Source organism: Marmota monax, unplaced genomic scaffold (genome assembly GCF_021218885.2).
Source record: "Marmota monax isolate L192 unplaced genomic scaffold, Marmota_monax_Labrador192_F-V1.1 WCK01_AAM20220418_F8-fsc00275, whole genome shotgun sequence".
Taxonomy (NCBI): Eukaryota; Metazoa; Chordata; class Mammalia; order Rodentia; family Sciuridae; genus Marmota; species Marmota monax.
Genome location: NW_026691942.1, coordinates 164,026 through 1,264,365, shown reverse-complemented (window position 1 = coordinate 1,264,365; position 1,100,340 = coordinate 164,026). Strand labels below are relative to the sequence as shown.

The following is a 1,100,340-nucleotide window of genomic DNA, read 5'->3' as shown; positions in this document are numbered from 1 at the left end:
AAGACAGAGGTCCAGGACAACTCTCCAGGGACAAGAGGAGAGGAGGGGAGGGAGGACCACCCCAGGACCCCAGGGAGGAGAGGAGGGGAGAGAGGACCACCCAGGACCCCAGGGAGGAGAGGAGGGAGAAAGACAGAGGTCCAGGACAACTCTCCAGGGACCAGAGGAGAGGAGGGGAGGGAGGACCACCCAGGACCCCAGGGAGGAGAGGAGAGGAGGGGAGGGAGGACCACCCAGGACCCCAGGGAGGAGAGGAGGGAGAAAGACAGAGGTCCAGGACAACTCTCCAGGGACAAGAGGAGAGGAGGGGAGGGAGGACCACCCAGGACCCCAGGGAGGAGGGGAGGGGGAAAGACAGAGGTCCTGGACAACACTCCAGGGACCAGAGGAGAGGAGGGGAGGGAGGACCACCCAGGACCCCAGGGACCAGAGGAGAGGAGGGGAGGGAGGACCACCCAGGACCCCAGGGAGGAGAGGAGGGGAGAGAGCACCAGAAGGTCTCCAGTGACCTCTGTTTGCCGCCCTGCAGGTCTGACTGGACGCAGCCATCCCTCTAGCTTAGGGCAGTGCTCGCTGGGAGGGTTGAGAGGTACCCGCCCTTTGGTGGGGCGGAGGGACTTGAGCGAGGCCCCCCTCCTTGGGTGGGCTCTCTCAGCAGAAACAGCCCTGTTTAAATCAGGAAATCGAGTCTCGTGAGTTTTCTCTCATGTCGAAGCTAGAGAGGAGGAAGGGAAAGGAATCTGGCATCTCCTGAAACAGAGGCAGGTCCCCTGCGTGCGATGGCGGGGTAGAGGTGCCTGTGTCACGCGTGACGTCACCTTCCAGTTCTGCAGTTACAAGGCCTCTGGCTGCAGGAGGAAGCAGCTCCCTCGTTGCGTTTCCCACATTTCCAGATTACAGGGGGGACTCCTGATGTACGAGCACACGTCATGGGGGAAGGCCACGGGTCCCTCCTCGCCCCGGGAAGAGCTGGTGTGGGCTCCTGTGCTGTTGAGTCCACACAGACCATCTGTCCCTCCGTCCTGCGGTGGCTCTCGTGGAATCGGGTCATGTGGCATGGAGGCCCCACAACCTGCTCTTTCCAGTGGAGGCAGGGAGGGGGACTGGTCACCTGAGCACACAGCACTGTGTCACTTTATTTCTTTTTTTAATTTTTTGTGAGAGTCTTGCTAGGTTGTCCAGGCTGGTCTCCAGACCACGACCCTCCTGCCTCAGCCTCCTGTGGCTGGGAGGACAGGCCTGCCACACCACGCCCAGCTCAGAGCTGCCATGTCCTGCGCGTGGGCTCGGCCAGGAGTGTCGGTGGCTTTGTGTGGAATGCTGGAGTTGTGGCTGTGCCCAGGACAAGCTGCTGAGGGTGGGAACGTGGGCTGAAGGTGTGTCACTGGCCGGTGTCTGCCCCAGGCAAGGCGGCGCCGGTGGCTCTGCAGCCACTCTGAAGGCACCGCGCTCACCAGTCCAGGCAGGGTTTCTCCTCTGGGGGATGCCCAGGACGCAGCCCCCTTTGATAGGTGTGTCTTTATTCACAGAATGGTGAGCAGCTTGTCTTTGGGAGAGTTTCTAACTGTGGTTTGGAGCCCAGCCTCAGCCTGACCCACTAACACCTGCACAGCGGGAGCTCCTGCTGCTCCTGCGCCAAGCCCCCGGCCATTTACAGAGTAACTCCTTTATTCTTGGGAAACGGGGACAGCTCAGGAATCTGCCACTCGGGGCGGAGGCAGGAGTGCTGGGCTGTGTTGCCCCAGTGTTGCCTGAGAGCGGCGAAGCCGCGTGGGCACGTGGGCTACAAAGGATTTAGGGCATCCTTTATGCAGGCTTCCTTTGTGCTCTCCAGGGACTAGCAAGGAAAGTGGAGCAGGTGGCCACAGTCGGCAGGGGGTCTCCCGCTCAGGAAAACAGTCCCTCCTCCACCCACCCAGGATGTCACATGGACCCTGCCACTAGTCCTCGGCAGGACACTCACCCCGCAGGGCCACGGCTGGGACCTCTGCTGAAGCTGCTTCTGTTCACCTGGAACTGAAGTGCCAGAGGAGAAGGTGCACCCCCGGGACGCGACGGCGGAGCAGGAAGGCCGAGGGGGCGAGCCGCCTCCCGCGAAGGTTGCACCTGAGGGTCTAAGACGTCAGCAGGGAGTCCAGTGCCCTAGGTCCCACAGCTATCGTGGTTCAAGTGACACAACACGTAGAAGTGCTGATGTCCAGATAATAAAGGTGACTCCACAGTCTTTCAGATTCAAACACACGCTGCCATAAGACCCCACCGAGGTACCCGGGGCACGAGCAGTTCTTTCCCCCAATTCCAACCACAGCAGTGACCACCTCAGGGGCAGTAGCTGCAGGTGACCAGGTCTGCAGTGTCCAGCAGGTAGCTCAGAGAGGAGTCCCAGGGAAAAGAGGGCGGCAGGAGAGAGAGGCGCTTCCCCAGGACACGGCCAGGCAGCCCAGGATGTGCACAGCAGCTGCTCCGTGCAGGAGAGGGCGAGGGCTGCCCAAGCCTGGAGCTGGGCCGGCCCCACCCCGACAACACCTGAGGGGAGAGCTTGCCGGAAGGGAGGCTCCCGCGGGCTCCACCTGGTCACGGCTCCCCGGGGCCTACACGAGGCCGAGCGCCACGAGAAGGGCGAGGCGGGCAGCGGCTCAGCTGACAGGGGCTGGGAAGCCGAGAAAGGAAGGAGCCGGGGCCAACTGAACTTTCCGGCCCGCCACTAGGGTTCCAGCACTTCCCCCAGCGCCGTGATGATGGATCCATCATGAATGAATCCAACCATGAGGCCGGGCCCTCGTGGCCAGTCACCTCCCCAGGGACTCAACATGGTACCCTGGGACTTCCATTCATGAGCACTGACATCCCAGATCCAAAGTTGACAAACCACCTCTGCATGGTGCCGCCAACACCAGAAGGCTGACAGGGCCAGGGGAGAGCTGGGGGCTGTCCATCCAAGCAATCACCCCGAGGGCCAGGAAAGGGCTGAGGGGCATGCCAGGCCCAGGTCAGGAACAGCAAGGCAGGGTGCAGGATAGAGGCAGAAAGGGGAGGAAGCCCAAAGAAGGAAGGGACCACATGTGAGGGCCATCACGGCCATCACGGCCCGAGCAGCAGAGCAAGCCCCTCCCAGGACCTTTGGGAGCAGCGACAGGGGAGGTGGTTAGGAGTTGGACCCCACAGCCAGCCTGGGTGGCCTGGAACCCTCCCCAACCTGGCACACAGGAGCTGCAGCAGAGGTGACCACACCTGGGCGGGGATGTGCCGGGCTGTATCCACACACTGCGGCCCAGCCTGGCTGTGGCTCTGGAGCCAACACAGACCACTAGGGACATCAATGGAAACAGCTTCACAGGACCCCGGGGACCTGCACCACCTGGCCCCAGGGGACTGAGTCTCACTGTCCTCATTGTCAGGACTCATGCTCATCACAACCTCACAGAGCAGGGAAAATCGCTGTCCCTGGCACAGACAGGAGAGAGATTGTCACTCACTCCAAAGAGTGTGCCCTGGAGCTGGGCACCAGGAGGTCTGCCGTCCCAGCCCCGGGCAACTGTGTGCACCACAGCTGGGCTCTTGATGACCACTCTACCAAAATAATGAAAGGCAAAGAAATAAGAGAAAGTCTACACCCTTCTGGAACTTTTTTAAAAAAATTAAAGCTGGACAGCTTGATTGCCTATAAAATGTCACACGTCCAGTGACAGTGCAAGTAAGTTCAGGGCTGTACCATCAGTGTGAGGTGGTGTGAGTCGAGGTCAGGGCTGTACCATCAGCATGAGGTGGTGTGAGCCGAGGTCAGGGCTGTCCCATCAGCGTGAGGTGGTGTGAGCCAGGGTCAGAGCTGTACCATCAGCGGGAGGTGGTGTGAGCCAGGCTCAGGGCTGTACCATCAGCATGAGGTGGTGTGAGCCAGGCTCAGGGCTGTACCATCAGCATGAGGTGGTGTGAGCTGGGGTCTGGGCTGTACCATCAGTGTGAGGTGGTGTGAGCTGGGGTCAAAGCTGTACCATCAGCGTGAGGTGGTGTAAGCCAGGGTCAGGGCTGTACCATCAGCATGAGGTGGTGTGAGCTGAGGTCAGAGCTGTACCATCAGCGTGAGGTGGTGTGAGTTGGTGTGAGCCGGGGTCAGGGCTGTGCCATCATCATGAGGTGGTGTGAGCCAGGCTCAGGGCTGTACCATCAGCGTGAGGTGGTGTGAGCCAGGCTCAGGGCTGTACCATCAGTTTGAGGTGGTGTGAGCCAGGGTCAGAGCTGTACCATCAGCATGAGGTGGTGTGAGCCAAGGTCAGAGCTGTACCATCAGCATGAGGTGGTGTGAGCCAGGGTCAGAGCTGTACCATCAGTGTGAGTTGGTGTGAGCTGAGGTCAGGGCTGTGCCATCAGCATGAGGTGGTGTGAGCTGAGGTCAGAGCTGTACCATCAGCATGAGGTGGTGTGAGCCAGGGTCAGGGCTGTACCATCAGCATGAGGTGGTGTGAGCCGGGGTCAGGGCTGTACCATCAGCGTGAGGTGGTGTGAGCCAGGCTCAGGGCTGTACCATCAGCATGAGGTGGTGTGAGCCAGGGTCGGGGCTGTACCATCAGTGTGAGGTGGTGTGAGCCAGGGTCAGGGCTGTACCATCAGCGTGAGGTGGTGTGAGCCAGGCTCAGGGCTGTACCATCAGCATGAGGTGGTGTGAGCCAGGGTCAGGGCTGCCGCAGTCTGGCTGGGCACAATCAGGAGCCACTTGTCAAAAGAAACTAACTTTATTTTTAGAACCACACACGCCAAGCAAAACAGCCTCTCAGGAAAAACCCTCAGAGCCTCAACTGCCACCACCGGCTTTCCACAAGCCTCTCTCTCCCACACAAGCTTCTCTCCACCTCCCACAATCCTCCTCCTCTTGAGGCCGATTGGCTGGGTCACGTGGGCGGAGCCAAAAAAGTCCCCCAATGAGCAGCTCCGTGGTCTGAAAGGGCAGGGAAACAGCCCACTGAGCATCACCGCAGAGGAGCCAATCAGCTAGATGTTGCTGGGGCCGCTGTGAGCCAATCATCAACCGGCAGCTGGAAGTTTGCTGGCAGCTGGAAGTTTGCTGGGGCCCCTTCTGCTGTGGCTCTCAACATCTCCCCCTCTCTGTTTAAACAACAAGCATGTGGTTTAGGGACCTTGCCTGCCTTAGGTTGTCCAATAGTACATATGGTCCTTAGGTTGGTACCATTGCAATTGGATCTTACCCGTCACTGACTACCGGTCCAGTATACAGCCACACCTGTGGAGAGGTCTTTGTACCAGCGGGGGGGTGAGGTTCTTTGCCTCACCTCTGTTGGCCCCCAAATTTTAGCTGGACGATCATGACAAGCAGAAGGGAGGAAGATACACCAAGCCAATTGACGGCTCCTTTTGGAAAAATTGTACCACCAATGACATCATCAGCAAAAATACCCCAACACTACCACAAGTCGCTGCACCAACAGATAGTTCACAATGCTCCAAGACCAACAGCAGCTCCTCCAGCAACATCTAGCTGATTGGCTCCTCTGTGGTGATGCTCATTGGGCTGTTTCCCTGCCCTTTCAGACCCTGGACCTGCTCATAAATTCAACAGAACATTCACGGGAGACATTAAAAAATCACAAGTGATTTGTTCTTTGGTTGTTTTTCTTCTTTAATTTATTCTTTTTTTTTTTTTTTTTTTTTTTTTTTTTTTTTAAAGATAGAGTGAGAGACGGAGGGAGAGAGAGAGAGAAATTTTTTTTTTTTTAATATTTATTTTTTAGTTCTCGGCGGACACAACATCTTTCTTTGTATGTGGTGCTGAGGATCGAACCCGGGCCGCACGCATGCCAGGCGAGCGCGCTACCGCTTGAGCCACATCCCCAGCCCCAATTTATTCTTATAATAATAATTGATTTGTTCATTTATTTTCTAAAATAGCATTTCAGTTAGCTTTGGTGTCACTAAAATACCCAACTAGAACAACTTAGAGAAGGAAAAGTTTATTTGGGGCTCACAGTATTGGAGGTCTCAGTCCATAGATGGCCAGCACCATTGCTCTGGGCCTGAGATAAGGCAGCACATCCCTAGTGGAAAGGCTCAGGGGTGGAAAGCTGCTCGAGTTGTGTAGGATCAAGAAGGAGGCAGGGGAGAGGAAGGAAGAGGAAAGGGCCTCAGGAAGAAGGGCATGTCCCCAGTAACCCAGCCCCTCCAGCCACACCGCACCTGCATACAGTTACTACCCAGTTAGTCCATTCAAACTAGGATGGACTCATTGGGACTAAATATTGGACTCATTGAAAACTAAATATTCAAGGACATGAATTTAATGGGCTACTGGATACAGGTGCAGACCTTAGCATCATCTCTCGTCAAGAATGGCCAAAACATTGGCCATTACAACAGGCCACTCAAACGCTTCGAGGCCTAGGAGTGGCGACTAATCCCCATAGAAGTGCAATGGTATTAGATTGGAAGGATCCTGAAGGATGTGAAGGAACTATACAGCCATATGTATTGGATCATCTTCCCGTAAATTTATGGGGACGAGATGTCCTAGATCAATTAGGTTTGACATTAACAAATAACATCAACCAAAATGCACCCACTATTATGACTAGACAAGGTTTTAGGAAAGGAAAAAGATTAGAAAAACAAGAACAAGGTATAGCAGCACCAATACAAATAGATCAAGGAACAGAAAGACATGGGTTGGATTTTCAGAAAGGGCCACTGAGACAATAAAAATTACTTGGAAATCAGAAAGACCAGTATGGGTTCCTCAGTGCCCCCTGACTAAAGAAAAGATACAAGCAGCCCATGACCTGGTCAAACAACAATTAGCGGAAGGACATATACAACCTTCTGTATCTCCCCATAATACTCCCATTTTTGTCATCAAAAAGAAATCTGGTAAATGGAGATTATTGCAAGATTTAAGAGCCATTAATAATGAGATGGTTATTATGGGACCTGCTCAATCAGGGATTCCTCAGTTGTCTGCTTTGCCAAAAACATGGTATGTTTTAGTTATAGATATTAAAGATTGTTTTTTTTCAATTCCAATTCATCCTGAGGATAGTCCACGTTTTGCATTTACTATCCCTGCACTGAATCATGAAGGTCCTGATCAGAGATATGAATGGAAAGTACTCCCTCAAGGGATGGCTAACAGCCCAACTATGTGTCAAATTTATTTTAACAAAGTAATCCAGCCACTTAGAAATCAAAATCCTGAACTACAAATATTTCACTATATGGATGATGTATTATTAGCACACAAAGATAAAAACACATTGCTAGAATGTTATGCCACACTTAAAAACTTATTAAAAAATTATAATCTAGAGATAGCAATAGATAAAGTACAATTAAATTTTCCAATTAATTATTTAGGAGTTCTATTATCCTCAACCATGGTCCGTCCACCAAAAATTCAAATACGAGTAGATCAACTCAAATCACTTAATGACTTTCAAAAGTTATTAGGAGACATAAATTGGATAAGGCCTTATTTAGGTATACCAACAGGAGAGTTGGGACCTTTATTTGATATCCTAAAAGGTCCATCAGATCCAAATTCACCCCGAATGTTAACGCCTGAAGCAAGAAAGGCATTAAAAATCATTGAAACATATATGGAAAATATGCATTTGGATAGAATTGATATAATTTTGCCTTTATTATTTATTGTACTACCAACAAAAAATATTCCTACAGGAGTATTTTGGCAAGAAGGTCCATTATTGTGGATACATTTATCTTATTCTCCTAACACTATTCTTACTAGGTATCCTGAGGCTGTAAGACAATTAATACACATGAGGTGGTGTGAGCCGGGCTCAGGGCTGTACCATCAGCATGAGGTGGTGTGAGCCAGGCTCAGGGCTGTACCATCAGCATGAGGTGGTGTGAGCCAGGCTCAGGGCTGTACCATCAACATGAGGTGGTGTGAGCCAGGCTCAGGGCTGTACCATCAGCATGAGGTGGTGTGAGCCAAGGTCAGAGCTGTACCATCAGCATGAGGTGGTGTGAGCCAAGGTCAGAGCTGTACCATCAGCATGAGGTGGTGTGAGCCAGGCTCAGGGCTGTACCATCAGCATGAGGTGGTGTGAGCCAGGCTCAGGGCTGTACCATCAGCATGAGGTGGTGTGAGCCAGGCTCAGGGCTGTACCATCAGCATGAGGTGGTGTGAGCCAAGGTCAGAGCTGTACCATCAGCATGAGGTGGTGTGCGCCAGGGTCAGAGCTGTACCATCAGCATGAGGTGGTGTGAGCCAAGGTCAGAGCTGTACCATCAGCATGAGGTGGTGTGAGCTGAGGTCAGGGCTGTACCATCAGCATGAGGTGGTGTGAGCCAGGGTCAGAGCTGTACCATCAGCATGAGGTGGTGTGAGCCAAGGTCAGAGCTGTACCATCAGCATGAGGTGGTGTGAGCCAGGGTCAGGGCTGTACCATCAGCATGAGGTGGTGTGAGCCAAGGTCAGAGCTGTACCATCAGCATGAGGTGGTGTGAGCCAGGCTCAGGGCTGTACCATCAGCATGAGGTGGTGTGAGCCAAGGTCAGAGCTGTACCATCAGCATGAGGTGGTGTGAGCCAGGGTCAGGGCTGTACCATCAGCGTGAGGTGGTGTGAGCCAGGGTCAGAGCTGTACCATCAGTGTGAGGTGGTGTGAGCTGAGGTCAGAGCTGTACCATCAGCATGAGGTGGTGTGAGCTGGTCTCAGGGCTGTACCATCAGTGTGAGGTGGTGTGAGCTGGTCTCAGGGCTGTACCATCAGTGTGAGGTGGTGTGAGCCAAGGTCAGGGCTGTACCATCAGCATGAGGTGGTGTGAGCCGAGATCAGGGCTGTACCATCAGTGTGAGGTGGTGTGAGCCAGGGTCAGGGCTGTACCATCAGTGTGAGGTGGTGTGAGCCAGGCTCAGGGCTGTACCATCAGTGTGAGGTGGTGTGAGCCAGGCTCAGGGCTGTACCATCAGCGTGAGGTGGTGTGAGCCAGGGTCAAGGCTGTACCATCAGCATGAGGTGGTGTGAGCCAGGGTCAGAGCTGTACCATCAGTGTGAGGTGGTGTGAGCCAGGGTGAGGGCTGTACCATCAGCATGAGGTGGTGTGAGCTGAGGTCAGAGCTGTACCATCAGCATGAGGTGGTGTGAGCCAGGGTCAGGGCTGTACCATCAGCATGAGGTGGTGTGAGCCAGGGTCAGGGCTGTACCATCAGCATGAGGTGGTGTGAGCCAGGGTCAGGGCTGTACCATCAGCATGAGGTGGTGTGAGCCAGGGTCAGAGCTGTACCATCAGCGTGAGGTGTGTGAGTCGAGGTCAGGACAGCCCTCCCATACAGTGTGAGGTGGTGTGAGCCAGGCTCAGGGCTGTACCATCAGTGTGAGGTGGTGTGAGCCAGGCTCAGGGATTGTACCATCAGCATGAGGTGGTGTGAGCTGGTCTCAGGGCTGTACCATCAGTGTGAGGTGGTGTGAGCCAGGGTCAGGGCTGTACCATCAGTGTGAGGTGGTGTGAGCCAGGCTCAGGGCTGTACCATCAGCATGAGGTGGTGTGAGCCAGGCTCAGGGCTGTACCATCAGCATGAGGTGGTGTGAGCCGAGATCAGGGCTGTACCATCAGTGTGAGGTGGTGTGAGCCAGGGTCAGGGCTGTACCATCAGTGTGAGGTGGTGTGAGCCAGGCTCAGGGCTGTACCATCAGCGTGAGGTGGTGTGAGCCAGGCTCAGGGCTGTACCATCAGCGTGAGGTAGTGTGAGCCAAGGTCAGAGCTGTACCATCAGCATGAGGTGGTGTGAGCCAGGGTCAGAGCTGTACCATCAGCATGAGGTGGTGTGAGCCACGGTCAGAGCTGTACCATCAGCATGAGGTGGTGTGAGCCAGGGTCAGAGCTGTACCATCAGCATGAGGTGGTGTGAGCCAGGGTCAGAGCTCTACCATCAGTGTGAGGTGGTGTGAGCCGGGCTCAGGGCTGTACCATCAGCGTGAGGTGGTGTGAGCCGGGGTCAGAGCTATACCATCAGCATGAGGTGGTGTGAGCCAGGGTCAGAGCTCTACCATCAGTGTGAGGTGGTGTGAGCCGGGCTCAGGGCTGTACCATCAGCGTGAGGTGGTGTGAGCCGGGGTCAGAGCTGTACCATCAGCATGAGGTGGTGTGAGCCAAGGTCAGGACAGACCTCCCACACAGCCTGACGTGGTGTGAGCCAGGGTCAGAGCTGTACCATCAGCGTGCGGTGGTGTGAGCCAGGGTCAGGGCTGTGCCATCAGCATGAGGTGGTGTGAGCCGGTGTCAGGGCTGTGCCATCAGCATGAGGTGGTGTGAGCCAGGCTCAGGGCTGTACCATCAGTTTGAGGTGGTGTGAGCCAGGGTCAGAGCTGTACCATCAGTGTGAGGTGGTGTGAGCCGGGGTCAGAACTGTACCATCAGCGTGAGGTGGTGTGAGCTGAGGTCAGGGCTCTACCATCAGCGTGAGGTGGTGTGAGCTGAGGTCAGGAACTATACCATCAGCATGAGGTGTGTGAGTCGAGGTCAGGACAGCCCTCCCATACAGCGTGAGGTGGTGTGAGCCAGGCTCAGGGCTGTACCATCAGTTTGAGGTGGTGTGAGCCGGGGTCAGAGCTGTACCATCAGTGTGAGGTGGTGTGAGCTGAGGTCAGGGCTCTACCATCAGCGTGAGGTGGTGTGAGCTGAGGTCAGGAACTATACCATCAGCATGAGGTGGTGTGAGCCGGTGTCAGGGCTGTGCCATCAGCGTGAGGTGGTGTGAGTCGAGGTCAGGGCCGTACCATCAGCGTGAGGTGGTGTGAGCCAGGGTCAGGGCCGTACCATCAGCGTGAGGTGGTGTGAGTCGAGGTCAGGGCTGTACCATCAGCGTGAGGTGGTGTGAGCCAGGCTCAGGGCTGAACCATCAGCATGAGGTGGTTTGAGCCAGGCTCAGGGCTGTACCATCAGCATGAGGTGGTGTGAGCTGAGGTCAGAGCTGTACCACGTAGTGCGGTATGATAAACCTTACTCGGTGACTATATTATTTCATAGTGTTATCATAATGCAGTGTAACATTATGTCAGATCATATATCATTCACCATGTTTATTTCTCTCATGAACTTTAAACATTATAAGCTGTAAAACTTCCTTCCATTTAACCCAGTAATGACATTTTTAGGAAACCCCTAATTCAATATTCAAAGTTATATATATGCTTTATGTATAAAATGGTCATTGAGATGTCGTTTATAATATCAATATCAAAAAACTAAAGATAACATAAATGATTTTTAAATTGCAATTTAGAATATAGCATTCAGACCGGGACAGAGGTGACTTCCAGGTGTTTGTCCCCTGAGCCACCACTATCCCCAAAGCACTGTCAGGCAGGTAGAGAGCTGCACTCTTGCAGTCAGAGCTGTGAGAGCGGTAACCGTGAAGGAAGCACTGGTTAGCTGCCCTGACGGCCTGGGAGCCGTCTCCAGGGAGCCGCTCCTTGGAGGGCGCAACCTGGAATCCCACGCTGTGCATTCCTTGCAGCAATTAGCTCTGCCAAGTGGACCATTAATAACCAGCACAAATCACACGATCCAATTACTCACTAGCCAGGACTGTAAGCAAGGAATCTAGGAGGCCGCCTCTGACCAGATGACCCGCTCCGATGAGCAGCCATCCCCACACAGGTGGGGACATCGCAACATGAATGACTGGCACCTTCCACTGCAGCTTGGCGTCTCCTCTGAAAACTGACATCTCTGTCCCTTTCTCCATGGTAAATGGTCACCTCATGAGGAAAACAGGATTCAGAACCTCCAGATGCCCGCAGCAAAATGAGAGAACTAAAAGGAGTACCCAAGGCTCTGTGAATGACAGAAGTGGGTGGCCAGAGACAGCCAGTGCATCTGTCATTTAGAGCATCTGAACAGCAATGGCCGACACACAGGGCACAGCTGGCTGCAGAGTGTGCACGTTTCAAGTTACACACAGTCACCAAAGTGGGCCACTTGTAGGGCCACAAAGCAAACCCTATAAATTGAAGGGAATAAAATCTAACCATAAGGAGTTAAACCAGAAATTAAGAACAAAGAGGTAACTAAACACCAAGTGTCTGCAAATCAAGTAATACATGTCTAAATCCATCAAAGACGTGACAGGGCAAAATTCAAAGCAGCTTGCACTGAAGAAGAAAAGCACAGATCATGGGAATTTGTGGATGGCGACCAAAGCAACCCCTGGAGGGAGATTCGTAGTTTAAAATACAGGCAGTGGAAGAACCGGTGACCCCAGCTCATCTGGGAGGGCAACTCTCCGCCCGAGAGCTGCAGGAATTAACCAGAGGCCCCAGGACACTCCCCATCGAGAGCCTGGGGATGGGCCTCCCCAGCTCGCATGGAGACCCTTCAGTCTTAGGAAGCTACTCCTGACCAAGAGTCCACCTGCCGGCTGTGGCCCCTCAACCTGTCAGGCTGGATGGACCACGATTCCTCGATTCATCTGCCATCTCCTCCCCTGGAACGTGCAGGTCGCCAGGCGAGGCTGCGGTCAGGGTGCTGCTGGCTCTGGACGTGGCTCTGCTGCAGGAACAGATGACTCTCTGAGGACCCGCAGGGGCTGTGACTCTGCACTCCTGGGTCTTCCCGTCCCCCAGCCACCGTCTTTGAACAAGGGCCTGCTCTGGGCCTACAGGGAGGCAGGCACGCTGCAGGGCTGTAGAGGGAGGGGTGGCTCTCCACCCACTTCAGCAAGTAGCATCTGTGCACTTCAGGTGTCCGTGGGTCACATCTGTGAACTCTCACTTCAGTCCCAGCTTGAACCTTGCTGTGGCCCCCGAGCTCACGGGTTGCCGCGGGGCAGTGGGCGTGGTGACTCTTCAACCAGGATCTCAGAATCCAGCCTCCTAGGGTCCTTGAGTCAAAACGAGGCCACCAGGCTCCGACGTGCAGCCTGCTGAAGCCATTTGGCCCTGTGTGTTGGGTCCGGGTCCCTTCTATTCCATGGGGTGTTTTATCCATCACATTTAAAGTCTCTCTCAGATGAATTCTCTTAATGGTCAACAGGTTAATTACCATTGATTCTGTGACAGGGAAAATTTCAGATTGAGTCTAAAATCAAAATACAACTCTGTGCTATTTTTAAGTCAGACCTAAAATAAACCACACATTTATATACTTCAAGGATTTAGTTATTGATAAAGGAGTAAACTGGGATTTTAAAGTGTTTCACTTGGCAAAGAGGATTTTATATATTGGTCAAGGCTGCACTTCCTAATGAGGATATTTTTAAAGGAGAAACACTAACAGATGCAGGATCCTGGCATAAGGAGTGCCGAGCAGGAAGTGATGGCTAGTCCAGCCTTGGCCACGCCTGCCTCAGCTACCCCACCCACACACTCTGCAGGACAGTGTCAGCCTCCGGGCAGAAAGGCACAGGAAGCCGGGCAGGGGTGAGGGCCACCGCAGAAAGCCACCTGCCCTGAGGTAGCACAAGCCCGCCTGGGGCAGAGACCCCAGGAGCTGAGGCAGTGTGGGCCCCAGAGCCCTGGCCTGGAGTGGCCACTTCTCAGAGGCTCTGGGTTGGAGAATGAATCAAGGGTCTGTCTGAGCCATCTCAAGGAGGGGCATTGCTCTTCTGAGCATCTGGGTGAAATCCCACCAGCTGGAGACCCTCAGGCTATGCTGACACCTGCCCCAGGTTCAGACGCAGCGGCCGGCAGTAGAGGAGGGGGCACAACCTGCTGAGCCCCAGCCGAGTCCTCTTTGCCGTCTTCTTCCCGTATTCCTGAGGAAGCTCTTCACACCGAATCCTCTAAAAACTGGGACAAGACAGGGCTGCCCTCTCTCACCACTTGTGTTCAACTCAGTCCTTGAAACTCTGACCATAGTAATTAGACACACGAAAGAAATTAAAGGGATGCAAACAGGAAAAGAAGAAATCAAACTATCACTATTTGCCAATGACATGATCCCATATTTAGAAAATCAAAAAAAAAATTCCACCAGAAAACTTCTAGAACTAATAAATGAATTTAGCAAAATAGCAGGATATAAAATCAATACCCATAAATCAAATGTGTTTCTATACGGGAGTGATGAATTCACTGCAAGAGAAATTAAGAAAACTATTCCATTCCTAATAGCCTCAAAAAAAAAATACTTGGGAATCAATCTAACAAAAGCGGTGACAAACCTCTTCCACAAATACTACAGAGCACTAAAGAGAGAAACTGAAGAAGACCTCAGAAGGTGAAAAGTCTCCCGGGCTCCTGGACAGGCAGAGTTGATATTGTCAAAATGGCCACACACCAGTCATTGCACAGATTTAGTGCCATTCCTATTAAAATCCCAAGGACATTCTTTTTTGTTGTTGTTGGGGGAGGGTTACTGGGGTTGAATTTGGGGTCCTCAACCACCAAGCCACATCTCCAGCCCTATTTTGTATTCTATTTAGAGAGGGTCTCACTGAGATGCTTAGTGCCTCACTTTTGCTGAAGCTGACTTTGAACTTGCAATCCTCCTGTCTCAGCCTTGCACCAATGACATTCTTCACAGAACTAGAAAAAGCAATTATGAAATTCATTTGGAAAAATAAGAGACCCAGAATAGCCAAGGCAGTCCTTAGCAAGAAGAGTGAAGCAGGAGGCATCACAATACCAGACCTTAAGCTTTACTACAGAATAGACATGTAGACCAATGGTACAGAACAGAGGACACAGAGACAAACCACATAAATACAATTATCTTATATAAGACAAAGGTGCCAAAGACACACATTGGAGAACAGATAGCCTATTAAACAAATGGTGCTGGGAAAACTGGAAATCCATATGTAGCAAAATAAAATTAAACCTCTATTTCTCACACTGCACAAAAATTAACTCAAAGTGAATCAAAAACTTAGGCACTAGAGCAGAGACCCTGTGCCTAACAGAAGAAAAAGTAGGTCCAAATCTTCATCAGGTCAGCTTAGGACCTGACTTCCTGAACAAGACTCCTAAAGTGCAAGAAGTAAAATTATAAATCAATAAATGGGATGGATTCAAACTAAAAAGCTTCTTCTCAGTCGTGAGCAGTGGTGCACGCCTATAATCCCAGTGGCTCAGGAGGCTGAGGCAGGAGGATCACAAGTTCAAAGCCAGCCTCAGCAAAAGCCAGATGCTAAGCAACTCGAAGATCCTGCCTCTAAATAAAATACAAAATAGGGCTGCAGATGTTGCTCAGTGGTCGCGTGCTCCTGAGTTCAATCCTTGGTGGCAAAAAATAATAATAATAATTCCTTCTCAGCAAAGGAAAGAATCAATAACATGAAGAGAGAGCCTACAGAATGGGGAAAATCTTTCCCCACACACCTTATGTTGTGTGGGGCAGGTCACTCAGAAAACACACCACGTCCCAGTTTTGTCCAAATTGAAGGGTCTTTATTTAGCCGACCAGTCGGCGACTGCTCCCCCAGGACCCATAACTGAGCCTGAGCACTTTAGGATACTTAAAGGCAAAACCACCTCCGGGTGGAAGTAGCTGCAAGAGCAGGTCCAGAAGCTGAAGTGGGCAGTTAGCAGACAACGCAATGGGGACTCCCCGGGGACTTTCCAGGTGGCCTAGCAGCAAGCAAGCGGAGGGAAGGGGTCAGAGTGACCCGCGTGGGGTACAAGTCAGAGAACGGGACTAACATCCAGACGTCCATCTCGGACAAGGGGCTGTGGCTCAGCCGCAGAGCGATCGCCTGGCACAGGCAAGACCCTGGGTTCGACCCTCAGCAGCACACAAAAATGAATAAGTGGAGTCAAGGTGCTGTGTCCAACGACAGCTAAAAAATAGATATCAAAAAAGGAGTTGCTATTCTGTGCTGCCACGTAGGCTCTGCTAGGTGGTCACTAACGGTACAGAGGCGGGGCTTTCCCACGGGAGAGGCGTTTCTTACATGATGTGAGTCTCAGGGTAAAATGGAGTCTGTTTGGTCATTGCCATATACCTGGCCCATAACACTCTAGAGCACTGATCTCCAGGATATATAAATAACTCAAAAACTTTAACACACACACACACACACACACACAAACAGATAACCTAATCAATATGGGCTAAGAAATACAATTGATCAGACATATGAAAAAAATGTTCATCATCTCTAGTAATTAGAGAAATGCGATTCAAAACTACTCTAAGATTTCATCTCCCTCCAGTCAGAATGGCAATCTTCAAGAATACAAGCAATAATAAGTGTTGGAAGGATGTGGGGGAAAAGGTACAGTCATCTGTTGCTGGTGGGACAGCAAATTGAGCAACCATTATGGAAAGTGGTATAGAGATTCCTCAGAAAACTTGGAATGGAACCACTATTTGACCCACTCCTCAACTTAAACCCAAAGGACTTAAAATCAGCATGCTACAGTGAAACAGCTACATCAATGTTTATAGCAGCTCAATTCACAATAGCTAAACTATGGAACAAACTTAGGTGCCTTTCAATAGATGACTAGATCAAAAATATTATAAACACACACACACACAGTGGAGTATTACTCAGCCTTGAAGAAGAATTAAATTGTGGCTTTTGAAGGTAAATAGATGTAACTAGAGAATATCATTATAAATGAAATAAGCCAGTCCCCAAAAACCAAAGGCCAAATGTTTTAGCTGATAAGCAGAAGCTGATCCACAGTGGCAGGGAGGGGGAGGAAAATGAAGGAACTCTGGATTGTGCAGAAGAGAGGGAGGGGAGGGCAGGGTCTGTGGGTGTGGGAAGGATCATGGAATGAGACAGACGTTATTACCCCATATACGTCTATGATCACACTACTGATGTGACTGCACGGTGGGCAGCCAGAGGAAGGAGAGGTCTGCTCCATTTGGGCACAATGTGTCAAAATGCATCTACTGTCTGTGTAACTAATCAGAACGAATTTTCTAATTTTTTTTTTAAAAGGAGAGAGGTGCACAGAAGGAGAAATGGATAGGTAGAAAAGTGGACAGGTGGAGAGATGGACAAGGAGAGAGGTAGACAGGTGGACAGGAGAGGTGGACGAGAGGTGGACAAGGAGAGGTGGACGAGAGGTGGACAAGGACAGAAGTGAACTTGTGGAGAGGTGAAGAGGTGGACTGGCAGAGAAAAGAACAGGCGGGGAGCTGACAGAAGAAGTGGAGAGGTGGACAGATGGACAGGTGGACAGGTGGGGAGGTGGACAGGTGGGGAGGTGGAGAGGTGAGGAGATGGACAGGTGGACAGATGGAGAGGTGGACAAGAGGGGAGGGGGACAGGTGAGGAGGTGGACAGGTGGGGAGGTAAGAGGTGGGGAGGTGGACAGGTGGGGAGGTGGACAGGTGAGGAGGTGGGGAGGTGGACAGGTGGGGAGGGGGACAGGTGGGGAGGTAAGAGGTGGACAGGTGAGGAGGTGGACAGGTGAGGAGGTGGGGAGGTGAGGAGGTGGGGAGGTGAGGAGGTGGACAGGTGGGGAGGTAAGAGGTGGACAGGTGGACAGGTGGGGAGGTGGACAGGTGAGGAGGTGGGGAGGTGGACAGGTGGAGAGGTGGGGAGGTGGACTTTCAGGAAGTTCTTTATTGAGCCTGTCACCTGCAAGTCCCCAGAGTGCCCCAGGCGACAGGCCCTCTGGTTGACTCTGTCTCTCACTTTGCAGAAATCCACATGAACCGCTCTTGGATATGTCTTTCCTGTGTGGCGCATGCATGTCTTCGTGTCATGTGTGTGGGAGTGTGTGGTTGTGTGTGCGTGTGTGGGTGTGTGTATGTGTGTGCACATGTGTGTGTGTGCACGTATATGTGTATGTGCTTGTGTGCCTGTGTGTGCATTGTGTGTGCACTTATGTGTGTGTGTGCGTGTGTGTGCATGTGCGTGTGTGGTCGCGCACGTGTTGAGTGAACTATGCATGTGTGCGTGTGTGCTTGTGTGTGTGTACTTGTATGTGTGCACATATGCGTGTGTGTGCGTGTGTGTGCGTGCGCGCATGTGCGCGTGTGGCCGCACACAGTGCTAAGGAGGGAACCAGGGCCTGAGCTCACCAGGTGCGCTCCACTCACCTGCACCCAGCCCTCTGGCTTTGCCTGGCTTGGTGCCCAAGTACACTGGGACAGGACTCGGGTCTGGTGGAGACCCCCGCTGAGGTCAGGAGCCCGGTGAAGGGTGCAGTCTGCCCAAAGGGGACAGACACGCCCAACAGCTGGAGTTCAGTCCTGCATCTTGCTCCTTCTCTGTGGCTAACAGGGGACTGCACTCGGGTGACAGAGCAGGGACACAGGCTCACTAAGCTCTGGGCCCTGGGGCTGGGGCATCCAGAGCCTGGAACTGGTATCTGCTTGGCCTCTGAGGCTGGGGCTGTGTGGTCACCTGCGCTGGCCACAGCAATTCCTCACCAACAGGGTGGGCAGGAGGTCCTGCCGAGTGGGAGCCACCTAACTGGTGCTCTGTCCTCCACCTAAGCACCCACCATCATTGCTTTTTGTCAGAGAAATATAAATTCCAGCTTCTCAGCTGGCCACCTGCCCCGGGAGGCCCTGCCTGGCACCCACCACTGCCCGTCCACCCTGGGGCTATCCCTGCCACACGCATGCATGGCAAGCCAGAGCCAGCGAGCTCCTGGTCTCTCTTGCTCCCCACATGGACCAGCAGCGTGGCCATGGCCAGCCCCAGGGCCTCCTCAGCCCCACCTGCCTCCATGGCCCACCCCCAACCGGCTATTTGTGAGCCACGCGGAGCTCGCGGGCCCCTTAGGACCACAGCACCAGGGAAGCCCCAAGGGCGCTGCCTGGCCAGTGCGTGTCTGTGGCGCCCACTCCTCTCTGCAGCTTCCCAGGTCCTGGGTTCCCTCGGGCAGCCTGGCGGGAGCACAGCTCTGGCTCCTGCAGCCCCGAGTCTGACCGGGTCCAGGGCCAGGCTCAGCATGTCCACCCTCTGCACAGTCAGCTGGCAGCCCAGCCCAGGGGGGGTGCAGGGCTAAGTGGGAGGGTGCAAGCGCAGCGGGAAGTTAGGGTGAGCCAAGGGAGGAGAGCCACAGACTTGGCCCTGAAGAGGAGTGAGGCAGGAAGTCCCTTGTATTGCTGTCTCTGTGTCTCAGGGACCTGAGACGGCCTCGCTCTCCATCCCCTGGCGGAGTCCTGGTGCACACCCAGGGAGGCAGCCTGGCCCCAGGTGTCCGGGGCCGGAGAGCTGTGCAGAGCCAGAGGGAAGCCACGTGGGTCTGTGCCAGCCGTGTGGCAGCCCCAGGAGCTCCTGGAGGCCGCCCCTGCTCTGCGGCCTCCTGCTTCCCGCTGAGGGTCAGACGCTGGCATCCTGTCTCTGCACTCAGCCAGGGTTCCAGCAGTTGCATCTCTCCTGGGGACTAGGCCACTCCAGGATGCTGCTGCATGGGGGTACCTGTGTGGGAGCTGGCACCTGCCCTGGGAGGCCCTGCCTGGCGCCCACCACTGCCCGTCCACCCAGGGCTCTCCTTGCCACACGCACGTTCACCCTGTGACGCGGCCAGCCCTGAGCCGGGCCCCAGGGGGTGATGGCCATGGCCTTGGACTGTGCCGGGCAGCTGGAGAGCTGAGAGACTGTTCCAGGCAGGCGCCCTCCGCACTCCTGCACCTGCCCGCAGGTGGGTCAGCCTGCACCTGCCCAGGCCTGCACCACCACCCTCCCCGAGGGAGGCCCCAGTGCCTGTGTTCTCCGAGGCCAGCAGGGAGCTTCACGAAGCCAGCAGTTAGGCCCAGGCTGTGCACCTGACTGCGGCAGACACCACAGCAGTGGCCGACCCTGCCACACTGGCCACAGAGACTCCTCACCAACCAGCTGGGCAGGAGGACGTCTTCCACCTAAGCACCCAGGGTCATGGCTTTTTGTCAGAGAAATATGAATTCCAGCTTCTCAGGCACCTGCTTTCCAAACAGAAGGAGCAAGGACCCAGCCTTTGAGTCCATCTCCAAACCAGCAGAGCACACCAGGAAGAGGGTACTGAGGCTCCCCGCCTCCAGAGACCCCTGCACCAGCATCCCCTGTGACAGACAGCAAGACAGACAGCGGCAGCGGGGAGAGCCCTCAGCTCCAGGCCCACAGAGGACCAGGACAACAGGAGCCAGTGCTGCCGGAGTCCTGGCCCAGCCCTGCTGCCCTCAGGGACAGTGAGCCGCCCAGCAGGGCACCTGTGCCCTGGGGGCCACGGCAGGCTTGGTGGGAGGCTCCAGACGAACATGGCCCCCAAGCAGAACTTCAAGGACCATCGAGAGGCCCTGCTCAGATCCTGCCGTCTGAAAGCCCCTAGTTCAGAACTTCACTGTGATTATTGGGCTCGCAGCCCAAGCACAGTTGATCACCCCTGGCCCGAGATTCAGCTGACCCGCGGTGACATCACTGGGAGGCGCCAGGCAGGGCCTCCCAGGGCAGGTGCAGGAAACCCACCTTCCAAGAGCCAAGTGTGGGAAGGGATCGGCCTCTGCTGGGCGAAGCAGGACCACAGAGGAATCTGGCCCGCCCAAGGGCTTGAAGGCGGAGCCGAGCAGAGCCCAACCAGCCACCTTCCCACCTTCCCACCTGGACAGTGCGGGCCCCAGCCAGGGTCCAAGCCGGGGCAGTTTCTGGGAATCCCTCACCCTGTTCACATCCTTCCTCCTTCATAGAGACAGTCGGCCTCCGGCCCTCCGGGGGCTCTCAGGAGGCGTCCCTCCCACCCATATGTGTTTGACACCCGCAGCGGACAGCGCCAGCCTCTTGACACCCAGACACATCTGCACAGGGAGGACATGAGCACAGGAAGCCCCTGCAGTGGGGTGGGGGGACAGATGAGCCCAGGGGACACCGAGCTCTGCCAGGTGGGAGGGCCGAGTTCTGGGCAATAGCTTCTGTTCTGTTCAAATATTATTTTAATGCTTTCCTAGAATTTTGTGGTGTTGATTTTTGGATTAGTACGTCCTGTCCTGAGGATTATGTCATTTTTGATCAAGCAAATTATTTATAGAATAAATTGCTAAAGCAGGATTCAAATCCTGCATTATGGCTGGGCAATAACTCGGCAGACTGCAGAACATTTTCTGGAACAATCCATGTCATAAAGTAGATGTCAGAGCTTCGTGGCACCAGCCCTGGTCTCCAGAGGCACATTGATCAGGGCTAGGAGACAGCTGGCTTCTGCAGAGCAGGAGTCCACTCACAGGCAGGTCTGTGGACACTTGTGTCCAAGGCTTGCTCTGGAAGGTTCCCCAGGCAGCACAGCCCCTGAGGCCCTGTGTCAGTGCAGAGGTGCAGGGCCGGGCTGGCTCCTGGCAGCAAAGGCAAAGCCAGGGGGCCTAGGTCACCCTCCAGGCTGCCCACAGAACTCAAGTCAGCCGTAAACGTGACCCCCACTTAGGGCTCTGTGTAGAATACCCCACTTCCTTCACCTTCACAGCGGTGTGTAACAGTCACGACCCTCCTGCAGGGCGCAGAGGTGGAGAGAGGCGGCCACAGGTGGGCGGGTGCACACAGGGTAAGGGTCAGGAAGCACCACAGGCCTAGTTTGAGGAGCTGCCCATGCACTCAGCGGGCAAGGCTGGTGCCTAACCAGGCCACAGTCGGGGCCCCTGGGCTGCAGACCGCAGAGGCGTTTCTTCCTCTTTGCTCTTTGGATCTTTGTGCCACCTGGATAAGGCCCCCATGTGCCTCAGGAAGACCTGCTTATTGAAACTAGCTGGCAGGAGGCACCAGCACGTGCAGGAACACCTTCGCGGTCCCAGCTGGGAGTCCGCCTGATGCAACTGGCCTGGCCCTTCCACATACAGATCCAGCCTCCCAGCGTGTCGCACGCAGGACCACAGCTGACCTCGCATCACGGTTCTTGGGAACACATGGCTCTGGAGCAACCAGGGCCCTCAGGGTGAGTGCCTGGACTTGCCTTATAGGTGGGAAAATAAGGCTGCGAGGTCCACGTCCTGCACAGGGGCCCGTGCTCAATTTTGAGCTCACGACAGGGACCTGGTGCTCACTCGTCCTTGCTCGGCCCTGCCAACCCCTGCAGGACTTCCCCAGGTCTGTGTTCCACGTTTTGGAGGCAGAACGCAGCAGGAAAAGCCTGATTAAGACAGAACACGTGTCCACGTCGGCCTTTTCTCCACGGGAGGCCTCGGTCTGACAGGGTCCCAGGGAGATGCTTCCACCCCAGCGGCTCCCACATGGATAGGGGCCGGCATTTCATTGTGAGCACACAGAACAGAACTGGGGGAGATCCTGGGGTCAAGTGTGCCCCTGGGGCCATGGCAGCCCTGGCAGAACATGGCACGGCCTGGACCAAGACTCTCACCCACGCGGGACGGGTCGGGCAACGTAGAGAAACCCTGTCTCAAAATGGAAAATAAATCCCAGTACCCCAAACAAGCAAACAAACAAACAAACAAAAATAAATTTCCCCTTTAAAAAATCACTTATGGGGGCTGGGGCTGGGGCTCAGCGGTAGAGCGCTCACCTAGCACCTGTGAGGCTCTGGGTTCGATTCTCAGCACCACATAAAGATAAATAAACAAAATAAAGGTATTGTGTCCAACTAAAAAATAAATATTAAAAAATTATTTATGAAAATCTTTGTCCCAAAATTCTGACCAAGTATCAAGAACCAAGAACTAGACTCCTAAGGACACGAGGTTGTCCCTAACAGAGGGGACACCTTTGCTCTAGAAGAGATAGTGGGGTCTGTGGTGAGCTGCTTGTAAGGCACTTGGGACAGGAGAGAGGACGGCCAGTGGGCACTCCTAGTCCACGGCACAGGTGGCTGACCATGGCTGACGACACCTAGAAACACACTTGTCTACAGCGACAGAGATGACAGTCACCTGTCTGATCCTTACACATGTGCCCAAAGGTCACACCACGCACGGCGACTACACACACCATTCCAGGCAAATGTAAAATGTCGGAACTTCTTGCCACAGGGAAAACGACAAAGGAAAACCTCACCTACCATAGTGGAAACAGACGTGTGACCCAGAAGCCAAAAGGCGACCCTGAGAGGGGCTGTGGTTCCCAGGCCCCTTGTCCCCAGCATCCCCCACTTAGCACCAGGGCAATGTGCTCCCCGATGGCACAGCCCCGTGACGCCGGATCCAGGAGCAGGGCCAGGGCACAGCCTCCACCCGCAGCATGGCACCCGCCTCTGTCCTGCTGAGTGCACGCCTCTGTGTGGGTGCCCACTGGGGTCTGTGTTGTGCAGAGCCAGACGGCTGAGGTCAGAGTGGACACTGGCTGTGCCGCGCACGGGCCCCACGCTGCAGTCAAGGTCTTGAATATCAGGAGGCAAACGTAAACCCAGAAGCAGGGCTCCTCTCCTGAAACTCCTGGCCAGGAGCAGGCAGGGCCGGGCCCTGCCGACACCGTGTCCTCTGCCAGCTCCAGACAGACCTGTCCCCCTGGCTCTGAGCTGGTGTGACCTGGTTGCAGCCACAGGTCCTCCATCTGACAAGGACAGACCTTGCGTGAAGGAAAACCAGAGCCAGCACCAGGCCTCAGTCCTCCTCTGTCTTTCCCAGGGCCAGGCCCGGGCACCCCAGGCCCCGTGGTCAGGCTTCCCAGGAGCCCCCGGGAGCCGGGCACTGGAGGCCTCTGCCGTCCTGCAGAGCAGATGCATGCAGACCGCGTGGCTGATGACTATTTTCAGCCATCACAGGCACAATCCCACGTCCCAGGCGGCTGAGCACTCCTGAGGGACAGGCACCACCTGCCCCACTCGGCACACCCTCTGTGGCACATAGCACCTTGCGCACGGAGGCCTCTGATGACGGTAGAGACGCCAGCAAGGCAGGGAGCATCATCGGTACCGCCAGCAAGGAGGGCAGGCTCCTCGGAGGGCAGCACACGGAGGCCCTCTGCTCAGAAGCCAGGCCCCAGAGAGGTCAGGGAACCTACCCCCGACACCCCCACACCCCCACGCCCCCCACGCCTCCCACAGCCCGACACCCCTGCTGTAGGAGGCGCACAGGGGGTGAGAGGACCGTGCCCACCACAGAGGCCGGTGCGTGGAGGCCAGGTGCCTTGACCCACCCTAACCATCGCCGCCCACTAACCCGCCCTGGTGCGCCCAGAGGAGGCGGGACCCCGCTGTGCCCAGGGCCTCTGCTCGCTCACAGGCCAAGTGCAACGGACCCTCTCCACCGAGGTACAGGGTGGGGACCAAGCAGCTCACATGTCACGGGGGTTCCTCGTTCCGGTGGCATTTCTGGGCTCTTGGGGCAGCTGCAAAGCCTGTGGAGCTGGTGACAGGAGGCTGCGCTGTGCACCGCGGCCGGCCCTCTTGGGAGCCAAAGCCTGTACAGAACCAGAAACAGGCACCCAGGACAGCAGCAGGAAGACCAAGGCCAACCCGACCCGCGGGCGACCTCCTGGGGCAGCAGGGCCGGCCTGCCCAGCGAGTCCTCCACGGCCTGGGAACACAGACCCCCATGTCTCCAGGGCCCCGGAGGCTGCGCCTGGCCGGCCGGCTGCTCCCTGCCCAGCCCTGGCTCTCCTGGCCCCCGCTGGCTCCCTGTGCCTCCTCCAGCGGCCCCCACCTGGGAAGGCGCGGACACCCGGCACCTTCCCACGCACAGGCGGCCCAGTCAGCCGCAGACGTGTCCTCCACTGGACGCTCGCCAGGCCCCGTCAGGGAGTCCACACAAACACCCGTTCTCCATTCCTTTTCCATCCTTCCCGTTTTTCTGAGCTTCCTGTGCTGTGTCCTCTCTGGGTGCGCCCTTGAGCTACTCCCAACCCCCTGCTGAACCTTCCGCTCCGCAAACCAAGCCTCAGAGGACGGGCACCCACCGGACAGTGGTGCAGCTCCTGGGGAAGGCCCTCGACGGAGCAGAGGCCAGAACGGAGCAGTCAGCCTGTGGCAGAGGGTACACAGGACAGGCCTGGGCGCCTCGAGGGACCCGAGGAGGAGCGTGTGGGGCAGGAAGCAGTCAGGATCAGAGAGGCCTGGAGTCAGGAAGCGCTCCCTGCGCAGTCTTGGCTCCTCTGGCACCTCAAGCCAAGAGGCCCAGCGAGTCCGGAGTGTGCAGGGCCGGCTCCGTAGGTGGGAACGGGAAGGAGGCACCTTTCCTCCTGCCTTCGGGGGTGACGGACTCACTGTCAGCCCTTCAGTTTGAGTTCTGGTCGGAAGCAGTTGGCTTGTCTAGTTCCTGGCCAGCCTGGCGGGAGGCGGAGCTTCCCAGGTCACCTGCTGTTGGTGCCCGGCCTGGGCAGGACCAAGGTGGCCTCCTCCACCCAAGCAGCCTCTACCCACCCTACGGTGAGGTGCTGGGTCTTGACATCTCTCCTGGGAAGGGTCTGCTCCACCTGGCCCACCTCTCCTGGTCCCCTTCACACGGGACTCTCTCTGCCCGACCTGGGCCTGCTGACCCCTGTGCCCTGCACACCTGGTTCGCCCTCCCCACCTTCTCTCTCCAGCCTTGTGCCCAGCACTCGGTTCTCAGGGTGGCCGAGCATGTGCTGGGGCTGCAAGGCTTTGCTGTCAGGGCAGAAGGCCACCCTGCCCAGGAGAGGCTGCAGGATGCTGTCCAGCAGGAGGTTGGAGCTGGGTCCCTCAGCCCGGAGCACCGGTCCGGGTCGCCCCACGCACCTGCCATTCACCTGCAGGCCTTGGTCTGAGCCCGGCTGGCTGGGCTCCTGTGTGTGCTCACAGGCCTCCAGGCTGGAGGCCAGGGGACTCCAGCTGGGCACAGCCCTGCAGGTCTCAGGGAAGGCCAGGGGCCAGGAAGCCAGGGTGGCCAGCGTGTCCATGAGGAGTCTGTCAGAACAGTGGTGGGTCACTTTGGCCCTGTGGCTTCCTGGGGCTTGGCCTTGGCCAGCCATCTCCATGTGTCCAGCCCCATTCGGCCTCCCTAGGCCTGGGGTGCTCACCCTGCATGCTGGGCCTGAGCCCAGCACCTCATGTGTGGACGCTGTGGGCACTGCCTCCCAGTGGGCCATCTCCAGGGCTGGGTGAGACGTGTCAGATCTAACATGACACTGCCTCTGGGGCTTCTGCGGCCGTCTGTCACCTGGATCTTGGCCTGGTCGGCCCAGTAGCAGAGGGCCTCTTGGTGGCCAGGAGACGGTCATCCATCCTGGTGATAGAAACCTGGAGGAGCCACTAGGGAGCCCGGCACGCCCTGAGCTGCCCACCTCTCTGCAGAGACAGCTCGGCACGGCAGCAGAGAAGCTGGAGGTCAGGGAGTGGGAGCGCTAGTCGGCATGGCCAGGACAGGTCATGAGGGCAGGCTGTCGCTGCCTGTGGAGCTCCCTGCCCCCTCAGGGGACACTCAGGGCTGCAGCCCCCAGGCTCACAGCAGGTGGCCATTTCTTGGAGCCCCCAGGGTCAGGCTGTGGCTTGGGGAAGGCTCAGGACAGCTCGCCCAGGTCCCTCCTGGCGCTGCAGCTCTTGTTCCACAGGGGCCAGGGCCAGGAGGAGCTGGGTCCACCCCTCGTTCAGTGTTCCACACTCGCCCTGCCCCCCCACGCAGCAAGGGCTGAGCCCCGAGTGCTGCTGCACCCCAGTGGCCTCGGCCTCTCCCCAGCACCCTGCTGTGTTCACACTGGGCCACCAGCAGCCCGGCTGAGCGGCACCCCAGGCTGCACCCCCTGGTCCCCCCTGGTGTGAGGAAAGCAGGGCTCCTGGGGTCAAGGCAGCAGCACGTCCTCCTGTCTGCCCCTTCGCCCCGTCAGGCAGCCGCACAGGGGCCTCCCCTTTCCCAGAGATCTGGTCCTTTTTCAGTCATCGTTTCTCAATCAAAGAGCTTTTTAGAAACACAGCGAAGCCATCGGAACGCAGATGCCACAGGCTCTGGGCGGCCACCGCACAGCTCTGTCCTAAAGCTCTCAGGGGACACGGCCCCAGGCCAGCCCCGTGCCTGCCTTCCAGCCCAGGGCAGAAGTCGCCACCTTGTTCACGGGGAAGCCCTGCCAGAGCAGGGCTGGGAAGGCCTGGTTTCATTCCTGGGCAAGAATGGGTCTGGGCGGCACCCTGCCCTGGTGGGGTGAGGGCCAGGACCCCCGAGCTGCTGCTGGGGAGAAGGTTGGGGAAGGCCGTCCACTCCTGAGGAAGGGAGCCAGTGCAGGCCCAGCAGAGACCCTCGGCCTCGAAGCAGAGTGTCTGCACAGGTCTGCAGCCACAGCCGACTCAGGACTCCCCCCACCCGGTAAAACCCAGCCCGGGGAAGCCAGCTGCCCCTTCAGTCCTGGAGGACAGCCAGGCGTGGGCCCAGACCCCACCATCCTGGCCAGCACAAACACAAGCACAAGGGACCCCCCGGGCAAGTCTGAGCGTGCCTGCCTCCTCCCCGTGCCTTGCCTCTCCTGATGGTCCACGCCGACCTCTAGCCCACTACAGCCCGTCTCAGACCCAGACAGACATGCAGACCATGGAGGGCCGGCCGGCTCAAACCCGCAGGACGAGAGAAGCCTGGGAAGGACACCTCCCTACCAAGGCTGGGACTGGCCTAGGGAACACACAGGTAAGTGCCAAGCCCCGTGTGGCTGGGTCCAGACCCCGTCTCCAGGAGCTGGTGTCCCCAGGACCCCTCCCACGACCCTTGGTCCCTGCCGGCATTGAGACGCAGTCCCTAATTTCAAAGGTGGACCAGATCCCTGTGAGGCTGCCTGACCAGGCGAAGGGGCAGACAGAGGGCAGTTTGTCCTCAGCAGGGGCTCAGGGGGGAGTCCTCACAAGTGCTCCTTGACGCCTGGAGATGTCTGTAGAGGACCCGGCCAGTACCAGGGTACACCTGCCCACACCCTGAGGAGCCCCGGGAAATGGTCATCCACTCTCACCCCTCCTTGCTCTCTCAGACCCGTAGGTGGGTAAGAGGCAAGGCTAGATGGCTCCATTTTGCCCTGAGATGTTTTGGCCCACTCTGTCTTCTGCTTATGGTTTCAGATCTCACGACATTTGTTCATGGTTTTGAATCACAGCCACAGCCACTTATGCTTTAATATGGTTTTGCACTATAAAAGGTATACTCGGACCCTAGGAGGGGGTCGAAGGGTGTAGACTTGCAGCCTACCCCTTGGCCTGCCAGCTGGTGGGTCCAGACCACCAACTGGTGAACCAAGTTTCCGTCTCCTCCTTTGAAATCGACTCAGTGATGTATCGCAACCTCGCCTTACCAGTTAGCCGAGGGGCTGAGACAGGCCCCCGCCTCACCACGGGGAGGTGGAGCCATGAGGTCTGTGGAGCACGGGCCGCACGGGCATGTGGGCCCCAGGTGTGCAGATACCAGGCTCTGCAGAAAGGCCCGTCACCACAGGACATCTTGGCCTGCATTCTGTGGGTCCTCCTAACAACTCTCTGCCCTAGTGTCCGCTGCCTCGGGTGCCGCTCTGCCTGCAGGCCCAGCCCAGCCTGCTTTCAGTTCCTGGCCCGTAAGCAGTGTGCCTCCAGGTGTGTGCCTAAGAGAAGGCCATGGGGAGGGGAGGGGTAAAGGCAGGCCAGCTGAGGGAGGAGATGCCAGGGCGACACTTGTTGCTCTGCGCCCTCTCTGGCCTGTGAGGCTGGGTCTGAGGACGCCTTCCCAGAGGTGCACTGTGTCATGGAGCCCCACGAAGCTTCTGGGAGCCTATCTCAACTCGCCCTCAGGCCCGGTGTGACCTGACCATTTGCATATATAAAGAATAGACACCCACTCCCTGATAACCCAGTGTTACCTTTGCAAGGCACTAAATTATCAAAAGTAGCTGCATTTGGTGACGGTTCCCACAGGCTGCTTTGGAAGCCACAGTCACAATCCTACACTCAGCTCACAGCTGTGGGCATCTCAACCAGGCCAGGACCAGGTGGCCTTCTGTCCTTCCAAAGTGAAACCCTGGGGCTGTCCTGCTGCAGTGAGGGGCCTCGGGGCTGGGACATACAGGGACACTGAGCAGTCAGGATGCACAGCCCCGGGCTGATGCCTGATTCCCAGCAGTTTCCAGAGCGAGCTGCCCACACGCCTGTCCAGGAAGGTGCGCATCCCCTGAAGGGAAGATGAGCACCACCTTCAGAAGCGCAGAGCAAACAGGAATCGGAGGGAGACCTCTGGGGAAACGGCCCAGGGCTGACGGCCCAAGAGCCTGTTTGGAAAAGTGACTTGTGAGGTTGCTGGGCAGGGAGGAGGGTCTGACTACCATGGAGGACTGCTGAGCGGCCCCACACAGCTGCCTGGAGATAGAACCCAACCACAAGAGGTCTGTGGACTGAGAAGGGGCGGCGGGTGGGCTTGCGGTCCTGGTACCCAGCATCCTGTGGGAAAGCCAGGGCACTGTTCTCGCAGACTCCATGCCAGCCATGTGGGGGGCCTGCCCCAGGCCAGGCTGCGGTGGGCGCCTGGAGAGCCAAGCGGCTCACGGCAGGTGTCGTCCCAGGGCCTGCGCGCCTGGCTGTGTGGTCAGCCTTCTTCTTCTTCCAGTCATGTGTGAAGTAGATGCCAGACCCCTGGGGGCCGGCAGCGAGCTGAAGACCCTCCCGGCACGTGGTGCTGCAGAAGACACGTGGACAGGGACCCACACACACCGCAGATCACCAGACAGCAGGGACCCTTGTGGGATGCAGGCTTCTGACGCCTGGCTGGCCATCCGAAATGCAGCTAGCTTAACTGGGCTGAGATTCTAGGTCAAAGAGGACTTTTCTTCTCCTGTGTGTGTTTTGAACGCATTTCAGGGCAACAGATGAGCAATCCTGACAGTCCTGACCTCCCCGGGGGACTTGTTCCATGACACCAAGCTTCAAGGCTTAAATTTCTGTGAGAACTTAAGAGGAATGTGGAGAAGCACACCTTCAGTTGGTCCAGGAAGCACAACGCTGGGCTCAGAGCCAGGGGCATGGCAGGCAGTCGTGGTGGACTCTGAGACAGGGGTCTGAGTTTTGCACGTTTCCAAGGCACTGTGGGTGCCACTAACAGGAGCCCAGGACAGGGCAGCGCACACTGGGCGAGTCAGAACTGGCACCGAGCTGGCTGCTGGCAGAGGCACGCCCTGCCTGGAAGGAAGTGTCCAAGCACCCCTGAGGAGAGTGCGGGTGGGGCCCACCTGGATGGACAGGAGCTTCTCACGGGCTCCTGAGGTCTCCAGATGGAAGTCAGGTGTGAGCCAGGCCAATCTCAGACGGCAGCGGGGAGGCAGGTGGGGACCAGGACTGGGGACACTGAGCCTAGGGTCCCCTGATGCCTGCTGTAACAGGCCACACAGCCTGCTGATCCTCACAAGGGGCCTGGGGGATCCAGGAGGAGGGCCCAGGTGGGTGGATGCAGCTTCTCCTCTTGGGCAGTGCCCGGCTGTGGGCCTCCTTCCTCTCTGGGCTTTAGCTGCCAGGAGCCTCCACCCTGCCCCTTCTGACAGCCAGTCTTCTTGGGTTCTGGTCATCGCCACCAGGGACACTCTGTCTCCAAGGCCACTGTGCACATCTTCACTCTGATCCACACTGGGACAATTTCCAGCTGAATTTCAGAGCCAACAGGGTCCCTCCCTGGGGAAGCCTCAAGCCAAAATGAGTCTCCAGTGGGCCAGGGCTGCTGGCTCCTGGCGACGCCTGTCAGCCACCACAAGGGTCCATCTGCCTGCAGGCCAGGGCTGAGGGTGCAAGCCCACAGACAGGGGAGGGGAGGACAAAGCCTATCTTCCCGGGGCGTGACCCTGCCTCACCCTGCCTGCTCCAGGATTGGGGAGCCCTGTGCCTTGAAGCCTCACCTCTGCACCAAGAAGCTTGGGGTCCCCCTGCTTCCCTCTCCTTTCTGCTCTGCCCGGTTGAGCACCTACATGGGCTACTCTCCCGCATCTACCTCTACCATGTCTCGGCAGGGTGGCGCCCTGAACAGCTTGGTCCAGTCGTGCCAATGCAGTAAGTAATCGGGGGTGCATCACCAGCCACACAGGGCGGGAAACCTGCTGGAGCTCAGCAGCTGCACCAGAGTGCCAAGGCTCCCAGGGTGCCACGTGCGGCGTTCTATGCTGGGAGAGCCCTGGCCAAGAGCAGGGACCGGCCGGCAGGGTGGGTTTTGGCAACTTTGTTGCTAGTTCCAGCACCAAGAGCTGCCCCCACTTTTGTTAAATTCTTACTGCATTCACTTTGCTAGAAAGTAAAAGTTGAGTGTCTCTGAACTGGCCACCAGGCGTTCCTCAGATCCCATGCTCACCAACAGACAGGACATGGAGGGCAGCGACCCTTCACCTTCCTTGGAGGCTGGCCTCTACTCCTGGCTTTGTCTCCATCTGCGAATGCCCCAAAGACGTTGTGGTTCTGGGTGCTCTGCCCTCTCCTGCTCCAGCCCTAGCAGGAATGAGCCCCTCCCCCTGCTGCCCCTGCCTGGGTGAGCCCCTCCCCCTGCGCCCCTGCCTGGGAGGGCCCCTCCCCCTGCTGACCCTGCCTGGGTGAGCCCCTCCCCCTGCTGACCCTGCCTGGGTGAGCCCTTCCCCCTGCTGCCCCTGCCTGGGTGGGCCCCTCCCCCTGCTGCCCCTGCCTGGGTGGGCCCCTCCCCCTGCTGACCCTGCCTGGGTGGGCCCCTCCCCCTGCTGACCCTGCCTGGGTGGGCCCCTCCCCCTGCTGACCCTGCCTGGGTGGGCCCCTCCCCCTGCTGACCCTGCCTGGGTGGGCCCCTCCCCCTGCTGCCCCTGCCTGGGAGGGCCCCTCCCCCTGCTGCCCCTGCCTGGGTGAGCCCCTCCCCCTGCTGCCCCTGCCTGGGTGGGCCCCTTCCTCTACTGGTCATCCTGCCCAGTGAGCCTGTGCCATCCTTGGCCATTGCTAAAGGGATTTTTCAGCTCCCACACCCCAGGGGAGGCTGATAGAGCTCCATTTCAGCTACCTCCTCCTTCCCTGGGGTGGTCTGGCCTCTGCCCCTGTGGTGGGTCAGCATCCAGTGTGCTCTGAGGGGGCTAGGGTAGATCAGGTGCCCTGGAGCAGCTCAGGGGCCCAGGGACATGCTGTGGCTGAGGCCAGCTCTCCCACTGGAGATGCAGACCCACCTCGAGTCCCCTCAATGCCCAGTGGGGAGAGGTGCTGTTTTGGTCAGCTTTCTCACTGCTGTGACTAAAGGACCCAACCAGAACAACGGTAGAGGAGGAGAAGTTTACCTGGGGCTCACGATCTCTGAGGTTTCAGTCCATAGACAGCAGGCTCCGTTCCTCGGGGCTCGAGGGGAGGCAGGACATCATGGCGGAAGAGTGAGGCAAAGGGAAGCGGTTCGCATGGAGATCAGAAAGCAGAGAGAGGTCCCCACTCACCAGATACAAACTTAGACCCAAAGCCACGCCCTAATTCCCACACCCCTGCCTCATCACCACTCAGCTAAGCCGTCAGGGGTGGATTCCCTGACCAGTTAAGGCTTTCATAACCCAGCGATCTTCCCTGTGGTCCCTCTCACGCTGCCTCACACGCGAGCTTTTGGGGAACACTGATAGAGTGCAGAAATGCTGCAGACTGTTGAGTATGTTAATCAGTGAATGTGGGTTGGTTAAACAGTGAACGACTGCACACAATGCGCCCATAATGGGGACTGCAGAACCTAGACAGACTTCAGTTAGTGATGCAAGAGTCCACACCCCAGGCCTCACCCAGTTGTCAGCTGCAAACACAATAAAGCGAGGACTTCAAAGCCAGACTTTTGGGGGCCGGTGGGACTAAGAGGACCTGGACGGAGAGACCGAGACCTCCACTGCTGTTTGGTCCCCCTGCGCCAGACTCCTCTGACCCAGATTGAGTCCCAGCGACCTGGACTTCAGACATGTTAAAGTGAGTGTCTGGGACCCTTGGGTGGAGACTCAGGTAGGACTTAGAATCAGGATGCTTATCTGAATTGTGATGAGCATAATAAATCATGTTTGGTTGAATCTAACTGTGCCTCGGACTGTGTCTATAGAAACTGCTTGTGACAACACTTTACACCCAAACCATAACAGGTGGCCCTCAGGAAATGAGGACCTATGGCCTGGTGGGGCCTGGCGGGCTCGGGATTTATCAGGCTTTGGTGTCTTGAGACTCTCTACCTGGTCTCTCCCAGTATCCTGGGCAGGGGGTGCTGATGAGCATCATCCTGGGCTGGGTCCAGGTCAGGCCCGTGGGATGCGTCTGGGAACAACGCGGCCTTTCCTGGAAGACCCGCCGCAGGTTCAGGCTCTCCTTGGTGTGGTGCTGGGACGGCCCCAGATTCCAGCAGCTTGACCTGGGCAACCACTGATCCCTCGCAGGGAACTTTGGGTCAGGAATTAGCCCACACCCAGGGCAGCCAGAGGGCCAGCCGCCCTGCCCTAACAGGATGGACATGCTCCCGAGTTAGCCACAAAACTGGCCTTGATGTCCTCACTGGAAAAACCAAGTTTTCACTGAAGCCCGGAACTCACCTCCAACACTGTGGTCGGCCAAGCAGAGGTTTTCAATGCCTCCACAAACTCTGGAGAGATGGTCTTGGAAAGCATTTTGGCGAACAGTCTATATTCAGCTTCAGATCTGCCAAAGATCTCAGAGATTCCTTGCAAAAACTCTCAAGAGCATTTCCTGGGGCTCAGACTGTGGCCCAGGCCGCAGGGTCAGGGAAGACCAGGTCCCTGCAGCCATCAGGAAAGCCATCCTGAAGCCCCACCAAGCCTTCAGCACCCTCTCTACACTGGCTGTGTGCTGTCTTTGCCTGTCCCCTCCAAGAGCGTGGCCCCAGGGAGACACAGTCACCTTGTAGGGGGACATGAGTACAGATAAACATTAAGATCTCATGGCCACAATGCAAGGGACAGGTTTCTTGTGAAGGAACCAGGGACAGAGGGCCAGAAGGGCAAGGCTGGGTCCCGGGGTCCTTGTGGTCCAGCTTCTGGCTGCTACCTTGGCTACGCCTGTGCCACCTGCAGCACACTGCCTAGTGTCTCCCGCTCGCCAAAGTGCTCTGTGGCCTGGCAGCCCCGAGGAAGCTGGCAGGTGCCCTCCCACCACTCCGCACAAGGCACCCACTCCTACTGGCACACGGGAGACCATCTGAGGCTCTCGACGCTGAACCAGAGGTTTAATGGCCCCGTGTTGCTGAGGAGGTCAGGGAGGCCTTGAGCAGGGGTGGACGGAGGCTGCTGTGGCTCGGAGACTCGGGCCAGCACCACCAGCCCCAGCCCACTCAGGAGCTGGTGTGGCGTGCTAAGTGGCCTCTCCATGCCCACAGGGCACTTGTCCCCCGAGGACAGGCCTCCTCTGTGGCCCCCGTTTCCACCCCCACATCTGCATTCTCAGGTTCCCCCTCCCCCTGGGAATTGGGATGAGGATTCCGGGAGAAAGTCCTTGTGGGAATACTGGGTTATGGTTTCCACTTGAGTTTGCAGAAGCCTCTGTGGAATCATCCCAGGGAAACTTTCAAGTAGAAACACCAAGATCATTGGACTGACTCGACACGTTCTTTCTGTTGTTTGGCATTCAGCAGCCATTCTAGAAAAATCATGTGAGTTTTGGTCCAAGGGAACCACGAAGCTCGTAAGGAAGGTGCAGGCCGGCAGGCACACCATCTGGGATCACGGCGTTCACCAGGCCGGGACTCGGCTCCAGGCCGGGCCCTCCTGCTGCATCTCACATCTGCTTCTGGTTTGCAACAGAGAAACAGAGTGAGCCCTGGGTCCCTCAGGGCAGCCAGAGAACAGTGGGCAGGGGGCCCTCCAATGTGCAAGCTGTGCTCCCCAAACTCCAGCACCCCACAGGCTTGAGGTCTTCGGAACCCACCAGAGGCTGCTGCAAGCAGTAGAGGAGCCAGGAGATGAAAGGGGTTAAAGATGAGGCTCAGACACACGGCTCTCCACCTGAGGCTCCTGTCCCCAAGGCAGGAGGAAGTCTCTCTGCAGGCTGAGCAGTCTTTAAGCCAGGCAGTCTCCTGAGAACCGATGGAAAGCTGTCCAGGTCAGCTGTGAAGCAGCAGGAAGACTTCAGCAGGCCCCAGGGTGCCTCTCTGACAGGCTCTGCCTCTCAGGTGCAGAGAGCTCCGTCATGGCATGGAGATCTGGGCCCCCGTGCCTCTCAGGTTGATCTTCCTGCCACCTCAGGGCTGGGTGACCTCTCAGCTCTCTTCTGCACTGTGGTCCTTAGCGGGTCTGTTACCTAGACAGCTTGGCCAATGCCCCTTTGGGTCACTTGTCCTTGATTCCTTCTAGCAAACATTGCCTGGGGTCTGCAGCTTTAGACAACCTTGCCCTTGGTGGCACTCCGGCCTCCAAGGGCCACTTGGCATGTCCAGGGGTCTCTTGCTGAGTTCTGACTGGCTGTACTCCAGGGAACTCCTGGCCCCGAGAACTCCACAGCCAGAGGTCAGACTCCAGTGTTTCTAGCCTTGTCTAAAGAGCAAAATAGATCTTGTCGTTTTAAAAGACGAATTCAAATTAATGGACCTGGGAATGTTGAATACACCTCCCACAGAGCTGCCTCATCTCAGGGGCCATGACGAGAGGAACCGAAGCGTCTGGCTGGCACTGGCCCAGGCAGTAAAGAAGCCAAAGACCCAGAAGTAGGAAAACCACACGGCCAGCTCACAGAGGGAACCAGACGCAGGAGACGCCTCTCCACAGGATCTGGCCCACAAGAGGCCAGTCCACACACGGAGAGGGCCCCACTTCCAAATCATTCTGCCACCAAAACCACAGTGAGACGCCACCTCCCAGCCCAGGAACGAGAAGGAACGTGGCCAGTCAGGAGTTCCTCAAGAATGAGCCCTGCACGTGCTGATGTTGTAGGAGCAGCTCACAGAGGCAGCTGCCTGGTCTCCTGCTCCCTGCCCTCAGAACTGGGCCTAAACAAGCCTCTTCCCTCAGGTATTTTATAAAGAGGACAGTAAGTCCCACCATTTCCTGCAATTTGTCTTCTGGTATATGCCACAGAATTAGAACAGATTCCTGTACATCCCCTGATCACAACAGCCAAGGGGGGAAGGACCCCGCACCTCAGGTGCTGAACTCTAGGGAATGCGACTCAGCTTCCGAGTGAGCTCCTGCCCAGGCCGCAGCCCAGGGGTCGGTGCAGACCCACTGTGCGCTGTGAGCCAGGTCAAAGGCTGTGATCCTACTTGTGAACCCTATAGAGTGGTCATCTCTGATGGGCAGCGTTGAGTGCTGGGTGCGAGGGCCAGGGACTGGGGTGGAGCGCCAGTTGGGAAGAGGAACATGTCCTTGAGGCGCAGGGTTGAACGCCACAGAACCATATGCTTCCTCCCCGAGAGGACCCTTTACGTGCCACACGTACTGCACCTCAGGGTCTGCAAGGGTCTCCAGATGAGCTGATGTCCTGGAGTCAGAGAAGATGAGAGTGAGGAGCTGTCGCTCACCTCAGGAGAATCCCGCAGGTGGCTCGTGTGCCCTGGAGACCCAAGAACAGAAACTGGGTGCTGCCCCAGAAAAACAGAACACCCGCCCCACCTCTGTTCTTATCACCTCCATTTCTGCCTCCGCCTGCCCACGACCTTGGGAGCCTGGTGGGTAGAGGGCCTAGGGATCTACTGGGGTTCCCACCCTGCCGAGCCAAGGGCCCCACTGAGAGGACTGGCCCACGGTCCCCCAGGAGGGGCAGAAGGGTCTCAACTCACTCCCGGCATCGGGCCCCAGTGGCTGCTGTCGCACCTCCCTCGTTTGGCTCTTCAAGTTTTTCTTTCTTCTTCTTTTTTTAAATATATATAGTAGTTGTAGATGGACACAATATCTTTACTTTTATTTATTTCTCTGTGGTGCTGAGAATTGAACCCAGGGCCTCATGTGAGCAAAGCAAGCACTTTACCACTGAGCTACAACCCCAGCCTTCTTTTTTTAAAGATTCCCCCTTTCCAATCAGTCTTCATTTCAAGGCAGAATCAAGAGGAAGGTGCAGATTTTCTGTGCACCCCCTGCCCACATGTGCAGTCCCCCGTTACCAAGTCCTCCACCAGAGCATGCCTCTGTCACAAGTGGTGAAGCTATGTGGACACATCATGAGCACCAGTGTCCACTATCTACGCAGGGTCACTCTTGGTGTTGGTCCTCCTGTGGGCGTGGGGAAAGAATGATAGCTTGTTTCCACCCCCAGGATGGCCCTTGACCACTCTCTAGGATGGCCCTGTCCACACTCCAGGGTGACCCTGTCCACCCCCAGGATGGCCCTTGACCACTCTCTAGGATGGCCCTGTCCACCCCCAGGATGTCCCTTGACCACTCTCTAGGATGGCCCTGTCCACCCTGCAGGAAGGCCGTTGACCACTCTCTAGGACGGCCCTGTCCACCCTGCAGGAAGGCCCTATCCACACTCCAGGGTGACCCTGTCCACCCTGCAGGATGGCCCTTGACCACTCTCTAGGACGGCCCTGTCCACCCTGCAGGAAGGCCCTTGACCACTCTCTAGGATGGCCCTGTCCACCCCCAGGAAGGCCCTTGACCACTCTCTAGGACGGCCCTGTCCACCCCCAGGAAGGCCCTTGACCACTCTCTAGGACGGCCCTGTCCACCCCCAGGAAGGCCCTTGACCACTCTCTAGGATGGCCCTGTCCACCCCCAGGAAGGCCCTTGACCACTCTCTAGGATGGCCCTGTCCACCCCCAGGAAGGCCCTTGACCACTCTCTAGGATGGCCCTGTCCACCCTGCAGGAAGGCCCTTGACCACTCTCTAGGACGGCCCTGTCCACCCCCAGGAAGGCCCTTGACCACTCTCTAGGATGGCCCTGTCCACCCCCAGGAAGGCCCTTGACCACTCTCTAGGACGGCCCTGTCCACCCTGCAGGAAGGCCGTGTCCCCCCAGTTAGCACAGGACAGTCCCACGACCTGCCCTCGGGTGCACCTGCTGGTCCCTCCCTTCCCTCAACCCTGCCAACGCTGGGCTTTGTCTGGCTTCCTTTGTTACTAAAGGCACAAGGGCGCCTTTAGAATGAGGGTTTGAAGAAGCACATGGGACACGGTCCTTAAATTGTCCCTTCTCTCCCAGCCTCACCCCTGCTGGCCAGAAACTGCCCAGTGCCCGGGAGCCACTCTCACGGGCTCTGAATGTCCTGGCGGCAGATAGTTGGAAGAACCCTTCTTTCTGTGGGAAGCTGTCGAACACACTCCTGGCTCGACCCCCATTTCCCCCTTGTGAACTCGACTCCTGGTGCAGCAGGCGACAGAGGCTGGTCAGGGCCAGGGTCCATCAAGATGCGACCTGAGGCCAGGTCCACGGGTGAAGGCCTGGAATCCCAGGGGCAGGAGGCTGAGGCAGGAGGATCTCAAGTTCAAACCCAGCCTCAGCAACTTAGCCAGGCCCTAAGCAACTCGGTGAGACCCTGTCTCTAAATCAAGTACAACAAAAAGGGCTGGGGATGTGGCTCAGTGGTTGCAACCCCTGGGATCAATCCCCAGTACCAAAAGAAAGGTCAAACCGGGGGCTAAGGGGCTCCACCACACCACCCCAAAACAGCAACCGCTGCTGTTCGCCACAAAGGGTCCTGGCCTCAGCACAGCCAGGGGCACATACTGAGGTTCTGAAGGAAAGGTCCCTGTTATCTACCATGTGCTCCAGACAGGCCACCTCGGGTCCCCAGGGTGGCTCCCTGGCAGCAGAGAGACCAGGAGAGGGTTGGCACTGGAGAAGTGCCGAGAGGGGAGGCTCCTGCTGAGCCGGATTCTGCCCCCCGCACTGGGGCTCAGCGCCTGGTCAGACCCCAGCCAGGGGCCTGCCTCTCACCAAGCGCCTGCTCTGACACCGGCAGGGCCAGGTGGGGCAGTGGCTAGCACAGTGACAAGCAGGACCTGGGGTGGGTCTCAGGCCCCGCCCAGGTCTGCGCTGGCTGCTGGTGCCACACCACCGCCTCTGCCACTCGGTGGGGGACAGGGTTCTCCTGTGGCAGGTGAGGGTGAGTCCCTGGTAACTTGAACTGTCTGTAAGGAAAGCTGCTGGCTACAGATGGAGTCAGAGTAAAGAGAACACGTGGGCTGCAATCAGCAAGGCCAAGGGGCAAGGCTGCCCAGCCCCCTGGAGGCCACATGTCACCAACATGTGCCCTGCTCTAGGATCTGTTTTCCCAGCTGGGTTTAGTCTCTCTGGCCACACCCCTTCTTCCTGGGCCCTCATTCCTCCCTTTGGAATGGGAATGTTTACTCTGCGTCATTTTTTTACTGGAGATATGTAATTTGCTTTTGATCTTTACTGGGGATCTCAGCCAAGAGTTTGCCCTGAGCCTCAGATGAGACTTTGGACTTGGATTCGGGGGCAACGGGAACTGCTAAGACTATGGGATTCTTGGAGTTGCACTAAATGCATTTGCACTGTGAAATGGCTCCAGCTTTGGGGGCCCGGGTCAGGATGTTATGGTTTGAATATGAGTCATCTCCCAAAACCCCTGTGTTGATGCAGGAATAGTCACAGGGAGGTGATGAGGTTATGAGAGCTGTAACGGACTCTGTTCCTCCCAGTTTGGATGGCGGGGGGTGGGGGGTGGGGGGTGGGCTGCAGAGGTGGGTCACTGTGGGCGTGGCCTGGAGGGGGCTCTTCCTTGTGGTCCCTTCTCTCTCTGTGCTCCTTGACCCCACCGTGAAGCACAGCTTTCTTCCACGGGGCACTTTGGCCTCACTCTGGGCCCAGAGCAACGGAGTGGACCAACAATGAACTGAGACCTCTGAAACCGTGAGCCCCAAATTGATGTTTCCTCCTCTAAATTGCTCTTGTCGGGTGTGGCTTCTGGCCACAGCGATGAAAGGCCGACTAACAGCGGTGATCCCAGCTGCTCAGAAGGCTGAGAGGAAAGACCACACGTCTGAGGCCGGCCGCAGCAACCTAGCCAGACCCTGCCCCCAAATAAAATAAAAAGATTGAGGATGTGGCAGAGTGGCTTTTGGAAGACGCATCCAGTTTCAAAAACAAGCAAAAGTAAAAGAGCAGGAAACCCCTTCCCCTCCCCAACCTCTTGAATCCACCCAGAGTTTACTCGGGCACATGCATTCCTGGTGCAACGCTCTGCCGTTCCCAAGTAAATACCAGTGTTATTTAAAGAATATCCACTCTTTTGACTGACAAGATCAACATCAGATTAAATACATCAAAACAAAATATTTGTGAGCTTAAAAACAGGTCAGTGGAAGTTAGCCCATCAAACATATCTCTAAAAATGAACAGGTTCCCAGTGACCCGGGCGCAGTTCCGAGAGATCTGCATCTGTGTACCTAGAATGCCAGAGACACAGGAGAGGATAGACAGGTCCAAGACAGGTCCAGTTCTGATCCACTGGCACATTCCACAGATCCAGGGACCTCAGCAAAGCCCAAGTCACTGAAGACAGACGGGATCACGTCCCAGTCAAACTGCTGGATGCCAGGGGAAAGCCGAGCCCACAAGGGCAGAGCAAGACCCCAAGCGGAGACGAGAGAGGACAGAGCCCCCTGCTAGAAGGCCCTGGAGAGTCCCAGGGCTGGAGAGAGTCAGCCCCCAACAGCCAAGGAGACACCACTTCAGACAGTCTCCACACTTCAGTCTCCACTCCTGGCCCCCATTAAGTATGGTAAGAAAAGCCACCGCCAGGCCCACCTGCAGGGGAGGGGTGTCCGGGAAGCCGCCGTCCAGCGGGCACCAGCTCCTGGACAGGAGGTCCCAGGGCCTCAAGGGGGCAGCACCCGCCCTCCCACAGTGTTCAGAGTCCCAGATGATGCCAGTGGACACGTCTTGGGAAACCACACCGACACACAACGGCTCCTCAACCAAGGACGCACAGCTGTTCACAGGACGCCCTCAGAGTGCCGGAAGGGCAGGGTCGCCTGCGTCTGGAACACGCATGCTGCAGCGCCCCACGGAGAGCGCCCCACTTCCAGCAGCGTGGTTTAGCAGGGCCCCTGAGCACACGGACAGAAAGGAAGCCACACTGGGCCTCCTGGCAGCTGGCCTCCACTGGTCAGTGCCGGTCCCTGGGGAGCCAAGGCGGGGTCTCTGGTGCTGTGGAGACCAGATGCAGTGGGGTTTCCCACGTCCCCGCCCTGGCACGGCTGCCACAGGGGAGGGGAACACCTGTGTCACCAAGTCACCATGGCTCCCTGGCCCAGCCCAACCCACCACCCTGTGACACGCATCCATCCCAGACCAGGCTGTGCTCCAGGGGGTGACGGGGCCACCGAGGGCAACCGAGCTGACCTGGGGCCTCACAGGCAGGTGGCGAGGAGCCACTCTGCGACCACGCCCTGACAGCTGCCCGCCAGCCCTCTGGCGAGTCCGCTGGTCCTCTGAGCCTCGACTCACAGGCGCTGGTGGTGGACCCTGGTAGCTTCAGGGCCAGGCAGAGGTGCCCGGCCCAGGCCTGGAGCCCACTGGGCACAAAACACACAGTCCTGTTTGTGGCCAGCATTGCTTGGCCATCCATGTGAGATGGCCATGCTGCCTCAGGCCAGAACGTCGGTGCACATCTCGGCGTTCACAGGGAAGCCCACCAAGCACCTATCTGGAAATTCAAGCTCCCCTCTCCGGAAAAGGGAGCTACTTTCTCACCCCACACTAGTGTGTTTCCCGGCTGCAGTTTGGGGAAGGCGGGATTCCTCGCACCGTAGCTCTTGCTCCAATACCAAGAGGAGCTGAACGGCGAGCCTTCCCAAGGTGCCCGGGTCCTCCTGTGGTTCATGTGGTGACGTCTGGTGCTGTGGGCTACACAAGTCTGAGCCTGTCCACTGGCCGAGGAGGAGCAGCCAACAGCCAAACCCACCTGTCTGATCAGTCCTACTTGGCGGGTGACAGGCCGTGTCAAGGCCCGATAGAGGCAGAAGACAAGCCAGAATAAGCCAGAATCAGAAAGGAAGCCCTGCAGAGGGGTGCCTCGGCAGCATGTGGGGGGACCACTCGTCAATAGTGTGAGCCAGCAGGAACAGGGCACAGGTTGCCCACAGCCAAGGGCTGGCAGGGTTGGCAAGGGGCCTGGGCCGGCCTGCTCCTGCCTTTAAAGGACACTCATTTAGGCTGTTCCCCTGGTTCTGGGTCAGTGTTTGTTGTCCTGTTGCCATGGAAACACAAAACCCTGGGCTCCTGACTAAGGAGCAGATTTCTTATGCATGACCATGAGCCCAACATGCTAAAGGGTTCAGTCTCTTATTTTCTCAATTAAACGACCACAGCTAACCGAGTACACGAGCCATCTTGAGAATCAACACAGAGTAAAGCTCACCCTGGTCTGCTTTGCCAAACTGTAGGGGACTGGTGAGTTACCTCATTGAACCCAGATGGAATCCAAGGTCGTGGTGAGGAATCACAGAACCAGGGAGGCCGGGGTCTTGACAGGGGCCCAGGATGGAGAGAGGATGTGAAACTCAGGGGTGGAGGGACGTGACATGGAGCCAGAGAGAAGGGACATGGCAGGAACACATGGTGGAGGCGCGTGGCATGAACCCAGGAGGGATGGGGAGGTATACCGTTCAGGGGCTGTGGGGACGCAGCTTGATGCCCAAGGATGGCCGGACATGGGCATTGAGGGGTCACCATCCCTCCTGGTGCTGCAGACAAACCAGGGTGGGCACACGCCTAGAAGCCTGGTCTGGCCTCAGCCCTGCCCCTTCTCCGTGGGTGCCCTTTCACCTGTCCTCTGCTGGGGATGAGGGTGCAAGGAAGGGGCCAGAGCAGCCTCTTTGACACCCTCAACTGCTGTGTTCCTCCCAGACTCCTGCAGAGACGAACGTCTTCCTTCTCTCCAGGGAGTTAACAAGAGAAGACCCATCACTGTCCGCACAAATGCCCCATGCTTACAGAAACCCAGCAGGGGTTCAGCGACCCCATGAGCATGGCTCAACCCCATGGTCAACCACAGTTCTAGACGTCTCTGGAGACTTTTCTAGGACCCAAAGTACCTGTGGCACCACAGTGACAACTGTATTAGGGACCCTCAGAGACACAGAACCAGGAGGATACGTGGGGGGGACACAGCAAGAGGTTCCTGTGCAAACTGCCCACAGGGCTCTGGAGTAGCCCCGCATCTGCTGTCCGCAAGCTGAGACCCAGGGAGCCAAGGGGCACTGCTCCAGGCCAAGCCCAAGGCCCACGCTCAGGAACACCAGGGTCTGAGGGCAGGAAGACGGTGTCCTCGCCCAGAGGACAGGGGGACCTCCCTCCTCACCTGTGGTGTGTCCAGCCCCAGGAACACCAGGGTCTGAGGGCAGGAAGACAGTGTCCTCGCCCAGAGGACAGGGGGACCTCCCTCCTCACCTGTGGTGTGTCCAGCCCCAGGAACACCAGGGTCTGAGGGCAGGAAGACGGTGTCCTCGCCCAGAGGACAGGGGGACCTCCCTCCTCACCTGTGGTGTGTCCAGCCCCAGGAACACCAGGGTCTGAGGGCAGGAAGACGGTGTCCTCACCCAGAGGACAGGGGGACCTCCCTCCTCACCTGTGGTGTGTCCAGCCCCAGGAACACCAGGGTCTGAGGGCAGGAAGACGGTGTCCTCGCCCAGAGGACAGGGGGACCTCCCTCCTCACCTGTGGTGTGTCCAGCCCCAGGAACACCAGGGTCTGAGGGCAGGAAGACGGTGTCCTCACCCAGAGGACAGGGGGACCTCCCTCCTCACCTGTGGTGTGTCCAGCCCCAGGAACACCAGGGTCTGAGGGCAGGAAGACGGTGTCCTCGCCCAGAGGACAGGGGGACCTCCCTCCTCACCTGTGGTGTGTTCCCCCCCAGGAACACCAGGGTCTGAGGGCAGGAAGACGGTGTCCTCGCCCAGAGGACAGAGGGACCTCCCTCCTCACCTGTGGTGTGTTCCCCCCCAGGAACACCAGGGTCTGAGGGCAGGAAGACAGTGTCCTCGCCCAGAGGACAGGGGGACCTCCCTCCTCACCTGTGGTGTGTTCCCCCCCAGGAACACCAGGGTCTGAGGGCAGGAAGACAGTGTCCTCGCCCAGAGGACAGGGGGACCTCCCTCCTCACCTGTGGTGTGTTCCCCCCCAGGAACACCAGGGTCTGAGGGCAGGAAGACGGTGTCCTCGCCCAGAGGACAGGGGGACCTCCCTCCTCACCAGTGGTGTGTCCAGCCCCAGGAACACCAGGGTCTGAGGGCAGGAAGACGGTGTCCTCACCCAGAGGACAGGGGGACCTCCCTCCTCACCTGTGGTGTGTCCAGCCCCAGGAACACCAGGGTCTGAGGGCAGGAAGACGGTGTCCTCGCCCAGAGGACAGGGGGACCTCCCTCCTCACCTGTGGTGTGTCCAGCCCCAGGAACACCAGGGTCTGAGGGCAGGAAGACAGTGTCCTCGCCCAGAGGACAGGGGGACCTCCCTCCTCACCTGTGGTGTGTCCAGCCCCAGGAACACCAGGGTCTGAGGGCAGGAAGACGGTGTCCTCGCCCAGAGGACAGGGGGACCTCCCTCCTCACCTGTGGTGTGTTCCCCCCCAGGAACACCAGGGTCTGAGGGCAGGAAGACAGTGTCCTCGCCCAGAGGACAGGGGGACCTCCCTCCTCACCTGTGGTGTGTTCCCCCCCAGGAACACCAGGGTCTGAGGGCAGGAAGACACCAGGGTCTGAGGGCAGGAAGACGGTGTCCTCGCCCAGAGGACAGGGGGACCTCCCTCCTCACCAGTGGTGTGTCCAGCCCCAGGAACACCAGGGTCTGAGGGCAGGAAGACGGTGTCCTCGCCCAGAGGACAGGGGGACCTCCCTCCTCACCTGTGGTGTGTTCCCCCCCAGGAACACCAGGGTCTGAGGGCAGGAAGACGGTGTCCTCGCCCAGAGGACAGGGGGACCTCCCTCCTCACCTGTGGTGTGTCCAGCCCCAGGAACACCAGGGTCTGAGGGCAGGAAGACGGTGTCCTCGCCCAGAGGACAGGGGGACCTCCCTCCTCACCTGTGGTGTGTTCCCCCCCAGGAACACCAGGGTCTGAGGGCAGGAAGACGGTGTCCTCGCCCAGAGGACAGGGGGACCTCCCTCCTCACCTGTGGTGTGTTCCCCCCCAGGAACACCAGGGTCTGAGGGCAGGAAGACAGTGTCCTTGCCCAGAGGACAGGGGGACCTCCCTCCTCACCTGTGGTGTGTCCAGCCCCAGGAACACCAGGGTCTGAGGGCAGGAAGACGGTGTCCTCGCCCAGAGGACAGGGGGACCTCCCTCCTCACCTGTGGCCTCTTCGGCCCAGTTCCTGGGTGGGTGGGAAGGCCCCCCAGGCTGCTGAGGGCAGATCTTCTTGGCTATCAGTCTCAGGTGCTGGCCGCCCCAAGGTCACCTCACATCAGGTCAGCCATGCTGGCTCTCAGAATCAACCCTGGGGGGCAGCTCCGTGCGGGGACCTGGAGGCGCCTGACTGCTGGCCCCCTGTGGTGGGAGCAGGAGGCTGGCTCAGCCCCCAGCTGCCTCCCCACCCTGCCCTGTCTCCTCCTGGAGGAGCCGTCGTTGCTTAGGATGAAGCCATTTCCCGGGCCTCAGCCATCGTTTGTAATGGCCACCCTTGAAGCCCCAGCGCCCCCAGTTAGGGGGTGTGCTCGTTGGTCGAGGGCAGCCACCCGGCCCAGGCTTGGGGTTGACCCATTTAACCCTGAGCCCAGCCCTGACTCCTTCTGACCTTTCCAGTGTGGGGGCCAAGATGCAGACGGACAGAACAAGGGGAAGAGACAAAAGGGAGAAGCCTGGGCAGGCCTGGGGGGACTGGCCAGAGCCCTGTTCCTGCAGATGCCAGCTGCCACACAGGCAGCGGGACCCCCGGACGGGCAGGTAGCTGAAGAGACAGCGGGCTCCGCAGGCCCCTGTTGACACAGAGCAGAGCGAGGTGTCGCGGAGGGTGGGCACAGCTGCACACGGGAGCTGCCCAGGGTCGCGGCTGCAGAGGGCCTCACTGTGTCTCCGCCCAACCCCCTCTGGACTTTGAAGAGCCAGGAGACACCTTCAGCCTGACGTGTGGGATAAAGGTTGGTGAGGCAATGGCCTGGCTCTTGTGTGCCACACAATAAAATCATAAAGACATTTCCAGAAACCTCAAACCCAAACCTCCAGGTGAAAAGGGCCACGTGACAAGCTCACAGGACACCGACCCACGTCCCAGCCCCTGTCAGGCCCCAGCTGGCTGGCCAGTGTGGCTTCAGCGTCCAGCAAGTTGGCCACAGACAAGTGTGGTCAGCAGTGAGACCCCTGTGCTGACGTGCCAGGGACTCCCAGGAGAGCAGAGCCGCGCGGGGTCGGTGTTGGGAGCTTCCCTGAGAACTCCCCGGGCCTTTCAAACATGGCGGTGGGCATATTGCCAGTGGGCGGCTAGAACTCCCTGGGCCTTTCAGATAAGGAGCCCTAATGCAACATGGCGGCAGGCAAGTGGCCAGTGGGCGGATAACAAGTGGTTTTGAAGACCTTCTAATTGGTCCTCCCGTCTTCCGTGATCGTGGACAGCTCGCGCCCACCGTGGATCTTATGCAGGGCGGACGTGTGTGCAGCGTAGGTGATGACCTGACCTTTACTCACAGTGGCAGGTAGGTACAACTCACTGTCCCCAGGTGACCAGTATGCTTGGTGGCCAGTGCCTGCAGGCCTCCAAGTGTCTGCAGTAAATTGTCCCAAAGACTCACCATGTGGCTCAGGCAGATCACAGGGACCTTGCCTGTCATCTTGGACCGAGTGATCAGAGGCAGGAGCAGAAGGTTGTCCCTACAATGAACCACCCAGTAGACACACTCAGCAGGCACGTGGCCACCCGACGGCACCAGGGAGTCCCACTGACCAGCAACAGCAAGGCTTTCCCTTCACACCCGCTCAGGAGTGAACTGTAGAGTCCTTGTTGATTTTCAGTGAATGCAAGTTCTGTATTCCCAGCAAGTGAGAACAAAACATGATATAAACAAAACATCCGTTACCCACAGTAGTTCTCCCAGGATGTAGGAGATGGCCACTATGGTCCTGCGAGAGCCAGCACATCGAGACAGGACTCATCGGCCACCAGGAGCCAGGCCTCGGTTGGCATGCTGGCATTAGAATCCAAAGAGGAAGTGGCTCTCCCAAAATACTTCTGTACTAAAGTTTGGACGATATGAGAAAGGCGGGCGCTGTGGAATTTGGAGCACCCATTAACAGAAGTGTGGATTTCTTAGGTTCAGAGAAGCGAGCCAAGAGCTCCTCCGAGCGCCATCTGCCTGGTGGATGACAAGTCTGGCCAGAGGCCGCGTCTGGGAAGCAGGTGTCCTACAGCTGCAGCTGGGCAGACTGCAGGCAGCAACGCAGGTCAGGACAGGCCAGAAGGACGCAGGGCATCCAGACCCAGCCAGGGTCTGCAGAGGAGGGAGGAAGTGAACAAGGAGCCCCACCCGTGCCCCACCCCGCTGGCCAGGGTCTTAATAGGAGCCTTAACCCATGGACAGAGACACCTGGGCCCAGCCGCGGCGCTCACCCAGCCCTGACGGGGGCTTTACGTCCTGCTCTCCTCTTGCTCGGGGCATCCACATCCCCACGGCCGGTCGATCCCACAGTCGGCCCAGTGGGCAGGGCAAGAGCATCACCCGACTTCCAAGGGCCATGCTGTGTAGGAAGAAGCTCGCTGGCTGGCAGGAAAGCTGGGAGCTCCCGAGGCTTCTGGGCTCCAAAGCCCCATCTCCCACCTCTCCCTGTGCTTTGCAGCCAAGAGCTGAGCAAGGGGAAGGAGCGCGCCCTAACGTGCGGTCCTGGCCTCTGAAGGTCCCCACGTGTCCCCTCCTTCCACAGTGCAGGCCTGACTTTGGCGGGGGCTCACCTCCCAGCGTCTCCCAGGGCAGGGCTGTGCTGGACTCCGCCCCACAGGGACCGCACCACTCTCCACCCCATCCTGCTTCCTGTTGCCCACGGCTGCTGGCATGACCTTTTGAGTCTAGACCAGGGTCCAGGCCCTGTGCAGTTCAGCTTGGGGACCGACCTCTGTGACCACCGTTCATCTCCACCGTTGCAGCCACACCCAAGGTGCCCAGCAACGCTCCCGAGTCCGAGGAAAACGGGTGCAAAGAGGCTGCAGCCACTTGTAGCCCACACGCCACGCTGGCCAGCTCGGTGCCAGACTGGTGCCTGACCAAAGCACTTCTGTTGGTGCAGACACTGAAGCAGGGTCACTTCTCACCCCGCGGCACAGACGGAGCTCCACAAGCCAGGTTGGCACAGGGTCTACCATCCTCAGCATAACCCCCAGGGACAGCTCAGGCCCTGCCCAACGCTGGGCAGTGCCAGACACAGGAGTCTGCGCACTTGTTCCTGCAGCCCAGCAGCCTCACTGTGGCATCTGGGGGACTGTTTAGACTTCCATCCCACAGATTCCAGAGTCACGAGCTCAGCGCCTACGGGAACCAGGCAGGGAGTGGGAGGCCGTGGGGAGGCCCTGCCCCGTGGAAACTATGTGAACATTTATAAAACATTGCAAAGGTCAGGAAAAACGCTTCTGTGGCAGAACCTCTGGTTTAAGTGGGGTAGCTCACGGTCCACCCCCACCACGAGGAGGCCCTTTCCTTCTCACCCGACTCCCAGCTCTCGACTGGCACCTGCTCCTAAGCATGGAAGGGATTTGCCCTGAAGAGGGGCGAGGAGGCCTTCTCCTACCGTGAGACAGACCGCTGTGAGGACTGCGCCCTTCTGGTCCTGGGCGGGTGGCCCAGTCACCAACCCTGGAGCAGGTGGAAACCTCACAAGGAGCAACTCCCTGCAGGCCTGCGGCCTGGTCGGGAAGTGGACTCACGCAGGCCCATGGTGCTCACAGGCAGCCAGGGAGGCCAGAGTTCCTCAGGAGCCGTACACCAGGGCAGGTGTGTCCAGGGACTTGGGAGAGCTTCCCCAGGACCTGAGTGAAGGCACCGACACCATCTGACAGTCTCCCCTGGACTCCTGGACATGCCTCCACGGCTTTGCCCGGGGTTCCAGAACAGGTCCTGGAAGGTCTTCCAACATCACCCCCCAAATAGCCGGCTATGAGCCGGCTGGTGACGTGGGAGCAGGGCACCGTCTTCCACGGAGGTCCCAAAGTCCCTTAAGCAAATGAAAGAAGGGGTTGACTGCCTCTTACAAACCCACCTCCTGCACAGGCCCTGGCCTCACACGGGCGTCCCTTAGAAGATCCTAGAACTGCAGTAGTTTTAAGAGCATTTCTCCCTGGGTGGTAGGACTTCCATTTCTTTCTCTTTTTTTTGAAATATAGTTTAACATAATTCCAATTATCTTTATTGTGCACATATCACTTGATTAGAGAAATAAACATGACTTTAGAAGGACACGTGTGAAGTGCCTTGCTCTCAGTAGCAGTACTTTATGCGTGAGTGAGAACGTGAGCAAGGACCTTGTACTGTGGTCTCATTTCAGTGTGTGAGTCACACTCAGGGGAACCGACTTCTTCTAACCCAGGTAGCCTCAGAGAGGTGGTCAGTTCAGTCTGACTCAACGCAAGGACTATGTCCTGTGGGTGACGGTGAGGGGGTGGGGTCTGCATGAGGCTGGGCCTGAGCCCCCAGGCCGCCTCGCTGGGGCAGCTGCGGCAAGACGTGAGGGAGGGTGGGAAGTGCAGCGACAACGGCCCAGCATCGTAGCCCCTGGAGGCTGGCTCCCTGGGAAGACTTGCGACCTGGACCTGGGGATGGTGAGGGCCTCTGCTGCTGGAGAGCAGGCTGTGGGGCTGGCCAGCGTGGCTGAGGTGTGAGTGGCTGGTTTAGAAAATGGCCACAAACAGGGCCGGGCCACTCCTGCTCCTTCCACCTCCTTCCACTTGACCCTCCAGCAGGGGAGAACCCTCTTTCCCTGGAGGGGGCGAGGCGTCTCCTCCTGGCCCCACTGCCGCGCTGAGCCCCACGGCCAAGCCACCTGGCTGGAAAACTCCTCACCAGGACACTGTCGCCGAGTTCTTAGGAGGACAGCACAGACTGGGTCTGAATGTGCTGAAAGTGAAGGCCCAGAGAAAGCACCCGCTTCCCGCCCGCGGCAGAGCCGTGGAACCAGGCCGACCCAGACCGGGGGAAGAGAGCACTCAGAATCAGACCTCCTGCTTAATTCGATTGTTGAGATGGCCCAGGAAATTAAATGGAAAGCTTTTAAAACAGAATTACTGCCTCAAGAGATAATCGATTCTTCAAACACGGCTTGAGGGTCTATAATGTACCAGGGCCGATTCAAAGGCTAATCCAGTTTAATCTCCACCCACAAGGGGTCCACAGATCTAATAGGAGCGAGATGGGCAAACAGTCTCGACCCTGGCGGAGCCAAGTGAGTGCTAAGGGAAGGCCAAGTCGCCACATGGGGTCAGGTGGAGGCTGCCGGGCACCCAGAGCTCCCCGGAGACAGCCCCCCACAGGGGCTCCCAGGGCGGGGTCCTGAGGTCCGCTGCTGGGCTGCTGGGAGCCCGAGCCGGGCTGCCCCAGGCACTTGGACCGTCTCCTGCCTCTGGATCATTTCCCTCCAAACTTCTGTTTAATGTAAAAAGCCAGAGTTTTCAAAAATAGAGAATCACAAATAGCTGGAGGTAGAAACCATCTGGGCTCAGGTACTCTAGTCCATTAAGGGAAAAGACGCGGAAGGTCCCACACTTTCAGAATGCCGTGTCTGTGCGGGAGCAGTGAGCTGACCCTGTCAGCTCTCGGGACGCCTGGATGCTCCTCCCAGGAACACTGGCTGCCACCGCGCCCTGTGCAGCGGTGCTAGGGATGGGGCCCAGTCAGAGGCACCCCTCCAGCCTCCTGGAGCAGACCCGCAGTGGGCAGAAAGACCAGGAGCAGGCACAAGGCCAGGGCTGCTGGGCCAACTATGGGGGGTCCCACAGCTGACCCAGTGGGCGCTGGTCCCCAGCCAGCAGTGGGGCCCAGGAAGGTGCTTAGGGGAAGTCCTTGGGGGCCAGGCCTGGGGAGGGACCAAAGAGTCCCATAGGACTCTGAGTTAGTTCTTCCAAGAGCAAAGGGTTATGGGAGCTGGAGCCTGGCCCTGACCACTCTCCTCTGCTTCCCATCTGGCTGGGCAATGGCTCCCTCTGGCTTGCACTCCCACCACGAGGCCCTCACTGATCAGGCACATGCCAGCATCATGTCCTTGAGCCTCCAGAACTGCCAGCTATTTAATAAACCTCTTTTCTTGATGAGTTAGCCTGCCTCTGGAGTTTTGTTATAGTAAGGAGAGGGGCTCAGATAAATGCTATGAGAGGAATGAAGACATGGCATTGAAGAGCTGTGGGAGCGGCTGCAGAGAGGGGGGTCTGAGTGTCCAGGGTCCTAAGAGGCAGACAACAGGGACTCCTGGATGCTCAGGGTGGGGGCAGAGCTGTGGGTCCTACAGAGGCTACAGCACACCATGCACCTCGGTCACCTGGGGCAACTCCATGGGACACGCCCTGGGCTGCCCTGCCTTCCCAGGAGTCCTCTCTGCCTGGCCACATGCCAGCCCCCACCACGAGCCCTGCCTCCCACCTCTGGATAGGGCACCTGGGCCTCTTCCCTGCTGCTCCTGAGCTGTGCACAACAGGCTTACTCTGTGTGTGTGTGTGCGCGTGTGTGTGTTCTGCGGAAATGCGGGTCAAGTCATGGGCACTGGCAAGGTGACAGTGATCCAACAACATGGGCCACAACACCAGAGCGAGAAGGGTCACCCGGCAGAGGAGACTCAGTCAGTGGGCACAGACTGAGCAACTCAGAGGCATGAGAGGAGCCCCCGCCCTGGGCAGCCCAGTTGCTGGGTCACTGGCCACCTTGCCCGTTCCTGCCGTGTGAATCCCACATCCCTGCTGAAAGAATGATCAAGGCTTGCCGTCGGAGAAAATGCCCGTTTGTTGAGGAACGGCTCTGCATATTTATAGAGCCGGGGGTGGTTTGACAGTTATGACAGTTTAATGGTTGAAGGGTTTGACAATTGGCATGGGGTGCTTTCTGGTTGGTGGGTAAGGATCATGTGAGCCGGCAGGGCTAGTCTGATTGGTGGGTAAGGATCATGTGAGCCGGCAGGGCTAGTCTGATTGGCGGATAAGGATCATGTGAGCCGGCAGGGCTCACCATTGCACGGCTCTTCTCGGGGTAAGGGGAGGTTAGTCTTTGGAGCTGGGGCGTCTCCCAACATTCCCCCCTTTTTGTTATTAAATGAGAGTGGGCGTGGACTCATTCTGGCTGCTTCCTGCTGAGATGGGGCATCATGGGAAGACAGGAGGGAAGTAGGGAGCCCCCACAGGAGGGTGAGAGGACTGGTATAACTTCAGGAACCAGATCAAGGAAGGTTCCTTGCCACCACAGATCCATGATGATGTCAGTCCATTCGGCATAGGTCTCGACTGGAGGTATCATCAGTAGCCAGGAGTTGGTAATTCCTGAGGAGAAGCTGGTAAAAGCTTGATTAGAAATTTTACCCACCTGAGTCTGAATGAACTTTATGATGGGGGAAGGAACAGGCACAGGGAGTTTTTATAGCCCAAATCTAATGGGGTCTCTGGGTCTGCAAGCTGCCTTGTTGGCACAAGGGGGGTTAAGTGTTCAACCTTGAGCGGGGGCTTGGGCATTTGGGCTTGAAGCAAACAGGTGATAAAGAACCAGACAGAGGGTTTGAGAAGCCAGGTCATGCTGCAGCTAACTTTGTTTGGCCTGACCTGCAGACCAGCCTGTCCTGCACCTAACTCTCGATTCCACTCTTCAAGGCTGCTCTTCAAACTTTCTCCTACTTGGGTGTACCAGCTTGCTTCTCTCTTTACCTTTCTCAAAATAGCTTCTCCCACGCTCTGAACGAAGGTGGCCAAGGAGGACAGTGGCCCATTGTTACCAGATTTCCCTTTGAGAGCAGTCAGATCGCTCCAGGTTTTATGTGAAACACCTCAACTTTAATACTGATACTTGGAATTCTTACGAAACTGGGAGGGCAAACAAAACACACATGTTCCTCCTTGGGCCCAGAAGGCAACTGGTAAAGTGCTCTCTTATGATAAAGGTAGTTCACACTTATTCAGGGGTCACCATGCTCCGGACACCTAAGTGGTTTGTCAGAAGGACAACACACAACGATCACTCTACTGGCCAGATCCAAGCAAGTAGGGGGTCTGTAAGGAGGAGAAGGGGGTCTGGCTGGAGGGGGCCCTTAGGGTCACTTACTTTGAATCTCCAGATATAGGGCAAAGAGAGGACCCAAGAGGGGCCAGAAATGAGGGGGAGCATTAGGTATGGGGCTAACATCAGAGACACGGGAGAGGCACAGCTTGAGGGGATCTTGTGGGGAGGGGTGACAAGAGTACTACCTAATGACAGGTGACGATCCTTGGCTCTTCTGATGAAGGGGTAGGAGCACCGGGCTTAAGCCTGGAAATGTGAATCCACGGGGTAAACTGGTTGTTAGACAGCTTGAGTTTGGCCACCAAGGGAGTGCACATAGTCACCTGAGCAGGACCCTCCCATTTTGGTTTTAGAGGGGGCTTTCCCCCTGGTGGGCAATAGTAAACAGTTGACTAGGTGTTAGGGAGGTAGGGTTTTGAAAGAGACTGGGGTCAGGAAGGAGCCGGTCTTGATATTGGTATTGGTTCTCTGGCAGATCTGACAAGCGGAAGTGATCTGTTGTAGGAGGGTCTTATTGCGTGGGGAAAGGATGAAAAAGGAATGAAGGAAAGTAGTGAGACTCTGTGGACTAGAATGGAATAGAGAGTGAAGAAACTGGAAGAGTTGTTGGGGATCTTGGGCCGATTCCCGGTGGTAACGAAGAGTAGCGGAGAGGAGGTAAAGCTCTGTAGGGCGGCTGATCGACCGGCTTGATGGGCCTTGGAATTCCCCATAGTAGTAAGGGAGGAATCAGTTTGGGGCCTTGCAATGGATTATTCCCAGTTGGGAAGACAGCTGGAGGCTCGTAGTAGACCAGAAATAAGTGTGGAATTAAATGACTGCTGTCCCTCTGGTGGTCAGCAGCCCCCTTTCTTCCAAATGGCTGCGTGGGGGATCAGGATATGGAAGACGTATTTGGAATCTGTATATAGAGAGGGTCTTTCCCTCCGCTAGCTCGCATGCCCTTGTGGCAGCTCTGAGTTCAGCTTGTTGGTTGGTGGTACTGGGTGGGAGAGGTTTCGCCTCTATGATGGATGGGAGGGAAACGACAGCCTACCCCGCCACTTTAACCCCTTCGTGTATAAAGGAGCTACCAACTGGGAACCAGAGGAGGTAAGAGGGCAGGGGTCCCTCAGAACTGGTGGCAGGGCAGGGTAGCATCGTCTCTAATACCTCCAGGCACTTGTGGGCGGGATCTGGTGAGGGGGAAGATGGGAGGAGGGAGGCAGGGTTTAGAACCCTGGAAGGAGGAAGGGACTGTAGCCCCTCGTAAGTGAGGAAATCCTTTGGATGGTGAGGAGATGCGATGGTTAGCAGGAAGCCAAAGATGAGATTGTTGTACTGAATTCAGAGAGAATATCGCAGCCGAGCAAGGCTTCTTCCTGGAGGTCATGGGCTGCTGCTAGGCTCTGAGGCATGGGGGCCAGCCCCTGACGGTGGGTCGAGCTGTTTGGATAGAGAGGCCACTGGTGCAAATGTGGGCCATATTCCTGACCCAGAACACCCAGACTGTGTCCCTGATTCTCATGTGCATAGAGGGTGAAGGGTTGGGGAGATGCAGGGCGGATGCCCAGAGGAGGGCCTTTTTGTAAAGGGCTTCCCTACCGCTAGGGAAGGGTCCATCTTGGGGGCCCTTGGCTAGATTATATAGCGGCCTGGCGAGGAGGGAGAAATTAGGAATCCAGGCCCTGAAGTACCCAGCCAAACCCAAGGAGAGTCATCTTTGGTCTTTGGTGTAGGTATAGTCACAATAAGCTGTTTTCCGTCTACTGTAATGGCCTTTTTCCCTTGAGAGATAGAGAACCCTAGATACATGCCATTTGGACCTTTTGTAGAGAGGCCCGATATCCCTTTAAGGCCAAGAAATTAAGTAGGAGAACTGTGTCATCTGTTGAGTGCCCTTTGGACGGGCTAGAAGAATTTGTAGAGGTTTGCAAGGGGTGCAGAGAGCAGGATTGGATCGGAGCAAGAAGAAAGCCTGGAAGAGATCCCTTAGAATGCAGGGATCCAGGGACCCAAAAAGGGGCCATCTGCTTTGGTTGTCTAAGGGATAAGTGGGCCAGGCCGGGGTGCTATATTTGATCCAAGAGGCATTGTAGGGGAGAGTCGACCGGCAGAGAGGACACATTACCCATGTAAGGAGGAGGGAAGAGGACAGAGAGGAGGAGGAAACTGATTTATTGGCAAAAGGGACGTCCCCACTAGAGCCAAAAAATCAGGAGTGCACACACACACACACAACCGCACACCTGTACTTCCCAGATCTCAGAGGAGGTAGGAGAGTCTCCCGTGCAAACTGTGATCCAGAGATGGGCGGCGAGGGCAGGGCGGGCTGGGCGGAGGCTGGGGCGGAAGTGTGGCCTGCAGATGTCAGACGGCAGAGTGCTATGATTAGACGTATGGGAACAGGTCAGCTGCTCTCAGTGCAATCACGACTACCTGAGACTGGACAGATACCGTCCCAGCCTCAATCTCAGGCGGGCGCAGGCGGGTGAGCCTGCGGGGGCATTTTGTAAATGCTATTTAATTAAAAAGATAAGAATTTGCAGCCTGGGTTGAGAATCAAGCTCTAAGTATGTGCATAAGGTTGACATGCATGTAGGGGGTCGACATACATGTGCATGAGGTCAACATACATGGGTGTGAGGTAGGCATGATGTGCATGAGGTAGACATGTGTGTATGAGGTTGACATACATGTGTGAGGCAGACATGCATGTAGGGGGTCGACATACATGTGCATGAGGTTGACATACATATTTTGAGGTCGGCATGCATGTGCGTGAGGTAGTCATATAGGTGCGTGAGGTAGACATACATGTGCATGCGGTCGATGTACATGTGTGTGAAGTAGATGTGTATGAGGTTGACATACATATGTGAGGTTGACATATATGTGTGTGGGCAACATGCATGTGCATGGGGTCAGCATACATGTGTGTGTGACATGCATGTGCATGGGGTGACATGCATGTGCATGGCAGAAAAGTCTCCTCCCCGACATGTGCTGGCATCCTGCAACGAGCAGACCATGTCTTTTGACCTGGACCTGGTGCTGGCAGGGTGTACCTCCCTCCAGGGCCCTCCCTACAAGGACCTTGTGAGAAGAGAAAGTCCAGTGGTCCCTTTAAAGAATATAGTACTTAGCTTTAATTTGGCGCAAGATCCAATCACAGCCATTTTGAGCCTCCCACCTGTAGTGATCATGGACATTTTAAATACAGTCCTTTCTCTTGCCCACCCCCATTTTAAATTTAGCAAATTGAGCAGAGCAGGGGGCAGTATGTTTCCCAAGTGTGCTTGCTTGCCGGACGTGGCCGGGCAGGGTGCCCCTCTTCACAAGTGAAGTCTGCCTTGCCTGGCTACTTCCCAGCCAGTTAATCACCTTGCAGCTCCCAGTATTACTAACCGTGTTACAGCAGTGAGTTCAGAGGAGGAGGGGGCGGGCAGGGCCCGTCCCCTCCAGTGGCATCCGTGAGTGGAACTTGCATTCCATGTGTCCCTACTGTGCACAGGGTCCTGCTCTGGGGTGGGCACTGCCCAGGGCAGCTGGCTGCTCAGGACATCTTAGGTTCTGGGTTCAAGAGCTGCAAGCCCGATGGCCACAGATAAAAGCCAACTCTCCAAGCAGCTTCAACAGCCCCAGCCGGATAAGGAGTGTGCCTGTCACTCCCGATGTTCTCGTGCAGTTGATTCCAAACACCAGCAGAAGAGGGAAAGGGGTTATTTTTCAGTCTCCTAAAACAGCAACAGCTATGAGGCAGACACTAGTTCATTTGCATCTGGCAGGGGAAGAACAGAAAAGCTGTGCTTCCAGATGGTGTTTTGCCCTGAATGTCACACCAGATGTGCACCAGGTGCTGGACAGGACCCTGGATGCACACGGTTGTGGGAAACAGCTCACCTCTGAACATCATCTTCACAGGGTCGGCTGTGTGGATGAGAAGCGGGTAGGGCTCCCAGGCTCCTGGGAGGCACAGAGCTGGCCACGCTCCAGCACAGCAGGAACTCAGAAGAGGCGCCCAGGGCACAAACACCCGTGACCTCTCGGAAGCACGGCAGCTTGCCACAGGCCACGAGTGTTTTCCCAGAGTTCTCCCCACCCTGTGCAGAGGTGACCACTGGCTAAAAAAGAAGTGCAGACAGGCACTTTCGGGACGGCGTGCCCTGGGAGGGCCCAGCCTTATGGGCGCCTGAGGGGCACGGCCTGCGGTCTCGACTGCCTCTCTCTCCCTGGCCATCCTGTAGGCTGGGCCTGTGCTGCAGCCCTGGTCAGCGTGAGTGCTGTCCTCAAGGCTCAAAAGTAACTAGCGGAGACGTTTCTCTGATCCACGCAGTCGGGCGGCTGTGTCCTGACAGCGCGTCGCGCAGCAGCCTCAGGAATGTAAGCACCGAGCTGAGAAGAACAGGGTGGGGAAAAAGAGCCCCACCACAGATGGGGGGTGCTCGTGGGCAGCAGGAACCAACCTCCTGCAGCTCCCAGGGGCGAGTCCCCAGGGGAGGCCTGCCCGGCAGACCCTGTGCACAGCGCCCTCTGTGTGTCACCACGGGGCAGGAGGCCAGGCATTGGCCCCCATCCCAGGTCCTTCCCCAACCTGGCTTCGTGCCTGGCAGATGGCACTTTCCATGAAGCTGGGGAAGTCCCTGTTATCACTGGCTTATGAAGGTGGCGAGTACCAGCTGAAGCCGAACCAGGGAGGCTGCAAAGCACTCCCAAGGCGTCTTGGACTGTCAAGAGGCCGCGTGGCTGGAGGGAGCTCCTCTGTGGCCTTCTTCCAGAGTCCACAGCAGGGACCACACTTGGGCCACACAGGCCCCGCCTCTCCCATAGCAGGGACAGCTGCTCAAGCTTCCCGCCGGCCACGGCCTCACTCCAGTCACACCCTTCAGACCGGGACGCCACAGAGCTGCCCCTCTGTGAGGATGGCCTTAGACCTGAGCCTAAGCAGCCCCATTTTAAAACTCCAGTCTCACCAGGCACACTCACAGAGCCCTCCAGTGTGGCCTCAGACAAGTCCCTGCCCCTCACCCTGATACACAGAGGAAGCCCCTGGCAGGCTGTCCTCGCCTGATGGGGTGGAGACCACCAGACCAGATGTTTCTGACCCCAGGGTAAATGATGTCACTGAGAAATCCGGTGGTAGCTGACAAGGATTGAAAGGGAGGTCAAAAAGCCCCAACATCTAGTATAAATGATCGAGCAGATGCACAGGGATTCAGCCAGCCGAAACAAGGGTGCACTCGGGCTGGAGGCCTGATGAGGACCTGACATCCCATCAGTGTCATCGTTCCTGATCCTCTGCGTGATCCTCACCACTCTCAAACCCTACCGCCCCGTCTGGACCCTGGTGAGAGCCACAGCTTCTTCCTATGACCCTCTCCTCAATGGGTCGTCCACTCCACATCAGGAGAAGCCTGCCTTGGTTCTGGACCTGGTCACCGCAGTCTGAGTGGGTGGGCATCTGCTGGACATAAAGCCTAAGGCCTGAGACTTCTGAACTTAGCCTGCAGAGGGAATGTCTGTCATTAGCCTGTCATGATTAAGTGTGTTTGCAGTGCTTAGAATTAACCTAGAATTGTCTGCTGGGAACTGATTATGTCTATGGCAGTGCCCAGCATTGAGGATTGTCATTTTCTTGATTAACCTATAGAGGGGACGCTAGGTTGTGGCTCAAGTGGTAGCTTGCTCACCTAGCATGCGTGAGGCACTGGGTTCGATTCTCAGCACCACATAAATGTAAAATATATTGTGTCCACCTAATAATAATAATAATAATAATAATAATAATAATAATAATAAAGAACCTATAGAGTGGGGCTGGGGTTGTGGTTCAGTGGTAGAGCGCTCGCCTCACACGTGTGAGGCCCTGGGTTCGATCCTCGGCACCACATACAAGTAATAAATAAATAATAAAGTTATTTTTTTAAAAAAAGAACCTATAGAGTGAAATTGTATTGAGTGATTTGAGTGAATAAAGCATTGAAAGGGGCAGAAGCACGTGGACATCCCTTATTTCTCCCCTCGACTGCATACGTCGCAATTTTGCCCCCTTGTGACACCCTCTCAGATTCAGGTCCTTAGAGATGGATGGTTCTTAAAAAGCATAAAAGCAAAAATCTCCTCAGATAGGAACAAAATGGCCGATCGCCGTCAGAGAAAGGACCGTTCACTCAGGGCCATTCTCTTCTGAGTGGCGAAGGTGAAACCCTAGGACGTCTGGTTCTCAGAGTGTGCCGTGCCCACTCGCTGTGTAAGGGGAAGCCACAGAAGCCAGAGGCTTCCCGCAGCCCCGTGCTAGGGTGTCTGCACTCCGTACGGCCACAGTGACCACCCATCAGGTGGACCTCAGCATCTGTGCTCCGCGGGACCCCTACAGCTTTGTCCAGAGCACAAGCTGACCTCAAGACCCAGCACTGTGGTGTGGGGCTCCCCTGAGAGGGCCCTACCAAGCACTGGGCATTTTCAGATATTTCACGTCATACCCATCAAAAATAAATCCTTAAAAAAATAAGAGATCAAATGTGAAGGGGGCTGGGGTGGTGGCTCAGGGGTAGAGTGCTCGCCTAGCATGCACGGGGCACTGGGTTCCATCCTCAGCACCACGTAAATGTAGAATAAGGATATCACGTCCATCTAAAACTTGAAAATCAATGTGTTAAAAAATGTGGAGCCCTCATCCCCTGGAACCAAGACTGATCATGGGTGTATTTTTAAAACGACCCCTCTTGGAAGAGCTTCCTGCAGACATGCTTGGTTTGAACTGCTGCCCCAGCCGGAGTGAGCTCCTCGTGGGCTTGGTGGTGACGGCTCTGACACCCTAGCAGTGGCTGCCCCCGTGTGGCTGGCTTTCAAGCACTGCAGCCGACATTCACAGGGGCTGGGAAGGACCTGGGCTGCGGTTTCTTCCAGCTGGCCAGCAGAGTCCTCCTAGGAGGGAGCAAAGCAGCACTGTTCCCTAGAGGGAAGACCATGGCCCAGCACTTGCTGGGAACCCAAGCCGCCACCGAGGAGACACCTGGAGACAGACACAGAGGAGAAGAAGGAAACCACCCCCTGGCTTCCGGGAAGGCCCTGTATTCTTACTTTGTCATTTCTCCCAGGCTCTGTGACCCACCACTCTCCTCTCCTGCTCCCCTGCCGTGGCTTCAGGCTGTTCCTTCCAGGGTCTGTGTGGTCAGCTTGTCCTCAGGAGCCACCTCTCAGACCCAGCAGCAGGTCCATGCCTCCTCCCACCCAGGTAGATGCTTTCCTAGCACAGATGGGAGCCACGTGGGTCTTCTGCCCGACAGTCCCTCAGATATCCCAACACACCAACCAGGAAACAGCCCGAGAGAACCGGGGCCCCGGGCCGCTCCACCTCCGGGTGTGGGCTCTCCAACCAGTACGTCCATCTTCTGCTGAGGAGAGGTCACTTCTGCATTGTGGACTGGTCTTTGGTCTTAGAATTCGACCCCTATGTGCACATTCCTGAGCGTTTTGATGGAAACTTAGAAGGAATAGTGTGTCGTTGACCCTCTTCCACGTGTTTCTGCCGGTTCCCACAAGTTAGGTCTAATGACCATTTTCTTAATCATCATCATTGGTCTCGGAGTGTATCTGGACAACAAACATACACCTGACCAGGTAAAATCAGTTAGTCACCCTCTGAAATCCAGGTTAGATCAAGTGCAGCTTCACAGACAGGGACCTGGGGAGGGGACAGAAGAGCGCTGAGGGAACCAGCGTCTGCTTCCAGGACTGAGATCCATGCAGCAGGCTGAGGGAGGACAGCGATCAAGGCCTGGAACTTCGCAGGACCCTGTCCCCATTGTAACAAGGGCCCGTGCCCACGCCTCTGGGTTCAATCCGCAGCGCCACACTCAGCCTCGGCATCAAGGGGATGAGCTCTGTGTGAACAAAGGCTCAAGTGTCTCCATCCAGCACCTGCTGCAGGCACAGCACCGGCCCTGGGCTAGTGAGGAGAGGGAGAGAGGGACGAGTCCTCTAGAAAGAACGGTGAAGGCGAAGTAAGCTGAGACATCCAAGATGTCTACCAAGCTGAGAAGAGACTCAGATGGCCACATCTGCCCTGGAGGGAAGTGCATGGCTCCTGGGGGCTCAGCACTAGAAGCCAGGAGACTCCTGGGGGTGCTCTGCAGAGACCCACCCACCACACCCGCTTGCTAGAGGGCAGCTCCGGGGAGGCCGAGGCCAGAGGTGCCCGCTCCTGTGTTGGCTGCTATGGAAGACCCTGCCGTTTTCATTAGCTGGGGCTGCGCCACAACCCTGTGTCAAACCACCTTCTTTCTGGGGGTGGCCCAGAGGTGTCACTAAGGAAGGTATCACCAGGGAAGATAGCACTGCCACCTGACCTGAGGCCCTATTTTGAAATGGGGGTGTGGAGGACAAACACTGTGGGCTGTCTCCTGCAGAGGTGGCTGGGGACAAGTTGCTTGGGCCTCTGCATTCCTGGATGGCTCACAAAGCATTGTCACAGGGCTCTGAGGGGGAGTGGAGGCCCTGCAGGGCAACAAGGGATGGGCGACGCCCCATCAGGGGGCCAGCAATGGGGCAGAGGGCACACAATGCTGTGTGTCATAGGCCACAAAATGTCTGCAGTCTCAAAGGTGGTCTTCCCACTTGCCCCTAGCAAGAGAGCGCTCAGGAAACCAACCACAGGCCTCCCGCACGTGCCTCCACTGCCCAGCACGGCCGCGTGGGATGTGAAGTCCACCTGAGCTCCTCAGCAGGTAAGCAAGGGCCCTAGAAAGGCTTCAGGAAGAACCAAGGAACCCATTGGCAAGTCAGGAGGTCTCCGTCCTTGACTTCCTTGAAGCAAAGGACACGACCGGGCATGTGGCTTGGCGCTAGAGGTGATTTTCAGGACCCGAGACTGGGCACCTGACTCAGAAGCACCACAAAGCACCTGCGCTTCCATGAGCGGACTCACTGATCAATCCAAAGGCCTAAGCCCAGGCAGACACCTCCCATGTGGCAGGAGCCACGTGGAGGAGCGTAGGACGGCGTTGCCTGGGTGGGGAGGGCCCCATTCACCCCAAAGCAAAAGAGGTCTGCAGAGGAAGCGCGAGACGCTGCGGCCGCATGTCCGGCAAGTGGAATCTGAGGCTGAAACCTGCTCCCAGCACCCAGCAGGCCTCAGAGCAGAGGGAAGCCTGCTGCCTCAGCCCTCCACAGCACGTCCACCCCCCGCCAGGGGCACCTGGCCCAGAGGGCTCACACAGGCTGCTTCTCCACAAAGACCACTTAATACCAAGGCACGATGCAGCTCTGCAGGTGACATACAGATCACGCCAAGCAATGCTGCTGCCCATCTCAGCAAAGACGCTCCTTTTAATTTAGACAGGTGTGTTTATCACTTTATGCACAACTAAGAAAATAGTCCATTAAAATAGATCTTCATGGTGGACTGTTTAAGATCTAGTGATACACGTGATAATATTTTACAGTTATTCTAAAAATAACCAGAAATCCTCTCAGAAAAGAGCATATTGGACTTAACTCGATATTTCCTTTGAAGTTTAGTGTACAATAAAATGTTCATTTGTTTCTCTTCCAAAATAGTGACTTATTTAATGGGAATACAGAAATAACACTCTGTAAGACAAATCATGTATGGAATACGCTTGTTCTACGTACATAAACACAAGTGCACACGGTGTCAAAGGGTCCAGTGTTGGGTCATGGGTCCTCAACATGGGTCTGGCGGGAGCGCCCTGGACAGCGCCCTCAGGCAGACAGGCCACCTTCCTTCCACAGGGCTCCCTGCAGGAGCAGGCGCAGCCGGCTGTGCTCGTCTGCCTCTGGGGACGTCCACTGCCTCTTCAGGTACTGGACGTCGACCTTGCCCGAGGCTCTGGCAAGCACCAGGGCCTGGAAGCTGCCACCGGCCTTCTCTGGCTCCCCCATGACGGTCATGGTCACCACCCTGTGGGTGAGAGGGGACATGAGCAGAGAAGCTGGTGTACACCATGGGACCTACACTGATCGCTGGGTCTCCCATAGTGGCCACCTTCTACAGCGTCCACAGTCAGAATGAGAAGCCAGACCAGGGATGACTGTGGGAAACCAGCCCCGTCCCGTGGGCCCACCTCTGCCACGCAGGCGTGACTTACCCTTTGAGAAAGAGCTGCACGGGGCTTGGCTGTGGTACACCTGGGAGCTGGGAAGGGCTTCCTGGGGCAAGTGCCCCTAGCAGGGCCTCCAAGCTGCCCAGGCAGAGGTCTGGCAGGAGGCCAGCATGGGGCCCAGCGTGGGAGGGCAGAGGGCAGAGCTGACAGGATCCAATCCCCCCAAATGGGTTTGCTCTTTTGTAGACATGTGGGAGTCCCAGTTTCGGGGTCCCTAGCACCTCATTCTCCACCAGTTAAATGTCAAAGCTCACAAATCTGCACCTGCAGCCAGACGGCTTCCCGAGCCCCGCAGCCTGGGGTTCAGCTCTGTCCTCCACCAGCAGGGGCCCGAGTGGACCTGGACCTGATCCTGCTCTTGCATGTCCCTCCTCCACAGGGTCCCCATGCAAAGGTCCTGCCTCCTCTCTGCTGACCAGTTTTTTGATCGGCCCATCTCAAATCTCATCTTCTCCCTGCAGCTGACAGAGACTCTCACAACTTGGGCGCTACCTCATTTCCACTTAAACTCCTCCCTGTCACCAGTGGGAGGGTGCCCAGTCCTTCCTACATGGCCTCCCTGGGTCTCTGCTGCCCCAGGACTGGCTGGACTCACTCTCTCCCAGTGCCTCTGGGGGACTCCCTCGACCCACCTCTGTCTACTTCACTCCTCTTCATCCATGAGACCTGGCTGGGTGCCGGCCACTCTGGGGAACCTGCTCACTGTGCCTAAACTGGACCAGGAGTCCCACGGCATCCAGGGCATGTCTCTCACAGCTGAAGCACCCAGGACAGAGCCACATCCCACCCAGCAGGTGCCTGGCGCACCTTCCCTGTCTTACTGAGCAGGGATCTGGGTGGCTATGCAGGCTCTGCGTGGTGCAGACCACACACATGGGATCCGTGACTGGCGGCAGGACAGGACCGATGCCTTACCACAGTCAGACGGAGCCAGCCGCCGGAGCAGGCAGTCCTGAATGGTGGCCCAGCAGCTCTGCCTGCTACTGACACCCCACATACCCTTGAGCTGCACTCCAGACACACCCCACACCCAGGCTCAAGCCACCCAGGCACAGCAGAGCCACACCAGGACTCCTGTGCCCTTGGAGCCATGGCCTGAGGGTGGCCCTCTTAGGGTCACTCCCTACCTACTGCCGGCCCCTGAGGCAAACCCATAGCATTTGGGGGTCAGGAAACTAAGCCTTAAAAGGAGCAGACCATGGACAGTAAAGTAGCCGGAGCTCTCACTGACGCCCGACACTTCCACACCACTGCCCATCAACTCACCAGAAACACAGGGAAACCTAACTGACCGCGTGGAAGCCTTCACAGAGGCTCCCTGACATCAGGACTGTAGGGTCAACACAATGTGGTGCATGGATGAACTATTTCCAGGTGCTCTTTAAAAGCCACTTAGGGCTGGGTGCAGTGGCACACGCCTGTAATCCCAACAATTTTGAGAGGCTGAGTCGGGAGGATCACCAGTTCAAGGACAATCAAGGCGGACTGGTGAGACTGTCTCAAAATAAATTAAGAAGGGCGAGAGATGTAGCTCAGTGGCAGAGCCTCTGGGCTCAACCCCAGCACTGGGAATAAATCCATGACATTTAAAACACATGCATCACACAGGTTAGCACCGTCACTGATCATGTTTTCAAAGGTCCTTCAGATGTGCAAGCTGGACAGAGCAGAGCAGAAGACAGAAAACCAGGACCAAAGGCTGAGTCCAACCCTCGGCGCCCCACAGAGCACCACCAGCTCCAGGGCTGGGGCTGGCCAGAGGATCCGGGAGCTGCCCGTCCTCCAGGCACAGCCCGACCTCCAGGCATGGGCTACCCAGCTGCTCCTGGGCTACAGGAAACAGGAGGCTGGTCATCACCGCCAGCCCAGCTCTGAAGTGTCAGGCACTCCATGGACCCAACCCACGGGCCTTCCCTGTAAGAGCTACTCGGTTCCTGCTGTTCAGTTCTTTAAAGCTGAAGAAAGATAATTCAGCACAAGTATCACTTCCTTAATTTGAAAGCTGCTGCTGCCAGACATTTAAACAGGAGCTCATGGAAAAGGATGTTCTGTCCCGTTCCAGAAGGTTCTGCTGTAAGCAAAGTGGGGAAATGCATCTCAGCGGCCAGCTCTTTCCTGTGAGCCCCTCGGGCAGATGCCTCTAAAAGCCCGGACAGGCCAGCACCCCCGGACGGTGTGCAGAGGCCTCCCAGAGTGTCACTAGGCTCACAGCCAGAGATGGGACCATTCCCGAGGCACACCATCCTGCGTGGTGAGGGGGATGCCAAGGGAGAGCGTTCCCTGACCAGCCCCGTGGAAGCACCTTCTCAGAATGGTCAGGGAGGACCAGGAGCTGGGGAGGCTGAAGAGCTGTGCAGGAGCAGAAGCCACGGAGGAGGCAGGCCCACGCGGCCCCTCGTCCTCCCTGGCCTCTGTTCCCCACACCCAGCCTCCTCACTCCTCGTCCGCTGTGTGTCCTGCTACCAGAGGAAAGCCACTCCCAATCTGCGTTACGCTACAGCAGACTGGGTACATAGTCGGTGCCCAATAAACACTGTACTTGCTTATGAAAAGTGACTGACGGACTTCCTGGAGTACAAACCAAGGAAGCATTATGCACTCATATGTCAATCACAGTCCCAGTTTTTCATGTGCTTTTTTTGTTTCTGCTTTTTGTTTTTGAGACAGGGACTACATTGCCCAGCTGGCCTCCAACTCCTGGGCTCAAGCAATCCTCCTGCCTCAGCCTCCAGGTGTTGAAACCACAGGCGCACCACCCACTGGTACCTGACAAACTTTTAATAATTAGAATAATGTCAACATACCTAGCAAGTGAACTAAGAAAATATAATTTTTTAAATTTTTTCAGATCTTATCAGCATATCCCTAACCTATCAAATGGTTATCTCCTTCTAACCCTTTCTTCCTCTTCATTCCTTTACAAAAGAGCAATGGTACTTCCTCCCAATTCTCACAAACCATCACAGAGAAGTTACTGAAAAGAAAGGTAAAATCTCAAGAAAAAAACGCAGGTGAAAAGACAAACTGAGGTCAAGAGTGCCGCAGTCTGGCTGGGCACAAATAACCGGGGTCATGAGCCACATGTAGGTTCAAACAGGAACTACTTTATTGCCGGAACCCAACGGGAACTCTCTAGAACTCCACGGAAACTCCGCGAGAACCAATGGGAACTCCACGGGAACTCCGCGAGAACTCAAAAGTAGCGGGCACCCGAAGTAGCAGGAGCCGCCTTATTGCCGGACAGCAGAGGTTTATCTACACAACTGAATACACAGCTTGCCCCAATCCAGCATCATCCAGTTACAGCAATCAGTCATTATCTTAATAATGATACACAGCTTAACTTAACTATCATCATCTTAATGGCTCGCTGGCGTTACTTCTCAACCAATCCTTCTGGCAAAGTGCCAGGCGCCATCTTGACCTGGTTGTGGCTCTCAACACAAGAGAGAACCCTTGGCAATGAAAGCTTCTGCAAATATCTCTGCTTCGAAACAGACAAAACAACGGCAAATGATTATTTAAAAGTAGTATCTGGGCTGGGGTTGTGGCTCAGTGGCACAGCACTTGCCTAGCACATGTGAGGCCCTGAGTTCCATCCTCAGCACCACATAAAAATAAATAAAATAAAGGTATCGCGTCCAACTACAACTAAAAAAATATAGAGATATTAAAAAATAAATAAATAAAGTAGTATCACTGACAATGCACATCTTAAATTCACACTAAATAGACTTCACACGGGCCAGCGGGACACAGGGACCCTGGGGGTCTGAGCAGAGCGTGACTGGGGGTGGGGGCGAGCGGGTCACGAAGCACACATGCATCCCTATTTAGAAACCAGCAGCAACACTCACATGCATCCTGAATTCGTAAGATGGCTCACTAGCTCAGAAGCTCACAGAAAGCTGCTTCTTTCCCTTCTGGAGGGATCATGACAGACAACACTGCCCTCTGAGTCTACCAACCCACAGACGACCTGCGCTGACTGTGTGATGACACCTGGGCAGCTGCTCCAAGACACTGGCTAACAGACAACACAGGCTGAACCTGAGGCAAGGGGACTCTGGGTGGTCACCTGGGCCGCTGCTGGCAGGGCAGAGGCCCACAGGAGCTCTCTGTGCCTTCCCGGCAGGCTTGCGGTGAACCCGAAAGTGCTCTAAGAGACAAAGTATTCTAAATATATGAAATGTATTTTAAGTTATAAATACATCATTATAGTTGGTCACACCCTTTAAAGTGTGGCAATCCTGTGTAAATAAGTTAAATAAGCAGAAAGGCCGAGGGGGTGCGGTGGCTCCTGGGCTTTGCACTCACCTGTCTGGGGAGACGAGCTGCGTGGCCACGGGGCCCAGGTCACTCTGCAGAAGGTCCCACACGTAAATCCTCGATGCGTCATCCTGCACCAGGAACACGGCGGGCCTCGTTGGGGACCACTGCAGTGCCCTGATGGCACGGCCCCCCGTGCTGTGGTCCCACTGCAGCAGCGGCTGCGCAGAGGTGAGCTGGTGCAGCCTGATGCTGCCATCCGAGCAGCCGGCCTGCGACAGGAAGGCAGTGTCACCCTTTTAACCGACCCCAGGGCCAGGGAGCCTCTCAAGCACTGACGTCCCTCAGGTCATGCAGCACAGAGCAGTTAACTTTGTGTTTCACAGCTGCTCAGCCCTCACGCATCACGCAGGTGAGTGCCCGCCTGGAGTCTGCACCCTCCCAGCCAGGGCATTCCGGCAAGGCACAAACAGGCGGGTGCCGTGGGCGAGCGGACTATCACTGGTTCAAGCATAAATAAAAAAGCCACATAAATAAATAAATAAGGGTATCATGTCCATCTACAACTAAAATAATATTTTAATAAACTGATATGTTTGGCTTTGTGGAAGTAAATAACTCGCTTTTTAAAAAATGACATATGACCACATCAATAACATGGTTACATATTCCCCCCGGATCAAAATTCCTATAAAAGAAAACTGGTTTAATAAAAGACCAAATTTATAACTATAAGAAGAAGATTAATTACTTTTTACTCTATTTAATACTTCACATACTGTAAAAGAAAGAGAAAGAAGAGAAAGAAAAGAAAAGCAACAAGAATGGGAGTAGAGTTCTAAAATGAAATATAAACAAACAAACTTAAAAACCTATATTCCAAATAAGCAGCACAGGTCCACAGGAGGGGGAGGGGAGAGGGGGGAGGGAGGGGGAGGGAAGGGGAAGGAGAGGGAGGAGGAGGGAGGGGGAGGGAAGGGGGAGGAGGAGGGATGGGGAGGGAGGAGGGAGAGGAGTGAGGGAGGAAGGAAGGGAGGGAGGGGGAGGGGGAGAGGGAGGGGAGGGAGGGGGAAGAGGGAGGGAGGGAGGAGGGAGGGGAGTGATGGGGGAGGAGGGAGGGGGAAGAGGGGGAAGGGAGGGGGAGGGGGAGGAAGAGGGGAGGCCCCTGGCCAGAGGCCAAAGGAGGGAGGAGGGGGGAGGGAGGGCAAAGGAGGGAGGAGAGGGAGGGAGGGGGAGGGAGGGGGAGGCCTGAGCAGCTGCTGAGCCACACCCCTTCTTCCTGACTCAGGACCCACACAGCAGGCTCCTTCACAGAGGCTGGAGGGCTGTGGGTGGGGCTGAGCAGCTGCATCCCAGGTGGCTGCTGGGGTCTGTATACAGTACTCTGCACACGGGTGCCAAGAGGTGTGGACCTTCCCAGGCGAGGTGGGGACCACGGGGTTGACGGGCGCAGCAGCGAGCCCTGGAAGGGATGGTGCCCATCTAACAAGAATGGGTAGAAAGAACAGGTAGGCTCTCAGGACTGTGACATGGGAGCTGGCAGGGCTCGTATTCTGTTAAACCCTAAATAGTTTGCAACTGAACATAGTATTTCTTAAGAGAGTCCGATTTTGACCTAATTTATTTTACTTTCTTTGTTCTTAATATCATATTGCTCTACTTTATATCACTGACACCTAACACACAATTAATTTATAGCCCAATGAATGATGACCTTTCGAGTTCTCCCAATAGGTCACTGTGTTGTACTTCCCAAACAGGTGAATAATACCACTGGGAAAAGAGGTTCCACGTCTGGCTCCCAACTCAGGCAAGCCCAATGCCTCCCTGGTCTTGCCTGAGGCTGGGCTGGGGCTGTGGCTCAGTGGTAGAGCTCTTGCCTAGCACACGTAAGGCACTGAGTTTGATCTCCAACACCACATAAAAATAAATAAGAAAAGGGTATCGCATCCAGCTATAACTAAAAAGTTTTTAAAAAGGAAAAAAGTGCTATAAAAAGAGACTTCCTTGTGTTGGGGTTGTGGCTCAGGGGTAGAGCGCTTGCCTCGCATGTGTGAAGCCCTGAGTTTGATCCCCAGCACCACATAAATAAATAAATAAGGGTATCATGTCCATCTACAACTAAAATAATATTTTAATAAATGAATAAATAAAAACAGACTTTCTTACCAAGAATACTGTTTCTCCAAATGGTGAAAAATCAATCACATTGACTTTTACTGGTCTTATACCACATTGCTGAGGTCGGAATAGTTTGGGAGATACTCTCAAGTCTTGTCTTGTGCCGTGGCTTATAAGACCCTAGTAATAAGATAAAGAGTGGCCAAAGAAAACTTAGGTATAAGGTTGGGTGAAGTCAATATGCTTGAAAAAATTATTCCACATTATAATAAAAGCAAACAGTGAGTTAATCTCAAATAAACTATATACTATGCAACTTTGGGAGCGAGGGATGAGTGGTAGAAGGAAATGTAAAATACTACTCACCACATCTGTGCCAACAATAAAGTGATTAGGATCTGAAGGCAGAAATCTGACACTCAGTGTTTGTGTGGGCCCCCAGAATTCAATCCCTTGATGGGAAAGGCTGGGGAAAGAAAGTGGACATTAAGATGGTGTGTTTTGGAGCCGTAAGGATAACTGACAATCTCGACACTCCCCTAGCATGACAGCACACTGCCTGACGTGAGCCGGCCGGGCCACACCCCCTTGGTGGTCTCGCCCACTCGGCTTCCTGTTGGCGGACACTTGGTGATTTCTTGAGATCCATCATCTTGTTCACCAATTTTTTCTTCAGCTATATCTAATATGCTGCTTAACCATGAGTCATGTAAAGGCACAGGAACAACAGTTTCATTTCTAAAGGTTTTCGGTGCTCCATCAATTCTGTTTGCTGCACTGTGTGGACTACTTCCTCATGCCTATAGTTCTTTCAATTTTTGATTGTGAACTCACCTTTGGCATACAGCTTATGGGAACCCTGGGAGCCCCAGTTTGTAGACAGTCGTGCCTACGTCTTTGACAGTCACTTCTCACCTTGAGGTTCTCATGCCCACACCCGTTTCTGTCACACTGAAGGGGCACTGAGTTGCAGGTTGCCATAAAGAGGTTCCAGGTCTGGCTCCCAACTCAGGCAAGCCCAAGACAGCCCTGGTCTTGCCTGAGGCTGAAGCCCAAAGTGCACAGTGAAGGCCCAAGACAGCTCAGTCTGGTAATGGGACTCGGGGTTGTCACACATCAGCTCAAAAGGCTGCTACACTAGGTTCCCTCCTTGTCCTTGCATCTAGAGGTTCTCCTTCTATTTGATTTTTTTAGTTGTAAATAGACACAATATCTTTATTTTATTTTTTTAAACATCTTTATTTTATTTATTTATTTATTATTATTATTATTTATGTGGTGCTGAGGATGGAACCCAGGGCCTCACATGCGCTAGGCAAGTGCTCTGCCACTGAGCCCCAACTCCAACCCTCTTTTTAAAAATTATGATGTTTTGTTGAGGTTCTTCCCTTAATGCACAGCTGCTGCCCTGGTCAGAAGTGAGGAGTCTGGATTTCTCTCAGATCTTTTCTGGCTCCTCCTCACACATCATGGCAGGACCACAGATGTCAGCCCTGTGGCTGACACCACCTCGGGCCTCCAGCTGTGGCCCTGCTGCGGTCCTCATTGCCTCTGGGCCCCCTACACTCCAGCTCAGACTGCCCACCCTGCACCGCCCCCTGCCCAGTCCTGCCTTTCCCCACAGACCCCTTCCTCCTCCTGTTGCTCGTCTTCAGAGCACACCCTACAACCAACCCACCTTAGGAAGGTGGCCATGCGAGGCTCTTCCCTCCTGAGCACCGTCAGTCAGTCCCAGGTCTTCAGTTCTGCCTTCCTCAGCCTCTCAGGGGTCTCCTACCTGATCTCCCCAATTCTACTCTCCCTCCCTCTGTTCCAAACTAAAAATGTTGCCAGGTTGATCATCCTAAATGACAAGGAAGCTATGCCAGCCCTGTGGTGTCCTATCACCTAAACCGGCTAGCAGAGCAAGCAGATGCACCAGGGTGCCCACTGACTCCTCTCCGTCCCTCCACATCAGATCTACTGGCAGCTCTGAACACACCATGCATCTGCGTATCTTCGGGCCTCCCATGTACTATTCTCTGGAGCCAGAACACACCAACTTCCATTCTTCAAAGGTCAAGCTCAGTTATCACCCTCCACAAAGTCACATTCACTCTAGCTTCCAAGGTCCCCTCCTGTGCACTCCACATGTCTGTTCATGCTGAAGGACACTTCCTGCTCTGTTATAGCCATGGAGGACAAGCAATGGCTCCCAGATACCTCTTCAGTGGCAGGCTTGCAGGGGTGCTGAGGGCAGGTGGTTGCAGAAGCTACTTCAACCAAGGAGACACATGCTCCCAGGGACACCTCTTTTGGTTCTAGAAGGCTGCTGGGCTCAGTGCCCTGGGCCAGGGAGGCTCCATGTCAGGGTTCCTCCTTGCAGCAGGTCCCACTCCTGACCCCACTATTTCCCATGGACCTCCAGAAGGCATTGCTAAAAGTGGTGGGACAGGGCATCAGATACATTAGCTACTTTCCTCCAAAGAGCACATAAAGTCTTAGAGAAATTTATAGTCAAAATAAATGCAATGCATGGCATGAAGTGAGAAGGCCACACAGAGAAAGAAATGGTTAACAGAAGACCAGCAAGGGCACCGCTCTGACTGCGGGTCTGGGACTGCCGGACATCATGACATCTGGCTCCGCATCTGATGACTTTACAGACTGAGTGATCCACCTTCATAACTGCATTTCAATCAACTGAGGTTGATGTAAAACTGCTAAGCATGTGGGAGTTCATCAAGACCACCCAAAGCTGTTCTGCGAGGTGAAGAGTGCTCAAAGGCTCCAAGATTTTCCAAGGGTTTTCGCATGTTGAAAGTTAGGCCTGAGTCATGAGAAGCCAACCAACATGGAACATGTAAGTACCACCAGTAACAGCTGTGCATTCACTAAGAAGTGTATGTCATGTTGAGTTATGTGACTGAAAGTAGAAATGTCCGTCTCTAAATAACACCTTCCATCACTGTTTCTGGTTTCTGAAACTTCATCTAAGTTAAACTTCAGGGCTGCCTTAGAAGAGGTGAAAAACAGTGAAGTAGCATCAATTTATATGACAGAAAACATTTTTTGATCAAAAAAACATTAGCTCTATACATGAAAGTTATATTTATTACATTGATTTGTTACTAATAAATCAACTACTTTCATAAGCAAAAACAGTAAAAAATTCGGTACAAAAACAGAGTGTAAGAAAATATGCTTTCACTACAGAACCCAGCAAGGCATCTGCTGCACATGCAACACCTGATGCCCTTCCTCTCTGCAGGAGTCTCCTGAGATGGGGGTGCCTGGCGTGAAGCCACACGGTCTCACCTGTCGCCCACCTGCAGCGTGGCACTGTGCACCAGCTTGATCCTCCCTCCAGGGATGAGACCTACAAAGACAGGCAGAACGGGTGCACCTCGTAACCTGGAGCCACGCTCACTGCCTAAACGTCATCTCAAACAGTGCCACAATGCAAACGACAGGTGAGGTGCGCGTGCTCCGCGAGGATCACAGGGGACTCTGACCCTGGAGCCTTCTGCCTTCAGGTGCAGCAAGAGCAGGGGCAGCACCCTTCAGCCCACAGCAGCAAGCCCCGTCTGCAAAGTCCCCCAGGGCCGTTCAGAACTTACTGACGGAACTGGGGGTCTCCAGCTCCTCCAGCCTCCCTCATTGCTCCTCAGTTTCCTAACTTCCTCTCCTCGAACAACAAACATCAGGACTCCCAGGGCCGACCCCATCTTTCTTTCCCTCCCCTCGTTTTCCAAAGTGCGCACAGCCACCACACTGACCCTCAGACATGAGCTGGCTTAGCCTCCTCGCTACTCCCAACACCATCCTCCCTTTTTAAAATCAGTGCACGAGAGGAACAGAGACCCATGTGATTCTGAGCAGAATCTCACCTAGGACCTGGAAGCAACTAAATGAAGACGCTGTGAGGTGGCAGGGCCCTGGCACGCTGCCATCATGTGGTCTAACTGCCTGGCACCTCTGCGGCAGGCGTGCCCATGAGTCCTGGCTCACACTTCTCCAGAGACACCTCTCTGACCCAGCCTTGTCCAGGTAGCTCCGTGTCCTAGCATTACACCCCAGTCCCCATCTACAGCCCACATCTCCTCCCCACCGTTTCCCTGGCACCTGGGACTGGACCTGCAGAGTACATTTCAGAAAGGAATAAAAGACAGACATGGCTTCAGTCCACAACAGGCCACAGTGGGAGGCCTCAGGACAGCTTGGCACCCTGCACTCTCTGCTGCCAGGCAGCACCCCCCTCCTGAGGGCAAAGTGGCGAGGCAGCTGGGGATCTGCAGAGGTAGAACACACGAAGGGTGTGTTTCACATCACAGGCACATGCCTCGATCCCCTGCATGACATTTCATATGTGCCTCAAAATGTTTTTAGGCAGACTAATGCTATTCCCACTGCCTGTGTCTGCGGGCAGTGCTGTCACAGGGGCCCATCAGCAGCAAGGCCTGCCTCAACAGGCTCAAACCGCAGGGTCCTCGTGCTTGGGAGAGCAGGCAAGGCAGGTCAGCCAGCAGAGACAACAGCAAGGTACGCTGAGCAGGAGGGACGAGGCTGACGGCGAGGAACACCGCAGAGGAGGCACAGGGCTCCTGTGTTCTGAGGACCCGAGGTTCTGAGCGTAACCTGACAGACCAGAACCCAGACAGGTCAGCACAGGGGGACGGCGCACAGCAAGTAACGCGGTCTTGTTTCCCCCAGAAACCCCACGGTGCAGGGCATCCGTCTGGTAGGGGCAGCCACATCTGCTCTGTGAGGCCAAGAGCTCCTCCCTCACTCTGAAGAGCAGGAACAAAGTCCAAATCCCTCCTACTGCTTCCCAAAGCCACCCAGGGACACAGCCCAGCACAAACAAGGGAGGCTATGTCACTGAAAGGGGAGCGGCTAGAGGCTGAGGCAGTCCAGCTAGGCCACAGCGTACCACAGGACCCAAGTGTTCTGTGACCTCTGAGCCCTCTTGGCCTCTAGAACCACACCACACAGCATCAAAACTGCCAGCTGTCCCCCATCACTTCTGCCCCACGCCCTGAGGAGTCCAGGAGGGCCACACTGTACAGGAAGAGCCCAAAGTGGGCAAGGGCTCGGGCAACGGATGGCACATCTGCTCCCAGCTGAGGCCGTCTGAACTCTGCTGCCTTTCCCAACACCTGAACGCAGAACACAGAGGTCCTCGACTGACCCAACAGAGCAGAGCGATAGGCAGCTGCAGGCAGGACTGACCAAGCTACGGGAGAAAGCATTTGGTCAGTGCTATGAGGTGCCACTCCACAGCTGGTAAGGTGCACAATCTATAACTTCATTTTTCAGGTAGCTAATCACACATTTTCAAAGCAGGTAGAGATATGTTTGATTTCCAATTGTTTCAGCAAATACTGACTAAAGTTAATTTTTAAATTTAATAGTTACCTAAGTCACTTATCGAGCCTGCCATATCCGCCTTTGGTAATTCAACAACCACCTAAAATAAAATAATGAAAATGAAGATGACATATTTTACAATTAGGAAACAACTGAAGCAAAATATGGCTCTAATTAAGAGAGCACAGGGTCCTAAAAATATAACTGCCCCAGAAAACAGGCTGGCGGTCAGCTCCAGGACCGACATACTGACACCTTAATGCCAGGGGCACCTTCCTTCTGGTCGCTACACTCTCCTCCCTCAGGGACTTGCTCAGCAGGTCCCATGGCCTACAGGATGAGTCCTGATGTCACCCTCTGGCCTGGACGCCCTCCCACAGCTCTCATTCCATGTTCGCACAGGCCTGCAGGAGCGGCTACCAAGTGGCCAGCCAGGCCCTAGACTTGCTGGGTCTAAGATCCTGTGTCCCCTCCCCACACAACTACAAACCCAGGTCACTCCTGCTTTCCCCCCTGCTTGTGCCCTCTCTTTCCCGGCCCATGCCTCAATCCAGGTGTTTTCTCTACTGCAGCCATTCCATTTGGCCAGTGGGCATGGCCTTGGGCCAGCAACTCACCCACATATTGAGAACCCCGCTGTCATCCAGGGAGGCCACGTGGAACGACAAACCCGACGTTTCTAAGGAAGCCAGAGACAGAAAGAAAGCAGCAGCTTTAACCCAGGCAGCCCGTGGGTCCCTGCTCTCGCGGGCTGAGGGGCGTCACGAACCTTCCTGGGTAGAGAAGGGCGAGAGCACCAAGCTCTGCTTCCGGCAGACGGACGAGGAGACGGCCTCCAGGGCCTGCAGAGGGCTTCGGTGGCTCACTGAGGTAAGGACTCCGTCTGGAATGAACCCGCAGTGCCGTGCACCCGCATCACATGGCAGGAACACAAGCAGGTCAAACATGACAACGATGGAGGCGCTTCTGGGTCTGAAACACCCAGCTCTTGCCGCAGGCCCCCAAGGAAAGCCAGAGGCCAGGATAGACCAAGCAGCATCATTAGGAAACAGACACGATTCAGAAATACCTGAGGAGGACGAGGAGTCCTCACTGCCAAGAGCTCATTTAAGACTTTGCAGGTTTTACTGACAAGAGTTAGATGGCAAACAAAATGAAACAATCATTTTGTACTCAGTGACCCTCTGAACCCAGGGGTCCCTCACCCATGCATTCAACCAATGCAGACTGAAAATCCTCTGGGGGAAACCTTACCATAGTGACCGCAGGGGCCCTTCTTACCAGGACTCCCACAGGGCACAGCAGCTAGTCACGTATTTGCACTATCTTACATACACAAGTCACGAGAGATGGTATCAAGTACAGGGGCCGTGTGCACAGGTATACACAAACACCACGGGGCCTCGTGTAAGAGGCATGAACACCTGAGGACCGGGGAGCTTCAGGGGTCCTGGAACTAACCCCACCAAGACTGAGGGACTACATATGGGTCCGAGATTTAGTGTTTTGAAAATAGTGCTAGATTCAAAGGTTTGTTATTAATACCAAGAGTTAGAAAATGCAGTTATAAAAGATTTATTTTGGAGCCTAATAACTGCCTTGCCTGAGGCATGTAAATAAACTTTATGTGTTCTTTTCCCTGTCTAAAATACATACATATCTATTCATCCATGGTCACACATATGCATATGTGCATATATATGTGTATATATAAATGCCATCAAAATCCACATAGTACCTATAAATTAAAACCCTCTCAAAAGCAGCAATATCTCCCCACTGCTTTTTTAATGCACAAGCACAGATACACATGGCACATAAACAGAAAGGCAGCATATATGTGGATTAAAATGTCATGGGAGGCATTTAGGAAATGAGAATTTTTAAAGTGCTACTTAGTCAAGAGAAAGAAAATGAATCTCAAAATGGAGAAAAATATCTGCAAAACACATACCTGACCAATGGTACAGAACAGAGGACACAGAGACAAACCCACATAAATACAGTTCTCTCATACTAGACAAAGGTGCCAAAACATACATTGGAGAAAAGACAGCCTCTTCAACAAATGGTACTAGGAAAACTGGAAATCCATATGCAGCAAATTGAAATTAAACCCCTATCTCTCACCATGCACAAAACTCAACTCAAAGTGGATCAAGGACCTGGGAATTAGACCAGAGACCCTACATCTAAAGAAAAAGTAGGTCCAAATCTTTACCATGTCAGATTAGGCCCCAACACCCTTAGCAAGACTCCTAAAGCACAAGATATAAAATCAAGAATCAATAAATGGGGTGGATTCAAACTAAAAAGCTTCTTCTCAGCAAAGGAAACAATCAATCAGGTGAACAGAGAGCTTATATTGTGGGAGCAAATTGTTGCCACACGCACGTAAGAGCACTAATCTACAGGATATATAAGAACTCAAAAAACTTAACACCAAAAATACAAACAACCCAATCAATAAGTGGGCTAAGGAGCTGAACAGACACTTCTCAGAAGATGATATAAAATCAATCAAATATTTGAAAAAATGTTCAACATCTCTAGTAATTAGAGAAATGCAAATTAAAACTGCTCTAAGATTTCATCTCTCTCCAGTCAAAATAGCAGTTATCAAGAATACAAGCAACAATAAGTATTGATGTGGTTGTGGGGGAAATGCACACTCATACATTGAGGTGGGACTGCAAACTGGTGCAGCCAATCTGGAAAGCAGTATGGAGATTCTTTGGAAAACTGGGAATGGAACCACCATTTGACCCAGCTATCCCACTCCTCGGTCTATACCCAAAAGACTTAAAAACAGCACACTACAGGGACACAGCCACATCAGTGTTCATAGCAGCAAAATTCACAATAGCCAAACTGTGGAACCAACCTAGATGCCCTTCAATAGATGAGTGGATAAAGAAACTGTGGTATATATACCTAATGGAATATTACTCACCAATAAAAGAGACTAAAATTATGGCATTTGCAGGTAAATGGATGGAGTTAGAGAATATCATGCTAAGCGAAGTAAGCCAATCCCAAAAAACCAAAGGACAAATGTTTTCTCTGATAAGTAGATGCTAATCCACAATGGGGAGGGACATGGGATGAGTGGAGGAACTTTGGATGGAGCAAAGGGGAGAGAGAGAAGGAGAGGGGGCACGGGGATAGGAGAGATGGACATAATTACTCTAGGTACATATATGATCACACCAATGATGGGACCCTACTTCGTGTACAACCAGAAGTAAAAACTTGTGCTCCATTTGTGTACAATGAATCAAAGAACATTCTGCTGTCATGTATAACTGATTAGAATAAATGAAAAAAAATTTTAAAATCTAATTAAAAAAATGGACAAAAGACCTCAACAGACACCTCGCCAAATAGGATGCATGGATGTCATGCAAACGTCTGGAAAGGGCTCCCACCATGCATCACGAGGAGGCGCCACTGTGCCCCTGGCAGGACACCGGAATCCAGTCTCCGGGGAGGACGTGGTGGCCCAGGAGTGCTGGTTGCGGAGGGAGGGAATGCCGACTGTCGTCCTATCCACTAAAGACTTCTTATATGCAAAAAAAGCAGACCCCAACTAACACCCCTCACCATGCCCCAAATCCGCAGAAGTGGAGCACAGACTTATCTATAAAATCGAGGATCACACAACTTCTAGAAGAAAACATAGGGGACACCTTTGGCAAAGCAGTTAAGCAAAAACTGCTTAGATGTGACAGCAGACATAAAATCATAAAAGAAAAAGATTGATGATTGAATTTCATCAAATTTAAAATGTTTTCTGTCCTTCTCAGACAATGTTATGAGAAAAGATAACCAGATTGAGAGAAAGTATTTACAAAACCTGCCAGTTATACCCAGAATACACGAAAACGCTCAAGACATAAAGGTCTGGGATTCAGCTCAGTGGTGAAGTTCTTGCTGAGCTTGTGCAAGGCCCCGGGTTTAATCTCCAGGACAAAAGAAAAAAAAACCTTAATAAGGAAACAACCCAATAAAAAAAAAAAAAAAAGGAAAAACCTTCAACAGATGTCACCCACACAGACCTAGGGATGATGAATATGAATAAACATGGACGTGTGCTCGACATCACCAGCCATCAAGGAAGGGAAGATCACCGTGCTGGTGAGGATGCAGAGTGCCTGAAACTCTCACACCCTGTGGCAATGCAAAATGGCTAACACTCTTGGATAGGCTCCTGGCACACTTATTCACAATCACCAACAACTGGAATCAACCACAAGTCCAGAGTGGCTCCAGGGGAGCATCTACACAAGGGACACCTTCAGCAAAGCAGTGAGCCTCTGCAACACGCAGCAGCACAGGAGTCTCAACACATGGCTACTGCACAAGTCCAGTGCTTTGACATCTGGACAACCCAGAGCCAGGACAGAACAAAATCAGTGGCCGGGAGGACCACAGCAGGGTTCTGAATGTGAAGAGAGAAGGGCAGGACCAGAGAGACCGGCAGGAGTGAGTTGAGGGCTGGGGGCTGAGCCATGGCAGCAGGGCTCTGGCCCCTCCGGGGAGGCACTGTGGCACTGGGTCAGTCAGCAGTCTGGGACAGCCTGCCCATGTAGTCAGTGTGGCCTCACACACAGTCACCTTCCGGGGCAGCAGGGACACAGCTATCATGACAACTAAATGAGCAGGTAGACACAAGGGGCCTGGGGAGAGTGCTGGCTCCAGGAAGTGACTGCGAGTGCTGTGGTGGTGGCAGGGTGGGTGACAGGAGATTGGCATCCTGGGAGGGTGGCCGCTCTGGCCTGTCAGCCCCAGGGGGAGACGACCCTCACTTTCCCACTGCCAGCACTAACCCACCATGCCACAGGCGCACACACACCATCGACCCCTCAGCTGATCTAAAACCACACACCATCTTGTTGAGGATTTCAGGGAATCCACAGATTTAATATGAAGGACGATTCCAATCACTCTTGGCTGCTGCATCAGGGTTACTTGGGTAAATATTTTTTTCTACTTATCAAATGCCTCCCTTGCCCATGGATTGGATCCCAGCTTCTGGATAATCTGAATGAATAAATGCCAATCAATTTAAAACTTCAGTCTCAGCTCTGGGGTGGCTTTCCAGAGATACCAGCTTGGCAGACATGACACTGACCGGTGGAAAACGTGGCCGTCCTGAAGGTCCAGCAGCAGTCACTCAGCTCAACGTAACGGTGAATCCTGGAGTCTTCTCTTAGGTCCCACACCACCACTGAGCCATGTGCTGTCCCAGCAAACAGCAGAAATGCCTTCAGAGGGCTAAAGCAGCAACACGTGACCTGAAAGGAAAACACCGGGGGCTGACACCTGGGCAGCAGGGGACTGGCCCACGGCAGTCGGGTCTGCTCGTCCCACACTGGCGCCTGCTCACTTGACCCAGAGGGACGTCCCAGGTGGCTGTGTCTGAGAAGCTGAAGGACCTAGTGAACACAGACCTCTGCACATAGATAAAATGCTTGGTTTCCTCAAATGGACAGTAGGGACAAAGTCCCCCTGTAGGACTTTTGGGACCACATGATAGCCACATGAGAGGTGCTCGACTGTCACTTCTTCTCAATGCAATTCACTGGGCTTCAAAACAGACCATTCCACCCTTAGTCACCTCAACTACACCCTCTGTTGCAAAAAGTTTTAACATTCAATTCCCTAAAACTGGTACCTGTGAAAGTTACTCCTCCCTATGGCTTTGGGAGAAATCAAGGAACACAAAAGTAGGACATTTTCCTAATTAAAGGGATATGAATGTGAAGGGGCAGCTCTTCCCCTGGCTGTCAGTGACCAGGAGCATAAACACATGAAGGAGGGCGTGCCCAGATAAGTGACAGGGGTGCAAAGCTACTTCAAGAAGCCTCAGGAAAAGAGGAAACCTCTAACATGCCCCACAGCGCCAGCCAAGGAGGAAGTCCTAGGGTCCAGTGTCGTGCCCAGGTCGGCCAGTGTTTCCAGTAAGCCCACAACTACACTCACTTCCAAGTTCTCGACTGGCCAAGAGCCTGCTCTCTGACTCCTAGGACTCTCAATCTGAGTGGGTCCTGTGAACTAAGAATTTCTGGAGTTGAAGCAAACACACCCCTGTGTCTTGCTGGCCCACAGCAGGGCTGAGGGGAGCTGTGCAAGACGGGAGTGACAGTCGGCTCTCCTCTTCTCAGCACCCCCAGCAAACACGCCTCTCCTCCTGCATATACCTTAGACTCACAAATCAGGACCTTCTGGGGCCCTGAAGGCTGCCAGATGTCCCATACACAGAGGAGGTATCTGCAGTCCAGCAGCTGGGCAGAGGCCTTTGCAGGTAGATCATGCACAGAGACCACGGTCTGCCTTTGTACTCGAGAGGCATGCAAGCAGGATACTTTTCGATCTGGGGAAAAGATAAGAAAAGTATGTTTGCATCTTAGCAATTTGCTGGAATCCATGTTAAATGAACACCCAGACCCCTCAAATAAATTTCAACCTAATGAAGAAACAAACTGAACACACACTGGTAATGGCCACAGCCAAGGTGAGCACGTGACCTTCCTGGCTGGCCAGGCAGCCAGGGCATCACACCTCTTCTCAGCCACAAGCTTGCACTCAGAATCAGCAGCTCAGGGCAGGAGGCGCAGGACTGAGCCACGCTGATCCCTTGTGAGGACATTACCCTTAGGAACCTCAGTTCTCTTAAAACAGCCTGCCAGGAACACGGCAGACTTGTCTCTTCCAGTGAGGTAGAGCTGAGCTCTGCTCCAGATGCTGCTGGATAATAGCAAATGGAACCAATTCCAGGCTTCGGTGTCGGTGGAGTTTGCTGTGCCCCCAAATCAGCAGAAGATGCTGACAGAGGGGAGAGAGCAGGATGTCAGGTAAGAGCTGCTCAGTCACAGACAGACAGCACTGCAGGCAGGGAGGGGGCAGCACAGAGGACGGTGCCAGACCACCAAGGCATACATACCCCACACCCATGGATGCCAGAGCCCACGACATCCACACCTGGGCCACCCTGTCACAGGCATGCGGGCACAGCCCTCCTGGGCCCTCCACAGAAAATTCCAGGTCCTTCTCCAGAAAAAGTGCCTCAATGGCTTGGTTTCTTGACCATTCAACACGTGTGGAACCTGCTGCCATCTTTCATATTTTTTTGCATGTTGTGCTGGGATTCCATCCATGAGCTCTATGGGTTTATGGGCGATTTTCCACAGTGGTTCTCAGAAAGATGAGCACCATTCTATTGCAGAGTTCTGCTCAGTGCCAGCAGGAGGTCTGCACTCTGCCACTCCAGTGACCTCACCTGGCTCTGCGGGCCAGGCCTCCGTTCCCTACAGCCTGCTTCCCCATCTGGCTTCACCCAGGGAGGCCTTCTCTCCAGAAGCTGTCTGTGGCCTCTCCATGGAAGGCCTCCCTCTCTAACACATCACAAGCCCTTGGTCAGCAGTCTGCAGTCCATCTCAACACCAAACCTAAGTCCCAGGAGGGCAGCATTTCTGCCCCCCTCACTGCGGAATCCACCCCGTCATCATGCCTAGGACACTCTGCACACCGAGCCCTCACCCAGGGACATGTGCTTTAGGAGTGATGATAGCAGAGAGCAGATTCCACGGAGGCTCAAATATCACTGCATCTCACCTCAGACTGGGAGAGAATGAGCCAGATCCTAAGTTCACAAAGGTGAAGCGACCCACTCACTCTGTCAGATGCCTCTTCCCCATCTCATTTTCCTTCTTCTATCTCAATATCCATTTTACTAAAACACAAAAATTAGCAAACCAGAAAACCTCTGCTGACACTGGTGGTCATGAGGGATGCCAGACACAGGTGTGAGCCAGGTTTCCTCTCTGCTGTCGCTGTGCTCTGCGTCAGCTCCAGGCAGCAGCACAGCTTCGGTCTGCTTCTCTGTGTGTGCTGCTGTGCTGTTATGCTACAGGTACACAGATTTACCATTTTTCTAACAGGATCTTTTTTGTTTAAGATAAACAAAATGGGGAACGCAACAACCATTTGACCCAGCTATCCCTCTCCTCGGTTTATACCCAAAGGACTTAAGAACAGCATATACTATAGGAACACAGCGACATCAATGATTACAGCAGCACAATTCACAATAGCTAAAGTGTGGAGCCAACCTAGATGCCCTTCAGTGGATGAATGAATAAAGAAAAATGTGGCATATATACACAATGGAATTTTACTTAGCAGTAAAAGAACACAAAATCATGGCATTTGCAGGAAAATGGATGGCGTTGGAGAAGATAGTGCTAAGTGAAGTTAGCCAATCCCCCAAAACCAAATGCTGAATGTTTTCTCTGATGTAAGGAGGCTGACTCATAGTGAGGGTGGGGCAGGGAGCATGGGAACAATAGAGGAGCCCTAGATAGGGTAAAGGAGAGGGAGGGGGATGAGAGGGGGCATGGAGGTAAGAAAGAAGGGGGAATGCAATGGACATCACTACCCTAAGTACATGTATAAAGACACGAATGGTGTGACTCTACTTTGTGTACAACCAGAGACATGAAAAATTATGCTCTATTTAGGTAATATGAATTGAATTGCATTCTGTTGTCATATATAACAATTAGAATAAATAAAATAAAAAGAAATAAACAAAATGCTCTCAAGGAATAGTAAGATTTATTTAAATTAACGTAATTTTCGCAAACATTAAAGGACAGAGGAATGTACACAACTAAACCTACAAATAGCAGGCGGAAAAGAAGACATTTCAAGAACAAGTAGCACCAAATGCTCAGCCTCACACGTGCCTGAGAGCATGCTCACAGCCTGATCTCTTAAGGAGAAGCGACTTTGAGGCACTTTCCCCACAAACCTGGGCCAAAATTGCCAAGAGCTACCTCCCTAGACACTTTTTTTCAAAGGTAAAATGTTATTAGCTAAAGAAATTTAAATACGGTCTTTGCATTTCAGTTCATTTAAAATAATTTAATTACATGCCAACATGACTTTTTTTTTTTAATATTTATTTTTCAGTTCTCAGCGGACACAATATCTTTGTTTGTATGTGGTGCTGAGGATCGAACCTGGGCCGCCCGCATGCCAGATGAGCACGCTACCACCTGAGTCACATCCCCAGCGCCCCAACAGGACTTCTTTGCTAGTCTGTGATTCATTTGTTTAGCATTTACTTTCTATAGCCATGACTTACCTTAAACATGTAAATGAGTATCTCTGAGTCACAATGGGTGTCTCACACCTGTGTCTAAGTCAACAATGCAACACCCTCAAGCTATTCTAACTGTTTCATTAGAGAAATCAAAAGAAAATGAGTAAGTGAAGGAATAGATTCTGGAATTAAAACAAATACAGACAATCTCAGTTTTAATTCATTTAAATAATCTCATTATTTAAGTTACTAAAAGCTATCTTTGATCAGCAAAAAAAATCGAGAATCATAAATTTAACATACATATTTTGGAAAAAAACCCTAAATATTCACTTTTCAGTGTGGCACAAATAGAGTCTGTCTCTATATACAATAAATTCTATTGCATTAAAATAGAAGTAAAACTAAAGATCATTCCATAAATATAAATGTTTACTGGTTGGACTAGAAATAAACTCACTGAAGACCCCTTACTTTCAAGAAATGGCAGGCCAGTGTCCACCTGAGAAGAGCTATCACTAATGCTCAGGGTGTGATCTGCAGCCCTGAGGCTCCAGACGGGCTCACCAGCCAAACGGTCCTCTTCAAGCAAAACAGCAACCACCTAGCAAAGATGGGGGAGCGGTCATTATGGTAAGAAGCTTACAATATAAAAGTTTTTCAAAATATTACTTTTCATCTTAACCATTTCTGTAAATAAATGCTTGGCTCCATGATGACACACACAAAAAAATTTTAGGGCTCAGGTTGTGGCTCAGTGGTACAGAACTTGCCTAGCATGTGTGAGGCACTGGGTTAGATTCTAAGCACAACAAATAAATAAATGAATAAATAAAGTAAAGGTCCATTAACAATTTTTAAAAAAATCTTAATGTACAGACAGGCGTGGTGGTGCATGCCTGCAATGCCAGGAGCTTGGAAGACTGAGGCAGGAGGATCATGAGTTCAAAGCCAGCCTCAGCAACTATAAGGTGCTAAGCAACTCGGTGAGACCCTGTCTCTGAATAAAATAGAAAATAAGGCTGGGGAGGTGGCTCAGCGGTCAAGTGCTCCTGAGCTCAATCCCTGGTACCAAAAACTTAAATAAATAAAATTAAATCAAAATTTAAAAATGTACAGCTTTTTCTTCATAACAGCACAAATAAGAAAAAAATCTCAAAACATACATAGGCCAAGGAACAGCTATACTTTTTTTCATATATGTTTTTTCACTAAACATACTGTTGAAAATTATGGAAGAAGAAAAACTCAAAATCTTAAATACCCTTCAACAACAAACACTGAAGAACCAACAGAACAACCCCTCTCTTTTTCAAAGGGTTGATGAATCAGCACAAAATAATGGCGATTGACAAGAATGGGTACCCTAAGGATCTGATAGAGATCAGATGACAAAGACAAAAACCTTGCCATGACATGCAAAAAAAAACCTTCAGTAAGAACTAGAGGAACAAGAAATAATGGAAAGAGGTATTCCATATATATATGTACGATACTTCAAAATACAATCTACTACCATGTAGGGGAAGGCAGGGAGGGTTAGGAACCCAGGGGAATGGAGAGGGGAAGGGGGATCCATGAGAACCCAGGGGAATGGAGAGGGGAAGGGGGATCCATGAGGACCCAGGGGAATGGAGAGAGGAAGGGGGATCCATGAGAACCCAGGGGAATGGAGAGGGGAAGGGGGATCCATGAGAACCCAGGGGAATGGAGAGGGGAAGGGGGATCCACGAGGACCCAGGGGAATGGAGAGGGGAAGGGGATCCATGAGAACCCAGGGGAATGGAGAGGGGAAGGGGGATCCATGAGGACCCAGGGGAATGGAGAGGGGAAGGGGGATCCATGAGAACCCAGGGGAATGGAGAGGGGAAGGGGATCCATGAGAACCCAGGGGAATGGAGAGGGGAAGGGGATCCATGAGAACCCAGGGGAATGGAGAGGGGAAGGGGGATCCATGAGAACCCAGGGGAATGGAGAGGGGAAGGGGATCCATGAGGACCCAGGGGAATGGAGAGGGGAAGGGGGGCTGCATGAGAACCCAGGGGAATGGAGAGGGGAAGGGGGATCCATGAGAACCCAGGGGAATGGAGAGGGGAAGGGGGATCCACGAGGACCCAGGGGAATGGAGAGGGGAAGGGGATCCATGAGAACCCAGGGGAATGGAGAGGGGAAGGGGGATCCATGAGGACCCAGGGGAATGGAGAGGGGAAGGGGGATCCATGAGGACCCAGGGGAATGGAGAGGGGAAGGGGGATCCACGAGGACCCAGGGGAATGGAGAGGGGAAGGGGATCCATGAGAACCCAGGGGAATGGAGAGGGGAAGGGGGATCCATGAGGACCCAGGGGAATGGAGAGGGGAAGGGGGCTGGGTGAGAACCCAGGGGAATGGAGAGGGGAAGGGGGATCCATGAGGACCCAGGGGAATGGAGAGGGGAAGGGGGCTGGGTGAGAACCCAGGGGAATGGAGAGGGGAAGGGGGATCCATGAGAACCCAGGGGAATGGAGAGGGGAAGGGGGATCCATGAGAACCCAGGGGAATGGAGAGGGGAAGGGGGATCCATGAGGACCCAGGGGAATGGAGAGGGGAAGGGGCTGGGTGAGAACCCAGGGGAATGGAGAGGGGAAGGGGATCCATGAGGACCCAGGGGAATGGAGAGGGGAAGGGGATCCATGAGGACCCAGGGGGATGGAGAGGGGAAGGGGATCCATGAGGACCCAGGGGAATGGAGAGGGGAAGGGGATCCATGAGAACCCAGGGGAATGGAGACGGGAAGGGGATCCATGAGGACCCAGGGGAATGGAGAGGGGAAGGGGGCTCCATGAGAACCCAGGGGAATGGAGAGGGGAAGGGGGATCCATGAGAACCCAGGGGAATGGAGAGGGGAAGGGGATCCATGAGAACCCAGGGGAATGGAGAGGGGAAGGGGGCTCCATGAGGACCCAGGGGAATGGAGAGGGGAAGGGGGATCCATGAGAACCCAGGGGAATGGAGAGGGGGAGGGGGATCCATGAGGACCCAGGGGAATGGAGAGGGGAAGGGGGATCCATGAGGACCCAGGGGAAGGGAGAGGGGAAGGGGGATCCATGAGAACCCAGGGGAATGGAGAGGGGAAGGGGGATCCATGAGGACCCAGGGGAATGGAGAGGGGAAGGGGATCCATGAGAACCCAGGGGAATGGAGAGGGGAAGGGGGCTGGGTGAGAACCCAGGGGAATGGAGAGGGGAAGGGGATCCATGAGAACCCAGGGGAATGGAGAGGGGAAGGGGATCCATGAGGACCCAGGGGAATGGAGAGGGGAAGGGGATCCATGAGAACCCAGGGGAATGGAGAGGGGAAGGGGGCTGGGTGAGAACCCAGGGGAAGGGAGAGGGGAGGGGGATCCATGAGAACCCAGGGGAATGGAGAGGGGAAGGGGATCCATGAGAACCCAGGGGAATGGAGAGGGGGAGGGGATCCATGAGAACCCAGGGGAATGGAGAGGGGAAGGGGGATCCATGAGAACCCAGGGGAATGGAGAGGGGAAGGGGGATCCATGAGAACCCAGGGGAATGGAGAGGGGAAGGGGGCTGCATGAGAACCCAGGGGAATGGAGAGGGGAAGGGGGATCCATGAGGACCCAGGGGAATGGAGAGGGGAAGGGGATCCATGAGGACCCAGGGGAATGGAGAGGGGAAGGGGGCTGGGTGAGAACCCAGGGGAATGGAGAGGGGAAGGGGGATCCATGAGGACCCAGGGGAATGGAGAGGGGAAGGGGGATCCATGAGAACCCAGGGGAATGGAGAGGGGAAGGGGGCTCCATGAGAACCCAGGGGAATGGAGAGGGGAAGGGGATCCATGAGGACCCAGGGGAATGGAGAGGGGAAGGGGATCCATGAGGACCCAGGGGAATGGAGAGGGGAAGGGGGCTGGGTGAGAACCCAGGGGAATGGAGAGGGGAAGGGGGATCCATGAGGACCCAGGGGAATGGAGAGGGGAAGGGGGATCCATGAGGACCCAGGGGAATGGAGAGGGGAAGGGGGATCCATGAGAACCCAGGGGAATGGAGAGGGGAAGGGGGATCCATGAGGACCCAGGGGAATGGAGAGGGGAAGGGGATCCATGAGAACCCAGGGGGAATGGAGAGGGGAAGGGGGCTGGGTGAGAACCCAGGGGAATGGAGAGGGGAAGGGGATCCATGAGAACCCAGGGGAATGGAGAGGGGAAGGGGATCCATGAGAACCCAGGGGAATGGAGAGGGGAAGGGGATCCATGAGAACCCAGGGGAATGGAGAGGGGAAGGGGGATCCATGAGAACCCAGGGGAATGGAGAGGGGAAGGGGGATCCATGAGAACCCAGGGGAATGGAGAGGGGAAGGGGGCTGCATGAGAACCCAGGGGAATGGAGAGGGGAAGGGGGATCCATGAGGACCCAGGGGAATGGAGAGGGGAAGGGGATCCATGAGGACCCAGGGGAATGGAGAGGGGAAGGGGGCTGGGTGAGAACCCAGGGGAAGGGAGAGGGGAAGGGGGATCCATGAGGACCCAGGGGAATGGAGAGGGGAAGGGGGATCCATGAGAACCCAGGGGAATGGAGAGGGGAAGGGGGCTCCATGAGAACCCAGGGGAATGGAGAGGGGAAGGGGATCCATGAGGACCCAGGGGAATGGAGAGGGGAAGGGGATCCATGAGGACCCAGGGGAATGGAGAGGGGAAGGGGGCTGGGTGAGAACCCAGGGGAATGGAGAGGGGAAGGGGGATCCATGAGGACCCAGGGGAATGGAGAGGGGAAGGGGGATCCAGGAGAACCCAGGGGAATGGAGAGGGGAAGGGGGCTCCATGAGGACCCAGGGGAATGGAGAGGGGAAGGGGGATCCATGAGGACCCAGGGGAATGGAGAGGGGAAGGGGGATCCATGAGGACCCAGGGGAATGGAGAGGGGAAGGGGATCCATGAGGACCCAGGGGAATGGAAAGGGGAAGGGGGATCCATGAGGACCCAGGGGAATGGAGAGGGGAAGGGGGATCCATGAGGACCCAGGGGAATGGAGAGGGGAAGGGGATCCATGAGGACCCAGGGGAATGGAGAGGGGAAGGGGATCCACGAGGACCCAGGGGAATGGAGAGGGGAAGGGGGATCCATGAGAACCCAGGGGAATGGAGAGGGGAAGGGAATCCATGAGAACCCAGGGGAATGGAGAGGGGAAGGGGGATCCATGAGAACCCAGGGGAATGGAGAGGGGAAGGGGGCTGCATGAGAACCCAGGGGAATGGAGAGGGGAAGGGGATCCATGAGAACCCAGGGGAATGGAGAGGGGAAGGGGGCTGGGTGAGAACCCAGGGGAATGGAGAGGGGAAGGGGATCCATGAGAACCCAGGGGAATGGAGAGGGGAAGGGGATCCATGAGAACCCAGGGGAATGGAGAGGGGAAGGGGGCTGGGTGAGAACCCAGGGGAATGGAGAGGGGAAGGGGGCTGGGTGAGAACCCAGGGGAATGGAGAGGGGAAGGGGGATCCATGAGAACCCAGGGGAATGGAGAGGGGAAGGGGATCCATGAGGACCCAGGGGAATGGAGAGGGGAAGGGGGCTGCATGAGAACCCAGGGGAATGGAGAGGGGAAGGGGATCCATGAGAACCCAGGGGAATGGAGAGGGGAAGGGGGCTGGGTGAGAACCCAGGGGAATGGAGAGGGGAAGGGGATCCATGAGAACCCAGGGGAATGGAGAGGGGAAGGGGGATCCATGAGAACCCAGGGGAATGGAGAGGGGAAGGGGGATCCATGAGGACCCAGGGGAATGGAGAGGGGAAGGGGGATCCATGAGGACCCAGGGGAATGGAGAGGGGAAGGGGGATCCATGAGAACCCAGGGGAATGGAGAGGGGAAGGGGGATCCATGAGGACCCAGGGGAATGGAGAGGGGAAGGGGATCCATGAGAACCCAGGGGAATGGAGAGGGGAAGGGGGCTCCATGAGGACCCAGGGGAATGGAGAGGGGAAGGGGGATCCATGAGAACCCAGGGGAATGGAGAGGGGAAGGGGGATCCATGAGGACCCAGGGGAATGGAGAGGGGAAGGGGGATCCATGAGGACCCAGGGGAATGGAGAGGGGAAGGGGGATCCATGAGGACCCAGGGGAATGGAGAGGGGAAGGGGGATCCATGAGGACCCAGGGGAATGGAGAGGGGAAGGGGGCTGGGTGAGAACCCAGGGGAATGGAGAGGGGAAGGGGGATCCATGAGAACCCAGGGGAATGGAGAGGGGAAGGGGATCCATGAGGACCCAGGGGAATGGAGAGGGGAAGGGGGATCCATGAGAACCCAGGGGAATGGAGAGGGGAAGGGGGATCCATGAGAACCCAGGGGAATGGAGAGGGGAAGGGGATCCATGAGAACCCAGGGGAATGGAGAGGGGAAGGGGGCTGGGTGAGAACCCAGGGGAATGGAGAGGGGAAAGGGATCCATGAGAACCCAGGGGAATGGAGAGGGGAAGGGGGCTGGGTGAGAACCCAGGGGAATGGAGAGGGGAAGGGGGCTGGGTGAGAACTCTTCATAAGCCGTGGAGTAAGTGGAAGGTTCAGTGAATACTGAGGGGAATGGAGAAGGTAAGACCTGCAAGGTTTTCTCTTTAGAAATGAGACAACTGTTTTAGCTGCAGGTGATCTAGTGTTACAGGAGCCATGTGGGATCAGGAATGATCCATGGTGACTCTCCACCCTCTTCCTCTCACTCTGTATGCATTCCATTTCTCACTCTCCCACTGTTGACAAGGGCTAGGTCTTAATCCCAAGACATTTACACTGACCAAGGATTAGATTGTAACAAAAAAATTCTGTCAAACTTCATCAGTTTTAATCCCTCCTCTCAAATAGCAGTGACACTGTGATGTAGTAACTACCATGTGTTTAGTCATCATTTGAGTCATGGATGTGATGTAACCAAAATAGCAATGTCATGTTCTTTAGCTCTGCTCTGATTTAAATTCCGATCACACATAATAAATTTATGAAACAACTGAGAAAATCTGAAGATTGACTTCTTATTTTAGTTTTTAGAAATTATTTCTAATAACTTTTAAGAAAATCCTTTTCTTCAGTGAGTTATATAGAAAGGTTTATGGAGGGCTATTTATGATGATTGTGATTGTTATTGATCAGGTTGGTGGGGCTTAAGGAGATGAGAAGGATATGTCAAACCAGATAATGTCCCTGAGGTGACCCTAGTGATGTGCAGAGCTTTACAATATTATTCCCTTCCTTGGTACATATTTTAAACCTATGGAAAGTGAGTTTAAAAATATTTTGAGTTTTATTATCTTCAAATAGCCTAGATTTATGCATGCTTTGCCAACTTAATATTTGGGTTCTTAGTCTATAGTTATTCTAAAATATAAGAAACTACTATTAAAATACAGAATCCAGATACACAGATAGCACTGCTAGTGGTATATAATACCTTTAGGGCATCATTTTGCATGTTGGTTTAATAAATGTAACACTAATATTTTGTTAGAAAACAATACCTGAAAATGAATACCTGATTCTGATGTATCTAATCCATTAAAGCTCCAAGGTTTCAGTAGCTTCTTTGTTTCTAATGCAACTTTATGCACTCGCACATAGAATAGAAAATACTATAGAGTGTACCTGACATGCTGCCCGGAGAAAGCTGGATAACCTTGGAGTGTCAATCTTGGGTACAACTGTAGTGTCACAGAATTCCCGTTCTTTACTACCTAACAGATGAAGCAAATCAATACAATTGACTATAACGTGGTCATACCTACAAATCTTTTGAGTCAAGATGTTACAGGTGAATAGTAAGAATCCTGAAGAAAAGTCAGAAAACTTTGCATTATATCCTGCAGATACTTTAGTAATTTTTTTTCTAGAAATAACTGTATATTGTTTGTGGGAAGTCTATAAATTCAACCTTACATAAATATCTCAAGAAAAGTCATGAAAAAGAATTAATTTACTATCTAAGTGTGTGAACATCCCTAATTCAAAATCTAAAACCTGAAGCACTTATGGTCTCAAGCGTTTAAGACAAAGGAAACTTACCTGCATTGTTTTCTTAACGGGGTTTACCTGAGGAAAGGGAGCAGTATGATTCCCTGCCATATGAGAAAATCCTCAAGAAAAACAAACAACCGATAATGTATGTCACATGTAAACCGCTGCACAGCACCTAGCACAAGCCCTGTGTTCCAGGGACCTCTGGTCTATCTTGAGGGACATATCTGCAGACACCACCTAAAGAGTGACATTCTAAGGGCAGGGAGCGACAGGCCCAGGTGGAGTGGGTGCTTCCCAGTGCAGTCCTGAGCAGTGGTCGGGACTGCACCTCCCCAGGTCCACACAGGCTCAGGTTTGAACCTCCTCAGTCAGCAGCTCCAATGCAGTCACTGCCTCGCTGATTCCATTTCTTTTAAAGAATACTGTGTATTTCCATAGTCTAACACCAAGAACCATACAAAAGAGAAACACATAATAAGAAGGAACAAAAAAGGAAATAAGTTTCAAAACAAAAAAGAAAGAAAATAAGTAAAAATAAAACAAAAAGATTGTTAAGACATTCAACAGTTAATAACAAAGTTTTACCATATACAATGGCACCTTCTCCTGGATGCTGGGTCCACACATCCCTGGTCTCTATATCTTCAGTCTGAGTGTCTCTTTCAACATTATCTTCATTATACTGAATGTATGCCTTAGAGACAAAGGTATGTTGGAATTAATGTTTGGTCTCAATTTCAGAACAAATTGTCATTTGATGAAAATAACAATTATGATTTTTAAAAGATGATAATAAGTCTTGTGTTTGTGTCAAAAATGAGTATATCATGGCATAAACAACAATCATGCAAAGGCTGCTTGTGTCCAAGACATTTGATAAACATAGGTTTAATTTTCAACAGTGTTTCCAAAATGTCACATCCAACAATGTGCCTTCATTTTGAAAATACTACTTCCTTGCCTACACACATACTTCAAAATGTTCTGGCTTTGCAAAACCAAGCATAATTTTTGTATTTCAAAAAGGTACCATGCTGGGCTGGGGATGTGGCTCAAGCGGTAGCGCTCTCGCCTGGCATGCGTGCGGCCGGGGTTCGATTCTCAGCACCACATACAAACAAAGATGTTGTGTCCGCCAAAAACTAAAAAATGGATATTGAAAAATTCTCTCTCTCTCTCCCTCTCTCTCACTCTCTCTTAAAAAAAAAATAAAAATTAAAAAAATTTTAAAAAAAAGGTACCATGCTTCAATAAAGGCACTTGTGTTACTAATCACTTTGAGATTAGTTGAGAACGGGCGAAAAATTAGATAATCTGCTCAAGGTCCCAGTAAGTGAGCTGCCAGTCAGGATGCATGCTGTCGGCTTCCTAGGGCCACACTGTGGCCTTGCTGCTGTAATGAGGTTGCCCAATAGACCAGGTGAAGGCTGATAGTACCCATAACGGACCTGGAAAAATGGAAGATAGGACATCTGCCTTCAAAACCCTGCCAGCCCTTACTATTTCTGGATCTAACTGGAATCAACTTAGTATGAGGCTGAAGTTGTTTTCGAGAAGTCATGACATACATGGTAAGTCCAAGTAAATTCACTAGGGCAAGGCGTAAAAATTAGTGTGAAAAATTCATTAAAGAAAAGTCTTGTGTTTGTGTCAAAAATAAGTATATCATGGCATAAACAACAATCATGCAAAGGCTGCACTGGCCTTGCATGTGGCCTTGGTTAAGGCCTTGCACTTGGCCCTTAGTTAAGACATCTTATACTAACCTGCTTGGTATTTTTTTTCCCGAAGTTTCTGATATACATGTCGTATTCATTTACTGGTGGTAGATCCAAGAGAGAGTAAGTGAATGAGAAATCTAAGTCGATAAGCCGAAGTAGTTTTGTACTTCGTGTCCTTTAAAACAAATTGGAGATAAGACAAAGTTACACTGAGAACACACATCGGGGGGCAGGGAGGATGAAAGGGGTCTATGGCTAGCTGCAGCCAACTGGCAAGGGCCTGACTTCTGTCCTGCCAGGCCGAGGCTGAGGCAGTCAGTGGTGTCAGAATGACCCGGTAAAGGTGCATGAATCTAGGTGTGTGGCCTCCTGAAGCTGCTGGGCTCTTGGTCCCTCTGGTCCCCTGCTAAGCCATGCAGCTTGCTGCACCTGCCACCAGCTGCCTTCATATCCTCCCTGTGGGCAGCACCTACAGTGGCTTTGTTCTCCTGACTGGATCAAGTTGCATGTGACCTCCCAGGACCTGTACCCAGACCCAGCCATGCACCAGCCTACAGCTGCCCAGGCACAGCAACTGCCCTGCTAACCACCAAGCTCGCATCCTCTCACTTTACAAAATAAAATTTCATCTCATATTTATGTGCGTCCAGACAACACACTGTATAGTTTTGATCATATGAGTTAGAAAAGCTGTGTTGAACCCATATGCAACTTGAATCAGGTTTTTTAAAAAAGCTTAGCCACACAGCAGGAGCTTCAGTGGGGCTCAGAATATAAGGGCAACAAAACTGTGGTGAAGCTGCTATTTTATTAATGATTTATGTGTTCACTCAGCAAATAGCTATTGAATGTTACTAAGGCCGTGCACTGAGCAAGTGACGTAAATTTTAGACCTGCGTTTTTATCTTTTTTTTTTTTTTTTTTTAATTTTTTATTGTTGGCTGTTCAAAACATTACATAGTTCTTGACATATCATATTTCACAATTTGATTCAAGTGGGTTATGAGCTCCCATTTTTACCCCATATACAGATTGCAGAATCACATCAGTTACACATCCACTGATTTACATATTGCCATACTAGTGTCTGTTGTATTCTGCTGCCTTTCCTATCCTCTACTATCCCCCCTCCCCTCTCCTCCCCTCCCCTCCCCTCCCCTCCCCTCTTCTCTCTCTGCTCCCTCTACTGACATTCGTTTGTCCCCCTTATATTATTTTTCCCCTTCCCCTCACTTCCGCTTGTATGTACTTTTGTATAACCCTGAGGGTCTCCTTCCATTTCCATGCATTTTCCCTTCTCTCTCCCTTTCCCTCCCACCTCTCATCCCTATTTAATGTTAATCTTCTTCTCATGCTCTTCGACCCTACTCTGTTCTTAGTTACTCTCCTTATATCAAAGAAGACATTTGGCATTTGTTTTTTAGGGATTGGCTAGCTTCACTTAGCATAATCTGCTCTAATGCCATCCATTTCCCTGTAAATTCTATGATTTTGTCATTTTTTAATGCAGAGTAATACTCCATTGTGTATAAATGCCACATTTTTTTTATCCATTCATCCATTGATGGGCATCTAGGTTGGTTCCACAGTCTTGCTATTGTGAATTGTGCTGCTATGAACATCGATGTAGCAGTGTCCCTGAAGCATGCTCTTTTTATAGACCTGCGTTTTTAAAAATTATTATTTTTTCATTATTCTCAGTCCCATTTAGGTTTAATACAATAGACTTGACTTCAGAATATAAATTTCGAAATTTTACAAATTCATAAATTTACATTAATTACAAGGTTGGACTTCAATACCTGGCAGCTCTGGGTTCAAAACTCAGCTCTACAATTCAAGAGCTGTTAACCTTGAGCCTCATTTCTTCTCTGTAAAATGGGCCCTAAGGATTTGGGGTGACACCTGAGGAGCACAGCACCTAGTGGTTCCTTATAAAAATAAACTGTAGCTGGGCGCAGCGGTATATGTCTGTGATCCCAGCGGCCTGGGAGGCTGAGGCAGGAGAACTGCAAGTTCAAAGCCAGCCTCAGGCTGGGCGTGGTAGCACACACCTGTAATCCCAACAGCTGGGAAGGCCGAGGCAGGAGGACCAGGCGTTTAAAGCCAACCTCGGCAACTTAGCAAGGCACTTAGCAAATCAGTGAGATCCTGTCGCTAAAGAAAATATATACAAAAAAAGGGATGGGGACATGGCTCAGTGGTTAAATGCCCGTGGATTCAAAAAAATAAAAATAAAAACAAGTTGTAACACCTATTTCCTGAGAGTAGCACTCTCGCATCTGGAAGTGGAGGTCAAGAACATGCACTCTCAGGCTTCCTTCAGGCGAGCGAGGCTCGCCAAGTTGCAGGGCCACACAAACCAGGCTCATCTGCTTAGCGGGGTTCTGACCTGAGGCTCACAAATGTGCGATTGGGATTCTGCGTCAGCCAGAGTAGACCGTGAACTCCAGGGCCCTTCTAACAGTCAGCCACAAGCTGAGGCTGAGGGTCCAGTAGAGACCACAGAGGTGTGGAGCAGACCACCCCCACACCCAAACAGGCACACCGAAAATAAACTGGAAGCTCTGCTTGCAAAGTCCCCCAAGCCCCTCAGCACCCCCACCGTCTCCCCGCCCACCTACTTCTGCTTAAGGGCCTGCATCCGGCTCTTCTGACGGTGCGAGGCTGTAGCAAAGTCCACAAAAATCCCACAAACAGGGGCTCTGGACGGGGAAGTATTCACATCTACACAAGAAAAAAGAAAAAGTTATTTGTGTGACAGTGAAATATTTCCTTCAAGCAAAAGAAAAAATTAAGAGTAAAACAATCAGAAGCACACGTGATGATCAATTCGATAAGCTCTTTGCTGGATGCTGATATCACACTGATAATGCCTTCCATAGGTGGGCATCTAGAGGCCTATTCCTTCCTATTGTACCAAGAACTTTCAGACAAGGCAAAATTTACTGGTCACCTATTGTATATACTAATCACATTAAGAGTTTTACAAATATTTAAGAGCATATATAGGATACAGTCCTCTATCCCAACCCCACCCATCCACTCTGAAATAATAATAAATGAAGATTACAAAGTAGTCTCCCTTAATCGTGCCTTTACATTCTGAGGTTTTAGTTACCCACAGTCAACCATGGTATGAAAACATTAAACAGAAAATTCCAAAAATAAGTAAATCATACATTTCAAAATACATGTTATTCTCACTGTGGCAGGATGAAATCTCACACTGTCTTGCCTGGCACGAAGCATCCCTCTGCACAGTATCCACACTGTATGCACTGCCCACCCGCTCATCACTGAATGGCTGTCTGTTATCAGATGGACTATCTTGGTGTCAAGGTGCTTGTCTTCAAGTGACCTTTATTTTACTTACTATGATCCAAAAGCACAAGAGTAGTGGTTCTGGCAAAAGAGAAGCTTTAAGTGCTCCCTTTAAGTGAAAAGGAGACTCTTCTCCACTTTAGGAAAGCAAGTCTCATGCCAAGTTGTTAGATCTGTGTGAAGAGCAAATCTGTCCATAAAAACGTGAAGAAGGAAATAGGAGTACTGCTTCTTTTGCTGTCACACCTCAACCTGCAGAAGTCACAGCCACAGTGCATCCCAGGGGCCTAGTTAAGATGGAAAAGGTTTAAAATACTTGTGGGTGGAAGACAGGAACATGTTCCAAGGACAGCAGCAAGCTGCAGCAGAAGCCTGAAGCCCGTGAAGCCTTCAGCAAGGGGTCCCCTGCAACAAGGGGCACCAACTCACTCGCTGCACCTGAGGGATGATTCAGGGACAGGTTTGGACTGAAAGCATGGAAACTGCGGGCGAGACTGCCTGCCAAGGAAGACGCCGCTGCCCTTTTACTCGGACAGGAAGGGTTGGAATTTAAAGCCTTATCAATGACAGGCAGTGCACCTGGTCATCCTGAATCTGTTTGCTGTGAAAATGACAAGGTCAAGGCTCTATTTCATCTCAGACACCACCTGCTCCAGCCCCTTGACCAAGATGTCACCCGTCCCGGTGCCTGCTGTGGGACCACCTCTGACTGGCAAGTGATGCAGACCCTACTCTGGAAGTGGGGCAGAGCTGGAAGACTCCCTGGAAGAACTTAGGGAGTGAAGTGGAGGATGTTTTAAAAGGCTTCCTGGGAACGGCTGCGAAGTCAGGAGAACTGTTCATGCAGCAAGACAAGGAGATGGAGAAGCATTTGCCACCGTGCAGTGACGTGGAAGTACAGAGGAAGAGGAGGAAGAAACGGAGCAGAACCAGCAGCATGGACGTCACCCAAACTCACTAAAGTGCTTTACACGGCAGGACACTCAAGGACGAGATTGTGAACTATGTCCTCCCACGCAACGCAGCACTCAAGTGGTCACCAACCCCCACAGCAATGGCTCAGTGAGTTAAAAGGAAAGAGGCCACCACTTCCCACTACAGCGCTCTCCAAAGGGTTCAGCAAAAAGAACTGTCAACCGTGGAGCTCCCCAGCCATCGGCATCATCAGGGCTCAAGGATCTGCCGTCACCCAAAGCAGACCACGCTCCTGACACCAATGTGGCCCAGGGCTGTGTCAAGGAACGTCACTCACTTCAGCTAATCACAGATTAGGGTGAGTACAGGACAGTATTTTGAGAGACATGTCCACTTAACTTCTATCACGGGGTATGGTAACGGTTGTTCTGTTACTGTTCATGCTGCTAACCGCTTACTGTGCCTAATGTGCAAACCAAACTTCATCATCGGTCTGTATGCATAGGGGGAAAGCACTACATATGGGGTGACTTCAGGCACCCATGGGGGTCTCAAAAGGCATCCCCCTCAAATGAGGGGGACTCTTGCTCTCTACTAAAGGAAATGGGAAATAAATTAAAAACAAGTGCAAATCAAAGAAGAATGTGGGTATGAGCCTAGAAGACTTTCAAAAGTTTCCAAAGATTGATCAGACTGACCAATGACTGGCTGAGCGAAAAGGTCCGCAGCAGGACCAGCTCCAGCCACCACCTTCCTGATGGGAGCTGCCTCTTCCCTCAAGGGTTCCCGTGGCCTCCTGTGTGCAGCCACCCCACGCTCGTGTTCACATGTTCAGGCAAACGTATCTTCATCAGTCTTTTATTCCCCTTCGAGAACAGAATGAACGTCTTGCTGTCTTAGTTTCCAGAACTCTCAGTGTCCTTGACCACACATTCTCTCATTTTCCTTGCTGCCTTTGAGACAGAGGGTGTGGCTCAGAGGACGCCACACCTCGGGGTCAGAAGACCACAGAGCCAGTCCCAGCACTGTCACAACAAGCTTCCTGACGACAAGTGCCACACTGCATCTCTGTTGTCTCCCTGCCGCATAGGACGGCCGTGAGGGCACTGGGTTTGGGGAAGGCGGTGTGCCAAGGGCAAAGCCCATGCACGCCTGAGAGAGGCCACCAGTCCTGAAAATGAGGAAAGTGGCAGACAAGTGTACATCACAGAATGAAGACACCCCAGTGCAGAGACCGAGGAGCTGGGTTACCTCCTGCAGATGTGTGAGCTCCCAAGCACCACAATGAACCCGAGTGCACTGCAAAAAGTCACCTGAGGTTCACAACCACACTAGCCGCAGGGTGCAGCAGGGTATCCACACAAGACCAGGCCACTTTGACAGCTGGGGATACCATGACAGAGAGCCAGCACCAGGCCCCACGGCACTGACACTCCGCGGCGCTGGTGGGGCGCTCGTGCTCTCCAGCATGTGCCCGTGTTGGCCGCCTGACCTTAAAGAAGGCCTCACTACAGATACCCTTCAGGAAACCGAGGCACAGAGAGGTTAGGTGACACCCAGAGTCATGTGACTGCAAGTGGCACTCAGGATCTGCAGCTGCAGGATGAGTGCTCTGAGCTCTGTGGGGAGCCAGTGAGGCGCGCCTGCCATCCCAGCTCCTACGAGGCAGAGGTGGGAGGGTGTCACATTCTAGGCCAGCCTGGGCGACACAGTGAGACCCTCTCCTGTTCTCATAACTTGCCACATCCAGAGGCCACGAGCCCAGGGTAAACAGTCCTGATTTCATAAAGAAAACCCCTGGTCAGAAGCCAGCTTCCCACTGCCTCCCCTGAGCGGCACCTGGCCTTCGTGGCGCTCTGATGCTGGCCTCCTGTGACAGCCCTGATTTCCCCTGCAGGAACAGAGGAGGACGTCCCCAGGAAGGGGAGAGCACTGCAGGCAGACCAGCAGGAGGCCGGAGGGCAGGCCACACTGCTGCTGGACAGCTGACCCACCACAGCCAGCCCTGCCTAGCACCAGCACCATGGGGCCTACAGCCTCTCACAGAAAGACCCTCGCCACATGAGGTTCATGCCTGAGCGGCCCCAAGCACCAAGAGCCAGGGCACAACCGTGGTGGGACTGCAGTGCCGGGTGTCTGCCCACCGCTGGAAGGAGGGCCTGAAGGTTGGCCAGCGGCTGAGAGCGGCCCCGCAGTGCCACCGTTCACACACCTGTGCGGGGGTCCCCGGGGCCCTCCGCCAGCCCCTGCTTCCGCAGCAGCTCTGAGGACAGCTCCCCGAGCCTCTCGTTTTCTGCGTAGATGGCTTTCTGAATTTCTTGTATCTCCCTTTTTTGGGCTAAAGGAAGTTCTTCCGGTTTTTCTGTTGACTCAGGCTCGTTGCTGCTATCATCATCTCCATCACAAACCTCAAAGTCATCTTCATAGTCCTACAAACAAGGACAACGGTTTGGGACCCTTAAGACAACAGAGTTAAGTAACACTCACACAGAACAAAGCGTGACAGTCTAAGACAGGCAGAGTCCTTATCACAGCTAAGAAAGACTTCATAGTTCACTAATGTTGACATCGTTAGATCATCAATCTGTCCGTACTACTGCACTTGTCCCGAAGACGAACTGCTCAGCAGTGGGCCACACCCCCGCCACCTGGACGTTCCCCCCACACACCCGGGTCCCTGGAGCGAGGTCCTTAACATGCCTTAACAAGCTGTGGTAGTTTTCAATTTGCGAGTCCTACAGCTTCTTGGGTGAGTTTATTCCCAAGTGTTTCATTCTTTCTGATGCTGTTGCAAATGTGATCGCTTTTATGATTTATTTTTTTTTTTATATTCATTGTCAATGTAAGGGAAGATAACTGGCCCTTGTGTGTTTAGGAATTTGTCCTGAGAATGGGAAAGTGAGTGTACAGGGACAGTCACATACAAACGTCTGGTCACAGTGCACTGAAGGGTGGACTGACTTTAAAGCCCTTCAGTCCCATCATTTTGTCAAGCACTGGAGAAGCGTTGACAAGCTTTTTATGGGGAACAGCTCGACCCAAGTCAGACTTTATCAGACACGGACATCTAAGAGTACTAAGAAGACAGAAAGGATGTGAAATTATTACACAGAAGGTGATTTTTCAGAACAAATCATAAGCTGAGAGAAATTTTAACTTTTATACTTACTTCAAAATCATCTTCAAAACCAACTGTATATTCATCAGCCTCAGCATTTGCTAAATCCATGTCTTCCCTTTCAATTTCCTAGACATGAAAAATTAAACATGAAACAAAAACATTCAATCACAAACGTGAACATTGTGAACAAGTGGAAAATACACGCTTCCTGAGATGCATTTGATGTTGCCAACTTAGATATGTACGTATTTATAAGACTAGCAGCACCTGACTCTGAATGCTTATAATGCATATACCTATAACAATAACATACTGTACATTTCACAAAGCTAGAGAAAAGAATTTTTAAAGTTTTCACCAAAAGAAAATGATAAATGTTTGAGACAGGTAGGTTTAACCTGATCTAAACAGTATGCACTGTACACACATGATGAATACTATCTATACCCCACTAACATGAACAATCTTTATGTTTTATACACCATTTAAAAACAAATTCAAAAAAAGATCTACCCAAAGAGAAATTTCAAGAGGAAGAAAGAAAGATATGCACTTGTTAATTTATAGGTATGACCCAAAAAAGAAAATGGCTAGTGTAAGTGTGACTTAGGAAACACAGCATTTCCCGGACACGTCTAATTCTAATGAGGAAAAATGGATTATGCAAACACCCTCAGTGTGCAGCTATCTGTGTCCAAATGCATCCCTACTAAGCGGTGCTAATCGCACCTGCACTGAGAGGAACAGACAGAGGAGTAGGCCTGACCCTGCCTGACTATGAGACCCAGCATCTCTCTCGGGCTGGCCCTACTTCTCACCTGCGACAGGGCACGCACTGTCCTCAAGCATCCCCTCTAGATTACATGGAGTTCAGGGGCACCCTGCTAGGAAAGCTGACCACACCACATCCATGTTCACGTCAGAGCAGCCCCACCGCCTAACAGCTGAGGCTCTCGACATCTCACGCCTACAGCAGCAGGTCAGAGGAGCCACAAGTGCAACCGGAGGTGGCAGGGAGCCTGAGGGAGCCCTCCGGGGCCTGGAGGTAGGACTAGAAACCACAGGGCTCTATGGGGACCCTGGGGAGCGAGAGATGTTCCCTTGCCATCAACCAATGTGCAGACAACAGAGAAAGCAAACTTACAGGAGCGAGGGAGGCCGCAAGCTGGTGGCCGGGACTGCGAGTGCAGGGAGGGGCAGAACTCTCAGAGGACAGGCAGGTGCAGCCTGGAGCTCACAGAGCTGGCCAAGGGCTCGCTCATGCCACCTACCCGTCCAAGTGTGGCCTGTCACCATGCCACCCAGCAAGATGCCACGCAGCAACCGCCAGGAGATCGCTAGTTATCCACAGAGAGACCCTCCATTTATGCCCCTAAGACTAAGAGACTGATGAGGAATTTCTTGGAACCAGATGCTGTCTGTTTGTTTGTTTTAAGTATTGATAAATTGAAAAGCTTCTAGCCAAGATAATGAGGGGAAAAGAGAGGACCAAAATCAAACAAAAGAAAGGATATAACTACAGCTCCCATGGGCATCAAAAGGATGACCAAGAGCCAGGCACCACGGTATACAACTGTGATTCCAGCAACTTGGGAAGCTGAGGCAGGATGATCACAAGTTTAGGGCCAGTCTGGGCAATATGGTAAGATGCCGTCTCAAAAAAAAAAAAAAATGTTTTTAAACAGCCGGGGACGTAGCTCAGTGGAAGAGTACTTAGTGCCTAGCGTATGTGAAGCCTGGAGTTCAATCCTCTGTACCACCCAAAAAAATTTTAAAATAACTAAAGGATGACCAACCAACTCTATGAACAATTTAGGCCACAGCACGATAACGTAGGTAAACGGACTGATCTCTTGAAGGACACAGGCCGCCAAACTCACACCAGAAGAAAGAGATGACCTGAATAAGCCCAGGTCCATGAAGGAAACTGACTCAGCAGCCAGAGGCCTCCTGGAACACAGAGCACCAGGCCCAGCTAGGGCTAGAGGCCACAGGATCTCTGGCCTGCGTCAACGAAGACACGCTATGACCCCCCCAACCTCTTCCAGAGGACCGGCCATGCTCATTCACGGAGGCCACCCTACAGTAACACCAAACCAGACACACGTTAGCACCAACACCAACCCCAGTATGACAGAGCCAAAATCCTCAACAGACCCGTGCCAAGTGTAACAGATCACGTATAAAGACTCCCACTCCACGACTGGCCAGGACTTGTCTGGATCAACATCCAAAGATCAATACATTCCATTCCATCAACAGATTAAAAGGGAAAAAATTGTATGATGTCCCAACAGATGCAGAAAAAGCACCCGACAAGCCCCAGCACCATTCCTGACAGAATTCTCAGCAAACTAGGGCTGGACTGGGTGAAGAGCATCTGCAGCTGACGTCACTCACCATGGTGAGGAACCCCGGTCCCCTCAGAGTCAGGAACAAGACACGCTTCTCCTGACCCCGACTCCACAGCACAAGCACAGGAAGAAGGGACACCACTGAGAAGAAGCGAGCTTCGTTCTCGGTGACAGCGCCAGTCTGCTCAGGCTGCAGCAGGGCGGCCTGTGCCACCAGGAGTGGGAGGCCGAGGCGAGGGGACCACCAACGTGAGCTGCCTGGGCAGTTTAGTCAGACCTTGTCCCCAAACGCAAAGGCATTTTAAGGGTTTGGGGATGTAGCTCTCCGGTAGAGAGCCCCTGGGTTTAATCCCCAGTACAAAAAAAAAAAAAAGGTGACGACGACGACTCAATATTGTCAAGATGTCAGTTCTTCCAACTTCACATACAGAATCAGTGAAATTCAAAATCCCAGCAAGGTGGTGGGAAAGTTGGTGCAACTATTATGGAAGTGCTATGGAGACACCTCAGAAAACTTGGAACGGAACCACCATTTGACTCAGTTATCCCACTCCTTGGCATATACCCAAAGGAATTAAAATCAGCAGCCACATTAATGTTCATAGCAGCTCAACGTACAATATCTAAACTATGCAACCACGTAGGTGTCCTTCAACAGATGAGTGGATTAAAAAAATGTGATACACACACACACACACAATGGAATATTACTCAGCCACAAAGAAGAATGAAATGATGGCATTTGCTGGTAAATGGATGGAGCTGGAAAATATCATTCCAAGTGAAATAAGCCAATCCCCAAAAGCCAAAGGCCGAATGTTTTCTCGGATATGCAGATGCTGATTCACAGAGGGCAGAGCATTAGGGAAGACTAGTTACCTTAGATTAGGTGGTGGGGAGTTGGGGAGAGGAGGGGTACGAGGACCGGAGGATAACAGATGGAGTCAGACATCATTACTCTATGTACATACATAACTGCACGACTGGTGGACTCTACATCGCATATACCCAGAAGAATGAGAAGCCATAGATATTCTGTAGATACAGGCAAACTGACTCTACATATACAAAGATCATTACCGCCATAGAGCGGTCGGGGGCATTTTGAAGACAGATCCTTATTTCCAACCCGACTGCCTAGTGTTCTGTGGTTAACATCTCAATATGGGACTTTACATTTTTAAAAGCTGGGGAACAGGCCAAAGGAGAGGTGGCCAGCAGGAGGGCACTGTCCCCCCATGCTCTGGGCCTTGCAGGACATACATCAGGACATGGAGCAGACAGGGAAATGGAAGACGGAGATCGGGGTCACAGTCCCGTGGTTCCCAATAGACAGTCGAACCACCTCTGCAAACTGGGTGACGGTGGCAATTATGGGTGGAGAGAGGAGTAGCCACTTCATCAAGATGGACGTTCTCTTCAGCCGGACACAAAAGGTGGGGAGCGTGTGTGCCACAGCAGGGCCTTCCTAAGGACACGTTGCTGTGCGTTTGACCCCTATTTCTTTCTTTTTTAAATTTTTTTAAAAATATTTTTTAGTTGTAGATGGGCATAATATCTGTCCAGCCCCAGCCCTCTGACCCCTATTTCACTGCACCAAGACTGAGCCCCAGTGTACACCACAGACTCGAGTGACCGTGACCTGTCAGCACAGGCTCATTGGTGCGACAGAGGTACCCTTCTAGTAGGGGATGCCACAGTGACGGAGGCTATGCTTGCATGGGGGCAGGAATACAAGGGGACTCTCTGTACCTTCCTTTCAATTTTTCTGTAAACTTCAAGTTGCTCTAAAAACATTAGATCTCACAACAGACAGACACGGTCCTCTGGGCACACCACACTCACACTGCACCTGTCACCTCCGCCTGCACCTGCTGACTGACAGGAGTGTGGGACCAGAGCTGGGGCACACCCTCTCCTCTGGGCCCAAGCCCACTGTGTCCAAGGGCCTGAGGGAGAGGTGGGGTCTGGGACAGACCCCTCGCTTCCTGCAGAGCCTCAACCACGCTGGGGACAAGACAATGACGCGTGTGCCACCATCCAGGTGTCCCTGGGCCCAGCCTCCTCCCACCTCACCTCCCAGAGCTCTAGGCAGGGCCTGGAGCCCCCTGCATCCACCCTTCTCCTGTACGAGGCACCAGCATCCTGTCGAGAGCCATCTGTGGGCTGCGTGGACTTCATTGGGACTGCAGCCTTGGAATCAGAACGTCTGGTGTTTGGGGACTTCCCGTGGCATCCCACAGGGTGAGATCACCCAAATACCTGTGAATCTCTACTCAGCTCTGCCTGGTCCCACAACTACCGGAGATGGGTGACCTGCTGTAGTCGCACTGCCTCTCAGAGACGGGGGTGACCTGCTAAGATGCCAATCATCCTGGTGACTGCAAGACATCAGGAAGCCAGACTCCAGCCCTGAAAGGCACCCCTGCCTTTGAGGTACCCCCTTAAATAGACCATGGGAGCCATTTCTTAATGTCCAGCTCCAGCTCCTGTGTGGAGTGGGTCTATCAGGCGCTCTGCTTCACAGTTATAAGTCTGACTCTGTGTCTTTTGTTCTCCACTAATTGTTTCTGACTGACCTTCTCTGGTGGCTTACACCCTCCTGGGCAGCAAGAAGGACCCTCTAGTGAGGCACTGGCTATCTCCCCACACATCCCCCTCCGCCCGGCTTCACCTCTATTTCTGAGAAATATCAGCCCCTCGTCTGAGCCTCACCACGCACGGTGCCTGGACCACGCAAGGGCGATGCTCTGCTGAGGTCCGCCGCTCTCCGGCAGTCTCCTGCAGCACAGTGCTCCGAAGGCTCGCACTCCCTCCTCCTGCAGGGGGCCGTGCAGGCCTCCCTGCTCCCAAGATGAGCGAGGCTCTGGTGCCCGAGTGTGGACACAACCCAGCCACCGTCTCCCATTGCACAAGCAAGACGGCCTCACCAGGACCGCGGATGCCAGCAGGGGAGAGTGCACATTTCCCGTTAAATGGCATGCATCCCTGCTCTGCTGTCCAGAGGAACGGTGAGACCCGACAAAGGGCACGGTGAGCAAGCATGCTTCAGGATGGGACTGCCTGACCCCTCACCTCGGGCCTTCCCTTCCTTGCGGCCGGCCCACCACGCCTGACAGGCACAAGTAAGCGCCACGCTCAGGTCTGGCAGAACGGGCCTGAGACAAAAGCTGACGTGAGAAGTCGCAAGAAGGTTCAGAGGAGAAACCACTGGGTTGTGAGAGCCTTAACCCCATCACTGGTGGGATTTCCTGGGTGGTGACTGAAGCGGGGACTGGGAGGAGTGGCTTGGCGGTCTATACTGAATCTGCACAGTGGAGACTCTCCCTCTGCCACACTCTCCACCAGGTTGGCCTGCCTCACCTCGAGTTCTGAGGAACAGAGCCGGCTGCCCACGGACTGACACCTCTGAAACATGAGCCCCAGATAAACTCTTCCTCCTTTACAGCTGGGCTGCTGGGTCCTTTAGTCACAGCAGCCAAACAGCTGCTCCCACAGCCTCTCCTGGGAACGGTTCCCCTCACACTCATGGGCTGTTGCTTCTTGCATTCTGGGGGAACCACACGTGGACAGCAGCTGACTGTGCGCACACCCCGGTGGTGCTGAGGGTCTTACCTTCCCCCGCGAATCCCTCTCCCTTCCACTGCTCCTCGCTGCACTCTCCAAATGCCTGGAAAGAAAGCGCAACCCATCAAACAGGCTGTGAGAGGAGGGCACCCAGACCCTGAAGCCGCTGCGTCCCAGAGAAGGCCCCAGTCACCACCGGGGAGAGCTGTGGGCGGGCACCATGCAGGCTCCCATCCTCTCACATTTCACTATGTCAGCAGCAGCTCCAGCTAGAAAACACCTCAGCAGATGCAGAATCTCCGCATTTTAACAAACTTGTGTATGCAAATTTATATCCTTTACAAATCTTGAAACTTTCTATAATTTTCAGTCAGTCCTGAAAATTATTTTATGTGTAATATAACAATATTTATATTTCCACATTAAATGTTTATAATAAAATATTTTACTTTTGGGGGGGGGAGGGGGGATAGGGATTGAACCCAGGTGTACTTACCCACTGAGTCAGATCACCAGCCCTTTCCTTTTTATGCTTATTTTGAGACAAGGTGTTGCTAAGTTGCTTTGGGCCTCACTAAGTTACTGAGGCTGGCTTTGAACTTGCAGTCCTCCTGCCTCAGCCTCCCAGGCTGCTGGGATTACAGGCATGCACCACCACACCTGGCCTAATTTTTAATGATATTTTATAATGTTAGCCAGGGCCTAAAATGAATCAGATTTTAAACTGATTCTTAGTTTTTACAATGCAGATTCACACCAACTCAACACCAGACTTGAGCAGCTGGGTGTGGTGGTGCATGCCAGTAATCCCAGAGACTTGGGAGGCTGAGGCAGGAGGACTGCAAAGTTTCATGCCAGGATGGGCAACTTAGCAAGACTTGCCTCAAAACAAAAAATACAAAAAGACGGAGGGGGGCTGGAGTAGTGGCTCAGTGGTAGAGCGTTTGCCTGGCATATGTGAGGCCCTAAGTTCGATCCCCAGCACCACATATAAATAAAAGATCCATTGACAACTAAATTTAAAAAAAAAAAAAAGGACTGAGGGTACAGTTCAGTGGTAAAGCACTCCTCAGTTCCATCCCCAACACTAAAAAAACAGAAAACAGAATAAAGAAAAAAAATTTATATGAGTAAATACTTAAAAAATCAAAATATGACTATAGCAAGTTATGTCCAGGCTCCCTTAGTATGCCTAAAATATGATTCGGAGGGGTTAAATCTAGAGAAAGTAAAGTTTAACTATAATTTATTCCAATTTACCAGGTGTAATTAAATCTAATAAGAAAAACTCATTTTAAAGCATTCCATGAGAACTGCTTCTCACTTGACAGTCAATATACATCTCCTTACTGGTTGCCAGTCCCATCTCTTCTCAGACTTGTTCCTCGGCTTCTGGGTTCACCATTCTGTCAAGAGAGGAAGAGTGCACACCCATTAAGAGCCACGTCACCGTGCATGGCGTGTGACCACCCCCATAACACAAGCACACACTCAAACCCTCCTTGGAACTTATTTCAAAATGACTATTTACTAGCTATTTTGAGTAAATTAGAAAACTAATGCAGGCAAATTTTAAGACAGTGTATTGGACAAGGTGATTATACGTCAGCTCAGTAAGTGAAAGTGAGAAGGCCATCCATTTCACATAAGTAACATAGTATGTACCAATTAATCTGACAAGTTCCTCAGACTACTTAAAACTGTGAATTCTGAGGCAAACAGACTATGCCTATTCCACAGATCCACTACCCACAGAATGAAACTGTGAAGGGGAGGGGTGTGGCCCAGTGGTACAGCATCTGCCTAGCCTGCACAAGGTCCTCAGTTCAATCCCCAGCACAGCACACACGAAAATTTAAGCAACCTTCTCTCGAATTAAATGAATATTTTGAAATAAAACTGAAACTCTAAGATTATAAATCAATATACACAGTGGATATTTGGAAAGAGCCTCGTCTGAAGCGCAACACGCAGGAGGAGGCAGCTGGGGGAAGGGCGCCCCTGGAGTGAAGGAAGGCAAGAGCCCTGGGAATGGTCCTTGGGAAGCACAGGCAACCTGTACAAAAGCTTCAAAAGAGTCAACAATACCAGGCTTGCTTGGACCTCTAAGAAAACTGTCAGAGAATAGGCACAGAGTGCTTGCTTCAGCAGCACTTACGCTTAAACTGGAAAGCAACCAAAGACTGTAGTGAGATTTCAACTTGCTCATCACAGAATAATTCATAATAGCAAGTATGTTCATGATCTTAGGATTCAGTGTTAGGCGCCTTGTTGAACAGATGAGCTTCTGACCACATACGGAACATCAGACGGTTTGGATTTGGGTTTTTATTTTGCAGTACTGATGACTCAACCCAGGCGTGCTCTACATCTCCAGTACTTTACATTTTTTTTTTTTTTAATTTTGAGAAAGAGTTTCATTAAGTTGCCTAGGTTGAACTTGAAGTTGGGATCCTACTGCCTCAGGCTCCCCGGTACCTGGGACCACAGGCTATTCCCTTCTTGGTTTTGTTGTGTTTGCAATGCTGGGGATTGGACCCAGGGTCTCCTGTGTGCCAGACAAGTGCTCCACCACTGAGCTACACTGCAGCCCCTTTAGATGATCACTAACTACCCCCATTGTGGGAGGCCAAACTAGCACGTGACTGCGTTCCTCTCCTCTTCTCATTGCTGTGGCTTCCTCGGTCACTCTGTGATCTGGTTGCCTAGGTAACCAGATGATAGCCCCAATCTTTAGGGTTGAGCCACTGTGTCTCTGTGCATGGGTGTGCTTTCCCATATCCCCAAGGATCCAATTACCTCACCTGTCCTTGTGACCCCGCCCGGCTTCACCTTCATTGGATGGAAATTTCTAAGAATTTAGAGTCCCCTAATAAAAGTCCATTCAGAACGTGCTCGGCTTTCTCTCTCGCCAGCCTCTCGTGTGATTCCTCACTCTCCCATCTGGGGAGCTTGAGGCCGAGGGCAGAGGAACCCACCTGGAGCTTGATTTAAAGGTAAACTGGGTGTCTGTGTTTTATTCTGATGCCTTGGGACTTTTCCTCAGGTGACTTTAGTTAGCTGTCTGCACGGGTCGTAGACGGCACCCCACATTAGACAACAAATGGGAAGAGGATGTGGGGGAAAGGGATCACTTTTCCACTGTTGTGGGATTGTAAATTAGTACGGCCACATGGAAATCAGTGTGGAGGTTCTTCAAAAGACCAGGCATGGGAGCACCATCTGACCCACCTCGACCCATTCCCCGGTGTTTAGCCTAAAGAATTAAAGTCATACTCCAGTGACACATGCATACCAATGTTTACGGCAGCACAATTCACAAAAGCCAAACCACGGAACCAGCCGAGGTGTCCATCAACAGATGGATAAGGAAAATGTGCAGTATACACACAGTGGAGTTTGACTCAGCCATAAGAAAACTAAATCATGTCATCTGCAGGAAAACGGATGGGAACACCACATTAAGCAAAATAAGCCAAACTTAGAAGGCCACAGGTCATATGCCTTCTCTCATATGTGGAAGCTAGAGAGGAAAAAGGAAAAGAAGAGGAATCTCATGAATAATCAAAGGGAGATCTGCAGGCCAGGGGGTGGCAGGAGGAGAGGGAAGAGGGAATTCTGGGAAGGATACTGGCCAATTATATTTTTATATTGTGTGGAGAAATAAACAAACACATAATGACAAGTCCCACCACTAGGGACAACTATAACGCGCCAATAAAAAATATGAAAAAACCTATATTCCTGTATTAAGTGTTTCCCACAACAAAGAGAAAGGAGCCGCGTGACTGCAGCCCATCCATGCTCAGGAACAGGCGGTTAGGGCTCACACACCAAACAGGGTAATTCGTATTTTTTTATGCTTTTCTGTATTTAAAAATATTTCTAAAATTAATAATAATATAGGGGCTGAGGCTGTGGCTCAGAGGTAGAGCCTTCACCTAGCATGTACGAGGGCCTGGGTTCGATCCTCAGCAACACATAAAATAAAGATATTGTGTCTAGTTACAACTAAAAAATAAATATTAAAAAAATTTAATGATAATATAATTACACATTTAACAGAACAGTCTGTCATAGTCTACGGAACAGAGGCAGGGAAAAGAATGCGATGTGTAGAGCTCAACAGGAACACGGCGAGACCTGCAACTGGGCAGACAGCAGGAGGAAGAGGAGGAAACTGACCAACTGGATTAGAACAATTAAGCCTGGGGGTGGACAGACAGGAGCAGTGCTAGAGGGTCCTGACCTGGACTATTGCCAGCCAGTACTGCACCTGGGGCCAGGTGAGAGGTCCCAAGGCCAGTGATGGCAGGTGCTTCAACCTCCACTACCTCCACTTCTATGACACCCAGAGGAGGACCACACTGCTGACCCTGGTGGCCTCACAGGCAGAGCTGGACAGGGCTCAGCAATTCACTGTCCAACTCCTGTGGCCTTGCCACCTGGTCCCTCAGGACTAGGGCTCTGTAGTTCTGGACTAGAAACAGAAACTTACAACGGATGGTCAAAGCCGCTACTACCAAGAGCAGAAAGGAGCATGATCTGACCTTCAAAAGAATAAAAGCACAGCAGATAGGGTCCCAGAAGAGGCTAATGACTTTAGGACTTTAGGAAAACACTTGTCACATTCATCAGCTTAACCACACCACATCTCTAATTGATAACTGTATAATGTTTACGATAAAAGACACATGATTTAATTAAAATAATGGACAAAAAATTATACAGGGCGAGGTGTGGTGGGGCACGCCTGTAATCCCTACTAGTTGGGAGTCCTTGCAGGAGAATCACAAGTTCAAGGCCAGTTTGGGCAAATTAGAGAACCCTGTCTCAAAATAAACATTTCAGAAAAAAAGGGATGGCATGTATGAAGCTCCGTGATACCGCACATGCCTTGGGTTCAATTCCCAGCACTGAAAAACACCGCCATCAACGGGAAGAGAGCAGTGACCAAGGAGAACACACTCTTGGGAACAGTTCTGACTTATATCTGTTATCCAGGTACAGTTACTCAGAATGCCCCTAGGACACAAAATACTACTCTAACAGAAACAAGGTTAAAAAGCATCTTCTGAGTACCTGCAAGTCTCCACAAAGAAAAACATTGATTATAAATGCTCAGTACCACCCCTGATGTCAAACTGCACATGTGCTCATCCCACGGGTTCTCTAATTAGAGAACAGAAGCACTGGGTTCAAGCCTCACCACCACATTACGGTTCACAGCTGTAATCTCAGTGCCTAGAACAAGGCCGGTCACACAGCAGCAACTCTACTACAGTCTAAAAAAGGAAGTTTGTCAGTCATCGGAAACATCTGGATCTAGGTTTTTTTTGTTGTTTTTTAGGGATTTTTTTTTTTTTTTTTGGTACCAGGGATTGAACCCAGAAGCACTTAACCACTGAGCCACATCCCCAGCCCTTTTTATTTTTTATTTTGAGACAGGGGCCTCACTAAGTTGCTTAGGGCTTTCATTAAGTTGCTGAGGCTGGCTTTGAACTTGCAACCCTCCTGCCTCAGCCTCCTAAGATGCTGGGGTTAGAGGCGTGCACCACCAAGCCCAACTGGAACTACTTTTAAAGGCAGTGATTTAGTAAAAATGCAGAATAATGTTCCTAATGGACCACTTCTGCACCCACCTTTATAAAAGCCAAATACACGTATTAAGACATATCCAGAAAGGTGTTTCTGGGGCAGAATTAAATAAACACCAGCCAAGCAGTCATTTCAAATAACTTATTAGGGCATGAACAGTACGCAAGTTCAAAAAACAAAGTCTGTGCTGGAATCTAACATGGGTATGTGGGCATTCTCTGTCAGATTCTGTCAGCTTTGCTATATGTATAAATACATTCATAATAAAATGTCGGGGGAAACAATAAAAGTTGTGATCCAGGGAAAGAGCTTTTAAACACAGACTGCAAGCTGTCCTGAGGCTATGCCTCAGCAGCTGCCCCACTTGGCTTTCTGGCAAGGGGCTTAGAGGGGTGACGGGGGGGGGGGGTAGGGAAGGCATGGGCTTTAGGCACCGCACAGGTAAACAGTGCTCTCTCAGAGCGTGGGGAGCAGGACCAGTGTTCTGATCCACAAGGAGGGCTGTGGAGCTCGCACAGGGAGGAAGGCCTTGGGTGAGGGCAACGCAGGCCGGGGACTGACGTGTGACACAGCAGTACTAAGGGCTGACCAGCTGAAGGCCATCCCTACCACAAATGCGTCCCGCTCAGACGCTCCTGGTTCCAATCCAGGCCCTCAGCTACCCCACCGTGGCTCAGAGGGTTGGAGTGTTCCCCCGGCTCGGTACCACCTGGGCTTCCTGACCAGATGCACACCAAGAAACATGACAATCCAGGGGTGGGCTTGCGGCTCAGCAGTAGCACGCTCGCTCACCTAGCATACATGAGGCATCACCTACAAATAGGTGAAATAAAGGTACTGTGTCCACCTACAACTAAAAAAAAAAAAAGAAAGAAACATGACAACTGAATCCCATCTGCTTCAGACTCTGCAGGAAGAGAGCACACACGTAAGAAGAGGTGGGACCAAGGTGTGTCTAGGGAAACAGTGAGCAACTGCAGAGGTGAAGCTCTCATACATGGAAGGAACCCAGTGCTTGCTTTATAGTTTCATCTGTCTTGGTTTTTAGCAGATTTATACCACCGATTCTGGTTGACAATAACTGCTTCATAATTATTCACTTCTTTTTTGCCTTAAAAATATCAGCTTTTTTTTTTCTGTTTTTGGTGCTGGGAATTGAACCCAGGGATGCCTAGTCATTAAGCCACATCCCCAGCCCTTTTTGTTTTTTATTTTGAGATAGGGTCTTCTTGTTAAATTGCCTAGGGCCTCACCAAGTTGCTGAGGCTGGCCTTGAACCTGTGACTCTCCTTCCTTGGCCTCCCAGTGGTTGGGATCACAGGGTACACCACCATACCCAGCTGCCAGCTTCCTTTTGAATGTTAAATTTAAACTTTCACAATAGATTTCCAAATCTGGCCAAAGTATTCTGATACCATAATCGAAAGACTTGCATTCATGATTCCTAAAAGGCAAAATAGAGCAGTACACAATTAGCCACACTTCTCCAAGCCCACTCTCAGGCATCCCCGTGACAGGTCCGACTTCCTCCAGAGCCGCCACTCACACGGACTCGGACGACTGGGGACCCCACCGAGCACCAAGATCATACCTTGGACTCCCTTTTCCTGTGCTCTTCTTTCCACAGTCTCTCTTTTTTATCCATGCTGCTTCGGTGCCTCTCGTCAAAATGAAAGGCTTCTTTGTGTGGTTTCTCTTTATGTCTTTCTTCCCCTTCTTTGTCAGAGAACGCGCTGCTCTTTTCTTTTGAATGTCTTTCTTTTTTCTCCCGTGTGCTGCTTTTTTCTCGGTGTTTCCTCTCTCGATCTGCTTCCCGTGGCTTCCTGTGCCTTCTTTCACCACCCTCCTTATAAAGCCAGTACTTGAGAGGGTTGTCTTTGCTGTCCCCATACTGCAACTGGGAAGCGCAACAGGGAGACGCACATGAGCGAGGACAGTGGCCCTGCCTTTACACGGAGGTGAACAGCGGGGAACTCAGAGCCACCCTTGCCCCTCTGCTCCATCACCACTCATCACAGCACGTATCTCCCCAGGGCAATCTGCTACCTCTAGAAAGAAAATGCTCCACTACTCCACACGGCTGGCCTCTGAACCCACAGGTAACAGAGGTGCAGAGGTCCACTGTCCTCACCCTGATATGGAAAGCAGTGTCCAGCTCCCTAGTATGATGGCTTGGGTGCTAAATGTGCCCACAGGCTTCTGTGTTAAGGCTTGGTCTCCAGGGTGGCACTACTGGGAGGTGCTGTGGACCTTTAGAAGAAGGGGCCTAGGGGGAAGTCCTTGGTTCACTGGGGCATTCTCCCAGTAGAGGCTCTGGGACCCCAGTCTCTTCCTCTCTCTCTATTCCCTGGTCTGTGGCGAGTGGGCTTAGTCCATTATGTGCTCCTACTTGATGCTCTGCCTTGACACAGACCCAAGACAATAGGACCAGTCAATCAGGGACGAGAATCTCCAAAACTTATTTCTATAAGTTAAAGGTCTCAGTGACACAATCAGCAAAGCAAAAGCAGCACTCAGAATCTAGGCCCTATGGGCCCCTCCCAGAAAGCCTCTGTGCCACCCAGGAGCCCCTCAGTGAGCACCACGGCAGGATGCTTCCTCTCTTCAGTGCAGGGTCACATCCCTCACACTAATGGTGCAACCAGACGAAGAGTCTTGAAAATGGGGCCATCCTGCAGTCATCCCCAGGTCCCCAAAGCCACCGTGGGTGCCCAGGAAAGATGGATGACACTCACCAGAATGTGTACCAGGTTATTATGACCCAGCCTTTGGCTCAGACTCCATTCTGGGGGCACCGTCCACAGACCTACAGACCCCACAGCACACATGTCCCCAGCCTCACCCCAAGCAGGGGCCTCTGGACTCTCCATCTAGGATCCCTCCTCACCACGTGATTCCCTACAGTCCCTCACCCCTCCTGGGGACCCAACAGTCTCTTTCTTCTCCTTTGCTCTGTTCTCCCAGACTCTGGTCCACCCCACTGGCCTTTGCCAGGATAAGAAAGGCAGGTGTCTGGCCAGCTCCTCAGTGGACAGGTTAGATCACTGTCACCATTCATTCACCAGAACAAACTCAGCGGGAACTGAAGATTGACGTGGTACTCACAGAAGCTGGAGTCAGGGAAGGGCTGGGTGCTGCAGCAGCAAGAGGGATGGTGAGGGCAGACCTGCCTACTTCATGATTTGCACTGACTTATAAAAATAAAGATCCCACAGGTCAATCAATTCTAGACAACCAACAGCAACACAGAGGACTGGCACATTAGACTTTAAAAGTTAGCCATGCCACAAGAAAGTAACAAGGGCAACAGGTGTAACTTGCCAAGAGGGCAGTAAACTCTTTTCAAGACTCCCAGAGGGTGCAGTGGGATACAGGAAGACTTCTGCTCCATGCACAGAAGGGCACTTGCTGCTGACAGCAGCTAATTGAGTATTTCAAAACAGCCAGCACAGTGGATTTCCAATGTCTCTAATGCAAAAAAGCAAAGTCTGAGGGGATGGATACGCCAATGAACTGCAATGATCATTACACACTGTACGTGTGTTACAAGGTCACACTGCACCCTATAAATATGCACAACTACTATGTGCCAATTAAAAATAAAACTTTTTTTTTAAAAGGAAAATGTTCAGGGTTGGTGGTGTAGCTCAGTGGTAGAGTGCTTGCCTTGTATGTGTGAGGCACTGGGTTCAATCCTCAGCACCACATAGAGATAAATAAGTAAAATCAAGATGTTGTGTCCATCTACAACTAAATATATATATTAAAAAAAAGAAAATCTTCAGAAATTCAATTTCTTCTGAATCAAATTAACAAAGATTAAAAATGATGATGCCCAGGGGCTAGGGTTGTGGCTCAAGTGGTAGAGTGCTTGCTTAGCACCCATGAGGCACTGGGTTCGATCCTCAGCACCAAAATAAAGATATTGTATTCACCTAAAACTAAAAAATAAATATTAAAAAAAAAAAAAAAAATGATGAGGCCCGTTGCTGCCCAGGACATGGGGGAATTGCACTGTGGTGATTCAAATAATCATGACTTTTGTGTAAAGCAAATGGGGTTTACATTTACTTTGATCCAACACCTTCATTTCCAGAAATTAACCATAAGAAAATAATTATGAATAAATGTAAAAAGTTCACCCCATGGATGTCTTAACAACAAAAAAATTCAGAAGCAATCTCCATGTCCAAAAATAGCAGAACCGATGCATCTATATCATTAAAACGTGTCCATTAAAATATCAGAAATATGATGACTTAAGAAAACGCCCAAGATATGTCAAGTTCAAATGATCTATAAAACTTAGTAAAAATCTAACTTAAGAAAAAAGTTTACATATTACCTATGCATTCATGTGTACAAACTGGTCAGATACATATTTAAATATTATCAGTAATTATCTCTGGGTGGGGAGTAGACGGTTTTTGTTTTCTTTTTATTTATCTGTGTCTTCTAAACGTAATAAACATCAGGAGCTGCCCTTGGGATCAGCAGCTGGCTGGCCTCAGCCTGACAGGGACTCTCACGGGTGCCTCTAAGTCAGGCTCCTCCGCTGGAGCACCAGGGGGCCCTTTCTCGGGGGCCCTGTGTACCTTTCTTTCTCGGTATCTTCTTTCTCTATCTTCATCTCCTCTTTCAGAGTCTTCATCTCGCCTTTCTTTTTCTTCGATTCTTACTTTGCTTACTAAAAAAATAAAACCCATCTTAGTATCCCCAACCTTCAGCATATCAGAAGACCCAGCACCACACCACAGGCTCCACTGCACATGACACCTTCATCAGCATGTACTCCAGACCTTCCTCCACTCCAGCACATGCCCCAAGCCCCACAATGGCGAGTCCTCGTTCTAAACTTAAAACCACAATCTGAGAGGCAGGCAGAACGCTGCCCTCTCCAGTTGGTTACTGAGCACCTGGCAGCACCTAGTTCCCCTGATATCCTAGAGGGGCAACAGCCCAGCACATGACGTCTCCAGGGTTTCTGGGCATCAGTAGAAGAGCTTCCTGGCAAAGCAGAACCTGGTCAGAGAAGGAAAGTCAGCCCACCAAGCCAGTCGTCTTAGCCACCTGTGAAGCTCCAAGGACACCCCTGCCCTGGGCATCTGCTGAGGAGAGAGCATGGCCCCATAGCCTTTTGCCCCCCCCCCCGCCACTACCACCACCACTGAGAAGAGACAAGGAGGCAGGAGGGCCCAGAACAGCTAAGACTGCCAGGTGCAGCCCTGCCCCAGCAAGAGGCTAAAGTACCAGTTATCAAGTGAGGGGTGTTCAGCTAGGGCCCAGCATGACCCAGAGAGAAGTTGCAGGAGGGGTGGGAAGGACTCCATCAGGCACCCAGTTTCTGGGGATGCCTGATGCACCAAGGAAAACCAGGCTTCACTTCTGAGTGTGCACAAACAAAGTCACTGAGCTTGCAATTAAGAAAATCAACACTTCAGCACACTATACATACATGTTCAAAAAGCACACTGAATCCTATTCATGTGTACAATTAATACATGTAAATAAAAAGTAAAAATTTTTAAAGCCAACACTTTAAAAGGTAAGGGGAAAATCAAATTTTCAGAGATTGAGGCAAAGCTCATGCACTAAATGTCTGCAGAGCACTGGTCCTTCTCCAGGAAGTCTGTGACACAGGCATGCAGGTCAGACTCCGGCACACCGCGAAGGCACAGCCCACAGGACTCTCCCAGAGACTGAAAGGAAAAGTGTGGAGTCAGAAGATTCCCAGGTGTTCTGACCTGAGGCCCAGGAGAAAGCATTGCCATCCACTGGAAAGGTGGAGCAGGTTCTAGAGGAGGGACCCATAGTCTAGTTTGGGCACGTCAGCCTTGTGACACCTCCTGGACAGCACAGCCCAGACAGACACACAAGTCCGGGATTTGAGGAGCGGCCTAACTGGGCTAAAACCTGGACATCAGGAACAAACCACGAGCCTGAATCCCTCAGTGCAACAGAAAGGTGACTGGGAAGGGGGCCACACTGTCCAGAGGGAGACACAGAGGAAAAGGAAATGAGGAGACGGGCCTAGAAAAGAGACCAGAGGAACTGTGAGGAGTCTAACTGCACAACTGGTCTTCTCAGCACAATTCTCTTCAATGCTGTGTGGAAAGGAAAAGCAACCAAAGTTAATGGCAAAAAGCCCCTGTTGAGAACAAGAGACATTCCTAAAGAAAACATCAAGAACACCAAATGTTTAAAGGAAGTATTGAGCAGTAAACTAGCTACTAGTGCAACCCAGCTAACCCACCACGCACACCAGGGCACACACACCACAGAATGCCCATGTATGAACCCCAGAAACGCCCACACCACATCCATATTCCAGTAGGCCCCACTACAGACAGCTGCCCTGTGCAGAAATGACACATGACCAACACAGTGGACAGTGTCCTGGCTCTGTAGCTCTGGCACAGCCAGGCGAAAGCCTTTGTCCACTCTCTGATGTGCTCCTGTTGCATGTCAGTTGACTCAAGTGAATTTTGCTAAAAAGCAAAGACTATCTGCACAACCAAAGATGAGCAAAGAAACTTCCACTTGAGAGGGAAAGTATGCACCCTTACATTAGAACTCCAACAAACTCAGACAAGTAGCATTTGGATACTGTTTAAAATAAGACTGACATGTTTGAGGAATACTTTTATCAAAGAGCTTTTGATAAAAATACCTTTTATCCACAAAGGGATAATTAAAATATATCTCAACAATATAACTCTAGAAAATAAGAGAAAGTTAACTGTTCCTTTACTGACTGAATGAGCATAAGAAAAATCAAAGTCTCTCTCACACAAACAATAGGAGCCTGTAACTTAAAGTTCAAAGCTAAAACATGTGCAAACTAGAAGAGAAAACAAAATGGAAAATGAACATATCTAAAGAGGAAAAGGCAGTTGGGCTTGGTGGTGCACACCTGTAATCCCAACAACTGGGGAGGTGAGGCAGGAGGACTGCAGATTCAAGGCCAGCTTCAGCAACTTAGGAAGGTCCTAAGCAACTTGGCAAGACCTTGTCTCAAAATAGAAAAATAGCTGGGGACGTGGCTCAGTGCTAGAGCAGCTCTGGACTCAGTGCACAAGAACTGTCCAGGCAACCCCCCCACTCCCCCACCCCCTCCCCCCCAGCACCCAGGAGGCACCTGAGCGCGTCTTCCTCTGCACCTTCTCCAGGGGCCGGTCCCGAGCCTCTGGGCCCAGGAGGCTGTGGTGCGCAGCCCTCGGCCTCAGCTCCTCCTTCCTAGCCCTCCTGTCTCTCTCCTTTTCTCTCTCCTTTTCTCTCTCTTTTCCTCGGCCGTGAGGCTTCTCTGTGTCTTGTTCTCGACATTTCTCTTTCGGTTTTTCTTTCTCCCGGTCTTTTGTGTCTCTCCTCCTCTCTCGGAGTTTTTCTCGGTCTCGCTCCCCACGAGGACTCTCCTTGGAGGGCTGAGGGTCTCCCCCGGTCGTCCTTCCTGAGTCGGGGTCCCTGTACTTGTGCTCCCTGTGTTCAGAGAGCTCCACTTCGGACTCCTTGTGCAGCTTCCTTTCTCTGTGTTTCTTCTCCTCCTTGGGACTGCCTGATCGTGCCGCCTAAAGCAAGAGAGAGAAGGACATCTTGACCAGGACAGCACACTTCCATTGACTTTTCTTCCCCTGCCCTGGCTGGAGCCCAGGGCCTCTCGCATGCCAGGCAAGCGCTGTGCCACTGAGCCCCTCCATTAACCTAGTATTTGAATGTGAGAATCATACTCATATCAGAGTCCCTTAAAAAACACTGGATTCAGGGGCTGGGGTTGTAGCTCAGCTGCAGAGCGCTCGCCTGGCCCATGCAAGGCTCTGGGTTCGATTCTCAGCACCATATAAAAATAAATAAATAACATAAGGATATTGTGTGTAACTACAACTAAAATATATATATAAAAAACACTGGATTGAACTGCTTCTAATTCCAGCAAGACTGGGGCGGGGGGGGGGGTGGTACTTAGAACACAAAGCTCCTGGATTCCTATTTATTTTCGTTTTGTAACTGCTGACTAGAAACCACACGTCAGACACTTTGGTATCTGTTAGCAAATCAGAGCTGGCACACAACATGGATTAGGAAGAGGTGATAGAGCTGCCTTTTAAGCATCTGTACTGTAGGCAGAGCCACACCTTCACTGCACAACTTGCAGCAGGACCTAGTCTCACTCTGTACCCCAGTCCACCTCACCACGGTGGCCCTGTGCACTGAGAACCACACAGTGGAGCACATGGAGTGCCTGGCCCAGGATGGCCTGAGTGTGCAGATGTCAGCTGGACTGAAAAGCAGGACAGGCAGCCCACAGCCTGGACTGTCCCGATGCAGTTCCAAAGGCATTAGCCACATGCTTCCACTTTGAGTCAAAAATGCATCTGAAATGAGCCACATACAACCAGAGTTGTATGGGCTGTGAATCAGGCAAGAGTGTCCACAAAACCCATAAAGGCTCCATATGGACCCTAGTTTGAATCTTTTTTTTTTTTTTGTGCAGGGGGGTACCGGAGATTGTATTTTATTTAGAGACAGGGTCTCACTGAGTTGCTTAGTGCCTCACTTTTGCTGAGGCTGGCTTTGAACTCACGATCCTCCTGCCTCAGCCTTCTGAAAGGCTGGGATTACAGGCGTGTGCCACCACAGCACATGGCCCAACTTGAATCCTTAAAACATATTACCCAAAGGTGTTTTCTGAGGTCATCTGATTTCCAAGTATCATCTTTGGTTCTTCTCTAAAAAGAAAAGTATAAAGTTAGACTTTTTAAAGTTCCAAATTACTAATTTTATGTGTTCTAGTGAGCAGCTTTTTCATGACAGACACTATTTAAATCAGTGGTAATTAATTCTCATTTGCCAGAAAAACACTCATCAACCTACTGAAATAAAAGACAGAAATATAAATTTTAAAAAGTTATTAACTATCTAAAATTACCCATAAAATTATTTTACAATGTATTCCTTTGGCTACTTCAAAAATTATTACACATTATAAAATTAAAGAGAAAACAAGTTATAATGGCAGTTGAATGCTGATCAAATATTTTGTGGGTTTAAACTATATTGTTTGTTTGTATTTTCCAACAAGAGCTAAGTGCCGTGCCCACAGGGGAAGGTGGGAGCTCCTGCTCCTAAGACAGAGGGTGCTGGACAGCTCCCAGTCAGTTTGTCCCACCCCGGGATGGCAGAAAGCCAGAGGGCCAGGACCCTGGGGACCTTTTTAGAGCTCATGGGGAGACTGCTCTGCTTGGGCAGGAGAGCGCCAAGCAGCAGCTGGAGTTTTCACCCCAGACACTAGCTACTTGCTCACAGATGGCACTGGACTGGCTGGCTTTGGGGCCCTTGAAAATCAAGTGAACAGCCTGCTTAGCCCGGAAGGTTTTCTCTTGCTTCTTTTTAGATTGTTAGGTTACAGGATGACACAAGGCTTCCCTCCTCCCGGGAGCTCCCACTCCCCATGAGCCACGCACACTCCCTGAATCTCTGCACACTGGCTGCAATCATGTTGTGTGCATCCCCTGCTCTGCAGAGATCTTTTAAAGACCAACTAGACCTGCATTTCAGGCCCTGCCCTATGGAGCTTAAAACTGACTCACCAAATAAGAGACTTTGGAGGATCAAACCCAGGGTCTCACGCAGGTAGGCAAAGGGACCTGCTGTGGAGCTACTCCCCAGTCCACCAAGTAAGGAACAGAAGAACAACATTTTCCCACAAAAGGAATAAACCCTGACCCCGGGAAAAAACACTTCAGGAGAGCCCAACAGCAGAACCTTCTTGCCAGCAAACCATTCAACTCAGGTGAAGGAGATCTGAGAATCAGACTTTGAGAGGTTTACGTCTATCATTAAGTGTCATGTGCACCTGGCAGAGAAAAGGAAGGGGAGCGGTCACCCCAGGAGGCACCTCCCAGTGCAAGAGACCTGCCCACACACGCAGTCAACCTCTACACACACAAACCTCTAACACACACAACCTTTGCACAATCTCTCTATACACACAACCTCTACATATACCATCTCTACACATTCACATAACTTTCTACACACATACATCCTCTACACACACACACAACCTCTACATAATCTACACATGTAACTGCTACACACACAACCTCTCTATACACACACATAAAACCTCTACAGACACACACACCCTCTTCACACTCAAAACCTCTCTACATACACACAACCTCTACACACGTATATACACACAACCTCTCTATACACACACATACATACAACCTCTCTACAAAACACAAAACCTCTCTACATACACACAACCTCTACACACGTATATACACACAACCTCTCTATACACACATATACATACAACCTCTCTACAAAACACAAAACCTCTCTACATACACACAACCTCTACACACGTATATACACACAACCTCTCTATACACACATATACATACAACCTCTCTACAAAACACAAAACCTCTCTACATACACACAACCTCTACACACGTATATACACACAACCTCTCTATACACACATATACATACAACCTCTCTACAAAACACAAAACCTCTCTACAAACACCTCTACACATACATACACACAAAAAACCTCACTATGCACACAAAACCTCACTATACACACAAAAAAACCTCTCTACACACAACTTATATACACATAAAACTACTTTATACACACAATCGACCTTTCTCTCTAAACAGACACACAAATGCGCACAGTTTGACTTCATAATCAACCAACTTGTCCAGAACCTGTTTATAACAGAGCTCCAGAGAACTGTGCAACAAGACCTCAGCAACGTGAAAACCACCTCATCGGCCCTCAGAGCAGGTGGGCTGACTGACTAGGCTCCCCTCTATCAACACAGGGCTTCCCGGGAGCTCTCCTCACAACGCTTCCATCAGGAGAAGGACCCTGGCTAGCGTCACCTCCCAGGAGAATGACCTTGGACAAATAGTCGGGCTGCCAGTGGACATGCCAGCTAGCTCTGGGCTGAGACAGCAGCCACTCAAGGCACAGCCAGGCAGAGTCAGTCCAGGTGTGCAGCCAAGGCCAGAGATCCTGCTGGGTGCCAGGTGGCAGTGAGGGCAGTGTGGCCTCAGTGCTCATGGACACAGGGCCTGGAGTGAAACGCACTGTCCTGAGGCTTTAACTTCCTCCCGCCAGTTCTTGTGGCTCAGGACTTCGTCACTGTGCAGATAAACCCACGTTATTTCCATAAGTCACTCTGTGGGTCGGTTAGTTGGTTTGCGTCCATGGTTCCCAGCTCAGCACTCCCACAATCCTAGTTATTTCTTTCCCCAATCACTGGGATGGTATGCATATTCTCGGCCTTTTCTCCTTGGTTCCTGAAGCACCTCAGACGCTTCGGAGGGTGCAGGCTCGAGCAGCCGTCTTTCTCCGGCTTCTGTGGCTCTCCTTTCACCTGCCCCTTCTGCTCTGAGGCAGGCCACAGGAAGCTAGATTCCATCTCGTCTTCCCTGCCTTTGTACTGCAAGCAACGCTCTGATCTACTTGTCCAGTAATGGAAGAAAGAAGGCTGCACACAGAGGCCAAGAAGAATCCGGACAGAAGGCCTGGCTGGGTCTCCTCTCCCTTCACCAGACAACCCTTCTCATTCAGTGTTCTATATACCCAGTGTCCATGCCTCAGTAACACTATGCAATGGAGCCCTGATAAAAAGCCAAAGGTAGGCTGGGGCTGGGGCTCAGTGGTAGAGCGCTCACCCCGCATGTGGAAGACACAGGGTTCAATCCTCAGCACCACGTTAAAAAATAAATAAAATAAAGGTATTGAGTCCATCTACAATTTAAGGGAAAAAAGCCAAAAGGTCAGGGCTTAGGGAGCTTCTGGACAGTGGACACCTGCAGGCTCACAGGAAGCTGAACAGAAGTCATTCATCTGGGACAGTGGCACACCCCAGCTCTGTAGGGACAGAAGTTCCTGTGCTGGGGACCCTTCCAGACCCTATGTTCTCTTCTTCTGGATGTTTATTTGGATATGTTAAAATGCCCTCTGCTATCAACCAATAAATATACTGGTGCAGAAGAATAGGTTGCTTAGCTGGGTGCAATGGCACACATCTATGATCTCAGAATTCAGGAGGTTGAGGCAGGAGGATCACAAGTTTAAAACCAGCCTCGGCAACTTAGTGAGGTCCTAAGCAACTCAGGGAGACCCTGTCTCAAATTAAATGAAACATAAAAAGGGCTCAGGATGTGGCTCAGTGGTTAAGCACCCCCCCCCCCAAAGAAGGCTAGACGTAGCTCAGTGGTAGGGAGCCTTGGTTCAATTCCAGCACCACAAAAATCAATCAATTAATTAATTAAATTTAAAAATAAAAAAGAACTATGTAATTAGGTTCCAATGACCAGGGAGCTCAATTCCTTAATGCAACTGAGAATCGAATATAGTAATTCCTTAGCTGCCAGGAACTACCCAGCCCTGGGGTCTGTTGCTTTTACTAATTTAAAAATGTTCATTAAATATGCATCAGAATAAACCTCAAGGAAACACAAAATGGATAAAAAGAAAGACCTACAGTAGATAAACTGACATGTAATTTCAGAATATTAAAGATCCTAATCATCTGGAGAAAAAGGAAATGTTCCTTGCAAAGATATTTCATTGACCAAACAAACTAGTTGCTAGAAGATAAAAGTATAATGCTTCAAAATTCTGGGAAATTATTTTGGTCCTAGAATTCTATGCTGGCCTAAATATGCATATTAGTATAACAAAGATAATAATTTTGTTGTTTTGGGGGGTGTTTTTTGTTTGTTTTTGTGAGTGCTAGAGTTGGAACCCAAGGCCTCATGCATGCTAAGCAAGCACTCTACCACTGAGCCACATCCCCAGCCCCAATAAATCATTCTTACAGTTTTCTTCCTACCAATCCCTGAAAAGGGAGAATTTCAAAATAGAGGAAGACACTGGATTCAAGAAACAGTGATATTAACTCAGGTCTACCCAAGACATACAAGAAACAATAAATCCCAATGAGAACAGAAAGTCAGCAAGCTTTAGGAAAATAATTTTTTTTTTTTTTATTCTGTGACTTCCAGCTTACCAATCGAATTTCAGTTACTATGACTGAAATAAGCTTAAGAGGACATGGGGTGCTGCTCATTGTTAAAGTACTTGCCTAGCATGTGCAAGGCCCTGGATTCAATCCCCAGCACTGCAATAAATTTAAAAAATAAGCTTAAAGTCACAGTGATAAGTTTTAATCCCACAAATAATATATGCTATTTTTTGTCAAAAAGAAGGCAACTAGAAACTAATGGAAGCTAGCACATGCCTATAGTCCCAGCTACTCGGGAGGCTGAAGCAGGAGGATTTCTAGAGCCCAGGAGTTCAAAGTCAGCCTGGGCAACACACACTCACACACACACACACAGAGAGAGAGAGAGAGAGAGAAACTAATGGAAAATCAAAGGGTCATTTAAGAAACATATAGTCCAAATATGAAGTGAATTACATGGCAGTACATTAGTTAAATGTAAGAAAATTTTGAGTATCTATTTGACCCTGTGGGTTTTCTTTGACAAGGTGTATAGGGCTCCAGGACTGCATCTTCTCTACTGTCCTGTCACACTGTTTGGGTCTGCAGTGAATTCTACTAACATAATCATGCATCAACCTATAAACAAGTCACAGAAAAGTAACATAATAATTTATGGAAATGGAAAGGGAATGTTATAAAGATGTAAAAGTCAGGATATTGTTTTGTTTAAGGAGAAATGGAGGGTAATTTAGGACTTATCTTCCTAACTTACTTAGAGGAAAGTTAAAAGATACTACCTAGAATTAATACAACACAAATTATTTAACATTATTATAGGAAAACAATACAAAAACTAAGAGAGAAGGTAAGAGGAAATATAGGAAAACTAAACTTCTCATCTTTTAGTGGGTACTCATAGATAGCAAGAATAACCCAATAACACTAGCTACGTTTACTGAGATTTGTTAATAAAATAGCAGACAGTGTTTTAAGCACTCTTACATGTAATATCTCATTAAATCACTATAAACACTCTGTGGTATGGCTATTATTGTGCCCATTTTACAAACTAGGAAAATATGGCATGGTAAGTAACCATCCCAGAATCATTCAAGTAAATATAGAAGCCTAACCCTAACCCTAACCCTAACCCACCCTGCCTTCCCTCCCTAGACACCGCCCCTCTCCCCGCCCTCACGCCCTGAGTACCGCCCCTCCCCTCCCTAGACACCGCCCCTCTCCCCGCCCTCACCCCTGGGTACCGCCCCTTCCCTCCCTAGACACCGCCCCTTTCCCCGCCCTCACCCCCTGGGTACCGCCCCCCTGCCTTCCCTCCCTAGACACCGCCCCTCTCCCCGCCCTCAGGCCCTGGGTACCGCCCCTCCCGGGCCTTCCCTCCCTAGACACCGCCCCTCTCCCCGCCCTCAGGCCCCTGGGTACCGCCCCTTCCCTCCCTAGACACCGCCCCTCTCCCCGCCCTCAGGCCCCTGGGTACCGCCCCTCCCGGGCCTTCCCTCCCTAGACACCGCCCCTCTCCCCGCCCTCAGGCCCTGGGTACCGCCCCTCCCGGGCATTCCCTCCCTAGACACCGCCCCTCTCCCCGCCCTCAGGCCCTGGGTACCGCCCCTCCCGGGCCTTCCCTCCCTAGACACCGCCCCTCTCCCCGCCCTCAGGCCCTGGGTACCGCCCCTCCCGGGCCTTCCCTCCCTAGACACCGCCCCTTTCCCCGCCCTCAGGCCCTGGGTACCGCCCCTCCCGGGCCTTCCCTCCTTAGACACCGCCCCTCTCCCCGCCCTCAGGCCCTGGGTACCGCCCCTCCCCTGCCTTCCCTCCCTAGACACCGCCCCTCTCCCCGCCCTCACCCCCTGGGTACCGCCCCTCCCCTGCCTTCCCTCCTTAGACACCGCCCCTCTCCCCGCCCTCACCCCCTGGGTACCGCCCCCGCCCGCCCTCACACCCTGGATACCGCCCTTCGCCCCGCCCTCACGTCGTGGATACCGCCTCTCGGCCCACCCCTCACGCCCACTCCTAGCTCCCGCGATGCAGCCAGGAGAGAAACGCTGCTAGGAGAGTTGGGCGGGGGTCTCCCCCTGGCTCCGCGGGTCCCAGTCGTTCAGACTCCGTCGAAGGAGTCGGGCGCGGGCAGCCCCCGGCCGCAGTGAGGGACGCGCCTTCCCGCCTAGCCAGGACGTGCCGCGTACCGACCTTCCCAGGTTCCATCACTCCTTGTAGACCCGAGCACCGCGGTATCCTAGGCCCTAGGCAGGCGCGGGCGACCAGGGGGAGACCAGCCGGCTGGCGCCCGCTCTTTTCAGCCCAAACCAGGCCTGCTGAGCTGCAGCTCTCGGCGGGCGGGCGTCCCCGACTCCTAGCAACCGGCAAGCCAGGGCCACCAAGGGACCAGCGATTGCTGCCCAGCGTGCACCGCGGCCGCTCCCAGTGCGCCTGCGTGTCCCCGCCTCATCCCCTGCAGGTTGATTGGTCGCTAACCGGCCCGCGGCTCAGAGAGGGCGGTATCCAGGGCCTGAGCTGCAGACTCGACAGGTCGCCGTTCTCTTCTGGACGGAAGCGCGGCGTCCCCTTGGTGAGGCCTTCTATGGAGACAGAGCGAGAGGTCATTAAAGAACTTGACATATGAATAAGGCTTTGCCCATACCAGCCGGTCAGGGGGGCGCACACCTGTAATTCCAGCGAATGGGAAGGCTGAGGCAGAAGGAGCGAAGGATCGAGGCCAGCCTCAGCAAATTAGCGAGGCCCTACGCAATTTAGACCCTGATTCAAAATAAAAACTGTTGGGGATGAGGTTCAGTGGTACAGCGCCGCTGAGCTCAATGCCATGTCAATAGTATATCCTTAAGATGGGAATCAAGTGTTTGGAACGGGGTTATTGAGAAAGAGACTTTCTACAGCGCAAAGGCCGGAGAAATGAGCAAATACTCGGCAAGCTTAAATAGGGCTTGGACACAGGCTGCCGCGCAGCAGGACTGTCGTGCCAGCGCCGCGGTTTTGCAGCTGGGGATTTTCTGTGCATGCTGTTTTCCAGTTCTAGTTAGGAACCAGTCTACGACCACGGTATGCACAAAGTTGGTAGCTCCCGCCTCTCCGGGAGGCGATATTAAGGCAAATCACGCCTTCCGCACTTGGGCTGAGCCTGCCTTCCCCTTCCGCTGGTCCTTATACTGGAGAGGAAGGCAGCTAAGGAGATGTAGGTGAAGCTGCTTCTGCAGAGCCTGCCCCAGCAAAGCCGACCTGAGCGCTCACCAGCGTCACGCTGTTTCTTGAATATGAGAGTGAATGGAAATACAGCCGCCTGCTACAGAAATGACAACCCCAATCATACTGTTGTCAAACTACCTCCTAAGTATCTCTTGAATATGAATGTGTTCATTTCTCTCCACTCCAGTCCCTAGCAACCCCTCCTCCATTGCAGACAAAGCTATCTAAACTGTAAATCTTGTGTCGCTCCCTGCCTTTACCGCACTCTCTCATCACCAGAGTAACTTGGAGTTGTTAAAGTGCACCAATCTACAGACCTCTGCAAATGCTATTTCCTCTTTCTTACACAATCAGTTATATCTGCAGAATAAATCAATCTAGGCCTATAGAGAAACCTAAAACAATTATTTTTTAATAGCTCATTGACAATTGATTACAACATAATATTTCTTCTATCTTTATTTATTCACTAAATGATGACTAAGCTCCTTGACCTGGCAATCAAGAGAGTGCTAGTCATAGCTAAGTACAACACTATCTGGACCTCTAGCAACTAGTAATTGTTAAGACAGAAATATGCAAACAACTATTAAATGATGTGAAAGTGTAAGAGCTACTAATAAAATGCAGTGATCATCAAGTCCCAGATTCAGTCCCCAACACTGGAAAAAATAAATGCAGTGATTCTGCCTGGAAGAAGAGAATAACATTAGGAAAGGCTTCATTTCAGTTAGATCTTGAAGCATAAATAATTAACCAGGAAGATTCACTGAGAAAGAACATTTTGTGGGGGAAGACAAATGTGCAAACAAGAATAGTTGGGAAGCGTTCAGTAATCGTATCTATAACAGCACTGTCAATTGAAATAGAAGGTGAGTCCCATTTGCTTACACATTTTCTAGTAGCTACATTTTGTTGTTTTGCCAATGGTGTTTTGGTTGTTTCTTTGTTTTGGTACTGGGGATTGAACCCAGGGACACTACATTCCAAGCCCTTTCTGAGGCTAGCCTCAAACTTGGAATCCTCCTGTCTCAGCTTCCTGAGATGCTGGGATTATAGGAGTGGGCCACCAGACGAGATTATAATCACCTCTTATCATACTGCCCATTAAGTTCCAACCACAGAAAGGGGAGGAACTTAATGGGACCACAGCAGTCCCAGATACTTCAAGTGAAGCAGGTCCTCACCACACAGTCCTCCCAAAGAGGAATCCAATATTGACACAGTCCACAGACTCCCTTCAAGCTTCATCAGGAACATCCATTGCATGGACTGTGTGCCTTTGGTCTCTTATAATCTGGAACTGTTTTAAACAAAATAGGAGGGCTTTTATATTGGCTATTTGATGTTCCCTCAGGTCATGCTTCCTGCTAGAAGTGTTCTAGAAATGTCAACACATATCAGGATTCAAAATTCCAACCTGTCTCCCACTGGTAATGTGTAGTTCCATCAGCTGAGTAGGTGATAACCCTGATGAGAGCAGGTTATGCTCCTTGGCACTGGGTTAGTGTTGCTTCCAGACCCTCATCTGGCAGAATCAGGAAGTGCACCTGTGTTCATACACACATACACCTACACTCACATGTGCACAAGTACAGGCATACGACTATTTTTATGTCTATCTGTACATATGCATCAAAAACATGAGTTTACTAATACCTCCAATTTCAATCCATTCCCACATAGTTCTTTGTAGTCTTCCTCCTTTCTAAGTTTTGGGGGTTTTCTTGTTGTTTTTGAGTTTTTTGGTTTTTGTTATGTCTCTTGTGGTACTACGGATTGAACCCAGGAGCTCTTTGCCACTGAGCTACATTCCCAGCCATTTTCATTATATTTATTTATTTATTTAGATACTGGGGATTGAACCCAGTATCAAACTTCTGAGTCACATCCCTAACCCTTTTTATTATTTTGAGAAAGGGCCTACCTAAGTTACTGAGGCTGGCTTTGAACTTGCACTCCTCCTGCCTCAGTCTCCCAAGCCGCTGGGATTACAGGTGTGTGCCACCATGCCCAGCTGTTTTTTTTTATTATTATTATTAAGTTTTAGGTGGATACAATATCTTTATTACATTTATGTGGTGCTGAGGATCGAACCATTTCCTCGTGCATGCTGGTGAGCACTCTACCACTGAGCCACAACCCCAGCCCTGCCCAGCTGTTTTTACTTTTAGATCTTGCTAAAATTGCTGAGGCTGATCTCAAACTTGCAATCCTACTGTCTCAGCCTCCTGAGTAGATGATATAAAAGGAGTGAGTCACCATGCCCAGCCATCCATGTTTGTAAGTATCTTCTCCAGTAGCAAGAAGTCTGGCCTTCATCATTCTATTTATTTGCAAGTATAACCAGGCTGACTGACCCTCTGCCCATAGCCTGGTTATCTCCCACCTTGTTAACCACTGTCTCCTCTTTGCCAGAATAGAAGGTTTCTACATCTTTTTAGGAAGGCAGGATTAAAGGAATACTAATCAAGAGATGTTTACAAAGCACAGAAACTTGTTCAGAAAAGCTTAGGCAAAGGATGTTCACTATGTGAACATTTGGTCTATCACATAAGGTGCATCACAGAAACACAGGGACGGTTGTCTCTGTGGTGTGGGATATGGGGACTGAAAAGGGAGTAGTAGTTGACTTCCAGCCCATCATAAAGAGCCCTAGCCAAAAACCCTACACCAAGACAGGGTAACAGAAGAAAAAGATTACTCATTTACTTGGTCATAGCAGGAACTTTCAGAATGAAGACCCAAAGACCTAGTGTGAACTGTCTTTTATGTTTAAATTCAACAAAGCATGGACAGCCATGTAGGAATGTGATTGGCCCAAAGGGGTGAGGTAATGGTAAAGATCTGAGGGGGGAACCCAGCCAGTCCTGTCCAGATTCTTCTTGGCCTCTCTGTGTGCAATTCCTTCCTCAAATATAGGGAAGAACCCCCTTCTGGAATTGGGGGTCTTCTGATCTCTTTATCAGACACAGTAGGTCAGAGAATTTCTTTCTGGCTAGTTCCAAAATAGAAAACCAGTGGAAGATAAACCTTTTCAGGCTTTATGGCTGTTTGGAGGGAAAAGATGTTCTAGTTCCTATGACTTGTCCTGGCAAAGAGAAATTCTAGTTTCTATGGCTTGTCTTGGGAGGGAGAAAGAGGAGTATGACACAGGAGGACAGGAAGTCTGAGAGAGACAGGTCCCAAGGCTAGTTAAAAGACTACTTATCATTTTCTGAGCGCCAACACAGTTGTTTTTTTTTTTTTCTAATTGTGGTTGAATGCTCTACCCTCTAAGATGAAACATTTTGAGGGAAGGAGATCTCAAAATTGTAAGGATCATATTTTAGAAGTAGCACTACTTTTTGAAACCAGAAAGGCTGAAATTTCACGTTTGTGCACTGGAACACGCATGACACACTTTAAGAGGCAGTGCTAAGGATAGCAGGAACAGGAAGAGGTTACAGGAGATAGGATATACAGAGTAAACAGCTCAGTGGGGGTTACCAAGGAGGCTGACTGGCTCCTAGTGCTGGCATTTTTCTTCAATCTGTTTTACCCACGGGTCCCTAGGCCTAGCAGACAGTACGTGATTGTATTCCCTGTGGTTTATGTTCATACAACTTTACAGGATGCAAATATACGGCTTTAGAGCAAAGACCACAGAAAAAAAGGCTCCTCTCCTTCCTGTGTTAATGAAGAAATCACTCACTTTGATGTACTAGTAATCTGGAGCAGGTATGGGACTGAATGCTGGTAATCCTTAGCGACTCAGGAGGCTGAGGCAGAAAGATCACAAGTTGGGGGTCAGCCTGGGCAATTTAGCAAGACCCTGTCTCAAAATGAAAAATAAAAATGGCTGGGGGTGCAACTCAGGGGTAGAGTGACCTGGGTTCAATCCGCAGTACCCAAAACCAAAACGATCGGGAATAAAAGGCGGCCTTAAGAGCCTTAACCTGCAGCACAGGAAAAGGGGCTGAGACTCATCCTTTTACCTGTGTGCCATTTACATGCCGTAATCTGGCACCGTGAAGAGCAAAGAAAGGAAAATCGCTTTCCTCCGGCTCCAGGCTCGCCGCCCTGGCCAGGTCGGGCCGAGCGGGGCCTCGGCGGCGGGTTCCACCGCCCCCGCCGAGAGGCCCAACCACACGCGCGCGGCGGCGCCCCTGCCCCCCGCGCCTGCCCGGCTCCCTTCCGCGGGCAACGACTGAGCGCTGCTGGGGAACGTCCTCCACCGAACTGCCGCACAACTGCCAGCGGCCCTCCCGGACAACCGACGGCCGACGGGGCGCTGCGGGGCTGCCCGGCCCGCCCAGAGCCAGGACCCCGGCGTCCCGCGCGGGCCCCACCCCACCCACGCCCCGCCTCGGCCGCACCCCTCCGCGGAGCCCGCCCCGCCCGGCGCGATGACGTCAGCGCCGCCCGTCCTCAGGCGGTTCGGCCGATCCCCGAGGGGCGCTGGCGCGGGGGCGGGACCGCTTCGGCGCGATGACGTCAGCGCCGCCCGTCCTCAGGCGGTTCGGCCGATCCTTCAGAGGGGGCGGGGCGCGGCCGGCCTGGCGAGATGATGCCACGCACCGCCCAGCCTCCGGCGGCTCCGCCCGACCCCTCGGAGGGGCGCTGGCGCGGGGGCGGGGCCGGACCGGCGTGGTGACGTCGAGCTTCCGACCCCTTCCCCGGCGGGGCGGGCGGTCCCCTCAGAGAGTCGCGGGCTCGAGTGGCGCGGCTTCCGCGGGAGCGCCGCGCCCTCCTCGTCCAAGAGGACAGCGCAGCGCGGCTGGCGATGAGCGGCGCCGGGGAGCAGGCCCCGGAGGCCGGCGCCGGCCAGTCCGGGGACCGCCCGGCGCCGGAGCCCCCCGGAGGCGCGCTGAGCGTGGACGTGCCTGGGCTGCTGGCGCAGCTGGCGCGCAGCTTCGCGCTGCTGCTGCCGGTGTACGCGCTCGGCTACCTGGGGCTGAGCTTCAGCTGGGTGCTGCTGGCGCTCGGGCTGCTCGCCTGGTGCCGCCGGAGCCGCGGCCTCAAGGCCAGCCGCCTGTGCCGCGCGCTGGCGCTGCTGGAGGACGAGGAGCGCGTCGTGCGCCTGGGGGTGCGCGCCTGCGACCTGCCGGCCTGGGTGAGTGCCGACCGCCCGGGTCCCGCCGAGCCGGGTCCGCAGCCCCGCGCACCTGTGCGAGCCAGGGGCAGGTTTCTCCCGCTTCCGCGCGCGCGCCGTGACCCACCCGGCGGGGTCGGGCGCCCGGGTCCGATGGCAGGGCCTCGCAGCCACCGCGTCCCCGGCCGCGGGCTGCGCAGGTGGCAGGCGCGGCGCGTTGGCCCGCAGGCCGCGCGTTCCTCGGGCGCGGAGTTTCCTTTCCTGGGATTTGAAAAATGTGACAGCCAGTGGGAAGAGAACTTAAAATTTTCTTCTATCCATAAGACTGTGGTTTTGGGTAGTTTCTAAAACAGTTGAAGAGCAGTAAGTGTCCCCCGAAAGGTTGCTGATGTCAGAAAGATTGAAACGCTTGCTTTTTTTCTTTCTGCCAGTACCCTGTTGTGAAACGGAGCACTTTTGTATAGGATCATCCAGAATCCAGTGGGAATGAATGAGTGGCAGGAAATTTTGGAAGAATTAAATAACGAGATTTACAGTTATTTACCTCAAGCAATTTTGTACATAATATGGAGTATTGCATTTAATCGAGTTGGCATCCTCTTTTTCTCCTCCTTCTTTCTTAGCCATGAGTTGGCATAGTGAGACCGTAGCCAGCAGTGAGTTTCGGAAGGGTCGTTTTCTCTTGGTGAAGGAAGGGCTGGGAGGGGGCTTTGTTTTCCAGCTAGTTGACACTTGCGATGGTAAGGCATGCAGCTTCAGACACGAATGACCGACAGACGAAAACCAGAAGGCAGGAGTGTCCAAGACCAAGAGGGACACCACGGATAACATTTCATGATGACAGATAGCAATTGGAATAAAGGGCTGGGGATATAGCTCAGTTGGCAGACTGCTTGCCTCCATGCACAAGGCCCTAGGTTCAAACCCCAGCACCACACAGAAAAAAAAAAAAAAAGATAGCAATTGGAATAAGAATATAATAGAGATTTTGGGAACTTAAAATCTAGACAGTACATTGTAGATTTATGAGATATGTATTTTGGAAAAATCAAAATAACTACTGTGGTACAGGTTTTAGCTAGTAGCAGGAAAACATTAGAGACCTGTAGAAAACAGGAAGTTAGAGTAACCAACCTGAGAAAAACCAAGAACGGGTACACTTCAGAAATGCAAAAGGACTTTAAAGTGACATCTTGTGTCTTGTGTCATTGGCTTCCCCCCCACCCCTCTGGTGGTACTCAAGATCAAAATATCCAGGGCCTCAAGCATGCTAGGCAGCTGGCTCGCAGATTTTCCAGATTTTCACTGCTGCTGCCAGTGTACCGCTGGCAGAGCTACATCCACTGAAGCCAGCACTTTGTATCTGCTGTATCTGAGTTACATCCTGTAAGAAAAGTAGTTAAAAACAAAGTAGTAGAAAAGTTACCAAATCATCATCATAAGTAATGCTGAAATTAACAGGAAAAGGATGGTGATAACATTCAGAAATGCCTGGTAATTATTGAGCAAGCGATTAATTGACTAATATATCATTAAAAAAAAAAAGCTTTGTGAAACAGGCTGTTTTCACTTAGTAAATTAAGTAAATTGCTACCACATTGAAAAAAACTAATTTTTGTGAAATGAAAAACGTGATTACCTAAAGATTCTTTTCTTGGGTTTTTCATCTGTGTGACTTAAACTGATGAACCATAGTGTTCTCCTCAAAGAATTTATATTTTCTCCAGAATTTTTCACTTGTTTATTCCAAATTTGTATTTGAGTTCCTATTACACATGTACATATTTACACTTGCCTCGATTGCTTTTTTTTTGTAGTTGTATATTGACAATATACAAATCAAAATAAAAGAATGCTTTATTTGTGTTTGTTTTTATTTTTATACAGTGCTAAGGATCGAACCCAGTGCCTCACACACATGCTAGGCAAAACTCTGTCACTGAACTACAGCCCCCGCCCCCCCTAGATTGCTTTTAAGGATTCTCATGAAACTTGACAGTGATCATATCCAGGGCTTTTGAGAGGTTTTTGGATGGAGATATCAGGGGGTTGCATGACCTGGAAGCATGCCTGAAGTTCTGCCACAGGGATCAAGGAGCAATTCAATGATAGAAGCCTAAGAAAAGTTATGACTTTGATTTTTACTCTGGGTTCTTAGGCTTTCTGAACTTTGGACTGGTATTTTGCATTGAATCAGATTTATTTGTACACCCCAAAGATGGAATGTGTTTTCTAAGGTCATTGATGACTGATTCATAGTGAAGTGGAAGCATGGAAAACATGAACTAATATGGAACTGACTTCCTATTTTCATCCTTAGGTACATCACTGACAGTCTTCTTTTTATTTAGCAAAGTAAAAATTTTGGCTGGATATTGCAATGACATCCTTAAAGAATATTAATACTTTTTAAAAATATACAACTGTTCCTGAGTTGAGACTATTAGGGCATGAAAAATGGCTCACACTTAATGTGATATTGCTGTAAAGATTTGGTCCTACAGCTTTTATATAGACAGTTATTGTTCATTCTTCTATTCTTTTTCTAAAAGTAGGGAAAAGGCCTGGCAGGCTTGATGGATTGAAAATGGAGCTTTTTGTTGTTTAAGTGTCTACCCTGTGTAATGAAGCCCCAGAAAATTAGACTCTGGGCAAAGAATATTCTTGAGTTTTTATAGAGATAAATAAAAATAAGGACAATTTTCCATTGCTATTTCTTAAAAATATTTTTAGTTATAAATGGACTCAGTACCTTTATGTTTTTATCTTTTATGTGGTGCTGAGGATCGAACCCAGTGCCTTACATGTGCTAGGCAAACACACTGCCACTGAGCCCCAGCCCCAGCCCCAGCCGTTTTTATTTAGTTATTAGAACTTAGTAGGATAGGTGTGACTTTCTTGCACTTCATGTAAATAAATGAATAAAATAAAGGTCCATCAACATCTTAATGGTGATATAGTTGCAAGTATATGGAAGCCCAAATCTGTCACATGCAGTATTACTTAACTGTTCGAACAACTGCTCTTTTATTACTTGAATACTTGGATTATAGAATTAAAGCAGAGTTAACTTCCTTGGATATGTTCTTCTGTGCCGTTATGTACAAACTTTCTTTGGGGACAACTTTTTTTCCCATTGTTCTTCTGGGAAGTTCTCGAAAATTTAACTCTGGTCAAAATTTAATATGTATAGTCTAAGAACAAAATGAAAAAGAATGCACTGTGGTCCCGTGTAAGGAAAGGGCAAACATTTGCTTTTTTGTCAGTTTTAATCATTTACTTAATACTTCCATAAATTTTTATGAAGACTTATAACAAAATAATTGGCATAGCTTATTGAGGAGTCAGAACTTTTTTTTTTTTTTTTTTAAATGGAGCCCTATTTTTGCCCTTACATCCCAGAGGAACTGCGAATAGGGTGTAGATGCTGCTGAGTTTCTTGTTCACACCCATTTTGTGGCCTTGATGCAAGGAGGAAAGGACCCTGACAGTTTCATTGCTTTGTGTATGTACCTAAATGTTTGAGTTAGAACATATTAAAGCAGTAAATACCTGGTTTTTGTTTAAATTTAAAATATATTTAGGTCTAGGGTTGTGGCTCAGTGGTAGAGTGCTTGCCAGCTTGTTTGAGACACTGGGTTCGATTCTCAGCACTTCATGTAAATAAATGAATAAAATAAAGGTCCATCAACATCTTAAAAAAATTTTTTTTTAATTTAATTTAAGATATATGTGTCCACTGGCCTGTATGCTCTGGTTATGCTGTGGTTTTAGTAATATTTCTAGTTCAGATTAATATTATTCTCATTATAAATTTGAAGATGGGAAAACAGATCAAATATAATTTATATAAACTTGCATTAAGATATACATACAGTTATATAATTTATAAGTCCTATGAAGAAAGAGTTATGGAAAATGACCTCGTAATTCAGTGTCATCATTTGGCCTAATGAATCTGTGGCATTTTCTGTGAATTTTCATGATTTCTGCATTGGTCACAGCATTTATTCTTGAAATAGATATTGTGAATATACTAAGAACCACTGAGTTGTATAGTTAAAATGAGTGACTTGAATAATATGTAAATTATATCTCGATAGCACTGTTAAGAAATAGAAACATTGAATTTCTTTTAAAACTAAGAGTGGGGCTGGGAATGTAATTAAGGGGTAGAGTGCTTGCCCAGTGTGCATAAGGCTCTGAGTTTGATCCCCAGCCCTGCCAAAATAAGTGAGGGAAAGAGTGAAAAGGCAATTGGTGCAAAGTGCTTTTTACTTATACAATTTTACCTCAAGTTTAAAGTTAGGGATATTTACATTTTAGACAATGTTGGCTTTGGGGGATTAATTTATTTCTCTTGGCATGATAGTCTCCATAATTTCATTCTTCCTTATGGCTGAGTAATATTCCATGCATATATGTACCACATTTTCTTTATCCCTTCATCTATTGAAGGGCACCTAGGTTGATTCTATAGCTTAGCTATTCAGAGTACTGTTTTCACAAAGCATAAGAGGTTATCCTGTTTACTCCATACTCTTTTCAGGGTAGATGGGGTAAACTCAGAAGGCCTGTGGTGATTGCCCCAGAGTCATGGGGCTCAAAGAAAGGATGGGGAGGGTTTAATGGTAAGTGGCGCATAAATATATGTGTATGGAATTCATAGGGAACAGCAAAATAATCATGCCATGTTCCATGGGTCAGAAGTTCCAGAGCCCAGTAAAGCAGCAGTGTGCAGGAGGGCAGTTCAAAGGTGGATTTCTGGATCTTCTCAGAAGGGAACTCTGTGGAAGTAATAACTCCTTCACAGTAGCGGTGGAACTGAGCTGCAGCTGGCCCAGTGATACTCCCACTGTGACCTACTCGGGCTCTCTGGGAGAAGGAGGAAAGTGCTCCCACTGGACCCCACCCAGGCTCTTAGAAATAGGGTAGAGGTGCTCTCGCTGGACCCCACTCAGGCTCTTAGGAAGAGGAGAGAAGTGCTCCCACTGGTCAGACTTGGGCTCCCAGTTAGCAGAGACTAGTACCTAAGTATAACCACTCCCAATTTGCTTAGACACAATGTTTGGACATGGCAGGAGAGGGAAAGAGTAATGTATTTAAATCTAAGCATTTGTCAGATCAGAAAAGGAAAACTACTGGTAGTGCCATGTGGTTCTCCTCTTGCTTTAGCCACCATAGCAGAGGATTTCTGCAGGATTGTGTCCTTCCTGTGCGTCTTGGTCCTGAAAGTACCTTACCCTCCTCCTTCAGTAGATAGCCCTCAGTGAACACTCGGTGATCTTATTGTGCCTTCAACACTGAGTCACCTGGTGTTCTTTAGAGCTGGGTGGGGCATAGTTCTTACGGAAACGGTTACTGTGCCCATGATCATCTACTGCATGGATAGTATTTCCATTAAACTTGTTTTATTTACAGATGTTTTCTCATGTCTTTTCCCATCATTGATATTTCTTCATTTACTTTTCTTAGCTATTTTAAAAGTACTACAACTTTTTAAAGCAAACTACTTATTTCGGTGAAGTTTTACTTGAATAGATCACATTCTAAGGAATGTGTATGGATTGAAAATGAGTGTCTGTGGGTTCAGTCATTGGGCCAGCATTCTGTGAGAACTTAAAGACGAGTGTCTGCAGATGCACTCATTCGCTGAGGCAGTCTTCTGGGATCCTGTGCTGTGCCCCAGGCATTGTGCTCAGCGCTAGTGACACAAGTATGAGGAAGACAAGGCCGTAAATTTTAGAAAGTTAATTAGGTGGCAACAAACAAATATGTATATAACCCCAATTTTATTTTATTTATTTTAATTTTTTGTGGTGCTGGGGATTCCAGAGCCTTGTACCTGCAAGGCAAGCACTTTACCAACTGAGCTATATCCCCAGCCCTAGCCCCAATTTTAAAGTCAATACTGTGCATTGGTAATTTGGGTCCTTTTTTTAAAATTATTTTTACTTTTATTAACAAAATTATACATATTCTTGTACTTTTTTTAAAACGATTTTTTTATATTTGTTTTTTTTTTTAGTTGTAGTTGGACACAATACCTTTATTCCATTCATTTATTTTTATGTGGTGCTGAGGATCGAACCCAGGGCCCTGCACGTGCTAGGCGAGCACTCTACCGCTGACCCTCAACCCCAGCCCGTATTCTTGTATATTTTTTAAAAGTATGTATACTTTTCAAATGACTAAATTGATTACCATGCATTTCCTCACATACTTATTTTTTTGAGAGCGCTTTTAAGATCACTTAGCCATTATCAAGAATATATAACATTGTTGTCAATCATAGTTTTTATGTTGCACAATAGAACTCTTGAGCAGTAGTCCTACTAACTGAAATTTTGTATCCTTTGATATTATCTCTGTTCTACTCCCTGCTTTTTCCTTTTCCTTTTTTTTTTTTTTAATACCAGGGATTGAACCCAGGGGTGCTTAACCTCAAAGCCACATCCCTTGCCCATTTTTGTTTTTTATTTTGAGACTGTCTCACCAAGTTGCTTAGGGCCTTACTGAATTGCTGAACCTGGCTTTGAACTTGCCTCCTACCTCAGGCTCCTGAGCTGCTGGGATTACAGGTGTACATCATTGTCCCCAGCTTTTTTTTTTTTTTTTTTAAGTAATACATAAGTCATTTTTCTTTAATCTAGGGAAAGTATGTCAAAAATACCCATACCAAACTTACTCATGATGGTTGTTGGTAGAAAATTATAAATGAATGGAGATATTGGGAATTTTTCAGTTTGTACTGATTGATTATACTGGAAATCATTTGTTTAGTAAAATCTGGTTTAGAACATTAATATTTTCTGGACTCATACCTAAATATGGTGGAAAAATCATAAGGAACCTTTATTAGGTCTCTCGGTTGGTGAAGTAGTTTGTTCATTTTTTTAAAAATGTGCTATTTGGGACACTTTTAAATTTCTTAAACATTTTCTTTATTGGTGCATTTTAATTATACACAATGGTGGAATTTTATTATTAAGTATTCATGCACGTGATATAACAAAAAACTTGGCCAATTATCCTTCCCCATTATTTCCCCTTTCCCTCTCCTTTTCCCTCCCCAGGTCATTTGTACTATTCTACTGATATTTCTTTGAATTTTCATGAGATTCCCCCACACCTTTCTTTGCCTTTTTCCTCTCTAGCTTCCACATAGGAGACAAAACACACTTGACCTTCTGAGTTTGGCTTATTTTGCTTAACATAATGTTTTCAAGGTCTATCCATTTTCCTGCAGATGACATAATTTCATTTTTCTTTATGGCTCAGGAAAACTCCATTGTGTGTATACACCACCTTTTCTTTGTCCATTCATCCTTTGACAGACTCTCAAGCTGGTTCCATGGTTTGGCTTTTGTGAATCATGCTGCTGTAAGCATGGGTATGCATGTATTGATATAGTGTGCTGAAAAATATGGAACACTTCACAAATTTGCATGTCATCCTTGCACAAGGGCCACACACATCCCTGTATCATTCCAAAAGCAAGCGCTTAGGGCATTTTGTGCATTTACTAAGGTAATAGCTCAGCTCTTTAAATCAGTCTATTTTAAAACAAATGGTTTCTTGAGAATTAAAATTTGTTTGGTGATCTAATTGTGCATATGGGTCATGGTCTTTTCTTTTTCTTCTTTTGTTTGTGCGGTGCTGGGGATCAAACCCAGGGTGTTGCTGAGCTACATTCTCAGCCCCTCAGGTCTGATTCTGTGCCATGCCACCTTTACTTATTTTTCTGATGGGCAGTTTATGGTCATTTCTACTGGATCTGGGGTTCAGTGAGGTATCTCTTTAGCGGATCACAGCAGAATGATCTGGTGAAAGTACCAGTGCAGCTTCTCTGTCTTCTGTGTCCTGCCCAGCACCTGGTGACTACACAAGAGCTTTAGTAAGGACTCCAGTGGCCAGAGTAAAAACTAACACGGTGGTGTTCAGGATGCTTCCTTTTTATTTGTAAAGTTGTCATGGAAATTGAACTTGAAGGTTTTTTTTGTTTGTTTGTTTTTTTAATTTGCTTAATCATATAGTGAGGATCCTTTACTTTTAATGAACACACTGTGATATATGTATTACGTTATGTTGTGTCTAGAAAGGTTTTAGAAACATGATTTTCTGATGTGAGAAAAATGCCTGGAATCCTGGCTAGTGATAACTAGTAGTAACAAGTTGGTAGATTTCCTTAATCTTTGACATGTCTGTACAGTGTATGTATATGTATGTTAGTGTCTTCCTTTCTTCATTGAACATTATCTCATTATTCAGAAATGACTGTGATTATTGCAATTATTTATTTTACGGAAATATCATCCTTCATTTAAATGACGTCTGATGGACACAATTGAAAAAAGATTAGATGACCAGGCACAGTGGCTCACGCCTGTAATCCCAGTGGCTAAGGAGGCTGAGGCAGGAGTATCATAAGTTCAAAGCCAGCCTCAGCAACTTAGCTAGACCCTGTCTCTAAATAAAACACAAAAAGGACTGGGGGTGTGGCTCAGTGGTTAAGTGCACCTGGGTTCAATCCCTGGTACCAAGAAGAAAAAGATTGTTAGATACATGGTAAGAAGTGATAAAAATAGCATATGAGATATTATTTAATTTGATGTTTTTAAGCTACAGATTCATATTGAGCTATTTGGTAGATCTGTATCTAGAGGCTACATGAACTATTTTGAATCATTAGAGTAGAATGATAATTTTTAAGAAAAGTCTTAATTGTAGAAGACAGTGTTTGTTTTTGAATGGTAAAATGTTAAAAGTCTTCATAGGTTTATCCACATCTCTTCTTGTGGAAATAACCTTTAGGGGAAAGGCATTCCTACTCCAGTGAGGATTGGGTTGCTTTTCCTCTTCTGTGTGGGATATTAAAATCTGTTAACAGGAATGTTCTTAATTGAAGTAGTGGTTTTAGCACAATAAAGTGATGGCTGCTTTGAGATTTCTGAGACTTGCTGGATGGTCTTGTCCTTCTGTGAATGCAGCTGCCCCTGTGGCCAACATCAGTGTCTTTTGGCTGAGTTTCTAATTGTGAAAGCACACTATAGAGGCCACACAATTCAGGCAGACCCTCTGAGGGCGCTCCCCCAACCTAACTGTGCCCTTGGCTGGGTCAGGCACACCTGTTGACCTGTCTTCCTCATCAGGAAGATGGTGTCTGATTGTAAGGCTGGAATGGGAAGAGGGAGGTGAAACCCTGGATGCGGGTGAATAGACAGGCGTTGCCCTGGGCAGCCACCTGAGGCTCCTGTGCCTGATGTCCCTGAGCCCTCTCAGTGCTGGGCCTGAGTCACTTTTCCGGCCACAGTGTTTTCTTGGCCCCCTTCCTGCCCTGCTGGATTGGAGTGGAGCAGTTGAACCTTGGAATTTTTCTGTTTCTGTTTCTGTTTCACTGCAGTTTATTTATTTTGTGTTGTTGCTAAGAATTTATCTACCAAAAGGCTTTGTTATTTTAACACTTAAAAGCATGCCTTACAATTTCACTTTCTTTCTCCTTTTGCCTGTATATCCCTAAAATATTTCCAAGGACCCTGCATCCTTGCTTTGGGCCAGTTTTTCTGTCTTCTGCTTCCTTCCAACAAGTACTGCCCAGGACATGGTAATCCCTCCCTCCCCACATCCAGCTTCCACCCTGATGCAGTGGATAAGAGTTGAAACTATATGTGAATGCTTTGTATCCTACAGTTTAGTCTGATTTTCTTTCCTTGTGTGAGTAAGTATTGGTCAGTGACTAACATAGGATTTGAAAACGCACATCCTATTTCTGGGTCAGGTGCAATATAGTTTAATTTTAGCCTGTGTTAAATGTGGAGTTGCTTCCTTCTGTTTACATCTGAGGACTTGATGTGATTTAGGTTTCCCAGAGAAACATAGATCTGTGGGAAGTAAATCATTGGTGTGAGAAAAGAACCCGCCCAGCCCAGCTGGCTTCATGCTGTGAGTCTTAGGCCGGAGAGCACCTTGCACTCTGGATTGGAATTATGCAGCTCCCATTGGAACACCAACTATCAAACTGCTAAAATTATTAATCTGAGTGATACTCTCACTTCTCTTATAAAACTTTGTTTCTATATTTATTAAAGCTTTTAGTTTAATCTTTAATAATTATATCTACTATAGCATCTAGCATAGTGCTTTTGCATATGGTTTATGCTCAGTTAAACCTAGGCAGGCTGTTGAAACAGTGAATTATTAATTACTCATTTTACTAGGCCTTTGTACACCCATTTTGTCAATTATAGCGTACCCATTAATGGACATATTAGAAGTGAACTGCCTATTCAGATTATTGATTTGTTTCAATTCTACTATAAATACTTAAATGCCTAGCATGAGATTATATAAAATATCTAAGTATCTAAGTACTAGGATTTTAAAACCAAAAAATTGATTTATAATCTGATACAAAAATGACAATACAATTTCTAAGTATGTTTTTCCATATATATGAAGATCTTAGAATATATCCAGTAGGTAATATGAAGTGTTGCTTTTCTTAATAACTTCAGTTGTGATTTTATACTAGGAGAAATAAGGGAGTGAGTGGTTTTGTGTGTGAAGCAAAGTTTTAGAAAGGGGGTTTGGCAAGACAGAGGTGGAGTAATACCAGATGGCCAGAGGAAGGAAGGGGTGCCCACCCTCCCTGGAACAGCGGTGGGAGGCCAGGAAGGAGGAAAGGAGTGGCAGAAAGTGCAGGAAGACTGCCTGTGCTGAAGCCAAGAAGGGCAGCTTGCAGGAGCAGGACTAGGGTGGGGCACGTGACTGTTTTCAGATGTTGAGTACCTGCCACTCACCTACTTTCTGCCTCTTGGGATGTTCCCTATTCCGGATATTTCATGTAATATGTGACTTTTGTTTCTGGCTTATTTCAGTTAGCATATTTTTTAAGCTTATCACAAAAACATGAATTAGTAATTAATTTCTTTTGAAGACTGAATAATATCCCATTTTCTGGATATACCAGTTTGTCCATTCATTCATGGGTGGCTATTTGGGCTGCTTCCATCTTTTGGCTATTTGAATGGTGCTGCTATAAAAATCCGTGTCCACATTTTTGTTTGCACAGCTCTTTCCAATTCTCAGGTGTACACCAGGGTTTACACTTTGAGGAACGCCAAACTGTTCCCCACAACATCTGCACCATTTTACATTCTTACCAGCAACATATACAGGTGCTGTTTCCTCCACATCCCTGCCAACTTTTTTTTTTTAATGTATCTATTCTAGTGAAGTGGCATCTCATGGTGGTTCTGATATCCATTTCCCTAATGACTAACACCACCTTCACATGATTTTGTGCGTTTCTTCCCAATTCTGCATTCAGTGAGATTGTTTGACAGCTTGAAATTGGCTGTGGCGGGAATACTTGCATTGTGGAGAAGTCAGCAGTCTCAGAGAAGTGAGTGCGAACAGTTGCCCTCTTGCTCTGAAGGATGTTCTGCAACTCTGAGAGGCTGGGCTGTCCTCTGAAAGGCAGAGTGTGAGCAGGCTGCCTCAGCCCAGTGAGGTTCTGCCACCTGTGTCTGTCTAGTTACGAATCTGCACGGGCTCCTGAGTCCCCAGCCCATTGCGGAGTCTGATTGTGGTGTCTCAGTACAAGAAGTGTGCCTAAAGCTCTATTTTTGCTATTCAGAGGTAACTTAAGAGTTTGACAAATTCCTCTTGAGAAAGGTCTGTGAGCTCTGAATTAGGTTCCTCATTTACTTCTGGGCCTCTGAAGTAAGTTACTTGGTTCCATTGTTTTGGGAAATATCTGATTAAAATAAATGAACTACAGTAAAAAGGACTATTTATTTATTTATTGGGGGGGGAGTTCTGCAGATGGATCACGGTAACAGTTGCACAACAGAGAATATGTTTAATACCACTCAGTTATACACTTAAAATGTCTAATGTATATTTTAGAATTTTTTAAAATGAATTCTCACTTCATACCTACTAGAACAGCTAAAATATAATAAGATAGTGACAATAAACCATCTATCATAATACTGCTGGAGAGGACACAAAATGGTATAGACACTCTGGAAAGTAGTTTTATGGAACACACCTCAGTATGTGATTCAGCAGTCACACTCCTGGACATTTTTTTGGAGAAGTGAAATATACATATGCACAAAAACCTTTACATAAGTAGGCGTTGTGTATGTGTAATAGTCAAAAACGAAACCATCAGGATGCCCTTCAGTAGGCAAATGGTCAAACAAAGTGTTACAACTACACCGCAAAATACCACTTGGCATTTAAAGGGGGCAGCAACGGGGCAAACTGACAGATCTCCGAGGCTTTGGGTGGGCAAAGAAGTCAGTCTCCAAGGGTCATGCAGTGTGGGCCACTTACACACTATTCTTAAAATGCCAGCGTTGTAGAGAGGGAGCTCGAAGTGGTTGCTAGGGTGGGTTGGTGGGGGCAGTAAGTGGCAGTGTGCTCTAGAGGGGCAGTGGGGCAGGTCTGCGTCTCGACTGTGATGGCCATGACACAGGGCCATGTGGTGGAGGGCAGGCGCCAATGTCCGTCCTCTGGTTTTATGGTGTTAGTGTGGTCGTGTAAGATAAGCCCTGGAGGAAACTGGGTGGACGGCATAAAGGCCTTTCTATGCTTTTACAACTTCTATAATTTTTATATTTATATATATATATATATATATATATATATATATATATATATTTTAGAGAGAGAATTATTTTTTTTTTAGTTTTCGGCGGACACAACATCTTTGTTTGTATGTGGTGCTGAGGATCGAACCCTGGCCACACGCCTGCCAGGCGAGCGCGCTACCGCTTGAGCCACATCCCCAGCCCCTATAATTATATTTTTTAAATCCTTGGGGATGATTCTGAGCTCAGAACACCTCTAACACCACAGGTGCAGGGTTTTTTTGGTTTTTTTTCACCCCAAAACAATTCCACTTACTCTGTGGACACTGGCTGGTATGGCTGACACCACCCAGGGTTACGTCAGATCCACAGGTGAAGGGCTTGGCCCCCAGGACTGCCCCCACTTCCAAAGCCAGCTGCAAATGGGCTGCCCAGGCTACCCACACTTCTTCCTAGCCAACCTCAAATTCAGAGTTCCACAAACCCCCTCAAGTTTGGTAATTTCTGGAACTGAGGGAAGCACTTTATTACCCTCCCCAGTTTATCACAAAGAAGGCGAGGCAGGAACACCAGGTGGAAGAGACCCATGGGGACAGGTGTTGGGGTGGGGTGCGGAACTTCCTAGCCCCCTCTGGGCACACCGCACCCCGTCACCCGTGTGTTCACCCACTCGGTGTTCCCATGCAGGTTTCAGTTTGCAGTGCAGCGCTGACCACTGGAGGGTAGGGAAGAGCTGGACATCCTAACCTCTGGTCCTGCCTTGCTGGTTCTAGTGCGCAGCCCCCTCCTGAGACTGTCCACAGACCCACCCAGAGTCTCCTGATTAGAACAAGAGGAGCTTCTGTCACCCCAAAATTCCAAGGGACTTGGGAGCTCTGTGTCAGGAACCAGGATAAACACCAAGTACCTATTTTTTTTATCACCATGATCTTATGATCTAATTATGGATACATTAATAGACTTTCCAAGAAGAAGTGAAGAAACTCGGGAATTTTATCAGGAGACATACAACATTATGTAATTTTCCTCCTGAGGTTTCCTGTCATTCAGTATCTTACATGGAAAACAGCAAATGATAGAGTAAACCGTGCTATTATCTCTGGATTATGAATGTAATACCAAAATTGTAGGCTTTTTAAAAATTTCCATATTGACATCACAGTTAATAACAAGTGTGGCAAACAGCCATTATGGGGATAGATATACTGGGATCTTGATATTAAACACCCAGAAAAGATAAATGGTTATAATCAGAAAAAAAGTCCTAGTGTAAAAGTGTAAAGTCCTTGAGTCACATTACCTACTGTTTCTTTGTGTACAAAGGAAGGATTAAAAAGACTGGAAACAATAGGCTTAGAGTGGCCAATTCCTGACTTTATTCTCAAACTCTTGAGATATTTGCTATCTGAGAGGGTGACAGTAATCCCTCAGGAAAAATATGAACCTACTTCTTAAGAACAAAACCTTTAGAGTAAAATTGTAGCCTGATGTGACTTCTGAAGCCACACAGATGTTGGACATTCCTGCCACTTGTGTAACTGCCTTCACAGCCTCAGTGTTCTATGTGTGTGTGTGCGTGCGCAGGTTAGAACAGGTCTAAATTGATTCCAGAGAGGCAGATGTGCATGAACTCTAGCCGAAGTCCTCCCAGGCCATTCCAGTCAAAACACAAGCATGTGTTTGATAGCAGTTTGTGATTTGAAATAAGATAAAAACCAACCAGATTGTCTGACACGTTTAAATGAAGAAGATGAGAAAGAACACAGGCTTCCTCCTCTTGGACTCATTTTAATTTGTGAGATTGATGTAACTCATGCCCAAACCTCAATTTATATCAAGATCATCAGTAATCTGCTCGTTTGACTTTTCTTTCTGTTAGCAGTGGCAGAAGGGTGTCTGAGGACCTGAGTTTTGTCAGAGTATACTTTAACTTTTTGGAAAATGTCATTAAGTAACTCTCAGTGTTTTTGAAGAGCTGTCTTGCTGTGCTCCTGACTCTGGGTTATGAGGTATTCCTGTTTTGACTCTGCATTTAATATTAGTCCTGGCTTCCATTCCATACATGCATTGACATTTAAGCCCCCTCTCCATGATAAATGGATGAATGCATAGTGTATGTCAGATGTAACACTAAATTCAATGTGCACTCTCTTAGCAAATTAGAAATAAGAATTGGGTCAGATGTGGTGATACATGCCTGTAATTCCAGCTATTTGGGAGGCTGAGGCAAGAGGATTGCAAGTTAGAGGCCACTCTCAGCAACATAGTGAGGCCCTAAGCAACTGAATGAGACCATCCTTCAAAATAAAAATAAGAAGGATTGGAGATGTAACTCAGTGCTTAAAGTGCCCCTGGGTTCGATCTCTGGTACCAAAAAAGCTAAAAATAAAAGGGGCTGGGTACATAGCTTAGTGATAGAGTACCCCTGGGTTCAATCCCCAGTAACAGTAACAACAAAAAAGAATTGGTTTTCAAATAAAATTTAGATAGCTTTGTTATACAAGGTATACTGGGATTGACCTAGTTTTTTAATTTTTCCTTTACTCTTTCCTGATCTACAAGAATAGATAATGGTCAATCATATAACAAATAGGAACAAATTATTGAAGATAGACACTCTTCAGCAAGCACTTTAGACAAAAGTGCCCAGACGCTGACCTGTCTGCTGCCACGTTCCTCTGTCGGCCAGGAGCAGTTCTCAAGCGGTGGCTCGCCCTGTGGCTTGGCCAGCATTCCTTTGTCAGCAGCCCTTCCTTGTTCCAGCTGTCAGTTTGAAATGACGTAGGAAAGTCACAGGTTCACTCTGACTCTGGTAGACCTCCTGTGATTTGTGGGAGAATAGGGAGTGACTGTGGTCACTACCTGTGGTCTCAGGGAAGGACGTCAGTGTGGTAGTGCTTTTTCACATTTCCTAGGGTAATTTCTCCTAGCAGAATATTTTGAAAATATTTCTTGTCAGGAGGCAGGCAACCTTGTATTTGGTGAGTCAGATTACACTGGAGCAGTGACCAACATCCATATAAAGCTGACAGAACCATTAAGAACAGTGTGGCCTTATGGGTTTTCTGGCAGATCAGTTGCTTTATTTACTATGTGAACAACTGCCTGCTTTTTATGTAGACTATAAATATGTAAAACAACTCCTTTATACACTTCATTTTTAGCATGGACAGTAGCTATTCAGACACTGACAGTATGAGTTCCAGGATTCACATATTTTCAGAGAAACACACTTCTTCATAGCCTTTTAACGTTGAATACTTTTTCTATACAGAAGCAGCTATTTGGAAAAAAATCCCAGTATCTTAGAAAAATACCTTCACATTAAGATTTCTTGAGCCTGTTTCTACTTACCATGAATACTGACTTGGCTCTCAAGAAGATGGAGAAGGACAGACTGAAATCGAGGGCGTTGAGGAGAGACAGTCAGGCTGGGAAATTGGTAAAGAAGTGTGAATATGAAAAGATGGGAGGTCACAAATCTGTGCTGGCCTCTCAGTAACACTGGTTTCTAAATCCTAGGCTCTCCAGGAAGATGTTCTACGACATTGGAACCTTGGACGCCTTTTGGTTGCTTTGTGTCATGAACCAACACTCTGTAGGAAATTTCAACTTTCTGCAAGGCTTTCCCTCATTTATTCAGATTTTAAGACTGATTTGTATGGAGACTAAACAGTATTAAGCAATTTAAACATTTACAGGCCTTAGTCAGTGTCTGTCCGGGTTGAATTCTGTGAATGCAGGCCGACTAAGTGAACCTGCCAGTGTGCTTTCCAGCGCCGTGAGCACCGATTGCTCCCTTCTCCTACAAAATGACTTTCTCTTGTGATATGACTAACAGAGAACAGTTATCTGATGTTCTCATAGGACTACGGTCATGTTCATGTTGCCTCATCTGTCCTATTTTTGAAACTGTTGGTTTTAGACAAGAAAACAACACTCCCTGTTTCAGTTTCTGCAGTTTGTAGACATAGGTAGAACTGCACAGTGGTATAGGAAGGTTGGTGTGTTCAGATGACCAGTACTTCCCGATCCTGTCTTTCAGAGCCTCCCCACCTCCCTGCCCCAGGGCATATCAGCAGTGCTGTGCCTGAAGCCTGGGGTCCTTCTTTAGCTCCTCCAGTGTGGTCCCAGATGGTGAGAAAATTCTTCCTCTGCAACACTGCTGCAAGTAAGAATCTTGTGGGGCTTATTTTGTTTCAAGATATTGTCTAAAGGTATTTAGAGTGGGGCAAAGCTCAAGTCCTTGGAACAAGGAAGAACATGAACTAGTAAATTTTATTTTAAAATGATCAATGTATCCCTTTATCTTTTAAGTTTTACTTAAAGGTATTAAATCAGTGATGCTTCTGTCAGATCAGGTGAGGCGGGCAGTGACCAAAGGAGGCAGATTTAAAAGGGCCGCTGAACGAGGCTTTATTGAGACATCACTCATGGGCAGAACTCGATCAGACCCACAGAGGGGACAGGAGAAGGGTCTGAGGAGAAACCGCGTGGAAGCTCGACCGGACTGGACTTTCATGGGGCTTACAGCAGGAAGGGAAGGGCTTGGGACAGGAAAAGGTGTTTTTAGGGTCCCTTGCCCCCTTGGAGTTGGTCAGGGGAGCTGGCTGAACTCCAGGATTGGCCAGGGGGTCCTGCTGATTGACAGGCATTAGTTAGGAGATCTGGCTGATTGACAGGCGTTTCCACCGGCATCTGATTGATGTTCCTTTCCCGTGTGGGCTGCTTTGTTCTAAGTGGCCACCAAGTCACCACCACCGACCTAACGGCTTCAGGAACAGTAGAATTAGTTTGGTATCTCTTTGCGCTTCCCTGATGTTACCTATCTAAAGGGACCCTAGATTTTTCTTGTAAAGAGAAGTGGACAGGATGACTTTGTGCTGCATGCTTTGGCCCCTTGGTACTGACAGGGTTTGAGAGCCCTCCCTCCTTCTGTGCTGTTTGGGTGTACTGCTCGTGTCTGCTTGAAGTATGGCATTTTTGAGTGGAAAAACCCTGCAAAAGTGCTGATTGTTAATGTTGGTCTTCAAGGGGAGCATTGTTTGAAGAAAGCCGTTCCTTTATTTAACTTCAACTTTACATGTTATCCCAAATTATAATTTTAATGCTCAGAAATGGAAAAAATACTAAATTAGAAATTTTTGACCAGTTTGTAAGTTCATTTCATCCTTAATACTTCAGCAGGGTGTAATGGGAAGGACTTTGGAGTCCCCCAAGTCGGGATCCCTCCTTATCTGCTGCTCATCTACTAGATAGAGGCATTGATGATCAAAGGGTTCTTTTGTGCACTGAGCATAGTACTGGATGTTCAGTTCCTGGCATAGTTAAGCAGTCTGTTTTTGTATATTTGGTTTAATTTTCTAAGTAAAATGAGTATCAACAGCTTATTAGGACCTAAAATAGGCTTTTGTTCTTTTTATTTTATTTCTTATTTGTATTATTTTGCACTACTGAGGAATCTTTGTTCTTTTTAAAGATAACATCTGAAAAGAAATTTTTGGGTGGTGTTGACTCAAAAATAGAAACTTGAGTAACATTATAATGACTACTTCTGCTTCATAGAGGTAATACAAATAACAAACATAAAAGCTTGTTTTACAGTTGGAACTTAAGAGATTTGAGTACTTCTACTTTTTTAGTTGGAGGATAAGATTTGAAACTAAATGATTCATGTTCATGCATTCTTATATGATTTGGGAACATGTTTTCTGTTATTTTGGCATCCTGGTCTTTCTCTATGATGTCTTTACTACTTTAAATTCTGCTTTGTGAAACAAGCAAATGTTCATGAATATGAATTAGCAACAAGCAGATTTTTTTATCTAGTGAACAGAATTTGAAATTTGTTAAGATTTACTGTCTTCAAATATGATATATTCTCTCATTTTCTTTGGCCCCTTGAAACAACAATTTATAAATTAAAATCCCGAGAACTATTGATGCTTGGAATGCTTCTACAAGGAGCTGCTGGTGTTCAAACCCATCCTTTGTGCGTTCTAACAATGCAGGCTGCGTTCTTAGGCACGTGATTCTCTGCTTGATCCAGATAGATTGGCCTCTATAGAGCGTCCCCTCAGATTCTGACCTCACACATTGTGCCTTACATGGTCAGGATGCACTGTGGCTTCCTCCCCTCCCCTCTCCATCCCCAGTGGCTTAGAATCTTCTCTCTTCTTTGCCTTGTTTAAGTGATAGGAGAAAAAAAAATCACACTCTTTTGTTCTCATGGTTAACTCTTCACCTATGATCACCAAAATATGGTGGTGCTAGGGGGCTGGGTAGAGGCCATCACACCAAGCAACAGCCAACAATAGCTGGGCGTCCTATAATTCAATTTGATTTTGACACTATGTGCCTAGAATTAATGTCAGACCCCAAGGTTAAGGACTGTCCTGCAAGTTTGTTCCCCTTCAGATGTCAGTTGCATGGAATAGATTGTCACCTGTGCTCCTTCCAGCCACTTATAAATGAGGGCTCCCACAACCCTTTCCAGGAGTTTGATTAATTTGCTACGTTAGGTCACAGTCTCAAGGAAACCGTATTTACTGGTATATTACAAAGAACACCAAAAAGAATATAGAAGACCAGCTGGATAAAGAAATAACATGGGTCAGGGTCTGGGGAAGAGGACCAGAGCTTCTGTGCCCTCTTCAGATATGCCCCCCCACACACACTCCGTGTGTGCAACAACTTGGAAGTTCTCCCAACTCCATCCTTTTGCATTTTGGTACAGGATCAATAAATAGCCACAGGCTGGTTCAGTCATTTAGCCTTTGATGGTCAGCTACCATTAACCCTGTCCCCTCCCCAGAAGTGGGAGGAGAGGCTGTTAGCCAGAGGCTAGAACCCTTTAATACAACTAGCCCCCTCTGGAGGCTGTCCAGGAGCCCTCTAGAACCACCTGTGCCGCAGTCTGGCTGGGCACAAATGCCGCAGTCTGGCTGGGCACACAATCACGAGCCATCACACAGCTTGTAGATTCAAACAGCAACTCTTTATTCCCGAACTCACACCAGCCGTCTACAAACACGTTCTGGGGAAATCCACGTTCTCTTCCCAAATCCACCTCCACTGGGCTTCTATCTCCCAAAATATACTGTCTGAATCCCGTGAGAACTCAAGGGGAACTCAGGCAGCAGGATACGCCCTATTCCCAGCAGGAATAATCTTAAACCTTAAACCTGGAACCTAAACTGGGAACGCCCTAAACAAGATTATCTTAAAACCGGGAACACCCTAATCTGCCTTGGTCCTTGAGCAAGGTCACTTACATTCAATGTCACTGCAACATGTCAGCAACATGGGGTACGCTGGCAAGGAAATTGTCATACCTACTTGGCTAATGGCTCCCAGCACACCTGATTAAAGCAAAAGATGCCCTATCACCCAGGAAATTCCAACAATTTAGGAGTTCTGTGTCAGGGACCCAGCGTCACTGATTAATTCAGAAACAAAGGTTCTTTTACCACCTCATCTACAAGGGTTTTAGCCAAATATATCCCTGCTGTCTTTTTCTTGAATCCAGAAAGCCCCGCCTTATTCTCCCCCCTCCTCGTTCCCTAGGGCTGGAGCTGGTCTGTAAGTGCTCCATGCATGCTTTCTTCAGAGGATGGCCCCGTGACTGAAATCAGAGTTCCCAGGTGTCAGATGGCTCTTGTCCTAGTGTGTGGTTGTGTGTAAAGATGCTGTACTTACTTTAGTACAATTGCCCTGGCCCCTGGCACTGGTGAATGTTCAGCTTTAGATGTCAGCCTGGTGTTTAAGAATGACAGGAGGGGCTGGGGTTGTGGTTCACAGGTAGAGCGCTCACCTACCATGCGTGAGCCACTGGATTCGATCCTCAGCACCACATGAAAATAAAATAAAGGTATTGTGTCCACCTACAACTAATATATATATATATATATATATATATATATATATTTAAAAAAAAAAGAATGACAGGAGTAGGAATTCACTAGCACACTGGCAGACCCACCTGAGAAGTGTCACTGAGCTTAGTGAATGGTTTTGGAGAAGCAGATTACTTTTTTTTTTATATGGGGATTAACCTTACCACTGAGCCACAGCTCTAGTTCATTTGTTTTGTTTTGTTTTGTTTTTGAGAGGGGGCTTCACTGAGTTGCTGAGGCTGGGTTTGAACTTGGAATTCTGCAGTCTCAGCCTCCCAAATTGCTGGGATTATAGGTGTGAACCATTGCACTCAGGAGAAGAGCACTTTCATTCTGGAACACTGGTGGGAGTCATTTTTCCATGTTCAATCATAAAGAGTTTGGTCAGCATGGTTGTATTTTCCCTTTAAAACTTAATATACCAAAAATTTTCATTAAAATCAAATTTGGAATAGATTATTTGTGTGTAATACAATCCTATTTCCAATTATCATTCTCTCCCAATATTGTTAAAATATTATTTAATTTATGAAAATTCAGTTTTTACACAGTTTAAGTTACTTTATAAAAATAGTACTTCTGTATTAGAATATTTTCTTATGTTCAATCCTAAGTTACAGTAGTAATTAGGAAAGTAATTTACATTTCTCATAAGGAATCTCAAAACTATGGAAATGCATAAAGTGGAAGGTAAATCTTCATTCTCCTTGTGACTGTCTTGGTTTATATTCTCGCAAACGTCTGCATTTATAGAAATGTGTAACTTATAAAACGTTTTTATATATACATATGTATGTTAACAGTATTTTAAGAATACTTGGCCCCTTTTCATCAATTTTGATTGGTTGGAAAATCTGGCTGTCTCTTCTATTACCAGACAGTCATTTCTCATAATTTTTTAAAGGCTTTGTTAGAAAGTGGCAGTTTGTTTGATGTGTTTAAAATGTGGATTTGATATAGTGTACTGACTGGAAAATATCAGGACTATTGTTTATTGGCTCAACTGATGAACCGGTCACATAATACTCTGATGCTGAGAAGATAGAAGCTCCGTAACTTTAAGGGGTGGACTAAGAGGCAGGGTGCAGGAGTTGGCCCTGTCCAGCTGAGGAGCATTTAAGGCTTGTGGGGGGAGTGTGAGCCTGGAGGTGTTGTAGGTGGAGGAGCAGTTGGACTTGGGCGTGTGTGGTTCATTGTCCAGCACCAGCTCCTCAGGAGGAGCTGGCAGAAGGAGGAAGTAGGGAAGGTAAGAAGTAAGCAAAACAGAGCAAGTTCTTTGTAGTCATGGCTGTTTTGTTTGGCTTCAGCAGGAGTGAGATAAAAGGCAGGTTTTTCTACTGTCCTTCCTTTCCCCCCTTCCCCTCCCCTCCCCTCCCATCACTTCTCTCTACCTATTATTATGTGTGTATATACGTGACTGTATGACCAATATGATTCTGCAACCTGTACACTCAGAAAAATGAGAAATTGTATCCCATCTGATTCAAATGTATGATATGTCAAGGTCATTGTATGTCATGTGTAACTAATTAAAACAAATAAAAAATTAAACAAAACAAAAAGGCAGGTTTTTGAAGGTGAACCAAAGAAAACGTGATTCCAGCTTTCTTTGAATATCAAACTGAGAAAGTTTAACTATTTGATAAATAAGTAGGAGCTTGAGGTGGAATGAGATTCTTGTTTAACAGAACAATGTTTCTTGTAGCTAAACTCAGTGAAGTTGGGACAGTCAGACTCTTAGGTAGACACCTGCAGAGATGTCCTTTGGTGTTCACTCTTGAATTCAGAAGGAGCACATCAGTAATAAAGTCTGGCTGTTGACACACAAGGTACACAGTATCTGCCTTTTATTCCTTCTCTTGCCTCCAGTGTTGGGTTCGATTTGGAGAGAAGGGTCAGAAAGGGAGACAGCCTCACAGCAAATTGGGAGAGACCACAGCTGAGTATCCGCTTTAATGCTTAGCTTACCCCTGTGTGTCAACCATACATCCCATTCCCGATCTGACTTTTAGAGTGTTGAGCTACTCTACAGCAATGGAAAGAAATGGCAGATTACCCATTGCAAATGAATTGCACATAATTAATTTTGCGACCTTATTCGATGGGTCTAGCAACTCTCCAACTTTCCTCACTGAAATCCCTGACTTTCCTAGTTCCCTGGGAAAACTGGTTCCACCTGGGTCAAAATTCACCTTTCAAAACTGACAGAAACATCCCCTAAAGTCCAGTGATCATCTCTAGCAGTTTCTTTCCTGACTTCTAAGCCATTCTCTGATTCTGGAAGGTTGCTACCCCTTTGGTTTTTGCTGTCAGAATGGACTCAAGCTAACTTAATCTAGAAGCCCTCCAGCTCGGCTCATGGTTCAAGCACAGTAAGTACGTCATGCCATGTGGTGTGAAGGAATAGGGCCTGCTCAGGCTTGTGGACAGGAAGGAGCCAGAGCACTGCCAAGCCTGCTGCCGCTGCTGGCTCTCCTAAAAGTGCCAGGGCCTCCAGGGGCTGGTGGGCTGGAGTAGTGCCTTAGTTAGGCCTCTGTGGGACCAAGGCTTGCCTTCTGCTGGGTGGCACCCTCACTTGTTTGTACTCAAAGGTGAGAGGTTGAGTTGGATCTCAAGACCCCTTCTTGGAAATCCCCCTACCTGCCATGAGAATATTCCCTGCCCAGCTGCTTGGCCTAGTCCTGCTTCCTCTGCTGTAGCACAAGGTCAGAGCTTTAATTGGCTAAAGTGCTTTGTAGCTTAGGAAAGCTTTGGACATCAAGACCTTTCTCCCCTCAGTCACCAATACAGACTTGCCTGGGATCTACTGTACCTCTAAACCAAAGTGTTATCACAGCATTGGTGTGGCCTGTGTGCTCTTCCTTCTTTGAAAACTCTATGTCTGTGGCCAAAACAGAGCTAGCCTTCTGCTGTAAGGATGCTTTATTTAGCTCCAACAGCAGAAAAAAATGTTTTCTGCTTTTTTTCTAAGTAGGCTTATTTTTGCCTTTGCAAACACTTCTAGTACACAGGTCTAACCTTGGAGAATGATAATGCACACTTGGGAGGGGGTGGGAGACCAGGTGGAGATGAGCTCTTGAAGAAGGGCATCTGGCTGGGTAGAACTGAAAGGGGACAACAGAAGGAAGAGGTGGGTTCTGAAGGCTCCGAGTCTAGATTTCTAGAATATGAAGATGGCAGTGCTAATGATGATCCTTTCAAAGAAGAGATTGTTTTTGTGTGTTCTGTGATGTTTCAGACACCAGGAACAAACATCTCTCTGGACGGTGGGAGGCAGAGAAGGTTCTGGGTGGCATTTGTTGGCTCTTGGCTCTTCTGCCTTCAAGTTCTGAAATGGTGAGCCAGGGGCCACACCTTCCAGCTTTCCTCCTCCAAGCTTTGGAGCAGACTGTGTTAAAGAAGCCTCATGTAAACACAGGACACTATGAGAATACAAAATAGCCTGCAGGGTGTTTATCCACAGTGGGCAGGAGTCAGTAAGTCATGTCTCTGTATCTTTTTCTCTTAGGTTCATTTTCCAGACACTGAAAGAGCAGAATGGCTAAATAAGGTAAGATTAGAATATTCCAAATACCAGATATCAGTGGGAATTAGAGGATGAGAGACCATCTTTCCGTATTTGGGAATTTGGATGTTGGCATGACTAGAGCCCATTTAGACTGCAGTGGGAGGCTTTCGCTCCCCAGAGAACTTGGTCTGCTGCCTTCCTCCTGAGTGAAGGCTTACCGCTAACCCGAGAAGACTTGGGGCTCACATTGCATCACTAACTGGCCTGTGTCTCCCTTTCTGAATGTAGAGCATTGAGTCTACCGTATGATAATCACAAGCACAAATTCAGGAAATGTTATTATAAGAAGGGAAATAATTCCCAAGAAACCTTGCAATGTATAATATGCTTTTAAGATATGTTTTAGGGTTAGTAGACTTTGAGCCAGATCATTCTGGCAAGCAACAGGATTATAATTTTTCAGGATAACTCAGGTACATGTGTATCACAGTGATTGTTAACATGAGTTCTTTCTCCTTCCAGACTGTAAAGCACATGTGGCCTTTTATTTGCCAATTTGTAGAGAAGCTTTTTCGAGAAACCATAGAGCCAGCTGTGCGGGGAGCCAATACCCACCTCAGCACCTTCAGCTTCACCAAGGTGGACGTGGGCCAGCAGGTCAGCTGCTTCTTGGTGTCTTATTGTGCACACGGTAGAATTACTGTCAGAACAAGACATCATTAACCACTCCACATATTCCAGAAGGAACTGTCCACCAGGAGCCAGCCTGTGTGCCACAGTGCCACCCAGGACCCACACCCACAGGGTGCCTTTTGCCCAGGGCAGTCCCCACATTGCCCACACACTCGCTGCGCTTCTCCACCAGCTCAGCCTCCATTGGGTACTTTCTCTCTGACTCTCGCTTTGTCTTCCGTAATGTGTCTTTCTGCCCCACATTCTTCTGGCAGAACTGCCTTTCAGATGTACAGTCTGACATGTTAGAGTTCGACAGGTGAATTCACAGGAAAGGTCCAGTAATTGACAACAAGCTTCATATATTTATCCCTCTCAAGATGTTAAGAGCAACAGCTAAGGATACCTGCTGGATGGCAGGATCATGTTCATTACCAAGAAGAAAGGAGAGCTGCTGGTTGCTGATACCACCTCTAATGAAAGCCTCAGGATTGAATTTGAATAACTTGGGCCTGGCAAGTTTCTTTCTTTCTTTTTTTGTTTTTGTTTTGCTGCACAGAAGTTCAACCTAGGGCCTTGCACATACTAGGCAAACACTCTACCACTGGGCTGAACCTCCAGACCTTTTTATTGTATTTTGAGACACAGTCTTACTAAGATGCCCAGGTTGCCCCAAACTGGTGATCTCCTGCCTCTGAAGCCTCTAGAGTAGTTGGGATTGGAGGTGTGAGCTGCCACATTCAAGTTTCCAATTTTTTGTTTGTTTGTTTGTTTTTAATTTTAGTGCTGGGGATTGGTTAGGGGTGCTGTGCCACTGAGGTACATCCCAGTCCTTGTTACTTTTTGTTCCGAGACAGGGTCTTGCTGGGTTGTTGAGGCTGACCCAGAACTTGCCATCCTCATGCCTCAGAAGTCAGTTTTTATAAGAATTAACAACAATTCAAGGTAACATTGTTTTATATGCCTAGTAAGAACTGGAGTCTCGTTATACTTGTAAACCCATACATGGTTCACACACTTCAGTGCATAGACAGCGCTCAGGTGTCATCCTGTGGTGTGGCTCAGTGCTGTAACAGGGCCAAGGGAGTGTCTGGCGGGTGCTGCACATGCCACCTCATGGCTGTGTCGGTGCCCATCCTACCTCTACTGGTTGAAAGTTACTTTCACCCATCACATCTGGTTCACGCTTGTGGAGAATGCTCACTGCATATGGAATTCTGTGGTTATTCCATATGCAGTGTCTGCAGTGCAGGGCCACGCCCGGCCCAGCCTATGGTGGCTTCTTCTCTTAGCTTTTCGATGTCCACATAGGATGCACAACTGCCCTGTTCAGGTGTCCCGGTATCTGCACAGGTTGCCTGGGTGACCCTGTGTGGGTACTGCTGCTTTACTTCCATGAGCTAAACTGATAGTAGCAGTTAGGGAAAACATGGATACAAGTTAAAGAACTGGGAAGTAGCGTCACAAGCCTTTCTGTGACTATCTGGATGGTACATATTCAAGCTCTTCATGGCGTTTTCTTCTCTTTTTCTCCGCTCCTTCTTTTTAAAATCCTTTAAAATGGTGAGAACCATTCTTAGCTACAGACTGTACAAGAAATAGGACAAAGATCACTGTAGCTTACAGACCAAGTTTACTACTGTCCCCTATTGGAAAGAATGCTCGTGTTTATGGAGATTTAGAAGTCTAACCTCCGCTGGGTTTATTATTAATGATATTCATGTTCTGTTACACATGCTTGAGTTTTGATAGCAACTAATAAGAACCTTGGAGAAGAATGAAGCAATAGAGTGATGGTTAAAGAACACCTTACGGAAGAGTGACAGTCGAGGAGGACAGGTCACTGGAGACCTAGGGGAAAGGTCACAGGAGAGAAAGGGAGGTCACTTAAGGTGGCTTTCATTATTACTATCTACCCCATAACATCTCTTAAGTGGCTACTAAGCCTTGCTGTCCCTGCCAGAACTCCAGAGCGTGAATGGAATCCCGTTTGTGGAGCTTTCTCATGTGAGGTCACTCTCAGTCATCTGGAGTTGGGTTTTTCTTAATGCTTCCCCTAATCTAAGATGGCACTTATGCTTGGGAAGGGCATGTGTTGGCTACTGTGCATCCTTAAGTAAGGGACGTTGTAGGTAACCCATTTTCATTTCCCACAGAGTGGGCTGATCGGGTTTGTGAGTGGTTCCTCAGTGTCCACGTGTCTTGTCTTGTTTTTCAGTGAGCTTTTGCATCATTGTGGCCGAAATACCTGACAAGAACAACTTAGAGGAGGGAAAGTTTTTTGGAGCTCATGATTTTAGAGATCTCCAGTCCATAGATAACCAACTACATCCCTCTGGGCCCAACATGAGGCAGCACATCATGGAGGAAGGGTGAAGCTTATTGCAGTGTCAGAAAACAGAGGGAGACCTCAAGGAAAAAGCAACCCCCAGGGTAGGTCCCAAGTCTCCTCTGAGACCCAAGGCAAACTCTTGGCTATGCACCCCTGTAAAAATCAATAGCAAGTTTTTTATTTATATATATATATATATATATATATATATATATATATATATATATATATATATATCTCCCCAATATAGAGTGGTACAGAGTGAACATTCTCATTCCAAAGGACTAGGGAATGGGGCATAGAAATAATGGGTGAGCCAAAACTAAGATTGAAACCCAGCTGGGCAAACAGGTTTCCTAATTCTGCTTGTGACTCTGTACAGCATAGGACATAGGGCAGGGACATACGTTCTACAGAAGCCTGGCAGCCTGGCCCTTGGCCATGCTGGGTGCAGCACACGTGGTCTCTTCAGCCTTGCTCTCTGCATGGCCAGCAGCCTTTCTCAGCGGACAATGCACATTACTGGCATCTTTAATTTCTAGGGTCTCCATTCCAGCTTCACTTGCATAGCTTCATTCACGGCTGCCTCAGGGGCACCTTGCAGGGACTCAGACCCTGCTACTATTTGCCTGGCTCCCAGGCCTGTCTTTGAAATATGCATGGGAGCCTCCTGGTTTCCTCAACTTTAGCATGCTGCATTCCTGCAGAACCAGCACCATATGGATGATGCAGAGGTCTGCTGCTGCCAGCTAGTGCAGTACCTGGACCCTGGAATTATGAGTGCAGTAACCTCTAAGTGCCTGCAAGGTTCATCATGGTGAAGCAACTTCCTAGACCCCCTGTGTTAGCAGGGTGCTCCCACTATCTCTTCTCAAGGGAATTTTTCTTTCTGGATCCTTTAGCCTGCAATGGGTGTGGTTGGTCTTACACATTCCTGAGGTGTCCTAAAGGCATTTTTTTCCTCTTCCTCCTATCTTCTGTGCAATTTAGGGGTTGTAATCTATTTCTTGTCCCCAGTTTTATAAGCATTCTTCTGGTCAAATCGCTTGTTTTTAAAATCCTTTAGCCTTGCTTTCTACTCCTGATTCTCATAGTAAATCTGGCTAAAACATGCCTGCAAATGCCACAAACGAATACTATACTGCTTTGAAATTTCCTCTATTAAATAAATTTTTAGTTCAGAGGCTGGGGCTAAGCTCAGTGGTAGAGTGCTTGCCTCACACATGTGAGGCACTGGGTTCGATCCTCAGCACCACATAAAAATAAAATAAAGATGATGTGTCCACCGAGAACTAAAAAATAAATATTAAAAATTTCTCTCTCTCTCTTAAAAAAAAAAAAAAGGGCAAAATATAGACAAGTTCTCTGCCAGAATACAATACAAGTGGCCTCTAGGCGAATTCCCCAAAGAGTCTTCAATTCTTCTGAAACCTCATAAGTACAGTCTGTACTCAATAGGTATTCTGTCCTGGGGTCCCACCAGTGCCACCCATTAAGCTGCATTTACAACATTCTAAAATTTTCTGGTTTACATCTCTAAACTTCAAAATTCCTCCAGCTTGAAAGACTTCTGAACCAGCAGTCAGGTTAGTCACAGTTACAACCCATCTTCTCAGTACCAATTTCTGTTTTAGTCAAATTTTGAGACACTGTGACCAAAATACCCAACAAGAACAACTTAGAGAAGGGAAAGCTTATTTGGGACCCATGGTTTTGGGTCTTAGTCCGTAGACAGCTCACTCCATTGTTCTGGGTCCTAGGTGAGGCAGCACATCATAGGGGCAGGCTGCCACTGAGGGAGGCTGCTGGGAAGCCGAGAGAGGGCCGGAGAGAGCGAAAGTGGTCACTGGGAAGAGGAGCCCGTCCATGGCACACCCCTAGCATCCCACCTGCCTACAGTTACCACCCAGCAGTCCATTCAAACTAGGATGACCTGATTAGGTCACAGCCCTCCCAGTCCAGTCATTTAACCTCCCAGCCTTCCTGCATTCCCACAGAAGCTTCTGGGGGAACCTCATACCCAAGCCACAACACCTAGTGTGGAGGGGACACTCTGGAGCCAGGGATGGTAGGAGAGGCACGGACTCTTTGGCGAAGCCTAAGTGTGGTTGTGTGGCTCCTCCAGAGGCCAGACTTCAAGGCATTCAGACTCAAGTAAGCAGCAGTCCTCTGAAGGGAAGCTCCCATTGTCGGCATTAATGCTCAAGGGCTTTCTTCAAGGGATCCAGGATTTACAAATGGAGAAAGGCTTTGATGTGATGATGTTATACCTGAACCCTTGAAATACCAATAATCTGCCTTTTGTGTTTGCATTCATTTACCTGTTTCATATATTGGGTGTTGATATTACATCTACACTTTGACTTTTGATTCACTCAGAAGCCTCATTTTTGTGAAAATCTTCAGAAATGAAGCATTGCCAATCATACAGAAAAAAAAAAGTGAAATTATGTTTCAAACAATGTAGTAAGGATGGAGTACAGGGAAAGGATCAAATTAAATTGAAAGAGACAGAGTGAGGGTCTTGGAAGAGTACAAAAATTACATGTGCCCAGAACAGCAGTGATGCCAGTTTTTACTGAGTGCTTACTGCACAACGGGCAGTGTACGCAGTCCTTCTTATAGGGGAGAAGACTGAGGAATGGGGTTAGATAGTTTGCTTGGAGTCCGGCAGCTAGCCAGTGTGTTGTGAGAGCAGAATCATAGTCCCTTCAGTCTGGTGCTAAGGCTGGTTCTCATCACCTCTGTGCTATATTCAATGTTTGACTTTTTTTTTTAACTTTCTGTATTTTAAAATAAGCTGCTTTTTGTTTCAGCCCCTTAGGGTCAATGGTGTTAAGGTGTATACTGAAAATGTAGACAAAAGGCAGATTATTCTGGACCTTCAGATTAGGTAAGTTTTTTTATTTGTGTTGTACTTGTGTGGTGGTTAGTGATGGATAATGTCACTTAGCTGTATCCGCAAGGTGAAGAATATAATGAGCACATTTTTTACCTGTTGTTTATTGAATTTGACTAAATATCCTAGATAAATACCATTTATAAAATGTGTTAAATAAAAGATATTGAAACATTGTAAGAAAACTGCAGACCAGTCAGTATCTCTTATGAATATTGATGTAAAAATCCTCAACAGATTACTAGCAAACCAAATTCAGCAGCATATTATATACTGTGAACAAGTAAGGTTTATTCTCAGAACGCAAGGGTGATTCAATATGTGAAATCAGTCCAGTTCTCAGGTATAAGTACTCTGGTGAGAAAAGGTGTTCTTACAAGAGGCTGCACCTCATGACCTAGATGCCTGTCACTTGGCCTCACCTCCCAACACTGGAACTAAGGTTTTAACTCACGAACTTTTGGAGAACACACTCAGATCTTATCGGGGATAAACCCGAAAGAATTGAAGGCAGAGACTAGACAGATTCTTGAACACCTTTGTTTATTATAGTGAATGTACTGCATAACTGCACTTCCGTCAATGGTAGACCAATTGTACAATGGTGGTCGCATAGGTGACTTTGCTCAGTGACAGGGTAGCCATCTAGATTTGCGTAAGTGTCCTCTGTGACATTAACACAATGATGGAATCCCCTGCTGATGAGTCTCTCAGAATGTATCCCTATTGTTAAGTGACACACAAATGTATTTATAATAGCTAATAGATATAAGCAGCTCAGATGTCCAGGAAAGGATGAATGCATATACAAAAATATGGTGTATGCAGGTTACCCAGCCTTAGAAAAGAAGGGAATCCTGGCCCATGTTGCAGCGTGGAAGAGCACTGAGGTCATCATGTTAGTGAGATAAGCCAAGTGCTAAAGGACAACCACAGTACAGTGCTACTTACTTAAGGAATCTAGAGCAAACAAACTCTGGGAAGCCAAGTAGAATGGCGGGCAACCAGGGACTGGAGGATGAGGAATAGGGAGTTAGTGTTACTGGGTACAAAGCTTCACTCTTTGCAAGAAGAGAGGGTTCTGGAGATGGATGGTGGTGATGTTTGCATGGCCTTACGGGTGTTTTGTTTTTTTTAAAGAGAGAGAACTTTTTAATATTTATTTTTTAGTTTTCGGCGGACACAACATCTTTGTTTTTTTTTTTTTTTCTGTATGTGGTGCTGAGGATCGAACCTGGGCCGCATGCATGCCAGGCAAGCGCGCTCCTGCTTGAGCCACATCCCCAGCCCCCTTACCGATGTTTTTTATGCCACTGATCTATACACAGAATAGTTGCAATGATAAATTTTATGTATATTTAAATTTTTTTTTAGTTGTAGATGAACACTACCTTTATTTTATTTATTTGTTTTTATGCGATGCCAAGGATTGAACCCAGTGCCTCACACATGCTAGGCAAGTGCTCTACCGCTGAGCCACAACCCCAGCCCAGATTATGTGTATTTTAATACAATTTTTTTAAGTTGCAAAACAAACAAACAAATCTGAGGGTCTGCCAGGTACCATGCCTAGAATAAAAAAGGCGGATTTCCTTGTGTTAATGGTTTGGATGTGAGGTGTCCCTGAGAGCTCCTGTGTTGGAATGGCCGGAGGCAAGATGAGCAGATCACGAGAGCTGTCCCTGATTACTCAGTCCATCCTAGTCCAAGTAGAGAAATAACAGGTGGTGGCTGTGGGCAGGTGGGTGTGGTTGGAGGAGGGGGTCCCTGGGGATGTGGCCTTGGGATTGTATCTTGTCCCCATGGCTCCTCCCTTTCTCCTTCTGCTTCTTGGCTGCATGTTCTGAGCTGCCTTCCTCAGCCATGCTTTTCTGCCATGATGCTCTACTTTACCTGGGGCTCAGCAGTGAAGTTGTCCAACCTTGGACTGAAAGCTCTGAAATCACCAGCCCCAAATAGACTTTCCCTTCTCTAAGTTGTTCTTGTCAGGTATTTTGGTCAGCGTGACAAGAAGCTGACCAGCACGCCTGCTTCTTGTCTTGGTTCTTATTGAAATGAACGTGCTTGTGACTTCCTGCATTCCGGTGTGGCCTGACTGGCAGCTTGTTGTCACTCTTGACAGATATCTGAGATAAACTATTTATAAGGGATAAATTTATTTTGGCTCATGGTTTTAGTCCAGGGTCACTTGGCCTTGTTTCCTTTGGGCCTGTGATGAGAAACAAGTCCCGTCGGGAGCAATGGGAAAGGATACTGCTCACTGCAACTGTTGCGAAATGAAGAGAGAGGGAAGGGTCCCAGCATCCCCTCTGAGGGCATGCCCCCAGCGACTTGACTTTCTTCCACTAGGCCCCACCCCTTAGAAGGTCTGCCACCTCCCGGTAAGGCCAGGGCCGAGGACTGAGCCTACAGCCCATGGGCCTTTGGGGGCATTTCAGATTCAGACTATGACAAGTGCTAACAGATAGATGCCTGCTGTGCAGGGTGAGTGCCAAACACTGTGGATGCAGAACAGCTGAGTGGTTGTAGCAGTTCAGAGTGGTCTGTCATAAAATGACCCTTGATTAAGGATCATTTTATGTCATTTATGAGTTTTCAAACTAAGTTGCAATAATACAATAACTGAATAGAGTAGGTGCCAATTACCTTTAGTTTAGAAAAGAACATAGAATGTCTTTGAGAAAACCTGCACCTTTTAAAATGTTTGACATTTGTGCAAAAAACATTGTCATCAGTGGAATAAGAGAAGGGCCACTTGCATCTTCATGAGGCTGTGGCCAGAAGACCTGTCCACAGGGCCAATGACAAGCTTCCTGGAGGCCCACTTGTGTTTTAGGGTAGGTCCTTCTTTAGAATGCCTGTCCACAGGGCTGATGATGAGCTTCATGATGGTGGAAACTTTGTTCTTTTGTTCAGGTCCCTTAGCCCAAGTGAGTTTCCTGAATAAACATTTGAGTAAATCAGTTAATGGATGTCATTTGAAGATGCAGCCATAGCAGCATATGCATTCTCCTTTTTTTGAGTTCCATACAAAGTTCTTAACTACATTGGTAGTGGGGATGGGGAAAGAGAAATGGAAAAGAATTAGGAAATAAAAGAACAAAGTCTTAGGTGAAGAAAGGTAAAGTTTTGTGATGATTTTTGTAACAGGCTATTGGTGAGTTCACCAACTAGGAAGTCATTCTCATTGAGAAGAACTGTAGGTTTGGGCTTTAACACTAGGAAATAAGTCTTGGAAAAATTTCATCCCTGATCCCTTTTGTTATTGTTCTCCACATCTGGCTTGGCATTCCTGGACCGTGCTCGTCAAATTCCACAAGAGTGCCTAAGCAGGAATGTGATGCCCTGCTGCAAAGGCCAAGCATCGGCTCCAGTCTGCCCTACCCTGTGCGATACGTATTTGGCTTATCATGTTCTTATTGAAAACAGCACACTTTGCACTCAGTGTCATAGTGGGCTCACATTTGTTGATCATTGTAAAGGTAAGCCCTGAACAGACCTACGGTGTCCAACCTATGACGTCACAGAGCCATGGAGCACCTGAACCACAGCATGTTCATGACTGGAGAGAAGGGGTATAGGGTTTCCTAGTGATGAAATGAAATCAGAACCTTTTTATGTGTTAAGCAAACAGGATTTGTATGACAAGTAAGGACTACATTTCACCCAGTGATCCAGGAGTCGCACTTGTAGTTCGCATTTTATCTTTGGAGATGGACACTTCACTTTAGTTGAGTGTTTATGTATGACAGGTGTGCGTATGGCAACCCTCCCTTAGGTCTGGTAACAGCTGTGCCTGTGACCTAGAGCAGCACAGTGCATGACTCGGGTCACACTGTCCAGTTTCCACCTTCAGTCTGATTTTGGTTGCTTTACTGTTGTAAACCTTGAGGTTCTATGGTGATTCAAAAAAACAGTTAATTTCACTCGCTTTATGTAATGCAGATTTTTTTCTTTGCTAGTTTTGTAGGAAATTGTGAGATCGATTTGGAGATCAAACGATATTTTTGTAGAGCTGGTGTGAAAAGTATACAGGTACTTTTTTTAAAATTTCATTTATAAAATTCTCTAATCTGTATTCAAAAAGAAAATTAAGAAGTTTGTCCTAGCTCAGAAAGTTTTTAAAGTGAGTGTGTGTTTGTGATCGTAGAGTGACCCAGGAAGTCAGATGCTTGAAAGTCCCTCGTGGCCCTGCAGAGCTACCTTCTCTTATTCATTCTGGTTTCCTGTTTTCGTTTAGATCCACGGAACGATGAGGGTGATCCTGGAGCCTCTGATTGGAGACATGCCTTTGGTTGGAGCTCTGTCCATCTTCTTCCTCAGAAAACCAGTAAGTCAACACTTGTGCTATGTTTATGGACCTACGGAAGAATAGGTAAAGTGAAGGACCAAATTTTATCTGTAACTTGCTCATTTCCCTTTCTGATGCATGTGTCCTGTGAGTTTTTTCATACTCTTTGTGCCTTCACTGAAGACTTCATCTCTTGATAAGCAATGTTCCTTTGTGATTATGAAAATGATTGTTGTAGAAAATTTGAGAACACAAACTTTTTAAAAAGTGTAGGTTTAGCAACCATTTTATTTAGTGCCTGTCACTGAGGTTAAGTGATAGAGTCTTTCTCTTTTAACCTTCATGCCTCCAAATCAGGAAGTGGGATTGAGAGGTCTGTTTGTCCAGGTCATACAGCTACTGAGAGCTGGAGCCTGCATATAGGTCTGGACTAGCCATAGAGAACCATGTTTCCAACACTTCATACAGTGTCTTACCTGAGACCCCTCCCTGCTCCCTCCCGAGACAAGTGCTGATATCTATTGGATGTGTTCCTTCCCTTTGGGGGGTACATTTGATCGACTGTGCATAGTGTTGTGTACTGTGTTTTAAAATGAAATACTTTTCTTGACTTGGATAAGCTGTAATGTTACCATCTCGTGATGTTAGATATGTAAACAGGCAGTATTCATCACTTACTGTTAACAAAACACATGACAACACAACTGTTGCTTCTACCAGACAGAGTCCCTCCTTCTCTGAGCACCACGGCCTCTGACTGGCGCTGTTTCAGGGTGCACTCCTATTAGATGCAAATTGGCCACTGGGAGTTGCCCTGCCCTTACAGACAGGACACAGTGACAGGGAGGAATTTCTCTCTCAGCCTCATTTCCCACTGCTGTCCCAGCACACATCCCAAGTTCCAGCCACAGGCAATGACTGACACCAGGACAATTGTCAGCTCCCCTTCCATTGCTTCCTCCTTTTTCTTTCTTTCTTTCTTTCTTTCTTTCTTTCTTTCTTTCTTTCTTTCTTTCTTTCTTTCTTTCTTTCTTTCTTTTTTTGGTGTCAGGGATTGAACCCAGGGGTGCTCAACCACAGAGCCTCATTCCTACCCCCTTTTATATTTTTGAGACAGGGTCTCACTAAGTTGCTGAGGCTGGCCTTGAACTTGTAGTCCTCCTGCCTCAGCCTCCTGAGTTGCTGGCATGCACCACTGCACCTGGCTCCTCCCTCAACTTTTTCCTTCCACCCAGAATGTTGGTTTCAATTCCCCCCCCCACACACTTATTTCCAGAAAATTTCCACATGTCCCTTCATGGGACAGAGTACCATTTTAGGCCATTGTAGGTGATTCTGAAAGTAAGGGCAGCTGTCTCCATATAGCTCAGCAGATGTCTGCAAGTGAACAGCTTCTTGTAGGTCTGCCACTCCGGGGTGTCCTGAGAGTCCTCTGGGAAGGTGCCTTTAATAGCATTGTAGTTTAAAGCAGGAATGTTAGTTCATATAGGTTGATTCAAATAACATAATTAAAAGTATGGTTTTGTTTTGTTCTTGGCACTAGGGATTGAACCTAGGGGTGCTTAATCACTGTGCCACATCCCCAGCACTTTTTTTTTTACATTTTATTTTGTGACGGGGTCTCACTAAGTTGCTGAGGCTGGCTTTGAACTTTCAGTCCTCCTGCCTCGGACTCCTGAGCTGCTGGGAATATAGATGTGTGCTATTGTTTTTAAAATATGGGTTTATCTAAGTCAAACTAAGTGTAGTGCAGGTTGTACTTTTTTTTCTTTTTTCTTTTTTTTTTAGTTTTTTTAGTTGTACATGGACACAATACCTTTGTTTTATTTATTTATTTTTATATGGTGCTGAGGATCTAACCCAGGGCCTCTCATGTACTAGGCAAGCACTCTGCCACTGAGCCACAACCCCAGCCCTGCAGGTTGTACTTTTTCTGTGGAAAGACAGAATTGTGTCTTCGCTTTCTGTAACCACTAACATTTTTGTTCTCATTGACTCATTGCTTAAATCATGGACTTATTTTAAATGCATTTTAAGCCTATAGAACATGTAAAATTTAAAAGCTTCTAGAGTCTGTATCAAATTTTACTTGTTTAAAATTTTAGGAAATGAAGAAATCTATAAAAAATTTCAAATTCATATTTTAATCTGGGATAAGCTCAGTGGTAGGGTATTCACCTAGCATACTTGAGGCCCTCAGTTCAATCCCCCAGCACAAAAATAAATGAATGAATAATAAATAAATAAAATTCTTGTTTTTTTCACATATCAGTTATTTTAAAACCAGTATGTATAAGAAACCGACTTCACTAATGACTATAAAAAGTTAATCTTAGGCACTGTAGCACATGGCTGTAGTTCCTGAGGCAGGAGGGAAGATCAATTGAGCCTCGGCGTTCAAGGCTGGCCTAGACAACATAGGGAGAACCTGTCTCTTGAAGTGAGAGAAAAAGAGAGAATAGGGGCTGGGGGGTGTCTTAGTGGTAGAGTGCTTGCCTAGCATGCATGAAGTCCTAGGTTTGATCCTCAGCACCATTGGGGGAGGGGGACTCTTTAGCATATTGCTGAATAGTTTAAATTTACTCCTCCTTGGCTGAGGGCATTCTTAACAATTTACCGAAAAGTCTTTTTTTTTTTTTTCCTGGAATGTAACAAAATCCAAATATTTTAGTCTTCTTCAAAATTTAGCAGTGCTCTTACTTAGTTTGGATCTTCTACAGATTAATTTACTTTAAAATAACTTTACAGTATTAACCTCCAAATTATATTTTTTTGCCCAAGGGATGAGACTGAAAGTGCAGAATCTCCCATCTCCTTATATGGTGAGTAAAGTCACCAAACATGCCTCAGAGGGAAGGAAATTTTTTTAGTTACTTTTAGCTGGAAAATATGAGAATGGATTTATTGCTAGCTGCCAAGTAGTTCTCCCTCACCCTGGTAAAAAAAATGCAGTAGAAGGATTTTTTAGTTTTATTATTTTTTACTGTCTGTCTGATTTGGAAGTATAGTGCCAGAGATTCATGTGAAACTTACACATTTTTCTGCTTGTCGATTTGCTCACATTAGTTTTGAAGATATGGAATTTGTGGGAAAACCCCACACTTACTGAAGCGATCGGCTTTTGGGGTCAGGGGAAGACAGTTTAATGTAGCAGGCTTCCTACCACTTGGTTCCACTCCTGGTTCTTTCTCTTCCTGCTGTGTGCTTTGAACAGCTCATTTCATTTCTCGGAGCCTCAGTTTCCCTGTCTGTAACATGGGGGTGACAGCATGATTAAATGTGAGAATTAAATGTCAGTTCATGTAAAATGGACAATGCCTGGCACATAGTGAGTTTTTAGATTTTTAAGACATTAAACATTTTGCTACACTCAGATTTCACATTCTAGCTCCTGAACACTAGAGGTGAGTTATGGTGATTGGAAAGAAGGAAAACATGAGCCAGTGTTCTGATAAGGGCTGAGGTTCAGTGACCAAGTTCTGCTTAGCACGTGCTGGGGCACTGCAAAAAACAACTGATAAGAACCAAAATGGTGCCTGTTTACCCTTGGCTGTTATCCCAGGGAACCTTCTGATGTGCCTCAGGTGTGCATTCTGAAGGGTGTTAACCCAGAAGTGCCCTGAAGCTGAGGTGAACCCGAGGTCCCTCACAGGGCTTGCTCTGGATGTGTGCATCTTTCAGGACTCCTTCCATCCAGGAGGGAGGGGCTGCTGCTGATGTCTTTTGAGCCACAAATTTATTTCTTCATCTGGCAAATGGAAATGATATCCTCCTTTTAGAGTTAGTGTGAGAAGAACTTGAGTCCTATTAGACTAAGATTCGAGAAATTTAAGTATTTTAAATGGGGCAGCAGAGGAGAGGAACTTAATTACAAATAACAATAGCATATGTTGTTGTCTCGTGAGCCTCACATGAGGGCTGCAGGCGAGTCCCAGGACAACCTGGAACCAGGAATCACGCAGGTGGCAGCTGCCACGCTTCTGCTCCACTCCTCCCTCCGAGACCGGCTTTGGTTCTCTAGCCCCTGCCAGAGTCGTGCCACTACACCCCCCGGAGGCTCCGAGCCTCCCTCCTTCCGCCCTCACACTGGACCAGGCCTGGGGAACAGGGACGAGGGAGTGGACGAAGCTTGAGGAGCTCATCCCTGCTGCCCGGCAGGCCAGCTGCGGACACATCCAGACTCAGACCACACCTTAAGGGACCCGAAAACTTTGGGGACATTTATTCTGATAAGTTTCACGGAACTGTGATTTGAACTCTTTCATTATTTTGACAGTCTTGTCCTACCCCTTGTGGTCCTTGTCTGTACTGGGCCTTAGGGTGAGCTCTCTCAGCAGCTGCCCTTCCTCCATGTGTCCTTTGTCTGTGGTGGGTCTTGTGGTACTGAGACTGTCCTGCCACACCCCCAAGGGACCTCGCTTTGGGACCTCACCTGTGCTTCCTTCCCCCAGTGGCCTCTGTCCTTTAAGGTGGAGGGGGGACGGGGCTTTCTTTGTGCCTTTCTGTGGTGCTCCCCTTCCTGACCACTCTCCTGCAGAAGTGCAGGAGCCTTCCGGCGTGCATGCCCAGTGTCTGTGGGTCTCTGGCTCACCCATACTTGGCCTTTGGTCTTTCTTTAGGGTCTAGCTGGACTCATCTCACTGCCCAGTAGGGGCCTTGTCCTCTTCCATGCTCAGCTCTCCCATGCCGTCAGGAGTGGTAGTTGCTTCACTGTTTCATACTCCAGGGAAAGCTGGACATCTGGGACTTTAAAACATAAGGAAAGCATTCTTGAACTTTAACTCCAACCCAAATCACTAAATCAGAAACACTGGGGAGAAAACCCCACTGGAGAAGAATAGAGCCGTCAGTTTGTATTCTTAACAGATTCCTGGGTGCCTGGCCTGCGTTGACCTCCCAAGGGCCACTCGTGCTTGGAACCAGCAGTGGGACTGCCCCGTCAGACAGTGCATCCCCTAGCAGTAGGGAAGGGCCTCTGCTGTTCATGAAGCGCGTGGATGTGCCTCGCTGTTCAAGTGAACCTGGTGTGCCTTTCCAGCTGCCGCTCATGTTCTCCTTCTCACGGAAGAGCCACCAGCGCCCAGAGACAACTTCTGTGCCTGGAAACACATTTCCACTCACTGCTCAGTCTCTGAAACAGAGCTCTTAGTCATCCAGAAGCACTGGTTGCGTTTTCCCTCAGGAATCTTGGAGCCCTGTAGAGGCCAGCAGGGGCAGCTTCTGGCCTGCTTTTGTGAGGCACTTCCCAGAGCACTGCCTTGGTCAGGCTGCTCCCAGCTCTTCTGTGTCCTGTCTGACTTCCAAGGGGAGCTTTTGAGCTCTGTGCATACATGCTCTCACTCTCTCATCCTTGACCTCGCCCACCACACACTGGGCCTCACACATTTGTCCTCTCACTCATCTTCACACTCATCCTCACCCACAGGCTTGCCCAGTCTCCCCCACTGATCTTCAGTGCCGGATTCCCCTGCTCCCAGCTCCTGTGCCCAGGGACAAGCCATGTACTGCTCAGTGCCTTGAGTATGGGGACCTTTCCTTTGCCCAGGGCCTGCCTTCTTGCATTCAGACTCTTCTCAGAACCCAGCTCAGTCCTGCCCTCCCTCGGATCCTGCCCCTGCCTCCTTGAAGGTTTGTTTCTGTGAACTTCAGCAGCACTCAGGTGCATCTCAGTCATTTCATGTGAGAGGAAGAAGCATGAATAAACTTCATCCAAGCCAAGCTGGCGATGCTTAGGAGCAGGTGTGGCCAGGGTGGTCCCCTATGGAGCAACTGGAGGACAGGGAGGCCTTACACATCAGGGCCTGGGAGCAGGGCTGCCTTAGAGCAGAGGCCGTCCTTTAAAACCGTGGGTCCCATGGGGAGACCCTGCTGTCCTACTGTCACGCAGCTGTGGAGTTCAAAGGGTTACAAGTGAAATCACTTCCTCTGGGTCTCAGTTTTCTTATCTGTAAAACTCAAAGATTTGATTGTTCTCAGTTCTGTGACAAATCCTAAATTTGAACCTACTTTTTAAGCCAGTTTTATACATATAACTTTAAAATGTATATCTGTTTTGCTTCCTTCTTTGACTTATTCCAATAAACCTTTAAGCTCTTGTGTAATGCTTTCATGCTCTTTGAAAAACATTATAATTTTTCCCTAGTTTTATGCCCTCTGCCCTTGCTTCTGTGGCAGAAAGACATCTTTCTGAATTCTCCATCGTCTTCATAGAGTTGGTTTTTGGTTCCCACAAGTACAGCTAGTCTACTAATGCCCATTTGTGGAGATTCTACTTTCCGGCTAGGAGCAGTTTTTAATATTTAAAATACTAGAAAATGTTTATTTTAGTGCCATATCATACCTTTAAAATCTTCATGCAATAGCAGGCTTACTCATAGGCAGATGAACATCATTTCCATCAGTTAAAACAGAAACATACTTTTTTTTAAAAACATTTATTTTATTTTTTTTTAGAAGTAATTGGACATAATACCTTTATTTTATCCATTCATTTTTATGTGGTGCAGAGCCTCGCACGTGCTAGTCGAACGCTCTACTGCTGAGCCCCAGCCCCAGCCCAAGAAGCATACTTTTTTAAACAAAACAAGTAGAGGCCCGCCAGAACACACTTCATAGTGGGTTTTCTTTTGTTCTGTTCTGTGTTTGGTTTAAGAGGCAGGGTCTCACTATGTTGCTCAGCTGGCCCTGAGCTCCTGGGCCCAAGCTATCGTCCTGCCTCAGCCTCAGCACCACCGTGCTGGCTACAAGGATTTCTCTATAGCACAATTGTACAGGACATAGTAAGTTTCCAGTATCAGCCTGGGGCATGTCTTGTATTCTCCACCGATCTGCAGCAGGGTACAGCTGGAGGAAAAGCTGATGAGTCACTATAACTAGAGTTAATTCTTGGGTTCTGGGTTATAATATTGATCAAACAAGCAAGATGTCAAAACTGGTTGTGGGCATGTGTTTGGGATTGCTGCGTGCAGTAAGAGCATGAAGCATGTGAATCTTGGGGAACAGGACTGGGAGCAGATTCCTTTGTTGTTGTTTATTCACTTCATACATGTTTTTGTCTTTGACAATATGTGACAAGTTACATTTGTCCTTTTTTTGCATTTTTATCCAGAATGCAATTTATGTGGCGGTTCAGCCTTCTGAGTTTAGGGCAGTCTCTGTTTCACCTGAGTATTTTAGCAGGTCCAAAACACCAACTAAAATTAGCTTCACACTGACTTTAGTTCTAAAGCCAGCCCTTGTCTCACTCAAGTATTTAACAGGTCCAAAAATACCATGTAGCCACTTGGAAACATAATAAAGTCTCATTACAACACAGCTCTCAAGTATTCTGCATTATATTCTTCTCCTTAAAAGATGACTACTTAACAGTGCTATTAATAGGATTGTTAATTCTGTTTCCCAAAACGTGAGTGTCATACTGCTCTAAGCAGGTTAGGACTGCAGTCTCCAAGGTGGCAGCGCAGTGACGCGTGGTCGCAGCACTTGGAGGGGAGCTGTCTGTAAGAGGCGCTCTTCACTGCATGCCACTGTGGACTTCTCTCCCTGGTGCTGTCTCACCCATGGTGGTGTCACTGGCTCTCCTGCAGAAGCTTACCATCTCCCCTCAGCAGGGCAGCCCTGTCCTGGGGCTCTCTGGCTCCCCATCTCAGCTCTGCAGATGCTGCAGCCGTGACGCAGGCATCTTCTGTGAGAGCACCACATAAAGTGCTCGCATTTGAACTTGAGTCAAATGCAAAGATTCCACACTGCACCTCTGAGCATTCTGTGGTCAAGAGAAAAGGCCTTCAAAACTAACAATAAAACCCTGTCACCGCGTTCTCATCAATCTGCAGCTGCCTCGTGTGCAAGTGCTTTTCGAGGTCAGGGGTGGTAACACTGGGGAGCACCCTCTCCTTCCTCAGTTCTGAAACGTCTCATCCTCCTCGTTGAGAGTGTCACGGTGCTTCTCAGTCTGCCCAGACGGTAACTGTCCAGCCCTCACCTAGCGTGTGTCTCTGGTTGTGGCATATACCATGCTTACAGCAGTCCTTCTGGTGGTCAGAGGGATGCCCAGCCCTGGAATCAGCCCTTTTCCAAAGCCTGGTTCCTCCTGCTAGAAGCTCTATAGGTTTTAGGCAGGCTGCTGGTGGTGTTACCCCTGGTGGCCATCACCTCTGGGCCTGAACTCCGTCTGTAAGATTAACTACCTGTGATTTTTCTTATTTTCTTCCCAGGTTTCATGTATCACTTCTATGCTGAAAAAAGTTATAGTTTTTAATTGATGCTTTTTTCCCCTTAGTTTTAGTCTACCCAACAGAATCTTGACTCTCAATTCATCTTTGTGTGTAACCACTGACTTCCAGGGCAAACTTGAAGAGCTTTGTTTCCCTGGCTGTGAACGCAGCGGAGAGCATACAGCTCACCTAGCATTTTGTCCACGAGTACAACACACAAGTGGTTTTACTGCATGATTCACTGCGTGATTCCATTTGATAGGAAAAGTAGTTTTTCCAGTCAGTGGTTTTACTAGTCCACGTCCACTTAATGGGATCTTAGCTAACTAGAGGAATTCCTTTCTGAGATGGTGGATGACCAATGTCACATAAGTGGGTTGAATGTATTCCACTCGTTGGAAAATGCAAACTAAAGCAGTAATAAAGTACCATCATTTGGGCTGCTTTTTAACATCTTTTTTTAAAATTATATATTCTTGTTTATTATACATGAAACATCTGTTTTTGGTGCAGGTATGTGAAAGACATTTTCACACATTTTTGTTGGCAATATAAATTGGAAGCAGTATTTTTGGAGGTCAGGTTCATTTATGAAAATGAACATAAATTTTTAGCTTCAGATCTCACTTTTTTAATGCTAGTCTGCACATGTAGATGAGAAAATGTGTGTAGAAAGACATTCACTAAATCATTACTTGTAGCAGAAGAGAGATTTCAAGTGTTGGAAGTGCCTGTCTGTAAGAGGATGGGCAAATACATCATTATATAGTTCTTCTAGAGAAGACCACGGCAGTGTCGCAAAGCAAAGGCAGAGGCAGATCTGCACACACAGGGAGGAAACCTGCCCTTGACGCACCCCGGGGTGAGCCCTGGGAAGGTGACAGACGCGGGCTGTGTGCATTTGATTATACTGCTGGCAGCAGTTGGATGCTTAACATTTTTGCCCCCCTTTCTTTAAACAGCTGTTAGAGATTAACTGGACAGGACTGACCAACCTCCTGGACATCCCTGGATTGAAGTAAGTCCTGTGTGCGTCCTGTCGCCGTTGGCTGGTAGGTGAGGCCTTGTCTCTCCGTGTCGCAGAAACAACTGGGGAAGGCTGAAGGCGGGTCTCCCGGGTGGGTTGTGGCTGCCGCCGGCTCCTGGAGGGGCAGTGGGAGCACGAGGAGCCCTGCCCTCACAGCCCCCTCAGGCTCAGGAGTGTGCTCCCCGGAGCCGCTGCCCCCTTGGTTTTCTTGTTTGTCCTGAGGCATTGTCCCAGTTGTGGCATTTCAGAAAAGTAACAGCCTTTTAATGTTCTATAAAATTAATTTTTAACTTGAGTTTTACTATTTTTCCATAAATAATAGAGAAAACTTGAAAATGAATCTGCTTCAAAACTAACCCTTTCTGTCCCTTTTTGTGTTCTTTCCAAACTGTGGCTGCCCTTGTCCTTCCTCCTTGAAAGGATTGGGTCCACAATGGAACCTAGGTGTGAAATTTCTGTATCATATCATTAGAAATCCCTTCATAATCTGTAGCAATTCAGTATCTGAAAAACAAGAAAAAATGCCCCTTTAAAAGCATCTGAGAGGGTTGGGGCTCAGCGGTAGAGCGCTTGCCTAGCAGGTATGAAGCACTGGGTTCGATTCTCAGCACCACATAAAGATAAATAAAGATCCATCAACAACTAAAAAAAAAAGTATCTGAGAGCCAGTGGAGGTGGCGCACACCTGTGATCCCAACTACTCAGGAGGCTGTCGGGAGGATCAGGGCCAACCTGGGAAACTTAGTGAGAGCCTGTCTCAAAAAGGGCTGGAGATGCGGCTCAGCGGCAAAGCTCCCTTGGGTTCAGTTCCCAGTACCGAAAATAAATTTCAGAAGCATCTGAGACCATGAAGCCGAGTGCCACAGCTGCACACAGTACCCCCACCACCCTGCCCCATGTAACTCGGGGGTGATGGACAGGCCCTCAGCCTGTCAGTCACCACCAGACAGGAACCTGTGAAAGTACAGCGTGGTCGACGGCTCATCCCGCTGCCAGGGAGCTTAGCCTTCCCTTGGTGTTTCCCCGCTCACAGAGCGTTGTTTGAGGATGTCAGGCAGATGGTGAGCCCTCCTGCTTTTCGGCATTCAGGATCCTGCCTTCCACAGCTGCTGCCAGCCTCTGCTCGGTAGACAGCAGCCTCTGTCAAAAAGTGAACCCTTTGACCAGGCACGGCGGCGCACGCCTGCAATCCCAGCAGCTCTGGAGGCTGAGGCCGGAGGATGGCGAGTTCAAAGCCAGCTTCAGCAAAAGTGAGGTGCTAAGCAACTCAGGAGACCTTGTCTCTAAATAAAATACAAAGTGGGGCTGGGGATGTGGCTCAGTGGTCAAGTGCCCCACTTGAGTTCAATCCCCAGTACAAAAAAAAAAAAAAATGAACCCTTCTCGCTAGTTCCAGAAAAAGTCCCAGGGTTAGCATATGTGTCCACAATTTCTGTGATTCTGGTAATCAGATTTGTTTCCTGTGTACCCCTAAAGGAGGCTAAGAAATAGGTTAGTTGCTTGGGAAAACCCTAGTGAATGGAATATCCTTCAGTGGAAGCAGGGGAATGTTCGCGGGGTAGCTAGGCGGAAACAAGAAGCATCTCTTCAGGCTAGTGTAGGAAAGTTTATTCTGGTCAGGTGTGATGGTACATGCCTGCAGTCCCAGCCCCTCGGGAGGCTGAGGCGGGAGGGCCTCATGTTCCATGCCAGCCTCGAACCTTAGTGAGACCCCCATTCAAAATGAAAAGGGTGGGAGTGTGGCTCAGTGTAGAGTTCCCTGGGCTCCATCCCCAGTATTGCAAAAAGGACAAAAGAAAGTCTCCTTTTGCTTTGCTTCCCTTCAGTGTTGTGAGGGCAACAACTGTGTGTACATCAGTCTGCCCTGAAGTAAAGTGGACTTGCTGAGTGCTGCCTCTAATTCACATCATCTTACCACCTGAAGGGTGACATCCAAGGGCGTGCAGGGCTCTGGCAAGACTGTAGCCAGTCTCAGATCACATATGCACACAATAAACATACCTATACACATCTAGCTTCATTTTATTTAATATGCTTCTAGCCATTAGTTTATGTATAGATCTTATGTATATATTCTATAAAATATTCCTATATGATCTTCTCTGTATATAGAATTATATTAAGATATACATTAATTGAGCTAGGGCTGTAGCTCAGTGGTAGAGTGCTTGCCTAGCATGTGTGAGGCACTGGGTTTGATCCTCAGCACCGCATCTAAATAAATAAAATAAAGGTGTCCATTTACAACTAAAAATATTTTTTAGAAGATATACACTTATTTTAGGCTGGGGTGGGCTCATTGGTAGAGCACTCGCCTCGCACCTGCAAGGCACTGGGTTCGATCCTCAGCACTACTATCAAGTAAATTAGTGTTTTCTAAAAAGGTGAGTGTTCGACACTGCGTCTGACAGGATGAGCTCTGGGGAGGCGTATGAACCAGGCAGCCAGCCAGGCAGCCAGCGCTGCACTCAGGATGCAGAAAGGAAGCCGGGCACCATGGAGGGAGTGGTGCTGCAATACTTCCGTGGCCACCCCCGCCGCAGCACACTGCGGGTGGAAGGTAGAGGGGCGAGTGGGGGCTGGCAGGCAGCAGCAGTGCTCCAGGACAGGATGGGGAGTAGTGCCTCCCAGACCAGCCGCTGCTGCCTCGGGAGCTGTGGGAGGAGCAGGGTCTGTGGAGTGCTGGCCAGTGGCCACTGGCTCCTGGACACCAGGGCAGGTGTGGCAGTGCAGCATGAACTGCACAGGTGTTACCGTCCAGGGGTGCTGGGTTGATTGACTCCATTCAGCAAAGAACTGAAGAACAGGACAGAGACAGCAGTCAACAGGTTTACTGCACAGGCCACAGACGGACTTCTCCGGAGAGAAGGGGCTCCAGAGCCAGTAGTCTGGTTGGGGGGTTTGACTTGTCCTTTCTGTGGTCTCTGGAATTTCCTCTTCTGCATATCTCCTGTCGTCCACATGCTTCTCACTGTTATTGATTGGTGCCCCCCATGTCTACACATCTGTTTTAGTTTTCTGTTTCTTAGGAGCACAAGTACAGACATGTCTATCTGATTGGGTCCCCCGCTTGTGGGAAGTTGACCTCCTCAGAAGACCCTCTGCATGCTCCTTTGTTCTGACCCTGCCCTAACTTCCTCACTCACCATCCTACTCTGGCGGCCTGCACCCTTCTGCTTCTCTCTCCCTCACCAGCACAGCAGCAAGGGGATGCTCCAAAACCCTTTACTCAGGGACTCTTTCAGTGTGAACACAGGCAGTTTCTACGTAAGAACACCGTAGGTTCCAGAGCACCCAGGACCATCCAGTACCTCCTTAGACAGCCTGTGTTCAGCGCCCCTAGCTTGAGCCCTCCAAGTCTGTTCAGAAGAATTGACGACCAAGCTGGCCACAGTGGCCAGCACCTGCAGGGGCCTGAGGCAGGAGGATCTCAAGTTTGGCCAGCCTCAGCATTTCAGTGAGGCTGTCTCAAAATATAAATTAAAATGGGTTATTGGTGTAGCTCTGTGGTACAGCACCGCTAGGTTCAGTCCCACGTGCCACACATATGCATGTGCGCACACACACGGTATGTTTGTTCCTTTATTCTAAACAATTATATTCTTGTTACCGAGTTTGCTGTGCAGCGGTATATAGAAGTTCAGAATTGTTAGTTGGTATGAAGAGAGCAACGGAAACCTTATACTTTGGGAGAAATTTAATATGTACACAAACATGGAGCCGGTTAATGTATATGTTAATAGAAATGCTTTAGTTAGGTATTAAATCTTTGACGAAGCCGGCTAGGAGTACATGGAAGGTTATTTAGAAATTATGAAGTGTAGCTAGAATTCTCGCTCCTGGTTACCATGCAGCAGCCCAGCTGACGCCCTGTGTGCTGGCTTTAGATGTTATGTTGGAGAAGCAAGCCTACTCCTGCCCTGTGAGCAGACACCACCTTGTGTTGGTGGTGACATTTGTTAAGTTGATAGCAAGTGTTGATATATCTGATTGTTTTTTCTTTTTACCTCCCAAATAACAGTGGCTTATCTGATACTATCATTTTGGATATAATATCAAACTACTTGGTGCTTCCCAATCGAATCACTGTTCCTCTTGTCAGCGAAGTTCAGATAGCCCAGTTGCGGTTTCCTATACCAAAGGTAAGTGTGCCATAGCCGCCTCTGCGTTTCAGACACGTGGCGGGCGGCCTTTTCAGACAGGTGGGTCTCGACATAGCAACAGCTGTCCAACCACACTCCGAAGAGAGGTGCTGCTGCACGTCAGGCCTGGAGTCTGTCAGAGACTCCAGGGCAGCTCTGGACCTCAGTCCCTTTCCTCCACAGTGCAGAGGGTGTGCAAGTTCTCAGGACTGCCAGGAGCAGCAGACAACCTGGTCACCACCGCAGGCGTCCGTCAGATTTGTTTGTAATCGCTCTCAGCCCCAAGCACAGTGACTGAGAGGATGAGGATTTTGATATGAGACGTGTATCAGCTCTCTCTGGGACACTGGGGAATGGTTAGCTTGGAGTCACCTGGTGATAATGTGGTAAACGAGGGGCTTATAAAGCAGCTCACTTGGACAAAATTGGATGAGCAGATTCTTGAACTCAGTGGCACATTGTTTTGTGGATGTGTGACTTGGCCAGCTGGGCCTCAGTTTCTGCAGCTGTAAGATGGGGTAACTGGGCCCACAGGGCTGCGTCCCAGACATCAGAGTCCCCTTCATGCCTTCACACAGAGGTTGTGAGCCCCTTTGCCTGAGTGTGGAACCCCACTGGTCCTGAGGGTATGGTGTTCCCGAGTGTGCCAGCCCCTTGGGTCAGGTGCCACCTCCTGAGTCTGCCTGGACTGTAGCCTCCAGTTGTAAGGGAGACAACTGCTGTGGTGCAGTAAGGCCCAGCGCTGACATGTGTCAGGCCACTTTCATTGAAACAGGAGGCAGGTGGGTGCTGTTTCAAGGATGTGTGGTTCTCACCTGTCTCCTGAGCTGGAGACCGATTTCCCCACCTTTTCCTTTTTTGGTTAAATTAGATGTTAGCAGCAGTACATAGATCATCAGACCTTCTTGAGCACTCCTGTGTTTAAGAGTCACACAGGCCTTTCATCTGAGGCCCAGAGGAGTAGTTCCGTTGGCGTTTGACGGATGTGATGTGACACTAAGGTGGAGAGGAGTGTCCCCTCTGGAGATGCAGGTGGAAATTGTCATGTTCTTCTGCTGCGTGGGCCTTCTGTGCCCTGAGTGCAGCAAGCCCCGATTCTACCTGGATCTTGCTGCCCTTCACCCCACAGGGCCTAAGAGCCAGATCTTCCAGGCTTCAGCCTCAGGCAAGCATGAGGGAAAAACATCTCACTGTGTGTCCACAGAGCGCTTGTCTTCCTGTGCCAGTCCGGTTGGGTGCCAGAATGCTACCCTGCCAAACTTTACCACCTTTGTTTGCCTTGAGAGAAACATGAGTAAATGTTTTCTTTTCAGTCAAACAACATTTGAGAAAAAATACTGTATTGAAGTTGATGGGTAACGCCTATTTCAAAGTTCCAGTGTTGTCCTCTATAAAGCAGGTTTTATAACAGCACTTCATACCCTTCTAAAACTGGGTGTTGCCGGGCACAGTGGCGCACGCCTGTAATCCCAGCGCTCAGGAGGCTGAGGCAGAAGGGTCGTGAGTTCAGAGCCAGCCTCAGCAACGTAGTGAGACCCTGTCTCTAAATAAAATATTTTAAAAGGGGTTGGGATATGGTTCAGTGGTTAAGCACCCCTGGGTTCAATCCCCAGTTAAAAAAACAAACTGGGTGTCATGGCTATATCCAGTGCTGATGTTTCCTGTCATGTTCATCCTTGCTTTCTTAAGACCAGACCCGGGCTTGCTGGCAGCTTACACGGGCCTGTGAGCCCCAGGACCTCTACTCAGGGTCTCTTTGCCAGGGAGCTCTCTGCAGGTGTCTTTGGCTGAGTCTCTCCTGTGTCTGAGGTGTATCTATTCTCCCTTCTAGACAGCTCCACTCCTGTGCTCTCGCCCACCAACCTCCACCTCAGTACGGGGATCAACCCCAGGGCCTCACACATGCTAGGCTAGTGCTCTACCACTGAGCCACATCCCTGGCCCTTTTTCATTTTGAGAAAGGGTCTGGCTAAGTTGCTGAGGCCTTGAACCTCCCATAGCTGGGATCATAGGTGTGTGCCACAAGCCCAGCAACTGTCACCTTTTCTCAGCCCTTGTTTTCTGACCTGCCACATCTCCGCTGCCTCTGCTGGGATATGTGCTAATGGGAAGAAAGTCTTCGTTTTGCTCCCTCAGCAGTTCTTAGGGCAGGGTCAGGCACACAGCTGCCTCCAGTTCTCCATAAGTGAACCAGAGAATGACGAAAATGGCTGTACTTCTTTTCAGGGTGTCCTAAGGATACATTTCATTGAAGCTCAGGATCTTCAGGGGAAAGATACTTATCTTAAGGGCCTTGTCAAGGGAAAGTCAGATCCCTATGGAATTATCCGAGTGGGCAACCAAATCTTCCAAAGCAAGGTCATCAAAGAGAACCTGAGTCCAAAGTGGAATGAGGTGTATGAGGTAAGGCCTGGTGCCCTCGGTGCTGAGCAAGGGCGTTGGGAGTCTGCTTCAGGTCTGCGGTGCAGATGCATGGCCAGTTGAGACCATGGTTTAACTTCTTTGTATTAATTTCCCTTTCTTTAAAAGCACTGTACCTTCTCTCCCTTCCTCATAGTGTTCTTGCCATGTGAGCACATAGGTTTTTAAACCTTAATTGTATAATGATATCATCATGAATAATTGGCAAAAATATTTTTCATAATGCGAATAGTTTGTCTTTTTCTAACTAAGAAACATGCGTTGTTATTAACGCAAACACAAAAAAGACATTATGTTGTATTGCAGACTTTGCATTTAATACATCTGGACATCTTTACATGTCAGTGAAGGAGAGCTACGTGGTTTTAATACCACCCGCTGCGTGGCACCCTGGTGTTTTACCTGGGGAGGCCAAGCTGCGCAGGGTGGCAGCACTGTATGGGACAAGCCACGCAGGGCAGGCGCGCCAGTGGCACTGTAGGAGGACAGGCCGCGCAGGGCTGGGAGCGCCAGCGGCACTGTACAAGGATGGCATGGATTTCTGTTTCGCCTGCCCAGTTCTCCCCGTGTAAATCCCAGGAATGCTAGATCAGATCATGGATTGTTCTCCAGAGCACAGGGGTTTCACCTCTCCCTCCTCCCGTTCTTGGTGCTTGGTCCCCCTGTGTCCCACTCTGCGAGGTGAGTGCACAGCTGGTGGTTTTCAAGGGCAGCATTGGCACGGAGCCGTTTCAGGGCTTGGGCAGTGGGTCCTGCATCATTGCCCTGTCCCAGACCTTGGACAGTCTTAGGGTGACATCCTGTGATGTTGTTCTAAGAAGGAATATACTTGAGCTTTGAGAAGTCATGCAGTCAACTCTAGGTAGGTATAGTAGGTTGTCACTACATTGGCAAGCATTTCAAATGGCCCAGTCATCAAGCTGAATGTAAAAACTGTTTGTTGCTGGAGAATGGTTAATGGCAATATTTGTCATAACCATCGTACTCAATAGAAGACTATATTAGTAAAAATGCAATAGCTGCTAACCATCAATCTTCCAGGCTTTGGTCTACGAACACCCCGGACAAGAACTGGAAATTGAGCTCTTTGATGAAGACCCAGACAAGGATGACTTCTTGGGAAGGTGAAGAAAGCCTCCTGGCTGTGGGGACAGTGTGGGCACTCCGTTGTCAGTTACCCTCACAGATAGGAGCTTTGAATCTACTTACTTACATGTGTGCATTTTTAAATGCCTCTTAGATACAACTTTTGTTTCACATTTAATTTCTTAAGACACTTCAATTTCTAAAAAGTCACACTGAAGAGAAGACAAGCCACTAGCTCTAGCTGTCTGTCACAGTGACCACCCAGGGGTACTTGAACCGCCAATTAGAATGGAGCAAGCCAGGACACTCAGTAGTCACATGCAGAGCCTGCCCCTGTGCGGAGTGCAGCTATTTCAGTTTACTGGGATATAGTAAGTTGCATTGGTCCTACACTGAGAAAATAAATATTGATTCGTGGTGGAGTACTTTCCTAGCAGGCTTGAGGCCCTTTCAATCGCCTGTGCCACAAGAGAATAATAATGATAATACTGTTTATTTAAAATGATATAGATTATGGTAATAATGATTGGTTTTAAATTGAAAATTCACATAGCTTGGGAAAACAAACTTTAAAAAATAGACTTCTGCCTGATCTTTATTATTTAATTTATCATGACAGAAAAAAAGATGCAGGAATAGATAGATGACACTGCGGAGATTTGAGCCTCATCAAGAACAGCCCTGAGTGTCATGGCCTGGCTCCAGAAACCAAAAGCCTGCAGAGGACAACCAGAGCAGTGCAGGCAGGACAGGGAGCAGATCCCTGGAGGCTGCAGGGTGCAGACCCGCAGGAGCCTGCTGCCATGGACAGGGCGCAGAGGGCCACACAGACCCACAGCATAGGGGCAAAGAGGAGGGCCCGCCAGGAGGAAGCACCAGCACCTTGTCCCTTCACAGTTGCTGCTGGCCCTGTGGGGTGGGGCACTCTCTGCTGTAGAGCAGGCTTCCTCTCACACAGGCTGGCCAGAGGCTTCCGTGGGACCCCAAGTCAGGTTGGGCCTAGAGCAAGCATGCACAGAAAGCCAGTCCTGATTCAGTACGTGCCAAGTGCTGTGCACAGTGATGTTTGGCAGTACCCAGCAGAGCGTGTAGAACACGAGGACTGGCGTGCACACTGCACCGAGGGGGCCTAGTTCTTGACGGCTCTGACCTCTGCCTCTGATCTCACAGAAGTGCAAGCCCTACTCTTGTCCTTGCTCCTCTTGACACTCGGGCAGAAGCTGGAGGATGCCTGTGGGAAAGGGGCCTGCTTCCCGATCACCTGTGTTGTGTTTTAGAGTACTTTTTCATAGACAGGTGCTTAAGATTACTTCATTTGTAAGAGCTGTGTTTTTGTGTTCTAAACTTTTGTGTTGTTATTCCTATAGTCTTATGATTGATCTTATTGAAGTTGAGAAGGAGCGCCTTTTAGATGAAGTAAGTTTTCTCTGAGTTTGGTATATTAATAAGCATTGCCTGAGCACCTACTGTGTGTCAGAGATAGGGAGAACCATGCTGTTGCCCAACTGTCAGTGCAGGAATCCTGGCTGATCCTGTAAGGACAGCATTTACTCCATAAGTATTAAGAATGCAGGCCCTTAAAAAATAACAAAAAAAAAAAAATTAAAAAACATAAAAAGAAAATAACTAAAAAAATTAAAAAAACAACGAAAGAATGTAGACCTTTAAAAATAACAAGCTAAAAAGAAAAAAATTAAGCCAGGCAAGGTGCCACATGCCTGTAATCCCAGTGACTCAGCAGGCTGAGGCAAGAGGATTGCGAGTTCAAAGCCAGCCTTAGCAAAAGCAAGGCACTAAGCAACTCAGTGAGACCCTATCTCTAAATAAGATACAAAATAGGATTAGGGATGTAGCTCAGTGATTGAGTGCCCCTGAGTTCAATCCCCTGTCTCTGCCACCAAAAAAGAAAAAGAAATATCAAATCAGATGGTTCGCATAGAGTACCTGCCACATGCTAGAAATTCTTATGGACAAAAGAACATAAAGCTGACTCTGTGGCAGGCAAACTGTGGCATACTACAGGGTTAGGGCAGAGTCTGAGAAGCCCACCAATAAGGGGAGTTGTCATGATATCTGTAGTTAATAGCAGAAATTGCACCATGCAATCAGATTATAAAAGAGAGCTGTAAATACCATTAGAATTTAGAGCAAGAAAATATTATTTCAAGGGCTGGGGTTGTGGCTAAGTGGTAGAGCGCTTGCCGCACATGTGTGGGGCTCTGGGTTCGATACTCAGCCCCACATAAAAATATAAACAAAATAAAGGTATTGTGTCCATGTATAACAAAAAAAAATTTTAAGAAAAAGAAAATATTATTTCAAACAGGGATATTGGTATCAGAATAAAACATCAAAGAGGAAAAATATATAGAGGCTTCTAAGAGATAGTCAGATTTAAGCAAGCGAGCTCTAACCAGCCAGACTGGCGTTGAGATCCTGCTGCTTCCAGAGCAGCCACCTGCCCACAATTGCACAAGACAAACAGAACAGAGCCTTGGGCTTTTTATCACTCACTGTTAGGGACCCTCTTTAATGGACCATTTTGTGGTTTTTAAGCCAGTGTTTGATGCCAGTGTTCAGTGTTTGGGAACCACGCTGGCTGTCTCTTGGCCTCTGAACTCCCTGTGAGTTACATGCAGGACTTCCTAGGGCACGAATCCTGCGTGCATGGGAGTGGTGGTAGTGCTGCTTGGCGGCTTTCCTAGGGAGGGGCTGATGATCTCATGTTCCTGGCCATCATCTTGGAACACGAGGTTCGGCACGTCAGCTTGGTTGCGCACTGGGAGCAGCAGCAGTGCTTGTGGAGGCAGGGCTGGACATGGGTCTCTGGTTCAAGAGAGCCTTACTGGACTTGAACTCTCTCTCTGCAGTGGTTCACTCTGGACGAGGTTCCCAGAGGGAAGCTGCACTTGAAGCTGGAGTGGCTCACTCTTGTGCCTGACGCCGTGAACCTTGACAAGGTACTGTGCAGTGACACACCCTCCCCTCCTGATTGTTGGGATCAGTTTCTCCAGACGGTGTTGCTCCTTAACTAAAAAAAAATTATACCAGTAATTTTTATTATTGTGCTGTATGTGTCTACAGTAGTAGCAGAGATAAATTAAAGAAAATGGGATTTTTTTTTTATAGTGGACGTGACAAGTTATACACCTGTTTTATATATCTTGAAATGGTATGCTTACTACAGTACAGGGATTTGGAGGGCCACACATCACCGAGAGCTTCATTTGATTGGTGTGTGTGGGATAGCAGTCTTGTTTAAAAGACACGTATTGTACATTTTCAGTCTGCTGCACATATTTGGTTGTTAATTTCTCACTTTTGTGGTTGTCTTGTGCATAATTGACATATACAGATAGGAAGAGTCTCTAGTCTCGTGGACACACACTAAGGCCTTTTCCTCCCCTAGGTCCTGATGGACATCAGAGCTGACAAAGACCAAGCCAATGATGGCCTTTCTTCTGCACTGCTGATCTTGTATTTGGACTCAGCACGGAACCTTCCGGTAAATATAGCAGTGCTTGTTCATTTGGGTGCTTTTTTTTCCTGATAGCAGTTCTGACTTGGAAATCACTTCTTTGTTTACCCACGGTGTGGCACCTGGTCTTGTCTAGCTGAATTTGATCTCACGGCAGTGCAGAAGAGCAGGAACAGAGAGCATAAGTTAATGTTTGCTTTGCATGTCTAGATTTACCTCTAATCAGTAAAACTTCACTGCCTAAAGGTAGAAATTGCCTTTAGTTGGAATGGGGATAAAATGAAGCCTTTCTGATCACAGACTCCAAACTTGTCCTAGCTGCAGCACAACAGTGCAAACCTGCTGCACCCTGGAGGTGTCCAGGGAGCTTCCAACAGAATGGGTAGAGATGAACAGTGTCTGAGTAATCTGCTGCCAAACGCACACTGTTCTGCAGCCTAAAAGCACATGCCTATTCACATCAGAATTGTTTTGTCCTAAGGAAAAATGAAACACACAATACAGGTCTGTAGGGATGATGGTGACCTTGGAGAGGTGATTCTGTTGACCAGACAAGGTAGGAACACTGCCAGACTTCAGCCCCCCATTCAGGGTAGTGTCATTGTCATTGTGAACGCTACACCATTTGGTATTTTTTCAAGTGCCCACATGCTTGTTCACCAGGCAGTCATTCTCTGTTTAATTGTATCAATGACCAGTTTTGTTGAAAGAAAGAACACTGCTAGCAGGTACTGAGGTGGCCCCAGGACTGGCCATCGCTTACTTCCCCCTGCATGGTCAGTGCGTCCCCTCACGTGAGTGCATTAGTGAGTAGCAGTCTGCAGACAAGCAGCCGACTGCGCAAGTCTGTTTCACGCGAGGACTTCACCACACGTGTTTCATTCAGTCTATCATGCACTTTCTTTCAATGAAGCTTTCTTGACTGATTTTACCTTCTAAATTTCTTACGTTTTTCGTAGAAGAATTTACCTTAATCTCTTTGCCAATCTTTCTATCTAAATCTGTGGCTTTATCTGTTATAATTTCACTTTGGGAAACGTTACTTCATTATCATTTAATCCTTCTTCAGAGTTTCTCATACAGAACTTTCTCATTTTAACCAATGGTGTTTATTATAAAATGTCTTAATGTTACAATGACTTATAATGCCTGGTGAAAGTGAATTTGTTTTATATTTTAGAATATAGAGCATAGGGTGGGTGAACTGGCAAGAAAGGCTTAGGCCCATCTATAGAACTGATGTGTTTTGTCACATTAAATTGAAATTTCAATCATGTCATACAAGCAAAAAACGAAAAAAGAAAAGTGATGTACTGATTTTCTGTTAGCTGGGCAATTTGTGCATGAAGTGTGCTGTGGCCGTCAGAGGCACAGGATCCCTGCCACGCGCTACCCTGGGGTATAGTGAGGGTGGGGACCTTCCCTGGGGTCCCCATGAGCTGGGATCCTTTGGCTCTGCCTTGGCACTGTTTTCCTGTGCTTCTGGTGCGCTCATTGATCACAATCCACCGTTCTTTGCTTTTTCCTCCTGTCTGCACTTTCTTAAGAGTATCTTCGAGGGAAACTTTGGGTGTGGCTACTTAAAAGAGAGGCGAGCGTCGGGACTAGTGTTTTGTGAGAATACTACCTCAGTCTATAGAGCACTATTTGTGAGTCCTCCAGGTCCTTTCCTTTGTTGATTGAGTTCTGCCGGAGTGTGGCCTGGACCTTCTGTGGAGTCTGCTCGTGTGGAATGACGGGGCATGCTGTCGTCATTTTCCTGCATGATTTCAGTTTCTGTGTATTCACTCTGTGCTGGTTTTGTAAAACGTAACACTGCTTTAACATTGGCAAGTGCATCTGACGGGAGATGAACTAAACTGAGATGCCTCAATTGCTGCTGGCCCGTAAAAAAATAAAAACTCCCATGACGAAGAAATGAAGCCACGATGTGAAAATTGTTTTGTAGTTCATCTCCATGTGAGATGTAAATATCTTCTTGTTCCCTTTCCCCAAACTTTCTTCCATCTGCCTTTTCCTCCTGACCAAACACAGCAGTGTTAGAGCATCCTTTCTTACAGTCCATCCCTCTAGTCCATGCTCAGTCACCAAGGCATGGTCACGTGAGGACAGGCAGTGCCCTCCCGGTCAGGCCTTCTCCCTCAGGGAGAAGAAAACCACTTTGAGGTCACTGTTCAGTTCCTTTTAAGGAATTCGAAGGTTTTCTTAGATAACTATGGACTTTTTGTCTTGGTCTCATTACATCTGTTACCATGCCACATGGGTGGGACCTTCACTGGGTGCTGTTCTGGGTAGGTACTCTTAGTTGGGATCTGGTCTCACTTGCTAGGGGCACAGAAAACCACTACTGACCTGTTAGTCTAGCGAGTCGCCCGTCAGACTGAACTCTGTGGCTGGCAGGGTCCCAGAGTCAGTTTGCCCCTGAATCTTACAGTGACAGTGCTTTGTGTTCTCCAGAGACGGAATTTCTGTTTCCAGAGCCTTTCCACATGCATCCTCAGCTTCGCTCGCATACCATGCGTGAGGCACCAGGTGCCATCCTCAGCACCACATAAAAATAAAAAATAAAGATATTGTGTCCACCTATAGCTAAAAAAATATATATTAAAAAAAAGAGAGAGAGAGAAGGTTGCAGGACAATACCTAAAGGACAGATATTTGGCCCTGTTTTACAGATGAAGAAAACCAAAAGCCTGAGTCACACCGGTAGGTGGATACTGTGGCCCTCCCAGCTCTGTCCACGCTCCCCTGTTCACGGCCTCTGTAAAGGACAGGAGGCCAGTGGCACGTGCTCTTGTTGTTTCAGAAGCAGTCCTTTGCTTCTGGCGTTTCTTAGTGATGACCGAGTAGCTGTGCTGTGTGGATTCTGTCTCCAGCAGCTTTTCCAAATTGCTTTTCCCATTCTACAGCTGCCTGCTTCTGCAAGAAGGAGATGAGCCGGGTTTTTTACATTGTTTTTTAGTATTTAGCCTATGACATTGCTGGGTTCTCAGTCAGGTTCCTCCCACATGGTCAACTGTGCTGTTCCGTTAGGATATATGCACCACAGGCTATTCCATGATGCAAATGGGAACACTTTGTCACCTGCTGATGTCCAGCGTGACGTCAGATCTGCTCTCTGGGTCTTCCCCGACAGGCTGCCATGGGAACTAGTAAAGCTCCAGGCGGCTCCTGCTGCCTGCCTTCCCTCCTCAGCCATTTCACCCCACTCCCCACCCGGAACTGAAAGCAGCAGCTTTCCTGCACGCTGGCACGACCTCGCCCTCATGGAGGCTCCTGGAACATGCCCTGCTCTTCCTCTCCATCACGTGCTGCACTTGAGCTCTGACCGTGGTGGCCAGCATTCAGGAGTCAGGCGTACACCGTAGCTCGTGTTATTGAGCACTTGCTAGGAGCCAAGCAGGGCAGGAGGGGCCCGACACCTACACCTCATCTAGCCCCTAGACTGTTGATGATGTTTTACAGATTGGAGATGAGACAGCACAGAGGACATAATGACCGAGATTACCACAGGATTGGGATTAGCAGAGCTATCACTTCAGCAGGTTTATGGGCTCATGATTCCACATGTGGAGTATATCTGAGACAAGTGGTATTTCTAAAGTGCCTACCCTGAACACAACAGTGCAGCCTAATAGCCACCACTGCTCAGACCCTGGCGAGGATGCTTTTCTTGGCTCTCCTTTAAACAAAAAAGTCCAGGTGCAGCTGCTGCCTCAGTTGATGGTGAGAGACCCAGGGGGAATGATGCCTGACTTCTAAGCCTTAGGCCTGGACACCTGCCCAAAGCATTTCAGTGACTTGGTCTCTCTCACATCCAGGACTGCAGCTTTCCATGATCCCACACAGCTCCTCCTGCACCCCTGGCCCCACATCACAGCGGCTCTCCTTGTTGCCCTGTAACTGATGCATGTTGGAATAATAATCACATTTGTCTCAGCTACATTTGCCCAGTGTGAGCATCAGGAAAAGTCTCTGAAATCTGGAGTCGTCAGTCCTTACCCTCGAGGGCCAAGGCTCCCAGGCTCGACAGGTTTGGGCAGCGTGGCCCGTCATTGTGTACTTAGTGCTCAAGATTTTAAGAGTTTACTCAGGCAGATGATAACAAACAGAACCCTTCCTAAAATCTCTCTTGAATTTTTCAAGTCCCAAAGGACAGGCGTTAGGAGAGTAAAGGGTTGTGGAGGACTTGAAATACATTTTGAAAGCCTCTAAGGTGAAATCTTGGGCATAGAGAATCTCCTATGGTTGGGGGCTTTGCTTAAGTTTGTGTTTACTCTCCTAGATGTTCGTGTCATTAACCTTCCATAAGCTCCTCATTGCACGTTTTATTAACCCTTGGTGTATTCATTTTCTTCTGACCTGAAAGAATAATCCATTAGACTTTAACCCTGGTGTCTTGAAGAAGGCTGCCGTTCAGAGAGCGCTAAAGGTAAACCAAGTGTTCCCTCGAGGGTGCAGCGTATCGAGGCATATTGAAAGAGATGATACTTGAGCTCGCGAGGCGTGGCAGGCTGCCTCCCTGCCAGCCCATGGTTGGTCATCCTGTGGAAGAGAGCCTGCTGTTATCTGAGAAGTGGTAGGTGGAAACACAGCAACTCAGAAGGTAAATTTTATAAAGCTCCAGTATGACACGGTGTCTTTCCTCCTGGCCTGGAGCAGCTCCCTCTAGGGCAGTTTAAACATCTGTGTTTCATTTGGATTTGAATTTTTTAAAATGGTGATCTAGAAGTTCTACTTAAAATCTCAACCAAATGTTAGATTGTGATTTAAAGACACGCCTTGCAAATTGTAAATATGCTTTTAAGAAATCGCCTCTTCCAATATGTTGAGTAGGGGCTCTCTGAGGCCACAGCCTCATGGCTTTGGTGCTGCGGGTCTGGGTGATAGATCTTTCCAAGAGCTTTGAGTTCATTAAACGAGGTATATTGGAAACTAAGCTCCACTGCCAAGACATGGTAGCGTGTGTTTGCAGCTAAATTGTTAGCACGTTTCTATGACTTATATTGTTTTGGGTTTTTTCTCTCTAATTTCTCTGAACATTTTAGGCTTACATATTTGGAGTGGGGAAATTTTAAAAATAATTCTTTTAAGAAAATTCCCAAAGAAACAGGAATGGTTGTTTCCTTCAGAAAAATGAGTGAGCTTGCAGCAGGACACAGGACACAAAATCTGCTTCTTCATGTCTGTTGTCCTACACTGAAGAGTGACACATGGGTGGTGAGAGCAGCCTGTGTGTGCCAGTCAGCACGCGGTGAAGCCTGTACCCACAGGACGCTGGGGAGCTTGGTCAGCACTGCTCTCCTGTGCTCTGCTGAGGAAGGCCATTGGCCATCGGTGCAGTGCTCAGCAAGGTGGGCTTAGAAGTCAGGGGTGTGGGCTTCACTCTGCTGTCCTTGGGGTGTAAGTGCTATCTTCTCCTTTGGCTTGCTGAGGAAGTTAACGCAGGGCACATGGGAGATCCTCAGGTAGAAAGAGATGTATTATCATTATCCTGTTATCACATTAACCCATTTAATAAAGCCTTCCACCAAGTTTCTGAAAATGGCATTGTGCCCATGTGATAGTCATGGATACAGGTTTCAAGGGTCAGGACACAGAACTGAGATTGAAACTCGAGGCAGTCTGACTCAGCAGCTCATATTTCATTCAGTTTGTGACTTTGAATTGTGCTGATGTATTTTGAATATCGTGTCATGGTCTAAAAGTTAGTAAGTGATTTAACTTTTTTTCACATAACCTAACCATCCATTTTTAGATACACTGCTGCTGGGAGGGTGCAGGGGTGCATGTCTGTAATCCCAGAGGTTTGGGAGGCTGAGGCAGGAGGATCACAAGCTCAAAGCCAGTCTTAGCAACTTAGCAAGACCCTGTGTCAAAATTAAAAGGACTGGCAGTGTGGCTCAGTAGTTGAGCACTCCTGGGTTCAGTCCCCTGTACCAAAAAAAAAGATACACTGCTATTTTATGTACCACTAAGGGAGATTATAAAATGCCAGTTGTGTTTTGATAGTGTTTGTTTTATACTTAGAAAATTTTTTAGATTTAGGTTAGACAGATTTTTGCTGTCTGTCACTCACGTGCATATCCGAAAGGAAGATGTAAGCACAGTAACTTGGCCAGAGCGGTGACAACTGTCTTACTGCTGCAGACTGCCCAAGAGCAGGCATGCAAAGCTAGTAATGGCGAGTCTCGTTCTGTTTTCAGAGATGTTAGAAAGGGAAGGGGGAAGTGTGTCTTAAAATTGTAAGATACTTGAATGGATGGCCTATTTCAGTGAGGAAGAATTGGTATCAGTTAAAAATCAGCTCAGCTTCTGTGTTAAGGACCTAACGCAGTGATGGCTCACTCAGGACCTTCGTTCCTGGCTCCCACCTCTTGGAGGGCGGCTGGCAAGGACCCACCCTCCTTGGGGCCAGAACCAGTTGCCTTTCTGTGCCCAGCTGCCGGGGAGCTGTGGAAGGGAGAGCTGGTCACAGAGGAGGAGTGTAGAGCTGGCTCCTGGGGTCTGGTGGAAGGAGAAACAGCGGAGCAGCGGAGTCATTGTCCTCCGCCACGGTCTTCTGTGGCCTTGGACATTTATTTTTCACAGTGTTTACTTCATTTTTCAGAATGCATGCACATCAGAAAGATGAACCAGAAAATAGATGATCACAGTGGATCTTGGCTAGGAATATTTTCCCCAACGATTATGATTTTGATACCTGTTTCTCATGGCTGCAGTGTTGAGGATTGACTCAGAATTACTAGACTAAAAGCACTTTTGTGACCTTCTAGTTAATTTCCACTAACAGATCTTAAGAGCATCTCCCTGTGGGGCTAAGTTGAAAATAAACCTCAGAACACATACCTCTTGTCTTACTATGTTTTCCTTTATCAATTGTCTGTGCTAATGTGCTTGCCATTTTTTTCTTTCCTGAATTTTCCCATTATATTTATATCTGCTTAATTTAATGGTTCTAAACTGACATTTGTTCTCCTAGTCAAAATTCCTTAGCAGCTGGTAAGCAAGAGTTGATGTCTGATAGCTGTGTGTATTTGAACGGAGCATGCTCAGTTAAAAATGTGAAGCTGTGCCTCTCTATGGCATTCTCTCACTCCAACCAGGGGTGTTCTGAAGTACCATTCTTTTACATTTGTCTTTTCTCATGTTTTTTGGTTTCCATTCATTGCACTTTTATATATTTGTGTTATCAACTTTTGAGAACTGTAGTTAACATTAAAGTTTTTTTCTTTTTTATTGATTTTATTATTTTTTTTGATACACGACAATAGTGATTAAAGATTTTTTTAAAAAACTTTAAATTTCAGGGCTGGGGTTGTGGCTCAGCGGTAGAGTGTGCGCTTAGTGCGTGTGAGGCCCTGGGTTTAATCCTCAGCACCACATAAAAACAAATAAAATAAAGGTATTGGATCTAACTACAACTAAATTAAATTAATATTTTTAAAAATTTAATTTTCACAAAGAAGCTTGCTTTAAAAATTAAAAAAAAAACTTTTAACATGTAAAAATTAGGTGCAGCTGGTGTAGTGGTATGCACCCACGTCCCAGCAGCTCAGGAAGCTGAGGCAGGAGGATTGCTTGGGCTTGGGCATCACAAAAAAAAAAAAAAAAAAAAAAAAAATCTAAGAAACAACAACAAAAAAAGAGTGTACATGAATGTAAGTGTGTTTTAGTTCACTTTGTGGTTGGAGCAGTCATGGCCCAGGGTGTGCTTAGCAATTGTTTTGTGGCTAACTTCCCCGTGTACTCCTTCTATCTGAAACGTCAGAGATGAGTAGAAGTGGCTCTCAACGTCAGCCAAAAATTTCATGTTTAGTAGGCCCGTTTCAAAATCTATGTCTGTTTATTTTGTCTATTTCTTTTTGTTTTCGGATAGTCAGGGAAGAAAATGAACAGCAACCCAAATCCTCTCGTCCAAATGTCCGTCGGCCACAAGGCTCAGGAGAGTAAGGTACGTCCTCATGTGGGCTGCCCCTCCGGGCTGCCTCTGGGGTCACTGCCACTGCGCGCCTAAGGCACCCTTGGTTTCCTACATCCTTTTTCCCTCAGAACATTCACTTTGTAAATAACCAGCTACTTAATTCAATAAAAAATATGTGGCTTGTTTTTTTAAGATAATATTAAAAATTACCATACAGATGTTTCATGGGTATGCATAGAATAAATTCCCCAAGTTTCTTTTGAGCGCTATTAATATTTAAACATAACCAATAGTTCTTAAAATTAAGCCAATACAGCTAGGTTCAAGAATTGAAAGAAGGTGTTGCTGCCAGGTGTGGTGGTGTACGCCTTCAGTCCCAGCTCCTGTGGTGGTTGAGACAGGAGGGTGGCAGGCTTGAGGCCAGCCTCAGCAACTTAGTGAGGCTGTAAGCAACCTAGTGAGACCCTCTCTCAAAATAAAAATCTAAAAAAAGGGCTGGTGATGTCCCTCAGTGGTTAAGCACCCTTGGGTTCAATCCCTGGTACACACAAAAAAAAAAACCTAAGTGGACCTCTGTGTAGTACCACTGAGCTGATGAGGTCGCGGTCACTGAGCGGACTGGTCAGGTTAGAAACAGCTGATTTTCCTGACATATTCAGAAAGCTCTGGACCATCCTCTATGTTCTTAACACTGTTTATGCTTAATAATATAATGGTACATGCACTATAAGTATATGTCTTAGGATTATATTAAAGTCGTCCTATGCTTCTGAACACATTAAATCAGAAAGCACAACATTGGGATCCCTTTTCCACAGAAGGTATTGCAGAGCTGATATTGGTATATTTCTTCCAGATTCGGTACAAAACCAGTGAGCCTGTTTGGGAGGAGAACTTCACTTTCTTCATTCACAATCCCAAGCGCCAAGACCTTGAAGTTGAGGTATTTTGTTTGCAACTTTTTAACTGATGTGTTGAAATGGAATTGACGTACAGTAAGTTACACATATTTAAATTGCGCTGTTGGATGAGTTATGACATGCAGGTGTAGATGAAGATGTATACAGACCCATGGACACATCACCACAGTCAAGATAAGGACTGTAGTACCCATCCGCAGGAAATGCTCCCTGGTGCTCTGTAACTCAGGCCAGATGCGCGCGCGCACACACACATACGCACACACACGCAAATCTGCCTTCTGGGGCCTCACTGTAACTTGCTTGGATTTTATAGGACTGTGTGAATAGAGTTACACAGTGCATTCTTTTTGTTTTGTTGTTTTGTGTAATGATTTTGGGGTTTGCTGTGTTGTTACTGATAGGTGTAGTATTCCATATGTAATATTCCATGGGATGGAAGCATCCCTATTGGCTTGTCCGGTACAAGGGTGACAGTACAAGGGTGTTAAAAGTTTGGATCCTTTCCTGCCAAGACCTATTACGAATGAATCTGCTCTGAGTCTTTGCGAGGACCTATGCCTTTGTTGCTGTTGGGTATGTACTGAGGAATAGAAGGGTAGATGCACATTTACCTTCTTAGTGTGCTGCCAAGTCATGTTTCATAGTGGTGGTGCCTTTCATGTCCCCACTGGCAGTGTGCAGCAGGTGCTCTTCCTCACATGCTGCCAAGGCTCCATGGTTAGTGGGTAGAGGTAAAGCAGGCCCCTCATCATGGTCACTTCTGTGATTTCAGTCAGTCGTGGTCAGCCTTGGTCCAAACCACAGGCCACATAATCACAGGAAGGGAGAGTCCTGTGCCGTGGCCACATCTGAAATCCTAGCATCCTGGGAGGCTGAGGCAGGAGGATCACAAGTTCAAGGCCAGCTGGGCAACTTAGATTTAATGAGATTCTTTAAATTTTTTTTTTTTAATTTTAAAAAAGGGGTAGGGGTATAGCTCTAGTGGTAGAGCACCCCAGGTTCACTACCTAGTACCAAAAATAAAGTAGGGAGCATGCATATATCACGTTAAGTTATCTTGAAAGTGTGAGAGACCCATTCACATAACTTATAATTTATTATATATATTGTTAAAGATTGTTCTACTTTATTATTTATTGTTGTTCATCTCTTGTTGTGCCTAATATGTCAGTTAAACTTTATCACAGGTGTGTGTGCATAGGAAAACATGTGGTGCATAAGGTTTCGGGTGCCCACGGGTCTTGGAGCCCAGGGACCAGGGCAAGGGCCTGCTGCTTTGCAATGGTGTGGGGTGGCCGTTGCAGCATGAGCCTCATGCTGTGTTCCTGTGCTCTGTGTCTCTACCGTAACATCACGTCTGCTCACTTCCTTTGCCCTTTTATTGTTGTTACTTGTCTTCTTAATGCTGAATTCTGGAAACAGGTGCTTGATGGATACATGTTGTGTGGATATTTTCTCTCAATCTGTTTGCTTGATTTTACATTTGATAACAAAGACTCTGCAGAATCAGAACCTTCAAAATTTGCTGAAGTTCATTTGTTTTCACCTTTTTCTTTTTAGTTCATGCTCTTCGTGTCCTATAAAAGAAATAAAAATTGTCATACCCTTGTTTCTAAGTGTTTCTCCTCTGCCTTCTCCTGGAGGTTGTATTTCTAACTTCACATTTAGGTCTGTGTCAAGTTAATTTTCATTTACAGCATCAGAGAAAGGTCATAGGTTATTTTTTAATAGATGATTGTACTATTTGTTCAGCAGGGTTTTGTGCTTGGAGATTTGTAGTTTGAACCCAGGAACAGTCTAACACTGAGCTACACCCTCAGTCCTTTTTTTTTTTTTTTTTTTTTTGATGTTGATGGATCTTTATTTTATTCATATATTCATATGTGGTGCTGAGAATCGAACCCAATGCCTCGCACATGCTAAACAAGGACTCTACCACTGAGCCACAACCCCAGCCCCAACCCTCAGTCCTTTTTATTTTAAGACAAGGTCTCACTAAATTGCCCAGGCTGACCTTGAACTTGCGATCCTCCTGTCTTACCCTCCTGAGGGGCTGAGATCGTAGGCTGCACCACCATGGCCGGCGGATGACCAGGCTTTTAAAGCAGATATTGTCAGTTTTCAAACCAACCATGTAGACTTTGAATAGAGAAGACTTGAAAGGAACCTAGAGGTGCATTTACTGCACAACCAAGTGTCACCAGTGAAGACCTCACACCTCATTGCGTGTGAGCATCGGCCTTCTCACAGGGGCTGAGGACCTTGCCTGCACCCTTCAGATTCCTGCAGCCCATGCCTCTAAATGGAGACATCACTTGAAAGAATATGGCTCAAACATGTCTGGGCTTTTTAAAATGTGTTTTCTGAACTTGTGGGCTCTCTGTAGTCTCTGTGCCTTCCCCTCCAGTTCAGTGTTGTGCCCTGTAACCCGCAGGTCAAAGATGAGCAGCACCAGTGTTCTCTGGGCAGTCTGAGGATCCCGCTCAGTCAGCTGCTCACGAGCGACGACATGACCATTAACCAGCGGTTCCAGCTCAGCAACTCAGGCCCAAACAGCACTTTAAAGATGAAGATCGCCCTCCGAGTACGTGCAGCCTTTGGTGATAGGTGCTGTGTGGGAGGAGGCCATCTGCTGGCAGCGCCACGCCCGTCCTGGTCGGCCTGGCAAATGCTGCCATGGGTGCAGGGCAGGCGGTGCCAGGGTCCCACAGAGGTGCTGCTTGAGGAGAGTGGACCCCTCGTTTGGTCCTAGGAGCCCACTGGGCTCACTCCCAGGACAGCTGCAGCACCTGCAGATGGTGAGGCCGGCCTGGATCACACAGTGCTCTGCCGAGTCTACCAGCCGTTTTTACCCTGTGGTCCAGAAGGTGCTGCTTCTGCATTGACAGAATTCTCTCCTGAGGCCGAATTTTCAGAATTATTCAGGAGAGAGAATTTAAACCCAGCAAGAGGGCAGATTTGAAAATAAAACCAGTAAATATATGGGGAAATGCCAAAACTTAGTAATAAGAATATACAAATTGAAAAGTCAATTTTTCTTTTTTTTTTTTTTTTTTGTTTTTGGCACTGGGGATTGAACACAGGTTCTCACACTCTACCACTGAGCTATTCCCCTGCCCCAAGAGCCAGCTTTTAAAACAGACTTCGTCTGTAGAGGGTCCAGAAGAAATGGTTTCCTTGCACCTGGCCAAGACACTGGCCATTGGTATAGCCTTTTCAGGAAGAACTGCAGTATCCCCATGCCATGAATTCCAGGACTCTTTGAACCTGAAATCTGACCTTTGATAATAATGCAAAATGTGGGAGGGGTGGGGATATAGCTCAGTGATAGAGGTTGCCTAACACACGTGAGGCCCTGAGTTCAACTGCAAAAAACGGGGAAAAATTTCAGGGAGGCCATAAGAATAAAGACCTTTGCTGTAGCTTTATTTCATGAGAGCAGAAAAAATCCTCCAGCCATCTCAATAACCCCAAAGTGGAGGAGACTGCTCAGTGGGACGTGCCAGCCCCAGGTCCCAGGAGAAACGGTGTGGCTGCCCTTCTCTTTCTGTGCCATGTCTGGGATGCTCCTGCTAGGTAGCAGGGTTCGGAGGGTGTTTCTCTCTCTGGGCTTCCTGGTTCAGTCTACCCGTGCAGATGAGGGCCTTCGTCTCCTGTCGGGGCAGGTTCAGTGGGCTCTGTGTGAGACACTGTCGACAGTTGTGTAGGAAAGGGTGCAAGTGGGGGAGCCTGGAGAAGACACAGACCTGGTGTTTGTTTTGTACAAGTGATGTTTTGATTAAACTTTGCTTTTCTAAACTTTCTGTGATATGGTATTACTTTAATAATTGAATAACCAAACAGCAAAGATTAGATTTTTTTTTTTAACATTTTGAGCCGGTTTTAAAGAAATATCTGTGGAGGAGTGCATCTGAAGCCAGCCAAGTGCCAAGAGGTTACCAGTGTCATTGGTTTCAGTGTTTGTTTATGTCCACCTTTAGGTACTCCATCTCGAAAAGCAGGAGCGGCCTCCAGACCACCAACATTCAGCTCAAGTGAAACGACCCTCTGTGTCCAAAGAAGGGAGGAAAATACCTGTCAAATCTCAGGTGTCTGCATCTCCAGGCACCAGCGGGAGCAGCACGGCCCCGTCCACACCAGTCACTGGGGGAGGTGATAAACCTGGTGTGGAAGAGAAGACCCAGCCCCCTGAGGCCAGCCCTGTGGCCCAGCGTGACCTGGGAAGAAGCTCCTCCAGCCTCCTGGCCTCTCCGAGCCACATGTCTGTCAAGGAGCCCACCCCCAGCATAGCCTCAGACATATCACTGCCTATCGCCACCCAGGAGCTGCGGCAAAGGCTGCGACAGCTCGAAAAGTAAATGTCCACTGCCTGGCTCTCACCGTGCCACATACCTGATGCCCGGGTGATTGTTCATCACGCTCGGCGCTCACCCAGCATGTCACGGGGGGTAGGCAGACAGAGTTCATGTCCCACACCCAGCAGGGCGGGAGATGCCTTCTTAAATTCACTGGAACAACTTCAGGTGGTGTTGCCGTTTTGCCCACTGTGTCTGACTTTCAAAATAAAGCCTGCCAAGCTGGGTGTGTGGACAGATATCTGTAATCCCAGTGACTTGGGAGGCTAAGGCAGGAGGATGGCAAGTTGGAGACCAGCCTCAGGAATTTAGTGAGACCTTGTCTCAAAAAAAAAGGGGGGGGGCTGGGGGTATAGCTCAGTGGGGGAGCTCTTGCCTAGCACATGTGAGGCACTGAGTTCAGTCCTCGGCACATAAAAATAAATAAATAAAATAAAGGCATTGTTTCCATCTACAACTTAAAAAAAAAAAAAAGATATTTTGAAAAAAGAGAACCTGTCATTTTTTTCTAGGACCATTTAAGGATTAGGAGGTGGTCGAGTAAGAGGTTCTCTAAATGGGAAAGGAAAGAGGCTTAGAGCCATGAAGCTATTGCACCACCCCCCATCCCAGGAAGACAGACTCAAAAGATACCCTAGAGACTTAGTGAGTGGTGAGTGGGAAGGTTTGGCAAAAGGCTTTTTTATTTTATTTTTTTATTTTTTTGGCACTAGAGGTTGAACTCGGGCACTCAACCACTGAGCCACATCCCCAGCCCTATTTTGTATTTTATTTTCTTAGCATCTTACTTTTGCTGAGGCTGGCTTTGAACTCAGAATCCTCCTGCCACAGCCTCCTGAGCCGCTGGGATTGCAGGCATGTGCCACTGTGCCCAGCTCAGAAGGCTTATCTTTATTGTAAAAGAACAGGTTGTCTAGCTGAGTGTTGTGCTACATGCCTGCAGTCCCAGGGATTTGGGCTCACAAGTTCAAGGCCAGCCTCAGCAACTTTAGCTCCTGTCTCAAAATTTACAAAAGGGCTGAATATAGATCAGTGGTACAGCACAGCTGGGTTCAATCCCCAGTACAAAAATAACTGAATAGGTCACCAGGCCCCGTGGTACTTACCTATTATCCCAGTGACTAGGAAGGCTGAGGCAGGAGGATCACAAGTTTGAGGCCAGGCTCAGCAACTTAGATTCTGTCTCAAAATTTAAAAATTTCAAAAAGTGCTCTCGCTTTCTCTCTCTCTCTCTCTCTCTCTCTCTCTCTCTCTCTCTCTAATACACACACACATACACATACACACACACACACAAACAAAGGTACTGCTCTTCTGTGTGTGGTCAGCATCCCGTGCCTGCTGTCCAGTCCCTGTGTGTCTATCTTTGGATACTGTATTAACCCCCGTGATTCATAGATGTTGCTGATGGTGTCTTCAGAAAGGAGAAAAACAGACCAGTCATCAAAGCTTCAGACATTAACCTTTCCCCTAAGTGGAAGAAGTAGGACTGACCTTTGAAATCGTTTCTCCTGTTATTGTGAGAGGGGTGTTGAGTAGTGGGAAAAGAGAAGGGAGGCAGAGGTGGAAGGTGCTTGTTCCCCGGTGGTTCGCGAGCTCACCAGGCACCAGTGTCCGCCAGTCTGCATCTGTGAGGCTGTGTTTGGCCCACGCTCACTTTCTCCTGGGCACTGTCTCATGTCCATTATTTTGGGGAAAAGAAATCACTCTTCCTGCTCTCTTTCTGAAGGAAACCGAGTTTTAAGCAAGGAGCCACCTTTTCTTAGATGATAGTGGGGAGTAGCTGACCACCCCTGGGACCCTGAGCGGGAGCAGTGGCTGTGATAGGAGGCTCTTCCCACCTGGAGCAGGGGCCTTGAGGGGGAAGGAAGGCAGGGCCTGTGTCCCAGCCAAGACACAACCCGTGTCTCAACAGGGAGATGCGTCTGTCTCCTTGTTACTTTGGGCTCTCACCTGAAAACTGTTAGCTTTGAATAAGTGTAAAGAACCTTCTGGTAAAGTAGCGCTTGCTGGCTGTGCGTGTGCGGGTGGCCCCTGAGTGACAGCTCTCCTAGTGACTTTCTGCTCTGCTTCCCACAGTGGGACGACCCTGGGGCAGTCTCCGCTGGGGCAGGTCCAGCTGACCATCCGGCACAGCTCCCAGAGGAACAAGCTCATCGTGGTGGTGCACTCCTGCAGGTGAGGCAGCAGGCAGGCCCACCTGCCCGCAGAGAGCCAGCCAGGCAAGCCTGCTGGGGTGGCCCTGGCAGCCGTTCTGCCCTTCCACGCCGTGTGGAGCTTGAGGGCTTGCAGCAAGGTGCATGTCACCCAGATGGGAGCAGCCTGTGCCACACACAGCATGCTCGCTTTTGTGAATATGGTTGGGGTGTGGGGAGAGCTGAGAAAAGAATGTCTCTTACTTGTTGACTTATCATTCCCTCCCTCAAAAGAAGTCTGAGCAAACTGGAAGACAAGTTTTTTAGGTTGCTGGAATACGGAGAAATGGGAACACAGAGGTGTTGGAAGAAATAAGCGTTCACCCCAAGTCTGACAGCAAAATCTTGCAACCTAGAATGAGCTGTTTGAATGAGTAAACAAAACAAAATACAGCAACATGGACCGTTCTGAGAAAAGTACCCAAATTTCTGCCCTCAGCAGAACATGCCAGCAGCCGCACACACACACTGGCTCACACACAGGCATGCCACCTTCGTGGGCTTTGCTTTTGTTTTTGGTACTGGGATTTGAACTTGGGATGTTCTATCACTGAGCTGCACGCCCAGGCTATTTATTTGTTTATTTGTTTGCTTGTTTATTTATTTTTAAAATATACTTTAGTTGTCGATGGATCTTTTATCTTATTTATTTATTTATATGTGGTGCTGAGGATCAAACTCAGGCCCTCATACACACCAGGCAAGTGCTCTATCACTGAGCCACTACTCCAGCCCCCTGTTTATTTTTATTTTGAGGCAGGGTCTCGCTAAGTTACTAAGGCTGGCCTGAACTTGAGTCCTCCTGCCTCGGCCTCCCAGTAGTGAGACCGCAGCGGTGCCGTTCACTGTTACTGCAGTCCTACTAGGCAACCCTTTTCTGTTCTCAACATTGTTTCATAAGCATCTCTGTTGCACTCTGGTCATGCTCACGATGTTACCGTAACTCTGAACTTGCTCTGCTGTACTTTGTGACGATCCTCGATGCTGGACATGTCTGCATTACATACCATAGTGAGCGTTTTTATTGAACAACTTTTTGCACTAATTTCCAGGAGTAGTATTAATTCAAAAGAACCAGTGAAGGTGTGATTCACGACAGGTGTGGTGCAGCTCTTTCAGAGAGCGGCCATGGGCCCAACACTGCTTGGTTCCTTCCCCGCAGCAGGAGAGGGTCATGTGACCTGTCCCTGACCCCATGCACCAAGTGAGGGAGTGCAAGGGGGTTGACAGTGTCACTTAATTTAATAAGGATGATGGCATGGGATTACTAATTATTTTCCTTTTATGTGATTTTGTCTGTGTTGGTAATAGTTTAGACAAATAGAAAGATAGAATTGGTAACATTTAGAAATAAGATTAGGTGAGGAGCATGGAGTTTGGCTCAGTAATCACAGAGCCCCTTGTATGTCCTTGCTACTGAGAGAACAGGGGAGGCAGAACAGCAAAGGCTGTGGAGCGGGTCTGCAGACACCCTGCCTATCAGGGCTTCCTGGGAAGGTCTGCAGTGGAGCCAAGTCCCCAACCAGGAATGCCAGAGGGGCCACTGGGAGGGGTCCCCTAAGGGTTGTGCCGACAAGGGTCCAGTGGCCTTCTGGAGCTTGGTGGCTTGACCGTGAGGCTAACTCCTGTTTCCTCACGTGGGTAAAGCAGTGGGAGTATTATGTCAAGATATGTAGAAGCACAGCAGGGACGCAGAATGTCCCCCGACCCTGGACCTAGGACACAGAGGCAAGGTCGCCTCCGGCAAAGCCACTGACGGAAGCTAGGGCAAGAGGCCAGCAGGCAAAGGTGGGCAGGGCAGACCTCTGGAGCTCAGCTTGGTGTCTCCTTGTTACTTCCAGTTGTTCAGGCGAACTGAGCCCACAACTGGGAAAAGTAAATGTGGATGTGATGGTGTTCTTCTTTCCCTCGATTCTGATGTCCTGTCTTTTTTGGTTTGTGTTAAAAGAAATCTGATTGCCTTCTCAGAAGATGGCTCTGATCCATATGTCCGCCTGTATTTACTGCCAGACAAGAGGAGGTCAGGGAGGAGAAAAACCCACGTGTCGAAGAAGACATTAAACCCAGTGTTCGATCAGAGGTACGATAGAGCCTTGGCTCAGGAGGGAAGAGAGCAGCAGAGGTGCGGGAATGAGAGAAGGGTTGCACAGCCAGGTGCCCAAGACTGTAGCTACCAGGGGCCACAAGGCAGAGGTGTGGCCTCTACCCCCACCCCTCCTGGGTGCGCCCATTATGATAAGCACACAGCATTCTGAGCTTCCTGCAGAAACCTCAGTGCTGAGCACAGTAGGCGCAGGTCACAGGCACCCAGTAGGGAGACTAGTGGCTGAACAAAGGTCTTCTGAAGGCCCTGAAGAAAATTCATTATGGTGGGCAATGGCTGTGGGTACTTACTGAAGACTTGAAGCCACACACATTTTGCAATTGTTTTTTAATAACGTAATAAGCTCATAACATCTCAAAAAACAACATTTTTGTGAAAACAACTGTATTTTCCAAAACAATTTCTTAAAAATTATTGAATACTATTATCACATGTTTGCAAACCTCCAGTGATCTGACCTGACAGGCTGTCATCTGCTTGTGTGGGGTCTTGCTAGGTGACTTCCTGAGAGCATCTCAGGACCCATGTAGGATGATTAGGTTGGGCCCTGCCTCAGGGTCTGCAGTGAAGCTGGGTGGTACCAGTATCTGTGGGCTCACAAGAAAGGTGCAGCTGGCTCACTGTCTCCATACCAGGAACTGGGTCTAAACTGTTGGAAGCTGTCAGGTATGCACCAATAGGAAAACCCCATTTTACAAGACAAAAGAAGCATAATGTTTGGAACGATCTTATAAACAGAAATGCCATTTTAACTGAAATACACAGAAGTGTGGAGAAAGTTGGTAAGGCCCTGTGTCCCCTCAGCTTTGACTTCAGCGTGTCACTCCCTGAGGTGCAGAGGAGAACCCTGGACGTGGCAGTGAAAAACAGTGGCGGCTTCCTGTCCAAAGATAAGGGACTTCTTGGCAAAGTAAGTGTGTAAATCAATGGATGTGTAACTGATGTGATTCTGCAATCTGTATATGGGGTAAAAATGGGAGTTCCTAACCCACTTGAATCAAAGTGTGAAATATGATATATCAAGAGCTATGTAATATTTTGAACAACCAACAATAAAAAAAAATAATAATAACTTAAAAAAAAAAAAAAAGGTAAGTGTCGAGAGCCTGGCATGTTGCTGTGCCTGGTGCTCCTCAGGCCCCACCCCGTGCAGGTCTGAGACTACACCCAGCTATGAAGGGCTGCACAGGATAGAGTGCACTCCAAGGCATTTTAAGTTGTTCTCGTTGTCTTTACACTTTCAATTTATGGGCTTTTAGTCATACCAGGAACCTTCAGTTAAAGAAAAGTTGGTTCTCAAGTTTTTAAATTTTTTTTCAGTACCACACTAAAAGAAAACACGGCTGGAGGTTAGCTCAGAGGCAGAGCACTTGCCTAGCATGTGTGAGGCCCTGGGTTCAATCTCCAGGACCACAAAACAAAATAAAAATGAAAAAAAAAATCACAAATGAAATGTTCTGTATAGCTCCACCTTCTCAACTGATTGCACAGTCCCTCTTCCAACCAGTGGTGGCTTCATCTCGGAATTCCTTGCCATCTTTCTCCCTGGTCACATTAGTTTCTGCATGTGGTTCCGTATTCTCCACCGGGACACGTGAAGGTTAAGTTAGGGAAGGGAGCTCTGGTCTGCAGACACCACTCGTGGTGCAGCACAGGGAGCCCACATCAGGGACGATGCCGTTGATGGCACACTGGCCAGGCCCCATCGGTCAGCTCTTCTGGCTGCGGGAAGGAGCCCTTGGTGCAGGACTTTCTCTGCCGTGCTCACAGACACTTCTCGCCCACAGGTGCTAGTTGCTTTGGCATCTGAAGAGCTCACCAAGGGCTGGACCCAGTGGTGAGTGGCCTTCCCCCACAGCCGGGTGGAGCTGGTGGAGTGGGCGCAGTCCTGGGTGCTGGCTAGGGCCTGACCTGTCTGCCCTGCCCTCTGTGCTCCCCAGGTACGACCTCACCGAGGATGGCGTGAGACCACAGCTGGTTACGTAGCCACACGGACATGAGGGCGACCTGGGACCTGCTGCCTCTGTCCAATCGCACCTTCCTGCAGACGTACCAATGCTATTTTTATAATTTCATGTACTTAGTTATGCCTACCTTGATGATTTTATAAAACTGTTGACATTTTAGGCAAATGTGGCCAATATGGTCGTTAAATGTGCTCGTTTCCTTCTGTGCTTCGCCTGGCCTGCCACGAGCAGCAGGGCTGGCGTTGCTGCCCAGGGAGCGCTGACCCTCTGTGCCACGCCTTGTTCGTCCACCTCTGAGGTGCCCTATGCCGTGTAAATAGACTCTATTTTTTATAATCTTTACATGTTGGCTTGGATTCAGAAGAAAGTGGATCAAGGAAATACATATTTTCTTCTAAAACTTGTTAAATTCTTGTGACAAATAATCATTTTCATCTTTGCAGCAGAAAGTTCACAGTGACCTATTTTGTGGTGTTTCTTTTTAAAAAGAAAATTTAGAAAGATTATCAAGTATCTTTATTATAAATGATGATTATCCATTATAAATGATAAAAGAAAGTATTCAGAATATTAATGTTTTCATAAATACAAAGATGTACTATTGAGAAGTCAAGAGAAGGGCTTGTAAGGAGAAGTGCTGTGTGCCTGACTGACAGAAAAAGTGGAGAGAGCTGTGGCGGTCCACAAACGTCTGTTTTAATTGCTTATTGCAGCTGGTTCATGCAGCAGTGCAAAGATGGACACCTGAGGCTTTCCTGAAAGTGAGGCTTCCCATGTGTGTCATGGTCCCCAGATCGTGATGGAGGCTGGTTGTCAGGTTCCCAGCCTACGACGGCAGGAGCGAATGCCGCCATCAGGTTGTGAGGGACATTGGTTCAGGTGGGGAGCTGTTGCTAAAGCCTGATGACTGGCCTGTTCACTTGAAGCAGAGCCCAACTTTGCCACTCTGCCAGAACACAGGGCCCCACAGTTCCCAGGGAGCTCTCCCACTGCCAGCACTGAGGCCGTGAGGCCCAGCGCTACCTGGGGCTCCTCCCTTTATGCCATTGCTGACCTGAGTAATGGGGTGTTGTCATGCAGTCCTTATTGGGGCTTTCTTTCTGTTTAGATTAGCAGAGCACGTTGGTAGACTTTCGTGTTCCCAAGCCTGGTCCCAGGCGAGGCTGTGGTGGTGTGAGTCATGCAGGCCTGCCAAGGGTGCACTGTGCAGAACGGCTGCTCATCTGTCCCAGGCGGCAGGACGAGAGGGGAGAGGGCTGCCCGGGCTGTGGGAACACGCAGAGCTCCTCATGCCAGTGGAAGAGAGCGTGCAGTGTGCTTCCTGGGCTGGCCACCTGCCGGGAGCTCACTCCACCAGACGTCCCAAAGTGCCTGTGGCTGACGCCGACTGTTGCTGCTCCTCCTGTCCACCACATGAGTTTCTTTCCGTTTGTGGCTCACATTCTTCTCCACGGTGAATTTGTAGTGGAGTCTGTAGCTTCGGCTCACGTTGCCTTTCACCGTAGGACCAGTACAGTCTCGCTGCCTCCTGTCTGCTGGCACTTTCCCCTGAAGCCTGTCAGTCACTCCAGTTCTTACCAGGACTGTCCTGGGAAGAAGTTAATGTGTCACACACACGTGACCTATATGTACACAGAACATTTAATTGTATTTTAGTAGCCAGAGAGCAGTAAAATCTTATTAATATCTAGTTGTTTCTTGGTATTTAGGTGGTTTTTTTTTTGAAGATTTTTTTTCAATTGTTGAAAAATTAGGTCTACTGAAGGCTTCTGTTCCACTGTGTGAAGGGGAAGATGCATCAGAATTTTCACCAACGTCCTACACATCTGGGCTTTGCACTTTTAATTGCTTCACTTAATAGAATAAAATGCTTTATTTAAGCAGCTAGGCAAAATGAATGCAGTGAAGGGCAGAGAGCCTGCAGGAGGCCAGGTGGGCAGCAGGACACGCTGCCCTCTGCTGCCGTGAGTGGGGAGAGCTGTTACCCAGGGTTTGGGTATGAGGTCCCCACCAGCAGGTCCTGAGACCTCTGGGAAGTCCCTCAGTTCTCTTTAAAAGGAAGGAAGGGGCTGGGCTATAGTGCAGAGCTCACCTAGCATGTGGGTTCCGTGCCCAGCGCAGGAGAAGGGCAAGGGAAGACCTCAGGCAGTGTGTGTCTCCCTGACAGCTCTGTCGCAGCACGTGGGGAAGGCGGGCTCCACACTCGGGGTCTGACCGGGGAGGCACCTGGGTTGTCCTCAGAATGTTAGCTTTGGGTCTCTAACAATTGATCTGACTACGGAAAGCCAAACAAATGGAGGAGAATTAACTCAGATGAAGTTTGAAGTGCAGTTCCGTTGGCTTGTGCCCGTGGGTTGCCCATGCCCTGCCTTAAAGTGGGAAGGTGTTGTTGACAAGTGCCAGCCTGAAACAGGAGCGCCTTGGAGATGGTTCACACAGTTTATGTCTGCACTCTGAGGAGAGGTCAGTCCTCCCAGACCTGAAGGCCAGTGCTCCTAGACTGGGCAGCTGTGTGTTCATTCTGTGGTTGCTGCAGAACTCTGCGCCAGCCGGATGGTCTGCCCTGCTGGAGGGTGGGGAGGGCCTGCCAAACCACAGGAAGTCCTTTTTGCTTAACCAACTTCACATGAGAGTGCATGTATTTATTCAATAAAGCTTTTACAGTATCTCACTTGTGACTTGTTTTTCCTTTGTCTTTTGAAATGACATTGTTACTGTGGTACCAAATAACTTGGAAAGTCAGTCCCGACACAGTGTGCGTTCACTTCCCCGTGGATTTGATTTTCAGATCACTGGGTATTGTTCCTCCTATTCCCGTCTAGTTTGATTGCCCTCTGCCCAGTTTATCAGACTCAGTTTGGAAAGCAGCTCTTCTGAAGGGCAGTCACGAGCAGGAAAAGCAGACCCTGAGTGTACTTTCTAACCAGAGCACCAAGCGGTCAGGAGACAGAAGCCGCTAAGGGTGTTTGAGTGCTCTTGGGAGTGCTGGGGTGTCTGTGCTGACCACAGAACTGGACGGCCCGAGGGGTGCTTGGTCGTCTTCTCTTCGCGTCTCAGAATGTAAGTTGCCTTCTTTACTCACTGCTCATCTGCCGTCTTGATTGTGCCTTTCTCTCTCTCTTCCTCTCTTCCTGTGTTGCGGGCATCAGACCCAGAGCCTTAGATGTGCCAGACAGGGGCTCAGCCACCGAGCCATATGCTCAACGCCGTCTTCGTCACACTCAGACCGTCCTTCTGAGCTCAAGGCCAGTTCGTCCACCTGCCTCGTGGCATCCGTCTGCCTGGGTGCCAGAGCTGGAGAGCTGGACAGCACCTGTCACTGCTCTCTCCTGTGGCAGATGTCTAGTCCTTGAACCCCAGCTTTAGAGTGTGTCCACTTCAACTGCTGTCCCCAGCCCAAACCCAGCCCTTCCTCTTGACAACTCCTGGGTTCAGCCTTTTCCCCTCCTCTCCCCCTCCCCTTGCCACCAACCGTCAGAGGGATCTTTCAAAAACCCTCCACTCTGCTGTTCTCCATGGCTCTTAACAATAACAACCCAGAGCACTACAGGGCTCGTGGGGCCCTGCCACCTTCCCAGCCAGTTCCCTGGGCGGTCCCTCCCCTGAGTTCACCTGCCTCCACCGCCAGGCACGCTCCTTGAATGAGACTGGCCTGGCTGGCTTCCACTGCCCTTCAGCCCCCAGCTTAAGGACAGTTTGTGGTTCCCCCAGGATGCCTGATTATCGCCATTCACTTCTCAAGCTGGCTTCCTGTTGCAAACTCGGTTGCCTTCATCGTACAGTCACACCTTAGGTTTACTGAAGATTCTCCTGCCGGGTTGGTAAACTCCCAAGGGCAGGGATCACTTGAGTGTTATTGAAATCTTTTCCTCATGGCCATTCTTGGCACACAGTCAGTGCACCAGATATCTGTTGAATAAATGGTGTACACAGTTTGGCAGACCGTACATGACATTCATTTGTCTTAACAAGTTTTGATTCAAAGAAAGATAGAAACCTATTGACAGTCTTCAGTAAAGATGAAAGAAATGTACTGATAAGCATAGTACTACTGTTGAAACCACAAGCCCCCAACCTAATTCTCTGAGGAACAGCTGAGGCAAAAAAGTGGAAGATAGCCAGGAAGTCTGTCTGCCTGCGTGCGTGCGTGTGTGTTTGTTTTCTGAACTCTTGGGTAGTTCAATTTAAAAATGAATAGATTATCTTTAAATTTTTGTTGTGAGGGAGAGTCGTTTTCAGATACAAGATTGTCTGCCTGAAAAACCCAAGAAAATAATCTGAAAACTCTTGGATTTAACAATAATAAGAGGTCAGTGAAGAAATATACAAACAAGTCTGTGGGTCTTACATGCTGCCATTAAAGGCTACTGGAAAGTATCATGGAAAAAGCTGCACATCAGTGAGAACCAGCAGCCACCGAAGGAGGGAGGAATGGATCTATTGCTCTCCAGAAAGTCCCATCTCCAAAGAATCTTTACTATGTAAACTGTCTGGGTCCTGGGAAAACTCTCTCCAGAGTGTTTGTCAAAAACAGTAGCTTTGGGGGCTGGGGACATAGCTCAGTTGGTGCTTGCCTCATGTCCACAAGGCCCTGGTTCAGTCCCCAGCACCACCCAAAACACAACAAACAGTGACTATGTATAATCATAATCCACCAATTAAAAAAAAAAAAAAAACCCCTCAGTGGCAATTAACACTGCAGCTGCCTGAGTCCAGAGACCATTGGGACCAACAAGAGACTGATCGACACTTTAAAGGAAAACCTAGGGGGCCCAGAACGCTGGTGTTCCTGGGATGCAGAAAGACACTGCACAGGGCCTTGTGCATCCTGGGAAAGACCTTTGTCGGGCTCTGCGGCAGGAAGGGAGAGCCCAGGCAGAGCCCTGGAGAGCCTGCTGGAACAGGCACACCCAGCACACAGCCCCAGCAAAGCACAGGAGACCAACAGTGCCAAGTGTTCAAAGTCCCCATCCACTTCCCAGCCAACCAAATGAACTAGCCAGGCAGAGACTGCTGTGTTCTCTGCAGTCTAGAGCACCAAGAAAGCATAGAGCAGAGAGACAAGGGACCTTATTACAGCATTATCATACCCTATTATTTCAAACATCCAGTTTCCAACCAAAGAACCACGAGACCTGCGAAGAAATAGTAAAACACAGACAGCCACGAGGGGAGACAGTCAGGAGGGACTCTCCTAAGGAAGTCCAGATGTTGGACTTGAGCAGAACACTAAATCAACTGTGTCATCAAAGGGATCCAGGGTGCTTCCCCAGCACCACATAAAAATAAATAAAATAAAGGTATTGTGTCCATCTACAACTAGCAAAAAAATTTTAAAGGTGGTGGGGGGGCTGGGGTTGTGGCTCAGTGGTAGAGTGCTGGCCTAGCGTGCCTGAGGCACTGGGTTCGATCCCCAGCACCACATAAAAATAAAGAAAAGGCACTGAGTCCATCTACATCTAAAAAAATATATATTAAAAAAAAAATGAATCCAGGGTGCTGTGCTGAAGAACTAGAAGGGTGGTCAGAATGATGCCTCACAAAGCAATGTCAACAAAGGAGGGCACAAAAGGAGAGCTCCTGGGGTTCAGATACAGTAAGTAGAACATGAATTTCAGTGGAGCTTAACAGACACTGAGAAGAACCAGTCCACGAGATAATGTGTCTGAGGAGCACAAAGGCACGGCCTGCAGAGGAAAGAGCAGGCACCCACTCCCAGTGGGAGTCCGAGGAGGGAGCCAGGAGAGCAGCACCAGGAGAAATACTTCAGGAACACTGAGCAAAAGGTTGAAATAAAAAATCCAGATAAAAAAGATTACAAAAAAATCACCCCAAAAAAGTTTAAGATAGAAAAAAGGAAAAAATAGAAATAATGAACAAAACCACATTGGATGGAAAACTTTACCCATTAAGAAAACTCAAGGAGCTCTAAGTAGGATAGACTTTAGAAAGAGCCTTGTCTGGGCACACCTCATCAAGCTATGAGAGAAGGCGCCTACCGGCCCTGAGGACGAGAAGGCTGGTTCCAGGTCGGTCGCCATGGGTCCCACAAGGAGCAGAGTCAAGGTGGACGTCTCACCAACAGCAAGATGAAGGCACTGTCAGACGGATGGGTTGGTGACTGCCTTCGTGGTTGTGGTGGTGATGGAACCAGGACCTGGTGCTGCAGGAAAGTGCTCTACCTCTGAGCTACTCTCCCAGCCTCTTTTTATTTTATTTTTTTTAAAAATCATTTTGAGGCAGCCTTGCTAAGTTGCCCAGGCTGGCCTGGAACTTTCAATCCTCCTGTCTCAGCCTCCCAAGTAGCTGGGATTATAAGCATGCACCACCATACCAGGCCAGATTTTTTTTTTTTTATAAAAATAATTTATTGCTGGCCAGCATGCCCTATAAGAAATACTGAAGGGTGACTATCACTTCATTGTCTTTGCATGTGTTTATGGTCTTGAAGCACTCTCCATGGTGTCTGCTGCAGTCTGGAGGGTGGGGGGCGGGGTCCAGTGTTATAAAGCATGACATGCAGAGTTGACCACCCACGTCCAAACCTCAAGGCTGCCGCGTGAGACCCGGAGCAGGCCGTCGTTCTCTGCCCCTCCAGGTGCCTGTCAGTAAAGTGGGATAGCTGTCCTGCTTATCCAAAAGGAAGTGCCCAGGGCAGAAGGAGACCCTACCCGGGCTGGCAGCCAGCCTGGGCCCCCATCAGGCGTGAGGACCGGCAGCCTCGGCCTCACCCACCAGCGGTGCTGTTCTTTCCTTTGTGCTCCGTTCCCCTTCCCCACAGCGACCCTCTGCCTTCCCTGCCCCTGGCCACATGTCCAAGAACCAGACCCTCTCCTGCCCAGCCCCTGAGGTCAGAGCTGTCACCTGGTTCCTCCGTGGTGGCTCCATCTGCACAGTGCACCATGCAGCGAGCTAGTGCTCTTGGTGGCTCTTCCACTCATCCCAGCACTAATCTCCTGCCTTCATTGTCCCACCCCACGGGAAGCTGGGGACACCAGCACTCCAGGTCCCTGCCTGTGCCCTGACCCTCCAGGGGGAGCTCTATCCAGTGTCTGGATCCCATTCTCAGCTTTGTGGAAGTGGACTCAGTGGCTCTTGCTCCCTCTGGCTTCTGCGCGGACGTCATGTTTGTGAGGGGCAGGCGGTGTCTTAACAAGGTGAGACTGAAGTCTGGGGTGCAGTGATTGGGACCAACCCCAGACGCCCTAAGACCAGCCTGTGGCACAGTGTCCACCCATCCCTATGCCACACCCATACCAGCGCACCCCATCCTCTGCCCAGGACACCAGGCCGGCAGGAAAGACTTCTGCCCAGAGGCCTGCCTCCTCCCCCAGAATTAACCTCCTCCCCAGCAGCTCCCCTGAGGACCCACAGGCCAGGCCGCAGTGCCAGGGCTGACCCTAGGCAGGTGCTCAGCTCCCGCCATCCTGCAGTGCAGGACGGCCACGTTCAGAGTCTCCCGAGAACTGTGACCACACTCGCACACACTCGATACACAACATGCAGCATACAATATATACAACACACTACGATACTCACACAACACACAGTACACAAGTCATATCCAGTACACAGATGCCACACTAGCAGACACAGCACAGCACACAGTGTGCAACACACACAACACAGAAATACATACAACACACGCTCAAAAGAACAGGCATAATGCCACACCTGCCAGCACACACTTGGTACAGCACAACACTCCACATTACACAATATGCACATAACACAGAATGTAGAACACACAAAACACAAGTCACACATAGCACATGTACTACACCACATACATGGACAACACACACTAGATACACAAAATGCTGCCCAGGGCTCCCCTCACGTGGCAGTGTTTGAAACATGTACCTGCTGCATACCAGGCAGTGAGCACGGCAGTGAGGAGGCCTGTCCTCCAGGTCAGGTACACACGTGCTCTGGGGTGTGTGCAAGTGTGTACTTGTGTAGGAGTGTACATGCAAACATGCACGGGTGTGCGTAGGTGTGTGCACATCTGGTACGTGTGACATTTGTGAGCGGGCATGGGGGTGTTTGGCTCTTCAAGACAGTTGTCCCCAGGGCAGGCATCTGTCCTGGGCGCAGTGAGGCAGAACCCGGGAGATGCGGTCCCAGGTGGGGTCTCTGAAACAGCTTGGTGGGACAGTGATCATCTCTCTTGGGAATCTGGTGGGGCCAGGGCGTCAGTGTGCCTCGCCTTGTGCCTGTGGAGTAGGGAGATTCTGAACACCCGTTCTTTTTAAATTTTTGAATTTTTAAAATTTGTGCTGTCCAATGTTTATCAAATGGATCTTGAAGAGAATTATCAATTTTGTCAGTTTTTGAATTTTCTGGGAATATCTCCTAGGTACTGAATGTTCCCACTGTAGGTGCAGCTGCAGATGCTTCTTGATAACGTTCCATTTCCCCTTTTCTAGCTGCAAAGCCACATATTAGCTTTGTAAGGAATTCTCTATTTTATTAATGGTTGTCCTGTTTGTCATATTCAACTCCATTCTTACCTTCCTTTCTATCGACTTTAGATCTGTTTTTCCTCTTGTACCTCTTGAGTTGAACAACAAACTTATTTGCCATCTTTCTTTTAAAAAATTAGATGTACTTAATTTTTTAGAAAATTTTTAGTTGTATGTAGACACAATGCCATTTATTTATTTCTTTGTCTGTTTGTTTATTTATTGTGGTGCTGAGGATAGAACCCAGTGCCTCACGCGTGCTAGGCAAGGGCTCTACCATGGAGCCACAACCCCAGCCCCAAGGCTGTAATGTAACCCTACATATTGCTTTAGCTGCATCTCCCAATTGTGACACATTCTTTGATTGCGATCTGGATTCACACATTGTCACTAACCTTGCAGCTGTGTTCCGTGAGTTGCTCGGGACCTGTCTGCCCCTGCCTCCTCAGGGCTGGCCAGTTGGTAGGAAAGCGGGAGCCTTTGTTGTGACTTGATCCTGGTCAGCTTTCGTCATCTGTGTGCATTTAGTGACCACCCACATCTCTCCTTGTTGGGGGCAGGATTTCTCACATGTGAGTATAAACCATGTCAAACGTGATTTTGGAGCAGTTCTCAGCTGTTGGCAAAACTGAGGACAAGGAGCAGACATCGCCTGCATCCTGGTCCCACACACGCACAGCCTCCATAGCCAGCATCTACTGCGAGAACACCTTCTGGCTGAAGGAGCCAGCACCCACATCGACACATCCCATCAGAGGCCATGCTTGTGTTGGGCGGCCTGGGAGGCAGGTTCTGCACACAGCCTGGTGCCAAGCAGCACCACTGTACTAGAACCCTCTGTGCTCCCCCGTTCTTGTCCTCCGTCCCTGGCCACACTGGGCTTTGCCGTCAGATGGTATGCATGCTTCCAGACTGGATTCTGTGACCTACCAATGTGCATTCACATTCCCTCTGTCTTTTCCTAGCTTATTAGCCCATTTCTTTTTAGTGCTGAATGACATTCACTCACTGAAAGGTCTCCTGGTAGCTTCCAAGTTTGGGCAATATGAATAAAGCTGCTGTAAACATTTGTGGGCCTGTGGTTGTGTGAACATGAATTTTCAGCTCCTTTGGGTAAATATCAAGGAAAGTGACTGCTGGATTGTATAGTAAGGGTATGACTTTTTTTCTTTTGTTTGTTTGCAGTGCTGGGGATTGAACCCAGGGCCTTGTACATGCTAAGCCAGTGCTCTACCACTGAGCTGAGTCCCCAACCCTATTTGTGTTTTATTTTGAGACAAACAGGCTAGGCTGCCACTGGCCTTGACTGTGGGTTCCTCTTGCCTTGGCCTGCTGATCTCGGGTCACAAGTGTGTATGCACCATTTTGCATTCCCATAGCAACAGTCAGTAGTTCCCGCTGCTGCACAGCCTCACCAGCAGCAGGTATGGTCAGGGCTTGATTGGGCCTTTCTGAGAGGTGTACAGTGGTGTTGTTTTAATTTGTTTTTCCTCAATGACATGATGCAGAACACCGTTGCACATGCTGTTTGTTATCTGTGTCTCTTTTTCATGAGGTGTCTATGAAGTGTCTGTTAAGGTCTTTAGCCTGTTGTTCATCAGGCTGGTCTTGCTTTCTTTTAGTTGAGTTGGGAGTTGTGTGTGTTTTGGGTAACAGCCCTGCAATCAGATGAGCTTTTTCTTTTCTTTTTTTTTTTTAATTAGGTGGATAAAATATATTTTATTTTTATGTGTTGCTGAGGATCAAACCCAGTGCCTCACAGGTGCTAGGCGAGTGCTCTGCCTCTGAGCCACACCTCAGCCCTCAGATGAGCTTTTTGCAAATATTTCCTCCTAGTTCTCAGGCCAGGCCTGCCCTGAGTGGGCCCGTGAGGTGCAGAACAGCAGCTCTCGGGCTGTGCATAATCCTTAGTTATTCCATTCTGTAGAATTGTAGTTGGTCATGAACTACTTACTCTATGCTGAATACCTGAGCCAAAGTATAATGACTCTGTATGTTATTTGTACAAGTAAACAGCCACCATCTGCCCAGTAAAACCAGAAGGCACAACGTGATAGAATCAGGAGCACATGGACACGTGGCCACCTTTTGGCCATCCCACCAGCATTTCCTAGGCTTGCTCATGTACTCAGGAAGGAGAAAGATAAGGGGAAGAGGGCAGGAGAACAAAACAAGCCTAGCACACATAAAAAGGGCAGAACACCTCACCTCTTGGGTACCAGCTATGGCCCCCTTCTCCCTCATGGAGAAGTCTGTGTTACCCTTTTTAAATAAGCCCTGCTTCATATGCTTTCCTCGGTGTGCTTCTCTAACGTTCAGACTTCAACATGTGAGGGAGCAGAACTGGTCAACGATAACCAGATAACCAGCGGTATCATATTTGGAGGTTCCACAGAGATCTACACCGAGGTAAGCTCCTCTCCCCACACCCCACATCTGTTTGAGGTGCATCTTTCTGTCTCCTTCATTTTGGCGGAATGATGGGCACCTGTTGGCTACTTAAATGCAGTTAGTGCAGCCACCACTCTTCAAGACTCAGGTGAAAGGTTTCCCGGCCTAGAAGCTCTCAATCACCCGTTCAATACAGAGCAGGCATGTTGGGTTCTGCCGAAGCCACTTCCTACTCTTCTGTCCAGGCCTGGAGAGCAATTGGCGTGAGTACACAGTATCCTAGTCCCTATCTGCCTTGGATGTGTGGAGGTGGAGGAAGGAGTATGGAACCACTGTGGAATTTCCAGCCTGAGCTACACTCAGGCAAAAATCCTAAGGTTCTTTCTTTTGAACCCCCTCCCGACCCCACTAAGGGGTATCTAGGGTAATTGATAGATGAATGGCATTGAGAGAAAGCCCCATTACATTTGCCTCCTGTGGGCCACGCAACACCCACCCCTGCATCCATTCCCTCCTGAATGCTCTCCTTCCTTAGCAGATCAGAAACACCAGCAATTCAGATTGTAGGACTGAGAGAAAGACATGGGATGATTAGTAAGAAAACATCCAGTTCCCTCTGTTCACTTAGTCAGTCTTCAGCAGCCAGTTTAAAATCTCCCATTACTGTTTCTGGGCTCAGATGTACTTAATGTATTTTAAAAAAAAATGCGACGTGAGGGAGGCATTCTATTTTAACCAACCCTCCACTCAGCTCCTCTGGAAAGGGGTGTCTGTTATACGCCAACAACCAATAGATGATCCCTTTAGTCTACAGGACGGCAAGAGACACAACAGCTTAAGACATATACAATTATTTTCTTTTTTTCATGGGTTTTTCGTAATTAGGAGTTATAGTGACAGGGAGGAAAGCAGTAATGCCCTTAAGTCTGAATCCTCCCAGGGTCTCTGGCACAGGCAAACTGGGACCCTAGCACTTTCCCAAAGGAGGCCGGAAATAACTTTGGCAAAGCCAGGTGATGAGAGACAGGTTTTCTGGACTATAATGAAGCTCAAGTTTAGGGAGATGTCCCTAATATATTGGATAAATAGTTTTCTCTGATGAAGCAGAAAACTTGAATTTTCCGTCACTCATTTGGGAGCTTCTCTCTCAAATCAGTGTGTAGATTGACCACTAGTCGACATACTGGGAAATTACAGATGATCAGGAAAGTGCCTTGTTTTCATGTGTTGTCAGGCCTAACCTCAATCTCTACCATGAGAGAAGGCCTTATGGAATCACCTACTGAGGAAGAGAAATCAAGGGGGCCCCCAACGTAAAACAGATAAGAACAAATTCAGGGAGATTTTTGGAGGATCTAAATAAATACATTGGGATGTTTCAGAATTTATGCCAGGTGTTTGACTTCCCCTGGAAAGATATTATGTTATTACTTAGCTAAACTTTAGCCTCCAATAAGAAGGAGGCCACCCTAAAGCAAGCAGCTAAGAAATTTGGGGATGGACCTACATCTTGTTGTGAGGATGGCCTTAGGCCTGAGCCTAAGCAACTCCATTTTTAAAACTCCAGTTTGAAGCCTGCAGTCCTACCAGGCACACCTAAGGAGCCCTCCAGTATGGCCTGAGACACAAGTCACTTCTCCCCACCCTGACAAGCTCAGAGTGAAGCCTCTGGCAGGCTGTCCTCACCCCATAAGAGGGAGAGGTGACCAGACCAGATGTTTTAACCCCAGGGTAAATGATGTCACTGAGCGATCAGTAGGGGTTAGGGTGGGGTGAATTTGAACATTAGAGATGCACGCCTAGGCAAGCAATATGAAGTAGGGTTTATTTAAAAAGGGGTAACATAGACTTCTCCCGGTGTTCTGCCCTCTTTATATGTCCTAGATTTCCTTTCTTCTCCTGCCCTCTTCCCCTTATCTTTCTCCTTTCTGAGTATGTGAGTAAGCCTAGGAAATGCTGGTGGGATGCCCAAAAGGTGTGAAACAGGTGGGCTGAGTGGGAAGGGCAGGATGGAGCAGTCAAGGACAACCTTATAGCTTAATTAACAACCTTATAGCTTCCTGCAGGGAGGGGCAACTTCTGGGACATGTTACCTTGGCAACAGTTTGGAACAGGGGGAAGTTCCTGATAAGGGTGGAGGAAGGGCTCTGAAGGAATTAACATCTCAATCCTTCAGGGGACAGTCTCCAACTTCCCAGACTCACTCAAAATTGGCTTCTGTGATCTGACCTGACTCGATTTACCCATCTATACTGACTGCCTGTCTAATTCTGGCTACACCCCCACCCGATTTTAGGAGCTCCTTACTACCCTAAGGAAAAGGCACAATGGCTGTTCTGGCTTCTTCAAGCTGGAAGGGGGCAGTGTGGGCAAGCAGTTCCCTTTTAGAAGTCAGGTCGGATTGAAGTCTGATTGGGGAAGAACAGCGGTAAAGCCATCTGGAGATGAGTGCTTCTATGAGAGAAACAGAAAACATGAGTACTGAATAAATGGTGCAGCATCTGGAACATGTCAGTGTACACCATGAAGATAATAGAACAAGGTTGCAGAGGACAAAGCCTTCATTTGGGAATATAAATCTTCAACATGTGAGGAAGCTGAATTCATCACCGATAACCGGCAGAATCAATATTAGAAATTCATATTAGAATGGGATGAAAGATTCAGCAGCTGCCTGCCTATCAGGTGACCTGCAGGTGTTCAGTGAATGGCAGCCCCTAAATGGCAGCCATGAATTTATTGCCATTCAGCAAATTCTAACATTGTGGAGAGAGAAGTGTTTAGTCTGTGTTGATGGCACAACTGGCTCTTGAAGGCCCAGCTAGGTCTGCTCTTTAAAGAACTCATTGATTTTAGTGGGGACTCAGGGCCAACACCTCCTGTCTGGAGTCTGCTGGAACATGGTGACTCTCACAAAGCCTTTCTCTGGCTGAGGCAGGCGTGTGGCAGGAGCAGCCCCAGACACAGCCCCTGTTGCTGCAAAGGTCTTGCACACTGTGGTCACTTGCTCAGGCAGCTGCCCCATCCCTGCCCACTCCCCGCTGTGATTCAAATCCCCAGTGTGGCACATCTGGGGGTCTCCTTCTCTCCTCTGGCTCGCCATGCCTTGCTACATCAACTTCCTAGTAGTCCACCCATCATTCTATACTACTTGTTTAAGTGATATTTTTGATGTATTGAGTTACATAATACCCAGCTGCATTTTGCTCACATTGTTTCTCTGGGCAGGACTGGCTCCTCTGGTGGCAGTGCCGCTTCAGTCTCATCAAGACCTTTAGGCTCCAGTGCCGAAAACAAAACCCTGCCCAGACACTTAGGGCATGAGAAAGTGTGGCCCAGGAGTGGGGTGTCCTCACAGGGCAGGTAAAGCAGGTGGCTGCTTGCAGTGCACATGGTGTGAGGCTTTAGGAACTGGGGAGGAGTGCAGAAGCAGGAGGGTGGAGCAGGAGAGGAGGTGGGCTGGGAGGACATGCTCTGGAGGGGGGCAGGCTGGCTTCTGGGGCTCCCTCTCTACTTCCTGGGATGGAAGCAGAAAGCCTGGGAAGACAGGCCTTGCCTGAGACGCTGACCCATGCTGCAGCAATGGCTGCACTCGCCTGTAACTACAGCAAATGGGGGCTGTGGTCTGCTGGGCAGCAGGCTCCCCTCCACCGACAGGAGTGGAGGGGGATCTGAAAAGATGCACCATCTTGTCTTAGTGTTTTGTGCTACAATTCCTGACTCTGTAATTTGTTCATTATTAAAATAAAATGGGGGGGAAGCGTGGGGATGGACCTCACTGGTGCTCCGCCACTGAGCTATATCCCCGATCCTTTTTATTTTGAGACAGGGCTTAAGTGGTTGAAACTGGTTGGCCTCAAACTTGTGATCCTCCTTCTTCAGCCTCCCAAGTAATTTGGATTACAGAAATGCACCACCACACCAAGCTGAGACTGAGTGATTTACGAAAAACTAAAATTTATTTCTTCCCCTTCTGGGGCTGAGAAGTGCAAGCTCAAGGCAGAAGCAGGCTCCCTGTCTGGTAAGGGTCCCACTTGCAAGAGGATACTTCTCCTCACATGGCAGAGGGCAAAATGGCAAAGGGGCAGACTCCCTGCAGACCTCTTATAAGGGTACCTTATCCTGCCCAGTAGGGAGGTGCCCTCCAGGCCTGGTCACCTTTCATAGGCCTCTCTTCCCAGCAATGTCACATTGCAACACAGATTCCTAGAGGGGACACACTCAAACCTGTGTTAGTGTTTTAGTCAGCTTTTTCGCTGCTGTGACTAAAGGACCCAACCAGAACAACTGTAAAAGAGGAAAGGTTTACTTGGGGGCTTACAATTTCTGAGGTCTTCGTTCATAAAAGGCCAGATCCATTCCTCAGTGTTCTAGGTGAGGCTGAACACCATGGTAGAAGAGCGTGACAGAGGGAATCATCTCACATGATGATCAAAAAGCAGAGAGAGACTCCACTGGTCAGACACAAATATACACGCCAAGCCACACCCCAATTCCCACCTCCTCCAGCCACACCCTACTACTTCAGTTACCACTCAGTTAATCCCTATCAGAGGATTAAATCACTGATTGGGTTAAGACTCTTTCAACCAATCATTTCTCCTCTGAATGTTGTTCTTGCACTGTCTAACATGTGAACTTTTGGGGGATACCTCACATCCAAACCTAACAGTCAGCTTTGCTCTCTGTGACCAAAATACCTAACAAGAACAATTTAGAAGGAGAAGTTTATCTGCGCTAATGGTTTCAGAGGTTCAGTCTATGGTCAGCCAACTCCACAGCTCTGGGCCCAAGGTGAGACAGAACATCACGGCAGAAGGGTGTGGGGAAGGAAAGCAGCTTAGGACAGGCAACAAGGAAGCAGAGGGACAAGATATATAATCCCCAAGGCACATCCCCTAGTGACCCACTTCCTCTAGCCATGCCCACCTGCGCTAGTTAACACCAGGTTAGGCCATTCAAATGATTACTCTATCACTTGGATTAACCCACTGATCAGGTTACAGCTCTCATAATCTAATCATTTCACCTTTGAGCATTCCTGCATTGCCAGTTTTTTTTTTTTTTTTTTTTGGGGGGGGGACCACAACCAAACCCTAAAAATCCATAGCAATGTGCTATTTTTCAATGGTTCATATTCTCCCAGATCTTTTTTTTTTTGGACAAGGTTAACTGTAATTTGGCTGACTGGCTTGACAGTGAGGTCTGCATTCAACAAGTGGGTTATTTAGAACATTTCCTATAAATTTAGTGATTTCAATCTGTAGTTGTACAAGGTCTGACAAAAACATTCAGACCCAGTAGACAGTTTTTAATTTTAAAAAACTGTATTGGCAAATATGCCTTCAAACGAAGAGCAACAGACATCACAAATGTACCTGGGTAGTGGTTTTTTGGTAAATTTCCTAGAAAAAGGAAAAGGGAATGGCCCCAAGTGCCTGGGTAAAACATCTGGGAAGCCCAGTGGTTTCTAAGGCTCTACTTTCAACAAAAGTTGGAAAAACCAATCAAGTTTTTAGCTGACAAAAACTAAATAAAATATTGGGCAAAGAATTTACAGACATCATAGAGCCTCTTGGGGGTATGGGCTTCCTAATGCACCTGTGGGTCCCCTTTGCACTTGCTCAGCCATAATTTCCCCTTCCTCCCCTCCTCACTCATCCTCTTCCTTTTCATCCTCCCTGCTCCCACTCTTCTCCCTCGTTCCTCCCTTTCTCCCCGGTTCTTCCTCCTTCCTTTTCCTCCCTCTCCCTGCCCCTCCCTCCTCTTCCCGCCCCCATTTCTCCAACTCCTCCCCTCCCCCAATCCTCCCACGCCTCTTCCGGCCCTCCCTCCTCCCTCTTCCGGCCCCTCCGCGTCTCAACTCCTCCCCTCCCCCAATCCTCCCACCCCTCTTCCCGCCCCTCTCCTCTCCAACTCCTCCCCTCCCTCAATCCTCCCACGCCTCTTCCGGCCCCTCCCTCATCCCTCTTCCGGCCCCTGTCCTCTCCAACTCCTCCCCTCCCCCAATCCTCCCACGCCTCTTCCCGCCCCTCCCTCCTCCCTCTTCCGGCCCCTCTCCTCTCCAACTCCTCCCCTCCCTCAATCCTCCCACGCCTCTTCCCGCCCCTCCCTCCTCCCTCTTCCGGCCCCTGTCCTCTCCAACTCCTCCCCTCCCTCAATCCTCCCACCCCTCTTCCCGCCCCTCTCCTCTCCAACTCCTCCCCTCCCTCAATCCTCCCACGCCTCTTCCCGCCTTTCCCCCCTCCACTTACCGCCCCTCCCCCAACTCCTTTCTTCCCTTCCTGCCCCTTCTCTTCTCCAACTCCTCCTCCCTTCTCCTACACCCCGCTTTTCCTCCTCTTCCTTCCCTTCTTGCCCCCATCCGCCTCCTCCACGTCCTCCGACGAGGAGGCGGCAGGACACGTACCAGCGCGGTGACGTCAGCGCACGCACAGGCCGCGGAGACCGGCCGGCTGCGCCCTATGGCCTCGAGACCCAGACCGGGCTCGGCGGCCCGAGGCCACGCCCAGGAGGCGGGGCCAGAGAGCCTAAGCGCCCGGAAGTGTGGGTGGTACCAGGGGCCTCCGCCACAGCTCTCGCGAGAGCACCCATAGATGACGCGCAGGAGGGCGGGCGCGCTAGGGCGCCGGCGGGTGTGTTTGAATCTGGTCCGAGCGCGGGAAACGGCGGGTCTGGGGCGAGGTGAGCACCGGGCGAGTAGCCGAGTGGGTCCACGGCCCGGCACCGGGCGGGCGGGCGGGCAGGCAGCGCCACGCTGGCGGGTTGCCTCAGCCCTCTGCCCGGGGCCGCGATTGGCACTTGGGGTGTGGGGACGGACGGGCCGCGGGCGAGTAGCCTCGGAGACCCCGACCGCGCCGGGAAGCGGAACCGGCCCTGGACCCGAGCCTGACCAGACGGGACCCAGCCCAGGACCGGGGACTGACTCCGACGGGACCCCAGCCCTGGACCCAGGACTGACCAGAGAAACCCCACCCTGTATTCAGGACTGACTCAGGACCCCAGCCCCGGGCCAGAGACTGACTCGGAAGGACCCCAGCCCTGGACCCAGGACTGACCAGAGAAACCCCACCCTGGACCCAGGACTTAATCGAATAGCACCCCAGCCCTGGACAGGGGACTGAGTCAGGACCCCAGCCCTGAGCTGGGGACTGACTCCGGGAGGACCCTTGCCCTAAGGGGGCTGACTCAGACAGGACCCCAGCCCTGGACAGGGGGCTGTCTCGGGCAGAATCCCAGCCCTAGACCCAAGACTGACCAGAGAAATCCCACCCTGGACTCAGGACTGACTCAGGTAGCACCCCAGCCCTGGACAGGAGACTGTCTGGGACAGGATCCCAGCCCTCGACAGAGGACTAACCAGAGAAGCCTCACCCTAGACCCAGGACTGACTCAGGCCCAGCCCTGGCCTGGGGACTGACTAGAGGTATCCCAGCCCTGGACCCAGGACTGACTCAGATGAGATACTCGCCCTGGACCCAGGACTGACCAGAGAAACCCCACCCTGGAACCAGGACTGACTCAGGACCCCAGCCCTGGACTGGGGACCAACTAGAGGTACCCCAGCCTGGGCCCGAGACTGACTCAGGCAGGACCCCAGCCCTGGACAAGGGGACTGACTAGAGATACTTTACTCTAGGACTAGGGCTGAGCCATACAGCATCCCAGCATTGGACCTGGGACTGACGAGAGACCCTGGGCTTGCTGAATCAGGCAGGACTCCAGCCTTGAAGCCAGGACTGACCAGAGAGTCCCTACACTAGACCCAGGACTCACTCAGGACACTGAACTGATCCAGACAGGACTCTGGACCTGGAATGATCTAGGGAAGATCTGTCCCTGAACCTGGGACTGACCTAGCAAGGACCCAGCTCTGGATCTGGGTCTGACTCAAATAGGACCCTGCCCTGGAACTGGAAAAAGTGACAAGAAGCAGGTCAAAGGGGAGGGTCTCAGATCTGCCTGTCTGGGGCATGCGACTCCATGTGCTCACTGCGTCTTATTGTCTAGGTTTCTGAAGCGGTGAACGGTGCTGACCATTATCATTCTTCACGCTTGTTGCTGGGCAGTCTCTGTTCCCTCTTCAGCGTCTTGGTCTGTAGCAGTTTTTGCCCATTGTTCAGCCACTTGAGTTGAGGGATTAGATACTGTATGTAGGTTTACATATGTGGGGACTCATCAGACTGAGGCTGCATTCTACTTTTGTTTGTTCACTTTAGAAATTAAAACCTAGGGCAGGGTTGTGGCTCAGCGGTAGAGCGCTCACCTAGCATGGGCGAGGCCCTGGGTTCAATCTCCAGCACCACACAAAAATAGATAAATAAAGATATTGTGTTCAACTACAAACAAAAAAAGAGATGACATTAAAAACTAGGATTGTATGTTAAGATGACTTCCTATCCTCAAAAGTATCACCAGTGATTTTCATATTGCTCTATTTATAGCAATGCAAGTTATGTTTTAAATTTTTATGGCTTTTTTTATTAGAGCATTATAGTTGTACATAGTATTTGGGTTCATTTTGACAAAACAATACATACCAGCAATTTGATTTACATCCCCATTTTCCCTCTTTCCCTTGCCTCCTCTTTTTCCCATTCTCTCCTCTTTTACTGATCTTCCTGTCATTCCTAAAGTGAGGGGTTCTGTTGCAAATATGTCCCATCATTTGCTATTACTTCATCTTTAGGTGACATATTTAGAGTAGGGCGTGGCTAGCAGTGGTGTAAATGTAAATAGGATTCATTGGGAAGGAGGGTGCAGGGAGTCCCCTGAGCTCTAATCACAGGGGCAGGGAGGAGGGCACTGAGGTTGGGCATGCCTAATGCACCTCTAAACAAGTTTCCAGGTGTCCCCAGAGCCACCTGGTCCTCACTTGGAATAACAAGCTCATGCTGAATAATAAGAGACTGTAGGTAGGATCCTCCTGTTGGGAAAATGACCCTTTAGAAAGGAAGAATCTTCAGAATTCATCATTGGGGACCAACCTGTTCTGCTGTTGAGTTAACTCAGATCTACCTGAGCTGGCTTCTCAACACTAAAAGGGGTAGGAGGTGAGCTTCTTTGGGCCATTTGAATTTGTTCTTTCCTTAGTTGATAACTTCATGAACAACTGATAATGACATTATTGATATTATGTTGATAATATCAGAGAAGAAAACATTTTTCAGATTATTATGCATTTTGTATTCTTAGAAACTATCTACCATAGTTGGTACAGGAATTTCTCAAAGTTCTTGGATATTTAATACCAAGTTAAATCTTATAGGAAAAGATACATTTGCAAATGTAAGTTCTGGTATGCTTTTGTTTTCCATTAGGGTTACAAAACAAATGCCATTTGAACAGTTTCATCCGTCATGGAAAAGCGTGAGACGTTTGTACAAGCAGTGTCTAAGGAGCTGGTTGGGAAGTTTTTGCAGTTTGTTCAACTTGACGTAAGTGGTTTGACTTTATTGTGATGTTAAGTGTTAATATAAAGTCCCAAAATTATTATGTCCCTAAATGAGATACATTTATATCATCCTTAGGAAACAACCACTATTTTAAATAAGATAGCAAATTTTTTAGATTCAAAAGGCCTGTTGATGGCTGAGCTAAGTGAAGAAGATAAACAGGAGTTAACCAGTTAAAGGACCAGTCGAACGGAGGGATCCCCTAGGACTGGAGAAGGCAGTTTGAACCTGGAGAGGTTCTGCAGGGCCAGAGTGCAGGTGTAAGGAGTGGAAGGGAAGGGGAGGCCCTCTTGGCTTTGGCAATAGACGTTTGTGTGTTTGTGTTAGGAGTGCAACACGTGTATTTAAAGTCCAAAAGACTGTTGTTGCAAACAGCATGCCCCAGTGTTCCTAAAACCACAGTCAGCTGAACTGATGATACATGTTAACATCAATTTAAATCAAAAGGTAAAAGTGGCACTTGGGAGCACATCAGTGGCTTCCTGATGACAGGTGTTCCAAGGCGCCTTTCCTCCAGTGGCCCCTGTTGCCATGAGCTTGGCAGCCAGTGGCATCTCAGTGGACTTCTGAATTGTGCCTCATACTAACGAAGTGTTAGTTTTAGTTTATAATTAACCGGCTTTATTAACAATGAGTACCTGTGTAGCTCATAGTTAAAAAAATAAAAGTGGTATATGTAAGGTTATGTGTTGCTTGGTTTCATCAAATTCAGTGTTGAAATTCCATTTTGTGTAACAAGGACAATTTCCCATATTCAATCTGATAAGAATTAAAGAAGACTTTCCAGGCACAGTGGCACATTCCTTAATCCCAGAGACTTGGGAGGCTGAGATAGAATTGCAAGTTCAAGGCTAGCCTCAGCAACTTAGTGGGACCCCGTCTTGAGATAAAAAATAAAAAAACAGGGTTGGGTATGTAGCTCAGTGGCAGAGCACCCATGGGTTCAATTCCCAGTGCAAAAAAAGAAAGGTAGTATTGACATAAGTCAGTTTGGGGTGACCTCTCCAAGGACAGTTAGTTCTGCTGTGTGTTTACACGTGCGTTGCTGACAATCATTGCATTCTGCAAAATTGGTATGGCACATGCCTATAATCCCAGCAGCTTGGGAGGCTGAGGCAGGAGGATCACAAGTTCAAAGCCAGTCTCGGGGCTGGGGTTATGCCTCAGCGGTAGAGCGCTTGCCTAACACATGTGAGGCACTGGGTTCAATTGTCAGCACCACGTAAAGATAAATAAAGGAATTGTATCCATCTACAACTAAAAAAAAAAAAAAAAAAAGCCAGCCTCAGCAACAGTGAGGCCCTAAGCAATTCAGTGAGGCCCTGTCTAAATAAAATACAAAATAGGGCTGGGGATGTGGCTCAGTGGTCAGATGCCCCTGAGGTTAATTCCTGGTACCTCTCCCCCACAATACTGGAACCTACTAAAATGGCAGTTTTATGCATGTTAAGTCACTAAGAAACACATAAGTACTACACTGTGACATTTTACCTTAACAAATATTGGAATTTATAAGTGGAAGTGGGTGCCTATGCTTGCATGACATACCTGCCCCTCCTGTGTGCGGGAAGAGAACAAGAGAGAAACAAAGACACTGCTAGCCTGAGGGACAATCAGCGTGGCCAGGGGATGGGGTGGTGAAGTGGAGGGACCTGTGAGTGAATGGGGTACTTATGCTGAGAGGCAGATGGGATGGACTTGGCTGCCAGGTGCCCAAGGCGTGTGTGTTTTGCGTGATCCTGGTGGCTCCACTGAGCAAGGTACACTTTTCTGCATTTACCAGGTGTTTCTTGCTCATAAAATTTCTCACATTTTTTCTCAAATAGTTCCCTAACACATAGATAGCATTGGAATAAATTTCCAAACATGTGTTATGGAAAACTGACTGTTCCCTGTGTTTTGTCCTCTTTGGAGACTCTCTGACAGGGAGGATACAGCACTGAGGAGTCTTTTTTTTTTTATTTTTGATACAGCAAATTGAACCTAGGGATGCTCTACCACTGAACTACATACCCAACCCTGTTTATCTCGAGACAGGGTCTTAAAAGTGCTCCAGGCTGGCCTCAAACTTGGCAATTCTCCTGTCTCAGCCTTCCAAGTAGCTATGATTACAGGTGTATGCCACCAGATTGGTGGGGATTCAGTCCTTCAACAGAGTTGTCAAGTGCTTCTGTGTGCCAGGCACTGCTCTGAGAGTTGGAGCTATGGTGCATGCAAAGCAGAGGTTCTGCCTGAATGGAGTTGATATTTCAGTTGCAGAAGGAGAGAAGCTAAGTATGTAAATTTACAAAGCAGGGAAGGGCAGGAGGGCTTGGTGGTTAGAGAAGGCCTCTAGGAGGTGACATCTGACAGAGGTCTGAAGGGACCCTAGAGATTTGTAGTAATGGAGAGGTAGGGCACACTTGGGAAGGAGGAAGGCACAGGGTGAATATGGAACTGTAGCCAGGTTAGGTCCTATAGAACCTTGTAAGTGGGAAAAGGGCCGCTTCCTCTGGAGCACCCATACAGAGGGGGATAGGTAAGGAGAGGGTATCAGTGTAGGGTGCCAGGGCTCGCCTAGTGAGGACTGGAAAGTAGCTTTGGGTATTGTGGACCTTGGTAGGAATGATTGGTGGAGCTGTGAGGGGGGCCTTAACTCATGAGGTTCAGATTCAGATGCACCTTCACACAAGTAGTGAAGGTGATGAGGCTCACAAGAAAGACAAAGCTCCTGCGCATGGACCTTGTCACAGGTGGAGCCGGGAGCATGTTGCCCAGGGACACAGGTTGACCCTTCCCTACAGGATCAGGAGGGAGGAAGGCCCCTGTTTCCTCCATTCTCTTTCCTCTTAAAAAACTGCAAAGTTGAAGAGATGTGGCAAGAATGGTTCCAAGCACACTGAGACCTCCCAGTGGCTGCACTGCCACCTGTCCTCAGCCTTGTGTTCACACATGGTTTGAAAACACTGAGTCAGTTGTAGACCTCCTTACCCCCAAATTTAAGTGTATATATTTTTAAAGTATTCCATTTTATAACCACATTAAGATCCTCAAGCTGGGTGCAGTGGGGCACACCTGTAATTTCAGCTGCTAAGGAGGCGGAGGCAAGAGGATCACAAGTTCAAGGCCAGCCTCAGCAACTTTGTGAGCCCCTGTCAAAATAAAATAACAGTGCTAGGGGCTAGCTTAGTGGAAGAACCCTTGCCTAGCATACATGAAGCCCTGGGTTCTATCTTCAGCACCACAAATACACACAGAAAAGAATCTTCAAAATCCGAAATTTAACACTCCAGTAATACCTTTTTGTGCAGTACATATTCATATTTCCACTATTGTCTTAGTAGTGTCCTTCTCTGCAGTCCTTCCTGAACCAGGCCCAGTCCAGAGTCATGTGTTTCCTTTAGCTGTCACGCTCTTTGGGTATCTCTCCACCTTCCTGTTCTTTCCATAGCACTGAGGGTTTAAGAGTGCCTCTCTGTGGCTTTTGAGAAAACCCTTCCCTCTGTCTGTCTGATGTCTGAGCAGATCCAGTTTCTGCACCATTTCAGCAGCACTGTCAGAACCAGAGCATGCATCAGTCCAGTGTGGGTTGCTGGTGTCCATTAGTCTGCACTGGGGCTGCTGTTTTCCCTTCTTAAGCATCAGCAGTCTTTGGGGAGATGTTGGCGCTACAGATGACCTGCTTCTCAGAAGACTTCTACCTGCTCATTTCTGCAACCTTTGAAAACCTTGCTGAGTCTTTGTGATAATGGTGGTAAAGTTGTGCATGTTCCATTACTGTTCACCGGCACTCTGCAGCGTGCCATTGCTACTAATGTAAGGTTTGTTATTGTTTGTTATTAAGTTGGTATAAGTAATAGTACACTGTTGGTTCTGACTTGGTAGGCAATGTCACCATATTGGTCCTCAGATTGTCCCAGAGTGGCTGCAGTAAGTCCCTTTAACTGGACTCTGTAGTTCTTTCTTTTTTCATGGTTCTGGGGGTTGAACTTGGAGCCTCACACATGTTGGATAACTGCTCTACCCCTGAGCTACATGCCTAGCCCTTTAAAAAATTTTTATTTTGAGACAGGATCTTGCTAAGTTGCCTTGACTAGCCTTGAATTTGCCAGTCCTCTTGTATCAGCCTCCCAGGTTGCTGCAGTGATAGATCTGTGCCCGCCTCAATTCTGTATCTTTTTGACAATGATCTATCTATGTTTGCGCTATTGAAGAATAGAGTGAGAGGAAATGGGTCCAGGGGATAGTTGGGGAAATCTGAAAGGGTCCCATTGGCTAAAGGAGAGATCACTGTCTAAGGAGGAGTAGAAGATGATTTTGAGGGTCCACATGGGGTTGGCCATCAGAAACTGAAAGTAGAATCATTCTGCATGAGGTTGTTATTGTTTAGCATTCTTTTATGACCTAATTATAGGTCTGGAGTTGGTGAACATTTGAGGGGAAGGTTTTGCTAAGTGGGTGAAATTTAAACTCTAAAGATTAGATCCTAGGAAAGAACAAGAGGAAGAATTCACTCCATTCTAATTGATAGTACCTATACTTTTCTCCTTTTAGGCTTCTGAAGACTGTGACTACGCTTTTTTTTTTTAATTTTTTTTTAGTTGTAGATGGACACAATATCTTTTATTTTTATTTATTTGTATGTGGTGCTGAGGATCGAACCCAGGGCCTCAGGCATGTGAGACAAGCGCTCTACCACTGAGCCACAACCTCAGCCCCAGTGTGACCATGCTTTTGTAACTAAGTTAACAAACTTTTCTTTTGATGACATTTTGAAGAATATACAGCTAACTTTTTATTTTTTTGTGTTTATTTTACAGAAGGATGCCTCTGACCCTTTCAGCTTAAATGAGTTGCTAGATGAATTATCAAGGAAACAGAAAGAAGAATTATGGCAAAGATTGAAGAATCTGCTAACAGAAATGTTGTTGGAAAGCCCGGTGGATGGGTGGCAATTAGTGGATGTCCAGTGTCAAGATAGTATGGAGACGGATCATGGTCCAAAAGTGGTATGTTCTCTATTTTTTTTTTTTTGTAGTTGTTGATAGACCTTTATTTTATTTATTTATATGCAGTGCTAAGAATTGAATCCAGTGCCTTACACATGCCAGGCAAGTGTGCTACCACTGAGCTATAGCCCTAGCCCTGGTACGCTGTCTTTTAAAAATAAAAAATTACTCCTTTGAAGGGGTATTAAAAAAATACACTATTTATTGTGCATTACTGAATTTTTTTTTTTGGATTGTGGGGGGGCGGCGGGGATTGAACTCAAGGACACTCAAACATTGAGCCATATCCCTAGCCCAATTTTCATTTAGAGACAGGGTCTCACTGAGTTGTTAGGTGCCTCACTAAGTTGCTGAGACTGGCTTTGAATTTGCAATCCTCCTGACTCAGCCTCCTGAGTTGCTGGGATTACCCGTGTGCACCACCATGCCCAGCTGTGGTTCTGGGTGTTGAGCCCAGGACCTTGTGCATAGTAGGCAAGCACTCTACTGCTGGGGGCATCCCCAGCCCAGAAGCCAAGAACTCTAGAAGTCAGTTCTGTTTGTAGTTTTGCCTACGTCCCAGCCTGCTGTCTCGCACTCACTATTGCTGTTTTAGGATTTTCAACTGCTGGGTATCAAACTCAGGGCCTCACACGTGCCAGGTGAGCACTCTACCACTGAATTCCGTCCACAGCCCTAGGACAGCTGACTTACTCTGCTTCGGTTCAGTCATCAAAAGAAGCCAGAAGTGTCTTGCTTTTAGCAATTTAGTATCAAGTTTCTTTTTCTTCTTTTTTTTTTTAATATATATTTTTTTAGTTGTTGAGGGACCTTTATTTTCTTTCTTTATTTACATGCAGTGCTGAGAATTGAACCCAGTGCCTCACACATGCCAGGCAAGTCCTGTACCACTGAGCCCCAACCACAGCCCCTCAAGTTTCTTTTACTTATTTATTTATTTTGTGGTGCTGGGATTGAACCCAGGGCCTTGAGCATGCAAGGCAAGCACTTTAACAACTGAGCTATATCCCTAGCCCTCAAGTTTCTTTTAAACATGAACTTTTAAGTTGATTTGATACACTCATGCTTTGATTTTTTTTTTTTTTTTTTTTATTTATAGAAAAAAAGCATAGAGATAATTCAGGCAATCACATCTGTGATTCTGGCTTCTGTGCCAGTGATCAATGAGAGTGAGAACTACGAGGCCCTCTTGGAATGTGCTATCATCTTAAACGGTAAGCACCTCTAGTGTGAGTGGCCTTCTGTTTCAGCATTGTGGAAGCAAAATGGCTTAATGGCAAAGCTTACACTCAGAAAAGGAGTGTCCTATAAGTGCTGAGCAGCTTACAGTCTTGGCTCTGTGAAGGTGTTTCAGTGGTGAAGATGAACAGTTTTGAATAGCTAACTGCTGTTATTGAGTCAAGAATATCAGTCTTGACTCACTGGACTAGTGACCAAGAGCTTATTTGAAGGACAGTGTCTGATTATAAATTTGTCAGCTTGTGTTACTGTCAGATAAGTATCATTTGTCACCAAGGATTTGTGGCATTGATTTTTTTTTTTTTAATATTTTTTTAGTTGTAGATGGACATAAAACCTTTATTATTTTATTTGTTTATTTTTATGTGGTGCCGGGGATCGAACACAGTGCCTCACACATGCTAGGCAAGAGCTCTACCAGTGAGCCACAACCCCTGCCCCTGTGGCATTGATTTTTATTTTTTAAATCTGCCATGAGCATGATCTGAGGAGAAATTGTGGACTCCCAAGATGCTTACCAGGTTTTAGCTGGACTATAAGGCAAGAGCTATTAACTTAGGAGGCCTTAGTCTGGATTAATGAAAAATATAATTGTGAAATATTTACATAAAGTTACTTTACACATATAAAATATGTAAAAGCAATGTTATTTTTTTCTTTGTTCTTTTTTGATATATATAACAATAGAGTATATTTTAAAAGCAGTGTTATCTTCAGGATTGATTTTTTTTTTTTTTTTTTTTAGGACCATTTCCAAGAACCCTTATCTGTCACTAGATTAGTGTGTTTTCATGTCACAGATTGTCTGGTCAGACCTCTTTCTTGCCATCACTTAGATTTGTGTATGTCCTTAGTATGTGGTGTTACTCTGTATTCTTGAAGTACAGTATCTTAAAAAGTCAACCCAAATCAATATAAAAATAGTTTCCAAATGCTTCGTGAATTTTAGTACCAGTTTATTTGTACAGTCTCCAGATAACTTTATTTTTGTTTGTTTGATACTGGGGATCAAACCCAAGACAGTTTATCACTGAGCTACATCCCTAATCCTTTTTATTTACTTATTTGGTGCTGGGGATCGAACCCAGGGCCTTGTGTGTACAAGGCAAGCACTCTACCATCTGAGCTATATCCCCAGCCCCTGTTATTTTTTATTTTGATACAGGGTGTTGGTAAATTGCTTAGCCTAACTCAAATTTGTGATGTTTCTGCCTATGCTCCCAGGTTGCTGAGATTTCAAGCCTGTGCCACTGCACCTGACTTTAAATAACTGATAAAATGATTAGTGCTAACCTTGTAGTTATTGCTGTGTTCCCAGTCAATTTCAGAATTTTACATTTGTATAATGGCATTCAGAAATGTATGGATAAGTATGAACACAGTTAATATTATTGAGCTTTTCTGTTTATATAACCATTCCAGATTTTTTGTTGTTTTCATTTTTTAGTTTTGGTATGTGGATTGAACCCAGAAGCACTTTACCACTGAATTATACTCCTAGGCATTTTTATTTTGAGACAGGATCTTACTTAGTTGCTGAGGCTGACTTCAAACTTGGAATCCTCCTGCCTAATCCTCCTGAGTCACTGGAATTACAGTGACCACACCTGGTTTGTGTCTGTCTTTATAATAGTAGTAGATTAGTTTTTTATTAAACATTCACATTCTACAAATGATGTTCATAAATCTTTGGCAAGTTAAATGTAAGTTAACATTTTTTGCTTAACAATGATTCTTGGTACAGAGAGTCAATTCTGTTTACTGTTGAAACTAGGTGACATTTGGCTCACTAATGGAGAAACCACTGTGCTCTGTTCTAGGCATTTTATATGCACTACCTGAATCTGAAGGAAAGCTCCAGAGCTCCATTCAGGATCTGTGTGTCACATGGTGGGAGAAGGGCCTGCCTGCCAAGGAGGACTTGGGAAAGACTGCCTTTATCATGCTGCTGAGGAGGAGTCTGGAGACTAAAACAGTGTGTTTGCATTCTTAGTGCAGACTTCACTTAAAGGGGCTGTGTGGCTGCCAGAGGCCTGGCTAAGGCTGCCTCCCCATGTAGGGATTCTTCACCACCTCAGATGTGTAGAAGTCAGGGGTGGGTGTGGCAGCTCCATGCAGGTTGAAAGCCAGGCTTCCTCCTCTGTTTTCTGGGGTGTGGCTTCTCTCTTGTCACTTCAGTGGGGAGGCAGCTGCTCCACCTATACTGCCTCATACCAATTCAGGTCGGAAGAGAGTGGGAGAAGAGGGGGCTTGCTTCCACTGCTACTGTTTGCAGGAGAATGAGAGAAGGGCTGGGCTGCGGAGAGAGGTGCTTGTGTGTGTGTGCAGTGCTGAGGGGCAGACACAGCCCTCACCTGGATGGGCGGGGTGGGTCAGGAGCCTTGGAGGTTCAGGTGTGACTGTGGGTGACTGAGTTTGTTTTACATGGCTGGGCCGAGGAGGGGACAGCACCTCTGAAAGCTGATTTCACTTGGACTGTTTCTCAGGCTCTCATCCTTGCTGTCCAGTCCAGAAATCTAGAAAATGAATTATTGTCCTTGAAAATCAACAATTGGATCTCAACATAATAATACATATGTACATTTTAGCAAATTGGGCAAATGAAATAAAAATCATGCATAATTCACCACCCAAGGTACTCATTGTTATTTTAGGACACCAACGAGAGTTCTTGTTTTTGGTACTGGGGATTGAACCCAGGGTGCTTCACCACTGAGCCACATGCCCAGTTCTTTTTTTTTTTCCTTCATTTTGAGACAGAGTTTTACTAAAGTTGCTTAGCATCTTCCTAAGTTGCAGAGGCTGGCCTCAAACATGTGATGTTCCTGCTTCAGCCTCCTGAGTAGCTGGGGTTACAGGCATCCTCCACCATGCCTGGCTCAAGGGTAGTTCTTACTGACCCACTTCCAATATCTCCTTCCTTAGGATGGATTCTGTAGGATATGAACTTGAGGTTTTTTCTTTTGTTGGGGTGTTTGGGATGGAACCTGAGGCCTCAAGCTTGCTAGGCAAGTACTCTTACCACTAAGCTGCATGACCAGCCCTTTATAAAAAATTTAATTTTGAGACAGGGTCTTCCTGAGTTGCCCAGGTTGGTCTTGAACTTGCCATCTTCCTGCCTCAGCCTCCCAAGTAGCTGGGATTTCAGATATGCACCTCTGCCTAACTTGATGGCTTTTGAGGGTTTTCTAAAAGCTTGTACCTATTGAGTTCCCACCAACCATATCTGGGCTTCTGTGTCTAGACCCCATCCAAGAGCAGTGAGTATTAGAATAGAAAGCCTTTCGGCTCAGTCGTTTTCCCTGCTGGACAAGGGATTAACTGAGAAACTTTTTTTTTTCCATGAGAATTTATGCCATCACTGATTTGTCTTTTTTAAAATCCACTTTCTGTGCCACTTAGCTTTTAAATCAATACTCCACTTTTAAGTAGCCACTGACCACTTGAGAGTTTTTCAATTTAATGTAAAAAAATGAAGAATTTGGTTCCCTAGTTGCACTGTTACATTGCAGGAGCTTAGTTGGCAGATATGGGTAACAGCTGCTGCACTGGCCTAAGGGGACAACATCCTCATCCTTGTGAATAGCACTGATTTTTGATTGCTTTTATCTGTTTTACAAAAATGTTCTCTAGGGCTGGACATAGTGGCACATGTCTATAACCCCAGCAACTTAGGATGCTGAGGCAGGAAAATCACAGCTTCAAGGCCAGCCTCTGCAACTTAGCAAGATGCTAAGCAACTTAGCAAGACCCTGTCTCAAAAACTAAAAAGGGCAGAGGATGTGGCTTAGTGGTAGAGCACCCCTGGGTTCTATCCCTAATGCTAAAATAAACAAAGTTCTTTAGAGCTCCAAGGGGGATCACAAATTTTTAAGATTTGTTTTCACTTGTCACTATTTCCTACTTTTTGATGATTCATCTATAATTATTATTTGTGACATAAAATATACTTTGAAATAAGACCTTATCATTCATTAAAACAACCAAAAAACAAGTATAACGTTTTTCTTTCCCTTGTTGTTCCTAGGGTGCAGACATATGTCGGCTCTGGCGTGTTCATCAAGCTCTGTACTGCTTTGATTACAATTTGGAGGAAAGTAGAGAAATCAAAGATATGCTGCTTGAGTGTTTCATAAATGTTAATTATGTCAAGAAAGAAGAGGTAAGTGGGTTTTTCTGCTTTGGTCTCTTTGGCTACCTCCCAGTAGATGTTCTTCCCAGTTTATGTGGCTGCTATTGTGTAGTCTTGGTTCCCAGGGAGAGCAGGCTCAACCGTTGAGACCTCCATAGGCACGACACGTTGTGTTTCCTGCAGGGCAGTGTCAAAGCAAATACTTTACAAGTCCTTGCTTAGTTTGTCACTTGGTCAGATGATAACAGGAGTCTCTGTGAATCCTGGGGGGCATAAATTGCATTTTAAATTAAGAGGGTTAAAAATAGGGCTTGGAGGGTTGGGGCTGTAGCTCAGTGGCAGAGCACTTGCCTAATGTGTGAGGCACTAGGTTTGATCCTTAGCACCACATTAAAAAAATAAGCAAATAAAAATAAAGGCATTCTGTCCATCTACAACTACAAAAACTGGGGGAAAAAAAAATGAGGATGAGAGAGTTTGTTCCTGTGGATGAGATCTGACTTCTGCCCAGATTCTTTGTTCTTTGGGGGTTTGGGGATGAATGCATGGCCTCATACATGCTGAGCTCGCGGTCTTGCACTGATCCATACTCCCAGCCAATGCTTTTTCTACCACATTGCTGGGGCTTGGACCTAGGCCTCCTGCGTCCTGGCTAGTTCCCTGCCACTGAGCTGCACCCAGTGCCTTGATCCCGCCATAACCAGCATGTGCTTAGGACTGTCCTCGTAGGGTTCTCCATTTCCCTTTCTCACCCATCCAGTAATTCCAAGGGAGGCTTGTGGCCTGATGCCTTGCTTGTCCTGAGGGTGCTCACACAAGGCGACTGAGCATCAGGAACTTGGCCAGTGCAAATCGAAATGTGCCTTAGATGTAAGATGCATGTGAATATGAGGACTTGCATGAAAAAATGTTTTGGGTACATTGTTTTCCTTTTTTTTTTTTTTGGGTGGTGCTGGGCATTGAACCCAAGGTAAGCACTCTACAAACTGAGCTATATCCCAGCCCCTTGGGTACATTGCTTTATATAAAATACTATTAAAATCAATGTCCTTTTATTAATGTGGCTACCAGAGAATTAAAAACTGGAATGGCTCTGTGGTGTGCGTTTAGTGTGGACTGTGTGCCCTTGCTGTGTTCGAAGCTGCTCTGACACAGCCTGTTTGGGTTTTTGGTAGCTCGACAGACGGTGACAGGGCATCCTCCTCCTCCTCTGAAACAGTTGCCTGCTCCAGGTCCCACAGCTGTTGTTGGGATGACAGGTTTGCTGGGTGTGCAGCCTCTGAGAGTGTGTGTCCTCATCCCTGTTTGTTTGCCTGGTAGGCCGGGACCTTAGTCAGATAACTGGGCCTCAGTGTTCACCAGGATCAGAGCAGCCCTGTCACAGCCTCCCTGCGAGGAACAGATGAGGCTATACTAGGGAAACAGCCAGTGCAGTTGCCCATGAGTGAGCGTGCAGGGAGGTACTCAGCTTGGGTTGTCTGTGGTTGCTGTATGACACTGTTGCTACTGGAGGGACTCCAGACACATCCTACACCCTCATCTCCAGGATTGTTAGGAAGTTTGGGAGAGTAAAGAAGTTAAAAGGGTAGTCACAGCCGGGCACAGTGGTGTACATCTGTAATCCCAGCGGCTCAGGAGGCTGAAGCAGGAGGATCACAAGTTCAAAGCCAGCCTCAGCATTGGTGAGGCACGAAGCAACTCAGTGAGAACCTGTCTCTAAATAAAATACAAAACAGGGCTGGGGATGTGGCTCAGTGGTCCAGTGCCCCTGAGTTCAATCCTCTGTACCAAAAGAACAAACAAAAAACGGGGAGTCATGCCAATCTGTTTATTTACATCAACTCACGTGAGCAGTTGAATTGCACCTGTTCATCCCACACCTGTGTGCAGGTGTGTGGCATAGGCTTAGGTTTGTTGTGCCCTCCCCCACACCCCCTTTTAAATTCTGTGCTCCTGTGAGTGTAGAATACCCATGCTGTTTCCTAATCAGTCACTGATTGAGTTAGCTCACTTCCAGTCATTTTGAGCCACAACTCTTCTGGGGATTGGGGCCTGCACATGCCAGGTGAGCTTTGGGTCACTGAGCTATAGCAGCCCTGCCCTCCATGCTGTCTACTCCTACTGGATACTGCTGTTCTTAACATGGTTTGGTTTGGTTTTGTGTGCACTGGGGCTTGGACTGAGGGCCTCTGTCATGCTGAGCAAGTGCTTTGCCACTGAGCCACACCACCCTACTGGCCTCCTTCCAGTTAGCCTGCTGCTTCTTCAGGGCCACGGTGCCTGTAGTGGTGCTGGTGAGCAGCAGAGACCGTGGTGTGGTCACTGGTAAGTTCAAGGGCAGTGTGCGGATTTGTACTCTTAGCTCATAGTGCAGCTGTAGTCTAGTAGCATGCACATAAATCGATCTTACAAGGTGTAATTAATGTCCTCATGCTCAGGCTCAGTATGTATGCGAATTCTCACTTGGCAAACACTTACCTCTTATCTACTGAGCCTAATTTCTTTTTTTCGGTACTGGGAATAGAACTTCAGGTGCTCCACCACTGAGCTATATTCCTAGCTCTTTTTATTTTTTATTTTGAGACAGAATTTTGCTAAGTTGTCTGTGGCCTATCGAAGCTGCTAAGGCTGGCCTTGAACTAGGGGTCTTCCAGCCCCAGCCTCCTGAGTTGCTGGGATTGCAGGTGTGTCAGCCCCCAGACTGGCTCAAGTGTTTTCATTTATCACAGTTTAAGTAAACTGTTACTCAGTTCCATTTTAGGCATTTTATTTATTTATTTATTTTCTTGGTACTGGAGATTGAACCCAGGGGACACTTCACCATTGAGCCACATCCCCAGCTCTTTTTTTTTCCCCCCAGACAGTGTGTCAGTAAGTTGCTGAGGCTGGCCTCTAACTTGTGATCCTCCTGTCTCGGTCTCCTGAGTCACTGGTATTACAGGCCTATGTCACCATGCTTGGCTCATTCTTTGATTCTGGACCTCCTATCCACGGTGGAGCCAGAATGAAATGTTTATGGACCCCTGGTTTGAGTCTGTATGGTTCTGCCAGAACAGAGGCACTCAGGGTAGCCTCTACTCCATCCCAGGGCAGGAGACTCTGCAGCTCCAGGGTAGCACAGGCTTCTGCGGACGAGAGCCACCACCTGCAGCCTTCCCAACTCCATTCCTGTGCATACATCCAGGTTACAGCTGCACTTCCTTTTTAGGAACAGCTAGCTTTAATAGAATTATTATTGGAAGTTTTTATTTAAATACAATTTGAATGCTATGCATTTTTTATTTGTAGGGACGAAGATTTCTTAGTTCTCTCTTCAATTGGAATATAAACTTCATTAAAATGATCCATGGAACCATTAAAAACCAGTTACAGGGATTACAAAAGTAAGTATTAAAGGTAATTAAAATTTTATGCTATCTTAATCTGATTTTGAAAGATTCCATTTTTCCTGACTTTTAATAGTTAATGTAATATATGAAAGCCTTAGAAGTTGTGTCTTTCATTACTTATCATTTATTGTTGTATCACTGAATAGTATTTTTTTTTTTTTACCCTCTATAGGTCATAAATCTTTCAATAGTGACCGTTGAAATTAAGATTTAACTTGTGATAGTTCTTTAAATAGTCAGATTAGATGCCAGTTAAATCTTGGCCACAAAAACTCACAGTAAAGCTCAGGTCACGAGTACATCTGAAAATATTCTGAATGTGCACTTCACCTTGCAGTTAAATGTGGGCTGGGACGAGCTGAGCAAGCACCAGAGGTGCTGGTGGAGGGTGCTGTACCAGACCACCCTCTTCCCAGCAGCCGGCAGGGACAGGCCCCATGTGTTGCAGGTCCAGCCTCACGATTGTTTCTAGGTGGGCGTGGGGTATCGTGTCCCCGTGTCAGGCAGCCGTGTCGGGTCCAGGTTAGGCTTGGGTTCTGATCTCGGATGTGCTACATTTGTAGAATGTTGGGTTGAACTAATAGGTTTCTAAACTTCTGTGACTCTGAAGTCCATTCTGGTGTCATGAGGCTTCCTATAGGTGAGGAATTAATAGTCTGGAAAGTTCAGAATGATTCCACATAAACATTTCTAATACTTAAACTTTTGACCTTAGACTTGGTTCTGGGCTTATGTTCCCATGGTCTCAGAAAATGGTCAAGCTCTCAGTAAGGGTTACCTTTTACTGAGGAGAGGAGTCTGCCACTCACCTTCCTTCCCCAGACTTGCCCTTTTCTGCCTTCTGCTCCAGGTAGGTGACATCTCTGCAGATGATTTGAGAGCTCTAGTTAGGCAAAGTTTCCTCTCCCCTGAGGTAGGAGGGTCCCTGAAATGATATATGCCAATAATATGATTTTTTAAACTTGTACTAATAAAATTTTCATTTTTTTTTTTCCAAAAGGCATTTGATGGTACACATTGCAGAAATTTATTTCAGAGCTTGGAAGAAGGCTTCAGGGAACATACTGGAGGTATTTACACCAGATGTTGATTGTACTCTGGTTACTGAGAGTCACCAAGGAGGGATGTTTAACCCTGGCTGGTGCTAAGAAGGGGAGGTTGGAGGACCTTGATGGGTGAGTGACTTGCTGGTGCACTTCACGCAAGGGCAGCTGTGGCCTCGTGTCACTTGCCGGAGTGCAGCTTGAGTGGAATCAAGGTCTGGCCCCTTGTTGCACAGCTTGAAACCTGGAGTGTCTAGTCACGTGTTTGGGGGCCAGGAATGTGGCCTGTCCTGATCGCGGAGTGCTGAAAGTGCAAGATACACTCCAGATTTCAAAATATCTCACCAGTCCTTTCTAAAAATATTGATTTTATGTTGAAACGGTAGTGGTTTGGATGTAGAAAACATTAATAAATATATTTTCATATAAAAAATAATATTAGAATATGCTATGAATTAAAATATAAAAGTATTTCAAACTATACAAAAACATCTTTAAAAATAACACTAAAAGATACTGTCAGAACAATACTAACAAACAAAATATATTATTTACTTTTACTGTGTTTTTTTTTCCTGTTTTTAATGTGGCCCCTACAAAGCATAAAGCTGTGTGGTGGCTTGCGTCCTGTTTCTGTGTTTAGCACTGTTCAGGACCCTCAGATACCTCCTCCTGTTGCATTGTTTTGAGAATGTTAGCCGTTAGCAGCTGTGACACTCGGGTTATGCAGACATGGCATGGAATTCAGAATTGCAGTGGAACATTGAGCGCCGTCTGTTTTCCCTCATGCTGTCCTCAGGCTGGGTTCTCAAGGAAGCGCTAAGCATCCTGCTGCTCTGGCGAGCTGGCCATGGCCAATGGGCGTGCTGCCACACTCTTTTTTTTTAATATTTTTAAGTTGTTGATGGACCTTTATTTTATTTATTTGTATGTGGTGCTGGGGATCGAACCCAGTGCCTCATGCATGCTAGGCAAGTGCGCTACCACTGAGCCACAACCCCTGCCTCTGTGGCCACACTCTTCTGCCTAACACTTGCTTCTCTTGCCACATGTCAACTGACATTGCTTCTAGAACATACGTTTCCATTAGATTCCCTTGCAGACAACTTTTAAAAGTTTTAGAATAAACTTTGGGGGCAGAACCAGAATTGTTATGCTTTTTTTTCGTTGCATTGTTTTATCACTGCATCAAACTTGTTCTCAGGAAACAGTGTTTGTCTTTAGAGTGTCCTGCCCCATTTTCTCTAGTAGTGTTTCAAGAAAAGAATTGACTAGACTTGTACAAAATTATCTCCAAAACGTGTATTTCTCAGCCCTGCTTCTTCTTCTTTTCTTCCTTGAAGTTTTTTGTTCTTTTATTTTGGGGCACTTAACCACTGAGCCACATCCCCAGCCCTTTGCTTATATTTTATTTAGAGACAGGGTCTCACTGAGTTGCTTGGGAGCTTACTAAGTTGCTGAGGCTGGCTTTGAAGTCAGGGTCCTCTTGCCTCAGCTTCCCAAGCCACTGGGACTACAGACATGGGCCACATGCCTGGCACTTCCTTTAAGTTTTTAAAGCAGATTCCAGATTTGATGTTTCATTTCTACAAAATTCAGTGTGTATCTCTAAAAAGTGTGTTTATGCCTAAAAAAACTAAAAAACTAACAATAAATACTTGGTATTTTTTTTAAATTAATCAACCATATTAAATTTTTCTACTTGTCTCAAAGTGTCTTTTAAAATCTTTTGAGTCAGGATCCAAAAAGTTACCAACATGTTGTTTCCTTGTAAATCACTTCTTGAAGACTGTTCCTGCTTGGTTGTTTCCCTTTTTTGTGGCACTAGATTGGAACCCAGGGCCTCACGCATGCTAGGCAAGCGCTCTCCCTCTGAGCTGCATCCCAGCCCCACGTGGCCCTCTAGTCTGCGCTGGCCTGTTGGAGGCTAGGCCTCTTGTCTTGTGGTGTGGAGTGCCTGTGCTCTGTGGCTGGTTGGGTTCAGGCCTCGCAGCGTTGCTGGCTTCCCAAGCAGTGTAGTGGCTCAGGTTTCTTCATAGGTCCCACAGGTTCCTGTTTCACGTTCAGTGATGTGGAGACCTATTGGTGGCTTCCGGCGAAGGAGATATTTTTTAAGATGACCAAGAAGAAGCCAGTTGATAGCACAGCCTCCTCTCGTCCTCCCTTAGAACCTTGGAATAACGGGTGGAGGGACCACAATGCAGGGTAATGGACCAGACCGTCCGCTGAGGTTTTGGGCTCCTGTTGCAAGTCTTTCCTCTTTGGCTTCACCTGAGGTCTGCTGAGGAGGTTCCCACACCCTCCCCTGCCCAGCCTTTCTCACCATGAGCCCCGAGAGTTCTTATTTCAGTTTGTTTGGAGTCCTGGCCTCCACTGTAGAGGTTCTTCCTCTTGAGTTCTGTGAGGCTCAGGTTTGCAGAGATCATTCATGTCAGCGATGTCATAGGGTAGGGGACTCCAGGTCTGTGTGCCCTCGCCCCTCAGTCTGTCATTAGTGGCCTTGAGTGGTAGGTAGAAGCCTGCCCTGCTCTGTGGCACAGACTCGATGCTTTGTCAGTCAGGATAGCAGCTGAACCTTCTCCTTGGTTTGTGGAAACTGAAGGCACTGTCAGAATTAGGGACTTAGAATAAAGGTTTTCTCTGATGAGGACAGGAGGCATGCTGTCCATGTGCCAAGTGCCAGGCCCTGTGTTGGTCGTTGCAGGCCATCGAGAGTGACTGCATCCAGGACTTCATGTTCCACGGCATCCACCTGCCCAGGAGGTCTCCAGTGCATGCCAGAGTGCGGGAGGTGAGCGAGACCCTTGTCACATGGACTGTGAACACAGGGTTGAGATCTGTCCCATCCTTTTTGTCCTCAGGTCATTATTGGCTAAACTTAAGAATCCAGTTACCGATTGGCGGGGTTCCTTGGGATATGGATGTTTGGTGCCTGGCAGTTGTTTTCCTGTCATGAGGGTTGTATGAGGACAGCAGAGCCGTGCTATTACTGAGACAGAACCCTGTGCTGTGAGAGGTTGGGTTTCATGGAATGAATTATATATCACTGCTGTTTAAAAGTCTGTGAAGTGAGCACATCATTAATACCAGAGTTGATAACGTGGTCCACAGAAAGAAAAGAGTCACTTGTCACCTTTCAAATTCTTGAAAGCAGCAGCACCCTTTTCGTCCTCCCTTCTCTGGTCCTGGCCTGCAGGTGCTGAGTTACTTCCACCGTCAGAAGGCGCGGCAGGGTGTGGAGGAGATGCTGTACAGGCTGTACAAGCCCATCCTGTGGAGGGGGCTGAAGGTGTGCACGTGGAGCGGGGCCGGGTGGGCTCTGATTGAACCCATCATTCATAGTGGACTTGGTGGTAAGAGTAAGGCTGCAGACCTGTGTTTTCTGGAATTTTGGAACAAAATTCTTTCTTTTTTTAAGATGAAGTCCTGATCTGTTATCCTGGCCTCCAGCAGTCCTCTTTACTCAGCCTCCTGAGTGGCTGGGATCAGGCACGCACCCACTCTGCCCAGCTCTCAGAATCTTTTCTGTCTTCTTGCCTGTTTTTGCAGCACTGGGGATTGAGCCCAGGGGTACTCTGCCACTGAGCCATATCTCCAGCCGTTCTTACTGTTTATTTTGAGACAAGGTCTCACTAACTTGCCCACACTGGCCTTGAACTCACCTCTCAGCCTTCTGATCAAATCTTTAGCAAAATCATTTTTTGGATGCACTTAATTGGAAAGGTAGATTAGTTCAGTGCTGAGTACACAGTTATTTTGAAGTAGCAAGTCAGGAATGAGACTGGGGACATGTGTGAACACCACTGAGGCTGGGTGGGCTGCCCATTCTTCATCCTCCACTCCACCTCAGTGTCCTCATGCCCACAACAGGGCAAGAGGCAGAGACTTCCTGAGCATCCCCACGGACACACAAGTCTCCATAAACCTTGCTGGTGTCACCTGACATGGGATGGCTGTCTCTTTGTCGCATAAGATGGGCTTTGATGTGAAGAAGATAATCTTTTATGTCTGTGGACATCGAATTTGGCTTGATTTCAGGATGTCCTTACCAAGTTCGGTCTTCTCAGTCTGTTCATCCCTGTAGGCATGTTGAGCTTCCTGGGCCTAGTGTTCCACTGAGCTACCCTTAGGCTAGTTTGGTCATTTTCAATGCTATAATTGTCTTTAACTTGTAAATAGGTTTCTGTTAAGGTAATAGAAGTATTCATTTGAGAACATCAGACTGAAGGCTTTGTGTGCTTTTCTGGGATTCTGAACTTCTCTTCTTATTATTACAGGCCAGAAACTCAGAAGTGCGATCAAATGCTGCATTGCTGTTTATTGAAGCATTTCCTGTTAGAGACCCAAACTTCCACACCATGGAAATGGATAGTGAAATTCAGAAACAGTTTGAAGAACTCTATGTACGTATCCCATGTGGTCAGGCTGCCTATGCGCTCCAGCTCTGCGCATGTGGGGCACTGCTGCTGCTGGCAGGAGCCTAAGGGGCCTGCCCCTGAGGAACTGAGGGCCCTGCTTCAGAAAAGGCCCGTTCTCCTGTCCTCCTTGAAAACTGAGACCCAGCCCTGCCGTCCCTTTCTTCTGTCGGTCCATTGGGACATTCCGTTTTTCCTTCTCCCCTGTAGTTGTGACCGTCATACGTGGTGCCCCTTGTCCCGTAGTGGAGACGGGCATCAGGTAGACCCCTGACTTTGACACCACCTCCCACTTGCTGGCTGTGACTTCCGACGAGCTGTTGGTCTTCTCTGTGTCTTCCTCTCTCGGGGTGGCTTGGGGTGCCAGCCTGAAGTCATGGGGAGCATGCAGACACTGCTGTGCTTCAGGCGAGGTGCATTCTGGCGGGGGGCCGCCTGTCTCCCGTGGCTGGAGAGTGCTGGTTCTGGTCCCCTCACCTTTGCAGTTCCTGATGTGTTATGTTTTTTTGTTCTGGTTAGTAGCAAAATGACAGGAAGAGTAGTCACCGCCCTGATGTTACCCAGGGTACTCCTGAATGCTCCTTCGTTTGTTTCTGATTTATGAGAAACTTCACCTGTGGAAAGTGGAACTGGTAGTACAGCTAGGATCTGGCATGAACCCTGGAAATAAGCAGTCTTCAGCGTGTTGTGCTCGGCTGATCCACTCGTGTTCAGAAAGGTTCCTTTGGAAGTCTGAGGGCAGATGTTGCTGGGCAGACCACAGCTGGGCTTGGTAGCTCTTGGCAGTTGCTCTGGTAACTCAGGTGCAGAGCTTTGAGCCACTTCTGCTGCACACACGGGATGCCCTGCTCTGGGGTGTGTCAGCTGCCCCTTCCCATTCAGAGTGCTGCTGCATTGTTTTGTGTACTTTGACTGCTTGGCCCTACAGGATGGTCACTCCTGTTCCTGACCACATGTAGGGGTTTGGAACACCTCAGCAGGCAGAGTGGGGAGCAAAGCTCAGACAGCTTCACCTCAGTCCTGGCCCTGCTGCTTGCTTGGCCATTCCTATGTGGAGCTGGGAATCAGTATTTCATGGGATGCAACAAACTCAAAATAAAGAATGCTAAGGAATTGTTTAGCTCATCCCAGTGCTAACGCGGCAGCAGGTGCCACTGTCTGGGGGGCACTAAGAATATGTCAGTGGTAACATGGAACGTGGTGTTGGGACTGCAGTCAGGTGCCGCTTACTGGTGGGCGTGGCTGAAAACCATGTTGTTGGCAGTGGCACCATCATGAGCATTCTTGATGATGTGGGTCAGTCACCAAGTGGCCCTTTGACATGTGTTGAGCACCATGGCATTTTTGCCAGAAGGGAGTGGTTGAGAGGTGACACCAGGGAGCCATTGAGATGATAATGGTTAAGTTAAGCTGCATATTCAGTTGTATGTAGACCCCCACTGTCTGCCTTGGGCACCGGCTTTGGAGTTCTCCCAAAGATTCCTGGGGAGTCCCTGTTGGTTGGTGAAGTTCCAGAGGAGGGATTTCCAGTTGGGGGTGTTCCTGGAAGGGCCACGTGGGTGGCATTCGCGGGAGCTTGGGCAATAAAGGAGTTCCTGTTTGAACCTACAAGTGCCTCCCGGTGGCTCGGTTATTTTGTGCCCAGCCAGACTGCGGCATTTGGTGGCTCATGTGGGGAACACCTGAGGGTAAGTGATGAGGTAAACTGCTCGCTCCTGAGGGCAGTGCAGGAGGATGGGTAACCATTTAAAGATTCTTCTTTCCTTTTGTTTCGCTTTTGTTTTAAGTTGCCAGTCCCTGGAGATGGGTGGGACTTAAGAAAAACCCCTCACATCTGAGGAAAAACTATTTGCATCTGAGGAACAGATAGGGAGAAAGGACAGAGGGACATTTCAGGAGGATAGAAAGGCTGATATAATGAATTTTTGTTCCATTTTGTCTCGGTTTTGTTTTGCATTATCTTAGTGAGGGGTATCTTCGTCATGGAAACATGGGATTAAAAATTAATAAGAACCAAACCAAAAGGGCGTTAAGTAAAGTGATAGAGGAAAGAGGCATCTCAGTAAAATCAAGAACAGTTAGGGCATACGTTAAGACGATAGAAAGGTGTAGCCTATGATTCATTAAAGAGGGGTTGTTAAATATATCACAATGGAACCATCATGGTGAAGATTTTAAAAAGATACCAAAGGAAAGCCCAGGAACTCTGCCAGTTGGCACATTACCATTATGGACGTTGGTACAATCTTGTTTGCTTAGTCTAGGTGAAGACATTTTAAATCAAGTAAAAGAGTAAGTCTCTCGAGTTAGAGAGGGGAAAAAAGTTTAGAGAAGGAGGGGCTATCTGGAGAGAAGTTACAACGGGAGGTTGCTACTAACACCTTTCTATCACCAGAGGGTGTAAGTGTCCAACCACCTATGGAGACAACATATGCTGAGTGGCCGTCAACCCCCATAGTTGATAGATGGGATCCTGAGACAGGACCTCAAAGATTAGCATGCCCTGTATTTGAGGCGGCAGGAGGACAGCAAAATCACCATGTTTTAGATTTCAAAACAGTAAAGCACCTAAAAGAGGCTGTAACAACCTATGGTCCTCAAGCACCCTTCACTGTAAGCATGGTCGAATCCATTACCAACTTGAACACGACGCCAGCAGATTGGGCTAATATGTGTAAAGCTGTGCTAAATGGAGAACAATACCTGTTATGGAAGGTTGACAATGAGGAATTTTGCACGGAGACGGCTAGGCGAAGTGCAGCAGCTGGTTATCCTCAGAGAAATCTAGATATGTTGTTAGAAAAGGGACCTTATGAGGATCAGCTGCAACAAATTGCATATGATCCTGCTATATACTCACAAATTGCTATAGATGCAGTTAGGGCATGGAAGACTTTACAAGGACATGGAGATTTACAAGGTCAATTATCTAAGGTAATACAAGGAGCTAATGAACCTTATGCTGAATTTGTACATAGGCTTATTCAAACAGCTATCAGTGTTTTTGGGGATACAGAGCAAGCAATGCCATTAATTAAACAGCTAGCCTTTGAATAAGCAAATCGTTGGTGCAAGGAGCCCATTAGACCATGGAAACATGAAGACTTAAACACATATATTAAATTATGTAGAGACATTAATGAAAAAGGGCAAGTTTTGGCAGCTGCAGTACAACAGGCTTTAGATGCCAGGCCAAAAACATGCTACAATTGTGAACAAACAGGACATTTTAAAAGGAATTGCCCCGAGAGAGAACCAGTGGGAAAAGCGGGGAATTGTGAACTCAAATCAAATTCCAAACGTGCATGAGAATGTTGAATGAACTACTCTGTATAACTATAAAATTCTCATAAGAAACAAATAAGTGGATAAAGTATTTAAAAATATTGAAATGTATTTTCTCGCATTTGTATCTTTAAAGGTAGGTGAATCTGGTGTGCTTTTCCATGTCTCTCAACATATACTAATTTGTAGGAAATGGCAGCCCAATTTTTTCTCTTTCTTTTTTTTTTTATTTTTTGACTGCCAAGATTTTCCTAAAGGTATTATACTTTTTATACATTTTGCAGATGGCTTGGTGACCATTTTTTTATCATTCTGCTTTTTAAAAAACTTCTAAAATATTTGTCAGTGATTTATAAGATTGCTATATAAAGTACACTCGACAAAAGTTATATGCAATGTGCAAAGCCCATGACTGTCTGTAATATCATTTATCATTAAAGATACAAGAAGCTTCCAGAAAAAAAAAATAAAATAAATAAAAAAATAAAAGGAATTGCCCCATAGGAGGAGGGATTAACAAAACTAGGAGTAGAATACCGGGTATTTGCCTACGATGCCGTAGAGGGAGACATTGGGCTAATGAATGCCGTTCTCAAACCACCATAGAGGGTACTCCGTTATCAATAAACGGACAAGGACCAGGCGTTTACCCATGATATCGTGGAGAAAACCATCTGGCTCCATTGACAAAAAACGGACAGGGGGGCCCAATGCTCCGGGGCCCACGACCACAAATATACGGGGCAATGGAGGAACCCAGCAACACCATCAGGGAGGTGCCCAGGACACATTATCCATTAGATCCCTCATCAGACAAGCCAGAGGGAGCACAGGGTTGGACATCTGCGCCTCCGCCAGAGCAGTACTAACTCCAGAAATGGGAGTTCAAATCATTCCCACAGGAGTAAAAGGACCTCTTCCCCAAGGAGCAGTAGGCTTATTATTGGGACGCAGTTCTTCTACTCTCAAAGGACTTATGATAAGTCCTGGGGTAATTGATCCTGATTATGAAGGTGAAAACAAAATTATAGCCAGTTCTCCAAGGGGTATATCAGTAATTTCACCAGGAGATCGAATAGCACAGTTATTAATAATACCCAGCCTGCATGATAAGTTTTCCAGCCGTATTATAGAAAGAGGTTCCGGGGGATTAGGCTCCACAGGTGTAGATTGGGCTATGCTGTCTTTAAATTTAGATTCTCGCCCAATGCTAAAACTAAATATTCAAGGACACGAATTTAATGGGCTACAGGATACAGGTGCAGACCTTAGCATCATCTCTCGTCAAGAATGGCCAAAACATTGGCCATTACAACAAGCCACTCAAACGCTTCGAGGCCTAGGAGTGGCGACTAATCCCCATAGAAGTGCAATGGTATTAGATTGGGAGGATCCTGAAGGATGTGAAGGAACTATACAGCCATATGTATTGGACCATCTTCCTATAATTTTATGGGGACGAGATGTCCTAGATCAATTAGGTTTGACATTAACAAATAACATCAATCCAACTGTGCCCACTATTATGGCTAGATAAGGTTTTAGGAAAGGAAAAAGATTAGGAGAACAAGAACAAGGTATAGCAGCACCAATACAAATAGATCAAGAAATAGATAGACATGAATTGGGTTTTCAGGAGAGGTCACTGAGACAATAAAAATTACTTGGAAATCAGAAAGGCCAGTACTGGTTCCTCTGGCCCCTGACTAAAGAAAAGATACAAGCAGCCCATGACCTGGTCAAACAACAATTAGCAGAGGGACATATACAACCTTCCGTATCTCCCCATAATACTCCCATTTTTGTCATCAAAAAGAAATCTGGTAAATGGAGATTATTGCAAGATTTAAGAGCCATCAATAACGAGATGGTTATTATGGGACCTGCTCAATCGGGGATTCCCCAATTGTCTGCTTTGCCAAAAACATGGTATGTTTTAGTTATAGATATTAAAGATTGTGTTTTTTTCAATTCCAATTCATCCTGAGGATAGTCCACATTTTACATTTACTATCCCTGCACTGAATCATGAAGGTCCTGATCAGAGATATGAATGGAAAGTACTCCCTCAAGGGATGGCTAACAGCCCAACTATGTGTCAAATTTATATTAACAAAGCAATCCCGCCACTTAGAAATCAAAATCCTGAACTACAAATATTTCACTATATGGACGATGTATTATTAGGACACAAAGATAAAAACACATTGCTAGAATGTTATGCCACTCTTACAAACTAATTAAAAAATTATAATCTAGAGATAGCAATAGATAAAGAACAATTAAATTTTCCAATTAATTATTTAGGAGTTCTATTATCCTCAACCATGGTCCGTCCACCAAAAATTCAAATACGAGTAGATCAACTCAAATCACTTAACGACTTTCAAAAGTTATTAGGAGACATAAATCGGATAAGGCCTTATCTAGGCATACCAACAGGAGAGTTGGGACCTTTATTTGATATCCTGAAAAATCCATCAGATCCAAATTCACCCTGCATGTTAACACCTGAAGCAAGAAAGGCATTAAAAGTCATTGAAACATATATGGAAAATATGCATTTGGATAGAATTGACATAAGTTTGCCTTTATTATTTATTGTACTACCAACAAAAAATATTCCTACAGGAGTATTTTGGCAAGAAGGTCCATTATTGTGTACGCATTTATCTTATTCTCCTAATGCTATTCTTACTAGGTATCCTGAGGCTGTAGGACAGCTGATACTCAAAGGAATAAAAGCAACAAAGGGAGTGTTTGGAATTTCTCCCAATAAAATTATGACTCCATATACTATGGATCAAATTGATGAGTTAGCTAATGAGGTAAATACTTGGGCAATAATCATGTGCAAATCTAATATTTCATTTGATAATCATTTACCATCTAATCCTTTGTTGTGTTTTGGGTCTTCTCATCCTGTAGTTTTTCCAAAAATGACAAGAAAAACCCCTATCATGTATGCTCCAAATATATTCACTGATAGGTCAAATAATGGTACAGCAGCAGTAGTTACCCCTGATCAAACTTTTACATTTTTAGTACCCAAACAATCAGCTCAAAAGGTAGAGCTTATTGCAGTATTACAAGCTTTTGTGATGTTTAAAGATTCTGTATTTAATTTATTTTCCGATAGTCAGTATATAGTTAATGCTATAGTATCCCTTGAAGATGCTGGTAGGATTTCCCCTTCCTCTACTGTTTTCTCTTTGCTTTCCACTATACAAAGTCTAATCTGGGACAGAAAAGATCCATTCTTCATAGGACATATCAGGGCACATACAGGATTGCCTGGAGCCCTTAGTTTGGGTAACGATTTAGCAGATAAAACTGCACATGACATACATATTTTCTCTACACTGGAAGAAGCCACAAATTTTCATAAAAGGTTCCATGTCAATGCTAATACTTTACAAAAGCGTTTTAAAATAACTAAGGAACAAGCTAGACAAATAATAAAACAATGTCAAAATTGTGTGACCTTTTTACCACAAGTTAATCTTGGAGTCAATCCTAGAGGACTGATACCTAACCATATTTGGCAGAGGGACGTCACACACATTCCAGAATTTGGGAAATGAAAATATTTGTATGTTACAGTTGATAGTTCTTCCGGATTTTTGATGGGCTCCCTTCATGCCGGAGAAAAAACTAAAGATATTATAGCTCATTGCTTACAAAATTTTGCCACTATGGGCGTTCCAAAACAGTTAAAAACAGATAATGGCCCTGGCTATACTTCTACCTCTTTTAAACAATTTTGCTCATCATTTGGCATTACTTATATAACAGGAATCCCATACAATCCACAGGGACAAGGCATAGTAGAAAGAGCTCATCAAACTATTAAAATGTACTTATTAAAGCAAAAAGAGGGAATTGGGAAGAGGTATATATCCCCCAAAGATAAACTTAAAATAACCCTTTTTCCTCTAAACTTTTTAAATTTGGATTCATCAGGGCTTAGTGCTGCGGAAAGGCATATGTGTCCAAAAAATGAACACCATTAAAGCCTATTTCAAATGTAAAAAACCTTGGGGCTTGCTTGTGGGAATACCTTCAGACCCATATGCAAGTTACAGGAAGAAGAATGGGATATCTAAAGAAGAGTCAAACCCAGGTGGTAACCAGGATGCTTTTTTCAATATCTATTTTATTATTGCCCTTTGCCATATCATGAAGTTCTATTTTGTTTTTTGAGCTCATACAGACCTAGGTTAATGTTTTTCTGATCAGTTCTATTTTTTGACTGTGGAGTTTTTAAACATTGCAATGGAGATTTCACCTGTGAAAAGCTACAAGGCCTTTACTATTATGTGTTGTATGTATTGTATTATGTGTGCACACTTGTGTTTTGTGTTGTATGTCTCTATGTGCGTATGTCCATAGATCATACATGAGGAGCGCTCATGAAAAAATGGATCGAAATTTTTTTTTTATTCACATGATTTAAATGGTTTAACTTAAATTGGGTAAACAGCTGTTGAGGATTGTTTTTAAATGTGAACAAAAAAGATCTGTTTGTTTACTTTCACCTTTCCTTTTCATTATATCTAATTCTATTCAGGATACTAAATTGTTTAGAAAATTGCTTTCTTTTAGTGCCTGCTGGAATGTTACATAATTTTTTTTAGCCATCAATGCCAGAATTCCTATCTTCCTCCCAGTGCCAGTGAAGACAAAGATAAAACCAAACTACAGCTTCTGCGATAGCTATCACAACAAACTTTATAAACTGATGCATCAATGAATATTGTAACTCAACAAGTGATGCTCAGTCAAGGAGTCGATTTACTTTAGGAGGAAAGGAACATATTAATAGATTCCTCTGCTTTGAGCTGCTTGCAGAACTTGCCTGGACTATGTATCACTTGTATGCATTGTGAACTATCTGTTGGTGCAGCGAATTGTGTTATTGCTGGGGTATCTTTGCTGATGGTGTCATCGGTGATGCAATTTTTCCAAAAGGAACCGTCATTTGGCTTGGTGTCGTAGCATTTTGCTTCCTCCTCCCTTCTGCTTGTGATGGTCTAAAATTTGGGGGCCAACAGAGGTGAGGCAAAGAATCTCACCCCCCCCACACTGGCACCAAGGCCAAATTTGGGGGCCAACAGAGGTGAGGCAAAGAACCTCACCCCCCACTGGTACCAAGGCCAAATTTGGGGGCCAACAGAGGTGAGGCAAAGAACCTCACCCCCCCACATTGGCACCAAGGTCAAATTGGGGGCCAACAGAGGTGAGGCAAAGAACCTCACCCCCCACTGGTGCCAAGGCCTATCCACAAGTATGGCTGTATGCTGGACCGGTAGTCAATAACGGGTAAGATCTAATTGCAATGGTATCAACCTAAGACAGGAGGCTGATGCCTTGAGGTCAGCTCATCTGATGACGGGTAAGGACCATGTGTAGTATTGGACAACCTAAGACAGGCACGGTCCCTAAGCCACCTGCTTGGTGTTTAATTAAACAGAAAGGGGAGATGTTGAGGGCCACAGCCGAGTTGGAATGACACATGGCATTTTTGCCAGAAGGGAGTGGTTGAGAGGTGAAACCAGGGAGCCATTGAGATGATAATGGTTAAGTTAAGCTGCGTATTCATTTTGTATATAGACCCCTGCTGCCCACCTTGGGCACCCCCTACTTTGCAGTTCTCCCAGGGATTCCTGGGGAGTTCGCGTTGGTTTGTGAAGTTCCGGAGGCGGGACTTCTGGTTGGGGGTGTTTCTCGAAGGGTCACGTGTGTGGTGTTCGCGGGAGCTCTGGCAGTAAAGGAGTTCCTGTTTGAACCTACAAGTGCCTCATGGCAGCTCGGTTATTTTGTGCCCAGCCAGACTGTGGCAGACATGGTCAAGAAGATATGACTGCTGCTGGCATGGGTGGGCTTCGTGAACAGCAGGCACGCACTCTGGGTGATGTCAGGGTGCCTCGTGACAAATGCACAGAGCAGTGTGTGGCTTGCTGGTCATCTTCAGCTATAGTGCACATGACCTGCCCTCCTCGAACATGCTTCCTGTGAGACCTCAGCAGGTGGCACTGAGAGGCAGGACACAGTCGTGCTTCATCACTGTTAAGGAGCAGTGAGCAGCGGTTCCTTGAAGTTAGCGAGACCCAGTTGCTGCCCACACTTTGCTGGTGATGTTTAACTCTGTATTGCTTGAGTTGATGCGTTTTTAGGCTGAGGGTCACTTTCCAGCAGTCTCTTTGGACTTGCTCCTTACTAGGATCAGCATTATTATTTGCAGCATTGGAGACTGAACCCAGTGGAGCTCACACTGAACCCATCCCCAGTCCATTTGTTTTTTAAATACCTTTGTTTGTTTTTTTATTTGTTGCTGGGGATTGAACCCAGTGTCTCACACATTCTAGGCAAGTGCTCTACCACTGAGCCACACCCCCGGCCCCGGCCCTAGCCCATTTTAGTTTTCATTTTGAAGATGAGGTCTCCCTTAGTCGCCCAGGCTGCTCTGGGACTGGAGTTCTTTCAGCTCCAGAGTTGTTGAGATTACAGGTGAGTGCCACCGCACCTGTGTGACTGTTTTTTTAAGAACTTTATAGTATTACATAGTAGTTGGGGTCAACGTGAGCAAGTTACACATGCATGGAATTCGATTTCTGTTCATGATCCTCCTTTTCTTTTCCCACTCCCTCCTCCTTCTTCTATTCTGCTAGGCTTCCTTTTGTTTATCTGTTAATTTATATTTGATTGGTGCTTTCTACGTATGCATAAAGGTGGGGTTTCCTGTGGTGTATTTATGTATGCACATGACCTGATTTTTTTAAGAACTCATTCTGCATTGCCTCCTTTACCCATCCCTCTAGTCTTTCTGGATTGCCTTCTTCTACCCACTGATTTCCTTTTGTCCTTCCCTTTCCTTCATTTTATACGAGTTTCCACATACAAGAGAAAATATTTGACCTTTGTGTGTCTGAGTCTGACTTATTTCAGTTAGTGTGATATTCTCCAGTACCATCTATTTCCTGGCAAATACCATAATTTCTTTGGTTTTTATGACTGAGTAGAACTCTACTGTATGTGTGTGTGTGTGTGTGTGTATATATATATATATACACACACACACACACACACACATACCATACATATATATATATATATATATATGCCATCTACTGACAGTACCCCAGGCCGATTCCATAATTTAGCTGCTGTGAATGTGCTGCTGTAAACATTGAGGTAACTATATGGCTGTAACATGCTGATTTTAAATCTTTAGGGAAAATACCCAGGAATGGGATAGCTGGGGCCTATGGTGATTGCATCCCTAGTTTTTAATGTTATTGTTGGAGAAGATGCTTCTGTTTCCCAAGTCTAGATTTCATGGAATGAGTTCCTGCCCTTTTGTTCCCTGTGAATTGGTAGTTAATGAAGTGAGTTGGTAAGGTTTGTGCTTGTAGGCTTGGGTTGCTGTGTGAGGCTGTGCCCTGGTGATTTCCTGTACTTCCATGGGGCACATGACTACGATTATTTAAGCCATGAGCAGCCACTGACCGTCCTGCCTTGGATTGAAGCATTGTTTTTTTCTGGGCTCTGCATTATAGCATTTTGGAATTCAAGAGAGTGGACTACATGGGTAGTTTCTGTATGAACTCTGGCCACATCTGATGGTGTGCGGAGCTCTGAGTGGTGGAGCTGGTGCTCAAGACCCACTGTGAACAAGGCCCTATGTGCAGGGAGCAAATGAGCTGCACATGCTTCCGAGCTGTTCTTGAGTGCTCCACGTCAGAAGCACCCCTGGGGTGGGACCTCTGCATCTCATCAGCCAAGTGTGGGTTGAAGATATTGGGAGAAAATGTGTTTTATCTGTAAGGCGTTGTAGTCACTGTGTCCTAAACAACACACGTTGTTTTAGCATCACAAGTAATCCAGCAGTAAGGTGCATGGCAAGGTGTATCCGTTTTTGTTTTGCCTCTTATTTAAGGGAGTTGAGCATCTGTACTTCAGCATCCTTAGAGGGTGGTCCTGGAACTAATTCCCTTGGAGACAGTGTGACCAATGTTTCTATAACTTATTAAGTTATAGATTCCCCAAATGCTAGTGTATAAAGCAAATGTCAACACAAAGGGAACTGATTTAAGATTTTTAAGCCTTTTTCCCTTCCTACTTACAGAGCCTTTTAGAAGATCCTTATCCGATGGTCCGTTCCACAGGGATCCTTGGTGTTTGTAAAATAACTTCCCAGTACTGGGAAATGATGCCCCCAACCATCCTTATTGATCTCCTGAAGAAAATAACTGGGGAATTGGCATTTGATACCAGCTCAGCTGATGTTCGTTGTTCTGTCTTTAAGGTAAGATTTTTAAAATTATATGGTGATGTTTAGATATTGTAGAATAGTAGCAAAATACAGAGAAGGAAAAAGACAAAATATACCCATTATTGGGCTCCATAGAGAGAGCTGTTGATACTTTGTATGTGCAAAGTACAATTATAAAGAAACCAAAGTGTTTTCTACAGAAAATGACTGCCCGATAAGATCCTAGTGTTCACTGTATGGGGCGCACTCCTCAGTACTCTTGAATTCATTCTTTTTTGTCTTTGTGGAGTGTCTTGGGAAGATGCCTGTGTCGTGGCTGAGAACAGGGTCTGCAGGTGCAAGGGAGAGGACAGCAGGACCTCGGCTTAGAGCTCGTGGCCTGTGCTGATGGCTGTGTGACCTGGCCATGCGCCCTCCACCCTGGAGGCACCAGGAGCCCCTTCACTGGGCCTGGCCTTGGTGTTTCTGTACTCTGCTGATCTAGCCCCTGAGCCATATGAAGCTACTCCTCTGCCCACTTTGTGAGTCTGCCATCTTCACAGATAAGTATTTAAAAGTCCTTAGAGAGGGATTATACTCCTCCTCTGACCTATACTGAGTCCTCACCTCTTCTCCTGGGGTCTGAATATCCAGGTTAGCCATATGGGCATACTAGTTACCCAGGTGGACATTGAGTCAGGATACGAAGTTTATTGACTGTTAAAGACCCGGCTTTAGACACAGCCATGTTTGCCAATCTGCTCTGAATCTTCCAATTAAGGTCCTACAGGGTTGGGCAGAGGGTACTCTGGTCTCTTCTGTCACCAGATCAGTCTTGTGGAATGGAGCAGTGATGGCTGGCCCCCAGTTGTCAAAGCGATGCTAGCTCGTTGAGTGCTTGTGGGATGGCACTTCCAGGAAAATGTGATTTGCCCTAAGTGTTTATTTTCCTGGTGCATTGGGTAAGGGTGGAACTGAGCATCCTCCTAAACAAACTTTTCTTGGCATATTCTGACTTTGAGCTCTCTCTTTCCCCTTTGTGTAGTGTCTGCCGATAATTCTGGATAACAAACTGAGCCACCCATTATTAGAACAGCTTTTGCCGGCACTCAGATACAGTCTTCATGACAATTCGGAGAAAGTGAGAGTGGCATTCGTGGAGCTGCTGCTGAAGATCAAAGCTGTGCGAGCTGCCAAGGTGGGGTAGCTTGAGTTTCTGTTACCACAGGGAAGAAAGAGGGGCATTTGTTTCCACCCAAAAGAAAGAAAGAGCTTTTTTGTTTTGTACTGGGAATTGAACCCAAGGGATGCTTAACCACTGAGCTGTAGCCCCACCCCTTTTTATAAATATTTTTTATTTTGAAACAGGGTCTTGCTATAATGCTTAGGGCCTCACTAAGTTGCTGAGCCTGGCTTTAACCTTGTGATCCCCTTACCTCGGCCTCCAGAACTGTTGGGATTAGAGGTGTGTGCCACTGGGCCTGGAAAAAGACAAAGCAATTTTAATTTCAGGTGCTTTGGTATTGACAAAGTTGGTGACTGCTGCTTTTGACCAATAGCTGTTCCAAGACTTTTTGTGATTTTCATTGAAGATTCTGGAAATGCCAGTATGTTTCTTCTTTGAAAACATTGATATAAACACCTCTTATGCGACTGTTCATCGTGCATTGGGTGTGTTTGTTGCAGTATCTGGAGTAATATTTAGGTACTTGACGCCTTCCTTGGGGAGACTGACCGTGAACCCTCTCCCTCCGCCACGGGAGGCCAGGGCGTCCGTGCTTGTAACCATGCTGCTGGCACCATCGTCCTCTGCTAGTTCTGGGCCCTCAGTCCTTGCTGAGGACGTTGCTTGCTTTGGACTCAGCTGTTACTTGGTGACATCATGAACTCTGTCCCTCTTCCTAGCAGGTCACAGTTGCTTAAATGATGCTGTTATGACACGGCATTGAGAAACACCTGACAGGTCTGTTGGTCTTGGCTCAGTGATTCACACTTGTGTGTTCACGTGGGGAATGATGCTGTTTGGCATAAAAGGACAAGGAGGGACATTTGTGGGACTTGTGTGGAAATAACTTAAGGTATATAAGTAAAAAGGAACAGCATTGAAGTATCTAATGTGTGACCAGCTGTATAACATGGGGACTGGTGCACGCAGCCGCCTATGAGATACCCCTGGAAGGTGTGAGACGCAAGGGTCCTGCCTGTAGGGGAAGGAAGCGTTGTGCGGGCTTCAGTGCTGAGCTCTGTGAGGCTGTGCTTTGGCACTCATGCCAGTGCTCCTGGGAGTGTGGGCAGGTGGAGGGCCCTTCTGGGGAGAAAAGTCGTGTACTTCAGTAACGGACAGGCTAACCCTCTGAGCGTATTCTGCGTGTGGCTTTCCATCCTGTGTTAGCTGTGGTGGGCTGCCCCCAGGCTGAGCTGGAGGTCAGGAGAGGCCCCTGTGCTTGCAAATGCTGGTCGGAGCCTGTCGCAAACCTCTGTTCTGCGCATGGGGTAGTGGTGACAGTGTGACAGAACAGCCCCTGGGGCTTGTGCTTGACCACTCTGTAAAGTGAGTTCTGTGAAGATGCTGGGAGCCATTAGCCAAGTAGGTATGACAATTTCCTTGCCAGCGTACCCCATGTTGCAGTGACATTGAATGTACGTGACCTTGCTCAAGGACCAAGGCAGATTAGGGTGTTCCCGGTTTTAAGATAATCGTGTTTAGGGCGTTCCCAGTTTAGGTTCCAGGTTTAAGGTTTAAGATTATTCCTGCTGGGAATAGGGCGTATCCTGCTGCCTGAGTTCCCCTTGAGTTCTCACGGGATTCAGACAGTATATTTTGGAGATAGAAGCCCAGTGGAGGTGGATTTGGGCAGAGAACGTGGATTTGGGAAGAGAACGTGGATTTCCCCAGAACGTGATTGTAGACGGCTGGTGTGAGTTCGGGAATAAAGAGTTGCTGTTTGAATCTACAAGCTGTGTGGTGGCTCGTGATTGTGTGCCCAGCCAGACTGCGGCATTTGGCGGCCCGTGCGGGGAACTTCTGAAGCTTAGAGGTAAGTGAAATTTCTCACCCTTGAGGAAGAGAGAAAGAATGGGTGAACATTTCAAAAAACAATGTGTTATTGTTTTGATTTATTTTGTTTTTATTTCAAGTTGCCTGTTCCTAGAACTTTCTCAGGCAAACTGGGGAAAATGGTTGGCTCAAAGTTTGAAGTTGTTCACCCCCGAGGAAGAGAAATTGTTAGAGGAAAGAGGCACCCCAGTAAGACCAAGAACAGTTAGGACATATGTTGATACAATACAAAAATGTAGCACATGGCTTTTTAAAGACGAGTTATTAAGTATATCAATGGGACCACCATGGTATCCTGTAGAAGGATTTTTCTTCAACAAGAAAGAGATGGCTAGTTCTGTTTGCTACACTTGTCTAAGATCTTGGTTTCTACAAAGTTCTGATTAATTTACAAAGCTAAAATGTTGAAACATCAACCACTCTTTACTTATTAAGTTACATAAGGTAATATATTTAAGCATGTGTGTTTTCATAAATTGGTGAATGGAAAAAAGGTTTAATATTGCTTTGGTCTGTGTCTTTGCTAAAACAAGGTTACTAAGAGTTAAGATTCTATCATGTGTAATTTATATACAAAGAGTATAAGAAGTTTCAGTTGGGTTTCAATTATAGTATTATAGTATCATAAAAAAAACATGAAAGTCTTTCATCTTATTAAAGTGGAGTAATTTGTCTAAATCAGAAAACCCGAGGCCAGTGGCTGCTGGGACACATCTGCTGCTGTAGCAGCCACACATGCAGGCCTGCTGGTGCTGTCCAGAGTTGCCCATGTGGACAGTTCATGCTGGTACATGAAGAAAGGGGCCCATGTGTGAAGCAGATTTCAGAGATGTTGCCCAGGTAGTCGGAACAAGGCCTGGCACTTGTCCCTGTTCTCTCGCACCCTGCGTGTACTGGCCTGACTCCCCTGAGACCCCCCAGTGCTTCAGGCAGGCTTGTGGCCTCAGTTAGCTGAAGGTTCTGGTCCACAGGGGACTCAGTGCTCCTCCTAGTGGTGCCTGCAGCACGGAGCCATGTCCTGTCTCCCCAGAACCAGGTGGGTGTCCAATGGCCATGGAATTAGTAGTGGCATCGATGACAGTTCCAGTGCAGGAGGGTGCCAGGCAGCTGGAGGGGGCTGGAGCTACAGCACCTGCCAGTCCCCCGTCAGTCGGCCCCCCGGAGACAGAACTCAGGTCAGCTTGTGTGTGCATCTGTTATGTCACAACAATGTGACATACTCAAATGGTGACGAGAAGGATCTGTGGAAAATACCAAGGAGATGGTCCTGAGACCGAGGCTCCTGAGGAAAAGCCTGGTCCAGGTCCCTGTGTGCAGGTGAGGAAGTGCGCTGGGACAGGCTTGCACATCCTGCCTTCAGATGCGTTTCCCTCCCGTTCTGTGACAGTCCTCTCTTGTCTTGGATCTCTTGCTCAGAAGCTTGGTGTTTTCCGAAGGCGACTTGAGTGCTTTTCAGTGTGAGGACTATATGGTCAGTTCTGAGTATTGTACTTGCCTGGCTTTTGAGGTGGCTAGAGGAGGGCGTGGTGGGAAGATACTAAGCTGTGGAGGACGTGAGGAAGGGGGCTGGCATTGGAGGAGCCTTGCTGAAGGACCAACCAGGCAGCCCTGGGGTGTTCAGGAGCCATGCCCAGGCTGCTAAGACAGAAGTATTGCATCCGTCTCGAAATTGTTAAATGTGTTTTTAAAATTTACTACTCACATTTAATGGGCCAAAGGGTTAGGTTTTAGGAAATTTAAAAATGGCTTGATTGGAAACTATGTCTGTAATTTGAGAGTTTACTGTAGAAAAACCGTGGTGGTGAGTAATGATGACTACTAACCTTCTCCACAGCCTTGGACTTGGGCATCTTATACACTGGTCTTCTTAAGAGGTAGATTGATCTGTTCTTCACAGGAATCACAGATTCTAGTACAGTCATTTGAAATGAATGTTCTTGAATGCAGAATTAGTCCCTTTGGTTTTGTTCTGGAAATCTCCCTGAAGCAGTTTCCAAGGTCACTGGGGTGATTGATGCTTCCTTCTGCCCCTGTGCTATTCATAGTTCTGGAAAATATGCCCCATGGAGCACATTCTGGTTCGTCTGCAAATGGACTCGCGGCCTGTGTCCCGGCGCCTGGTGAGCCTCGTCTTCAACTCCTTCCTGCCCGTGAACCAGCCAGAGGAGGTCTGGTGTGAGCGCTGCGTCACGCTGGTGCAGATGAACCACGCGGCTGCTAGGAGGTTCTACCAGCACGCCCACGAGCACACCGCCTGCACCAACATAGGTTGGACTCCTACCCTCCCCATGCTCCTGCCCACCAAGTGAGGGCTGGCCCCTCTGGAGCTTCACGCTGGAGTGTGTTGTGATGACTTCTTTCAAAGTGTTTCACTGTTTGGGATCATAGTTCTGATTAGAAGATTAATTTTGTAGGAGAAACATGTTGATTGTTGATTATTGTCAACGTTTTAGCCAAGCTGATCCATGTTATGCGCCACTGTTTAAACGCCTGCGTCCAGAGGGCACTGCGGGAACAGCAGGAGGACCCTGAGGAGCGGGAGAAGGAGAACGTGAGTGTGAGTGGCACCCCAACCTCCTGCCTCGGGTGTCTTCTCCCTGGGCTGTTGTGTTAGGGGTATCTTTATCTTCCATTTACTTCTTTAGTACTGATAAGAAATTACTTTGGAAGATCGAGTGCTGTGTTTGAAAGACCCTCTGGGTATCCTTTGCAGTTTGTTGTGGAGTGAGGGTGGGTGTAAAGCAGAAGAAACTTCCCTGCTGCAGCACCTTGTGCCAGTGTCCTTTGCCTCACTCTGTGTTTTGATCCCACCTGGAGATAGCTCAGATGGGCTGGATTCTGGTGTCCCCAAGTTCACATTGCGTGGGCAGTAGTGTCAGACACAGCCATTCACATATGATGCTGCCAGAAATGTCCTGGGGCTAGATTTCTGGGTATGAGCTTTATGTAGGAAGTATAATTTGTCAAAGGGAATTTTTAGCTGCTATTAGAAGTCCAGAGTGCCCTGTTTTAGCAGAAGGCAGCAGCAGCCAGATGTGGGCACACTTTTACTTACATGCAGCTCACACGCAAGTTCTTGAGCTGCGGACATCTAAAGTAAAACTTGAGGTCACTATAGTACCCAGCTGGATGAGGACGCTGACCCTGGAGGGAAATTTCAAGGTACCGGTGCTGAGGTGCTGTGCCTGTGTGTCCCTGTGTGGTCAGGTGCTGGGCTCAGGGCCCCTCTCGGGTGCTGCCATCTGAGCCCACCTGGAAGGGCCAGGCAGGCAGGTGCAGCTCTGCCTCCTCTCTGGGGAGGCTTTTCCACCAGCCTGTCCCAACATACCCACCCCTTGTGCCCTGACAGGCCACCAGACATTTCCTTTTCTCTTTGCTGCAAAAAAGTCCAGGAAAATAAAAGTGTGGTGGAGGGAGAAGGCACACAGATCAGTGCCGATGTCAATCTCACCTGGTGACTTCCTCGGGGATCATGTTCATGCTTCGGGGAGGAGTTCTAAATCCCTTTGTGGCTCCCTCTTTGCTGGGGCTTTGCCAGGGAGGTGGCGCTCTGGAGTCAGCTGGAGATGCCAGCTCAGGGGTTCAAGCTGCTCACTCTGCAGAAACCCCGGTGTGCACCGAGGGGAAAGAGCAGCCAGGTGTGGAGGAATGGCCCCCAGGGGACACCTGCTTGCTCGCACCAGGAATAGGGATACTTTTGCAAAAGAGAATGCACATCTCCTAGTGTGGTGATCACGAGATTCTCACTCTGTACATACTGAGGGGTTCTTTACCCCAGTCCAGTAGCTGGTCATCATTGAGGATGTGTGTGTTGTATCCACAGGTCAGGTTCCACATCGCCAGCAAAGACAAGGGTTTAGAAACTATTCCATTGTGCCTGTGGGGAAAACATGTAGTTTGTCTGCTAGGAGTTGTTATTCCAAGAATATCTGTGGTCAAGAGCAGGCATTTATGACGTGAACTTTTAAGGCTTTCTAATTGCTGTCCCCTAAAAACCAAAGATGTCCTCTGCTAAACTTTATTGTTGAGCATGTTTCTCAAGTGATGTTCTCAAAGCGGAGGTGATGGTGATAGCAGAAAATAAACAGCAAGGCTGCTGTGCTAGGTCATGGGCTGCTTTGGTTTGTTTTAAAATAAATGTTCCTATTTATGTTTTTAAACTTACGTTGGTGGTACCTACCTGTCATGAACCTGAGTGCTCTGTGTAATGAATTTCTCCCCTTTCTACAGAGTTGGAACAGGAAAAAGGAGAGTTAAATGCGGAAAGAAATTTCTTTAAAAATTTATTTATTTTATATTAGAATGCATTTGACACATTGTGCACAAATGGAGCACAACTTCTCCTTCCTCTGGGTGTACATGGTGCAGAGTCACTCCAGGAGTGCAATCATACATGTATATAGGGTAATAACGTCTGTCTCATTCCACCATCCTTCCCATCCCCACAGACCTTCCTCTCCCCTCACTCCCCTTGCAGAATGAAAATTTTGTCAATCTTACTTGTATCATTCTTCTGATAGGTTATAAGCCATTAGTGGTTTCTTTGCTTTTAAAATTGATTGGCTGGAATGCATTTCAAAGCATTCTAATTTTGTGTAGAAACCACATTTACCTCTTCTATATTCTGTTATTAATCAAATTTAATTTTTCCCTTGTCCCACTCTTGTGTAGTTAGCAAAAAAATACTAGACTGGGCATGGTGGCACATGCCTGTAATCTCAGGACAGGAAGGCTGAGTGAGGGGAGGATTGCAAGTTTGAGACAGTCTCAACAATTTAGCAAGACCCTGTCTCAAAATGAAAAATTAAAAGGGCTGGGGATGTGGCTTAGTAATAAAGCACTCCCTGGGTTCAGTCCCCAGCACAAAACAAACAAGTAACGAGCCAAACAAACCCAAACCTGATCTGGCTCATCCTTGTCATCTCAAGGCAGTTTCCTTCAAGGAAATTGCTGCATTGGTCACTTAACAGATTGTCAGACTGTCTTGACGTTGTTATGCACAGGCCTCCTACAGGGATGGCTGGTGGACCTCACCAGTGTGTGTCTGCAGGCGGCCATGTGCAGTGTGGTCTCTGGTGTGCAGCAACAAGGGCCGGCAGGCAGGGTGCCTGTACCGAGGCCGGAGGGGATTCGTCAGAGTGCGTGTGTGGGTCACTGTGAGCATGCAGGGGTGTGGTCCCCACATACCAGCTCGAGGTCAGGAAGCTTCATGTCAGAATAGACCAGGGAGCCCTGACTTGGTGGCTGGAGGTGGCGAGCACGTGTCCCTCCAGTTTAGGACAGTGGGCTGCCGACCGCAGAGGAAGGTGGCTGTGGTGCTGCATCCCGTAGGGCCCAGGCAGGGCCAGTGGCAGGCTTACAGCCTGTCGCTCCTTCATTCGTTTCAGGGTTTGTGTTGACAAGTAGCGTCTTTTGGTTTTAAAAGAGTTTTAATTCATGTAAACTGTTTCTTTTTTTTTAATATCTTTATTTTGTTTATTTATTTTTATGTGGTGCTGAGGATCGAACCCAGTACCTCACGTGTGGGAGGCAAGCGCCCTGCCATGAGCCACAACCACAGTCTCGTAAACTGTTTCTTTAAAGGAAGTTAAATGCAGTTTATTGAGAACTTATTTTTTGGGTGGCATTTGAAGGAAATTGACCTCCCTAGTAGAGATTCGAAAATAGACAATCCGGTTCTGTTGAGATTTCAGAGTAGCTGGCCTGTAAATCTGAGATGTGCTTTTGAGGACAGTGCTCTTGGCTTGTAACACCTGCTGTCAGATGCTGTCACAATAACAGTATTTGTGTCTTAGGTTCTGGACAAAATGCTGTCGGTGAATGATGTTGCGTCCATGGCAGGTTTACTAGAAATCATTGTGATTCTCTGGAAGAGCATCCATAAAAGTCTGGAAAACAATAAAGAGGCCAAGGTCTATACTGTCAACAAGTTCGCCTCTGTGCTTCCTGAGTACCTGAAGGTATTTAAGGTGAGTCCTGGCCACACTCGTACACAGGGCGTTTATGGTGTCCACGTGGTGTTTGGAAATGTGTGCCTCGTGCAGTGGGTGAATCTGGCGCCTTAACATGTGTGTTACCCACATACCAGCTGCTTTTTGTGGCAAAAACATGTAAACATTTGCTACTAGGGCTTTTTGAGACTACCGTATAATACGTTATGTGAACTGTGGTCCTGTGTGCTGCTGTAGACCTTTGAGTTGACTCCTCTTGTCTAACTGGAACTCGTGTCCTCTGGCTGACATCCCCCGGCCCCAGCCCCTACAAGCACCATGCTCTCCATGTGTGTGATTTCTGTTGGGATGAAAGGAATTTTTGTTTCTTGGCACTCTGAAGAAGAAAGTTCATGTTTTTCTTTTTTTTTTTTTTTTTTTTTGAGAAAGTGAGTTTTTTAATATTTATTTTTTTTTTGTTTTCAGTGGACACAACATCTTTATTTTATTTTTATGTGGTGCTGAGGATCGAACCCAGTGCCCCGTGCATGCCAGGCGAACACGCTACCGCTTGAGCCACATCCACAGCCCTATTTTCTTTTTCTTAAAGAGAGGTTTATTTAGGAAAGTAGATGCACATTCAAGGGAGATTGTAAGCCAACTCCAGAGGAAGAAATAGCCTCTTTTCTTTCTTGAAGCGCTGGGGATCAAACCTAAAGCCTCATGCATACTAGACAAGTGCTCTACCACAGAGTTACATCCCCAGCCCTGCACAAAGTTCAGGTTTCAAAACCAAATTTTAAAATATCTAAGAGGTGAAAACGTATTTTTTTGCCCAACCATATAGAAAGCATAGTTTAAATATAGAAAGGTCCCAGGTCTTATGAACCACCCTTTTCTGCTTAAACGTCATTCTTGGCTTTACTGCTGACTATGTGCAACTGGGGGCTGTGTAGTTTTTATGAGTCTTGTTTCTGGGACTCTCAAGTTTCTAAGCTTTTCTGCTTCTGAAATGAAGATGGCCTACCACAAAGGCAAGTCATCTTAGTTGCCAAATTTATCAGTAAGTCTAAAAACTCAATTATGTTACCCACATGTGACACTGAGAAACCAGTGTCACATGTGGGAGGCCCTTGGATTGATCCCCGGTACTACCAAAAAAAGAAGATATCCCTTACTGGGAGTCAGGGGAGGGTGGGCCACTGTGACTGAATGGCAAGACACAACACATCAGGACCCAACTTCTCATGTTTTTGTTTCATGTATATTTTCAGGAAAAGTTCTTCTTGTCCCTTTAGGATCCACTATTTTCTTGTTCTCCCAGCCAAGATCTTTACTGTAGGTGTGTTCTCAATGGAATCTGAACAGTCAAGATCTGCTCTGTACTGTTGCATTAATGCTAGCTCTAATAAAGCTGCTATCCACGAGCACACCACAGTACTGGGTGCCGCTGCCCCGGGAGGCCTGGTACAGTGTCTGCCTGCTGTCGGGTTGTGTGCTCTGATTAGGCTTAGACTGGCTTCAGAGCTCCGAAGCTGTGAGTGCCTGGCAATCTTCACTGTTTTCTAAGGATATTCTGGTTCATTTTGTAGAATTTCCCAATAGTTTTCCTCTTCTGAGAGTTCAGGATTCCAAGTGTACAGTTAATTTTTTTCCTTTTATGAGTATTGCTTTGATTGATTATACTGTGGCTTAACCCAGGGGTGCTCTACTACTGAGCTATATTCCCTGTCCTTTTTACTTTTATTTTGAGACAGAGTCTAGCTGAGTTGCTGAGACTGGCCTGGAACTTGGAATCCTCTTGCCCTAGTCTCCCTAGTATCTGGGATCACAGGTGTACCACTGCACTCAGCTCATCAGTTTTTTTTTTTTTTTTTTTGGTTCTGAGGATTGAAACCAGGAGCGCGTAACCACTGAGTCACGTCCCCAGCCCTTTCTCGTATTTTATTTAGAGACAGGATCTGACTGAGTTACTTAGCACCTCCCTTTTTGCTAAGGCTGGCTTTGAACTCGAGATCTTCCTGCCTCAACCTCCCAAGCTGCTGGGATTACAGGCATGTACCACCACGCCTGGCTAGTATTGTTTTTTTCTTTTAATATTTATTTTTTTAGTTGTAGTTGGACACAATACTTTTATTTATTTATTTTTATGTGTGCTGAGGCTCAAACCCAGGGCCCCGCACGTGCTAGGTGAGTGCCTACCATTAATCCACAACCCCAGCTCTATTATTGTTTTTAAAGGAAATGACAGCATGGAATTTTGTTCCTTCTGGTTCTGGTGTGTCTGTGGGATCTGATGGGTGCCTGGTAACAATATAGCATCCATTCATGTTCAGTATATAATATTCATGTTCATATACAACATAGCATATAAATGCAGCATCCATTCATGTTTGAAATACTAGAAAAACTAGGGGTAGGAGGATCATACCCTGACATCTATATATGTTAAAACCCAAGGCCACGTCATTCTAAACAGAGAAAAACTGAAAGCATTCTCTCTAAAAACTGGAACAAGACAGGGATACCCTCTTTCACTACCATGTTCTTTTGTTCAATATAGTCCTTGAAACCCTAGCCAGAGCAATTAGGCAAAAGAAAGAAATTAAAGGGATTAGAATAGGAAAAGAAGAGCTCAAGCTATCCCTATTTGCCAATGACATGATTTTATATTTAGAAGACCCAAAAACCTACCAGAAAACTTATAGAACTCATAAATTAATCCAGCAATAGCAGGATATAAAATTGACACTAATTAATAAATTGCACTCGCATATATCAATGATGAATCATTTGGAAAACTATTTCATTCATAATAGCCTCAAAAAAAAAAAAAACACACAAAACACTTTGGAATCAATCTAACAAAAGAGGTAAAAGACTTCTACAATGAAAACTACAAAGCACTAAAGAAAGAAATTGAAGAAGACCTTAGAAGATGAAATGACTTCCCATGTTCTTGGATAGGTAGAATTAATATTGTCAAAATGGCCATGCTGTGAAAAGTGCTATTCAGATTCAATGCAATTCCTATTAAAATTCCAATGACATTCTTTATAGAAATAGAAAAAGCAGTCACGAAATTTATTTGGAAAAATAACAGGTCTAGAATAGCCAAAGCAATCCTTAGTGAGAAAAACAGGAGGCATCACAATACCAGAACTTAAATTATACTACAGAGATATAGTAACAAAAACAACGTGGCATTGACACCAAAACAGACATGGAGACCAATGGAACAGAGTAGAAGGCACAGAGACAAACCCACATAAACACTGTTATCTCATACTAGACAAAGGTGCTATAAACATACACTGAGAAAAAAGATAGCCTCTTCAACAAATGATGCTGGGAAAACTGGAAATCCATATGTAGCAGAATGAAGTTGAACCCCCATCTCTAACCCTCCACAAAACTGAACTCAGAGTGGATCAAGGACCTAGGCATTAGACCGGAGATCCTATGCCTACTAGAAGAAAATGTAGGCCCAGCTCTCTATCATGTCGGCTTAGGAACTGACTTCCTCAATAAGACTCCTAAAGCAAAAGAAGTAAAAATCAAGAATCAATATTTGGGATGGTGTCAAATTAAAAAGCTTCTAAGCAGCAAAAGAAACAAACCAAGAATGTGAAGAGAACCTACAGGGTGGGAGAAAATCTTTGCCACCTGCACTTCAGAGCATTAATCTCCAAGATATATAAAGAACTCAAGAAACACCAAAACAAAACCTCTAAATAACTCAATCAATAAATGGGCAAAGGAATTGAATAGATACTTCACAGAAGAACTATGATCATTCAACAAATACATGAAAAAAAGTTTCAGTTTCTCTAGCAATTAGAAACATGCAAATTAAAAGTACACTGAGATTTCATCTCACTCCAGTCAGAATGGCAACAATCAAAAATACAAATGACAGTAAATGTTGGTGAGGATGTTGGGAAAACGTTCACTCATACATTGCTGGTGGGACTGCAAACTGGTGTACCATTCTGGAAAGCAGTATGGAATGGAACCAGCATTTGACTCAGTTATCCCACTCCTCAGTATATACCCAAAGAACTTAAATCAACATACTACAATGATGCACCCACTATGGAAACAATCTAGCTAGGTACCCTTCAACAGAAGAGTAGATAATGAAAATGTGGTATATATACATAATGGAATATTATTCAGCCATAAAGAAGAATGAAATTATGGCTTTTGCCTATAAATGAATGGAACTGGAGACTATTATGCTAAGTGAAATAAGCCAATCCCAAAAAAACAGAGGCCAGGTATTCTCTATGATATGTAGATGCTGACATACAATAAGGAGCTGGGGAATAGACGTTCTTTGAATTAGATAAAGGGGAATGAAGGGAAGGGTTGGGGGTTGGGTATAGGAAAAACAGAAGAATGAATGGGATATAACTTCCCTATGTTCATATATGAATACACAATCCATGAAACTCTACATCGTGTACAACCACAAAAATGGATCCTAATGAGAATTAGTTATACTCCATGTACGTATAATATGTTGAAATGCATAAAGCGAGCCTATGTTAACACGTAACAGCAGACAGGGGAATGAAGGAGGGGGTGGGTCTGGGGAAGACAATGGAACGAATCTCACATGACTTTCCTTTGTATGTATATGGACACACCACAGTGAAACTCCACGTCATGTACAACCACAAGAGTGGAATCCAAAATGCACTCTAATGTGTAACTAAAAAGAACAAATAGAATTTACAGAATAAAAATTAAGGAATGAACACTGGGGACTGCAGCAGGGACTTTCTTCCCTTCTGGCTACTGGTCTGCCTGCAGGGCCGAGTTGGAGCCTGCGTATTTACATAGTCCTGGAGTTGTGTCACTTGCAGGGCACTTGATTTAGGAAGCATCTTCTCCCTCCTGGCCAGTGGGATTAGTTGGTACGGTGAAGGATTGCTGCAGTGCTCACTGGCAGCCCTGGAGATGGGTCGTGAGGCGTCCTGGTGTCAGGCACCCTGTTTGTTTTGTTTTCCTTCCTGTGCTATTAGGATGATCGCTGCAAGATCCCTTTGTTTATGCTGATGTCCTTCCTGCCAGCATCTGCTGTCCCTCCATTCAGGTATGCTACAGTAAAGTAAGAATCTCAGCACCACTGTGCCGGGTCACTGGCTTCAGTCAGCCACCATGCTGTGGCCCCTCCCTGTGCGGGTGGGCCCTGGAGAGATGAGGGCGAGTACCAGGACTGCCCTCGGGAGTCTGGGCGCTGTAGCACCTGGGGTGGTGACACTCGTGTTCAGGTACAGAGCTCGAGATCCAGCTCACCGCCATCACTGACCTTCTGGGTTGAGATGTGTTATGAGCCCAGAATATACAGAGCTACTTAGAGGAGGACTGTGGTCAGGATACTGATCTGCTCTCTGAACCTGGCGTTCCCAGCTGCAGCGTGGTCTCCACCTTGAGGAGCCAGGAGGAGGGCACAGCAGATAGGAGCTACTGCACCCTGCTGGACTGCCTCTGCTCGTGGGGGCAGGTGGGGCACATCCTGGAGCTCATCGATGACTGGCTGCCCAGGGAGCGGCCCCAGACCCAGGTGCGTGCCATGCCTCTGGAGCCAGGCCAGTGCAGACAACTGTTTGGGGCTTGAGCTGTAATTGTCCACTTAACGCCTCTGTTCCCCTTCAGAGTCATCCAGCATCCAAACGCAAAGTGCAAATCCATGACACGCGCCCAGCGAAACCTGAGCTGGCATTGGTTTACTTGGAGTATTTGCTGACCCATCCAAAGAATAGGGAGTGCTTGCTCTCTATGCCCTGGAAGAAACTTAACCATCTTTTGAAAGCACTTGAGATGTCAAAGGTAACATTCTCCTTGAAAGTTGAGTGATTTTGAATGGTGGTTGCAGTGACAGGTAAAATGTGAAGTTTTGCTATTGATGGTGCAGTAGTATTTTTTGAGCTGAAAGAAATGAAGACAGATAGTCCACAAGGACATTGAGACAGCAGGGGAGTTCAGCAGAGCCTTCTACCTGCTCGACGCCTGCGTTTCTGCCCAGGTTTTGGGGGCCCCGGGCTTGGTGGGTGGGTCATCCCTGCTCAGCATGCCAGTCCAGGAAGACTTGGAGGAAACACTGGCTCCCTTGAAGTCCTTGATTTTTCCAGGAACCTTGGGCAGTGTGTGAATTCCTCATGTCCTCAGCGCCCTGTGGACCTGTTTCCTCCCTCCTGGCTGGCTTGGCTACTCCTGTAGCAGTGAATAGCACCTGCCCCTGCTCTTATCCCATGTGGTAGTTTAGCAGAGCCAGGCGCCCGGTAGGGCAGGGCTCATGGGGCTCTGTGCACACCCTGTGGACCTGTCCTGCTGGGCCAGCTGTGTGCTTCTCGGGCCCACTCAGCTGTTCGCGTTCAGGTAGAGAGACAGCAGAGGTCAGCTTCACCAGAGCTGGGTACCTCTAGTTCCCCCGTGCATCCTGATGGTACTTGCCTTAGGACGATATGGGGACGTGGTAATCAGAATGTGGCACTGAGGTTGTGACATTGCAGGTAGATCTGGAATCACTTCTGCGGTCGCCAGGTGGGAAGCCCCCTCACTTCAGCCAAGCAGCTGCCCTGCGAGCCTTCAGTCTGCACTGCCGGCTGAGCATTCACCTGCAGGTCAAGGTGCGCGGCCCCAGCCCATTGGTGCGAGCAGCTCCCTTCAGAGGCGCTTTCTTTACCACCCACCTTGCTGTTTTGTGTTGCACAGTTCTGCTCAGAAGGGAGAGTTCATCTGTCCATCTTGGAAGACACTGGGTTTTGGCTAGAAAGCAAAGTTTTGCCTTTAATTCAAGATCAAGAGGAAGAGCATCTGAAGCTTCAGAGGGTTGTCTACCAGCAGATCATCCAGGTGAGCCATCTGGGCACGTGGTGCCATCTCCAACCGTGTGCTCTGTGCACAGCTGTGTTCCCTGCTTCATGTGTCATTGCAGACCATGGCCTGGGTCCTTGTAAGTGTGCACAGTGGCACTTAAGTATCTGGAGTTTTCCTTTGTGCAAAGTCCAGGCTGTGTGATATGAATGCAGCTTCACACATTGCATGTGATAGGTATTTGGTTAGGTTGGTGGAATCACATCTAATATGTCTCTAGATTTCTTAAGGCAATAGAAATGAGAATGTATCCTCACAGAGATTCCTTTAGAAACATCTTTGTGTCGGACCACTTTGAGAAGTGGTCCATCACATAGGGGAAGTTCTGTCACGCCTGGTTGGTCCTCTTTAACAGCTCTGCCGGTGCACCTTATCTGTCTCTTACAGACCTACCTGACTGTTTGTAAAGACGTCGTCCTGGTTGGGCTCGGAGACCCCCAGTTCCAGATACAGCTTTTACAGCGGAGTCTTGGAATCATGCAGACAGGCACAGTATATTCCATCCTTTAAGGACTATTTATGGCAACATAGCTAGTCCCCTGCCCGTCCCTCTTGTGCTTTGTGGGCTAGGATTCTGGCTTTCAAGTGACAATAAATAAATGTGCAACCAGCTTATACCAAAAGAAGGGTTTATTGGCTGAGGCTGCCAGGACGTCCACAGGTGTTTTTGGTGCCAGACACACGGCTCCTGCTTTCTGCTTCACAGCCGGGCAGACTACCCTTCTTTTTTTTTTCTTTTTTTTTAATATTTTTATTTATTTATTTATTAGTTGTAGTTGGATGCAATATCTTTATTTTACATATTTATTTTTATGAATGTGGTTCTGAGGATTGAAGTCAGGGCCTCTTGCGTGCTAGGCAAGCGCTCTACTGCTGCGCCCCAACCCATCCCGACTCCCCTTCTTATTTCCTGTGCAGGGAATCTGGCAGAAGAGCCCTGGGTGGCTAGGATCTGGCTTTGTGCTGCTGGTGTGGGGTGAGCTGGGAGTTGTTGGGTAATGCCCCCCAGGACCAAGGATAGGTAGTGTAGGTAGCCCATGGCAGCTGGCCACATGGCACCCTGTTTGCTGCTGCTAGGTACTCAGTTTCATGTGCTCAGTGAGCCATTGAGGTCCTGGCCACCAGAGGCTTGGAGTCTGTGTCAGAGAGTGGTCGGAAGCATGGTGTGTGCTGGGTGTGGTATGGGATGTGCCCTGGAGGGCCTGGGATCTGGGGTTGCTGCCCTGTCCCTCCACCTTCTGAGTGTTGTCTCTTGTGCTGTGACCCCTAAACCCTACTCCCAGCCCCAGCCAGCCTCCAGCCCCATTGCCTCCGTGGGGTCAACTGTTGAGAGTGACTGAGACCCAGGAAGCCTCAGCATTTGAAGGCGACATTTCTGTAGGCCTGGACTTGCTGGGTGAGGCTGAGGACCCTTCCCTGTGGCAAGCTGCATTGGGCACACTGCAGCCGCTTGGAGGGGAGCCCGTTGGTCATGCAGCCCCACAACAGGAGAGGGTCTCACCCTGTCTCGTTCTGCTGCTGCTGGAGTTGGTGCTGGGGTGGTCCTGGAGCGGGGACGTGGTCCAGGCCCTGGAGTTGGTTCAGAATTCCCAGAGGTAAAGCCCACACCTAAAGCAGAGCCAGTATAGTTTGTGGTCAGTGGCCTTTTTTCTTAAGCTCTATGTTCTGTACTTGAGTTCGATGATTGAACAGTCAGAATGATTGATTTTTTTAAACTTATTTACGAATAATTTTCCTCTAAGGACTACTTCTAGTGTTTATAATGTCTTCTTTTCCGAGGAGCTGAGTAGAGTCCTGGTCTCCAGCTTCATTACATGATGATGTCTTTTTCCTCAAAATAAGGTCCCGACTTGACCGTAGCTGTGAACTTTGTACCCACACATTCCAGTAACCAGCGCTCCCAGATGGGGTGCCCTGTGCAGCCATTCTCCTGCAGCTGGAGTCCTGCTTGGCAGTGCAGCCTGGTAGACCTACAGTCCGTAGTTGGCTGGACCTTTTCCTAACCTGAGTCCTAGTCAAGAAACCATTGTAATTTAAGAAGTTATTTATGTTGATGTTGATTATGGTACTCTCCACACTGACATGGACCAAAGAAGGGGTCTTCCTGGGACATAGCTGAAGCCAGCCACAGGCATCCAGGTGCCCCCACTAGCGCATGCATGTGCCTCAGAAGCATGGCCACTCTGCAGAGTCAGGAACCAAAGCCGCAGGACTCACAGGAGAACGTCTCCTGGTGAAAAGTACCATCGCAGGTGAAAAGGAAGGTTAGGTCCGTGGGAGACTATCTTGAGTGCAGAGGTGAAGGAGGTTGGTGGAGCGGGATCTGAGGCGGGGGCCGGGGGGCTCAGGCCAGGCTGGTGCTATGGCTTGCTGCCCTCCCTGTTAGCAAGTACTTGTTGATTTACAGACCAGGGGCATCCTAAAGAGATCAGCTTCTGGGGAGAGCCCTCGGAGCCAAGACGCTCAGGTTCAGGCTGCCTAGCAGTGTGCTGAGAACTCTGTCACCTGCAGAGGCCTCAGGCCAGCACCTGCCATGTCCTTCCTTGCTGTGTATCCTGCATGTCTGCAGGCGGCCAGGTGGCCTGACCAGTGCTCTTCTGTTCTAGGTTTATGAGGCACATATGCTTGAAGATAACAGGGTTCTGAATTAGAGTTTCTGGATGTTTTTGCCGGCATCACAGCGACAACCCCTGCAGAGGGGGATGTCAGAGGACAGGTCCTCTGGTTTGTGGGCCTGTGGTCTGCAGAGCACAGTGCCCCTTCACCTGCCCCACTGTGGGCGTTTCCACACTAGGAGCTGTGAGGAGTGTGTCCTTGCACCTTCTTTGCATCCGAGTGCAGCTCCTTGAAGATCTCTGCTATGGGCTTAGAGATCCACATCTGTTGCTGATCCTGGCTGAGCTGTGAACCTCAGGCCTGGAGGTGGCACCAGATCTCCTTTCCGCAGGTGGATCCGGAGGTCTGAGGCAGAACTTCCCATGCCTCTGCTCTGTCGTGCTGCTTGCGGTGCTTGCAGGCCCGTGTCCTTGTCTCCTTGCTGGTCTCACAGGAGAAGTCTTGTTACTGGAGGTTGAGGGTCAACAGGGTGATGTCTAAGATTGCCTAGGGTTAGGACTGTTCCCTGGGCACAGAAACGCAGGTACTGCAAGGTAGAGATGGTGTCTAGAGCAGGTCATTGCAAGGGAGTGGAAAGGTAAGGGAAGGTGAGATGCACCGAATGATGAGGCTCTGGTCTTTGGGTGAGGTTGCAGGGTGGGGCTGGAGGGGATGGAAAGCCCTGGAGAGCCAGGTAGCCTGGCTTCCCAGCCCAGCACTTAGTGTAGCTGCTGCCCCTTGTGGGTCGAGTCAGGCGCCAGTGTTGTGTAGAATTGACGGCATGACTTGGGTCATTTTGCCCTTTCTGGCCTAGCACCACCAGCACAAAGTCACACAAGTATCAGCTGACCCTCAGCCGCTTGTTGGCACACATGTGGCCTTGAGAGCATGATGTGCCCATAAGCCTATGACCCCGTTATGGAAGGTGCAGTAAGACTGCTGCCTCCGGGTCAGTTGCCGTGTCAGACCCTCCTGCTCACCTCTAGCTAACTGCCTGCGCTCACAGTTCCTATGCTTCCTAGTGGGGTATATTTTAAGTATGGGGTGGACTCTAGGACAGCACCTTACAACATGGCCTTGTGGCCATACAAATGAGGCCCAGCCTGCTTCTGGATGGTGTGTCAGATTCACCCACAAAGCTCACAGGAGCTGGCTCTGCTTTTATAGTTCAGTGTACAAAACAAAGATGAAAATTCAGGGTTTCAAGGATGAATAGTATAATATAATCAGGTTTACACAGGAGTAAATTTTACCAAATTAATGCAGCCCAGTGAGGAGAAACCTGGAAAAGAAAGAGAATAAATATGCTACTGCCGAGTGTTAACCACAGAACCATCGCTCTGGGGTGCTTGTTGAAGCTGAATGTCGACTTCACTCTTAGCTGGGAGAAGTCACGGGGTGTGGGAGGAGCCTCACTGCCATGTTGCCCTGTGTTCACACAGCTCAGTGGCTGAGGGCATTGGGTTTCACACCTAAATCAGACAAAGCTTTTACATTTCAGTTTAGGTTAAGAATTTAGATTACTCTGATCAACATGGAGTTATATGCTCCTTTGATCTACCTTCAGATACGCATGTTAAGAGATTTCATCGGGCTTGTGTATCATGTAACTGATTCTTCTTCTTTCCTTTCCAGAGAAGGGATTTTTTTATGTCTCACTGCTTCTTGGCATTCTGAAAGAGGTGACAGGAAGTTCCTGCATTCAGAAACCAGATCCAGATGAGGTCATTACAGTGTTGTATGATACAGTCCAGAAAGTGTTTCAGAAAATGCTGGAATCTATTGCACGGAGCTTCAGGGAGCAACCAGAAGAAGGCCTCCAGGTACTGGCACCCTCGTGGTGGGCTGTGCTGTGGGTGAGGTGTTCTTGGGTCCCTGGGCTGGGCTTGTGGAGACCCAGTGGCAGGTATGTGGGCCCAGCCCTCACCCATGCTTCTGCTGCAGGGCTGGGCCAGTGTCTGTGCTGCAGGGCCCACTCAAGACACTCTCCACCGAGGGCTCTAGCAGGAAGCAGAACAGATCGCCCCAGCCTCCCAGCAACGGTTACTGCTAGAAATATCCAGATAGAATAGACTACCCCCACCCGACACATTTTTTTTTAATTGGGGCATTGTAGTTGTGCCTGTTGAGGGGATTAGAATAGGCTTTTGAAAAATGCTAATTTTTGATTATGTGTAGAATGAGTAGACACCTTGCCTGGAAGCAATTTGCATTAATTGAAGTGATGCGGGATTATTGAAGAAGGAACTCATACAAAACCCATATACCACATTTGTTTTACTCCTAAAGATAATGCAGTGCCGGTTCCTGGACAAGTTCGTGTTGTTATTGGAGAGCCATTCTTTTTCTATTTAACCATTCTTAAAATACTAAAGATTTCAATTTTATTCTATCCTTAGCTGATGGGTAAAACTGAAGATTGTTTGCCATATTTTTCCTATTCTAGTTTGTACTTGAATTCATTTCAAATGTTTGTGTCTTGGTGTCTGTGATCTGTTTGTGTAAAGTAATTTATGCCAAGACCTCGTGTTCCTGTCAACTCTTGACGTTGGTTGAGTGGCCTCATTCAGAACACGTTGTCTTAGGTTTGATGTCTTATTTTAATGTCATCGATGTTTCTCCCTATGGTTCTTTCTTCTTTCCTCCTCCCTCCCTCCCTCTTTCCCTGACTACTGTTGACTCGTCTGTCTTCAAAAGTTTTTGTTTGCTCTTGGTGAGGGAATGTCAAATGGTGGTTTCCAGTGGGCTTTGGTCACGTCTGAGTCAGCCACAGAAGGGAGCCCGGTGGGCTCTGACGGCAGGGAAGTAAGCTTCCTGGCGTTGGCGCCATGGGAGGACGGTGGGAATCCTCATTTCAGGGTCTGCCTGTCCTAGGTAACCTTGGCTTGCAGCTCCACTGAGGACAGCCTCTGTTTCCTTGCAGCTCCTTTACTCTGTCCAGACCCCTCTTCATGCATTCATAACCACCGTGCAGTCCTGGCACCAGGACACTCCTGTCCACCGGGGCGTGCTCTCCACTCTGATTGCTGCGCCTGTGGTTGAGATGAGTCACCGTCTGCGGAAGGTAAAGTATTTGGATCCTGAAACGGTGATGCCTCTTCTTGACTGTCCACAACGCTGCTTCTACCAGCAGCACAGTTTTGAGTTTTCAAACACAGCCTTTATGGGCTGGCTCACCTTGAACACATCTGCTAGTCACACCTTAGAGGTCCGAATGGGTCCATCTCTGTTAAGATTCTTTCCTAGCCAGGTGGGGTGACACATGCTTCTTAATTCCAGCGGCTCAGGAAGCTGAGGCAGGAAGATTGCAAGCTCACAGCCAGCCTCAGCAAAAAGTGAGGCCTTAAGCAACTCAGTGAGAACCTGTCTCTAACTAAAATCCAAAATAGGGCTCGGGATGTGGCTCAGTGGTCGAGTGCCCCTGAGTTCAATCCCCGGTAATAAAAATACAAAACAAAACAAAACAAAAGCCACTCTTTCCTAAAGCCTGGATAGTCGGGGTGAGCAGAATGCAGGAGGACCGGCTGTGTTTGTGTAGGACATCTTGTGTCTCTGCCTGCTGCATGGTCAACCATTTTTTTTTTTTTTTAATTTCTAAGCATAGGAAATTTGAATTTCTGATAGGATAAATTGATAATTCATTCATTCCCACAGACTATCTTATTTTCCTCATAGTAGCTGTGGATGAATAGAGGGTGATGATCATTAATACAAAAATTATTAGCCGATTTGGTTGAAGAGCTATGTAATCAGGGTGGCAGTTGACAAAGAGACCACGAGGAGGTGGGTAGTGATGTAAGAGGACAGGGGAGTTAACAGCAGGGTCTCAGCCCAGAAAGGTGGGCTCCGACGGGATTCCTACTGGGAGAGTTGGGTTTACACACACATGTGCCACTTAACCACGAGGACACGCCGTGACCCCTGTTGGGCGACTCTTCCTGTACCACTTCCTGGAGTCTGCCTGCCAGTGGGGATGCGCTCTAGAGCTCCACCGTGCGTGTGCCAGATGGCACAGTCTGAGGGGACATTGGCATGGTGCAGTCCCTGGGTGGCTGCAAGGTCTTGTGCAGTGCGTGACTGTGAGAATATAAACTGCCTAAGGTATTCCCTAAATTATAAGCATGAAATAGAATGAGGGCCTCCTTACAGTGGGACAGGAGGTCGTCTGCCTTAGTGACAGGAAGATGAGGCCAAGTGTGTGCCTGCTGCTGGCCGTGCTCCACTCAGCTGTCCCCCTCCCTCTGTGCTTGGGGATTCCTTACTGGGTACACACTGGGACTAAGCTGATCATCTCACCATTTGTTCCCGCTGGTCCCATCTGCCCTGTGACTTTCTCAGATTTTTTTTCCTTGCTCTTTTTTGATGAATCAGGTGTTGCTACTCTAGTATCTTCTCTGTTGACTTCACATTATTCTTTGTGTACTTTTGAGTGCTTTCTCTAGACGTTTCCATATGCAAGGTGCAGTCATCAGAGTCTGCCTTCCACAGCCACCCATGCCAGGTCCCTGCTGGGGATTTAGCAGTGCTCTTACCAGTAGAACCCTTCCACCCTCCTGCTGTGGTCCTATTTGTACTTCTATATGGGCTAGGAATCTTGACCCATAATTAACAATCTTTTGTCTAATAGTATCAGAAAAGCCCTTGCAACACAGCTCTAGATGTAAAGCATTCTAATGATAAATAGTATCGTTACACATATCACAGTGGCTGACTTCACCATCCAGATTAATATTGGAGCCCTGCAGAGCAGTTTTGGATACAGCCTTCCCTAGAGCTGTGTGCAGGTGGTTTTCATTCACCAGGGAAGCACCTGTGTAACCTCGTGGCTGATGGTAAAGGCCTTGGTTATCGAGAGCGCTGTTGAAGGACTCTGCCCTGTGCAGGCTGTGAAGCATGCTTTTCCTTTGACTAGGCAGAGCATGCCCCGCCTGGCACAACACAGACTCACCAGGAAATGGAGCTCTGAAAAGGAGGGAGTTAAGACTTAGCATAAATACACAATATTCATAGCATATGACCCCAAAACAAAAGACTTTTTTTTTATACAGGGATTGAACCCATATGGGCTTAACCACTGAGCCACATCCCCAGCCCTTTTTATAAGTTTTATTTAGAGACAGGATCTTGCTAAGTTGTTTAGGGCCTTGCTAAACTGCCGAGCCTATCTTTGAACTCATGATCCTCCTGCCTCAGCCTCCCTCTCAGTGCTGGGATTATAGGCATGTGCCACCGCATCCAGCACAAAAGACCTTTTTTCTTTTTTTCTATCTCTGTCTTACTAAGACTCCCTGGTGCACAATAATGGATTGTTCATATTTATTGTGGACATTTCGATAGTTACTGAAAGTCATTCTTTCGAGTTTCTGGAGAGCTTTCCCAGGTGTAGCGGAAAGCTCAGAGAAATGTAAAATAAGCCTTAGCCCAGCCTCAGTTTATAACCTACTGACTTGAAACTTTTTCTAGATTTCTGATTTGGAAGAGCTCACTCCACCAGAGTGCCTTTCTGACCTTCCCCCGTTTTCAAGATGCCTGATAGGAATAGTAATAAAGTCTCCGGACGTGGTCAGGTAAGTGTCCTCTCTGCGGGTCTGAGGCTTGCCTGGCTGTGCCTCCTCTGACAGCTCCTGCTCTTCCCATCACTCTTACATTTGGAAAGGTGCATTTTCTTCTGCAACGAAAACTTTCCATGGATTTCCCCCCCCCCCCATTTCAGTGATAAAAAAATGTTTACAAGAAACTTATATAAAGAAAACCCCTGTTCTCCTGTACAGCATGTTCACCTCCATTGTCTTGTCATGCGAGCATAAGTAGCATTTAGTTGAGGAGGAAACATGAGGTCGTCTAGTGCAGCTCCCTGCACACGTGCTTTCAGACGCCTTACTGGGTTAAACGTCACGGTAGCTTTTGTCCATGCGTAGCTGTCACCCTTTTCCCCGGCCCATGTGGGGAATCCACGGCTGAAATCTCGGGGTCTGGGTGGCACAGAGCACTGGCGGTGCAGAGGGAATGGTTCTATAGACGGCAGACACCTCAGGCCCTCATGGCAGGTGCGTGCCCTGAATGCTGAAAAACCCAGAGCACCTTTTTCGGCAGCTCTGAGTCATGTGGTGGCGGGTGTAGGCTCTCTTAACCCGCCAGTGCTGTGCTCTCTCCAGCAAGGACACCTGGTTTCAGTGCCTGACCTGCATGTCATGGTGCACGCAGTACAGTGTATGGGAAGAGTTCAGCTAGTTTCCCACCTTGCAAACGGTGGTGTGGTTATTGATGAACCTCCTGTTTATTGTTCTGGTAGTTATCAGCACGTCCTGTGGAGTAAGCCAGATGCTTGTTAATTTTACAGGTCATTTCTGGATGAGTTGAAGGCGTGTGTGATTTCTGGAGACATTGAAGGCATTGTGTGCCTCACAGCTGTTCTGCATCTTATTTTGGTGATCAACAAAGGTGGGTTACCTTCTCTCTCCTCCATCGGGAACGCTGCTGGGTATGCCTGAGCCATTGGCAGGTGTGCTTGGGCGCTCTGATCCTTGCTGGCTCCCCATCAGGCGGGCCTGCCCTCGTAGCCTGCCTGCCTGCCTGTGCAGGAGCTTGTGGTCCCTTCTGCACTGCAGTTCCAGTCCACCTTCCACCTTGCACACTGGGTGCCTTCCAGCATTCCTTTCTGCCGTAGAATTGAATTTCTGTTGATGTGCTGGCTGGGCATGGTGGCACGGGCTGGTGGTCTCAGCTGCTTGTGGGGCTGACACAGGATGATTACTCAGTACTAAGAGTTTGAGTAAGAGTATATAGGCAATATAGCAAGACTGCCCGCCTCCCAATCTGCTCCCCCCAAAAGTGAAAAATGTAATTTGTTAATGATGTTCATGTCGGTACTCTGCCTCTTTCACATCCCAACAAGTAGAAACAGCTGTGGAGGAGTAATTGCAACAGTCACAGCACCATCACTGGGGTGGCCTATCTTTCAGCGTCTCAGCTGTTGGCAGGGCTTTTTTTTTTTTTTTTTTTTTTTTAATATTTATTTATTTATTTTAGTTTTCGGTGGACACAACATCTTTGTTTGTATGTGGTGCTGAGGATCGAACCCGGGCCGCACGCATGCCAGGCGAGCCCACCACCGCTTGAGCCACATCCCCAGCCCCAAGGGCTTTTTAAATTTAGTTTGCTGTAGGTGGAGAAGTCTTCTGTTGAAACAGGCTGTCCCCAAGAGACTGAATGTGATGTGTGTCTATAGATTTATAATACAGGTGGACTACCTTTATCCCAAATGCCGAGTACCAGCAGTCTTTCGGATTTGGAAGTTTTCCAGATTGTTAAATATTTGCATAGACTATCCTGGGCGAGGATCTCTAATCTGAAAAAAGTCAAATTTCAAAATGGTTCAAAATCTGAAACTTTTAGAAGACTATCATAGAAGAGTCAAAAAGTTTTAGATTTAAGGGTCTTTCAGATTATAGACTTCCAGATTAGGGAAGCTCCATATGTACTTTTTTTTTTTTTTTTTTAAGAGAGAATTTTTTTTATTTATTTTTTTATTTTATTTATTTTTTTTTTTTGTAGATGGACACAACACAATGCCTTTATTTTTTTATGTGGTGCTGAGAATCGAACCTGGGTCCCGCCCGTGCTAAGCGAGCTCTTTACTGCTGAGCCACAATCCCAGCCCAATATGTACTATTTTTTAACTTTGTTGGACTTGATTAGGCACAGAAAAGACTTGTCTAAGAGGAACCTCCCCCCACCCTCCGCCCCGAGTTAAAATGCACAACACCAGGGAGGTGCCACATTGAAGGTCCATGAGCTTCTCTAAGGGACTCCTGATTTTAAATGCACAGCATGAGGGGCAGCGCCCACAAGGAGCTGTGAGGATGGAGCCTGGGGTGCTGAGTGTCCACCATGCTTAAACTGGGGGAGAGCTCTGAAATATGCCCATTGCCCCTTCTGTTTGGTATGTGGCAGAGAGCTTCTTTAAGGCTGTGGGATCAGAGCCCCGGGACTCCGCCCACAGCCGAGCTTCCATGAATACACGCTGGACCTTAACAGCATCCCTGGGTGGGTCGGCTGGAAGGGCACATGGGAGTGGCTGCATGTGCAGAGCATTCTGTGCCTCTGTGGTGACACTGCGTTCCCTCCCCTCTCCCACTATGTTCTTGTCACAGGTAAACACAGAAGTTCCAAAGTAAAGGAGACTGCAGCCACTGTGCACAGAAAGCTGAAGGCCTTCATGGAGATCACCCTGGAAGAGGACAGCCTAGAGAGGTGAGTGGGCGCCATGCTCAAGATCAGCAGCTCAGAAGCTGTGGAGGAAGAGGGAGGCACTTCTGTGTGTCTCAGGGAAGAATGGTCACTTGGCACTTTCTGCTCTGGAAAGAGAAGGGCGTTAGCTCAGAAGCTCTCCAGGTAGACATTGCTTTTGCTGGCTCGCCACACTTTGCAGCGGGGCATTTCCTGAGCACAGTGCCTCTTCCCGCGATCGCCATGCTGGGTGGCACGGCCCCTCCTGAGCCTCTGAGGAGCTGCTCCCCTCCTCTCTGGGAGGACAGTGTTGCTTGCTCTTCCTGAGGCTCTGGAGCAGGCTGTCCTTGCTTTACACGTACCAGGGTGACAAACTCCACTCCAGGTCTGCTGCTCCCTTTGGAGAAAGGCTTTCAAAAACGCTGAATTTATAAGTGGACGTCCAAAGTAGCTTTCATGACTTGTTTCATAGTCACAATCACCTGGATGCTCACTTTCTAGAAATTGGCCTTACAAATATGTTTGAGAACTGAGTTGCCTGGAGGTCATGGGATCCATTTCTGTCCCATGGACCCTGGTTTTAATCAGTCAGTGAAATGAGACCCTGTTGGCTCAACTGGGAATTCTCAGAATGTAGTAGCAAGGCCTGATTTCTTTGAAACTCACTTCAGATTTTAAGAAATTTTTTTGCTTTTCTCAATTGTTAAAGGCTTAGACAGTCGGCAGTTTTAGATGGTATTTATGTGACATTCTACTCTGAACACACATCACAAGCTAACACCAGATATTCAGGTGTGTGGGTGATGCTGCGTGCAGGCAGACCAGTGAAGCCACGCAGACTGCCACATGCCAGGAGCAAGGTGGCTTTGGGTCACTCGCTCATGGCAGCATGCTGTGAGCCACACAGCCTCACTTTGTTGGGTCTCCTTCCGTCCCCAGGACTGTCCTGTCCCCAGAGCCTCACCTCTGTTGTCTACAGCCTAGAGTCCCTTTTCCACCCCAGTGAAAAGAAGCCCCACTGCACTGAGAGCAGAGGAAGGGAGGAGATGGGTACTTCAGGAACAAAGGGGAGAGGTGATGCCCTCAGTATCCTCAGGGACGGTTCCAGGACTCAGGGGGAGAAACTGCTGGGTCATCCGTGCCTCTCCTGCTGCCCCTGTGATCATCTCTAGGTCACTAATACCCCGTGCCATGTCAACACTGTGTGAATCGTTGATACATTGCATGGTTTAGGGAATAACAACAAGGAAAAAAGTGTGCACATGTTCAGTGAAGACCAGTGTTTTAAAAATATTTTCAATCTGTGATTGCTTGTGTGTATGCATGTGCAGCCCACAGACACAGAGGGCTGGCTATTAGTAAATCTGCTAATTACAATTCTTGCAATGTTAGAATCAATGGGTTTTATTCCAAGACTTAATCTTGTAGGGCTGGGATATTGCTCTGTGGCAGAGGCCCTGGATTTGATTCCCAACAACACCAGAAAATTTTGAACGAAGTTGAGGTCCATAGCAAGATGGAAGAGAAAGTGCTGTGGTTTTCCATATGCCCATGCCCCCAACATAATGCACCTTCCCACTGTTGGCATCCCATACCTGGGGCACACTTGTCAGACACATCACTATCACCCAAGCTCCGTGGTGCACATTAGAGCTCGCTCTTGGTTTTGAACCTTCTGAAGTTTGAACCAATGTAAGAGGACCTATACCCTTCACTGCAGTACTGCACAGAGTGGTTCCCCTGCTCTGAATTCCTGTATGTGCCACCTGTTGATCCTCCCTCCTTCTGATTCTGCAGAGTTTATACCTAGATGTGTCAGAGGACAGCAGCATCTTGGGAGTGGTTCCACCGTTACGAGGCTCAGCAGTCCCTCCCTAGGCTGTGTGCCAGCTGGAGAGCCAGGGAAGTCAGTCGTGTGGCTCAGGCCCAGTCCACAGGACTGAGAACTAGGGGGGTAACAGTGTCACTGCCAAGGCCAGAGAATCTGGGGGAGCTTGAAGACTCTGGAACCCAGAGTGCTGACATCGAAGGTCGAGAGAAAGGTGTCAGCCCCAGAGGAAAGAGCACATGTGCCCATCTGTTCATTAGGCACATGATTCTTACTTCTGGACACACCAGTTTAGGAGCTGCTGTCCTCTGGACACACTCTTCCAGTCACACCCAGAAAGGACTCCTCACCAGTCCTCTGGGTACCCTTAGCCCCATCACGTGGACAGGGGGCTGTCCTCCATGCCTGCTGAGACAGCTGGGCTACTTCTAGGTGTGGGAATCACAAACACAGCTGTACGCAGGTTTTGTGTGACTGTAAGTTTTTTACTCCTGTGGGTACAAACCAAGGGAGACTGTTGCTGGGTCACAGAGTGTGGTCAGTTCCATAAGCAGTGGTTCACGTGTCCTCCAGCATGACTGTCACTTTGCATCTCCTCCACCATGGAAGACAGTTCCTGCCGCTCCACGTCCTTGCTGCCATTTGGTGTGGCCAGCACTCCAGATTGGGGACATTTTATTAGGTGTGAAGTGGTGTCTTGTTTTAATGTGTATTTCCCTGAACTCATGGTGTGGTACTTCTTTTCATTCACTTATTTGCCCTCTGAATCACTTCTTTGATAAAGTGTCTGTTGAGATCTTTAGCCCATTTTGAAATCAGACTGTGTTTCAATGCTGTGACCAAAAGACCTGACAATTAGAGGAGGAGGGTTTTTTCTGGGGGCTCACAGCTTCAGAGGTCTCAGTCCATAGGCAGCTGGCTGCCTTCCTGGGGCTGAGAGGAGTGATGGCATGAGTGGGCTGTGAGTCTGACCTCATCGGGCATCAGTCCCCTGACAGGGATTGATTGGGTGGTGACTGGACAGGCGGGGGGTGCTGGAGGAGGTGGTCTGTGCCTTTGGTATTTGTTGTGTCTTGGTTGGGCGGAGCCCCCCTCTGCTTCCTCCGGCTTCTTTCCTCCAGCACACCCACCGTGCTGTGCTGCCTCAGCTCAGCCCTAGAAACGGGGTGGCGCTCTGAACTGAGACCTCTGAAGTGAGCGCTTCCTCCTCTGACTGTGCTTATCAGGTGAAGTTCTGAGCTGTGCTTCTCAGTACAGGAGGTATTTCCCTGTCTTTCGGGATTTTCTCTGGCTTTTTGGACGTGGAACATGGTCTGCCCCATGTGATGTTAAGTGCTTGTCCTGTGCAGTGGCCTCTGGCTCCCTGGGCTGCGCCTCATGTCTGACGCTGATGTGGGACTCTGGGTGCCATCGCTTCACGCTGTCCTTTCCATCTGCTTCTCCTTTTGGAGCTCCTGTTGTGCATGTGTCGGGCCTTCACTGCTTGTCCCATGCCTTCAGACGTTCTGCTGGCTTTCTGCTTTTTTCTTTTCAGTATGTGTCCTCTTTACTCCTCAGTTTTCATGGTTTCTGTGGACAGTGTGATGAACACACACCGTCATGCTGTGGTCATGCCATCAACACCCCCAACGTGTCTGTCTTTCCACAATGTCGGGATTCACTGGGAACCATCACGTCACAGGCTGCCCCACCGAGCAGTGGCAGGTCACCGAATGCTTGGCTGACGGTCACAGCCTTCACTTCTAACATCTCTAACTCTCAAGTCACAAAGGAGACTTCACACGATGGCATATATAGACTAAGGAAGAGAGGAAAAGATGGCAGGATGCTGAGCCAGGAGCACAGGCAGAGGCTTGAAGGCAGAGTCCCAGAGCCACCGTGGGTAGTCAGGTGAGGGTCTTAGCCAAGCGGTTCTGCAGAGTCGTCAAGGCAGAGGGTCCCCACGGAGGGCAGTGTTAGCTTGAGTGGGCCATGCATAACCTCCAAGGGCAGGAAAAACTGCTCTCTGCTGAAGCCCAGTGGGACCGGACATGGGAGATTCATGCCTGTGGCCATTTTCCTGGGCAAGACTCATGACTAGTCCCAGGTGACAGGTCAGGGTGCCACTGTGGACAGTCTTGCAGGCTTTTCCTTTTATGGGCCTAAGGTAAGGCAGCTGCATCTGCTGAGGTTGGGTTGGCTGGGTCCCGTGTCTGTTGTTCCTGATAGGATCTGGGTCGGCCACATGTCCAGGTACTCGGGATTCAGTTTCATAAGTCAGCACATGAAAGTTATTGATTAAGTCATGCCTCATGGTGGTGCTGGGCAGGTGTTGCTTGTTTACTGTACAAACCAGGTATGGAGTCATTACTCTTGGCCCTGGTACTCAGAATGGAGTAGTTCAAGGCAAACAACAGCTTTAAAAAATGGGATCACTCAGGGCAGATGCCGTCTGAGAACTGCTGTTCTGTGAATCATGGGATCACTAAGGGTCAGGCGCAGCTGAGAGCCTCTGTTCTGCACACCATGGAGTCACCCAGGGCGGGTGCAGCCTGAGCACACGCCTGTGGGGTGATTAACAGCAGCACCTTCTGCCCTCTGCAGAGTGCTCTGATTCTGAGCATGAACTCTCGAAGATGATGACCTTATTTTGAGATGGCTGGAGCTTTTGTGCATCAGAAAACACGTGCAGCATAAAAAGTGTGTATCAGACACACAACTCACCAGGGCGACCACAATGACAGCTCTAGGAGTTTTAACTCATCTTTATTTTAAAATGCCATTAGTGAGGACACCGTTTTGGGTGTCACATGTTTTTACTGCTGAGGGGAAGTGGACTTGGGCTCCTGCTGCAAAGCCTCACTGCCCCTTCACCAGTGTCTCCTAACTCCTGCCCTGAGCAGGGCCTGGGGAGCTAGAAGCTCTGAGAGCAGAACTGGCTGTGGAGATCCTGTGTGCTGCCATGTGGTGCGGTGCGCTGTTCCCCGCCAAGCCTCGCACTCTGGGCAGTCCTCTCAGTGGTCTGCATTGCTGGGCCCACCCCTGTGCCAGCAGCAACCCAGCAGAGCCAGCGCTGAAGAAAATCAGTCTGAAAAATGGTTGAAGCAAAGCATTCATCCATCAGGAGGAAGCAGTTGAGATGTCACATTCAGAGTGTGTTTCTGAATGACCTGGTTTAGTGTTGGACCTGAGAACCTTGGCCAGCTACCATCTCCAAGGCTCCAGGAACCCTTGTTCCCTGGGGTGTCTATACAGTGGGCCTCGATTCAGAAGTGAGCAATCAGCTTTCCCCCCAGCGGGGTTGGTGTTGGTTGGCTGGTTGGGGTGCTCAATAAAAACGGCTTCTTACTGTGCCTTCACTGCCTCGCCCAGCGCAGAGCTAAGTTGGATGCGTTTCCTCAGGGGGAAGAACTTGTGTGTGCAAGGAGCTATTTTAACCATCACTAGTGTGAAGACAACACCTTTTACTTTGAGGTTACAGACGTGTGAGCCTTTCTGAAGGTTGGGTTACCTCCCAAGTCTTCCCACTGAGGACATGCGCTGTGGTCGTGCTGCTGCCACAGCGGGTGCCACGTTGGTCTGCTCTGCGGGCGGTGAGGGTGGCCTGGGGTGCAGTGGCTGAGCAGGGCTGGAGGAGAGCGGCCGTCATGCTTTCTGGTCTCAGCACTCCTCCACGTGCTCATGGGCAGGGCGTTTCTGTGGCTTCCTTAGAGCACACCCCTGTCGCTTACACACAAGCCCCTCTTGAGGGATGGTGATGTCCTTCATCCTGCTCTTTGCTCAGTGCATGGGTCCTTGGTGACCACAGGGTGCTGCCTTGGCCACTTCACAGATGCTGAGCCTGGGTCCTGCACTTCACAGGCTCAGAGCCCAGGGAACTCACCCCCCGGTTCTCACATCTTATGCACAAGGAGATCCACAGCCCACTAGGCTTGGTGGCCTAAGGTTCTGCTGCTGTCCCTTTAGCTGTAAAGCCCCAAGTTCTCTTCCTCTTGTTCCGCAGTTGTCATTGCTTCTTGGGTCCTCACCGTGCACTGACCCAGCCCTCAAGCAGCAGCAGAGCAAAGGGGTGGCCTGCTGTGGGGCTCCCAGCATCCGCCTGGCATCCAGTTTGGTCCCAGGACCCTGTCCACTGAGCCCTGCCCATCCTGAGTGGCCAGGCAGTGTGCCAGCCTTGTGGCTGGCGTGGGTGTGGGCCAGTGGAGCAGTGCTGAGCTGCGTAGGCAGTCTGCCAAGACGGCCTCGTGTCTGTCTTCGGGGTTCACGCGCTCGTGCTCCCTGAGGAGACGGCAGAGTTTTAAGGGTTGGGGTCTAGGTGCTGGTGGCTGTGACTCTGCCCCTTCTCCTGTCTCACCTCCAGCTCCGGATTGGCAGGAGGGGCAGAGCTGAGCACTGTTCTCCCCAGGCCCAGGGCTTGGCAGGAGACCCGGAGGAAGCAAGACCGCCTAGGGCAGCGGTTGGTCCTGTGAGGTGCCCCCAGCCCTGTTTGTGTGGCATCCTTGGGCCCCGTGCTCATCGTTTCTGGCCCCACTTGGGGCACCTCATTTGGTGGTGGGCCAGCCAAAGGCCCACAGCAGCCCCAGGAGCTCAGCCAGAGCTGCTGCCGCATCATACTGCAGAGGCCCTCTCCATGAGGTCCAGGTCAGTTGTCTCGGTGCTGCCTGGCACACAAGACCCAGTGCCGAGGGAGGGGGTCTTGAGGGACAGAGGACCTGGACAAGTCTGTTTTCTTCCCTTAAATCTGTGTGGGTCCGTATAGAAAGCACATGTACCTCTGAGTGACTGGACAGACTTACTGAGCTCCCGGCAGACTCTGCAGAGAGCTCTCTGGATCTGTCTTGAGGTGCGGGTGCAGGTGTGTGCACAGCGGCCTTGTGCTGACTGCAAGGTGGTGTGACCTGGGTGCGCTGACTGAGCCCAGCACTTCAGAGTAGAGCTCGCCTGGCTTGTAGCACGACCTCGAGAACATTCAAAGTAGCCGTTGTGCTTCACCTGGTCAGATGGCTGGACAGTCTGCAAGGCTGCATCAGGCAGAAGGGCATCATCTCAGCGGTGGGCACAAGACCAAGAAACAGCGTCTGCAGACTCAGGAGGTTCAGTGTAGCTGCTCTGCCCAGTGGAGCTGTCCAGGAGATGCCAGCTGGTGAAGCCCTAGGGCTGAGCCTCCTGCTCGCAGGGGTGCGCTCAGTTGTAGGAGCAGAGGCCAGGTGCCAGCCTCAGGCAGGAGTCTTGATGGGAACAGGCCCTTGGGAGTGGGAGCACAGCCTGGAAGGAAGCGCAGTGACTTCTCGCCCCCTGGCTGGACAGGCAGGGCCAGGTGCCCCGAGGCCTCGAGGCATCCGAGCTGGCTGGGACTGTCCCGCTGCAGAGCAGGGCCGGAGCCTCCTCTGTGCAGCAGGGGAGAATGGGCCAGAACGACCTCGTGTGCTTCTCCCTGTGCCGTGGATCTGAGGTGCGGCTGAGAGGAGGTCCTGAGGAAGCTTCTGAGGGCCGACCTGAGTGGGTGCACACAGGCACCGTTGCCAGGGCTCGCTGTGTGGGGCTGCCCAGGCGGGACTCCCGACCTGCACTTTCGATGGCCCTGCTGCACCCTCAGGTGCGCCCTGGTTGTGTTCCTTTGGAAACGTACGTTTGGATAATCTGGCCTTTTTTTCTCTGTAGCTGAGTCAGTCTTTGTGTTTCAGATTTCTCTACGAATCGTCAATGAGGACCTTGGGGGAGCTTCTTAACTCATGACCAGGCCACCACCTCTTTGGACATGCCCAGTGGGGAGAAGGGCTCAGAAAGTGAAACAGTGCGTGTGCATTTCCCCAAGTTTCTAACATTGATGATGGGGATTGGGGGGTGAGCCGAGACCTCAGAAGTCCTCAAGGTTTGCCCAGGACCTACACAAAGGGTATGTTTAATACAAAGGACTCAGGTGTTCATGGTGCCAAAGTTCATGGTGCAAAGGGGAAAAGGACACTTCCCAGCAAACCTGGTTGTTTTAAAAATGATTTTTTTATATATAATATAGCTTGTAAACCATGAGTAATAAAGCACTCACCACATATTTTTGTCTTTTGTTTGGAGACATTAGTTGTTGAGAGCCACAGCCGAGTCGGAATGGCGCCTGGCATTTTACCAGAAGGAGTGGTTGAGAGGTGATGCCAGCGAGCCATTAAGATGATGATAATTAAGTTAAGCTGTGGACGATGCTGGATTGAAACAGGCTGTGTATTCAGTTGTATATGGGCCCTTTGAGTTCCCATTGAGTTCTCTGGCAGTTCCCTTTGAATTCCCATTGAGTTCTCTAGGAGTTCCGGAGTTCCCCATTGAGTTCTTACAGAGCCCGGTGGAGGGCGGAGGAAGTTCCAGGGGAGGGAGTTGGTGTGTGGTGTTCCTGGAAGGGCCATGTGGGTGGCGTGCGGGGGAGTTTGGGCAATAAAGGAGATCCTGTTTGAACCTACAAGTGCCTCGTGACGCCTCCATTATTTTGTGCCCAGCCAGACTGCAGCATTTGGTGGACGCCTGAGGCTTGGGGGTAAGTGAAATTGCTCACCCCTGAGGGCAGGGCCAGAGAATGGGTGACCATTTCAAAAAACAATGTGTTCTTGTTTTGATTTGTTTTGTTTTTGTTTCAAGCTTCCTGTCCCTGAGGAAGAGATAGAGATAGACCACAAATACACATGTCAAGAAAATAGAAAAACTGATACAACGATTTTTTGTTCCGTTTTTGTTTTGTTTTGCTTTGGTTTGGTTTTGTGTTATCTTGTTGGGTTGCGTTATTTTTATAGCAGAAATATGGAATTAAAAATTAGTAAAAACCAAACCGAAAGGGTGTTAAGTAAATTGCTAGAGGAAGGAGGCATCTCAGTAAAATCAAGAACAGTTAGGGCATACGTTAAGACGATACAAAGGTGTAGCCCATGGTTCAATAAAGAGGGGTTATTAAATATATCACAATGGAACCATCATGGTGAAGATTTAAAAAGGATAGAAAAGGAAAGCCCAGGAACTCTGCCAGTTGGCACATTACCGTTACGGACATTGGTACAATCTTATTTGCTTAGTCAAAGAGAAGACATTTTAGATTTTAGAAGGAGTTGCCCCATAGGAGGAGGGTTTAACAAAACTGGATATGATCAAAGGGGTAAAATACCGGGTATTTGCCCACGATGCCATAGAGGGAGACGTTGGGCTAATGAATGCCGTTCTCAAACCACCATAGAGGGTGCTCCATTATCAAAAAACGGACAAGGACCAGGTGTTTATCCACGATATCATGGAGAAAACCATCGGGCTCCATTGCCAAAAAACGGACAGGGGGGCCCAATGCTCCGGGGCCTACAACCACAAATATACGGGGCAATGGAGGAACCCAGCAACACCATCAGGGTAGTGCCCAGGACACATTATCCATTAGATCCCTCATCAGACGAGCCAGAGGGAGCACAGGGTTGGACATCTGCGCCTCCGCCAGAGCAGTACTAACTCCAGAAATGGGAGTTAAGATCATTCCCACAGGAGTAAAAGGACCTCTTCCCCAAGGAACAGTAGGCTTATTATTAGGACTCAGTTCTTCTACTCTCAAAGGACTTATGATAAGTCCTGGGATAATTGATCCCGATTATGAAGGTGAAAACAAAATTATAGCCAGTTCTCCAAGGGGTGTATCAGTAATTTCACCAGGAGATAGAATAGCACAGTTATTAATAATACCCATCCTGCATGATAAATTTTCTAGCCGTATTATAGAAAGAGGTTCCAGGGGATTAGGCTCCACAGGTGTAGATTGGGCTATGCTTTCTTTAAATTTAGATTCTTGCCCAATGCTAAAACTAAATATTCAAGGACACGAATTTAATGGACTACTGGATACAGGTGCAGACCTTAGCATCATCTCTCGTCAAAAATGGCCAAAACATTGGCCATTACAACAAGCCACTCAAACGCTTCGAGGCCTAGGAGTGGCGACTAATCCCCATAGAAGTGCAATGGTATTAGATTGGGAGGATCCTGAAGGATGTGAAGGAACTATACAGCCATATGTATTGGATCATCTTCCCGTAAATTTATGGGAACAAAATGTCCTAGATCAATTAGGTTTGACATTAACAAATAACATCAATCCAAATGCGCCCACTATTATGGCTAGACAAGGTTTTAGGAAGGGAAAAGGATTAGGAGAACAAGAACAAGGTATAGCAGCACCAATACAAATAGATCAAGAAATAGATAGACATGGATTGGGTTTTCAGGAGAGGTCACTGAGACAATAAAAATTACTTGGAAATCAGAAAGGCCAGTATGGGTTCCTCAGTGGCCCCTGACTAAAGAAAAGATACAAGCAGCCCATGACCTGGTCAAACAACAGTTAGCGGAGGGTCATATACAACTTTCCGTATCTCCCCATAATACTCCCATTTTTGTCATCAAAAAGAAATCTGGTAAATGGAGATTATTGCAAGATTTAAGAGCTATTAATAACGAGATGGTTATTATGGGACCTGCTCAATCGGGGATTCCTCAATTGTCTGCTTTGCCAAAAACCTGGAATGTTTTAGTTATAGATATTAAAGATTGTGTTTTTTTCAATTCCAATTCATCCTGAGGATAGTCCACGTTTTGCATTTACTATCCCTGCACTGAATCATGAAGGTCCTGATCAGAGATATGAATGGAAAGTACTCCCTCAAGGGATGGCTAACAGCCCAACTATGTGTCAAATTTATGTTAACAAAGCAATCCAGCCACTTAGAAATCAAAATCCTGAACTACAAATATTTCACTATATGGACGATGTATTATTAGGACACAAAGATAAAAATACATTGCTAGAATGTTATGCCACACTTACAAATTTATTAAAAAATTATAATCTAGAGATAGCAATAGATAAAGTACAATTAAATTTTCCAATTAATTATTTAGGAGTTCTATTATCCTCAACCATGGTCCGTCCACCAAAAATTCAAATACGAGTAGATCAACTCAAATCACTTAACGACTTTCAAAAGTTATTAGGAGACATAAATCAGATAAGGCCTTATCTAGGCATACCAACATGAGAGTTAGGACCTTTATTTGATATCCTAAAAGGTCCATCAGATCCAAATTCACCCTGCATATTAACGCCTGAAGCAAGAAAGGCATTAAAAATCATTGAAACATATATGGAAAATATGCATTTGGATAGAATTGACATAAGTTTGCCTTTATTATTTATTGTACTACCAACAAAAAATATTCCTACAGGAGTATTTTGGCAAGAAGGTCCATTATTGTGTACGCATTTATCTTATTCTCCTAACACTGTTCTTACTAGGTATCCTGAGGCTGTAGGACAGCTGATACTCAAAGGAATAAAAGCAGCAAAGGGAGTGTTTGGAATTTCTTCCAATAAAATTATGACTCCATATACTATGGATCAAATTGATGAGTTAGCTAATGAGGTAAATACTTGGGCAATAATCATGTGCAAATCTAATATTTCATTTGATAACCACTTACCATCTAACCCTTTGTTGTCTTTTTGGTCTTCTCATCCTGTAGTTTTTCCAAAAATGACAAGAAAAACCCCTATCATGAATGCTCCAAATATATTCACTGATGGGTCAAATAATGGTACAGCAGCAGTAGTTACCCCTGATCAAACTTTTGCATTTTTAGTACCCAAACAATCAGCTCAAAAGGTAGAGCTTATTGCAGTATTACAAGCTTTTGTGATGTTTAAAGATTCTGTATTTAATTTATTTTCCGATAGTCAGTATATAGTTAATGCTATAGTATCCCTTGAAGATGCTGGTAGGATTTCCCCTTCCTCTACTGTTTTCTCTTTGCTTTCCACTATACAAAGTCTAATCTGGGACAGAAAAGATCCATTCTTCATAGGACATATCAGGGCACATACAGGATTGCCTGGAGCCCTTAGTTTGGGCAATGATTTAGCAGATAAAACTGCACATGACATACATATTTTCTCTACACTGGAAGAAGCCACAAATTTTCATAAAAGGTTCCATGTCAATGCTAATACTTTACAAAAGCGTTTTAAAATAACTAAGGAATAAGCTAGACAAATAATAAAACAATGTCAAAATTGTGTGACCTTTTTACCACAAGTTAATCTTGGAGTCAATCCTAGAGGACTGATACCTAACCATATTTGGCAGAGGGACGTCACACACTTTCCAGAATTTGGGAAATGAAAATATTTGTATGTTACAGTTGATAGTTCTTCCGGATTTTTGATGGGCTCCCTTCATGCTGGAGAAAAAACCAAAGATATTATAGCTCATTGCTTACAAAATTTTGCCACTGTGGGCATTCCAAAACCGTTAAAAACAGATAATGGCTCTGGCTATACTTCTACCTCTTTTAAACAATTTTGCTCATCATTTGGCATTACTCATATAACAGGAATCCCATACAATCCTCAGGGACAAGCTATAGTTGGAAGAGCTCATCAAACTATTAAAATGTAGTTATTAAAGCAAAAAGAGGGAATTGGAAAGGGGTATATATCCCCCAACGATAAACTTAAAATAACTTAAAATAACCCTTTTTACTCTAAACTTTGGATTCATCAGAGCTTAGTGCTGTGGAAAGGCTTATGTGTCCAAAAAATGTACATAAGCCCAAAGTACTTTGGGTGGATATTCTAACAGGACAATGGAAAGGTCCTGACCCAGTGATTGTCTGGAGTCGGGGGTCTGTTTGTGTGTTTCCACAGGGAGAACAGCAGCCAATTTGGATTCCAGAGAGATTAACTAAAGCGATTTCTACAGACCAAAAAGAAGATGATTTGGCTCAAATCCATAACAGCTGATATCCAGAACTCCAGTTTGGCTATCCTTACACCTGCAACAGTGGTTCTCCCACACCTGGAGGCTAATGAAACCAGGATGCTTTTTTGAATATCTATTTTATTATTGCCCTTTCCCACATCATGAAGTTCTATTTTGTTTTTTGAGCTCATACAGACCTAGGTTAATGTTTTTCTGATCAGTTCTATTTTTTGACTGTGGAGTTTTTAAACATTGCAATGGAGATTTCACCTGTGAAAAGCTACAAGGCCTTTACTATTATGTTATGTGTTGTATGTTATGTGTGCACACTTGTGTTTTGTGTTGTATGTCTGTATGTGCGTATGTCCATAGATCATACATGAGGAGCGCTCATGAAAAAATGGATCCAAATATTTTTTTATTATTCATGTGATTTAAATGGTTTAATTTAAATTGGGTAAACAGCTGTTGAGGATTGTTTTAAAATGTGAACAAAAAAGGAGGTTAACAGATCTGTTTGTTTACTTTCACCTTTCCTTTTCATTATATCTAATTCTATTCAGGATACTAAATTGTTTAGAAAATTGCTTTCTTTTAGTGCCTGCTGGAATGTTACATAATTTTTTTAGCCATCAATGCCAGAATTCCTATCTTCATCCCAGTGCCGGTGAAGACAAAGATAAAACCAAACTACAGCTTCTGCGATAGCTATCACAACAAACTTTATAAACTGATGCATCAATGAATAATGTAACTCAACAAGTGATGCTCAGTCAAGAAGTCGATTTACTTTGGGAGGAAATGAACATATTAATAGATTCCTCTGCTTTGAGCTGCTTGCAGAACTTGCCTGGACTATGTATCACTCGTATGCATTGTGAACTATCTGTTGGTGCAGCGAATTGTGTTAGTGCTGGGGTATCTTTGCTGATGGTGTCATCGATGGTACAGTTTTTCCAAAAGGAATCGTCAATTTGCTTGGTGTTGTGGCATTTTCTTATCCTTCTCCCTTCTGCTTGTGATGGTCATTCAGCTAATATTTGGGGGCCAACAGAGGTGAGGCAAAGAACCTCACCCCCCCATTGGTGCATAGGCCTATCCACAAGTATGGCTGTATACTTGACCGGTAGTCAATGACGGGTAAGATCCAATTGCAATGGTACCAACCTAAGACAGGAGGCTGACGCCTTGAGGTCAGCTCATCCGATGACGGGTAAGGACCATATGTAGTATTGGACAACCTAAGACAGGCATGGTCCCTAAGACAGATGCTTGTTGTTTAATTAAACAGAAGGGGGGAGATGTTGAGAGGCACAGCGGAGGTGGAATGGTTCCTGGCATTTTAGCAGAAGAAGTGGTTGAGAGGTGATGCCAGAGAGCCATTAAGATGAACATAATTAAGTTAAGCTGCGTATAATTGCTGTGACTGGATGATGCTGGATTGAAACAGGCTGTGTATTCTGTTGTATATGGACCCCTGCTCTCCGGCAATAGGGCGGCTCCTGCTCCCTGGGGTACCTGGAGTTCCTGTTGAGTTCCACCGGAGCCGGTGGAGGGTGGAGGGAGGAGGGAGGTGGAGGGTGGAGGGAGGAGGGAGGTGGAGGGTGGAGGGAGTTCCGGTTGGTGTGTGGTCTTCCTGGAAGGGCCGTGTGGGTGGGGTGCGCGGGAGTTCGGGCAATAAAGGAGTTCCTGTTTGAACCTACAAGTGCCTCGTGGTGGCTTGGTTATTTTGTGCCCAGCCAGACTGCGGCAATTAGTGAGTGTTTCACCGGAGCCAGGCACGTCGCCCTGGGCCTCCACAGCAGAAGCTGTCAGCCTGTGTCCTGAGCGTGACCTCAGCTCGCCTGCCCGGGAGTGCCTGGTCTATCACCACCCTAGAAAGGGGACTCGGTGCACTTAAGTTTCCTGCTTAACACAAACATGGACGACTGGGCTGGGGTTGTAGAGTCCTTGCTCTTATGTGCACAGTTCCTGGCCCCAGGGGCTGTGTCAGATCGGGTCCTGAGTCCTCAGGTGTGCAAGCAGGCTCTGGGGCCCTGCTGTCTGCAGTGGCAAGTGGCCTCAGGCTCCTCTTGCACCCCTCCTGCCCTGACCCTGGAGTCATCCATCCTCCCAGGACTGGGGTGTTTGAGTGACAGTCTGGCCTGGGGTATCACACTGGCAGTGGTCCTCGACTGTCGGCAAGGCCTGTGGGCACCCAGGACCATGTAAGGAGGTGAGAGTACACAAGTATGAGCAGGGGTATGTGGTGATCATGTAGCACGCGCGCGCGTGTGTGTGTGTGTGTGTGTGTGGTAAATATGAGTCTGTCTCCTTAGTGTGTGTGCGTGCGTGTGTTCGTATGTGTGTGGAGGGTAAACGTGAGTCTGTCTCCTTAGTGTGTGTGTGCGCGCGTGTGTTCGTATGTGTGTGGAGGGTAAACGTGAGTCTGTCTCCTTCCCGTCCAGGGCTTCAGCTTCTTGGCTTTGAACCCTGCCAGCAACAGGAACTCCGGGGTCTAGGGCGGGACACCCTGGGTCGCACAGCAGCGCACCTGACCCCCAATAGGTGTCCCACTCGCCACCGGGGCTCCAGGCCTCTGAGAAGCACTCCAGACCTGCGGTGGTCTCTGGGCCCAGGGTCCTGTTGGGCTGTCCTGCCCACCTGAGCATGTGGTCATATATTTGCTTACTTTTATCCTCGATTTGTACCCATTGTTTTTAAAATCTATCTTCCTATAAATATATTCACATGGTGCGAGAGTTGAATTTTCACAGGAATATTTGAGAAACGTACATTTCCTCGTATTTTAAGTGTTATTTCCTTAAAGTGTTGAGTGCCTGGCTCTCAGAACAGGAGCACTCTGTGCTGTGCAGCATTCCTTCCCTGGAAGGTGGGCACCCCTCCTGTTCCTGGAGAGGCCTGAGTGCAGTGAAGGCTGCACCCCGTCCTGGCGGGGCTCCCCATGCCTATGGAGTAGGCGTGCCGCTGCCTCTGGCCTCAGGGCGGGCTTCTGCAGGAGAGGCTGCCAGCTGCAGGGTGAGTGGACCCCGTGCTCTGGAGGGGCTGCTGTGGGCCTGGCCCTGAGCCTGGGTGGGCGTGCCTGCTGCCCTTGCCTGCCCGTGGGTTCCTCATCACCCGAGCTGGTGCAACAGCACCCTGTGTGCTCGGGGTCTTTCTGCCCAACTTCTTTCTCTGCTGCGTTCAGAGCCGCAGGGGCCGCCGGTGCCTGCCCACAGGACCTTGGCAGAGCTGTTTTCTCTGTGGTGCGGCTTGGCGTTGGCTTCCCTGGGTATCGACACAGCCCTCTTCCTCACCCTTCGTGGTTCTAGTGGCTTGTGCCGTGTGAGCAGCAGGCTGGTCGTGCTGGGCTGTGGGGCAGCAGCGCGGGTGCTCCACCCTCCACCTTCAGGCAGAATCCAGAAGGACCTTCTGAGCTGCAGCTGCCACAGACGTGTCTGCTCCTCCACCGCCTGCGGCAGGGCTCGCAGGGTCGCAGTCCTGGGTGAAGGCTCTGAGAGGAGGCACTGCTCCCTCCACTCCAGGTCCTTGTTGGGTTTGGGTACAAGGTGTCCCCCAAAGGTCCTGGTGAGCCAACCAAGAGTGTTCCAAGGTGCAATGGCTGGAGTAGGAGAGCTGTGACCTCATCACTGGACTAGTCCACTGATGTGGCGTCAGGTGGCGTGTGGCTGGAGGAGGTGGGCCCCTGGGGGTGGCCTGTGGGGCATGGATCTTGCCCTGGGTGAGCGGAGCTTTCTGCTCCCTGGCTGCCGTGTCCTGAGCTGCTGCTCTGTGCTGTGTCCTCCTGCCAGGAGACTCCTGCAGGTTGGAGTCTGCCAGCTGGAGCCTGGGCTCTGAGCCCAGCCTTTCTGTGCCCTGGATCTGAACCTGAAGGACACAGACTTCCTCCGGAGCCATGTGCTGGTGGTGTGCCGCTAACAGATGGGTCGTGGGCCACAGGAGGGAAGCGGCAGCTCAGACCCTGCCTCCCAGGCCTGCAGTCAGGGACTTCTCCCCACCACCAGTGAGGACACCTGTCTGTCTGTGTGCTCACGTGCGCGTTTGTGGTGTGGCATGGGCAGGCAGCATGAGGGACAGGCCAGGGGACAGCAGGTTCCTGTGCCGGCAGGAAGGTGGGCGCTGTGGTGAGTGCGGTGCTGAGGGAGGGGAGCCGGCAGGAGTGGGAGGAGAGGGGAGAGGAGTGCTGAAGCCCAGCAGCTCCTGAGCCCTGCTGCCAGCGTGCCTCCCTGGGGCAGGTGACCCTCCGCTGGTCTGCAGCCACCGTGGCCTCAGCCTTGGACAAGGCACCAGACTCGAGCGGACATGAAAGAGCGCAGGAGAGCTGGCTCTGCGTGGCAGAGGAAGGAGACAGTACACCAGCGTGCACCCTGACCACACAGGAGGGTCCTCCCCACCCCCGGTGGCCCAGCCTCACCCAACAGGGGTGCGCTCCTGCCATCCCACAGCCTCACCTGCTGGTTCCGCATCCTCTCTCCCTTCTCTCCCAGGTCCTTTGGATCTTGGTGGCCAGTGATGAGGACAGATGACCGTTGCTCCAGCTGCACAGGGGCAAATGCCCCACAGCCACCTGGGGAGTGCTCCCGATGCCCTGTTGTGCAGAACCAGGACGGGAGGGGAGGAGTCCCCCACCCCCACCTGACGCCTTAGTTTCCCAAGGCTGCTGTGAGTCGGAGCCGCCAACAGGCATGGCGAACAGCAGAGCTGTTGTCTCAGAGCCCTGGAGGCTGGCAGTCCCAGATCAAGGAGTGGACAGGGCTGAGAGGGAGAGAGTCTGGCCTCCCCCAGCTCCTGGAAGCCGGGAGTTCCTGGTGTCCTGGGCTTGTGGAAGCATCAACCAGTCTTGGTCTCCATGCTGCCCACCTTCTCCCTCTTTGGGTCTAAATCATGCACAAGGACTCCAGCTGTTCTGGATCAGGACAACCCTGATGGCCTCACTTTAACCAGGTTACTTGGGTAAAGGACCCCATTTCCAGGAGGTCTAGAAGGTTAGGACTCCACTTGTGAACTGGGGGGCACCACTGGTCCCTGGTCCCTGTTGACAAGAATCTGTATTTTTACCTAGTCCCAGCTGACTAGAGGCTATAACAGGGCCCGCAGCCTGAAGGCAGCTCTCGGAAGCTATGGCCCACCCGTCTCCATCCCATGCTGTGGCCTCACCCTGTGCCCTGGACATCTGCGTCCTGATCCCTGCCCCCAGTTCCTCTGATGTTGGTCCGTGGGGCCCAGTGTCCTGGCCCGTCTGCAAGCACTGTCCTGCTGTGGTCCTGCTCAGGTGGGCAGCCTTCCATGGACCTGTGTGAAGGATGCTCTGCTTCCAGAACCAGTGCCAGCCAGTGGTGGTTTTCTTGGAAGTGTCGCAAGAGGTGTCCTTTCCCTGGGGACAATGTCCAGGTCTTACACAGACCTCAGCACCCCTAAAATTCTCACTGACAGGATGAACCCCGGATCATGGTCTTAGCTCTTCAAGATGGCCACTCCTGGTTGTCAAAGTCATGCTACCAAAGGTAGGAGTCAGAAAGGGCTGAGTTGCGATGGAGCAGACGGGGGCCAGCACAGCCTTAGGTGAGACTGTGGTGGAATGCTGTTGTCCCTGTTCCAACCCCTCTTTTCTGCTGTCCCTGAGACTGGACCACCTGCTCAGCAGAGCTGTGGCTGGGCTCCCTTGGGTTGTCTGTGAGGTGGGGCCCCTCGTGGGTTTATAGGGCAGATGGTGAGGACCCTGTCTGCATCTCCTGACACCACCTCCGAGATCTGATGTCTTAGACCTCCTGTACTGGAGGGTGGGCTGTCCTCACTGCTGTGCCACCTCCTGCACATTGAGGGGTGCACATACATGGAGGCAGTGTGGGTGTCCCCCTCACACTTGTCAGGTGTCTGTGGCACCACTGCTTTAGTCAGGTTTTTCATTGATCAAAAGATGTGACAAGAACAATGTAGACAAGTTTATTTTGGCTCATGGTTTCAGAGGTTTAATCCATGGGCAGCTGACTCCGTAGCTCTTAGCTATGAAACAATTTGCTAGCACCCCACCCCCCATTCAAACAGGGTGCACCACTGACTGGTTTCTTCTCAAGGGAATTTTTACTTTACACCCTTGATCCTAAGACAGGTGTGGTCTTGCCAGTTCTTTAGTGACTGATCTCTTTTAACATCCACAACTTCCTTAGTCCCAGTTTTACTTGCACTTTTCTGGCCAACCTGCAAGTTTTTCAAATATTTCTGCTCTGCTTTCTCCTCCTGATTATCACAGTAAACTTGGTTAAAAGCTGCCTGTGATACTTATTCCACCACATGAAGGCTGTGCTGCCTTGGAATTTCCTTTGCCAGATTAATTAGTCCATCACCTTTAAATTCAGCTTCACAAATTCTCAGGGCATCTGCAAAACGTAGACAATTTCTTTGCCAGAACATGCATGAAATGGCTTCTAGTATAACTTCCAGTAGAGCCCTCCTTCTCTGAAACCTCATGAGCCCAGTCTTTAGTGTCCACACCCTACTGCATTCTGGTCTCCTGCTCTCCCACTGGAATCTCCCACTAAGCTCCACAGACAACATTGTAAAGCTTTCCAGTTTGCAGTCTCTAGACCCTTCAAACTTCTTCCTTCAACAAACCAACTCCAAAGGCGTCTGAACCACGTGGTCAGAACAACAGTGACCATAATAGTGATGACCCCACTTCTTGGTACCCTTTTGTATTTTTTTAAATATTTACTTTTTAGTTGTAGTTGGACGCAATACCTTTATTTTGTTTATTTATTTTTATGTGGTGTTGAGGATCGAACCCAGGGCCTTGCACGTGCTAGGTGAGTGCTCTACTGCTGAACCACAACCCCCCTTTTGTATTTTAATCAGCTTTTGAATCACTGTGACCAAAAGACCTAACTAAAAAGATAATGGAGAGGAGGAACAGTTTATTTTGGCTCATGGCTTCAGAGCCAAGTGATTGGTCACCTCCACACAACGTCATGGCAGAAAGGTGTGGTGGAGGAAGTCGGCTCAAGACCTGGCAGCTAGGAAGCAGAAAGAGTCTGCTAACCAGGGATGGTAGACCTCAAACTCCTTCCTCCAATCACACCTTACCTGCCTGTAGCTACCGCCCAGTGTTTCCCTATCGGCGATTAACCTACTGATTAGGTTATAACCCTCACAATCTAATCGCTTCACCTCTGTCTGTTCCTGCATTGTCTCACACGTGACCTTTTGTGGGACACTTCATATCTAAGACACAACATCCACCTTCTTCAGGACTTGATTGGGACCCTCTGGGCCCCACTGCAGTGAGAGGGGACACACCTGATTTCAGGTCTGTGGTATGATGCTGCCCATGTAACCTTCACTAAGAATATTCTGTCCCTGGACTTGGGTTGTCTGGGTACCTATTGACATATAAATGTCGGTTTTAAGTAAGAAATTTTGAAAGCAACATTTTTTGCCTTTTTGTCTTCTTGCATTGGTTAAGAACTTAGTTAATCCATGTGAGTGGCTTTTAATAAAAGTGTGACAGTGTGATTGTTCCTCTGGGTGGGGGGGCATTTACTGAGGATCAAACCCAGGGGTGCTCTATCACTGAGCTACATCTTCAGTCCTCTTTATTTTGAGACAGGGTCTCACTTGGTTGCTCAGGCTGGCCTCAGCCTCCCCGGTCAGGATTATCGGGGCTCTTCATCTCAGAGGGAATGTTTCACCATTGCCAAGTCTGTGTGTTTGCTATGCTGTTGAGTTAGGAAGGCTCCTGCCCTTTCCTGGCTTTTATAAGAGCCCTAACACACACGACTGCCAAGTTTTATTGAGCTAGTTGCTTACATATGTAGGCATGATAATCATTTTTTATTTTATCAATATAATTATTCTCTGTTACTAAAAAAGATCCTTATTTTCCTGAGATAAAACCAACTTAAAGGGCCTTGGATTATGGCTCAGCAGTAGAGCACCCACCTAGCGGGTACGAGGCCCTGGGTTCGATCTTCAGAACCACATAAAAATAAATAAAATAAACATATTGTGTCCAACTACAACTGAAAAATACATATTAAAAAAAAACCCTTAATGATGAAGGGTAATCTTTTCTATAAATTAGTGAATGGGGTTGTGGTTCTTCAGGTTTTTGCATCTGTTCATGGAAGACTGTCTGTACCTTTGTTTCCTCTATTTCCCTTGTCTGATTCTGCATTAAGAATAGCCTCATGGGGGGTGGGTTGTGGCTCAGCGGTAGAGCGCTCACCTTGTAGGAGACACCACATACAAATAAATGAATAAAATAAAGGTATAAAAAAAGGAAGAAGAAAAAAAAGCTTAAAAAAAAAAAGGATAGCCTCAGGAAATAATTTGAGAAAGGTTCTGTCTTTGTGTCCCTGAGAGCTTTCAAGGGATTGGAATGCCCCTCAGGATGCTTGGCTGAGTGGCCTGAGGCCGTGCTTTCCTTGTGGGAAGAGGCTAACCAGGCTTAAATCTTATGTAAAAATTTCAGAGCACTCAGGATTTTGTTTTATCTTGGTTTAATTTCCATGGGTTAAATCATATAATTTTGTGAAAAAAACATACTTCAGGTTTCATTGGGCCTCAATCCTTCATAAACCCTCCCGACGTATCTGCCCTAGAGGAGTTCTTACCAACAGGCACAGGGAGCCGAGAACAGGGTGCTCAGGTGGCAGTGTTTGCAGAAGCCATGGGGAAGCTCAACTCCCTTCGGGAGCCCAGTGGGCAAGACAGCCTGTGCCTGTGACCAGAGTCAGCTCTGGGTGTGGGGTCTCTCCAGGGGCCTGGCGTTTAGGACACGTGAGTCCTAGAGCAGCAGTATGACCATACCGTGTGGTCCTAAGGTGCCCAGAGCTCCCGGACTCACACAATAACCAGGTGGGGCTGAGGAGGCCCTGGGGCTGGCCCATGAGGGGAGCAAGAGAGACCCAGCAGCTCGCTGGCTTGGCTTGCCATGGGATGCCCAGCGCAGGTGACCACCCAGCTCCAGCCTCAGAGGCCAAGCAGATGCCAGTGCCAGACTCTGATGCCCCAGCCCCAGGGCCCAGAGCTTGGTGAGCCTGTGTCCCTGCTCTGTCACCTGAGTGCAGTCCCCTGTTAGCCACAGAGAATGAGCAAGACGGGAACCCTACTTGTGCACACACATGACAATACTGTGTTGGTGCCACAAGGCAGACCCAAACCCAGCACACTGTCATGGAGGGATGGGTAGGGTATGCTTTGTAAAGGCACTGACAGAAATCTGTCCTACGGACAGAGTGCTCGCCTAGCATGTGAGGGGCACCGGGGTAGTGGCTCAGCGGCAGAGCGCTCCCCTAGCATGTGAGGGGCACCGGGGTAGTGGCTCAGCGGCAGAGCGCTCCCCTAGCATGTGAGGGGCACCGGGGTAGTGGCTCAGCGGTAGAGCGCTCGCCTCACACGTGCAGGGCCCTGGGTTCAATCCTTAGCACCACATAAAAATAAATAAAGTCAATAAATAAGTAAATAAGTACATAAATAAAAGTATTGTGTCCATCCACAATTAATTTTTTTTAAAAAAACTCTGTCCTAAGCTAGAAGGAGACCTCTGAGCCTTGACTTCACTTCACAAATGTTCTAAGTACTTTGATTTCAACATTTAACCAAGTGAAGCTTTAGGCACAGATGTGAGCCACAGAGGTGGGAGCAGAACCTGCTTCTAAGCGCGCGTTCGTGACCAGGTGCTCTCAGCTGCAGGACACACCACCTGGCCAGCTCTCTGAAGCATGGGGAGAGCCGTGTCTCTGAAGATGAATCACCACATTGACCAGGTGTGCCCTGGGCTGGGCTCCACAGAGACCTCAGACCTGGCCAGCAGTGGGAGACCCTTACTGAGCTGGGCTCTGATGGCCATGGATTGCAGGACCAAGTGGTGGTGAGGGAGCACCAGAGGTAGATGCCCTGGCCATAATAATGGCCTGCTCAGAGGGGCAGCCAGGGGAATTTCCCACAGATAGCCATGGAACATGGTGTCCAGAGCAGATGGGCAACAAGGATGGGTCAGTTGGGGTCATTAGAGGAAGTCAAGGGCAGATTGTCAGTGGGCTTAGGAAAGTGGCCCCAAAAGGTTCATAGTCCTTTACCCAGATAGACCTGAGGCTGTCAGTGACCAAAGCCTGGTCCTCCCAGGGAAGTAAGAGTGCATGTCCCCTCCGTGTCCACAGATCACTGGGCACTGGGAGAGGTGGCACCAAGTCTTGAGACTGACGCTGACATTCTGGTCTCCATGAGTGTGTGAAGCACCATCTGGGTTCCAGGGACTGTGGAGACCAGGATCACTGTAGAGTCCTCCGACACTCCCCTGTGCCCACCAGACTGTAAGTCTGGCACAGCATCACACCCAAGGAGGAGTGTGATGAAGCTCCTCAGCTCACCTCTGCCCCTGCAAAGGAACCCGAGGAACACCCACACCGCCAGCCCTGATGTGGGCTGACTACTGGACCTCACACTGACTACTGGCCACTGGTCCAGCCCATCAGGATAGGGGCTTGATCAACCCTGTCGGGCGTATACGTCCTGATGTCATCCCACCATGCAGCAGAGGCCGCTGTGGCTCTAGTCTTGAGTGGACCCCAGGGAGGAACTGTTGGGGGTGGTGGAGTCGTCTTTCTGAGGGGTTACTGCAGATTGAGCCCAGGGTGCTCTACCACTAAGCTGCATCCCTAACCCCTTTAATCTTTTATTTTTGCAACTGGGTCTCACTAAGTTGCAGAGGCTAGCCTCAAACTTGTGATCCTCCTGACTCAGCCTCCCAAATCACTGGGATCACAGGTGTGCACTCAGCAGAGGCAGAATCCTCAAAAGGTGGGGGGCAAGACACTGGGAGGTCCTTAGGTCATTGGCACGTGCTTTTGCAAGGGACTGGGACCCCAGCCCCTACCTCTTCCTCTGTCTGACTTGGGATGAGGTGAGCTGTTTGCTCTACCATGTGCGTCTGCCATGATGTGCTGGCCTGCCCAGGCCAGAGCAAGAGGCCGACCCACTAGGAGCCACCATAAACCTTCCTCTGCCAGGGGACTCAGGCGTCCCACCCACCCTCTCAGAACTCCCAGGCCCTGCTCCCCTCCCACCCCCTTCTCCTTGGTCAGGTGACTGACCCCTGTGTCCTGTCACTGTGGGTCAGGTGAGTGGAGCCATGAGGCACGCACTCTTGCCACAGCGTCGGGCCCGTGGTGTCCTGTGGCTGCTCCTCGATGGTGCCTGCATGTCTCTGGGTGCTCTTCCCCGTGTGGGTGCTGCGTGCTTCGGAGCACAGCCCTGCACGGGTGCTGAGCTCCACACAGGTGGAGTCACACCACCCCCCGGGCCGGGGTCTGCGCTCCTCACCCGACCCCACTCTGCCTCTGCTTCGACCTGAGGTCCTGGCTCTTGGGTAAATTCTGACCTCACATCCAGTGGCCAGGCTTCATCTCCCTTGACGCACAAGGATGGCAGCTTGGCTTGTCGCCCCCTGAAGGCTGCTCCACGTGGGTTCCGTGTGGGTCAGATGCACAGTTTCATAGTTGAGAGAGCGTTCGTTTCCTCTCCTGTAGTTTTGTTTGGGTTGGTAATGTGTAGACCAGAACCCTCTGCGGGTCCAGCCTCCCTCTACCCAGGCGGGCAAGGCCTCTGAGACAGCTGTTTTGAGATCTGAGTCAAAGAACGTCTAGGAAAGCCCTTCAGATGGGGCCTGCACACCTGCCTGCCCTTGGGTGTCCCTCTGCTGGGCAGGGGCCAGCAGCACTGGCCGCAGGGAGCCATGCTGGAGGCCGCAGACCTCCGCCCACCTCGGCCTGGCACTGTGCTTACCTCAGACACTTGTGCTGTCGTCTGGTTTCTGCAGCGAGCACGGAGGGATTTCTGAGAGTTACAGACTCAATCAGCCCTTGACCTCCCGAGAATCACCCTTCGTTCCTGGGAACAGTCCCCTCCGTTTCAGTGCTTTTTGTATAAAGCAACTTTTATTTTTAAACTTATAGGGAAGTGCAGAGAAGGGTGCAGCAGCCCCAGTCTCCCCTTCTCTAATAGACAAGGGTGTTTTAGAAAACAGGACAGCGAGGGGTCGAGGGAGGAAGGAGGGCCAGCCGCTTCCCAAACCTGTCCAGGAGACTGCCCCAGGGCACCCGCTCCTGGGTGTGTGCACAGAGCACCGGTCCTTAACCAGCCTCGATGACAGAAGCCAGGACAGAGAGTGAGTGGACCAGGGCAGAGGCGGAAAGGAGGTGCCAGGGGAGACAGAGCGGCTTCTGCCAGGTGTCCCACAGGTTGGCATAAGGACCCACTGGTATGTGTAATGATGATGCGTGAGTGGAAACAAATTCTTAAAAATATAAAGTAAAATAATTATATCAAATTTAATTCTGTTAGTTGATATGTTTATTTTCAAACTTGTGTTAGAGGATACGTTTCTTAATATCTAACAACACCAGTCTGTTGAAATGTCCCTGTCTCAAAATGCATCTCTGTGATTGGCTTGCTTCATCTGGATTCCTGTGTCCTGACACCCTCTTGATAGGTAGCACTTCTCCCCTCCTGCATGAATGGCCGAAGCCCCTGGTTTCCTCTTGTAGCATTTTGCTCCTTCTACGTTTGGCTTATTCCCATGTGGGCCTGTGAGTGACGTCCTGTAGACTGACAGAGCCCTGGGCAGGTTAGGGTTCAGGTCGCCCCGCACACCCGCCAGGGGCTGCTGCTGCTTGCTGTGTTACAGGCCCCAGCCTGCTGCCCCTGCCTGCCCTCTTGGGGCCCCCACTGCCTCTGCCTGTCCTGGCGATTCACAGTTCCCAGAAGGCTGAGTCGGTGCCCAGCACCCTGTAAATGGCAGAATGCTTTTTTGGCATCATTGTGAACAACGCCATGGGCGTGTCTGATGGACCTTGGTCAAGGGGAGTGAAAACTCAAGCTTCTCCATCTTCAGGCTCGGGCGCCTCTGCAAGTTTGCACCGTGGCCTTTTACGACCCCAGTCTCCTGAGAATGTCTCTGTGACCCTGGAGTCTGTCTTGTGTGGACTGGAACTGGCCTGGTTCCTGGTGAAGCTCATCTTACACCCAGGCCCTGTGAGCAGCCTCGGTCTGCAGCAGGCACAGCCAGCCCCGCTCCGCCCTTTCAGAGGGCTCTAGGCCTCCTCTGCCCAGTAGCTGTGTAGCACACACTGACCGCTGATCACTGACAGACCCCCTGGGCGCCAGAATGGCCTGAGGAGGGTGTCCGTGTTTTAAAGTGAAAACAGAATAGCGTGACATTCAAACAGGGGACCTGGAATGTCCTCTATTCCATCCCAAAGTTCCCTGATTCTCCCAACCAGTCGTGAGTTCCGGGGCTCTGTGGCAGATGCAGAGCCATGCTGGCTTGGCCCTGCAGTGCCTGTCATCTGAGCCACAGGGCCTGCTACCGTGTGGTCCAGGCTCTGTTCCACAGGGGCAGAGAGACGCTGGTCTCTCCACTGGACTCAATTTTGCGTTGCTGGGTCCTTCCTGGCCCTTGTGCTGAAGGCGGCTTGTGCACCAGCCTCTCCCACTGCAGGAAGGAAGCACAAGGAAGCCCCCCTTTAGTGTGTGGAAAGTCTTGCTCTGAAATCCATGCCACAGCACTAGCAGTAACTAACTGAAAGTGGCCAAAGAGAGAGGAGCTGGTACCCCGGACACCAATCAGGTGCACGTGGCTGAGCAGAGCCTGGGCAGCAAGCCGGTGGCCCAGGTCTGGAGGAAAGCCTGGTGCTTGGCAGGCCAGATTCTCCCTCTAGCCCAGTGTGCCCTGGGCTCTAGGAGGCAGCATGCTGGCCTGGTAGTCGGCTGGTGGTGAGGGTTGCCTAGGAGGCGGGTGGCTCCCAGACCCTGGCGAGGTTCTCTGTAGCTTAGTCAGACTGAGGGCTGATCACTTGCTCATTCAGAATGTGAATACCTTTTTGCAGCAGATTCCTGACCAATCTGCGGGAGAGTGTGGCCTGGGGCCAAGGAGAGTGTAGGCAGGTCACACTACCATGTTGCTTTGGGGCTTCTCTCACTTGACATTTCCCTCTTGGAAGACGGGAGAAACCCAGCAGACGTGAGCAAGCAAAACCTCTTGGTGAGGCCCCTGCGCTGGTGGAGCTGGGCCTGCCAGAGGGCGTCAGCAGTAGCTTTTGCAGTTGTCCTTGTGGTCTACGAGGTGGAGTCTCCTCGTGTTGCTTCAGCTGGCCCGGAACTCTTGGGCTCAGTTCCTCTGGGCTCAGCCTCCGGAGTGGAAGGATTTCAGGCCCCCGCCATGCCAGGCGTGCCAGGCTGGAGGTGTCTAGCAGAGTCAAGGAAGGGCGAATTTGGGGAGGGCAGACACTTGGTGTGACACTGCTGGAGTGAGACCGGGTGTTTGGACAGATTCCACACGTGCTGCTGAGGACCCTGGAAGACGACGGTGTAAGTCTCCCAGCCTGGGCTCCTCCTCTGTGGGGGGCACAGAGCCACTGCCTAGCCACTGTTGTTGAAACTGGCCACTCACACAGTGCTCAAAGCTTGGGAGTGATTCTCACCACCACTCACTGAGGCCCATCCTCTCGCACAGTCTCCAGCCTTCTCAGCACAGGTGACAGAAAGGCATCTGGCACCAAGGACCTTATGGAGGCCCAGGAACCCAGAATCAAGGAAGAGATGGAAACCTGGGAATGTGACGGGCCTCCAGCACAAGGGCCACCTCTGCAGTGCTGCTGTTGCAGGAGCAGCACCTGCCATGACCTGCCTGCACCATCAACTCACATTCCAGGGAGAGGGTCCTCTGGTCTTGCTAAAGCACGAGCCCTGCCTTGAACAGGGAGACATCTTGATGGACAAGTCCACACAGGAAAACTGGAGTGCTCTTGGCACTGAGTAGGAAAGCCATGTAGACAATACCATTTCTACCATCGACACCCCACCTCTACCACCAACACCTGCACCACCCCACCAACATTCCACCTCCACCACCACCACCTGCACCACCACCTCCACCACCATTCCACCTCCATGACCAACACCTGCACTACCAATGCCACCACCATTCCACCTCCATGACCAACACCTGCACCACCACCACCAACATTTCATCTTCATCACCAATACCTGCACCACCTCCACCACCACCACTACCACCTGCACTACCACCACCAACATTCCACCTCCACCACCAACACCACCACCACCACCTGCACCACCACCTCCACCACCATTCCACCTCCATGACCAACACCTGCACCACGAATGCCACCAAAATTCCACCTCCATGACTGCTGAGAACCATATGTTGAATTGGACAACCTAACAGGCACGGTCCCTAAGCCACATTGCTTGTTGTTTAATTAATCAGAAGGGGGGAGATGCTGAGAGCCATAGCCAAGTAGGAATGACGCATGGCAATTTCCTTGTCAGCCTACCCCATGTTGCTTAGAGGGAGGACTCTCCATTGTGGAGATGGGCTAGCCTTGGACCCAGGTCATTTGCAGTGACATTGCATGAATGTTTGAGAAAGGTGACCCTGCTCAAGGACCAGGGCGGATCCGGGTTTAGGGAGGATCCTGCTGGATTAGGGTGGGTCCAGGTTTAGGGTGGATCCTGCTGGGAATAGGGCGTATCCTGCTGCCTCAAGCGCCCGCCCGCTCCTTGAGTTCCCGTTGAGTTCTCGTGGGATTCAGAGAGTATTTGGGATGCAGAGCCCAGTGGAGTGTGTGGATTTCCCCAGAACGTGCGTGTAGAGTGCCAGTGACAGTTCGGGAATAAAGAATTGCTGTTTGAATCTACAAGGCTGTGAGTGGCTCGCGATTTTGTGCCCAGCCAGACTGCGGCACATGACCAACACCTGCACCACCACCACCACCAACATTTCATCTTCATCACCAATACCTGCACCACCTCCACCACCACCACCACCACCTGCACTACCACCACCAACATTCCACCTCCACCACCAACACCTGCACCACCCCCACAAACATTCCACCTCCACCACCTGCACCTGCACCAGCACCACCAACAACAACATTCCACCTCCATGACCAACACCTGAACCACCAATGCCACCACCGTTCCACCTCCATGACCAACACCTGCACCACCACCACCACCATTCCACCTCCATGACCAACACCTGAACCACCAATGCCACCACCATTCCACCTCCATGACCAACACCTGCACCACCACCACCAACATTCCATCTTTATCACCAATACCTGCACCACCACCACCACCACCTTCACCACCACCACCAACATTCCACCCCTACCAACGTTCCATCTCCACCACCCTGCCAACATTCCACCTCCACCACCTGCACCTGTACCAGCACCACCAACATTCCACTTCCATGACCAACACCTGCACCACCAATGCCACCACCATTCCACCTCCATGACCAACACCTGCACCACCAATGCCACCACCATTCCACCTCCATGACCAACACCTGCACCACCAATACCACCAACATTCCATCTGCACCAACACTTGCACCACCAATGCCACCAACATTCCACCTGTACCACCCCCACAAATATTCCTCCTCCACCCACAAACACCTGTACCACCACCACCAACAACAACATTCCACCTTCATCACCAATATACCTGTACCACCACCTGCACTACCACCACCAACATTCCACCTCCTTCACCAACACCTCCACCACCAATAGCTGCACCACCACCACCATTCCATCTCCATCACCAACACCTGCACCACCACTAATGTTTCACCTCCACCACCACCACCAATACCAATAGCACTACGAACACCTCCACCAACACCTATTCTACCAATAACACCAACACTTACACCTTCACTACTGCCATCACCAACAACACTTGTACCCCTACTACCACCTCTACCAAACCATTTCTACCTCATCCTCCCTCCACCATCACTACCCCTAGGCCACTTCCACCTCCACCACAGTCTCTACCTCCACCACCATTTCCATCATGTCCGTTACTGCCACCACTACCATCACCGCTACCACTCAAGATGGACAATCCAGATTCCTGACTCTGCTTCTTACTGTCTGCTGACTGGCAAAAGGCTACTGACTCGGAGTTCTGAGTGGCACATAGCAAGCCCAACTGTCAGAGCTTTGGGATCTAGGAGCAACATTGGGGGGTGCACCCTCCTCCTCCCCACCTTGGGATCCCTCTCTGGAGGCAGTGCTACTCTGAGCAGGTCATCTACACAGTAGGGAGGGGAGGCAAAGTCTACCACGGGACAGGCCCTCAGGGTGGCGGGGCCTTCCTGGCAGCTCCTGAGCCCAGCAGCAGTTCTCTGGCAGGGGCGGAATGGCTGGCTCCTGCCCCTCTAGAGGCTGATGCCCACTCCCCACCAGTGACTCATGGTTTTAACTGTTTAAATCTTAGTCCAAACTTCATCACACTGGACCAGAACTATTTTGTCCTTTAGTGAGGGCCAAAATATCCATCTGAAATGAGTAACAGCACATTCATTAGCACATGTCCATCTTTGCTTACAAACAGCATGTGGACACTCCTTGTCCAGAGCTGCCCTGCTGGTCAAGCTGTTGCCATGAGCATTTCCAGCTGAGGACACGGCCCTGGTCTTCCACCTGGAGAAGTAGCCCTTCAGAGGAGCTGTCTGATGAGGCAGGACCCGACGTGTGGCTGGGATTCAGGTGGTGTGGACTGAGTCCCCTCTGCACCAGGGCTTGCACTCCGTCTCCTCAGTCCTCTGCAGGGGCACTATTTTTGTATTTTGTTAGATGGAGAGGCAGAGGCTCTGAGCCCCATCTTGAATACCTCCTGGTCTTCAGGAAACATCCTAGTTGTTCTGGTAGACTCTGATGTAACCCAGGGCACTACTGAGTGCAGGGAAACCATCAGACAGGCCAAGAGTTCAGCAGGACAAAGACACGACCCCAGCATGGGACTCCTCAGCCGGGGACCAAGATGGGGGTGTGTTGGAGAGCTGGCGTGCTGTGGGACACAACCTGGGTGTCTGCACGGGTGCCAAGAAGGGTTAGATCATCTTAGAAGCAGGAGGCACAAAGCACAAGCATGCACGCAAGCGGCCTCCTCGTCTCCAAGGCTCCAGGAACAAGGACGGGTTCGATGCTGCACACATCAGAGACAGACACCTGCAAATACACCCGTGAACAGCAGCCACGCACGTTCATACCCCTGTGTGGATGCACACCTGAGCAGGGCCGGGTGCCGTGAAGAGGCAGGGTGGGCAGTACCGGTGACCTTCTTCTCACTTCTGTTTCCTCCTGTGCTTTTGACACGGATCATTTCTGTGATCCCTCCTGTGCCTCTGGCTTTTCCCTTTCCTGTTTCTTGGGGGGTTTTCCCTCCAATACTTCCTTGAATAGTTGGAGTGCTGAAATTCAGGGCCCCTCACATGAGACAGGACCGTGTGCAGGAAACTCCTAAGCAGTCAAACGATGACCGGGCAAACGGTAGGAGCCCTGGACCTTCTAAATCAGAGACAGGGCTGGGGCTCAGGCACCAGAGGCCCCATGGCCCCATGAACAGTCCTCCAGGATGCAGGCTGGAGTGTCCCCTGTAAATGCCAACAGAGGAGACCTGCAGCCCATGTGGCTGCTCATTCCCACGGGTGCTGAGAGGCGTTGGTCCTGTGGAAGCTGTGCTTCTGTGGAGGGTTTGGCCCCTTCCTCTGCCCCAGAGGCAGCTGATGGAGGGTTCTTCAGCCATAAAGCAAATGCATCTGTCCTATCCACAGGCTTCTCTGCATCATGCCGTGCAGCACCTCATCTTCTGCTACCACCTGCTGATCTCTTTTCCTATTGTGCCTGCCACCAACTTTATGAGATGGCTCTCAGGACCTCAGGGACCTGTCTGCCCACCTCAGGCATCTGATGGGGCTCTCTACCCAGCCTCCCTGGCACTGTCCCCATGGGCCTCTTGCAGCCCTGAGCCCATTTTTGGGGTGAGGCCTCTGCCCACAGGGGCTGTGTACTCTAGCCCAGCTGAGGTGAGATCATCCAGCCTTTGTCAGACAGAGTCTGCGGCCGAGTCACCTCACTGATGGTCTTCTCAAGGGGTCTCACTTGCTATGGGGTGACAGAACTGTGCTGACGCAGCCCATCCACTGAAGACAGTGTGGGGGGAAGCCTCTAGCCCAAGTCACGCTGACCGAGCCTCCCAGGCAGTGAGGTCTGTGCACCAGGGTGATCACCAATGCAGCCACAGGGCAGGACACAGCACTGTGCCTGGGGCAGGGGCTTGCTCTGGGGAGGTAGCCCTGAGGCCTGGGTGTGAAGGTGGCCCCCCACACTGGGCACAGGGTCTGAGGGAGACAGAGGAGGAGGAACCAAAGACTTGGAGCAGGGCAATGAGGGCTGTTTGAGAAGGGAGGGTGTGGCCATCAAGGAGGTGACCTCAGGGTCAGCAGGCCCCTCCGGATCTAGGCTGTCCCTGGGAAGGGCTGAGATGTAACTCCCTGCTGTCCCTCAACGCCCACCAGAGCCTACAGGGAGGAGAATCTGGCAGTATTCAGCAGGCAGACGGGGGAGTTGAGGGTGCCCCTCAGGGACTGGGTGGGGAAGGGGATGGCCCTGGGGTAGAATGTGAGGTAGGTGCCCCCCATCCTGCCCACGTGTGCACACGCATGGTTCCTCATCCTAACACTCCCCCGGCCCTCTTATGATGCCCCAAGCGCCACCCCCTGAGACCCACCTGTCTTGGGTCTTCTCCCGAGAAGGAGGTGCACAAGGTCCCAGTGGTGGGCAGGGCTGTGGAGGACAGGGGGGCTCAGGGCATTCACCTGGCCACCCTGGGCACGCTCTAGAGGATCCCGTCCTGGAGCCCCACCTGCATCCCAGAACGTTCACGCGGTTGTCCTCTGTGTGAGTGCCGTTCCGTGGTCACTGTCCGCCTTCAGGTGAGGTTCTCATTGGGTCTGAGCTTGCAGGCCCTGGATGCAGCCACAGTTAACTTCGCCAGTAAAACTGAAGCCAAACTAAATTAAAAGTAGGAAATCAGTTTCTCAGCCCCACCCTCTGCGCCACCGCATCTGTGAACTGGGTATAGTGACCCCCACACCACAGGCCGCGAGGGGCGGGGATCGCCGCAGGTGGGAACAGAGGCCACCGGGCAGGGTGCGGGTAGAAGTCGGGTTGGGGTAAGATGAGGGCGCACCGGGCCGGTGCGGAGCGAGCACAGGTGAGTCGAGGACCAGGAGGCGAGTGAGAGTCCGCAGGGACTGGCCGGGTAGGCCGAGCCAGCCGGGGTTGCGGGGCAAGGGCCTGGCAGAGGGTGCGGGCCCCGACGCTGCAGGCGGGGAGGAGGCGACGGCCTGGTCCAGCACACGGGGGCCCCAGGCGCCGGGGCGGGGGACGGCAAGAGCGCCCGGCGGGGCCGCAGACCGTCAGGCCGGCGCCCGCCGAGCTCGGGGGTCGGGGGCGTGTCCTGGCCGGCGTGGGCGGGGCCGGTGGGCGGGGCCGGGGCGGGGCCGGCGGCGCTGTCCGGTGCTGAAGCGCGCGCGGCCCGCGCCGCCGCAGGAGCGCGGAGAGAGGAGCGGGCGCCGCCTGGCTCGGTCCCGCCCGGTCTCGCTTCCGCGCTGCCATGGACTAAGCGCCGGACGGACTGCGGGGATGGGGCCGCCGCTCCCGCTGCTGCTGCTGCTGCTGCTGCTGCTGCCGCGCACCCTGCCCGCCGCCCCCGCGCCCGCCCCCCGCGGCCGGCAGCTCCCCGCGCGCCTCGGTGAGTGGGGGAGGGGTGGTGGGCCGGGGCGCCTCGGTGGGGGCGGGGCGGAGCCCACGGCGAGCGGGCGAGGGCGCGACGAGGTGCGGGGGTCGCCGGCCGCCTGCGCGCGGCCCCCGGGCCCAGGGCCGCGAGCGCGGTGGCTGGCCGTGCGCCCCCCTGTCCTCACCCGCGATGCGGGTCTCGCGCCCCCGCCTCCGTTTCCTGCTCCGGCGGCCTCGGGACCTCCTCCCCGCGCCCCGCCACGCGGTCCGCCCCGCGAGGCCTGTGAGGACGCCCGCTGGCCCGCGCGCTCGGCCGCGGGCGTGGGCACCCCCGCCGTCCGCACCTCCGCCGCCCGCGCCGCGCGTGCTGCCAGCCGGGCCCGGTGCCGCGTGGACGCGGGCCTGCGCGGCGGGCCTTCGCGGTGCCCCTGGCCTCTCCAGCCTCCGCCGCTGTTCTGCCTTCCAACGCGAATCTTCCGTCAGCGCGGCTGAGATCCCAGGGACATTTTCCTTCGGGGAAGGCGACAGGGGGCGAGGGCGGACCCAAGTCCTTTCCTACAGGGCACCTCCCTCCCCCGGGTGATCTTGTTAAGGAGATTTAGGGGTAAAGCCAATGTTTGCAGGCGGCCTTGAGGCCAGAATTACTACACTAATGGATGGCGACGGTCGCGTCCGTGTTGGAGGAGAGTGCGCAGTCCCAAGTCCGGCGGGAGCGGGGTCGGAGCCCAGCCCCGCCCCGCCGGAGCTCCCTGGGGACCCCGCACCTTCTTCCCACTCTGGGCCCACCTGCTCTCCAGGACTGCTCCCGCCATCCAAACCCAGGCCCACAAAAACCGCAGCCTGAAGTGGCAGGGGTCTCCCAGGGCACGGGCTGGCCACCAGCCGCAGCTCCCTTGTCCCCCGGCCTTTTCTGGTCTCACCTCATGACCAGTTGGCCTCCTTCACAGTTAGAAGGGAGGAGACTGGAGGCTCCTGTTCACCACTGCAGAGTCCTGAGGGCTAGTAGGTCCCAGTCCCTCACATTCAGTCTCTGTCCCAGGCCTTCTCGCTGCGGTTGCCTCTTACTGGACTGGGTTGATTGCTGTCTCTCTTCCTGCTTGCCCAGCTGCCAGTCTCCACATGCTGGTGGCTGTCCGTGGCAGGTCAGGGAGATCCAGGACCAGCTGACCCGGCCCATCCCAGGAGTCCCAGGAAGGCTGCCCTCACAGGATGAGCCAGGGCTGTCCTGCACACACCTCTTTTCCCTTGTAATTGTCAGACCATAATATCCAACCACAACCAAGAAGGGGGAGTGGCTGAGGGGAGCAGAGAGCCAGAGACCAAGCTCATGAGGAGGGAAAGTGGCCAGCTGTGCTGGACGGCTGCCCAGGGCCGCAGTGTGTTCCTGGGCAAGCACAGTGGGATCGGCAGGACTAGAGCCCACCTGGAAATACTGGGTGCTGTGGGGACATGTTCCCTTTCCTCCAGCTTGGAGTGGTGTCACTGATGTTGGGACACTTCAGTCTTTTTGTGGGACAATACGAAGGGCCCGGACTTCCTCAGGATTGTTCCAAGCTCTCCAGGGCTCAGATGCAGCCACCATATTCCCCAGAATTGGAAACAGCTCTGGCAGTATGCTTCTGCCTCCCTCCCCCAGGGCTGAACCTCAGCACCTGCTCGGGTGCTGCAGGATTCTTGGGATGCCTCTCAGGACATGGCGGAGCACATCCACCCGCAAAAGGCAGCCACTGCTGTGTGTTTTTCTCTGCTGTCCGGACCTTGGTTGGTAATGGTCAGGCCAACCTCATGTACCAAATAATGACATGATTGAAGATTACATGGCAGCCTTAAATCTGGCCAGCCATGTCCCTGTGGTCTCTTTAGCTGTGAAGACCTGGCCTCAGGTTGAAGATCCAGGACAGGTGGCTGGAGAGCCCGCCTTTGCTCTGTCGCATCCGACAGCCCTGTAGGGGAGAACTGAGGCAGAGCCACCAAGACTGGGACCCATTGCTCCTGTGTGGAAGCCCTGGCCTGAGCGAGGGGCTCTTCTTGGCACAGTGGAGGAGCTCCTGAGAGACCAGGGCCAGTAGAGCCCCATCTGAGTTTATCCTCAGTGCATTGAGCCACCCTACAGAGTGCTGGCTTCAGAAAGGCTGTCAGCAGCACCCTGGGGTACTGTTCCCCACCCACCCCACCTTCTGTCCTCAGAGGACCCTCTTCCCCTAATGGCTTCACCTTCCTGGCCTACGCCTGCTGCTTTGCAGCCTCTCTGATGGTTAAGGTCTGTGAGACTGAACTGGTGAGTCAGGGCTGGACAGCGGAGGCTGTGGCATGACCCCCCCTTTAAACTTTATTTATTTATTTTTATGTAGTGCTGAGGATCAAACCCAGTGGCCTTGCACATGTTAGGCAAATGCTCTACTGCTGAGCAACAACCCCAGCCCCTGGTCACCCCTTTTTAATGACATGGTGCAGCTTGCCAAGGCCACACTGCTGTGCCAGGCAGGACTGTCCAGGGCAGCTGAGTGACTTCCTCTCTTTGTGCACTCACATCTTGGGGTTTCCTCTGCTCCCCTGACACCCCCACCGCCACCTTTCTCTGGGACTTCAGGACCTCCTTTTGTCCAGATTCTCCCTGGATATAAAGGGCCATCCTGCATTTCATGGAGCTGGTCTGTGATCCTCATCAGGTGGCCTCCCATTTGAAGGGACAGGCATGTGAAGACCCTACCCCTTTCCCTAGAGAAACACAGATCCCTTTTGCAGAGACAGAGCCGCCTTCATGGAGATGTTCCTGGAGAGTCAGCTTTCAGCCTCCCGAGGCACCTCGCTGGGAGGACAGAGCCTGTTCCTGTGGCCCTTTGTTTTGGCCTCCCTGATGTCCACACGTGCTTTTCATTCACCAGTGAGCCCACGCAGAGCTCCAGAGCAGAGCAGGCCAGAGCGGAGCTGCTGGCTTTGTGTGATTGTTTATTTTTAGACCACAGGTTCCTTCCTCCCACGGCAGTGTCTCTGCTTGCTGGGGTCCAGAGCTCTGGGTTGTGTGCTGGCGGGGCCATGAGCAGCCTGCCCTTCCCCCAGGCCTGCAGCCCTGCTCCGTTTGTGAGCGGCTCTCTGCCTGTTGTCCTGGGCTCCATTGGCCCTGGGCCTGGTGCTTCTGGGCAGGACTGGGGTGTGTGGAGAAGAGTTCAGCCTGGAAGCCAGATGCCCTGAGTGGGGCCGTGGGATGGCTGTTTCCTGTGTCCAGAGATGGCAGGGAAGTGTGTCAGCCTGGGAAGGGACGGGAGGAGTGAGAAGAGGCTGTGAGTGGCTTCCTTGTGTGCTGAGCCTCACTGTGCGCTCTGTCGGCCGGTCCTCTTCCACAGGGAGCCGTTTCCAACCTGCTTGTCCAAGTCATCATTCCATGGTGCCCTGGGGAGGTGGGTGCTACCACTGCACCAGGCTCTTCCGGTTTCCCTCCATGTGGCCCTGGGCCCCCTGCCAGCACACCTGTGGTCACGCGTGTGCAGGATTTCTGTGTCCCCTGCTCCACGTGAAGAACAGGGGAAGTGGATGGAGGGCAGGCGTCCAGTGCTGTCCAGGGCCAGCGTCTTGATCAGCACGACTGTGATGGTGGATTGTTTTGTGTGATGATGGCTCTGCTCTCTGGGCCATTCTGTTCTGTTTTCATGTGGTATTGTCACCTAATTGGTGAATGCCGTCATTCATCCACTTTTCTCTGCAGTTTTGAAGGAAAGGAATGTGGAGCGACCAGGAGGCTGGGGCGGGAGTGTGGTGATGCAGGGTCTTGTTACGAGGGTCTGCTACCACTGCCTGGTGGAGCATCTGCTTGGAATTTCAAATTCCTTAAGAAAAGGTGCTTGTAACTAAGCGTGGCCCAAACTAAAAATAACTCCCTGACTTTGGGTGGGAACTTGAGACCTGCCTGTGTATGAGCAGACAGCACTGGTTTGAGGGGCCTTTGTGTGTGGAGGGGCAGAGAAGAGCTTTAAGAAGTGAGCAGAGAGGGTGTCCTGGGATGCAGCAGGAGGTGCAGGCCAGTGTGCCTCAGCTGACCGGGCCTCTCTTATCTTCTCTGACGAGACGTTCTGTTTCCCAGAGAAAGCAAACAGCGGAACTGGTGGCACAAGGCCCTCCGCTCCACATGAGAGCGCCTGGCAGCTGTTCCCATGTTCGTCTGAAGTGACCTTCATAAATGTAGACCTAGCTGGACTATTTTTCCTAATCTTGGTTGACAGAAGGCCAGAAAACTCGAGAAACAGAAAATAGCCCAGTTTCCTGCTGCCTGGAAACAGTGTGGGCACAGTTTGCTCAAGGAAGGGCACTTTTTCTCTTCTGACCACTCTGCCAAGGCAGCTTGAGACGTCTGGGCTGGGCGGGAAGTGAACAGGGCGAGGCCCCTAAGCTCCCTCCGCCGCCTTGATAAGTGGTGACTCACGGGCCTCAGAGCTGGACTTTGAGGTTGGGCTCTGTTTGTCTTTGCTACCTAATGCGAGGAAGCATGGGCGATGCCCCGCCACTGGTGGTGGTTGCTTGGTGCCAACTCATCTAGAGAGGTGGCTCGGAGGGTTTCACCAGCTGTTTCTCTCTGACCCCCCAGAAATGCCGTCTGTGTTCAGGAAACACAGGGCACACCTCCTCTGGGGGAGCTGTGTTCCTGTCAGGGCCACTCAGGCCAGTGGCCAGGGGATGAGCTTGCAGCTGCCAGGCAGACTGTGGCGCCCCCTGGAGGGACAGATCAGCCGGGTGCCTGCTCCCCGTTTCAGGGAGGAAGCCTGAGGTGCAGGTGGTTCCGGGACATGCTGCCACCTTCAGGATCTCCTGTCTTCCCCAGTGGATGACCCAGGGTGGGGCAAGGGTGGCTCCTGTAGGGTGCAGGTCCCCAGAAGGGCTGTGTGTGCCGGCAGCACCTGCTGCAGCTCCCCAGGGTGTGCCTCACAGGGCTGAGGGGCAGTTTCTCTCCACTGTCTCCCTGAGGAGTCAGAACCTGCAGGCACCTCTGCTGTGGCCTGCCTCTGGCTGAGGCAGGAGGAGCACAAGTTCAAGGCCAGCCCAACACTAAGAGAGACCGCAGCAGCTTAGCAAGACCCCCCGAATCAAATGTCAATCAAACTTTAAAATGCCCTTTGGCCCTGGGGCTGGGCTGTGAGTCTCTGAGGTCTTACCTGGTGCCTGCTGGGGAGTGTGGTAGTGGGCGGATTGTTTCTGAAAGGTCTCGCCCTCCCTGCTGCAGGAATGGATTCCTCCTCTGTGTGCTGGTGGGAACCCCTGGAAATGCTGTCGGGCTCCCCCTGACTCTTCTGTGAGAGTGGGTCTCACTATGGTGCCCAGGCCCATCCGGAACTCCTGGGCCCAGAGAGATCCTCCCGAATCAGTCTCTGGAGACCCTGGGACCACAGGCGCATGCCACTGCTCGCGACTCCACCACCTTTTAAAAATGTGCCGACACAAACTCCAAAGAAGTGAATTCTCGTTTCAGACTTCAAAGTGAGGAGTGAAAGAAACTTAAGAGGGGCTGGTGGAGCTGAGGCCCAGAGGCCGGAGGCCCAGAGGGGCTGGCTTCAGGACTCCTCATCCTCCTTCAAGTGTGCAGGAGGGGAAGAGGGGCTCTCCATCCTGTCCCAGGCAGCCTGCCCCCCCGGGCTGGCCTGTTTCAAGTGCAGTGTCCTAGACACTGCCTGGCTTCTAGGATGTGTCTGGAAAAGGCTGGTTTGGGGAGGGATCTGCAGGTTTGACCTGTGGTCCCAACACCAGAACATGCTCAGCCTGTGGATGGATGGAGCTGCGAACGAGGTTGGCCAGGGGCTAGGCTTTGTCTTGTGTGGGGTGGGATTTCACGGCAGCCCAGAACAGCGGTCAACCTTCCGTGTGACTGGAGGCTGCTCGGTGACTGGCGACAGCCAGTGTGCAGGTGCACCAGCCTCACGCTGCCCAGGTGGACGAGGCCGAGGGGCTGGGGTCCACGGGAGCATTGCCGAGGTGCCGACCAACAACCTTCCCACTGGGAGTTCTCAGGGGCAAGTTGTCTGCTTCCACGAGAGCCCGTGAAACTCCCTGCCTTGTCTAAAACAGGCCGAAGTTGAGATTCTCAAACCCCACATGACGTAAGGGAGTAGGATCTGAGCAGACCTGGGGTTGAGAGGCACTGTGGGGTGGCGTGGTGGCACACACCTGTTATCTGAGGCGGGAGGATCACTAGTTCAAGCCCAGCCTTGGCAGGTTAGTGAGACCCTCAGCAACTTAGCAAGACTCCAAAAGAAAAAATAAGAGGACTGGGGACACAGCTGAGCACTGAAGAGACCCTGATTCAGATCCAAAAGGACAGTTAGTGCTGCAGCGGTGGATCTTGGCCTCACGGGAGAAGCGTGGCAGCCTCTCAGCACCCTCCCTCCACATCCTGGTCCCCAGTATCACTCCCAGCAGGCTCTCACTGCCGCAGTCTGGCTGGGCACAAAAGAACCGAGCCGCCAGGAGGCACTGGTAGGTTCAAACAGGAACTCCTTTATTCCTGAACTCCCGCGCACATGCGGCCCTTCCAGGAACACCACACACCAACCGGAACTCCCCCCCTTCCCCAACCAACGTGAACTCTCCAGGAATCCCCGTAAGAGCTCAACCGGAACTCAATGGGAACTCTGCGCGAGAACTCAAAAGTATTGCCGGACAGCAGGGGTCTGTATACAACTGAATACACAGCCTGTTTCAATCCAGCATCATCCAGTCACAGCAATCATACACAGCTTAACTTAATCATCATCATCTTAATGGCACCTCTCAACCACTCCTTCTGGCAAAAATGCCAGGCATCATCCCGACTCGGCTATGGCTCTCAACATCTCCCCCTTCTGTTTAATTAAACAACAAGCATGTGGCTTAGGGACGTGCCTGTCTTAGGTTGTCCAATACTTCATATGGTCCTTACCCGTCATCGGATGAGCTGACCTCAAGGCGTCAGCCTCCTGTCTTAGGTTGGTACCATTGCAATTGGATCTTACCTGTTATTGACTACCGGTCCAGCATACAGCCACACCTGTGGATAGGCCTTTGCACCAGTGGGGGGGTGAGGTTCTTTGCCTCACCTCTGTTGGCCCCCAAATTTTACCTGAACGACCATCACAAGCAGAAGGGAGGAGGATACAAAAATGCTACGACACCAAGCCAATTGACGGCTCCTTTTGGAAAAATTGTACCATTGATGACACCATCAGCAAAGATACCCCAGCACTAACACAATTTGCTGCACCAACAGATAGTTCACAATGCATACAAGTGATACATAGTCCAGGCAAGTTCTGCAAGCAGTTCAAAGGAGAGGAATCTATTAATATGTCCATTTCCTCCCAAAGTAAATTGACTCCTTGACTGAGCATCACTTGTTGAGTTACATTATTCATTGATGCATCAGTTTATACAGTTTGTTATGATAGCTATCGCAGAAGCTGTAGTTTGGTTTTATCTTTGTCTTCACTGGCACTGGGATTAAGATAGGAATTCTGGCAATGATGGCTAAAAAAAGTTATGTAACATTCCAGCAGGCACTAAAAGAAAGCAATTTTCTAAACAATTTAGTATCCTGAATAGAATTAGATATAATGAAAAGGAAAGGTGAAAGTAAACAAACAGATCTGTTAACCTCCTTTTTTGTTCACATTTTAAAACAATCCTCAACAGCTGTTTACCCAATTTAAATTAAACCATTTAAATCACATGAATAATAAAAAAATATTTGGATCCATTTTTTCATGAGCGCTCCTCATGTATGATAGATGGACGTACGCACATACAGACATACAACACAAAACACAAGTGTGCACACATAACATACAACACATAACATAATAGTAAAGGCCTTGTAGCTTTTCACAGGTGAAATCTCCATTGCAATGTTTAAAAACTCCACAGTCAAAAAATAGAACTGATCAGCAAAACATTAACCTAGGTCTGTATGAGCTCAAAAAATAAAATAGAACTTTATGATGTGGGAAAGGGCAATAATAATATTGAAAAAAAGCATCCTGGTTACCACCTAGGTTTGAGTCTTCTTTTGATATCCTATTCTTCTTCCTGTAACTTGCATATGGATCTGAAGGTATTCCCACAAGCAAGCCCCAAGGGTTTTTGTTTTTGTTTTTTACATTTTAAATTGGCTTTAATGATGTTCATTATTCATTAGCCTCCAGGTGTGGGAGAACCACTGTCGCAGATGTGAGGATATCAGCTGTTATGGATTTGAGCCAGGTCATCTTATTTTTGGTCTGTAGAAATCGCTTTAGTTAGTCTCTCTGGAATCCAAACCGGCTGCTGTTCTCCCTGTGGAAACACATAAACAGACCCGACTCCAGACAATCACTGGGTCAGGACCTTTCCATTGTCCTGTTAGAATATCCTTCCAAAGTACCTTGGGCTTATGTACATTTTTTGGACACATAAGCCTTTCCGCAGCACTAAGCCCTGATGAATCCAAATTTAAAAAGTTTAGAGTAAAAAGGGTTATTTTATCTTTGGGGGATATATACCCCTTCCCAATTCCTTCTTTTTGCTTTAATAAGTACATTTTAATAGTTTGATGAGCTCTTTCAACTATGCCTTGTCCCTGTGGATCGTATGGGATTCCTGTTATATGAGTAATGCCAAATGTGAGCAAAATTGTTTAAAAGAGGTAGAAGTATAGCCAGGGCCATTCCGACTCCGCTGTGGCTCTCAACATCTCAACTCCCAGGATGTTTGCCTCCCAGCATTATCTCACCTCCCAGAATCCTCACCTCCCAGCATCCGCACCTCCCAGCATCCTCACCTCCCTGCATCCTCACCTCCAGTATCCTCACCTCCCAGCATCCTCACCTCCCTGCATCCTCACCTCCCAGAATCCTCACCTCCCTGCATCCTCACCTCCCTGCATCCTCACCTCCCTGCATCCTCGCCTCCCAGCATCCTCAGCTCTCTGCATCCTCACCTCCAGTATCCTCACCTCCCTGCATCCTCACCTCCCTGCATCCTCTCCCCTGCATCCTCACCTCCCTGCATCCTCACCTCCCTGCATCCTCACCTCCCAGCATCCTCACCTCCCTGCATCCTCACCTCCCAGCATCCTCACCTCCCAACATCCTCTCCCCAGCATCCTCACCTCCCAGCATCCTCACGTCCCTGCATCCTCACCTCCCTGCATCCTCACCTCCAGTATCCTCACCTCCCAGCATCCTCACCTCCCTGCATCCTCACCTCCCAGCATCCTCACCTCCCTGCATCCTCACCTCCCAGCATCCTCACCTCCCTGCATCCTCACCTCCAGCATCCTCTCCCCTGCATCCTCACCTCCCAGCATCCTCACCTCCCAGCATCCTCACCTCCCTGCATCCTCACCTCCCAGCATCCTCACCTCCCTGCATCCTCACCTCCCTGCATCCTCACCTCCAGTATCCTCGCCTCCCTGCATCCTCGCCTCCCAGCATCCTCGCCTCCCTGCATCCTCGCCTCCCAGCATCCTCTCCCCTGCATCCTCACCTCCCTGCATCCTCACCTCCCTGCATCCTCACCTCCCTGCATCCTCACCTCCCAGCATCCTCACCTCCCAGCATGCTCACCTCCCAGCATGCTCACCTCCCAGCATCCTCACCTCCCTGCATCCTCACCTCCCAGCATCCTCACCTCCCAGCATCCTCTCCCCTGCATCCTCACCTCCCTGCATCCTCACCTCCCTGCATCCTCTCCCCTGCATCCTCACCTCCCTGCATCCTCACCTCCCTGCATCCTCACCTCCCAGCATCCTCACCTCCCAGCATCCTCACCTCCCTGCATCCTCACCTCCCAGCATCCTCACCTCCCTGCATCCTCACCTCCCAGCATCCTCACCTCCCTGCATCCTCACCTCCCAGCATCCTCACCTCCCTGCATCCTCACCTCCCAGCATCCTCACCTCCCTGCATCCTCACCTCCCAGCATCCTCACCTCCCTGCATCCTCACCTCCCAGCATCCTCACCTCCCAGCATCCTCACCTCCAAGCATGCTCACCTCCCAGCATGCTCACCTCCAGCATCCTCTCCCCTGCATCCTCACCTCCCAGCATCCTCACCTCCCAGCATCCTCACCTCCCTGCATCCTCACCTCCCAGCATCCTCACCTCCCAGCATCCTCACCTCCAAGCATGCTCACCTCCCAGCATGCTCACCTCCAGCATCCTCTCCCCTGCATCCTCACCTCCCAGCATCCTCACCTCCAGTATCCTCACCTCCCAGCATCCTCACCTCCCTGCATCCTCACCTCCCTGCATCCTCACCTCCAGTATCCTCACCTCCCAGCATCCTCACCTCCCTGCATCCTCACCTCCCAGCATCCTCACCTCCCTGCATCCTCACCTCCCTGCATCCTCACCTCCAGCATCCTCTCCCATGCATCCTCACCTCCCAGCATCCTCACCTCCCAGCATCCTCACCTCCCTGCATCCTCACCTCCCAGCATCCTCACCTCCCTGCATCCTCACCTCCCAGCATCCTCACCTCCCAGCACGCTCACCTCCCAGCATCCTCACCTCCCAGCTCCCTCACCTCCCAGCATCCTCACCTCCCAGCATCCTCACCTCCAGCATCCTCACCTCCCAGCATCCTCACCTCCCTGCATCCTCACCTCCTAGCTCCCTCACCTCCCAGCATCCTCACCTCCAGTATCCTCACCTCCCAGCATCCTCACCTCCAGCATCCTCACCTCCCAGCATCATCACCTCCCAGCATCCTCACCTCCTAGCTCCCTCACCTCCCAGCATCCTCACCTCCAGTATCCTCACCTCCCAGCATCCTCACCTCCAGCATCCTCACCTCCCAGCATCCTCACCTCCTAGCATCCTCACCTCCCTGCATCCTCACCTCCCTGCATCCTCTCCCCTGCATCCTCACCTCCCAGCATCCTCACCTCCAGTATCCTCACCTCCCAGCATCCTCACCTCCAGTATCCTCACCTCCCAGCATCCTCACCTCCAGCATCCTCACCTCCCAGCATCCTCGCCTCCCAGCATCCTCGCCTCCCAGCATCCTCACCTCCCAGCATGCTCACCTCCCAGCATGCTCACCTCCCTGCATCCTCACCTCCCAGCATCCTCTCCCCTGCATCCTCACCTCCCAGCATCCTCACCTCCAGCATCCTCACCTCCCTGCATCCTCACCTCCCTGCATCCTCACCTCCCTGCATCCTCACCTCCAGTATCCTCACCTCCCAGCATCCTCACCTCCCTGCATCCTCACCTCCCAGCATCCTCACCTCCCTGCATCCTCACCTCCCAGCATCCTCACCTCCCTGCATCCTCACCTCCAGCATCCTCTCCCCTGCATCCTCACCTCCCAGCATCCTCACCTCCCAGCATCCTCACCTCCCTGCATCCTCACCTCCCAGCATCCTCACCTCCCTGCATCCTCACCTCCCAGCATCCTCACCTCCCAGCACGCTCACCTCCCAGCACCCTCACCTCCCAGCTCCCTCACCTCCCAGCTCCCTCACCTCCCAGCATCCTCACCTCCCAGCATCCTCACCTCCCAGCATCCTCACCTCCCTGCATCCTCACCTCCTAGCTCCCTCACCTCCCAGCATCCTCACCTCCAGTATCCTCACCTCCCAGCATCCTCACCTCCCAGCATCCTCACCTCCCAGCATCCTCACCTCCAGTATCCTCACCTCCCAGCATCCTCACCTCCAGTATCCTCACCTCCCAGCATCCTCACCTCCAGCATCCTCACCTCCCAGCATCCTCACCTCCCAGCATCCTCTCCCCTGCATCCTCACCTCCCAGCATCCTCTCCCCTGCATCCTCACCTCCCAGCATCCTCACCTCCCAGCATCCTCACCTCCAGCATCCTCACCTCCCTGCATCCTCACCTCCCAGCATCCTCACCTCCCAGCATCCTCACCCCTCAGCATCCTCGCCTCCCAGCATCCTCGCCTCCCAGCATCCTCACCTCCCAGCATGCTCACCTCCCAGCATGCTCACCTCCAGCATCCTCTCCCCTGCATCCTCACCTCCCAGCATCCTCACCTCCAGCATCCTCACCTCCCAGCATCCTCACCTCCAGCATCCTCACCTCCCAGCATCCTCACCTCCCAGCACGCTCACCTCCCAGCACCCTCACCTCCCAGCACGCTCACCTCCCAGCATCCTCACCTCCCAGCTCCCTCACCTCCCAGCATCCTCACCTCCCAGCTCCCTCACCTCCCAGTATCCTCACCTCCCAGCTCCCTCACCTCCCAGCATCCTCACCTCCCAGCTCCCTCACCTCCCAGCATCCTCACCTCCCAGCATCCTCACCTCCCAGCTCCCTCACCTCCCAGCATCCTCACCTCCCAGCATCCTCACCTCTCAGCTTCCTCACCTCCCAGCATCCTCACCTCCCAGCATCCTCACCTCCCAGCTCCCTCACCTCCCAGCATCCTCACCTCCCAGCTCCCTCACCTCCCAGCATCCTCACCTCCCAGCATCCTCACCTCCCAGCTCCCTCACCTCCCAGCATCCTCACCTCCCAGCTCCCTCACCTCCCAGCATCCTCACCTCCCAGCATCCTCACCTCCCTGCATCCTCACCTCCAGTATCCTCACCTCCCAGCATCCTCACCTCCCTGCATCCTCACCTCCCAGCATCCTCACCTCCCAGCATCCTCACCTCCTAGCTCCCTCACCTCCCAGCACGCCCACCTCCTAGCTCCCTCACCTCCCAGCACGCTCACCTCCTAGCTCCCTCACCTCCCAGCACGCCCACCTCCTAGCTCATTCACCTCCCAGAATGCTCACCTCCTAGCTCCCTCACCTCCCAGCATCCTCACCTCCTAGCTCCCTCACCTCCCAGCATGCCCACCTCCTAGCTCCCTCACCTCCCAGCATCCTCACCTCCTAGCTCCCTCACCTCCCAGCATCCTCACCTCCTAGCTCCCTCACCTCCCAGAATGCTCACCTCCTAGCTCATTCACCTCCCAGAATGCTCACCTCCTAGCTCCCTCACCTCCCAGCATCCTCACCTCCTAGCTCCCTCACCTCCCAGCATGCCCACCTCCTAGCTCCCTCACCTCCCAGCATCCTCACCTCCTAGCTCCCTCACCTCCCAGCATCCTCACCTCCTAGCTCCCTCACCTCCCAGAATGCTCACCTCCTAGCTCATTCACCTCCCAGAATGCTCACCTCCTAGCTCCCTCACCTCCCAGCATCCTCACCTCCTAGCTCCCTCACCTCCCAGCATGCCCACTTCCTAGCTCCCTCACCTCCCAGCATGCCCACCTCCTAGCTCCCTCACCTCCCAGCATCCTCACCTCCTAGCTCCCTCACCTCCCAGCATCCTCACCTCCTAGCTCATTCACCTCCCGGAATGCTCACCTAGCTTCCTTCTGTGACTCCCACCATCTTCTCACTGTATCCCCACCTCCCAGATCCCCCACCACTTCATCATCTGTCTGGTGCTTGGTTCATGAAATAGCCAATGTGAAATTAGGAAATTAAGGAGACAAGAACTGGGATTTTTCACGGAGTGGAAAAGGACTCCAGCCAGTGAGACTTAGGTCATTTCTGAAGATGTGGGGAGTGTGGGTGAATGTCACGAGCAGAATTCAGTGAAGGAGCTATGTGGGGCAGTGTGACCCGCAGAGGGGCTGCGCACCCCTGGTCCCATGATCTTCGCAGTGGGCACTTATATTAGAAATCCAACACAGTGAAGGACTTCGCCTTCAGTCTCTGAATTTACACCATGAGCTGCGCACCCAGTGCCTCCTTCCTTGGAGAGGATTAGCTGAGCTTCTGGGGAGGCCCACCCAGAAGCCTTGGAAAGACGACCTGGATGCTGGTGAAGTCCTGGTGCCTGTGGTTTTTAGTGACTATGACCCATTACTCCTGGAAGCTCCAGGTATTTCCAGCTAATGTGGAGGTCGGTGGCCAGTCAGGATGAAATACTGTTATTAAGATAATATTACTGGGCTGGGACTGGGCTCAGTGGTGGAGCACTTGCCTTGCACGTGTGAGGCACTTGGTCTGCTTCTCAGCACCACATACAAACAAATGAAATAAAGATATTGTGTCCCCTACAATTAAAAAAATATTACAAAATCATAGTACTTTAGAGAATTTAAGTTTCAGATGAATTGACTGAAATTTTTGCAAAAGCATTATTACTATCATGTTTTGAATAGTAAGATCGCTTATATTTTTAAATGAGCATATTTTAAAATGGTCACATCAGCTGTGTGTGGTGGTGCATGCCTGTAATCCCAGTGAATTGGGAGGCTGAGGCAGAAGGGTCACAAGTTCAAGGCCAGCCTCATTTACATAGCCAGACCCGGTCTCACAATAATATACAGGACTGAGCATGCAGCTGGATGGTAAAGTGCCCTTGGGTTCAATTCCCAGTACTAATAAGTAAACAAACAAACAAACAAAATAAACATAGTCACATCCAACTAGCATGCAGGCCTAATTATGTTGTCATAATGAGAATAATTAATGGTCATGACCCATTTGGAGTTTACTTCTCATCAGCCCTTCAAAGAGCGTGAAACCCTTGAGCAAAAGAAATGTGACGTAAATGGATTCTGGTATGTAAGCTGGTAAGACAAGCCTGCGTGGGAAGAGTGTAAGAGCCAGCAGTCTGCTTTCTGAGTGAGCCTTCCCTCGGCGGGCCGGGCGTCCGTTCTCGAGGACGCATGTCCCTCCTCTGGGAATCAGGACGTCGTGGTGGTCCATTGCCTGGTGGCAGGAGGACCTGCAGCTCCACCTGAATGTTGGGGTTCAGGTGAGTGTGGCCCTAGTCAGGGTCTGCCGGGTGTCCCCCCGGGCCACTGCCTCTGCGGAGGATCCTGCTTGCATGGGGATCCCTGTGGCTCAGTGTGTCGTCACCGAGCCCTGCTGTGGCGGCCTGGTTTCTGCGGCAGCGCAGACTGACTTCTGCGTTCCTGACCAGGCCCCCGGGCTGCCAGAGCGCCGGCTGGGGCCATGCCTAATAGCAAGACCTGAATCATTGCTGGAGCTGACCTGCAGCCAGAGAAGCTCCAGGTGCTTGGAGAGAAGGAGGAAATGTCACCCCAACCTGGCCTGTGGAAGACCACTTGGTCTTTTCTTAAGATGCAACCTGCATTCAGGGAGAAGAGGGGTAGCTGCGGGGGTCCTGACCCAGCACAGCAGCACTGCCCCCAGGACCGACGGGCATGCCTCCCAGGCAGGTCCTTGTCCCTGGGCTCTGGGACCACTGGCTTCTCTATGGCAACAGGATCCCGAGTTTCTAATTTTGAAAGTACCCAGATCATTAATCAGCGTTGTTAGCCTGAAATGTCCTGGCTTTTGCAACTAGAGAATGGTCCAGCCTGATGCCGTGATCTGCTCAAGCTTCTGGGTTTCAGAGATCGACTGACAGTTTGCAAGTGTTGGACTTTGGTGAGGTAGAAACCAGCACTCATGTTCCCAGGCCCCAGCACTTACTGTGCTAGCAGACACCTGCGGGGCGCCCAGGGGTTCACTGACCTGGGTCCTGAGCCTTCTTGACAGGATGAACTTCAGAGGAGAATCAGGCATCTGCCCAGACACACACAGACCACAGCACGACCCCCAGGCACCTAGTGCCAGTCTTCACCCAGCAGGAGGTGCCAAAAGCTCCCCTTCACTACTTGGCAGGTCAGATACGCTTCAGGAGCAATTGCAAGTTTGATTTCCACTCTGAGAGGGTTTCCCCTAGACAGCCCTGAGCTCAGGCAGTGTAGGGGTGTGACCTGGTGACCTGAGGTTCCCCTAGAGAGCCCTGAGCTCAGGTAGTGTAGGGGTGTATTCTGGTGACCTGAGGTTCCCCTAGACAGCCCTGAGCTCAGGTAGTGTAGGGTGTGACCTGGTGACCTGAGGTTCCCCTAGACAGCCCTGAGCTCAGGTAGTGTAGGGGTGACATGGTGACCTGAGGTTCCCCTAGACAGCCCTGAGCTCAGGCAGTGTAGGGGTGTGACCTGGTGACCTGAGGTTCCCCTAGAGAGCCCTGAGCTCAGGTAGTGTAGGGGTGACCTGGTGACCTGAGGTTCCCCTAGAGAGCCCTGAGCTCAGGTAGTGTAGGGGTGTGACCTGGTGACCTGAGGTTCCCCTAGAGAGCCCTGAGCTCAGGCAGTGTAGGGGTGACCTGGTGACCTGAGGTTCCCCTAGACAGCCCTGAGCTCAGGCAGTGTAGGGGTGTGTCCTGGTGACCTGAGGTTCCCCTAGACAGCCCTGAGCTCAGGTAGTGTAGGGGTGTGTCCTGGTGACCTGAGGTTCCCCTAGAGAGCCCTGAGCTCAGGTAGTGTAGGGGTGTGTCCTGGTGACCTGAGGTTCCCCTAGAGAGCCCTGAGCTCAGGTAGTGTAGGGGTGTGACCTGGTGACCTGAGGTTCCCCTAGAGAGCCCTGAGCTCAGGTAGTGTAGGGGTGTGACCTGGTGACCTGAGGTTCCCCTAGAGAGCCCTGAGCTCAGGCAGTGTAGGGGTGTGACCTGGTGACCTGAGGTTCCCCTAGAGAGCCCTGAGCTCAGGTAGTGTAGGGGTGACATGGTGACCTGAGGTTCCCCTAGACAGCCCTGAGCTCAGGTAGTGTAGGGGTGTGTCCTGGTGACCTGAGGTTCCCCTAGAGAGCCCTGAGCTCAGGTAGTGTAGGGGTGTGACCTGGTGACCTGAGGTTCCCCTAGAGAGCCCTGAGCTCAGGTAGTGTAGGGGTGTGACCTGGTGACCTGAGGTTCCCCTAGAGAGCCCTGAGCTCAGGTAGTGTAGGGGTGACCTGGTGACCTGAGGTTCCCCTAGAGAGCCCTGAGCTCAGGTAGTGTAGGGGTGTGTCCTGGTGACCTGAGGTTCCCCTAGAGAGCCCTGAGCTCAGGTAGTGTAGGGGTGTGTCCTGGTGACCTGAGGTTCCCCTAGAGAGCCCTGAGCTCAGGTAGTGTAGGGGTGTGTCCTGGTGACCTGAGGTTCCCCTAGAGAGCCCTGAGCTCAGGTAGTGTAGGGGTGTGACCTGGTGACCAGAGGTTCCCCTAGACAGCCCTGAGCTCAGGTAGTGTAGGGGTGTGTCCTGGTGACCTGAGGTTCCCCTAGACAGCCCTGAGCTCAGGCAGTGTAGGGGTGACCTGGTGACCTGAGGTTCCCCTAGAGAGCCCTGAGCTCAGGCCGTTAGGGGGCATGTTCTGGGTGACCCAAGAACTAGTGAGCCAGGTGTGCAATCTCTGGTGTAGCGTCCAGCTTGAGGAGGTGGGCGCCCACCTCCTGGTCATCTTGCCCCCCACACATCTGAATGCAGGTTCCCGGGAACATCAGCCTCTGCCCTCTGGCTCAGGTCTCTGCACAGGAAGCGTTAGTGACCACTGAGCTCTGTGAGAATTCCTGTTTTGTTCTCTTCTTGGCCGGACACCCCCTTACTTGGAATCACTTGAGGTGAAGAGTTACTGGTGCCCACATGTGGGTAAACCCTGAGAGGTCTGGGAACAGGGCCTGGTGCCCAGGTGCGCACAGCATCATGGAGCACCCGTGTTCACCAGTGGCTGTGTGCAGAGTGGAGAGTGGTCGTGCTGTGGTGGGATGTCATGCAGACATAGGAAGGAAGATCGGATGTGCCCACCACCCAGGTGGCTCTGGAGGGCACAACACTCAAGAAAGAAGGGAGACACAGTAGGACCCACCCACCCTGCTGGGCCAGGGTCTTAGCGGGACGGTCCTTATTCTTTGTAGGATGTGTTTGGCAAAGGGTTGAGGTAGAGTAGCCAAGGTGCCTGCAGGGTGGTCTCAAGGGGCCGCTGCTTGTTGTCCAGGAAGGTGGAATATGTTCTTTTGAGAGGGACCCACCCAGCTGTCTTCCCCCAGGCAGCTCCGTCAGGTGTATGCCCTGGGGACAAGGGCCTGGCTGTCCTGTTGGCTGTGCCAACTGTCTCCGTAGCTGGATGCTTTATGGTGCCAGAGGCCCTTCTTGGTGAGCCCTGCAGGTTGCAGGGTCACTCAGTGGGGGCCTGGCTGGTTCCCCAGTGGCCCCGTGGAAGGAGGGTGTCCCTCGGGTCTGGGATCCTCGGCAAGCCCCCCGGAGGCCAGGTGCCTGCCTGGGCCAGGGACTGTGGCTGGCAGAGCGGCTGGGCCAGCTGTGGTTCTGTCAGCTTGCTCTGTGGCCAGGTCTCACACCTTCAAAGGGCCCGTTGTTTTACTTTGTGTCCTGGGCGTAGAGCCCAGAGCAGCCATGGAACCTGCCACACGACCCGGGTCTGCGCTGCCCAGCCCAGGCCCTGGTCTGACTGCTGTGCCACTGTCACTCTGCAGGCACCTGGGCCTCAACGGTACCCAAGAGGAGGCAGCTGCTCTTCTAGAACTTGCTGCCTGAATGACAGGAGCCCCGGTGCCTTCCCCAGGGGGTGCTTGGCTCCCAAAGGCTACCTGTGGCCCAGGAGCAGCCGCCTCAGTCCCAGCTGGGAGGTGGTGCGGAGGAGGGTGTTGCTCCCTGCGTGGCCTCCGTCTCCTGGTTAGAGCAGAGGCTTCCTGGCCTGGGGTCAGCCGAGGGAGGTGTAAGGCCTGTGTCTTCCCCACATGAGGGAGGCTCAGGGTCCTCTTGTGCTCTGTGGCAGCAGCGTCTGGTGTGGCCAGGCTGGCCAGGGTGGACAGCACCCCGCGCCAGGGCTCTGGGCACAGGGCCAACTTCTTTCAGTCATGGGCCTGTTGGTCCCCGAGACGGCTGTGTATAGGACATGGCTGCAGTGTGTCCTCGTGGTGCCGACTCTTCATTTGGGGCACACCTGGCTTTTGGAGTGACAGGAGGCAGCCCCACCTCCCGGTGTTCCTAACTGGGGTGTCCTGTCCTGAGTCCTGTCCGCCCTTTATTCTGTGCTCTGAGGGCCTCCAGGTCCCTTGGGAACCCAGGGGCTGTGGTGCTCACCCTGGTGGCTGTGCTCCGTGGAGCACAGAGCCCTGTGTCGGGGCTGTCACTCTCGACTTCTGTTGTGGAGGCAGATTCAGGCACCTGTCCCCCAAGGTGCGTGGGTGACCAAGTGGATTTTGTGACCGCCTGGAGGCATGTCCTCGGGTCCTGCCTGGCCGTGGTCACAGGCTGCAGGGACGGCTGCCTGCCTGAGTGCCTAACTGCGGGCCCCGAGGCAGCTGGTCCTGGGGGCCGTGGAGGTGGGGACCCCACGGCACCCAGGCCTGGGTGCAGACCTCGCCCAGCTTGCCCTCGGGTGCTGTCGGCACTCCCCTCCCTTCTCAGGAGTCCCTGCTTCTGGATACGGGTGGGAGAGGGCTCGACGCTGCACACCTCATCCTTACGGAGAGCGCAGAGGCTGGACCCTGACGGTCAGAGGCAGAGCCAAGACAGGCGCTTCACGCCCCAGGCCTGGATCTCGGCTGGAACAGCAGCCCCCAGTCAGGCCAGAATTGCACAATGGGACCAGTCCCCAGGGCGAGTAGAGCCACGCCAACCTGCTGGGTAGGGGCAGGCTTCAGACCCTCCTTCTAGCCTGTTGTTCAAGGGCTCTGCCGGCAGTGTCCTCCAGACGCTTGACAGCAGCGTGCTTGTGTGAGGAGAAACAGCCCAGAGAGGCTGAGTAGCCACCTGTGGTCCCACAGTGGCAGAGCCAGGGCTCAGCCTGTGTGTCTACTTGTGTCTCTGTCTCTTTGTATCTTTGTGTCTCTGTCGTGTGTGTCTGTGTGTCTGCTTGTGTGGGGTCATCCAGGGAGTGGCCACCATGCTGAGGTTATCTTGGGTTGGTGAGGACAGGGACCTATGTGTGCAGCAGTGGCGGGGGCTGATGTGGGGCCAAGTGGCGGAGCCGGGGCTTAGGCACTGGCTGGTTCACCTGTGGGCTGTGCAGCAGGGGCCCGGCCTTTCCCGCCGTGGCGACAGCTCCTCTATTCTGGGGACGCCATGGCCACCTGTTTGCTGGGCTGACACGAGAGTTGGACATGAGTGTTACCAGGCTAAGAGCTGAACCTGCCACTTCAGAGAGCCTGCTCGTGGGACCCTGGTGGCGTCCCAGCCTGGGGACGGGCTGTGAGGCGTGGCAGGGCCCTGTGCTCAGCTCTGTGCACTGTGAGCTGCAGCCTTGGGCGGGGGTGGGCCTGCAACTCCAAGGACCACAGGAGTGTGGCCAGAGGCTGTGGAGCTCAGGGCTGCATGCTGCCTCTCCAGGGGACCAGCCTGGGGACTGTCCAGCTGGGCATTGAGTCACACCGGATCCCTGGTGCACCAGGGCAGCCATGCAGCAGCAGTGAGCGGGGGAGGGTGTCTCTGGAGGCACTTCGTGTTGTCTGATTCCGATTCTCCAAGGTTTGGGGCTGGGAGAGAGAACGGAATCGAAAGCACCAGTGCCCACTGCATTGGCAGCATTCAGCTCCTTCCCAGGCACTGGCTGGGCTCCGGGCCTCTGAGGACCTGGTCTGCACTTGGAGGGAGCTGCATGCCGGAGTGGGCTGGACACTCACGGGTAGAGGTGGCTGCATCCGTGGGCTCCTCCTGCAGACAGCCTCCTCCTGCAGACAGCCTCCTCCTGCAGACGGCTCCTCCTGCAGACAGGCTCCTCCTGCAGACAGCCTCCTCCTGCAGACGCCTCCTCCTGCAGACAGCCTCCTCCTGCAGACAGCCTCCTCCTGCAGACGGCTCCTCCTGTAGGCAGGCTCCTCCTGCAGACAGCCTCCTCCTGCAGACGGCTCCTCCTGCAGACAGCCTCCTCCTGCAGACAGGCTCCTCCTGCAGACGGCTCCTCCTGCAGACGCCTCCTCCTGCAGACAGCCTCCTCCTGCAGACGCCTCCTCCTGCAGACAGCCTCCTCCTGCAGACGGCTCCTCCTGCAGACGGCCTCCTCCTGCAGATGGCCTCCTCCTGCAGACGGCCTCCTCCTGCAGACAGCCTCCTCCTGCAGACGGCTCCTCCTGCAGACAGCCTCCTCCTGCAGACGGCTCCTCCTGCAGACAGCCTCCTCCTGCAGACGGCCTCCTCCTGCAGACGGCTCCTCCTGCAGACGGCCTCCTCCTGCAGACAGGCTCCTCCTGCAGACAGCCTCCTCCTGCAGACAGCCTCCTCCTGCAGACGCCTCCTCCTGCAGACGGCCTCCTCCTGCAGACAGCCTCCTCCTGCAGACGGCTCCTCCTGCAGACAGCCTCCTCCTGCAGACAGCCTCCTCCTGCAGACGGCTCCTCCTTCAGACAGCCTCCTCCTGCAGACAGCCTCCTCCTGCAGACGCCTCCTCCTGCAGACGCCTCCTCCTGCAGACAGCCTCCTCCTGCAGACGCCTCCTCCTGCAGACGGCTCCTCCTGCAGACAGCCTCCTCCTGCAGACAGCCTCCTCCTGCAGACAGCCTCCTCCTGCAGATAGCCTCCTCCTGCAGACGGCTCCTCCTGCAGACAGCCTCCTCCTGCAGACAGCCTCGAGTGCTGGAAGTGCTGACGGTCTTCAGAGTATCACCAAGGCTGTCCTGCTGCTTGGCGGTGAGCCCCACTGCCCTCCTGGACGCAGTCTGCCGGTGGCCAGGGCCTAGGTCAGCAAGAGTTAGCTTCCTGTGCCTTCGACAAACACCTGAGAAAAGCCACTTAAAGGAGGAAGGGCTTATTCTCGGGTCATGATTCAGAGGTTTCAGTCCATGGTCCTTGGCCCAGTGGCTCGGGCCCCTGGTGGCACAGGACGTCACGGCGGGGATGTGTGGTGGAACAAAGCCACCCACTCATGGTGGCCAGGAAGCAGAGAGAGAGGAGACCCGCACCCCGTACCCTTTCAAGGGCATGGCCCAGGGACCCACTGCCTCCCCAGAGCCCCCTCCTTGGGGCCCACCTCCTCCTGAGAGCAGCCCGGGGCAGAAGCCTGCAGCACTGGCCAGCAGCAGAGGTGTCACCGAGTGTGGAAAGCCGAGCGGGAAGAAGTGAGAGAGTGCCCAAGGCGGTGGCTCTGCTGCCCGCCCAGCTCAGCCGCAAGGTCATCTCTCTGACTCCTGGGCTGTGGAAGTGGCCTTTCTTCCCCGAGGAACACAGATCAGAAACTCAACAAAATACCAGCACACCGCTCCAACAGCACAGAAGAGTGACCACACACACACCGTGTCATCCCCGGGATGGCTCCGCACCAGCCATGCCCAGTGACCGCCAACCCCGGCTCAGTAGACGCACAAGGGGCTTTGACGAGGTTCAGCATCATTTGTGATTAAAAGAACAAACCTAAACCATTATGTGTGGCCTAAGGGGCGTGTGCCCAGTCAGACGGGCAGGCACAGCCGGATGATCTTCCTGAAGATCCAGAGAAAGACAAGGAAAGTAAACAAAGAGGGACCCAGAGGCATCCAGGTAGGAGAGGAGGAGGTGGGTCCTGGGCAGAGACGGCTTCACTGACAGTGAAGTGGGTGAGATTGCAGGGCTCAAGGTCCACGTGAAACAGCAGCTCTTCCCTGCACCAACAGTGGAGATGCTGAGAAAGAAATCAAGAAAACAATTTATTCACAAAAGCTGCAAAATATTCCCAAGAATAAAGTTGACCAAGGAATTAGATGATCTTCCGTGAGGATCGCAGGACATGGATGGCAGAGGGACGAGGCTCCTGTGGGTATGGGTCAGAACTGACGTTGTTAAAATGCCCCCGCCCAAAGCTAGCTGGGCTTAATGTGACCTACACAATACCGACGGCGAGCTTCGTGAAAATCCGAGCATACTCCTGAAGCGCAGGTAAGAGCAGAGGAGACCCCAGATGGCCAGAGCAATACTGAACAAAATACTGAACACAAGGTCGCGAGACATCACAAAGTGACAGCAGCCCAAACTGCAGATGCTGGCATAGAAACAGTCCCAGAGCCAGGTGCAGTGGTGCACGCCTGTCATCCCAGCAGCTCCGGGGGTTGAGGCAGGAGGACTGCAAGTTCAAAGTCGGGCTCAGCCAAAGAGAGGCGTTAAGCAACTCAGTGAGACCCTGTCTCTAAATAAAATACCAAACAGGGCTGGGGATGTGCTCTGTGATCGAGTGCCCCTGAGTTCAATCCCTGGTACCGTCCACCCCCCGAAACAAAACAAAACCGGCAGAGACCAAGGGAACAAGATAGAGAACCTGGAAGCAAATCTGTGTATCTACAGCCAGCTGATTTTTTCATACACTGGAGAATGGAAAAGTCCCTTCCAGACCTGATGCTGGGAAAACCGGATGCCCGTAAGCAGAAGAAAGAAATGACCCCCTGCCTCTCGCTATATGCAGCAATCCACTCCAAACGGATTGAAGACTTAAACCACGTAAGACCCCCAAAGAAACTACTAGCAGAAATCACAAGATTGTTTGGATATGACCCCAAAGTAGCGGCAGCTAAAGCAAAACTTGGCAAATGGATGACACCTGTGGGAGGCCATCCTCGCACGTGGTTTGAGTGACCTCCCTGGCTGGGTGAGAGGCGCTTAGACAAGGCTGTGTCAGAGCCTTCCCCACCCTTCTCCAGGTCCAGGGCTTGTCCGTGCAGAGGCCTGTCTGGCCACTGCCCCGAAGACCCATTCGTCGCCCCTGAACTTGGGATGCTGCCCCCCTTAACCTTCATTGGGTGGGATTTTCCCCAGAATTTTCTGTTCCCCAATAAAAGTCCACTCCCTGGCGTGTTCTCTCTCTCTCTCTCTCTCTCTCTCTCTCTCTCTCTCTCTCTCTCTTCAGTAAACCTCACTACCACGTTCGGTCTCGTGAGGCCGGAGCTGGGAGGAACCGTCCTGGAGCTGGTTCTAGAGGTGATGAGAGTCTGGTCTCACCATTCGAACCTTCTTTCATGAAGCCAGGCGGGTCGGGTCGTGGGCTAGAGACATCAAACTTGAGACCACCCTGCCAAGGGGGCACTTGAGTGAGACATAGTTACAGAATGGGAGAAAGATTGTTCATCTGACCAGGGCTCAGTATCCAGGGTACAATGAAGCACTAACGATTCAAATGCCCTTGTTAATAAATGGGCCAGTTCCTGAACGGACATTCCTTTAGAGGGTATTCAGTGGTCATCAAATACTAATCAAGACCACAGTAGGAGGTACCCTGCCCCAGTTAGGACACTGTTATACAAATGACAGAACGTAAATGCTGTTGGGGCTGTTGGGGTGGAGAAGGCAGACTCAGCTGGTGGGGAGGCACAATAGTGTGGCTTCTGTGGGATCACGCAGAGCCCCCTCAGAAGGCCAGAGGAACTGCCTGGGACCCAGCAGGAAGGAGATCAGAAGTGGAAGACACCTGCATTGTGTGTTTGTTGCTGTGCTCTGCACAATAGCCAAGATACAGAATCAGCCTGAGATGGTGAAGGAAATGCGGTATGCAAACTCAGTGGAATATTATTCAACCACCACAAAGGAACGAGGTGCTGTCGTTCATTCGCAGCAACATTGATGAGCCGGGAGGACCTGCCTTGGATGAAATAAGCCCAGCACAGAGAGATGTGTGCCTGAGTTCTCACTCACGTGTGGAAAACGCAGTGCTGATCTCAAAGAGGAGAATGGAATAGGTACCGGGGTGTGGGGAGCGTGAGAAGGAGCAGCAGGCTCCAGGGAGAGTGACTTCTCACCTTCTACACCCCGAGGCCAGTGAGGAGCAGCTGATGAGAGTTTCCGGATAGCCAGCCGAGGGGATCTTCATGTTCCTCCTGCAGAGAGAAGATAGATGTCAGAGCAGGACGTGCCAGAGACCCTGCTGCGACCTTACCCATTGTGCAGCTGTGCTGAGATGCCCCATGCCCTGGGCGTATGCACAGTCCCTTCGTGCCACTTACAAACAAACCAAATGTGTTGGAAATCGTCTTTCTGATACGGAGTGATGGCGAATCTGCATGGCCAAACAGGGACGTTTAAAGATGTGGACAGGCCAGTGCTGGTCCTTAGTGTCTGGAGAGGAACAGTGGGAGCTGACGTAAAGGATAGAGGCTAGCACCATATGTATAGCAGAGGCTGAAATCCCAAGGCCGACCACTGTCCAGCGGCAACCAGTCTGAGCCCAGGTCCAGAAGAGCAGAAGTCCCAGCCCCAAGGAGGTCATGGAGGTGGAGACTTAGGCCGCCTCTCCATTGGGCCTTCATGTCCACTCGTGGTAGGGGGCAGTGTTCCACTCAGCCCACCTACCTGAGCATTTGCCTATCCAAGACACAGTCACATGTAGAAGAATAAATACCTGGGTTCCTGGGGACCCAGCCGTGTTGACACCTAAAATGAACCTTCATAGGACCCCAAAGCTGTTTTCCAGATGTTTGCACTGTATGAGAGCCCGACTCCCCTCCTATCAGAGGCAGAAGGCAAGGGGATGCCCAGTTGCCCCACACTGGTGCAGGGCACGGCCCCCACCCAGGTCTCTCACACAGCCTTCCGCCTTTTTCTTTTTTTAATATTTTCTTAGTTGTAGATGGACACAGTACTCTTATTTCTGTTTATGTGGTGCTGAGGATGGAACCCAGTGCCTCATACTTGCGAGGCAAGCGCTCTAGCACTGAGCCTCAACCCCAGCCCTACCCTCTGCCCTTTTTAATGTTCCCACTCTTCCCAGTAACCACACACCTCCGGGTTCCCAGTTAGACGTCGGTGCCCTAACTGGTCTTCCTAAACACAGCCTGCCTTGTGGTCCAAATGCAGCGTCTGTCGTAGAACCTGTTCCACAGAGGGGTATTTAAGAGTGAGGGATCCGGTGCAGGCGGTCTGGGCTGGGCCTGGGTCGGTGGCTCCCCTCCTGCCCCAGTCTGAGCTGTAGTGTCCCCAGCAGTGGGCCGAGACCACGTGGTGCATGTGCATGTGGAGCTGGGCCACCTCTGGCACAGTGGGCCTGCTGTCCTCCTCTATGAGTCTGCACAGCGAGCCTCTGCTCTTGGGGAGCCCCCCACTGCAGGCAGGTGGGCAGCCATAGACACTCAGCCAGACCCTGGAGAGAGGCTGAACAGGGAGGCTGGGAGGAGGCTCCCCGCTGGGGGCTCTGGAGAGAGGGTGCAGGAGGTGGGAGAGCCAGGTGGACCCCCTTGAGGTGGAGATGCCTTGCGGGCCTGCTGAGGGTGGCTGGATGAAGCCGAGGGCACTCAGGGAGGGTGGCCTGTCCGTGGTTGGAATCCAGTGGTCATCGAGGCCAGAGGACACACTTCCGGGCCCAGGCGGAGGTGTGCTGTGCTCACGCTGTGTGCTGTCTGCTGTGCTCCACTCCAGCCCCTGCCCGTCACTCATGGTGACGGGAAGCAGCCTGTGTGATGCGCAGGCCTGGGACAGTGCTGGGGCCGCGGTTCGGTGGGAGCCCAGGGACATCACTGGGTGCTGGGTCTGTCCTGCCAGGAGGCACACCGTACCCGTCACTGTATACCTCTGGTCCAGGCTGCCGCTGGGCTGTCCTCGGACGTCTCGCCCTGAGTGGGCGGCCATTGTGGCCCAGCTGGGTGTGGAATCCGTTCTTTTCAAACACTGATTCTGGAAGTAAATCAGAATGTCCTATGATGGATTCGGTGTTTGTGTCCCCCTAAAACTCACATGTGGAAGCCCCTCCCCGACGTGGTGTGGGAGGCACTGAGGGCACAGTGGTGGGCAAGATGGGGTCAGTGTGCTCACAGGGTCAGAGGCTCGCCCGGGCGGGATGCAGGGCTGTGTGCAGCCGTGGCCGACCAGCTCCGGAGCAGAGTGTGCTGCTCGTGAGCGCCCTGGGTGTGCACTTCCTGTAACAGCCGGAAGGTGGCCCTGAGTCATGGCCCACTGCTGGCGGGCAGGCCTTAGAGCCACTCATTTCCTGTCACAAGTGCACCCTGGGGCTGGTGAGGTGCCACCGGGGGACACTCCATGGGGCTGCCTGGTGTTGGAGCAGATCAGGAAGGTCGTGAGCTCTGGCCACGGAGGGAACCTGAGCACCTCAGTGCTCCCCAGGGCCAGGCCTCAGCAGCAGGATCACAGATAAAAAGGGCTTTGGAGAGGAGGCCACTGCCGTCTGTAGGATTTGGCCCAGCCCATGAATGAGGCCAATGAGGGTAGTGTGATCCAGCCACTTAGAAAAGCCCTCAACTAAGGGGAAGTAACACAAACAGGGGCCCAAGGGACCCCCCGAGGTGGGAAGGGCCACTGAGGGAGCTTCCCATGGCCTCTGAATGGGACCCGGCTTTGTGTCCAGCCCACACGGCAAGGCCTCAGCTGGGGGAGAGGCCTCTACTGGTCACCCTGCCAGCTGGCATGGTATGGGCTCCAAGGCCTCTCTACCTGTCTGGCCCTGACCCTCTCCTAGGGCTTTGACCCAGAGTCTAGCCTGTTGAAGCTCAAGGCCTAATGTCCTGCGCCAAAGTCACACTACAGAGATTGTAGCTCCTGACAGTAGACAGGGTCATGGAGTCCACCCCACCCTCCATCTCACCCCAGGTGTGTTCTTCCTGGGGCTGGCATCCTAGGAGGTGCACAGGGACCAGCTGGCCCATTAGTGAGCAGCACTGCCATGTCCCAAGAGGGCCCTGGTGTTCCTCTTGGAATGTGACTCAGTGGCCACTGCATGTGACATCCCTTCTTGGGTCCTGCGGCTGAAGGAGGTCATTCTGTCCCTGGTCACCTGGACGCCAGCCCGGGAGACAACCAGTCTTTGCTTTTTCTCTGCAGAACAGGGCGAGAGATGCAGGAGACCCAGCAGCACAGAGGGAAGCGCGGGGAGTGCCGGCTGGCGCTCTGACCTGTCCTGCTGCAGGGCCATGGAGCCCCTGCAAGGGCGAAGGAGGGAGGGCGCCTCAGGACTGCCCCTTCTGGGCCCCAGGAAGCCATGTGGCACAGACTTCTGCTTGTTCTTAAATCAGACCAGAGAAGGGGAAGAGGCAGAGGTGGCAAAGGCCTAGGAGGTGGTGGCAGCCCCTCGGGGACACGGGGTGATCACCTGAGGAGGGTGAACGGGGCGCTTGTGTCTTCATTTTGGGACTTTGTCACTTGATGACATCTTTTCTCTACTGAGCTGGGAGGCCCTGTGCTTGGGCCCGGCTGCAGCTGGGAAACCCTGGTGTGCAGAGAAGCTCGTTGTCCACGGGGTCTCTACCTCTCCAGAGTGAACCACGGTGGCCATTTCCTCACGACATGGACTTGAAGGACTGAGCCACCTCGCAGTGTCATGCCCTCTCCAGCCACGCAGCACAGGCCCTTAGCTGAGCTGGCTGCTGTAGAGCAAGGTGACTGGCCGGGCATCTGGACTGCAGGAGCCAATGTCTGCAGGGTCAGCCTGATGGACCCTAGGCCCTGGAGAAGATCACGGGCCAGCAGCCTGTCACACCTGCTGTCGGCTGGGTTATGAATACCGTCTGCAGCTCCCTGTTCCCACTCGCAGACGTGGGAGACACCCACGCCTGACTCTCTTTGGAATAACTTACGTCAATTCGGTTCCAAAATAGGATTCTTCTTTCATAAAAAAGAAGCCCAAGCCGTTCATGCCATGTCGTTTGTCAAATGTGCCTTCTTCCTGCCACGTTCCTGCCTGTTCTTTCCCTTCCTGGGCTGCGTCTTTGTTGGAGATGCAGAAGGAGAACGTGGACGGTGCACGGTGGACACCACCGGCCCCGCCGGCTGGGCAGCCTGAGCAGCCTTTTCTTCCCAGCTGCTCCGGATAGCCGCAGCCTTCTCAGCAGGGTCTGGGGCCACCCTGTTGGTCACAGTGGGGAACCTGGTCCCGTAGCTTGATGGGCAGTGTGTCCCAAGGGTTCTGCCAGAGTCACACCTCCTGGGGACTTGATTCATCTCCGTGCTTATCGAGGCCCGCTGCTACTCAGAGCCCCAGCTAGTCCCCAAGAGCACCTCGTGCCAACCCCCTGGCAGGAGCAGAGCTCAGGTGGAGCATCTGAGGCTTCACCAGGCAGGATGCCGTGCAGTGGGAGGCTGGCCCCACTCCCCACTCCCTCCCCGAGGTCCTGGAGTCCCCATGTGGACCCAGAAGACCGCCAGCTCTGGTCTTCCCTGCCCCAAGCCAACACTAGCACTTTATTTGAAAGCTGGTATGAAGAGGGGCCGGGGTTAGGGCTCAGTTGTAGAGCACTTGCCTAGCATGCATGAGGCACTGGGTTTGAAACCTGGCACCGGGTAAAAAAAATAAAATAAAGGTGTCCATCTACAGCTAAATAATGATAATGATCATCGTCGTCCTCATCATCATCATCATCATCATCATCTGGTACAAAGAACTCTGCCATCCCTCAGTGGACGGGATGCTCCCGAAAGCCAGTCAGCTCCAGAAGGCCAGTGCCGTGCGGTTCCTCCTGTGTCAGTCCAGGGAGAGGGGAGCGGGCATGGGCTGCGGAGCCTGGGGCAGCTGAGAGCATGCTTCCTGGGGACAGAGCTGCAGCTGGGAAGAGGGTGCTGGAGGTGGGTGGTCCAGGGGATGGTGGAAGGCCACTGAGCTGTCGGTGACAGTGCGTCTTTCGTCATATGGACTCGCCACCTGTTATGTGGAGTTCACCACCTTTACACACACGATTAAGAAAAGCAGAAAGCAAAAACACCTGCACAGAGAGAAGCTCACTTTGTCTGTGAGGACCACCTGCCTCGGCTGTCCCTGATGGTCTCTGCCAGCCAGCAGAGAGCAGCGGGCAGCCTGGAGGCCCAGGGGACACTACTGTGACTTTCCAGGGCTGCTATTCTGTGTGCGTGTACTGTGGAGTGGACAGCTGGTCCGGCCCTGCCCCGTCGGCCCTGCCCCACCTGAGTTTGATCCTGCGTCTTCCTGTCCTGCGTCTGCAGTGGGCATGGCTAGTGACACGGGGAGGGCGTGAGATGAGGGAGGTGTGAGGCCTGGCCTGCTGTAGTCTGCCAGTGTCCAGCTTCTGAGAACTTGACCGGCAGCAGGGGCCACTGGGCGCTAAGGGCAGGGATTGAGGGCAGGGCGTCTGTCCAAGGTGGTTGAGGCAGTTCCCTCCGAGTGCTTCAGTGTAAGAGTAATAATCCACCTGTTACGTGGGAGAGTGGCTGCCGTCCGTCCCAAGGCTCCTGACCAGGGTGACAGGTGGAGGCCGCAGGACCTGACTCAGGGGGTTTGCCTGAGGCCTGTCCTTCAGTGTCTTTAACCAATGAGGAGCTAGCTCTGGGGGCCTGGGACACTGGGACTCCCACCCCCCTCCCACTCAATCATGCTAAATCCCAGCACTGTCTCATGACACTTGCGCAGAAAGCAGAGGACTCCCTCCCTGCCTCAGTGACCACCCAGAGCTGATGTGCAGGGCCTTGCCTGGGGAAGGTGGACCCTTGAGCCCTGGCAGGCTGCTCTGAGCCGCTCCCTGGCGGAGCCTGCCAGTTCCAGAGTGTTATGGTTTAGATGTGGTGTCCCCCAAAAGCTCACGTGTGAGACAGTGCAGGAAGGTTGGGAGGAGAGATGACTGGGTGCAGCCTTAACCTCATCAGTGAATTGATCCTCGATGGGATTAACTACGTGGTGACTGGAGGCAGGTGGGGTGAGCCTGGAGGAAACGGCTCATCTTGGGCGTGGCTATGGGGTATGTTGGTATCTGACCAGTGGAGTCTGTCTCCCTGCTGCCCGATCACCATGTGAGCTGTGTCCCTGGCCACACTCTTCCTCCATGATGTCCTGCCTCACCTCGAGCCCCAAGGAATGGAGCCGGCTGTCTATGGATTGAGACCTCTGGAACTGTGAGCCCCAAAGGAAACTTTTCTTCCCTAAATTTTTCTGATTAGATCCTTTAGTTGTATCAGTGAAATAGCTGACTAAAACCCAGACCCTTCCCCTACTGCCATTCTGCTGCACCAGAACCCCCTGTCCAGACATTGGCAGGTTGGACATCAGCTGGCATGTCTCCCTCAGGGGGCCGAGGGCCACATGGGTCTCCTGGTATAGCTTCCTGGAGGTCTGCTGGCCCATAGGCTCTGGGTTTCTGCAGGATGAGTGGTGGGCTTGGCCACTTACAGCTGTGTCCAGGGGTCTGCTCCTCAGTGGTGTGCCACACCTCCCAGCAGCTGAGGGAGGGATGAGGTGCTGTCTCGTGCATGGCATCTGCCGTCACCACAGGCGCCCTGATGGGCTGCCACTCAGAAGCCAGCTGCTGGTGGCCAAGTGTCTGGCAGAGGCCTGGGGTGCTGATGCTCTGGTTGGCAAGCAACAGAGGTCTGGTGGTTGTCTTGGTGTGAAAGTGACCTCTGGGCTCCTGGGTAACTAGAGCTGCAGCAAGGTCAGCAGGCCGTGCAGGCTGGGGCAGGTCCCCCTGGGTTCTTGGCTTCCCAGCCAGCCTCACAGCCCTGCTCCTCTGCCTATTTGCCTGGCTTGTGTGCTAGTTGCTGGTGCCCCAGTTTTGGCCTATAGCACTTGCAAGAAATTATTGTCAAACTGCGTCCTGTAAGTTTGAAAATCCTATAATTAAGAGTTTGAAAATCTCAAAGCAAGCAGGGACATCACAAGAAAACCAGGGGTCAGCAGTTCCAGCTGCTGGAGAATTTGCTGGCCCCAGCTCCTGGATTTTACCAAGACCGCTCTCATGGGCTGGCCGCAGGGAGAGGAAAACAGCTCTTGGTGATGTGTCCAGATGGCTCTGACTGCGCCCCGAGGAGCACCATGCAGGTGGAGAGGGCAGAACAGGGCAGAGGCACCCTGTGCAGCTTTCCTCAAACAAGTGAGAAGCGGCGAACAGGAATTGGGAATAGGCATTTGCCTTTGCTGGGAAGCACGTGACTTTCAGGCGGGATGCTGGATGCGTGTGATCCTCCTCTGGGGGAGGCTTTGGAACTCCCTGCTGTGAAGCAGGCAGGCATCTGTGACCTTGCTCTCACGCATGAAGAGTGGATGGCTAGGGGCTCGAGGATCTCCTATCTGGCTCCTTTATTAGCAAACAAGATCCAACCCCAGCTGGGAGGTGGGTGCAGGAAGGCGCGGTGCTTATGAGGCCAGAGGTGCTGCAGAAGCTCTGAGGTCCCCGTGGACCCTGCCTGCCCCAGGGGCCAGGAGGGGCTGCAGCTTCCAGTGAGAGCCAGGGAGGGCCGGCACCCTGCCTGTGTCCAGCCTGGAGAGCTCTGGCTGGGCCAGGGTTTTGGCCACAGGAGGGAGGAGAGCATGGGTACGAGGGAGATGGCCAGGTGTGCGAGACAGGCTTCCGTTCTTCCTTGGAACCGCGCTCACCTCCTGGGTACTCTGCCCAGTCTCACCAGCAGCCACGGTCTGTCGAGCCGTATGGAGACAGGCACGCAGGCTGTGCCCGAGCCCAGGACCCTGCACCTGACTCCTGGGGGTCATCGTCCTCACCCGCCCACCTGGCTCAGGTGTTCCATCTCTGTTGCAGCCGTGTGGCACCTCAGCAGTGTCTGTGCTGGGCAGGGAGGGGCTTTGCAAAGGTCTCTGGGCACTTTCCCCCTGTCTGGGTGCTGTCCTAGTTTGGGGTGGGGACAGAGCCACGGCACTTAGTTGAGCCCCACCACCCAAGCTGTTCCTGGGCAGTGGCATGAGGTGCATTTCCTGTGCTATGCAGCGTCCACAAGGTGCCACTCTGTTCCTTGTCTCCACCCTGCTTTGTCTGAGGGTCAAGAGATTTCATCCAAGGCTGGTGTGTTCTGACAGTGTTTGGGCGGGCAGTCGAGCACCGGGTGGGACGCTGATGGGGGCTGGACGACCGTGGATTCTCGGTGTCCGTCATTCAGGTGGGCAAGTCTCTGTGCCTCTGCTGGTGGCAGCTGGCAAGCAGTAGCCTGCCATTGCATGGAAGAGCCAGCTCTGCCCCTGCTCCCTGCCCGCCTGGTCCCTGCTGCCCTACTGCGCCAGCTCCTGAACGCCTGTGCCTGTCCCCACCTCGCCCCCATCCCTCCCACACGGTCCCCACTCCTTGGACATGCCAGCTGGTGCTGGGTCAGGTCCCTGAGTGTCGTGGCCTGGGCACAGTGGGGCTGGTGCTGGGGTCACCTGCACAGCAGGTCTTTGGGGATGGTCCTCGTGGCATTCTGCATGGCAGGAAGTGGACGGCCCCTTGAGGAGGCCCTCGCTGCCCTGGCCCTGCCCAGTGCAGCCCTTCGCCCGCCGTTGGTGTGGCTCCAGCCACATCCAGGTCACTGGATTTGGGGAGTTGAGCTATTCCTAGTTAATTTTAAAAGAGTGGTGGCAAGATAAAGCAGTTTAAGTTTATGTAGGTAAAAACTTTATGGGCTGGGGCTGTGGCTCAGTGGCGGAGCGCTCGCCTAGCACCACACACGATAAATACAAAAAATGAAGATCCATCAACCACTGATAAAAACGTTTTAAAGAAACCTTATAAAGGGGAATGGGGAACCACTCTAGGCCCCCAAACAAAGCCACCAGCTCGTAGAAACTGTCCCTGAGTCGACTGGGGAAGTGTAGAGGTAGGCTTCTCTTGGTGGCGGTGCAGGGCTGCTGAGGACCGCCGCCGTGGTGAGACCTGGGGAAGCGGTCACGCGGCGTGGGCCTCTGTGTCGCAGGGCAGTGGTGTTTGCTGCCTGGGTTGATTCTCCTGGGTGGGCATGTGGAGGGAGGGCAGCTCTGAGGTCTGCAGAACTGGAGAGGCCTAGCCACCTGCCCCGGCTCCTCACAGCCCTCCTTCACGGAGCACAGCCACAAACATTGGCCTGCAACTTTCCAGAAGGCGGCCTTGGGATGGACGGCCATCTGCAGTGAGCTGGGTCTTCTAAGATGGGAACTCAGAAGCAGGGGATCATGGGGTCCCAGGGAGTCCGCCCTGCCAGCCTGGACACCTCGCTGTCTTCCAGCCGAGCACAGGAAGCCATTGGCTGGGAAGTGAAACTCTTGAAGTGCAAAGCTCCCCGAGTGTGTCCCGGTCTTCCCTCTGGATCTGGAGTCAGTTCCTCAGGTATCCACCCCTCCCTCCAGTGCAAGCCAGCTCAGGCAAGGACATTCCGAGTGGCCTGAGCAGAGCTGTGAATATTTGCATTGAATATTTCCTGGCCCTTCGTGAACTTGCAGTGGTTAGTAAATGTGCTTTTGGAAAAATGCAGTGCTAAGGCCCTGTTTGTGTCTGCACATCTCGCGGGGCAGCTCTCATGCGTTCCTGTGTGCCGCCATCGTGGCTGAACATGCTTTGGCCAATGCAGTTACCTGGGGTCCTGCTCTTTCTTCACGTGCACTGCCTTCCTTTGGTTACCGTAAGAAGGACATTAAAATCCAGCACAACGGAGCTGTGAGGCTTATGGGTCTCTTAGGAGGCTTTGTGAAACCAGACTAGCAGGGTGAAGGAAGTCGCACTGACTCAGGGGCCGGGTGCAGGGCTGGCTGAATGTGGTGCTTCCCTCCTTCCTAGGCCAGCAGCTCTCCTGGAGGAGGGCTAGAGGCAGGCTGTGCTGGGTGTCCCAGGAGCTGACCATGGTGAATGCCAGCCACCTCCCATTTCTGAGCTGCAGCTTTCTTGTTTGCATAGTAAATGGCTTAAACGAGACCAGTGTTTTAAAGTAGAAGAGTCACTCTTCAGATGAAGCCACAGGTGTCCCTACGTTGAATACGGTCTTCATCACCTTTCCTCGTGCTCCTCCTGGGCCAGATCGCGGTGTCCCTGACTCTGGGGCAGGGCACGGAAAGCACAGCCTGAGCAGGTCTCACCTGGCCCCCGGGAGTCCCAGGGCTGGGCTCAGGGTCAGGTGTGTTTTCATTTCTAGTGACCACCTGGCTTTCTGTTTGTAGTGACATACTCTGGGGAGTAAAAGAGGAGCCCCCTCTAGAAACAGAACCCCAGAGCTCAATTTACTGTATAAAACATAAATTTTTAATGTCTCATCAGCAATATGTGACAGACTGAGAAAACTGAAATCTTAGGTGCATGGAAAGACCACAAGCCGTAGCTGGGTGTGGTGGTGCACACCTGCAATCCCAGCAGCTCAGGAGGCTGAGGCAGGAGGATCGTGAGTTCAAAGCCAGCCTCAGCAACAGTGAGGCACGACCGGTGAGACCCTGTCGCTAAATAAAATACAGAATAGAGCTGGGATGTGGCTCAATGTTTAAGTGCCCCTGAGTTCATCCCTGGTACCAAAAAAAAAAAAAAAAGACGACTACAGGCCTTAGGAGCAGAGCTGGATTTGAATCCAGCACCACCCATCACGGCTGTGGAGTCTCAGATCCCCACACCTCTTGAGCCTTGTTTTTCTCATCTGAACAAGAAGATTCCTGTCTTGCAGACCACTGTGAGGATCAAACGAGCCAATTTACAGAATTGTCTTGGAACTCAGTGAATACTCAATAATGGTGTGGACTGTGGTCAGAGGTCAGCGTGCATCGACTTGGTGACTCAAAAAAGAAGCCAGAACGAAGAAGGCTGCAGGAACTTGGGCAGATGTGGGCAACTCCAAGGGAATTCCAGGCCCTTTAGGGGAGGACAAGCCTCAGTGACAGGAGTTCTCAACAGCACCCTGGACGCAAGGCAGGCACAGGCAGGACTGCAGACCTTGGCAGTGTGCACGAGTCCCAGACACTGGGAGAGCTGTGCAGGAGGGACAGAGTGCACACACAGGACAGCTCTCACTGTGCCACACCCCAGCCAGAATGCTTACTCACAAAGGTAGCAACCCCACGGGTATTTAAATGGCCAGTAGCCAAGTTTTGGAGGTGAATCTATGTTGATTAAATGCATACCACCAATATTATTATTGATGGTGTCTCAAGGCACTTAAAATGTGGATATGATAAATAGCAAATTAATACTTTTACTTTTCTTTTTTAGATACTGGGGAATTGAACCCAGGGTGCTGTACTACTGAGGTATAGTCCTAGCACTTAAATTTTTTTTGTTTTGTTACTGGGAATTGAACTCCTTTTTAAATTTTGAGACAGGGTCTTGCTAAGTTGCTGAGGCTAGCCTCAAACTTGCCATCCTCCTGCCTGAGCCTCCAGAGTTTCTGGGATTACAGTGTTACACCATCACACCCAGGCTGGGCTCTGTGTGTCTTCTTCCTTCTGCGGCAGTCCCCTTGCTGTCCACTGTGGGCACCTCGGCGGGAGCTCAGGGCAGGGCAGGACGAAGGCATCCATGTCTATCCTCTGCTTGCGCTTGCTGCAGGCCACTGTCCCTGCACAGTGGTGTCCTCCATGGACTGTCCTTCCTCTGTGCCCCTCAGTGCCAGCAGCCCCACAGCTAACCTGGAGTCCCACGTTCCTGCACCCTGTGCACTCCGTCCCTCCACTCACCCTCGGCACGTTCTCTTTTTCTAATGCATTTCTAATTGTAGATGGACACAACATCTTGACTTCATTTTTTTATGTGGTTCTGAGGACGGAACCCAGTGCCTCACACATACCAGGCAAGTGCTTGCCCACAGAGCCACAAGCCCAGCTGATGCACATTTGCCGTCTGTCTCATCCAGCTCAGACTGCACCGGGTAGACTGGGAGTCTGGAGCCACAGACCCTGATTTGTCACAGTTCTGGAACTGGAGGCCCAAGGTCAAGGTACCCGGGCCTCAGTGTCTAGGGGGGTCTTCAGGTTTGCAGATGGAGTCTCCTGTATCCTTGGAAGGCCCCCCTTCCTCACACCATCTCACAGGGCAAGGTGTGAGCCTAGGAATCTAGGGGGGGTCACAGACTGTCAGCTGTCTCCACTGTGTCCCTGACTGATGGGACATTTGCCAGGTTTCTGTCCAGTGCGTCTCAGCTTGTGGGTCAGAGCCCAGGCTCCACCATGCAGGTGTGCTCAATTGATTTCTTCTCACTTCTTGTTTTTCAAAGATGTCACCGACTTCATGAGCCAGTGGGAGTTGTAGGTCTGAACTCTGGTGCCACCAGCCCCCCTCTCTCCAGCAGGACCCCACACGTGGCGGGGGCTCAGCCAACCCTGATGGGCAGAGCCAACCCTTTCGCCTGTTTCCATGCTTCCAGACTCTGGGTTTCAGCTGGTGGATCGGTGAGGTCTGGCACTGCATCCCAGCACCTGCCCAGAACTGCAGAGGTTGATCTGGAAGGTCCTGGCCTCTTGGTTGTGGCTAAGATTCTGTTTTCCTATGGAGCCAGGTTGATTCTTTTTTTAAATAGTTTATTTTTTCAGTTGTAGATGAACACAATACCTCTATTTATTTATTTTACGTGGTGCTGAGGATTGAACCCAGTGCCTCGTGCATGCAAGGCAAGCGCTCTGCCACCCAGCCACCACCCCAGCCTGAACCAGGTTAATTCTGAAGTACTTTTCAGAATTATAAAAATAACAGGCTCATGGTGGAAAGTTTAGTCATTTTGTAAAAAATGAAGAAAAAGCCATTGTATTTTAAGATTTGTTGTGTTTCTCTCCAGTCTTTTTTCTTTTTAATGTTTTTGTAGTGTATACAGACAGAATGCCTTTATTTATCTTTATGTGGTGCTCAGGATTGAAACCAGTGCCCACACGTGCCAGGCGAGTGTTCTGCACTGAGCCCCAGCCCAGCCCCCAAGCTCTTTTTAATATTTTATCTAGAGACAGGGTCTCTCTGAGGTGCCTAGGGCCTCGCTAAGTTGCTGAGGCTGGCTTTGAACTTGTGATCCTACTACCTCAGCCTCCTAAGCAGCTGGAATTACAGGCACGTGCCACTGTGCCTTTTTTTTTCCTTTACAATGTGAGGATCAAACCTAGGACTTTCTAGGACTTTCAGCATGACCAGTCAAGTGCTCTGCCATGGAGTTGCACCCCCAGCCTTTTTTTAAAAAAATTTATGATTTTAAAAATCAGCTGAGATTTAAAAATCAGATTGTATTTTTCATACAATCTGCTTGTACTTTTTTTCACTCTGCATTGTGTAAGTGGTTTTCTCAGTAACTGAAAACAGCCTCCATTGCCTTATTTTAAGTGGTTACCTCATGACTGTCTTCCTGTGCTTTGGACAATACCCACTTAAATGTAAGGAGCTGTCTCAGGGAAAGCCAGGTCAGCCCCAGAGGCAAGAGGTCACAGTTATGCACTGGGATGGCAGCAAGCTCCTTCAAAATGCCTGGCCCATCTCCTTCGCTCCTAGGTGCTGGAGCCACAGATGCTCCCAACAGCCAGTGGGGTGGGAACCACAGGATTCCTGTTTTAGAGAAAGAAAAACTGGACGCTCCATCGTGTAAATCACCTCCTGAAGTTCACTAGGCGGAAGCTGGTGGGGCCAGGGTTGGAGCCACGGTCTGGGAGGCAGTGGTCCCCACTGTTTTCAGGGAGGTCTTCTGAGCCGTCCTGGTGGCTAGAGCACGTGGGGAAGTGGACACTCCAGTGGGGTCGGATGCAGAGAGGTCAGCAGTGTATCAGGGAGGGAGGGAGGTTGTCTGCCTTCTGTGGGGCACCTGGGAGTGAGGCTTGTGGACAGAGAACACTCAGTATGTGCAAGAGGATCTCTACAGATCCCTGTGTTACTCTAAACAATAATTAGGAACAGGACCTATTAACAGCCACATCCCTAAGGACCTGCAGTGAATGTTTCTCCCAGGAGAGCCATGAGGAGAATGTGCCTGCCCTGGCAGAGGTGGGGCGGGGAGGTGCGTGTATCCACAGTAGGAGGCACAGGCAGGTGCTCTGACCTCCAGCTGCAGTCCCGGCTGGATGCCGACATTCTCTTCTGCATGAGGTGACTGAGATTCTCCTGGCAGGTGCCCAAGTCCCCAAATGTGGAAGCTAAACTTTGGGCTTTTTCTGCAGTAACTGTTCCTCCGTGGAAGCCATTTCTCTGCCTCAGACTCCAGAGTCTGCCCCTGCCCCTCCCTGGAGAAGGCCTGGGCTCCTGTGGCATGGTGGGCCGATCAATAAGTCACTTTAAACCCTGGTCAGTTATGCACAGTCTGCCAGGGGCTGTCTTTTAGGAGGCCCCTTGGCAGACAGCCAGACCCTTGGCCAGGGCTGCAGATGTCCATTTCAGGCTTTCTGAGGGGTAGGCCTGCACACCTGGGCGCATCTCCCTGCTCACAGCTCCATGACGCCCCAGGCTGGGCACAGGTGTCCAGCTCCTCACCACCTTCTGCTCCAGCCCACTTCTTCCTCCAGTCTGGACCTGATTCCCTCCCCTTGTGCAGATCTGCCCACTGTAACAGAGCCCACTCACAGAGCTGCTCACACCCACGTGCAGGGTCCTAAGGCCTGCAGGCCCAAGTCTGAGATCAAGGTGTAGGCAGGGCTGGTTCCTTCCAGTGCTCGGTCAGCTTTTTGTCACTGTGACCAAAATACTCAGTAAGAGCAACTTAGAGGAGGAAAAGTTTGTTTGGGTTCATAGTTTCAGAGGTTGGGTCCATGGTGGGCCAGCTCCATGGCTGTGGGCAGCGTAAGCCAAGCTTCACGATAGAAGGCTGCGTTGGAGGAGCACCGCTCTGTTGTGGTGGCCAGGAAGCAGTAAAGGGGAGGGACTGTAGGGAGACGAACCAGGCCCACCCTAGTGACTCTCTGGGCTTTTCTTGGCTGTGTCCATTTATGGGTATCGACTGATCACCTCAAACCCAGCTCCCTCATAGTGAACCTTATCCTCCACCCCCTTCCCGGGGAAGGCCTGTGTCTGTCTCTGAATCCACTGCACAGGGGATCGTGGAATTCAGCTGGTGAGAAGGGGGATGGGTGCTGGTGAGCAGGCTGAAGAGAAGGACGGGATAGCAGCAGAGTTCCTGACCCTACTGGTGGGCCCCCTCCAGCTTGGCTCCCCTGGGCCTGAGCACCTTGCTGACCTGCCATAGTCACAGCTGTCTCATGGTACCATGTACTAAGCTCTGGCTGTGTGCACAAGCTGCATCTGACTCCAGCGAGGCCCCTACTGTAAATGCACGGTTGGCTTTACAGGGGCTGGCTAAGAGGGTGGTTTATCATGGAGAGACACCTCAGCATGCACCCTCTGGACGGGAGCTACTCTGTGTGGACTGTCCACTGCCGTAACCTCAAGTCGTTTCGATGAATTGTTTGTAATCTGATTTTGGATTTATTATTTTGGCAGTACTTTTCCATTGTTAAACTGAGAAATGGAGGCATTAAACACTCTAAAGAAACTACTGAATTGTCTGGGAAGTGGAGTCATGATTCTTGTCCAGCTCAACAACCATGTGGTCCCAGGGAAATCATGTGACCCCTGTGACTGGTTCAGATATTCTCTGGGGACCCTTTGGGTGACAGTTCCCGGATTTTATTTATTGATAGTCTTGCAGTCATGCACTAGCATGCTTGTCTAAACCGTGACAGGTCTACCTGATGCACAGGAGCATAAGCCCGCGTGCCGCTGCATCCCCACGCACACCCGTCAGAGAGAGAAGCTGCTCACGGACGTGGGTGCTACTAGATGGGCTCCTCACCCTCGTAGCCTGCTGTGCTTGCTGGGAGGATCCGCTGGCTCCAAGAAAGGCTGAAGAGCATGAACCGCCTCAAGTCGTAGAAGTATACCCACCTAGGTTTACTTGATAATGCTTTTCAAGAAGAAATGTGTTTTTAGACTCTTTATATTTTAATGCTGAAAAGGAGTTTCGTGTGAGTTGGATTTCCCTCTTCTTTCCCCGACCCTCCCACCGCGCCACTCTGTGAGGGACTGGGTGAGACATGGGCTGCTGGGGTCTTTTCCCAGATCCCAAATGCTGTTTTTCCCTCCCAGGTGGGAGTCCTTCTGCCTCTGTGTTGTTGTTATTTGGGAGGTGAAGAAGGGGTCAACTGAATGACTGCAAGATGCTTTCCTTGCTTGGCATTGATGTTCCGTGAAAAGAAATGACAACGATGAGATGGGGACGGCCCCTGGGCTCTCAGAATCATTCTGTGTGGCCGCAGAAAACTCACTGAGTTGGAATACCTCCCACGGCACCTGTCCTATTCAGCACCTGTGTGCTTGGCCAAATAGCCATTGCACTGACTGGGAAAACTGGTTTAGTCCAGTGATAAGTGAGGTTGGAAAACATCAGAGAGCACATGGGTTCCACTCACAGAGTGCTGCTGTGCGGCCCAGCACGGACATGGAGAACCAGGCGCTGGGGTGACCTTTTTCTCCTTTCCGAGGTGAGTTACCTCTTTACTTGGTAGCTCAGAATGGGGCAAGTCCTGTTACTCCTGGGAAACATTTCCCATACCTCTGGAGAGGAAGAGCCTTCTCTTCTCTCTTGAGGACAGCATGAGGCCCCTGGAGAAGCCAAGTTCTAGAACCCTCCAGAGACAACTAACATGGAGAGTCTGATTCTTTCCAGACATCCCGAGCCACTCATGCACAGCAAAGACTCAAAAACAGCCCAATACCTCAAAACCCCAGACAGCCCTGGGCACTGGAGAGCCCCTACATCATGGAGGGCCCCACACCCTGGGTGAGCCCCCAGTAGATGTGGTCAGGGAAGGAGTCTGAGGTAGAGCTGGATCTGCTGCCTCAGCTTTGACACCTCTTTATCTATTCATAGACTAATTCGTTCTGGGTAGCCCCCGGTCATGGCTGACTGAGTGTTCAGCTGGACTCCAGAACACAGGCAGGTGTGCGGCAGGCAGTGCCGTATTGGCGGTAAGGGACTTTCCGTGTTGTCTTGCTCTTCCTGCTCCAAAGCTACCACAGCCCTGGGGTGGAAGGGCTCTGAGCTCAGGATGTCCCTGGGAATGGGGACAGCACTGTGCACCCCTGGCCTGAGCACTTGTACCCTGGCCTGCACTTGTACCCTGCAGTGGTTTGGGGACTCTGAGGCCATTGGCCATAGGAGTCCTTGCAACACTGCCCAGTGCTGGCCCCTGTAGCCCAAGGTCTGTTGTAGTCAGCCCAGGTTCCAACCCTGAGCCTGGAGAAGGGGCTGTCCTGTCTGCCCCACTCCTCTTACGCTGCTTGTGCTGTGTGCTTCCCAGTGCGCTGGGTTCAGGGTGTTCCTTTCCCCTGGTCCGGGCTGTTCCAGTGATGTGAGGTTTTATTTCACTGCTCTGCTGACCTAATCCCTCTTTTGGAGGTTGAGCTTGAGTCTTGTCTTCAGTCCTGGGGAAAGTTTCAGCCAAACCTGCCACTTTTCTTTTGTTATTAGAATTAGTGCATATTAATTGACAAAATCATGTTTTCCCTGTGACAATTTGACATGTATATGATATACTTGACTGTATCCACTCTCTCTTCCCCCACCCAGGCCCTTCCCCTTCCTAGGCACTTGGAGATGTCATGATCTGCAAGTATCAGCCAGACATGAGGTGCCGTGTGCACACCTGTCCTCCCAGCGGCTCAGGAGGCTGAGGCAGGAGGATCGTGAGTGCAAAGCCAGCCTCAGCAATTTAGCGAGGCCCTAAGCACTTCAGTGAGACCCTGTCTCTAAATAAAATAAGAAAAAGGGCTGGGGCGTGGCTCAGTGGTTAAGTGCCTCTGGGTTCAATCGCTGGTTTACCGCCCTCCCCCCAAACAAATAAATAAGTAACTAAGTAAAGGACTGAGGATGTAGCTCAGTGGTGAAGCACATCTGGGTTCCGTCCCCAGTAAACCGCCCCCTTCTGCCCCTCACGAATTATGTAGGCAAGGAATTGTACTGTGGAGATAGAGAAGATTGTGCAATAAGAGTGATTCCATTTCTTTAGACAGTTTTCTTCCCTTGGGCTCAGCAGAGACTTTTGTGAGGATGCACCAAGAGAGCAAGCAGGTCCAAACAGGTCACCAAGCCGAACCCCACCAGGGACTTCAGGCAGGAGGGTGGCTAATTTCCTGAGGGAAGTCAACGGTGGATAGCGCACTCGTGAGGCATTTTTTGTTGTTGTTCCTATTTTCTTCTTAACCAAACAGATGGGGAAGATTAATCCTCATGTTTTCTTTTCATAAATATTTTCCAGATCATTTTATTAGCTCCAAGTAAGGGAGAATCAAAATTGAGTAAACAACATTTGCACATTGATGGGTGATGTGTTTGGAAAGTTTATACTGTTCTCACTTTTATTTTGAAAAAAACAACCTGTGAGCCTTCCGAGGACTGAAGAGGAGGGTGGGGAGAGTGTTACATGAATGTCCTCACTACTGAAATAATGGTTCTTTTTTTTGGGGGGGGGAGCATCTGTATTATTGAAAATAATCATCTATAGATGCAACTGTTTTTTGTCTTGTAAAATTTTTGACGGAGAAAAGGTACTGGCATGGAGACAAAATGACAATATCTGGGAAACTATTTGGACAAAAATCATCGCACATATTTTACATGAAATAATGATACCTTTAGCTGTTAATAACCACCATCTTAGCCTGGCATGTGGTACTGTTCCCCCAGGGACATCACAAAGTGGACACAGCTGAGACGGTTTTCTTTCCTACACCACGTGGGTTTGACTGCTTCGCAAACCTATGAGGAATAGCTTTGCCAGGCCACGGTCATTCGGGCTCTTCTGACGAGCCCCTGCTGCTGTCCCGGACCCTCTCCATGTTGTGTGGTCTGGTTCTTTGAGCCTCACCCTCTCTCTGACTGTCCTTCATTGCTCAATGAGGAGAACATCATTTGGTGTGTTTCTGGGATATCCGAACATCATATGTTGTATTTCTTTATAGGTGTCAGCGAAAAGCCAGCACCTTAGTGTATCTATCAAGTGTATCTGTGATGAAGTTAGAAGACCCTCACCGGACAAGATAAAGATTAGGGCCTCCTGAATAGTCCTTCAAGTCAATTGTGGACTGAGCATTAAGATATTAATGTGATGGTAGCTTATGTGTTTTCTATTTGCATTATTCAGCTCAGCTTTTATCGATGCAGAATATGGTGCATTTAAAAATAAGGCAGAACCTGTTGGCCGTCCTGGGTTGATAGAACTTGTAGTGAGTGGTCATTCAAAAATCACACCATTTTAGACCCCAGTACATCACATCAGTGGCTTTTTTGAGCATCTAGTAATTGATAACTTGTAGAAAATTTCATAATACAAAGGTGATAACATGTTTCTTGAAGAAAAATTAAAACATATAAGCAAAAAAGGAAGAAAATCAAAGTTCATTGTGCTCCTACTGCTCAGTGTGGTTTACCACTGGCAAATTTTGGTGCTGCTTTTTATATTTTTTATAGTCATATTTTTAAAAACTTTATGTATCATTACCCTATTACTATGTTAAAATATTAATCCATAGCATTTTTTCTTCTTAAAGTCATGTTTGTTGAGATATGATTTATATATGCTACAATTTGCCCTATTTAGTTTTATAGTTATATGAATTTTGACAACACAAATATGAAAAATGTCTATATATATATGGATATATAGTACTATGATCAAAACACAGAATGTTACCTTGTTCTTCTTTTCTACTTTTTTTTAACAGAGAAGTTAATTTTAATATGTTTTCATTTAATCCAATGGATTACCAAGATAATTTGCAAAGAAAATAATCGTCAGTAAGATATTTCATGTTCATTTTGTTTGTCCTAGTAATTCTTTGGGATCTAATGTCTACTTAACACACAGCACACCTCAACTCAGACTAGACACATTTCAAATACTCAGTAGCCTCATGTAACCAATGGTTGCCATATTGGCTCCTTTCTCTGACTTTCACCTTTTGTTGCGACATAAGCTGTAGGCTGCATGATAAGTCTCCTTGTTATGTGGTTCCGTCAGAAAGGGACACCAAAGAGATGAACTTAGAATATATAAGAGTAGAGCAAGGTGCTTTATTCCTCCTTATGAGACTCTATTGGAGTGTGAGTTGGTTTCTTCATGCTTATGGTGGGAATAACTTCAGTTAGGTCACCTTCTCCTACAAGGTTTCCATAATGGCTCTCTCTCCTTTTACCTCCTACCTCTCCATTTGATTTTCCAGTTCATTCTTCATGCTTGGGAAATTTTCTGACATTATTTCATTGAAGAGATTGTGCATTCCTTTGGTTTGAATCTCTGAACCTTCCTCTATCCCAATAAATCTTAAATTTGGTCTTTTGATGTATTTTGTCTTCATTGTCTTGAGGTCTTGTCTTCCGAGTGATCCAGTCTGTTGGTGATGATATCTACTGAGTTCTTTAATTGACCTATTGTTTCTTTCAAGGATTTCTGGTTTTTTAAAAATTTCTTTTTTAGTTTTTAGGTGGACACAATATCTTTATTTTTAAAAATTTTTATGTGGTGCTGAGGATCAGACCCAGTGCCTCATGCATGCTAGGCAAGCGCTCTACCACTGAGCCACAACACTCAGTCCTCTGTTTTTTCTTCCCCCAGCATTTCTCTCTTTCTTGAAGTAATCTCTTGCAACCTGAATTTGCTGTCTTATCTCTTGTTGGTGTGATCAATGGTCGCCTGTATTTGTTCTCTTTTTTTTAAATGTTTTTTTAGTTATCAGTGGTCCTTTATTTTATTTATATGTGGTGCTAAGAATCGAACCCAGGGCCTCACACATGCTAGGCAAGTGCTTTACCACTGAGCCTCAGCCCCAGCCATGTATTTGTTCTCTTGTCTCTTTGTTGGAATGATTGATTTTTGCCTGTATCTGTTCACTTAGGTTGTTCTTTAACTCCTTAGTCATCTTAGTTATGTATATTCTGAATAATTCTCTGACATTTCACCCACTGCACTATCTATGGATTCTGTTGTTGTCGTATCTTGGTTTGTTGGGGGCACTTTTCTCCCTTGTTTTTTCATGATGTCTATGTGTCTTCCTCTCTTGCAGTGTAGATCCGAGGTATCACAGCTTCTGCCCTATTGTCTTATAGTGTGCCATAGGTTACCAATACCTCACTATTAAGGGAGAGATCAATATTACAGCACTGAGTGTGCCCAGCGTGCAGACATATATCAGTTAGCTTCTATTTTTACATTTATAGTTTTGTCACTATAATCAGAAATGATGGGTTCACTTATCTGCTACCATGTAGTCAATAGGTTTGCATAATGGTTTACAGTTTCTAAAGGTAGAAGGGGGCCCTGGAGGGTTGGATGAGATGTTTATGAGGTAGGATGTGGAATATGGAGGTATTAGATTATGTGACTAGTGAGACAGTGATCATAGGAAGTTGGCTGTTAGTAGGAGGAACAAGAGATAGGCAACCCCACGCAAGACTCCCTGTTACCTCAGCAACAGGATAGCCGTTAGCACCCCTAGTAGAGAAACCTCTGGTACAGCCAGGCCCACAAAGACCTCAGTGACATCTTATCCGGTCCTGATTGTTGTCCCTTGCTAGAAGCAGCAATATCCCAGTTTTGCCTCAATCCTATATGCACCTGATGTTGGGCTGTGGAGCCACACTTTGGTGAATAAGAGACCCCAGCACAGGGTGGCTCTCTCTCCAGATCTCCGGGTTTGGGACAGGCCTCTCCTCCAGATCTCCGGGCTGCGGTGTGGCTGGGTGGGTGGGCCTCTCCTCAATCGTAGCATTTTTGATGATTCTATGCATTCCACTGTTTGCCTTCTTTTTATATTATCTGTATATGCGTAAAATTGTTATATGTGTTTTTTTTTTCCTTTTCTGAGACAATATTACTGTTGATCTTGAACGTGTGATCCTTCTGCCTTGGCCTCCAAAGTTGCTGGGATTATGGTATGCACCCGCATGCTGATTTTATTTATTTATTTATTCATTGGTATCAGGGATTGAACCCAGGGACACTTAACCACTTAGCCACATTCCCAGACTTTTAAAAATATTTTATTTAGAGACAGGATCTCCCTGAGTTGCTAAGTGCCTTGCTCAGTTGCTGAGGCTGGCTTTGAACTTGTGATCCTCCTGCCTCAGCCTCCCAAGTTGCTGGAATTTCAGGCATGCACCACCACAACCAGCTTGCATGCCAATTTTATGTAGCTTTAGATGTAAGAAATACTGTGAGTATAACATATAGAATTCTCATATACTCCTCTTATTAATGTTTTATATCAGTACAGAATTTGTACAATTAATGAACTAATATGGATGTGTTGCTGATAGCTAAATTCTATACTTTGTTAATTTCCTTACTTTTTCCTGATGCCCCTTTTATTTTGGTTCTAGGATCTCTTCCAGGATTTCACATTACATCTAGATTTCATGTCTGCTTAGTTTCCTTTTGACTATAACATTTCTCAGACTTTCCTTGCTTATGATGACCTTCCCAGTACTGGTCAGGTGTTTTTTAGAATATTCCTCAATATAGATTTGTTTAATCTCTTTCTTTCTTTCTTTTTCTTTTTCAACCATGGTTAGACTGTGGTGATAGTTTTGGGAAGGAAAACCACAGGTCAAGTGCCCCGCTCAGCGCATCACGCCAAGGTTGCGTTCGACCACCAGGACTTTGACCTTCTCTGCCGCGTGGAGGTCAGCTTTGCCACTGTGGACTGGCTCTTCTTCCTACCATCTGTGAGGGAGTCACTACGGGTGATCCCCACTGAAGGAGAGGAGTGCTGTGCTCTGCCTCATGGAGGGCACACATCACCTGGAATTCCACACAGATCTCTTTCTTTTCCTCTATTTAATTCAGTCATTCATTTTATATTTTGGGCTATAATCTGATGCTACTTTATTTTGTGATAAAATTGTTCCAGGTTTGGAATTTTTTCAGTGGTCTCACTGGACTATCTTTTTAAATACTTCCATCATGTGGCTTTATTTTTAACATTTCCTTCCTTAAAATCCCGGATGCTGTGGACTCATGATGTGTGTTATTGCCTCGATCTTGGAATCGGCCATTTCTCCATGGAATTCCCTTCCGCTGGAGAATAGTGTTGAGACCCAGGTGTGAGCACAGTGTATTCAGTGCTGTGGGATGCCTCTGCTGCTCTGCCCATCCCAGACAGGGCAGGGAGATGCGTATATACTCACCCGCGAACGTGCACACGTTTATAAATGTTTCCGTGTGGAACTGTCGGTGTCTGTACTAAGCGGAATGTGAGCGCTTCCTGATGTCTCCAGCTTGTGTGGAGCCTCTCGTTCCACCCAAGAGCCCGGCTCCCACTATCGCTGTCTGTAGACTTGATCTTGCTCTTGTGTATGTGTGGCAGTGTCAGGATCTGTAGCCTCCACCTGTATCAACTGGAATATGGGGCTTAACGCAGTTTCTTTTGCCTTTGATTTCAGTTTACGTCGGTCAGCACTTGCCATCTGTCCCGTTTCACACATCTGTGATGCAGATGGACTCTTGTCACAGTGTGTGTCTCCCCTCCTGGGTCCCCGCCACCTTGGCTTTCTGTTAAATTTGCATACGTCAATGTTCTTCATTGTGCTGTGAGCTCGGTGGGTTTTGATGAACGTGTAGTGCCAGGTACCGCGACTGTAGTGACATGTTGGACGACCTCATTCCCTCACAGTGCTCTTTGCTTCACCTACTCAACTTGTCTTCTCTTCTCTCTGGACCCTTGGCCGTTACTCATCCTCACACTGTCCCTGTCGTCCTGCCTTTTCCAGAATTTTCAGACTGGCTGCTTCTACTTAAACAATGTGCCTGTGAAAGTGACTTCTTTCTTCTGGGTTGGGAGAGCAGCCCTGGCACCCAGTGAACATGACTCGTATTGATTCCCTGGGGCATGGAGAGATATGATGCTCAACTAGAAGTGGGTGGCTGATGAGTGTGACTGTCTCGGAGGCAGTGCTGTGCACTGAGGATTGCCTGTGGGCTTTCTCACTTTTCTTGAACAAAATATCTGTTGAGTGCATGAAAACTAGACTCCAGACCTATTTCGATGGTTCCTTACTTGTGACAGGAGACTGGTCCCTTAACCTATGAGATTTGTGTGGTTTAGGAGACTTGGAAGGGACAGGCACTTGTGTGGTTTGTGGGCTCTTGCTTCCTATCCAGCTTCTACCTAAGTTGATGTGATACGTGAGTTTATATCTCTGTGGACAGTCTCTAATTCATTTCAGTGAAGTCGTAAGCCATACTGTTTTCTGTAGGCCTAGACTCCTGAGATGCATACAGCTTACGGGAGCCAACCCTGACCACATTAACTTGTTCACTGCATCTCTATTTTGCGGTGAGGAGGAAAGAAGAGAAGTGAGCGTCAAGGGTAGAGAGGGAGGAGGTTCCACAGTGATTTTTATGAGCAAGGCTGTAGGGCTGAAGTGGCCCTTTTTTTTAATGTTTTTTAGTTGTAGATGGACACAGTGCCTTTATTTTGTCTACTGATTTTTACGTGGTGCTGAGGATCGAACCCAGTGCCTCCTGTGTGCTAGGCAAGCGCCCTGCCACTGAGCCACAACCCCAGCCCTGTTGGCACTTTTTAACCTGAGAAAAATAAATTCCAAGTTGCCTGTCAGTCACAGCTGTGTGATAGAGCAATACACGTATTTGAGAGCTTGTATGACCTCACACTGGTGCAGAAAGGGCTACATGGGACAGCCAACACTCCTTGGCTCCAGAGTCTCTGCCGTCTCACTGTGGGAGCAAGTGACGTCCTTTCACTAGGCCGCCAGCCCTGATGACCAACATGTTCTCTGTGTCTTCTCGACTGTTTTTCCTGTCCCCATCTGACTTGCTCAGACTCACTTTTGTCCTTCTCTTCCTTCTCCTCTTCATTTATAAGAGAACACGGCTCTTTACCTACATGGAATTATGCGTTTTTCATCAAGTGGGAGTGCTTCGTGTCTGTGAATTGTTTTATTATCACAGTATGATAAAAAAGGATGTGTGTTAGGAATAGAAGAGGGAGTCAAAACGGGTGACCAAGAAGGACAGACTCTTAACATGAAATCTCAGGGGAGAAAGAACTGCAGAGAGAGAATCAGCTGCGTTAGTGTTCTGTCCCCCACACCTGTCAGGGATGATGTAGAGGGGAAGATGATGCTGGCTCATGGTTTTCAAGGTCTCAGTCCACGGTCAGCTGGCTCCTTGCTTTGGACCTGAGGTGAGGGAGAATTCGGGAGAAGGGGGTGGCAAAGAAGAGCTGCTCTTGTGGCCAGCAGGAAGCAGACTCATCTCTAGTGGTACTTCTCCAACTGATGAGGTCAGGCCCTTATGATCTGGTCACTTCCCCAAAGCCCCATTTCTGAACACTGAGGCTTTGGGGGACATTCCACACCCAAACCACAACACCAGCTTTAGCCTGAACTTTTGGGAGAGCATGCACATGTGCTTAGCACAGTAAAGTTTTTAAGGGATGAGAATTTGATAAATTAGTCATTTATTCATCTATATTGAGCACCTGCTGTGGGCTAAATAGGTAAAATAAGATGTCCTCAGAGCATGGGCATCTGAATCACTCTGTGTCCTGGGGCTATCTTGGAGCCCTGAGGAAGAGGCTGAAAATACTGAATCACTTAATATTATCAAATATTCCCTCATGGGACACACATAGATAGTTTCTTGGCATGTGCTTGAGACTGTGGGAAATGAAGGCCCATTTCTGGTAGGTTTTGCAGAGAGAATTACTTTGAAAACAATTTTTTTTATTCATTTGTTTATAACTGGTGCTGAGAATCGAACCCAGTGCTTCACACATGCTAGGCAAGCGCTATAGCATGAGCCACAGTCCCAGCCCACTGAGGGTGACTTGTGTCTTGCCCTGGGCTCCTGTAGAGCATTCTTCTCGGAGCCTGGTCCTAATTGCTTATTGATGGTCCGTAAAAGCCTTGGAATAAATGGGCAGAACTGTAATTCAAGGTGCACCTGGTTGTTTGCAGCACTCTGCTAGGCACAGAGCAGAGACCAACAGCGAGTGGGCAGTTTTGCTCGGGTCTCACCTGCCGTGAGGTGCTGTGTGTGGCCCCAGGGGTTCTGCTCCATCAAGCCTCCCTGCCTCCTGCAAATCAGCTCGCTCTGCCCTTTCCCATAGTAGCAAACACTCAAGGTGGACGTCAGTGAGATCGTGGAGACTTTAGAAAGAAGGAAAAGAAACTTTTTCGCAGAAACTTTTTGTGCGCATCTGGTCCTGCTCTCTGTAACTGCAGTGCATTCTGGTTCTTCATTATCTTGATCTTGTCACTTTGGTTTATAGAAAGAAGAAAGGGGATTGGAAACGAAGCTCCAGACTGGCCTGAAGTGGCTCAGACCAACTCTAGATAGTGCAGAGTACTCTCCTGAGAGGGGTGTGAATTTTCTTGAGAAGACTTTCGGAAACGTGGTGTTGCGGACTGTCCTGCCCTCCTCTGCAGGTTGGGGGAATGGCTTGGGTAAGCAGCCATGAGTCGGGCGACCTGCTGGGAATGCTGTGACCAGCTGATGGAAGAGGGAAAGAGATGGTCTGCTTTTGATCCAACTTGGTTTTCAGGATGTTCTATTGCCACTGGATAGGGGTCTGAGGACATTCCCCAGAGAGAGAAGGGACTTCAACTCCACCTTTGCAAGCCCTTGATGCGTGTTGCAGAAGAGTGTTTAGTATGTCAGTACAAGCTGAAAGTTCTTCAGGAAAGCAAGGAATACACACTCCGAGGGCAGAAGAGTACGGGTCATCTTGAGTAGGATGTGCTTTTCAGTCTTGGGCTCTTCTTTTAAAGGAAACTTTGTAAAATGATGAGCATGAGAGTTGTGTGGGCTGGGTTCTTCGGAAGGTGGAGTAAGAGTGTGCCAGGGCGCTGTGATTCCTTTCAGGTCTTCAGGTTGAGGTTTTCTTGTTCACAGATAACACTTGGAAGGCGCCCCTGTCCTAGGTCTCCCTCGGCACCTCTTCCTGGGTTGGTTTAGTTGGTCTCAGCCGGCCATGTTATGTGGCTACTAATCAACTGGACGCACAGTGCTGTAGGGTTCGTGGGGCTTCAGAGTTCAGGCCTGGCCACAACACTCCTGGGGCGGAGTGCAGGCACAGTGTCCAAGGAGTACCTGAATCAGCTTCCCCTTCCCTGCTGGCCGCCCGTCTCCCAGCTCTTACTCCCTCTGTCCTGCCGCAGTGTTAAAGTGCACCATGAGGGCCTGAAGCGTGGCCTTGTTTGGAGGTTATTTTGTCAGAAGTGCCCATTGGTTAATTCATACTTTTTTTTTTGGTAGTGATTGTTGAGACTCAAGCCCTGTGGAAGAGAGGAAAGAGGACTGTCCCTGATTGATGGATGATGAGCCACAATTGTGCATGCTTTGGCGCTTACAGGGTGCTTAACTCTTGTCACACCCTGTGCCTTCCCCATAGCCCTGGGAGGTGGGGTAAGGAGGGCAGGATGCTTCTCTTTATCAAGCAGACACTGAAGTTCCATGGCTCACTCGCACTCTGCTGGTGAGAGGCGGGTTGGCAGCGTCTTTAAGGTCTTACACGTATGCCTTTGAAGTATCTAGAGCCTTGTGTGAGGGTTTACCCCCCAGGGGCAAGTCTCAGGTTTCCCTGAGGACTTAGCAATGAGATTGCTGATCACAGCATCTTTTCTAATGGGGGACGTGTCAAGTCACGTGGAGGAGACTAGTCACAGAGATGATGTGCATGTGTGGGAACGATTATTAGATGCTGATTCAAATTCAGACGGTAAGAAACGTTAAGACGATAGATATTTATAATCTGTTTTAAGTTTAGTGCAGGTTATAAAATTGTAAGTACATTTTGATTCCAGGTCTTTAAAATATACAAAGAAAAAAACCCCTGAAAACTAAAATACTAGTAGAGACATTATGTTGGGAATAACTGCTGTTTTATTCTTTGTGATTTTTATGCATTTTCTTAACTTGGTAGGCTTTTATGCTATGAACAATTCCCAGTAGTGTTTTAAGTAAACAGGTGCAGAGAGAATAAGTGATGTGCTCCAGGTGGATAAGTTTTTCAGGCCAGTTTCTGTCACATTGTTGAGTTGTGCTGTTGTCAGAAAAAAAGTGGCTATGGGAGAATATGTGAGCAAGCAGGCAGGGCTATTTCCAAGAAAACCTTACTTAAAGTGTGTGGCCGTGGGATTCGGCCCATGGCCATGGCTTGCCTACCCTGAGTTCGCCAGTACTGGGTAGGTGAAACGGCCAGCTGGCTCCTCTGCCTGTCTCCAGGGCCAGAGTGGACTCAAGCTCCCGTAATGGGCCTGGATCTATCAGGAGGGACCACATACTTCACTGCACAAGGGCTTTGCCCCTCCTGAAGTCCTACGCTTGGTTCTTACACATCGATCGTGTCCTGACGGTGGGCAGCCTTCAGCGCAGCATTTGATCAGGAAGGTGGTTGGGACCCATGTCAGATGATGGAGCAGGAGGTACTTTAACTGAAGAGAAGCCAAACTAAACATTCAAGGGCTGGTCTGAGGAAGAGGGGGAAGGGAATGGTGTACGCTGAGCGCCGTGCGGTCATCTCATTTTAAGAGGGAGAAGCTTTCCTCCGTGTGATGAATGCCGAGCTAAGGATCCCAGTGAGAGCTTCCAGGAGTAACTTGTCCTCAGAAATTTAAACCTTACAAAACCGAGAGCTGTCTGTACAGCCTCCTTTGGGTGAGAGGCTCTCTGTCTGAGCTGCGCACAGCCCTGGCTGTGAAGGTGCCCACAAGGCGATGTGCTCTTTGAAGCCTGGTGTGACCCTACCTCCTCTTGCCCCTCTGGTCCTTTTTGTTGTCTCTTTCCAAGACCCACAACTGTGTCTTATAGCCAGAAAACCAAGTGGCTGGTGCTGTTCCCCCCTTTGCTGCATCTTCTGGAGGTGAGAAGCCCAGCGTGGCTGCCAGGTTGATTCTGGATTTCCGCCTCCCAGGCTTGGGATGTGGGAGGGTTGAAAGGACCAAAACCTCACCCTTGGATTGTAGGGGATGGGCAGGCATTCCCAGGAGAAGGCAGGCTGTTCTTACTGCTGATGTGGGTCTGTTGCGACTTGGTGGAGGAATTCAGGTGCAGGGCCTCTGCTGGCATCAGGAGAGTAGAGGCTCCGGCCCAGTTAGGGCTCCAAGCAATGCCATGTGCACATGGTGGTGGCGTGGGGGAAGAGGCATTGCAAGAGATTACAAATGGGACAAGCGATTACTTCCCCTTGTGGTCAGAGCCAGTGGGTTGCTATTTCTGTACTTGGGCATGTATAAAGGTGTTGGGGTTAAAATAAATTTTAAATAACAGAAATAGAAAACACCAGATTATACAAGTTCATAAAATTGTCTAATGGGAACTCGCTCATCTTTAATACCTAACGATCTCTCGAGCAGGGACATCAAGTATGTAGATAGATGGGCTTGGCCAGAGCCTGATAACGCTGACTTCTACAGAGTTCACCTTAGAAAGGACTCTGCCTGGTGGCCCTGTGGTGGGACAGGGCCTGGGGCACGTGTTAGAAACGTCGATTCTCAGGGCTCAGACCCACTATGTTAGAAATGGGGGACGGGCAGGCAGCAACGTGTTTTCACAGGTGTTTGGGTGCATGTGCTTGAGAACCACCAGGCTGGAAGACTCTAAGGGACATGATGGTTGGTTTCTGCTGTAGTCCTTAGTCTACTTTGCAAGTCCTGGCGAGAGGTCGAGGGCAAGGTCCACGTCAAGGAGTTTGGCAAGCACTGTCTGCAGGGTTCTCCTTTTGAAGGGGAGCAGCCTTTTGGAATGTCCTAGATTCTGAGAAGTCCTGTGGTGAAGACTGCGGTTCCAACTCACACATGCCAGACATAGTCACTCCCAAATCCTCTCCCAGTAACACTAGCAGCGCATCACTTGGCATCGCTAGGCCTGGCTGGGTGCTGGGTGGCTGGTTCTACCGCAGAGTTCAGTAGCTGTTCCTCCTCAGTGGGCAGCAGGGGGGAAACTGTGAGCAGAGGAGTTTGAAAGTCATCTTTGGCATTTTCCTCAGTTGTCAGCCTGACCCTCTGCCACCTCCCATGGGGGGGTCTGGCTGCCCAGCTGTTCGGATGTCAGCGTTGGAAGAGGGGAGTGCAGTATCCGCAGGTCTATTCTGGGTTTTCATCTTAGCCCTGAAGACACCGCTCACCCACAATTATTTGGGTGAATATGTGGTACACAGAGAGCAGACATTCTTATTGAAAACAGGTGAGATTATTAAAAAGCTTTGATTCCTTTTTTGAGCTTAAAGCTTAAGAATTCTAAATATAGGCCAAGGAAGCAGTTTTTTCTTTTTAATCCTAATTAAATTGCAATGTACATTTAAATATGAATCTATTCTTAAAGCTAAACCTAATCTATTTGTAGAAATTAGTTGATCTAGAATTTTCTCTACATATTTAGTTTAAAATAATTTGATTAAGATATGTCTTTTGTTGTTTGGGATAATAAGAAATTTGGATCCCTCTCAAAGAATCAGAGTTGTTAAGTGGTACTTTATAATGCAGTCTTTAATAATGTGCTGATCTGGGTTTTTAGATTAAGAATCATTTCCACATGTTATACTCTTGCTCCTTAGCGCGGGATGTGCACACCAGCAGGCACTGACTCACCAGGTGCTCATGAGAAATGCAGAATCGCAGCTCTACCAGCCATAGAATCAAACAGGTTCTCCAGTTGGTCCGGATGCACATTAAACTTTGAAAAATACTATGTTCCATCATGTGATGCTGACGACATAATCTGAATTTCCTAAGCAGGGTCCTGAGATGGTCTGTGATTGTCTGTGGGATCAGAGCATCAAGAATGGCTATGAAACTGAACTGGATTTCCCCCTCCTTCACCTACCCACGCCGGAGTCAGCCCAGACTGCTGAGAACCTAGCTCACCACGCAGTCACGTTTCTAAAGTACCTGCTTCCAGGAAGTTGTGATCTATCTCGTGTGTGCCATCTACCAGCAACCTGCTTTCTCACCTCATATGATCTCTCATGGGGCACACTGTGCTTTGACACAGGTGCTGGATGTCACCAGCTGAAGTTCTTCAAGATTGTCTCCCCACTGTCTCCTGGCCCCAGTGTAGTACTCGAGGCTCTCCACCTTGTATTTTTTTAAAAGCTTTTAACCCTGTCCTGATGGAAGAAGCTTAGAAATGCTTTCTTAATCCAAAAGAATCATTCAGCAAATATCCTTTTGAAGGTTCCATTTCAGGAAATTAGGACAAAGACAGAGACAATTAAAATGTCATTCAGAGTCGATCCAGTTGAGGTCAACACATCACATCCTCAAACTAATGAAGCAGGAACGTACAGAGCTGATAGCCCCTTGCCTCAAAAGTGATTCCTGTGCTTTAAAACAGTAAAACAAAAATCCTGGTAGAATTTTCTTAAGCATAGCAATTCAGTACAGTTTCTTATTCTCAAGAGAGTTTAAATAAATTTGTGTAGTAAGAACTTGAAATTAAGGAAATTACCTAAAGTAAGAGGTTTAGTTTTTCTTAAAAAGGATCACAGAACTTGGGCTAGTGTTGTGGTTCACTGGTAGAGCGCTAGTCTAGCGTGTGCAAGGCCCTGAGTTCGATGCTCAGCACCACATAAAAATAAATAAATGAAATAAAGATATATATATCTCCACAGAACTTGATGGCTTTTGCTGGTGTCCAGCTCCTTGGCCATCCGGTGGGGCCTTTGGTGTAAGAAACTATGTAGGGGGGAGTCAAAAGCAGGGACTGCATCAGAGTAGAGGCTCCGTTTTCAAACAGGGACCATCTCTGCAGGAGCAAGAGGAGTGTGGGGCATTCCCCATCCTTCTCAGCTCCTGTGCATATAGATGTCCCCTTTAGAGACAGAGCTAAGAGCATGGGGACAGGGCTGCATTTGAGGAGGCCAGTGGTGATGTTCATGGGTCCCAGTAGTCCTCTCCGGGAATGTGCCAGTGGCTCATCCCTGTTGGTGTGCATTTCCAGCTGCCAGAGGATGGTGAGTTGACCCATGCGGAAGAGGCTGAGCCAGGGACTACCTTTCCACCACCAGGGACTGAGGCCTTCATGGGAGCTCGCCCACTTTCCTCCTTGATGGAGATTACCCTTGGGCTCTGGAGGGGCCACCTTCCAACTGTCTCCATCTGTCGGAGAGCCTGTGGTCATGATGGAAGAGTCAAGGTTGATTCCAGTGCCCTCGGCCCGACTCCTCCCGCTGTCCTGGTATATCAGCCCCCGGGGACCCAGGGCCAGGACAGGAGGGCTCTGGGGGAGGGCTCTCCCTGCCTAGCGAGCACTGATGTGAGGATTTCAAGATGTCTGGAGGCTGTCACTGTGGGCTTTCAGTGTACTCTAAGGAGTATAGGGTTAGTTGAGCTAAGAAGCGGTGATTGCTGAGGTTACAGAATTGTCACTTCAGAACTGGGGCCCTTAGTGGCTTCTCCTTCAGCACTTTATATCCTCAAAGTTGATTGCCTCAGGCCTCAAGTCAGTGGCTCGTGAGCATCCGCCCAGCTTGCAGCCTCCCAGGCCTTGATGTGGAAGCATAGAGACCTCCTCGTCCTGGAGGTGCTGCTGCCCAGAGGGAGGAAGGCAGCGCTGCATCAGAGACCAGGGGTGGGCAGACAGGTGGTGCCCAGGTCGGGAGGCCCAATGGGGAGTGACAGGAACGTGAAGGAGGCAGACTCTGTGGGTCTGCTTGTGCAGGAACTCGGTGGAGTTGGCAGAAGGATGCTTGTGCCCCAGCTCTGGGCCTCAGGGCTGACTGGGGGCTGCTGTGACTGTCACAGAGGTGTCTGCACTGGCCTGACAGACCACTCTGGAGACAGTCCCAAAGTTCAGGATCCGTTACAGAGAGTCACTGAAGGGCCCAGAATGCTGCTGTAGGAAGCTGCCCAACTACACTGAAAGTTCTGCTCATTCCTGTCTGCTTTTCCTGTAGAAAGTGCTGCACATAGCACTGTGTACAACTAATGTGTCACTGTGACTTAGACGTCTGAGAGCCAGATCACAGCTTCCAGCAGAAGGGAAATGGTCCGAGTTCATGGAGAACAGATGATCAGAATATACATCAGATTAAGACCAAAAATTTAAAAGTCTGTCCATCCTGAGTGTGGAAGGCCGACTGCCTGCCCTGAGTGACTCCATGGTGGATAGAAGAGGAGTTCTCCGGTGGTACATGAACCTGAGTCATTCCACCTTGTAAAGCTATAGTTTGCCATGAGCTACTCTATTTTGAGTACAAGAGCCAAGGTAGAATGACTCCAGACCTTGTTTACACAAGTAAACAGCTATCATCTGTCCAGAACAGCCAGGCATGAAGGGGTAAGTAACTTTGCCAACTCATCAAACTTGCCAAATCATGTCAGGAACACCAGTCTCTGGAGCTTATCAGCCTCACCAGATGCAACCTCCTTACCCAAGACCCATAAAAGGAGGAACCCCCCAGGACTGGATATGGCAGCACCCTGACCCTGTCACCTGGGCATGCGCTAGAACCTTGCCCAGGAAAATCGCCACCGGGATAAACCTGGGGACTTGGGACATGATGAGCATCCCTGTGGTTTCACCCTTCCTCTGTCACCCGAGATGTGCACCTGCGTGACTGCGCGTGTGTGAGGGCCACAAGCCTCTTACCTCAGACAGTGGGAGAGGCTGTGCCTGGTTCTGCCATTCCCCGCGTGTCAGGCTGTGGGGTGTAGCTGACCTCATTCCCCCAGTCGTAAAGACGGGAATGGTGATAGGTGCACTCTGGGTCTGGAAGGGCCTGAGATGGCGCAGGAAGTGTGCGTCAAAGCTGGGTCTGAGGACTGGCTGGTCTTGGCCTAGCTGGAGTCACGCTTCCCTGGGGGACATCATTACATCAGTAGTTAGCCCTGGGTTGGAGAAGTGGAAAAGGGAAGCCCTTTGTTATTTGTTGACAGTTAGCATTGAGAAACTAATAATATCCATGTTATTAACACATGCCACACAACCTGCATGCCAGGGAGACTGTGTTATAGTTGTGTTTGGCTATAATACTAATTTTTCCTTGGTTTCTGAAGCATTATCAGTTTATAAAAATCAGTTTATAAAAATGTGTCCTGTAGCTGCTTGGTAGGAGATCCAAAATCACCAGCTCTGTTCATGTGAGCTGAGAGGGAAATGTTTATTTTTTTTGATGAGAGAATCTATTTTTCTTATATTAGGTAATGAAACTTATCACAGCCTCAGGTCATTGTGTATTCGCAGTGGTCTAGAGGCCTCTGTCAAGCACTGTGGGCAGGTGGGGTCAGCATTTCAGTTCCCTCATAGGAGGAAAGGTGAGCCCAGGAAGGTCCTGAGTTCAAGACCACGCCTCCCCTGTCAGCGTCCCGAGGCCTAGGAAAGGGAGGGAGCTGCACAGGTGAAGGCCGATGTCCTGCTGGCGTCGGCCAGGGAGGCTGTGACTTCAGGTCACCATTTCCCTGTGAGACAGAGCTTCATAAATGTATCTCTGGAGGGAGGGGTAGAAGAGGCAGATCTGGACTGGTTTCTTGCAGAACCGGATTTATTTTCATTTTGAAAACAATAAGCAAAAAGAGACACCAGGATGGTGACAAAATACTGCTTACTATTCTGAGAAAACGAGAGAGAGGTAGAGTTAGAACTAAGTGGTCAATGCATGTGTGTGTGCTCATGCACATAGCGTGCTCATGCATGCCTTTGGTGCACAGTGCACATGCACATGTGTGCAAGGTGACAGTGGTGGCACATACAGGACCTGTGCCCTCTCTGGACTCTTGAGGGATTTAAGGACTTGGTTTAAGACTGACATCTGGCTTGAATCCATTCATGAGGAGGTCATGCATGTTGCTGGGGCTACTGCTGGCCCCTAGTGGGGCAGGGCTGAGTCAGGAGCACACTGGGCTGGCCAATGCCCGGGGCTCAGGAGCAGGGGGACCAGTGTCTGCTGGCAAAATGTCTTTCTCTTGATGATCTGTGGTTACAGTTCTCTAAGTAGGTGGCTGGTATTTACAAGGAAATAATTTTAGAGCAGATAACACACATAAATTAGCAGTCAAGTTAGTGCATCGACCGGCTTCGCATCGGCGACTTGGATAATAAACCACTTGCAACATTGCTGCTGTTATCACCTTCTCCGGGAGTGGGAGGTCTTTTTGAAGTGCATGATTGTCAGTTCCCAGAAAGAGTCACAATTTGGTGGGTGCTGCTGACTGCCTGCTCTTCCATGGTTAGAAGTCAAAGGTTTATTGCAATGCACATCTCGCCTGGTCACATCCATGTCTGCCGTGGTTGGGGGTGACAGGAAGCAGCGGCAGGCTTTGTCCCTGGGCCTGTTCCAGCAGTGCTCTGTCATCTGCCATTTCCATATGGGAACTAGAACTCTGGAATGTGAGTCCTGGCCGGAGCTCTGCGTCTGCCCTGCTTCCTCCAGGTCTTCTGTGGGCGCTGGGTGTGCGCTGTGATGATGCTGGCAGTTGAGTGGCCAGGACATGGAACAGTGCTGCGACATTATGGTTTAACTTCCCACATGGCCACATCCTGTGTGCTTCCAGTCCCGTCCTCCACCTTCAGGTCCCCCGAACCTCTGCACACCTGGGCTGGGGAGAGGTGGGAGGTAGCCAGTGGCTGTGGCTGGGGGGACTCCCTGGGGCTGCCATTAGGGGTGACTTGGGGGTCAGGTGGGAGAGGACTCATCTGGCCTCAGTTTCACGGCTCAAGCTGCTGAGGCCATCCTGGCATCCAGGCCTCCTCTCCCGCCTCTCCGTCTGCTGTGCCAGGCTTTGCTGCCACCATTACATTCTCTTTTCACACTGGTTGGCACAGAGGCTTGTCCAGCGAAGGAAGGTAGTCCTGTGAGTGAGATGGGAGTGAGAGGAAGGCAGTGGAGATGGCAGGTCCGGTCCTGGGCAAAGCAGTGGGTGCAAGTGTGCTGGGAATGGGATTAAGGCATGGAATGCTGTCTTAAATGAGGTTATATGGTCATTTCAGAAAAACAGCCTCTTAGAGGCTGCCGTGGTTGAGTTGCAGGCTCTCTGGCTTCAAGTGTTTGCTCTAGTGGGGAGTTTGTGTGGGGCTGGGGGGTGGGGAGCGTCTCCCCTGGGTCTCTCCCAGACTCCTTGGGAGGAGAGATCCTGAGCAACAGCCCCCTACAAGCCACTGCTTTGTCCTTTGGGACATGCATAAGGTGGAAGGACACCGTCCACTCCCATGAACTTTGATACTTCTGTGCTTCTTTAGTTCTGGGTGGTATTCAGTTTTACATCCTCTGCAAATCCTGGTTTTGCGTCTCCTCTACCCACATATGTTTGAAGTAATTAGACGCTGCAGACCGACTCCTGAATGAGGAAGTTAATGGCTGGAATCTTTTAAGTCACTCTGGGTGGATTCCTTTGGAATTAACAACTTTCTTTTTCATTCATTCATTTACTCTCCAGCACTGGAGACACCTGGGTGGCCACAGAAGGAGCAAAGGATACAAAGATAAATTCAGGGTTTCTTTTTTTTTTTTTACAGTTGTGACATTGCTTTATCAGTTTATTTTTTATGTTTGTACATACCGTAATAAAGTTTCCATATTTTCCTAAGCCAGGATCGAGATTTTACAATTAAGGGCTAAGTTTATTCAGTGAAAATGACAGTCCACAAATTTCAGGGTTTATAGCCACAAGAACCCCTTGGTCAGGAGAGGAAGACGTGTCCTTAAATTGGTGATCCCAGTACAATGTGTAAGTCCTGAGGATGCCTCATAGAGCTGACCTCCTCCATGCCCGTCAGGGGCACTCCATGGGGCCTTCTGGATGGGTCTTTGTGGATGCATAGGATCTTCCAGTTGGAGGGGCAGGAGTGATAGCAGAGCTGCGGCAGGTGTGCTTTCTTGGTTCTGTTTAAAGCATGTGTGCTCAGAACACAGTTTTTGTTGGCAGCTGGGGCAGGTCCTCATCTGAGTGCTGATCGTGGGTTCCCATTTCTGGAAGTCTCCATGCTCACACCTTCACCTGCTTGCTCAGCGTACCCAGGGAAGATGTTCCTTGATGTCCTTTCTCTGTGTTCAAGATGTGCTCAACAGAGAGGGGGACGTCAGCCTTTGCCACCCCTCCCCCTGCTGTGAGCAGAGGCTTCACTACTGAATCGGCCTCCTATCTCACCTGAGGCACCATGGGCACTTTGCTGGGTGGGGTGGAGGCATTTTGAGAGCAGCTCCGTGTCCTGTGCATCTTCTCTGGGGTCGTTGGCACCAGCATCTGACTCCTTTTCATTCATCCATTCCCCTGCCTCTCTTCCATCTGTGGCCATGGTGGGCGCTTTGCTCTTGAGAGCATGGTGGACTCTGCATGGCCCATGGACTCCTCTTCTCCCTCGCTCAGTCCTTTCTCTTCTCAGTGGTAGATGCCATTGCCCACCCTAAGTTCAGCCGTGAGCCTTGAGAGTCTATCCCAGCTGGGGAGGCATCTGCATAGATGGACAGGCCCAGGGTGCTCCCTGCGGCCTAGGAGCCGGCTCTGCAACCCTCCTGTGGTGAGGTTGGCCCAGCACACGCAAGGGAGTTGTCCTGGCTTCAGAGTGACCCTGCATCATCCGGAATGAACAAACCTGAGGAGCCTTCCTTGGGGCCCATGTCTTTCCTGAAGCTCTCGAGCCTGCAGGTGCGTGGCTCTCAAGGCCAGTCTTTTCCTCTCACTCACTCTTTTCTTCTCTTTCTGCCCAGGCTGCCTGCTTGAGGATGGCCTTTGCGGATCGTCTGAGGCCTGCGTAAATGGTAAGTGAAGCTCCTGTGCCACTGTGGAGGCTCTGGTCTGCCTCTCCTGCCCAGCAGGACTCCAGGAGGCCCCCCGCCAAGCCTGGAGGAGGTGTCGTGTCGAGTGTGACGCTGTGGATGCTTTGTGAGGGGGAGAGACAGTGGATGGAGTGCGTGGTGGTATTCACATGCAGGTGTGTGCGTGTGCCCATGTCTGCCTCAGGGACACATGTTTCAGGGTGGCTCACAAGAAGCTCTGCAGCAGGAGGTGGGAGAGAGGCCCAGACGGGACCGGGAAATGGTGAGATGTGACCTGCTGGTGGCTTTTCTTCTTTTCACACTCTTGACTCCTTGGCTATCAGTTGATGAGTTTGAGTTCCTCTTCTGCCAGGCAGGAGAGGCCGGGAGCCTGAGTCTCATGGGTCAGGTGGCTCAGGCCACAGGCACAAGTCCTACCAAGAGCCAGTTCAGGGAGGGGCTAGGTGAGTTGGTATCACAGGGTGGACATGTGCAGAGGGCATTTTGCAGTGTGAACGTGGAAAGGAGGACGTTAAACCAGAACCCCACACAGCAGTGGTCATAGCTACTTTTTCTGAGTGAGGCTGGGTCCCAGTGTCCCCAGGGAATCACATGCAGGTTTATGAGCGACGCACCCCTCCTGTCTCAGCTTGCTGCTCATTGTCTGTCTGTAGAGTGGGAGAGGGGGATCACTGCCAAGGTATGCAGCTGCCAGTTACCATCAGGCCCAGGTGCCCCTCATATTCGCTCAGATTCTCTGCACCACAGAGGGACCTGTGGGGGACACCTTGCAGAGGAAGGCACCAGCGTTGAGGAGAGGCCTTGCAGGGCCTGTTTATGAGTCCAAGGTGAGCCCTTCCTTGAGCCCAGGTGTAAATCCCCTTTGGGGTTCCAAAAGGCAAGAAAAAGCCACTCGGCCCCCCGTGGTGGGCCCAGGCCTGGTCCTGGAGCAGGAGTGTCAGGCTGGGAGATATGTGTGTTTGCCTGTTTGTCCTCGAGGCTCACATGGTGGCAAGAGGGAGGTTACCTGGAAAATGGGAGAATGTACTGCGGACAGTGTGGAGCATTCTGCTTTGTGCTTTTTATTTTTCCCCGGGGGGTGTTCAGTGACCTGGATTGGAGGGCAGGTAGAAGCTAGGTGGGTGGCAGGGTGGGAACAGGTGCTGGGCTCCTTAGAATGGCTCTGGGCTCTTTAGGATGTACCTTGTATAGCTTTTATTTGGAGGCAGCATTAAAAAATTATATTAAAAATGTTATGTGCCTGAACTCAACATTTTTACGATAAAGGAAGCAGGTGTGTGTGTTTAATCTAATTGGAGACATACTTAAACCAGCAAAATAAAAGCCATACCTCTGTCTTCCCTCCCTCAACAAAAAGCAGGCCTGGGCATTGTGCTGTGAACTTCCTAGGCTTTTCTTCATGAACCCCAGCTTGCCTCCCTGACATAGAATTTTATCAATATTATATTAAGATGGTAGCTTTGCTTTGGATAAGAAAAGCAGTTTGAATGTAGACGTAAACATTCAGCTTTGTCTGTCTCAGCAGACCGCGTCTGCTGTCGTCTTCATGTTCTCTTGGTCTAGAACACAGCAGAGTAAGCTGCCATCTCAGCCCGGTGAGTCTGCAGCCACGGGGAGAGTACAGCATTCTGCCTTAGCAGCCTGGATTTGTGGTTGTCATGGTGACTGCAGTTGAGCTGGACGGCTGGTTGGGGCAGACAGGTCTGGCCAGGCAGCTACAGTGAGGCTGGTGCGGTGGCCATGGAACCGACTGCAGAGTGGTGTCCAGAGTGTTCTTCAGTGAGACACAGGCCTTTCTCTCACCCTTCGCTTCCCTTCCCTTGGATTACACGTGGAAATGTAAATCCCTGTTATCTTATTGTGTTTTCAAAAAGCCCAATGGATCTTGTTAGTAAATATTAAAATGTGATACTTTATACAGAAAACCCAAAGGTAAACATATTTACCAGTTCATACCCATGAAGATGGCTCCTATAAGAAAGCAGGAGAAACGAGTGTCGGCGTGGATCTGGGGAAGTTGGGAATGCAAATCGGTGCAGTGCTATGAAAGTCAGTATGGCTGCTCCTTGGAAAGTTATAGATAGGTTTGCTACAGGAGGCCCACTGCTGGGTGCACACCCCGAGGGATCGAGACAAGGACTCGGAAAGGTGCTTGCTCACCCCTGGTCACTGCAGCATTATTCGCAGTGTCTGAAAAGTGTGAACAACCCTAGTGTCTACTGATGGATGGACACGTGAACCCAGTGTGGCCCATCAGTGCAGAGGAGCCTTAGTCATCCTTAGAAAGCAAGGACACTGACACTGCTGCAGCTCGGATGGGTCTTGAGGATGTGATGTGAGAGAAATACCCTGGTCCCAGAGAGACAGTGAGGGCTCCACTTCCACGAAGTCCCTGGAGTTCACAGAGGAGACAGAAGGGAGGGTGGCAGGTGCTGGTGGTGGGGAGGGGAGATGAACTGTTGCTCATGGGTATGGAACTCCAGATTGGGAAGGTGAAAGTCCTGGAGATGGATGGTGGCTGTGGTTGGACAATAATAGAGCACTTAAAAATGGTCAGGCTGTTAGATCTCATGTCATTGTATATTATTTTACTTGAAAGTTGAAAAAGAAAGTAAACTGAAATGATTTTGGTCATTAGAGAAAAACTGTTTTGAATGTGCATCTTAAGACAAAGCACTTTTATCAATCTGGAAAAGAGACTTCAGATGTAGTTAATGCAGGTATCCTAAATGTTGGAAAACAGGTTTCAGAGATTTTTAAAGTGGATTTGATTCCTTGGCAATAGCTGTAAATGGGACATATCCAAAAATAGGAATAGGTTGCAGGGCAAAGGTCATCCTTCGGCTGGGAAGGAAATAGTGTTGCACACTGTCCATCGGAACCCGAGTCAGCACGGCACCATGGGGATCCGCCTGCCAGATCAGTGGCCTTGTGAGCTCTATAGCTTGTGACTTAGTCATTTGATTTATAAGGATAAACTCCAAGAAATAATCCATAGTTCAAAATACCAAAGAAACTTCCAGTGCACGGTGATATTTATATTATTTTTGAAAACAGTGAACATATCTGTAATACTAAAAATTAAAGGTTTATTTTTTTAGGTGTTACATTCTTGATTCAAATATTAAAAAGGAAGGGTACAAAAAGTTATTTGTAGCTGTTATGGTTTAGATTTGAGGTGTGTGAGTGCAGAAATCTTCCAAGGTGAAACGGTCAGATCAGGAGAGCTCTAACTTGATGAGTGCATGAGTCCACAGAGGCGGGTTACCAGGTGGTCCACAGCAGGCAGGTAGGGGACGACTGGAGGAGGCGGGTTCTGGGGTGTGGTTTTGGGGAGTGGCGCTCACTGTCTCTCGTCCTGGTTGCCGTCCTGAGCTGCTTTCCTCTGCCGTGCCCTTGCCCCAGGATGTCCTGCCTCCCCTCGGTGTGGAGTTAGCTGTGGAGTTAGCCACCAGGACGGAAGCTCCTGAGCCACGATGAACTTCTCCTCCTCCACCTTGTTCTTGACAGGTCTTTGGGTCGCAGCAGTGGGAAAGCTACTAAGCAATATCACCAGAAAGCGCAGATGGTAGAATGTGAAAGGAGAGACGCAGGAAAACTGAATGTGTAACCTGAAAGTCATGCAAAATAGGAGTAGGAGAAGAGGCAACAGAAGCACCCTGGGCTGGTGTGTGGGATCCATGGTGGAGTACTGCCTGGCACGAGGATCTCTGGTCACTCCCCAGCGCTGTGCACAGAGACGCCAGGCTGGGGATCGTCGTCTCTGGGCGGTGACTTATTCTATGTCTATGAAACTTTTCACCTGAGCACGTGTCGTTAAAAGAAGAGGAGTGTGACGAGGCGCCAAGGAACCTGAGTTGATTCCTGAGGACAAGCACCTGGGGACGGAGAAGGGCCTGGGGCAGGAGGACACACAGGGATGGCTTGGAACACCTGCCCCGTGCAAGCTGGGACCTGTGGACTCCAGACGGAGGAAGTGAGAGGAGAGGGTCAGGTTCCTGTGGAGGGAGTATAAAGCACAGTGGTCGGGACGATGGACAACGTCCAGTGGCCAAGGCTGCAACAACCCGCACAACCCAGAGCCTGGCTCTGCAGGCTGTTTTGGGGCTGGCAGTCCTTCCAGAGGTGGCAGAGTGTCAGCTTGTCAGGAGGCCCCATGCCCGCCCGGCACCGAGTCTGGGCTGAGTTTGACAGTGGCCGGGCCATTGGTGCCCTGGTGGCAGGCCTTGAGCCTCTGCAGAGTGGGCAGCAACATTGTCTCCCTAACCCTTCTCCACTGGAAAGGGGAGGGCATCACCAAGGACAGAGGTCCTCTTAGAGGGAACATTATCTGACCACAGGGAACGAGGTGCTGATTCATACTTCAACACGGGTGACCCTCAATACGTGCTGGGTCCCTGGATTACATATATGATGCTGTGTATTGGAAGTGTCTGGAAGAGGCAAACATGGAGGCAGAAGTCACTGTGCAGTGGGGCCTGCAGGCCCAGCGTAGAAGCCTGCAGTCAGCATCAAGTGTGTGGTTGCCTGGAGCCAGCAGGGAGGGTGGTCAGGGGCCTGCTTGTTGAGTGGAGTTGTAGCAGCTCAGTCCACACTCACCTAGTCTGGAGCCAGCCCGGTGCCCTCGGCATCAGCAGGTGAAGGGGTGAAGAATGTGGTGTGTGCACGGTGCCATTCGACCCAGCCAGGGAGGGTGCAATGATGGCGTTTGCAAGTAAGTGGGTGGAACTGTAGAGCATCCCGCTGAGCCCATGAGGCAGACTCCGAAAGTCGAGGGTCAGTGCTTTCTCTCATGTGGAAGCTAGGGAGAAACGGGAATCACAAAGGGAGCTCAGGGAAACGGGAAGGAGACAGTTGAGTGGAAGGAGCCCAGGAGAGCAAAGGAGAGGACTGGGAATCAAGTTGACCAAGTTATGCATGTGTGTCTAGGGACATGTCACAACACACAGAGCCCAGCCTGAAACAAGAGGAGACATTCTCTCCTCCTAGGGGAGCGTGATTTCTCACCCTCCCTGGGCTCATAGGCTGAGACCCTTGAGCAAATGAAAGACGGACAAGAGCAAAGAACCTACATTTATTTAATGTTTGTTTTCTGTGACCTGGGAGCCTTCAAAAGTGGAGACCCCAAGAAACGGGAAGCTGAACTCTCGTGGCACCCGCAGAAGTGTGGCTGAGGGCATTGGTGAGCTGAGTGGGCTCAGCAAGGCAGCGCTCGGAGAGAAGGGCATTCCTTCCTCTGGTCCTGGGGGGTCACAGGGATGAGGGCGGGGTTCTAGCTTCTGCCACCTGCTCCTGCTGTCAGCTGGGTGCCAAGGCGGATCGTTTTAGGGTCGAGTGTCCTGAACCCTGTCAGCACAGATACTACATGTCAATTCCCCAAAGCCTGTTTCATGTGTTTGCCAGGAAGGTGCCTGAATCATCTGTGACTATCAACAGCTGGAGACACCTGACTTAGAAGGCTGCCTCCCTCCATCTCCTTAGCCCTCTGGCCAACCAGCAGGGTCACAGTTTACACGGAGGCAGAAGTATCAGACTTACCCCTCTGTTTTAGAATCCCCACTGGGCTGCTAGTGCCAAGGGAAGAGCTCACAGTTTAATAAATCCACAGCCCTGCTTTGGCTACCTCAGCAGCAGGCTTCAAAACAGTGGTGGAGCATTGCTTGTGGCTCAGCTGACTCTTTCTCTTTATTATGCTTTTGAGACTGGGCCTCGCTGTGTTGTCTAGGCTGGCCTCCAGTTCCTGGGCTCGAGGGATCCTCCCACCTCAGCCTCTCATGGAGTAGGGACTACAGGCCTCCCAGCCCCATAGAGAGCTGGGAACTGGTCCTCCGTGTGGCCACCTCAGCCAGGTCTCAGCTGGGCAGCTTCAGAACCTCCTGGTTGCTCACAGTTTGCAGAGTGAATCCTACTGCTGCTTCCGAATCTCTTTTTCAAGCTGACAGTGCTTTTTCACAGGATTCCAGTTGTTGAATTAAAACTTCTATTTTTCCCAGTGCAGCAAAACAGAAAAGCTGTGTTTATCAGATTTGCCACAGCATGCCAGGTAACCCGCTAAATCACTCAAGTGGTCGACAGAGCCAGCTTGGCCTAGTAAATGTGAGATTTTAAAAAAGATTGAGAATTTCTCACAGAAGTATTTAATTTGATCTTCATCCTTGAGACCTTGAGAAAGCTCTAGAATGAAAAGAGGAAGAGGGTGAGGTGAGTGCCATCTGTTAATAGATGGCATTTAGAATCTGCATGATCTTTGCATCAGCAAGGTACTTTTTTGGGTGCTCACAGTAATTCCACTGCCCTCTGAGTACACGCTTGAGCCACCTCATTGTTGTTAATTAGCGTACTCCACTCGCAATCTGATCACACTGGCTGATGGTAACATTTAACACTGCGTTCCTGTTAATTAACAGACCAAGGCAGTAAGAGTGCAGACAGGGAGTGATGCAGTGGGGTGGTAATAATGGAAGCTAACACCATGTAACACAGGGTGCCAGGCATCATGCCCGCACCCTGTGGGCTCTAACCCACTCTCGACTCCTCAATGACGCCCAGGACTGGGAGCTGGACACACGTTGTGGGTGGAGCATCTGGGCCCTGGACAGCCTCCTTCCTCTCATTTACCCTTGAGAATAAGCCAGCAGGTTGGTGGTCAGGCCTGAGTTCTGGCAGCTGCTCCTCCACGTGCCTCTGTCTCCTGGGCGAGCCATACTTGGACAAGATCACTGTGTGTCCCGTACTGACCCCAGTTGCTGCCCTTTGCCTTGCTGAGAGGGTCCGGTGACGTGACGGTCTGCAGAACTTTGTGAAGATTTGGTGTGGCATCCAGGTGGGAGGGTGGCCACAGGAAGACCTGTTCTGCCTGTGTCCCTCTTTGAGGTTCACTTCCAACTACAGAGGATTCAGAATAGTCTGACAAAAGTGGTCACCTCCGAGCTACTGGCATGTGGCCAGGAAGGCATTTGGGGCTGTCTCCCTTAGGTCAACTGCCCACTGTCCTGTTGAGATCTGGCGGTCGCGACATTGTGGGACCAGGTCCAGCCCCTCACCCCCAGGACAGAGATGTCTTGGTCCATTTGTAGCTCAACCTGAGAGCAGATCTCAAGTCCAGGGCAGCAGTGGGGGCAGGGTCTGTGACCGTGTTGGGCAGAAGCAGGGGTCCTTTGGCCCCCTGCCTCAGGAGAATGGCTCAGCCCGGGTGCTGGTGCTCTTCCATCCTCTGTGCCACCTACCTGTCCACTGCCAGTCAGCTGCTGATGCCCTTCTCTGTTCCAGGGGCGCTGTATCCCCTGGCTCTCTCCATCTCCATGGGGAGAGGAGTGAGGCATGTCCAGGCACCTGGCTTGGCTCCCTCTGCATTAGGTGGGGTCCAGCAGAGAGAGATGATGGGGCTGCATGTTGTGCTGTTCAGTTCCTTTTGTCACCTGCTCCTGCAACCTGCGTGGGGCCAACCCACAGGAGGACGTGTACCCGAGAAGATAGCTGGTGTTTCAAAGTCTTGTTCACTTTTCACCTGAAAGAATTTGGCTTATTCTCTTACATCAGCTTCTGGGGCACCATCGCCCTCCTGGGTTCTTTTAATAAGAGGAGACAGCAGCAAGGTTTGATTTTATAAGAGGGAGATCGTCAGGCTTTGCAATGTTTATTTGCTTTTCTCTCTCAGGTTTATCATGCATTACTTAAAAATAAGTCATGCAAGTCTATGAGTATGGTCTCATTCCAAGGGGACAGTTTAGAGATGTCTGGAGCTCTCACTCGCCACCCCGAGGTGACGCAGGAGCTTCGCGGGGCAGGGCTCTGCCATATGTGCTCATGAAGCTCTGGCAGTGAGCGTGCCAACCCAGCCCGCACCTTGTGTTGTTGCTGTCCAGAGCTGCCCTGTGGGCAGGCCTGCCCTGCGTCTTCCTGCAGGGGCAGTGAGCGCCCAGAGACCCCAGCACGCAGCTCTGCTACTTCACTTGTGTCACCAGGGTCCTGTCCCACTGCCGGATTCTGAGTGATTGAGACTCAAAAGGGTGGGAGTTAGCTACTGAACTAAACTGTGAGAAGCTGAGTCTGATTGGATCCATCAGCAGGGAGAACCGTGCAACGTGGAACCTCAGGTTAATGGCGAGGGTGAGCTGCGTGGCTCGAGGCACACTTGTGCTCTGACACTGAGTGCGGGGGAGTGCTTAGCCCTGGCTCGTCTGCTCCTCATTCTAGACTCCTCTCTAGTCTCCCATCACGGGGGGGCGGACAGGAAGAGCGCAGCCAGATCACATGCCCACTGCTGCGGCTCCCCGCTGAGGACGCTGCCACGCACCGTGGTGTGCTTTCTGCTCTTTCAGGCCCTCGTGGTCTGGGGCAGCCTCCCTGGCAGAGAGAAGCAGACCGACTATGGAAATCAGGGTCGTGCTCTGCAGTGCCCACCAGGCTGCACAGCCCAGTTCTCCCCTCCTTGGTGGTAGATCCTTTGTGCTTTCTGGGCTGGCAGTTACTGGTGGAGTGACAGACTGTCACATGCCAGTGGCTTTTGCATTGTGCTGCTGCACCACACTGCTTCCTGGGTGCAGCCTGCATTTGGTCCTGCCTGATGTGGCTTTGTACCTACAGGGATGGTGCTGGAGAAATAATGTGTTTTGTTCTAAATAAACTGTGGGAGGGCGGCTGACCCAAGAAGGAGCGTGTGTAGGCTTCAGAGCTTCCATGTGGAGCGAGGGAGAGACAGAGCATGGCGGTGGTGTCTGGTCCCTAGACTTCTTCCATCAGACTGTCTCCAGGACGACCCCTTAGACCGGGTTGGGATCCCACTAAGAGTCAGTTCCTAGAGAAGCAGGACAGTCTCCCCACAGTGCACCAGTAGCTTGGCAGTTCAGAGTAGTGCCAGGAGTGGTACTTGACCCCTCAGGCCTTTCAGGGAAGGTGGACAAGAAGCATTCAGTCCTCTTTTTGATGAAGGAGCAGATGGAAAACGTGGCCTCCGCGGAGCTCCCTTCCTTCTTGGTCTGGGTTTGCTGTGACTGATGAGCCCTGGTGACTGAGCAGCCTTACGGGCTCTTCACAGACAGGCCAGCAGGCCAGCGCCCACATCCCAAGAGGGCCTCACTAACGCCCACCCCCAGCCTCTCCCTCTGCCCGAGTCTGGTCTGACCACGTCTTTCAACACTGATCATGCTGTCCACCTGGATGTCACCTAGGCAGAAAAGAAGGGACATTCTGTTGTAAAGGGGTATCTGAAGCCTGGGTAAGAGAAACAAAGCAGGTGAGATGATGTCAGGCCTCAAATCGCTAGTGCCTGAGGTTCATAGCGAGTAGTTTTTGCTTTGCAGTCTTTGTTTTGTGGGTACTTGAAACATTTGGTTTTTAAGTTGTTTAGAACTGAGCTGGGTGCAGTGGCACAGCCCCATAGACCCAGCAGCTCAGCAGGCTGGGACAGGATTGCAAGTTTAAGGCCAGCCTCAGCAATTTAGCAAGTCGTATCCAAATAAAAAATAGAAAGGACTTGGGATGCAGTTTAGTGGTGGGGAGCCCTGGGTTTAATCCTTGGTACCAAAAGGAAAGAGAGCCTAGCTGACCTCTTGTTTAAAAATCAATTCTAACTCACAGTTCGTGTCTGCTGACTGTTGGGTGTTTGGCTGGGCTGCGCTGCCCTCGGAAGCCCAGGTTGCGGTTTTAATCAGCTCAATCGGTTGCTCTCACCTCTTCAGCTTGTGACAGTGCTTGTCCTGGGACCTAGGTCTGGAGATGGGCTTTTGCTGCCCAGGGAACCTGGGAGCCTTCTGCTTGTCATGGAGATTGTCAGTCAGGCACTGGAGAGGGAGGGGCCAGCAGGGCACAGTCTAATCTGCAGGCTCCTTTGCTGCCAGGTACAGGACACTGGACAGCTCTGGACTCAGACCCACCTGCTAGGCCCCATCTCTGCTGAAACAGCTCTTAGCCTGTTCGTTCAGGGAATGCGAATGGTTTGTGACAGGAAGGGACTCGGAGGGTCTTAGCCTGTTTTGGTGTCTGGGCTTGCTGCCAAATGCTGATGTAATTTTGATTCATTTGACTGAAGTGATTGGAAGAGATTACAAGTGGAGCTCATGGAGCTGTTGATATTTTCAACCATGACCAAGAGAGTGGAAGAATAATGTGTATCTTGGCCATGCCACGTGGAAAGCACACAGAGACTTGTTGTTAAAGCAGAATATTAAACTAAACTCCAGTCCACAGATGGTATTTGAAATGTTTTCTTTGGGTGTGTCAGGTCAGACTTGGTAGTTTTTCCTAAGGAGTCAGCATTCAACACCTGGCCCCTGGGGCCATTATAACTATCCTATGGTGGGAATCCTCCTGTGTGGCTGCTTCCTAGCCACAGTGTGATGCCCTGAAGCTGGCGCTGAGAGGAGAGGTGGATCACTACTTTCAGGGGCCCAGGAACTGTGGCTAGCCCTGGGTGTCTCAGGCATGCAGCCTCCCGTGCGTGGTACGTTTATCTGCAGCCACTTTAGAAGTGCAGTTCTGTGGTGAGGGTCTGCATGTTGGAGGTCAGCTGAAGGGTGGGTGGGTGGTCCAGCAGGCCACAGAACATGCAGCACTTTCACTCTGGGTTCATAGTCTCAGGCTGTGCGAGGAGAGCTCGGCTGGGGAGGTTACTGGGATCCGCCTTGTCTGGCCTGGCCTTGAGCTCTGTGTTGTTTGTTCCTAAGCTGCGTCAGTACTTGGTGGGCGGCTGTGGTGAACAGAAAGGCCTTCAGTCGTGGTTGATGTTTGCATCAGTTCTTGTGTGTGCAGAGTGGTCAGATTCCTATAGCACACTGGGTATACAGCAGGCATTGGCATTCTCATGTGACCTTCACAAACTGGGCCTCTTGGATGCTCGATGCTGAAGAAGCCCGGGCAGCATCCCAGAACCAAGCTGACCAAAAGTCTTGTGTTCTTCCCACTGAATCCATAGCTTTCTTCTGAAAGGCCACAGTATGCAGATGGTTCACCATTGTGTGTCTTTAAGGCACTGGTTCTTAATTTGCTGTGAGGACTACAGTCACCTTTACTTGTCTCTTGAATTGTCACGATGCTGGCTAAGAGAAAATGGCCACCATTATCTGGAGAACATGGTCGTGTGTGCAGTGTCTGCAGAGCCTTGCGTTGAGCTGAGCTGTCACCCAGAGCTGAGAAATCCTGCAGCTAGAGTGCCCACCCCTTGGGGGAATATGCTTGATGGCTTTTATATTCAGAAATAAGAGCAACGGATTTCTGGATGCCCTCCCCCTTCATGTAGTTTGAAATCAGTTGTGTTAACAGGGTTTGAAACTTGCTCTCAGACTTAGAAATCTAGGAGCCTGGAACTGCAGCCATGCTGTGTGTGGTGGGACCTGTGGAGTCGGGCAAGCAAGAGGGGTGGGGAGGAGGGACACCAGCATGAACAGAGGAAAGAGCTGGCCCCTGGGTGGCCTTGGCAGGTGCTGGGAGGTGGCAGGGGGACAGCTTGCGTTCTGGTGTCTACCTATGAGAGAGATAAAACCCGTCTTCTGAAAGTGCTTGGAGCAAAGAGGAAAAACATGATTGTGGGGAACACACAGTGCTCTTAAGCGTTAGCAGTGGCCCCTGGGTCCCTAGACCCCGGGGTGCCCAGTGGCTCTCTCTGGGCCTGCCCTGAGCAGTCTGGCGCTGCTTGGTCAGCTAGGGTGGTCTCCAGTGCTCTGAGCAGTGTGTCTGATGAAAGGGTTGAAAGAGTGCAGTTTCCCCACACCCTGGATCAAACTCAGACTCACCAAGACTGACGGGACAGGGTTTACGAGGCTTTTGGGCTCCATTCCATTAGGGAGCGATCCTGTGGCCCTTCCCACAACAGTGTCTGTGGCCCACCTGTGGACCAGAATGTATCTGCCCACCCCGTGAGCTGCATTTCCACCAGATACTTGGATTCTGTGTAATCGTAAGGACCCCCGAGGCAGACTGATCAGCTGCTGTGTTCACTGTACTCAATGCTTCAGCAAATAACCACGGGGCAGTGTTGCACCTGCCTCCCCCTCCCCTCTGTCACCCTCACTTCCATTGTATCCATTGTCCCTTTTGCTGCTGGGCAGGATGCTATGGGGACTGTATGTTTTGTGTGTGTTTGTGCGCTGGCTGTTTCTAGTATTTGGCTGGGTACAGATGTGGGCACCTCCTGTGTGACCCCGGAAGTCTGCTGTTTTATCAGAGAAGGAGAGGAGGAGCTTGTTGGGCACCCACCCTGTTCCCTGAGATTCTGGACAGATACAAAACTGTAAAAAATAAAAACAAACCAAAAAGCAGAATACCCCAGAAGCCACTAGGAAAATGCAGAGTTGTCATTTCCCACAGTCCAGTACTAGTCCACCATGCTGGCCAGTTTTAGTTCTTCAACAAGACAGAGCCCATTTTATGTTGTTTACTGGTTGTTGAAATAAAACATTACAATCATATTTTATTCTAACTTACATACAAATAGAATTCTTCCTTTTGTATTTATTATTTTTCCAGATTTCATTGTAATGATGGTAGGAAGAATTTTGGTTCCCAATTCCCATGCTTTTCTTTGGCTAAATCTCTCCTCTTGCTTGTGTGGTGCAAACAGATGCTCCTTTAGTACTTATTTATTTTGGAGGAACAGAGATGTGCTAAGCAGTTCTTGGCCGGGCTGGGTGAGTCCTTTACCACAGGTAAGGATGAAATCAATGATCTGTATTTTGTTTCTTCACTCTTTAAAAAAAAAAAAAAAGACAATTAGACCCAAATTTCTTGTATTTTGGGGCCTGTTTATTGTGGATTAATGTGTTTGTTTTCTTAACCTGAAAGCCCAGGCTGTTTGTGTGTATATGGACTTGATATTTGGGGGCCAAATTCAGTGCACTGGAGGTCAGGAAGTCTAGGCTTATCTGGGCTCTGTCACCAAGTGCTTGCTTGGCCATCTCTGTGAGAGTCACTTCTCCATTAAATCACCATAGTTCTGCTCTGTAAAGTGAGGGTTTGGCTGCCCACAAGAACACACGGAGCTAGGCAACGTGGTGGACTAGAGGCACATGCACTGCCAGCTTCCCCACACCCTGGAATCAGAGCACTTGGGGAAGGTAGTTGGTGAGGTGGGTGACCGAGGAATTCAGGAAGGTCAGAAACACAGAGAAGCTTTAGGAAGGGTGGCTGCCCAGGCCCCACCTGGCAGGGCTGAGCCAGGCCCTTTGGAGGTGGCCCCAGGCATTCCCTTTAGAGGCAGCTCGGATGAGCAGTCAGAGCTGAAAACCACTGCACCAGATGATCTCTATAAAACCTTCCGACCTAAAACTTCCAGGATACCTGGGCTGAAATACCAGCTGTGCTTTGTGCCACAAAGCCAAAGTTGTGAAGAAGCAAATTCAAGCTCCTCACTGTTACTTAGCAAGAAAATCATTAGCATGGAAGAGATTTCTCTGTGGACATGCAAATCAATGCAAATGACTAATTTCACATTTAAGAACTTGCAAATTGCAATGCAGATTATCTTACATAAATAACCCTACTTTAATTGAGAGATCATATTCTGTGTTTTGTATTAAGGATATTTGCCCAATACTCAGGAAGACTGTGAAAATGCTACAGATTATTACTGATACTAAATGGCATCTTATGATCTAGGAGAGATTTCATGTGTATTGTTTCATTTAAGCCACAAAACGCCCATTGCATTCTAGACTTGAGACTCAGGAGAGGCTCAAGAAGAGGAAGAAGTGGTGAAGGATCTGGATGGCATGGATGCTGTAGCTTCACACAACTCTGCATCAGACACACTCTGGGTATCTCCAGGTAATAAGAAAGGGACAGGCTAGTTTAGGAGGTGCGCACAGTCACACATCTAGTCAGTGCTAGAGTCAGGTGATGACTGATGAGGACAGTGGTGAGGATGGTGGGGATGAGGAATGGGAAAGGATGGAGCTTAGGGATGGTGGGCCCACCTGGCCTCTGGACCCCCACTTCCACTTGTGTATCTAAGTTCCTGGTCTAGTCTGTGTTGCCTGGATGCCTGGGTCCATCAGGGTCCAGGGAGTTCCAGAAGGAACTCCAGACTGACCATGTTAGCACCCTCCCTGGGGCCTGGTGATCACAGTTCTCCAACAGAGCACACGATCTGAACGTGCCAGGTTGGGGAAACACGAAGCTGACCAGCTCTATAGCCTTGCTTGTGATTCTAGGAACAGAACTGCCCAATGAGCACAGTAGAGTAGAGCTAGTCTCTAGAGCTCAGTGAGTAGCACACACCCGTTGTCAGACCGCCATCTGAAATGATTCTGTCATTTGTACTGTTTCCATCAAGCTGAGCTGGGTGTGGATTTGCCTCAAGGGTCCCAGGTCCCAAACTTAACTCATCCTCTGGTTTCCCGAGTCCCACAGCTCAAGGTTGATCACCTATAGGCTATATGTCCCTTTCCATATTTGAAAATGCACCGGGTCATCTGTGCAGATTTCCTAAGACAGGCACAGTCCTGTGCAGAAAATGTGTCTTTCCAAAGCTCTTTTTGGAAGCAGTTCTCAGAAAGGTACCTGAAGGTACTCTCTGTTCTTATTTATTGATAACCAGTCTTTGAATATGCTTAACCAAGTGTGTTGGGGAAGGGCTGTGCCTGAACTTCCCCGATATCCCTTCTAGGATGGAACCATAGGTTCTCAACACACTGTAGTGCTTATGTTTGCGCATCGTAGACCTCTATCTCCAGGCTGCTAGTTGCATCGTGGCCCTCCGTGCTCAGGAGGAGGCAGGGATAAGGAGTCTGAGATGAGAGTCCTGTCGTGGATCATTAGGGGAAGTCGCCTGCCCCTGGGTCTTGGTTTCCTCATCAGTGGGTCTTGGTGTGGGGGGAAATGGCAGGAGGCCCAGTGCCTCATGTGGGCGATCTACTGAGCTGGAGAAGGGCCACTGGGCAGGTTGGACTTCCTTTAATTCAACTCTGTGACTCACAGGCCATGGCTGTTCACTATGCTCCTGGTAGTGGGGACCTCAGAGGATTGTGGTGGAAAGAGATGCTATGGCTATTGGACTGAGGAGTAAGCAGTGTTGATGGCACTGTGTGTCGTAAACAGGCAAGGACGACTCAGAGCTACGGGGCTCTGGGGTATCCGGATTCTCATCCTGAGGCTCACTGTGGCCCAGGTGTGTACACCTGTGTGTACCTTGAGTAAGTTATCCCACCATCGGAGAGCTTTCGAAAGTTTGTGCTCAGGCTGTACTCCTTGTTATGGAGCTCAGTTTTGGGAGTGAGGCTGTGGTCTTGGTATTCTAGGACCCTATAGGAGTTCTCATGTGCAGCCTGATGAGCCTCCATGAGTTGTGGGCCCAGACTTTTGGGCCCACACTAGGACCACCTGGAACTCCCAGTGGCCCACAGTTCACCAGGACTTCCCAGTTTGTGGAACACTGGTCTGAGACCCATTCTTTAAGAAATGCTCACTATATCGGGGCTGGGGTTGTGGCTCAGCGGTAGAGTGCTCACCTAGCGCAGGCAAGGCCCTGGATTCAATCTTCAGCACCCCATAAAAATAAATAAAAAAAATGAAGATTTTGACAACTACCAGTAAAATATAAGAAATGCTCACTGTAGCGTTCTCTGAGGAAAGAGGATGGAGCACATAGCTGAGCCTGGACGGTGGTGAGATCACACTGGGAGGTAGTTAGCAAGGTTTTACTGGTACGGAGGGACTGCTAAGTGCCAGGAAACCTGGGATGGACTTCCCCTGGAAGCACTTTCTCCCCTTCTAACTCCCGGTTTCTACAGCTGAAGACAAGATCTAAAGCTCCATCTATGGAGGCTCCCAGGAGAAAGGAAGTGTCCAAACGGGAGGAGCCCCAGTCACGGTGAGGTTCTGACCTCACTGAGTGTGTTAGCTTTTTTATGCAACAAATACCTGACATAGACAACTTGAAGGAAGGAAGGTCTGTTCTGGCTGACAGTTTAGAGGTTCCAGTCCATGGTTGGTGACCGTGAGGCAGACACAGTCTGGTAGGGGAGCCTGGCACAAGAAAGTGGCTCAGCTCATGGCATCCAGGGCAGCAGGGGCCAGGGCATACCCTAGAAGTGACCCACTTCCTCCAACTAGGTCCCATTGCCCAAGAATCCATTAAAATGATCGATCTATCAAGTGGACGAATCCACCTGGTGGAACTTCCCCATGAGGTTATAGCCCCATGATTCTGAAACCCTACCTCTGGGCATTGCTGCACTGGGGACCAGGCCTTCAAGTACAAGATCCTTTGAGGGACTTTCCAGATCCACCCATAATGCCGAGGGAAGTCAAAACTGGGCCAGGAGCTCCGGAGAGTTTCCTTCACGTTCATCATGATTCCTTAGGAGGCCAGATCAATCTGGCATGAAAAGTGAAGGTGCAAAGGAGAGAGAAGGACAGGAGCAACATCTGAAGACTCACAGTGGCCCAAAAGAGAAAATGCTGAGAGCCATAGCCGAGTAGGAATGACGCATGGCATATTTGGTTGAAAGTTGACGCCAGCCAGCCATTGAGATGATAATGGTTATGTTAAGATGTGTATTCAATTGGATATCAGAACCCTGATGTCCGCCTCGGCCTGTTACCTTGGAGCTCTGGGCGGGGATTCCCGGAGAGTTCCCATTGGTTGGGGAAGTGCAGTAGGAGGGATTTCCGGAGGATTTCTGGTTGGTGTGGTGTGTCCCGGGAGAAGGCGGCATGCGTGGCGTTCGCGGGAGTTTTGGAAATAAAGTTTGTTCCTGCTTGAGTGGCTCGTGATTTTGTGCCCAGCCAGACTGCGGCATTTGGTGGCCCATACGGGGAACGCCTGAATCTTGGGGGTAAGTGAAATTGCTCGCCCCTGAGGGAGGGCGAGAGAATGGGTGACCATTTCAAAAACCAGTGTGTTCTTGTTTTGATTTATTTTGTTTTTGTTTCAAGCTGCCTATCCCAGAACTTTCTCAGGCAAACTGGGGAAAATGGTTGGCTCAAGTTTGAAGTTGTTTGGCCCTCAGGAAGAGAAAATTGATACAATGATATTTTGTTCCGTTTTTGCTTCGTTTTGTTTTGAGTTATCTGTTTGAGTTGTGTTATCCTTGTAGCAGAAATATGGGGTCAGAAATTAACAAAAAACAAACCGAAAGAATGCTAAGTAAATTGATAGAGGAAGGAGGCATCCCAGTAAAACCAAAAAGAGTCAGGGCATACGTTGACACAATACAGAAATGTAGCCCATGGCTTTTTAAGGAGGAGTTGTTGAATATATCACAATGGGACCATCATGGTGAAGATTTAAAAAGAATAGAAAAGAAAAACCCAGGAACTCTGCCAGTTGGCACACTGCCATTGTGGATGATGATACGATTTTGTTTGCCTAGTCCAAAGCTTTCAGTTCAGATTATGGTAGAAGACATATTAGATCAGGAAAAAGAGGAGGCCTCTCAAGATAGTCAGAAAGGGGAAGAAAGTTTAGAGCAGAAAAAGCCATCAGGGGAGAAGTTACAACAGGAGGCTGCTACTAACCCCTTTTATCACCAGGGGGCGTAAGTGTCCAACCAACAGCTCCACCTATGGGGCCTCAACCCCCGTAGTTGATAGATGGGATCCTGAGACAGGACCTCAAAGATTAGCGTGCCCTGTATTTGAGGTGGCAGGAGGACAGCGAAATCACCATGTTTTAGATTTCAAAACAGTGAAGCAGCTAAAAGAGGCTGTAACAACCATGGTCCTCAAGCACCCTTCAGTGTAAGCTTGGTCGAATCCATTACCAACTTGAACTGTTTTAGTCAGTTTTTGCTGCTGTGGTCAGAAGAACTGACAGGCAATAGAGTGAAATAGGACCTCGCTTTCCTGTGCTCACACATGAAGAGATGACCAGTGAGACTCACGTCATGTTCCACCCCAAGAATGGGATCCTTATCAGAATAGTGCACCCCATGTATGAATAACATGTCAAAATACACTACTGTCACGTATACCTAAAAAGAACCAATAAAAAATAAAATCAGAAAAAAATACCTGATAAGAACAATATCAGAGGAGTAAAAGTTTATTTGGGGCTCACAGTTTCAAAGATTTCAGTTCCTAGACGGCTGACTCTGTTGCTTTGGGCCTAAAGTAGAATGTCATGGCAGAAGGGCATAGGGAGAAAGTAGCTCAGGATGTGGAACAAGGAGAGAGAGAGAGAGAGAGAGAGAGAGAGAGAGAGAGAGAGAGAGAGAGAGAGAGAGAGAGAGAGAGAACTCTCTAGGGACAAAGGAAGGCTCTCAATGACCTACCTCCTTCAGCCACATCCTTGCCTCTATTTACAATCCAGTTAGTCCCTATCAAAATGAATTCACTGATTAGGTTAAAGCTCTTGTAATCCATTTCACCTCTAAACTTTTTTGTATTGTCTCTCACACCAGCTTTTGGGGAGCACCTCGTGTCTAAACCATAACAGGAGCAGTTAAAGAGAAATGTGAGCAGGGTGCTGGCAGCAGCACATCCCTGTACCTTGCAGCAGGCACAGCCAGAGCAGAGTGGGGAGGGACGGAGTGAAAGAGGGTAGAAAGCCCAGCAAGAGTCCCATATGCACAGGCCCTTGGCGTGTGGTAATGGCCCCTGTGCCCATGTCCTTGGCGTGTGGTAATGACCCTGTGTCCGTGTCCTTGGCGTGTGGTAATGACCCTGTGTCCGTGTCCTTGGCGTGTGGTAATGGCCCCGGTGCCCGTGTCCTTGGTGTGTGGTAATGACCCTGTGTCCGTGTCCTTGGCGTGTGGTAATGGCCCCGGTGCCCGTGTCCTTGGCGTGTGGTAATGACCCCGTGTCCGTGTCCTTGGCGTGTGGTAATGGCCCTGTGCCTGTGTCCTTGGCATGTGGTAATGGCCCACACATGCTATAAAGAATTTCTTAATAAAAACGACACTATAATAAGAACTGAAAGACAAGCAACAAAATGGAAGAAACTTTTTAAACACAGGTAACCAAGAAAGATCTCATGTTCAAAATGTATGTAAGCCTGGAAAGTCACTAAGGAAAAGACACCTGAGAGAAAATTTGCAGTATATTTGGAAAGAAACAACCTCTTTTTAAAAAAAGATGCTATCTTTTAAAAAATCATTTTGTTTATTTTTAAGCAGTGTTAAGGATCGAACCCAGTGCTTCAAGCATGCTAGGCAAGTGCTCTACCACTGAGCCACAGCCCCAGCCTGAAAAGAGACTTCTAAGAGCAATTCCAATGACAGAAATATGTAAAATGCACAATTATGAAGTCAGCGAACTGAATATTGAACATATCAAGTTCGGCATGTCACTTCCTGGTTGGGCAGCCCCAGGCCTGGTCATTGGTGCTGCTGAGGACGTGTTTGGAACTTGGAACTCTTGCACCTGGTAGCGGACAGTGGCATGTGAGTTCCACAAGGTTGTGTCCTGGAGTGCCGAGGGTGAGTGCGTTTCACGCCTTCACTCCTCTGTGCTCAGTGCACAGACACCCCCCCCACACACACACACACGGTGGTAGACCCCACCGTGAGTGCACTGTCTGAAGCAGTCTGGCTGTAGGTCAGTGGAGAAGAGATGGAGTGAATATTTTATTCGAAGTGGGGCTATTCTAACACCGTGTGGTGACCTGGGTCAGTCTCTCACCATAGAATGGAGTGAAGGGGCAAGTTGCCAAGCGTCGTGGGCGTGTGAATCCAGTTGAGGCAGGCAGGTGCAGAGCAGGCCTCCCCCCTGCAGGACTGAGGCGATAGCAGGGTTGTCTTTCTTGACCAGGGTGGTGAGCATGTGCTCTTTCACCTACTAATTGATATGTTGTGTGTTTTGGCAACGTTTTTGTGTATTCATGGCATTTCATGAGGGCGTTGGGAACAAAGTAGGAATGAAGCCCAGTTGTGTTCAGCTGTGGGTGTGTATCCTTGCTGTGGGAAGACAGTCTCTGAAGGCAGGTGTGATGGACTGAGTGTGTCCTCCCAAATCGGTGCTTGAAAACCCTGACCCCCACAGGATGGCGTGGGGTGTGTGGCCTTTGGAGGTGCCTAGACTTAAAGGAGGCCCTGAGGGTGGGCCCATGATGGATCAGGGCTTTGTAAGAATAGGAAGGGATCAGAGCTCTGCTGTGTGTGAGGACCCAGAAGTCAGGATGGGCCCTGGCTGAAGGCTGGACGGCCTGGCTCCTGGTCACCTACTTCCCGTTTCTGGGACTGTGTGTGGGAAGGCCTCTGAAGCCTCCTGGTCCGAGCTGTCTAACACATGCTGAGAGTTAGCTAGCGATGATCTGGAGACTGGGGTCTGGTAAAGGACGATATTTATATTTCATTGTGGTTCTTTTTTTTTTTTTAACAAGAAAGAAAAACACGTAGACTTCTGTAGTGCATGTGCAAAACACACTCTTTGAAATGCTTAATTTCTGGGTAACTTTCCCCCAGTGCATCTAGTCAGCGCAGTGGTGTGTTCCTGCTCCCTTTGTGTTGGGGGTGCAGGGGACATCCCCACAGGTCAGAGGGGAAGGAGCGCTACTCTTGCCGTGGTGTTCTTGGAAGGGCCTGGCTGACACTGGCCAGAGGTGAACACCCAGAGGTATTCTGTGGTCCGCAAGACTCCAGACCTGGGCACAGGATGCCAGCTGCCCCTGTCTTGGTGCCTGGGTTGAGACTTCCACCTCACACTCTGATGTTAGCTCAGTGTCTGGCACATGACACTAGAGCATCCACTTGCTGAATTGCTGGCTGTGGTTGTGACATCTGCAGCCATCTAGGAAGTTTTTTATTTTTCTTGATTTAATTAAATGAAAGTATTTAAAAATCTTCCTGTGCCTGTATGTTTAGCAGACTCTAATGAATATTTTTACATTTAAAAAGTAGATTTTATCTAAAGAAGAAATAAGCCAGGCACGGTGGGACATGCCTGTAATTCCAGCAGCTCATAAGCCTGAGGCAAGAGGATCATGAGTTCAAAGCCAACCTCAGCAACTTAGGCCCTAAGCAACTCAGTGAAACCCTGTCTCCCAATAAAAAGTAAAAATGGCTGGGGATGTGGCTTAGTGGTTAAGTGCCCCTGGGCTCAAACCTGGTACCAAAACAAACAAATAAACAAAATAATTCCAAACTTTAGGGGTGTGTTTGAGGTTTTATCATGAAATATGGTAGAACCTAAATATTAAAGAGGGAAATGTTTGTGCTTAGTGTGAAAGTTGCTTCAAGGACCGTCTGCCGGAGTGGCCTGGGGCTGAGACTGGCAGATAACTCTGCAAGCCAGCGGTGTCTAGGGAATGTGTCTCACTCATTTGGATAGACAGAGTTGGGGTGTGGCCCCTGGCTGGCGGGACTCAGAGGCCATCTTTTCACACATACTGGCTCGGTGACGTCAGGACATGGCTCTGTTGCCACAGTGCAGTGCTGCAGCCTCATGCCTTCCCAGGTGACAGGTGAGCTGTCCCTTCCTGACTCAGACACATCCCTGGTAGTTCCAGAGATGTCTGAGACAGACAGATCAACATTTTTATTTTCTGCTCTTTTTTTTGGAGCTTGCATCTTAGACAATGAGAGGCTGGCATTAACATTGGTCACACTAAGAAAAATCCCCCTGCCTACAGAAGGCCAGGGTACTGATGGATTCCATAAACATGCCGGGTTAGTGAACAGGCCACAGGATCTCCTCTGAAGGCACCCAAGGCTATTAGAAGCAGAGGGGAGTTGTAATGTTTTAGATCTAAGGTGTCCCCCAAAAGGTCAGTGTGTCAGAGAGAATGATTAGATTTGAGAGATATAACCTAATAAGTGGATTAATCCACTGATGGATTAACTGGGTGGTAACTGTAGGAGGGTGGTGTGTCGCTGGAGGAAGTAAGTCTCTGGTGGGGTGTACCTTTGCTGCTGGTAAGCAGAGCTCTCTCTGCTTCCTGGTGGCCTTGTCTGAGGCTGCTTTCTCTGCCAGGGCTTCCACCATGGTGCTCTGCCTCACTTCAGACCCAGACCTGTGGAGCTGGCGAATCGCAGCCTGAACTCTGAATCCACGAGTCGGACTTTTCCTTCTTCATGTTGTTCCTGTCAGGTCTTTTGTCATAGCTACACAAAGCTGACTAAAGAATAGAGTGTGTATCCCAAGAACCTTTTCCTTCAGTGGCATCTGGCCTCTGGGAAAAGCGTGGTCCCACATGCACTAGCTTTAAGTATGGGGTGGGCCATGCATGCAGACTGATGATGGGAACCACCGTTTTCAGTGGCTCCAGAGACCCTCCGGCCGGGACCTGACTGTCTGCAGTTGTCCTTGCCTCCTATCTCCACTACCCTGTACCGTCCCTCTCAATGGCACAGCCCTGAAATTTTTGTTTTGCTAGAGCTAGAAACCAGTTTCTGTGATAGCCACTGCTGTGTGGTTACAGCTGAGATTGGCCCATGCCTTTTCTAACAAGGGGGTGGATAGGAAGGTGATCTGGAGGGTCTAGGTCCTAGTGAAGACGGACATTGCAGGACTGTTCCCGCTGTTGACCGGTGACAAGTCCTTGCTTCCCCGAATGCTGAGTATGACACCAGAGGAGCACGCCGAGGCAAGTGTAGGGTGGAAAGTAGAAGCTTTATTAAAGGACAGCAGAAAGCCTTCTCCCCGGAGGAAGAAGGGGACCCAAAGGGGGAATCCGTGGAAGGGGGAGGTCTTCCCTCTGTTATAGCTAAGGTCTTCTCTTAGTCTTCCCACACTCCTGTCTTTTGTTTCCCATTATCTTGCAGTGATAGAATGCAGGTGGGAAGGCCCAACAGGTGGGAGAGGTGGGCTGGAGGAGTCATCTGGGCAGGAAGGGCCTGGGGCGGCTTCTGATTAGCACTCCCCTGTTTGCTGGGAGCTGCTTCAGGATGGGTTCTGGGCCTTGGGGACATTAACATTTCAATTTCCCCCAAGTGCTGCTCTGCTTTCCTGGACTCCATTCTCGATAATGGTCTCCATTTTCTTTATCTTACTCGATATTAGACCCGATTTACCTAGCTACCCTGACTACCTATCTGTAAATCTGGCTTCAGTGGCACACAGGAGGGAGCCCTTTCTGAAGTCATCCTGAGTCACTCTGCTCCAGGACTGGGGACTCTCAGGTGACCTGCAGTCCATCAGAGTGAAGGAGAGTGAGGCTGGTAAAGGAAATGGGTGTGCAGCGAACGAGAGGAAGAAGGAAGGAGCCAGGGTGCTGGCCACAGTCGCTGTGCCGACCACATCAGGAGAAAGGGCCCGAGCAGTCCTGAACCCTCCATGTGACGGCAGTGACCTCATCTGACGTACGTGCCACTGGTGTCCTGATTTGTCTCCATTTCAGCAACACTTTTCTTCTGGCTCTGCCGTCTCCAGCACCAACTCTGATGTCATCTAGAGCAAAATACTGTAGGATTAAAAGGTGTTTCATATTCCTGGTTTGTAGGAAATCACAAAGGGTTCCATGATATCGAGGTGAGTTAAGGTCACCCCAAGCACAGGGGTTGCTGGGAAAACTGTTCAGTTGTGGTTCCACAGAGATGTTGGGCTGTGCCAGGTGGAGGAGGAGCCATCCAATTCACAGGGACAGTGATACAGATGGGCTTGGAAAGGCCCAGGGCAGGGAGAGTCAGACCCCAGTGCTTCAGTCAGTCCTTCCCAGCTGGTGGGTTTGGGCAAGGCTGAGCAGTGTCTCACTGAGGTGTGCTGCCTCCCCTTTGGAGGCTCTCTGTGCCATGAACTGCATGCCGGGTTACCAGAGGTTGGAGCTGTGTAGCTGCCTTGATTCCTGACTTCAGGGTCCGCTGAAGGGGAAGGGCTGCAAAACCATGCTTGCTGCTTGCGTGCTTCCAGCAGCTCGGACACCTCCAGAGGCACATCTTGTCTCTGGTCTCACCAGCTTTCTGTCAGGACACTACCCCCACTGAACGTCGCACTAGGCTGTGCGAAGTTGGCTTCTTTTCCCATTCAAACTCACTTCTCCACCCTCAGGTGGTGCTGGGTCCTCAAGAATAGGTGGGGACCCTTGCTGTACATATACATCTCATGTCCCTTAACGTCCCAGGAAGGGCATCCTCAACTGTGGAAGGAGCAGGCAGAGGCAGGAAGTATTTTTTTAGTTTCTTTCCCACTGTCATGGGGGGTCAGAGAGCACCACAGGATACCTGTGTTCCCTCCTCCCTGCTCTGCAGACGTCCAAGTCCTACAACCTCTTAAAAATGATTTCCTTGAATCGCTGATGTGAAGGTAAGGGCAGAGATGACCAGATTTTAGTGGCTTCCTCAGTGTGAGAGGCTGGGAAGGCTTCCACAAAGGGCCAGGGGCCTCCCTTCCGCTGTCCACCCAGAGCACAGGTGGGGCTGCTCCAGGCTCCTCCACAGGAGAAGGGAACCTGCTGACGGAGCAGGAAGAGCTGGATCATGGGTTTGCAGGAGGGGCCGCAACCCTAACCCTGCTTCTCGATGAGGCAAGCCCAAGTCTGGAGCCCCGGGTGGGTACAAGGGGGGTCTTGCTGTGCAGGGCCACCAGACCAGGCTGGATAGTTCTAGTTGCACACACGGAGGGACGGAGGGACTCTGGGGCTTCTTTCTGAAGAGTAAGTGATGGTGGGCGGGTCCTTGAGGGAAGGAGGGGCTACAGTGAAAAAGGGCAGAGCCCTTCCCTTGCAGGGCTGCCTCCATCTGCCCCTGGGTGAGTCTGCTGCCTTCACGGCGGCCCAGCCCTCCCAGCGAGTTCGGCCTCATGGAGTCTTGGGGTCATGATGACGTACTCAGAATGCAGAGGGACACTGGCCTGACACTGGGCCCCTTGACCCTCAACATCATGCTGCACAGCACCAGCTTCTGTGGGTCTGGGCGTCACCTTGTCCAGGATCATTACAAAGGGGAACAGTAGGACTGTCGTCTGTGGAACCCCCTCCCCCCGAGGCAGCTGCTGCCCTTGGGACTGCCCAGGCTGGCCCTAGAGGTTCCCCTCTGCTCTCTGTGGTCAGGCTGGGCTGGGGCTCAGGTGCCCCCTGCTGGTCAGTTCAGTGATAGCAGGGCAGAAAATAACCCTTTGTTTTCTTTTGTGGGTAGGGGGGAGGTTCATGCTGACTTATTGTATTTTCTAATTTAAAAGTAATTAATGGGCATTATAAAATACTAGAAAATGAGAAATGATAAGATACCGTTATTATTTTGATGTATATTCTTCCTAGTAGCTTTCTCCCTTGGCCTTAGAATGATTTTCAAATATGTAGCTTTCCTCTTCTTCCAAGGCCTTCTACCTAAAGACAGATGTTGACAGCTTCAGTCTGTGACTCTAAGACACGTTCCTGGGAACAGTCCACAGAAGGTGGGTGAGATATAGAGGGGCCCTGGGCAGCCACTGGTTCCCTGGGCTTGATATCCCCAGGAGGTGGAGGTGGTCGGTCTGACATCTGCGCGAGGTCCACTCTGCTGTCCCCTCCTGAATGGATGCACAGCTGGGCTGAGAGTCCTGTGTGCCTTGCTGCCTTAGTGTGCTGCATAGTGGCACTGAGCTACCGTCCCCAAATCTCTACTGCCCTGCCTCCTCCTCTTCCTTACCCCTGTGTCCCCCGCCCCCAGACAGAGGCCAGGCCCTCCCCGGCGTAGCCTCAGTCTTCACACCTGCCTTGGCAGCAGCAGGAGGCAGCTGGCACAGGCCCAGGCTCTGGGAGTGTCTGTCACCAGGGCTCTGGAGGATGCCTGTCTCTGGCAGAGGGGCCTTGTTTCCTTAGAGGTGGTCTGAGGCTGCTGCTGATGGGGTGAGCCTCTTTCTGTTGGTCTGCAGTATGCTGCTCCGGGGCTTCCCTGGCCAGCCAGGCTGTGGCTGGTGCCTGGCCCGGGTCTGTCAGGGAGTGATTAATGAGGTGGACCTTAGCCCTGTGCTGTTGTTCAGCTTGCTTTCTGGTGCCAGGGAGTTCCATCTGAGGAATTTATGTGGCCAATTAACTCTGAGCTTGAGACAGCTGACGGCGGGGATGTAGCATTTGTGGAAGCCTAGGTTGGAATTCAGACCTGGGTGCTTCTGCTCAGTGGTGGGGCAGCAACGTGCCAAGTATCACCTGGGGAACTGGGCTCAGAGAACTCCACCAGGGCCCCAGGTTGTTGCGGACTCTGGGTTCTGTCTGGGTTCTGTGTTTCAAGGCAAAATTTAAAAACACTCTGGCCACCAGAGGCCACGGTCCCACTCGCCCTGCTGCCAGCATGCCTACCCGACTTCCCTGGGTGTCCCCTGGTGGGTGCCCCGGTCCAGCCTGCTTCTGTTCCAGAGCACATGTGCGTCTGGTCTCACAGGCACATCCTTCCCCACTGGCCAGAGCCATGTGGCCTGAGCAGTCCTCTCTTTATCAACACTCTTCAACATGAGGTTCTGGGGTCTAGCTGGGTGATGGCCTTTCATGGCTGCTGTGGGCCGTGAGGAGAAGGACTTTTCTCCAGATGGGAGTGCTGGAGAATTGTCGCCAAAAATCCAGAGAAAAGAAATGGACAAGAGAATTCATGCTTTTCTTGTGACCAATCAAGAAGCTTTTGTGGAAGTTGGGACCAAGGACCATTTGGGTTTTCACACACTGAGGTGTGTGCCCCACGGACCCAGGATGAAAGGCCAGGCCAGGTTCCCCCAGACAGCAGGCTCAGGTCCTGACGGGCAGACGGACAAGGCCGACAGGGCCGTAGCTGTGCTTGCCTGGGGACTTTCGTGGTGAGGTTGGTAGAATATTCAGTGTACTCTAAAGTGTATCTTCCACTTGCTTCTACCTTGTGGAGCAGGGTTGATGGTCTCTGTCTCCGTGTCAACATGTTCGGATGCTGGCCCACTCTCAGTGGTCTTAAACGTCAGGGAGCGTCCGTAGGCCTGGTGTGAAGTGGGCACAGCACAAGTTCTGACTGCATGGGTGAGGGGGTGCGGCAGGGCCCTGTGTTTCGGGGGCACCCACACTTTGTGTCCTGGCTCCACTGTCCTGGCTCACCTCCCCTCACAGGTGTGTTTGAAGTTGAGCAGAGCCACCAAGCTGACACCCTGCTTCACGGTGACCACTGCTAAGGGCAGGTCAGCATGGGGTAGGTCTGCTGTTCTGGTTCATGGTGGCTTCACAGATGGCAGGGCAATGACCAGCCAAGAGGCCTGGCTGGAGAGCCGACTGGGTCCAGCAGAGCCGCCTCTTGATGTTCCTGCCATCCCTGCAGTCACTGCAGTCCCCAGAGAGCCAGCCAAGGCTTGGCCTGTGTTGAGCTCCAGACTCTTCCGTCTGCACCCTGAGTGGAGCTCTGTGCGGGGGAGGGCAGGGTGTCGGAGGCCCCAGGGCAGATAAGGGTTTGGACCTTGAGAGGCTTTGACCTATTTGCTGAGGCCAGGGAGGTCTCTATTCTGGCCCAGACTGCACCAGAGAGCTCTGTGGGAGTTATGGTCCCAGGAATGTGGTGCCCTCTGGGTGGACACGGAGGTGCAGGGCCCCGCCTTTACTCTTTGGCCTTAGTTAGGGAGGCCCCCATTGTCAGGAAAGGGCAGAGGTCAGTGTGATGCTTGTGGCTGCAGGTGGTACAGTCAGAAAGGGCTGCCACTTCAGGACAGACATGGGACTGGGAGAGGCTGTGTCCCAGAACACGCCCCAGCTTTTGCTCTGCCCGGGCTCTTGCCTCGGGAGACCGTCTAGGGCTGGGGACCACCTGGTGTGGAGGCCACTGTCCAGTGGAGTGTGGCAGACACTTTCCTTTCCCCAGCCCTGCCCACCAGGTGGCTCTGGCCTTTCCCAGGACAGGTCAAGGTGGTAGGTCTCACCATTGCATCTGTTGTGGTGAGGTGTTGCTACTGGGCAGAGGGCTGTGGCCCAGTGTGATGCACTCTATCAGGAGGACACAGGAAGGAGATGCGGCAGAGGGAATGTTCCCTAAAGGCGACAGAGTGGATGTGGGGCATCCCTGGGCCTCAGACCGGCAATGGAGTGAGGTCCTGCCATTATCTGTGGGTGACAGTGACCTGGGCAAAATCTAGAGGCAAGAGTTCCCTTATGCATTCTGTTGCACACACCTTGATGCTTGTGTGAGGTTGATTTTCATCCAAGATTCGGCCTGGACCTGGTAGAACTTGGTCCCACTGTCTGAGACCAACCTTTTCTCAGGTGCTCACAAGCATTTGGCGGGGTTGAAGAAGTCTCTGCCCATGTATGGGAGGCAGAGGCCAGGATTGCTGAGCTGACATTTGTAAAGGGTGTGGAGACTTTAGAGGAGATGTCAGAGAGCGCCTCAAAGGAAAAATAAATGTCAGTGCTGAGTGGGAACCTGTCTGTGATGGATGGAACTCCAGCTGGGCTGGAGGGAGACCAGGCGGCCCCAGGCCTTGGCTCTCCTTGCCAGGCCCCTGCGTAAGCAGCTTCCTGCACCCCTGAGGGCACTTGGGTCTCTCCAGGGATGGACATATTAAAGGGGCAGGCTTCCTAGTGCTCCTGTCCTGCTGGAGTCTGAGCTCTGCAGCATGGGGCTGGGGCCACAGTGTCCTAGGGTATTAGTGTTGGGTCGGGTGTGGTTGGGGGCTGCAGGTCCCTCCGGACCCCATCTTCTCTTGCACCTCCCAGTTCAGTGAACAAAGTGTCTCTGTGATTCAGATGCCACCAAGGCCTCTGTGACTCTGTCTAATGAGTCCTACTATCAGGGAAGGTAGCAGGCCCAGGCAGCACAAGTGAATGCCGATACCCAGCGGGAAGAATGTGGCCCACATTGCTCTTGGAAAGAGCTCCTCTGAGTCCTCCCCTTCCTGCAGTCTCCTGGCAGCTGAAAGGAGCCAGGTGCACAGCTTCATGATTAAATATAACAAGCTTTATGGTGTGGCTGAGCAGGTGGGGCCACGGCTCTTAAAGATTTAGTGGGTAACATCTCATTAATTCTCCACGGATTCATTTTATCCTTTACTAAAAAATTAGGTTTGTTTATCTTCTTACACAAACTAGCCCCTCAGGTTATTGTCATTCGGGCAAGAGGTGGGGACTCTGAAGCCTCAGATGCCCTTAGGTAGTAGCACTGGGCATGTGGCAGATGAGGACAGATGCCTGTTCTGTCTCTTGATGGTTCTGGCCTGGGGCTCCCAGGGACCCACTTATCCAGGTACCTGGTGTCCATCTGGTGAGAAAAGTAGTTTAGAATGTGTTTGTGGACAGGGAGAAAGGTATGTTATGGCTTAATAGAACAAGGATATTTTATATATTTTTATTTGTAGATGGACACAATACCTTTTTTAATAAATTTATTTTTATGTGATACTGAGGATTGAACCCAGTGCTCATACATACTAGGTGTGCACTCTACCACTGAGCTATAACCCCAGCCCAACAAAAGACATTTTTAAAGAGAGATTTATTTCTTTGAAAAGACATCTGTCTGCTTTGTTTCTAGATCAAAGGCTTTGAAGTTTTAAGATTTTCTTTCTTTTTCAGTTTTTAAAATCTGTTCTTTTTAGATATACATGACAGAGAGTGTATTTTGACATACTGTACATCCTTGAGTCTAACTTATTCTCATTAGGATCCATCCTGTGGCTGTACACGACGTGGAGTCTCATGGTTGTGTATCCGTATATGAACACAGGGACGTGATGTCCCTCTCATTCCACTGTCTTTCCATTCCCATCCCTTCCCTTCATTCTCCTTTTCTGATCCACCCACCCCTTATTGTGTGTTCACATCTACACATCAGAACATTCAGCCTCTGGTGTGGGATTGTCTGATTCCGCTTACCTGATCGTTTCCAGTTCCTTCTGTTCACTGGCCAATGCCATGATCTTATTCTTAGAGCTGAGCTCGAGTTTCCCAGGTGGCCTCATTTAAAGGTGCTCAGATGAGCTTTGGGGTTCCACAGGACCTATTCTAACACCTGGTTTAGGGGAACCACTGAAGCTCAGAAGCCAGGCAGCACTGGGGCCTGCGGCATCAGTAAGAATGGTCAAGGATCTTATTCTTGTTTCTGGAAGCAGATGGGGCAGGACTTCCCACAGTGTGTTTCCAGGCTCCTTCCTGAGACCCCCACCCAGCTGTTCTTCACGCCTCCACCCACTGGCCATCTCTGCAGGGTCATCTCTTGTGCTCGACACCCTGGTCGGAGGTGGTCATCACACCCTCCAGATAGCTTCACAGCGACTCCTGGACTAGGGTCTGACCAAACAACGGGGCACCAAAGCCTGGCCAGGTTGGCACGTGAGATTCTTCGTCAGAGCAGCCAGCCAGATGCCTAGGTCTGCTAGGAGTGCTGACACCTGACTGCCAGAGACAGGATGCCCTGTGTCCTTGGTCTCTTACCGCCTGGTGGCACCCTCTGCAGGCTGGGTATCTCCTCACATCCAGCACCGCGCTGGCTGGTGTGCTTGTGTGAGTCCATTCGGCACAGGCACACATTAAGACCTTTTCCTCCTACAGCGTGGACATTGTCTGTTTTCACACCATCAGGGTTTGCTCAGCTACTCTGAGCTCATGAGTGATGACAGTTGACTTCATGAGAATAGAACGTCGACAGGCAGGGTTCTGAAATGCCGTCTTGCTTGGCTCCTTGACTGGATTCCAGTACAGCTGAGGGAATCGATGCAGCTTCTCGTGTGACCATTGCTTTTCTTCCAGTTGGGCTGCGGCTTAACACAGCTGAGAGAAGAGTGTGCCCACCATGAGCAGAATGGGTAGCACGTTCACGTGCTGCCTCAGGCCTGTGTGTCACAGAACACACCTGGGTTGTGGGAAGTATCTGTTTGCCCGGTCCTGAGATCACTGGCATGCAGTGAGCAGGTGCGGGCTGTGTGGTCCGGGGCTGTGATCCAGTGGCTGCCTCCCAGCTCAAGACAGTCAGCGCACTCCTGCACCTCTTCTGCCTCATCCTTACCTGTGAAGTGCAAATATGTTGAGGACGGCACAAAGCTATACAGGTGGGCCTTGTAGAACCCAGGCCATGTTAGCTATTTTAGGACTCAATTCCAGTTTCAGCACGGCCTCTGGTCTGAAGTGAGGGGCCAGGGGCTGATTTCTAAGGTATCTTCTACTTAGGAATGTCCTGGTTTTATCGAGTGCTTGTGAGAAGTGCAGTTTGGGATATGTTAGATGATTGATGGGCAGAGAGGGGTCATCAGAAATCCAACGCATGTTCCCAGGGCTCTCTTGCTCCCATAGCTCTGATGAGGCCCCAAGATCACACAGGTGCCCCCATGGTACGTGGCCCATGTTGTTTGCCAAGGGATAGAAAACAGTGGAGCTCCTGAGATTTAGTCCCTACCCCAGGCACCACTTAGACCCTAGCAGCTCTGCTGGGGATGAAGGGTAAGGGTCAGGGCTTCATTTCCGCCAGTCACCATTGAGTCACGTACCTGTTTTCCGGAAGATTCAGCCGATCCCGTTCACTCTTGGTTCAAGCCTGTTTCCTTTGATGGCGTCTGCAGACCTACTGGTGTGTGCCTGTAACCCATCGTGGGAGGCTGAGGTGGGGTGTCACTTGACAGTGGTCAGAACCACCCTGGACAACACAGAAAAACCCTGTCTGACACAAAAGTGGCAGTGCGTGAATTTGCACTTGAGGTCCCCTCCTCACAGTTCAGGTTCCTGTGGTAGAGAGAGGGAATGCCCTGCTGCGTCTGAAGTGACAGGTGGCTTCTGTGCAGGAGCTGGTGGTGTGCCATGTGGTCCTTCAGGCCCCTCTTCTTGCTTCATTTTTGGGGAGCAGTAAGGCGTGATGCAGGGCCCTTGAAGACCTTCTTCTTCTCTGCCTACAGAGTGGTTGGACATCAGATGTACGTAGCCCTGAGCCTGGGCTGGTGGGACCGGAGGCTCGAGGTGACGGAGCCTGAACAGACGTCGGGGCCTTGTCCCCAGCACTGACTCAGGCTGCTGCATGCCTCCCACCACGTCTGTCTTGTGAAGCAGAGGGTCTCTCGTTCTTTCTCCTTTGTTTTCCTATCTTCCTTTTATTTTGTTTTTATTATAAATTGTGATTGGGGTTGAACTAATCCAGTTTAGATGGATTTTTAACTATTTTTATTTGGACATTACAGGTATGCATAAGAGTGGGCTCACTGTGACACCATCACACATAGATGGCGTATGATTCACTCCACCCCAGTCCTCCTCTTTCCTTCCCCTCCTCCCCCCCACGGTTCCCCTTCCTTTACGGTCTTCCTTCTCTTTATTGTAGATTTTTGAGGAAAGTCAACACATAAAGGTGGGATTCACGGTGGTATATTCACAGACCACGTAGTGAGATTGGTCGACTTCACTGCACATTCCTCCCTTGTCTTATCCCTCTACCTTCCTCTCAGTCCCCTGCCTCTACTCACCGTTTTCTGTTTCCATGGACTCCCACCTGCCCCTGTCCCCCCGCCCCTTATTTCTGTCTACCTCCATGCGCAGGGGAAGACGGTCAACCCTTGACTTTTCAGTTAGCTGACGTCCTCGGTCCCTTGAGACATGCAGGAGGACGTGTGTGCCTCTGACATGAGAATCCTGCAGCACTCAGAGTTTTCAGCCCCCTTCCCTGTGCACACGGGCAGCTCAGCAAGTCAGTGGTGTGGGAAGCTGTGTCGATGCTACTTGAGTCTCACTTCACTTCTCCCCACACCTGGAGACTTGCTGTCCTCAGAGGTGTGGGTGCTTTTTTGGGGAGGGGGCAGCTTAGCAGCCCGACTTGGGTCTTTGTCCTGAATGCATTCTTCTTGTTGGTCGCAGTGGCATCAGCTGTGGACCAGCTCCTGAGGAAGAGTCACTAAGCTTGTGAAGATTAATGAATTCTAGCAAAATCGCATTGTGAGACTTTTCTGTAGACTCTTTGAATAGTGGATTTTACTGAAACATTTCTGTGATGAGCCTTTACTGCCAGGGACCAGACCACCTCTTTTGTCACCAGTGGGTCTTAGACCCATTTCTGTGGCTCAAGAAGGGGTCTCAGATCTGAGATGAAGGAAGCCGCATACACTTAGGGCTGAGGCACACCTCACCTCAGTCTTCCAAGGCTAATGGTGATGATTCTCCCACAGGTGCTGTTGAACAGGTGGCATGACCAGTGGGTCACTACTTCTAGGTGTGATCATCTTGAACTCTGTCCTGTTCACGTGGGCAGACCCGTGACCCTCGTGGCCACACAGCACGCTGGAGCACTCACCCCTCCTCAGCAGCGCTGCACTTTCATTTCATGGGAACCGTAGACTGTTTTGTGTTTCAGAGCAAACATGTTTTTGAGCAAAGAGTACGTTGCGCAGCTGTCCTAAAAGCCACTGCTTATCACTCTTCAAGTTTAATCCAACCATCTGTCAGATTTCTTTCCTTCCATTGTCTTTGAGGGACATCACAGGAAAGCTACTTCTTGAAATGTCTCGTTTGTAGAAACTACAAAAAGAAAAATATGCCAGAAACTAGCTGTTATTTTGTCGACACATTTTGCATAAACAATTCAATGTTATAACTCTATTTAGCATTCAAAAATCCAGTGCTTATTACCTAACTTAAAAATGAATTCTAAATAAGTCTAATACTCATTGGTGTTGCCCCCACATCATCTAGCTGGTTAAATACTTTCCTTTAAGTGTGATTCTGGTAACACTTATCTGGAGACTTAAGAGTAAGCAGTAGTACATGCTGAGTATCACTAATGAATTGCTTATCATTACCATAACAAAGTACCTGAGGCAATCATCCTGTAAAGACAAAAGGTGTATTTTGACTCACAGCTTCAGAGGTTTCAGTCCATGATCCATTGGCTCTGTTGCCAGGCAGCACATCACGGTAGAAGTACATGAAGGGGTCTGGGTCCACCCATTCCAGGACATGCTGCAGTGACCTAAGGACCTCCCACTGGATCTCACCACCTGCCAGGAGCACCACTGGTAGGGACCAGTCCTTCAGCGCCCAGCTTTTGGTGGGTGTTCCAGATCCAAGCTACAGCAACAGATATAAATGGTCTACTTTGTTTGAAGCCCAAAGTAAAGATCAGAGCCACTCAGGCTTAGGCGGAGCACTGTCCTTCCAGAATGTACTTGAACTCTGGCTCAGAGATGGTCACACCTCCCACAGGCCGGCCTGCGCAAGACACCTTGGCACGCACACTTTTCAAGAGACTCAGGGGCCACCACGTGGTGGGTTTCTTTTCTGGGAACCCCATTTGGACCACAGTGAGGGCCTGGTTTCTATGGTTCACGTTCATGACGGCTTGGATCTTTAGAAAGGAAGGAAAGGGAACTCAGGAAACGTGCACATGTGTGTCCGGTGGTCGTGCCCTGTTTGGCCACCCCCTGTTTTCAGAATGCAGCTTCTAACTAAACGCATAGGCAAGCTTTAAACACGCTGATCTGCTTAGCTTGTGATGAAGGGGAAGGAACATGTGCTGGCTCCTCTGCTTGATGTGTCCTGATTGACTCCTGCCCCAGAAAAGGACCAGATGGGTCTACACTCCCAGAGGGAGAAGGTGCAAGGTGACCTTGGTAAGCCAGACCCTGGAGACCGGGGTGTCCTGGGAGCTGAGTAGGAAGCACAGGGTATCTTTTTCCTGCCGACAGTCTCTCGTCTTTGCTGCTGCTTCAGGTGGTGGGTGCTCTGAGTCCTAGGGGGACACCATCTCACTGTCCCTGTGGGAAAGGAAACCTGACAGAAGGGCCGGGGGAAGGGAGTGCTTTCCCAGTTCTTGGCTAGCTCACGAGTGTTTTGGCACGAGCATGGCAGAAGTTCATCCTCACAGGGCTTATTCTCATGTAGGTTGGAGCGGATGTGTCAGTCAAGTTGTGTGCAGAAGAGCTTAACGGTTAACCACGTGGCTGGCCCTCAGCCTGTGCTTGTGGAGAAGCAAAGGGGACAGAACTGACACCTTCCTGTCCAGCTCTAGTGCAAGGTGGACTCTGTCTCTGCTCGGGGCCCGGAAGGCCTTCTCTTCGGGTGTAGCCTTTGAGTTGAATCTGCTGCCTGCTTCGGCTTGGAGACAGTGTGACCAGCCTTCTTCATTAGAACGTTACAAGAGCACAGAGGCCCCTCCGTGGTGAGCACTGCAAAGTGGGCTCTCTGTTGGATCCAGTACTCAAGACACGTATTTTTTTGGTTCTGGGCAGCAGATCTGTGCTGACTGGCCTCTTGGTAGAAGTGGGAAGCGGTGCCCTAGACAGGTCTGCCTCAGTTCCTTCTGAGGGGTGCTGGAAGACAAGCACAGGCTGCTCTGACTCTCCGCACTGACTCGATGATGTTGGTGAGCCCGTGCCTTCAGTGCCGGAGGGCTCCCAGCAGACAGGGGCCAGTAGCTCTGTGAACAGTGGCTAAGGCTGTGAAGGGATGTGTGGCAGTTGGGATGTGTAATACTGTAGACTGCCATTTCCTATAATGGTGTTTCTTGGCCAAAGGTGCTTTTTTATTTCAAAAATCATGATTTTCACCTTTGTGGGGACCTCTCAGCGTAATTTCAGAAAGGTGGTCCAACGCGTGGAAGACTTTGTGTCACTGTGAGCAAAGGACCCAACAAGAACAACCTGAAGGAGGAAAAGTTTATTCTGGCTCATGGTTTCTCAAGTTCAGTCCATGGCGGCCAACCCCACATCCCTGGGCTCCAGGTGAGGCAGAGTGTCATGGCAGAAGGCTGAGGATAAAGAAAGCACTCAGAACATGCCATCAGGAAACAGACAGAGCTGCACTCACCAAAGACAAAATCTAAACCCCAAAGGCACACTCTCAGGGACCCCCCCCATCCACACCCACCCTGCTAAGTCACCACCCACTTACCCATATCAGTGGCCCCGACAGGTGGCCGAGACAGGCCCATGGTGCCAGGCATCCCCGGGCATATCCTCAAGCCCAGTGTTCCCATGCACAGTGCCACAGAGCCTGCAGAAGGGTGGGGACATCAGAGACCAAAGCTGGGTACAGAGGAAGTGACAAGGATGTGAGCTGAGACCCACATCCACTGTAGCAACTGATGGGAAAGATCACGATTGTTCAATGACCCATAAATGTGTTGTGAAAGCATCAAGAGCTCTTTAATTTACAAAGACGTCATCCCCTTACTGTCACTTATATGTATATAGGGAATGAAGAGCAGCAAGACTGACATTGATTTAGTGCATTGAGACTGAGCACTGGGATCTCAGGAGTGAGGGCTCAGTGTGGCTGGTCCCTCTCTTGGTCAGTCTTGAGAGCAGTGTCTTCTCCTGCCTTCCTGCTGTGGTTAGCTTCCAGCCTTTTGTCCTTCCACCTGGTGACATGCCCTCCTTCGCTGTGTGGCTGAGTTGCCTTCACTGAGCTCCTGGGGCTGCGCTTCTTGGGTGCCTGTGCTGTGTCTCTTCTGTAACCCTGGGGCCCTCAGTTCGAGTTTCACTATGACCCAGCACTTGCTGTTCCTTGCTGCACTTGGTCTTACGTCATCTGTTTCTGTGGATTGTCTGTAGCTCATCTCTGGCCGGCGAGGGGCAATGTGTCTCTTGCTGTACGTGTGTGGGTTGGAGAGCCGACCTGCCTGGTGACCCACAGGGTTACCTGTCCTGAGCACAGCGGCGTGTAGACTGGAGAGCTGGCAACAGGCTTTCTACCTCATGCCGATGCTTGGTTAATACACTGAGGTGAAGGGATTTGGACTGTTGTTGGGGCTGGTGGTGTGTAAGTGGACTTGGTAACTCATCAGGCAGCATGCATGTTGGACTGGCAAAATGAGGGCTGCTCTTGATGGGTTTGTGTCATCCACAGCTGTTGTCCCACCTGGCTGATGATGGGCAAGGCCAGATTTGGAGGGACCCGGAAGGACTCAAGGTAGACTTCAAAACAAGACTTTCTTTGATATGTGTCTGGAGGTCTCTGGAGCCTTTATGCATAGGCTTACCTTCCAGAGGCCACAGGGAAGGAGATAGGGTGTACAGTGGCTGTCCTTGGTGGAAGCACCCAGCAGGCTGCCTTGGGATGCAGAGCCTTGAGCCAGGGCAAGCACAGGGTGTTGCAAATTCTACAGGAGTAGGGTCTTGAACAATGAGCGACTGTTTAGCCTCTTGGGTTGATGCTGTCATTGAAGATCCTTAGGCAACTTTTAACATTTCTCTGAAGTCATTTTTTAGGGACATCTAAATCTAGGCAACATCACCCTGATTTGTTTAAATTTTCCTCAAGAGCCCTTGACCTAGGGTTCTACAGCATCAGAGTCACTCAGCAGGGAACGGGGTGGAGGAGAAATGAGCCGTGGCTGGGGGTCTTGGGTGAGGAGTCTCATACTTGTGTGTGGGATACTGATGAGTCGCTGCTGGGGAGTCCTGAGAAGTAATTCCAGTTTGGGACACATGGCACATAGTTTTTACCTGCAGAAGACCCACATTCTGAACCCTTTATGTCTGTCCAAAACTGTCTGGACAAACTGCCTGGGAGCTTCTTGAAAAGTGGATTCTCTGGCCACACTTCAGAACTGACTCGAGTCTTCTGGAGGCAGAACCCAGGACGTGCCTTTCAAAGTCCTGGGTGACCCCAAGGTACACCTGGGAATGAGGACACTGGAGGCTTGGAGAGACTCCTGCCAGCCCTGGTGCACAGCCAGCTGGTCCTTTCCCAGCAAAAGCAGGAGGGCTTCTCAGAGTCACCTCCGCTCATCCATCAGATTTCCAGCACTTCCCCACGAGGCTGTTAGGTCGCGGTGTGGTGAGTAGACGGCGAACGTGAATCTGGGGTCCCGAGGCAGAAGGTACAGTTTATGGCAATGCAGGAGGTCAGGGAGTAACCTGGCTCTGTCTTCGCCACACCGTTCGGCTCCTGTTAAATAGAATTACGGCAGGAGCAGCCCCGTTAATTTCATGGTGTGCTTTTAGCCCAGTGGAGAGATTTCCCTCTTGCCCTGCGCCTGTGGGTGACTGATGACGTTTTCCTTCCAACAAGTTGGTTCAGTCAGTTAATGTGATGGACTTGGGAGGATGGAAACCACCCTGAGAAGCTGTGGTTGGAGGCTGCCCCTCCTCCTGACACAGCTCAAAGAGTTAACCGTAAGGAGTGGACATGGTGAGAGGGCAGCTCAGTGTGGACAGGTCAGATTCAGGCCGCAGTGGAGAGGCTCTGCGGGCTGTCGCAGTGGGCTGCCTTCCCTGTACTCTCAGTGCCTGAGCCGGCCCATTCTTCATGGGAATTCTCAGCGGGCGGCTCTGATGTGTTTCTCACAGCTGAGCCCACAGCGTGCCTGAGTCTGCTGCAGCTCTGGGTCTCACAGACACGATTACCGTAGTGAAATCTGGTCTGGGAGGATGTGCGGGGGCTCTGTTTTGAGGCGGTGTCTGTCCTCTGTGGTGAGAGGAAAGCCGTTGTTAACCACTGGGCTGGCTGCTAGCCAGTGCTGCAAGCCGGGGGCTCCACGTGTCCTTGCCGATGAGCACTCCCATGGCAGCTCCTTGGTCTTACTGCAGGCCTGCTGTGGCAGTCCCTGCTCCTGTGCTGTCAGTCCACTCTGTGTCTCGGGCGTGGCTTCACCTCGAGCCCGGCCTCCAGTGGCTTGGATTAAGCACTGCTCCCTAGGGCCCAGACGCCCTTGGCCTTCTGTGTCCCACGGGCTTTGCTGGACCATGCTTCCCCCTGCGTGAACCAGGATTGCCTGGGTGGGCCTAGCCCCAGCGCTTGAAGGAGCCCGGTTGAGAGATCCAGATGCCCTGAGCTGTGTGATGACACGCGGCGTCCTAGCAACCCACAGGATGGGCAGTTCCCGAGTTTCGGAGACTGCAGCTCATAGAGTTCATGAGTCACCTTGGTTCTGAGTCTGCAACTTATCTGGGGCCTGACTTAAGTGCCCCTTGAGGTTGCCATGGTGACCGCCTTGAGAGCTCTGGAGCCTTCTGTGCCTGGGCAGTGTCAGCCCCAGGCCCCGGTGGACGGCCACTGCGGCCTGGCTGGGAGGAGGGGTTTTCAGTTAGGCAGGGTGCGGTCAGGTCCTTTCTCCACGTAGAGGTGGCGCCTTGTCGCTGCCTGCGTCAGGTGAATTACTCAGTGTTATGGAGCCGCTTCAGAAAACACCCTGAGTCCAAATTCAAATCAAAGAGAGCTTTAGTCACCTGGCCAGGGACTGTCACCCACCCGGAGACACTGAAGCTCCATGCGAGAACAGCCACTTCCTGGCCTGTGTCTTGGGAATTTAAGGACGAAAACCACAACTCGGGCACTTTCCTTAGCATCGTGCAAGCAAGCCGATCGTAGAGGCTGAGACAGCAGTGAGCGGGGCAGCTCAGATGTCACATCTTGGGTTGAAGCAGGTGTTAGACAGCCATATCCTGGGTTCGAGCAGACGGTTAGCGGGGTGAGAATCTACTTCAAAGTCTAGTCACCAAGACCACCATATCCTGGGTTGAGCACATTTTGTGTGGTACAAAGTTCAGAAGACTGTGTGTGTGTGTGTGTGTATACATATATACATATATATACACACAGACATACACACAACACACACACATATATATATATATATTTGATTTTAGCAGAAAATAACTTTCATTTCAGTTTCTCAGAAACGGCTCTTGTAACATTTTGTTTTTAATAGAAGGCAGTAAAATGGAGTTTCAGGCCTGCCTATCTTGCTTTATAATTGTCTTATCTCACTTATCAATATCTTATGTCTATAATCTCTATTTTTTTACTAATCTATAACCTATAACTTACACTTTTTTGATCGTATCTATCAGTCCACACCACATCAGCAGGAAACCTGTTTCTGCCCAGAGGGGAACACTCCCTTTGCTCTCAGCCCTGCAATTCACTACAAGAAGGTACAAAGGATCACTTTTGATTCTGAACAAAACTTAAGTTTAAAATTCTTCGTTCTTGCTAAAGATTTTCTCATAGGTCTTTAATCAGCTGCATTCTCTAGATTGAACTTAGAAACTAAGGTTTGCTTCTGCTAAAGGGAATCGTGCTGAGGAAGATGGAGTGATGCCCGCCAGAGCTGTGTGCTGATTATTGACGTGCGTGTCCTTGTCCCCACCAAGTCTGCACACGTGTTACCTCATTGCATCCTTGGGGCCCTGACAACATGTGTCTGCTGCCCCAGGTTACAGGGAGCAGACTGAGTTTGGCAGCTTGGCTGTTTTGGGGTGCACAGTGGGTAGATCTGGGCATGTGGCCTGCGAGCTGCCTTTCAGGAGCTGGGACCTTTGAGATGGGTCCTACTTGTGATGGGCAGGCCTCATGAGGCACATGGCTACCTCGTGGATGGGGTGGACTCTTGGTACCTGAGGCTCTTGGCTTCCTGTAAAGAGTGCTTTGAGTAGGGGGTGACAGGTTGGCCTGATACTGTTCTCCGGCGAGCAGCCTCTGGCAGGCAGGAGAATGACTCTCAGGACCAGCAGGGGCAGGGAGATGGCTTTCTCACACCTTCCCCGGGTGCAGCTGATGGTGCTCGTGGTCTTGCCACAGCCTTGATGCCTGGCAGGGAGCCGCCGGTGCTTTGAGGTCAGGCAGGGACTTGAGGAGACATGGGGCCTGCCACCTCTGTCCTGCCCTTGCAGGTGTGGGCAGTAGCTGTCATGGTGGCCATCATCATGTTTGATGGCCCATGTCTCAGATGCAGAGCTCTTGGAGTCTTGCTGAGATCCTGGATCCTGTGACCCTCCCATGAGGGACACCATCATCTACTAGTCAGAAGGGAGACGTAGACTAGATGTTTAACGATAATGAGCTGCTAAATGTAGGAATTTTTATTAACAGACAATATAAACGAGGACTGGTCTTCAGACCCTGAAATGCCACTTGTTTGGGATGGTATTCAGAGTTACGACTTAGAGGTTCCCAGCATTCCTGGCGACCCTGACCCTGGACATCACCTATCCCTGGTCAGGACATAGCAAAGCTCCCCTCACACATTACTGTAGACCCAGAACCCAGACCTGCACTGCTCTTGCCTGTACACTTGGCTCACGCATGCTTCATAGTTGTCATTGGGTAAAAATGGTCTCCTACCTAAAGTAGGCGAATTTTAAAAGATCAAATGAGCAACCTGTTTCGTTTAGATTCTACCAGAAGAGATCACAAGTGTCCTGTATGGAAAGTGCATCTTCAGTTCTCCACGGGGTAGCGGGCCGGGAACTCATCTCCATGGAGAAACCCCGCTGTGGGTGGGGAACACAATGCCCAGGTCAGCACGCTCTGCAGGACGGCTTATGACTGCACGGGAGAAGGACGATGGACGTCAGGGGCAGGAGCCAGGGAGGAGAGCTGTGCTCCAGCCCAGGGAGGTGGGTCTTGGAGGGCAGGCACTGGGTCTGTGCGGGTTTTGAGTGTGTTCTGTGTGGAAACCAAGGTGAGGTCGGGGGCTCTTCCCGGAGCCAGCTCTGGAGCAGCCAGATCTGCATGCATGCCACCACAAAGTGCTTGCACTCACGTCCCCGTCCTGTGGATCACTGGGTTCTCATGCAGACTGTTTTGCAGGCCTGCTGACCCTGCTGCGAGGCCATTGTCACGTGGCCTCTGCTGTGTCTCTGTTCTTTTGTTAAAGGCACAGTCTTCCCATTCAGGGTCCCCCAGGTCCTGGGAGAGCTCTTTTTGAGACCCTTAACTGCTGGCAACTGCAGAGACCCCATGTGCGAATAAGGCCACCCTGAGGTGGTGTGGATCCGAGCACTGCCCAGCCAACAGGGCTCTCTACTCTCTTGGAGCTTAAGGCCAGTGACACGGTGTCCTTCTCTGCTTGATGTTTGAGAACACTGAAGCCAGAGCTGCCGGCCCTGCTGCAGCCTTGGGTGGGACCAGGCTTGGAGAAGGGTCAGGCAGTGGGATGGCTTCCCGGAGGTGGCGCACCGTCCGTCTGGAACACCTCTGGGTTTCAGAGGTGACTCTGCCTGGCCACCTGGCCACCTTCCTCACAGGAGGAAGCCTCAGAGGGAACTGCAGGTCCACTCAGGAGGTCCACTCTACCCTCTCCCTTCCAGAAGGGGATTGTCTGAAGTCACCTGGCAGATGGGACAGGATGAGCTGTGGCCTGGGTGCTGGCATCTCTGTTTCCGTCCTGTCTGCCTTTGACGCTCCACCCTCAGGACGACGGTGGCTCTCAGGGAGAGGGACCAGACCTTGGAAAGCAGGTGCATGAATTTACTCCAAGGACGCTGACTTTCCTTTTCCTCTTTAAGAGTAGATTTTTTTTTTTTTTTTTGTCAACGCATTTTTCTTGACTCTTACTTGGGTTCTTAAAACACAGAACTCACAGGGTCTTAGGGCACCTGTGTGCTCTGTGAGGGCTGCTGTGCTCCCTGTTGTCAGGATGGGGGCGTCTTGAGCAATCACTGCTCTGCCCGGCCCTCCCAGTGGGGCTGCCACCCATCGTTCTGTGCCTGGAGCCTCAGGGCCGTCCTCAACTCCCTGGCTCCCTTCAGAGGACTGTGCTCAACCCGAGTTCACGGGCTTCATCATTGTCCTCTCTGGGACTTTATATAGGGAGCCTGGCATCAGAGAGGGCCTCAGAGAACCTGCCCCCTTCTCCCACCTGCTCTTATACAGAACATGACTGCCCCAAGGTCTGGTGGACTCTCCACATTCGTTTTGATGGCCCTGATGATCAACAGTCCATCCTGTGGAGGAGGACCTGCTGGCACCCCAGCTCCTGTTCCCTTCAGACAAAGTTCTGGGCAGCTGGGTCCCAGCTTCAGGTTGGCTGGCACAGGATCTCCCCTTTCCAGAAGACCCCCTTGACATTGTGAAAGGTAAGCCCGGCTGTATGTGCCATCATTTAGCACCACCTGAGTTAACAAGCTCACGTCCTGCAGGGCCGCAGAGGAGTGGCCTCGGGCCAGAGCTGTGTTCTCCCTGGGAGCCCTGGCCTTCTCCTGGCTGCAGACTGTCCTTCCCTCCTTTTCACCTGCACTTCTTCCACTTGGGCTGTCCTTGGAGTTGCACAGCCAGGAGAGTCGTGGGTGGAGCAAATCTAGCTCAGAATCAAACTTTGAGTTTTCTGAATTGTAAGCTATTTGGCCTCATCAGCACGACAGTGGAAATGGTCAGTGCTGTCAGGAGGCGGAGGGAAACAGGAGCCCTGGTTTGGGAATCTGCAGTGGCTGCTCGCTCCTGACCCTGGTGGCTCCTGCTCGCCTGGCCACAGAGGTGCAGAGGACACTGCTCAGGCCACCAGGCTGGGCAATGCCACCCTGGGCAGAAGGGACAGCCCAGGGCCAAGGCATAGGTCAGGCAGTAGGAGGGAGCAGTGCTGTCCGGTCTGTAGTGCAGAGAGGGAGGGTGAGGGGTTTCAGAGTCAACTCTGCCTGGCCACCTATGGGACATGTCTTGCTCACTGTGCGTGGGAATCACAATGAAATGTCTTCTTCTGGGTGCTATGAAAACTGGGTTAGATCGTGTCTGAAGCACTTAGCTTAGGATCTGACCTGGGATGATAGCTTTTCAAGGTGTCTTTTTAAATTAAAGAGCATAAGCCCAGCAGCTCAGGAGGCTGAGTAGGAGGATCTCAAGTTCGAGGCCAGCCTTAGCAATTTAGTGAGGCCTAAGCAATTTGGGCCCTGTGTCAAAAAATAAAAAGGACTGGGAATGTGGCTCAGTGGTTAAGTGCCCCTGGGTTCAATTCCCAGTCCAAATAAATAAATAAATAAATTTAGAAGAATACAGTGATTACTAGAATGGGTAGCAAATGTGGAGACTAACTTCTTGTCATTTAAAGCATGCTCACAGTACTGTGTTTCAAGCTCTGTTCAGCATTGGAAGGAAAGGGTAAGCAGCTGCAGATATTACTGGGGTGAGTCCAGTGTTCATGGAAGCAGTTCTTCTTATCAAACATAGGATGACCTTTAATCAGAATTTGAAATTCGGACCCTGGAAATCTCCCACTATGGCTTAGTTATGGTCATGGCCAAATGACAAAGGGTCTGTTATGGAGTATGTGAGAACGACAGACCATCATGTTTACTGAGCCAAACTGAAAGGGTAAAAAGGTTTTAAGGAGCCAGCCAGGCAAGTGATGGGGAGCAGGCTAGTGCCTCACAGAACTCTCCGCCCTTGGATTTTGGAAGTACAGAGTTTATAAAGGCAAACAGCACAAGGACCGTTGAGCCAGATGGAGGTCAGAGAGGACCTTCTTGAGACAGACATTTTGATGATGTTTTGAGAATTGTTTTGATTATACATTTTAGGGTCATTCTTATTCTACATCAGGGCCATCCTCGGGGATACAGGAAGGTCCTACTGTACTGTGGACATAGATACAGCTGTCACAGGCTGAATGGAGTCAGATCAGAACAAAATGGTGTTACTGTGGTTCTCTGACATTTCAGTTACTGCCGTGGTCAAATCACAAAGGCCACCGTGTGTTCAAGTGTACCTCTGCAAGCAGGAAACCTCTTACTTATAAAATACAGTTTACCTTTTCTGTGAGCCCAGTGCATTTCCCATTTTATTAATTTATTCCTGGTACACTGAGTAACAAGCACTGGTTTTAGAGATGCTCTTGAATGCCTCCTCTGTGCAGATGGAAGGCACCAGCACTGCCTTTGCCTCTGCTCTTCCCACAGGGAGGGTGGCTGCCTCTGAGATGCACCTGTGACTGTCCCTTCTTCCTCTGGTGAAATTCCCCCACGCAGGAAGCTGTTCTAATCTGCTCTCAGGAAGATTTGGCCTAGGAAGGGGAGAATTATGATTCATTCTTTGGGTTGATTAAGATTAAAGTATGCATAATGTTCTCATTGATTTATTCACGACTTTATTAACATTTCGTGCTGCTTCTGGTGGTGTCTGCCTTCATTACCAAAGAAACGCAGGGCCTGCTTTGGCTGTGTGTTTCATTTCAGCCCCAGGGTTTCTTTCCAACACCAAAGGCCACCAGGTGTCTTGCCTGCCCCTGGGGGCCTGCCTCACCTCTCTAGCTGTGGCCTGCTGCTCTCCTATTTTGCCTTCTGAGAATGAGGAGGAGCTTGGAGGGATATGTACAGACTCCCTCCCCTTCCTCAGCCTGACTCGCTCAGCACGACAGAAGTCCCCTTGTTCTTCCTTTCTGTGGATTCTGAGTGGACATTGGCAGCTGCCCCATTGGTAGAGTGTGCTTCAGACATGGTGCTCTGCTGTGTCAAGGGGATGGATGGTTCCAGATCAGGCTGGGGTGGCATCTGTCGGGTGGCTCCTGGCTTTTGATCTTAGTCTTGCAGGCTGGCCCTGAGGCCAGGGCTGGGTCCACCTCCGCAGGTGGGCTGCCTTTGGTCTCCTCGGTTCTCATGGGAGGTCCCTGTACCTTGTTTCATTTGAACAGCCAGAGCCCCCTGCAGAGACGCTCCTCTTATGATGTTCTCCCTATCCATGGCTGAAAGAGGTTAGGTAATCTGCCAGAAGTCTGGTGGCCACTTCTGAAGCTCTGTTGTTCAGGCTCTGGTGACAGCTGGCGAAAACAGAACTGACCAAACACAACCCCACACCAAGAACGTCTTCCTGAACCCCCAAAGCCATTCAGGAAGAAGCCGGCCGTTTAAAAGCAGGATGGTGGGTGAGGAATGACTTTTCAAAGATGGGTGAACAGGGAAGGACACAGGGCTCAGGAGACTGTCAGAGCCACATTCCAGTGAAAGGCCCTGCAGGATTCCAGATCCCAGGGAGATGGATGCTCAGAGGCCGCCCTAAACCTGTGTCCACCAGGCTCCAGGGGAGGAGCTGCGATGTTCCTCCAGATGGGCTTCAGGGACGGCTGATGCTTCCTCCCTGTGGTGAATGTCTCTGTGTCAGTCCTAGTTTGTAGCCAGTATCTCAGAAGTCTTGTCGTTCACTGTCTTGGGATAGGGCATTCCACTGTGCTGTTGGAGTCAGAATTTCACAAGTTCCGAGGTTTTCTAAAAGCTCAGGTTTCACACAAACAAAATTCACTGTATTAACCATAAGAAGAGCACAGACTTGATTGAGTTCAGGCAAATAAATTTTTAAAATACCTAATGCTGCATGAGAGGACAAATTAAATTTTGTAGGTAGGAAAGACTTGTGAAAGTAAAGCCCCATTTATTGGAAAGCCCTCGAAGTATTTTGTTTCTTGTTGCCTGTCAGTTGGGAGCAGACATCAGATGCTTGCTGCTAAGTTCTCTGTGTCTGTTAGGCATGATGCAGGACAGCAGGCTCTACAGGGCTGATCCTCAGAGACTGCCACCCAGAGTCCGCCAGAGGCAGCCTCGTCCTCCTGGACTAGGTGAGGTATGTACTAAAGCTATGGTTTATAGAGTTTTATTTAGCCTACACACCCCTGTGTTCACCTTTGCCTTAGCTCCACCTGTGTGCATTGCTGCATTCCTAGAATCCTAGGGGCATGGACCCTGGAGCCCAAGATACGGCTCCTAAGATGTGGAGCTGAAACCTAAGATATGGATTCAAAAATCCTAGGGGTATGGACTCTGGAATCCAATGTGTGGACTCTGGAATCCTAGGGGATATGGACCCAGGAATTATAGAGGGTGATAGATCCAGGAATCCTGGGGGGTGTAGATTCAGGAATCCTGGAGTTGTGGAAGATTGTGGTATTAGTTTTGTGGATTAAGGAAGCAGATTGCAGGCACAAAGATCTGCACCATGAGCAGGAGGAGTCCTAGAGGACCCCTAGAAGTTGGAGCTGATGTAAGAGAAGCTCAGATTTGAGGAATGCGGCTGAACAAGGACCTGACCCGCACTCTGGGGAGCCTCCATGCCTTTTCTTTTCTTTCTTTCTTGAAGGACAATCATTCTTAAATGATAAGAACAGGCAAAATCTGTGAATGTCTCGGGAGCAGACAGTCTTGACAAGGTTACTGTTTGTCATGGTCTGCAGAGGACTATGATTTCAGGTTCTAGTCTGTGAAACGTGCGTGTAGAGTGGCGAGTTGTAGGAGGATAAAGTTTCAGGTGAGTAGACTGATGTCGCCCTGCTTGGCCTCCTGGGACTCTGAACATGAGATTGTGCAGACCACAAGAGAACGGGTAGGGGATGGGGTGGGTGGGACTGTAGCAGTGTGGCTGCTACTGCATGTCGGAGACACCACCGTGGCCAGGGAGGGGCAGCTGGGACTGAAGCCCCTGTTCCAGGACCCAGAGAAGAGGACTGTGGGTAATTAAATTCAGTTGACCTTCCTGTTGGCTTTTATCCTTATTTGGTGAGGGACCCCCAGTTCCTTTGCCCCTCCAATGACTACTAGCCCTGAAATTGACCTTGAGCAGGCAGAAGTGAAGGAGAGCCCTAGTGTCTCCTGCTGTTGGGTGAAAGGATTATTCCTCTGCACACACCTCCCAAATGGGGTTTGGATGAATGCTGTGTCTCCTCTTTGTGTGCATGGACACAGCATGTCCATGTGTCCGCTCCATGACACAGATAGTGGCAAGGTAAATGCCTCCTTCCCCTGTGGTTATCTGTCTGCCTTCAAAGGCCTGCTGAATACATTCAGAAGGCTGGTTTGAAAGGCACAAGGCAGCAGGTTGTGATCCCTTCTGAGGGTCCATGGTCAGAGGAGACCATGCCCGACTGAACTGTAGGATGCAGGCTCATCTCTCAGCTGCAGGAGGAGCAAGGGTCCTGTGCAGACAGCCCCAGAGACAAGCCAGCTCCCTGCAGCCTGGAGAGGAAGCTGACTGCTATTCCTGGGCTGGTGCTGCAAAGAGCCGGGACACCTTGGACAGCAGTGGTCTTTGTTATGGGCAGTTGATTGGCCAGCCTGAATTTGAATTGAGTGCATGGGGGGTGTTGAGGGGCCTGGCCTAATGCAGGCTTAGTCCTGTTCTAATGCTTTGCCTAGAAACAATTGCTGTTCTCTCAGGAAGGACCTTGCACTTCAAGTTGTGAAAATAAGTCCCAGGAAGACATGGGCCCAGCCACTGGGGGTCTGAGGTCTGTGGTGCAGACAACCTCCCCGCGGCATGGCTGGCTCCTGAGATTTGACTTCTTACCTGGAGAAAGCACTGTTGTGCTGCACAGGTGCACCTAGCAGCCGCAGCACTGTTTCTGAGGGACTGAGGTGTGTGCAGTACCTTCTCCACAGGCAGGTTTCCGGGCTCTGCTCAGCTGCATGCAAAACACTGCCCTGTGGTCCATTGACTGAGTTTTCCTTCCTGCCTCCCACAGATATTTTCCGGTGGGACCTGGGAGAGATGCAGCACCCTTTCCTGGGGGGACTCCAGACAGCCACAGTTGTCAGGGGCATAAATCCCATCCTGCCAGGAATACCAGGGTGAGCTGCTGTTCAGACTGGTGAGGGGGCCCAGTTGTGGGCAGAGAAGGTGCTCGCCCTCTTTCTGAGCCATGCGAGGCCTGACTTACATTCATCCACACCAGCAGGACTCACCTGCACTGGCTTTTTAACGTAGGGAGAATCTGCTGCTTGCTTCTGATGTCAAATGCCTTGGTTTCTCTGCGTGGAGCCTCCTAAGGGGAGTAACACCCTATGAGTCTCTGTCCTGGAGCTCAGCCTGTTCCACTTCACCCCAGCTGACTGCATGCAGTTCAGAGCCCTCAGGTGTCCTCCAAAAGCCATTGATCCCATGGTTTCCTTCTCTGCTAACTGGCACTTGCTGTGTTCATGGTCTGCTGCTGCTGTCTGCGTTGCTGTGGAGAGATTGGAAATAGGTTCTTATTTTTTTTTCCAGGACCTGCTTCTTCTTGCCCCATGATGCTCCTTCCTTGAACCCGTGTTTGTTGCTGGGCAAAGCAAGGAAGTGATAGATCGCTGGGCTGATGCTGGGCCTTCTCACTGGTCAGTTCCTCCGCCTTGGGCAGCCTTGGCGCAGCTGCACTTGGCATCCCTTAGTACCTGCCTGGCAACAGCCGATCCTCCACCCCAGTCTTCTTCCCTGGAGGGCTCCTCAGGGCGCCTAGCCTAAGGCCACAGAGCAGCAGTCTCAGACTCCCCTGTCATAACTTTCTGCATTTGGGGGAAGGGTTAAATTTTCTCCAACAGGTATCAATCGGGCCTCTCCTTTGGAGGATGTTGGGAACATAGGGCACAGAGTTTTGTCTCCATGGCATCTGGGTTCCAGAGGGGCATTTAGGTTCTCCCAACTCAAAACGACCAGAATAGGGTGGCTTAGCCCGGGGCCTGGAAGCATGAACAAGCTCCACTGTGAGTGTCCAGTGACAGCCGGAGGGGGGGGGGGGCTTCCTGTTCAGGATGTGGATGCACGTGTGCTTGGAGATTTCACCCTCAGATTGGCCTCCTTAAGGTGGTTCTGAGGGGTGTGTCTCCTAGCAGCACGGACCTGTCCCCATGACAGCCAGGAGTTGGCATCTGGTGTTCTAGTCCTGTAACTGGTTATAACTTTTTGGCTACCAAGTCCTGCAAACTTGTGGTGAGGCTGCCTCCCCCAGGATGCTCATGGGTTCTTCTCATGTTCTGGGGAATCCCAGAATCTTGGGGTGAGTTGCTGGACATGCTGAATTCTCCATTCCCTCCTTTTCCCTGCCTTTTCCCTGATCTTTTGGACGCAGCATGGTCCTCTTCCCAGGTATATGACCTTGCTGGACAGGTGTACCAGTGGAGGGGACCTGGGAGGGAGGGAGCCACAGTGATGAGTGCCCCACAGTGATTTGGACTTCCAGTTCCATCTCCCTTACCCTCCGCAGGAGCATCCTGGTGGCCGCCCAGGCACCAGGAGCCTGTGTCCACTCCATAGGCACAACCACTTCACCTTCACTTGTGTCTTTTAGCCCCTCCATCTATGTCCTAAGGATGCTTCTTTCTACCTTGGTGCCATCAAGGATGAATGTCTCCCATAGAGATTTAATCATAGTCACGCACTAGCATTTATTCCTTTGCATTCTCATCACTGCCAGTGACTTCTGGAAGGTGTTCATCCCTTCTTCTGTGGGCCAGGACCCCGGCTTCTGCACACCCACAGGCCTGGGCCCAGGCCCTCCTCAGCCTTCTTGTTGCTCTCTTCCCACTATTTTGAAAGATCTCTCACTGGTAGAAAAAGCAATCAGCAGAGTGAAAACAATCAGGAGGTCGGGCGTTCACCCTGCAGCCTTCCTATGGTCCCAGGGGCAGAGCCTGACCTGACCAAATTTGGCTCCTTCCTGGTCCCCTGTTGGAACCTCTGAGACTAAAAGACTCAGGCCATCGTGGCCATCCCAGTCCTGAGCAGTCTCTCATGCCCGTCTTTGTCCGCGGCTCCTACTGTCACTTTTTATTCTGCACCTTAGAGCATATGAGGAGGGGACTTGGGCAGCAGCAGGTGGGGTGGGATCTGTGTGGGATCTGTATGGGATGCAGAGACGGTCCAGGCTTACCATCTGCTTAGCTTTCCTCTAAAGGGAGGACATGAAATACCCAGGATGTCTTTACAGGGTCTGGTAGCAGTCAGGGGGCAGGTTGGGCCGTATTGGTTGGCTTTTGAAGAGCCACACGAGAACACCGGAGACCTGCTGGCGTAGCTGGTTTGGAAAACGGGTGCCTCCATTTGTGTAGAGGACACTTGAGGTGTTAAGGGGAACCCGAGGCCTGACTCCCAAGATGCCACCCCCAGTGTGTCTGCAGCTGTGGCGAGGAGGATGGCTTTGGCTGCTACAGGGAGGCTGACAGAGTGGGACGGAGCTCACCAGGACAGTGACTTCCAGTCACTCTGCACTTTGGTCTGAGTTGAAACCAGATGCCAAAGGTTAATGCGCTTCCATTATTTTTATTATATTTGCATTGACTTGCTCTCTGTAACACAGGGATGTCAGGTGGCTCTGAATCCCAGAGAAATTGACTGAACTGATCATAAAGTGATCTCATTGATTTTGGTGGCTGTTATTTTTCTTGTGGTTGAAGCAGAGATTTTTCTGTTAGTCTTTTGAGGAGATCTGGTCTGGTAAACATATAGCAATAAAGCAAAACCTAAACAAAATTTTTAAAATGCACAAATGTGAGTGCAGAGATGATAGGACACGGTGGATTCATTTACAAATGTCTGCTGTCCACATGAAGCAGTGCATTAAAACGGTTCTGTGGGTTCAGTGGAGAGCACTCTGGTCTGCAGTCTTCAAAAAGAATATTAATCAGTGATGTTTTTTTCTTGTGGGAAAATTTGTGGGAGCCTTAGTTTTATTACATATTTATTTTAGTCATTGTAGGACACAATACCTTTATTGTATTTATTTATTTTTATGTGGTGCTGAGGATGGAACCCAGTGCCTCACATGCTAGGCGAGTGCTTTACCACCGAGCCACAGCCCAGCCCAGTCTGTTGATTTTGTTAGGTAGACTTTCTGAAGATGAAGTTGCAGGCTCATTTTGGGGACTTGTTCCCTTTGGCCCTGTGTTTCCCAGATGAATACATAAAGCACCCCTCACGTGAAGGGCATTTGCTTCTCTTCCAGCCTGTGTGAAGATTGCTCATGTGGATGTAGAAGTGACAGGAAGCATCATGGCCTCCTCAGCTCTCTTTGTACTGCAGTCTGGCAGAAAAACCGAGGGTACTGGTCTGCAGGTGCCACTCCTCCGTCCCTGCCCCTGCCTCTGCCCCCTGAAGCACCTGACCTGCTCCACTGTCCTTTGGGTCTTCTCCCTCGAGCAGCTGATAAACCTCACTTCTCATCCTACCCGCTGTGGGAGCCTACTGGCCATCCCAAAGTGGGTGTGTAAGTGCCTAGCTCCCCCAGCCCTTGGTGGTGATTCCAACATGGTGGTCCCTGCAGCTCTGAGATCTCTCTGGGAGCCCACAGTGGTAGCTGGTTGGGCAGTGCACCTTCTATTAGGAGCCTGAGCTTCCTGTGTCACTTCTCTGCTGTGGTCTTATTCCAGGGTCTGCTTTGGGGGAATGGAAATAAGGACACAAGTTTCCCAAGGAAGCGGGCCAGTACATTCCCTGCCAGACAGGCTCTCTTTGCTCTGACAGGCACACAGGACTCCCAGCCAGCCTTTTACCTTTCTGTTAAGCATGAGCCTGCAGCCCAAGATGGCTGGTGGCTTAACAAAAGCCTGCACTAAAACACACAGAAGATGACAATGCAAAGTAAAGAGCAGACAAATAAGCGAGACATGATTAACTTCAGGAAAAACAGAAGCATGAGAGGAATGCTAATCACAGGGTACTACCTAGGCACAACCATTGCAAAGTCCATACTGCAAGCATATGATACGGATCTGATGAAAATACAGTAAAACTAATTTGGAAAACAGGAAGTATATGTTGCGGGAGTGCCGGTGTCAGGTACGGTGGTGTGTTGTAGAGAGGTGGCCACATCTTCTAAAGCAGAACCTTGGCAGATAATGCCTGAGCCCGGAAAACAGGAGCAGCAACTCAGCTTGCCCTTGGACATGGAAGTGCTCAGCAAGTGTCAGTGGGCTTCTCTGGGTGCAGGAAGGGAACTCAGGGTTGGAGTTTTTCAGAGATTCCTACAAATAAGAAAACTGAAAGTCTTCAAATTACATGATATATAATGTCAAAAACTCCTACTAAGAAGAGACAGGTAACATTGACAACTGTAGCAACACAAACAAGTACTCAGTTGGCATACATAGGCGTGGTTCTCCTGTTTGGTTCCACCAAATACGCTGGTCGACCTGTCAGCCAGGAGGGTGTTCCTTCCTCCTGTGCCTGCCGCCCTCCCACCTGTGTGAGGTGCTGTCCTGCAGCAGGCTGGCCCCTAGAGGAGGAGCCAGCCAGTGCTCACCCTGGCCCTGTGCTGAGGCCCTCTGTGCAGAATGGGGTGGGCTGCTGCTTTGGGTAAAGCAACCCAAAGACGGGGTGTCTTCTATTTCCAGAAGGACGTGTGTCCAGCCACCACTGGGCAGAGCCAGTCTTGTCCTCACAGTTTGCAGTACAATCGATACATTAGGGGACACTTTGAACTTTGATGCATTTTGTTTTGGCTCATGCATGACAAATGGTATTCTGGTCAAACGTTACACCTAGACTTGCAAGTTGGCCCACACAAATGCATAAAGTGTTCACATTAATGTGTGAGTCCTGTGGATTTGTCTACCCTCCGAGCTAGACAGCTCTCATTTTCTTTTGCATTTCTTAACCTGTTTTTACTCTGAGTGACCTTCCCTCCAACTTCCTACTCCTCATCATTACAAATACTCGTCCGTTCACAGGTTACAGAGCATTTTTGGAAATGCCTTCCTGTTCAGTTGCTGCCTGTTGTGACACCACCCTGCTGTGCCTTCTCTCTGGGCTGCCCTGCTCCTGTGTGGCACACGCGTGTGTGTGTACTTGCAAACTTGCTTTTATCACTATACTTTCATTCTATATTTGTTGCTGGTTTCTTTTTGGTTAAAATGCCTCAAAAGGCCTTTTCTGAGGGAAATAGAAAAGCTGTTTCCTTATGAGGAAACTGAGGCATGGAGAAATTGAGAGATACTTAGTAGGTGGTAAGCCCAGACTCGAGCTTTGGGATTTCAAGACCAGCATCTTGACCCATCCCATCTTACTAAGCCTTAATTCTGGGAGACCCACCAGCAAATTGCTAGTTACACTTGAGAGCCAAATAGAATGACACTTTGGCCCCTAGTTTTCCTGGAAGAATCCTTTCCCTCCTTATTTCCAGGCTGGGACACGGGCATGCTATTGTTCTGGGAAGGAAGGCAAGGGAGCTGGGGATGAGATGAGCATCTGGTGCAGGCGTGGGCCTTGACATGAAGCCTGGGCCTCCATTGTGGGCCGTGGCCTGTGCTTGGAGGACTGCCCTGGGGGTGCAGGCAGAATGGGTTCATGCTGCACAGTGTCTTCAGGGAAGCTGGAAGGAGGGTCCCATCACGGTAGGTGAGCTGGCAGCCTGGGCATATTTCTTCCGTGGCCTGGGTGGAACTAACTGCTGATCTGCATGTTGATGAGCCGTCTCTGGAGCATGGTTCAGGAAGTGAGGAAGGAAGGCGTAGAAGTCCACATGTTGAGGGTGTGAGGGGTGGCCTAAGTTGGGGAGGAGGATGGTCAGAGGGCAAGCAGGAAGCCTGCCTCAACAGTATGCAGTGTGCTGCAGGCAGCTGCTTCCCAGTGGCCACCCTTCTGTGCTGCTGCCCTGGTACTGCCCCTTTTCCTGGGGGTCTTCCCTCTTGGGGGCTATTTTGGGCTCTCCACAGTCCTGTATGGGGACCACTGCTGAGCTGGTCGGCGTTCCCTATGGACGCTGCTTCTGCAACAGAAGGAGAAGCAGACTCCCAGGCGGTTTGTCAGGAGTGCCAAGGGGAGGCAGCGAGGAGACACCTCGGCACAGTCGCTCGCAGGTAGTGCCTTTCCTGCACATGTTTTGGAGGGCTTTTGATTTCAGTTCATTTTGCACATTGGATACACACACAAACACACACACTGCTTAATCATTTACCCAACACGATACTTAGTTTCAGTCTCTGTCTCCGTTTGTCTCTGTCTGTCTGTCTCTCTCTCTCTCTCTCTTTTTCCCCAAGAAAAATGGCTCAAAGCCTTTACACTGACAGTGAGAAGCCAGCTCTGGTCAGGGCAGCTCTTCTCATAAGGTGGCCTCTTAGCCCATGTGGGTGCCAGCTGGCCTGAGATTGTGCGTGTCCCGCTGTCTGGGTCCGGCCTTTGACCTCCTCAGCTGGGACCTTGGGCAGCTCAGCTCAGGGCTTCTGAGACCATCCTGTGGGTTGAAAGTGCCTGTGAGACAGCTGAGCAGCTGCACTCCTGGTGCCATGGTTGACCCTGCTTCCTGGGTCAGTGGTTCTGGGGTGAGGACCGTTCACTTGGGTGAGAAGTGAATGGTGGAGGGAAGGGCTGAATCTGTAGACCAAGCTCATTGGTAGCCTCTTGTCTCTATCCCAGGCCAGGTCCTGGGGAAAGTCCCCAGGTGATTCCAATACCATGCTCTGTCTGGACTGGGCTTGGTCAGGTCCTTGTGGGCTGTTTCAGTGCCATCATCACAGGTGCACAAACAGGTGCTGGTGCCCTGCAGGTGCCCATACTTCTGGGATCATGCATGCTGCTCCTTGTGCCATCTAGTGTCCTCCTCTGGTATTGCAGGCTTCCTGCCACAAAGATAGTCTGTCACTTCTACCCCACCTCCAGAAGGTGGGGAATGAAGACCACCTCAAGGAAAGCAGTGGACATCTTGTCATGTATGAGTTATGCCCTTAACACAGACCATAAGCATCTGTGTCTTTCCACAATGTCATAATTGATTGGATAACAGTGAGCCAAGCACTCACAGTTTATTTTACTCCAATTCTAACTACTAATATCCATAACAGTCACACATCACACTTTATACAACTGTGTGTGTGAGAGAAAGAGAGAGACACAGAATGGCTAAGGGTCAAGGCAACCATAGGGTTTAGGATACTCCACTGAGAGCAAAGACAGAGCAGAGAGAATGTCAAGAGTCACTGTAGATGGTTGAAAAGACTGAGAACCAGCAGAAGAGCTTGTTTAAAATGCATAGCCGTCAAAGCACAGGCCCAGAGGGTGGTCATTTCAGAGTGTCAGCTTGGAGTGGGCTGTGCACAGACAGCAGAAACGGTGTTCTGCTAAATTCCAGTACAGATGGAGGCTGGTCACTGAGGCACTTTTCCTGCATAAGGCTCATGATGGGTCCAGGACAGTGTGCTGCTGTGTCTAGTCCTGGGTGCTCTGCCTTTTATAAGTCTCAGGTGAGGGGATTGCTGCATTTGATGGCCTGGTGTTTGTAAGCTCATAGGCCTGGCTTTTCTGATGTGATTTGCCATGTATGCAGGTGTTACTGATTTATTTTGGTAAGTTGGCATGTATATGTTTATTCCTGCCTTATTACTGTGATAGGGAGATGGTGGTATACAAACAAGACGTAGAGTCATTCTACCTTGGCTTTTACACTCAAAATGAAGTAGCTCATGGAGAACCACTGCTTTACAAAGTAGAGTTACTCAGGGTCAGGCATAGCCTGAAAACTGCTGTTCTATACACTGCAGTAATTAAGAATAGGGCACAGGTTGAGAACTGTTGTTTAGTACACCAGGGAGTAACTCAGAGCAGGCAAGTCTGAAACCTGCTGTTTTAAACATCACGGAATAACTTAGAACATTCTGAAACTGCCGTTCTACCATGACACCATGGAGTCACTCAGGGCAGGGCACAGCCTGAGAACCACTGTTCTACACACCATGGAGTCACTAGGGCAGGCACAGCCTGAGAGCTGCTGTTCTACACACCATGGAGTCACTAGGGCAGGCACAGCCTGAGGATTGCTATTCTGCACACCACGGAGTCACTTAGGGAAGGGCACAGCCTGAGAACCACTGTTCTACACACCATGGAGTCACTAGGGCAGGCACAGCCTGAGGACTGCTGTCCTACACACCATGGAGTCACTAGGGCAGGCACAGCCTGAGGACTGCTGTCCTACACACCATGGAGTCACTAGGGCAGGCACAGCCTGAGGACTGCTGTTCTACACACCATGGAGTCACTAGGGCAGGCACAGCCTGAGGACTGCTGTTCTACACACCATGGAGTCACTAGGACAGGCACAGCCTGAGGACTGCTGTCCTACACACCATGGAGTCACTAGGGCAGGCACAGCCTGAGGACTGCTGTTCTACACACCATGGAGTCACTAGGGCAGGCGCAGCCTGAGGACTGCTGTTCTACACACCATGGAGTCACTAGGGCAGGCACAGCCTGAGGACTGCTGTCCTACACACCATGGAGTCACTAGGGCAGGCACAGCCTGAGGACTGCTGTTCTGTACACCATGGAGTCACTAGGGCAGGCACAGCCTGAGGACTGCTGTTCTACACACCATGGAGTCACTAGAGCAGGCACAGCCTGAGGACTGCTGTCCTACACACCATGGAGTCACTAGGGCAGGCACAGCCTGAGGACTGCTGTCCTACACACCATGGAGTCACTAGGGCAGGCACAGCCTGAGGACTGCTGTCCTACACACCATGGAGTCACTAGGGCAGGCACAGCCTGAGGACTGCTGTCCTACACACCATGGAGTCACTAGGGCAGGCACAGCCTGAGGACTGCTGTCCTACACACCATGGAGTCACTAGGGCAGGCACAGCCTGAGGACTGCTGTTCTACACACCATGGAGTCACTAGAGCAGGCACAGCCTGAGGACTGCTGTTCTACACACCATGGAGTCACTAGGGCAGGCACAGCCTGAGGACTGCTGTCCTACACCATGGAGTCACTAGGGCAGGCACAGCCTGAGGACTGCTGTCCTACACACCATGGAGTCACTAGGGCAGGCACAGCCTGAGGACTGCTATTCTACACACCATGGAGTCACTAGGGCAGGCACAGCCTGAGGACTGCTGTTCTACACACCATGGAGTCACTAGGGCAGGCACAGCCTGAGGACTGCTGTCCTGAACACCATGGAGTCACTCAGGGCAGGCACAGCCTGAGGACTGCTATTCTACACACCATGGAGTCACTAGGGCAGGCACAGCCTGAGGACTGCTGTCCTACACACCATGGAGTCACTAGGGCAGGCACAGCCTGAGGACTGCTGTTCTACACACCATGGAGTCACCAGGGCAGGCACAGCCTGAGGACTGCTGTTCTACACACCATGGAGTCACTAGGGCAGGCACAGCCTGAGGACTGCTGTTCTACACACCATGGAGTCACCAGGGCAGGCACAGCCTGAGGACTGCTGTTCTACACACCATGGAGTCACTAGGGCAGGCACAGCCTGAGGACTGCTGTTCTACACACCATGGAGTCACTAGGGCAGGGGCAGCCTGAGGACTGCTGTCCTACACACCATGGAGTCACCAGGGCAGGCACAGCCTGAGGACTGCTGTCCTACACACCATGGAGTCACCAGGGCAGGCACAGCCTGAGGACTGCTGTCCTACACACCATGGAGTCACTAGGGCAGAGCACACCTTTTCTCCACACGTGTGTTCTGTGATGGCTGGAGGACTAGGTTCAGCTCCAGATATCTGGCTCAGAAGAGTGGAAACAAGGATGGCCTGGGGTCCTGATGAGCACAGGGAAAGTAGAGGTGGCTCATTGGAATCAAGGCCTTCTGTGTGACTTGCTGGGGCATAGCTGACTTTCTCTGGTTGGTCCTGAAGACAAATTCTGAAAGTTCTTGATTAATGGCTGAGTGTTGTCATCATGGGTGATGACCTCTGAGGGCCAGACATGTCCTGGCCTGTGGCCACAGAGGCTGGCCATGTCCTGGCCACTGCTGATGTCTGTGCTGTCCCTCTGTGGCTGTCTTGGCGCCTGTGTTCAGGCCTTGGGCCTCAGATGCTGCGTTGGTATAGGAGCAGCCTGGCCCTCCCTGGCCCTGATGTAGCTCTCTGTGGGGGAGGAGCAGGGCAGGAAGCTGTCTCTGGAGGGCCACTGCGCCCAGGATCCCGGTGGGAAGGCAGGGTTTTGCCAGGAGAGGGATAGGGGAGGGTAGAGTCTCCCAGAGCCGGATGCTCAGGAGCAGGCCGAGCCAGGCGAGTGAGCACTGGTTCTGTTCAGGTGACTTCCGTCAGGAGTCTGCCCAAGTATCAGGTAGTTAGAAGTGAGGAGCACCATTGTGGCAGTGGCCACCCAATGAACCCTGGGCAGTGGCTTTGAAGAGCAAGGTGCACTGGTGACACCAAGCAGAGCCTCAGCTCCAAGGTGCACAGCCTCCAAGGGGGGAACACAGCCGGCGTGCTCTGACCTCGCCTTCACCCAGAAGCCATTCCCCGTCTCCTGTGGGTACTTTGCACAGCAGCCCCTGGGGTGCTTTGTTTGAGGAACTGGCTGAACTTTGATTTCCTCCTGTGTTGGGTGAAAGTCTAAGCACCCTTGACCTTTCTAGGTCATAACTGCAGTGTTTGCGTTTCTTGGGTGTGGGTTGCAAAGTTACACGGAGACCAGCTTCTGAGCTCTTGCCCTCTTCCTTCCCGTGGAGTCTGTGACCAGACTGCCCTCTGGTGGGGAGCCCACGAGGGCCTTCTCCCTCTGGGGAATTCTTGGTGCTTTCTGTGTTTTTCTTTTCCTCAGGGCAGGTGAGTCTGTGCCCACGAGAGGAAGAAAATCCTGGGACTGAGAGGTCTGCCTGAGGCTGTGCAGCTGCAAAATCAGAGTCCCAAGCCCTCCGCCACCTGAGTTCTTGCCGCCCTTTGTCTCTTAAGGGGAGAAAATTATCCTCAAATCCCTCCCATAGCAGATGCCGGGGATGGAGACACACCTGCAGGTCACACAGGAGGTGTTGGGCCACGGACTGTACAGGCAGAACAGTTCCATTTGCAGAGGGACACCAGGCTCAGCTCGCTTGGACCTGCATTTGGCTGCTACCCAGACCTCGGGTTCTGCCTGTGTCTTTGTAGTTCCACAGCATTTGATCTGCAGTATGGTTCTGCCACATGGTGATATGATCAGACCCTAGTGGACCGACAGACACATGTGAACCTGTAGGGGCTGGGGTGGACCCCAGTGCCTCCATCCACCCTTACTGATTGCCGGGTGGTGACCCTGGGGCACCCTCCTGTGTGGGTCTGCCTGTGGGCCCTAACTCTTCCAGCTGCCTGGCTCCAGACAGATGTCCTGACCAAGGCAGCAGGCCTCTCCGGGCTGGAACGGTGGCGTGTGGACGGCGTCTGACTTGGAGTCCTTGCTCCCCGAGACAGTGCTGGGCACACTGACAGATGGGGATCACCTACTGACGTACGCTGGTACCGTGATGGCACATTGCTTTCCTCCCCGTTTTACTCATCCAGGAGTTCCAAGAGTAGCCTGGATCTCCGAGCATTGGTGTCTCCCCTGACAGCCTGGGTCCACAGCCTCCGTGATGTGGCTGATCCCAGTCCCTGTCCTCCTCATCAGGGAGGCCGATCACATCAGAGCCTGGCCCGGGAAAGGACGGATGAAGGCGCGGCTATGAGGTGGCACATCTGCCCCCGAGTTTGCTCCCGGTAGGACTCCCCCAGCCGGCTACCCTCCCCTTGGTCAGGTTCGCCCCCACGTAGCCCTCTCCTCACGAATCCCTGCTCTGGCTGAAGCCACGGCCTCTCATGGGCCCCTCCTACCCTGGTCACGAGCCCCACAGTGCGTCACCCCAGCCCTGCACACAGCCCCTCACACACCCGCTCTGGGGCCTGGCTTCCATCCAGCTCAACCCAGGGATGCTGACTCCTAGGGGCCCCGTCACCTGGGGCAAATCTGTCTGTTTTATTTCTTGAATTCTGATGAGTTGGTGCTGTCTGACTTTGTCCTGTGGCTCATGGGTGCTTACTAGCTCCAGGTCCGGCTGTGAGCTGCCCACCTGACCTGTGGAGCTGAGTAGGCCTGGGCAGGGCAGGCTGAGAAGGGCCTGCCTCCCGCTTCTTTTCCTTGACCTCTGCCCATCCACACGACTCTGTGCCCCATTAGAAAGGAGGCTTAGGTCCCAGGGAGGTGGCAGCACCCACACTGTGGGTCCAATCAAATGCCAGCTTCCATTCCCCGTGGGGTAGTTGTATGATGCTAATCCTGTGTTTATTCATCATGCCAGTGACTTGAAGCCTTAGAGAGAGGCTGGGGAGTCCTGCTGGTGTTGGGGCAGCTTTCCCAGGGAGGGCAATTTACTCCTGATTGTAGCTGGGAGCTGCACCTGCCCACATCCTGTCAAGTGGAGAGGCCCACCTGATTGCAAGGCTACCCAGGACCCTTTGGAGGGGCAGCTTGGCCCTGGAGCCCTGGGACCTGCCTATCCTTAGTTGGAGGCTGAGGCTCCAGTGCCTACATGGATCTTCAAAGGGACTACGGCTAACTTTCTATTTGTATTTGTTTCTGTAGTTTGACACCAAAGCATTCAAAGAATAGTAGCTCTGTTCCCCTTTGGGAGGAAGGATGGGGTCTCAGGGGTGTGGCAGCATCAAGAGGGTAAGCCTTCCCTTCCCCCCATTTTCATTAAGGAGTGTGTGCAGCTGGCAGCTAGAATGATCTCTCCCCGGGACTCTGGGAGGAGTGGGTCGGTGTAGAGGGATCTGCTTCGTGCCATGGGGGTGGCGGGCTCACTTCTGCCTCCCTTTGGCACCTGCCTGGAAGCCTGGGGTTTCTGGACGGTGTGAATGCGACACAAAGCAGACCTTGAATCATTCGTCAACCTCCTTTCCTATCCCCTATGTTTTGTGAAATTTTGTTCCATATTCGTACATGGCATGGAGTGTGGGTCCTTATGTCACATGTGGCAGGACCTTTGTAACACGGAGCAGAAGCTCAAAAGCGTGGTCAGGAGGGAAGGGGCAAAAAGAGAAGGCTTGGGCAGTTGGCCAGCTCGTGTAGGTGTCCAGAGCCCCCCACTCCTGCACCCTCTAGGGCAGAGCTGCAGGCCGTTGGGGTGGAGAGGAAGCCCAGCGTCTCACATCCTCAGGAGGGGTTGTTTCCTGATCCACAGTGGCCAGCAGTGTGTCCATTCTTCGATGCTGGACACTGTTCCTTCCTTATCTGGTGGACCCTGTAGAGGCCCTGCAGGGCGGTGGTTCTAGGGCTCTGGGGTGTTGTCGGCATAAGTCAAGGTCCACAAGGCTGAAGGAAGGATGGCCATTGGTTGCCTGGACTGTCCTTGAGGATGAGAAGCCTGTGGCCCCAAGAGTCCTCTGGTCTACTCTCCCACCTTCCACTGGGCATTATCTCCTTGTTGCGTGGCCTTGAAGGCAGGTTTATTCCATGAACAAGTTGGTTTGGCTTGATGCTCGGGCGTGCTGCTCTAGGTGGGGTCACTTGGTAAGCATTCCTCCTCTTCAGAAGAGGCCCTCTCCCTCTGTCACCTCCACGCGGTCTGGCCAGCCTGGTCTTGCAGCTGGTGACGGGACCAGGAAGCAGAATGGTGTCTGGAGATGGGTGGGATGGAAGGTGTCCCTCTTGTCTCTGAGGATGGGCCACCCTTGTTAGTAGCACCGTTGCCAGTCTCCCTGGGAAGTGGGGAAGAGGGTTCCTGGCCTTGGCAGAGCTGCCTTGCCCAGCCTCCAGGGCAGTGGCTCTTACTTTTCAGGCACACTTACGAAAACTTCACAAACTTGTTAAAAGACCACTCTCTCCCCCGGTGGCCCATTGATGGGAGGAAAGGAGTGGTAAGGATGGATTTTGCACTTGGTGTTTCTCCTTTGTGAATGACTTACCAGTGCTCCTGTGTCGACCACTGGTGTGCCTCCTGCACCCAGAGATGCTGAAGCCTATCCAGAGCAGGGTCGATGACTGAACCCAGAATTGCATATTCCAAGTGTGTTTTTCTTATGTATCTGTCTTTACAGATGCTGTTATTTTTAATTTTCCTAATGAGAAGGAGTGTTTCCTATTTGAGAATGGAAACTACTCAGTCACATAGGCTCTGGACTCCTTCAATGGCCAGAGAATTAATCGAGGTGCCACAGCTGCATGGAGGCACAATGAATCTCTTTTCTAATGAACTTGCCTTTCAGAGTTGAAAATCCAAAGTTGTTGAATTTGGCAGGCAAAGTGCGCTTGTGCTTGGGGTGGTTGCAGGTGGCTGTGTGTAGATGTGCTTGCTGTGTGTTGGTTACAGCAGCGTTGGTGAAGTAGGCCTGTGCGCTTGCTTCATTGAGAGTTACTCACTGGAAGGGAGCGGGCCCAGGGAGCGTCCTGCTGCCCGCCCAGGCTGCACTCCTCAGGCACTGCCTTCCCCGGCCCCCTTCAGCCTGGTTCAGATGTGCCCACTGGGGTCTTCACCTGATCTGGTGGCTGATGGTAGATGTTCCTTTCTGATGTTGGGGTAAAATCCTTCTTCAACATAGATGTAGTCCTGGTGAGCTCAGCCCTCGGTGATGACCTGTTCCTCAGATGGAGCGACAGAGCCCAACACTGAGGACTGGAGAGGTGAAAAGCAGTTTTGCATCGTCTGTGTGTGTTTTAGTCAAGCATCACGTCTGGTCTTGCAGCTCTAAGTCCCTTGGGATCTCTGGAGCAGTGTCTTTGGTGGCTGAGCGTGCCTGGCAGCTGGGCTCCGAACAGCCTCAGGAGGGGGTCGCTCCCCAGAACCACCAAGGCAGGGCCAGAGGGTTGGGATGTCCAGCTCTCCCCTGATCTCCAGGACTGCAGGGGCTGGAGCTTGAGTTGACCACCAGTGGACAGCACTGGAGGCCATCCTTCTGCAAACTGAAACCTGCATGGGAACACCGAGTGGGTGAACACAGGGGTGACGGGGTGCGGTGTGCCCAGAGGGGGCTAGGAAGTTCCGCACCCCACCCCAACACCTGTCCCCATGGGTCTCTTCCACCTGGTGTTCCTGCCTCGCCTTCTTTGTGATAAACTGGGGAGGGTAATAAAGTGCTTCCCTCAGTTCCAGGAATTACCAAACTTGAGGGGGTTTGTGGAACTCTGAATTTGAGGTTGGCTAGGAAGAAGTGTGGGTAGCCTGGGCAGCCCATTTGCAGCTGGCTTTGGAAGTGGGGGCAGTCCTGGGGGCCAAGCCCTTCACCTGTGGATCTGACGTAACCCTGGGTGGTGTCGGCCACACCAGCCAGTGTCCACGAAGTTGAAACCTGGTTGCTGGAGAAGACATGCTGAGTCTGGTGTTGGGGTGATCTTAGGCTGTGCCACAAGCTTCTAGTCCGTCTCTGAGGCTGACTTCAGCCTGAAGCGCTCAGTGCTTTGCCTTAGTCCCAGTGAGTGAGATGGGAACGTTTGTTTAGGGACCCAAGAACATGGAGATGACTGTGGGGGACACACCCTGGGTCAAAGCCCCATCTGGCCTTTGAGAAAAGGAAGCTCAGACAGGCAGAGAGAGAGCAAAGGAGGATCTCCCTGGAGGATGGTGGGCCAGAGCAAAACGGAAGGCTGCTGGTCTGCGGGGTGGAAAAGAGAAAGACCGGCAGCAATCGTCTCGACCCCATGGAGTGCAAAGCCCAGCTGTGGCCCAGGCAGCATCCCACTGCCCAGCCTCGGCGCCTCGGATCTGAATACTCAGAGCAGCGAAGGCCATGAAGACCCGGCCTTCTGCAGGGCCAGGGAGTACAGGCACCAGGTCCTTCTCATAACTGAGCCTCCTCCTGACCTCAGGTCCCCGGGGAGCTAGCCTGGGCTCGACCCCATGGAGCCTGGAAGGTGGTGGACCCACCACACCAGCCAAGTCCTTATGTACTTCCTTCTCCTGGAACAGGAGGGAGGTGGTCGGGAGGGCTGGTGGTGAGCACAGAATTCTGGAGGAGCGTCTGTCCACCTCGCCGTGCTCAAGGGCCCTGACACACCACGGAGGTCGAGTCCTGCCTGCCTCACAATGAAGGCTAGGACGGAGGCTTTCAGGGAGAAGGTGCTTGCTGGAGGGTGAAGTAGCAGTCCTCAGAAGGACATGGATGGTGGCTTTCTCAGTGTGCCCCGACCTGTTCCTGGCTGAGGTCTGTGGAAGGGTGCTGAGGGCAGGGTGGCCACGAGCGGGAGAAGGATCCTTGGGACATCCTTGCCATGGAAGAAGGCTGCTCATAGAGCTCACATGGCAGGCTTTGCAGAGAAGCACATCAGCAGGGCATGAGGGGCGTGACCCAACTGGGGCTGCAGGCCAGCGGGCAGCTGTGCCCTCTGAGTGCAGCATGCGGGTGACCTCTGCAGCACAGTAGGGCGGAAACGGGCAGCGGTTGAAGCTGCTCTCACCAAGGGGGAATTTCCCCTTTGGGGACCTCAGACTTTGTTTGCCCTGTAGCATTTGTGTGGGATGAGCCACCCACACTGGAAGGTGGCCTCGGGTTCTGGAAGCCCGCTGACTGTTGATGACCAGCTACGCAGCAGCATCGGGTGGCGTCTGCTTGTCTCCCCCAGCAGAGCACTAATGCCAAAGCATGGTGCACCTTGAATGCTGTCCCGTGCAGCCCCTGGTTCAGATGTGGTGGTCTCCACACTTGGTGTCTGATGTTGCTTGTCAGTTTGTCTAATGAATGAGAAAACCGAGCCATTAAGGAAAATTGCACAAAAATTAGGCTTAAAAATAGGTTTTATAATTTAAAACGTAGACGCAACCAAGATATCCCTCAGTAGGACAACAGAGAGGTAACCGTGACACATCCAGATAGAATATGCTGTGTGCCGGGCCAGTGGGTATGTGCCATTGTGTACCGTGCAGACGGAGAATGTGCCACTCCAGGAGGGCACCTGCAGGGACAAGGGTGTGCCGTGCACGCTCCTCAGTGACAGGTGGCCCTCTGCTGGATTTACTAGGTGGAGACACCTGTGTCAGAGGAGGCTGTGGGGGAACTCGTCTTCTGTTCCATTTTCTGTGATTGTGTGGAGAAGTGCATAGGGTGTCCTCCACCTGGCCAGGGCAGTGCAAGGCTGACCTCGCTTCTCTGTTGCCAGAACCCTCACCCTCAGAGATGACAGAGCCAACCAGGAAACAGGTGCATCTCAGGGTCGGGTTGTGCGGTCCCAAGCCCTGCGAGTCTGGGAGAAGCTGAGGTCCCCTGGGGGCAGGATCTGAGAGCCGGGCTGGCAGGGGCTTGGGCATCCAGGCGAGCTTGGAGAGTGAAGTCCCCTGCAAAAGTGCTGCTCTATGTTCCTGCTTTAAAGGTCTCGAAGGACACACAGCGGTATGTCTGCCCACTCTAAAGCCCACAGTGCCCACGTGTTGTGTGTGTGTGGACACACCATACCCCACGGGTCTGTCTGCACACTCTAAAGCCCACAGTACCCATGTGTTGTGTGTGTGTGGACACACCATACCCCACGGGTCTGTCTGCACACTCTAGACCCTGCCCGTGTATACGTGTTGTGTATGTTGTTCACACCATACACTGCACACAGATATATGTTCTGCACATTCTAGAGCCCGCATGCATGTGCATGTGTGTGTACACACCATACTCCACAGACAGCTGTGTGTTCTTCACATTCTGGACTCCCCATGTGCATACATATGTATGTGTGTATGCACCATATGGCTACACACTTCATTTGCACATTTTGGACCCTGCATCTGTGTGAGTTATGTATGTGTATACACACAACCATAGTTATGCACAAGTGTTTACATCTTTATCTTTAAGTATAAATAACACAAACAAACAGAAGAGGTCATGCTGAGGTGGCTCGGAGCTCTGAAGCCTGCGCCTGTGGCCCAGTAGGTCCATGGCTCTGTGCTGAGCTTCGTCGTCCTCATTGGGGATGCACTCTGTCTGGGGTCACACACCTGTAGCCAGTGCAGCACGCTCCACATGGCTGTCACACATGGGGAGTGGGCTGGGTTCTCACTGAACTCAGGGAGAGGAACCCCAGGGCCCTGCCATCCGAGCGTGACTCAGAACAGGCACCACATACCATATCGCTTCACTCCCTTGGGGCAGCAGATCCCACTGGGGTAGAATTTGGGTAAATTGAATGATTTGTGTTTTTGTTTTTAACATTTTCCTTTTGTTTTGCTCTGTTGTAAAATGTCCCTATTTTAGCTTCTCAGTGTCTAGACTCTACTTTAGAAACAGCATCCTGACTGACCCCAACTGCAGATGCCCACTTGTGGCATGTCTGGTTCTTGGTGGCTTGGACATCACCCTTGGGGTCATGGGAGTCTGGTCCAGCTAATTGGAGCACCATGTCCTCAGCTGTCACGGGAGGCCACAGTGTTTTAGTCAGCCTTTCCTCTGCTGTGACTAAAACACTGACAAAAAGAATTTCAGAGGAAGGAGGTTTATTGGTCAGCTCACAGTTTCAGAGTTTTGGTCCATGTTTAGCCAACTCCATCCCTCAGGGCTTGAGGCGAGGCAGGACCCAAGGTGGAAGAATGGCGGAGGGAAGCAGCTCAGGGCATGATGCTCAGGAAGCAGAGAGTCGGACTCCATTGCCAGATACAGGCTGTATACCCCAACAGCGTGCACACCCCCAGTGACCCATCCCCTCCAGCCACACCCTACTGCTTCCAATCACCCCTCGGTTAGTCCCATCAGGGGATCGATCCAGGGCTTGGGTTAAGGCTCTTGAAACCCAATCATTTCTCCTCTGAACCTTCTCACGGTGTCGGACACATGGATTTTGGGGTCTTCTCACTTCCCAACCATAACAGATGGGCAGGTCCCCATCAGAGCTTGCAAGTTCAGGGTGGGCCTTGAGCAGACTGCTAAGAGGAGCATGTTCTCTGTTGAGACAGCAGCGGAGAGCCCTACGGGGGTGTTTCCCCAGGTAGAGCCTCAGCTGAAAAGTGGAGAAAAGATGGAGTCCTTCCTGCAGTTGTGTTTCCAGATCCAGCCATACCTGAATCTGCTGAGTACCACATGAGACAAACATCACTTAGTTCACTCAGATTGAGGCTTATTTTTGTATTTCAAACATCCAAGCAAACTACCTGCTGCCGCTGCAGGAATATTGATGGAGGAGGGTGGAAAAGAAGAAGGTTCCAGATTTTCTTGCAATACAAGAAAAACTTCGGTTTGGTTATGTACCCTAAATGCAAATTCTTTAACATAGATAAATTCCTGGCTTCTCGCCTTTGTTTTAGGAACAAGTGGAGAAGCCACACTCTGAACACCACACGTGTGCGTAGGTTCACATGGATAACTGTAAGGAAGAGAGGGGATGAGGCTATTGGTTTCAGAGCCCATCAGTTGGTCTAATTTAGTGACAGATACCTCACTGTTGGAGTAGAAGAAAAGTCATCCGTACACCACAGGGTGTCAGCCAGCCACAGACAGCACGAGTGACAGACGAGGGTGCTTCAGAGTGAGTGTGAGTGTTCTGATTTGACCCAAGGACTCTTCTTCTAAAGCATTCATTTGCTGTACTGGGGGTGGAACCCAGGGCCCTGCCCATGCTGGGTAAGTTCTCTGTCACTGAGCTACATCCACAGCCCCAGGGTATTTTATTTCATTTTATGACAGGATCTTGCCAAGTTGCCCAGGATAGCCTTGAGCTTGTGATCCTTCCATAGCCTCCTGAGTTGCTGGAATTACAGCTGTGCATGCACCACCATGCTCAGACTAAAACATCCACTTATTTTGAACTAACCTGCAATAATATTGCTATAAAAATGCAGAAAAAAGGGAAGAACAACCATAAAACTGCTCCTGACACACCTTTCCCACTGGCGGCAGGAGTGTGGGTGTGACGGGGACTCGGACTCAGTGTTCTGAAGATGTAGGTCTCTCTGATTTTGGCCAAAGAACGTGACATTTGTTAGAGCTTAAGTTTACTTTGGGGACTTTAAAGATAAGGTCGACGTTCACAGGAACTGTACTGCAAGGTTGGGGCAGACTGCCGCGGAGCAGAGGTGTCTGCTGGGATTCCTGGGGCCAGTCCTGGGCTGCTTCCTGGGCCCCTTCTGTGGGTGAGAGTCAGCTGAGCAGCAGGGTCTCGGGAGTGCCTGGCCCAGCCTGCCCGCCAGGCCTGTCCTCGAAGGCAGCACTGGTTCTCCAGCTCCTCAGACAGTGACAGGAAAATGATCATGGCCAGGGGTTGTGTGGCCTTGGCTCATCTTGGCAGTCTTCAGTATCAGGAGGACAAAAAGCAGGAAGGGCTGAGGGGGGCTGGAGCCGGGAGGCAGATGGCCCCTGCTGTCCTGCCAGAGCAGCGTGAGACTTTCCAGGTGGGAACCTGCAGCTTGGCAGTGGGAAGGCCAGCCTCAGGCAACCTCGACTGGGACACGTGACTGACACCTCTGGGAAGGACGGTCCAGGTCACTTCTGCCCATGAGCAGGATCCTCAAGAGCAAATCGAGGTTGGCTTTTTGGATGTAAAGAGATGCAGAAAAAGGCACCCTTCAAATCTAGGAGAGCACAGTAAGTGGTTCACGTGGGGATCTGGTAAGGAGAGCAGATGGATCTGGACCCACAGTGCCGAGGGACCACTGCCTCATTGATGAAATGAAGATCCGGAACTGACCCCCACTTGTTGGGGCCTTTTGGGACCCCCAATGGAGGAGTGATTCGGGCCTGAGCATTCTACGCAGAGCCCCATCCTTTTAGGTTTAGTGTAAGAGGTACCGGTCCCTCCCACTTTCAGGTGAGGAAAGTAGGAAGGACCCTTAAGAGCCTTAAGATAGGTCCCTTTTTGCAGTCTGTGCCCTTCCCCATCTATTGTTGTCTGACCAATCTGTGGGGTCCGCCTCTTTCTCGGTTAATGGTAGGCAGCTCTATTCTCCAAGTGGCAACAGTAACTGGACCCTTGATTAAGATAATGTGTCTCTTCCTCAGGTAGAGGTTGGGATCTCTGGCATAATGAGAAGCAAGTGACAGAGGTAGAAATCACCCCAGGAGCAAGCAAGAGCTCTAGAAAAATATTGCTTAGAGGGGCAGCCCGATACGCCCTGAATGGTTGCTTTATCTTGGGACCTAGGTCCAGGAGAGGACAGGACTGAGAATTGAGCTCCTGTGTCCAGAGGGAAGTTTATCTGGTGCTTGTCCACGGGCAAGGTCACCCTGAGCTCCCCAAGTTGGGCCTCATTGTCTCCATCTCTGTCAGCATCCCACTTGTCAGTGAGGGAACTGCCTGGCTCCCTGTGGGGAGGTTCCAGACTCTCATCAGCAGGGCTACTCCCTCCACCCACTGAGTAGTAGCCGTCTCCTGTTTCAGTAGCCTCCTCTAAGAACTATTTTCCAAGGAAGTTAGAGTTTGACTCAAAAGCCACATGATATCCTTCCATCTAGATCATAAAGATCTGAGCATTGCTGGCAGGTCTGAACGCGTGCTCTGGGTTTTGGTCTAGTTCCCCAGGTCTGTCTTCATGTCCTCTAGTCCAGTTAGTGAAAAGGTACATCCACCATCTCAGGTCCAGTCCCAGCCCCTCCCCCAGCACTCCCTTGAAGGGAAATAACCCTGAGCAGCACGTTTCCTAGCAACTGTGGGATCATAGGTGGAGCCTGTCCCTGGATGAGGAGGACTAGGCTGCAGCCCTTTTAAAAAGGGATATAAAGGGAGAGCAGCGTAGGACCAAGTTCTTCTTCAGATGGGGCTGAGGGAATCATCTGTTTGACTGGTAAAGGTCCCTTCTTTCTTTGAGTAAGTTTTTTGTTCTGGGGATTTGGTGACTGGCTGCCGGGGTCCAGCCCTAGCGGGGCCCAGGGAGTCCTGAAGGATGAGTGGCGTGGGCAGAAAGGTGAGACAGGAGTTCCGTTGGAGCAATCTGCAGAGAGAGCTAATGCAGTTTCTCTGGGTCATCTTTTATTACAATTTTTCTCATCATTATAGATTCAGAATACGTCATTGATTATACAATTTCAAAACTTTGCCAAGACATCACGTTCCCTAACCATAATTAGGGTTATAGAAAAATGTAACATCAATTTACATTTTTCCAGGATGTGACTTTTAATTATCAATCATTAATAAAATGCGTCACTGATTTACATTTTTTTTCAAATTTTCCCAAGATGTACTATTTTCTTATTAACTAATGCTAAACTATGTAACCAGAGTCTACTCTCCTAACCTATCTTTAACCTTTAAGTTTTAAAGTACACCTACACTTTTATTTTAAATCTAAAATCCCCATCTAAAAAACGTCCCCTTAAATCTTATACTTAAAATATCCTAAAGTTTATAAACCATTCTTAAAACATATCAGAAACCCATACAGCTAAAAACTTAAGAATTCTAAACCCAAGAAACTAAATAGAATAATACTTCTAACATTATTCTAAAAATATGTCTTATAAAGCTACTTTAATTAATTCCTAAATTTATTCTCATAAAACTGGTTGAGCTGCTTTCTCAAAGAGTTTCTTTGTTTCTCAGTCAAGGTGCACTAGGTCTGATATCTTTATGATCTTTCTCAATAAAAAGTAAGTTCTAAACATGAGTCCACTTTCCGCCAATATTAAGTATGCTCATCATAAATCCCTATGTGAAGTAAAAGAGGGTTTATAGAAATGAGAAGAATGTATCCTTATATGTCTTAACTTTCCTCAGTGTATAACATAACTTTCCTTAATCAAGAATGAAACTACATTTGGTGGGTTTTGTACAATAGCATGATGATTAGGATTTCTAAGAGGTCAGGAATATGGGCTTGGGTTCTAGTCGATATGATAAAGGTGGTGCCTAAAATTCTCGTGACCTTTCGGAGAATGATTGTTGTCCATTATCAGTTTTGTCCTCAAGGTGCTGAGACAGTAGAGCAGCTTTCTAGTTGTCCTTGACGTGCTGACGGGTAGTGGAACAGCCTTCCATGATGAACTGCCTGTTAGGTTCTAGCCCTCTGAAGTTTATTTGGTTTGGCATTTACCATACTCATCCTCCTGTCAGGACATGAGCATGAAAATGAAGAGTCCCAATTACGTAAAAAAGGGTCTCAGGGTTTCCGTTTCCCACCAACCAGCGAGGGTCTCTGTGACCTTGTCAAGACAGTGGGAGAGCGGCTTTGCCAGCTCTTATTTTCACTGTGACCTTGACAGGACAGTGAGGGCGATCGCCTTCACCCACTGGCGCTGGGTCCGAGCTTGCATCCTTTGCTGGTTCAACGTGATCTCAGATGAAAGGACAGTTTTACACAAGGAACTTCATTCTATTCACCCGCCCATCTACAGAGAGGGTCTAACTGCTGAGTAGTACTGCAATTTAGGGTCCCCTAAAAAGGCAGCCATCTTTCTCCATCTCCTGATGGGTACTGAGGCCAGGCCTCAGGGCAAAATAAGACCAAGGATTTTTTCTTTAGTTGGGGGTCCAGATTATCCTAGTTATTGAGCCCAGTCCCCATCTCAGTCTTTTGTAAGTCAGGAGGGGTGGTCTGGTCTGTGAATGGGGTAGACTGGCCTGACCCAGCTTCTCTCTGAGGGGCCATGTCCAGGTAGGGACTAGCCAAGGTTACTCGTGGCCTGTGGGCCATGTCCCCGATATTTCCTTTCGTGACCCAGATATCTCATGTGTCCATTCCCAGACGGCTGTGATTACCTCCTTCTTTCTGTCACAAAGGGATTCAGAGTTCTCAGGAAGACAAGAAGATGGCGGCGAGGCCGTTGCCTGTGAAAGGGTTTGAGATGAAGAAAGTCCCCTGACTCGTAGCGCCATCTCTCGGCCCCAATTCATGGACCTTGGTCCTGAGCAAGGAGGCTCCCAACAGCTGCTGTGAATCAACCCAGGAGAAGCCTGAGAGAGTCATATCCCTTTTCTTTGTTCCTTTGAGGGTCCTTAAAGCCACAGGGAAGGAGATAGGTTTCTCAAATATCTCCAAAACAGGGAGTGTCTCTATTTAGGCCCTTTGTCAGGGGCAGTTATCCTGACCAAGGGACAAGGTTTCTGCACAAGGTACAGATGAATGAGGCGCGGAGTCCTAACCGCTGTTTCCTAACGAGGAGAGGAAATGTTGCTGATTGTGTCCTGGACACTGGGGCCTGCTACCCGTGTGTCTGCACGAGAGGAGAGAAAGAGGGGAAAACCAAACAGTCAGTCAGTCTTGGGGATTCACAGCGCTACTGTGGCTGGGGGCTTCCTCAGCCTCTGAGAGCCACAGAAGTGCTGCACAATCAACGGTCACTTCCAGGGGTTGCCAGCCATGTAACATGACGGTTACTGACCTTTGAGTCCCTGGTTTTGATTCCGATGAGCCCCCAATTCTATTACCATCTAGGGGTGCTGGGTTTGTTCTCTCCACTTAACAAAGAACTGAAGACAGGACACCGAGATAGCAAGCAAGAAGTGAGCTTATTGCAAAGGTGACAGAGACAGACTTCTCCAGGGAGAAGGGCCCCAGCGCTGGGAGCAGTGGGGGAGTTTGGCCTATTCTCTTTATGGCCTCTGCAATTTCCTCCCTTGCTTCTCTCCTCCCTGTCCCTCTCTCCTCACTGTATTGGCTGGTGCCTCCCATGTCATGCGTCTGTTTTAGTGACACCAGTGTTGAGCACCAGGTCGAGTCCAGTTCCCCAGAGTTGAAGGTTGAACACTGAGAAACGCTGAGGCAAGAACAAAGGGTTTTTATTTAAAGGACAGAAGAGAGAGAGAGAGAGAGAGAGAAGGACAGAGGCTCCTCCACAGAGGAGGGGGGTCCAAGATGGTGCCAGAGGGAGGGGGCTGTCCTGCCCATTTAATAGATTTTAGGTTTCCTTTCTTTTCATGCCCTGTCCTCCTCTTATCTTGCCTACACGACCAGTGGCCAAAAGGTGCATTGACCAGGGGCAGGAAGAGAGACCTCCAGGGGCAGGAAGAGAGACCTCCAGGGGCACTCATTAAGGACCTCTTGCAGGGAGGGTCAGTTCCCTGGCAGCAGGTTGGAGGAGCTACACTGACTGTCCTTCTGCCTCCCCCACCCCACGCCTCCTCTGATAAGGGAACCCTACTATAAGGGAACGGACCATGACTTTGGCTGCTTCAGGCTGGGAGGCGAGATGCGGGGCAGCAGTTTGGGTTTCCCTTTTAGGGATGTTTTGGGTCAGCTGAGGGGTCTGTGGCAAAAGTCTGGTTTGTAAAGTCATCTGGGAGGTGGCTGCTTCTGTGAGAGAAAGAAGAAGACATGAGTACTAGAACGTGATTAACACAAAGTGTCGTAGCACTGAAACATGTCAGTGAGCGTCATGATGATGATAGAAACTAGTGATCTCTCTCAAGGAGGTGCAGGAGCTAAGAAGTGGGCCGTGAGGGAAGGCCTCTATTTGGGAATGTAGACCTTTAACACTGCCAGAGTTATCAGGAAGGTACACCTAACACTTGGTTTTTATGATGCCCTTATAAGATGTCGTTAGGATATGTAATGACATTTGATTTTTACAAATGTCTTTTAATTGGCATAAACTCTGTGTTTAGTAGAGATCCCTTTATTTTTGTTACTTAGGGCTAGATGATCATACTATCAAACACAACTCACACCTACCTTGTAGGAGATTAGGAAGATTTGTGGGCCTTAAATTGACTATTGAATAAAAAGAACTTGTGACTCCGATAGTCTGTTTTGATAGTTGTGGGGCACTCCTAAGAAATACTCTTTTGTAGCCTTCAGTCTTACTTACTCTTGTTGGGGCTAACACAAGTGTTCGTCCTAAGTTACATTAAAAGGACTATTGTCGCTCAGTCAACCTGCGCCTCTACTGCCATTGCTGTCTCTGATTCCCCTGCGGCCAGCCTGAGGTTGTCTGGAGGTCTTCTTTGTGGGTTACCCCAGAAGCCACTGATGTGTCCAGAGGTCTGGCCTTGGTAACCTAGGACGTGAATCCCGTTGCTACTTCTGTGGTCGCCACCACTGAACCGGAGGTCTCCTGTCAATCAACCGTGGCCTGCACTGCGGCCACCATTGCTGCTGCTGCTGCCTCTGATTCTGCTGCTGCCAGCCTGGGATGGCCTGGAGGTCTTCTTTCTGGGTGCTGCTGCCACAGACCAAACCGATGCCCTGGACACAACTGAAGCCGAACTGCTGCTGACCCCTGGTGACGCTGCCCCCACAGCTGCAGTTGTAGCTGCCACTGCAGCCACTGCCACAGCTGACCCACTGCCTGCTGCCAACAACCACCACCACTACTGCAGCTACCACAGCCTAGAGGACTGCTTCGGCAGAGACTCCAGGTTTGGTTGCACGTGGCTGCACCCATTTTGGGACACCAGCCAGGGCTTTACCTCCACAAGAGCCTCTGTCTGGGGACTCCAGCTGAGACCTGTAGGTCCAGTGTGGGTGCCTGCAGGTTTGGAGGAGCCTGGGGTCTTCCTGCTGAGAGAGCTGGTGGCCCTTGTCTTGCTGCTGCATCTCGGGATTGCTCCTTTGCATGAGTGTGTCCTGGTGGTCTCTCTGCAAGTAGGAGAAACACTGAGGTCTTGGGACTGCAGGTGGCCGAGCCTGAGGTGTCTAAAGCCCAGATCAGTGGGATAGAGACTGGGTTTGCAAGGGCTGATCTGGGTTTTAGTGATCCCAGGAGACATGAGAGACAGGGCTGAGAAGCTGTTGAACACTGACAGAGACAGTTCAACTTTCCAGAAAGATTATTTTATTTTATTTTTTGATTCACTAATCTCTCTACCATATTTGGAACAAGATTTTTTTTTATGCATCAGTATGTGAAGGACAATGATATCTGATTGGTGTTTTGAATTTTTGGTGTATTCTTATGTCTTTAATTTTTTCTCTTTGTTCGTATTCTTCCTCTCTCTTGTCTATTTTCTTGGATTTTCTTCCCAGCCAACAGCCAATCTCTGTTGACTCCTCTTCCACTCTTCCTGTGAATTTTTACTTCTAGCTTCTCTCTTCCTCCCTTGTAAATGTTGCTTGATACACTACCTCTGTTTTCTGATCCACCACTTTAAATTGTAAATAATTTCAACAACTATTCTGTTTGTACTATAGACAGTTATTGAACTCATCGTTGTGGTTCAACGTGAGAAAGCAGTAGGCACCTTAGTGGGAGCTGTTAGGATTAAGGCCATACATTGTGTACACTGGGTGCTGTTGATGTCGGTCTTACCAGTAAAGGCGAAGCACTGGAAACCTTAGGGACCCGATGGGTCTACAGGGTAGAATCTATCCTGCCTTAGGTCCATACTTTTAGATGGGAAAACACACTAACAACACAAAAAAACAAGGGAATAAAGCTCCCCAAACAAACCAAGAAGCTTCAATAACAGAAGCCACTGATAACACAGTAGAAGAAATGTCCGAGAAGGAGTTCAGATTGTACATAGTTAAAGTGATAGGTGAAGTAAAGGATAGGATAAGGAGTGAAATCAAAGAAAAAATACAGGAAGTGAAAGCCACTTCAATAAAGAGTTACAGATCGTGAGAAAAAAACAAACAAACAAACAAGCAGAAATCCTTGAAATAAAGGAATCAGTAAACCAAATTATAAATTCAATAGAAAGCACCACCAACAGACTAGACCACTTGGAAGACAGAACCTCAGACACTGAAGACAAAATATATAACCCTGAAAGTAGAGTTGAACATGCAGAGAAGATGGAAAGAGACCATGAACAGGACATCCAGGGATTATGAGATAACACGAAAAGACCAAATTTAAGAGTTATTGGAATTATGAAGGGGCAGAGATACAAACAAAGGAATGCACAATCTTTTCAATGTTATAATAGCAGAAAATATTCCAAACCCAAAGAATGGGATGGAAAATCAAATACAAGAGGCTTACAGGACCCCAAATGTAAAAAAAAAAATATGGCAGACTCACACCAAGACACATTAAACGAGAATGAGTAACACAGAGAATAACGATAAAATCTTAAAGGCTATGAGAGAAAAAAATCAAATTATGTATAGGGGGAAACCAATTCAGATCTCAACTAATTTCTCAGCCCAGACCATTAAAGCTAGGAGGCCCTGGAATAATATATTTCAACCTCTGAAAGAAAGTGGATGCCAAACAAGAATTTTTATATCCAGCAAAATTAAGTTTCAGATTTGAAGAGGAAATTAAAACATTCCTTGATAAACAAAAATTAAAAGAATTCACAACTAAGAAGCCTATACTACAGAGCATTCCCACAAAATATTCCATGAGGATGAAGTTAAAAAAAAGTGAAAACCAGCAAAGGGAGGTTCTATACTAAAGGGACATTCAACCAAATGAGAAACTAAGACAAATCAAAACCCAGAAATAAATCAAAATGACAGGGAATACAAATCATATCTCAATAACAACCTTGAATGTTAACAGCCTAAACTCATCAATCAAAAGACAATTTGGATTAAAAAGCAAGACCCAACAATATGCTGTCTTCAAGAGACTCACCTCATAGGCAAAGACATCCACCTGCTGATGGTGAAAGGAGGGGAAAAAACTTATCACTCACATGGACTTCGTGACAAGCAGGGGTTTCCATCCTCATCCCAGATAAAGTAGACTTCAAGCCAAAGTTAACCAGAAGAGACAATACTTCCATACTTCTTAAGGAAAGTGTATATAAGCAGGTCATAACAACTATAAATATTATGCCCCAAACAGTGGAACATCTATGTCCATCAGACAAACCCTTCTCAATTTCAAGAGTCAATAGACCACAATACAATAGTACTGGGCGACTTTAACATACCTCTCTCACTACTGGACAGATCTTCCAAACAAAAGCTACATAAGGAAGCTATAGAACTAAATAATGCAAGATTTGTATTATTTAGTTCTATAGTTCTTATAGACTTAACAGACATATATAGAATATTTCATCCATCAAAGAGCAAATATACTTTCTACTCAGCAGCACATGGCTCCTTCTCTAAAATAGACCATACTATGTCACAAAGCAACTCGTAGTAAACATACACACACACACACACACAAACAAAAAAACAAAAAACCCAAAACAGATAATACCCTGCATTCTATCATACCACAATGGAATGAAATTAGAAACCAATGATAAAATAAAAAATAAAAGCTACTGTAACAAATGGAGACAAAATAACACACAATTGAATGATGAATGGATGGTAGAAGAAATCAAGGATGAAATAAAAAAATTCTTAGAGAAAATGAGATCACTGATACAACGTATCAAAATCTCTGGGACACTATGAGGGCAGTACTGAGAGGAAAGCTCATTGCATTGAGTGCTTTCATTAAAAGAATAAAAAGTCAACAAATAAATGACGTAACACTACATCTCAAAGCCCCAGTAAAAGAAGAACAAAGCAACGCCAAAAGCAGTAGAAGGCAGGAAATAATTCAAATCAGAGCCAAAATCAATGAAATCAAAACAAAAGAAATAATTTTAAAATATTGACAAAACAAAAAGTTGGTTCTTTGAAAAAATAAATAAAATAGATAAACCCCTATTATATATAATTAGAAACTCTTTTGAAAATCTATACTGAAATAAAATAGGAAATATTGAAAACATCAACAAATTTCTAGAGACATGACCTACCCAAATTGAATGAGAAGGTCATACATGGTTTAAACTGATCAATTTCAAGTAATGAAACAGAAAACACCATCAAAATCCTACCAACCAAGAAAACCCCAGTGTTGTGTTCCTCGCAACTAAACCACTCAGGGTCACTCCAGGTATTGGGCTGCAGGAAATAATCACACAAGAGACAGAGATACCTTTTTCTTTGGGTCCTGTGATGGCTGATCTGACCTTAGGGGTCCGTGGAAAAAGAGAGAGAGAGAGAGAGAGAGAGAGAGAGAAAGAAAGAGAGAGAAAGAGAAAGAAAGAAAACACATGTGCACATGCTGAACACTTTTATTGGGAAGAAGCCATTTAAATGAGGCAAGGGGTCAGGTTTCAGGGGGTTGAATCTAGCTTCCTGATGTCTGCTGTCAGCAGATTGACTGACATCTAAGAAGGTCACACCCAAAGGCAGAGCAAGAGAAGGTGACACCCAAAAGTGGAACACTCTATCCCAAACAGGGCAAAGGGGTAGGATTACAAAAGAACAGGTGAGTGTAGCTCAACCCCAGGGTAGGCCTACTCAGAATGCTGGCCTTGCTTTCTGAGCAGGAGGGAAAGACTGAGCCAGACTACAGTGATCTCTCAGATCCCCGTGGTGCATCAGGACTGAAAGGTGTGGTGACTCAATGTGGCTCCCCAAAGCCCAGGACCAGCCATGTTCTACAAGACTTTCAAAGAAGAATTAACTCCAATAATCCTCAAAGTATCCCATGAAATAGAAAAGGAGGGAACCCTTCTAAACTCATTCTATGAGGCTAATATCACCCTGATACCAAAACCAGACAAAGACACATCAAGGAAAGAAAGCCTCAGACCAATATCCCTGATGAACATAGATGCAAAAATTCTCAATAAAATTCTGGCAGATCACATAAAAAACATATTAAAAAAGATAGTGCACCATAATCAACTGGGGTTCATACCAAGGATGCAGGGTTAGTTCAACATGAGGAAATCAATAAACGTAATTCATCATATTATTAAACTTAAAAACAAGAATCTATACATACAGAAAAAGCATTTGACAAAACACAGCACACCTTCATACTCAAAACATTAGAAAAACTAGGGACAGTAGGAACATACCTCAACATTGTCAAAGCTATCTATGCTAAACCCAAGGCCAGCATCATTCTAAATGGAGAAAAATTGAAAGCATTTTTGCTGAAAACTTGGAACAAGACAGGATGTCCTCTTTCACCACTTCTATTCAACATCATCTTTGAAACTCTAGCCAGAGCAACTAAACAAAAGAAAGAAAGGGATCTTAAACTCAAACTATCACTATTGCTGATGACATGATTCTATATCCAGAAGATCTAAAAAACTTCACCATAAAACTGGAACTAATAAATGAATTCCCCAAAATAGCAGGATATAAAATCAATAACCATAAATCAAATGCACTCCTATACATCAGCAGGAATCCACTGAAAAAGAAACTTGGAAAACTACTCCATTCACAATAGCCTAAAAACAAAACAAACAAAAAACTGGGAATCAATATAACAAAAAAAGAGGTGAAAGTCCTCTACAATGAAAGCTACAGAACACTAAAGAAAGAAATTGAAGAAAACCTCAGAAGATGGCAAGATCTTCCATGCTCCTGGATAGGCAGAATTAATATTGTCAACATGGCCATCCTACCAGAAGCACTATACAGATTTGAGGCAATTCCTATTAAAATCCCAATGACTTTCTTCATAGAAATAGAAAAAGCAATTATGAATTTTTTTGGGAAATAATAAGAGACCCAGAATAGCTACAGCAATCCTTAGGAAGAAAAGTGAAGCAGGAGGCATCACAGTACTAGACCTTAAACTATACTACAGAGCTATAGTAACTAAAATGGCATGGTATTGTACCAAAATAGACTGGAAGACCAATGGTACAGAATAGAGGACACAGAGACTAACCCACATAAATAGGGTTATCTCATACTAGAGAAAGGTGCCAAAAACACACATTGGAGAACAGATAGCCTATTCTACAAATGGTGCTGGCAAAACTGGAAATCCACATGTAGCAAAATGAAATTAAACCTCTATCTCTCATCCTGCACAAAAATCAACTCACAGTGGATCAAAGACTTAAGCAGAGACTAGAGACTAGATCAGAGACTCTGTGCCTAATAGAAGAAAAAACAGGCCCCAATATTCATGACATTGGCCTAGGATCTGACTTCCTTAACAAGACTCCTAAAGCACAAGAAGTAAAATCAATAATCAATAAATGGGATGGATTCAAACTAAAAAGTTTCTTTTCAGCATAAAAAAACATATTAAAAAATCCTTATAACATAAGGAGAGAGCCTACAGATTGGGAGAAAATATTTACCACATGCACCTCCAATAAAGCATTAATCTCTAGTACATATAAAGAACTCAAAAAACTTAATACCAAAAAAAAAATACCTAAATAACCCAATCAATAAACTGGCTAAGGAACTGAACAGACACTCCACAGAAGAAGAAATACAATTGATCAATAAATATATGAAAAAGTGTTCAACATCTCTATCAACTAGAGAAATGCAAATCAAAACTATTCTAAGATTTCATCTCACTCCTGTCAGAATGGCAGTCATCAAGGGTACAGGCAACAATAAATGTTGGAGAGGATGCGGTGAAAAAGGTACATTCCTATATTGCAAATTGGTGCAACCACTATGGAAAGCAGTATGGAGATTCCTCAGAAAACTGGGAATGCAACCACCATTTGACCCAGCTATCCCACTCCTAGGTTTAGACCCAAAGGACTTGAAATCAGCATACTATAGTGACACAGCCACATCAATGTTTATAGCAGCTCAATTCACAATAGCTAGACTGTGGAACCAACCTAGGTGTCCCTCAATAGATGAATGGATAAAGAAATGTGGTATATATACAGAGAAGGAGTTCAGGAGGTACACAATTAAATGTTCTGCGAATTAAAGGACGATATAAGAGAGCAGATACAGGCAGGAAAAGATCATTTTGACAAATAGCTACATAACAAATACAGGAAGCAAAAGATTACTTCAGTAGGGAGCTAGAGGTTCTTAAAAAAAACCACGGAAATCCTTGAAATGAAAGAAAGAAACCAAATTAAAAGTTTAATGAAAGCATCACCAACAGATAGACCTCTTGGAAGACAGGACCTCAGACAATGACGACAAAGTACACAATCTTGAAAAGAACTTAGACCACACAGTGAAAATGGTAAGAACCATGAGCAAAACATTCGCGAAATATGGGACAGCCTAAAAAGACCAGATTTAAGAGTCACTGGGCTAGAGGAAGACATAGAGGTCCACACCAAAGGAATAAGCAACCTATTCAGTGAAATAATATAAGAAACTTTCCAAACATGAAGAATGAATTGGAAAGCCAAATTCAAGAGGCTCACAGGACACCAAATGTACAAAATCACAACAGATCCATGCCGAGGCACATTATAAAGAAAATGCCTCACATACAGAATAAGGAGAGAATATTAAAAGCCACAAGGAAAAGGAACCAGATTTCATATGGGGGGGAACAAATTAGAACATGTGCAGATTATTAAACCCAGACCCTGTAACTAGAAGATCCTAGAACAGCATATATCAAGGTCTAAAAGAAAGTGGAAGCCAACCAAGAATCTTATATCCAAGAAAATTAAGCTTTAGATTTGATGATGAAATAAAAACCTTCCATGATAAACAAAAGTTAAAAGAATTTACAACTCAAAAGCCTCTACTACAGAACATCCTCAGCTAAATATTGCACGAAGAGGAATTAAAAACAACAATGAAAATCAGCAAAGGGAGGTATTACACTAAAGGAAAAACTAATCAAAGGAGAAACCAAGTCAAGCTAAATACCGAAAATAAGCAAAAATAGCTGGGAATACAAATCATGTCACAATAATAACCCTGAGTGCTAATGGCCTAAACTCACCAATCAAAATACAGAGACTGGCAGATTGGATTTTTTAAAAAGACACAACAATATGCTGCCTCCAAGAGACTCATCTCATAGGAAAAGACATCCACAGACTGAAGGTGAAATGTTGGGAAAAATCATACCACTCACTCACATGGACTGCAGAAGCCAACAGGGGTTTCCATCCTCATATCAAATAAAGTAGACTTCAAGCCAAAGTTAATCAAAAGAGATAAAGAGGATATTTCATACTGCTTAAGGGAACCATTCATCAACAAGACATAACAATTATTTATTTATATGCCCCAAACAATGGAGCATTAACATTCATCAAACAAACTCAAGTTCAAGAGTCAAATAGGCCACACAAAGTAATTCTGGGTGACTTTAACACACCTCTTTTACCACTGCATAGACCGTCCAAACAAAAGCTGAACAAAGAAACTGTAGGACTCAATAACACAATCAATAACTTAGACTTAACTGACATATAAAGAATATTTCATCCATCAATGAGCGAATACATGTTCTTCTTAGCAGCACATGGATCCTTCTCTAAAATAGACCATACGTTATGCCACAAAGTAATTCTTAGCAAATACTAAAACCTAGAGTTACTACCCTGCATTCTATCAGATCATAATGGAATGAAATTAGAAATCAATGATAAAATAAAAAATAAAAGCTACTCCAACACCTGGAGACTAAATAATATGCTCCTGAATGAACAATGGGTTGCAAAAGACATCAAGGAGGAGATTAAAAATATTCTTAGAGGTAAATGAGAACATTGATACAACATATCGAAATCTCTGGGACACTATGAAGGCAGTACTAAGAGGAAAGTTCACTGCATGGAGTTCAGTCCTTGAAACACAACAACAACAAAAAATCAAAGAATAAATGATTTAATGTTACATCTCAAAGCCCTAGAAAAATACGAACAAATCAACACCAAAAGCAGTAGAAGACAGGAAATAATTAAAATCAGAGCTCAAGTCAATGAAATTGAAACAAAAGAAACTACTGAAAAAAAATGAGAAAACAAAAAGTTGATTCTTTGGATAAATAAATAAAATTGACAAACCTTTAGCCATGCTATGAAGAGAAGGAGAGAGATAACTCAAATCACTAACACACATGATGAAAAAGGAAATATCACAACAGACACTACAGAAATACAGGAGATAATTAGAAATTATTTTAAAACTTGTACTCCAGTAGAATAGAAAATATCTAAGACATTGACAAATTTCTAGATTCATAGGATTTGCCCAGATTGAACCAGGAAGATATACACAATTAAAACAGATCAATATCAAGTGAGGAAACAGAAGACACCATCAGAAGCCTACCAACCAAGAAAAGCCCAGGACCACATGGACACACAGCAGAGTTCTCCAAGACCTTTAAAGAAGAACCAATACCAATACTCTTCTATTTATTTCAGGAAATAGAAAAAGAGGGAACACTTCCAAATTCATATCACCTGATATAGAATGGTGATACAGAAACTTGAGGCCAATATCACCCTGATTCCAAAAACCATGCAAAGACACATGAAAGAAAGAAAACTTCAGACCAATCTCTCTAATGAACATAGATACAAAAATTCTCAATAAAATTCTGGCAATTCAAATACAAAAATATATCAAAAAGATAGTGTACCATGATCAAGTGGGGTTCACCCCAGGCATGCAAGGTTGGTTCAACCTATGAAAATCTATAAATGTAATTCATCATGTAAATAGATTGAAAGATAAGAATCCTGATCATCTCAGTAGATGCAGAAAAAGCATTTTACAAAATACAGCACCCCTTCATGTTCAAAACCCTAGAAAAACTAGGGATAACAGGAATATATCTCAACATTGTAAAAGCTATTTATGCTAAGCCTGAGGCCAACATCATTCTAAATAGAGAAAATTTGAAGGCATTCCCTCTAAAAACTGGAACAAGACAGGGATGCCCTCTTTCACCACTTCTATTCAACATAGTTCTTGAAACACTGGCCAGAGCAATTAGACAGATGAAAGAAATTAAAGGGATACAGATAGGAAAAGAAGAACTCAATTTAGCACTATTTGCTGATGATATGATTCTATACCTAGAAGACCCAAAAAATCCCACCAGAAAACTTCTAGAACTAGTAAATGAATTCAGTAAAGTAGCAGGATACAAAATCAATACCAATTAATCAAAGGCATTCCTGTACATCAGTGACAAATCCTCTGAAAGGGAAACGAGGAAAACTACCCCATTTACAATAGCCTCAAAAAAAGTAAAATACTTGGGAATCAACTTAACAAAAGAGGTGAAAGACCTCTACCAGTAACACTACAGAACACTAAAGAAAGAAATAGAAGAAGACCTTAGATGATGGAAGGATCTCCCTTGTTCTTGGATAGGCAGAATTAATATTGTCAAAGTGACCATACTACCAAAAGCATTATACAGATTTAATGCAATTTCAATCAGAATACCAAAGAAATAGAAATCATAGAAATAGAAAAAGTAGTCATGAAATTCATCTGGAAAAATAAGAGACCCAGAATAGCTAAAGCAATCCTTAGCAAGAAGAGTGAAGCAGGTTGCATCACTATACCACACCTTAAACTATATTCCAGAACACTAGTAACAAAAACAGCATGGTATTGGCAGCAAAATAGACTCATAGGCCAATGGTACAGAACAGAGGACACAGAGACTAACCCACATAATTACAGTTATCTTATTATTAGAGAAAGGCACCGAAAACATACATTGAAGAAAAGATAGCCTCTTCAACAAATGGTACTGGGAAAAATGGAAGTCCATATGCAACAAAATGAAATTAAACTCCTCTCACCATGCAGAAAACTCAAAGTGGATCAAGGACCTAGTAATTAGACCAGAGACCATGCATCTAATAGAAGAAAAAGTAAGTCCAAATCTCCATCATATCAGATTAGGCCTCTACTTTCTTAATAAGACTCCTATAGTGCAATAATTAAAATAAAGAATTAATAAACGGGATGGATTCAATCTAAAAAGCTTGTCAGCAAAAGAAACAATCAATGAGGTGAATAGAGAGCCCACAGCTTGTGAAAAATTCTTACCACTTGCACATCAGATAGAGCACTGATCTCTAGGGTATATAAAGAACTCAAGAGCTAAACACCAAAAAAAAAAAAAAAAAATAGCCCAATCAATAAATGGACCAAGGAACTGAACAGACACTTCTCAGAGGTGATATGTAATCAGTCAACAAATATATGAAAAAATGTTCAACATCTCTAGCAATTAGAGAAATGCAAATCAAAACTAAGATTTTATCTCACTCCAGTCAAACAGTAAGTGTTGGTGAGGATGTAGGGGAAAAGGCACACTCATACACTGCTGGTGGGACTGCAAAATGGTGCAACCGATATGATTTCTTGGAAAACTGGGAATGGAACCACCTTTTGACCCAGCTATCCCACTCCTTGGTCTATACCCAAAGGACTTAAGAACAGTCTACTACAGGGATACAGACACATCAGTGTTTTTGCAGCATGATTCACAATAGCTAGACTGTGGAGCCAACCTAGATGCCCTTCAGTGGATGAATGGCTAAAGAATGTGGCATATATACACAATTGAACATTACTCAGCAGTAAAAGAGAACAAAATCATGGCATTTGCAGATAAATGGATGGAGTTGGAGAACATAATGCTAAGTGCAGTTAGCCATTCCCAAAAAACCAAATGCTGATGTTTTCTCTGATATAAGGAGGCTGATTTATAGTGGGGTGGGGAGGGGGAGCATGGGAAGATTAGATGAACTCTAGATAGGGCAGAGGGGTGGGAGGGGAAGGGAGGGGGCATGGAGTAGAAACGAGGGGGGAATGAGATGGACATCATCACCCTAAGTACATGTATGAAGACACGAATGGTGTAATACACTTTGTATACACGCAGAGATACGACAAATTGTGCCTTATATGTGTAATATGACCTATAATGCATTCTGCTGTCATATATAACAAATCAGAATAAAAAATTAAAAAAAAACAGTAGAAAAAGAAAGATGTGGGGTGTGTGCAGAGGAGCTTACCTCAAAGACCATCTCAGGGGAACTCCAGAGGTGATACCAGTGTTGAGTCAGGTTCCAGTCCAGTTCTCCAGGGCTGAATACTGAACACCTAGAAATGCTGACGTAAGAGCAAAAAGTTGTATTTAAAGGATGGAGCCATCCGGGGTATGTATCGGCAACTTCTGGCAGGGAGGCACGGTTCCCTGGGGGCAGGTGACCGGCAGCAGGTTGGAGGAGGGAGTGTGCTCTGGAGGTATTAGGATAATTTCTTTTGAATCAGCTCCCATCTTCCTGACCCGGTCATTCATAGTCTACACTGATGGTCCCTCCCCGCCTGTCCCCACCAGCCTGTTAGTTTTTCTACTGGATCCCTGGCTTAGGAGCACAAGTATGGGAATGTCTGCTGACTGTGTCCACCAGCACTCTCGCCAAGCAGGAAGTCGACCTCATCAGGAGACCCTCTCCGGGCTCCTTTGGTCTGGCCCTGTCCCCCCTCCTCATTGGCCGTCTTGCCCTGGCTGCTTCAGCCCTTTGACATCTCCCTCAGTTTCCCCTTCCCTTACACACTCTCTCTCTCCTCCCTCCTCGGCTGCCTGGCACAAGCGTGTGTACGCGACAGCCTTTGTAGGCCTGCCCCAGCCGGCTCTGCTGTGAAGGCAGGTCCTGGGGTGCCCTGCTGCTGACCCCAGCCTCCCCTCTGGGTTGCTCCTGGAAGCTTCCTGATGGACACATCCACCTCTGGTCATTCCTGGCCAAGCCCTTCAGTGGGAACAGACTGGGAGGCGCACCAGCATGCTCATGGGGCCTCCAGCCACCTCCATCCTGGTGGTCTTGCTGGGCCACCTCTTCCTTTCCCCCTTTCTTACCCACAGGGGCTCCTCCCTGACAGGGCACTAGTGAATCCAGGTGAGTGTCCACAATGTTTCCAGGCCTTGACTTACCAGAAGTGGACGGCAGATCACAGGCCTGGGGACTTTCCTCTGCCCTGCTATGTCCCACAGGTGGCCAACACACACCAGCACCTTCACGGGGGCTCTCTGGATTTTGGAAGGATCCACTACATGTCTGTGTGTCTCCACCAGGACCCAGCCCTGGAGGGTAGTTGTTCTCAGTGCTGCTCTTCATTCTTTGGCTGGATTCCTCTTGAACGTGTGCTGGCTGGAGCCCATACCACCAGTGTGTCCCTTCGTCACCATGTTCCTGGGTTTCTCTCAGGGACAGTCCTGGGCTTAATGGATCTAAAGTCTACCGGGTTTAGAAGGAGGCGGGATCTCATTGGATCCCTGACAGTAAGGGCTCAGCCTTATCAGGGCCTGCTGTTTCCTGTACCTAGAGCATGGGCCTCCTGCAGAGGCTCAGTTGTCCACTTTGGGGGCCTGGGCTGCGCAGTCTCCTGGGAGCTCTGTGGGTGTTGTCGAATGAAGCACCCTCAGCAGTGCTCGCCCAGTGAGCTGGGAACTCTGGCGAGTGGAAGGCAGGTGAGCGGCGAAGGCCCCTGGGCGTGTGTCTCTTCCTTGTCTGCTTGCTGAAGAGCCCACTCCTCCTGCCCGCAGCGAGCCGGGCAGTGAGCATGTGCCTTCTCTGTAAACACAGGCTTCTTGCCCCGTCCACGCTCAGGCCGCTACCAGGCTCTGTGTTTTTAAGTGGGAAGGAATTAGCTCCACCCTTTATTGTGAGTTTTTCCCCAGTTAGATTTTGTGTGGAGTGGCAATCTGAAGGTCTTTTGCATTTAATTCCATGAGCCGTGGTGAATGCAGGCACCACTTAGCCCACCTCTGTGCCGACACAGGCGATCACCTCAACCTGAGATTCATCTGCCTTTTATTGTCAAACCACAGCGCCCAGCCATGGTGCCTGGGCATTTCATCCCATGCTCAGTCTGTACTGTCTCAGAGCTGCCTCTCCCACGTGCCTTCTGCTTCTGCCTCTGCCCGGTGACCAGCCTGAGAGATCTATGCACATTGCCGTGTGTGTCCAAGGTTGGTTTTTATGGCTGAGTGGTATTCCATGGTGTGCACAGTACTGTTGATGGAAACTGGCTGGTTGAGAAGCAGCAAGCGGCACTTGGGAGAAGGAGAACTCAACTTTATTTTAGGCTGGCGGGCACAGAGGAGAACAAACTCCAAACTCTGAGCACTCACCACAGTTTCTGAAACATTTGTAGGCTACTTGGTGCCATAGAATTTGTAGTGTGCATGACAGAAGGCCTTGTGTGTAGTTTCCCGTGGGAAGCATGTATACAGGAGCAAAGAGCGATGAGAAAAACCAGGTCCTTTCCCAGGATCCAATAAACCTCTAGCCGTGGGTCTGCAGCATTTCACAGGGGTGTTTGTGTTTCACAAGGGAGTGGTCAGACTGCTAGAGACCAGTTATTTACACTCCAAAACGTAGGGACCTATGGTCATGTTGTGGGCCTCAGAAAACACCCTCAGTCTGAACTTTGTCCAAATTGGAGAGTGTTTATTTAGCGGCTGGCGACTGCCCAGCCAGATGCTGTTCAGGGTGCAGTGCCCACCTTCCTGTACACAAGCCTTTTAAAGACAAAACCGCTTCCCCCTTGTGCAGTGGGTCTGCAATTGCCCAGAGCAGGCAAGCTGGGGTCCAAAGCAAGCTCCTTACAGAAGCTGAATTTAGTGACTAGGTGGGCTGCTCCAGTGTTGCAAGTGTCTGTTGGGACTTTCCAGTTAGGGGTGGCGTTGACATTTGCCCTGTGGGCAGGGGTTGCAACAATTAAAGTTCCTTTATTGGGTTAACTGCCCACTCTAATGAAATGGTTCTTTCTTTCTTTTATTAGTATTTTTTTTCATTGTAGTTGGACACAACACCTTTATTTTATTTATTTATTTTCATGTGGTGCTGAGGATCGAACCCAGGGCCTTGCACTTGCTAGGGGAGTGCTCTGCCGCTGAGCCATAACCCCAGCCCCAAGATGGTTTCTGTTTAAAATGGAGTTACTTAGGCCAAGTCCTTTAAGTACTCCTTACCCGAGTAGCTTAACATTCCTTTTCCTGTAATTTCACCTCACCTTATTCATTGACATCCTGTAATCTGCAGGTTGCTTACTGACTAAGCAGGCCGTAACAGCTAATGGAGAAAGGCCGACAGAGGGGCGGGGAACTGACCCTCCCCCAGGACTCGGTCCCTCATGATGATGTTCCTGTGATTTCATTTTACAACTGGGTCTGGTTTTGCCATTTCAATGCCACATCTAAAAGCCTTTTCTCTGCTGATGGACATCTCATCATCTTTCCGGTTTTCAGCCATTGGGAAGAAGCTGCTGTGAACGTGCCCACATTCTTCTTTGTGGAGACCCAGGTTTTCATTTTCCTTGGGCAAGTGTTGGGGGGACTGCTGGCCCTGGGCCTGTGTGCTCACAGGGAACTGCAGACTGTGCCCAGTGGCTGTCCTGTGCCAGGACAGGGGGCAGGAGGCCCTCCACGTGTGTGCGGTCTGGCTCTCTGTTGTGGAAGTGGAAGCTCCATTGTCCCCACCAGGACTTTGAGGTCAGGTCACTTGAGAAGTCCGCTCTTCCCAGGACCACGTCTGAGACTCGGGGAGTGGCCTGGATTCCTCACCTGTGGGGTGGAGTGGTGGCTGCATGGCCCAGAACTAAAGCTTGTGCCGGCAGTGCAGGTGTCTCCTCCGCACGTGGTGCCTGACGTGGGGGTCCATCTCTGGCTCCCCAGGTGCAGCAGAGCACTGCGTCCAGCCCGTGGCTTCCATCTGGTGGCCTCACCCAGCCGCTCATCTTCCCTTTCATTTATTCACCAGTTATCAGAGGCTTAGGGTCATCAGGTGGGCTTGAAGCAGATGTGGGCGTGGTTAGGAGCTGCAGAGAAATGGTGCTCTGTTGAGGGGGCCCAGGCGCTGCCAGGAGAGGGGTGTTGTCCCTACCTTTCCAGCTGGAAGAGCAGTGGGGGTCTGAACTCAGCATCATGCGTTTCGTGTTTCTCAGTCCGGCTTCCTCTGCAGCCTTCCTTTGCTGGGAAGTGACTGACAGCAACACAGTTCTTCCCTTCAAAGGTGGGTGAGTGACATTAGTTCAACGGAGAGCAGCAGTCCCCAGGCAACACGGCCTGTGCCAGGAGAGGCTGTGCCCACAGTCACTGTCGCCAGAGCCCCAGTAGTGTGTGTGTTGCAAGAACTGCCTCTCAGCCTTCGGGCCAGTGGACTACAAAGAGAAATGTCCTTTTTTCTTTAAGTCACTGTAACAGCTTGTTGAAGATAGCTGCTCAGGAACAGGCTGGGGCAATGCTGTGAAATCATGGTGCTCATACTCAGCTGGAATAGAAATGTTCCCACCCTCTTAGCAAAGCAAGAGCAACTTACACAAAACTGCATTCCAGAAGTCCCCCGTGGCAGGAGCCGCTGGACTGGCTGCCCTGCCCCAGGAGGGGGCCTTTGCTGTGGCCTGGGCCTTGGGAACCAGAGGTTGATGTCCCTTTACAGACCACAGTGACCCCTTTGCTTTGGTTTGCTAGCAGAGCATCACGGGGGAACAGAGGAGTCATTGGGGTGGGCTTTTAGCAGCAGACCCCATGGCCCCTCGGGCACAGCATAGAGCAGCAGCCCGGTCAGAGCTGTGCCCAGGCCTTTGGGTTCGTTTGTTTAATAATACTTTTCCTACCCTTAAAAACTAATGCAAGCTGGATGCCGTGGCGCACGCCTGGAATCCCTGTGGCTTGGGAGGCTGAGGCAGGAGGCTGGCGGGTTCAAGGCCAGCTTCAGCAATTTAGCAAGGTCCTGCTTCAGAATAGAATATGAAAAGGGCAGGGGATGTGGCTCAGTGGTTAAGTGCCCCTGGGATCAATCCCTGGTAACGACAACAACAAAAAAAAAGAAAAAGAAAAAAAAAATGCAAAGTACATGGAGAGCAGAAATGAAAATCTAAAGGTCGATGTCCAGAAGTGACCCTGAGACTGAGACTGGAGGCCTCTAGTGGAGGTCAGGCACTCCCCAGGGAGGGAGCAGGACAGAGAGCAGGCCAGCCACCCTGCAGCGCTGTGACCCCAAAGGTGGTTCCGTGGGGTAGCACCCAATAGCGTGGTCTCCCAGGCCTGCTATTCCTGGTCTTCATCCCACTACGTGCCTGTGTCCAGTCTTGTGATCCCTCCAACGTTGCCCACAGGTGTTTCACATTCTCTGTTTGACCATGTGAACTCTAGCACTCCCATCATGTCCCATAGTGTGCAGGTGGATTATTTGCTGTTGTTAGAAATTCCTTTCTTTTTCTATATTTACTATTTAAGTAAATGAGTATCTTTGCAAACAGAGGGTCTTGTGCATGTATGTTATTTACTTAGAACAAATCTCTAGGAGTGAGAATCTAAGGTTATTTGTTTGCACATTTTTGAAAGTTGCCAGACTTCCCTTTGGAAAGCAAAGAGCATGCGTCAGACTCCTCTCAGCTCCAGTGCGAGGGCCCTGTTTCCTCCCCAGCTGCTGCGTGCAGTTTCAATATGGAGACATTTTCACTCTGTAGGAAAACATGCTTCTTGTTTTACAGGCACACCCGCACTGCAGGTGAGAAGAGAGACATTTTCAAAACCACTGTCAGTTTAAGAGACAGGTTCCGTCTCTCTTGCCACCCTCCTCGCCTGCCTGCTGGGTGGCTGCCCCCTGCCACCTGCTGGCCCTTGTCTCCTTTGCCCATAGTGGCCCTTTTCTTAAATTTTGAGAATACAGGTTGGACGCTCTTTGGAATCTTCATGAGTTTCTGACGGTGATTTTAAAAACATGCTCCTCTCCTCACCTTCACTGTAGGAGGGCCTTTATGTTATGTTTTCGCTTTTTGCTATTTCAGTTTGTGTTTGTTTGTAACTATATTTTTTTTGGTCCTGGCATAAGAAAGCTGTGCCCCGGGGCTGGCTCCCGGGGCTGTCTCCTTGCCGAGGAATCGCTGCCTCTCCTGCCTAGGTCAGCTGAGTGCATGGAGTCCTACAGCCACCACTTTCACTGTGAGGGAGCACATCTCCCCTCAGCAGGGGCTCTGGCTGCAGAAACACCAGAGTTCAGCCAGAGAATTGCCTTATTATGGTAAATCCTCTTTACTTTCCCTGTGACATTTCTAGTCATTTTCAACACTCATTTCCTTTCACAATAGCACCGGGACAGAGCTCAGTTGAATGACAGCAGCTTGGACCTCTGGCCAGCACAGGCAAAGATAAAACTCAGGAACAAGACCCTGGCAGTAAATGGCAGCTGGATCTAGGAGGAACATGTCCAAGACAAGTCCCAGCAAATGACAGAAGAGCCACCCCACCATCTTGTTGCCTCATCCTCTGGAATGGTGTGGGCTTGGGGGATGGAGATGTGGCAATGGTACTGTGTCCAGGAGACAAGGAGGGATGTGGGTGCTCTTTTCATGGTTGCCATGGTGATCCCTCATTGTCTCCAGGCTGCAGGGGATTGACAGCTCATGTCTGCACTGACGCTCCTCCTGATCATGCTCTGCACGTCATGTGCTCTGTGTTCCCTGTGACTCCACTCATGCCATACTGGTGGGTTCAAGTGCATGCACTTTGCCAGAGCTTGTGCCATTTCTGTCTCTCCAGTTGATTGACCAGAGCCCTGTGTGTCAGGAATAGGCATGATGTGATTCCTTTTGTGAGCAGGAAGGGAGGAGGAGTGGAGGGAGTGGAGGGAAGGGGAAGAGAAGGGAGGGAGGAGGAGAGTGCACCCTTGCTATGGTAAAGGGCTTAAAAAGCCAGTTTTCATAAGTGCTGGTGAGGCCTGCTGAGGGCACGGTGGCCCTCTTAGCTCTGGAGGGGCCCCAGTGACCGTCCTAATCAGTGGAGACTTTGCTGGACAGCGTGGCCCCTGCAGCACTTGAAGGGTCATTGTCCACCTGTATGTCTTCTAGCTCTGAGTTGTGGGCATTTTTTTGAATAAGGGATTTTTGCAGATTACATCCAAAGAGTGAAGGCTATGTATTGGGACAGTTTAGAGAAGCCCTTCACCTGGCCATGTTTTAGGGCGAGGACGTGTGTGTACTGAGGCGTGTGCACTTGGCCCCATGTGGGAAGCACAGACCCTCAACCCTGCGGCCGCAGCTCTGCCTCCGTGGTGCCTGTGGCTGTTGTCCTTTTCTCAGGGTGTGGACAGCTGCTCAGGTAGGAAGGTCTTTAGAGGTGGACATGACTGTGGGGAGAGGGGGAGTAGGCCTGTGACCCTTGGGTAAGGATGGTGCCCTCCTGTGAGAGCGGAGCCCCACCACCTGGTGCCAGGATGGGGGTCAGGCACGGCCCTCGGTGAGCACTTTGATGTTTAATTGAGCATGCGCCCAGCTTTTATATGTGCACCACTATCAGACTTGCATGTGTCTCTGCCTTTTTACTGCTGGTCTCAGATCTTGGGAGATGTTTAAAAATTGATTTACTGTTATAAACCAGAAAAATGTTCCTGCTTAGATGTAACTGAATATAAAATTAAGACCGAAGCTCTTAACAGCTCTCTTACTTGGCGGGCAGATTTGTGATTGTTTGGATGATTAAGAGATTTTTGTTGGCCTTAAATAATCCGTTTGCCTACTAACTTCCGTTGGCTAGAAAGTTATTGACTGAATGATCTTTCAGCCTTCAACGTGCTTCAAGGAAGTGGTACTTGGAGTCAGACGGAAGTCACATCTGCTGTAGTGTGAGGGTGGGTTGTGTGTGTGCCCACATGTGGGCCATCTCCTGTCCTGTAGTGCGATCTGCTTAGCCCAGTTTTGGTCACCTGCCTATCCACCCTCTCCAGGCATGGCCCTTCTCTCCTTTGTCAGTTAGGAGAGCTCTTGGCTTGCTGCTGGGCACTTTGGCCCAGCTCTAGCCCTGGCCTCCTGGAAGGTCCCCACTTGTCACAGTGACCTTGCAGACCTTTCCAGGCGGGTGTGTTTGTGTTGCTTGGGAGGAAACCATATGACCAATTTGAGTTGTGGAGACCCTTAGCAAAACGGCTGGAGCGTTGGTTGGCAGACTTTGAGTGGCCGCATGGGGTATGGATGGTGCCCTCCTGTGAGAGCGGAGCCCCCATACCCCAAGGGGTCTGGGCAGAGAAAGGCACAAATTCAGGAAGACTGATGACCCAGAGATGGAGGAAAGAAACCAGCACCAACAGAGAACAGGCCTGAGCCCAAGACTCCAACAGCTGAAGGGGACTAGAGAGTGAGCAGGTGAGTCACGGAGTCAGGGTCCAGGATCAGTGGGAGAGCCAGAGAGCCACCAGGCTTAGTGGCACAGGGAGCTGGTGCTGGGGGTCTGACCCTCTAGACTGCCCACTGCGAGGAGCCCCAGGAGGGTCGCAGCGGTCTGCACCTGCTTGGCACCATGCCTGCTGAGAACAGGTCTGAAGGAGAAGGCAGGGCTCTGTGACTGGCTCTCCCCCAAAGCAACCTGGAGCCCAGAGCTTAGAGGAGACCAGATGGTAAGGATGAGCCGAAAGAATGGACCAGGTGGTTTTTCCGGTTCCTTCTCCAGTAAGCTGATATGGACCTGGGTGTGGAGGGACATGTGCCCATTAGGTCACCCTTGGAGTGGGTGGATGCATATCATGTCCCCCTCAGAGGGATCTCTCCTGAGAACTGTGCCCATGAGATGTCCAATGAGGGGACATGGTGTAGACTCTTCACTTCTCACACCTGCCATGGCCTGGGTGGCAGGCTGCTGTCTGTCCGAACCTCTTGCAGAAGGAAAGCTTTGGCCAGAGACTCCTGACTCAGAGGTCTGGTCACACCAGTGGTCTTTCTTGAGGCTTTGGACTCGCTTATTGGCTGCCATTTTTAATCATTTTAATTTTAAGTAAATTGCTTTCTTTATCCCTCATTTCTAGTACCGTGTGTGTTACTGCTCATTAGTGTTTGTCAGCTTCTTGCTGAGGCTTGGTTTTTAAATAGTCCTGGTTGCAATGCGGTAGTTAAAGATGTTCATTTTGACGATTTTTAGGGCCGACCGTGGTCTGGAGCAGAGGCCTGCAGGTAGCCTGGCTATGGAGCCTCTGGCGGTCCCTGTCCTGCATGGTCCAGGAGCATGGCCAGTGCCTCTCTCACAGCTTTATATCCCAGACTTCTTGAAGCTGTGGCACCTCTCTAATTAGGCTTTCTATTCATTCAGCACACTTACTATTGTTTAAACATTATGTGAATTCACTTGCCAGAGAGCTTCCAACCTATCCATTTGCATTGCATTTGACATGCAGTAAGCATGTCTGCGCGGTTATGCAGCCTCACCGTTATCTGTCTCCAGAACATTCTCATCCTCCCAAACCAAAGCTCTGTGCCCCGAGTGCTGACTCCCTGGCCCTGGTGCCCCCCGTTCTGCTTCTCCATGGCAAGCGTACACCAAAGCAGGGGCTCCCAGGGCCCAGGGTCGCAGCACGGCTGCACCCACGACTGTCACAGGGTTGCAGTCAGCTGGGGACCCTGCTGGGGGCCTCGGGCTCTGGGGGCTGCTTTCACCCAGGCCTCAGGAGGGCACCCAGTAGCTGCCTGGGGTGTGTCCGAGGCTGGGGGAATGCAGCCTCCACCCCTTGTGTCCATGGTGCCTTCAGGAGGGAGCAGAGGCCCAGTCTCCCCGTGCAGCCCCTGGAGGCTCTAGGGCCGCAGGAGCCTGCAGCCCTCTCTTGCCGTCTTCCTGAAGTGGCGCGTCAGTCACCACCCTCCCACCTGCGCTTCCCCAGCCACACGTGTTCATATTGCCCCCACCAGCTTCACGGCCAGGGAAGGGCAGTCCCAGTCTGCCTCCCAGAGGGCTTCAAGGCCTTCCCCCAAGTTTCTGCTGGGAGCAGGTAGGCCAGGCGAGCTGGGCTGGGCCAGCCTCTGTGCTGTTCACCAACCCGGAACGCAGACCTGGAGGCCTTCCCTGCAGAGGGCTGCCTTGAGTGTGGGAGTGGTCAGATTGGGGGGGAGAGAGAGAGAGAGAGAGAGAGAGACGAGGGGAGGCAGAAACAGGGGACAGAGCAAGAGGAAGAGACATGGACACAAAGACAGGGAGAGGCACAGAGACAGAGACTGGGGGAGATAAGGGGCAGAAGGAGACACAGAGATAGAGACAGAGATGTGACAAGGGAGCTGGGTAGATGGAGGGGGAGAGTGGGACACAGAGACACACAGAGGCAGAAGGAAATGGAGAAAGAGGGCACAGGGAAGAGAGTTGGAGGGTGGGGAGGCAGAGATAAAGACAGAACGGGGGGACACAGAGACAGAGCTAGAGGGACGAGTGGGGGCCTGCATCGGAGCCGGCTGCGAGCCAGGCCCACCTCCCTCTTCCCTCTGTCTAAGGGGCCACGGCACCGAGTGGGTAGAAGAGGTAGGTGAGTGACAGCCACTGTCAGCAAGGTGAGGCCACAGACGATGAGCCACTCTGATCTTGGCTGTGGGCAGGGCAGGTATGGTGTCTGTCCTGCACAGGGCTGGGGTGGTGGGCTGGTGGGCAGCTGGTTACCCGCCGGGCCATGCGGCGCTTCCAGGGAGATGGCTCCATGTGAGCCCCTCTCCCCCTTTGCACGGTTCATCTTCACACCCACAGGCCTGACAGGTGTGCTGCCTGGGCAAAGGGGTTCTGAGCCCGCAGCAGGTGGAGCGCTAGCTCAGGAGGCCGGTCCTGCCACCTTGCAGCCCCGCCTCGGAGCGCCCGGCCAGGCTGGCTGCATGTACTTCACACTGTGGCAACCGCGGAGGCTCCATCTGCCGGACTGCAGGGTCACCCCTGGGAGCATGAATGCAGCCTGAGCTCATCAAGGGCTGACAGTCCAGCTCTTCCTGCCCTGGGCAGTCGCTTCGTTTCCAGAGTCAGATCCTCCCTCCCTTTAGTGTGTGAGTTAGCTGTGGGCAAGCCCTGCCCCTGGGCCCAAGACCCAGAGCTGTCTACCCACAAGTCCTGGGCACATCCTCTCTGCCCTATCCTCAAATCTTCACCGTTTTGGTTGTTTGGATAGGTCCATGGATGTTAAGGTCATTTGTTTCTACTGTTATTTTCAGAAAAAATAAACCCTGAAATCCAGAGAGGTTGAGCTGCCACAGCAGGGTCACACAGCTTGTTCATGGCAGAGCCAGCCCAACTCCTCCAGCCCTGCATTTCTCGACTCTTCCCACAAGTTTCGAGGGTGATTGTGACAGGGTTGGGTTGGTCCCCAGAAGCTGCTCCTCCGAGGAGTCAGGTTTTGAAGAGAAGCCACTCTCTGCCTCTTCCTCGCACAGCTGTGAGGTACCGTCTCCTTGGGAACAGGAGCTCTGCTGAGCCTTCTGCCTTCTCTGCACCTTGGGTGCCATGTGTCCCAGCAGAGGGTGCCATGCAGAGGTAGGCTGGCACTCGTCAAGGGCGGTGTGGGCATCTCGGCAGACCAAGCTGGCCGTGTGCGTGGTGGCTGCTGGCTGGGCTCGACTTTCAACAAGGAGGCGGTGGGGAGAGAACCAAGAGACTGATGAATCCACAGTGGAGTGGGAGGGAAGGGTGGCCACCCCCAAAGGCCGCAGAGCTCTTGCCTCGAGCTCCCAGAACAGAACACAGGGGGAAAGGGGCAGCGGGTTCCCCGTCCCACCTGTCACCTTCCACTCCCCCACCTCCGTGCTGCCTGCCTGGTCACCTGTGAGGTGGTATGGGGCCCCAGGAGTGGGCAGGGAAGTTCTGCAGAACTTGATTTGGGGGGCCCAGATTCTGGCTCCTAAGAACAACCCCATCACACTTTGGGTCCCTGCTGTCCCATTCTTGGTGGCTGTCAAGTAGTACAAGCAGTTGTGTCACCTTCTCAGCTGTTTGGACACAAGTGATAGATGGCACTGAGTGTGTGTGTGTGTGTGTGTGTGCGCGCGCGCACGTGCATGCAATGACCAGAGCTGGCCAGGGACACTCTGATGATGTGATGGAGGTGGTCAGTGTTGACAGCTCAGAAAACCCAGGTCACAGTCATTCTGTCCTGCTGTCTCCATGCAAACAGAGCGTCTGCTTAGAAAGGACCGTAGAGAATGCCTGGTGCCGTGGTCTTACTTCAGAAAACAGAGAAGTGGAGCAGTTCACCCAGGATGGCAGAGCAGAGCTGTGACAGCTGGGACCTGGAGCCACCCTCCTTGGGCCCCTTGACATTGTGTTACCTCAGTTGTCCTTAACAGGGCTCAGGACAGCAGGTGAGCCTGTGTCTGCGATCGCAGGTGTGCACAGGGGTGGAGAAGCGGAGTCGTGACCCAGCCTGGGTTTTGTTGCGTTGTTTTCTAGTAGAAGGAAGCAGGGTGAGTCGCAGACCTGCCAGGGCTGCAGCTGCATCTGATGGTGCCACAGGGCAGGGGGTGTCCCCCGAAGGCAGTAGGACCAGGGTAGGCCACCACATCCCTCAGGACCTAGGTGTGCCACTTGTACAGGGAAAGGGCCTAAACAGAATTTATGGTGCTGTTCTCTTTGACTCTCAGTAAGATCCTGATTATTCTAACAGTGACGGTGTGACCCACTGTTGGGAGGCCTGCTTGGGAGGAAGATGCAGCCACGGGGTGCCTGTCTGTAGCCAGGTGGCTGCTGGGTATCCAGGACCAGGAGGAGGGCGGGAGTGAGCCTGATGCTGCTCAGGAAGGTTGAAAGTTTGCTGTGTGCACTGAGCTGCCCGGGGCCATGGGAAAGAAGCTGCCTTTGACTCCAAGAGCGTTTGCTTGCAGGGAGAGTGAAGACCTGGGAGGATCAGGTGCGATTTGTTGGGCCAGTCAACATGTATTCTGATTGCCAACACTAGCCTCCCAAGTGGTCCTCTGCAGGTACTGGGCCCAGTTAGCTGCTGGACCTGGTTGCCAAGGGTGAGGAGCCAGAAGTGGGCTTTGAGCGCAGCTTGAGGCCTCCATAGGATGGCTCAGCCTCGTGTGCGTCAGGGCTGGCCACTGCCCCGGGAAGGCCAGGGCTGTTCCAGCTGTTCAGGCCTTCTAGAAGAACATCAGAGCTGGGCTGGGCGGTGCACTCCGCTGTCTCTCAGGTGCTGGGACGGGCAGCCCTGGGCACCTTTCTTTCCACACTGAGCATTTGCTGCTTGAGCGACGGCCTGCGTTGGTGCCTGAGGAGCACAGCGGCCTGCAGCTCTGCTCTGCGGCTAACGCTCTGCCTTCGCGGGCCAGCAGCAGTGCCTGCACTGGGCAGGGATCCAGTCTGTTCTGGAAGAAGGGAGAGTTCCTGGGCAGCTCCTCCTGCCCGGTCACTCTCCCGGGGAGAACCCGGCTCATCTGCCGTTGTGGTCTAGTGCTCCTTAAAAGGACTTGCTGGGCTGGGGCTGCAGTGGCTCTGCTGGCTTTGGTGTGCATGCCGTGGTGGGAAAGCCAGGATGGCCTGTGGCCTTTGCCCTGGGCGTGGCTTACACCTGGGTCCCACAGTTGGGCACCATGAGGGAACCCAGGTGTGGGCCACACCTGCCAGGCCCTGGAGGGGAGCCAGCTCGGGGCCAAGCGGGGCGCAGACCTCGCCTGCCTTTCTCAAGGGCTCCCGGCCCCAAGGGGGAAGGAGCACCAAGGCCCCTGTGCATCCCACCCAATGCTCTGTCCTCAGGCGGTGACGGTTCTTCCCAGAGTCCTTCACAGTCGCTGAGAGTCGTGTTCGTGAGAGGACAGGGGGTCCCAGGGTGCCCTGAGCAGACCTTTCACTTTTAGTGGGTGAATGTGGTCCTGAGGTGGCTCTGTGGGCTGCCTTTTCTCCTTGGGCACCGGCAGGTGCTCGGCTTCTCAGCCCCTGGGCACTGTGCATGGGTGGCTCACGTGACTCGGGCCCCTGAAGAAGCAGTGCCTTTTGCATTCCGTCCCAAGGCAGCTGAACCTGAGGCTTAGCCTTGGGTTCTCACCTGAGCTGGCCAGTGAGGGTGAGTGAGGCTCTCCTCTGGGCTGCAGCCAGGACTGAGGAGCCTGGACAGTGGCCTGTGTGGGAGTGGGCAGGGCCGCCGTCAGCAGGGATGGGGCTCAGGACCTCGCATGTCTCTGGCAGTCCAGTGGTGGGGACAGCATGTTCTGAAGTGCTGTCACTGTTCAGTGCCCAAACCTTTGGCCCTGGAGCTAAAGACAAGTGGTGGCAGGCGTGGGTCAGGGTGCCTTGGGACAGAACCTGTCCTCTTTGTATTCTGATGCCTAGCCTTAATGTGTGCTGGGCGAAGGTCTCCAGTCCCGTGTGCCAGAACAGGAACCTCACGAAGCTGCCCTGCAGGGAAGGGGGCTGGTCAGGGACATTGATCCTGCCAGAGGGTGTGGAGGCAGGCCAGCATGCTCACCATGGGGATGCCTTTGTCCAAGTGGCCTGTGTGGAACAACCAGATGACTAGGCCAGAGCCACTACCCCCAGATCCAGCACATTCTGGGAGCCCTTTAGGGGAGGACCAACTGGAAGTCCCACTGGGTCCCACTGCAGTGAGCAGGTGCCAGATGGTCAGGGTCTTGGGCACAGCGTCTTCTCACAGTGGAGAACAGTGCTCCAGGAGAGCGGGTGCCACGCTTCTCCACGGGATGCTGGAAAGCCACAGATCCACCTTGCTGACCACCTTTCTTTAAGAAAGCAGTCGGATGCCCCTGAGAACCAGGAAAGCCACATTCTGGGGCATCAGGAAGCCCATGGAAAAGCCACGTCATCTGCTGCAGGGACCCCAGAGCGTCCCGGGGACGCAGTGGCATGGACCCTGCCGGGAGCAGCCCTCCTTCCCATAGGAATGCGTGTGCCGAGTCTGTCTGGGAGGCTGTGGTTGTTCCTGATCTCCCAGGAGTCCATTTGGCCAGCATTATCTGACCCTTTGCCTTGTGGATGCAGGAGGCCAGGGAGTAGTGTGGTGACCTGGATCCGCATCTGCAGCCATCACGGGGCCTTAGGGTCTAGTGCAAAGGAGGAAAGGACCCTGTGCAGGCCTGGCTGAGGGTCGGTACCCAGCATGGCGAGTGCCTGCAGCCAACCAGACCCTGAAGGGGGTTTAGGTGGGAGTCAGATGACCACAGCTGCCCCACTCATCCTGCACCTCTTGTGTTTTAATGGGTCACACTGCAAGTGAGCAGGTGTCAGATGGCCAGCGTCCTGGGACCTCAAAACTGTGCCCCCCAAAGAACAGGTGCCACGTTTCTCCAAGGGACGCTGGAAAAGCCACAAGAAGTGCCTTTGCCCCCAGTCCACTTGTGCAGGAGAGTCCAGCCTGAGGGCAGGTGGCTGCTCATGTCATCGAGGTCCCGTACACATGGGCCTGCAGCTGTCAGACAGGCTCCCTGGGGATGGCTCCCAGGCCTGTCTGCCTCGAGGTGGCCTCTGTCGGCGCTGTGGCATTTCCGGGCAGGCAGCTGGCTCTCCCCTGTCTTGGGGCAGGCCTTCCCTCTGCAGCACAGTGGAGCCTTGGCTGCATGCTCTCGGCAGAGAGCAGTGCTGCTGATCCCAGGTGGTGGACAGTGCCCGGTGGAGCTGCCGTGTGAGGCAGTGCCCAGCTCTCGCGGGTGCCGCTCCCTCCTGTCCTGCTCGCCTGCTGAAAGGTGGAAGGGGCATGTCCGCATCTGCTGCCCAGGTCCTGGGCCTCCAGCTGTGGTTCTCTGCAGTTGAACTAGAGTGGAAGGTTCCTGGGTGAGCCTGGCATTCTCTTCTCAGGTGACCACCTGTGGGGCCTCCTCCACTGTTGGCTGTGCTGATTCCTGAGCTAGGGAGGCCTGGCTTTCTGAGTCTGTACCCAGTTCTGAACACTGTGGCATTTCATCCAAACCCACTTCTTGAGTCAGGTTCTGGGCAGGGCAGGGTTATGAACATCCTCCACGGAGGAGCCTCGCCCACCTGGCTGCGAAGCAGTCCTGGTGCTGTGGCTGGAGTCAGTGCCCCATCACAGGAGAGCTCTGTGGAGGCCCGTCCTGTACTTCCCCAGTGCTGAGGCCGACCTCCAGCCTGGAGTGGCTTCCTTTGTGCAGGTGTGGATTGTCATTGTCACCTGTCTGCACAGTCCGAGCCCCTTGGGACTTGGCCCTGCCCTCTGCTGTGGGTTGCCTCGAATTCTCAGCAGTCAGGGGCTGGCTCCTTGGTGGGTGTATCTGGGTGTGTGGAGGGCACTGGTGCAGGTGTCTGGCCGAGGTGTGTGGGGCTGGCCTTCTCTGCATTGTGAACTCTGGGTCTTGTCTTGGGGCATGTGGGTGTGCAGCGTGTGTCCATGAGTGTGGACTGAGATGAATTTCAACTCATTCTCGTGACTGGAAATGCCGTGTCAAAACCTGTTGCCTGAGAGCGGTTGTCGCTGTGGTCCAGCGGCAGTGGGGCCCCTTGCGGACATCTGCCGCCCTGCCAGGTCTGCTGGGCCTGCTGCCAGGACAGGAGCCATCACAGGCTGGCCTGAGGGGGTGGTGGCTTCCCCTGCCCCGTCTCAGGCTCCTCCAGCAGGGCTCTGGGGCTGGCTCTCCACCTGGCCGGCACTTGCTGTTTCCGGTTTTTTGACGTAGCCTGCTATGGAGGAGGTGGTGTCTAGTGGTTCTGATCTCTGTTTCCCTCACGTCCGTGACGTTGAGCACCTCTTCATGTGGCTGTTTTCATATCTTCTCTGGAGAGATGCCGTGTGCCCTTTCTTAAAGCAAGTTGGTTTTGTGGAATTGTAGGAGCTCTTTATGGATCACACCTTTATGGATATCAGGTCAGATCTGCAGATGTCTCCTCCCGTCCTTGGGTTAGCAGTGTCCTTGATGCATGAAAGTCTTCAATCTTTGTGGTCATGTTATTTTATGTTTGTTCTGAGATCCTTTTTAAATGGTTACCTTTTTAAATATCCGTCTTTGCCGCAGTCTGGCTGGGCACAATCAGGAGCCACTTGTCAAAAGAAACTAACTTTATTTTTAGAACCACACACGCCAAACAAAACAGCCTCTCAGGAAAAACCCTCAGAGCCTCAACTGCCACCACCGGCTTCCCCCAAGCCTCTCTCTCCCACCCAAGCTTCTCCCCACCTCCCACAATCCTCCTGCTCTTGAGGCCGATTGGCTGGGTCACGTGGGCGGAGCCAAAAAAGTCCCCCAATGAGCAGCTCCGTGGTCTGAAAGGGCAGGGAAACAGCCCAATGAGCATCACCGCAGAGGAGCCAATCAGCTAGATGTTGCTGGGGCCGAGGAGCCAATCAGCTAGATGTTGCTGGGGCCGCTGTGAGCCAATCATCAGCCAGCAGCTGGAAGTTTGCTGGCAGCTGGAAGTTTGCTGGGGCCCCTTTGGCTGTGGCTCTCAACATCTCCCCCTCTCTGTTTAAACAACAAGCATGTGGCTTAGGGACCGTGCCTGTTAGGCAGTCCAATTCAACATATGGTCCTTACCCGTCATCGGATGAACTGACCTCTAGGCGTCAGCCTCCTGTCTTAGGTTGGTACCACTGCAATTGGATCATACCCGTCACTGACTACCGGTCCAGCATACAGCCATACTTGTGGATAGGCCTTTGCACCTGTGGGGGGGTGAGGTTCTTTGCCTCACCTCTGTTGGCCCCCAAATTTTAGACCATCACTAGTAGAGGAGGATGCAAAATGCCATGACATTAAGCCAATTGAGGGCTCCTTTGAAAAATTGTACCACCGGTGACACCATCAGCAAAAATACTCCAGCACTACCACAATTCGCTGTACCAACAGATAGTTCACAATGCATACAGGTGAGCTCACAATGTGTCCAGGCAAGTTCTGCAAGCAGTTCAGTGATGGCTATTGTAGAAGCTGTAGATTGGTTTTATCTTTGACTTCACCAGCACTGGGATGAAGATAGGAATTCTGGCAATAATGGCTAAAGAAAAAATTATGTAACATTCCAGAAGGCACTAAAAGAAAACAATTTTCTTAACAATTTACATTGTCTTCACCGGCACTGGGATGAAGATAGGAATTCTGGCAATAATGGCTAAAGAAAAAATTATGTAACATTACAGAAGGCACTAAAAGAAAACAATTTTCTTAACAATTTACATTATCTTTAAGAGAATTATTAAATATAATGAAAAGGAAAGGTGAAAGTAAACAAACAGATCTGTTAACCTTCTTTTTTGTTTACATATTAAAACAATCCTCAACAGTTGTTTACCCAATTTAAATTAAACCATATAAATCACGTGAAAAAACAAAATATTTGGATCCATTTTATCATGAGCACTCATCATATATGATATATGGACATACATACATTCAAACATATAACACAAAACACAAGTGTGCACACATAATATAATACATACAACACATAACATTATAGTAAAGGCCTTATAACTTTTTACAGGTGAAATCTCCATTGCAATGTTTAAAAACTCTATAGTCAAAAAATAGAACTGATCAGCAAAACATTAACCTAGGTCTGTATGAGCTCAAAAAACAAAATAGAACTTCATGATATGGCAAAGGGCAATAATAAAATAGATATTGAAAAAAAGCATTCTGGTTCTGTTGCAGATGTAAGAATAGCCAAACTGGAGTTTTGGATATCAGTTGTTATGGATTTGAGCCAAATCATCTTCTTTTTGGTCTGTAGAAATCGCTTTAGTTAATCTTTCTGGAATCCAAATCGGCTGCTATTCTCCCTGTGGAAACACATAAACAGACCCCCGACTCCAGACAATCACTGGGTCAGGACCTTGGTTAATCTCTCTGGAATCCAAATCGGCTGCTGTTCTCCCTGTGGAAACACACAAACAGACCCCCGACTCCAGACAATTACTGGGTCAGGACCTTTCCATTGTCCTGTTAGAATATCCTTCCAAAGTACCTTGGGCTTATGTACATTTTTTGGACACATATGCCTTTCCGCAGCACTAAGTCCTGATGAATCCAAATTTAAAAAGTTTAGAGTGAAAAGGGTTATTTTAAGTTTATCTTTGGGGAATATATACCCCTTCCCAATTCCTTCTTTTTGCTTTAATAAGTACATTTTAATAGTTTGATGAGCTCTTTCAACTATGCCTTGTCCCTGTGGATTGTATGGGATTCCTGTTATATGAGTAATGCCAAATGTTGAGCAAAATTGTTTAAAAGAGGTAGAAGTATAACCAGGGGCATTATCTGTTTTTAACTGTTTTGGAACACCCACAGTGGCAAAATTTTGTAAGCAATGAGCTATAACATCTTTAGTTTTTTCTCCAGCATGAAGGGAGCCCATCAAAAATCCAGAAGAAGTATCAACTGTAACATGCAAATATTTTAATTTTCCAAATTCTGGCAAGTGTGTGACGTCCATCTGCCAAATATGGTTAGGTATCAATCCTCTAGGATTGACTCCAAGATTAACTTGTGGTAAAAAGGTCACACAATTTTGACATTGTTTTATTATTTGTCTAGCTTGTTCCTTAGTTATTTTAAAACGCTTTTGTAAAGTATTAGCATTGACATGGAACTTTTTATGAAAATTTATAGCTTCTTCTAGTGTAGAGAAAATATGTATGTCATGTGTAGTTTTATCTGCTAAATCATTGCCCAAACTAAGGGCTCCAGGCAATCCTGTATGTGCCCTGATATGTCCTATAAAGAATGGATCTTTTCTGTCCCAGATTAGACTTTGTATAGTGGAAAGCAAAGAGAAAACAGTAGAAGAAGGGGAAATCCTACCAGCATCTTCAAGAGATACTATAGCATTAACTACATACTGACTATCAGAAAATAAACACAGAATCTTTAAACATCACAAAAGCTTGTAAAACTGCATTAAGCTCTACCTTTTGAGCTGATTGTTTGGGTACTAAAAATGTAAAAGTTTGATCAGGGGTAACTACTGCTGTTGTACCATTATTTGACCCATCAGTGAATATATTTGGAGCATTCATGATAGGTGTTTTTCTTGTCATTTTTGGAAAAATTACAGGATGCAATGACCAAAAAGACAATAAAGGATTAGATGGTAAGTGGTTATCAAATGAAACATTAGATTTGCACATGATTATTGCCCAAGTATTTAACTCATTAGCTAACTCATCAATTTGATCCATAGTATATGGAGTAATAATTTTATTGGGAGAAATTCCAAACACTCCCTTTGCTGCTTTTATTCCTTTGAGTATTAATTGTCCTACAGCCTCAGGATACCTAGTAAGAATAGTGTTAGGAGAATAAGATAAATGTATCCATAATAATGGACCTTCTTGCCAAAATACTCCTGTAGGAATATTTTTTGTTGGTAGTACAATAAATAATAAAGGCAAACTTATATCAATTCTATCCAAATGCATATTTTCCATATATGTTTCAATGATTTTTAATGCCTTTCTTGCTTCAGGCGTTAACATTCGGGGTGAATTTGGATCTGATGGACCTTTTAGGATATCAAATAAAGGTCCCAACTCTCCTGTTGGTATACCTAAATAAGGCCTTATCCAATTTATGTCTCCTAATAACTTTTGAAAGTCATTAAGTGATTTGAGTTGATCTACTCGTATTTGAATTTTTGGTGGACGGACCATGGTTGAGGATAATAGAACTCCTAAATAATTAATTGGAAAATTTAATTGTACTTTATCTATTGCTATCTCTAGATTATAATTTTTTAATAAGTTTGTAAGTGTGGCATAACATTCTAGCAATGTGTTTTTATCTTTGTGTGCTAATAATACATCATCCATATAGTGAAATATTTGTAGTTCAGGATTTTGATTTCTAAGTGGCTGGATTACTTTGTTAACATAAATTTGACACATAGTTGGGCTGTTAGCCATCCCTTGAGGGAGTACTTTCCATTCATATCTCTGATCAGGACCTTCATGATTCAGTGCAGGGATAGTAAATGCAAAACGTGGACTATCCTCAGGATGAATTGGAATTGAAAAAAAACACTCTTTAATATCTATAACTAAAACATACCAGGTTTTTGGCAAAGCAGACAACTGAGGAATCCCTGATTGAGCAGGTCCCATAATAACCATCTCATTATTAATGGCTCTTAAATCTTGCAATAATCTCCATTTACCAGATTTCTTTTTGATGACAAAAATGGGAGTATTATGGGGAGATACAGAAGGTTGTATATGTCCTTCTGCTAATTGTTGTTTGACCAGGTCATGGGCTGCTTGTATCTTTTCTTTAGTCAGGGGCCACTGAGGAACCCATACTGGTCTTTCTGATTTCCAAGTAATTTTTATTGTCTCAGTGGCCCTTTCTGAAAATCCAACCCATGTCTTTCTGTTCCTTGATCTATTTGTATTGGTGCTGCTATACCTTGTTCTTGTTTTTCTAATCTTTTTTCTTTCCTAAAACCTTGTCTAGCCCTAGTAGTGGGCGCATTTTGGTTGATGTTATTTGTTAATGTCAAACCTAATTGATCTAGGACATCTCGTCCCCATAAATTTATAGGAAGATGATCCAATACATATGGCTGTATAGTTCCTTCACATCCTTCAGGATCTTTCCAATCTAATACCATTGCACTTCTATGGGGATTAGTCACCACTCCTAGGCCTCAAAGCGTTTGAGTGGCTTGTTGTAATGGCCAGTGTTTTGGCCATTCTTGACAAGAGATGATGCTAAGGTCTGCACCTGTATCCAGTAGCCCATTAAATTCATGTCCTTGAATATTTAGTTTTAGCATGGGGCGATAATCTAAATTTAAAGAAAGCATAGCCCAATCTACACCTGTGGAGCCTAATCCCTTGGAACCTCTTTCTACAGTACGACTGGAAAATTTATCATGTAGGCTGGGTATTATTAGTAACTGTGCTATTCTATCTCCTGGTGAAATTACTGATATACCCTTTGGAGAACTGGCTATAATTTTTATTTCACCTTCATAATCGGGATCAATTACCCCATGACTTATCATAAGTCCTTTTAGAGTAGAAGAGCTGCGTCCCAATAATAAGCCTACTGTTCCTTTGGGAAGAGGTCCTTTCACCCCTGTGGGAATGATTTGAACTCCCATCTCTGGAGTTAGTACTGCTCTGGCGGAGGCGCAGATGTCCAACCCTGCGCTCCCTCTGGTTTGTCTGATGAGGGATCTGATGGACAATGTGTCCTGGGCACTACCCTGATGGGGTTGCTGGGTTCCTCCAGTGCTCCGTATATTTGTGGTTTTGGGCCCCGGAGCATTGGGCCCCCCTGTCCATTTTTTGGCAATGGAGCCCGATGCCTTTCTCCACGATATCGTGGATAAACACCTGGTCCTTGTTCGTTTTTTGATAATGGAGTACCCTCTATGGTGGTTTGAGAACGGCATTCATTAGCCCAATGTCTCCCTCTACGGCATCGTGGGCAAATACCTGGTATTCTACTCCTTTGATACCTAGTTTTGTTAAACCCTCCTCCAATGGGGCAATTCCTTTTAAAATGTCCTGTTTGTTCACAATTGTAGCATGTTCTTGGCCTGGCATCTAAAGCCTGTTTTACTGCAGCTGCCACAATTTGCCCTTGTTCATTAATGTCTCTGGCATCTAAAGCCTGTTTTACTGCAGCTGCCATGACTTGCTCTTGTTCATTAATGTCTCTACATAATTTAATATATGTGTTTAAATCTTCATGTTTCCATGGTCTAATGATATCTCTGCACCAACGATTCGCTTGCTCATAAGCCAGGTGTTTTAGTAATGGCATTGCTTGTTCTGTATTCCCAAAAACTCTGGTAGCTGTTTGAATAAGCCTATCTACAAATTCAGCATAAGGTTCATTAGCTCCTTGTATTACCTTAGATAATTGACCTTGTAAACCTCCATGTCCTTGTAAAGTCTTCCATGCCTTAATTGCATCTGCAGCAATTTGTGCGTATACGCCAGGATCATATGCAATTTGTTGCTGCTGATCCTCATAAGGTCCCTTTCCTAACAACATATCTAGATTTCTCTGAGGATAACCAGCTGCTGCATTTCGCCTAGCCGTCTCCTTGCAAAATTCCTCATTGGCAACCTTCCATAACAGGTATTGTCCTCCATTTAGCACAGCTTTACACATATTAGGCCAATCTGCTGGCGTCATGTTCAAGTTGTTAATGGATTCGACCATGCTTACAGTGAAGGGTGCTTGAGGACCATAGGTTGTTACAGCCTCTTTTAGCTGCTTCACTGTTTTGAAATTTAAAACTTGGTAAAATCGCTGCCCTCCTGCCTCAAATACAGGGCATGTTAATATTTGAGATCTTGTCTCAGGATCCCAACTATCAACTTCGGGGGTTGGGGGCCTCCCAGCATATGGAGGTGGCCTTGTTAGTTGGACACTTACGTCCTCTGGTGATAGAAAGGTGTTAGTAGCAGTCTCCTGCAGAGGTGGTGCTGTTGGTTGGAAACTTACACCCTCTGGTGATAGAAAGGTGTTAGTAGCAGTCTCCTGTTGTAACTTTCCCCCTGATGGCTTTTTCTGTTTTACACTTTCTTTCTCTGTCTGACTAGCTTGAGAGGCCTTCTCTTTTACTTGAATCTTTTCCTCTGTCTGACTAGCTTGAGAGGCCTTCTCTTTTACTTGAATCAGTATGTCTTCTCCTTCCTCTACCATTGTCTGAACTGAAGGCTTTGGACTAAGCAAACAAGATACGAATGTCCACAATGGCAATGTGCCAACTGGCAGAGTCCCTGGGCTTTTCTTTTCTATTCTTTTTAAATCTTCACCATGATGGTTCCATTGTGATATATTTAACAACTCCTCCTTAAAAAGCCATGGGCTACATTTTTGTATTGTATCAACGTATGCCCTGACTGTTCTTGATTTTACTGAGATGCCTCCTTCCTCTAACAATTTACTTAACACTCTTTCAGTTTGTTTTTTACTAATTTCTGATCCCGTATTTCTACTATAATACAACCCAACAAGATGACGCCAAACAAAACCGAGACAGAATGAGATAAAAAGGGAACAACAAAAAGTCATTATGGCCTTTCTATCCTCCTGACATGTGCATCCGTCCTTTCTCCCTATCTGTTCCTCAGACGTAAATAGTTTTTCCTCAGATGTGAGCGGTTTTTCTTCCGTCTCACTCATCTCCAGGGACAGGCAACTTAAAACAAAAGTGAAGCAAAATAAAAGAGGAATCTTAAAATGGCTACCCATCCTCTCGCCCTGCCCTCAGGGGTGAGCAGTTTCACTTACCCTCAGTCGCTCCCCGTGCGAGCCACCAAATGCCGCAGTCTGGCTGGGCACAATCAGGAGCCACTTGTCAAAAGAAACTAACTTTATTTTTAGAACCACACACGCCAAACAAAACAGCCTCTCAGGAAAAACCCTCAGAGCCTCAACTGCCACCACCGGCTTCCCACAAGCCTCTCTCTCCCACCCAAGCTTCTCCCCACCTCCCACAATCCTCCTGCTCTTGAGGCCGATTGGCTGGGTCACGTGGGCGGAGCCAAAAAAGTCCCCCAATGAGCAGCTCCGTGGTCTGAAAGGGCAGGGAAACAGCCCAATGAGCATCACCGCAGAGGAGCCAATCAGCTAGATGTTGCTGGGGCCGAGGAGCCAATCAGCTAGATGTTGCTGGGGCCGCTGTGAGCCAATCATCAGCCAGCAGCTGGAAGTTTGCTGGCAGCTGGAAGTTTGCTGGGGCCCCTTTGGCTGTGGCTCTCAACAGTTTTGACTGTAGTCTGCCCGTTTCTCAAGGTCAGAGTCCCCACGTTTCCTTACGTGTCTTCTGATGGAGCGCGGTGGAGGGTGGACACATGGCCTCGGCCATGGCTTTCTGGGAACACAGAGGCAGCTGAGCAGTGAGACCATCCTGATTCCCAGTCCTGAGCAGAGCTGGCCACTGTGGACTTTCACCGTGATCCGCGGGGTGGTGGCCTGCAGTGCCCGGCCTGAGCACCCAGAGGGATTTGTGGTCTGCGGATTGCTGTGTTGGTCAGCATCGGCTGAGGCTAGTGAACGCCTCGGCCTCAGTGGCTTGAGGTCTGAGCTATTCCTCCCTCGGCTTGACCACAGGGTCCTGGGCCCTTTGGCTTGTGAGGCTGAGGCTTGGGGCTGCTCAGCCACAGGGAGACGCGCAGCAGCCGGAGGAGAACCAGGACGCGGGGGTCTGCCTGTTTCTGAGAGGTGGGGCCCCTGTGGGAGAAACGGCTCGTCCTGGTGCAGAGGCCTTCAGAGACCTGGTTGTGGTAGGCACAGACTCGAAGAGCAGTGTGCTCCTGCGGCCCTCCTTTCTCTCTTACCCACCAAGCCCTGAGAAGTTTGTCTTCCCTGGACTGAGGCCAAGCAGCTGCCATGTGAAGTACCTGAGCTTTCTGATATTGGGACCACTGGGTGCCCGCAGCCAGTCACACAGTCCTCCATGACACAGGTGGTGTGAGGTACTGATAAAGAGCCTGGGCTCTGCCCCCCAGCCTGCCCGCCCTGGGCTGTGTGACTATGAGTAAGTCACTCCACCTCTCTGGGCCTAGTGTTCTCGGTAGTGGAAAGGGGCCTTGGAGGTGGGTATCACTTTGGGCTGAGTAAGGGCTGAATTATATGTGCTTCAGCCTGGCACCAGCCCGTGGTAAATCTTATGTGGCCTCAATCCTATGTTGAGAGGTGACACACTAGGGCCACAAGGATCTTGTTAAATGGGTCAGAATTAGACATTCTATCTTTGGTGTAACTTTGACAGCCACGTTTCCTAACCAGGTACAGGAGCGCTGGTTCTGGCAGCCCAGGATGGCGAGGTGGTGACCATTTAGAAGAGTCTGGGGTGTGACTCCTGGCAAGGTTGATGGCTGTGAGACGCGGGCAGCCCAGCCCCTGTGTGCCTTGGCCTCCTGGTGGCGTAAGAAGGAGTAACAGTGATTACGTGGTCCATTCTCACTGCTGTGGCCCGTGGCTCATGAACAACTGAAGTTCAAGCCCCTCAACCCTGCGGGCTACGAGTCAAGGCCAAGGCCCAGCAGATGCTGTCTGGCGAGGGCTTCCTGGTCCTGTGTCTCCACATGGCCGGGCCGGGGATCCCGCTGGGGTCTCCTAGAGGACACTTACCCTTCATAAGGCTCCATCCTCGTTGGCTTTGTGCCTGCCCAGCCCACGACCTACAGTCGTCAGCTTAGGGGGCACTCTGTATGGACTCTGTGGGAACCTCTAGTCCATGGCACACCGTGGCAGTGTCACATCGTGGGGACTCGGTGAGTTGTTACAAGACAGAGGCTTAGAAAGTGTGAGTATGGCGTGAGTGTCCTGGGGCTGTGCTCTGCTCTGCTCTCTGTCCCACCCGGCGTGGTCTTCACCTCCTAGAAAGAACACTACTCACATCGGCTGCGGCTGCCAGGCCCCCACGAGCCAGCTGCTGAGCTGAGCAGGTGGCGCTCACACGGCTTTCTATGTGCAGGTGTGTACTGGCAGCAGCTCTGCAGGGTCCCTCTGTCCCACTGCCTTCTGTGGCAGGTCATTGCAGTTCTGCAGAAACCCTTGGAGTCAAGGAATGTCCAGATGAGCAGGCCTGGGCTGATCAAAGGTCTCATTAAGGACTGAGCTGCTCGTACCGCCCCAGCAATCCTGTCTCAGGTGATGCCCAGCAGCTTCTGGACCTGGCCTGGGAGTTTTGAGCCCAGTGCCTGTCGGAAGCCCTTGGCTGCTGTCTCCCAGTTCCCCTGGGCCCTCCTGGCATGTCTGCGCAGAGTCTGGGTGCTCTGACTGCCGCAGGTCCCGGAGGACAGAAGTGTGTTACAGCCTCCCTGCAGAAAGGCACGTGGGGTCTTCTCAGGGTTGTGACTGGCTGTCAGCATGCCTCCCGTCTCCACAAAGAGGGAGCTGTGCATGGGCTCCCTCAAGTGTGGGTCACGTGAGAAGCCCTCGGGGGTCTGCTCCATTGCTGCGCAGTCACCCTGCTGCTGGCTTTTGCCGGGAGGGGCCTTCCAGGGCATGCTCAGCCGCTAGGGCTACAGGACTTGCAGATCACAAGGCACCTTGGCAAGGCAGCTCCAGCCTAGAGGGCGTGAGACAGGGTGTGAGAGAGGGTGTGAGACAGGGGGTGAGACAGGGGGTGAGACAGGGGATGAGAGAGGGTGTGAGAGAGGGTGTGAGACAGGGTGTGAGACAGGGGGTGAGACAGGGGGTGAGACAGGGCGTGAGAGAGGGCGTGAGAGAGGCAGGGCCTGAGGAACTCTGGGAAGGAGATAGTGCGGAATGGAAGAGTGATTGGGTCTGGAGCAGCAGGACACCTGGAGGACGAAGGCCCCAAGTGCTCTGCACGGTGGAGGGAGATTACTCTTTATAGATGGGGTCCCTGGCCCTGATGCAGGCCCTGAGGATGGGGTTGCTGGCCTCGTCACTGACCTGTAGGTGGGGTGACTGGCCTGGTCTCTGTTCTGGGCATGTGGACATCAGATGTTGGGACACTGGTGCACCATGTGAGCTAAGTCTGTGTGCCTGTGAGTGTGTAATGGGGCATACGTGAGAAGGAGCGTGTGTGTGAATGCATGTACATGTTTAAGTGTATGCCTGTGTGTGTATAGTTCTGTGTGAGTGTATCTGCACATGTGCATAAATGTCTGCTTGTGATTGTGTATGGTTATGCATGTGCACACACATGAGCATGTTACACAGGTTGTGTGCCTGCAAGTGCCTGTGTGGGAATGTCTGTGAGTCTGTCCATGTGTATGTCACAGACTCAGTCTGTGAGTGAGTCTGTCCATGTGTATGTCACTCGCTGGCCCATTGCACGGGGTTCACGGTGCGTCCTGTCTACATGGCAGCTCCAGCCCAGTCAGGGCCAGAGGTCCTCTGCTGTCTGTCTGGATAAAGACTGGTGCTGCCTGGAGATGGCCACCAGGGGCCACTGTTGATGCTTTTTCCTCACCAGCCACCCAGGCGACCATGCTTGGATGCAGGCAGTGAATGCAGTGTGGCGCTTTTACTTCCTCTGAGGCACTTCCTTCATGGACTGATGGACGCCTGCCTAAGGCAGGTGAAGCTGTGGCCCCATGACAGCAGTGCTCTTGTCACCTGGTTTCCTGGCAAGTGCAGTCTGTAGCTATTTCTTGGAGCTGGGTTAAGTTCTCTGAATGCATGGGTCCTATTCTCCAGGCTTCCCACTCACACTCCCAGGGAGGTGCTGTAAGACAGACTCTGTGGTCCTTTGTCTGGGCTGCTGGGTTAGCCAGTGGCCCACAGAGAATGAATGCACTGGGTGTTTCCTGTATACAGTGTGGTGCAAACATTGCTCACGTCACAGGCCACTGTGTTGTGACCACAGGCAGCAGCAAGCTGGGCCTTCCTGCTTGCTCTCGCTGTGCCAGCGACTCTGTTCATTGGGTGGCTTATTGAGTGCGTTGCCTGCCCGGTTACTATTTCAGGTCACCCTCTAGTGTACCCTTCCACAAAGCTGCAGTTGGGGCTCCTTCCCGGCCTCTTCCTGCTCCCAGATCAGGAGCTCTCTTCTGCCATGTCAAGGGAACTGAGAAGCACAACCCCGGCTGCTGATGATCAGACAGCTGTGTGCACTGGCCTGAGTGATTAGTGCCGACATGATCTTTCCACTTTGAAATCCAAGTCCTGCTATCCCCACGTATTTTCAAATCCTCAAGTCCTGTAGGTCTCTGTGAGGAAAAGTTAAAAAGGCCTGCAATCAATAAAAACAGGTAAAGTTGTTGGAAAAAGGAGAAGAGAAGGTGAAATTGTAATGGATTCAAGGAGAGCAGTTTTCTGAAATCCTTGCTGTTAGAGCCCGCACAGTTAAGAAGAGCCGTCGCGTCACGTGAGCTGCCCCCGTGGAGGGGGAGACCGACTGACAGCCGTGCTCTTGTCACCTGGGAAAGACGCCCCAGGGTTCCCCAGGGCCTCCGGGTAGGGTTGCTGTGGTAGGCGAGTGTTTCTCCTTAGGTCCTGTGGTGATCTCTCTTAGGCACTTCCCACGTGGGCCTGAGTGTCCCGGCTCCCTCCCCCAGGCAGCCTCTCGCGTGGGCTGGGGTGGTCTGCTTCCACACTGGCTGAGTGTGCGGTCAGGGAGGTTTGGTGGAGGGACCCTCTCACGGTGGGACCCAGTCCAGCTTGTTGCAGCCACACTTCCTGGTGGTTCGACTTGATGGTTCTGGGCCCTTCTCTGAGAGCCCCAGCGCTGAGCAGTCCCCCTGGGTGAAGGATCTGCATCTCTGTGTGCCAGGATTCCCTGGGGGGACCTGGTAACAGTACCCATCCTTTGTTCAGAGCCAGGGTTCACTACACGTGTCCATCCCATGGGTGAAGCCGGGGGTGGAACAGCTGGGAGGAAGCCAGCCCCTGAGCCTCGGCAGGAGGGAGGGAAGGGAGCGATGGAGCCTCCTCCAAGGAGACCTGAGCCCACCCCACCCTGCAGGGAGCCCCTCTCCAGCCCCTGGCGAGCTCTCCAGCAAGTCCTTCCAAGTCCTGGCCAGGAGGCAGACTTGTAAAGCTTTGCGGATTCCAGTGAGTTGGGCTTCTAGCTAGTGGTGGGAGATATTTGCATAAACCTCACAGATTTCTTCAGAAAAATGGGGAGATAGCAGTTAAACAGCTACTCATCTCTCTTCAGTCCACCTGAGTGCAAGGCATCCTAGCCGATGTCATGGAAGATGCAGAGGCTGTGACAGTGACTCCCTGCCTTCTGGGAACTCATGGAGCTACTGGGAGAGGGTGGGGTTGGAGGGACAAAGAGGTGATGAGAGGAGGTGGCTTGTGGGGTGTGCTGAGTGCAGGAGCATGTGCCTGTGCCTGTGAGGGTGTGAAAATCAGCACATGTGCACAAGTGCCCATGCTTGTGAGTATATAAGTGTGCATGTTTACATATTGACACGGGCACAGGTGCACCTGAGTGTCTGTGTGTGTGTGTGTGTTTGCATTCGTGGACATGTGGACATGTCTACACCTGTAAGCATACAAGCATGTGTGTACATTGTGTGGGACTGAGGGTGTGTACATGAGAGTGCTGTGTTGGAGAGAGAAGCCTGTGGAAGCTCGTGCATGTGTACAAGTTCCATGTGTAGTCCCACAGACCAAGAGAGGAGGGACAGACTCTAGGGCCTGAGGCAGGCCGGTGTGAGTGTTTGGTGGGGGACAGTGACTTTAAGAGTGGAAATGATCTTGCCTGTGGGAACAGTGGGCCAACATGTGCTGGCTAAGCAAACTAACAAGGTAGGCTCTTAATAAATATTCTCTGAAAATCTGGCAAAAAATTAGCACTTTCCTTTCAGATGGAAGAAACTGACCCTCCCTCGGGATCCCTGATCACTCCTGGAATGTTCTCTCGGCTCTGGGAAGTCAGCCAGAGCTGGAACGGCTACTCCCTTGGGTGCCTCTGCTGTCCTCAGCACTGTGCACTGGCCCCAGGGCTGCTGGCTTTATCTCCTGCTCTCTACTGGGAGGGGAGGCTCCCTTCTGGAATCCTGAAGACTCCCCAGTCAGCTGAGCTCCCCACGATTCCGAGTCGTGGTCCACCAGGTGGTGATGTCACTGTCCACAGAGGTATGGCAGGTGTCTCCCTTGGGCCCGTGGCTGCCAGGGTGGCCTCCGTCTGCCCAGCTCTCCAGCCTTCCTTCCTGCTCTGGACAGATAGCCCAGGACTGCTTCCTGAAGGGGCTTGCCTCCTGCAGCTGCCTGCAGTCCACTGTGCTGTCCTGTGGGTCTACCTGGGAGGCATCCCTGCCCACCTGCTTCTCTGGTCTCCCCCACTCACACATTCCTTCTCAGGGCAGCCTCCTGAGCAAGGCTCCCAACACACTGTCTGTGGCCAGCCTTCTCCATGGCCCATTTACAAGCATAACAGAACCACCATGGGCCTGAGCCTCCTGAAGGTGAGCCTGTGGTGTCCACCATGTCCCTCAGCTCTTCTGTCCTGCCCCTCCAGGTTGTCACTCAGCAGAGGGATGTGGAGCCTTCCAAGGCAGACCACAGAACAGTGTGCACAGGTGCATGGGTCGGTTCCTGCATGGAGATGTCTGTAGTGTGGGTCTGTTGGGGGAATTTGGGTGTTGGTATGACAGCGTCCCGGGCCCTCGTGCTGCATTTGGCTGTCCGTGAGTCTGTGCTCATGTGAGTGCATGCGACTGGCCACAGACACTCATGTACACCTGGATTGTTTGAATGGTGATGACGCTGATCATGGTTCACCGGGAGAACCCATCGTCTCTTAACCCATTCTCTGTTATCTGCAGAACTAGGGCCTCGCACAGGCCAGGCAGGTACTCTACCACTGAGCTGCATCCCAGACCTTTTCCAAAAAGTTTTATGTTGAGGCAGGGTCTCACCGAGTTGCCCAGACTGGCCTCAAACTTGTGACCTTCCTGCCTCAAGTTGCTGGGATTACAGGTTGAACCACTGCACCTACATAATCCATTCTGGTTTTTCCCACATTTTTAATTGGTGCATTACAGTTGTACATCATGGTGGGACTTGTTACGTATTTGCACATGCACACAAGATAACAGTATAGTTTGGCCAATATCATTCCCCAGTATTCTATTTCTCCTTTCTCTTCCATTCTCTTTCCCCCTTCCTCTATTCTATTTATCTCCCTTTGATTTTCGTGAGACACCCCCACCCCCGCCTTTTCTTTTCTGATCTCCTGTGATTTTCATGGTTTGTGGGATGTTTGCACTGTGAGCCTAGGTACAGTGGTGGAACTCAGACACCCTCAGTTCACACAGCGCCAGTTCTTGAAGGAGAGACAGACCCTCAGCCTGAGAGTCTCACAGTTGGGCTCAAGGTGTTCAGTCCATCAGGAGGCCGCCTGGGGGAGGTCAGCCAGGTTCAATCTTGGGGTCCTCGGTTGGTGGGAGGCCCCCTGGGGACACTGAGACACCATTCTGAAGGATCGCCTTTCAGGCAGTCCTGAGAGTGATCAAACACCCAGGTGCCAAGAGCCTGATGTGGCCATGCCAGTCCTTGGGACAGTTCTAGGGGTGAAACTGGCCTGGACAGGTGTGGTGGCTTGTCAAGCTGGCTCCTCTGCGGTGGCCCCCGTCTCCCCCTCTGAGTCTCAGGAGCCTCCGCTGTCAGATTTAGGTTCCCTTCTTCAGTTTTTTTTTCTGGTCTTAGTCTCTGATATAGTCCAGGGGCAAAGAAAATCAATGATTAATCAAATCTCAACTTTCAAATTAGTAAACAAAATTAGTTAATTTTAAAGTAGAAATAACATCATGTGTTTAACATTCTAACTGTATGTTCAAAGGGGAAATTCAAGGAAGTCTAATAACACTATTCTGAGAATACATTCATAACATTGTGTGCAAAAAATCAGGTTTAAGGAATGATACCTTTGTACTTCAGACAAAGAAATAGCTTGTTTAGAAAGTTCCAGAATAGATATGACTCACCTTTGGCTGACTTTCCTTATGAAACCCTGAAGGATTGCAAGTGCTTCCTTGGGGAGCGATTCCTTACCGTGGCTCGGGAGTGCTTAGACACCCCGAGACACCCTGGTCAAGTGTGCACTACCGAGCCCCACATGGCTCTGGTTGCCAGTGCACAGGCAGCCGTTGGCTGAGGCTTTGCCGGCCCTGACCCAGAACTTCATCTCCACAGGGCAGTGTTTCCTTGGCATGAATGAGTGCCAGCTGCGCTGATCCTGTGTGTTGAGTGCTGCGCTGGGCACCGTGGGCAAGGGAGCCTTCTTCAGGGCCCTGGCCTGGGCCCCCTTCCTCATTTGTGAAGATGGGGTGGGTCCCGCTCAGTGTTCCCACGTGTCATGGCTCTACCTGAGGAGGAGAGTTCTAGGTGTGCTCAAAGACTTCTTTACTTTCGCCCTCCTCCCTTCTTCCTCTCCTTCCCCGCCCTGACCACACAGCACCACGCACTGTTCCTCTCTCTGACATGTGGAGGAGTGCGGATGCATGCTCGTGGCCGTGTGCAACGCAGCACGACAGCTGTGCTGGGACAGGGGGTGGGGCGCCCTGTCCCCACAGCAGTTGTCCCGGGAGCCTCGGTGGCTTTACTTTGAGTGAGGGCTGGGACGGGGCAGTGTGGTGGTCCCTGCTGGGGAGGACCGGCAGCTGGCATAGCTCCTGTTCTGCTGGGCCGGCCCCTTATGGAATTCTCCCGTCTGCACAGTCCCACGGAGATGATGTGGTGTTGTGATTCCTGAGTTTGCTTTCTTTCCGTCGCAAGGCAGTCGGTGCAGAGCACGGATGTCGTATCACACCAGCAACTGAGGCAGTGGGCAAATGTGCTCCTACCGATCCAACTTGTTGCATTTGAATGGCCTTCTTCAGCCATACTGCAGTGAAGCTGTCACGGACAATAGGGGACCTTCCCTTCTGTGGCTGGGGTCTGCAGATGGCTGCTGGTGTGGGAAGCAGAGCCCTGAATTCCTCCTTTGTTAGTCATAGAAGGTGATTTGGATGTTTGACACCCCCCACCCCAGGAAGCTTGTCACAGAGTGAACAGTTCGCTGGAATAAAGACTAATTAGGGCCTAAATTAATTAGAAGGTGTGGCTTGGAAGGATGTTAACAGCAGTCGTCCCCTTACTACTGCAGTGGGCCCCGACTTCTGTCTCGGAGAGCAGGCCAGGCGCTCTGTGCTCTGCAGGGCTTCCGCCAATCCTGGGGCCTCTGAAGTGAACACTTATGTTTCCTGGGCGCTCTGTTTTCACCTGCAGAATTGGCCCTGAAGGCGACTGACTTTTTGTCACGAGGTTGTCAGCAGCAAGTTTCAAAAGTAAAAAAAAAAAAAAAAAATGTGATTTAAGAGTGAGAGATATGGGGGAGAGGCTGGGCACCCAGTGAGAAGCAGATGGAAGCCCACACTGCACTGGCTTCACAAGTTCTCTCTAACTTTACACTCACGTTCTCCATGATGCTCAGTTTTTAACTTTTATTTCATTTTACTTTTTTACCTTTCAATTAACGTGTGTGTGTGTGTGTGTGTGTCATTATTTTGTTAAAATTCTTTTTAGGGTACAGGACTGTAAAGTGTATTCTGACATATTATACATACACAGTGAGGATCCCCTTCTGGTGGTGTATGTGATGTGAGTCACGCTGGTCGTGCATCCGTACATGAACACAGGAAAGTGATGTCTGTTCATTACACTGTCTTCCCTGTTCCCTCCCCCCGCCTTCCCTTCATTTCCCTCTGTCTAATCCAGTGAACTTCTACGCTCACCTTCACCCCCTTGTGTGTTAGCGTCTGCATATTTGGTCTTTTTTATTTAAGCAAATCTTCACTTTGCAAATGCTTCTGGATTGGAATTGTTCTCACGTAGTGTGAACGGGTTTCAAAGCCTCAGGACAGTGTGTGGGACCTGTCTACTTCCTGAACATGAGCCCTCAAATTCCCCCTCTTCTCTGCCTTCCTCTTCCTGCAGATGGACTGTTCGGGAGGTGCCAGAAGATTCCAGCTGTGGATACCTACCGTTATGACGCATCTCCACTGGCTCTGCAGCACCTGAGGGCCACCTTGCAGAAGCTCTCCCGCACAGGTAGGTAGGCAGGCGGGGCCCTGCCCGGCCAGGCCTGCACTCTGCAGGGGCTTTGCTGAGTACCTGGGCCTCCGGTCGGGGCAAAGTTAGGGTCCTGGTATCCAGGAGAGGCCCGTAGGGCTTGCACCAGGGAAGGGGGAGCCCCATGGTGACTGGTCTCAGGGTCAGGAAACTTGGCCTGCTCCTGTGTGCTTGGGATTTCAGGGGTGAGGGACACTAGGATGTGACGTGTGCAGCCAGAGTTCAGCCCTGAGGGGGTCTGCCTGGCCAGCTGTCCTCGTGTGGTGTTCTGTCCTATGATTTTGTTGTAGGAAATTCGTGTTCCTTCCTCTGTTTACTTCACTGGGGTGCTAAGAAGATGATTATCAAAATCACAGTAATTTAAAAATAATTAATTTTGCTGCATACCTGATTCATATATGTATACTTTTGCTTTGTGTGTGTACTTTTGAATTGAGGGGCACTGTCTCATGAGACTGGCCTTATCCTCACTTGTTACTAAGAATAAGTCTCGCCTGGGCACGGGCCAGTCTGAGGCCACATGCAGCATCACAGCCCAGAGTGTGACTGGTGAAATCCATGTCTCTCAGGGTCAGGGTTTGACTATCCTGGCAGCCAGCCTGGAGGTGGGAGCCAGGAGCTGGCATCGGGGCCTGGACCATGCCTCCACACTTACTCCAGGGCCACCTGCTCCCCAGGAGCTCCGCTGCTCCATGGACAGCTGTGGTCAGCAGGACGGGAGACACTTCTCGGCCTGCTTTTGATGCTCCACAGGTGCACTGGAGTTCTGCAGACTGGCTTCCATTAGTTCCTTAAGCCCAGGTCTTTGGGCCAGGGCACGCACTCTCCCTGCGGTGCTGACTTTCGGGATTTATTCAGGGAACTGGAACCACTCAGGCCCTGTGTGTGCATACTAGGGACCCCGTCCTGCTGCGGGGGAGCTGGCCAGCTTCTGGGTTCCTGTTTTGTGCCTGGAGCTCAAAGCCCCACAGCAGGCGGCGAGGACAGGAAGGCTTTGGAGGGCGGGGAGGCTAAGGTAAGCTGGAGCACACAGGGTGGCTGGGCTGCTTGCAGCCTTGACCTCAATGGTGAGGGGCTGCAGCCACCCTCCCCAGAAGACAAGATCGTGCCTCTGTTGTGTGTTTGGGTGGTGTTCACCCTATCTCCCCTGATTTTTACTTGATACCTTGATACCCTGCGACGTAGATCATGAGACGCAGAGTTAACCATGTAATATAGCTGGGAGCATGTTCATATCACATGAGTGATGTGGAATGTCCAGCCCTGCTTCCGCAGGCAGTGTGGGCTGCCTTAGCACCCCTTCTTCCACTACCCACTGCATACCTCTCTCCCCTCAGGGAGTCTCCACTTGTCATGGCTCCCCACCTGGGGCACACAGGCCATGCTGGGCATTCTGGCGGTCAGTAGTGCTGCATGAATTGGTCTCTTACAGTTCCCGTTGACTCGGTCCTGGACATGAAGTGCTAGAGGCACTATGCGTTTCTGATGTGATTCTCCTTCCTGGTCAATGTAGCTAGTGGGTCACACTGCACGGAAGTGACGGAGGCCTCCCCATTTCCCCCTTGGCTCTCTGACCCATACGTCCTGGCCGTGGGAAATAGTACCCATCGTATTGGAGGCTCCTGAGGACCCTGCCCAGCCCTGCAGGGTGCTGCCACCTAGCAGGAGCTGCCAAAGTATCTTCAGAAGCCACCCACCCTCAAAAAGCCAGCTTTCAGATGGTTGCGAGCAGTGAAAGGTCACAGAATCCTGTGGGCCTGGGCCCACTACTGTACCTCCTGGGAATTCTTTGTCAAAAGGTGTGTTGGCCTTTTGGACACTGTGGGTCCACAAGGATGCAGTTTGGCAAGGTAGGGCATGCAGGGAGGGCAGATCTGTATGCAGAGTGGTGTCTGCCGCAGAAAGGTGCTGTCCCTTCCGTAAGAGGTCCGGTGAGATCCACCTGCCATCGGGTTGCTGACTGGTGGTACCATGCTGGGACTCAGAGTCGATACCCTGTAACTTAAATCATGAGATGCAAAGTCAACCACATGATATATGTCTGATGCTGGCAGACTGGACCTGCAGCAGTGGGTGAAACCAGGTCAGCTTCAGTGAGGCTCATGTTGCTCAGCCTAAGCCTAACCTCCAGCCCTGCCACTATGGCCACGTAGTTCATGAGCACAATGGGAAACGGCAGGGTGGCTGGGGAAAGAGGCCCACTGGCATCCACAGAAAGGGTCATCTGATCTTTCTGATTGGTAAAGTCCTCTCCTGAGGTCACCCTGTGGTGAGCATTCATATGGGAGACACAGACCTGTGCATCTGGACCCATCCAGAGAAGTCCACGGACCTTTTCTCCCTGTATCCTTATCACCAATTTCCAATCATATTCTTTCTGACTCCCTGACCATCCTGCCAAACAGCTGGCCACAGCCTGGGTCAGTGTGTGATTGTGAGAGGCCATTTCTCCCTCTAAGGAGAGTGAACAGCCAGCTTAATGCTCAAGGTCCTTCCCCCAAGATGATTTTTCCTCACTGCTGTCCTTTGGGGGTTCTCCATGAGGGGAGGAGTACAGTATTTCAGCTGTCCACTCCTGGTGGTGCCTGCACATCTGCAGAACCCACCCCCGAGTCTGCGACCCACAGGGAGTGGCTGCTGATGCCAACCCATAAGCCAGGGAGGAGGCCGCGCAGCCCTGTGGCCCTTGGCACCTGGCCTCCTTTCTGTGCAGGTGGGTGTCTTCAGGGCGTGCTGCACCCTGGTTCTTACCTGCCTCTTCTGTTTGGAGAGGTGTCTTGTAAGCATGCTCAGTGAGGCTCAGTTAGTTCCAAGTAAAGTCTTTGTGCTAGTGTTGCGGAAAGCTCAGTCCTTGTCCTGGATGCCAATCCACTAACCAGGACATGGCTTTGAGAAAAAGGAAAAAGGTTTTTCCAGAGAGTACGATTCTGCTCAGGAACAGGGGGCTTTTGAAGAGGTGATTCAAAGGTACCTTCCATGTGTTCTCTGTTGGAGTTATAATCAACTTGTTATTTTAGGAGATAGTCATTTCTGAGATCTTCTAGAACTATCCCCCAAATCTGGATTAATTCATGCCTGTGGTGGGTGTGTGCTCAGTGACAGATAACTGTGCCTAGGGTGGGGAAGGAAGGTAATCCTATTTTCCCTGAGATTAGGGAGGGTGGAAGAGATCAGTGAGGAGCAAGGAAAGAGGAAGAGAAAGAAACATGTTTATTTAAAAAATAAATTGCAGGTGGGGTTGTAGCTCAGTGGCAGGACGCTTGCCTCGCACGCACACTTGAGGCCCTGGGTTCGATCCTCAGCACCACATAAAAATAAATAAAGGTATTGTGTCATTCTACAACTAAAAAAAAACGCAGTGACAGAGCAGCAAGGACTATATTCAGAGCATAAAGTACACCCCTGTTACAATAGTCTGTGGTTCATTTCAGCCTTTAACAAGGCCCAGTGCCAGAAAGGGAGTGTTTATCCAAAGTCCTGAGGTCTGTGCTTGGAGTCACCCATCGACGGCTTTCCTATCTGCCACCGAGATCCTCTGGCATGAAGCATCTTACCATTACAGGAGTCCATGCTACTTCCCGGACCTCAGGTCCAAGCCGCTTCTCATCAGTGTAATGGGCCGCAGTGGTGTCCTGTGGGAAGAAAAGGCAGTTGAGGTCCCTGAGGTCAGATAGTCACAGAGGGCTGAAGGGTCAGGATTGATGTAGGCAGTGATGACATATTTACTGCTGGCCCTTCCAGGAGAGATCGAGCTGCCTCTGATGGTCTTTCCTGCAAGTAGAGGGAAAGCTTCCTCGAGCCAGTAGCTGTGTAGAGGGTACCAGGGGTGTGTTAATCTGCTCCAGCAGAGAGACCGCATCAAGTGCAGCAGCTGCAGTGGGCACTGCCATCTGCTTGGGTCTGCTGTAACACTGACATTCTCCAAGATCCATTAATCCTCAGGGATATTCAGAGGTGAGGTGGCTGGATTATGAAGGCTATAATATAGTCAGTGCAACCTAGTTTCAGTGGACTTAACTGTAGGCAGGTGGACTGTGGCTGGAGGAGGGGTGCCTCTTCCCTGTGGCCAATTCCCCTTCTCCCTGTCTCTCTGCTTCCTGGCTACCCTATCTTGAAGCTTCCTTTCACCACACCCTTCTGCCATGTGCTACCTCATCTTCGGCTCAGAGCAACGGAGGCAACCCACCAGGGACTGATCTCTGAAACTTGAGCCCAAATGAACTTTCCTTCCTCTAAATCGTTCCTGTGTGAGCCATGAAGATTCTGTGAATTCCTGACTACATCGATCTGACTCACACGTTCTGGAAAGGGAAGTGACTACAGAATGGGTCTGGGAACCTATGAATGGACCTGAGCTAAAACTTCACAGGTCACCTCATGTCCATGAGGTCCTACTCTAACTAACCACAGTGACGTTTTGGGTTCCCTGGACTCAGGATCAGTTCAGATCCAGGGTCCAGCAGTGGAAAGCCTTGTGATGTCTCTTGCCTGCACAGTCACCCTGGCAAGGGGCTGCAAGTCCCCTTGGTGGAAGCTGGGGAGATCAGCAGGGCGCATTCTTGCTGTGTAGCTGGGTCCTGCTGGAAGGGAACCTGCTCCTCCATTCCGTTCATAGGGCTCTGGGTCTGTGAGATGGGCCAAGGCCAGGAACTGACTGGGACTTTGGCTGTCTGGGCGATTCAGGTCAGTGTCTGCTCAGTAGATGTCTGCACAGAGCCACAGGGCATTTGAAGGGTGCCCCTCTATTTCATATCCAGGAGCAGTCTAACAATGCTAAAGGTCACTGTGAGTCAGACTCTTTAATAACTGCTTTGTGGTACTCCCATCCACCTTTCTGTAGCACATAAGTGCTACCACTTGGCATTGCCGCCCCAAATCCCATTGTCCCCAGTGCCCTTGAGGTCCCAGATGGCTAGCAACAGTTCCCACACTAACCTCTGAATGGTGAGAAATGTTACTACAGAGCTTTTCAAGGGTGGTGGGACCGCCTTGTGAATCCACTTCCTGTAGTCGTGGTGGGACATGTGCCCTGGGCAATCCCAGGTCATCAGCAGGTCTTTGTGTAGATCCACTCTGGCATTCCAGGCTTCCTCTGCCTTTGGACGCTTGCTTTTGAGGCCAGGGAAGCCCTGGATTTCAGCCTCATTTCATGTAGAGCCCTTTTGGATCCACATCTATGACAGCCAACCGTGGACACGGCAGGGCCATCTAGTCCCTCAGCCTGAGACACCAAGTGGAGGATCTACACTTAGTGGGCCATGAAATGAATTTGACCTGACTCCACTTCTGCTCATTCCCCTTTGACCTTAAGATTTGTTCCACACTTTGTACCCAGGTGTCTGTTGATGCAAATGGGTGAAACCACATGATCCTCTAATGTGACTTGAGCTCTCTGTTGGACCATGCCTTGCACCTTACCCTCTGGGCCTGCAGGGACTTGAGTCCAGGTGTAGTCTGGAAGCCAGGGGAGGGTGAGGCAGGGGGTCCTGTGGGTCAGCAGGGCAATCCCCTCAGGCAGAGAAGTTTCAGGTTCCATCAGGAAAGTCAGATTACCCTCAGCAGGAGAAAGGGATGCTTTCAAGGAAACTTGGTGAACTTTAGGGGCAGGTGCACAAGAGGATGCAGACACAGGTGTAGGTCTCTACGCTGATGACATAGATGACGTGTAGATAGGCTCCTGAAGGCCATGCTGTCTGTTCTCCCTGCCCCGCCCCTGGGAAGCTGAGGGCAGAGCCCTTTCTCTGGGAGTAGCTATAGTTTGATGATCCCCTACTCTGGGCTCTCTCTACTGCCTCCTCAACTGTCACCCATTGGGTTCGAGTGCTCACATGGCTGACAGTTGTGCTCTGAGGTGAGAAAGGGCCACCACCCGTGCCTGGCCAGAGCATCTATTCGTGGTTTCACTGGAAGCTCTTGAGGCATGCCTGCCCTTTGGTTTCACCATGAGCCCAGATGGACCTTTCTGGTTCCCATGTTGCCGGATCTTGCTCGGGAAAGCAGATCTTCTTTGTGGAGAATGGTATATACATGTGCTGCCTAAGCTCCCACCTACTGCCGGCTTGGCTGAATATCCTCAAATGCTTTGTAGACTGTGGACATGAGTGCTGGAGCCTGATAGCCTGGCTCTGTCCTCAGGGGGCACCTCTAGTTCCTGAGTGGACAGGTGAATGTCTTCTCCAGTGCTCATGGAAATGCAAAGCGATTGGAGTCCTGCTTCTGAGGAAAAACAGTTCTAGGCCTAGACCCATGGAGCAGACTGAGAAGACGACAAAAGCCACTCGGGGAAGATAACTGCACGTTTTACCTTTAAAATTGTGCTGTGGCGAGCGTCTCTGGATCTGACCTTGCCTCCAGGTTGTCATGGCTGCACCTTGACTTTACTCATCTGACGCCCAGCCAGGGTGTCATGAGAACAGACCCCACTGGACCAGAGAAGAGCCACAGCCTCTAGGTCCTCTGCCACTTGGAGAGGAGACGTGCTGGCCTGTGACTCCACCCGCTCCACCCGCCTCGGCTGCAGAGCCACCTGTCCACTGGCTGCACATTGACACGTTCTCATCAAATTCCTCTCTGAAGATGTTGGATTTAATTGTGCACAAATGACAGAAGGCACTGCAAGGAAGATCGGGGTGATATTCCAAGCACAGAAGCTGAGCAGCTTGGACCAGGACAGGGTTTGCTCCCCTAAGTCTCCCAGTTTTTCTTTTTCCCTTAGTTGGGAAGTTGTGTGATACAAACTGGTCTTGCTCACATGCTGAGCCTGCATGTTGGCCCCAGCTATACCACGGAGCACAGAGTTTGTCTCAGAAACCTTGAGGGCTTTCATGGTTCCACCTGAGTGAACTACTTACTCCTGCATGGAGAGGCTCATGTGCACTACAGCCAGGTTAGAATGAGGCTCATGGGGAAACCAAAGGAGGTAAGCACTGTCCTCACCAAAGACAGCTCTCTCCACTTGTGCTGTGGCCCAGCTCCACAGAGCCAGTCCATCTGCGCGTTATTTAAATAAGGTGCTGTTTCCTCTTCTCTTCCAAAGACAGTACAGTACAAGGTGAAAAACAAGTTCAGCGAGACTTCCAAGAAGAGCAGACTTGGAAGATGCCTGTCTGGAAGATTCATCTTCTCCGTCTTTTCAGACTTCAGCCCTGATATAACGACTCGATTATGGTCACCACTCCAGGGTGCTGGGGATTCCACGTCTCCAGGCTGGATCCTTGCCCTGGCCAGCCTGACGTGAGGAGGATCCCTGAGTAGGGAGGTTTCCAGATTCCCTAAGTGAATCTTCCCAGAAATAGCATGGGAAGCAGGCTGCTGGCCACGGGCCTCTGTCCCGTCTGTCAAGACTGCTGCTTGGAGTTGTGACTGGTGGCCTCTGACGGACAGCTTCATGCTGTGCCTTCAGGGAGCCTTCCACACAGAGGAGGAAGGGACATGGGGCTTAGATGTGTGATGTTCTTCTGCCACACAAATGTTTACATCAGGGAACAAATATGGTCGCTCGTTTTCACCACTTTGTCTATTACACGGGCAGACACACTTCTCCCACATATTAAATTTTTTAAAGTACATTTCACGTCTTCTGACAAGCCATTAAAATTCAGTATTTGAATGTCATTGATGGTATGCAATTTGCTGTCATGAGAACAACTATAGATTTATTTGCTGGCAAGACTCTCCTGATTTATTGAGCTATATGTCAAAAGCAGAAAGCAGAAAATCAAAATTATGAAAAAAAAAAGCAACATAGTGTCATGATTCCTTAACAGAGAGTGAAAAAACCACCTCCATAAACAATGCAGAATGGAACAAACGGTATTGGCCACAGTGGGTCCTGGCCGCCCTGGCCATCTCCAGAGTGCTGGCTGTGGTGATGGCCCCTGCTCCCGGGCTCCTCTCACTCTCCTGTCTGCTACTGAAACACCGTCCCACTGCCCTGGGAGGCAGGAGGCAGTCCCTTCTGCTGAGGTCCTGCTGAGACCCGGCCCTCCCCCCTCCAGCTGCCTCGTGGTGGCCAGGGCCCTGTGCAGATCCAAGCCTGCTGTCATACAGAGGACCTTCCCAGTCCGTCCTTCTTCCCTGCCACTGGGTTGATTTCCTGGGTAATGCTCACCTCCTTCCAGCAGCGGTCCCTGCTCTCTACAGGGATTTCTGATCTGGCCCTCCTTGGTCACTTCTGCGCCCCGGAACATGGTGTCCAGCACTCATCAGGTCCTGATCCTTGTGGCTTAAACGTGTGAGCTGACAGATCGCAGTGACCTGGAATAACCCAGAAGAGGCGTTCTACTTTGGACAGGCCCTCCCTGAGCTGCAGGTGGGAGCTTGACCTGACTCATCTCCGAGGAGAAGCAGCTCTGTGGTTGTATCACAAGCCTGGTTTTATTTGATTTTGTTTTTGAACTTCCTTTTTAGTATATGTTTTAACCTTTCTGTATGTGCAGGTGTCCTTGTGAATTTATACAGGAATTTAATAAATGTACCTTATTTATTTATTTTATGTTTTTTTTTTAATGTGGTGCTGAGGATCAAACCTGGCACCTCACCCACGTGAGGCAAATGCTTTACCACTGAGCCACAATCCCAGCCCCTATGCAGATATTTTTAAGTGCATCAGGACTTCAGAGTTTGTATTTATGCTTCTGAATATTTAAATTTCCTTACTTGCACCAGGAGAATGGTGGTTTTCCAGCAGATGGGGAGTGACCTGGCTACTCACTGCTTCACACTGCCTGACACACAGCCAGCCCCACATGGCAGTGACAGCATGCTCCCCCAGCCAGTGACCAAGGCCAGCTGAACGTGCATCTGCTGGGGGTTCCTCAGCGTGCACTGTCCTACGTTTGCTGGTGCTTGATGGCTGCCTTTGTCCGCTGTGTGGGCCACACACCGCATGGCACTTGTCTCCCTATACCCTACGCAGTCCCTCTTCCACAGTGACTAGTAGCTCCTGCCCCTGGCAGCTACATTGCCGATGTCCCTGGTTGCTGTGGCCACTGGGAGCGTGTCCTTGGATGCAGTCATAGGAAAGGCCAGGGGAGCAATGTTCCCAGTGTCTTGCCTGTTTTTTTGAAGTGTTCGTATCTTTCATACCTGGAGGCTGGTTCTTTTAGATGAAGATTCCTGGATCATATATCTTCTTCTAATTATCTTGAGTATGTTCCTGTATTCTTTTCTGGCAAAAAAATAAAGCACATGTTGTACTGAGAGGCGGGATCATCTCTATTTCCTTTCCAAGTGGTGCTCTTTTTGAGCTCTGAGAGGTCATTTCACACTCCTGTGTCGGCGGAGCTGTGAGCCTGCCCTGCAATATGATTTCAGCATATTCCTGTCACCTCAGGAAGAAGACTGGCAGCTGCCAGTATCATTCCCGGAACTGCTGCAGCTCTGTGCTCGATTCACTTTGCTGGGACGTTGGGTGAGAGTGGAATCATCCAGTCTGGCATTCTGGTCTGCTGGGCTCCTGCACCTGCACTGCGGTGTGTTGGTGGGTTTTGTGATCCCAGGAGATGTAAAGGTCATCAAGGAAGATCCCCACGACAAGATACTCCTGTCTGCAGTAGAAGGAGCATGGAGTTTTCTGCACCCCATCGTGGGGCAGGGTGCTGGACCAAGAGGAAGCCCAGTGTTGTAACTCCTCTGCCTCAGAGGAAGGGCTGGTACCAGAGGATGGGCTGAGAGGGCTGGAGTCTAACAGGTCCCCTTTCCAGTATATTAACCAGCTCACCACCTCACACGTGGCACCTGACATTATGCCGTGCAGGTTGACGAGTTTCCAGGTTGGCCAGATATTAAAGAACCGTAGGTTATCATTCAGGACAGGCCCACGCCAAGAGAAGTGAAGGCTGGCAGAGCGCACATATTCTGGTCCCCAGGAGGTGGGGCACTGAGCACGCAGCAGCATGAGCAGCGTGATCCTGAGAGCACCCTGGGTCCCCTTGCAGCTCACTGCTGCTGTGTGCCCTCACTGGGTACTCCACACTGACCCTGTGGTGCTTGCTCCCCTCCCACAGCCCACCTCTCCCAACCAGCTCTCGTGCTGCATCTTGTGCCGCTGTGGCTAGGCTGATCCCAGGCCATGCTCCTGGTTTCTGGTGCTGGGGTGGGGACAACAGCTGAAGAGCTGGGGGCCAGAGGTCGCTTAACGTATGGTCAAGGCAGAACAGATGCAGAAAATGCAACAGTGCCGTCCCAGGCCAGGGTGCCATTGGTAGACACAAGGGTGAACTTTAATTCACACGAAAGTCTTGCTGCAACACAGGAGCAGGAGTGAACACAGCGACCGGCCACGCGGCCTCATCCCTCTGGGGCCACACATGGCTCTGCTTCTGTGTGTCCGAGAATCCCAGTTCTGGCTTTAGACGATGTCGCACTGTTCGTGTGGGTCAAGGATATCCTCACCAACCCTCCCCTACTCCGACCATTAAAACTAGGTGGCTCACCTTGGCATGCTTTAAAAGCTAGCATTTTTTTTTTTTTCTGATGCAAACTGCTGGCAGCTGGAAGTTTGCTGGGGCCCCTTTGATACCCCAAATGTAGCACAAATCCGCTGTCTGATAGAGTAGGGAATTTTAAAGGCTTTGGGGCCAGTCTGTGCAGGGAAACTGCTGTCCTCTTGTGCAAAGAAAGTGATGGTTTCTCTTTCACTCTCTAGGATGGATGTCTGCACTTTGACTTTGATGTAGAGTTACTCAGATAGTGCAATCATATATACATATAGGGTATGATTAATTCTACTCATTCCTACCCCCATACTCCCCCCTTCTGTCTAATCCTAAGTGCTTCTATTTGTCCCTAGCCAACCCCTCTTATTATGAATGATTATCTGCATATCAGAGACAATGTTCAGTCTTTGGTTCTTCAGGACTGGCTTATTTTGGTTTAGCATAATATTCTCCAGTTCCACCCATTTACTGGCAAATGCCATAATTTCATTCTTCTTTATGGATGAGGAAAATTCCAATGTGTATATACACCACAATTTCTTCATCTGTTCATCTGTTGAAGGGCCCCTAGGTTGGTTCCATAGTTTAGCTATTGTGAATTGAGCTTGTGGAGGGTGCACATTGATACTGAGGGTGTATATCTTCTTTGTTCTGAGAAAGTCCCTACCACAACCTAATACTGCCAAGGAGTACACTACTGCTGTGGGGCCTGAAAACTCTTCCCTGGGCTTCCAGAATTGCTTTGGACAGAGATTCTGCGTTTCCACTCCCTGCCTTTCTCCATGTGAGTATGACTGTGGTTATCCTTCACCATAGTGAGGTCAGCACCCACGTGTCGAGGACCATCTTTTTAGTCTGGTAGGTCTTGGGACGTGGAGCACCTGCCTCAGAGGAGCCACAGACAACCTAGGAGGGACCACGCCATTTCCGACTTCGGGCTTCATGCTGGCATCCGATGAGACTTTAAGGCATCTTGGGACACTGGGAAATAGCGGTTCATACTTAAAACATTGCTTCCAGTTTGAAGACGTCGGGTTTAAGGCGTCTTTGGCTGTGGCTCTCAACACAAACTACGAATTTTGCCTTTTGATTTTAAAGTATGAGACTGGGAAGACTTCATTCCCATTTAGAACTTAAAAAGCTTAAAGTTTGATTTAGGGTTTTTGGTGTTAATGGAAAAACCTGATTGGGAGGTGGGCTCCATCTGCTCTTGAACACCCCCGAGTAGGGACAGTCTTTGTCTCATAGGGCTCATTTCATACCCGAGAGCGTTAGATGCCTCCACAGAGGTGGAAACTGAGCCTTTGGGCATCCAGGAGCCCTGGCATCTCTGACGGAAGCAGGCAGAGGGGCATGGTCTCCACCGCTGGCTATGGACTGGAGCCTTGTCCTAAACCTTGCTCAAAGCTATGTGGGTCATGGAGACAATCAGGCTTTTATTCTCTGAAATAATTCACATTATTGGCTGTGTATTACTTGCCTTATCAAATAAAAGCCTTGGGACTCATGTGGGCAGATAATTATGAATCGATTTCTGGGCCTCTCATTTTGGAAATGGATTTTACACTCCTCCTCCTCTTTTCCCCTCCTTTCATCTCTCTCTCTCCTCAAGTTAAACTTCCCTGTGATTTCACAGGGCTGTGGAGCTGTTCACTGGCCGCGCCAGTAAATGGTAGAGTCGTATGAAGAAGTCACTTTTATCTGAAGTCAGGAATTGAATTACAGAGTGCAGGGACATTGGCATAGACAGAGAATTTCATTCAACACTGTATTCGGCCTCTGAAGATGATTGCAAACCAGAAGCAGTAAGTCTTATTCTCGGGCTTTGAGCTGCAATGTCAGGTCGTTTATTTATTGACTTTTTGTTCTTTTAATGAATGAGGTCAACGCAACGAACTTCCCTCTTAGCACTGCCTTGATGTCCCAGAGGTTTCGATAAGTGGTATCAGAGTTCTCATTTACCTCTCAGAATTGTTCTCATCTCCTCCCTGATGGCTTCTGTATCCATGCGTCATTCAGTCTCCAGGTGTGGGAGTAGCTTCTCTTTTTACTTTTATTATTGATTTCTAATGTCATCCCATTATGGTCTGATAGAATGCAGGGTAGTATCTCTATATTTCTGTATTTTCTAAGACTGGCTTTGTGGTGTAACATATGGTCTATTTTGGAGAAGGACACATGTGCTGCTGAGAAGAAAGTATATTCACTTGTTGATGGGTGGAATATTCTATATATGTCTGTTAAGTCTAAATGATTGATTGTGTTATTGAGTTCTATAGTTTCTTTCTTTAGTTTTTGTTTAGAAGATCCATCCAGTGGTGAGAGAGGTGTATTAATGTCACCGTGTATTATTGTGTTGTGGTTTATTTGGTTCTTGAATTTGAGATAAGTTCGTTGGACATAAGTAGATGCCCCATTGTTTTCTAGAGGCGTATGATCAACCCAAACGTGAATCAAGAGGACATACACAGTTTAAAAAGATCAATTTCCAGCAAGGAAACAGAAGATGCCATCAAAAGTCTACCAACCAAGAAAAGCCCAGGAACAGATGGATTCATAGCTGAGTTCAACAAGACCTACAAAGAAGAATTAATACCAATACTCCTCAAATCATTCCATGAAATGGAAAAGGAGTATCTTCCTGATACCAAAATCAGGCAGAGACATGTCAAGGAAAGAAAATTTCAGATCAATATCACTGATGAACACTGGTACAAAAATTCTCAATAAAATTCTGGCAAACTGCATACAAAAACATATTTAAAAAATAGTGCATCATGATCAAGTGGGGTTCATTCTAGGGATGCAAGGTTGGTTCAACATACGGAAATCAATAAATATGATTAATCACATCAATAGACTTAAAGATAAGAATCATGATTATATTGATGCAGAGAAAGCATTTGACAAAGCATTTGACAAAATACAGCACCCTTTCGTGTTCAAAACACTAGAAAAACTAGGGATAGTAGGAACATACCTCAACATTGTCAAAGCTATCTATGTAAACCCAAGGCCAACATCATTCTAAATGGAGAAAAATGGGAAGCATTCCCTCTAAAAACTGGAGCCAGACAGGGATGCCCTCTGTCACCACAGTCCTTGAAACTCTAGCCAGAGCAATTAGATGAAAGAAATAAATGGGATACAAATAGGAAAAGAAGAACTCAAACTATCATTTGCTGATGACATGATTCTATCCTTAGAGGATCCAAAAAACTCCACCATAAAACATTCAACAAAGTAGCAGGATATAAAATCAATACCCATAAATAAAATGCATTTCTATACGTCAGTGATGAATCCTCTGAAGGAGAAATTAGGAAAACTACCCCATTTACAATAGCCTTAAATAAACTAAAATACTTGGGAATCAACTTAACGAAAGAGGTGAAAGACCTCTACAATGAGAACTACAGAACACTAAAGAAAGAAATTTAAGAAGACCTTACAAGATGGAAAGATCTCCCATGCTCTTGGAAAGGCAAAATTACTGTTGTCAAAATGGCCATACTACCCAAAGCACTATAGAGATTTAGTGCAATTCCAATTAAATTCCCATTGTCGTTCCTTATAGAAATTGATAAAGCAGTCATGAAATTCATTTGGAAAAATAAGAGACCCAGAATAGCTAAAGCAATTCTTAGTAAGAAGAGTGAAGCAGAGGGCATCACAATACCAGACCTTAAGCTATACTACGGAGCACTAGTAGCTAAAACAGCATGGTATTGGCACCAAAATAGACATGTAGACCAATGGTGCAGAATAGAAGACACACAGACAACCCACATAAATACAGTTATCTCAATACTAGATAAAGGTGCCAAAAACATGCATTGGAGAAAATATAGCCTCTTTAACAAATGGTTCTGGGAGAACTGGAAATCCATATGCAGCAAAATGAAAATAAACCCTATATCTCACTAGGCACAAATTTCAACTCAGAGTGGATCAAGGACCTAGGAACTAGACCAGAGACCCTGTGCCTAATGAAGGAAAAAGTAGGCCCCAGTCTTCATCACGTCAGATTAGCCCTGACTTCTTTAACAAGACTCCTAAAGCGCAAGATACGAAATCAAGAATTAATAAAGGGATGGACTCAAACTAAAAAGCTGCTTCTTCTGAGCAAAAGAGACAATCAGTGAGGTGAAGAGAGAGCCTACATTTTGGGAGCAAATGTGTACATTCATAGTAAAATTTCAAAATTGTTCATCTTCATACTGTTACAGCCTTAGGCTTCCACTGGGGAGAATGCTGGCAGAGGAGCAGGGGAGAATGTCATCCTGCTGCCATGCTTGCCGAGGCAGGGGACGGCCCAGAAAAGTCTCTCAGGCCCCTTGGAGAGCAGGGCAGAGAGGCAGGTTGGAAGGAAGTTGCTGGAGTGTGGGTCCTCCTAAGCGCTCATTAAGAAGTGCAACGGATCTTGTAATCATCTCAGTACCATCGTCGTGGCTGCGTCTAGATCCAGTGCTCACTCTTCCTTTCAGACGACAGTGTGCATACGCTCTCTGCCTCGGTTTCTCCTCTAGTGGGAGCAGGCCAGCAGTGCTTACGCTGTGGGGCCCCAGTATAAGCTGAGCAGGTTAATGGTGCTGAGCACCAGAAACACCTGGCCCGGGGAAGGGCTCCTTAGGTGTTTGCTGCTCACAGCTGTTTAGGAGCCTGGAAATGTGGAAGCTTGCCGACGCTGAGTCACGGGAGCTGCGTTTGGATGGCACGTTGAACCCACTGGACGCTGTACAGGCGTCTCAGTGTGTGCCATGTGCTCAGGCACATCCCGAGGGTAAGCCTGGAGTGGGATGTGACAGTGTGGAAACCACGCTGACCATTTTGAAAAATCAGACAAACAAACGAGCAAACCTGAGCCGCAGGCTGACTCCCTGTTCTCCTGTAGAGACTCAGAAGCCGAGGCTCGGCAGGGCCAGGAGGCTCTGGGTGTGTTTGGTTCATGTTCTTCCCTTTTCTGCTGTGGTCCGGTCCTGGGAGATGCGGTGCCGTCCAGTCTCCGGTCGGTGTGGCTCTGCCAATACCGCCACAGTACGCCCACTAAAGCCGTCAGGGAGTTAGGTCTGGCCCTTCGAGGCCTGCGTTCAGTGTTGTTGAAGAGCAGAGCTTCTGTCCAGGGCCAGGACAGAAGCCAGGGCTGGTGGGCCAGGACGAGCTTACCTGTCCCCTGACGCAGCAGTTGCCCCTTCCCTGTGGGCAGGACCCTGGTTCTTGGGGAATGCTGATTCCCCCTAGGACGCAACTCGCCCATCTCTGGCATGGCTCCCAGCCACCCTAGACCTTCACTCACTTCTGGATACAGCAGTGTCTCCAAGGCAAGGAGCTCTGAGGCAGGACTGGGTGAGTCGCACACAGGGCAGCTGCCCTCAGCCTCTGTCTGTCCTCTCTGGGTGGCAACCCCTGGTAATGACCTGGATCAGCGGTGGCTTTCCTGCGACGGTCCCGTCTGACTGCAGCACCCAGGTGTTTCTGGAGATCATGGCGTGACGGTGTCACTGTGGATTTTCACAAGGCTGGCTCGGGGTCTTTGGCCAAGAGTGTGTTCTTCTCCTGTCTTTCCTTGGAGAGCTGAGGTCCTGCAGTGGCAGGGAGGCGGCCATTACTGTGCCCAGCTGGCAGGCTGGCCGTGGGCTGCAGCCCCTCATCCAGTGCTCAAAGCAAGCCTCCCACATCAAGTTTACCCCAGGTAGATGTCCAGGTTTCTTAAAATGCAAGTTCCCTTGAGGTTCAAGAAGACTGGGAGCCCCAAGGAGGAGAAACAGCCTTTGCTCCCTTTTGAACACAGACCTTGCTTCTTCTCAGCAAAGCAGGCCATGTGGAGCCAGGGCGTCCGAGATCAGGTAGTCCCAGGAGACCTGGCGGTGTTTGATTCTGGTTTCACCTGCCCCTGGCTCGTCAGCCTTTAGAAGAAACATCCTTGCCAGGTGCAGGGAGGGCTGGAGCCCTGGAGGGCGTGGCTTTCCTCCATGTGGCTCCAGACTGAGACGCTTCTTCTGACTCCCATGGTCCCTAGAGCTCTGGAGGGGCACCCGGTGGAGCCCCAAGCTCGTTTTTCAGTCAGGGGTCCTGAGCTGAAGGTCCTCAGTCATCCCTGCACACCTAGCCGACGGTGGGCCTAGCAGTGCGGCTGTGTATGACCCCCCAGGTTTCGGTGGTGGTGTTCTCAACATCAAGACTGCACCCCAGTGTCACTCTTTGTACTTTGCTGCTTAGGAATAGTGTATGATGGTCCTAATGTGTCATGTGCTTTCAAACCATACTCACGAATTTAAATACAAAATATGTGTTGGAAGACAATGATTTTGAGGATGTACAGTCAGTTTATGTTTCCAGACAGACCCTGCAGCAGCCAGCTTCTTCTTTCTCCGATTTTCATTAGACCGATGAACTCTCTCCGCAAACCGATCTTCCATGTTCAATGATTGGGAAAGCCCAAAGACTGATTGATAATGAGTCACCTTGTGGAAGAGAAGCTCCACTAGTGCGCTGGCTCAGACTCCACGGTGGTGAAGGCCCCAGAGGCTCTGTCTACACCTGCCCAGCCCTGCCTGTCTCTGACCCCCTTCCCTCTTTTATCTCTTGCCGCCCACCCTCTTGGTACTGTGGATGGGACCCAGGAGTGTTGATCCCAGTCCACCTCCCTGTCTTAGCCTTTTTGCCACAGTCACCAAAAGACCTGACAAGAGCAACTGTAAAGGAAGAAGGTTTATTTGGGGGCTCACCATCAGAGGTCTCCGGTCATACGTGGTCAGCTCCGTTCCTCGGGCGCTGAAGTGAGGCAGGGCATCATGGAAGAAGAGTGCGTGGAAGAAAGCAGCTCAGAACATGACACCATAAAGAGGTCCCTGCTCAACCGGGACAAAATTCATGCCCCAAAGGCACCCCCCAAGGACCCACCTCCTTTAGCCACCCTCTGCCTGCCCATAGCCACCAGCAGCTAATCCCTATCCGGGGATCAAGGCACTGATTAGGTTAAGGCCTCAATAACACAGTCATTTCACCTCCAAACTTTCTTGCATGGCCTCACACGTGAGCTTTGGGGTGACATCTCATGTTGCAACCCTAACAAGCCCCTTTTAAGAGTTTCTGTTTTTTAAGCTGGGTTTGCAGGTATGCAACCCCATGCCTGGGTCTTGCACTTATTATCCTAATAAACCCTGATATCTTTCCTCCTTTATCTCAAAACATCATATAAAGTCTTCAAAGACCTGTTCTCACAAACGCCCCAGAGATGGCTGGTGAAACAGAGAAGGTGGTGAAGATGATGGAGGTCATCTTGAGTGTGCAGGTAGGCTCCTCCCATCTCCCCCCGAGCAGGTGGCAGACTGCACTTGTCCTATCCAGGGGCTGAGCGGCCCTTGCTCGGGAAGGCTGTTCCACCAGGTGCTGGTGAGAGCATTTTCAGAGCTGCTGCCCCCACACTGGGCACCAGCCTGAGGGGCCACCAGAGCTGGAAGTACTCAGGCCTGTGGACTCTGGATGCCCGAGGCTCTAGATCTGGGAAGTGAGGTTTGTGCCCACCCAGGGGACTGGGGACTTTTGGCTCACTAATGCCTCAGCCATGCAGTCTCCCAGCGTGGTGTGAAGTCCACCCTGATGGTACCACCCAGACGCTCTGTGAGCAGCTGTGTGGCTGGGAGGGGCCTGTGGTCTCAGCTGTCTTTGTGGAGCTGGAGAGAGGTGCTCGATCACTGTGACTGGCAATTGGGAGAGGTCGTCACATGCTCACCCAGATGAGGCAGGGAGGCGTCGTGCACTGTTACCAGACGTGTGGATGGTGGGATCGACTTGTGTTCCTCCTCCCTGCAGCGGGAGGCAGTCTGGTGTGGGCAGGTGATGTCTGCGTTCACGTCCCCTCTGTCCCTAGATTGCATTCTGGAAGGAGTTCCCTGCATCCTTCAGTTTGGGGGCATGTTCCAGGAGCCGATGTGGGGAGGCTGGTCGGCAGATGTGAGCTTGAGGGCCTCATGTCCTCTCTTGTGCTCCCTGGTCAGCATCCTCTAGGGTTTTGGCCACCCCAAGGTGCCACCTCCCTGCTGCATGGACTTCAGGGGCAGCAGAGGCCCCAGGACTGTACCTGGGCCCTCATCCTGTGCCACAGCTTGCGGGGAACCTGCTGTCCACAGGAGCCTGGGGTGATGCTGAGGAAAGGAGAAGGTGAGGGCCTGAGCCGCTGTCAGCCCACCCTCTCTCCTGCCTGTCTCCCTGTCGGCCAAGGGGGACAGTCTCACCCAGGAGGGAGGGCCAAGGACAGCATGGAGCCCCCCCTTTTCCTCTTGGGTTTTGGGACAGGCATCTGAGGTGAGGCTTGGGCCGTTTGGATGCTGTATGTCAGACCCCTCTGGGTGAGCTTCCAGAGTGAAGGTGGACAGGCCTTCAGTCAGGAGTGTCCCCTGCCAGAGGCTTCTGGACCTGGGGGCCCTACACAGTGGGGAGGGGAGCCAGGGAGTCCTGCCGGCTCCCAGCCTCGACTGCGTGCCTGGGGGAGTGTGGCAATGAAGCTGAAGGCCGCAGAGGCTCATGCCGCTGTGCGTGTCTCTGGAGCATCTGGGTGGCTGACGGCCCGTTCCTCAGGACGGCCTCCCTGTCTGCTTCCTGGCACTGAGTGGCTGACGGTGGGATGGGCCAGCACCCCTGGACCATGCTCAGGCCCCAGCTTTGGGTCCCAGGCTGGGGGACCTTGACTCTCTCCTGGGAGGTGTGGCTGGGACTATTGCATGTGAAGGTGCCGGGTGGGGGCCTGGCCCTAAAAAGCCGGCCCCATAATGCAGCACCTTGCTGTTCACCAAGGAACAAAAATCACTGACAATTACATGTAATGAGCAATTTTAAATTATTAATGGTGGTGAAAGAATGTGTCTGTTCAACAAGTAATTTGTGGTAATTTTTAGTAATCGAAAGCGATTTCCAGCAATTAAACCCTAATTTATTGCACTCTCTGGTGATGCCTTTGTTCAGGAGGTGCCTCTGGGCTTCATTGTTGGCTGCTTTTCTCTAGGCATTTTGTTGGGTCGATTTCTGGGTGGTATCTGGGGGGCATGATGCGGTAGAATAAAAGGTGGATGGCTGACACAGGCGCATCTCCACGAGGGGTGTGCAGAGCCCGCCGCTGTGCCCTCGCTAAGCCTGGTCGATCCAGCTGCTCTGTGGGCTCCCTCTGGTGCAGAGCTACAGAGCTGCTGGTCTGGGGCCAGCTGGGCACTGCCCTTTCAGGACGCTTGCCCAGGTGGCTGGGAAGTCCAGGGCTCCAGGAGAAGTTCCTCGCCACGGGGGTAACTGGCCCTGTGACTGGAGCCGTATCTGATTAGAATAGTGCATGATTTCCCATGCATGGGGTCTAACAAGTCCGTCTCACAGGGATGGTTACCTGGGGCTGGGCAGCTGTGTCCTGGCTGATGGGCTGGAGGACTGTGAACAGTGTGTCCAGAGCAGGGATGGAAGGCAGGCTGGGCAGGGTTGGGTGGAGAGGAGCAGCCCGCAGCCATAGGCTGTGGAGTCCCTTCCACGTGATAAACCGCCCTAGTAGGCCTCTGGGGTACTACGTGGCTCTAGGGACACACTCACAGTCTTTGGACCATACACCCAATGTGGAAGAATCGTGGGATTTGGGATTTCTGTATACCCCTGTGCCCACTGTGGATAGTCCCTGCACCTGGGATAGCCTAAGCAGGGAGTGGTCTGTCTGACCCAGGAAGGGAGACTGGCCTATCCTTTGTCACAGCAAATAAATATCCTAACTGAAAGGGACGGGCTCATCTGGGAATGTGCTTCCTGGCCCTTGTGGAGCATTCCTAACTGCACGACTTTGTTCCCACATGAGGAGTCGTCACTGGAACTTTAAGAGGTGCTGCTGTCCTGTGTGTGCCTCCTGCTGAAGATGGTGGATACGGCAGCAGAGATCTAAGTGGGGTGCCCATGCTCATCATACCCGATTCCTGCAGGCAGCCCAGCTGTGTGCTGCTCCTGGGCTGCTGCTGCAGGCTGCTGTGTGCTCTGTCTCATGCTGGTGTCCACACTCCCATGGACTGGGCCTTTTCTGCTTGGTGTGGGCTCCGAGGCTCACATGCTCTGCAGGCTCTGGAAGCCACACCCTGGGCACCACCAAACCAGCAGCCCCTGCGGAAAGCATCTCCAATGTCCCTGCCATTGCAGACAGAGAGTCTCAGCCTTCTCAGACCTGGGGCCCTGTCACTGCCTGTGTTCTGGGTTGCTCCTCCCATTTGCTGGCAATGAAGTAAGATCTGAGAGAAAGCTCCAACACTCAAAGCCCCAGCTACCACGTGGAGGGTAGTAAGAGAACAGCAAGTGATGGTGTCCTGGTAAAATAAGGAGCCCTTGACATAAATGGCCCCGGGCCAGCACAGCTCGTCTCCGTACACTGTGAGCAAAGATTGCAGTTTTACCTTGAGCACACGCCGTCGCATTCTGGAAAATCAGCCACCTGGAGAAGGCACCTCCACTTTGTGTGTGGGTGGACTTGTCCTCTGGTACAGAGCACTACAGTCAGGGTTGTCCTGGTCACGGGATAGCCACTGTGCGTGACCGAGGGCCTGGTGCAGAAGCAGGGCCCCTTCAGCACCACGGCCCACATGCCCTCTGTGGTGAGGCTCTGAGGACGCTGCTGGGTGCCACGGCTGAGCCACAGCATTGGAGTCAGCAGGTGCTGTGCGCGGCTTGCCCTGCACTGGGGGGGTGCCTACTGGAGACTTGGTGCTCCCTGGGCAGGGCGGGGCTCTCACAGCTGGAGTGTTGTGATGCCCACTTCTGGTGAGCTCTAGCAGGAAGCTTAGCTGGCCAGGTGGGCACTCTGGGCTGCACCTGCTGGGCCTTGAGTGCACAGCTTCTCTGAGAGCCTCTCCTCGCCCTGTCCCCACCCTGGGTCTTGCCTTCTCCCCGGCAGTGGTCACACCTGCAGGGCGTTGTGCGTGGAGCTGCTGCAGGGCTCTGGACCCTCCACACCCACGGACCTAGCGCAGCCTCTAGGTATAAGAGGTGTTCAGTAGACAGTGAGCTTGTGGATGAAACCACCGCTCAGAGGCCACGGTCCTGCCCCAAGCTTCCTTGAGGGCAGCGTGGTGTGCCTGGACGTCTACCTGAGAGACGGAGAGTGCGGGGCAGTGAGGCGTGTGGGGTGGCTGGCTGAGGTTGGATGAGAGGGTGGCTGCCTCCAAGACCCCCACCAGCTGCCTGGGCTGGCAGCAGAGGGGCTCTGAGACCTCAAGGGCTGAACTTGTTCCTCGTCCTGGCTTTGCCAAACAACTGCACCTAGTAAACCACAAAGCTGGGCCCGCATCCCGCCCCAGGGGCCCACCCCCCTGGAGCTTGTGTGAGTGATTCTGCCCAGCAGTGGGGCAGCCTGGAGTCCTCCTCAGCTTGTGTTGTCTGGCCTTCCTGAGTGGAAATAGACCTGCAGCTCCAGCGTGTCGTCAGGCAGGTGAGTAGGGGAAGGAAGGGGGCTGAGGGCAGCAAGAGCCTCTGTGCAGACTGAACCAGAGAAAGGAAAGGAAAGTGGGAAGACCAGGGATCAGCTTCCGCTAAAGATAAACAAGAAGGAAGGTCAGCCTCCACTAATCATAAACAAGAAGAACATCAGCCTCCACTAAACATAAACAAGAAGAAAGGTCAGCCTCCACTTTAATCATAAACAAGAAGAAAGGTCAGCCTCCACTCTAATCATAAACAAGAAGAAAGGTCAGCCTCCGCTAAACATAAACAAGAAGAAAGGTCAGCCTCCGCTAAACATAAACAAGAAGAAAGGTCAGCCTCCACTCTAAACATAAACAAGAAGAAAGGTCAGCCTCCACTCTAATCATAAACAAGAAGAAAGGTCAGCCTCTGCTAAACATAAACAAGAAGAAAGGTCAGCCTCCACTCTAATCATAAACAAGAAGAAAGGTCAGCCTCCGCTAAACATAAACAAGAAGAAAGGTCAGCCTCCGCTAAACATAAACAAGAAGAAAGGTCAGCCTCCACTCTAAACATAAACAAGAAGAAAGGTCAGCCTCCACTCTAATCATAAACAAGAAGAAAGGTCAGCCTCTGCTAAACATAAACAAGAAGAAAGGTCAGCCTCCACTCTAATCATAAACAAGAAGAAAGGTCAGCCTCCGCTAAACATAAACAAGAAGAAAGGTCAGCCTCCGCTAAACATAAACAAGAAGAAAGGTCAGCCTCCACTCTAAACATAAACAAGAAGAAAGGTCAGCCTCCAATCTAATCATAAACAAGAAGAAAGGTCAGCCTCTGCTAAACATAAACAAGAAGAAAGGTCAGCCTCCGATAAACATAAACAAGAAGAAAGGTCAGCCTCCACTCTAATCATAAACAAGAAGAAAGGTCAGCCTCCACTCTAATCATAAACAAAAAGAAAGGTCAGCCTCCACTCTAATCATAAACAAGAAGAAAGGTCATCCTCCACTCTAATCATAAACAAGAAGAAAGAGTGGTTCTAACTCCCTAGAAGGACTGTGTTGCCACTTGGGGGCTTTTTCCACAAATGGTGGGAAGCAGTCTTTTGGCCCAGGACATGTCAACTGCAGCCCATTCCTGGACTCACTGGCAGGCAGGTGGGTGGGGAGGGGCGTGCCCCACGCACATAGCTCACTTGTCCTCTTGACCCTCCTGTGGCCAGGCTGGTCCTGGCTGTGGGTGTGTAAATGACATGTGTCACAGGTGCCTCTGCACTTGGCCCTGGTGTGGGTCTCATTAAGACCACTCACTTCTTTCCTGCCCTGGTGAGCCGGAGGCCAAAGTGGAGTCACAGCCACTGCTAGAAGCAGCTGGATCCCTGAGTGACCTGCAGTGGGCTGCCGGCTGTGCAAACCCGTGTCATGTCACTCGTGGATGTCTGGGCTGGTTGTCCTGACTGACAGGGAGGAGCCGCTGTAGAAATGAGGACAACATGGGTGCCCGCTCCTTGGGACAGAAACCAGCACGTGGGAGTGGACACTGAGAAGTGCACACGTGTGGATGCCAAGGTGCATCAGCTCCACTGCAGCCCAACCCCCACTCCCCGTACGGGCGGGAGATGATGTGAGAGATGAAGGGGATTTCAGAGCCTCCAAAACCTTGAACCTACAGGACCAGGGAGGTTGGCAAAGATGCTGGGATGTACGTGCCACTGAAGTGAAGTGCACGATACGTTACATCAGCCCAAGGTGAGCTGAGCTGAGCCTGCAGTGGGTGTTGAGGGACACGGGTCCCGGAGCTGTGTACCCTGTGCAGGGTTGGTGTGTGGTCCCTGGCAGTAGGAAGCCCTGGAGGCTTGAGGCCCAGTCTCTGCCAGGAGAAGTAGGCCAGTGAGGAATCAGGTGCAGGTGCATCCAGGAAGGACCTGTGGGCTCTCCTGTGAACAGATATAATGCAATTCCTTTTAAAATCCAAGTGTCCTTCTTCATAGAACTCCAAAAAGCAACCATGAAATTCATTTGGAAAAATAAGAGACCCAGAATAGCCAAAGCAGTCCTTAGCAAGACAAGTGAAGCAGGGGGCATCACAATACAAGCCGTGAACTATACCACAGAGAGATAGACACTAAAACGGCATGGTATTGACACCAAAATAGACATGTAGACCAATGGTACAGAATAGAAGACACAGAGGACAACCCACATAAATACAGTCATCTCACACTAGGCATACTAGGTGCCAAAAACACACATTGGAGAAAGGACAGCCTCTTTAACAAATGTTGCTGGGAAAACTGGAAATCCATATGTAGCAAAGTGAGATTAAGCCTCCATCTCTCACCATGCACAAAACTCAACAAAGTGGGTCAAGGACCTGGGAATTAGACCAGAGACCCTGCACCTAATACAAGGAAAAAGTAGGTCCTGTAAAAACGCAGTGTGTGGGCACTTTGCCTCTCCTTGAGTGTTCCTCTCACTCCACCTGCCCCTGCTGGAACCCCTGGTGTCCCCTGGAACTTTGGAACATGGTGTGCTGAGTTGCTATGAGGCTGCAAGCTCCGGGGGTCTGCTGCAGCCAGGCATCTGGGCTTCACTCACAGTATCTCACCAATTCCCCCGTTGTTTTAAAGCCTCCCATGGTTCTGCCTTCCCACCTCCACCTGTCTGGTGCCTACTCCAGGGCCACTCATATCCACCTTCACTCTATAGCTTGAAGGAAGGTCCCAGGCAGACGCTGGCTCTGGAGGGCTCTCCGGCTGGCAGCAGGAGCCCAGGCCACAGGCCAAGGAGTGAGCCAACCTGTGCTCTACGGGGCATCCCAGAGGTGGGGCTGCCTGCCAGGGGAGAGTGGTCCGTGAAGACCGTGCTAACATGGATGAACTGGATGAACCTCCTGGGCCAGCCTGCCTGGTGTCCTGAGTCAAGATTCTCAGCCTCAAGGTCCTCTCCACTCTACACAGGTCCTTCGAGAAGCAGAATCATGCTGTGACCCAAGCTGTGCACTGTGCTGGTAGTCCTTATTCTTGGCTCTGCGGCCAGCCTGTGTACTTGGCCCAGGCCTGCTGCTGCCTGAGGTGGGATGCTGGGTCTCCATTCCTCAGGACTGATCCTCGGCACCTTCTGCTCAGCCTGAAGTGCCCTGTGATCAGGTGCTGATGCCTTCCCTGACACCTTTGTGATTAAATGGAATGATGTTTCTACTTGGCATAAATGAGAGGGCACGCTATGGCTCTCATGCTGCAGGGTCAGGGGCAGCTCATTCCTGCCCTTCAGTCTGGGGTGATGATATGAGCAGAGGCCACTGCTGGCCATACCCAAGGGAAGCCTCCGGCCCAGGAATCAGGCAGCAGGCTCCCGGTGCACACTGTGTCTGCCAGGTCCTGGCCTCTGACTCCAGCCTCCGGAACTGAGAAAAGTGCACCATTGCTATAGGGACCCAGTCTAGGGTCATTGTTGTGGTCCCTGGTGGGCTAAGACACCTAGGAGAGAGCGAGTGTTTATTAAAGTTTGGTAAAATTAAAATGAAAGCTGGCAGCATCTGCAGAGAAGCCTGGCCCTGGGTAGCCCCTGGCCTTGCTGCAGGCACAGACTCCTGGGAGTGCCCACAGCTCTAGGAGGACCTTATGAACTGTGTCCTGTGGTTTGCTTTGAGTCACTTATGACTGTTGGTTGTAGACATGTCATTGTACCCTTCAGTCACACACTGACACTGGTCTGACCTCATCTACATGGATTCGTTCGTTACTGGACGTTCTGACGATCATGCCCTGTGTGGCGTGGCAGATTATGTCAGCAGCATTTCTGGTCCCTGTATCCCAGTAAATGGATATCCCACTGCTGCACCGTGGTACCGGGACACACGCACAGTCCTGGTGAGCTTGTCTTCTCTTTTCTCTGGAGGGACTTTCTCCAGCAGCACTCCAGAAGGGGAGGGCAGCCCAGGAACCCGGCACCCTGCAACACACCTTCCCAGCTCTCCACCCAGTAGCACCTCGTGTCCTCTTTGCCTTTCAGCCATTGGTCTGACAGTGGCTAGGTAGGTACTGGCTGTGGACAGGAGAGAGCTGTGGTCCAGTTGGGCATATGTTTGGGCAGGAAGCACATTGTACTCTATTTAGGTCCAGTGTGGTGCCCTGCTGCCAGGTACCAGCAGGGCGGAGTCACCTCTCGGAGTCCGACTTGTTCTCAGCTGCCCTGTCTGGCGCGCTTCACATCCTCTTCTTCTCAAGCCCCGAGTCTCTCCTTCCAGGACTTTCAAACCCCAAGAGCCACTGCTGCCGGGCCACTTTCCTTGCCTCGATTTTCACTTGAGTAGTTCGTGTCCTTGGATTCCTGATTCTCTAACTCTTCCAGCTTATTCTTCACTAATGAACTGGACATCTCTGCAAGAGCTCTCACCAGAATTGAGTCTAGGGCAGAACTGGCAGTTGGCAGGGCCCAGCCAGAGGACAGGTCAGCTGGTTGGGGACTGCACACTCTCTGTCCTTCTGTCTCTCTCCCTCTCTGCCTCTGAGTGTCTATGTTTCTCTTTCCTTCTCCTCTGCTCCCTCCCTCTTCTCTCTCTCTCTCTCTCCCTCTGTCTCCCTCCCTCCCTCCCTCCCCCTCTCTTCCCCTAAATAGTCTCCTCCCACACCATCTCTCTCTGTCTCTCTCCTCTCAAGGGTTATATGGGAGAAAGCTCAGTGCCTCTTAAAGAAACCTCCTTCACTCCTCCTCCTTGGGCGTTGCTGCTCGGGATCTCAGATGGAAGACACGGAGTGGCCGGCAGGGTCTCTGTCTACAAAGCCTGTGTCTTCTCTTAGATAGGTTCCATGTTGCTAGCCCCATACTGACATCATTCAGGGTGCCGCAGACAAGCTCCTGGGAGGCTTCTGCATTGCAAGTCTCATCACCTTGGATGCTCAGAGATTTTCTCTTGGCATACAGCATATTATTTCCTTTCCACCCCAGGGTCTTACAGAATCCTAACTTAAAGACTCCAAACAAGTGGGAAATTGAGGTAAACCTGCAGAGAGCTTTCCTTGAATATCAGATCTGTGGGAAGAATTCTGTCATGCAGAGAGGGAAAGGGCACTTTAGATTACCTTATAGTCTCAGGTTCAATTCAACGGATGCCAGGGCAGGAGAGAGCTGTGGTCCAGTTGGTATACATTCCGGCAGTAAGCACATCTGTACTCCGTTTAGGTCCAGTATAGTGCCTAAATGTGGGAGCAGAAGACACTGGCTGTACATAATCTGCTGGAGGCCATATGTCAAGGATACATGCTGGTGCACACATTGGTGGGAAAAAGAGACCGAGGGCTGAGGATGTGCCTCAGTATAGTGCTGGCCTAGCAGTTAAAGACCCTGAGTTATATACCCCGTACTGAAAAAAAGAAGGACAAAGAAAGAAAATGAGGATAGTCTACAGGAAATGGGCAAGGGCCCAGAGCACCCTGGTAGGGAAAGCAGGATGACTCCTGGAGAAATGGGTGAGGCCACCAGTACAGCAGGAGGAGGAGCTAGAGGAACAGGAGTGGCCAACAGCAAAACAGCAGCAGAAAGAGGAAGACAAGAGGAACAGGAGTGGGTGGCATCAGGAGGAGGAGAACCTAAGGGAACAGGAGAGTCCACCAGCACAGCACCACCAGAAGGAAGAGAACCTAGGAGAACAGGAGAAGACAACAGCATAGCAGGAGGAGGACCTAGAGAACAAGAGAGGACACCGGCACAGCAGGAGGAGGACCTAGGGGAACAGAGAGGACACCAGCACAGCAGGAGGAGGACCTAGGGGAACAGGAGAGGACAATGGGACAGAAGGAGGAGGACCTAGGGGAACAGGAGGGGACATCAGCACAGCAGGAGGAGGACCTAGGGGAACAGGAGAGGACACCAGCTCAGCAGGAGGAGGACCAAGGGGAACAGAGAGGACACCAGCACAGCAGGAGGAGGACCTAGGGGAACAGGAGGGGACATCAGCACAGCAGGAGGAGGACCTAGGGGAACAGGAGGGGACATCAGCACAGCAGGAGGAGGACCTAGGAGAAGAGAGAAGACACCAGCACAGCAGGAGGAGGACCTAGGGGAACAGGAGAGGACACCAGCACAGCACCACCAGAAGGAAGAGAACCTAGGAGAACAGGAGAAGACAACAGCACAGCAGGAGGAGGACCTAGAGAACAAGAGAGGACACCAGCACAGCAGGAGGAGGACCTAGGGGAACAGAGAGGACACCAGCACAGCAGGAGGAGGACCTAGGGGAACAGGAGGAGACATCAGCACAGCAGGAGGAGGACCCAGAGGAACAGGAGAGGACAATGGGACAGAAGGAGGAGGACCTAGGGGAACAGGAGAGGACACCAGCACAGCAGGAGGAGGACCTAGGGAAACAGGAGAGGACACCAGCACAGCAGGAGGAGGACCTACGGGAACAGAAGAAGACAACGGGACAGCAGGAGGAGGACCTAGGGGAACAGGAGGGGACATCAGCACAGCAGGAGGAGGACCTAGGGGAACAGAGAGGATACCAGCACAGCAGGAGGAGGACCAAGGGGAACAGAGAGGACACCAGCACAGCAGGAAAAGGACCTAGAGAAACAGGAGAGGACACCGGCACAGCAGGAGGAGGACCTTGAGGAACAGAAGAGGACCAGCACAATAGCAGCAGGAGAAGGACTGAGGGGAACAGGAGAGGACACCAGCTCAGCAGGAGGAGGACCATGAGGAAAAGGAGAGGACACAGGCACAGAAGGAGGAGGACCTAGGGGAACAGAGAGGACACCAGCACAGCAGGAGGAGGACCTAGGGGAACAGAGAGGACACCAGCACAGCAGGAGGAGGACCTAGGGGAACAGAGGAGGACACAAGCACAATAGCAGGAGGACCTAGGGGAATAGGAGAGGACACCAGCAGAGCAAGAGAAGGACCTAGGGGAACAGAGAGGACACCAGCACAGCAGGAGGAGGACCTAGGGGAACAGAGAGGACACCAGCACAGCAGGAGGAGGACCTAGGGGAACAGAGAAGACGCCAGCACTGCAGAAGGAGAACCTAGGGGAACAGAGTGGAAGCAGCACAGCAGAAGGAGAAGAGAAACTAGGGTGACCTAGCACTTCTTGCCTGGAAACACCATGAGGAAAAACCCAGCAAGGACTCCCACACAGAAGTGTCTGTATGCAGGCTTAAGACTCTCGTTATTGGCCTCAGCATCTCTGGTGGGAGTACTGCACTCCCGTCCACCGCTTGGCATCTTGACTCTCTTCTGCACAATTTGTGTGGGCATGGCCACCCTCCTGTGAGACCGTGCACTTGGGTGGTCATTACTGGAGTAACCTGCTCCTCTTGTTTTCTACCTCCTCTGCAAAAAGCCTGCTGGTCTTCTCCTTGCTGTGGAGTCTCAGGGGCGATGTCTGTGTGTGACTCCCTAAAAAAGACAGAGACAGGGACTCCCATTGAAGCCCACAGTTCAGCAGTTAAAGTGTACAGCACCTACTATCCCTCCTTGAAGACAAAGCTGGAGAGACGCAGGAGGTGCACTTGGGAAGCATGATTCCAGGTCAGCAACTGCCCTCAATAACGATATCACAGGGCATTTGGAGCTGGACTCTGTGTTTGCAGCTGTGGTCTTAAGGTCAGAACGAATGTGGTGTTGATCCACTAAGAAGTCTCTAATGAGCCGTCTACCCGATGAGCTGCAGTGGCTGCAGTAGCACCCCTGTGCTGGTTCTTTCCTTGATGTGTCTTTGTCTGCCACAGTCTGGCTGGGCACAAATCACGAGCCACTCAAGAAGAAACAAACTTTATTTCCGAACTCTGTGAACGCCACCCATGCGGCCTTCTCCCAGGACACACCACACACCAACCTGAAAATCCCTCCTCCAGCACTTCCCCAACCAATGTGAACTCTCCAGGAATCCCCGCGAGAACTCCAAAGTAGCTTGAGAACTCATAGCAGGGTGAGGCGGACCACAGGGGTCTAATATACAATTGAATACACAGCTTAACATAACCATTATCATTTCAATGGCTCCCTGGCATCACCTCTCAACCACTCCTTCTGGCAAAAATGCCATGCATCATTCTGACTGGGCTGTGGCTCTCAGCATCTCCCCCCTACTGTTTAATTAAACACCAAGCATGTGGTTTAGGGACCATGCCTGTCTTAGGTTGTCCAATTCCACATATGGTCCTTACCCGTCATTGGATGAGCTGACCTCAAGGCGTCAGCCTCCTGTCTTAGATTGGTAACATTGTAATTGGATCATACCTACCCGTCAATGACTACTGGTTGAGCATACAGCCATACTTGTGGATAGGCCTTTGCACCAGTGTGGTGGGGGGTGAGGTTCTTTGCCTCACCTCTGTTAGCCCCCAAATTTGGCCTTGGTGACTGTGGGGGGGGTGAGGTTCTTTGCCTCACCTCTGTTGGCCCCCAAATTTTAGCTGAACGACTATCACAAGCAGAAGGGAGGAGGATACAAAAATGCCATGACACCTTTGGAAAAATTGTACCACCGGTGACACCATCAGCAAAGATACCCCAGCACTACCACAATTCGCTGCACCAACAGATAGTTCACAATGCATACAAGTGATACATAGTCCAGGCAAGTTCTGCAAGCAGTTCAAAGCGGAGGAGTCTATCAATATGTTCATTTCCTCCCAAAGTAAATTGACTCCTTGACTGAGCATCACTTGTTGAGTTACATTATTCATTGATGCATCGGTTTATACAGTTTGTTATGATAGCTATTGCAGAAGCTGTAGTTTAGTTTTATCTTTGTCTTCACCAGCATTGGGATGAAGATAGGAATTCTGGCATTGATGGCTAAAAAAAAATTATGTAACATTCCAGCAGGCACTAAAAGAAAGCAATTTTCTAAACAATTTAGTATCCTGAATAGAATTAGATAGAATGAAAAGGAAAGGTGAAAGTAAACAAACAGATCTGTTAACCTCCTTTTTTGTTCACATTTTAAAACAATCCTCAACAGCTGTTTACCCAATTTAAATTAAACCATTTAAATCACATGAATAAAAAAAATATTTGGATCCAGTTTTTCATGAGCGCTCCTCATATATGATATATGGACATACGCACATACAGACATACAACACAAAACACAAGTGTGCACACATAACATACAACACGTAAGACAATAGTAAAGGCCTTGTAGCTTTTCACAGGTGAAATCTCCATTGCAATGTTTAAAAACTCCACAGTCAAAAAATAGAACTGATCAGCAAAACATTAACCTAGGTCTGTATGAGCTCAAAAAATAAAATAGAACTTTATGATGTGGGAAAAGGCAATAATAAAATAGATATTGAAAAAGGCATCCTGGTTACCACCTAGGTTTGACTCTTCTTTGGATATCTTATCCTTTTTCCTGTAACTTGCATAATGGGTCTGAAGGTATTCCCACAAGCAAGCCCCAAGGTTTTTTACATTTGAAATAGGCTTTAATGGTGTTCATTATTCATTAGCCTCCAGGTGTGGGAGAACCATTGTCACAGATGTAAGGATAGCCAAACTGGAGTTCTGGATATCAGCTGTTATGGATTTGAGCCAAGTCATCTTCTTTTTGGTCTGTAGAAATCGCTTTGGTTAGCCTCTCTGGAATCCAAATCGGCTGCTGTTCTCCCTGTGGAAACACACAAACAGACCTCCGACTCCAGACAATCACTGGGTCATTCCATTGTCCTGTTAGAATATCCTTCCAAAGTACCTTGGGCTTATGTACATTTTTTGGATACATATGCCTTTCTGCAGAACTAAGCCCTGATGAATCCAAATTTAAACAGTTTAGAGTAAAAGGGGTTATTTTAAGTTTATCTTTGGGGGATATATACTCCTTTCCAATTCCCCCTTTTTGCTTTAATAAATTCATTTTAATAGTTTGATGAGCTCTTTCAACTATGCCTTGTCCCTGTGGATTGTATGGGATTCCTGTTATATGAGTAATGCCAAATGATGAGCAAAATTGTTTAAAAGAGGTAGAAGTATAGCCAGGGCCATTATCTGTTTTTAACTGTTTTGGAACGCCCACAGTGGCAAAATTTTGTAGGCAATGAGCTATAATATCTTTAGTTTTTTCTCTAGCATGAAGGGAGCCCATCAAAAATCCGGAAGAACTATCAAATTCTGGCAAGTGTGTGACGTCCATCTGCCAAATATGGTTAGGTATCAATCTTCTAGGATTGACTCCAAGATTAACTTGTGGTAAAAAGGTCACACAATTTTGACATTGTTTTATTATTTGACTAGCTTGTTCCTTAGTTATTTTAAAACGCTTTTGTAAAGTATTAGCATTGACATGGAACCTTTTATGAAAATTTGTAGCTTCTTCTAGTGTAGAGAAAATATGTATGTCGTGTGTAGTTTTATCTGCTAAATCATTGCCCAAACTAAGGACTCCAGGCAATCCTGTATGTGCCCTGATATGTCCTATAAAGAATGGATCTTTTCTGTCCCAGATTAGACTTTGTATAGTGGAAAGCAAAGAGAAAACAGTAGAGGAAGGGGAAATCCTACCAGCATCTTCAAGGGATGCTATAGCATTAACGATATACTATCAGAAAATAAATTAAGTACAGAATCTTTAAACATCACAAAAGCTTGTAATACTGCATTAAGCTCTACCTTTTGAGCTGATTGTTTGGGTACTAAAAATGTAAAAGTTTGATCAGATGTAACTACTGCTGCTGTACCATTATTTGACCCATCAGTGAATATATTTGGAGCACTCATGATAGGGGTTTTTCTTGTCATTTTTGGAAAAACTATAGGATGTGAAGACAAAAAGACAAAAAAGGATTAGATGGTAAGTGATTATCAAATGAAACATTAGATTTACACATGATTATTGCCCAAGTATTTAACTCATTAGCTAACTCATCAATTTGATTCATAGTATATGGAGTAATAATTTTATTGGGAGAAATTCCAAACACTCCCTTTGCTGCTTTTATTCATTTGAGTATCAATTTTTCTACAGCCTCAGGATACCTTGTAAGAATAGTGTTAGGAGAATAAGATAAATGTATCCACAATAATGGACCTTCTTGCCAAAATACTCCTGTAGGAATATTTTTTGTTGGTAGTACAATAAATAATAAAGGCAAACTTATATCAATTCTATCCAAATGCATATTTTCCATATATGTTTCAATGATTTTTAATGCCTTTCTTGCTTTAGGCATTAACATGCGGGGTGAATTTGGACCTGATGGACCTTTTAGGATATCAAATAAAGGTCCTAACTCTCATGTTGGTATGCCTAGATAAGGCCTTATCCAATTTATGTCTCCTAATAACTTTTGAAAGTCGTTAAGTGATTTGAGTTGATCTACTCGTATTTGAATTTTTGGTGGATGGACCATGGTTGAGGATAATAAAACTCCTAAATAATTAATTGGAAAATTTAATTGTACTTTATCTATTGCTATCTCTAGATTATAATTTTTTAATAAATTTGTAAGTGTGGCATAACATTCCAGCAATGTGTTTTTATCTTTGTGTGCTAACAATACATTGTCCATATAGTGAAATATTTGTAGTTCAGGATTTTGATTTCTAAGTGGCTGGATTACTTTGTTAACATAAATTTGACACATAGTTGGGCTGTTAGCCATCCCTTGAGGGAGTGCTTTCCATTCATATCTCTGAACGGGACCTTCATGATTCAGTGCAGGGATAGTAAATGCAAAACGTGGACTATCCTCAGGATGAATTGGAATTGAAAAAAAAAACAATCTTTAATATCTATAACTAAAACATACCAGGTTTTTGGCGAAGCAGACAATTTGGGAATCCCCGATTGAGCAGGTCCCATAATAACCATCTCGTTATTGATGGCTCTTAAATCTTGCAATAATCTCCATTTACCAGATTTCTTTTAATGACAAAAATGGGAGTATTATGGGGAGATACGGAAGGTTGTATATGTCCCTCTGTTAATTGTTGTTTGACCAGGTGATGGGCTACTTGTATCTTTTCTTTAGTCAGGGGCCACTGAGGAACCCATACTGGTCTTTCTGATTTCCAAGTAATTTTGATTGTCTCAGTGGCCCTTTCTGAAAATCCAACCCATGTCTGTCTGTTCCTTGATCTATTTGTATTGGTGCTGCTATACCTTGTTCTTGTTCTCCTAATCCTTTTTCCTTTCCTAAAACCTTGTCTAGCCCTAATAGTGGGCGCATTTGGATTGATGTTATTTGTTAATGACAATCCTAATTGATCTAGGATATCTCGTCCCCATAAATTTATAGGAAGATGATCCAATACATATGGCTGTATAGTTCCTTCACATCCTTCAGGATCTTTCCAATCTAATACCATTGCACTTCTATGGGGATTAGTTGCCACTCCTAGGCCTCGAAGCATTTGAGTGGCCTGTTGTAATGGCCAGTGTTTCGGCCATTCTTGATGAGATATGATGCTAAGGTCTGCACCTGTGTCCTGTAGCCCATTAAATTCATGTCCTTGAATATTTTTAGCATTGGTCGAGAATCTAAATTTAAAGAAAGCATAGCCCAATCTACACCTGTGGAGCCTAATCCCCTGGAACCTCTTTCTATAATACGACTGGAAAATTTATCATGCAGGCTGGGTATTATTAATAACTGTGCTATTCTGTCTCCTGGTGAAATTACTGATATACCTCTTGGAGAACTAGCTATAATTTTTATTTCACCTTCATAATTGGGATTAATTACCCCAGGACTTATCATAAGCCCTTTTAGTGTAGAAGAACTGCATCCCAATAATAAGCCTATTGTTCCTTGGGGAAAGAGGTCCTTTTACTCCTGTGGGAATGATTTGAACTCCCATCTCTGGAGTTAGTATTGCTCTGGCGGAGGCGCAGATGTCCAACCCTGTGCTCCCTCTGGTTTGTCTGATGAGGGATCTAATGGATAATGTGTCCTGGGCACTACCCTGATGGTGTTGCTGGGTTCCTCCATTGCCCCGTATATTTGTGGTTGTGGGCCCCAGAGCATTGGGCCCCCCTGTCCGTTTTTGGCAATGGAGCCTGATGCTTTTCTCCATGATATCATGGGTAAACACCTGGTCCTTGTCCATGTTTTGATAATGGAGCACCCTCTATGGTGGTTTGAGAACGGCATTCATTAGCCCAATGTCTCCCTCTACGGCATTGTGGGCAAATACCCAGTATTCTACTCCTTTGAAACCTAGTTTTGTTAAACCCTCCTCCTATGGGGCAACTCCTTTTAAAATGTCCTGTTTGTTCACGATTGTAACATGTTTTTGGCCTGGCATCTAAAGCCTGTTGTACTGCAGCTGCCAGGACTTGTCCTTGTTCATTAGTGTCTCTACATAATTTAATATATGTGTTTAAGTCTTCATGTTTCCATGGTCTAATGGCCTCCTTGCACCAACAATTTACTTGTTCAAAGGCTAGCTGTTTAATTAATGGCATTGCTTGCTCTGCATCCCCCAAAACTCTGGTAGCTGTTTGAATAAGCCTATCTACAAATTCAGCGTAAGGTTCATTAGCTCCTTGTATTACCTTAGATAATTGACCTTGTAAATCTCCATGTCCTTGTAAAGTCTTCCATGCCCTAACTGCATCTGCAGCAATTTGTGAGTATATAGCAGGATCGTATGCAATTTGTTGCAGCTGATCCTCATAAGGTCCCTTTCCTAACAACATATCTAGATTTCTCTGAGGATAACCAGCTGCTGCATTTTGCCTAGCCGTCTCCATGCAAAATTCCTCACTGGCACCCTTCCATAACAGGTATTGTCCTCCATTTAGCACAGCTTTACACATATTAGTCCAATCTGCTGGCGTCATGTTCAAGTTGGTAATGGATTTGACCATGCTTACAGTGAAGGGTGCTTGAGGATCATAGGTTGTTACAGCCTCTTTTAACTGCTTCACTGTTTTGAAATCTAAAACATGGTGAATTCGCTGCCCTCCTGCCTGTTCAAATACAGGGCATGCTAATCTTTGAGGTCCTGTCTCAGGATCCCATCTATCAACTACGGGGGTTGAGGGCCCCATAGGTGGAGCTGTTGGTTGGACACTTACGCCCTCTGGTGATAGAAAGGTGTTAGTAGCAGCCTCCTGTTGTAACTTTTCCCCTGATGGCTTTTTCTGCTCTAAACTTTCTTCCCCTTTCTGACTATCTTGAGAGGCCTCCTCTTTTTCCTGATCTAATATGTCTTCTACCATAATCTGAACTGAAAGCTTTGGACTAGGCAAACAAAATCATATCATCATCCACAATGGCAATGTGCCAACTGGCAGAGTTCCTGGGTTTTTCTTTTCCCTGTCCCTTAAATCTTTACCATGATGGTCCCATTGTGATATATTCAACAACTCCTCCTTAAAAAGCCATGGGCTACATTTTTGTATTGTGTCAACGTATGCCCTGTTTTTGGTTTTACTGGGGATGCCTCCTTCCTCTATCAATTTACTTAACATTCTTTCAGTTTGTTTTTTGCTAATTTCTGACCCCATATTTCTGCTACAAGGATAACGCAACTCAAACAGATAACTCAAAACAAAACCGAAGCAAAACGAAACAAAAAATCATTGTATCAATTTTCCTATTTTTTTGAAATGTATATATGTTGTCTATCTCTATCTCTTCCTCAGGGCCGAACAACTTCAAATCTTGAGCCAACCATTTTCCCCAGTTTTCCTGAGAAAGTTCTAGGGATAGGCAGCTTGAAAGAAGAACAAAACAAATCAAAACAAGAACACATTTTTTTTTGAAAAAAAAAATGTTTTTTGAAATGGTCACCCATTCTCTCGCCTTCCCTCAGGGGCGAGCAATGTCACTTACCTCTGAGGTTCAGGTATTCCCTGCACGGACCACCAAATGCCGCAGTCTGGGTGGGCACAAATCACGAGCCACTCAAGCAGGAACAAACTTTATTTCTGAACTCTCGTGAACGCCACCCACGCGGCCTTCTCCCAGGACATACCACACACCAATCGGAAAATCCCTCCTCTAGCACTTCCCCAACCAAAGTGAACTCTCCAGGAATCCCTGCGAGAACTCCAAAGTAGCATGCGGAACTCCAAAGTAGAGGGCTGAGGCCGACCACAGGGGTCTAATATACAATTGAATACACAGCTTAACATAACCATCATCATCTCAATGGCTCGCTGGCATCACCCCTCAACCAGTCCATTCTGGCAAAAATGCCATGTGTCATTCCAACTTGGCTGTGGCTCTCAGCATTTGTCTGTTTTTGGTATCAGGGTGACACTAGCCTCATAGAATGAGGACTTTGGACCTGCAGAGCACTCCCATGCCCCTTGCACCACAGTCGCAGCACAGCATCCCTAGATGTGATCCGCTTGGTCAGAATCCTGTCATGTGGCCTCAGAGTTTGTTGAGAGGGAGGCTGGGGAGACTCAGGCCTGGCTGCTTCTGACATGCGGGTGAAGAAGAAGGAGATGGTGATGTGAAGGAGAGGTCTCAGTATGCAGACTAATTCATGGTCCCACCAGAGACAACAGTGCCAAGGCTGCTGGGTGGATGGTGGAAGCTGGGCATCTCTGCTTCCCATAGGTGTACCCAGGCTTGAGCTCTGAGAAAGTGGACATGGGTTTCAGGGTCTACCTGCAACATAGGGGATTTAGTGCTATAGCACAAGCCAGCCTGTGGGAACAGGTAGTTCTTTGTGCACTTAAGGGCCATCTGGAGGTGGTGTGAGGACAGGAAGCTAGTAGGAGACCCTGTGGCTCCCTGTTCTCCTGACCTGGCTAGGGAGCTTGAGGCCCATCCAGGCCTAGAGAGGTAGATGGGGCAGGCGGGAGTCTCTGCCTGGACTCCTTCCTGCTGGAGTCACCCACATGGCCTTGCACCCATCCCACCTGCCGTGGATAGGGATGCATGTCCCTTGCTGCCCATGTGGGCATAGGAAGTGGTTTCCGAGCTGCAAGAACCAAGTGCCATAACAACAGAAACCTTGTCATATGCTGCATGTAGAAGAGCTTAGGCAATGGTCCCAGGAACACCTCTGGCACTATGCCACAAATATTTTAAACATTTAAAAACACTAAAAGAACATGCAGCAGATTGTAGGGAAAAATAAAGGAGACACAGACACAAGGTGCCGAAGCAGGAAAGGGGCTCCTTGTCTAAGGGCCACGTTGTTGATTTATACCAACAGGTTACATCAGGGCATTAGTACCCTAACTACATCACTGTTTAGAATATCAGTAAGGTTGCTTATTCTGCAGTTACATTCCACAGTTACAGATGCAATGTCAGGAGCTTTGTGCAGCTCTCAAAGTCCATTGTCAGAATTTTATTGAGAATTTTTGCATCTATGTTCATCAGGGATATTGGTCTGAGGTTTTCTTTCCTTGATGTATCTTTGTCTGCTTTTGGTATCAGGATGATACTAGCCTATAGAATGAGTGTGGAAGGATTTCCTCCTTTTCTATTTCATGGAATACTTTCAGGAGTATTGGAGTTACTTCTTCTTTGAAAGTCTTGTAGAACTCAGCTATGAATCCATCTGGTCCTGGGCTTTTTATGGTTGGTAGGCTTTTGATGGCGTTTTCTATTTCATTACTTGAAGTTGATCTATTTAAAGCATGTGTGACCTCATCATTCTGTTTAAGTAGGTCATATGTCTCTAGAAATTTGCCAATGTCTTCAATATTTTCTATTTTATTACAGTATAAATTTTCAAAATAGTTTCTAATTATCTTCTTTGTTTCAGTCATGTCCATTGTGATATTTCCTTCTTTATCTCATATTTTAGTAGTAATTTGAGTTTTCTCTCTTTTTCTCTTTGTTAGCATGGCCAGGGGCTTATTTATTTTTTCAAAGAACCACTTTTTGTTTTGTCAAGTTTTTCAATTATGTTGTTTCTATTTCATTGATTTCACCTCTGATTTTAATTATTTCCTGTCTTCTACTGTTTTGGGTATTGATTTGTTCTTCTTTTTCTGGGTCTTTGAGATGTAGTGTTAAATCATTTATTTGTTGATTTTTTATTCTTTTAATGAAAGCACTCGATGCAATAAACTTTCCTCTTAGTACTGCCTTCAGAGTATCTCAGAGATTTTGATATGTTGTATCAATGTGCTCATTTACCTCTGAGAATTTTTTTATTTCATCCTTTCTTTTCCCCCCACAATCTTAGAGTCGTATTTCATCCATTCTTGATTTCTCCTACCATCCATTCATCATTCAATTGTGTATTATTTAGTCTCCATTTGTTATAGTAGCTTCTATTTTTTACTTTATTGTTGATTTCTAATTTCATTCCATTGTGTATGATAGAATGTGGTCTGATAGAATGCAGGTTATTATCTCTGTTTTTTTTTTTTCTGTATTTACTACAAGTTGATTTGTGGCATAAAATATCATGTAAAATTCTGGCAAATTGAATACAAAAACATATTTAAAAGATAGTGCACCACAATCAAGTGGGATACATCCCAGGGATGCACGGTTGGTTCAACATATGGAAATCAATAAACATAATTCATCATATTAATAGACTTAAAAACATGAATCATACAATCATATCAAGAGATGCAGAAAAAGCATTTGAGAAAATAGAGCATACCTTTATGTTCAAAACACTAGAAAAACTAGGGATAGTAAGGACATATCTCAACATTGTTGGAGCTATGTATGCTAAACCCAAGGCCAGCATCATTCTAAATGGAGAAAAATTGAAAGCATTCCCTCTAAAAACCGGAACAAGACAGGGATGTCCTCTTTCACCACTTCTATTCAACATCATGCTTGAAACTCTACCCAGAGCAATTAGACAAAGAAAGGAATATAAATAGGTAAGAAGAATTCAAACTATCACTATTTGCTGATGACATGATTCTATATCTAGAAGATCTAAGAAATTCCACTAGAAAACTAGAACTTCTAAATGAATTCCCCAAAGTAGCAGGATATAAAATCAATACCCGTAAATCAAATGCATTCCTATACATCAGCAGGAATCCACTGAAAGAGAAATTAGGATAACTACTCCATTAACAATATCCTAAAAAAAATACCTGGGAATAAATCTTAACAAAAGAGGTGAAAGACCTCTTCAATGAAAACTACAGAACACTAAAGAAAGAAATTGAAGAAAACCTCAGAAGATGGCAAGATCTCCCATGAAGAAAACCTCAGAAGATGGCAAGATCTCCCATGCTCCTGGATAGGCAGAATTAATATTGTCAAACTGGCCATACTATCAGAAGCATTATATAGCTTTAATGCAATTCCTATTTAAATCCCAATGACGTTCTTATAGAAATATAAAAAGCAATTATGAATTTTTTTTGAAAAATAAGAGGCCCATTGTTAAAGCAATCCTTAGTAAGAAGAGTGAAGCAGAAGGCATCACAATACCAGACCTTAAACTATACTACAGAGCTATAGTAACAAAACCAGCATGGTATTGGCACCAAAATAGACTTGTAGACCAATGGTACCAAATAGAAGACACAGAGACCAACCCACATAAATATAGTTATCTCATACTAGAGAAAGGTGCCAAAAAGAAAAGATAGCCTCTTCAACAAATAGTGCTGTAAAACTGGAAATCCATAAGTTCCAAAATGAAGTTAAACCTCTATCTCTCACCCTACACAAAAATCAACTCAAAGTAGATTGTAGAGGTAAGCACTAGAACAGAGACTCTGTGCCTAATAGAAGAAAAAACAGGCCCAAATCTTTATGACGTTGGCCTAGGATCTGACTTCCTTAACAAGACTCCTAAAGCACAAGAAGTAAAAATCAAGAATTAATAAATGGGATAGATTCAAATTAAAATGCTTCTTTTCAGCAAAGGAAACAAAAACGTGAGGAGAGAGCCTACAGATTGGGAGACAATTTTTACCACATTCACCTCCAATAAAGCATTAAACTCTAGTACATATAAAGAACTAAAAACAAAAAACAACTCAACACCAAAAATAACTCAACACCAAAAAAAAATCAATAAATGGGCTAAGAAACTGAACAGACACTTCACAGATGAAGAAATACAATTGATCAATAAACATATGAAAAAGTGTTCAACATCTCTATCAACTAGAGAAATGCAAATCAAAACTATTCTAAGATTTCATCTCACTCCTGTCAGAATGGCAATCATCAAGGGTACAGGCAACAATAAATATTGGAGAGGATGTGGAGACAAAGGTACATTCCTAACCTGCTGGTGGGACTGCAAATTGGTGCAACCACTATGGGAAGCAGTTTGGAGATTCCTCAGAAAACTGGGAATGCAACCACCATTTTACCCAGCTATCCCACTCCTAGGTTTAGAACCAAAGGACTTAAAATCAGCATACTATAGTGACACAGCCACATCAATGTTTATAGCAGCTCAATTCACAATAGCTAGACTATGGAATCAACCTAGGTGTCCCTCAATAGAGGAAGGGATAAAGAAAATGTGGTATATATACTCGTTTAAAGAAGAGTGAAATTATGGCATTTGCCAATAAATGGTTGGAGTTGGAGAATATCATGCCAAGTGAAAGAAGCCAATCCCACAATACCAAAGGCCGAATGTTTTCTCTAATATGAAGATGCTAATTCACAATAAAGTGGAGGGCACTTGGGAAGAATAGTGTTACCTTAGAGTAGGGAGAGGGAAGTGATGGGAGGGGAGGGGAGGGGATGTGGGGATAGGAAACAGTAGAATGACACAGACATTATTTCTGTATGTGTATATGTGACTGCATGACCAATATGATTCTGCAACACGTACACTCAGAAAAATGAGAAATTATATTCCATCTGTGTAAGATATATTAAGTGCATAAATGCATTCTACTGTCATGTATAACTAATTAAAACAAATAATTTTTTTTTAAAAAGTCTATTGTCTAAAGTTACTGTTAAGTGGGCTGATCCACGAGCACCAGAGCTTGGTGAGACATTGTAGTTATCTAGCAGGAAAGGTCCTTTATTCCCAGGAGTTAGGTCAAGGTTGAGGCTGGTAAGACTCACAGAGCTTCCTTGTGGAGGACATTGCTACAGTGGCCAGTCATCCCGTGTCTTCATCCCGTGAAGTTTCCCAGCTCCCAGTTTCTTTGCACAGAAACTTCTAGCCACCCAGCATGCCACAGTCATGAAGTTTATCAGAGACCCCCAATCCCACACACAGAACCCCGACATCTCCCCTTTCTTGTTTCTTAAGGCCTTTCAGATGAATCATGTTTGTTTTCTTCATAATGCTGGTGGAGGCAAAAATAGGGTAGGCATTGACAACAGCAAGCACAACGTAACAATCCCAGTATTAGTAAACATCCACCTGTGAATGATTGTTTGACCCAAGTAAGGTTGGGTGACCATGAAATCATCCAACCCAATAGGTCTAACCCTCCATAACCCCCTGGACCTTTTTAATGATCTCTTTAAGGTAATCTAACTCTTTTGAAACTGAATTATTTTTATTACTTAAATTAAACCACACATATCATTAAGCTCCTGACATTCTTTCTGTAATAATAACAAATAATCAATTGCGGCTTGCCTGATTGTCAAGAATAGTTTGAGGATGTTGTTTTTGTTTTTTATTAATCATATTGATTTCCTTAGAGGTAAGATTAATATTTTTTACCATAGCACAGACCAGTTTCATGGTTGTTTTGTAAGTCCCAACAGCTAGTCCAGGGATACCCACTAAGGAAAATGCCAAGTCTTCAAATTTTGACTTAGAGAAAAGATTTAATGAATTACTCAGTTTTCATCAATGGGAATAGACCTTTTATGGATACGTTGTGCAGGATGGTGGCCTGTTAAATCCTGTGGAGATGGTAGGAACACAGTCAGTCTGCTAAGACAACAAGGGGTACCATGAGACATATTAGCAGGTATATAATTAAAAGTGTGTGTTCCACAAGAAAAAAACCATCCTGGTGGATACAAATTTCAGACAAGTTAACAATTTCAGCCAGATGAACTCAGATATTATAATAAGTTTTAGAAGTTAAGGAGTCTGAACTGAATTTCTCATAGCTGGGGTACAATAGCAGAATAACATTATGATAAGGATCAAAAAATTTTCAGAGTTTTGTGTAAGTTTAACAAACAAAGCAGTAACCAAATTTTTTAGAGTGTATTTGAACCCCTTTTGAGCCAGCAGCTGTTGAGCTGAGACTGTTAATGATTTTATATCCCCCCCAAGTCACTTGAAGTCGAGTATCTCAGGACCCTCTTGTAGAGTTTCTTCTCTTTCGAGGAGGATGGTCATCTTGGTTCTGTGGAATCTTTCTCATCCAGGGTCAAATGAAAATTAGTGATCATGTTGTAAACCCTGGTGGCCATTCATAATTGATAGATCTCATGCATCAAACTGGAATCCAAACAGCATGTGTTGGATTCAGTCTATTCTATTCCCCTTGAGATCATAGGCATAGAGTCTTGTCTTTCTGGGTCTGGTGGAACCCTGTGTTATACATAAATTTTTGGTAATGGCTGTTTGGGAATAAAATGTCTATACAAAGCAGATGAACAATTGTGAGTATTAACTTTGTATTGCATGTTGAGTGCATTAACTGTAAATAAAACAATATTTAATGCATTATTAATATGAGAGAGGCTAGATCCCCATTTTTGTTTTTGTTTTAAAAGGAAAGTTTTAAGAGTATGATGTGCTTATTTAACCAAAGCTTGTCTAGTAGGAGTATGAGGAATTCCATGATTTAAAATTATATTTCACTGATATAAAAAATCTACAAAACACAAGATGTATATGCATGGGCATTATCCATTTTTAAGTGAGCAGGCTTGCCCATGGTGGCAAAGCAGAGTAATAAATAAGAAAGGCAATCAGATACATTTTCAGACCTCTGGGCACTAGCCCAAATGAACCCAGAATGAGTATCAGTGGAAACATGAAGAAGGAGTAAGGAGGAGAATGAGGGAAATGGGTAACGTCCATTCATCAGAGGGCATTAGAATGTAGGCCTCGTGGATTTGCAGACTCCCACGTAGGGGCTGGGAGAGGTGCACAGTGAGACAGTTGTTAACTACAACATGAACCCGTTTAGAAGTGATGGGAAACATTTTTATTAGTAATCAAGCATTTTGATGAAAAAAATCCATGGGATTCTACGGCATTTGAGAACAAAAGACAAAGGGATCTCACAGCTCCACCACAGGTCCGGAATCTTGGTGTGGCTGCACATATGAGTGAAGAAGATAGGAGATGTGTGATGCTGCAGAAGAGCTTAAAGGGTTTTTTTAAAAAAAGAGACAGTAAACTGGCATCCTGGGCTGGGGATGTGGCTCAAGCGGTAGCGCGCTCGCCTGGCATGCATGCGGCCCGGGTTAGATCCTCAGCACCACATACAAAGATGTTGTGTCCACCGAAAACTAAAAATAAATATTAAAAAAAAACTGGCATCCCAATGAGGGCATAACACAGCCATGGAAATAAGAGGCACAGGCTTCCCTGTGTATTGAGAATCTGTAATAATGTTTAAAGTCGTGGAAAACAATCTTAGCGCTAAGATAATGACAGCTAATTCAGCTTGCTGTGGAGAGATTTGAGGTAGGGTATAATAGTCCATTTATGATTAATACACCCCTTTGTTTAACTCCATCTGTGTACACTGTTAACCCACCTACAAGAGGAATGGTAGAAATTAAGGAAGAGGGGAAATGTATAACCTGATATAACAAAAAAAATTGGCCATCAAGAGGGGTGTGAAAAGCAATTGGTGCTAAAAAATTCTGTTAATACAACTTGATAGTAGAGGAAAACTGTACGTATTGGAAATGTAAAGTTTTTTTATAAGATGTACAACATGAATGTCCACGCCTGTGGAGGATAAAATTTTAGTATCACTTTCAGCAATTAATTGAGCATCCATATCAGTAAAAGGCAAAATATTACAGCCTGAAAAATGAGGAAAATATAATTATTTTAATAGATATAATTTGGTTATAATATAGTAACTACTTTTGTAAAAGTATAGTTTTAACAAAAACTATCAATGACAATGGCACATTAGATGTTGAAAGTTGATCCACCATTATTGTTGACGATCCTTAATTTTCTATGATGTCTGTTTTGAAGAAGGAGGTAAATAAATAAAGGAGGCAGGGTTCTGTTGTTTTTTTAACAACTGGAAAAAGGGAGAGATTAGTTGGGCATCAGCTGTGATTTTTAATTTACTTATTTAAAAAACCATACTTATGAATATTAATCCCATTTATGGTAAATTTAATTTATTTTAATTGTAAAATGAAAGCATCAGGAAAAAATGATTAATCGTATTAATTATTTCTTTTTTGTTGAAGAAAAGTTTTAGAAGTAATGAATATTTATTATATTTTAGATACATTTTAGAAATTTAGACTTTGTTGTTTGGCCACCTAGAAAAACCCATGAGCCAGAATCTTAAAGACATCTGTATATTTATTTAATTATTTGATTTGAATTAAATTATCTATTTAATTTTTTGAAATTGATGAACACTCATATGTTTAAATGTCAATTTAATACCAAGTACATAGCATATAGACATAAGACAGGCCCATACAATTGGGAATGTGAGGTATAAAATCCAACAGCCATGACGGACACTGAAATCAGAGGTCTCAGATAACCAGATTTTTGTCCTTGATGGTTATCAGACTTATTCCCAACATAACCATGTTTGTATCCTTTTAATGATTTATTTATTTATTATTATTTTTTAGATGAAGAAAAGTTTATTTGGGCTCACAGTTTCAGAGGTTCAGGTTCTGTGGTTCACCATCTCCAACCCTTTGGGCCTGAGATAAGGCAGAACATCGTGGTGTAAGTTGTGGTGAAGAGAATCTGCTCACAGAATGGCGACTGGGAACAGGGAGAGAACATGAAGGAGCCAGGGACAAAGTACATGACCCCAAGCCATGTCCCCAGTGACACCCCACCTGCTTACAGAGACCTTGCAGTCTTTCCATTCAGGTTATTAATCCACTGACTAGATAAAGCTCTCATAATCCAGTCACCTCTTAATACTCCTGCATTAACCTAGGAGATTTTGAGGGGTACCTCATATTCAAACCACAACCGTGAGTATATGCTAATAGGTCATCAGTGTTGGAGATGACCTTAAAAACCATTGAGCCCAATCCATACTTTTAAAGTAAAAAAATGAAGTCCAGAAAAATTAAGTGACTTGATCAAATACTTTAGCAGATTAATGTAGATCCAAATCCCTTGGTCAGCCTTGTGCCTTTACCCCCTGTATTCCACAACTCAGCTCTCAATTTTAAATTGCTTAATTCATGAATATCTGTGATTATATATATAATTAAATATATAAGTCCACTGTCTTATGTAAAAGTCTACCTAAATCTTTAAGAAATGTCTGATTTAAAACTGTTTTTTAAAAAACACCTGTTACTCAAGGCTCATTCCCTGCCTCCCTATCTGTTTTGCTGTGGTACCCAGCCTGTCCCCCTCATGTCTCAGAGGATGGTGGCCCCAACCTGTAAACATACCCTGTTTAGACTAAGCCCAAGCTACAAATTCCATTTTCGGACCAACGATTAGCTTAAGAATGAGCACATAACCCTATTTGGGACACTAGGACATTAGAGAAATTCTACTGAAGGCTTTTTGGGAAAAGTTTCCATGTTTCTAGGAGGTAAAAACAAGAAAAGTTATTTCCTAGTTGTTGCTACTTCTGGATCTGAGGCCTAGAGCTTCAGCAGCCATTTTGGGAGTATAAGGAAAGCTAGGCAGAAGGCGAACATGTCCCTGGAAGGAGCTAGCCCAGAGCAATGGAAGAAACCTGGATCTTTGAAGTCATTGTTGACCACTAGACTTCCTGTTCATTAGATGTTAAATTGCCTTATTGTTTGAACCAGTTAATATTGTGGTTTATATTACATACTGGCAGTCAAAGTAAGACAGTTAATAAATGCACATATTTTAATTCCCAGTTTATCTTAAATTGAATATAGATGTAAGGCCTAAACATAGTATCTGGCCCACAATGTTGGGTAAACATATAACGGCAGCAGCACCCCAGAGAAAAACTCCAGCATGGCATCTAACGACCCTCCTTCTCCTCTTTGTTTCTTTCACTGGCACGAAACGTTCCCACCAGCGGCAATGTTCAAATCCTGCTGGTGGGAAGCCTTAGCCCCAATTAGAATTAACTTCTTGGGCTCCGGAACTGACATATGGAAGAGCTTGCCAATAAACAGGCGACTTGTTATCTACCTCAGCCCTGCGACCTCTCCTTAGACCTATATAAACATACAGCCCTTTGTAATAAAGTGGAAACCTCTTTGGTAATCTGTGTCGTGTGGTGCGGTGTTTTTCTAGTCTTACAGTGGTTCTGAAACCCGGGAGACGGTGTGCTCGACAAACCGAGCCCCTTCTCTGCCACCACCGTCACCAATGACACATTTTGCCCTCGTCTGTCTTTTGGGGCGCGGGCTGCCTGCACTCACCACTGATCCGGCCTAGGTATGCTTAACCCCTCCCCGGCTCGCCAACTCCCTTTGGACTCCCAGCAGGAGACGTGACCGTGTTTGTCCGGCACGCTCCTGACGCCTGGTAGGGAGGAGGGAATACACCCCACTAAGACCTTTACTGGTCCAAGTGGACCCTCTGGCAACCCACTTCCCTTTGAGGTGTGAGGCTTCTGGGTTTACAGAGAGGGGCTCCCTGGTCTCTTCCTCCGTGCCCCGCCTGGCCCGCAGGCCGGGGGCTGCTCACCTTGCATGCCCTGCCGCCTGGCCCGGAGCTGTGTGCCCCGCCCGGCCCGGGGCTGTGCGTGCCCCCACCCGGCGGAGCCCTGCACCCTGCCGGAGCTGTGTTCAGCCCAGAGCTGAACTTCCGGCCAGGGGCTGCGTTCCCTGGGGCTCTGCTCTTTCCTTCCTTCCTTAAACTTCTTGTTCTGGTGGGAAATTTTCCTGGCGCCAGGTGACCCGTGGCCTCGACCCTTACAGGGTCACACAGACTGCACTTTGTCGGTGACAACCGAGCTGTGCCCTCTGTGCCTACTCGCAGTGGGCTGGTCACTTCGGGGATGCCCACGTGATCCTCCATCTGCTCTACGCTTAGAGAAAGCTCCTACGGCCCGGGTTAATTCTTTTTCTCCCTCTGCTGTCCCTTCCTCCACTCTCTAACTATGGGTGCCTCCTCGCCTATATCGGAAGCCTCACCACTCAAGTGTCTCCTTAAGAATTTGGCTTCACTCTCTCTCCCCAGATCTCAATCCCAAAATCCTTATCAGATTCTGTGCCCAAGATTGGCCCACATATCCGCTAGATAATGACAATCATTGGCCCCCAGAAGGCTCCTTAGATCCAAATTTCCTCCGGGACCTTTTAACTATTGCCTGCGCCTGAAAGGGTAGAAAGAGTTCCCAGGCCCTCCCCCCCATCCTGCCTTCTGCTCTCTGTTCCCAACCTTCCCCTCTGCGCCCTTCCCTCTGCTCTACATGTCTGCTCTCCCTCCTAGTGGTACAGCATCTGCATCCCTCTCCCTGTCACAGCCGCCCCCGCGGCCCTGCCTGTGCACTTTCCCTCCTCTTCTGCGGAGACATCCCCCTCCCCTCCCTTTTCTTCCTGTCTGCTGCTGCCGGGCCCCCCCCCCACCAGACACGTGCGCTGGTGCTCCACCCTCCTGGTGCGGCGGGAGAAACGGGCCGGCAGTGCACCCTTGGCAGCTTGAAGAAGCCTCGGGATCCCACCTCAGCCAGTGGGCGAGCCACCATCCTTCACCTTCCTCGCACCGCAGCAGCTTTCGCATGAGCCCCTCCCTTTGCCGCCCGGTTCCAACAGGCAGGCAGGATGAGTCCCACCTGGCTGCAATGGGTGGGATCTCTGGATCTCTCTGAGCCTCTCCCCGTCCCCCAACTCTGCTCACTTCTTCTACTGAGAAGCCTTTCCCCTCCCCCTACTCACACTTCTCTTCTCCTGTCAGTGTCCCACTGATCCCTTTTATCAGATAACTCACAGTTCCTTTGTTCTGTCAGGGAAGTAGCTGGTGCTGAAGGGATAGTCCGAGTGCATGTCCCATAACTGAATCTAACTGGGACTGCATGCAAGCAGTTTCTAATAAGGTAGTTAACTTTGATAAACTGAAGGACATTACCCAGAACTCTGATGAAAATCCATCCTTATTTCTCAACTGCCTTACAGAGGCCCTAACCAAATACATTAAGCTAGATCTTGAGTCTCCCATTAGGGCTACAGTGTTAGCAACCCATTTCATTACTCAATTGGCTCATGATATTAGAAAAAGCTCAAATGAGCTGAGGAGGACTATCAGACCCCTATCTGAGATCTGGTGAAAATGGCTTTTAAAGCAGGCTCCGTTGCAGAAAAGAAGGTAACACCCCAAACCCAGGCCTTGGCAGCAGCCCTGAGGCCTACATCTCCAGCAAGTTTCAGAGGGGAACCAGCATTCCTCTCCACCAGAGGCTTGCCTCAAATATGGATGCGAAGTTCACTGGGCTCGCCAATGCCCAAACCCACGGCCTCCTTCCAGGCCATGCCCCACCTGTAAGCAGACAGGACATTGGAAGATTGACTGCCTCTGGCTGGTCCTTCCTTAGTGCCTCTACACAGGGGTATGACCAGTCAGGCAGTCCCCTCTCCTGAACTTTTGGGGTTTGCAGAAGACTGAAGAAGCCCAGATTCAAAGACCCCCTCAGCCCTCTCTCAGCTCAGGGTAATGCTCCAGGCAGCGGGTAAGTCCATAACCTTCCTTGTGGACACGGGGGCTACCTATTCTGTCTTGCCTGCCCATTCTAGGCCTCTGTTTCCTTCCCAGGTCTCAGTTATGGGGATTGATAACAAACCCTTCTCCCCAAATAGAACTGTAAAGCTGGCCTGTGCCCTGGAGGGACACCCATTCACTCACTATTCTGGTCATTCCATCCTGTCAGTTCCTCTCCTAGGCAGAGATGTTCTCCAATTATTAGGAGCCACCCTCCAATTACACCCCAAGAATACTACCACCCATCTCCTTTGGCCTTTAACTCTTACCCTCTCTAATGACCTGGCAGTACCTACTGTGCCATTGCCCCCTGATCCCTAGGTCTGAGACATCTCCATGCTGGTTATTGCCTCCCACCACAAGCCAGTCCATACCCAGCTGAAACACCAATCTAAACTTCCTTGTGTTCCCAATTTCCTATCTCCAAAACCCATAGGGAAGGACTTAAACCCATTATAGACCGGTTGCTGGCCCAGGGACTCCTTATTCCTACTGACTCCCCCTGCAACACCCCCATACTGCCGGTGCGCAAACCCTCCGGAGCCTATCACTTAGTCCAGGAACTCCGCCTAATTAATGAGGCAGTTATTACCATCCACTCGGTTTCCAACCCTCATGCTTTTCTTTCTCATATCCCCCTTTGACCATTCACTTTACTGCCCTGGACCTTAAAGCTGGCTTCTTTACAGTGCCTTTGCATTCTGACTTTTATTACCTCCTTGCCTTCACATGGGAAGACCTTACATTCTTTAGGTTTCAATAGCCGACATGGACAGGACTACCCCAAGGCTTCAGGGACAGTCCCTACCACTTTGGTCAGGCCTTGACACAGGATTTAACTGTTTGTAATTTGGGGATAGCATTCTCTTACAGTTGGATAGAAGCCTTCCCTACCTGCAGGAAAACTGCTGACACCATCGGAAACTGCTGACACTGTCACCTCCATCCTCATTAGGCAGATCATTCCTAGGTTTGAACTTCCTGCCTCCATCCAGTCAGACAACGGTCCAGCCTTCACTTCTTGGATTGTTTAACTAGTTTCCAAAGGCCTTAACAGCACTTGGAGGCTCCACATCCCCCACTGACCCCAATCCTCGGGTAAGGTTGAGAGGCCTAATGGCATTCTCAAGGATCATCTCACTAAACTTGCTATTGCATGCAGACTGTCCTGGCCCAATCTTTTGCCATTGGCCCTCACCCAAATTCGGTCAACTCCTAGAGCCCCCTCAGGCCTTAGCCCCTTTGAGCTGTTCTATGGATGCCTTTCTTAATCAACTAAAACTTTCCTGTCACTCCCCCCACCTTGTGTCCCACCTGCCCTACTCCACCATGATACTTGGAGATTCAAAGTCAGAGAGACATATGTCCAAGGCATATGTAATGAGACATATGTCCTCGTTACACTCACCTAGTTTCTTCAGTCGATTGTGCCCCTACCAGATGTAATGCATCTATCTTCCTTTCCCTCTCCTCCCAGAATTCTGAACTTTTAAAAAAAGCCACTAGGCCTTACTTTTGCTTCTTATATGATTAGACAGAGGATTACTGCAAATGGTGGCCCAAAACCTATGGGGGATGCCCCTACTGGTCATGTAACGTTCATAACCCACATGCATGCATTGGGGATTCCTGCGTTGGAAATTTCAGATCGATCTCGGGGGGCTATCAATTGGCTATCACTGACCCTAACCATCCACGCTGGGCTTCTAGGGTAAATGCTTCCTTCTACTGTGACATATCCTTTCCCACCCCCTGTGGCTCCATCTCCATCTCCCAAGAAATTCAACCCTCCCAGCCCTCAGTAGCTGTAATCTCTACTGACATAAAGCATTCCAAACAGCATTGTTAGACTCCATACAGGATCCATATGAGCCTAATGTCGGGAGTCCACCACAGTATTCATGGCTACGACTACTTACTGAAACTGTAACCTTCTTAAATATAACCCTCCCCACCATCACACCAACTGATTGCTACTTATGCGCCTCTCTGACTCAACCTTTGCTTGCAGCGGTTCCTTTGAACTTCTCGGCTTCTGACCTCTCAAATTTCTCCACTCCATCTGCCCGCCATTCTCTCCGAACCCTTTCACCCGACGCTCCATTATGGGAGTCCGAAGAGTCTAACCATACTGTGATTCCCTGGCACTGCCTCCTGGGCTTGGGTGTCTCCCAGTCAAAGTTTTGCCACTCTAACATCACCTTTAACTTCACCCTCTATGCACCACCTGGCTCATTCTTCTGTGCAATGGTTCTCTCATCACTATCTTATTCACCTACACCTCTACCCCATGTATACTGGTGACGCTTGTCCCACTATTGACTCTCTATACCCCAGCTGAAGTGCAGGCCCTCTTGTCTCCCCCAGTGCAGAATAAGCGGGCTGCTTCCAATACTGGTGGGTCTCTCACTGGCTGTATCTGCGGCAGGAGCAGGAATTTCAGGTGGAGCTCTAGGACACTCCTTATGGGCTGTACAGGACTTAAGTTCTAAACTTGAACAAGCACTCACTTCTACGGCAGAATCTCTAGCATCTTTACAAAGGCAGGTCACATCCTGGGCTCAAGTTACTCTTCAAAATCGACGAGCTATAGACTTACTCACAGCCGAAAAAGGTGGAACCTGTCTTTTCTTGGGGGAAGAATGCTGTTACTACATCAGCGAATCAGGCCTTGTGGAAACTAATGTAGTCAAGCTCACTGACTCTGCTACCTCTTTGAAAAATCCACCAAACCAAAACCCATTTGCCACCTTCTTTTTAGCCCACTTCCAATCGTGGCTGTTGCCTCTTTTAGGGCCCATATGTCTCCTTTTCCTGATGTGTCTGTTCCTGCCCTGTCTGCTTCACTTCCTACAGGGCCAATTACGGAAGATCTCTAACCAAACTTTCAACCAGCCTCTGCTTAGGTACTATCAGCCTCTGATGACCGATGAGCCCCCAACATCTTCAAGAGAACAGCTCACTCATTGCTGAAGCTCACTACCAGGCGCGATGGAATGCAATGGACATCAGACAGTGGGAGACAATGAGCCCGGAGAACCTCTTAATCTGCCATCCTGGATTTTTAAGCCTTTATGTCCTTTTAAGCCTCCTTATGGCCCTTGGCCTCTTCTCTGTCAGTCCCCGACATGGAACTTCTGCCAAAAACTGACATTTGCTTTAATTTTTATCTTCATCCTGTTTTTGTTTGCTCTGATTTTCTTTAAGTGCTGGTGACGCCATGTCAAGGCAACACTTCCAATATTTCCTAGAGTCTCTGTTACAGGACCAGTGGCTGATACCAACAATCTCCTCCATCCAGGACTGGTTCGATGCCATCGATGACTTGTGGTTTCAGGGAACTTTCATAGACTTCACATCTATGGAAGTAGCTGTCTATAGCCACTGGGTTTTATTTCTGGTTTCCATGATATCCCCAGACCTGCCCCCCCCCAACATTCCTCCACTTCCCTTTCTAGGCCCTACGCCGCCCCCACACAGCCGGAAGCAGCCAGATCTGACTAACGATGCCCCAATTCATAAGAAAACAAAAAGGGAGGAATGTTGGGTAAACATATAACGGCAGCAGCACCCCAGAGAAAAACCCCAGCATGGCGTCTAATGACCCTCCTTCTCCTCTTTGTTTCTTTCACTGGCACGAGACATTCCCGCTGGCACCAGTGTTCAAATCCTGCTGGTGGGAAGCCTTAGCCCCAATTAGAATTAACTTCTTGGGCTCTGGAACTGACATATGGAAGAGCTTGCCAATAAACGGGCGACCTGTTATCTACCTCAGCCCTGTGACCTCTCCTTAGACCTATATAAACACAAGCCTTTTGTAATAAAGTGGAAACCTCTTTGGTAATCTGTGTTGTGTGGTGCGGCGCTTTTCTAGTCTTACACACAATAGGAATATTTTCAAAGGAACAAGTACTGTCTGATTTCTGTGCCTACAAATGACGACCACAGTTCTCTGTTCTTTCTCTTACAATGCACTGACCCACTACATCAAAGGCACTGTCGATTTTGGATTGTTCTTGGGAGTATTTTTAAATTCTGGATTAAATGACTTTAATCCAGGTATATTCCTACCATTCCCTGTCATCTCTTGTTCTGCTGCTTTATGAGATAGTCTTACCAATACCTATATTTTCTCTAGAGGTATCTGTATTTAGGACCCAGATAAATGCTTCTTTTCAGAGATTTTTTAAAATACCTCCAATAACTTTTACTCCAACAATTTTTTTAAACTATAGGTAGTGTAGAGATCCTGGATTTCTAGAAACCAAGGGTACATAGCCCAGGGGTTCTTAAGGATTTATTAAAAGAAGTTTTTGAATTATTTGAGAGTTAACTCTGGAGAAATTGGCCTTTGGACAGACATAATGTAAAAACCTTTATAGTTAGATAAAACAAGACTGATCAGAAAAATGCCTTAACTTACATAGAATATTTAAAAACTTACACGGCTGTAATACCAACATTTTTTATCCCATCAGGATGTACTTTTAGTTAAGAATCAGTTGGCAGCCTGTGATATTAAAAAAAAAAAACTTTTTGAAAAAGAAAACTTGTACAGGGCTGGGGATGTGGCTCAAGCAGTAGTGTGCTCGCCTGGCATGCGTGCAGCCCGGGTTTGATCCTCAGCACCACATACAAACAAAGATGTTGTGTCTGCCGAAAACTAAAAAATAAATATTAAAATTCTCTCTCTCTCTCTCTCTCTCTCTCTCTCTCTCTCTCTCTCTCTCAAAAGAAAACTTGTACATTTGGAATCTTTCTCCTTTTCTCTTTCTGCGTGGTGGCATTAGGGAGGAGCTGGTTAAGAAAGCTGGCTGGGAACAGATAAGATAGCAGCCAAGCGGCTTGGATTTAAAAGAGATGCTTTTTTCCTTCTTATGTTTGAACTGTTTTGTTTTATAAACCTAGTAAATTGTATAGGGCCTATAATTGACATTTTAAATATGAGGCTAGGAAAGTTAGAAATCCAGCAGAAGCTAAAAAGCAAGGAAAATGGTTGTAACCATTTTTTTCTAAGATAGTTTTTTAAAACATGGTGTTGCAACTTACATTCTTTCTGGAGAGTTGTTTTTTTCTTTTTGTTTTAAATCTTGCAAATCTTGTGATAGTTTCCACATAAGGTTAAATGTAAGTAATGATTTGTTGTAGATTGGAAGGGCAGAGAATGGTAGCTGCAGGAAGGTTTTGGACACTTGTTCATTTTTGTTTTCTCTGCCCCAGAATGGGTGGCCTCTTGAGGCCATGTATAAAGCCATACCATAAAGGTGTTTATTACTATGACATTAGTATTTGTGTCCAATAACCCTGTAATAGACTGTTCATTTTAAGAAAGAGTTAATTTAGGTCTACTTACAGTAACTGATAAACATGCTCCAGTAACAGTAGAGTCAAACCCTGTATTTCACCTTTCATTTAAAGGTTGTTGAGCTGAAATATAGGGAATTACAATTAATCGAGCAATAGAGGATTTTTGGGGGGTGGTTGGAAAAAGGAATTCCCCCTCCTTTTGCCCTGGGTTTGTAGTTGCAATTCTTTACATACAGCAAAAGGTAACTGTTCATACCTTGGTTGGTTAGCAGAATTTATAGCCAACGTAGGAGACTCCTCTTCCTCCACAGCTTGTCCCAAACACTCAATTAAGTTGGGTCTAGTTGGGGGCAGGGCAATTGCCCCAGCCGGCCACAGAGGCAATGGCAGCGAATTAGTTGAAACAGCCATGCACCGGAAGGCTCTGGAACAGCTATGGACAATGAGCTGTGCCGCTGTAGTGTGAGCAGCTGCAAGTGATGTAAAGTGGCCACGTGTCTGGGCACAGAAGGAAAAGAGCAGGAGGTTGAGAACAGAGGCCTATCAATAGCATCACGACAAAGAAACCAAGCCTGTAGCCCAGGATAGGTGCTCGTGGTTCCTCGTGAAGCCTTCACCTGTCTTTTCCTAGTCTTTCAAATTTAGTGGTCCACTTTCTGGATAAAAAGGACACAAGAGCTTCTCTCTGTCAGCAAGCAGCAAGGTCAGCATTATTTACAGTAGGTCCAGCCTTGCTAAGTAGGAGGGAAAGCTTGGCCCAAGGACATCGTTGGCTGTCCGAGAATCACCCATAGCTTACTGATTAGGGATTGATCACCTGATGAAAGACACGTGTCAAAACCTGTGCCAGGCATAAGTAAGTTACTCCCTCCCCCCACTACCTGTAACATCCGGAAGAGTCTGTATTGAGGCAGATTTTGTTGTCCCAAATTCTCTGTGGATGGAAGGCCATGTGGGGAGAGATCTCTTCTCATGCTCCCCATTGGGCGCCGGTTGTAAGGAAAACTAAAGGAGACTCAGAGACAAAGTGCTGAGGCAGGACAAGGGCCACGTTTATTTTTACCCACAGGTTACATCAGGGCATTAGTACCCTAACCACATCACTGTTCAGAGTCTCAGTAAGGTTGCTTATTCTGCAGTTACCTACCATGGTTACAGATGCAATGTCAGGAGCTTTGTAGCTCTCAGAGTCCATTGTATAAAGTTGCTGTTAAGCAGGCAGATCCAGGAGCACTGGAACTTGGTGAAACATTGTAGTTATCTACAAGAAAGTTCCTTTATTCCCAGGAGTTACGTGCCCAAGATCAAGGTCGAGGCTGATAAGACTCACAGAGCTTCCTTGTGGAGGACACTGCTGCAGCAGCCAGTTATCCCGTGTCTTTACACGGGAGTTTCCCAACTCCAGGTATTCTTTATCTCTGCACAGAAACTTCCGAGCCACCCAGCATGCCACGGTCATGAAGTTTATCAGAGACCCCAATCCCACACACAGAACCCCTATAGCAGATTTTCCAGCAGTAGATTTCAGTGCGTCTGGTGTCTCCTGCAGTTCTGTCAGGACCTCTTCATCTACTCTGCTCCATTGCTGGTCTTTGTCCTAGTGTGACATGTCCAGGAGGTATCCTGTGCATGTGCTGCACCTCTGTACTTGTTCCTTGGGGACAGTGTGTTAGCAAGTACTGGACTGAGAGTCAGGGACCTCCTCTGAATTGTGACAACACTGCTTCTTGAAGCCCTGACTGTGAAATGGAGGTGGAAGGTGTTGAAAGTGGATTTGGTTTTGAGGAGGAAAAGTCACTATAATGAAATCCAGCCTTGGCCAGCTGGTCAGGGTCACCTTGGAGGGTCTTCTAAGTGGTCTCTCCTAAGTGTGGGCTTGTCAGCCAGGGATTTCTAAGCACATGCAGAGTGCTGGTCCCCACATGGACCTTGTTCTCTGGTTCTTTTGTGTCCTACACAGGTAGGATGACTGTGTCCTGTCTCTGGTTGGGTTGCTGGGTTTCTGGGCTCCCAGCTCCTATCTGGACCTCACAGGTGGCCATGCATCCTTCCCAGCAACAGGAGTTCAAGAGCTTCCCAGGAGAACAGCTGGTTTACAGGGAGTTGCTGCCCTGGTGCCCCTGGCCGAGCATACCTCTACCTCTTCTGCCTGTGATCTGAGCCTATACTCCGGGGACTTGGGCAGAAGGTCCTGCAGGGACCACAGGGGACCGGGAGGCTGGCCAAGAAGCAGGTCTTGATTTGAGTGCTTTGCTGCTCCTTTGCCACCACCTCACCCATCCATGTGCTGTGTGCACCTGCTTCCTGACACGTCTTCCTGCTGGCTGGCTTCCACCTGCCCCTGAACTGCTGTGTGCATGCCTTCCCCCACTGGCCCACAGGGACAGATCTCAAGACACAGAACTGTCCCAGTTCCAGGATGGGCCCCACAGCCACACTGATGGACACCTAGGTCCCTGTTCCTGGGGAGCTGCTCAGAGGCAGACTGTCTTGTCATTTGCAGATTAAGGGGTCTGGGTGGCTGAGTCGACCAGATGTGGCCATCTTCCTGTTAAACCCTTTGCACCTCTTTGCTCTCAACTGCTGGTCTCTCCCAGGAACTGGGAGCTGGTGTATTTGATTAGGGTTATCCCTTCCAGACTTCCCAGCCTCATGAAGTATAGCAGCAATAGCTCATCTAATCTGTTTTGTGTGAGTGTATTATGTGTATGAGGACTTTAGCCTTGTTACAAACATTTGAATATCTGTAGTCCAAAAGATCACTAGTTTGGGGCATTTTCAGAGCACATGTGTTGGGTTCTATAGCTCCCTGGGGCTTTATCCAAATAAACTTCCCCACTAGACCTTCAGGAAAAGTTGCATCAAGCATTTTCATGGCTTCTGGTAGCCATAACTTATGAATGTATACAATACTATATGTTAGGGACCAAATTAATTATTTATAAAGCAAAGCTTTGTGTATGCAGTCTTACTCCCTGCTGGAACTGTGTTTGAACTGTGTGCTGAGCAGACAGTCTTATAGGCACCAACATTAAACTGTATGTCAAGCCAGCAGTTGATATGAAGGCAGCCAGGGGCAGCATCCTGTCTGATAACAATTCTGATGAGCAGAGAGACAGTGGACCTCTCATGTTAGGCAGGAAGTGTTCTCATGTGTGTTACAGAGCTCACATTCTGAACATGTCCCTGGTAGTCTACCCTTGTCCCAGTTGGTTGCAGGTGGTTTCTCTGGGCAGAGGCAGTGTCACTCTTGGTCCCCTCTTGGCAAATGGCATCCACCAGCAGGTATATACATGAGGTCAACTCACAGTCTGCCAATATGGCGTCAGAGCCCTTCTCTAGCTGCCTCAGGGACTGGCTGTACATCAGGGATGCTGCTCTCAGGGGCTGTGCAGCCTCTGTTAATCTTTTCCCAGTGACTCTGAGTGGGACCAATGTCACTTCTTCCAGGAGCTCTGGGGGCTGCAGGAGCTGATGTGGAGTGAGAGCCAGCCCAGCTGCATTTGCTGTTGAGTATCTGCCTTGAGCGGCCTTCACTCCTGAGGGCCAGGAGCTCTGCTTCCAGTCTCTGGATTTGAAATATGGAGACTGGGTCCCCACCTAAGAGGTACAATCAGCAGCAGAGGAGACTTTTTGGGGAGGCTTTGCTGAGGACAGGTGCAGTTTCAGGCCCAGCGGCCCAGGTATCTCCTGCATGCCACTCTGTTCTTTGCCCATGCAGAATGTCCAGGCATGGTCAGGCAGGTGCCTTGTGAGAGGGGGCTCTAGTGGTGAGAGACTCCCGCCTTAGATGCACTGTGAGACCAGGCCCCACAATGTTTCTCCCTGAAGCTTATCACCAGGAACAACACTTTGGCAAAAATCACACATAAATGGTAAAGAAAGCCACTGCTAGCATCCTAGCCAGCCCCAAGCCAAGGAGGCAGGGCCTGTTCTGAGAAGTGGCCTTCCTTAGGGTGGTGCCATGGCAGATGTGCAGATCCCCAAAAACCTTCCCAAAGTGCTGACTGTGAGGTGATGGGGTCTGCTGGGGCTGTCCTGTAAAAGACAGGCATTTCCACTCCGTGACTTCTCTCCCCACCAGAAACAGGATGCAGGGCCCAGCTGGCCTGGGGGAGCAGGCAGAGCAGAGGGCAAGAGCAGGATGGTGAGCACTCAGCTTTCTCAACAGCACTAAACAGAAATAGCCAAGGGCACATAGTAGGGGGAACCAAACAAAACCAAACCTTGAGAAGTGGTGGCAGGAAGGAGGCCCTGAGCACACACCTCCACCTGCTGAGGCTCTCCCAACTGCTGGGGCCCCTCCCCTGTGCTAAGACTCCTCCCACGTGCTGGAAGAGGCTGCAGCTGGGTGGTCAGGGCCTGGGGCAGCAGTTTGTGGACAAGTCAGAGGCTCAGTCTCTAGCAGGTCTTGGTAGAGGCAGCATGGAGCAGGACTCTTAAGGCAGCTCCAGGAGAAGAACCCAGTGGGAAGCCCCCATTCCCCAGTGAAGGAGCACTGTGCCTAGCATAGGGCCAGCTCCTGCCATCGTCCTGTGACAAACCCAGGTCCATACGCTCATCCCATGGGAAAGCCAATGTCCAAGAGAAGAGTGTTGGGGAGAAACGAAGGCTTTATTCAGTAGCCAACGAATGAAGGGGAGAGCTCTGATGGCGAATCAGCTTCTCCTCTGTGCACCTGCTTCCTGGCCGACGTGGGGTAGGAGTAATGAGGGCGAGAGAGCGGGTTCGGGGGGGCGGAACACATCTTCCCTGGGAGCAGGCGGAGGTCTTCGGGAGTCAGGCACCACCTCGTTTTGCTCCCCTCCTGGTCTGTGGTTTCTGGTCATGGCAGCTGGCAGGCACCTTTATCTTGGAAGACACCTTTGGGGAGAGAGGCTGGACCAGTGTGTTAGCTTTTCATCGCTGTGACAAACACCTGAGAAAATCAACTTAGAGGAGGAAAGGTTTATTTTGGTTCTTGGTTTTAGAGGTCTTCGTCCACAGTCGGCTGACTCCATTGGTCTGGCTTAAGGTGAGGCAGAACATCATGGCAGAAGGGTTGATGCAGGAAAGCTGCTCAGTCCATGGCAGTCAGGAGGCAGAGAGGAAGAGAAAGGGACCAGGAAGAAGAAAGACCCTTCCAGACAGAGCACACCCAGGGGCCTATTTATGCCAACCATGTGGATCACCCAGTTTCCACCACCTCCCGGAGTGCAATCAGCCATTGATGATCAATCCGCCGACGAGGTCAGAACCCTCCTGATCAATCACTTCCCCACAGCCTCGCCTCTGGACAGTGCTGCTTTGGGTCCAAGCCTTCAACCTAGGAGCCTTTGGGGGACACTCCTGACCTACCATAACTGCAAGTCCAGGTCAAGCTGACCCTGTATTATTGTTCTGGAAAAGACATTTCTCAAGGGAAGTAGAATCTGACCCAAAGATTAAGGGAGCAAAGGAGACAGATACCATATGAAGGCAGAGAGGCCCAGCCTGTTCATCCTGTTCCCATCACCCATGGGACATCTGCAGGCCCACATGAAGAGTCAGTATTTTTAGAAAAGGCATCATTCTTGTCCTGAAGAGGACCCTAGGCAATGTCATCCTCCTAACCCAGGTCAGGGTGATCTACAGCAGAGCTAGTGGGAGACTAGCAATGTATTATCCATTTGTGTGACCTCAAATCAATCAAGAGCAAATGAAACTAGACAGGTTTATTTAGGTTTTACCTCCACAGCAGTCCCATCTGAAGTGAGTTAGCACTTCACCTGCAAATGAAAATCACTTCCAACAGCTCTTAGATGTAAAGGATGGAGGTTGCTGTAGTAAAAACACATCACATTCAAAACTCGTGGATTTTGGCCAGTGTAGTTCTAAGGAGAAAAGCTTCATCACCTACTCCCCTGGCAGGGATGTGTACAGCCAACAGTGCTGAGCAAGGCCACTGCTCACCCTCCCACAGTGCAGAAATTGCACGTGGGCATTGGCTGGCCCTGGACCTGTGTTCTGCTGTTCCGACCTGCTCCTGTTTTGTTCTCTGTCCTTTCATCTCGGTTTTGTTACCTAACCATTCCAAATTCTGTTGTGGTTTAGGCAGTTTTGTTGTGTTTAAGACAAAATGGGAGAGATGGAATTGATTTGCTATGATTGGCTCTTTTGCAACAAAGGAAATAAATTCTGTACCCAATAAACCCCTTCTGTTTCTTTGGCCAGAATTGGCCCCATAGGGCCCCAGCAGCGTGGGAAGTTTTAAAGTGAACATTTAATTTTTAGCCCCCGTGCAATCAGGTGGAGTGAGGGCCACCAGCTGAGCCCATACAAAAGGAAGAGTGGAAGTAAACAGATGGAATATGAGTCACAAAATCAGAAAAAGAGCAACTTGAGGAGAGTGTAGGCGATGGATAGTAAAGAGAAGGCAAAAGTTAATGGGTGAAATATGGAAAGCCATTAAAACTGCTGAAAATTAACATTAAGACCTGTTTTAAATGAAAAGGAGAATAAAATAAGGCAGACACTGGTTAACTAGCTAAGAAGAAAGAGAACAAGCGTGCAGAATTAGATGCAAAAGATCAAGTACTCAAAGGGAGCCACAGGTGAGTATCCATAACAGCTTGAGTACATCTAAGAAATCTAAATGAAATAAACTACTTTCAATGACAGTCGTTACTAAATGTGACCACAGGTTGGGGATACCTAAATAGACAGATGATAATGGAAGACTTTGGGAAATTGATCAGGTGTATACCAAAGCCACCCCATTCACCCATAAAGTATGAGTGGATTGAGCTTATAAGTAATTACTGCAAATCCTTAAGAAATTGAAGAATTAAATTGCCATTTAAAGTGTTCCAAACTCTAGAAAGCACCATAAGCTTCCAAGGTAAAATACCCTGTTGTAGCTTGTTAGTAAAACAGAATGGGGGGTTTCAAGGTGGTAGAATACAGAAGGTTGCTTTCAGGTCTGCTCTGTGGTGTGAAACCAAGAAAGCAGAGAAGCAGCTTCTCAACAAGCCAATCTTTATTGTTCTTCCTTTCATTATTCCTATAATTTTTATTTTTATCTTCTCTCCTCTTTCCTCATGACCATCACATCCTACGTCACTTCTATTTGCTCCCTGTCCACCATTCAAAATTGTAAACCCTTGTGCAAACTTACTGATTTTACTGTAGGCAATAACTGATCAGTTTCTGTTTATTGTGACAGTTAACATTTGTAGATCTCATAGCAGGAGCTGTTTAGTTTAATACTGTATATTGTTTGCATTGGCTGCTGTTATTATTTGTTTTCCCCTAAACAGTGAGGTACTAGAAACTTCAGGGACACTATAAGCCCACAGGGTAGAAATTCTACTGCCTCAGATCCATATTGTCAGATGGGTAGACACAAACAACATGAAAAACCAAGGGAAAAAATCACCCCAAACAAACCAAGATACTTCAATAACTGAATATAATGAAATACAGTGGAAGAAATGTCAGAGAAAAAGTTTAAAATGAACATAGTTAAACTGATCTGAGAGGTAAAGGACAACTTAAGGAGTAAATTCGGAGGAAATGCAGGAACTGAAAGATCACTTTAATAAAGAGATGGAGATTCTGAAAAAAAAAAAAATCCAACCCCAGAAATCCTTGAAATGAAGGAATCGATACACCAAATTAAAAATAGAATGGGAAGTATTACCACAGACTAGATGACCTGGAAGACAGAATATCAGGCAGTGAAGACAAAATATATAATTTGAACATAAAGTTTACCATGGAGAAAAGATATTAAGGGACCACAAATAGAACTTCCAAGAAATATAGGATAACCTGAAAACACCAAATTTAAGATTAATCAGGATAGATGAAGGCTTGGAGATGCAAACCAAAGGAATGCACAATCTTTTCAATGAAGTAATATCAGAAAATTTCTCCAACCTAAAGAATTAAAGGAGGCTTATAGGACCCCAAATATACAAAATTACAACAGATCCACACCAAGGCACATTAATATGAAAATTCTTAACATACAGATAGAATTTTAAAAGCTGCCAAAGGAAAATGACATGTCATATTTAGAGGGAAACCAATCCAGATCTTAACTGATACCTCACCCCAGACCCTCAAAGCTAGGAGGTCTTGGAATAAGATATATAATAAGAAAATGGATGCCAGTCAAGAATATTGTACCCAGCAAAATTAAGTTTCAGAATTGATGATGAAATAAAAACCTTCCATGATAAACAAAAGTTAAAAGAATTCACAGCTAGAAACCCTGCACTACAAAACATACTCAATAAAATACTTCAAGAAGAAGAAATGAAAAATAAAAATGAAAACCAGCAAAGGGAGGAACTACACTAAAAGAATAGTCAATCAAAGGAGAAACTAATTCAAATTAAAGCCAATAAATAAATACTAATGACCGAGAATAGAAATTAGATCTCAATAATAACATTGAATATAAATGGCCTAAACTTATGAGTCAAAAGACATAGACTGGAAGGTTGGTTTAAAAAACAAGACCAACAATATGCTGTTTCCAAGAGACTTCATAGGAAAAGACATCCACAGACTGAGGGTGAAAGGGTGGAAAAAACATATCACTCACATGGATTGAGTAAAGAAGCAGGGGTTTCTAATCTCATATCAGATAAGGTGGACTTCAGGCAAGAGTTAATCAGAAGGGACAAAGAAGTTCAATTTATATTGCTTAAGGGAATTATACATCAATAAGACATAACAATCATAAATACTGATGCCCCAAACAATGGAGCATCAACATACGTCAGACAAATTCTTCTCAATATCAAGAATCAAATAGCCCACAACACAATAATGCTGGGTGACTTTTAACACACCTCTCTCACCAGTGGATAGCTCCTCCAAACTCAAACTAAATAAGCTATGGAACTAAAAAATGCAACTAATAAGTTACACTTAACAGACATACATACAATATCATATATAATACACACACACACACACACACAATATTTCATCCGTCAATGTCTGAGTACACTTTCTTCTCAACAGCACATGGATCATTTTCTAAAATAGAACATATCTTAGACCCAAAGTGATTCTTAGTGAACAAAAGAAATAGAGATAATACCTTGCATTCTATCATATCATAATGGAACCAAATTAGAAATCAACGATAATATAAAAAATAGAAGCTACTCTAACACATGGAGACTGTAATATACTATTGAATGATGAATGGATAGCAGAAAAAATCAGGGGCGAAATGAAAAAATCCTTAGAGGTAAATAAGAATAGTGACACAAGGTATAGAAACCTCTGGGACACTATGAAACCAGTTCTAAGAGAAACATTCATTGCATTGACCTCATTCATTAAAAGAATAGAAAGTCACCAAATAAATAACCTAATATTATGTCTCAGAGCCCTAGAAAAAGAACAAATCAACACCAAAGGCAGTAAAAGATAGGAAAACAATGAAATTAAAACAAAACCAAAAAAAAAGAATCAAAAAATTGACAAAACAAAAAGTTGGTTCTTTGAAACCCAAGGCTAACTTCATTCTAAATGGAGAAAAATTGGAAGCATTCCCTCTAAAAACTGGAAAAAGACAGGGATGCTCTCTGTTCTATTCAACTTTGTCCTTGAAACCCTAGCCAGAGCATTTAGACAAAAGAAAGAAATTAAAGGGATATGAGTAGGAAAAGAAGAAATCAAACTATCCGTATTTGTAAGCAACATTATTCTGTATTTAGAAGACCCCAAAAAAGTCCATCAGAAAACTTCTCAAATTCATAAATGAATTCAGCAAAGTAGCAGGATATAAACTTAACACCCATTAATCAATTGCATTCTTTTACATAAGTGATGAATCCACTGAAAAAGAAATGAGGAAAACATCCCATTCACAATAGCCTCAAAAAATAAAATATTTGGGAATCGACCTAAAAAAAGAAGTGAAAGACCTCTACAATGAAAACTATGGAACACCAAAGAAAGAAAGAAGATCTTAGAAGATGGAAAGATCTCCCGTGTTCTTAGATAGGCAGAATCAATATTGTCAAAATGGGCATACTACCAAACGTTCTATACAGATTTCATGAAATTCCCATTAAAATTCCAGTGAGGTTCTTTATTGAAATAGAAAAATTAGTCAAGAAATCATTTGGAAAAATAAGAGACCCAGAAAAGCCAAAGCATCCTTAGGGAAAAAAGTGAAGCAGGAGGAATCACAATACAGACTACCGAAGGCAGAAGGGTGAGGAGGGCAGTGTCTAAGTTCAGGGAGACACCTGCCCAAGCCTCACTACCCCCGGCTCCCTCTGCCTCCTTGTGCCTTAATTCTGCCTCGCCTGTCCTTCCTCCCCTCCTGTGCATGAAGAAAACACCATGACTGTGGCAGCCAGCTCTCCCTGACACAGTTATTGAGTAGGACAACTGAGTAGGAAAAATACTATAGACAGCTCAGTACCGGAAGGGTGTTGGCTTCTGACGCTGCTGCTTTCTGAAAAAACCAGGGCTTCCAAACTTGATACTCGGAAAGATCTGGGATTTAGCTGACACATGGCAAAGGCATCCTGAATAAACCAGAATTCTTTGTGGTTTTTCATCCGGTAGCATGTGCCCTGATTGGATTGGAGGTTTTACTGAGTAGTTTGAACTTGGCTGTTCCTCACCAAGATTTCATGACACCAATGGTCCTTTGCTAACCAGCAGAACCTCTGCAGCTCGGTTTCCGTGGCCTGTTAGATGTGAAGATAAGGCCAAACATGGTGCAATGTTTGATAGTTCAAGCCCGGTGGATGGATTTTTGTCTGGTGATAAAGTGAACCAGTGTTGACGGACTCCTGTGGACATCCTTGGAAGTGCTGGGAGTTGAGTGATCTTGACCATGATGGACAGCCTGACAGAGATGAGTTTGCAGTTGGCATGTTTTTGGTGAACTGCACATTGGAGAAAGAAACTGTGCCCATGGCTTTGCCTCCAGCCTTGGTGCCACCTTCTAAGAGAAAAACATGGGCCGTATCCCCCGCAGAAAAAGCTAAGTTTGATGAAATATTCCTGAAAACTGAAAGTGTGGACGGAGTTGTGTAGGATTGGAGGTTCGTGAGGTCTTGTTGAAAGCAGGTTCACTGTCCACCTTACGGCCCATACTTGGGCATTATGGACACAGAGGACTGTGAGAAACTTTCAGAGGATCAGTTTGCCTTGGCTCTTCACTTAATAAATCAAAAGTTAGTACAACGTTGATCCTCCTCACATTCTTAGCCGTTGCTATTGATCTCTTTGGGTTTTGAATTTCGAGGTTCAGTGTGTGCATGTGCTGAGGTGTCTCCATTCTCCTAGGAGAGCCAGTGGGCAGGCGTCCCTGCTCACAGTTGTCCCTTGGGAGCCAGCCGTGGCTTCTGGTATCAGTTTTAATGTGTCCTCTTTCCATTCTGATTTCATTTGTTGGAACCTTCTCTTTCTTTTCTTAATCTAGCTAAAGATCTGTGAGTTTTATCTTTTCAAACCGCAGTCTTCATTTTATTGATCTTCCTGTTGTCTTTCTAGTTTTATTTCATGTATTTTTGCTCTGAACTTCATTTTCTTCCAAGTGGGCTTAGTTCCTTCTCCTTTTCTAGTTCTTTCCTTCTTTCTGAGGTTAGTGTTAGGTGGTTCACTTATTCAGGAAACACACGGTGCCCACCAAGCAGGGCACCCTACTGCAGCCTCAACCCCAGCTGGCACCGGGCTCATGAGGGAGGTCTCAGTCTGTAGTCAGATCTGGAGCTGAGAGGGAGGAGCCAGTGCAGGCCCACGCCATCGCTGCCCCGCTCAGTGGGCTCTCTCACACACTTGTCCCCGCTCGGCCCAGTGGGCTTGCTCCCCAGAAGTGTGCCTGGTCCTGGACAGTTGGCCTGAACAAGCCCAGTGACTGTGGTGACAGAGACCCAGACGTGTCATGAGAAGACTTGCCCAGTACAGAGCTGCTTCCTGTTTTCATCTGGTTGTCCTGGCCTCAGACTTCTGTACAGGCCATCCTCTCCTCCCAGTCCCACTCTGCCACAGGCCGGCCTCCTCCCCCAGCCTCCTCTGTCACAGGCTGTTCTTTGCTACTCGCCCCTCTGCCATGGGCCATCCTCTGAATGGTCAGAGTACCAGCGAGCTGGAGGAGGGAATGTCTTGCAGGCCAGGCCCACCCCCAGGGAGCAGGCTGTACTTCTCAGGAGTGGAGTCTGCTTGGTAGTAAGAGCTGGGTACTGCTAAGCACTAAAAACCTCCTAAGCAGCGGCCTCTAGTGAGCACCAAGCACTGTCACATACTAAGTACCACCTAAGTCCTGACACTACTGAATGCTAAGTGCCTCTTCAGCAATAGTCTCCACCTATTCTCACCCTTCTCCCGCAGAGTTGCTCCAATCACTTCCCACCCTTTCTCCTCCCTCCCTACCGGCTACCTCACTACCTGCTGACCATCACAGAAGCAGCCCAGACATGGGCTCACCCCACCGGGTCTCCTGTGCATCTCCTGCTCAGGAGGAGGGAAAGGAAGTCTTGTTACCCACTTGAAGACCTTCTCAAGATCATGAAGCTTCCACGGTCACTTCCTCCTGGGGTTCTGAAGTTCTTCCTTCATGGTTTCACTTCTTAACTCAGAAGTCCAGAAAATGAAGCTCATCTCCAAATTGAATCTGGCTTGTAGAGGCGGCAGCATGAGAGTACCCCATTGGAGACAGAGCACGATGCCTTTCCTGCATGCATGGGCGAGATGAGAGATGTGGGTGGGGGACGTGTGCACAGAGGAGGGTGAGACCGCGAGACTGCGAGTGGGTGTGGAACAGGACGCCAAACTCCCTGCTGAGCTCAGACGCCCTGATGTGACAGAGGCCCAGGGCCCAGCAGAGGCTGAGGAAGAAGCCACAGCTCCAGTGAAGCGCATGTCTGCTGGGCAAGTCAGACTGTCCTTCCAGGGACTGGTTTGTCTGTAAAAGGCCACTTTTGCAGCTGTGAGCATGAAGTGAGATACAGTGTCCACTGCGGTGACGGGCTTGAGGGCAGGCAGTACCACAAAAGCCTTGGGCTCAGGACCAGTTTGGCAGAGTTGGAGAGGGCTGCACGAGGCCATTCCCAGGCCGTTCCTCCACTGCTGAGAACACAGGGGCTCCTGGCCTGATTCAAGCCAGAGAAGTGTCAATCAGGCAGATCTCATGGAGTGGATGAAGCCCCTGGAAGAGCAAGATGACCCCCCACCCCCATCAACCGACTGGGCCAGGGAGCCCTCCAGACAGCACGTGAGAGGGTGCTGCTTGTCCAAGGTCTGTCAAGAACTGGCCCTGGACCTCGGGTAGTTCTTCCTTGAGTAAGACAGGACATCTGGGTGGGCAAGTGGCTGACCAAATGGGCATGGGGGCAGCTGGCTCAGGCCAGGACACAAAGACCAGCAGGGAGCGAAGCCACAGCGTAGCAAAGATGGTTAGTACCAAGTGGACCCGTGTGACCTCGCTGGGAGATTGAGGGGCCTGAGGCCACTGCAGAGTCAGCACTGGAGGTGCCGCATGGTCTCCTTTTTCCCAGCTCAAGTGTGTCTTTTAGGAATATCAAAGCCACATGTATCACTTCTTGACTTTGTAAAAAAATTTTCAGACCTTTTCTTACTTAGGAGGTGTTTGGAGAGGACCTCAAAGCTGTGACCTCCCACCTGGGTGCAGTGAGCTGTGGAGTGTTAATTAAAATCACTTCAAGCTTCAGGAAGGGCTTGAGGGAACTGGCAGGACACTCTCCTCTCCTGTGTCTTGAGAACAGGGGGAAGTCCCAGGACCAGTGTCCTTGAGGGAGCTGGACAGGCTGACTTGCACTTAAACTCTGAGATGGCAGGGGAAGGTGTAGTTAGAGGGAGGGTGGCTAGCCACGCTGTGAGGAAAGGAAACCATGGCCTGACGTGCAGGTTACTTGAGGTGGCGTCCATTCCTGCAGCATGAGCCTTAACCACCCCTGGACTTCTCCCAGGACACGCTGCCCTGAGTTTGTCTGGGTCTTTACTGAATGCATCGACACCCCTTTTCCTGCTCTACCTCCCTATTCGTATTTACCGTGACGCTGGTTTTCTGTGTCTTGTTCCTGTGCCACACACTTCTTCTGTTTGCTGCTCCTCAAGCTGCGGTGGCCTGAGGGTAGGGGAAGAAGTAGCCATCAAAGCCTTCTTCCTCCACACCTGTCAGACAAAGCAGAGTGTCCCCCAGGTCATGTGTGTGAGCCCCGGCACCCAGTGCCCTCCTTGGGGGTTAGAGTCGCTCCTCCCCCTCTTGCCCCTTTCTTTCCCTCGAGGTCCAGAGTTGCAGCTGCATGCCCAGTTCAGCCTCACGGTGAATTTCATACCTGGGCACGTGCTCTAGGGCCTTCCCAGCCTTGGAGGCCAGTGGCTGCGCACTGTGCCTGTGGAGCTGCAGCCTGAGCAGCGAGGCTCTCTCCAGCAGGCAGCCTTGGAGGAGGTGTGGCAGGTGAGGCCTGTGCCAGAGGAGGGCCTTGTTTGTGCAGCTGCCCTCCTGGAGCTGTCAGAGGAGCAAGGGAAAGGGTGCAGCGGGTGGGGGTACAGGGGGGGTCCATGCTGGCAATGCGTGTGGTGGCAGGGGCACAGAGTAGGCCATTTCCTGTCTGCTAAACCACTGGGCAGAGAGGAGGCTGCAGCCACCCTGCAGCTTTTGATGGTACAGAGCCGGCCGCGCTGCCTGCCATGTGCAACTTGTGGCTTGTGGGCTGAAAAGAGGCTCTCGTGACAGAGAAGCTCCAGAGCAGTCTGTCTCCTGAGCTCTTTCCTGGCCAGTAGTTAGAAACAGACCTGGTTACCCCATCAGAGTGGACAGCTGGGTCAATCCCGTGAAGCAGAATTGCATACTCTTCTCTGAATGGGATGTGCCTACCAAGGGTGTTCTTACGTGAGGTTTCTATACCGTCCTGCTGTTTGGAAGACAGGAGTAGCTGCTTGTGACCAACCTCAAGAGGCCCTAGGTCTTGGGTGTGTTAGTTCACTGCCTGCCTGGCCCTGGGTCCCCTCAACTGACCCCTGAAGTCCCAAGGCTGTGTGTACTTGTGGCCTTAGAGATGCAAGACAGCTCATGGCCCGGCAGCTGCCAGGGGTGCCCGGGCTTTGTCTCAGCTCTCTGTTGAGCCATGTCTCTCTAGGTCTCTGGTTCTGGCTCCTCTTTCTGAGACCCAGCTCTCCAGACTTGAGGTGCATCCCCTCCTGCTGAGCACCTGGAACCAGCAATGGTTCCCAGAGCTGCCTGGTCCTCCTGGGGTTCCTCATTCATGGGTGCCCAGGCCCCCACTTGCTAGTACTGTAATAATGGGGAAGTTCCATTTTAAGAGCTGGAAGGGAAAAAGCCTGTAATGATTAAGACTTGAAACTGAAAGTGAAATTGGCTCCACCAATCAGGACTTTTTGGTGGCACAGAAACTGTGAGCATGACCAGGGTAGCACGAGGGGCAGAACCCATGCATTCAGTGTTCAGGACGAGCAGGCAAGGCCCAGTGGCTCTTGGAGCTGAGTGTCTGGCATGCCTCTCCTGCCGCTCAGTGTATTTTGAGTTAACTGATAAGCTTGGCCTGCACAGGGGGGGGAAGGAGAGGTGAAGGTGGGTGGATGCCTGCTTTCTGGGGCCCTTCAGATGGCTCATGGCTCCTGAGCGTGCTTCCCGGGGAAGGGCACCTGGAACAGGCAGCTCTCGAGTGGCTGCCCGAAGAGGTCAAGGGAGGCTGGGGGTGGGGCCTACTCTGGTGACCAGAGACGAGACGAGCAGACCCAAGGGTAGCCTCAGAGCCTGGGCATCAGGACCGCATCACCAGGGTACTCACGTGCCTCCCTCTGCATCTAACTGGGAATATCCATGGGCAGTTTCCAGGGTTTCTCCTTCATGACCCAAGGGAACTCAGATGGCCCTCCCTAGTCTCAGAGGAGGAGTAGGGGGCTCACTATGATGAGTAATAGGGCCTGGGCATCTGCTGCCTGCCCATGGGCCTACTCCATGAGGCCAGCAGCACCCCTCCATAACCTAGAATTCCAACATTGTACCCTGTGCATTGTCATGAGATCCTGTTTTCAAGGAACAGAAGGGGCAGAGGAGGTAGATGATGGTAGATAAGGTAGATGATGGCGATTCACTGCTGGCACCAAGCTCAGTGCTGATCTGCACCCCAGGAGCCAGTTCCTTCCTAAGCAGTCATTGCCTCAGGTTCCTCTGTGCCGCTGTCCTGACCTGGAGCCCAGACACATCCCCCTAGCTTCCAAATGTTTGAGTCTTTAGTTCTGATCACACTCCTCAGCTCAAATTGACCCCTGACTTCCCATTAGCATCTTTCTGGCAGGACCAGTGGGCTCAATGGACTCAGAAGGCAGGGGTGAGATTCTGGGGTTCCTTCCTCTCAGTCCTCCCCTGTTGGTCACAGGGGCAAAATGGTGCTGCTGCTCAATCCCCAAATGAGCCTCCTGCAAATCAGGTTGCTTCTCTCCCAAGCCTCTCCACCTGTAGCCCCTTTGTTGCTAGGTTTACTCACTGATCTGTGGTCCCTGGGACACTCCCAGGTGGTGGCCAGTGTCTGTTACCTGTGTAACCCCCTCTTGCCAGCCTGCATTCTCCCTTCGAGGTTCCCATGCTGATTTGAGGCCCCAAGGATCCCTGTACTTCTCTGTCCACCTCCCCACAGGGAAGCACACACTCCTCTGCCGCAGTCTGGCTGGGCACAATTCAGGAGCCACTTGTCAAAAGAAATGAACTTTATTTTTAGAACACACACACCACACCACACAGCTCCTCAAGAAAAACCCTCAGAGCCCAACTGCCACCACTGGCTTCCCACAAGCCTCTCCACCTCCCCACTCCTCCTGCTCTTGAGGCCGATTGGCTGGGTCACGTGGGCGGAGCCAAAAGAGTCCCCCAATGAGCAGCTCCGTGGTCTGAAAGGGCAGGGAAACAGCCCAATGAGCATCACCCCGTGGTCTGAAAGGGCAGGGAAACAGCCCAATGAGCATCACCGTAGAGGAGCCAATCAGCTGGAAGTTTGCTGGGGCAGCTTTGGCTGTGGCTCTCAACATCTCCCCTTTCTGTTTAATTAAACAACAAGCAGGTGGCTTAGGGATGGTGCCTGCCTTAGGTTGTCCATAGTACCCATGGTCCTTACCCATGATCGGATGAGCTGACCTCAAGGCGTCAGCCTCCTGCCTTAGGTTGTACCATTGCAATTGGATCTTACCCGTCATTGACTACCAGTCCAGCATACAGCCACACCTGTGGATAGGCCTTTGTACTAGTGGTGGGGGGGTAAAGTTCTTTGCCTCACCTCTGTAGGCCCCCAAATTTTAGCTGAACGACCATCACAAGCAGAAGGAGGAGGATACACCAAGCCAATTGACGGCTCCTTTTGGAAAAATTGTACCACCGATGACACCATCAGCAAAAATACCCCAACACTACCACAAGTCACTGCACCAACAGATAGTTCACAATGCATACAAGTGATACATAGTCCGGGCAAGTTCTGCAAGCAGTTCAGTGATAGCTATTGCAGAAGCTGTAGTTTGGTTTTATCTTTGTCTTCACCAGCACTGGGATGAAGATAGGAATTCTGGCAATGATGGCTAAAGAAAAAATTATGTAACATTCCAGCAGGCACTAAAATTGTTCACTATTTTCTGAACAATTTACATTATCCTGAATAGAATTATTAAATATAATGAAAAGGAAAAGTGAAAGTAAACAAACAGATCTATTAACCTCCTTTTTTGTTCACATATTAAAACAATCCTCAACAGCTGTTTACCCAATTTAAATTAAACCATTTAAATCATGTGAATAAGAAAAAAAATTTGGATCCATTTTTTCATGAGCGCTCGTCATATATGATATATGGACATACGCACGTACAAACATACAACACAAAACACAACTGTGCACACATAATACATACAACACATAACATAATAGTAAAGGCCTTGTAACTTTTTACAGGTGAAATCTCCATTGCAATGTTTAAAAACTCCATAGTCAAAAAATAGAACTGATCAGCAAAACATTAACCTAGGTCTGTATGAGCTCAAAAAACAAAATAGAAATTCATGATGTGGGAAAGGGCAATAATAAAAATAGATATTGAAAAAAGCATCCTGGTTTCATTAGCCTCCAGGTGTGGGAGAACCACTGTCGTAGATATAAGGATAGCCAAACTGGAGTTCTGGATATCAGCTGTTATGGATTTGAGCCAAATCATCTTCTTTTTGGTCTGTAGAAATCGCTTTAGTTAAGTCTCTCTGGAATCCAAATCGGCTGCTGTTCTCCCTGTGGAAACACGCAAACAGACCCCCGACTCCAGACAATCACTGGGTCAGGACCTTAGTTAATCTCTCTGGAATCCAAATTGGCTGCTGTTCTCCCTCTATGGCATCGTGAGCAAATACCCTGTATTCTACCCCTTTGATACTTAGTATTGTTAAACCTTCCTTCTATGGGGCAATTCCTTTTAAAATGTCCTGTTTGTTCACAATTGTAGCATGTTTTTGGCCTGGCATCTAAAACCTGTTGTACTACAGCTGCCAAGACTCGCCCTTGTTCATTAATGTCTCCACATAATTTAATATATGTGTTTAAGTCTTCATGTTTCCATGGTCTAATGACCTCTCTGCACCAACAATTTGCTTGCTCATAAGCCAGTTGTTTTATTAATGGCATTGCTTGTTCTGTATTCCCCAAAACTCTGGTAGCTGTTTGAATAAGCCTATCTACAAATTCATTAGCTCCTTGTATTACCTTAGATAACTGACCTTGTAAACCTCCATGTCCTTGTAAAGTCTTCCATGCTCTAACCACATATACAGCAATTTGTGAGTATATAGCAGGATCGTATGCAATTTGTTGCTGCTGACCCTCATAAGGTCCCTTTCCTAACAACATATCTAGATTTCTCTGAGGATAACCGGCTGCTGCATTTCGCCTAGCCGTCTCCTTGCAAAATTCCTCATTGGCAACCTTCCATAACAGGTATTGCCCTCCATTTAGCACAGCTTTACACATATTAGCCCAATCTGCTGGCGTCATGTTAAAGTTGGTAATGGATTCGACCATGCTTACAGTGAAGGGTGCTTGAGGACCATAGGTTGTTACAGCCTCTTTTAGCTGCTTCACTTTTTTGAAATTTAAAGCATGGTGAATTTGCTGCCCTCCTGCCTGCTCAAATACAGGGCATGTTAATATTTGAGATCCTGTCTCAGGATCCCATCTATCAACTGCAGGGGTTGGGGGCCTCCCAGCATATGGAGGTGGCGCTGTTGGTTGGACACTTACGCCCTGTGGTGATAGAAAGGTGTTAGTAGCAGTCTCCTGTTGTAACTTTCCCCCTGATGGCTTTTTCTGTTTTACACTTTCTTTCTCTGTCTGACTAGCTTGAGAGACCTTCTCTTTTACTTGAATCTTTTCCTCTGTCTGACTAACTTGATAGACCTTCTCTTTTACTTGAATCAATATGTCTTCTCCTTCCTCTACCATTGTCTGAACTGAAGGCTTTGGACTAAGCAAACAAGATACGAACGTCCACAATGGCAATGTGCCAACTGGCAGAGTCCCTGGGCTTTTCTTTTCTATTCTTTTTAAATCTTCACCATGATGGTTCCATTGTGATATATTTAACAACTCCTCCTTAAAAAGCCATGGGCTACATTTTTGTATTGTATCAACGTATGCCCTGACTGCTCTTGATTTTACTGAGATGCCTCCTTCCTCTAACAATTTACTTAACACTCTTTCGGTTTGTTTTTTACTAATTTCTGATCCCATATTTCTACTATAATACAACCCAACAAGATGACACCAAACAAAGCCGAGAAGGAATGAAACAAAAATGGAACAACACAAAATCATTATATCAGCCTTTCTATCCTCCTGAAACGTCCATCTGTCCTTTCTCCCTATTTGTTCCTCAGACGCAAATAGTTTTTCCTCAGATGTGAGCGGTTTTTCTTCCATCTCACTCATCTCCAGGGACAGGCAACTTAAAACAAGAGGGAAACAAAACAAAAGAAGAATCTTAAAATGGCTACCCATCCTCTGGCCCTGCCCTCAGGGGCAAGCAGTTTACCTTATCACTTACCCTCAGTCGCTCCCCGTGCAAGCCACCAAATGCCACAGTCTGGCTGGGCACAATCAGGAGCCACTTGTCAAAAGAAACAAACTTTATTTTTAGAACCACACACACACACCACACCACACAGCTCCTCAGGAAAAACCCTCAGAGCCCAACTGCCACCACCGGCTTCCCACAAGCCTCTCCACCTCCCCACTCCTCCTGCTCTTGAGGCCGATTGGCTGGGTCACGTGGGTGGAGCCAAAAAAGTCCCCCAGTGAGCAGCTCCGTGGTCTGAAAGGGCAGGGAAACAGCCCAATGAGCATCACCGCAGAGGAGCCAATCAGCTGGAAGTTTGCTGGGGCTGCTTCGGCTGTGGCTCTCAACACTCCTCCACACTCTGTGCTGTCTCTGGATGCTCTGGCTCCTGAACAAGCCTGGGTGTCTCTCCCATCTCCTTCCTCATGAATCTCCCCATCCTGGTCCTCTGGTGAGCCCTACCCACTGTGAGCAGGGGCTTCTGTCCAGGGGCCTTCACCAGTCTTGCTACGCCTGCCCTTCCTTACTCCATTATGTTGCCATCAAATAGGATTTCCCAAGGGGAGCAGGACCCAGATCTTCACAGGTCAGAGAGAGGAATGCCTAACAATACCTGTCTTCTCCACCTGGTTCGCATTTCATCCACTGTGTGCAGATCTGACCACCAGTGTGGGCTGCCTGGCACTTCTGAGGTGGAGCGGCTATGCCGTGGCTCAGGAAGTGGGCTCAGCTCCCCGACCTCCTCAATACACACGCACACCAAGTGGCTGAGCACGCCCACCGGCAGGAGTGACCCAGTGGAAATGTGCTGCGTAACACATATGCACACCCCCCACAGGAGACCTCCTTCCATTCTGTTAGAAATACCTGGGTGCCTCAGGGAATCAGGGTTGGAAGCAGCTGGGCAAAGCAAACTTCACTTTGCAGAAGGTGTGCAACTTAGCAAAGTCTGGCAAGCAAGCATGTTTGGGTGGCAGTCCGCCTGTTTGTATCCCTAATGTAGCACTGTCCCCTGCTCTGATAGGAGGAGCTTGGGGTTGTAATTTATGCAAGTGGCTTAAAACCGGGGACGGCAAAGGGAAGGACTATAATTAAAACACACTGCTTGAGCATTGAGAGTGCTGAGCCTACTTCTTGAGCAATTAAGGCTAAGTGTTATATGCTAAAAAGGGACCACTGAACTTTCTGTTTCTCACAAGTCTCCTTTTTTATACCTTTTGGTCTCATTTTCATTTTTGTTCTTTTATCCTTTGGTATTGCCATCCATCTTAGCCATGGTGACTTTTTGAGTTGGAAACCACCCATTGAAATGAGTTCTCTTTTTAACAGTTAAGATAGCCACCCAGTGATCAGGGTCCACTTGATAAGGTCCTTTTCAGGTCAGTTGAAGCTCTCCTTCTCCCCAGGTCTTGATTAAAACCAAGTTGCCAGACTGAATTGTGATATAAAACTCATTGATAACAGGTTACCTTTATCTAGTTACAAAACATCAAATGACATAAATACCAAGCAGATTGCTTATTTCTATATACAGCTGAAGGAGACTGTTGCTACAGACAGTTTTTGTTTGAAGAACACCAACTTGGTGAAAATGCTCTCGAATTAAGCTTTACATTTTCAAAGGGTGGTATACTTGAAGAGCATGAATGTATCTGATATGTAGAGAAGCCAGTAATGGTTAGTGTCACAGTTACATAGGTGTCCATTAACTAAGTTTAACTTTACATTAGAACTTAACAGGCTCAAACTGTTCTCAGGTGTATACATAAATATACATGTTACATACATTTATGAAGTAATCATTTAGAAGAGTTTGAAACAGGTACAAACCCCAATTCTTTCATTTAGTAATAAAACTTAGAAGATAGTAATTTTAGTAATAAAACTTAGAAGATACCAGAAATTATCTTGATAGGTAAGAGCAGATCAGTGTTTAAAGGAGCCCTTATTGTTTTTCAACATAGAAAATTAGCATATTAACGGTTACATTCTGAAACAATCCTTATGAAATTTATGAATTTAGACAAATTAGTCTTTTTAAAACCTTTTTACAGTACTTTAGTTGAAATAAAGCTGAAACTTTATTCTTTGCATATTAAATTATACCTGTCAGGACTTTAACTCTTAGTAACCTTGTTTTTAGGATAAGACCCAGAAACAAGCAATCTTGAACTTTTTTTTTCATTTACTAATTTATAAAAACACATTTAATATATCCTAATATATGTTACCTTGTGGAATTGAAGAAAAACCAAGTGTTCTTGAATTTATACTTAGTTGATGTTTTAGTTTTTTTGCTTTGTAAATTAATCAGATGTCTCTTCTCACAAACATATTTATGGAGATTAATCACATTTATGTTAAAATTAATTTACTCATATCAAGCTTATATTACCCATGAAATCAAGGCATCTAATAAGTCTACTTAACACTTTGAGTCAGTTATTTCTTACAAAGAAAATTCCTTAGAAGTAATAGACGTTGAACTTTAAATATTTTATAGAAATCAATACTATCTTGATTGGCTGGCTACCTAAAAACTTGTGGTTAGTAATCTTAAAGACATCTTTATTCATACCTATGTAATCAATTTCAGTTATGTGAACTGAAAGGCATTTGGATCCATTTCTTTTTTAAAATTGATGAGTGCTCATTTACCTATATGCTAATTTTGGTACCATGTAATATTATAAACACAAGCACATATGTAAACACAACATACAATACAAGATGTGCACAGAAACACACAGAACAGACGGGAAACAATGATTTTGTACCTTTTTACCAAATATTAAATCCCTATGGGTAGGAGACAGAAGAACTATCAGATTTAAGCCATTACAAATTAAAATAGAGTCTGTTGCAGACTTTTACAGTATGACTCAGACCTGGGTAGGATCTGTGCTTTCCATTTTCTTCCCTATCCCTAGGCCTAGAATTTTTCCTGGAGATTCTTGTGCTCAGTGAGTTCAAATAAAACAACAGTATTTTATCATCTGTGGCTTCTTTTTCCCTTTGTCCTAGGACTGTCTTTACACTATTTTAACATAAGACCCGGAGGTTATCTGGGGTCTTTCCCCTGCTGGCATCCCTTTCTCCACATTAGAGTCTTTATTTAGACACTCACCCCCACCACTGGAGGGTCCTTGCACTCCCCCATCCCAGGCTTCTTGGCAGGCTCTCATATTTCTGAATAGATGCTCATCCCCCCTTTTGGAGGGTTCTTGCACTAATGTCTCAGTCACCTCCAGGATGTCCTGACCACCAAGGAAGTACTCTTTGGGCTTTCAATCATACTTTATTGATTTATCTGTCGGTTTCTCCACCCATACTACATAGTCTAGGCTACTGTACTGATGGAATAAGATCTGAAATGATGTGCAATGATTCTATTGCTATATTTCTGTTTTTCCAAGCAGTTTTGGTGACTTTAGTTAATTTGTTATTCCATATAAATTGCTTGTCTGTACCTACAAAGAATCTTGCTGAAATTTGTACCAGAATTATGTCAAACCTTTACAGTGTATCAATTTAGGGAGAATTAACATAATTTTACATTGAGACTTTAGATCTATGAACATGGCTTAGCTGTCATTTATTTAGATCTTTGATTTCTTTCATCCCATTGTGTAATTTCCAGTACACAAGTCCTATGCATGTTTTGTTAGATTCATCCCTAAGTATTTAAACTTTCAAGCAACTATAAATAGTATTTTATGTCAGTTCTCTTTGTATGTATGTAGGAAATGAACTTATTAGTTCTAGGAGGTTTTTCTTTCTTTCTTTTATAGATTCCTTGGGATTTTCCATGTAGACAGCCATGTCATCTGGAAATAGGTACAGTTTTCTGATATGCATGTTTTATTGCCCTTATTTCCCCTTGCAGTGGTTGGAATTCTCAGCACTCTGTTGAATATGGTGGTGAGAGTGGACATCTTTCTTTGTTCCAAACCCCCAGTAGAGAACTTTCGGTTTGTGCCAATAGGTGTGGCTGGCTTTAGCCTCAGGGGTTTTTCAGGGCAAAACGTTGACCAGTTGTTATCAATTTTGGTTATCCTTGATTCTTTTTTTTTCTGACAGTTTTAATGATAAATGGGCATTACATTTTTCAGTTGCTTTTTCTGCCTTGATTGTTATGATGGTTTGATTTTTATTCTTCTTTGGTCTATTAATATTGTAGATTATACTGATTTTATTTCTGAATAGTGAGCCAGCCTCTCCTTTTATGTGGAAATAAACCCTGTGGTGAATGATCATTTTCATGTATTGCCAGATGTTATTTGCACATGTTTTTAAAGGTCGTTTGCATCTACACTCATGAGGGATATTGGTCTGCAGGTTTCTTTTCCTGTACTGTCATGGTCTGCCTTTGATATCAGATTAGTAGTGGCTACATGAAACGGAGTGGAAACTGTTTCCTCCTCTTCTGTTTTCTGGAAGAGATTATGTGGAATTTATGTTAATGCTTCTTTAGACGTTTGGTAGGATTCTTCTAAATTCTCCATCTGGGCCTGCATGTTTATTTTGTGGGGAGGTTTTAAATTCTGAAGTCCAGTTCCTTAATAGTTACAGGGTTATTAAAACTCTCTGTCTTGAGTTGGATCAATTATGGTAGTTTATATTTTTCCAGGCCTCCACCATTTCACCAATGTTGTCAAAAGTTTATGTGTGTAAAGTTGTTGATTCTCTTATTATCCTTTCGATGTCTACAGTGATATTCCCTGTTTTATTACTTATATTGGCAATTTGTTATATCTTTTTTCATTTTTCTTGCTAGAAGTTTGTCGGTTTTACTGATCTTTTCACAGAACTAGTTTTTGTTGTCACATTTTTCTCTTTTTCTAATTTAAATTTCATTGACTGGGGCTGGGGTTGTGGCTCAGCGGTAGAGCACTCACCTAGCATGTGCGAGGCCCTGGGTTCGATCCTCAGCACCACATAAAAATAAATAAACAAAATAAAGATATCTTGTCCAACTACAACCAAAAAATGAATATTTTTTTTAAAAAAATTTCATTGACCTATCATTCTCTTCCTTCTACATTCTTTGGGTTTATTTTACTGTTCTTTATGTAGATTCTTGATTGGAATTTAGATTGCTGATTTGAGTCCTCTCTTTGCCTAACATAAGCCTTCAGTGCTAAACATGCCCCTCACAGCTCTGCTTTAACTGTGAGCCGTAATGTTGGGATCTTGCTGCACTTTGGCTTCATCCAGTACAGTGTGCTTTACCACCTTGGATTCCCTTTGGTCCAGGGATAACTTAGAAATATGTTGTTCGCTTTCTGGGCGTCTGGAGATTTCCCCATTATTTTCCTGAGGCTGATTACCAGCAGGCCTCTGCAGTGTTAGGAACACTCTGTGGTCCTGTTCCTTCCCTGCTGCTGAGGCCTGTGTGCTGACTGGGATGTGGTCCTGGTCCATGCCGCATGGGTGGCTGATGGGATGCGTTCCGCTGTGGCTGGGTCGTGCTCCACCAGTGCCCACCGGGCCTTGTTGCCCAGTGGCACTCATGAGTTCTTGTCTGCATCTGCTGGTTTTCTATTTAAATAGTTTTTTATCATTTGCTGAGAAAGTGATGTGAAACTAACAGCTCTAATTGTGAATTTTCTTTTTTTTTTATAAATTTGAAGATTTTTTTTAAGAGAGAGAGAGTGAGAGAGAGAGAGAGAGAGAGAGAGAGAGAGAGAGAATTTTAATATTTATTTTTTAGTTTTCAGAGGACACAACATCTTTTTTTTTTTTTATGTGGTGTTGAGGATTGAACCCGGGCCGCACGCATGCCAGGCAAGCGCGCTACCGCTTGAGCCACATCCCCAGCCTGGAATTTTCTATTTCTTCTTTAGTTCGATCAACTTCTGCTCCACATATGTTGCTGCTCTGACATTTGGTGCATGCCTGTTTAGGACTGCTGCGTCTTGGTGGATTAACCCTTCTATCACCATGTAATTTTCCCCTCTCTCTTAATTTTATTTTCTCTGATGATTCATTTATCTGATATTAAAGTACACATTGCTGCTGCTCTTTAATGCCTGTATTTTTCCCATATTTTTACTTTCATTCTTCCTATTTGTTATATTTGAAGTCAGTTTAACAGGTAACATAGTTGAGTAGTTTTAAAAATCCTCTCAGCCAATGCCTGTTTTCATTGATGTATTGACATTCAATCTAGTCCTTGATATTCTAGAACTTAAATGTTTGATTTTTTGTTTCCTAGTTTTTACTTCTCTGTTTTTATTTCCCTCCCTTTAAGTTATTTCAGCATTGGGGAATCCATTTTAATTTTTGGGCTATGCTTTTGAACTGATGTTTTTGATATCTTGATGCCTTTCTTCGTGTAGATATATAATTACATATCATAGCTCGCTGGGGTCTGTTTTCCCAGTTAAATGAACACAGTTTACTGGTCTTCATGTGTATATGATTGTTAATACTCCTCCTGCATGGACTCAGAAGAAGCCGTGCTCACACGGGAGCTCAAGAGGAGGAGGCACCTGTATTTACCGGTGTTGTTGCCTGCCCTGTTCTTTCCTGATTCGTAGGGTGCTGCTTCCATCCTCTCCTATCTGTTTAGGGTAGTTCATTTAGCTCTTCTCTTTCCTTTATTTAGATCATCTCAATGTCTCCTCGTTCCTGAAGGGTTTTCCCTGGCTCTGTGGATTGGAGAGCTTGACGGTTGCCTTCTCATTCCTGTAGGATATTCTCATGGGCTGCATGGATGGGTAAATCGACGGATCTTGGGCCGACTCTTCTTGTTCTTTAGCACTTGAAAATCTGCTATTTCCCGTGACTTCCAGGGTTTCTGATGAGAAATCTTCTGTCGTATGAATCATGTTTTGCATGTAAAGAAGGCATCATTTTTCTGTGTCTTTGTCAAGACTTTTTCTTTGAGGTCATCAGAAATTAAATCATAATGAATCTTGGAGAAGAATCAGGATCATCCTGTTTGGGGTGTATTCAGCTTCCTGAAGTTTTAAGTTTTTGTCTTTTGTCAAAACTGAGAGGTTTTCAGCCATTATTTTTCCGAGTTTCTTTTGGCCCTGCCTTCTTTCTCCTCTACTTCTGAGGCATTTGTGGCATGAACGGCGGTTCTGTGGTCACGGCCTCAGAGTTCTGAGCCTCTGCTCATTTTCCAGACCGCTCGCTCTCCGTGGCTGAAACGGAGGATTTGTGTTGTTCTGTCTCCATGTCTGACTCTCCCCTCTTTCTGTAGAACATGTGTTTCTTACTGTACTCCTTAGTCATGAGACTCCCATCGGGGTCTTCCTCGTACCACCCGTGTTGGCGGGGATGCTGCTCTTGGCCTGTCTCAGGTGTGCGCACGGTGGCTTAGGAGGCAGTGTCATCATGGCGCCATGGGGTCTCACACCTCTCATCCCAGCGCTGGTATCTCTTGATTCTCTGTGTTCTTTCAGTTTGAGGCATTCTTGGTTCTTCTTGTAAGCAATGATTTTCAATTGAAACTGGTTACTTTTGTATATTATGAGACTTTGAAGCTCATGCAAACGTGGTGACAGCTTTTCCTGCACTGCCCGGCCAGGGAGAGCATGGGTGCTGGGAGGTAGAAGCCCAGGCCCACTCACCTCTGTGGACACCTGAGGGCAGGGCGGGAGTTTCCACCCCTGGGGTCTCCTTACTCTGCCTCCCTTGACGTCACCCAGGGGGGTGGGATGCCTCTCACACTTAGGCCCAGAGAGCACTTCACGGGGATGCTGAAGCACCCAGGTCTTTGCCTTACCTCATTTTTCACCCAAGAGCACGGTTCCTCCTCCTCCCAGAGAGGCTCAGTGGTCTGGTTAGGGTCCTGGGCCCTCCTTGCACTCCCACATACGGCCTTTTCTGGCTGACCAGCAGTTGCCCTAACAATGGAGCCTTTATTGTATGTAGGTCCCACCTCAACATAGCTCAGGCTTCCATGCTGTTGAGATACTTGAATTTCAGTTGCCTAATTTTATAAATGAAATTGTTTTCCTGGAATTTCCCTTTTGTGCCCTTGATTTTGTTTCCTGATAAAGATGAATATTATGGCTATCCTTGGGGAATGCCATACTTAAAATGTGCTTATTTTCTAAATCCAAAGGGCTAGATGTTGTTTCAACTTGCAAAACCTCTTCATTGGAGATGCCCCTGGGGTGGGTGGAGCAGAGCCGTGGACGGTGCCCTCTGCAGGGGCTCTCTTCAGTTGCTTTCACTAGAGGGTGGGTTTGCTTTCAGTCAAGTGCAGCCACACCAGAGTGTGTGCAGCAGTGGTTGTGGGTCACTGTCCCTACAGTGACCCAGTCTCTGTGTGTCACACGCCAAAGACAGCTACTTAGCACAAGCAGAAGGCCACCTGCCTTGGTAGTGATGCCGCTGGGCCTTCTGGTACCTAGGACTGTGGCCTCTGTTTGGATTGCCATGTGTAAACTTGGAACAATTTAGATTTGCATTTGAAAACAATATCTAAGTGTGTTCTTGAAGGCCAATCACGTCTACTGAGCTCTCTTTCGATTCCATCCAGAGTGTGTGTTCTGGACTTGCAGCACACACACGCACAGAGCCATTCTGATTTGAAGATTTTAGTAATGTGTTTTGTACAGGGCATAAAAATATACCTCTGTAATTACATGATATTTAGGGATTAGATAATTATGGATAATTGCATGGGGTAGTTCTAAGTGCGAAAGTGTTACCATAAGATCTAAAATGCACAAATTGCATAATAATTATTCTTAGGAGTTATTTGGTAATTCTGAGCCTAATTATCATGTGATCCACAGCGCATGTAATTAATGCATAATCACATGGATTTTGCCTTCACAACTGCTTTGCCCTTGTTGTAAGTCTCTTTGTCATAACATTCGAGTGTGAATACAGTGTCACTGGTTCCCAGAGGCAGTGCGTCAAGCCCCGTGGCAGTCGCTCTCCTGGAGCAACACCCCTTGTTCCACCTGAGCACTCGCTCCCAAGCAGCATGGGGTAAGGGAGGACAAAAATGGCCAAGATGGCGGTAAGCATGGACAAGAACATGCCCTTTGTGGAGGGGAAGCATCTCTTGTTGGGACCAAGGCCTCCGAGGGAGACAGGGTCCCCCTTGGGACCGACATCACATTTGGCTTAAGGGTCTTGCTTCCGCCATAGCCAGCACCATTGTGCTTGTTGGAAACAATGGGAAAAGTGTCAGTCGTCTTTTTGGTCTAGAGATTTGAGAGAGTTGGACTCCGTGAAGAAGACCTGACTAGTAAGGAGCAGCGGGGGATCCCCGGCTTGTATGTGGTGTCAGCAGTGTGAGGGAGCCATCCGGGATGTGGCGCAGGCAGAAGCACTGCCAAACTTGTGAATCAGTAACTCAGTTTTCACCCCTGTCCCCACAGGCTTCACGTGGCAAGATGACTCTACCCAGCGTGTGATGGCACAGGAGCTCGCAAACCTCCCCAGAGCCTACCCACAGCCTCTGGATCCTTCCAGCCGAGCCAGGTATGCACAGTCTCAGGTTACTCTAGGGTCTAGGGTTGCCCCCCAACCGCAGTCACATTATTAAGCTGGGTTGTGTCGTAGCAGGCACCCCAGTCTTCCTGGTGGGAAGCTTCAGAAGGTCAGCTGTCTGTGAGGAAGAGACTTCTTGCTCTGCTGTATCCCGACCCATGAGAGAAGGCCACACTGCTTGTCACCAAGAGGCGGGCCAAGATTTTCTTCCATGGCTCCTTTGGGAAATCCTGCATCTTTAGGCCTCTGTGCATGTGGAGGTCAAGAATCCCCTCTTCTCAGGAGGAAGTGTCCCCACTGCAGGACAGGCAGAAGGACCTCACCGTACAGTAGCTTGAAGCAGGCCCCCTGTTCAGACATGTGCTCACTCTCTCTGTCTCACACATGCTGCCACAGGAGGTAGTGAGTACAGCAGCCCCATCCTGCAGGTGGAGAACAGCAGCCCAGACAGACGCAGCAGGCGAGCAGGGCTGCCGGCGTCTGCACCGCTGTTTTTCATGTTAAAAGCACACACAGGGACTTTCCTAGGGTTTCTGTTTGGACAGTCCATTTTTTTTTCCTGAGAGAAAACATCTAGAACCACAGTCTTTAGTTAGAAAATCCCCATGGCACAAAGATGTAGATATCCACCTCCGTGCTCATTGAATGGGTGAGGCAGTGTCCTTGTAGGGTCTGGGGAGCAGGAGAGCAGCAGATGGCGACTGCAGCACACAGCCACACCAGAGGGCGGGACCTGCCTTCGCTCCTGCGCACCTCTCTGCCTATAGTGCCTTTATGAAAGAGAAGCGCCACCACGGTCCTTGGTGGGCACAGGACGTTTCTGTGGAGCCCCTCACGTGTTCCCTGAAGCTGCCTTCACTCCCATTTTCTGGCCTCCTGCTGCTCTTCACGGCATTCCTGGTGACTCCCAGATGACGCCTCCACCAGGCTCAGGGGTGGGTGGGACCTGGGAGGAGCCAGGGACCCGGGCACCAAGAAAACTTGGCTCCAGGAGTCCAGGAGGTGGTAAGTGGCTGAGGAGCAACTGCCTAAGTGGGAGACACATGGCCACCCAGCACCTGGGAGACTTTAAAGGACAGCAGACAGGCTCCTGGACCTCACGGTCCCGACTGCATGGCACTGGTCACCTTCCAAGGCCGTGTTATGCAGGATGTAGTTTGTTTTGGCTTTTATTTTCATTATCAGTGAGATGAAGAGTTGAAGCGTCATACGTAGAGACTGGAGTGTTCTTGTGGATGTCCTGTGCGTGGTCCTAGTCCCTGTGAAACCGCGTTTGGTCCTGCAGTTGTTTCCTTGAGGATGGATGGGCTCTTCCATGCAGGCTTGTCTTGTAGAGGTGGTTTCCATCTGTGTCGGGGTGCCACTAGGTGCACCTGTGGGGCAAGGCAGAGGGCCCGCTGCTCTCCTGGGCTGGCTCTCTCCATTCTTCCCTTCCTGGTAGGATTGGAGAAGAACTGTTCACTGGCTGTAGGACAGAGGCCCTCCTTGGGCAGAGGTGGTGGACATTCTCTACCCATGTCCTCAGCCCCTGCCACCCTGCAGCTATATCTGGCTCTGTGGCTCTGCTGATGAGCTTCCCAACGTCTCTCCTTATTGTTCTGCCATTTGAAGATGGAGCTCAGATGCTTTCCGCCTTGGCTGCCATTCACCTATCAGAATTGCCGTTCCTGCCTTCGCCTCATTGGTGCTGCCTGATTAATTTGTGGTCATGTTCCCTTGGACTCAGTTTGAAGGGTGGACTCTTAAAAGCCCTTTGGGCAGCCCAGTGGGGAATCTACCGCAGCAGGTCCTGATTTTCCTCCTCCACGTCCCCTGGGGACCAGGTCTGGGTGCCTTGAATCTTCTTTAGTATCTGTAGCTGTCTCTCATTTTGGATCCCCTGTGGCCGTCTTCTCCTGGCCTCACCTTGCCGTGAGGGGGTGCTGGGTGGGAGCCCTCCTCCTTCAGCTTCTTTCCTCCCTCACTGCTCCTTCTGGGTGTAGGTCTGACCTGGCGCCTGCTCCTGGCTCTCACCCTGGCCAGGCACACACGGTGTCCACACTTGTTGAGGGAAGGGAGGAGGGGGCCAGGGTCTCCCGGTGCTGTTGTGTGGTGACTGCACCACCCGTGACTCCGCCGGTGTCTTCGCTTCGTCATTTTGGGGCATTCCGCGGGCTCCTCTGTCACCTGGGGAGCAGCAGCTAGCGCTCCGCACGTTTGGCTGTTGTTCCTCAGAGGAATAAGTAATGTGCCTCGCACCAACAGTTTGTTCGGAGTAAAGAGGAGATGAGGACTGGGTCTTCCGGGAAGTCTGGTCCTGGGCCGACCTGAGCCAGAGCCTGCTCCCTGCACACAGTGCCTCATCAGAGCAAGCCGCGTGGACGAGGAGACATGGGACCGTGGATGCTGCCGTGAGGGCCTGAGAGCAGCCAGGAGGGAGCCAGGTCCAGGAAGAGACCTGCCTGTGAGCCGGACACCTCCAGAGAACTTGTGGTGGCTGTGAAGGTTTTGTGTGAGGAGAGAAATGGCCTAAAACGGACTTGAGTGCAGCAGGGAGGTGCCGGCTGTGAAGCTCTTTGCTGTGGTTCTGATCCTAATTTGGATTTTTCCCTCTGACATCTGGGTGGCAGCTTTAAGCATCACATATGCTGGGGTCCAAGGCCAGTTCATCCGGGTGCACAAGAATAGTGGAGTCCTTAGTGTGAAATACTCTCCACCTTTTTGAAGTGGAAAATGTGTTCTTACAGTGGTTTGGCCTGCTTCACGCTGGATGACAGGGCAGGGGTCAGCCTGCAAGTTAATTGCTACAGCGTCGTGCAGCATGGTAATGAAGGCCATCGTCACCCACATTGCAGGGTCACAAACAAGCCTCCGTGGTGGACAAGGCATGGGAGGATGGACAGACCATCGAAAGACTCATTTATGAGCTAGCGCTGTGTATTGATTAGCAGTTAGTGAGAGGAATAGACAAAATATCCAAGTAAATTGACTTTGAGTTAGATTACTCCCTGATAGCATGTAACCTGAAGTTTCATCCATTAAAAAATGGTCTTGGGAGCTATAGCCATGATTTGAATGCAGCGAGCTGTGAGTTACTTGATAAATCACATTTCTTTTTAAGGCTAAGCCATACACCTAGAGGAAGCACTGGAAATGAAATCAAGGCAGGTTCATCCACTGAGATTCTTAAGATCAAATACGAAGGTTTTTGGTAAATGTCAGCCTTAAGTCTTTTTTTTTTTATTGGCATGTGATAACTGCATGTTCGTGCATTTGGGTGCTCCTTTTCAACACGGGGCTCCAGCGTGGACTGGTCACTTCAGGGCCATGAGCCTTTCTGTCCCCGGTCCCTGTCACCTCTTGCTGCGGAGCCTTCAGGCTCCTCTCCTCTCTTCCTCATGAAGTGCACAGTAGGTTCTGGTGAACTGAAGTCACCCCTCCTGTGCTGGGAGCCCCAGAACCCACTCCTGGTACCTGTGACCTGCCGCCCTGCGTTCCCTCTCCTCCCTTCGCAGCCTCTCGTCCTCACAGCTGGACACCCAGGCTGGCTTCTTCCAGCATCCACCTGGGAGAGGACAGGCTCCCACACCTGTCTGTCTGGCTTACTTCCCTCGACTCGCTGACCTCCAGCCCTACTTAGAGCTGAATGATCCGCCCGAGTGTACCTGTGCTCCATTTCCTTTGTCCCTCCTCTGCCGGTGGGCACCCAGGTCCAGTCTAGGCCTTGGCTGCGGTGGACCTTCAGGCGTCTGGGCCAGTTCTGTGGTCTTGGATACACACCAGAACCTGTTTTCAGTTTCTTGAGGAGCCTCCGTCGTGTTCTCCATAAAGGTCCAGTTTACGTTCCCACCAACAGGGTGCGGGAGCTCCCTTTTCTTCTTGTCCCAGGCAACACTTTATTGTTTGGTAATCACCATCTTAAACGGGGCAAGATGATGTCTCATTGTAGCTTGGATTCGTACCCCCTGCTAGTTAGTGATGTTGGCATTTAAAATATGTACTACACACAGCCCTAATGTGAGTCATCCTTCTTGAGAACCAGGCATTCCCTATGAAGACCTTGGCTGGACCCACCCAAGGTCACTTTCATTGGGGAATTTATGATGAGCCATGACCACCTAAAACCCCAGTGCGCTTCCTGCAGAGCATGAATTGGCAGAGACCTGGGTCTAGGTACCATGTGGTGCGTGTGGACTCCTACCTCCTGGTCATGGCATGGGCTGCTGTGTGCGCCTCCCGAGATCCTGCACACCTGAGCTGCCCATTCCCAGGCTGGTGGTATCAATGGTGCCTGCGCCCACTGGGGCCAGCCTCTCCCTGGACAGGCAGTGGAGACTGTGGTGCTGCGAGCTGGTGAGGGGCCACCAGCTACAACACAGACCCTCCTGGCCCCCAGCCTGCCCCTCCTGCTCCCCGCCTCTCACTCTTCCTCTTACACGTGGATGTCCTCCACTTGTTGGCCATATTTCAGCTTTGTCTCCTGCACTTGGCCCTTAGGGGGCATTGTGGGAACAGGGTGTGCGCTGGCGCTCTTTGAGACACTCGACAGTTCCTCACGCGGGCTTAGGACACGGGCACTGCTGGGCCGACCCACTCTCTTTGCCAGAACTCTGAGGCTCAAGCAGTGCCTGGAGAAATCTGCACTCGCAGTCAAGGAGTGGGAGGTGCAGGTGGGCGCACAGGTTTGGACTCGCACAGCGCTCTTGCTTGGAAGGCAGAGGCCCTGCCACATGCATCCCACACGCCTGTCCGTGTGTGGCAACTTGTCAGCATGGAGCAGACCCATGACTCCTCCATGGTCTCCTTTGTTTTTCAGGTCCCCACAACAGGATGTCGGAGAGAACTGGCGATATGACCTGGAGAGTGAGGTGGCCCTGGCCAAAGCCCTCCAGCGCTACCTGCCCTTCCTGGAGGCCCTGTCCCAGGCCACCGCCTCAGACGTGCACCCCAGGCTGCAGCACGAGAACTCGCCATCCCAGGTGATGCTTGTGGCCTCCCTGCGGTGTGCAGGCTTGGTCTTTCGCCTCCTCTGCAGCTGTCTCCAGAGTGACCGTGTCTGAGTGGCCCACTGAAGGCGGGCTCCCCTCAGCTCTCCTGCTGTACCAGGCTGCTGGACAGTGTAGTGAAGAGCAGGGCCCTGAGGGCAGGTCCCGGCTGTTAAGGTTGCAGTGTCTCCCAAGCTCAGTGCCCAGCCCTGCCACAGGCTGTCTACCTGGGGTGCACGTCTAGCAGCCTCAGGGAATGGGTCCTCAGAAGCCCTTTGGGGCAAGGTATTGTCGGTCCAGAAAAAAACTCAGCACGGAGAACACAGGCGGCAGACCTGGAGCAGGTCAGAGCTCTGCTTCACCCTTTAAGGAGAGGGCCCAGATCAGCAGTGGGCACGCAGCACCATCAGGGGAGTGGGGGGCACTGAACATGGGAGTTGGGAGGTTGGTGTCCAGAGTTGATGCTGTAGCTACTACATCTCAGGGGACCCCTTGTCCTGGAAAACTGCCCAGGAGGACATCCCAGGAGAGCAGGACTGTGGGCATGGGGGTCTGGGTGCCAGGGACAGAGGGCAGGCAGTCCCAGGTGTGATGTGCAGCTGCTGCCCCTTCTCTCCAGGGCCAGGCTTGCCCGCAGGGCCCAGGGAAAATTTCATCTTAGACCAGGGCAAGAGCTGCTCTGAGGGCACTGCCGTGAGTGAAGCCCACCCAAAGGCAGGTTTTAAAGGCACATGATAGGATCCCAGTGGACCTTGCACATGGAAAGAGGATGTTTCCTGGCACCCGGGCTTCCCCTTGCATGCACACAGGAAGGAGAGGGTGCTGGAAAGGCAGTCCCGGAGCCCAGAGCATAGTGCCTTCTGATGGTCAGCGTTAGGATCCAGCACCCTCAGCACTTCTCTTTTGCTGGTGGGTAGTCACCTCCACTCGGATGGGAAAAGGTTCTCTTTCTGAGGCTGGAACTGTTACTGAACACTGAGGAAAGCTTGGGACTTTCCCAAAACTGGTCTCCTCAGGAGGTGTGGCAGCTCTGTAAAACACATGGAAGCCACTTGGCCAAGTTTTCATTATTTTTCTGTCTCGAGCCATTGAAATTGCTCAAGTGATTCTGGCTGGCACACTGGGTCAGGCCCATGGACCTAAGGCACATTCCTTCCAGAGGATGCACTGAGCAGAGACCTGCAGAGCCCATAGAGGATCTTGGAGGCCTGGGCTACAGGCATTGGCCCCAGAGATGGTCTAGTAGAATGGACTGGAACAGGCGAGAGTAGGGGGTTGTCAGCCCAGAGCCTCAGAGGAAGCTTGAATGTCAGGAAAGCAGACTGCTTTGTGAGCTTGCCCACCCCAACTCAGAGATGTGCCCCCAGGACCTTCATCCAGAGTGCACTCCTCTTACTGCAGAAGCAGAAGAGAGAGGAACAGTGCTCAGAGGCAGAGCCCACATGCCCTACAGACCCTGAAAGGGCCTTGTCCTCAGAGCGTCTCAGGTCCTGCAGAGACCCTCAGCTGCTTGGCTCTGGACCCACCACATGCTTCTCCTTCAGTTCAGTTCCTCTCCTCATGAGGTGAGAGGGGGGAGAGTCAGATGTGGAATAGAATTTACCCACTGGACACAGAGTGGCCTGAGGTACACCTGAATGGAAGCTAGGGATCCCCATATCTGCCATGTCCCGTGGCCATTAGCAACCCGGCACGCCAGAAATATGCAGGTGTGACATGGGGCATCAGCAACAAGGGCAGCAATTGCAGACACGTTTAAGTTGAGCTTTGTCCCCATGGCGCCCCTCCTGTGAGCTGGGGTTGGGGGCGGTGGAGTGAAAGCTTCAAGGAGGGCACGCTTCAGAGGCCTAGGCGGGCTGTCGGGCTGCAGCTGCGCCATGTCCCGGGAGCCTCTGTGGGTCAGTGGTTCTGCCCGCTGCACAGCACCCCAGCTGGATGCTCCTCAGGCCACAGTGGGGCAGAGGCTCAGCCTGCTCACACCAAGCAGCAGACTTGCTGCAGCCTTCCCTGTCCCCAAGTGCCCACTCCTCCCCACACCAGGTGCTGACCCCAGCCCTTCCTGCTCTCCCAGCCCTTCCCTGGGTAGGAGGCAAGTGTAGCTGTCCCTGTGCCAGAGCGCTGGGCCTTGTGAGCTCGTGAGGGGCTGATGGGGGTGTCTTGTGACGTGTCCACTGGCTCTGGTCCTTCCCTGGGGCCTGGGGTGCCAGAGAGGAGAGGCACTGGTCACAGTCCACATCCCTCCTGCTTCCCTGTGGGAGCAGAAGCCGGCCCTAGTTGCAGCCTGCAGCCCTCAGCAGCCATTCCTGCCCTGGGGTAGGTTTGGTCCCCGTAACATTTAAAGTCCCACCCACACGTGGTTGGCTGTGAGTGCATGATCATCAGGAAGCCAGCTTTCTCTCTCAATACCCCAGGTGAGCTGAGGGACTGCGGCGTCCCGCCCAAGGTGGCGTCCAGCAGCTCCATGGTCACGGGTTCTCAGAGGGCTAGCGTGGAGCATCTTTGTGCTCAGGGTTCCTCCTTCTGTGTTGGGATAGATGCTTCTCAGTATTGAAAATCGCATGAAGACTCAAGCTCCTTGTCTTCTCTGTCCAGCGATCAAGGAGGCGAGTGCTCATCCCGCTCTCCGCCGGCTGAAGCCGAGTGAAGTTGCAGCCAGCTCGTGCGCCGGCACCGCTTAGCTGGGGGGTCTGTCCCACTGGGGATCTGGGCTGCATTCTAGATTCCCCTCAAGTGGTGGAAAGCTTCAGTTGGAAATTTAAGCTTCTTACACTGATGGTCTTTCAAGGTGCAGCCGATTTCCAGTGAATGATGCAGAAACCATGTTTTTCTGTGTATCTGTCATCAAGCACTGAGTCTAGCATGAAGGGTCAGGGGAGTATTCTGCACTCCCTGTCTTCCAAGGCTGTCATCTTGGTGAGTTTACCACAGAAGCCAGAGGGGATAAAGTCACCCACTCCTCCTGAATCAGACTGACCGGCTCACAGCTCTGACGCAGTAATCGAGCTCTTATTGATCACTGGCGTCATTACTTCTGCAAGGTTGGGGGTACCTAACTAACTGGCTCAGAGTCCGTCAGTCATGATATGGAACACTAAGAAGTCCTGCCTTCACTATGCTGCCAAGATGTGAGCAGAAGTCTGTCACTCGGCAGTTGTTAGAGTCTGTAAACAAGTCAAAAATAACACCTGGCATTTTGCCAGGGGAATGTTAGAGTTCGTAAACAAGTCTGGATGGTGCCTGGCAAAATGCCAGAGGGAGTGGTTTGAGAAGTAACAAAAGCAAGCCATTAAGTGTGGAGATTCCTGATTGGTTGACTGATGTATCTAGTTTATGCTAATTAGATAAGCTCTGTGGAATGTATAAATACTGCTCCTGTCCTGCAATAAACGGCTTCCTCTCCTGCTGTATCAACGTTCACAAGTTGTTCGTCACCCCCCGGTTATTTTGCTGCAGCCAGCCGGACTGCAGCAGGCAGTACCGTTGACTGATGGACTTTGGGAACACTTTAAAAACTCATTTACTATACAAAAAAAAAAAAGATTGTGCTGAATGCTGGAATTAGAAGATAAAAGTTCCTGCCCTCCAGGATTTATAGTCTTAATGGGAAAGACAGGCAACAAAGAAATAAAAATACAGCACAAAGTGGCACAGGTACAGCGACAGAGGGGACACCTAAAGAACAGGATGGACAGGGGGCCAGCCGTGGTCAGTGGGCCAGGAGGGCTTCTAAGAAGACGGACGCTGGAAGAGCGCCTGGAGCCACTGGTTGACAGTGTTGATGGACTCACAGCCCGCTGTACGGAGACCTCCTCCTTTCCCTCCCTCCCTGGCATGTGGACAACCCAGAGGGGCTGCTGGCCCACAGCTCCCAAGGACACCAGGGAGCTGGGATGCCGAGAAGCCTGCAGCACTGGGCTCTGGACAGGGAGGGGCTTGTTCCAGGGAGGAGAGGCCGGGCCCTCTTGCCTAGAGTGGAGTGGAAGGGGAGGGTGACCAGAGCCAGGGAGGATTGCCCCCTGAGACTTGTGGAGCTGCTGCTGGTGCCTGCGGGCTGATCTGAGGGCAGGCGGTGCAGAGCGGTGGGAAGGCTTTCCTGTGGAAGGCACACCAAGGGAGGCCTGGAGAAGGCCTTCCCAGGGGCACCAGCTCTTGGGCAGCGTGTGGCCCTGCAAAGGCTTGGGTGTGGCAGCTGGAAAAGCCCAGGCAGGTGCAGAGGGAGTGGGTGGGTGGCCTGGGGTGCCACACTGGCTGTGCAGCTGCCTGAGCGACCCCAGGTCAGGAAGCTGTCCCTGACTGCAGAGCAGGGGGCCACACCCTGCCGAGGGAGGCGGCTGAGACCACCCATGCCCACAGGTAGTAAGTGCACCAAGGAGAGGTGTAAACTGGATAAAAATGAAAACTGAGTCTCAACCACATTCTACTAGGACCAGAGCCCACAAAACATAGGACGGAAGTAAAAGGATGGAGAGGCCCACTGGAAAAGCAGGGTGCAGAGCCAGTTAGACGAAGGCGCCTCAGGTCCTGTGGCAGGGCAGACAGAGGCGTGTGACACTGATCCAACGGCCAGTTCACCCGGAGGACTAAAGCCTCTCTAGGAACCTGCTATCGAAGCAAAAACATGCCCGCATTGTCTATCGTGAGCTTTTCAGGGCACTTAGGTGTGTTTGTGGTCTACCGTCATGGCTGCCTGTCCTTGGCCTGTAGTGAGAGCCTGGGCATCAGGCCCAGAGAAAGGACAGCCTGGGTGCCTGTGGGTCGTGGAGGACTTGTTCCTACAACCCCCACCTGGAAACCACACAGATGTCTGCCTCAAGCCCTCTGGCCCTCCACACATGGAGAGACGCCACCGTGGGGGACAGTGCCTGGGGACGCAGGGGCCCCCTCCTGCACTTCCACTCAGCTGTGCCCTAGGAAGCCTGTGTGCCAAGGCTCAGAGCTGGAGGACCTTTGACTCATCTTGTGTGCCGCGTCCAGGACGTTCATTTGATGTAAAACACTCTGCTCACGGAGCATTTTCCCTGGCCCCGGCTGGGAAGCCAAGTTCCCCCAGTGCAAGCTGGGACACTCCAGGGCTCCGCATCCCAAGTTGGCTCACACACTCCCTCACTGAGCACCTGCAGCAACAGCTTCCTTTACTGCACCAGCAGCCCCACTGCTCACAGCAGTCCAGGGTTCTGACCAGCTGGGGTCATGCTCACCTGCAGACAACCTGCTTAGGGTTCTCCTGTGCACCTGGCTGCCCAAGTGTCTCTGGTGCGGAGTTGCAGGAGTGATGCTGGGGACAGATGTCAAACACTTCTGCTCCAGACCCATCTTGGCTGTCCCCGCTCCGCTGTCTGGAATTGGCTGAGCAGCTCTCTTGCCAGCCTCCAGGAGACTCCACATTTCCCAGGATCATGCCCAGCCTGGGCCACCCATGGCTTACCTGCCGCAGGAAGACCAGGTGTAAGCACAGCAGCTGTGGGTAGATGATGCCCTGTTTCTATTTTTTATTTGACGGGTGATGTTGCTGTGTGCGAGATGCTACTTTGGTGTTCTCTGACTCTCATGGTTGCTCTCCCCAGTGGGATTCTCCAGAGCTGTGGGTGGACAAGGGAAGCACAGCAGCAGGCCCATGCTGAGGACTTACCACCCATCCCATAGCCGTGTCACAGTGGCCTGCAGATGGAGAAACTGAGGCTGGGAAATAAGTACAGTGTCCACTTTCAGTAGTTAATTGGCGGCAGAGCTGATGACAGAATCCTGGAATTCTTTCCCAACTTTTCCTTGACTTTTTTTTTAAAGTTAAAAACAGTCTCAGAACCCGCTGAACCCAGGCTCTGTCGATTTCCACAAGGCAGCTGGAGACGGGGTAGACCCTGTCTGCAGGAGGCAAGCCCCAGCCAGACCCACTTCCACGAGTCTCATCTCCAGTCTTCAGAACGGGGGTAGGTGGGTCCATACAGAGGAGCCACAAAAAGCCACAAAAGGCACGAAAACAGCCCAGAGCAGCTCGGCAGGAGCACCAGCGAATGCAGGTGATTTGGGATTGTTACCCTGTTGAGTGGATTTATGATCCAAGGTCAGAAAAATGGATCCAAACTCTCAGTCCAGTCCACCCCTGGCTTTCACTTGCTGGGCGTGAGGCTGTAGGTGCTGCTCACATGCAGACGTGGAAGTGAGTGATAGAGAAGTGACAGAGAGGCAAGGGGCACCAGCGTCTGCTTTGTTCCTTTGTCTTCAGACTCCCCCAGACTGGCAGACCCTAAGTTACCTGCTCATGTCCCCATGTTCTCAGCCACGCTCTTGTTACCGTCAGCTTTCCACGGGTGCCTGGATCCTATACCTGAGGATGTGACCCTGTTGAATCTTGTAGATGTTGTGAGTTCTAAGGTCCTGGATCTAGGGCTCCAGGGCTTCTTGTAGTTCTGATCAGCTGCTCTGCTTTCCTGTAACTGAGTGTGTTTGTTCTGGGGACTGCAGGTCAACAGGAGCAGTCTTCTCCCCCTGCACACAGTGGGCCCTCAGAACTGCATGCTGTTGGACACAGCTCAGGTCCCCAGCATCACCCCCGCATCTCCACACCTTAGACACTTGAGCAGCCAGGGCACAGGAGAATCATAAGCTGGTTGTTTGCACATGAGCGTAGCCCCCAGCCAGGTGTTGAGACAGAGACACAGGTATAGGACAACAGAGACTCAGAAACAGATGACAGAAGCAAAGACACAGAGAAATACAGACAGAAAGACACAGAGAGACAGACAGTAGACAGATCCAGACATAGAGACACAGACATAGAAATACAGAACAGAGATAGAAGCACAATACAGAGACAGAGAGAGAACAGAAACAGAGACACAGACATAGAGAGAGAGGCCATAGTCCAATGACAGAGCCGGAGACACAGAGGACACACGCGCTACCCCGATGCTGTCCAGGCCTGAGCGGCTGTCCATTAACGAGCAGAGATGACAGGTGTCTAAGGTCCCTACCTACTGCCCCCGGCTTGTGCTCCCAGATCTCACGGCACTGGGTGACCCAGTGGCATCGTGGCCTGCTCATTAGGAAACCTGCAGACAGCCCCACTGCTGCACGCTTGTCAGGCCCAGTGTGCGTCTTGATCACTGTGCCTGTCAGTGCTGCCTCCAGGCCATGAGGCACATGGAGGAAATGTGTGCTATGTGGTCAGAAGTTGTCCCAATTTGAGTTTCCTGATTTGTTTCCAGTCCTTGGCATGAGAGAATATCTGATGAGTGTGAGGGGCCAGCCTGCAGCCAAGAGTCTCGTGCACTCAGTGAGTGCTGTGCGACTCGGGGACCTCCAGGTCTCCCTAGCAGTCTGAACTGCTGGTGTGCAATCTGGGTAGGAGATGTCCAGGGGATTCAAAAGAAGGAGGGCTGATGTTGGCTTTCGCTCCACAACGGGGTCAATCTGGCAGCAAGGAGAACTGCTACCTCAGTGACTTCACTGCCGGGCCGTTGGGAAGCAATGTGAGAAGAGGCTCCAGAAAGGTGCAGCCACTGTTGCTTTTGTGAACTCTCTGAGTGTGCTTCTAATTCTAGTCATTGATTTCTCTGACATAACTTCCATAGCACTGTGCAAGCTGTTGGAAGACAGGGCGTGTCTGAATCATTGTTCTCCCATGTAACACAGAGCTCAGCACACAGCAGCAGGAGCATGTGATCCTGCTAACGGTGGGCATGCCGCAGAGGGTGGGGATGCCGCAGAGGGTGACGGTGGGGATGCCGCAGAGGGTGGGGATGCCGCAGAGGGTGACGGTGGGCATGCCGCAGAGGGTGGGGATGCCGCAGAGGGTGACGGTGGGGATGCCGCAGAGGGTGGGGATGCCGCAGAGGGTGACGGTGGGGATGCTGCCGAGGGAGGTAGTGGCCTGCTGTGGATAGTGGTGGGGATGGTACCGAGTCTGGGGTGTTGCTGCTGCTGCTGCTGAGGATGATACTAACAGTCTGGGGCGTGTGCTAAGCCAGATACTTTTACCTAGGTTTTCCTCATCTTTCTAGCTGCTTTTAAAGAAGACACAGTTGTTTTTCCAGTGCTTCCGGCAGTGAAGATGTTAATGAATGGCTGGAGTGATGCAGGCTGCACCAGCATGCTGATGGCCTGTCAGTCTTCTAAGGAGCTTGCTTTCCAGAGGCTGTTTCCACCTGTGCTCAGTGGGTTCTGTCTCTTATGTGAAGACAGCTTGGGTAGAGGATTGCCTGGAGCGGTGTGTCCAGCTTACATCTCAGAGAGGGTGGGCACAGCTGTCCAGTGCTTCACACACCAGCCGGACCACACCAAGGAGGCCCCTGGATTCTCTTCCATGCAGTTGGGGACTTCCTGTGCCTGTGTCCACACCATGCACCAGATAACAGAAACTGGCTTCTAGGTTGTTAATTTCCGGTTTTGTGTAGTTTCCATTTAAAAAAATTATTCAGCATTATCTCAGGAAACCCCACATTTTAGATAAGTTGAGACTTAAAGCGTCTTCAAAATAGAGGCTGTGAGCAAGTCAGAACTTTAAACTCAAAATGCTGAGATTAGAGGAAAGGTGAGGGGCCCTCAGGGCCTGTGGGCCTTCTGCTGCCCTGTGAAGTTGGGGTATGAGGAGGGAAAACAGGGTGGCCGTGGCACGGGCCTCTGCAGCAGTGTCCTCTTGCATGCTCCCAGATGGCTAGAGGCTGATGCCAGCACTTGCCACCCCAGGCAGCACTGCAGCCCAGGCAGCTCCCAAGCCAAGCACCTCCCTGTTGGGATGGGAGACGTGGGAGGAGCCAGCCTTGAGAGGAGCATCCTCACTGCCCCTCCTCCCAACCCTGGACACAAGCCCTGGCCCTGAGGTTGAGGTCACTCCATGAGGCACCTGGGCATTTCTGTCACCTCCGTAGCCTCTGCTGCTGCTGAGAAGGTCTCTTTCCTCCTCTTCCTCTTGAGTAGACTTAGAGCCATCAACAAACCAAGATCAGGTTGCTTACAAGCCCCAGGCATAGTGCTGTGCTCCTCCTCTGCCTGGAGCTGTCCTCAGTGACTTTAATCAGAGGCCATTAGGGGGAGGCTTCAAGGAAGGCTGCGTGTGACCAGCTGTGTGCAGACACTCACAGGCCAATGACCAGGCATTTGGATGCAGACACCCAGCCTCCAGCACCGTGGACCAAACAGCCATTTAGGGACAGCCTCTGGTAGTGGGTACGGGCCAGCCTCTGGTGATGTTGAACTCACTTGAGGGAGGTGGCGGGCTGTGGACGGTGCTGTCTGCGAGCTCTCTTCCCCACTGATGCCCCCTCCTCCTGCTTCTCTTTTCTCCAGGAAGAGCAGTTGATTCACCTAGTCCTCAGACAAGACTCGATAATTTGGATGACAGCTAAAGTCACATGATTTTGGAAATAGTAATAAGCAATAAAAAATCTTAGAGACAATATCCAAATTCCCTTCTTTGATAGAAGAAACGAGTCTCAAAAGGTGAAGTGATGTCTCAAGTTCATGCATGAGAGGTGAAACTAGGCCCCACCATCTCATTACCCAGCTCCACCTCTACACCACATCCTCCCCTGGAGGTGGAGCCAAAATATGGTTGAGAGCATCCAGACCTGGAGTCCTGAGGTGCCTCCTTAGTGTCAGCTCTGACCCTGCACCTACCTAAATGCCAGGCACTCACACCGACCCACATTGACCAGGGGCCCCAGGGGCATGAGCAGCGCAGGAATGGATGTGATTTGAAAATGGGTGGCCTTGGACACACAGTGCGGGAGGAAGCTCCCGACGTGCTTCCAGGATGGCCTTCATCTCTCAAGTTCTCGAAGCTGGAAGCTGCTGTGCTTGTGTGTGTAGTGTTGGTGGAGTAGTCGAGGAGAACATTGGGATATCTAACGTTTTCACAGTTGTGCAACCACTGGGACTTGGCTTTTCTAGTTGCAGAAGCAAAGTGTAAAGAGGATGCATCTGCCTGCGAATACCACTCAGTGCAGAGAAAACACAGGCTGGGGCCCAGGAAAGACTGTATTGGGCAGGGTATCAACTAGTAAACCCGGTGTGGCTGTCCGTCCCGGAGGAGGCCCTGACTGCTTCCCTGTGCGAGGCTGTGCTGCTGAAACAGTAGGGCATGGAGCACTTCAGGTAGCTACAAGAGGAGCCAGAATGCAGCCCACACCCACAGAGAAGCAGCTGGAGCCTGCTGAGGGTGGCTGAAGGAGAGGGGCAAGTGCAGAAGGCTACAGGGTCACAGTAAGCTCCCTGCAGGTGGAGGACATGGAGAGACTCTCCAGCAGAATTCTCTAAAGGCAAACAGCAGCACATTTCCTAGCCTCTAGAATGAGGGTGTGGGGAGGTCCAGCCTTCAATTTCTCTGCAAGGTTCATGCAGCTGTATTAGAAAATAGTTTAGCAGTCTTTCAGAAAGTTAAGGCATTAGTGTCTGACCTGGCGATTTCACATCCTAGGTATATGCCCCAGGAAATGGAAGATGTGTGTCCATCCAAACACCCCTACACAAGTGCTCATGCAGCGTCATTAAGAGTAGCCCAGGGGCTGGCTCAGTGTAGAGTGGTCACCTAGCATGTGCGAGGTGCTGGGTTCAATCCTCAGCACCACATGAAAAGAAATAAATAAAATAAAGGTATAATGTCTAATTACAACTAAAATATACACATATTTAAAGAACAGCCCAAACTTGAAGACAACCAAGTGTCCATCAGCTGATATGTGGATAAGCAAATATGATGCATACACAGAGGGACCCTCTGCAGCCTCAAGGAGGGACATCCTGGTGGGCTTCAGCCTGGGTCTGGGTGCACCTGGAGAGCTCTGAGGAGGATGCAGACGCACACGTGTGACAAGAGTCTGTGCATGTGAAGTGCCCACAAAGCAGGCAAATCCATGGAGACAGAAAGTGGCAGACTTGCCTGAGCTGAAGGGAGAGGGACGGAATGCAGACAAGGTTGGTTTAGGGGGCGTTGGAATGTTCTGGAATCAGTGGTGGTGCTGTTGGGTGATGTCACGGCCTGTGAGACGTATCTCGGTGAAGCTGTTGTTAAGAACCAGGGCGGGGATGTCTGCACAGCATGAACTGGTCAGCACCACGAGATCCTTCTTGGACTCACCCCTCAGAGGTATCTGGTGCCGTGGCAGGACTTAGGAAGGGGCCCAAGGCCCTTCGAATGTGTGTGGCTGATATGGAGCCTCAGTTGTTGCCTGTTTTGCTCTTCTACCCCTCCAGGGTAAGGACCCCTTCCCCGAGAGTGTCCTGACCTATGTGGCCCACACAGCTGCACTGACCTACCCTCCCATGACCCGAGACAAGTATCCTGAAAACTTTCCACTGCGGACCCTCAGCCGGCTGCAGCCAGACGAGCTCAGCCCCAAGGTGGACAGCAATGTGGACAGACAACACTTGATCGCCGCTCTCGGAGCCTATGCTGCCCGGAGGCCCCCTTTAGTCCCCAAGGAGGGTGACCCAGATCCACAGTACCTTCTGCAGAACCCCTCAAGGGTGCCGAGGCCCCTCTTGGTGGCAGCACCCCTTCAGAAGTGGCCCTCGTCTCCAGAAGACCCGAGAGGCCCCCTGAGCTCGGATGATGGTGAGTGAGTTGTTTTGCTGGCCCGCCTCACGTTGCCAATTTCCCTGCCTCTTCCTACGCCAGCGGGTCTTCCTGTCAGTGCTTCCCTCCTCGGGTGGGTGGGCCAGGAGGCAGAGTGGGACAGAGGGTACCTTGGGCATCCTCAGCCCCTCGGTGTGGGTGAAGAGCGAGTGGTGGTTCCGCTGCCTGGGAGGCCTGTGGCCGCTGTGGGCGAGGTGCACATCCTGTAGATCGTCCGCTCTGTGCACTCCTTTCCTAAACGCATCATTTTATCCACGAGGCTGACATGGGGCATGGCGTGAGGCTCACGGGACGGGTCTGGCCTCAGGTGTGCTGTCTGCCTTGTGTTCCAGAAGACTGAATACGAGCACTGTTCCGTGTCACACCTCTCCCCATGGCCTGACATCACATGCTGTCCTCAAAGCTCCCACCTGAGGTCAGCACCACTCACAATGCACACGTGTCGTGTGGGCCTCGACGTGACTCGTGGTCGACACTGATTGTCAGGATCGTAGTGATATGCCACCTGGTGTAACCGACCGTCGGCAGGTGCCCGTGGCTGCTCTGCGGCACCTGGAAGGCTCTGGCCATGCACTTCTCAGCAGCCTCCTTCTGAGGCCAGCTGGCTTGGGGCTCTGAAACCAAGACCTCGCAGGTGACGGCTTCTCTCCTGCTGTCTCGGGGAGAAGGCCCAACTGTGGCCACCCTGCAGGCCCTGCTTTCTGGCTGGGGGCTCGCCCTCACACACTGGCTGCACGTGGCCACCGTGGCAGTCTGTCAACGAGCAACGTGGAGTCACAGTTTAGGGGACAGGACCTCCTTCTCATTCCTGCCCTGGGGAAGGTGCATGAGACGCTCAGCTGAGAACTGCTTATGCAGACAGGTGTCGTCAGCTGCTTTGTCCAACGAGGTGGTCAGCATGCCCCCGGGCCGCGCTCACCCTGGGGGGCGCTCACCTGTGGTCAGTCTTGGCTGCCCTGAGGAATCCTGTTTGTGTCCCCATTGCTTTCTGCACTGCTCTTGTTTGCTGGGCTCTTGGGTGGCCTCCCAACTGACCTCATCACCCCACAGAGGTCCCTCAGCTCCTCCTCTGCACCTCCGGGCCCTCGGGGACTGCTGCACCTTCTGCCCTTCACTCCTGCTGTGGCCGCGCTGGGTCATGGCTGCTCTCTCTGGCCCTCCTCCCACCCCACTCCCATAATCCAAAGAAAGCTCATTATTTACAGCCTCTGTCTTAGCTGTTGGCCATTGGGAGAGGCAGATAATGCTACCCCCACCAAGGGACGTGATTCCAACAGGAGAGCACGTGTCTTGGCAAACAGAAGGTAGCCCTTCTCCTGCGCCCGGCTGTCCCTGATGCCAGGCGGGCTCCCTGCCCCTCCACCTGCTTCCTTGGCACCTCTCTTCCTCTTCACACCCTGAGGTGCCATCCCTGGGAGTGTGCTCCTGGAAACACCCGCCACCGTCCAGTCCCTTACCAGTTGCTTAGTCTGCTGGACATTGTCCCTCAGCTGCCTTGCAACATCCGTTATCTTCTTATACGTACTGTCTTCCTCGTGCTCGGCATGCTTTCAGAAGCACTTTGTAAAATGTCAAACACAAACAGAACTGTGCCAGGAAACCCCGTGCCTGCCTGACCCACTTCAACACACAGCACCCTGGACCCTGGCTGCAGGCCAGCTCCCCTGCACCCCTGCACGACTCTGACTAGCAGACTCAGTCACCAGGTCACTGTCTCTGTCAGTTTCTCAGCAGTGTATAAACAGACCACAACAGTTCCATCCCATCAAGATTCATAACAGTGTTAACAGCTCCACGTCTTTTCGATGCTCAGATTTCCCAATTGTCATGCGTTTTTCTCAGTTGGTTTTTTAAAATTTTTGTTCTCATTAGTTATACATGACAGTAGAATGTCATGTATACCAAAGGAACCCACTGGGAGACATACATGGAGCGTCACTTCCCATTCTTGTGGTTGTAAATGATGTGGAATTACATTTATCATGTATTCATATATGCACCCAGGAAAATTACGTCCGATTCATTCTACTCTCTCCTATTCCCATTCTGGCTTCCTTCATTCCCCTTTGTCTAATCCAAAGTACTTCTATTCTTCCGTACCGTCCCCCACCCTTATTGTGAATCAGCTTCTGCATGTCACGGAGAACATTTGGCCTTCAGGTATTTGGGGGATTGGCTTCTTTCACTTAGCGAGATAGTCTCCAGTTTCATCCATTTATTGGCAAATACCATGATTTCATTTCTCTTTTTGGCTGAGTTATATTCCATTGTGTATATATACCATTGTGTATATTTCTTTATGCATTCATCTGTTGAAGGGCACCTAGGCTAGTTCCGTATTTTAGCTATTGTGAATTGAACTGCTGTAAACATTAATGGGCTGCCTCACTGTAGTTTGCTGATTTTCAGTTCTTTGTGTATATACTGAGGAGTGGGATATCTGGGTCAAATGTTGGTTCCATTCCAGGTTTTCTGAGAAATCTCCATACTGCTTTCCAGAGTAGTTGTACCAATTTGCAGTCCCATCAGCAGTGTATGAGTGTACCTTTTCCCCCACATCCTCACCAACATTTATTGTTAATTGTATTCTTGATAATTGCCCTTCTGACTGGAGTGAGATGAAATCTCAGTGTAGTTTTAATTTGCATTTCTCTAAATTGCTAGAGATGTTGAACATTTTTTTTTTGTATATTTGTTGACCAATTGTATTTCTTTGTCTGTGGAAGTGCCTGTTGAGTTCCTTTGCCTGATTGTTAACTGGGTTATTTTTTTTCAGTGTTAAGTTTTTTGAGTTCTTTATATATCCTGGAGATTAATTCTGTACCTGAGGTGCATGTGGTAAAGATTTTCTCCCATTCTGTAGGCTCCCTCCACATCCTTGAATGTTTCCTTTGTTGTGAAGAAGCTTTTTAGTTTGATTCCATTTCATTGTTCAATTTTTTAATATTTATTTTTTAGTTGTAGTTGGACACTACACCTTTATTTTATTTATTTATTTTTATGTGGTGTGAGGATCAAACCCAGGGCCTCACATGTGCTAGGTGAGTCCTCTGCCCCCGAGCCACAACGCCAGCCCTCATTATTGACTTTTTAAGCTCACTTCTTGCGCTTTAGGAGCCCTGTTAAGGCTGGTTCCTAAGGACATGATGGAGAGTGTCATTTTCTTCTATTAGGTGCAGGGTCTCTGGTCTAATGCGTAGGTCCTTGGTCCACTTTGAGTTCTGTGCAGGGTGGGAGATAGGGTTTAATTTCCTTTTGCTACATATGGCTTTCCAGTTTTCCTAGCACCACTTGTTGGAGAGTCTGTCTGTTCTCCAATGTACATTCTTGGCACCTTTCTCTATATTTATGTGGGTTTGTCTCTGTGTTCTGTTCTGTACCATGGTCTACATGTCTGTTTTGGTGACAAGACCAAGCAATTTTTGTTATCGTGGCTCTCCCAGTTGGTTCCTTTGAAGCTGGATCCACAGAGGGTCATCGGAGTTGATAGCTCTATCTGTACAAGGTTTCTCCTCCTCTTTTTTCTTTTTTACAATTTTTTTTCCAGAAATCATTGATCTCAAGTTTGGGGCTTTATTTTCCCCACATGTGGATTTTGCTGATTGCTTCCCAGCGACGTCTAACACGTTCCCCACTGTGTGCTACAAGTTCAGTGGAAGATCTCTAGGGGGTGTTCTGTGCCTCCTAGGAGTGGTAGAGCTGGCTGGGTCTCCTCCGGCCTCCCTGGGAGGTTCTGGTGGCACGGCCCTCACTGCTCATGGAACCACGCAGACTCACTGGGCCGCCTGTGTGGACGGTGCAGTGTCTGCCTCTCCTGGAGGCCTGAGTGTGATGCAGACAGCAGACCTGCCTGGGCCTCCGCTGTCCCCTGGACCTGGTGTGTGCCACCACCATGTTTGCAGAGTGAATGAGGGACAACATCAATCCCCTCTTCAGTCCATCCCAGAGATGCACTATTTCAGCCTCGTTTTCCTAAAGAGGAAACAAGGCGGAAGGCTGAATGATGACCCCTGACTGGGGGTGCAGACTGCTTTACAGAACGTTGGAGCCCTAAAGACCCCCCAGCTCACATGCAGCTTTGAGCACAACTTACTTTGCTGCTCTGGCTAGTTGGTTTCTGCTCTGGAGTGTAGACTGGCTGTTCGGCTCCAGATCCAGTTTCCTTGACCTGTTTTTGTCATGTCAAGTTGTGCACTAAGACCCTTCATAGTGCACTGGGGCAGGGGTGGGCTGTCTCTGTACTGCAGCCTGCAGCCCTGGCGGTCAAGCGGGCACCCAGAGCCTGGAGCGGCCACTGAAGGAGTGCAGTGCTGCAGAGGTTCTGGGCAGAGGGTGGCCAAGGCAGGGATGAAGTGCACTTCTCTACAGGATTGAGTTAAAAGGGGAAGCACGCCCTGCCCCTGAAGATGAGGCTTTCCTAGACCGTGGTGGGTGCAGTGTGCTGTGGGAAATAGGGGTGCTGCAGGGGCACCCAGGCCACACACCCACATCTTTCCCAGGATGTGGGCAGCACCATCCGAGATGATGTTCTGGAGCCCTGCAAGCAGGTTAGACAGACTAAAGGTATCCATAAGAACAGAAACCCCCAGGAGGACATGGGGATGCCCCAGCCCACACCTCAAAACTCAGTCTCACCTGGAAGGTAACGCAAGGGAGCCTGCAGGCAGCTCCAGAGAGCACTGTGCCAGCACCCCTCCTCCATGGCTCCCACCCTCCCAGGCTTCTGTTCTCACAGGTTTGCAAGGTGGGAAAGGATGGAAGGCCCCGGAGACTGCAGTCCTGGATTCCCAGAAGGCAGATTTCCAGCTGGGAGGGTCCTGTGTGGCTCAGAAAGAGGCTCCCCACAGCTCTGCCTTCAAGCAGCAGTGAGGGGGAAGCCCACCCATGCCCACTCCTCCGTGCTAGCACCAAACCCCACAGAAAGTCCAGCAGAGACGAGTGTTTGGGAGGAAGAAAGCAGGGGTTCTTGAGGATGCCAGCAACCTGCCAGGAAGCAGGCTGCCTTCCAGTTTAGGGGAAATGGATGCTCATGCAAGGAGGAGGCCAGGGGCTGCACGTGGAAATCAGCGTTGCCAGGAGCCAGGGGCAGGCAGCCGTGTCTGGGCACGGGCTGCAGGTGGCGAGTGCCTTGTGGCTGTGTCTTATCTTGGAGGCAGGATGCTCCAGTTTGGGGTCAGTTTTGTGATCAGCAAACCAGTTTCTGGAATCAGCTCAGAAAAACCCATGAGAGTGCAGGGATGTAGAGTGACGGCCATGAGAAAGGGCGCAGGATAGAGCAGGAGGGGCTCCCAGCACATCCCTGGCTGCTGGCGACAACCTGCAGGAGGCTGCTGACTGGCCGTGGCAGGAGCTCCCGTGGCAGGCACTCAGGCAGGAGCCTCTTCCTTCATTCATTGACTTACATCTTCTTTTCCTTTCTAAAAGCTTTAAAGCAACTTAAAGCAACCCCAGCTGTCCAGGCTGGAGTTGACAAGGTGTGCGGCCCTGGTGCAGCCTGGGACGCGGCCCCCCAAGTCCTGGTTCACAACTCACCCAGGCCAGGAGTGGCTTTCCTGACCAGGGTGCCCTAGGAATAAAATAAAATAATAATCACCTCCTGGCCTGCACAGCAAGAACAGTAGACATGTGGAAAGGGGAGCATTTTTTCTTCCCTCACATGCAGCCTTCGGAGCATGTGAGTTTCAGGGGGACCTTCAGGGTGGACTCCTAGCTGTTTATTCTCTGTGTCCCTTTAATTTGTCATTTGGGCTAGCTCCTCTCTTCTCCCTGGACAGAAAACTCAAGCACACACTTGAACTCTGGTCACTCTTAGTTAATAAAATGTTCCACGTCCACTTTTTATGTTTATTTATTTTTTTACAATTGTGTACAGTACACCAAACCTAAGCTTTGCCAAGTTACCTACTTTTCAGGTCAGAGCTCAGTGGCTTGAGAGCATTTGATTCTGTGCATTCTTACTTGAACCTCCAGGGAATGCAGCTCACAGCCCTCCCCAGCCTGGTCTGTGGAGGGGATCTGTGCTAAGGATTCACTTTGCACAGTGACAGTGGCAGATTTTAATATGGTACAGCCAGAGTCAAGTGTTTCTATCCCCCCTGGAAAGAATATGCGTGTGACTATGGCATCATGTTCACTTGAAATGAAGCCCCTGCGCCTTGGCATGGGTGAGACGAGGACACCCACTCTCCCCCCGCGCGGTCAGTGTGCTCAGCATGCTGGAACCCATCAGTCTCCTGGCTTACGGACAGACAGGACCGAACTGGGGCAGAGAGGCTGCTTGGCGAGGGAACAGCTGACAGGCTCTTTGCCCTGGACCTGCACTCCCATGGAGCCTGTGAGCACCTTCTGATTCATCAGGAAGTCTGCTGGGGGCTGGGGTGGTGGCTCAGTGGGGCAGTGCTTGCCTAGCATGTGTGAGGCCCTGGGTTTGATGCTCAGCACTGCATATAAATAAACAAATAAATAAAGTTCCATTGACAACCAAAAAAATACATCACACACACACACACAAAAAGAAGACATCTGCTATGTCAGCAGAGACCTTTCCCCTTCTACCAGTGAAACAGCCCACATGGGTCTGAGGTGCCAGGGCCTTGGCTTCAGCCCACCGCCTACAGTGGGGTCAGCAGCCTAGACTCCCCCAGGGGAGGAGGAGACTGGAAGGAGCGCTCCGTGGCTTACCCATCAGGAAAGTGGCCCCTGTGGCTGCACCTGCAGGTCTTGTTCTACCTGCTTGCAGCCTTAATGTGGGCGCAGCGATGGTCTGTCAGGCCTGAGCAGCACAGCCACGTGTCCTAGGGATGTGGACTGCCTTACATGCCTCCTCCCAGCTGGGAACACGGCCCCCACACTGGCACAGCGCCTGTCCTCAGATCTGGAGGGGCTGGGTAGTCAGGCAGCTGCCCCACATCATTGACAAACTACTCCTTTGGTCTGCTTCAGTGCTCCCCTCGGAGGGCCATTCTGCTGCAGGCTAGCTGCTTTTGCTGGACAGTTCTTCACGTGAGTGCTGCGTTGAGCACTGTCTCTTAGGCTGTGAGTGGCAGGGCACTGAAGGGAACTTGGTGCAGCTTCTCACTCCCCGGATGCTTGCCCCCGCCACCTTCCACACTGGCCCTAAAGGGAAGGCTGGCTCAAAAACCTGAGGGCCACACACGGTGCCGTCCTTCCTGTGGCTCGAGGTGGTCCCTTGGCCACGGGAAGTGCTGGGTGGTGCACCCCCGACCACGTGGCAGATCCCCCTGAGAAGCACCGGGCATGTGTGCAGGAAGGCCAGGGACTCTTTGTCCTCCTCACCAGCCCAGCAGGGGCCCTCGGTAGAACCAAGGTCTCGAGACCCTGGGCCTTCTTGGCAGTGCTGTTTCTCTCTGGCCGTAAATCGCATTCCTGTTGGCACACGTGCATTATCCGTGCGAACCTGGCCACGCACCATGGCGGCTGGCACTTGCAGGATGAGACTGGACAACTCAGCCTTCAAAGGGCATTCCCTGGTGTAGCTCATTTACCCAGTGTAGACGGACCACACCCCTCGTGACTGCTTCTGGAGGGGTTCACATCTGGTCCTGGGTTGCCACCCAGTACGTGTCCCGGCTACCTGCCCTGTTGTAAGTCAGGTAGCACTCTAAGTGTGCAAACTCCTCTGGGTGTGACTCTGAGTGAAACGGGCTTTAGAAACCAGTCTGAGCCTGGGGGCACGCTCAGTTGTAGGGCATCTGCGTGTGGAAGGCCCTCGCACCCCAAACAGAAGAGAAGAACAAGAGAACACATTGGCTTGCTCTCCTCATCACCGCTGAAGTCACGTCAGTAACACTTTCCTCTTGGCCTCATTGTTGCTGTCACAGGAAATAGACTGGGTCAAGGCAGCTTCCCGTGAGTATAAAACAGCACGACCTGAGGAGCAATGGCGCATTTTCCTGCCTGCGACTTGGGCGTCTTTCACTCTCCAGTGAGACACACCTGCCACTTGGCAGGGATTCCTGAAGCCCCTTATACAGTGGAAGGAGAACACAGTTTGGCCTCCTTGTGTTATTTTCAATGAAAATAGGCAGGGCACAGGTATGTAATTATACCCATGTCTTCCAGGGAAAACCCAAATAAAGACAGAATAAAATAATAAACTCCTACTGGATTTATTTGAATATTTTATAAATATCAAAGTGTTAGACTCTGCAATTAATGAACTGTATACCCTCTAAACAGAAGGCGCACAGTCAGTTCCTCATCGAGATGATAATAATGGTGGAGGTGATTGTATTAATGGTATTGATAATGGTGGTGTGTATGGTGGTGGCCATGTTTTGATGGTAATAGTGACAGGATGATGGTGATGATGGTGGTGATGGTGATAGGGTGATGGTGGTGATGGTGATAGGGTGATGGTGATAGGATGATGGTGGTGATGGTCATGTTGGTGATGGTGGTGAGGTGATATAGTGATAGGGTGATGGTGGTGTTGGTGATAGGGTGATGGTGGTGATGATGGTGATGGTGATAGGGTGATGGTGGTGATGGTGATAGGGTGATGGTGATAGGATGATGGTGGTGATGGTGATAGGGTGATGGTGGTGATGGTGATAGGATGATGGTGATAGGATGATGGTAATAGGGTGATGGTGGTGATAGTGATGGTGATAGGGTGATGGTGGTGATGGTGATAGGATGATGGTAATAGGGTGATGGTGGTGATAGTGATGGTGATAGGGTGATGGTGGTGATGGTAGTGATGGTGATAGGGTGATGGTGGTGATGGTGATAGGATGATGGTGGTGATGATGGTGATGGTAGTGATGATGGTGATGGTAGTGATGATGGTGATGGTGATAGGGTTAGGGTGGTGATGGTGATGGTGATGATGATGGTGTTGGTGATAGGGTGGTGATGGTCATGTTGGTGATGGTGGTGATGGTGATAGGGTGATGGTGGTGATGATGGTGATGGTGATAGGGTGATGGTGGTGATGATGGTGATGGTGATAGGGTGATGGTGGTGTTGGTGATAGGGTGATGGTAGTGATGATGGTGATGGTGATAGGGTTAGGGTGGTGATGGTGATGATGATGGTGTTGGTGATAGGGTGGTGATGGTGATGGTGGTGATGATGGTGATGGTGATAGGGTGATGGTGGTGTTGGTGATAGGGTGATGGTAGTGATGGTGATAGGGTGATGGTGATAGGATGATGGTGGTGATGGTGATAGGGTGATGGTGGTGATGATGGTGATGGTGATAGGGTGATGGTGGTGTTGGTGATAGGGTGATGGTAGTGATGATGGTGATGGTGATAGGGTTAGGATGGTGATGATGATGGTGTTGGTGATAGGGTGGTGATGGTGATGGTGGTGATGATGGTGATGGTGATAGGGTGATGGTGGTGTTGGTGATAGGGTGATGGTAGTGATGGTGATAGGGTGATGGTGATAGGATGATGGTGGTGATGGTGATAGGGTGATGGTGGTGAGGTGATATAGTGATAGGGTAATGGTGGTGTTGGTGATAGGGTGATGGTGGTGATGATGGTGATGGTGATAGGGTGATGGTGGTGATGGTCATGTTGGTGATGGTGGTGAGGTGATATGGTGATAGGGTGATGGTGATAGGATGATGGTGATAGGGTGATGGTGATAGGGTGATGGTGGTGATGATAGTGATGGTGATAGGGTGATGGTGGTGGTGGTGATAGGGTGATGGTGATAGGGTGATGGTGGTGATGGTGATGGTGATAGGGTGATGGTGGTGATGATAGTGATGGTGATAGGGTGATGGTGGTGGTGGTGATAGGGTGATGGTGATAGGGTGATGGTGGTGATGGTGATGGTGATAGGGTGATGGTGGTGATGGTGGTGATGGTGATAGGGTGATGGTGGTGTTGGTGATAGGGTGATAGGGTAGTGATGGTCATGTTGGTGATGGTGGTGAGGTGATATGGTGATGGTAGTGATGGTGGTGATGGTGATAGGGTGATGGTGGTGATGATGGTGGTGGTGATATGAGGATAATGGTGAGGATAATGACTGCAATGATATGAGGTGATGGTGGTGGTGTGGTGATATGAGGTGATGTGGTGAGGATGGCGATGGTGATAGGAAGGTGATGTGAGGACTGATTGTGTTGGTGACGGTGAGGATGGTGATGGTGGTGAGTGGTGTTAGCTAAACCACGTACCTTCGTATGTAGGTGGTACTAAAGGCACTGAGGAGCAAAGCTGCTGTGGGTGATCTGCCTCTTCTGTGACAGAGCAGTCTTGTAGTGAGGCCAGCCGCGTGTCAGCGCTCATCCTCTAATGCACATGACGCTTTGTCTGGGGGACGCCAGGAGAACGTGCGAGTCGCTAGGTCAGGCCTGCGGTTGTGCATGCAGAGCTACTACGGGTGGGTCTCCGACTCCAGGCCTCCCACGCTGACGTCCTGACACTTCATGTAACGTTCCTGCTGGAGCCCACGTGGAGCCCTGAGAGCTACTTAAATCGTCATTGTAAGCTCGCCAGATCTCGGAATCTTGGGGTGCAATGGAGGGAACCAAGCTTTGGAGCTTGGGGTACCTGACTGTGCTCTGTGTCGCTTCTTCCACCCGTGGGGGCTAGCTGGGCTTTAAAAGAGTGTGTCCCCACTTCACTTCCTCCTCGAGTGACTGAAGTGGGTGCCTTCCTTCCGACTCTCTGCTCTCCTCTGCACCTTACAGAGTGGTCCTTTTAAAAGCGTGACTCTGACGGTTCCCCATGCTCGCAGCGGCACGTGTGGGCTTCCCATCACTCTCTGAGAAGGAGAGCCTTCTCGGGGTCTCAGGCCTGTAGCACCTCTGTCCCTGCCCACCTCTTCCCCTGCTTGTTGTCCCAGACACTCTGACCTCCTTTCCCTTCCCCCACCCAGCATGCCAAGCAGTGTCCACCCCAAGGCCAGAGTGTTTCCCAGTACCCCCTGGCTCGGGCCTCACCTCCTTTGGGTCATGGCTTGAACTCATTCTCAGCAAGCCTTCTCCAATAATCCTTGAGAACATCACCGTCCATCCCAGCTCCCATCCTTCCTACCTGCATACGATCTGTTACCACCAGACAGTCTAAGTATGTGTTTTAATTGTTCATTTCCACCTCTTCTAATAGAGTTGAAACTCACATGAATGCAAGGCCATTGTTTACTGATCCTTCTCTGTACCTCGAGAGGGTGCTGTGCACAGAAGCAGTGCACTATGTTTGTGAAAGGGAAGTGGATGGAGGTGGAGGGGGAGGGACCTTCACCTCCTAAACCCCTTTCCATTGCTCTGTGGAGACCTGGGATGGGTCCCTGCACTGGAGCTGAGTTCTAGGGGGCATTTGGGCATGCAGGGAACAGAGGTAGACCCTGTCCCCCACAGGGAGGGAGGAAGGGAGGGGCGCGCTGGGCCGGGTGGACGTGCTGCAGAATCAGCAGCTGGCTCTGTGTCTGCTCGGGATGTCCCAGCGCTGACCTGATGGCTGCTTCCCCCAGCTTGGTCTCCAGCCCCTCCACAGTGGCCCCACCCACAGGGACTTGCAGGGGGACTAGACAAGATCTTTTCAGGTAGACAGTGCACCCCGACGTTATTGGAACATTCCCAGATTTCTGGGTCACAGAGATGAGCAGCAGTGGGGTCCCCTGGCTAAGTCAGTGGGGAAATGCAAGAAGTGCCCGCCCGCCTGGGCCAGGTCAGGCTGGCATCAGGTCAGGGTGGCAGGGATTCCACCGTGGAGTCTCAGGGTGGACTCCTGGGCTCTGCAAGTTGCAGTGGTCTTGAAATATCCACAGATCCCAAACCCGGAATGAACCACACGAGACACTGGCTGCAAAAAGCAGGAGGCGTTTATTCTCACACAGGCGCCTGCGGGTGCACAGCAAAACCTCAGCCGGAGCTTCGGTGAACTGGCACACCGGGCTTTGGGGTATAGATCTTTTATAGGGAACAGGTGGGTTAGGTCTTAGCTTAGCACAGCAACAGCCTTCCTATTGGTCCCTCTGAATTCAGCAGTTGAGTCACCTAGGGGGGTAAACTTGTTTTCCCACTTTAGTTCTCAGAAAAACCATAAAATTGCATCCTGTCCTTTTAGTTCCTGTTTTTACCCTGTTTGCTCAAGTTTGGCCCTTCCGGGGTTATCTATATGGAACATCTTGTGGTAACATTGTGCGAGACTTGAAGTGCTACGTGCAGCTGGTGGGGTTTTGACATGGGGGTTGGGTAAGGGAACATCTTGCAGCTTCAGGGCACAGGGGTTAGTTTTCCTAATGTTGGGCCTGGGGCCCTGGGGTCCTTCATTCCCCCCTTTTTTTATATCATGGATATAATCTTATATCCATTGACCCATCTGCTCGGATTCCAGCATTATTTCAGCTGACGGCTCAGCATACTGGTTGGGGGTTGGTATTTACTATTAATCTAATTTTGAATAGGACCCCAGGGTCATAGGCAGTTTTATGATATATTTTTAGGCCCCATTGTTTTTTTTTTTTTTTACCCAATCTTTTGATGCTTTGCCTGCCTGAGTAAAGGTAATGTTTAAGGGGTTGCAGGCAAATGCGGTACATGGCCCTGCCCCGTACCATTTTAGGCTCCTGCAAGAGTCGGCAGAAAGTGGGGGATCCTGTTTTGTTTTTTTTTTTTTTAAATTATATTTCTTGTCCCCGATAATACTTGTCATGTCTGGCTCACAGATTGGTTGGGGTTAACTGATATGGGGAAGACACAGCACAAAGCAAGAAAAATTAACAGCGAGTGAGTCTTATCTTTAGCGGATTTTGGGTACGTTGCAACTTCCATTCTGGATCCGGAGAGGTGTCTGCGGACTCCTGTGGATGTGCAGTCTTTACGTGGGAAGCATGGATCTAAGCAGCGATGCCGTCCACTTTGAGTGCAGTAGGAGTGGTCAGCAGGATAGTGTAGGGTCCTTTCCACCACGGTTCGAGGTTCCTGCTCTGGTGCCTGCGTACCCAGACGGTATCTCCGACCTTGAAGGGATGTGGCAGCAAGGGGGTTTTAAGTTCCTCTTTGTATGCTGCGGCTAGAGGCTTCCAGACCTCGTTCTGGACCAATTGCAAAGCATGCAAATGAGTCTGCATAGATGGGGTGAGGGAGGCATAGGTTTTAGTTTTATAAAAGTTAATAGCGGGAGGTGGGGCACCGTACAGGATTTTAAATGGGGTTAGTCCATGTGGGCCTGGGGTGTTTTGGGCCCCATACAAGGCTAAAGGTAGGAGTTGTACCCAGTCTCTAGTGCCAGTTTCAAGTGTCAATTTAGTTAAAGTCTCCTTAATGGTTCTATTTATCTTTTTTACCTGTCCTGAACTTTGGGGTCTATAACCATAATGTAATTTTTAATTAATTTTCAATGTATTGGCTACCGCCTGACTTACCTGGGAGACGAAGGCAGGCCCATTAAATGTTTCCTTTTTGGTCCTCATTATCAGGATCAAAGGGAGTAAACCTCCGATAAGCCTCTTTTAATTTCTCTAAGAAGGCTGTCGGAGTTTCCTCTGACCCCTGGATAGTCTGTCTTACCTGAGCCAAATTGGTGGGCCATCGCCCTGCTCCATGGAGACCCCCCTGCTCCATGGAGACCCGCTATGAGTAACTGGCGATAGAGATGTAGGTGGTTCTCACCTGCTTCAGTCGCATAGTCCCAGTTTGGCCGGGTTAAAGGAAAAACTTCGTTAATCAAATTTGTGAGTTGGGTGGGGCGCCCGTCGTCCCCTGGCACATTTTTGCGAGCTTCCAAAAGAACCTTTTGTTTCTCCTCTGTGTCTAATAGAGAAATCTTTAATTCTGCTACTTAGGGCTGGATAACCATATTAGCAAACATCAAGTCTACCTGTGTTGTCTAGAAATAAAAGCCTTAGACTAAAACTATTCTAGTAGTTCCTTTGACAGTTATCAGGCATTTCTGTCTAAGAATCTCTCTTGTAGCCTCCAGTCTATTTATTTATGGAAGTTACATTTAATTATTATTATCATTTAAGATGTCCAGGAACAGCTGTGCTTTGGCTTTGACTGTCTTTGCTAAGTGTTTAAGATGAAGCAAGTCAAACTGACTTTTGTTTCTACCTATTGTTTACAGTCAGCTGAGTTATCCTGGGAGTCCTCGGGAACTTCATAGCAGCTTTTCAGTTCTGCTAGTGCCATTTGCGCTAGGATGGGTCCAGGCCTTGTTTGACCATATGGCTTCTCTCAGAAGCATCAGGGATGTCTCCCTTTTTTAATGACCCTCCTCTTTACAGCAAATGCACCATTTGGCTTTCTGTCCTCTACTGGTCTCATTAATCTCCCTGCTCAGGAGGTTATGTGGCCTAGAGTTGCTGAGCCCTTTGGAGAAGTCCCCTATTCCCTGATTCAGACTGACTCAGAGGGCAAGAGCCAAATATTGGTTTTCTTGGCCCTTTTAATTTAACTAATTTTAAAAACTTGATCTTAAACATCCAGCAAATAAATTAACAGCCTTATATTAAGAGCACTGGGCTTTAATGTCTATCTCTCTATCCTGTAGGTGATAACTTTTTATCTTATGTTGACCCAGGTTGTGTTCTTAAAGCAATACCTCTTTAGAATATTAATAGGCAATCCTTAAACCATTTATAAGCAAACTACAAAACAAAACTAACTAGGGTAAAAACATATTTAGCTTATATAATAGCTACCTTGAATTCTGGCAGGGTTATACATCATAATTTCCTGTTTGAGATCCTAGTAATCTTGGCAAAAACCTACTTTTGGACACAACTTTAACTGTACTGAAATCTGGCTTACCTTTTTTTATAGCCATTTTCACATGTAGTGAGATGGGACAGAGCCTTATCTCAAGTAAGGCAGGGCTCTTTATAAATCTCAAGTACTATAGTTCTGAAGCTGATCATTTTACAAAGTTTACATAAATTGTTGTTCAAGTTTACATGAACATTAGCTAACACAACATAATATCACACCTAAAATATGAATTAAAGGCTGAAAGCTTTTAACTTCTTGTAGAAAAGTAGTAATGTACTTTTGTGTTTTGCAATTAAACCTTCACACAGATTAGGCTCTTATTAACTTAAAAATACATAAATTGTATCTTAGAGTAGAAAGTAACATGGAACTGTACATATCTTATTGATAACAAGTTCAGTTATAGAACACAAATGATATAATCGAATTTTTAACATTTTTTTTTTAAGCCTAAAATTACCATACAACTTTAGAACACCAGCTTGATATAATGTTCTTTTGAAGCTTTTACCTTACAGACTTGTATACCTGGAAGATATGAACACATTAATAACACCATAATTACATAAACCTCCTTTTGTTCACATTTTGAAACAATACTTGTAAACTTTTAAATTTAAGCAGAGTTAACATTTTATTAGGGCCTTTTTGAACACCTAGAGAAACTTATAAGCTTAATTTTGAGGACATCTTTACTTTTATCTGTTTACCCAATCTAAATTGAACCGTTTGAATCACGTGAATTAAAGATATTTGGATCTATTTTTAATTTTTTTTTTTCAGGCTACCCAGTTCAAAATTGAAACTTTTAAAATTTTTTATCCCAAGTATTTAAGTTTTCTAGCATGAACTATCTGAAATCAAACTAAACAATTGCTTAAACCCAACTTTTAACTGCAAGATAGTGCAATGCTTTAGAAACCCATTTAGATACCAGATTGTTACAATAAAAAATTATTATTATTTATTTTTTAGACACATATTTAACCTAGATTATCCCTAAGAAACAATTAGACAACCAGATAAGAAAATATCTCTCCAGGTTTTGAACTTTTATTTAATTATGACTTCCATCAGTGGCACCATAGATTTTTCTATGAGTGGACCAGATGTTTTCACGTAGGGGCAACTATAGGTGTAAAATCAAGGGTCTCAGTGTGACTGGCTTTACTGCATTCAGTGTCTTTTTTTTTAAGTAAACAGAGGTTAAGTAAACAGATCCTTAAGATGTAGATAAGGACCCAGGGAACTCCCCAGAGCTAAATGGCTCTGGCAGCTGCTGGGAGTCCCTTAATCCTATCTTTCACCCACAGGATCAGTTCCTCTAGTTTAGGTATTTTTTTTTTTTCTAACTTGTTAGTAGCCAGCTCCCAAAAAGTCCATCCTCTGCTTGCAGTTGTTTCGAGTGCTAGGCTTCCCCAAGAAAGCAGAGTGGGAACTCCTTAAAAGTCCCCTTGAGAGTGTCAAAATTTGTGACTGAAAATTTGGTTCCCATCTCTAAAGTTAATTAACATTAATTTAATAATGAGGACAGGGCTTTGAGAAAAGTCAAAGCGAGATGTCAAAGTTGTTAAATCCCCAGCAGGTATCTCTATTTGCACTCAAACCGGTTATGGGGGGGAAGAAAACATTGCTTCCCTAGTCTCAGTATTCAGCCTTAGATAGAATTTATCATCCGCCTTGGGCTGCATTTCCAAGCAGCCCGACTCCAGGAAGACCCGTTCGCTTCCTGGGGTGGAGGGGCCGGGGAGGAACAGGGACGGGACAGATCCGCCATACCGCTGGGTGGAATCCTCCCTGCGGACTGCGTGGATCTCACCCATGCAGGAGGGGATTCGCAGAGGTCCTGAAAGGTTAAAAGCCATGATCTGGATGGCCATGCGGCCCCAGCTGAAAGACAATCTCTGACTTTGCAAATTAGAGAGAGAGATGGAGGGACTCTCCTGGGGGCCATTTAACTTCGAGGGTGGGCCAATATTGGCCACTCCGTGGTACAGAGTGTTACCCATTTTTTTCTTTTTGACTGCCACGGACAGGTTGTCTGCCCGATCTTGAACGTCTTGCCAATGATCTAGAGTTAGGCTCAAAGGGGTTGTTAGTGATTGTCCCATGTTATTCTCAGAGAGGAAATAGAGAGACAGACACAATGACACAAAAACGAAACCAAACAGTGAGATCGCTGCGCGGCTTCGGTGGAAACCGAACAAATCAGATGGCCTGGGAGAAGTTTGTACTTCTTTGTCGCCTACAAAAATGGTGTAACCCTCGGAAACACCGGGGGCCCCAAAGAAATGGACCCTTCTGATCCCTGGGATGTCTCCCAGGGTGGCAGGGGAGAAGTCCGAGTTCGTCAACTCCTTCTCAAGCTGCCTCAGAATACTAAATGACAGAACTGCCTCAGAATACTCAGAATACTAAATGACTATGCCTAGGATCATATAGTCTTACAGACGCTGCGTGGAACAAAGAACAGATAACCAACAGAACAACAAGACAGTCAGTTTGAGCTGGCCAGCTTACCTCCCAGTGATGTCGGGTGTCCTCCGGATAGGGACCGGGATCGGAACCGGAACCGGGATCTTGGATCTCGGTGGAACCTCCACAATGAAATATCCACAGATCCCAAACCCGGAATGAACCACACGAGACACTGGCTGCAAAAAGCAGGAGGCGTTTATTCTCACACAGGCGCCTGCGGGTGCACAGCAAAACCTCAGCCGGAGCTTCGGTGAACTGGCACACCGGGCTTTGGGGTATAGATCTTTTATAGGGAACAGGTGGGTTAGGTCTTAGCTTAGCACAGCAACAGCCTTCCTATTGGTCCCTCTGAATTCAGCAGTTGAGTCACCTAGGGGGGTAAACTTGTTTTCCCACTTTAGTTCTCAGAAAAACCATAAAATTGCATCCTGTCCTTTTAGTTCCTGTTTTTACCCTGTTTGCTCAAGTTTGGCCCTTCCGGGGTTATCTATATGGAACATCTTGTGGTAACATTGTGCGAGACTTGAAGTGCTACGTGCAGCTGGTGGGGTTTTGACATGGGGGTTGGGTAAGGGAACATCTTGCAGCTTCAGGGCACAGGGGTTAGTTTTCCTAATGTTGGGCCTGGGGCCCTGGGGTCCTTCAGTCTGGAGACCAGGAGCTCACGCTCTGGTGACCAGAGCGCTGCAGAGCGCTGGGCAGGGCGGCACGTTGTGTCAGTCCTCCCGAGCAGTGCGTTTCCTTCAGCACGCCTGAACCTCTCACGCCCACGCAGTCCCGCCCCGTCTTGCTGAGTGCCTTTGGGGAGCAGCGTGCTCCTGGGGTACCTCTGTGTGAAGCTGTTGGAGTTGTTTTTACTCTTATTCCTTCACATTTTATTGATTTTCTATTTAAAAATACATTCTTGACACTTTTTGCTCAGAATTACTCAGGTTTTTTTTCTCCCAAACGATGTAATTTGGGTTTATCCTTAAAAAAAAAAAAAAAAAAAAACAGTAAAGAATTGGGTTTTCCTCTGTTAGAGATTAAAAATAAATATGAAAGATATTTTTAACCTTTTTAGAAAATGTGAAGTTTTATATTTTTATATCTTAAAGGTTTATAGTGTAAAGACCTTTGTCAGGTTCTGTGTAAACATCTGGAGGTCGTTGGGCTGAAACTGAGAGGAGCAGGCAGGACCAGCTGGGGGCTGCCTCGCAGGGCACAGGACCTGCCCACGCCCGGGGCGGCCTCTACGCTGCCCCCTGGGGCTGCCTGCCCATCCCCTTAGCAGTGGTGCGGCCTGGCGGCCAGCCGTGGCAGGCTCCACAGCCGTGTGGTCCTCCTGGATGGCACCACTGCCTGCCCAGCAGGCCCCTCCCTGGTGACAGCTGGACCCACCTACAGTTGGCTTCTCTGTCCTCCAGATGTGCTCATTCGGAGTCTCCTGAAGGACCTGTGGCAGCGCCAAGCTGAAGTGACGCACGTGGGCCCCCTGGAACTGGAGGAGATGGTGGGCACAATTGCAGGCCCCATGCAAGGTGAGTGCCCAGAGGGAGACCAGCTGAGGGGCAGGCGGAGGGCCTGGAAGCAGCAGTCCAAGGTGACCTCCTCTCCCCAGGCCCTTGGCATTCGGGGTGGACTCAGGGCAGGGATGTGGTCGTATGTGGCACTAGACCTGCCGTTCAGCAGGCTGAAATGCTTTCTTCCTGCTGGGGAGATGGAGTTCGTATGAAGGATCTTATCTGTCTGAGGTTTTGCTCTAAAACCTTCTTTCCAGGCTGAGCCTCTGGAGCAGTTACGCTGAGTGGCAGGTGGCTCTGCCAGGAGGTGAGCTCCTCTGTGCTGAGCCTTAGCATTAGGAAGCCCGGAGCGAGGCCACGTCTATGTTTGGATCCTGGGAATAGGTGTTGTCAAACATTTGGACAGTGGAGCCAGAGGGCTTCATCTGACTGCCTGCGCCCACTCTCTGAAGCTGCCGGGGGCAATGGGCATCACCTCCCTGCTGCCTTCACTGATTAGGCAGCCACTGGCAGACAGGTGTTCTCTGACCAGCCCTGTCCCACGGGATTGCTCCCAGAGTTCTTGGAGCCCTAGCAAATTGCCAACTCGATGCCTTGTTGGTGGTAGGTGTCCAAGAATAGGAGCTGAAAGCCAGGTGCCAGGAGCAGGCCTTTCTCCTCTGGGTTGGGACGCAGGCTCACTGGGTGCTGCAGTAGGAAACACAGAAAGGGACAATAGCCTCGCCACAGTGAGGTACGCGCTGGGCAACCACCAGTGCACATCTGCCCACAGAAGGCCCAGGTCCTGCCCAGCAGGCTTCAGGGAGGAGGGGACCTGGAGCCTATGTGTGGCTTGGGCGCAACACACTGGGGGTAGGTCGTGTGTAGGGCGTTCACCTGGAGAGAATTGTTGCCCAAACGGATGACCTGAGTCAGCGGACGTGCAGCCATCCTGGCTGGACACTGCTCTTTGTGGCTTGGAAGAGTTGGCTGTGCAGGCTCAGTGGGCTCTGCTGAGGGTACAGGGTGCTGAGGCCCAGGGCCAGGAGCTGGCAGGCCAGCCGGTGCTGACCTCTTGCCTCTGGTTGAGCTGGAGAAACATCTGCTTTACGGATGTTTCTCGGACACTGTGTCACGCTAGGAGCGGGGCCAGCTCAGGAAGTATCCCTTCTGTTCAGAGGGGCTCCATGACATCCTTTCACACACTGTTTGCTCATGTCTTGTGGGATGTGGCTAATGCTCCTGTCTCTTACAGGTGACGAAGCTCTCGCGGACAAGAAGGACGGGCGTTTCCATGAGGTAAAATGGATGCTGCATGCACGGTGGCTTATGTAAGACCCAGGGGAGGACAGAGATCTTTCTGTTCAAGGATTCTAACATTTATGATCTGCAAAGTGTTTTTTCCCCTGGAAAGTACAGGAGAAATCCTCATAATGTCAAAATTGAGAAAAGCGTAAAAAGTACATACAGCATTGTGTATGCTAGGGTTCATAAAAATACTGTTTTCAGATTCTAAGCTAATACGCATCCATCATAGAAAATTAAAAAGACCCAAAAGATGAACAATATTGATATTCTCAGGATTTCCCAGACTGGGGCTGCAAGACCAAATGAGGACAGCACAGGCCTGTTCCCCAGACCACAGGATCGTGCCTGCTGTGCCTGGCTGGACAGAGCTGGTGGCCTGGCTGCACGCTGACCTGGCAGCTGCTGGCAGCAGAGTCGACTTAAACTAGATTTAAGGTGGTTGAGAGTCCATCAGCAGTTGCTCAGCTGCGGTGGCCTTGTGGAGGCCCAGGCTTGGCGGTGCAGGTGTGGGCCTGCTGTCCTTCAGAAGGGTCCGCTGGGCAGCGCTTCTGCCTCCAGTGCATGCACAGGTTTTGTGAGGTCTCTCCCCTCTAGTCACCTCCACGTTCCTGTGGGCTCTGTTAGTTTTTAGTTACCCTCGCTCAGGAGCCTTGCTTCTCCGTGCACACCACACAGATGCAGAAGCTGACTCATAGTAGGGGCAGTGTCATCATGTGGTTCCTTGAAGCTGTTGTTGGAGTGGGAGAAACGACTCGGGCGAGCAGTTCTCTTGTTAGATCACCTTCATGGCTTAGCAAGGAAGGAAACATGGATTTTAAATCCTGACAGTGGTGGGAACTCTGAGTGGCAAAGGGAGAAGTGGGTCAGGAAATAGTTTCTGAATTTAGGAAGTGGGGCCAGGAGATAGGTGGCACCCCGGGGCTGTGGCCGGGTGGGATGCTGGACCCCTCCCACTGCTGCTTGTCTCCTAGGGTTAGGATCAGGGTTAGGGTCAGGGTCAGGGTTAGGGTTAGGGTTTAGGGCTAGGGTTAGGGTTAGGGTTTAGGGTTAGGGTCAGGTCAGGGTCAGGGTTAGGGTTAGGGTTAGGGTTTAGGGTTAGGGTTAGGGTTTAGGGTTAGGGTCAGGGTCAGGGTTAGGGTTAGGGTTACTTCTTGGACTGCATTTTCAATCAATTTTTTTTTTCAAAAAATAGTGCTTGAATGTTGGGTGTCCTGAGCTCTTACTCATTTACCAACTCTTTCCTTTTCCTCTTAGTGTGAAATGCCACCTAAGTGAGAATATTATCCCCTTTCCTTCAAAAAGCCTAAGGTTATTGCTCTGAAGCCATTTGGAAACTTAAGTGCTGTGCACTGTTGTAATTCAGGATCCAAATTTAAGCAAATATCTTCACCAAACTACTGTTTTGTTTAAATATTGAAAACCACAAAAGGAGAAGTTATGAATGAAACTTAGTCAAAAAGGGAAAGATTCCCTTCAGGGCCATTCCTTAATTTCCTAAATAAATGTGTTTGGGTAAAGCAAGTTGATTCCTGTTTCTGTCTAATGTCACATGTCACATGTCTTGTTTAAAACCACCCTGCTGCATGGTGTAGCAGCAGCACACACCAGGAGGCCATGTCATGCTGCTGAGCTGACATCGGGGGCATCGCTAGACCTGAGTTCAGACTCTGGATCTGCCCGTCACAGTCTCTGTGGTCCATGCAGATTGTATAATGTCTGACCTCTGCAGATCAGCGATCAGAGTAGCACTCATCATGGGCTGGGGGTGATCAGCGAGATGTGTTCACAAGTCCACATCTGGTCTGTGGTCAGTGCTCATTTTGTGACCATCACATTCCTCAGTCAGAATGCCATTAAGAGGGCCAAGGAGCCTTGTGTCCAGGGCTGGGGATGAAGCTGGGTGAGTGCTGCCCCCATGAGGACCAGAGACCCTCCCTTCTGTGGATGGGAAGCATGGGTCCCCATGACATGCTGTGGGGCGCACCTCCAGGCCTCAGTCTTCCCACCTGTGAATGGGGGTGAATGGAGTTTGCAACTCCTAGGCTTTCATGAAGATTGGGTGAGTTCATGCTCTTAAAGTGTCTAGTATGGGGCTTTTGTATTTGTAAGAGCTCAGTAAATGTGAATTATTATACTCATTTATTATTTTTGTGTGTTCATTGCTCCTGGAGGAGTGGGATCTTGCAATCTCAGAGGCTGTTTTTAAATACAGAGTCTAACGTGTACACTGACGATAAAGTCAGGCTCTCCAGGAAGTCCTCAGCCTCGGCTGGGTCGCCATTCTGCATGTAGATATGAGGCTGGACACAGGCCCAGGGAAGAGGCCTGGACTCCTCCCGTGTTGCCGTTTCAGGCCACCATTCTGCCCCAGGCGACTTAGTTCCAAACGTTTCTTCTGTACAGATGCCACATTGTGATGTTGTCTCACAGCAGTTTCCTTCTTCCAGGTCAGCCTCCTGAGTGCCTCCCCTGGGGACCGAGGGCAGGATCACAGGTCTCCACTCTTGCCTGAAGCCCCCACTCTGGAAGAGCTCCCTAAAACAGAAGCCAAGAAACCGGAGGAGCCCGAGGTTTCCCTGACCTGGGAAGAGGAGGAAGCTGGGGTGGAGAATGTGAAGAGCCACACCTACTCCAAACCACTGCCGGAGAAGCCAAGCTCCCAGCCCAGGGCTGCTGGCGTCGGGCTGCTGCAGGCCTGGGTTCCAGGGGCCCTACAGGAGGAGCAGAGCCCCAGGGCAGGGGCCCGGGCCCCGCCTAGCGAGGGCCTGCAGCTGGAAGTGGAGCCCTCTGAGGAAGAGGACTCGGGCTACATCGTGACAGGAAACGAGTGAGTAGGAACTCCAGTGTGGCTCCTGTGCCCGGTCCTGGCAGGAGGGCGCGCCTTGTGAAGTGGGGAGACACTTTTATTTCAAATGTCTGAAGTAGAAAGCCTAGTGGAGGTGCCTGCGGAGCCACAGGTGGGAGGCAGCACGCAGCGTGCCCAGGGCTCCTGCCTCGAGCTTCTGGACAGGCGCTGGGCTCCCAAGTGCAGTGACCAGACCCACCCACCAGGCCTTGCTGCCCTGTTGCTGTGAGCCAGAGTCACTGGGGCCGTCAGGGTGGCGCCCTGGCAAGGCAGCCCTCCTGGGATGCCCACATGCAGGGCGGGAATGGCGCCAGCAGTGCTGTGGCCATGCCAGAAGCTGAGGCCATGCAGGCTCCGGCCTGTGACAAGGCCCCATCGAGTAGCCCCAGCAGCAGGACCACGTCACCTCAGAGGGAGGCTGCCTCCCTGCAACGTGTCCTTCTTTGTCTTGTGGTGAACTGGAAGTAGCGAGGAAAGCGTGCAGGCGTCCTGCACCGAGTTCTGGGAGCAGCCAGCCCACTCTCAGGCCTCCTCCTTAAGGAGCCCCACATTTGACCCTTGCTCTACCTGGCGCCGTCTCCAGTACTGGAAGCCATGTACTGCACACATGTGTCTGTGCTTTTGGGTGTGTGTATGCATGTGTAACTGTGTGCATGAGAGTGTGTGTGCATTCATGTGCATGTCTGAGTGTGTAGGTAGGTGTAGGTGTGGACATGAGTGCTTGCATGTGAGTGCAGGTATATACAAGCGTGTATGTGTGAGGGCATGTGAGGATGTGTGTGCTTGTGTGTGAGATGTGTATGGGTATGTGAGCGTGTGGATGTGTGAGGGTGTGCGGATGTGGGGTGAGTGCATGTCAGGGCATGTGGTCACATGCCGAGGTGTTCCTGCGTGCGACTTGACTCTCCACTTCTGGGTGTGTTTGCTCAGGCATCTTCCCCTGCCTTCACAAGCCTGGCCTAGTCCAGTGAGCTTCCACAGGGGGAAGGGGCTGCAGGGGGTCAGATCCCACCTCCCTGTCGCTCCCCAGGCCTCGCTCTGTGCCAGCTCCCCACAGTCCTGCCCCAGCGCCTGCAGGTTGTGGCCACCCAGGTTTTGCTGGGGAGAAATGGTCGCCTCCTGCAGCTGGGTGTAGAGTTTCATTTCATGCTCAAGCCGTGGGCCAGCTGCAAAGCCAGGCTGAGCCGTAGGGCTGCGCCAGCCACCGACAGAGATCTTGTTCTGTTGTCAGCTGCAGGCAGCTGGCTCAAGGCCTTTCTTTTGGAGGGACAACGCCCACTTCTAACCTTCACACAGACCACCTGTGTGCGTCAGGCAGGCGCCCAGTGGTGCTGTCCCCTCCTGCTTGGAGACAGGCAGGCGCATGGAGGTGCTGACTGCTGGGCTCCGCAATGTCCATCTCTGCACATGGAGGCAAGGAGGAGATGTCGGTGGACCGCCCACAGCGTGTACCATTATAAATATGTCAGTTACTCTGCACCGTGAACTTCTCCCTTCCCTGGGAACGTTGCTCTCTGTGGTATGTTGTGTGTTGTGGAGTGTTTGTGTTGTGCATTGTGTAGTTCCCTATGTGGCGTGTGATATGTCATGTACTTTGTCTATGTGACATATTCTGTGCTTTGCACTCTTTGTAGTGTGTCATATGTGGTGTATCATGTGACCTTCTATGTTATATGCTACACACATACACTTATGTTGTGGCATGCATGTAGTGTGTATGTGGCATGTTGTGTGCAGTGTGTTGTGTGTCTTGCACACTTGTGGGTGTATGTGTGTTGTACCTTGGGGACAGGCAGTTCCCCAGTGAAAGCACCCAATCTGTTTTAGTCAGCTTTTTTTGCCACTGTGACTAAAAGACCCAACAGAACAACTGTAGGGCAGGAAAAGTTTATTTGGGGCTTAGGGTTTCAGCGGTCTCAACCCACAGACAGCTGTTTCCATTCGTTGGGACTTGAGGTGAGGCACAGCATCATGGTGGAAGAGGGGAGTGCAGGGAAGCAGCTCATATGTTTTGATCGGGAAGCAGATGGCGAGAGACTCCAGTTTCCAGACACAAAACAAGCACCCCTAGCTACACCACAATGAACCACCGCCTCCAGCCACATCCACCTGCCTTCAGCCACCACGTGGCTGATCCCATCAGGGGTGAATTCACTGATGAGGTTACCCGCCATCTTGTGTTGACTCACATGAGAACGTTTTGGGGACACCAAATCCAAACCGTAACACGATCATTTTCGACTCCCAGGTGGCAACCAGTTGTCACCAGGAGCAGGACGGACTGGGTGTGTGGGGTCTTTGCTGCCCGTTAGCAGGGACTCTGTGGGTCTGGAATGGTGACCCTCCCAGTGAGGTGGCGGTGGGCCTGGAGTGGTCTCTGGCAGGCCCCTCTGGTGCGTGGAGGCTGCAGAACCTGGTCGTGCATCCGCTGCTGGTGACTTTCTAAGATAGAGTGATGTCCCTGCTACACTAGGCTTGTCTCTGCGTTGGGTGCTGCAGCCCCTGTGCCCGTGAAGCTGGGCTGCACCTGCTGCGAACAGTCCTGGAGGGCACCGTGGTCTCCTGGCTGCCCACAGCCTTTTGGCTGCCTGTGGCCTTGCTCTTGCTGCCCGGGAGGGTCACCTAACATCCTGCCTCTGCCATGCTTCCGGGCAGGTGTCAGGCATGGAAGGCAGGTGGGGGTGGGGCTCCCATCATCAGGCTAATTGATAATTTGGGATTCTCTGGGTCATGGGGCCACCAGAGCTCAGCTTAAGCATTGGTAGACCAGCCACTGAGTTAGGGGAATCAGGTGCAGTTCTTCAAACACAGTGATGTGAGCTTAATGCCTGTGCAGGGAGGCTAGGAGTGACCACCCAGGGCTGCCTTCTCGGCTACCTCACCCGCTGCTCATGCTGAGAGCAGAGTGTGGCTTTGCTCTCTGAGCCTGAGCTGCTCATGGATGGGGGATCCTTTGCTGTTACACCTGTATCCCTCAAGATGGGGTGCGGAGGTACACTTCCCAGTCCCCAAGGGAAGTCCTCACGAGTGTCCTGTCAGGCTGCAGGGAGGGGTCTGCGCAGGATGGGCGAGGGTGGCGTGGGCGAGTCCCTCAGCAGGAGGAGCCTGCCTCCTTGCAAGGACACCCCCTCTTCTCCTAGCCCCAGAGCCCTCTGGCACAGTGCCTCAAGAAGAGCCCTGAGTGAGTGAGATCGGCTTTGGAAGTTTTGAAAACCAGGATCACGCCAACACACAACTGAGAAGCCACAAAAGGCGTGTTACACATGTGGTGCGGTGACAAGAGAAGTCATGTGGGAGAGACCTCATGGGCCCTAGGGACTAAGCAAACCCAGCCTGGCCATGTGTGGCCACAGAAACACGTGGTCATCTGATCCTTGACAAAGGTGCCCAAAACATAGGGTGAAGAAAGACAGTGTTTTTAATAAATGGTGCTCGGAAAACTGATGACCCATACGTGGAAGAATGAGACCAGAACCTTATCTCTCACCCTGCACAAAAATCAAGTCAAAGTGAATAAAAACCTTGGAATTGGACCAGAAACACTGTGACTCCTAGGAGAAAACAGGGTCAACACTCCAGCATCTAGTCACAGACAAGAACTTTTCAACAGGGCCCCTAAAGCTCAGAAATCATGCCAAAAGTTAATAAATGGGTGGCATCCAATTAAACAGCTTCCACACAGCAAAGGAAACAATGTGAAGAGAGAACTACAGACTGGGAGAAGATCTTTGCTAACTACTCTTCTGACGGAGGATTAATTAATATCTAGAATATATGAAGAATTCAAAAACTTAACACTGAAAATTCCAAATAACCTCATTAATAAATGGGCAAGTGAATAAAACACATACTTCTCAAAAGAAGTACAAATGAACAAGAATATTTGAAAAAAATTTCAACATCGTTAGCAATCAGGGAAATGCAAATCAAAACCACCCTGAGACGACATCTCACACCAGTCAGAACAGCAGCCATCAAGAATACAACAATAATCAATGCTGGAGAGGATGTGGAGAAAGGATCACTTTACACCACTGGTGGGACTGTGAATCGGTACAGCCACTATGGAAATCAGTGTGGAGGTCCTCAGAAGACTAGGCATGGAACCACCATCTGACCCAGCTATAGCACTCCGTGGTGTTTATGCTAAAGAATCAAAGTCAGCTTACTGCAGTGGTACAAGCATACCTAGGTCTATACAGCACAGTTCACAACAGCCAAGCTGAGAAACCAGCCCTGGTGTCCATGGATAAGAAAATATGGTGTATGCATATAATGGAGTTTTATTCAGCCAGAAAGAAAAGTGGAATTATGTCATTTTCAGGAAAATGGTTGGAACTTGGGAACATTGTTAAGCAAAATAAGCCAAACTCAGAAGGTCAAGGGTTATATGTTGTCTTTCATAGAGAGGAAAAAGGGAAAGAAAGTTCAGGTGGATCTCATGAAAATGGAAGGTGATCAGTGGAGGAGAGGGGGGAGGGGGAGAAATACTGGGGATGATGTTGATAAGTCACTTTGTTATATTTTATGCATATACAGATATGTAACAATCCCACCATGTATAATTATGCACAGTTAAAATGCGCTAATCAAAAATATGGAAAAAATGATAAAAAATAAAATCGCCACTAATAAGTCCCTTCACGAAAAGAAAGAAAAAGAAATAGGAGGAGTGGTCATAGAGGACCACCCTCCCCATGAGTGCCTGGGACCCTGGCAGCACGGGAGAGGCCCACCTCCCTGTGACGTTCTACTCCTCATGAGGGCACCATGGCAGGAAGACAGCACAGAGGTGGATTACCAGGGCAGGATCCCGCACCGGCACGTACCGGGCAGGTCACCGTCACTGTGGGCTGGGCTCGTCCACCTCTGGGGAGGTGGCAACGGATCCACCTCCCAGGGATCCTGGAAGGGAACAGGGCACTGGAGTGGAACTGGGGACACGATCAGCCGCAGCCCAGCCGCAGCCAGCGAGAGTGCAGCTTCACCTGGGCAGGAGAGAACTGCCGGGAGGACGCTGGGGAGGGTGCGCACTGCGGGCCTGTGAGGGTGGCCCAGGGTCAAGACGCTGAGGTGGCCTGGGTGCCCAGCCCACCCTGCACCTCTTAGTACTCTGAGATGGGCGGCTGGATCCTGAGTTCTCCTTCAGGTTTTCTAATGAGAATCTGAGCCTGGGGACAGTTGGTGGATGCAGGTGATGTCTGCTGGCTGGTGTGCAGGTCCCCCGTTGAGGCTTGGCCTCAGGCGGGCCCTCTGCCACTGTTCTGTGTGAGTGCAGGAGGCAGCACCATCGCGGGAGATGCCTCTAGATGCTGGCACAGCACCACTCCTCGTCTACCAGACACACTCAGGAAGATCAGGTGTCTGTGCCCCCGCCTGCCAGGCCCAAGATAAGTGACAGGGAGTGCCCACTACTCTTGTGTCCTGAAAAGCCCGTGGGCTCAGAAGGGGCTTGTCAGTGCTTCTGGAAGCCACTGAGGCTGAAGGGCACCTTCCCAAGCTGATGACTAGACCGTCAACCCAGTTCCACCCCTGCTGCCCAGAAGACCCCTGGGGTCTCAGTCACAGAGCCAAGGCCCGGGGCCACCCTGCCCGGGGCCAGGCAGTCACAGAGAAGAGGGGCAGCTTTGTGCAGTGGCAGAGACAGGGTGTCCTTAAAGGGCTGCGGTAGGACTTAACTCCAGCCTGTTCCTGGACCATGACTAGCTTGGTTGAGCAAGCACATTGCCATCCTCACAGACTCTTTCTGGAAGGGGACATGTCCTTCCTTGTCACCCACTCAGCTCTTGGATTGCCTGTCTTGACAATGTGCTTGTCCTGATGGAGTCCTAGTGTTGAAGATTGGAGGTGGGTAGAGTCCCAGTGAGTGTTAATAGGCAGGGTTCTCATCCATTAGGGAGCAGAAGGGGAGGAGGAGGAAGAGGATCAGGAATGGGGGGGACCACATGCTGGCCTCTCACCTTCAGTGCGGGCACAGCACTGGGCGGACGGCAGGGCACTGGACGGCGGTTCTCCAGCTCCAGTGCACAGGCCACCTCTGCTCCCGTGTGTGCTGTCAGCCCGTCTGGGTCCTGGTGCCCACCTGGAAGTCAGACAGGGGATTGCTGGGCCCCTGCTCTCGTCACCTGGAGCTGATGAAAGGATGTGGAGGTACCCGGTAAGACCCACGTGGAAAGCATCCATTTGCCTGACGGAGAGTGGAAATAGTTGTCATCAAGTGGCCCCCGAACCCATCAAAGAATCTCAAAATCCTGGGCCAGGCCACAGTGTGGCTCCGTGGTCCAGCTTGCCTTCGCGAGGGAGCCCCACGTCCCTCCCCGCCCTTGGGGCCACACACTTGCTGTATTCTGACTGGAACCAGACTTTGCCCATGGCCTTACTGTCTTGAGCCTGCTCTACTCCCTCGTCCTCTCAGGTGGACAGGCCCTGTAGGAGCGAGAGTCCAGAGGCCCCTTCCTGCCCCTGAGCACTGCTCCCACCAGGAGCCCCAGGAAAACAGCCAGGGTAGCAGGGATCTGGAGTCCCGCCCTCTTCCTGTGACCCACCTCTGCCCCACCAGGAGCTCTCTGGCCAGGCAATCTCCAAGGAGACAGCTGCAGGTAGGAGTGTCCCTTCAGGGCTCCACGAGGCCAGCAGGGTCTCCGGTCACCAGCAGGGCTACTCCCGCTGCACCTGGCCCCTGCTGTGACACGAGCCCCAGCTTCCTGTGATCCCTCCGAAACGCAAGCTTATTTCTTCTTAGCGCACTGTAATGCCACCGCCCACCTAGTAAGTCACTGATAACCCGGAGCCATCAGGTTGTGTTCAGATGGCCGGTGTCACGCCAGTGGTAGCAGTTGTGTCTCGTCCTTGTCTCTGCTCAGGGCACAGGAGAGGAGGACACCTCAGCCTCAAGTCTCGCTGTGGCAATGACAGTAAAAACACAGGATAGTGGGTGTGGTGGGCAGCCACTAGGCCCAGGTGCTGCCCCTGGCTGCTGCAAAAGGTGGTTGTCTGACCCTGAGGTGGCTTGGCCGGTCTGGCCCTGGAAGCAGCCAGATGGGCTCCGGATGGCAAGGGCCAGCCAGGAGGGAGGAGAGTATCGCCATGGCCCTCCAACTGGGCCAGGCGCTGGGTCTCTCCCCACTGCTCTGCAAGGTCCTGGGAGGCTGGCAGCTCACATGGGCAGGCGATTTGGGGGCCTCAGAAGGTCCTGATGTGCTGGCACATGACGGTAGCAGGGAATCACCATAAGTGTGTGTGTGTGTGTGTGCGCCGCCTAGCTGGGAGTCAGAGCTCACAGTCATTCAGAGCTTTGCTTTCCTCCACCTGTGGGAGGCAGGGCCAGGAGGCTTGCTGGGGCCCAGGAGATCAGGGCCAACCTGGGTGCCCCAGTGAGATCCCACTCATAAAAAAAAGTTGAGCCTCGGCTCTGTGAGGGTGTCACAGGAAAGAGCGCTGCCTCCCACCTGGAGCTTGGGCTTCACAGCCGGTGGGCAGTCAGGATACTGGAGTCCCCACTTGGCTTCTAGAGCAGACCTGTCCATGTGCTTCAGAGTGACCGGGCTGCAGCACTGGGACTTTTCAGACAGGCTGCTCTCCTCAGGAACTGCGCGGAGAGGAGAACGCATCCTCAAGCTGAGAACCTGGCCTGCTGCCACAGGTCAGGGTGCAGGCCAGGGTCGTGCAGCCCTCCTGGCTCTGACTCGGACCAGGAGCCCGTTGCGACTTCGGGTGACAGACCTGCACATGTGGAGTCCTCCCACTGATTTCCAAGATTATCTGCAGCTGCTTCCTAAGAAGTCCGACGGTGAGCCTGCAGATTGCACAGGGAGAGCAAGAGCTGCACCCCCCGGGGCGCTTGGCACTGTCCCACTGCGTGGCACGTGGTCATCTTGAGTGCTGCCCTCTGTGCTGAGCCATGGCAACTGGCCGGGGTCTGCAGGGGTTCCACTGTGCTGTCGTTCAGATGATGCACTGGGAATTCGGGCTGCGGAGGCCAGGGCCACGTGGAAACCTGCTGGCGGCTGACTTCCTCAGCTTCCAGACTGTTACCCAGCTTGTTGTGGATGATGATGACCGGTTCTGTGGAGTTGGACAAAGCCACTATGGACTTCGTTTGTCGCCCTTAGTGGGAAAGAGGTTAGAAATTCATGGGATTTGAGAACAATTATTGATTGGGAAGTTGCTTCATGTGCCAGGCTTGGGGATTTGGAGAAATGAGCAATAAGACATGGCCCTACCTTAGTGAGCTGTGCAGTTCTTGGAGAGAGACCATTAAAATGTGTGAAATAACTGGAGGCCTTTTAATGTAAGTGAGGTGCCTAGAGGTTCTATCAAGGTGCAGAGGGAGTTTGAGGAGAGCAAGGTCTGATGGCCCAGGTGGTTGTGGTCATCAGGCAGCTGATGGCGGCCAGGATTGAGGGAGGAAGATCACTGCAGTACAGACAGAGGGGACCTGAGAAGGTAGGAGCAGGCTCGGGGAGGGCGTGGGCCTGTGTGGGCAGAGTGAGGAGGCCGGGCTGCAAGGCCTAAGGCCTCGCTGAGAGGGAATCTAGTCAGCCAGATGGCCCAGACCTGCAAATCCAGAATGACCATTATGGCCATGGCTCCCACTGGTCTGACTGCCCTGCTCCTGCTGATATGCATAGCAGCAGGGGTACGCTTGTGGCAAGCATGCACGGTGGCAAGTGAGCACCTGTGTAGGGTCCATTGCATCTAGTGGGGATGCCCACGGGCATGTCCTTCTTATATGTACATGTGCATGTGGAAGAGTGCATGCACACTCAGGGAATGACTATGGAGGGAGCGTCCTGTGTATGTGCCTTGCTGCACATGGGGGTACCTACACCGACCCCAGAAACATGGGTAGGAGGGCCGTGTCTTAATAGGTGAAGTATACTCTCATGTGTATATCTCCCTAAACAAGGGCTTTCAACCAAGTTGGTCATTAGATTTAGCTGGTGAGTTTTGTGGGTTTTGTTTTACATGTTGATGTTAGATGCAGGATATGGCTATGATCCCAAAAGTGCTGGTTTGACAGGACAGGGTGGGCTCTAGACCCTACCCAATTGACTGCCCAGGGTGGCAGATGTGGACCTGCTGCCCTCCATGGAAGTTCTGGACTCTGGGGCAGGTTCAGCCGCCTGTGTCCCCTTAGCCCATGGTCCACTGTAGGGACACTCTTCCTCATGTTGTCTCATCTGTGTGCCTGTCATCTGAGAGGCCAGCACCTGTGAGTGGAAGATGTCCCCTGTTGACTTGTCCTGGCCCTCAGCTGTGACGGGAGTGTTTATGAGTGGAAGGCACGCACTGCCAGTTTGCCTAGGTTCTCACCCTGTTGTGTCAGCATTTGTGAATGGAAGACGTCCACTATCCCCTTGTCCTAGGTCCTCAGGTTGTGGGAGTTGGCCACACTGGACTTCAGCTACATCCATGACAGGGTAAACTGTGTTCTTCTGGGGGTGTGACACCAGTTCACAGTGTTCACTCTGCCAGTGTAGCTTTCTGTTCACAGGTCACTTGGTCCACTGAAAACCATTCTCTGCATAGTCTCTTTCTAGAAAGAATTCATAAGCCCCAAACAAGTGGCCCAGATCTTCAGCGAACACAGTAGTGGCTCTAAGCTTGATTCATTGCTGAATCCAGTGGCTGTTAGGACCACTTGGGTCTGGTCCCTAGACGCGGGGTTTTATCCAAAGCTCCTCAGTGGGTAGGGGACACCTGACTCCACAGCCCTAGTGTGCTCCCCACCCTAACTACCCACGGTTTACCCCCCACTCCCTGTCAGAGTCCAGTCAGGCCTCTCTCAGGTCACTGATGACCCCGTGTCACTTCTGCTTGTGTCTCTCTGGACCAGTCTGAGGGTCCAAGCTTCCTTCCCATTTTGATGTAGTTCACATATGAGGCGACTACCGAGAGCTCCCGCGTGAGACATGCAAGAATGTGTAGAGGTGAAACGACTAGACTCTGAGAGTTAGACGGGATCCGCGGATTGATCCACTGACACGAAACTGGGTGATAACTGTGAGCATATTCTCGGGACTGGAGGAAGCAGGTAACTGAGGGCTTGTCTCTGGGATTCATGTATTTTGTTTGTTTGGTTGGTTTCTGTGAGAATCCCTCTCTTCTCCCTATTGCCATGAGTGAGCTCAGGGCATGCCCTTGCCCTATGATGTTCTGCCTCACCTTGGGCCCACAGCTGTGGAATCGGCTGAAAAAGGACAGAACCTCTGAAGCCATGAGCCAAAAATGACTTCTCCTCTGGTACGCTGTTCTTGTCAGATCTTTTGGTCGCAGTGACACAAAGCTGGCTAAAACTGAAACTGATATCAAGAAGTAGGATTCACACCATGTGGTTCAGAACCATTTGCTGCTGATTTTGTGGAGGGATTTTTAAAAACTGAGACATGCAGGCTGAAAAAGGTTTAGGACATTGTAAGCAAAGCTTAATGAGAGATTCTGGTGGGAGCTCGAAAGACCAGAATGCCATAGGACTGTGGATAGTAAAGACTGGGCTCCTGAGGTTTCAGAGGAGAAGGGAGATTTATTGGAAATTGGACTGGAGGCCATTCATGTTACATTCTGGCAAAGAAATTGTCTACATTTTGCCTATATCCTGAGACTTTCTGTGAAACTAAATTTAAGGGTGATGGACTAATTAATCTGGCAGAGAAAATTTCAAGACAGCACAGCATTTAGGTGGTAGTATGTATATTTTTTAAAAAAATATTTTTAGTTATAGATGAACACAATACCTTTATTTTATTTGTTTATTTTTAATGTGAAACTGAGGATAGAACCCAGTGCCTCACACATGCCTGGCAAACACTGTACTAATCAGCCCAACCATAGCCCCCGGTGGCATGGATATTGCTGGTGACTTTTAGCCAAGTTTACTGTGATAATTAAGAGTAGGAAGTGAGCCTGCCACCTCGGACAGAGGCCGGCTGGAGGTGTGGCACACCACACCCTTGTGGAGAGGCACACCACGCCGATACGGAGAGGCGCACTGTGGTTCCATGTTCACCAAAGTGTAGCTCCATAGCCCAACATCAAGGTGTCTATTCTCTTCTGCAGCTGCCAACAAAGTGGGACATTGCCAACAAAGTGGGACATCGCCACTTCTAAATAGGGACAGCAACCAGGACCTGGTTTAGCCTTACCAAGGTCCCTCTAGGCCTGGCTGCTCCAGAGGTCTCTACCAGCGGTGCTGACAGTCATCTTGTTGCAGAGGTAACAGGGAGACTTGCATGGAGTTGTCCTGCTAACAGCCAACTCCTTCTGACTACCCTTTCACTAGTCATATAATCTAATACCTTTATATTCTCACAGTCTTCTTCATAAACATCATAGCCTACCCCCCCCATTAGGAACTGTAAACTGTCGTACAAACCTACTGACTATATGGTAGAAGACAACCAAACTCATCATTTCTGTTTATAGTGACATATCTGTAACTGTTAAAATAGAACCTAATTGATTTATGGTTGCATATTGGTTATGTTGGGTGCTGAAATATTGATGTCCCCCTTAAAGGTGAGGTATTGGTAACCTGAAGGGACACTCTAAGATAATAGGGTAGAAGGTGCAGTACTTCAGATCTACACTGCAAGAAAGGAAGACACATAGACATCATGAAAAAAACAAGGAGGAAAATGCCCCAGTCAAACCAAGATACGACAACAACAGAATCCACAGATAGTGCAGTGGGTGAGATGCCAGAGAGGGGTTCAGAATGTACATAACTAAAGTGATCTGGGAACTAAAGAATGACCTAAGTGAGCAAATACAGGCAAAAAATCTATCACTCCAACAAAGAGATAAGATAGCAAATACAGGCAGCAAAAGATTATTCAAGAAAGAGATGGAGATTCTGCAAAAACAAATAAACAAATCCTTGAAATGAAAGAAACAATAAACCAAATAAAAAACTCAATAGAAAGTATCACCAACAACAGATTAAATCCCTTGGAAGACAGAACCTCAGAAAATGAAGACAAAATGTACAATCTTGAAAATAAGATTTGAAATAAGTTGACCACACATTGAGGTTGGTAAGAAACTTTGAACAGAACATCCAAGAATTATGGGATACCACCAAAAGACCAAATCTAAGATTTATCAGGATAGAGGAAGGCTCAGAAACTCAAACCAAAGGAATGCACAATCTCTTCAGTGAAAAAATATCAGAAAATTTCCCAAGCATGAAGAATGAATTGAAAAATAAAATACAAGAGGCCTATAGGACACCAAATGTACAAAATAATGACAGATCTATACCAAGGCACATTATAATGAAAATGCCTAGCACACAGAATAAGGATAGAATTTTAAAGGCTGCAAGAGAAAGAAATCAGATTATATTTAGGGGAAGACCAATTCAGATTTCAGCAGATTTTTCAAACTAGACCCTCAAAGCCAAGAGATCCTGGAACAGCATATATCAAGCTCTAAAAGAAAGTGGATGCCAACGAAGAATCTTATACCCAGCAAAATTAAGCTTCAGATTTGATGATGAAATAAAAACCTTCCATGATAAACAAAAGTTGAATGAATTTACAGCAAAAAAGTCTACACTACAGAATATTCTTGGCAAAATATTACACACAGAGGAAATGAAAACAACAATGAAAATCTGCAAAGGGAGGAACTAGATTAGAGGAGAAGCCAATCAAAGGAGAAATCAAGTCCAGTTAAATACCAAAAATAAACAAAAATATATAGAATGCAAACCATGTCTCAATAATAATAATCCTGAATGTTAATGGACTAAACTTACCAATCAAAAGACATAGACTGGCAGATTAGATTTTTTAAAAAGACCCAACAGTATGCTGCCTTCAAGAGACTCATCTCATAGGAAAAGACATCCACAGACTGAAGGTGAAATGTTGGGAAAAATCATACCACTCACTCACATGGACTGCAGAAGCCAACAGGGGTTTCCATCCTCATATCAAATAAAGTAGACTTCAAGCCAAGGTTAATCAAAAGAGATAAAGAGGATATTTCATACTGCTTAAGGGAGCATACATCAACAAGACATAAAATTATAAATATATTTGCCCCAAACAATGGAGCATCTGTGTTCATCAAACTCTTCTCAAGTTCAAGAGTCAAATAGACCACAGCACAATAATTCTGAGTGACTTTAACACACCTCTTTAAATAGAGGTTTTGTTTGGATAGATCTTCCAAACGAAAGCTGAACAAAGAAACTATAGGACTCAAAAATACAATCAATAACTTAGACTTAACTGACATATAAAGAATATTTCATCCATCAATAAGCGAATACATGTTCTTCTTAGCAGCACATGGATCCTTCTCTAAAATAGACCATACGTTATGCCACAAAGCAACTCTTAGCAAATACAAAAACCTAGAGTTACTACCCTGCATTCTATCAGATCATAATGGAATGAAATTAGATATCAATGATAAAATAAAAAATAAAAGCTACTCCAACACCTGGAGACTAAATAATATGCTCCTGAATGAACAATGGGTTGCAAAAGACATCAAGGAGGAGATTAAAAATATTCTTAGAGGTGAATGAGAACATTGATACAACATATCGAAATCTCTGGGACACTAAGAAATTAAAGGGATACGGATAGGAAAAGAAGGCATTTCTAAGAGGAAAGTTCATTGCATGGAGTTAATTCCTTAAAAGAAGAAAAAGTTAATAAATGACCTAACATTACATCTCAAAGCCCTAGAAAAAGAAGAACAAGTCAACACCAAAATCAGAAGACAGGAAATAATTAAAATCAGAACGGAAATCAATGAAATTGAAACAAAAGAAACAATTGAAAAAATTGACAAAACAAAAAGTTGGTTCTTTGAAAAAAATAAATAAAATTGGCAAACCCTTAGCCATGATAACAAAGAGAAGGAGAGAGAAAACTCAAATTACTCACATCCATGATGAAAAAGGAAATATGATGGATACTACAGAAATACAGAAGATAATTAGAAAATATTATGAAAACTTCTACTCCAATAAAATAGAAAATATCGAAGGCATCAACAAATATCTAGAATCATCTGAGTTGCCAAACTGAATCAGGATAATATACACAATTTAAACAGATCAATTTCAAGTGATGAAACAGAAGACACCATCAGAAGCCTACCAACCAAGAAAAGCCCAGGACCAGATGGACACACAGCAGAGTTCTCCAAGACCTTTAATGAAGAACTAATACGTATACTCCTCAAATTATTACATGAAACAGAAGAAGAGGGAGCACTTCCAAACTCATCTGTGAGGCCAACATCACCCTGATTCCAAAACCAGGCAAAGACACATCAAAGAAAGAAAACTACAGACCAATATCTCTAAAGAACAAAGATGCAAATATTCCCAATAAAATTCTGGCAAATCGGGGCTGAGGTTGTGGCTCAGCAGTAGAGTGCTTGCCTAGCACATGTGAGGCCCTGAGTTTGATCCTCAGCACCACATAAAAATAAATAAATAAAATAAAGATATTGTGTCCAACTACAACTAAAAAATAAAATATTAAAAAAATATTGTGGCAAATCAAAAACAAAAGTACATCAAAAAAATAGTGCACCACGATCAAGTGGGGTTCATCCCAGGGATGCAAGATCGATTCAACATATGGAAGTCAATCAATGTAATTTATCACATCAGTAGACTTAAAGATAAGAATTATGTGATTATCTCAATAGATGCAGAAAAAGCATTTGACAAAATACAGCACCCCTTCATGTTCAAAACACTAGAAAAACTAGGGATTTCAGGAACATACCTCAACATTGTAAAAGCTATCTATGCTAAGCCCCAGGCCAACATAATTCTAAATTTGTTGGGTGAATATGAAGGCATTCCCTCTAAAAACTGGAACAAGGCAGGGATGCCTTCTTTCACCACTTCTATTTAACATAGTTTTTGAAATCCTGGCCAGAGCAATTAGACAGATGAAAGAAATTAAATGGATATGGATAGGAAAAGAACAACTCAAACTATTACTGTTTGCTGTACCTAGAAGATCCAAAAAACTCCACCAGAAAACTTCTAGAACTAATAAATGAATTCAGCAAAGTAGCAGGATATGAAATAAACACACATAAATCTAAGGCATTTCTGTACATCAGTAACAAATCCTCTGAAAGAGAAACTAGGAAAACTCTCCCATTAATAGCCTTAAAAAATAAAAATAAAATATTTGGAAATAAACTTAACAGAAGATGTTAAATACCTCTACAATGAAAACTGCAGAACACTAAAGAAAGAAAGAAGACCTTAGAAGACAGAAAAATCTCCTGAGTTCTTGGATAGGCAGAATTAATATTGTCAGAATGACCATACTACCAAAGACACTATACAGATTTAATACAATCCCAATCAAAATTCCAATGAATTCCTCATAGAAATAGAAAAAGCAATCATGAAATTCATCTGGAAAAAATAAGAGACCCAGAATAGCCAAAGTAATCCTTAGTAAGAAGAGTAAAACAGGTAGCATCAGTATACCAGACCTTAAAGTGTACTATAGAGCACTAATAACAAAAATAGCATGGTATTGGCACCAAAATAGACCTGTAGACCAATGGTACAGAATAGAGGACATAGAGACAAACACATAATTATAGTTATCTCATATTAGACAAAGGCACCAAAAACATATATTGGAGAATAGATAGCCTCTTTAAGAAATGGTGCTGGGAAAATTGGAAATACATATGCAACAAAATGAAGTTAAACCCCCATCTCTCACCATGCACAAAACTCAACTCAAAGTGGATCAAAGACCTAGGAATTAAACCAGAGACCCTGTGCCTAATAGAAGAAAAAGTAGGTCCAAATCTCTATCATGTTAGATTAGGCTCCGACTTCCTTAAGAAGACTCCTATAGCACAAAAAATAAAATCAAGAATCAGTAAATTGGTATGGATTCAAACTAAAAAGAAAATGAAACAATCACTTAGATGAAAAGAGAGCCTACAGAATGGGAGCAAATTTTTACCACATGCACATCAGATAGAGCACTAATATTCAGGATATATAAAGAACTCAAAAATCTTAAAGCGAAAACAAAAACAAATAACCCAATCAAAATGGGCCAAGGAACTGAACAGACAGAACTGAAGAGGATATACAATCAATCAACAAATATATGAAAAAATGTTCAGCATCTCTAGCAATTGGAGAAATGCAAATCAAAACAGATACTCACTCCAGTCAGAATGGCAGCTATTATGAATACAAATAACAATAAGTGTTGACGAGGATGTGGTGAAAAAGGCACACTCATACATTGCTGGTGGGACTGTAAATTGGTGCAGCCAATATACAAAGCAGTATAGAGATTCCTTGAAAAACTTGGAATGGAACCACCATTTGACCCAGCCATCCCATTCCTCAGTTTATACTCAGGGTACTTAAAAACAGCATACTGTGGTTAACACAGCCACATCAATGTTTATAGCAGCACAATTCACAATAGCAAAATTGTGGAACCAACTAGATGGCCTTCAGTGGATGAATGGATAAAGAAATTGTGGTATATATACATAATGGAATATTACTTACTCAGCATTAAAAGAGAATAAAATCATGTCATTTGCAGGTAAATAGATGGAGTTGGAGAATATTATGGTAAGTGAAATAAAGTAATCCCCAAAACCAAATGCTGACTGTTTTCTCTGATATGAGGATGCTGATACATAATGAGGATGGAGGGAGGAGCATGGGAGGAAAGGAGGAACTTTAGGTAGGGCAAAGGCCATAGAGGGGAAGGGAGGGGGAGGGGGGTAGGAAAGATGGTGGAATGCGATGGACATCATGGCCCTAATCACATGTACGAAGACCCGAAAGGTGTGACTTGACTTTGTGTACACTGAAACATGAACAATTGTGCTCCATATGTGTAATATGAATTGTAATGTATTCTGCTGTCATATATAACAAATTAGAATAAAAAATAATACGTTTTTTTAAAAAAGAGTGGTAAGTAGAAAGATTTGAAAAACTTGTAGTTTGGCCATATGAGAATAAAACTCCAGTTTAGGACATTGTGGCTACTAAACATACCATATCCACTGTAGGAATGCTAAGCACTTCACCCAGAAACCACAGGGAAGATGGTGGAGTGCAGGTCAGGAGTTGGCAAGACCAACCCACTTCAGGTCAGGGTGTAAAATTAAAATTCCTTTGAGAAGAGACAATGAGTGATCCTCGCTCGTGTAGTGGGGGTCTAGGAAGTCGTTTTGTTGTGCTCAGCCACCTAGACCCCCAGAAGCTGCTGCAGGTGGGTCCTTGAAGGTTTGGCCGCTGTTGAGCTGGTGTGGCGGAGTGTGGCTCCTCCACGTGGTGATGGATCTGCAGGAATGCAGGACGCTGGAGGTAGGGGACGGCGGGGGCTTCCACCCGTATTTCAAAGGACGGCCTGGAAGGACAGGCCAGTGCCTCAGGGTTTGAGTCCCCACAGGCACCCCCCAAGGGTGATGTGTGCAGATGTGAGAAGGAGCTGAAGTTGCAGGGAGACGCCCAAGATGAAGAGATGCCATACTGTGGGATGTCTGCTGAGCAGAGCTGCAGGCATTGAGTGAGCACAGAGGAACTCCGGGCAGCACGTGGCCGCGACAGCAGAGGCGCAGGGTGTAGCTGCGCAAGTGTGGAGAGCGCATCAGGTCCCTGCGGTCCGTAGGCCGGACATGGAGTCGCAGGACGCGTTTGCCCAGCGGGATTTCTGTCTGGCTTGGTCCCACCCCTTCTTTCTGTGACCGGATCTCTCCTTGTGGAATGGCATGTTTACTCTGTGCCTTTACGTGTTGGACATATGTCACTTGCTTTTGGTCTTGCCTCTCAGATAGGAGTTTGCCTTGAGTCTCAGGAGACTTTGGACGTGGACCTTTGGGCCATGCTGGGACTGTTAAGACTGTGGGGACTCAGAAATGGGCTAAATGTGTTTTGCATTGTGAGATGGGCTTGAGCTTTTGGGAGTCAGGGGCAAGATGTTATGGTTTAGATAGGAGGTGTCCCCCCAAACTCATGTGTGAGACAATACAAGAAGGTTCAGAGCACAAATGACTGAACTAGTGGATTAACTAGGCGGGGGCTGTAGGCAGGGAGGGTGTGACTGGAGGAGCTGTCTCTCTGCTTCCTGGCTGTCATGTTCTGAGCTGCCATGATGTCCTGCCTCACCTCTCTGTCCCCCAGCATGGAGGTGGCCATCTGTGAACTGAGACTTCTGAAACTGTGAGCCAAAACAAATGTTTCCTCTTCTAAAATCGTTCTTGTCAGGTCTTTTTGCCAGTGATGAAAAGCTGACTTCACGCCCTTGGGGTCCAGGCTGGGCTCACTTCCTGCCTGGCTGGCTGCTCTCCTCTCTCTCTATTGGGGTTACCTCTCACCCTCTGGCCCTAAGAGTCGGAAGGACCCGACTCTGTCGAGCCTGCGGCTTCCACACTCTGTCTTGACCAACTCCTGGTGTGCATCCGGGCTGCGCTACCTGGACTCTGGGCCCACTGTGTGGACTGCCACACTTCTCTGTCTCCCATGTCCTTCTCTGACCAGCCAGTCTTGCCAGGATGCCTCAGCATCTCCCCATACACCCGGTGTTCACCAGTTGTCACCCCCTGGGTGGCTGTGATGCCTGTTTGGCCCCTGCACCTGGGACCCTCCCTAGTTTTGGAGAAGTCCCAGTGACATCCAGCTCTGCACGTGCTGTTCCAACTGCCTGATGGCTGGCAGACATGGCCCCCTTGGAGGGTCCTTCTCTGAGCCCTTCTAAGTAGCTCTCTGCCCACCCCTCCATGCTCCGCCCACAGAACCTGTTGCCAGGTGACACATGTGTTGGTTTGCTTGAGACACGGAGTGCCACAGCAACATGCACAGTTCTGTCCTGGAAGTCCAGATCAGGGTGCCGGTGGTGCAGGGACACTGTGTCCCAGGCTGTGCTCTGGCCCTGTGTCCATTTCCCACTTTCTACAAGGCACCAGTGTTGGACTAGGGCCCGTGCTCAGCGTCCTCTTCACTGATTAAATCTGCGGCCACCTGTTTCCTGATGAGGCCCAGTATCTGGCCTAGGATTTCACAGAAGGATGACTCCTGGTGGTGCAGCCCACAACCACCAGCTGCTTCTTCCTTTGTTAAGGTCTTTGTCTCCTGTGTCTCCCACAGGGAGCCCTGAAGGCAGGGCCTGGCCTCCAGGTTGAGAGCTGTGTTCCTCCCCGACACTGAGTGGGGGGAGTGAGGGCAGAAACCTTGCTGCCGTGGCACTGTGCATTGATCCTCCCTCACAGCAGCACTCACAGGGGCCCAGGCCGTGGGGACTGGGGACCCTGAGTCCTGGCGTCAGGATTCGTAACGGGAGCAGAGAGTGGCAAGTAACAGGGCCCTGCCAGTTGCTCAGTGCATGTAGGCAAAGGGTCCATGGGTGTAGGCCTCCCTTACTTTTCATCAGGCCGTGTGCAGCCGCAGCATCCTGGGTGGTCCCTGCCCTGTAATGGGGTGCAGCTCGTGGCACGTCCCTCTTGTCCCCCATTTGTGTCTACCCAGGTGGAGTTTAAAGACCCTTCACTGGGATTGTCCTTCACCTCAACAGTGGATCCGTGTGAATAGCTGCTTGCTCTGAGCACTTCACGCCCATCCCACCGTCTGCTTTTCACATCTCCTCCTCCTCCCTCCTCTGCCTCCCCCTGCCTGCACTCTCTATCACGTTTTTCTCGAAGGCTGAGATGAGCCAGAGGTGGCATCGTGGACCCGTTACGCTTACTGGCCATTCCATCGGCACCTCATTGTCTGTCTCAGTGCTGGAAAATTCAGGTGGCTCATCATGACTGAGGAGCCACCTGGTCCCAGCCCCAAGAATGGGCACATCCGGAACAGCCAGCCGAGGCAGCTCCCTGGGGACCCTGGCTTCCCATCACCCTTGCTGACGATGCCCCTCTCCCTCCACAGCCCCCTGAACCTGGAGAAGGGGAAGCAGCTGATGGGGGATGTCGCCCACCTCCTGAAGGTGCCGCCCAGCATCTTTGAAGATATCGAGTAAGTATGTGAGGCTGGACCTGTCGGCTGAGCCTGAGCTCGCCTTAGTTCAGCCTCAGAAATGGGTTTATGAGGGAAAGAGCTGTGCGTCTGGGGTTCTTGTTTATTATGTCAGAAATTCTGTAGAAGACAAAAGTTCTAGCAGGCTGTGGTAAGTTTTCCAAGTGCAGCTGAATCCTGGGCTGAATTGTGAGAATCCTCATCCTGAGGGCAGCGTACCCAAGGCCAGTGCCTGCTTTGTGCACCTGCTGTCCCTGGGTCCGTGGCATCCTGCCTGCTCCACTGCACACAAGGGCCCTGGGGAGGCCTACACCCATGAACCCTTTGCCTACATGCACTGAGCAACTGGCAGGGCCCTGCCAACCTCTGGAAGCTTCCCTAGGGGTGGCCTTGGACTTGAGGCACTGAGGTGATCAGCACCCTTCTCCTGGGGGAAGGAGCAGGTGCCCAGGAAGCAGGAGAGTGGCAGTTCCTGTCCTGGGCTTGTACTATGTAGGTGCTGGAGAGAGGGTGTGCATGAGAGAAGCCTGGACACAGGCTGGCACCATGTAGGCTGGGTGCTCGTGCGGAGTCCACCCCATGACTGGGAGGAGGGTGGGAGGGGGCCTTGCAAAAAGAGGTCAGGACCCATGGAGTGGAGGTGAGGACTGAAGTGAAGGCCTGCCTGTACTCATCTGTGTGTGTGTGTGTGTGTGTGTGTGTGGTGCGATGTGACCCCTGTGTGGTCTGAAGACTTCAGGAGCCTGCAGAGGGCCGTGGACATACAGGCCAGGCATGAGATGGAGTGGAGAACACGGGATTCACCTGGGTGAGGACAGGTGATCAGCCAGGGATCCCTGGTCCCAGACACGTGGGTGCCCGGTTCCTGTCTGTCGGGCTCTCCGAGGTGCATCTGCTCGTGCTGGTTGTCTCCTTATCCCCTGCGGGCGATAGTTCCCTGGTGACCACACAGTGGACACAGTGTGCTAAAATGGCCTATGAAACCCTGAGGGCTTACTGCCCCTGATTGCCCTCAGCCTTCCCTCCTTACCCAGATGCCCTGGGTGGGCCTGGGCTCCAGTCCGCAGAGGCCATCTGTTGCTGTCCAGGTCCAGAGGCTGATGGACGAGCAGGAGCCTGGGTGGGTGAGTGCCTGTTGCTCAGTGGCCTTGTTGCTGAAGGTGAGCATGGGCAGGAGGAAAGGCCGGCTACAGGGGCCTCGGGTGGACAGCACTCCTGGCGGAGGTGATGTGGCTGATGCTTCCTAAGCTCAGGGGGAAGGAATGGCTCCTGAGACCCTAGAACAGAGCTCACCCAGGCCCACCGAGGCCTGTTCACTGTGTGCTCCTCATCTGTCTTCAGTGAGGCCCTTCTGGGGCCGCTGTGCAGCCACAGGGAGTGGCGGCCATGTGCCCAGGGGCTTCTGTGGTCTGCAAGAGTTTGTTGCTCTCTCTGGTCAGTCAATAACTTGCATCATAATGGAAGGAGGCTGGGGGGAGGCCACCTTGCCGGTTGGACACTGCTACTGGAACAGTGCTGGTTTGTGAGGTGGACCCTGGGAGCAGAACCACTGTATTCTCAGGGTTCAGTGGGGGGTAGTGTGGCTGGCCACCACATGAGCCGCTTGTAGGAGATTCTCCGAGTAGCCCACATGGTCCCACTAGCCTGAGAAGTGAGAAGTGGCAGGTTGGGAGGCCATGCTCGGGGAAGGAGGTGAGTTGGGCTGCAGAGCTGACGTGCTTCTGCCGCTCGGGGTCTGAGTGTCGGTCCACTGCTCCTCTGGATCCTCCCACGGACAGCCCTTGCATCCGCTCGGGTTCTGGGTACAGCTGCCTGCCTCTCTGGGGAGCGAGGAGTGGCTGAGCCCCTGCTGCTTCCACTTCCAGGCCTCCTCCCTGCTCAGTGCAGGGCCCCTCTTCCCCAGAAGTCAGCCTGAGCACCACCCTGCCCAGGACCTTGGGGCATGGTCTGCAGCTCCTGGCCAGCGTCCTCCCTGCAGCCTTTGCTCGCGTCCCCAGCTCCTCACGGTCCTCATCCTGATCCTTGCTGCTTCAAAGCCTCCTCCCCAGTCCCCGGTTCTGGCTTGGTGGAGCCATGCCTCCCTGGGTCTTGTTGTGGGTCCTGTGTATACAGGTAGCTTTGCCCTTTGGAACATACGAGCCTTACCTGAATGTCCTGAGAATCCCCTGGGCCCAGTAGTGATGGATGCTCTGGGGAGGGGTTCAGGCCCGGGCTGTGCCTCAAGGGCATCTTGGAGGAAGAGCAGCAGCACCCTGGGTGCCTGGTGCTGCCTGTAAGAGCACAGCCTCAGAACTGTTCATGGTTTCAGTCCCAGGAAAGGGGCACGTGAGCTGGCACGTGCAGACATTGTCTGCATTGTTACGGAAGTAGTAGTTATGCTTAATATGTTTTGTTAATGGTTATGTAGCTGTCAAATAAATCCCATTATTTCTTATTACATCATTAGAGACCATTAAAATGGCATTAGCTTGCTGCTGGAGTTATGCTAGCAGACACAGCGGCCACAGTTATGATCTTATAATCTAATCTTGGCTGTCCCAGGCAGGGCTGCAGATGCGGGGGCTGCTTCCTGCAGGATCCCGGCCAGGTGGGCAGTACTGGGGTGGGCAACACAGAAGGAGAACATGCTGAGAGCCCTGGAGTCGCAGAGGGTGCCTGGGGTCAGTTCTCTGGATGAGCCCTGCAGTGCATGAGGCGTGGGGTCAGCTGGGGCATCCCCAGGGGACAGGCTTATGCTGTGATCAGCCCTCACGGCTCTTGGCGTGCACAGGGCAGTCTTGTTTCTCATCTGTGGGATTCACTAGCTTGATAAGTGCAGTGCTCTCATTCTTCACAATGGTCACGGGGGACACAGCTGCAGAAATTCTCCCCCCAGGCCCTTTTCACCAGGCTCTCCTACTGCACAGGCCTGGGGACATGCCTGCACCCAGCACATTTCCTCTCCTCAGACCACCCTCCATGTGGGAGATGATCCCTGGGGGTTACGGCTTCAGAAAGTACCCTTTGGCTTCCCAGAGAAGAACAGTGTTATTTGCCCCTAGCCTTGTCTCTGTGCATTGGCAGATCCGGGGAGATGTTACATAGGAAGCAGGGGTAGGGGAGGGGAGAAAAATGGCCTCACCCCCTGGGTTGATGCTTCCTGCTGTCTCTGTGGACAACATTGATCGCAGAGCCCCGCATCACCTGATGTGTGTGCCTGGGCGGTGTGGATCAACAATGGCAGGGCCTGTGCTCTATGCTCTATGAGTGAGGCACCTGCAGGAGGGTCTTGGTAAGTGGGGTTGCGTTTGCAACGTGGTGCACTGCTATTGTACACCCATGCTTCTGGTGACACCGCTGCCGTGGCAGCTGGGCTCAGGATTTGCTGGAGGGTCATGGAGCAAGGTGGAGCAGAGTACCTGGTTGTGGAAAGCTTCCCAGAGCAAGTGTAGGTCTCTCCACCTCCCGCCTCTGGATCCTGCTGAAGCTGCAAAGGGGTGGCCCGGGGGCCAGAGACAGGGAACCAAGAGTGTCAAGGCACTGTGGCAGGACGTTGGAACCGCCCAGTCCTGTCTTTAGACTGAAGATGAGGTAGCGGGAAGAGGTGTCATTATGATATGCAGGTGATTCTTCTGGAGGAAGAGGCGGCACCTTTCACTGAGCGAAGCCCATGCTCTGCTTGGTGGCACGGGCTGGGCGCTCCCACTCCTAGTGTGAAAGGAAACTGCACCTGGGGAGGAGAGGGTAGCTCACTTTCCTAAGAGTCCTTGGTTTCCCTGCTGCACACCAAGGAGCCCAGGCATAGCCCTGTTACAGCCAACCTGGAGTCTGCTCCCAGGAGCCCTCTGTGGGCCCAGGCCCCACGATTGCTCTCTCTGAGCCTTTTAATTCTTCCTCCCAAGTGAGGCCTATGGCAGGACTGCAGAGCTCAGGACGGAGCCACGTGGAGGTGGGAAGTGCATGGCAACCTGTGCCTTTCACAGGTGTCTCACTGCTGTGAGGAGGAAGCACTCTTCCTTCCACTGTGGGTGGGTTTGCACTGGTAAAAGCAGCCCAGTCGGCTCTTCTTTCCAGGAGCAGCTCTGGTGAGATCCTGCGGGTGACTGGGGAACGGTGCACAACTGCAGAGCTCAGGAACTACGCTCCTGTGAGACTGTGGTTCCTGGTAATGACGCTTTACTGACAAGATTTGGGTCTCCATCCTTCCCAGTCAGCAGGAGGCTCCTTGGGGGCAGGAACTAGTCAGTTCGGCAACCTGGTGTCTGGGTTTGCTGAGGAGGAGTGAGTGAATGTTGCCTGGATGGATGGAACCTGGCTCAGAGGCACTTGGCTTCGAGTCTGCCTTTGTCGACTTGCTAGAAGACCTTGGGCAGATTGCCTAAACTCCAGCAGCCTCAGCTTGCCCACCTGAAGGGGAGGGACCAGGTGGGCATCAGCACTCAGTCGCCTACAGCCTGTGTGTGTGATGCACCATTCAGAAATGAGGTGCTGCTTAGGCTGGGAGACAGGAGGGCCCATGAGGCAGGTAGGTTATGTGAAGCATAGCTGAACACCGGGCAAGGTGTGCTTGTCTTCATGACTTGCCCTGTCAGAACTGCCTGCTGCTGCTCAGCTTGCATTCATTCTCAGCCAAACAAAGTGAAAATCAGTCTTCTGTTCTGCAGACATCTCTGTTGAGCAGAGACGTTGCAGGAGTGCCGTCTCCAGCAAGGCTTTGGAGCAGGAGGCCAGCTTGTGATCCAGGACTTGGCTGCAGTGGGAAGGCTCAGGGCCTGGCATTGGCCCTAGGCAATGGAGTTGGTCTTGCATGCAGACAGGTGGGCAGGAGGGGGGAGCACAGTTGCACCCTGCTGGATGCTGGCTCCCAGAGTTTGCTGTGCACATATGGGGTGCACATGGAGTATGGATGAGGCCAGCCAAGTGTCTTCAGGAATAGAGCAGCCCACGGTCCAGAGGGAGTGCAGCCTTCAGATGACCCCATGGTCTGCGCAGCTGGTCACCCCATGTCCAGTGTGAGGAGGGGTGGCTCAGTTCTGAGTTTGCTGCTCATTGCCCCAGAGCTGAGAGGCCATCAGGCGAAATATCAAAGTTTCAAGAAATAGCTTCAGTCCTGATTTTTAGGCAAAGACTTCTATTTCTAAATGTCATTATTTATTTGTTTAATTCATTAGTATGTAAGCACTGTGACACCCAAACTGTGCAATAGAAAATGCAGCATAATGGCCCTCGGTCCTTCGGGAGCACAGGGTTTCCGCTGTATGTAGCTAACCACAGTCCTTGGCTGTGCTGATGGAACAGGGATCCCTGGGGTTTTGCCTCCCCCATCAGTTGTAACAGAACAGATTGTGTGAGGGTCAAAACCAACAGGTTCTTTCAAAGCTAAAGGAAAAGCATAAACCATGAACAATCTATTTTCCCCCAAACATTGCACGAGAAGAGTGCAAGTCCTAAGCACAGACAGGAATTCCCGAACTGCACATACTCGCCGGCGACTGCAGCGAGGCAGTCTGCACAGCCCCTGAGGAAGGTAACACATTGTCCATCGCTGTGTTTGGTAAAGGCTTGGGTCACATTAAACTGCCTTGCAAAATCTTAGTTGGTCTTTGTTTCCTCACATATTCCATTAGGAATTGATTCTCTCAGCCTCTCCTTCCTTGAAAGCCCTCAAACTGGATATTTTGGGAAGCTGTTGCCTAATATTTGGAAGCATGAATGCACAACTGCAGAAAGACGGTGATGCAGAGTGTGCCTTAGCAGTGTGGGTCTGTTTTACTTTGCCATCTGCACAGAATTCTGGAATGCTCCCTGGCCTCTCAACGCGGCGTGCAATAATGATTCTGCCAAAGCCAGCAAGAACTCGATTTCCTCGGCATTTGACTATCCCAGCACCAAGCCACGGCTTCCCCAGAATGAGGGGTGGTTGAAGAGGAGTGGCGGAAATAAGCTGGTGCCCTCAGGAACAAGCCAGACCGTGCCAGGCTGAGGAAGAACCTGCTCATCTGGTTCTCAGCCCAGAGACAACGTTGAAGGGCTTGTTCAAGTAGCTCCTCAGAAACATACGCACTATACAGAGAGATCTTTCTGTTACTAAAGCTGTGTTCAGTCAGGTGCAGTAAGTCTAAGTCATTCTGACTTCATTGTATAACCTTGAGACTACTATTAGCACTTCATATCTCTTAAGTTAATACTAGTAAGGCATATAATGAGCAAGTCATTAATGTATAGCCAACTAGATAAGAATAGTCAATGCAGAGATTCTTAGGACAGAGATAATATTTTGAGAAAACGTCTTACTGGGTTTGCATTAACATAAGCAATATGCACATACATAGCTCTGTTATCTATCTGTCCATCCACCCACCTATGTATCCATCATCTATTCATTGTCCATCTGTCTAACTACTCATCCATCCATCATCTATTATCCATCATGCAACCATAATCCATTCATCCGATTACCCACCCTTCTATCCACCTGCCTATCTATCCATCATCCATCTATCTTTTTACCCACCCATGTATCCATTCATCATTCATCCATCACTCACCATATATTTCTTCCACCCATGCATCACCATTCATCTATTAATCCATCTGCGTACTCATCCATCTGTCTACCTACTTACCCACCTACCTTACCTACCTATCGTCCTTCCATCCGTCCATCCATCCACCCATCCATCTATCCACCCACCCACCCATCCACCTATCTACCCATCTATCTACCTGCTTTATCTATTTATAATCTATCTATCTATCATCCATCCATCCATCCACATATGTTATGGGCTTCATCAAAAATATGATATCAAACAGACAAAGTACATGTTGATCTCTCAGGCCTAGGGGTATTATACTAGCAAAAAAATTTAATCCAATTGTCTTATCAGAAGTTGATCTTATTTCTAAACAACTTTCAGAAAAGTTTATCAACTGAAAAGAGCAGCATTTACATTTATGTTCGTTGTGAAGTTTCAACATTAAATGATTAACCTTAGGAATATCCATTGTTGCCAAATATGGCATGGCTGCCTTTTTTAATGTTTATTTTTTAGTTGTAGTTGGGTACAATACCTTTATTTTATTTATTTAATTTTTACGTGGTGCTGAGGGTCGAACCCCAGGCCTTGCACGTGTGAGATGAGTGCTCTACCACTGAGCCACAACCCCAGCCCCAAGGCTGCCTTTTTTAATGCAAAAAGAGTCAAAGGAAATTTCTACCTGGGCTGTATTTGTTCCAAGTGTTCCAAGTGACTACTTGGCAGTGTTTACAAGAGAAACTCGCGTGATAGGTGATCTTCATTGTACACCACAAAGGTTGGCTTGATACCAACAATCCTGTGTGTGCACCTGTTGTTAGGTAGAAATAACAGCTCCCAGAGGAGCTGGACCAAGTAGAACCTCTGTGGACAGGACTTCACGGTGCTCTGGGTTTGGGCAATGGTTTAAATATCAGGAAGCAGAAGCCGCCATCAGGGTTTGCTTGCCTGCCCCCCCTCTCAGCAGAGCTGCAGGTCTGCATCTGGAGGACGTCAGGGCCTTCTCACTCCTGAGACTGGGGAGTTGTGTGATGGCCCAAAGATGACCTCGAGACACAACCACGCAGAAGACTCATAGCAGTATGCAGATGTTTTGAAGGCAGAATGGAGATGTATGTTTAGGTTATTTTAAAGATAAGTGTGGGAAGATAGATTCCTAAATTGTCCCTGGTTGCGCAGGCTCTTATGCCAACACTGGCTACTGAGGGTGGGCTTGTATGTCTCACATGCCACAAGTGATGGTGTGAGGATATTCTGGGAAATATGCAAGATATTAATGTTAAAACCCTGGAAGTTACTTCTGTTTCTTGTTAGCATGTTTCATGACAAATTTTAAAAAAAAAGAATGAGCAACTATCTATATGTAATGAAGGGTCAGGTAGACCACTGAACGGCAAAGACCTTGGAGCAACTGGACTAACATTTAAAACAGAGGGAACTACAGCTGGAATTACAGTGGTGACACTGTTTTTTATCTGTCTGAGCATGTATGGTTTGATTAAATAAGTAAGTTTTAAATTGGGGCATTCATAATCCCAGGGACACAGCTTTTCCTGTTGGTCCTGCATGGGACTCAGCTCACCCAGGTAGTGCACCGTTTATCCCACCAGCATCTGTGTAAGAAGCCACATGAAGTGTGTTGCAAGTGTGGCACACCCACAGGGATCCTGAGAGGCCCTTCTTTTACTAGGGTAGGGAGCGTTTGTGGTTAGGTTTGAGGGTTCCTCCTTTTGATATTTTTTCTGTGCAAAAGTGGTCACTTCTCACAGAAGCAAGTTGATGGGCTCCAGGGACCATGACTTGGCAGTGACACAAATGCTCTCACATCAAAGGTACTCACCATGGGACATGCCAGACATCCTCACTACCTCCTGAGTGACCTTTCCTGGCTATGTACAGATCCATCATGAGATCCAAAGCCCAAAGTCACAGGGTGAGAGAAGTTGAAGATGACCTACCTTCTTGGATCAGCCAAGCCATTCCAGGTGGAGAGGAGCTGGTCTCCTGCACAGCACAGTGCAGCCTGCAGGAGTTAGTGGACCTGCACAAGGTCTCCTGCACCTGAGAGTGAATGCTGCAGAATTCAGAGGGTGTGGGCTGGCCTAGGCCCTCAGGGCAGCAGCCAAGAGCTGCAGATCAGAGGGAATCCTGCATGCACCAGGCGTCCTGTTCAGCCACCCCAACACCCTCCAAGGCATGTCTTATTATCCCTGTTTCACAGGTGAGATAACGTGACATGCCTCACCCAGCAGAAAAGCAGCAATTTCACATGTGAAATGTCGATGCCCATGTTCTCAATGTTAAATCATAAAATGTGTAATGTATACGGAAATGCATTAACACAGATGGTAGGAAATAGTCCATTCTCTATGTTTTGGTCAGTTTTTTCGCTGCCGTAACTAAAAGACCCAATCAGAACAATTGTAGAGGAGGAAAAGTTTATTTGGGGGCTCTCGATTTAGAGGTCTCAGTCCATAGACAGCTGGCTCTGATCCTCAAGGCTCAAGATCAGGCAGAACAACATGGTGGAAGAGTGTGGCAGAGCAAAGTGGCTCACAATGATGATCAGGAAGCAGAGAGAGGGAGACTGCACTCACCAGATACAAAATACATACCCAGAGGCACCTCCTTCGGCCATGCCTTACCTGCCTTCAGTTACCACCCAGTTAATTCCTCGGGGGATTAATTTACTGATTGGATCAAGACTCTCACGGCCCAATAATTTACCCTCTAAATCTTCTTGCAGTTTCAGACATGAGCTTTTGGGGAAGAGCTCACATCCACACTGTAACATTCTCATTCGTGGCCTTATATTTACAGTTTGTGTTAATTCCTCTGGACTTCTACAGCCCTCCCTGGGCATGCGTGGACAGATGTACACAGCGCAGGGAAAACATGGGTTGGTGGCACTCACACTCTCAGCTGAGACTGAAGGAAGCAACACTCTTCTTTTCCAGCTCTTGCTGTGAACAGGGTCCTTCTCATGGTGTCTTCAGTGCCATCTCTTTCACATGTTTTCTTAGAAATATTGGCACACTGCAAGGAATCAAATACATGCTCCAAAGTAATTTGGCAAGGCCGAGGGGGTGCAGAGGGGTGCAGAGGGTGCACTACTGAACAAATCTGGCAAGCAAGCACACTTGGGTGGCAGTCCCCCTGTTTTTATGCCTCATACAGCTCTGTCCCCTGCTCTGATAGGAGGAGTTTGGGGTTATAATCTATGCAAGTGGCTCATTTTAAAATTGGGGAGGGCAAATAATTAAAATGGCTACATCCCAATTAAGGTTAAATACTATATTCTGAGCATGGACCACTGAACTTTTTATTTCTCACAAGACCCCCCTTTTTCTCTTTATACATTTTGGTCTCATGTTTATTTTCATTCTTGCCCATTTGGTGTTGGTATTCCATCCATCCTGACCATAGTAACTTTTTTTTTTTTTTAAGAATAGAAACTCCTCATTTTTGGGGTGAAGGGTACTGAGGATTGAACCCAGGGGTGCATAACCACTGAGCCACATCCCTAGTCCTTTTATATTTTACTTAGCAACAGGGTCTCGCTGAGTTGCTGAGGGCCTTACTAAGTTGCCAAAGCTGCCTTTGAACTTGCAGTCCTCCTGCCTCAGCCTCCTGAGTCACTAGGATTAGAGGTGTGTGCCACCGCGCCTCGCCATGGTGAATTTTGAGTTTGATACCACCCACGGTAATGAGTTCTCCCCTTTTTAGTGGTTCACATAGGCACCTGGTGATCAGGAACACTGGTAAGGTCCTTTTCAGGTTGGTTGGAGCTTACCTTCTCCCCACTGCCAGGCTGAAGCAATGACTTGTGAATTCCAGAGGGGAATCTGAGCATCAGCTCATAACATCATACCAGCAAAAAATAAAATGAAAATAAATTAGAGCAAAAAAGAAGTAGGGGTAGGCCTTAAACTGGCTCAGAACGTACCTGAGACTCTGACAGAGCTCTGTGTGACACTTATCAGGCACTCTTGAGTAAAGACACTTCCTTCGTAACCTCCAGTTTTACTTTTGGGAAGACTGACACAGTGTATATCCCAAGTAACAATTAATAAAACCATGTCTTTCTTTTAAATGTCCATTTATGGCTGTGTTTGGTCGTACACTTCTGCCAGGTGTTTAAGACCAGTTGGTCTAAATCGACCTCTTTCTGTCTACTGTGAGGACCCCCTGAGATCTGTCAGGGACCACTCTTGGGGACCTGTGAGGACCCCCTGAGATCTGTCAGGGACCACTCTTGGGGACCTGTGAGGACCCCCTGAGATCTGTCAGGGATCACTCTTGGGGACCTGTGAGAAGCCTCTTGGCTCCTTTAGCTTTTCCTGTCCCAGTTGTGCCATCTGCCAAGGTGGGAAGGGTCTTGCTGACTCGATGTTGCTTCCTTTGGAACCATCAGGGACATTTCCTTTTCCAGTGACCCTCCTCTTTGCAGAAAGTGCACTGGTTGGCTTCATGGTCCCTAGGGTCCTCATGATTCCCCTGATCAGGAGGTTGGGGGACTTGCCAGAGTTGCAGAGACCTTACAGAGTTCCCCTCATTCCCTAGATCCTGGCTGACCTCAGAGGGAAAGGGCCAAAATATTGGCTGAGTTTTCCTTGGCCCTTTTACTTCCTTAAATTTGGTCTCCAGGTTTTGGTTTTAAACACTCAGCAGGCCAGTTTCGCCAGTGTTGAAGTAGAAGCACTGGATTTTAACTTCAAGTTTTATAATTTTACAGTTACCTCTTCCATTTAATTGGGGTATTAGTACTGGAAGTCAGCATTCTATCCTACCTGTCCTTTAGATGATAGCTTATCGTCTCAAATTAACTCAGGTTGTTCTATTAGAAGCAATGCTTCTGCAAAACTAACAGGCAACACTTATAAGGTTTTGTAAAGAAGATATAAAATGAAATTAATAAGAGCAGAAGCATTCAGTTTGTATAATAGCTGTAAACCAAGAAACATAGTTTTTCTAATCCCAAACATTTATATATGTATTATGTCCCCTGTTCATTTTGAGATCACAGTAATCCTTACAACAACAACAACAAAATCTATCTTTTGAACATGAATTTAAATGTGATTAATTAATTCTGGCCTACTTTGAAACCATCCTGATGTGGAGTAGGGTGAGAGGCAGAGCCTTATTTCAGGTGAGGCAAAGTCTTGACAAATGTTAGGTAAAGTGCTTTCTTTCTAAAGCCTCTTCCTTAAATATTGTTTTATGAAGTTGTAAAATGTTATTTCCTGAATCTCTCTGAATATCAGTTAAGATAATACAATATTACATCCAAAATATGAATCAAACAGAAAGACGAAGAGAGCTCTTAAATTAAACTTTCCTTATCACTCTCCAAAAATACATTTAAATTTTCATCCCAGTGTAAAGAACAACATAAAATTCTCTATGTATCTAATTGATAAAAAGTTACCTATATCCAATTATAAAACATTCAATGACACAAATAAATCCCCAATCAAATCTGTTATTTTTATGTAAGTCTAAGCAGATTACCACCACAGACAGCTTTAATCTGGAGAATACCAGCTGAGTAAAGTGTTCTAAGTTTTCAGATATATTCGTATATTTAGGGTGTCTGACAACACCGACTCAATTCATGGTCTAAAATTTTGTCCAGAAGAGAATGGATTTCCTCATTAAACAAAATCTTGGTTAAGATAAGAATGACCCACTCCAGGGTGCCATTGGCCCATGGCCTTGCTCACTTGTTGTAGAACAGGGTTTGTTTCTTTTCCCTGCAAGGTACTTGCAGATGAAGTCGTTCCTCTTTGGATGATAATCTTATCTGAACGTTAACTTACACAACACATTTTATCCCGGGAAAGGGATCAGACAATCTGACATATACAAACAGATCAAAAACTGTTCCTTAGTCTTTCTTCCCAGGTTGCATTGTACACAGGCTGTTGTGGAGCCTGACCGGTCCCTTATCACTGTCATAGTGCCATCCACTAAGGGCGCTCCCTATCATCAGTTGCGCCAGAGGTCTCTTTGGGCCTTTTCACTGTACCAGGCTAGTGATACCCATGGAGGAGGCCTCTCCGTCTTCACTTCAGGTTCCTTGAAGACGCCTTTGTAAGAGCTGCCAACAAACACAGGTTGGCTCTTGTTTCTCTTCCTCCCAGGAATTAACACCAAAAGGCTCTGTCTACTCGTCAGCTAGCTGTGAGGGGCTTATATCAGTCTCCCCGCCCCCGCCCCCACCCCCATCTGTTGACGATTTCTTACGTCCAGGGAACTCTTTTCAGTGAAGGTCACATTGACCATAAAGAGACTTCAGGGACTTCTCTATACAGAAGTCATAATGGCCGAGACATCGGCGTACACTGGGAATCCAGGCAGCCCTTCTATTTTAGCTCTGTGGGAAACAAGGAGGATTCCACCCAGAAGTGTCTCCCAAATGTGACATCCTGTCAGATCTTAAAAGTGGAGCCATTTTCATCTCCAGGTTATAATCTAACAACTGGAACCCACTGATAAGTCCTTTGTGACTGGCAGCTTTCACCCCTGAAAAAGATAGGATGATCGTCAAGCACAGAGGGATGGGCCCCCCGTAAGGTTTTTCCAAATGTAAAGGCCACCTCAGGAGGCTAAGATTTCATTCACTCCTTTGTCCCAGAGCTTCAGGAAAATGAACTTGGGGTAGACCCAAATGAAGGTGGTAGAAAAATTCAGACTCAAGGACTAAAAGGGCGTGGTCAATTAGAAACTCGTGGGCCAACCCCGTAGCCTAGGTACCCTCCCAGTGCCTGTGCAACAGGAGTTTCAACCGTTAGTCCCAACACTTATAATTTTTTTAGTGTATTTTTTCGTTGTAGATGGACGTAATATATTTTATTTTTATGTGGTACTGAGGATCGAACCCAGTGCCTCGAATTGTGAGTCAAGTCTCCACCACTGAGCTATAGCCCCAGCCCCCCAACAGTTTTTAAAATATCTGTTTAGCATAGACTCTGATCGGTGCCTTTATCCGAAGCCATAGGTCCCCAGACTAGTGCACCCACGTGGAAGAAACCTCCTGCTGGTTTCCCCCGGCCTCCTGGGAGCGCCATCTCCTCAAGCCCCACAAAGCTCACCCCTTTCTTCCTCTGTCCTCTGCCACCATCGTGGGTTTCATTCTTTGAACTTGTGAGACAGGGACCCAGAAAGGAACCAGTGAGGCCTAAGCCCACGTGTACCCACCCACAGCACCGAGGCGGACGAGCCCAGCCCACAGTGACGTAACCTGCCCGGTACGTGCTTGGAAGGCGGGAAGAGGCGAGGTCACCTTTGCCCATTTCTCTGGGATTATTTTTCCAGCCAGGGGCTGGTGTCCCTGACCCATAGAGAGACAGTTTGTGACTTCCTGGGACCAGGCTGAGAAATGGTGCTGGGACTGCCAGTACTGGGTTGAATGGATTGAAATCTCTTTTTTTTCTTTTACCAATTTATAAAAACATTTAATAGACCCAAATATATGTACACTTAGGTTACCTGTGAAAACCACGGTATTAAAGTCTAATTAACACTTTAAGTCTGTTATTCCTGCCAGAGAAAACTTAGAGCAATGGACATTGCACTTTAAACATTTTATAAACCAATACTCTGATTGTCTGGCACGTAGAAATATGTGTGGGTTCGTGACTTCCAAGGTATCCTTTCTCTTACCAACTTAGATGGACCCTTTTTATTAAAATTTTTATTTAATTTACACGAACTGAGGACTACCAAAGATGGCGGCAAAGGGATTGCATTAGCCCCGTGTACCGCGTCACTGTGTGGGAGAATGACGAGTTAGAACGGCTAAAAGCTATCTTGTTAGGAATTTCCAGCAAAATTGGGGTGCTCCAAAACCTAGAGGAAGGATTTCCAGAGCACGAGGATCAGCTACGGGGGCTCAAACGCGAGAGATTTGTCCGCACGGAGGGTCACGCTGCTTATTCAGCAAATCGCCCCGCGGCTAGAGTCTGTGGCTCGCGCTGGGAAACGACGAGATAGCAACGCAAAGATACAGCTCCGCGGGCTTCTGCCAGCTGTGCAATCACCGTGCTCAGGGCTGAATTCTGGGTTTGAGACGGGGGAAGGAAGCGGTCCAATTCGGTTCTCCACACCGGTCAGACCACAGAGGAAGCCAGCAGCCACTATCTTGGAGAGCTGACGTCACCATCCCTGTTTTCAACTGATCGCAGCTCATTCAGCCATAGAACAGGTAATTTTAGGCTGGAATTCACCTGCGTCTCCCAGACAGATTACTCAGGCTCAGTACTAAAGAACCTGCGGAAACTGCTTCTTGGAGCCTGCTCCTATCCGAACATACACCGAGCCCGGAGCGGCCAAATTCTGGCTCCCGGAACTGCTCTGGCCCAGGGCTAAAGACCCTGCGGAAACTGCTTCTCGGTCCGGGTCCTGTTGAATACTGTGGAGGTAAATACCAACCGAGCCTTCATAGGCACAGGCAACAGGATTGAGACGGGGCTTGTGAGGGCTGGTCAGGACTCACCCGTTGCTTTGGTCACCCGGCAAAGGGAATGAAATGCTGCCATTCGCATGGGATACCAACATGACAGAGATCTGATGTCATCAGAAAGCGGCGGAGGAGAGAACTTCATCAATACCAGCGGCGACAGAAACAGTTGGTCTCCTGGTAAAGAAAGTGAGTCACGAACACCCGAGTCTCTCTCACTTTGTCATCAAGCCAGAGGGGCAGAGCAGAGCCGCCACCCGCGCCCGGAACAGGCCCAGCGGCCCACCAGCGTGGTAGTCACGTCACCCCAATTGGAGTAGGGGCAGAGCAGAGCCTTCACCCGTGCCCGGAACAGGCCCAGCGACCTGCCTGCATGGTAGTCACGACACCCCAATTGGAGTAGGGGCAGAGCAGAGCCGCCACCCACGCCCGCAAGGTAGGCAGACCTGCGACCGACCAGCGGTACAGGCCCAGCGGCCTGCTGGCGCGGCAGACACGTCACCCCATTTGGAGTAGGGGCAGAGCAGAGCCTTCGCTCGCGCCCGGAACAGGCCCAGCGGCCCGCCAGCACGGTAGTCACGTCACCCCAATTGGAGTAGGGGCAGAGCAGAGCCGCCACCCGCGCCCGCAAGGTAGGCAGACCTGCAACCAACCGGCAGAACAGGCCCAGAGGTCCGCGGGCGTGGGAGACATCACACCAATTGAAGGAGGGGCAGAGCAGAGCTGCCGCCCACGCCTGCAAAGTAGGCAGACCTACGACCGACCAGCAGAACAGGCCCAGCGAGCCGTCAGCATGGTAGACAGATCACCCCAATTGGAGGAGGAGCACAGCCGCCACCCGCCCCTGCAAGGGAGACTTTTCAACTATACAAGAGCAATATAAATATATAGGGGGAAAATTTCAAAAACACAACAGTTTCACCAAGCAGAAAGAAACGCAAGCGGTATGAAAAGACAAGGAAAGAAAGGACCACAAGCAATGCAGGTCAACTCAACTTTAGAAGAGGTAATAGCTACAGCAGATGGAATGTCAGATAAAGAATTCAGGATATACATGCTTCAGATGATCTGGAGTCTCAAGGAAGACATTAGACAGCAAAATCAGACAATGAAAGATCACTTCGACAATGAATTACATAAACAAATCCAGAAAGCAAAAGATCAACTATACAGGGAGATAGAGGTTATAAAAAACAAACAAACAGAAATCCTAGAAATGCAGGAAGCAATAAACCAACTTAAAAACTCAATTGAGAATACTACCAACAGAGTAGAACACTTAGAAGATAGAACATCAGACAATGAAGACAAAGTATTTCAACTTGAAAAGAACATAGACAGCTCAGCAAGACTGTTAAGAAACCATGAGCAGAACATCCAAGAAATATGGGATAACATAAAGAGACCAGACTTAAGAGTCATTGGGATACAGAAAGGTATAGAGGTCCAAACCAAAGGAATGAGCAATCTATTCAATGAAATAATACGAGAAAACTTCCCAGACTTGAAGAATGAGACAGAATCCCAAATCCTAGAAGCCTACAGGACGCCGAATGTGCAAAATCATAAGAGACCCACACCTAGACACATTATAATGAAGATGCCCAACATACAGAATAAGGAGAGAATTTTAAAAGCTACAAGAGAAAGGAAGCAGATTACATTTAGGGGTAAACCAATCAGGATAACAGCTGATCTTTCAACACAGACTCTGAAAGCTAGAAGATCCTGGAATAACATATTTCAAACACTGAAAGAAAATGGGTTCCAACCAAGACTTGTGTATCCAGTGAAATTAAGCTTCAGGATAGAAGATGAAATTAAAACATTCCACGATAAACAAAAGTTAAAAGAATTTGCAGCTAGAAAACCATCTCTTCAAAACATCCTCGGTAAAACATTACAGGAAGAGGAAATGGAAAATAACAATGAAAACCAACAGTGGGAGGTAGGACAGTAAAGGGGGGAAAAATAATCAAAGAGGAAAACAAACCATGTTTAGTAACATAAATAAACAAATATGGCTGGAAGAACAACCCATATCTCAATAATAACCCTAAATGTTAATGGCTTAAACTTACCAATTAAGAGACACAGGCTAGTAGAATGTATCACAAAACAAGGCCCAACAATATGCTGCCTACAGGAGACGCGTTTGATAGGAAAAGACATACATAGACTGAAGGTGAAAGGTTGGGAAAAATCATATCACTCATATGGGCTTCAGAAACAAGCAGGAATGTCCATACTCGTATCAAATAAAATAGATTTCAAGCCAAAGTTAATCAAAAGGGATAAAGAGGGACACTACATACTGCTCAAGGGAACCATACACCAACAAGACATAACAATCATAAATATATATGCCCCAAACAATGGTGCAGCTATGTTCATCAAACAAACTCGTCTCAAGTTCAAGAGTCTAATAGACCACCATACAATAATCATGGGAGACTTCAACACACCTCTCTCACCACTGGACAGATCTTCCAAACAAAAGTTGAATAAGGAATCTATAGAACACAATAACACAATTAATAACCTAGACTTAATTGACATATATAGAATATATCACCCAACATCAAGCAGTTACACTTTTTTCTCAGCAGCACATGGATCCTTCTCAAAAATAGATCATATATTATGTCACAGGGTAACTCTTAGACAATATAAAGGAGTAGAGATAATACCATGCATCTTATCTGATCATAATGGAATGAAACTGAAAATCAACGACAAAAGAAGGAAGGAAAAATCATGCATCACTTGGAGAATGAACAATAGGTTAGTGAATGATCAATGGGTTATAGAAGACATCAAGGAGGAAATTAAAAAATTCTTAGAGATAAATGAAAACACAGACACAACATATCGGAATCTATGGGACACATTGAAAGCAGTTCTAAGAGGAAAATTCATTGCTTGGAGTTCATTCCTTAAAAAAACAAAAAACCAACAAATAAATGATCTCATACTTCATCTCAAAATCCTAGAAAAAGAAGAGCAAAACAACAGCAAAAGAAGTAGAAGGCAAGAAATGATTAAAATCAGAGCTGAAATTAATGAAATCGAAACAAAAGAAACAATTGAAAAAATTGACAAAACTAAAAGTTGGTTCTTTGAAAAAATACATAAAATCAAGAGACCCTTAGCCGTGCTAACGAAGAGAAGAAGAGAGAGAACTCAAATTACTAGCATACAGGATGAAAAAGGCAATATCACAACAGACACTTCAGAAATACAGAAGATAATCAGAAATTATTTTGAATCCTTATACTCCAATAAAATAGAAGATAGTGAAGGCATCGATAAATTTCTTAAGTCATATGATCTGCCCAGATTGAGTCAGGAGGATATAGACCTAAACAGACCAATATCAATTGAGGAAATAGAAGAAACCATCAAAAGACTACCAACTAAGAAAAGCCCAGGACAGGATGGGTATACAGCAGAGTTTTACAAAACCTTTAAAGAGGAACTAATACCAATACTTTTCAAGCTATTTCAGGAAATAGAAAAAGAGGGAGAACTTCCAAATTCATTCTACGAGGCCAACATCACCCTGATTCCTAAACCAGACAAAGACACTTCAAAGAAAGAAAACTACAGACCAATATCTCTAATGAACCTAGATGCAAAAATCCTCAATAAAATTCTGGCGAATCGGATACAAAAACATATCAAAAAAATTGTGCACCATGATCAAGTAGGATTCATCCCTGGGATGCAAGGCTGGTTCAATATATGGAAATCAATAAATGTTATTCACCACATCAATAGACTTAAAAATAAGAACCATATGATCATCTCGATAGATGCGGAAAAAGCATTCAACAAAGTACAGCATCCCTTTATGTTCAAAACTCTAGAGAAACTAGGGATAACAGGAACATACCTCAATATTGTAAAAGCAATCTATGCTAAGCCTCAGGCTAGCATCATTCTGAATGGAGAAAAACTGAAGGCATTCCCTCTAAAATCTGGAACAATACAGGGATGCCCTCTCTCACCACTTCTGTTCAACATAGTTCTCGAAACACTGGCCAGAGCAATTAGACGAAAGAAATTAAAGGCATAAAAATAGGAAAAGAAGAACTTAAATTATCACTATTTGCAGAAGACATGATTCTATACCTAGCAGACCCAAAAGGGTCTACAAAGAAACTATTAGAGCTAATAAATGAATTCAGCAAAGTGGCAGGATATAAAATCAACAGGCATAAATCAAAGGCATTCCTGTATATCAGTGACAAATCCTCTGAAATGGAAATGAGGACAACCACTCCATTCACAATATCCTCAAAAAAATAAAATACTTGGGAATCAACCTAACAAAAGAGGTGAAAGACTTATACAATGAAAACTACAGAACCCTAAAGAGAGAAATAGAAGAAGATCTTAGAAGATGGAAAAATATACCCTGTTCATGGATAGGCAGAACTAACATCATCAAAATGGCGATATTACCAAAAGTTCTCTATAGGTTTAATGCAATGCCAATCAAAATCCCAACGGCATTTCTTGTAGAAATAGAGAAAGCAATCATGAAATTCATATGGAAAAATAAAAGACCCCGAATAGCAAAAACAACTCTAAGCAGGAAGTGTGAATCAGGCGGTATAGCGATACCAGACTTCAAACTATACTACAGAGCAATAGTAACAAAAACAGCATGGTACTGGTACCAAAACAGGCGGGTGGACCAATGGTACAGAATAGAGGACACAGAAACCAATCCACAAAACTACAACTTTCTTATATTTGATAAAGGGGCTAAAAGCATGCAATGGAGGAAGGATAGCATCTTCAACAAATGGTGCTAGGAAAACTGGAAATCCATATGCAACAAAATGAAACTGAATCCCTTTCTCTCGCCATGCACAAAAGTTAACTCAAAATGGATCAAGGAGCTTGATGTCAAATCAGAGACACGGCGTCTGATAGAAGAAAAAGTTGGCTACGATCTACATACTGTGGGGTCGGGCTCCAAATTCCTCAATAGGACACCCATAGCACAAGAGTTAATAACTAGAATCAACAAATGGGACTTACTCAAACTAAAAAGTTTTTTCTCAGCAAAAGAAACAATAAGAGAGGTAAATAGGGAGCCTACACCCTGGGAACAAATCTTTACTCCTCACACTTCAGATAGAGCCCTAATATCCAGAGTATACAAAGAACTCAAAAAATTAGACAATAAGATAACAAATAACCCCAATCAACAAATGGGCCAAGGACCTGAACAGACACTTCTCAGAGGAGGACATACAATCAATCAACAAGTACATGAAAAAATGCTCACCATCTCTAGCAGTCAGAGAAATGCAAATCAAAACCACCCTAAGATACCATCTCACTCCAGTTAGATTGGCAGCCATTATGAAGTCAAACAACAACAAGTGCTGGCGAGGATGTGGGGAAAAGGGTACACTTGTACATTGCTGGTGGGACTGCAGATTGGTGCAGCCAATTTGGAAAGCAGTATGGAGATTTCTTGGAAAGCTGGGAATGGAACCACCATTTGACCCAGCTATTCCCCTTCTCGGTCTATTCCCTAAAGACCTAAAAAGAGCATGCTTCAGGGACACTGCTACATCGATGTTCATAGCAGCACAATTCACAATAGCAAGACTGTGGAACCAACCTAGATGCCCTTCAATAGACGAATGGATAAAAAAAAAATGTGGCATTTATACACAATGGAGTATTACTCTGCATTAAAAAATGACAAAATCATAGAATTTACAGGGAAATGGATGGCATTAGAGCAGATTATGCTAAGTGAAGCTAGCCAATCCCTAAAAAACAAATGCCAAATGTCTTCTTTGATATAAGGAGAGTAACTAAGAACAGAGTAGGGACGAAGAGCATGAGAAGAAGATTAACATTAAACAGGGATGAGAGGTGGGAGGGAAAGGGAGAGAGAAGGGAAATTGCATGGAAATGGAAGGAGACCCTCAGGGTTATACAAAATTACATACAAGAGGAAGTGAGGGGAAAGGGAAAAATAATACAAGGGGGAGAAATGAATGACAGTAGAGGGGGTAGAGAGAGAAGAGGGGAGGGGAGGGGAGGAGGGATAGTAGAGGATAGGAAAGGCAGCAGAACACAACAGACACTAGTATGGCAACATGTAAATCAGTGGATGTGTAACTGATGTGATTCTGCAATCTGTATACGGGGTAAAAATGGGAGTTCATAATCCACTTGAATCAAAGTGTGAAATATGATATATCAAGAACTATGTAATGTTTTGAACAACCAACAATAAAAATTAAAAAAAAAATAATAATAATAATAATTTACATGAACTGAAAGGCATTTGGATATATCCCTTATATTTATAAGTACTCATTTATCTATAAGCCAATTCTTTTTATTTATTTATTTTTAAAATTTTTATTCTAATGTATTCTATATGACAGCAGAATGCATTGCAATTCATATCACACATAGAGAGCACAATTTTTCATATCTCTGGTTGTATACAAAGCATATTCACACCATTTGTGTCTTCATACATGGACTTAGGATAGTGATGTCCATCTCATTCCACCGTCTTTCCTACCCCCATAACCCCTTCCTTCCCCTCCCACCCCTTTGCCCTATCTAGAGTTCATCAAATACAGCAAATATTCCCATGATTTTTTGCATCTATTGAGATGATCATATGGTTCTTATCTTTAAGTCTATTTATGTGGTGAATCACATTTATTGATTTCTGTATGTTGAATCAAACTTGTATCCCTGGGATGAACCCCATTTGATTGGGGTGCACTCTTTTTGATATGTGTTTTTATTTTGATTTGCCAGAATTTTACTGGGAATATTTGCATCTATGGTCATTAGAGATATTAGTCTGGAGTTTTCTTTCTTTGATGTGTCTTTGCCTGGTTTTGGAATCAGGGTGGTGTTGGCCTCACAGAATGAGTTTGGAAGTGCTCCCTCTTCTTCTGTTTCATGAAAGAATTTGAAGAGTATTTGTATTAGTTCTGTATTAAAGGTCTTGTAGAACTCAGCTGTGTGTCCATCTGGTCCTGGGCTTTTCTTGGTTGGTAGGCTTCTGATGTGTCTTCTGTTTAATCACTTGAAATGGATCTGTTTAAATTTTGTATATCATCCATATTCAATTTGAGCAAATCACATGACTCTAGAAATTTGTCAATGCCTTTGATATTTTCTATTGTATTACAAGTCTTCAAAATAATTTCTAATTATCTCCTGTATTTCTGTAGTGTCTGTTGTGATATTTCCTTTTTCATCATGTGTGTTAGTGATTTGAGTTTTCTCTCCCATTCTCCTCATTAGCATGGCTAAGGGTTTGTCAATTTTATTTATTTTCTCAAAGAACCAACTTTTTGTTTTGCCAATTTTTTCAGTTGTTTCTTTTGTTTCAATTTCATTGACTTGAGCTCTGATTTTAATTATTTCCTGTCTTCTACTGCTTTTGGTGTTGATTTGTTGTTATTTTTCTAGGGCTTTGAGATGTAACATTAAGTCATTTATTTGTTGACTTTTTCTTCTTTCAAGGACTGAACTCCATGCAGTGAACTTTCCTCTTAGTACTGCCTTCATAGTTCCCAGAGATTTTGATATGTTGTATCAATGTTCTCATTTACCTCTAGGAAGATTTTTTTAATCTCCTCCTTGATGTCTTTTGCAACCCATTGTTCATTCAGGAGCATATTATTTAGTCTCCAGGTGTTGGAGTAGCTTTTATTTTTTATTTTATCATTGATTTCTAATTTCATTCCATTATGATCTGATAGAATGAAGCATAGTAACTCTAGGTTTTTGTCTTTGCTAAGAGTTGCTTTGTGGCATAACGTATGGTCTATTTTAGAGAAGGATCCATGTGCTGCTAAGAAGAACATGTATTTGCTCATTGATGGATTAAATATTCTTTATATGTCAGTTAAGTCTAAGTTATTGATTGTATTATTGAGTCCTATAGTTTCTTTGTTCAGCTTTTGTTTGGACGGTCTATGCAGTGGTAAAAGAGGTGTGTTAAAGTCACCCAGAATTACTGTGTGTGGCCCATTTGACTCTTGAACTTGTTTGATGAATGTTAATGCTCCATTGTTTGGGGCATATAAATTTATAATTGTTATGTCTTGTTGATGAATGGTTCCCTTAAGCAGTATGAAATATCCTCTTTATCTCTTTTAATCAACTTTGGCTTGAAGTCTACTTTATTTGATATGAGGATGGAAACCCCTGTTGGCTTCTGCAGTCCATGTGAGTGGTATGAGTTTTCCCAACCCTTCACCTTGAGTCTCTTGGAGGCAGCATATTGTTGAGTCTTTTTTAATCCAATCTGCCAGTCTCTGTATTTTGATTGGTGAGTTTAGGCCATAAGCATTCAGGTTATTATTGAGACATGATTTGTATTCCCAGCTATTTTATTTATTTTTGGTATTTAACTTGACTTGGTTTCTCCATTGATTAGTTTTTCCTTTAGTGTAATACCTCCCTTTGCTGATTTTCATTGTTGTTTTTAATTCCTCTTCGTGCAATATTTAGCTGAGGATGTTCTGCAGTACAGGCTTTTGAGTTGTAAATTCTTTCAACTTTTGTTTATCATGGAAGGTTTTTATTTCATCGTCAAATCTAAAGCTTAATTTTCTTAGATATAAGAAAATATATACATTGGTTGGCTTCCACTTTCTTTTAGACTTTGATATATGCTATTCTAGGATCTTCTAGTTACAGGGTCTGGGTTTAATAATCTGCACATGTTCTAATTGGTTCCCCCCCATATGAAATCTGGTTCCTTTTCCTTGTGGCTTTTAATATTCTCTCCTTATTCTGTATGTGAGGCATTTTCTTTATAATGTGCCTCGGCGTGGATCTGTTGTGATTTGGTGCATTTGGTGTCCTGTGAGCCTCTTGAATTTGGCTTTCCAATTCATTCTTCATGTTTGGAAAAGTTTCTGATATTATTTCACTGAATAGGTTGCTTATTCCTTTGGTGTGGACCTCTATGTCTTCCTCTAGCCCAGTGACTCTTAAATCTGGTCTTTTTAGGCTGTCCCATATTTCTCGAATGTTCTGCTCATGGTTCTTACCATTTTCACTGTGTGGTCTAAGTTCTTTTCAAGATTGTGTATTTTGTCGTCATTGTCTGAGGTCCTGTCTTCCAAGAGGTCTAATCTGTTGGTGTTGCTTTCATTAAACTCTTAATTCAGTTTCTTTCTTTCATTTCAAGGATTTCCGTGGGTTTTTTTTAAGAACCTCTATCTCCCTGTTAAAGTAATCTTTTCCTTCCTGTATTTGTTTATGTAGCTATTCGTCAAAATGATCTTTTCCTGCCTGTATCTGCTCTCTTATATCGTCCTTTAATTCGCAGAACATTTAATTGTGTACCTCCTGAACTCCTTCTCTGTAATTTCTCCTGCTGTGCTGGCCGTGGATTCTAATAATGTGGTGTCTTGGTTTGTTTGGGCCACTTTCTCCCCTGGTCTTTTCATGTTGCTTGTGTGTCTCCCCCTCTAGTGCTGTGGATCTGAGGTGTTACTGTTTTTACACTATAGGCTTACAGTGCCCCTGCAGGGATCCAGTACCTGTCCTTTAAGGTGAAAGACAATGTTAACAGACCCCAGTATAAACAGGATACACCCTAAAATCAAATGTTTGCTTTTAAGACCTTTACAGTTTGGTCACAATGTATAGAAATTATGAGTACAGTTATCATCTACAATACACTCAGTAGGTTTGTAAAAGGGCCTACAGTTTCTGATGGTGGACTAAGAACTGGGGGTGAGGAGTAGGATGATATGTTGAGGAGGCAGGAGGTGAGGATATAGAGTTGTTATGTCTTAGGAAGTCTGAAAGAGAAGTCTAAAGGGGAAGATTAGCAGCAGGAGAAGCGAGAGGAAGTAATTTTGGGTAGACAAATAAGTGGGAAGACAGTAGAGTACATAAAACAAACACACATATACTAAGAAAAATTTAAAAATGTTAAAGTAGTAGAAACTGGTGGGAAAAAGAATACACAACACAACTGTGATATGCTATTCAGACGTCGCAGTCCTCAAAATCCTAATTCATGCAGAGTACTTGGTTTCACATATGTTGGGGAGGTGAGGGCAGGAGAGTAGGGAGGGAGAGGGGAAAATCTTGAAGGAAGAAGCAGGGCCTGTTTTGTTGGAGATCAGAATCTTTCCTGCGTCCCTTCCCATCCAGTAGGTGGGGTCGTCTGTCGTTAGCTGGTGTCTGTGCCCTCAGGATGGTGAAGGTAACCAGGGTGTCACTCGGCCAGGTGAGCGGCTGCTGGGGAGACAGGGGAGTTAGAAACTAGGTACCTGGCCAGCTGGAATTCCAAACTGGGAGTTGCCCCCACTGAAGATGGTGATGAAGGTGACCCAAGATGGTGGCGCCTGCTTTCAATGATGGAGTGTCGGGTCGGGTGGGGGAACCGGGTGATGGCATTAGTGAGTTCAGAGACGAGCTCTGTGTCATGTAGTGTGTGGCTGTCAGCTGACTTCAGAACCTGTGTGAAGTTCTCAGGCGCAGGTAGGACATTGCGCCTGAGGACCATCTCTGCTGGTGTAGAGTCCCAAGATGGCGGCAACTGGATGATTCCCGTGTTGGTAGATGGAAGTCCACATGGGAGTGATGGCTGGAGTTCCTGCGCGTGGGAAGCTGCCGGTGTCCTGCGTGGGAACAGTGTCCATGATTTCTGCTCGGGTTGATGGCCGAAAGTTGTGCCTGAGTGCTGATGGTCCCCCCGTGGTCCTGCGTGGCGAGTAGTTGGGAGACGTACTCTGACACTGAGGCTGGAATCCCGGACGGGCCCAGCGACTGTGATTCCTGTGTGGGAGCAGGAATATCCTCATAGAGAAGCAGTGTTCTCACTACTTGAGTCCCAGGTCATGGAGTGACATAGAATGCTGCTTCCCTCTGGCCTGACATCTTGGATCTCCTATCTGTAAGCCAAATCCATTAGTATGTACAAAATATACACAAGAGTAGATATAGATATGAGATACAATACACAGATATGCACAGGTATACGGGAACCAGACGGGAACCAGATATTTGGTAGCTCTTTACCAGATATTAAATCTCTATAGGCAATAGGCAAACGAATTCTCAAGTTTAAACCTTTAAAAATGAAAACAGAGCCTTTCATAGAGTCTTTGGGTCCTTGTTTCCCTCAGGGCATCAGGTTTCCTCCTGTAGAGCAAAGCAGTAGGGCGTGTCTCTGAGCAGGAGTCCCCACAACCCCTTAGGCATTACCAGGATCGTTAGAAATACCAGGTGCCTCAAGGAACCAAACTCATGCTTGGGAGTAGCTCAGCAGGGCAAACCGACTTCTGCAAAAGTGTGCGCACAAAGCGTGGCAACCAGGCACACTTGGGCAAGCAGTCTGCTTCTTTAATCCCCAGCACAGCACTGTCCTCTGCTCTGATAGGAGAAGTCAGGGAAACATTCTACTCAATTGGTTAATTTTAAATTGGGGAGGGCAAGGGGAAGGACTGTAGTTAACATGGCTACAGTTAGGTAGCCATTTCAATATTCTGAAAATGCGCCACTGGACTTTCTATTTCTCATTTTCATGCTTTTTGCTGGTGATTTTCCTGTTCAAAATGGCCCTAGGCAAAGTGCCCAGGCAACTTCTGCATTTCAAGTGCCACGAGGCTGTGGCAAGCCTTTTGGAGAAAACGTATGTCAGATGTGTTTTCTCACCTCACTGAGTTCCAGCGCTTGGCCCGGTTCAGCAGGAACAGCTCAGGGGCTGTGGTCCCGCTGTCTGAGTAGAAACCTGCATAAAACAAGGCTGCACGTCGCCCAGATGACGGGAAAGTCCCACGGCTGTGCCGGTGGGAACGTGGCCGTGTCCCCAGATCAGCGGCTCTGTCAGTACTCGCTGCCCCCACAGAGCCTGGCCACCAGGGTAGTGAGAAGGGACTGCAGTGTCTTCAGTGATCGTTAGCTGAACCCGAATGGAAATCTGGAAGTGCAGCAATGAGACCCACAGCTGTCCTAAGTCGGCCTAGACAGTTGCTCACAGGCAAGGGGCCTGCTCTCCATGTCTGCTCAGTGATCTCTTCCTCCTGGGGACTCTGCTTCTTTGCATTACGGGCCTTCTTCAGCTTTGGAGAATTGGAGTCTCTTGTGCTCTGTCAGTAACAACTTTCTCCAACTCGTCTCCCCTGTGAGCTCTGGTATTAGGTGCCGAACCTGCTTCTCAGAGGCTTCACGAGGCTCAGACGTCTCTGTCATGCTATTTCCTGAGGAGTCCAGCTTATGGAGATGCACTTTATCCCACTTCCCCCAGTTTGATGAAGAACTAGAAAGCTAAGTGACATGGTGAAGACAAGTAGACTGCCTAGCGCTGGGCAGGGTGGTTGCCGGTGCTCAGACTTCACTCTTGTCACTGCCCCCATTCCCCCCATCCCGCAGCAGATGCTCAGTTGAGGCCATAGTGGATGCCAGGGCACATGCGCCCTGGGAGGAGAGGCCTGACAATCATGCAGCTTGGTGGGAGCAGCTCTGCAGGCTCTAGGGTGCCCATGCACCGTGGCACCTTTAGGCTGGGTGTCCGTTCAGACTGGGCCTTTTTCTGGGTGCCAGGATCAGGCAGCAGTGTGTGCAGATGGTGAGGGAAGGGCTGTGCCACAGAACAGATGTGTTTTGCACGTGAAGTGGCTCATGGGATTAAGGTCCAAGGTCCCCAAGGTCTGCTGGCTGTGCCCATCAGCATTCCTTTTCAGGTCTGTGCCAAGGCACAGCCTGGACCTGCCTATGGGGTGTAAGGAGAAGAGCAGTGACATTTTTTGCTGATGACTGAGCTCCAGTGGGGAGAGGAGAGCCTGGTCCCAAGAAGGCCCTGGGCTGGATGCTCTTCCAGGAGGATGCATGGGCATGCGGGTGCACATCCTGTGGTAGCAGGACTGGCCCTGAGAGCAAGCAAAGCTCTGGGGCTTTCTTATGAGTCCCACCGCCCCTCAGAAGCCATGACAGTACATGGGAAGGCAGGCTGTCATGAGCCCCTGGAGATGGCACAGAAGGAAGCCGAGCTCAGCACAAACCACACTTTGCACCAGCACCTGAGACCAGAAGCGCTGCTGACAGCCAGAGGTGGGGCGACTCTCCACTGACCAGCCCAGGGCCAGCAGGGCAGCAGCCTTTCTTGGGACACTGTCTCGGGTTGCTTTCCTCAACTCCAATGCAGAGGGGCCCTGGAGAAGACGATCTTTGCCCTTGAAGTGGGATGAGACTAAGAGTGGCACAAGGGAGATGAGCAGAGTGTCACGTGCAGTGGATTCTCCCTCCACCTGCTCCGCTCACCAGCTGTATCTGGACCAAGAAGTTGTGAGTGTCTCCAAACCGCAGCCCCTCCTGACACTCCTGGGAGCCAAGGCAGCACAGGGAGGAGCCTAGAGCACGCTTCTCAGTGGCAGGGTTGCCCCCCAGGGGACACTTGGCGCCTGGGAGACAACACCCTTGATCCCGAGAGGTCCGTAGCCCTCTGGCAAGCTGTAGTCTGTGAGCACACGGGCAGGGCCTGCCCAGTGCTGAGGCTGCACAGACGGGACCTGCCCGGGGAAGTCTGTGGCATTTCCCAAGGAGTCAGGGTGGGTGTTGGAGTGAGGACCCACAAAGAAAGCCAGCTGGGCCTCCCAGTTCTGAGCTGAGTGGCCTGACGTCTTTAGATGTCAAGGTGTGCCAGGATCCAGGGATCCCTCCACCTCCACCCAGCTCCCTCACCAGGCTGTGCAGAGGTCAGAGCAGGAGTGGGGGAAGTCAGTTACTCCCTTGCCAAGATCGAACTGCCCACAGCAGTCCCTGCCTCTGCTGTCTCCCTTCTCCCCCAGCATGGGACTCGAGTGGTCTGTGTCCGGCAGCAGCTCGGCAGTGAGGAGGAAGGGCGGCCCAGGAGGCCCTGTGCAGGCAGAGCCCTCACAGCCCCTGCCCACAGGAGGGGTGGGTGGCAGTGGGGCTGGCAGGGTCCAGGTAGCTTCGCCTTCTGGGCCCTGCAGAGCCTCATGCGCTGTCCTCTGTCACCTGAGCATTTCCGACCTCTTTTCTGTTCAGAAGTCCCTCGGCCCACGTGAGACCCACCCTCCCAGCTTACTGCCCAGTGCACTGGTGGAGCCACTGCCTGCGAGGTGATCTCCGCCCCAGCCCTGGGATGATGGTGGGTGTCAGGGCCCGAGGAAGGCCCAGTCCTATCCCTCTCCTCCCTCAGCAAGTCACAGGGAGGTGTCAGGATTCCCATGGGGTCCCAGCACACATGCCCCGCCAGCAGGGCCCCACGGGGCAGCTTGTGTGAAGCAGCAGGGGCTCCTGGGTGCAGAGGGTGTGGGTTTACCAGGTCTTGAGACCGCAGATGCTGGCGAAGGGATGAGGAGGTTCTTAAGAGCCCATTCCAGAGCCAGGTGCTGATGACGCTGGGCATGATGCCCCCACCTGTGAAGCTCCTCTAGTCCTAGGTCAGGAGCAGGTGCTTTGCAAACGTCCCCCGTAATGACTGCTGGGGGCACACTGCTGCAGCCACCAGCAATAGCCAGAGCGATGCTCAGGGCTCTGGGCAGGTGGGCCCACAGCAGTCCCTGCCTCCGCTGTCTCCCTTCTCCCCCAGCATGGGACTCGAGTGGCTTCTCCTCACTATCAGGAAACACCTCTCAGCCACCTGTCCCTAATAGGCCTAGTGTCAGTGCCCAAAAGCACATGCAGCCCACCGCTGTGCTGTTGGCCATGGCCGCCTTCTAGGAGCCTCACTGAACGTTTCAGAGGCTCGCGCTGAGGTGAGGTCAGTGCCGGCTGCCTCTCTCTGGTGCCCTAGGGAGATGAGAAACGCTATTGCCTGGTCCTCAGTACACCCAGGGTGTAGAGCCCAGCAGGCCTGGATGTTGGGGTGGCCAGCCTGGTGATGCAGTGTCTTTGAGCTGTTTCTCTTCTGGAGAGTGAGGAGGTATGCCCTGGGCAGCAGCTGGAGACCGTGGCTCTTGTCCCTAGAAAGTTGGGCTGTTTTTCTACCTCCTGAGAAGCCCTGTAGCATGTGAAGGGTGTTCTGCGAGGAATCAAGTACAGCCCACCAGTGTCTCATGTGACGGGAGAGTGGCCTGCAGTTTGGGCCGATTTTTCACTAGCAAGATGGATAACTTGAGTTGCCTGGCCACAGGCCCCTTGAGGCTAGGGGCAGGTGCAGCCTAGGGCTGGGGTTTCTCAGGCTTGGAGGTCGTTCATGCACTGAGCTGATGGCACTTGTCTAATTAGTGGTTTGGGGAAGCCAGGAGAGGCCTCGTGAGCTCCAAGCTGCCCAAGATCACCTGTTGGAGTTCCAGACTCTGCTGACTCCTCATAGGCTGGTGTGAGTGGCAGGGTGCGCCTTGGGTCCAACGCCCTCCCTGTGGGGAGTTGCCACAAACTTGCCTCTGCTGACCCGCTGCGGCCTGCATGTTTTCCGTGGCAGCCTGCTGTTTACTCCTGCAGCCCGCTGGAGGTGACCATCTCTAGGGTGGGTTTGCCCAGGGGCCATTGGAGAGCTCATCATCGGACCTTGGAGGTCTGGCTGACCCTTCCTAACCAGGCCAGAAGCCCTGCTGTAAGGTGACCCTGGAGCACTTCAGGCTGCACTGTGGAGGTGCCAGATGCCCCTTAATAGAAACAGTGTTGCGGTCACTTGTCTGGTTGAAGGTATTGTAAATGGGCATGTTTGGGATTTTCTTGTGGGGGCCCACTCCTCAGGGCCAGGCCTGATGCTGCACGCCCTCCAGCATTGTGGTGGCTGGTTCTCACTGGCCCCCAGAGCAGACCTGGGCTGGCCTCCCCACAGCCTCTGGGCTTCTCCTCCCTTGGGGCAGGTGCTCCTGGGGCAGCTTTCCATGGACTGGGGTGGCTGGGAAGGCAGGGACATGCCCGAAGGAGTACTGCAAGAAACGGCCAGCAGGGCCGCTTGGCTGGCTGGGCAGGCACGCATGCAGAGCCACAGCCGGGCCCTCCTGATTGTGCTCTGTGGACTCCCTACAGTGGTCCTTGGCTGGCTGGCATGGGCTGTAATGGAGAGAGCCTCCCCACAGCCACCGACCTGGAGCCGGTCTGCGCTCCCAGAGGAGGCCATCTGCAGTGTGTTGCAGATGCCTGTGAAGAGAGAAGAGAAGAGCTCGTGGCTGAGGCAGCGCTAAGGGAGTAGCAGGACCTCAGCAGTAGCACTGACACCCGCGAAGGGCAGTTCCTCTGCCTGCAAGGACTGCGCTTGCAGATGGGTAAAGGAGACGTCTCCCACCACCCTCCTGTCTTCCTTCCTTGACAGGCAGTAAATCTAGCAGCACGGAGGGGCAAGGCATTCAGGGCATCCATCCTGGTCAGCCTGTGAGCCTTGGCTCCTGGGACGGAGTGAAGCAAATGCCCCGCCTGACATTTCAGATGGGAGACACTCTCCCCTCAGGGTCAGCCTGTGCTTTCCTGTGGTCATCGGCAGGTCAGGGCCCCTGGCCACCTGTTTAGGGCTCTGCAAACTACTTGTCCTGACCCATCCCAACTATTTGCAAACAACCCTGAGATCAGAAGCACCTAAGTTTATTAAAAATGAAGACAAATAGACCTAGAAGTAGGTCCAGGGATCATGAAAAGAAACGAGGGAGAATAAACATGCTTCTGAGCTCTGAGGGTTCTGGGGCTCCTAGTGACTTTGCTGGCTTTGGCCCAGTCCTTGCCATCGAGGTCAAGTGAGATTCCCTTCTTGCACTCTTGAAGATGTTTCCACATGTATCTTTACTGCGTTTGGAATCCACACTGCCGGGCTGTGGACCCACAGAGTTCTGCAGTACCTGGGTCCTGCCATCTTGCTGGGAGGCGTGTATGTGGATTCCTTGGTTCCAGAAGGCCTGAAGGGGCAATGCGCACTGTTATAGGGGCCCAGGGCCTGGTGCTGGGGTGGGCAGGATGTGTCGGAGCCTAGTGACAGGACAGCTGACTGAGGGCTGGATATGGGCAGCGCTGAATTGGTGGGACCTCAGTGCCCTCCAGCCTTGTCCTGTGCTGCTGTGCTGCATTCTGGTAAGCAGGGTGGCACTCAGCACAGTGTTCCCACGTGAGTGACTGCACACAGGACTCTCATTAGGAAAACCAGGGCCAGCCCCGTGCGTTATTTACTGCTGAGAACACGGAGGCAGGGCTGGCAAGCTTACCAGAACCTCTAAAAACAAACATGCCAGAGAAGAACTCCGCAGGCATCACCAACACCACGCAGCAGCAGTGGGGTAGGGAGGATCGTGCCATGAGGTGCTGTAGCCCAGGCATCTTGCTGGGCATCATGGATTAATCCAGATGGGTTCCATGACTTCTTGGCTAGTTCTGGTGGGCATTGTCTACCTACCTGGGCTCGGCATGTCAGAGACATGAATGAACAGGAAGGTGCTGATCAGTCCAAATACAGAGCACTCCTGAAACGGGTTGAGTCCACACATGATGTCCATGTGAAGAGGTCAGCGTTGTCCTCGCCTCCTCATGGTCCCACCCTGACCTAGGGCTTTCTTCCTCAGGTGGACAGTGAGCTCCATGTGAAGAGGTCAGCGTTGTCCTCGCCTCCTCATGGTCCCACCCTGACCTAGGGCTTTCCTCCTCAGGTGGACAGTGAGCTCCATCAGGAGGAGGCAGCCTTGCCCTCACCTCCTCATGGTCCCACCCTGACCTAGGGCTTTCCTCCTCAGGTGGACAGTGAGCTCCATGGGGAGGAGGCAGCCTTGCCCTCACCTCCTCATGGTCCTACCCTGACCTAGGGCTTTCCTCCTCTGGTGGACAGTGAGCTCCATGGGGAGAGGTCAGCCTTGTCCTCACTTCCCATGGCCCTGATCAAGGGGCTTTCCCTGAGTCTTCTTTTCCTTCTGAAATCAGGCGTCTCCATAAAGGGAGTCTTAAACGCTTTCAGATGACTTTGTCATCCTTTGGAGCACATAGGTCTGAGAAATGTCACTCCTGTCCTCAGGAGGCTCGTTAGTTGTGCCTAGAACCCTTTTGGAGGGTGTGTGGGAGGTTCTCATGGTGAGCAGCACTTTCTCCTGATAAGAGAAGTCACTCTGCTTAAGTGTCTTGAGTCAGTCGGTGACCAATGTGTCATGAGCTACCTGTGTGGCCCTGGTAGGGACCACTGCACTGCTCTAGACAAGCCGGTTACCCACCAGGGAAGTAGAGAACACTACAAAGTGACTCTCTCATGTCCGGCTTAAGTTCTACATTTCTGGCACTCACTTTACTTGCTGGAAGGTTTTGGGAGAAGGGAGAATCCCCTCCTTCAGGGCACTCCCTGAGGGAGGGAGGGAGGTTAGAACTGAGCCATGTGGGAAGGGACAGAGGGCAGCTCTCCAAGCTAGGCGGAGGTCACTGGCTGGTCACTTGCTGTGTTCCCTCACACCTAGCAATGGAGCCACCGCAGGAGGCTCCCCTGGGGCGTCGGGAGCTCAGTTGAGACAAGGAGACAGGCCTGGTGAGCGTCAGCGTCTGTGTAGCTTCCAGGGAGGCTCCCGGATCCTGCAGGCAGGAAAGTTGGACCCTGGGGTTACTCAGCTCTGCCTTTCGGGGGTTGGGGCTTGGGGTAGAATGGCAGCAGTGGGGACCAAGAGAGGCGACACCTGAAGATGTCTCCAGGGGTCTTGCAGCACCTGGAGCCCTGGATATTTCTGGCATAAGCGCCCAGAAGGGTGGAAGCAGACCTGCTCCTCAGGGAAGGCACTCGTTCAGGGCAGATCTGACTGAGCTCAGTAAGACATCCTGTGGAGTCCAGCAGTGACGTCAGGGTGGTCATCACCTGCCTCACCCAGTGAGAGCTTCTGCCTGCCGAGGGCTTGCACCCTGAGCAAGCTGGCTAGGAGCACGGGTCTGCAGTCCCCTGGAGGAGAACAGGGCTTAGGGTAAGGTGTCTGCAGGCTTCAGAGGAGGAGTGGGTGGGGTTCCCTAGTGAGTGGGCCTTTGGGTGGACGCCTGTTTTGTGCTAAGAGCACATTCCAGGCAGCATGTGCTTCATTCAGGAGATGACGGGGAATGGAAACAGTCTCAGCATCAAGGGAGAACTCGGTGGCAGAAGGCATTAGAAGCACACGGCTGGAGGCGGTTCTCGGCTCGTCGGGGCTTCTGGGTGGCTGCCAATGGGCACTGTGGATCAGTAATGCCTGCTTTCTTAAATGTTTTCTTCCAGCGTCCTGGGACCAGCGGTGACTTTCAAAGTGAGCACCAATGTCCAAAATGTGACAACTGCAGATGTCGTGAAGGCCACAGGTAAGACTATTCGCACGCTCGGGTGTGTGCACGCACCCACTACGATTGAGGTGGAGAGGGCAGGCAGTGCAGAGCAGCAGTGCACGGGCTTGTGCCATGGAGTCTGAGGCTAACAGGGTCAGGGTGGATCCAGGGCTAGTGCCACCTGAGCCTCATTGCTCAGGCTTCATGATGGGTGCACTCGGCTTCTGGCAGGAGAGAGAGACCTCGGTGTGACATTTGAGAGATCTGGAAACGCGAGGGTCGGTGTGCGCCGCGGCCCAGTGTGAACAGAGACAGGACTCGGCATGGGCTTTCTGTGCTGTGCCAGCTGCAAACTGGCTCTGGGTCTCCCCATCGCTTGCGAGCACAGGCCGGGCTGGGCTCTGGGGGTTTGAGAGAACACAGGTGACAACTGGGCAGGCTCTTGTTAGGACCTCACGTTTCTGGGCATTTCTGAGACCTCTTTCCCGTGGGTGGCCTTGGCCGTGGGACTGGTGTTTGTTGTTGGGGGAGAATGGGGCACTTCTCTGCCAGCATCTGGAGGGATGGTGCGGGTAGGGTTCATGGACTTTGTGCTGTCCCGAGTCCTGCCCTCAGCCGGGCCGGTTCTCATAGAGGATGCCCGGGGTCTCTCTGGAGGGGAGGGTGCGGGAGTAGGGCCTCTGGAGGTGGAACGTGCAACCCTCTAGAGGCCAGGCTGCTGCCCTGTCCCAGGCAGAGCAGAGCCTGTGTGCCCCAGGTGTCCCTCAGTGCCTGGGCTGCTTTATGAGACTGCTCAATGTGAAATGCAGTGAGAGTGGTGCCCGCTCAGAGCCTGGGCCTTCAGCTCTCCAACCCAGACCTGGCTGCGGGCTGTCCTGTCCAGCTGTGGCTGGCAAGGCGTGTGGAGCTGCTCTGCCCTGCCCAAGGGAGGAAACTGCTGGTTGGTCCTTCTGTTCTGTGGCTGTTGGTTGGCTCACAGGATGTCGTTGTGCCTTTAGTAACTCTCCATGCTGACAGGGATGATTTGGGAGGCCCCAGTGAATTTTGATCAGAAGGGTTCTGTGCTACGTTGCCCTGGACTGCAAACATCTGGCAGGCTTGAGGTCTGCGGAGAGCTGGCTCCCGCCTGTTGCACACCTATCTGTGTTGTGCGGCATCTGGAGCTGGGCCCTCCTGGCAGGGCAAAGCCCCTCACTACAGCTGAGGAGTTTCGCCTGGTGCCGGTGGAAGGGGGTCAGGAGGTGTCTTTCTAGACACTCTGCCCCCTGGAAGTGAAGAGACTTCAGCTCTAATAGCTTGGACCCCAGGGGCTCCAGGACCTCCTCCCCTTGAGAGCATCTAGATCACACGTGTGATGCCTAAGCATAAGTGGGTCTTGGCACACGGAGGACCAGCCCTTCCTCAGGACTCTGACCCTCAGCTGCAGTCCATCCCATTCCAAGAAGCAGTCCGTCTGAACTTGGATCTGCAGGACGGGGGACGTCATGGCTGACAGGCTGGAATGCAGTGCCTCTTCACTCCTCAAAGCTGTGACAATATGTGTGCAGACAGTGGCCCTTTATTCTCTCCTTGCTCTCTCAGGGCAACGAAGTTGATTATTTGAAGTCCGGTTTCTTGGTCATTCCAAAAGCATCTTCAGTCGACAGCCTCCAAGTGCTTACATTTGCTAACTCGCTCCAGGACATTTACCCTGACTTGTAACTGTGACAACCGTAATGTGTCTTACTTCTTGAATCCATGCAAAATGTTAACAGACTTGCAGAATTTTTAAAATAAGCTCTTTTCCTATTTTGAATACTGAGAATGCGCTTGAAGCTCTATGAGGAAAGCACTCTAAAAAATAAGCCTGAGGCCTTGAGGACGTTGTAGTCTTGAGGTTCAGATGCCTGTGGGGTGGGGGGGGCACCTGGCGTCTGCTCAGGGAATGTGGGTGCCAGCTCACTAAGTGGCAGTCCCACGTAGAAGGCGACGGGGAGGAATCTGGGCTCCAGGGGAGTCCCCTGGGATTTCCTAGGGGAGGTGGAGTCCCACCGTGCATTGCAGGCTGCCTGCCGTCTGCTGGGGTGGGCCCACTCTGGACAGATGGCATCGTCTGTGGTCAAACTTGGCGCAGCCTTCTGCTGTGGTACAGGGAGACTATGGGCTGCCTGAAGAACCAGGGACCGCGCTTGGTCCCCGAGGGGCTTAACGGCAGGATGGCCTGGATGTCTTTTGTTATTAATGAAGAGAGACTATAGCCCTAGTGGTAGAATTTAAAGGGCATTTGTTTAGCTAACTGTACACAAACTGATGTAGAACTTAATGAACAGGCACATGAGTACAGACACCATGTGTCATCTATGCTTGGTAAGTGCAGTGGCCTTCGCCATTCCTCCTGGTCCCAGGTGAATCTTCTCCAGGAATTCTGCCTAATAAACAAACTTGGGTATGAACATAAGGAATTAAGGATGTTAAAATAAGCAGGGCTTGCTTGAGGGAGCGCTCCTGCGCTGCAGAATGCACGTGGAAGGCTAGTGGTCACTTGTGCTCCTGTGGCCAGTCATTCAGTCCCACCGGCCAGACGAAAGTGCCTTTTCTTACTCAACTTACTGGAAGTTTATTCTCAAATAGCTTACTTCTCATCAATGACTGCATGATTTCTTTAAAGAAAATGTAGTCAACCATCTTTTAGAACAAGTGTTTGCTTTGGTGGCCCCACGGCGACCTGGTGGTCCCCCCGTGCATCCCTCCCGTCCTGGAGGCCCATGGTGGCCCTAGGTCCCCCCGTGCATCCCTCCCGTCCTGGAGGCCCATGGTGGCCCTAGGTCCCCCCGTGCATCCCTCCTGTCCTGGAGGCCCATGGTGGCCCTAGGTCCCCCCGTGCATCCCTCCTGTCCTACAGGACCCAGGGTTACCTGTGGGTTCCTGTGACTTGCTGCCAACAGCCGCCTTCCAGCCCTGCTCTGTCTCCTCTCGAGCAATGTCCGGCCTCTGTGGGTGTTGCCCTTCTGCTCTGCAGAGGCTGTGTTTGGCACTTGGCCTCTCTGTGGCGATTCTGACTCATTTTCTGAGCAGCCCGTGCCCAGGGTCTGTCCTTCCCTCTGTTCTCATTGCGGTCCAACTGCTCATCTGTGAAGCTCTGTGACCTGTGTTGGCAGACACCCTGTCGTGTCAGGTAGCAGACATCTTATTCAGGGAACTCACGGCTCTTCACAAAGCTCTCCTTCCCCAGGGGCAACCTCCATCTCCTACTTCTTCCTGCCGAGCACCTCCATGAAGCTGGGTGGTGGCTCAGCAGTCTCCCAGTGTGCCCTTGCTCTTCCTGTTTGTGGTGTGTGCTGTGTCACCTATGGAGAGAGGAGCCTGCTCTCGAACCCTGTGTGAGGGCTGACCTGCGGACCTGGTCGGGACCCGTCAAGCCTCTGTTCCATGGAGAGCTCTCTGCTGACCTCTGGGCTTGCTGTAGAAGCCCGTATGGTGCTCTTGGAAATGCGTGGACGCCCTCTGTACAGCAGGCCCTTCTGCACTGCACACTGTGCCCAGCTGTTGCCCCCAGTGAGCCTTGTGCTTCCCAACTCCTACCCCCTCAGGACTTCCCTGGACAAAGCAGTGAGCCAGCCCTAAGGCCACACAAACCTGGCCTTGCCTCAAGAAACCCCATCCTGGAGGGGCAGGACCAGCCACTAGGGCTCAGGCAGAGTTGGACAGGGTGGGCAGTGTCAGGGTTTTTAGTCCTCGTTCCCTCTCGACCTGCAGGAGAGATAGGGAGAACGTGCCCCGGCCAGGATGAGCCAAGAAAGGAGAGGGCCGACTGACCGCCCGCACCCACCCTCCCTCTCTGGAGGACACTCAGACGCGTCAGGGAGACCAGTCAAGGCTGGAGCTCCTTCAGTGAGGAAGCACCCACAGCTGACATAAGGCACAGGAGCCAATCAGGGTGAAGGTCAGCAGGGTGGGGAGAGCTCACGTGCACACCCGTCCTACAGGCAGTGAGGGAGACACAGCTGTCCTCGAGGGCGGAAGGCTTCCGAGCCTACCCTAGAGGTGGTCCGATTTTTCGTCACAACCCACGGTAACGCCTTCTGGCTGATCGCCAGGCGCCATCTTAGCCAAGTGCGGCCCCAAGACCAGGAGGTGAGCCTCGGTCTGCAGTTAGGTTTCCTTTTCTCCATCTCTGATGTGACGGGCCCTACATCTCCCCCGTTTTGTTTTATTGGCGGTGTCTGCCTTACTCGAGAGTGTGCCTGTCTTAGGTTGTCCCCCTCTGGGGATCTTACCCGTCACTGACTACCACTCTGGCTCTTCAGGCAGTTCACCTGCAGGGTCGGCAGACCAGTGGGAACCTCAAGGAAGGGAGGTGACTTAGGTCTATGAAGAAAACCCTCCTGCCTCTGACTTACACCTGCACATCCTGGTGGGGGCCACGGCCAACCTCACAGGGTTCCCAGTCAGTATCTTGTAAGACGGCATATCGCTGCCGGACCACCGTCAATTGAACGGCTTTGGCTCGATCCTTGAGCAACTGGAGGAGCCTGTTAATTACACAAGGTCCAAATGTAAATACAGAATTATAGTAACCGAGGGGCCTACCAAGGGGAGAAGGTAAGGGAGCCACCCGTTTAGCCCAGACATAGAAAGCTTGATTGCAGCTCATTCCAACGGTTTTCAAGGTCCTTGTAACCTTTTAATCTCATCTTGAACAATACCAGAGCACTTGGCATAGAAGCAGCACTCCTCCTGTGGGAACAGACACAGTCCTCCCTCTCTGGCGGTAAGCAGGTCCAGGCCACGACGGTTTGGGAGGACTACTGCAGCCAAGGAGTAGAGTTGAGGTTGCAGGTTCAAGATAGTGCTGCAACAGGGTGCATGTCACCTATCATCTGCTGAGAAAGCTTATTGTACATCTGTGAAGAAGTACCGAGGCCAGCAGGTCCAGGTCCCATCCCCATGGCCACCCCCAGGCCCAACAGCAAAGGAACAGCATGAATGGCTCTTGGGGCCTGGAAAGGGAATCACAGCAGGTATGGGCAGGGACTGGACATTAGGGAGGACCCCAATGTCAGGGAGCAGGAGGACCACCGTGCAGATCCCACTCCAATTACCCGTAGGACACCGTACGCCATATCCCCACAGAGGAAGGCAGTACCATTAGGAGGACAGAGCATACCACCTACTGATCCGTCAAAAAACCTATTGCCTCCACACCAGAGGGGATTCAACGTCCCCACATCTTGAGTGCCATCTCTAGTGGGACAGGTGACGTTAGGCATGGTCACCAAGGACAAAAGACTTCTGAGTGGGGTGGGAGTATAGGGCATCTACTAGGGAGAGGTGAGGTTATATTCCACCAAACGGGAATGGCAGTAGCCTTTAATGGTCCATTCTTTCCCGGGGAGGGCATATAAGGACCAACAAATTGGCTTACCACCGCTTACGGCATCAAAGCGTGCTCCCCAAAGCGCGTCTCCCCCAACAAACATGAATGCCATGAGGGAGACAATGAGGAATCCGGTCACAACCAGGCAACGCGTCCAGAATGGTCTTTTCATTACAAATGAGAAAATAAAGAATCATACCTCAAGAGGGGGTGCTCTTGGGTAATCATTTTTGTTCTGGTGAACAGTATTTTAGATCTCTAGCGGGTACCCAAATTGGACTTGGCTCCCCAATTGGGAATACACACCCAAATCCCCTCCCTGCACTAATGAGGGGATCAGAACTGCACCATGACCCAGTAAGGGGGTCCTTCCATTGGACCTCTACCTCAAATAGAGTGTTTTGATTAGACCAATGTCTCTGGAAAGCAGTCAGAGGCTGGTCTTTGGATAATTTAAGATATTCAATGTAAGCCTGGCTGTCCTTAGTTGGTCATGGGGATTGCTTCCCCCTTTTTGTATTATTAGCTGGTCCTTTAAGGTCTTATTATGCCTCTCAGTTATAGCTTGACCTTTGGGTTGTATGGTGTTCCAGTGGTGTGTGTAATATTCCGAGTTTGGAAGAATTCTTGTAATGATTTGCTCACAAAGCAGGACCCATTGTCTGTCTTAACCTGTAGGGGTAATCCCAAATGGCAAAACATTGTAGGAAATGGCTGTCAGCGTGTCGAGCTTTTTCGCCCGAATGAGCAGTTTCCCAACAAGCATGTGGATAGGCATCTACAGACATCGATATATATTTTAATTTTCCAAAAGGTGCACAGTGGGCCACATCAGTTTGCCAGACGACATTAGGGGATTGAAGAGGTGGGACCTGTGAAAACACCTACATGATGTACATGTCCTTATGGTCTTTTAAATCTTTTATGGGAATCGGGGAATCTCTGCTGTAACCCTCTCCAGTTTAAGAGACTCAGTTCATGAAGTCCTTGAGCCATCTGAAGGTTCTGTTGAGACTGAGCAGTAGCTATGGTAGTCCCATTGGTAGCCAATCGATCAGCCATTTGGTTCCCCCGTGTCAAGATTCCGGGTAACTCCTGGTGTCCCCTGAGACGCTGCAGAAAAATGGGCTCGACTTGAATCATTAGAGGAGTAATTGGGTTTTTGTCCAACTTAATATACACGCTGACCCTAGAGCTGGTAACTAGTTGACTACATAGAGGCTGTCAGGAAACAAGTTCATCGGTGCATGGAGATGCGTCAGGGCCAAGGCAACTGCATACAGTTTCTTAAATTGTGCAGATCCCGTAACTGGCTCAAAATAGTGGTGCTTTCCCCTTCTTTGGCAGGGGAAGAGGCGGAGTACACCACGGCGGCAGATCCTGCCTTTCCCCCATCAGTAAAGACATGTACCGCCTTAGTGAGGGGCCTGGTGGGAAAAAGTATGGGGGCATCCATCGTCACCTCGAGAATGATGTCACCCATCTCGAAGTTCCATAATGACAATCCACCTTTCCTATGAAAGCCTCCAAGGCATTGGATGCCCGACTATGGTTTCTTCTGACCCACTCAAAGTCCGACAACCGGTAGGGGACTACTGGCACATCAGGATCCTGCCCATATGTCTCAGGGAAATCAGGTCTGCCAACTGGTCAGGTTGGGAATGGACCCTAGGGGCCCCTCCCACAGACGCATGTATCCGAGCCGGGGAGGATCCAAAGACAGAGGGGGCATTGGGGCCTACAGCTAGCCAATTGTGCCGCATCTCAGGCCGACTGAATCTTTTGGAATATCAATTGATGCAATGGAGTCACTGTGATGACATCTGTGGGGACTCTAAGAGTCGAAAAGCAGAAGCAGGTCTTCTGTAGGCAGGTGAAGCCAAGGCCTTAACAGTTGAGTTCTCCCAACAGTTTCTGTCATTCCACCAAGGTACAGGACCACTGGAAAAGTCATTGAGGCTTAAGGGGACAGACAGAGTCCAACCCAAGTTCGGCCCCTAGAACTTTAAAAGGGGGTAAGGTCTGGACCTTGTCATTAGATACATGTGACCCTCCCTTCTGTAAGAGAGTCCGGAGTTCCTTATAGGTGGAGCCTAACGCTTCGCGTCCACCGCCCCAATAATGATGTCATCCATGTAAACATACAGAATGATGTCCGAGGGCCTCCGAAGGGGTGCAGGACTTGTGAAACATAATGCTGACAAAAGCTGGACTCTTGGCCATGCCCTGGGCTAACCCACCCACTCATGTCTCTGGTCTGGCCCCTGGAAGTTAACAGAGGGAACGGAGACGGCAAACTTCTCGCAGTCCTGGGGATCAAGGGAATAGAAAAGAAGCAATCCTTGATATCAGTCACAATGAGAGTCAGATCCCGAGGGATGGCGGGGATCCAGGGCAGCCCTCAAGGGGGTACCCACGGGAATCGTCTGCCCATTAATCTTCCTAAGGTCCTGTATCATTCTCCATTTCCCTGTGGCCTTTGGATGACAAACACAGGTCTATTCCAAGGGCTCAGGGAGGGCCTAATGTGCCCTGGGGCCAGTTGTTCTGATTTTATCTGTTTTAGCTTTTGTAGTCTATCTAGGAACAGTGGCCTCCAGGATTGGGGGTGAGGCCTCACCCGGGGTGCAGAAGTGTTCTGCCTCCATGTCTCTAAAAGTGGATCCCCCCGGTGATTGCTAAGGGGCCCTGATAGGGTCCTCTTCCTCTAGGGTACCGTCATCTGTCCCTTTGTGATCTGTGGTGATGAACACCTCAGCTTCCCCCAAAATACCCTGTCCCAGCAGATTAGCTGTCAGGCCAGACGCCACCAGAGGGCTACCTCTCCCTGACTCCCATCTACATCCTTCCAAGTAAGCCAGTCCTTGGTTTCTTCAGACCTTCTGTCACCTCCACCCCCAATAACTGAGGTCTGGGAATCGGCTTCCATTGTGGGAGAACCTCCTCTTTCCTTAATACTGTCCAATCCGCTCCAGTGTCAATCAAGCAGCGGAACTTTTTTCCTGCTATGAAGATGTCCATTTTTGGCCTAATTCCTGGGATTATTGGGACTGTCCAGTGGGCCCTAGGCGGGCCACTAGGCGGGGCACCTCCCTTGGGTTATGGGGCTGGGGAGCGCCCTGTTATTAGTTTAAAGGTTTCCCCTCAATATCAATTTTGGACTTACAGTCACTCTGCCAACGGAATCCCTTTCTACATGGGGGCAAGGCCTCTTAGGCAGAGTTTGCCCCTTACCCGGGCCTGAGGGACGTCCCTGAGGGCACTGGATCTTATTCGGCCTGTAGGGCACTCTCTCTTGAAGTGGCCCTGTTGACCACACCCATAACAAACCCCTTTCCTGGCGCCACTGGAAGAGGTGAGGGCGATAGTAAGGGTCTCAGCAAGCGAAGCCGTTAGGGCCTGCAAGGCCACCACCAATGACTGTGATTGGTGGGCCTGAGTACCGACATCCTCAGTGGCCACTATTCACCTCCCATAGGTCTGTCCTTCATCCCGCACAGGCTGGTTTGTGGTCTGTGGTCATCCCCTCCCAGACCAGCATCTTGACAAACTGGTCCCGAAGGGGCCCTGGGGGGAATTTCCTTTGGAGACTCTTTTCCTCCCTCTCGATGAAGGTGGGAAGATCCTAAGTAGCCCTCTGAGTAATTCCTGCTACCGGGGGCTCTGAGGGGCCTTCCTCCAACTTTTTCCATGCCGCCAGTCCTAAAGCCCGTACCTGCCCTGGTAGGGGGCAGGGATAGCAGCCTGCTGAAGGCCTGTGGAAAACTGATCACGGGACCCCGACAGCATCCCATAAGTTATAGGAACCAGAGGATTAATGGCCTGATTCCTCTCAGCCTGAGCCTGACACTCCTCATTAAAAGGCACACCACTTCAGGTACAGAGGACCAGGAAGCACAGCCTCGGTTAAGTGTCTCCAGTCTTGGGTGGTGCACTGTTGGTGGGCCAGACCCTGGAGGATGGTTTCAGCCCAGGGCAAATTAGGTCCATCCTCGGAGACGGCCTTTTTGAGTTCTTTCAAATCTTGGGCCTCCCAGGGATACCATAAGGCCAGTCTATTGCCCCCAGGGTTAGCGTTTACCGGGAAAGCCGTACACGATGGGGATAAGTCATCGCTGGTCTTACAAGATGGCAGCTTAACCGGCTTTTCTGGGTTTGCACAAGATGGCAGAGAATTTCCGTGGGAGGGAGGGGTGACGATATGGCGGAGGCCGCTCCCCATCCCGACTGTCTACCACGTGTTCCGGGTCAGCAGCACTTGGTGAGGACCAGGCCAAGATCAAAAAGGTCTAGGAGGCCGTTGTCAGAGTGAGGCTTTAAGCCTTTCTCCTCCTGGGCAGCGAGAGGTCTGACTCGCCGTGACCCAAGTCGCTCCTCAACAAGGGTTTCCCAAGCCGGGTCGCCCTTTGAGGTAGGAGGAGGAGGTGTCCTAAAAGGGTCTTTGCCACCTCTAGATGTTCCTTCTGAGGGGCCCGGGAGAAACAGGCTTTGAGGGCAGATAGGGCCGGGTAGACCCCCAGAGGGGGGTCCTCTCCCGGGTTAATCTCCCTCTTCCTCACCAGTTGTTTTGTGCGGTCCCAGGTGGCCCAATCAAAAAGATTGGCAGCCACCAACCAGGGCACAGCGCGTGTCAAGGTTTCCCAGACCTTTTCGGCCTGGGCATCCGAGATCTCTAAACCTCGGCTTTTGAGCACGAATCTCAGCACTTTAAGAGCGGAGCATCATGCTTAATGTGAGATTGCCCCATCTCTTCAGGGAGACCCTGACCTCGGAACTTGCTTGGCTTGGCTCCCCGATACTTTCACTTTGGTGAACCGACTTCTTCAAGTCCCTGTTTGGGCGCCAGATGTTGGGGGTTTTAATCCTCATTCCCTCTCGACCTGCAGGAGAGATAGGGAGAACGCGCCCCGGCCAGGACGAGCCAAGAAAGGAGAGGGCCGACTGACCGCCCGCACCCACCCTCCCTCTCTGGAGGACAATCAGATGCGTCAGGGAGACCAGTCAAGGCTGGAGCTCCTTCAGTGAGGAAGCACCCACAGCTGACATAAGGCACAGGAGCCAATCAGGGTGAAGGTCAGCAGGGTGGGGAGAGCTCACGTGCACACCCGTCCTACAGGCAGTGAGGGAGACACAGCTGTCCTCGAGGGCGGAAGGCTTCCGAGCCTACCCTAGAGGTGGTCCGATTTTTTGTCACAACCCACGGTAACGCCTTCTGGCTGATCGCCAGGCGCCATCTTAGCCATGTGCGGCCCCAAGACCAGGAGGTGAGCCTGGGTCTGCGAGTCAGGTTCCCTTTTCTCCATCGTAGGTTTCTATTTCTCTGATGTGACGAGCCCTTCAGGACAGTGGCGTCTGGGAGCTCAGGGGAGGCTCCAAGGGATGGCAGCCTGACCAGAGCTTTGTAGGCTAGTGTGGGTCTCAGGAGGCTGGAAGTGAGGGGGTGCCTTCCAGGGTCCAGGTGTGGAGCCCGACATGCCAGGGATGTTCAGGAGCCAGCCCTGCCAGTGAGTCACAAGGGGAATTCCACCTTCAGCACCAACGGAGCAGGACCCAGGTTCACTGCAGCCTAGGGAGGCTGCACGACCACGGTGGCCTCCAGGAGACTGCCACCTGTGCCCACGAGAGGGGCCTTCGGTGAGGAGGAAAGAGCCTTTGCTGCAGCATCACCCCTGAGCAGCCGCACGCTCTCATCCGGCTCCGCGTGGCCGGCACACCCAGCGTCCACCCTCAGCTCCACTAGCAGCTTTCTGCTCAGGCCAGGCTCACAGGCCTGACACTGTGCATCCACTGCACTTCCACCATGACCCAGGGGCTGGGGGCCATGCCTGTGGCAAGACATTGTGTCTCCTTTTCTTTCCTTTCTTTTTTTTTTTGAGGGAGAGAGAATTTTTTAATATTTAGTTTTTAGTTTTCGGTGGACACAACATCTTTATTTTGTTTTTCTGTGGTGCTGAGGATCGGACCCAGCGCCCTGCACATGCCAGGCGAGCGCTCTACCACTTGAGCCACATCCCCAGCCCCAACGATCGTGTTTTCAAAGCGAAGGAGGCGGCTTTGAAAGTGCCCCCAAAAGCCTACTTGCTAAGAAAAACTGTGTTCACTTACAGGGGAATGATATGCCTGTTAAAGAGTTAATCACAGCACAACTCCACAAGGATCTGCAGCTTCTTCCATGAAACCAAGTTAGAGAATCAGAGGGACGTCCACTCAGACCGGAGCAGCCAGGTGCTGAGCCGTACCCAGTGGTCCTCCTCACGGGGCCTCACACAGGTCCTCCAGCTCTGGGCTGAGCTTTGAGACCCACAGACTTAGTGGCCTGGAGTCAGGGAAATGCCCAGAAGGGCACATATTCACTGCCTCCCTGGAGAGACAGCCCTGCTTTATTTTGCTGCTGGCTGCGTGAGCACCCACTCAGCACTTGAAAGTGTGACCGTGGTGAGTAGGGACTACGAAGACGGCCCTGGGGGAGAGGCCAGAGGTAGAGGGGGAGCCAGGCCCTGTGAACCGACAGGGGTCTCTGAAGGAAGGAGGTTCAGGGCTCCCAGAGCCTGCCACATGGAGACACGGACGTGTGGGTGCTGTGGGGAGGGGCGCAGACAGAGAAGAACCATCGTCCAGCTGTCTGTCCTGTGTGGAGTGCTGCCACTTGGAACAAATGAGTTTACTCTCTTTCTTTAACTAACTCGTAGCTTATAAGTTTAAAAGTGCAGGAAAGAGGCCTTGCATACCACCAACATCCTTAAAGAAAGTTCTGGTGTCCTGTGGTCTGGGCAGTAGGAGCCCCAGTGCAGTGGCTTGTACAATGGACCCCTGCAGAGGGGTGTTGGCCTTGAGGCTCTGCTTTCAGGCATGCTTCCTGCTTTCTTGATGATGAGGAAGGAAAGTGTAGAGGTGGAGAACGTGGTCCCCTTCCTGTCTGGACCCTGGGTTGGCTTGGGGGCCAGCTGTAGCTGTGCCCTGGGGAGCAGGTGCAGTTCCTGCTGTTGGATGTGGACACCGTCCACCGTCATAGGGAGAACTGACCCAGGCACTCTGTGACGCCAGTGCTCTTCCCTGTTGAGGAGGCCACCTGATCTCTTCCTCACGGGACACGGAGAGCCTGGGAGTGCACCTCTCCTCTCCTCATCCTTGGAGGAGTGCCGTGTGCTTCTTCAAACCTCCCATGCCCTGTTGCACCCCACCCGAGCAGCGTGAGACGGGGCGCCGCTTTAAGGAGGACCTAACTCTTTCCTCCCAGTGTCCTCGGGCTAGTGGAGGGGAGAGCCGAGCATCTGTCCAAGGGCTGCGCAAATGCTCAGGGACACCTCCAGTCTAGACACCCACCAGTGCCAGGGCAGTCTGAGAGCAATCAGAAGCAAGTCCAAGACGGCCTCTGGACCCAGAGTCAAAAGCATGGCATCGCCACCTGCAGAAGATGACCCGGGGCCTCATGAGAGCCCACCAGGTGAGCACTCAGGGCACAGCCTCCCACAGCTGCCACTGTGCTGCAGTTGGCTTCCAGACCCACGCCTCTCTGCTGGGGGCTGAGGAAAGGCAGAGGGGCTTGTCTGCAGGGCCTCGGGGGGTCTGGTCCTCCTGAGCGAGAGGAACCCTGGAGCCAGGGAGCTGGAGACCCACTAGCCTGGGTGCGCAGATGCCTCTCTGCTGGGCAGGAAGTCTGTGAGGAGGGTGCTCAAGACCCAGGAGGACGGAGACCTCGACAAGGTGGAGGCATGGCCCAAGATACTCGCGGAGAAGCAAGCAGTCACATGACCCCTCCTCCCTAGGGACCCTCCCTCCTCCCTGGGTGACTAGCCTCAGCCCTCACGGAGAACAGCGCCCATCTTGCAGGGCCCTTTGGCTTCTTTGACCAGAGAAGTCTTTGCAGGGAGCAGAGGTGGCTCCTATCCTAGGGCTTGAGCAGACCCCAGCAGGGGGCCTCCAAGAGCAGCAGGGAGGGTTGTGTGCAGGGTGGGGGCAGGTAGGGAGCTGCACCCCGTCCTCCTCTCCATACACCCAGGCATCTCTGCACTAACCTGCCCTGCTGGAGAGCACAAGGTGGCGGAGGCTTCCATCACAACTTGGTGTGAGCGATTTCACCCGTCCCCACAGGGCCATCTGTGTGTGCCCTCCTGACCAGCATCAGGGCAAGGCAGAAATGGTGGTCAGCAAGTACTGGAACTGTGTTGTCCTGTGGGCAGCAAGGGGACCCATGTGCCCTGGGGCTCCCTTGCTTGCTCGGCACCACACCTGGACACAGCCAGCTGTTCCCACACCTGGACATGCAGACACCATGAGCAGGCCCCCTGGGGATGGTGCAGACAGGACTCTTTCCTGTAAAACCTGCTTCTGAAGAGACACACACAAGAGTTGTGTAAAATGCATACACAATTCTCATAAACAAGGTTTTCTTTTTTCTTTTTTTAAAGTTGCATGTGGACCCGATGCCTTTATTTATTTTTATGTGGTGCTGAGGATCAAGCCCAGTGTCTCACACGTGCACCGACTACAACCCCAGCCCCTCTCACAGGTTTCCACACAATGAGCTTGAGGCCTTTTGACAAAGGGACCTGTCAGAAACATCAGCTGACCTCACCAAGGACTGTTCTGGTGCCCTGGGAAGCTGCTGAGGGACTCTTGCTGTTGGACCTGCACAAAACACCTCCGGCAACCTAGCAGAGGCATCAGGAGCAGAAGCTTTGTGCCCAGTGCCTGGCACTTCTGGGGCACCCAGAGGGCCATGCTGGGGTGACCTTCAGAGCCCCACTGTGTGCCCTGCCTTGATCTTGTGCCCATAGCTACCATTTCTGCTCACTTGGACACTGACCCTGCCTGAGGCCTTCCTGTGGGCCAATTCTCTTGGGGCCTCCCTTGGCAGAGGACAGATGAGAATGCGGCAGGCACTAGGCCTCTGCCCTCTGGGGTGCCTCTGAGTGCTGTGTGTGTCTCCCAGGATCCTCGTGTGGGTGACCTGCTTCCCTGGCTGAAACTTGCCCAGTGGTGCCCCGTGTGGCTTCCTCTCTCCTCTCTCCTAACCTCTCCAAGCGTCCTCCAAGTAAATCACCAAGACAGACGCTCATCTGAGCTCAGGACCTTTACTTTACCTTGCACGAGGGGAGAAGTCACTGGATGGCATAGCTGACTCTTTGGAAGGCCCCATTTCCCACTGGGTCGAAGGCAGATGGTAGCAAGTGGGCGTGGGGCAGGGGGCACAAGAACAGAATCAGGGAGATGGCTCTGCAGCAGTCCTGGTGTGAGGTGAGGGCTGGGGACAGTGGCAGTGTGGAGACAGACGGCTGGACTCTGGATGTACCTGAAGACATAGCTGACACTCTGCAGAAATCAAGACCAGCCCAGCAGAGGGAGTCAGAGCTATTACCCTGACCCTGTAGGAATGGGATGCCATTGAAAGACACTGGGGGAGAGCTCGGGGTCTGAAAGCAGTTTAACTGTTACACGGCTTTCAAAAGCGTCTTGGCTTTAGCTACAGAGTGGGCAGGAGCTTCTAGGAAGATGGGTAGAAGGCATTCATGGCACCGCAGAAGGTGTGAGGTGGAGTGGGCAGTGCAGAGGGGCATGTCCACCCGGAGGGGGACAGAGAAGCGGGTGGGCACAGTGATGTGAATGAGGTGGCAACATAGATGGGGTGGGCATGGTGACATGGATGCGGACAGTGACACGGATAGGGATGGTGGCCGTGGCAAGTGTGGGGACTGGCTGGAGGGGACCCTGGGGTAGAGGTCCTGTGGTGCGGTATGAGGCGTCAGGCACAGTTCCTGGCTTGGTGCCTAGGGGTGTGGTCATCTGTCACTCGGGCAGGAAGCCCTTGTGACTGGCTCCTCACATGGAAAAGCTAAGTTGTATGTTCTGCCACTAGGGCCAGTGACATCGGAGGGAGATCAGGGAGTGCATGACGTGGTTGTGATGAGGGCTTGGTCACCAGCCCAGGCTGCTGTCGGGAGTGCGGGTCTAGTGGGAGGAAGTTAGGTCCCTGGGGTGTGTCTTTGAAGGGGATTTAGGGGCAGGACCCTTCCTCTCTCTTTGCTCCTGGCTGCCGTGAGTGAACCACAGCCAGCTCTGGGGCTTGGACCAGCTCCTCTTACTGTTTCTGCGTAAGGGTTGTGGGAATCCTGGCCTGGCGCACTGTTGACCGTGGGCCAACATGGACGTGGCCCCTGTGTGGCTGTCTGTAGCTGCAGTTGAGGGGTGGTCAGTGGGTGTCGCTGACTCTCTCCTCCCCCCTGGGGTGTTTCCTCTTCACGGCTTGGACCTAAGGTGCTGTTGGATGGGAGACTGAACCGGAGGATACTGGGCTGGCTGCAGGATCCAGTCACACTGGAGGCACCACCCCCGTGGGGGCTCAGGGGTAGCTGTAGTTGAAGATGGGAAGTCGCCTCAGGGACTCACCCTGCCAAGCACTCCACCAGCCTGCTGGGCCCTTTGTGCTCTTTTTCTGAACCACCCCTGAGCTATCTTCTTCTTTGTCCATACGCAGTGATGTTGCTACTCCCTCTCACCCTCTCAGCATAGAAACAGAAGTGCAGTCACCCTGACTAAGAGGGGGCTCCTGGGAAGCCCCCAGGGGAAGAAACACAGTGAGGCGGCACAGTGCCTCCTCCAGAGGCAGGACACTGGGGACAGGGGCAGTGCCTGTGCCCTGCAGCCAGGGTCAGTTCCCAGCAGATCTCCCTCCTCGGTGGCTCAGCAGGCTGCTCTGGGAGGGAGGCTGGCCTCCGTAGAACCCTGGGAGTTCCACAAACACCAGTCCCGAGGCACCTGGACGAGGGGTGCCCACGATAGGGATAACTACGTGGCTCCCTGAGCCTCTAGATGGGCTCTCCTTGCTTCTGCAGGGCCTGTGTGCCTTGGTGCCCACGGTGGCCTTGGCCCCAGATGCCATCGAGCCACCGCCCTGATCCCCAGCCTTCCCAGCGCCCATTAGTGCTGCAGGCCAGGATACATGGGCCACCTGGGCAGTGCAGGGCTATGTCCGCTGACTGGCACTTGAGGCAGGAAAGGGCCAGATGTAATGATGTGACAGTACTGAGGGACAAACTCTGCAAACTTCTCTTCCACCAGCCAGCAGTGTCCGGCTGGGATCTGGGGCCCTCAGATGTGAACTATGGGACAGCTCAGAACCAGCAGCTGTGAGGATGGGACCGGCATGGTTCCCTGAGCACTTGGGACCAGCCTGACAGAAACCCTCAAAGCAGGTGATCTTGCCCACCTACAGTCTTCTTAGGGCTGTTTCCACAGCTTGGCCCACTTCTTCCTCCCAGCACAGAATCGCAACATCTGGGAATAGGACTTCTGATTCGTGCCGCAAGCCTGGTACCCAGGCCCACTGTCCCCGCGGCTCCCATTTGTGAGAACATGCTGGGCCTCCCTGCAAGGGCAGTGCTGTCGGCTGGCCACAGTCCTGGGTGCAGTGGTGAGGATGTTGCCACGCACCAGTTGACAGCACACAGGGCCACCCTTCACCTCCTAACATCGCCTCCTCTGTTCAGCGAGGCCAAGAGCAGGAGAGCGCCCTTGCTTTGGGCCAGACGTTTCCTGGCTGCAGTGGAGACCAGCTCCAGTCCCTCCAGCCCCGCCTGAGCGTCCTCTCTGCCAGCTCACAGCAGCGGAGGTTGGCTGCAGGGAAGGTGAATGAGGGTGAATCTGGGGTTTGGAATCTCAGTTCAAAGCCCAGTTACACCTTTTTGTCAAGTGAATTTAGAAAACGCCGTGGCTTTGTCCAGACTCGGGGGGTCTTCTCTGGCAGGTAGGACTGGCAGCTGCACCCGTGAGGCTGCTCCAGGGTGAGATGAAGCACGGAGGCCTGGATTGAGAGCAGATGGTAGGTCCTGCCAGGTGTGCGATTGCTGGTCGTTGCTCCCACTGAGGCTGATGCCCGGTTGCTGGAGTCAGGAAGGTCCTGCGCCGCGTCCTCAGGAGAAGAGCCTTTTCAGTGGTGCTCTCCACTTGGCCAGGAGCCACCAGGAGCTCACGGGGCCAGAGGCACTTGGCCGTGAGTGGACCAGGCTTGCGGCAGCCGGTGCCTCCCACCTACCTGCCAAGGCTGTCTGCTGGCGAGGTGCACGTGGCTCCTGTTGTACACGAGTGGCAGGTGTGGAAGGTCACTTGCCATCCGCAAGGCAGCTTGGGAAGGGCAGCTCTGATCTGTGTTGGCACTGATTAAAGGTGGATGTAATTACCCCTTTCAGGTTGAGAGGCGGCTTGCACCTCAGCACCTTGTCTTATGACAGTTGCAGAGCACAAGAGAGCAAGTGCAGCGCGGTTCCCGCCCTGTGCTAAACATGGCAGGTGACGTCTCCCCAGCCCGGTCCTCAGCCAGCCAGGGCTGGAGCTTAGCTGAGCTGCCACCTGCACAAACAAGTGTGTCTGTCTGTGTGGATGAAACAGGCATTGGCGTCCCAGCTGACCCTGATGGCTCAGGCTGAGCCTGAACCTCTGGGCAGGCACCCTTTAGTTTGTGACTCCTGTCACTGGAGACTGGGACCCCTCTAGCAAGGGAGTGCGCTCTTGCAGGGTTGCACTCTGTTTTTCCTGGGCGGAGAGCTCAGCACATGTACCCTCTGGGCCTTCATGGGTGCGAGGAGCTGGCCATCTCCAGCCATGACGGCAACAGGGAGACACAGCCCACAGGTGTACTGGCCTTGCCCGCAGAAGATCCTGGTCATTTCCTGGTCTCTTCCTCCATGTTAAAGGAACAAACGGCAGGGAAGAAGGGACAGAGCCTCCGGGCAGGCTGGGCTCTGCCACAGCTGCGCCCCCTGGGGCCAGCCCCACTGTCCCTTCAGTAGCACAGCCACAGAGACTTTCACCTGCCCTTGTCCAGGCCGCTTGCCCCTCTGGGTCCAGCAGGCTCCTCCTTCCTGCCTTGTATTCACCTCTGCCTTTTCCAGCCACAAACCCACCCCATTCCCAGGAGAGCTGGGCAGGCGGCTCTGCGTGCCTCTTGGTCTCCCCTGGACGTCACAGGGCCTCTCATGTCCCCGGAACCTCTGCCTCCCGCGGAGCTTTGCCAGGACCTGCAAGCCACGGCCCTAGCCACCACCAGTAGCTGTGCTGTAGGAGGGACACTGCACACCTGTGTTCAGCTGCTCCAGGGCAGAGGCAGAGCCGAGGGGGCTGACAGATCAGGCCAGGGAGCCTGTGTGTCCACTGCCTGCCCTTAGAGAGGGCATTGCTGGCCCTGGAGTTCTAGATCAGAGGCTCTCCCAGCACGTGCCAGCACCAGGCCTGCTGGGAGGGTGTTACATACCACCCCAGGCCACGCCACACTGGGGTGACACTCTGCCACACGCGTTGTGACTAGCCCTACAATTCTGGTGGTCCAGAGCGAGAACCAGTGGCTATTTGACCAAAGCATCTCAAACAGAGCCACATTCCCCTGCATCTTCTGTCCCACTGCTGTGGGTTGGTGTGGTCCCCTCACCTCCTGTCCAGTGCTGTGGGTTGGTGCTCATCTGCTGTCCCCTGCTGGGGCTGGGTGTGCTCCCCTCACCTCCTGTCCCCTGCTGTGGCTGGGTGTGCTCCCCTCACCTCCTTGGACTGTCACAGGGTCAGTGTCAGCTGCCACAGCTGATGCCTTGCGGCTGGGTTAGGAGAGGAGCTTCAGGGAGGTTGGGAAGTGCTACCTGTTTTCCCCCCAGCTCCTGCCATCCCCAGTGCAAGAGTGGTGGAGTTACTGATGTTGAGGGAAAGTGAGGAAAATGGGCTGAGGTCTTGCTCCCATTCCAAGGCGATGCCCTCTCTGAAGAGTCCCCTCTGTGGTGTGTCTCCAGCACTGTGTCAGAGTCCCACAGCCCTGTTAGAAGGTGGCGCTCCTTTGCGCCCTCGGCGAGTCTCTGCACTGAGGACTGAGGAGCAGCTGGGGACCTTGGCCTGGTGAAGCCACGAGTCCCCGAGGCAGCCCTGAAGCCTCGCCCTGCCCCGCCGCTGTGAGCCTGGCTTCTCTGTGGGGCGAGGCCAAGTGAAAGTCCCTGTCAGCCCTGGTGCCAGAGAGCAGGCTGTGAGTGAAGGAGGGCTCACTCAAGGGACTGGCCAGTGCCCTCACTGCCACCGCAGCCCGGCCATTGAGCATCCCAGACGGGAGGGTGGGGGCCGGACCTCCACGCTCCCCACAGACCCTTCCTAGAGGGGAAGCACGTCACTGCAGACTCCCCACGAAGGCAGGTGGAAACACAGCACTTCACCCCGGGGCCGGAGCCCATGGGCGAGCTGGGTCACAGGGAGGCGGCGCTGCTTGAGGCTGAAGAGCTCAAGTGAGATGAGTTCATGGAAAGTTCCTGACTGCGTACCCTGGGGGCAGAGCCAGACCTGGCTGTGAGCTGAAATACAAAAATGTGATGGTCAGAAACCAAGGCCTGGGGAAGGGCCAGTCCCTGCCCCAGCCTTCCCCAGGCAGCCTGAGTAGCCAGGGGTCCCTACCTGCTGGATCACACATGACTGCCCTGGGACTTGACCCTCCCTCTTGACATAAACACCCGGTGCCAGACAGAGATCTAACAGACGCCTGTGGAGAGACCTTCCTTCTTACCTGCACCTGTGAGCACGCTTTGTGTTAGACAGACCCTGCCCAAGGCCCTCCGCCACGCACATGAGGAATGTTTTTAAAAGATGACACCAAATAACCTATCAATGCAGTGAGAAACTGGGTCAGGGTCAGAATCTGGAGTCCTGTTTCCTCTGGGCCTTCTCCTGGTCTCCGAGGGCTGCTGCTGCCCGCCATCGGCTCTTTCCCACAATAGTGGAGTACTCGCTCGGCCACAGTCTCCTGTACCCGAAGTCGTCGTCTTTTAAAATAAGACACACGGAGTGCACCCTGTCGTGCTCGGGAGCAGTTCCATCTCGGGTGAGCAACTTCTCACTTCAGTAGAAGTGGATTTCTTTAATCTGCAAGTGAATCCAGACTGTGTTTTTCACTGAAAGGCCTCACAGACTTTTGACTTTGTTGTTCTGAAAATGAACGAATAAAAGAGATCTGGGCGTCATCTTGGTGGATGATTCCACTCACGCCCCCACTTAGCAGTACAAATGCTCTACTCTTGGGGACTTTAGCTACAGGACCCCCACCTGAGGCGTGGCTTCCTGTCCTCGCCAGCTGTCTTGGCCAGCCACGGGCCTCCTGCTAGTGGGCTCTGGCAGTCCCCTGGCACTCAGCTGTGACTCATCAGAGGGCCCAGGACTGCGGTGCGGCCTCGCCTCTCCTCAGGACTCACCCCCTGGGCTTCGCACGCCTCCCATGGGCCCTGGGGACTGCCATTCTGTCCATGCCTTTCATGAAGGGCACAGCAAGAGCCCTTGGGGAGAACTTGCTTGCCACCGAGTGGTGCCCTTTCCCAACGGAGGGTGTGGCGTCCTGCCAGCTGTGTGAATCCAGCTGTCCATGGGTCTCTAGCATCTGAGTGTCTGAAGTGTGTGCATCCATCTGTCTGAGTGGGTGCATGTGCAGCCACAGGTGCTCCTGCTGTCTGAGAGTGTATGTGTCTAGCTTTTGGAGTGTGCCCTGTGGTCTGTGTACCCAATAGTCTGAATGTGTGCATGTGCAGCTGTGTGCCCAGGTCTGCATGTGTCCAGCTGTCTGAGTGTGTGTGCAGCTCTCTGAGTGAGTGTATATCCAGCTGTCTGGGTCTCCAGCTGTGTTTGTGTGTGTGTGTGTGTATGTGTGTCCAGCTGTTTGAGGGTATGTGCTACAGTCTGTATGTGTCTACAGCTGTCTCTGTGTGTGTGTCCTGTTGTCTGCATATGTGTGTCCACCTGTCTGAGTTAGTGTCTTGCTGTCTGCATGAGCGTGCATCTAGCTGCCTGAGTGTGTGTCCTGCTGTCTGAGTGTCCAGTTCTCTGAGCAAGTGTGTGTCCTGCCATCTGCATGAGTGTATCCAGCTGTCTGGAGTACATATGTCCAGCTATTTGTGTGTGCGTCCAGCCGTCTGTGTGTGTGTGTTCAGCTCTCTGGGTGAATGTGTGTTCAGCTGAGATTGTGTGTGCTGCCGTCTGCGTGTGTATCCAACTGTCTGAGAGTGTGTAAGCCCACTGTTTTGTGTATCTAGCTGTCTGAGAGTGTGTGTGTCCACCTGTCTAGAAGTATGTATGTCCAGCTGTCTGTGTGAGTGTGTGTCTAGCTCTTTAAGCGAATGTGTGTCCAGCTGTCTGTGTGAGTGTGTTCAGCTGCCTGAGGTTGTGTGTGTCCGACTGTGCAGCTGTGTGTGTGTCCAGCTATTTGAGTTGGTGTCAAGCTGTCTGAGAGTGTGTGTGTCCACCTGTATAGAAGGATGTGTGTCCAGCTGTCTGAGAGTGTGTGTACTGCTGTCTTCAGTGTCTGTGTGTGTGTGTCCCACTTTCTGAGTGAGAGTGACCTGCTGTGTGAGTGATCATGTGTCCAAGCATGCAGCATGGCCATGGTGGTGTGCCTCCTCCGAGAGCTGTCTCCGTTGCTTTCTGACCCGTCACCGACATGGCTCTGCACACTTTGTGGTGTGCTGTGGTTGTAGCAGGCTTTGCCTGCCTGGTAGCTGGAGTCCAGCAGGGTGGAGTATGGATCCCAGCCTCTTATTTACAGGCAACCTTGGGGTGGGGTCCACCAGACAGTGTGGCTTTGCCCTCCACAATGAGCAAGGGTGCCCGAGGCACGCACTCTCCAGCTGTGGGCGGTGGCCAGGTGTGTGTGGCCCTCTTGTAAGCAGGCACCCTAAGTGCAGCCACAGGTGCTCCTTTGGCTGGGGCAGAAGTCAATTAGATTGTGATACTCGCTACTGTCTTTGCTGGTCCAGGAAAGTGGATGTGGTCACTTCACGGCGAGGAGGACCCGTGGTCAGCTGGCTTGTGGTACCGTGGTACTGTGGCCTGACACTGCTCATTTGGACTTGATGCAGGTCCTCAGGCATGACCCCGAGTAGGCTGTGCCGAGGCGGGGATGCTGTTGTAAGGGGATGCTGGCTGCCATCTCCTCTGGAGCTCTTGGGGCTTTGGGCAAGGGCCCTGAGCATGGCGGCTCCTCCAGGGCCAGCCGCATGCTTGCTGCAGACGCGTGGCTCTCCATGACAGTGCCCTCTGCAACCATCCACGCTGTAGCCTGCAAGGGCCTCGGCAGTGGTCTGTCTTCTGACCTTTGAGCTTGGAAAGGGTGCTTCACGGCCACTTCTTTGTGGAGGGTCACAACATCACAATGGGCCCCGTGCAGCAGGAGACACCGTGGCAGCTCCTTGACAGGAGACTCAGGCGAGGCCTGTTTTGACAGCTCGCTGCCGGAGCACACGGGCACCGTGCCCTTGACGTCTCTCTCCTGTGGCCCGCGTCCTCTCTCAAGCTTAAGTGCTCTTTGGTCGTCCTGCACATCGGTAATGGCAGAGGCGGAACGTGTCCTCCCGGCAGAGTGGCTTGGCGGCTCCGTCCCTCTAATTTGCAGCACATTACAGTGGATGATGGCAGGCTCCTGCCCATGCCACAAGCACACGCCTAACAGATGCCTGAGTGGCAGGGACATCTCGGGGCGGGCAGCAGTCTTCAGGGAGCGGTTAACCCCCTGATTCATTCCGTACTGTGGAAGGGCAGCTCAGTTTAGGGACGTGTCAGATGGATAGAATGTTTTGAGAACTGCAGTTTGTGTGTCTGAGCCGCGCCAGCCCCAGCTCAGGCATGCTCTGTCCCTAGCCACTAACTGGGACTCGTCCCCACGGCAGCCTGCCTGGAAGGGTGTCCTCCCCCTGCAGGACCCTCCCCCCAGTGGCTGCTCTGGCCTCCCGTGCTCTCCAGAGCCTCCCCGCTGTCATGAATACACAAGGCTGACAGGCATGATGGGTGGCATGTGGGGCAAGGTCCTCGGCAACTCCGTCTTCCCCTGGGGCCCGTGACCAAGCTCATGTGGAGACAGGGTCTTTGGCAGTGTGATCGCATGAGGCTGAGGTCATGGGCAGACCCTAATCTAGTGCAACTGGTGTCCTCACCTAGAGGGACATGTCGTGTGTGAGGATCGAGACACAGAGAAGCCATGCAGAGACAGACCCTGGGGAGAGAGCCATGGGAAGGCTTAGAGCCCTCGAATCTAGCCCAGGGCCTGACATAGAAATAGCATCACTGGAGACAGGAGTAAGTAGTCCCAGCCAGGTTTCTATGGTCTGGCCAGACATGACCCCAGGCAATCGGGTGCATGACAGTGAGGCCCGCACAGACCTGCTCTACCCCTCCTTGCTGTGTGGCCTCAGGCAAGTGGCTCAGCCTCTCTGGGCTTTGCTCTCCCTTCCAGAAGGACCTAGAAGTGGTGGGAAGATCAGCTGAACTGGATCATCTCAGTGTTTAGCCTGGTGCTGGCAGTGACCACCTGCAAGGGTCAGTTCTGTGTCTTTAGCCTACACTTCTGTACCTTCCTTCCACAGCACCCGGTCTGTCATCAGGTACCTTAGAGGGGGCGGCTTTGTGCAAGTCCCCAGGAGCATGCAGATACTTTCCCTGACCCTTCAAGGCTGGTAGTCTTGGGAGATGGACAGAGAGGAAGGGGGGACATGCATCTGAAGATGTGGCCCTGTGTGTGTGTGTGTGTGAGAGTGTGTGCGCACATGCCATGGCAATTGAGCCATGCCAGAGGAGGAAGGAGGCTGGGCTGGGCTCTCGGGGAGGTGACCTCTAGGCTGAGACCTGAGGAAGCCTGTCCAGCTCAGGAAGGGCAGTGCACGAGGAAGGGGCCTCGCAGGCAACCCCTGCCCGTGGAGGTCTTGGTGGGGAGGCACCTGCAGTCTGGGTGCTGGGGGAGGCCCCCCTTGAGCAGCAGGAGGCGGGGTCTGGTGGTGAGGAGGCCGGCGGCAGGGAGGCCTGTGGCAGGTGGTTTGGTTTAGCACAGACACATGTCTCTGAGGCAGCTTACTCCAGTCTGCGTTTTAAAGACAGTTCTGCCAGCCTGTGGGCTGATCGTGAGAAAAAATAAGCAGAAATCCTCGAAATGAAGGAATCAGCAAACCAAATTATAAATTTAATAGAAAACATCACCTACAGACTTGGAAGACAGAACCTCAGACAATGAAGACAAAATATATAACCTTGAAAGTAGAGCTGAACACGTAGAGAAGATGGAAAGAGACCATGAACAGGACATCCAGGGATTATGAGATAACATGAAAAGACCAAATTTAAGAGTTATTGGCATATATGAAGGGGCAGAGACACAAACCAAAGGAATGCACAATCTTTTCAATGATATAATAGCACAAAATTACCCAAACCCAAAGAATGGAGTGGAAAATCAAATACAAGAGGCTTAGAGGACCCCAAATGTGCAAAATTACAGCAGACCCACACCAAGACACATTTTAATGAGAATGACTAACACACAGAGTAAAGATAAAATCTTAAGGCTGAGAGAAAAAAATCGAATTACATATAGGGGGAAACCAATTCGGACCTCAACTGTTTTCTCAGCCCAGATCCTGAAAGCTAGGAGGCCCTGGAATAATATATTTCAGCCTCTGAAAGAAAGTGGATGACAATGAAGAATTTTATATCCAGCAAAATTAAGTTTCAGATTTGAAGATGAAATTAAAACATTCCATTATAAAAAATATTAAAAGAATTCTAGTCTGTAGTCCTACCTACAGAGCCTTCTCAACAAAATATTCCATGAGGATGAAGTGGGGGGAAAAAGAGAGATAACCAGCCAAAGGAGGATCTACTAAAGGGACATTCAACCAAATAAGAAACTAAGACAAATCAAAAACTAGAAATAAATCAAAATGACAGGGAATACAAATCATATCTCGATAGCAACCTTGAATGTTAACAGCCTAAACTCATCAATCAAAAGACAAATGGTGGATTGGATTAAAAAGAGACTCACCTCATGGGCAAAGACATCCACCTGCTGAAGGTGCGAGGGTGGGTAAAAACTTATCACTCCTATGGATCGCATAAACAAGCAGGGGTTTCCATCCTCATTTCAGATAAGGTAGACCGCAAACCCAAATTAATCAAAAGAGACAAAGAAGGACATTCCATACTTCTTAAAGAAGTTATGGAAAGAAGGGAAGTAGATATAAGCAGGACATAGCAATTACAAAGATTTATAAATATTTATGCCCCCCAAAATGGAGAATCTATGTGCATCAGACAAACCCTCCTCAATTTCAAGAGTCAAATAGACTACATCACAGTAGTACTGGGTGACACACTTCTTTCACTACTGGACAGATCTTTCAAACAAAAAATACATAAGGAAAGTATAGAACTAAGTAATACAATCAATAATTTAGACTTAAGAGACATATAGAATTTTTCATCCATCCACAAGCAAATATACTTTCTTCTCAGCAGCACATGGCTCCTTCTCTAAAATAGACCATATCTTACGCCACAAAGCAACTCTTAGTAAATCCAAAAAAAAAAAAAAAAAAACAGAGGTAATACCCTGCATTCTATCAGACCACAATGGAATGAAATTAGAAATCAACAATAAAATAAATAATAGAAGCTACTGTAACAAATGGAGACTAACACACAATTGAATGATGAATGGATGGTAAGAGAAATCAAGAATGAAATAAAATTTCTTAGAGGTAAATGAGATCACAGATACAACGTATCAAAATCTCTGGGACTTGGGCTGGGGTTGTGGCTCAGCGGTAGAGTACTCATCTTGCATGTGCAAGGCCTTGGGTTCGATCCTTAGCACCACATAAAAATAAGTAAATAAAATAAGGATATGAAAAAAAATTTTTAAAAATCTCTGGGACACTCTGAAGGCAGTACTAAGAGGAAAGTTTATTGCATTGAGTGCTTTCATTAAAGAATAAAAAGTCAACAAATAAATGACCTAACACCACATCTCAAAGCCCTAGAAAAAGAAGAACAAATTAACACCAAAATCAGTAGAAGGCAGGAAATAATTAAAATCAGAGCCAAAATCAATGAAATCGAAACAAAAGAAACAATTGAAAAAATTGACAAAACAAAAGGTTGGTTCTTTGAAAAAATAAATAAAATAGATAAACCCCTGGCCATGCTAACAAAAAGAAAACTCAAATTATTAAAATACAAGATGAAGAAGGAAATATCAAAGGACACATCTGAAATAACAGAAGATAATTATCAACAACTTTGAAAATTTATACTCTAATAAAATAGAAGATATTGAAGACATTGACAAATTTCTAGAGACATATGACCTACCAAAACTGAATGAGGAGGTCATACATGCTTTAAACAGATTGATTTCAAGTAATGAAATAGAAAACACCATCAAAAAAGCCCAGGACCAGATGGATTCTCAGTCAAGTTCTACAAGACTTTCAAAGAAGAACTAACACCAATATCCTCAAATTATACCATGAAATAGAAAAGGAGGGAACCCTTCTAAACTCATTCTACGAGGGTAATATCACCCTGATACCAAAACCAGACAAAGACACATCAAGGAAAGAAAGCCTCAGACCAATATCCCTGATGAACACAGACACAGAAATTCTCAATAAAATTCTGGCAACTCACATACAAAACCATATTAAACAGATAGTGCACCACAATCAAGTGGGATTCATCCCAGGGTTGGTTCAACACACAGAAATCAATAAATGTAATAAATGTAACTCATCATATTAATAAACTTAAGAACAAGAATTATATGATCATATCAAGAGATGCAGAAAAAGCATTTGACAAAATACAGCACACCTTCATGTTCAAAACACTAGAAAAACTAGGGACAGTATGAACATACCTCAACATTGTCCAAGCTATCTATGCTAAACCCAAGGCCAGCATCATTCCAAATGGAGAAAAATTGAAAGCATTACCTCTAAAAACCGGAACAAGACAGGGATGTCCTCTTTCACCACCAATTTCATCCTTGAAACTCTGGCCAGAGCAGTTAGACAAAAGAAAGAAATTAAAGGAAAACAAATAAGTAAAGTAGAACTCAAATTATCACTATTTGCTGATGCTATTATTCTAGAAGATCAAAAAAAAAAAATCCACCAGAAATCTTCTAGCAAAGTAGTAGGATATGAAAATCAACACCCATAAATCAAATGTACTCCTATACATCAGCAGTGAATCCACTGAAAGAGAAACTGGGGAAACTACTCCATTCACAATAGCCTCAAAAAATAAAATAGAATAATCCATCTTAACAAAAGAGGTGAAAGTCCTCTACAATGAAAGCTACAGAACACTAAAGAAAGAAATTGAAGAAAACCTCAGAAGATGGCAAGATCTTCCATGCTCCTGGATAGGCAGAATTAATATTGTCAAAATGGCCATCCTACCAGAAGCATTATACAGATTTGAGGCAATTCCTATTAAAATCCCAGTGATGCTCTTCATAGAAATAGAAAAAGCAATCATGAAAATTTTTTGGAAAAATAAGAGACCCAGAATAGCTAAAGCAATTCTTAGGAAGAAAAGTGAAGCAGGAGGCATCACAATACTAGACCTTAAACTATACTACAGAGCTTTAGTAACAAAAATGGCATGGTATCGGCACCAAAATAGACTTGTAGACCAATGGTACAGAATAGAGGACACAGAGACTAACCCACATAAATAGGGTTATGTCATACTAGAGAAAGGTGCCAAAAACAAAAGATAGCATCTTCAACAAATAGTGCTGGAAAACTGGAAATCCATAAGTACCAAAATGAAGTCAAACCTCTATCTCTCACCCTACACAAAGATCAACTCAAAGTAGATTATAGAGGTAAGCACTAGATCAGAGACTCTGTGCCTAATAGAAGAAAAAACAGGCCCAAATCTTTATGACGTTGGCCTAGGATCTGACTTCCTTAACAAGACTCCTAAAGCACAAGAAGTAAAAATCAAGAATTAATAAATGGGATAGATTCAAATTAAAATGCTTCTTTTCAGCAAAGGAAACAAAAACTTGAGGAGAGAGCCTACAGACTGGGAGACAATTTTTACCACATTCACCTCCAATAAAGCATTAAACTCTAGTACATATAAAGAACTAAAAACAAAAAACAACTCAACACCAAAAATAACTCAACACCAAAAAAAAAATCAATAAATGGGCTAAGAAACTGAACAGACACTTCACAGATGAAGAAATACAATTGATCAATAAACATATGAAAAAGTGTTCAACATCTCTATCAACTAGAGAAATGCAAATCAAAACTATTCTAAGATTTCATCTCACTCCTGTCAGAATGGCAATCATCAAGGGTACAGGCAACAATAAATGTTGGAGAGGATGTGGAGACAAAGGTACATTCCTAACCTGCTGGTGGGACTGCAAATTGGTGCAACCACTATGGGAAGTAGTTTGGAGATTCCTCAGAAAACTGGGAATGCAACCACCATTTTACCCAGCTATCCCACTCCTAGGTTTAGAACCAAAGGACTTAAAATCAGCATACTATAGTGACACAGCCACATCAATGTTTATAGCAGCTCAATTCACAATAGCTAGACTATGGAATCAACCTAGGTGTCCCTCAATAGAGGAAGGGATAAAGAAAATGTGGTATATATATTCATTTAAAGAAGAGTGAAATTATGGCATTTGCCAATAAATGGTTGGAGTTGGAGAATATCATGCCAAGTGAAAGAAGCCAATCCCACAATACCAAAGGCCGAATGTTTTCTCTAATATGAAGATGCTAATTCACAATAAGGTGGGGGGCACTTGGGAAGAATAGTGTTACCTTAGAGTAGGGAGAGGGAAGGGGAGGGTGTGTGGGGATAGAGAGATAGTGGAAGGAAACAGACATTATTGCTGTATGTATAGATGTGACTATGTGGCCAATATTCTGCAACACGTACCCTCAGAAAAATGAAAAATTATACCCATCTATGTATGATATACCAAAGTGCATACATGCATTCTACTGTCATGTATAACTAATTAAAACAAATAAGAAAATTTTAAAAAAAAGAATGAAGGAAGTGATAGTGAGGTAGGATGGGATGGTGGGTGGTGACAGGGATGGGGATTTCAGCCTGACCATGTATCTGTCACATTTGCAGAGCTAAGCCATGGTCCCCTGTGATTAACAGACATAAGTCTAAGAGAGTGAAGTAAGGTTAGGTCAGGGAGGAAGCATCTACAAAGGACCTGCTGGTGTCCAGATGAGCATCGCGTTTTCCTCCACATCTCTCTGCATGGCCACAAGACGGACAGTGACTGATTGCAGAGGGCTCATGGTGCAGGTTGGAGAGACACCACTATCCTCCAACACCTCGTCATGAAGACATGCAGCAAGAGACATCAGTAGAACAACACCTCACCTGTGCACACGCGTGTGCATGCCTATGGACATGCACATTCATGTGTGCGCACTTGAACAGAGATTTTAGAAGGAAATGCCTTGGAAGAAGGCCACCTTTGGTGCCCACTGTCACCTTTATCTCTGCTTCTCCTACCCTGAGCCTCAGTTCTGGCTCTCACTGCCTCGTGCCTAACACCTGTCCCACCCACCCCTAGTCCTCCAGCCCAGGTCACTCTGCTCAGTGCCCATGCGCCTTCCTGGAAGGCCTGCTGGCATGTCGCTGACCCCCGGGAGGACCTCCCAGGGCCATTTGTGCTGCAGAGAGCCCGCCTTTCCCCGGCCTCTGCTTTGCACTGCAGTTGGCATCAGCCCCTCTTTCCAGCCCCTCTGGGGAGACTCCCCTTCCCCAGCCACTCTGGTGCTGGGGACTCTGAGTCCTGCTGTGCCTGCTCCCTTCCCACACCCACAGCCTGTGGCAGCCCACTGCCAGCTCTTGGCGGGACCCTTCTCGCCCTGGCTTCACACGTCTGTGGGGCAGCTGCAGTCTTCTGTGGGCGTGACTCTGCTCATCCTGCGTCTCCCCTCCTGTTCAACAGCTCCTAGGGAAGGAGGGTGCGCACCTGTGCCTGGCTCATGGGGTGGTGGAGGGAGGCCAGGTTCCAGTGCAGGTCTGGCTGCAGTGCCCTTGGCTCTCAGTGCTGAGCTGGAAGTGGAGCATGTTGGACAGAGCAGTCACCCAGCAGAGGTTGCTGTGTGGCTGAGGGCTCACGCGAGGGTCAGATGGGATGGGGCTGAGCAGGACCCTCCCAAGGTCCCTTCCCGGGGGACCCTGGAGACCTCCTCTGTGTTAGCTACTCTCCTCCCTGGCATCAGCCTGGTTGCCTTCTCTTCTGCCAACCCCACACGGGGGATTTAGATGGATTTAATGGTGAGTGAGTAGCTGGGACTGGGCCAGAGAAGGGTACCCACACAGGAAGGGGGTGCAAGTCCTACTCGCCCCTTGAAGGTGAGGAGTGATGTCTGAGAAGTACCTTTCCACCTTCTCTAAAATGTACATCTGGAAATGGGCACTGGAATATCGGAGCCGGCTGCAGCGAGGTGCTTCCTCTGGCTTGTCTGAGCATCCCCCATGGCTCCTGTGGCCACAGCTTTGAAAGTCCCAGTGTCCTTGCCTCAGCTGCCTCTTGATGGGCCACATCCCAGGGTACTGGAGGTGTGTGGCCGTGGAAGGGGTGGTATTGGCAGGGCAGTGCTGGGTCATGGTCTGGGCTCACTCTTGCTGCTGTGGAGTCATGAACTCTGCTCCTGAGCTTCCTGATGATCAAACAGGAGGTGGGGCTCAGTGATGGTGGACTTGTCCACCTCAAGGACTCTGAGAAGGTGGCCATGGCCCACACGCCTCCCCAGTGCTCTGCTCTGACTTGCCTCTCACTGATAGAGGTGTGTGGAGTGCTGGTACCGGCCAGCACCACCCAGGCCCGGGGCCTCAAGCCATCCAGCTGGATGCTGGGACCTGCACCACTGCGAAGTGCAGACTTGGCAGTCTGGTGATCACCAGCATCTTTCCAGTTTGATTTTTTTTTAATTAAAATTCACTTTGGCAGCCATTTGAGACCTCCTGGTGCGGGGACCAGCCCTGCTTTACTTGTTCATCGCTGTTGGCCGAAACCAGTTGCCCTGGGACTGCCCGTGACCAGTGCTTTCCCACAGCCGTGTCTTGGGTCTCCAGTCTGCTTGACCTTTGACAGCTTCTGCAGGAATCCCGGCCAGTTCAGGACTGCACTCATGTGTGTAAAAGCTCAGCCCTGTCATACTTCCGTGCAGAGCACCCTTTTTGGCGGAGCACGAGGGATAAAAATAACCAGCAAACCATTATTGATATCAATCTTAATGCATCTGGGAGGCCCCCTGGCTGGAGTCACCTTGGCCACCCTCATTGTTTATGAGCTCCCCTGTCCGTGGTGTTTCTTGGCATCTGCCCGGTGCTCTTGCTGAGAGCCAGGGGGGCTCCTGTGGAGGGCTCTGAAGTTCTTAGACACAGCTCAGCCAGTCTGCTGCCCGCGGTGCTTCCCAGACAGTGACAGGGCCTCAGGCACCTGGGTACCGCTGCTGGGGACATTTCTCCTTCCTCTCTTGGGGACAGCTCATGAACTCAGCAGCTTGGGGTCTTTCCAGGGCCTTCTCTGTGGAGTTTGGTCTGAGTGACAGCCCTGGCTCTGTCACCACCTGTGAGCTGGCGCTGAGACCTTCCCACCCGTGGTGCCCTCCTTCGTCAGGTCTCACGCCCTCCAGAGATTGCTTTCTCTTTGGGGGAGACTCAGCTTCTAGTAGTCTGCTCAGTAGAAGCCAGGCGGACCGCACACGGGCGGCCTTCTGTGCTCGAGGTTTCTAGAGGTGCGGAGTCTGCACTGAGAGAGCTGGGCGAGCACAGGCCAGATGGCTGAGAGGCGCCACCCGAGTCCCTGCCGTGCTCTTCCTCATCCGGGGTATCCTGAGATCGCAGCTTCCTAATGCCCCTCCTGTTCTCTGTGCCACTCGATGCTAACCCCAGGCTGCTCCGGCCACCCCTGCCGTTCCCGGCCTGTAAAGTCGTGTGAGTCACATAGAGTCTTTTAAATTCTGTGGGTTGCTCCGAGGGTCCGTTAGTCTAATAAAGTGTACCTGCCGCATGTGCTGCGCGAGGGCGAGGTGGCTCTTGCTGCCGTCGGCCCTGTGGCACTGAGGCTCCTCCACCACTCCCTGCACATTCCCCTGCGTTAGCAAAGCGTCTGCATGTGGGAGGTGTTCAGCGCAGTGTTTTGAGCAGGTGACAGTAAAGTCTCCCTGCTGTGTGTGGGGGACGGTGGTGTTTCTCACCCCCTGCCTGGCTGCGAGGGCCCTCTCTGCCAAGTCAGGCAGGCGTTCAGGTAGGCTGCAGGGGCCTGCTCCAGAATGGAGGCCGGAGGCTGGCTGGAGCCCAGCCTTGCTCTCACTGCCAGTCCCTCACTGCCAGCAGCCCCAGAGGCAAGGGAAGAAGCTGCCTGCCCCCACCTCCAGGCCACTTCCTGCTGCCTGGAGTCCAGGCTGTGCAGAGGCAGCGGCTGAGAAGTGCAGCCCATCAGGGGCTGCGTAAGCTAGCCTGCCCCTGGCTCCCTTTCTATGGCCAGGCACTTGGCATCCTGAAGGATCTGGAACCTTTATGAATGAGTCTCATTTTGCACAGAAATATAGTACTTGCCACACAGCCTTTGCTCTCGTGGCCACAGCCCAGCAGGCCCAGCAGGAGTGAATCCTGGGGTAATAAGTACAACCTGCGTCCAGTGGTGTTGGCTGCCGTCTTTGCCAGCACATTGGCACAGGGGCTTGTCACGAGGCCCTGGCACAGCCCCATAAGGGGCCTCATGAGAAGAGAATTCTGCACCCGCCAGTGTTCACCGAGAGCCTACTGTGTGCTTGGGGCAGCAGCTGCATAGGAAGCCGTGAGCCCACCTGCCCTTGCTCCTGGTTCCGCAGGACCCAGTCATCCATCCATGTGAACTCAGTCCGTAGAGCCCAGGAGCAGCACCGTGTACTAAGTGATGTGGCTCGTGGAACAGGCTGTGAGGGATGGGACAAGGACACCGAGAGTGGGATTGGCAGACAACCCAGTCTCCCTTCTCTCTGGTCAGAGGTCGGTGTGTTCGGCAGGTGTGCCTGGCCTCGTGCCCTCAGAGGCCCCCTGTGCCTGGAGGACATGGCTCAGCAGGACTGTGTGTGTGGAGCCTGGCTTCCTCAGCCCCCTGGCTCTTCACCACATGAGGGCAGCCCATTCCCTGGGTCGGTCAGGCGTCCCCTCTACAAATGAGGCAGGTGTTTCTGCATGTGGCTCCTTGGCCGTGTCTCATTACAGCGGACTCGGGCACAGCCGTGTACCCAGCCTCAGTACTGCGTGTCTTCACTGTCACCTTCTTCCAGCACCGATGTTTGTCTCTTGGCATTGGTCTCTGCTCAGGTGAAAACAGGGCATTTCCATGCAAGAAGGAGTCGAAGCCCCGTGACGAGTAAGAGCTCTGGGAGACCCGTGGCCTAGGGCTGCTAGACAGATGCAAAGGGAGCCTGTGAGAAAGACAAGAGGAGCCCGACATCTTCTGGAGGTGGGGCAGTGTGGGCGGAGTCATGACCAAGCCTCATCCACAGGACCCCGACATCCATCCATGGGAACTCAGTTCCTCTTTTTCTGGACCCAAGTACCCAGGAAACCTTTTGGCAGAAGATTTTTTTGAAGAGGCTGAATACTGACAATTGGTAGCTTTCTGGTATTTCTTTATAGTGAAGTTACTATGAACTACTAAGAAGGAAGGAAACTAAAACTATTAAAATACAGATAGTGTATTTTTATGTAATTTTTAAATTTATATATGACAGCAGAATGCATCACAATTCTTATTACATATAGAGAGCACAATTTTTCATATTCTGGTTGTATACATAGTATATTCACACCAATTTGTGTCTTCCTACATGTACTTTGGATAGTAAGATTGTATCTCACCCCAGTCAGAATGGCAGCTATTATGTACAAACAACAATAAGTGTTGTCGAGGATGTGGGGGAAAAGGCACACTCAGGCACTGCTGGTGGGACTGCAAATTGGTGCAGCCAATATGGAAAGCAGTTTGGAGATTTCTTGGAAAACTGGGAATAGAACCACCATTTGTCCCTCTCCTCGGTCTATACCGAAATGACTTAAAAACAGCCTACTACAGGGACACAGCCACATCAATGTTTATAGCAGCACGATTCACAATAGCTAAACTGTGGAGCCAACCTAGATGCCCTTCAGTGGATGAATGGATAAAGAAAAATGTGGCATATATACACAGTGGAATTTTACTCAGCAATAAAACAGAATAAAATCATGGCATTTGCAGGTAAATGGATGGCATTGGACAAGATAATGTTAAGTGAAGTTAGCCAATCCCTAAAAAAATAAATGCCAAAATGTTTTCTCTGATATAAGGAGGCTGACTCATAGTGGGGTAGGGAGGGGGAGCATGGAGGAATAGACGGACTCTAGATAGGGCAGAGAGGTGGGAGGGGAAGGGAGGGGCAGGGGTAATTAATGATGGTGGAATGTGATGATCATCACTATCCAGATAATACATTTTTAAAGGCATCTCTGGTTTTCTGCAGCTTGAACGCAGTCCCTGTAGGATGTGTAGCTATGGTTCTTTGGTTCTTAACCTTAGGCTGCCTGGAGTTCTCTGAGCTTCTGGATCTTGGGTTGTGTTTCTGGAATCAAGGTTGAAAATTTCCAGCTGTTCTTACTTAGATGTCTCTTCTGTTCTTCTTCTGGAACTCACACGGCCCCTGTAAGAGCCTGTAACATCTCAAAGGCCTGGGCATTTCTTCCTCTCTTCTCATCTTTTGTCCACTTTGATGGCAGTTTGTGGAGTCTTTATTGACAGAGCTCATCTCCGTGGTCCTGTGTTCAGCCACATCTCCTCTACTGAGCCCACCAAATGCATTTACCCTTTCTTCTTTGGTACTGGGGATGGAACCCAGGGAAGCTGTGCCACTGAGTCACATCCCCAGCCCTTTTGGTTTTATTTGGAGGCAGGGCCTCACAAAGTTGCTGAGGCTGGCCTGGAACTCAGTGTTCCTGCCTCAGCCTCCCAAGTGGCTGGGTTTTGGCACCTGGCTCACCTGATCTTCCTGCAGTGCGGTCTCCTTGGGATGTTCCTTCTGACTTACTCCTAGACCTTCCATGTATGCCGACACCTGCTGTGTTTGTATGTTGTCTGATTTTAACATGAGAGTCCTTAAGAGAATCACTTTCTACAGATTCCTAAACGACCTCAGCATCTCTGCAATAGCCAATCTGATATTTTCTCTTTTAGACTGTATACTCCCTTCAGGGTGGCTCAGCATAGGTGTCCCCGTGAGGAGAGGAAGGAGGTGAGGGTGCTCAGCGTGGATGTCCCCATCAGGAGAGGAAGGAAGTGAGGATGCTCAGCATGAATGATCCTGTCAGGAGAGGAAGGACGTGAGGGTGCTCATCATGGGTGTCGCAGTCAGGAGAGGAAGGAAGTGAGGGTGCTCAGCATGGGTGTCCCCGTCAGGAGAGGAAGGAGGTGAGGGTGCTCAGCATGGATGTCGCCGTCAGGAGAGGAAGGAGGTGAGGGTGCTCAGCATGGGTGTCCCCGTCAGGAGATGAAGGGGGTGAGGGTGCTCAGCATGGATGTCCCCGTCAGGAGAGCAAGGAGGTGAGGGTGCTCAGCATAGGTATCCCCGTCAGGGAGGGAGGGGGTGAGGGTGCTCAGCATAACTGTCCCCGTCAGGAGAGGAAAGAGGTGAGGGTTCTCAGCATGGATGTCCCCATCAGGAGAGGAAGGGGGTGAGGGTGCTCAGCATGGGTGTTCCCGTCAGGAGAGGAAGCAGGTGAGGGTGCTCAGCATGGGTGTCCCCTTCAGCAGAGGAAGGGGTTGAGGGTGCTCACCATGGGAGTCCCTGTCAGGAGAGTGAGGGGGTGATGGTGCTCAGCATGGGTGTCCCCGTCAGGAGAGGAAGGGGGTGAGGGTGCTCAGCATGGGTGTCCCTGTCAGGAGAAGAAGGGGGTGAGGGTGCTCAGCATGGATGGCCCCGTCAGGAGAGGAAGGGGGTCAGGGTGCTCAGCATGGGTGTCCCCGTCAGAAGAGGAAAGAGGTGAGGGTGCTCAGCATGGGTGTCCCCGTCAGGAGAAGAAAGAGGTGAGGGTGCTCAGCATAGGTGTCCCCGTCAACAGAGGAAGGGGGTGAGGGTGCTCATCATGGATCTCCCCATCAGGAGAGGAAGGAGGTGAGGGTGCTCAGCATGGTTGTCCCCGTCAGGAGAGCAAGGAGGTGAGGGTGCTCAGCATGGTTGTCCCCGTCAGGAGAGGAAGGAGGTGAGGGTGCTCAGCATGGATGTCCCCTTCAGGAGAGGAAGGGGGTGAGGGTGCTCAGCATGGATGTCGCCGTCAGGAGAGGTTGGAGGTGAGGGTGCTCAGCATGGGTGTCCCTGTCAGGAGAGGAAGGGGGTGAGGGTGCTCAGCATGGATGGCCCCGTCAGGAGAGGAAGGGGATGAGGGTACTCAGCAATGGATGTCCCCTTCAGGAGAGGAAGGGGGTGAGGGTGCTCAGCATGGATGTCGCCGTCAGGAGAGGATGGAGGTGAGGGTGCTCAACATGGGTGTCCCTGTCAGGAGAGGAAGGGGGTGAGGGTGCTCAGCATGGATGTCCCCGTCAGGAGAGGAAGGGGATGAGGGTACTCAGCATGGATGTCCCTATCAGGAGAGGAAGGAGGTGAGGGTGCTCAGCATGGATGATCCCGTCAGGAGAGGAAGGAGTTCAGGGTGCTCAGCATGGGTTTCCCCGTCAGGAGAGGAAGGAGGTGAGGGTGCTCAGCATGGATGTCCCCAACAGGAGAGGAAGGGGGTGAGGGTGCTCAGCATGGATGTCGCCGTCAGGAGAGGATGGAGGTGAGGGTGCTCAGCATGAGTGTCCCTGTCAGGAGAGGAAGGGGGTGAGGGTGCTCAGCATGGATGTCCCCGTCAGGAGAGGAAGGGGATGAGGGTACTCAGCATGGATGTCCCTGTCAGGAGAGGAAGGAGGTGAGGGTGCTCAGCATGGATGATCCCGTCAGGAGAGGAAGGAGTTCAGGGTGCTCAGCATGGGTTTCCCCGTCAGGAGAGGAAGGAGGTGAGGGTGCTCAGCATGGATGTCCCCATCAGGAGAGGAAGGGGGTGAGGGTGCTCAGCATGGATGTCCCCATCAGGAGAGGATGGGGGTGAGGGTGCTCAGCATGGGTGTCCCCGTCAGGAGAGGAAGGAGGTGAGGGTGCTCAGCATGGGTGTCCCCGTCAGGAGAGGAAGGGGGTGAGGGTTCTCAGCATGGGTGTCCCCGTCATGGAGAGAGGGGGTGAGGGTGCTCCGCATGGATGTCCCCGTCAGGAGAGGAAGGAGTTGAGGGTGCTCAGCATAGGGGTCCCCTTCAGTAGAGGAAGGAGTTGAGGGTGCTAAGCATGGATGTCCCCGGCAGGAGAGGAAGGAGGTGAAGGTGCTCAGCATAGGTGTCCCTGTCAGGGAGGGAGGGGGTGAGGGTGCTCAGCATAGGTGTCCCCGTCAGGAGAAGGATGGGGTGAGGGTGCTCAGCATGGTTGTCCCCGTCAGGAGAGGAAGGAGTTGAGGGTGCTCAGCATGGATGTCCCCTTCAGGAGAGGAAGGGGGTGAGGGTGCTCAGCATGAATGTCCCCGTAAGGAGAGGAAGGAGGTGAGGGTGCTCAGCATGGATGATCCCGTCAGGAGAGGAAGGGGTTGAGGGTGCTCAGCATGGGTTTCCCCGTCAGGAGAGGAAGGGGTTGAGGGTGCTCAGCATGGGTTTCCCCATCAGGAGAGGAAGGGGGTGAGGGTGCTCAGCATGGATGTCCCCGTCAGGAGAGGATGGGGGTGAGGGTGCTCAGCATGGATGTCCCTGTCAGGAGAGGAAGGAAGTGAGGGTGCTCAGCATGAATGATCCCGTCAGGAGAGGAAGGAGGTGAGGGTGCTCAGCATGGGTGTCCCCGTCAGCAGAAGAAAGAGGTGAGGGTGCTCAGCATAGGTGTCCCCGTCAGCAGAGGAAGGGGGTGAGGGTGCTCATCATGGATGTCCCCATCAGGAAAGGAAGGAGGTGAGTGTGCTCATCATGGGTGTCCCCGTCAGGAGAGGAAGGAGGTGAGGGTGCTCAGCATGGGTGTCCCCGTCAGGAGAGGAAGGGGGTGAGGGTGCTCAGCATGGATGTCCCCGTCAGGAGAGCAAGGAGGTGAGGGTGCTCAGCATGGTTGTCCCCGTCAGGAGAGGAAGGAGGTCAGGGTGCTCAGCATGGATGTCCCCTTCAGGAGAGGAAGGGGTGCTCAGCATGGATGTCTCCGTCAGGAGAGGTTGGAGGTGAGGGTGCTCAGCATGGGTGTCCCTGTCAGGAGAGGAAGGGGGTGAGGGTGCTCAGCATGGATGTCCCCGTCAGGAGAGGAAGGGGATGAGGGTACTCAGCAATGGATGTCCCTGTCAGGAGAGGAAGGAGGTGAGGGTGCTCAGCATGGATGATCCCGTCAGGAGAGGAAGGAGTTCAGGGTGCTCAGCATGGGTTTCCCCGTCAGGAGAGGAAGGAGGTGAGGGTGCTCAGCATGGATGTCCCCATCAGGAGAGGAAGGGGGTGAGGGTGCTCAGCATGGTTGTCCCCGTCAGGAGAGGAAGGACGTGAGGGTGCTCAGCATGGATGTCCCGTTCAGGAGAGGAAGGGGGTGAGGGTGCTCAGCATGGATGTCGCCGTCAGGAGAGGATGGAGGTGAGGGTGCTCAGCATGGGTGTCCCTGTCAGGAGAGGAAGGGGGTGAGGGTGCTCAGCATGGATGTCCCCGTCAGGAGAGGAAGGGGATGAGGGTACTCAGCATGGATGTCCCTGTCAGGAGAGGAAGGAGGTGAGGGTGCTCAGCATGGATGATCCCGTCAGGAGAGGAAGGAGTTCAGGGTGCTCAGCATGGGTTTCCCCGTCAGGAGAGGAAGGAGGTGAGGGTGCTCAGCATGGATGTCCCCATCAGGAGAGGAAGGGGGTGAGGGTGCTCAGCATGGATGTCCCCATCAGGAGAGGATGGGGGTGAGGGTGCTCAGCATGGATGTCCCCGTCAGGAGAGGAAGGAAGTGAGGGTGCTCAGCATGAATGATCCCGTCAGGAGAGGAAGGAGGTGAGGGTGCTCAGCATGGATGTCGCCGTCAGGAGAGGAAGGAGGTGAGGGTGCTCAGCATGGGTGTCCCCGTCAGGAGAGAAAGGAGGTGAGGGTGATCAGCATGGGTGTCCCCATCAGGAGAGGAAGGGGGTGAGGGTGCTCAGCATGGGTTTCCCCGTCAAGAGAGGAAGGGGGTGAGGGTGCTCAGCATAGGTGTCCCCATCAGGAGAGGAAGGGGGTGAGGGTGCTCAGCATGGATGTCGCCGTCAGGAGAGGAAGGAGGTGAGGGTGCTCAGCATGGGTGTCCCCGTCAGGAGAGGAAGGAGGTGAGGGTGCTCAGCATGGGTGTCCCCGTCAGGAGAGGAAGGAGGTTAGGGTGCTCAGCATGTTTGTCCCCGTCAGGAGAGGAAGGGGGTGAGGGTTCTCAGCATGGGTGTCCCCGTCATGGAGAGAGGGGGTGAGGGTGCTCCGCATGGATGTCCCCATCAGGAAAGGAAGGGGATGAGGGTGCTCAGCATGGATGTCCCCGTCAGGAGAGGAAGGGGGTGAGGGTGCTCAGCATAGGTGTCCCCGTCAGCAGAGGAAGGGGGTGAAGGTGCTCAGCATGGATGTCCCCGTCAGGAGAGGAAGGAGTTGAGGGTGCTCAGCATAGGGGTCCCCTTCAGTAGAGGAAGGAGTTGAGGGTGCTAAGCATGGATGTCCCCTGCAGGAGAGGAAGGAGGTGAAGGTGCTCAGCGTAGGTGTCCCTGTCAGGGAGGGAGGGGGTGAGGGTGCTCAGCATAGGTGTCCCCGTCAGGAGAGGGATGGGGTGAGGGTGCTCAGCATGGTTGTCCCCGTCAGGAGAGGAAGGAGTTGAGGGTGCTGAGCATGGATGTCCCCTTCAGGAGAGGAAGGGGGTGAGGGTGCTCAGCATGAATGTCCCCGTCAGGAGAGGAAGGGGTTGAGGGTGCTCAGCATGGGTTTCCCCGTCAGGAGAGGCAGGAGGTGAGGGTGCTCAGCATGGATGTCCCCATCAGGAGAGGAAGGGGGTGAGGGTGCTCAGCATGGATGTCCCCGTCAGGAGAGGATGGGGGTGAGGGTGCTCAGCATGGATGTCCCCGTCAGGAGAGGAAGGAAGTGAGGGTGCTCAGCATGAATGATCCCGTCAGGAGAGGAAGGAGGTGAGGGTGCTCAGCATGGGTGTCCCCGTCAGCAGAAGAAAGAGGTGAGGGTGCTCAGCATAGGTGTCCCCGTCAGCAGAGGAAGGGGGTGAGGGTGCTCATCATGGATCTCCCCATCAGGAGAGGAAGGAGGTGAGGGTGCTCAGCATGGGTGTCCCCCTCAGGAGAGGAAGGAGGTGAGGGTGCTCAGCATGGGTGTCCCCGTCAGGAGAGGAAGGGGGTGAGGGTGCTCAGCATGGATGTCCCCGTCAGGAGAGCAAGGAGGTGAGGGTGCTCAGCATGGTTGTCCCCATCAGGAGAGGAAGGAGGTGAGGGTGCTCAGCATGGATGTCCCCTTCAGGAGAGGAAGGAGGTGAGGGTGCTCAGCATGGATGTCCCCGTCAAGAGAGGAAGGGGATGAGGGTACTCAGCAATGGATGTCCCTGTCAGGAGAGGAAGGAGTTGAGGGTGCTCAGCATGGATGATCCCATCAGGAGAGGAAGGAGTTCAGGGTGCTCAGCATGGGTTTCCCCGTCAGGAGAGGAAGGGGGTGAGGGTGCTCAGCATGGGTGTCCCTGTCAGGAGAAGTAGGGGGTGAGGGTGCTCAGCATGGATGGCCCCGTCAGGAGAGGAAGGGGGTCAGGGTGCTCAGCATGGGTGTCCCCGTCAGGAGAAGAAAGAGGTGAGGGTGCTCAGCATAGGTGTCCCCGTCAGCAGAGGAAGGGGGTGAGGGTGCTCAGCATGGATCTCCCCGTCAGGAGAGGAAGGAGGTGAGGGTGCTCAGCATGGGTGTCCCCGTCAGGAGAGGAAGGAGGTGAGGGTGCTCAACATGGATGATCCCGTCAGGAGAGGAAGGGGTTGAGGGTGCTCAGCATGGATGTCCCCATCAGGAGAGGAAGGGGGTGAGGGTGCTCAGCATAGGTGTCCCAGTCAGGAGAGGAAGGGGGTGAGGGTGCTCAGCATGGGTGTCCCCGTCAGGAGAGGAAGGAGGTGAGGGTGCTCAGCATAGGTGTCCCCTCAGGGAGGGAGGGGGTGAGGGTGCTCAGCATAGGTGTCCCCATCAGGAGAGGAAGGAGGTGAGGGTGCTCAGCATGGGTGTCCCTGTCAGGAGTGGAAGGAGGTGAGGGTGCTCAGCATAGGTGTCCCCGTCAATGGGTGTCTCCGTCAGGGAGGGAGGAGGTGAGGGTGCTCAACATGGGTGTCCCCATCAGGAGAGGAAGGAGGTGAGGGTGCTCAGCATGGTTGTCCCCGTCAGGAGAGGATGGGGGTGAGGGTGCTCAGCATGGGTGTCCCCGTCAGGGAGGGAGGGGGTGAGGGTGCTCAGCAAGGGTGTCCCCATCAGGAGAGGAAGGAGGTGAGGGTGCTCAGCATAGGTGTCCCCGTCAATGGGTGTCCCCGTCAGGGAGGGAGGAGGTGAGGGTGCTCAACATGGGTGTCCCCATCAGGAGAGGAAGGAGGTGAGGGTGCTCAGCATGGGTGTCCCCGTCAGGAGAGGAAGGAGGTGAGGTGCTCAGGATGGATGTCCCCTTCAGGAGAGGAAGGAGGTGAGGGTGCTCAACATGGGTGTCCCCGTCAGGAGAGGAAGGAGGTGAGGGTGCTCAGCATAGGTGTCCCCGTCAGGAGAGGAAGGAGGTGAGGGTGCTCAGCATGGGTGTCCCCGTCAGGAGAGGAAGGAGGTGAGGTGCTCAGGATGGATGTCCCCTTCAGGAGAGGAAGGAGGTGAGGGTGCTCAGCATGGATGTCCCTGTCAGGAGAGGATGGGGGTGAGGGTGCTCAGCATGGATGTCCCCGTCAGGAGAGGAAGGAGGTGAGGGTGCTCAGCATGGGTGTCCCTGTCAGGAGTGGAAGGAGGTGAGGGTGCTCAGCATAGGTGTCCCCGTCAATGGGTGTCTCCGTCAGGAGAGGAAGGAGGTGAGGTGCTCAGGATGGGTGTCCCCATCAGGAGAGGAAGGAGGTGAGGGTGCTCAGCATGGTTGTCCCCGTCAGGAGAGGATGGGGGTGAGGGTGCTCAGCATGGGTGTCCCCGTCAGGGAGGGAGGGGGTGAGGGTGCTCAGCATAGGTGTCCCCGTCAGGGAGGAAGGGGGTGAGGGTGCTCAGCATGGGTGTCCCCGTCAGGAGAGGAAGACTGTGATGGGTACGTATTTGTGTCCTGGGCACCTTCTCGTCCTCTCCTGCGGAACGCTGGGGTAATTTCCTTGCTCCATGGCTCTTCTCACGCTCTTCCCAGGTGCGCCAGCTGCAGGAGCCCCACAGGTGCTGCCTTCCTTGCACACTTGCCTTCTCTCTCCGCTGCAGGGTTGCTCCTCCTTGGTGGCCTCCTTTAGGTTGGCCTGCGTCATCTTGGTCACACTCTCTTGGAGGGTGGTGCTTAGCCCTGGCACAGGACCTGTTTTCAGCCTTGGCTTAGGTGTGAAGTCCGTCTAGGTCTCCTCCCTCTTGCCTGTAAATTCTCTCCATTCCTCGTGTGTTCAGCCTGGAAATCGTGTTTAAATGCTGATCGTTGTGTTACTGATGAATGTGGTCCACATCTGCTGGGCAGCTGGGCTGCAAGGTCTCTGTTTTTGAGCTCCGTCACACCTGGCTCAGCTCCAGGAGCACTGTGCTGACCCGGCTTTGAGTCTTAACTCTTCATTCCATGCGGATGGCAGGAAGGACCCGTATGGGATTCTGATCGACAGGCGTGTCCCTGTGGGTAGATTCCCGGTCTGTGCTGCTGCAGCTGTCCTCCCTAGCCAGCCAGTCGTGGCTCCCAGGGACGAACCTGGCCCAGGCCCAGCTGTGGTTCCAGACTCCAGATGGGGGCTGCAGTTGGGGAGCAGCAGAGGGCTAAGGCGCGAGATGGGCAGGAGGTCGCTGGCCCTGCCTGACTCCCTTCCTTTCCTCTCACATCTGTGTCTGTAACAGGTGTCCATCACCATCCCCTGACCCAGGGAGGGATGACCCAGCCAGCAGACAAGACACTGCAAGTCAGAGTCTGCTGGGGGTCACCGGGCAGTTCTGATGTGGAGCTTCTGCAGTTGGCCACACAGGTCACAGCACAGGCCGAAAGGCTGTCCTTCCCATGCACCCGCCAGCCACATTTCTGACAGCTGGCTGTACCGTCTGGGTTCCCTCTGCTCCCTCGGATGTACCGTCTGCTCAGGTGGCTCACAGAACTCAAGGACGCACTCCAGTTATCACAAGTTTTATTATCGCAAACAAAGGGTCCCCTCGAGGACCAGCTGCAAGACGGGCAGAGTGAGGCCGGGACAATCACCCCCGTAGGTGCCTCCGTGGGATCCAGGCCCAGTGCTGCTAGCCAGGGTCGCAGGTCAGGCTGCACCCTTCCCGCTCACCCTAGGGTAGTCTTTCTGGAGAGATGGCCCCTTCCAGAGTCGCTTGTTCGCATGAATCTTCAGGTGTGGCTGCAGTGCCGCCAGGGACAATGGACGCCCACCGCTAAGAGTTCAGGCTACAGAGGCCATCTCGGGAGCCTGGCTAAGCCAGCCGAACTGTCATCCAGCAGGGCTGACACGTTATCTTCCAGCCATTTACTGGGTCTCGCTTTTCCTGACTTTCTTGCCCTTTCCTTCCCCTAAGTCTCCCAGTTCCATGTGGCCTCCCGGTGGCTTTGTGGAGCATGGTGGCAGCTATTGCTTATGGTGATCTCTTTGAGATCTGTGCCCCCGGCCCGGACCTCCTCCCTCCGGCCCACACTGTTGTCAGCCCAGCCAGGAACCCAGGAGTTGGCCAGGCCTCAGTGTGGGACTGTCTGGGTAGACACTGGCCGAGGTTTCTAATGAGACCTCTTTCTCCTCTGTCCTGTGGAGGAGCAGGCCCCTGGCCTCCGTGGGAGAGCACAGGGAGCCTTGCTGCTCTCCACCCTGCAGGCCGTGTGTGCAGGGCCTGTGGGGCCCAGGCTGGTGAGGGGCCGCAGCCCGGCTCTGCCTGCACTCTGGTCCCACAGTTCTAGAATACCTTTGCAGACTGACTCCCACAGCGTCCATGTGCCTTGTCCAAAGCTGCCTGGTGTGAGGCACCTGGTCCAGCTGATCCTGACACCTAGAAAATGCCTTTGGATTCTTTGAACGTGAAATTGAACACGTTCTATGTCTTTTCTACCTTAGCACTCACCTTTCAGACCAAACAGTCATGAACCATAGAGCGTCTTGCCGTTCACAGCTGGTCTGCCTGCCTTCCTCTGCACTTTGGGTCAGTTCCCAGGTGCCACTTTCTCCTGCACCTGGAGTGACCGGGCTGCAGATGCATCAAGTTGGCTGCTTGATGCACTAGCAGCTCCTTGATACTGAACCTTTTCTTCCCTTTGCCTCTAGAAAGAACTGTGGCCCCTCAGAAGTAAAGTGGAGATGACCTGGCCCCTGGGCATGTGTAGTGGCTGTGTTCAGGCAGTGGCAGTGCAGGGCACAGGTCCCACTCCTGAGCGGCCCACCGCCTGCATCGTCCTGCGTGACCGAGGAGGGCTGAAGGAGGTGTGTGGGAAGGGCCTCAGACCACAGACCTAGGCCTCGTTCAGAGGCACAGCACCTCTGTGGGTTAATCGGGTCACACCGCCACACGTCATATGTAGTGAATGGGAGGTGACAAGTGTGCTCACATGCCTGGTATTGTGTCCCTTTGGGAACTGGACGCGGTCACCTGGTGTGCTAACCCATGGTGTAACTAGGAGTGAGAAGCTTCCTCCTGAGCTCAGCGTGTTCGAGGTCATCTGTTGACAGGTGACAAAGGCCTGTCCTGCACACAAGGCCTTGGGGCCTGAGGGGAGGGACAGAGTTCACCATGTGGCCCTCCCTGTGCTCCAGGCACAGCAGTGACAGCAGGGGCCAGAGAGCCTTAGGACAAGTGTCGTGCTGCTTTGGCTTGTCACTTCCTGGGCCAGGCCAGGGGCTGGGGTGACAGAAGCCGAAGGCTGTGCCCACAGCACCAGCCTGATGCCCACGGCCCAGGGAGCCTATGCCATGCCTCACGGCTGCTGGAGGGGACCTCACAAGGCCTCCAGAAAGGAAGCACTCAGTTGCACGCAGCGTCCTGCATCAGGAAGAGGAGCCCAGGGACTGCGGGCCCGTGGTTCCTGGGGGCCAGCTCTCTGCTGAGTGACGTCCGCCAGAGTTGACACTGTCAATCACACTGTAGCCGCTGCCTCCTCGGGTTCCTGACCACTTTTCACTTGGTGCTTGACGTGGTTTTTTCGGACTTCCTGTCACTGTATTCAGTGACCCTTAACCTTTTTTCCTTTTTCTTTTCTGTTTCTCTCTTTGGCACACGAACAGTCACATCCATTGAAGATCCAAATACCCTTGGGAAGTGCATGTGAGAGCACCAGCCTGGCAAAGTCCTTCGCTGCCCTTGGTTAGCTTTTTCTGAAGTGAGAAAGCGCCGATTTCCCAGTTCCTGAGTGGGCATCATCACCACGCTCTCCACTCACAACCCAAGCCCAAGGCAGCTTGAGGGACTGCCGTCACTTCCCTTGTGTGCGTGGCTAGAAGCCAAAGTGACACCACCTGCCAGAAACGCCGGTGACCAACCCACCCTGTGTTGTGATCAGGGGCCTCCGTGGGTTTGCTGTGGGAGCTATCTGTCCTTCCCTCAAAGCAAACTAGACCCGCACATGCACGACTGCAGAGCAGCCCCACAGCCCACGTCCAGGGCCAGAGACTGTCCATAGAAACATCCCCCCCCACGTCCAGTTCTGAAGACCAGCCAGTCAAGCCTGGGAACTGAGGTGTGATGTGGAGCTTGCCTCTCACCACCAAGGTCCCAGCGCTGCAGGATCTCAGGAGCCAGATCAGAGTCTTCGAGAGCAGACACTGGCTCTGCTTTAAATCGTAGAAACCTGAGTGGACTAGGAGGGTGCTGAAGACCCGGTGGCCTGATTAGCCGACACCTGTGTCTTCTTGAGCGCCCTCCAGCAGGGGTACTGAATGAGAAAGCCCCTCTTCGGATCTTCAGCAGACACTGGAATGCTCCTGGTGTGATGTGTGTGGCTCCTTCTGTTCTGTTTGTAGACAGACTTGTAGGAAGAGCTCAAGAGAGCCCGAGGTCCTGGGGGGATCGTTCCTGGGGAGCTGAGTGCGGTGCACAGGAGGTGCTGAGGAAACTCAGCCCCTGGGGCTCGGGTCTGCGATCTGAGACGGAGGCGGGAGGGCTGCCCTCTGAGCTGGGAGGCTCTCCTGGTGTGCGCCAGCCTCTTGGCCCTGAAGTGCTTCAGGGCCTGGGCTCTGGGGCGGCTCCACTCCTGCTCTGTGTGCGCCTTCTTCCCGTCTGGGCCCTGCTGCCTCCGCTGCATGTCTGGCCTGTCCAGGTTTCCTCCTCCTTGGGGAACCAGTCATGTGGACGGGTGCCTCTCTGCCTGGGTCACCTTGGAGATCATTTCCAAGGGGCTACCATCTTGCATGTGCCCTCCCCGTGAGCCCACCAGGAGCAGGTGGTCCAGCTCTGCAGGACTCAGGGGAGCCCAAGGGTCAGCCCCGTGGCAAATAAATGTCGTCCACCTGGGAACCAGTGCGTGGCCGTGCATGCAGCCCTCCTGAAGTCATGGCCTAGTGGATGTCTGAGCCAGGTTCTGAGGGTGCAGAGTGCGCTGTGGCTTTGGTGGTGAAGGAGGATGTCCGCAGGACCCTCATGGCCACAGGAGGGCCAGCTGAAGAGGCTGAGGCTGTGGTGCTGGGAAGGGGCTGCTGAAGGGCTCCACAGAGGGGACAGCTGGGCCACTCAGTGTGCTGCACAGCAGGCTGCCGTTGGTCTCGGGGAGGACCGTGTTCCGGGCCAGCCCACTCTGCTCCAGTCGGAGGTCCAGCCTGGGGGCCTCTGCTCCTTCGTCGGGGAGGCCCGGCCTGTGAGCAGTGGCGAGGCTCCTGAGCAGGGGTGGGTGCCCCCTGCTGTGAGCTCCCGCCTAGCCTGCAGTGGGTCACCGCGGTGCCAGGGAAGGTCGGCAGAGAGGTGCTGGGGGCCCAGAAGTCACCCGGGAGGAGGAGCTGAGGCTGAGCCCCACTGGCCTGCAGTGCCAGCAGTGTCCTCAGGACATACGGGGACAACACAGGTGGGTTGGGTAGTGAAGGGCCCAACTGCAGCAGTGTGGGGTCGAGGCCCACGGCACAACCTGGGCTGGGCAGCTCCCTGGCCGCTTGAATCTTACGTGGAACATGTCGGGGCGGCTACCTGGGGCCTCTGGAGGAAGCCACTGGTTACCAGTGTGCCTCTGAGCCCTGCCCAGCACCCAGGGGCCGACAAGGGAAGGCACTGTGCCGAGACACATGTGCACAGGGCAGGTCTGAAGGCAGAGCCAGGCTGCCCTGCGGGGTCCTGACTGCCTCTGGTACAGGGCACGTGTGGTCTGTCTGCCCTGCAGGGTCCTGACTGCCTCTGGTACAGGGCACGTGTGGTCTGGGGCTGTAAACAATAGAGTGACCTAGGTGCATGCTGTAAACAACTTGTTAGCAGGACAGCAAGGTAGTGCCTGTCATTGACGAGGTCTGTGCTGGTCCTTTGCCTTTGGACTGAAGTGGTGAGCATTGCCCCGTCTGCCAGGCCCCTCAAGGGAGTCCTGCTGCCTCCTGCTGAGCAGAGTCCAGGCCGCGTCCCCAACCCACAGGCCTCTGGGGGCATGGTCTTCTCCCCTCAGAGGAGCCCCGCCTGCCAGGGCAGGCCACTGCTCTTGAACTGATGCACAGAGCTTCCACCATGGCTGGCGTTTTACCTGTGAGTTGGTGTTGGGGGAAAGGATCAGTAACGGCCTACCAGGGAGGCCATTATTGATCCTGTGGGAGGTGGGCAGGCGCTCACCTCCACCAGGGTGCTCCGTACTCCCAGTGAAAGCAGGAACCTAAATAGCACTAAGCACGCAGAGCCCACCGAGCTCGCCACTCACCACCCTCCGTCTAACTGACGCCAGTGCCCATGACGGGCAGCAGGTGCAGCATGTGCAGTGCGCAGCATGTGCCACAGCCAGATGACTGACGTAGCCGCTGCTGCCCCCCCTGGAGAGGAGCTGGAAGCAAAGCAGGGAGGAAGCCCAGGAGGGACCGGCTGTGGCGGGTCCCTCTGCTGGGCCTTGGTGCAGCCTGTGCGGCAGCCGCGTGAGCCTTTCTGCCTGTCTCCTGAGCGCGGAGGCCACTGCTGCTCAAGGCTTCCCTCCAGCAGCACCGCCTCGTTAGGCTTCAGTATCGTGCACTTCTGGGTCTCGGTTTTACTGCCCACGTCCGGCTGGTCAGCGGAGCAGGGAAACGCAGACCACAGCCACCTGGGCCGTGCGTTTGCAGCTTCGGAGACAGCACTGATGGGTGTGGTGCTCCCAGGGAGTGAGGCCCTGCTTGGGTGAGGTGGAGTGTTCCTACAGCACAGCGAGGTCCGCACAGCCCAGGGGCCGACAGTCCCTTAACCGTTCCTGGGGTCAGACCAAGGGGTGGCGGGCTGGCGTGAGTCAGCTGAGGACAGACCGTCCAGGCACACTCTGCCCTGGGACCCCTGTCTGCATTTTCTGAACAATGAAAATGCATTCTAGATATCCACTCAGGGGCAGATGAGGAAGTGGACATGTCCTTGTCCCTCCTGCCAGTCTCATTGCTAGCTGTTGGGCTGGCCTCTGTGGGAGGTGGGCAGCCATTCACCTCTTCCTGAAGCACCCTTCCCACTGGGCTCCTGAGGAGCAGGATGGCCCATGTTCCCCAAGCAGAGCTGCAGGGTTCCTGAGCTCTGTCTCGTGGTTGGCTGGTGGCCTGGGGACATGTGTCTGCTTTCCCTGGGTGCCTGTCCCTCCAGAGCCTGGCTGCCATTTATCCACCTGTGCCACAGACCACACAGCCACCAGCAGTGGAAGGGACTCAGATAAATACACAGAGAGCCACAGAGGCCGTCCAGCGTTCCCTGCTCTCCGCCAGGAGCCACGGTTAGTCTGCACCCCATTGTTGTGCGCATCCTACTCTCCGGCCCACAGACCAGCCCTGGGTCACCTTGCCATTGGGGGGCGTTGAGGCTTCCTCTGCAGGGAGGGGCAGCTCACTGGCGCTGGGGCACGTGGACATGCAGATAGCAGGCATCCAGAGAGGCAGGCATCAGGAGCATCCCGGGGCCCGGGTGTGCCGTCTCCAAGAGCTAGGGCTGTCTTTCGTTTCGTCTCTTAAACATGTGAGTGTGTGGCCTGCTCTAGAAATCTTTAATGGCAGAGTGCCACAGAGCCGTCACTTCTGCTGGCTGCTCGGAGGCCACTGCCCTTTCAATGACCTGCTTCTCACAGCGAATGGCCAGCGTTCTGCCCAGACTGACCAGCCTGACAAGCCGCACAGTGCCCTGGGCTCCTTGGGTTCTGCCGCAGTGAGTGCTCTAACTCTGCCCTCCAGCACTGTGGGGCACACCTGTGTGTTTTGGCAGACGACAAAAACGGCTCTCAGGCTTCAAGCCACCAGATACAAGCACTTTGCAGTTGTGTTTAGAGGTGTCAGCGGCATCTGCCGAACACAACGCCCACGCCACACCCTGTGCCTGTGTACACACGTCGAGTGGATACACGTTGGGTGTGTGTGTGCGCGCGTGTGTGTGTGTTGAGTACATGCACACATTTGTGTGATGGGGACTGAGGCTGAATGGCTGGAGAGGGAGGAGAGGGAGGAGATGGACACTTGGAGCACAACCACTCGTCAGAGTTCGAGGCAGGTTTGTCCTTGAGATGCTGCTGTCGTGGAAGGTGGCTTGGCGGTCTCACACTGACTGTCGTGAGCCTCAGCACAGGCGCTGGTCAGGTGCACGTGAGGGACAGTGGGGATGGGCTTGCTGAGAAGAGTAGCCACCCTGCTCCCCACAGAGCACAGGCCAGTCACTGAGAAGTCCACGGGTGTAGCACCAACATGGACAGGAGTGTCCTGGTGTGGGAATGAGCAGGGAGTGTGGTCTGCAGAAGGAGCTGGGAGCCAGGCAGGGAGCAGGGAGGGCCTGCACGTGCGGATGCTGGAGGGCAGTGCCCGTGGGGCTGCTGCCTGTCCACTAGTGTGACCCTTCCTGAGGTTTCTCTCTCCTCGTTTGTGGGTGGCTAAAGGAGCAGGTGCATTCGTGGGGGAAGACACTCTGGGCAGGGCACCCTGATCCCCACGCCCGGGGTCCCACCACCAGGGTCCCGCGGTGTCTGATGCTTCAGGGCGAGAGGCTGGTGAGGGCCGGCTGTGGGCTGGCCACAGGACTTCACCAGCTGGGTGCTCGCCCCAGCTCATGGCACGGGTGCCCGTCTGCCTTCCCGACTGTCTCCAGGGAGAGGAGCTGGAGTCTGGCCAGTTCCCCGCCTTGGCTTTGTGCCTCTCCTGGTCCTGCAGACGCCCTCTCGCTGGGAACAGTGGTCCCTGGGCGGCTCCCTAGTGACGCCTCCCTCGGCTCACCCTCCCCCACGCCACCTTCACTCATTTGTCATTTGTCTGTTGGTATTTGCCAACAGGGTCCAGCTGCTTGCTGTCCCGTCTGGACGAGGAAAGAGCCACAGCGTCCCTTCACCTGCTGGTCCCTTCTCATTGGGTCTTGCTCACAGTGGCAGCACCCTGGTGGCATCTGGTCCTTTCTGAGAGCTGTTGTTCTCACCAGCAGACACAGGCCTGCAGCCCTCAGAGACCTAGGTGACAGCGAATGGAGGGACCTGGAGAGACAGGAGAACGGGCAGGGGCTGAAGGACCGTCTGTGGGAGGACTCAGGGGAGCCAAGGCACTGGTCTTGGCACCAAGACTTCTAGGTGCAGAAGTCCCTGGAAAGGGCGTCACTTTAGCTCAGTGACTCACTCACAGAGGTGAGTCCCCAGAGAGGCCCTGGGCTCCGCGGGCAGGAAGGCCCTGAGCCCTTGGACCTGCAAGAGGAGCTGGCCAGCTGCATCTGCCACTCCAGATGCAGGACAGGAGGTGGGCAGGCCGGCAAGAGAGAGGTGAGCATGAGGCCGACGGGCGTCCCGAGTGCGTTTCTGTCTGCTGTGGGCATTGCCCGTCAGCCGTGACAGCAGGCTTCATATCATACGGACTGGACCCCCAAAGACGTGTGCAGCCCTAAGGGTCACACCACATTCTCAGTGTAGGTCCTCCTGCCCCACGGAGGCCAGCCTCCCCACCCCTCCAATAGCCTTACCCCCGGTCAAGCCCATGGGACATCTGCAGGCAGACCCAGGCCACCAACCGCCTGCTTCCCGCCCTCCTGCCTCTCCTGTCCCGCGAAACTAGTGCAGAGCCTCCTGGACCCTGGGGGCACTTGGGCAGCTCCCCAAGCCCATGTCTTCTGTGCTCACAGCCGCTCTTCAGTGTCCCCCTTTTTGGTGTTCCCAGGTAGGTTCCAGGAGCCCACAGTGCACACAGGATGGAGGGGGGTTTCTGTGAGCTGTGAGGTCCTGTTGCAGTCTGCACACCTGCTGCCTACAGGTACACAGTGCTGTTTGCTGTGCAGAGCGTGGTGACAGAAGTCATCACCTCCTGTGCAGATGCCATGTTCATAACACTTCAACCTGAGCTTGGCTGAATCAGAACCAGATCCTGTGGACGCAGAGTGCCAGCCGCACTTCCAGCCCTGACTACGAGGAGTCGCCCCAGAGTTAAGGGAAGGGGTGGCACTGAACCACGTGGATGATGGCCACAACGTTAGGGCGGAGAAGAGCGGTGTGGGCTGGTGGGGACCCTGGGCTCACAGCACCTGGACAGAGAGGAGCGGTCCAGCTCGTGGTGCCTGCAGGAGGACAAGCACATGCAGAAGCCCGGCCTGGCCACAGAACAGGCCTTCCAGACACCCGGACCCGGAGGACCCTGGAAGTGGCCGGGCATGAGGCGCAGGGCTGGCCTCCAGGAAAGGGAAGGCATAGGGGACTCTGACAGGCAGGGCACCGGGGCCGGACCACTGTCCTGGGCCTGGGCGGCTCCAGCCACACTGAGGTGAGGGCAGGGTGCCAGCAGGATGGGGAGGAGTCTCTAAGGGGTGTGGCCGGCCCTCCTCGGCCAGGCTGCAGAGGACGGCAACAAGGCTGCGTTGTCCACCAGGCGCTGACCCCGCGTGGTCCTGTGAGGCCTTAGATGGAACAGGCTCCAGATATCTGTGTTTTCTATTTCATGTGATTTAAGCTCCCACTTCATTCCTTGGTCTTCTGGAAGAAAGATACTAGGGAAGAATAAGAAATAACTGCATGAATCAAACAAGACGACGTCTCTAGCAATCGAGAAATGCAAAATAAAACTACACTGGGATTCCATCTCACTCCAGTCAGAAGGGCAACATTCAAGAATACGAGTAACACGGGACTGGGGCTGGGCTCAATGGAAGAGCACTTGCCTAGCACGTGTGAGGCACCGGGTTCGATTCTCAGCACCATATAAATATAAATAAAGGTCCATCAACAAGTGACAAAATATTTGAAAAAAACAAGTAACAATCAATGTTTGCAAGAGTGTGGGGGGAAAGTACACTCATACATGGCTGGTGGGACTACAAATAAGTGCAACCACTCCAAAAAGCAGTTTAGAGGTTCCTAAGAAAACTGGGAATGGAACCACCATTTGATCCAGTTATCCCACTCCTCAGTATATACCCACAGGACTTAAAATCAGCATACTACAGTGACGCAGCCACATCAGTGTTTATAGCAGCTCAATTCACAATAGCTAAGCTCTGGAACCAACCTAGGTGCCCTTTAATAGATGAACGGATAAAGAAAATGTGTATATATACACAAAGGAATATTACTCAACCATAAAGAATGAAATTATGATATTTGCTAGTAAATGGATGGAATGAAGATTATCATGCTAAGTGAAATAAGCCAATCCCCCCAAAACCAAAGGCTGAATGTTCTGATATGGGGATGCTGACTCATAATAGGTGGGGGAGGGAGTGGAGGTCCATCCTACTGGACCGGTGGGGAATGGGAAAGACAGTGGACATGACTTTCCTATGTTCATATACGAATACAGCAAAACCCCACGTCAGGTGCAACCACAGGAGTGGGAAGTTGTGCTCCATGTACGTGTGATACGTCAAATACACTCTACTGCCACGCGTGACTAAAAAGAACAAGTAAATAAAGGTATCTCACAAGGGAGATCAAAAAATGACAAGCAGGTCAGCCAGCAGCCAGGCAGGCGGTCACTTGGCTCCCACCCCCACCACCCAGCGAGTCTCCCCTGTCACCCATGCGCAGTGCAGGCCTGACCTGGGATGCCCCTCACTCCACTGCTGCTCCTCCCGTGTCCAGGTGCTGTTCAACTAGAACACTCACTAACAAGGGAGCCTGGTGTGCCCAGTGAGACCACTAACTGTCTCCCACCCCACAGCCCTGAAGCAGGGAGGCTGCCCGGGGCCTGTGGCCAGCGCACATCCTGTACCACAGGACGGGTCGGAACCAGCGCCCTCAGCTCTTCTGCACCTTTGCCCACGTGGGTCGTGTTGGAATGAGCTGTACTCCAGTTACTAATGAGGTGATCTCACTTTTTTAGTAACTTTCTTGTTTTTAAAAAATATTTTTTATTCTTAAAGAGGAAGAGGTCAAATGTGTGAACAGGGACAAACTCTGCCACATCTAGGGCAAAGATCAAGTTCAAGTTCAAGCCAAGGCAGCTTCTTTGTTGAAACAAGTTTCGAAGGACAAGGCACGTCAACAGGTGGACTTCAGGTCTGCAGCCATGTGGTGGGCAGATGGCGACGCTCCTCCCTGGCGCCTGAGGCTGACGCCCACCCTGTGGGCAGGGGCCTGTGTCCATGCCACGGTGCGCTGCCCTTCACGGTTTTTGTCCACCCTGACAACGGCTCAGAGACCTGGTGCTCTCTGATGCCCTGTCTCCTTGATGGCAGCAGGACAGTGCCTTGTGATCGTCCCTTCAGCCATCAGCAGTTGTGGCTGGGCATTTGAATTGCCCCAGTACTCACCAGTCCAGCAAGCCCAGGGTGGGCGATAGGCACTGCTTGAGGAGGAGCTGGTCCTCTGAACTGCTGAACTGGAACCTGCGAGGGACCCTCCGTCTTGGATCTGATGGACAAATCCCAAGGGACTCTTGACATTCTTCACCTGCTCAGCCCCAAGGAACAGGTGTGTGTGGGGGTGCACAGACTGAGGACGCAAGAATGGGGTCCTGGGGCTCTGGGGACATGTGCCTGCAGCCCACCTGTGGCCTCCTCTGGCCCCTGTCCCTGGGCACGTGCTGGAGTCCACCTGATGCCATACTGCAGTGGCCTGTTACTGCAGCAAGAAGGGAAACCAGGCCAGCCTGAGACTTCTTGAGGCCATCTGTCAGGTGCGCTGTCTCCCCCGAGCCTGAGTTTCTGGTCCCCCGTCACCGGGGGTGGTGGGCCCTGCACACAGCCTCGGGCCCTCACCTGTGGGTCGGGCTGCCATGTGTAACTGCAGTCTTGCAGCCCCTCCTTGGCTGCCCAGACCCTCCTGGACCCCTCGGCGAGGGTGCAAGGACAGGCTACGAGTGTGAGGGTCGGCAGCCCGTGTGCACCCCAAGCCTCCAAAGGCTGGCAGGGGGGTGCTCCCTATCCTCACGGGCCCCTTCCTCAGCTCTTGCAGGCCCTTGAGCTGTGCTGTGCACTTCACCTTCAGCAGGACTGGGGCGGTCGGTACTGAGTCCAGAGCAAGGCACACACGCCCTTCCACAGCTGCCACCAGCACGGACCTGGATGCTCTGCACGCAGTATGCAGCCTGGGTGCCAACCTTTGCCAGGCTGGGCCCCACCCAGGGAGCAGCTTGGCTGCTCAGGACACCAGGTGCTGGAGACCTCTCTGAGATGCCAGAAGGGCTCCCAGCTGGACCCTGTGCCCCCAGCACCGTGGCCCTCTCTTCCTTACCAGGCCACTCATGCTCAGCCACCCTTGTCAGGTGGCTGGTGCTCGCTGCACACAGGGTCCCATGACTTCCGGGCCCAGCACCTTCACCAAGCACCGCCCTCCTCGGCTGCAGCGGTGTCTGTTGACATCATTGGTCCGACTTAGATGAAATTTATCCTTTACATTGTTCCCCCCACACACGTTTGTCTCTTTAACATTGGAAGTTTATACCAAATGCTGTTTCCCTTTCCTGTGACGACTGTGGGGGCTGTTTTAATACCAATTAGTGGGAGCGCAATAGCAAAGCTCGGTAGGTGGTGGAACTCAGTTATCATTTGTATGATTAGTTTCACCTTGTAGCTGTGTCTCTGGAAATGCAATTAACAGTTTCATATTCAGCGCAGCTAGCTTTTATTCCTGCTGCATGGTGCGGAGCATTTGCATCATAAAAAAGCTAATTGGTAAACATAGTCTTGCCAGCCTCCCTGGATCCACCCCGTTCCCTTCCGTTAATTGGCTTCGCTCCAGCACACACTGGATGGAGTTTCAAAGGGTGCCGCAGATTAGAGAGCTGGTAAGCACTTGTGTTTGAGGGAACCCGCTCTGAGAGACTCGGGGAAAATATTTTAAATTAATGCCAATTGCAGGATCGCGCCTGTCCAATTGTTGCCATGGAAACATTTTGTCTGCTAATCTGACGGGCGTCTGTGTATTGGGATTCCTCTCTAATGACCTTCAGAGGGGAAGACGGCAGCTCGGGCCTCTGCCCTTGGCCAGCTCTGCTAAGTGAGACGTCCTAGCCCAAGTTCTCCTGTGGCTTCCCAGCGTTTACAGCCCGTCAGAGGCTTGGGCGTGTTTCTCTAGGCCAGGATGCAGCCGCCCGTGTGCTCCTCCGAGGCTGCAGACTCTGGAGCCCATGGTGATGTGCCAGCGCCTGCCACCGCGTGGTGACACATCCGCTGCACGCTGGCTCCCATCAGCAAGGAGCATGATGGGACACCCCCTGTGCCGTGACTGGGCTGGTTTGCTGGGGCCTTTCCTGCAGTGGCCCCTCCTCCCCAGGTTCTCGTTCGGGTGTGTCTCTGTCCTGAGCAGCAGACTGGAGAGCGGGCATCCCTGGCTGTTGGACACAGGGACCGCCAGGCTGCACAGACATGTCTGTGATTTGTTTTGAACTCATGCAAAGAGCTTGTTGCTTAATTGCAGCAAAAAAAAGCAAAAAAGGAGAATCTCACATATTCTCTGCTGGTGGCAAAAATCAGTTCTCTTTTAAGATTTTTGGAAAAATCAACCCAGCAGCAGCTGGAGAGTGAGGAGGAAAAGGCATGATCCTCCTCTGAGTGTGAGCTCCAGGGACACACAGGGGCGGAGGGACGATGGACTGTGGTTGCCTGGCCTCAGCCGGAGCCGGGGAGGAACGTGTGACGCGGCCACACAGGCTTTGGTAGGATCCTGACTGAGCCCAGATGGGACTTGGGTACCAATGACTGCCCCAGGGCAGTGCCTCTCATCCTGGAGGGCACCCTAGTGCTCTGGGACCCACTTTGTCCTCCCCCGGTCAGCCTCTCCTCGCTCTCTCCATCCCCCTTTCTCCCTGTCTAGCCACAGATTAAGGACCTTGAGTCCTTAGGATGGAGAAACCTCTGATCAGCAGACTGAATCTGTTATTTGGGTTCTAAGCAAATGAACAGACACGAGAGGAATTGCAGAAAAGGTGACTGAAGGTACTTTGGTTTAGAGAAGTTCGAAGGCAGATGATACAATAGGTTCAGCGCGGTGCAGAGGAGGCACGGGCTGGCATGGCGTTTGTTACGGAGAAAGGGCGCGTGACATCAGGCCCCTGGGCTAGGAGCTGGAGCGCTCCTCCTCGGCTCTGTCCAGGTCAGCCATTTCAACAATCCCCTTTTCTCTGAAGGATTTGTAAGGTAAAGGGAAGGGGAGAAACCAGGAAAGAAAATAGAAGGAGAAGGAAGACATTCTCGAGAAATCTGTGTTCTCTTAAAACTTAGGGATGAAAGTAAGGTTTACCTTAAAAAAGAGAGAGACTGCATGAAGAACCAGAGCCTTGAATGATTTTTTGAAACGTGAGGAAAGGTAAATAGGTAGAGGTGGTGGATGGATTGATGGATGGAGGATGGATGAGTAGATGGAGGGGTGAGTGGATGGATGGATGGGTGGGTGGGTGGGTGGGGTGGGAGATGGACAGATGGACAAATGGATGGATGGTGGGTGGGTGAAGAGAAGGAGGGAAAACCTTATAGTTGCCGTAGTTCTGCCTTTGGGGGCAACATCTTGGGACTTTGCCTGATCTGCTGAAGGAGTCCTGGCTGAGTGGGGAAGGCCCAGGGCTGGGGTTTGAGGTGGGATCCAGGAAAGAGAACCCTTCCTCCTAGCTGACCGGAGCCCTACTGACCTGGCCACAGGCATGCAGGTAGCATTCATCTCTCCCACACAGGGGTTGTGCTGGCCGCATGGGTCTTTCCCTGGGGGGACAACTTTTCAGGGAGGACAGTCCCCATCCCCTGTGCAGACCACATTTTGATCATGAGTTGAAGATGTAAATGGCCATGCTCGTGAGCGTCCGTCGGCCCCTTCAACCTCATAGAGAAGGAGGGCCGATAGGGATGTGCCTGGCACCATCTGTGGGGGGAGCGCGGCATGCATCCTGCCTCTGTTGTCTCGCTCATCGCCCCCCCCCGGAGGGCTGCACCTGAAGCCAGCCACATGTAAGTGCTGAGCCTCGCTGGTGCCTCACCCCCTCCAGAGGACGTGCTGGTCACTTGACAAGGTTCTGGCCTGTGAGCTGCCTGCACTCCTGTGTGAGCTGCTGCCGTTTAGTTTTTCATCACCTTGGCCGAAGCTGGGGCCGGCAGAGGCTCACACTCGGCTCACGTGCCCCGCATTTGTGGCTCCTTGTTTCCGTGCTGGGAATGGATTCCGTACTTCCTCTGTGTGGATTTAGCTCCTTGCTTTAAAACCATCTGCCGTGTTCACTAGACAAGGTGCACTGTCTTGGTCACAAGGGCCTGCGAGTCTGCCTGTCACAACCGGGGGCGTAAAGCACCTTCGTGCAACCGCATCCCAGGCTCCAGGCTCCCTTCTGTCTGTCCTTCCGTGTGTCCACCTGCCCGCCTGGCAGGTGTTCTCACACGTCTGCTCTGGGAGGGGTAGGTTGGGCACCCGGCACCCCACAGACCTGCAACCTCTGCCCTGAGCAGGCTATTAGAGAAGGTGCTGGAAGGCACGGCCACCCAGTCAGTCAGTAGTGACAGGCCGAGTGGGCTTCACACAGTGGAGATCCGGGCGACTCCACCCTCACAGAAAAAGACTCCACTCACTTTCAGTGAGTCTGAAACCCATGGTAAGTCCCTCAGTGTTCGACAGAGACGGGAAAGGGAGGAAGGCAGGGAGAGGAGGACGAGAGAACCAGAACACGCCTCTGGAGAGGGTGACCACTCAGTCCAGGACACCGGCTGCACGTGTTCCTGAATGAAATGGCTCCTAGTGTGTGACACGGGGACGGCTCCGCACGCCCTCCCCTTCCCGGTGGGTGCGTGCAGTGGAGCGCCTCTGTGAGGAGCAGGGACCAGGAGTGCGGTGGCTGCCCACCCTGTAGCAGCGGCAGGCGACACGGCATGCCCCCGCCCTGTGCTCACTGCAGCTGTTCCGTCGCGACTCCCTGCCGTGACCTGGGATCGGGGATGCCCTGCCCTGCTCTGCTCAGCTCCCACCACTGTGTTGGGTTCGGGGCTCTGGTTTGGCTTTAAGCTCCCCCTGGGTCCCTTAGTGGGCACCTGAGGGTGGGCTCTGCATTGTGGTGTCCCTGGAGGCCCTGGGGAAGTGCCCAGTCTTCCTCATGAGGGACACCTTCCTGCCACGTTCCAGGCCCCCCAGTGGGCCAGCAGGAGGGCTTCTGAAGCCTTGTGTGGACTGGCCACGGCTGAGTGCAGCTCTTCTCCTGTCAGGGTCACCTGAGACCCTCGGGGAGAGGACAAAAGGCCCCCCTGTCCTGGGTGTCTTGGGCCTCAGTGTGGCACCTGGCTGGTGTTTGAAAGGAGGAGGCGTGGTCACCAAGAGCAAGCTCACTGGGTCCCTCTGCTGGGCACAGGCAGCCGAGGCAGAAGCACCACTTCCTAAGGCAGACGTTCACTTAGGGACCAGTCGGGCATCGCCGCTCATGTGGGCGGTTTCAGGACGTGGAAAATTATTCATTTGGAATAATTTTTACCGAATTGATGCTAATAAATGGGGTGCTGCTGAATCTTCCTTCAGACTTGGATCGTCCTGTCTTTTCCTCCAGTTGGGAGACCTTTTCTACTCTGTTAACTCAAACGTGTCATGTACACCATAAACGCCACCATCTTCATAGAGGAGGGGCCTGCAGCCGCTCCACGGTGTGGGCAGATCCCCGTCTGGGGCAAGGCTCCAGCCAACCATGGGGTGGGGGTTGGCATGGGCACTGCCCACGGGCGGCAGACTCGGTCTGTGCGTCTGCAGGCTCCTTCTACGGAGCCTGGTTCTGCTCCACTGGGGTGCCCATGACCCAGGGCAGGTGTGGGCAACAGATAGGTGCTAGCCCTGCTGAGGCTATGCCACACTGGGCACTGAGGGCTCCCAGGGGCTGCCAGGGATGCCACTGTGTGGCGCTGGCCCTGCACGTACCTCATAAACGCGGGCCCTGCAGGACACACGTGCACGAAGCCCAGTGGGGAAGGTCAGGGCCACAGGGGTGCAGGGGCCAGGAGGGCATCGGGAACTTGGCAGTGGCTGGGCCTAGGTAAGTGATGAGCAGGGCAGAGCCTGAGTAGCAGCTGTGGGGGGTGTGCACCTGGAACGCCCCGGCTCCCGTCAGAATCCCGCTCTCCCTGCCCTCCCCGAGGCAGACGGCGAGGCCGGAGCTCCCAGGGTGAACGTGGCCTCCGGGCCAGGATTTAAACCAGTGCTGATGTTTGGCACATGGTGATGGATTCGCACGAATGGGAGATTGACTCCCTTAAGGTCTTTGATTGAGGTTACCCAGTTGTCATTAAGGGTCACACGTCATGGTGAATTTTAATATGCTGCTATTCACACTCACAACCACCACCTTTCTTTTGTTGTGGGTTCTGCTCTCTAGGGCTGCACTGGCTTCACTCCCACTAAAACAGGTGCCACCCTGTCATGGAAGGAGCAAGTCACTGCCCGGGTTACAGGCTTCCTTGGGGAGTTCCAGTTGGCAAGGACCTGGGCTCAGCCAACACCTTGCTGGCGTGTGGGTTGGACAGATGTAACTCCTGCCAGCCCAGGGTCAGCCAACAGACCCTCCAGGAGCCACCCGCTGCTGCGCCAAGGGCACCTGGGTGTGCCCACGTAGTGTCTCCTTGCTCTGGGTGAATGAGAAGAATTCCTGCTCCGCCTACAAGAACGGACCCTGTAGGGAACCGCAAAGAGGCCTGTACACATTAGATTCCCATGAGAAAGTCTGGCAGTTTGAGGTGAAGAAGAAGTCGGTATCTTCAATTTCAGAAGAAATCCAGACTTCCCAGGGGGAAAGTTTGTAAAGCAGTACCCTCCTTGGCATTCGCTGTCTGAAAGGAGAGAGATGTAAATGCAGTGATTCTAGTAAGACCCAGAGCCGCTGCACCCTTACAGATGCCACACCAGAGCTGGGGTACCCGGAAGCTAGCTGCAGACCGCTGCTCTGTGCAATGGGCACCAGTGAGGACCTGATGCTGTGCCGGCCCTGCACCTGGGTCACAGAGAGGCGGGTAGACAAGGAAAATGACCAGAGGCCCTGGGAGGCCTGGGAGCCCCAGGAGGAAGGTCAGTGCCAGCTGCCATGGGGAACGTGGCTCCAGTGTCCCACCTCTCTGCAGAGACGTGGCAGGAGCACCGTAAGGAATTTCAGCTCAGCCTCTAAGATTCTGCCTTCCTGCACGTGCCACTGAATTTAAAGATGTAGTTTTCAGTGTCTGTTGTGGGCTCCAGCCACACACATTTGTATGAGGCTCTGGGGTCGGACGTGCCGAACACTAACAGGGTCCCAGCCAGACCTGAGGACAACACTGTGCCAGAGTGCGGACAGGGTGCCGAGGGTGGAGCCCCGGGCTCAGCTCCACTGGCCTTTCGCTCCTCACCTGTTGGACTGGGATGAGCTTTCTCCCAGCGCTCCCTCCTCCCTGAGAGACAGAAGGCCGTTCGGCACACTTCCTGCCCTGAAGTGCCTGCTTTTGAGCTCCAGCTGGTGTTGGGCCAGCAACTTCCAAAGCAGCCTCTTGGCCTTGCTCTTTGCCTCCTAGAAGAGATCGACAGAAGGAGACAAGAGCAACTACCTCAACCTTCAACTAGGAGCTAGACCCTTGGGGCCCAGGTGCCAGCTCATCTCCTGGGGTGGAGGTCCTGTGGCCAGAGAGCCACATGCTGGGGCTCTGTCTCCTCACCTGGCCGTCAGTGACTGATGTCTCTGTCACATACTTGGTCTCCAAGAGGCTCAGAGTCCTCCATTGTGAGTGCAGTCAGTGCTGCAGGAAGGGCAGAAATGGACGTTTTGTGGACCAGACTTGGTAGAGTAGAGAACAGAGCTTCCCAGACCATTCTTTAAAAATGAACTCAGAGCCACAGAAGGGAAGCTTCAGTTGATTTTCTTGAAGGACATTGTTTCTAAAACTGCTGGGAATTCAACTACTATCATGCACCTTTTAAAGATCAAACAAATCTAGGGAGAGCAGAATGTGTGGAGATGCATACGTCTGCTGCAAGCACGTGGGGCCTGGGGTCCCGGAAAGGAAGCGTCAGAAGCAGCGCTGGTCTGCTGGGTTCTGTTGCCTCAGAGGAACGGCACAGAAGCAGGAGGCAGAAACACTGGAAACCAAGCTGCTTTTTAATTTATTTTTTAAAATCACCTAAGGAATTAATCACTGCAGAGGTGTATATGCAGTCCTTTAAAATACATGTGCTGTCAAATAAAGCAGCCGTTGGCCTGGGCACATGGGGAGCCTGCAGAGGTCAGGTGCTTCTCCCGGCAGGCTTGTGGGTACACCTGGCTCCATCCTGGGCTGGCCGGGTTGGGGCTGGCTACTTCCTTGTCCTTGGAGGAGGCTGAATGGTCCCAAAGCCCAGTCACTACATACCTTCCCAGCCCGAAATGCCACTTTCCGCTCTTTTGTTTGGGGTTATAACCTCCATTCTTCAGTCACCCTGAGCCCTGACAGAGCCACCTCTGTCTTCTGCTCTAAAGGAGGAATTAACAGGCCTGAGAGTGGCCTGCACCCCAGCTCTCTGTGGGCCTTGTGCAGTTCACAGACAGAGCAGCGGGTGAGTATTCTGCAGCTTGTTGGACCGTCATGAAGTCTCTGAGGAAGTCCTCCCAGAGATGGCACTCCCAAGGCACACAGGCAAGCAGACAGGAAGCTGGAGAGTCCCACCCCACCTCAGTGACCGCCCACTCTGGGAGGGAGCACAGATTGGTGCAGCCACCTCCAGGAAGCAGGGCGCCTGAAGGGCGGGCAGAGGCCCAGGACACTGTCCTGCGCACCCTGGCCAGGTCAGCTGCCACCCAGGAATGCCCCTCCAGGAGGTGAGAACAGAACCATCAGCTCAGTCTGGAGGCTGGGGACCCAAGATCCAGGGTGGGCGGCTGTTTCCTTCCGGGGTCCCTGTTCTTGGCTTGCAGATGGCACATCCTGGGTGTGCCCTCACATAGCCTGTCCCCATGTAGACACCACCCTTTTCCCTGTCATCTCCCTTCTTAGAGGGTCCAATCCTATTGGATCAAGGCCCGCCTCAGTGACCTTGTTTCACCTCGATCACCCTCTCAAAGGCCCCGACCTCCAAATATAGTGAAATGGGGGCAGAGGGGGCAGGGCTCAACCCAAGATTTTTTTGGGGGGGCACAGCTCAGCACACAACACTACCCACCTTCCCCACTGCTGTCTCCTACTGTCTGAATCCAAGCCCACTGTGTGCACACCATCTTGTGCTGCCAACTGACAAGCCAGGGCCAGGGTACCTCACTGTGTCCAGGGCTCAGCCCTGACCAGAGGCCCTTTCCTCATCAGGGACATCTCTGAAGGGTTGTCCCGACCCCTGAGCCTGTGGGGTCTGCTTGTTCCTGCTGAGTGCCTCCCCTGCCCATCATGGACTCCCTCTTGGCTAGCCCGTGGAGATGTCCTCAGGGCCACTCGTGGGCAGTATCCCAGCCCTCGTGTCTCCACAGGTGTTTCCTGGCACACCCATCTCATGTGGAGTTCTGCAAGCCCCTGTCCTCCCCAGACGGCCTGTCCTACCCCGTGCTGTGCTGCTATTCAGCTACTCCTTTCCCCCAAGCCCTAGCCCCTCGTCCACCTGCTGCCCTGGGACTTGGGATGTACAGCAGTGATCTGAAAGGTTCGGGGTCTTCAGCACTTGGCCTCTCCACCATTGAGCTGCAGGCTTGATCTGGGCTGTGCCCGGAGGTGGAGTTGGTGCCTCGTCTGCAGGGGCCCTGGGCTTCACCCAGCACTGCAAAATGAATGGATGCAAGCCGCAAGCTGCAAGGGGAGAGCCCGGTGCCCCAGCTGGAGGGTATCCGAGAGTCTCTGCTGCTGTGCTGCAGCTCAGCAGAGTCGGCTCAGGAGTGGCTTCCTGCTGAACGAGGGTGGACGTGGGAACCTCAGGGTGTGCACTGGACATGGCTTCCACCCATGGGATTTACTTGATGGTAGGATGCTTCATTCACACTCCCCCAAGCCAGTGTTCTTTGGCAGCTGGGCTCATGTGGACTGGAGCAGCCTGCCTCTCGGATGCCAGTTTTCCACTTCATTATCCCATGAAAGGGTGCTGGCCAGCAAAGCCTGGCTCCTACCTCAGCACTGGCCATGGGCCTGCCACATGTCCCATTCGTGAGTCAGAGGGAGGCCAGACTGAGCCCCATTTCTCAGAGTCAAGCTCATAACCTGGCTCTTCTACTTGAACTACCCAGTCTCACTATTTGGAGACCCAGATTCGCTATTTGAGTTTAGTTTGTGGCTTAGAAGACCTTTCAGAAGTCAGTGCCACAACATTTGCATTCAGATGATCTCAGACAGGACACCGTCCCATGGCTTACTGGGCACGGTCTGGGGAGTTCCAGGCCAGGACTCAACCATGAACCACAGAGGCCCCAGGCTGAAAGGCCACCAAGCCTGTGCTTTCAACTGTGTTGGTATGAACGGGCTGACAGCTTACAGGTCCTCCGCAGGAGCGCAGTGGCCCTCTGGCTGCAGGTCCAGGAGAGTGCTGGGGAGGCATGAGCACACTCGGCCATTCTTTTCTCTTTTCCTAAGCACTGCAGTGTGACAGCTGTCCACCTAGTACAAATAGTGTGTGGGGACAGAGACAGCCCAGAGGTGTTGAAGTGTGCAGGGGTGTGCACAGGGTACCTGGAATGCTGCGCTGTCCCCAACCCTGTGGCTCCCTTGGTGGTAATGGAGAAGCTGAGTTGTCGGAGTGGCCACAGGTGTTCCTGCTCTGAACGGTGTCACTCCACATGCATAGCGCCACCACCTCTCTGCAAGGTGGCATGCCCGCAAGCGTGAGGCGCGTCCTCAGCCCATCCCCAGCCTGCCGAGTGTGTCTGGGTCTCCATGGACTCCTGTGCCCTGTGGACGTAGCTTTTGAGTCAGCTGTGCCCATATCTGGATCCTGGCTCTGATTTTCATGGCTAGATGAGTTCAGGCAAATTGTTAAGACTCTGAGCTTCAGATCCTTTGTGCGTGAGCAGATCCTAAACTCACTTCTCAGGGCCACTGAGCCTGGAATGGGATCTCCTGGGTACAGAGCCCAGGGAAGCCACCCCCAGCCCCAGTCTGAGCCTTCGTCAGACACACTTCAGCAGGAGCCAGTGCCTGGGTACAGACTGCTGCTTGTTAAAAAGAGGAGGAGAATGACAGATGCTGAAGGGCTTTGACATTTACGAGCAGACTTGCAAGGACACTTTTGTTACTGCAGGTGACACACCTTTGAGAGCCCTCAGCCTGGCCACACCTGACACCACGGCCCACCTCAAACCCAGCTTACCTCTGCCTTCCCTGTTATTCCTGAAATGAAAATGTTGACCTTTTGTTTTAACTCCCTGATTATTTCTCTGGCTGCAACTTGAGATTTATTCTTTGGCAAAAGAAAACAGCTTTGTTAGTGAGGTAAGCAGTTCATTAATAAAGAAAAAAAGGCCAGAGATTGTCAGGCCTGAAGTCAGCTACAGCATGTCTGTCCTTAGCCCACAGTCTCCCCCCGGCCCAGCTGACAGGTGATGGGGCTCCGAGGGAGGCAGACCCTGATGTTTCCAGTTGCTGAGCCTGGCTCAAGTTGACAGAGGGCAGGGAGATCTGTCCTGACTTGCGTATGGTTTGGGGGGTTTCCAGATCACAAGTTTGCCTGCCCCCAGTGCAGGAGGGTGCTGGCGAGCCAGCCAGGGCCCCGGGCCCCACTCACGCTCAGGCAACGCTTCCCCACGCAGGTTGGTGCCAGGTGCTGTAGGTGGGAAGGAGGCAGAGGCAAGCAGAGACAGATCAATAGTGCTGTTCGACTGCTGTCATCTTTGTGCGGTGCTGCAGACGCAGGGGTGTGTGGGGTGGTGGAAAGTGTGGGCCGTGTGCTCAGTCACCGTGAAGCCAATTTCACCGAGGAGATGAGCGGTGAAATGGTCTGCTGTGTACTTAAGGGCAGGACAGAGTGGACAGGCATTGAGAACCGCTGCCTCCAGTGGTTAGGGGGTCTGTGTTGATGGCAACACTCTTCCTTCCTCCAAGCTAGGACAGAAGCCCTGTGTGGAGGGGGAGAGCTGGTGTGCCGGAGCTGGCCCTTACCAGGAGAGCTGTCTGTTCCCGAGTGCTGGGTGATTGCAGCTCACCGTCCATGGACCAGGTCCTCGGGGGCCTAAGCCAGCTATGAGTGGCCAGGAGACTCACGGCCTGGGGAAGGCGGCCTTCCGACCTGAGCAGGGCTGATTCACGGGTGACATGAAGGGTGAAGCCGGTCAAGTGTGCTTAAAACCTCAGACCTGGAGTGGCACTCGTTTAAACTGCATTGCTGAGCCGGATCTGCAGACTAATTTATCGCCCCCTTAGACATGCACATTTACATCATCTGGATAAAGTGCTCGTGGTTCACACTCGCACACTGTGTATGCGAAGCTCCCATGTAGTCACACTCGCACACTGTCTGGATAAAGCACACCGTCTGGGTGAAGCCCCGATGTGTTCACACTCACCATCTGGGTGAAGCACCCCTGTGTGCACACTCACACACCATCTGGGTGAAGCCCTGATGTGTTCACACTCATACACCCTCTGGGCAAAGCACCCGTGAGTTCACACTCGCACACCGTCTGGGTGAAGACCCCATGTGTTCACACTTGCACACCATCTGGATGTAGCACCCATGTGTTTACAGTTTTACATCATCTGATCCTAGTGCCCGTGTGTTCACACTTGCATGCCATCTAAGTGAGGTGTCCAGGTGTTCACACTTGCACACCGTCTGGGTGAAGTGCCCCTTCTATTCAGGGTCTGCCCTGCTACTGACTCTAGCCAGAATTCAACCATCCATAGCCCTTTTCCACCCCGTAAAGGAACGCAGATTACATTTTCCTTAGGCAGTTGGTTTTTTAAAAGGGGTCCCATGTGCTGGTCGTGCAGCTGAAGTCAGATCAGAGTCCCGTCTCCTGGGCTTTCTCTACCCCGTGTTCTCCCTCACTACAAAGGCAATGACCTCGGTGACTCCTGAGGGGCAGTGTGTGTGCCTCCCTCGTCTCCCCTCACAGCTCAGAGGACCATCTCCAGTGGGCCTCATCCACAGGCATAGTGCGTGTTTGGGTGGCTGTTGCCGGTGGCTGCTGGCACCTGCTCAGGCTCTGGCCTTCTCTGTACCTTCCGGTGGCCCTTCCCACTGCTGCTGAGCTGTGTGGAGCAGGAGTGGCAGCAGGAGGATCCTGGCCCAGGGCACCAGCCAGTCTGCCCAGTGGCACAGTAAGAGCAGGCAGGGGACCTTGGCTCCACCACCTGCAACAGGCCAGCTGGCCTGGGGCTGAAGGTCGTCCCAGGGTAAGGGCCAAGGTCATAGCCTGGCACTTCCAGCTGGGCCTCTCTGGCCTCCGTCTGGGTGGGCTGGGTACTGAGGGCACTGGTGACCAGGCCAGGGCTCCCTGGTGCTGTGTGCTGTTCAGTGAGACTGCCTAACCCAGAAGAGCAGGAACCAGAGGTCCGTGTGCACTATAGTCTCAGCCCCGGGGCCCCTGAGTCCCTAAGAGAGGATGCAGTAAGGTCATAGCCTGCTGGACTCGGCCCTGCCCAGGCCAGTGAACACCCTCTCCCTGACCTGTGGCCACAGGACAGGCAGCTGAGGCTCCTCCTCCCTGGTTCTCATTCTGAGCTGGCTTCCTGCCTCGCCCCAGTGGGCTCCTTTCTCAGGTTCTGTTGGGTTTGCCTCCATTTTGACTTGGCTCTTGGTCACTGCTTGCTCCAGCACCACTCCCTGAAGCTCTCTTGGACACAGGGCCTGCGTGTGTTTGGAGAAGCCCCGTCCTGCTGACTTGGGCCCCACCAGGGCCATCTGGGCGCCCAGCCTTCACAGGAAGCAGCTGGCCACCTGAGCCACACCAGGAGGACTTTGGTAGGACAGAGAGAAGGCAGGGAGCAGGGAGGGCAGGAGTCAGAGACCAGGAAAGGAGGACACCTGGTGACTCGTGACCAGAGCTCTTCCCTGGGCATCTCAGGGTTTGCTGTGCTGGCTCACGTCCATGTGGGGCCCGGCTGCCCCCAAAGGGAAAGGACAGGAGGGGGCAGGGGGTGTTGCCTGCTGAGCACCCAGTGCCTCGCTCTGAGCTACCTCAGTCCTTACCCCAAGCCTGGGGGGCTGCTCCGGTTTGGTCAGCTTGGAGAGGCCCACCAGAGGGAGCCACAGGGGCCTGGTCAGCCTGCTGCTTCCTCTGCCACGTGTCCTCACGCCCCACAGGTTCTCAAGGGGGCCACACCACGCTCGCTGCACCACCCAGCGATGGGGATGGAAGCAGAGGGAGATTTAAAGTATAAGCTAGAGGAAGGCTGGACAGGTGGACAGAGCAGGCAGAGGCAAGGCCGGCACACAGTGCACACGTGCAGGGCCCACAGGTGAGAGGAGCACAAGCATCATGTCCCTAGGGATGGCATCTGGGCCCAGGCCTCTGCTGTGGAGGGGTGGGTCCGGCCTGGCAGGTCCGATGTAGGCCCGTCTATGGATTCCTAACCTGGAGCATACTAAGGAATCGGGTTGCAGTGGGGACGTTCACAGCACGTGGGGCATGCAGGGGTTTATTCTCCCCACATCCAGGCCACACCACATGCTCAGGGTGGACGCCAGAGAGGGGCTTGTCTGCTCGCGCCCTCCCTGCTAGGACCCTGGTCAGCTCCCAGAGTTCGTCCTGGGACTGAAGGCAGCCATGCCCACAGACTCTGCAGCTGCTGCCTCTGAGGATCTGGGGTTCCTTGGGGTGTGTTTAATAGGTGCTAATTGAATTGCAGCTGCGGATTTCCCCACACGGTTAGGACTTGAATCTCTTGAACGTGGCTGAAGAGGTAAACTTCCTCCCTGATAACAGGTGGGCCCTGGGAGGGCCAGGTGATGGTTCAGTTGGACAGAAGCCACTGAACACTGTGCAGGCTTTGAAGCTGGGAGTGACCTTGACCTTGAAGGATGAGTGCTGAGGTGAAGGTGCTGGTAGGAGCCACCTCCTGACTGGCAGGTCAGGAGACCACCTCACCCTGAGAGTGTGGAGAGTCCCAGCCTCCTCCCTAGTTGTCCCTTGGGCCATTTGTGTATGGATTAAGAGCAGGACTTTCGAGAAACTTAGCTGTGCTTCTTACTGAACTCAATCAGGAGGAATGGCTGAGGGGGGCAGCTGCCCAGTCAAGCTGCCTGCCCGGCTGCAGGCACCGCCTGCCCTCAGCCTGGACCTGCCGAGCTCCAGCATCAGAGTGCGCCAAGTACGTAGAGAGGGTGGAAACCACGCCACACGTGGGGTCTGTCTGTGGGTCCCAAGATGTGCCCAACACAGACCTCAGCAGCACAGGGCGCCAACCGCTAATCGTTCACCTCCGTGTTAGGGAAGCTCAGTCCTTGTCCCTGTGCCAATCCAATAATGAGGACGTGGTGTTGAGAAAAATGAAGAGGAGTTTTATTGCTTTGCTAGCAAAGGAGAAGCACAGGGGGCTCCTGTCCCAGAGTCTGGTCCTGCCCCTCAGGAAGGACAGGGTTTTCAGAGAGGCCAATAAAGGCTGCCAGGAGTTCTCGGTTGTAATTCACTTGTTAATTTGGAAGAGACTCATTTTACTTTGTTCCTGTGGTGGGTGTGTGTTCAAGGCCAAATAATTCTGCCTAGAACTGGGAAGAAAGTTAATCCTATTTTCTCCAAGACTAAAGAAGGGAGGAATTAGAAGGAGCAGGGAAAGTGGAAGAGAAAGAACACGTCCAATTTAAAAATAAGTCTCAGTGCAGAGCAGCAAGGGCCATATTCAACCCGCGAGGTGGACCACTGTTACCTGTGTGCCCTGGGATCCAGCGTCTTACTCTCTGGGCAGTGGAGGGACGTCACCAGGTATGTAGAGGCTGACACAGGAATCCTGAGATCTGCACAGGGAGGGTCAGGTGGGCCACGTGGGGTTTGTCCTCCTGTGCCCTGCGGACTTAGGGGGTCCTGGGGTCCAGACCTACTGTCTTACCCAACACTCTGCAGATCCTGCTCTTACCGAAAGCTTGGTCCTCAGGCCTCATCCTCGATGCCAACTCAGTAATGAAGACGAGGTCTTGAGAACAAGGAAAGAGAGGGAGGAAGGTTAGGGAAAAGAAAATCAGGGAGAAGTTAGGGAAGAAGACTAGGAAAAAGGGAAAAATATGTGAGTTTCAAAGCCACAAGGGATATGGTCAAAGCGTCAACGTACCCGCTATAATACCACCTAGGAAAAAACCCATGTTCTTATTCTGTCCTTGGACGTGATGTGAACATGGGCTGTACCTGCTGAGGGCAGCGCTCTCCAGAGAGGTGCGGATCTGTTTATGTTTGGATGGAACATCCTGGAAGCACTTATAAGAGCTGCTGGAGAGTGAGTTTGAACAGCTACCAGACGACAGGAAGCCGGACGTGGCCCTGAGGAGGAAGCCAGCCCCGTAGCAAGACCTTCCACGAGCATGACCCATCGGATGAGGGGACGGCTGCCTGGCCCACGTCCCCACTGTTCCTGCTCATGGGACATGTCCCATGGGATGAGGGCGCTGGGCCACCAGGGCCACGCCTCAGGGGCACGGGGAGGATGCTGAAGGCAGTTCCTAATGCTTCCTAAGTTTGGGTGTAAGCAGCAGCGAAGCCCAGACCCCACAGCTCCCAGAGGTGACCGGGGTGTCCTGAGGCCCCTCGTGCTGCCTGGATACTGCCTCTCCATGGGCCGCTGGCCCCTGCGTTCTCTCTAGGGAGCCCTGGTGAAGGCCTGGTGGTTGCAGAGAGGAGAACTCACCCAGCCGTTACACACCATGGACATGCAATGGTGCAGCCCAAGTCGAGGTGCTGTTGTGGGGGAAGTGGCACCATAGACGACTAATGGGCATGTGCACCCTGCGGGCAGAAGCCCGGGACCAGCGGACACTGTCATCACAAGCTGTCCTGGGTTCTGTGAGAATGTTCCGTCTCGCCACCTCTGACCAGGACGTAAACGTTTTAGAAAAACGATGCTTTATTTCCACGCAGTGCGTGCTAGTCACCGTGTCCTGTGACGATGACACTGTTCATTCATGGAGTAATGCGATTTCTGGTACGTCAGCTTGTGTGACCAGGAATCGGAGCTTTAAGAATGACCATGTGTGGCAACTCAGGTGGCCGTGATTGTGACTGATGGCCCTGGGTGCAGCCCTGTGGCCCAGTCCCCTTCCCCTCCCAGTCTCCTTCCCTCCCTGTCCCCTTCCCCTCCCTGTCTCCTTCCCTCCTTTTTCTCTCTTCATCTCCGCTCTTCCTTCCTCCCTCTCTCCCTCCCTCTCTCCCCTCCTCTCTTTCCTCTCTCTTCCCTCCTACCTTGGAGATTGTCCCGCCATGTTGAGCACACGGTGTTTTGAGCCCCAGAGGCAACACCATCTCTCTGGGGAGTCAGACCAGCAGCACAGGAATCTACCCCACAGCCACGTGCTGTCGCTGGGTTCCACCGGGAGGTGGCAGGAGGCTGCTCAGCTCAGCCTGCTCCCTGCCTGCCTTGGCTCCCTGCCTGCCTTGGCTCCCTCCCTTGCAGCCTGTCCTCTGCACCTCATGTCTCCTCTGCCACAGGAGAGGGAACCACCGCTCTGGGGCAGGAGCCCCTGGGAACCACGGGGCCCGCGTGGCAGGTGAGCTGGTGGCCCACCTGGCGAGGCAGAGGCCCTGCCCAGGAGCTGCCCTGTCTCCTTGGAAGCTGCAGCTGGGGCCCTGCACCAGTGGAGGCTGCGCTGGGCTTCTCAGGCTCCCGGACTTCCAGGTGGCCTGGATGAATTATTGATCTGAGGTCTCCTCCATCTCGGGCTCTGGCCAGTGCTAATTGATGGACTCCCTGCTGGGTCACTCAGCCGGCGTCCCCCGTGTGTTCCAGCACAGAGGAGCATCTCGAGCTCCTCCCAGTGGCACGAGGGCAGGTTTTGTTGAGAAATACAGATTCAGTTTTATTTTGTCCAGGAAAATGGCTGTTCCTGTCAAGGAGACACAGAGCACAGGGACAAGGAGCATTTGACAAGCCCTGGGAACAGTTTTCCTCTCTGCTGACAGAGACAGAGGATAGGGAGGAAGGAGGGCACTGAGGAGGAGGGGGTGCAGGGCTTGGGGCCCAGAGTCCAGCCCCAGCCCTCCCAGCTGTCCACTGGAGACGCCCAAGCCTCAGTCGCCTGTCTGCGCAGCGGGGTGGTGGAGCTTAGTACAGCCCCAGCGTGAGGAGCACACATTGTTCCAGCCACTCAGGGGCCAAGGTGTGAAGCCAGAGCTGCCCCTTGGTGGCCTGGCTCAGGCCCCACCCAGCACAGTCACAGAACAGGGGCCCTGGGCCTGCCCTTCTGTTGGGAGCAGGTGGGAGTCAGGACACAGTAACCCCGCAGCAGCAGACCAGCCCACAGACCCAGTCGGAAGCCCCTGGCTCACTTCCCCTGCTGGGGGGCTGAGACCATGGTCGAGACCATGGTCCCCAGAGACCATGGTCTGTATTAAAATACTCGGGGCAAGCCTCCCAGGTTAGGGCCATGGGCCTAGAACCAGGGCAGTGCAGGGTGGCTCCTCAGGGTGGCCCAGAGGATGCAGCCTTGGCTTTCCTCCTTCTGGGTGGTGTGGGAGGACATGTCTGTGGGGTGAGGGTTGTCCCTGACTGCCTATTCAAGGCCAGACTCAAATGCAAGATGGGAGGTACCCCAGGAGTCAGGTTTCTGGCACGGTGACACCACAGCAGCAGATCAGCGTCTGGAGTCACACACACTGTTCTTGGCACCCATTTGGGGACCCAGAAATCCAGCCTTTCTTACCAAAGAATGTTCCAGAAAATGTCACTGGGTCCAACTCAGGAGCTTACACAGTGTGAGCCTCTAGGTTGAGCTGACACTGTCTGGGTGGTCTGGCCAGCCTCACCTGCTGTTCCCACCCATCGCAGCAGGGAGGGCTTGCTGATGCACTGCTGTCTCTAGCCCCCGTCTTGGGAGGGGACTGGCCAGGGCTGGGGTGTGCAGCTCAGGGCCACATGCAGACCTGCAGCCACACGACCCGCTCCAGAGGTTCAGCCCCTTCCGCCGATTGAACCTGAGCACTAGTGTGGCAAGCAGGGCCCTGCTTCCTGGACAAGAACATGGTTCCTTTGTAATCTCTTGGCATTTAGGGAGGGAGGGCTCTGCACTGGGTCTTCCGGGTGCAGCCGAAGTAGGAACTCCGTGCACTGCTGAGACCGCCTGGAGCCATGCCTGCAGGGTGGGTGCCCTAGCTCTTGCCAAGGCTCCCACACTCTCCTGGAGCACCTCAGGGCAGGCCCTGCAGCAGGTTTTTAGGATATGCCTGAGAAGCCAGAGACCTCCAGCAGGCACCACCAAGAAGCAGAGTAGGTCTGCCCTCCCCTGAATGCCTGCTGTGTGTGCCGGGTGCTGTGTGTGCCAGGTGCTGTGTGTGCCGGGTGCTGGGCTGGAGAGAAGGCCTGGCCCTGCCCTCACCAAGGCTGCTCCAGAAAGATGGACAGCCAGCTGGCCCACGATCCGAGACACACAGCTTTGAGTTGTGGTGCAGGACAGGCCTGGAACCCCCAGGGCATCCAGGACAGGGACAGGGTACTAGGAGGACGTGATGGGCCCACACGTCCATGTCCGTGTCCCCAAGCACAGTGGAGGGGTTGCCATTAGAGTCCACACTCAGGAAAGGTTGGGAGCACCATCCAAGCTCTTTAACAGCAGCCAACTGGACCCCGCAGCCACCAGCCCCCCTCCCACGGCCAGGGGACTTCCCGACATCTACTTCAGCTGACGGTGCTCTATACAGGCCTCCCGGTGACCTCACACCCGGTGACCTCACACCAGGCCTGTGAATGGGGGCTGTCGTTAGGCTCCATGAGCTCCGTGGACACTTTACCCTGAGGGAGGAGGAGCTTCAACAGTGGCCCTAGGCTCCTTCTGCCAAAAATCCAGGAGTGCAGCTCTTGTCTGAGGTGAGGGACTGGGCAGTGGAGGGACTTGCTGAGGACTCCTGAGGCGAAGGAGAGATCCCTCCAGGCCAGGAGCCAGTTGTATCCCTACGGGTCCTCCTGACGAGTGGCCACTGAAGGACTCCACAGCCACTGGGCTTCTCCTGCTCCCGTCCCCCAGGAGGCCCCAGAGGGGAGGTGAAGTGGGCCAGGGGTTGTCGGCTTTGGTACATGGGCAGGTGTTGACCGAGCTCAGAAGAGTCTCCACCTTCCCCTCTTCCAGCTAGATGCTCATCAGCTTCATCGTCACCTTTGAATCACAAGGCCCCAAGCCAGGGCTGTGGCTCAGCAGCAGAACATGCACCTGAAAGTCCCTGGGTCCACCCCCGGTCCCGGTGCTGCAAGAAGGCAGGCCTACAGAGGAGTGCAGCGTGGCTCCTGACAGCCCTGCGCTACTCACTCTGACCCGCGATCTGGCCACAAGCAGACAGTGCCCAGTGGCAGCCTCCAGGAGAGGACACAGAAGTGTGGTATCTGAGTAGTGAGGGCCCAGAAGCGGGGGGATTCTGAGAGGCGACGTCAACCCAGGAGAGGAGGACAGGGCATTTGGGTGGCAAGACGCATGATCTTGAATCCTGGTCCTCTCTGCCAGTAACCCACAGTGACTAGGGGCAAGCCTCAGTTTCTAGGTCTCTAAAAGAAGAAATGGGAGGTGTAAGCCCTGGGGCCTTGATTCAGATTTTAAATCTCTCCCTGTCTAAACCCCACCTGCCATTTGCCCGGCACCTACTGGGGGCCTTCAAGATGCCCAACACAGAGAAGAGCTCATCTGACGCAGACGCAGTGGTCTGCAGCTCTGCAGGGCCTGCTCCGTGGCTCTCCCCTGGGGCAGATGGGCACCACAGATAAGAGCCCTTCCGTGCTGCCCCAGTGGGACCCTGTGAGTGGTCAGAGTTCCTCGGCCTCCGCCACCCCGGGGAGCAAGTGTCTGTATTCTCATTCTCCCCATCAGCGCTGGCGCCATTTGTCACACGTCAACTCCAGCTGCTTCCAGCTGGAGGTTCACTCTCGCTAGCCAGGCGGCCGGCTGCCTGGTCCTCTTGCTCTCACGTGCCGGTTCCTCCACGAGCCCCTCAGGCATTTGCGCTAAGGGCAAGATTGGCTTTGCAATGGACAGAGGACACTCTCGCTGTGTCCTGTACAGGAGAAAATTTATGACACAGAAGGGCCCACCTCAGTGACCGCAGACATGGAGCCTCAGAGACCACAGCGGCAGATGTGAGGGCAGCAGATCCTCGCCCCTCCCCACCCCTGCCCGGCCCAGGGGTCCTCCTGCACCCACTTCCCTTCTCTGATCTGCAGGGCTGTGTCAGTATCTCTTATTTCGCTCCCATTTTGAGTGACACAGTGTGATATGTCTAATGACAACTAGAACAAATTCTGGTAATGAGGTCACCTTGGGCCCATACTATGTCTGACTGCTGTTTTCCAGAGAAATTATCTGTGCGAGCGTACCACGTGCTTAGAATCACATCCTCTTCCTGAGGGTGGCGTTGATGGGCGAATGCGTTAAAACTTGCCAGATAGAAGTGGTGTGCTCTGGCCTCTAGCTAGACCGCAAATTGGTCTGTAATGAGACAGCGTCTGCTTTCGTGGCGGGGAAGGAGTGATTGGCTGTGACTGAGTCACTTTGTCCCCTCTAGCTGTGAGCTCTCTGTGCAGAATGCACTGTGTGCTTTAAACACAGAGGGGCCCAAACACCTTGGGTTACGTGTCCAAAGTCAAGGTTCAGTCAGCATCGCCGTGTTCCCAGCCTGTGGGAGGGTCCTCGTGGGAGAGAGTGCAATGAACATGCTCACGGGGCAAAGGGAAGGTGGGCGCCTCAGGGGATGTAGGCTTGGGAAAGGGGAGGAGCAGTGGTCCCTCGGCGTTGTGGTCCCGAGTGGCCCGGTGCTGACAAGACAGCACAGCACTTGTGCACAACCTGCACGTGTCTTCCCCCCCTCTGAACTGCTCTGACCCCTGTGACACCTGACGTGATGTGGGCGCTGCGCAGAGAGCCCTGCGCTCCATGTTCAGGGTAGGGCTGAGAAACGAGTCTGCACAAGAGGCAGTTTAGGCACCCCTTGGATTTGCAGTCATTTGAACTGTGGAGCCCACATGGAGCAGTAGAGGTGTGGAGTGGGGAACCTGGGGATTGGCAGAGGCCTGAGGACAGAACTGTGAGCCCCAGCCCCATGGCTGAGGAGGAGCCCAGCGTACAGGGACAGAGCCAGGGGGACGCCTGGGCTGCCCGCGGCACCGAGAGCCGCCCTGGCGTGATGACGTCAGGCGTCGGGGAGACAGGCCTGGGCCAAGGGTCAGGATGCTGTGTGTGAGTTGAGGGCTGGAGTCCCCGGGGGAGAAGCCACATGGTGAGGACGACCAGATGCTGGGAACCAGAGAGACACTCAAGGGCACAGAGGCCTGGATGGTGAGAGCAGTGTCACATCAGGTGCCAGGGGCAGGGGCAGCCAGGAGGGCCCCAGGACTTCTGCACAGGCATGTGGAGTGGTCTGCTTGGGCAGGCTGCGGGTGGTGGAGGTGGCTAAAGGTGTGGAGTCCTCGCACAGGTCACTCTTCCAGACAGGCACTATTCCCTGGGGTCTGAGGCCATCTCCACCGAGGGCAGACGGCAGGCAGAGGTGGAGGTCAGGGCCTTCCTCTGCCCCTGGCTGTGTGAGGGAGCACACACAGGGGGTTTCCTAGCTGCAGAGGGCCCCGCTGTCTGTCAGGAGGAAGCAGCCTTCCTGTGGGAGAACCCACATCTCACTAGTGTCCCCGTGAGGCTGACCAGGCCTTTGTGCCGCCCTCAGAACGACACCAGCAGGTACGGGTGTGGGCCCATCACGTCCTCCTAGTGCCCTGTCCCCTGCCCTCCCTTGAAGTATTTTTACTCTTTGTTTTCTTATTTTTGTATTTACTTTTGCTTTCTTATCCATCCTGCAGACATGCAGTACCCACTCCCAGGCACCGAGTCTGTGGTGCCTGTAAGTGTACCAGGATAAGGGACGGTCTCCCACCCAGGGCTCCTGGCGAGTGGGCAGTGCACATAGACACAGCAAGGTAGCCCCCAGCCTGCTAGCTGAGTGAACGTGACCAGTCCCTGCCTCTCCCTGACCCCGGGTGTGTACAGTAAAAGTCAGGGTTCAGCCCTGCAGAGTCCCAAATCCCCAACTGGCGTCTGAGGGCTCTGTCTGCAGCCCAGTGCCGTCTGCAGCTGCCTCGTTCAGTATCACGCTCGGAGCTCGGCTGCAACACCGGGACAGACTCACCAAGGGTGGAATCCTGCCCTCACCTGGAACGTGGAGCTGCCAGGCAGGGAGGCCTCCTTCCAGGAGGAAGCCAAACCCAGGAGTCCCCAGTGGAGTGGAGACTCTAGGGGCTCTCATGCTCCGCGTCAGTCCTTGGGAAGACCAGCTCAGCTGCACCTCTGCTCCTGGAGCGGCTGACCGCCCAGGGGATGAAGGACCTTGCTGTTGCCCTCACACACTTACTAAGGCTGTGGGCCTGAGTGATGGCCCCCGCCACCAGGAGCTTTCCACAGAGCACTGCTGGGCCTTCCCTGGGGAAGGCCTGTGATTTCTCTGTGCTTGGGAAGACCATGAAGCCATCACGTCTGAAGTGTCTTTTCCAGGAGGAGCAGTGGGCTATTGAAAAGACAGGGCGAGGAAAATGTGGAGAAGAAAAACAGTCCCTTCCAGGCCACACTGACTGTGGGGACGCTGCTGCCCAGGTGAGAGCCATGACCCAGGCCAGCCGTGGAAGTGGCAGTAAGCCTCGAAGCCTTCAGCACACAAGGCTTGTCCTCCGTGGGACCAAAGAGGAGGAGCCGGCGCTCGGCAGGAGGCCTCAGCAGTGACTGTGGAGGCCCTCGCACCTGTCTCTGCCTCTTTTCAGTCTGGCTGCTTTGGAATTCACTGGTGAGTGCTCCTGTGCAGCTCCGGGTTCAAGGCTGCTGTGGGACTGGCTCCAAAGCAGCAATCGGCAGCCCTCCCGCCGCACTGCTGGACCCACAGTCTGTTCTCCCTTCCTCCTCTCCTAGGAGCCGCCCCGCCCCGGCACTTGCTGACCAAGTTCTGTGTCCCTGTGGCAGCCACCGGGATCTCCAAAGTGAGCCAGGTCCCGTGATAGCCCGCAGAGCTGTGCTCCAGCCCTCTCTGGCCGTGTGGCCTGCCCACAGGTCACTTGCCACACACCCTCCACTGCCAGAAGCACTGAAACCAACAGCTTTGGGGCTTCCTGCCACTGGGCCTCTGCCCACAGCAGGAGCCTGATCTGCCTCAAAGGCCCTCGCCAGCCCACGTCAGCCTCCTGTCCTGTGAGAGGGTGTTGTTGGCCCCAGCTTCAGGCCGGCACCCACAGAACCCAGCACACCAAGTCTGGTACTTGTTGCAGAACCCCATCCGGATTCTGAACCATCCTGTTCACTTGTGGATCTGCTGGGTAAGATCGGTTCCACCAGAAGGTAAGCTCCACACGGTCATCACCGAGGACGACCCTGGCCCTCCAGAGCTGGGATGGACCTGCAGGCAACGGGTCTCTGGGTGTGTTTGACGAAGGATCGTCCATTGATCAGTCAGCTGACTGCTAGATGAAGACCATCACCTCTGTTTTATTTTCCATTCCTACGGGTAGCTCTTCGTTGAAACCACTGTAGTTATTGCTCTGTTCGTGATCACACGTGCCTTTGAAATCCGATGAGACCGACGATTCGTGGCATGTTGGCCACTTTGTCGATGACCTTTGGTTTGACTCCACGAGCTTCTCTCCCCCTGAGATTGACTCTGGTGATGCTGGGCTTAGACAGAATGGTTTGCCTCCTCCACGGGCCCCCGAGTGCTCGCACCCCACCCACACCCCACCCGCCTCACAGGAACTGGAGCAGAGGGGCTCGGGTGCCTTCGAAAGCAAACATCTGTTGGTTTCCTCTTGGATCAGTCACATTGAACAGCCCTTGGATGTCTGCTCTCGGAGCATGGATTCCTGTTCAGTGCACCTCTTTGGCAGGCACAGGCTAGGGGTGGCCTCGCCCTGCGCACCCTCAGACACACAGAGAGGCGCACCACCGTCGGTGGCTCCAGGTGTTTCCGGCCCAGGCCAAAGCCTCAGTGAGGACGCTCCCTCAGCACCGCAGAGGAGGGGCGTCCTGGGGAGACCACAGGGTGGTCCCGGGCAGGGCGCCACTGGACCTCAGCACGTGGTGCTCAGAGCCAAGACCCAGGACCAGGAAAGCGAGATGGGAGCAGAAGTGGTGCGACTCAAGAGGAGCAGCCGGGGAGCGCTGGGGCAGGCAGCCACTGAGCACGTCTTAGGTACGGGCAGCCGAGGGCTTGGAGGACGCCTGCCAGGAGGTGGGGTTGGCGCTGCTTGCCAGGTCCCTTTCCTAACGAGCCCGTGGCGACTTCGGCAGGGGGTCTGTCTGGTGCCTCCACAGGCAGCCTTGCGTGGGCCGCTGCTTCCCTCTGCCCTGTCAGCTGCGCGGACCCTGAGGATGGGCCTCAGATTAGAGGAGACCCACATCCAGGGGTGGGGAAGGAGTAGGGGCCCTGCCAAGCTCCCCCCTTCCCGTGCCACGGGGAACTCATGGAGCAGGGGCCTCGCCTGGGGAGTGCTCGGTCCTCTGAGCTGGCTGAGTGTTCCCTCCCCGTGTGTGCCTGTCTGCTCTGATGGGCCAGCGCTGGGTTCCGCTGCCGATGGGAGGGACTCGGGGTCCCCGGGGTGAGTGGACAGGGGAGCAGTGGGGTAAGAGGAAGACCCAGGACAGCTGGGTGGGACTCCTTAGGACTTGCACACTGCACAAACACGGAGGGCGAGGATGGAGGGGACGGGCCAAGCTGCTGAGGGTGGCTCCGAGGCCAGCCCTTACCATGGCCACGGATTTCAGCAGCCTGGGCTGTAGCAGCCCTCTGTGGCTGAGCACGTGGGTCAGCTGCAGCTGAGGAGGTCTTCCACCCTGCGCATCAGGAGGCCCCAGGGTCCTGCTGCATGATAGGACTCTGGCTTGCTGACATTACAGGCACTGGGAGACTCGGGGGGCTGCAGAGGGAGACAGCCTTAGATGTAGGACACAGGCTGATGTCTAATCTATAATCCAAGAGTAAAGTTTGAACCTCAGACAGAACTAGGGGTAGAGAAATGGAAAAGGGGTGCAGGTGGGGGGAGCAGTGTAGAATTCTGGGACAGATATAGTGTGGATGATGCATCAGCTGGAAGGGGACACTAAGGTCACAGCAGACAATTACATCTGCAGGAAGGGGACACCAAGAGCAGGGTTCCCCGGGAAGGCCAAGGGGCTCAGGACTACAGGCTGAGCAGTACACGACTGGCTGAGCCTTGCCTCATGGTCATCATCCAGAGACTGCCCTCTGCCCCAAGGCCAGCCCTGGTTAGGGGGCACATGTCAGGAAGTCTTTCAGACGGAGCTCTGGGATGTGCTGGATGGGCTCCCTCACCACTCCCTGTTCACACCCAGTGCCCAGAGTGAATGCTTGCACCTCAGCGGAGGAACAAACTACTGTCCCATGCCCTGGGAACACCAAGCTACTCAGCCGTCTGCACCACCGTCCAGCCCATTTCTAGACTCTAGCCCCTTCCCTGCCTGGACCTTGTCCAGTGACTCCCTCCCCATGCCTAACTGTCCTCCTTGGCTTCCCAGTCCCAGCTCCTGTGAGGCCTGAGGTCATATCTCTGATAGCTGAGCCAGGAAATATCCAGAGCAGGGGAAGGAAGAGGCCACCCAGAAGCACGGCCAGGCCTGGGCTTCTTGCTGCTGGGTGAGAGCATCGGCCTCACGTTCGAACTCCTTGGCTCCTGCAGAGGACAACATGGGGTGCCAAGGTACCACATGACCCACAGGACTCTGAGAGGAGGAGCACTGTCCACTGGAAGGCTAGGTGGCTGACCCACTCCAGGGCCTGGCTCTTGCACAAGTGCGTGCTCAGCAGCCGGCTGGTGTGGGAGGCTCTCCAAATGCTCACAGTTGCCGCCCCTTCTCCCCGAGGGGAACAGTCAGCCTCACACCTGTGTGGCCTGTCCGTGCCCGTGCTCTTCAGACGCTGTGGGCAAGGGCACCCAGAGCGCGGCTGTCCAGAGGTGGGCGGAGAGATGGAGTGCTGACACAGTGCTTGCTCTGGGAGTGTTCGCCCGGGCCCCAGTGTGGCCGTCACCGAGCACACGGAAACGTGTGGCGTGTCTAGTTCTCCTCCAGGAGACGGCAGCCGGGAAGGACCGTTCTCCATTCCGCATTGCCTTTTGAGAAGGGTTATTTATTTGATCCTTGTTGCCTTGGGCTTACTGCTTTATCACATGCTGCTGTTTTTAAGGATTACGTAGACTCTGACCTTACAGCAGTGCTACCTCCAGGGTGTGCTGGAGTGGCCTCCCACTGTCACCTGCACGCTGGCATCTGCTCTGCAGGGTGCTATGGTCACATGGGTGGGGCTGTGGACAGGAGCCTCGCTCCTGGCCTCCTGGCCCTGTGGGTCCCACCAGCAGTGCCCTCTCACATGTGGACCTGCCAGAGGCCTGGGCATCTCTTCCACAAGGCCTGTGCTTAGCCGGTGACATTATTCTGAACGATGTGTATGAACATAGGGATTCAGTGTCTCTCCACCTGGGAAAATGCTGTAGGTATTGGGAGATATGACGAGTGCCCCCATTGTTTGTCCCCAGTGCTGTAGATGTTATGGAGATATGGGGAGTGTCCCCACTGTTTGTCCCCATTGCTGTAGGTGTTCTGGAGATATGGGGAGTGCCCCCACTGTTTGTCCCTATTGCTGTATTTGTTCTGGATATACGGGGAGTGCCACCATTGTTTGTCCCCATTGCTGTATGTATTCTGGAGATACAATGAGTGTCCCCATTGTTTGTTCCCATTGCTGTAGGTGTTCTGGAGATATGGGGAGTGCCCCCACTGTTTGTCCCCATTGCTGTATGTGTTCTGGTTGATATGGGGATGTCCCCACTGTTTGTCCCCATTGCTGTATGTATTCTGGAGATACAACGAGTGTCCCCATTGTTTGTCCCCATTGCTATAGGTATTCTGGATATACGGGGAGTCTCCCCACTGTTCGTCCTTATTGCTGTAGGTGTTCTGCAGATACGGGAGTGTCCCCACTGTTTGTCCCCATTGCTGTAGGTATTCTGGGATACAGGGAGTGTCCCCACTGTTTGTCCCCATTGCTGTAGGTATTCTGGAGATACGGGGAGTGACCCCACTATTTGTCCCTATTGGTGTATGTGTTCTGGATATACGGGGAGTGCCACCATTGTTTGTCCCCATTGCTGTATGTATTCTGGAGATACAACGAGTGTCCCCATTGTTTGTCCCCATTGCTGTAGGTATTCTGGTTGATACGGGGAGTGTCCCCAATGTTTGTCCCCATTGCTGTATGTGTTCTGGGAATACGGGGAGTGTCCAAACTGTTTGTCCCCATTGCTGTAGGTATTCTGGAGATACAGGGAGTGTCCCCACTGTTTGTCCCTATTGCTGTAGGTATTCTGGAGATACAGGGAGTGTCCCCACTGTTTGTCCCCATTGCTGTAGGTGTTCTGGAGATACAGGGAGTCTCCCTATTGTTTGTCACCTCTGGCACTCGCTGCTGTGGGGCAGTGCCGCGCAGCCCAGTATACAGGGAACAGGATGATGGGCTTGGCCTTTGGTGGCTCCTATCAGGACTGGGCCATGTTTTGCTTGGACCCTGTCCTCACAAGTGCCTTTACACACCAGTCTGCTGTTGTGGGACATGCCCTTGCTCTTCCACCTCGATGTCCAAATGCCAGTTACTGGGGGAGCTGTGCTTCTGGATGGGTGCTGAACATGTACCTTAGTGGTCAGAGGTACCTTCGAGCCTTGACGTGTGTGTGTGTCTGAATTGCGACTCATTCGTTATGACTAATAAGTCATATTTCTCCTGCATGTATCCCAAACCTGTGTCTTCTAAATTATCCCCTTATCCTCCACTGGAGTGTTTCACACACATTTTACAGCTGTAGCTTTACATGGGCTTGGGATCTAGCTGAGTGGTAGAGTGCTTGGCTAGCAAACATGAGGCCCTTGGTTCAATCCCCAGCACTGAAAAACAAATGCTGCTGTGCACACACAGTTGCTCAAGTACAGCACAGAACAGGAATTTCAGTTTGCAGCTTCTCCGGGTGTTACTTCTCCTCCTGCTCCGCAGAAGCCAGCGCGGCCCCAGGGCCTACTCGGCTGCCTTCTCCTAGGCCACCTTCTTGTCCCTCAGTTTGGGATCTGTGTCTTAATCCGAGTGTGCAGGAAGTGCACTGAGCTGGATGCAGGGCAGCTGTTCTCAGGGTACTCTGGTTGGCTACTACTGCCTGTGGCCACGAAGGCATGGATGACCACGAGGGCCAGTATTTCCAAGTACACTGAGCTTTCACACCCAACATGTGAAACAGAGAAGAGCCTCTCTGTTCCAGGGTGTGCACATACCAGGCGTGAGGGGGACAGCATTAATGCTTCAAAATTGCTTTTATTTGTGCATTCAAAGGATCCTGATCTAGGTACTGAGGTCTGGCACAGGCAGTGCCTCGTATCAGGCACCCAAGGTGAGGCCAGAGAGCCCAGTGCCACCCCAGTGTGGATGGCACCCTGCAGGCTTGTGGGTAAGTCCCAAGGACCAGATCCTAGGATGATGCTTCCAACCCCCCTCCAACCCAGCGGTCCTCACAGCACGCTCAGGGCACTGACCCCTCCCCACACCCTGGAAGTCCTTTCCACATCAGAGCCAGTGGAGCCCCTTCTCCACGGGGCTACCTTGAGGAACTGACAGAGGGAACCCCCTGTGCAGCTGTTGTCATTCCAGCCATGACAGGTGCATCTGGCAGCAGAGCAGATGGGCTCTCTCTAGGTGACTCGGGTGCACAGGAGAAAGGAGACTTCAACTGCTCCCAGAAGCAGGAGGGATGCGCCTGCAGGTGGAGGAGGCAACCCAGCAGAAGTCCCCTGCAGCGGTGACTCACGCAGGGCACAGGGATAACCTAGGACGTGCAGCGAGTGGGAAAGGGCTCAGCGGGAAGAGAGGGCCACAGAGCCCTGGCCGAGCCCTGGGGATAGCACGGCCTGCTGTGGCTGTGCCGGCTGATAGCTCAGAAGGCGGACACATGGGCCCCGCTCCATCTCCTATCCACCCACCAGCTCTGCCCACTTCCAGGGGTTCAGCCCCCATGGGCAGCCATGGTCCAAACGTGCGGATGTTTGTCCTGACTTGAGGGAAAGACCACAGCCACATAACTAATTGTGGTCGGATGTTGGGGTTGCTCTATTTGACCATAGTTGCTGGTGTTGATCTCTTACTGCACCTGACGTGTAAACTGACGTTTGCCACAGCTGTGTGTGTGCGGGAAAAGCCCTGTATACACAGGGTTCCCTTCTACTCTGCTGTTACACGCCATGGGGTCTTGAAGGTAGCTCCGTGGAGAAGGGGCTCTACTGGCTCTCCTGTGGAAAGGACTTCCGCGGCCAGCGGGGAAGGTCAGTGGCCTGAAGCGTGCTGTGAGGACCGCAGGGTTGGAGGTGGGTTGCAGGATCACCTCCGCCACAGAGTGGCCCCCTAGGCACCTGGTCCTTGGGATTTACCCACCAGCCTGCAGGGTGCCATTCCACTGGAGCTTCCTGACTTGGTGTTTGGCCACCTGCTCATGTGCTTGTTCCTTCGTAGCAGCCTCACATCCTGTATCAGAGCTTAGGCCTCCACTCCTGCCTCCCCCTGGGATGGCCACCTCCGGGACAGCTGAACATGTGCCCGTCGCCCCTGGTCTTTGGCGCCGAGTGTGTGGGCACAGCAAGGCTCCCACCAAACACCTTTGGGACCTCTGTATCGTGGGCGGTTTTCCTTTGGCACGTGTGTTTCAGGCGTGTGCTCAGCCCCTGGAGAGCTCAGGCCAGGGTGGAGACACCTGGGGAAGGCACTCACTGCCTCTCTGGACAGCAGTGCCAGGGGCCTACTAAGGACTGAGTGGGCGGCCTTTGCCTCCCTGAGGCCACTTGGTGTCCACCGCCTGTCCCTGTGCTCTCCTGGAACTCAGCCTCTGCAGCCATGCCGAGGGCACTGGTGTGCTCATCCTGGTGACCCTGTTCCTGGGCCTGTCCTCCGCAGGGGACCCTGCTAGACTTGCCTCCTGGGGAATCCGCTGGTCGTGGAGAGACCTGCTCTCCTGGGTCTGCTCCTGTTCAGCTGGACTTCAGACCTCCTGCTTCTTTCTTGTCCACTTCCTCCCTGAGCAAGGGCAGGCACTCAGCCCCAGGCCTGTACCCCAGCGCCTCCATCCTCAGGGCCACCGGGCCTCCTTGTGGACATTTCCACTGGGGCACCTGGCTGCCGGCCACAGCCCAGCTTCTCCAAGGTCAAGGTCACCCTCGTTCCAGCTCTGGTGACTAGAGCCTCGGGCTGCTCTCTTCTCGCCAATCAGACCCCCGTGGGTCCCCTACCTGGCGTGTCTGCTTCCTGACATTTCCATGTCACCACCTCCTTCCCTGCCCCAGGACCTCCTGGTGACACCCAGGCCCCTCCTCCTCCCCGCCCAGACCTTCCCTGGAGGGCAGACGCTTGGCCCTGTAGACAGAGTGAGATCCCGAGTTCTCACCTGCTCCTTGTAGGGATGCAGTCTCAGGACCTAGCCTGGGTTTAAAAAGTAGGAATCTGAAAAGGGGCTCATTCTGTGACCCACGGGACGGGGGGTCTTGCCGTTTTCCCTCAGCTTCCCCTGGTCACCAGGAGAGGTCTTTTCCATGGCAGACACTCACAGCACACCAGGCCGGGTGCCACCTTCCTGCTCGTCCTCACTCCCCAGGGTGTGAAATCTGTCCCCACTCGTCCCCATTACAAGCACCGTCTTGTTTTCTCTCTTTTCCCCTCATCTGCTTCACGGTATCCATGGTGATAAAGTCAGTGAAATGACTTGAGGAAGTCACCTGAAAAGACAGGCCTCCTAAGCCACAGCCTGGTCAAGGGATGCTCAGGCCAGGTCCTGGTCTGCCCCTGACCGGGAGGGGCAAGGGGCACCAGGATTCCAGGGCAGAAGGCCCCTGCCGCATCTGAGAAACACGTATACAGCAGGACTGTCCCCAGGGTCTGCTGCAGAAAACCAGCCCGTGACCTGACCAGTGCTGCCCAAGGCTTCTGCACTGGAGGGAAAGAACTGTGCCTTTAGAAAGCTCTGGATGCTGAAGACAGCCCCAGCTGTCTGAGAGGAGTGACCTCAGGACCACGTCTCCGTTACTCGAGTTGCATGGTTCAGGTGTGCAGTGCGCTCACCAGACCACAGCCCGCCTCGCGCAAGTTCCTCCACGCGAGCTTAGACGGCAGCCCTGGTGAGAGTCAGGGTGGCGGGTTCCCCCTGAGCTGGGAGGGTACCCCCTTCTCTGTCATGATGTACGGCTGCTGGATGGTACCTCTGAAGAGCTGAGTCTGTAGGTAAAAGGGGCCACTGTTCAGGAGAGTTCAAGTCAGACTGGGAGCAGCACTGCACTAGGATGAGTGGAGCCGATTATTCCTAAAAGAAGCGGAGATGAAGAACGAATGGAGCCCCCTCGACTCCGCTTCCCTGTCTCACCTGCGGTTTCCCGTAGTCCCTCCCCTGACCAGGCTGTCTTCACCCTCGGAGCCCCGACTGCTCTGTCTCCGTCCCACACTCTCTTTCCCCTGTCTTGTGTTTGTGGCAGCTCATTCAGTGTGACTGACACAGAGGAATGCACGCATCCAACTTCCACAAGGCCACCTTTGAATGGTGCCTGGTACGCCCTCTTCCCTGTCTCTGTCAGCTCTCAGGTCTCTGCCTCCCTGAGTGAGGACAAAGACATGCAGCCCTCGCCCCAGAGTCCAACCTCAGACCTCCTGCCCTTCCTTAAGGTCCAGCTAACAGAAGTGACCACTGTGCCTCACGACCTGCCACACACAGAGAGCAACTGCGCTCCTCCTCTTCCCAGTCTTTTGTGCTCAGAGGAGCCTGGACCCTGGTGCTTCCCCAGGCTTTGCAAAGTGACTCTCCACCGAGTGACATTCTGTGACTAGAATATGCAGTTAAGCCCATTCCATTCCCCCAGAGACTAAATAAAGAGCAGACTATGGTGCTTGGGCCCAGTCAGTTTCATTGTCGAGGACTCAGATCTCAGAATGCGCAGGAATGAGGAGCAGCCCCTGGCAGTGTGCCCAGCTCCGTGTCTGTTTTTCACTCATGAATGGCCCTCTCTCTCCGTGGTTGGTACAGTGATGCCCCTCCCTCCAGATGTCCTCATGCTAACTCCTGAAACTGCAAACATGTTACGTTACATGGCAAAAGGGATTTTACTGGTGAAGTAAGTTAAAGACCTTGAGATGGAGAGGTTGTCCAGAGAGGCCCAGTGAAATCACAAGCATCCTTAAGAGTGGGAAAGGGGGCAAAAGCTGACATTCACAGTGAGACGTGGCTATGCAGGAGAGTCCCAGAGAGAACTGGACCCTGAGTCGAAGAGTGTGGCACCCATGAAAAAGTAGTACACACTCAAACTCAGAGCTTTAGAGTTCAGTCGTCCTTTAAAATGATGATGAAGATGCATACGGTGGTGATGATGGTGAGGTGACAATGATGGTGGTGATGGTGGTAGAGGTCATGATGGTGGTGGTGAGGAGATGGTGATGACGATAGTGAAGGTGATGATGGTGGTGATGGTGGTACTAAAGGTCACGATGATGGTGATGGTGGTGATGATGGTGATGATGGTGGTGATGGTGGTAGTAAAGGTCGTGATGGTGGTGATGATGGTGGTGATGGTGGTAGAGGTCATGATGGTGGTGGTGAGGAGATGGTGATGACGGTAGTGAAGGTGATGATGGTGGTGATGGTGGTAGTAAAGGTCACGATGATGGTGATGGTGGTGATGATGGTGGTCGTAAAGGACATGATGATGGTGATGGTGGTGATGGTGGTGGTGATGGTGGTAGAGATCATGATGATGGTGATGAGGAGATGGTGGTGGTGATGGTGGTAGAGGTCATGATGGTGGTGATGAGGAGATGGTGATGACGGTAGTGAAGGTGATGATGGTGGTGATGGTGGTAGTAAAAGTCACGATGATGGTGATGGTGGTGATGATGGTGCTGCTGGTGGTAGAGGTCATGATGGTGGTGGTGAGGAGATGGTGATGACGGTAGTGAAGGTGATGATGGTGGTGATGGTGGTAGTAAAGGACATGATGATGGTGATGGTGGTGATGATAGAGTAGAGGTTATAAAGAAGGTGATGAGGAGGATGGTGATGATGATGGTGGTGATGGTGGTAGTAGAGGTTATGATGTTGGCGATAAATTGAAAGTAGTGATGATGGTGATGGTATCAAAGATGATGGTGGTGGTGACAATGAGGATAGTAGTAAAGGTGATGGTGATGGTGACAATAATATGGTGATGATGATAGTAGAGGTCATGATGATGGTGATAATGATGGTGGTGATGACGGTAGTAAAGGTGATATTGATGGTGATGTGATGAAGAGGGAGGTAGGGATGATGCCAAGGATAATGGTGATGATGAGGGGGATGGTGAAGTTGATGAAGATGATGATGTTAATGCTGGGCACAGAGGAGCTCTGTGGCTGGAGAGAGGTAAGAGGGCACTCTGCATTTTCTGTGTTCCTTTGGAGGCATTTTGCTTGAGTTTGGTAAGTCATGGGCTCTTGTCTTTGAGGCACAGATTTCTGCAGAAATTCATCAGGTAAAACACGTACTCTCAAATGCTCTCTGAGCCTCGGATGTTTGGCTGGATATAAGCTAGAGAAAGATGTGAGAGGGAGGAGACATGGGGGCTGTGATGGGGACTCTGTTCCTGAGCACTGGAAATGCCTTAGGCCACACCTCCCCTGACCCCAGCCTACCGGGACCAGGCCTGGCCTGCAGGGGAAGCAAGGAGCACAGCCACAGTGAGGTCCCCGTGGCTCCCCAGGTCTCTGTGGGCCAGTGGGGACAGCCAGAACCTTATCAGGGCTAACTGGATCTGCACGCTGGCTTTCCCACTTCAGTTGCATAAACCTTCCAAGACTCCACTTCAAGATCCTTGAAAATGCTCTTGCCCGTCCAGGCCAGGACAATCGCAAGACGTACATTGCTCTATGTGCCATTGGGAAGGAAAGTGATCTCCCGTGTGTTGATTACAGATGCCAAGACGTGAAAGACTGTCCTGAGTGGCTGGGATGCACAGTTGTGAGGACTGAGAACCCCACCAGGGCCTGCTCAAAGGGGGCTTGCTGCTCTTCCTGCTTCCTCGTCCTTCCTAACATTCCCGCTGTGGAGATCTCTTTTGGGGTGTTAGGAGATGTCTCCGTTGAATTTCCTATTACGTGAAAGTGTGTCCACCTGGTGATGTGACCACGGGTCCCTGTTCACCTGGGACAGTCCTGGCTCATGCCCCTGGTCCCTGTGCTCCATGCACTCTTGAATGTTCTCTGTGGGAAGGTAGGTTATGTGGTGACCCACGTATAGAGAACAGGTGCTAGCGAACCAGAGCTCAGACCAGCAGTAGAGTTGATAGGGGAAAGGGAAGGGCACCACAAGAGTGGACAGGGTGCCCTGCTCAAGGTTGAGTGAGGTCAGACTGCGCAGGCATGGCCTCACCGTGGGAGGAAGACAATCTCGGCGCTGGGGATGGAGTCTGCCCACATAATGGCCACCCGCCGACGATGCCTCAGGCTGGTCTCGACAGCCAGCTCTGGAGTGACAGAGTGAGGCTCACTCAGGGGCCACTCTGCACTGAAGTCCACACTGACCAGTTCCCTCAGACAGACCATCCTCAGCTTCACACTCTTCACTGATTCAGGTGATCTTTGGGGGACGTGGAACCGGCAAGGGGGCCAAACACCTCTTCACCTCTGGAGGACCCTCCATCTGGCATGGCTCATGGCCACTGCACTGGGGTTCTCCTAGGGAGATGGTTCATATGCTGACATCCAGGTCCCACCCCAGACTGAAGGGTCAGCCACCACATCCCTTAAATGGCCCAAGGTAGACAGATGTGCCCGTCATCCTGTAGGAATGAGGAGGTTAGGACTGGGAACTCAGGACTAGAACCCAGTTCTCCCCCACCCACAGACCCCCCAAAGACACTGGGTGGGGACGGGGTCCCAGGAGAGGGAGACCACAGCAAGATGAGGGTTTCCTCAGTGGCCTCCCTGGAAGGACAAGACTGTAGGGAACTGTCTTTGTTAAAATGTAAATGGTCATGCTTGAACTTAACCAGGACAGCATCTCACCCTGGAAGTTAACTCTCTAAGTGAAGCAGCTGCTGCTGATGGAGTGGAGAGGAAGACAGACCCCGCTGGGTGGAGCTGGCACTGTGCTCTGGGCCGAGCCTGGACTTCCCGTCTGTGCTGTGAGGCTAAGTGAAGGTGGCCATGCCCTGGAGAGGCGTCCTCTGCTTTGGGAATCTTCTAGAAGCAGACCAGAGATGTGTTGTCTCCGCTCTGCCCCAAGCTGGATTGCTCCTGCCATCAGTCAGGTGGCTTGGCGCTGAGGGAGTCCTCTGTCTACGGAATGTGTTCTTGAGAAAAATGTGAAGTCACTAAATCCAGGCTAATGGGCCATTAAGCAACTGAAGGGATATATATGACACTTACCCTGTGCAATTTCTCTGAAGAATTGGGTCTTAACCACAGACAGAGATGGTGCTTAAGGAGAAGTAATAAAACCAAATTGATTCTTAATTACTCTAGTCCTGGCCCACGGGGATGTTCTCATTGCTGAAATTTGTGCTCTGCTCAGAGACCTTGCTTGAGTTCTGCTGTCCTCCACCTCACCCCCCAGGGGACAGGCTGTTGGTCTTATCTCTTGCCTTACTGGCCCGGGACCTCCACTGGAAATGGGAAAAGAAAGGAGAGCATTAACAAAGCCTACCAGGGCCATGGGCGGCCATGCCTGGCCCACAGGTCCCGTTTATCCCACGGTGACAATCAGAGGTGATCCCTTTTGCTCATCTCATCCAAAGAGGCAGGCACACGGGCACCATTTCAGACATAGGAAAGGTGGAAAGGGCAGCGTCAGGGACCTGCCAACCTCCCGGCTCACACGGCTTAGAGGGACGCGTTTACCAGGCTTGGAGATTAAGACGACTAAGATGACCTCGGCCATCCCACAGTGGGACATGGGCCAGGAATCGCATATGCCGCCGTGTGGCCCCACGCTGTGTGATAAGCTGTCCTGATAGGACCTTGCTGGAAAGCCCTGTTCACTCCCTCCGGGGCTGGCGGAGATGGCTCTGGATGGCTTGACTGGGCACCGTCCCCACGTCCACACTAAGAATGGGATGGGGGCTGCTGCTGCTCAGGAGCACTGTCTGCAGCCCTCCCCAGAGTGCCTCATCCCACCCACAGGCCCTTCTCAGGGCCTTCCTGTGCAGGCTGGGCTCACCTCCAGCAGGTCTCTGTGAAGGGCACTGGTGCTGACTGCAGGTCCTTGTGATCTGACTCAGTTAAACATCCCCCAACAAGCTACATTCCCCTGGGACGCAGTGTTTGGAGCATCCCCTGACTTCAAAGTGATCGACCTCATCCCTGAACCTAGACCTGCTGGAGAGGAATCAACGACCCCAGGGTGGCCGCATCCTGGGCATCCTGTACTGAAGCCAGCTCCGTGGAGGGAGCGTCGGGCACGGTGCCCACCCCCGGCTTCACATTGATGCCATGTGCTTGACTGGTGTGACAGTATGATGTAGGCCATTGTGAAGTCGTTGGGAAGGTCAAGAGGACAGGAGAGCTCCGTCCCTTCATGCTCTCTGCTCATGTGAAGTGCTGCTCACTGCTGGCGCCTCCCACCCCCGCATCACACAGCCTCCTATGGTCGAGACTCCAGGCACTGTCCCCGCAGGACGTTTTCTCTTAAAGATGTCCCAGGCGCATCTAGTGTCTTGTAAGATTGTTTGAGTATCATTTTGATAGCTGAATGGTTTATAATTCACTCAACTAGTTCCATGGACTGGCATTTCTGTGACTAATGTCTACTATATTTTTTAAAAAACGATAATTGATAGAATTAAAGATCTAGTTCCAAAACCAACCTGTCTGGGCAGAATCTGCACTTGAGGGGCTCTCGTCAAGTGTTGCCCAGCTCTTGAGAGTGGACTTGTGACTTAAAGCACTAAGGAACACTTCACTTCCTGTGCCTTTTTATGACAAAGCTGTTTTGTGGTGGGGGGTGGTGAGACACACACTATGAAATGTACCGTCGTCACCATCGTGAGGCAGGACATCCACCCGTCTGCGGCATCACCACGCCCTCCTCCAGCTGGAGCTGCTGGTTAGACACTGCCCTGCCCCTTCCCAACCCTGGCCCCTGCCATCCGCTCGGTCTCGGAGGCCCCTCAAGGAGGTGAGCACCTGGGCTGGTGCTCTGTGTCTGGCCTCTCTCGCTTGGTGCGCTGTCCTCAGGCCCTCCGCGTCGTCGCACATGTCAGAGTCCCCTCCTTCCTAAGACTGGGTGACGCTCCCTGTGTAGAGACGCCCTGTCTGTCACTCGTGGAGGCATGCTGGGGTCACTCCACCTTGGGCTGTTGGGATTGACGCTGCCACCAAGACGGTGCAGGTTCAGGTTGGAGCTCTGCTTCCATTTTGAGCCTGGGCCAGACGTGGAAGGCTGGCTCTGGTGGTGGTTCTGCGCTGGTCGTGGTGACGAACCCCAAGCGGCTTCCACTGTACGTTCCCCCAGTGGAGCAGAGGGCTCCAGGTTCTTTGCACCCATATTGTCACTTGTTCTCTGAGACCAGCCCTCCTGCTGAGGGTGGGGTTGTGTCCCATGGCTTAGATTTGTGCTCCCTGATGATTGGAGCCTTGTGCCTCTTTGGTGAGCTTGGCCACTCCGGCATCTTTGGAGAATGTCTATTGAATCCTTTGCCCATCTTTAAGTTGGATTACTGTTGAATGGCAGGAATTCTTCATGGATCTAGAAACCAATCCCTTATCAGATATGTGGTATTTTCTCCGATTCTTTGAGTTACTTTTTCAATTTTTTATAATGTCTTTTAGTAAAGGAAGATTTTAATTTTGACGAAGTTTAATTTGCTTATTTTTTCTTTTGTCGCCTTATCTTTGGTGTCATGCCTAAGAAGTCACTGGTACTTACAGCATTTTGTGAGGCTTTCCCTTTGTTTTCTTGGAATTTCATAGCTTTGGCTTGCAAGTATTTTGTCCATTTTGAGGTAAGTTTTTATAGAGGGTAAAGTAAGGGTCCAACTTAATTCTTTTGCTTGTGGATATCAACTTGTCCCAGAACCATGTGTTGAAAAGGCTGCCTTTTCCAGACCCTTTGACTGGAACTGGCACCCTTGTTGACAAGGGCTGACCATGTTGTTGACAAGGGCTGACCACATACAGAGGGTTGATGCTGGGTGCTTGCCCACTGCTCTGTGGGTCCGTGTTTATTCCAGTGCCACGCTGCTCTGATCACTGTATCTGAAAGGAGTTTTAAAATCAAAACTGTAAATCCCCCAGCTTTGTTCTTTTCTAAAATCATTTGTGTGTTTGGGTTTTCTTAAAAGTCCATTTAAGCTTTTGGATGAATTTTTCCGTGTCTGCCATAAAATGGAGATTTTTGATAGAGATTCCATTGAGTGTGTGATCTTAGATTAAGTTGGGGTATATTAGTATCTTAACAATAATTCTTGTAATCTGTGAGCCCAGGGCATCTTCCCATGTGCTTGGGTCCTCTTTATTTCAGCAATATCTGGTAGTTTTCAGTGTAAAAATCCTGTTTCTCCTTAGTGATGTTTATTTCTAAGTATTTTATATTTTGAAACTATTGCACATGGAATTGCTTTTTTAATTTCCCTTTCAGTTGTGTGTTGTTAATATATAGAAATGCAGTTGGTTTCCATGCATTGATTCTGTACTGTACAACTTCACCAAATTCATTTCTTCTAATAGTTTGCAGGGGATCTTTAGGGTTTTCTACAAATGAGACCACATCTTTTGTGAAGAGAGATCATTTCACTTCTTTCTTTCTAGTCTGGATACTTTTAATTTATTTTTCTTGCCTAATTGCTCTGGCTAGAATTTCTAATACTGTGTTCAAAAAAAGTGATGACAGCAAGCTTCCGCTTCTTTTTCTTGATTGCGGGGACAGCTGGCAACTGGACCAGGGGTGATGCACTGCTAAGCTACAGTCTCAGAAACTCATATGTTTCTATTTCTTTCTTTATTTATTTATTGAGACAGAGTCTCCCTGAGGTGCTCAGGCTGGCCTTGAACTTGGGCTCCTCCTCTCTCAGCCTCCCAAGTAGTGGGGATTACAGGTGTGCATGACCACACCCAACTTGGTATTATTGTTGGTGTTTCACCACTGAATGTTACATTAGCTATGGGTTTTCAGATGTGGCCTTTATTAAGATGTTTTCCATTTATTTCTAGTCTGTTGAGTGTTTTTGTCTAAAAGGGTGTTAGATTTTGTCAAATGCTTTTTCTGCATCAATTGAGGTGATCCTGTGGCATTTGTCCCCTTTGTTCTGCAAATGTGCTGGGTCATCTTGGTTGATTCCCCATGTTGGACCTTCCTGGTGTCTGGGTCCACTTGGTCCTGGTGTGTCCCCTTTTAGCATGCTGCTGAGCTTGCTCCACTGGGGCTTCTGGGGACCTCTGCACGGGTGTTTACCTGGGATGCTCGTCTGTGGGTGGGTTTTATTGTGGTGTCCTTGTCCTTTGGTGTCAATATTGCTGGCACCCTGGGATAAGTTAGGACATATTCCCTCCTTAGTATTTTGGAAGAGCATGCGGGGAACAAGTGTTAACTTCACTTCAAGTGATGGGTAGAATTGACCACTGTAGGCATCTAACCAGGGCCTCTCTTTTTTGGGAGATTTTGATTACCCCATGATTTCCACGTAGCGGTCAGATTTTCTCCTTCTCCATGTTTCAGCCTTGGTTGGCTGTACTTCCAGGAGTCCATCCCTTTCTTCCAGTTGAGCAGTTGGCTAGTGCTCAATCGTTCACTGCACGTTCATAAGGATCCTTCCTGTAGCCCACCTTCCTTTTGAAAGCACAGCAGCGATCGCATTAGTAAGTGGATGATAAAGAGAAGTCGTGATAGCACAGTGTTCTGAAGGATCAGTCGCCCGGGCTGCTGACTTCAGGCTCCGAGTGCCGTCTGGGCTGCCAGCACTGCTCTTTGGCGATGCTTCCTCGCGCGCTGGTGCCGGTCCATTCCACAGGGGCGCTTCCCTATGGGCCTCTTCCATTCACTGCACTGTCGGCCCGAGGTGTTCGTCCTCGTGGGTCAATGCCAAGCCTTGCACACTCGTAGTCAGGGTGCGCTGCTGTGTCCTGGGAGTCAGTGGGGCACCTCAGATGAGGTTGTGGGGACCTGAGGGGCCTCATATCACTCTGGACCCCTGAACCTGCCCTGCGGGCTCCAGGGTGTGAGTAGGCCTCATCTGCTTCTTAGCTGTTTCTCCGCCCCTCCGCAGCCCTGAGCCTCAACAGACACAGCCTGCCAGGGGCTCTGTGCCCTGGTCTCACCCGGTTCCTTGAGGCCCAGCCGGCCCCACACAGGCCTTCACAGCAGGGCGACTCAGGTGTCCCCCAGGCTGCAGACTGAAAGGACCCCTCTGGTTGGTGGCAAAGGAAGCAGATTCTCCCTGCGAGTTCTTGCCTGAGTCAGTCCTGCAGATCAATTCCACTTTGCAGGCTCAGGAGCAAAAGAAACCAGAGCCTCTCTGTGCATGTGTGTGGGAAAGTGGGATTCTCCATAGGAACAGAAACGCGGGCCTCTAAACCTGAGGGCCTCTGTCGGCCCCCGGCCTGGCAGTCCCCGTCCCAGCACAGGAGGGGCTCTGGGACGGCAGCTGTGGCCTTGCACAGGGAGTTGTGCAGTGCTCCTTTTGTCTAGACAGGCATAGGTGTTGGGGAGCAGGCTGGTGCCCCAGGTGGGAGAGGAGGCCGGCAGGTCCTGTGGAGGCTGCCTTGAGCACCCCACCCTGGCGGCTGAGGGTCTGTGTGTTGGTGTAGGAGACGGGGTGCTCAGGCACCTCCCACCTGACACAGTGGCCACCGGGACTAAGGGGCTGGTTGGCTTCTGTGCCCTGCAGTCCTCTCCACGATGTCTGCCTGGAGCCCAGAGGAACCTCAGTGCCTTGGCTGCTGCGGCTCCAGCCTTGCCCAGCACCCACAGTGCCCCTGTGGAGCAGGATTTGTGCTCTCCCGCTGCCGCCAGCACAGGCCTGGGCAGGCAGAGGACTCCCGGTGTTCCCAGTTCCCTCCTCCTGAAACAGCAGAGATAACTGCCCTCCAAGGCAGCACGCAGGAGGAAGGCAGTCAGTCTCACCCCAGGCTCAGGGCGCATGGTGGAGCTGCTGGTGCACACTAGGACCACACCTGCAGCCGCCGTCACATTTGCTGAAATCTGCGAGTTTCTCTCTTGTTCCTCTGGGTCTCTGCTGCCCTTTAACTCTTTAGAAGTATGTGAAGGCCACCTTTTGTGGCTGGAAATGGCACCCATGTTTGGACTTTCTCAGAGGTGCTGTTTGGGAGTCTCTTGACCTCTGCTTAATGAGCCCACAGAGCTGGGCACATGCTGAGCGGCTGACCCTGTGCTGACAGGGCACCTGGGATGAAGGTCAGGCCCTTGCGGCAGCACCCCACTGGGCCCAGCTGCTGGGCAGGCCTGTTCTTCTGAGTCATGCTCTCCCACTTAAACCCGCAGATCGGCTCCTCTAACGGGGTTTGGTCCTGGGGGTCATTTCTCCTAGGACTGGAATCCCTCCCGCTGGGTGCTGTCTGGGAGAGAGTAGCTGATCCCAAGGGCTGGGACCGGCGTGGAGCTCCCTGCGTCTGCCTTGGAGAAGCTGAAGTGGCTTCAGCATCTCTGACAGGGCCTCCCTCTGCCGATGAGGCTAGGAATGGCTGCCCACCAGGGGAGCTCCTCTCGTCCCCTGATGGCGGTCCCTGCCGCACAGAGTTTCAGTGTGACGCACACGGCTTCATCGTGGCCTGGGTACTTGGAATTGTTCTCCATCAGGCCACTTGTGATCTGGCACAAGTGCAGAGTGCCCATGGCAAAGACATGCTGTGTGGGCACATCAGAGACATGCTGCGTAAAGGTCCCCACGTGCCCACGTGCCCATGGGTGCCCTCTGGTCCGTGGCAGTGGTGGCCTGTGTGTGCACGTGATGGCCCCTGGCTCTTCCTTCTGGAACGTTGCTGAGTTGCCTGGACCTACACTCACCCTCCCCCCGAAGCACTAGACAGAGGCAGAGGAGCAGCCTGCGTGAGGACGAGAGCCCAGAAGTTTCCAGAGTCACTTCCAAATCTGTCACTTTGGTTTACTTTTAAGAGTTTGTTTTAAAAGTGGTTTAGCCAAAGTGAATAGAAATGATGCTGGACGTCCCCAGGACTCCTGTCACATGGCTCCAGCGCTGTCGGAGGGAAGAGCCTGCCTGCCTCCCGCACAGGTGGCCCCCACCCAGCCGGCGCCCAGCCCTGCCCACACCCTGCCGCTTCCCCGGGCGGGGCCACAGCACCCACTCACACACACAGCACACACTCACACACACGGCACACACTCACACACACGGCACACACAACACTCACCTACACAGCACACACTCACACACACGCCACACAGCACACACTCACACACACAGCACACACTCACAACACGGCACACACTCACACACGGCACACACAGCACCCGCCTACACAGCACACACACGCCACACAGCACACACTCACACACACGGCACACACAGCACCCACCTACACAGCACACACACGCCACACAGCACACACACACGGCACACACTCACACAGCACACACAGCACTCACACAACACACACAGCACCTACCTACACAGCACACACACGCCACACAGCACACACTCACACACACGGCACACACAGCACCCACCTACACAGCACACACACACCACACAGCACACAATCACATACATGGCACACATACACGGCAAACACTCACACACACAACACACACAGCACCCACCTACACAGCACACACACGCCACACAGCACACACTCACACACACGGCACACTCTCACACACACGGCACACACAGCACCCACCTACACAGCACACACACGCCACACACTCACACACACGGCACACACAACACTCACCTACACAGCACACACTCACACACACGCCACACAGCACACACACGCCACACAGTACACACTCACACAGCACACACGCACACACGGCACACACAGCACCCACCTACACAGCACACACACGCCACACAGCACACACTCACATACATGGCACACACTCACACAGCACACACACCTCACACAGCACACACTCACACACACGGCACACACTCATACACATAGCACACACAGCACCCACCTACACAGCACACACACAGCACACAGCACACACTCACACACACGGCACACACAGCACCCACCTACACAGCACACACACACCACACAGCACCCACTCACACACACGGCACTCACACACAGCACACACAGCACCCACCTACTCATCACACACACGCCACACACTCACATACAGCACACACAGCACACACACCTACACAGCAAACACATGCCACACACTCACACACACCTACATAGCACACACGCCTACACAGCATACACATGCCACACAGCACACACTCACACACACGGCACACACTCACACACACAGCACACACAGCACTCACCTACACAGCACACACACACCACACAGCACACACTCACACACACGGCACACACTCACACACACGGCACACACAGCACCTACCTGCACAGCACACACATGCCACACACTCACAGCACACACTCACACACACGGCACACACAGCACCCACCTACACAGCACACACACACCACACACTCACAGCACACACTCACACACACAGCACACACACACAGCACACACAGCACTCACCTACACAGCACACACACACCACACAGCACACACTCACACACACGGCACACACTCACACACACGGCACACACAGCACCTACCTGCACAGCACACACATGCCACACACTCACAGCACACACTCACACACATGGCACACACAGCACCCACCTACACAGCACACACACACCACACACTCACAGCACACACTCACACACACAGCACACACACACAGCACACACAGTACCCACCTACACAGCACACACACGCCACACACTCACATACAGCACACACAGCACATACACCTACACAGCACACACATGCCACACAGAGCACACCTACACAGCACACACACCAACATAGCATACACATGCCACACAGCACACACTCACAAACACAGCACACACTCACATACACAGCACATTCCACACACACCTACACAGCACACACATACCACACACTCCCATACATACCACATGCACACCCCACATACACAATTCACCACACACATCATACACAGCACACACATGTACAAGCATATACCTGCATCCATACCACACATTCTCACATTTCTACCTCACACAGTCATGTGCATGTCACATACATGCCACACTGTCATACACAGCACACACATGCACATATACACACATAGCACATGTCATGCCACATGCCACACGCTACACACACACGCGTACCATGCTCATAGACAAGCCATGCGTAACATGCACACAACATACATGTGCATTCACAAATAATGCATGCGCAATGTAAGCACAGTCCAGTGAGCCCAGCTCTCTGTGGAGAGGTGCCCTGAGAACACCAGGTCTCCCCTGAGAGGGAGCTCAGCAGGGCAGTGTGCACATCAGCAAGGCTGTGGGACAGCTTCCCGGGTGGAGGGTGGGGGTCGAGGACAGACTCCCCAACCTCAGCCCGTGCTGCCTGCCGCTCACTGCCCAGGTCTGGGGCAGGGGCAGCTCCTGGAGGGAGGGGCACCACATGGTCTGCAGAGTCCTGTTGGCATCCTGGCTGCACAGAGCTCCCAGCCCAATCAGAAGACAGACCTGCGAGCCAGGAAGGCGACGTGCAGAGGGACCTCACAGAGGGCAGCACCAGATGGGCTCAGAGTCCCTCAGCCTCTCAGGGCAGCAAGCCTGCCAACCAGATGTGCCCGTCACAGGGAAGACCGGTCCATCCCTGACGAGATGAGTCAGTTAGAAAAACACCGAGCTCAACCCACGTTGAAAGGCTACTGCACGGCTGATGTCCAGCTTTGGAAGTGCAGCCACAGTGACCATAACTGGGTCATGCCAGTGAGCCCTGCTGGGCCTCAGTGACCTTCATCTTCCTCAGAGCATGCAGCCCCCTCCCTAGGAGCACTCAGCCCATCTCCCTATGAGTACTCAGCTTGTCTAGCTCGGAACACTCAGCTAGGAGCACTCAGCCCATCTCCCTATGAATACTCAGCTTGTCTAGCTCAGAACACAGCTAGGAGCACTCAGTCCACCTCCCTAGGAGCATTCATCTCCCTATGAGTACTCAGCCCATCTACTTAGGAACACTCAGCTAGGAGCACTCAGCCCCTCTATCTAGGAGCACTCAGCTTGTCTAGCTCAGAACACAGCTAGGAGCACTCAGTCCATCTCCCTAGGAGCACTCAGCCCACCTCCCTAGGAGCACTCAGCCCCTCTACCTAGGAGCACTCAGCCCATCTCCCTATGAGTACTCAGCTTGTCTAGCTCGGAACACTCAGCTAGGAGCACTCAGCCCATCTCCCTATGAGTACTCAGCTTGTCTAGCTCAGAACACAGCTAGGAGCACTCAGCCCATCTCCCTAGAAGCACTCATCTCTCTATGAGTACTCAGCCCCTCTACCTAGGAGCACTCATCTCCCTGTGAGTACTCAGCCCATCTACCTAGGAACACTCAGCTAGGAGCACTCAGTCTGTCTCCCTAGGAGTACTCAGCCCACCTCATTAGGAGCACTCAGCTCATCACCCTAGGAGCACTCAGCCCCTCTACCTAGGAGCACTCAGTCCACCTCCCTAGGAGCACTCAGTCCACCTCCCTAGGAGCACTCATCTCCCTATGAGCACTCAGCCCACCTCCCTAGGAGCACTCAGCTCATCTCCCTAGGAGCACTCAGCTCCTCTACCCAGGAGCACTCAGCCCACCTTCCTAGGAGCACTCATCCCACCACCCTAGGAGCACTCATCTCCCTATGAGCACTCAGCCCACCTCCCTAGGGGCACTCAGCTCATCTCCCTAGGAGCACTCAGCCCCTCTACCTAGGAACACTCAGTCCACCTCCCTAGGAGCACTCAGCCCCTCTACCTAGGAGCACTCAGCCCACCTGCCATCCAGAGACCACCTCGAGGAGGCTCCCAGCTGCAAGGAGGATGCAGGAGTCCTGCTTTTGCTGTGAGTCCATGTTAGGTGGTGGAGGAGCCTCTCTGCTGGCAGGAAGTCACAGTCCTTGAGCGGCACACAAGCCTGCTGGCCTCTCAGCTTGCTGTGCTCAGAGGCCCCACTCTTAGCTTCTGGGTCGGTTTGAATCAGTCTTTCAAAGACCTCCCTCTTCTTCATTGTTTCCAGAATCCACTGTGGAAAAACACTGTGCTCACAGCAGACCTGGCTTGTCCCCTTGTAGAGCAGTCACCGAGGTGACCAGCTCCACTAGAGGAAAGGGTGCCAGCAGGTGTGGGTTTTCAGTGTCACCAGAAAGGGCAATCACAAGGAGCAGAGAAATTCAGGAGCCAGAGAAGGGCGGCCACATACCAAACGTCTCAAAGACTAAGAGCATAACCACAGATCAGCCTGCGACTGAGGGGGGCAGGGTGCGTGGGGTCTAACCCCGCTCTGGCCCCCGTTAGTCCATGCACTCCGGCACCCCGGTCTGCAGTCCGCCTGCGGGGGCCCGGCCCGGCCCTGGAGCTGCCGCCTGGCCAGGTGAATCTGCAGTCAGACCTGACGGCACCACCGTCCGTCCGTCTATGCAGGGCAGCTACCCTTCACCCTGTCAAGCAGACCTTAAAAACTCATCACAGGTTTTACAAAGATATAAAAACTGACAACACAGGTGAATAACAAGTGAGCTAACCACACTCTTGAGACCTTCTAAGAGATTTTCTCCAGATTTGAACTTGATTATTCAGATACCAGAAAGCCTCGAGTTCCCAGGGTATCTGACCTTCAACAGGAGACCGACCGACCGGCCTGGACGTACTCCTGGAAATCTCTGCAAACAGGAACCCTGCCTCACCCTCTCAGATTCGTCCTCAGTTGTTTGATTATTGATTTCAAATATCGCGCTCTTTGTGGGGTCAACAAGTAGGAGACTCGTGTCCAAGTCTGTCAAGGACAGGGTTTGTCTCAATGGTCTCAATGGATATGGCCCTAAGAATTAGCAGCCAGGAAGCAGCCAGGCCCTCCCTGAGAGGTGAGCCGCACCCGGCCCTGAGAGACTGGGCCCACGCCCTCACACGACACGTCGGGCTGGACAGGTAACTCCCTGGCCTGGAACGTGCTCTGGGAAGAGCCCTGGGCATCTGTTCTTTTCAAAGTCCCATAGAAGATCAGAGAGTGGTCGAGGTTCCAGATCCAACCCAGCTGATTCTGGGGACAGTGAAGGAGGTCTGAGCACAGACAGACATTGGGCATTCTACAGGTGAGGGGTAGAGAGTCGGAATCAAAGACACACAACGCAACAAGACCAAAGGTGAGGGACACCCCCACCCCCGGCAGCCAGGGCAGTGCGTGGGGCAATCGGCTTAGCTCAGGCCATGGCCAGGGACAGGCCAGGGACAGACAGCAGCCCCTGCTGGTCAAGAGAAGGAAGTGGAGGGAGCTGCCTGGACAGGGCCTGGGTCAGCGCCTGGGTCACTGGGAGGCAGTGTCTCACTACGAGCACTGAGCTGGGACATGTGTGTGTGGTCAGGTCCCCACACAGGCAGTGAGGACCAAAGGCCCCACCTGCTACAGGTGCCATCATGGAAGGAAGGGACCACCAGAGGACGCAATGGCTCTAGGAAGAGCAGAAACTCCCTCAAACCATTAGCAAAATGGTTTTTCCTTCCCCCCCCCCGCAGAAAAAACCTTTCTCCTCAGCAGAAGATCAAAGGCTTGAAACAAAATTTCTGCTGATGACTCAGCTGACCGCACTCGTTCTCCCAGATGCCACCGCCAGCTCCCGGCCAGGCTGACAGGAGGCGGCAGAGGGCCTCGGGGTCTGAGTGCAGGAGGGAAGGCCATGAGGGGGACCTGGGGTCTTGGGGACATGCAGGGGTTGGGTGATGGGTGCACCCCGCCTGCCTCCGCTGTCATCAGGAGCGTCTTCCTGGCACAGGGGACATTGCCCTGAGGACAGGCCCTGGGAGCACTGCCGTATCAGCTGCCTCATGGCATAGCACCAACATGGCTGGGCCTGGCTCCAGGGTGTTGGTTTCTATGCAGCCAACTTCCTGCTGACGAGCTTCACTCCCAGAGGCACCTCCAAGAGGGAGCTGTCAGTGGAGGTGCGATTGGACTCCACGTTGTGAAATGGGTCACATTAGAACCCAAGGAACCAAACCCTGTCCCCGGCCTGGATGCCATGAGCTCCTTTGGTTCAGTGGGTCTGGGCTCTGCACCTGGGCCTGGAGAGCCCTCCGTGCCAGGTCACAGGGAGGGAGCCCTTGCACACGGAGCTCCCAGCTGCAGGGGCCGAGCCTTGGGCCGAGTGCCACCTCCGTGCGTCCATCTCTGCCATGCACCTAGCAGGCAGCACATGCCTTAGGTTGTTTTTCAAGACTTTGGTGAACCCAAAGGCAGTGCCGGCCCTCAGTAGAACTAGAAATAACCTTAGCAGAGTTTGTCCACACCTGCCCATCTTTGGCACCACCCTCTTCTGGTGGGAGCAGGGCTCCCACATGGCCCTCAGAATTCAGCCTCCTCCCAACAGCCCCTCCATGGCCAGTTCTGCCAGCAGCTGACCCAGAACCTCTTCCTTATTCCACCATCCAATTCAAAAAGCTTGCCTGGCATCTCCTGCATGCACACAGCAGACCCCACAGCGGGGCTGTCTCACCAGGAGACCGCAGACCCAGCGGCCAGCTCCCTCCAGCTCAGGAAGTGGCATGGGGTGAGGGCTTCCTGCTGCTCCCTGGCCCACTGTGCTGTAGCTCCAGGCTCAAAGCCTTTTCCACTCCACAGTACTGGTGTTCAGAAATGTGTGAGCACCACACACAACAGCCTAGGACAGCCACCGGCCTCGCCTGGTTCTCAGCATCGAATCCCAACCTCTCACACCCTGGGGAAAAGAGAGGGGGGCTCAGAGGAAGAACCAGCCCTCAGCTCCCAACATTAGAGTCCAGGGCATTTAGATAGTGGAGACAGCACTGTGGTCACTGCACCAATCAGACAGCACTGGCAGGAGCCAGGACGCCAGCCCACGCCAGCCCCGCAAGTTGTCCTGTGTGTGCCCGGTGCCTGGGACATCTCTGAGGCACTTCATTTCCACTGCCAGCATGCTTTCTCCTGGCTCTTGGGTCATGAGTGTGGGTGGCACTTCTTAGGGACTTGGGGCCAAGTCCTCCTGAAACAGAACCTTCTGCAAGTGCAGAGCCCCTGCACCTCACCTGGTCGGTCATCACCTCCATTGAGGAGTCTTGTTCACCTTGTCATTTGCCCAGACTGGGTTCAGAAGCCAGATATTCTGAAGAAAGTGTTCTTCTAGGTTTGCTGCAAGCCACACCAAGCCTGGTGGCATGGTCACACTCCTCACATGCAGGGCAGAGGACAACCGGAAGTTGAAGACCTCGGTGGTCTCTCATGTCACCTACTATCTGTGAGATGAAGACTCTGCTGGGGCTAGCCTTACTTGGGTTTCAGCCCCAAGCAACCCCATCAGGGCGTTCTGGCTGCCCCCTCAACCAGAACATGTCTCTTGTCCCCTCTCTCAGTCTGTAGCATACCTACTGTCCCTATGAGGACCCCCAGGTCACAGTCTTCCCTGACCCTCCCTGCACATGTCCCTTGTCCCTCTCTCAGTCTGTAGCATACCTACTGTTCATATGAGGACCCCAGGTCACAGTCTAAACCTGACCCTCCCTGCACATGTCCCTTGTCCCTCTCTCAGTCTGTAGCATACCTACTGTTCATATGAGGACCCCAGGTCACAGTCTTCCCTGACCCTCTAAAGCTGCTTGTCATAGCCATCACTCAGCCCCATGGGCTTGGCTCCAGTGTGACCATCTCTGGGATGCTCTTGTGTCTTCCTTGTGCATCTGATACGTGGAACACTGGGAATAGTTCCAGTTGCCACCTGAAGCCTAGAGTGCTCTGGGAGGCCAGCCTGCGGGGCACACCTCAGGGTCATCATGTATCTTGTTCCTGTTCTAGCGGCAGGTGGGCTGTGTAAGTCTCCACAGAGCTCTTCAGTGTCTGGGTCCCTTGGAGTTTGTGCTCCATGATGGCTGATGCCTTCGGTGAATGTTGCTCATGCTGGGCACTTGCTGGGAGGGACTGTACCAGGAGCACGCTCACATCCGCCCTCTCCAGAGGCCTCCAATATACAGGAGAGAGGCCAGCACTGGACAGCTAGGTCAGTGGAACCCTCTGAGGAAGCTGAGATGGAATTCACACAGCTGACAACTCAGGGGCACCTATTCAGTGCCTGGGCTGGGCGCCGCCCCTCTGTTAGCTCCTAAGCACTTGTGTTACCCAGAACACCTCTGTCCACTGTCAGCCCACCCCTCTTGTGGCTCCAAGTGCGTCTCTAATGATGAACCTCTTCTGCTGGTCTCTGCTTTCAATTGGTAAGCTTAGTCCCTTCTCATTTAAAGCAATTTCTGATAAAGAAGGGCTTCTTTTCCCACTTTCCTATTAATGTGTCTTAAATCTCTTTTGTTCCTCAGTTGCACCAATGCTGCCTTTTTTAGGAGGGGGTTACCGGAGATTAGACCCAGTGGCACTTAACCACTAGCCACATCCCCAGCCCTTTTTATTCTTAATTTTAAACCAGGGTCTCACTAAGGTGTTTACAGCCTAGCTAAGTTGCTGAGGCTGGGTTTGAACTTATGATCCTTGAGCCTTAGCTTCCCAAGCACTAGAGTTACAGGCATGCACCACTTTGACCATAATTCTATTTTTAAATTACTGTTTTAAGTTCCTTGTTTACTTTCTACCATATTTAGTTATTTCCTTTGTGGTTATCATGGGGATTACAATTAGCATCCCACATTTATCACAATCTAGTTTATCTTACATTGATTTAGCTTCAAAAGCACCCGGAACCAGTCTTATAGCTCTGTATTCAAGCTGTATGTTGTTCTTGTCATAAACCAGCTCTTTATACACTATGGTCCAATTAACATAGATTCATAATTATTTTATTCATTATCTCTTAAAGCATCTGAGAAACAAAAAGAGGAGATATTAACCAAAAATGCAGTAATACTATATTTTCTATTATATTTGCTATGCAATTGTCTTTACTATACTATTTATCTGCTATATATATTATATTTGCTATGTAATTGTCTTTACTTGAGTTCATGATTTTTTGTGTGGCATCGAGTTACCATTTAGGGTCTTCACTCATTTCTTGTAGGAAAGGTCTTAGTGACAACCGTCTTCAGCTTTTGCTTATCTGGGAATCTTACCTTTGGCTTGATTTTTGAAGGACAGTTTTGGCGTATCACCTCAGGCCCCCAGGCTTCTGATGAGAGGTCAGCTGATGATTTTGTTGCAAGTCCCTTGTATGTGACAAGTCATTTCCCTCTTGGTGCTTCCAGGATTCTCCCTCCTTTTTTTAATATTTATTTTTTTGTGGTTGTAGTTGGACACAATACCTTTATTTTATTTGTTTTTATGTGGTGCTGAGGATGGAACCCGGGGCCTTGCACGTGCTAGGGGAGCCTCTGCCACTGAGCCCCAGCCCCAACCCCGGGGCCTTGCACGTGCTAGGGGAGCCTCTGCCACTGAGCCCCAGCCCCGACCCCGGGGCCTTGCATGTGCTAGGGGAGCCTCTGCCACTGAGCCCCAGCCCCAACCCCGGGGCCTTGCACGTGCTAGGGGAGCCTCTGCCACTGAGCCCCAGCCCCAGCCCCTCTCTCTCTCTCTCTTTTTTTTTTTTTTTTTTTTTGTCTAATGATCTCGGAACCTTTAATGGTCCCCTGGTCCTCGAGGGTCCCCTGCTCTGATGCATCAGTGCCTCAGCCCTGGTGTCCTTGGTCGCAGACACTATTTTGCCACCCACAATCCTGCGAGTAGTGGCCTTTTGGATGGCTTGCATGGAGTTGCTGCTGTCCAGGGATCATGGAGACTGAAGTCCTCTCCGTCTTCCAACAGGCGGCAGTGAGTGGCCATCTCAGCCTCCAGCTTGGAGGCTTGATGTGCAGTGGGGCTCCTAGTGCTGGGCCCGGCATTGCCCCTCTGCCCATATCTGTGCCAGCTCTGATTTCAGGCGCAGCAGGACCCCACCAAGCTGCATCTCATGGTGTCCTGGGCCTCCACTTCCCCAGGTCAGTCTCCAGGGACTGGACTGTGCGTCTCGGGTCTGTGCATGTCACCTCGGCGGCTCCCATCTCGGCGCTCCTCAGTCTGTGGGACAGTGCTTGTCTAGCTCCTCTCAGTTCTTCTGAGCCAGCTCACCATACTGGGCCTGGATGTCCGCCACGACCTTGCTGAGGTCCTGAGGTCTGGGGGCCTCCACCTCCACAGTCAACCCAGAGCTGGCAATCTGGGCTTGAAGGCCTTTGACTTCCTCTCATGGTTCTTCTTCATGAAGAGCAGCTCCTCCCTGAGAGTCTCAACTTGTGTCTCCAGCTGTAGCCAAGTGATACTGGTGTTATCAATGGCCTTGCGGACCCCATGAATGTCACTCTCTATAAACTGGCACATTGCCAGCTCTGTCTCCTACTTGACTCTAAAGTCAGCAGCAGCAAGACATGATTGTCAATCTGCAGAACAATGTGCGCCTGGTCCCCAGAATTTGCAAAGATCTAACTCACAGCTCCTCGACGGTCTTGAAGTAATGCCCTCACTCTCTGATCTGGGGACCCTTGTTCTCCAGGTGTTCTCTGATCTTGCCCTCCAGACTCCTCACTCTGTCCAGGTAGGAAGACAGGCAATCATTCAGGTCTTGCATGGTCTCCTTCTCACTTTGGATGTCACCCAGTCCCGCCAGACCCCTGGCCGTCCCTGCTGCTGGGCTCCTGGACACCCAGCTACCCTGGAAGCTGGTGGAATGGGACACTGAGATTTGGGAGCCTGAGCCTCCAGGGCCTGCCTAGATGCTGTCCATGCTGCTGGGGGGCTAGATCCGGTGGCTGTGTGACCGATGGACCCCAGGGATTGGTATTGGTGGAGAATGTGCTATCTGGTAGGAAGGGGAGAGACCAGGACTCAGGTTCAGGCTGCAGTTGTGGTGGTTTGCAATCCAAGTTATATCCCCCGAGTCAGGATTTTCTCTTTATCTTTGGCTTTTGGTGGTTTGATGATGTGTCTTGGTGTAGGACCCTGAATTCATCCTACTTGAAGAAATGGAGCTTCCTGGACATGGACACTTAAGCCTTTCATTAAACTGCGGAACTCTTGGTCAGTATGAGCCTTAAGTTATGTCATCGATGCCTCTTTGAAAGCTAGTCCACCCAAGGGTACTGATGAAGACGACTGTGCTCACCTCTCAGGGATCCAGACAGGAAATGCAGAGCGCAGTTGCTGAGACGAGGCACACAGTGCCTGGACCATCACGGCTCACCAGGAAGGTGGACCGCCTCCCCTGGCTGCTGGGAGTGGGCAGTGGTGCAGACCGTGGGCAAGCAGAAACCCTGGGGTGCTCTCAGAGACCTTGCCGCAGTCTCAGGCACATCCCTGGTTGTGGAAAGATCTCTTTAAAACTAGACTTCAGAATTCCAAACAGCTGGTTCCGTGCATGGGTTTTGTCAGCTAGTGGTACTTCAGTGGAGGGACAGGTCTCTGAACCACTGCTCTTCTGTTCCCGTGGCGTCACTTGATCTGATGGTGCCTGCAGACCCGTTTCCACAGAAGGACCTCTGTAACAGACCCCATCCTGCCACGCCCCCTTGCCTCTGCAGGGCGGACCCGACTGAGCACCTGCATCTCTGTCTGAGCCGGGCAGGCACACTTGGCCCAGGGTGGATGCAGGACGGCACTCACTGGGTAGATGCTTCTGCTTCTTTGCAGATTTGAGGCATGTTCCTTGTGGCCTCTCAGAAAACCACAGTAGGACCATGCCCCCTGCCCATGCTGGTCCTTTGTTCAAGCTGACCTTTTCCGTCAAGCTTCACCTCCTCACGCCCACACTGTCCTGGAGTCCTCTCCAGGGACAGTACAAGGAAGGCACACACTCACTCAGGATCTGTTTTTGTAGAAACCCAAACTAGCGCAGCCTCTGCCTCCATGTCCTAAGGTTCTTAATCCTGCTCTGGTGACGCCCAGCACAAGGCCAGCTGGGTGACCATCAGCAGCTTCAGTCCAGCAGGACAGACACAGGTGGGCTGGGCAGCCAGACAGGAGGCCGTCTGTGTGTCCTCACAGGGTAGGACCCTGGGTTGCTGGCAGGGCCTTGACACCTGGGTTGCATGTTAATGATGGAAACTCCTCAAATGTGTACAGATCGGTCAGAAGGGCAACTGTCCCTTGCCTGGGGACAGAAGCAGATGGCAGCTTGTAGGCCCTGCTCTGCAGTCCACTCAGCGCACCAGCAGTGTCTCTCCGTGCGGGCACCGTAGAAGGGAGCTCTTGGAGGAGAGGTGGACCTTTTCTTTTCAGTCTTCTCACACAAGATCTAGACATGTGAACCCTGTGCAGCTGGAGACGGGAGCAGGTGGTCACTCTGCTGGGCCGCGTCCCCTAGCCTCCCCTCATCCCCTAGAGTGAGCTGGAGCCTGGGCTCTGGGGAACGACACTGAGTGACTCTCCGTTCTCCTGGTGTCCCCCTCTTGGCTCACAGTAAGGCCAGCCGCGTCAAAGTCCTGGCAGGAGCGAGGTCCAGCTCCCTCCCGTTGTGCTGGGCTCCTGTCCTCCCCCCCTCCCGGGTCCTGATGACCTCACGCAGGGCCTTCCACAGGACGCGGTGGCAGCTCATCTGCCATCAGGCTCTGTTCCAGTGTTTTCTTCAAAGCCGTGAGACTGGGTGCAGCCCTGTGACTCTGGCGGAGCTGGGAGTGAGCTGTGCTCTGGCCGGGGCCAGGCAGGGAGGCTGGACTCACAGGACTGACGCCGGCCGTGGGGCTCTGGGGAGAAGCCGTGGTCCCCCATCACTCCTGGCCTCCTGCCCACCCGCCGCAGGTCCTGGCTGCTCACCTGAGCCATCCTGGCCAGCGGCTTTCCTGTGGTCACCGTGGCAGGCCTCAGGGATCTTCCTGACAGGAACCTCCGCGAGCAGGAAGGTCCCTGTGGAGCCAGGAGCTAGACTGGGCCTGGGGCTTGGGCAGGAAGAGATGATGGTGAATGGCAGGTGCTGGGCACCTCAGCTCTCCCTGCCTCTTGAGATGGGTGAGGGCAGAGTAGTGCTGGAGGCAGAAGCTCCGAAGACCCAGGCCCAGTTCCAGCTCCTGGCTCTACAGGGACCTTCCTGCAGACGAGACCAGACTGGGTCCTTCCTTCCACCAAGACTCGCAGTGTGAGGACTCGGGCTGGGACGCGTGAGCAGAAAGGCGCAGGTTGGCCTGACCCAGCCCTCCTTCGGATGCCGTCCCCAGTGTCTGCCCTTTGCCCAGGGCCTGGGGGCCTTGTGTGGGGATCCACAGATCCTCACTCACTTATCGTCATTTGTTGACACTTGGATGTGTCACTCAGGTGACATGGGTCCTCCAAGGGACGCCCCACAGCTTCTCATTCTTTGTTGCTGCTCCTAACACCCACTGACCTGCTGTGCTCTGCCCTGGATGCAGCCACTGGTTGACCTCCTGGGCTTTCCAATGTCAAGCTCTTCCCTGGCAGGGCTGCCTTCTCCACTGGTCACTTCCCACAAATCCAGGCACTGACTAGGCTGCCCAGGGCCTGGGGTAGGACGTCCAGTACCTGTCAGGGTCCCAGACTTTCTTGTCCTCTGGCATCTCCTGCAAGTGAGACCTTGATCTTTGCAGACTGTGATAGACCCCTCTTCTGGAGACAAGGGCTGTGGACACGAGGTTCCTGTGCAGATTGCATAAGGTGGGAAGTGGGAAATCTCCGCCTGGCTCCAGAAATCCAGCCTACCTCTGGCTTGTCGACTCAGAGGGAATTTAGACTCCATGCCTCATTTTCCCATCCATAGGAGCGGGAGGTTTGCTGACTTCAAGCTACAAAATTCTAGAATGAAAACAAGTTCCCAGGAAAGAGATACCTGCCCTAGGAGTTCAGTGAGAACCTGCAGGTAACCACAGGCGGGCGAGCAGGTGGAGGGGAGCAAGGGCCGTGTTCAAGGCCTAAAGGGGACCCCTGTTACAGTGGGAAGAGATGCTCCCGGCACCCCAGGCAGGACGGACAGAGGACCAGCCTGAGTCACCGGAGCCTGACGACCAAGTCAAAGGCCTCTCCACCTCGCCTTCCTACGAGACCTGGGCCTGACTGCAGGAGAGGGATCATTGACAGTAGAGGCCAAAGGCCACATCACAGCTTTGAAGTTTTGCAAGGAAAAGAAAAAGCCAACCCAAAGTCATATAAATCCATCAAACCTATTCTTTAAAAATAAGGGTAGGGAAAGCACATTTTCGTGTCACTCCGCAGGGAGGAGGCTCCAGCAGCAGAGTGGCACTGTGTGAGAGGGGCGTCCAGGTGTGCAGGAGCAGTGGCAGGCAGGCCCAGGATGGGGCAGAGCCCACGGGGCCAGGCGCGGCCAGGGGGCCTTGGAAGAAATGCTGGGAGGAGCAAGAAGGTGCTGTGGGCTCATTGAGGTCGAAGGTTGGCGTCCGTGGAGCGCTGCTCACCCACTGCCCCGTGGAGACTGACCAGCATCTGCAGGAGGCGCTACAAGTAGCCGGCGAAGCAGGTGGGAAGGCAGAGGACTCCCGCTGAGGGCGCGGAGCTCTGCACCAGATGCCAGGCCCTGGCAGGCCCCTCCCGTCCGGCCCTCCTCCTCCCACCCCTCGGTGAGCTGAGACTAGAAGATCTTGTCCTCCTGTCCTTGAGCCGTGAGTGCAGGCTGAAGCCAAGGGGGCTCTGAGGGGCAGGAAGGCCCATCTCACCACACAGACGCCTCGCGCACAGTGGGCCTCCTATACCAAAAGCCTGGGTTGGTTTTGCTGGCAAAGGAGAAGCACAGGGAGCTCCTATCCCCAAGGTTGTCATCGTATCCATCTACAGGAAGCAGGATTTTAAAGGGTGATTCAAAGGCCAACTCCCGAGTTCTCTGTCAGAGTTGTAACTCCCTGGTTAACCTGGGAGATCTTCGGACACCTTCGCTCAAGCCTGGATTAATCACCTCATTCCAGAGGTGCCCGAGGCTGGGGCAGGAAGGCAATCCTGTTTCTCCTGAGGTTAAGAAGGAGAAGGGAGAAATCAGGGAGGAGCGGGGAGAGAGGAAGAGAAAGAAACACGTCCATTTCAACAAGTCACAGTGCAGAGCAGCAAGGGCTATATTCAGAGCATAAAGTGGACCCTGTTGGATTCTCCCACTGTCGATTTCTACATGCCATTTCTAGGGAGAACTGGGTGACAACATCTCCAAGCTGCTTCCTGGTGAAGTTGGGGAAGTGACCCCAAGTCCTGGTTCTCTTATCAGGTGGGGCCTGGACAGTCAAGGGTATCCAGCTTTGGGGCAGTCCAGAGGGTCATGGTGACAGTTGTCTGGTGACTGGCTAAGGCATCCGTAGGGCCAGGGTCACGCTAGGCCAACAATAAAGGAGATAGCAAAGCAATCAGTATTCAGCCGATCTCTGAAACCCTGAAGACAATGACTCATGCCCTGCCCCTGAAAACAGATTGGGTCTGTCTGTGTAGGAGGCTGGGAGGACTGCGGTCTAGGAGACCAGGCTCAGATGGACTCTGGAGTCCTCTGTGATAGTTACTATGAGACACCCCCACCCAGAACGCTTCTTTTCGATCCTCCGCCTTAACTTACTTTTGGTAGAGTCGACTCATTTTAAGTTACATTTTTTAAAAAGACATGGTTTTCCTTTTAAATGGCCACGTAGGACGAGGCTTCGGTCATACTCTCCGTCAGGTGCTTAAGGCCGAGTTAGTAAGAATGGGCCTAGTTGCTCTCTGCTGGTCACTGAGGCAGCTGAGGTTTTTCAGGTCACTCTTGAGAACGCGGGAGCCCCTGATCCTTTAGCTCTTCTCCACCAGCCCTGCCTTCCGCCGGGGAGCCTCGGGTCTCGCTGGCCACACTGGGCTTCCCTTGGAAGCATCTGGGGCATTTCCGTCTCCGGTGAGCTCCCCTTGGCAGAATGTGCACTGGTTGGCTTCCTGTCCTCCAGGGTCCTCTTAGAGGGCTCCATTGTTCCCTGGACCCTGGATCCTGGCTGACTCTAAAGGGCAAAGCCCAAAATATTGGCTGCTTTTTTCTTGGCCCTTTTACTTCCTTGACTTTGGTCCCCATCAAGCAGGCCCGTTTCACAGTGGGAGCAGCAGCTCATGACTTCAGTGTCTGCTTTTACAGTTGCCCTTCCATTGAGCTGGGGTCAGTATTCCAGCTGGAAGTCATCACTGCATTCTGTCTGTCCTGTGGGGTTGCTCATGGTCCCAGACCAGCTCAGGGTGTTCTGTTACAAGTTGGACTTCTGCAAAACACTGACAGGCAGCAGTCATACAGTTTTACAAGGAAAATGCAAAATGAACACTAATCTATCTTTGCTATCTATTTACACAAAGACCCATGTATTTATTAACTCAATTATATTCAAGTTTTACTTTCTTTTAAAACACTTTTACAAACCCAGATACCTTTTACAATTTACCCCAAATTTACTTAGGTTTTGTATTATATCCCCTGTTTATTTTGAGATCATAGCACTCTTTTCAGCAACAACAAAAAACCTTTCTTTTGAACACGATTTAAATGAGCTTGATTCTGACCTGCTTTGGGGCCGTTCTGACATGGAGAGGAATGAGAGGCAGACCTTAATTCAGTGAGGCTGGCCTCTTGACAAATATTCTAAGTGGTTTTTTTTTCTAAATCTGATCTTTGCCCTTTCAAAATCTTGCCCTCATTCCACAGAGTTCTTAAGTGTTGTTTTCTGAGTCTGTCTGCATATCAGTTAACATGATACGACATTACCTCTGAATCATGATCAAAGAGGCTAAGAGAGTTCTTAATTTCCTGTTTGTGCAAAATGTGGCAAAATGTTTTCATATTTCACATTGTCAACCTCTGAACAAATAAGGCTCTCCTTGTTACCTTCTAAAAATACATTTAAATTCCCATCCCAGTGAAAGAATGACACAAAATTTCACATATAACTTCATTGATAATGGGTTACCTTCCTCCAGTTACAAAACATTAAGTGTCATAAATAAATACAACCAAATGTGCTATTTCTATTTAAATCTGAAGGAGACTATGGCTACAGACAATTTCAGTTTGGAGGACACCAACTTGATAAGGTGCTCTCACAAGTTTTCCATTTTAAAAGGTTTATACACTTGAAGAATAAGAATGAATCTGATACACAAAGAAGCAGAATGGTCAGGGTCATCATTACACAGACGTCCTTACATTAATTCAGTTGCCTTTGGAAGGAAAGTTTGAATTCATATACAGTATCAATAATCACAGGTCTACATGGGTTGGCAGTACTAGCAAAGATCAAAGGATAGCTTTAAATCTCTTATACATTTAGGAAACAGTGTTAAAGATCATAAATAGACTTAGTCAAAGAAAACAGACATAAGTCAGGTCTTTAAATGGCAGGGTGGCCCTTTTATGTCAGATACAGTATATAAAAGAGAGCATTTATTCACTTATTGTTTACCTTGCAGGTAAACCTACTATAACTTTGATTTTACAAACTTTTACATAACACATAGAAGAGGCTCAGACAAACAGTTCTCAGATGTATACATTTATATAGTCACATATATTTAGGGTATAAAAAATATTGTTACAACCTAAAATAACAGTTATTTATTTAACCAGGTATAAAGTAATTATTTAAAAGACTTTAAAGCAGGTACAAACCCTAATTCCTTTAAGACTTAGTTTCCCTAAATAATAAAACTGAGAGATACAAGAAAATTATCTTGATAGATAAGAGTAGATTAATGGTTCATACTTTGCTTCAAGTTAATCACATACACAAACCTTTTGAGATTTACCTTCCACCAACCTTCTGCAACTTACTCAGACACTCTACAGCTTGTTAACATCCTTAGTTATGTTCCTTCTTTCATCTTGGACTTCAGCACAAGAATATTACTTTCCCCTACAAAATACTTTCTTATCCAGAAATATTTATTTTTCCTTCTAGTTTTCTATAATAAAATAGATTTCCATACCTATAACTTTTTAATTTTTTCTGGTTTAAGACCCTTTTTGAAATTCACATTCTGAAACAATCTTTGTGAATATTATCTGTGCATTTAACTTATACAACAAATTTCATCCCAGGAGAGGGATCAGGCAATCTGGCATATACAAAAAACGTGCCTTAATTTTTTCCTCCCAGGTGGCATTCAAGGGGTTGGAGCAAGGAGATTTTGAGCCTGACATGTCTCCCTTAGCATTATCACAGTGCCATTGTCTTCACGTGAGTCCCCATGTTGATTGACCCAGCGGTTCCCTGGGGGCCTTTGTCTTGCACTAGGTATGTTGATATGCTCTGGAAGAGGCCCTCTCTGTCCCTTAGGCTTCCTTGACAATCCCTTTGCTGAGGCTGTCAACAAAACCCACGCTATTCTTAGTTTTTCCCCCTTTCTGGGTGCAGGTGTTTATCCTGCCAGTCTCCCAGACATTTAGTTTGATGGGATACTCTCATAACAAGACCTGCTCTGCCCCAGTGATGGATATCCCCTGGACAAATGGGGTGTTCTGTCAGATGTTAAAAGGGAGCCTGCTCCTGTCCCCAGGTCATAGACTCACAGAGCTGCAACCCACTGCCCCATCCTTTGTGGCCAGTAGCATCCACCCCACTTCCCCATCTGCAGAAGGAGCTGGAAGGCAGGGCAGAGGCCGGGTCCTCTCTGCCCTCCCCCATTTTGGTTCAGCCCAGACAGCTTTCCTGGGATTTTTTTCCCAGCACAGGGCTGGTGTCCCTGACCCACAGAAGGTCATCCTGGCTGCCCAGGGCCAGGCTGAGTGCCAGCACTGGGCGGAAGGTTTTAAATCTGTGTGACCCTTTCTTCTGTGTCCTGCTGCACAACAGAGGCAGTGCCTGTTGCATCCTCAACTTGGTTTCTGACTGTCCAGACTCCTTACCAAGCAACCGCATAAACACCAGTGCACACACTTCACCTCTGACACCAGCTCCACTGCAATCCTGTAGGATGATTCAGAAAAAAATTCAAAAGGCGAGATTGCGTTACAGTGAGACGTCTTTCTCTTAGACAGGCTTGTACCTATAGCTGGCACATTCAGCCAAGATCTCTCTTCCCAAGGGACTACTGGTAAGATGGACATAGCATGGCCCATGTCTTAAAGGGCAAGCAGCAGATCCAAAAAGGAGCAGGAGAGGATCCCTGAAACCATGGCTCTGTCAGACAGTAACCTTTAAAACAGACGGCCAAGACCTTTCCCTAGAGACTGTAGGATCAGCACAGTGTTGCCCCTGTCCTTAAAGGGGTAGTAACAGATAAGAACCAAAACACAGAAAGACAACCAGAGGGAATTCCCATACCCAAGGCCAACAAACAGATGAAAACCTGGAACAGACCGGAAGGGAGTAAATATCCCTAGATTCTCAGGTACCACTTACCCATGACTCCTACGCCAGCAGCACCACCAATGTCCCCACAGTGAAGGACCAGATGTCCACACAAAGAGGAACAGACATGTAGAATCCAGGGTCTTACCGGGGGACTCACCAGATGTCCGAGGGTGTTGGGACTTTTCCCAAAGTGGACCCAATAGAGCATGCTGTATTGCTCAGGGAGAGAAGACCTGAGTTCCCTGAAGCAAAAGGAGCTCTGGTAGCTGCAGGGATGGTCCCTCGGTCTCTCCCTTTATGCGCAGGAGTCGCCCCTTCGTCGAGCTGGAGGCCAACTCACCTACCTTCTAACCAGCAATGGCTCTCAACGCTCACCAGCCACCTGCATCCTCAGCATGGAAGTGGGATTGCTTGGAGAGCCAGGCTGCCCAGGAAGGCCAGGGCTGCTCTCAAGTCCCAGCTGGGGTGCCAAGTGTGTACCAAAAGCTCAGTCCTTGTCCCTGATGCCAACCCAATAACAAGGACAAAGTTTTGAGAAAAGGGGAAGCAGTTTTACTGCTCTGCTAGCAAAGGAGAAGCACAGGGTCTCTTGTCCCGGAGGCTGGGACTCTGCCCATCAGCAGGAACAGGGGACCTTTGAAGAGGTGATTCCAAGGCTACATTCCTCCCTGTTGGAGTGTAATCCACTTGTTAATTTGGGAGAGAGCCATTTCTGAGATCTTCCGGTGCCATCCCCAAGTCTGACTCACTTCGTGCCTATGGTGGGAGTGTGCCCAGGGACAGGTGACTCTGCCTAGGATGGGGGAAAGGTAACCCTGTTTCCCCCAGGCCCGGGAGGGAAGGGATTAGGAGGGGAGGGAGAGAGAAGAGAAAGAACACTCCCAGTTTAAAAATAAGTCACAGTGGCAGAAAAGGGCTAATTCAAAACATAAAGTGGGTCCCTGTTTCTTCCACAAGTGACCAACTGGGGAGGCACAGGAGGCCAGCCTCAGAGGGGCACAAGGTAGCTTCTGAGGTACTCACCCAAAATGCAGCACCTGATCATGAGGAGCCTCAACAAGCCTCACAGGGAGGTGACACAGGGAGGTGACACAGAGCCATACCACACCTCGGCAGCTGGCTCTGCTGAGAAGGGCCAGGCAAGACGCTGCACTAACTGGAGGAGGCGGCGGCCATGTGCCCTGCGTACTCGACAGTGCCCGGCTTCTGCGGACTCCATGTTAGCAGGGCATGGTGTTGATTTCCTGACTTCCACGCGAGTTCAAAGTCAGCCTCAGCAACTAAGGCACTAAGCAACTCAGTGAGTCTCTAAATAAAATATAAAATAGGGCTGGGATGTGGCTCAGTGGTTGAGTGCCCCTGGGTTTAATCCCTGGTACCAAAAACAAAAACAAACCCACAGGTAGGCAATTCAGACATTTTGAGCAGTCAAAAAGGATTTTCAGCATCCCATAAAAACACACATTTCATCACAAGTAGCACTCGTGGGTATTCAGCAGCTTCACACTGTGTCCTCCATTCCCACCACCCCCGGGCAGGTTGCCCTCACTGCAGAAGCTGGCCTCACTGTGGAGGCCAGCACCAGGAAGGGGCCCTGCCCACTGCTCCATCCAGTTCTGCCAGGAAGCCCTGCCAGAAGGGGCAGTGTGGTGGGCACTTCAGACACCACGTCAGGCCCTGGGAGCAAGAAGAGCAGAGAAAAAGCACAGACACCTCCGCTGCACAAGGAAAGGCACAGCTACTCCCCTGCAGCCCACCCTTGTGACCGCTAGTCTCCAAGGGCAACCTATGTGCTCACTCTTCACCACCGTGGCCACACGGCTCTGTCATTGCATCGCACTGCAGGAGTCTGAGGGACATCTGAGCTGGGCCATGGCCAGCTCTGGCTGGGGACTGTGTGCTGAGTCCACTGGCTCCGTGCCTGGCTCCTTGGCAGATGCCTTCAGTCTGCCCCCATCCCAGGCGTTGGGAAACGGCACGGGGTGAGCTGAAGGAGCTGGCCTCGGGCCGCTGCCCCTGGTAGACATCAAGCGCCTTCTGCACCGGCACTGCTTTATGGTGGGAAGCCTGTGACAGACGCAGAGCAGGTCTACCAGGAGATGGGAGGAAGGGGCCTGCACTCTTGGAGGCAGGGTGGAAAGGGCGTTCCAGTGGGAACACTGCCCAGCCTGCACTTGGGAGTGAGCCTAGAACACTCCCAAACTCCCTCTTCATGGGGGAACAAGCTGAGGCCCAAATGTTCAGGACAGTTGCTCAGGGTCCCAGTGATGTAGGATCCCTTAGAATTGGAATGTGGATCTCTTGGCTACCCGTCCAGGGCCCCTGTAAGGACGGAGTTGCAGAAGCAATGCCAGAGAAGAAAGAGGAAGCAGGGTGCAGTGCTAGACCGAGCTGGAGAGGGTGCCATGGGCCCTGGGCACCACCGGGGGGGACTCCAAGCCAGCATTCCCATCAGCAGGTGCCACAGGCTGGTGGGCCAGCTGGCTGAGCAAGACACAGGGGAAACCTGGGGCTGGAAGGAGGGGCTTGTCTCTTTCTCCCTTTAGAGCCTTCACCAGGTCAACACTAGTCGCAGCCTGTTTTCTCATCTCAAAAGTGGGCGTGTTGTGGTAGATCATTTCCAAAGTATCCTCCAGCACTGACATTCTGGGACAATCCAGGCTGACTCTGAACTGGTGAGCTCTTTCTGTGGTCAGTGAACATGGGCTCCTGCCTCTTCTGCTGGACCCCTGCCACCTCTGCAGTAACCCCTGCCACGTCCATTGGGCCCTCTGTGACCTCCGCTAGAACCCTGCAGCTTCCACTGGAACCCTAACATCTCCACTGGAAACCCACCACTGCCACCTCCACAGGACCCTCACCACCTCCACTGGGCCCTCTGCCCCCTCCACTGGAATCCCACTACCTCAAATGGAACCCCATCACCTCCACTGGAACCCCACCACTCCACTGGAACCTCACCACCTCCATAGGAACCACACCACCTTCACTGGAACCCCATCACCTCCACTGGAACCACTGCAACCTCCACTGGAACCCCATCACCCCCACTGGAATCCCACCACCTCCACTGGAACTTAACCACGTCCATAGGAACCCCACCACCTCAACTGGAACCCCATCACCTCCACTGGAACCTCACCACCTCCACTGGAACCTCACCACCTCCATAGGAACCACACCACCTCCACTGCAACCACACCACCTCCACTGGAACCTCACCACCTCCACTGGAACCTCACCACCTCCACTGGAACCCCATCACCTCCACTGGAACCCCATCACCTCCACTGGAACCTCACCACCTCCACTGGAATCCCCACCACCTCCACTGGAACCCCACCACCTCCACTGGAACCTCACCACCTCCACTGCAACCACACCACCTCCACTGGAACCCCATCACCTCCACTGGAACCCCATCACCTCTACTGGAACCTCACCACCTCCACTGCAACCACACCACCTCCACTGGAACCCCATCACCTCCACTGGAACCCCATCACCTCTACTGGAACCTCACCACCTCCACTGGAACACTACCACCTCCACTGGAACCTCACCACCTCCATAGGAACCACACCACCTCCACTGCAACCACACCACCTCCACTGGAACCTCACCACCTCCACTGGAACCTCACCACCTCCACTGGAACCCCACCACCTCCACTGGAACTTAACCACATCCATAGGAACCCCACGACCTCCACTGGAACCTCATCACCTCAACTGGAACCCACCACCTCCACTGGAACCCCACCACCTCCACTGGAACCTCACCACCTCCATAGGAACCACACCACATCCACTGGAACCCCATCACCTCCAATGGAACCCCGGCAACCTCCACTGGAACCCCTGCAACCTCCACTGGAACCCCCATCACCTCCACTGGAACACCACCACCTCCACTGGAACCCCATCACCTCCACTGCAACCCCATCACCTCCACTAGAACCCCATCACCTCCACTGGAACACCACCACCTCCACTGGAACCCCATCACCTCCACTAGAACCCCATCACCTCCACTGGAACACCAGCACCTCCACTGGAACCCCATCACCTCCACTGTAACCCCATCACCTCTACTGTAACCCCACCACCTCCACTGGAACCCCATCACCTCCACTGGAACCCCTGCAACCTCCACTGGAACCCCTGCAACCTCCACTGGAACCCCCACCACCTCCACTGGAACCTCACCACCTCCACTGGAACCCCATCACCTCCACTGGAACCCCATCACCTCCACTGGAACCCCTGCAACCTCCACTGGAACCTCACCACCTCCACTGGAACCTCACCACCTTCACTGCAACCCCATCACCTCCACTGCAACCACACCACCTCCACTGGAACCCCATCACCTCCACTGGAACCCCATCACCTCCCCTGGAACCCCTGCAACCTCCACTGGAACCCCCACCACCTCCACTGGAACCTCACCACCTCCACTGGAACCCCATCACCTCCACTGCCGCAGTCTGGCTGGGCACAATCAGGAGCCACTTGTCAAAAGAAACTAACTTTATTTTTAGAACCACACACGACAAACAAAATTGTCTCTCAGGAAAAACCCTCAGAGCCTCAACTGCCACCACCAGCTTTCCCCAAGCCTCTCTCTCCCCCACAAGCTTCTCTCCACCTCCCACAATCCTCCTGCTCTTGAGGCCGATTGGCTGGGTCACGTGGGCGGAGCCAAAAAAGTCCCCCAGTGAGCAGCTCCGTGGTCTGAAAGGGCAGGGAAACAGTCCAATGAGCATCACCGCAGAGGAGCCAATCAGCTAGATGTTGCTGGGGCCGAGGAGCCAATCAGCTAGATGTTGCTGGGGCCGCTGTGAGCCAATCATCAGCCAGCAGCTGGAAGTTTGCTGGCAGCTGGAAGTTTGCTGGGGCCCCTTTGGCTGTGGCTCTCAACATCTCCCCCTCTCTGTTTAAACAACAAGCATGTGGCTTAGGGACCGTGCCTGTTAGGCAGTCCAATTCAACATATGGTCCTTACCCGTCATCGGATGAACTGACCTCTAGGCGTCAGCCTCCTGTCTTAGGTTGGTACCACTGCAATTGGATCATACCCGTCACTGACAACCGGTCCAGCATACAGCCATACTTGTGGATAGGCCTTTGCACCAGTGGGGGGGTGAGGTTCTTTGCCTCACCTCTGTTGGCCCCCAAATTTTAGACCATCACTAGTAGAGGAGGATGCAAAATGCCATGACATTAAGCCAATTGAGGGCTCCTTTGAAAAATTGTACCACCGGTGACACCATCAGCAAAAATACTCCAGCACTACCACAATTCGCTGTACCAACAGATAGTTCACAATGCATACAGGTGAGCTCACAATGTGTCCAGGCAAGTTCTGCAAGCAGTTCAGTGATGGCTATTGTAGAAGCTGTAGATTGGTTTTATCTTTGACTTCACTAGCACTGGGATGAAGATAGGAATTCTGGCAATAATGGCTAAAGAAAAAATTATGTAACATTACAGAAGGCACTAAAAGAAAACAATTTTCTTAACAATTTACATTGTCTTCACCGGCACTGGGATGAAGATAGGAATTCTGGCAATAATGGCTAAAGAAAAAATTATGTAACATTACAGAAGGCACTAAAAGAAAACAATTTTCTTAACAATTTACATTATCTTTAAGAGAATTATTAAATATAATGAAAAGGAAAGGTGAAAGTAAACAAACAGATCTGTTAACCTTCTTTTTTGTTTACATATAAAAACAATCCTCAACAGTTGTTTACCCAATTTAAATTAAACCATATAAATCACGTGAAAAAAAAATATTTGGATCCATTTTATCATGAGCGCTCATCATATATGATATATGGACATACGTACATTCAAACATATAACACAAAACACAAGTGTGCACACATAATATAATACATACAACACATAACATTATAGTAAAGGCCTTATAACTTTTTACAGGTGAAATCTCCATTGCAATGTTTAAAAACTCTATAGTCAAAAAATAGAACTAATCAGCAAAACATTAACCTAGGTCTGTATGAGCTCAAAAAACAAAATAGAACTTCATGATATGGCAAAGGGCAATAATAAAATAGATATTGAAAAAAGCATCCTGGTTCTGTTGCAGATGTAAGAATAGCCAAACTGGAGTTTTGGATATCAGTTGTTATGGATTTGAGCCAAATCATCTTCTTTTTGGTCTGTAGAAATCGCTTTAGTTAATCTTTCTGGAATCCAAATCGGCTGCTGTTCTCCCTGTGGAAACACATAAACAGACCCCCGACTCCAGACAATCACTGGGTCAGGACCTTGGTTAATCTCTCTGGAATCCAAATCGGCTGCTGTTCTCCCTGTGGAAACACACAAACAGACCCCCGACTCCAGACAATTACTGGGTCAGGACCTTGGTTAATCTCTCTGGAATCCAAATCGGCTGCTGTTCTCCCTGTGGAAACACACAAACAGACCCTCGACTCCAGACAATTACTGGGTCAGGACCTTTCCATTGTCCTGTTAGAATATCCTTCCAAAGTACCTTGGGCTTATGTACATTTTTTGGACACATATGCCTTTCCGCAGCACTAAGTCCTGATGAATCCAAATTTAAAAAGTTTAGAGTAAAAAGGGTTATTTTAAGTTTATCTTTGGGGAATATATACCCCTTTCCAATTCCTTCTTTTTGCTTTAATAAGTACATTTTAATAGTTTGATGAGCTCTTTCAACTATGCCTTGTCCCTGTGGATTGTATGGGATTCCTGTTATATGAGTAATGCCAAATGTTGAGCAAAATTGTTTAAAAGAGGTAGAAGTATAACCAGGGGCATTATCTGTTTTTAACTGTTTTGGAACACCCACAGTGGCAAAATTTTGTAAGCAATGAGCTATAACATCTTTAGATTTTTCTCCGGCATGAAGGGAGCCCATCAAAAATCCAGAAGAAGTATCAACTGTAACATGCAAATATTTTAATTTTCCAAATTCTGGCAAGTGTGTGACGTCCATCTGCCAAATATGGTTAGGTATCAATCCTCTAGGATTGACTCCAAGATTAACTTGTGGTAAAAAGGTCACACAATTTTGACATTGTTTTATTATTTGTCTAGCTTGTTCCTTAGTTATTTTAAAACGCTTTTGTAAAGTATTAGCATTGACATGGAACTTTTTATGAAAATTTATAGCTTCTTCTAGTGTAGAGAAAATATGTATGTCATGTGTAGTTTTATCTGCTAAATCATTGCCCAAACTAAGGGCTCCAGGCAATCCTGTATGTGCCCTGATATGTCCTATAAAGAATGGATCTTTTCTGTCCCAGATTAGACTTTGTATAGTGGAAAGCAAAGAGAAAACAGTAGAAGAAGGGGAAATCCTACCAGCATCTTCAAGAGATACTATAGCATTAACTACATACTGACTATCAGAAAATAAATTAAATACAGAATCTTTAAACATCACAAAAGCTTGTAAAACTGCATTAAGCTCTACCTTTTGAGCTGATTGTTTGGGTACTAAAAATGTAAAAGTTTGATCAGGGGTAACTACTGCTGCTGTACCATTATTTGACCCATCAGTGAATATATTTGGAGCATTCATGATAGGTGTTTTTCTTGTCATTTTTGGAAAAATTACAGGATGCAATGACCAAAAAGACAATAAAGGATTAGATGGTAAGTGGTTATCAAATGAAACATTAGATTTGCACATGATTATTGCCCAAGTATTTAACTCATTAGCTAACTCATCAATTGGATTCATAGTATATGGAGTAATAATTTGATTGGGAGAAATTCCAAACACTCCCTTTGCTGCTTTTATTCCTTTGAGTATTAATTGTCCTACAGCCTCAGGATACCTAGTAAGAATAGTGTTAGGAGAATAAGATAAATGTATCCATAATAATGGACCTTCTTGCCAAAATACTCCTGTAGGAATATTTTTTGTTGGTAGTACAATAAATAATAAAGGCAAACTTATATCAATTCTATCCAAATGCATATTTTCCATATATGTTTCAATGATTTTTAATGCCTTTCTTGCTTCAGGCGTTAACATTCGGGGTGAATTTGGATCTGATGGACCTTTTAGGATATCAAATAAAGGTCCCAACTCTCCTGTTGGTATACCTAAATAAGGCCTTATCCAATTTATGTCTCCTAATAACTTTTGAAAGTCATTAAGTGATTTGAGTTGATCTACTCGTATTTGAATTTTTGGTGGACGGACCATGGTTGAGGATAATAGAACTCCTAAATAATTAATTGGAAAATTTAATTGTACTTTATCTATTGCTATCTCTAGATTATAATTTTTTAATAAGTTTGTAAGTGTGGCATAACATTCTAGCAATGTGTTTTTATCTTTGTGTGCTAATAATACATCATCCATATAGTGAAATATTTGTAGTTCAGGATTTTGATTTCTAAGTGGCTGGATTACTTTGTTAACATAAATTTGACACATAGTTGGGCTGTTAGCCATCCCTTGAGGGAGTACTTTCCATTCATATCTCTGATCAGGACCTTCATGATTCAGTGCAGGGATAGTAAATGCAAAACGTGGACTATCCTCAGGATGAATTGGAATTGAAAAAAAACAATCTTTAATATCTATAACTAAAACATACCAGGTTTTTGGCAAAGCAGACAACTGAGGAATCCCTGATTGAGCAGGTCCCATAATAACCATCTCATTATTAATGGCTCTTAAATCTTGCAATAATCTCCATTTACCAGATTTCTTTTTGATGACAAAAATGGGAGTATTATGGGGAGATACAGAAGGTTGTATATGTCCTTCTGCTAATTGTTGTTTGACCAGGTCATGGGCTGCTTGTATCTTTTCTTTAGTCAGGGGCCACTGAGGAACCCATACTGGTCTTTCTGATTTCCAAGTAATTTTTATTGTCTCAGTGGCCCTTTCTGAAAATCCAACCCATGTCTGTCTGTTCCTTGATCTATTTGTATTGGTGCTGCTATACCTTGTTCTTGTTTTTCTAATCTTTTTCCTTTCCTAAAACCTTGTCTAGCCCTAGTAGTGGGCGCATTTTGGTTGATGTTATTTGTTAATGTCAAACCTAATTGATCTAGGACATCTCATCCCCATAAATTTATAGGAAGATGATCCAATACATATGGCTGTATAGTTCCTTCACATCCTTCAGGATCCTTCCAATCTAATACCATTGCACTTCTATGGGGATTAGTCGCCACTCCTAGGCCTCGAAGCGTTTGAGTGGCTTGTTGTAATGGCCAATGTTTTGGCCATTCTTGATGAGAGATGATGCTAAGGTCTGCACCTGTATCCAGTAGCCCATTAAATTCATGTCCTTGAATATTTAGTTTTAGCATGGGGCGAGAATCTAAATTTAAAGAAAGCATAGCCCAATCTACACCTGTGGAGCCTAATCCCTTGGAACCTCTTTCTACAGTACGACTGGAAAATTTATCATGTAGGCTGGGTATTATTAGTAACTGTGCTATTCTATCTCCTGGTGAAATTACTGATATACCCTTTGGAGAACTGGCTATAATTTTTATTTCACCTTCATAATCGGGATCAATTACCCCAGGACTTATCATAAGTCCTTTTAGAGTAGAAGAGCTGCGTCCCAATAATAAGCCTACTGTTCCTTTGGGAAGAGGTCCTTTCACCCCTGTGGGAATGATTTGAACTCCCATCTCTGGAGTTAGTACTGCTCTGGCGGAGGCGCAGATGTCCAACCCTGCGCTCCCTCTGGTTTGTCTGATGAGGGATCTGATGGACAATGTGTCCTGGGCACTACCCTAATGGGGTTGCTGGGTTCCTCCAGTGCTCCGTATATTTGTGGTTTTGGGCCCCGGAGCATTGGGCCCCCCTGTCCATTTTTTGGCAATGGAGCCCGATGCCTTTCTCCACGATATCGTGGATAAACACCTGGTCCTTGTTCGTTTTTTGATAATGGAGTACCCTCTATGGTGGTTTGAGAACGGCATTCATTAGCCCAATGTCTCCCTCTACGGCATCGTGGGCAAATACCTGGTATTCTACTCCTTTGATACCTAGTTTTGTTAAACCCTCCTCCAATGGGGCAATTCCTTTTAAAATGTCCTGTTTGTTCACAGTTGTAGCATGTTCTTGGCCTGGCATCTAAAGCCTGTTTTACTGCAGCTGCCACAATTTGCCCTTGTTCATTAATGTCTCTGGCATCTAAAGCCTGTTTTACTGCAGCTGCCACGACTTGCTCTTGTTCATTAATGTCTCTACATAATTTAATATATGTGTTTAAATCTTCATGTTTCCATGGTCTAATGATATCTCTGCACCAACGATTCGCTTGCTCATAAGCCAGGTGTTTTAGTAATGGCATTGCTTGTTCTGTATTCCCAAAAACTCTGGTAGCTGTTTGAATAAGCCTATCTACAAATTCAGCATAAGGTTCATTAGCTCCTTGTATTACCTTAGATAATTGACCTTGTAAACCTCCATGTCCTTGTAAAGTCTTCCATGCCTTAATTGCATCTGCAGCAATTTGTGCGTATACGCCAGGATCATATGCAATTTGTTGCTGCTGATCCTCATAAGGTCCCTTTCCTAACAACATATCTAGATTTCTCTGAGGATAACCAGCTGCTGCATTTCGCCTAGCCGTCTCCTTGCAAAATTCCTCATTGGCAACCTTCCATAACAGGTATTGTCCTCCGTTTAGCACAGCTTTACACATATTAGCCCAATCTGCTGGCGTCATGTTCAAGTTGTTAATGGATTCGACCAAGCTTACAGTGAAGGGTGCTTGAGGACCATAGGTTGTTACAGCCTCTTTTAGCTGCTTCACTGTTTTGAAATTTAAAACTTGGTAAAATCGCTGCCCTCCTGCCTCAAATACAGGGCATGTTAATATTTGAGACCTTGTCTCAGGATCCCAACTATCAACTGCGGGGGTTGGGGGCCTCCCAGCATATGGAGGTGGCGCTGTTAGTTGGACACTTACGCCCTCTGGTGATAGAAAGGTGTTAGTAGCAGTCTCCTGTAGAGGTGGTGCTGTTGGTTGGACACTTACACCCTCTGGTGATAGAAAGGTGTTAGTAGCAGTCTCCTGTTGTAACTTTCCCCCTGATGGCTTTTTCTGTTTTACACTTTCTTTCTCTGTCTGACTAGCTTGAGAGGCCTTCTCTTTTACTTGAATCTTTTCCTCTGTCTGACTAACTTGAGAGACCTTCTCTTTTACTTGAATCATTATGTCTTCTCCTTCCTCTACCATTGTCTGAACTGAAGGCTTTGGACTAAGCAAACAAGATACGAATGTCCACAATGGCAATGTGCCAACTGGCAGAGTCCCTGGGCTTTTCTTTTCTATTCTTTTTAAATCTTCACCATGATGGTTCCATTGTGATATATTTAACAACTCCTCCTTAAAAAGCCATGGGCTACATTTTTGTATTGTATCAACGTATGCCCTGATTGTTCTTGATTTTACTGAGATGCCTCCTTCCTCTAACAATTTACTTAACACTCTTTCAGTTTGTTTTTTACTAATTTCTGATCCCGTATTTCTACTATAATACAACCCAACAAGATAACGCCTAACAAAACTGAAACTGAGTGAAACAAAATTGGAACAACACAAAATCATTATAATAGCCTCCTGAAATGTCCATCCGTCCTTTCTCCCTATCTGTTCCTCAGATGTGAGCGGTTTTTCTTCCATCTTACACATCTCCAGGGACAGGCAACTTAAAACAAAAGTGAAACAAAATAACAAAAGAAGAATCTTAAAATGGCTACCCATCCTCTCGCCCTGCCCTCAGGGGCGAGCAGTTCACTTACCCTCAGTCGTTCCCCGTACGGGCCACCAAATGCCGCAGTCTGGCTGGGCACAATGAGGAGCCACTTGTCAAAAGAAACTAACTTTATTTTTAGAACCACACACGACAAACAAAATAGTCTCTCAGGAAAAACCCTCAGAGCCTCAACTGCCACCACCGGCTTTCCCCAAGCCTCTCTCTCCCCCACAAGCTTCTCTCCACCTCCCACAATCCTCCTGCTCTTGAGGCCGATTGGCTGGGTCACGTGGGCGGAGCCAAAAAAGTCCCCCAGTGAGCAGCTCCGTGGTCTGAAAGGGCAGGGAAACAGTCCAATGAGCATCACCGCAGAGGAGCCAATCAGCTAGATGTTGCTGGGGCCGAGGAGCCAATCAGCTAGATGTTGCTGGGGCCGCTGTGAGCCAATCATCAGCCAGCAGCTGGAAGTTTGCTGGCAGCTGGAAGTTTGCTGGGGCCCCTTTGGATGTGGCTCTCAACACTCCACTGCAACCACACCACCTCCACTGGAACCTCACCACCTCCACTGGAACCCCATCACCTCAACTGGAACCCCACCACCTCCAGTAGAACCCCATCACCTCCACTGGAACCCCACCACCTCCACTGGAACCCCTGCAACCTCCACTGCAACACCACCAACTCCACTGGAACACCACCACCTCCACTGGAACCTCATCACCTCCACTAGAACCCGATCACCTCTAATGCAACCCCACCACCTCCACTGGAACCCTACCACCTCCACTGGAACCCTATCACCTCTACTGGAACCTCACCACCTCCACTGGAACCCCATCACCTCCACTGGAACCTCATTGCCTCCACTAGAACCCCATCACCTCTACTTCAACCCCACCACCTCCACTGGAACCCTACCACCTCCACTGGAACCCCACCACCTCTACTGCAACCCCACCACCTCCACTGGAACCTCATCACCTCAACTGGAACCCACCACCTCCACTGGAACCTCATCACCTCCACTGGAACCCCACTACCTCCACTGGAATCTCACCACCTCCACTGGAACCTCATCACCTCCACTGGAACCACACCACCTCCACTGGAACCCCATCACCTCCACTGGAACCCCCACCACCTCCACTGGAACCCCACCACCTCCACTGGAACCTCACCACCTTCACTGGAACCCCACCACCTCCACTGGAACCTCACCACCTCCACTGGAACCCCCACCACCTTCACTGGAACCTCATCACCTCCACTGTAACCCCACCACCTCCACTGGAACCCCACCACCTTCACTGGAACCCCAACACCTCTGCTGGAACCCCTGCCACCTCTACTGGAACCCTGCCACCTCTCTAGGCACCTGCCATCTCTGCTGGAACCCCACCACCTATAATGAACCCCCACCACCTCCATTAGAATCCTGCCACCTCCACTGGAACCCTGCCACCTCCCCTAGGCCCCCTGCCATCTCTGCTGGAATCCCACCACCTCCACTGAACCTCGCCACCAGCAGTGGAACCCTGCCCTCAGGCTTGGAGTTCCTGGAAGCCCCTACCTCCCTGCCTGCCTCTCCTCCCACAGGCCCTTCAGCCTCAGAAGCCTCTGTGGTTTGTCTCTGAGGCTTTGCCTCACACCACAGCTGGTGCAAGATCCCTGGAGCCAGAGTTCCAGGAGCAAACCTGCAGCTCTTACCACAGCATGAGAACCTGTGGTCTCCAGCAAGGTCAGGGCAGGGGGAGGGTTTCCTCCCCTGGGGCCGGTATTTATTAGTAAGTGCAGCCACCAGGGTGTTTAGGGGATGGGGCACCCAGTGTCCTTAGGAGAACTGGGACCCAGGGCAGTTCTGCTCTGGGGCTTGGAAACCACCTGGCCACGGGAGGCCCTCTCTGCCTACATTTGCCATTTCTGTAGCATAAACAGGATTTAATTAAATGGTCTCTAAAATCCCCTCTTCCCACAGTTACCATTTCATATGACCTCAGAATCTGATATGATATATATGAAAGTCTAGAACATGGCACATATCATACGTTCAATAAAGATGACTTTTCATGCTCCACTTGTGGCTGCGATTTATTGGTAGATAATAGATGATAGAGGGTAGGTGGGTAGATAGACAGGCAAAAAGATATGGGTAGGTAGGAAGATAGGTCGATGGTAGGCAGGTGGTGGATATGGAGACACAATATGTAAATCAAATGCACTCAAATGCATCATATATAGGGGCTAAATAAACTACGAATTTTCCATGATTATAGTGCATATATCGAAAATTATGACAAAATCATAAAATATATTTTCTATGAAAATAGTTGACTCATCTCTAGAAGAAGACGTTTTAGAATCAGCTAGAGAAAGGATCTATGGAAATGTCTTTTGACCTAAAGTGCTTTGGACAGGTGCCCGCTTTTCCCTTTGATGTGTTCATTGGTTCGAGGTCCTTTTTTTCCTGACTGTTCTCGGGATGGTGACAAGTGCTCATGTATCTCTGGGGCCCTGACCAGCATCTCTGGCTTTCCCTGGGAGGGGGTTGAAAAGCCACCTGCAGACTGACGCGACCTGAGCAGGGTCTGCGATGAACATGGCCCTGAGTGACCCGACACAGGCCGAGGACTGAGAAGCCACACCCGTGGCCCCTGGTGCCCACTAGTGGCTGACGCAGGCAGCTTCCTGTCAGCAGGCGGGGAAGTGGGAGAGTAGAGCCAGGGACAGGACCAGGCGGTCCATGGGAACACAAGCAGGTGGAACCCAGGAGGTGCTGTTCTGACCACGATCTGGATACAGCAAATATGGGCACTTAGACTTTCAGGGCTCTGGAAGATTCTAGAAGAGCAACCTACCAAAGCAAGATGGAAACGTAGGTGCCTCCAGCAAATGCAGGCTTCCTGCCCAGGTGGCCGGTTCTGCACCTCATCTTTCTGGCTTAAGAAGGAAACTGCTGCCACAGCAGGGGCAGCTTGCTGGCAGCCGGGAGCTGCCCTGACTCTGGAGCCCTGGGCCAGTCCAGAAGCACCTCCATAAACAGCCAGGCAGACGGCTGCAGGAGGAGCCCAGCTCAGTTTCAGCAGAACCTGTGAATGTCCCTTAAGAGGCTCGGCAGGGACATTTCCCTTGAAAGTGAAACAAGTGTGGCTCCTCGAGGGTCAGGCTCGGGGCCCAGGGTCTTCTCTGATGTCTGCTGCCGTGCTGTGGCCGTCCGTCCTCTTGTGCGGTCCCGGTGAGGGGCTGTGGGGATGACGCCCCCGCCCCCGCAGCTGCCCAGCCTTCGGGCCGTGCCCAGGTTGACCTCGGCCTCTCTGCTCCAGGGCCCTTCCGTGCCATCTGCCATGGGCGCCTTCCGGCTCTCAAGCAGAGGGGCCCAGGATTGAGGACTGTACCTTGACGTGGTGCGGCCAGACAGCACGGGCACGATTCTTCTCCGATTCCCGTCTGTTGGTCACGTAGGCCACGTTCAGCAACCACTCGGTGGGTGAATGCAGCTGGAGCCTGTTCTGTGGGGAGCCTGTGGGCACGACCTCTTACATCCCCCGCACCCACTGCTGGATTTTAAAACTCTTTTTCTTGACAGAAAGACAGAGTTCTCCTTTGTCCCTTGAGAGAGAGCTCCATTGCTTCGAGGGTCGGCAATTGTGAATAAAAGCTGCTTTTAACGTCTGAATGCAGGCTTCAGTGTGGACATAAATAGGTCCCCTGGCTTGGGTGAACACCAAGGACCATGGCTGCTGGACTGTATGGTCAGTGTGTCTTCAGTTTGAGGGGACTGCCAACCTGTCCAGAGTGGCCCACCTCTCCGCTTCCCTCCCGCGCCACCGAGCACTCCTGGAGCTCTGTGTCCTCACCAGAGACTGGATTCTGGGAGTGTGCCATGGCTTCCTCAGGACACATGGTGGGGCACCTTTCCATATCTCATGAGCCACGTTCTTGCCCGTTTCTGAGTCTTGTTGGTCTAGTGTTCTCTGTGAATTGGGGATAGTCGTCCTTTTTCATATTCGCCCTTTGCAGATATTTCTTCCCAGTCCCTGGCTGTGCTTTCCTTCTCTTAACTGCACTTTCACAGAAGAGGAATTTTTGATCCTAATGAAGCTCAGCTTATCCATTCTCTCTGGTAGACTGTGCTTTTGGTGTTGTGCCTAACAGTTGCCACCCAACCCCTTCTAGAAGCTGTCTGGTTTGTGTTTAGGTGGGTCTGGCTGTGAATCTTTTCTGTAGTCTGTGCAGATTGACTTGTGCACATGGGTGCCCGGGGCCCTGGCGCCATTTCGTTGGAAGGCAGTTCTTCCTTGGTTAAATACCGCTTGCTCTCTGTCCAAGGTCAGTGGCTCTATTGTGAGGTTGATGATCAGCTGTCAAAGCATAAAATACAGGGACAGAACACATCTTGCCCCAAGTGGTTTGGGATGTTCCAGCATCTTAACTTCACATAGAAAGGAAGGGAGGAGCAGGCTGGCCCATCAGACCTTGGAGAACTTGGGAGAGCCTCTGCTAAATCTGGGTCCCTCGTGTGTCTCTGTGTCCATGGATACTGACCAGGCATGTCCTGGTCCACCATGGGCCAGGCCATGACCCCCATCATAGGCCCTGGACCTGGTGCTCCTGGGCGTGCCATTCATTCCCCCGAGGGGTAAAGAAAGCGTCTGTGTCAGAGGGTGGGGACTGCCACCCTTCTCCCAAGGAAGTGTCTCCAAAGCCTTTCATTCCTTCCCAGTGGCCTATTCCGATTTCTGTCTTCATCCCTGGCCAGTTTGTAATTTATGTTTTTTTGTTCATAGTTCAGTTCCTTGAGAGCTCCTGCTTCTCACACACGGGTACGTGAGTGGTGTGGTTGGTATACAGCTCGCATTGCCATGTGTCGGGGGCTTTGTCCACTTTTCGTGGTGAATTTCTGGCAGTGGAAGATTTGAGACGTCCTACTCTTCTCAACAGCAGATCTACTAAGAGAGGCTCTTGGGCTGTCCAGTCCCACGTCCCTTTTACGATTCATTGATCTGTGTGTCGGTTCTTTCCCTCGAGGCCTGTCTCTTTTCTGCTGACCTCACTCCCGCCCCTTGGCTGAGTGCCTGGATGGTCTGCCCGGTCACGTCCTGCGAGAGCACCTGGCGGATCCTTGGGCTCCTGCGGTGCAAGTTCCCCGTCCTCCTTGTCGTGACTTTCTAAGTATTCTGTAAATACAGCTTCTCTTTCTGTTTTATGCTGAGAATGTTGAAGAGAGTCATCTTTGCCGTCCAGTCCATCGAAGGCTTTTGTTCCCTGTGGTCACTGATTTTGCCGACTTTGTTTTGGGGGGGGTTGGTTTTGTCGGACGAGGACTCGAGCACTCGCCTCACGCGGCTGGCGACTGGGGGACGACAAAGGCCTTCTGGAGGTGCAGCATCTGATGGGTCGCTTGGTGTCCAGACCGAAGTGCTTGCCACTCGCTGCCTGATTCTCTGTGTGCAGCTCTGAGCGTCCCCGTCCGCAGGCGTTTGAGAGGCTGGGCTACTCCACCTGTAAACCCGCCCCCTGGACGATAGGATGAGACAGTTCAGAGCACCCTCCTGCGGCTCCCGTGAGGGTCAGCCATGCTGAGCCCAAGAGCCGGGGGGGGGCAGCCTTGGGTGCAGCGGGTGCTCGCCATGGGGTGTGTGTGCCCCCCGGAGGGGCACCTGTCAGTGCAGTGTTCCGCGTCATCTCTTGGCAAAGAGAACCCAGGCATACTCCTCCTTTGTCCTCATGTTTAAAACCCCGTGTTGCCCTCTTCGCCACAGTAGGAATCTCCTTAAAAGTGCACCTTGCCTTCCTGGTGCCCACGCCTCCTGCAGCTCCCCTGGTGCCCTGTGCTGCTCCTCTGGCCCAGGGCTTCCTGTGGGGCTCACGGTGGCTGCAGGGCCAGCTGTCCTGCAGGACGTCTGACCTGTCGGCATCTATCGCCTCTGCTTGTTGTTCTGTCATGGAGTTGCCCGCCCTCCACACCTGACTTCGCCTGCTGCTGTGACCATGCATCCCTGCCATGGACAGGCTGGTCTCTGTCCTGGTCTCTGGTCTCTGTCGCCGCCTCCCATCTGCTGCCCTGACCACAAGTTCCTGCCATGGACAGCTTCACCTGGTCTCTGTCCCCTATCCCACCTGCTGCCCTGACCACGAGTCCCTGCCATGGACGGCTTCACCTGGTCTCTGTCCCCCTATCCCATCTTCTGCCTTGACCATGCGTCTCTGCCATGGACTGGCTGGTCTCTGTCCTGGTCTCTGGTCTCTGTCCCCTATCCCACCTGCTGCCCTGACCACGAGTCCCTGCCATGGACTGGCTCCACCTGGTCTCTGTCTCCTATCCCACCTGCTGCCCTGACCATGCATCTCTGCCAGGGACTGGCTCCACCTGGTCTCTGTCCCCTCCTCTCACCTGCTGCCCTGACCGTGCGTCTCTGCCGTGGACAGGCTCCACTCTGGGCCCGTGCTGTCCCTGGGGCTGGAGGGCTGTCCCCTCTCCAGCTCTCAGGTGCAGCCGCCTGTGTGTCTGAGCCCTTGTCCTGGGGCTGCAGCCTCCTCCGGGTGCCGGTTGGCTTCATGCTGCCCTGGTAACAGGGGTATCTTTCCCGGGCTCTATGCTGATGCCAGAGAAAGGGACAAAGCCTAAGGAGACTTAGCATCTGCAGCTACTGTGACAGTGTCCAGGAGGGAGTGGGCTTTGGGCAGTTTGGGGCTTACAGTAAAACCTCAGAAAACGTGTCACGAGGTCTCTGTTTACTCCCATCTGCCTTTGACTCGGAAGGCCACCGTGGGCGCTTGCTGAGACTCACGGGGATCTTGATGGGTACTGCCTGGAGCCCTGGCCTTGGGCTCCTGCACTGGAGGTCCAGAGATGAGTGACATGGTGACAGGCTTCCGTGTCCCTAAGTGCGATGCAGGCCTTGGGCCTCCCCTCCTGTCACTTATATCAAACATAGCGGTTTGCCCAGGACCCAGGCGTTGAAAATTGCTGAAGATAAACATTGCATTTTAAATTACTGCAGGCAACCAGGCAGACTGGAAAAAATCATTTGAGCAAATTGGAAGCTGAAATGTTGATATCAGATATTAAATTAATGTAAGTGAGATTGAAACAATATCTAATTAAAATAATTTGAAAAATGACTTGGAAATTGGAGCCGATGTGGCTTTCACAGCCTGCCATCGTCACCACCCCGTGGCTGGGCTCCACGCTCGCCACCCGCAGGCTCCCCAGGGGGATCGGGGGACAGTCTTGCTGTTCACAGGAGGACTGGAGAGCAGGCTGCAGGCCCTCTGGGACGTGGGCTGGCGGACCGACCTTTGCCCTTCCCCACTCTCTGCCTACTGAGTGCCTGGGGGGATGCTGCGGGGTGCTCCGCATCCCTCACACAGGACCTGGACAGGCCAGGTCAGAGTGGGCGCGAGAGACCAGAGCCCAGCACCACAGAAACAGCTGACCTCTGGCTCCTGTGTCCTCCCCAGGAGGGTCGTGGTGTTGGGCAGGCGTGTGTGGCGAGGGCGGGGAGCCCTGCACCTCAGCGGGGCAGCTCCGTGACCACCTCCACGCTCCCACGTCAGCGTCCAGTCTGGCCTCGGGTCTGTCCTGTGAACAGAAGATAATCAAAGGAGAGCGTTTCCAAATGAAGGCTCCTGTTCTGGTCACCACAAAGGAGCCTGAGGCCCAAAGGACCCAGCCTGGCCTCACAGGTGTGCCCTGCTGACCCCAGACTCGGCCCTCCAGAGCCCAGGCTGTCCTGGGTGAGCGCTGCTCCTCGCAGAGCTGAGCCAGAGGCTGGAGGGCACTGCTGAGGGCTGGCGAGGGAGAGACCAGTGTGCACGCCACGCACTGTGCAAGGAGCAGTGTCCTGCCCTCTGGTCCAGGGTCCCACCCGAGGCCCAGTCGGCGGCCGACAGCCTGGGACAGAGGCCCATGAGCAGGTGCGCTTGCTGTCCCCCTCGGTGTCACACAGCGTCAGCAGATTGTCTTCGGGTCAGCTTCTCGTGAGGCTTTGCTCAACTGAACTGAAGTCAGTTCTTTTCCCACGAGTGCCGCGCAGAGTGGGTGGGACAGACACTCTTCAGGACGCTGCCTGGGTGTCCTGTTGCTGTCGGACACGGGAAGAGGTAGGCACTGACTGACCCTTGTCCAGAAACAGTCCCAGATGCTGGGAGACGTGCTTCCAAGCACACCAGGTACCTAGCAGTGACGGAAATCCTGGAGGTCCCAAACTGAGCCAGAGCAGGAACCTCGGGGCTCACGGGGACCGCTGATGTCCACCTTCATCCCGAGAGCATTTCCCAAACCCCAGTGCACTTGAACATCAGCCTTTGTGACCGTGTGGCCTGTGAGGAGTGGGAGGCAAGAGCTGGGCATGTCCATCATGGCCGGGCTGATGGAGCTCTGCCACACAAAGCCAGGGCCCCGGAGCTGGACCTGAGGAGGACAGTGCACAGAAGGCAGACCCCACAGCTGCCCTGAGCCCAGAAGGGGGCTGCCTTGTTCCGTCACTGCCTGGGGGTGGGAGGGAGCTGGCCCACGGGAAGCAGTCCAGCCTCACACCACTGGGGGGCACAGAGTTCAGGAAAGAATGTTCCCAGGCTGGACATGGTGGCACAGGCCTGTGTCTCAGGGACCCAAAGGCTGAGACAGGAGGATCGAGAAGTTCAAGTCCAGCTCAGCAACTTAGTGAGGCCCTGTCTCAAAATAAAAAGAAGCAAGGCTGGGGACGTGGCTCAGGGTTGGATTCGCAGCACCGAAACCAAAACAAACAGAAACCTGTTCCCACGTCCGCCATCAGGGCTCCAGATGCTGGAAGAAGGAAACACAGATTCTCATCTCTGACCTCTAAGGATTCCCGCAGGTAAAATTCCAAGAACTGTGGACCACAATAAAGAACCTAAAAGCGCCCAAGGCACCATGAGCAAGTCAGCTGAAAGAGAACGTCGGGGATCACAACCCTTGGACCTAGAACTTCAATCCACGCAGATTAATGTAGTCACAAAAATGTGAGTGGAAACTCAGTACAACCTAAAGAGCAGAAGTCTTAAAAATGACCAAAAGTTTTGAAAGAGTAGAATTTCTAAAATATGAAACATATTGAAAACTTTAACTTGAGAGACGAGTTCAGAGCAGATCTGACATGGCTGAAGAGGAAACCAGTGACCAAGACACAGACCTGAAGAACTGCTGCGGAAGGTGGCTTCAGAGGACAAGACAAGAGAAAACTTCATTGCTTGTGCACCATCTGCTTTTCCATTCGCTGTGTGGGTGGAGGCCTGCGCAGGCTGTGCCTGGGGACCTCAGGGCGGACCCCGTCAGAGGGGCAGGATTCCCAAGTACAAAGAGCCCAGCAGCCAGGACAGCCTGCCCGCCCACACGTGCCTGGGGCACCCACACTATGTCCCATGCGGCTCTGTCTGGGAAGCAGCAGCTGGACGCAGGGCACAGTGACCAAGTGTGCTGCCCAGGGAGTGGAGGCGCAGTGGAGGGCGTCTCACTGCGGCTGGGAAAATCAGCATTCCCCAGATGGGAAAGACGAAATGGGTGATTTCCCAAGGGGCCTCTTGCCACAGGGAGATGAGGGTTCAGAAGAGCAGGACCAGTGGGGAGCGGGGGCCAGCCTTGGAGAAGAGAGCAGGAGGCTGCTCCCCCGAGGTGCGGGTCCTGTGCAGGCCTGGGTCCCAGCGAGGACCAGGAGCAGGCAGCAGGACACAGGCCCTGGGGCAGGTGGGGCCTGGAGGCTGAGAAGTCTGGAGAACCGCACTTCCTCCTCCAGTAGCTGACACAGTTTGGGTATGGAATGTGCCCAGGTCTGGAAGGCCAGGTCTCTGCCGGTGGTGCTGGTGGAAACTTGAGAGGTGGGGCTACTGGAAGAGGAGGGTCACGCACAGGGTGAGTCCCTAAGGAGCCTGGACAGCAAGGGAGCCTGACGTCGCTGGGCCACTTTGAGTCAGGGGGCCCTCAGGGTGGGGGCCCATGGGTTCAAGGCAGGGCCAGGTAGACACAGACCCCTCACCCACTGCTTGAGTGGCAGCTGGGCCCACATGTGTGCAGGACGGATCCCTCCCCGCTGAGCAGGAGCCGTGCTCCACCCTGGAGGGGACACCAACCGTGCCACCCAGAGCCCAGCCAGGGTCCCCAGGTGACAGGCCCACCCATGCCTCTCTGCTCGGCTTTCTCGTGGAGCAAAGCCATCAGGTCGCCCCATTGTGATTTAGATCACAGAAGAGACTTCTGCACATTCTCGCAGGTTAGAATAGCGGGATAAAGAGAGGAGGAAATCACTCTGCTGTCGCTACGTGCTTAATTATATGGAATGCTGCATAAATTGTCAAGTGCAAAGAATTATTCTGATAAATTAAAATACTAATTAAATAGGCTATTGCAGAGTGTTGAGTACATTATGGGTTCCGCTTCTTCAGGTGATTTGCATATCCTTCATCTAGTGAATTTAATTTTAAAGGGCTTCTTTTTTGTGTTTGGAAACCCTTTTTGTCTCCCAGAAAGATAAAAAAAAAATGCCTTTCTCGTTGCTCTCTGCCTCCAGCGAGGCAGCCTCCCCCTCGTCTCCTCCTGGCCGCTGGCCAGCTCTCAAGGGCCCCAGAGTCCAGTGCTTGACTGAGAAATAACCTGCACCTCAAGGAACATCTGGCTGGGCAAGGCTTCCCCTCCTTGTCCCTCCTCAAAATGCCCCAGAGAGACTTCAAAAACGCAGCCTTGTCTCGGAGCTCGGGGACGGGAGTGAGGGCCGCCCGACCTGAACACCCTCCGGCCTCACCGCAGGAGCAGGGCCTGCCAAGGAGGGCAGGGGCAGACCCCCGGGCGGCCGGGCACTCCCGCTCCTCTTCCCGTAGGACTAGTCCAGCTCCAAGGGAGAGGCAGAGGACGGGAAGCACAGAAGGCCGCGCTGCCCGGGCCAGCTGTGCAGCATTCACACACCAGGAGAGTCACGTCGCCTCCTGGTGAGGGATTTCCACGTCGAGAAACACAGCAAGGGGCACGACAGGAGGCAGCTGGCGCCAGGGCGGCAGTAGGCCACGGCCAGCACCCTCCTCCACAGGCAGGGGGACTGCAGGTGGCGTGGGACGGGCACCAGCTCCAGGCTTCTCCAGGGAGGAGCAGGCCAGCAGGCTTTGGAGTCTGGGGTGTCCACTGGGGACCGTCCTCCCGGCATCTCTTCTGGGCACTGCTGGGCTTTCTGAAGAACATGACATGTCCTGACGTGAACCAGGGCGTTGGGTGCTGGGGCCATCGCAGCCCAGGGTGAACTGTCATGGGGCACGTGGCCTCAGGCAGCAGAGTGTCAGGTCAAACCTCCCACTTCCTCTGGGAAAGCCACCGGTGGTGCTGGCCAGGTCACCAGGACCTGACGTCTGGCTGCTGCTGCTGCCCTAGAGCAGGAGGGAGAACTGTGGTCAGAGGGAAGCCCTGCTGGGTAGACCCCCGCCAGGAGCCAGCTGCTCCACCACAGACCTGCTCCTGGGCCCACTGCGGTCTCTGCTTGTTGGCTGGTTAATTAGAGGGCTTGCGGTCAGTGCCCCGCATCTGGGTGCCCGGCATTGCCAGGTGAGTTTTAATAGGCCCAGATGGGATCCCTGGGAGCAAGGCGGGCTCAGGTCACGAGAGAAGCCTAAGTGCCATGGGCAGCTGCTGCATCTGACCTGCACGCCTAAAGACAGGCGGGGCACACCCAGTGACTCCCATGGACTCTTCCAGGGGGACACTGGGCACACAAGACCACACGTGCCAGGGCAGACCCCCCCAGGACAGCCCGCAGACAGATGGCGGAAATCACCCCAGTGACAAGGAGACCTGTTCACCCCACCAGGGCCCCGGTGCCTGGCACAGGCCATGCCTGAGTGAGCCAGTGGGTGAGCGAGTGAGGGGCCGTTGGAGGGGGCCGTCGTCAGCCATGCTGCATCTGGCTAACCTGACAGGGGCTGGCGGTGACAGCCAGGACCAGCAGAGTGTTCACAGAGTGCCCCGCGGCCAGGCTGAGGGAGCAGCTAGGAGCAGAGGCAGCACCCCAAGGAAAGGGCCAAGGGGGCCGGGGCACAGGGGCACTCGGCCTACGTGGAGGAGGGCGGCCAAGGAGGCTGCGGTGCTCACGGCGGAAGGCAGAGGGATGCCCTGCCGGCGTGTGGTCTGGGGAAGCCTGTGCACGCACAGAGCCCTGCCATTACTGCTTTTGAGGGGAGGGGGTACATGGGCTCGCACTCAGGGGCACTCGACCACTGAGCCACATCCCCAGCCCTATTTTGTATTTTATTAGAGGCAGAGTCTCACTGAGTTGCTTAGTGCCCCACTTTTGCTGAGGCTGGTTTTGAACTCACAGTCCTCCTGCCTCAGCCTCCCGAGCCGTGGGATCAGAGGCACGCACCACCGCACCCAGCTCCATTGCTGGCATTTTAGAGCAGTGAGCAACAGCACCTTCTGTGATTTGCACGCCTGGCTGCCGTACGGGAGAGCAGGCCATGCCTCAGCCTACGCCATCCATGCTGTCTTTCCACAGTGGCAGACTCTGGAGCAACAGTAAACGCACAGGTGCACCCCTCCCAGCAGCTGCAGGTCACCAGGTACTGGCAGGTCACCAGGTAGTGCAGAGCCGGGCAGCCACAGGTTCTTTTATTCTGATAGCTAAAGTGTCTGTACCACCCAGCCACAGGTGGCACTTTCTGGGATGGTACCTGTAGGTTACAGTAGGAAGGATCAAAGCAGCTGACGGGCTCAGGGGGCTGAGCAGAAAGAATGCCACTTCGCTGTCAGGGCCAGATAGGGGCTTAACCAACTTGTCAGGCGAAGGGTGTGGAGGACAGGCAGCAGTTCCAGAGGTCAGCAGGAGCCATCGGCTGAGGTGCACCCTGGAGGAGGCTGGGAATCACCATCATGGGCAGGAGAAGCTGCGCTGAGCTGCAAACTGGAGGTAGGTCCACTGTGGTGAATTTCCCAGGCTCATGATGAGGACCAGATGATGTCCTCAGGGTACCTCCACATCCCGTATTGGGGATCTGCCTTTCATGGGCCTTAGGTGAGGGGGTGACTTCATTCAGCAGTCTGACTTGTTGGATGAGCTCATGAGCCTGGTTTTTCAGATATGGGTTTGATAAGCCCATGCATCCATGCACTTCCAATTTGATTTGATAAGATCACAGGTGGCTACGTTTAATAGCACGATTAGTTTGTGCCTTATGATTGTGTTGGGCAGATGGCGGTTGTTTACTTGTACAAACAAGGTGTAAAATCATTATACCTTGGCACTAGGACTAAAAAGGGAATAGCTAAGACAGACTACTGCTTTATGAAATGGAATCACTTTGAGCAAGCACAGCCTGAGAGCTGCTGTTCTGTACACCATGGAGTCCCCCAAGACAGGCACAGCCTGAGGACTGCTGTTCTGTACACCATGGAGTCCCCCAAGACAGGCACAGCCTGAGGACTGCTGTTCTGTACACCATGGAGTCACTAGGGCAGGCGCAGCCTGAGGACTGCTGTCCTACACACCATGGAGTCACTAGGGCAGGCACAGCCTGAGGACTGCTGTTCTGTACACCATGGAGTCACTAGGGCAGGCACAGCCTGAGGACTGCTGTCCTGCACACCATGGAGTCACTAGGGCAGGTACAGCCTGAGGACTGCTGTCCTGCACACCATGGAGTCACTAGGGCAGGCACAGCCTGAGGACTGCTGTTCTACACACCATGGAGTCACTAGGGCAGGCACAGCCTGAGGACTGCTGTTCTACACACCATGGAGTCACTAGGGCAGGCACAGCCTGCTCTCCACAGGGGTACATCTGGCAGCTGCAGTCCCAAAGACACACTGATCGTCATTGGCCGTGCTAGGAGCCTGGGCCCTACCTAAGCTTCCAGCCACTCATCAAGCAAGTGTTGGGGTTTCATAAGGGAAACTGAGGCAGTGTGAAGGCTCCCTCTGTGGACCTTCGAAATGGCAGTGGGTGTGGCTGGCGACTTCTCAGGAGGAGCCTGGGTGCCCTGTGTCAGGGCCTCTGCCAGGGGAGCTTCTGGGTGGCTTTATATGCGACTTTAGAGCATCAGAGGGAAACTCACTGGTAGAAAGGAGGAGGAGGCTCTGCTCTTGTGGAGGTTTTGGAAACAGCAGCTGTTGGGTTTGGATGTGAGGTGTCCCTCGAGACAGTGCAAGAAGGTGCAGAGGAGGACCGATTAGGTTGTGAGTCTTACCCAATCACAGAATTAATCCCCTGGCGGGATTACCTGGGTGGTCACTGCGCAGGTGTTATGGCTGGAGGAGGACCTCGGGGTGACTGGGTGTGTGCATCGGGCGAGTGCAGTTTCTCTCGGCTTTCTGGTCGTCACGTGAGCCGCCTCCCTCTGCCGGATTCTTCCTCCATGATATTTAGCCTCACCTTGAGCCCTGAGGAACCGAGTCTCTGTCTGTGAACTGAGACCTCTGAAACCGTGAGCCCCAAATAAACTTCTCCTCCCCTGGAATTGTTCTGGTCGGTCTTTTAGACACTGCAGCTCTAGTGGGCTTGTGTCCTTCTAAGGCTGGAAACAGAAGGCCAGTTGGCCAGCAGTATGACACACAAGCACCCAGAGGCCCTGACGGGTGCAGAGGTGGGGGGGAGCTCCAGGCTGCAGCCTCCCCTGAGCATGTGGGGCACAGGACACAGAGCAGAGTACAAGGGCAGCCGCAGCCAGGGGAGGGCCCTGCTGCTCCCAAGACAGCGCCTCCCTCCCAGCCACACACCCGAGTGGGCACTCAGGGGGCGGGGCGGAGCTATTCATGGTATCCTGGGGACGCTGGTTGAATGAGGGGATCCCCAATGGCTGACTTTGATTTCCCAGGTAATAGGCTGCCCTCGCCAGGTCCATCCTGCCATTACCAAACGGCCTCACCCCACCACCACCTGGGACCATCCCACCTCCACCTGTGTCCCCCTCACTGTGTTTTCACAGTGCCACGGAGCCCCCGGTGGCCCAGGACTTCCCACCTGCAGCCTTCTCCTTTTATTCTGACAAAGGGCTCCCTGGGTGCTGCATTCAGGTCTCAGTGACACCCTGTCATGTGCATTCAGCTCTTGCTCCTCAGGGAAGAGTCTTATGCTTCCTGATTTTCCTAAGTGGTCACACATGCCAGGAGACCACTGGGGACGCTGTTCGTGACTGCTGGCCACTGGTCCTGGTGAGGGGAAGACCACGGGTCACAATGGCCAGATCCTAGGGCATAGAGACCCGCCTGAGTCTCGGTGCACTGCTGTAGAACGTGGGTGTTCTGTTTCCAAAGCACCTGCTGAAACCCGCGGTCCAGGTGATTCTGGGGGCTAGGTAAGGAGGACTTCTAGTGACTGCCAGCCTTTCACTGGTGGTATGGACTTTATTATTCCAATTTTTATTTAGAGTTGAGCCTTGAATTACTTTGGAAGCAAACCAGTCCCTCCCCTGACTTGAAACTCATTGGTATTTTAAGAACAATAGTGCTCAAGCGCCCGGTCAGGTTGTCTGCGGCACTGCTGGTGGTTTTGACCAAACTAAGTTGAGGGGCGGTCAGGGCGGTCTGCAGACATGCCACAAGCACCAAGAGACATGCGTCTGGGCCTGTTGGAAAAGGACCCAAGCATTTGAGCACCGATGCAGGCCCTGGCCTGGAAACGGGCAGGTGGTACAGACTCTGCCCTGCAGGTCTCCTGGCCACCTGGGAGCCCGTGTCAGGAATGTGGCTCAGTGTCCCTGTTCCTCAGCTCCAAGAGGTCCAGTCTGGCGGTCAGGTCCCACACTGCCAATGAAACCCTAAGGGTGCTTTGCGATCCCTCGGGTTATTCTGTGTACTGAGTGAATCATCTCAGACTAATTTATCAAAAAGCACTCTTGCACACACGCCCAAAGGGAATCTTAGGATAGCAGGTTAAGGAGCCCCTGAAGTCCCCCAGAGCACCAGATCTGTGACAGGGTCTGACGGCCGCAGCGGCCACTTCCTGCAGCTGCCTCTCAGTCTAGATCGGCTTCCAGGCAGGGTTGAGGCCATCCCACCCTTCAGAAGCAGTGACAGTGTCCTCTGGACTCCCTGCCCTCTGGCTCTTCTGTATGAAGTTTTATCGGAACACACCAAGCCCCAGCCACCCCGCCCACCACCCTCCTCCTGCTCAGACGGGGCCTGCGAGCACTCGACACCTGGCCTCCAGTAGAAGGGCGCCCCGACTGGATCATCCCACCTGGCTGTTGGGCTGGCTCTGAAATCTGACCCTGCTCTGTGGCGACACCGGGGTGTTTTAATTCATTTTTATGCACTTTCTCTTCCTAAGCCTATTTAAGAGTTCACTATTATCCCACCCCAAATAGCTTGCCATTGAGTGGCAATGCCTCCTTTGTTGCAGGAGGCCGATAAACTGGTGGCCGTGTGTGCCTTAAGGAGTCCTCCCTTCCATCCACGGTGCCCCCCGCCCTGGTGCCGCTCCCGTCCCAGAGCCTTTCTGCTCCAACCCAGCCACTTCCACGCCGGCCTCGGTCCTCCAGAGCCTGGGAGATTACCTGTGGGGGAAACAATGACATCCATTTGTTCAAGGGGAAACTTTGTCCTAGATGGTGGCAGCCCCAGGGAAGGGCTGCAGCTGGGTGGCAGTGTGTGGCTCTGAAGGTGGCTTCCCCACCAGGACTCGGGCGGGAGTGTCACAGAGTGAAGGGGACTGCCCCTTCCCGGCCGCCCGGCCACTCATGGGGTTTCCAGAAGAGTTCCCTCTTTTTCTAGTTTCCATTTCCAGAGTGACAGGGACTTTGTCAGAGAGGACTTCTGCAGAGTGGGGCACAAGGGCAGTGCCCTGGCCCCCGCTGCTGTGGGGCAGTGGTCTGCTGCAGCCCTGGGGTAACGGCGTTTCTGTTTGCCTCGGCTGATTGTGTCCACAGCTCGTGTCCTCTGGCGTGGCAGTGAGGTGGCCCATCCCTGGAAGTCGTCCTCGTCAGAGCCAGGCAGGGGCCGGGGGGGGCTTGCCTCAGGGCCATCTGCTTGCTTCTCGCTGGGCCCTGAGGAGGGAACAGGGTGGCTCTGCGTTGTGACGGGGGTGGGGGGCACACTTGCAGCCCTGCCTGCAGGTGACGCGATGCTAGCTACTGGAACACTGTCCCCAGCGATGGCATGATTGATAACACTACCTCATTTTTAAAAAGACTCTGGTTTTCAAAGCAGGACTCCATACAGTTTCATCAAGCCCTGACCGTCCTGTGGATTCCTAGTAGACGGCTTCTGACAGCCACCCCTCCCGGGCAGGGCTCGCCAGGGCAGCGCAGCGGGATGGGGGCCTGGGGAATCTCCCCCTCAGGCCCCCGGCAGCCACCTGGGACTTGTCAGGACAGGAGACTGCTCGGCTGTGTGCCCCAGGACCCTTCCCTAGGCTAACCCCTCTGCTCTTGATCTCTCCTAACAGCTGACAACAAGGACCAGCTGGAGAAGGCTTCTGGACTGAGGATCCTTCACAGTGGAGTCGGGCCGGTGAGTCCAGTGGGGCGCATCCTCACTTCTGGTGGGCAGCGTGGGTCGCGTCTGGCGGCGTCTGGGGAGCAAGTGTGAGCGGTGCTTGGACTCACTAGGCCGGGGATAAAGGGTGGCCGGCGATTGGCCCCCTTTGGCTGGAGATGCCAATGGGAGGTGGTGGCAAAGTTGGCATTGTCGCAGGTCACCGTCGGCGTCGTAATGGTGTGTTCCCAGGAAAGATCAGTCACAGATAAGCCAGGCAGAGAAGGTACCAGAAGACGAGCCTTTCTTCCCAGTGTGTCATACTGCTGAAGTGGTGAGGACGAGCGGTCCCTGAAATCGTGGCTCCCGGGGGTCGGGGGACATACTTGAGTCTCATTATTTAAAGAGATATTTGGGGAAAGACATGAGCACGGTGCTTCATGGTGTGATGTAAGTCCCCCGACACCTGTGTCCAGCCCGGCTAGGCTGGCTCCTGGGCAGGCTGTCAGTGAGGGAGGGAGGGAGGCTGGCCACCCTCCCGGCCTCGGGGCAGCTGACGAACTGCTCCAGAGCAGCAGACTGGTTCCCCTCAGGAGAGGTATGTGGCCACTCGTAAGTCAGCAGGGACTGAAACCAATCTATGCCCTTGCGTCTGAGATTTCAGATTTCACAGCACTTGCCATTAAAGATAATTAACTGTGAAGTAGCGCTGACTTATGAGTGTCCTGGCCGCGTGGTGGAAACGTCCTTGTGGAGCCACTTAAAGAGTGGCTGCTTCTGTGGGGACATCTCCTCTTCACCAGCCCTGGGCCTTGGGCTCCTGAAAGCAGAGCCGCCTAATTGGCCGCCGCGCTCCTCAGCAGAGGCCCTGTGCCCCAGAGAAGCGCACGCGGGCGGGCTGGAGTGCCCGGCAGCAGAGGGGCAGAGTGTGGGCACGCCGGTGCTGGTGGGGTGCTCCGAGATCACCCGGGGCCTGGCAGACACAGTGTCATGGTGCTGTTGGTGCCGACGCTCCGGCTGCGGGCATCCTGGCCTCCAGTGGCCAGCTCGCTGTCTTCAGCAGCCAATGAGGGCGAGAGAAAGTCAGTCCTGGGCTCCCAGGAGCTGTCCGTGTCCCCGGACAGAGAGGACAGGTGCTGGGAGGGCCAGCCCGTGGTGGGAGGGCAGACATGGCTGCCTGTCCCTGCCCCTGCTCAAGCAGGTAGGAGTGTTTCAGGTTCCGGTCCTTCCGGGAGGAGCAGTGGTGTCCAGTGTCTGGGAGTGGACCAGGCTGATGAGGGCCAAGGGCGCTGGTGCACCCATCGGGGAAAAGTCGGAACGGCCAGTCTTCCTGCGAGAGGCCGCAGCTGGGCCACGCGGAACCCGGCCATGGCTGGAAAGTGTGTTCTGTTGGCACGAAGTGGGTGCTGTCCAGAGGAGGGCTGGGCAGGCCGACAGCGTGGCAGGCAAGGTCCCAGGGCTCACGGCAGGGTGGCCAGTGCCGGGCACTCAGACGCCCCTTCCTGCTCTTCTGTGGAAAGACAGCCCACTGACACCTGCCCCCCAGGCACGGCCCCCACGGGTACTCGCTGAACTCCTTACTGTCGCCAACACAAACCTGAGCCAGGGGACGGAGCCCCCGAACCTGTGGGGGATGGAGCCTGGAGGAGCTGGAGGCGGACAGGTGACTTGCTGTCCATGGTCAGTCCCACTCTGCTCACGCCTGGGCTCCTCTGCCACGTTCCAGTCCCTCGGGCCTGACCTTGGGCCCAGTTTCCTCTGCCATCCAGTGGAGTAATCTCAGTGTGCACTTCGGGGGCTCTCAGAAGGTCCACTGAGGTAGCAGACACCAGACACCTGGGCACAGTGAGCAGTCCGGTGCAGTTCCTGACCAGACAGGTGGTGGACCCTCGCCCTCCATCTCTGGCTCTCCCTCCCCGCACCTCTTCATCTCTAGGGCTACCCTGAGGGTCATTCCCTCCATTATCTCCCAAACCCCCTTTGCTCTGTGTCTAATCTGTTATAAAATTCAAGTGTTAGATGCCCTTCTTGATCATTATGTTGTTAATTTCTAGAAAAAAGTGTCATGTTTAATTTTTTTTCAGATCTATCTGTTCTTGTTTCCTGTTGTCTTCTGCTTTTATTATGGGTTTGATGCCTTCTTTTATCTTCTGAATCAACTTTAACCTATCTATTTTGTAGTTTCGATCTTTTCTTGTCTCCTGATCCTGGGTCTCTACAGTGCGTGCCCATGGCATCGTAGTCCCCCCAGGGAGTTCATTTCCTGTGTGGTTATGAGGACTTGGCTTTGTCACTGTGACTCTGTCTTCAGCAGGGAGTGTAGGTCTCCTGTGGGGCTTCTGTGTACAAGTTCTGCGCCTGCTCTGATGTCCCGGGGGACCCCTGCTCAGTCAGCTTCCCAGCTTGAAGTCCCTGCCCCCCAACAGGTGGCTGGGTCTGGGGGTCGGCTTCCCCTCCGCTCCCCAGCAGGCGAGCGGCTCTTAAGGCCCTAGGCTTAATGTGGGTCTCGGTTCCGGCTTTCCCTCCTCCCTACCTGCAAACATGTTCTAGGAGGTGCTGGACCTGAAGAGTCCAGAATCGGTGTAGGTGATGGGGAGTCGTTCTGAGAGGAAACCGGGACCTCACCCTGTGCCCCTCCAGCTCCCCTGGAGTGAACCCCACGAGGGCAGGGCTCTCTCTGGTTCTTACTGTGGTGGGTCTGGTGCCCAGTGTCCAGGAGTGAACCCAGGCTGAGTGAACCCTGTGGCCAGGGTCCTCTGACAGGGGCAGGCAAGGCCCGGGCAGACCCGCCGTCATAGCAGCAGTTTCTCCCTTCTGTCCTGGCTGGAGTTAACCGCCGTCTGGTCCCCAGGTGACCAGAAGACTGACCTTTCCACCTTGAGGGACAGAGACTGACCCAACCCTAGAGCACGTGTCACCCCTGGTGAGAGTCTGTCCGTGAGAGTCCATGGTCCACCTCTCTCTGGTTGGCGGTCTCCGGGCATGTCTCTGGCCCACAGGCAGGTGGAGACCAGCCCTCTTCCCTCCTGTCCTTTTCCATGTGGACGTCCCACTGTGAATGACAGCGTCTCTCCACCTTGAAACTGACTGGCGTCCTCCTGTGGGCTGTGAAGCTGGACCTCTGCATGTCCACTTAACTTTCCACCTGGCGAATCCCAGTGCAGACCAGTCTTGATGGAGGGAGGGACGTGGACAGGTTTGGGGCAGACCTGGAATGAAGAAAAGGGCACGAGTTGAGAGATTTTAAAAACCTAATGGTACGTTTCTCCTGATTCCCCTTCCCTCGCTCAGTAGGCCTGATTTGACGGTTCTGGTTTCTAGATGTACTAGACTTCTTCTAATTCCTAAATCTGGGTGTAAATCAGTGTGATTACTGGAAATCTAGCAGCACTTACAGTTCTCTCCTTGGCACTTGTGATTCACACTTATGGTGACAAATAGTAGAATTCAAACCTTTTAAGCCAAATAGAAATATCCAAACAAGATTTAAGGGAATGAGCAGATTACAGCGCATGCCATCAAGTAGATGGGTGGCATTTTGATGTATTTCACAATCTGATTTCTGAAATATTGAAATTTTCCATTTTATTCAAATTAATAAATCCACGTGTCCTCCAAAGGAAAATCATAATAACCCCAATGAAAAGCTGAAACTCCGGGGAGAAAACCTACCTGGGTGATTTTTCCAGGTGGTGGTTGATGGGCACGGCCCCCACACGGGTAGCTGGAGCCAGGATTTGCTCTGGGCCCTGACGGTGGCCGTGAACACAGAGCCGCAGGGTTTGCTGGCCTCACGTCTGCTGGTGAGTGAAGGTGGCTGGCCCCGAGCCTTGGCATTGCCCCAGCAGGTTCGAGACCTCCGCAGGGAGAGCCCAGAGCAGCGGGTTCTGAATCCTTGGAAGAGCAGCTCAGACCCACGTGGCCAGCCACAGAGCGGCCACAGGTAGTGAGCTCCCCACTAGGCAGGACCTCCTGCCTACCTGGGGCGCATGGGGCCAGCACAGCTTTCAGACACTGAAGAGCCCCCATTGGAGCCTCTCCTGCGAGCCTGCTCCCCCAGCTCTGCGCTCCTCCTGCCCCCCGAGCCCGAGCTCTGTTCAGAGAAAGGGCTGCGTGGCCAAGAGCGTGCCACGCCCACCGGCCCCCAGGTCTGGGAGCCCGTCCTGCTCTGTCCCCACTGGCCATGTGAATGTGCCTGTGTGTGGCTGGCGGGGGCTGGGACGCTCGACAGTCCCGCTGGAAATGACCTGAGAAGGCCGTTCTGCTCCCCCACAGACGCCATGTCCCTTCCTGTCTTCCCAGAGCACTTCTGCTGCTTTCCATAGCTTCAAAGTCCAAATCCAGCTGCTCAGGGATGGCTGAGAGGACGTGGACGCTCAATGTAGACTTCAGACAATGAATGGGCAGGAGCACGTGCGTGGCCCAGCAGGCCACGCACCTGCATGCTGCTGTCATGCAGCTTGGGGAAGTGCACGTCCTGCCCGACTGCCCAGGTACCAGGTCTGGTGAGTCTGGGTTTGCCCAGGGGATGACTGACATAGAGGGACCTTGCCCACAGGTGAGGGAACCTCTCGAGCAACATTCCCCAGAGGAGAAGAGAGGAAGGCTGCATCTGCCTTCAGGGTGCCAGGGGCTCTGGCGCTCCCACGAGGCCGTTGAGCTGTGTCTCTGGTGCAGTGGGGACGGCCGGTCAAGCTGGCTGAGTACAGGCTGGCGGTCGGGGCAGGGCCAACAGTTGGGAATGCTGACCGGCAGGTGGGACCCAAAGAGGTTCCCAGCCCAGAGAACACACAGACCACAGCCCCTCCTGTCTGGGGGCTGTTGTGGCACCACACGGCTCCCCTTCAGGTCGGGGTCGCCGCCGATGGGTAACAGGCAGTCTTGTTCCTCAGGTAAAGACGGTGTGCTGCGTCTCTGTGCGTGTGCTGTGGGGCAGGCCGGCAGCTTGAGAAAGCAGCAGGGCAGGAGCATCCGTAGCTAAAAGAATCGGACTCCACCTGACCCTCTGCCTCCCTGGCCGCAGTCCTGGGACTCGGGTGGAGAGGGCCATTTGCCACGTGAGGACAGAGGGAAACGGTCGGGACACAGCTGACCTGAAGCCCCCGCCGTGGGCAGAACCCAGTCAGACACACGGAACTCTGCCATGACCTCACCAGCCCCAGAGCTCTGCGCCTGAGCAGTTGGCAGTGTCCTCGCTCACCAGAGGGCAGCGTCGCAGGGACCGGGCAGGACAGGCTGGCATCTGGGAGCTCTCTCTGAATTGACTTCTTCCTTGGACATCAGCGTAGATTCTCAGGATGTTGTGACTGGAACTGAGAGGTCCCACACACCTCCACCTGCCTGTTCCTCGGCGGTCATGTCTACGGAGTCAGGCGGTGATGTGCACACGTGTGGGAGCAGCACTGTGTCACTTACCTGTGGTGTGAGCACCAGGGCACTGTGGGTCACTGGGCGTGGTCACTTAGAGAGGCAGAACGCCTGACCTGCCAGGGCTCCTCCTGGGACGCTCAGAAGGAGCACTGGTGTATGCACAGGCAGGACAGGCCTTGGGTGGATGAGCAAGGTGGCCGCGTGTGCAGGTCAGAGGAGCTGGAGAGGGGCGATTCGGGTGTAGACTTGGATAGAAAATAGGGTCTGCACACTCCTGGCCGCCTGGCGTTGGGTCTGAGACAGACCCCCACCTCCTGGATCCCCGAGTCTGGATCTGGTTCACTTAACATCAGCTGCCTCCGGCCACCAGTGGCCTGTCAGTCACTGACCACTTGCAGCAGGCCGTGGTCCTGCTGGGGCTCCCCCCAGGTGTGTGCCTCAGTGACCCTGCTGCCCCTGTCAGTCAACACAACTGTGACCGCCTGCTTGTGGTACCTCACTTGTTCTTTATTGGTTCAATGTTTTATTGGAGCATGGCAAATATACAAAACAGCGGGTGTATTTCATGTGGCATGCTTGTACTGGCGTGTAATAGGATTCTCCCAGGCCACCATGTCTGCAAGTCAACCATGTTCCCCTGGGAAGCACCCCCGTGGTCCCAGGAAGCCCTCCCAGCCACACTGAGCATGCCTCCACGTGCCTTTGGGCTGACGGGAAGTGAGGAACCATGTGCTCAAGAGCGTCTGATGGGAGGACAGACACCCCCTCCCAGGAGAAGTGTGGGGATTTGGAAGGATGCAGAGGTCAGGGTTGCCACCAGGGTGTGGCAGTGAGGCAGGGACTGAGCGTGAGATGGTGCTGATGCCCTGGTTACAGGTGCTCAGGGGCACCTGAGAGAGCTGAGGCTGGGGGCCTTGGACAGGTGGGCAGTGGACTCCATCTCGACCAGGCTTGGTCCAGGTTGGTCCAAGAACCAGTGTGCAGGCCAGACCCCCTGAGCCAGGGAAAACCAGGCCGCACACACTGGTCCCCAGCCGGAAGGAGAAGGTTTCAGGTGACGGGTGCTTGCCTCCCTAAAGCTGGTCCAGCGACCTCCTTGGCATGGTCCAGGAGCAGTGGCCAAGCCTCTGCAGGTCTTGGGACATGAAGGAGGCCCAGGGGCCCAGGCCAGGGTAAGGCCACTCCCTGTCCCTCCCTGCTGCGCTCACCCTCCTTCCAACTGCATTCCTCGGGAGGAGAAACCATTTTTCTCTTAAACACAAAAGCACATGAGTCCTAAAAACCGCCTGTTCCTTGTAAGTACTCCTGATTTGCCCTGGAAAGGGAGACCTGCATGGAATCACATAACCTCCCGGGCCATCCATCCCAGGCTGCTCCGGGTCAGCCCTTCCAAGACCCGGGAGAGCAGGGTGGACGGAAGTCCAGGCCCCTGAGCAGTCCTGCACCCAGTCAGCTCCCCGTGAAGACAGTGGACTTGATGGACAGCTCCGAGTGGGATGGTGCCCAGCAGTGGCACTCGCAGCATGTCCCTTCCTCCGCCCCTGAGCTGTCCTCCACCTGGCTTCTCAAGCAGAGATCACATGTGAATACGTGTGACATGGTAACGTGTGTGGACAAACAGGAGTTTCTTACAAAGGATCCCTTTCCCCTGAGGTCTATTCAAGGCGCGGGGCTCCCCGCGTCACATGGGCTCATTAATGCCTTTTCCATACTTTTCTGGGACTTAAAGTCAGGAGAGGGGCTGTGTGATGTGGCAGTTGCCATAGCAACAAATTCAATTTTTATTCTGTATCAGAGTAAATAGTCACGGAAAATGAAATCACCGGGTTCGCTGGTGGCTGTGGCAACCCCACCTCACCTCCCCCCAATGCTTCCTTGCCCTTTTCTAACATTTTCAATTGATTTGTGTGAAAATGAGCCTGGTGTGCCCTTGGATCAAAGGGACATGGTGCGCCATCCTGGGTGGCCTGGGACAGTGCCTCGTTGAGGCTGGGGGGCTCGATAGATGTGCCATGGGACTCCCGCTCAGCCATGGCTTGCTCCTGGTCCAGGGGAGTCTGCCCCAGGCTCCGCCTCTGGCCCCTGTTCTCAGAGTGTGGAGGTGCCAGCAGGTGGCCTTCCCGCTGCGGCTTCCCCGAGCTTGGGCCGGCTCTCAGAGCAGCCGAGGGTGAAGAGAGCTGCCGCCCAGGCCTCCCAGCCCGCTGCAGTGACCGAGCCTCCTCCTGCAGCCTCTCTGCAGACGTCACGTCTTCTGTCCCTTGGAGGCGACATGTGGCACAGGTGGGGAGCCGAGGCACAGGCAATGGCATGGGGAAGCAGCAGCGGGGGCTGGTCCGGCACAGCCAGCCCCCAGCCCGCCTCTGGTTTCCCACGCGCTCCTCTGCAGCTCAGACGTCCAGAAGGTCTCCCGTCCTGGCCTTTGGCTGAGAAGCCCTTTTGCTCTAGGTTGGAACTGGGCTCTGGGCGGGCACGTGGGCCCGACAGACAGGTGATCACCTGGACACTCACAGCAGCTGCTGGCCCTGGCCTCCCCTGCTCTTGCCGGCTCCTGCAAGCCCCAGCCACCAGAGACTTCACATCAGAGCCTCCGCTGCCCCAAGGAGCCCAGGACAGGTCGGTGGAGAGACTGAACGGTGGCCTGTACGTGGGAGCCCCTCCAGGATGTGGCAAACCTTCGCGCCTCACACCTTCCGTGGTACAGCGGAGATGGTCAGCTGCAGCTCAGCAGGGCTGGGAAGGTCCCCAAGTGTGTGAGACGCAGGGTGCGAGCAGCCCGGCTCCTGCTCTGTGCAGAAGCCGTCCCCTCCTCCCTGGGTGCTTCACCGCAGCGTGTGCTGGGCTCTGCTGCCTTTTCAGCTATGCGCTCAGGAGTGAGGCCACGTGTGTCCTGGTCATCATGTTGTCTCCAGCACCCAGCATCCTGCCCGATGTGCACAGGGACACCCTGAGCTGCCCGGGAGTGGGCAGGGTCATGAGCTACGTGCAGCCGCAGGCCCCCTGGCCCCTGCGCTCTCACACCGACCTTCCTACCGCATTCAGACCGCCTTTCCCCAGCCCAGAGCCACAGTGGAACAGAGCCTTGGCCCTGGGCTGCGGAGCCCCCTGTCCCTGGCAGAGCGGAGGACCCTCTCCAACACCAGCCTGGTGCACTGCTGCTGCTACCTGCTCCTGGAGCCGTGCTGTCCCCTCTGCCCCTTCAGACCAGCCGTCTCCAAGCTCCGATGGAGACCCTCGCCTGTGCCTGGTGCCGTGGGCGTGAGAAAGCAAGGTTTCCTCGTCCTGACGAAGGAACTGGGCAGAGCACATCATAAAACGTAATCAAACGTCAGCTCAAAATGCTCCCACATCAAAACAGACATGAGGAGCTCGGCCCCGAACGCAGCAGGCTGCGAGTTGGGCTTGCGTTGCTTGCCAAGATGTGTGGTGGCCTCTCCCCAGCGGGAGGGCCTCCCCGATAGGAGCCCCTTGAAGCTGGGCCTGGGGCATCGGAGCAGCCTGCACAGGGCTGTGGGCGTGTCATCAGAAGTCCACAGACACGTGCTCACCTCAGCTGAGGCCACATTCACCAGGGGTGCAGGATGACAGAGCTTTGTCCCCTCCACACCAGAATGCCACGGGCACACTTCCTGGGCCCTTCAGTCCCTGTCCTCACCCAGAAGACAGGAACTTCATGGATAAACCATGGCATTCCCTGTGACCCCAGAACAGTGTGGCTCCCTCACCCTGTTCTGCAGGCCTGGGGACTTGAGTTGGTTCCCAGGACTCAACTGTGACTGTCCCTACTTACTCCCAAGGTCCTCACAAGTTCTTGGTGTCTCTGAGCCCAGGAACTGCTGCTGGGCTCCTGCTGCCCAAAACCATGGCATAGGTGTCCTGGGCATCAGTGCCCTGGGGGTGCCAACCAAGTGCCATCAGGGAGAAGGTCCAAAGAGTTCTTCTCACCTGATGGAAGGGAGAGGTCCAGCATCAAGGGCCTCGCTCCCTCCAGCATTCCTAGGGGAACTTCCTGGGTCCTCCAGCCTTTGGCGGCCACAGAGCCTGGCCAGCCCTTGGCCTGTACAGGCACCACTCCAAACTCTGCCTGTGTCACAGGGACATCTTCCCTCTGAGAGTGTGCCTCTTCTCAGAAGGACGCAGTCATAGCAGATGCAGGCCTATCGTAGCCTCACGACTCCTGCGAAGACCCCCTTCCCAAGTAAGTCCACATTTGAGAGAGCTGGGGGTTAGGAGTTGAATGCATCTTTTGGGAAACCAGACCAACTGGCAGTGCCCTGAGGTCACGATTGCACCGTCCTGTCTGGAACCAGCTGGCCTGAGGCCCCTCCTTTGGGCATGCCATACCTTGCTCTTCTCTTGCAGGGACAGTTGGCCTTCCCAGCCAAGTCAGCCTCTCCAGAAATAATGAAGTCTATTACGTGGATCTAAAGCCAGCTTGTGCCCCGACACAGACCCTCCGCAGACCCGGCAGGCACCACAGGGACTGAACATTGTAGGCTGATGAGAAGAACAATTCATTAAGTACATGCCTTGTGCACCCAGAGCAGTACGTGGAGAGGTGAGCACGCATCCAGGAGGTTGGACAGAGGTCGGACTTCATCATAGCATCATGGCAAAACCCAGGAAGAAGGGCGCTTGGGGCTGTGGAGATTTTGGAGAGCAGGGCCAGCCAGCGGGGCTCCGAGAGAGCGCCCCTCCTCTGCCTGCCTCAGGACGCCCTCCTGGCGGAGTTTACTATAGGAAGACAAGTTTCTCTCAAGGGACAGCTGTTCTCAGGGCCTCTGTGTCTGCAAACCCTATGCCAGAGGGTCGAAGGGGAGGACACTGGAATGTGTGTCTGAGCACGTCAACGTGAACCCCCAATCGCCTGTAACTGCAATGCACTGAAAACCAAAGAATAGGGATAACACAGTCCTGAGCCAGGGGCTGAAGAGGAGGAGGTTATTACCTGCAGTCACAGATGTTAGAGTGAACCCCACCATGTGGATGACCAGAGTGGCCTGAAACTAGGAAGGTGTGCCCTGGGGTGCCGTGGCCTGGTCTATTGGTGTATTATGGGAACCACGTTCTGGTCTCTTATGTCTAAAAGTGCGAGGGGTGCTAGATGCTGGGGTGACTCATATGTCAGCGTGCACACACACACGCCTCCCTTTCTTGTCGGTGACAATGGGCCAGTGCTACGGTCACACAGACTCTCTGGCTCCAGTGAGTGCAAACCTTTTCACTGAGTGGCGGCTTCACGTATCTCACTGAGAGCATAAAGGAAACGGAGGCTCCTAAGGAGGAGCGTTGCCAAGCCCCGGACAGTGCCGAGGTTTCCCGAGGCCCAATGTGGAGGCCAGCGTCTGACACGCCTCAGGGTGGGGCCGTGCCCTCCACTCTCGGGCCACAACAGGGTCCCAGACCGGGGGTCAGACAGGGGTGCTCAGCCTCCCAGTGCTGGAGACTGGAGCTCAAGGCCACTTCTCCCTGTGCCCTCCCAAGATCGTCCTTCCATGTGACAGGGTCCTGACCTTCTCCTCTTTCTTTCAGCACCTGAAATTGAGCCCAGGGTTGCTGACCACTGAGTCTCCTCCCGCCCTCTTGTGTCTTCTGTTTTCATACAGGTCTCACTAAGTGGCTGAGGCTGGTCTTGAACCTGTGGGGTCAGGCCCAACCATGGCCCTGTGGTGCCTTGTAACCTCGGCAAAGATCTTCTTCCCAGACACAGCCCCCTCCTGATGACCCAGAGATTCAGAGACACAGTCAGCCACACTGCTGGCTGTAGTCAGGTCTGGGGGTTCTCCTTGAACTTGGGTTCTTTTTATTCATTAGCTCCACAAGACGGTGTCTGGGCCCTCTTCCTCTGTCCCATCAAGCAGTCAGTCAGATGTGACAGAGGCCAGGGCAGTGAGGGAGGCGAGCCCGGGGCAGATGGGGCAGGTGTGTCTAGGCGCTCTCTGGGGTCAGACCACACTCCCAGGGGGCTCTCCAGCCATAGCAAGGGAGGCCAGTCTCCACAGGCCAGCCTGCTAAACTGACCACTAGTGGTCTCAGTGTGGGTGGTCAGATACTCCTTCCTCAGGCGTCCTGCCCAGCACCCGGCGCTCCCTTGGATGCTCCCTGGGGCCGGCCGGGCCCGAGCACGTCCTTCCGTGGAGTCCCTGCAGCATGCTCTGCGGCTCGGAGGAGCCTCCCGCGTTTCCTACGGCCGCCTCACAGTGACACAGAGGCACTAATTGTTCAACTGCTAATTTGCAGATCTTCTCTAAGCAAATGCAAACCAATTCTGGTCCTCAAAGCCCAGCTAATACACAATGTTCGATTTTTAATTTCCAGTCCATCTTAGATTATGGGAATGAAAAACAATATTTAATCCCTCGTTAACACATGAATGAGCGGAAGCTGTCATTTCCAACCAGACAATAACGGGATTATCTCAAGAACTGTCAGTTTACGTGAAAACATTATGTTGCCCAAATTTTCATAAAAATTAGCAATAGATAATATTCAAGATCAGAGCAATGGAAAGGGAAAGATCTCATTCATGGTAATAAATATTCATATTTGTCTGCTCAGGAGATGAAAATCTAATCAAGGGGCTATTGATGCACACTGGCTTTTTTTTTCCCTAACCAAGACGTTTCATCTAAATCGGGTTTGATATGGAAATGAGTCTCCCTCGTAGTCCTCCGGGCAGCGCTCACCGGGATCCCGCGGGGGTGCCCACTGCCCAGGTCTGCTCCTGGCACACGCGGCTTCAGGGCGGCTGTCACGTGAGGCTCTCGGCGGCCTCTCCGTCCAGTGCCCTCCGAGGTCAACACGAGGACGTGCTTTGGACTCCCCTCCCTTTTTTTCAGAAAAAACTACGGCATAATTTTATGCCCATTAACGCCTAGAAACTGCGGGGTTAGAATCCTCTGTGTTTTTGCTTTTATGGACAATTATCATAAATCAGAAGACACTGCGTGAGGCTGAATAAAATACGTGTGACTTTAAAAAGAAAAGGTGGTACCTGCAGGACAGTGTGGGTGTGCTCATGTCACGTGCTTGTGAAGTAGGGTGTATGCTGTCACTCCTGTGTCCATGTGTGTGCTGTGTGTTCATCTGTGTTTATTTGTTGATGTGTGTGTCTGTGTTAATGTGTTGGTGTGTGTGTGCTTGTGTATTGATGTGTGTTTATGTATTTGTGTGTTGTGTGTGCTTGTGTGTGGTGTGTGTGTGAGTTGTGTGTGCTTGCGTGCTGTGTATACTTGTGTGTTAATGCATGTGCTTGCATGTTGAGGTTGTTTGTTGTGTGTTCTTGTGTGTTGATGTGTGTGCTTGCGTGTTGGGGTGTGTTCTTGTGTGTTGACGTGTGTCTGCATATTGATGCGTATGCTTGCCTGTTGAGTTGGTTTGTGGGCTGTGTGCTTGCACGTTGATGTATGTGGTTTCTGTGTTATGTGTGCTTGTGTCAATGTCTGTTTAGGCATCTGTGTGTTGTGCATGCTTGTGGGTTGAGTGTGTTTGTGTGTTGTGTGTGCTTGTGTGTCTTTGCATGTTAATGCATGTGCTTGAATTTGAGATAGTTTTGTGTTGTGTGTGCTTGTATGTCAGTGTGTTAGGCATTTGCATGTTGTGTGTGCTTGTGTATTGAGTGTGTTTGTGTGTGCTTGTGTATTGAGTGTTTGTGTGTTGTGTGTTGGTGTATTAGGCATTGCATGTTGTGTGTGCTTGGGTATTGAGTGTATGTTGTGTTGTGTGTGCTTGTGTATTGTTTGTGTGTTGTGTGTGCTTGTGTGTTGGTGTGTTAGGCATTGCATGTTGTGTGTGCTTGGGTATTGAGTGTATGTTGTATTGTGTGTGCTTGTGTATTGTGTGTTGTGTGTGCTTGTGTATTGAGTGTTTGTGTGTTGTGTGTGCTTGTGTGTTGGTGTGTTAGGTATTGCATGTTGTGTGTGCTTGTGTATTAAGTGTATGTTGTGTGTGCTTGTGTATTGAGTGTATGTTGCGTGTGCCTGTGTGTTAATGCATGTGCTGGGATTCGAGGTTGTTGTGAGTCGTGTGCGTGTGTGTTGGTGTGTGTGCTTGTGTTGGAGTCCAGGGTTTCCTGCCATTTGCTGGGATCTTCCTCCCCATCAGCAGGCATTTGAAGTGGGGGGGAGGAAACCGGTGCATGTCGGTCACACTGGTCACAGAGGCCCAGGCAGGAGGCCTCTCAGCAGTGCAGGGGTCACTGGGGGACTCCCAGCACTCAGGGTTCTGTTGACCGCAGGCCACCCAGGGCCTCTGGGGAACGGACCTTTCTAGCTGCACTTGGGGACCCCAGGAGGATAGGCTGCCTCAGCCATGGCACAGGTCCACTGGAGTGGGCCCTTGGCAGCCTGCAAGGTGCCTTCCCTGAGTCCTGGAGACTCCAGTTTTTGTGACATGCCTCCTTCAGGTCACTACTGGTTGTCAGAGTGGAATGCTATATTCCTGTGCACTTGAATTGTGTCCCCTCCCCTTTACCCCGGTGGCCGGCAGAGCTGGCCCTGGGACGTTGGTATTCTGGAAGGGCACACGGGAAGTGTGGTTTCTGGACCTCCCTGTCTCCCCCAGCCCTTCTGTGGTGGGCAGGAGTGCCGGGGCCGACACAGACATCAGACACGCAGGCGGGGCACACCAAGATGGGAAGGACATGTCCCAGGGACAGCGCCGCGTCTTCCACGGCTGCCTGTGGGGGTCAGGATCCCTGCGGGGCCCACCGGGCAGTGACTGGCTGTTCAGAGCACCGTCCTCCGAGAAGCCAGTCTGTGAGCCCCGAGCACCTTCAGGCTGGCCACTGCCCTCCTGGGCTCCTGGGGTGGCTCTAGCACACGCCTGTGCTGACAGGTCCCTCTCCGGGGCTTGCTGACCTGTGCCTGGGCAGCTGGCCCTTTGCTCCAGGGAGCACCAGTCCCTGGAGTGTGGGGAGAAGTCTCTGTCACCCTGCAGCCTCTCTCTGGCAACCCTCCCCAAGGGACAGGGTCCCCTCTGCAGCCCTGCCTGTGTGATGCCCTCCAGGGGAGGCCCAGGGTGCTGCTGCTGTTGCCACCCTTCCTGTCCTTTTGGAAAAGGTCTCTGCAGGTCCTTGGCCCCTAGGAATTATTTGTGATACCTCAGCCTCAGCTGCCCTTGTTCAAGAAAGGGACAGTTTGTCCCAGCATAGGGAACGCAGCATTCAGACCTCACACCCCTCTTGGTGACGAACTATGTCCTGGGTCACTATGTGAATTTGTCTTCTTGACACGGGACCCAATTTCCAGAAGCATGGCCCGGAGGAGGGACCATGTGCCCACGCCCCCCGGCCAGACCCATCCGCCACCCCAGAGATGGGCGGAAGACGCAGAAGGGCAGGTGCTTTTTCGCAGTGGTGGGGGCCAAACCGGACCCTCAGGGGACTCACCTGTCACCCACCCTCCCGTCTTCGTGGAGCCTAGCTGAGGAAGAAGGAGGCCCTGAGAGGACAGGAGGAGTGCGGATGGAAGTGAGCGGCGTCTCCCAGAGGAAGACGCAGCCAGGAGCACGTGCCCCACACTGTGCACCTGGCCCCGCTGGGCGCCCCCTGGGCAGCTCTTTCTTCCTCCTGGGGACCCTCTCCTCCTCCCTGGACCTGCACCTCGCTGCCTGCTGCTGGCCTGTGCAGCCACTAGAGGGCACTCTCACACGGCCTTCCAGAGTTCCTGCTCCTGCCGATGGGGTGGCCAGGAATTTACCAGGATCTAGAGGATGGGTGCGGGCAGGGAGGGTGTGAAGGAGAGACAGGAAAGTGGACAAATTGGAAGGCTCTGGAAGTATCTGTCTGTAGTCTCCCTGCTTCCAGAATTAAGACGTAGGCACCGTACACGACGGACCCTGGTAAGGGGCTAGCACCAGCTTGGCTGCTCACATCTGAACTGAGTTCTCTGTTGCCACTGTGTTAGAAGGACAGGTGTGCCCTGGGCAAGGCCGGCCGACACCGCTGCCCACACTCCCTGTCCCCTGCTGGCTCCTGGAAGCCTGCAGCAGCTCCTCTGTCCATCTGAAGCCGCGGGCTCACTCCCCTCCTCTTGTTAGAAGCACTAGTCCCCCCAGACGCCCCAAGAGCACTGTCCAGATCACACCCAGGCCCGTTTCAGGGAGACCACATGGCAGACGGCAGCCTGAACCCCACCATGTCCAGGTGGTCAGTCACACTGCCCGACTCCTCCCTCAGTCTCCCAGCTGGGGAAGGGTTTCTCCCAAGGTGCCTGGTCCCCAGAGACATGCTGTGAGGAGCCGCCACCGTGGTACAGGAAGGGAACAGGGCCTCCACACTCCACCCAGCAAGGCAGCATGGCATCCGCCTTCAAGAAGTCCCCAGCTCGAGGACATGCATGGTGTCTTAGAGCCAGGTGGCACTAGCTTCCCGACTCCTGGCACGGAGTCAGGTGCAGCCTGTAGGGGCTCAGGAGAGCTCACCTGGGACGTTCCGATGAACCCAGCGCCGTGGCCCGGGGCTGAGCGCGTGGGAGGCCCCGGCTCTGCAGGACAGCCAGCAGCAGACGCCCAGCAGCTGGCCTGGAGACCTGAGCAGCGCCTCTCCTTCTCTCCAGGTGCTTTTCTGAGTTTGTCCAACATGAGGGGCGTCCTGAGGCTCACGACAGATTTGTGTATGAAGGAGAAGCACAGGGTTTCCTCAACCTTGGCACCAAATGTCCAGCTGAAGCTCTCATGGAATGCAGTAGTCCACTCCCAGAGCTCTCAGGGGGGCCTCGGCAGCAGGGCCCCAGCCTCCAGCTGAGGCTCATGGGCCTTCCCAGACGCCCCGGGCATCATGGCCTGTGCCGGGAGGCCCAGCAGGCACCGGGGCACACTTGGGGCACCAGCAGTGTAGAGGCAACCGAAAACACCGTAGAAAAACTTGATAATGCAAATAAAACCCATCTTGGCCTAAAAAAAATGGAAGCTCCGACTTCCTCTAGCTTAGACACACAGTTCTTACAGATTGTGAACTACAGTCCTTCCCACTTCACCCACGGATGGATGGATGGGTGGACAGATGAACACATCAGTGGGTGGACAGAGGGATGGGTGGGTGGATGTGTAGAGTGGTGGATGAATGGATGCATAAGTGGTTGGGTGGATGAATGGACATGTTCACCCTTCATCTCCAGGACTTGGGGCTCTTTGGCTAGGCAGTTCTTGCCTGGAAATGAAGCCTTTCTTCAGACTTTCTCTGTGCGCCATAGTTTCTTCCCTTGAAAAACGAGCCAGTTGTTTAAGTGACTAAGTTAAACCAGGGAGAGCACAGAATGTGACAGCCCTTCTCTGGAAATTCGCAGGCTGGCTTCCTGGAGGCAGGACCCCTTCCTGCCTCCGTCCTGCAGACATGGCCTGCAAAGATCCAGCATCACGGGCTGGGGCGGGGGCTGGGGAGGGGCACTTGCCTAGCATGTGTGAGGAACTGGGTTCACTCTTCAGCAACACATATAATAAACAAAATAGAGGTACTGTGTGCCTCTACAACTAAAAGTATTTTTTCTTCAAAAAGATCCAGCCTCACAGCTTAAGTTCCCTCAAGATGTCCCATCAGGGAACAGGCTAAGACAGGAAAACCCACCCCGGGCCTGGGACTGCCTGCAGGTCCTAGCTCGGCTGAGTGGCTGGGCCTGGATCCACCGCAGGGTGCATCTGGTTGGCGAGGCAAGTTGTGCACTAAACCCATTTAGCAGGGTTTTCCAGGGTGCAGCTGAACCCCTTCCTTGGGCGCCCATCTGCCTTTCCCACGTCATGGCCCTTGCTGACCAGCTATGGCTCGGGGGCATGGTGCTCTGTCCTAGTCTTGCCTCCACAGACACGAGCACCCCGGGCCCTGGGCACCTCTCAGCCCTCTGCTCATGGGCTTCTCCTCCATCTTTGCCCACGTGGGCACAGATGCGTGGCTTTCCTGTCTGTCTGCCGAGGCGTTGGCTTGTAGTCATGTGATTTACGTGAACACGGTTCATTGTTCTACCCCTGACCTTTGGTGCTGTGTCTCAGTTTGGATCCCAGTCACCATTTACTTCTCCAGTGTCCCCACACACAGCGGAGGCTGGGTGGCTCTGGGTGCAGAGAAGGTGCTGGGCTGTGCCCAGGCCAGTGGCCCAGATGCAGACCTCGACCTTGCCTGGCTGGCAGTGCCTGGGAAAGGTGCAGCCTCCCCTGTCAGATGTGCATCACTGAAGCCTCATTACTGTCGTTGTGGGATTAAAAGGGCAGTGGGTTGTCGCACCCTGTGTGTCCACATGTGCATGCGTGTGTACACGCATACTGTGTAAACACATGGGTGTGTGAGCATGTGCACCTGTATGCGTATGCGTATGCGTGTGCTTGTGTGATACGCGTATGCATGTGTATGCGTATACATATGGGAATGCCTGTGCATAACTTTGTGTTCGCGTGTGTTTGTACACCTGTGTGCACGTGTGTGCTGATAAACTCATGTGCTTGCACGTGGAGACAATATCATTTCCTAGTCGTGAACCTCAGTACATGAAAACGCAGGCGCAGCAGGCGCAGCAGGCGCAGCAGGCGCAGCAGGCGGGGTGGGGTCGGGCACTCGTCAGGCCCCAGCTTGACAGACGCTTTCCCTCTGTCGTAACCTGACGTCACGCCCGAGCTCAAATGAAAGGAAAGGAAACCCCAAACAGGAGCACTTGACTCTCCCTGGCAGCGTCTGCTGTGCGGCACTCGCGCAGACAGGACGGGCCTTGTTCTGAGGCTGAGAGCCCGCCTGTCGGAGGCCGGAGGCCGCACAGCCAGGGGCCGGGCGTCTGTGGGTCTCAGCACCAGGGGGCAGTGGGTGGGCGGCTGTGGAGAGGAGGTGCAGGCTGTGCTCTGGGGCCTTTGTTAGGTTAGTCGTCCCCTCGCCTCCTCTGCTCCTCACCAAAGACTCCCGGAGGACCCAGAGGCCTCAGTGGCCAGGCGGCCGTGGTGACAGCAGGACAGGGGTCGCAGCCCCAGCTGGCTAGTTCACTGGCTCCAACTCAGACAATACCACTGAGCCGCGTCCAGCCTTGCAAACAGAGGCCACTGGCAGATGTGGATCAGGCCGCACACACGCACCCGAGCTGCCTCAGAGGCACCAGGGCCAGGCCCTCTGACGCTGGCCGCTGTCCACCGAGCACTTCCTGCAGCAGACCCTGTGCCCAGCCCCTGCGGCGCTGCTTGAGCATCTTAGTGCCCTGGGACCAGCTCTCCCCGTGGGCTGGACCTCAGGTAGTGTCCCCCTTGTCAGTGCGAGGCCTCGTCGGCCTAGTCTGCACCCCGAAGGCGCGTCTTCCTGAGGCAGGGGGGTGCCTCCAGGACACCTGACTAACCCAGGTAACAGGTCAGCTAAGACCCAGATGGCTGCCTAGGAGGTCAGCTCCTTGTCCACCCACAGGGCAGCAGTGGGAGTCGGCTGGACAGGACTGGAGGCACCACCTTCTAGCCATTGGCTAGGGGGGCTTGGGGCTCAGGGCTCCGGCTCACCTCCACCTGGCTGGTCCCACAGTGTGCCACCCATGCCCCCAAGGCATGGGGGAAAAGTACCAGTGGGCCCCGGATGGAGGAGCTTGGGCCAGGCCTAGCCTCAGCCTGAACTGGACCTCAGAGACCAGCGTCCCAACGTGACACCCACGCAGGCCTGGGAGCCGAGGTCGGGCATGTCCTGGAAGGTCAGAGGCCTGAAGCAGCGGCTCCTGGGAAGTGTGGACCCAGAGCCAGGGCAGGTTTGCTGGCTCTGCCCTGTCCGGAGCCAGCCAGTGGCCCGGCTGAGCTCTGCTCCTGGCTCGGGACGGCACTCGGCACTGGTGCCAACAGGAGCAAGTGTTAGGAGAAATGCACCTTTGATCTCGACGTCCTGCAGGGGATGTCCACCCTAAGCCAGGGCTCTCTTGTCAGAGCTCTCATGGGCTTGTCACACACAGACACTGTGTGACCAGCTTCTGGGGCCAGGCCAATGCAGGCACCAAGAGGGCACCACCCAGGGAGCAGCCCCCGGCTCTGCACCCCCTCCGCCCCCACCCCCAGGCCCGGCAGCATCCTAGGGACCTGCGCCCGGCACCAGGGCACTTGTGTGGCTGGCGACCAGGTGTCGATTCCCTCTGTCCCAGTAGGAAGTGACCCTGTGTGCCTTTGGTCTGGCTGCATCCCGGACGGGAGGGACCTGACAGTCCCTGCTGGGCTGGCCGTTCTGAAGAACTGCCATGTTCTTCTCCCTGGGTCTGTGGAAAGGTCCCCCAGAGCTTTCAGGCCACAGTGGTCATGCGTGATGTGGCCATGGTGACCAGAATAGTCCAGGTGGGGACTGTGCAGCTTGGCAGGAACCAGGTCCCACCCAGGGGTGGCTCAAACCCCAGGAGTGTGTCCTCTGTCCTGGAGGAGGCCAGACGGGGTCCCGAAGGGCAGGGCTGAGGGCCACGCTGCATGTGCATGTGTCTCTTGTCCAATGTCCCTTTTCTCGAGGACAGTTCAGATGGTGTCAGGGCCAGCCCAAGCCACCTCATGGTACCTTTGTTGCTGATTGAGGACCATCTCCAAATACAGCCACATCCTGCGGTCCTGGTTCACCGTGAACCTCGGGAGCAGTCAGCCCCACCACTGGCTTCTAAAGAATCGTGTCTAACCACTCAGGAGTTCTGGTGTCCGATACTTGTAGGAGGACGTCCAGGGGAGCCAGGGAGGACGCACAGCTCCACGCCCCCTTTCCCTGCACTTGCCATCTCCCTCCCCTTTCAAGGGCATGGGCCCAGGTGGGGCCCAGGTGGGGCCACGTCGACAAGTGCGCTTCCTGCATCTCTGGCTTGATTCTGCACTTCAGTGGCTTGAGGTTCCGTATTCCTCTTCCCATCCTGATCCCTGTCTCAACCTGGGCGGGCAGTGACTCAGCATGACGGTCCTGTCACATCTGCCTGGCTGCCTGCAGGTAGCTGGGCTCAGCCCCCACCTCCCACCTCCTCTCTTCTGCACACAGTGAGGAAATCCGCAGAGGTCGCCTCCATCAGGTGTTCCGGGTCGCCACGGGGCTCCCTGCTCCGGCATCTCATCTTACCTGAGCAGTCGCGCCTGCACCGGTCCTGCCTCCAAGCACGGCCACATTCCAAGGGGAGCCCCAGTCACTGGGACCCAGCAGAGCAGAAGGCATGGGCCACTCCAGATGGAGGCTCTTCACATCAAGAGGATCTGCAAACCACCGTCATCCTTTGGGGCCACTTAGGAGGGGCCCCACTGGCCCTGAGTTCCCTTGGGCCCCAGGCCCCAGGCCCAGAAAGTCGCACCTTTAAATCCACTATTGTAGCTCAGGAGACTTCCAGAGGTCTGCGTCCAGAGGAGTCTTCGATGGTGGTTGTTTGAATGTTTGTCATTCATCAACAGAGTCACTGTTAGGTGACCCTGGGAAGCAAGTGCAGGCATTTGAGTCCAGCCCAGGGACCAGAATGGACAGGTGGCATAGCAGAGGCACTTGGTGGCTTTGCCGGGCCCACACAGGCTTCCCTTGGCTCTCAGATGGGCCCCAGCCTCATGCAGGCGTCAAACCTGGCTGTTCCTGAGCAGACACCCCAGGGCTCTTGCATGGTTGGACGACCACTCCCCAGATAGGTGGCATTCCCCTGTGGACAAGGGGGAGTCAGCCTGTGAGAGTCCTGTGAGACATAGCCAGCCGCCCAGAGCCAGGCCCCAGTGTGCGGCTCCTTCCTCTGCCCTCTGCACTAGTCCCAACAGGAGGGGGCCACTACCTAGGAACAGCAGTGTCCTTGTGGCCGCGTCAGAGCCACTGTCCTCTGTGGCAGCCCAGGTGGGCACTGTTGAGCAACAGCCAGAGCCTGTTTCCCTCCCAACCTGGCACAGGAGACTTCCTGCTGCACTGTCCCCAGGGCCAGGCTGGGCGGCCATCTGTGAATCATAGCCACCTCCAGCTCAGAGAAGCAGGTGCTGAGGCTTGCTCACCAGACTTGCCTCCCTCCTTCATACCTGCTGGCTGGCCACCACGGCATCCACCCCACGGCTCTCTAGTGGATCTGACCCCTGCCAGCTGGCCACCACGGCGTCCACCCCACGGCTGTCTAGTGGATATGACCCCTGCCGGCTGGCCACCACTGTGTCCACCCCACGGCTCTCTAGTGGATATGACCCCTGCCAGCTGACCACCACTGCATCCACCCCACGGCTCTCTAGGTGGATCTGACCCCTGCCAGCTGGCCATCACGGCGTCCACCCCACGGCTCTCTAGGTGGATCTGACCCCTGCCGGCTGGCCATCACGGCGTCCACCCCACGGCTCTCTAGGTGGATCTGACCCCTGCCAGCTGGCCATCACGGCGTCCACCCCACGGCTCTCTAGGACCCCTGCCGGCTGGCCATCACGGCGTCCACCCCACGGCTCTCTAGGTGGATCTGACCCCTGCCAGCTGGCCACCACGGCGTCCACCCCACGGCTCTCTAGGTGGATCTGACCCCTTTGGGCTGGCCACCACCGCGTCCACCCCACGGCTCTCTAGGTGGATCTGACCCCTGCCGGCTGGCCACCACTGTGTCCACCCCACGGCTCTCTAGGTGGATCTGACCCCTGCCGGCTGGCCACCACTGTGTCCACCCCACGGCTCTCTAGGTGGATCTGACCCCTGCCGGCTGGCCACCACGGCGTCCACCCCACGGCTCTCTAGTGGATATGACCCCTGCCGGCTGGCCACCACCACGTCCACCCCACGGCTCTCTAGGTGGATCTGACCCCTGCCGGCTGGCCACCACTGCATCCACCCCACGGCTCCCTAGGTGGATCTGACCCCTGCAGGCTGGCCACCACGGCGTCCACCCCACGGCTCTCTAGTGGACATGACCCCTGCCGGCTGGCCATCACGGCGTCCACCCCACGGCTCTCTAGGTAGATCTGACCCCTGCCGGCTGGCCACCACTGTGTCCACCCCACGGCTCTCTAGTGGATCTGACCCCTGCCGGCTGGCCACCACTGTGTCCACCCCACGGCTCTCTAGGGCAGTTTAGAGGCAAGCCCTTGGATTCTGGGCAGAGAGCCGTGGCCGTGGATCCCGCCCCAGGTCCCCCAGCCCCTATCCTGCAGTCCTGCTCTTTGGACCCTGACACACCCTGGATGTGGGGTGCAGATTGTGCTGGAGATGTGGTGCAGAGAGGCAGGGTGGAGGCTGGCCCCAGCTGAGCCAGTGGACAGGTGGCTAGGCCACGCCTGCCTCCTGAACCCAGGCCCACGTGCTGCCCGCTGCTCATGTCCTCCTTGCTGATAGATCTCTAGGCTCCCCCACCTGCAGCACCCAGTCCAGCCTATCCAGGTCAGGGAAGCCATGGTCAGTGTGGGTGGGAGAGGGACGCAGTGTCAGCACGCTGGAGCTGAGGGCACGGCACTCTGGACCTGGTTGCGTGGAGAGCAGAGCCCTGCCTTCTTGTGCTGCAGTCCAGGATGGAGGCGGCTGTGTCCCTGTGTCCAGATGCCCCTGGGAGAGGACGCCAGCAGGACTGCTGAGCCCACGCCAACAGTCTCGTTTTAGCTGAGCAGTTGCCCTGTGTTCTGTCCAGCTCTGTGTTCAGCCAGGTCACGCGCACCGCCCACCAGGTCCACTTCAGGACCACATGTTCAGGATTCAGCATGTGGGTCTTGAGGGACTCATACTCACAGAAGTGCAGGGAAGCGTCTCCAGACGGGGGTCTCCCTGCACGCAGGGGGTTCGGCGCCACGTGGCCACTGGGTTTTGTGGTGAAACCTGTTTTGTTGTGCAAGGATTTCCCACCCAGTTCCTTCTGGCGCTTCCTCTGGCTCCACCTGGTCTTCCTGGCCTTTCCGATAAAGACCAGGGGAGACTGGACACCTAGACAAAGGGCGGCTGCCCACCTGGCTGGGAGGGGGCCAGGGTGTCGGTGGCAAGGATCTCCCACTCCAGCGTTTCAGCAAAGGGCAGACACAAAGCACAGTGTGAGTCGGGTCATCTGGAATGGAGCTTCACCAAAAGTTTGGTCCTGGCTCCTGATGCCAATCCGATAAGGACACGGTTTTGAGAAAAAGGAAAAAGAGGTTTATGGCTTTGCTCGCAAAGGAGAGGCACAGAGGACTGCTTTCCCAGGCTGTGGTTCTGCCCATCAAGGGAGCAGGGCTCCTAAGGAGGCGGTTCAGAGCCACATTCCACACGTTCTGTCGGAGTTGATTCACTTGCTAGCTCGGGAGACAGTCATTTCTGAGATCCTCCGGTGCCATCCCCAAGTCTGAATTGCTTGGTTCCTGTGGTGGTGTGCACTCAAGGACAGATAAGTCGGCCTAGGACGGGAAGGAACCCTTTCCCCCCACTAGCCAGGAGGAGGGAGGGATTAGGGAGGAGGAGGGAGAGAAACATCTCCACTGCAAAAATAGGTCCCAGTGGCAGACACCCAGGGCCATGTTCCAAGCATGAAGTGGACCCTGTTACAGAGCCAAGGCCCAAGAGAACCCGACAGCACCCGGGTCCTGAGCCTGGCCGGCTCCTCTGCAGTGGGGCTGTGGTGCTGGGGCCCTGGAGCCCTGCCCGCCGCCCGCTGGCCACCACCCTCCCCTCCTTGCTGCCTGCTGGGCCTGGGGCAGGGATGGCTCCTGGAATGGCCGGAACCAGGCGGCCCCCCTCCAGCCTGGGCGGCCGCAGGTCTGAGGTGGGGGCTCCAGTGCCCCCGGGTGGGCGGGCGAACGGAGAGGCTGCCAGCTGCCCACCTCCCAGCAGCATCGGGAAATGGTTGAGTGTCCACTGCAAGTTCTGCAATTGGGGAAGCTGAGGGACTCCTCCTGGGGCGGGAAAGTGGGGGAGGGGCGTGTCCCCGTGAGACCCCACCCCCACCCCCACCCCCGTTGGCACACACTGCAGGGAGCACGGGGTCCAGTCCCTGGAAGACACCCTTGTGGGAAAGAATCTGAGAAATAGAAACCGTTCTTTTTAAACAAACCCACACTTTCCTGCTGAATTTGTTTCTAAGATTGGCTTCTTAGACTTTCGATGTAAACATGATTATTTAAGGGGGGAAGAGGAGGCTCGGTCTAGAAAGCTTTCAATTAAAATTTCTAATCTGCGTTTGGTCCAGTCTTTGGAGTTTTGTTAGTAAAGTTATCTCAGCATAAGTGTACTTCATTCTGCTTTTTTTGTTGGCTAACTGGTGGTTGCGTAATACTTTTTTCCAACAGAAATACAAGTTGACTCTTAAAAAAAATATTGGCGACAAAAGTTTACAGAATCAAGCCACTTAGTATTTCAGAAATTTTTTCCCTTTGATTTTTGGGGAGTGAGTGGTATCCTTTTTTTAATGTTTATTTATTTATTTATTTTTTAGTTGTAGTTGCACACAATACCTTTATTTATATGTGGTGCTGAGGATCGAACCCAGGGCCTCGCACATGCTAGGCGAGCACTCTGCCACTGAGCCACAACCCCAGCCCCTAGTGGTATCCTTTTTATTTTTATTTTTTAATTGTTTGAGCTGGGTCTCTCTAATTTGGTGAGATTGGCTTTGGACAATCCTCCTGCCTCAGCCTCCTGAGTCACTCACTGAGATGACAGGTGTGGGCCACTATATCCAGCCAGAACGTTTTGACAAAACAATTCCCTCATAAATACAACTTTCCTTGGTGTCTTTGGCTGTGATTCTGAGGCATTTTGGCATATTTTAAAAATCTGTATGCTTTGATAGCACTTTTAAGAAAGTGAACACAATAACTTTGCCCAGAGGGTTTTCTTTGCTATGGGTGGTTAAGGAGTGCATTTGAAGTAGGCTTTGAACTCACCCACCTGTCCAGCCCGGGAAGCTGTGTGGTCTGCAGGGTCTCGGGGGGTGGAGGTCTGGAGGGCAGGATCTGTGAGTCAGGGCAGCACTGTGGGTCTGCATGGTGAGTGCCCCTTCTGCAGGTGATGGAGGTGTCTGTGGGTGCCGAGGACCTGGCCTGGGGCCGGTCTGCCTCCGCTGCCTGGTGGTCAGGCTTGCCTTCTCTGGGCCTTGAGGATTGGAAACCAGAAGACCCTGAAGGCACCTGGCTGGGAGCCCCTCAGAGGTGGCTGGCCCCTGTCCCAGTGTGCAAAGACCTGGGTCACCCATGGGAGTCTGCACGTCCTCCCTCAGGCCACAGCTTCCTGTGGCCCCTGCCAGATGATCCACCTGCCCTTAGTGACACAGGGACCCTTGGCGGTAGCAAGTCCTGTGATTGGGAGCCTCATGAGAGCAAAGGGCAGGCGCTCAGCAGGAGTCCAGGGTGGGTGTCCATAGATGGGCTTCAGGGGTTCTGTCAATCTGTATTTGTATCAAAACCCAGAAGCGCACTTTTATTCATGAGCCGTTTCTGTGTGAATTTTGAATGTATGCCGTGATTACTTGAGAAGTTCGGGGATCATTCAGACGCAAGCTGATGCTCTTGCTATGATCTGGAGCGTGTTGCTTACTGAGTGTCAACTACCAGCGTGGGAGGCCGGCAGACAGCTGGGCCGGGAGGGGCCCTTCCCTGGTGGGAGAGGGCTGGCCAGGGCCAGGACAGGCAGCTGCCCGGCTGCTTTCTCGGCACTCCCCTCGCTCTGCGGGCCCCACGCTGCCTACGGCCCACGAGGGTCCTGGTCTGAGATGCCGGCCCTGGGGAGGTCTCCTCTGGTTGCCCCCCCGCCGCTTCCCCACACTTGGGTGTGGGTGGAGGACCCCCAGGTAAGCTTAAGCTAACTGCACTCACAACACTCCGCAGCGGGCAAGGGGGTCCCAGGGCACCCGCCTCGTCCCTCCAGGACGGGGGCTCCCGATCCCCGGCCCCGCGTGCGCTTGTCCAGGAGCTTGCTAGAGTGCGTCTGTGTGGGGCTGGGCACGGAGGAAACTGTGCAGGGGACACTGAGCAGCCCTGTCTGTGAGTGCCCCGAGGCCCGCCCCTCTGCACACCAGACCCTTAGGTGGGCCGAGGCACCCAGGTCAGAATGGCAAGCGTGGCTGCCTCGCGTTTCCCCGGTCCTGACCTCGTGGGAGTGAGGCTGGAACGGCTGCTCCCGGTGGAGAGAGCAGCGTCAGCTCTATCGACTAAGGAGGCTCCTCTCCCACGAAACATTCTCTGATGGTTGATTTCGACCAAAAATGTCTGAATAGAAAGTGGTATTAACTGAAACAAGGAAAATCTAACAGGTTTGACTCCTGGGAGACCGTCCCTGAAGTGTGGCTGCATCCTCGGAACCTGCTCAGAAGGGGCGTGGCTTTGGGGAGGTTGAACGTGACTCGTCCTGGCTGGCGTGCACCTGTCCCTCTGAGCTGATGGCAGAGGCAGGCACAGCCCTGGGACCAGACCTGCCGTGAAGCCCTGCGCAGTACTGGGGGGTCTGTCTGTGGGGAGCTTCTCGGCCACTCTGGGGCGGTCACGGCTCACGGCCGCAGTCACTGACTGACACAGGTCCCTCCCCTGTGGCCTAGCCGCCAAGCTCACGGCTCTGAGGCGCTCTCAGCGCCTCCCTCAGGGAGAGGACTGTCCTGTGTTGGCCTTGGAAGGGCCTGGGTTTCAGGGTCAGCTTTCCACCTTTTTATGGTGGGATGCAGAGGTGGGCAGCACCTGGAGGACTCTGAGAGCCTCTGTCCTCTGGGGCTGGGAGCCTCCCTGCCCTGCCCTCACCTCTCACACTGCAGGCAGGCTCCCAGAGGGCACTGCCCACCTGCCCGCTACCCAGGGGGTCCTTGTGAGGCAGGGAAGCAGGCCTCTGGTCACCAGACCCCGCCGTCTGCCCTCTGAAGTCCGTGTTTTCTGAGGGAAGGGTTGGAAGGGATCCTTTTCTACCCGGAGTTCAGGGAGACATTTAGGTATTTCCTTTGAAACTTTTGTGATTTTTTCAGGCTTTAATCTGCAGGCGTCGTGGGAAGCTGGGGTCCACTTTTCTTTCCTCCCATGCGTGGCCCTGGATTGGACTGTCCCTCCTCTCCCGCCAACCCGTGTGCCACTCTTGCTGTCTCTGGCCTCTGCTCCCGGCTCTGGCCTCCTGGCTGGGCCTCCAGCACGCTGTGGTCCCTGGGTGGTCTGCAGCTCCTGGGCCCTCCTGGACTGTGCAGCGGATTTCAAGCATGTGAGACTGAGGAAGGCGAGAGGAGAGTCACTGAGGACCCCCAAGAGCAGATGGCCACACGGCCTCCCGTCGCACTGTCTTCCCTCAGCACGGGCTGGGCGTCTCTGCCCTCACCTAAACTGCCACCAAATCGTCCATGTGACCAAGAGCTCTCCTCGCCTTTCTTGAAACACAGAGAAGGCCAGGAGCCGTGTGTCTGTGCCTCCCTCCAGGGGCTGGGCTCGACGGCCTGTGGCCAGGGCCCCAGCAGGACTGCAGCTGTCCCACAGAGAGGACCCACAAAACATCGGTAGTGACCATGAGACCAGGTGGACAGGAACGCGCCTTGCCATAGGGGAGCAGAGGCCACAGAGGGCACTGGCTCCTGCCATCTCTGGTGACTCCCAGCCGTCACTCCCCTTGGCCATCAGTGCTCCTGCAGTGGCTGATGTGCATGTTGTCCCAGGCCACCTTAGAGTGTGAGTGAGGCTCTCATGACAGATGCAGAGTCAGGACCATGTTCTGTCATTCCAGAAAGCACGGCCCCTCCTCCACCAGCTCATGGTGGGGAGAGTCCCCCAAGGCCAGTAGGTGGTGCCCAGCCCTACCTGCTGGGCTGGCACGGCACACAGAGCCTGCCGAGCCTTTTCCAGCTTGGCCCACACTGCTCCTCTGCCCAGAGCCTCTCTTCTCCCTGAAGGTCAGCTCAGGTGCCACTCCCCTCCTGGCCTGTCCCTCCAAGGGTCAGGGCTTCTGCAGGTGCTGGGCCAGGCAGCTACCCCTAGACAGCAGGCAGAAGGGCAAGCCCTTGTCCCAGAGGAGTGTGGCCCCCAGGCCTCAGGCCACAGCTGCCCCTCCTGATCTCCGTCCTGCAGAGATAGGACCTCTGCAGCTCCTGCCCGTGCAGACTGCTGCTGCCTGAATGCTTCACCCCAGTGGGACCCCTGACCTGGAGGCGGTCGCCCTGCAGTGGACTGCGAGGAGGCAGCAACTGCCCCCATGAGCATCAGGTGCCCAGCACCAAACGGACACCTTCTTAGACCAAGTGCAGAACTGAGCCGTCCGGCCTGCCAAGCCGCCGTGGGAAGGCGCCTCTGGGAGACGGACGCTGGCTTCTCCAGCTCCTGCCCTCAGGGCATGGCCTGTCTCCCTGTGACCCTGCACGGTCCTCCTTGGGACAGCGCCTGGAACCCACGCAGATGCCACATCAAGGAGTGCTCGCGCCCGAGGGCCAGCCATGGAAGCCCCGCACGGCCTCTGGTGCCTCTCGCTCTGCCGGGGGCCCGTGGTGTCAAGGTGTTTCCTCGTAGTTACACACACCGCTCACCCTTGCTTTGAAGGCATTAATTGCATGATTAGTTTTATGATTTCTTCTGATTACCAATTAAGTTCCCTTTTTTATTTCATACATACCATTAGACTTTACAGTGAGCATTTTTAATTTCTCACTTAGCAGGGGATCTCACACATTGCAAGGCTACATTATCCACTCAATAAACAGGGAGAGTTTAATTTTCTGTGTAAAGTATTGGTGTGGACTTGGAAGGTGATGTTTCAGATTTTATGCTATCAAGAGTGACATTTAATTTTACAGGGGAAAATCTTGTTTTTCACTGTCATAACCATGTTCACAGAGCATGATTTGAGAGATGTGCAGAGACCCAATCCAGCCCTTGGCGTCTCTGGCCTGGATGAAGCTGTCCCATCTTCCCTCTCTGAGAAAGATGCCACCCTCACTCTCTGTTCCCGTCTGTGGATCATTTAATCTACATATGCCCTGCCTCTTTCCAGGAGGACCTGAGCACACTTGGTGCCATTCAGGTCCCGTGCAGGGTCCCCTTGGGGACTGTGGTGGCTGGGAGGCTTGGTGGCCGGTGCAGGTGCTATAGGGTTGGGTACCTGTGCTTCTGTGAGGTTGGAAGGGCAGGTGGAGAGCTGGCTCCTGCAGCTGCTCAGAAAGTGACGTGACACCCTCATTAGAGCACTTGGGACCCAACTCCCCAGCCAGGAGAAATAAGAGCCCGCCAGGTGGACAGGGCGCCTGGTGGACGGCGCTGAAATGACTCCATGGCCAGAGTGTGCAGGGGCTCTACCAAGTGGCTTAGCAGCCCTAATGCCCAGCCTGGCACACAGAGGGGCGAGCAGATGACACTGTCCAGCTTGTGCTCAGAGATCTGCAGGTGGACTTAAAATGCACATGCGGTTCCAGCACTCTGCCAGCCAGGCCGCCCCAGGAAGGCCTGGGAGGTCCTCGGCACTGTCAATGGGGTGTGGCCATAGGAAGGACAGTCCCAAGTGTGGTGCTGACCCTTAAAGTCTCAGCTCCACAAAGCTCTGCTCTGCGGGCCGAGGGCAGCAGAGGGAGGCTGAGGCAGCCAGAATCACAGGCAAACTGGAGTGACCCGTGAACCCAGGGCGGGGGCTCCCCAGCACCGCGGCACAGCGGCTCTCATAAACTGTGGACACAGCCCGGTCCCTGTGTGGCCTTGTCTACTCCCGGCTTTGCTGCTCTTTAACTGTTTCCCACGTTGTCCCCTGCTCCTGAATAATGCATGCGTCTCAGTCCTGTGAGCTCAAAGGCCAACCGGGCCTCTGGACCCTCAGCCCAGTGACCGCGGCTCCTAGTGGGCAGCTCCTGCACCTGTGCACTGGTGTGAATTTCTAAGGCCCACTTAGGTTCCTGAGGGGAGCGTTTCAGAGTCGTGGTGGAGGGACAGGCCGAGGGAGGGGCCCTTCACCCTGCTTCCTTATCGTGAGTCAAACAGCTGCAGGGGAAGCAGTGCCGTGGTGGCCTCCCCACAGGCCCGAGTCCAGGTCCTCTCCTTCGTCCTCTGCGGGGCAGCTCTCTGGTCGCTGCCTTCACAACAGGAAGGTGTGGGGGCCACAGGGCTGGCAGGGTCCTGATAACAGCCCCAGAGTGCCTGTCCCTGCCCACAGCCATCCTGGAGTTGGGAACACTGTCCCACCAACTGGCTCTGCACGAGGGCCTTCACAGGACTTCAGAGTAGAAGGCTCAGGCCCCAGCACCCTGCCCTGCACCCAGACAGCACTGGACACATCAGCAGAACGGACAGGAGCAGCAGTGGGGCTCCCAGGGGAGTGGCAGCACACCCCTCACTGGCCGAACGCCACCCCAAAGTCAGTAGGTTGAGGGAAGAGGTGGGGCAGGGTGGACAGCAGCTGCACATGATCCAGGGCACTCTGGTCAGGGCTCCTGCTGCCCAGAGGCGGCCACCCTGTTCCACGCTCCCCCTCACCTCACCAAGAGGCTCTCAGGACAGGGTCTGCTGCTGGTGGCCACTTCTGCCCTCTGCATGGGCCACCTACCATCTAGAACCTCCCTCACACCCAGGCACTGCCCTGTGGCCGACAGAGTGGACCCTGAGTGACCACAGATGGGTCAAGGTTGTTCATGATGCCCATGTCACAAGCCCTCTTCCCTCCTGTCACCCTTCCTGGACATCAGGAAGTACAAGCAGACACCTGCTGTCACATGCAAGTAGTGAGCCCTGGGACAAGAGGTCACCAGGTCTGCACCCAGGTGGATCCTAGAGCACCCAGATCCAGGCTCATGCACACTCGCAGTCTCACACAGACACACAAGACTCACACCAACTACACAGCCACACACACAGCCATACGGGTGCACTCACATCTAGCCATGTACAGCCACATTCACAGCCACACACGTTGCCCAGTGACACACCTCCACATGCACTCACATAGCCACACCCGGCACACACATGATCAGTGATACACACGCACACAGTCATGCACTCATACACCAAGGAGGAGCCACGGAGTCCTGATCAGTAAGTTATTGGCTTCTTGAGAAGGTGTAATCAGAAGGGGTCACGCAATCAGAGGTGACTTCACAAAGAAAGAAAGACATTATCACCTTCTGAAGCAGCCTCTGAGCAGACAGGGTGGAGGGGCAGGAATACGCAGTCTCCTTACTTGTTGTCCCCCAAGGGCACACATTAGACACCTGCTGGGCTTCTCACAGAAGCCCCCTGGGCAGGGGTGTCAGGCACGTGGACCCAGGTGCTCAGGCAGAGGCCCCAGGAAAGGCTGCCCACGGCAGCAAGGACAGGGCTGTGGGCACAAAGTGGACGGCCTGTGCCGTCCCCAGGAGGCTGGCTGTGCCCGTCCTGGAGGGCAGGAGGAGTGTGAAAGACATGTGCAAACAACAAGGAGATGTGAAGCCCAAGGACGCGTGGCTGTTGGGCGGATCCTGTGTGCAGCAGAGTCAGCAGGCTCCTGGACTGCGGTGCCTGGGTCTGTCTTCACACCACCTCCTGTGACTTCATCACAGTGGCCTCGGTACTCCATCTTCTCCAGAGACTCTCCATCCCTAAGGACACACAGTGTCCTGTGCATCCTCAGACCCCAGGGACACAGCAAATGAAAGTTCAGCTGGTTGGTTGGTTGGCTAGGTGGATGGTGGTTGGATGGGTGGATGGTGGGTGGTGGATGGATGGACAGACAGGTGAATGAGTGGGTAGACTGATGGGTGAAGGGCTGAATGATGGATAGATGAATGGATGAATGGCTGGATGGATTGATGGGTGGATGGGTGGATATATGGGCGAATGGGTAGACAGATGGGTGGATGGGTGGATGGGTGAATGGATAGATAGACAAGTAGTTGGATGGGCAGGTGGTAGGTGGAGAGCTGGATGAAAAATGGACAGATGGGCTGGGGTGGGTGGATAGGGGGACAGACAGATGGGTGGGTGGATAGACGAGGTGATTGACAGGATATGTGAGTGGATGTGTGGATGAGGTTGATTGGTGGATGGGTGAGTGGATAGATGGGGTGGATACGTGGGTAGTGAGTGGACACAGAGTGGGTAGAGGAAGGAATGAGCACACAGCTGGTGTCGACTTGATGATACCATCTGAGAGTCTTTGGGGAGATAACGCTGGCGAGGGCCAATATGCCTCCATGATGCAGGCCACGCCTTCTCTGCGTTCAGCATTTGTGTATTTCTGTATTTCTGAATATACTCTGTGTCGCACACTTGGCCTTGTCAAGTAGTTCTGAAGTCTTCTAAGAAGCCCGTGGCTCTGTGTGTGGCCACACCGTGAAGCCTGTCACCATGTGGCTGTCACAGGTCTTGCTGCAGTTGATGTCCTGAGGCACAGAATGGCCAGTGTGGCTTCTCATTTCTGCAGGAGACATCCCTAAGAGTCTAAGTGAGGTCAAGACGGCCCCTGCCACCAACTATCTCAGGTCTTACAGTCCTCTTGAGCCACTGTTGGCACTGAACTGCGGGGGCATCGCCACATCTGAGGGGAGCCATGAGGCCGGGTCCCGGCAGTCCTCCGGGCAGACACTGGCCTCTCCCTCTGCCATCTGTGTTTCTGATCTCTGGTAAAGTCCGTTTGCTTGGCCACCTCCCGCCCACTCCTGGGGACCAGGGCTTGTGGGCTTCCTGGGGGAGGTGGTTGACTGGGGGAGCTGGAGGTGCTCTGGGTCTTGCTGCCCCGACCGTGGGGGCTGCCCCAGGGTGGCCCGCACTGCGGCTGCTGGCCGTGCTGGGCTCCAGGTGCTGCTGGTACCCGTCCTTCCCTGGGACTCCTTCCTGCTTCCTGGGAGCCCTCGCTCACCCTGGAACGTAGATAGGGAGTTTCCTTTCATCTTGATGGCTCCCGTCTCTCTGGACATCTGGGTCCCTGTGGTGGTCTTGTGAAGTGCTGCCTTTCCCGTCTGCTGAGTGACCCTTGTTCTCCCAGTGACCCGCGAGGTCCCCTCACGGCCTTCCGGCAAGTTGCTCTGCTTTCTCCCAGACCCCTGTCACTCTTAGCATGGTGCCCCCTGACCGGGAGCCTCTGACCGTCCTGCACGCTTCTGTTCATCCCCCGGAAGAGCGTGCGGCCCAGCCAGGGTGGCCGTGGGTTCGCTGTGGCCACAGTGGGAACGTCGACTCTGCTGCTGTCTCCAGCTGTCCCTGGCCCCTCCCTGGCCTGTGGAACTCGGCAACCTTGGCTTTCATGGCCCACGTCCTCGTCATTGCCCGTCCTTGTCACTGCGGGGTGCGATGTTCTGCTGCAGTCTGGGCCTGCTAGCACACCTTCCGCCTGGGTGACCAGCTAGCCTGTCACCTCTGCAGACATGTTGGGGAGCCCGCTGCCCGCTCGGAAGCAGCACCTTCCTCTGTCAGGGGCTCGCGCACCGCGACCCAGGCGCCGGCTTTGCCTTCCTCCTCACGCACCGTCAAGCACCGAGGAGTCGACCAGGAGCCTTTCTGACCACAGAGGCCTGTGGACACCTCTGCTGCTCCCTGTCACTTGCTTGCTGGGGCAGTCCTTCCAGATCTGCCTCTGAGAGAGGGAGGCAGGGGAGGCCGCTGTCCCGGAAACCCGCCTGAGCGTCCTGCCTGCGTGTTGGGGTACGGCCGGTCTGTGGCCAACTCACCAGCTGAATGTACTTGTCAGCTGCGTCTGGCTTGGTGACCACCAAAGACTGATCACATTTCTGTCACCTCCTTTCCAGGGCTGTGCCCCTCCCTCTGCCCTGGGGACCAGCGCCCTCCCCAGTCCTGCTCCTTCCCCTGAAGGGAAGCACGCTGGGGTGGTGGTGCCCGTGCCCTGCCTCCCTGTGGCACCTGGCCAGGACGTGCTGCCCCTGTACCCTGGAGTCCCGGGGTCTGGCATGCCGGGCACACAGGCTCCACCCACTCTGCTCTGCCTGGTGCTGTGCAGTCAGAACGTGAATGACAAGGGCCCTGCGTCCTCCTGCTGCCCCTCTCGGGAGGCTGCCCTTCCCAGGCGAGGCTCAAGTGTGGCCCTGTCTGCCACAGGTGTGTCCACCCATTCTGGGCCCAGGTAGAGGGCATGGCCTGCACTCAGCCAGCAGCTGGGGAGTGGGCTCTGGTTGTGGGCATGGGCTCCGGAGTCTGAGCCCTGGAGCAAGGGGGAGGACGGGGCCCAAAGTGCACACAGTGCTCTGGGGTCAGCGCCTTCCACCTGAGGGCGGGGCTCTGGTGCTCTCCCTGGAGGGGGACGGGAGACCCCGGTGCTCGGAGGGCAGGTGTGCAGAGCAGTTGCCACGCACAGGTCTGCTGTCCAGCACTTCTGCCAGGAGGAGCAGTCAGATCCAGGCAGGGCCCTCGTCTGCCCCGGGCCCCGGGCTGTGGTCCTCGTGGGCACAGAGCTCCCCACCCTCCACGCCCGGCAGGTCTTCTGGGCGCCCACGCCTTCCCTCCTGAGACGCGTCACTCTGGAGGCTCCGTCTCTAGCACTTAGTGTCACCCCAGTGCCCGCTCACCCCAGCTTCCCTGGGAGCAGCCAGCCAGGCTCCTCTAGCGCCTGGTTGGTGCCAGGCACGTTGGCCACTGGCACGCTGACTGGGTGACGGAGGGTACTTTCCGAGGACGGGTGGGTGCCATGCTGTGGACACTGGGCAGACGTGCAGTGAGGCCGCCGGCCCTCCTTGGAACCAGGTGTGGGGGGACCTGGGCGTGGCCCCTCCAGGGCACAGGCGCCCCTTGGTCCACCCCTGCCCAGCCTGACGGGGAGCACAGTGCTGAGGCACAGAGCTGCAGACGGCACTCGGAAGTCTCCACGTGTGAGGAGAAGACGCAGAACAGCGGTCCACCCGTAAGAGACTCGCCGCACTTGGTAGTTGATGCACCACCGCTGGTCGTCTTCCACACGGTCCCTGTCACCAGGCTGGAGTGCTCCCTCGCCCTGCCCACTGCGAGCCTCAAGGCACAGAGAACTGGAGGACGCCTGCCTCTCCCCCGTGGCGTGCTGCTCTGGCCACCCCCACAGACCATTGGCCTCACCCAGACGTGCCCTCCCTCGGCGGCCCCCACTGCTGGGAGGAGAGCTGCCCCGGGAGGTGGCCAGGCCTCCTCCTTCCCTCCCCACACAGCCTGCTCCCGCTGCTTTCCAGCCTCTAGCCCTGTTTGATGGTGACACTTACACAGTGGCAGGGCGTCTCTGGGTTGGGAGGACTTGGGAACATCTCTCACCAGGCATTGTGGGGTCGAGCCGGAGCCCCCGGGTGTCTGGACCCACGTCCTGACGGCCTCCCGCTCCGTGGGACATTCCTTCCCACCCTGGTTACCTCCACCCAGCCCTGCGTAGCGGCCCCAGTGGGTCAGGGCCCCGTGTCCACGGGCCCATCTAGCCACCGGGAACACGTCGCGGCACAGGGTAACTAACTTGCAGAACCCGTTGCCTCTGCCCATCTGGAATGACCCTGCTGCTCATCCACAGGACAGAGGGTGGGCGCGCCACCACCACTCACCTGGTAGCGGGGCGGCGTCCCTCCTCGGCGGCCTCGCGCCTCTCCTGCCGCAGCGCTCTTGGGGTGCTGACAGAAGGGCTGATGGCTCAGCTGCACGAGGAGTTTCCATCCTGAGGAATCAGCAGAGGCGCAGACCTCCCTGTGGACACCAGCCCCTTAATGATCCTGCACAGCTGTGGACGCTTCCCAACCAAATGCCAGCGGCAGCTGCAGCAGACCTTCTCCGCCCATCTGTCAAAAATGTGCGCTCCCTGGAGCTCATGGCCGTCCTCACCAGCTTCGGTGCTTCTGAGAATCCGGCCTTCAGACAGGTGCGGTCCAGTGCCTGGTTCAGCCCCAGCTCTGCCCACACTCACCCCCAGGTGCCAGCCTCTGCTCCGTGGAGCACCACGGGTTGCCGGAGGCCGACCCCCGCCCGAACTGCTCTGCGGCTGCAAGGCTGGGACATCTGCATCCCCAGGGACGGCAGCAGGTGCCCTGGAGACCTCTGACCCCAGCAGAGCAGCACCCTGCAGAACCCCGACAGGTGTCTCCAGGCTTCTGCCCCTTCCTGCCTGAGTGGAGGGTGAAGACTGCTGGAGCCCCTGAGGAGCAGGCGGGCAGGGCTGGAAGGCAGTGTCTGCTGCCCCCCTGGGTGGGCCTCGGAAGACCCTGACCTGACCCTGACCCACAGTGTCACTGGCTCCTGTGCTGCGGGTTCAGAGCTGGCTGCATCCACAGTGGCTGCTCACGCTGTCCCCCAGGGCTCAGGTGGTGCCGCAGCCCCAAACAGCTCCTCCTGTCCACACTGTCTCCCAGAAGAGGGTCTGGCTTCATTGTCTCTCCCACCCCCCGAATCTTACTTGGTAAATTTCAGACTTTCAAGCAAGTTTAAGGAGGGGCCCAGTCAACACCAGCCCTGTCCCTCTGCTCACCACTGCTGGCCTCCTGCCACGTGGCCAGGGTGTCTGGAGCGCAGCACCTGCACCGAGGGCATCCGGAGCACCAGGGCTCACGCCCCTGTGCTCGGACACGTTTCCGAGAACCAGTGCTTCCCGCACCGTCCGTTAACAGACGCTGGGTGTCCTGGAGCCCTGTGGCCCCGGGAGCAGCCCTTGCTCCTGCTGCGTGGGCTCACGGTCTTCCCCTCCCATCACCTCCCCACTGCGCCCTGGTGGTCTCCTCCAACCTGCAGCCTTCAGAGGACACAGGCGGGTTGTCCTGTGGCGAGTCCTTGGTTGAGTTTACTTTGATGTCCCCCCTTGACCAGACCAGGCCAGGCCAGGGGCATCGCGAACAGCCATGTCGGTGGGCTGTCGCTCCTTTTTGGCTGGGCAGGAAGCAGAAGGCGCCGGATGCCAGTCCTCCCCTCAGGTCACCTGGCAAGTGGCCTCACTCTGCCTCCAGGAGAGGTCACCTGCCTGGCGGCTGCTGACAACCTACAATCGGGGCTACAGGACGGACGACACCAGCCACTGCCACGCCGGCTCTCCCCAGGCGCTCAGCGGGAAGAGGGAGGGTGGCCGTGGCTCTGTGGGCTCTCAGGGGGCCACAGCCCCAGGGCTCCCCTGGTGCCTGCAGGGCTGAGCACCGCAGAAGACAGCACCTCTTCCAAGCTCAGCACCCACTGTGGAAACGAAAGGCAGAGGTCAGGAGCACCCCAAAGCCTCGCGGGGCTGGGCAGAAGGATCCCAAACCAAGACCAGCCTGGGACCCGGCAAGACACTGGCTCAGGACCCAGAAAGTGGAGGCAGTGCAGCTCAGTGGTGGAGCACCCTGGGTGCAGGACCCGCTCCAGAAAATAACAATGTGACGAAGAGGAAGAAGGCAGGAGACGAGACCGGGGAGTGGGCCGGGACGGGGACGGTGCTGGCAGGGGGCGAGGGCTCTGGAGGTGCTTCTCGGGAGCGCCTGACGGGCTGTGGGCTGAAGGATGGCTGATGATGTCCAACTCAAGCACACCACTGCTGAGGTCCTGGCCGAGTGTAAAGGGGATGACCACGGGCCCCGGGGCAGCATGGAGTGGACAGGCAGGCCAGCAGGCTTGAGGAGGTCAGTGCTTTTCCCAGGGGCTTGGGACACTCATCCTCCAGCCCCTTCCTGTAGAGGTGCAGGACGTGGCTCTTCCTGCTTCTGAGTGGTCCCCCAGGTCCCTCATGGTCTCCGTGGTCCTGAGGACCTCTAGAAGCAGCTCCCTCCCACCTAACATCCCCAGCTCTGGTGACAGGTGGCGTCCCAGCTCACTGGGCAGATGTGTAGGCAGCTACACCTGTGTCCTGCGCACAGCCTGCTCCCGAGGACGGGCCGCCAGGCACTTCTAAAGACTCTGCCTGCTGACCCCGGTCTAACCCCCATCCACAGTGGTGGGGCCGACAGTGGCTTGGGGTAGTAGGTAGCGCCTACCTAAGCGATTGCCTTGAGGGTGCGTCCTGGACGTGCAGTTTTCAACTCTGAATAGCCTCTCCCTGTAGAAGACAGCTTATCACCGTCTCCTAAACACACCTCTACGGAAGCAAGTCCCGCGGTCCTTACTGAGAACGTATCGCGGCTCACCGACGTCGGGCCTTGGTGGCATCTCGTGCTGACGTCAGCAGAAGGGACAGGAGAGGAGACTGAAGGCGTTGGAAACGGAAACAGTGTTGGGTTTCAAGACAGGATGTGGTCAGCAGTGTGGCTCGGGGGCAGTGATGCCACCTCTCCCTGGGTGTGGCCTTGGGTGGCTCAGCCTGGGCCGTGGCTTTGCCCACTGCCCAGCACCTGAGGCGTCCTTCCACCTCCCACCCTGGCCCTCCCCACCAAGACGGGCATCCCCGGCGTCGGTGCCCAGACAGCTCTCAGGGTCCCCTGTCCCAGCACTCGGAGGCTCTGGTCACGCTGACTATCAGCCCCCTGTGGACCCTTCTTGGTGTGGTGCTGGCTGCAGTGCAGGCCTGGTGGGTGGGGTGGGGACTGCAGCCACTGACCTGCAGCTCTGGCTTCCAGGCCACACGGGATCCTGCGGGGACCCGACCCCTGGCTCCGCGGCTGCTTGAGGGGGCACCGCCAGCGGCAGCCAGACGGAGGCCCTGCCCAGGCGTATCCTTGTGCGGCCCCCCCACGGGCTGGGAGCCCTGCAGGGTTTTCAGGGGGGAACTTGTGTTGGGTGGGCGGAGCGACGTCCAGGGCCACTCAGGAAGGAGGCACGCTGTGACCTCGGCTTGGGGACTCTGATTTGAGAAGCAGACAGGATGGCTCTGTGGCTGGGTCCCGCCAACGGGCACCGTGCGCACAGTCCTGAGAGCTGAGGGCGGCGCCCGGGAGCTCAGGGAGCTCAGGGAGGCAGGCGTCTGCACGCGTGGGGATGTGCGGATCTGACGCCCGGTGCCCTGTCCCCTGGAGTGGGCTGGTGGGGCGCCGGTCGGACGTCATCGCGTGAGGGGGTCAGGACTTGCCCGCCACGGTTCCCGGAGGCTCCTGAGTGGCCTCGATTCCGTCTTCCGGGGCTCCCTTCTGTGCTCCTTTATGGAGGACACGTGGACGGGCCTGGTGTGATCTCCAGGGCCACAAGACGAGCTGGGTGGCAGGTCTGTGGCGGGAGGCAGGGGAGCCGGAGTCCTGGAGGGCCTTCTCTGCCCACTGCCACTCCCAGGGCAGCTGGGTGCCCGCTCCTCCTAGGCTGGCCGGCTCACGGCCACCAGGGCCTGGCCATGGTCAGACCTGGCCACGTGCCTGGCCTTGCTCGGCCGCGCCCCGTGCTGGGGGCCTGTTGGGTTTCCCTTCTGAGGCTTGTCCCCCTCTCGCAGGCCCCGGTCACCCCAGTGGACCCTGCAGAGAAGGCCGTGTGCAGTGATCAGGCCTTGGTGGGCCTTGTGGTTCTGTTTAAGGAAACTCACTTTCAGTAAAACTTCGTGAAGAATTGATTATTAATTTCTAAAAATCTTTTCTCTAGGTCAAGAGTCTCAGGCGATCTTAGGTTGTGTGTGAGACGGGGAGGGATTGGGAGGGAGGGCTGAGCTGCCGCTGGAGGCTGACCCCAGAGTGGCCCAGCAGGAGACGGCAGGACTGGGGCCCTGGGTGGTGCAGGCCCCACGTGACAGGGTCAAGGTGCCATGATCCTGAGGAGGACCCTCCATGCCCACCAGGCTCCCGCTGGCCAGCTCCAGCACAGAGCAGGGTGGAGTAGGCGGAGCCTGGGAGCCAGGAGGGGCCTATGAGGACCTGACCACAGGCCCCTGACCCTCACCCACAGCCCCACCTCAGGGACAGCAGCAGGACCTTCACACAGCCAGGGTGCTCCAGCTCAGAGACTGGCTGACCCCAAGGGTCAGACTGCTGGCCCTGCCCTTCCCAAGGGCACGGTGGCACCTGATCAGGGTGCCAGAGGCGAGTGGGACCTGTGATGCTGACATGGGAGCAGGTTCGGCTGCCACGGGCCCAGCCACGTGAGGCCACCGCCCTCCCCTCGTGGCACCGCAGCCTGTGCCGAGGTTCTCTGGGAAGACAGTCCAAATGGCAGATTAGGGCCATCACAGAGTCACCAAGGCTGGTCCACAAGACACAAGGCCCCCAGGCCTGCAGCAGGCAGGACCAGGCCAGGCCCAGGCGCGCTCTGGTGTCCAGCTCTTCAGGCAGCCCGCTGAGTCCTTGCTGCCTGGCGTGCAAGCTGGGTCCCCGAAGCTGGCGTACTCCTGAAGTGCAGCTGCTCTCTGCTCCCTGTGGCAGGCAGCTCCTGGGGAGGACGCAGGCCCTGGGGAGCTCACCCCTGCGCGCCACAAGGCCCAGGCCTCTGTCCCTGCTGGCCTCCCGCATACCGTCCAGCAGTGCCCCTGCATACCTCACCCATAGGTGGGCGCCTCCCCTCAGGACATGGAAGACAGCAGGTGCTCATGGAGGGTGGCTGGGGCCGTCCAGCCAGGGAGGAGGGGGCCAAGTAGGTGTCAGGACTGGGCCTGGGCAGCAGGAGGGTGGCTGGGGCTGTCCAGCCAGGGAGGAGAGGGCCAAGTAGGTGTCAGGACTAGGCCTGGTCAGCAGGAGGGTGGCTGGGGCCGTCCAGCCAGGGAGGAGGGGGCCAAGTAGGTGTCAGGACTGGGCCTGGTCAGCAGGAGGGTGGCTGGGGCCGTCCAGCCAGGGAGGAGAGGGCCAAGTAGGTGTCAGGACTAGGCCTGGTCAGCAGGAGGGTGGCTGGGGCCGTCCAGCCAGGGAGGAGGGGGCCAAGTAGGTGTCAGGACTAGGCCTGGGCGTCAGGAGGGTGGCTGGGGCCGTCCAGCCAGGGAGGAGAGGGCCAAGTAGGTGTCAGGACTAGGCCTGGTCAGCAGGAGGGTGGCTGGGGCTGTCCAGCCAGGGAGGAGGGGGCCAAGTAGGTGTCAGGACTAGGCCTGGTCAGCAGGAGGGTGGCTGGGGCCGTCCAGCCAGGGAGGAGGGGGCCAAGTAGGTGTCAGGACTGGGCCTGGTCAGCAGGAGGGTGGCTGGGGCCGTCCAGCCAGGGAGGAGAGGGCCAAGTAGGTGTCAGGACTGGGCCTGGGCGTCAGGAGGGTGGCTGGGGCCGTCCAGCCAGGGAGGAGAGGGCCAAGTAGGTGTCAGGACTAGGCCTGGTCAGCAGGAAGGTGGCTGGGGCTGTCCAGCCAGGGAGGAGGGGGCCAAGTAGGTGTCAGGACTAGGCCTGGTCAGCAGGAGGGTGGCTGGGGCCGTCCAGCCAGGGAGGAGAGGGCCAAGTAGGTGTCAGGACTAGGCCTGGTCAGCAGGAGGGTGGCTGGGGCTGTCCAGCCAGGGAGGAGGGGGCCAAGTAGGTGTCAGGACTGGGCCTGGGCGTCAGGAGGGTGGCTGGGGCCGTCCAGCCAGGGAGGAGAGGGCCAAGTAGGTGTCAGGACTAGGCCTGGTCAGCAGGAAGGTGGCTGGGGCTGTCCAGCCAGGGAGGAGAGGGCCAAGTAGGTGTCAGGACTGGGCCTGGGCGTCAGGAGGGTGGCTGGGGCCGTCCAGCCAGGGAGGAGAGGGCCAAGTAGGTGTCAGGACTAGGCCTGGTCAGCAGGAAGGTGGCTGGGGCTGTCCAGCCAGGGAGGAGAGGGCCAAGTAGGTGTCAGGACTAGGCCTGGGCGTCAGGAGGGTGGCTGGGGCCGTCCAGCCAGGGAGGAGAGGGCCAAGTAGGTGTCAGGACTAGGCCTGGTCAGCAGGAGGGTGGCTGGGGCCGTCCAGCCAGGGAGGAGAGGGCCAAGTAGGTGTCAGGACTGGGCCTGGGCGTCAGGAGGGTGGCTGGGGCCGTCCAGCCAGGGAGGAGGGGGCCAAGTAGGTGTCAGGACTAGGCCTGGTCAGCAGGAAGGTGGCTGGGGCTGTCCAGCCAGGGAGGAGGGGGCCAAGTAGGTGTCAGGACTAGGCCTGGGCGTCAGGAGGGTGGCTGGGGCCGTCCAGCCAGGGAGGAGGGGGCCAAGTAGGTGTCAGGACTAGGCCTGGTCAGCAGGAAGGTGGCTGGGGCTGTCCAGCCAGGGAGGAGGGGGCCAAGTAGGTGTCAGGACTAGGCCTGGGCGTCAGGAGGGTGGCTGGGGCTGTCCAGCCAGGGAGGAGGGGGCCAAGTAGGTGTCAGGACTAGGCCTGGTCAGCAGGAGGGTGGCTGGGGCCGTCCAGCCAGGGAGGAGGGGGCCAAGTAGGTGTCAAGACTAGGCCTGGTCAGCAGGAGGGTGGCTGGGGCTGTCCAGCCAGGGAGGAGGGGGCCAAGTAGGTGTCAGGACTAGGCCTGGTCAGCAGGAGGGTGGCTGGGGCCGTCCAGCCAGGGAGGAGGGGCCAAGTAGGTGTCAGGACTAGGCCTGGTCAGCAGGAGGGTGGCTGGGGCCGTCCAGCCAGGGAGGAGGGGGCCAAGTAGGTGTCAGGACTAGGCCTGGTCAGCAGGAGGGTGGCTGGGGCCGTCCAGCCAGGGAGGAGGGGGCCAAGTAGGTGTCAGGACTAGGCCTGGTCAGCAGGAGGGTGGCTGGGGCTGTCCAGCCAGGGAGGAGGGGGCCAAGTAGGTGTCAGGACTAGGCCTGGTCAGCAGGAGGGTGGCTGGGGCCGTCCAGCCAGGGAGGAGGGGGCCAAGTAGGTGTCAGGACTGGGCCTGGTCAGCAGGAGGGTGGCTGGGGCCGTCCAGCCAGGGAGGAGAGGGCCAAGTAGGTGTCAGGACTGGGCCTGGTCAGCAGGAGGGTGGCTGGGGCTGTCCAGCCAGGGAGGAGGGGGCCAAGTAGGTGTCAGGACTAGGCCTGGTCAGCAGGAGGGTGGCTGGGGCTGTCCAGCCAGGGAGGAGGGGGCCAAGTAGGTGTCAGGACTAGGCCTGGTCAGCAGGAGGGTGGCTGGGGCTGTCCAGCCAGGGAGGAGAGGGCCAAGTAGGTGTCAGGACTAGGCCTGGTCAGCAGGAGGGTGGCTGGGGCCGTCCAGCCAGGGAGGAGGGGGCCAAGTAGGTGTCAGGACTAGGCCTGGTCAGCAAGAGGGTGGCTGGGGCCGTCCAGCCAGGGAGGAGAGGGCCAAGTAGGTGTCAGGACTAGGCCTGGTCAGCAGGAGGGTGGCTGGGGCTGTCCAGCCAGGGAGTAGGGGGCCAAGTAGGTGTCAGGACTAGGCCTGGTCAGCAGGAGGGTGGCTGGGGCTGTCCAGCCAGGGAGGAGGGGGCCAAGTAGGTGTCAGGACTAGGCCTGGTCAGCAGGAAGGTGGCTGGGGCTGTCCAGCCAGGGAGGAGGGGGCCAAGTAGGTGTCAGGACTAGGCCTGGTCAGCAGGAGGGTGGCTGGGGCTGTCCAGCCAGGGAGGAGGGGGCCAAGTAGGTGTCAGGACTAGGCCTGGTCAGCAGGAGGGTGGCTGGGGCCGTCCAGCCAGGGAGGAGGGGGCCAAGTAGGTGTCAGGACTGGGCCTGGTCAGCAGGAGGGTGGCTGGGGCCGTCCAGCCAGGGAGGAGAGGGCCAAGTAGGTGTCAGGACTAGGCCTGGTCAGCAGGAGGGTGGCTGGGGCTGTCCAGCCAGGGAGTAGAGGGCCAAGTAGGTGTCAGGACTAGGCCTGGTCAGCAGGAGGGTGGCTGGGGCTGTCCAGCCAGGGAGGAGAGGGCCGGGTAGGTGTCAGGACTGGGCTTGGGCGGCACTGCGAGGCAGGGTGTAACTGGAGGATGGCTACAGCACTGTGCCAAGACCTGGCCAGAGACCTCCTGTGGCCATGCACCTGTTGGGAGCCCACCAACATCTCCTGACAACTGGGTCCCCGCACACACAGCAGTAAACACTGCCATCCTCAGGCCACGGGCATGGCCAGCTCTGGGGCTCAGGAATCAGCCCTGGCAGCAGTGGCCCCCCCCCCCCGGCTCCACTGTCCCGTGACCCCGGGGCTCTCTGAGGCCTGGTGCCACCTCCCACATCAGGACACCCCTCCCTGTAGGCTCCGCCCACAGGCCTCCTCTGTAGGTAGAGGGAGGCTGCACACTCAGGCTCCACCCGGGCCTCATGCACAGCTCGGCTGAGGGCGCTAGGGACACTGTGCGCCGTCGTGGCTGCCGACCAGCACCCTGCCCTGGAAGGAGCCACTCCTCCTGGGCACACGCAGGGCACATGGTCAGGTGCGAGCAAAGGGTTCGGACCCTCCAAACGAAGCATGGACTCCAGGCACCGGAGCTCTCCTGGACTCCGTCACACCCACGCCACAGGCAGGTCCAGGTGGTCCTCGGGGAAGCTGTCCTGTATGCAGAGCCCCAGGACCCCTGAGGTGGAGCCTGGGGGGCCACAGAGAAATGGCAGGAAGGAAGGGAAGGGCCATCACCTACTGCCTCCCCCCAGGGGCCTGCCAGAGCAGGTGTGGCCAGCAGCCCGCTGGGGATCTCTGGGTGGTCCAGGGACAGTCCCCAGGTTTACCCCAGGTGGTAAGTGTGGAGGCTGTTCTCAGTGCACATGTAACTCAGTTCTCTCGACATGTAAGCCATCACTGCTCACAGGTGTGACTCAGAAGCTGACCTGGCATTTCGGCACGTTCGAGAGAATGATCCTTCCCTGGCAAACATGTGTAGTGATCAGGGTTAGTGTGACTGAGTGTGGCGGAAAACCCAAAATCACAGTGGCTTACACAAGCTGGAAATGTATTTTCGTATCTCATGGAGGAAAAGGCAGTCTGAGGCAGTCACCCTGAGGACACGTGGCACTCGCCACCCCAGAAGCCTAGAGCCATCCTCTCTTATCTTTCCAACTCTGAGCAGGTGGCTTCCTCCTTATAGCCCAAAGCAGCTGCTGGCACTCTCACCATCAGGTTTGCATTCCAACCAGCAATCAGGGGACAGAATTGAAGACGAGCATGTAACTCCCCTGAGAAACACCTCCCAGGAACAATGTACAGCTCTCTCACTACGGGTCCTGCTAAAAGAGGGGTGGCAATTGAACTCTGCTCTAAGTGTTCTTGTCACTGGAAAAGCCCAGAAGTTCCGAGGAGGAGAAGCACACAGGCCTGAGTGATGGATAATCACCTCCTTCCCAGAGCAGCTTCCGGGGGCCTCGGGCGCTGCCTTGCCCAGCATCTCTGGAGTGTGGCTTGCCCTTGACCTTCGCCCACCAGGGGGCCTCAAGCACATTGGTCCACACGGTCCTTGCTCTGGCCAAGGTGAAAAGGTCCTGCCCCTGGGAGGCCACAGAGCACCTGCCATCTGTTTCCTCATGCTCTGCCCAAGTGCTGGGGTGCAGAGGTCCCTGGGCAGGCACGAGGCTTCCAGCGCCACCCTCGACACTGGCCTGCCCACTATGGACACGGGGCCAGGCACCTGCTGGTCCCTCATCCCTTCCGGGGGGAAGCAGCCTCCATTGACCGCTGGGCAGGAGGCCCAGTCACGGCGGGTCCAGATCTCCTGCCCAGCGGTGCTCCCAGGGCCAGCGTGGCACATAGTAATCCACTAGGAGTCCCCGGCCCCGGGCACAGGCCGTACCCCTGCACCACAGGCAGGATGTAAGTGAGCTGTTCTTAATGTCCCAAACGGACCTGCCAATCAAGTCCCAATGATGAAGGCAAAGCTGCTCGAGGGGCCACTGGCTGTGAGCTGGCACACCTAGGTGGCTGCTGGCCAGGGAGCTTCCACCTCAGGGTGTCCCAGGAGGTGACACTCAGGCCCCACCAAGGACAGCTGATGCTTCCTTTCCATGGGGCTGAGGCACAGGCTCCTCCCCGCGCCCCGATCCAGGACACCCCTGCAGGGGGAGGAGGACGAAGCCCCTCATGCTAGCCTCTGCCCTGGGGCCCCGGGCTGGTGAGGAAGCCCAGGCTCAGAGCGGCTGTGTTGCCCGGTCCCTGACCCTGCAAGGCCCAGGGCTGCTTAGGGTGAGTGAATTACTTCAGCCTCTTCATCTGGGAAAAGCTCCGTGGGCTCAAAACATACATCTCAGGACATCCAGGCCCCAGATGGCTATGTGGACTGGACACCAAGGCTTTTCAAATCCCACAGAGTGCAATCCTCAGTCATCCCCACCTGGCCTCTGCACCCGGTGCTCCAACCAGCAGCTCAGAGACCCCAGAGGCTGAAGGCACCAGGATTCCAAGAGTCTAGTTCTAAGTGAGGTCCCATGTCCAGAATGAGCAACGGGCAGCGCTGGAGCCCACAGGTGGTTAGCAATCCCGCCACCTAGGGCAGCTTCTCAGCTCCCAGCTCAGGCACCTGATGCTCTCTGTCAAGTCCCAGGCTGCTTCTCGGCCGGAACCCTGGTCTGAGGTCAGGGTATCTTGATGCTGGACACTACATCGTCTTGTAAACATCAGTTAGGAGTTCTCACACTTACTCTGCTAGTAATTACTTTGCCAGGCTTCAATATTTTAGGTATTTTTGAGTTTTTAAGTTTTTTAAGTTTTTTCTTATGTAGTTTAGGTAAATATCAGCTCTATTTGCAAACCATGTGGATTATCGATAGAAGTTTGAATCGAGGGCTGATGGGGAATAGATGGATAAGTCAGTAGAAGCGTGCTAGATGGATGTACCCATGGATGGATAGACAGATGATTGTGGATGGATAGATGGATGGATGGATGATGAATGATGAATGATGGAGGATATATTAGTAAATGAATGGACACCTGGAAGAATGGTAGATGAATAGATGAATGAGTGGGTGGATGGATAAATGGATGGATGCAGAATGTGAATGATGGATAGTAAGTGAATGGACATATGGATAGAAGGACAGACATATAGATGGACAGGAGGATGATGAATGGTTGGAAGAGTGGATGGATAGATAAGTGGGAGGATGGTTTATGAATGTTGAACAAGTGGGTGTATGGGTAAGTGGATAGTTGAATGGGTGGATGGGGGGGGTTGATGGATGGATGGGTATAGCAAGTAATGGATAATGGATGGAGAGATGATGGATAGTGGGTGGAGAGGTGATGGATGGATGGATGGATGGATGGATGGATGGATGGATGATAGATAATGGATGCAGAGATGATGGATAGTGGGTGGAGAGGTGATGGATGGATGGATGGATGGATGATAGATAATGGATGGAGAGATGATGGATAGTGGGTGGAGAGGTGATGGATGGATGGATGGATGGATGATAGATAATGGATGGAGAGATGATTGATGGATGGATGAATGGATAGATGGATGCTAGATAATGGATGGATGGATGGATGGATGATGGATAATGGATAGAGAGGTGATGGATGGATGGATAGATGGATGATAGATAATGAATGGAGAGATGATGGATAGATGGATGGATGGATGGATGGATGGATGGATGGGTAATGGATGGAGAGATGATGATGGATGATGGATGGGTAGATGGATGATGGATAATGTATTGAGAGATGATGGATGGATGGATAGATGGATGGATGGATGGATGTTGCATAATGGATAGATAGATGATGAATGGATGAAGGGTGGAGGGATGGATGATGGATAATGGATGGAGAGATGATGGATGGATGATGGATAATAGAAGGAGAGATGATGGATGGATGATGGATAATGAATGGAGAGCTGATGGATGGATGGATGGATGGATGATTGATGGATGGATGATGGATGGATGATGGATGAATGATGGATGGGTGGTTTTCTAACTCAGATCCCTCCCCCTCAATTAAGTCTGTCACAGTTGTCTTCACTTAACCTCTGTCCTTGTTCTCTGTGACTTTAACAACCAACTGGTTCCCTGGCCTCTGGATTCCTTGTTCCCTTCCTGGCCTCCTCTCAGTTCTCTGGCCTCCAAACCTGGACAGACTCGTAGCTTCCGCCCACCTCAGGACCGCTCCTCCTGCCAGCATGCCCACCACGACCACCGACTTCTATGGATGAGGCAGTGCCTTCTTGCTCCTGCTGGCTAACCAGGACTCCCCAGCCACACCTGAGAGCTGTCGCCACTTCTTCTCAGGGTCAACCCTGCTGGGCACAGCTCACCTCCTACTTCTCTGGCTGCCGTTTCTCAGTCAGCAGCAGCAGGTATCCCAGGATCTCTGAATGTGGGCACTCCACTTCTCAGACTGTCCCTGATGGCCCCGTGCATGCCTGTCACTCCAAGGCCACCTGGGTTGGGGGCCCCGTAAGTGGGAGCACCACCTAGAGAGTGTGCTTCCTCCTGGACGGCACTTCAGCCCCACTCAGGGGTTCAGCCTCATGGCAAACCAAGCTCTGCTTTTGGTCTTTCTTATTTATTTATTGGTACCAGGATCAAACCCAGGAGCACTTACCCACTGAACCACATCCCCAGCCCCTTGTATTTACTTATTTATTTTTAAATTTTGAGGCGGTTGCACTAATTTGCTTAGGGACTTGCTAAGTTGCTGAGGCCAGCTTTGAATTTCCCATCTTCCTGCCTCAGTGGAGCCACTGGGACTACAGGCGTGGCCACTCTGCCCGTGGACCGAGGGCTTCGCTCTTGTGCGGACTCGCTGCAGTGCCAGCTGTCACAGAGCAGCGTTCTGTTCAAGCCACCCTCACCCTCTGCTCAGGTGGGGAGCATCATCCCTCTGCCCGCCAGCACCTGGCCCTGTCCTGCCAGCCTCTTGGCCTGTGCGAGCTGTCCGTCTCTCCGGCCTGGCTGGCCTGGCCTGCTGCAGTGCTGCGAGACTCCCTGGACCACATGGCCACACCCGGGCGCGCCCACTTAGCAAGTGTTCTCTCTCCTCCATTCTCAGCCCACAGGCAGAGTGAGCCCAGGTCCCGTGTCCCCATGTGGGACCTCAGCCTTCCTCTGTACCTGGCCTCTCACAACATCTCAGGTTGGACGACCCCACCCCATGGTCCTCCTCGTGGCCGTGGGGACCTCAGAAGCTCAGAAGCTCAACCTCCACTCAGCCCCCATGTCCTGGCCCTGAGTCGGGTGTGAGAGTGGGTTGCTGCGTGTGCCGTGTACATGCGTGTGCCGGGTACATCTGTGTGCTGTGTACATGTGTGTGCCTAGTGGTGGGTGGGCAGGTGATGGGTGCTGCAGAGGGGAGCCCATCTGTGTGGGAGACAGTGGGGACACCCACCTCTGTCGCCCTCTGCCTGTGCAGGACATGCCTGGAGACATGGGCACTGCCAGGAGGGAGCCGGAAGGGCATGTCCAAGCCTGTAGGGGACTCCTTGCCTCCTCTCTCTGCACACAGACCCGGCTGAAGTTCAGAGCTGTCCTCAGGGGCCATGGCCAAGTGTCCCAGTGGAGGCAGGACACATGCCCCGGCTCTGCCTAGGAGGAAGGGGTGCAGGAGCCTACGGCGCCCACAGCCACTGCGACCATGCCCAGCCCAGGCCAGCCCACTGCAGCACGGTGGACGCCGTGCCTGGGAGGGTGGGATGGTGTGGCTCCAGTGGGCGCTGGGGCAGGGCCCCTCATCTCGGGGTGCAGGCACACGAGCTCACCTGGCACAGGGCACACAACCTGCTGAGGGCCACGTGGCCTTGTGTGGCGCCAGGGAGCCCAGGCTCTCTGTGAGTGAGAGTGGGTGAGAAGGTGGTTTCACCAGTCACTGATCCCCACCCAGCAGGTCCCCGAGGCCTCACCTGGTAAATGCCAGGTTGAACTCTGCACCTGTTTCAGTCAGTGATTTCAGTCCTGTGACTAGGGACCCGACCAGAACCACCGTGACGGAGGAAAGATTTGTTTGAAGGCTCGCGGGTTTCAGAGGTCTTCGTCCATCGACGGCCGGCTCCATTCCTGGGGTCAAGGTGAGGGCAGGACATCGTGGCAGAGGAGTGTGGCGGAGGGAAGCAGCTCACAGGGTGATCAGGGGAGACTCCACTCTCCAGATTCAAAATACAGGATGGACAGATGATGAGTGTCAGACTCGTAGCTTCAGCCACCTCAGGAGGGCTCCTCCTGCCAGCATGCCCACCCCAAGCCAAGCCCGACGCCACCTCCCCCGCCCCCGCCAGCCTCCTGCTGCCACCCGTTAACCCCATCAGGGGACCACTCACAGACTGGGTCAGGCTCCACAGCCCGACGGCTCCTCCTCTGAGCCTCTTGCACCGTCTCACAGGAGCTTTGGGGGACCCCTCCCATCCAAACCATAACAGCACCCCTAAACCCTCACCAGGCCTGTGGGCTCCAGTGGCCTCGCAGTGGCCACGTTCAACCCCGCCAGGGACGTGAGCAGGGGCCGCTCCTGCCTCCTCCGCACAAGCTCCTCCCGCGCGGCCCAGGCTGGCGCCGTCTTTCTCTTCCTGAAGTCACCTCCCTGAGAGGCCCCCAGAGCTGGCCCTCGCCCCGGCTCCCCCCGGACTGTAGCCCTCCCGTCCCCACAGTTGCAGAGCCTCGTCTCTGTGGCCTGAACATAGTCTGTTAGGCCTGGGGAAGGGCTTGTGCACACACCACCCATGTCCGTACCACACGCAGGTACACCACTCCTGTGCACAAGCACCGCACATGAACGAGCCACAGGCCACACGTGGCTCGCACGTGGCACACGTGTGCACATGACGCCCCACGGGGCCTCCCTCGTTCACGGCCTTCTCGGGCTGCCTCCTCTCACTCACATACGTGTGAAAGGGTGTGCTCCCAATGCACACAGCTGTGTGTGAGAGGGTGTGCTCCCAGGTGCACACACCTGTGATAGGGTGTGCTCCCAATGCACACACCTGTGTGTGAGAGGGTGTGCTCCCAGGTGCACACACCTGTGATAGGGTGTGCTCCCAGTGCACACACCTGTGTGTGAGAGGGTGTGCTCCCAGGTGCACACACTTGGGGGGCAAGAGGGCGTGCTCCCAGTGCACAAGTGGAGGTCTGGTGAGAAAGCAAGGCCTCAGCCTCTGCCACGAGACTCCCTGGTGGGAAGCCCCAGCAGGACTGTCTACACTAGTGACAGGTGCAGCCATGTGACATGCGTGAGAACCTGCTCAGGACCCGTTGTGCTTTGGGACACATGTGCCGACCCTGCTCTGGCAATGTCCTCCTAAGCACACTGGTCAACTCGCAGCCACCAGGGTCGGGTGGAGCTGCTGAAGGTCACGGCATCCCCTACAGACAGAGCCCAGCCCACACCTGCTTCCCTCGAGCTGCCCCGGTCAGGGAGAGGGAGATCAGCAGCACCAGTGTGAGAAGGCCACCACTGAAGCCACCGAGAACTCAGCAGTCACCACCAGCGAGCCCTCAGGTCCCGTGGAGCACAGCCCCGCACGCTGGGAGAGCTTGCTGTCCCTCGGGGCAGGTGCTGACTCCCGCCCGACACTGCCCAGGGAAAGGCCAGGCTGACGTGGGCCAGATGTGCAGCCAGTTCAGAAGGGCAGGAGGATAATGGAAGCCGCCTGTGCTGTGGTGCTGGACCTGTCACCGCGGGCTCATTCGGCTTCCGAGTTCTCGGTGACGCCCTCCTCTGGGGCACGTGACTCCTCGGGGCAGGGGGAGCAGCCCCCCGCCTCTGTCCTCACTGGCCCTGCCCACTTCCCTTCACGGCACCCCTTCCCAGGTCCTCCCTAGTTGGCCCTCCCTGTGGCTCCGCCTGCCACTGTCCTTGGGCCCCGGCTCACTGAGGGGTGGCCAGGTCACCTTCACAGGAACACATCCACTCTACGGCCATAAAGCCCTGGGGAACTGGGGGGGCAGGGCAGGGCAGGGCAGGAAGGGTCAGAAGGCAGCTTCCTCCCACCTGGGCTTGGCTGAGCCAGGCCTCTTGGTCCTGTCGTCCCGGGGAGGGCTGGCCTGCAGGACCCAGGACTGGGGGGTCTCGTGCGCTCTGTAGCTGTGTCCAGGACAAGCAGCCCCACCGGACGGTGAGGAGCAGACTAGCGAGGCCGAGTGTGGCAGTGACTCTCAAAGCAGGCTCCTTGGCCAGTAGCCTGAGCCACCTGGCCCTGCCCCGGCCAGTGACTCAGGCGCCTGGGGCAGCAGCCCTTGTCAGAGACTAGAGAAGGTGGAGGTGGCCCTGGAGACAAAGGGGTTCCAAGCTGGCCACTGACCAAGAGCAGCATTGTTCCCGGGCCTCGCATGGCTCTGGGGGCTGCAGCCCAGGTGTCCTGGGGCACTGCCGAGGGTGGCGTGTTTGGGTGCAGGCCTGGGCCTCGCCCACTCCCTGCCGCGGCCACCCCAGGCTGCTCCACTGCAACACATCACGGACCCGTGCAGCCGGGTGCCCAGGACCCTGGCCAGGAGCACGTGTGGAGACCAGCTTTCAGCCGACAGTGAGTGACTGAGGCAGATCACGCAGAGTGTCCCCACGTGCTTCAGTGGCCTCGCGGCCACACCCGGGGGTTCACTAACCAGACATGTGTGGTCACCACACATCAGGACTCAGACCAGTCCCTGCTCCGTAGACCCAGTCTCCTCTGGCCGCTCACCTGTAAGGCAGTCAGAGCAGACGCAGAACTGCCTGGGACTGAGAACGGCAAGAGGAAGGCCCTGGGGTGGCAGCCTCCACGTGGTGACTCCTGGCTCCGTGTCCCCTCAGAGCCCAGCAGCAGCCTGACTTCTACCTGGAGTGTCCGTCCCCTGTGCCTGAGTAACACCCTTGCCACCTCTGCCCCCACAGAGCCCTTTCCCACCTCGGTCTTCTGATGCCAACAGGTGACTCAGAATGACCGTCACCGTCCCTGGTCACTGAGCTCAGCGGTGAGCCAGTCTGGTCTCTGGTGAGAGTCTGTAAGCTGGGGGTCTCCTGAGGAGCGGGCTCGGGTCTTCCCACGAGGGGAGATGTGAGAGGCAGCCGAGGTCGGGGGCGGCCCGGACCCCAGAGGAGGAGCACACCCCTGAGGGCACAGCCTGAGCGCTCCCTTCGCACACCAGGTCACGGGCTGGTGTGAGGGCAGGCGGTCCCAGAGCACCGGGGACGCTCCTGAGTGCCCGTCCAGGCGGGGACGCCGAGAGCCAGGCCTCTGAAAGCCCACAGAGCAGTCGGAGGGGAGCACCCTGGAGGGACCGGTCGCCTGGCCCCGCCCCACGATGGCAGTGTCACCGTCTCAGACCCTCCCTTTTCCAGCGTGTTTCAACCTCCTTTCTTACGAGTGGGGTCTGCGGGTGTGAGCTCTGGGTTTTAGAATGCAGTGACGCGGTTCCCCGCGCCGGGGCCTTTCTCCTGGAAGACTGCATGCGCCGTTGCCTGGGCCTGAGCCACCCACGTGGCCACGTGGCCACCGCTGGCCTCTGATTCTGCTTCTCCACTCTGGGCCTTTCCCCCTTCAGCCTTTGCTGTCTCTCAGCCACAGCCGGCTCCGGGACGCGGGCCACAGGAGCCAGGCATGCCTGGGCTGGGCACTGCCCTCTCTGGACAGCAAGATGGCCACTTGGCTTTTGGTTGGGGTGGTGTCCTTATGTGAAGTTTCAGGCCAGTGCCCGACACATGGCAGACGCCCTGCAGGGGTGAGTGGGATGGCCAGTGGGCGGGTGGTGCTGCCTGTGGGTGCAGCTCTCCTGCAGTGCCCACCTGCAGCAGTGCCCACCTGCAGCAGCCCCTCTGCTTGCTGCCGTCATGGGCTGATCCCGGCACCCTCAGTCAGATCACCCCCTCTTAACGTCACGGAGGTTTGTTCAGAGGCCTGTGGTCTAGTGAGATCATGAGGGGTGGGACGGGGCAGGAGTCTGCTGCCTCTGAGGCAGACGCGGACGTCCTGGGTGGGGGCTGGGACTGCACACCCAGTGCCAGTTCTTAGCACAAGGAGCGGGCAGCGGGGCCTGGTCCCCTCCACGAGCTCGTCTCCCTTCCCGGCCCCACCTCCCGTCTGCACTGGCCACTCTGGTGAAATCGCAGGCCTCGTCTCTGAAGCTCAGTGTGAATGTGAGCTGGCCGTGCCCGCTGGCCATGGGTGGCGTGGCAGGGCAAGGGCCCGCCCAGGAGGCCATGGCCCTCACAGGTGTTCTCTAAGAACCACTGTGGGCTTAGGCAGCAGGCCTGGGGCCCTTGGCAGGGACCCACGGCACTTCTGCACGATCCCTTGGGCGACTGGCCCCCAAGGCCAGCTCTGTGCAGAACCAAGGCCAGGGCCCAGGGCGCCCCATGGATCAGCTAGGTCCGCTTCCCCGCTGCCGAGGTGGGCCAGGGCTCTGGCTCTTTTCTTGGCCAGGATGTGCTCTGACCCCAGGGTTTGTTGATCCCCTGACCCGAGCGCCCTCTCCCCCAGCCTCCCTCTCCTGTTCCGGAAGAGTGGGCTCTTCCGATGAGCACCCGTGAACAAGAGCCCGTGTGATTTCCTGACACAAAGAGGACTCACGCAGGGGCTCCACACAGCAGATGTCCCTGGTCTGACCGTGCTGGGCCTGGCCCTTCCTTGGCTTGAAGACATACTACTTCAGTTTCTGCCTCCATGGCCGCGTGACTCCCCTGTGTGTCTGTGTCTCTCTTGAGGACACAGGACACCTTGGTTAGGGCCGACTGTACTGCCCTCATCTCTACAAACTACACCAGCAGATCTGCTTACTTCCAAGTAAGGCCACCCTCCCAGGCACCAGGCGCTGGGACCTGGACACCATCCACCACCCAGAGCCCTGGAGGTCCCACTCCAGCCAGGCAGGCACTTGCTAGTTCCGGGGCGTGGGCTCAGCCAGGGCTCCTGCTGAACCTGCCCACAGCCCCTCGAGGCAGAGTCCCAACTGCCAGGATTCTCTAGGCCCCTGGCTTCCTGCCACATGCTCCTCTTCAAATGGATTCACTTTTGAAACCATTTTTCTCATCTTAAGTAGCAAAACCCTGAAACCATGTTTCTGGTGTGTTATTGTGTTTTAACTGATGCACATTGAAAATAAGCCTGTATTTTTAAGTCATCCACCTTCCATCTAAAGCCAAGGTACAGACTCCACTTTGGAAAACGCTGTTGATGTTGAATATTCAACCTGTATTCTCCAAGGCAACAGTTGAACTTTATCAGAAGCATCCAAAAGAATGCTTCCAAGGGCAGCCATTCCAGGCCCCATGGTGGTCTCGTAGGAGGAGGGGGCCCGGGGCCCTGGAAGCTGGGAGCTTCTCTCTGACACATGAGCTCTGAGACCGACGAGGCGGGCTCAGCCCTGCCTGTGCCCCAGCTGAAGGGTCTGCTCACAGCCTCCAAGGCTCCGCTGGCTTGTGTACGCTGGAAATGCCAGTAGCCGTTCCTAGGGATAGGTGCGGTATCTAGGGCGGCACCTCAACTGACACCCTGCTGGCTCTCTGCGCTGCCCGGGAGGCCGCTGCCCCACAGCCATGTGCAGCTGACCCAGGGCAGCCCAGCACAAGGGCAGCAGAGAGCAAGTGGCTGGCGACTGCAGCGGGCGCCCTCTGCAGCTGGCCACGCAGAGAGGCTCCCTGGGCCTGAGCTCCTCCCCTGCTGAGTGGGCTGGAGGCAGGCTCAGCCCCAGGGCCAGTCCCTGGGTGCTGGCAGGCGCCTACACCTTCTGCACCTGGGCCTCTCTGGGCCCAGGGGCCACTCTGCTGCCCCAGGACCCAGGGCTGGATCCTCTGAGTCAACGGAGACACTGAAGCACTGCAGCCCTCCAAACCCAGTGCGGTTTGGCTCCCGAGTCTGCAGAGCCTCACCACTCTCCTTTCTCCCCTTCCAGTGGGCCTGCTCTCCCTGCAGGCACCCGAATGCTTGCCAGCCAGGAAGCACTCAATCTTTCACCTGTCCCTGTCCATCCCAGAGGGTGAGGCCAAGTGCATCTCCACCATCAGATGCACAGGGAGGGTGCTCCCCTGTCCTCAGCCCAGCACCGCAGCAGCCCCTCCTCCGTGGTGAAGCTTGTGGCTTGGCCACCCTGGGGATGCTGCTTCCTCTGGCGCAGTTCTCAGGAGCTATAAGCTGTCTGTCTACTGCATTGCCTGGAGACATCGGATGGCACATCTCTGCCTCCCCCATAGAGGTACATGTCAAATGCAGAGCCCACCAAAGTCAGCAGATAGCTGAGGGTCAGGCCAGGACAGTTTAGAGTGTTTTGGGTATTGTACACATGCACATATACCCATCTACATAGACACATGCATGCATATACACACCTATGTATATGCATATGCGTATAGAGATACACCTGCATGTACACATGAATCTATACACACTTATATACACATAAACATATATACATATAGAGACTGAAGACACCCAAATACTTATACACACATGTAAGTACATAAATACGTATGCACTGATATTTACACATGCATAACATACATACAAACATATATACATATACATACACACATCTGTGCATACACCCACATATATACACACATCTATCCGTCCATACACATTCATAGGTACATATACTCAGGCACACACTCATGTATGCACCCACGTATGCACCTGCATATGCACACATATACACTTACATACACATATGTCACATATGCACTCTATGTGTACACACACGTACCCCCAGACAGAGGTTCACATTTACATGCATGCACTTCAGGTCGTGCACATACATATGTGCACATACAACATATACACCTCTGTGCAATACCTCATGTGATGTATACATACACACACACAGCCACACCAAGCTCCATGCATGTACCCTTGTGTGCACGCGTGCGGGTGTGTGCACGTGCACACACGTGCATGCCTGGCTGTTGCTACCACACATGCCCATGTGCCTCCAGCTCTGATCCTCTCACGTGAGGGCTCAGGGGCCTTTCACATGCAACTGGCAGCCTTAGTCATGGCCGCAACACGCGGGCCCTGCTGGTGCACTGCCACCCCAGCCCCCAGGCCCCGCTCGGGACCCCAGAGTGTCCTTGTGGAGGTAGAATGGGCCCAGACTCAGTGAAGCAGAGCCAGCGTCCTGCCGGCAAGCCAGGCCGACACGTGGAGCCCGTGGCCCTGCTGGCCTCCAGCCTCAGTTCCCACCCTGTGCTGAGGTTGGTGTTGACAGCTTCAGTGTGAAGGACACCCCCCCATAGCAAAGGAGGCCAGGAGCCTCGGCTGAGCCCCCCGGCCGGCGTGGAGGCCCCGGGCTGATGTGGGACTCATCTCCCTGCACCTGACAGGCCTTCCTGTTGCTCATTTAAATTCTTCACATGCTTTAAAGCCTCATTTCTTCCTTTCTTGTCTCCCGGAATTTTACTCCTGCCTAATTTATAAGAAAACTGTGCTTTGAACTTTAACAAAGCAGCTAGAGAACAGGCCACTTCCACTGCTGGTGAGTGACATCCTTCCTCCACTTCAGTCTCCATCGGCTGATGAGTTTGTTCTTTGCTTCTCAAAGAAACAGCGAGAGCTACAAGGGTCTTCTGAAAGCAGAGTGGGCAGGACGTGGGGGAGGGGACGGCGCTGTGCAGAGGGAGAGAACCCTGTGCTCCCCAGGAGCCGGCCTTCTGGTTCAGGGAAGGCGTCTGGGCATGGGGGCAGGATTCCGTGGCTACGGGGTCATTTCTAGGAAAGAGGGACGGGGCTGGTCAGTCATGCCGCACACCGCCACACTGGGCAGCTCAGCCTGACGCGAGCAGGCCTGCGGAGGCCAGGGGGCGCCAGGGGCACCACTCCAGGGGCAGCTGGGCACACGCCCACTGGGCAGCAGTGCACTGGAGCCCTGAGGCCTGGGGTCGGGGAGGTGGACTGTGCGGGGGTGTGGGGGAGGTGGACTGTGCGGCGGGGGAGGAGGGCGTCAGACGTGGCAGGAGTCCTCACTGCCAGGACCCTGGGGGCCTCTACCAGCCTAGGGGTCCCTGCGTGTGCATGTGGGGGGGTGTGAGTGTGCAGACCTGCAGCCCTACCAGCCATGGACCCACACTGCTCTCTGGAGCCAGAGGGGCCAGAGTGGCACCAGGCTGCACCTTTGACGTCCTGCTGAGCCACCTCGGTGGCCTCCCTGAAGGACTTCTGGAAATGTGTCTTGTCTCACTAAAGAAAATGTTGGTCTACAAAGAACGACTCACACTGGAAGTAAAACAGACAGGTTTCGCTGTCATGAAAAGCTTCCCAGAACACCAATTAAAAAATTACGGAATATTTTTTTTATTTCAAAGTGTTACAATACTACAGTTATTAAAACAGCTCAGGGCCGGCGGCAGTGTGCACACCTGTGATTCCTGCATCTTAGGAGGCTGAGGCAAGAGGATTGCAAGTTCGAGGCTAGCCTCAGCAACTTAGTGAGACCCTATATCAAAATCTTTCAAAGGGGAGGATGGGGATGGGGCTCATCGGTTTAGAACTTCTGGTATCAAAAATAGATACACAGACAAATGGAAGAGAATAAAAAGCCCAGAAATAAACCCACACACGTCCAGTTGGGTGACTTTAAATAAAGGCCAAGAACACACAGGAGACGCAGTGTCTTCAAACCTGGTGCAGGAACCAGGGAGCCCCAGGCAGAAGAGTAAGTCAGTGCCCTTCCTTACACAAAAGTTTACCCAGATAAATCAGGACCTACAGGAGACACGAAGTCGCACAGTCACAAGGAAACAAGGGGACCTGATGACATAGGTCCAAGGGACGCAAAAGACGTCAGGCAAGACAAGCAACAGAGCCAAAGCAACCACAAGGTGACACATGGCCAGGAGCAGGCTCTGGGAAGCTTCCAAGTGTGACTGAGAGGAGGTCAGAGAGTGTGGTCTCACCTCCCAGGTGACAGCCCAGTGTGTCAGGACCAAGGTCATCAGTAAGTAGAGATCAGAGAGTGTGCCCTCACCTCCCAGGTGACAGCCCAGTGTGTCAGGACCAAGGTGCTCAGTGAGGGGAGGTCAGAGAGTGTGCCCTCACCTCCCAGGTGACACCCAGTGTGTCAGAACCAAGGTCCTCAGTGAGGGGAGGTCAGAGAGTCTGCCCTCACCTCCCAGGTGACACCTAGTGTGTCAGTACCAAGGTCCTCAGTGAGGGGAGGACAGAGAGTGTGCCCTAACCTCCTAGGTGACAGCCCAGTATCAGGACTAAGGTCCTCAGTGAGGGGAGGTCAGAGAGTGTGCGCTCACCTCCCAGGTGACACATATTGTGTCAGGACCAACGACCTCAGTAAGGGGATGAGAGAGAGTGTACCCTCACCTCCCAGGTGTCAGCCCAGTGTGTCAGGACAAACGTCCTCATTGAGGGGAGGTCAGAGAGTGTGCCCTCACCTCCCAGGTGTCAGATAAGTGTGTCAGGACAAAGGTCCTCAGTGAGGGGAGGTCAGAGAGTGTGCCCTCACCTCCCAGTTGACAGTCCAGAGTGTCAGGGTCTATGTCCTCAGTGAGTGGAGGTCAGAGAGTTTGCCATCACCACCCAAGTGACAGCCCAGTGTGTCAGGACCAAGGTCCTCAGTGAAGGGAGGACAGAGAGTGTGCCCTCACCTCCCAGGTGTCAGCCCATTGTGTCAGGACAAACGTCCTCAGTGAGGGGAGGTCAGAGAGTGTGCCCTCACCTCCCAGCTGTCAGATAAGTGTGTCAGGACAAAGGTCCTCAGTGAGGGGAGGTCAGGGAGTGTGCCCTCACCTCCCACTTGACAGACCAGTGTGTCAGGGCCTAGGTCCTCAGTGAGTGGAGGTCAGAGAGTTTGCCATCACCACCCAGGTGACAGCCCAGTATTCAGGACCAGGGTCCTCAGTGAGGGGACGTCAGAGAGTGTGCCCTCACCTCTTAGGTGTCACCAGTGCGTAAGAACCAACGTCCTAAGTGAGAGGAGGTCAGAGAGTGTGCCTTCACCTCCAGGTGTCAGCCAGTGTGTCAGGACCAAGGTCCACAGATAGGGGAGGTCAGAGAGTGTGCCCTCACCTCCCAGGTGTCACCCAGTGTCAGGACCGAGGTCATCAGTAAGTAGAGATCAGAGAGTGTGCCCTCACCTCCCAGGTGACAGCCCAGTGTGTCAGGACCAAGGTCCTCAGGGAGGGGAGGTCAGAGAGTGTGTCCTCACCTCCCAGGTGACAGCCCACTGTGTCAGGACCAAGGTGCTCAGGGACAGGAGGTCAGAGAGTGTGTCATCACCTCCCAGGTGACACCCAGTGTGTCAGGAACAAGGTCCTCAGTGAGGGGAGGTCAGAGAGTGTGTCCTCACCTACCAGGTGACACACAATGGGTCAGGAACAAGGTCCACAGTGAGGGGTGGTCAGAGAGTGTGCCCTCAGCTCCCAGGTGACACCTAGTGTGTCAGGACCAAGGTCCTCAGTGAGGGAAGGTCAGAGAGTGTGCCTCACCTCCCAGGTGACAGCCCAGTGTGTCAGAGCCTAGGTCCTCAGTGAGGGGAGGTCAGAGAGTGTGCCCTCACCTCCTAGGTGTCACCAGTGTGTCAGAACCAAGGTCCTCAGTGAGAAGAGGTCAGAGAGTGTGCCCTCACCTCCAGTTGTCAGCCAGTGTGTCAGGACCAAGGTCCTCAGTGAGTGGAGGTCAGAGAGTGTGTCCTCACCTCCCAGGTGATACTTAGTGTGTCAGGACCACGGTACTCAGTGAGGGGAGGTCAGAGAGTGTGCCCTCACATCCCAGGTGTCAGATAAGTGTGTCAGGACCAAGGTCCTCAGTGAAGGGATGTCAAAGAGTGTTCCCTCACCTCCCAGGTGACAGCCAAGTGTGTCAGGACCAAGGTCCTCAGTGAAGGGAGATCAGAGAATGTGTCCTCACCTCCAAGGTGACAGCCCAGGGTGTCAGGACCAAGGTGCTCAGGGAGGGGATGTCAGAGAATGTGTCCTCACCTCCCAGGTGTCACCCAGTGTGTCAGGACCAAGGTCCTCAGTGAGGGTGGTCAGAGAGTGTGTCCTCACCTACCAGGTGACACACAATGGGTCAGGACCAAGGTCCACAGTGAGGGGTGGTCAGAGAGTGTGCCCTCAGCTCCCAGGTGACACCTAGTGTGTCAGGACCAAGGTCCTCAGTGAGGGAAGGTCAGAGAGTGTGCCTCACCTCCCAGGTGACAGCCCAGTGTGTCAGAGCCTAGGTCCTCAGTGAGGGGAGGTCAGAGAGTGTGCCCTCACCTCCTAGGTGTCACCAGTGTGTCAGAACCAAGGTCCTCAGTGAGGAGAGGTCAGAGAGTGTGCCCTTACCTCCAGTTGTCAGCCAGTGTGTCAGGACCAAGGTACGCAGAGAGGGGAGGTCAGAGAGTGTGTCTTCACCTCCCAGGTGACACCTACTGTGTTAGGACCAAGGTCCTTAGTGAGGGGAGGTCAGAGAGTGTGCCCTCAACTCCCAGGTGACACACAGTGTGTCAGGACCAAGATCCTCAGTAAGAGGAGGTCAGAGAGTGTGCCCTCACCTCCTAGATGTCACCAGTGTGTCACAACCAAGATCCTCAGTGAGGGGAGGTCAGAGAGTGTGCCCCCACCTCCAGGTGTCAGCCAGTGTGTCAAGACCAAGGTACGCAGAGAGGGGAGGTCAGAGAGTGTGCCCTCACCTCCCAGGTGACACCTACTCTGTCAGGACAAACGTCCTCAGTGAGGGGAGGTCAGAGAGTGTGTACTCACCTCCAGTTGACAGCCCAGTGTGTCAGGGCCTAGGTCCTCAGTGAGTGGAGGTCAGAGAGTTTGCCAGAACCACCCAGGTGACAGCCCAGTGTTCAGGACCAGGGTCCTCAGTGAGGGGAGGTCAGAGAGTGTGCCCTCACCTCCCAGGTGACAACCCAGTGTGTCAGGACCAAGGTCCTCAGTGAGGGGAGGTCAGACAGTGTGCCCTCAACTCCCAGGTGACACCTAGTGTGTCAGGACCAACGTCCTCAGGGGGGGAGGTCAGAGAGTGTGCCCTCACCTCTTAGGTGACAACCCAGTGTGTCAGGACCAAGGTCCTCAGTGAGGGGAGGTCAGACAGTGTGCCCTCACCTCCCAGGTAACAGCCCAGTGTGTCAGGACCAGGGTCATCAGTGAGGGGAGGTCAGAGAGTGTGCACTCACCTCCTAGGTGTAACCAGTGTGTCAGAACCCAGTTCCTCAGTGAGGGGAGGTCAGAGTGTGTGCCCTCACCTCCTAGGTGTCATCAGTGTGTCAGGACCAAGGTCCTCAGTGAGGGGAGGTCAGAGAGTGTGTCCTCACCTCCCAGGTAACACCTAGTGTGTCAGGACCAAGGTCGTCAGTAAGGGGAGGTCAGAGAGTGTGCCCTCACCTCCCAGGTGACACCCAGTGTGTCAGGACCAAGGTCCTCATTGAGGGGAGGTCAGAGAGTGTGTCCTAACCTCCCAGGAGACATCCCAGTGTGTCAGAACCAAGGTCCTCAGTGTGAGGAGGTCAGAGAGTGTGCCCTCACCTACCAGGTAACAGCCCGTTGTGTCAGGACCAAGGTCTTCAGTGAGGGGAGGTCAGAGAGTGTGCCCTCACCTCCCAGGTGTCACCCAGTGTGTCAGGACCAAGGTCCTCAGTGAGGGGAGGTCAGACAGTGTGCACTCACCTCCCAGGTGTCACCCAGTGTGTCAGCACCAAGGTCCTCAGTGAGGGTGGTCAGACAGTGTGTCCTCACCTCCCAGGTGACACACAGTGTGTCAGGACCAAGGTACTCAAAGAGGGGTGGTCAGAGAGTGTGCCCTCAGCTCCCAGGTGACACCTAGTGTGTCAGGACCAAGGTCCTCAGTGAGGGAAGGTCAGAGAGTGTGCCCTCACTTCCCAGGTGACAGCCCAGTGTGTCAGAGCCTAGATCCTCAGTGAGGTGAGGTCAGAGATTGTGCCCTCACCTCCTAGGTGTCACCAGGGTTTCAGAACCAAGGTCCTCAGTGAGGGGAGGGCAGAGAGTGTGCCCCCACCTCCAGGTGTCAGCCAGTGTGTCAAGACCAAGGTACGCAGAGAGGGGAGGTCAGAGAGTGTGTCCTCACCTCCCAGGTGACACCTACTGTGTCATGACCAAGGTCCTCATTGAGGGGAGGTCAGAGAATGTGCCCTCACCTCCCAGGTGACAGCACAGTGTGTCAGGACCAAGAACCTCAGTGAGGGGAGGTCAGAGAGTGTGCCCTCACCTCCCAGGTGACAGCCCAGTGTGTCAGGACCAATGTCCTCAGTGAGGGGAGGTCAGACAGTGTGCCCTCAACTCCCAGTTGACAGCCCATTGTTCAGGACCAGGGTCCTCAGTGAGGGGAGGTCAGAGAGTGTGCCCTCACCTCCCAGGTGACAGCCCAGTGTGTCAGGACCAATGTCCTCAGTGAGGGGAGGTCAGACAGTGTGCCCTCAACTCCCAGTTGACAGCCCATTGTTCAGGACCAGGGTCCTCAGTGAGGGGAGGTCATAGAGTGTGCCCTCACCTCCCAGGTGACAATCCAGTGTGTCAGGACCAAGGTCCTCACTGAGGGGAGGTCAGACAGTGTGCCCTCAACTCCCAGGTGACACCTAGTGTGTCAGGACCAACGTCCTCAGGGGGGGAGATCAGAGAGTGTGCCCTCACCTCTTAGGTGACAACCCAGTGTGTCAGGACCCAGGTCCTCAGTGAGGGGAGGTCAGACAGTGTGCCCTCACCTCCCAGGTAACAGCCCAGTGTGTCAGGACCAGGGTCCTCAGTGAGGGGAGGTCAGAGAGTGTGCCCTCACCTCCCAGGTTTCACCCAGTGTGTCAGGACCAAGGTCCTCAGTGAGGGGAGGTCAGAAAGTGTGCCTCACCTCCCAGGTGACAGCCCAGAGTGTCAGGACCAAGGTCCTCAGGGAGGAGAGGTCAGAGAGTGTGCCCTCACCTCCAGGTATCAGCCAGTGTGTCAGCACCAAGGTACGCAGAGAGGGGAGGTCAGAGAGTGTGTCCTCACCTCCCTGGTGACACCTACTGTGTCAGGACCAAGGTCCTCAGTGAGGGGAGGTCAGAGAGTGTGCCCTCACCTCCCAGGTGACAGCCCAGTGTGTCAGGACCAAGATCCTCAGTGAGGGGAGGTCAGAGAATGTGCCCTCACCTCGCAGGTGTCAGCCCAGTGTGTCAGGACAAACTTCCTCAGTGAGGGGAGGTCATAGAGTGTGCCCTCACGTCCCAGGTGACAACCCAGTGTATCAGGACCAAGGTCTTCAGTGACGTGAGGTCAGAGAGTGTGCCCTCACCTCCCAAGAGAGTCACAACCAAGGTCCTCAGTGTGAGGAGGTCAGAGAGTGTGCACTCACCTACCAGGTAACAGCCCGGTGTGTCAGGACCAGGGTCCTCAGTGAGGGGAGGTCAGAGAGTGTGCACTCACTTCCTAGGTGTCATCAGTGTGTCAGAACCAAGTTCCTCAGTGAGGGGAGGTCAGAGTGTGTGCCCTCACCTCCCAGGTGACAGCCCAGTGTGTCAGGACCAAGGTCCTCAGTGAGGGGATGTCAGACAGTGTGCACTCACCTCCCAGGTGACACCCAGTGTGTCAGAACCAAGGTCCTCAGTGAGAGGAGGTCACAGAGTGTGCCCTCACCTCCCAGGTGTCACCCAGTGTGTCAGCACCAAGGTCCTCAGTAAGGGGAGATCAGAGAGTGTGCCCTCACCTCCCAGGTGACAGCCAAGTGTGTCAGAACCAAGGTCCTCAGTGAGAGGAGGTCAGAGAGTGTGCCCTCACCTCCCAGGTGTCACCTAGTGTGTCAGGACCAAGGTCCTCAGTAAGGGGAGGTCAGAGAGTGTGCCCTCACCTCCCAGGTGTCAGATAAGTGTGTCAGGACCAAGGTCCTCAGTGAGGGAAGGTCAGACAGTGTGCCCTCACCTGCCAGGTGACATCCCAGTGTGTCAGAGCCTAGGTCCTCAGTGAGGGGAGGTCAGAGAGTGTGCCCTCACCTCCTAGGTGTCACCAGTATGTCAGAACCAAGGTCCTCAGTGAGGGAAGGTCAGAGAGTGTGTCCTCACCTCCCAGGTGTCACCCAGTGTGTCAGGACCAAGGTCCTCAGTGAGGGTGGTCAGAGAGTGTGTCCTCACCTCCAGGTGACACACAGTGTCAGGACCAAGGTCCTCATTGAGGGGAGGTCAGGGAGTCTGTCCTCACCTCCCAGGTGACACCTACTGTGTCAGGACTAAGGTCCTCAGTGAGGGGAGGTCAGACAGTGTGCCCTCAACTCCCAGGTGACACCTAGTGTGTCAGGACCAACGTCATCAGAGGGGGGAGGTCAGAGAGTGTGCCCTCACCTCCCAGGTGTCAGATAAGTGTGTCAGGACCAAGGTCCTCAGTGAGGGGAGGTCAGATAGTGTGCCCTCACCTGCCAGGTGATAGCCCAGTGTGTAAGGGCGTAGGTGCTCAGTGATTGGAGTTCAGAAAGTGTGCCCTCACCTCCCAGGTGACAGCCCAGTGTGTCAGGAACAAGGACCTCAGTGAGGGGAGGGCAGAGAGTGTGCCCTCACTTCCCAGGTGACAGCCCAGTGTGTCAGAGCCTAGATCCTCAGTGAGGTGAGGTCAGAGATTGTGCCCCCACCTCCTAGGTGTCACCAGGATTTCAGAACCAAGGTCCTCAGTGAGGGGAGGGCAGAGAGTGTGCCCTCACATCCCAGGTGTCAGATAAGTGTGTCAGGGCCAAGATCCTCAGTGAAGGGATGTCAAAGAGTGTGCCCTTACCTCCCAGGTGACAGCCAAGTGTGTCAGAACCAAGGTCCTCAGTGAAGGGAGATCAGGGAATGTGTCCTCACCTCCAAGGTGACAGCCCAGGGTGTCAGGACCAAGGTGCTCAGGGAGGGGATGTCAGAGAGTGTGTCCTCACCTCCCAGGTGTCACCCAGTGTGTCAGGACAAAGGTCCTCAGTGAGGGTGGTAAGAGAGTGTGTCCTCACCTCCCAGGTGACACCTACTGTGTTAGGACCAAGGTCCTTAGTGAGGGGTGGTCAGAGAGTGTGCCCTCAACTCCCAGGTGACACACAGTGTGTCAGGACCAAGATCCTCAGTAAGAGGAGGTCAGAGAGTGTGCCCTCACCTCCTAGGTGTCACCAGTGTGTCACAACCAAGATCCTCAGTGAGGGGAGGTCAGAGAGTGTGCCCCCACCTCCAGATGGCAGCCAGTGTGTCAAGACCAAGGTACGCAGAGAGGGGAGGTCAGAGAGTGTGTCCTCACCTCCCAGATGACACCTACTCTGTCAGGACCAAGGTCCTCAGTGAGGGGAGGTCAGAGAGTGTGCCCTCACCTCCCAGGTGACACCTACTCTGTCAGGACAAACGTCCTCAGTGAGGGGAGGTCAGCGAGTGTGCACTCACCTCCACTTGACAGCCCAATGTGTCAGGGCCTAGGTCCTCAGTGAGTGGAGGTCAGAGAGTTTGCCAGAACCACCCAGTGTTCAGGACCAGGGTCCTCAGTGAGGGGAGGTCAGAGAGTGTGCCCTCACCTCCCAGGTGACAACCCACTGTGTCAGGACCAAGGTTCTCAGTGAGGGGAGGTCAGACAGTGTGCCCTCAACTCCCAGGTGACACCTAGTGTGTCAGGACCAACGTCCTCAGTGGGGGAGGTCAGAGAGTGTGCCCTCACCTCTTAGGTGACAACCCAGTGAGGGGAGGTCAGACAGTGTGCACTCACATCCTAGGTGTCACCAGTGTGTCAGAACCCAGTTCCTCAGTGAGGGGAGGTCAGAGAGTGTGCCCTCACCTCCTAGGTGTCACTAGTGTGTCAGGACCAAGGTCCTCAGTGAGGGGAGGTCAGAGTGTGTGCCCTCACCTCCTAGGTGTCACCAGTGTGTCAGGACCAAGGTCCTCAGTGAGGGGAGGTCAGAGAGTGTGTCCTCACCTCCCAGGTAACACCTAGTGTGTCAGGACCAAGGTTGTCAGTAAGGGGAGGTCAGAGAGTGTGCCCTCACCTCCCAGGTGACACCCAGTGTGTCAGGACCAAGGTCCTCATTGTGGGGAGGTCAGAGAGTGTGTCCTAACCTCCCAGGAGACAGCCCAGTGTGTCAGAACCAAGGTCCTCAGTGTGAGGAGGTCAGAGTGTGTGCCCTCACCTCCCAGGTGACACCTAGTGTGTCAAGACCAAGGTCCTCAGTGAGGGGAGGTCAGAGAGTGTGCCCTCACCTCCCAGGTGTCAGATAAGTGTGTCAGGACCAAGGTCCTCAGTGAGGGAAGGTCAGAGAGTGTGCCCTCACCTGCCAGGTCACATCCCAGTGTGTCAGAGCCTAGGTCCTCAGTGAGGGGAGGTCAGAGAGTGTGCCCTCACCTCCTACGTGTCACTACTATGTCAGAACCAAGGTCCTCAGTGAGGGGAGTTCAGAGAGTGTGCCCTCACCTCCAGGTGTCAGCCAGTGTGTCAGGACCTAGGTACGCAGAGAGGGGAGGTCAGAGAGTGTGCCCTCACCTCCCAGGTGACAGCCAGTGTGTCAGGACCAAGGTCCTCAGTGAGGGGAGGTCAGACAGTGTGCCCTCACCTCCAGGTGTCAGCCAGTGTGTCAGGGCCTAGGTCCTCAGTGAGTGGAGGTCAGAGAGTTTGCCATCACCACCCAGGTGACAGCCCAGTGTGTCAGGACCAATGTCCTCAGTGAGGGGAGGTCAGACAGTGTGCCCTCAACTCCCAGTTGACAGCCCATTGTTCAGGACCAGGGTCCTCAGTGAGGGGAGGTCAGAGAGTGTTCCCTCACCTCCCAGGTGTCACCCAGAGTGTCAGCACCAAGGTCCTCAGTGAGGGGAGGTCAGAGAATGTGTCCTCACCTCCCAGGTGACAGTCCAGGGTGTCAGGACCAAGGTTCACAGGGAGGGGAGGTCATAGAGTGTGCCCTCACCTCCCAGGTGTCACCCAGTGTGTCAGGACCAAGGTCCTCAGTGAGGGGAGGTCAGAGAATGTGTCCTCACCTCCCAGGTGACAGCCCAGGGTGTCAGGACCAAGGTTCACAGGGAGGGGAGGTCAGAGAATGTGTCCTCACCTCCCAGGTGACAGCCCAGGGTGTCAGGACCAAGGTTCACAGGGAGGGGAGGTCAGAGAGTGTGTCCTCACCTCCCAGGTGTCACCCAGTGTGTCAGGACCAAGGTCCTCAGTGAGGTGGTCAGAGAGTGTGTCCTCACCTCCCAGGTGACACACAGAGTTTCAGGACAAGGTCCTCAGTGAGGGGTGGTCAGAGAGTGTGCCCTCAGCTCCCAGGTGACACCTAGTGTGTCAAGACCAAGGTCCTCAGTGAGGGAAGGTCAGAGAGTGTGCCCTCACCTCCCAGGTGACAGCCCAGTGTGTCAGAGCCTAGGTCCTCAGTGAGGTGAGATCAGAGAGTGTGCCCTCACCTCCTAGGTGTCACCAGTGTGACAGAACCAAGGTCCTCAGTGAGGAGAGGTCAGAGAGTGTGCCCTCACCTCCAGGTGTCAGCCAGTGTGTCAGGACCAAGGTACGCAGAGAGGGGATGTCAGAGTGTGTGCCCTCACCTCGCAGGTGTCAGCCCAGTGTGTCAGGACCAAGGTACGCAGAGAGGGGATGTCAGAGAGTGTGCCCTCACCTCGCAGGTGTCAGCCCAGTGTGTCAGGACAAACTTCCTCAGTGAGGGGAGGTCAGAGAGTGTGCCCTCACCTCCAGGTGACAGCCCAGTGTGTCAGGGCCTAGGTCCTCAGTGAGCGGAGGTCACAGAATGTGCCATCACCACCCAGGTGACAGCCCAGTGTATCAGGACCAATGTCCTCAGTGAGGGGAGGTCAGACAGTGTGCACTCGGCTCCCAGGAGACAACCCAGTGTGTCAGGACCAAGGTCTTCAGTGAGGGGAGGTCATAGAGTGTGCCCTCACCTACCAGGTAACAACCCGGTGTGTCAGGACCAGGGTCCTCAGTGAGGGGAGGTGAGAGAGTGTGCCCTCACCTCCCAGGTGAAAGCCCAGTGTGTCAGGACCAAGGTCTTCAGTAAGGGGAGGTCAGAGAGTGTGGCCTCACCTCCCAGGTGACACCTAGTGTGTCAAGACCAAGGTCCTCAGTGAGGGAAGGTCAGAGAGTGTGCCCTCACCTCCCAGGTGACAGCCCAGTGTGTCAGGACCAATGTCCTCACTGAGGGGAGGTCAGACAGTGTGCCCTCAACTCCCAGTTGACAGCCCATTGTTCAGGACCAGGGTCCTCAGTGAGGGGAGGTCATAGAGTGTGCCCTCACCTCCCAGGTGACAATCCAGTGTGTCAGGACCAAGGTCCTCACTGAGGGGAGGTCAGACAGTGTGCCCTCAACTCCCAGGTGACACCTAGTGTGTCAGGACCAACGTCCTCAGGGGGGGAGGTCAGAGAGTGTGCCCTCACCTCTTAGGTGACAACCCAGTGTGTCAGGACCCAGGTCCTCAGTGACGGGAGGTCAGACAGTGTGCCCTCACCTCCCAGGTAACAGCCCAGTGTGTCAGGACCAAGGTACGCAGAGAGGGGATGTCAGAGAGTGTGCCCTCACCTCCCAGGTTTCACCCAGTGTGTCAGGACCAAGGTCCTCAGTGAGGGGAGGTCAGAAAGTGTGCCTCACCTCCCAGGTGACAGCCCAGAGTGTCAGGACCAAGGTCCTCAGGGAGGAGAGGTCAGAGAGTGTGCCCTGACCTCACAGGTGTCACCCAGTGTGTCAGGACCAAGGTCCTCAGTGAGGGGAGGTCAGAGAATGTGTCCTCACCTCCCAGGTGACAGCCCAGGGTGTCAGGACCAAGGTTCACAGGGAGGGGAGGTCAGAGAATGTGTCCTCACCTCCCAGGTGACAGCCCAGGGTGTCAGGACCAAGGTTCACAGGGAGGGGAGGTCAGAGAGTGTGTCCTCACCTCCCAGGTGTCACCCAGTGTGTCAGGACCAAGGTCCTCAGTGAGGTGGTCAGAGAGTGTGTCCTCACCTCCCAGGTGACACACAGAGTTTCAGGACCAAGGTCCTCAGTGAGGGGTGGTCAGAGAGTGTGCCCTCAGCTCCCAGGTGACACCTAGTGTGTCAAGACCAAGGTCCTCAGTGAGGGAAGGTCAGAGAGTGTGCCCTCACCTCCCAGGTGACAGCCCAGTGTGTCAGAGCCTAGGTCCTCAGTGAGGTGAGATCAGAGAGTGTGCCCTCACCTCCTAGGTGTCACCAGTGTGTCAGAACCAAGGTCCTCAGTGAGGGGAGGTCAGAGAGTGTGCCCTCACCTCCAGGTGTCAGCCAGTGTGTCAGCACCAAGGTACGCAGAGAGGGGAGGTCAGAGAGTGTGTCCTCACCTCCCTGGTGACACCTACTGTGTCAGGACCAAGGTCCTCAGTGAGGGGAGGTCAGAGAGTGTGCCCTCACCTCCCAGGTGACAGCCCAGTGTGTCAGGACCAAGATCCTCAGTGAGGGGAGGTCAGAGAGTGTGCCCTCACCTCGCAGGTGTCAGCCCAGTGTGTCAGGACAAACTTCCTCAGTGAGGGGAGGTCATAGAGTGTGCCCTCACGTCCCAGGTGACAACCCAGTGTATCAGGACCAAGGTCTTCAGTGACGTGAGGTCAGAGAGTGTGCCCTCACCTCCCAAGAGAGTCACAACCAAGGTCCTCAGTGTGAGGAGGTCAGAGAGTGTGCACTCACCTACCAGGTAACAGCCCGGTGTGTCAGGACCAGGGTCCTCAGTGAGGGGAGGTCAGAGAGTGTGCACTCACTTCCTAGGTGTCATCAGTGTGTCAGAACCAAGTTCCTCAGTGAGGGGAGGTCAGAGTGTGTGCCCTCACCTCCCAGGTGACAGCCCAGTGTGTCAGGACCAAGGTCCTCAGTGAGGGGATGTCAGACAGTGTGCACTCACCTCCCAGGTGACACCCAGTGTGTCAGAACCAAGGTCCTCAGTGAGAGGAGGTCACAGAGTGTGCCCTCACCTCCCAGGTGTCACCCAGTGTGTCAGCACCAAGGTCCTCAGTAAGGGGAGATCAGAGAGTGTGCCCTCACCTCCCAGGTGACAGCCAAGTGTGTCAGAACCAAGGTCCTCAGTGAGAGGAGGTCAGAGAGTGTGCCCTCACCTCCCAGGTGTCACCTAGTGTGTCAGGACCAAGGTCCTCAGTAAGGGGAGGACAGAGAGTGTGCCCTCACCTCCCAGGTGTCAGATAAGTGTGTCAGGACCAAGGTCCTCAGTGAGGGAAGGTCAGACAGTGTGCCCTCACCTGCCAGGTGACTCCCAGTGTGTCAGAGCCTAGGTCCTCAGTGAGGGGAGGTCAGAGAGTGTGCCCTCACCTCCTAGGGCAGAACCAAGGTCCTCAGTGAGGGGAGGTCAGAGAGTGTGTCCTCACCTCCCAGGTGTCACCCAGTGTGTCAGGACCAAGGTCCTCAGTGAGGGTGGTCAGAGAGTGTGTCCTCACCTCCCAGGTGACACACAGTGTCAGGACCAAGGTCCTCATTGAGGGGAGGTCAGGGAGTCTGTCCTCACCTCCCAGGTGACACCTACTGTGTCAGGACTAAGGTCCTCAGTGAGGGGAGGTCAGACAGTGTGCCCTCAACTCCCAGGTGACACCTAGTGTGTCAGGACCAACGTCATCAGAGGGGGGAGGTCAGAGAGTGTGCCCTCACCTCCCAGGTGTCAGATAAGTGTGTCAGGACCAAGGTCCTCAGTGAGGGGAGGTCAGATAGTGTGCCCTCACCTGCCAGGTGATAGCCCAGTGTGTAAGGGCGTAGGTGCTCAGTGATTGGAGTTCAGAAAGTGTGCCCTCACCTCCCAGGTGACAGCCCAGTGTGTCAGGAACAAGGACCTCAGTGAGGGGAGGGCAGAGAGTGTGCCCTCACTTCCCAGGTGACAGCCCAGTGTGTCAGAGCCTAGATCTTCAGTGAGGTGAGGTCAGAGATTGTGCCCCCACCTCCTAGGTGTCACCAGGATTTCAGAACCAAGGTCCTCAGTGAGGGGAGGGCAGAGAGTGTGCCCTCACATCCCAGGTGTCAGATAAGTGTGTCAGGGCCAAGATCCTCAGTGAAGGGATGTCAAAGAGTGTGCCCTTACCTCCCAGGTGACAGCCAAGTGTGTCAGAACCAAGGTCCTCAGTGAAGGGAGATCAGGGAATGTGTCCTCACCTCCAAGGTGACAGCCCAGGGTGTCAGGACCAAGGTGCTCAGGGAGGGGATGTCAGAGAGTGTGTCCTCACCTCCCAGGTGTCACCCAGTGTGTCAGGACAAAGGTCCTCAGTGAGGGTGGTAAGAGAGTGTGTCCTCACCTCCCAGGTGACACCTACTGTGTTAGGACCAAGGTCCTTAGTGAGGGGTGGTCAGAGAGTGTGCCCTCAACTCCCAGGTGACACACAGTGTGTCAGGACCAAGATCCTCAGTAAGAGGAGGTCAGAGAGTGTGCCCTCACCTCCTAGGTGTCACCAGTGTGTCACAACCAAGATCCTCAGTGAGGGGAGGTCAGAGAGTGTGCCCCCACCTCCAGATGTCAGCCAGTGTGTCAAGACCAAGGTACGCAGAGAGGGGAGGTCAGAGAGTGTGTCCTCACCTCCCAGATGACACCTACTCTGTCAGGACCAAGGTCCTCAGTGAGGGGAGGTCAGAGAGTGTGCCCTCACCTCCCAGGTGACACCTACTCTGTCAGGACAAACGTCCTCAGTGAGGGGAGGTCAGCGAGTGTGCACTCACCTCCACTTGATAGCCCAATGTGTCAGGGCCTAGGTCCTCAGTGAGTGGAGGTCAGAGAGTTTGCCAGAACCACCCAGTGTTCAGGACCAGGGTCCTCAGTGAGGGGAGGTCAGAGAGTGTGCCCTCACCTCCCAGGTGACAACCCACTGTGTCAGGACCAAGGTTCTCAGTGAGGGGAGGTCAGACAGTGTGCCCTCAACTCCCAGGTGACACCTAGTGTGTCAGGACCAACGTCCTCAGTGGGGGAGGTCAGAGAGTGTGCCCTCACCTCTTAGGTGACAACCCAGTGAGGGGAGGTCAGACAGTGTGCACTCACATCCTAGGTGTCACCAGTGTGTCAGAACCCAGTTCCTCAGTGAGGGGAGGTCAGAGTGTGTGCCCTCACCTCCTAGGTGTCACTAGTGTGTCAGGACCAAGGTCCTCAGTGAGGGGAGGTCAGAGTGTGTGCCCTCACCTCCTAGGTGTCACCAGTGTGTCAGGACCAAGGTCCTCAGTGAGGGGAGGTCAGAGAGTGTGTCCTCACCTCCCAGGTAACACCTAGTGTGTCAGGACCAAGGTTGTCAGTAAGGGGAGGTCAGAGAGTGTGCCCTCACCTCCCAGGTGACACCCAGTGTGTCAGGACCAAGGTCCTCATTGTGGGGAGGTCAGAGAGTGTGTCCTAACCTCCCAGGAGACAGCCCAGTGTGTCAGAACCAAGGTCCTCAGTGTGAGGAGGTCAGAGTGTGTGCCCTCACCTCCCAGGTGACACCTAGTGTGTCAAGACCAAGGTCCTCAGTGAGGGGAGGTCAGAGAGTGTGCCCTCACCTCCCAGGTGTCAGATAAGTGTGTCAGGACCAAGGTCCTCAGTGAGGGAAGGTCAGAGAGTGTGCCCTCACCTGCCAGGTCACATCCCAGTGTGTCAGAGCCTAGGTCCTCAGTGAGGGGAGGTCAGAGAGTGTGCCCTCACCTCCTACGTGTCACTACTATGTCAGAACCAAGGTCCTCAGTGAGGGGAGGTCAGAGAGTGTGCCCTCACCTCCAGGTGTCAGCCAGTGTGTCAGGACCTAGGTACGCAGAGAGGGGAGGTCAGAGAGTGTGCCCTCACCTCCCAGGTGACAGCCAGTGTGTCAGGACCAATGTCCTCAGTGAGGGGAGGTCAGACAGTGTGCCCTCACCTCCAGGTGTCAGCCAGTGTGTCAGGGCCTAGGTCCTCAGTGAGTGGAGGTCAGAGAGTTTGCCATCACCACCCAGGTGACAGCCCAGTGTGTCAGGACCAATGTCCTCAGTGAGGGGAGGTCAGACAGTGTGCCCTCAACTCCCAGTTGACAGCCCATTGTACAGGACCAGGGTCCTCAGTGAGGGGAGGTCAGAGAGTGTTCCCTCACCTCCCAGGTGTCACCCAGAGTGTCAGCACCAAGGTCCTCAGTGAGGGGAGGTCAGAGAATGTGTCCTCACCTCCCAGGTGACAGCCCAGGGTGTCAGGACCAAGGTTCACAGGGAGGGGAGGTCATAGAGTGTGCCCTCACCTCCCAGGTGTCACCCAGTGTGTCAGGACCAAGGTTCACAGGGAGGGGAGGTCAGAGAATGTGTCCTCACCTCCCAGGTGACAGCCCAGGGTGTCAGGACCAAGGTTCACAGGGAGGGGAGGTCAGAGAGTGTGTCCTCACCTCCCAGGTGTCACCCAGTGTGTCAGGACCAAGGTCCTCAGTGAGGTGGTCAGAGAGTGTGTCCTCACCTCCCAGGTGACACACAGAGTTTCAGGACCAAGGTCCTCAGTGAGGGGTGGTCAGAGAGTGTGCCCTCAGCTCCCAGGTGACACCTAGTGTGTCAAGACCAAGGTCCTCAGTGAGGGAAGGTCAGAGAGTGTGCCCTCACCTCCCAGGTGACAGCCCAGTGTGTCAGAGCCTAGGTCCTCAGTGAGGTGAGATCAGAGAGTGTGCCCTCACCTCCTAGGTGTCACCAGTGTGACAGAACCAAGGTCCTCAGTGAGGAGAGGTCAGAGAGTGTGCCCTCACCTCCAGGTGTCAGCCAGTGTGTCAGGACCAAGGTACGCAGAGAGGGGATGTCAGAGTGTGTGCCCTCACCTCGCAGGTGTCAGCCCAGTGTGTCAGGACCAAGGTACGCAGGGAGGGGATGTCAGAGAGTGTGCCCTCACCTCGCAGGTGTCAGCCCAGTGTGTCAGGACAAACTTCCTCAGTGAGGGGAGGTCAGAGAGTGTGCCCTCACCTCCAGGTGACAGCCCAGTGTGTCAGGGCCTAGGTCCTCAGTGAGCGGAGGTCACAGAATGTGCCATCACCACCCAGGTGACAGCCCAGTGTGTCAGGACCAGGGTCCTCAGTGAGGGGAGGTCAGAGAGTGTGCACTCACCTCCCAGGTGACACCCAGTGTGTCAGAACCAAGGTCCTCAGTGTGAGGAGGTCAGAGAGGTGTCCTAACCTCCCAGGTAACAGCCCGTTGTGTCTGGACCAGGGTCCTCAGTGAGGGCAGGTGAGAGAGTGTGCCCTCACCTCCCAGGTGAAAGCCCAGTGTGTCAGGAACAAGGTCTTCAGTGAGGGGAGGTCAGAGAGTGTGCCCTCACCTCCCAGGTTTCACCCAGTGTGTCAGGACCAAGGTCCTCAGTGAGGGGAGGTCAGAAAGTGTGCCTCACCTCCCAGGTGACAGCCCAGAGTGTCAGGACCAAGGTCCTCAGTGAGGAGAGGTCAGAGAGTGTGCCCTGACCTCACAGGTGTCACCCAGTGTGTCAGGACCAAGGTCCTCAGTGAGGGGAGGTCAGAGAATGTGTCCTCACCTCCCAGGTGACAGCCCAGGGTGTCAGGACCAAGGTTCACAGGGAGGGGAGGTCAGAGAATGTGTCCTCACCTCCCAGGTGACAGCCCAGGGTGTCAGGACCAAGGTTCACAGGGAGGGGAGGTCAGAGAGTGTGTCCTCACCTCCCAGGTGTCACCCAGTGTGTCAGGACCAAGGTCCTCAGTGAGGTGGTCAGAGAGTGTGTCCTCACCTCCCAGGTGACACACAGAGTTTCAGGACCAAGGTCCTCAGTGAGGGGTGGTCAGAGAGTGTGCCCTCAGCTCCCAGGTGACACCTAGTGTGTCAAGACCAAGGTCCTCAGTGAGGGAAGGTCAGAGAGTGTGCCCTCACCTCCCAGGTGACAGCCCAGTGTGTCAGAGCCTAGGTCCTCAGTGAGGTGAGATCAGAGAGTGTGCCCTCACCTCCTAGGTGTCACCAGTGTGTCAGAACCAAGGTCCTCAGTGAGGGGAGGTCAGAGAGTGTGCCCTCACCTCCAGGTGTCAGCCAGTGTGTCAGCACCAAGGTACGCAGAGAGGGGAGGTCAGAGAGTGTGTCCTCACCTCCCTGGTGACACCTACTGTGTCAGGACCAAGGTCCTCAGTGAGGGGAGGTCAGAGAGTGTGCCCTCACCTCCCAGGTGACAGCCCAGTGTGTCAGGACCAAGATCCTCAGTGAGGGGAGTTCAGAGAATGTGCCCTCACCTCGCAGGTGTCAGCCCAGTGTGTCAGGACAAACTTCCTCAGTGAGGGGAGGTCATAGAGTGTGCCCTCACGTCCCAGGTGACAACCCAGTGTATCAGGACCAAGGTCTTCAGTGACGTGAGGTCAGAGAGTGTGCCCTCACCTCCCAAGAGAGTCACAACCAAGGTCCTCAGTGTGAGGAGGTCAGAGAGTGTGCACTCACCTACCAGGTAACAGCCCGGTGTGTCAGGACCAGGGTCCTCAGTGAGGGGAGGTCAGAGAGTGTGCACTCACTTCCTAGGTGTCATCAGTGTGTCAGAACCAAGTTCCTCAGTGAGGGGAGGTCAGAGTGTGTGCCCTTACCTCCCAGGTGACAGCCCAGTGTGTCAGGACCAAGGTCCTCAGTGAGGGGATGTCAGACAGTGTGCACTCACCTCCCAGGTGACACCCAGTGTGTCAGAACCAAGGTCCTCAGTGAGAGGAGGTCACAGAGTGTGCCCTCACCTCCCAGGTGTCACCCAGTGTGTCAGCACCAAGGTCCTCAGTAAGGGGAGATCAGAGAGTGTGCCCTCACCTCCCAGGTGACAGCCAAGTGTGTCAGAACCAAGGTCCTCAGTGAGAGGAGGTCAGAGAGTGTGCCCTCACCTCCCAGGTGTCACCTAGTGTGTCAGGACCAAGGTCCTCAGTAAGGGGCGGTCAGAGAGTGTGCCCTCACCTCCCAGGTGTCAGATAAGTGTGTCAGGACCAAGGTCCTCAGTGAGGGAAGGTCAGACAGTGTGCCCTCCCCTGCCAGGTGACATCCCAGTGTGTCAGAGCCTAGGTCCTCAGTGAGGGGAGGTCAGAGAGTGTGCCCTCACCTCCTAGGTGTCACCAGTATGTCAGAACCAAGGTCCTCAGTGAGGGAAGGTCAGAGAGTGTGTCCTCACCTCCCAGGTGTCACCCAGTGTGTCAGGACCAAGGTCCTCAGTGAGGGTGGTCAGAGAGTGTGTCCTCACCTCCAGGTGACACACAGTGTCAGGACCAAGGTCCTCATTGAGGGGAGGTCAGGGAGTCTGTCCTCACCTCCCAGGTGACACCTACTGTGTCAGGACTAAGGTCCTCAGTGAGGGGAGGTCAGACAGTGTGCCCTCAACTCCCAGGTGACACCTAGTGTGTCAGGACCAACGTCATCAGAGGGGGGAGGTCAGAGAGTGTGCCCTCACCTCCCAGGTGTCAGATAAGTGTGTCAGGACCAAGGTCCTCAGTGAGGGGAGGTCAGATAGTGTGCCCTCACCTGCCAGGTGATAGCCCAGTGTGTAAGGGCGTAGGTGCTCAGTGATTGGAGTTCAGAAAGTGTGCCCTCACCTCCCAGGTGACAGCCCAGTGTGTCAGGAACAAGGACCTCAGTGAGGGGAGGGCAGAGAGTGTGCCCTCACTTCCCAGGTGACAGCCCAGTGTGTCAGAGCCTAGATCCTCAGTGAGGTGAGGTCAGAGATTGTGCCCCCACCTCCTAGGTGTCACCAGGATTTCAGAACCAAGGTCCTCAGTGAGGGGAGGGCAGAGAGTGTGCCCTCACATCCCAGGTGTCAGATAAGTGTGTCAGGGCCAAGATCCTCAGTGAAGGGATGTCAAAGAGTGTGCCCTTACCTCCCAGGTGACAGCCAAGTGTGTCAGAACCAAGGTCCTCAGTGAAGGGAGATCAGGGAATGTGTCCTCACCTCCAAGGTGACAGCCCAGGGTGTCAGGACCAAGGTGCTCAGGGAGGGGATGTCAGAGAGTGTGTCCTCACCTCCCAGGTGTCACCCAGTGTGTCAGGACAAAGGTCCTCAGTGAGGGTGGTAAGAGAGTGTGTCCTCACCTCCCAGGTGACACCTACTGTGTTAGGACCAAGGTCCTTAGTGAGGGGTGGTCAGAGAGTGTGCCCTCAACTCCCAGGTGACACACAGTGTGTCAGGACCAAGATCCTCAGTAAGAGGAGGTCAGAGAGTGTGCCCTCACCTCCTAGGTGTCACCAGTGTGTCACAACCAAGATCCTCAGTGAGGGGAGGTCAGAGAGTGTGCCCCCACCTCCAGATGTCAGCCAGTGTGTCAAGACCAAGGTACGCAGAGAGGGGAGGTCAGAGAGTGTGTCCTCACCTCCCAGATGACACCTACTCTGTCAGGACCAAGGTCCTCAGTGAGGGGAGGTCAGAGAGTGTGCCCTCACCTCCCAGGTGACACCTACTCTGTCAGGACAAACGTCCTCAGTGAGGGGAGGTCAGCGAGTGTGCACTCACCTCCACTTGACAGCCCAATGTGTCAGGGCCTAGGTCCTCAGTGAGTGGAGGTCAGAGAGTTTGCCAGAACCACCCAGTGTTCAGGACCAGGGTCCTCAGTGAGGGGAGGTCAGAGAGTGTGCCCTCACCTCCCAGGTGACAACCCACTGTGTCAGGACCAAGGTTCTCAGTGAGGGGAGGTCAGACAGTGTGCCCTCAACTCCCAGGTGACACCTAGTGTGTCAGGACCAACGTCCTCAGTGGGGGAGGTCAGAGAGTGTGCCCTCACCTCTTAGGTGACAACCCAGTGAGGGGAGGTCAGACAGTGTGCACTCACATCCTAGGTGTCACCAGTGTGTCAGAACCCAGTTCCTCAGTGAGGGGAGGTCAGAGTGTGTGCCCTCACCTCCTAGGTGTCACTAGTGTGTCAGGACCAAGGTCCTCAGTGAGGGGAGGTCAGAGAGTGTGCCCTCACCTCCTAGGTGTCACCAGTGTGTCAGGACCAAGGTCCTCAGTGAGGGGAGGTCAGAGAGTGTGTCCTCACCTCCCAGGTAACACCTAGTGTGTCAGGACCAAGGTTGTCAGTAAGGGGAGGTCAGAGAGTGTGCCCTCACCTCCCAGGTGACACCCAGTGTGTCAGGACCAAGGTCCTCATTGTGGGGAGGTCAGAGAGTGTGTCCTAACCTCCCAGGAGACAGCCCAGTGTGTCAGAACCAAGGTCCTCAGTGTGAGGAGGTCAGAGTGTGTGCCCTCACCTCCCAGGTGACACCTAGTGTGTCAAGACCAAGGTCCTCAGTGAGGGGAGGTCAGAGAGTGTGCCCTCACCTCCCAGGTGTCAGATAAGTGTGTCAGGACCAAGGTCCTCAGTGAGGGAAGGTCAGAGAGTGTGCCCTCACCTGCCAGGTCACATCCCAGTGTGTCAGAGCCTAGGTCCTCAGTGAGGGGAGGTCAGAGAGTGTGCCCTCACCTCCTACGTGTCACTACTATGTCAGAACCAAGGTCCTCAGTGAGGGGAGTTCAGAGAGTGTGCCCTCACCTCCAGGTGTCAGCCAGTGTGTCAGGACCTAGGTACGCAGAGAGGGGAGGTCAGAGAGTGTGCCCTCACCTCCCAGGTGACAGCCAGTGTGTCAGGACCAATGTCCTCAGTGAGGGGAGGTCAGACAGTGTGCCCTCACCTCCAGGTGTCAGCCAGTGTGTCAGGGCCTAGGTCCTCAGTGAGTGGAGGTCAGAGAGTTTGCCATCACCACCCAGGTGACAGCCCAGTGTGTCAGGACCAATGTCCTCAGTGAGGGGAGGTCAGACAGTGTGCCCTCAACTCCCAGTTGACAGCCCATTGTTCAGGACCAGGGTCCTCAGTGAGGGGAGGTCAGAGAGTGTTCCCTCACCTCCCAGGTGTCACCCAGAGTGTCAGCACCAAGGTCCTCAGTGAGGGGAGGTCAGAGAATGTGTCCTCACCTCCCAGGTGACAGTCCAGGGTGTCAGGACCAAGGTTCACAGGGAGGGGAGGTCATAGAGTGTGCCCTCACCTCCCAGGTGTCACCCAGTGTGTCAGGACCAAGGTCCTCAGTGAGGGGAGGTCAGAGAATGTGTCCTCACCTCCCAGGTGACAGCCCAGGGTGTCAGGACCAAGGTTCACAGGGAGGGGAGGTCAGAGAATGTGTCCTCACCTCCCAGGTGACAGCCCAGGGTGTCAGGACCAAGGTTCACAGGGAGGGGAGGTCAGAGAGTGTGTCCTCACCTCCCAGGTGTCACCCAGTGTGTCAGGACCAAGGTCCTCAGTGAGGTGGTCAGAGAGTGTGTCCTCACCTCCCAGGTGACACACAGAGTTTCAGGACCAAGGTCCTCAGTGAGGGGTGGTCAGAGAGTGTGCCCTCAGCTCCCAGGTGACACCTAGTGTGTCAAGACCAAGGTCCTCAGTGAGGGAAGGTCAGAGAGTGTGCCCTCACCTCCCAGGTGACAGCCCAGTGTGTCAGAGCCTAGGTCCTCAGTGAGGTGAGATCAGAGAGTGTGCCCTCACCTCCTAGGTGTCACCAGTGTGACAGAACCAAGGTCCTCAGTGAGGAGAGGTCAGAGAGTGTGCCCTCACCTCCAGGTGTCAGCCAGTGTGTCAGGACCAAGGTACGCAGAGAGGGGATGTCAGAGTGTGTGCCCTCACCTCGCAGGTGTCAGCCCAGTGTGTCAGGACCAAGGTACGCAGGGAGGGGATGTCAGAGAGTGTGCCCTCACCTCGCAGGTGTCAGCCCAGTGTGTCAGGACAAACTTCCTCAGTGAGGGGAGGTCAGAGAGTGTGCCCTCACCTCCAGGTGACAGCCCAGTGTGTCAGGGCCTAGGTCCTCAGTGAGCGGAGGTCACAGAATGTGCCATCACCACCCAGGTGACAGCCCAGTGTATCAGGACCAATGTCCTCAGTGAGGGGAGGTCAGACAGTGTGCACTCGGCTCCCAGGAGACAACCCAGTGTGTCAGGACCAAGGTCTTCAGTGAGGGGAGGTCATAGAGTGTGCCCTCACCTACCAGGTAACAACCCGGTGTGTCAGGACCAGGGTCCTCAGTGAGGGGAGGTGAGAGAGTGTGCCCTCACCTCCCAGGTGAAAGCCCAGTGTGTCAGGACCAAGGTCTTCAGTAAGGGGAGGTCAGAGAGTGTGGCCTCACCTCCCAGGTGACACCTAGTGTGTCAAGACCAAGGTCCTCAGTGAGGGAAGGTCAGAGAGTGTGCCCTCACCTCCCAGGTGACAGCCCAGTGTGTCAGGACCAATGTCCTCACTGAGGGGAGGTCAGACAGTGTGCCCTCAACTCCCAGTTGACAGCCCATTGTTCAGGACCAGGGTCCTCAGTGAGGGGAGGTCATAGAGTGTGCCCTCACCTCCCAGGTGACAATCCAGTGTGTCAGGACCAAGGTCCTCACTGAGGGGAGGTCAGACAGTGTGCCCTCAACTCCCAGGTGACACCTAGTGTGTCAGGACCAACGTCCTCAGGGGGGGATGTCAGAGAGTGTGCCCTCACCTCTTAGGTGACAACCCAGTGTGTCAGGACCCAGGTCCTCAGTGACGGGAGGTCAGACAGTGTGCCCTCACCTCCCAGGTAACAGCCCAGTGTGTCAGGACCAGGGTCCTCAGTGAGGGGAGGTCAGAGAGTGTGCCCTCACCTCCCAGGTTTCACCCAGTGTGTCAGGACCAAGGTCCTCAGTGAGGGGAGGTCAGAAAGTGTGCCTCACCTCCCAGGTGACAGCCCAGAGTGTCAGGACCAAGGTCCTCAGGGAGGAGAGGTCAGAGAGTGTGCCCTGACCTCACAGGTGTCACCCAGTGTGTCAGGACCAAGGTCCTCAGTGAGGGGAGGTCAGAGAATGTGTCCTCACCTCCCAGGTGACAGCCCAGGGTGTCAGGACCAAGGTTCACAGGGAGGGGAGGTCAGAGAATGTGTCCTCACCTCCCAGGTGACAGCCCAGGGTGTCAGGACCAAGGTTCACAGGGAGGGGAGGTCAGAGAGTGTGTCCTCACCTCCCAGGTGTCACCCAGTGTGTCAGGACCAAGGTCCTCAGTGAGGTGGTCAGAGAGTGTGTCCTCACCTCCCAGGTGACACACAGAGTTTCAGGACCAAGGTCCTCAGTGAGGGGTGGTCAGAGAGTGTGCCCTCAGCTCCCAGGTGACACCTAGTGTGTCAAGACCAAGGTCCTCAGTGAGGGAAGGTCAGAGAGTGTGCCCTCACCTCCCAGGTGACAGCCCAGTGTGTCAGAGCCTAGGTCCTCAGTGAGGTGAGATCAGAGAGTGTGCCCTCACCTCCTAGGTGTCACCAGTGTGTCAGAACCAAGGTCCTCAGTGAGGGGAGGTCAGAGAGTGTGCCCTCACCTCCAGGTGTCAGCCAGTGTGTCAGCACCAAGGTACGCAGAGAGGGGAGGTCAGAGAGTGTGTCCTCACCTCCCTGGTGACACCTACTGTGTCAGGACCAAGGTCCTCAGTGAGGGGAGGTCAGAGAGTGTGCCCTCACCTCCCAGGTGACAGCCCAGTGTGTCAGGACCAAGATCCTCAGTGAGGGGAGGTCAGAGAATGTGCCCTCACCTCGCAGGTGTCAGCCCAGTGTGTCAGGACAAACTTCCTCAGTGAGGGGAGGTCATAGAGTGTGCCCTCACGTCCCAGGTGACAACCCAGTGTATCAGGACCAAGGTCTTCAGTGACGTGAGGTCAGAGAGTGTGCCCTCACCTCCCAAGAGAGTCACAACCAAGGTCCTCAGTGTGAGGAGGTCAGAGAGTGTGCACTCACCTACCAGGTAACAGCCCGGTGTGTCAGGACCAGGGTCCTCAGTGAGGGGAGGTCAGAGAGTGTGCACTCACTTCCTAGGTGTCATCAGTGTGTCAGAACCAAGTTCCTCAGTGAGGGGAGGTCAGAGTGTGTGCCCTCACCTCCCAGGTGACAGCCCAGTGTGTCAGGACCAAGGTCCTCAGTGAGGGGATGTCAGACAGTGTGCACTCACCTCCCAGGTGACACCCAGTGTGTCAGAACCAAGGTCCTCAGTGAGAGGAGGTCACAGAGTGTGCCCTCACCTCCCAGGTGTCACCCAGTGTGTCAGCACCAAGGTCCTCAGTAAGGGGAGATCAGAGAGTGTGCCCTCACCTCCCAGGTGACAGCCAAGTGTGTCAGAACCAAGGTCCTCAGTGAGAGGAGGTCAGAGAGTGTGCCCTCACCTCCCAGGTGTCACCTAGTGTGTCAGGACCAAGGTCCTCAGTGAGGGAAGGTCAGACAGTGTGCCCTCACCTGCCAGGTGACTCCCAGTGTGTCAGAGCCTAGGTCCTCAGTGAGGGGAGGTCAGAGAGTGTGCCCTCACCTCCTAGGGCAGAACCAAGGTCCTCAGTGAGGGGAGGTCAGAGAGTGTGTCCTCACCTCCCAGGTGTCACCCAGTGTGTCAGGACCAAGGTCCTCAGTGAGGGTGGTCAGAGAGTGTGTCCTCACCTCCCAGGTGACACACAGTGTCAGGACCAAGGTCCTCATTGAGGGGAGGTCAGGGAGTCTGTCCTCACCTCCCAGGTGACACCTACTGTGTCAGGACTAAGGTCCTCAGTGAGGGGAGGTCAGACAGTGTGCCCTCAACTCCCAGGTGACACCTAGTGTGTCAGGACCAACGTCATCAGAGGGGGGAGGTCAGAGAGTGTGCCCTCACCTCCCAGGTGTCAGATAAGTGTGTCAGGACCAAGGTCCTCAGTGAGGGGAGGTCAGATAGTGTGCCCTCACCTGCCAGGTGATAGCCCAGTGTGTAAGGGCGTAGGTGCTCAGTGATTGGAGTTCAGAAAGTGTGCCCTCACCTCCCAGGTGACAGCCCAGTGTGTCAGGAACAAGGACCTCAGTGAGGGGAGGGCAGAGAGTGTGCCCTCACTTCCCAGGTGACAGCCCAGTGTGTCAGAGCCTAGATCTTCAGTGAGGTGAGGTCAGAGATTGTGCCCCCACCTCCTAGGTGTCACCAGGATTTCAGAACCAAGGTCCTCAGTGAGGGGAGGGCAGAGAGTGTGCCCTCACATCCCAGGTGTCAGATAAGTGTGTCAGGGCCAAGATCCTCAGTGAAGGGATGTCAAAGAGTGTGCCCTTACCTCCCAGGTGACAGCCAAGTGTGTCAGAACCAAGGTCCTCAGTGAAGGGAGATCAGGGAATGTGTCCTCACCTCCAAGGTGACAGCCCAGGGTGTCAGGACCAAGGTGCTCAGGGAGGGGATGTCAGAGAGTGTGTCCTCACCTCCCAGGTGTCACCCAGTGTGTCAGGACAAAGGTCCTCAGTGAGGGTGGTAAGAGAGTGTGTCCTCACCTCCCAGGTGACACCTACTGTGTTAGGACCAAGGTCCTTAGTGAGGGGTGGTCAGAGAGTGTGCCCTCAACTCCCAGGTGACACACAGTGTGTCAGGACCAAGATCCTCAGTAAGAGGAGGTCAGAGAGTGTGCCCTCACCTCCTAGGTGTCACCAGTGTGTCACAACCAAGATCCTCAGTGAGGGGAGGTCAGAGAGTGTGCCCCCACCTCCAGATGTCAGCCAGTGTGTCAAGACCAAGGTACGCAGAGAGGGGAGGTCAGAGAGTGTGTCCTCACCTCCCAGATGACACCTACTCTGTCAGGACCAAGGTCCTCAGTGAGGGGAGGTCAGAGAGTGTGCCCTCACCTCCCAGGTGACACCTACTCTGTCAGGACAAACGTCCTCAGTGAGGGGAGGTCAGCGAGTGTGCACTCACCTCCACTTGATAGCCCAATGTGTCAGGGCCTAGGTCCTCAGTGAGTGGAGGTCAGAGAGTTTGCCAGAACCACCCAGTGTTCAGGACCAGGGTCCTCAGTGAGGGGAGGTCAGAGAGTGTGCCCTCACCTCCCAGGTGACAACCCACTGTGTCAGGACCAAGGTTCTCAGTGAGGGGAGGTCAGACAGTGTGCCCTCAACTCCCAGGTGACACCTAGTGTGTCAGGACCAACGTCCTCAGTGGGGGAGGTCAGAGAGTGTGCCCTCACCTCTTAGGTGACAACCCAGTGAGGGGAGGTCAGACAGTGTGCACTCACATCCTAGGTGTCACCAGTGTGTCAGAACCCAGTTCCTCAGTGAGGGGAGGTCAGAGTGTGTGCCCTCACCTCCTAGGTGTCACTAGTGTGTCAGGACCAAGGTCCTCAGTGAGGGGAGGTCAGAGTGTGTGCCCTCACCTCCTAGGTGTCACCAGTGTGTCAGGACCAAGGTCCTCAGTGAGGGGAGGTCAGAGAGTGTGTCCTCACCTCCCAGGTAACACCTAGTGTGTCAGGACCAAGGTTGTCAGTAAGGGGAGGTCAGAGAGTGTGCCCTCACCTCCCAGGTGACACCCAGTGTGTCAGGACCAAGGTCCTCATTGTGGGGAGGTCAGAGAGTGTGTCCTAACCTCCCAGGAGACAGCCCAGTGTGTCAGAACCAAGGTCCTCAGTGTGAGGAGGTCAGAGTGTGTGCCCTCACCTCCCAGGTGACACCTAGTGTGTCAAGACCAAGGTCCTCAGTGAGGGGAGGTCAGAGAGTGTGCCCTCACCTCCCAGGTGTCAGATAAGTGTGTCAGGACCAAGGTCCTCAGTGAGGGAAGGTCAGAGAGTGTGCCCTCACCTGCCAGGTCACATCCCAGTGTGTCAGAGCCTAGGTCCTCAGTGAGGGGAGGTCAGAGAGTGTGCCCTCACCTCCTACGTGTCACTACTATGTCAGAACCAAGGTCCTCAGTGAGGGGAGGTCAGAGAGTGTGCCCTCACCTCCAGGTGTCAGCCAGTGTGTCAGGACCTAGGTACGCAGAGAGGGGAGGTCAGAGAGTGTGCCCTCACCTCCCAGGTGACAGCCAGTGTGTCAGGACCAATGTCCTCAGTGAGGGGAGGTCAGACAGTGTGCCCTCACCTCCAGGTGTCAGCCAGTGTGTCAGGGCCTAGGTCCTCAGTGAGTGGAGGTCAGAGAGTTTGCCATCACCACCCAGGTGACAGCCCAGTGTGTCAGGACCAATGTCCTCAGTGAGGGGAGGTCAGACAGTGTGCCCTCAACTCCCAGTTGACAGCCCATTGTACAGGACCAGGGTCCTCAGTGAGGGGAGGTCAGAGAGTGTTCCCTCACCTCCCAGGTGTCACCCAGAGTGTCAGCACCAAGGTCCTCAGTGAGGGGAGGTCAGAGAATGTGTCCTCACCTCCCAGGTGACAGCCCAGGGTGTCAGGACCAAGGTTCACAGGGAGGGGAGGTCATAGAGTGTGCCCTCACCTCCCAGGTGTCACCCAGTGTGTCAGGACCAAGGTTCACAGGGAGGGGAGGTCAGAGAATGTGTCCTCACCTCCCAGGTGACAGCCCAGGGTGTCAGGACCAAGGTTCACAGGGAGGGGAGGTCAGAGAGTGTGTCCTCACCTCCCAGGTGTCACCCAGTGTGTCAGGACCAAGGTCCTCAGTGAGGTGGTCAGAGAGTGTGTCCTCACCTCCCAGGTGACACACAGAGTTTCAGGACCAAGGTCCTCAGTGAGGGGTGGTCAGAGAGTGTGCCCTCAGCTCCCAGGTGACACCTAGTGTGTCAAGACCAAGGTCCTCAGTGAGGGAAGGTCAGAGAGTGTGCCCTCACCTCCCAGGTGACAGCCCAGTGTGTCAGAGCCTAGGTCCTCAGTGAGGTGAGATCAGAGAGTGTGCCCTCACCTCCTAGGTGTCACCAGTGTGACAGAACCAAGGTCCTCAGTGAGGAGAGGTCAGAGAGTGTGCCCTCACCTCCAGGTGTCAGCCAGTGTGTCAGGACCAAGGTACGCAGAGAGGGGATGTCAGAGTGTGTGCCCTCACCTCGCAGGTGTCAGCCCAGTGTGTCAGGACCAAGGTACGCAGGGAGGGGATGTCAGAGAGTGTGCCCTCACCTCGCAGGTGTCAGCCCAGTGTGTCAGGACAAACTTCCTCAGTGAGGGGAGGTCAGAGAGTGTGCCCTCACCTCCAGGTGACAGCCCAGTGTGTCAGGGCCTAGGTCCTCAGTGAGCGGAGGTCACAGAATGTGCCATCACCACCCAGGTGACAGCCCAGTGTGTCAGGACCAGGGTCCTCAGTGAGGGGAGGTCAGAGAGTGTGCACTCACCTCCCAGGTGACACCCAGTGTGTCAGAACCAAGGTCCTCAGTGTGAGGAGGTCAGAGAGGTGTCCTAACCTCCCAGGTAACAGCCCGTTGTGTCTGGACCAGGGTCCTCAGTGAGGGCAGGTGAGAGAGTGTGCCCTCACCTCCCAGGTGAAAGCCCAGTGTGTCAGGAACAAGGTCTTCAGTGAGGGGAGGTCAGAGAGTGTGCCCTCACCTCCCAGGTTTCACCCAGTGTGTCAGGACCAAGGTCCTCAGTGAGGGGAGGTCAGAAAGTGTGCCTCACCTCCCAGGTGACAGCCCAGAGTGTCAGGACCAAGGTCCTCAGTGAGGAGAGGTCAGAGAGTGTGCCCTGACCTCACAGGTGTCACCCAGTGTGTCAGGACCAAGGTCCTCAGTGAGGGGAGGTCAGAGAATGTGTCCTCACCTCCCAGGTGACAGCCCAGGGTGTCAGGACCAAGGTTCACAGGGAGGGGAGGTCAGAGAATGTGTCCTCACCTCCCAGGTGACAGCCCAGGGTGTCAGGACCAAGGTTCACAGGGAGGGGAGGTCAGAGAGTGTGTCCTCACCTCCCAGGTGTCACCCAGTGTGTCAGGACCAAGGTCCTCAGTGAGGTGGTCAGAGAGTGTGTCCTCACCTCCCAGGTGACACACAGAGTTTCAGGACCAAGGTCCTCAGTGAGGGGTGGTCAGAGAGTGTGCCCTCAGCTCCCAGGTGACACCTAGTGTGTCAAGACCAAGGTCCTCAGTGAGGGAAGGTCAGAGAGTGTGCCCTCACCTCCCAGGTGACAGCCCAGTGTGTCAGAGCCTAGGTCCTCAGTGAGGTGAGATCAGAGAGTGTGCCCTCACCTCCTAGGTGTCACCAGTGTGTCAGAACCAAGGTCCTCAGTGAGGGGAGGTCAGAGAGTGTGCCCTCACCTCCAGGTGTCAGCCAGTGTGTCAGCACCAAGGTACGCAGAGAGGGGAGGTCAGAGAGTGTGTCCTCACCTCCCTGGTGACACCTACTGTGTCAGGACCAAGGTCCTCAGTGAGGGGAGGTCAGAGAGTGTGCCCTCACCTCCCAGGTGACAGCCCAGTGTGTCAGGACCAAGATCCTCAGTGAGGGGAGTTCAGAGAATGTGCCCTCACCTCGCAGGTGTCAGCCCAGTGTGTCAGGACAAACTTCCTCAGTGAGGGGAGGTCATAGAGTGTGCCCTCACGTCCCAGGTGACAACCCAGTGTATCAGGACCAAGGTCTTCAGTGACGTGAGGTCAGAGAGTGTGCCCTCACCTCCCAAGAGAGTCACAACCAAGGTCCTCAGTGTGAGGAGGTCAGAGAGTGTGCACTCACCTACCAGGTAACAGCCCGGTGTGTCAGGACCAGGGTCCTCAGTGAGGGGAGGTCAGAGAGTGTGCACTCACTTCCTAGGTGTCATCAGTGTGTCAGAACCAAGTTCCTCAGTGAGGGGAGGTCAGAGTGTGTGCCCTTACCTCCCAGGTGACAGCCCAGTGTGTCAGGACCAAGGTCCTCAGTGAGGGGATGTCAGACAGTGTGCACTCACCTCCCAGGTGACACCCAGTGTGTCAGAACCAAGGTCCTCAGTGAGAGGAGGTCACAGAGTGTGCCCTCACCTCCCAGGTGTCACCCAGTGTGTCAGCACCAAGGTCCTCAGTAAGGGGAGATCAGAGAGTGTGCCCTCACCTCCCAGGTGACAGCCAAGTGTGTCAGAACCAAGGTCCTCAGTGAGAGGAGGTCAGAGAGTGTGCCCTCACCTCCCAGGTGTCACCTAGTGTGTCAGGACCAAGGTCCTCAGTAAGGGGCGGTCAGAGAGTGTGCCCTCACCTCCCAGGTGTCAGATAAGTGTGTCAGGACCAAGGTCCTCAGTGAGGGAAGGTCAGACAGTGTGCCCTCCCCTGCCAGGTGACATCCCAGTGTGTCAGAGCCTAGGTCCTCAGTGAGGGGAGGTCAGAGAGTGTGCCCTCACCTCCTAGGTGTCACCAGTATGTCAGAACCAAGGTCCTCAGTGAGGGAAGGTCAGAGAGTGTGTCCTCACCTCCCAGGTGTGACCCAGTGTGTCAGGACCAAGGTCCTCAGTGAGGGTGGTCAGAGAGTGTGTCCTCACCTCCAGGTGACACACAGTGTCAGGACCAAGGTCCTCATTGAGGGGAGGTCAGGGAGTCTGTCCTCACCTCCCAGGTGACACCTACTGTGTCAGGACTAAGGTCCTCAGTGAGGGGAGGTCAGACAGTGTGCCCTCAACTCCCAGGTGACACCTAGTGTGTCAGGACCAACGTCATCAGAGGGGCGAGGTCAGAGAGTGTGCCCTCACCTCCCAGGTGTCAGATAAGTGTGTCAGGACCAAGGTCCTCAGTGAGGGGAGGTCAGATAGTGTGCCCTCACCTGCCAGGTGATAGCCCAGTGTGTAAGGGCGTAGGTGCTCAGTGATTGGAGTTCAGAAAGTGTGCCCTCACCTCCCAGGTGACAGCCCAGTGTGTCAGGAACAAGGACCTCAGTGAGGGGAGGGCAGAGAGTGTGCCCTCACTTCCCAGGTGACAGCCCAGTGTGTCAGAGCCTAGATCCTCAGTGAGGTGAGGTCAGAGATTGTGCCCCCACCTCCTAGGTGTCACCAGGATTTCAGAACCAAGGTCCTCAGTGAGGGGAGGGCAGAGAGTGTGCCCTCACATCCCAGGTGTCAGATAAGTGTGTCAGGGCCAAGATCCTCAGTGAAGGGATGTCAAAGAGTGTGCCCTTACCTCCCAGGTGACAGCCAAGTGTGTCAGAACCAAGGTCCTCAGTGAAGGGAGATCAGGGAATGTGTCCTCACCTCCAAGGTGACAGCCCAGGGTGTCAGGACCAAGGTGCTCAGGGAGGGGATGTCAGAGAGTGTGTCCTCACCTCCCAGGTGTCACCCAGTGTGTCAGGACAAAGGTCCTCAGTGAGGGTGGTAAGAGAGTGTGTCCTCACCTCCCAGGTGACACCTACTGTGTTAGGACCAAGGTCCTTAGTGAGGGGTGGTCAGAGAGTGTGCCCTCAACTCCCAGGTGACACACAGTGTGTCAGGACCAAGATCCTCAGTAAGAGGAGGTCAGAGAGTGTGCCCTCACCTCCTAGGTGTCACCAGTGTGTCACAACCAAGATCCTCAGTGAGGGGAGGTCAGAGAGTGTGCCCCCACCTCCAGATGTCAGCCAGTGTGTCAAGACCAAGGTACGCAGAGAGGGGAGGTCAGAGAGTGTGTCCTCACCTCCCAGATGACACCTACTCTGTCAGGACCAAGGTCCTCAGTGAGGGGAGGTCAGAGAGTGTGCCCTCACCTCCCAGGTGACACCTACTCTGTCAGGACAAACGTCCTCAGTGAGGGGAGGTCAGCGAGTGTGCACTCACCTCCACTTGACAGCCCAATGTGTCAGGGCCTAGGTCCTCAGTGAGTGGAGGTCAGAGAGTTTGCCAGAACCACCCAGTGTTCAGGACCAGGGTCCTCAGTGAGGGGAGGTCAGAGAGTGTGCCCTCACCTCCCAGGTGACAACCCACTGTGTCAGGACCAAGGTTCTCAGTGAGGGGAGGTCAGACAGTGTGCCCTCAACTCCCAGGTGACACCTAGTGTGTCAGGACCAACGTCCTCAGTGGGGGAGGTCAGAGAGTGTGCCCTCACCTCTTAGGTGACAACCCAGTGAGGGGAGGTCAGACAGTGTGCACTCACATCCTAGGTGTCACCAGTGTGTCAGAACCCAGTTCCTCAGTGAGGGGAGGTCAGAGTGTGTGCCCTCACCTCCTAGGTGTCACTAGTGTGTCAGGACCAAGGTCCTCAGTGAGGGGAGGTCAGAGTGTGTGCCCTCACCTCCTAGGTGTCACCAGTGTGTCAGGACCAAGGTCCTCAGTGAGGGGAGGTCAGAGAGTGTGTCCTCACCTCCCAGGTAACACCTAGTGTGTCAGGACCAAGGTTGTCAGTAAGGGGAGGTCAGAGAGTGTGCCCTCACCTCCCAGGTGACACCCAGTGTGTCAGGACCAAGGTCCTCATTGTGGGGAGGTCAGAGAGTGTGTCCTAACCTCCCAGGAGACAGCCCAGTGTGTCAGAACCAAGGTCCTCAGTGTGAGGAGGTCAGAGTGTGTGCCCTCACCTCCCAGGTGACACCTAGTGTGTCAAGACCAAGGTCCTCAGTGAGGGGAGGTCAGAGAGTGTGCCCTCACCTCCCAGGTGTCAGATAAGTGTGTCAGGACCAAGGTCCTCAGTGAGGGAAGGTCAGAGAGTGTGCCCTCACCTGCCAGGTCACATCCCAGTGTGTCAGAGCCTAGGTCCTCAGTGAGGGGAGGTCAGAGAGTGTGCCCTCACCTCCTACGTGTCACTACTATGTCAGAACCAAGGTCCTCAGTGAGGGGAGGTCAGAGAGTGTGCCCTCACCTCCAGGTGTCAGCCAGTGTGTCAGGACCTAGGTACGCAGAGAGGGGAGGTCAGAGAGTGTGCCCTCACCTCCCAGGTGACAGCCAGTGTGTCAGGACCAATGTCCTCAGTGAGGGGAGGTCAGACAGTGTGCCCTCACCTCCAGGTGTCAGCCAGTGTGTCAGGGCCTAGGTCCTCAGTGAGTGGAGGTCAGAGAGTTTGCCATCACCACCCAGGTGACAGCCCAGTGTGTCAGGACCAATGTCCTCAGTGAGGGGAGGTCAGACAGTGTGCCCTCAACTCCCAGTTGACAGCCCATTGTACAGGACCAGGGTCCTCAGTGAGGGGAGGTCAGAGAGTGTTCCCTCACCTCCCAGGTGTCACCCAGAGTGTCAGCACCAAGGTCCTCAGTGAGGGGAGGTCAGAGAATGTGTCCTCACCTCCCAGGTGACAGTCCAGGGTGTCAGGACCAAGGTTCACAGGGAGGGGAGGTCATAGAGTGTGCCCTCACCTCCCAGGTGTCACCCAGTGTGTCAGGACCAAGGTCCTCAGTGAGGGGAGGTCAGAGAATGTGTCCTCACCTCCCAGGTGACAGCCCAGGGTGTCAGGACCAAGGTTCACAGGGAGGGGAGGTCAGAGAATGTGTCCTCACCTCCCAGGTGACAGCCCAGGGTGTCAGGACCAAGGTTCACAGGGAGGGGAGGTCAGAGAGTGTGTCCTCACCTCCCAGGTGTCACCCAGTGTGTCAGGACCAAGGTCCTCAGTGAGGTGGTCAGAGAGTGTGTCCTCACCTCCCAGGTGACACACAGAGTTTCAGGACCAAGGTCCTCAGTGAGGGGTGGTCAGAGAGTGTGCCCTCAGCTCCCAGGTGACACCTAGTGTGTCAAGACCAAGGTCCTCAGTGAGGGAAGGTCAGAGAGTGTGCCCTCACCTCCCAGGTGACAGCCCAGTGTGTCAGAGCCTAGGTCCTCAGTGAGGTGAGATCAGAGAGTGTGCCCTCACCTCCTAGGTGTCACCAGTGTGACAGAACCAAGGTCCTCAGTGAGGAGAGGTCAGAGAGTGTGCCCTCACCTCCAGGTGTCAGCCAGTGTGTCAGGACCAAGGTACGCAGAGAGGGGATGTCAGAGTGTGTGCCCTCACCTCGCAGGTGTCAGCCCAGTGTGTCAGGACCAAGGTACGCAGGGAGGGGATGTCAGAGAGTGTGCCCTCACCTCGCAGGTGTCAGCCCAGTGTGTCAGGACAAACTTCCTCAGTGAGGGGAGGTCAGAGAGTGTGCCCTCACCTCCAGGTGACAGCCCAGTGTGTCAGGGCCTAGGTCCTCAGTGAGCGGAGGTCACAGAATGTGCCATCACCACCCAGGTGACAGCCCAGTGTATCAGGACCAATGTCCTCAGTGAGGGGAGGTCAGACAGTGTGCACTCGGCTCCCAGGAGACAACCCAGTGTGTCAGGACCAAGGTCTTCAGTGAGGGGAGGTCATAGAGTGTGCCCTCACCTACCAGGTAACAGCCCGGTGTGTCAGGACCAGGGTCCTCAGTGAGGGGAGGTGAGAGAGTGTGCCCTCACCTCCCAGGTGAAAGCCCAGTGTGTCAGGACCAAGGTCTTCAGTAAGGGGAGGTCAGAGAGTGTGGCCTCACCTCCCAGGTGACACCTAGTGTGTCAAGACCAAGGTCCTCAGTGAGGGAAGGTCAGAGAGTGTGCCCTCACCTCCCAGGTGTCACCCAGTGTGTCAGGACCAAGGTCCTCAGTGAGGGGAGGTCAGACAGTGTGCCCTCACCTCCCAGGTGACAGCCCAGTGTGTCAGGACCAAGATCCTCAATGAGGGGAGGTCAGAGAATGTGCCCTCACCTCGCAGGTGTCAGCCCAGTGTGTCAGGACAAACTTCCTCAGTGAGGGGAGGTCATAGAGTGTGCCCTCACGTCCCAGGTGACAACCCAGTGTATCAGGACCAAGGTCTTCAGTGACGTGAGGTCAGAGAGTGTGCCCTCACCTCCCAAGAGACAGCCCAGAGTGTCAGAACCAAGGTCCTCAGTGTGAGGAGGTCAGAGAGTGTGCACTCACCTACCAGGTAACAGCCCGGTGTGTCAGGACCAGGGTCCTCAGTGAGGGGAGGTCAGAGAGTGTGCACTCACCACCTAGGTGTCACCAGTGTGTCAGAACCAAGTTCCTCAGTGAGGGGAGGTCAGAGTGTGTGCCCTCACCTCCCAGGTGACAGCCCAGTGTGTCAGGACCAAGGTCCTCAGTGAGGGGATGTCAGACAGTGTGCACTCACCTCCCAGGTGACACCCAGTGTGTCAGAACCAAGGTCCTCAGTGAGAGGAGGTCACAGAGTGTGCCCTCACCTCCCAGGTGTCACCCAGTGTGTCAGCACCAAGGTCCTCAGTAAGGGGAGATCAGAGAGTGTGCCCTCACCTCCCAGGTGACAGCCAAGTGTGTCAGAACCAAGGTCCTCAGTGAGAGGAGGTCAGAGAGTGTGCCCTCACCTCCCAGGTGTCACCCAGTGTGTCAGGACCAAGGTCCTCAGTGAGGGTGGTCAGAGAGTGTGTCCTCACCTCCCAGGTGACACACAGTGTCAGGACCAAGGTCCTCATTGAGGGGAGGTCAGAGAATGTGCCCTCACCTCGCAGGTGTCAGCCCAGTGTGTCAGGACATACTTCCTCAGTGAGGGGAGGTCAGAGAGTGTGCCCTCACCTCCCAGGTGTCAGATAAGTGTGTCAGGACCAAGGTCCTCAGTGAGGGGAGGTCAGATAGTGTGCCCTCACCTGCCAGGTGATAGCCCAGTGTGTAAGGGCGTAGGTGCTCAGTGATTGGAGTTCAGAAAGTGTGCCCTCACCTCCCAAGTGACAGCCAAGTGTGTCAGAACCAAGGTCCTCAGTGAGAGGAGGTCAGAGAGTGTGCCCTCACCTCCCAGGTGTCACCTAGTGTGTCAGGACCAAGGTCCTCAGTGAGGGGAGGTCAGAGAGTGTGCCCTCACCTCACAGGTGTCACCCAGTGTGTCAGGACCAAGGTCCTCAGTGAAGGGAGGTCAGAGTATGTGTCCTTACCTCCCAGGTGACAGCCCAGGGTGTCAGGACCAAGGTTCTCAGGGTGGGGAGGTCAGAGAGTGTGTCCTCACCGCCCAGGTGTCACCCAGTGTGTCAGGACCAAGGTCCTCAGTGAGGGTGGTCAGAGAGTGTGTCCTCACCTCCCAGGTGACACACAGTGTGTCAGGACCAAGGTCCTCAGTGAGGGGTGGTCAGAGAGTGTGCCCTCAGCTCCCAGGTGACACACACTGTGTCAGGACCAAGGTCCTCAGTGAGGGAAGGTCAGAGAGTGTGCCCTTATCTCCCAGGTGACAGCCCAGTGTGTCAGAGCCTAGGTCCTCAGTTAGGGGAGGTCAGAGAGTGTGCCCTCACCTCCAGGTGTCAGCCAGTGTGTCAGCACCAAGGTACGCAGAGAGGGGAGGTCAGAGAGTGTGCCCTCACCTCCCAGGTGACAGCCCAGTGTGTCAGGACCAAGATCCTCAGTGAGGGGAGGTCAGAGAATGTGCCCTCACCTCGCAGGTGTCAGCCCAGTGTGTCAGGACATACTTCCTCAGTGAGGGGAGGTCAGAGAGTGTGCCCTCATCTCCAGGTGACAGCCCAGTGTGTCAGGGCCTAGGTCCTCAGTGAGTGGAGGTCAGAGAATGTGCCATCACCACCCAGGTGACAGCCCAGTGTGTCAGGACCAATGTCCCCAGTGAGGGGAGGTCAGACAGTGTGCCCTCAACTCCCAGTTGAGAGCCCATTGTTCAGGACCACGGTCCTCAGTGAGGGGAGGTCATAGAGTGTGCCCTCACGTCCCAGGTGACAACCCAGTGTATCAGGACCAAGGTCTTCAGTGACGTGAGGTCAGAGAGTGTGCCCTCACCTCCCAAGAGACGCCAGTGGCAGACCAAGGTCCTCAGTGTGAGGAGGTCAGAGAGTGTGCACTCACCTACCAGTAACAGCCCGGTGTGTCAGGACCAGGGTCCTCAGTGAGGGGAGGTCAGAGAGTGTGCACTCACCTGCTAGGTGTCACCAGTGTGTCAGAACCAAGTTCCTCAGTGAGGGGAGGTCAGAGTGTGTGCCCTCACCTCCCAGGTGACAGCCCAGTGTGTCAGGACCAAGGTCCTCAGTGAGGGGATGTCAGACAGTGTGCACTCACCTCCCATGTGACACCCAATGTGTCAGAACCAAGGTCCTCAGTGAGAGGAGGTCAGAGAGTGTGCCCTCACCTCCCAGGTGTCACCCAGTGTGTCAGCACCAAGGTCCTCAGTAAGGGGAGATCAGAGAGTGTGCCCTCACCTCCCAGGTGACAGCCAAGTGTGTCAGAACCAAGGTCCTCAGTGAGAGGAGGTCAGAGAGTGTGCCCTCACCTCCCAGGTGTCACCTAGTGTGTCAGGACCAAGGTCCTCAGTAAGGGGAGGTCAGAGAGTGTGCCCTCACCTCCCAGGTGTCAGATAAGTGTGTCAGGACCAAGGTCCTCAGTGAGGGAAGGTCAGACAGTGTGCCCTCACCTGCCAGGTGACATCCCAGTGTGTCAGAGCCTAGGTCCTCAGTGAGGGGAGGTCAGAGAGTGTGCCCTCACCTCCTAGGGCAGAACCAAGGTCCTCAGTGAGGGGAGGTCAGAGAGTGTGTCCTCACCTCCCAGGTGTCACCCAGTGTGTCAGGACCAAGGTCCTCAGTGAGGGTCGTCAGAGAGTGTGTCCTCACCTCCCAGGTGACACACAGTGTCAGGACCAAGGTCCTCATTGAGGGGAGGTCAGAGAGTCTGTCCTCACCTCCCAGGTGACACCTACTGTGTCAGGACTAAGGTCCTCAGTGAGGGGAGGTCAGACAGTGTGCCCTCAAATCCCAGGTGACACCTAGTGTGTCAGGACCAACGTCATCAGAGGGGGGAGGTCAGAGAGTGTGCCCTCACCTCCCAGGTGTCAGATAAGTGTGTCAGGACCAAGGTCCTCAGTGAGGGGAGGTCAGATAGTGTGCCCTCACCTGCCAGGTGATAGCCCAGTGTGTAAGGGCGTAGGTGCTCAGTGATTGGAGTTCAGAAAGTGTGCCCTCACCTCCCAGGTGACAGCCCAGTGTGTCAGGAACAAGGACCTCAGTGAGGGGAGGGCAGAGAGTGTGCCCTCACTTCCCAGGTGACAGCCCAGTGTGTCAGAGCCTAGATCCTCAGTGAGGTGTGGTCAGAGATTGTGCCCTCACCTCCTAGGTGTCACCAGGATTTCAGAACCAAGGTCCTCAGTGAGGGGAGGGCAGAGAGTGTGCCCTCACATCCCAGGTGTCAGATAAGTGTGTCAGGGCCAAGGTCCTCAGTGAAGGGATGTCAAAGAGTGTGCCCTTACCTCCCAGGTGACAGCCAAGTGTGTCAGAACCAAGGTCCTCAGTGAAGGGAGATCAGGGAATGTGTCCTCACCTCCAAGGTGACAGCCCAGGGTGTCAGGACCAAGGTGCTCAGGGAGGGGATGTCAGAGAGTGTGTCCTCACCTCCCAGGTGTCACCCAGTGTGTCAGGACAAAGGTCCTCAGTGAGGGTGGTAAGAGAGTGTGTCCTCACCTCCCAGGTGACACCTACTGTGTTAGGACCAAGGTCCTTAGTGAGGGGTGGTCAGAGAGTGTGCCCTCAACTCCCAGGTGACACACAGTGTGTCAGGACCAAGATCCTCAGTAAGAGGAGGTCAGAGAGTGTGCCCTCACCTCCTAGGTGTCACCAGTGTGTCACAACCAAGATCCTCAGTGAGGGGAGGTCAGAGAGTGTGCCCCCACCTCCAGGTGTCAGCCAGTGTGTCAAGACCAAGGTACGCAGAGAGGGGAGGTCAGAGAGTGTGTCCTCACCTCCCAGATGACACCTACTCTGTCAGGACCAAGGTCCTCAGTGAGGGGAGGTCAGAGAGTGTGCCCTCACCTCCCAGGTGACACCTACTCTGTCAGGACAAACGTCCTCAGTGAGGGGAGGTCAGCGACTGTGCACTCACCTCCACTTGACAGCCCAGTGTGTCAGGGCCTAGGTCCTCAGTGAGTGGAGGTCAGAGAGTTTGCCAGAACCACCCAGGTGACAGCCCAGTGTTCAGGACCAGGGTCCTCAGTGAGGGGAGGTCAGAGAGTGTGCCCTCACCTCCCAGGTGACAATCCACTGTGTCAGGACCAAGGTTCTCAGTGAGGGGAGGTCAGACAGTGTGCCCTCAACTCCCAGGTGACACCTAGTCTGTCAGGACCAACATCCTCAGGGGGGGAGGTCAGAGAGTGTGCCCTCACCTCTTAGGTGACAACCCAGTGAGGGGAGGTCAGACAGTGTGCACTCACATCCTAGGTGTCACCAGTGTGTCAGAACCCAGTTCCTCAGTGAGGGGAGGTCAGAGTGTGTGCCCTCACCTCCTAGGTGTCACTAGTGTGTCAGGACCAAGGTCCTCAGTGAGGGGAGGTCAGAGTGTGTGCCCTCACCTCCTAGGTGTCACCAGTGTGTCAGGACCAAGGTCCTCATTGTGGGGAGGTCAGAGAGTGTGTCCTCACCTCCCAGGTAACACCTAGTGTGTCAGGACCAAGGTTGTCAGTAAGGGGAGGTCAGAGAGTGTGCCCTCACCTCCCAGGTGACACCCAGTGTGTCAGGACCAAGGTCCTCATTGTGGGGAGGTCAGAGAGTGTGTCCTAACCTCCCATGAGACAGCCAGTGTGTCAGAACCAAGGTCCTCAGTGTGAGGAGGTCAGAGTGTGTGCCCTCACCTCCCAGGTGACACCTAGTGTGTCAAGACCAAGGTCCTCAGTGAGGGGAGGTCAGAGAGTGTGCCCTCACCTCCCAGGTGTCAGATAAGTGTGTCAGGACCAAGGTCCTCAGTGAGGGAAGGTCAGAGAGTGTGCCCTCACCTGCCAGGTCACATCCCAGTGTGTCAGAGCCTAGGTCCTCAGTGAGGGGAGGTCAGAGAGTGTGCCCTCACCTCCTACGTGTCACCACTATGTCAGAACCAAGGTCCTCAGTGAGGGGAGGTCAGAGAGTGTGCCCTCACCTCCAGGTGTCAGCCAGTGTGTCAGGACCTAGGTCCTCAGTGAGTGGAGGTCAGAGAGTTTGCCATCACCACCCAGGTGACAGCCCAGTGTGTCAGGACCAATGTCCTCAGTGAGGGGAGGTCAGACAGTGTGCCCTCAACTCCCAGTTGACAGCCCATTGTTCAGGACCAGGGTCCTCAGTGAGGGGAGGTCAGAGAGTGTGCCCTCACCTCCCAGGTGTCACCCAGAGTGTCAGCACCAAGGTCCTCAGTGAGGGGAGGTCAGAGAATGTGTCCTCACCTCCCAGGTGACAGCCCAGGGTGTCAGGACCAAGGTTCACAGGGAGGGGAGGTCATAGAGTGTGCCCTCACCTCCCAGGTGTCACCCAGTGTGTCAGGACCAAGTTCCTCAGTGAGGGGAGGTCAGAGAATGTCCTCACCTCCCAGGTGACAGCCCAGGGTGTCAGGACCAAGGTTCATAGGGAGGGGAGGTCAGAGAATGTGTCCTCACCTCCCAGGTGACAGCCCAGGGTGTCAGGACCAAGGTTCACAGGGAGGGGAGGTCAGAGAGTGTGTCCTCACCTCCCAGGTGTCACCCAGTGTGTCAGGACCAAGGTCCTCAGTGACGTGGTCAGAGAGTGTGTCCTCACCTCCCAGGTGACACACAGAGTTTCAGGACCAAGGTCCTCAGTGAGGGGTGGTCAGAGAGTGTGCCCTCAGCTCCCAGGTGACACCTAGTGTGTCAAGACCAAGGTCCTCAGTGAGGGAAGGTCAGAGAGTGTGCCCTCACCTCCCAGGTGACAGCCCAGTGTGTCAGAGCCTAGGTCCTCAGTGAGGTGAGATCAGAGAGTGTGCCCTCACCTCCTAGGTGTCACCAGTGTGACAGAACCAAGGTCCTCAGTGAGGAGAGGTCAGAGAGTGTGCCCTCACCTCCAGGTGTCAGCCAGTGTGTCAGGACCAAGGTACGCAGAGAGGGGATGTCAGAGTGTGTGCCCTCACCTCGCAGGTGTCAGCCCAGTGTGTCAGGACCAAGGTACGCAGGGAGGGGATGTCAGAGAGTGTGCCCTCACCTCGCAGGTGTCAGCCCAGTGTGTCAGGACAAACTTCCTCAGTGAGGGGAGGTCAGAGAGTGTGCCCTCACCTCCAGGTGACAGCCCAGTGTGTCAGGGCCTAGGTCCTCAGTGAGCGGAGGTCACAGAATGTGCCATCACCACCCAGGTGACAGCCCAGTGTATCAGGACCAATGTCCTCAGTGAGGGGAGGTCAGACAGTGTGCACTCGGCTCCCAGGAGACAACCCAGTGTGTCAGGACCAAGGTCTTCAGTGAGGGGAGGTCAGAGAGTGTGGCCTCACCTCCCAGGTGACACCTAGTGTGTCAAGACCAAGGTCCTCAGTAAGGGGAGGTCAGAGAGTGTGCCCTCACCTGCCAGGTGTCACCCAGTGTGTCAGGACCAAGATCCTCAGTAAGGGGAGGTCAGAGAGTGTGCCCTCACCTCCCAGGTGACACCCAGTGTGTCAGGACCAAGGTCCTCATTGAGGGGAGGTCAGAGAGTGTGTCCTAACCTCCCAGGAGACAGCCCAGTGGGTCAGAACCAAGGTCCTCAGTGTGAGGAGGTCAGAGAGTGTGCCCTCACCTACCAGGAAACAGCCCGGTGTGTCTGGACAAGGGTCCTCAGTGAGGGGAGGTCAGAAAGTGTGCCTCACCTCCCAGGTGACAGCCCAGATTTTCAGGACCAAGATCCTCAGTGAGGGGAGGTCAGAGAGTGTGCCCTCACCTCCCAGGTGACACCTACTCTGTCAGGACAAACGTCCTCAGTGAGGGGAGGTCAGAGAGTGTGCCCTCACCTCCCAGGTTTCACCCAGTGTGTCAGGACCAAGGTCCTCAGTGAGGGAAGGTCAGAGAGTGTGCCCTCACCTCCCAGGTGACACCTACTCTGTCAGGACAAACGTCCTCAGTGAGGCGTGGTCAGAGAGTGTGCCCTCAGCTCCCAGGTGACACCTAGTGTGTCAGGACCAAGGTCCTCAGTGAGGGAAGGTCAGAGAGTGTGCCCTCACTTCCCAGGTGACAGCCCAGTGTGTCAGAGCCTAGATCCTCAGTGAGGTGAGGTCAGAGATTGTGCCCTCACCTCCTAGGTGTCACAGTGTTTCAGAACCAAGGTCCTCAGTGAGGGGAGGTCAGAGAGTGTGCCCTCACCTCCAGGTGTCAGCCAGTGTGTCAGGACCTAGGTACGCAGAGAGGGGAGGTCAGAGAGTGTGTCCTCACCTCCCAGGTGATACCTAATGTGTCAGGACCAAGGTCCTCATTGAGGGGAGGTCAGAGAGTGTGCCCTCACCTGCCAGGTGACATCCCAGTGTGTCAGAGCCTAGGTCCTCAGTGAGGGGAGGTCAGAGAGTGTGCCCTCACCTCCAAGGTGACAACCCAGTGTGTCAGGACCAAGGTCCTCATTGAGGGGAGGTCAGACAGTGTGCCCTCAACTCCCAGGTGACACCTAGTGTGTCAGGACCAACATCATCAGAGGGGGGAGGTCAGAGAGTGTGCCCTCACCTCCCAGGTGTCAGATAAGTGTGTCAGGACAAAGGTCCTCAGTGAGGGTAAGTCAAACAGTGTGCACTGACTTCCCAGGTGTCACCCCAGTGTTTCAGAACCAAGGTCCTCAGTGAGGGTGGTCAGACAGTGTGTCCTCACCTCCTAGGTGACACACAGTGTGTCAGGACCAAGGTCCTCAGAGAGGGGTGGTCAGAGAGTGTGCCCTCAGCTCCCAGGTGACACCTAGTGTGTCAGGACCAAGGTCCTCAGTGAGGGAAGGTCACAGAGTGTGCCTTCACTTCCCAGGTGACAGCCCAGTGTGTCAGAGCCTAGATCCTCAGTGAGGTGAGGTCAGAGAGTGTGCCCTCACCTCCTAGGTGTCACCAGGGTTTCAGAACCAAGGTCCTCAGTGAGGGGAGGTCAGAGAGTGTGCCCCCACCTCCAGGTGTCAGCCAGTGTGTCAAGACCAAGGTACGCAGGGAGGGGAGGTCAGAGAGTGTGTCCTCATCTCCCAGGTGACACCTACTGTGTCAGGACCAAGGTCCTCAGTGAGGGGAGGTCAGAGAGTGTGCACTCACCTCCTAGGTGTAACCAGTGTGTCAGAACCCAGTTCCTCAGTGAGGGGAGGTCAGAGTGTGTGCCCTCACCTCCTAGGTGTCACCAGTGTGTCAGGACCAAGGTCCTCAGTGAGGGGAGGTCAGAGAGTGTGTCCTCACCTCCCAGGTCACACCTAGTGTGTCAGGACCAAGGTCGTCAGTAAGGGGAGGTCAGAGAGTGTGCCCTCACCTCCCAGGTGACACCCAGTGTGTCAGGACCAAGGTCCTCATTGAGGGGAGGTCAGAGAGTGTGTCCTAACCTCCCAGGAGACATCCCAGTGTGTCAGAACCAAGGTCCTCAGTGTGAGGAGGTCAGAGAGTGTGCCCTCACCTACCAGGTAACAGCCCGTTGTGTCAGGACCAGGGTCCTCAGTGAGGGCAGGTGAGAGAGTGTGCCCTCACCTCCCAGGTGAAAGCCCAGTGTGTCAGGACCAAGGTCTTCAGTGAGGGGAGGTCAGAGAGTGTGCCCTCACCTCCCAGGTGTCAGCCCAGTGTGTCAGGACCAAGGTCCTCAGTGAGGGGAGGTCAGACAGTGTGCACTCACCTCCCAGGTGTCACCCAGTGTGTCAGCACCAAGGTCCTCAGTGAGGGTGGTCAGACAGTGTGTCCTCACCTCCCAGGTGACACACAGTGTGTCAGGACCAAGGTCCTCAGAGAGGGGTGGTCAGAGAGTGTTCCCTCAGCTCCCAGGTGACACCTAGTGTGTCAGGACCAAGGTCCTCATTGTAGGGAGGTCAGAGAGTGTGTCCTAACCTCCCAGGAGACAGCCCAGTGTGTCAGAACCAAGGTCCTCACTGTGAGGAGGTCAGAGAGTGTGCCCTCACCTACCAGGTAACCGCCCATTGTGTCAGGACCAGGGTCCTCAGTGAGGGCAGGTAAGAGAGTGTGCCCTCACCTCCCAGGTGAAAGCCCAGTGTGTCAGGACCAAGGTCCTCAGTGAGGGGAGGTCAGAGTGTGTGCCCTCACCTCCCAGGTGACAGCCCAGTGTGTCAGGACCAAGGTCCTCAGTGAGGGTAGGTCAAAGAGTGTGCACTGACTTCCCAGGTGTAACCCCAGTGTTTCAGAACCAAGGTCTTCAGTGAGGGGTGGTCAGAAAGTGTTCCTCACCTCCCAGGTGACAGACCAGTGTGTCAGGACCAAGGTCCTCAGTGAGGGGAGGTCAGAGAGTGTGCCTTCACCTCCCAGATGTCAGATCAGTGTATCAGAAACAAGGTCTTCAGTGAGGGGAGGTCAGAGAGTGTGGCCTCACCTCCCAGGTGTCAGCCCAGTGTGTCAGGACCAAGGTCCTCAGTGAGGGGAGGTCAGACAGTGTGCACTCACCTCCCAGGTGTCACCCAGTGTGTCAGCACCAAGGTCCTCAGTGAGGGTGGTCAGACAGTGTGTCCTCACCTCCCAGGTGACACACAGTGTGTCAGGACCAAGGTCCTCAGTGAGGGGAGGTCAGAGAGTGTGCCTTCACCTCCCAGATGTCATATCAGTGTATCAGAAGCAAGGTCTTCAGTGAGGGGAGGTCAGAGAGTGTGGCCTCACCTCCCAGGTGTCAGCCCAGTGTGTCAGGACCAAGGTCCTCAGTGAGGGGAGGTCAGACAGTGTGCACTCACCTCCCAGGTGTCACCCAGTGTGTCAGCACCAAGGTCCTCAGTGAGGGTGGTCAGACAGTGTGTCCTCACCTCCCAGGTGACACACAGTGTGTCAGGACCAAGGTCCTCAGAGAGGGGTGGTCAGAGAGTGTGCCCTCAGCTCCCAGGTGACACCTAGTGTGTCAGGACCAAGGTCCTCAGTGAGGGAAGGTCAGAGAGTGTGCCCTCACCTCCCAGGTGACACCTACTCTGTCAGGACAAACGTCCTCAGTGAGGGGAGGTCAGAGAGTGTGCCCTCACCTCCCAGGTTTCACCCAGTGTGTCAGGACCAAGGTCCTCAGTGAGGGTAGGTCAAAGAGTGTGCACTGACTTCCCAGGTGTCACCCCAGTGTTTCAGAACCAAGGTCTTCAGTGAGGGGTGGTCAGAAAGTGTTCCTCACCTCCCAGGTGACAGACCAGTGTGTCAGGACCAAGGTCCTCAGTGAGGGGAGGTCAGAGAGTGTGCCTTCACCTCCCAGATGTCAGATCAGTGTATCAGAAACAAGGTCTTCAGTGAGGGGAGGTCAGAGAGTGTGGCCTCACCTCCCAGGTGTCAGCCCAGTGTGTCAGGACCAAGGTCCTCAGTGAGGGGAGGTCAGACAGTGTGCACTCACCTCCCAGGTGTCACCCAGTGTGTCAGCACCAAGGTCCTCAGTGAGGGTGGTTAGACAGTGTGTCCTCACCTCCCAGGTGACACACAGTGTGTCAGGACCAAGGTCCTCAGTGAGGGGAGGTCAGAGAGTGTGCCTTCACCTCCCAGATGTCAGATCAGTGTATCAGAAGCAAGGTCTTCAGTGAGGGGAGGTCAGAGAGTGTGGCCTCACCTCCCAGGTGTCAGATCAGTGTATCAGAAGCAAGGTCTTCAGTGAGGGGAGGTCAGAGAGTGTGGCCTCACCTCCCAGGTGTCACCCAGTGTGTCAGCACCAAGGTCCTCAGTGAGGGTGGTCAGACAGTGTGTCCTCACCTCCCAGGTGACACACAGTGTGTCAGGACCAAGGTCCTCAGAGAGGGGTGGTCAGAGAGTGTGCCCTCAGCTCCCAGGTGACACCTAGTGTGTCAGGACCAAGGTCCTCAGTGAGGGAAGGTCAGAGAGTGTGCCCTCACTTCCCAGGTGACAGCCTAGTGTGTCAGAGCCTAGATCCTCAGTGAGGTGAGGTCAGAGATTGTGCCCTCACCTCCTAGGTGTCACCAGGGTTTCAGAACCAAGGTCCTCAGTGAGAGGAGGTCAGAGAGTGTGCCCTCACCTCCCAGGTGTCACCTAGTGTGTCAGGACCAAGGTCCTCAGTAAGGGGAGGTCAGAGAGTGTGCCCTCACCTCCCAGGTGACACCTAGTGTGTCAAGACCAAGGTCCTCAGTGAGGGAAGGTCAGAGAGTGTGCCCTCACCTCCCAGGTGACAGCCCAGTGTGTCAGGACCAAGGTCCTCAGTGAGGGGAGGTCAGACAGTGTGCCCTCACCTCCGAGGTGTCAGATAAGTGTGTCAGAAGCAAGGTCTTCAGTGAGGGGAGGTCAGACAGTGTGCACTCACCTCCCAGGTGTCACCCAGTGTGTCAGAACCAAGGTCCTCAGTGAGGGGATGTCAGAGAGTGTGCCCTCACCTCCCAGGTGTCACCCAGTGTGTCAGCACCAAGGTCCTCAGTAAGGGGAGATCAGAGAGTGTGCCCTCACCTCCCAGGTGACAGCTAAGTGTGTCAGGACCAAGGTCCTCAGTGAAGGGAGTTCAGAGAATGTGTCCTCACCTCCCAGGTAACAGCCCAGGGTGTCAGGACCAAGGTGCTCAGGGAGGGGAGGTCATAGCGTGTGTCCTCACCTCCCAGGTGTCACCCAATGTGTCAGGACCAAGGTCCTCAGTGAGGGTGGTCAGAGAGTGTGTCCTCACCTCCCAGGTGACACACAATGGGTCAGGACCAAGGTCCACAGTGAGGGGTGGTCAGAGAGTGTGCCCTCAGCTCCCAGGTGACACACAGTGTATCAGGACCAAGGTACTCCATGAGGGGTGGTCAGAGAGTGTGCCCTCAGCTCCCAGGTGACATCTAGTGTGTCAGGACCAAGGTCCTCAGTGAGGGGAGGACAGAGAGTCTGCCCTAACCTCCTAGGTGACAGCCCAGTGTGTCAGAGCCTAGGTCCTCAGTGAGGGGAGGTCAGAGAGTGTGCCCTCAACTCCTAGGTGTTACCAGTGTGTCAGAACCAAGGTCCTCAGTGAGGGGAGGTCAGAGAGTGTGTCCTCACCTCCCAGTGACACCTACTGTGTCAGGACCAAGGTCCTCAGTGAGGGGAGGTCAGAGAGTGTGCCCTCACCTCACAGGTGTCAGCCCACTGTGTCAGGACAAACTTCCTCAGTGAGGGGAGGTCAGAGAGTGTGCCCTCACCTCGCAGGTGTCAGCCCAGTGTGTCAGGACATACTTCCTCAGTGAGGGGAGGTCAGAGAGTGTTCCCTCACCTCCAGTTGACAGCCCAGTGTGTCAGGTCCTAGGTCCTCAGTGAGTGGAGGTCAGAGAATGTGCCACCACCACCCAGGTGACAACCCAGTGTGTCAGGACCAATGTCCTCAGTGAGGGAAGGTCAGACAGTGTGTCCTCAACTCCCAGTTGACAGCCCATTGTTCAGGACCTGGGTCCTCAGTGAGGGGAGGTCAGAGAGTGTGCCCTCACCTCCCAGGTGACACCTAGTGTGTCAGGACCAACGTCCTCAGTGGGGGGAGGTCAGAGAGTGTGCCCTCATCTCCCAGGTGTCAGATAAGTGTGTCAGGACCAAGGTCCTCAGTGAGGGGAGATCAGATAGTGTGCCCTCACCTCCCAGGTGACAGCCCAGTGTGTAAGGGCCTAGGTGCTCAGTGATTGGAGGTCAGAAAGTGTGCCCTCACCTCCCAGGTGACAGCCCAGTGTGTCAGGACCAAGGACCTCAGTGAGGAGAGGTCAGACAGTGTGCCCTCACCTCCCAGGTAACAGCCCAGTGTGTCAGGTACAGGGTCCTCAGTGAGGGGAGGTCAGAGAGTGTGTCCTCACCTCTCAGGTGACATCCCAGTGTGTAAGGACCAAGGTCCTCAGTGAGGGGACATCAGAGATCGTGCCCTCTCCTCCAGGTGTCACCCAGTGTGTCAGGACCAAGGTCCTCAGTGAGGGGAGGTCAGAGAGTGTGTCCTCACTTGCCAGGTGTCAGATAAGTGTGTAAGGACCAAGGTGCTCAGTGATGGGAGGTCAGACAGTGTGTCCTCTCCTCCCAGGTGACAGCCCAGTGTGTCAGGACCAAGGTCCTCAGTGAGGGGAGGTCAGAGAGTGTGCCCTCACCTCTCAGGTGTCAGCCCAGTGTGTCAGGACCAAGGTCCTCAGTGAGTGGAGGTCAGATAGTGTGCCCTCTCCTCCTAGGTGTCCGATAAGTGTGTCAGGACCAAGGTACTTAGTGAGGAGGGATCAGAGATTGTGCCCCCACCACCCAGGTGTCACCCAGGGTCAGGGCCAAGGTCCTCAGTGAGGGGAGGTCAGAGAGTGTGCCCTCACCTCCCAGGTATCAAATAAGTGGGTCAGGACCAAGGTCCTCAGTGAGGGCCGTTCAGAGAGTGTGTCCTCACCTCCCAGGTGTCAGATAATTGTGTCAGGACCAAGGTCCTCAGTGAGGGGAGGTCAGAGAGTGTGTCTTCACCTCCCAGGTGACAGCCCAGTGTGTCAGGACAAAGGTCCTCAGTGAGGGGAGTTCAGAGAGTGCGTCCTCACTTCCCTGGTGTCAGAGAAGTGTGTCAGGACCAAGGTCCTCTCTGAGGGGAGGACAGAGAGTGTGTCTTCACCTCCCAGGTGACAGCACAGTGTGTCAGGAGCAAGGTCCTCAGTGAGGGGAGTTCATAGACTGTGTCCTCACCTCCCAGGTGTCAGATAAGTTTGTCAGGACCAAGGTCCTCAGTGAGGGGAAGACAGAGAGTGTGTCTTCACCTCCCAGGTGACAGCCCAGTGTGTCAGGACCAAGGTACTCGGTGAGGGGAGGGCAGAGAGTGTGCCCTCACCTCCCAGGTGTGAGCCCAGGGTGTCAGGACCAAGGTCCTCTGTGAGGGGAGGTCAGAGAGTGTGCCCTCTCCTCCCAGGTGTCAGTCCAGTGTGTCAGGACCAAGGTCCTCAGTGAGGGGAGGTCAGAGAGTGTGCCCTCACCTCCTAGGTGTCAGATAAGTGTGTCAGAACCAAGGTCCTCAGTGAGGGGAGGTAAGAGAGTGTGCCCTCACCTCCTAGGTGTCAGATAAGTGTGTCAGAACCAAGGTCCTCAGTGAGGGGAGGTAAGAGAGTGTGCCCTCACCTCCCATTTGTGAGCCCAGTGTGTCAGACCCAAGGTCCTCAGTGAGGGAAGGTCAGAGTGTGTGCCCTCACCTCCCACGTGTCACCCAGTGTGTCAGTACCAAGGTCCTCAGTGAGGGGAGGTCAGAGATTGTGCCCTCACCTCCCAGGTGTCAGCCTAGTGTGTCAGGATCAAGGTCCTCAGTGAGGGGAGGTCAGAGAGTGTGCCCTCACCTCCTAGGTGTCAGATAAGTGTGTCAGAACCAAGGTCCTCAGTGAGGGGAGGTCAGAGAGTGTGCCCTCACCTCCCAGTTGTGAGCCCAGTGTGTCAGACCCAAGGTCCTCAGTGAGGGGAAGTCAGAGAGTGTGCTCTCACCTCCCAGGTGTCACCAGTGTGTCGGGACCAAGGTCCTCAGTGAGGGGAGTTCAGAGAGTGTGTCCTCACCTCCCAGGTGACAGCCCAGTGTGTAAGGACCAAGGTCCTCAGTGAGTGGAGGTCAGAGAGTGTGCCCTCACCTTCCAGGTTTCACCCAGTGTGTCAGGACCAAGGTCATCAGTGAGGGGAGGTCAGAGAGTGTGTCCTCACCTCCCTGGTGACAGCCCAGTGTGTCAGGACCAAGGTCCTCAGTGAGGGGAGGTCATAGAGTGTGCCCTCACCTCCTAGGTGTCAGATATGTGTGTCAGAACCAAGGTCTTCAGTGAGGGGAGGTAAGAGAGTGTGCCCTCATCTCCCAGTTGTGAGCCCAGTGTGTCAGAACCAAGGTCCTCAGTGAGGGGAGGTCAGAGAGTGTGCCCTCACCTCCCAGGTGTCACTCAGTGTGTCAGGACCAAAGTCCTCAGTGAGGGGATGTCAGAGAGTGTGCCCTCACCTCCCAGGTGTCACCCAGTGTGTCAGGACCAAGGTCCTCAGTGAGGGGAGGTCAGACAGTGTGCCCTCACCTCCCAGGTGTCAGATATGTGTGTCAGGACCAAGGTCCTCAGTTAGGGGATGTCAGAGAGTGTGCCCTCACCTCCCAGGTGACAGTCTAGTGTGTCAGGATCAAGGTCCTCAGTGAGGGGAGGTCAGAGAGTGTGTCCTCACCTCCCAGGTGACAGTCCAGTGTGTCAGGACCAAGGTCCTCTCTGAGGGTAGGTCAGAGAGTCTGTCCTCACCTCCCAGGTGTCAGATAAGTGTGTCAGGATCAAGGTCCTCAGTGACGGGAGGTCAGAGAGTCTGTCCTCACCTCCCAGGTGTCAGATAAGTGTGTCAGGACCAAGGTCCTCAATGAGGGGAGGTCAGAGATTGTGCCCTCACCTCCCAGGTGACAACCCTGTGTGTCAGGACCAAGGTCCTCAGTGAGCGGAGGTCAGAGAGTGTGTCCTCACCTCCCAGGTGACTGCCCATTGTGTCAGGACCAAGGTCCTCATTGAGGGGAGGTCAGAGAGTGTGCCCTCACCTCCCACGTGACAGCCCTGTGTGTCAGGACCAAGGTCATTAGTGAGTATAGTTCTGAGTGTGTGCTCACACCTCCTAGTTCCCATTCCCAGTGTGTCAGGACCAAGGTCCTCTGTGAGTATAGGTCTGAGTGTGTGCTCACTCCTCCTAGGTCGCATCCCCAGTGGGTCAGGACCAAGGTCCTCATTGAGGGGAGGTCAGAGAGTGTGCCCTCACCTCCCACGTGACAGCCCAGTGTGTCAGGACCAAGGTCATTAGTGAGTATAGTTCTGAGTGTGTGCTCACACCTCCTAGTTCCCATCCCCAGTGTGTCAGGACCAAGGTCCTCTGTGAGTATAGGTCTGAGTGTGTGCTCACTCCTCCTAGGTCGCATCCCCAGTGGGTCAGGACCAAGGTCCTCAGTTTGGGAAAGTGCAGTGTCATGCAGAGGGCTGGTGCAGTGACAAAGGGACCTTTATTGCCCTACAGAGGCTGATGCAGGGACATGGGGACCTGTAGTGACCTTCAGAGAGCTCGTGAAAACATATGGACGTAGAGAAGCCTGCTGAGGCTGGTGCAGGGTCACCGGGACTTGGAGTGGCCTGCAGAGGGCTGGTGCAGGGACACAGGGACCTAGAGTGGCCTGCAGAGGGCTGGTGCAGGGACACGGGTCCTAGAGTGGCCTGCAGAGTGCTGGTGCAGGGACCCGTGCACCTGGAGTGACCTGTAGAGGGCTGGTGAAGGGACTTGGGGACCTGGAGTGACCTGACACGGGACTTGGAGTGGCCTACAGAGGCTCGTGCAGGGACACGGGGACCTGGAGTGGCCTACAGAGGCTGGTGCTGGGACACGGGGACCTGGAGTGGCCTGCAGAGGCTGGTGCTGGGACACGGGGACCTGGAGTGGCCTGCGGACGGCAGTGCTGACACGGGCCACAGGCCTGCCTGCAGTCATTGCTGGGCTGGTCTCTGCACGCCCTTGAGCAGTGTTGCAGTAAACAGCATGATGAGAAACAAAAATGCATAAGGTGCCGGTTCTTCCCTTTAGGTCTGTGCTGGGGACACTGTAGGTGACAAAGAAGTGGAATCCCAGGTCTGAGCTGAGCGAGGGAGGCCGTGAGGACGTTTTCAGGAGCAGGGGCTGCTTCCCTCTTGGACAGGGCTCTGTTGTTCAACTTACCCAAAGGCAGCCCGACTTCACCGGTCAGAAGTAGAGGCTCCTGCTACCGCCAGCTGCTTCACCTGGGCAGGGCTGGCGCTGAGGAGCTGGGCGGGGCAGAGTGGGGTGCCATGTCTCCGAGGGGCGCAGGGAGCGCTGGAAGGAATGCCTTGGGTTAGGATGGAGTGGACGGGCAGGGGCTCAGACGGGCCCTCGGGGAGCTGCCCTGGAGGCCCAGGCTCCCTGCTGCCCACCTGCCACACACACAGCACTTGAGAGGAGGAATGCAGAGGCCTGCATGGGACACCAGAGATGCCTTGCAGGCAGAACTGTGGCCCCTGGTGACAGCCCCGAGGCCACTGCACACTCAGGAGGCCAGTGCACACAGGACACACACTCAGGAAACCCACAAGGTCAGGAGCGGTTTCCCTGCGAGGCCGTCCCCAGCAGAAGTTCAGGCCCCCACATGAAGGTGCAGGAGCACTGCCTTAGACACAGCTGCAGCGGCCTCACCGGGGGGCTGTGGCCACCCAGACCTGGAGCAGGGCCTGCCGTGTGCAAGCCACGTGAAGGGCGAGTTCACACACCTGTGGAAACCTGTGGCCTTGACTCACCCGCGGCGTTTTGTTGGTACAGCTCTGCAAGTGTGACTTGGAAGTGCTGCTGGCCCGAGCCATCTGCAGCACATCCTGCAGAGACTGCTCCGGATGGGGCACCTTGCAGAGGGCCCATTAGCCTGGAGACACAGAATACTTACCTCATTTATTTCAGTTCATCACTGCTGATTAGTCCCAAACTGAGGTCCCTAGCCTCCACTTTAGGAGAAGAGATGGGATTTATACTCGCATCAGTGGCCGAGATAGGGTGACAGCGAGATCGATGTGACCCAGTCATGCTTTGAAGTTAAAACGGAGTGTTCATTGATTACTTATTAAATTACCAGCTATGCTTTAAAACATCAAGCCATGAATAAGGAGTGCTGTGCCTCAGAGAGAGCACCTCTGCAAGCCACCAGCTTCCCTCGTCCCGGTCGGTGTGAAGGGATGTGGGCGCAGATGCCCAGCACAAGTCCTGCTGTGTAAGAGGCTGGCAGAAAAGCAGATGTGTTCGCCCACTTAGGGACAGTCGAGGAGCACCTGCGCTGCCCAAGATCGCACACACTCTGGTGAGGGGCAGAAGGTGGAGTGAAGGACTGGGAGCCATAGCCCCTGAGCCCTGCCAAGGGCAGCTGGTGCTGTGGGCTCCCTGGAGCAGAGGGCAGCTCCGCATCCTGACCCTCCCTGCCTCCCACTGGGCCCCAGGAGAGGCCTCGTGGTCCGCGGCCCTTGTAAATGATTCCTGAGGAAATGGGCAGGGCCGGCTGCCTGCATGTGACAGGACCCTTCCCTCAGCATCCTGCAAACCCACTCAGCCCCCTGCCTCTCACACCCACTGGCTCACGCCCACACCAGCAGGGGGCCTAGGTGTAGCTTGGTGCCGGGCCTGGGAGGCTAGACCGCATCCCCACTGCAGGGGCCTGGGGAAGGCCAGTGAGGACACGAGATCCTCTGCGTGTCCACAAGCAGCCTCAGCAGCAAGCGTGAACAGGAGGGAGAGCTCTGGAGACCAGGCGTTCCCGGGAGGCACCACCCACTGCCCAGCTCTGATAAGCAGCAGAGGGGCAGGTGGGCGGGGGCCTTCCCCATCTCCCTCTCTAGTGAGACCACTGACATATGGACTCTGCGGCAGCACCCAGGGCAACTGTGCTCGGTTAATGTGAGCCCTGGCCCTGCCAGGCCCAGCAGCCCCCCATCTTGCATAGCCACTGACCTCTGGTTACTCCTCACTGCCCTGATGGGCAGCTGTGTCTTTTGGAGGAGTTTCCATCTTGAAGGATCCAGAGCCCTTGACAGAGTCCTCAATCCCCCACAGTCACAATCTGAAAATCACAGCAAGTGGCCAGGGCCCCACACAAGCCCAGCCCCACGGCAGCCCTGCCGTACACACCACAGAGCCAGTGCCCCCCCAGCCAAAGCTCCTCACAGGGCCGGCGTGTGGCCCTGGGTGTTGTCCCTAGGGGTCTTGTACTGTTTGGGCACTGCACATGGTCCACACTACAGGGAACGGCCAGACACACCTGACCCCTGGCAACGTGAGATACTGATGTGCCCTGCGTTGGACTTTTCCACTTGGTCACTGCCCTGCACACAGTGCTGGCTTGGCTGCTCTCAGACAGCTGCACATTTATGCTATAAGTTTTGCAACTTAGATTACAAGAAGTGGAGTTTTCTGCTCATGGAGTTTGTGCATTTTTATTGCAAAATTACCTTCTGAAAGGGCTTCACCAATTTATTGGTGCAACAGCAGAATGTGAGAAAATAAGTCTTCTCAGACTTCTCACTTTCACAGTCCTGAGCACGAGAGCATTCAGTCCTGCAGTGTTACTGGATGATTTGCTCCCTACTCGTTAGCTGGAGTGCCACCTTCATGGAATACCCATGTCGGGGCTACTCTGCTCCACCAACTGTGCGTTCTTAGGCCACATCATACACCCCAGTCCTGACAGCACCTGCCCCTCCTGCTCTTCCCCAGACAGCTTGACTGTCCCTGGGCATCTGTCCTCCTCGGACTTGAACAGATGATTTTCAGAACCAACTTAACTAGATACATACCCCCATACACACAAACACCACACATCGCTCCATGCACACACCCCACACACTGCTACACACATGTGCACACCACACACACCCCACTACTCACATGCACACATCCCACTACAACATGTACACACCCCCCACCACGCACCACTACATGCATGCACACGTCCCCCACCATGCACCTCTGCACACTGCACATGCACCCAGCCATGCACTGCTACACACATGTGCACACCCCACTACAACATGTGCACACCCCCCACCATGCACCACTACACACATGCATATGCCCCCCACCATGCACTTATACACACATGTGCATACCCCACTACAACATGTGTACACACACCCACCATGCACCACTACACGCATGCGCACACCCCATGCCCCACTACATGTATGCACACCACTACACAAATACACACAGCCTACATACCACTGCACATATGCACATGCCACATGCCATGTGATGACGCACTGTGTGCACTATACACATGACTACAATATGCACATATCAGACATGGCTACACATATGCACACACCACACACATCGCTGGGTGTATGCACACAGCACACACATCGCTGGGTGTATGCACACACCACACATCTCTGGTTGCACGCATCGTTCATTACCACTACATGTATGCACACATACCCCACGCTGTTCCACATGTGCACACAGCACACACAGCACCACACGTATGAGCATGGAGCACTAGACATATGCACACACCACCACATGCATGTGCACCCTGCGTCTCATCAGGATTCCGTGGCGGTGTGTGACAGTGGCTTCCACAACAGCTGGCTCCGCAGTTGAGCCTGTCCACTCACAAGAGCCACTCACCTCCGTCTGTCAGCTTGTTCTGATTTCTCCGTGGAGCCTCAGCTCTGGGCATCTGCACTGTCCAGCTAAACATATCCCTGTCTTGCCGCTATCACCACTGCCACGAGTAAGGTCTGTTTTCCAGTCTCTCTTTCTGTCTGAACGTAACTGGTAAAAAACAAACTTGAGTTTCGGGTGCCCCCTCTTTGCCCCTGGCCGAATCCTTATGGGTGCAGAGGCTCTTGGGGAGCTGGGGACAATCCCATCACCTACAGATAACTTCACAACCTTAAATGTTCACATGAGGAGCTCGTATCAGCAGACAGGCTGCACCGTGGCTCCCTGTCCTGGGACTCTCAGAGTCAGCTGCACCGACGTGTCACCCTGGGGCAGGCCCAAAAGTCACACGCGTTGGGTTGGGAAATTCACTTTGAGTTTTGAATTTGTCTATTCCGGGTGAGCGACGTGTGGGAAAGTGCCCTTGTGCTTCCCTCTGGTGGCTGCTCTCTTCCAACAAGAGGATGAGGGACACGGGAAAGCAGGTCCCAGGGCCCTGTGGGCTGGCAGGTGCCCTGCCCCCTCTGCACACCCTTGTCCCAGCGCTGGCCACTGGTGGCAAAGAAGGCCAACTGTTCAGGAGCCCACCCGTCCTGCTGTGCCTTGACAATGACACCAGCCACCGTCCTTGCTCAGGGGTCTCCAAGTGTCACCCCAAGGAGGTCAGGATCTCCTGCCAGGGTTTCCATCCAGCCAGGGCCTGGAGTCGCTGGCCATGCAGATGGTGCTGCCCCCTGCCCTGCGAGCTGCCCTCTGAGGGGACGCTCTTCCGTGCAGCAAGCTGGCATGCTGGAGTGAGTTTGCGAACCTTGGCAGAGGAGGCTTCCCGGCAGTCCTCGCGGCGTCCACGTGGACGGGGTCTGGAGGGACTGGCCGCGCACCTGGGATGACCCCACAGCCTGGTGCTGATAGCACCCTCAGGGGCACACAAACCCCTGGGACAGCCTGTGCTGCCCATCTGTCCTGCAAGCACCATGGAGGGCCACGTGGGACCAGACAGACAGGAGAGGTTCCGTGCACCCTCCACGTTCCCGAGAGTGGCCCGTCCCCCTGATGTCCCTTCTGCTGTGCGACTCATGCTCTTCCCCACAACGTTCTTCTGGTAAAGCATCTCGCAGGAGCATTGCTTTCTTTGGGGGCCTCCGACAGGCAGCTTGCCTCCTGTCTCCAGAGGATCCGGGGCAAGACCCTGACTCTCAGCCCACTGAGCCACACGTCATACTGATGAGCCACTCAGGCAGAGCCCAGCCTCCAGCAACCCCCGGGTCATCAGCCTGAACGGGCATCAAGTCAGTGCAACAGGTTGGCAAAGTAAGAGCCAAGGAGCAGGAGTGTGGGTGCATCTGTCCACCAGGGCCCATCCGGCTGCAGATGGCACTGCTTCCCGCATGTCCTCATGCCCAGGGCCTGTGAGGCACCCATAGGAAGCACTCGGGCTCCTGCCTCCCTGGGGGCTGCATCCCTGCCCTTCCACCCGCTCCCACCCCAGGCCGGACTAGCCTGGTGAACACAAATAACGCAATTACCATCCCCTGGAAGACAGAGGCGCTGCAGGCACAGCAGGCACCTCAAGCCGACTGTGCCCTCCTGGAGGGAGCACAGCCTTCCTGACTGCTTACCCACAGCTGAGGCCCCAACCCACCCGGTCTGTGGACCAATCCTCCCTCGACCTGGGCCTGGGCCCCTTTGCCCTCTGCTGCAGAAGACAGCACCCCACCCCGGGCCCAGTGCTCCCAGGAAGCCTGGCCTCCATGCTTGGGTGGTTGTTAGCACCACACAGGGCCCAGGGTGCGTGTTGAGGACACCGCACACGTCCTGATGTCCCGGCGCTGGCCAGGCTGCCCTCCAAGTCCTGGCCCCAGAGCTAGCAGAGGCTTCCTGGCTGGCCGCTGCGCACCTCTGCTCTCTTGGCTTTGGTCCAGGGGCTCCAGGGGCCCTTTGGTCCCCAGCCCATGCTGGGGTCTGCAGGTAAGGTGCTCTTCCCCTTTCAGTGATGGCCACGAGCTGTGGCCACAGTGAAACCTGACCTGTAGACTCTGATGGGCCGTCTGCCTGGGGGGTCCTGATCTCGGCCTGCTCTGAAGATTCAGGTAGGAACGTCTGTGGGAAAGCAGTGACCAGGGTTCGGAGGACTTCTCCGCACACGGGTTGAACTTAGCTCAGGAAACCACTCTTCCCCTCTTGCCAGCCCCCGCTTGGCAAGACGCTGTGATCACCGTGTTGTAAGGGTTTAGCCAACAGTTCCTGGCCCTGCGCCAAGATCACACACACCCAATTCCACCCAGCTCAGCGGCGGGAGGGACCCACGTAACTGCTGTCACACGCAAGAGCTCAGACGTGTGGGGCTGGGCGCCTCCGCGCAGCCTGGGCTCGGGTCTGGGCCTGGCCCTCCTCACCAGCTCCGGTGCTGACCCAGCTGCCGGGAGGTGGGCACTCCCTCTGAGAAAGGCGCGTATCCACTGATGGGGCCTAAAAGCAGCCCAGCCCCCTAACTGTTGGCCACTCTGCACCCCTGGAGCACCCCCAGCGCTGGGTTCACGCCCTTCTATTTGCAGAGCCCTCTGGGCACAGCAGGAAGCAGGGTTTGCTCTGAAACGCTGAGACCTCGGGGACTGTCCCCTGCCTGGATGGGCTGAGGACGGCAGAGCCGACTGTGGCCACAGGGCACAGGCCTGAGGTCGCAAGCTACCGCTGTCCCTTGACGGAGGTTCCTGAGGCCAGTGGCCTGTTAGCAGGCTGAGGCTAGCTCTGCTAGTGCAGCCTCGTGAGTGCCCACTACAGACGGGCTTTGTCCAGGCAGCACGTCCTCCACTCAGAAGGGCAAGCAGCAAGCCCCCAGGAGGCAGAGGCCCTGCCCAGGCGCTGTCTAGCCACCACCCATGTGCAGTCACTGAGAGTCCCCACCTGGTTCCCAGAGAGGCCTGGGCTCCTCAGCTGCTCTGCTGTGTGACCTTGGAGCTGTGGGACCATGAGCTGTGTGGTTGCTCCCGGCCCACCAGGTAGTGCTCACCATCCTTCTCCACAGTGCCGCTTGTGCCCTACCCGGTGTCCTCCCTGCTGCACGTGCAGTGTGCGTCCTTCCCTCCCGGGGCCCAAGCCCCAAGGCTGCAGATGTGGAAGTTCACCCACTTACCCAACCTACACCTCCAGAGATGGACGTGAGCCCTGTGCTCACCAGAGAGGAAACTCCGTGGCGACGAGCCACCGTGTCCTCCGGCTTCACTTTCCCCCTGATTAAAGCAGGGCAGTGCCACGCTGCAGAGAGCCCAGAGCAGGGACAAGCAGTGTGGCCTTGAGGGAAGCTGTCCCAGGTCCGCAGGGACACAAGAGAGCAAGAGCAGGCTCCTGTGGCCCCAGGAGCGTCGGGGCAGGATTGGCCAGCCTTGCTCGTGGCACGATGAGCTGCACACTAGTGACTCTCGTTAAGGAGACCACCTTAGTCCACTCAGGTGAGCACAGCGTGACATTCAGGGCTGGGCTCTCAGTCCCTCCTAGGCCACAGCAGCACAGGTCCACCGTGCTCGGGGCGCATGAGGCAGACCCGTCTCTGTCCTGATGGGCCCATCTCCCTGGGCTCCGAGTGTCTCGGGCATCTCACTGGAAGCCTCCGTCACAGCATGTCCCTGCAATGCCATCACAGACACAGGAGGCCACGTGCCTGCAGCGCCCTGGTGCCCCCCTGATGGGGAGCAGCACCATCCCCCGCCCGGTGGCTGTCCTGTTTTAGGAGGAGACGAAGCTGTTTCTGTCTTTGGTGCCCTTTTCCCTCCGACTCCTCTCTGAACTGGGCACTGGGGGCTGGAGAGCAGCGAGGGCTGTGGTGAGCGGTGGGTCTGCCTCCGGGTGGTCATTTCCCAGGCCATCTAATGTGCCAGCGCTGGCCGCCCCTCCCAGGACCCTGGAGCGGCCCGTGCGTCACTGCGTGAGTTTCTAGATGGCTCCTCCCCCTGGGACGGCTTCTGCTGTGTAAGATCACAGACAGCAAAGCCTGGTGTGTGGGTCACGGGTCAACCCTGGGCCACCTCCCCACAGGGACCATTAGCAAGGAGCCCTGGGTCCCGTCACCGGGCGGGCACAGCCTCTTCCCTCAGCGCGGATTCCCCTTCACCCAGGTTCAGTGGGTGCCAGGCTCACCCCTGCAGGGTGCCTCCTGCTCCCGACTCCCCCTGTCGCCCTGCAGCTCCCAGACCTGAGCCCAGTCTCGCTGCTGGGCTGCAGCCCTGCGTGGGGCCAGGGCCGTGCATTCAGTGCCGGGTTCTGGCCAGCCGTTGGCTCTGAACTGTTCCCTCCCGTCTTTCTGCTCCTCGGCATGTGCACGCCTGTCCACCACGAGGGCCAACCAGGGCCTGTGCCCAGCCCATGGTGGGAGAAACGAGCGTCTTATGACCAGGGTGAGATCTGCTCCCAGTCTCCAGAGGCCCAGCACCTTCTGTGAAAGGCTGAGAAGGACGAGCAGCTGACGGTGGACAAGCCCCTCGGGTGCCTGGTGCCTGGGGCCCACACCCCCGCCGCCTGGGAGGCGCTCCTGGGCCGTGAAGAAGCCTCGGGAACGCAGTCTGCAGCTGGCCAGCGGGTTGCTGAGCTGACCTTTTATAGTCCTGCCAGGCCAGGCAGCTTGATGGACACACAGTGAGGGACACGGGAGGTGGTGGGCTCCCCACACGGGGCCACGTGTTCTCTGACTTCTGAGACAGGAGCCCACGGCAGAGGGACCAGAGGACGTGAGTGGAAAGGGGAGTGTCTCAGGTCAGGTCCAATCCACCTTCCTGGTGTCCGCCCCACACAGTGGTACAGGGTCAGCACCAGGCCACGCCCGATCATGTGGTATGTTCTGGGACTGGCGGAGAAGGGTGCCAGGGTTTTGGAGAGGGCCAGTGGGCACTGGTCAGGGCCATCGGGAGCTGTGGTCATGCCAGGGGTCTGGAGCACGGGGTGATCAGTGAGCCTCGACTTGGGAAGGAGAGGCTGTGTTCCAAAGGGCCAGTGTGGACGCTGCCACCACAAGGTCCGTGAGCCTCTCTGAGGGGCAGAGAGGGGTTTTGTCTGTCGCCGGAGGGCTGAGAATGAGGCTGGGGCCCATGTGGGAGTGGCCGAGGACAGCTACCCAGGGTGTGATGGGGGCTCTGCCCTCCGCCTGTGCCGCGGCGTCCGTGCTTCTGGAGAGGGCTGGGGGACTGCAGGGCTGGCCGGGAAGGACTATGGTGTTTCACTGTCAGGATGGCAAGCGGTTGGCTGACCTCTGAGGAGCCACAGAGTGGATTTAGTACTGCTGTGGCCTAGACAGGCGTCCCTAGGTCCCCTGTGAAGGCTTGGTCCCAGGGGTGGTGACATGAGCCTGGTGGAGGTCCTCAGGGCCCAGGCATGTCCTGGAAGGGTTGGTGGGGCCCTGACCCCTGCCTGGGCTTGAGATGCTCTATACCGTCCCCCCTCCACGTGCACCAGATCAGCCCAAACCAACAGGGCCACCCACTCCTGGGCACCAACTTCCAGAACCCTGAGCCCAAACACACCTTTCCTTCCTAAGTGGCCGGTGTCAGGCATTTTGATGTTGTAGCAGCCACAGACTGGCACCGCCGCCCAGCCGGCAGACAGGAGCCCCTGAGTCTCAGAGCCCAGCCACGTGGCGGGATGTTTAACAGGAGGCCCTGGGTCTCAGAGCCCAGCCACGTGGCGTGGCGGGATGTTTGCAGTGAGCGTTTCCCACAGCAGGAGGCCAGGGGCTTTCTTCACCTTCGTGGTTTCGTGGACTCAGGCCAGGCCAGGCTCTGTGCCGCGCTCACTGTGTGCAATTCCAGGCTCGTGCGTATGTTCCGACCTCTGAGGTAGGAGCAATGATCCCACATGCACATGAGAAAGTCGGTGCACCGAGGGTCCCTCGGCTGTCATGCTGCGGGCACCGAGCCGGGTTTGCACCCAGCGTGGTGGCCGTGGTGTCCATGCTCTCCCCTGTCGCACTCTGCCCTGTCCACACACTGCTCATGGCCCTCAACCTGGGACAGCTCGAGGCTGTTGTGTATGTGGGGGTGCTGGGCCAGGAGGGCTCCCCGGGCCTCCTCCAGCCTCCCCGGCCTCCTCCAGCCTCCCTGGCCTCCTCCAGCCTCCCCAGCCTCCTCCAGCCTCCCTGGCCTCCTCCAGCCTCCCCCGGCCTCCTCCAGACTCCCCTGGCCTCAGGCTCATGGAAGCCAGGAGGAGGCCCAACTCACCAGGTCCAGGCCCCCATTCCCCCACCCCTCTGGCCCTGCCCCACCCCATGCCCTGTCCCTCTCTCGCAATTCTCACATCTCTCCCTGCGCCACCCCTGCTCCTCCCTGCCCTGTCCCACACCCTGTCCCTCTGGCCCCTGCTCTGCTCTGTCCCGCTCTGCCCACCCTGTCCCTCCTTACATCCCACCCTGTGGGCTGGATAGGCTCTGTGTCCCCGGAGGCCCCAGGGGGGCTCTCTGGGTGGAAAGTGGAGGTGTGAGGGCGTATGAGACCAGGTCGTGCCAGGGAAGCAGGACTAGGGCGCTGGCCCCAGCCCCATGGTGGCTCTGGCGGTTCCTCCTCTGTGCCTATGGCTGGGCCCACGTGAGGGGACTTGTTCCCACTGCCGTCCCGGTGCCCAGCAGCCACTGTGAGCAGAACCAGCAGCACCGAGCTGCAGCCTTGGGAGAGGCCAGGAAAGGGACTCCACCCAGCTGGCTCCCTGGCACTGCTCTCCACTGTGCCAACTGGGGGTGGGGGAGAACGTGGGCGCCAGGGGTCTGTCAGTGAGTGGGGTGCCCAGAGCAGAGGACCCACAAAGCAGTGTGGGAAGGCACAGGGTCCAAGGGCTGGGAGCAGGCTCTGAAGTTGGCTGAAGACGCGAATTGGGGACCTCCCACTGCTGGCCCTACTCCAGAATGCACCTCTGGCAGCCTGGCTCTGGACGAGTTTCTGGAGTCCCAGTTGGACACAGGGACAGGGCCCCATCCTGGGTGTCAGAGTCGCCTCCCACCTCCACCTGGAACAGGGGCTCAGGGCAGAGTGTGTCCAACCCCCGGGGCCTTGCGAGAAGGGAGTACCCACAGGGACAAATCCCTAGTGGTGGACTGGGATTGCAGCAGAGAAAATCCTTGGTGGCCAGCCAGTGGGCAACATGTGGCCACAGGGCAGGGCAGGAGGACATTCAGAAAACGGGCCTTAGGCCAAGAAGAGCCCTGTCCCTTTGGAACAAGAGCTTCGCCGTGGTCTTGCTGAGTCCAAATAGCACTGGTCCTTGAGGATGATGAGCACCAAGTCAGAGCAGCCCTATTTTTTTGGAATATTTATTTTTAGCTGTGGTGGACATCTTTATTTTATTTTTCCGTGGTGCTGAGGATCGAACCCAGTGCCTCACACGTGCCAGGCGAGTGCTCTACCTCTGAGCCCCAGCCCAGCCCCAGAACCATCACTATTGATCAAGGACACAAAAGAGGCACTCGCTCAGCCGCGTAGACTCTGGTGTGGTGAAGGGGTGGGATGCACAGCGCTGTCCCGTTTCACAGAGGAGTGTCCCTCCTGGGCTGTCCACGCAGGGGAGCCCACGGCCCGTGGACACCACCCCCAGCTGCCCCGCCTCCTGGGGTTGGATTCCCACCTAGGAAAGGACTTGGTGGGGCTGGGTGGGGCTCAGTGGCAGAGCGCGTGCCTGGCGTGGGTGAGGCCCTGGGTCCCCGCCCAGCACTGCCAAGAAAGAGGGGAAGTGGGCCTCCATCTGGACTTTCCCGCTGCGGCAAGCTCTGACGTGAGGTGCAGCCTCAGGGACGGGCACCCGCCGTGGGGACACTGCACCCAGCCTCCCCGCAGTCGGAGCCAGGGACAGGGCCCCATCCTGGGGAACCTCGTGGCCATGAGGCTGTGGGCCCTTCAGAGCAGCAGTCTGACTGCTGTGCCATGAGGAAGCGGCTCCGAGACGGTCTCCCCAGCACCCTCTGCAGCACCCAGTCTGTGGGCTGCAGTCTGCGGGCTCCTCTGGGTCTCTGGGGCCTCCTGCCTCTGGCTTTCTTATTTGGGGGCAGTCACTGTCTGACCTGCCCCTCAGCAGGGAAGGCAGCTTTATTAGAGGATCCATCACAGCCACTCAAACAGCCCGAGAAGCACAGCTCCAGGGGCGTCGGCCTTGCCAGTCAGCAGAAGACCAGGAGGAGCGCAGCCCACGGAGCTCAAGACGCATCGGTGGCCAGGGCCTTCCCCAGAAATCCCCAGCTCAGCCCCCAAGGAGGCCCGGGATGGTGACCTCCACGGGCCATCCTCCAGGCTCTGTCCAGACCCTGTGGCGGGGATGCCCAGAGACCTGCAGAGACCACCTGTGTTCCTGCCCACCCTCCGTCTCCTGGTACTCAGGACGCCCTGGGCTTCCAGCGGCTCCTGGAGGAAGGGCCTGGGGAGCTGCAGAGGTGGGACCGGTGCCGTGGGTGCCTGCGCTGCTCCCGGCAGCAGCCCCGAGCTGCCTTCTGGAGACCCCTTGGCATGCGGCCAGGGAGGGTGGCTCTCCCGCCCACAGCGCACGCAGGCCCGGCGCTACATCTTGCCTCCCGCTGAGCTGGGGCCCCTGGGCTCCGACTCAGAACCCACCCTTCCCTGCCTTCTGCTCAGGCTCCTCTCCAGCCCATGCCACCCTCTCTGGAGGACTCCTGTGTCCATTCAGATGACACACGGTTATTCCCCAAATCTGAGCCCTGGACTGGGCTCCATGCCCAGGAGAGGGAGGGGGGGCAAGCACAAGGTGTCACCTGCCTGCGTAGCCCCCACGACCTGCCCTACCCGTGAGCAGGCCGGCCCTGCGTGGAGAGAGGAGATAGACATCCGCGAACACTGGAGTCTGGCACCCGCGGCACCCCAGGCCTGCTTGTGCCCAAGAACTGTGTCCCCTGGACAATGGAGTCCATAGATCCGGAGCAAAGCTGCCGTGGAAATTGAGGTCACAATGAAAATGACCAGACCCAGGTCAGCTCCCGGGGCCCCAGGCCTCGTGGGCGCTCCTTCCCTGGCCCCATTGTGTCAGCATGAAGAATAAGGGATGTCCGGGCCAGTGCTGGCCATCTGAACTGCACCAGCAGCTCATAAATTCTGCTGGAAACGGAATTCCCTGAGCTCTGAGTCTCGGACCCTCCCTCTCAAGACAGCTGCGTGGCCAGGGCTGAGGCGGAGGGCCCGGCGCCATCTTTAACACCAGAGCTCACTCACCTGCTCGCCCTGCGGCCCGGGGCTCTGCTAACAGCATGGGACGCCAGCCCAACCGCGCTCCCTCGGACCCCTGGGCTCGTCTCTGCCGGAGCAAGCCCACCTCCCTGGGCCATTTACGTGGGTCTTCCCTGTGGACGCTGGCTTGGCCCACGCTCCGTGCTGCAGGGCCTCCCCTCAGACTGTCTTCATCTTTGGCAGACCCCTCCTCCTGTCAGTCAGACCTGCCGGTGGCCTCTGTGACAGGTCCTGAGTCACACCTAGGGCTTAAGGTCCATGGGCGACCTCCTTTCCTGAGTTCTAGCCTCAGCCACTGCACCGAGGCCACCACTCTGTGCAGGTGGAGATACCGAGTGTTCTCCTGCCGTGGCCCATCCCACAGGAGAGGCTGGCTGCAGGCACAAGGTGCTCACCCCTCCGTGGGGCTGCTGCCTCTGAGTCTCAGTGTGCTGAGCTGGACAGAGCGGCCCTGACACCGTCTTCCTCGGGCCTCTCCATCTGCCTGGCCCTGTCCAGAGCAGCTCTTACTGAGCTGGGCCTGCAGCAGCCAGTGCGGTGGCCTTCTGTGCTCTGGCCTCGTCTGGGGCACATCTCTATGGGAACCTGGAACACTTATTTTTAAATTTTAAAAACAGCTATGATTTTCAAATAGATGGCCTGCTGTGGACCGAGTTCCCTCTTCCCCATGGTTGCTAGGAAGCTTATGGTCCAGTTCTGGTGGCTCCTCACAGGCAGGTGCGAGTTCATGGTTCCTTCTACCCCCCACGTGAGCATCGTGGCGTTTAGTTATCTTTCCTCACAAGCAAAAAGCCGACCAGCCAGGGCCACTGGACCTTTAGGATGCAAGCTGATGGATCTCTCCGCTGATGGACTCCAGCTCAGGGCAGTCCAGCTCTTGCTGCCACCACAGAGACATGGTTTTGGCCGAGCAGGACCAGCTGGGCCAGGCACTGGCAGCTGAGGCCAAGGAACATGGACACCGTGGGGAGGGCTGAGGAGTAGAGCCTGGGGGCTGAGGCCAGCGCAGCAGTGTCCTGGGCGGAAGGCCTGGGCTGGGCACTGCAGGCAGATGGGAGGCAGACGGCAAGCCACCACCGCAATTCCAGTGTCCCAGCAGAACTCCATGTCACCTCTAGGTGGGCATCTGACCCATAGCAGGTTGGCACCTCTCCCCAGAATCAGGTGTGGCAACGCTGGGACGCAGGGCCTGGCAGGGCATCGGTCACGGGGCCAGCCTGGAGGCCTGGCAGTGGCCATGGGACTTGGTAAGACTGGGTTTTCACCTCCTGGTCACCTGCCGCTGTCTGTGCTCACTGAAGAAAGAAGCCACTTGGGGATGGGACCCCGGGCGTGGCTTCTGTTCTGAAGCAAGTGGAGGGGAGACGTTCTGAGGGGCGGCTCTGGAGCGTGGCCAGGAGTGCTGCCCTGAAGAGCCCAGGGTCTGAAACGGGAGCCTATCTGGTGCTGCGCGTGCTGGGGGGCATCCCAGTGCAAGGCTGGCTGCAGCCTGGGGGCCACCTCCTGAGAGCATCTGCAGAGGGCTGGCCACCGAGGCCACCTCTCAGCCTCCACCAGCCTGGAGGCCTGGGAGAACAGCCAATGACCAGGAAGAGGCCAGGTGCCCAGCACTGAGCCCCGAGCCAGCTTGCAGTGGGTGGCCACAGGCTTCCACCCGCAGGCTGCTGCCTTTGCCCTGAGACCACCTGCTCAGGCTGCCCAGAGGGCCACGTCAGCTCTGGAGCTCCCCAGCAAGGCTTGGGCCTCAGAACAGGACACCAAGAAGAAATCTCCAGCAACGGGCAGGTGTGTCTGGGAAGATGCTCTGCTGCCCCAGCGGGAGGTGCTGCCAGAGGCTGGGGGAGACCCACTGTGCTCAGCCTGTCCTCCCAGGGCCCTGCAGGCTGACCCCACTGATTTATCCTGGAGAGAGCTGGGAGGGAGCCAGGCTTGCCCAGGTCCCAGGGTCCTCAGGACGTCCAGTGGACAGACCTCTCCTGTGCTGTCCCCGGCAGTTGGCAGGAGCGGGACTCAGTGGGCACACAGCACAGCCCACCCTGGCCCAGGCCTGGGCATGGAAGGGCTTCGGGGAGGTGCCACCCCTGCACTCTGCCCGGAGGGTCCTTTGGAGCAGAGTGTCCCTTTTGATCATCCTGCCATCGCAGAGTGGAGGCCCCCGGCAGGGACTCCAGGCCTGCCTTCCTGCCACCACCCCAGTTCCCACACACCAGGGCGTGTGCCCACCTTGTCCTGGGACTGGTATGCTGCCACTCACCCCCGCCTCCCTGACTGAACAGGCCTAACTTCTCCCTCTCAGGGCCCTCCACAGCTCACCTCCATCTTTCCCCAACTTCTCACCCTCCCAACCTCAGGCCCACGCTCACCTGTGTTCATGGTGTCACCCGGAAGGCCATGTCCCCACCAGGCCTGGCAGGCTCGTGCCAGGCCACACGCAGTCCTGCCCTTCCTAGCGGGTGAGCTTATTGACTGTTACTAGGACTATGTCTCACGGGCAGGTCACAGGCCCTGGCAGGTGTCGGGCACCATTATTACTGTCCCTGTGGATCAGAATCCAACTTTCCCCGTGCACAAAGCCTCCTGTGATCTCCCCAGAGGGACTCCCTGTGTGTGTTCACGTGTGCACGTGTGCCTGTGTGTATGTCTGCTATGTGTGTGTTTCTGTGTGTGTGTTCACGTATGCCTGTGTGTGCCTGTTATGCGTGTCCCTGTGTGTGTTCACATGTGCCTGTGTGCGTGCCTGCTATGTGTGTGTTCCTCTGTGTGTGCATGCACGTGTGCCTGTATGCATGCCTGCTATGCGTGTGTTCCTGTGTGTGCTTGCACATCTGTGTGTGTGCATGCATGTGAGCCTGTATGCATGCCTGCTATGCGTGTGTTCCTGTGTGTGTGCATGCATGTGTGCCTGTGTGTGTTTGCACATCTGTGTGTGTGTGCATGCATGTGTACCTGTGTGCATGCATGTCTGTGTGTGTACGTGTTATACTTCGCAGCACTGGGTCACCACACTTGGCCTGGTGTTGTGCCCTCCCCTCCGCTCCAGTGTGAGCTCTCTGAGGTGCAGGCTGTGCCTTGCTGATCTCTGAAGTCCCTGACCCAGCACTTAGCACCTGTGATGTGCAGCAAGCCACAGGAGGTCTGAGCTCACAGTGGAGGGCACAGGATCGTGAGAGATGGAGCAGGTGCTGGGGGTCTGCTGGCACATGGTGTCCAAGGTGTGGGTCCTCCACAGTGGGCAGCACACACTTTACTCCCGGATCTGCATCAGGGAAAGTGGGAGGCCATCTCTGCACCACAGGTGTCTGCTGGGGTGAGGGGTAGCCCCAGGTCCCTGGCTGTCACACTAGAGCTGCGCTGACTGTGGGTGGGCTCAGCAGGCACCTCCGCGGGCTTCCTGGGCTTCCTCAGAGTGGCAGCTCCTTCTCCAGAGCAATTATCCCAAGCAGGAAATCAGGGCTGAGCCGAGAGGCCAGACAAAGCAGAGCCTCCGTCCCTGCCTCCGTGGCTAAGCAGGCCCTGGCCACCAGAACGAGGCCCTCTGTTATTCCCCAGCAAGGGGCCTGAGTTCAAGAGCTACCCAGCCCCGCTGGCTGGTGCTGGCTGAGCAGCTACCCTCCCTTGAACGCTGTGTTCTGGAGGTGTTGGAGCGCCACTCAACAAAAACACCTTCTTTGGTTTTCATTTTTCCCAGATCTGTCTGTCGCAGGGCAAAATGCCCCCTGTAGGCTACACAACTTTTTAACCAAAGTTTCTCCCCAAAGGAGAGAGGAGGAGCCTATATTTGGGGAAACTTGCAGAGCCCCTGGAGGAAAGGGCACAGACTCCTGTTCCCACTTCCCTGACCCCGGACTTCTTGGGGTGCTCTGGTCTGACAGTGGCAGACACTCTGCAGCTCAGCACAGACAGGAAGCTGCCCCGCCTTCGCCACAGCAAATGCCTAATTGAAAATTTGGTTTCTCTACATGCGGCTGTTAAGAACACATAATTAGCGTTATCATTAAGCAGTAATAGTTCATTAAAATGACATGATGCATTCCGGTGACTGATACATTTAAACCAGCAGTTTCAAACCTCTGGTTACATTGTATCTATATAAATTGCTCTACAGCTAAGCAAGGTGGCAATGTTTCTGAAATTAAATTCACTGGATTAAATAAATATAATTAAAGGTGCCAGAACTTCCTATCTAAACTGCATGCTGAGGGGCAGGAGTGAAAGGACCTCACCCATATGCTGAGTCGCTGCACACTGCACCAGGAACAGGAGTATGACCCTGTTGCAGCCCAGCCTCTCAGCCTCCAGACTGAGGCTAGACTCTGAGCTGGCCCCTTGCAGCCCTTCCCACACAGCTCTGGGCACCTCCATGGATGTGGAAGAGCCTCGTGAAAAGAGCCTGTGGAGCCTGTGCTTGTGACAGGCCACTGCTGGCACCGTCCACTGAATTGCTGACCAGGTTGCGTTTCCCTGTAGATACTGCGGGTCCTGTGACTGCCGTTTTCCCTCTTTGCTTTGGCCCCCTGGAAGCTCAAGACAAAAATCCGTCACTCAAATTTGGCAGCTTTCTGGCCCCTTGGAGTCTGAATATCTGTCATCTAATCTTCCGCTGGGATTTTTTGCTTTTTTATTGTATCAGTATTTCCCCCAGACCTGATGTTTTTATTTAACTTTTGTATTGGATGCAGTGTCGTAAGCTGTCCTTGTGGAATGAGAAGAGATGCAAACAAACTTATCAACATAGGCAAGTGCAAACATGGCGTGCAGCTGCCATGTCCAGGGGCTTGGGAGGCAGGTGCATGTGTGGAGACAGGTGCACGCAGGCAGACGGGTGCGTGTGCTGTGCAGAGCCTGACTGGCGTTTGATGGGTTCAGGATGAGGGCCTGCTCCCTCGCCCTGGGTGCAGGATGAGGGTTGCTCCCTCTCCCTAAGTGCAGAATGAGGTCCCACTACCTTGCCCTGGGTGCAGAATGAGGTCCCACTACCTCGCCCTGGGTGCAGGAGTGCTGTGGTGCGTCTGCTCTGCTGCCCGCGCCCGCTGATGCCTCTGCACTGTCTCAGTGGCCTTCCTGGAGATGAGGGGTCCTCACACTGAGCCAAGTTCTCTTGATCCCGCCCGGGCTGGAGGGAAGCTGAAGTCGGGGAGCAACAGGAGGGGACGGGCCAGCCCTGGAGGGTGCGGGACAGTCTGGACGCAGAGCGGGAGGGATGGCTCCTCAGAGTGGAAACCCAGGGACTGCCGGGGGGCGGGGGGGAGCGCGGGCCGGACAGGCCGTGAGGCCAGGCAGGCTGGGGCCAGGGGTCCTTCCGCAGGGCCGGCAGTCGTGGGGAATGTGCTGGGCTGGGGGAGGGGCGGGGCGCCAGGCAAGAAGCCAGGTGAGGCCATTGGCCCAGCAGGAGGTGGGGCTGGAGGGCAGAGCCCTGAAGGGAGCCTGGGGGAGAGTCCTGTGGCTGAGAGGCCCCAAGCGTGAACTCCAGGGATGAAGGTGTTGCACACAGATCCCGGGAGCTCAGACCCTCGGTCCGCGCTGACAGCCCAGTCAGGACACCCAGCAGCGTACACAGCATGTTCCGGGGCTTCGCGGCAGAACCCCGAAGGGCGCAGCGGAGTCGCTCCTGGAGGCTGTGTGTCTGCAGCTTCAGGACCCACATCTGCTCGGTCTTCCATCAGACCCGACCACCAGCATGGACTTGGGAAGCCCAGCGGCATCGCCTGGGGAGGGGCCTGCTGGGGAAGGGGTGGGGGCTCAGCCGGCTGTGGTTCTGTCACTAGCTCTGCCCCTCTCAGATTAGCAGTAATTAAACTGTGAAATCAGACCAGCGCCGTGCGCCCCGACACCACCCCAGGCTGTCAGGAGGATCCAGGGCATAAATCACAGCCCAGGCAGCGGGGTCCCCTTGGCACAGGCACGGCGAGCAAGAGGCGGAATAATAAGGACATTCAGCCTCTCCTCTCGGGTGGACACTGGGCAGGCGGCTTTGCCAGTGTTGTCATGGCGATGGCAGGGTGCGGGCAAGCGCTTCCTCCCACTCACTGTGGTTAATGAAGACGATAATGAAAAATTATGCCAACATTACAGCCATTTTTTTATGCTGACTGGCACACGTGACCTCACGCCCAGCGGCACACACGCGGTGACAGTAATTGTGCGTTGACAAATGGGGTAAAGATGCTGGGGACGCCTATGACTCGGAAGCAGGAGCAGCTTAGCTGGTGATTTCAACCAGCAAGGCTGGCTCTGCGCTGAGCCCGTGGGTGGCACTGAACAGGGTGCCAGGGGCATCTCCAATCACGTTTCATTGTTTACTAAAGAAAACATGCTGTGGCTAGAGCAGCAGCCACTGCCCGCAGAGGGACCCAGAGCAAACAGAGGTGGGTCTGCCCACTGCTTAGGTCCGGAGGAAGTCCGCGTGCGTTCCAAGTGGCCTTTCAAGCTGGGTGGTGACGCTAAGTGATGCTTTTGTCTCTCCACTGACCCATCCCGGGTGGGCTGGGCTGGGGTGACGGGGGGCCCTCGTCCCCAGCCCTGTGGCACTTGTGCACTGGGGCTCCTGTGTGTCTGCTTCAGGTCAGGGTGCCGGTGGGCATGGCCAGGTGAGGGAACAGAGGCCAGGGTCACGGGTCACTGTGGCGGACACTTCCCGACTCCCAGGAGGCGCCTGGCTGGGCGTGGGGGTTCTGCCCATATGCGCCACACTCCTCTAGATGTGCCCAGATGGCACAGATGCATGCAGATGAGCCACTCAGCAGAGACCGGGCTGGCTGTTCGTTCACGCCCTGTGAGACCAGGCTGGCCGTCCTCGAGTTCATCTCCTGTGCTCTGGCTTGGAAGTTGCCGGGGTCTGGGAAGCCAAGAGTCTCGCTCACAGGTTTGCAGTCTTGATGATGCCCAAGGCCCTTCTCTACTGGGAGGGGGTGACAGTGGTGTCCTCACCCAGCTCATGGTCGTGGTAGCGGGCTTCTGTCCTTGAGTGGCGTCAGCAGGCAGGCTGGTGGTCGACGCGCTCCCTTTCCGCTGGGCGCTGGGTTCCCACATCCTACCTTCCTTTCAACTCAGAGAGCCGACGGCCTAACCGCGGGCCCAGGCACTGGTGCCCAGCTCAGGGCCTGCCCTGCTCTGGGCCCACAGGACCATGTGAGGCCCATACAGAAGGGGCAGGAATAGGGAGAGTTTGACCCCGTCAGTACACCAAGGCCAGTTCCTGCGGAAGTCCTTCCACCACGTCCCCCTCCTCCGGGACCACTGGCCTCTCAGTACTGTGACCCTGCCCTGGAAACAACCCCGTCTGCCTGGCAAGGATGCTGGAGGGGCAGGTGGACGGGCACAGGGGCCCGGGGTGAGGCGGGCTCTCCCGTGTGAGCACTGGCTGCCACGGCCTGGGTGCCGAGCCTGTCTGAGCTCGGCAGCCTCCGGGGAGGAGAGTGGGCTGGAGATCACACAGCCCGGCTCCCCAGCGGGGTTTCAGGTACACCAGCTGCAGAGTCCCCGTCTGCAGAGGCGGCCCCCACAGCGGAGCCGTCCTGTGCCCACCGGCTTCCCGTCCTCCCTCCCCACCGTCCTCTCTCCCCTGTTGGAAGGAAAGCCGTGGCTGTGGCCATCTTGCCACTGGACACAGTCCCCTCTCGGTTGGCATTGGAGACAAAGCCGTGGAGCGCTGGGACCCTGCAGGCCGCTCCACCAGCCTTGATCAGGCTCCCCAAGCGAGTCCCGGCAGTCACCTCCATCACCAGTCACTGGGGGAGAGGAGCAGAAGGCTCCCGAGCAGTGACCTTCCGTGTCCCGCAGCCCTGGGATTTTCTCCTTGGTCAGACCCCGTCTTGAAGGCTGCCGCAGGCCCGCTCCTGAGTGGGGTCTTTCTGCCGCGGCTGGGGGGGCAGCAATTAACCACCGTGAGGAGCTGTCGGCTTCCCTCGGCCTCCTGACGCCTGGCTGCCAAACTGCATCTGACAGTTAATTTAAATGCAAGCGCCTCGTTCACAAGTGAACCTCCGCCGCCGCCGCGAGTCCTCCATGGATTTTCTCCTTGTTACCACTCTCCCTCGCTGACCCATCCTCACCCTGTCCAGCTCAGACAAACTGGAATCCAGCCCATCTCTTTAGTCTGGATATTGCCCAGCGCCCCCGGCCCCGGGCTTCCCTATGCATGTCAGGATGTCTCCATTTGCAATTTGTAACCGAGAAAGAGATCGATCCCTGCCCCTGCCGCTGCACACACAGCTCCAGCCCCTCACTGGGCGTGTGGACGCCTGCCCTGCCGCGAAGGAGCCGCTCTAGCCAGCAGCAGCGGGAACTGGACACTTCTTGAGAGACCGAGACCGTTGTGCGTGTGAGGTGGCCCCTCCCCACCAGGAAGAGCCCCCTCAGCCCGGGTGCAGCAGCTCCTCCACCCTCAGAGGCTCATCCACCTGCTCAGACGCCCCAGGGCTCCGGCCCGTTTCAGCCACGTCCAAGCAGACGGGGCTCTGGGCCCGTTACCTTCGTGAGGCCCTGACGGGTTCCTGGGTGCTTGCTATGGAGGGTACGGCCTGGCATGGCCCAGAGCTCTTTTTAAAGTTGTCAATGGGCCTTTATTTTTTATTTTTTTTATTATGCGGTGCTGAGAATCCAACCCAGGGCCTCACACAGACTAGGCAGGCGCCCCACCTGCCACTGGGCCCCAGGACACCCCCATCTGTCCACCACTGGGCCCTAGGCGCCCCGGGCCGCCACTGGGCCCCAGCCCCGCCCACCCCTGAGCCACAGCCCCACCTAGAGCATCTTGTGCTGGACTCCTGCTCGGTCCAGGGGGTGGAACGTAGAAGAGGGGGGGCGAGGTGGAGGCCTTGGGCCATGTGCTGCCCTAGGAGGAGGTTCATTCGGCCTGGGGAGGGCATCTGCCATGCAAGGCAGGTTGTCATGACAAAGCCAGGCCCCTCCCGGTCTCTCACCCTTCTGCAGCACCCAAGTACCTTTTGATTCTCTGCCATGCTTTTGTGCAGTCAGGGCCCTCACCAGTATGCCAGGGCTGTGCCCTTAGACCCGCAGCCCCTGACCCAAGGGAACCTCTCACCTGAGAAGTACTTCGCCTCAGGTATTTTGTTATAGCAGCAGGAAACGGACTGACCCCGTTCCTGGCTGTAGACCAGGAGACAGGAAGAGCTGAGCCAGAGGAGCTTGAAACTGGAGACTGTCTTAGATCCAGAACCAACTTCAGAAATGTCAGAGTGGAGATGTCGATGGTGGGTTGGGGCCGTGCAGTGTTGGGGTAGGAGACCTGGGAGATCTCTGCACCTTCCACTCAGTTTTTCTGAGACCCTAAAACTGCTTTAAAACATACTTATTTTAGAAAGTGTTTACCACTTCCTCAAAAAAATTATCAGAGACTTTCCGACAAATGCAGATGGAATGGAGCATCTGCGGTGTGACGGACCCACCGTAGGAATGAGCAGGGCTCCGCGGAGGGACTCCCCTAGTGCCCTGTCCTGGGGAACACCTGGTCCTTGGGCACAGGCAGCTCAGGGTGAGAGGGACACGGAGGGCTCCCCCGCAGCCAGCACCCCAGGCTGTCCACGGTGGGGAGTGGGGCCAGGGCATGAAGGGAAGCAGGTGCCTGGGGCCACCGAGTTGCAGTCTGGTGTGGCCTCTCACCACGACGCCTCTGCGTGACCACTGCAGGGCCTCGGCTCGGTGGACTGAGGTGTGCTCTCTGGTGGTGTCAGGGCTGGGGGACTCCTCACCACGCGGAGGAGGCTGTGCAGGGCGCTGCGGCTGGTAGCCCTGGGCCACCATGGCAGCCAGGGCTGTGCAGGGACACAGGTAGGACCTGGGCTCAGGGAGGCGCTTGGTCAGCCAGGGCGGCCACGATGGACCTGTGTCCCACCCTGCCGGGTGCTGGGCCGGGTCCTTATGGGGCTGCCTCAGCCTCTAAACGGCAGCCTTGGTGTTCAGCCCCTGGCCCTCTCTGTGGCCTCATGCTCTCCACCCACCGTGGAGCCATGTCCAGGCCACTCTCCACCCACCGTGGAGCCATGTCCAGGCTGCTCTCCACCCACCGTGGAGCCATGTCCAGGCTGCTCTCCACCCACCGTGGAGCCATGTCCAGGCCACTCTCCACCCACCGTGAAACCATGTCCAGGCCGCTCTCCACCCACCGTGGAGCCATGTCCAGGCCGCTCTCCACCCACCGTGGAACCATGTCCAGGCCGCTCTCCACCCACCGTGGAGCCATGTCCAGGCTGCTCTCCACCCACCGTGGAGCCATGTCCAGGCTGCTCTCCACCCACATGGAGCCATGTCCAGGCTGCTCTCCACCCACCCTCTGGAGGGACGCCCTGCCACCACGGATTTCCTGCACCATCTCTGTCCACGAGTTGGGTTTGGTCACCTGACCCAGAGAGCTGTTCCATACTGCCGTTGGACTGGGGACTTTGCTTAAACAGAAAGCATGAGAAAGGCCCAGATGACAGTCAAGCCTCATGTGGCAGGGGACCGCCCAATGGGAACGCTGTGCACCCTGTCATTAGGCCATCTCGCGGTACCACGGAGACAGGCAGGAGTAAAGCAGACCTCCCCTGGGGTGTGGGAGATGAGCTGGGCATCCCTGGGCCAGCTCCCAGCACGTAGTTACCCAGCTGGCAAAGTCCCTCTCGTGAAGCAGCAGAAGGGTGGACGATGGAGACCGGGCTCTGCGGCTGGCAGCCCTGGGCCACCAGGAGGCTTCGCCGGCAACCTCTGCTGTTGGCCGCTGGTCTGAGTGTGCCCCACAGAGCTCAGGTGCTGGACTCTAAGCCCTTTACTTCACAGTGATGGGAGTTGGAGGCCACCTTGGGAGGTGACAGGGCACCAACAGTCTTCGAGGACAGTGGGTCAGCAGACCGGCCTTGCCACAGCGCCCCTCTCTGGCTCTCCAGATGCCTGGGCCGCAGGGAGACGCAGCTGGGCCAGCAGCACACTTTTGGAATTCCCACTCCAGGACGTCGAGACAGACAACCCTCCACGCCCACTTTACCCCCTTGGTATTCAGTGGTAGCCACAGAAAACAGACTGAGACAGAGGGCCATTGCGGACCAGCCCAGCCTGGGCAGCAGTGCCCTCTTAGGTGCAGGGTCAGGCCCAACAGGCAGCTGGCGTCCAGCCATGGCCAGAGCTCTGAGCCCTGGCTTCTGCTGGGGCTGCTTCCAGTGCGCCTTCCTGCACCAGCCCAGGAGGCCTTCTGACCGGGCAGTGTCTCCAGAGGTGCAGCACAAGCCAGGCGGGCACTGCTGCAGCCAGCTGAGCGTCCACCACAGGGCTCCCCACCCCAGAGAACACATCCAGCCTCGCCCCGGGCCAGGAGTGGGGCCTTTCCAGACGTGGGTCATGGAGCTGCAGTCTGACCTCTTCTCAGCTGCCCCCAGCACCTGAGTCACCACTACGGACAGAGGGCAGCACAGAGAGCAGCATGGTCCAGTGGCGTCGTGTTGCTCTGACGGAGTCTGTCTGACCAGTTGTTCAGCAAGACGAAGAGGACATTGAGCGGGTTACCAGGGGCTTAGAATCCAGACACTGACGGCAGACGTGACAGACACGGTCTCGAGGTGGGGTTGGTGCCACGGTGTGGGCAGGCAGACCCTCGCCCAGGGCCAGGGTGGGCCAGGGCTGCTCCTTGAAGCTGCCCACAGCTCCCCAGGGCGCATGGAGCTCCCAGACGCCGCTGGGCGCTACTCAGTTCTCCGCAGCCCGGCCTCTGGGACAGCTGGTGGTCTGGAGGCTGGCTCTCTGTCCTCTTGGAGGAGGGCATGTGCCCTTCCCTCAAGATCCCCAGGGGCCGCCTGCATGGGAGCATTGGGAGAGGGCCCGGCCAGCGGCTCTCAGTGGCCTTGGGCCTTCAGGGGCTCAAATCAGGGGACACATTCAGAGGAGGCACAGGTACTGACAGGCCTCACCTGAAAGGCCAGGTGTGGGGACGGCGAGGCCCTAATCATGGAACCAGGTGCCAACAGCCCCCGGGACAACCTGCAAAAGGCCAGGTGCTCCCTGATCACCCCGCTGCGGCCTGATCAGGAAGGCTGTGGGGAGGTGCCCAGGGTGGCTTTGATGGGGAGCTCTGAGCCCAGCACGCAGCCCTGAGAGGGCAGGCCCAGTGGAGGGGTGGAGGCCCGAGACAGCGTAAGGACCCATTTTACCTCTTGGAGGCACATTGGGACTGATGTCCCCTACGGGGGTAGCTAGCTGGCTAGAGAGCCATGCCACAGAGAGGTGCCAGGCGCAGCGCTGCTCAGTAAGCCCCAGGACACAGCTCCACCCGCAGCCTGCCAGAGGGGCCGGGCGGCTGGCTCAGAGGCGGGCAGAGGCCAGACCCCTGCTGCAGGGCCGCGCGTCCGACGCTCCTCTCCAGCCCCGTCGGGCGGTGAGTTGGCCATCCCTCCTCTGCTGTGCTCTGTCCCCTGCACTGAGAGGAGGCCTCGGCCACTCTTCTCCAGAAATGCTGGTGCCACGGCCCCAACCGTGCCAGCTGGGGCTCCGTGCGTTCCCGGCAGAGCTTGTCCCCGGGACCCCAGGCAGAGGATGCTCAGCCTGCTCAGGCTGCTGCCAGAGGGGCCCAGAGCCGCCAGGAGAGGGGACACGCGGTCCTCAGCCCCGTGCAGCCTGGGGACCGTTCAGAAGGAAGAGGCTACCAAGGCCAGGACCCCACCGCTCTGGAGCCCCTCGGGAGTCAGCCCCCCTTGGCCAGACAAACGACAGCCTTTGTGCCATGCAGTGGCCCAGTGGTATGCAGCAGGGTGTCCGATGCTGCCCTAGAGTGGACAGAGAAGGGGGTGTGCTGGGGCCACAGGGAAGGCATCCAGATTTGATGTTTCTCTAATGGCTGTTTTGATGCCCCAGAGACGATACATAAATCACACCACATCTACCTATAGAGAAAGGCGTGGAGACAGCGTGCATTTTATACCAACGTGTGCATGTGCACAACATGGCAAAGCCGAAGAAAGGACACAGAGTGGGTGCAGCTGGCCCTGCCCACACACTGAAGAGCACAGTGGGACACAGGGAGCACCGTGGATTTGCAGCCAGCAGGAAGGACGCCCCCTGCACCTCCCACCTGCAGGCCGGGAGCAGGGCACTGTGGGCCAGGGCTCCAACCCCAGGGCCCAGGCGGCCCTGCCCCGGGCGGCCCCAACATCTAAGAAGGCCAGCACGGGCAATTGGTCTGCAGGATGACTGAAGTAGACACCCGGCACTCTGGCATTGATTCGGCAGGAACGGAGAGGAGAGGCCGTGGCAGGAGGAGACCTCGGCGCTTCAGCCTTGGGCTAGCACACGGGAACTCAGGCAGGCCGCCCACCCAGAGCCCCAGTGCGTCCTGACGTCTTGCTGGTACTGAGGTTTGTTTGCAGGAGTCCATCTTTTCCTTCCTGAGGCTGGGGGCAGGGGGCTCAGGAAGCAGAGGCCGCCTGCCGACCGGTCAGCCGTCCTGAGGCCGCCCACCAGGCCACCGTCACTGCTTTGCACCCGGGGTCAGGCCTCTGTTGTCCTGGCAACCCAGGGAAGCGAGGTTCCCATGGTGGTGAGCCTGGGGCTACGAAGAGTGCTATGGGCAGCGAGAGGTGGCTCCCCTCTCACAGGACATGGAGTACAAAAGGGAGCTCCTGTGGCAAGTGTTCAGAGGTCCGCTAGCCTGCAGGGGCCTGAGGGCGGCGCCCAGCGGCAGCGACCTTGAAGTCAGGTAGTTCTGCTCTGCACGAGCCCCCTCCCCGACTCCTCCCACCTTCCCGAGGCTCCAGGATGAGTGGACAGCCAGTCCCCTGGACCCTGTCCACTTTGGATATCTTAAGAAAGGGCCCCAGCTTCATGAACCCGAGATAACACGGACAATTCCTTGAGGTAGCCTAGAGTTCTGCCTCTTACCGTGGTGGCTCTTGACGGCTTGGGCACCTAAGACATCAGACATCAAAGGACTTCATGTAAGCTGTGGGCAGGCGGTGTCCTAAGTACACACTCAGTCTGCCTGTGAGCCCCGCTGTCCAAGGCCCCGGGAAGGACCCAGGTGCGTGCCTGGCCTCCCCGGCTGCCCCGCCGCCCGGGGTTCCCTAGAGGGGGAGGCGTGGGCAGCAGAGCCTCAGAGCACAGGCTTCCCCTTCTGCCCACCTTCTGCTGACCAGTCCCCGCTGACACTGGCCTCCACCGGCTCCAGCCTCTCCTCTCCCTGTGTCTCCGCGAGATGCTGGAGGGTGGGAAAGGTCAGAGCAGCAGATCTGTCAGGTCAGCCTCTGCCACGGGCTGAAGGTAGTTCCCGAGGCTCAACCAGGTCCCCACAGGCTCACGGCTGGTGGGCTGCAAGGTCCTCGTCCTGGAGGGCTCTTCAGGACAGAGTCACAGCACCCGAGGACTTCAGAACGTCTAACAGCGGGAACTTCTGTGATAAAACACAGTTTGGAAGAACGATGGGTGTCCAGAGCAGGGAGGCCCCTGGGGCGCTCAGAAGGGTAAGGAAGCAGGCTCTGGCCCCGTGTTGCCGGGTGAAGCAGGAGCTCCCAGGCCACACGGAGACACGCCTGGGCACAGCCAGCAGAGCTCCAGGTGGCTCAGGCTGAGGGGCACCCGGCCGCACCTGGGGACAGCGCAGAACCTCAGCCCTCCACAAGAGGGCATCATGCCAGGGTGCCAGTGTGGGAGAGGCACTCGGACAAAGCTGGGGACCCTGCAGGGTGTGTGCTGAGACCTCGGAGATACTCATCAAATCAACCGTTTTCATAAGATAAATACAGCTGGACCAGGGCCTCCATGCGCCGTGTGTATCCAAGGTGCCCAGCGTGATCCCCACGAGGGCTTCTTGCAGAGACGGGGCTTCATCCTGGGACTGTCTCAAAGCCTCTGCAAAGGGCACTGGCGCAGGAGCAAACTTATCCTACCCTTTAGAAATGTCATCGGTGCGGCACCAGGATGGGGGGGTTCCACGTGTGGAGGGGACTGTCCCTTCAGCCCACCACGCCCGGGACTCGGCACTGGGCGGCCTCACCCTTCCTCGGTTCCTCTCCACACCGGGAGCCACACATCAGCTGTGCGTGAAAACACAGGGACAGAGGCCCTGAAGCCCAGGGGACCATGCCCGTGCCCTTCCTCACCAACGTGTGCCGCCAGAGCTGGAGGGCTGTCCAGGCCAGGTCCAGCGGCAGGCTGGAGTCCCGATGGGGGACTGGTTCGCCTGAGGCTGCCCTCCTGGTTGTCCCTCTGCATGCCCATCCCTGGTGGCTCTTCTACGAACAATGAGGACCAGAGCTCCAGCTCCGCCTCCTCTCCCCTCTCCCCTTAAGGGCCTCAGACGCATGCAGCCACCTCGGGGTGCGAATCCAGGGATGCGTCCACTGGGAGTCCCCCACAGACCAGAGACAGACCGGACCGCGATCCAGCCTGGCGCTCACAGGCCTCTCACTGAGGCCACTGTCTGGCAAGGGACGGCAGGTGCGGCTCGATGGGCGCGACTGTGGTCTGTCCCTGTCAAAGAGTGACGCTGGGCTGCAGCGGCCAGTCTGCTCCCAGGGCGTGTGGACAGTCCACAGCCTGCTCCTCCAGGGGGCTCTGGCAGGTACATGGACTGGGTTCTCTCTCTGGAGGACCACCGGAGAGTCCCAGCTGGGACGGCTCCTACAGTGTGGAAGGGGCCTGGAGGAGGAGAGCCCCCGGGAGGCAGCTGCCCTGTGAGGCCAACATCGTGGCAGCCCCCATCTCCACCCAAAGACCACTGCCCGCTTCCAGCCCACCCTGCATGGCTGCAGTCCATGGCTTCCGAGGTCCGGCAGTTGCTTTGGAGTGAACAGAGGCCAGGGAACCATCATCCTGGCCCGTCTCTGTGAGGAAGCGCCAGGGTTGGAGCAGAACAGGCCCTGTTCAGAATCCGCCCAGGGGCTAGGTCCTGCTCTGTGGTTCGGTCCCCTCACATTTTAAAAAATAGACTTCCATCTCTTTTAGTCAAAACTACAGAGTTCTGAGCAAACCGGTGGTCACCGCAGGGCAGTCAAAGCCTTTTCTTCAAGGCCTGTCCATCTGTACCCCAGACCCTGGGCTCCTGCCATCAGCTCAGGGTGAGAAAAATAAGGTGTCCGTCGCTGGACCACTGGCACTGCCAGGGCCTGGACACCCACTTGTCAGTGTGCTGACCTGAGCCCCTGCTGTGTCCATGGGCACAGCCAAGTTGCTGGTTTACCAATGTGACTCACCTGCTTCATCCAGTACAACCAAGGTTATGGCTTTTCGGGGCTGGACCCGTCTCTTTGGCCAAGGCAGCCAGTCTAGCTGAGCCCTAGAGGGTCATGGGAGCCACATCAGGAAGGACAGCCAGGACCTCGCTGAGCCATTGCAGGGTGACACAGGCACGTGAGCACGTCAGCCGGCCTCAGGGTCTCTGTCACCAGGGGCCACAGCTGTGTCCAGGCACTGTCCACCCTCCACCACGCCCCATGTTCTCAGGCACCAGATGCAGCACTCGTGACCCCGAGGCACCGTGGCCTCCCGGCTGCTGCTCCCCCTCGGTGTGGCAGCAGATGGCGACAGTCTAACAGCCTCCGTGTGAGTCTCCTGAGCCCAGTTCAGCTGGCTCCAGAGCCGACGCCAGGCCTGGTACTGCTCCCCTCTGACCCGCTGGCCGGCCACCCCAGGCTCCCCTCGCTGGGCACAGGTGGGATGGGTGGTCTTGAGGGCAGTGGCTCCAGAAGCCCAGAACAGAGGGCTCCGTTCCAGACGTAAGTGTAGCCCTTCGACATCTCAGAGGACGGGAGCACAACTCAGATGGGAGAGCGGTGCTTCTCCTCCCTGGGCTGAGTCACCACTGAGTCACCAGGATGTTGTGGAAATATTTGTCCATCTCTGGGAGCAAAGGCCTTGCAAGTGTGCCTTCCTCTCTCTAAAGAGGGTTCACTGCCTGTGATGGTGGGTCTGGAATGTCCCCAAGACTCGGGTATGGCAGGCTGGTCCCCAGTGCAGCAACGTCCAGAGGTGTGGCTTTAGGAAGGGACAGGCCATGAGGGCTCTGACCTGATAGTGGGTCAGTCCACTGATGAACCGATAGCCTAATGGGCTGGTAGGAGGTGGGGACTAGGAGATGGGGCCTTGGAGCAAGTGGGGTGCTGGGGTGTGTCCTTGAAGTACTCTTGTCCCTCTGTTCTCTCTCTGCGACCTGGCTGCCATGTCCTGAACTGCTTTGGCCCGTCACTCCTCCACCAGCATGTCCGGCCTCACCTCCGAGCAGTGGAGTTGGCCACAGTGCACCTCTGAAACCAGGAGCCTAGTTAGTTTCCTTCTCAAGACTGCTGTTCTCAGAAATCTCATCCCAGAAGAGAAGGCTGATGGACGCACCACAATTAGGAGAGTGTTCTTACTGCTAATGTTGTGGGTGAATCTGTTTTTGAAAAAGCAAATTGTTGCTGGGTGCGGTGGCGCACGCCTGTAATCCCAGCGGCTCAGGAGGCTGAGGCAGGAGGATCAAGAGTTCAAAGTCAGCCTCAGCAAAAGCAAGGCACTAAGCAACTCAGTGAGACCCTGTCTCCAAATAAAATACAAAATAGGGCTGGGGATGTGGCTCAGTGGTTGAGTGTCCCTGGGTTCAATCCCCAGTACCAAAAAAAAAAAGCACATTGTTTCTGTGGAAAGAACTTGGCAGGGTATTCACTGCATGCTCCCTGCTACGGTTGGTGCATATTGGAGGCACAGAAGTGGGGAGGCAGTCCCTGTCCCAAAGGAGAGCTCACTAGCTCAGTCCTCCCTGCCACCAATGAACTTCACCCAGCAGCTGCCACCGCTGGATGCTGCTCTAGCAGCTGTGCGACCCCACCCTGTGGGGGAGAGCTTTGTCCGTGGCTCCTGGGGGGCTCTGGGTGTGCATGGCAGAGGAGGTGACAGAGGGTCGGGTCTGGAAGGCTGAGAAGTAGTTTGCCCGCTGGACAGGGCTGGCTGGGGGTGAGCAGAGGTGAGCCGGGTGCCATGGTGATCAGAAGTTAGCGTGGTGCCCGAAGGCACTGGCAACCCCTGGGGCCTCGGTGAGTAGGACGAGAGGCTTGAGGTGAGGCCACCAAGACAGGACGGCCAGGATTCCACCAGACCTCCTCACAGAAGATGGTGTCAGTAAGGACCAACCTGAAGAGGCAGCGTCCTGGGCCAGCCTGGAAACCTTCTGGGAGTGCAGGGGGCTGGAGACCAGGAGGCAGGTTGTGAGCATGCTGCGGACCAAGACGGGGAGGGCGGGGTCCACCGCAGGCACGTGGAGGACCTGGTCCTCCAGGCCAGTGGGCAGACCGAGGCCACAGAGCACCCAACACAGCACACAGCAAGCGCAGGACATGGTGCCCCCTTGTCTCAGAACCCGACAGGTTAAGTGAGAACAGAGAGGTGGCTTTGAATAGCGACCTGACCAGCTGGGCCTGCCAGACCTCACGTCCAACAAACAGGACACAAGATGGACCCAATAAACAGGACACAAGTCCTTCCCCAGAGTCAGCATTGCCAGAGGGAGCTGGTGTGGGCCTCTAGCCCAGTGACTGCCAGCACAGTGCCCCTCACCAGGGGTCACACTCCAAGGTCTTAGCCACCATCCACCCAGGCCCAGAGACATGACATGGACAATCCCAGAAATGAGTGATTCATGTGTCAAGTGACTTTTATGACATTATATTTCTATAACTGTTCTAGTTTATTAGTTACTGCTATGACGCTCTTACTGTGTCTAATTTATAAGCTAACTTTTATGAATTAAAAAACTGTATATGAACATAGCATGTATAGGTGGGTTGCTACCTGTGGCTTCACCCACTATGGATGTGGAGCACGTTCTCTGAAAGTAAAGGGGGCCCCTCCACGTCCCCTGCAGATGGGGACCCCTCCACGTCCCCTGCAGATGGGTCCCTCCGTTTCCCTACCGATGGGGAGCTCTGTATCCCCTGCAGATGAGGGCCATCTATATCCCCTGCAGATGGGGGCCCGCCATGTCCCCTGCAGATGGGGACCCCTCCATGTCCCCCTGCAGATGAGGGCCATCTATATCCCCTGCAGATGGGGACCCTCCATGTCCCCCTGCAGATGAGGACCCCTCCACGTCCCCTGCAGATGGGCCCCTCCATATCCCCTGCAGATGGGGACACTAGGCTCTGGCATCCCTTAGTCATGCATGGCGCGTTACCCAGCAGGGCCACGTCTGACTTTGGCCTCTGTCTCCAGGTAGCTCATGAGCTCAGGGAAGTGTGCCGTGGAGTGTGTGTGGCGTCTGGTTTTCGCGCAGCCCAGAGTTGTACAGGTGTGCGGGGGGGGGGGGGGGGGGGGGCTGGGAAGTGCCGACCGTGGGAACAGGACGTAGGTGTGGTTGTGGACAGGACCCCCGGACAGCGCACCTTGGGTGTCGTGGGTGGGTGGGGGAGGGACAAGACCCTCGGCCAAGGCTAGAGGTGAGGAGCCACATGTGGTGCCATTCTCTCCCCGAAGCAGGACCTGAGGTGACCTGCCCCAGAGCCCACCTCGGCTCGCTCTCTCCCTGGGCATCTGAGCGTGAGTGCCTGGAACTACCTGCCGGTCTGCAGATCTCCACAGAGGCCCCCCCGTGCCATATGAGTGCACATTGGTGGCTGCAGATGGACACTGAGGGTCCTCCAGCCCGTGGAGCCTGAGCCCGCCCCTGTTTCCCGCTGCCTGAGATGAACAGAGGGTGCATCCCGCCCTGAATGATCTGAGTCAGACCATGAGGCTGAAGTCCCGCCTCACAAGTGCCCTCCGCGATTCCCATGGACTTCCAGGCTTGGGAAGCACTGGCTTTTATTTGGTGTGTTCCTGGAGTAAACCTAATTGAAATACTGTTTTAAACCACTTCAGATGTTTCTGGAAACAATATTAAAAAAAATGTTTTTCAGGATATTCAAGGAAACCAATTAGAACCGTGGCAAGGATTGGAGATGTGGCTCAGAGAAGGAAGCTCGTAGAGAGTCCATGACCATGGGGGGCCCGATAGTAACACCCAGGAACCTGCAGACAGCATTTATTCAAATGCTACCTTTATTCTGAATTTGTTTTCACCCATTAAAATTTACTCTTTATTAAAAAAAATAAAAGAGCCCTGCACATGCTTCCGCAAAGGCCATTTACCTCCTGGTCACGCTCTGTGTAGTTCCATGCAGACAGGTCCTGTGTGGTGGCCTCACACAATTTAAGAGAGGGCAAGTGCTCTTAGCAGCCTGGTCTTGGGTGCAGCAGCGGGAGGAGGACGCTCCCCTAGCCGCAGGTGTCGGTCTGAACTCCCCACCCCATCTTCCTGAAGAGGAAAGGACCGTCAGAGAATCGCTCTCTGTTTGGCTTATAAGATGGACTTTAAAACTGGACACAGTTGGAATGCAAGGTGAACTTCCAGGGTGGACACAGTTGGAATGCAAGGTGAACTTCCAGGGTGGACGCAGTTGGAATGCAAGGTGTATTGGCAAGGTGGATGCCGTTGGAATGAAAGGTGAACTTCTGGGGTTCACTCTCTGGCTGCAATGGCACTGCAGATGGGGACCCTCCACGTCCCCATGTCTATAACTGTTCTAGTTTATTAGTTACTGCCTTGACTCTCTTTGCACCGTCCCAGGTGCAAAGAGCACCCACAGGCTGAGTGGCCTAGGGAAGCTCTGTTGCCCTCAGAACCTAGAGCTGCAGGGCTCTGTCCCTGCTCCCATGGAAAGCTCATGCAAAGTGGCATTCCAGATCATGATGTGGCTGCCGTCCTGTTCTAAGAACTTTCCCTGAATCTTGCAATACAATTGCCCTCAGGATGATGAGCCACGCCTGGATTGAGCTTCATGTGCCCTCCGCAGAAAGGTATTTGGTAAGGTCTCTTGTACAAGTTTTGAATCTTCTCCTGAAAGAGAGACTTGGGCTTTGCTGTGCCATGTCGGCACCACCCGGATGTCCCCCAGCAAGGCCTGCCCACTACAGTTTCACCGCCCAAGGGCCTGTGCTCTGCACTGGTCTGGGGAGTGGCCACACCACTGTCCTGGAAAGCATCCTAGACCCTCCTCCCTCTGTACCCTGTTGTTCTGGAGTGTCCCTAACCTCCCTCCCTCTGATCTCCTAACCTTCTGTGTTAGTGAGAGTTCTCCAGAGAAACAGAACCAAATGGCGATAGACCACTGATTGGTAGGTAAGTAGATTAGATAGATGGATGGTGGATGAGTGGATGGGTGGATGGTGGATGGGTGAATGGGTGGATGGATGGATGGATGCGTGGATGGATGAATGGATGGGTGGGTGGTTGGATGGATGGATGAATGAGTGGATGGATAGATGGATGGGTGGGTGGGTGGATGGATAGATGGATGGGTGTATGAGTGGATGGGTGGATGGGTGGATGGGTGGATGGATGAATGAGTGGATGAATAGATGGATGGGTGGGTGGGTGGATGGATGAGTGGATAGTTGGGTGGATGGATGGATGGATGGATGGATGGATGGATGAACGAGTGGATGAGTGGATGAATGGATTAGTGGATGGATGAGTGGATGAATGGATGGATGGATGGGTGGATGGATGAATGGATGGATGAATTGGTGGGTGGATGGATGGACAGATGGATAGATGGATGAGTGGATGGATGGATGGGTGACTGGATGGATGAGTGGATGGATAGATTGGTGGATGAATGGGTGGATGGATGGATGGATGGATGGATAGATTGGTGGATGGATGGATGAATGGATAGATGGATGAGTGAATGGATTGTGGGTGGATGGGTGGATGGGTAGATGGATGGATGGATGGGTGGATGGATGGGTGGGGGGATGGTTGGATGGATGAATGGGTGGGTGGATGGATGGGTGGGTGGGTGGATGGGTGGATGGATGGGTGGGTGGATGGAGGGATGGATCGATAGATGGGTGGGTGGATGGATGGGTGAATGGATGGATGGGTGAATGGGTGGATGAATGGATGGATAGATGGAAAGGTAGATGAAAAATAGATGATAGATAGATAGATAGAGATAATAGAGAGAGAGAGGGATAGAGGAATAAGGAACTGCTCTAGGGTCTGTGGCAGCTGAGCCGTCCCAGAGACAGTTGGCCGTGGGAGCTGCACTCCACTGGGGGCAGAAGAGTGAAGTGCCCTGCTCAGAAGCCAGGCAGAGTGGCTCTCCAATGCTCAGCCCTTCCTCTGTCCAGGCCCTGAGCAGATGTGATGAGGCCCTACACTGGGGAGGCATGCATGTTGCCAAGTGTACTGATCAAATGCCAATCTCATCCAGAAACACCCTCCCAAACACATCCAGAAAGGGTTTCATCTGGCCATCTCATAGCCCCATCAAGTTGACTCAAACCAATGGCACTGACCTCTCCTCCTCCATGCTGGCTGCTGCCCCCACTCCTCACAGGGCAGGCAGATGGTCCTCAGTGGGACCACTGCCATCCAGATGGCGCTTGCCCTCCATCCTCCACCATGAAAACCCACCCACACCTGCCTAAAGTCCTTATAAGCCATGCAGTGCCTTGGAGTGCTCACCCCATCATGCCCCCATCTCCCCCAAGTCCCTAAGAGAAGTCACCACCTCTTTCTGGCCTCTGAGCACCAGGTTCTTCCTGCCAAGGTGCTGATGGTGAGACCTGCTCTCCTGGCTGGGGCTCCAGGCAAGCCATGGGCACCTCTCCTGTCCTGGGGACGTGGCACCAATTTAAAGGTCCGCTAAGCCTGTCTTCTCACAAGTTTCAGTAGGAGAAACCTTTCCTCAAAGAGGAGGCTTTCCCGGGAAACAGGAGGCTGTCCAAGGAGGACCTGCGGGCAGGCGGGGGTGCAGGCAGGGCAGCCCCTCCTCAGGACAGTCAAGGCGATCGTGTTTTGCGTTTCTTCTTTCTTTAAATTTACAAGATCCAAAGGGGGGTGATGGGTAACGTGAGAGTACTCTGCTTGTCTTCAACGCAGCTTCTGTCCAAAAAAGGTAATTATTGACTCTTCCTCTTCTGTTTTTCTGCCCGTTTGCTCTTGTTCCCCGTGTCATTGCCTGGATTCAAAAGACGTGGTAACGACCCAGAATTCCATGGCTGTGCTGGGGCAACGGCCTTTGTGTGGCCCCGGGTGAGGCTCTGGCTCCCGCCCCAGCAGACCCAGCCCCAGGGGCCCCTGCACGCTGAGCTCAGGGACCCGGGCAGGGCTGCTCTGGGCGCCTCTGGGCTGGGAATCCACCCTTTTGTTCCAGTTTCATTAACTCAGGGAGGAAGCAGGTGAAAGAAATGTATGCAAATCCCTGTCTCAATAGTCTAAGGCTCTGTACCTTTTGATAAAGGCAGCCCGCCCGGGAAAGACACAGACTAGCAAGTTTTGAGGACCCCGTTTAACATTTGAGCTACCTCTCTTCCCACCTCTTCAAAGCCTTTTCTGAGGATAAGATAAGAGCGTAATCCCTTAGTTGGGTACAGATATTTAAGACTTTTGTTTCTAAAATCCAATTTGAATGAGCCTTGAACTTTAAAGCTGTTTGGTCTCCTGAGCAGAAGGCACCCACCCGTGAGGCAGTATGGGATGTGGGTGCAGGAGCGCCACCCAGAGGCCGACGTCCTCCCGGCAGAAGCTCCTCTGCTGGTCTCCTCCACAGTGGCCCTGGCTCCCCTCCTGGGGCCCAGGAGCCCGCATCAGCAGCCCTGTTGTTCAAGGTGCAGGGCCAGGGGAGCCACTGTCCTGGAGGCCTGTCCCAGGGTCTGCACTAGGTGGCTGCTGGTCACACAGGCAGGCGGGCTCTGTCTGCCCTCCCCAGGCCTTGCACGGCAGACCTCCAGCCCCTGGGCTCCAGGACACTTGCTGAGCACCCGCTGGGAGTGCATGTGAGGCTGTGGGTATGGACACACAGGTCAGAGCACCACCAGGGCCACAGGGTGAGCCGTCGGGCCTCAGAGTCCCCAAAGCAGAGAAGACAGAATTGGGCTGAGCAGAGGCAGAGACCTGCCGGGAGCACCAGGTGCAGGAGACACAGCGCAGACCCCTGGCTTTGCAGGACAGCAGGGCTGGCCTGCAGCAGAGGCCAGGTGGCACAGGGCCTCTCCTCCAGGCCTGACGCTGTCCCCAGGACAGCACTGCCCACTCTCGTGTGTTTAGGGGCCTTCAAGCCCTCCTCTCAGTAATGTGCGAGCCTACGAAGCCCCACGGCCTCCCTGTTCAGCTGTAGCAAGCCTCACTTCCCAGGTTACGGCTTAGCCGCGGTGAAGCACAGTCCAGCAGCATTGAGCCCGTCGTCACCCTGCCCTCGCTCACCCTCTCGCCTGCCCACCGAAGCCCGTCCAGGCGCCACGGCTTCCCATGCCCCGCCAGCCGGCACCACCACTCTGCTTTGTCTCTGTGGACTCGGCCACTCTGGGTCCTTCCTGAAGTGGAATCCTGTGATATTTGACTTTGGTGGCTGCTTATGTCACTGAGTACAGTGTCCCCCGTGTCCACTGTGTGTGTCAGGCATCAGGATGTCCTTCTACGTCTTCCCTCCTGGGGGTGGGCGGGGTTCTGTGAGCTGTGGCGGGACCTGGGTGCCACTGTGGGCTGCCTGTGCAGACATTTGGGGTCCACTTTCCATTCTTTGGGCCCATGTGACCCTGCCAGGCTGGCTGGGGGCCACACGCTGTCCCGTGTCACCGCCGGTCCCTGTCCACAGGCTCATCTCCCTGAGGAGACGGGTGACGTTCCGAGGCGGTCCTTACTTGCATTTCCTTGGCGACGGTGATGTTGACATCCTTATTAACACACGTGCCCCTTTTTTGGAGAGATGGGCTGGAGTCACGGGCCCATGCTGGACGGGTGGCCACTGTGCTCCTGGGCTGCCTTTCCGTCTCTGTCTTTCAGGACACAAAAGTTTTATTTTGATGAAACCAAATTTATTTTTCTCTTTGGCCTGTGCTCTTAGTTCACATCCAGAAAGCCACTGCCTGTCCAGCCTGGTGAGACCCCATCCTTGTCAAGTCCCTGTCTCATCTCACACACCTGCTCCCGACCCGCCCGGGTCCGTCCGTGTGTGCGGGGTCCGTGGAGGGCGAGGACTCCTGCTCCACTTGTTGAAGAGACTCCCATTTCCCCAATAGTGTTTTAAAACTCAGTTCATTTTTGTGTTGTATGTGGATAAAAACAGGTTATTTTTTAATAAAAGGGAGTTTTATTTTAGATTAGTACACTTATAAATTCAGGAAATTCATTTAATGTGATCTTTAAAATATCAATAATATATAAAGCCAAATATTGACTTTGTTTGGTTTAGTAGATGATGCATGCTTTTTAATTTACTATAGATCATGTAAGAAAAAGCATGATTCATGAAAAGTAAACTCAAAAATAATGTATCGTGTTTAGTTTGGGAACTGAATATTTATTATAATGGAAATGAAAATCTAACCAGGTGCCAGGTGCCATGTCTCCAGTAATATACAGAAGATGCTCGGTGACCTCCCTGGTGCTTAGTAAGTACTCTTACCTTTCAATCAAGGAAACCCTTCTTGTCGTAATTTCTGTTTCACTGGAGCGAAGGGCTGCAGGCTGGAGCAGTCGCCTGCAGGCCGGGCACCCGAGGCATGCAGGCCACACACTGACTGGGTTCCCAGCGCCACTCTAAGAGCGGGAGGTGCTGGCCGGGGGAAGGGACTCACTGGACAGTCCTGACTGCCCGCCCACTGCCCCAGCGGGTGTCCCTGTCCTTCATCTCTGTCTTTGGCCAGCTCTTCCACGGCTGAGAATGCCCACCTGTGGTTGAGCGGTGGGGTACAGAGCCCTCCTGGGGCCCGCCTCTGGGCAGCGTGGCCTCCCAGGATTGGCAGAGGCCCAGGGGCTGTGGGGTGGCAGGGGCTTTGGGGTGGCAGGGGCTGTGGCCGGGAGGGAAGGTGGAGGAGGCGTTTCAGGAGTGGCGAGAGACGGGTTGGGGCCAGCAGGGCCCAGCCAGGCACAGCCTGCTGGCTTGGCAGGGAGTGGGCAGGGGGACGGCTCCTAGGAGAGCAGTTAGCTCACTGGGGCCGGCTGCCTGAGGAGGGTCCAGGGGCCAGTTGGGCCAGCACTGTAGTGAATCCAAGGACCCAGGCCAGCCCTGTCCGGCCATCGCCGTGAGCAGCTCTGCCGACCCTGGATGCGTTCTGCTTGGCCGCGTGACCCCTTTGGGAGGGGAGTTCTGCACACTGAGTGATTCATTTCTTTCTTCCAACAAATCTTCCCCGGTTAAAAACAACCAGAAAACCATCTGCACCAGTGACAATGTGCACCTGTGGGGACTCAAACTGACACTCTTCAGGGTGACAGTGCCCAGGCCCAGGTGGGGGCAGTCTGTGCAGGTGAATGGCAGCTCCTGTCCTTGTCCTTGGTGACAGCACACTGACCCACCTACTGTAGGCCACACCCAGTGGGGCCACCTCCATTACGCTCATTGGCACAGCCCCACCTCTCTGCTGCCCTCTGACCTTGGCCCTGTCCCTGGCCTCTTTCAAAGACAAACCCACCAGCAGGTGCCGCGCCTGCCCACACCACAGTCTGTACCTCCCCACTGCTGCTTCCCCAAGAACCAAACGGCTGCGTCCTTGCTGTACCTCTTCCTCTCTGGGTCCTTGCTCTGCCGCACCAGCCCACCCTCCTTCCAGAAGCACAGTCCAGCCCTGGCTCTGCCCATACTGGGGGTCACAGCAGGAGTCATTCCTGCGGAGCCCAGCGCCCTCTCACCTCCAGGCCTGGCTCCTCCTGCTCCCTGGCTCAGCAGGGCTGCCCTGGGCTCCTCCCCCCAAGTGCCACTGCCCACACCCCACCCACTCTGCACCTGGCCCACTGCTCGCACCTCAGTGAAGGCTCAGGACCTTCCTGTGGGCAGGCAGGTCTCCAAGCTCAGAAAGGCCAAGTGGGACAGAGCAAAGCGGATCCTGCTGGGCCCTGTGCATCCTGCACCTGGAGCCTTGGGGCACAGGACGGGCAGGGCTCTGTGCTGCCAGGACGGAAGACATTTCCAAAAGGCCTTCTCCCACAGGGCGAGGCCCAAGACGCACATGTTTTTACACTCCTGGGCACCTGGCATTGGGCCAAGCACAGAGCTGGTCCTCAGGGAGTGCTGGCCAGGAGATCACTCAGAAATCTCTGCCCTGGCGACCACGGCTCCAGGAGGACAGCTGCTCATTCCCCCAGGACCTGGTCTAACCTGCTGTCCCTCACAGGTGGGCCTGAGCCTGTCCAGAGACGCCTGGAGGCTGTTCTCCACTCTGGCTATCCCTTGAGACTCACCCCACGCTCTGCCTGCATCCTCCCCCAAGCTGAGGGGTGCAGAAGCTGACCCCCAGCTAGCGCAGTGAGCAGCTGGGCCCACTGAGGAGCCTGGGGAGGCTCCCAGCAGACGTGGACAAGGGCGGGGTGGCACCCCACATCCACAGGGTCACAGGTGGAGATACCCAGGACCAACAGGAGGCATGCCTGGGAAGGACAGCCGGGGTGCTCCACGGGCTTAGTGACATGGAGAGAAGCCACAGCACGTGGCTGGAGGAGCCCCCCACAGCGTGCACAGGGAACAGTAGTGCTGCAGTGACAAGCAGCCCCATTGCCACATCACTCCTCTACCTATTTATTTTTACTTTTGGGGTGCTGGGGTTGAGCCCAGGCCTCGAGCACGCAAGCCAGGCAGGCGCTCTGCCACGGGCCACACCCCGTGGAGCTCATGTCTTTAGCGAGGACCGCTGGCTGGCGGTGGCCACCACTGTCCTCCTGGCGTGCGTTTCCTCCTTCTCACAGTGCCCGCCGGCTCCCGTGTGCCCGCCAGTCCTCTGCACGATGGGTGTTCCTGAGCCAGGCCAGGGTCGTGAGCTGCATGGACTTCATCTTCTCAGGGCTCTTCCCCGCTGCCCAGCCCCCAGAACCCCTGCCTTCCCAAGTTAGCAGCCTTTTCTCAGAGTGGGGTGAGCTCTACTCGTCCCTGTTGGAAACACCGTGCTTGCGAGGTCAGGGGTGCCAGGCCAAGGAGGGCCCGAGGTCAGACCCCTCTCATCTTGAACAGGGAGGACAGTTCCATTCCCCCTCTCTGTAGTTTCTGTTGAATAGTAAACACTGTTCACCATTCCTGCTAGCCTTGAGGAGCTTTGTCCCCGAAAACGTAGGTGAGGGAGGAGGGCACTGGCACAGCGTAAGCAGAGGCACCTGTGGAGGCCGTGGGCGCAGGGTCCCACCCTGCAGAGCGGCGATGCTGCCTGGGCTCTGCTGTCCCTGCCTCCCAACAGGGCCCTCCCCGGTGTCCTCAACATGTGTGGGATGAGGGCTGGTGAGGCTCTGCCCAAGAAGAGAGGGCCCCACAGGCCCCAAGTGGAGAACAGATGGGGGTGCTGTGGACCCCTGGGCCTGCCCCGCCCCACCCGCCCACCTTGCCCCATCCCGCGAGAGGCAATGGCTGCAGGTCATGGGAGGACTGTCTCACCAGGGGAGCATGTGAGCGGCACGCCCAAGGGCTCACCGGCTCTGCATCCCGCGCAGCACACTCTGCGGGAAGCACACCCGGCCCTGCACAGAGAGGCTCCAGGGGTCCCAGACCCCCGCTGCCTTCCTCAGCGGCCCCATTGTACCGCCAGGGGTACACAGCCTGGGGGCACACAGTGGCCCCAGGCTCACCTCTCATGCTTCCACCTGAGTGTGTTTAGGGCCCTTGGTGCCGGAGGAGGGGTCTGAGGTGGATGGTCACAAACAGAACAATCAGAAGATGGCTGGGGCTGTGTCCTGGCACCCAGCCCATGAAGCCAGGTGTACTGTACCTTCCAGAGGCAGGTGCTCTGCAGCTGGGGGCTCTGGCCTGCATGTGGGGGCATAGTCAGAAGGTTCATCCGTTATTGGGGCCGGGGAACATCTTCCTATCTGTCTGTCTGGTGCACAGCAGTGCTGCAGTAACAAGCAGCCCCATTGCCACAGCTGGAGCCCAGTGCGTGGACAGAGCTGTCCTGGTTGGGCAGGGCTGCTGCTGTAGAAAGAGCAGACCAGAAGTGGGAGTTGCATTCTCGTTCCTAGTCAAGCCAGAGAACAAGTCACCTCTGCCTGGGCTCCAGTGTTCACCGAGGAACCAGGCAAGCACTGGGGCCACGGTATCCCCTCCAGGAGAACCACAGAGGATTTGGCAAGCCCCACTAACGACTGTCCACGCTCTATGGCAAGAAGCTGAAGCAGGCTTGAAATGCTAGCTGCCGTCGTGGCTGGAGTCAGGGCCGTGCCTGTCCTGTTAGCCCTGCTGCACCCAGAACTAGTCCTGCCCACTCCCCAGCTCCTGTGTCTATGCCATGGCTGTGGGGAGGGCCGCTGCTCGTGAGCCCGCGTGACGCTGCATCAGGGACCTGGGGCCACACAGCTGGAGGGCCCGGTGCAGGCTGGGGGCCTGGGCAAGGGGGTGGGCCGGCACCCTTTAAGCAGAGGTCCTCCCAAGTTATATCTGCTGGAGAGACCGAGGTCTGCGTCCAGGGCCCAGCTGTCGGAGCAGAGGTGCCAGCAGGACTGTCCTTGCTCTGTGGCACTTCTCTTCCACCTTGTTTCTTCTGTGGCCTCTTCCAAACAGGGAGCTCCCTGACTCGTGTTGTAGGCTGGAATTCCATCACATGGAGTCGCTTCCCTCAGGATCGCCCGCTCTGCCATCAGAGGGTCGTGTTGCTGTGGGCTGCAGGCCACCTCAGATAGCGCCCCACGTGCCAGCAGGGGTGTCCTGGGCGGGTGCTCTCCCAGCTGGGGAGCTTGCAGCGGCAAATCATCTGCGTCTCACAGCTCAGATTCTGAGCTAAGGGCGGACAGTGTGCGGGACTGGAAGGTCCAGGCAGCCTCTGGGAGCCTGGGGACCTGACAGACCTGTGTGTGTTCAGTCTCCCTACAGGACACCAGCCCCCTCAGGCCATGGCCCACCCTGCCGCAGAGGGACAAGCACACCCAGGTTGCATCTGGGGCTAGGGGCTTGGGTCTGTCTCCTGGGCAAGTGCAGCCCACTGCCGAGGGTCCTCTGGTGGGAGGGAGAGACGGCAGGAAGGGAGCCCCAGGTGCTCTGTACCCTAAGCCCAGCCTCCCCGGACCTGAGGTGGTCAGTTCTGGAACAAGCCTTGGGCCCTCAGCTTGGTCGGGCCCATTGACTGGACACCACGTGGGAGTGGCCCCGTGGTGCTGTATGGCTGTAGGCAACTTCCTGCCCACGGACATCTGGCCCTCCCCACCCAAATGGTCTCTGTCCTCTAAGTTCCCAAGGAGCTGGTCTATCTTCTGTTGCACCAATCACGGCTCCAGGTCTGTGGCGCCCCCTATGTCAATGGTGTCTGCCTCGTGGTGATCTCCTCATGTCTGATGGATCCTTGTGGCCCTCAGTAATGGTCACAAAGACCCAACACATGTGGGTGGTCAGACACCAGCCGCTTGTGCCCTTCCTGGAAACGTCTCTTGGTCCAGTTAAGCTCTGAAGTCAGGAGGCTTCGAGGAGCCAGGGGAACCGTGGGGCCCTCCAGGATAAATACGGAAGGGGGTCCGGGGAAACGGGGGTTGGAGGTCCTCCCTGCCTGCTGGCCTCAGCCCGCTCCTCCTGGGTAGCCCTGAGGGCCTGCACCTTCTCCCCTGGGGCTCTCATTCCTGCTGCTAGGAGGGGTTCCCTCTGCCTGCCCCGTGGCTGACAGCAGGTGGGAGGTCCCCCATCCCCCAGGGACAGGCCAGTCCACCCAGGCAGGGGCATCTTTGTGCTCCCAGGTGGGGATGGGGCTGCAGGCCCCTTGGGAAGCAGTTGCTGTTCCTCCTGGGGCTGGGAGGCCAGAAGCCGCAGGACACCTGCCCACGTGGCCTGAGAGCTTCAAGTCAGGGGCCCTTGGCGCACGCCAGGGGTGGAGCAGGAAAGCCCCAAGGCTCTGTGGCCACCTGGGTGACCACCACCCACTCTAGGGTGCTTCCCACGCAGGTGAGAACTCATCAGGAAGAATGCGGAGGCTTGGTTTGGGGCTGCAGAATAGAGCCGGGGGTGGTGGACAGCCAGCCAGAGGGGAGGCACACGTTCCTGGGGGACCTCCTCGGAACCCACGGAACCACCAGGCCAGGGAGCCAGGCCCAGCCCCCTGAAACCACGGGGAAGTCTGGAGCAGGACAAGGGCCCGCAGCCGCGCGCCACGGCGGGGGCCAAGCCCACTGCAGAGGGAGCCGCCTGCATGTGCGTGTGGACTTGGGGCCAGGGTGCCGCGATGGCCTCCTGGCTGCGTGTTCTGTGATGGCCCACTGGAGCCAGCAGGCCGGCGGGGGAAAGGTGGCCAGGGCGTCCGTCCTCCTGAGAGCGATTTGAACATTAGGGACCTGTGGGGATTCGCCCCGGGAAGGGGACCACATCCCCAGCCGCACCCCGAGGAGCGGTGGAGGGGCACGGGGTGTCCTCTGCTGGCCCTGCCTGATGGCTCCTGCTGCCCCTCCTGCAGCTCATTCATCCCTCATTTTATCTGGGTGACATGAAAGCAAAGAAGACAAATTGCTTTAAAAGCAGGCCCTCCTGCAGGCGCGTACCCGCGGAACTCGCCGACGCTCCTGAGGCCTTGGTGGCGCCCTCAGACCCTTCCTGCTCGGGGCCTCCGGCCACGGTCACTGCAGGCACCTTTCATCTCTGTGGCCCTCCCTCCACAGAAGGCTGAGGAGGCGGCGACAGCTGACTGACCACAGGATGAAAACAGGCGTCCCCTGGGCGAAGTGGCCAGGAAGACTGAAGCACAGCAGCCCCTCACAGAGGTGAGGACAGCCTCAGGGGACAGCCCAGGGCCCGTCACCTCCAGCCCGGGGACGTCAGCGAGAGGGCATGCAGAGCCCTGACCACCTGCATTAACACCTAGAGAAGCAACAGGCCCTCCCAGGGTCAGGGGTCCAGCCGCCTGGGCTCAGAGGAGCTCCGGGCCTCACCGCTGGAGGCCGTTGGTGGGCAGTCAGGAGAGGGACAAGTGGGGCAGTGGGCAGCGGGCAGGGTCACCACCAAGCCCCCAGGCCCCCAGGCCCCCACGGGAGCGGCAGTGCTACAGAAGAAAGGGGCTTTCCCAAAGCTGAACACAGCTGGCCTGTGGGAACTGACCAGAGCACAGACCTCCCAGCAGTACGCAGAGCCTCCCTGGGCAGGTCGCTGGGCACCAACGCCCCACCTGGCGTCCATCAGCTGGCCTGAGCCCAGGCGCCCCCAGCGAGGTGCCATTGCGACCTGCTGGCAGGGAGCAGGGACACGCCCAAGGTGACGTCTTCAAGTGCCAACACAGGCCTGCACTGTGCTCAGGGGGCCGTGGTCGGGCCACTCCTCCCTGTGGGGCCCTGGCCCTCCGCGCCTGGGGCTCAGGACTGAGGGACATTTGCTTATCACTGATCAACACTTCAAAGCTGTGTATAGATTCTCTTTTCCTCCCGCTCGCGTGTGACACTGTGAGTGGCGGTCCTCGGGTCTGTGTCCCCAATCCCTGGAGCAGTGGTGGTGCTCAGGCACAGCACAGGTGGCTGGAGGCATCCGTCCCCCAGCAGGACTCTGCTGCCCTGCCCAGCCTGCAGTTCTACCCAAAGGGACGGCTGGAGACAAGTGGCTCCTACCCAGACTCCCATGGCTCCTCGAGGTTTGGGGCTCCATCCTTAGTTTGGGGGACTGTGAGAATCTCAGATAGGATTGGGCAAAAAAAAAAAAATAGTTCAGTTGATCAGAACATTCAGCCCAACCCTCCAGCGAGGCAAGGAGGACCATCCCTCCCAGGCCCCTGGGGCCTCGGCCCGGGGTGTGGCCCTGCCCTTCCCTGGGCTTGCTCCTCTGGCGCGCTGGGTCTCGGAGGCTGCTTCTGCCTGTTGCCGCGGAGTCGCTGGACGGCAGGGTCCCAGATGTGCGTGCAGGCCCCCTGCTGCCTGGGCGCCTCCTCCTGCAGTCCTGCCCAGGGTCACTGTCACCATGCAGGGTGGCTGTCTGGCCACCTGGAGAGGTGTGGAGGGGTGAGCTGTAACGGCCTCACCCAGCGGGGCCCCGGCTAAGGTCAGAGTGGCGGTCGCAGCACCCAGCGACACCAGCAAGGAGGGGCCTGCCACCCAAGAGCCTCTGAGAGGCCAGCACCCAGTGGCCTGTCACCTGGGAGGGTTCTCGGGACACTCCCCAGGCGGCCCACGGGCCTCCCTCGCCCCCGTCCCCCCAGTCCCTCCTGCCTCCACCCTCAGCTTCCCCCAGGTGTGGCTCCCGACTTGCAGGATCAGGATGGAGTGCCCCAGACCAGGTGCTGGGCAGACAACCTCTGGGGGCTCCAGGGTCACACTCTGTGCCGCAGCTGCCCTGACTGCAGGCCAGGCTTTGCGGGATTTACTGAGGAAGTGGGAATGCTGTGCTTGAAGGCTAGGGTGTCGCGGTGTCGCGGTGTCTAAACCCCAAGCTGACCTCTATATCTTAAGCCTCCCACAGGGGCAGGGCTCCCTAGCTCGCCAGACTGAGTTCCTGGGGGAGGAGGGACTGCCCAGCTGCCCCGTGAGGCCAGGAATCTGTCAGAGGATAGCAGTTTAACAGAGGGTCGCCTCCCAGCTCAGTGGCCAGGTGGCCATGGAGCGCAGGAAGGAGCAGGAAGCAGGCTCTGCAGTATCACGCGTCACACGTGGCCTGTGAAGCAGCCATGGGAACTAGGAGCCCGCCTGCCTGTCCGTCATCTCAGGACCGACCAGGGTGAGGAACGGGGGAATGCCCGACTGGCCTGTGGCCACCCACCTGGCATATAGAGTCCCTCCCTTCCCTGGCCCTTCCCCGAAGGCTGGCGTCATACGCAGGTGTGTGCGACCCCAAGGCCGGAGGCCAGAGCCTGGGTGGGCAGGAGCTGCGGTGTTCCCTGGCGAGGGTTCCAGCCCACTGAGTGCCCTTGCAGGTTGGTGAATAGCTGGACCACACCACTGCTGGACACCGAGCAGAGGGTGGAGGCCGAGGGCTGGCAGAGCCTCCAGCACTGGCAGCTGGAGAGACCCCAGCACACACAAGGTACAGAGCCCCTCTCTGTCTGGCGTTCTTGCGCAGAGATGGAGGGAGACCCTTGATGTCGCAGACGTGGACTTGAAGGAGTCTTGTGGGAAGTTTTGGGTTAGGTTTTACAAAATCTCCAAAAGGGAAGATTGAGAACGGGAACGATAGTGCCACTAGATAAATTTGTGCCCAATTAAACCATCCCTACAGGCCATCAATTAAATAACTCACTCATGAGGACAAGGGGTCAGCGGGGCGCCATTCAGGATGGGGCCGGGGGTTCCACGTCCTCTCTGCTCCACATTTTTGTTGGGAACTTTTTTTTTAATATTTATTTTTTAGTTTTCGGCGGACACAACATCTTTGTTTGTCTGTGGTGCTGAGGATCGAACCCAGGCCGCACGCATGCCAGGCGAGCTCGCTACCGCTTGAGCCACATCCCCAGCCCCTTGTTGGGAACTTAATTAAAGATGTGTGAAAGGGTTTATTAATGTTTGTGTGGTGTACAGCTAGGAGGAGGGACAGCCACAGAGCAAGACATACATCTTCTGGTGACACACAAGGCGGAGGGCCCCAGTGGGAATGACCCGGGGTGACACGGGGAGCAGCGAGCCCACCACATGCTGAGCCCCTGGAATGACCGGCCCTCAGGCACATTGGTTGGGCCTGGATGGGCATCCTGGGCCATGGAGTCAGATCGCCCACCAGGAACCTGGACCAGACTGTTCTCTCATGGTCCTGGGGCCATCCTGTGGGCATAGCCAGCTGCCCACAGGCCCCAGGAGAGGCCCTTCCTGCCTCTTCAGCTTCTGGTGGGCCTGGGCATCCCTTGGTCATGGGTGTGGCTCTGAGCTCTGCTCCTGCAGTGGCCTTCTCCCTGGGACTCACAGTACCTGCCCTCCACGTCTCTGTAGTTCCACGGCCTGCACACACCCCTCCCCAGCTCCAAGGCCTGCGCACGCCCCCTCCCCAGCCCTAAGGCCTGCACACACCCCCTCCCCAGCTCCAAGGCCTGCACACACCCCCTTCCCAGCTCCAAGGCCTGCGCACGCCCCCTCCCCAGCCCCAAGGCCTGCACAGGCCCCCTCCCCAGCCCCAAGGCCTGCACAGGCCCCCTCCCCAGCCCCAGGGCCTGCACACGCCCCCTCCCCAGCCCCACGGCCTGCACATGCCCCCCCCCCCAGCTTCAAGGCCTGCACATGCCCCCTCCCCAGCTCCATGGGCTGCACAGGCCCCCTCCCCAGCCCCAGGGCCTGCACAGGCCCCCTCCCCAGCTCCAGGGCCTGCACAGGCCCCCTCCCCAGCTCCAAGGCCTGCACACGCCCCCTCCCCAGCTCCATGGCCTGCACACGCCCCCTCCCCAGCTCCAAGGCCTGCACAGGCGCCCCTGCAGCATCACACTGAACCCTGCTGAGGGCCAAGTGAGGTAAATGAAACACCCTTCATCCCTGTATCTCTGAGGGGTTGGGGTCTCCACGCACAGCAGAGGTGGCTCTCATCCTTCCTTCCGCCTCATGCAGCTCACACGCGCTCTGGTAACTTGCAGAGAAGGACCTCAGAGGTCACAGTCATCGCTGTAATTTTGTTGGAAATAAAATCAGACAGCTCATTCACAGAGTGAGACATACGAGGGCATCATGGTTCCTGGGGATAGTGCCCCAGTCCTGTGGGTGCAGGGATAACAGGTGACTTCCAAGAGATCCTGCCCTGCTGCCCTGGGTACCCTCCACCGCAGAGGGAAGCGGCCAGCGCTCCTCCCAGGCCCACTCTTCTGCCTTGAGCACGGCCTACCTACCGGGCCATTGCTGATTCCGGTGCACAGGGTAAAGGAGCCCGCACCTCTGCTGACTGTCGGCACCTGGGGCTCGTGAGCTCTGGTCGCCCAGGAGAACCACGGATCATAGGCCACGTCACTGGGACTTGAACTTAGAGCAGGGGTCACTTAAGAGCCCCGACCATGCTTCTGTGGGCACTTGGGAGGTGGGCTGAGGGCGGCCTCCGGGGACAGAGCGGTAGCACTCCCAGTGTCAGCCCCGAGCCATGGCCCATGGCACCACTGGAGCCCATAAGGGGCCAGCCCCAGGCCCTTGTGGGGTCACTGGACAGCTGCGAGTCCCAGGTGACCCCAGAGGCCCGGGGCTGGAGACTTTGGAATACAGACAGCACCTGTCGCAGCCCTGCGGTCAGCAAGGACAAGCCAGAAACACGGCTTAGAAGCAGAGTGTGGGTTTAAGAGAGGTGAGCACAGGGGCCAGGCTGTGTGAGGGACGGTGCCCACCGAGGGCAAGGCTGCCACCCCCCACAGCCACAGGTGTCACCTCCCACAAGCTGTGGCCTCCCCACTGTGGGAGGCACTGGCCCTGCTGCCCTCGGGCAAAAGTGCTGGCTTCCAGGGAAGAGCTTCTCACTGCACTTGCAGGACTTTGTGGGATCAGACAAGCTCCAGCAGGAGTCTGCTTTTGAGACTAAAAATCACTGGTACTAAGTCCCATGTTGTTCCCTTTGTTTACAAGTTGCGGAGCGAATCTGCTCTGCCCTGGCAGAGTCCTGGTTGTGCCAACAGCCTGGCTGAGTGACACTCCATAGACACGAGCTCCAGATAAGCCACAGTCACCAGGGAGAAGTCACTAGAGTGCAGCTCGGGCCTGCTGGGGCAGCATCTTGAGGGGTGTGTGCAGGGCGTGGGGCTGGGGAGAGGGGCGTGTGCAGGGGGGGTGTGTGTGTGCATGTGGCATATGCAGGGCATTAGTGTGTGTGCACCTGGTGTATGCAGGGTGTGTGTGTGTGTGTGCACCTGGTGTATGCAGGGTGTGTGTGTGTACATCTGGCATGTGCAGGGTGTGTGCGTGTGTGTGCACGTGGCGTATGCAGGGCGTGTGTGCACCTGGCGTATGCAGGGCATGTGTGTGTGTGTCTGTGCACGTGGCATATGCAGGGCATGTGTGTGTGTGCACCTGGCGTATACAGGGTGTGTGTGTGTGTGTGTGCACTTGGCGTATACAGGGTGTGTGTGTGTGCGAGTGTGTGAGGGACAGCGCACACACCCTAGGCTGCTTACAACCTCCAGCCCCTGGCAGATGTGTCCTGTTCTCCCCTGTGCCCTGGGCTGCCTGTCCTAGGCATTCAGTGCAGGTCCACGTGGCAACAGTGGTCAGAGTCCCCTCCGTGGGCCTGCAGCACGTCACCAGCAGCTCTGTATGTGGGTGTCCGTGGGAATTGAGGAGTTGGCAGGTCCCCTCACGGAGTACGCAGGGTCTGAGGGACAGCGTGCTTGCCTGCACGGCCCAGCCTTGTGTGGGCGGGGAGGTCACACGGCCCAAAGGTGTTGTGTGAGGGTTTCCCCAGGAAGAAGGTTGCAGGACACACCAGAGGGTTCAGGGTTCTCTGGGTGTTTAGAGTCACCAGTCCTGCTCTGAACGCAAGGACTCCGCCCCTCTCACCTGCTTCCCCAGAAGGTGATAAAACGCAGACACTGCAGGGCAGCACTGCCCTCCCTGAGCCCCAGAGGAGAGAAGGAGGGGAGGACAGCGGAAGGTGCCAGGCAGCTCCCCAGCAGCTCAGCCTCGTGCACATCCCTTACCGGGAGCGTTTGTCTGAACACAACCATCCCATCGCTTCCATGGAGATGCGGGCAGAGCACAGATGCAGAGAGCATAGGTAGCAGAGGCTCTGTCCCCAGATCCTCTGGGATTCTACAAGCCCCGGAGGAAGCACCGTCTTGTTCAGACTGAGCTGCTCACTTCAGGTCACACTGTTGACCGAGGGCAGGACTGGAGTCTGACCCTTCCCAGCACCACCCAGGAACGTGCGTGGGAGCAGAAACTTTCTAAACTGAAGTGTTACACGAATCACACCCCACTAGCCAGCCAGCTGACCACAGCCCAGCTGTGCTCTGGGAGTGGCAGACTTCCAGCCTCAGAGGAACCCTAACCCCATGGGGACATTGCTCTGGGGTCTCTACTGCACTCAGACACCTGGCACAGAGAAAGGAAGTGCCATCGACCAGGTGATGCGGGCGAGGCCAACCCCGTCTCACACCTGGCTGGATGGGCAACTGTGCTGGGCGGATGCAGCTGTGGGTCTTTCCCACCTCCAGGACTGGGCACCAGCACAGAGCACATGGCCAGAGGACGGGGCCAGGGAGGTGAGGGCTGCGTGCACACAGGTGCTGTGGCTGGTCCTGGAGGAGCACTCTTCCACAGCGCTCTGGAACCCTGTCTCCCGTCATCTGTGGGACACATGGCAGTTGATCTGATAACTGAGACGGCTGATAAGTGACTATTGTGTGGGCAGTGTATACAGCATGGATACACTGGACAGGGCATGTCTCATGTCCAGGGCAGGACAGGCTGGACAGCACAAGAATCTCATCATGCTAACCAGATCAGTACATAATTTAAAACTTAGGACTTTTCTGTTTAATATTCTTGGGTCACAGTTGACAGTGGATATCTGAAGTCACAGCAGGTAAGGCCACAGCGGGTGGGAGGCTGAGCTTATTTGTGAAATGAGGACCATTTGTAGCACTCCAATGTGATTCCGTGCTGGGCTCCACAGTCCCACTGGCCAGCGCTACTGGTGGGAGGGAAGCGCTGAGCGGCAGTGGGGCCCCTTCTGCCAACAGTGCCTGCCCTGGGATCCCCTGGGCAAGGATGTTCTGGGGCACCACTGTATGTGCTTTGCCCCCCGCTGGTGGGATGAGCCCCGAGGGGGTGGTGGGTTCATAAAAAGGACTAGGAAGCCAGGCAGGTGGACCGAGGGCAGAGCTGAGGGTGCATGGGATGCTGCGCAGGCCCAGGACTTCTGGACAGGCACCCTCACACAGGAGGGACAGGCACCCTCACACAGGAGGGACAGCCACCCTCACACAGGTGGGACAGGCACCCTCACACAGGAGGGACAGGCACCCTCACACAGGAGGGACAGCCACCCTCACACAGGAGGGACAGCCACCCTCACACAGGTGGGACAGGCACCCTCACACAGGAGGGACAGCCACCCTCACACAGGAGGGACAGCCACCCTCACACAGGAGGGACAGGCACCCTCACACAGGAGGGACAGCCACCCTCACACAGGAGGGACAGCCACCCTCACACAGGTGGGACAGGCACCCTCACACAGGAGGGACAGCCACCCTCACACAGGAGGGACAGCCACCCTCACACAGGTGGGACAGGCACCCTCACACAGGAGGGACAGCCACCCTCACACAGGTGGGACAGCCACCCTCACACAGGAGGGACAGGCACCCTCACACAGGAGGGACAGCCACCCTCACACAGGAGGGACAGCCACCCTCACACAGGTGGGACAGGCACCCTCACACAGGAGGGACAGCCACCCTCACACAGGAGGGACAGCCACCCTCACACAGGAGGGACAGGCACCCTCACACAGGTGGGACAGGCACCCTCACACAGGAGGGACAGGCACCCTCACACAGGAGGGACAGCCACCCTCACACAGGAGGGACAGCCACCCTCACACAGGTGGGACAGGCACCCTCACACAGGAGGGACAGCCACCCTCACACAGGAGGGACAGCCACCCTCACACAGGTGGGACAGGCACCCTCACACAGGAGGGACAGCCACCCTCACACAGGTGGGACAGCCACCCTCACACAGGAGGGACAGGCACCCTCACACAGGAGGGACAGCCACCCTCACACAGGAGGGACAGCCACCCTCACACAGGTGGGACAGGCACCCTCACACAGGAGGGACAGCCACCCTCACACAGGAGGGACAGCCACCCTCACACAGGTGGGACAGGCACCCTCACACAGGAGGGACAGCCACCCTCACACAGGTGGGACAGGCACCCTCACACAGGAGGGACAGCCACCCTCACACAGGAGGGACTAGCAATGAGGGGTGACCAGGGCTGATGGGGGGACAAAAGTCAAGAAAGCCTCAAGCCTCACCCCAAGGCTGGACAGTCAAGAGAGGGAGGTCAGGGCCCACGGAGCTGAGAAACCCTGCAGAGGAAGAGCAAGGGTTCTGTTCTGGCATCTCAGCACCTGGGAGCCTCCACCTCCCCCGCACCCCTCCTCCCCTGCGCCTATGCTGCCCACCACAGCTGGGCACTGACCTGCTGAGGAAGCCTCCTAGGATGTATTCATAATGGTAGGCAGTGATGTTTCTTTATGGGTTTCTTTTGTTTTTTGCAAACACGTGGAAGTCCTTGGTGATCAAGACAGAGAAGCAGGAGTGCTCAGTGGGTGGTGCAGTGTTAGGGAATCAGCAGGGAGAGTGGTCTGCAAAGGGAGACCCCTGGTTCTGAGCCTATCTCTGAAGACAATTCCAAATGGGAATTCCAGAAATGAAATAAAATCTGCACGTAAAAGTAAATGTGTGACTTCCTAAAGGGTTTGAATGGACAGGTATGAGGATATACAGATGTAGATATTTATCTGTTAAGTCTGTAAAAATTTTAAAGCAGTCCCATGCATGCTACTTACGATTGCGAGCTAGCGCTGAACCCAGGTGCTAACACACCTGGGCACACCTGGTATATCTAGAGGAGAGCCAACTACCTTTCATCCCATTAGCCATTTGGTGCTATGGGTGAATTTGTATGGAATTCTGAATGCTAAATTTTTCAAAATGATGGCTAAGCCTTGAGCCTTCCCTACATTGTGTCAGGACAGAAGGCAGTGGGCTGTCCCCTGAATGTTTGTCCACTTCAGATCTGAATGCCTGTAAACCTGTTTGATAACATCAGGGAATACCACTCACTGCACAGCAATTCCTCTTCAGTGGAAGCCAGGTAGAAGGTGAGCTGTCTCCCTGTGGCTCTCCTTTCACTTAATTGGAGCCTAGTTTCATACATTAAAAGATACACAGGCATTTCCCCTAAAGAGCATGTGAGCTGGGCATTGCTGGGTCATATAATCGTGAAACATTTACCTGGATTGTTGCTCCACTCTTAATTCCAAAGCCTTTCAAGGAAAAAGCTGTTTCCAAACAATTGCAACGGCCCTGTAGCATGTAACTGACAAAGTGAAAGCGCTTTAACCACAACAACAGTGACCACCTGGAGTCCAACGGCACTACTTGGCCATTTTCAGAAGACCAAGATTCCTGTTTATGTGGCAATGACTCTTTCCGACAATGTCCAGTCAGAGGAATCTGAGCTCAATTTTGTAAATAGGAATAAGATCTTGTCATGAACAGACAATATATACACTACCCTGAATGCCAGCCATTAAATATGTATTTCATAGCATTATTTTGTAAATAATAAAGGTCAGATCTTTACAGAGTGGTGGATTGAAAGTAATTCATCTGTAGACTCTGGAATCTTGGGAGTGAAATCAGACGAACCTCCAGGGAGACTGCTCTGTTTGCAAATACCTGTCCTCATGAGCAGCAGCCTTTTTGAACATGAGTATTAATGGATGGAAGTAGCAATGGTAGTAACAAACCCTGGAGGATTTTCTAGTTATTTAAATTATAATTTCAAAGTTTGACAAAGAAAGTCTAAAAATCCCCACATATTTGTTAACCATCCAATCAACCATAAATCTTTACTGAAACACATTTTTGGTTTTTAAAGACAGGCTTCACGTAAGCACGTGAAGCCACTGGGGGACAGCCACTCTATTTCATGAGAACTCCTCATTTCTTATTCCAAAAGTTTCAAATCAATCAGAATATGAGTCAACATGAGAACTGATAATAAAAGCTGAGTTGTGCTAGAAATTAATTTCAAAACAAAAAAAAATGGCTTACATTTTTCTGTTTTGAATAAAGAATTCATATTTTTCTTGGAATAGTAAAGTATCTGAGGTTTTCAGTTCCCCTTGATTTTAAAGTGAGGGCATTGGTTTGGTACAATATCTTGGGCTTGCTAACAAAAACTCAGGAATGGCTTGGCCCCTCAGCCGGCCAGGGAGAGGGGAGGCTGTACCCACACTTGCTTCCTGCAGCCCTGGATTGTTCCCTTCATGTTGGATCAGGACGTCTCCTAGGCTCTCCCAAATACTGTTCTTGAAAAAATAAACATTTCCTGAGGGTCCTTCACTTTCCAGCTGTAGCCTTCCATATGGACTTGGGCGAGTGTCCCCTCTCTCCTCATTCCCTGGTCTCCCAGAGGGTCAGTCTCTCAAGTGGAAGTAGGAGAAGCACCGCACAGGCACTTTAAGTCAGTTTTACAAATGAATCTAGATCAAAAGCATTTCAGATAGTGTTTGAGAACTATTATTATAAATCAACATTCTATTTTAAAAGCAAAATTAGTTTAGATTTTTCTGAAATCCAAGTATGTGAAAGTTTGTTTTTATCATTTTCTACTTTACCATAACCATTTAAATTCTTAAAATAATTGTTTTGCTTTATAATGATCGTGTTTCCCATGACAGTCTTTTTCTATTTTGTTTTAAAATACATTTTCTCCGATAATTCAGCACATTGGAGATTTACTCTAATCATTTAGTTGCTCCTAAATTGAAAATGAGATTCTTATCACAGCACATTAGGTTTTCCACGTGACAAATGTGAGATACACTTTAAGGACTAGTAGGGATCAACAAATCATTTTAAACTACTTTCTATTGTTTAGGAATGTATACTGGATTTTTTTATTCATCAGTCCAGCAACCTGAACTTCTGCATGAGTGATACACTCTTGTCATGTGTAAGAACGTCAACCAATGTCTCACAAATACTTTCTGTTATATTTAACATTTTTCTGATGTTATTGAAATTCTTTAAATTGAAATTCTTTATCAAAACTCTAAGCCCTCATGATCAAGGGGGGCAGGAAAAAACAAACATGTCCTTCCTTCTTCACGACAGCTGAGTCATGACTGTAGGGAAACTTTGCTAAAGTTTTCCAAGAATTAGAAGATAACACTTCTCCTGCACCGGAAATGAGGAAGGCATTCAAACGGAGAGGGCTGGGAGCCGGGCGGGGTAGTGCGTCCTTTCAAGCAGCGAGCTGAGGGGTCGGCACCTACATCCTTTCCCGACGAGGGGCAGCAGGTTTGGCTTCCCCCGGAGGTGGCCCGCGGAGAGCGCGGTCAGGCGGCCCCGGGCGGGAGTCCGGGCTGCACGCACGGTCCCCGCTTCCCACGGCGGGCGCGGCGAGGGGGCGCACAGGGTGCGGGTTAGAACCCGAGCTCTTCACCCGTACGACGCCTGTAAGGACCATCTCACTAGTAAAAGTGACCAAAGTCCACCTTGTCGGCCCCGCCGCCCCGCACCCATCCTTCCTCATAGCCGGGGGAGGCGGGTAGGTCATCGGCTGAATTGGAGTGTGGCACTTTGGTGTCGCAGGTGGAACCCTTTGGACTCCCGGAAACCTGGCTGAGTAAATCAACGTCTGTACTTACTTTGTCACGCCAGGTCAGGCTGTGGAGAAGCAGAGTGGCCATCTGGTCTGGAGCCGCGCGCCCTGACCTGGGCTCCAGCCTGCTCTGGGTCGCCGGCCTCTGGCCGCCCCAGGACCCTTGGGTCACTCTGGGGTCCTCACGCCGTCCTAGCCGAGGTGGCCGCGTGGGAGGCTGGGGCTTGACACCGCCGGGCCGACGGCATCCCACACCGGGTTGTGGCTGGCAGGATGGAGGGCGAGAGGAGCGAGTGAAGCGTGCGGGGAGCTGGCCCACGCGGAGGGAGGCCGGGCCCTCCGGGAGCCTCTGAGCTGGTTCCGCTCTGCCGGAACCGGGCCGCCAGCTTGCGGAGCCACGAGCGGCTCCCAGCAGTCGCCCGGGCCCGCGACCACCTCCCCGCCAGCCCCGCGCTCCCGCCCAGACGCAGGTGCGCGGAACCGCGACGCCCCCACCCGCCGCGCCACAGGGCCTGGAGCGAGGTGCGGCCGCAGCCGCCACCAGGCCCCTGTGCTCCGCTCGGTGCCATTCCCCAAGTCCTGGGGCCCCCTGACTGCTGCAGGAGAGCCAGGGCACCAAGACCTGGTCCCCCTGAGGCCGAGCTCAGGCCCCGGCGCGTCCCCACCCCAAGGGTGGGGAGCGGGTGCTCTAACCTCCAGGGTGCCCGCAGCACCTTGGAAGCCAGACTTTACATCCTGGGAAGGGGCTTCTCTGACTCCCGCCCCCAGCGACCCGCTTCCACCACCACCCCACCCCCAGGCCAGGGAGGAGCAGGAGCCTTGCCGCTACCAGCACGCGCGCGCGCGCGCACACACACACACACACACACACACACACACACACACACACACGCTCTCCGCGCGCGCGCGCACAGGCCGTTGCTATGGAGAGAGCGGTTGCCAGCGAGGCTGAGGGCGGCAGGTCCCCTCCTCCGGGCCTCCCTCCCCTCCCAGTTCCCTCTCTCCGCCGTCTTCCCTCTCTTCCCGCCTGGGCTCCAGGGCCTCCTCCATGCTCCCTGTCCGTGCGCCACCTCTCCTCCCCTCCTTTTTCTCTGCCCCGAGCCAGGGGTCGACTTGGAGGTTGGCTAAAGACGCCGGGCACCGGGCACCCAGGACGGCTGGAACGTGAGGATGGTGGCAGGGAGGAACAGGAGCCGGCGCCACTAGTGCCCGCCCGAGGAGATACCTCAGAGTGCCGACCCCTGCAAGCGCGGGGTGTGGGCCGCCGGGCCACAGTGGGGACCGCTTCTCTCCCGCCCGCTCGCCATCCTCAAAAAGGCCAGATCACCGCTGAGGGTCGGCCGCCGCGCCTGGAGCCGGTTTACCATGGAGTCTGCGGGGTCTGTCCTCTGCGCGGGGACCTGAAAGGACCCAGGTGACTTGCCCCTCCCTGCCTACTGGATGGGGATGGAACTAACGGGCAGAGGACTGAGAGAAGCTTCTCTCGCTTTGACCTCCATGGCAACTCATTTTCCCCTGGCGCTTCTCCACCCCTACCCAGCCTCCCGCAGGCCACCGGACGTCCTTCGGCCCACTGAGGCCTACAGGGACTGTAGCAGGTTGCGCCGCCACCTCGTGCCCTGGAACTCTGCGAGGCGCGCACACCCAGTCCCTGTAAACACAAAAATAAAAGTAGAACTCTGCTTAGGCCTGCAGCCAGAGGAAGCCGAGTCCTTGGGACGCGTTACAGAGAGGCCTGCACTTGGCAGGACTGAACTCGTGTCTCTCTCGACGACTCCTCATTGGGAACCCTGCCCCGGCTGGCTCCTCGGCTGGATGGAACTCGGTTTCCAGGAGAGAGAAGGCCAGGCCCTGTTCGCGGGCAGGTCTGGGGCAGTGGAAGGGGGGAGGTGAGGCGGTGGAAGCCCCGCCCGACCCTGCCCGGGGTGGGGGCCCCGGAGTTTGCCGGGTGTGCGGCGGGAGGGGCGCGGGGTGGTGCCGGCCGTCGTCTCCAGCTGTCCGGAGCGCCGGGAACAATGGGGAGGCGGCGGGAGAGGGAACGGGGAGGGGGGCTCCGGGGTTTCCAGAAAAGGAGAAACTAAAGAGCCCTCCGCAGACTGTCATCTGCGTGTGACAGGATCTGCTCCCCCGCTCCTTCCTTTCTTCCCCTTGTTTCTGCAGCTGTGGGCCTCGGAGAGCGCATTGTGCGCACAGATGTTGGGTTTCAGCTCTCCCGCTCTCCGCCGCTCCGCGGGGGCGCCGCGCACCAGGGGTACCCAACTGTGGCTGGGTCCAGGGCTTGGAGAGGGAGGTCAGGGGTGGGGGAGGGAAGGGCCAGGGGAACGCGCTTTGGCGAAGGGGCCTTGGGCGGCGAGTTATAGTGCTGGGGCCAGCTCCCAAGACCGCTGTCTGGCTCGTGTCCCCGGCCGGCGCTAGGGGGTCAGAACTTGGTTAGGATCCAGCGACTGGGAGCCCTGTGAACGCGGCGCGGTAGTCCAGGTTGGGCCATTGACCCGGGGTGCGGAGAAGGAGGTTAGGACGCAGTTCTGTTTCCTGGGTTTCACACGGTCTCTGTCCAGCGTTTTGGGCTGCTGGCCCTCAGTTCCCCCTGGATCTCAGTTCCCTTCGTGAGCTTTCTACGCGCGTCTGACATCTAAAATCTGGAGAGTTACACCTAAACTGGGGGAGAGGGGCTTTCCTGCATAATTGGCATGTCTCAATTTTGAAAGGGAGTTAAAAGGCAAAATTGGAGAAACTAATTAGAAAGAATGATTTGCCATGATTTTTTCTCTTGCAAAGAGTTTAGACCTCCCCTTTCCTTCCATAGGCAAAGGTCACAGTAGGGCCATGCGAGTTGACTTTTCTTGTGGAGGCCCCTCTCCCCCGCCTCAGCCCCACCCCCAATGCTACCCTGAACTTGCTCAGGTTGAAGTGCGACTCAACGATGAAAGAAAGACCCAAAGAAAGAACAATCGAAGGCCCGACTGCGGAGCTGTACCAATGACTGACAAAGCTAATGTCCATTCATAGTCTCGGGCGGGAGAGGGTGTATGGAGAGCCGCGGCCCCTTAGCCAATTGCTGTCAGCAACACGTGGGGGGGGGCATCGCTATAGCAACCGGTGGCTGGGCCGCGAGCCGCGCCGCCGCTGGCCGGGTGCGCGCCGGGCCGGATATAAGGCGGGGCGCGGCGGACGCGCTGGTTTGAGCTGCGCGCGCGGCCGGCCGCCCTGCGGGGACCGTCCTGAGCCCGGCCCTGCGCCCACTGGCGCGACGTCCGGGTCCCGCGCGCCTAGCCCGGGGGCCGGGCCGGGGCGGAGCACGCCGAGCCTGGCGCAGAAGCAGCGCAGAAATGCGTGCGCCTGCGGGCTCCAAGCGGTTGCCGCTGCGCCGCTGCCGCCTCTGGAGCCGCGACTCGCGGCACCTTTGTCTCCACCGGCCGCCCGAGAAGTTTGTGGACAGAAGCAGAATGGCCCCTCTTATTTGTGGCTCCAGCGCAGGGAAGCAGCTGACAGTGATGATGGCGCCGCGGTCGCCAGCGGCCGCTGCGCTCCGAGGCCGCTCGGCCAGGCGCACATCCCCACCTCCTCTGGCTCCCGCTCCTGGAGCCCGCCCAGCTGCAGGTAACCTGGGACACCCGGATCCAGCTCGGCCAATGGGTGGGGCGGTCGGGTGGACCCTGGGGGGCTGGGAGAGGAGCTGCAGTGGAGGAGGGATAGAGGAGGGACACCCCACACATACCCCAGGGCATCCTCAGGCGTGAAGATGGTAGAGCACAGAAACTGAGCCCTGAAAGGGTGGCGGGTGCTCTTGAGGGACTTGGATGGGTACAGGGCGCCCTGCCCAGTCCAGGGGTAACTGACTTGCCGCAGGACATCTGCCAGAGGCTGGGTCGGCGGGATAGATCCAAGTCCGGGGTCATCCCCAATTGAGTCTAGAGTGTCTATCTGAGGGGGAGCACGCGGAAGCAGGTCTCCCTGAGCGCACAGATCGGGAGGGGGTGGCAGCTGTCCCAGGCCTGCGCCTCGCGGAGACTGCCCTGGAGGCGGGGACCATGGCCTGCCAGACTTCTCTCTGAGAGCTCTCCTCGGTCTTTCGCTTATCTGGCCACTCCCGGCAGTTCAGATCCTTCAGGAAAAGGCGACGGGAATAAGGGGTGGTGCGGGTGTGGAGGTGGGGAGGGGTGTGGGAAAGGAGGATGGACGGAGGACAGAATGAGCAGCCAGTTTAGAGAGGAGGCTTCATGGGGCATTTCCCTCCCGGCTCATTCTTGGCCTCCCTCACCCAAGTTCAGGAGCATGCTTCCCAGCGGGCGACGAGTGAGGGGGCCGAGCGGGCCTCCGCCGAGGGGCGTTCAAGAGGCGGGTTGGGCTGTCGGTGAGAGTGGAGGGTCCTCTGGCCGCCAGCCCGGCGGAGAATCACCGCGGAGGAACCACCTCTCCTGCCCCAGGGGAACCTGCGCTTCTCCTCCTCCCCCAGGAGAGGCGGCCGCGCGCCCGCCAGGGAGAGAAACTTCTGGCTCGGAGCTGTTTAAACCGGGGACTCGTTTTCCTTCTCCCTCACGCCAGTGTGGTTCAGAACGCCGGCGGCTTCGTGGTTAGAGAAGCCCAGCCCCTGGCAGCCGAGCAGACACAGATCTAGGGGTTAAAATCTCGGTCGCACTTTTAGAGCGAGGGTCTCCCACACTTTTGCGTCCCCGTTATGCTGAGTCCTCAGCGCTTCAGGCTGGACGGCTGGGGGCGGAGGAGTCGCTGTCACCGTCGCCAGCGCCCTGTACCGGTAGACCCCGCTGTGCGCTCCTGGCAGCCCTGAGGGCAGGGCGGCCAACTCGGCGGGGAGGGTCCCCAGGAGCCCAGGGTTGCACCGTAACTCTGCGGTCCCTGGTCTTGCCCCTAGCCCCCAACCCTGCGCACACCTCTGCCCTGGGTTAATTACCGACCGGAATTCCGCAGACCGTGGACCGCCTCGGGTTCCCCCGGGTACCGGGAGCCTCACCGCTGGAGTGAACCTCGCGGCGGGTCAAGTGCCCTCAGACTAGCCCTTCCCAGCGTCCCGAGTCCCCAGATCTTAGGGCGCCACCGAACGTGCGAGGAAGGGAAGGTTGTGCGGAGGAGGGAGATGGGAACTCTTTCCACCTACGTAGGATGAAGTGCCCACCCGCCCCCAGCCAAGCACACCCTTCTCGGCTCCCGAGAGGGCCGCGGCGGTGGTGCGGTAGCGCAGGCCGAAGTGTGAGCTGTGGAACTCCAGAGATTCTTGGATGGACGCGGGCGTTGTTGGGGACATTAATCCCTCTCTCGCGGCCGGCGCGCTTTGTGCCCAGGGAGGCTGGGCCGCGGCATTGTCCCCGCAGGGAAGGGGACCTCGGGCAGCGCCGGGACCCCTCTCACGGCTGTGAATACCCGCGGCTCCCAGGAACCCTCGACCCTTTGTGTCCGGCGCTGTGGTCTGATCTTTCCGACCTCTACGGGGATCTTGTGAATTAGTGAGGGGGAAGGGCCGGGGAAGCCGGGGTAAGAAAGCCGGAGGCCGGTCGAAGTCCGCCTCTCGCAGTGGGGGAGGGGACTGGAAACCGGCAGCGCGCTTCCCCAGACCCGCTCTGGGCTCGGGCCACAGCGGGGTCCTGAGCTGCGACTCTAGGCCAGTCTTCAGATTAGGGTTTCCCGGCCTGTGTAAAGGAGGTGCAGCAAGAAATCCCAGTCCCGAAGCGGGTTTACTTCTTGCTGGGGACCGCGCGGGTGAGGTCCTCCTTTCCCCAGACCTAGGCGTGATCCTAGCAGACACCTGCACGTGAAGGACGCGCGGACCACACCAGGCCAAGGCCACCAAACAGGCACGCCAAAAACAGGGCCTGGTGCGCGAGCGAGATGGCCGCGCCCGCGAGTCCGAGCTCTCAAGTGATAAAAATGCCGCCCGTGAATCTGAAAGATGGGGGGGGAGGCTTTCTTTTGGGGGCCCATCCATTTCGGCCAGTTCTCAGCTGGTTGGTCGTGCTCTACTCCACCCAAGACAATCTGTGGTTATCAAGCCCTGCTAAAAACTCACAATGGGTGTTTTTCCTCTCTGTAAACATCAGAATCGTAAATCTTCGCTGATATCTTAAAAGTTGTTTTTCTAAAAACATATTTTAGGACTGCTTAAAGATGGAAAATAAGCAATTTATCTTTTGAACACTCACTTTCATGCGTATGCCTGGAAAACCTCAACAAAAGCCTATTTTAAAACAGCATATCCCAACTTATTTTCACTAAAGTTAAGAATAATTATTTCTTGGAGATTCTTTTCTTTCGCCCATATGCCCCCGCCCCTGGCTACTTGAATGGCAGATTTGCAAGTACAATTTCATCTGCACAGACGAACAATAGCTTTCAGTAGCACAAAGGACTTCACCACCCCGGATTCAGACGCAATGCCTCTTGCTCTGATAATAGCTTCTGAAAAGATTTTGTAATGCAGAGAATTAATACATGATTATTTCCGCCTGGCTTCTCTCATTTATTAGAATTCTGTGGCAAATTCCAAATTAAAAATAGTTCAGTTAAGAGCTTTAAAAAATACTTTTAAAATATTTTAAGACACCTGTCCCCCAGATCTTTAAGTTTGCTCACTTGTCCTGGCCTGAAAATAGCTAAAAATTAGGACCAGCTCTCAAGCAATAGCTACTAATTTTAGTAAATACGTTTGTGAATTTAGAATGAAAATTCCAAATAATGAACATCTAGATAACTGTAGGCAAACTTGTTAGAGTGAATCATTAATAGTCTCTAAAACTAATTTCTGGATTTTGTAGGGGGAAAGTCCTTTGTGATTAAAGAAACACCCATCCTCACCTCTGAATGCCCAGAGGAAAGGGAGGGGGCATTTCCCTCTTTTCATATCATTTCTAATAAAGGATTTTGCTGCTCTTTAAAAAAAAAAAAAAGTGCAAACACAGGCTGGGGGTGGAATCAAATTCCTTGGAAATGATACAAATAAATGCATCAACAACATTAGAAGTTTATTGATGGAAGTGACTGCTTGTGTCTATAGCTTGTTTTTTTGTACAAACATTTTTAAAATTGTAACTTAGTAACTGATTCTGGGCTGCTCTTATGAACTGGTTACATTACACAGACTTATAAAAATACATTTTGTGACCTGTCAACAAATATTTACCATAAAATCCTCTATTTTTGTCATAGTGTTGGCTTTCACAATTGAGTCTGGGTATAATGAATATAGACTCTTCCTTTCTTTTTTCCTTTTAAGCTTACCACATGGACAACTTTAAGAAAAAGTTCTGAAGACATTTTGCCATAAGTTCCTCAGAAAAGTGTGTGAGGGAAGTCCCGGCACCGGGTCTTATGAGCACCGTTTAGATCAAGTGAGGACAATGTCTGCAGATTCTCATTTCTAAGAGCAGTTCCAACAACTCAGCTGTGATTCCACTTACTTTCAATCACAACTTTTGTAATACTGTACATTCTGAATTTTAGAGTTGCAGGTGGAGATGACTGGGAAAAAGAAATAATGCAGTGTTGTTCTTGACTCTGCTGTCAAGAAGCATGTAAACTGATGCAAAGTTGACCTGATTGTTCCTGACTATTTAAAAATGTAAAAGTCCTGTATGAGAGAACTCAGTGCCCAAGCACTGATAAGTGGCCTCCCACCTCCTGGAGGCAGAGATGGCAGTGCCCCTTGTGCGACCTGCTTCTGAGGCCTGCTCCTTTCTCCATCCTCCTCCTCCTCACTGCTCCAAACTTTCAGTAAAGCCAGCGGGGTACAGAAGGAGGTGTTCTGCTTTTAAAAGATGTCTGACTGTAAATGTCAAAGTCATAAATATTTAAACATGATTTTCTTTCAGTTTCAACTCAAGACTGATAAGATGCTTCTAATTAGTCTGGGCTCTCTTCCGGACCCAGACCTAGGAAAGCACCTGCCATCCACACAAAATTGCCAACAGGAGGGGGGCACTGAGGTACAAGGAGCCCGGCCTGGGTCAGCTTGAGCACAAGCTTCTCATACAGCTACCAGCCTATTCACTTTCCTCACAAGTCACCTAGTTAACAGGCCTTTTGACTTTTAACTCTACAAAAAAGAAAGCAAGTGAAGTAATTGTAAAGTTATTTAAATGCAATCACTTTGCCCAGAAGGGCTTCAGTATATGTTCGTTCTTTCCGGGATTCTTAGGGCCTGACTGGCAGCCAGTGTTCTCCTGCATCGCCTCCTGCCAACACTAAGTAGGGCAGATGGAACTTACAGGGGTGAGGAGCCCCAGGAGTGCCTTTTGGGTTCCCCCAGAGGAGCCCACGGGCCATTGGGAAGCAAAGGTTTTCAGAAAATTAACGACCCCAAGGGCCTGAGACCTCAAAGTCAGAGTCTGCCCTGCCCAGAGCGCGTCTGATTCAAACCGTCCTCACCTCATCCCAGGCGCCCCACCTCACCTGCAGAAAGGGCTTCACAGATGGACTGGGGAGGAGACGGGGCGGCCTGCGTCCAGCCTGGGGACCACAGTCGCCTCTTCTTAGGGGCAGCTCAGGCCCGAGCAGAAGGGAACTGGATGGGGGTCCCCCCTTCCCTTCTCTGAGGGCACCCGGGACCCAGCTGGGGCCCAGGGAGGAAGGACGGCAAACTCTGGGCAGCCTCTCTCCTTGACATTCTTCTTTGACCTCTGAGTAAATCCCGGTGAGCGGAGTGAGGGGCAGTGGGCCAGGCCCCCCATTCTTCTTCCTGTGTGGGCTGAGCGGTTTCAGGAGCAGAGTGAGCCAGGGCGCGGGCTCCCTGGGAAGAGCCCGGGGAGGTCCCCGGTGATTTCCCCTCCTGCGGGCCCTCCTGGCCCGAGCGGTTGGCCTGGGCATCGCCACCTGTCTCCCCTGGAAGCTCCTGCGCGTTCGCTGCCTCTCACTGGCACGAGGACAACCCCGCAGCGTGTGTGCCCTGACTCGCTGCTGGCGGTGTCCGGGTGCCCGCCGCCCAGGCGGGTTCCCGGCTCCGCGAGGCGCTAGTGGGGCCTCGGGTCGCTAGGGTAGTAACGCGTCCGCCACATGCCGTGGCACTGCCGGTCCACTTGGAGTCTGGCCCGGTCACTGAGTATGTGTACTTCTCGTCGCCCGCTGGAAGATTCGGGAAGTCCCAATTCCCGGGCGCGGCGGGCCACGTGGACGGGCGGGTTTTCCGACGTCTGGGCGGGAGTCCGACCCGGACGCTGCGCCTCGCTGGACGCGGGGACTGCCCGTCACTTGCGTCCAGGCGGGGAGAGGTACTTTAGGTGGCCGTCGGGCGGGCCGGGCGCGGGGACCGCCTCCGCCCGCGGTACGGCTGCTTTGTTGTCCCAACGGAGTCTGCCGGGCGAGGTGCCACCCGGCCCCGGAGCGGGCTCTGGGTAGCACACTCACCCGCGGGCCTTCCCAGCCTAGGAGGCCGCCGCGAGCCCTGCGGCGGGCGCCGGCCCCCGTCCCGGCTCGAGGTGGGGACTCAGGCTGCCAGGGACAGAGCGGGCCTGGCCGGGGTCGAGGCGCGCCCCCCTTCCCGCGGGACCCCAGTTGACTGGCCAGGGAGGACTCGGATGGTGGCGGGAGCCCCTTGCGACCACCGTCATCGAACCGCGCGAAGGGCGGACGCGCGGGGCCGCGGAGACCCCGGCCCGCGGGAGAGCGCGCGCCCCGCTCCCCGCTCCCCCGTGCGCGCGCGGGGCCCCTCGGGCTGGTTGGGTGGCTGGCGCGCGGCGGGGCGGGGGCTGCGCTGCCTGGGGCGGGGCGGGGGCTCTGGGGGCTCCTTCCCGCCGGGGCAGTGAGCCCGGGCGCAGGCGGGAGGGGAGGGGAGGGGAGGGGAGGGGAGGGGAGGGGGCTCGGCGCCCTCCGCGCGGCCACAGTGCGCGGCGCGCCTCGTTCCCGCGGGGTCCCCGCGCCCTCGGGCCCCTCCCGCAGTCCACTCCCGCCGCCACGGACCTCGCCGTCCTCTCGGGCCGCGCATCCAGGCAGGAAAATCCGGGCGTCTTTTCTCATTTAACCCGCGTTTCCATTAACTCAGTCCCGGCGCCCGCTAATCCGCGCACCGAAGGCAAAAGGAGGCTAATTAATGACCAGCTTTTCCCGTCAAGACCGGCGATAATTGCTTTGGTGGCCTTTATGATTACAAGATAAAAATGGGCCCGGCCTGACATAAGAGGCACTGTGTACACTCGGAGACAGGAGGAAATGGAGAGTTGGGAGGCTGAATGCGGAGCAGAAAATTACTAATAGAAGAGAGATAATGAATAGGCCGGCCAGGCATTCATGGGGAAAAATCCATTTTGTTACCACGCGAAATTAGGTGGTGGAAAGGAGTTCGCTAATTGTTCTCATCTTGTAGCAACCAGGACTGAGGCAGGGGCGTGCTTTTCCATTCATTTCCCAGTAATTGTGGGGGGTTGTTGGCCGGGAGTCGTGGGCGATTTGCCGGCGGCCCTTCCATTTTCCTGCGGTGTTTTTAATTGTCGCTAATACACCTTCTAATGAAGCTAATGAGGGGCACCGTGCGGCTCTCTGCCCATGGAAACCAGTGACATGCAACAAAAGAATTTTCTTATGTTTTGCACCCCTCCGTGAGACGAGGAGACTCTGGAGGGGTCCAGAGGCCTTAACTTTCTCACGGCTGGAGCAGACCACCCGTTCCCGTCCACTCTTAGGGCCTCAGCCGGGGCCAGCAGATGCCAGCCATAGTGACCCGGTGGGTGGAGGGAACTAGTGACTGCCATCGGAGGCTAATGGGGCCACATCCCGATGGCAGGGCCTCCTTGAGTTAAGGAGGGAGGGGAGGAGGAGGAAGCCCAAGCAGGCGCTGGGTTCTCCAGCACTTGCTGTACCTGCCTGGGAGAACGTAGAGGAGCGATGCACACTTCATGTACCTAAGGAAGCAAAATAGCTGCCAGACACCTCACATGGTGAAGTTGGAGGGAGGAGAGGGTGTGCTCTCTTGTCCTGGAGCGCACTGCAGGGTGGGTGCAGGTGTCGCTGGCCCCAGGTGCCCCTGCACAGCCCTCTTGCTGTACCAGTGCTGTGTCTCAAGTGGGGCTTGGCCCATCGCAATTGCAGGCAGAGGCTGGTCTGCTAGCAGGTCATGCACAGTACTGACAGGTCCCTCTCTCCTTGTCACACAGAAAAGCAGACTCACGCTTCTGCCTCATCAGGGACAGCAGGAAGACTCGACCAAGTTCATCCTGCTGACCTTCCTCTCTGTCGCCTGCATCATGGGGGTGCTCCTGGCTTCCAGCCTCATCTACTGCCTCCGCCACAGCTCCCGAGACAAGCTGAAGGAGAAGCTGTCAGGACTAGGGGGTGACCCGGGTGCAGATGCCACCTCTGCCTACCAGGTAAAAAGAGACTCCTTTTAAAATGCTCTGTGGAACTTACCAACTGAACAGGCGGACTTTGGGCTCGTCTCTGGTGCCTCCAGATTCCTAGCTCTTGTTCACTTGTTCAGAGTTTGGATTCTTTCATGAGGACAGTCTGAAGCTTCTCATTAGCATTCATGTAAATACCTTGCAACCACAGTTTTATGGCTTTATATTAATCTTACACTGTTCTTGGGTCTCTCGTGTTAGCACTGAAAGTGGGTTACTAATTAGAAATGTGGAAAAGTACAATCCATGAATTATGTATTATCTGTTATCTTTCTTAGTTTGGCCACTATTAATGAAACATGCCAGACTCGCAAGATGAATTGGTTGTGTAGATGTTTGAAGATGGCTCTTAAATCATCGACTTCCTTGGGTCTTATGTGGAAAGATCCTTTGACCTGATCTGATGCCACCCTTTGCTATTATTCAGATGAAGTGAACTCTAATGCTGACAAATGGGGCTTAGCCTCTGTCCCCCTTTGGCAGGGGCAGCTCTGTGCTAGGGCGGACACACCTGGAGCCAGCAGTGGGCGGGCAGGAACAGAATCCAAGAATTTGGGGGGTTATGTGGCATACATTTCATGTTTAGTGACATTCTATAATGAAAATATGACTTCAGTTTTAATAGTAATCAATCCCAGAATATATACAAATCAAGGCATTTGATTTCTTTACTATAAAAATATCATTTAAATCCAAGTATATATTCATGTTTGGGAAAATAAAATAATTCAGTTGCACTCTGTTTTCAAAGTTCAGTGAGCACTCTCTGTAAGACCCTCTCCATTGGACTGGACCTTTTGTCCTCTGCAGTCATATGACCATGACATGCACTGTCTTGTCAACAACTTGTGGCTCTTGCGATGTAAGGCCCATGTTACAGGTCAGAGTTGCCCAGGCGGACTCTTGGGCTCTTCCCAGAAAGTGCCTGTGTGTCCAGGAGTATGCCCACAGGCTGGCCTGAGCTGGCTGGTCCTTGCTCTCTGGACAGCCCTGTCTCTGCCCCATGTAAGGAGCTGGAGTGGATTTATAAAGCCTCTGTGCTTAAGAGAGACCAGGAGATAACTCTTCCTCCCATTTCAAAACCCTCAGCCTTGTCATTGAGTGGAGAACGCCTGGTTTCCTGGAGGGGTCACACGTCTGGTCAGAACCATCTTTTTCTCATAAAGGAATGGCAACTTCAAAAGTGTTGAGGATGGTATTTCAGGCAGGGTGTAGCTCTGCTTCAAAGCCAAAGGAAAATCACCTTTGAAGAAGCAGCCTGAAAAAAATGTCACATAAACTAGTAAGAATTTACCCAGAAATTCTCTTGAGCAGGACCATCAATATGGGTGCTAGGTCTTGAGGCCACGTCTGTCAGGACATAAATAAATCATCACACTAGTCCTGCGCCACGTGTGAGATGGGGATCACACAGGCGTGGATTTCTAGAAAGCATGGCATCCTTTGATATACTTTGAAATTCAAATATAAAATATTGATAGAATGGAAAGGTTGGACTTGCATGCAGAAATGACTGATTTTTACAAAAATGCAGGTTGAAATGCATACTTAGGAATGAGTGTGTGATAATTAACAGAAAAAAAAAATCTTCCCAATGACAGCTCTAATTAATAGTATCTGTAATTAAAATCATGCCCTTCCAGCAGGAAAATTGTTTGAATTTCTTAGAATGACCTTTTTGTGTCCCTCCTGGGGGCATGGTGGTTAAGTTGATATTGATTTTATAATGAGCTCTGGTTTGTTTAATAAGAATCTGTAATCCAGACAATAAATTAAATGTGTGCTTTTCTTCAATCCAGATTAATAAAAAGGGGGAAAGACAGGGAAAAAACATTCCCTTTGAAAATATGATCTGGGAAAGTTTGGAAATGAAATGATGGTTAAGATTTTCTGTTGGGCTTGGCTCTGAAAACAAGTGCCTGTCAGCTCCTGTAGTGAGCGGGCTGCTCCCACAGAGGGGCCATGTCGTGGGAGGCTGTCCTAGCGCTGGGCTACCAGGGCTGTGTTCTCCTAGAGGATGGGGATTGCGGGTCAGCTTTGTGTCAGGAGCTAGGGAGGCCTCGGTGGACATAGTTACAGGTCGAGTAGCCACGTGGGCAGGCGGAGCAGATGTTGATTCACTGATGGGTACACATCTCTCTGGGATGACCATACCTGCCATTGAGATGCTCCTCAACATTAAAAATATTCTGAAAAGTCTTTTTTTAATATATTACAAACATGAAACAGTAAACTTCAGGGAAGGAGCTTGTTGCATGGGGTATTACTTTAGAGTCACCAAATGTCTGTGTTGGCTGGTTCTGGGATCAACGTGAGACTTCAGACAGACCTGGTGACTCCCTGACTGGTCCCCGGGGTGTTGGACAGTGGGGTAGGAGGCAGGATGCTCTTCTTCTACAGTTTCCAATACAGAGTGTTGTGAGTCAGGCCAGAGGTTGCGACCTGGCAAGGCAGGATGCCAGGGCAAAGGACCGCAGTGAGGTCAGGAAGGTGCAGAGGCTCTGGGGGTGCCTGGGTGGTGTTCTGGGCAGCACTGGGGAATTCTGGTGGCACTGCTCCTCCCTTGGAGCCAGTAGGAGAGTCCAGTGTCACTGAGAGTTCACACCAGGAGCTGGGACCCCGTGACCCTGGGAAAGCATCTGTCCCCCAAGGCCCCTGTGCCACAGCATGGGTGGTCTGCCCTGTGTGCATGGGGGTGGGGGCTCTGGGTGGCTGTGGAGCGTGAGGGTCCCTGAGACATCATCTGGCTCTCCTCAGCACGGTTCCAGAGCAATCCATGGCTTGAGCTCTTCGATTCTAAGTCAAACATCTGTGCGTTTCCCCTCCTGCACCAGAGGGGACCCTGCACAGAGTCAGGCCTGACAGAGCTCTCGGCTTACGTGTGTTTGGTGGGTGATGTTCTTATTGGAAACCAGATCTTTTTCCGTCCCTTTGGTAGACTCTCACTTTTGATGCTTTTCCAAACTACCAATCCCATCAGATAATCTGGCAAAGTTTAATTTGCTCATATTTTTAAAAATTGGCACATTGACTTCAGGATAACTGGAATGTATTTTAAAGGATATTTTTCATTGGGATTCTTCCACCAAACTTCCTCCCAATGTTTTAGTAACTGTTTTTTCTTCTTCTAAATGAGTTGAATATGATGTGTTTGGATTAAACTTATACTTCATTATCTAAAAAGCAAATTTCATTTATTTCTATTTTTTTCACATTGCGTGCCATGCCTGCGTCTGGATGCACATATGCACAGCCTCATGGGTATGCTGTGGGCACCGGCGACTGCCATGTGGGGCTAGCACTCATGCACCTCCTGCATGTCGGTGTCCTATTTCTATGGAAGGTGATTGGGTAAAAACTGTGCCAAAAATAAGTTGTTAGGTGATTAGAAGACATCCTCTCCTTTCCTCTCTGAGTCTCTTTGAATGCTGCATCCATTTCTTTGAGGCTTTGATCATCTCTGAGCAGCAAGTTTAGTATTCTGCCTGCCCACTCTCCCTCCCTGACACGAGGGCAGAGACTCCTGCAGAATCTTCAGCAAGTTCTCTTTTGATGGTTCATTTCACAATACCCAGCAGGTTTCCTTGTGTATTTGGAAGCCTTTGGAACCAAACCCAGAGGAGAGCCCGCGCTGGGCTGCAGGGACCGCCTGTAAACAGGCACTAAGTGCGAGTCTTGGTTGCCGCCACTCCCATTAGCAAGTTATTGTGAATGTGACGACAGTGTGCAAGGTGGCTGCTGCTTGGGACGCTCTTGGGCCCGTGCTGATGGACCAGGTCCAGATGCACCCTGACTGCTCACCTCTGCCGCGGGGAGTGGAGTTCTCTCAGGCAAGAACAGGTCACAGGGAGCACGTGCCCTTGTGGGTTAAGAGACCCTCCTTTTTCTAGGTGAGCTCAATTTCCCCCAGTTGGTGAGATCACTAGTCACAGAGAAGGCAAGAGCATAGGATGAGAAACAATGAGCTTGTTTCTCAGAAGCCTTTTCTGTTTCAGTCAACCCTGTGTCTTCAAGCAGTTGTCCTGGCTTTACATTTACACTTTCAGGTTGAAATAATATAGGTATTTATTTTTGGCAAATATTCAAGAAGCAAAATCTCTCCTGCTTTGAAAGGGGAAGGTGCCCTAGTCCTTTATTAAAGGACTTTCCTTTTATTTTAACGTAGTCAGGCCTGAGAATGGGAATTTTTTCTAGTTCCACCTTTGCAAAGCTAGCAGATGGTCTGCAGGCAGAGTTTGCTCCTCTTTCCCAATACTGCTGGTTTGCAAGAGTGAGTTTGTCTCCTCAGGTGTGCCCAGGTCCTGGAGGGAAGCTCTTTCTGCTCTTCCCAGGCCCATGCTGCCCTGAAATGTTCCTGTGCAAATCCAGCAAATGCTAAATCATTGTTCAGTTGGTGCAGATTCCATGCCTTTTGAGGCAGTAATGTGACTGGGCAAGGAACAGTTGCCAGCTCTGGCCTTGCTGAGGGGAAAGAAGCAATTTTGTCCCCAACATCCAAAGAATCTGTCTGTGTTTGCTTACATGTTCAGCTTCAAAGGATCAGAGGGTTTCTGTAAGCTCAGGTGAATCTCCTAGTGCCTTCTGACTGTAGCAGAGCGGGTTCCTGGAAGGTGTTCACTGTAGTACCTTCCTCCTGTGACCCTAAACACTCGAGTATGTGGTCATGTTCTGCAGCTGGTCATGCAGCACGGCTCCTGCGTTCTTCAGAAAGCTCCCGGGAGTGGAAATGGAATCCTTGAGATCACTGAGGTCTGGAGCGACTGCTCAGGAAATACTGAAGCATGCAGGAAAGCAGGTGGCCTGCCCAGTGCAGCAGGCCCCTCCTGGGACCAGACAGGAACAGTGAAGTCAGCCCACTCGGTGAGGGGTTTGGAAACGAGAGGCTGGAGCCCTAACACTCTCCAACCCGAGGCCTGGACACAACACTCTGTCCCTGTGATGCTCACTGTGGTGACTGTGTTTTCATGGTTGATTAGCAGAGCTGGGTGTTTCTTAGATCATGATTCCTGGGGTGCTTCTTCAGGGAAGAGCCTCTCCTTCTTGGGAGGCCGCATCCCCAGCCACCTCCCTTGGCTCGCCAGTGGCCCAGGGGTGGGAGGGCCTCGGTGCTCATAGGAAAAGGTGTGAGGTCAGCACCAAGCCCAGCAGTGTGGGTGGCACCTAGGGAAAGGCAATGGGGTGGTACTCCACACTGCAGGAAGACAGAGTGCACTGCCCTCTTGCCAAGTGGATAGCAGCTGCCCAGCAGGCCACCCTGCAGGCCCTCTAGGGTTTCTGCCCTTCAGTGGCCCACTACCCTCAACCACTGCAAGCCCACTGAGGTCACCACGTTTCTCCTGGCGGCCACCTGCTTCCCAAGGGAGCAGAGAGCTGTGGCCTCAAGGAGCAGGTCCAAGCTGTATTCCAGGTGGTGGGGCATGCACAGTGCTCCACACTGACTCCGCCTTTGATGTGAGGCCCCGTGAGACTGGGACCTGGGGACCCCCGTCTCCTCTCTGTATGGTTTCTTGGAGATGAGGAAGTTGGATATGGCTAGGAGAAGCATAGCGAGTGGCCTGAGTCTCCAGTGGGGGGGGACCACTGTGGGACCCAGCTCCTGGATGCTGGGCTGGCCGCAGGGCAGAGCAGAGGTGAGCAGAGCATCCATGGATGAAAGGCAGGCTGTGGGCAGGAGCATCGGCCAGGTACTAGGTGGCCATGGTGTAGGCATCCTGCAGAGCCACAGGAGAACCATAGCTGCAGTCCAGGGACCCTGCAGTTGTACAGGGCCCATGAGTGGCCTCCTGGGGAGGACCCTACTGGGCCATGGAGCTGAGGACAGTGTGGTACGTGGAAAATGTGTGCTGTCTACGGTGTTCCCTGGGTCCTCCTCTCCTGTGTCCTGAGGGGACCTCAGCAGACCTCCTCCCACCATCTCTGTCTGCCTCCCGTGGCTGTGCTTTTCTCTTCGTAAATGTCTTTCCTGTGGCAGATTGAGGGCCGGGCTTGGCACACCTAGTGCCGGACTCCTGTCCGCCTCCCTTCCAGGGCTGGTTCCTGCCTGTTCTGTGCAGGTGGGGCTCCCTCTCCCCAGGCCCTGATGCAGGGAGAGAGGCCTCCACAGTGAGATGCAAAGGAAGTGCACCCTGGGAGAGCAGGGGAGACCTGCCCCCAGGCTGACCCACCTCAGGCTGCCCTTCCACCAGGCTGACCCTCACCTGGGCTGACCCCCCACCCAGACTGACCCTCCACCCAGACTGACCCTCCACCCAGGCTGACTTTCCACCTAAGCTGACCCATCTCAGGATGACCTTCCACCCAGTCTGACCTTTCACCCAGGCTGACCCTCTACCCCCAGCTGACCCTCTACCCCCAGCTGACCCTCCACCTGAGCTGACCCTCCACCCCCAGCTGACCCTCCACTGGGCTGATTCACCCCTAGACTCTTGCAGAACCCTAGGCATTTTCTGTGTGGTGGTCAGAGAAGGCCCATGAGAGTGAGTGTCCTGCAATTGGCTGTGGGCAAAATCCCTCTCAGATTTGCGTCCTAGGTGACATAGCCTCCTGGAAGACAGTCCCTCCTGTTATCTGAAGGATCTACCTCAGCCCCATCCAAGGGCAAGCCAAGGTGAGGGTCCACAGCCAGAGTGCCGAGAGATTCCTGACGCGTGTGGGTCCTGAGGGCGAGCTGCCTGGGGTGCAGCAGGGTGGGAGGGGGAGCAAAGGGACGAGGAAAAGTGGGTTAAATGGGCTTAAAAACAGATGCTGGGCAGGTGGGGAAGGGTCCTGAGGGGAACAGGGCCCAGGAGCACACTGGACCCAGGCATGGCTCTGGCTCTGGGGTTCCCTCTGCAGCTGCCCCTGTTGGGCCTTCCCCAGGGCCAGGTGCCTGGCCGGGCCGGGGCTCCTTGGGTGCCTTTGTCCAGGGCCAGCAAACTCCCCCAGGTGAAGAGCTTCCCGTGTGGGGTGCAGCACCAAGGGCCCGAATCTCCTCCAGGTGACAGCCTCGTGCAGGCAGCTGCAGCCCGGAACCCACTGGTGTCTGGAGCAGCTGCCGGCTCCTTGGGCCAAGGAGCTCGGGCCCCCTGTAGGGGAGCAAGCTTCTCCTTGGCCCAGGGGTGGGAGAAGGTGTGCTGCTATGGGGGTCCGCTGTGGGACACAGCAGCCTTCCAGCAACAGCCCGGCCCTGCTCTGGACGCCGACATGCGTGGGCAGGAGAGGAGGTGGGACACTGCAGGTGGGGGGGTGAGGAGCCCCGGCCGTAGGTGCAAACCCACGAGGAAGGCAGCCCTGGAGAGCCGAGGCACAGTGGAATGGGGAGGCACTTCCAGGCGTCTGCGTAGAAGCTCACAAAGGCCCAGAGGAGGAGGACCCTGCAGTAGCTCCAGCAGGGGAGGGCCCTGTGCCTTGGCGACCCTCCTCCCAGGCAGGAGGCGCCTGGCAGCCCTGCTCTTGCCCCGGCTGGAGGCCCTAGGGTTAGCATTTCCCTCAGCCCTCAGCTCTGGGAGCTGCTCTCCTCCCAGCCCAGCGGGCAGCTGCACAGGGCTGTTTTCTGCCCCGGGACCCTGCTCACATGTGGGTTGCCCCTGCGGGTGGAGGTCTCAGGGATCCCAGACAGCCTAGGGCCCTCAGGACTGCAGAGCCCAGAAGTGGAGCAAAGGAGCACTTTTTTTTTTTAAATCAATGTTTATTTTTACTTTTTTTTTTTCTCTTTCCCAATCTATCACCATTTTGCCCTTCGTTTACATTGTCTTTTTTATAAATTCCTATTTTTTATTCTAATCTGTTATACTTGACAGCAGAATGCATTTGCACTCATATTGCACACATAGAGCACGATTTTTCATGTCTCTGGTTGTACATAGTCACACCATTCGGGTCTTCATACGTGTCCCTAGGGTGATGACGAAAGGACACGTTTAACAAACGGGGTCTTGTTGAACCTGGCCTTACGTAAGACCAGCCCATATTTGTGTGACAGAGGCCAGGTGGCACCACGGTGATGCCTGGGGAACCCAGGGTGGCCAGGCAGGGGCCTTGGAGCAGGTGAGGTCCAGAACAGTGGGAGGAGGGCGGGGGAGAAGTGTTCCCGAGGCTGAGGCTTCTGTTCAAGAGGAGAGAAGGAAGTTTGGGCAGGGCTAAGGCAGGCGGTGGAGCCAGAGCAGGCCATGACCTTCCGGGCACTGGGTGGGGCCATCTGTGGGCCTCACGGTTCCAGCGGTGTCTGAGGACCTGCCTTGCTCCCTGCAGCAGCTCTGGGGTGGTCCCTTTGCTCCACTGCTCACTGTTGTAAGCGTGGTTGTTCCTGGTGTGACTCTCCATCGAGCCTGGGGCTCTGGGAAGATGTGGGAGCCAGGCGTGTGAGGCGGCAGGCGCTCCCCTCAGCACCGGGCAGTGCTCCCCTCAGTACCAGCTGGGTGCTCCTGCAGAGGAGCTCTGACTAGAATGGCAGGGATAACAGGCAGAAAATAATACAACCAACAAAATTAACTGTCTGATGAGTGTGTGTGTGTGTGCACAATTGATGTGGTCATTAGGGTTATGTGAGCAAATAAAGGTAAGTATTTGAAAACTGACTGAGGAATACAGGTTTGAAACAGGCCTAACCTTGGATTGACTTTGTGACACTTTGCAGCAAATCAGATGGAGCTTTGCAAGTTGCACCCAGGATGTCATCACACCAGCGCAGAACCAGGCTTGGGTCCTCTGATTGCAGGAGGAAAGTGGGTCTGTTCTGTAATTAAGCATCACAGCATTTCCCCCATTTTTGCAAAGAAAGTGAAGCAGAAGAATAAATTTACATAAAGGAGCACCCCCAAATTACCCCTTTGTTGGCTTCTGAGACACGTAAGCCAGACATCAAGATGCTTGGGGACTAGGGGTGCAGTTCTGTGGTAGAATCCTTGCCAAGCATGCACAAGCTCTGGGTGATCCCCAGCACCACACACACACAAAAAATATTTTTTAAAAGATGTTTTTAAGTGGGAGAAAATAAAATGCAGACTTGCTTCTCAAACAAAATGCCTAAGGTGGAAGTTGGACCTGGTGTGTGGCTTCAGGGTTATGCACCCACCCCCACGGCTTTCTTTCCTCCACCAGATTCAACAGCAATAAAAATACAGAGAGTCAGTTGGCCCCACGTTTGGCATGTGAGAAAAACATTGGTTGCTTTCGAAGCATCCGTCTCCTCGCTGACTTGAGTGCTGCCCCGGGGGGTCGTCATGGCGAGCACCGTGCTGCCCAGGCTTTGCCACTCCTGGTTGGACACGGGTGTTTTCAGGCTCTGTGAGTCTGCACAGCTCATGGGCTGCCAGTGAGACAGCAGGCAGACCTGGCGTTGTGTTGCCGAGTGTGGAAGCCCCCCCACCCGGCCTGCCTCCGGGGTTCCCCCCACGGACCTTCACTCTGGAAATGCAGCCGCTGGCTGGAGTTGGAGGTGAAGCGCCTGCCCCTCTGGGCCACAGGACAGATGTTTAGAAACTGGTGGGCCCTGAGCTCAGAGCCCCGTGCCCCCCAGGGTCAGGGCCAGCTGCTTGAGTCAGGATTAAAGGGACCTGCCCGAAGTCCCCAGACCCCCAGCCCTCAGGGTGCACTCATGCCTTGCACAGTCAGATCGTCACTCAGGCAGCCTTAGATAGGGTAATTGGGCCCCAAAATGATGTGCAGTTCCTGAAACACAGAGGCAGCTGCCTCAGCACCCCCCACGGCCTGCCCTTTGGCTTCATCAAGCAGTGGCAGAATGGAAGGACTGAATACCTTTTGTGTCCCAGCCGGCTCCTTCCAGCCTGAAATGCCCGTGTGCCCTCTGCCTCCTGAGCCTTTGTTCCCAGCTCCGCACTTAGAAAGCCTGCCCCCTCCTCTCCCAGACCATCCCCATCTGTCAAGCCTGGAGTGGGGACCCTGGCCCAGCCCATGGGGCTTTCCTGTTTAAAGTGACTTTCCACTGGCATTGGGCTGAGCAGACCTGGTGAGCAGCAGCCAGTCCTTCTGCTCGCTCTGTGTAACCTACAGCACCCTGGGCCCCACAGGGTGCTGATAAAAACCTGCCCGAAGTCCCCCGTCCCCCAGCCCTCAGGGTGCATTGGCAAGTTGAACTAGACGCTGACATGGGAGGAGCTGGTCTGGGGGCTGTTTAGAACTCTTAGACCCTGCGCCACAGGACTGCAGCACCCAGAGCAGTGCCCAGCGTGCAGGAAGCAGTCGGCATACACAGTGTGCCGTCGATGTGGCCAGTGACTGTGACAGTGACCACACATGATGACCATTCATTACCTCTTGAGCAAAAAGAGTGTGAGGAAGGTGGCAGAAGCCTATGTGGAGAATGGCTGCCCATTGTCTTGTCCTACATCAGGCCCAGGCTGCGCTGAGTTGGCTATTTAAAATTGCCTGAATATGACAGTTGTGCCATGGGGGGCCACCAAGACTGGCTTGGCTTGCAGCAGTGGCAAGGACCCGTGACCTTGGGAGGCAGCCCTGGCTTCGGGGCAGCCCTTCAGCTGTGGGGGCTGGAGTTGAGTTCCTGGTGGTCTGTCCTGTGGGTGGCAGCCTGGCTGGAGGGGTTTTGCTGGGCTAACCAGGCCCCCAGGAGTAGCTGGGACTATCACAGGTGTCCTTCTTCCACCTCCAATCAAAGCATCGAGATAGTCCAGAAACCTACCTTGAAATGCCTGTCTGGGTGAGAGTGCTTCTAAAGTCATGTCTCCCTCCTGTGCTTCCCGTTTTACACTCTTTCCCGATTTCAATCTGATCATCAGTAGAAGCGAACGAAGCCCTTAAGGAGACCGTTGTTTAGTAAAAGGGACTCAGTGGCCTCCGTCTTAGGTACATCAGCATGTCCAGCTGCAGGTCACTGTGTTGAACAGTCAAGTCCTCACCTCTAGGTTCCTGCTAACTGCAGAGGATCAAGGCAGGATGGTGACCCCTTCCAGCCACCTCCCAGGGTCGAGAGAAGAGAACACAGCGCTCACATCCCGGCCCAGGGAGCCCTTGGCAGCAGGACCCAATCCCAGATCCCTGGTGGCGCACCCTTGGTGGGCTCACACCCAGGCACCAGAGTGACAGAGAGCAGTGCTTACTGACGCCCCTGAGGCCCACAGGGGCCACTGAAGAGGACAGAATAAGGCCAGAGGGTGCTGCAGTTTGGGAGGCAGCTCATGCTAAGTGTGAGACTAGACCAGAGCAGAGGACAGGGTGGGAGGTCCAGGGAGGTGGGCAGCTGTCCTCTAGATTCAGAAGAATAAGTGAAGACTTATATCAGTTAAAATAAGTCTATGCTCTTAAGTTTCATTTTGAGAAAACACCTCTGAAATTGGGGGCACCATCCACCCCAGAGTGGCTCTGTTAGTTCACTAATGTGGTGCCTGGCACTTAGATGGGGAGATGCCACTCCACTAGCAGCACCTGTGTATGCAGAGCCCCGGTGTGCAGAGCCCCGGTGTGCAGAGCTGGTGTGCAGAGCCTCAGTGTGCAGAGCCCAGGTGTGCAGAGCCTCAGTGTGTAGAGCCCAGGTGTGCAGAGCCTCAGTGTGCAGAGCCCCATGTGCATACCCCAGTGTGCATAGCCTTAGTTTGCAGAGCCCAGGTGTGCAGAGCCTCAGTGTGCAGAGCCCAGGTGTGCAGAGCCTTAGGTGTGCAGAGACCAGGTGTGCAGAGCCCCAGGGTGCAGAGCCCAGGAGTGCAGAGCCCCAGGTGTGTAGAGCCCAGGTGTGCAGAGCCCCAGGTATGCAGAGCCCCAGGGTGCAGAGCCCAGGTGTGCAGAGCCCAGGTGTGCAGAGCCCCAGGGTGCAGAGCCCAGGTGTGCAGAGCCCCAGGGTGCAGAGCCCAGGTGTGCAGAGCCCAAGTGTGCAGAGCCCCAGGGTGCAAAGCCCAGGTGTACAGAGCCCAGGTGTGCAGAGCCCAGGTGTGTAGCACCCAGGTGTGCAGAGCCCCGGTGTGCAGAGTCCAGGTATGTAGAGCCCAGGTGTGCAGAACCCCAGGGTGCAGTGTCCTGGTGTGCAACATCCAAATGTGCATAGCCCAGATGTGTAGAGTCTAGGTGTGTAGAGACCAGGTGTGCAGAGCCCAGGTGTGCATAACCCCAGTGTGCATAGCCCAGGTGTGCATAGCCCTAGTGTGCAGAGCCTCAGTGAATAGAGCCCAGGTGTGCAGAGCCCCAGTGTGTAGAGTCCCAGTGCACAGCGTCTGAGTGTGCATAGCCCAGATGTGCAGCATCCAAGTGTGAATAGCCCCAGTGTGCAGAGTCCAGGTGCATAGAGCCCAAGTGTGCAGAGCCCCAGTGTGCAGAGCCTTGGTGCATAGCATCCAGGTATGCAGAGCCCCAGTTTGCAGAGCTCTTGTGTCAACACCCAGGTGCACAGAGCCCAGGTGCGCAGAGCCCAGGTGTCAACGCCTAAGTGTGCATAACCCAGGTGCTCGGAGCCCAGGTGTGCAGAGCCCAGGTGTCAATACCCAGGTGTGCAGAGCCTAGGTGTCAGCACCCAAGTGCACAGAGCCCAGGTGCACAGTGCCCACATGTGCAGAGCCCAGGTATTAGTGCTCAGGTGCAAAGAGCCCAAGTGCACAGAGCCCAGGTGTGCAGCGCCCAGGTATGCAGAGCCCAGGTGTCAGCACCTAGGTGTGCAGAGCACAGGTGTCAGCACCCAGGTGCTCAGAGCCCAGATGTGCAGCGCCCAGGTGTCAATAACCAGGTGTGCAGAGCCCAGGTGTCAATAACCAGGTGTGCAGAGCCCAGGTATGCAGAGCCCTTGTGTCAGCGCCCAGGTGCGCAGATCCCAGGTGCTCGGAGCCCAGGTGTGCAGAGCCCAGGTGTCAGTACCCAGGTGTGCAGAGCCTAGGTGTCAGCACCCAGGTTCACAGAGCCCAAGTGCACAGAGCCCAGGTGTCAGCACCCAGGTTCACAGAGCCCAAGTGCACAGAGCCCAGGTGTCAATAACCAGGTGTGCAGAGCCCAGGTGTGCAGAACCAGGTGCCAGCACCCAGGTGCACAGAGCCCAAGTGCACAGAGCCCAGGTGCACAGAGCCAAGGTGTCAGCACCCAGGTGTGCAGAGCCCAGGTGTGCAGAGCCCAAGTGCACAGAGTCCAGGTGTGCAGAGCCCAAGTGCACAGAGCCCAGGTGTGCAAACCCCAGGTGTCAGCACCCAGGTGCACAGAGCCCAAGTGCACAGAGCCCAGGTGTGCAAAGCCCAGGTGTCAGCACCCAGGTGCACAGAGCCCAAGTGCACAGAGCCCAGGTGCGCAGAGCCCAGGTGTCAGCACCCAGGTGTGCAGAGCCCAGGTGCGCAAAGCCCAGGTGTCAGCACCCAGGTGCACAGAGCCCAAGTGCACAGAGCCCAGGTGCGCAGAGCCCAGGTGTCAGCACCCAGGTATGCAGAGCCCAGGTGCGCAGAGCCCAGGTGTCAGCACCCAGGTGTGCAGAGCCCAGGTGTGCAGAGCCCAGGTGTGCAGAGCCCCAGGTGCACAGAGCCCAGGTGTGCAGAGCCCAGGTGCACAGAGCCCAGGTGCGCAGAACCCAGGTGCACAGAGCCCAGATGTCAGTGCCCAAGTGCATAAGCCCAGGTATCAGCACCCAGTTGCGCAGAGCCCAGGTGTCAGCACCCAAGTGCACAAAACCCAGGTGTGCAGAGCCCCGGTGTCAGCACCCAGGTACGCAGAGTCCAGGTGCGCAGAGCCCAGGTGTGCAGAGCCCAGATGCGCAGAGTCCAGGTGCGCAGAGCCCAGGTGCGCAGAGCCCAGGTGTGCAGAGCCCAGGTGTCAGTGCCCAAGTGCACAGAGCCCAGGTGTCAGCACCCAGGTGTGCAGAGCCCAAGTGTTAGCACCCAAGTGTATAGAGCCCAGGTGTCAGCACCCAGGTGTGCAGAGCCCAGGTGTCAGCACCCAGGTGTGCAGAGCCCAGATGCAGAGTCCAGGTGTGCAGAGCCAGATGCACAGAGCCCAGGTGTCAGCACCCAGGTGTGCAGAGCCCAGGTGTTAGCACCCAGGTGTGCAGAGCTCAGGTGTCAGTGCCCAGGTGTGCAGAGCCTAGGTGCGCAGTGTGCAGGGTCCTCAGTGAGCTGCTGAGGGGATGGTGGTAGGCAGGGGATGGCCCAGGGATGGCTAAAGGCTCTTCTATGCTGTGGCCTGCAGGTCTCTGAACCTGGCTCAGGAGCCGCCCTAAGGAAGGCCTTTCCCTGCGGTGTGTGGTGTGTGTGGAGTGCTGCTGGGAGCCATGTTAATTGTGGTAGTGCTGACATATCTTTGCTGATGGTGTCACCAGTGATGCAATTTTTCCCAAGGAGCCGTCAATTGGCTTGGTGTCGTGGCATTTCTGTATCCTCCTCCCTTCTGCTAGTGATGGTCTAAAATTTGGGGGCCAATGGCTTATGCTGGACCGGTAGTCAGTGACGGGTATGATCCAATTGCAGTGGTATCAACCTAAGACAGGAGGCTGACGCCTAAAGGTCAGTTTTCCGATGACGGGTAAGAACCATATGTTGAATTGGACAACCTACCAGGCACGGTCCATAAGCCACATTAACCTCACTCCCCCACTGGCACCAAGGCCAAATTTGGGGGCCAACAGAGGTGAGGCAAAGAACCTCACCCCCCCACTGGTGCATAGACCTATCCACAAGTATGGCTGTATGCTGGACCGGTAGTCAGTGACGGGTATGATTCAATTGCAGTGGTATCAACCTAAGACAGGAGGCTGACGCCTAAAGGTCAGTTTTTCCCATGACGGGTAAGAACCATATGTTGAATTGGACAACCTACCAGGCACGGTCCTTAAGCCACATTGCTTGTTGTTTAATTAATCAGAAGGGGGGAGATGCTGGGAGCCATTAGCCAAGTAGGTATGACAATTTCCTTGCCAGCGTACCCCATGTTGCTGACATGTTGCAGTGACATTGAATGTAAGTGACCTTGCTCAAGGACCAAGGCAGATTAGGGTGTTCCCGGTTTTAAGATAATCATGTTTAGGGCGTTCCCAGTTTAGGTTCCAGGTTTAAGGTTTAAGATTATTCCTGCTGGGAATAGGGCGTATCTTGCTGCCTGAGTTCCCCTTGAGTTCTCACGGGATTTAGACAATATATATTTTGGAGACAGAAGCCCAGTGGAGGTGATTTTGGGCAGAGAATGTGGATTTGGGCAGAGAACGTGGATTTGGGAAGAGAACGTGGATTTCCCCAGAACGTGATTGTAGACGGCTGGTGTGAGTTCGGGAATAAAGAGTTGCTGTTTGAATCTACAAGCTGTGTGGTGGCTCGTGATTGTGTGCCCAGCCAGACTGCGGCATTTGTGCCCAGCCAGACTTCGGCATTGTGCATGTGTGCGCCTGGAGTATCGTGCACGAACATGGAACATGCCTGTGTGTGGGAAACAAGTGCTGCCTGGTCAGCTCAGGGGCAGATCGCCCTCTGCTGTGACTCTGACTCCGAGGTGGGGGCTCCCTCGACTGTCCTGATGCACCCTGCATCCCCATGTCTCCTTGGGTGCCGGGGTGCTCCTGGCACATGCAGAGCAGGGCCTGGCCATAGCTGCCCTTCCAGGACAGTCCAGTCGGGCCGCTCACAGTGGGGACAATGCTGGGAAGTGGCCCTGGGAAGACAGCCTGGAGCCCAAGCAGTCCTTGCTGTCAGTCTGGTCCATGAGGACACAAAGGCTGCTCCAAGAGAACTGCACCGTGAGCAGGAGAGGTGAGTGGACGAGTGTCCCTGGGCCTCTCCACTGACGTCTTCTCTCCACCTCCCCACACGCACTGGCTAAGCAGATCACTTGGTTCTCATCACACTGAATGTAGAATTTTATGTTTTAAGCATACCTTGTATCAAAGTAGTACATGTTCAATATAGAAAATACTAATAAGCAAAATAAAATAAAAGCCACCTGTGATTCCACCCGAGATGGAAAGCCACCATGAATAATCCAGTGCTGCCACTGAGGGTCTCTCCTGGCCGTATTTACTTGTGAGCTCTGACTTTCTGTGATAAGGCTTCCTGTGGTCACGTGCTCTGCGGCCCCTAAGCTGGTGGGGCTTGCAGCTGTGGGCGGCTTGTGCCGGCCACAGGCTCTGGAGGTCGGGTCCCTCCCCAGGGCCAGCTCCCATGCAGCACATTCTCCTGGTGTTTTATCCAGCCTGGAAGTAATTGGCCTTCGTCCCTCCCAGCCCACCCTAATGAGCCCTTCTTCGCCCCATGGCTTTGTGCGCTTGTTCCTTAGTTTTGTCCTGTTACTACTAATTATGCTCCGCAAATAACCCTAAATATCCCAGGCTTCCTTTGTGTGCATGCTCGGGCAGCGCGCGGCTTTGTTCCGACCACTCCTGGAAAGGTGCGGAGGGCTTCCCTTGAGCCTTTGTAGTCTTGGTCTATTGGTGGAATTTGAGAATGACAGGTCTTTTCTCTCCAAGTGATCCCGCTCTCTGTAATTTTCCCCCGTCAGATGCAGAGTTGAGAAATGAGACATTTGCATTATTGTGTGTGGATGAATTTCTGCCCCCAGAATCCTATTCAGCTTATTTTGCAAATTGTGGCGTAAAGAAGTATAAAATACATGGAGGACTCTGTAGAAACCTCCCAGGGCTTCGGCTCAGCTGCAGCAGAAGCAAGTGGTTGTACAGAGAGCCGTGACGAAGGAGTCAGGACGTGTGTATGCATCTCTCTCTGCTGAATCTGTGTCCTTACACTCTGAGGGTTTATCTGAAGGCGGGCAGTTTCCCAGGCCTCCGCCAGTCCTTGCTGGCGTGAGCCGTGGGCTCTGTGCGGGTGCTGCTCTGGGGGTCCAGCCCTATAGGATGCAGGTTCTGTCTGTAGGCATCGGGCCGTGGGCTTTGGCGGCCTGGGCTGGAGCACCCCCTCCTTCCCGGCTGGCTCAGGTTGGAGGTAGCACCATACTGTGCCGAGATCTGTCTTACGCGTGTTCTCAATGGAGAGCCTGGTGCCGGGTGCAGACCCCTGCATCTTGTCTTCCTTGGCACCTCCTGTCCCATTTGGGTGTCCCAGTGGTGCGGCACAAGCTTCCTGAGTCCCTCAGTGATGGGCACTGAGCTGTGAGAGGTTGAGGGGAGCACTATTCTTTCTAGAATCCCAGTTGCTCTGGCTGCACCTGGAAATGGGGAGGAGCCTACTTGGAGGAGGAAGAGTCAGAAGTCACACTGGTGTGGCATGGCCCTGGTGGGTCCAGGAATGAAGGTCCCCAGATGTCACCATACCTTCAGCCCTGCCTGCAGGCTGCCTACAGGGAAGCTGGTGGGTGGGTCCCAACACCAGCACGAGGTGGCCCAGCCCTGACGGGGGGCGTGCGTCACCTGCATCAGGTGTAGCAACTTGGAATCACCCGGCACCCAGGCGGAATGGCTCTGTTGTGCCCATTTTACAGATCCCAGAACCAAGTCACTTGTCCAGTGTCACCCCACTGTGATGGCAGAGCTGGGGTTCAGACCAGACAACCTACTACTGGTGCACCCTTGGATCCGCCCAGGCCTGTCTTCCCTCCCAACAGGGGACTTCATTTTCTGCTATGGGACTCTTTTCTAAGACACCAACATCTGTGGGACACTTGCTTCCTGAGAACAGAGGCCATTCCTGCAGACACCACCTGCAGGGTCACATGCCCCATTACTGTCCACGGGCCTTCCCATTAGCAACTGCGGTGATAGGCATCTGTCATCCTCCAACTCTCTCAACACGCGACAGAGTCCAGACAGCCACAGCTGGCACAGATGTCCTGGGTGGCCACGGCTCTGGAGACACGCGCCCTTTCCAGGGACACACAGCTGAGGTTCAGCAAGGTGCAGGAAGCTCCTTTGCTCTCTAGAAACTCCTAGTGTGCACACTCCTGGGTTCCCCTCCCTCTTGCCTGTTGAAGAGGAAGGATTGGTACAAGACAAGACAACCGGTGGGTCACACTCCCCACTGTAGGAAGGCTGGAGTCGGCCTTGGCAGCAGGTGCGGCGTGAGCACTGTTTAGGCGTTGACTAGCGTGGCGCAGGCGTCCAGAGGGACTCCCGTGGGCTCTCCTCGACCCTTGCTGGCCTGGGGGACCAGGAGAGCTGCTGTGTTCTCCCTTCCTAATTACGCACCTGTGGTCACCGAGCCATTGGGAACGGCTGCAGAGCCCACCGTGGGCTTCATAAACTCGAGGTCGCGAGACACATGCTCTGATCACTTGGATTAAAGTGGTGTCGGTCACCCCAGGTCACAAACAGATCCCTTCTTTTTCCTTATTAGACTTGGCCTGGATCTCGGGCTTCCTCTAGGACCCTGCTTGGTTGCTTTGTTTTTTCAGAGTGAGGTGGCTAGAGGGTCCTGGACCTCTGTCCAGCTGAGTGAAGACCTGTCCTCCAATGCCCCCTGTGTCCACGACAAAGCCTGTGCAAGGGAAGTGTGGGGCCCCCGCGGGCTGCGCGGAGGTGGACCGGGCCTCTCCCGAGCTTGCTCCTCTGCCAGCTAATGGCAGCGACAGGCCGCAGCCCTCGTCCTGGGCGTTGTGATCTGAACCAGGGAGCCTTGTTGTGGGTGTTGACTGTGCCCTTTCTGCTTGCTGCCAGGATTATAAATGAGGGAAAATTCAAACCGTAATTGGGCCGGTCTCCAGGTCTCTCCGGGGCCTGCCTGCATTGTTGATTCAGCATTATCAATTATCTTTTGCTCGAATGAGACACTCTCTGGATCGCAGCTCTATTTTAAGCTCACCTCTCAGAGTGACTTCAGAGTGTTTATGTTGGCCAGGACTGTTCCTGATGCCTGCTGGCAGGGGCTTCTGCCATGCGCTGCGGGGCTCCGCACGAGGCCAGGGCACAGGGGCCACCTGAGCAGGGCTGCCTGGCCAGCCGCACCGCCCACCGGAGGGAGGCTCAACCATCGGCATCACGTCTCCTCCTGAACACCCCAGCCCTGCCATCCCACGGGCTCAGTGGCTCGTGCCCTGGAGGCTTTCTCTGGGGGCACGATGGCCCTGTTAGGCATGGGTGCTTTGGGGGAGAGGCGTGCAACAATGCATGGGCCAGCTCTGGTCCCAGGAGCGGGATGCCGAAGCGCAGCAGAGCCAGGGACCCCTCAGCCTCGCCAGGCCACGGCACAGCCTGCAGCCTCACCGCTGTCTCTGCACTCAGCGGGAGGGGCTCTGCCCTGACAAGCATGCCACCTGTGACGGGCGGTACAGAGACGGGCAGGCTCGGCCCTCACACTGCACCACTGTGGAACCACGTGGAGGCCCTCAGTGCCTTCCACCTCAGGCACAGCACGAGGACACCCTGGCTCCCTCCCACCTCCTTGTTCCCAAGCAGGTGGAAGCCGCTGAGTCTCTGGTAGCACCAGGAAAGCTGTCACGGGTCCACCCTGAGGTGACAGCCAGGTTGACAGAGACACTGAGGCCCACCAACACCATCTCTTCAGGGCCATCTGAGGGCAGGGCTGGGCCCGCTAGGCCTCTGGGAAGAGAAGCCACATGGGGCAAGTCCCGTCTGGCACTAGTGGGCAGGCTGGCGCGGCCTGTTTCCAGGAAGTACTCCGTCCACAGACAGCACGTGAGCTCCAGCCCCGGACCGAGGTTCAAAGGAAGCGTGAGCGGCAGTGTCCGCAAGCCAACAAGGAGCGGCCTCCCCTCTCGCCTCCCTGCAGCAGGTCTACCGTCTGGAAGCTGCCCACAGCTCCTTCTGAGGAAGAATCCCACCTGAGGCCCAGCCCAGCCCTCCCACACTGACCTCCAGGCAGGGAGAGCCCCGACGGTCCCATAGCCACCCTTCCCAGGACGTGGTCGAGTGTCACCATCGGTCCCAGGAGGACAGTGAGCACAGAGAAGGCAGGCCTGGTCATCTCCTGCAGCCTAACACTCTGGAGTCCAGACAGGCCATGCACAGGTGTGCTGGACAGATGGGCACTGGGAGGGACATGTGATGCCCAGCCTAGGCCAGCTGCTCTGAAGCAAGCCTCTCCTCTTCCCCTGGTGATTGTGATGACCGTGAGGTTGGCGCCGTCACCTCCATTCCTCAGTGAGGAGCCAGGGCATGGAGCTGAGGCAGTGTGCCAGCGAATGGAAGGCCCTGGAAGTTGGGGAAGGGGCCCCACTGAGTGCGCAGCCCCTGGAGGGCTCTGCTGGCTCCCTCTGGCCCAGGTCATCTGGGTGGAGGTGTAGCTCTCTCCTACCTGGCCTGCTCCCTGCAGCCTCCAGGAGCCCCGTCGGCCAGCGTCTGCAGGTGGCAGGTTGCCTTCTGTCCACCAGCTGGAAGCAGAGGAGCTCAGCCCGAGGAGGTGGACACACAGCGTCTCCTGCTTTGTCCCCGGGGGCCAGTGGCAGTTTCAGGAGGCCCAGTGCTCAGGAGTCCGTCGGCCGGCTCTCACCTTCCTGCCGCCCTCAGCCTCCTGGGCAGACTTCCCAGCTCCTCACGTCGGGGATCAGCTGTCTGCGTCCTTCTGGATGGAAACCCGAATTAGCAGGCCCACGACTCCATCAGCATCGGCACCCAGCTGCTCCAGGGCCCCCATGAAGGCCACAGTGGAGGGCTGCTGCCCCAGCCTGCCGTGAAGACACGCATTCAAGGGGACACGCCAGCCCTGAGCTGGCAGCAAACGGGCCCGTGCCCAGGGAGCAGGCCCCGGGCAGGTGCCTTCACCTGGGAAGGCACCCTCCTCCTAGTGCTCCGTGCAGGGAGGGGCATCCTGGGCACGCCCAGCGCTGCCCTGGTGCCAGCCTCCCACTCCCCTGAGCCTCACACTCCTGCAAGGAGAAGAGCAGCCAGTGTCCCCGGAAGGAGCTCCCAGAGCCGGCCCAGACACAGTGCTCTTCCCACCGCCAAGCCCTGCAGCCACCAGGAGGGACAGCACACACCGCGCAGTGCCCCGCAGCACTGAGCCGGAGCCTGCCGGCCACGCTCAAGAGCGTTGGGACGCTGTCGCCCTGACACTCCGTGCCGTGGCTGGGGCCGCGGTTCCCCGGCAGCAGGCAGCGCGGAGCCTTTCACAGGGAGCTTTCTGCCTCCGCAGCATCCCTGTTGTCTCCACTTCTAAAGGGAAAGCTGAGGACACCAGGTCGAAAGACTGGGCGGAGCGAGGACCCCAGCCCCAGACCCGGGCCCTGGGTCGCTGCACTCCCTTCTCCGGGGTGGAGGGAAGGACTGACGCCCAGGCCACAGGGTGCTCCTGGTGTGCACAGCAGAGGCTGTGCTGGGTGACGGCCACGGGCCCCGCCTTGCAGCCCCACCCGTCTCCCACCCGGGGCTGTGGCGCCTGCCTGGGCTGTGGCTGCGCAGGTGCTGACCAGGTGGACTCTCCTCTGGAGCACCCCGGTGTGCCCTTAGCCAGGCCAAGCAGCGCCCACAGGCTGGTCACTGCCCCAGGGGCCAAGCTGGGCCCTCCCGGCAGGGGGGGGGCTTTGCGAGTCTGCTTTCCTTGCTTCTGAGATTCTGAGGACTCTTGACCCTGTTTTGTTTCCGTAGATACACTCCGTGGGGAGCTGACAGGGACTTGTCCGCGGGGTAGAGCCGGTGGAGTGACCCTGCTGGCTGTGTCCTGCACATGCAGGCACCTCTGGGGCTCACCTTCCCCGCCTCCTCCAGTGCCATGCTGGTCCTCGCCGTCACCAGGGCGAGGTGTGAGAACCAGCCCCATAAGGGGCCCCTTCTCAAGGCCACTGGGCCGAGCTGTGCCTCACCTGGGAAGAGGGCCCAGGACTCCAGCTGTCCACCCTCAGACGGCCCAGCAGGCAGGGCATGTTCTCCACAGGGGACCAGCAGGTTCCCCGGACTCTAAAGCCAAGGAAAATGGCAGCCCAGGGCAAGCGGAAGAGTGACACCCTGGGAGCCTCGCCCTGGTGAGCCTCGCCCCAGCTGGCAGGGCCATGGGAATGAAGTGGACAGTGCACAGGGACAGCCTGGCTGCTCTGAAGCCGCTCGTCCCTGGAGCGCTTCCAGCCCATCCATGGCCAAGGTCCCTCACCCACTTCCTCTGGCCGTTCTCGCTGGGCAGAGGGACGGAACCCATGTGGGGGCCGTCACAGTGTCCCAGAATGACACCCTGTCCCCCAGAGGGACGGAGCCCCCAGGGCAGATCTGACGGTCACTGTCAGCCAGGGAGCAGGGTTGCCATGGTCCCTGACCCACACGCAGTGTGGCAGTTGTTTGGGGAGGAGAAAGAAGCGCTGGAGTGAGGTTCGCGCTCCAGCCCTGTGGCCTGGGTCAGGGCACCCGCGAAGCCCTGCCACGCACTCGTGACAGGGGAGAGACCCCCCGCCCCGGGCACCTGTCACAGAGTAGGTGCCCAGCCCTTCCCGAGACTGCGGGGTGAGTGTCCTTGGTCTCCCACCGGCCTGCCCCATTGTGGGGCAGGATGTCCAGGGCTACTGAGTTAGGCACCCATGCAGGGGGGTCCCAGTGACCGGGGGGTGGTCTCATGGGAGCAGCCTTGGCTCTCTTGCTGCCTGAGTTCCTAGCCTGCGGCCTTCCCCGAGGCTGGACGCCCTGACTCTGCCTCTGTCTTCCAGGAGCTGTGCCGCCAGCGCATGGCCCCCCGGCCCCCTGACCGCCCCGAGGGCCCACACACTTCCCGCATCAACAGCGTCTCGTCCCAGTTCAGCGACGGGCCAATGCCCAGCCCTTCTGCCCGGAGCAGCACCTCGTCCTGGTCAGAAGAGCCCGTCCAGCCCGACATGGACATCTCCACGGGCCACATGATCCTGGTAAGGCCACACCCTCTGGGGGGGACACGGCAGCACTAACCCTCTGTCGAAGAGGGACAGGGAGCCCCAGAGCCTCCCTGGGGGGCCCGGCCGTCAGTGTGCTTCTCGCACCAGGACGGGGTGGGCACCACGCCTCCCAGAAGCCCCTGCACACTGCCCCGGGCCCCTTGGCCCACAAGGGAGCGTGCCGCTGCCCAGAGGTGCCATCCCACATGCCTCGCCACGTGCAAGCTCGTGCGTAGACTGACCTGTTTTCAGCTGAGGAGCCGCACATCTATTAGCGCCTACTGTGTACACGCCACTCTTTAGCTTTCTGAAGAACGAGTGGCAATTGCCCCCTCCTCCTGGGTTCCCAGCCCACTGAGCGCATCTCAGCAGATAGATGTCCCTGTGTGTCCCTGTGTGTCCCTGTGATGGACGGCCCTCTGGAGGCGATTGGTTGGGGTGCAGCCCAGCAGAGCTGCCTGTGGGCGGCGCAGCAGGAGACCTCAGTGCCTTCAGCAGGGAGGCACCGTCCCCGCATCCTGGTCCCCAGGGAGGGACCACAACCATGGCTGTGTGTTGCCACTTGGTGCTTAAGGAGTGCCGGGTCTTATGGGAGCCGTGTTGGTCGCTGGGTGCTTCCTGCTGTGTCCCTGGCCCAGGCAGGGAGGCGGAGACACCAGGCCAGCCATGGTACTGTCCACACTGCCTGCCTCGACTGCAATGTGGGCAGGAATGTGTCCTGTGCGCAGCCAGCTCCCTGGACTCAGGCAGGCCCTGCGCACTGTCACCGTGTACTTGGGAAGCCCTCCTTACCTGACCCCTGACGGTGGCATGCACTGGTGGAGTTGGGCCACAGAGGGCCACAAGGCCTGGCGCTTGAGCCAGAGACGGAGCCAGAGGCTGCTGCTCACCAAGACCACTGGACAAGGCAGCGGGGGTTCAGGTCTATCCTGTGGGACTGGGTGGGTGGGGAGACCCAGGCGGCGGCAGCCGGCCTCCCAGGTTGTAGCACAGGACAGGGTCCAGGTCTCCCCCATCAAGTGCTGGACTAGGGGATGCCTCAAAGGCTGTCCCTCTGACGCAGCAGGGACAGTGTCAATGTGTCCAGGTGGGGCCAGCTGTTCATCGCTCACTTACAAACCTCACTCCTGCTGTGCGCCCAGGTGGCCCGTGGACAGAGAAGCTGCTCTTCATGAGTGGCTGGCAGGTCACCGTCACCTGGCCTCTCAGGGACTTTGATGTGTGTCTCCTTCAGCCGAGACCAGGAGTTCCGACTTGCAGCCAGGCTCAGTGTGGGGGCGACTCGGCAGGGCTGTTGGAGCTCCCAGTGTCCAGTGTCATGTGTCACGCAGAGTCCACGTGGCACAGGGACACGTGGTGCCCCTTGTGGGAAGCTGGCCTGGGCTGCAGCATCACGCCAGAGTGCAGCTCGAGTGCGATTTCACAGAGCACCCAGGTCCCAGAACAGACCCCTCGACCGGCCAGATGCTCGCTAGGTCCAACAGGGTCCCTTCAAGCAGCCAGTGAATGCCACCAGACTCCCATCGGGCCCTTTCCCCTGCAGCGCCACGGCTGGACCCGGTTCTCAGGCCTCGGGTGAGGTTCAGCCAGCTCCCTGACTCCATCCCACAGACCTAAGCTCCAGGGAGCTGGGCCTTCCTGGGTCAGTGCCGTGTGCAAAGAACACTGTGACTGAGCACATTCCAGGCTCCAGGAGTGCGGCGGCTAGCTGGGCAGTGGCACACGCCTATGATGCCCATGGCTCAGGAGGCCAAGGCAGGAGGATCACAAGTTCAAGGCCAGCCTCAGCAAGTTAGGCCCTAAAGAACTTAGCAGGACCCTGTCTCAAAATAAAAAGCTTTTATAAGGTCTGGGGATGTGACTTAGTGGTCAAGCACCCCAGGATCAATCCCTCATACCAAAAAAAACAAGAGAGAGAGAGAGAGAGAGAGAGAGAGAGAGAGAGAGAGAGAGAGAGAATTCAGACAGCTGCAAGCAAGCAGGAGCTGGTGTGTGGAGGGAGGAGGAGGCCCAGCGTGGCCGTGCGGGAGACCCGTCTTCTCGTCACTCGGGAGTCCTGCTCTCTCTCCTCTGACCTGAGCACAGGGGCTACCTTGGGCGTTTCCTTGGCGCAGTGTGGGGCCTGCTTAGCCGGAGCGGCTCACCCTGGGGCTCAGCGAGGCCCCTCAGGGGAGGCCAGGGGAGCACAGCATGAGAAGACCGGACTGGGCGGCCGAGGTCCTCGTGAACGCTGTGTTCGGCCCCGGCTGCGGGACGTCTGCGTGTCGGTACCTCAGAAGGTGCTGGAAGAGCTGACTTTCCCACTCATTAACGCTGCAAGGAAGATGATCCTGTGGTGACGGTCACCCTGGCCTCGTTGGGACCTGCCTATCCTTATCAGACCACTGACTGGTGACGACGGAGCCACAGAGTGCAGACGTGACGTCCAGGCGACCCCAGCACCACTGTTCCAGGTGGTCAGCAGCGCGTCGGCAGAGCATGGTGTTCCAACAGCCGCTCGCGGGCACACAGAGGGAAAGCTGTTGGCATCTGAGCGCCAGGGTGGGAGCAAGGGGCACCCATGGTGCCAGGGGGAGGCGTCCACGGCCGTGGGGAAGGCTTATGCTGCACCGTTGCTGGCCACACTCTCCCTGAGGTGATGGGCAGCTGGCCTGGGGGCCCTGTGGGGAGGGCACGCACCTGCCTTGCTGCGTTACGCACTGAGGTGCCAGTCGGAGCCCAGGCAGGTTTCTGCTCGAGACACCCCCCTAGGGCAGAGCAGGGTGGGCAGGGCAGGGAGGCCCACAGGGGAAGGAGCCTCTGTAGAGGCCAGCCCTTGGCTACAGGAGTCGCTGGAGGAGGCCAAACGCTGTGTGACCTCAGAGGGCCATTGCTGCCGTTGAGCGAGGCCTCCCCACAGGGAACAACCCTGCATGGGTCAGGGCCCGGGCGCCACCTCATAAGTACCCGTGGAGTGACTGGGGGGCTGGGAGAGGACGCCCCTCCGGAACCCGCCCCTCCCTCAGAGCGCTGGCCAGGTGCTGCTGCTGGGTTCCGTGGGTTCAGTCACTGAGAAGCCAGTGACGTGGTGGACACAGCCTCACAGCTGTCACAGATGGCCCTGCACTTCTGTGCAGGCCACGCCTTCCTCAGGGTGCTGCCGCCTCCGTGTGAGTCGAAGAATCTCTTTGATTTCTGTCTTAAAGGACGCCGTCCTGGTCACTGTGCCAAGGGGTGGGGCCTCCTGCCTGCCTCTGGAGGAGGAGGGGCAGGTTCCTGTCCCAGGAGCATCACTTCCCCGTCTCGTCCCGGGAAACCCAGCATGGGACCGCACTCGGGCCACTCCTCAGATGCAGGGTGGACTGCAGGCTCAGAGGTGAAGGAGTCCGAGGCCGGGCGGCACCAGTGGCCACGGCCCCACATTGAGAAGACAGCCCCATCCCCTCCCCCACACTCAGACTCCCCACAGAGGACCCCAGCCCGAGGCGGCACGAGCCCCCCACCAGGATGGCTGGCAGTCTGGGCTGCAGGGGGGCAGGTGCCGCTCTCCCAGGACCTCGCCCCCCGTTCCTGGTCTTGGCTTCTTGTGTGCCTGAGGACCCTCCGCTGTCACCACCTCAGCCCCTCAGACCCGCTGTCCGCACACCTTTCCACCTGTAGCAAGACGCAGCGACTGCGTGACCAGCAGGCACCCTTCAGAGGTGGCTTCTGCCCCCCCCGTCCCCCCTGCAGGCAAAGCCACTGGAAGGCGCTTCCTGGGTGCTTTTATCTGTAAAAGGAGCCCCGTGTGTTTCTGAGACTCCCGCTGTCTGCTCTTGGGCATCACGGGCACAGGCAAAGGCATCAGGAGGGGCCACTAAGAACTTCCTCCTGCAGAAGGGCTCCCTTTCTGTCCCGACTGGACAGTGTCCTGAGGCCACCTTAGATGCCCAGAGGAGGAGAGCCAGTTAGGTGACTGAGGCAGGCGGGGAACGTCCAGGCTGGAGAATCAGGTGACCTGCCGTGGCCTCTGTGGCCTGGGGAATGGTCCTGGCCCCAGGGCCCACCCTGGAGCTGGAGATGGCCTCTGACAGGGCGGGGCTGCAGCACTGCCAGGCGCTGTGTGGGGGAGCGCGCTAGACGACCCTCTACCTGAAGCAGGACGCCCTCCAGGCTCTGTGAGCAGGACTTCCAGCCGCAAGGCCCCTTCTGAAGGCAGCGTCATGTGCCCTGATTGACGGTTTTCTTCACGCCATCGTGTTTGCCAAGCCGGCGGAGCAGGCCCAGCGCTCAGGTCCAGGGACTGTCAGTGCTGCCCGTGATGCGCAGGAGCGTTGGCACGGCTCTGTGCTTGTGGGAGGCGGGCTGCAGGAGCACCTCCCACCTAGGCCTCTCCCAGGTCAGGGACAGGTGGAGGACGGCAGGGTGACCCCTACTCCATGTGAGCCACAGGGTGGCCCGTGCTGTGGAGTGGATACTGGTTTCAGGGAAGCCACGCACCTGCCCAGGAGGCGGCACGTGGGAGGCTCTGTGTGGGTGTGGGCTCAGCCCTGTTCCCTGCAGTGCGCTGTCCTGTTGTCCGTGTGCGTCAGCTTCTTTATAGTTTCCTGTTGTGGAAACAGCAGGCAGTTCAGACGACCCCCCCCCCCCACGGCACCGGCCGCGTACACACACGCAGACTGAACTCCACCTGAGTCCCGGCTCACCGAGGCACAGTGGCGTCGGCCAGAGTGGTCATTCCTGGCAGCACAGTGGGCTGGTCTGCTCCACAGCCCCCAGAGGGCTGGGACACTGAGCCCCTTGCAGGTCGGTGGGATTGTCTGTCGTCAAGAGACCCAAATCTAACCAGGCCCAGCACCGGGGACACGTGCTGGAGCCTTGGGGTGAGGGTGGTTCCTCGGCTCTGCATCTAGAAGCTGGCTCCGTCGGCCTTTGCCCTAGAGAGGGGTATGAGATGGCCGAGCCCCCACAAGAGGACTGCAGGCAGCAAAGTGCGGCCTCCTGGGACACGCCCCACCTGCAGCAGCGGGCTGCAGCCCCTCTCCTCTGCATCCTGTCTGATGGCCACGTCCTCCTTGGCAGACATTCCCGTTGCGGGTGGAAGGGGTGACATCAAGTAAGTACCCTCCAGCATCCGATGACAGTTGCTGAATTGAGTCACCGACGCTCTGTCTGGTGGCCACTGCCCGTGCTGAGCATCTGGGGAGCTGCTAGCGCTGGCACCAGGGCAGGGACTGGAGGCACTCACCCGCCAGGCGTCTTCTGAGGCTGGACCTGCGACAGCCAGGTAGCGCACAGGCTCCCTGGGGGCCAGCCCGGCCAGCAGACCCGGTGACTCTGACCTCTGCCAGGGTGCAGCTGGTGCTCTGAGGAGTTGGCCCACAGCAGCTCTCTGCAGGTGGGACCATCTGGGGCTCTGTGCCTGACTTGCAGAACACAGCTGTGAAGACTCACGGACTCACTCGGCCCTCCGATGGCTTAGAGCACAACATGCACCTGGTACCTCACGGCCCTGGACGTGGTCGGTGACAGTGTCCTGGATGGAGATGGTGCTGCCCTGCCCATAAGAAGCTCATGTCCATTGGGGTGGAAGGGGTGAATAGCCAAGGAGCACTGGTCCTGGCCAGACACCTGTTGGTGCTCTTTCCTGGAAGACCGTCCTTCATGAGGGTTGGGAGTCCTGACCTGGGCTTGTGGGCCAGGTGAGTGTGTGATGCAAGGTCTTCGTTAGTGAGCAGCAGCCACTTTGGGACAGGTGGAAGACGGCAGGGCAACCCTTACTCCATGTGAGCCACAGGGCAACCCATATGGACAGACCCATGTGGAAGGACCAGAAATCCCCTGCGGCCCAGGCGCAGCTCTGCACATCAGCATGTGGGTTTGTGTGACATTTAGGTCCTCTTTGCCTTTCAACTGTAGAACACCTTTACCATTAATGTTCAGAGCCAGCATGTGCTTAGGTTGACCCTCACTTTACCAGAACAATTCCCTTACCTTCCCTCTTCTTAGTTCTCCTTTGGGTCAAGTTGCCTCTTTCCTAAAGTACATCTTTCAGTGTTTTAGTGGGAAGGTGCTCCAGTCCCCGAGAGTCTTTGATTTCCACACTCTGAGGACCAGCCAGGGATCAAACCCTAGGTAGTGTTGTCTCATGGTTTCAGAGAGCCTGTTCACTTCCTCTGACACCCTGCTGCCAAGGAGATCCTGAGCTGTATCTGAGGGCTGGTCTTGTGACTCATCTCTTCTTTCTTTCTAATTTCTATGCCTTTGTCATTTTGAAATTTCCTCATGCTCTCTCTTGGAATGGACATGTTTTATTGTTATTTTCACTCCAGATTTACCAGGATCCTAGAACCAGAGAATTCCTGTCATCTATCAATTCTAGACACTCATAAACCATTAATAATTTAAATTTGTTTCTCTTTCATTTTTCTCCTCTAACAGAAATATGTTAGGAATTCTGATTCTCAAGTCTCTCAATTTTTTAAATATTTTTTCTTTGTCCTGAATTCCAAAGAATTTTCTTCAGATCTGCCTTCCACTATGCATGTCTCTCTTCAGCAGTGTCTCATCTACTATATAATCCACCCATTGTATCTATAATTTCAAGGAGAATACTTTTCAATTACACTTTTTCTATTTTTTTCTTTTTCAAACCTACCTTCTGAGTTTTTCTTTTTATTTCTTTTTGTTGTTGGTGGTGGTGGTTTCCTCTTAATCCATCAATCCTTTCAAATGTATCATATAATTTTTTATCTGACATTTTGTTAGGTTCCCATGGGGCTAATCCTGCTGTCATGTTTGTGGATTTGCTCATGGTGGTTTGCTGTCTGGGAGCCATCTGATTATATTCAGACCAAACTCCTGGTCAGTGGGGCTTGATCACTAGATTTGTGGGGCCCTATGCTAAGGGGATTTGACTTCAAGAGGTTTTGAGAGTCCTTTTGTCATATACTGTGGGCTGTCCTTAATCCAGGGCCATCTTTCCTATAGTTCCTCACCTTTGGGGCCCCAGATCACACCTGTGTTGTTCACTCGAGCTCAATTCTAGATGAGGTCATGGTTCAAATACCTGCCCAGACTGAGCCCCTGTGGAGACAATGAGCCCCACCTGTGCACACCATCCCAACAGTGCCGCTGGCAGAGGGTCCTGACTTAGGTGTGCATGGTGTGGGGGGTCTCTGGTGCAATCCCTGCCTTCTGCAGAGCAGGGCTTCCCTTCTGGCCCCGCAGGACCCTGGTTGTAGGTACAGGAAGGTGCCTGGTCCCAGAGCAGCTCAAGGACAAGGCCACATCTCCACTTGGGGTGTCACTTCCTCTGCCTTCTGACTCCTGGGATTTCCCTTCCTCTGTGAAAGGCAAGTGACCCTCAGGCCAGGCTCTCTAGGTGTCTTGTAGAAGATAACACCTTGGGGTACCTGTTTCCCTGTCACCGCAAATACCCAGTGCCCATGGGACATGAAAAGCAGAGCAGCCGTGCACTGTGGTCTGACTCCACGTCACCCTGACAGTCACCGCCAAGAACCACCTGTGTTCTGCACAGTGGAGACGTCGTACCGTGGCGGTCTGTGGCCAGAGCGGGCAGGGCAGCAGCCTGGTTCTCAGACTCGCCTCTCTGGATCCAGGCAGGTGCCGACAGGTGTGGACAGGAGAGGGGCCCCACGTGCAGTGGCCGGTGGCGGTGGGGAAATCCCCGATGGCCTGCCCAGGGGTGATGAGGAAGCGCTAGGGGGAGGGTGGGCTGGAACCGCAGAGCAGGAGGATGATTCAAATGCAGGTGCTCTCCACCACCGGCCTGGAGCCTGCCCTGTGCTTGCGGCTGCCGCAGGCCACACTGTGCCTGGCCTTGAGCTGGGAGAGAGGGAACTCACGGGTGGTCTCACGGCTCGCGTCTCACCCTCAGTTGTGAGAGTACTGGCCAACACTCAGCGTCCTTTGCTCTCCTTCACGCTCCTCGCTTCCAGCAGCTGAGTGAGCAATCGCCCTGCCCTTGGCTTTCCCCTCACCCTCGGTCCAGCCGTTTCCCTTTCTCGGAGGGCCTGGGAGACGGAGAGGGCAGCAGCCCCTGGCAGGTCTGGCTGGGGAGGGGCGGCCCTGGGCCTCCCCGGGAGCTTGGGTCATGGTGCGGGTGCTGTCCCTTGGGCTTGCTGTTCCTCGTGAGGGTACAGTCTTAGGAAGACTGAATCAAGCCTTCTCCTCTCAGCACGCGCTTATAGAATTCCTGCAGATATTTTCTAATAACCTGTTGTGGAACCCAGTGTCTCCCCTCTGCTATGGGAGGAAGTCACGTCTGTGTCACCGTCCCGGGCCACCCGCCTGCTCTTGCTGGAATTCTTTATTACCCCTAGAAACTTCATCAGAAAATCGTCACGAGCACACCGTGGTGCAGCATGTCAAAAAGGCTGCTGCTAAGAAAAGCCTTGCCACTGGGTTGCTAGGCAACCACCCTCCTCTCTCCTCCTCCCCAAGGTCCCCGGCGTAACCGCAGTCGTCATCCATGGAGGGAAGCTGTGTCCTCTGGGCCTTCTTATGCTGGCTGTGTCCCACGAAGGTGCTGAGTCTTAAGAGAGAATCTGCTTCTAGGGTTGCAATTTGGATTGGCCATTTGCATCCCGTAGGTGACCGCCAGGTTGGGGGATGTGGGTGGGCAGCCGTGTAAACAGATGAGTGCTCTGTGCCCAGCACACAGGAGTGCTCCACAGGGCCACTCAGGGAGAGGCGTCCATGCACTGAGGCGGCCAGCGTCTTGGGACACCCGCAGTGTGGATGTGGCCGGAGGTCTGTCCCCGCCCCGCAGAGTGGGGTCTGTCTCTCTTAGAGTTTGTCATCGGGGTAGCTGGTCTCCCCAGGGCTTTGTTGTCTTAAAATCGCATCCTCATGAATGGCTTTTAAAAATATCCAATTACCCCTGCCTTTTTTGTTAACTCTGTGGAATCCAGAGTTGAGAAAATGAGTTTTGTATGTTATTGGAATTTTTAAATAAATCATAGCTTAAAGTGCTTTTCCTATGTCAGTCAAAGGGGCAAGGTCCAGGTTGAAATCAAATTCTTATTTTCTCATTCAATAAAGACTATATAATGACTTATGTTAATAAAAGTCTGTTGGAAAACAAATATTTGCAGGTAGACCCTTCTCTATTGTCCAGTAAGTTATAGGAGTGAGCAGAAATCCGCTCTGGCCAGGGTCCTCCTCCCTCTGCCTGTGCTGACCTGATTTCTGTTCCTCGTCGAAGCCGGAGGTGAGGTTCTCTCTCCTCATGAAGGGCTGGTGGGCTTTTCTGTTAACTGACTGTGGTCAAACTTTGATTATCCAGATGGAGTGAGGGGATTTAATTATTTAGAAGGATGAGAAAGTAATCAGGAGACTTTAATCTGTTTAGAATGACAGATTTATCTCTGTCTTCCACGTGGCTTCTTCTAACCATCCAGTGTTTCCTATTTATTAAGGTAATTGTGTTGTTGATAGAAATAAGTTAACTCAACAGAAGTTATTTCTTTGATAAATAGCTATTTGGGGAGTTCAAGATTCCATGGATAGATACTTTAAATTTTTAAAAGGCAGAAATCAGTAGAAATATCATAAAGTTGAATTAAACTTTTTTTCAGACTTGTTTTATAGAAGTTGCTGCTCACTAGCATTTAGAATCATCACATTGTAATTTTTTAACTGTACACCAAAATTACAGGAGAGACTCACAAAAGATATTTGGTAAAGGCAGGTGCTGTGGATAAATAATGCTCCTCTCATTAACATATTCCCCTTATCACTGTGGAATTATGGTCCGTAGCCAGGGGAAGCCAGCGGACGGCACTCGGAGGTGTACCCAAGCTGACTTCCGCTCCACACTTCCATACAACTGGCCATTAATGAAGCCCGAGATGGAGGCTTCAAATCTATAATTATTACTATTTGAATGACAAGCAAAGAATTTTATCAGCAGAGTTTTAAATGAAAGAGGATTAGCAGCTCAGGTTGAAATTGTTAATCTTTCTTATGAAAATAATTTTGAAGAAAATGTTTTAGTGGGAGAGAGGGTTGAGGAGAGCCTCCACTGTTAAAATGGCCATTTCCTGCCGCTCCACGGGGGTCTGTCTGCTTCCAACAGCAGGGCGTGGGGCAGCTCGGACACTCCAGGCGGGGTCTGGCGGGTCCCGGCGGGTCCCCATGCATCCCCCGGGGCGGGCCTGGGAGCCAGCACAGCACTGAGGCCGAAGCACGGGTTCCGAGAACCTCCTAAACCCCTCTAAATGTCTGGTGGGACACAGAGGTGCCCCTGCCCCTGAGGCTCGTCCGGCTGCAGACAGTGACGTCCATGTTGGAACCGTTTGCTGGAGCAAGTGTCCGTTTGTGCAGAAGCAGCCCACTGCTGCCAGGCGACACAGAAGTTCTAAGGAAGGCTCCTGAGCTGCTCAGGGGACTCTGGCCCCCCAGTTCACCCCGGTTCCCTCACCTCTGCCCCACGGTAGGCCCACCTGCTTGGGTCCAGGACACCCGACTCGGAGGTCGGGGAACCAGGGCAGCCGGTGGAGCAGCGAAGGGGGCGTAGAAGGAAGGCCGAAGGCCCTCCGAGGTCTGAAGGCTCTGCCACCTAACGGCAGCAGGAAGGTTCCAAACCCACTCCCACGGGGGCCCTGGCCTTGCTGCTCTCTGGCCTGCCCATCTTCCAGGATGGACTCAAGCACGCCCCACACCCCAGCCAGGGCCCCCTGGCAGCCTGGGTCCCGGGGGTCACCCCCTTTTGCCTTGGCTGTTTTCTGAAGTCGTCCTCTGGCTCTGGCCATCCGGGTGTCTGTGGACTCTCCTGCAGCTGGAGACCAGCCCCAGGGCATTCCTTCAGCAGTGGCTGGGCCCCGGACCTACAGTCTGGGGGAGGCACTGGGTCAGACTGGGGTGGGGAGCGGCCCGCAGGGTGGGGCCTGGCTCTTAGCAGGACCCGAGCTGGCCTGCGCCCCCTCATCATCCGCCACTCCTTAAAGCATCTCTCTCTGCATTTCCTGTCACCTGCCTGTATGATGGGAAGGAAGACGACAGGATTGTGCCGCCTGTGTCACAGTTGTCATCGATGGCTCCCGTTTAACCGTCCCATGGGGACCGCTGCGGCCCTCCACACACCCCAGGCCTGGCACACCAAGAGGACCCAGCAGAGACGGCCGGCCGGTCCTGCAGCAGGCCTCCGCGTCCCAGAGCAGGGGCTGAGAACAAGGCGGCTCCGTGCTTAGCGTCTGCCAGTTAGAACAGCTCTGGGTCAGAGTGCGCGTCCACCGTCAGGGCCCAGCGTCCTTGTCAAGCTGGGGTTTCCTTCTCTTCATTTCATCCCAGGTTGGCGAGGGTCACCAGCTCACCTGCAAGGTGTGCCTTCCCACGCTCTGGGCCCCGCTCACATCACACGGTGCCCTCCAGCGAGGACCCCGGGGCTGGTGAGGCTGGTGGCGGAGCCCTGCCCAGCTGGCACGGCCCTGGGTTCCCTTCCCAGCCCTGCAGAAGAGCAAAACAAAAAACCAAGACCCCGGCTGGGCCTGCTGCCCGCGACTGTGGGGAGCGCCTGCAGAGCCCTCCATCAGCGAGACTTCCCCAACTCTGGGCTCGCTCTAGACGGATAATCCAAAAGCAGAATCAAGTAAAAGATGCACTAGGCTCCAGTGGAGCCCTGCGCGTCCACTTCGCCAGTCCTCGCTGTCCCTGACGCCCTGCTCTCCAGGAAGGCCTTCCTCCACTCCCCTCTTCAGAGGCTCTCGGGAGGCGCCCGGCCTCAGTTCCTACTGGCAGAGCCAGGAGCAGGCCCTCCTGAGGCCCTTCCTAACCAGAATGGGAGGGGGTGCCGTGGCCTGGCGTAGTCTGAGGAAGAGGGGTTCTCAGACTGGACTGAGTTCTTCCGTTTTGAAAAGGACGGGTTCCACGAAGCTGACTGCTTGGAGGGCTCTGACCTCAACACCATGCAGAGGACTCGGTGCCCGCCGCTCTTCAGGCGGCTCCTTCACGGCTGCACCTTCTGCAGCGTAGCGGGCATCCCGGGGACCTTCTCTGGAAGGTCTCAGGTCCTGCAGAGTGGTTTTCTCCACTACTCCAGTGATACGGACCTTCTGTCCAGCTTGGTTGCCATTCGTCCTGGGCCACCTGGGGAATGGCTTCCAGAGGCCACTGGGCTTGCAGCTGGGGAAAGACACCGTTCAGAGCAAGGGACACCGGCTACTGCGGGTGGGTGAGGCCGGGTCTCCCGCTGCGTAGGCTTCTGCTGGCCAGTTTCGTCCAGCTCTGCCCTGCACAGTACCCTGGGCTGGGCAAAGCCAGGGGACCCACACAAGAGTGATTCCTCCTGAGAGACCAGCCCAGGAGCCCTTGTTAGGTGCAGGGGAAGGGAACGGGCCCCACGAGGGTCCTTCGTTGGTCCTCCTGATTCCTTGGGTCCTATCGCTCCTCCTCAGGCTTTGCACAGAGAGCCGGAGGCTGAGTTCCAGACCCCACGCTTGCTTTTCCCAAGCAAACTCTGGCACACCCTTGCACATGCCCAGTGGGCTCCTGGGCACTGTGGGCGCATCTGCTCTACCTTTGAAGTTCCCTCCTGGAGCCACAGCAGGGGTGAGCTGGCCCAGCCCACCGCTTTGGGCCCACCTCACTGGCCGTGGTGGCTGGCATGTTCAGGAGCAGGAGGGCCAGGGACCTTGGGTCAGCCAGATGGCAGTTTGAACACTGCTGGTGGCCTGTGACTCCCGCTTTAAGCAAGACTTCCCCAGGCTGAGACAGCGAGGCCGCCCTCCAGGCCCCCCCGCGATGGACTCAGGTTGCCCTGCTGCTCTCCGCGTCTGAGTCCCGTGTTCTGACATGCCTGCCCTACATCCCACACCACGCTTACCACGGGCCAGATGCAGCACCCACAGACACCAACACCCTTCACGAAGCACTGTGCTGTTCCCCACGCTCTGGTCAGGTCAGCTGGCCTCATCCCATCCTTCCTTGGGATCTGCACACTCAGCAGGGAGGTTCCTGGGCAGGTGAGACCTCCCCTGGGCAGGTGAGACCTGACGCTCCACCTTGTTTTCTGGGGCACCTTGGCAGAGGCACTCAGGGCCTAGGGGTCCCCAGGCCTGAGTCTGGAGCCGCGTGACCCTCCCACTGTTCTCCACGCTGCACCCCCACCCCGGAGGCGACGGCACCCCCCTGCTGACTGGTGTGGGCCCACAGGCACTCTGTCTGCTCTCCCGGGGGCACGTCAAATGCCAGCTTCTGCTGCCAGCATGGGCTGGAGCTGCGCGTGGCGAGGGGTGGTCGGGGCTCAGCCTGACCGTGGGCTCCAGTCCTGTGCTCCTGGCAGACCCTGGGTGCTGCTGCTGGTGACACTCTGCAGCTGAGTCGTCACCTGCCCTGAGGGGCACTTCAGCTTCTCGTCATCTCTCGAGCAGCATCCCCAGTAATTCCTCTTCCCTGGGTAACCATGAAACCCTTCTTTGAAAATAGTCAACAGAGGACGAATGGACAGGTGGGGAGCATGTTCCGGAACCACCCGGGGTCGTGGTCTGGTGTGGAGACAGGGAACCCCGGGCATCAGGCTGTGCACACGTCACTGGTGAACCCGCCGCGCGATGTGAACTTGGTAGAAATCCCACTGTCCTCAGCCACAGTGTGAACAGTGATGCCCTGCTGGTGGCCCCCGCGCATCTCCCGGTGGCTCCCTGCCTGCTGACAGCTCCCCCCCCCCCCCCGTCACCCCTTGGCCCCGCCTTCAAGCCACAGTCTGACGCTGGTACTTGGGGCAGCTCAGTGAGTTACTTCTCCCCAGGTGAGGGCCAGTATCCCCAGCGCCATGGTGCAGCCACAGAATTCATGAGAGCCACAGGCTGCCCGCCTCCCTCCTTCTGCCGAGACCCCCGATCTGTGCACATCTGTCCAGAGAGCACACCATATGTGACCTGGTCAACCTCAGAACACCTTTAGAAGCGCACTCCCGCTTCCTCTCCTAGGAAGGGGCTCCCGTCTCACATTGGGGCAGAGTGAGGGTAGAGGAGATGGCCAGCGATGTCTGCCCCAGGTGCCCGCCAGCGCCCAGCCAAGCCCACTTAGCTTCCTGGCCGGTGGAGAGAACAGTCTCTAGACCAAGGCCAGCGCTGTCTCAGACCCCCATCCTGCCCAGCCAAAGCCCCTGCAGGTCAGAAGGCCTGTGTGTGCCAGGCGGGCACAGCTTGGGCTGCGGTGACTTCCACAGAACCAACACACGCAGCCTCTGTGCTCCCCTGTGGGAGGCCACTTCCCCGCCCTGGGGGAGTCGGCCGCCTGACCTTGTAGCCAGGCCAGCTGGGCTCCATGTGAAAGGGCCGCTCTGACCTGGTAGCTGTCCTCATGGCAGTCCCCAAGCTCCGGGGACCCAGAGGTGGCTTGAGAGTGTCACTCCAGAAGCTCTGCCAGTGTGGACTAGGAGGAGATCTGAGGGGGCTGCAGAGGACAGAAAGCTGACGATGTCGTTCTCAAGGGAGAAGAATCCAAGGAAATGCAGCTGTGTCCCCCACCACCGTGGACCCGGCCTCACAGCCTGGGGGGACGGGCACCAGCCGGCATGCGATGGCTGCACCTTGGGAGACCCCATCCTGAAACCTGGGCTTCGCTTCACGAGTGGCTGATCTGGGGACTGTCTCTTATGTGGGACGCCAGGTGAGGCCTCGGAAGGGGCCATGGCTTGGGAAGGAAGGTGGTGGCTGCTAAGAGGAGCACTGAGAATTGGGCAGCTCTCAAAATCCGCTGGTCAGCAGCTCAGGTGGTCAACAAGGGTGAAGTCCCCGTGTCTGCATTCCAGAGCTCTGTCACTGTCACGATGGGGCTGCATCCCCGTCACCTCCCCTCAGGCCTCACCCCATTTGCCTCGCTCTCCCTGGCGCTCCCTCGGCAGAGCGTCCACACAGAGGCTGTACAGTGCCCCGCACGTGGACTGTGCAGTGGGCTGAGTCAGGGCTGGACGGTCCCTGGCCCCAGGAGCCCACAGCCTGTGCAGGGGCCCCAGCTGCAGGTGTGCTGCATCCCAGAGGAGGGCACCTGGGCTGTGCGCTGAGCCCACGGGGTAGGCACAGCCCTCTGAGGCTCTCAGGGTGACAGCGCCTGCTTGGGATTGGGACCGTGGGGAAGGGTCGGGCTCTAGGGGGAGAAGAGTCTTCTGAGCCATTGCTGCTTCTCCACGCCGGCGAGATGGACATGGGGTTGGCTGTCACAGGAGTGCTGGGGCAAGAGCCTGTGTTCCGCAAGAGCTTGGAGTGTTTCCTGAGTCACCAGAGGGAGGAAGGCCACAGGGAGAGGCGTGAGGTGCCCCAGGTCGCTTGGGCTGCTTTGTGGACGTGTTCTGAGTTCAGGGGACTCAGAAGCACTCTCCCTGGGTGCTGCCATCCACAGGAAATCTCAATCTGGGCAGAATGACTTGCAGAGATTCCCCAGGTGCTCGTGACCGTCCGGTACTTGCCGCCCCCCGGGCGGGAAAGAGCAGCCAGGAGAGGTCATGCCCACAGAGAAGCCCAGAGCAGAGCCGTGACTGCCAGAGAGACGCGTTCGCTACAGCGTCTGGTGCAGGGGTGGGGCTGGGAAGGCAGGTCCCCCCCAGGCCCATGTGTGGGTGCAGAGTTGAGCTGGGCCTCATCTGGGGGTTCATGACAGTGGAGCGGCAGGGAGGGGAACCAGATGAGCACAAGGGGGCAGACAGTGGGACATGGAGTCTTCACAGGCTAGAGAGCAACACGCTGAGGAGCTGGGATTTGGACAGGGGACAACACTAGTCTGTACACCCGCAAGGTCTTCTAAGAAATACCATCGTCCCCCTTATCCGTAGCCTCATTCTCTGAGGTTACAACTACCTGTGATCAACTTTGGTCTAAAAATATTATGTGGAAAATTTCAGAAATAAACACTTTGGAAGTTTTGAATTGTACACCGTTCTGAGCACATGGTGAAATCTCAAGCCTTCCCACTCTGTGCTACCTGGGATGTGAACCGCCTCATGGCCAGAGTATCCACATTGTATACACTACCCACCCTTTAGTCACTTAGTAGCCATCTTATCCGACCAACTGTTGCACTTGACAGTGCTTGTGTTTGGATCACCCTGACTTTACTTATGACCCCAAAGCACCAGGGTCATGACGCTGAAGTTTCAGTTATGCCACAGAGAACCTATAAAATGCTTCCTTTAAGTGAAAAGTGACAGCTCCTGACTTAATAAGAAAAAAGTGGCATGCTGAGGTTGCTAAGATCTATAGAGAACTGTCGTCGTTTATCGCCTACTGTGCTGATCTGCAGGTTAGACTTCATCACGGGTGTGCATGCTTGGGGAAAGCACAGCACACTGGGTTTGGCCCTGTCCTCAGTGTCAGGCACCAGGAGACAGGTAGGGGACACTGTGCAGAAGGGGCAGGGAGGCTGCGTGGCTGCAGGAAGTGCTGGAGGAGGCCGCAGCCATGAGCCGAGGGTCCAGCCATCAGTGGTCCAGCCTCCCGGGGCTCTGGTTCCTCGCCTGGGCAGCTTCCGTCTTCATAACGCCAGAAGCATGCAGGCCGGCCCCGGGGCCGTTGGCTCTGAAGGAAGAAGCCCGGCAGCGAGTCCTGCGCCCCTCCTGGGGCTTGGAGCCACGAGGGTTTTCCTTTTCACTTTCATTTTCTTCTTCTCTACAAGGGCTACTTATGGAACTCAGATTTGCAGGGTTTGTGTTTTTTTTTAATTAAGCTCTCGGGCGACCACCTCCCTGGCAGCACACACTATTCAGATGTCCGCTGGGTGCCCGCTGGGGGTCAAGTGCCACTGGAGCCACGCTGATGAGACTGGGGATCCTGCAGCCGCTGGGCAGAGTGCCGCCCTGCTCTACCCTCGCGCCTCACACCCAGGAGAAGCAGGACTAAGTCATTTCAGTTTTGCTTTTATTGATTAAAATGTGGGTTTTTGCTACAAAGGCCAGGCTTCTCCATAGACTCCCAGATGAGAATGTCTCGTCCGCAGACCACAAAAGAGGGCAGATGGGGATGCGGCGCAGGAGCCTGCAGCACTTTAACACGGCGCACAGCGATTATAAAGATGTTGGTGGGAAACCAGCACAGGTCCATCTGTGGTGCACCAGGGCAGGGCCTGCAGGTCACTGCGCACAAAGACTCGAGAAACGCGTCCAGCTCGGTGCAGTCCGATGCATCTGCAGCGACGGTTCTCGGGGGAGTCGTGATAGCAGCCTCCGCCTCCCCTCCCACTGCGAGCTTGCTGACCAGCAGCCCTGTCTGCAGGACCTGCCACGAGGCCAGGAGTTACTGTGAGCGTGGACTCTGGTGCCGCTCCCCTGATTAAGGTCAGCCTAGGAGCCCAGCCCGCTGCAGCCTGGAGGGGTTAGGACGCGTCCAGAGCCCCTCTGCAGTGACGGTCAGGTCGGGCTGCAGTGGCCAGGCTCGTCTCGCGGAGTGCCTCTGGCTGGAAGGAGCTGCTCACCCATTGTTCCTGGCAGCCAGGGCCAGCTGCCCCACCGGGAGCACTGAGTGCCTGTTGTGAGGAGGGCAGGACCAGCTCCCACAGAGTGGGCGGCCGCTGCAGGCACAGCCCGGCGGTGCCTTGGGTGGGGCCTTGTGCCCACCCCCACCAGGTCCTGGGCTGCAGGAGCCCCCGTGCCTCCCCTGAGGCCTCTGGCTCACAGGCAGTGCCTGAATCCACACCGACCATCTCAGAGCTGTCTGTGGTGGCCTCCTCAGTGGAGCCGTCTGGATTCTGCCTGGCCTTGTGGGCCAGCACCTCAGGGCACTGCTCATACGGGAGGCCCCAGGACTGTGGGCATGGACAGGCTCACAGGGTAAACCTCTGCTCAGCTCAGTGCTGGCTGTGGGGGTGAGTGACAGCCAGGCCTCCACAGCAGGTGTGAGGTGGGCCCCACGCGTCCTCCCCACCAGGGGCTCCACCTGCCCATCAGCTCGCACACCTGATCCCCACATAGTCCAGGGAGCTGCCATGAGGCAGACCAGTGGGGCAGACCTGGGCCTGCGGAGTGGCTTGGAGCGGGCAGGCCGTGTCTGACTTGAGATCCCTCCCTGTGCTTCTGTTCCTCCACCTGTTGCCTGTGGGCAGGGAGGTGCCCAGAGGACCGTCCAGGCTCCTCACAGACGGGGCTGTGGTGAGAGGAAGGTGGGCGGACAGGGAGGCGGTTGAAGCAAGGAGGGCCTGAGCACTGTGCTGGCCATGGGAGAGCTGGCCACTCCAAACCCCGTGGCTCGTGGCACATTGAAAACTCACTCCCCTATGGGGATGACGGATCCATGCGGCCCGCAGCTGGGCTTGGTCCTCTGAGAAGCTTTCGTCCCATCTCAGCCACCTCTGGTTGAAGGCATCGATGGGGACGGCTGCATGTGGCAGGGAACAGCCAGAGGCCGGGCTCCTCGACTGCTGCTGTCACCTGTACTCACAGGCAAGTGCCAGGAGAATGCAGAGCGCCAAGGGCCCTGCTGTCCCTGCAATGCTGCACAGGCCACGCAGCCGGGAGTCCCGCACGTGGCTCACACACCCAGGCACAGCCTGTCCCGTGCGTGTGCACCACTAGCACACAGCTGAGGAAAGGACTCTCCTCGTGGAGGGGCAGGCATCTGTGTGGGCAGGGGCACGCCCGCACTGGACGTGAGGCAGTTTTCCAGACGCATGTTTCCTGTTTTTCGGGTGCATAGTTCCAAGGCTGATGGCCATGCCACACTTGTCGGCAGCTCATGTGACACCCAGGGAGATGCTCTGCAGACCTGGGGTCATGGGAGTGTTGGATCCAGGGTGTCTTAGCTTGTCTGCAGCCACTTCCTCCCTTTGAAACCTGCACAACTTCCAGAACGTGTCTCTGCTCCTTCGCGGCCCGGGGAGCACTGTCCTCAGGGTGTCTCTGAGCCCAGTGGTGCCCGCTGCGGCCTGCACAGGCACCTCCCGGGCTCCTGCTGTCCAGGCCCGGCTGTCTTGCAGATGTGCAGACCTCTGCCCTCAGCCTTGGCATCTCTCCTTGCTACTTGGCACAGCCACCACCCATGACTCACGGGTCCCATGCCTGTCCTTCCCTGCCCCCGGTGAGCACTCTCCCGCCCACCCTGCCTGCTTGAGCCCACCTCCCTGGGTCGTAGGTGTGGCTTCGCACCCCCTTGGCTGGCTGGTCACCTGTGGCCAGGACGGTCGTCCACCTTCCCCAGCAGTTCCTCTAGTTCCAGAGCAGGCTGTGTGGCCCTCGTGGTGGGCACCTCCTGGCAGCCTGGAAGTCACGGGGAGCGTGCTGTCCTGACTCAGCAGGCCGGCCTCTCCTGGCCACGCCGGGCCCGGGCAGCTGCTGTGCACGGGCTCCTGACGCTCTGCTCCTTCCAGGCCTACATGGAGGACCACCTGAAGAACAAGCACCGGCTGGAGAAGGAGTGGGACGCGCTGTGCGCCTACCAGGCGGAGCCCAGCAGCTCCCTGGTGGCCCAGAGGGAGGAGAACCTGCCCAAGAACCGCTCGCTGGCAGTGCTGACCTGTACGTACCCAGCTGGGGGCCCTGCGGGGGTGAGGGGCAGGTGACACAAGCAGGCTGCATGCTCCCGAGGCCACATTGGGCCCCGTCCCTGTGGTCTGAGAGCCCACTCCTCTTACCAACCTGCAGACATGCACCCACTGAGGACCAGTGCCCTGTGCCCCGTAGCTGTCCCCAGCCAGGCAGCTCAGAGACAGCTCCCCCTTTAACCCCATGGCAGGGTCCTAAAGCTGTGGGTTGGGGCACACGGCCAGCAAGAAAGGCGTGGGCAGAGGCCTGAGCCTGCCCTCAGGGCCTGCTGCATCTGCACCTGGATCCCACTGGGCAGTGGCAGCACCCGGCACAGCACCTGGGCATCCTGGGCACCCACGGTTGCGTCCATCATAGCCTTCGGCCTCGCGGTGGCTGCAGTGGAGGTCCCTGAGCACCTGCTCTCCACCAGGAGTCACTGTGTGGGGGAGGGGTGGCCTCACGGACACGCGTGGGCCCTGGGGTGTGCTGCCCAGGGAGGTTTGGGGCTAGATTGGCTCTTGGACCCTCCAACGGGGGCAGAGGGGCCGGGGCTCAGAGGCCAGTGTCCAGAGGTGAGCACGCTGGGGTCGGGTCTTGAGCGGGAGCAGCCTCAACACAAGAAGTCCTCCCCAGGTGCACGCCATCCCCAGTGGCCACAGGAGGACCAGGGACTCTACCTTACCAGGTCCCAACCAGAGTGAGGCTGAGGAGGGAAGGCCTCCCGTAGTGCCTGGACGGACCTGTGCTGCCTTCCTGGGGTCCTGGCATCAGGGCCGTGCCCTGGACCCTTAGCCAGGCAGGGGAGGCGGAGCCAGGCAGGGGAGGCGGAGCCAGGCAGGGGAGGCCTGCTCAGGTGGTCCCCCCAGCAGCTGGGGGGGTCTGCTGGCTCCTCCTTCAGAGGACCTCACATCAGGCTTCCCAGCAGGGGTGGCCCCAGGGTCTACCCGCTCCTGTCCCCCTCCATCCTGCTTTGTGGCTCTGCGCTTGTCCTGGGGGAGCAGGCCCTCAGCCAGCTCTATGACTCAGGCCTTCCGACACCCGGAGAGTCCGCCTGCTCCCAGCCACAGTGCCGCCCCCGCTCTGCGTCAGCCTGTCAGCTCCTTCTCTGTGACTTCCTCGGGCTCCCTCGGTGCCATCACCCCAGGCCCCCCCTGGCCTCCTGTCCCCGCCTGTGTGCAGCTCGGAGCAGGCGTCCCACTCAGGTTCCCCGGTGCCAGGGCCAGGGGCAGCTCTTGAGGCTGCTCCCTCTGGGACTGGCGCTCTCACCCGAGGTTCGAGTGTGAGTCGCAGTGGGCACGTCTCCATGGTGATCATGCTGAGTTGCCTTCGCTGGAGTGGGGGTCTCTCCTGTAAGAACTGCTGGTGCTCCAGGACCCCAGGCGCCACCCCCACCCCTTCCTCCCGCCGCCCCCGGGTCTTGCCATCTGCTCATCTTACACATTTCTCACGTCTTCAAGTCACTCAGTTGGCCCCGCTGCCCATCGTCCCTCCACGCCAGCCAGGACCTCTCTGTGAGCCTCCCATGGTGCAGAGCTGAGCCGCACCCACTAGGCCTCAAGGACGCTGCCAGGAGCTCACCCAGCATCTGCAGCCAGGCGCCCGGCCACCCACCCCGCCATCCTCCTGCAGCCTGTGTGCTGGGGCACATGCAGAGCTGCGGCTGGAGGATGAGCCTCCTGCCCCAGGGCAGAGGTCCCCAGAGGCCGCACGCCTGTGCAGCCCAGTGCCAGCCCCCCTACTCCTGCCGGGTCTCCCTCCAGGCCTGGCAGGGTACCCACACCACCTGTTACCAGCACCCTGAAGCTGCAGGCTGAAGCCTGTGCCCAGGTCCCCCGCAGTGCACCTGGGCTCACCCCGGGCACGCTCCGCGCCACGTGACGCTGGTGAGTTTGTTTGAGGCTGAACTGTTTCAAAGCTCTAGGCACCAAGACGCCAAAATTCGTTGGCTGCATCTCTGGAATGCAGACAGCCTCCTCTGTGGTGCAGCCAAGCAGGATGTGCCCCCTGGAGCAGCCGTGCCGGTGACCACCCTGTGGCTTGTCCTAGGCTCCAGATCTGCAGTCACGCCTGCTTAGCGCCTCAGACTTGAGACAAATGTGGCATGTTGATGTGTTCCTGTGCCTCAGCTACGACGGGTCCAGCAAAGGCTTTCCTGTGTGATTGGCTGGAATCCCTGGGCCGGCACTGACCACTGGCTTTTGAGGGTGAGCAATCTCAGGCTGCCTCTCCGCAGCATGTCAGACCATCATGGACCCATGAAATTGGAGAAGGAGCCTGTGGTCACGGGTGCTGATGTCTCCACTGAAGACTCAGCTGCGACCCTCCAGAAGCAGCCTTTCAGCCCGTCATAGATGTCCCCACACTGCAGACCCACACCATCGAAAGAAAGAATGTGCAGCACAAAAGGTGTGATCTAAATCTTAACAGAAAATTGAGACCGCTGCAGAGCCCAGGAGGACACAGCCCACCACTCGGTCAAAGAAGCCCCCCGTGCCGAGTGCCAGCTCCGTGAGCCCTGCAGATAGATGCCTCCAAGGAAGGCATCTCCCAGTGAGGTGGGGCGTGGCCCCCTGTCCACCTACTCAGGAGGAGCCTGGGAAAACCTCCTTAGAGGCCCGTGAAGAAGGGCTTGGGCGGGACAAGGACAATTCCAGATCCCAAGTCCATTGATGGCCACACTCCAGGAACCCCCTCAGCACCTGGCATGGCCACCACCTGCCCCTGGCCCAGGTAGCTCGTGAGAATGGCTTCCCATTACTGACCAGCAGGGCGCCGTGCTCACACCTTGCCAGTCCAACAGCCTGTTCAGGGCCCAGTCCCCGAACGCAGGCTGCCTGCCAGCTGCAGGTACCTTTGCCATGACGGTCCTGAGGTGAGTGTTGTCCTGCCTTTTGGAAGACAAATCTGAGGCTTTGAATACCAAATAACTTGCCCAAATGTCACCTGGTGAGCAAGTGGCAGGGCCAGAGCTCACGCCCTGAGTTCTGCTGCTGAGGGCACGCTGTCACCAAGGACCTCTCTGGATCTTCCTGGGCCTTGTCTTCTCCAGGGTAAAATGGGAATGTCCCCGTTTCATGGGTGGTGCAGAGCTGCAGTGAGCAGGTGACAGGTCGAAGCTGTGTGTGGAGAGACGGGACACGGGACCCTCGTGCCAGCCTTGACGAAGGCACGGAGGCCTGCTTGTACCTCAGGAGGGTGGGCGGGGGCTCAAAGGCCCCCCACCATGGACCTGCACTGTGGGTCCTGTGAGGGCGGCACCACGCAGCGGGCCCAGGCCAGTGCAGGAGGAGGCAGCCAGGCGAACTCCACCCGCTCCTGCCCCTGGGCTCCTGGAGAAGGTGCGAAGAGCCCGCCCGCTCAGCCCGGCGTCCGCAGCCCGCGCTCAGGTCCAGGGCCGTCCCTGCCTTGCACTTCATTTGCTCCCGGGGGGTGGGGGGGGAGACATGTTGCTCGGCAAACAGGAGGGAATCGCCTTGAGCCAGCCGGGCAGAGCGGAGACCCGTGGGGACTTCCCCTCCTACCTGCCATCGACCTCCCTCACTAGACTTCGTGCTCTGGGAGCCCGTCTTGGGATACTCAGAACTCAAGGTAACCGTGTCCTTGGCCTCTATGGCACCTCTTAAGACATGACCAGGGAAAACAAGTCACAGATGGTGCAGAGATTCTCCCCCAGACGGAGCCTGGGCTGGCCAAGCCACCAATCCCCCATCCTGAGCTTGTCCAGCGTGGCCCCGGCCCTTCCAGGTCTATGTGTCTCAAAGTAGCCCAATACCGAAGCAAAATCCCCTCACCGTCAACCTGGAAGCAACGTGCTGCGCGACCACACACACCACGTGGTGGGAGGCCTCCCTGCCCTGCCCCAGCCCACACTCTGGAGGGGCTCCTGAGGGCACAGGGTCCATGGCGCTCTCTGTGATGGCGCCCTCCGTCTGCACCCAGGTGTAGCTCACAGACTTGGGCATCACCTCCTCAGTTTTCAGAGGAGACTCTCCCACGGTGCTCACAGGCCGGGCCAGCAGAGGCAGCGCGTGGCATCTCCATGGCTCCCTTGGCAAGAGGCACCACGGCACTTGGGCCGGCAGTGGCTGAGCCTCTCGGCCCCAGGCAGGGCCTGTGTCTGCCCCACTCCATGCTCAGGCCTCTGAGGTCAGGAGATGGCGAGCTGTGGCTTTTTCTTCCTGGTCACCAGTCCCTCTTGACCCTGCTCTCAAGTCTCTCAGTTGGGAGCGGTTCCCAGTGTCCAGAGCACAAGTGCCTAAAATTGTGCTGAAATTTGCCAGGACCGTCATGGCAAAGGTACCTGCAGCTGGCAGGCAGCCTGCGTTTGGGGACTGGGCCCTGAACCAGTCTGTTGATTGGCAAGATGTGAGCACGGCGCCCTGCTGATCAGTAGTGGGAAGCCATTCTCACGAGCTACCTGGACCGGGGCAGGTGGCGGCCACACAGGGTGCTGAGGGGGTTCCTGGACTTGGGATCTGGAATTGTCCTTGTCCTGTCCACGCCCCTCTTTACCTGGAAGGCTGCCTTGCAGCACAGACCTCCTAAGTAGGTGGACGGGTGGCCACAAGTGCCTAAATCGTGTGTTAAAAATGCTTACAGTGAGGCCCAGGCGACCCGGAACCCTCTGGAAACAGCTAGAAGCCAGGCTCCCCGTTCCAGAGCTCTGTGAGCTGCAGTGGTCAGGCCCCCTGAGCAGAGTGAGCACGGCTGGGACCTTGCAGGCCCCGTGGACCTGGGCTTCTGGGACCTGGTGTGGGCAGTGCTCATGGCATGTTAGGGTGTCCGAGTGGACCAGCTCTTCCTGGTCAACGTCGTTTCTGTTCTCTGATGCTGCGGATTTCCGCCCTCTCGGGAATACGCTTGTGCAGGAGGGCCGTGGAGTCGTCTGCTGGGAACTGGGTCGTGCCTCCGCTGAAGACCGCTGTGGGGGGCCGGGGCAGCTCTGAGGCAGAGCCCTGGCTGGGCTCCCCAACACCCTACAAACAGCTGCAGCCACAGCTCAGCCACACCACCCCGTCACACCCACCCTCGTGACATTCCACTACGTTGGCCACACGTAAATAGGTGTATATAAATGTGACATGTGACATCTCTCAGTGTTCCTTGTCCAATTTGTCTCCATGGAAAAGTGCCCCTAGTTGGACATCATGGCTGATGGGCGACTCTGGCCCACCAGGCCCGTCCCCCGACCCCCAACATCGCCGGCCAAGTTCAGCCCGTCGGGACTCTCACCTTTCCCAAGCCCTGAGATGCTATTTTTAAAGCATTAGGTAAATTTATCTCCGAGAGAAATGAAAGAAACACCAGTGACAGTGAAGTCCCCAAGTCTGTGCCGCCTGCGCAGCCCGTGGCGGGAGGCCTCCCCTCCTGCAGGAAGGGGCCCCCCGCGAGTCTGGGGAAACAAGCCTGAGTCTGAGCAAGCTCTCAGCCACGGGGGACCCGGTGGCCAAGGATGCTGCGTGTCCCCGGGGGACTCACCCGGGAGCAAGAGCGGAGCCGCTGGCCGTGCCCCCAGCTGCCCCTCATGGAGGACGAGGGGGTTTGAGGCTCCACCCCAGGCTCTGGCCAGGCCAGCGTACACACCTCCCACTGCTCCCTGCACCTTCCCTGGGGCCACGCCTCGAAGCTCCTGGAGTCAGGCAGAGGGGTCCGTCCAGAGCCAGACTGAGGCAGGGACGCACTCACCGGGGATGCGCTCTCCTGGTCAGCCCCAGGAACGGTTGCCGGCTCTGGCCCTCATCAGGCAAGGCCTCTGCCTGTGCAGAGCTCGTGTCCACCCGAGGCTCCCGGGCGTCTCTGTTTCCTCCCTATCTGCATTTCCTGTGGTTCTCACTCTCCCCTTGAAACTAAATTCCAGTCATCTCAGGGATTTAGCCACTTGTCAACTACGAGACTCTACCTTGGATGGTGGCCTGTTGATTGATATCCACGGGTGCATCGTCCTCCATGCGTTGGTGTGTGTCTGCTCTTTACGGCAGGGCTGTGAAGGCAGGGGGGGGGCGTCCCTGCATCCGAGGGGCAGAGAGCGGCTCTGTTCTGCCCTCCGAGGGCTGGGCCACGGGGTCGTCCTGGAGGATAGGAAGGAAAGACTCCACTGAGGAGTGCTCAAGGCTGGCGCTGACCCTGGGCTGGAGCTGGGGTGGTGTGAGCCTAGACGGGTCCCTCACGCCCCTGGACGAAGCACTGGGCCAGCTCCTAACCACCTCTCATGGGTTTCTTGCAGATGACCACTCCAGGATCCTGCTGAAACCAGAAAACAGTCACAGCAACTCGGACTACATCAACGCCAGCCCCATTGTAAGTACACAGCCCAGAGCACGGGTCAGCGGCTCTCCTCTGTGGGCGAGAAAGTTCAGCTTCAAGAGGGTTCGCAGTGCCTGCCCTGGCTGGTGACCAGGGACTGGCTTGGGCCAGGTACACCAGCTGCCTCAAGTCTGAATGGACCTGGTGCTCGGCGAGCGACAGGCCGTAGTTGGGAGGGTGCTGCACCGGGCCTCAGGGGGCCTGGTGCTCGGGCAGGTGACAGGCCAGTAGTTGGGAGGGTGCTACAGTGGAACCCACACTGCAGTGGCTCCTGCCCCTGGCAGTCGCCTCTCCCAGGTGCCGTTTCCTTGACTCCTGGGAGACGGAAACCCAGGTACCAACCTGCCTCCCTTTAACATGGAGGCCCCGAGGCCTTGCTACAGCAGGCTTGCTGCCTGGGGTGGTCGGGTGTCTGGGGTCTTTGAATACAAAGCAGGTGCCTGCGGCTGTGCCTCCCAGCAGCTGTTGGAGGAGAGGGGAGTGGAGGCTTGGGCCTGGGGAGGATGGCAGGAGGCAGTGCTGCTCGAGCCCCAGGCCCCCCTGACTTCAGAGGGGCTCTCCTCCTGGAGCCTCTTTGGCTCTGGGCACCGCCCACCCCAGTGCTGTCCCTGGCTCAGGCTCTGCAGAGAGCAGGCAGCTGGCACAGGGAAGTGGAGGCCAGCTGGGGGTGAGCAGGGGAGGCTGGGGCGGGCTTCCCTGGGCCTCAGCTGCCTGCAGAGCCAAGGTGGGGAGGGCAGGTGGGGATGGAGGGACCAGGCCTGTGGAGCCAGGGGCTGGGAGGGGTGCAGAGAGGGGCCGGGATTCCGTGTGGACTTGGACAGCTGGTGCACTGACCCCTTCCCACAGCTTTCCTTGGTGTCGGTCTAAGGGACACATCAGTAATTTCTGAAATCCCAGGTTTGCAGCCACTGAACACAGGGCCTACAGAACACAGTGTGTCTGACGGGGTCAGGATACCCAGGACCCAGCGTGCCGGCCAGCCCTAGGGCCACAAACGCACCGAGTCCTAGATCCTGTGGCCCTTCAGCAGGAGATGACACGTGGTGGCGTCCCTTGGCCGGCATCCTCCCTGCCCGGGCTGCCCCCTGTAGCACCTCTGGGGGGCAGTTCAGCCCCTGCTGTGCAGCTACCAGTCCCGCCTCCTGCCCCCTCACACCCACACAGTGCACAAACTCAGCTTTGAAAAGTGAGGGGGCTGGGGTGTGGCTCAGTGGCAGAGCGCTTGCCTTGCACACGTGAGGCACAGGATTTGATCCTCAGCACCACATAAATAAAGATATTGCGCACACCTACAAGTAAAATAAAAAATTATATTTAAAAAAAAAAGTGACTTGGAGGAGTGGCTGCTCCAGGTACTCCGTCTGTGCAGAGAGGGGGCTGTGAGGCCCAGGCCTCACACAGGTGTGACGTGTGGCGGGGCCTGTCTCCTGCACGGGGGCCGTCCCCTGGGTCTTCCCATCAAGACTGATTCTGAGTCTCTAGTCAAAGCCCACTGGCTGGCCACTCTTGTCCCCCGAGCAGAACCCCATGCCCCGTGAGGCAGGCCTGTGAGTGCTGGGTCCTGCCCAGGGTGATGGGCAGCACTGTTGGTGGCTGAAGAGAGGGAGGATCCGGGCCCTGCCTGTTGTGGTCCCTCTCCCGGAATGACCAAACAGAAAGGCCAGGCAAAGCCCTTCCCCAGTCCAAGAGGTGCGGGTCCCTGCCGGGCTGTGGGACTCTGCATGTCAGGGTGCCCCGGCTGGAGGTCCATCTCCCGTGGGCACTGCTGGATGCAGTGGCCACAGCAGGGCAGGACCTGGATGGTTTCCTGCTCACGTGCTGAGGGGTGGGGGTGCATCCTGCGGTTCCTCGGCCTGGGCAGTGCAGATTCAGGGTGACCTTCCCAGCTGCTGGCCAGGGGCTAGGGTCAGAAGGGACACCAGGGGAGAGACGGGATCTGGGCACCTCGTGGCTTTCCCTTTGCTTCATAGTGCGAGTCTTTTTTTCCAATTTGGTTGTGAGAGGGGACTAGGAAATCCCCGCCTCCCCTTCTCTCTGAATACCCGCGGCCCAGGATGGCCTCCCCAGCAGCCTCTGAGTGAGAAGCAGCTGCACGACCTACCGTGTCGGACCATGATCGTCACGCCTGCCGTGTTGGCACTCGGTCCTCACACGCTCGAGCCATGCCAGTCTGCCTTTAGAGGGGTCCTGGAAGTCCACAGGAGCCGTGTCCCCTAGGCAGTCAGGGAGACCCGTGGGCTCCATTTAAGAACTTGGGCAGACTGAGGGTGTCACCTGTGGACAGTGGCACAGGCAGAGCATGTGGGTTAGTGACCAGGACGAGCCCACGGTGCCAGCCACAGGGACAGCTCAGCCTCATCCTGGTTCCACCGTTTGGGAAAGGAGGAACATGGCCTGGTGTTTGATTGGCAGGCACCTGGGGACAGAGCGGCTGCCCAGGATGGACGGCAGGGCAGGTGTCCTGAGTGTCCTGAGGAGGTGGCCAAGCATGGCTCAGAAAGTCCCCACAGCTAGCACCTGTGGGCAGTGGTGGCTCACCCTCGTACTCACTTTAACAATTTGATGCCTGAGGCCAGTGTGAAGACTGCTCAAGGTCGGCCTCCCTCCCCAGAGCCTGTCGTCTGGACACCTGCCAATTCAGGCTGTGCCAGGCCGGGGTGTGGCTCGATGGCAGAGCCCCCTGGCTCAATCCCCTGCACCACAGAGGAAGGAATAGCAGAGAGAGAGGAGGAGGTCTGAGATCCACGGTGACCTAGGAACACAGGGAGGCCCAGGTGCCGGCACGCTCTCCCTGAAGGACCCCTGAGACGTTGGTGCAGGCCGAGGAGGCCAGGTGGGTCTGGGGCTGCTGTGCAAGCCCCTGGCCGGCCCACTCTCGCTTCTGGTGAGCTCTTGGGGCTCAGAACCTGGGTCTCCTCCTAAAGGCAGTTTTTCTTGGAGGCTGAAAGTTACTGGGGAGGGACTTCTGGGTTTCAAGCAGCCTGGGCTTCTTCAAGGTGAAGCCACCTGACGCTCGCCTCACGCGGGTGTGTCCCAGCCCCCGCACACCACCGGGTTGTTTGCAAGCATCCCTTTAGGGGACACCTTTTGTGTCCCATTTCACGTGACATCTTCCCAAGAAGCAGTCTACCAGGGACAACGGACCCAACAGATGGCGTTCCTCCTTCTGGGGGAAAACAGTACAAGCAAAATCACACTGTCATTTGTGCCTGGGTCCTGCCACCCTCCAGCTACCACTTAAATGTGGGTTAATGGACACCAGCCTCTCTGGGCCAGCTCGTCACCACAGAAGCTCTGGCCAGGGAAGTGCTTCCAGTGGCCCAGACTCTCAGCACCACTGCAATCACGGGGACAGGGTCCTCCCACCCAAAGGGGCTCACAGGACATGCAGGCACGTCTCTGGCTTGCCATGCAGACACACACATGTCTACCTGGGACCTGGGCTGAAGGGCACCTGGAGGTCATTCCGTCCTGCCTCCCCCTCCCCATCACCCACCCGGTGACACAGAGACTGAGGTCCAGAGGCATGACAGACTTCCCAGGGTCACACAGTGGCATGGGACACCAAGATATATCACAGAGAGACAGAGAATGTGAGAAGGAAGGAGGGAGGGCCAGGCGCACAGAGCAGAGGTGGCCCGAGTAGACTCTGTTGTGTCCAGGCCAGCAGAGAGGCAGGAGGACAGCACGGCCCCGGCCTCACTGAGGGTCAGAGCTCACAGAGGCGTCCTGCCACCTTCCAGTCTGCGTTGGCGAGTGCACCTCACCAATGTGACCTGTGCCCTGGCACCTCCCGGAGCAGCCCGAGGCCCGAGCTGTGAGGCCCGACTTGCGGCCAGGCCCCATGCACTTGCCCGTGTCCCTGGATTCCACGGCTCTGTCCAGGGCACCTAAGCAGGTGATGGTTTAAGGAATTTTAAAACTCAGCAGTTAAGACCTATCACAAGGCTGGCATATCTGCCCTCTGGGACCCTGGCAGCGTGTCATCGGGGCCAGGGCCCTCGCATTTTGAAGCTGGTTTGAATGCTCATGATCCACATGTGCTGCTGCCGAGGCGCTCCGGGCAGGGCCGTCCCGAGGGGGAGGTGGGTCTTCCTTCTTACACGAACCTGTGCACAGCGGGGAGACGGGGTCTCCATAAATAGTCACCGCAGCAAATGCACATTTTAAAAATCAAAACTAAACATTTGTCACTGAAACGTTTTAGTTGGGGCTTTCAGTGAGAGTACCATAATCTACCTGCATGGTGTATGTTGTGGTGAATTTCAAAACAATGTCCACTTTCACTAGAGACCATTAAACTAGACGCAGGGAAGCTCCTCGCTCCAGCCTCCTGCCGCATGGTTCTGTCCAGGTGGGAGGATGGCATCGGCTCCCTGGGCTCGCCCCGGGTGGACACACCCTCCCTGCCCAGGCCTGCTGGTCTCCCGCAGAGCCGTGTGTAAGGTGGCGGCTGGGTCCACCACCGACCTTGCGTGTGGCCTCAGAGCACATGTGGTTAAGACGTCCTCATTTTTCACTCTGCTGAGAAATGTGTTCCTGGCCGTTATCTTGAAATACAGAGCATCTCAGATCTTTCATCAGCCCCAAGCCTAGAGAGCAGGAGCTCGGCCAGCCGTGGGGGTCTGCAGGCAGCTGTCTCGCCCTGAGGCTGGACCCCGACACAGTGTCCAGAGCCCCCCCGAGCTGGTCTCCAGGCCCCTGGAGGGGTGCTGGAACCTGGGGAGCATGACAGCCAGTGCCCCCGTCCTCCGCAGGCGGCAGGGCTGGCGGCTGAGCGGAGCCTCTGACCACCCTGCACTTGCCTCTGTCCCACTCGCCTCCCAGGGCTCCATCCTCAGGCTATTTCCTGTCCCCTGCACACCAGTCTTTGAGTGAAATGTCATAACGAAGGTCGTTTAAGCCAAATTCCCCACTGGGGCTAGCACAAGGGTGTGGACCAATCAGCTAGCCAGGAAGACCTCGGCCACAGTCTCCGTTCTCAGCCCGTCGTCTGCTGGAAAGAGAAGAGAAATGGCCCTCTGAGGTTGGCCCAGTCATGATGCCCCCCAGCAAGGCCCCGGCCAAGCTGACCAGCCCGGCCTAAGCCCCCTTTTCAGGATGAGCAGAAACAAGCCCCCAGGGCACGCACTAACTCCTTGAGAGAAGCCACTGCAGCTCTGGCCCCCGGCGAGTCTGTCCCTGGGGGCTGGACATGGAGAGTCCTGCTTGGGGCTAAGGCCTGACCCCTCTGCAGCCCACCACCTGGGTCCTAACAGGCGGCTCACAGCCCCATGGGGTACAGGAAGATCCTCCACACGCACCCGTGAGGACGTGCTGTGTCGCTGGGACAAAGGGCTTGCCCTGGTCTCCTTGGGCACTGGGCCCCCGTTTCTGTGACCTGCTCTTGTAACCTCAATCAGGTGTAAGAAGGCATCTTGGCTGTGGTTTCTGAGTCTGCTGGAACTCAGGTGCCCACTGGGATCTGTGAACAGTGGTGGGGGTCACACCATGGGGCACAGACGCCCCCAGCGAGGCTCGGCCTCTGGATGCTTCTGACCTGTGGCTGACCGTCTTGTGTGCCTTGTCTCCACAGATGGATCATGACCCGAGGAATCCTGCCTACATCGCCACCCAAGGACCCCTGCCCGCCACTGTGGCCGACTTCTGGCAGGTGACTCTCTTTTTTTTTTTACCTAAAATGTTTTTTAAAAACGAGATCTAAATAGATTGGTTGTGAATAATGCCTTGAATTCAGATAAGCCCGTTCAAACTTACTAAAGGATGTTCACTAAACGTTACTTGATTTCAGAATTTATGAGTTCTTTGATATTTTTATCATTAATCTCTTTTCAAATTTAGTATCAAAATTCACCTTGAGAGATTCAGTGCCTAGAGATCTTTAGTTTTTAGCCACTTTATAATGTCATTTTATAAAATATAAAGAAATGAAATTAACACATTTTAATCATAATCATACTTAGTTCAATTATAATTACACAGTTATGTGGTTTATTGTGACGTATTTGTTTCTTGTGTTGATGTTCTGTTTTTCCTGATTGGTCGCACTCATTTCACTGTACACAAATGCAGCACAGCCTTTCACTTCTCTGGGTGTGCACGATGCAGAGTCCCCAGTTGGACAGTCGTACGTGTTCCTAGGGTGATGATGTCCACCCCCTTCCACCACCTGACCTCCCCACCCCCTGCCCTCCCCCCGGAACCAGCACACCTTTGAATGTGTGTGTAAGGAGCGTGGGTTCCCCGGGCCTGTCTGTGGCTCCATTCTTAGGAAGGTGGAGGCGGAGCTCTGTCTTCTGTGAGGACCCGACACCGTGTCCTAAAGGCAGGAGCCTTCAGTCAGCGTCACCCTGGGTCACCAGGACCAGACCAGGCCTTGAGAACTGACACAGTTGCCAATGTGAGGAATGGGGGTGCTGTGGATTGGGCCCCCCTTCCCCAGCCGTGTCCCCCCAGCAGTCAGCCCCTGCAGAGCTCGATGGGAATGGGCTTGGGAAGTGGCACTGAGCGCCACAGTGGTCGCAGCTCCTGCCACGGCCAGGCACACCACCCAGAGGCGAAACCATAGCCGGGCGCAGGAGACCCAGGAGGTGGGTGGGCCCGGCCGCCAGGGCAGCCCCAGGAGGCAGCAGCTGGAGATGGAGCTGCTCAGTGGTTGAGGAGAGGAGAAGACTCGGACAGGTCAGGAAGTCCCCCGGCTCCAGACTCTCTGTCCCCTTCCCCAGTGCCCCGTCCAGCCTCCCTATTGCACTCAGGAGGGGGCCTTCCTCCCTGCCTTTCTGGAACCCAAGGAAGGGCCCAGGCTGTGCTGAGGGCGCTTGGCGCCCTTGGCCTCCTGGGCACGTGAGTGCCTTTCTCCTCCCCTGAGCAGGCAGGGCAAGTGAGTCCCTGAGGAATTCTGCACCTGCCCAACCAGTGGCAGGAGCCAAGGCTTCCAGCACGCGCTGGACTCGAGTTGTGACATTTCACTCAAAGACTGGTGTGCAGGGGACATGAAATAGCCTGAGGATGGAGCCCTGAGAGGCGAGTGGGACAGAGGCAAGTGCAGGGTAGTTGAGGCTCAGCTCAGCCGCCAGCCCTGCCACCTGCGGAGGACGGGGACACCGGCTGGAGTGCTCCCCAGGTTCTAGCCCCACCCCTCCAGGGGCCCGGAGACCAGCCCTGGGGGCTCTGCAGAGCCTCGAGGTTCCAGGGCCTCAGGGCCTCAGAGCCTCTATGAAGTTCCATTCCAAAGTAGCCAGCTTCACCGCCTCGTCCGCACTCTGCACAGGACACTGCCCTCTCCTCTAGTCCCTGTCCTAGGGATACTACTCTGCCGCAAACCCCACAGTGCACTAGTTTCCTACCCGGCCACGGCTGACGGTTTGGTCTCTGGAAACATGGGCGCCTGTCAAACACAGCTCTTCCTCGCAGTCCCAGCGTCGCATCCTGAGCACTGTGACGCCCGCCCAACTGTCCAGTGCAGCCAGCTCTACAGCTGCACTCCGGAAGCGGCCCCTGCCTGGACCTCTCTCAGACACCAGAACTTCCCAACCCACCAGCCTGTCGGTGCCTTAGGAGTGAGCCTGATTGGAACATGAAGCTGGGGGTGGTGGACCACGGGCTGTGGAGCCGACGCCTCTCACTCTGTGGGTCTGAGGCTTTTAATGGACCTGGAGCCGCTCCCAGGGGCTCCAGGTTCATGTCCACCCCAGTGCCTCCTGGGGCTAGCAGGTGCTTCTGTCAGTGGTGAGCACTTCCCCTAGGAGGCCGGTGTAGATGGGGCTGAGGAAGGCCCTGGTCCGGGAGAGCTGCCTCTGTTCCCCGAGGCTGCTGGAGAAAGCCCCCGACCAGGAGCAGGAATCGGGTCCAGAGGCCCCAGCCAAGGGGCTGCAGGTTGGCGCCTCTGGTGGTCTGAGGGAGCAGCTACCTGGCCTCCATGAGCCTCAAGGCCTGCTGGGGACCCCTCTCCACCTCTGACATCGCGTGGTCTCTCCCACTGCGTCTGTGTGTCCAGGTCTCCCTTTGTGGGCAGACGCCCGTCATTGGACTGGAGTCCATCCTGACCACTGTGGCTCTGTCTTGGCCTTGTCTACAAAGATGTCGTTCCCAAATGAGATCCATCCACAGGTCCTGGCTGGACCCCTTCTCCCCAAGGCCGCAGCAGGAAGAAAGACTTGTACTGAGCATCCCAAGGTACCACCTGACCACGTGACAGGACACCGCAGGACATGGGAGAGTCTCGGGGTGTGGAGGAGGCGCAGGCAGAGCCTAGGTGCCCAAGTCCCTCAGCAGGACGACACCAGCAGCCAGGACAGGAGAGTTGGAAGGACGGCCTCCCCACTATGCCGTGCTCACGCTCAGCACGGCCGGTGTCCACCTTCACCACCCTGCAGGGCTTCAGGCACCAGCCGGGCCCCTCTCAGCCCCCTGAGCAGCCTGTCCCCAGACCCCTGCTGGGCACAGCTGCCTCGAAGCAAAACCCAGAATGTTCTAGAAGACAACAGAGGGGCCCCCACTGACTCTGCAGTCCAGTTTTTTCCTCCAAAAAAAACATCAGTTATCTAGCTATAGAATCTCCCCTCATACACTGTATGCATGTCAAGAATTTTATTTTCAAAAGTTTGATTTATCTTTTTAAGACTGCCAAGAACAGATGTGCAATTTCCCACCGGGATCGGGCAGGACTTGGCTCCATCTCCCTGGTACCAAGACCCATGGAGGCTCAAGTCCTTGGTGTAAATGACAGTGTGCTCACATGACCCCCAGGTCCTCCCAGATGCTCCGGATCATCTCTGGGCTACTTATGACACCAGGACAGTATGCAGGCTGCGTAGACACATGTCACCCTAGGTTGTTGGGACATGGTGACAGGAAGACTCAGTACCCATTCAGCACAAACACAGGTTTTTTTCAAATAGTTTCTGTCCGTGGCTGGTTGAATTTTCAGATGCAGAACCCACAGGTGCCGAGGGCCAGCTCTGGTACAGAGGAAGAGAAATCTCCCAATCATCCCTTGTAAGCCATTCCCCTGAACCCCACGCCTCCTCACAGAGCCACTAAGCCGGGCTTCCCCAGAAAGGAGTAAACTGCTTAGACATAATTGTATTTTAAAGGAAACACACATGGCTTGGGGAATAAGGACATGGGACAGCCTGGGCCACAGGACGTGGGATCCTCTGCGTCTCGAGACGGCCCAGCGCGAGACCTGACCCTCTCTGCAGGATGGCGGGCTGTACTCCAGCTCCTTCCGGGTCACGCACGTCTGCCTGCCTTGGGGGGGGGTGTTTCATCCAGGATTTCTAAAGTACCTCCCAGGTGGGTCGACACCCAGGGCCGCACCTGCACTCCATGGGTGTCCCCCAGCTGTGGAGTGAGGGGAGGGAGAGGGAGAAGGCGGCTGACCCAATCCCTGTGCTTGGAATGCACGTGGGTCCTGTGACCTTCCTCTAAAGACGCCCTCTCTGCAGGGAGCTCGCTCCTGCCAACCTCAGGTCCGGGCAGGAGCATCACCCTGAGTCCCCGTCACCCTGGTGTGTGCATGCTCACCTGGCTCTGCTGTAGTCCTGCCTGGCCCCATGGGGAAGGGGCACCAGCCGTCCCAGTGCCCCCACGGGGAGGACACATTCAGAGGGCACACACGAGGGTGCCCACGGAGGTAGGAAGCAGATGTGGGCACCAGGTGGGAGCGGCCCTTCCCGGGACGGCACTTGGGTGTGGGAAGGTGAGGACTTTCTAGAGGTGGCCTCTGAGCTGTGGCTGAGGAGCCGCGACCGAGCCTGCAGAGCCTTTCGCCACAGGACAAAGCGGGTGTCGCGGCCAACTCCGTGGAAAGCAGGCTCCAGGAGCCGCAGCAGCCAGGGCAGCTGTGACACGGGTTCTGCCACATGGCTCCTAGCAGTGGAGAGGCCAGCGACTGGGCGGGGCGGGGCTCCAGAGGGACAGGATGAGAGCGCACAGTGCCGCACGTGGGCTGCAGACCCTGCTCCTGGCCAGATGCCTGAGCTACACCTGACAACCCAGGTGCTGAGCCTCCTCCCAGGCCCAGGCAGCGCCTGTGGAAAGGCCTCTGCAGGTGTCCCCAGGACCGCTGGGCGGGCAAGGGCCAGTGGCCTCCAGGCTCTGTCATTCCACCTCTCCGGATCTGTGGCCACCCTCACCTGCCAGAGCAGCCACGTGGCTGGAGGCCCGGCTGTGGGCTGTTCCTCCTTGCACACGCAGGTGAGCTGGCAGTGGAGTGCTGGGTGGCTTCATCACCCTGGTGTGTCCCAGAGGTGCACAGTGGTCTGAGCAGGGTGGAGGCAGCGTGGCCTGCCACCTGGGTGCATGGCCAGTGTCTGCAGATGTGGAGCCTAAAGTCAGGGCAGGTGAGGACACGGGGATGCCGGAGGGCATCATCCCAGGCACCTGGGCAGGAACCGGGCAGTCACGCCCAGACGCCAGCGTCATCCTGCCCAGCGCTGTGCAGGTAGGCTGGTTCAGTCCGACGCGGGACGAGGCCCTCTCCCGGCCAGTGCACTCAGCAGTGCCCAGTCAGGGTCCGCTCTTACTGCCACCAGCAGCGGTTCACCAGGAAGAAAGTCCCCCGTCCTTCTCTAGTGTCCACCCTCTGAAGGCATCCTGTGAGGTGCTCGCGTGGACCTGGCTTCTCTCCCTCCCAGAGCCGGAGCCTGCTGAGTCCGGGTCCTCCTGCACAGCCCCAGCTGAGGCATGACACCTGAGCTGAGTGCCCCGGGAGACCCAGAGGACCTTCCTTCTTCCCAGGGTCAAAGCACAGTGTGAAGAGCTCACTGTCGCCACAGCCTCGGCGCACCAGTCCCCACAGCCAGGGCCAGCCACCTCTGTGCCCTGTGGCCGTTATCTGTGGCATGGGTCTCCCGTGTGCACCCCTGCTGGCCAGGCTGTCTTGATCAGCCAGAGATGACCATCGTGTGGCTACTGTCAATAGCACCACCGGGAGCCTCACGTCGGGCCTCCAGAGAAGGCTGCTTACCTCGGTGGGGGCAAGGGCCCCTCCCACTGGGGTGGCCTCCAGGCTGCCGGGCTAGTTCACAGCCTCCTACCTGCAGCTGCACTTGATGCCCCTCAGTGGACAGACCTGGCCTCTGGCAGCCTCAACGGCGGCCTGCAATGGCGGCCTGGCCTGACATGGAGCGTCCAGGCCTGTCCTGCTGCCCAGCCTTCCCAGGCCCTTTCTTCAGGGGTCAGCTCAGGTGCTCTCTCATCTGGCCTCTGGCCGTGGGCAGACTCTGAGGAACTAGGGGAAGAAGCGTGGGAGGCTCCCCGGAGCAGGCTGGCTGATGTGGGGACGTCACTGGATCAGGGGAGCCCAGACAGAGGAAAACTGGATTCTTCACCTGCGATGTTGTGCTTTGGCCGCGCCCCCGGGTTCCCAGGACCGGCCGTCTCCAGTGTGGCCCCGCTGGATCCCCCTACATCTCCAAACCTGGGAAAGCGGAGGAAACTCTGGTCCCGCCACCTCACCCGAGGCTGGGGTTTGTGACTGTGACCTGGGACGTGTCCACCACTGTCTTGGTGGCCATGGCAGTCCTCCTGTGGACATGGGAATTGGAATTAGAAAGACATCTCCCAAGACTCCTGCTTAGCTGGTTTTTATGGTTCACAGCTGAAACATGGCAGGAGCTCCCATCCTCTCCCCCCTCCTCCTCCTTTCCCTCCCCCCTCCTCCTCCCTCCTCCCCCTCCTCCCTCCTCCCCCTCCTCCCTCCTCCCTCTTCCTCCTCCTCCCTCCTCCCCCTCCTCCCTCCTCCCCTCCCTCCTCCTCTCTCCCCCTCCTCTTCCTCCCTCCTCCCCCTCCTCCTCCCTCCTCCCCCCTCTTCCTCCTCCTCCCTCTTGCCCCTCCTCCCTCCTCCCCTCCCTCCTCCTCCCTCCCCCTCCTCTTCCTCCCTCCTCCCCCTCCTCCTCCCTCCTCCCCCCTCTTCCTCCTCCCTCCCTCTCCTCCTCCCCCTCTCTCCCACCCCACCCTGTCACCTTCCCTCCCACCCCCCTTCTCCTCCCTCCTTCCCCCTCCTCTCTCCCCCACCCCACCCTTCAACCCTCCTCCTCTACAAAACTCTGGGCTTGACACCCTAATTCAGTCCTGGAAGGACCAGGGCCCCAGAGGCTTGGACTGCATGCCTGGGCTGACTATACAGGCTGGGAAGGGGTTGTGTGCTCTGCCCACACAGCTACCGTGGGCTCATCGGGCATGACAAGCGTGTCTGTGACCCTTGAGGATGCACACCTTGATGTTCAGAGTTCCCTGCGTCCACCTGTGAAAGCAGCTTCTCTGCAGGAGAGTGGGCCAGGTTGGGGCCTGGGGACACTCTGCCTTCTCTGGCGAGGGCTGTCTGCCCCACCAGCAGCTCCAGCACACAGGCAGGCGCTCCCACTTCAAAGAACAGAGCCAGTCTCTACGTTCAAGCAGCCCAGGAGGACCCTGTGCACAGGCCACTGATGGCCTGGCCTCAAGTCACCTCTCTTTCAATTAAGTGTCGGCTGTAATAAATCACTCCAGAGCATGCTCCAGAGTAGGAACGAGTCTTCAGGAGACAGCAATTTGGAGGAAGAAAGATGTGGAGACACAGATGAGATAAGGCAAGGGGGAGGGGCGCATCACACACAGTCTAGGCAGTGTGTTTGATGTAGGTGCACCTGGTGAGGCCGGTGCAGACAGACCCACCCACAGGCCCCTCTCCTCCCCTGGCTGTGTGGGGTGCGGAACAGTCCACCTGCTCACAGATGCCCAGGACCCGACACTGAGCAGGAGTCCCGCTGCCACCAGGTCTCCAGAGCCTGCTCCTCACACAGCCGAGACCTCTACCCTGCGGCCACCTCCCTCGCCCAGCCTCCGCCCGGCCTCGGCCCCTGCCGCCATGCCAGTGGCCTGCTCAGCTCTCTTCTGTGCCGGGGCCTACGTCCTCCACCCTCCGCCTGGCAGGTCGGGCTCGGCCCTCCAGGCCACCGTGTTGAATGGCAGGATTGCCCCTGCGGCTCAGGTGCATCCTGCTGTGCCCCCCACCGCCCACCCACACATCTGCTCGTGGCCACGGTGCACGTGGGAGGCAGCTGTCTCCAGGGAGGGACTTGGGGCTGCTGCACAAGTACCCAGAACTGCCACAGCCCTGAGGAGCCTCTGAGTTTTCCCGGGCCCTGTCCTGTTCTCTGCACCTCAGGCCTGTGCTGCTTCCTGGCCTCAGACGGTGCAGTGGAGTCCTGTGGTCTGCGCCCGCCTGGTGTCCCCTTGTATGCAGCACTGGTGGCCACCACCAGGGTCTCCTTTGGAGGAGTGTTGGTTGGGTTCCTGGGCCACGTTCTAGCGGGCTCCTCTGTGTTTGCTGGTGAGATACTCAGTACTCAAGGAGGACTCTGAGCAGGTGGACCCGGGCCCCTCCTGCTCCCCGACTCTGATGCCCCCGCCTGCCGAGGTCTGCTGGGCGGCAGTGTCCGGGGTGTGCTGGTTGGCTCGGGCTGCTGGGACAGTGAACAGGCCGGCTCACAGCAACCGGGGTGCATTCTCAAGTGCCGGAGGCCCAAGTCCCAGACCCGGGAGTGGACAGGGCACTCCTACAGAGCCCTAGGGCAGGTCCTGCACCTCCAGCTCAGGGGCCGCAGGGGCCCCTGGCTTTTGGCAGCATCGCCCCGTCCGTGCCGGCCCTGGCGTGGTCCGCCCTGGGCCCTGCCTTGGCCTGGTGTGGCCCTCTTTGTGAGAAGGACATCAGGCTGGATTAGGACCAGCCCCTCTGGTAGGGCCTCGTCTCAGCTCATCACACCTGCAACGCCCTGTTTCTAGCCGGGCTCAGGGACACACGCCTGGACTCCAGCAGCTCGGGGCCCGAGGCAGGGCGGTCCCAAGCTTGAGGCCAGTCTGCGCAACATAGGGAGACCCGTCTCAAAATAAAATTGAAGGGCCAGGGTGGCAGCACAGTGGCAGCATGGCCCGGAGTCCACCCTCAGTACCAAAACAAACAGATGGCCTTCCAGGGGCCACACACAGGCACCAGGCGCCACTTCAGCGCCACTGGAGAGGATAGTCCAGCCTCAGCAGGGAGCTCCAGGGCTCTAATCGCCAGTGAGCTGGCTCAAATAGCAGGTCCCCAACGTCACACTTGGACAGCACCAGCCCACACTTCCCATGCACAGACGAACTGTCTGAGCTACTCCAGTTCTTCTGCATCCATCACCAGTCTCTGGCCCTGGGCGGTTCCCCAGGATTGGCAGCGGGCTTAGCCCTGGTTTCACACCAAGAGAGCCCCTGGAACCCAGCCACTGTGAGGAATGGGGGGAAGACCCTCTGCCCCTTCCCCGCCCAGGCTCACAGAGGTGGGCTCTGGGCAGAGGAGCCGGCACGTCTGGGGGATCTCAATCCTCCGAGCACAGCACCAGCCATTCACACGTGGGGTCCGTGCCCAAGCTCACTCACCGCCTACATCGCAGCTTCATCTTGATCAGGGCATAGAGGACCCTGCTTCCTGCCTGGGAAAAGTAACCCCCTGAAAGTCTGCAAGCGGAGGGGGTCTGAGGGCCACCACAGGTGCCTCTAGGCACACATAGCACCAGCCCTGTCTGTCCCCATCGAGTCTCCAGCCTCAGGCCTGGCACATGGCTCAGTCAGAGGTCAGATAGCAGAGTGCAGACCACAAGTGTTCTCAGATACTTAACAGAAGCCCCGAAACTGCCATTCCTGAACCAGCCTGTCGCTCTCTAGTTTCATTCCGGCCTATTCCAGGGGACGGCGCTAGATTGAACAGGGACTCCAGGTCATCGCCTATGTCCAAGGAGGAAGTTCAGCTCTCTCAAGGTGCATGGCACAGTGTCCCCCTCCCCGGCCACGGGCAGCAGCACCTCACATCCTGCCTGTTGCAGACCAAGCCTGGGGTGAAGAGGGCGGAAGTGAGACCTGGTGGACCAGGTTCTTTCTCTGTTCTCGCCAACCGTCAAGTTCCCTCAACATGCTCTGAGGCTAAGTGGGCGGCATGTGGGTGACGGTGGGAGCTAGTGAGAGGTGCTCTGGCTCCCCCAGGTTGGGACACCAGAAAACCTCGTCAGGCTCTTGAGCAGCTTGTGGCCCTGGGACCCAACACAGCTGCCTGTGTGTCTGGTGACGCCTTCTCTGCTCTTACGCAGACCTAAGGAGAAGCGTCACCCCCAGGGCACCGTGGGAGGCTGGGACCTTAGTTTATGGAGTTTGTTTGGATTTAATCTTGAGCACCTCTTCAGAGAGCCAGGCGGGCTCCCAAGGCTGCCACCGTGAGCTGCAAGGCCCCTCTGCCGCGGCAGGTCCCCAACGTCACACTTGGGCGGCACCAGCGGGGTGCCGGTGATTAGTTTATGGTCTAGATCGTTGTGTTTTTATTACACTCATAAAACCCGTGTTTCTCCTCATTTCCGTAATGGCTCCGACGAGCTTCTTCGCTTTCTAAGGGCACATTAAACTGCCGCGTGACGGGCGTGCAGACGGGGAGCAGGTCTGAAGGCAGAGAGCACGCCCGGCCCTTCTTGCCCGACTGGCACAGAGGCCGAGGGAAGCTCCTGGTTCACGCGAGGTTCACATCTACTGTGGGATTTTGGCCAATATCTCAGGAGGTCCCGTTAAATCCCAACGTAGGTAGCAGGCAGTGAGGCACCCCAGGGAAATCAGCTGTTTCTATCCCACGGGAAAATAAATAGCATTAACAGAGGAAAACACCAAGCACAAGCCTGATTTTAAAATGTAATCTGACGGGGGAATTCAGTAACAGGAACTATGAGGGACAAGCCTTTTCATAGGTGAGATGTGGATTCTTAAATAACAAGATCATAACCGGATTTTTATATTTGTATTTCAAAGGAATGGAAGCTCTCAGATATGGACTCGCGTCCAAGCACAAATGCTTGTCAACATCTCTGTGAAGTCTTGTGGGAAATGTGACCCGTGCAGGAGAGCAGTCCTCCCGTGATGGGGACGAGCCGGCCACCCTGGACACACTGGGCCGGGAACGCAGGTTCACGCCCCCAGTGGCAGGCCGCGTCTGCGAGAGGGCGCGGGAGGACTGTGCAGCCCAGGTGGCGGGCACGCTCTGTTCACCGGGTCTGGGGCTGTCCCGTGTGGCCAGGACAAATGGCAAAATCAGCTTGGGGTCTGCTTTGATTTGAACCCTACTGAGATATGCTGCTGTGGAGTCTGTAGTGTGCTTTGGAAAGCCTCCTCTCAGCCGCTGCCGATGGCTCTGCAGGTCCGCCGGGTGAACTGTTTCTCTGGCCCAGCAAAGTAATGACAACCACCAAAAAATAACTGTGGTGACAGATCTCTGCTTGTGTCGCGTGGTAGAAAGTGTCCTTTACAGACCGAAGGTTGGGCAGGCACATGGCTGGGGTGGAACCGTGGAGGGGCTACATGGGGGGACTCGCTGGCTCCCACATCCCACAGAACGCGTGGCGAGACCAGAGCAGCGGAGGGCAGACGCTGCCCCATGGCAACAGGTGTCTGTGAGCGCAGTGTCCCTTCGCTGCCTGTCCCTTAGCACAGTGCGGCACGTGTGACGGAGCCTCACCTGGGCCCGCCTTTCTGTCCGCAGATGGTGTGGGAGAGCGGCTGTGCTGTCATCGTCATGCTGACGCCCCTCACGGAGAACGGGGTGCGCCAGAGCCACCACTACTGGCCGGACGAAGGCGCCAACCTCTACCACTTCTATGAGGTACCGAGGCAGGGGTGCCTACGTCCCCAGGGAGGAGCATGTGCCCCGCTGCTGGGTGAGGTTGCCAGCAGCTGACCAGTCCTGTCCACTAGGCAGAGGCAGGGCCACACGGGGCAGGCAGCACCACAGGTTCTCAGGGGTGTAGGTGCCACATGGCTGTGTGGTTGTGGCCCGGACTCTGGGGTGCACCGTGTATCTCCACATATGAAGTGCAGACCCAAGCGCTGGCAGGATAAGCAGCACACCCACCTCCAGGATGGTCGATCCTGCTCCCAGCCACCCAGGCAGGACCTCCTTCCACAGAGAGCACTGCCACTGTCCCGAGGACCGAGGGGCTCCTTGCCTGGGCCAGGGGCTTCCCGGTGTCTGTGCAGGTGATTTCAGAGCAGAGGGAAGCATCGGGCCAAGCCAAGGCTGAGCTGCAGCAGCTGTCATGTTGTAAGACGCCCCTCCGCCCCAACGGCAGCGTGAGGTGCAGGCGCATGTGACTCACGATGCATGGCCTGTCCTGTCCCCTCCTGTCCCCTCCCCCTCAGGTCAACCTGGTCTCGGAGCACATCTGGTGCGAGGACTTCCTGGTGAGGAGCTTCTACCTAAAGAACCTGCAGACTCGGCAGACGCGCACCGTGACCCAGTTCCACTTCCTGAGCTGGTATGACGGGGGCGTCCCCTCCTCCACAGGGGCACTCCTGGACTTCCGCAGGTAAAGAGCTGCCAGCAGCCAATGTAGCCAGAGGGTGACACCAGGCAGCAGGGCACGGGCTGGCACCAGATCCCGTGTCTGGGTGGCTCCAGCTGTGGGCATCCTCTGGGGCAAGAGGTGGGGGACCTGCCGCTGTCCTCCAGCCTTGGTGCTGGTTAGTGGCGAGGCGGACACCTTAACATGGTGGGAAGGTGGCCCTTGGTTCAGCCGGCAGCCCCAACGTGAAGATGTGAGGCCTGTGTGGCGAGCTGGGCCCTCGCCCGGCGGCTGGGGTGAGGCTTCATAAGGTGGCTGGATTCTGGGGTGGGCTGTCTCAGGCAAGAGCCTGGGCCCGGGGGGCTCGCGGCTGCGTTCTCAGTGGCTGTCCTTCGGACAGTTGGCCAGTCGCCCCGCGGGCTGTCCTGTCCTGAAGCGTGTGCTGCTCTGCTGCACAAACGCGAGGCTGTGGCAGGAAGAGGTCAGCAGCACAGCACAGCAAGCCCTCGCGCGCGGAGTGGGGCTGCAGTCTCAGGGGGGCCGCGGTCGCTCAGCGTGGGGCCTGCAGTGGCCCCAGGCAGCAGCTCCGCAGCCAGGCGCGGGGCAGGCAGCACCCTCCTCGGAGGCACTCGGGCAAGGAGCACAGTGAAGACGAGGCGCGTCCTAGCCCCGCAGGGCAGCCCCACTAGCAGTGTTCTGTGAGGCCCTGGGCCACTGTCACCTTGACAGGGCCAGCTCCTCTGCAGATTTTGCAGGTGGAGGCTACAGTTGGTTGTGACACGACTTCTTTTGCCTTCTGGTCCATTTGAAATAATCACAACATTTTTACCTCGATGGCTCTTTGGGTCAGATAGCATGTGAAAGAGCTCAAGGAGGGACTTTGGTGCCACATCTGTCACATACGCTCAGTGACTCCCATCCAACTCTGTCCCCACCCCAGAGCTGGACCTAGAACCCTGAGCTGTTGCCCATCCCCCAGTTTCCTGGCCACTGCATATGTCTCCTCAGTGCACAGAGACGTGCCACGTGGAATCTCAGCTGGGTTCCTGAGGTCATCTTCAAACCAGTCATCACCAGCAAAACGGATGAAGCTGAGAGGCGGCCACTCATGCCGGCACTCTGCCTCTAGGCTCATCCTGTGTGGTTGACATATATGCATATGGGCACGTGTCTGTATCCATATATGGAATGGAACATACCCATACCCAGACCTCAGGGTTCCAAACACATCGCAAAGAAAAATGGATTCCCCAAACTCCCTTGCTCCAGGGTCTGAGAACACGTGGCCCCCAAAAGTCTTTGTTAAATCGAAAAGAAAGCAAACTTCTAGCCCAGTATGACCGTCTGGGGAGGATCAGCCGTCCTGACTGGCCGTGTCTGGCAGGACTGGGAGTCCAGTCAGGCCGGCCGCACCTTCCCTGGACAGTGGGCACCAGTGGCGACACACCCAGATGTGCATCTCTGGAAGGTGGTTCTCTGTGCAGCAGCCGAGTGCCAGCAGCTGTGTCTGGAGACGCCTCCGAGGCAGGGTGCAGGGTTGCTCCCCTCTGAGCGACAGGCAGAGCTTCTCTCCCCGGCCTGGTGTGTGCATCAGGCTCCTGAGATGTGTAATTAACTGTTCCTGGAGCCCAGAGGGAGCACATTTACACTCTACAGAGAACTGCTAAGGGGTAATTAGCATCACACGGGAGGCCTCGCTTGGAGAACCTCTCTCCCGCTGTCTGTCCTCTCTCCCTCTCTCCTGCACCTCTTGCTGTGTGCCATAGCATTCACTAACGCTGCTCACTGTAAACATGGACAAAGCCTTACTTTGCCAGCTCATTAGCGGTGGCCAGTGTCATTTTTGTGATGTTGCAGCTAGTAATATGAGCCCAGTTGCATAGTCACAAAAGTGATCATTGGAAACTGTGTCTGCTGCAGGGACATGTGGGGACCCTCTGAACCTCTCACGGCCTCACCTTTGCTTGCTGTTGGTTTGCATGGCGGTTTCTTCTCACTCAGTGGCCCGAGGGTTGGTTTGTATCACTAACCGCTCCTTCTCGGTAAACGCCTCCTGTGGAAGCATAAGTAACGCCAGTTTCCTGGATGTGGAGACCCCCTGCTGACTGAGGATGTGTCTGAGACACTAGTGAGACCCTGTGTGTTGCTCATCTCCTCCAACGATCTGCATCTGCACCTAGGGTCCACCCGATGAGCCCTTAGGGTCCACATGCGATGGTTTTGCTTTCCTGTCTGTGATGTTCCCTGATCTGAGTGCATGGTTCTTTGTAAATAAAGATCTGAGCCATGTCACTGCAGCTCTCTCCCACCCGTGCCCCCCAGACCACTCGTGGTGGCTGTAATAGTCTGGCCCAGGGCAGGGAGCTGGTGTGGACATTAAAGTTACAGCAAACCCTTGCAAAGGCCTGCAGAGGCAGCTGGTGACAATCTGCTGGAGAGAAGGACATCTCGTATGCCACAAATGAAGACAGGGCTCCCGGGTGGAGAAGAGAGACGCTGCCTCATGGCCCATCCTCCGGCTCCTGCTCACATGCCCCTCACCCAGCCAGGGCAGAAGCACTCTGCCAGACAGGCAGCTGAGCAGATGCAAATGGCTGCTGGCCCCCAGACCCACATCCTTACCCCAGACAGCTGCAGAAGGCCCTGGTGTCAGGCTCTTGTTTTTAACAAGCCTCTCTTTGTGCTTGACCCAGTCAGGACAGAGTGAGAGAACCTGTTGAGGAGCAGTGTGTTCCATCTTACAAGCAGTGGCCCAGCTTGGAATAGAGCAGAAGGTCCTGCAGGTGTGGAGCTGAGGCCTTCACGTTAGCCAGACGCAGCACTGAGAAATTTGTCTGAGGGAGAAAAGACTTTAAAAGTGAAGCCCCAAAGAGGGCTGATAGTTGATCTTGCTTGATGCTATGCACGCACACACACACATGCATGCACACGTACTCACATGCACACATACATATACACACCTGCACACACACATGTACACATGTGTGCATATATACACGGATGTGCATACACCTGCATATACGTACACACCTACTTGTGTGCCCATATGCATTCATGTGTGTGTGCAAACCTGTGCACGTGCTTCTGTACACACATGCATGCACACATCCTCACAGGTACATACATACACACATGCATGTGTGTACATACATGCATGCACACTCTGGCTGAGTACACATACATGTACACGTGCACATGGGCATGTGCACACATACACACATGTGTGCACACATACTCAGATGCATACACACATGCCTACATAGGCACGTGTACACAGTCTTTTTTTTGCCGGGGGTGCAGCCCAGGGCCCTGTACATTCCAGCCATGCCCAGCCCCATGCACAGTTCTCATGAGCTATGAGCTTCACATTCCTCTTTTTGAGGTGCATGTCTGGGGCCAGAACTTGCTTTCTCAGAGCTGGCACTTGTGACATCTTTACAGCCACATCAGCAGTGGAAGATTTTAGCAGCAGGTCCACATGGCTCTGTCTCCCAGTCTAGTCTCCAAAGGTGAAGAACTTGGAGGTGTTCTGGCATGCACGTGCTATTGATCACAGTGGCTTCGTTCTTACGTGTCGCCTCCCCAGCCTTACCATCACAGGGTACAAAGCCAGGAAGGGCCCCTGCAGGAAGGACCTGACCACCAGAGTGCTGGCTTGCCTTACACGCTCCAAGCCCTCCCTTTTCCAAGGCTTCTCTGGGTGGTCCACCAGCACGAAGATGCTGCCCATTTCCACAGGCTAGAGAGCAGCCGAGATCAAGTGCTCTGAACAGGCTTTGAACACGACCTATCTGCAGGTGGGCGCATCTCATCTAGGCTCTGCAGCCTGCCCCCTCAACTCGCCTTACGCTGTCCAGGTTGGGGGCTCCAACTCCCGTCAGAAGTACCTCGTCCTATCACTCTGTGGAGGAAGTAGGAAAAAGGAACCCTCTGGTGGCGGGGCTGCCTGGTATTGAAGTCTCTACTCAGTGCCAGTTGCCGGCACTCACCTCCCTCCCTCCACCCGGTGCTCTGTGGCAGCCATCGATTGAATTTCCACCTCCAGCTGGCCACCCCGCTGCTCCACAGGCAAGCCTTTGCAAAGAAAGTGATTTTCCCATTTCTGGTTCAAGGGGAAAACATTTTTTCTGTACTGTCATTTTTCTTTAGTCTTACATTGTTTGAGTTCATGCAGTACATTCTAGAAACATCCCTTCATCCATTTTTCCCTTCCGATAAACTGAGATCCTGTCTTTAATTTTCTCAAGTAAGAAATATGTGAACATGTTTCCTTGTTTTACTGAATTAAAAAAAAAAAAACCCTAGAATCTTACATAGTCAATTTTAAGTCAGCCCTCTGATTTGGACAAAGGTTAGTTAATGAAATCTTAAATATATTCTCATTATTAATTTTCATAACTTCTAATCTAAAAGCTGCACAATGGAGCTATTTTTATACATACTCAAATTTATAAAAATGGAAAAGACTGTCTGGACTCCATGGTGATTTCTCCGTCATTTAGATATACTTACCTGAAACCCAGAGGTCAGATAGGATCTTTGGATGCTTCTTTCAGACCATCTGGTAATATCACATTCCGATAGGATGTTCAGACTGTGAGAAATCCTGAGCATGACTTGCAAACCCCCCCGCCCCGTCTTAGTGGAACATCAAGACACCGTGTCACACGGAGGTCAGACCCCCCCCCCCGAAGCTGAGGAGAAGGGGGAGGAGGCCCCGTGGGAGGGCGAGAGCCAGGGCAGGACCCTCCCAGGCGCTCGTACCTGGAAAGGGGGTCAGGATTGAGAATTGTTTTCAAAGCTCTGTTCAACGAGTTTATGTCGAAAGGAAAAATCTTTAAACTGATATGTGTCATTTTTAATTTTCTTTGTCCAACAGACTATTTTAAAATGATATCAATGATATGGACTTTCTGCTTTGGTGATTGGTTATTTTGAATAGCAGAGTCTTAGTGTATCACTATAATTTTTATATCTCTTTTTATTTCAGAAAAGTAAACAAGTGCTACAGGGGCCGTTCTTGTCCAATCATTGTTCACTGCAGGCAAGTACGACTTTTAACCTGGATCAGTAAGTGTCGCTATTTCAAAACATAACGGGTGCACTCCATACGAAAGCTGGACTTTCTAATTGCTCGATGAATACATCTTGCTGGTATTCCCAAGGGAAACCAGAGCGTAAGCATCATCCACTGTGCCTCTGGCTGAGTGAGGCTGTGTGTCCATCTCTGAACCCACCTTAGCTGCCTGACGTGTCTTCTTTCTAGCAAGCTCTATGCTGTGTACCATGATTTCCAAATGTCAGTGTCCTGCCCACATTATTTTTTCTTAAATTGTCATGTTGCAGCTGAGACAACATTTTTGGTAGGTTTTTAGTGAGTGGCATTGTCTTGCCCTGAGAGGTTTGGGCCCTTTGTGAGAAGTGCCCAGGGCAGTCATGAGCAGGGACAAGTCCTGTCCTACAAAAGACATGTCCACCTCTCACTTATTGCAAGATTCTGGGCCCTTGGGCAATATTCCAGTGACCATGCCCTGAAGCAGGTTAAACCCCCACCAGCGGGAACAGATCCAGCCAGAGAAAGCTCAGCGAGGGTTCTGCCCCTGCCAGACTCCATGGGCAACTGGTTTTGGTGAAGACCTCAAACTCTGATTTCTAAAGCCATCTCACTGAACATTCCTTTCTGTGGAATAAAAAGAAAATCTGTCTCCAAAGATCAAGGACCAAATCTGCAGTTCAGAGGAGAGGCAAGAGTGAGTGGCCCCAGGGTGCCCCTGGGAGCAGGGAGGGGGCTCTGCGCCAGCCTCCCCCGTGGAGAGGTTGGCAGAGTGAGTCTGCAGCATACGGACTCTGCAGGGGCACATCACTGGTCACCTGTGGCCACCTGAGGCCTGCCACAGCCTGGGCTGCTGTGTCTCCTGTGTGTGAAGCTTGGGCGAAGGTCCATCTCTCCCACTGCGGCTGTCCCAGCCACTTGCTGAGGCCAGACGGGGTGCTCCACTGTGAAGACTGCCCGCAGCTGCGGAGGCCGCAGCCACAGAGCCCTTGCGGTCACAATGACTGTCCGAGCCTGCGGATGAGAAGCGTCCTCCTCTGTCAGTGGCGGTTTGGTCGGAGAGCATCTGCTCCGCACTGGTGGCCGTGCTGGTCAGAGAGCAACTGCCCACGGAGGGGATGGCAGCAGGGCCATTTTCCTCCCAGCAAAGAAACTTTTCTTTTTCTTTTTTCAATTTGCTGTTGTTAAAACATAATTCAAGACATTTTTACAACGCTAGTCCAGATGGTAAATATTCCAATTTTAGCTGGTGGGATGAGGAAGAGATGAAATGAGAGCACTTTTTAAAGAATGTGATTAAGTAACAAATGGGCGGCCCGCAAGGCGGGGCAGTGCCCCAGATGCTCTGGATGTAAACCCATCCCCTCCAACACAGGCATGCCTCTTCATTTTGTTTTGTTTTGTTTCTGACAAAATTTACCCCACCTCTGGCCAAAGAGAGGGGGAAGAAGTCTTGAAAGAGACAAATGTGTACCAAGTAGGGTGGCTGATCCCAGGCTCCCTCTCCAGGGCTGCTCCTGCCCTGCCTTCTGCCCCAGCAGCTCTCGGCCCTCTCTCCTCCCCCTCCCCCTCCTCCTGCCGCCTCCCCCTCCCTCCCCTCCTCCCCTCTAATTCGCAGCCCCTTCCCTTCCCCAAGCCCTTGAACATAGAGGAGATAGTGCTGCTAGCTTTGCAGTGCGTGGGTCACCGGACAGGCAGCACCTCATTCTCTCTCCTTCTGTTGACAGCGATGGTGCAGGCCGGAGCGGGACCTACGTCCTGATTGACATGGTTCTCAATAAGATGGCCAAAGGTGAGACTGCCAGTCTGGCTGCTTTGTTGTGGCTCAGAGATGGGATGGCGTTGCCATGGCAACACGGGGGGGTGATATTCACAGGAGGCCTTGGAGAGAATCAGCCGATTGTTCCTTCCCTGAATCACAGGAAGGCTATTTGCAGCAGGCGTGGTTTATTTCTGAGGTTCCTGCTCTGCTGTCAGCCTGAATGTGCTGAGCACATAGTAGGTCTGATAAGAATCAATCACACACACTCTGATGCAACATTAGGACCAAAAGAGGGCAATCTCGGGTCTTTAAATGCTGCAGCAAGCTGGACAGCCTAGGGTGACCACAGTGAGGCTCACAGTGTGGCTCAGGTCTCCTACTAGAGTCTCCCTACTAGTCTGGTAGTAATGTCACCAGTGCCAGCCACCTTATCTCAAAGGAACCAGTCTTGAGGGTTGGGTTTTTGTTTTGGGGTGTTGGGGTGGAACCCAGAGCCTTGCACACCCTAGACAGGCCCCTCCACTGTGCTGCATCCCCAGCCCCCCCCCCAGTACTCTTAACATTGTTCAATGGCTCTTTGTCCTCCGAGAAGGGGAGCACTGTCTATCGGGGGGACCCTGGACACTGCAGTCAAGGCAGGGGTGCAGCGACACCTGTGGCCAGCCTGCCCGTGGTGATTACAGGGAGGAGGAGGGGCGGAATTGGTCTGGCACTTGCCAGGCGGTCTCCAGAGAGGAGACCCATGAGAGGCCCCCTGCCAGGCCCAGGCAGGAGGCATCACCAAGGAGCCCGTGAGCACGCGCCTCCTCCACGCAGTGCTGCTTGGGGGTGGAAGGACTGTGCTGTTCTCGTGGTGTCCATTAGCTCCCTGTGGGACCTGGCAAAGAGACGGGTGGCGTTTTGTAGCCTCTGTTGAGCTGTGAGCAAGTCATCGCCTGATAACGCGCACATATGCACACACACATATGTACGTATGGGCAGACACGAGGACGGAGCCTCTGCCTCCCGGAACATGCCATTCTTCACCTTCACCCAGCCATCAGAGCGGATCTTGACAGTGGAAATTAGTTTCTACTATTAGTGTTAAGTAGGTGTTTTCCTTACTCCATCTTCGTTGGCCAAAAAGAAAGAAAAGACATAGAGCCCATCTTTAGCCCAGGCTTAAGACATGCTAAGACCCAGGCACAACGGGACTGCGTGCTGGGCAGGGTCTCTGGACCCCACGTCGCCCCCCCAAGGGCTGAGCCACAGCCTGCATGGCACCCAGCTAGCTCAGCCTTGCTCTGCAGCCCCAAGAGAGGGTGAGCCCGGCTTCTGGACACCCAGTACCAGCTTGGCACCTGACTCGTCGGCTGGCAATGCCGTGGAAGCACCCAGGACAAGACGCAGACGCTCCAGCTCTGCAGAGGTGTGTTGGTTGTAAGATGTAACGCGGTCCTCACCTTTTTAGTCAAAAGTTGAGTTCTTTTTTCATTTTTTTCTTACCCATTCATCCAGCTGAGTCATTCAATAACTTTTCCTTTACAAATTTGCAGTTCTTGGCGCTCAGGGGTATCAACAATGTTTATTTCTGCCCTTACCACCCAGCCTGCCTTCTCTCTCGGGAACACACACATTTCCCTCCCATGGCCCCAGAGCAGCTTCGGCAGAACGCAGGCCGCCGTGCTAAGCAATACCTTACAGCCCTTTGTCAACAGCGTGCCCTCCTGAGCTACTTGGTAGATACTCATCCCAAGTGGAAATTTGCTAGTCCAAACCGCGGGAGCCTGAGCAGGTGCCAGGGAGGCCGGCCTGTGCTGGGCAGCCTGGTGGCCATCCAGGCACGCAGCCTGGACCTTCAGCCGCCAGTTCACCTCCTGGAGGGCAAGCAGGGCAGTAGGTTCCGCTGCTGGGGCGGGGCCCACCATTGTCCGGCGCCCTGGCGCGCCATTTGCCGGCTCCGCTGTGGCCTGTAATGTCAAATTCCATTTGAAGCGTGGACGCAGTTCTCAACAATGCCAGCCAGCCATGTGGAACTGGCCGAAGCGGGCAGGCTCCCGGCTGGCTCTGAGCTGGGTCGCCCGCCCTCTCCCTGACCTGCTCCCCTTCTCTGGCGGGGGAGGGGGGGTGGGGTGTGTGCGGTGTGAAATCCCCTGACCTGGGCCGCCCTGGTCTCTGGAGAGATCAAAGGGCAGGCGGCCCCGCACCAGCTGAGGTGGGCCTTTCCCAGGCGCCACCCCGAGAGGCCACAGGGGGTTTTGTCCTGTGCGGCCAGGGCCGTCTTTGTCTGGCCTGAGAAGCTGGAGGCCCACGTTGCCGTCCCAGCCTTCATCAAATGATCAAAGGCCCCAAACCCTGGACATGAAGCCTTTCTTCCCATTTCCCCGTCTTAAAAGGAATGAATCGCACAAGGACCAGAGAAAGCCTTCCCAAGCTTTCCTGTGCAGCGCCGCCCAGCTGCACGGCAGCACAGCGCCCTTGTTCACGGGCCTTTCAGGGGTGAGGCCCGGGGCCTGCTCAGTTCTTTCTCTGCCGTCTGGTTGGTTAGCAAGTGGACGATAATGCGCTTTGAGATCAAAGTAGATAGGGCCGCGGTGCACTCGATGGTGGCGGACAAGTAGAGGGTGAGCGCTTCTGCGCATTTTCCTGTTGCAGCTGGGGGCGGGGGGCGGCTGGCCCGTGGGGCTCAGGATTTCCCCGGGTGGCGCTGCCTCTGGCTGAAGGGCTAGCTGTCACGCAGGAACGCGCCGAGATCCTGCTTTTCCACTTCTGCTTGCTCCCTAACGTCTCCCCTCCAGAGTTTTCTCCTACTCCTCAGTTTTCCAAAGGGTCCAAGAGGGCCCGTTGCTGGGTCAGCCTGAGGCTGTGGGGAGGCAGAGCTGACGGGAACCCAGTGTGGAGCCTGGCGGCTGCGCACTCACCCTTTCTCCCCGAGGCCCACCTGCAGACGGCTAGGCTCTGGGGAACTGGGCCCTGGCTGAGGCCCCAGGCGGGTGGTGGCAGGGGAGGCCTGTTCTTTTGTTTGACAGGGACTAAAGATTGGGGCTTCCGTTTCTTGTCTCTCGTTGTGAATCTGTTGTGAAACGGTGCCACCCGTTGCTCAAGCCTGTCTGCTCGTGCTGCCTGGAAATGATTGCTCAGTGACCTGCCACACAGCAGGGGCCGGTCCCAGCACCTGCCCAGCCAGGTCCCCCTCAGCCCCTGGCTGACTCAGGTGCTTCCCTCCCACCTGTGCCCCCGAGGGACCTGTGGAGCAAGCTGTCTGCACTGCCCCTTCCCTGTGCTGCGGATGTCACACTCTGGGTGCCTCCCTGAGTGAACTTGAGTGGCATCTGTCCTGTGTGACTGACTGATCACCCCACCAAGGTCCTCGAGGCTCATCCAGGCGGCTTCTGCCAGGGCCCCTTCCTTTTGTGACAGAGATGTTAGACCACTGGGTTCATCTGCGGATGGACATTTGTGTCATTTCCAGTTTGGGGCAGGTGAGCGGGCTGCTGGGAAGGTGTGCACGGCACATGCCCAGAAGAGGACTGCAGGATTGGACGGCAGTCTGTCCAACTGAGGGACACCTCACCACTCTCCTCCACCACCCTGTGGTCCCGGTTTCTCTGCACACGGGCCAAGGCTGGCTGTTCTCACTCTTTAGTGAGAACACTTCACACCCTCATGGGTGAGAAGTGGCATCTCCTTGTGGCCTTGATCTCCTTTTGCCTGTTGACCGGGGCACTGAGCATCTCATCTGACTTTTGACTGTGTGCATCGTCTTTAGAGGAAGTTCTGCTGAGTCCGGGGAGGTGGGCCGTGCGCGGTGGTCATGGGTTGAGGAGTCCTGACGTTCTGTGCATCCTCCATCTCGGACCTACCACCCGTGGGCAGTGGGCAGCCCTCACCCTTCTGGAAGTGTCTTTTGTTGCACCAAAGTATCTGGTTTGTCTCTGCCTTTTGTGTCTGTGTTCGGGCTCATACCCAAGAAGTCTGCCAGATCCAAGGTCCTGGAGATATTTTCTCATAAGAGACGTAACCTTTTGGTGGCAGGTCTGAGCAGAATGGGGACAGCGGCCCCAGAGGGAACGAGAGAGTACGGAGCGGAGGAGGCAAGCGGCTGTGGCCCAGCGCTGCCTGGCTGGTGGCTGGGGCTCCTCCGTGGCTGCCTGTGACAACACCAGGTCTTTCTCAAATGACATTTTATGGCTCATTGAACCCGTTCAGAGCTGTGCTGCCCAATACAGTTACCTTGTTTAATTAAAGTTAAGTGAAATTGAAAAGGAACTGTCCTCCGATGTGCTGGGCACATCCTCGTGCCGGGCAGCCATGCTGCCATGTCGAGCAGTGCACAGAGCACCGTCCACCACAGCACAGGTCCTGCTGCCCGTGCTGCTGGGAGAGTATCGTGAAAAGACCACCCTATGGTCTCTCTGAGCCCAGCCCCATCTCAGTGCAGTGGCCTCTGGGCTGGCCTCTCTGCCTCACGTCCCCCTCCCAGTCTGCCCTCATCTGGGAGTCCACAGGAAACCTCGGATGCCCCTCCCTGTGCCACTCTCGGGCCTTGCTGGTTCCTTCGGTGAGAGCACAGGGCCCTTACACGTGCTGCCCCAGGGCTGGAATGCACCCCAGCCGCCCTCCTGCCCTCCTCAGGGAGTCCTGCTGCTCCTCACAGCCATGTCACACACCTTTTCCTCCTCTGGAAACGTGCCCAGCCATGAAGGTGCCCTCCAGTGGGCCACAGGGAGGCAGAGCCAGCCTCCCACGGGCAGCCTGTTGGCAGGACACCCATACTTGGCAGGCACAGTATCTGGGACTCAGTGAGCAAACCAGAAGGGGCCCTGTCCTCCCGGACTTCACCCTCTGTCCATGTCCATGGCTTCTACAGCTACAGCTGGCAGCTCGAGAAGGCACTGACCAGAATGCCAGGGGCCACCCGCTCCCCAGAGCTGGTGACAGTCCACAGACCTGTGCTCATGGGACAGAAGGGGACCTGGGGGCTCGTTTATTGGAGCAGATCCCCAGAGGTTTAGGGACTTGCCCAAAGCCCCCCAGATGGCCAAGGTCAGACCCAGAGCCCTGGTGTGTCTGCAGATGGGCCAGAGCCCAGGAGGGAGGGAGGTGGACAGTAAGACCTTTGTGTCAAGCTGTAGAGGTGCAGGCAGCAGCATCTCCTCAGATGAGGGTCATCCTGGGCTGAAGGCCTGAGTGACAGGCCAGCTAGTGCCCCCGAGTGTTGGCAGCCATGGTCATGGGAAGTGAGAAGCCCAAGCCGTGTTGGTGGAACTGGCCGGCAGGGGGAGGGAGGGGTGGAAGCTGAGGACCCCTGGGAGGACCAGGCCAGACCCGCGGTGGAGGTGTGGGCACATTGGCAGGAAGGCAGGGCCTGCACAGAGCGTGGCCCACCGTGGACAGGCTGGGCAGGTGGGTGGCCAAGGAAGCCCTCATGTCATGGGCACAGGTGCAGAAGATCACAGACGCCAGGGCCTTCCGCGGTCTTCAGGTGACAATGCCATCCTCTCGGCTCAGGGACCTCTCTGTGGAGTGTGGGGGCGGGACGAGGGACGAGAACTCTCTGAGCTTCTGGTGCGTCCCAGGTCGTGGAACGCCACAGTCCCGAAGCCACCCTGGCACCTGGGCACTGGGTATGTCCCCAGGGCAGCGGGCAGAGCACACAGGTGTGAGCCCAGCCACAGGCGTGGTGCGGCTGGGCCGTGGCTGGCCACAGGCCGTGGACTCTGCGGTCACTCCCTAACGGGACAGGAGAGCACCCTTCCCTGGGGTTCAGCTCAACGTCCTGCAGCAGCACCCTGTCCCCGGGGGGGGGGCAGGCCTCCTACTGCGAGGGGTGAACGTCACCTCACAGTCGTCCACGTCTGATCTGTCCCCTCCCCACCCTGCGGGCTCCAGCAGGACTCTGGACACTGGCAGGCCTGGCTCTCTGCCACGCCACAGGGCCTCCTCTCTGTGCCTCCCCCTGCAACAGAGAGACCTCGAGGGCCCTGCAGGGCAGAGACCCTGAGAAGCCCTGCGCTCGTGGCCCACCAGGCCAGTGGCCCTGGGAGCGTGGCGGGGGGGAACAGTGGCCTCCTGCAGGAGGGCAGCCCAATGGGTCACTCTGAGGTTCCCGAGTCCGTGCAACAGGTTCTGCCGTCCCCGGGGAAGCGGAGACCACTCTCGCCAGCCAGGGGGTGGGGGTCAGGTGCTGCCCCCAGGCCTCCCGACCCGGCCCTCTCGGGCAGGTCTTTCTTGTGTTGCGGGCCCTTCTCTCTCCGCCTGGGGGCACCGCTCCCTCTCCCTCTCTGCTCCCTGCAGGGCAGCCTCGGTGCCCCCGCCCCGTCCTCTCCCGCCGGCCCCTGCTCACCTGCCTCCCCTGCTTGTCTCGTCCACCCCCGCAGCAGCGCCTCCCACCCTGGCTGCCCCTTCTGGTGCAAGAGGTCCCTCGCAGAGGCCTGGGCAGCTCCCAAAGGCAGACACCAAAGAACTGCCCACCCTCCCACCCAAGGCCTCCTTCCGGGCAGTGCAACATCCTAGAGGGACCCCACTCCTGGGACAGGAAGCATCCACATGGCCCTCACCCCGCTCTCGGGCAGCAGTGGTGGCACAACGTGGACTGTGTAGGATTAAGGAGGATTCTGGGGCCATTAGCAAGAGAATGCTCCGGGGGTCGGTGTTGCCCTGGGCAGAGCCACCGCTGGGGACACCTCTGTCACTTGGAGCCACTAATCCTCACATCAGCTTATGTAGGCAGAACTCCGTGTGCGAGTCCGTGCCATGGCGTCTGCGCAGTCTTGTTGGATGGTGCAGAAGTCAGACCATCAGGACGCTGCCCACAGCTCCCGTCCTTCTGGGCACCCCAGGATGAGACTTAGAGCAGAGTCCTACATCTTGTTTGTTTATATTTTTACAAAGACGTGTAAGCACCCTACTTTCTCCAGATGATTTAGAATTTTTTTCAAAAGGAAAGAACATGGTGTCTGGTTTGTCTTGTATGATACACTTGATTTTCAAGGGAACATGGAGCCAAGGGGTCTCCTTTGATCCCACAAAATGTTGCAAAAAGGAGATTATAATTTATCTAGGTCAGCAAAAAGGCTTCTTATAGTTTCCATAAGTCTTTAGCTAGAGTCATTCAGAAAAGTGTGAAGTAAAAACAGAACAGAGTGTGTGTGTGAGAGATGTGAGGGGTGGGGCATGGAGGCGAGCACGTGCACGTGATGTGGGGTGTGGTGTGTGCATATGGTGTGCACATAATGGATGGTATGTGGCGTGAGTGTAAGGTATATATGGGTGTGCACTCGTGCATCTGGGAGTGATGGGTGCAGGTGTGTACGTGGGTGTGCACATGTGTGTCTGGGTGTGATCCGGTGCAGATGTGTGCATGGGTGTATGTGCATGTGTTTGGATGTGATGGGTGCCAGTATGTACATGGGTGTGCACGCATGCATCTGGGTGTGATGGGGTACAGGTGTGTGTGGGTGTGCATGTGTGACTGGGTGTGATGGGTACAGGTGTGTGTGTGGGTGTGCATGTGTGTCTGGGTGTGATGGGGGTGCAGATGTGTGTGTGGGTGTGCATGTATGTGTCTGGCTATGATGGGTGCAGGTGTATGCGTGGGTGTGTGCGATGTGTCTAGGTGTGATGGGTGTAGATGTGTGCATGGGGGTGCAGGTGTGTGTATGAGTGTGCATGTGTGTGTCTGGGTGTGATGGGGTACAGGTGTGTGTGTAGGTGTGCTTTGTGTGTTTGTGTGTGAGGGGTGCAGGTGTGTGCATGTGTCTGGGTGTGATGGGTGCAAGTGTGCGTGGGTGTGCATGTGTGCATCTGGGTGTGATGGGGTACAGGTGTGTATGTGGGTGTGCAGGTATGTGTCTGGGTGTGATGGGTGCAGGTATTTGCATGGGTGTGCCTGTGTGTTTAGGAATGGTGGGTGCCTGTGTGTCTAGGTATGCATGTGAGTGTGCACATTATGTGGGTGTGATGGGTGCAGGTGTGTGCGTGGATGTGTGTGCATACACATGTGTGTGGTTGGTCCCAGCAGGCAGCGCTGCGGCTTGGCTTGGCGAGTGTCAGGGCTACCTTGGTAGAGGCAGACAGAGTGTCCCTGACTCCTGTCACCTGCAGCCAGGGTTTGTCTTGCTGAACAGGAGGGGCCTCCGGCTGTGTGGCCCTCACCCAGCTCAGTGCCAGTCTGGCTCTGCCAGGTATCTTGACCTTCAGGGTTCAGCCCCTGGGAACCCAGCTCCAAGCAACAGAGAACAAGACAATCCCAGAGTGGACACAGGAGACACTCTGCTGGCCTCCTGGGAGGTAGGAGCTCTTCCAACTGGTTTCTTTTGGGGTCAGAATAATCACCATTATCTCCTTCGAATGCCTGCAGTGAGGAAAGAAGGTTTGCTCAGTTGGTCCAGAAGGTGGAACCAGGATCATTTACTCATGCGACATGCAGGCCTTCTTGGTGGACATTTGATACATAGTGTCCTTTGTACTTTCAAGGAAAGGGAATGCTTTGCAGTCCCAGTCTGCAGACCCATGGGTCTGAGATCTGCAATGAAGCCAATCTGGGCTTATTGAGCAATCCCTCCTGGGCGTGCTGAGGAGTGACCGCAGGGCCCCAGCACACTCCCCCACCTGGACAGAGAGGGGCCACCCTCGGCCATAACCCACTCCAGGAGAAATCAAAGCAACCTCTTAAAGACACACCAGGGGCATATTTATGTGGTTTTCTTAACTCCAAATTGATTCTTTCCTGGTAAAAAATAGTTTTAATACTTTAATACTAATGTTATTTTAATGTTTATTGCTTATTGGATAATGGTTTTATCTAAAGCTGAAAAACCTCTGCTGTCTTAAAAATATATTTAACCAATGCGTAAACGTCTGCACCGTCAAGCTCTGGAAACTGGGACTCAAGTGAGAGCAGCCCTGGACGGCTCCCCAGCGGCCACTTAGGTGCTGCAGAGCATGTGGGCGGCGGAGAGGATGGGCGTCAGGGCAGAAAGGAAGCAAGCCAGGCAGGAGAGGGCGGCCCAGTGCACACGGCACCCAGGTGTTGGCAGGAGGCCTGGTGCCCACACCGCTGTCCCATCCCTGGAGACAAGGCCCAGACCCAACCTGTCCCCAGAGGGGCGAAGCCTCGGTGCCCTCAGAAGGGTGCCGGTTTTTCCTGTGGACTTGCACCCAGAGTCCCGCTCGTGGCTAAGATCCCTGTCTTGCCTCCCGCCTGGGAACCCTGGAGTGCCCAGGTCCTGGGCTGCTCCTGTGCTCCTGGGACATTGCATTGGCCGGCAGCACCTTTGTGTGCTACCTAATGGGCTTCCCAGGAGAGGACTCTCTTGGAGGCACGCCAAGGCAGCTCCTAGAGCCCTCGGAACCACCTTCCTGGCGTGGCCAGGCCACAGGCCCGCCTTTCTGCCTCAGCCCTGCCACTCTGGTTGCACAGGGTCTCTTGGTGGTCAGGAGCTGGACAGCGGGGCAGGGGCCTGCCCAGAGCGGCTCCCCGAGGGCCGGGCGTCCCTGGGGTGGTGCCTGTGGGACCTCTGAAGCTCTTCCCTCACCCTGCACCTAACCCATGGCTCCTCACTCTGCTGGGCTAGAGGACATCTCTCAGACAGCTGGCTTTGCTTGACAAATCTGGGTCCTCATCCCTGCGCTTGGCTCGTTTCAGCACTGATCTAACTTCCCCCACCACTCAGGCGTGGTTTCAGGCTCAGGGACTCTGGTGTCCCATCCAGGTGACCTCACAAGGTCGGCTCTTCCTTCTCTCACTTGCCCTCAAAAACAAAAGTGCCCCGAGGTAGTAGAACTAGGGGTTTCAACTGTAGCCTTCACAAGAATGTCCTCCATGGTCACCAGCAGTGACCATGGCCACCAGTGATTTGTCTCAAGTCTGTCCCAGACGAGCCCCTCAACCTCAGGCTTTGGAAGACCTCAGGTTTCCTGTCAGGTGGGACAGTTCACAGCACTCCTCCCTCTCCAGAACTTCAGGCTCGTGGGTCGGGGCGGAGTGGCCACTGTAGAGGGTGGAAGCCAGCCCCGAGCACAACTGAGCATTTGGTTCTTCACGGAGGGCTTTGTTCCTGGAATCCATGTAATGGCAGTGTGCCTACGCACACCATGAGTCACCGGGTCGTCTCCTGGCGCCCTCACTGCCCATTCTGGAGGGGGGGCTGGCTGCCAACACCCTGCCCCACAGCAGTTGGGTCTGCAGCGTGGGAGGCAGAGCCCACTGCACCTCAGCAAAAGATCAGAGACCAGTGCCCTTTTCAGCACTCAGGACCAATCTGCGTGAACTTGGCCTTTTGAGCTCAGCTTCTCATCCAGTAGAATGCTGCCGAAGACAGACCCGCCGTGCTCCATGCAGGGCCAGCGCAGCTCAGGGAGGGCCCTGGGTTTTGCACGAGGCTCCACCCTGCTACTCTCTCCAGTGTGACTCTCCCTATCAGGCCCGTGGTGTGCTGGCGGCCAGTCCCCAGGTGTGAACACCTGCTGGTGCTGTGTGGTCAGCTGGGGAGGGCAAGGGGCAGCTGTGGGGTCCCTGTGCGGAGACTGTGTTGTCTGTGTACTTTGGGTGGCTTGGACTGGTCGTGACGTCGACTTGCTCACACTGAGTGAGTGGCGGCAAGGCCCACACTGCTCCAGGTGCCCTTGTCCTCCTGGGAAAGCTGCAGCGTGGAAGCTGGTGGACGCTCATATTCACGGACCCCACGGACGGTGCTGGCTGCTCAGGGAGGCTGGAGAAACCCTGGGCACAGAGCACAGGATTTGTCTGCCTCCAAGGGTGCCCGGCCCGGGCTGGGGCGGGGCTGTCCCTGCTCTTGCCCTGTGTCCCTTCGAGCAGCAGGACCTGGGCTGGAATTCGTCTCCTCCCAGGCCTCCGGCCCACCCCACCTGTTCTCTGGTTGCCTACGGCAAGGGACTCTGGCCTTCCTCCCTGAAGGTGATGTGCAGGCCACTGTCACTCAGCCCCTGGTCCCACAGCCACGGCAGCTGATCCCTGCGGCAGCGCAGTCACAGCCTGCTGCTCTGCTGGGACCCAGCAGAGCCACAGGAGTCCCTCCATGTGGCCTCGCAATGTGGATCCAGGCTCCTGACGGGCATGGGGGGCAAGCTACCGGTTCTGGTGACGCTCTCCAGGGTATCGGTGCTGGTCCCACCAAGCCTTGGTGGGGCTTGGTTCCCATGCTCGCAGCTGCCAGGGGGCGTGACCCTAGCCCCGACCTCATGTAGCAGGTGGTCACAGCTCCCCACTGGGGTCACTCGCAGCCCCTGAACTCCTGGCTCTTGTGTGGGGTTCCCATGGTGGCTCCCTGCCCCCTTCAGGGCCCCTGCTCCTGATTCCCGCCCTGCTCTGTGCCACTAGGGCCTCCCGTCTAACCAAAGCAAGCTTGAGGGGCTGGGGTCCCGTCCCGTGGTTGTCTGTCCTCAGGGAGCCTTACACACTGGGAAGCAGGTGTGTGCGTGGAAAACACTCGGGTTGAACTTAAAGTCGGGTAGCATCTGTGTGCACCCAGCGTCACCCGCCTTAGGACAGGCGCGGCCCCGAGCCCCACCTGAGCACACGGCCATGGCGGTGTCACCCTTCCTTCAGCTCTGGAATCAAAAGCCGGCACTAAGGTAGAAAAGATTGGTCTGACGGATCTTTTCTAAAAGGAAAATAATCCTATGGAAGCAAAATCAAAGCACATACCCGGCTTCCTCTGACCAGGGTCCTCTCAACGCCACCAGAAAGGCCGGCGACGCCTCGGCCCGTGGCGGCTGGCTGTCGATAAGTACCCGCACAGGCACTTACAACGGCTCTCAGCCCGCTTTCTTGAATTAATGCTAATGAAAGCTGCCCTGGCCTTATTTCTCTATATGAACGCTGGGATCACAGCTGCCTGCCAAGCGGCTGAGGGATGAGTGTAATAATTTTCAATTGGCCTCTTTGCCCAAAGGGAACCTGATAGCCGGAGATTGACAGATGTGGCATGGATTATCCTTGCTCTGGACTCAGCCCAATTTGTGGTTTGTTGCAGGTGCTAAGGAGATTGATATCGCCGCGACCCTGGAGCACTTGAGGGACCAGAGACCAGGCATGGTCCAGACAAAGGTACTGTCAGCCGGCCCTCTGGGACTTGAGATATTGACAGCGTCCCTCTGCGGCTGTTCTCCTCAGAGGAGCGGGGATCAGGCCCGGTTTAATATAAGCCACATGCAACCCTCTGCTCTGACTGAGCAATGTCCACAGCATGGGCAAGGGTTGACCAGGGCTTCCTGAGGGCTCACTGGCTCTTCCTGCAGCCACTCGGATACTTTCTGTATCAACAGATGCTGACAAGTCCCAGGTGGTGGGAACTGAAGTGCGGGGTGGGGGGGGGGAGCAATTGCAACCCAGGACCCTTGGGTGTGGGGTCCTGAGCTCACCCCACACTCCGCACGCACACCTCCTCCACCTCAGCTGTGCCACGTGGGGGCCACAGAGCGCATTCATCTCAGTGGTTCCAGGGTGTGCAGAGCTCCTTGAACACCCCAAAGCAGCTCAGACTTATCCAAAGGCCCAGGCTGCAACCCCAGGGTGGAAATGGGAGCTCTTTAGCCGTGGTTGGCCAGAGCTAGAAACAGCTAGAAAAGAGGTTGATGTGCTCTCCGCCCCCTAACAGCAAGGCCCCGCATGGCTGGCAACAGACACACCTAGGCCACTACACACCGGCTCTCTGCCTTCTCTGTGTGCCCCTGACCCAGATGCCACCAGGGCCCACTCAAGGGGCATGGGTTTTTAAAAGATGCCCTCGCAAAATTACTTTCCTCAACTACAGGATTTTAGTTTAATAAAACCTCAGTGGTGGGGTGTTTGCCTAGTGTGAGCGAGGCCCCGGCACCCCACAAAAAATGAAAAAGAAAAGAAAGAAAGAAAGAAAGAAGGCTCCTTGCTGGACCGGGCACCACAGGGTAGGCTGGCCAGAGCACACTTGGGTGGGGCCTGAGTCCCTGGGTCCCTGGCTGGTGGCTGGGTCTAATTGTTCCCTGAGCGGCCAGTTCCCAAGTCCTGCTCTCCATCCAGATGTTAGGATGAGAAGCTGGACAACTGAAGGCCTGGTGCGGTCGCCTTGACTGGAAGAGGTCTCTTAAGATGGCCTCATGGAGCGCGGGGCCGTCCTGCACTTTCAGAGCCCACCCAGGCCCCGCTCCCACAAAGAGGACTTCCCAGTAGAACCAGAGGACTCGGGGTGGCACCCCAGCCAAGACCTTCCCACTAAGGCTGCCGGTCCTCGCTCTGGCCTCTGCCCCCCAAGGCGGTACTTCCACGCTGACCCCAGCTAGGGAGCCGTACAGGGATGGCCCGGTGGGCAGAGCCGAGCCGCGTGGGTTTCGCTCGCTCTCTGTGGCACACAGAGATACCACCAAAGCCTTCCGTGGTTATCGTGAAAGGGCTTTGGAAGTTACAGCACACTCGATGTTTTCTTAGTTTGGGTTTTTAAATTATTATTATTTTATACTTGCAAAAGAAAAATGCAGAACTAACACAGATGACCCCAGGCAGCCTTCCCCAGGCTTCCCCAGATGTCAACACCGTAGATCATCCCACCAAAACCAGGAGGCCAGCACAGATCCACGCCCCTGAGTGACCAGGGGCTGGAGGGATCACACCCGTGCCTACCAGAGCCTTTCTCTGGAGCAGAGCCTGTCCAGGACGGCCTCCCAAATCCTTCACACCCCATCTCCTACAAGCAGGGCCGTGTCCTGTGTGGGACCCAGCTGCCTGGGCTCTTCCTGTTCCCTGGCGATCAGTTCGGGGCTTGTTGGGCAGGACTGTCCCAGGGTGTGCCCGCCTGCTGGCACCTGTGTGGAGCACCAGGCTGTCCTCTGCGGCCTGAGTGAGCCTCTGCAGAAGTCCATGAGCCCCAGCCGTGTCCATCACAAACCCAGGAGCTCTGGTGGCTCCCACTGAAACCTGGGACTGTTCTTTTTCCCTAAACAGTGTCTGCAAACTCACTCTGGGGCTTGCACTGAGTGGGAAGGAGCCCCTCACCCAGTCTCCTCCCGCATCTCGTCCCCTCCGCAGGAGCAGTTTGAGTTTGCGCTGACCGCTGTGGCAGAGGAGGTGAACGCCATCCTGAAGGCCCTTCCCCAGTAGGCGCACAGCCCGCCCCAGGAGCCCCCCAGGAGTGCCACAGGAGCACGGCTCTGCATTCTTCTGTGGTGACCACATAGTTACGGGGCCACCCAACTCCCACACTATGGCGCGGTCTGCGGTTAAATGTGTTGTTTCATTGAACCAAACGTGGAGATTTGTGGGAGCACCTAGCTGGGGAGGGGAAGGTTCGGTGCCCCTGTTCTCACGCTCCGGGTGCTCCTTCCTAGAGCACACATTCACGTTCTCATTGCCAGCGATGTCACATCCATGACACCGCGATCCGATCGTCACTGTGGTCTGCAGGAAGGGAATGTGCTGAGACCCAACGCTGGAGGAGGGTGCGATGCCGGGGGACCGGGAGCCCACAGGTCCCAGCAGAGGCCCGGCTCCTCCCTCTGTAAGACCATCTGCCACTGGGACAGACTAAGGCAGGACCCTTGTCCTGCAGCTTTGGGGAGATGAGAGACCTCATCGTGGCCTCTGGGCCTGTGCCTACGACACACCCCGGCACGGTGGGCGGCCTTGCCAGCCACCCCTTACCCCAAGCACAGAAAGTGGGGCTCCTGGCAGATACCTTCCCAGGGCAGAGACGGCCTCCTGAGGCCAGGACCTCCCATGACCACCTCCCTCTGCCAAGCCATGGAACAGCCCAGCTGGAGACACGTTTTAAATGTCAAAGTCTCGATTCCTTCATTTCAAAAACAGATGCCCCCAGTGAACTTTCCTATGAGATAACCACAGTCAGAACAAATGTAGGCATTTAATAGGCCCCAGGGTCCCCAAGCACTCAGCTCTGTCCTGCACAGGTGGCCCAGGGAACATCCAAAGCCCCCACCCGGGGAAGAGCAGGTGCAGAGAGCCCGTGAGCCCGGCCCCATCTCCAGGGACAGACCCCTGGAGGGTGAAACCCGAAACCTCTGGTCCTCCTGGGATTGCTTAATGAAACCCTCATTTTCTAGATAATTCGGATTTGCCAAAATAACATCTGAGCATCAGATTTACCTCCTCCTGCCAGAAACAGGAAAGTCCACTTCACTAACCTCAGAAGGAAAGCGTCCAGGAGGGCACAGAGGTGTCTTGCAGATCCATTCGTAGGTTAGGTGTGAAAAGAGCCCGTCTGGCGTGTCCCACCACCAGCTCTGATGGCGGGTCTTGGGCACATGGTGAGCAGGGCCACCATACGGGGAGAGAGATGCCAAAATCATGTTCCGTCTTTCCATGGTGTTGTGTATCTGTTTAATCTGTCTTCTCTCTTCCAAAATCATTTCTCGCTATCTGGAATTTAAATAATGATTATTAGAAATGACTTTATCTGAACATAGAAGCATATGCCTACCTGTAATGTCTACCTTCTCATGTTTCAAAGGAAATCCTCCAGTGTGAGATCTATAAATACATTTAATTGTGTCATAATTAAACTGCTAACTTGACACTGGATTGTCTTTATTTGGGAGGGAGAGCAAGGTTTTCCCTGTCCATCTGTGTGTCCTAAGATGGCCAGGTCGGAGTGGCCTGACTTGGTCACGATGCACTACTCCTGGGCCCTGACACCCACCTGGACCGCCGGGCCTCAGGACTGCTCCCCCTCCCCGGCTCTGCCCACCTGGGGGCGGCCTCTGAGCTCAGCGGTCCACATGGGTGCACACATCTCACAGGAACACACACTGGGGACAGCGCCAGGTCCCAGGGGAGGCACCATCGGGTATGGCTCAGGCTCTTTCCTTCTTGACAATTTGGGAAATTAGGTCAGGGGAGCGGGTGGATCCCAAATCAGACCGTTCCTGATAGCACCCACCCACACACTCAAGGGGTTACTGGGCCCCATTTGTCTGTGGCCTGTCCTAAGCAGCTGGCCTCGGTCACAACGGGCTTCCAGTCCTTTCCCTTCGTGGGTCCCTCCCCGAGTCTGCAGCCTGCCAGGATTAAGGCGTGTGCTCTTCCACCAGCAGCACAGTGAAGCCCCTCGGGGGCAGGGCTGTCAGTGGAGGGGGAGTGCGAGACCTGCTCCTGCTGTCGATCATCAACGCTTTCTGTTTTAAGACGCCTAGTGGGTGGTGGAGCCCTAAAGAAAGACCTCCAAGGGTGCCCTCTGCAGAGGCCCCTGGCCAGGTGGGAGGAGCGACCAACTGCACCCCAGGGGGGGGGGGGCCTGGAGCCAGTGAACAGCTTCGGGTGCTCTGAAAAGCCACACCGGAGCTCATGCCACCTCCCGCGGAGGTAAGCAGGCCCGACAGCACCTCTGTGGCCCTGAGAGCCAAGGAGCTCCGTCCCTTGGCCACATAGTTCCCATGGGAATACGGACCGCACCTTCAGCGTAGCCCCATCCTGACTGTCTGCCTCCGACGGAGATGAGAACACCCCTGTGAGTGGCCTCAGAGTGGGGTCAAGGCGAGCAGTGGCCACTCGAGGGGGCCGAGGCAGAGGATCACAGGTTCCGGGCCAGCCTGCTGTACTCGGTCAAAAAATAAAACGGGCTGGGGGTGCGGCTCAGTGGTAGGGCACTCGCCTGCAGGCCCAGGCCCTGGTCCCATCCCCAGCCCTGCAAAGAAGTGACCAGGTTTCGGAAAGGCCCTTCAACAACAAGGTCCACAGCTGTCTTCCAGGAAAACCCTCCGGGCCTCTCACCGGGACCCTAGCAGTTGGGACCGGTTTTCCAGCCATGGACGTGAGCATTAGAAGCCCACTCATTCTGGTCAATGACGTCACGGCTCAGGACCCCCCAGGCAGAAGCTGCCTCCCCTTGGGAGAGACACGCAGCCTTCGCCCATAGCAGCTCCCTGCCCTCTGGTGAGCTGCGCACCCAGGCCAGGGAGCAGGTGGGAGCGCCTGGCTGCCCGCCTCCTCGCGGTGCGCTGCTCAGTGAAGCTTTCCCTCCTTGCAGACACCGGGGCCTGATTCTGGCTTCTGTGTGCTGTGGGCAGCAAGTCCTTCTCCATGACCTTGGGCATTTGCTCTAACTTGTCAGTTAACATAAACCTGAGTTTTTAATGAGCAACTCTCCAAAAACCAGTCTGCAAAATTCCTAAATCCTAACCATCTGTGAGCCCTGCCAGCTGGGGCCCACCCACCCAGCTGGCAGAAGAAAGGCAGACCATCCTGCCCACAGGGCCCAAGGGTCCGTGCTGGAAAGTTAAGGTGGAACACTGACCCCTGCCCAGGGAGACTCGGGGGCCTCAGACAAGGAAGGGAAACCCACCTGGGGACCTGCCACGGTCGCAGGCAGGACCACCCGAGGGGGCCAGCTCTTTGTCCCTGTCGCACGTGTCAGTGCTGGGCAAGGCCCCACCACGGAGCCACACCCCAGCTCTTTTCATTCTGGTTCTGAGACAGGGACTTGCCAAGTGGCCCAGGCTGGCCATGACCTCGGGACCCTCCTGCCTCAACCTGCTGAGTTGTTGGGAACACCGGTAGGCGCTCCGGCACGCAGCAAAGATTGGCTCTTAATGAACAATCACAGAGCACCCAAGGTATGGACGGCAGTCAGAGGGACCCCCAGCATATGGGGGTGCGGCGAAGGCCACGAGGAGCTTCAAGGTCAGTCCAGAACTCCAAGTGGCATAAAGAGGACCCGCACTAACAAGGGCAGCTTCTAGAGAAGACCGAAAGAAGAAACCACTTGGACATCCGGGTCTGGTCACAGGGCCCGTCAGGGCTGGACAGATGGTCACAGCAGAGGACTCCAGCGTGAATGAGAAGAGGCTGAGCACCTGCCTGCCACAAAAGCCAGCAGACGAGCCCAGAGGAGAGCGGGTCCAGCTGAGTCCAGCCAGCACACCCAGGAACCTCCCACAGGGTGGGCGCCCCTGCCCAGCCTCCCAGGCTGTGGCCACCAAGGGTTTCGGCTTTGCTGCCAACCCCAGGTCAGGCGCCATCGCCCAGGGGTGGTGTCCCTCCCCAGCAGGGCCTGTGGCCTGGGCGGTCCTGCCAGTTCTGATGTGGAGGGTCCATGCATTGGGAACTTGGCCCTGCGGGCAGGGGCGGGGTGTGGCCTAGGGGTGGGCCCTCAGCCCCGGGCTTGAGGACTAACTAATCGAAGAGGGTCAGGACGGCGACTGGGCCACCCCACTTACAGTGGGACCCAAGTTAGTCCTCACAAGAGCAGCTGACCCCTGGGTCACCTGGCGACCTCCCTCTCCTCATGTGATCTGTGTCTCACGTGCTCCTGCCACTGAGGCCGTCCACCACGAGGTCCCACCACAGCCAGGGCCACACCCTTGAACCTCTAAACTGAGCTAAATTAACTCTATAAGTACCCAATCTCAGGAACTTCATTATAGGGACGCAAGCTGGGTCAGGATGGTGTCGAGACCCCCGACCACCAGGAGGGTTTTCTCCCACCAGCAGGGCCAGCACCTGGTAGCCGCTGACGTGGCCCTGACCTGGGGTGCGAGACGTGGTCACTGGCCCCAGGGCCTCCAGGATCGACCAGGACATGTGGTAAAAGAGAACAGTACGTGAAGTCACTTGGACCTGAGTTCTCTCACAGCGCCAAGGGACTCTTCCCCAGATGTAATCGAAGAGGGACGGGGCGGCGACTGGGCCACCCCACCTTACAGTGGGCAGGTGGCGAGCTACACACCTGGCCAGGCATGGGCAGGTGGTGCAAATGGCATCCAGCAGAGCAGGCTGGCGCCCAGAGAGGGGCTCTGCACTCACGGCTGGCGCTCGCCCCATTGCCGGGATGGCCAGCTCCCCTCTGCCCTTCCCAGTGCTTGGGTGGCTTGCTGGGTCGGCCATCTCCACACCGTGGAGCTCAGTCCTCAGGGCTGGGTTTACGAAATCCTTGCTTATGACCGTGGAAAACCATGGTTAGAGGTGCTCCTCCAGAGTGTGAAGACCTGCGAATGTCCCTCCACATGTCCCTCCACGTCCTGTCGTCACTCCTCGTAAGAGAAGTGCCGGATGCTCACCTTGGTGACCAGGCCACAAACCTGCTCTTCTCAGGTACTGGAATGGAGGTGAACATCCGGGAAACGCCGGCCTGTGTGCACCCACGCACGCACCCCCCGCCCCCCGTTGTTAGATGAGGTCTCCAAAGATGCCCGCCGTCCCTCCCAGGTGCACAAGCCTAATGAGGGGGGCATGGCTGGTCTGCAGGAATGGCTCGAACCCGGGCCCGCAGGGTCACCCGCACTCTGCTGCCCCTCTTCCAGCCCCACTGGGCTCACCCCCAGCTGCACATTCCCCGGAAGAGGCTCCTCCCAGCCTGGGGACTGTTCTCTCCACTGGGGCCACTGTAGGGCTTTCCTGCCTCCTCTGAAAGCCCACGTCACCCTCACCCTCGGCCTGGGGAACTGCAGTCCTGCCAGCGAGCTTGTTGGCCCTGGGGCCCTGCGTAGAGGGTGTCACAATCCTTGGATGTCGCCCACTCGTGGCCCTGCTGCTGGGCGGCTGGCCGAGCCGCGGCCTGTGACATCCTCAGTGACATCCTCAGGCCCGCGGGAGGGGCCTGACATTTAAGCTGGCGCTGTTGATTTATTTTACTGGCAGTGTCAATTGATAAAACTGCAGGAGGACACTTCATTTTTTTTTTCCTTTCAAATTTGACTTAACAGTTTTGAAGCGGTTTCCCCAGCCGCGGCCCCACCCTCCCTTTGTCTCTGCTTGTCTGGCTCCTCCATTTAAATGCAGGCACGAAACCACCCAAGTGCTCTCCGCAGGGAAATGACAGCCGCATTCTACGTAATCTGTGTTTTGTGCTTTATTAATCAAGTAGAACACTAATAAAACCTTCATAATTAGTGGAATAGGCATTAATTCAAAGATGTTTATTGGAATAGAAAATTAGAATTTGATTATACCTTTGTTCCTGAACAATGGCTGGTTTTCATTTTATTTGAGTATTTGTTTAGAAACTGGTGTTAGCCATTTATGCAGCTCTATTTATTAGACAAACCAGATGGTTTATGTAATTTGCTTTTTTTAGTTGTGTGTGGCTGGTAAATGTGGTTTTCTGGACATGAGGCAGTTTCTCCATGTTTGGCTCTGCTCTCCGGGGGATGGTCCCAGGCATGTGTCAGTGGGGCACAGTCGGCCACGAGTGGCCGGGGCGGGATGGGAGCGGGCGGACACACGTCCCCCATGTGAGGGGCCGGGCCTAGAAGGAGGAACCCATGCCCACTGCCTCTGCACTGCCACCAAGACCCTCCAGTGCGGGGAGCCTTCCCTCTGTGTCACCTGCCTCTGGCGCTGGAGCTGGCAGTGGTGGCTGATGCTTGAGAGTGGTGGCTGGCAGTGGGTCCCAGGAGCAGGCTGGTGGCCCTGTCCCTCCCGTCAGCCGGTGTGACCCTCAGGTCCTCCGTGCTCCCTCTCCCACTCGCCCCCTGCCTTAGGGAGTCTTCCTGCACCCTCTGTCTTGGTCTCTGGCTCTCCTCTGCGCCCCCTTGCCCCTCCCTGTCTGTCTCTGTCCCCTCTGGGTGTCCACTATAAGAACCCACTCACACTCAGGCCTCAGGCACGGGCTGGTCACAGGTCAGCACACTCCGTGGCGGCCTCTCTGCCATTTTTAGGGTTGGAGTTTCACTGACAGAGTGGGTGCCCATGAAGGGGTCAGGGAGGTCGCGGCTCTGCCATGGGCCCACACAGCCCCATGTTGGCCAAGGTCCCAGCATGTCCACTGCCACTGCCACTCATGGGGCTCTCAGCCAGCATGCTTCAAGCGGGAGCAGGAGTTGCTCAAAAGTCAAAGGTCTTAGGCTAGCGATTCGTGGGGAAAGGAGCTAAAAAGCCCGAAATCCTAAGACCCAGCACCTCTGGCCACCTGCAGAGGAAGCCACCGTGTGTCAGAAGGGCATGACCCAGCACTGCCTGCTGCTGTGCCTCCCAAATCCCTGTGTGCGCCTGGTCCTGTGAGCCCTCGCAAGGTGCCCTTCTCTGGGTTGCTGATTTTCCAAGTAAATCTTCCCCTCGCCCAACTGCCTGTCCCCGTCATGGGCTTTTCCAGGGCAAGCAATGAGCATGGGCGCCGTGACACCACCAAACGCAGCGTGAAGAGGGACACAGAGTCAAACACTTCCCCGATCTGGACACAAAGGCGAAACTTAAACAGCCTCGAAAGAGGCCAGGAAACAATCATCATTTCTCCATCCTCCAGTCCCGGCCTCCCAGTGCACCCCTCCTGCCACAGGGAGACACGGGTCACAGGCCATTAGCCAGTGACAGGGATGAGCTGGAGGGTAGACAGGACAGAAGGAATGTCAAGGTGCACAAGAGGCCTCTGGCCACCTGCCAGAGCCGAGGAGCCAGGCACTGGGTGCAGGGTCACTCTGCACCTTAGGAAACAACCAGCCTCTGCTATGGGACGCCCCATCATCTACTGTGGGGTGACGTCAGGACTCACAACAACCGCCACATCCCCAAGCTCACGCCATCATCTGGAGGGCAGTGTCCCTCCTGACTGGCCTCACCACCAGGGAACAGAAGAGGCCTTTGAGCTGGCCTACTGCCCTAGTGACCACTTGGTTCCCAACATAGGGACAGCTGCAGACGCAAGGACGCTTTAGCTGTCACATTGCTGCCACACCAAGGAGGATCCTGAGAGCTGTTGACCCACCCGAAGCCACTTATTAATATCTTCCACATGGCAAGGAGAGCAGGGGTGACGCCGGGGGCTTGGCTGGGATCCTGGGAGAGGGACCGCAAACCCTTTGGGAGTTGGGAACCTGAGGGCAGAGGCTCAGCCGGGGGCCAGTCCTGTGGTGGCCCAGGCCCTGCAGCCGCCTGTGCGCAGAGCCAGGCCCAGCAGGGGGTCCCCTCTGCGGATACTTTCCAACCTTTGGGGACAAGTCAGGAGCTGGACGCTACCTTTGCTGTTTCACAATTCCACAAACAGGAAAAACTCCAGATTCATGTCAACCTGCATCTGAGAAAATGTCACCTTGAGGTCACATGCAAGACTGAGGACAAAGAGGAAAGCCCCCTCCCCTGGGCCACCAGCCTGCCGTGCTGACCCCTGACTCTGGTCCTCCTCCCTCCCTGGCCTCTGCCGCCACAGCAGGCTGTGCCCGTGAGCACTGTGCGTGGCAGGAGCAGTACTCAAGAGGCCTGGCACCCTGGAGGGGAGGGCAGATTAAAGGGCAGCGGCCCTCGAAGACTGTGGCCATCAGCACCCCCCACAGGTCATCCCCCTTCCTCTGCTCCAAGGCAGGCCAGCAGTCAGGCACCCACGTCCTTTGGTCCCCCGCCGTCCCTGGTGGGAATCTGGGCTCCTCAGTCATGGAGAGGTAGCTGAGACCAGAGGGAGATGAAGATGAGCTGGGTGGCCAGGGGCCCTCGGGAGGCAGAACTGCCACGGCGTGGAGAGCAGAAGAGGTGCCCACGAGGCATCAGGAAGCCAGGCTGTCCTCTCGCGGGCCCCATGTCAGCTGCCAAGGTGTGGCCAGTGTCCCCTGGGCCTCTCTGTGGGGGAATGGCCCGGGCTGGCCCTGCTGTCTCGAAACCATGCTCCCTGGCTAGTCTTAGATTGGGGAGGACGGAAACTTTGCCAGTACTAACTCTAGCCTCGGCCGGCAGAACTGGGGGGACACGAGGCCCACCTCTCTCAGCCTGGGCATGCCGGCTCTGCCCCAGGCTGCCAGACACCACAGTGTGGCAAAGTAGCTCCAGCCCCCCCTGGGCCTGGGCCGGCCAGGAGGCCTCTTTGGCTGCAGTGAGGGGCAGGGAGTGATCCCAGGACACGCTGGCCGAGGCCTCTGCCCCTCCTCAGGCTCTGTGCATGCACAGAGGACACGGCGCTGTGGGGGCAGCCCCTGCCCATCTCGCCCCTTCTTCTGGGGTCTGTTCACAGCCCTGGCTCCGGCGGCTGAGAAGGCACAGTGGCTATGGGACAGGTGGAGTCAGCATCCTGGACACTGGCCAGCAGCCTCAGACCTCCGGTCTCCAGCCTGGCCCCCAGCAGGCCTCCCAGGGAGCCAGGCCCTGGAGTGGCTGTAAAGGCTCCTCTGCCGCAGCCCCTGTGCAGCTGGGGCTCCCCCGCTCTCTGGTTGGACACGCAGCAGCCCACGCAGGCACCTCCCTTCTCTCCCCTGCACCCTCAGCCAGCCAGGGCACACAGGCCTGGCCACCCGAGTGGCACCTGCCTTGTTCCTGTGCCATCCTTCCTGCAGGACTCCAGGCACTGGCCAGCCGAAGGCAGGAGGTGGAGGCCCAGTTCACCTTGCTGAGAGAGCACCTGCCTCCCCAGGAGGCAAGCAAGGCCGGGGCCGGCTCTCCAGGGGAGAGTGCTCCAGAAACCTGCCCCAGCAATCTCCTCCTATGGGGCGGGATGGGGGATGCCTGGTGAGTACTCGGGACAGAACTGTTGGCTAAAATTAAGCCCTGGTTCAACAGACGTTTTTTTAGACTGAGGGATTTTAAACTCGTACCTATGATAAGTTATCCATCTTTTTAAAAAAACCTTCTCATCACATCTCTGCATGCAGTGAACTCTGGTATGTCTCTAGCTCCAACAGAGACAGCGTCTGCCTGAGGCTGGACTCAAACAGAGCAGGTTCTTTGATGGACAGAGCCACCCAATGCCCAGGGAGGCCAGGCAGACTGAGGACTCCACCTGCCAGGGTCACCTCCAGCTGTGGAGGGAGATCTACACATCTCGCCAGAAGGGCCTCGTACACACTGGTAGGAGTGCACCTGGTGCAGACAAAGGGTTCCTAACACACACACTGGTAGGAGTGCACCCTGGTGCAGAGGGTGCCTCACACACACTGATAGGAGTGCACCTGGTGCAGACAGAGGGTGCCTCACACACACTGATAGGAGTGCACCTGGTGCAGACAGAGGGTGCCTCACAAACACTGATAGGAATGCACCTAGTGCAGACAGAGGGTCCCTAGCACACACTGGTAGGAGTGCACCCTGGTGCAGATAGAGGGTGCCTCACAAACACTGATAGGAGTGCACCCTGGTGCAGAGGGTCCCTAGCATACACTGGTAGGAGTGCACCCTGGTGCAGACAGAGGGTGCCTCACAAACACTGATAGGAATGCACCTAGTGCAGACAGAGGGTTCCTAGCACACACTGGTAGGAGTGCACCCTGGTGCAGACAGAGGGTCCCTAGCACACACTGGTAGGAGTGCACCCTGGTGCAGGCAGAGGGTGCCTCACAAACACTGATAGGAGTGCACCCTGGTGCAGACAGAGGGTCCCTAGCACACACTGGTAGGAGTGTAACTGGTGCAGACAGGGGGTTCCTAACACACACACTGGTAGGAGTGCACCTAGTGCAGACAGAGAGTCCCTAGTACACACTCTCCTCCTTTTCCACTGCTCCTCCCTCTCCCCCCTCCCTCCCCAGGACCCCCCCTCCTACTCCACTTCTCCCTCTCACCCCCTCCCTCCCCCAGACCCCCTCCTCCTGCCCCACTTCTCCTCCCTCTCCCCCTCCCTCCCCAGGACCCCCTCCTCCTCTCCACTGCTCCTCCCTCTCCCCCTCCCTCCCCAGGACCCCCTCCTCCTTCTCCACTGCTCCTCCCTCTCCCCCTCCCTCCCCAGGACCCCCTCCTCCTGCCCCACTGCTCCTCCCTCTCCCCCTCCCTCCCCAGGACCCCCTCCTCCTGCCCCAATGCTCCTCCCTCTCCCCCCTCCCTCCCCAGGACCCCCTCCTCTTCTCCACTGCTCCTCCCTCTCCCCCCTCCCTCCCCAGGACCCCCTCCTCTTCTCCACTGCTCCTCCCTCTCCCCCTCCCTCCCCAGGACCCCCTCCTCTTCTCCACTGCTCCTCCCTCTCCCCCCTCCCTCCCCAGGACCCCCTCCTCCTCTCCACTGCTCCTCCCTCTCCCCCTCCCTCCCCAGGACCCCCTCCTCCTGCCCCACTTCTCCTCCCCCTCCCCCTCCCTCCCCAGGACCCCTCCCTCCTGCCCCACTGCTCCTCCTATTTTCGTGAGATTCCTCCCCTTTTTCATTCCTTTATTCCCTCTTGCTCCCACATCTGGGAGAAAGCACTGGACCCTTGACCCTGGAGGCCACCTCTGGCTTCTCACTCAGCATGGCGCCCCCCAGGTCCATCCACTTACCAGCAAGGCCACAATCCCATTCTCCCTGTGGCTGAATGAACCTCAGTCCTGTGTGCATCACGTTTTTTTTTTACTCATTCATCTGCTGACGGACACTTAGACTGGCTCCACAGGGTGGCTCTTGTGTTGCTGTGGACACTGATGGGCACTCAGCCCTGTCACAGCTGACCCGGGCTCTTTCGACAGAGCCGAGAAGTGGCAGAGCTGGGTGCCGCAGCCTGCAGGCTGGCCTAGGAGGAACCTTCTGAGGTCACCCTGGCTGGACGGATGTAGAGCCCACCAACAGTGGGAAGCTCCTGTTCCTCCACACGCTCCCAGGCCGAGGAGCGAGGAGCGTGCAGGGCTCAGGGAAGCAGCAGCAGCAAGATCTGGTAGACACAGAGGCCTCCCCTCGACGTCCTCAGGATGCATCTGCCTGTTTAGGGCAAAGTCACAGCACCTCCCGTGAGTCGGACAGGGCATATGGACATGCTGCCCCTGGCGCCCACAGCCCAGAGACGGAGGGCGGAAGCAAATGCCCATCCTGCTGGAAGGGTCACACCCCTCACGAGGCAGTGATTCCAAGAGGCCTGTCAGGAGCCACAGAAGCAGAGTGGATTCCCTGGAATCCACTCCAAAAAGTGCCAAGGGGCCTGAGCTCTAGAGCAGGATGCTGGAAGATCTGAAGCCAGTTCCAGCAAAGGAGGGCGGAGTGGCAGAAGGCCCAACAGGACTCGCCAAGCAACGACAGACCGCAGTCCAGCCACAAGTAACAGAATGTCGACACACCAGCACTCAGGGGCAGAGGTCGTCAGCCAGGGCCTTTTGAAGAAGCAAGATCCAACTACACACCGTGCACAAGAGATTCCCTTGAATTATGAAGACACTAGGTTGAACGTATATGAAAGGTGGAGAAGGTCCTCGCAGGTGGCCAGCATGCGAGTGCCTGGCAGCTCCGTCAGCTCCAGGGGGGACAGGTTGAGTCAGAGTGGCAGTCCCAGCTTCCCAGGAGGCTGAGGCAGAAGGATCACTTGAGCACAGGGTCGGAGGCCAGCCTGGGCAATGCAGCAAGACCTGCCTCAAAACTAAACAATACACGGTACAGACATCAACAGAGCTGCAGGGAGACCTAGATGACCTCACAGCCCGTCCAGAGTGTAACACTCCTCAGCAAGAAGACCCAGCAAGACACGCACGGGCCCAGTCACGCTGCCGACTGCCCGAGGGCTCTGTGTGGCTCAGAGGCCAGTGCTTGCCTGGGCTGCACTGGGCTGCTCCTTCCCCCAGCTGCTCAGGGTCCATTCAGCAGGACAGCGCAGACTCTGGGCCAGAAGCCAGTCTCAGCACATGCAGTGTTCAATGAAGGGCACTGGACCTTGATGACCTCGGGTCACCATGTGGCACTTCCAGGGAGGCGGTACCCACAGTGCCAAGGGCTCTGGGGACAGCAGATACCCTGCTGAGCAGGGTCACTGGGAGGAGCACCTCGAGAGGAGTGAGCCAGATCGGACCTCCCGGGCCTTCAGCCCTGAGGTTCTGGTTTCCAGTGACATCCAGACCCTGCACCTGTCACACGTCACTTCCAGGAATGCTCATGCACCCTAGGAGGCGGGAAATGGACTCCCCTTTCCTCCATGGGAAACAGAACACTGGTGAGACCACTGCTCCCTCTGCAGCAGCAGGAGGCAGGACCCAGAGGGCCCCGTCCCACCTGACCTCAAAGCCCAGCAGCCAGCCACCATCGGCCTCCTGCATTTTTGAACAAGAGTCACTCACATTCACTGGGGCCTGTGGGCCCAGGGGCCTCGCATGCTCAGAGAGCACTTGGACTCCACGAGGACTTCCAGGTGAGTCCTCCGCCTGGCTCCAGGTCCTCCCCCTGGAGACCGGCCACGTCTGCCTTGCTGGCTATGTCTTCCCTAGACTGGGTGTCCAGTGCCCTGCTGGCCCCAGGGCTGCATGAAGGGGCAGGGCTGATACAGGAACAGCATTTCCACATCAGGAAGAGGCAGAGCTCGGCCCGCTGAGCACCCCCCCAGGAGGCCTCCTGCAGCCCCCTGCTTTCCCCTGGAGGCCTGGGGGTCTCCTCCCTTCTCTCCTGGTCTCAGCAGGCCGTGGGGGGCCAGGTGTGGCAGCTCCTGTGACCTTGCTCCCTGCAGCCTGCCCCTCGTCCCTCTGCTAGCAAGAGGGTGAGTCACAGGAGCTGAACTGACAAAGGCTTCCTCTGCTCCTGCCAAGGGTCTGAGTCGGCGTTTCCAAAGCTGTGACCAAACCTGCCGAGGACCACACAGCGGAGGAGTCTATTTTGGCTCACGGATTTCAGTCCATAGGTAGCCGGCTCCCGTGTCCTGGGCCCAGGGAGGCAGAACACCATGGCAGAGGGCATGGCGGAGGAGACCTGCTCAGACGTGGCACCAGGAAGCAGAGAGCTCTGCTCACCAGGGACAAACCCCCAAGGCACCGCAGTGGCCACCTGCTCCAGCCGCACCCTGCCTGCCTAAGCTACCCCGGGGCAGACCCCTCAGTGGGTCAGTCCTCCACCAGGTCAAGGCTCTCACCACCCAATCACTTCACCTCGGAACCCTCTCCGTGGCTCACACGTGGGCTGCTGGGGCGTCTCCCGTAAACCATGAGCCGGTGTGGCGCGAGGAGGTGGCCCACGCTCTTCTGCACGCCGTGACTCCGCCTCCCTCTCAGCCCTCGTCTT

The 1,100,340-nt window shown here is 52.7% G+C and overlaps 4 protein-coding genes, 7 long non-coding RNA genes, 1 other non-coding gene and 1 pseudogene across 24 annotated transcripts; 3 read left to right on the top strand and 10 right to left on the bottom strand.

Annotated features, from left to right (window-relative positions):
- Positions 1–62,224: 62,224 nt before the first annotated feature.
- Dync2i1 (dynein 2 intermediate chain 1) lies at positions 62,225–127,712 on the bottom strand. 5 transcript variants are annotated; one of them, XM_046439797.2, is made up of 24 exons: positions 127,489–127,711; positions 120,973–121,026; positions 119,442–119,868; positions 116,899–116,990; positions 113,895–114,200; positions 108,056–108,111; positions 106,754–106,808; positions 100,833–100,910; positions 99,876–100,092; positions 96,049–96,151; positions 93,470–93,599; positions 92,289–92,397; positions 91,332–91,420; positions 84,186–84,315; positions 80,806–80,978; positions 79,737–79,899; positions 75,372–75,485; positions 75,220–75,281; positions 74,651–74,702; positions 72,551–72,611; positions 69,620–69,719; positions 69,302–69,433; positions 67,181–67,404; positions 62,225–62,661 (listed from the first exon to the last, which is right to left on the bottom strand). In XM_046439797.2, the coding sequence occupies exons 1-24, from the start codon at positions 127,501–127,503 to the stop codon at positions 62,463–62,465; spliced, it is 3,141 nt and encodes a 1,046-aa protein (XP_046295753.1). In that variant the 5' UTR covers positions 127,504–127,711; the 3' UTR covers positions 62,225–62,462. The 5 variants fall into 5 exon arrangements, with proteins under 5 accessions (XP_046295753.1, XP_046296354.1, XP_046296426.1 ...); XM_046440398.1 differs by lacking the exon at positions 120,973–121,026 and having other exon boundaries at positions 91,332–91,422; positions 92,288–92,397; XM_046440470.2 differs by lacking the exons at positions 74,651–74,702; positions 75,220–75,281; positions 75,372–75,485 and having other exon boundaries at positions 91,332–91,422; positions 92,288–92,397.
- On the bottom strand, positions 109,223–109,294 carry Trnaa-ggc (transfer RNA alanine (anticodon GGC)). Its single transcript has one exon. It is a non-coding gene; the product is annotated as a tRNA-Ala (tRNA).
- Positions 127,713–133,191: 5,479 nt separating the features above from the next.
- On the top strand, positions 133,192–210,278 carry Esyt2 (extended synaptotagmin 2). Of its 4 annotated transcripts, none has more exons than XM_046438744.2 (23): positions 133,194–133,594; positions 157,579–157,620; positions 158,101–158,235; positions 163,399–163,475; positions 167,444–167,516; positions 167,722–167,811; positions 176,948–177,003; positions 181,034–181,154; positions 183,381–183,557; positions 184,617–184,699; positions 186,029–186,077; positions 187,532–187,621; positions 188,071–188,166; positions 192,509–192,571; positions 196,019–196,093; positions 196,920–197,006; positions 199,421–199,570; positions 200,967–201,340; positions 203,421–203,519; positions 205,485–205,616; positions 206,445–206,550; positions 207,428–207,477; positions 207,581–210,278. In XM_046438744.2, exons 1-23 carry the CDS (start codon positions 133,265–133,267, stop codon positions 207,624–207,626), a joined length of 2,601 nt encoding a protein of 866 aa, XP_046294700.1. In that variant the 5' UTR covers positions 133,194–133,264; the 3' UTR covers positions 207,627–210,278. The 4 variants fall into 4 exon arrangements, with proteins under 4 accessions (XP_058433536.1, XP_046294700.1, XP_058433330.1 ...); XM_058577347.1 differs by lacking the exon at positions 192,509–192,571 and adding an exon at positions 158,631–158,765; XM_058577553.1 differs by lacking the exons at positions 192,509–192,571; positions 207,428–207,477 and adding an exon at positions 158,631–158,765 and having other exon boundaries at positions 133,192–133,594.
- Positions 140,994–141,093, bottom strand: LOC124090339 (U6 spliceosomal RNA; annotated as a pseudogene).
- Positions 198,064–202,700, bottom strand: LOC131424063 (uncharacterized). The gene is made up of 2 exons (XR_009226503.1): positions 202,448–202,700; positions 198,064–198,563 (listed from the first exon to the last, which is right to left on the bottom strand). It is a non-coding gene; the product is annotated as an uncharacterized LOC131424063 (long non-coding RNA).
- Positions 210,279–220,263: 9,985 nt separating the features above from the next.
- Positions 220,264–224,210, bottom strand: LOC124087086 (uncharacterized). Its single transcript, XR_009226497.1, has 2 exons — positions 221,675–224,210; positions 220,264–220,917 (listed from the first exon to the last, which is right to left on the bottom strand). It is a non-coding gene; the product is annotated as an uncharacterized LOC124087086 (long non-coding RNA).
- Positions 224,211–224,655: 445 nt separating this feature from the next.
- Ncapg2 (non-SMC condensin II complex subunit G2) lies at positions 224,656–293,219 on the top strand. Of its 3 annotated transcripts, none has more exons than XM_058577012.1 (29): positions 224,656–225,147; positions 226,103–227,516; positions 227,784–227,900; positions 232,718–232,906; positions 234,006–234,120; positions 235,966–236,120; positions 238,173–238,307; positions 241,566–241,660; positions 242,667–242,736; positions 245,414–245,500; positions 245,906–245,998; positions 246,987–247,112; positions 258,538–258,717; positions 259,709–259,861; positions 263,767–263,989; positions 264,175–264,272; positions 267,517–267,690; positions 272,682–272,752; positions 273,070–273,223; positions 273,316–273,489; positions 274,173–274,289; positions 274,375–274,515; positions 274,924–275,023; positions 278,767–278,954; positions 280,055–280,195; positions 282,595–282,698; positions 283,472–283,572; positions 285,285–285,384; positions 292,852–293,219. In XM_058577012.1, the coding sequence occupies exons 3-29, from the start codon at positions 227,823–227,825 to the stop codon at positions 292,901–292,903; spliced, it is 3,414 nt and encodes a 1,137-aa protein (XP_058432995.1). In that variant the 5' UTR covers positions 224,656–225,147; positions 226,103–227,516; positions 227,784–227,822; the 3' UTR covers positions 292,904–293,219. The 3 variants fall into 3 exon arrangements, with proteins under 3 accessions (XP_058432995.1, XP_058432559.1, XP_046289527.1); XM_058576576.1 differs by having other exon boundaries at positions 264,175–264,278; XM_046433571.2 differs by lacking the exon at positions 226,103–227,516 and having other exon boundaries at positions 264,175–264,278.
- A 16,743-nt stretch (positions 293,220–309,962) lies between these two features.
- On the bottom strand, positions 309,963–319,864 carry LOC124081975 (uncharacterized). Its single transcript, XR_006848311.2, has 3 exons — positions 319,484–319,864; positions 317,554–317,836; positions 309,963–312,285 (listed from the first exon to the last, which is right to left on the bottom strand). It is a non-coding gene; the product is annotated as an uncharacterized LOC124081975 (long non-coding RNA).
- On the top strand, positions 318,398–1,088,075 carry Ptprn2 (protein tyrosine phosphatase receptor type N2). 3 transcript variants are annotated; one of them, XM_058575062.1, is made up of 24 exons: positions 359,204–359,305; positions 380,487–380,537; positions 499,950–500,063; positions 578,786–578,831; positions 584,348–584,450; positions 589,255–589,417; positions 600,614–600,974; positions 619,578–619,691; positions 620,908–620,951; positions 623,408–623,787; positions 643,721–643,807; positions 677,934–678,013; positions 823,531–823,595; positions 999,811–1,000,023; positions 1,022,485–1,022,679; positions 1,041,961–1,042,108; positions 1,048,341–1,048,414; positions 1,053,996–1,054,073; positions 1,064,955–1,065,074; positions 1,065,611–1,065,777; positions 1,070,744–1,070,797; positions 1,072,534–1,072,598; positions 1,084,547–1,084,620; positions 1,086,574–1,088,075. In XM_058575062.1, the coding sequence occupies exons 5-24, from the start codon at positions 584,383–584,385 to the stop codon at positions 1,086,643–1,086,645; spliced, it is 2,622 nt and encodes an 873-aa protein (XP_058431045.1). In that variant the 5' UTR covers positions 359,204–359,305; positions 380,487–380,537; positions 499,950–500,063; positions 578,786–578,831; positions 584,348–584,382; the 3' UTR covers positions 1,086,646–1,088,075. The 3 variants fall into 3 exon arrangements, with proteins under 3 accessions (XP_046283027.1, XP_058431045.1, XP_058430854.1); XM_046427071.2 differs by lacking the exons at positions 359,204–359,305; positions 578,786–578,831 and adding an exon at positions 318,398–318,579; XM_058574871.1 differs by lacking the exon at positions 578,786–578,831.
- LOC124081516 (uncharacterized) lies at positions 612,786–618,810 on the bottom strand. The gene is made up of 2 exons (XR_006848110.2): positions 618,214–618,810; positions 612,786–614,048 (listed from the first exon to the last, which is right to left on the bottom strand). It is a non-coding gene; the product is annotated as an uncharacterized LOC124081516 (long non-coding RNA).
- On the bottom strand, positions 835,214–847,624 carry LOC131423753 (uncharacterized). 2 transcript variants are annotated; one of them, XR_009225785.1, is made up of 2 exons: positions 846,166–847,624; positions 835,214–844,501 (listed from the first exon to the last, which is right to left on the bottom strand). It is a non-coding gene; the product is annotated as an uncharacterized LOC131423753 (long non-coding RNA). The 2 variants fall into 2 exon arrangements; XR_009225827.1 differs by having other exon boundaries at positions 846,535–847,624.
- Positions 868,186–936,645, bottom strand: LOC124082555 (uncharacterized). The gene is made up of 5 exons (XR_006848499.2): positions 936,325–936,645; positions 934,648–934,756; positions 933,453–933,574; positions 932,860–932,994; positions 868,186–873,332 (listed from the first exon to the last, which is right to left on the bottom strand). It is a non-coding gene; the product is annotated as an uncharacterized LOC124082555 (long non-coding RNA).
- On the bottom strand, positions 988,084–989,496 carry LOC124084070 (uncharacterized). The gene is made up of 2 exons (XR_006849088.2): positions 988,764–989,496; positions 988,084–988,569 (listed from the first exon to the last, which is right to left on the bottom strand). It is a non-coding gene; the product is annotated as an uncharacterized LOC124084070 (long non-coding RNA).
- Positions 1,088,076–1,100,340: the final 12,265 nt, after the last annotated feature.

Coding starts and splice junctions, on each gene's coding strand:
- Dync2i1 (XM_046439797.2), bottom strand. Junction 106,809..108,055: donor AGAGATGGGACTGGCAACCA/GTAAGGAGATGT, acceptor CTTTCTTTCCAG/GCATTTGGAGAGTGCAGCGA. Junction 79,900..80,805: donor TCCTGATTTGTGAGTCTAAG/GTATATGCAGGA, acceptor TTTTCCTTTCAG/GTCACGTGTTGCTGCTTTAG.
- Esyt2 (XM_058577347.1), top strand. CDS start 133,265: ATGAGCGGCGCCGGGGAGCAGGCCCCGGAGGCCGGCGCCGGCCAGTCC. Junction 158,766..163,398: donor ATTTGAATAACTTGGGCCTG/GCAAGTTTCTTT, acceptor TTTTTGTTTCAG/CCCCTTAGGGTCAATGGTGT. Junction 207,478..207,580: donor ACCAAGGGCTGGACCCAGTG/GTGAGTGGCCTT, acceptor TGTGCTCCCCAG/GTACGACCTCACCGAGGATG.
- Ncapg2 (XM_046433571.2), top strand. CDS start 227,823: ATGGAAAAGCGTGAGACGTTTGTACAAGCAGTGTCTAAGGAGCTGGTT. Junction 273,490..274,172: donor AAGCACTTGAGATGTCAAAG/GTAACATTCTCC, acceptor GTGACATTGCAG/GTAGATCTGGAATCACTTCT. Junction 283,573..285,284: donor TATTTTGGTGATCAACAAAG/GTGGGTTACCTT, acceptor TTCTTGTCACAG/GTAAACACAGAAGTTCCAAA.
- Ptprn2 (XM_046427071.2), top strand. CDS start 318,471: ATGGGGCCGCCGCTCCCGCTGCTGCTGCTGCTGCTGCTGCTGCTGCCG. Junction 643,808..677,933: donor AGCATCTTTGAAGATATCGA/GTAAGTATGTGA, acceptor GTTTTCTTCCAG/CGTCCTGGGACCAGCGGTGA. Junction 823,596..999,810: donor TTCACAGTGGAGTCGGGCCG/GTGAGTCCAGTG, acceptor CTTGTCACACAG/AAAAGCAGACTCACGCTTCT.